We start from the raw sequence: 1,153,433 nt of genomic DNA, 5'->3' as shown, positions 1-1,153,433 counted from the left end.
ACATTTATTAACAAGGTTTTTTATTCCGATAAGCAGAAGAAATTGTTTGTATATCACATAAGGAAACTGCACTGATTCTGCTGCCAATGTTGCCCATGACTGCTAAGAGACTATCAAATTGTATTAGGTATCAAATCAATTTTGGTAGACTTCATGTTCACTGTATCTTTTTGTTGTAATTGTATTTAACATACATATTTATGTTTTATGAGTGATATAAGCTTTTCAAGTGTTAATAAATGTAAAAATATGACAATTCTTTCACTTTGTGCTATATGCAGTATGTTTTGCAACATTTGCAGTGCTTTTTCTACACTGTAAGTTCATTTGTTAACTAGCTGCCAAATTATTATTATTTCATTCCAAAATGTTAATGAAGGATTGTTCTTTAAAATAAATACAAATCTTTTGCTCTGTAAGAAATAATCTTCACAAAATGATCAGAAGTGTAACTTTCTTTTCACTGTGTACTATCCCACCTACCACTCACCACAAAGAGGACCCACTGAAAAGTAGATACATAGCTTTAATAGCAAACTTTAAAATGAAAGATATGTTGCAGGGAGGGTTCCCATCTATGCAATTCCGAAAAGCTGTTCTTCTCAATGACACTTCTTTGTAGTTGGGTAAGTTCTTTACTATGGCTACTTGTACATCAGTGTCAGAGAAGCCATTCAGTACTCAATAATCATTTATATCACTCATTAAGTATACACCTACAAAAATATGGTCTGTTAGTGTTATGACATTCTGTGTAATCATGGTTAGAGAAATGAACAATGTAACTCTTGTTCCAAATCTAAATCTACATGACTAGTAGCAATTCACACTTAAGTGCTTGGCAGAGGTATCATACAGCCACATTCAGACTTCTTCTCAAAGATTTCTCTTATTTTTATAAAGATTGTCATTTCTCCCTATGTATGTGGGACTCAACAAAATATTTTTGCCTTTGGTGAGAAGAGTTGGTGGTCGTATTTTTGTGAAGAGATCTTGTCAGAATGAAAAAGGCTGTTGTTTTAATTACTGACACCTCAATTAGCTTATCATAATCATGACACTCTCACCTGTTTTTCTTGGAACTTTTTCATTGTCCTCTGTTAACCCTATCTGGTAAAGATCCCGTATCATGCAGCAGTATTCCAGAAGAGGCTAGACAACTGTGGGGCAAGCAGTCACTTAGTAGATTCACTGCATCTTCTACATGTTCTGCCAATACAACACATTCTCTGGTTTGTCTTTTACACAACATTTTCTATGTGATGGTCTCAATTTAACATGTTTGTAATCGCAATGCATACATATGTAGCTGAATCAATGATCTTTAAATTTGTGTGATTTATTGTGTAACTGCCATTTAATTGAATTTTTTTAGTACTCAAGTGGAAGACCTCTCATTTCTAAATCTTTCAAAAATTTTATATTAAAATCTCCACAGACTATCATGTGCTTTCTTTTGTCTGCTAGGTGACATAACAAAGATTCAAATTTTTCTAAGAACGTCTCAAAGTTTCCTATTGGTGATCTGTAAACTTAAACAATTATAAATGATAATTCCAGAAGCAGCAATTCCCTTTTGAGATCCTAGATTGCATATACAAATATTAAATTCATTAACTTTGTAATTTTCCAAGAAGTTTAAATTCAGTGAAGATGCATCCCACATGAGCTAAAGGAAATTGAAGGCAAGATGATATAAGAAGCTGTCATTCATTCATTGTATTTTGTAGATCACATCAAGGAGAAACTTCAAACATGTGGATAGATTCAAGACAAGGACACAGGAAACATAGTCTCTATACTGTTTTAACAATAAACTACCACTATACTGGCAATGTTATTCACACTTACACAGTATAAATTTAATCAAGTAAGTTAGTAAGAGACCTCTTACTATTCTTTTTTTTCTTTAAAAAAAAAAAAAGCTGCTGCATTCTTAGTTTTGCTATACAGCTGCTAGTTATCTGAAATATTTACTTGATTACAGTGGTATTTCCCAAACAAAATATTTTTTCCTCATATAGATACAGACACCTATTTATAGTATATTAGTACTTGTACAATTTTATAGCAAACTCTGCTCATCAAACATTTCATTTATGTACACTATTTATTTTATGTGCACTACACCAGGAGATAATCCCACAAGTCAGCAGAGAATTAAAATATGCAAAATACGCCAATACACTTGTCTTTAGCTCAACACAATTCTAGGGGACTGATGACCTCAGATGTTAATTTAGTGCTCAGAGCCATTTGAACCATTTGAACAATTGGAGATGTTTCTAGTAGTATAACACACTGAACTGAGCTTCTTCATTTATACCTGTGGTGACTCCATTTTAACGTGTTATCCAACTCTAGCAAAAGGAATAATGTGCACTGCTTCACTCAGTGTATGAGCACTAATACCTACTTCTGGTGTTAACAGGTAATCAGGCTTATTGTTTGTTTCAAATTCTGTAATATGAGACTTTGTGAGATTGAGACTTAAAAGTATTTACTATGAAAAACCCATAGGTCTGTTCAGCTGTTATCTGAACTGTGTCTGTTAGGTTTGAGTTTGGACCCTAGATTACTATGCTTACATCTTCAGCAACCATTACAGTTTTGAATTGTCTTTTAAAATCATTAGAAGATAATAGTGTGCACAGAGCTGGTCCATGAAGTGCTCCATATGTTACGTGCCTACATTATGAAATTGTTTTTATGCTCAAGGTAAAGGCTGTTAAGGAGTTCAGGATACTTTCTGCTTTCTGTTATGGAAGTAACATTCCATCCATTCAGGAGGGATGCCACTAATGACACAAGACTTAGGTGAAATTTTGTGATCTGCACAATCAAAGGCTATGGCAAGGTGAATGTACCAACAGGATAATTTTTCTCATTTAGCTCTGTCAGTACTCCATTTGTGAAGTCTTATATTGCCTTCTTCTTTATGGAGATTTTACAAAAACTAAACTGAGAGGTGGTTAACAAGTTCTGCTCAGTGAAATTTGGTAGTTTTCTATCATAGGCCACTTTCTCAAGTGCTGTTGAAAAGATTGGAAGCGGTTACCATATATAGGTCTGTAATTATAGATGGTTTGTTTATCTCCAGTTTTGTGGATGCATGCTACTACAGCACATTTAAGACTGATTTCCATTTGACATTCTGTTATGAACAACAGGTATGCTGAAATTCTGTCAGCCTTTAATTTTTCATGAATGGAAATGAGAAATTCATCTTTTTTATTTCTTGGGCTCCTGATATTTTTATGGAAGACTAAATGCATTTCCTTTAATGTCCTTGACTCTGTCAAAGCTGCAGAATTTAGTGTTGCTACTATCTGTATCAGCTATATTTATTTTGCAACTCTGTCTTTCAGATGTATTTACCCTAAAAAGGCCTAGTGAACACTGTTATGACATGAATACTGCTTCGATCAGACTGGATACTTCTGGCAGTTAGCCATGCAGGTAGCTTCTTCCCAGGCACTCAGATGCAAACCATGCTCTGTGCGATCTGACTGAATACGGGTGATGCATCAGTCACATGCAACTGTGAATGTCCTTCTCCCCTGAGCTATTTTCCAAGCTCTGCACTAAGACTGTCTAAAGAATGCTTCATCCAGAGCTTATTATGCTCTTCCAGGAGTGACATTATCTTCAAATTAGTGTGAAGATCATTCTCAGCAATGTGCCTGACGTCATCCTCTGTTCTATAATGAAGGTTATGGTCCAAACTGTTACCCACACTCCCTGTTATTATTACACGATCTTCTTTTCCAAGATCCTACCCCAAAGAACCTAAATCTTAGGGGACATCAACGTCACTCGTCCCTGCACTTGTCTTAAAAATACTTCCCAAAAAGTTATGAACGAGTTCTGACATACCTGTCTCCTGACTACTACCCAGCAATAAGACATTTTTGGCCTTTGTTTAACTTTTCTTCCCATGCTTAACTAGTACTGTCAGAATGCTTTGGAAGTTATTGAGAAATGTGAAGGCCTCTTTTTTAGTATCCAAAGCACTGAAACTGTTGGACATAGCTAGACTGAAGAAATGAGGCTTGCAACATCTTCTGGATCTTTTCACTGATCTGGAAGGCTGACCAGCCTTCTGGCCTAGACCTAACATTACTGTTGCTGACTGCAGCATGCAAAATTGCTAACACTTGTTGCACTACTGCCAAATCAACCCGACGTTTCAGGATACGCTACTACTTTTCAAGTATTGCATACTAGTAGTGACAATCAATGTGTTGTGAACAGCATCATTCCTCAAGTATGGCATATTATGGAGCATCCGTTGACACCATTTTTCCTGGTATAGCACTGTTTTTTTCCCAAAATGATCTGCTGACCCAAAAGTATTTTAAGGACTCTCCAATGTCCCGCTCTTCTATGATTCTGCTTGGCTAAAGCATTTTACGCTACCAGATGTGTGATTTGCAATTTATGCACAAGTGTCACTTGTACAACTTGTTCTGCAATCTTTATTTACTGTCAATGTTTTGCATTCTGGTACTAGTCTACTGAGCCACTTTAAGCTGTATTTTCAAATGGTTCACATAATATGAATTTCCGTTTCTGTTGTGGTATGCAGACTGAAGATGTTCTAGTGGATACATGACAGTTTTAAATCTATGCTATCACTGTTTCGCCATGCCCAAAATGAAAGTGTAGTTTTAATAATAGTACACTAGAGAGCCAAAGAAACTGGTAAACCAGCCTAATCTCGTGTAGGGCCCCCGTGAACACGTAGAAGTGCCACAACATGACATTGTATGGACTCAACTAATTCTGAAGTAGCACTGGAGGGAACTGACACCATGAATCGTCCTGAGGTATCCATAAATCCGTAGGAGTATGATGGGGTGGAGCTCTCTTGTGAACAGCACGTCGCAAGGCATCCCAGATATGCTCAATAATCTTCATGTCTGGGGAGCTTGGTGGCCAGCGGAAGTGTTTAAACTCAGAAGAGTGTCCCTGGAGCCACTCTGTGGGTGTGGGGTGTCACATTGTCCTGCTGCAATTGCCAAAAACCGTTGGAATGCACAGTGGACATGAATAGATGCATGTGATCAGACAGGATGCTTACATATGTGTCACCTGCCAGAGTCGTATCTAGACGTATCAGGGGTCCCATATCATTCCAACTGCACATGCCACACACCATTACAGAGACTCCACCAGCCTGAGCAGCTGACATGCAGGGTCCATCGATTCATGAGGTTGTCTCCATACCCATACATATCCATCCACTCGATATAATTTGATACGAGACACATCCGAACATGTTTCCAGTCATCAACAGTCCCATATTGGTCTTAACAGGCCCAGGCGAGGCGTAAAGCTTTGTGTCCTGCAGTCATCAAGGATGCACGAATACACGAGTGGCCTTCAGCTCTGAAAGCCCATATCGGTGATGTTTCGTTGAATGGTTCGCATGCTGACGCTTGTTGACGGCCCTGTAATGAAATCTGCAGAAATTTGCTGAACGGCTGCACTTTGTGACTTTGAAGGATTGTCTTCAGCCGTCGTTGGCCCTGTTCTTGCAGGATCTTTTTCCTGCAGCAGTGATGTTGCAGATTTGATGTTTTACCAGATTCCTGTTATTCACAGTACACTCGTGAAATGGTCGTACGGGAAAATCCCTACTTCGTCGCTACTTCGGAGATGCTGTTCCCCATCACTCGTGCGCCGATTATAACATCATATTCAAAGTCACATATATCTGGATAACCTGCATTGTAGCAGCTGTGCCAGACACTTGTTGTCTTACATAGGCGTTGCCGACCACAGTGCCGTATTTTGCCTGTTTATGTATCTCTGTATTTTAATACTCGCACTAGTTTCTTCGACGCTTCAGTGAATGAAAAGTGATTTTCCTTTTTATCACTGCTAGTGGAGAAGCTCTAGAAAGTATGTTGTGCAAATAAAACTTTGCTGTTGGACATGGTCGAAGTTCCTGTCCTTGTGAGTTAATTTCACCCTGAAAATAATATAATGGTGAAAGTGCTTGAATTGGAGACACTTCAGATTTCCTTCAGAATTGTGTGCTGAAAATTTTTAAGAAATAAGAGCTTTAGGGAAAGGTTACTGCAGTTTCTACAGACGACACTAACATTGAAGAAACACGCATGAGAATGCAAACGAAAAGTGCACGTAAAAATATGGCTGACTAGTACGTAAATTCAAAAACCGTAACTGAAATGAATAGGCAGCTGGTAGCACAGGAGTTGCACATCACATTGCAACGCAAAGCAATAGCATTAAGTCAATGGACTCCAGTACAGCAATTTTTTAAAACTTTTCGATTCCAAATTCAGTAGTGGACACACAAAATATAAGGCAATCATTTCAAATGCTACTACATCTTATGCAGGTCAGCAGGTTTTAAATGTTTTAAGGATTGATACATCGGATCATCCTGATTTGAAGTTAGTTCCTGTCCTTGTGAGTTAATTTCACCCTGAAAATAACATAATGGTGAAAGTGCTTGAATTGGAGACACTTCAGATTTCCTTCAGAATTGTGTGCTGAAATTTTTTAAGAAATAAGAGCTTTAGGGAAAGGTTACTGCAGTTTCTACAGACGACACCAACACCAAATATGGTGGTGAACAGAAGAAAAGCAAACAGTGGCTCAGATTTCTTACCCATCCACAGCTAATTAATTGTAAACAAAATCTAGCAATCTAGCAGCATATCCGTGTATAGGCTACACAGTAGGGGTTGAATTTCTCAAGTTATTCTGTAAGTTTACTGAAAGTAAACACAAAACTTTACTTGGTCACAGCAAGACGAGACAGTTATCCCTACTACAAGCATTGGAAAGAATTATAGAGATATTCCTGCTTTGAAAACCTGTTTCATTTCCCCTTGTAAGTGTCCTGTTATCCTTAAACAAGCCTTTGAAACGCTGTTTTTTGTTCTTCTACATTTTCTTGTTAGCCAGCTAAAACCTTTCTCCACAGCAATTTTATGTATCGAGGAACAAGAACTCACAGTATCCATGTGTATTAAGAAATGTACAAATTTTTTGGACAAATTATAGTGTAGACAATCTGAAAGATTTCTTACATTTATTGTACTTGACGAGCTAAGAAAGTTGGAAGAAGAGGGGGAAATTACTATAGAAGAATTTTTTCAATATTATGCTCAAATATTGTATGACTCTTGCAGTGAGTATATTAATGAATGGCTTTGAAATGAAATATCGCGTGGCAAGTGCCTCCCGTCGGACAGACCGGTTGCATGGCGCAAGTCTTTTACAGTTGACAGTTTGACACCACTTCGGTGGCTTGCATGTCGATTACGAAGATATGAAGACAACACAACACCCAGTCCCCGATGAGAAAACCTCCGATCCAGCCGGAAATCTAACACGGGCCCCCCGCACGGCATTCTCTCATGCTGACCACTCAGCCATGGAGGCGAACGTGAATGGTGCTTCAATGTAAGGATATTTAGGGCCGTTATGCTGTTGTCAAAATTATCGTGCCAAATTTTAAAGCTGATCGAATTGTTTGATAAATTTACATGTGTACAGAACGTCGCAGAAAATAATAGAGGAGACAATGAAAAGTGTTTCCGAAATGTAGTGTAAAATATCTGCCTATTTCAATAGTAAAACGTTAACATGAAAAACATCATTCATGTGGCGGTTTTGTCTGGCAATTTCTGCGTCAAACTTTGCTGCAGGGCTTGGGTTTTCCTTAGTTAACTATTTGTGGCCACATAAAAAAAACTAAATTTCAAACAGTGAAGGCCTTACTCGTTGCCTGTCACGTGCTTTTATTACAAAATGTCAGAAGAAAATGCATCCGAAAGCTAAACTTCTATGTCCATTAAAATTTGCAAGTACAATTTGTGTTTCCTTTCTCTCCTTAATTATCCCAGGTTTTATTTCTAAACTTTTTAAAGTGTCCCCTTTTTCTAATACAAACGTAATGGGCATCCTAAAGTATTACATCCCACACGAAAATAACGTTGACATTTCCCGAACTGGTTGCCATTTCTGACAATCCTGCGAGAGTTTGCACACTTTCCATTGTGACAGTCAAGGTATTCGGTTAAAAACTTTGTTCAAAGAAATATCACACACCAGGGATTTCTCAAAGTGGCAGAGTCTTATTTAAATGTTTAAATGAGAATTATTTAGCAACAATTACAGTATCGATAACCAATTACAGTGGTTGTTTATTGTTTTGTCGATACAGCATACTTCACAATGGTATTAGACATGTCTTGTTGCTAGTTTAATAAGTAACAGCAACGTATCATTTAAGCTTACATACTTCGCTGAAAGTAATTTAATATGATAAAACGAAAATTATTCACGAAATGCAAATTAATTTAAGAAAAAGAATTAAAATTATTATGTCCACATGATAAGCGGGAGCAAATTATTTGCTCTTAAGTGTGGATTGGTGAAGATTTTACGGTAAACGCAAATGTTTATTGCCACAGAAACGTATTTGGGTCAGATCACAGCCTATTCACAATCGAGATAAATCGTAAAAACTGCCAATTAGATAACATTAAAGTATTAGTTATGTGAAACATCTATGTTACAAAATAAATAAATAAATAAATAAAATAGTAGTTGCACAAATTCATGACATCTTCGTAAAACTAAATATAATTCGGTGACTTACTTTGGTGAACAATGACGCTGCGGCGTATATTCTCACTATTATTCATATTATCTTCTAGGTACAGATATGCTGATATTGCTGTAGTTGTAAATGCACTATTCCAGTACTTAAATGTCAATTAGGAAATTGAAAACAGTAATGTCTAAATTACTAATTTATCTAATCTGAACAACAATAGAGTATCGTAGAGAGACGTTCCTGAAGTGCAACAATCACCAGAGAGTCATGGAGGTTTCACAATTCAGATGATAAGTTGTCCTAGGCTGTAGAGACAAAACATGCGATGCTCATTAGCATGTTCTACGATTGGTTGGTTCAATTTGCCCTTGGCCACAGTTTGGCAGTGTCCATTCGTTCAAGTGGACAGCTCATTAGTGTTCATATCCACACTAAAGGCTGAACGGAACTTATATCGGAGAGAGTGTTTGTTATGATTACTTGCAAACGTGGCCGCGCTTCTGACAGGTGGAATATGCCTGTGATGGGACTCTGGTAGAATGTGCTGTGTTAGAGTTCGACATAGCGTGGTGGCTCAACTGGTAGAGCAAAAAATGTAGGAGAGTGTGCGCATCCTTGGCAGAGACTATGCAGGAACGAGTGAGAGACTGGTTGACTTTAATTTCTGTAATTTTTCTATATAACACTGTAAAACTCTTTTCTGGGGTAGGTAATGTTCTGAGTTCAGGTCTATTTACTTCCACAGTGCTAACTAGAAATGTGTAGGGACTTCGCACCCGAACGGTATCAGCTACACGCAACATTATCTGCTTCACTAGTTAACTAATTTCTTTGAGGGTGTTTTATTTTTGTAATGTTACATGTAGTTCGTAGGTTCTGTGTATCCTCCTTGTGTTAACATCTCTGTGCATCTGCTCAGTGATTTATTTAATGAAATCTACAACTTCACTCGATAACCAAGCGACTGTTATTTCGAGTATCTAATCTCCCCCCTCCTTCCTACTTCCGTCTATTGTCCACATCAAACAATGTCTATTCCAAAAATTAATAAGCAAAGTTTTTATGAAAGTTTGAGAGGAGGAAAGATTACAATAAACTTTCTATTTTACTTTGCTTGTTAGGTTGAGATGGCTCCAGTTCTTCTTGTCTAGGTTTCTGATTCTTGAAGCTGAATATCTCACATCAGGTCCTCATAGTTGGTTTGAACTAAATAAATCTGAAGATTGTTGTTGCAGCATTTTTTTACGTAAATATATTTTCTCACATTTTAGTATATCATATAGTATTTTGTATTTTTCACATTAACAAAGCAGCCTAACTACATTGTTCACAAAAAATATAAAAATGCGTCCAATCACATCAGAGGCAAGCTTACGATTCACACACTCTGCAAAAATAACTACATTCCAAAGGGTTTACAATTTATCTTAATAAATGAATTCTTACTAGTCTTCGTTACATTCTTAATTTCGATATTATTTCATAAATGAATCTAGAAATAAACGTAGTAAACAGTACAGGATTGCATAATTAATAATAGAAATTTTAAGTGTGCAAATAGTTCGTAATTTCAAATGTTTCTAAAAAAAGTAATTTTAACTTATATTCATAACTAGTCTTATCTATTATGACATCGAACCCCCACCCCCCTATGAACCATGAACCATGGACCTTGGCGTTGGTGGCGAGGCTTGCGTGCCTCAGTGTGGTTTCTGAAGAGGGGTAGCAGCCTTTTCAGTAGTTGCAAGATCACAGTCTGGATGATTGACTGATCTGGCCTTCTAACATTAATCAAAATGGCCTTGCTGTGCTGGTACTGCGAACAGCTGAAAGTAACGGAAAACTACCGCTGTAATTTTTCCGGAGGGCATGCAGCTTTACTGAATGGTCAAATGATGATGGCGTCCTATTGGGTAAAATATTCCGGAGATGAAATAGTCCCCCATTCAGATATCCAGGTGGGGACTACTCAGAAGGACATCATTATTAGGAGAAACAAAACTGGCGTTACACGAATTGGAGCACCGAATGTCAGGTATGGAGGTTAGAAAATTTAAAAAGGGGAATGGATAGGTTAAAGTTAGATATAGTGGGAATTAGTGAAGTTCAGTGGCAGGAGGAACAAGACTTTAGGTCAGGTGAATGCAGGGTTATAAATACAAAATCAAATAGGGGTAATGCAGGAGTAGGTTTAATAATGAATAAAAAAAATAGCCAAGACAGAAGATTAGTTCACGTATACCACAGTAGTACAAGTTTATATTACAACTAGCTCCGCAGATGACGAAGAGATCGAAGCAATGTATGAAGAGATAAAAGAAATAATTCAGATAGTGAAGGCAGATGAAAATTTAATAGTTATGGGGGACTGGAATTTGATAGTAGGAAGAGGAAGAGAAGGGAAAACAGTAGGTGAATATGGAATTGGGGGTAAGGAATGAAAGAGGAAGCCGCCTGGTAGAATTTTGCACACAGAATAACTTAATCATAGCTAATACTAAAATGTAGCTAAAAAGCTAACACTTGGTTTAAGAATCATGAAATAAGACTGTATATGTGGAAGAGGCCTGGAGACACTGGAAGATATCAGATAGATTGTATAATGGTAAGACAGAGATTTAGGAACCAGGTTTCAAATTTTAAGATACTTCCAGGGGCGGATGTGGGCTCTGATAACAATCTGTTGGTTACGAACTGTAGACTAAAATTGAAGAAACTCCAAAGAAACTTAGACCAGGAATGACGCTGTTACGTTGATCATCCAACACTCAGTGAACGGCCTGTGAGCTGTGAATTGAGAACTCTGGCGAAAAGTTTGTAATCGGTATTGAGGCGCGTTATTGGGCCAAAGTGATTTAATCTTTTATATAAAACTGATTCTCAATTACAATGCTGACATTATCCATAAAATTAGACAGCATCTCATTTTCTCCTAGTAGACTGTTGTAAATTTATGTCCATTTTTGGGCCTATCGAATAACTAATAGGTTTTATAAAATTCCACAAGGATACTGTCAAAGCCTGGGGACTTATTACAGGGCATTCGTATTGCAGTCATTTCCTCTTGATCTATAGCTTATATTACTTGTTCATCATACAAGTTTGTCGTCACATCCTGGTATGGAGTTCAGGATAGGCAAATCAGGATATGAATGCCTGAAACACTGTATTAGCATGTAGATCATGGGAATATCAGAACATGAGGTATTTCATCTCCTGTTGAGTGTCACATACTTAGCCTAGGGTGTCTGTTGGTGACTAGTGTCCTAGGTATTTATATGAAAGAGGGGATTAATATACCTATAGCCCTTATATATGTTATGAATTAAGAATGTTTACCGAAGCAAGTCACCGAGGGGTGAAGGAAAAGATAATTTTTTCTGAACAATGATCACTGAGGATGTTTGCTCCATGAAATAGGGCAATGATCTGCAGTGACGACATTTGCCCCACAGCGCAGAAATTAGTAGAAAACGTGCTAAATTCATGTGACAGGGTGCTGTATTAAAGAAGTAACAAGTGATCACGAACAACATCATACTGGAAATTAGTATGAAGATTGGGCAAGCTTATTCCTGTCATTATAAAGAGCAATCTTACCTTGCAAACGTCCAGAACTGCTTCGAATTGGTTTTGATAACTTCTGCACAATATCTTCTGCACTGAAGAGAGATTCCTCATCTGATGGTGGGGCTCGCTTGTCTGGGGGTTCTGTTGTAAAATATACCCACGTATCCATATTCAGATGCTCTGTGACCTTGATGACGTAAAGTTGGTATCTGTTTCTAGTCTTTACATAGACTTTAACCACAGCAAAGTCACCAGCTTGGAGATCAGTGTACTTCCCGATAGTGTCCAGTTACATCTTTGGACAGTTTTTCCGAATAGTCAGTGGTATCACCAAGGGACATTCTGGAATTGGACTCACTAGAAGACTGGTGTTCCACAGTCGTTTCTTTAGGTCGCAGATGAGTTTTCTTTCAACGTTTTTCCTCTTATAAGTTGTCGTTTTGCTTTTGTCTCGTCTTACAGCGTTTCTTTATTTGGAATGGATGTGAGGAGTGTGGAACTGAGACCTCTGCCAGTATGTTTCTTCTTAATTCATAGTTTTGAAACAGAAATTATGTCACGTAGTGAACTTGCAGTTATAATGTATTGGATACTCTTAGACCAAGCTGGAATGTTCAGATTTGGTCGTTGGAAGGCAAATAGACAGTTTCAGAAATTTCTGCAGGTGGCACATCCAGGCAGTCATGATTCTTTTCTAGGTCAGAAGCTTCAGCTATTTCTTTGGGGAGAGCATTGTCATCACCAGACCTTGGCCTTTCTTCCAATACAATGAGTCCTGTACATCAGGCTCATTCGTGTCAGCTGATGCTTCCTGTTGGTCTGTTACTTCAGCTAGTAAAAGTCTTGTTCATCTAAAATACTGGCATCAAGTGGGAAAATTCCTGCCACTCTGAACTCTTAAGTGGCCTTATCCACAGTTACAGACTTCTGAAGCGTTTTGATTTACCAGATCAGCAACATGATAATCAGTACCTGACCAGAGTGTGATACTGTCGATTGATCACAAAAGGCATCATGATAATTTAATAAGTCTTAAAAGGTTTGAGAAAGTTTTGGTCAGTAACCTGCAATTTGTGACTACTACGGGACTGCAGGTTGAGCACGTGAATATTGTTGAGTTTAGGTCAGGTGGCAGCTTACAGTGGGATGTGTGATATGGTTACCAGTAAGACTGTGTTGTCTTGAACTGGATTTGTCTGCTTCCTGAAGTGATCCAGAGACACAAGAAAACTGTGATTGTGTAACCTGAATCAGTCTCAACCATCCCAGATCTTGTTGACGCACTTTTAATCGGAATTGTATTTTGTATTTTTCTGAGAAAATATGAAAAATGATGGAAGATGATGGCCTGCAGCACTCATCTAGCATGCAGCAGGCACTGTTTTATCTTGCTGCGCTGAAACATTTTTTGACATCTCTCTCTTGGACTTATTCCACAGAACCGGCATGTTTGGGTATCTACAAGACTGTCTGAACATCAGTTTCATCCCTATTGTACGTCAAATTCAGTGGAAAACCATATTTGCTGATTGCTTAGGGTTAAGTGCTGTTCACTGAAACTCATTGTTCTAGCAGTACTCGTTTTCCTTCTCATTTCGAAGGCAGAAGATCTCTCTACATGAACTCTCTTGTCCAATACCTTCCACCAGTTTTCTTTCTTCTGAGAGAGGATGAGATTTTCCGCTCCTTTGTGCATACGGTACGGTACACAAAGACAAGGAAGCGTAGATACCTTAAAGCAAGCCATGTAAGCGAAAATATAGGTCTCTGCAGTGTTTCACCATTTCTTGGTCTTCCTATGGCGTTAATACACGTTGGAAACGTCCTAGAGACTTCACACATTTCCCAACTTGCAATCGGTCCCGAACTGTAGTTTCATCATATCCAAGTTCGGCCAGTTTCCCTCAAAGGCATGCTATTTTCCTTCATTAGTCGTGCTTCATTTGTAAGTGCCTCTCACAGTGGCTTAAAGCAGAAATTCTTTGTTTTGCAGGTCCTAGAATGAAAAGGAAATGTATTGTAAATTCATGTGGTTTGTGATTTTATATTTTGCAAAGCATTTTTAAGGTGCAACGATGAAGAGGAGTTGAGATGGACAAGTCCGCAACGGACCTTTGCCCCATCAATGCTGCAGAATTTTGACCCAAGAGCTACAACTGATTTTCAGTATACGTTCCCGCCAAACACCAATAGCAGCTGACCTGGTGTCGCACGGCAACTTTACCACTTAGTCACACATGTTTACAGATACTACCAATTTAATGATTTGTATCGTGACACATAAGCTGCTGAATATTGACACATCTTACATCAAAATACATACTGGATGTGAATATACTTTTTACCTAATAGCCCCAAATTAGGCGGTCGAAGAATCGTAGACAAGCAATTTCCTGACAAAGATACTTTCCGTATTGGCTATCTGATCACGTAACTATTGTTTCCACTAGAAATGGGACGCATTTACACCCCAACAGGATCCTTCGCCCATGTGGATCTTTGCGCCCACATACTCTACAGTGAATTTATTTCTAAACGGCTGTGCGATACACTGATCTTGTAACATAACTTTTTGTAGCGAAATGTGTTAGCTGTAATACTTTAGTTTTGTAAGGTCGAATTTGGGCTATGTTTTGCTGTATATTATCTATATCGCCATAAAACTGGTTGAGCTCTAAAAATAATGATTTTGGAAGTGAAGTCTTAAACAACAAAGTTAAGCTACTTACTTCTCGACAGTATAAATAACATTAACATTCAGTGGTAGCATACCTACGCAGTCCATTCATGTTTGCATGACATACTTCACTTGTACACAAGACTATTTACTCAGTAACTGTGATAGTTCATTAAAAGAAACTCAATATTCAGGGACTGTCAGCATAACTTTGTTTCAAATTAAAGTCCATCAGAATAATAGAACACGTCATTATCATCTGCACAAGTCCTGTTATTCATAATACAAAAGTTTCTGAAACTTCCTGCAGATTAAAACTGTGTGCCGGACCAAGACTCGAACTCGGGACCTTCGGCTTTCTCGGGAAAGAGCACTTGCCTGCGAAAGGCAAAAGTCCCGAGTTTGAGTCTCGGTCCGGCACACAGTTTTAACCTGCCAGGAAGTTTCATATCAGCGCACACTCCACTGCACAGTGAAAATCTCATTCTGATAGAAGTTTCTGCTGAAACTTGTTTTAACAGCAATATAATTTTTGTTTTGGATTACAATAATGACCAGTTAGCGCCTTTCCGCAACAGAAGAGTAGGAATGTGCATAGAATTCCCTTAATTTATTTTTAATTTCTGTCAGTAGTAAGTCACTCTTTCAGTGACTGACTTGTATGTGCCGGAGACATTGTGGTCTATATACTTTAAGTGTGGACTGCCATGATAAAAAAAAAGACCGCTGGGGAGAGAGAAAAAAATTGTGGTATAGTTTAGAAATTCGCTAAATAAAGTAGCAGTGTAGTCTGCACATCTGTATCATCGAGTCTGTTGCCATGTTATTTGCAATACATCTAAATGCCGCTTGTGTGAGATGTTTCATACGCCACATGCCCCAGAATTTGGCATCTTTTCAGGGTTTGCAAGTTTACTTACTTGGTTCCTGGTACATGTTCCTCAGTAGTACATGTAATCTGAAGTTGCTTTTTGTTGGTAGTCATTAATTCAATGACGAACACAACACATTTGGGTTAGACTTTTCGCTATTCCACACTTATTCAAATCACACAGTTTCATTGCAGTGATGCACAGTCTCTGTCAACTGAAATTTCTTTATGTCTTAAAATTAGGAAAAAAACCATCCTGCTAATTTTCATCCAAAACATTGTCATTAGGCAACAAGGAAAACGACCTTACTTCTCGACACTATAAACAACATGACACTCAGTGGTAGCATATCTACACAGTCCACTCATGTTGCCATGACACACTTCATTTGTACATAAGGCTACTTCACAGTCCATTAAAATCACTCCCAATTCAGTAATTGTGATAGTTCATTAAAAGAACCTTAATATTTAGAGACAGTGAGCATAACATTTTTTCAGTCAAAGTCTGACAGAATAGTAAAACACATCATCCTCATCTGCAAAAACGTGTCCTATTATTCATAATTTGGTATAAAAGATATTAAGTACTAGCGATGTGGAGTATAAAATAAACACTGCTGTATACAATGAGGAACTGATTTTCATTAACACAGACATCATTTTATTTATTTAAACGTATGCCTAGGGCCCCCCGTCGGGCAGACCATTCGCCAGGTGCGGGCCTTTCAATTTGACGCCACTTCGGCGATCTGCAGTCGTTGAGGATGATAGGATGATGATGAGGACAGCACAACACCCAGTCCCTGGGCGGAGAAAATTCCCCAACGTAGCCAGGAATCGAACCCAGGTCCAAAGGATTGACTATCCATCACCCTGACCATTCAGCTACCAGGGGCGGACACAAACACCATTAACCCGTTTGCATGATTACAAATCTGAGTGCACTTTCATTGAGCTGTTAGATTGATGATTGTGATGTGCAGACTTTCATGTAGCTGTTAACCAAGCGTAATGTTGATGTGCATATATTATACATAGATCTTATTGTGTTGAATGATAGCAGCAGACTTTAGTACACTTTACTACAGACCTGTTGGTCGTTTGACAGCACAATGAGAACTTGTTACATAGATCTTACTCATGTGAATGCCAGTCACAGACTGCCTCAAAGATGTTAGTAAAAGATAGTACAAGCTACTACATGATTGAATGGTGATCTTACTTGTACAAATGATGGTGGCAGACTAAGTAATTTTGGTAGGGGAGGGGAGGGGTACTTATAGAAAGGTTTAATGTTATTTTCTGATCTCGAGAATTACATTATAGCTCGACAAACTGCAGGGTGGAAATTTAATAATGTAGATGATCTATTGGTTCCAGTGATGATTTGATTTAAGATAGTTAGTTGGAAAATTATAAAAGTTCTCAGTATCATTCTACTATCACACTGAATGCCTCTGTGGTGGATAGCCTGTCCACGAGTAAAATTGTCATATTTGAAATTATGTTACTTTAGTCACTTTTTTAATAAAGAGTTTAATGAAATAATGGATGGTGGTTTTTGGTTCAGAAACAAATCTATGAAGATTTTTCTTGGAACTTTTTCAGTGTCCTCTGTTAACCCTATCTGGTAAAGATCTCGTATCATGCAGCAGTATTCCAGAAGAGGCTAGACAACTGTGGGGCAAGCAGTCACTTAGTAGATTCACTGCATCTTCTACATGTTCTGCCAATACAACACATTCTCTGGTTTGTCTTCTACACAACATTTTCTATGTGATGGTCTCAAATTAAGATATTTGTAACCGCAATGCATACATATGTAGCTGAATCAATGATCTTTAAATTTGTGTGATTTATTGTGTAACTGACATTTAATTGAATTCTTTTAGTACTCAAGTGGAAGACCTCTCATTTCTAAATCTTTCAAAAATTTTATATTAAAATCTCCACAGACTATCATGTGCTTTCTTTTGTCTACTAGGTGACATAACAATGATTCAAATTTTTCTAAGAATGTCTCAAAGTTTCCTATTGGTGATCTGTAAATTAAACAATTATAAATGATAATTCCAGAAGCAGCAATTCCCTTTTGAGATTCTAGATTGCATACACAAATATTAAATTCATTAACTTTGTAATTTTCCAAGAAGTTTAAATTCAGTGAAGATGCATCCCACATGAGCTAAAGGAAATTGAAGGCAAGATGATATAAGAAGCTGTCATTCATTCTTTGTATTTTGTAGAGCACATCAAGGAGAAACTTCAAACATGTGGATGGATTCAAGACAAGGACACAGGAAACATAGTCTCTATACTGTTTTAACAATAAACTACCACCATACTGGCAATGTTATTCACACTTACACAGTATAAATTTGATCAAGTAAGTTAGTAAGAGACCTCTTACTATTTTTTTAAAAAAAAATGCTGCTGCATTCTTAGTTTTGCTATACAGCTGCTAGTTATCTGAAATATTTACTTGATTACAGTGGTATTTCTCAACCAAAATATTTTTTCCTCATATAGATACAGACGCCTATTTATAGTATATTATTACTTGTACAATTTTATAACAAACTCTGCTCATCAAACATTTCATTTATGTACACTATTTATTTTATGTGCACTGCACCAGGAGATAATCCCACAAGTCTGCAGAGAATTAAAATATGCAAAATACGCCAACACACGTGTCTTTAGCTCAAAACAATTCTAGGGGACTGATGACCTCAGATGTTAAGTCCCATAGTGCTCAGAGCCATTTGAACCATTTGAAAAATTGGAGATGTTTCTAGTAGTATAACACACTGAACTGAGCTTCTTCATTTATACATATGTTGACTCCATTTTAATGTGTTATGCAACTCTATCAAAAGGAATAATGCACACTGCTTCACTCAGCGTATGACCACTGATAACTACTTCTGGTGTTAACAGGTAATCAGACTTTTTGTTTGTTTAAAATTCTGTAATATGAGACTTTGTGAGATTGAGACTTAAAGTATTTGCTATGAAAAACTCATAGGTCTGTTCAGCTGTTATCTGAACTGTGTCTGTTGGGTTTGAGTTTGGACCCTAGATTACTATGCTTACATCTTCAGCAACCATTACAGTTTTGAATTGTCTTTTAAAATCATTAGAAGATAATAGTGTGCACAGAGCTGATGCATAAAGTGCTCCATATGTTATGTGCCTACATTATGAAGTTGTTTTTATGCTCAAGGTAAAGGCTGTTGAGGAGTTCAGGAGACTCTCTGCTTTCTGTTATGGAAGTAACATTCCACCCATTCAGGAGGGATGCCATTAATGTCACAAGACTTATGTGAAATTTTGTGATCCGCACAATCAAAGGCTATGGCAAGGTGAATGTACCAACAGGATAATTTTTCTCATTTAGTACTCCATTTGTGAGGTCTTATATTGCCTTCTTCTTTTTGGAGATTTTGCAAAACCTAAACTGAGAGGTGGTTAACAAGTTCTGCTCAGTGAAATTTGGTAGTTTTCTATCATAGGCCACTTTCTCAAGTGCTGTGGAAAAGATTGGAAGGGGTTACCATATATAGGTCTGTAATTATAGATGGTTTGTTTATCTCCAGTTTTGTGGATCAATGCTTCTACAGCACATTTAAGATGATTTCCATTTGAAATTCTGTTATGTTTAACAGGTATGCTGAAATCCCATCAGCCTTTTCTTTTTTATGAATGGAAATGAGAAATTAACCTTTTTTATTTGTTAGGCTCCTGGTGTTTTGATGGAAGACTGTAAATGCATTTCCTTTAATGTCCTTGGCTTTGTCAAAGCTGCAGAATTTAGTTTTACTACTATCTGTAACAGCTATATTTATTCTGAAACTCTGTCTTTCAGACGTACACTCCTGGAAATTGAAATAAGAACACCGTGAATTCATTGTCCCAGGAAGGGGAAACTTTATTGACACATTCCTGGGGTCAGATACATCACATGATCACACTGACAGAACCACAGGCACATAGACACAGGCAACAGAGCATGCACAATGTCGGCACTAGTACAGTGTATATCCACCTTTCGCAGCAATGCAGGCTGCTATTCTCCCATGGAGACGATTGTAGAGATGCTGGATGTAGTCCTGTGGAACGGCTTGCCATGCCATTTCCACCTGGCGCCTCAGTTGGACCAGCGTTCGTGCTGGACGTGCAGACCGCGTGAGACGACGCTTCATCCAGTCCCAAACATGCTCAATGGGGGACAGATCCGGAGACCTTGCTGGCCAGGGTAGTTGACTTACACCTTCTAGAGCACGTTGGGTGGCACGGGATACATGCGGACGTGCATTGTCCTGTTGGAACAGCACGTTCCCTTGCCGGTCTAGGAATGGTAGAACGATGGGTTCGATGACGGTTTGGATGTACCGTGCACTATTCAGTGTCCCCTCGACGATCACCAGTGGTGTACGGCCAGTGTAGGAGATTGCTCCCCACACCATGATGCCGGGTGTTGGCCCTGTGTGCCTCGGTCGTATGCAGTCCTGATTGTGGCGCTCACCTGCACGGCGCCAAACACGCATACGACCATCATTGGCACCAAGGCAGAAGCGACTCTCATCGCTGAAGACGACACGTCTCCATTCGTCCCTCCATTCACGCCTGTCGCGACACCACTGGAGGCGGGCTGCACGATGTTGGGGCGTGAGCGGAAGACGGCCTAACGGTGTGCGGGACCGTAGCCCAGCTTCATAGAGACGGTTGCGAATGGTCCTCGCCGATACCCCAGGAGCAACAGTGTCCCTAATTTGCTGGGAAGTTGCGGTGCGGTCCCCTACGGCACTGCGTAGGATCCTACGGTCTTGGCGTGCATCCGTGCGTCGCTGCGGTCCGGTCCCAGGTCGACGGGCACGTGCACCTTCCGCCGACCACTGGCGACAACATCGATGTACTGTGGAGACCTCACGCCCCACGTGTAGAGCAATTCGGCGGTACGCCCACCCGGCCTCCCGCATGCCCACTATACGCCCTCGCTCAAAGTCCGTCAACTGCACATACGGTTCACGTCCACGCTGTCGCGGCATGCTACCAGTGTTAAAGACTGCGATGGAGCTCCGTATGCCACGGCAAACTGGCTGACACTGACGGCGGCGGTGCACAAATGCTGCGCAGCTAGCGCCATTCGACGGCCAACACCGCGGTTCCTGGTGTGTCCGCTGTGCCGTGCGTGTGATCATTGCTTGTACAGCCCTCTCGCAGTGTCCGGAGCAAGTATGGTGGGTCTGACACACCGGTGTCAATGTGTTCTTTTTTCCATTTCCAGGAGTGTATTTACCTTAAAAAGTCCTAGTGAACTCTGTTATGACATGAAGACTGCTTTGATCAGACTGGATACTTCTGGCAATTAGCCATGCAGGTAGCCTCTTCCCAAGCACACAGATACAAACCATGCTTTGTGTGATCTGACTGAGAAAGTGTGATGCATCAGTCACCTCCAAGTGTGAATGTCCCTCTCCCCTGAGCTATTTTCCAAGCTCTGCACTAAGACTGTCCAAAGAATGCTTCATCCATGGCTTATTATACTCTTCAAAGAGTGACATTATCTTCACATTTCTAGGGGACTGATGACCTCAGAAGTTAAGTCCCATAGTGTTCAGAGCCATTTTTATTTTAGGTATTCAACACACTTATGAAGCCAACTGTATGCAAAACATACCAAAACACATGTGAAGATTCTATTTTATTCTATTCTAAGAGCTGTGGTAACGATCTATTGAATTTGCTTTCCATTCTGACCTGTTATGTTTCACAGTATGTCTGGGGTAGGAAAGGAGCACCCTGACAGCCGTGTAATACAACTGATAAAATATTTTAACCGACAGGGTCTTGGAAAAATTGCTACATTTGAATTTTCGATCTGTGTTTCTTAACACTCCACCTTAAGTAAAACACGAATTTCTTTTTCATTTGCCAAGACACGTTTCGACACCTATATGTCATTGTCTATGCGTCAAATTTATTTCTGAAAATATTATACACAGTTCATGGTCGTTTATCTATTATAGGCCTAAAAACTATAACATGCACATTCTGTTTCTTTTGTTTCCACTGCTCGCCTCACAATTTCATTTCTAGTATAAATGGATTTTTATGTGTCAGCTTTTTTTGCCTTTTTTGTCGGTTTGACAAGATTTCATCTGCAAATCAACTGTGAAGCAATGTACTAGTTTTGAAATATAATTAGATTATTTTTAAATATTTATTCATCAACAATCGAGAATCAAGAACCTTTATTCAGTATTGATCATTACAGTGAAATGGGCTTCATCATTGTTGGATAATAGAGAGTGTGGTAATACATACAGGTATATAATAATAAAATAAACTTAAGTAAGTTAACCATAGTATTGATATTATTCAGCACAATAATAAAATACGCTACAGGAAGATTTCTAGGAGTTAGTATCCAAAGTTGTACTCCAATGTGGTATGGTACGAATACTGTGCAATAATAACTAGATAGAGTATATCGGGATGTAATTATCCAAAACTGAGAAGCATATTTAAACAAAACATAAAAACACCACTTAATGATACAGTAGATTATGGAAAAATTTGTTAAATGCTAATGTCTTCCTCAGACATCGCTAAGAATTCGTTAATATGGTAAAATGGGTGGTCTAATAGCCAGATGTATTTTTTGTATTTTTAAAATATTCTTGATGTGAGGAGAGTGTCCTCACACACTCAGACTATATGACATATGTGGCTGGAATAGTCTAAAATATGTCACCCTAAGGTAATCTTAGCTCACTAAATCCCTTCACTTCAAAATGAAGTTTGACACCCAAGATACTTTTTTAACATACAGGATTGATATGGTCTTCCCAGCGGAGTTTGAAGTCAATGTACATACCTAAATGTTCTACTTACTTATTCTCTATGTCATTAGACATTCGCATTTGGAGTTGTTTGGTTTTATCGAGACTACACAGGAGTTTATTAGGTGCAAACCAGTCCAAGCTGTATCAAGAGTTTCTTTTGTTATCCTATTCAGATCTGAGATACTCCAATGTGTGGTAATTAGCGTTGTATCATCTGCATAACATATGACAGAATGTGCTATGTCATTAGGCAAATCATTGATTGCTACGATGAAGAAGAACGGATCGAGAACAGATCCTTGTAGAACATTTGTGCCGATTTTCATGAAGGAGAAATTTACGTTTCTGAGTGATACAAACTGTTTTTTGTTGCTTAAATATGAATGCATCACAGTTAATGTGCTTCTGCACACCTCATAAAACTCCAGCTTGCACAGGAATGCAAATGAATGCTTTGCTTGGGACACATAGTAGCTTGATACCATGTTTTGTCTTCAAGAGCTATTACAGTTTCATACACAATTTCCAAAATGCTGTTGTGTTTCACCCCTTGCGAAAACCAAACAGATTGTTAAATGGGAAGTTGGATTGTGTATGTCACTGTACTTACATTTTCTATCCTGTTGTCACCTTTCCTCTTCACATGTATTTTACATAAAACGATCCCTGAGCAAACACATATCCACGCCCATTGAGAGCGCTAAATGATTGTTACTACACATTTGTTCATCATTTTGCTTCTGTTTGCATTGGCGCTAATTTTGAATGTTTTGTGAGAACCATTATAGTGTGTTTGTTGGGAGAGAACTAAAGTGATGTGATGTATTTGTGTGTGTGTGTGTGTGTTATCAGAGAGAATTCTGCTCTAAGAGCTTACTCCAGCAGCTGAGTGTAGTTAGTATGGTGTTGCCCCCACTAGACACTGCTCAAGATGTCATTCAATTTGAATATAATTTGTTTAAATTTGTATAAGTTTGTTTAAATTTGTTTAAATTTGTTTAAATTTATTACCTACCTACAGCAGTAGCGGCTTAGTGTGGTGTTACAGCCACAAGAGGCCGAGATATCACTGCCTGTCGAGCTGTCGGTGTGGAAGGTGCATGTATTCAACTAGCGAGATGTTGGTGCCAGACAGGGAGTGTTTTAATAGCTGTATTACACGCATTCATTCAGCTGAGGACTGCATCCACAGCTCATTGCATGAAGAATGAAAGAGAGCATTAACGCTTGAACATATGTTGAGGAAGAATACGGTCCTACAAATAAATGATTTGCATTAAAGATGCATTACACAACGCATGGAAACATCTGTCTCTGCTGGAATTGTCTGGAATTGTCATATAAGCTCTTACCACACAAGAGACAACTGCCTCTGATCCACCAGACCAAAGAACTGAGCTAGTTGGCGAGTTCATTCCTAGAGGCCGTCACGATAGGTCAGATGTTCGTGTAGTTCAGTCCATAGGAGCACAGCATCATGATAACGTCTCGTGTTTTTTCTGAGCTGCAAGTGTGCCCCAGCCTACTCATCCCTCCGACAGTGTGGAGGGAAAATTGGCGGGAAAAGGGATCAGCCTGTTCTGGGCTGCTGGAGAGAGGAAAGAGTGTACTATATTTATTTTTGGAACAATTTATTTAGGGATGGATTTCACCTAGTTTATTTATTATGGTGATACAAAATAATCGCCCTGACTTGCTTGGGGCCACAATATACAGTTTATAGACCTGGAAACTACTTGTAAATAATGCATTACACTAATGTGCAGAGACGCAAATATCTCGTAAATTACCCAAATAATCCAGTACGCAACATACACACGTGCAAACTACTCATAGATCACCGAAATAATGCATGTGTAATGCGATGCAAACAAGCTCACAATGCTTAAACACTCGAAAATAATGCAGTGCACAAACACTCAGTGCACATAAGAAAAGCAATGTATCAGTAACTCGAACCCTAATTCTACTGGATGGAGAGCCTAAGGGCACCTCCCAACACATGGAAACTGTCCAGATGCGGGAGAGGAAGGTTAGGTTAATGTACTTTATTTATTTTGGTCGCGAAACTGAAACATTAAACATCCTAATTATGTAATTAATCACACATATCAGTCCTAATTACACAACTGTATCAACATTGCTGCACAAGGACGGCTTAAAATCGCAATACAGCTCAAAAACTAACGATACCATACAACTGGTGTCATCCTGCTGGGAAAAAATTTTGCAATACCACTCGAAACCAGCGACAGAAACACTCAAACTCACCCTACACCTACAAACTACGGGGGGAAAAGTCTGGGATTTGAGGTACTATCATTATTCTTTTTGGTGGGAAATACGTTCAACTAACGAGATGCTGGTGTTGGACAGAGAGGAGTTTAAAAAGTATATTACCTGCAAGAATATAGCATCTATCGCTTTTCGATGTCCGAGTTCACTACCCACGCTTACTAAAAATCACCCTACAGCCCAGGTAACCGAAGCCAATACACGTTATCACAGCTTATGGAAAAAAATGCGTCACAGTTCTAATTCACTTCGAAATTGTCGTGAAAGAAACCAGCACTCATATTGAACAGGTCATAATGCAGCACATGTACTGGGGAAAATCGTTTTCCTAAAAGACTGTAGAGGGGGTGGTAGTTGAATGTATGTTCCCCTCCATGTACAATCACAAACTACCAAAAAGCCAGCTACAGGATGGAAAGACCGAGGGAGGGAACTACTCTGCCAACAGCTTTGCAACACGTGTTGGCTGCCGTCCGCCTTGAAGCGGTGGTCCTTATCCAACACAAAAGCAGGCAGGAGATAAAAGGGCGGCTTTCCCAAGTGCATCTTGCTCGTCTAAAGTACAGGGCTATTACAAATGATTGAAGCGATTTCATAAATTCACTGTAGCTCCATTCATTGACATATGGTCACGACACACTACAGATACGTAGAAAAACTCATAAAGTTTTGTTCGGCTGAAGCCGTACTTCAGGTTTCTGTCGCCAGAGCGCTCGAGAGCGCAGTGAGACAAAATGGAGACAGGAGCCGAGAAAGCGTATGTCGTGCTTGAAATGCACTCACATCAGTCAGTCATAACAGTGCAACGACACTTCAGGACGAAGTTCAGCAAAGATCCACCAACTGCTAACGCCATTCGGCGATGGTATGCGCAGTTTAAAGCTTCTGGATGCCTCTGGAAGGGGAAATCAACGGGTCGGCCTGCAGTGAGCGAAGAAACGGTTGAACGCGTGCGGGCAAGTTTCACGCGTAGCCCGCGGAAGTCGACGAATAAAGCAAGCAGGGAGCTAAACGTACCACAGCCGACGGTTTGGAAAATCTTACGGAAAAGGCTAAAGCAGAAGCCTTACCGTTTACAATTGCTACAAGCCCTGACACCCGATGACAAAGTCAAACGCTTTGAATTTTCGGCGCGGTTGCAACAGCTCATGGAAGAGGATGCGTTCAGTGCGAAACTTGTTTTCCGTGATGAAGCAACATTTTTTCTTAATGGTGAAGTGAACAGACACAATGTGCGAATCTGGGCGGTAGAGAATCCTCACGCATTCGTGCAGCAAATTCGCAATTCACCAAAAGTTAACGTGTTTTGTGCGATCTCACGGTTTAAAGTTTACGGCCCATTTTTCTTCTGCGTAAAAAACGTTACAGGACACGTGTATCTGGACATGCTGGAAAATTGGCTCATGCCACAACTGGAGACCGACAGCGCCGACTTCATCTTTCAACAGGATGGTGCTCCACCGCACTTCCATCATGACATTCAGCATTTCTTAAACAGGAGATTGGAAAAACGATGGATCGGTCGTGGTGGAGATCATGATCAGCAATTTATGTCATGGCCTCCACGCTCTCCCGACTTAACCCCATGCGATTTCTTTCTGTGCGGTAATGTGAAAGATTCAGTGTTTAAACCTCCTTTACCAAGAAACGTGCCAGAACTGCGAGCTCGCATCAACGATGCTTTCAAACTCCTTGATGGGGACATGCTGCGCCGAGTGTGGGAGGAACTTGATTATCGGCTTGATGTCTGCCGAATCACTAAAGGGGCACATACTGAACATTTGTGAATGCCTAAAAAAACTTTTTGAGTTTTTGTACACTCCTGGAAATGGAAAAAAGAACACATTGACACCGGTGTGTCAGACCCACCATACTTGCTCCGGACACTGCGAGAGGGCTGTACAAGCAATGATCACACGCACGGCACAGCGGACACACCAGGAACCGCGGTGTTGGCCGTCGAATGGCGCTAGCTGCGCAGCATTTGTGCACCGCCGCCGTCAGTGTCAGCCAGTTTGCCGTGGCATACGGAGCTCCATCGCAGTCTTTAACACTGGTAGCATGCCGCGACAGCGTGGACGTGAACCGTATGTGTAGTTGACGGACTTTGAGCGAGGGCGTATAGTGGGCATGCGGGAGGCCGGGTGGACGTACCGCCGAATTGCTCAACACGTGAGGCGTGAGGTCTCCACAGTACATCGATGTTGTCGCCAGTGGTCGGCGGAAGGTGCACGTGCCCGTCGACCTGGGACCGGACCGCAGCGACGCACGGATGCACGCCAAGACCGTAGGATCCTACGCAGTGCCGTAGGGGACCGCACCGCCACTTCCCAGCAAATTAGGGACACTGTTGCTCCTGGGGTATCGGCGAGGACCATTCGCAACCGTCTCCATGAAGCTGGGCTACGGTCCCGCACACCGTTAGGCCGTCTTCCGCTCACGCCCCAACATCGTGCAGCCCGCCTCCAGTGGTGTCGCGACAGGCGTGAATGGAGGGACGAATGGAGACGTGTCGTCTTCAGCGATGAGAGTCGCTTCTGCCTTGGTGCCAATGATGGTCGTATGCGTGTTTGGCGCCGTGCAGGTGAGCGCCACAATCAGGACTGCATACGACCGAGGCACACAGGGCCAACACCCGGCATCATGGTGTGGGGAGCGATCTCCTACACTGGCCGTACACCACTGGTGATCGTCGAGGGGACACTGAATAGTGCACGGTACATCCAAACCGTCATCGAACCCACCGTTCTACCATTCCTAGACCGGCAAGGGAACTTGCTGTTCCAACAGGACAATGCACGTCCGCATGTATCCCGTGCCACCCAACGTGCTCTAGAAGGTGTAAGTCAACTACCCTGGCCAGCAAGATCTCCGGATCTGTCCCCCATTGAGCATGTTTGGGACTGGATGAAGCGTCGTCTCACGCGGTCTGCACGTCCAGCACGAACGCTGGTCCAACTGAGGCGCCAGGTGGAAATGGCATGGCAAGCCGTTCCACAGGACTACATCCAGCATCTCTACGATCGTCTCCATCAGAGAATAGCAGCCTGCATTGCTGCGAAAGGTGGATACACACTGTACTAGTGCCGACATTGTGCATGCTCTGTTGCCTGTGTCTATGTGCCTGTGGTTCTGTCAGTGTGATCACGTGATGTATCTGACCCCAGGAATGTGTCAATAAAGTTGCCCCTTCCTGGGACAATGAATTCACGGTGTTCTTATTTCAATTTCCAGGAGTGTATTTATCGTCCATATTTCACTTCCATACATGGCTACACTCCATACAAATACTTTCAGAAACGACTTTCTGACACTTAAATCTATACCCGATGTTTACAAATTTCTCTTCTTCATAAACGCTTTCCTTGCCATTGCCAGTCTACATTTTATATCCTCTCTACTTCGACCATCATCAGTTATTTTGCTCCCCAAATAGCAAAACTCCTTTACTAATTTAAGTGTCTCATTTCCTAATCTAATTCCGTCAGCATCACCCGACTTAATTTGACTACATTCCATTATCCTCGTTTTGCTTTTATTGATATTCATCTTGTACCCTACTTTCAAGACACTGTCTATTCCGTTCAACTGCTCTTCCAAGTCCTTTGCTGTCTCTGACAGAATTACAATGTCATCGGCGAACCTCAAAGTTATTATTTCTTCTTTTTATACCTACTCCGAGTTTTTCTTTCGTTTCCTTTGCTGCTTGCTCAATATACAGATTGAATAACATCGGGGATAGGCTACAACCCTGTCTCACTCCCTTCCCAACCACTGCTTCCCTTTCACGTCCCTCGACTCTTATAACTGCCATCTGGTTTCTGTACAAATTGTAAATAGCCTTTCGCTCCCTGTAATTTACCCCTGCCACCTTTAGAATTTGAAAGAGAGTATTCCAATCAACATTGTCAAAAGATTTCTCTAAGTCTACAAATGCTAGAAACGTAGGTTTGCCTTTCCTTAATCTTTCTTCTAAGATAAGTCGTGGGGTCAGTATTGCCTCACGTGTTCCGATATTTCTACGGAATCCAAACTGATCCTCCCCGAGGTCGGCTTCTACTAGTTTTTCCATTCGTCTGTAAAGAATTCGCGTTAGTATTTTGCAGCTGTGACTTGTTAAACTGATAGTTCGGTAATTTTCACATCTGTCAACTCCTGCTTTCTTTGGGATTGGAATTACTATATTTTTCTTGAAGTCTGAGGGCATTTCGCCTGTCTCATACATCTTGCTCACTAGACGGTAGAGTTTTGTACGGTATAGTGTCATCTTTAATGACTAGGAGGATGCAGAATGATACGGAAAGAATTTATGGTGTGATGAATGGCAGCTTGGTTTAAACGTGAAAAAATGTAAATTAATACAGAGAAGTAGGAAAAATAATCGTATGACGCTCAAATGCGGTACTACAGATGTGACGTCTGACAGCGTCACATCGACTAATATCGAAGCATAACGTGGCAGGTGACGTCAAATAGAACCAGTACGTAACGCTGGTCGCAGAGAAGGCGAACTGCTGAATTCGGTTTATTGGGAGAGTTCTAGGAAAGTGTAGCTCATCTATAAAGAACAACTGTGTGACCCATTCTTGAATACAGCTCGAGTTTTTGGGTTCGGGATCCCCGCCAAGTCAGTTTATAGGAAGAAATCGAAACAAATAGTTCAAATGGCTCTGGGCACTATGAGACTTAACATCTGAGGTCATCAGTCCCCTAGAACTTAGAACTACTTAAACCTAACTAACCTAAGGACATCACACACATCCATGCCAGAGGAAGGATTCGATCCTGCAACCGTAGCGGTCGCGCGGTTCCAGACTGAAGCGCCTAGAACCGCTCGGCCACAACGGCCGGCAAGAAATCGAAACAATTCTGAAGCGTGCTGTTCGATTTATTACCAGTAGATTCGATCTACACGTGAGTGTGACGGAAATGTTCCTTGAACTCAGGTTTTTTCGGGTATAACACTTTGTCAGGTTTCTTTTCCACAAATGTTTTCAGTTTCAATCCGTGCTTTCCTGCAAAAGAATGCCAATTGCGTGTATGACTCCAATCAATAGCAAAGTCTACAATGGCTTTAGCATCCAACTGCTGCACTCGTTGTCTAAATTCTTCTTCCGTAAAAACACGTTCTCGAGCTTCCTTCAGTAAACAATCGTACCCAACGTCGTGTTCTTTAGCAATGGCATCAGCTCCACTTCGTGGTGCGTCTATATCTATAGAATTTTCCAGGTCCCACGTAATCACTACCAGGTAATGTTAATCCTTTATTTTTTACTCTTTCAACTAATTTTGTAGCACCGTACGCTACTCCTGCACCTGCTAAAGCTGTTACACCAGCAGCTCCAGCTATTTGACCTGTAGATAACGAGGTGCTTAAGGTCGCGCCATCAACTGCTGTTTCAGCTGCCCCAGATAAAAGTGGCGTATTTCCAGATGCATCTGTTTCTATTGCTGTATGACCTTCTTCACCGTACAGATACGGACGACGCTGGCGCAATACAGTATTTACGTCTTCTTTTGGCCTTGGCTCCATTTCAAATTCAACAACTTCTTCGTCTAAATCATCGTATGCTGGATTTTCTCCACACCTAATTTCATCTGCAGCATCTTTGCGAAACATTGTCCTTATACTATTACTCCTATTAACATTAAAAACGTTTCCCCGTCCCGCCATTTCAGTATCGTATACTGGCCCTGGATATAAAGCTCCTCCGTCGTACTGTATTGAACCATGTTGTCCCGTGCTTAAATACTCATTTAACCAAGACATTGTGCTGACTAAATAAATGTTACTAGTTTCTGCCGTTATATACGTAACAGCAACATCTGTCACTGCATGGCGCAAATGGCTGTGACCGATTACGCGCGATTTCTTTCTGCCGGCAACCTTTTGTTGGCGTGGGTGCTTGCCCAGATAGCCGGCTTGAAAAGCCAACTATCTCAGCACCACAGCCACAGGGGCCATGGCGACCTTGGGACCAGTATCGCCTTTATACTTCAATCTAATGTTACATGAAATTACCTCGCACACTTTTTTAAAACCCTCTAAGGCTCCTTCGTAAATACTAATTTCATTGCCAACACTTAATCTTCTATTAACAGTATCTTGCATTGCGAATTGATTTGTTTTGTTATTACATCTACCTATATGACCAACATTAAGAGCTAAAGATAAAAAGCAATCAAAGAACCAATTTTTACCACTATTTGGAGGACCCACAATACACAAAGTGTTTAACTTTTTTGACTGTACATTATTATCATTATTCCAATAATACAAGCCATTCTTATTGAACCATGGAACTAAATTTAACAAAAATTCTGTAGCTTTATCATTGTCATATTCACATTGGAATATTAGAATTTTGTTTAACTAGGTTAAAGAATCGCCCAAAGTATAATAATACTCCCACACATTGTTAGAGGTAGCATAAAATATACCATCCTGTGAACCAGAACATAAAAGTGATTCAGTTCCCCTAAGATCTAAATCGTTAATGGTTTTCTTGTATAACTCTAATCCCATATCGGAAAATCTTTTAAAGTTAGGATCAATAAAATTCATGAAGTAACCATGATCAATTGGAAGCACGTTTGTAATGTTCTCAGGTGGTATACAATTGTACTGAATTAGTACGGAAAGAACCTGGCGCGCGATTGTTGTCGGGTTGCATCCTTTTCCTGTAATGATCTGTTTGCGTCTCGAATGAGACTGTTTACATGGTGCGTTATTTGCGTGCCTCTCTTCGCCATCACCATCAGATCAACTACTTTCCCCTTCCAGTATTGTTTGGTATCCTGAGAGGCAACTTTCCCATCGTACAATTTCAGCTGGATAAGGTATAACAGTACATTGAGCCAGTAGATATCTGACATTGCTGCAATTGCTCTTTTCCGTCTGTGGAGCTTCTTAATTCTGGAGGAAATAAATGCATCATTTCGGAACCAACATTTGCATCTCCTCGAGGAATAGACACATTCATGAACGATGTGGAAGTGGTCTCCGTCTTCTCTCCAGAAGAGAATTTCTCCAGGTTATCTCTTTGAGAACTCAGTAAGTTTGCTATGCAAGATGTCAGCATCTCCCGGTCTTTCTGTGACAATGGGTCACTGTAGTACCACCTGGTAGAGACCTCACATAATTTAATAAATCCTGTAAACCATGGTCTAGCGGTTCTAGGCGCTCAGTCCGGAACCGCGCGGCAGCTACGGTCGCAGGTTCGAATCCTGCCTCGGGCATGGATGTGTGTGATGCCCCTAGGTTAGTTAGGTTTAAGTAGTTGTAAGTTCTAGGGGACTGATGACCACAGATGTTAAGTCCCATAGTGCTCAGAGCCTGTAAACCATGGGAAGTCAGTTCGTATTTTGTCAAAGAGTTCATGGTTATATTCAAGCACGTTAACAAAGCTCCATCGTCTTCTCCCAGTGATGATAGGACACTCGTTACCAGGTATGTGAGGAGCATCAGGGATGGTTTCTTCACTTCGGCTTCCAGCATCGCCCACATCAAGCTTATCAATTCCACTGTGTGTTCCATTTTCAGAATTCTGCAAACGAATTATCAAACATTAACTCATCATCTCCATCAGAATCGGAAACGACCATCTCTAAGGATCTCGATCTCAACGGGACGTTAAAATCTAACCTTCCTTCCATCTCCCTTCATTAGAGGAAAGGAGCCGTTCTTTTCGCCAAACACTACTGACATATTATGCTGTATTAACACGCAGGGTATCTCTCCTAAGGGACGGCAGGTGCATCTTGTCTGGTGTTTCGGCAGATACTTGCAGTTCCGGTTTTGCAGTGTGTAGATGGAGTCCGCTTAAACAAATACTACTTGTCACATCCTTGATGCGACGTCCAGCGTCAACGGAAGGTGTCGGTTTGTTTACCATTACAAACAAAACGATTTCTAAAGCGAAATTTTTACGTGCCCATGCGGTAGAGTGGTCCCATACTAGTCTAGTACGATAATAGTTTTATTGGTATGTACTAACGTATACCTTGAAGAGATTATTGCGAAAAGCTTAGATGGGAAAAGAGGAATATGTATTGGTGGTAAGTGATTAGAATGTATAAGATTTGCTGATGAAATGGTATTAGTGGCAAAAAGTGAGCGGACAGTGAATAACATGCTGAAAGATCTGAATGAAGCTTGTGTGGAATATGGGATGCAAAGAAACACAGCAAAAACAAAGAGTAACGTCATCAGTACAAGACGCAGACTGTCCAGTATTAAAATAGGACAATCTACCATTAGCGAAGTAAGTGCATTTAAATATCTTGGAAGCACAATAACTGAAGACTTGAGATGTCACGATGAGGTGAAAACTCGAATTGCCATAGTAAAGGAGGCATTCAAAAGAAAGAGGAAACTCTTAAGTGGCAAATTAGATAAAGGACTAAGGAAAAGGCTTGGCAAATGTTTTATCTGGAGCGTGGCACTATATAGGGCAGAAACATGGACGCTGAGACTAGAGGATGAAAAAAAGGTTAGAAGCATTTGAGATGTGGATGTGGAGGAGAATGGAGAGAATAAGCTGGATGGAAAGAGTGAGTAATGAATTGGAAATAGTTGGTAAGAGAAGATGTCTGCTGAAGTTTGTAAGAGAAGGGAAAAAGAAATGGTTGGAGCACTCATTGAGAAGGGAGTGCTTGCTAGCAGATTTGTTTGTGGGAGAAGACTGAGGGGAAGAAGGAGATATAAGATGATAGACGACATAAAGGGAAGAGGAAATTATGCAGACCTGAAGAGGATGGCAGAAGACCGGACAGCCTGGAGAACTGTAATGTAATAAAACAAAATTTTTTTATTATTTTGTGACTGTTAGTGTAATGTAATAAAATAAAATATGAGCCGTGACTTATATAAAGAAGAAACACACATTAATACAATGGCTCAGCATAAAAGAGAAATAACTAATGTAAGAATATTATTAACAGTGTAATATGTTGTTTAATTTAGCCCGACGTGTATAAGCACTCAGTAAACTAGCTCAGTTCTCAGGGTAGTTACGTAATCGTCGATAATTAATTGTCCTTTTCTTATTTCCCAACACTACGTATATTATTCCAGGTTCGTGAGAAGCCGTGTGCTTATTGCACCAGAGAATATTTGCCAAGTCTGTTCGATGTAGACTACCGTTATATGTAACTTATCGTGGTTTCGTCTCGATTCGCCAATATAAAATAACAAGAGTAGCACCTACAAATAAAATCCTATAATTGAACTGGAATCCTGTGACCAGACCTTTTCTGCCTGGGATGTTATCTCGTTATATAAACGAAATCTGTAAGTAAAATTGTTAAATTATTAGTAGCTGCCTCCGGTCTCCTGGGATCTGAAATAAAGTTAATTGTCTTAACCGACGGCACGTCTCGTAGATGAGCTAAGAGAAAAATGTTACAGATTTTTCTAAGATGGCGCCTAACAATGAAAACTCTTTGCTAAGGCCCATATCTACCAAGACAATCCAGGTATCAGACTACCAATTGATTGACCACTTGCACAAATTCTTTTGACAAAATAACCGTTACATATTTCGGGTTTTAAGTACAGCTTACATTATCAGCTGGTACAGCAAGATGAGCTTTACACAACAACGTCCTCTTAGCTCCGAATCCAAGCAGATAAGATAATCGAAAAACAAAGGAAAGATAGTTCATGCATAGAAGCGCAAGAGTCCTTGGAATAACATGTCAATTGTAGTTCTATCTCATCTTCTTTGGCGTACTTGTCGATTATTTATCGTAATATTTAGTTTACATTTTTTTAAACCCTCTGTCCACCCAGGAGAAACAGTACAATGGCCCCCTGGTATGGCTGGGACAAAAGGATGTCTTTGAACCAGACATACCACAGTACTGTTCAGTTCTTCCACACGATTGTATGCATGTTTATTCAGTTGGTTTCTAAAATTAGTTTGCGCATATCATAATTTGAAATGCGTGTTTTCTCAAATGGTTAGGGGGAGCAAGTATAATCTCCTTATTTGTGTGACAGAAGTTTCAGTCCGGAAAAATGTTGACTAATCTCTTGACTGCTTGCGAGCCGTCTCCGCAGCGTGTTCTTTGAATGCGCGTGAACATGAAATAACCCATACTAGCATTGTTGTTGTTGTGGCCTTCAGTCCTCAGACTGGTTTGATGCAGCTCTCCATGCTACTCTATCCTGTGCAAGCCTCTTCATCTCCCAGTACCTACTGCCACCTACATCCTTCTCAATCTGCTTGGTCTATTCATCTCTTGGTCTCCCTCTACTATTTTTACCCTCCCAACTGCCCTCCAATACTAAATTGGTGATCCCTTGATGCCTCAGAACATGTCCCACCAATCGATCCCATCTTCTAGTCAAGTTGTGCCACAAACTCCTCTTCTCCCCAATCCTATTCAATACCTCCTCATTAGTTATATGATCTACCCATATAATCTTCAGCATTCTTCTGTAGCACCACATTTCGAAAGCTTCTATTCTCTTCTTGTCCAAACTATTTATCGTCCACGTTTCACTTCCATACATGGCTACACTCCATAGAAATACTTCCAGAAACGACTTCCAGACACTTAAACCTATACTCGATGTTAACAAATTTCTCTTCTTCAGAAATGTTTCCCTTGCCACTGCCAGTCTACATTTTATATCTTCTCTACTTCGACCATCATCAGTTATTTTGCTCCCCAAATAGCAAAACTCCTTTACTACTTTAACTGTCCCATTTCTTAATCTAATTCCCTCAGCAGCACCCTACTTAATTCGATACATTCCATTATCCTCGTTTTGCTTTTGTTGATGTTCATCTTATATCCTCCTGTTCATTCCGTTCAACTGCTCTTCCAAGTCCTTTGCTGTCTCTGACAGAATTACAATGTCATCGGTGAACCTCAAAGTTTTCATTTCTTCTCCATAGATTTTAATACCTACTCGGAATTTTTCTTTTGTTTCCTTTGCTGCTTGCTCAATATACAGATTGAATAACATCGGGGAGAGGCTACAACCCTGTCTCACTCCCTTCCCAACCACTACTTCCCTTTGATGTCCCTCTACTCTTATAACTGCCATCTGGTTTCTGTACAAATTGTAAATAGCTTTTCGTTCCCTGTATTTTACCCCTGCCACCTTCAGAACTTGAAATAGAGTATTCCAGTCAACATTGTCAAAAGCTTTCTCTAAGTCTACAAATGCTAGAAAGGTAGGTTTGCCTTTCCTTAATCTAGCTTCTAAGATAAATCGTAGGGGCAGTATTGCCTCACGTGTTCCAACATTTCTGCGGAATCCAAACTGATCTTCGCCGAGGTCGGTTTCTACCAGTTTTCCCATTCGTCTGTGAAGAATTCGCATTAGTATTTTGCAGCTGTGGCTTATTAAACTGATTGTTCGGTAATTTTCACATCTGTCAACACCTGCTTTCTTTGGGATTGGAATTATTATATTCTTCTTGAAGTCTGAGGGTATTTCACCTGTCTCATACATCTTGCTCACCAGATGGTAGAGTTTTGACAGGACTGGCTCTCCCAAGGCTGTAGGTAGTTCTAATGGAATGTTGTCTACTCCCGGAGCTTTGTTTCGACTCAGGTCTTTCAGTGCTCTGTCAAAGTCTTCACGCAGTATCGTATCTCCCATTTCATCTTCATCTACATCCTCTTCCATTTCCACTAGCATTAGTGTTAACTAATTCCGTAACAGATGTTACCAGCTAGGTGAAAAGAGAGTTGTTAGAAGTTCATGCATTCAATATTGATTCACGACTGTTTGTTTCAATGTTCTGTAGCGTATTCAAGTTTCCGAGTAACCTTTAGTCCAGTTCCAGTTTTCGGCACACGATGTGTTTCCTGTCAAATTCCTTAGAAAACTATGCAGTTTATTACTCCGTGACTAGCTACGTTTGGCACTCTCAGAATGTCCTGTGAACTTTTGTAGTCACTTTACATAAACTCCAACTCTGTACCGTCGTCCGCAACACGCACTTACACAGTTGTATTACACACACTGAGTTTTCTACCTTGTCACTATGGTTGGTGTCCAAAGGTAGATTCACTTTGGTTCACACTTACTACCGAGTTCCCCGTGTAAAACATTTAGCTTCACACGATATTACCATTCATATTATTTCGTGAAATCATCTTTGCAACACAGCTATAGTCTTCACATATTAATTATTTAAAAACTACCTTTTTTATGTCAGAACAAAATAAATTACTGTATCAGTCGTCAAACTCCAATCGTAGAGGCCTTTTCTCCTTAGATTGTTAACTGATAAACAAAATGCACATTGACACAGTCTTGATGCGTTTGCTAGTATTTTTTTTTTCTTTTCTTACATAGCACACGCTGATGCTTCTACAACTGACATTGTTTTACATATACTGTCTATTGAAACATTATTTATCCTGTTAATATTGACATTACATTTTCAGTTTGACAAGTCATGACATTAACATTTTGTCCACATTAGGATTTGATGTTATTTATAAGATTTTGTCTTCAACTGTCCTCAACCTTTCGTGCCGAAGGTAGACCTTGGGCCATCTGGACTACCGATCCTCAGGCAGTTACATGTGTGTTATGAGCCATGCATCACAGATCCACACCCTTAACTATTCTAAATTTTAAGTGAGGAACCGTTTGCCCAAAGACCAGGTCTCAACTTCATGGATACAATCCATGTTTTCCCGAGCTTCATTTCCTGATAGTCCTCAACCTTAAACTTGGTGTCATGAAGTTACTTTCTCTACATGAGATGCTCTCTTTAGTTCTCAATAGTGCCCCTCGGACGCATGCAATTACATGGCTGAAGGCCAGTACTGGAAGAAACAAACTGTCATGTGGTCTCAATAGTGTTCTTAAGTAATCATAATATGCTTGTTTATATTCACACATCGAGAAGTCAATTATTAGTCACTATTCCACATTATTATTTCCCATGTACTCTGGCAAATTCTTGATCACATAATATTAAATCACATTTTATTTACTAAAATTGGGTACTCACAAAAAAATGCACAAGAAATTCTTATATTGGTATATACACACAAAACTAACAACTATCTTTTAATTCTACCTTCAATGCAAGGTATTCCTTGCTACTTCTTTTTGTTTCGAAATGAAGTTCATCCTTCAGATTGAAGGTCTTATTACCACCATATCTTATTTTAAAACTACAAAAATATCAATGACATTGACACATGAACATAAATTTCTTACTTACTAAAGTAAATTCTGGTCCTAGCACACTGTCTAATGCTGAGATAAATACACCCGCGCTGACATTCAAGCCCAATGGGAGCACGCGAAATTGGTACATCCTCCCACCAAAAGTAAAGGCAGTATATTTTATGCAATGTTCTGTTAAAGGGACCTGCGAATATGAGATTTTCAAATCGGTACTTCATAGAAACTTTACTCCATGAAACTTCTGTATTTGTTCATCCAGGTTTTCTGGCCTTGTCGTTACTGGTATTACAATTTCGTTAATGTCTCTAACATCAAGTATCATTCTGATACTCCCATCCGCTTTTCCCACAACTAGTAAGGGAGAAAGGGACGGTTCAATGATACCCCAATCCAACATTTTCTTTATTTCCTTCCACACATCTTCACGTTTACTCCACGGCACGGAATAAGGAGCATGACAAAACGTCTGATGCGGATATACTTGCATATCATATACGTAGCCTTGAATTATTCCGGGTTTTTCAGGAAATGTGCCAGCGTAATCACTCAATAATTTAGAGAGCTCATGCTGCTGCTCATCGGTTAAATATCCTGACTCCTTAACCTTGGATTGAATCTCCTGTCGTATCTGAACGCTTTCGTCATATTGCTCATTTGTTTCAGGATACGCCTTTAGTGGTAGTTATTCTGAATATTGAGTATAAAAGGTTCTACTTCTATCTTTTCGAACCACCGACAATACCTATTGTTCCTTGCCATTGTTTTAATCAATGTTATTGCAAATCCTTGGTAGGCGTTCGCAGAAAGCACAAGCCCTGAGGGTTGTCGATTATAACAGTCCTTAACCTCAGTATGTCCCATCCCAGGATGCAAGTTGCAGTTAAATTTTTAACAATGAGGAACGTGCACAATATCGCATCATTTCCTGTTTCCATTCCTGTCTGCACCTGGGCCTTGACACTTTGTGCCTTTCCCTTTAGCGCCCCCGCAATTTTACAAATTTGAACCGGCAACGTAGGCAGTCTTTTCTTGTCGTTAGTAACGTTAAAGAAATCCTCAGACATGACTGACAGAGCCGCTCCTGTGTCAATCAAAACCTTAGAAAGTACACCGTTTACTTTCACGTGTACTGCGGCCTGCACAATCTCTGTTTGCTGGTCAGAACATTTACGCGGTTCGGTGATTAATTCCTTCCGCAAATCCTGGCCGTCATTATAGCGCAGCATAGCAATCGGATTATTGTTATTTTCGAGTCTGCCTTCGCTTCTATTCCTGGTGGTCGAGTGCCAAAGGCTAACATCGAGCCCCGCAGTTTGTTGATGCTGCCGCGCGGTACTATCCGAGCGGTCTTAGGCGCTGCAGTCATGGACTGTGCGGCTGGTCCCGGCGGAGGTTCGAGTCCTCCCTCGGGCATGGGTGTGTGTGTTTGTTCTTAGGATAATTTAGGTTAAGTAGTGTGTAAGCTTAGGGACTGATGACCTTAGCAGTTGAGTCCCATAAGATTCACACACATTTGAACATTTTTGTTGTTGACTGGTTCTCCTCGGTAACTTCTACTATTTGCACATTGTGCTGTCTATTCGCGCTATTTTGTGAGGTACTTGGTTTATTAAACCATGCTGGCGTCGCAGTATTCCCCTGCATGGGAATAACCTGGACACTATTAATCGGGACTCCCTGTTCCGGTCTATTTGACTGCGCCGACCAGTTAGCAGTCACATTCTGACGCCACTGGCCACCTTGTTTCATATTTTTAGGTTGAAAAATTACTTTCGTAATACTCATCGTTTCTCCTTTTTCGATTCATCGTGTCATTTCTATTCTTATTGGGCGAGCAGTTACCGCTCGATATACCACTTCCTCGATTCCCATTACCTCCTTTTTGCCCATTCGCTCTCTCATAACTATTGCCGCCACATTCATGTCCCCAATTATTATTTCGGTTTTGATTTCCATAACCGTTATTTCTGGGTTTATGGTTATTATTTATCCCCTCACCATTATTGCTGTGTTGCCGTGCATCCTCTTGTTCCAAATCTAGAGAATCCACAACCGACATGAATGCCTCTAAATCGTTATCAGGCACTTGTACCAGTTCTCTCCTTATTGAGATCGGCAACTTAGATTTCAATATCCTAAGCACGTCGCGTGTAGCGATCAGCTCGGACCAATACCTTGTTTTGTTAATATACTTTTCAAAGTATTTTCTAAGTGTTCCTTGCTTGAAATTGTACATCTCCGGATTGTATACCTGTTTCCGCAATCTCTCTTGTATACTAGCCGACCAAAATTTGGCCAAAAATTGTTGCTCGAACTCACAAAAAGAATGACAGTTCTCTGCAAATTCAGATGCTCATCAAGCGGCATCTCAAGTAATATATGAGATAACAAACTGTATCTGTTGCCTTTCCTGCCACGATGCAGGTAACACATTCTCAAAACTTTTTATAAGTATTACTGGATGACAGGATTTTTTCTCTTCGGAAAATACCTGAAATTGTCTATATTTCAGTAATGACTCTTCCTGTGTCAGTGTGGTCAGAGTGTGTGCTTCATTGTGAACAATTATCGGGTTATTTTTACCTGTATTCGCTGCATACGGACTGACAGTTACACTGTTTGCTAGTGAGTTTCCGCACGCGCCTCGATTTCAAGCATAATTCTCGCCCAGGTGTGCATTACATGAACGACTGCAACAGGGACTAGGTGCGGCACAGTTCGTGACTTTATCATCATAGTCATTCACTGGCTTTTCTGTAATCTCGGGTCTTACGGGTTCGTGGTTCATGGAGGTACCTTGCTGACTCTTGTGTTCAACATGGTCAAGCATTATAAGCTTCACTTCGGATTCTACCTTTCGCTCAATAGGTGAAGAGATTTCCTCGGTGCCTTTGGTTAATTGCTTAACTTTGGCATCGAGGGCTTCCTACACCTCTTTGACTTCTGATACCTCTCCAGCCAAAGTATTTACTTTACAGGGTAATTCCTGTAAATTTTTCTTCACATCCGATACCTCAGAGTCAACCTTTTCTGTCTCGCTGTGAACATGTTCTAATATGCGTTGATCCCTTTCGTCAAGAGCACGATTCAGTTTTTGTATCAACGCTTGTTCGCGTTTCACTAACCGCTCGTCCACTGTGGCGATTAGGCTAGTCTCAAGTTTTTCGAAAAACTCATTCTGGCGTTGGATATCCTCCTCGCGCTCTCTTTTCCCCTGCTGTTCCATTAATTCCTGTTCTTTCTTTCTTTGCTGTTCCATTAATTGTAATTTCCGGAATAACTGTGCAAGCATATCGCTAGGATTTGCAAAGTCGACCTGCGCGCGAACACTTTTGTCTGCTTTCTCGCAGTTGATTTCTCTCGCTGTCTCGACATTCTCTTGTCCGCCCAGCAATTCACTCTGCGATACTAAAGTATCATGTCTGATCGTAGCTCGTTCATTTTCATTAGCTCCTGACCCTCCCGCCAATGATCCAGGAATATCCTCTAAATGGTGAACACTTTCATAATTCTCAACCTCTACACGGCCTAACCATGCTGCACGGCCTAACCATGCTGCTAGCTGATACTAATCAGTTCACACAAAAAATTCAGACTATAACTACTCAACACTCCCTACACTAATAGTCACAATTGAAAAACTAGAAGAAAGCTTTGTGTACAGATTGTTTTAATTACATGCGCCCCGGTGCTACCGACTAGTTTTAATTAGAAACCTGGTCGCGTGCATTCGGTTCCTTACCTTAAGGTCTATGTCAGTTGTAAGAAACAGCGTCGGCCTGCGATCACTCATTCAGTTTTCTATGAGCTTGCCGTAGTTCCCGTGCGTGTGGTACATGAAACGGAAACGTTTTTGCATTAATTACAATTCACAATTTCTCGTATACATACAGGTAATCAATTACAACAATGGAGATAGGTCGTAGGATTCCAGTTTCGATTTCGGCCCCACTAGTAAGTGTTCAGTGAATTCAGTTATTGGATGGATATGCACCGAGCTGTTTAAACACAAAAAGTAGGCTGATAAGAATTCTTTAGATATTCAATCATAGATGCTGCAGAACACTTACTACCTGCGCCAAGTGTAACGAAATAAAATAAAATTCTTTATTATTTTGTGACTGTTAGTGTAATGTAATAAAATAAAATATGAGCCGTGACTTATATAAAAAAGATACACACATTAATACAATGGCTCAGCATAAAAGAGAAATAACTAATGTAAGAATATTATTAACAGTGTAATATGTTGTTTAATTTAGCCCGACGTGTATAAGCACTCAGTAAACTAGCTCAGATCTCAGGGTAGTTACGTAATCGTCGATAATTAATTGCCCTTTTCTGATTTCCCAACACTACGGATATTATTCCAGGTTCGTGGAAGGCCGTGTGCTTATTGCACCAGAGAACATTTGCCAAGTGTGTTCGATGTACACTACTGTTATACATACGTAACTTATCGTGGTTTCGTCTCGATTCCCCAATATAAAATAACAAGAGTAGCACCTACAAATAAAATCCTATAATGGAACTGGAATCCGGTGACCAGACCTTTTCTGCCTGGGATGTTATCTTGTTATATAAAGAAAAGCTGTAAATTAAATTGTTAGATGATTAGTAGCTGCCTCCGGTCTCGTGGGATCTGAAATAAAGTTAATTGTCCTAACCGACGGCACGTCTCGTAGATGAGCTAAGAGAAAAATGTTAAAGATTTTTCTAAGATGGCGCCTAATAATGAAAATTCTTCGTTAAGGCCCATATCAACTTAAGGCGATATAGGAATCAGACTCACAATAGATTGACCACATAGACAAATTCTTTTGACAAAATAACCATTATATTTTTCGGGTTTTAAGTACAACTTATATTATCAGCTGGTACAGCAAGATGAGCTTTACACAAGAACGTCCTCTTAGGTCCGAATCCAACCAGATAAGATAAGCGACAGACAAAGGAAAGATAGTTCATGCATAGAAGCGCAAGAGTCCATGGAATAACATGTCCATTGTAGTTCTATCTCTTTTTCTTTGGCGTACTTGTCGATTATTTATAAAATTTATCGTAATATTTAGTTTACATTTTCTCCAACCCTTTGTCCACCCAGGAGAAACAGTACAATGGCGCCCTGGTACGGCTGGGACAAAAGGATGTCTTTGAACCAGACATACCACAGTACTGTTCAGTTCTTCCACACGATTGTATGCATGTTTATTCAGTTAGTTTCTAAAATTAGTTTGCGCATATCATCATTTAAAATCTGTGTTTTCACAAATGGTAAGGGGGACCAAGTATAATCTCCTTATTTGCGTGACAGAAGTTTCAGTCCGGAAAAATGTTGACTAATCTCACAGGAAAACGACTAATTTAACCCCCCCCCCTCCCTCATTCGGGTTCACTGGCATGGGGAAACGGGGAGTGAAAAACCAGCCCAGGGCCTTCGGACTATTACAACATTTATCCAGTGTCTCAAAAAAAAAAGTCACAATCTGAATATTATTAATTCAAATCGATATAATTCAAATTAATGCTACTAAAATCACCCTGGACTAGTTTGGAACAGCTCTATCGAATGGGCACGTAAAATTTCGCATTAAGAATTATTTTGTTTGTAACGAGAACCAAACCTATGCTTGCCATTGACACTGGACGTCGGATGAAAGGCGTATGAGATGCGTCATTGTTTGAGCTGGCTGCAGCTACACATTGCAAAAAGTAAATTACAAATATCAGTCGAAACACTAGAGAAAATGGATAAATGGACCTGACGAGTCTTGGTAGAGACACCCGTTATGAGACAAAAATTTCTTTTTATTTACGTGTACCAAACATATTTCGTCTATTGATACTAAACATCTTGAGTGTCCCGTAACATAAAGAAAATAATTTAGTTACACATATTTTGATAGGAGATCTGTAGCGATCATTGCAACTTTTTGAAATTACCTACTTTCAAATAAATGGTAGTGTTTATTACACTTACACTCATTTTATGCCATTTTCATGTACTCATGTTTTATTCTGTATGTACGAGATGCGAATAGTACTGGTTCCTTCAATTTGTAGGTCACATTTAAGCATTTCACTGCACATGTCTGCCTCGATAGCTGAGTGGCTAGCGTGGTGGAATGTTCTGCAAAGGAGCCCGCGTTCTATTCCCGGCTGGGACGGAGATTTTCTCCTCTCAGGGACTGGGTGTTGTGTTGTCTACATCGTCATTTTATCCTCATCGACATGCAAGTCGCCGAAGTGACGTCAACTCTAAAGAATTGCATCACGTGATGGGAGGCCCTTGCCAGACATTTCATTTCACTGTACGTAACCTATACTGTAGCATACTACATATGGTCTCGCTCACGTGGTTTAGGGCTGCTTCATGGACCATGGGAGCTGTAGGGAGTAGGATGAGAGCAGAGAGGAGTGGATTGGGGTATTGAGGGTGGGCATGGAGGAGGGGGGGGGGGGTGGAGAGTTGGTGGTGGGAACCACGTGCGAGTGTATGTGAAATTTTTATCAATTATTTGTTATAGTTTTTTATTGTAAACTGTGGATTAGTTTGAATATTGCTGTTCTGGCATTGCTGTTCTGGTATTTGAGCATGTTTTCACTGGTAAGTATTTTTCCTTGTTTTGTTGCAATAGTCCAAGAGTGATATGTCTGTTTTTATCCCAGTGTGGTGGTGATTTTCTTTTATTAGATGATCTGCATACAGTGAGGTGACAAAAGTCATGGGACAGCTATAAGTACATATGGAGGTGGCGATAGTGTCATGTACACAAGATACAAAAGGGCAGTGCATTGACGTGATTATGACCGCACGCTGGGAATTAACCGACTTAGAACACGGAATAGTAGTTGGAGCTAGACACGTGGGACATTCCATTCCGGAAGTCGTCAGAGAATTCGATATTCCGAAATCCATAGTGTCAAGAGCGTTCAGAGAATACGAATTTTGAGGCGTTACCTCTCACCGTGGACAGATCAGGGGCTGGCGACCATAAATTAACGACCGAGAGCAGCGGCTTTTGTGTAGTCAGTGCTAACAGACAAGCAACACTGCTTGAAATAACCGCATAAGTCAATGTCGGACGTACGAGGAACGTATGCTTTAGGACAGTGTGGCTAAAACTGGCGTTAATGGGCTGTGGCAGCAGACGACCGACGCGAGTACCTTTGCTAACAGCACGACTTCGCCTGCAGCCTCTCTGCTGGGGTCGTAACCGTATCGGTTGGACCCTAGACGACTCGAAAACTGTGACCTTGAAACGTCCCCTTAGAAAAATTAATGAATTACTGGTCTGATAAATCTCTTACATTATTTGATTTTCAAACAGCTGAGCAAAACTGAACGTACTCAGACGTTTCGCTCTTTACTGATTATGATCAACACTAAACTGACACACAATATTTTTTAGCGCAACGCAATCTGACTTTCAATAACCCCTACAAAAGAATGGCCCTGACCAACGTTAACCTATACCTTTCACAAATCACTTACCTCACAAAAATCTTCGTTACTCGAACTACTACTATATAGCGAGCGCCACTACTGCCAGCTAAATAAAAGATTCAAACTACTGAAGGCACTAACTACTGATAGACATAATTTGATTTTGATAGAGAACAAACAATGTATTTACCTTAATAGTGTTCAAAAGTCATAATACATATAGCAGTTCATGACATCCATTCTTACAAATGTACTGTTTCTGATGGACACACGTCCAGATCATCCGCTCTCAAAACTCCGCCATCTCACTTCCCCACATCCACCACTGCTGGCGGCTCACCTCCAACTGCGCAACGCTACGCGCTATTAACAGCCAACTGCCCAACACTACAATAGCAAATTCCAACAATGCCACCCAGCCACAGACTGCACACAGCACAGCCAGTGATTTTCATACAGAGTGCTACGTGGCGGGGGCGTTACCAATATAAGAACCTAAACAGCCTACTTACAGCCTGATCAGGTAAGTCCCGATCTCACAAGGGGAGGGCCATGACGTTTGGAACGCGGATTTACTGCAAACTTCGTACACTCGTAGTAGTTCACGAGGACAATAAAATGTGCAAGCAGCACGCCGGCACGGTAGCTCAGCGTGTTCGGTCAGAGAGCTGGTTGGCCTTTGTAATAAAGAAAAAGCTGAGTGAAAGGTTCAACAGTGAATCTGAACGGATGTCACGTGACGTCCGCAACGACAAAAAAAAAAAAAAAAAAAAAAAAAAAGTGGTTAGCGTTCAAGCACCGTAATCGCTGTGTCGCTGGATCGAGTCCTGATCGTCAGTTTTTTTTTTATTTTCAACAGTCTTTTTCTTTACTATTTATGTTACAATTGATATAATGGGAGAAATACGTCAAAAAAAATGGTTCAAATGGCTCTGAGCACTATGGGACTTAACATCCCAGGTCATCAGTCCCCTAGAACTTAGAACTACTTAAACCTAACTAACCTAAGGACATCACACACATCCATGCTCGAAGCAGGATTCGAACCTGCGACCGTAGCGGTCGCGCGGTTCCAGACTGAAGCGCCTAGAACCGCTCGGTCACACCAGCCGGAGAAAAATGCGTGTACTCGGATGAACTTTTATTAAATTGAGAATGTGATTTGGCTGTCTACAAATTTTTATTATCAGAAATAATATAATATTCATAACTTTATGTTTTCCATGTTTTGACGAAAAATACCATCCTGTAACTTGTACTCGTGATGTCGAAAGCGACGATTAATTGTACATCTTTCGAAAGCCGTGTGTGCCGGTCAAAACCTGTAGGTAACAGGCAGTTTCGGGCTCCTTCCAGGTATAAGGGATTTCTCAAATCACGGACAAGCATACATTTTCAGTATCACTTTATGCGTTTGGTCGTTTACTATGTCGATAGTTATGAATATTATATTATTTCTGACAGTAAAAATTTGTAGACAGCCAAATAACATTGAAAATGTAATAAAAGTTCATCCGATTACACATATTTTCCCCATTATATCAATTGTAATATAAATAGTAAAGAAAATGACTGTGTATGAAAATGAAAAAAGAAACTGACGAACGGGACTCGATCCACCGATTACGGGGCTTGAACGCTAACCGATCAGCTGCCACCGCTTCCTGGTAAAAAAGGCCACGCGCAAGTATATTTGACGACCGAAATTATCTTGCGATTTTCTCGACAACGTTTGAGAAGTACGCGGTACTGCTTACACATTTTGTTGTCCTCGTGGAGTACTACGAGTGTACGAAGTCTGCAGTAAATTCTACATTTACATCTACATCCATACTCCGCAAGCCACCTGACGGTGTGTGGCGGAGGGTATCTTGAGTACCTCTATCGGTTCTCCCTTCTGTTCCAATCTCGTATTGTTCGTGGAAAGAAGGATTGTCAGTATGCCTCTGTGTGGGCTCTAATGTCTCTGATTTTATCCTCATGGTCTCTTCGCGAGATATACGTAGGAGGGGCAATATACTGCTTGACTCCTCGGTGAAGGTATGTTCTCGAAACTTCAACAAAAGCTCGTACCGAGTTACTGGGCGTCTCACCTGCAGAGTCTTCCGCTGGAGTCTATCTATCATCTCCGTAACGCTTTCGCGATTACTAAATGATGCTGTAACGAGGCGCGCTGCTCTCCGTTGGATCTTCTCTATCTCTTCTGTCAACCCTATCTCGTACGGATCCCACACTGCTGAGTAATATTCAAGCAGTGAGCGAACAAGCGTACTGTAACCTACTTCCTTTGTTTTCGGATTGCATTTCCTTAGGATTCTTCCAAAGAATTTCAGTCTGGCATCTGCTTTACCAACGATCAACTTTATATGATCATTCCATTGTAATCACTCCTAATGCGTACTCCCAGATAGTTTATGGAATTAACTGCTTCCAGTTGCTGACCTGCTATATTGTAGCTAAATGATAAGGGATCTTTCTTTCTATGTATTCGCAGCACGTTACACTTGTCTACATTGATATTCAATTGGCATTCCATGCACCATGCGTCAATTCGCTGCAGATCCTCCTGCATTTCAGTACAATTTTCCGTTGTTACAACCTCTCGATATACCACAGCATCATCCACAAAAAGCCTCAGTGAACTTCCGATGTCATCGACCAGGTCATTTATGTATATTGTGAATAGCAACGGTCCTACGACACTTCCTTGCGGCACACCTGAAATCACTCTTACTTAGGAAGACTTCTCTCCATTGAGAATGACATGCTGCGTTCTGTTATCTAGGAACTCTTCAATCCAATCACACAATTGGTCTGATAGTCCATATGCTCTTACTTTGTTCATTGAACGTCTGTGGGGAACTGTATCGAACGCCTTGCGGAAGTCAAGAAACACGGCATCTACCTGGGAACCCGTGTCTATGGCCCTCTGAGTCTCATGGACGAACAGCGCGAGCTGGGTTTCACACGATCGTCTTTTTCGAATCCCATGCTGATTCCTACAATGTAGATTTCTAGTCTCCAGAAAAGTCATTATACTCGAACATAACTTCATGGCCTCCCCGTGTGAGTTGGAAAAAGCTGATGGTAGTGTTCGAGTGTGGCGCAGACCCCACGAAGCCACGGGCTCAAGTTGTCAACAACGCACTGCGCAAGCTGGTGGTGGTTCCATAATGGTGTGTGTTGTGTTTATATGGAACTGACTGGATCCCCTGGTTGAACTGAACCTCTTGGAGACGATTTTGGACAGTTATAGCTTGCATCCTATCGAACATTTATGGGACATAATGAAGGGGTCAGTTCGTGCACGAAATCCTGCACTGCCAACGCTTAAGCAATTAGGGACGATTATAGGCAGCATGGGTCAATGTTTCCGCCGGGGACTTCCAACTATGGCCGACTATAGGGGCAGTATGGGTCAATGTTTCTGCTGGGGACTTCCAACTATGGACGACTATAGGGGCAGCATGGGCCAATGTTTCTGCCGGGGACTTCTAACTATGGACGATTATAGGGGCAGCATGGGCCAATGTTTCTGCCGGGGACTTCCAACCATGGACGACTGTAGGGGCAGGATGGGTCAATGTTTCTGCTGGGGACTTCCAACTATGGACGACTATAGGGGCAGCATGGGTCAATGTTTCTGCTGGGGACTTCCAACTACGGACGACTATAGGGGCAGCATGGGTCAATGTTTCTGCTGGGGACTTCCAACTATGGACGACTATAGGAGCAGCATGGGCCAATGTTTCTGCCGGGGACTTCCAACTATGGACGACTATAGCGGCAGCATGGGTCAATGTTTCTGTCGGGACTTCCAACTGTGGACGACTATAGGGGCAGCATGGGTCAATGTTTCTGCCGGGGACTTCCAACTATGGATGACTATAGGGGCAGCATGGGTCAATGTTTCTGCCGGGGACTTCCAACTGTGGACGGCTATAGGGGCAACATGGGTCAAAGTTTCTTCCTGGGACTTCCAACTACGGACGACTATAGGGGCAGCATGGGTCAATGTTTCTGCCAGGGACTTCCAACAATCTTTTGAGTCCATGCTACGTGGACTCGCTGCACTACGTCGGACAAAAGGAGGTCCGACGCAACGTTAGGGGGTATCCCATGACTTTTATCATATCGGTGTAAGTGGAGTGGGTGATTCGTCTCTTCAATGGCCTTATGTATTCTTTGTATCTGATATTGAAAGGTCTTACCGTTATCCTGCGTTGAAACTACGTACGCACTGTGAGTCCTCGCTGGTGCACTTCGCAGCTGCCGCAGGTGGAGGAGGCCAGTACGTGGAAAAGGCAGGCCGACTGGAGCAGCCGCCGCCGCGTCCCCTTTATTGTCCCGCTGTCGTCTTTAAACGCAGGGCTGAGAGCGGCTTCCCGAGAGCGCGAACGAGCAGCCAGGCAGTTAATTAAAAAGTAGGCGCGACGTGGAGACAGCGGCGGCGGCTGGGCGAGTTGCTGCCAGTCGGCGAGAGCAGCGGCCGCTGCCGGGCTACGACGTGCCGGCGTCGTCAGCGCGTCCCGACGTCGCCTCCGTGCTGTGCACCCAGAGGTAGGGGCGGCGCACGCATAGCTCGCGCAGCAGGCGTTGCTGTTACGGTTGTTCTTTTTAGGTTTCCGTTCCTCAGTTGGTAAAAACGGAACCCTTGTAGAACCGCTTTTTGTCCATCTACCGGTCTGTCCAACAGTTAAGACCCTGAATGAGATTTTCACTCCGCAGCAGAGTGTGCGCTGATATGAAACTGCCTGGCAGATTAAAACTGTGTGCCGGACCGAGACTAGAACTCGGGACCTTTGCCTTTCGTGGGCAAGTGCTCAACCAACTTTTTTTTTTTTTGACGATTACCACTTTTTTTTAATGTTTTTAATTTACTGGGACTCGAATCCGGATTTCCCGCTTATCTCGAGCGGTCTCCTTACCCTTTTCTTATTTTTTTATTATTTTATTTTTTCTCTCTTATTTTAAAGCCCCTTAGGGAAATTGAACTAAAAAAAAGAAACTAAGTGCCACCGCCACATTTCAACCTATAACAAAAAAATCTGGTCCAGTTCAGGCGTTGGCTCCTGACTAAACCTACCCCAGAGAGCTGCCTATATACCAGGGGAAATATGGGAATTCAAGGTTAGGGCTACCCTTACAAACAAAACAAAATCTTCCTTTTTATTTGTATTTTTTGTTGTTGTTTATTTTTGTTGTGTAATTGATCAGAGGCCTTCTGCGCCCCGCTGGTAATATGTTGAGTCACGTCTTCTCGAAATTGATGTGTTCCGTTCAATTGTTCAGAAATGTTCATTGGTTCAAACAGGAAATCTTCTTCTCTCTTGGCTTAACACATTCCAACTGCGAGGCGGGTCGTGGAAAGCACTCCCAAGGAAGTTCGAGAAAAATTGTCTGTATTTTGGGTGACGGACAACGTCATAATCACGGTCATTGACGTATGCCCAAAAATCGAGTACAGAGTCTACAGTTTGTCCAAATACGTAGTGAATGGCATGTCCGCGAATCCAATTCACAGCATTGGTCTTTGTCAGAGGAAAATAGTCACGTTCCGGAAATAATAATGAAAGGGGAGTAATCCGATCCGGAATGTCCCGCGTTAGAAAAGCCACAATACGACTAATCAATTGCCAAACCTCCGCCGCCGGTCCGCAAACAAACCGATGTTCCTCATTGTCTGGCACTCCATACGTGGAACGTAGAGGTGATTGAGCGAGGTGGATACGATGAAGGTGAGATTGGTTGATTTGCTTACCATTGACAGTTAGGTACCAGACAGATTGAACATTCGTGTCAAGGTAACAGGTGAACACCGCGCGCCATACATGACGCCAGTCAACCTGGGGAACTTTTGTTCAATCGGATTAGGTGGAAACCACCTGAGCTACCCAAGCACGACTCACGCCCCGTCCTCACAGCTTTACTTCTGCCAGTACCTCGTCTCCTACCTTCCAAACTTAACAGAAGCTCTTCTGTGAACCTTGCAGAACTAGTACTCCTGAAAGAAAGGATATTGCGGAGACATGGCTTAGCCACAGCCTGGGGGATGTTTCCAGAATGAGATTTTCACTCTGCAGCGGAGTGTGCGCTGATATGAAACTTCCTGGCAGATTAAAACTGTGAGCCGGACCGAGACTCCAACTGGAGACCTTTGCCTTTCGCGGGCAAGTGCTCGCAGGAGAGCTTCTATTAAGTTTGGAACTTAGGAGACGAGATACTGGCAGAAGTAAAACTGTGAGGACGGGGCGTGAGTCGTGCTTGGGTAGCTCAGATGGTTAGCCGGCACGGTACCTCAGCGTGTTTGGTCAGAGGGTTAGCTGCCCTTATAATTAAAAAAAAAACTGAGTTAATCGATCAACAACGAACTTAAACGGATGTCTTACGACGTCCGCCCCGAGCAGATGCAACGAACAAAAGCGAACGAAATGAGATTAAAAAAAAAATAATAATAAAAAAAAAGGTAGAGCATTTGCCCGAGAAAGGCAAAGGTCCCGAGTTCGAGTCTCGGTTCGGCACACAGTTTTAATCTGCCAGGAAGTTTTTGTTAAGACCCTATTTTTTCCGGAATGGACAGTCGTATCAACTTAATTTATATCGATATTAGCGGTGGAAGTTTGCTACTCACCATATAGCGGAGATGCTGAATCGCAGATAGGCACAACACAAAGATTCTCACAAAATTATAACTTTCGGTCATTAAGGCCTTTGTCAACAATAGACACACACACACACACACACACCTGCGCGCGCGCGCACGCAAACGCAACTCGCACACACGACTGCAGTCACACTCAACTGAGACCACACTGCATCGGATACTAAGATTCAAATGGTTCAAATGGCTCTGAGCACTATGGGACTTCAATTCTGAGCTCATCAGTCCCCTAGAACTTAGAACTACTTAAACCTAACTAACCTAAGGACATCACACACATCCATGCCCGAGGCAGGATTCGAACCTGCGACCGTAGCGGTCGCGCGGTTCCAGACTGTAGCGCCTACAACCGCTCGGTCACCCCTGCTGGAGGGATACTAAGATCTACGGTTCATTGGTTCCGTAATAAATTTAAGGTTTCCAGTTTATGCAGTCGCAACATACGGCCATTTATGTCAAATATTATGATACCCGCAAACTCACTCATGAAAACGTTAAGGATACTTCCCCTTAGGCTGGATTCATGAAATATGCCAAGAAGCAAGGTTTCTCAGCATAAGTAAAGGAAAAATCCGAAAATTGTTAATTTGTAAATTATATCACATGAAAAAATTATTTTGTCTGTTGTTATCCATCTTTCTATCTACTTTGTCTTAAGCCCCCTTTTTCTCAGGAACGTGTGAAAGTAGCAAGTTAAAATTTCTATTAGATACTAAAGTCCAAGATCCCTTTCCGGTTTAAAAAAATTTAGCTCTCTACGTCAGTGCAGTCAGAAAGATACGTCCTCTTTACAAGGGTGAGTCAAATGAAAACCTTAAACATTTTTTAAATATTATTTATTATGTAGAAGCGGAACAAAGCTGTATCACCTTTCAACATAATCTCCCCCACGCACAATGCAAGTCCTCCAGCGCTTACAAAGTGCATAAATTCCTTTAGAAAAAAATTATTTTGGTAGTTCGCGCAACCACTCATGCACCGCGTGGCGTACCTCTTCATCAGAACGGAACTGTTTTCCTCCCACTGCGTCTTTGAGTGGTCCAAACATATGGAAATCACTTGCGGCAAGGTCTGGTGAGTATAGTGGATGAGGAATACACTCCAAATGCAGGTCTGTGATTGTTGCAACTGTTGTACGGGCAGTGAGGGGCCTTGCATTGTCATGTTGCAAAAGGACACCTGCTGACACCAATCCACGTCGCTTTGATTTGCTAGCAGGCCGCAGATGATTTTTTAGAAGATCTGTGTATGATGCACTGGTGACAGTGGTACCTCTAGGCATGTAATGCTCCAAAATGACGCCTGTTTCGTCCCAAAAGAGAGTCAGCATAACCTTCCCTACTGATGGTTCTGTTCGAAACTTCTTTAGTTTTAGTGATGAGGAATGGCGCCATTACTTGCTCGCTCTCTTCGTTTCCGGTTGGTGAAAGTGAACCCCAGTAACGATTCTTGCAAGGAAGCCATCACCTTCTCGTTTAAAGCGCCGAAGAAGTTCTTCACAAGCATCAACACATCGTTGTCTCATTTCAGGAGTCAGCTGCCGTGGCATCCATCTTGCACACACTTTGTGAAACTGGAGCACATCCTGCACAATGTGGTGTGCTGACCCATGACTAATCTGTAAACATGCTGCAATATTATTCAGTGTCACTCGGTGGTTTTCCTTCACTATGGCTTCAGCTGCTGCAATGTTCTGTGGAGTCACAACTCGTTGTGCCTGACCTGGAGGAGGAGGATCTTCCACTGAAGTCACACCATTTGCGAACTTCCTACTCCATTCGTAGACTTGCTGCTGTGACAAACATGCATCACCGTACTGAACCTTCATTCGTCCATGAATTTCAATAGGTTTCACACCTTCACTACGCAAAAACCGAACAACAGAACGCAGTTCTTTACTGGTGCAAGTCGCAAGTGAGGCGGCCATCTTTATATTGATACTGCGACGGTATGTGTGTATCTGCACTATGCTGCCACCTGCAGGCCATTCTGCACGCTGTTTGTAGCACGCTAACCAACTTACAGGATAACGGCACGAAATTTCGATTTGTTATTGCAAATTTAAGGTTTTCATTTGACTCACCCTAGTATGTCACCTATTTTGATATCTTGCAAGTGTAGATATCGATACCAGACAAAAATCGTTGAAATTCTCGATTCCCGAGGTGGATGAACTATCTGTATACGTAACTACTTCAGTACGGAACCTTTAATGCACGAGTCCCACTTGAAGTTGACGGATATTTATTTTCATGTCGCGCTATTCAGGACACGTAACAACTTCGACTCCTCTTCTTAGTTTTTTCTTTAACCACCACTCCATCTTAATCGCGTGCTTCCAGATATTCAACCGTGTAGCTACTACCATTTCATCTAGACCAAAGATAGAACTGCAAAACCGTCGTGTCTCTACATTATAAATATTTGCCAAAACGTGATTGTACGGAATGTAGGGAGTGTAACAGAATATAATAAGATTATGCCTGTTTGTCTGTTTGGACACGCTAATCTCCGAAACTACTAGACGAATTTTCATGGAGTTTTCTTTTGGAGGCTCCTTCCTTGTCTCAAATGGCCAGCTGAACGTACTATCCTGAGAACCAGTGCCCAAGCACTATGCTTTTCTACAGCTGAATTCGCCTGCCAATTTAAACCAGATGAATCCATGCGAAGACGGTCAACATAAGCATTAATGAAACATGTCGAATCACAACAGGGCTTATCAAACTCAAGCCTCTATCAAAGATTTACAGAGCTCCTGGTCTTGGGAGACCCAGCTCCCGAGGAACACCTCATGAGTTCGCAGAGAGATTCGAACCATCGACCATCGACATCTTCTCTTTGGCACTGAGTGCGAAGCCTGGACGACTGTGATTCCATAAAAGGTACTTCACTGAAGAACCACCACCTGACTATCCGCCAGCACAGGTAGTGCCTGGCGGTTCCACAACAAACTGCTGTACGTGGAGGACCCTGAACCTCATTAGAGCAAGGGCGGCCTCAGAGAAAATAAACATGGTCGGGTGGAGTAAAGGTAACGTGGATGACGAGAAGTGCAATTGTGGTACTGTAAAATACACGCAACACCTCCTGACATGTCTAAACTGTCTCTACAGATTCAACCTCGATGATTTGTGGCCGGACAAGAAAGAACCCTGGAGGTGGCCCAATACAGGGGTGAAAGGCTATGATTGGTTTACAGACACGAAAAAGTAAATGTTCATCAGAATCGGACCACGGGAAAAATGCTATCTTAATTTAAATTTTAGTATATTGTCCACGTCAGTCCCTAGGATGTTTACCTCAGTGACACGATCATCACGACATAGTGCACACCAAATAACCAACAGATTTCATTGTTGTTATTTTTACCTCGGTGATAGATGTACACTCCTGGAAATGGAAAAAAGAACACATTGACACCGGTGTGTCAGACCCACCATACTTGCTCCGGACACTGCGAGAGGGCTGTACAAGCAATGACCACACGCACGGTACAGCGGACACACCAGGAACCGCGGTGTTGGCCGTCGAATGGCGCTAGCTGCGCAGCATTTGTGCACTGCCGCCGTCAGTGTCAGCCAGTTTGCCGTGGCATACGGAGCTCCATCGCAGTCTTTAACACTGGTAGCATGCCGCGACAGCGTGGACGTGAACCGTATGTGCAGTTGACGGACTTTGAGCGAGGGCGTATAGTGGGCATGCGGGAGGCCGGGTGGACGTACCGCCGAATTGCTCAACACGTGGTGCGTGAGGTCTCCACAGTACATCGATGTTGTCGCCAGTGGTCGGCGGAAGGTGCACGTGCCCGTCGACCTGGGACCGGACCGCAGCGACGCACGGATGCACGCCAAGACCGTAGGATCCTACGCAGTGCCGTAGGGGACCGCACCGCCACTTCCCAGCAAATTAGGGACACTGTTGCTCCTGGGGTATCGGCGAGGACCATTCGCAACCGTCTCCATGAAGCTGGGCTACGGTCCCGCACACCGTTAGGCCGTCTTCCGCTCACGCCCCAACATCGTGCAGCCCGCCTCCAGTGGTGTCGCGACAGGCGTGAATGGAGGGACGAATGGAGACGTGTCGTCTTCAGCGATGAGAGTCGCTTCTGCCTTGGTGCCAATGACGGTCGTATGCGTGTTTGGCGCCGTGCAGGTGAGCGCCACAATCAGGACTGCATACGACCGAGGCACACAGGGCCAACACCCGGCATCATGGTGTGGGGAGCGATCTCCTACACTGGCCGTACACCACTGGTGATCGTCGAGGGGACACTGAATAGTGCACGGTACATCCAAACCGTCATCGAACCCATCGTTCTACCATTCCTAGACCGGCAAGGGAACTTGCTGTTCCAACAGGACAATGCACGTCCGCATGTATCCCGTGCCACCCAACGTGCTCTAGAAGGTGTAAGTCAACTACCCTGGCCAGCAAGATCTCCGGATCTGTCCCCCATTGAGCATGTTTGGGACTGGATGAAGTGTCGTCTCACGCGGTCTGCACGTCCAGCACGAACGCTGGTCCAACTGAGGCGCCAGGTGGAAATGGCATGGCAAGCCGTTCCACAGGACTACATCCAGCATCTCTACGATCGTCTCCATGGGAGAATAGCAGCCTGCATTGCTGCGAAAGGTGGATATACACTGTACTAGTGCCGACATTGTGCATGCTCTGTTGCCTGTGTCTATGTGCCTGTGGTTCTGTCAGTGTGATCATGTGATGTATCTGACCCCAGGAATGTGTCAATAAAGTTTCCCCTTCCTGGGACAATGAATTCACGGTGTTCTTATTTCAATTTCCAGGAGTGTATTTCCGGAAGTTTACGTCACTAACAGAATATGGTTCAAATGGCTCTGAGCACTATGGGACTTAACTTCTGAGGTCATCAGTCGCCTAGAACTTAGAACTAATTAAACCTAACTAACCTAAGGACATCACACACATCCATGCCCGCGGCAGTATTCGAACCTGCGACCGTAGCGGTCACTCGGTTCCAGACTGTAGCGCCTAGAACTGCACGGCCACTCCGGCCGACAAAGTCACTTAACAGAATTAAGCGCATCAATCGTATCTTTATGAATATAAACTAGCATCGAATTTAATTGGTTAGAATATAAGGATTTACCGATCTCTTTTTGTGTATTATAAACGAAACGAAACTGCTTTGTTTCTTTATATTGGTTTTATTTATATTTTACTTCTTGTCTAGAAAAAAATAATTTATTGAGTGTGCTTTGTCATTTGAGTGCCTACTTATTCCATTTTGATTCCGTTCCGTTTATGAATATAAATGCCTCGAAAACGATCGAATCTTTTCCAGTACGCTAGAACGACTAAAAAACTGAGGCCTGCGCGATCTCAGGAATCTAATGAAGCAACTGACTTGAGACTTGCTGCACCTCTTTGGAAACTCCCTCTGAAAGCGAACCATGACATAACTCTGATCTAGAACGTCAGGCGTCACCTCGCTCCCCACTGCATCTTATAAACAATCACTGGACTATTGGTTCAAATGCCTCTGAGCACTATGCGACTTAACTTCTGAGGTCATGAGTCGCCTAGAACTTAGAACTAATTAAACCTAACTAGCCTAAGGACATCACACACATCCATGCCCAAGGCAGGATTCGAACCTGTGACCGTAGCGGTCGCTCGGTTCCAGGCTGTAGCGCCTAGAACCGCACGGCCACTCCGGCCGGCACTGGACTATTGGTGGTCTCGCGTCGCTATTTGTAGCTCCGTTTGACTCCCGACTCGCGTTACGTGCTTTCAATGCTCTTTTGTGAGCTATCACTGCTACTCTATGAAACGTTTACGAGCTCTGGTGGATGTGATGGGCAGCAAGATTTCTTAATAAGTTGAATGCTGGATACTAAGTATTGTTTAAATTGAAATCTCGGCCCTTGTTTGCTAGCTCTTTTGACAGTTTCATTTCAATAGGCTTCTTAATCCCCATTTATCCAGCACTCCATCTTAATGTGAAACGTCCCCATAAAAAAATTTATGAATAATTGTGCTGGTAAACCCCTTACGTTATTTGATTTTCAAACAGCGGAGCAAAACTGAACGTACTCAGACATTTCTCTCTTTACTGATTCTGATCACCACTAAACTGACACACAATATTTTTAGCGCAACGCAATCTGACTTTCAAAAATCCCTACAAAAGAATGGCCCTGACTAACATTAACCTATACCTTTCACAAATCACTTACCTCACAAAAATCTTCGTTACTCGAACTACTGCAATACAGAGAGCGCCAATACTGTCAGCTAAATAAAAGATTCTAACTACTGAAGTCACTAACTACTGGTAGGCATAGTTAGCAAATGAAAGATTTTGATAGAGAACAAACAGTGTATTTACCTTAATAGTGTTCAAAAGTCATACTATATATGCAGGGCTATTACAAATGATTGAAGCGATTTCATAAATTCGCTGTAGCTCCATTCATTGACATATGATCACGACACACTACAGATATGTAGAAAAACTCATAAAGTTTTGTTCGGCTGAAGTCGCACTTCAGGTTTCTGCCGCCAGAGCGCTCGAGAGCGCAGTGAGACAAAATGGCGACAGGAGCCGAGAAAGCGTATGTCGTGCTTGAAATGCACTCACATCAGTCAGTCATAACAGTCCAACGACACTTCAGGACGAAGTTCAACAAAAATCCACCAACTGTTAACTCCATTCGGCGATGGTATGCGCAGTTTAAAGCTTCTGGATGCCTCTGTAAGAGGAAATCAACGGGTCAGTCTGCAGTGAGTGCCGAGTGTGGGAGGAACTTGATTATCGGCTTGATGTCTGCCGAATCACTAAAGGGGCACGTATCGAACATTTGTGAATGCCTAAAAGAACTTTTTGAGTTTTTGTATGTGTGTGCAAAGCATTGTGAAAATATTTCAAATAATAAAGTTATTGTAGAGCTGTGAAATCGCTTCAATCATTTGTAATAACCCTGTATATAAGTTCATGACATCCAGTCTTACAAATTTACTGTCTCTGATGGACACACGTCCAGATCATCCGCTCTCAAAACCCCGCCATCTCACTCCCCACATCCACCACTGCTGGCGGCTCACCTCCCAACTGCGCAAAGCTACGCGCTGTTAACAGGCAACTGCCCAACACTACAATAGCAAATTCCAACAATGCAAACCAGCCACAGACCGCACACAGCGCGGGCAGTGACTTTCATATAGAGCGCTACGTGGCGTTACCAACACAACAACCTAAACAGGCTACTTACAAATGGTGTGCTTCAAAGTGTTTCCCTGTTTCGACGACCGACCGAGTCGTCTTCTTCAGTTGCTGGCAGTAATGCTGTTGATGTGCATCTGCTGCCCGGACTCACAACCTGACTGTGAACTACAGTCGATCTTGCTTCGCTGTTTGTAGCTGAAATCGACTCTCGAGTACCACTAAGCCCTTAGATGCTCTTTTGTTTTCTGGAACCCACACTGCCATTCCATTAAACGTTTCCCAGCGCTGTTGGATGTGATGGTCCTCAAAATCTTGATACCGGATCCCAATCCTTGCTTAAACTGAAACTTCTATCCTTGTTTGTTAGGTCTTGCGATAGTTTTATATCGACAGTTTGCTTAGTTGCGCGGTCCAAGAAACGTGCCGTTTGCACCTCGATGCTGCTCTCATCATATACAGTATCGCTTTGTGATTACATGTTTGGCAGAGCTCGGTGACAACTAATTTGCGTCGTTGTTTTAGTGGTGTATGTTGCTGGTGTTCCTTGCATCTCTGCTCGACTCTTCTGATAGAGTACCCTGCGTAGTACGAGGGCAGTTCAATAAGTAATGCAACACATTTTTTTTCTGATACAGGGGTTGTTTTATTCAGCGTTGAAATACACCAGGTTATTCCCCAATCTTTTAGCAACACAACACTATTTTTAAACGTAATCTCCATTCAATGCTACGGCCTTACGCCACCTTGAAATGAGGGCCTGTATGCCTGCACGGTACCATTCCACTGGTCGATGTCGGAGCCAACGTCGTACTGCATCAATAACTTCTTCATCATCCGCGTAGTGCCTCCCACGGATTGCGTCCTTCATTGGCCCAAACATATGGAAATCCGACGGTGCGAGATCGGGGCTGTAGGGTGCATGAGGAAGAACAGTCCACTGAAGTTTTGTGAGCTCCTCTCGGGTGCGAAGACTTGTGTGAGGTCTTGCGTTCTCATGAAGAAGGAGAAGTTCGTTCAGATTTTTGTGCATACGAACACGCTGAAGTCGTTTGAACAATTTCTGAAGAGTAGCACAATACACTTCAGAGTTGATCGTTTGACCATGGGGAAGGACATCGAACAGAATAACCCCTTCAGCGTCCCAGAAGACTGTAACCATGACTTTACCGGCTGAGGGTATGGCTTTAAACTTTTTCTTGGTAGCGGAGTGGGTGTGGCGCCACTCCATTGATTGCCGTTTTGTTTCAGGTTCGAAGTGATGAATCCATGTTTCATCGCCTGTAACAATCTTTGACAAGAAATTGTCACCCTCAGCCACATGACGAGCAAGCAATTCCGCACAGATGGTTCTCCTTTGCTCTTTATGGTGTTCGGTTAGACAACGAGGGACCCAGCGGAAACAAACCTTTGAATATCCCAACTGGTGAACAATTGTGACAGCACTACCAACAGAGATGTCAAGTTGAGCACTGAGTTGTTTGATGGTGATCCGTCGATCATCTCGAACGAGTGTGTTCGCACGCTCCGCCATTGCAGGAGTCACAGCTGTGCACGGCTGGCCCGCACGCGGGAGATCAGACAGTCTTGCTTGACCTTGAGGCGATGATGACACACGCTTTGCCCAACGACTCACCGTGCTTTTGTCCACTGCCAGATCACCGTAGACATTCTGCAAGCGCCTATGAATATCTGAGATGCTCTGGTTTTCCGCCAAAAGAAACTCGATCACTGCCCATTGTTTGCAACGCACATCCGTTACAGACGCCATTTTAACAGCTCCGTACAGCGCTGCCACCTGTCGGAAGTCCATGAAACTATACGAGACGAAGCGGGAATGTTTGAAAATATTCCACAAGAAATTTCCGGTTTTTTCAACCAAAATTGGCCGAGAAAAAAAATGTGTTGCACTACTTATTGAACTGCCCTCGTACATGGCACATTCTCGCGGAATCTGGTGCACACTCGGTTTTCGAGGACCGTTGGCATTTTACGGAATATCACTGTGGATTCATAAAAACAAAAGAGCATCGAAGGGTGCAGTGGGCCTCGGTAGTCGAACACACAGTCACCTAGAATTACCGGCGCGAGACCAACAACATTTCACAGCGTGGTTGGAGACCAGGGAGCAAGGACACATAACGGCACAGGTCGCAGCACCTGAAGACGAGAACAGGGTCGGTCGCCGAAATATCGTGAGTAGAACGGGAACAACATCTGAGACTGAGCTTGAACATCTGGAAGCACACAATTAATCTGTCACGTCGAGAAAACTTGAGAATTGTGAAATGTCTTCGGAAATTGTGCATACAATATAAAAAATATGAAAAGTTTTGCTGGTCTGGGACTGGAAACCGGATTTCAAATTACGAATACGATATTACTTTAGCTGCATGGGTTACTAGAGACACGTGAGAATTCGTACCGGATGGATACTGGAACCCGGATTTCCCACTTCTCGTGTGTGTGGTCGGCTTAACCACTTCCCCCATCCTTTTGCGCGTTGCACACCGATCCACACTTCCTTGTGTCCTAGTGTCATGTAATGCTCGCTCACCGTTTGTGTTATTCCCGCAGAGGGAGAGAGACAACGTATTTCTCGTCAGTTTGCCTTGCTTTGGCGTGATATACGGTTAGTGCAGTGTCTGCATTTAACAGCGTCTGCATAGTGCGATGCAAATGACCTTCACAAAAGCAAATGACCTTCACAGGTTCTGCTGACGATTTACAGTCGTATTAAATTTTGAAATGCATCTGCAAACTGCGAAAACGATATTACGTACGGCTGTTGACTGCCAGCAGTATCTGTTCCTTCAGACATGCAGACATGTTTGAAGGGCATTTGCATTGATCTGTACAGACACTGACACTGCATTAACTGTAAGATCTGAGATATTACAATGTTCCATCTTCTCACCTTACTGTCTGTGGTGTCACCGCCAGACACCACACTTACTAGGAGGTAGCCTTTAAATCGGCCGCGGTCCGGTAGTATACGTCGGACCCGCGTGTCGCCACTGTCAGTGATTGCAGACCGAGCGCCACCACACGGCAGGTCTAGAGAGACTTATTAGCACTCGCCCCAGTTGTACAGCCGACTTTGCTAGGAAAGGTTCACTGACAAATACGCTCTTATTTGCCGAGACGATGGTTAGCATAGCCTTCAGCTACGTCATTTGCTACGACCGAGCAAGGCGCCATTATCAATAGATATTTAACTTGTGATTCCTGTACAGTCAGACCGATGTACACCAATTATGGATTAAAGTTAAGTATTCCAACAGCTACGTACTTTACTTGCTAGACTCAAATCCTTTAACTGTTCCAGACTTCGCGCCAGCCTGCGTGAGCTAAAAGCGTGCATTTCGGCCTCCTCTAGCAACACGGTGTTGGCTCTTCTGCCAACACTTCACTGTCTTTTTCTTTCTTCGGCCATATTATTGTTTTTGCCTTGAAATCCCGCTAAATGTAGTATTTCATTAATGTAATCCAGACTGCAACAAAATATTCGCCCGATATCATTTTTTATTTACTAAAATGCCACCTGATTTTAAGAGTATGTCTTTTACATGGATACACCTAAACTTAGGAATACTTTATACAGTTACGTTTAAGGCCAAAATTTTCACTGAACATTCGCAAACGTTAAATTTGGCTGCTCTAGACGCACGAGATATATTCAGACGATATTCAAGAAGGTTCCACACTTCTGAAAGTATGTCTGGAATTGCTGATGTTGCAATGCGGCGTCACTGATGACGATGATGTTCAGTTTGTGGGGCGCTCAACTAGTCGGCCAACAGCGCCAGTACGAAGTTCGAATTTTTACACAGTCTAATTTTTCACGCAATCCAGTCGAGCCACTGTGAGGAATGATGATGATGATGACAACGCAAACATCCAGTCCCCTGGCAGAGAAAATCCCCAACCCGGCGAGGAATCGAACTCGGGACCTCATGATTCGGAGGCAGCAACGCTAACTACTATGCTGCGGAACAAACACTGGTAGCAGTTACTTCTGTAAAATATCTGGGAGTATAACGATTTGAAGTGGAATGATCATATAAAATTAATTGTTGGTAAGGCGGGTGCCAGGTTGAGATTCATTGGGAGAGTCCTTAGAAAATGTAGTCCATCAACAAAGGAGGTGGCTTACAAAACACTCGTTCGACCTATACTTGAGTATTGCTAATCAGTGTGGGATCCGTACCAGATCGGCTTGACGGAGGAGATAGAGAAGATCCAAAGAAGAGCGGCGCGTTTCGTCACAGGGTTATTTGGTAACCGTGATAGCGTTACGGAGATGTTTAACAAACTCGAGTGGCAGACTCTGCAAGAGAGGAGCTCTGCATCGCGGTGTAGCTTGCTCGCCAGGTTTCGAGAGAGTGCGTTTCTGGATGAGGTATCGAATATATTGCTTCCACCTACTTATACCTCCCGAGGAGATCACGAATGTAAAGTTAGAGAGATTAGAGCGCGCACGGAGGCTTTCAGACAGTCGTTCTTCCCGCGAACCATAAGCGACTGGATCAGGAAAGGGAGGTAATGACAGTGGCACGTAAAGTGCCCTCCGCCACACACCGTTGGGTGGCTTGCGGAATATAAATGTAGACGTAGATGTAGACTGCGGACTGCGGCGTCACTGTTCACCCAAACGTGTTGCAAAGGACTGTTGCTCATTACACTCTATTTGGTGAGCATTCTCTAGGCTTACAAATGAGAGTGTCTTTAAAATCAATAATTAATTTATAAAGAGTTTGACAGAGCACTGAAACAAGGCCCCGGCAGTAGACAACATTCCATTAGAACTACTGACAGCCTTGGGTGAACCAGTCCTGCCGAAACTCTACCATCTGGTGAGCAAGATGTATGAGACAGGCGAAATAACCTCAGACTTCAAGAAGAATATAATAATTCCAATCCCAAAGAAAGCAAGTGTTGACAGATGTGAAAATTACCGAACTATCAGTTCAATAAGCCACGGCAGCAAAATACTAACGCGAATTCTTTACAGACGAATAGAAAAACTGGTAGAAACCGATCTCGGGGAAGATCAGTTTCGATTACATAGAAATAATGGAACACGTGAGGCAATACTGACCTTACGACTTATCTTAGAAGAAAGATTAAGGAAAGGCAAACCTACGTTTCTAGCATTTGTAGACTTAGAGAAAGGTTTTGACAATGTTGACTGGAATACTCTCTTTCAAATTCCGAAGGTGGCAGTGGTAAAACACAGGGAGCGAAAGGCTATCTGTAATTTGTACAGAAACCAGATGGCAGTTATAAGAGTCGAGGGACACTAAAGGAAAGCAGTGGTTGGGAATGGAGTGAGAGAGGGTTGTAGCCTCTCCCCGATGTTATTCAAACTTTACAATGGGCAAGCAGTAAAGGAAATAAAAGAAAAATTCGGAGTAGGTATTAAAATCCATGGAGAAGAAACAAAAACTTTGAGGTTCTCCGATAACATTTTAATTCTGTCAGAGACAAAAAAAATGGCTCTGAGCACTATGGGACTTAACATCGGAGGTCATCAGTCCCCTAGAACTTAGAACTACTTAAACCTGACTAACCTAAGGACATCACACACATCCATGCCCGAGGCAGGATTCGAATCTGCGACCGTAGCAGTCGCGCGGTTCCGGACTGAAGCGCTAGAACCGCTCGGCCACCAGGGCCGGCTGTCAGAGACAGCAAAGGACTTGGAAGAGCAGTTGAACGGAATGGACAGTGTCTCGAAAGTAAGATATAAGATGAACATCAACAAAAGCAAAACGAGGATAATGGAATGTAGTCGAATTAAGTCGGGTGATGCTGAGGGAATTAAATTAGGAAATGAGACACTTAAAGTAGTAAAGGAGTTTTTCTATTTGGGTAGCAAAATAACTGATGATGGTCGAAGTAGAGAGGATATAAAATGTAGACTGGCAATGGCAAGGAAAGCGTTTCTGCAGAGGAGAAATTTGTTAACATCGAGTATAGATTTAAGTGTAAGGAAGTCGTTTCTGAAAGTGGTTGTATGGAGTGTAGCCATGTATGGGCGATAAATAGTTTGGACAAAAAGAGAATAGAAGCTTTCGAAATATGGTGCAACAGAAGAATGCTGAAGATTAGATGGGTGGAACACATCACTAATGAGGAGGTATTGAAGAGTATTGGGGAGAAGATGAGTTTGTGGCACAACTTGACAAGAAGAAGGGAGCAGTTGGTAGGACATGTTCTGAGGCATCAAGGGATCACCAATTTAGTACTGGAGGGCAGCGTGAAGGGTAAAAATCGTAGAGGGAGACCAAGAGATGAATACACTAAACAGATTCAGAAGGATGTAAGTTGCAGTAAGTACTGGGAGATGAAGAAGCTTGCACAGGGTAGAGTAGCGTGGAGAGCTGCAACAAACCAGTCTCGGGACTGAAGACCACACCAACAATTTATAAATAAATTTATTCATTCAAGGTACCACGCTGTGCCGCCTGCGCATACAAGGTGTGGGCTAATGCCTGTAGAAGACTGCCTTAGCGCCGGTCAAGTTATGGAATACAACACGGAGATTCTAGAATGTACTTCCAGCTAGTGGGTACTGTTACTATAGAATCATAATATTACTTGAAAATACAGCTCTTCGGTTGCGCAGGTAAAAAATTTTCAACTTTACCTAGGTTTCAACTGCTCTAAGGCAGCCTTCATCAGAAGTAAAAAAATTTTTACATTACCTATAACAGAGTTTTGGAATAATATAAAAATTATTAAATTAAACATACGTAATAAAATTACATCATAGCCAACTGCTACGGTACAGTAGACAAAGAAAGCATACTTACATAGAGTAAATAGTTATGAAATGGTTTAGAGCAACAGTGCTCACGTTAAAGATAAAAATATATTTGTACATTATAAAATTTTCCTAGGAATGCACAACTTGATTAAGACGCGCCGCCAAGGGTCGCGTGTGCGGGCGGCACTGTAAGCAGCATCAGACTGACAGGCGCGCGCGCCGTCGATGTTAGCAAGTCGGCACCTTGTATCGCGCCATCTAGTATTGAATGCTTGTAATTTACAGTGACAACAGCTGTCAGAAGCATTGGAACAGGAGTGCACGTAATGTGCTGATTACATTATGTCAGATAGTATGTAACAGATCGAAAGTTGAACAAAATGTTATACTGTAAAACAGGGATAGAGAGAACAATATTTAAGGCTACAGTACGGGAAGCATAATAGCAATATTCTGCGTTAAGTGATTTTAAGCAAGGGCTTTACACCATCAAAGAAATTTTTATCACGTAATTGTAATTGCTCATTGAGGATTAAATGGTCGTTACGGGGAAAAGTTTGAAAATTTCCAACTGTTCAAGAATATCAAGTCTGAAGCCTTTCTTTTCCGTATGTAAGATACTAATATCATGAACATCTTTAGGTTTGTGTCCTGTGATAAGAAGGTGGTCAGCGAATGACGAATTATGTACGTTCGTACCTTTTTTCCCTAATGGATGCTCTTTATATGTAATCGAAAAAGCTCGTCCAGCCTGTCCTATATAATAAGCTGAGCAAGTGTCACAGGTGATTTTATAAACGCCTGAGTTTTGCAGAGGCGACCGTCTTGGTTTTAAATAATGGACAAGATTATTTTTGAGAGAGTTGTTGGTGGAGAAAACTATGTTGCAGCCATAATTATTTTTAAGGAGACGTTGCAGTCTGTAGGTTATTGGCACTACATACGGTAAAGAGATGTATTTCTTCAAATCGCTAGGCCTTGTTAATAGTGGTCCTAAGCGTGGTAATTCTCTTATTGGTTTTCTGTCTGAAGACATCATCTAATATATTTGGTTCGCAACCATTATTAACTGCAATGGTTTTAATTAGATTCAATTCAGTTTTTAAATTTTCAAAGGACAAAGGGGTAGAGATTGCTCTATAAACAGCAGAGTGTTGCGCTTTCTTTGTCTACTGTACCGTAGCAGTTAGCTATGATGTAATTTTATTACATATGTTTAATTTAATAATTTTTATATTATTCGAAAACTCTGTTATAGGTAATGTAAATTTTTGTTACTTCTGATGAAGGCTGCCTTAGAGCAGTTGAAACCTAGGTAAAGTTGAAAATTTTTTACCTGCGCAACCGAAGAGCTGTATTTTCAAGTAATATTATAAATTTTGTCTACGGTTGCTGCATTATCGGCCATGTTCAAAATTGTAACTATAGAATCAGTTGTGATGAAATTAGCAAGTGACCTTATAAATAGATACGGCGGTTTTTGTTAAATCCTATTTGGAATCCTACTCTCTCCATGGTAAAACAAGAGAGGAACCAAGGAAATACTCCGTCGTGCTTAAATTCCCTTGTAGAGCCCTCTTTCGTTTCATTTCTGTCTTGAAAATGACAGGGTGTGCACCTGTCGAAATATCGGCGGATGTGGAAGACGTCACCCGACTAAATTCCCCTGTGTTGTTTGAACACCAGGTGTAATTCACACATCACGTTTCTATGTTTGTAAAACACTAACCCTGTAATTTGATTTTTCCAAAAATGTGATTCCATTACTCATTTGTGAATGTAACTACGCAGAGTAAACTAGTTTCTTCAAACTTAAATCACCTGGAGCGCATAGCAAACGTAGCTAATGTAAGGTGCTTCATTAATTCTGAGCTGTGCGTTTCTCATTAAAAATTGACGTCTACGTATGTATAGTCCCAAAACGAAACACTTTTTACTTCTTCCATTCAATGGTTTGGGAAACCCACTTTTATCGTTTTTGGAGCTCGACGAGAAGTACTGAACGCTGAGTACTGTGTCTTGTTAAAATTTAATGCTAGCCCATTTGCCTTATTGTTTTGGAATAAATCGTTAGCTGCAGCTTCAGTAGAGAAATTCGTACTACTTTATTTTCAAAAGCGCAAGTAGGACAAGATTTGCACAGTCCGAAAACGTAAATGGAAGACATTTTATATATTTGAGAAACAACCGAGGATCCAAAATATTCAATGATTAATTTCTTACTGCCTGTTGTTACTTAATTTACATCGAACAGATTCACTTTTCCTTCTATAATTCAGATAAGATAGGAAAGATGAACATGCTATGTCTTCTATTCTATAAAATTTTAATTTTTTCTTGACTATGTCACGGATCGGACAATCGAAAGCCTTAGCAAAATATTCCCAGCAGTAGTAAACAGTGATTCAATGATGCTCTTATATCATTTATCAAAGTATTTTATCTGATTACTTTTTTATCATCAGAATGATCCTCATATATCATTTACCAAAGTATTTTATCTGATTTCGTTTTTTATCATCAAAACGAAACTAATGCAAGAACACCTTTCCCACCAGATACCTTTAGTAGCTATCCTAAGCAGCCTCGTCGTGATGGAAGTCAAGTTCTTGTGTGCTGTTTCCGACAAGGTACTAGAATTAAGATATCAACAGTGGTGCTGGCCGCCGACAGTGATACCAGGAATAAATAGGAAGAAAAATAACGCTGTGCAATGTGGGGAGACACACAACTGCTGTTTATTTATTTATCGTTTAGTACACCCCAAACCCCACCCCCACCTCCAGCCTCCTCTAAGGAATCCAACTTCCTTCCATGCACAAAACCTCATGTTTAACACTGAAGGTTTACATTTAGCAAGACAAACTGTTTTTTTTTTCATTATTTTGTGTGCCTGTAAGCGACAAAAGTTCAGAGAAGACATATACGTGCTCAGTTCCTAACTTTAACACTTGGCAATTTATGGTAAAACCTTTTACGTAGTTTAAATTCAGTCATTAATTATCTGAAGTACTAGAAATCAAATAATTGTGGCTACAGAAAATTTCTAGGTGGGCAACACGCAACTGGGGCGAGTGGCCGTTTCAGCTGTTTGGTAATACACACTGAGTGGTTCAAATGGCTCTGAGCACTATGGGACTCAACTGCTGAGGTCATTAGTCCCCTAGAACTAGTTAAACCTAACTAACCTAAGGACATCACAAACATCCATGCCCGAGGCAGGATTCGAACCTGCGACCGTAGCGGTCTTGCGGTTCCAGACTGCAGCGCCTTTAACCGCACGGCCACTTCGGCCGGCAATACACACTGAGTCCCATGCGGATTTTCGCGGATGACGCTGTAGTATACAGAGAAGTTGCAGCATTAGAAAATTGTAGCGAAATGCAGGAAGATCTGCAGCGGATAGGCACTTGGTGCAGGGAGTGGCAACTGACCCTTAACATAGACAAATGTAATGTATTGCGAATACATAGAAAGAAGGATCCTTTATTGTATGATTATATGATAGCGGAGCAAACACTGGTAGCAGTTACTTCTGTAAAATATCTGGCAGTATGCATGCGGAACGATTTGAAGTGGAATTATCATATAAAATTAATTGTTGGTAAACCAGGTTGAGATTCATTGGGAGAGTCCTTAGAAAATGTAGTCCATCAACAAAGGAGGTGGCTTACAAAACACTCCTTCGACCTATACTTGAGTATTGCTCATCAGTGTGGGATCCGTACCAGATCGGGTTGACGGAGGAGATAGAGAAAATCCAAAGAAGAGCGGCGCGTTTCGTCACAGGGTTATTTGGCAACCGTGATAGCGTTACGGAGATGTTTAACAAACTCAAGTGGCAGACTCTGCAAGAGAGGCGCTCTGCATCGCGGTGTAGCTTGCTCGCCAGGTTTCGAGATGGTGCGTTTCTGGATGAGGTATCGAATATATTGCTTCCCCCTACTTATACCTCCCGAAGAGATTACGAATGTAAAATTAGAGAGATTAGAACGCGCACGGAGGCTTTCAGACAGTCGTTCTTCCCGCGAACCATACGCGACTGGAACAGGAAAGGGAGGTAATGACAGTGGCACGTAAAGTGCCCTCCGCCACACACCGTTGGATGGCTTGCGGAGTATAAATGCAGATGTAGAGGTGAAAAATGTCATGGGATACCTCCTAATTTCGTGGCGGAGCTCCTTCTGTCCGGTGTAGTGTCGTAACTCGACGTGCCATGGACTCAACAAGTTGTTGAAAACCCCCTGCAGAAACATTGAGCCAGGCTGCCTCTATAACTGTCCATAATTCCAAAAGAGTTTCCGGTGCAGGATTTTGCGCACGAACTGAGTTCTCGATTATGTTCCATAAATGTTCGGTGGGATCCATGTCGGGCGATCTGGTTGCCAAATCATTCGCTCGAATTGTCCAGAATGCTCTTCAAATCAAACGTGAAAAGTTATGGTGTGGTGACATGGCATACTGTCATCCAGAAAAACTGAAGTCCTCGAATGGTTGCAAATGGTCTCCAAGTAGTCGAACACAACCATTTCCAGTAAATGATCGGTTCAATTGGGTCAAAGGATCCACTCCATTCCAGATAAAAAGAGCCCATGCCATTACGGAGCCACCACCAGCTTACACAATGCATTCGTGGGATCTGTGCCACACTCGAAACCTACCATCACCTCTTACCAACTGAAATCGGACTCATCTGAGCAGGCCACGTTTTTCCAGTCACCTGGGGACCAGCCGACATGGTCAGGAGCCCAGCAGAGGTGCTGTAGGCGATGTCGTACTGTTAACAAAGGCACTCGCGTCGGTCGTCTGCTGACAAAGCTTATTAAAGCCAAATTTTGCCTCATTGTCCTAACGGAAACGTTAGTCGTACGTCTCACACTGATTTCTGCGGTTCTTTTTTTTATTTTATTTATTCCTGAGGGACCAAACTGCTGTTCATTGGTCCCTAGACATACACACTACTTACACCAACTTAAGCTAAGAACAATACACACACCCATGCCTAAGGGAGGACTCGAACCTCCGGCGGGAGGGGCCGCGCAATCCGTTACATGGCGCCTGAAACCGCGCGGCCAGGTTATTTCTCGCAGTGTTGCTTGCGTGTTAATCCTGATAGTTCTACTCAACATCGCTGCTATCGGTTGTTAAGTAGAGGCCGTCAGCCAATACATTGACCATGGTGAGGGATAATGCCTGAAATCTGGTATTCTCACCAAATTCTTGACACTGTGGATCTCGGAATACTGAATTCCCTAACAATTTACGAAATTAATTCCTTGCCTACATGTCGGTGTTTATGTTCCCGCATCGGAATCGTGAAGAATTGCAATGACGCTGCAGCAACGCCCTCAAAAGGAAACTTCTTTATCACCCCGTACAGACGAAGCTTCTACTATCTCCGGCGGGTAATTTCGTTCACGGTTCGCTAGGCTCAAAGATCCGTGAAAGGTCTTCGATCCGGCTGGAGCACTTCTGAGAGTGTTGTCGACGGTCAAGCGAGGACTGATTTATGAGAATTGGCATATTACTGCTAGTACAGAACTACTCACAGATTTTAGTATGTAAGGCCACCAGTGTTTCACATGGGGACTGTTCTTGTGAAGCTTTTCAGGTATCCCGCCACAGGAATTGTAGTCATGACAAAGTCTTTAGTTGTTCATCCGTTCTCCCCCCGTCGGAGGTTCGAATCGTCTCTCGGGCATGGGTGTGTGTGCGTTGTCCTTAGCGTAAGTTAGTTTAAGTTAGATTAAGTAGTGCGTAAGCTTAGGGACCGATGACCTCAGCAGTTTGGTCCCATGAGACCTTACCACAAATTGTTCATCCGTTCCTAATGGCCTTTTTATGTGAGTACTGTTTAGTTTACAGAGTGCGTTTTCCTTAATAAACCGTTCAGGATCAGTAACACAGTATACCATCTCGAAATCAGTGTATGTGAAAATGAGAATAGTCAGAAAAAATTATCAGAAACGAATTAACTTTGAATAATATCTGATCCATGGAAAAGGTATACAGGTGCATACAACAATATTACACGTCAAATTCCAGTATTTGCCGTAGCTACTGTGATCGCCGATAAGAATCCGTAGGTAGAGACTCTTGATAATTCGACGTTTACAGGACCTCAGACGAAGATCGAATAATAAACAGCTCAGATTTGACCGAACAGGCTTGAATCAAGAAAAAGTCGAAGTGCAGGTATCCCTTACAAAAATAAATTTAAAACTATTACTTTAGTCACAATAATTGTATTTCTTTGTGTAGGGAACCAAAAAGTAAGTACTAGAACCCAAATTAATAGTAAGCTGATTCTTATTTCAAAATGAATTAACTTTCATTTATTTTGACATTTCAAACAGAATGTGTATGCAAAGTTTCGAAAATACACAAAAAACTTCAGCTTCTTTTGCAAGGAAATCATTGATGTTTTTCAGCTTCATTGACTTCCGGCTTGTGTGCTGAAAAGTCATGGAAGGTTCTACTCTGAATGTAGTCGTGAATATATTTTCCTCTCTCATTTTCTAAGGATGTACAGTCTGTAACAGAATTCGCGATACCCCTCGCCTTTTCGTTTTGCTGAAAAGTAAAGTTTTACTGTCTGTTACACAGCATAGCAGCTAAGGAGACACAATTCTAGAAATAAATTGAGTTATGTCAACTCGACCAGTGTTAGGAGTCAACAAAAACTAATTCAAGTAAACACAGTAAAACAAAAAGAGTACTTTTTCTTCTAACATAATACGTAGATAGAATGTAGTCATCCAAAAGTATCGCAGCCAGCAATAACAACTTTTTTCCGACGCCCGCTTTCTTTGCTAAGATGGTGTAGACCTTGGAAATGAATTTTCATCTGGTTTGCAGTTTCATTTTATCCACAGCAATGTAAGGTATTTATGACTGGCAACTCTTTTCTACATCCCTGTTATCCTCCATTCAGTGATGGAAGGTAGCAATAAGATTTGATATGCTAACAATTTGGACATATTAATCAGACACTTTGGAATGAACAGTGCTTACATATCACTGAATACCAAGAATTAGATGACTGGAAGAAAACTATCGACAGTTGCTAGTGCAAAAAGTTTCCATCACTCTGATCATGTCAGGTGAAGGCCACTGATGATAAGCCAACGGTAACGATATCTTCAGAGATACCCTGTACCTCAGATGCTTATTTTTGTATGGGTATCGTCATAATTATTATTTCGATATTAATAAATGATGGCCGATAGGTTAGTGTGCTACATTAATAATGTAGCTGCAGAGGAATCTGATATTAATGATACCACAGCTAACTTATACGGGATGTTCAAAAAGTCTCTCCGCAGTGCAGCATGATTGTTAGCCGCCCGTACCGTATGCCGCAGTGAATATTCCGAAATGAAACTCAGTGAAATGCAAGTTATTAATTTATTGAATATTCATTTTTACCGATAAATGTTCGCATTAAATGTTGAAAGTGTCCCCTCTGTTGTTGAATACACAATTCCGTTCGTCTAATCTTATTTCCAAACGCAAGTTTGTTAATCAAATCTCGCACAGTATGGCGATGTGGGAGTGTTGTCTCCGGGAAAACTGAATTTAATGTTTGACGAACTGAAACTGTGTTTTTACCGTCAGCTTTGAACACTTGTTCGACTCAAAACACACGTTCTTCAATGGTTAGCATTTTAACAGTGACAAAAACGAAACAAACGAACAAAGGAACTTAACTTAAACGTTCACGTCAAGTCGTAACGACACACACCAACGATACTACTGACGCTGGCTGAGATAAACGAAAAAGTGGAATGTTGACAGAGTTCACTTGAAGGGAAGTAACCCAGGCAGGCGAACAATCACACGGCACGCGCGGCTAACAGTCATACGGCACTGCAGAGAGACTTTTTGGACACCCCGTATTTGTCTTAAATTTAAATTGATATTTTAGTTGTTACTTCTAGTGCTAAAGTACTAAAACCATTGGAGACGACAGTTACTTTCGAGAAAACAACCAGCGAGCCAACACGCAAAACAGCTGTCGTTGTCCTAGCGAATGGCTGAGATGATGGGCGATCCGAAAATTGTGCAGCCACGTGACCCCTAGCGATTCATAGCAGAGAGTTCTAGGCGGGAGCTCACGTGCCTGTTTCGCAAACAAATACGTGCTATGAGCACGATCCAGCAAGCGTGGTAAGTGGCATCGATAAATAATTTTTTCCGGAGGGCCATAAGTGTTGCGATAGTTCGGAAATCAATAAACTAAATAGGTGAACCATCTCGAATAGAACACAGGTCGTTCAATTCGATTATGCTAGACAGACCAAGTGTGGTCTGTAGACGTGTCCTCGGCTTCATCCAGGCGAATTTTGTGCTGCTTATCCGACTTTAGTTTGAGCTAAGCTTTGGTGATTAGGAAAAACAGGAAAAGGTTATCTAGATTTTAGTTCAACTATGAGGAAGCCTTTTAGGTGTAACTTGGTCCGTATATAGACACAAAATCATGTTAGCACCAATGAAGAAGTTGGCTCATAGGTTTCACGCCATCTTTCCATGAAGATACCGTTATCGGCAGCTTAGTGCCTGGTCCTCCACCTGGTGTGATCAATGTGACAGAAACTTTCTCTACTAGCAGCTGTTGATAGTTTGCTTTGCAACATCTATTTCACGGATTTCCACATGTTATAAATATCGCTTCATTCCAGTGTATCCGAAATGTGACTGTTATGTCAAAACTGCAGCGTCTCATATCTTATGGCTACCTTCGTTCACTTCATCTACGATAATAGGCATATAGAAAAGAATGTGACAGTCCTGAAGACCTTAAATTGCTGCGGGAAAAATAAAACTGCAAAGTAGTTGAAAATCCATTTATGAGGTCCACTATGCTTCGGTGAAAAATGACGCGTCTCAAGAGAGTTGTTGCTCGTATTACTGTCTGCGATACTTACAGATGAGTACATTCCTTTCATGTGTTATGTTAGAAGAAAATGTGTGACGGATAATTCTCTTCACTGTAAGTTAATCCGTATATTTCCTGTCATGGAGTATGATGCAACGTGTACCTCATGGTTTCTGTATAATACGTATCGACACAAATCAAAATACTGTAAGAAAGTAAACAAAGGTATTAATATCTATTTATGTATGTTTTGGAGTGCATCACTTAACATTTGTATAACTTTGTTTGGCTGTAGAAAGGGCTTTGGTCCGGCAGATAAAATATGATATTTGTACTGAGAAGGAGGAGACAGCTGAAGACAAGGGTTTGGTTTTTAAGGAGAACCGGGAAGACGTATCATGTTATTTTCGGAGAGAAGGGTGGTATTTTATGGAGAAAATTTGTTTTCTTTTTTTAGTACTGGTTGTATAGTGTGGGGAGTCGAAATGTTGAGACAGTGGAAACAGTTTTTGGAGTTCAGCGACGAGCAGACGAAGAAGATGAAGAAGTTTCCGTAGACCGATAATGGTGTCATTGTTGCAATCAATGATTAAATTTTAAGAAGAAACTTCGTGCCGGAACTTTTTATCAGAGAAGAGAGCATGATCTAGGGGAAGAGGGAGAAAGAGAAGACGCAAGAACGGAAGACTGATCCAGTACATCGACACAGAAGATGACAGAAGTATGAAGAATTCCTGACATCTAATGAGTGAGAACTGTACAGGGTTCATCAAGGAAACCCGAATGTAAGGGACACTAGCAGTGACTCTGTATGGAGCAGGAAGCAGCCTCTGTTTTCACTAAGTGGGGAGACTGTGAGCTACAGTGGAGATGTGAACTGTATAAATTGAGAGTTTTTGTTAACAGACCTTTGTACTTCTGAAAACAAACTTGAAACTCTGTAGATATTGTCAAAGTTATTTACTACGAGAAACAGTCACACGTTAATCTGAAGACGAAAGTTTTAAATATACTGAAGCCATGTTAGTGAAATAAATTATTAGGTAAGCTTACATTGCTGAAATCGAAAATCTGTGTCCTGATAGCATAACCAGTAAAAATTCTACCACACCTAACTTGAAGTGTTTTATTATGTCATCATAATTTCCGGAGCAGTTATCACGAAGGAGAATTATTTTCTTACAATTTTCAACTTTTGCCTTGAGAATTTATCGGCCTCTTACGGCCTTCGCGCTACATCGAAAACATCTACTGAGCTGGGGATCAGCGACCTTCTTCAAATAGCTCCAGCGCTGTAGCCACAGCTGAAAGAGGAAATTAAGTTGCACATCTTAGGAGCCAGCCGACGACTGTTATAAGTTCATTCACGAACACGCCATTGGCTGTAATTCACTATACTCCAAAGCAAAGTAAATCAGAACAGTCATATCTACACTACTGGTCATTAAAATTGCTACATCAATAAGAAATGCAGATGATAAACGGGTATTCATTGGACAAATGTATTATACTAGAACTGACATGTGATTACATTTTCACGCTATTTGGGTGCATAGATCCTGAGAAATCAGTACCCAGAACAACCACCTCTGGACGTAATAACGGCCTCGATACGCCTAGGCATTGAGGCAAACAGAGCTTGGATGGCGTGTACAGGTACAGCTGCCCATGCAGCTTCAACACGATACCACAGTTCATCAAGAGTAGTGACTGGAGTATTGTGACGAGCCAGTTTCTCGGCCACCATTGACCAGACGTTTTCAATCGGTGAGAGATCTGGAGAATTTGCTGGCCAGGGAGCAGTCGAACATTTTCTGTATGCAGAAAGGCCCGTACAGGACCTGCAACATGCGGACGTGCATTATCCTCCTGCAATGTAGGGTTTCGCAGGTAGAGCCACGGGTCGTAACACATCTGAATTGTAACATCCACTCTCCAAAGTGCCGTCAGTGCGAACAAGAGGTGACCGAGACGTGTCACCAGTGGCACCCCATACCATCACGCCAGGTGATACGCCAGTATTTCGATGACGAATACACGCTTCCAATGTGCGTTCACCGCGATGTCGCCAAACACGGATGCGACCATCATGATGCTGTAAACAGAATCTGGATTCATCCGAAAAAATGACATTTTGCCATTCGTGCACCCATGTTCGTCGTTGAGTACACTGTCGCAAGTGCTCTTGTCTGTGATGCAGCGTTAAGGGTAAACGCAGCTATGGTCTCCGAGCTGATAGTCCATGCTGCTGCAAACGTCGTCGAACTGTTCGTGCAGATGGTTGTTGTCTTGCACACGTCCCCATCTGTTGAGACAGGGATCCAGAAGTGGCTGCACGATCCGTTACAGCCATGCGGATAAGATGCCTGTCATCTCGACTGCTAGGGATACGAGGCCGTTGGGATCCAGCACGGCGTTCCGTATTACCCTCCTGAACCCACCGATTCCATATTCTGCTAACAGTCATTTGATCCGACCAACGTGTGCAGCAATGTTGCGATATGATAAATCGCAATCGTGATGGGCTACAATCCGACCTTTGTCAAAGTCGGGAACGTGATGGTTCGCATTTCTCTTCCTTACACGAGGCATCACAACAACGTTTCACCAGGCAACGCCGGTCAACTGTTGTTTGTGTATGAGAAATTGGTTGGAAACTTTCCTCATGTCAGCACGTTGTAGGTGTCGCCACCGGCGCCAACCTTGTGTGAATGCTCTGAAAAGCTAATCATTTGCATATCACAGCATCTTCTTCCTGTCGGTTAAATTTCGATCGTGTAGCACGTCATCTTCGTGGTGTAGCAATTTTAATGGCCAGTAGAGTATTACAAAACTTAATAATAAAACTGAATACGTTCTGTTGAGTGTACCACAGAGATAAATTAAGATCTTACTCGCAGTCAGTTCTTTTAAACTACTATATAAAACTGAAATAGTAAATCACTGTTGACATGAAGATAATGTGCCCCATTGTCCACCAAACGCTGATGTTTCTCCTGATTACTAAGTCTTGTTGTAAGAGGTTTGCGTATCAGTAACAGCTGCTCAATATGATAAAAGTGGATGTACGCCGAAGAGACGAAATGCGATGGAACCTCTTTGATATCGTATCAGACCCTTACTTTCCGGCGCACTGCCGCAACTCTGATGAGACATGCGCTCGACAACTTACAGCCGTCCATAATTCTCAAGTGTTGTCGGTTTAGAATATTGTGCGCGAACCGACCTCTCAATTTGGTCGCATTAATATTTGATTATATCCTTGTTGCACCCAAACCAATCGGTGGAATTGGCCAGAATGTTCTTCAAACCAATCGCGAACAACTGTGGTCTGGTGACGTGTCACATCGTTGTCCACAAAATGCCGAAGCCGTGATTGGCCTCAAATGGTCTCCAAGTAGCCGAACATAACCATTTCCAGTCACTAATCGGTTCAGTTGAACCAGAGGTCTCCAAGTAGCCGAACATAACCATTTCCAGTCACTGATCGGTTCAGTTGAACCAGAGGACTCAGTCCATTCCATGTAAACAAAGCAGTCGCCATTACGGAGCCACCACCAGTTTATTAACAGCTTGGTTCCAGGGCTTTGTGGGGTCTTCGCCACACTCGTACCTTGCCATCGGCTCTTACCAACTGAAATCGGTACTCATCTGACGAGACCACGATTTTCCACCCGTCCAGGGTCCAACCTATATGGTCATGAGCCCATGAGAGGTGCTGTTAGCAAAAGTACTGGTCTGCTGCCATAGCACATTAACGCCTAATTTCGCCGTACTGTTCTAACGGATACGTTCGTCGAACGTCCCACGTTAATTTCTGCGGTTATTTCTCGCAGAGTTGCTTTTCTGTTAGCACTGATAATTCCAAGCAAGCGTTCACGGTCGTTAAATGAAAGTCGTCGGCTACTACATTGTCAATGGTCAGAGGTAATGCCTAAAATGCCTATTCTCACCACACTCTTGACGCTGTGAATCTCGGGATATTGAATTCCTTGACGATTCCCGAAATGGAATGACCCATGCGTCTAGCACCAACTACCATTAAGCGTTCAAACTCTGTTAATTCCTGTTGTACGGCCATAATCATGTCGGAAACCTTTTCATATAAATCACCTGAGTCCCAGTGGCAGCTCCACCAATGCAATGCATTTTGTACACGATACTACCGCCATCTGGACAAGTGCATATCGATGGGACCGATGACCGTAGCAGTCTGGTCCCTTTAATCCCGCAATCCAACCAACCATATCGGTATCCCATGACTTCCGTCACCTCAGCGTCTGTGATCTGACCGCCATAGTAGTAACATTGCTCTAGGTATCTCATTGTTGTTGTTGTTGTTGTGGTCTTCAGTCCTAAGACTGGTTTGATGCAGCTCTCCACGCTACTCTATCCTGTGCAAGCTTCTTCATCTCCCAGTACCTACTGCAACCTACATCCTTCTGAATCTGCTTAGTGTATTCATCTCTTGGTCTCCCTCTACGAATTTTACCCTCCACGCTGCCCTCCAATACTAAATTGGTGACCCCTTGATGCCTCGGAATATGTCCTACCAACCGATCCCTTCTTCTAGTCAAGTTGTGCCACAAACTCCTCTTCTCGCCAATCCTATTCAGTACCTCCTCATTCGTTATGTGATCTACCCATCTAATCTTTAGGATTCTTCTGTAGCACTACATTTCGATAGCTTCTATTCTCTTCTTGTCCAAACTATTCATCGTCCATGTTTCACTTCCATACATGGCTACACTCCATACAAATACTCACAGAAATGACTTCCTGACACTTAAATCTATAATCGATGTTAACAAATTTCTCTTCTTCAGAAACGCTTTCCTTGCCATTGCCAGTCTACATTTTATATCCTCTCTATTTCGACCATCATCAGTTATTTTTCTCCCCAAATAGCAAAACTCCTTTACTGCTTTAAGTGTCTCAGTTCCTAATCTAATTCCCTCAGCATCATCCGACTTAATTCGACTACATTCCATTACTCTCGTTTTGCTTTTGTTGATGTTCATCTTATATCCTCCTTTCAAGACAATGTCCATTCCGTTCAACTGCGCTTCCAAGTCCTTTGCTGTCTCCGACAGAATTACAATGTCATCGGCGAACCTCTAAGTTTTTATTTCTTCTCCATGGATTTTAATACCTACTCCGAATTTTTCTTTTGTTTCCTTTACTGCTTGCTCAATATACAGATTGAATAACATCGGGGAGAGGCTACAACCCTGTCTCACTCCCTTCCCAACCGCTGCTTCCCTTTCATGCCCTCGACTCTTATAACTGCCATCTGGTTTCTGTACAAATTGTAATTAGCCTTTCGCTCCCTGTATTTTACTCCTGCCACCTTCAGAATTTGAAAGAGAGTATTCCAGTCAACATTGTCAAAAGCTTTCTCTAAGTCTACAAATGCTAGAAACGTAGGTTTGCCTTTTCTTAATCTAGCTTCTAAAATAAGTCGTAGGGTCAATATTGCCTCACGTGTCCCCATATTTCTACGGAATCCAAACTGATCTTCCCCAAGGTCGGCTTCTACCAGTTTTTCCATTCGTCTGTAAAGAATTCGCGTTAGTATTTTGCAGCCGTGACTTATTAAACTGATAGTTCGGTAATTTTCACATCTGTCAACGCCTGCTTTCTTTGGGATTGGAATTATTATATTCTTCTTGAAGTCTGAGCGTATTTCGCCTGTCTCATACATTTTGCTCACCAGATGGTAAATTTTTGTCAGAACTGGCTCTCCCAAGGCCGTCAGTAGTTCTAATGGAATGGTGTCTACTCCCGGGGCCTTGTTTCGATTCAGATCTTTCAGTGCTCTGTCAAACTCTTCACGCAGTATCTCATAGTGTAGTTTAAATTCAGTTATTACTATTTACGTGTGGCTTGTTCAGTAGCTTCTAATAATTTTATGCCCACCACTGTGGCCGAGCGGTTCTAGGCGCTTCAGTCTGGAACCGCGCGACCGCTACTGTCGCAGGTACGAATCCTGCCTCGGGCATGGATGTATGTCAAGTCCTTAGGTCAGTTAGGTAAAGTTCTAAGTTCTCGGGGACTGATGACCTCAGATGTTAAGTCCCATAGAGCCATTTGAACCATTTAATACATTTATATCCAGTCTAGCATTGATATCTTTAAGTAGGGTACTTTGCACTATTAACAGTAATACACAGTAGCTCTGCCTAAACGGAGACGTAACACATTCTATCTAATAAAACTACTAAACATAGCTGTAAAGTTATATTTGTATCTGTTTATGTGGGAGTGGTTTGTATATGTGTGTGTGTGTGTGTGTGTGTGTGTGTGTGTGTGTGAGTGTGTGTGAGAGAGAGAGAGAGAGAGAGAGAGCTCTGGCTTGTTGTTTAGCTGTTAAGTGCAGGCACATACTTCTTCGGTGTAGGTATTTGCTCAGTGCTGATTTACTTTGTGAGTTAACGACCATTTCGCTCACATTTACATATATGGCCAAAACAGTCAGCCTTCAGCAATTGTGAAACGATCCCTGTCGTCCACGACCGTGTGCCACAAAGAACGCAGATTCGTCATGAGACGGGGAAATTCACAGACATCTATTGTGCTGAATGAGGCCTGAGCGCTATAGTGCAGGCAAGACAGACGAGAACCTACGTTACAGGGAAACCAGTAGAAGCCGTTTGTGGCCAGGGAGACTAGCATAAGATCGGCCATAAAGGGAAACATTTATGAAAACTATTTATTTCTCTAGTAATTCAGGGAATGAAGCCACAGTAATTTTAATCTACAATCCTTCATAAATTTTCATGGCGATCCCAATAAAACTTGAATATTGATCATTTCTATAATAGTTTAGTATTTACTGTTAAAGTGAAATTAACAAGTTTTGTAACAAAGACCTGAATGCTATAATCTGAACGCTTTGGTCGACCTTAACGATCAATATTTCGTATAAAAGTGCATCATTAAAACGATAAACGTTGTAAATTTGAATTATCAATATTTTCAGTTAAGCATCAGATTATCATTTAATCCACACAAAACACGTTGAACGATGAAAGAATGACACCTTACTGAATCATTAGGTAATATGATTGTGGTTTAGTGCATAACAGTTACTTTTGTTCTTTATTTATTTATCAGAGAGCACATTGGTGCAAGGCTACTGGCCGTGGCGTGTAATGCGACACGTGCAATTCAACCCCTAGACGACTTTGAGCCAAGACATTTCGACGAAGAGGAACTGCATGTGAGCCCGAACATTTCTGGGACGTTAGCTCGCTATTGGGAGCTCGCTCGGGGTAGGGTTTTGGGAGTTGTTAGTTGAGGGATAAGAACTTGCAAAGTGTTGGTGCAGGATTGGATTCTGGAAAGTGTTAGTTGCGGAATATGAACTCTGCAAAGTCTTATAACTGGATTGAATTCAGCTAAGTGTTTCCAAAAGTATTATCTGAACTTCAATAGACAGGACCTCTCGCAGAAGTTAAATGTGAGATCGGTTCAGGGCTGAATATTAAGTTTCGTTAATAGCTTTGAAGTTACAGTTGTAATTCTCACAGTTAACGACATTCTGTGGCTGTTTAGGCAGCTTGCGTGGGGGCTCTGAGTGCGGGCTAACATCCCAAAAATGTTCTGGCTCACATGCGGTTCCTCTTCGTCGAAACGTCTTGGCTCAAACTATTCTAGGGGTTGAACCGCATGTGTCGCATTACAGGCCCTAAATTAGACACGTGACCCTTTGGTTAAATTGTCTGGCTGATGGCAAGTTTGCGAAATTGTATGAAGTTGATATGACGTGTAATAACAGTAACAGTAATGTCGGGAACTAAATATACGACCCATAAATGATGTAGGCCAAACGGTTCGATTTGGTTAGAATAATGTTGATCCACAAAGCAAGCTAACTGCGAAAGCGGTCGTATTTAGAGTTACTGTTACACTCGAGCGCATATCCATTTGACACAGTTCGATCATTCACAATCTCATCGCGAAATATTGTAACCTCCGCGTGACACAGTACTCGTTAAAGCCTGTGCTATGGTAAGTGAGCGGGGTTCACCTTATGAGAAAGGATTTTCGTATAGATATCGACCGTGTGTACCTGAATGGTGGCAAATCAGACTTACATCCACTATGTAATAACAATGATACGTCAAGTAAGTTCGAAATGCAATTACACGTCAGGATGGACCAAAAGCAACTCTGAAGATGCTACCAATTTTGTTAATAATACGGTCGCCAGCCTAATTAGGCATCAACTGAGTTTCTTCCCTGTACAAGTTGGTATATATTCATGCAAAACAACAAATAGTAACACTGCATAATATAGTAGAATTTTAGAACCAAAAAATCTATTGAACTGATAGTTTCACGTTCTGTACTGATATCGGAAAAAACCATGAATTCATAACACTACACTATAATGTATACTACAAAACTTTATACTGTCTATTAATCTGATAAAAATCGGGCATAGGTTACCCTAGAAATATCACTTTCGTGCCACACCCAAAATGTCAATTTTGATAAAGATAAAACACTGATAAATTTTGACTTTTATATTGACTTTAACTTTTGTTGGTCAAACCAATTTAGAACAGTTCAGAATTCAGATGAATAAAGGGGGGGGGGGGGGGAACCCTGAAACTGTTATGATCACTGTATTAAAAAAATGATTACTGAATTTATTATGCGTTCAAGATTTCCGGTATATAAGTTACTACTCTTTTCATCTAATTTACTACTCATTTAAATACCTTTATATCTGTCTCGAAATAATTAAACTTCATTACTATATCTATATTAAAGTTATCTTTCAACTTCGTTAGACTTTCGTTATTCTTTTACTGGTTCATTAACGAAACATTTCTTTAAAGACCATTCTAACATAGCTAGTTCTGCAAATAGTTATTATTAACACAAATTTTAATTTTCATTTCGGGACACTCGGATTGCACAAAATTTGGAGAGGACCCTGTCTAGGTTAGTTGTGAGGATAATTAAATGATGGGAAAGTTCTGGTAAAATTTAGGTTATTATTGCACAGTTCACTCTCTGATCCATACGAATACAGTACTAAAAGTTTCAACCTAATCGATGCGGCGGCTGGCGGGCGGCGAGATGGCGAGGCACAGAGCACACATACAACCACAGCTATGGCTCTTGATGTATCGGCACTTTAATTCTCCATAGCGTCGCAATACTTTTCCATTTAGTGCCTATGGAATTTTGCCATGCTGTGTGGGCGCTGGAACAGCATACCCGAGGCTCAATGAAGTTACGTCTTCCAGAAGAGCCTCCTCGCTCCAGGTGTTGCTCAAACCAATGCCAAACTCCAACTACTACTGCTGAGCCCGTTGTGCCGTGCAGTGCCCGCGTGCATTTTCCCGCGCTCGCCTGCCATCCACCTTTTACCGCTCCCTGACAGACCGGGAATTCACCCGAGGTTTTGCATTCTACATATCCTAACACATTGCCTACGTATGGACCAGACGCACAGATACAATTTTAAACATCTTACAACAGTTTCAACATTTGTTACATTTCAATTCTATTACAATATTGCTTGACATTTGACATAAACATTAATATTCACATTGAAACTTATTTACATTTACCTTGACACAATGGCATGAAACAAAAAAGAAATGAAATAAGAACATCAATTACACAAGTTTATCGAAAAATCAGAAGAAAAAATATTATTTATATGTACAATATACAGTGTCGTTGTTGTTACAATACAGGTTCGAATCCTGCCTCGGGCATGGATGTGTGTGATGTCCTTAGGTTAGTTATGTTTAAGTAGTTCTAAGTTCTAGGGGACTGATGACCATAGATGTTAAGTCCCATAGTGCTCAGAGCCATTTTTTTTTTGTTGTTACAATATAAGTTCACTACTCCACCTCGTTAACTATGCGAAAAGTTTGAATTCACACCAGGCGCGCGGCTGCTCACCGCTCAGAGACTAAGTCTCGCGATACCACACAACGCGAAGTTTTCTAAGTCGTTTCCCTTCCTAGCTACCTAAAGCCCGACTGTCCTCTTTCGCGTCTCCACCAGCACTGTCCATCTGCCCGTCGCCGATCGCGTTTCCGGCGTGCCGAGCATCTTCCCTCAATTGACTAGGGCAGCTCCCGTCCGTGAAGCAGTCCATCTGATTGCCTACAGCTTACTCTACATTACTTTACATTTTAACTTATAAATAATCAAAGCTTGACCACTTTGACGTTCTAAATAAAGTAACAATAATATCCATTACATAATAAACTTTTAATTCTTTTACATAAAACCAATACAGTTTCATTCTTAGCTTTGAATGCCACGGACAGTAGCCTTGCACCAATGTAATTTCTGATAAATAAAAAAAAAACAAAAGTAACTGTTGTGCACTAAACTTTACAACAAATATTCTATTACCGCTGCAATGTGATCATACTGATCAATATGACGTTGCATCCCATTCTGTTCTCGATACAAGCACTGATTCTACTAGAAGGGTGTTATAAAGCCATTGTATTCCCTCCTGAGGCAAGTTGACCCACGACTTTTATAGTTGGCCCATGATGTCCCGGATACTGACACGATGATGGAGCTGAAGACCATGCTGGTCCCACACACATTCATCGGGGGCTGATTTCGGGCTATTATTGGCCACGAGAATTCCTCGACATCATGCAGACAGTTCACAGGAGAAGGTGTCACGTGTGAACGAGCATTGTCCTTTTCGAAAAAATTCCACCACAATACTGCAGCATGAGACGTAACACAAGAGGAGGTAGGATGTCTGTGAGGTACTGTTGTCCCGATACTCGATGGCTCATCACACATGACGCCAGTAGTAACAACGCTGTCCAGCTCTAAAACATTGAAAGAATACTCTCTGTAAGTCCATCTTTTCAGAGATGGTTCTGGGACACGGCTGTTCAGCACAGATTGTCAAATCAAACACCTTTCAGACGTCTAATTTCCAAACTGTTATTTTATTGGGCTACCAGTTTCGGCGATTTATTGCGTCATCTCCAGGCTCCCTAACTGACTTGTAGGGAGATTCCAACCTCAGTTCCGGACAAAATAAGGGTCAGCATTCAGAGACCAGCGTCTGTAGATTTCTGCTTGATATAGCGATCACTTCAAACATCATCTGCCGACCAGGTCGAACATTAGCTACCAAGTCGGCAGATGATGTTTGAAGTCATCGCTGTATCAAGCAGAAATCTACAGATACCTGTCTTTGAATGCTAGCCCCTATTTTGACTGGAACTGAGGTTGGAATCTACCTACAAGTCAGTTAGGGAGCCTGAAGATGACGCAATAAATCGCCGAAACTGGTAGCTCAATAAAATAACAATTTGGAAATCAGACGGCTGGAAGGTGTTTCATTTAACAGTCTGCATATCCATCCCCGGGTCGCCACCACACTTTCCGACGAAGCTTACCCGGGATAGTGCAAGACCGCGATTCATCGTTGACTATAATGTGACCCTATTCACTAGCAGTCCATGCCTTCTGGTCAGGCACCACTTGAAGGAAGGCTTTGTGTTGAAAGTGATGTTTGTTTACTTTCATTCACTGTGCGTTCCTGCCCGTTGTCTGAGCCCCTGACTGCAGGCTACAGGGCGGTGCAGGCAACCCTTGCCCTACGCTTTACGGCAATAACCGCCGTGCCGTTTGCATCCTTTTAAAGTCGGAGATTTCAGAATTTTTGAAAATTAGAACAGTGAAACAAAGTCCGTCATTACTAAAGGGACCTCTAGTTTTCATTGATGTAGAAAAACATACATGTGTTGAAACAGTGTTCATTGACCTTCATGGATTATCCATTCTTGGCCGCGCGGGATTAGCCGAGCGGTCTTGGGCGCTGCAGTCATGAACTGTGCGGCTGGTCCCGGCGGAGGTTCGGGTCCTCCCTCGGGCATGGGAGTGTGTGTAAGGTTAGCGGCTAATGACCTTAGCAATTAAGTCCCATAAGATTTCACACATCCATTCCTGTCCATTGCGTGAGCCCCTGACGTAGGTGCATTTCTGGCCAACTGCATTTTTCAAATGGTTCAAATGGCACTGAGTACTATGGGACTTAACTTCTGAGGTCATCAGTCCCCTAGAACTTAGAACTACTTAAACCTAACTAACCTAAGGACATCACACACATCCATGCCCGAGGCAGGATTCGAACCTGCGACCGTAGCGGTCGCGCGGTTCCAGACTGTAGCGCCTAGAACCGCTCGGCCACCCCTGGCCGGCACATTTTTCACATTTTGTTTCTTTTCGGATATATATTAGGTAACAGACTTGGGGGAACACCATTTAAACGAAGAATCATTGATTTAAATTTCTGTTTTCAAGAATAACTAATGCAAGTATTGTACACTGTGAAAAGAAAGTAGACTGGAATCCATACGCATTATAAAAATGTATTCATTTAAGTTCAAACTTTCGACATAATTTGCAGAATAACTTTCATACAAGGCGCTACGTCCAAAGTTTTCTCATCTTTTTCACAGTGCTGCTACCTCCACTCTCACGCTCTAAGAACAACTGTGTCAGTTTCTATACACTTCACGCGGAAATCAGACTGCAAATGTTCTGTATATAATCACTACAAGTAATGTAACATTGGCACAATAGGGGCCATAAAATGACGTTGGCTCGTTGGCTTTTTGTTGCTAGGTAGGGTCGCTTCAGAGATGTGAAGGTCACCTTTTTTTTTTAATGGGATACTATAGTTTGGAACTTATTTTCTGTTAGCGGCTATCGAGACGAATCCCATGATATGTATTGGTAAGGTCTTTGAAGGTCAAGGAAGATAAAAAAAGGTAGCATGAAGTCCAGGTGTAGTTGGAACGTCTTTATAAACAATGTCTTTTACGAATCCAGAGGCGTCAAGTCTGGCGAAAGAGCCGGCCACGACACATCTCCTCCGCGTCCAATCCAACGATTTGGGAATTGTCTCAGCAAGTCATGTCATTTCAAGCCATCAGCGAAAAGTGTGTCGGACACCCATCGTGATGTTTCTTGCAGGAATGTGGTGTACCTCCTACCATTAACGTTTCGTTCGATGAAATAGGGGGCTATAATTCTGTCCTCCAGAATCCCACACCATACATTCACCGTCCACGGTTTTTGGTGTGCAGCTTGCCGCAGCCAACATGGTTCAAAATGGTTCAAATGGCTCTAAGCACTACGGGACTTAACATTTGAGGTCATCAGTCCCTGCCGGCCGGTGTGGCCAAGCGGTTCTAGGTACTTCAGTCTGGAACCGCGCGACCGCTACGGTCGCAGGTTCGAATCCTGCCTCGGGCATGGATGTTTGTGATGTCCTTAGGTTAGTTAGGTTTAAGTAGTTCTAAGTTCTAGGGGACTGATGACCTCCTATGTTAAGTCCATAGTGCTCAGAGCCATTTGAACCAAATCATCAGTCCCCTAGACTTAAAACTACTTAAACGTAACTAACCTAAGGACATCACACACACATCCATGCCCGAGGCAGGATTCGAACCAGCGACCGTAGCAGCAGCGCGATTCCGGACTGAAGCGCAGCCAACATGGATTTTTCAGTTGCCCAATAATGCATGTTACGCAAACTAACATTTCTATTGCTCGTGAATGTAGCCTCGCCATTAAATAAAGTCAAATTAATAAATGTGTCATCCCTCTGAATCTGGAGTTGAGCCCATCGGCAGAATTCAAAGCGACGCATACAATCCGTACCATTCTTGGTGGAGACTGATATGGTAAGAATGATATTTATGGCGATGCAGAACACGAACAACACTACTCTGGCTCATGCCATATTCCCTTACGATTTGACTAACACAAAGATCTCTAACCTTGTTAGTAATTTTCCTTTGCCGGATATGTTTCCGATGCGTTAAATACCCAAAAAATGGTTCAAATGGCTCTGAGCACTATGGGACTCAACTGCCGAGGTCATTAGTCCCCTAGAACTTAGAACTAGTTAAACCTAACTAACCTAAGGACATCACAAACGTCCATGCCCGAGGCAGGATTCGAACCTGCGACCGTAGCGGTCTTGCGGTTCCAGACTGCAGCGCCTTTAACCGCACGGCCACTTCGGCCGGCGCCGTTAAAGATCCAGTTGGTCTCAGTTTACCATACACATTTTGAATGTACAACATGTAGAGTGAGTATGTTGAGAATATCTTTCAGCGTATAAGTCTCTAGTTCTCACTGAATTTCGTTGGCATTCGCCATAAATGAGAAGCATATCGACTTGTTCTTCGAAGGAATACGTCATTCACATTCGCTTGATTCGACGATACAAGTCTTACCGTTCCTATTAGTTTTGTATTGTGAAACTGTCGAATGGTGTTTACATGTCAATGGCACGTGAGATGGATACGCCGTATTCGGCGAATATTTACTATTTGTACGATATACGAGAGAGAATTGTCAGAGCATGTGCTTCGATAAGTGCCGAAGTGATGAGAAATACCACTCAATCCATGATAAGAAGCTTGCAGCACTCCATTGCTACCAATGGTGATCACTTGGAACACATCCTGTATATGGGCGTTCATGCCACCTTTTTGACCTTCCTTGACCTTCAAAGACCCTACTGCTACACATTACTGGATTCGTTTCGATAGCCACTATCAGAAAATAAGTATCGAACTATAGCATCCCATTTAAAAAAAAAAAAGTTGACGTTCAAATCGCTGACGCGAACCGACCTAGCGACAAAAAACCAACGTTACATTATGGCTCCCGTTGCCCCATGCAACGTTTGTCCCACAAACTTTTCAACTACTGTCATACTTTCGGAGTTATTCGAAGTGGCAATAGTTAGTGACTCAACCTATAGATTCAGCTAATGTCCACTCGGCGACTAATTTTCTCCACTCGATCGGTGAACTAGTAGAACGCGCGTGGTTATTTCATCTTATAATAATTATGTTAAGAGGGGATACACAATGAATGATACCTGAGATTATGCAATGTAAGTGCTTGCTATTATTCGGCTATTAACTCCTGTCAGACTTCACGTCATTCTGCACGGTTACAGCCAATCATCCAGATCCTGAGGCCGGCGAATCCACAACCAGTGCTTCTAATGTGCAGAGGAGACATAAAGGTCTGAAAGACTCAGGTCATTGTGATTCACGTACCTACAGCGAGATACGACGAACGTGCCTATCTCCACCAGCGACCTCGTCAAATTCAGACTATCTGTCACCAGTAAGTTCTGTGAGCAGTCTCACTAACACAAGGGGAATGTTGAAACCCGCACGTCTACGTCTACATCTGCATCCGTACTCCGCAAGCCACGTGACGGTGTGTAGCGGAGAGTACTTTGAGTACCTCTATCGGTTCTCCCTTCTATTCCAGTCTCGTATTGTTCGTGGAAAGAAAGATTGTCGGTATGCCTCTATGTGGGCTCTAATCTCTCTGATTTTATCCTCATGGTCTCTTCGCGAGATATACGTAGGAGGGAGCAATATACTGCTTGACTCCCCGGTGAAGGTATGTTTTCGAAACATCAACAAAAGCCCGTACCGAGCTACTGAGCGACTATTCTGCAGTCTTCCACTGGAGTTTATCTATCATCTCCATAACGCTTTCGCGATTACTAAATGATCCTGTAACTAAGCGCGCTGCTCTGCATTGGATCTTCTCTATCTCTTCTATCAACCCTATCTGGTACGGTGAGCAAGCAGTGGGCGAACAAGCATACTGTAACCTACTTTCTTTGTTTTCGGACTGCATTTCCTTAGGATTCTTCCAATGAATCTCAGTCTGGCATCTGCTTTACCGACGATCATCTTTATATCATCATCCATTTTAAACCACTCCTAATGCCTACTCCCAGATAATTTATGGAATTAGCTGCTTCAGTATTTCTACTGCTGTAATATTTGTAGAATGTGGACATGATTTTGTTGCTGGTTTCTTCGCTGTAGCCTTTAACTCTGAAGGTGGTATTGGTCTTCCGCTGTTTCGACTTCATGTTGTCAGCATAGCAGATTCGATGAACTCTCTTCGCCAGTGCATATACTACCGAGTTCTTCAGCTTTCTGTGGCGCTAATAGGTAGCTTGACGCTAGCAGCTGCCGCTGGTATGCTCCCTGTACATCGTGTGCACAAGTGTTGTAAATTGTGTGCTGTGGATAGAGATTTTGTTGGAATGTGTGGCGACATGAAAAATGCAAGGTCAACTTAGTTTGGTTGACAGCTTTTCTATCCTAGGATATTACATCTAGAGAAAAACAGCTTGCAATTAAATGACTAATGACCTTCTCTCGTAACAATGGTCAAGCGGTTAGAGTTAAAAAGGACACTTTCGAATTTAAAACACGGCATGTATTCTAAAAAGTGGAGTCTTTTATGTAGTAATAAAAATAAGTCTTTTTAATTTAGAAGATGAGGTTTAGAACTCTGTGACTGGGGAACTGCTTAAAAATGATCTAAATTACTTGTTAACTGAGCCGGCCCGAGGGCCGAGAACAGCTACTTACCCGGAGCCCATATTGTGGCCAGAGGCGATCGCCTCAATAGACAACACAACGCTGTCAAAATTGTTAAAATTTATTATACAAGCAATTCTCTCTTACAGATGACCTTATCAGCTACTCGTGCATTATCTGGAGTCATGTAAAAAGACACTTACACTCTTTTCATTTGAAATTCTGGAAGTCACAGAGCAAGCCAGTCAGGTAACAGGAGTATTTCTCGACTTTCGAAAAGTAGTTGACTCAGTGTCAGAGCAACTCTTATCAACGAAATTACGATCATATGTGCTATCAATCTGTTCAAATGAGTGTGAAATCTTATTGGACTTAACTGCTAAGGTCATCAGCCCCTACGCTTACACACTACTTAACTTAAATTATCCTAAGGACAAACACACACACCCATGCCCGAAGGAGGACTTGAACCTCCGCCGAGACTAGCCGCACAGTCCATGACTGTAGCGCCTTACACCACTCGGCGCTATTAATCTATTACTGAATATTTACTGATACAGAAAACACAGCACGTAATCTTCTCATTACGTATCATGGACGGATTAATACGTCACATGGGGAGTGCGCAATGAAAGTGTGTTGGGATCCTTACTGTTCATGTTATGTGTTAATGACCGACAGACCATATTAGTACTAAACTCATACATTTTACAGATGATGCAGTTACCTGTGATGGAGTACTATGAGTACTATCTAAAGTAAACTGCACACGTACCTAGACAGATCTTTCTCAGTTTTCAAAGCTATGCAAAGTCTGGGATGCAAATATCGGCAGCGTGCTTTAAATGTCCAGAAATACAGTATAAAACTGCGCGCTTCACAAAAAGCAAAAATGGAGTTTCCTACTACAAGAATACCAATACCGCACTACAGGAACAGTCAAATCATATCAACACCAAGGACTGATAATTTATCCAGACAATAAATACTTAATCGTAGGTACAAAGGCTGCAGACATCAGTTAATAGGTAGGGCTGCTGGAAAATTGCAGTCAGTGTAGAAAGGAGATTGGTTCGAAAAGACCCACACGACCCGTCCCAGAATGTTGCTCAAATGTATTGGACACAAACCAAACAGCACTTACTGGGGTACTGAATGTATAGAAAGAAGGACAACCTTAATCGTAACAGATTTGTCTTACTGGCAGACGCTTGATAAGTGACGCTGGCTTTTCCAAGGGTACCTAATAAAATATTTCCAGGACTCAGTATTAGGTGAAGAAACTAGGAATATACTAGAACCCCTTTCTGCATGGACCAAGAAGACAAGATTACACTAATCATAGCGCTCACAGGCGCATTTAACTGAACATCTTATTGCAGAGCAAGCAAAAATGACCCTAATATTTGGAAGAATGGAAAGTAGTCTTCCCCATGCACATCTAAGTGAGTTTGGAGGTAGAAGTAGATGTGCGGAATGTGATGAGTCAATTAATTTTAGTTTTCGTCTGAAATCAGTAAAAATTGTGACCTCGACAACTATGAGTCTGTCACATTGCCTCCAGAATCTCACAGAGGCGGGCGACCTAGCCTTAAGATGAAGCCGTGGATGATCGTAGTGTGTCCTATCGTAGTCAACCAAGTATGAGTGATTCCTTGCAGGAAGTTCGGAAGACGGATCTCATGAAGTATTGGTCCACCGTATCGTCGATAGTATACTGTGGGCGGTATTTTCTAGCTAATCTCTATCCCACTCTCTCAAAACTATGTATCTCATTCGTGATGGCAAATCATTACTCGACTCGCCTTTCCTCCGTTAACCCTCCATTGATTTGCTGATTAGCGAGCTCGTTCCCCGTATTCAGTACGACAATGTGAATGTGTTGTGTATCATCTCATGCAAGCACCGTATCCCACTGCACTCTAGCAGTTTATGTATTGCGCACTAGGAGCAGGAAAGACACATTTTTGTTCGATTACACTACTGGTAGAAAAGCACTGGAAACATTAACAACCGTAAAATGTCTGGCAGTAATAGCTTGTATCGCCCATAACTACACCACCCCCACGCAAGTAGTTGGAGGTAAAACAGATACCAGAGAGATCAACTGGAAGAATTCGAAGGAAACGCAATTCGCCCACGAAAGATGTAGCAATCAGAATCCTCAGTTGACTAATTTTCGGAGTATTACTCGTCAGTCTGGAACCCTTAGTAGGCAGGATTAAGATGTAGGGACTATCCAAAGAATTGCGACACCTTTCGCTACGAGATCGTTTAGTAAGCGCGAGAGCTTCACGGAGATACTCGACCAGTTGCAGTGGAAGACTTGGTGTTTACCACACCAAAGTTTACTATTAAAATGCAAGTTACAACCAGAGTCCGCCTCGATAGCTGAGTGCTCAAGGCGGCGGAATGCCATGTAAAGAGTTCCAGGTTCGATTCCCAGCTGGATCGATTTTCTCCGCCCAGGGATGGGGTATCGTGTTGTCATCATCATCACCTCATCCAGCGGGGTGGCGACAAGGGCATCCGGCCACCCCTTAAATGAACCATGCCGAATTCGACCATAACCATGCCGACCCTGAGAAAATGCTGGACAAAGGCACCAGGAAAAGAAGAAGACGATTCAGCCAGCAAGTTAATTACTCCCTGTTTGATAAAATGAACATGATGGCAATATCAGAGATGTTAGACTTCATCCGGACGTTTACGGACCGTCGCTCTTCCCAGACACCATTCGCGATTGGAATGGGAAAAAAGGGGACGAGAAGTACCCTCCACCATACACCAAAGGCAGCTTGCGAACTAAGTAGTGGCACCGATGGCGAAAACTGACAACGGCCGGGAGAGTGGTGTGCTGACAACATGCCCCTCCGTATCCCCATCCGGTGACGCCTATGGGCTGAGGACGACACGGCGGTTGGTCGGTGCTGTTGGGCCTTCAAGGCCAGTTGGGACGGTGTTTGTTTCTTTTATTGTTTTTTGTTCTTCTGAAAAAGTCATCTTCTCTCCAGAGATTCCCATTTGAGTTCGCAAAGCATCTGCATAACATCTGCGTGTTGTTTGAACCTACGGGTAACATATCTAGGAGCCCGCTTCTGAACTGCTTCAATGTCTTTCTTTAATATTTTAGTTTCTAATTCAGCTAGTTGCACAGTTGGCATCCCAAGCCTGAGTTCACCCGCTGCCTGTCCTCTTATCAAGGAAAAATCCTTGGTGGTACCCGGAATCCAACCCGGGTTTTCCGCATCGCAGCCATCTACGTTGACTACTCAGCTGCGAAGGCGGACATGATACAGTCTATATGCCTCCTTCCAAATACTGTAAGATCGTTAAATTCTCCCTTTGCGTTGAAGAGGCATATTATGCGAAATTTATCACTGAGAAAGTTACACAGTGTTCAACGCTTCCTTAGACCTTTTCCTTAACATAACGTTGGCGTAATTAGCCCCCGAATTAGCAACCTCTCTGACGTTTTTCTAATTTACGTTCCATATCCAGATTTGAATGTCCACGCTCTGCACATGTTTCCCTTTTAGTGTTTCTATCATCAAAAACAGTAATAACGACAACATGCTTTCTAATTGGGTCTTTTCTTTTCATGAGCATGCAGTGTATAAGTAAGCGAATTGTGCTATTTGCCTTTACTAATACTTGCTGCGTAGGAGACTTAATTTTGCTCACTTTTTTCTTAAATTATTTAAAAGAGAATCATATGTTTCTGTGTGAAGGTGAAAGCAGTAACGTGTGACTTCCCTCCCATTATGTTTTGCTAGTTCTCAACAGAAACAGTTTTCCTTGCAACGATCGGTCATAGTACTGGATGGTTAACAGAGAGAACACAGTTCGTAAGAAACCTCACCATGTTGCCTGTCTTGAAATCATATCTCTTTTCTTTATGAATGTTAAAGTTACTTAATATCAAGTGGAAATGGCTGCTTTGAAAGGACAACGGTTCATACCTCCTACTTCGCTAACTGAGCTCGTAAGTAAGACACTTCCTAACAGTGGCTAGAGTCAACCGCATTTACACTCCTGGAAATTGAAATAAGAACACCGTGAATTCATTGTCCCAGGAAGGGGAAACTTTATTGACACATTCCTGGGGTCAGATACATCACATGATCACACTGACAGAACCACAGGCACATAGACACAGGCAACAGAGCATGCACAATGTCGGCACTAGTACAGTGTATATCCACCTTTCGCAGCAATGCAGGCTGCTATTCTCCCATGGAGACGATCGTAGAGATGCTGGATGTAGTCCTGTGGAACGGCTTGCCATGCCATTTCCACCTGGCGCCTCAGTTGGACCAGCGTTCGTGCTGGACGTGCAGACCGCGTGAGACGACGCTTCATCCAGTCCCAAACATGCTCAATGGGGGACAGATCCGGAGATCTTGCTGGCCAGGGTAGTTGACTTACACCTTCTAGAGCACGTTGGGTGGCACGGGATACATGCGGACGTGCATTGTCCTGTTGGAACAGCAAGTTGCCGGTCTAGGAATGGTAGAACGATGGGTTCGATGACGGTTTGGATGTACCGTGTACTATTCAGTGTCCCCTCGACGATCACCAGTGGTGTACGGCCAGTGTAGGAGATCGCTCCCCACACCATGATGCCGGGTGTTGGCCCTGTGTGCCTCGGTCGTATGCAGTCCTGATTGTGGCGCTCACCTGCACGGCGCCAAACACGCATACGACCATCATTGGCACCAAGGCAGAAGCGACTCTCATCGCTGAAGACGACACGTCTCCATTCGTCCCTCCATTCACGCCTGTCGCGACACCACTGGAGGCGGGCTGCACGATGTTGGGGCGTGAGCGGAAGACGGCCTAACGGTGTGCGGGACCGTAGCCCAGCTTCATGGAGACGGTTGCGAATGGTCCTCGCCGATACCCCAGGAGCAACAGTGTCCCTAATTTGCTGGGAAGTGGCGGTGCGGTCCCCTACGGCACTGCGTAGGATCCTACGGTCTTGGCGTGCATCCGTGCGTCGCTGCGGTACGGTCCCAGGTCGACGGGCACGTGCACCTTCCACCGACCACTGGCGACAACATCAATGTACTGTGGAGACCTCACGCCCCACGTGTTGAGCAATTCGGCGGTACGTCCACCCGGCCTCCCGCATGCCCACTATACGCCCTCGCTCAAAGTCCGTCAACTGCACATACGGTTCTCGTCCACGCTGTCGCAGCATGCTACCAGTGTTAAGGACTGCGATGGAGCTCCGTATGCCACGGCAAACTGGCTGACACTGACGGCGGCGGTGCACAAATGCTGCGCAGCTAGCGCCATTCGACGGCCTACACCGCGGTTCCTGGTGTGTCCGCTGTGCCGTGCGTGTGATCATTGCTTGTACAGCCCTCTCGCAGTGTCCGGAGCAAGTATGGTGGGTCTGACACACCGGTGTCAATGTGTTCTTTTTTCCATTTCCAGGAGTGTATATTAGGAGTTAAATTTAGTTCCACTCAGCTGAAGGTTTTATTGCTATATTGCTTTTTCCAATTGAATTCAGTGTATCCATCATCACCGCTCAGATAATAATATAACTGGCCAAGGGAAGCTGCTTATTAAGAATGATGTTACTGATTTGTCCACTGCTTTTTTGTGTATTTAGGCGCACCCTCCACGAATAATAAGCAGACCTGCCATTCGCTGTAAGAAGCCCTACCTATCAACTGGAAACTTCTAAACTCATATTTCACGTGCAAACTGTTAATATACCTTAGGTGCGAATCGACTGCATACGACCGTCCAAAGAAAAACCCGAACAATGACTGCCCTTGTCTCGCATAATGGTGCGTGATCGGGAGCGTACAGGCGTTGTTGAACGAAACAGCCTTCCGCAAAACGCATACTCAGCTTCGAATGTTCCAGAAAACCAGCGATGTGACGCGGCTGACTACGTCAATTCCTCTATCAATAGTAGTGCCTCTGTCAAATGCTGGACGGTAATTTCGACGGGCCATATTGCAAATATACAAATTAAACATGTCCTCAACACGAAAATAGTTTGATCACCGCTGTGCTCTGCTAGGAATAGACCTGCAGGATGAGGTACGTTCTTGTGTTTCTCCTGCCTTTGAACTATATTACTTGTACAGAGGTGTTCAGTTTAACAGGAACACCGAACCTCGGTGCAACTTCGAGTTTTGCACATTTACAAATCAATTCGAGAAGCAATACATAACAGAAACAGCGCTAGGACCCATTGGAGAGTGAACCTTTGACTTTTTGATTTATAGTCTGATATCTACATACCTTCCTGTTTCCGTCTAAGTTGGTACAAAAACAATGAGTACGAGAATATTGGCAGTGATTACTGTGGATATGGAGGTTAGTAAAGTGGTAATGAACTATAGAAATGTCAGGTTATTTTCCATTCTTATCACTGTACTGAGTGTTTTCTAACACTTGAGAATAGTTTACAGAGGCGGTCAGCTTTTGCAATTAAGCGCACAACAGTAATGATTTCTCCCTTGCCTCGTTCTTTATATATTTATTATTACTTTCATACTGAATTTCTATATAAGTAAGAAAAATGATACGCTGTTTGTTTTTGTGACGCTCTTCGTTGCTTTTTTTCTACAGCATTTGCAGTCTTTACAAGCAATGCATAAAGAACAAGAACAACAGAAACCTCAGCGACTGTACGTATCCGGAGAAAATGGTATATTCGTATTTGTTTTCGTGTTCGCGCTATCCAAAGGAATCTCTGGGATTCAACGCTGCTTCGTGGCGGGTGACGCCGCGCCACTGCGGGAGTCTGGCGAACTAAGTCTCGATTCGACTTCTCACCACCTTTGGTTCACGTTATTGCTCATAGATGGCTGATCCGCATATTCACCCCCGTTATCCCGCTATGTGCGTCGCTTTCACAGATTCCAGTATGCCCGAACATTATGAAAAGACAGCAGAGAAGTTTATTTGCCGCGTTCTTCTAACTGACATACAATCTTCTGCAAATACACGTTATTTCACATGTAAAACATTTTAAAAATACTCCGTTCACAGAAAAGAACACAATGTATTGACTTTAAAAACCTAATCACTTTCTTTATTTTCAAAGTAATTGTCGCTTTTTTTGTGTCACACGAACGAAACCTATTTTTGTATACGGAATGAACGCATAACTGACCATTAATATGAGGACACATTTGAGAGTTCCACCAAATATATCTACCGATACAATTTTCAAAACATGTATTTGGTTTTTTTTGTACTTTCAGTCTGCAAGAGGTATCGGTTTCTTTTAATATACACTGCTAGACAAAAAAGATAAGTACTCATATGAGGAGGAGGAATGAAACTTCAAAGGTTGAGAAAGTATGTGATATTATAATTGCGTAGACTCTGAAGCAAGCTATTGTAACTGTGGCCGAAACGTTGGTGACAGTTATGACGATGTACAATACTCAGAAGACTTTTATTTTAATTGTGTGTGAGACTATTTCAGTGATTAGAAACTCGATTCAAATTTGCAAAAAGCTTGGCACTATGAGTCCACTTGACAGTAAGAGCCCATTTTTCAGTATGACTTTCCGCCTTTGCTGACTTGGATGCATCCACCCATTCGGTTGCGAAGGGTGTCCTAAAACCATTTGTATCCGAAATGGTTGCATACAAAATGTGAAGAAATCGAAAAAGAAGTGATTGTCGAAAGGACTGGCTAAGCATATAGGAAAGTCAAAACAGCCTTCGGTGAAATTAAAAGCAAGGGTAGTAACATTAAGAATGCAACGGGAAGAGAGCTGGTAGGTGGAAAGAATGCATTGAAGGCCTTATGAGGGGGAAGATTTGTTTGATGTGATAGAAAAAGAAATAGAAGTCGATATAGAAGAGGTAGGGGAGCCAGTATTAGCGTCAGAATTTAAAAGAGATTTGGAGGACTTAAGATTAAATTAGACAGAAGGGATAGATAACATTCCATCAGAATTTCTAAAATCATTGGGGGAAGTGGCAAGAAAACGACTATTCATGTTGGTGTGTAGAATTTGAGTCTGGCAACATACCATCTGACTTATGGAAAAATTTCACCCAGACAGTTCCGAAAACTGCAAGCTCTGACAAGTGCAAGAATTTTCACACAATCAGCTTAACAGCTCACGCATACAATATGCTGAAAAGAATAATATACAGAAGAATGGAAAAGAAAATTGAGGATGCGCTAGATGACGATCAGTATCGCTTTAGGAAAAGTAAAGGCACGAGCGAGGCAATTCTGACGTTGCGGTTGATAATGGAAGCAAGACTAAAGAAAGACCTGGAAAAATCGTTCAACAATGTAAAACGGTGCCAGATGTTCGAAATTCTGAGAAAAATTAGGGGTAAGCTATAGGGAGAGGCGAGTAACACACAATATGTACAAGAGCCGAGAGAGAAAAAGAAGAATGGACGACCAAGAACGAAGTTCTAGGATAAAAAGGGTGTAAGAAAGGCATGTAGTCTGTCGCCCCTACTATTCAATCTGTTTACTGAAGAAGCAATGATGGAAATAAAAGAAAGGTTCCGAAGTGGGATTAAAATTCAAGGTGAAAGGATATCAATCATACGATGACATTTGTATCCTGAGTGAAAGTGAAGAAAAATTACGCGATCTGCTGAATGGAAGTGCAGAATATGGATTGACAGTAAATCGAAGAAACAGGAAAATAATGAGAAGTAGCAGAAACGAGAATAGCGAGAAGCTTAACGTCAGTATTGATGGGCACGAAATAAATGAACTTAATGAATTTTTCTACCTAGGCAGCAAAATAACCAATGACAGACAGATCAAGAAGAACATGAAAAGTAGACTAGCACTGGAAAAAAAGGGTATTCCTGGCTAAGAGAAGTCTACTAGTACCAAACGTAACCATAATTTGAGGAAGAAATTTCTGAGACTGTATGTCTGGGATACAGTGTTGTATGGTAATGAAACATGGACTACGGGGAAACCGGTGCAGAAGAGAATCGAAGCATTTGAAAAGCGGTGCTACAAACAAATGTTGAAAATTAGGTGGACTGATAAGGTAAGGAATGAGGAGATTCTCACTAAATCGGCAACCCCTGTCCGGACTAGAGGATTTCTGAGATAATATTACCCATTGTGCCAGTCCAAAATTAAAATTTTTTGTATGTTGATATACTCTCATCAAAAAAAGTTTTGCATCACCTCGGTTCCCAGAGCTCCTGAAGACAGACGTTGATTGTGGATATTCTATCACAGACACAGTTCCTTTGACTGTTCAGAGATGTCACTAAACCCAACCAAAGATTTAAACATCTTATCTTTATTGCAATCTGGTGCCCTTTGGCCTGTGGTCCTTATATATACATCAAAAAAAGTGTTGCATCACCCCAGTTCCCAGAACTTCTGAAAATAGAAGTTGACTGTGGATAATGTATCACAGACACAGTCCCTTTGACTGTTCAGAGATGGTACTAAACCCAACCAAAGATGTAAACAGCCATGCATGAGCAGCGCCTATTAGACGGAGGGGGTCCGACAGCCGATCACTTCCAGTCATTCCACCACGAAGGATGTAAGCGGCTCGTGTTGTCTGTTATTCAACCATGCCTGGACGGTCAATACCTAGGTTCGATCGCGTTCGCATTGTTACTTTGTGCCAGGAAGGGCTCTCAACAATGGAAGTGTCCAAGAATTTTGGAGTGAACCAAAGGGATGTTGTTCGGACGTGGAGGAGATACAGAGAGACAGGAACTTTCGATGACATGTCTCGTTCACGCTGTCCAAGGGTTACTACTGTGGTGGATAACCGCTACCTACGGATTATGTCTTGGAGGAACCCTGACAGCAACGACAACATGTTGAATAATGCTTTTCGTGCAGCCACAGGACGTCGTGTTATGACTCAAGCTGTGCGCAGCAGGTTGCATGATGTGAAACTTCAGTCCCGACGTCCATGGCGAGATCCATGTTTGCAACCATAACACCATGCAGCACGGTACAACATGCCGAATGGACCGCTCAGGGTTGACATCACGTTCTCTTCACAGATGAGTGTCGCATATGCTTTCAAACAGAAAATGGTGTTTGGAGGCAACCCGGTCAGGTTGAACGCTTTAGACACACTGTCCAACGAGAGCAACAAGGTGGAAGTTAAGTGGTGTTTTGGGCTGGCATTATGTGGGGCTGACGTACGCCGCTGGTGGTCATGGAAGGCGCCGTAACGGCTTTACGATACGTAAATGCCATCCTCCGACCGGTAGTGCAACTATGTCGGCAGCATATTGGCGAGGCATTCGTCTTCATTGACGACAGTTCGCGCCCCCATCGTCCATATCTTGTGAATGACTTCCTTCAGGATAACGACATCGCGCGGTTAGAGTGGCCAACACGTTCTCCAGACATGAACCCTATCGAGCACGCCTGGGATGGATTGAAGAGGGCTGTTTATGGACGACGTGTCCCACCAACCACTCTGAGGGATCTACGCCGAATCGCTGTTGAGTAGTGGGACAATCTGGACCGACAGTGCCTTGATGAAATCGTGGATAGCATGCCACGACGAATACAGGCATGCAAGAGGACGTGCTACTGGGTATTGGAGGTACTGGTGTGTACAGCAATATGGACCACCACTTCTGAAGATCTCGTTCTATGGCGATACAACATGCAATGTGTGGTTTTCATAAGCAATAAAAAGGGAAGTGATGTTGATCTCTATTCCAATTTTCTGTACAGGTTCCGGAACTTTTTTTGGTGTGTTTATCTCCAAAAGGTGAAGTAAGAACATGCAATAGAAATAAATTTTTTCGTGTATGGGTCCACAACCTCAGTGTACCGTCTAAATAATGTAACCATTTTAACCACCTTAGGCCGTCAGCCTACAAAAATGATTACACCATTTAAACGATAAAATAGAGTCTTGTCCTATTATATACACAAGGGCGCGCTGGAAAGTAAAGCCTCCAAATTTTTTGCGTGAGAGCTCATAGAGACCTTTAAATGAAACGAACGTTATTAACATTCTGCATTTCCAAACTGTAGCATGTAACATGGCGCCGTGTGGCGTATCTATGTCGATGCGTGAGAAACAGTGTACTATAAACGAGTTTAGAATTCGATGAGCTCGTCCAAACATGGAGCACTCTCTCTTTCAGCATGACAATGCTTCACGACACACCAGTGCTGCGACACCTGCAACAATCCGACTCCTTGGTTCCACTGTCATACATGACCTTCCATACAGTCCCAACTTGATCCTATCGGATTTACGTCTGTTTCCAAAGCTTAAAGAACACTTTCAATGAAACTGACTTTGATAGTGATGAAGCCACGCAAGCAGAGGTGAGGTTGTTGCTCCGTCAACAAAGTCTATCGTTCTATAGTGACGGTATCAACAAACTGGTTTCTCGTTGGAGAAATGCGTTCATCGCCAGGGTGACTATGTTGAAAAACATATGTGTAAACATGGAGAATAAAGATGTAGAATGTTAATAACGTTTGTTTCATTTAAAATGCTTTAGTTTTTACAAAAGAATACTTAGGTATTAGTCTCCAGCACTCCCGCATATAGAACAATATTGCTTCTGCTCACAAATTAACCATACAAATAGGGCACTGAATTAATACAGCAACAAGTGCATTAGCTCAGTAAAATTATCTACAGCAATGTACCTCTAACATCTGAACCTCATACCAGTTGGACAACAGATGTAAACAACACAGTCGATTGGATACGCAAGCTGCTACACAATCCACAATACATGTTCATGTGCTAGCAATACAATTACAGAAAGCTAATACCCAGTGATAAACGAATACAAATTTTCGCAGCGATATATACCGATAAAATTTTCTCGGGCTTCCAGCCGCGTTCAGAGGCTTAAAATCCACGAGCTTTCGGCCGAGTTCTCCTCGGCCATTGTCAAGTGGTGACTGTCGAACGATTGCTGCTGCCGCCCTTATATATCCGCGCTGTCATTAGTGACGTCACTGGTGCTATTACCATATATGGCGCTGGAGCGAGTCGTCCAATCCATCACTCAAATGTATCTGTATGTACGCTCACCCATTTACACACGTACACACCCGTATTTATACGCAGATACTCATACTCCTCCACCAGATATATCCTTGAGTGACTGGTATGCCATGTCCCACCACGTGGAGGCGGAACATTTTTGTGGAATGGCAGTGATAATGAATTATCAGCAGCTATTTAAATTTGCAAAATGAAATATAAAACAACATTAGTGATTTAAGTAAAAGGAAAATAGAAAATAATTAGACTTCAGTGTATGTTGTTAATAAAAGTTAGTAACATAAATAAAAATAGAGGAAATGCCGTCACCACTAGACCAGAAAGTCAAAGCCTGGGCCACTCTTAAAGTCTATGCCTTTTGCTAAATATACTGTTAGTTTATTTTACAACGTTAGTTTTAATTTAGGGTAGGTATTAATTGACTTTGGCATTAATACCCAGTCACTCCCTATATGTAAATAAAATAATTAGTTTATCCTGAATTGCAGGCCTGAGCGGCGTGTCTCAGTATAGTACCATCGAGCTCTCCCCAGAAAAGCAGTTTACATTAAATGGTTGTATCTTAAATTACTAAATACATACAATATACCAATACAGAATTTTGTTTACAGTGTTCAAGTTACACAAAGTGAGTCCTTATTAAATTTCACATATTCTGTTCTACATTATTACATTGTTACAATATTTGCATGCAGATCATATTACTACATTTAAAATTACATTCCGATCTATTTTACACCCTTCTAGTACCATTCTATATAATACAACATTATCTCAATTGTCTATACTATGCATCATCCTTTTCTCTGTAAATCATATTTTATAATATCATTTACATTGTTTCAATCGTCCCTGTCATGTATAATGGTTCTGTCTTTAATTCATAATACACAGTTTCATTTACAACTGAATTTTAATACATTTCAGAATTCCTGTTAATTGTTATTCTTATTTTATTACATAGAAGGAATTGTCACTGCTGTACGTCACAGTGCTCCCTTCGTTTCTTTGCATGTTTACTATAATATTACTCTGACAGTATCATTGTTATATCATAAGCCCTTATGTGTTTTATTGTTTTATGTCCTTTAGTTAACGTCATTATCACGTTTTAACATTGTTGTGCATAATGACTTATCGCTCATAACTTTTATCATATATTTGTACCAATTGTATTTTGTGTGTCTGTTCCTCCATCGTTGTCAGTATTTGAGCTCTGTGTATCCTCTGTGCTACTGTTATTATTTACACTTTATCGTCCTCTCTGTCTGTGTCTGTTTCTGGTGTACTGATTTTGTGACTGTATCGAGATTTTGGCAGCTGTATCATTCAGTTCTGTGCATCTGTCCTGATTTCTAATGGAATTGTAGATATTGTCATGATCCCCACAGGAGCGTACATATCTCTGTTTAAGGTTCATTCTATGTAAATGAGTGGGAGAGGAACTGTGACTAGTTATGAAGTTGATCGTTCCACGACTTGGGTCAATATATTTCACTTTGATTCTTTCTCTCATAACTGGGAAGAAGTATTAAAACTTTTTCAGACATATCCCAATCTCTCTGCCATGTGTCCACTCGCCAGATCTTTAAAAGCCATTTGTCAGTGATGTCTTCTCCTGTTATTGCTCTAACTTTGCCCATATTCCTCTTTTTGGGCCAATATGCCGCTGCACGGTATTTTTCCTGTCAACTGGACAAGCACGCAGGACCACACGGAGAGCGTCAAATGATGTCATTCCAAAGGAGCCTAAGAATCGTAACAAGACACTTGTCGCCTACGAAGCATAATAGTTATGTTTACCTCAAGGTTGAGTTTGTGCGCCCATGCACTGGCACTGAAGTACATAACTGACTCAAGTACTCTCCAGTGATGCATACTCATTTATCTTAGTGGCAGTCTGTAGTCTGTTATGTTAATTCATGCTAATTTCTGTAATTTTTTCTTTTTTATCAGAAGTGGTATGTATGTGTTCTATGAACTGCAGTTTTTCATCTATCATTGCAGCCAAGTATCTTGTTATCTTTTTCCTACCTATATTATTTGTTCCTAACTTAATAGATGGGTCCCTACTGAAGTGTCCTTTTAATACGATATACACTCTTTTGTTTAGAGCTTAGTCAGTTTATTTTGCACACACCAATTTTTCATCTCCCACAGTATGTTACCTGTTCTTAGTTCTAACTGCTCTTGAGTTTACTGACACTGCGATCAATAAGTCGTCGGTATAGGCAACAATGCTATTGGCACAGTCGTCATTTTCAGCCACTTGCAATAAGGGCTCAATTGTGGGGTCCCAAAAACTGGGACCGCAAATTGCTCCTTGAGGGCATCCTTTTGTTACATTAGAGATTAGATTCAGTTTTCATTCCATAGACCCAAAAATGAGATGATTCTCGTATGTGTGGAACAAGTCAGAAAGGATAACATAAAAAATAAAACATTTGAATATAATATTTACTACCCTGATCATTTGTCAGGAGATTGTCAAAATATAGCAGTACATTACAGCAAATTGGAGATGCTAATATTTAAGAATTAATACATTGTCAGAATGAAATACAGTTATCCACTTTTAATAACTTTATCATACACAAAATACCTAATCTTGACTGTCGTAACCAAGTACTGACAAAACTGATGTCTAACTGACATTTTATTGAAGTTTGTCTAAAAGTTCCTGTTAAAATATTCATCTATAGAGTAGAGGGAGTTGCCTATCAAAAAGTCTTTCAAACAGTGTTCAAGCTGTGCTTTATCTAAAATCAAGTTTTTAATTATTCCTGGCAATTTATTGAAAATGTGCTCTCCAGAATATTGGATCCCTTTTTGGACAAAGGTAAGTGATTTTAGGTCCTTATGTAGAGTGTTCTTATTCCTAGTATTGATATTATGTTTTGAGCTGTTTGTTGGAAATAGAGATATGTTATTACAGTAGATTACATTAAAGACCAAATATACTGAGAATCAATTTTTAGAATACCAAGTTCGTTGAACAGTTTTCTGCATGATGTTCTTGAATTTTCATCACAAATGAGTCTTTGTACAAACTTTTGAATGCTACAACTTTTGCTCCGTTTGATATGTTACTTCAGAATATGATCGCACATGACATAATAGAAGGAAAGTAAGCAATGTGTGCAAGCTTTTTTCATACATTTGTATCTCGTACATCTGCCATCACTCTCACTGCAAATACATACTTGTTTAGGTGCTTCAGAAATTCTGTGGGATGTCCTTCCCAACTGAAACTATTATCGAGTTCTAATCCCAGAAATCTGACACTGCCAACCTCTTCAATCTGCATGTCTTCATATGTTACACAGTTGCTAGAAGGAAATCTCTCACAGGTTCTGAACTGCATGAAGTGGGCCTTTTCGAAGTTTAATGACAGTGAATTAGCTCTGAACCATTTATTAACGTCAGTGAAAATTTAATTAGAACCCATTTCTAAATCTGGACTTGACTTGCTATTTATTGCAAAGTTTGTATCATTTGCAAACATAACAGGCTTAGCATCTGGCAATGTAACAAGTGATGGGTCATTAATGTACACAAGAAAAAGCAATGGATTCAAAATGGAACCTTAAGGAACACCACACATAATTAATTCCCATTCAGATGAAGACTGTTTATTCTTCAGGTATTTTGCAATGATTCCCTTGGTTTTCTGTTAGTTAGATGAGACTTGAACCATTTCGCAGCACTGTCAGTGACACCATAATACTCTTCAAAATATCCACGGGTGTACTGCCGGTCTATAGTGTCCAATGGGCACAATATTTCGGCGATCATACATGTCGCCATCATCAGATGAACTGACGGACTGAGCTCCTGTGAACGTGCCGGCACGGAGATCCGTACGCTATGGCTGCTCAGAGGGAACTAGTTCCGGTCGCGGCGGCGGCTGATTTAAATACCCTCCGCCCGCGGCGCGCCCTCCGCTGTCCGCGCCCGGCGCCACGGTCGCGCGGTGGAACAGATTGCGACGGCGTCTGAGATGACGTCGGAGTGATGGCTCTGTCCGCCGTGGTCATCACAACTATACTTTTGCTCGATTTACTCTTGATTAACCTAATCGCTGGTTCCCAAGCCTTGCTAAGATTATAGCCACAGTCACGGTTTATGAGGTCGTCATTGGTGCGAATTTCGATGGCATCTCTAACAACGCTGTCCCAGAATCTCGACGTCTGTACCAGAATCCTCGTGCGTTCGTACTCCATAGCGTGATTTTCCGACAAACAATGTTCAGCAACCGCTGACTTGCACGGATACATCAGTCGAGTGTGCCTCTGGCGTTCACGGCATCGATCCTCGACGGTACGCATCGTCTGACCAATATACGACTTGCCACATTGACACGGAATCTGGTACACGCCGGCCTTCCTCAAACCGAGGTCATCTTTGGCGCTCCCCACCGGAGCACGAGTTTTATTCGGAGGACAAAACACAGTTCCGACCCGGTGTTTCTTCAAAATGCGGGCGATTTTCCCCGAGTGTGTGCCTGTATATGGAATAAACACAGTGCCTACCTCCTCCCTCGTGATTTCATCCATCTCCACAGGTTGTGCTGTAGTGGTTGGGCGGAGAGCACGTTGAATCTGCCACTCTGAGTACCCATTTTTTCGAAATACAGTTCTCAGATGTTCCAATTCCTGGGGTAGACTCTCTGCGTCAGAGATAGTGCGCGCCCTATGTACAAGAGTTTTAAGTACCCCATTCCTCTGTGAAGGGTAGTGGCAGCTGTCTGTGTGCAAATACAGATCAGTGTGCGTTGTCTTCCTATACACCCTATGACCTAGGGTACCGTCAGCCCTTCTCTTGACCAAGACACCAGGGAAAGGTAATTTACCCTCCGTTTTAGTCTCCATAGTGAATTTGATGTTGGGATGTATGGAGTTTAGATGTGTAAGGAAGTCAAGGAGTTTATACATACCATGTAGCCAGATGACGAACGTGTCGTCCACGTAACGGAAAAAGCAAGTAGGCTTCCATTCGGATGACGACATGGCTTCCCCCTCGAAGTTCTCCATGTACAAATTCGGTACCACCGGTGAGAGTGGGCTACCCATCGCGACTCCCTCCGTTTGTTCGTAGTATTCTCCATTAAAAAGAAAATACATGGAAGTCAAGACATGTCTTGCCATGGTCCGGGCGGCTCCACCTGTCGGAGGTTCGAGTCCTCCCTCGGGCATGGGTGTGTGTGTCGTCCTTAGATTAAATTAGATTAGATTAGATTAAATAGTGTGTAAGCTAAGAGACCGATGACCTCAGCAGTTTGGTCCCATAAGACCTTATCAAAAATTTCAAAAAACCTTTTCGAATATTTTTAAACAAGCTGGCAAAAGCGAAATTCATCGACAGTTTGATGGTATCTCTTTATTCCCCTTCTTGTAAAGAGGCTCAACTTCAGCACATTTTAGCCTGTCTGGAAATGTTCATCTGATGAGAGGAGCAATCTTTGATTAACTTTGCCGCGCGGGATTAGCCGAGCGGTCTTAGGCGCTGCAGTCATGGACTGTGCGGCTGGTCCCGGCGGGGCGAAGGTTCGAGTCCTCCCTTGGGCATGGGTGTCTGTGTTTGTTCTTAGGATAATTTAGGTTAAGTAGTGTGTAAGCTTAGGGACTGATGAACTTAGCAGTTAAGTCCCATAAGATTTCACACACATTTGAACATTTTTTTTTTTGATTAATTTTATCGGCATGCTATCATAACCACTAGCATACTTTGACTTTAAGGATTTTGAGTTTTATTAGTTCTTTTCTGTTTCCCGCACGCCAATCAGCAACCCTGTCTCTTCAGTAGTACTGTAGGCTATTATATGGGTCTGCAGCGACCCGTAGTTCCCTCAGGCGCTCAAACATCGCAGGTCACCACAGATTGTCGAATGCGTCTGCGATGTCTGTCATTATTGCAATGGAAAACTTTGTATGTGTTTCATTGACTATATTACAGATTTGGTTACTTGCGTAGTCAATTGACTTACTTTTCGAAAGCCATATTGTTGCTCTGGCTGTTTTCCACACTGCTGATATTTTTCCGGCCAGTAACGCCTCATTTAAGGTGTTTTAAGGTGTTGGTTAAGGAAGTTGTTATTGATGGTGCAATCTGCTGAAGAACTTCAGCATGGATGCCCTACCTTTCTTCAGTTTCACAAGTGCTGTAGCTACCTCTTCGTATGTAAATGGGCAAACTATAGTTTCAGTAGCACATTCATGTTTCATTTCCATTCGCGTATTCGTATGTATTCGTAAATCAGTGTTTGATTAACTTTGCCGCGCGGGATTAGCCGAGCGGTCTTAGGCGCTGCAGTCATGGACTGTGCGGCTGGGAAGGAGTTTCTGCAACAGATATTCTGTAATGCCTGTGAGGGTGTCCCATCACCTTTCCTTCAAGACTGCCAACACTAACGGTGTTTTGACCTTTTCTGTCATGATTTTTGAAGGGGTTCCCCACATATGGTTTTGAACTGTTATTATACAAAATAATTGCTCTGTCGTTTTTTGGTCACAAGTAGAGCTTCCCGTATTGTTCTCTAGTCTCGCTGTATGTTCCTCGCTGTATGTCCGTAGTCTTGCCAGTTTTTTCCTATCATTTCTTGCTCGCTGACAACATTTACGAGATAGTCTAGTGCTTTTCCTCATATTAGAAAAAAATGGTTCAAATGGCTCTGAGCACTATGGGACTCAACTGCTGAGGTCATTAGTCCCCTAGAACTTAGAACTAGTTAAACCTAACTAACCTAAAGACATCACAAACATCCATGCCCGAGGCAGGATTCGAACCTGCGACCGTAGCGGTCTTGCGGTTCCAGACTGCAGCGCCTTTAACCGCACGGCCACTTCGGCCGGCCCTCATATTAGAAGCTCGCGCCCGTGGAATTTTATGTCGTTGTTTTGTGGTTATATTCTTGCGTGGCACGTCTATCATTTATGCATTTTGTATGAAATCCGTGAATATATGTACAGAGTGACAAGTATTGAACTATATGAAATGAAATCGTGATCTGCAAATGTTGAATGATTTGTACAATATTTGAATGCTCTGATGTGTTCAATATATCTGGTGTCAAATGTCTTGCCAGTCATTCCGTTGCAAATCTTCTCACAACGTCTGCAACTGAGCTGATAGATACTACATAAATAAAAAAATAAAGAGACAAATAATGAAGAAAACAAACCAAACAACACTAACTTGTACAACTTGCACTACAACAAAAGATGGCATACAATGACCTACCACAACAAATTCACTCATGAAATATTAAACGTATTCGAAAAACAAGGCACAAACATTGCTTACAAAACAAACAATTCCATACAAAAACACATCCCAAAACTAAAATCAGAACCAGAAAGATACCAACAATGTGGTATCTATCAGCTCAGTTGCAGAGATAGTGAGAAGATATACACTGGAATGACTGGCAGGACATTCGGCAAGATGTAAAGAACACATCAGAGCATTCAAATACGGTACAAATCATCCAACATTTGCGGATCATCTAAAATAAGAACACCATAGACCAAGCAATATTGAAAGCGATATGAATATCATAAAAGTCAGTAAAGACAGACACCTCCTTCCTTTCCAAGAAAATTTCCACATGCAAAAAGCATTAACACAAAACAAACAGTTGCTCAATGACCAGATAAATATTGGAAACCAGACTCTATGTAGAATTGATGAAATCACATGAAAAAGAAAAGATCCTTTTCCATCCTTCATCCGCTCCCACTCTCCCACAACCCTCCCACTCCCCCACTCAATGTTTTATTTCACTTCTCACTCCACACCTTCTCCTCTATCTCGCACTTCATTACACTGATATATACTCATGTCTCTTCAGGAAAATACTTAAATAGAATTACACACACACAATAATCAAATTTAAAAAAGAATATTTGTAGGATCGAAAACAAAGTAGTGGGGAGGCAATGTTGGCAACACTACAAAACACAAACAGCAACACATACTCTAAGTACAAAAACAAGCAGAATACGATGGTTAGCATAAAAGTGTGTTGTTGGAAATGCATAGTGCTGCAGATCACCTAAAAATTAAACTAAAATTATCACTGTTTAACACAGAAAAGCGATGTGCTAGCAGACGGCATTTCCTGATGTAAGCGAGAAATCAGCTGGAAAATCACCGTAAGTACAAACCAACCTATTCTTAACTAACTGCTTGTCGATCTAAAAAGCAAATCAAAATGTAAATAAACTTAATTACAGACCACTGATAATGCTTTACCTCAATAAAGCGAAACGCGTCTGGTAAAGAAATTCACGCGTTTTTGTAGTTGAAATGACGGATCGAAAATCCCCTCACGAAAGATGAATGTCAGTTGAGTATTGGGCATTCAATGTGACTATGACACATTTCGTGTGTCTCCATGTCAGTTCTACCGGAACTACGAGTATATGGTTATTACTATACTGCCTAACTTAAGTAACAGTAAAATTTCTATTTAATACGATAATGGCTGCCATTGGAGTACGATCGCCGATGAGGTGACTGCGCCTGGAGGAAGATATATTAGTAGTCCATTGCTGGAGTATGGTTCTTGAAGACATATCAGATCGGTCTCTAATTCTGCTGCGCTTTCATCAATTCGTCACTCACCATGATCTCACCTGCATTCAGCTGCATTACTTTCATAATAGATACCTGGTAAAGATATAATCCTTTGGCAAGGCTTTGCTATGGTCAAAGTACAGGGTGTTTCAAAAATGACCGGTATATTTGAAACGGCAATAAAAACTAAACGAGCAGCGATAGAAATACACCGTTTGTTGCAATATGCTTGGGACAACAGTACATTTTCAGGCAGACAAACTTTCGAAATTACAGTAGTTACAATTTTCAACAACAGATGGCGCTGCGGTCTGGGAAACTCTATAGTACGATATTTTCCACATATCCACCATGCGTAGCAATAATATGGCGTAGTCTCTGAATGAAATTACCCGAAACCTTTGACAACGTGTCTGGCGGAATGGCTTCACATGCAGATGAGATGTACTGCATCAGCTGTTCAATTATTTCTGGATTCTGGCGGTACACCTGGTCTTTCAAGTGTCCCCACAGAAAGAAGTCACAGGGGTTCATGTCTGGCGAATAGGGAGGCCAATCCACGCCGCCTCCTGTATGTTTCGGATAGCCCAAAGCAATCACACGATCATCGAAATATTCATTCAGGAAATTAAAGACGTCGGCCGTGCGATGTGGCCGGACACCATCTTGCATAAACCACGACGTGTTCGCAGTGTCGTCTAAGGCAGTTTGTACCGCCACAAATTCACGAAGAATGTCCAGATAACGTGATGCAGTAATAGTTTCGGATCTGAAAAATGGGCCAATGATTCCTTTGGAAGAAATGGCGGCCCAGACCAGTACTTTTTGAGGATGCAGGGACAATGGGACTGCAACATGGGGCTTTTCGGTTCCCCATATGCGCCAGTTCTGTTTATTGACGAAGCCGTCCAGGTAAAAATAAGCTTCGTCAGTAAACCAAATGCTGCCCACATGCATATCGCCGTCATCAATCCTGTGCACTATATCGTTAGCGAATGTCTCTCGTGCAGCAATGGTAGCGGCGCTGAGGGGTTGCCGCGTTTGAATTTTGTATGGATAGAGCTGTAAACTCTGGCGCATGAGACGATACGTGGACGTTGGCGTCATTTGGACCGCAGCTGCAACACGGCGAACGGAAACCCGAGGCCGCTGTTGGATCACCTTCTGCACTAGCTGCGCGTTGCCCTCTGTGGTTGCCGTACGCGGTCGCCCTACCTTTCCAGCACGTTCATCCGTCACGTTCCCAGTCCGTTGAAATTTTTCAAACAGATCCTTTATTGTATCGCTTTTCGGTCCTTTGGTTACATTAAACCTCCGTTGAAAACTTCGTCTTGTTGCAACAACACTGTGTTCTAGGCGGTGGAATTCCAACACCAGAAAAATCCTCTGTTCTAAGGAATAAACCATGTTGTCTACAGCACACTTGCACGTTGTGAACAGCACACGCTTACAGCAGAAAGACGACGTACAGAATGGCGCACCCACAGACTGCGTTGTCTTCTATATCTTTCACATCACTTACAGCGCCATCTGTTGTTGAAAATTGTAACTACTGTAATTTCGAAAGTTTGTCCGCCTGAAAATGTACTGTTGTCCCAAGCATATTGCAACAAACGGTGTATTTCTATCGCTGCTCGTTTAGTTTTTATTGCCGTTTCAAATATACCGGTCATTTTTGAAACACCCTGTAAATTCTTCCATGAGTGCGAACCAAATCCTCATAGATTATCTCTAGATTTAACTTCTCTCACTCACGTGTACACACTTTATTCAACAGCTCTTCTAATGCTTTCGCATCAGGAGCTATGTTTTCTGATCGCAAAAATATCCTATCCATTTGCCCCGTTGTTGGATAACAGATTTATGACCCTCTGGATGGCTTAGTGTAATAAGCAGTCTTTGTGCAGTCTGTATGTTCTCTCTGTTCTCGATAGTACGTAACTGTGTAATCTCCTCCAATTTCTTGTAGTCTATCGTGGGATAAAAAGGTATAATTTCCTGTGTATTTTTACTTGCACTTAATTTGGACTGATATTGTTCTGTTCAGGTGTAGTCGATGTCACTATACACGTAGTTTTACACTGTATTCTGGTGTTTCCACACTTGTCTGTAAACATCCTCCTGATACAAATTTTCCTGAATTAGCACTTTCCTTACACTTCGTTGTGTCACATTCAAGTTTTGGTTCTTTTTTAGACTGGTCTAATACGATTTTGTGTTCATTTATTAATGTCTTCTGTATTGAGTGTTCACCATTGTTATTGGGTGTGCAACCCGCTTTTCTCTCTATTCCAGAACAGTCGGCTCTTCTGTGTCCATTCAAACCACAGTTGACACGTACAAATTAGTTTTCGGTACAAAGTTTTGTGGGGTGTCCTAAGTCACAGTATTTTAAAGATATAGCAACGTTTTTATAGTCTTCTGTTTTGAGGGCATGGATGCTGATATAGACTCTCCCTTGTCGTAGTAATACGTTACGCACTCTGAGGCTGACTTTAATTATATTAAAATTTTTGAAAACATTATCAGCGATCTTACATTAATATGATAATTATTGTCGACTGTACCTCTTCCCTTGGACCCAGTTTTGAAGCGAATCTTGGATTCATCTGCGAATTACTGCACAGTTAGGTTTTCACTGAGATTCAGATCATACAGCTTATCTACGAAATCCGCATCAGAAAGGGTTGATATACTGCGAGGAATGCTCTCCTATTTTTTGGACCTTCACACTTTACCATTTTTATCAGTTTTTCACAATCTCTTTGGATTCAATTTCCACTATGACTATGTTTTGAGTAGTCTTGATTGATTTTATTTTGAGTTTATCTTCATGGGGATTTATATTCCTCGTTATTATCTCACTCACATCTTTTGTGTCCTGTATCGCTGTTGACCTAATAAACAGAGTTGTCTTGTGCTTTGCTTTGACTTGATCAGTTTTAATTTTTGTACTTGTTTTCTTGGAGCCCGCTACTGCTGTATTTAGGGGAGAAGAATCTGTTTGTTTTCCGCAGAATGTAGCTTGTCATTTTCAATTTCTTTCTGTGATTCTTCAATACGCTGTTTGGCATATGGCGCGTTTGCAGTCACTAGCTCTTGTCTTAGTCTGTCATTTCGTTCTTTCGATGAGTGTATTTGTCTTTCCAGAAGTGCCTGTCTCAGAGCCTCGAGTAATTCGACGTTACTGGCGACGTGTAGCCCATTTAGCGTGTCTACCGGCAGTTGTAATCTTGTGTTTTCCATTTATTACTCAGTTATTTGTCCCTCGAGACTGGCTTCATAAAAGGGAAGTGGAAATAGCTCGTTCCTTGTGATTCCAATAGTTTTCTGACCAAAATATCTTTCCTCTTACGTTCCTTTTATATTTTGGTGATTATCGAATAAATTACAGCTATTTGCTCAGTTGCAGAGAGTTGTTGCAAGTCATCCATCTCTGGAATCTGTGAGCGCGTTGGCGAGCTTTTACCTGTTTTCTTCGGTTTAGTTTGTATTTGTACAAGGTGTGACGAATCTTGGCTGCTCCATTTGGCAGCTGTCTTCCCTGACACCACCACTCTCCTGGTGAAGTCGTAAGACAGACTTGATCAGCGGTTCAGAATTGTGGACACAGAGCGAATAATTTCCGTGGTTCTCAGAACGAACTATTTCCGCGAGACTTAAATCGAATTTTTTTGTGGCACACAGAAAGAATTATTTCCGTGGTTCAGAGAACGAAGTTTCTCAGTGGTACACCAATCGAAATATCGCACTTTCCGGCAACAAATTGTCTCCCGAAGGAGAAAATGGCAAGATGGAACAGCACGAACGAGAATACACTTCTAGACTATCTTCCTAGACATAATCTGTCTCACTCACCAGGGAACACGCAGAAGCAAAGTGAGAAACATACACAATACACTTTTGAGGTTATTCCGATCAAACCGTTTACACCCAATAAATAACTGCAAGATTACACACACAAGGTATTTTTCTCGCATTTGCGGGTCTTTCAACACTCTAAGTCGATGTTTTATAAGTAAAGAAAGGTGCACAACATTGCCAGATTAGAGTATACAGTTTATGAACGACAGCACAGAAGACGTGACTCTGAATTGTGAACGCACACCATTCACCTCTGAGATCTCCTGATGCAATGATACGAGAATTTTTTGTAAGGATTTGCAAAAGATTCCGTCTGTGTGTCTCCCATCCAACAGCTTTGGGTGAACTTGGACGCCACGTAGCAGCACCAGTGTGTGCTCCAACTTCGGACCTGCTGCCTAAAGCGGAGGGCACGTTGACCGTTTGTGAAAGGACGTGGAATTTTGATCCTACACTTCTAAAACGTGCACCAATATGGTGATAATTGTACCCTTGTAAGTTCGAACAGCCCTATGCGTTAGTTTAACTTCACCCCATGTTTGTGTCTTCATTCATGTGGAAGACAAAAAATCCTGAGAAATCGGATGAATTTTTTTTAGACATGCCGTACATTAACTTTTGAATGACGGAGGTCACGAAGAACAACAGAGGGAGAAATCCGTGGGCACAGAGGGTGCTAAGATTAAGGGTTTCTAAATCAATAGCGGTAATGCACAATTGCAGTATGGTCGCATTTTTACTGCGTGACATATTGTTACAATTATAAGTGAAGGGTTTTTAACTTGTTTGATTCTTGTCGAAGCAATATAGAAGTTTCACGCAACTTTATAAATATATTATTTTATTTGTTGGCACCTTATTCTTCAGGTCAAAACTGCGTGTGACATGCACTCTAGCTTTTCAGCCTACCTCAGGCGAGGTGCCATTTTGCAAGATTTATATTTTGTACTGGGACATTTCTAATATTCCGTTGCAAATCTTTTCGTGACTCCGTTCTCTGTCCTGCGATTCCACGGATCTCGTCTTGACCCCGGATCCAAAAAATCCAGTTCCAGAGTATTTTCTAATCTGATCTGCAAGCACTTCACATTGTCTCCAAGTATCCTCTGTATTCGTCTTTACAAATTCATCCAGCCTCACATCGCTTCGACGTTGGTTAAGACTAGGGTCATGAAAGCACGTACTTTGCGTAGTGCACTAAATTCCATGGCCCTCTAATAGCACAACATGAAATGCGTAAAGCAGCCACAAGTGTAAGGTACCGAAAGTGATGGGGCTGTGGCCTGCCTCTGGTGTTCTTAAATCTGTACATTGATAAAGCAGTAAAAGAGACAAGGGATAAATTCGGAGTTGGTAATAAGGTTCAGGTAGAATAAGAGTATGCCAACGACTGTGATTCTCCTAGAGGTGGAAATGACTTGGATGATCACTTGAAGAGAACGGATGCTGCCTTAAAAAGAAGTCATAAGATGAACAAAACAGAGTTCTGTTCGGGTAATAAAATAACTAACGATGGCCGAAATAGGGGTATATAAAATGGAGATTAGCAAAAGTTAGAAAAGAGTTACTGGGAAAAAGAAATTTGGTAGCTTTCAATATAAATATAACTTTCCAGAAGTCTCTTCTGAAGGTGTCTCGACTGCAGTCTCGTAAGGGAGTGAAAAGTGTACGATAACCAGTTCACAGAAGATAAGAGTGGAAGTTTTTGAAATGTGATGCTGAAATTAGACCGTATAAGTAAAGAAGGGGTACTGAACCGATTTAGGGGGGAAAAAATTATAGCACAACTTTACTGAAAGAAAAGACCAGTTGTTAAGATAAATCCTGAGGCATCACGGAATCTTCTATTTGGTACTGGAAGGATATTTTGGGGGGGGGGGGGGTGGCGGGTGAAAATTCTAGGGGGAGACCAAGGCTTCAGTATGGTAAGCAGGTTCAAGTGGTTGTAGGTTGCTGTAGTAATGCAAATAATGAAAATACACTAGTCTAAGTCACAAATACAATTTTTAGAATGAGATTTTCACTCTGCAGCGGAGTGTGCGCTGATATGAAACTTCCTGGGAGATTAAAACTGTGTGCCCGACCGAGACTCGAACTCGGGACCGAGTCCCGAGTTCGAGTCTCGGTCGGGCACACAGTTTTAATCTGCCAGGAAGTTTCAATACAATTTTTATTAATATCACATTATTATGCGATTCGGGACATCCCTATCATCGGACCTATGGCATAAGTACACGATGTACGAAAAGATACTTAAAGATACACATTACGACAACACTGTCAAACTGACAGAAGCACCTCTCAAAAACCAAATACGGGCTGTGGCTACAAAATAACGAGGTACTGCTGTAAAACATTTTATTTCGCAACCATACATATTTAGTTGTTGGCACCGTCCTTATACTCTCCTCCTCTATCCGTACGACGCTCCTTGCGAATTTTCCATTGATGGAAACAGCGTTGCAAGTCTTCCTCTGACAGCTTCTAGACGACGCGTGCTTTTTTGTCATTTCACTACTTCAACGGACTGAAGTCTCGTTCCTTTTGATGCAGATTTGACCTTGGGGAATACATAAAGGTCACATAAAGCTACATCAGGTGAATAAGGTGGATGGTCTAACAATGGCATGCTGTACCTCGCTAGAAAGCTCTTAACAGACAATGCACTAAGAGCTGGTGCGTTACCTTGATGCAGATCCCAGGACTCGTTCTTCCAAAATTCGAATTTGAGTAAGAACCACAAGGCAGTAATGTTGATTCATAGTTGGACCTTTCCTATGAAGATACACAATTCCATGAATAGCGAAAAAAATCATCGCTCTCAATCTTGATTTCCTCATTCGAGCTTCTTTCACTCTAGATGAAGTTAGGCCCTTGCAATGCATGTATTGGCTCTTCCGGATCATAAGTGGAAAACCAAGAGTCATCACATGTTATATTTCTTTACAAGAAACTACGATCGTTTCCAGTGGCATTCAAAGCGTCAGTACAAACATTTTCACGAGCTTCTTTCTGTTCGATAATTTTCGCCACCATTTTCGTATACACTTTTATGATGTCAAACTGGTTATGTAAAATTGGCCTTAAGCATTCTTTGTCAATTCCTACAGTTTCATCAATCGACAGCATACTCAGCCGACGGTTAGATTGAATCGGATTACCTACCTTTTAAGTATTTTCATCCGTTTTTCATGCTGAAGGGCGTCCCGGGCGTGAGTCATCTTCAGCGTATTCTCGGCCATCTTTGACACGTTTGAACCACTCAAAAACTCGCGTACGTGATAAAACAGCTTTCGCCATACACTTCTTTTAGTAAAAAATGGCTTTCAGCAGCATTTTATCCAAGTATCATAAGAAATTTGCTCTCTATTCTTACGCTTCTCATTTCTCTGGCAAAACCAACGAAGGACACAGCCAGACTGAAATGCCTACAGGCACCAGAGATGCCACATCCGACTGAGAAGGCTTCAGGCGTCACAGCTATTGGTAGTTCATCTTTTGCGCATGCGTACTTAACTCTGTGGCAGCGCCAGTCCCGTTATTTTATTGCCGCACCTCGTACACTGTCCTATCGCCTGCTACTACATTCCAAAAGAAGAGCAGTGCCCAAACTGACACAAACATTTCAACATGACATAGATTAAACGGTTTAGCCAGTAGGTGGCATTAGAGACAGTATGGCTATGGCAACAATCTAACGTTATACACTACTGGCCATTAAAATTGCTACACCACTGACATGACGTGCTACAGACGCGAAATTTAACCGACAGACAGAAGATGCTGTGATATGCAAATGATTAGCTTTTCAGAGCATTCACACAAGGTTGGCGCCGGTGGCGACACCTACAACGTGCTGACATGAGGAAAGTTTCCAACCGATTTCTCATACACAAACAGCAGTTGACCGACGTTGCCTGGTGAAACGCGGTTGTGATGCCTCGTGTAAGGAGGAGAAATGCGTACCATCACGTTTCCGACTTTGATAAAGATCGGATTGTAGCCAATCGCGATTGCGGCTTATCGTATCGCGACAATGCTGCTCGCGTTGGGGACGTTTGCAAGACAACAACCATCTGCACGAACAGTTCGACGACGTTTGCAGCAGCATGGACTATCAGCTGGATACAGAAAATGTTCGACTGCTGCCCTGGCCAGTACATTCTCCAGATCTCTCACCAATTGAAAACGTCTGGTCAATGGTGGCCGAGCAACTGGCTCGTCACAATACTCCAGTCACTACTCTTGATTAACTGTGGTATCGTGTTTAAGCTGCATGGGCAGCTGTACCTGTACACGCCATCCAAGCTCTGTTTGACTCAATGCCCAGGCGTATCAAGGCCGTTATTACGGCCAGAGGTGGTTGTTCTGGGTACTGATTTCTCAGGATCTATGAACCTTATTGCGTGAAAATGTAATCAGATGTCAGTTCTAGTATATCTTTGTCCAATGAATACCCGTTTATCATCTGCATTTATTCTTCGTGTAGCAATTTTAATGGCCAGTAGTGTACATCAACACTTAATAAAACATGCATCATGTTACTGATGTACACACAAATTTGTCTTTATTTGTATACGAATATTTAAAAATATAAAACTGTCATATTGTAAGAAATCTGCGGCTGTTATATTCCAAGCTACTAGATTCTGAAGATTGGAAGTGACAAACAGAAATACCTCAGTACGGTTTATTTCGATTTGTCACTCCTATGTTGAAAATCTACCATCTGGGAATGCAACAGCTGCAAATTTGCTGCAGTGTCATTCCTTTATTAACAAAAATATTATGTCATGTATGAAGCATTTTTTTACATATATCTCACTAAAATAATACACATTTTAATAAGCGCTGTCCTACAAAGTTTGCCTGGTCTTATAGGCATATTGTCACTAACGCCATTTACTGGCTAAATTGTTTACTTCGTGCTACGTCGAACTGTTTGTGTCATTTAAGGCACTGGTGGTGTTTCGGAACATAGTAGGAGGCATTGTATGTCTTTGAATATATTGTCTTATATTACGTGTTTGTACCAGAGATGTAATCACAGGGATAACCAGAAGAGCGTAATGATGAGATGTTAATAAATATTATAATGGCGGCCAAAACTAGCTAAAGATGGTCGCATATCTTCTGAGAGTCTCTTTGTCTAAATTGTTAAAGTTATACAGTGATGAAGTTTGTGTGTGGTAGGCTAGCGTGGAGAGCTGCATCAAAACAGTCTTAGGACGGAAGCCCATAACAGCAGCAAGTTATCTGAACATTTCATGATGCGCCGGCGGAAGCTCAAGTTCTACTTTCAGAATGTGAGGGAAGTAGTGGTCCTTCCTGTGGGACATACGCAGTTATACGAGTCCATTTTGTAAAACGTGGAAACTGCACAGCCGTTGCTGAATCAACAATTTTTTTTTTGCATACACGGCTGGTTTCGGAACACTTAAGATAATAATGTATCTACTACTGATGTACTACTGATTTAGTCCTGAATGTAACATCACATCGATCCATCCGTTTAAATATATAACAGCTGCCTTCAGTTCTCTCTCAAATGGATTAAATAATATCCCTCCCACACCAAGGGCACACGAAAGAGAGTTCGGTATAATAAAGTATGTATAATGTTGAGAAATTGAATAAATACTTTCGAGAGAAGGGTGGGGAAACCCAGAACGCAATCACTCTGAACCCAGCAGGGAAAAAGGAAAAAAAGGAGAACTTATAAGCTTCCATATCATGGCTATTGATCAGAAGGGACTGGAAAGGAAGTATTGTCAGTAAAAGTTTGGGCAGTAGGTTAAGGAACTGCGAAGTTTTCAAAAAGGATCCTTTCTCCTATAATGGCATGTATAGTATTGAGTGCGATACAAACCGGTTTTTTTAGGCAGATACTCGTGTTCTGCCCATACACGTAGGAATTTTCATACGATATTTAATGAATACAAAGACCAGGCCTTCAGGTCACCTTTGATAACTTAACTGTCTTACACGCTGCAGAGAAAGGTCGGATGCTCCACAAATTTAAAACCTTAAGAACTCTTTATTTCCATCCTCTTAATACTGTTAATGAACGCTCTGACTCTTATAGCAAAAATGTTTCAGTTAATTACAACGTTATTAAGGCAAGTTTGGGTGTGTATGCAACGTAATATTTTTCCTTGTTTTTAGATATACAGGTTGTCTTTCCTCCTATTGTTATAATGGTTTCGTCTCCTTTGTCCTGTCACTTTCCGTTTTTCAGATTTAAACACAGAGGAACGGTTTTTACGGAATTAATGTAAGAAGTTTCACACAATGATGTTTTCTTTCCATTTTTGATGCATCTTACACGTTTTATGATGCTGCTGACTTTCGGGGTCGTTCGTGATGCGGGTTTCTGAGATTTTTCTTTGTCCCCCCTTTTATCCTTTCGACACGGGGCTTTGTTCCATGACAACATTGGGATGAGGCTGACCTGAGATGGTTAAGTGAGTTTATTTGTAAGCAACGTCTGAGTCAGTTTGGTGCTGACTCGATCTCCAGTGCGATAGCTCGGTTTGATTTTAAGTGTGCTGTCATTCGGCTGAAGTTGGCAGCGACCGCTACACTGATAAATACTTCAGGGAAGAGAACTTCAGATTGTGTTACTTGGTGTTGTGCTTCTGTAGAAAGATATGGACTTTCAGTGCAGCTACGTGCAACCCACTGTGCTACAACCATATGCTATCCTTCTCATTCATTTCCTAGTTCTTGCAAAATGGTAAAGACTTATACAGTGCGCTCAAATTCTTGTAAAATGATAAAGAAATATAGAGTGCGTGTGCACTTTATTTCATTTCTCGATATGTTTAAATTCTTGTAAAATGCTAAAAAATTTATGCAGTGCATGTGCACTTTATTTCATTTCGCAATATGTTTAAATTCTTGTAAAATGGTAAAGACTTTTACAGTGCGTGGGCACTTTACTTCTTTTCTTAATGTATCCAGTTCTTGTAAAATGCTAAAGACATATACAGTGCGTGTGCACTTTATTTCATTTGTTAATGTATTCAGTTCTTGTAAAAAATGCTAAAGACTTATACAGTGCGTGTGCACTTCATTTCATTTGTTAATATGATCGGTTGTCCTAAATATGCTGAAGATTTTTACAGTGCGTGTGCACTTTATTTCATTTCTTAACGTATTCAGTTCTTTCAAAAAATGCTAAAGACTTATACAGTGCGTGTGCACTTTATGTCATTTGTTAATATATTTTATACTCATTGCGTATACACTATTTCATTTCTTAATATGTTCTAAACTCAGTGCGTGTGCACTCTATTTCATTTCTTAATATGTTCTGCACTTATCAATAATGTATATAATGTATATACTCTCTGACTGTAGACTTAGTGAACTAAATAGATTATAGAAAAATTTGTTGCTCATGGCAAGTCCAATTGACTCACCATCGCTGCCAAATTTTTGCCTCCCCCCCCCCCCCCCCCCCAGTTGAGGGTTATGTAAGAGGTCCATGATTAAGGAATTTGTTGTTAGCGCACTCGAGTAGATGTAATTTCGATGGATTGCTCACGCGCTGCCTGTGATACGTAAGCTGTAAGAGAATCTCAGACCAAAGAGCAGTGTTGACTGCAGTAGGAACTGTGTGTTAGTAGCAGTAAGTAGTAGCTAGCAGTCTGGTCGTGTGTATCGTGTTGGCAGGGCCGGTCGTGGGGAGCGATGGCGGAGCCTGAGCGTTGTAGCATAAGGTAAAAGCAACCTCGCGCATATGTAGTATTGTTATATCAAGTTCCATGTAAATGTTTTAAAAAAATCTCTTAATAATAATCTTTCTCATAAAAAGTAACTTTTGACAATCATTCATTTCAATTTCAAGAATTTACTAATTTCTCCAATCCATGGTCATCCCGATTATTGCAAAGAAAAATCAGTTGTTCTTTTTATACAAGACAAATCTATCGGCCAGCATTGCACTCGGCTGTGCCAGAAAAATTTCTTATAGGAGCAGATATATATGCGTTATCCGGCGACCTTATTGAGGTGAGAATTTTCTATTTATTCAGAATGATCTTTTAGGGCCATGACGCAGCACTGCTGACGTCTAAAATTTACCAGTTTAAATTCACAGTCAATTATTGAAAGGTTATAAGTGAGTCACATGTTTATTATTGAGAGATTAGTCACATTTTATTATTGATAGGTTACGCAATTTTTCTGTTGGTAGGTTATACTGAATGTGAACGACATAATTATATTTTTTACTGTTGGGAGGTTTAGGAACTTTTCTGTTGGGAGGTTACACTAAATGTGAATATTATTTATATTATTTTATTTTGTGGGGAGGTTACATTAGTTAAATTAGAAAGCTGAAGTTTTCCTTTAAGTCAGTGTTATTGAAATGTTTGATAAGAGTTAATTACCTACAGTTAACATCACAAGCCTTAAACTTGACTTGTTGCTTAGTTTTCTGGGGTTCCTTGTTTTTAATGATTTTTTTTATTATCTAGAGCCAATTTTAAATGTTTCATTATTTAAGGTCTTGTTGCTCAGTTGTTAAAAGGAACCTTAAGAATTTGACTGTCTAAGTTATTTGTGGCCAATACTGGCTGGCCTTAAGATTTTATGTTTTGCGTCTTTTACAAGGTACCTTCTCTCTGTTTTAGTCGAGACATAAGTGCCCAAGGGGCCAGCTGAGAATCCATTTTCTGTGGGTTGGAACTGCATATTGTAAAATTAAATTGGGGTGTTCTTCCTGTTATGAAATGTTGAACTCTCACTAATTCACTTATTCTGGGTGTATTAAATATTCTCAAGGCTCAACGTAGAGACTGTTCAGTTTTGTTAAATATTTTCGTGGGCTAGACGCTTGCCGTTTAACCTAAATACTCACTCCATACTAACGTTCTATCGTATCTTTTATTTTAGTTTACAAATTTTAAAAGTATAGTTTCGTAAGTGACAACTTTGTTCAAATAATTGAGGATCCCCTCCCACACAATATTTTCGGTATTACAGTTTATACCATGGGTGGCCTTGAATTCGTCTTGCCGGCCATGCCCTGGCACGAGTGCTATAGCGCTGAGCCTGGCTGGCGCACTTCCCCCAGCGCCATGCCATGCTGTCCCAAATGGTTCAAATGGTTCTGAGCACTGTGGGACTTAACATCTGAGGTCATCAGTCCCCTAGAACTTAGAACTACTTAAACCTAACTAACCTAAGGACGTCACACACATCCATGCCCGAGGCAGGATTCGAACCTGCGACCATAGAGGCCGCTTGGTTCCAGACTGTAGCTCCTAGAACCACTCGGCCACATCGGCCAGCATGCTGTCTCAGAATGAGGTGGGGGAAACTACAATCACACCTCGTTTAAACGGCAATGCAGTCGTACTGCGTACGACTTGGTTTTGTCTTTCACATCCCTCAACAGCATAGATCAAAACAAATCCTTAGTATTGCTGAATTATTTTTTGCGCACTGAAGACATTCGTATACTATTTAACTAGTAAAAATCGTCGGAATACGCACAGAAGTAAAGAATTTCAAAGATTTTGGCACACAGGTTGTTACGTAATCGTGAGTTATTTAGATTCATAATCGAAAAAACTTCCTTAATACACGTATGTTGGTCGAAATATTGGAGCACTTTTGCAACCTCATTATCCTGACTTGGAAACTACCCGAGGAAAGCAATGTAGAACACTTCGTAATGTCTTGATCTGAGCAATGTGCAGTCAAGCCCACTTAAAATATGAGGTCTGCAGACCATTCTGGAGGAACTCCTTTTTTCTTCATAAATTCAGCAATAGCGAATTTTAAATCGAAAAATCGTTCCAGGCATGTCCCTTGACTTAACCAATGTTCTCTGCAGTAATATATATCCCATCATCTATCTTCAGTTTCATTGAAAACTGTTGCTATTGAAACTTTGCATCCAATTTCAGACATTTTACTGTTTGTACCACAAATTTCTTCACATGTTCTATATCTACAAATTTAGCACAAAGTGCTTTTATTGTACAAAATCAATTAATCCCACCTGTCAATCAGTTTAAGTTTTACTCTTCCATTGCCCTTTAAATTCTTTCTTCACGTCGTTTCATAGCAAATTTGGAGTACCTGTCGCTGATGCTAGAGCATAATATGTATCGAGAAATCTCATTCCTTTCTTCTGTCAATTTCGTTTGTTTTGAATGTTTGTGATGGTAGATCGCAAGACAACCTCTTTTTGTGCAAGTAGCCACTGGACTGTGAACTGTGAATTGAAGAGAGTTATGCCGGTCGAAAAATGCCGCACCGCAATACTAAATGAAATCTAGCGCTGTTCCGGATATCAGCTCCAAGTGAAACCGAGACAGGCCGTGGCTTGACCCACCGCGGCCCATACACCAGCGATTTTACGAAGTTTAGGAATATCGATATATCTATTTTTATTCCAAAGAACATCGATATACATGGGCTTTATATTGACCCCTATATATCGATATTGAGATGGTAATAACGGGTACCGATATTTTTATTTTATACTTTTTCGCAGTTTTCGGTGAACATTTTTTTCTTTTGAAATTGCAATTAAACATTATTTTATCTTCACTTTGTGAAGGAGTCTTAACACTTTTTGAACTTTCATGACGTCCAGTCTTTCTCTCTGAATGTGTGAAGCAAGTATAGTTGGGACAAAGTAGTGGTCCGATTGAGTGGAAGGAGGCGGGGTGTGACAGTGTGAATGGAATAAGACTTTCCAATGTGAAGAAATAGCACGCTAGCTGCGTTAAAAAACAATGCTGACGTAATCGGCGGTCGGAACTAGCAACATAAACTGCAACATCCTCAACTTTTGTAGTCCTGTCTTTCTCAGTTGCGAGAAAGAGTAGAATAAAGTAAGTAGAATAAAATATTACTACGTCATAGGAATACCAACCACCAGAATTGTTTATAACCTACAGATACATTGCCCCAAAACGTTAACTAAATAGCAAAAGTATGTACATATTCTAGGCCAGTGAAGATGCCTGTCAGAGAATAAAGGCGAAACGGGTATTGCACGAAAATTGTGCTTCATGCAGCTGTAGTTAGACGGTCCAAAGGTAAAAATTGTCAATATACCGCAAAAGAGAGAATAAAGGTGAAACATGTATGGCACGAAAATTGTGCTTCATTCAGCTGTAGTTGGACGGTCCAAAAGTAAAAATTGTCAATATACCGCAAAAGAAACTGCAACTTTTAATTTCATTAAGAAATTTTGACACTACAACTGCTAGATCGCTGGTGTTAGCAAAAATGAGAAAAAAAACCATGAAGTCGACATGAAGTGTTCTGGACAATTCCGATATGTGACGAAACCAAATACGAAACCATGGGGGACCGTTTATTGTGCCACTTACAGGCAGTTTTTGTTGTTAGCAAAGTGGTTATCTCCGAGCGTGAACGTGCTTCGATATATTTTCAATTCTTCCTGTAAGAGGGATATGCAGGCTGCTAGCTTGTTGATGTACAGAATATCTAGTAATAATTCAATGCCCCACCACGTAATATATTGTTCTAAAACTGGCTATACATTTACAATGTTCAGCTGCTACTTTTATAGGCCGGTACGTCGATATTTTCTCAGCAATATATCGATGCCATCTTTTCCGATATATCGTTGCTCGGTGACTATATTACTTTAAATATCGATATATCGGACGCGAGGTATTTTAAAAAATATCGACAGCCCTACTGCACACCCTGCATGCGTGAATATCTAATAAAAAACAAATACCCCTACTTTCACAAGCTGCGACATCGTCGCGAAAAAAACAGTGACCCGTATATGTAATAAGTTTACTTTAATTTACGTCTGTGGTCACAAACAGTAGTACTACTGACAACATGACTCGTGCATGTGATGTTATTTATATGTATTTGACATTTGACGATGCCACTATGGCTGCAGTACATTAGGACTTTGTTTTTATGAAACAGATCTGATGATGATCATTAAAGACCGAAACCGGTAATCTGTTAACAAAAAGTTTGTGACCATAAATGTAAATTAAAGGAAACTAAATACCCCTACCACTTAAATATATGTCTCTAAAACTGGTAGTAAATGTACAATGTTGAGCTGGTACTTTTATAGGCCGGTTCGTCGATATTTTTTTAACCGATATATTGAGACTTTCCTTTGCGATTTATCGATGTAAGACAAACATATTTCTTTAATTTTCGATACATCGGACTCCCTGTATTTTTAAAAATATCAACAGTACTACTGCATACTCTGTAAGCATGCATATCTAATAATAAACCATATCTCCACTACTTAAATATACAGGGTGTTGCAAAAAGGTACGGCCAAACTTTCATGAAACATTCCTCACATACAAAGAAAATATGTTATGTGGACATGTGTCCGGAAACACTTACTTTCCATGTTAGAGCTCATTTTATTACTTCTCTTCAAATCACATTAATCATGGAATGGAAACACACAGCGACAGAACGTACCAGCGTGACTTTAAACACTTTGTTACAGGAAATGTTCAAAATGTCCTCCGTTAGCGAGGATACATGCATCCACACTCCGTCGCACGAAGATTCTCTACATTTGGTACCGGGGTTGCGTAGACAAGAGCTTTCAAATGCCCCCATAAATGAAAGTCAAGAGCGTTGAGGTCAGGAGAGCGTGGAGGCCACGGAATTGGTCCGCCTCTACCAATCCATCGGTCACCGTATCTGTTGTTGAGAAGCGTACGAACACTTCGACTGAAATGTGCAGGAGCTCCATCGTGCATGAACCACATGTTGTGTCGTACTTGTAAAGGCACATGTTCTAGCAGCACAGGTAGAGTATCCCGTATGAAATCATGATATCGTGGTCCGTTGGGCGTACGTGTGAAACGTCCCTTTAGAAAATTTTATGAATTACTGTGCTGGTTAACCCCTTACGTTATTTGAACGTACTCAGACATTTCGCTCTTTACTTATCCTCATCAACACTAAACTGACACCAAATATTTTTAGCTCAACGCAATCTGACTTTCAAAAATCCCTACAAAAGAATGGCCCTGACTAACATTTTCACAAAGCACTTACCTCACAAAAATCTTCGTTACTCGAACTACTGCCAGCTAAATAAAAGCTTCAAACTACTGAAGGCACTAACTACTGAGAGGCATAGTTAGCAAATGAAAGATTTTGATAGAGGACAAACAATGTACACTCCTGGAAATGGAAAAAAGAACACATTGACACCGGTGTGTCAGACCCACCATACTTGCTCCGGACACTGCGAAAGGGCTGTACAAGCAATGATCACACGCACGGCACAGCGGACACACCAGGAACCGCGGTGTTGGCCGTCGAATGGCGCTAGCTGCGCAGCATTTGTGCACCGCCGCCGTCAGTGTCAGCCAGTTTGCCGTGGCATACGGAGCTCCATCGCAGTCTTTAACACTGGTAGCATGCCGCGACAGCGTGGACGTGAACCGTATGTGCAGTTGACGGACTTTGAGCGAGGGCGTATAGTGGGCATGCGGGAGGCCGGGTGGACGTACCGCCGAATTGCTCAACACGTGGGGCGTGAGGTCTCCACAGTACATCGATGTTGTCGCCAGTGGTCGGCGGAAGGTGCACGTGCCCGTCGACCTGGGACCGGACCGCAGCGACGCACGGATGCACGCCAAGACCGTAGGATCCTACGCAGTGCCGTAGGGGACCGCACCGCCACTTCCCAGCAAATTAGGGACACTGTTGCTCCTGGGGTATCGGCGAGGACCATTCGCAACCGTCTCCATGAAGCTGGGCTACGGTCCCGCACACCGTTAGGCCGTCTTCCGCTCACGCCCCAACATCGTGCAGCCCACCTCCAGTGGTGTCGCGACAGGCGTGAATGGAGGGACGAATGGAGACGTGTCGTCTTCAGCGATGAGAGTCGCTTCTGCCTTGGTGCCAATGATGGTCGTATGCGTGTTTGGCGCCGTGCAGGTGAGCGCCACAATCAGGACTGCATACGACCGAGGCACACAGGGCCAACACCCGGCATCATGGTGTGGGGAGCGATCTCCTACACTGGCCGTACACCACTGGTGATCGTCGAGGGGACACTGAATAGTGCACGGTACATCCAAACCGTCATCGAACCCATCGTTCTACCATTCCTAGACCGGCAAGGGAACTTGCTGTTCCAACAGGACAATGCACGTCCGCATGTATCCCGTGCCACCCAACGTGCTCTAGAAGGTGTAAGTCAACTACCCTGGCCAGCAAGATCTCCGGATCTGTCCCCCATTGAGCATGTTTGGGACTGGATGAAGCGTCGTCTCACGCGGTCTGCACGTCCAGCACGAACGCTGGTCCAACTGAGGCGCCAGGTGGAAATGGCATGGCAAGCCGTTCCACAGGACTACATCCAGCATCTCTACGATCGTCTCCATGGGAGAATAGCAGCCTGCATTGCTGCGAAAGGTGGATATACACTGTACTAGCGCCGACATTGTGCATGCTCTGTTGCCTGTGTCTATGTGCCTGTGGTTCTGTCAGTGTGATCATGTGATGTATCTGACCCCAGGAATGTGTCAATAAAGTTTCCCCTTCCTGGGACAATGAATTCACGGTGTTCTTATTTCAATTTCCAGGAGTGTATTTACCTTAATAGTGTTCAAAGGCCATAATAAATAACAGTTTATGAGATCCAGTCTTACAAATTTACTGTATCTGATGGACACACGTCCAGATCATCCGCTCTCAAAACTCCGCCATATCCCTCCCCACATCCACCACTGCTGGCGGCTCACCTCCAACTGCGCAACACTATGCGCTGTTAACATCGAACTGCCCAACGCTACAATGGCGAACAACAATACAACCAACCGCAGACTGCACACAGCACAGCCAGTGATTTTCATACAGATCGCTAGGTGACGCTACTGACATAAAAACCTAAACAGCCTACTTACACGTGGACGAAACTAAAATGAACTCTGACAAGGAAATCAAGCGACACATGTCCACATAACATCTTTTCTTCATTTGTGTGTGAGGAATGTTTCCTGAAAGTTTGACCGTACCTTTTTGTAACACCCTGTATAGCTCTAATATTGGCAGTATTTTTATAGGCCAGGACGTCGATATTTTTTCGCGGATTTTTCGAGACTTTCTTTCTCGATGTATCGATGCCCGACAAGTATATTCTTTTAAATATCGATGTATCGGACTTCCATTATTTTTAAAAATATCAACAGTCCTATTGCACAAACTGCACCGTACCCGGCCTGGAACTTAAAGTGGACCGAAACCGGTCGTGTATGCAATAAAACATTGTCAATTCAGCAAGTGCTGTGCGGTTTCTTCATTTTACAAAATACGAGGCAGTGTTAGGGAGAGCCACCCAGAGACGAGGAAGCGGCGGCAGCCCGGCATCGCTGCGAGACACCCGGCCAGCAGCAGTAGTCTGCCGAAGAGTCCCGGGGCTCGGCGCGGCCCAGCTTGGGTTAGGCCAGGCCGGGCCGCGGGATCGATGCGCGGCTCGACACACCCGGCGCGACCAAGCCGCCGCCGCCGCCGCCAGCCGACAGCCGCCGCCGCACCTGCTGCCACTGTGGGGGCACAGTAGTCGCCTCCTCTCGCGACACCTGCGATGTACACCCGGTTCACCGGTCACGGCAACTCACACTGCGGCAAGGGAGACCGCATCTTCTTCGGAGCCACGGGACGTGCCCTCTGGCTGAACAGTCAATTCCCAGCAGTCAGTCTCCTCCTAGCACAGTCCCTTGATGCGGGCTCCTTGAGTAGGGGTCTCCAAACATTTCTGCCTAAGGGCCACACTTGTTCTCCCACTAAGTCCCAAGGGCCGAGACTTAGCTGCAGTCCAGGTTTCTTTGTAGTACCCTATACAAGCTCCCTTTTCCTTGGAGATTATCTGGGTTAATTAATGATTATTATGTTACAATCCTCTTGTTGTAGTTGACCGTGTATATCGAGACTTCGTTCATTGTTAAATGCAATGGTGTGGTACTAACTGATGGAGACGCATTGTTGTTGTTGTGGTCTTCAGTCCCGAGACTGGTTTGATGCAGCTCTCTATGCTACTGTATCCTGTGCAAGCTTCTTCATCTCCCAGTACTTACTGCAGCCTACATCCTTCTGAATCTGCTTAGTGTATTCATCTCTTGGTCTCCCTCTACGATTTTTACCCTCCACACTGCCCTCCAATACTAAATTGGTGATTACTTGATGCCTCAGAACATGTCCTACCAACCGATCCCCTCTTCTGGTCAAGTTGAGCCACAAACCTCTCTTCTCCCCAATCCTATTCAATACTTCATCATTAGTTATGTGATCTACCCATCTAATCTTCAGAATTCTTCTGTAGCACCACATTTCGAAAGCTTCTATTCTCTTCTTGTCCAAACTATTTACCGTCCATGTTTCACTTCCATACATGGCTACACTCCACACAAATACTTTCAGAAATGACTTCCTGACACTCAAATCTATACTCGATGTTAACAAATTTCTCTTCTTCAGAAACGCTTTCCTTGCCATTGCCAGTCTACATTTTATATCCTCTCTACTTCGACCATCATCAGTTTTTTGCTCCCCAAATAGCAAAACTCCTTTACTACTTTAAGTGTCTCATTTCCTAATCTAATACCCTCAACATCACCCGACTTAATTCGACTACATTCCATTATCCTCGTTTTGCTTTTGTTGATGTTCATCTTATATCCTCCCTTCAAGACACCATCCATTCCGTTCAACTGCTCTTCCAAGTCCTTTGCTGTCTCTGACAGAACTACAATGTCATCGGCGAACCTCAAAGTATTTATTTCTTCTCCATGGATTTTAATACCTACTCCGAATTTTTCTTTTGTTTCCTTTACTGCTTGCTCAATATACAGATTGAATAACATCGGGGAGAGGCTACAGCCCTGTCATACTCCCTTCCCAACCACTGCTTCCCTTTCATGCCCCTCGACTCTTATAACTGCCATCTGGTTTCTGTACAAATTGTAAATAGCCTTTCGCTCCCTGTATTTTACCCGTGCCACCTTTAGAATTTGAAAGAGAGTATTCCAGTCAACATTGTCAAAAGCTTTCTCTAAGTCTACAAATGCTAGAAACGTAGGTTTGCCTTTCCTTAATCTTTCTTATAAGATAAGTCGTAAGGTCAGTATTGCCTCACGTGTTCCAGTGACGCATTAAGAACTGGTAAAATTTAATTTATTTCACACTGCACAAACGTAAACACACTATTATTCAAACTGTGTGGCACTACTATTAAACATAGAGATAAATCCTTCGCTACGCAACAGCCTTTATCTCACGCAGCCTACCAACAACTGCTTCTACTTGCGACTCTCTGCGCCACTGGACATTGTTCCCCTCCAAACAACAACCACCTACAGATACTACACACCCGTACCCTCAGACCTAGTACTGCTCGGAACTCCTCGGAACAATGCAGAAGTTATCGCGACGCTTACCACTACTGCCAATCTTTACGATTTGACCCTGGCAGCCAAACCCCCAGATGTCAGACACTCGCCGCGCGGGATTAGCCGAGCGGTCTAGGCGCTCCAGTCATGGACTGTGCGGCTGATCCCGGTGGTGGTTCGAGTCCTCCCTCGGGCATGGGTGTGTGTGTTTGTCCTTAGGATCATTTAGGTTAAGTAGTGTGTAAGCCTAGGGACTGATGACCTTAGCAGTTAAGTCTCATAAGATTTCACACACATTTGAACATTTTTTGTCAGACACTCAGATCGGTACCAAACGTTGTACAGGGTGTCTCATTTAACTTGACCACCTAAATAACCGTTTTTCCAGATGCAAATTACAAAATGTTTCACGCAAATGTTCTTTAGCCGTCAGGAGGACATCAATCAGCATGATTGCCTTCATTGTAGCTTTGTTTTATACAAAGTTGAGAACAGCGGTATGACATTTTTAAATGGCACCCGGTATTTTTTATTCTGTAATTCATTTCCTCTCCTAAGGGCCTATTCAAAAATGTATCACAGTGTACCATTCACTGAAACACAACGTTATTAATTATATAACACATCACTGACGTTGACGCTCCCAGCGCTTAGCGTAGGTTCTCAGGGTAATGGAACACATCTATGTGCTGAAGTTGACAGAGGACAAATGTAAACATAAGTAGAACGCACATACGTCATTCCGTTAACCATCGTCAGTTGAAAAATTACATATGTATTTTATATATTTTTATTTTTAATTTATCAGCATTAATTTTTCTTTTGTTACTGCATGATTCTTTCTCTCAGGGATATTGTCTTTTCTTATCACTTTTACTTACGTGCATAAGCAAATATGAAACGGGTTCTTGAAGGGCCGCTGTTATTCATGTACCAACTTTAGATTTTGAACGTGATGACTAAAATATAGTTGCCGTTAACTGAATTGAATGTAATTTTGATAATTTCTATTTATTGATTGCAAAGCAAGGCACGAGAGAATTTCGATTGTTGCCGTGGAGCGGCCAAGATAAAACTTACTGAACTCATGGAATCTGTATAATTTAAAAAAATGAACTTTAACGTAAATTAGTCATCTGTTGCAATTTAAAAAGGTTCTTACTACGAAATCTCTCGCATTTACAGTTACTGTTAACACTGAAAAATAAATTAATACTTCGGCGTGTAATGGCCGACCAGAGACTGCGTCGGAAGATGAGCTTCTCGCATCGCAAATTACTGAAAAAATGCTTATTAAAAATAATTAGCCACTGCGAGCATTTGAGGTGACAACTATTACAAGGAAATTCATTTTTGATAACAATAATAAGTTTATTATTGAATAATACAGAATAACTTATATAAAATATATGTAGCCGCTCAATGGCTGCCTTCCGTATAGCAAAACAAAACAGTGTGTGTACCATAAAATATGTCCTTCCTCCGCGGCCGTACAATCGCGTCTCTTTCGATCCTTTTTTATTTTCATAGACATTAAATAAAGATGCTACTCTTAAATTATCGCCGCATATCAGTTGTTTCAAGAACATTAACTATATCTTTTACACTAATTATATTCATAAAATACTTTAACTGTGGTTTACAACCGATAAAAATGTCAATATTTATGTGACGTACCGTCACAACACCAACGCAGAGAAGGTAGAAACTCTACTCATCTATGGCGAATATAAGTTAGCAGAACAGTAATTGCAATACTGTTTTCTCATGTACAGGCACATTTAGTACTGTAGTTTAGTCCTTTTAAATACTGTTATGTAGAGTAGATATACAGTAAAGACTGTCTTTCCTACAAACTGCATCGACATAACGTTTCTTTAATTGTTGTTGTTGTTGTTGTTGTTGTTGAAGGTAGGCGAAGTGCTACGCAGTCAGCGGAACTGTGCAGAGAGCATATCCTGACCACAACCCACCTTCCCGACGGATGTTTTCTCGTCCTGTTGCGACGCTTCAGGAAACGGGAAGTTTCAACCCATGACAACGCAATCGTCGTAGAACTCGCACAGGCGAATTTGCCGAAGTTACTATTCCCTCCTTCCGTTGCTACGAATCCACATGTGAGCACACGACAGCTTGAACACGAGATTGGCTTTCCTAAAACCAGTGTACATCGTATTCTTACACGTCACCGGTTCCATCCTTACCATATACACCAACATTAAGAATTGCATGGAAATGATTTTCAGAATCGTGTACAGTTCTGTCAGTGCGCACAGCAGCAAATCCTCGTCAACCCGAACTTGTTCTCCAATGTTCTATTTACCGATGAATGTTCCTTCTCAAAAAAAGGACAGGTAAATACAAGGAACTGCATTACTGGTGCAGCAACAACCCACGATGGCTTAGACAGGTGGAACATCAGCGTCGATCGAGAGTTAACGTCTGGTGTGGGATGCTTGGTACTACAGTTATTGGCCCTTGTTTCATCAATGGCAATCTAAAGGGCACAGCGTATGCCAACTTCCTCAGACAAATTCATCCTCTTCTGCTGGATGAAGTGCCGCTAAGAACCAGAATGCTTATGTGGGATCAACACGATGGATGTCCAGCACACAATGCCTTGCCTGCACGTCGTGTTGTGAACCGAAGGTATCCTGCCAGATGGATTGGTCGAGGAGAAACAGTTACTTGGCCTGCTAGGTCTTCTGATTTAAATCCCCTGGACTTCTTTTTTGCGGATGCATTAAAGGCGTTGTCTATCGCGATATTCCAACAACTCCAGAGGACATGCAGCAACGTATCGTGCTAGCTTGTAATTATTTTCAGCTGGCAACACTGGAAGCAGAAAGTAATTCTATCATTCAACGAGTGCCCCAGTGTATCGTTGTCCAGGGTCACCGCTTTGAGCACCTTTCAATGTTCTACTCCTGGGCAATGGTACAGGAGAGTCAAAGTCGACTTTGTGTTACGTTTTTACTTGGTTTTCATTTGTTTTCTGACAGCAAGTGGACAAGTTTGTGACCCCGGGATCAAAGTTAGTGTTGTGTTATGTAATTAATAACATCGTGTTTCAGTGAATGGTATACTGTGATACATTTCTGAATAGGTCTTTAGGAGAGGAAATGAATTACCGAATAAAAAATACAGGGTACCATTGAAAAAAAAGTCGTACCACTGTTCATATCGTTGTAAAAAACAAAGTTACAACGAAGGCAATCATGCTAATTGATGTCCCCTTGACAGCTAAAGAACATTTGCTTGAAACATTTTGTAATTTGCATCTGGACAAACAGTTATTTAGGGTGGTCGGGATAAATGGGACATCCTGTGTATCAAACACTGGAAAATCCAGGATAGAATGTAGCAACATTATGAAAAGGTAAGTTGTTACTCACCATATAGCGGAGACGCTGAGTTGCAGATAGGCACAACTGAAAGACTGTTACAAATAAAGCTTTCGGCCAACGAGCTCTTTGTCGAAAATAGGCGACAGACGCACACAAACTTGCGCAAATGGAACTCACACACACATGGTCACAGTCTCTGCCAGCTGAAGCCACACTTGTGTGTGTGAGTTGGGTTTGCTTGAGTGTGTGTGTGTGTGTGTGTGTGTGTGTACATGCCGTCTATTTTCGACAAAGGCCTCATTGGCCGAAAGCTTGTTTGTGACAGTCTTTCAGTTGTGTTCATCTGCATCTCCGCTATATGGTGAGTAGCAACTTTCCTTTTCGCAATATTTAATATCGATAGAGTATGTACCAAAACACCGATTTAGTTTGTGCTGTGTATTATCGTCGAGCGTAAACGATAAATAAAAGTATCGCAAGAGCTAACGAGTACAGGAAAAGCGTTTCTTTGAGTCATTATATCGTAGATCTCGCGTGGGTGAGAAGGTAGAGCTTTCTGTTGAATTACCAAAGGTCCCGTGCTCAACCTCAACTAACAACAATTTTTTTAACTGTTTACTTGTGAAACAGTCATATGAAAGAACATTTTCCTCAAACTGTTCGGGATTTGTAGCAAAGTTCTTTTGGCAGTCCGCTTTCGCTTCGTTACTATTATTACTATTACTTCCGCAAGTGTGATGCAGTAGTTTCCTTACTTTTCTGATCTGATTGTATATTATGTGAAACATCAAATATACTCTACAGGTTTACTGCTTTCAAAGAAACGAAGCGAAAGCAGACTGCCAAGAGAACATTGGTGTAAACTCCAAACAGCCCTTTTACATATCATAAACACGTTGTCCCATATAACACTTCCACGCATAATACAGTAAAAAGAAATTGACGTCGGGGTTTGAACTTGGGACACTAGGTACGTGAATGTAACGTCTACCAACTTCGCTACGGAAGCAAAATTTGTTTGGCGCTCACAGTTATACTTTCACTCACAGTTATGCTTTTGATGTCCGTAGTTCTGGCGTTACCTTTAATTCACGTTTACGCACATAGTACGAAATAAATCGTAGTTTTGGTTGATAGCCTATCGACATACAACCTTTGGTACCGATTGAGAGTCTAGCGTCTGGAGGTCTGGGTGTGGGCAATGCTGCAGTAGTTGTTACGTAGTGGGCAGATTATTCTTTGAGCTGTAGCCTTAATTTCATTTCATATACCAGTACATCGCTACAAATGACTACCACTGGTGAAGGCCGTTATAACGCGCTTTCACGGAACTTTGTTGCTTCGATAAGTCATTAACATCACAGCAATGTGGTCAGGACGTGGCGTGAGCTGCGTATGGTATCAGGACTGCGAGATATCTTCCCATTGCAACATACCTCGCCACACGGCGATAATAGTCGTTACCTCTTCGTCCCTGCGGTCACCGCTGTCATGGCACAAGAAAAAGTGGACAGACTATATAGCTCGTCGTACTGACATACTATAGGGTTCAACGACGCGCTTATTTTCGTTTCTGGACTAGAGGGTGATTGAGACATCTATGCGCAGAGAGAAGGGGTGGACTCCACTCACCAATTTCTGTTGGCAATTACGGGAAAGTGTCCAGGTCATTTTATTGCCGCGGCGATAACCAATACGCGTGCTGCGCTTTCCATATTGTCAGGCGTGCTTCCTACAATGCTAAATGTACGAGCATAAAAATGGTTCTGAGCACTATGGGACCTAACTTCTGAGGTCATCAGTCCCCTAGAACTTAGAACTACTTAAACCTAACTAACCTAACGACATCACAAACATCAATGCCCGTGGCAGGATTCGAACCTGCGACCGTTGCGGTCGCGCGGTTCCAGACTGTAGCGCCTATAACCGCTCGGCCACCCCGGCCGGCTGTACGAACATAGTAGTGACGTATCAGTAAAGTGGAGAAGTGCAGTAGTGCAGCTCCATCTCGTGGGTGGCGGGAAATTTTGCGATCTGAAAATATAGAGCGACTACTGTATTTTGTGAGTACAGTTTTTCAGTGAAGATACGGTGTGCTTAACAGTGAGTATTTAATTCATTTAAAATTGCCTTAAAAATAAATTCATTGCAATTCTTTACTGATTATCCTTACTCTTAAAACTATTAATTTACAGTTACCTCCCTTTCGTGTCGATTTGAATACAGTATTGTCGGATCTTCTGTTGTACAGAGCGGTATATTATAGGAGAACGCGTGATTTAGTGTTCATTTATAGTCGTGAAAGTAACCGAACCAGGCTAGAGGGCGGTTTTTGAAACGGTTATTAGAGCCGCGAGAAGGACTGACAACAGACTCTTTATGCGAAACATCGTTCGTTAAGTTACTCAGCTTCTTACATTTTCTTCTAATCATTGTGCGAACCACTGGTTGTGAGAGATGCTCGATAAGTAAGGTACGACTAAAACAAAACAAAACAAAAATTACGGCAGGCGCATACCATGCACGTCTCAGCAGTTACCGCGGGCCGAATTGTTGGTGTTAGCGGTCCGGTGCTGGTCTTCGGACCTTAGTTTGGAGATACTGGTCCTGGAGCACTGACGGTTGGACATTATAACTGCAACATCTGATATACCCGGCCGCGTAGTCAAACCAACAAGAATATACAAGGTGTTCGCAAATTCCTGTTACAAGCTTCTAGGACTTGTAGATGGGAGTGTGTACATAATATTTTGAATAGGAACCCACGTCTAGAAACGTACCGTCTTCGGTCTACGGCGGTTTGATTCAGATGTTTAACTCGACCACTTCTGCTTGAGGATCTCGATTAGGCCTGGCGCAGTACAATTATTAGGAAACAATGCGAAAGGAAACATAATGAAACATCCATTTATCACTTAAACACATTTGTTTCTATTAGCAATTAAACACTGCGTGTTTAAATTTTCCCAAAACAAAAAAGAACCTAGCACACTGTACATACAGAACGTAATATCTAAGTATTAATACAAACAAATATGCATAAGCGATAAATGGATGCTTCGTTATGTTTCCTTTCGAACTTTTATCGCCGGCCGGAGTGGCCGAGCGGTTCTAGGCGCTACAGTCTGGAACCGCGCGACCGCTACGGTCGCAGGTTCGAATCCTGCTTCGGGCATGGATGTGTGTGATGTCCTTAGGTTAGTTAGGTTTAAGTAGTTCTAAGTTCTAGGGGACTGATGACCACAGCAGTTAAGTCCCATAGTGCTCAGAGCCATTTGAACCATTTTTTTTTAACTTTTACCTAGCAATTGTTCTGCGTCACGCCTAATTCAATTCCTCTAGCAGAAGTGGATGAGTTAAACATCTGAACTGAAACGGTCTCAGAACGGAAATGGTTCGTTTCCGAACATGTGTGCCTTTTTCAAAATATTATGTACTCACTGCCCTCTACTAACCCTAGGAGCATGTAACGAGAAAACGCCCTGTGTAATAATGATGTAAAGTAAATATTCGCATTTGTTTGTCAGGACCATGTGATTTGTAAATACAAAACGATATATGCAAAACAGTACTGTAGAATAGCAGTTCAAATGGTGGTTGGTGCACTAACTAAAAACAATTATTATATTCATCTTGATTGTTGAAAGACTTTGTGGCTTATTAAGTCGTCGAAATACATTCTAAGATATTTCTCTTGATGTTAGAGTTTGTGGTGTTTCTGGTGTTTTAGTGAAGATATTAATTTGTAATTGAAACAACATTGTGGTTTAATGCCATTTCCATCGTTGTCAATAATTAACTTCACCTTTTAAACTTCTAGGCCTTCGCTAAAGAGAGTCGCATTTAATAAACACTGATTTCACAATTGATGATACTGCATTACCTTGAGTTCCATGTTTTGTTAACAGTTGCAGAATGGTGCAATATTGATATCTATGTTACACGCAGAGTTCTCAGTAATCAGTCCAATAAATAAAGTACCACTCCATGACCTCTACAACACTTGACTCGACATTATTGTTCCCTTTCCATAACTGCCCAATGACTTTCCTTCGATAAACTAAACAAAGGCATTACAACTTTTTGACGCTTAGCACCAGCGGTATGGAGGGTCCAGAAGAAGAATCAGCTAAGTCCAGTTTAGTAAATTTTACAGGAGATTCCATTTAATCTTTCCTTGATCCATAATTCTGTAAAATTTACCTGGAACCGTGCGACCGCTGCGGTCGCAGGTTCGAATCCTGCCTCGGGCATGGATGTGTATCATGTCCTTAGGTTAGTTAGGTTTAAATAGTTCTAAGTTCTAGGCGACTGATGACTTCAGATGTTAAGTCCCATAGTGCTCAGAGCCACTTGAAACATTTTTTTTGTAAAATATTCGCTTATTTTGCAAAATCACAAACCTTCAGTAATGTTCCGTAAACATATAACAATATTATTTGCGTATTTATTCAAACTTCCGATGCTACAAACTAAGAAGGTGATGAAGAGCAACTTATTTAATGAAAGAAGGGGCTGAGTCCATGAATTCAGAGTAGCATAAATATAGCATTTCTCCTCTTTTACTTGAAATACACTCCTGGAAATGGAAAAAAGAACACATTGACACCGGTGTGTCAGACCCACCATACTTGCTCAGGACACTGCGAGAGGGCTGTACAAGCAATGATCACACGCACGGCACAGCGGACACACCAGGAACCGCGGTGTTGGCCGTCGAATGGCGCTAGCTGCGCAGCATTTGTGCACCGCCGCCGTCAGTGTCAGCCAGTTTGCCGTGGCATCCGGAGCTCCATCGCAGTCTTTAACACTGGTAGCATGCCGCGACAGCGTGGACGTGAACCGTATGTGCAGTTGACGGACTTTGAGCGAGGGCGTATAGTGGGCATGCGGGAGGCCGGGTGGACGTACCGCCGAATTGCTCAACACGTGGGGCGTGAGGTCTCCACAGTACATCGATGTTGTCGCCAGTGGTCGGCGGAAGGTGCACGTGCCCGTCGACCTGGGACCGGACCGCAGCGACGCACGGATGCACGCCAAGACCGTAGGATCCTACGCAGTGCCGTAGGGGACCGCACCGCCACTTCCCAGCAAATTAGGGACACTGTTGCTCCTGGGGTATCGGCGAGGACCATTCGCAACCGTCTCCATGAAGCTGGGCTACGGTCCCGCACACCGTTAGGCCGTCTTCCGCTCACGCCCCAACATCGTGCAGCCCGCCTCCAGTGGTGTCGCGACAGGCGTGAATGGAGGGACGAATGGAGACGTGTCGTCTTCAGCGATGAGAGTCGCTTCTGCCTTGGTGCCAATGATGGTCGTATGCGTGTTTGGCGCCGTGCAGGTGAGCGCCACAATCAGGACTGCATACGACCGAGGCACACAGGGCCAACACCCGGCATCATGGTGTGGGGAGCGATCTCCTACACTGGCCGTACACCACTGGTGATCGTCGAGGGGACACTGAATAGTGCACAGTACATCCAAACCGTCATCGAACCCATCGTTCTACCATTCCTAGACCGGCAAGGGAACTTGCTGTTCCAACAGGACAATGCACGTCCGCATGTATCCCGTGCCACCCAACGTGCTCTAGAAGGTGTAAGTCAACTACCCTGGCCAGCAAGATCTCCGGATCTGTCCCCCATTGAGCATGTTTGGGACTGGATGAAGCGTCGTCTCACGCGGTCTGTACGTCCAGCACGAACGCTGGTCCAACTGAGGCGCCAGGTGGAAATGGCATGGCAAGCCGTTCCACAGGACTACATCCAGCATCTCTACGATCGTCTCCATGGGAGAATAGCAGCCTGCATTGCTGCGAAAGGTGGATATACACTGTACTAGTGCCGACATTGTGCATGCTCTGTTGCCTGTGTCTATGTGCCTGTGGTTCTGTCAGTGTGATCATGTGATGTATCTGACCCCAGGAATGTGTCAATAAAGTTTCCCCTTCCTGGGACAATGAATTCACGGTGTTCTTATTTCAATTTCCAGGAGTGTAAGTCAAATTGTATTTAAAAAGTAGTACAAGAATGCCTATTCTGAGAACTTCAAGCAATAGAACGACTGTCATAACATTATTGCGCTTCCGAACCTCAAAAAAATTTCAAAGCCTGCAGATCTTGAAATTTCTTATGAGAGACGTATAGTAGGTGTGTAAAAGTAAAACAGAACATTTTAGAATTTGAAGAAATATCGTTATAAAAATTATATACGTTTTGGAAATTATCGTACCCTTTCTGGTGTAAGAAAACTCAGGCAAATCAGTCACTGGATTCTTAATCTGAGTGAGCCGATTTCAAAGCAGCAATCTCCAGCGCTCCAGTCTAACTGATCCTGAACGTGATAATCCTAGGATGCTTACTGACTATTGCGAGTTATTTTAGTGGTCACATAGAAAAGGGGCAGTTCTGTTTGTACAAGGCTTTCAGGAATGTTGTCCGTTGGCGAAAATTTTCAGATCTAGCTTCCCCACGACATTAAATGGTGATGACTTTCACTGAGCTGATATGAGGACCTCTGTACAATCATTGGAGACTCCTGTTTTACATTTCTGCTTTATAAGCCCAATATATTTATCAGGTTGGAAATACAAATGTCCTCTTACTGGAAATGTTACCTTTACAGCGTGAAATATTCACTCTCCTGTGACCAAATAGTGCAAAAGCCGAATTAGGGTGTAGTTCTTATTTTGGCCGGAATGTTAATTACAAAATATATCAAGATTTTTCTCGGCCATGTCAAGGTAACTGTAATAAAATGTATGAATCATTAAACAGACCTTATCACTACATTTTTTGGCAACACTAACAGGATAAACTGAAAAGTACGGTCTGCATTCGATAAACAGTGGATGATGGAAGCATATATAGATAATTGCTGTTTATAGTATATAGCGTTAGTTGTAATGTTAGGCAGAGGCAGGTTCTTGCAAAAATCCGTACATATGGCTTCCTTTCTCATGTTCCTTCAGCATTCCCTTTTAGATTTCTTCTTATTCACATAAGTTATTGGCTTACAATTTGTGAAAATATTTTAAAGTTTTCAAATTCTTCACTTTGGACTCAATACCTCTTACTTCTGCTAGTTTAGTGCACGTCTCTTTTGCCATTTCCAGGCGTTTCACTTTGGCTGTAGCTCTCGTTTGAGAAACTACAGGTGTCTGAGTGAGGATACACAAATGAAATACTGAAGTTCGTATCAAACATATAGAGATATTTTTCGTTAAGACGCGTTAATTGTTGGATAAGCCTCTTTGAACAAAATAAACATTTTACTTATATCATGTTCCTCAGAGAGGTACACTTCAGATGTATCTTTTAACCTATATTGACTATTTCTAGCCATAGAGGAAACAATATGCTACTTAACGGTACTAACGATTTCTTCACTTGATTTCCAGAGGCTGTTCCCGCCTTACCATCTCTTATCAAAAAGGGGCTCTCGAGGTGGGTCCAAGACTAGCACTAAATATTGAACCTTATTTTTTTATACGAGGTGTAGCTAGAAAAAAACCGGACTAGTACTGGTGAAACAATAAAACGAATGCAATAAGGCTGAAAGTCGCGTGGCCTGTCACGTGACTCTCGCTCCGCCTACTGCTCGAGTTTCATCTGCCTCCTGCACTCAGTCTGCACGTGGCGTCTGTTTTAAGTAGTTGACGTTTTGTCTGTGCATCGGAAAATGTTGAGTGTACAGAAAGAACAGCGTGTTAACATCAAATTTTGTTTCAAACTAGGAAAATCTGCAAGTGAAACGTTTGTAATGTTACAACAAGTGTACAGCGATGATTGTTTATCGCGAACACAAGTGTTTGAGTGGTTTAAACGATTTAAAGATGGCCGCGAAGACACCAGTGATGACACTCGCACTGGCAGACCATTGTCAGCAAAAACTGATGCAAACATTGAAAAAATCGGTAAACTTGTTCGACAAGATCGTCGTTTAACAATCAGAGCAGTGTCTGAGTTAACAGGAGTTGACAAGGAAAGTGTTAGGCAGATTCTTCATGAAAGTTTCAACATGAACAAAGTGTGTTCAAAAATGGTTCCGAAGTGTCTCACAATTGAACAGAAGGAACGCCGAAGAATGATTTGTTCTGACATCCTGGAAAACATTGAAAGTGATCCCACCTTCTTACAAAATGTTATTACTTGCGATGAATCGTGGTTTTTTACTTACGATCCCGAAACTAAACGCCAATCGATGCATTGGAAAACTCCTGGTTCTCCACGACAAAAAAAAAGCACGAATGTCAAAATCGAAATTCAAGGCAATGATGATTGTTTTTTTTGACATCAAAGGGATTGTGCACATTGATTGGGTACCAGAGGGACAAACAGTGAATCAGCATTACTACATTAGCGTCCTGGCTACCCTACGTGAGCGAGTACGGAGAAAACGGAACGATTTGTGGAGAAAAAAGTCATGGATCCTTCACCAAGACAATGCCCCAGCTCACAGTGCGTTGTCAGTGAAGACGTTTTTGGCAAAACACAACATTCCCATCTTAGATCATCCACCCTACTCACCTGATTTGGCCCCCTGTGACTCTTTTCTTTTCCCTAAAGTCAAGTCAGCTTTGAAAGGAACTAGATTTGAGACTGTTGAAGCAGTAAAAGAAAAAGCGACGGAAGTAATGTATGGACTTACCGAAAATGATCTGCAGCATTGCTATGAACAGTGGAAAATTCGTATGGAGCGGTGTAGAGACCGAGGAGGAGAGTACATTGAAGGAGATAACATGAAATTGTAAATAATGGTAAATAAATGTTTTTTCCAGCATCAGTCCGGTTTTTTTCTAGCCGCACCTCGTATACTGTGCATTGCCAAAAATGCCTTACAACAAATTAAAATCTCTTTCACTCCATCCACTATTTGTCCTCGAGCTCTGTACTTGCAGATTGCATTGTTAAATAGTGCTTCAGATTCAGACTTCCTAGGTTTCGTACACTGTATTGGAAATACAGAAATGAGACCATGTAAATAGCCATTCCACAAATCTATACATTTCATTAACTTGAATTCTTTTAAAGTACATGGTCTTGTATCTTTAGACACGATGTCAAAACGTCGTAGCCTGCAATGGCAGTTTTCTCCCATCTCATGAACATTAAATTAATCGTTTAGTTTACCTGAGAGAAGCAGTCATGCTTTCTTTCTTTCCTTTGTTAGTTGGCGACTTCCTTCCATAATTTCATTACAGGCGTCAATCAATGGCTCACCTTCCATATTAGTATTTTCACAATATTGCAGAAACTTCTGTGCAACACGAGGAAACCTGGACATAAAAGATCAATGCGCCAACAGTGCTTAGAATAACAACAATGATCGCCAAGAACTGTTTGTCAGAGCTGCAACCCACGTCATCGTTTACTTTAAAGTCCGGCACTCAATGCAATTAGCCTTTTCTTCTCTTGTTTGACATTGAATGACCTCTTTCTTTCCCTGTATAGCTTCATTTCAAAGCTGATTTACACTATAAACGAGATTTTTTTCCCACTTACTACAGTGGGAAATGTTGTGTTCTGCCCACTCGTCTAATGTAGGGTGGCTAGGAAACCTGCTTTGTTGTGGCGCTAGACAACAATTCGAGGAAATCGTATTAATGAAGTTTCTATTAAAGTAATATGAATGACAATAATTAACTTTGAGAAATACACTCCTGGAAATGGAAAAAAGAACACATTGACACCGGTGTGTCAGACCCACCATACTTGCTCCGGACACTGCAAGAGGGCTGTACAAGCAATGAGCACACGCACGGCACAGCGGACACACCAGGAACCGCGGTGTTGGCCGTCGAATGGCGCTAGCTGCGCAGCATTTGTGCACCGCCGCCGTCAGTGTCAGCCAGTTTGCCTTGGCATACGGAGCTCCATCGCAGTCTTTAACACTGGTAGCATCCCGCGACAGCGTGGACGTGAACCGTAGGTGCAGTTGACGGACTTTGACCGAGGGCGTATAGTGAGCATGCGGGAGGCCGGGTGGACGTACCGCCGAATTGCTCAACACGTGGGGCGTGAGGTCTCCACAGTACATCGATGTTGTCGCCAGTGTTCGGCGGAAGGTGCACGTGCCCGTCGACCTGGGACCGGACCGCAGCGACGCACGGATGCACGCCAAGACCGTAGGATCCTACGCAGTGCCGTAGGGGACCGCACCGCCACTTCCCAGCAAATTAGGGACATTGTTGCTCCTGGGGTATCGGCGAGGACCATTCGCAACCGTCTCCATGAAGCTGGGCTACGGTCCCGCACACCGTTAGGCCGTCTTCCGCTCACGCCCCAACATCGTGCAGCCCGCCTCCAGTGGTGTCGCGACAGGCGTGAATGGAGGGACGAATGGAGACGTGTCGTCTTCAGCGATGAGAGTCGCTTCTGCCTTGGTGCCAATGATGGTCGTATGCGTGTTTGGCGCCGTGCAGGTGAGCGCCACAATCAGGACTGCATACGACCGAGGCACACAGGGCATCATGGTGTGGGGAGCGATCTCCTACACTGACCGTACACCACTGGTGATCGTCAAGGGGACACTGAATAGTGCACGGTACATCCAAACCGTCATCGAACCCATCGTTCTACCATTCCTAGACCGGCAAGGGAACTTGCTGTTCCAACAGGACAATGCACGTCCGCATGTGTCCCGTGCCACCCAACGTGCTCTAGAAGGTGTAAGTCAACTACCCTGGCCAGCAAGATCTCCGGATCTGTCCCCCATTGAGCATGTTTGGGACTGGATGAAGCGTCGTCTCACGCGGTCTGTACGTCCAGCACGAACGCTGGTCCAACTGAGGCGCCAGGTGGAAATGGCATGGCAAGCCGTTCCACAGGACTACATCCAGCATCTCTACGATCGTCTCCATGGGAGAATAGCAGCCTGCATTGCTGCGAAAGGTGGATATACACTGTACTAGTGCCGACATTGTGCATGCTCTGTTGCCTGTGTCTATGTGTCTGTGGTTATGTCAGTGTGATCATGTGATGTATCTGACCCCAGGAATGTATCAATAAAGTTTCCCCTTCCTGGGACAATGAATTCACGGTGTTCTTATTTCAATTTCCGGGAGTGTATATAATGTACAATGTTTTGGACGTCGTGTCAGATTAAAGCTGAGTGCCGCACCGGAATTCGAACGTGGACCGTGTCCGCGCTCTCACAGCTTCGCTTTTGGCAGTACCCGTCCCCTACTTTGTAAGTTTGAAAGAAGCTCTCCTGCTAACCTAGCGGGACTAGCATTCCTGGAGGCAAGAACATCGCGGAGAAATGGCTTAGCTGCAGCCAAGGGGATTGTTTCCGGAATGATTTTTCAGTCAGTAGCAGTGTTTGCACCGTCTGCGAAAAGGAAAGATCCGGGTTCGAGTCCCGCTGCGGACACAGTTTTACGTGGTGTAATATAAGATTTTGTATCTGTTAATGTGCAAGAAAGCTCCAGTTAACACATTCGAAATCGAGAGTAAAATTTTCACTCTGCAGCAGAGATGGAAATGACAGAACATGTAAAAGCCTTTAGTATGTGGGAAATTTAGTGACGTGGGACGGAAGCTGTACAGAAAAAGTAAGGATATCTGTGGGAAAGGGAGTATATGGAAAGATGAAACAGTTACTAATTTCTAGAAGAGTTTCATTGGATATGAGGAAAACATTTTGCTCGATGTTGTCTGGAGCGTAGTGTTATACAGCAGTGAATCATGGACAGTCAAAAGAAAAGAAGAAAGATATTTAGAAAGTTTTGAAAAGTGGCTAAGGAAAAGAATGACTAAGTTGAAGTGGATTTACAGGCTTAAGACTGAGGAAAACAGGGAACTAGAAGATTATTGGAAATAATCAGAAAGAGGAAAAATCTTGGCTGGGACATATATTGCGCACGAATCGTCTGCAACATAGAGTTACACAGGGAAAAGAGGAAGGAGTGAGAGGAATGACATTACAAACAGATGAAGGAAGATGTTCAGAACAGGAAGCGATGGAGAGCCTCCAGCAGACACTTGACATAAGACGGGCGCACTAAATAATAATAAGAAGAATGTGTAAGATGGGTTAAACTCGATGAGTTACTGGACATTTGCTGCAGTGAAGCGGGTCCTGAGTGTGGTTTGTTGATGTAGCGATCCCGGTCGGAGTCGACTTTTTCTTATGCCCGTAGCGTTATTTCGTCCAACGAACATCTCTTCGGTGCCTCGCTTTACTCTTGAAATTTTCCCTGTATACTAAATACTGCCTGTTTCGAGAGCGCAGCCAGTCATAGTCTACTACAGCGCAAAGACGTTTCGTCTGGACGCCTACGACACATCTTGAGGTGAACCGCTGAATATTGGCCAGGCTTCGGCGCCTGACCTGAAGATGTGTGGCAGATGCCCTGATGAAACATCGCGCGGGGTGGTAAGTGACGACTGGCTGCACTCCCGAAACATCGTCGACTACCTGCTCCGTGTTTCTCGGCTGTAATGGGGACATCAAACATTAGCAGTCTCTCCACACAGTCCAGTAACACTGTTCGTAAGTCACTGCTGTAGAGTTCGTAGGTCGGCTAGACTTCAACTGGGGCCGCGGTCAGGCGGTGCGGCGGTTATATTCTCTTCGTGTAGAGGCCGCTTCTGTCCTGGTGTCGTCGTAGAGAAGGGTTGGTCAGCGTACTATTGGCTGACGTCGTCTCACAGCCATATCTGCTCTTCCGTTCTCGACTGTCGTGCCGCCGCTCGACGTTACGCCGGAACAGGAAATACTCAGTCTGTTCCATATTTTCATATACTGGTGGAAACTCACATAATTAAAAACTGGACTTAACTCTTTCTTTTCGTGGAACTTTAATATGTTTTCACTGAAATCCTGAGTAAACACTTATCAACAGAACAACTTTCAGAATATAAATAAAATTTATAGAAATAAAATATTTATATGTTTTTGAACATAATTTTGGAACGGAATTTTCATGACCAATTACAGCAAAATGTTGAAATATCTGGCAGTTACGGGTGAATGAAACAACCGGAATTTTACAGGATAATTAACATTCTTAAAAGTCAACGAGAAAATTAATTTCCACGATATTACAGAGAATTTGGTGAAAGATGTTCGCCGATGACATTGTAATTCTGTCACAGACATCAAAGAACCTGGAAGAGCAGCTGAACGGAATGGACAGTGTCTTGAAAGGAGGTTATAAGATGAACACCAACAAAAGCAAAACGAGGATAATGGAATGAAGTCGAATTAAGTCGGGTGATGCTAAGGGAATTAGATTAGGGAATGAGACAAAGTAGTAAATGAGTTTTGCTCTTTGGGGAGCAAAATAAGTGATGATGGTCGAAGTAGAGAGGCTATAAAATGTAGACTGGCAATGGCAAAGAAAGCGTTTCTGAAGAAGAGAAATTTGTTAACAACGAGTATAGATTTAAGTGTCAGGAAGCCGTTTCTGAAAGTATTTGTATGGAGTGTAGCCATGTATGGAAGTGAAACGTGGACGATAAATAGTTTCGACAAGAAGAGAATAGAAGCTTTCGAAATTTGGTGCTACAGAAGAATGCTGAACATAAGATGAGTAGATCACATAACTAACGAGGAGGTATTGAATAGAATTGGGGAGAAGAGAAGTTTGTGGCACAACTTGACTAGAAGAAGGGAAAGTTCTGAGGCATCAAGGGATCACCAATTTAGTATTGGTGGGCAGCGTGGAGGGTAAAAATCGTAGAGGGAGACCAAGAGATGAATACACCAAACAGATTCAGAAGGATGTAGGTTGCAGTAGGTACTGGGAGATGAAGAAGCTTGCACAGGATAGAGTAGCACGGAGAGCAGCATCAAACCAGTCTCTGGACTGAAGACCACAACAACAATGGTAAAAAAAAGAAATTTCATGTTCCCAAAAAATATATCGATCCCAAAGTCTCCCTGTTCAAAAAAAAAAAAAAAGGTTCAAATGGCTCTGAGCACTATGGGACTTAACATCTATGGTCATCAGTCCCCTAGAACTTAGAACTACTTAAACCTAACTAACCTAAGGACAGCACACAACACACAGTCATCACGACGCAGAGAAAATCCCTGACCCCGCCGGAAATCGAACGCGGAAACCCGGGCGCGGGAAGCGAGAACGCTACCGCACGACCACGAGCTGCGGACATCTCCCTTTTCAAACATCAGATTTTCATCGTTCCAGAAAACAAGTGAATAACGAATGGAACCGTAAATTTCGTTAATCAGAATGTGTATCGCAATATACTATTGAACAGAGGCCCCTGCGGTAAAGATTTGTTATAAACACCATCAACGTGGGGTGCAGCTAACCTCAGATCAGTTAATTCATAATATAGCCAGGACGGAGACAAGCGATATAAAAGCATTACGTCAGGTTAAAAAAAATTCTGATAAAATCCCTTAACAGGCTGTATGGCAAGTGAATAACACTGTAGACTACTAATTTCAACTGATCATACAGCTCTTTTCAGATCTGCAATACAATAGAAAGTTGCCCTAAGACAGATCCAGAAGGGATTACATAATCATAATAATACAACCACAAGGTCAATTACATACCGATTATAAAATTTCACGTAGCGTCTGCTAGTAAAATGAGTAAGACACAATGTCTGAACTGCAGTGGACGCTCAAGTAAGAGCCGAATGTCAACAAAATAATGGCATATAATATTCAGATAAAATATTAGGTAATAAAGACGTAAGGAATAAACTGAGACTGTCAATAAGAAAAAAAAAAAAAATACAAAAACGCAACAAATACGCAGAGCACAAATTCATCTTAACAATTCGCATTTGTATACATACTATATTTTGCACACAATGTCGTTACACTAGTTGCTTGTAACTGGGCCATATTATCTTGAGGAATGCCAACGGGTCTCGTAGTAGTATGGCTCATTCAGAGTAGTAAACAGACTAATCGGCTATGCGTGCTCTTGCAGGACCACAAGGTGAAGGCAATGTACCCATGTACAGCACACAAGTACACATGATTACAACAAATAAGAACATGCTTTATAGTTAATAAAACACATATAAACATTGAGTACAAGAATTAATCAAATACTATCTACCTGACATAACAGAATAAAAAAATTAAGAAAAGTGTATGCAAAGCTATACACTTATAAGCTGAATGTATAATAATCTTTTTTTTACATACAGGGTGTTTCAAAAATGACCGGTATATTTGAAACGGGAATAAAAACTAAACGAGCAGCGATAGAAATACACCGTTTGTTGCAATATGCTTGGGACAACAGTACATTTTCAGGCAGACAAACTTTCGAAATTACAGTAGTTACAATTTTCAACAACAGATGGCGCTGCGGTCTGGGAAACTCTATAGTACGATATTTTCCACATATCCACCATGCGTAGCAATAATATGGCGTAGTCTCTGAATGAAATTACCCGAAACCTTTGACAACGTGTCTGGCGGAATGGCTTCACATGCAGATTAGATGTACTGCTTCAGCTGTTCAATTGTTTCTGGATTCTGGCGGTACACCTCGTCTTTCAAGTGTCCCCACAGAAAGAAGTCACAGGGGATCATGTCTGGCGAATAGGGAGGCCAATCCACGCCGCCTCCTGTATGTTTCGGATAGCCCAAAGCAATCACACGATCATCGAAATATTCATTCAGGAAATTAAAGACGTCGGCCGTGCGATGTGGCCGGGCACCATCTTGCATAAACCACGAGGTGTTCACAGTATCGTCTAAGGCAGTTTGTACCGCCACAAATTCACGAAGAATGTCCAGATAGCGTGATGCAGTAATCGTTTCGGATCTGAAAAATGGGCCAATGATTCCTTTGGAAGAAATGGCGGCCCAGACCAGTACTTTTTGAGGATGCAGGGACGATGGGACTGCAACATGGGGCTTTTCGGTTCCCCATATGCGCCAGTTCTGTTTATTGACGAAGCCGTCCAGGTAAAAATAAGCTTCGTCAGTAAACCAAATGCTGCCCACATGCATATCGCCGTCATCAATCCTGTGCACTAAATCGTTAGCGAATGTCTCTCGTGCAGCAATGGTAGCGCCGCTGAGGGGTTGCCGCGTTCGAATTTTGTACGGATAGAGGTGTAAACTCTGGCGCATGAGACGATATGTGGACGTTGGCGTCATTTGGACCGCAGCTGCAACACGGCGAACGGAAACCCGAGGCCGCTGTTGGATCACCTGCTGCACTAGCTGCGCGTTGCCCTCTGTGGTTGCCGTACTCGGTCGCCCTACCTTTCCAGCACGTTCATCCGTCACGTTCCCAGTCCGTTGAAATTTTTCAAACCGATCCTTTATTGTATCGCTTTTCGGTCCTTTGGTTACATTAAACCTTCGTTGAAAACTTCGTCTTGTTGCAACAACACTGTGTTCTAGGCGGTGGAATTCCAACACCAGAAAAATCCTCTGTTCTAAGGAATAAACCATGTTGTCTACAGCACACTTGCACGTTGTGAACAGCACACGCTTACAGCAGAAAGACGACATACAGAATGGCGCACCCACAGACTGCGTTGTCTTCTATATCTTTCACATCACTTGCAGTGCCATCTGTTGTTGAAAATTGTAACTACTGTAATTTCGAAAGTTTGTCCGCCTGAAAATGTACTGTTGTCCCAAGCATATTGCAACAAACGGTGTATTTCTATCGCTGCTCGTTTAGTTTTTATTGCCGTTTCAAATATACCGGTCATTTTTGAAACACCCTGTATCAGTGTGTAATATGACTTGCCAGGGTAGCTGAGACCGCTAACGCGCTGCTTCCTGGATTCGGGTAGGGGCGCCGGCCCCAGATCGAATTCGTTCAGCGGATTAAGGACGAGGGCCAGTGTACCGGCCAGCCTGGATGTCTTTTTTAGGCGGTTTTCCACATCCTGCTAGGTGAATAGCGGGCTGGTCCCCACGTTCCGCCTCAGTTACACGACTCGCAGACATTTGAAACTCGTTCACCCTATTTCATGTCTTACACTAGACACAGACAGTTGGGGTGGTGTGGAGTGGTGACAGGAAGGACATCCGGCCACCCTTTAAAATTAACACACCAAATCCGGTTAACCCTAACAGCAGAACCAGTAAGTCGGGATTAATGCTTGGAAAGAGAGAGTGAGTGTCATATAAATGCACGAAATTAGGAGGAAGGAAAGGGCATGCAGTAAATAATGAAATAAAACACAGTGTAGACCAGCCTGTAAAATGATGTCTTAGCCTGATGCCTATGGCTGTGAGCGAGAGGCGTACAGGGGTCAAACTGTGGCTTTGGCAGCACTGCCAAATCTGCGCCCCTTACCAAGCCCCCAGCCCCCCTTCCGTAATAAAACTACACTTCTGACTATTTTTCTACATAGGTTTAGGTAATTTTACAAATTTTAAGTAGGTTTGATAAAAATGAAGCATTACTGAAGAATATTACTTAACTCTGCTCTATTTATATAATATGCTACACACAATAAATTAAATATATCATTGTAGCATACGAGTTACAAGCGTTAGAAAATTTCTAAAAGGAATAAAACTAAAACGATGTTGTATTGTTTATAGAGCTACTGTACGGCAGTGGTTTTAGTATGATGTGTAATGAAGAATCGATATAAGAATTGCACTACGCGGTTTCACAGCGCAGCTGGCAGTGAAAAAGTACACCAAAACACCATTACCAATTTACCACCACATAAATTCACCACAAGAATGAAGCCACATTCAATACGTTGTGTCAACAAAAGAATTGGAAAATCATGTCGGTCTCACTGGGAATAGATTTGCGAAAGCAAAAGACCTGGAGGTAACCTATAAAATTGTTTGACGAGTATCAAATCCATCATGTTGCCATTAAGTGCCTTTCGCAGAAAGAAATTCACGATGTAAAAATCCGCAGAGTTGCAAACGTCGACTCGGATCATTGTCTAATCGGTAGTAAAGTTGAATTTACCTCTGAAGACCAAATCGCAAGAGTACACCGAAAACTAACACAAAAACATTTCAAGAATCTAATATAAAAGAGGGGTGACAGAAACAAAAGGCAGAAGAAGAACACCAAAAAAATCTTCGTTGGATGAAGCATGTGAAGATACTTTGAAAGAACGAAAGAAGGCCTTCCAGAAATACAACAGTAAAACATCACCAGAGACTAATCAACATTTTTATCAATATCAGAAAGCAAACAGACACAGAGGAAAGACATGAGAGAACAATATTATTGAAAATAGCTTTAGAAAATACAACACGGGACTTTTACAGGACATTCTCCGGGAAACATCCGTCGATAGACAACATAGAATCCATGCATCAAGAAGCAGGACTATAAGCTCGCCCTGACGGATCACGACAACTGTAGGGGGAAATTTTGATACTTCTTTGAGCCACACAACCGTCCAGAACCGCCCTCAAGATTTTCCAGGGAGGCTCCTATATACATACAGCCAGAATCTCAGCCACCGACAAAGATTAACTCTACAAACACATCCGTAGACACAAAAATAACAGTAGATCTGGTGAAGATGGCATCATCGCGGAATTGTTGAAGCACAAGTGGACAAACTCATTTGAAGAACGTGCACAAATCATCACAGATGTTTGGCATACAGAAAACCTGCCTGGAGACTGGAAATGTGCACAATCCACCCACTTCATACAGCGACAGGACAGACGTAAATAATTCAAATCACATACATGATATTCTCAGCATGTTTATTTCAAAGAACACAAGTACAGTTTGAACATAAATTTGGTAAATACCAAGAGATGTTCCTATTGGGGTGCTCATTTGTAGAACACATCTTCAATCTGAAAAAAATACTGAAATACACTGATGGAAAAAAAATTACGCAGCACCAAGAAGGAGTTGAGCGACATAAAGGAAAGTTGGTTGGCGTGTTTCTACGAGGTGTGGCTAGAAAAAAACCGGACTAGTACTGTTGAAACAACAAAACGAATGCAATAAGGCTGAAAGTCGCGTGGCCTGTGAATTGACTCTCGCTCCGCCTACTGCTCGAGTTTCATCTGCCTCCTGCACTCAGTCTGCCCGTGGCGTATGTTTTAAGTAGTTGACGTTTTGTCTGTGCGTCGGAAAATGTTGAGTGTACAGAAAGAACAGCGTGTTAACATCAAATTTTGTTTCAAACTAGGAAAATCTGCAAGTGAAACGTTTGTAATGTTACAACAAGTGTACGGCGATGATTGTTTATCGCGAATACAAGTGTTTGAGTGGTTTAAACGATTTAAAGATGGCCGCGAAGACACCAGTGATGACACCCGCACTGGCAGACCATTGTCAGCAAAAACTGATGCAAACATTGAAAAAATCGGTAAACTTGTTCGACAAGATCGCCGTTTAACAATCAGAGCAGTGTCTGAGTTAACAGGAGTTGACAAGGAAAGTGTTAGGCAGATTCTTCATGAAAGTTTCAACATGAACAAAGTGTGTTCAAAAATGGTTCCAAAGTGTCTCACAATTGAACAGAAGGAACGCCGAAGAATGATTTGTTCTGACATCCTGGAAAACATTGAAAGTGATCCCACCTTCTTACAAAATGTTATTACTTGCGATGAATCGTGGTTTTTTACTTACGATCCCGAAACTAAACGCCAATCGATGCATTGGAAAACTCCTGGTTCTCCACGACAAAAAAAAGCACGAATGTCAAAATCGAAATTCAAGGCAATGATGATTGTTTTTTTTGACATCAAAGGGATTGTGCACATTGATTGGGTACCAGAGGGACAAACAGTGAATCAGCATTACTACATGAGCGTCCTGGCTACCCTACGTGAGCGAGTACGGAGAAAACGGAACGATTTGTGGAGAAAAAAGTCATGGATCCTTCACCAAGACAATGCCCCAGCTCACAGTGCGTTGTCAGTGAAGACGTTTTTGGCAAAACACAACATTCCCATCTTAGATCATCCACCCTACTCACCTGATTTGGCCCCCTGTGACTTTTTTCTTTTCCCTAAAGTCAAGTCAGCTTTGAAAGGAACTAGATTTGAGACTGTTGAAGCAGTAAAAGAAAAAGCGACGGAAGTAACGTATGGACTTACCGAAAATGATCTGCAGCATTGCTATGAACAGTGGAAAATTCGTATGGAGCGGTGTAGAGACCGAGGAGGAGAGTACATTGAAGGAGATAACATGAAATTGTAAATAATTGTAAATAAATGTTTTTTCCAGCATCAGTCCGGTTTTTTTCTAGCCGCACATCGTATTTCTGAAAGATGATGTGTGTTAAAATTTCGCGACAGTCGTGTAAGAGTGGCACTAATAGCGCAACTATGAGGACGAAAATCAGGTTTGCTTTAAATACACACGGTAACTTCAAAAAATGGTTGAAATGGCTCTGAGAACTATGGGACTTAAATGCGGAGGTCATCAGTCCCCTAGAACTCAGAACTACCTAAACCTAACGAACCTAAGGACATCACACACCGTAGCGGTCGCGCGGTTCCAGACTGTAGCACCTAGAACTGTCGTGAGCAGTAGTTAGCTTTGAGATTCGACTTGGTTAGTTGCTGTTAGTCAAGAATGCTTTTTAGGCGACAAAGACGGCATTACGAACACCTCTCTGAGTTTGAACGAGGTTGTGTAATAGAGTTACGAGAAGCTGGATGTTCCTTCTGTGATACTGCGGAAAGACTTGGCAGAAACATGGCCACTGTATAGGATTGCTGACAGTGGTGGTCACGAGAATAAATGGTAGGAAGGAGATGGACTCCGGTCAACTACGTGGTGCTGCCGACATGGAAGACCATCGTGTTTGCCATATGGCTCTCGCGGTTCGAACGGCATCTGCAGCAGCAATCTGAGCAACAGTTGTTGTGGTGGCACCGCCAGACACCACACTTGCCAGGTGGTAGCCTTTAAATCGGCCGCGGTCCGTTAGTATTCGTCGGATCGGCGTGTCGCCACTGACAGTGATTGCAGACCGAGAGCCACCACACGGCAGGTCTAGAGAGACGTCCTGGCACTCGCCCCAGTTGTACAGCCGACTTTGCTAGCGATGCTACACTGACAAATACGCTCTCATTTGCCGAGACGATAGTTAGCATAGCCTTCAGCTACGTCATTTGCTACGACCTAGCAAGGCGCCATTATCAATAGATATATAATATGTGATGCCTGTACCGTCAGACCGATGTACACCACTTCTGGATTAAAGTTAAGTATTACAGCAACTGCGTCCATTTTCTAAGTTCTCATTTCCTTGTAATGTTCCAGACCTCACGCCAATCTGCGTGAGCTTAAAAGCGTGCATTTCAGCCTCCTCTAGCAAAACGGTGTTGGCTCTTTTGCCAACACTTCAGTTGTCACCACAGTGACACAACAAACTGTTACAAAAGAGTTACTCTGACAACTCCGATCCAGACGCCTTGTAGCGTGCATTACACTGGCCGGCCGCTATGGCAGAGCGGTTCTAGGGGCTTCAGTCCGGGACAGCGCGACCGCTACGGTCGCAGGTTCGAATCCTGCCTCGGACATGGATGTGTGTGATGTCCTTAGGTTGGTTAGGTTTAAGTAGTTCTAAGTCTAGGGGACTGATGACCTCAGAGCCATTTGAACCATTTTTGAAAACGTAATAAACACCTTTATGCTGTGGTAGGTGTGACTCCCGGTATAGACCAAACAGAACAAAATATCCGGAAGGAAATTTTTCACTCTGCGGGGCTGTGTGCGCTGATATGAAACTTCCTGGCAGATTAAAGCAGTGTGCCAGACCGAGACTCGAACTCGGGGTCTTTGCCTTTTTCGGGCAAGTACTCTACCGAGTGAGCCACCCAAGTGCGGCTCACGAGTACCTGTAAGTTTCATATCAGCGCACACTCGGCTGCAGAGTGAAAATTTCATTCAGGGAACTTCCCCCAGGCTGTGTCTAACCAATGTCTTGCAAGTTTCGCAGGAGAGCTTCTGTAAGGTTTGGAAAATAGGAGACCAGATACTGGTGGGGGTTCGACTGTGAGGGGTGGTCGTAATTCGTGCTTGGGTAGCTCTGTCGTCTTGCAAGAGTGAGGGAAAGGCGGCTTCTTGGATTAGCTATGACCTCAATACAGTCTGTTCATCTGGTCGTTAAATTACATCGGAATAAGTGTTCGCATCGTAAGAAGTTGGAGAGGAAGTATAATTTTGTTAAGTATTGAACTGATATGTAAGTGGCCTTGCCGCAGTAGTAACACCGGTTCCCGTCAGATCACCGAGTTAAGCGCTGTTGCGCTTGGCTAGCGCGTGGATGGGTGACCGTCCGGTCTGCCGAGCGCTGCTAGCAAACGGAGTGCACTTAGCCCTTGTGAAGCAAATTGAGGAGGTATTTGACTGAGAAGTAGCGGCTCCGGTAAGGAACATTGAAAACGGCCTGAAGAGCGGTGTGCTGGCCGCATGTCCCTCGATGTCCGCATCCATTTATGCCAGTAGGCCGATGATGACATGGCGGCCGGTCGGTACCGTTGGTCCACCTGACGCATGTTCGGATGGAGTTTCATTTTTAGTTAACTGAATTCATATAAACTGCATATATTAAATATGTTTCTAAAAAAAGATGTTGGTTAATATTTTTGCGTTACAATTTTCTGACTTTATTAAAAAAGAAATTTAAAATAAAAAATTTGTCAGAGGGGTCTAAGAAAGCTTAACCAATGCCCGAAAACGTAAAACCCGCTTTGCCAACGTGCTCTTGCTCTGTTGGTACATATTACGAAAGGTAAATTACAACCATTACTTTTTCAAGGACACGGTGCTGGATTGGTATCGAGAGCTGCATCAAATCAGTCTCAGAACTGAAGACCACAACACAGTAGTCTGCTATTTTCATTTCATATCACACACCTATTACACCAAAGATATTGCGAATTTCAGACACGTGGCGTACGCAAGTGCTTCTGGAGCGTCATAACAGTCATATGATATTAACTTCAATCTGTAATTTCTTATTTGTTACGGACCAGAAATTGAAATAGGGCTATTTCTTTATCGGGGCTTTTATGATCTGCTAAAAGTAACTAAATACCAGTAAATATGGGGCGACGAAACGGAAGCAAGTCTATGTGGGGAGATATTACTGCCGGCCAGTGTGGCCGTGCGGTTAAAGGCGCTTCAGTCTAGAACCGCGTGACCGCTACGGTCGCAGGTTCGAATCCTGCCTCGGGCATGGATGTGTGTGATGTCCTTAGGTTAGTTAGGTTTAAGTAGTTCTAAGTTCTAGGGGACTGATGACCACAGATGTTAAGTCCCATAGTGCTCAGAGCCATTTGAACCATTTTTTTGGAGATATTACTGGAGGCACTTACCTCTTAATTATTTGTTGAGAGATGGTTGTTGTTGTTGTGGTCTTCAGTCTTGAGACTGGTTTGATGCAGCTCTCCATGCTACCCTATCCTGTGCAAGTTTCTTCTTCTCCCAGTACCTACTGCAACCTGCATCCTCCTTAATCTGCTTAGTGTATTCATCTCTTGGTCTCCCTCTACGATTTTTACCCTATACGCTGCCCTCCAATGCTTAATTTGTGATCCCTTGATGCCTCAGAACATGTCCTACCAACCGGTCCCTTCTTCTAGTCAAGTTGTGCCAAAAACTCCTCTTCTCCTCAATTCTATTCAATACCTCCTTATTAGTTATGTGATCTACCCATCTAATCTTCAGCATTCTTCTGTAGCACCAAATTTCAAAAGCTTCTATTCTCTTCCTGTCCAAACTACTTATTGTCCATGTATCACTTCCATACATGGCTACACTCCATACAAATACTTTCAGAAACGACTTCCTGACACTTAAATCTTTACTCGATGTTAACAAATTTCTCTTCTTCAGAAACGCTTTCCTTGCCATTGCCAGTCTACATTTTATATCTTCTCTACTTCGACCATCATCAGTTATTTTGCTCCCCAAATAGCAAAACTCCTTTACTACTTTAAGTGTCTTATCTCCTAATTTAATTCCCTCAGCATCACCCGACGTAATTCGACTACATTCCATTATCCTCGTTTTGCTTTTGTTGATGTTCATCTTATATCCTCCTTTCAAGACAATGTCCATTCCGTTCAACTGCTCTTCCAAGTCCTTTGCTGTCTCTGACAGAATTACAATGTCATCGGGGAACCTCAAAGTTTTTATTTCTTCTCCATGGATTTTAATACCTACTCCGAATTTTTCTTTTGTTTCCTTTACTGCTTGCTCAATATACAGAATGAATAACATTGGGGAGAGGCTAGAACCCTGTCTCACTCCCTTCCCAACCACTGCTTCCCTTTCATGTCCCTCGACTCTTATAACTGCCATCTGGTTTCTGTACAAATTGTAAATAGCCTTTCGCTCCGTTTATTTTACCCCTGCCACCAAAGGCAACGGTGAGAGATGGTATGTTGGGTAAAATAATGTGATATACAGGGTGAGCACAAAGTCTTGACCTGATTATAACAATTTATTACACAATAACCTTTTGACATAATAATTTACCTAGTAAACCTCAACGTGTGCTCCCTTGGTAGCTCAGAGAATGTCGAGGCGGTATTCCAGTTCCCGCCAGGTGTTTCGTAACTTGTGTTCTGTCACAGTACCCAGAGCAGCTTGTATCCTAGCCTTCAGTTCGTCGACGTCAGCAACTGGTGTGACGAAGACTCTGTGCTTGGTATATCCCCAGAAAAAAAAGTCAAGGGGCGTAATGTCTGGAGAGGGGAGTAATGTCCGGGAAGGAACGATCCAACACCATGGCCACCCCGCTCTCCAGACATTATGCCCCTTGACTTTTTTTCTGGGGATATACCAAGCACAGAGCCTCGGGAACTGCAATACCGCCTCGACATTCTCCGAGCTACCAAGGGAGCACAGGTTGAGGTTTACTAATGTAAGTGGTCTTAAGAAAAACTAGTAACACTAACCTATGGAACGGCATCAATTGTAATTTATTATGTCAAACGGTTATTCTGTTATAAATTTTTATAATCAGAGCAATACTTTGTGCTACCCCTATATATTTAATGTGTGGTGTTGAATGGAATGTGAATGTGTGGTTTGTTTATTTAATTTAATTTAATTTTGCAAAGATATGCGAAGGCATGGATCGTTCATGGATCGTTCTTAGATTTTACTGACACAAAAATATATCGTGGGATCCTGTATAATTATTCAAGTTACTTAGATGTGTCGGTGCTCAAAAACAGTTAATCATTGTAGGCTATATACACACACAAAAAAGTATTTCACCATTTTTAATACCTAAGAACCTTCGTGTCATTTAATTTCGTCTTAGTGCAGGCCAAGTCTGTGTCCTATTGCTCGTAACATGAATCGTCTGAATAAACCGTTAAGTATTTTTAAAATATCAGTTTCCTATAGATAACAAATGAAAGAAATAATATTGCCGATCTTCAGCGTTGCCTGTAGAAAGAATGAGATAATAATTACGATAATTTGAAATTGCCACTTAATGGCGGCCAATTGCCGCCGTCCAGCGATGTTCAGCTAGCTGCCGGAGCGGCGTCTGAAATGGTTTTAAAAATGATGGGACTAGCAAGCGGGATATATGGAGCAGGTTACTGTTGGAATTAACAACAGCAATACTTTAGACATGTATTGGAGCTCACTGCTCATGTAATAAAACATGTACACGTCTTCTTATGTAGAGTGCGCACAATGGCGTCCTATGAGAACAAGATAAAGCGAGAGAGAGAGTGGCGCTTTTTGTTTCACGCCGATACCAAAAAGAACAAAGATAATAAGAATACTTATGTTACAGATAATAGTTTTTCCTTATAACAGTGTCGGTACCGGTTTGAATTACCGCGATCGACGGTTTAACATCTGCGTGTGCTTATAGGCTGAATAAGAGAAGTAGGCTTATCTCACCTTGACGTAATAATTTATCAACGAAACCCTGCGTTCGGCACAGACAATAATACGCTGCAATCGATAACTCGTGGGAAGGCGTGAGAAAAGTTCAGTACGGTAAATTATTCCGTATCTAACACACTTGGATTCACGCTTCCGCCAAGGAGTAGAACGTGGAACAGAAATCAACAATCAAAGAGTAAATCACGGAACAAATGTCGCTTGTGTATAGCGTCTCTGGCGTCCAGCGGGAAAGTTTCGCGGCACTGTACTTTGAAACGCCCGCGCATGTCACGGCGCTGGACGATGACAGAGGACGCCACAAATAGCATTATTCATTGACTTTCAGAAGAGTTTCTTTTACATATGACAAATATAACTACTTAACAACGTGGAAAAATTTCAATAATTTATAGTTCTCATAATGTGTGCCATGGGACGCCATAACAAGTACAGAAATCGCAAAAAAAGTGTTTTGAGTTTATAATGCCAGTGCCACATATGCGTGAGCAAATAAAAATTGAAGCAGAAGATATGTTCATTAAAAAATTTTTAGCCCATCGCGGCTGTTCAAAATGTGTTCAAATGTGTGTGAATTCTTAAGGGACCAAACTGCTGAGGTCATTGGTCCCTAGACTTACACACTACTTAAACTAACTCCTGATAAGAACAACACACACACACACACACACACACACACACACACAGACACAGACACACACACATACACACACAGACACACACACACACGCCCGAGGGAGGAGTCGAACCTCCGACGGGAGATGCCGCGCAATCCGTGACATGTTGCCTTCGGTGCGGTCGACGGTGTCTTGGTGAACAAGGAGACCTACTTACTAGCGCGGACAAGAGAGAATTAAATATGCAAACTCAATAAGCTCCCAAAGAGAATAAGAGGCTGTAGTTAATGAGAACAGAGTAAGTCCAGTGACTGGTTAAGAGATCATAAGGGAGGGCATTAAGGGCAATATTGTCGTCTGGGGCAGGCGTCGTGCTGTTTGTTAGAAAGTAAAGACAACTGCGCAGCAAAGAGAACATTCGCGAGTGAGTCGTCGGGACCGTCAGAAACTTAAGAACGGTTAGCAAATGAACCTAATTAAGCCTTACTAGAATTTGTTAAAGCTTTTCAGCACCCGTCTGCCCTCGACATCAGACGCAATAATTGGATAGGCCGCCGCCGGCAAACAGGGCGTATTCCGTACGCACTTCAGTAATGAATAGGGAATCTGTCGCCAGCAAAACAAACTTCAAAGCTCTCATATTCATTAGGATAATAAACAAGAAGGTTTTGGGGGCTTACAAGCTCAAAAAAATCTATGGACGCAATGAGTCTAATTGCTTTTCGGCCGAGCAACGAACATGATATCTAAGCTCTTTTTCTTATCGAAACTGCCAGCCTTCAGCCTTCATTTTTTAACTAAGCACGGAAACGTGCCAAGTACCAGACAAAATATTAGCACGAGACTGTTTGAGTTCCTGGCGAGATAACGATGAAACACTGTCGGCTTACACTAAAACTTGATATCTGCATTCTCTTTAAAGATCGGAAAATTTACAGGTATGAGCCATATGTTATTTAAAACTGTTGAAATAGAACCCGACTATTGATCTCCAGGCTCTAACTTAACATTAAAAATATTTAAACGACTCACGGGAATGCAGCCGGGGGACGTCTTCATCAACCGCTGCAAAAAGTCCGGAACGTTCGTAATTTCATGCCAATGGTGCGTTGGAGCAAAGTGCGGTTGGCGTCCCTGCACACGGCTGTCTTTAATGTATAACTGCCGGAAGTGTCATTGTTGTGTGTCTGTTAATTATTGTTCAGTGCAGTACTGAGTAGAACGTTGAGTCGCACAGTTTGGGAATTTCGAGATGGCAGGGTTAAAGCAACAATGCAAAATGTTCAGATGTGTGTGAAATCTTATGGGACTTAACTGCTAAGATCATCAGTCCCTAAGCTTACACACTACTTAACCTAAATTATCCTAAGGACAGACACACACACACACCCATGCCCGTGGGAGGACTCCAACCTCCGCCGGGATCAGCCGCACAGTCCATGACTGCAGCGCCTCAGACCGCTCGGCTAATCCTGCGCGGCATAGGAGCAATGCGTCTGTATTCAAATCAATTCGGCTCTGAGCACTATGAGACTTAACATCTGAGGTAATCAGTCACCTACACTTAGAACTACTTAAACCTAACTAACTTAAGGACATCACACACATGCCGCCGTAGCAGCAGCGCCGTTCCGGAGTGAAGCGCCTAGAACCGCTCGGCCACAACGGCCGGCAAAAGAGTTATGAAGATCAGGTAAAGGAACTGATACGAGGACGACTTTGGTGTTCAGGCTCCAGTGGTCAACAACGGGCCGAAAATCTCGCCCCTGATCCTTAGGAAGAAGGAATATGGGGGAAGCATAAGCAGATGTAGAAGGCCTAATAACTCCTTGCTAGAGCATTTTAGAGACGTTTTCTCTTAGTATCTTAGGCGGTGAGAGACGATATGGGGACTGCCTGACGGGAATATGGTCAGATAGACGAATATGGTTGTCAAGAACATTAGTAACCCCCGGTCTGTCACAGAGAACCTCCTAGTTCAGAGGCCTGCTGTGAAGACAGAAGGGTGAGATCAAACTCATTAACCTTTGCACCAACAGCCATCATACCGGCATTTCGACGCACCTTACGCTAAGCACATTCACAGAACCCCAACTTCTGAGCAGAAGCGAACTTAAAGAAGAGGGTCTACACGGAATAATCCAAGGCAAGATCAGAATGAGATTTTCACTCTGCAGCGGAATGTGCGCTGATATGAAGCTTCCTGGCAGATTAAAACTGTGTGCCAGACCGAGACTCGAACTCGGGACCTTTGCCTTTCGCGGGCAAGTGCTCTACCAACTGAGCTACTCAAGCACGACTCACGCCCGGTACTCACAGCTTTACTTCTGCCAGTGACTCGTCTCCTACCTTCCAAGCTTTACAGAAGCTCTCCTGTGACCCCCCGGGGCGTGAGTCGTGCTTGGGTAGCTCAGATGGTAGAGCACTTGCCTGCGAAAGGCAAAGGTCCCAAGTTCGAGTCTCGGTCTGGCACACAGTTTGCCAGGAAGTTTCAAGACAAGATCAGTTTTACTGATAAAATCACTTCCCCAAATCAAATCAACCGGCAGCTTCTTAACCAAGGCCAAAGAGAATGGCCACGAGAAACCACCAAACCGAGATACTCTCTCGGACCCAACCATGCAAAGGCAACACCTGCCCGTTGGCACCCCGACATCTCTTCACCGAAGAAGGGACCGGCCTAAGTCTCGCAAGATGACCAAATTCAAGGAACCATTCCAAGCTCGACAGTGAAAAGGCGTTACCAGAATCCAAAAGGGCACAAATAGGTTCGCCACCTACTCGAGAACAAATATAAGGCAATGGGGGTGATGATGGAGCAGCGACACGGGCACATCAGGGTTTAAAGGCTCGATCCCGGGGTCGCTGCCCAGCCGGGCGTAATTTATTAACCCTAGTTGTCCCCGGCTGAACGCAAGTACGAACTAAATGCCCTGTTCGACCGCACCTGAAACAACGAGGCGATTGCCCTTTCGCAGATCTATTGACTCTGGGTGTCCGCGGCTGAAAGCAAGTACGAACTAAATGGCCAGTTCGACCGCAACTAAAACAACACAGCGATTCCTCTTTAGCAGACTCAGCTGCTGTTGGTAATCCGGAGTTCCACTCGGTGACGACCACCGGCTGAACCTTAACTTCACGATGTCTATCGTCCGAGAGCGGCAATGCGAATATCGCTACAACGGCGGCACTGAGTTCTTCCCAAGTGGAGGGTCGACCACGAAAAAGAAAATGTGACTTATCCGCCGCTCGCATTCCCCTCAGGACAATTGGAACTTACTCGCGTTCTGGCAAGTCGACTAACAAGGCCCAACAGGCCTTCTTAACTCTTCCCACATACAGATGCAAATCCTCCGTCCCTTGTTGCATCTGCCAAACATAGCGACACTCGAGCTGTTTACGAACTCCCGTGATCAATCTTTCGCTAATCACAAGTTCCCTCAACTGCTGCAAGGACAACCCTTTTGCCATGGCCCTGGATACCAGAGTCCTCAATTCGCCTCTAGTTAGCGGATATAATAGAGACAAAATTACCTGATGCGAAACACCAAACGCATCAACGTGTTGCTCAAAGCGAACCAGCAACCATAACACCATTTCAGTTTGCTCGAGTCGGTCTATAGTTAATTCTGTATATAACTCGAAAGAGATGGACCAGAGGATTATGACACAAGGGCGTTATTCCCGGGCTCGCTAGCGCACCGCCCGGAAGATAACAGATCCTGCTCCCCCGTCTTCTTCCCATCAAGATCTAAACATCTGACCTTAAACTGTAATTCCTTAAACAAGGACCCCAATTCGGCGATTGATTCCTTATCCGAACCCTCTAGCCTTAATGCCCTTAAGTCAAATATTCAGTTGGTTAAATTATCAACGGTGCCCGCACCCTGTCTAACTGACTGCCACTACCTTGAGTGCCCTCCAAAAAGCCGATGGTGTCCTCAAGACCCAAAACAGCCTTAAATAAAAACTCGATGGCTGCTTCTGTCTCACCCATAACATCCGGCGTGACGTCAACCGGCTGAAGAACGGTAGCACGCAAATGGGCGGCTAAGCCCAGGACACTAACAACAATAGTCTGGCGCTTTATCGCCAGCTCATAAATTAGGTGGTCCTACCTCAACAGGCCGATTCCGGGGCAATGTCAGAGCGCCATTAGGATTGGTCACCTGAAACAACCAAATATAGTGAAACACAGACACAGTTACATTTCGGACCAATGGTAACTGTAATGGCAATATTACAATCGCAGCCACGCTCTGCTTCCACTGAAACATGGGACTTAGGGAATGCAGGAAAAGGTGTCGATGGGGCCTTATTCAGTTAACGTTGGTTGCTCAGTTTTTTTTTTAACCACATACATTTTATCTGAAACCAATTGCCAATAAGGTTGACAATAGGGAACAATTATCAAATTTGACTGTTAAGACAATATCTAATTAAAAATTCTTTAGACAAATTGCATTCATAGCTGAAGGCCTTTTGACCAAAAATTCGAATTATTGGTCGGCTGAAGGCCCTAATAGTAATTACTCAAAAAACAATTTGACGGCTGAAGGCCTAGATAGCAAATTCTTAATAAAATATTATAAAACAAAGGACAATCATATTGAGAGACAATATCTAATTAAAAATTCTTAAGACTAATTGCATTCATGGCTGCAAGCCTTACTGACAAGAAATTCACTTTATTGGTCGGCTGAAGGCCCCAATAGTAATTACTCAAAAAACAATTTGATGGCTGAAGGCCTAGATAGCAAATTCTTAATAAAATATTATAAAACAAAGGACAATCATATTGAGAGACAATATCTAATTAAAAATTCTTAAGACTAATTGCATTCATGGCTGCAAGCCTTACTGACAAGAAATTCACTTTATTGGTCGGCTGAAGGCCCCAATAGTAATTACTCAAAAACAATTAGACATCTGAAGTCCTAGATAGAAAATTCTTACTAATATATTTTACTAAAAAGACAGTCATATTAAGAGACAGTATCTAATTAAAGCTTCTTAAGACAAAATTGCATTCAAGGCTGAAGGCCTTATTGACAATCATCATAATCTGATCAAATCAAGAGAGAAGTGGACCTCAGATAGTGCTCCAAGGATCGACCTGAGAAATTCACTCAACTTCGTAACGGACGAGACAGGCAGCCAAGAGTTGTATTCACTTAACCGGGCGGCCACTCGAACTAGAGGTGGTTTAAATGCAGACCAACACTCTCCAAAATCTACCTAACGCCTGATAACCAATATAACTATAGAATAACCCAGGCAAGGCGGAACTGGCGGACAGTACTGCGTCTTCAGAATCCGGTGTTTAGAGCATCCAGAAGCAGAAGGAACCACTACGACCAAAGTAGTCCAAAAGAAACAAAATATCTGGATCACAATCAAGGGGGCTGTCGGACTACACGCCTTACAGGACAACAGCGGCAAGGCGAGGAAAAGTACACTGCGCGAAAATACGCAGGGCAGCCAACTGGGGCGCGAGCGGCCACTGGGCAGAAAATACCGCTGGTTCAACTTCACCAATAAACACAAGGAATTAAATGATTAATAATAAGGAGCAGAGGACGGCTAACTACAAGGGCAGTTCAATAAGTAATGCAACACATTTTTTTTCTCGGCCAATTTTGGTTGAAAAAACCGGAAATTTCTTGTGGAATATTTTCAAACATTCCCGCTTCGTCTCGTATAGTTTCATTGACTTCCGACAGGTATAAGCGCTGTACGGAGCTGTTAAAATGGCGTCTGTAACGGATGTGCGTTGCAAACAACAGGCAGTGATCGAGTTTCTTTTGGCGGAAAACCAGGGCATCTCAGATATTCATAGGCGCTTGCAGAATGTCTACGGTGATCTGTCAGTGGACAAAAGCACGGTGAGTCGTTGGGCAAAGCGTGTGTCATCATCGCCGCAAGGTCAAGCAAGACTGTCTGATCTCCCGCGTGCGGGCCGGCCGTGCACAGCTGTAACTCCTGCTATGGCGGAGCGTGCGAACACACTCGTTCGAGATGATCGACGGATCACCATCAAACAACTCAGTGCTCAACTTGACATCTCTGTTGGTAGTGCTGTCACAATTGTTCACCAGTTGGGACATTCAAAGGTTTGTTCCCTCTGGGTCCCTCGTTGTCTAACCGAACACCATAAAGAGCAGAGGAGAACCATCTGTGCGGAATTGCTTGCTCGTCATGTGGCTGAGGGTGACAATTTCTTGTCAACGATTGTTACAGGCGATGAAACATGGGTTCATCACTTCGAACCTGAAACAAAACGGCAATCAATGGAGTGGCGCCACGCCCACTCCCCTACCAAGAAAAAGTTTAAAGCCATACCCTCAGCTGGTAAAGTCATGGTTACAGTCTTCTGGGACGCTGAAGGTGTTATTCTGTTCGATGTCCTTCCCCATGGTCAAACGATCAACTCTGAAGTGTACTGTGCTACTCTTCAGAAATTGAAGAAACGACTTCAGCGTGTTCGTAGGCACAAAAATCTGAACGAACTTCTCCTTCTTCATGACAACGCAAGAATTCACACAAGTCTTCGCACCCGAGAGGAGCTCACAAAACTTCAGTGGACTGTTCTTCCTCATGCACCCTACAGCCCAGATCTCGCACCGTCGGATTTCCATATGTTTGGCCCAATGAAGGACGCAATCCGTGGGAGGCACTACGCGGATGATGAAGAAGTTATTGATGCTGTACGCCGTTGGCTCCGACATCGACCAGTGGAATGGTACCGTGCAGGCATACAGGCCCTCATTTCAAGGTGGCGTAAGGCCGTAGGATTGAATGGAGATTACGTTGAAAAATAGTGTTGTGTAGCTAAAAGATTGGGGAATAACCTGGTGTATTTCAATGCTGAATAAAACAACCCCTGTTTCAGAAAAAAAATGTGTTGCATTACTTATTGAACTGCCCTCGTAAGTTCAAACACTCCATTTGTTGCTCTTCATCTCAGTGACCCTGCGAGCAGCAACGCGTGAACAAATGGTGTGATCTCAAAATAGTGTAGGTTTCACTACTGGGTTAATGTTCACTCAACTCAAACTTCCTGGGTCCGGTGGACAACTAGGTTGTGACCCTCACAACTGCAACTCCTCGATCCAGCAATGCCTGAGTACCGCCAGTGGTCCCAGCATGTATTTGCACTGCCGAACTGCCGACACACCCGACCCGGAAAACGCTAGACGTCCTTCCAAAGATAATACCATGGTACTACATATAGATAAACGCTGCTGCTGCCACTCACGGACAGACAACGCTAGCAAATGTAGTGGCGCCAGTAAACACAAGAAGGAAACGAAACGCCACTGTCCCTATTACACGATGCCAACCTACCAACAGCACCAACGTGAGCTGCACAAGGCTCAGTTACAGCAAGAGAGACGACATACGTGAAAACTCTTTATTGTTCCAACAAGCTTGAGCAGTTACAGGTGCACGCCCTCATCCGGCGTCGAACCATGATGTCAATATTCGCGAGGTGTGGTCAGGCATCATTCTTGTGGACCTCAATAGAGGAGCCTCGTTGTGAAGACGCCCAGTAGCTTCTACGCTCAACATGGGCGGAACACCGAGTGAGTTTTCATGCTAATCTCTCCTGACGACACTACATCAGACGCTGGTGCGGTGGTCTTCAGCCACTAAGCTGTTGGTGAGACGACCGAGACCTGCCCAACCGTGGCGAGTGACATGTTCTGGACACGAACTGGCTACAGCGGTCGGATGCGGGAAGATGGCGCTGGTGACCACCCCAGTTAGTGCCTAGAAGGACCTACACTCGATGCTCGGCCCATCCAGATGGAGCTGTTCCTCGTGATACGCAGTCCTGTCAGGAAGACTGTGGAGTCGTAGCGACCTTATGATGGACGATGGCACTATAACAGTCGCTGACTCGAGCTCTCGCCGATTCAGTGGCTCGCCAGTTAGATATGTAGACGAGCCTGGCAGGAGAACCAATAGTCTAACGCACCAACTCAGCTTTGTTGTGGTGTTGCTGCCGCAAGTGTCATGTGCGCCACATAGTGAAGTGTCTCTGATTTCGGTAATTATCGAGGCACTGACTGGCAAGTGAGTGAAGACAACTGGCAGATGTCGTAGCGTAATCCTGAACTATCATACAGCTGCAAATGCCCTTTTTATGGCATCGAGGTCTCTTGGCTAGGCTTGCGCTGCTATACTGGGTGGTCCGTTGATAGTGACCGGGCCAAATATCTCACGAAATAAGCGTAAAATGAAAAAACTACAAACAATGAAACTTGTCTAGCTTGAAGGGGGAAACCAGATGACGCTATAGTTGGCCCGCTAGATGGTGCTGCTATAGGTCAAACGGATATCAACTGTGTTTTTTTTTAAATAGGAACCCCCAATTTTTATTACATATTCGTGTAGTACGTAAAGAGATATGAATGATTTAGTTGGATCACTTTTTTCGCTTTGTGATAGATGGCGCTGTAACAGTCACAAACATATGGCTCAAAATTTTAGACGAACGGTTGATAACAGATAGGTTTTTTAAATTAAAATACAGAACGTAGGTACGTTTGAACATTTTATCTCGGTTGGTCCAATGTGAAGCAACAAACGGTTGATAACAGATAGGTTTTTTAAATTAAAATACAGAACGTAGGTACGTTTGAACATTTTATTTCGGTTGGTCCAATGTGATGCATCTACCTTTGAGAACTTATCATTTCTGAGAACGCATGCTGTTACAGCATTAACTGTAAATACCACAATAATGCAATAAATGCTCAAAATGATGTCCGTCAACCTCAATGGATTTGGCAATACGTGTAACGACATTCCTCTCAACAGCGAGTAGTTTGCCTTCCGTAATGTTCGCAAATGCATTGACAATGCGCTGACGCATGTTGTCAGGCGTTGTCGGTGGATCACGATAGCAAATATCCTTCAACTTTCCCCACAGAAAGAAATCCAGGGACGTCAGATACGGTGAACGTGCGAGCAATGGTATGGTGCTTCGACGACTAGCCAACCTGTCATGAAATATGCTGTTCAGTACCGCTCCAACCGTACGCGAGCTATGTGCCGGACATCCATCATGTTGGAAGTACATCGCCATTCCGTCAAGCAGTGAAACATCTTGTTGTAACATCGGTAGAACATTACGTAGGAAATCAGCATACATTGCACCATTTAGACTGCCATCGATAAAATGGGGGCCAATTATCCTTGCTCCCATAATGCCGCACCATACATTAACCCGCCAAGGTCGCTGATGTTCCACTTGTCGCAGCCTTCGTGGATTTTCCGTTGCCCAATAGTGCATACTATGCCGGCTTACGTTACCGCTGTTGGTGAATGACGCTTCGTCGATAAATAGAACGAGTGCAAAAAATCTGTCATCATCCCGTAATTTCTCTTGTTCCCGGTGGAAGAACTGTACACGACGTTCAAAGTCGTCGTCAAGCAATTCCTGGTGCATAGAAATATGGTACGGGTGCAATCGATGTTGCTGTAGCATTCTCAACATCGACGTTTCTGAGATTCCCGATTCTCGCCCAGTTTGTCTGTTACGGATGTGCGGATTAGCCGCGACAGCAGCTAAAACACCTACTTGGGGATCATCATTTGTTGCAGGTCGTGGATGACGTGGCTGAACACTTCCTGTTTCCTTAAATGACGTAACTATACGGCGAACGGTCCGGACAATTGGATGATGTCGTCCAGGATACAGAGCAGCATACATAGCACACGCCCATTGGGCATTTTGATCACAATTGCTATACAGCAACACGATATCGACCTTTTCCGCAATTGGTAAACGCTCCATTTTAACACAGGTAATGTATCACGAAGCAAATACTGCCCGCAATGGCGGAATGCTAAGTGATACCACGTACTTATACGTTTGTGCCTATTACAGCGCCATCCATCACAAAGCGAAAAAAGTGGTCCAACTAAAACATTCATATTTCTTTACGTACTATTCGAATATCTGGTTTCCCCCTTCAAGCTCGTTCTTTGTAGTCTTTTCTTTTGACGCTTATTTCGTGAGATATTTGGCCCGGTTACTATCAACGGACCACCCTGTATAGAAAGCAAAGAACCATAAAACATCGTGTGCATTCAATGCACGAACATGGTGAAGACAGAAGCAGTTATACAGGGCAAGTGCGGACGGAAACTCCATATTGAGGATATAGAGACATACTACTACGATGACTGATGTAAAGAAATGTAGTTTCTTATAAAGGAAGGTCTGACATATGTAACTAACGAGGTCCCTGTATTACTTGAAATGATGTTCTTACTTGTTTATAACGCAAGCTAAAGTGACGCTTGTGGCAATTTTTTTCTGCAAAGAGTGTTAGGAAATTTACTTAGGTTTTGTGTATTACGAAGTTATGTACTGTGATGAAATGAAATGATCGTGTGGCATTACTGGTCGAGAGACTCCAACGGTGTAGTTTGCCTGCCTTATGCATGTCTTCAGTGACGTAGGTGTCGATGAAATGTTGAGGACAACACAACACTCAGTCCCATAGGGCCTAACATCTCCAACCATGCAGGGATTCGAACCCAAGACCCCGTCATCCAGTGGCAGAACCACTGAATACTAGACCACGAGATGAGGACATGGTGTGATATAAAATGTTTGTCGAATGCTGAATCTCATTTATTTTGAAACTTTGTTTTGCTTAATTTTAGCAATAGATTTAGATGTAATAGGTTTAGATGTATATCTCATCACTTTCAGACAATTTGGTACGTCTACTGATATGAGGATAACCGCAGCTGGTTATTTGGTGTCAGGTCTCAAGGAAGGTCAATTACTCATCGGCGCTGCTTTTATTCTTAATGGCCGACTGCAGGCGAAACTGGCCCAAACTTAATGTGAGGAGAAGCTGTAATCTCTGGTTTTGGTGCTTGTACGAACTACGTTTATTAGCGCTGTAAAGTTCCTGTGTAAATTATATTTCTTTCCGCTTTATTCAGGCATAAAGAAGTCCAGCTTCGCATCACACATTGGTCATCAAGAACACGATGTTGGTGATATGAGTTGCAGCATTTCTATGTTACACTTTGCTGATAAACGGTTGCAAGTGGATCATCTCGAACAACTGGAGGTTTGCATAAGACAAAGACAAGTCGCCCGAAAACTCCTTAACTAACAAACTGAATCAACACAGGACTTTTTCTTCCTGAATTTCCAATCCATCCTCAAAAAAAAAAAAAAAAAATCATTTTAAAAACAGACAAAACTAAGACATATAATTGTGCAGGCTTCTGTGGCCAGAGTCAGTTGACATAAATTGTTTTATGAGTATCGTACAGTATCATAAAGTGAAAACTGTTCTGGAGAGAACAATGCGTTGGCTACGGTTACAATGGCCTCTTTCTGAGTCTGGATCAGCAGACCTAGATAAAGACCACTGTAATTGTGGCCGAAACGGAAAGCTCCGTCTCTCACGGTAGTTGTTAGAGTTGTAAAACAACTGTAGGCTACTCTTGAGTGTGATAAATAAGTGTAGACTACGGTAGTTTTCCTAGTAGACTGAAGCAGATAAATACTACCCGCATTACGTGTAAGTTACGTGTGTTGCATACCTATCGGGCGTTATCTCATTTCGATAGCTTTGCTTACATATTCCATCGGTACTAGATTCCCTTAGAAACCGGAAGCGTTGAACCGTCTAAAAACTGATTGAATATATATAAATAAAGTTAGTACGCAACCAGCGTTCTTCAGCATGCATGGTCGTTCGGAAGTGTGGGAACGGTACAATGCAAGGACTGTAGAAAACAAGACAGATGTCAAGGGTAAGAACTGAGAAAATCATAAAGTCGCGGCCACTCATCTATGAGACCGCCTCCAAAAGCGTAACTCTGCTCACAGTCTGTCAAACGTGTGACTCAGCAAGCTTTACAGAGTGAGGAAAATGTTCTAGGATTACTTCTGAAACAACTAATGAAACATCGATGTCTACTATGTTTCGACCTCACCTGATGAGCAATCTAGTCTCTTGACGCCACACTATCAGTCACATCGGGAACCGCTGCATCAATTTCTGACAGACATAGACCAAATGGTCGCTAGAGCTATTTCTGCTTCAGGGGCCTCGTTATCTATGCTAGAGACCCAATGCTGGCTGAAGGCTTTTCATTTAATTCGCCCTGGCTACGATCCAACTAACCACGCTACTATGGGTACAACGCTGCTCAACACCGAATATAAACGTGTTCATGCTGCTATCACAGATGAAGTTAAACGATCAAATGCTCTCGCTTTAATTTCTGATCGATGGAGAGATGTGTCCAGGCGTCAAGTGACTAATTTCACTGTCACGACACCAGAGCCAATTTTCTTCAAGAGTATTCGTCGTGGTGAGTGCGGAGGAAGATCACAATTTATCGTCTCGAGTCTTATCACAGTAATTGAAGAGATAGGTAGGGAACGAAAAGGTCATAGTGGTGATCACCGACAACGGAAGAAATATCAAGAATATTTGGAAAAAAGTTGTAGACCAGATGTGGCTTAAATTCAAAGAAATGGTATCGGCAGCAATAGAGAGATTTATACCATATAAATGAACATATGACAGAGTTGATACATCCTGTTGCAGAAACACCGAAAGAAACAAGCCAAATTTAAACAGAAGCAAAATCCCCAAGATTGGCGATCTTTTACAGAAGCTCGAAATTTAACGCGGACTTCAATGCTAGATGCCTATAACAGTTCCCACAGCAAAACTTTGTCTCTAAACCTGGCAGAAAATCCAAAGAGATTCTGGTCGTATGTGAAGTAGGCCTATGTTAGCGGCAAGAAACAATCAATGCCTTCTCTGCGTGATAGCAATGGAGATACTATCGAAGACAGTGCTGCCAAAGCAGAGTTACTAAACGCAGCCTTCCGAAATGCCATCACAAAAGAAGACGAAGTAAATATTCTAGAACTCGAATCGAGAAATGCTGCCAACATGAGTAACGTAGAAGTAAATATCCTCGGAGTAGTGAAGCAACTTAAATCACTTAATAAAAGCAAGTTTTCTGGTCCAGACTGTATACCAATTAGGTTCCTTTCGTAGTATGCTGATCGAGTAGCCCCATACTTAACAATCACATACAACCGTTCGCTCGACGAAAGATCCGTACCCAAAAGCTGGAAAGTTGCACAGTCACACCAATATTCAAGAAAGGTAGTAGGAGTAATCCACCAAATTACAGGCCCATATCGTTAACGTCGACATGCAGCAGGATTTTATAAGGTATATTGTGTTCGACATAATGAATTACATCGAAGGAAACGGTCTATTGACACACAGTCAACATGGTTTTAGAAAACATCGTTCTTGTGAAACACAACTAGGTCTTTGTTCACATGAAGTCTTGAGTGCTATTGACAAGGGATTTCAGATCGATTCCGTATTTGTGGATTTCCGAAAGGCTTTTGGCACTGTACCACACAAGCGGCTCGTAGTAAAATTGCGTGCTTATGGAATATCGTCTTAGTTACGTGACTGGACCTGTGATTTCCTATCAGGGAGGTCACAGTTCATAGTAATTGACGGAAAGTCATCGAGCAAAACAGAAGTGATTTCTGGCGTTCCCCAGGGTAGTGTCATAGACTCGTTGCTGTTCCTTATCTATATAAACGATTTGGGAGACACTCTGAGCAGCCATCTTCGGTTGTTTGCAGATGACCCTGTCATCAGAAGATCAAAACAAACTGCAAAAAGATTTAGAAGAAATATCGGAATGGTGCGAAAATTGGCAATTGACCCTCAATAACGAAAAGTATGAGATCATCCACATGAGTGCTAAAAGGAACTGGTTACACTTCGGTTACACGATAAATCAGTCAAATCCAAAAGCCATAAATTCAACTAAATACCTGGGTATTACAATTACGAACAACTTAAAATGGAAGGATCGCATAGAAAATGTTGTGGGGAAAGCTAACCAAAGATTGCGTTTTATTGGCAGGACACTTAGAAAATGTAACAGACGTACTAAGGAGACTGCCTACACTACGGTTGTCCGTCCTCTTTTAGAATACTGCTGCGAGGTGTGGGATCTTTACCAGATAGGACTGACGGAGTACATCGAAAAAGTTGAAAGTAAGGCAGCACGTTCTGTATTACCGCGAAATATGGGAGAGAGTGTCACAGAAATGATACAAGATTTGGGATGGATATCATTAAAAGAAAGGCGTTTTTCGCTGCGACGGAACCTTCTCACGAAATTCCAACACCAACTTTCTCCTCCGAATGAGAAAATATTTTGTTGACACAGACTTACATAGGGAGAAACGATCACCAAGATTAGAAAAGGGAAATCAGAGGTCGTACGGAAAGATATAGTGTTCATTATTTCCGCGCGCTGTACGAGATTGGAATAATAGAGAATTGTGAAGGTGGTTCGATGAACCCAGTGGCAGGCGCTTAAATGTGATTTACAGAGTATCGATGTAGATGTAGATGTAGATGTAAACTACTGTACATGCATGTAACATGTGTAGGATGTGCTGCTCAGAGCATCAATCTCCTCATCAAAGACATCACGGCCGTACCTGTGCTCCATGATCTATTCCAGCTCAGTAACAAAATAATCGAAGCATCAAAATTCAGTCATTTACCTCACGTTGTGTTGGAACAGAAGCAGAAATACAAGTACAGGAATTCGGCTGTAAATTTGAATCTTCGTTCACCAATTCATTGGGCTGGAACTACACTGCTGGCCACCGTAAATGCAACACCCTGAAGGAAGCATCCGAATCAAGTGAAATTTACATTATGAGTTTGCAGCGATGAGATATGCAACTGATTAGAATTTCAGAGCAGACGCACATCACGCGCGCCTGTGGCGCCACCTCATAGCGCCATTTAAGGCTTGGCGATTTCGACGAGTGTACGTTCGGCACGTGTGTTTACCTTGTGGTTGTTTCACAAGACGATCAGTTATGCCTCGTAGACAACAGCGAACATCGTTTGATCAAGTATCCGAGTTCGACAGAGGAAGGATAGTGGCTTACCGAGATTGTGGATTATCATACAGAGAAATCGCTAGTCGTGTTGGACGAAACCAAACAACTGTAATGCAGATATGTGACCGCTGGATGCAGGAGGGTACGACGGACTGACGTGGTCGATCGCATTCACCTCGGTGCACCACTGCACGTGCTGATAGGCAAATTGTGCGCATGGCAGTGATGGATCGCTCAGTGACATCCCGAACCATAGCACAGCACATTGCGTCTGTAACGCATCATCCAGTGTCTGCGCGTACCATTCGACGCCGTTTACAGCAGAGTGGTCTGTCCGCAAGACGTCCATTGCTTTGTCTACCATTGACGCAGAACCACAGACGTCTCCGTCGCCAATGGTGTGATGACAGACGGATGTGGACGGCAGAATGGAATGACGTTGTCTTTACTGCCGAGGCACACTTCTGTCTGCAGCACCACGATGGTCGGATTCGAGTGTGAAGACACCGTGGTGAGAGAATGCTGGACAGCTGCATTATGCACCGCCACACTGGTCTTGCACCGGGTATTATGGTATGGGGCGGTATTGGATATTACTCTCGCACGCCTCTATTACGCATTGCCGGTACTTTAAATAGCCGGCGCTACATATCCGAGGTGCTGGAGCCAGTTGTCCTTCCTTACCTTCAGGGCTCAGCCACAGCCATATTTCAACAGGATAATGCGCGACCACACGTGGCACGCATTGTCCACAGGTTCTTCGTCAATAACCAGATTGAATTGCTTCCCTGGCCGGCTCGCTCTCCGGATCTTTCGCCGATAGAAAACATGTGGTCCGTGGTTGCTCAACGAGTGACCCAGATTACATCCCCAGCTGCCACACCAGATGATCTTTGGCAACGTGTGGAAGCTGCTTGGGCTGCTGTACCCCAGGAACACATCCAACGTCTCTTTGACTCAATGCCGAGACGTATGGCAGCGGTGATCTCCAACAATGGCGGCTACTCTGGCTACTGATTCTGGCAGGAACCACATGTCGCAGACGTCTGTAAACGTAATCATTTGATACTTGGTCAACATGTTATCTACAAAATAAATCTTGTTGTGCTACCTCTTGTCTTTCTTGGTGTTGCATTTACGGTGGCCAGCAGTGTATGTTAAAATCTGAGAGTAAAGGATAAGGAAGCTACTCTAGTTTCCACTGTTTGCCTTGCAGTCCGTTTCGATGGCACAGTAAGAAATGCTATGTTAAAGGAACTTGGACAAGAGCGCCGCTTACTGAGGCCAGAGTCTACTGCCGACACCCAGCTTGTGGCAGACAATGTTACCTACAGGAGAGAAGCTATGTATCACATCTGCAGTTTCAAACAGAACAAAATCCACCTTCAAGCTTATCCACGTTGCGGCTCATGAGTTATCAGTCACTCTCTGAGCCATCTCGCCTGCGAACTTCGCAGTGTACCACATCAACAGTTGCAAGCGAGCGCAATTGGTTGGCACGTGAGATGATTCATAGTAATATTAGAAGCAGGCTTTCTTCCTCAACAACCTTAAAGTAAGTTTCCGTTCAGTGGAACTTACGTTAAATGAGACACAATGAATCTGTGTCTTCAAAAACTCTAGGAAGCCCCGCTGAATAATACAGAGTGTCCCAAAAAGAATGACCCGATTTTAACTTGTAATAAATTTGAGTCAAATGTCACTAGGTAACTTAAACAGCGCTAGATGTAATCGGCATGGTCTAGAGTTTCAGAAAAAATCCGCTAGGTGCGCAGTTTCCTCAATACCAACGTGCCTCAGCGTTGGATAGGTCGTACAGGACCGCGAGAGCAGGCTTTACACTCTTGGCCTCCTAGGTCCCCCGACTTAACACCATATGATTTCTTCCTGTGGGGATATGTTAAACAATGTGTTTACGTTACTCCCTTACCTCGTAACATTGATGACCCAAAAACCAGAATATCAGCTCCTGTAGCTTCAGTGACAGGAGACACCTTACGCTCGGTTTGGGATGAATTCGGCTATCGGCTAGATGTCGTCCGTGCAGCCAATGGAAGACATATTGAACATTTATAATGGATTTTTATAAACTTCTGTCTTTTCTGACTAATTTAGTATGCAATTTGATGGTTTTAAGCCCTTCTTCCTAATAATAATATTTAAAATCGGATCATTCTTTTTGGAACACCCTGTACAGTTGAGATTGAAGACACTGATAGTGATGTGGAGTAATGTATTTTCGACAGAAAAGTACAATTTTTATTTTGATCACAATGACTGAAGTTAGGACCACAAGCAAAAGATCTTGGTTATCATTGTTTCTTAATTTCTCATTTCATTTCGTAATTTGTTTTATTCTGTGTTCAAAGTATTCTACAAATCCTAATGAATTTCGATAAATTTTTTGACAATCCTATAGGCATATGACTGAAAGCAAACAACGTTAATTACGTTATGTTTACAGATAAATGTTGTTATTGTGGTCTTCAGTCCTGAGACTGGTTTGATGCAGCTCTCCATGCTACTCTATCCTGTGCAAGCTTCTTCATCTCCCAGTACCTACTGCAGCCTACATCCTTCTGAATCTGCTTAGCGTATTCATCTCTTGATCTCCCTCTAAGATTTTTACCCTCCACTCTGCCCTCCAATACTAAATTGGTGATCCCTTGATGCTTCAGAACGTGTCCTACCAACCGATCCCCTTTTCTAGTCAAGTTGTGGCACAAACTCCTCTTCTTCCCAATCCTATTCAATACCTCCTCATTAGTTATGTGATCTACCCATCTAATCTTCAGCATTCTTCTGTAGCACCACATTTCGAAAGCTTCTATTCTCTCCTTGTCCAAACTATTTATCGTCTACGGTTCATTTCCATACAAATACTTTCAGAAACGACTTCCTGACACTTAAATCTATGCTCGATGTTAACAAATTCCTATTCTTCAGAAACGCTTTCCTTGCCATTGTCAGTATGCAGTTTATATCCTCTCTACTTCGACCATCATCAGTTATTTTACTCCCCAAATAGCAAAACTCCTTTACTACTTTAAGTGTCTCATTTCCTAATCTAATTCCCTCAGCATCACCCGACTTAATTCGACTACATTCCATATCCTCGTTTTACTTTTGTTGATGTTCATCTTATATCCTCCTTTCAAGACACTGTCCATTCCGTTCAACTGCTCTTCCAAGTCCTTTGCTGTCTCTGACAGAATTACAATGTCATCTGCGAACCTTAAAGTTTTTCTTTCTTCTCCATGGATTTTAATACCTACTCCGAATTTTTCTTTTTTTCCTTTTACTGCTTGCTGAATATACAAATTGAACAACATCGGGGAGAGGCTACAACCCTGTCTCACTCCCTTCCCAACCACTGCTCCCTTTTATGCCCCTTGACTCTTATAACTGCCATCTGATTTCTGCACAAATTGTAAATAGCCTTTCGCTCCCTGTATTTTACACCTGCCACCTTCAGAATTTGAAAGTGAGTATTCCAGTCAACATTGTCAAAAGCTTTCTCTAGGTCTGCAAATGCTAGAAACGTAGGTTTGCCTCTTCTTAATCTAGATTCTAAAATAAGTCGTAGGGTCAGTATTGCCTCACGTGTTCCCATGTTTCTACGGAATCCAAACTGATCTTCCCCGAGGTCAGCCTCTACCAGTTTTCCCATTCGTCTGTAAAGAATTCGCGTTAGTATATTGCAGCTGTGACTTATTAAACTGACAGTTCGGTAATTTTCACATCTGTCAACGCCTGCTTTCTTCGAGATTGGAATTATTATATTGTTCTTGAAGTCTGAGCGTATTTCTCCCGTCTCATACATTTTGCTCACAAGTTGGTAGAGTTTTGTCAGGACTGGCTCTCCTAAGGCTGTCAGTAGTTCTAATGGAATGTTGTCCACTCCCGGGGCCTTGTTTCTACTTAGGTCTTTCAGTGCTTACAGATAAATAAGTAACATTAGCAGAAGTTTTCATAGTCTTTAATCATTTATTTTACTTCAGATGATGAAATGTATATCTATATTAGCTAGCTTTTGCAATATCACCAACTTGCAGAATACGAAAAATTGTAACATTTTTGTTCTACGTAGTTATCCTCTCGTCAGTTACTAAAAAACAGGCCGCGCGGGGTTATCCGATCGCTCTAAAAGGCGCTGCAGTCATGGACCGTGCGGCTGGTCCCGGCGGAGGTTCGAGTCCTCCCTCGGGCATGGGTGTGTGTGTTAGTCCTTAGGCTAATTTAGGTTAAGCAGTGTGTAAGCTTAGGGACTGATGACCTTAGCAGTTAAGTCCCATAAATTTCACACATATATGAACATTTTTTGAACTAAAAAATAAACAAGATTTACAGCAGAATTGAAAACGTCAATCTTTATTTCAGGTTTTATTCGAAAATTGTTGTTTTCTAATATGAAAGAGACGGATACTGTAGTAAAAATAAAAAATACAGAAACGCAATTTCCTTAAGAAAAAAAGACTTCTCACTGAGGATTCCGTACAAGATGGAATATGTATATCGACAGTTCATCCATTCCGGGAATCGATGATTTCGACGATTTTTCCTGTTATCGCCGTTGATACTGGCAAGATATCGGTCCCAGGTTTCCCAAGACTTTCGAGAATATTTTAATTTCAAGTTCGAAGTCGCATAACAAATGGCAAATAAACAATGTTTTCGAGTGATAGAATTACAAATTAACGATTTTCGGATTTTTGCCTTTACCTGAGCAGCGAAATCTTGCTTCTTTTTAGTGACTCTAGACCAAAGAGAAGTACTGTACAGGTTTTGATGAGTGCGTTTGGGAGTATCAAAATACGTGACGTAAATGGCCATATCTTTTGATTGCATTGACTTAGACGCTAACGGTTATTGTATAGCCAAGGGACTGTAGACGTCAGTATGTGATATGAATTTCGGTTAGATATGTCTAACCGTTCCCGAGAAAAAGGAATCTCAACAGACGACGGGCTGATAGTCTGATAGCTAAAGACAAAAAAGTTTTGCTTGTGAAGTAATTAAAAAGTAAGAATCTTCGGATTTTCCTTAGGTTATAGTCTGAAAGCTTGCTTCTTGTGAAATTGCATTATTTTAAGCCAACAAGAAGTACCCGTGAGTTTCCTTCTCGTCAGATTTCGTGGCTCGAGGTCCACAGGTAGTACCCATGAGTTGTGAGTGTCTAAATACGTGACATATTTTGATTGCAGTGACTCAGAAGTTTCACTTTTTCAACTTGATCCGTCTACCCGTTCCTGAGGAAGAGGGTTTTGAGTAGTCGGACAGAGACACAGAGACGGAAAACCAAGTGATCCTATAACGATTCTGTATTTACCGACAGTTGTTCATAAATAACGTCTGCATTTATCACTAATTACAGGAAACTCTCGCCTTTGATCATGATGAAGAATGTTCTATCAAGTAAAAAATAACAACAGTAATTGTTTACATTTTTTTATGTTAGTGCACGTAAAGTATACTTGCATCGAAGGTAATCGTTTTATTGCTTTGGTTGTATAAAAGCGCATAAATTACGCTATTAACTTATTTTTATCACTTACAAAATTCACATGAAATACACAATGGTCTAACGCTGAATGGTGTGCAGTTCTACACCTCCGGGGTATGTGTGAGGAACATTGCAATATCCTGCGTACAGAACGGATCTTTCACAGAGTGATTTTCAAATCTTTGGCGACCTGAAGAAAGACATGCGGCGACGTCGGTTTCAGTCAGACGAGGAAATGCCTCAGCGGCCGACCGCGTTGTACAGAACAAGAAGTGAATGTCTCGCCTTCCAGTGCTATAAATGTCTTAACGAATGTGGTGATTACTTCCGAATGGAGCCATTCCATGGTCCCATTGTGGAGGGTGTTCGGTTTTCATGTGACTGACCATCATTCAACATAAAAGCATCAGCGAAACTTGTCATTCACATTCATTCAGCCTAAATTCTAATCACACCTCCAAATCTTTCTTTTATTTCCTACATTGCACCTTCAGTGTACAGGTTGAATAGCATGGGAGAATACTGCATCGCTGCGTTACGCACATTCCAGTACAAACAGTTCTGTCTTCGTCTTACACCCTCATACAAGTTGTGTGTGAGTCGTCTTTACCTACACCATATAAGTATTTTTCATGAAGTTTGCAAACCTTCCACCATTTTGCTTTATTGTATGCGTTTTCTAGTACTATATGTCCAATGGCGGTGTTTTCATTGTTCTTAAGTCTTGCTTCCATTATCAAGTTTAATATCAAAAGTACCTTTCTAGTGCTTTAGATATCCAAAAGACAAATTAATTCTAACAAACCTTCAGTTTTCTTTTCCATTCCTTCGTATATTAGTCTGGTCAGGAATTCTATGTATGAATTCTCAAGCTGACAATAGTTCTCGTACTTACCTGCTCACGGTATCTTCGATACTGTGATCATATACCCGAAATCTGGATTGTATGTGTCCAGTCTCATAGATCCTATACAACACCCAGCGTAATCATTAGGTTACTACATAACTCTGGATTTTTAGAAATACTAAAGGAAACCACAGCAGATGCTTTAATTAATGAAAGGAGAAAATACGAAAACGCTACAAGTGAAACGGATAAAAAGAGAAAAAAAGCCTAAAAATTCGATTGACAGAAAATGGAAAGAGGGTAAGCAGGAATGGCTGGATGACAAATGTAAAGCCGTAGATGTATGCGTGACTACCGCAAAGATAGATACGCCCACAGAAAAATCAAGCAGCTGTATGATTATCAAGAGCTCAGATGGTGAGCCAGTACTAAGCAAAGAAGAGGCATCTGAACGGTGGAATATACAGAAGAACTATACAAGGCAACTAAACTCTAAGGCAGTATTAAAGAATTTATTTTGCAAGCCTTTCATCCTCTACTCAAGAGAGACTGAGAACTGGACATTAAAGAGTCGCGTTTCTTTTCAGTCAGATAACCAGCTGGGTGGGAATGCTGCAGAAGAAATCCCAGTTGACAATGTTTTGGGTTCGACTTTCAGTATGACATTTGTCTTACAACCAAGGAAAACCTCCCGTAAACCGTGGTCGGACCCGGAATTGGGACTAAATTAATTTATATCTGCGTATATGTTACCATTTCTCCAATACAATAACTTCAGTTTAATGTAGTATCTGTTTTGTGACTGTTGTGCGTGAGTGCACATGAGTCAGTGTGACTATGCTGTGTGTAGATATCGTATAGAAAGGGAAGAGGAAATAAAAGATGACGAGAGGTGAGGTATGATACTGCTAGAAGAATGTAACAGAGCTCTGAAACATCAATGTCGAAACAAAGCCGCTGATTAGACATCGTTCCTTCAGAATTAATGACATCGTTGAGGGACAAATCAATGGCAGAATTATTCCACTGTCGTGCAAGATATATGAGACAGGCGAAATACCTTCTCATTCGTTCACTAGTTCCTTTTCATGATTTCATTTCTATTTATTCGCTTAACTTTTTCAGGTGGTTTGTTTTGATGCAGGTGCCAATCTTGTTGCCTTTTGGATGTGTGTCATTTTCCTCAAGCAGTCCAATGACCCTTTAGTGCCCGTTTACAGTTATCATTCCACCATACGTTTTTCTTTCTTGTTTTGATCCGTGCTATTTTTCGCAGCCAGTTTCTCTATATCTTTGAATTAATTTCTTTTTCTTTTAGTTTCGAATAAAGTATGGCTGTTGTGTTGCTCTTTCTGCTAAGAGATGTGAGTGTGAACGTTATTACTGAAACGTAGGGATCATATTTACGTCATTTTTGGCTCCAATATTCATTATTTCTGGACTTTGCCTCCTAGATATAATAGTACGGTCTATTCGGAATTGTCGAAAGTACGTGAGCATAACTTCAAGACTATGATACTGACGTAAGTCAGGATTTCATTTTCAGTTGGTATTTTTATGAGGAGTGAAACCCCCAACAATAAACTTATATATAGTTTTCCATCGAACTTGCGCCTTAAAATAACCCAATAAGATCTTCACTTTGTGTTTCGGCTCTTCGTCACACAGATATCAACAGTGTTCGAGAATTTTCAATGTTTTCATTATCCTTTTGATTTTTATCGTTTGCTGGGGCACGGAAATTAATAAAAGTACGAGTATATTGTTAACATTCTTAGAAAATAGTGACTAAGATATATTGGTTCAAACTTTGTGACGGAAATAAAAAATTTATTATTGTCAGCAAATTTATTATTGTGAGCAAATTATCTACTGGTATCTGTAGGGTTTGTCGTGGACAAGAGGCAGATGAAGCAGTGAAAAGAAGTTTGTTTGAGGTACTGCGTTGTTATCCCTCAATATTTTCGGAGTACTCTGGCACTATTAGGGGTTTTTTACATCAGTTTAAAGTTAAGGAGCATAATAGATTCTTTGTCACATTGTATCCTACACCAGTGATTTACAAAGAGAGGGTAGAAGCAGAAACTGAGATTTTGCAGCAAGAGGTGATTGAACCTTCTGTTAGTTCTTGTAACAACCCGTCGTTAGTGCCGCCAAAGAGAGGAGAAGCTATTAGGTTGGTGCTGGATTTCAGGCAGATTAATACAAAAATTTTTTCCCAACGTATTTATAATCATATAGAGTCAGGAATGTTGTGCATTCAAATACAATTGGATTGGAGCAGAAACTCTCAGGAACAGTAGAACCGTGGAATCTCTCATATTTAAACTTAAATAAGAAAATTCTTATTATTCCAAAAATTTGTCAACATGTTTCCACACTCTCTTGTTTCACTACAGAGAACAGTGTCAGTAAGTAATCATTAACAATTTGTATTCCTGTTAGACAATAAGTTAACAATTAAAACCTGTTCCACATATTACGTGACATCAACAGAACAAGTAGCACGAAGCAACTCAACAAAATCGTTCTCTCCAGAACTTCCTTACTTATCTTAGCAGTTATCACACAAACCTGACTGTGCCCTCTGCACTTCTCTCCCACAAACTCATTTACTTCTAGAATAATGTAATGAAACTTCGCTGAATCCCACCAGATATGCACATGATTACTGATCATTTAAGTACCTTGAAAGATAAGAAAAAGGAGTCTCATAAGCTGCGACGCAAAATTTTTTGTATTGTTAGTCTAAATAATGGCATTATCTAATATAATACTTGCCAAACTGAAAAATGTATCACATAACAATTAAAAGAAAATATTTGTGAACACTGAAATGGAACTTAATATCTGGAACATGAAATAAACCTACTCGAACATTGCGTGTAATCTTTCGCTTTTGAAAAATCTGCTGCGAAAAGAATTCTTATAGAAAGAACGATAGTACTGATCGCACAAATTCTTCATTAATTGTCGTTACTGCATGATTAAGTGCATTTAGCCTCATGTATTTGAAAAAAAACTTCATAAAAAATTTTTGTTTGTACTTAATTTGATGGGAGAATGACGTGTAAATAATGCAACAGAATTTGTAATACCTCATGATTATTTAAACCCACAAGTTACAAATACTTTTACAAGTAACGTCTCAGTTAATATAAAAAAACCACGTGGAACTCACAGATGTGGTAAGACAAAGACATCTACAGAGTATTCGGGAAACTAACAAAATGAAAGAAACCTTAGGTGAATGAAAACGCTGTTTACTCATCTCTGTCACTAACCAGATACACCGTATAAAGAGAATATAACTGCCCTACATTAAACCGGAACCGGTAGTTTCACTTCGCTATTCATGCTGATTCCGTACAAAAGGAAACTCCTTTTCCAATATGGCTCACCAAGCTCGCAGTTATAGAAAAATATTACCTTGTCTAGCAACGCAGACCCTTGGAAAAATGTGTACAGTTCACAGCGTAACTTCCATATACAGGTCCCCCGTCGATAGCTGTAGTTTATACGTAAGTGCGGTTCTTTATATCTCCTTCATCTGGGCAACCGATGTTTCGTGATCTGAGATTTTGTATTTATATTATCACGTAAAACAGCATCATGCACAGTAGGCCACATTTTCGAATAGCAAACATTGTCTATTTTAAGTAATACTTGTGATAAGTAGCAATTAAAAGCTAAATTTTGTTGTGAATAGCTTAAGTAACACATTATGCAATTATGTTATCTCTGAAGATTTGTTTGAAGCGAAAATAAGTAAATTTTTACATTATATAATATACTTGAATTGCTAATCTGTAGTAGACCGAGTGAGATGGCGCAGTGGTTAGCACACTAGACTCGCATTCGGGAGGACGACGGTTCAATCCCGCGTCCGGCCATCCTGATTTAGGTTTTCCGTGATTTCCCTAAATCGCTCCAGGCAAATGCTGGGATGGTTCCTCTGAAAGGGCACGGCCGACTTCCTTCCTCATCCTTTCCTAATCCGATGAGACCGATGACCTCGCTGTTTGGTCTCTTCCCCCAAAAACAACAACGATCTAACCTGTAGAACTAATTTTCTCGCCTCACAAACAACGAAAATTCGTATAGTGCACAGGGCGTTAAGTGATTTAGTTCTTTTTAAGTGTTTAATCCGTCTTGCAATGTGTGATAAGGGTGGATGTTGCCGTTGAGTAGTCAGACGGGAAGTGGTATGTGTAGATTGTGGGTTGGAATGCCATTAAGCGAGTGTTGTGGGGAATTCAAAGGGAAACTCAAGGAAACCCTCCCCTGGTACGTAGACTGTGCAAAATAGACGAGAGAATCATTGAAGAGGAAGTAAAGAGTAGTCCCCTTAAGGCTGAATTAGATTATGCTAAATTTGAAAGAGACAGGTTGAGAGGGGAAAAAATCGTGGAAATTGTGTAAGGTAATAAGAGATGGGCGCAAGGGGAGCAGCACTTCAGCTTCTTGAGCTTAATTTGAGATTATAAACGCTCTCCCAGGAGGAATGGTCACTATTGAGGGATATGACAGGAAACATCATTCGAAGGAAAAAAAAAGTCTAGTAAACATAGGCTGTTAAAAGCATACCTTAAGAACTATGAACGCTTCTTCATCTTCGATACTGTGAAACAAACCTGTTCTACTGTAAGCTCTTTGCTTTTTCTATGTTTTGAGAGGTGATAGTGTAGACGGAAATAAAAAAGTCTGATAACATGGGCTCTGACGTACGTATCTTAAGAGCTACTAGCACTTGTTCATCTACGCTACTGTGGGCCAAGTCTCTTCTACTTAAGGGGAGCTCATAGCTCTTGGTATGAATTTTAAAAATCACGTGTACTGCACAATTTTTTTCTTGTTTTGGTCCATACTAACTCCTCCAATAATGTAGAAAGCAGATCAGAAGAGATGTATTTCACAGTATCGAAGATGAAGAAGTGCTCACAGCTCTTAAAGTATGTATTTTGATCCCATGTTTACGAGACTCTTTTGCTTCGAATGATCGTTCCCGTCATATTCCTGAATATTGATCATTCCTGCTGGGACGCGTTTTAGTGTCTAATAAGTATTATGTGTTACATGAAGTAGGAGGAGAAGAGCTTATCCTGTCTGTAGGTCACAGGAAACGTACGGACTTCCAGCAAAGAAAGCAGGTATAGCTCAGCGGCAAAGGAGAGTAGGAAGGAAAGAGTCTTGCTCCTAGATAGCAGCTATGACGAGGTTGTAGGCCAGACAGTACAGGACAAATTAGGAACAGTGTATGACGTCACAAGTATTGTGAAGCCGTGTGCTAGCCTTAGGCAAATGACAGAGGATATAGGGGTTTTGTGCAAGGATTTTTATAAAGAGGTCCAGGTGACGGCAGTGGGGGGACGAGGGAACAGTCTGGTTAAAGACAGGAATTACAGCATTAGGGGCGACCTTATGGAACAGAAGTAGCAGTTCGCACACAAGTGTGAGTTTTGTGAATATCCTACAGTACCATGACCAACCCTGTGTTAACAATGATGTGAAACATCTAACACAGAGCTGAGCTGGTTACTGCTGGATGAAATGAAGCCTCATACGAGTGCATTGACTGTTGCTACAATTGGGAGATGGGAAGATACTAGACAATGACTAAACCTGAAAAAGAGGGGGAAAGATATTTTTGGTGAGCTTTTTGCGGAAAATATATGGAAGGATGGGGATGCGGGGAGCACCATCACACAAAAAAATCCCTGTCTTTACTGGTTTCAGAGATATGCCTTTTTTAAATTAGATTCAGAATCGGGCACTAAGTTGTAAAAGAAGGTAAAACAACAAGAGTGTCTCACAAAATGCTTAAGAATTTACAGAAAACTAAAGTTAGTTTATTTCATCAGAATATTTCATAAGTGACATTCCAATTCTGTTTGATATGATGAGGATGTTAAAATCACATTTTCCTCTTCTTATTTTACCTCTTTTTTCCTTTTTGCAAATCGAGATGGTGGCATAATATTTTTGCGTGATGTAGAAAACACCGACGACATAATCAAGGTGTCACTCCCAAGAACTTGTGGTTCTAAACTTTTAGAGTTTCAGGACTCATTCGTAAACGAGCCCGAGGTTTAGCTGGAGTTTCAAGTTTTTTCTTTGTTTGCGGTGCAGGATTTTTTGTTGCAGTTGGATCCTCTTGCGGAGTGAGATTCGCCTGTGGGGATGGGTTTCTTTCTGTCACAGGATTCCTTCTAGAAACAGACTCTCTTCTGGAATTGTAGTTACCTCTGGTAAACCAGATCTATTTGTGGCCGTTGAAAGGGCAAACAAGGGGCCTGAAAAAATATTTCTGTTGAGTGGATACTTTGTCGAACATCGAAGGTTCTTGCAGCTTTTAAGTCATCCGTTTATCCAACAACACTTCATCTGTTACTCCTTCCGTGCTATCTTGGTTCAATGATTATCTGTCTGTCTTCTTCTGTTAACTGCTCGGCATATTTGACACTGCCTTGTCTTCCCCTCACTCGGTCCTACCCCGAGGGTAGAGATTGTAGAAACAAAACAAAAACACACTACTGTTGAACCAGACCCTTATAATCTGGTACTGTATAAATGCCTGCTAATTATCTAATATTCCTGACTAAGTAGAGTTTTTATAAATGTAAAAAGTAAGAAATAACCGCAGATTGAAAACAAAACAACATTGGTCAGTTGATACCGTAAAACAAACCTACCATTGGTCAGTTGATACCGTAAAACAAACCTACCTTCACAGATGCTGTGATCTGAACAGCAACAAGAAGCCAAAATGATTGCACTTGCTTCTTGTGGCGTGTAATTCTGTATCTCGCCAACAGAGGGCATAAATAGGAACATCATAAAAACAGTACCTGGTTTCAGCCCACTACGCGGTCTTACCTCAGTGTCCTCTACATACAAATTTGAGTAGTCGTATAGCTGCTACTTGCCTCAATTATTTTAGGGTTGGGTTGGGGGTTGTTTGGGGGAAGAGACCAAACAGCGAGGTCATCGGTCTCATCGGATTAGGGAAGGACGAGGAAGGAAGTCGGCCGTGCCCTTTCAAGGGAACCATCCCGGCATTTGCCTGGAGCGATTTAGGGAAATCACGGAAAACCAAACCTAAATCAGGATGGCCGGACGCGGGATTGAACCGTCGTCCTCCCGAATGCGAGTCTAGTGTGCTAACCACTGCGCCACCTCGCTCGGTCAATTACTTTAGGAACTCCGCAAGGACGTTCTCTTTTCCCCTACTTGAGAGCATGTTTCCCAGAAGTCTGGTAAACTCTGATACTGCATCCTATATGTCTTCCCTATCGACACCCATTTCTTCTTCTGTCTCGTTATCAGGCAGCCCCCTGCCCCCGTACACGCCTTCAGTGTATTCTTTCCAGCCATCCGCTCTCTTCTCTGCGTTTAACACTGGAATTCCGTTGAATCCTTAATACTGACGCAATTACTCGATGGTTATTTTGACATTTCTGTATTCTGAAACAGTCTCCCTCTCAACAATTTGTTTTCGAATTTTTCACATTTTTCACGCAGCCATTTTGGCTTGTTTGCCCTGTACTTCCTATCGATTTCAGTCCTACGTTTCCTGATATTGTTGTAATCTAGCATTTCTCTGAACATTTTTATACTTCTTGCTTTCGTCGACCAATTGAAGTACTTCTTGTGTCAATCAAGGTTTCTTCGCAGTTGTACCTATGTTTGACTGTCCAACTTCTATAACTGCCCTTTTTAGATCTGTCCTCTGCAACTGAACTATGGAGTGTGAAATTCGTTATCACAATATCTACATCCTTAGAGAACTTCAAATGCATCTTATCATTCCTAAGCACTTCAGTACCACACTTATTTCCATACTGATTCTTTCGGAAAATTCTCTTAAACTTTAGTCTGCTCTTCATGATTACTGAATTGTGATCGGCGTTTGTACCTGCTCACAGATTCATTTTACAATCAGTATGTAATTACTTCCTCCTCCAACTATCACTTTGCAATCCTCAATGTTTATGTATGGAATTAACCACTGAGTATCTTCAAATGATTTCTGTAAACCTTCATCTTCTGTTTTTGATGTCGGCATGTATACCAGAGTTACTGTTGCTGGCATAGATTTGCAGTCGATTATCATTATAATAATCCTATCATTCAACTGTTCACAGTAACTCACATTCTGCCTTACTTTCCTATTTATAACGAACCCTACTCCTGTTCCATCATTTTCTGCCGCTGTTGATAATACACTCTATTCGTCCGACCAGAAATATTTATCTTCTTTGCGTTTAAATTCACTAACCCCTACTATGTCTAGACTGAGCCTTTGTATTTTCCTTTTTCGATATTCTAGCTTCTCTGCGGCTTTCAAACTTGTGATATTCCACTTTCCAACTTGAAAAATATTACCCTTTCGTTGGTTATTTAGTCTGTTCTCATAATTAGCTCCCTCTTGCAGTCTCTTTCTTAATGGTGGACTAATCAGGAACACTTTGCCAATGGAAACATCATCATAACAGTTGTTGGGAAGGGAGTGAGACAGAGTTGTAGCCTCTCCCCGATGTTATTCGATCTGTATATTGAGCAACCAGTAAAGGACACAAAAGAAAAAATCGGAGTAGGTATTAAAATCCAAGGAGAAGAAATTAAAACTTTGAGGTTCGCCGATGACATTGTAATTCTCTGAGACAGCAACGGACTTGGAAGAGAAGTGGAACGGAATGGATAGTGTCTTGAAAGGAGTATGTAAGATGAACATCAACAAAAGCAAAACGAGGATAATGGAATGTAGCCGAATAAAGTCGGGTGACGCTGAGGGAATTAGATTGGGAAATGAGACACGTAAAGTAGTAAAGGAGTTTTGCTATCTGGGGAGCAAAATTACTGATGATGGTCGAAGTAGAGAGGATATAAAATGTAGACTTGGCAATGGCAAGGAAAGCGTTTGTGAAGAAGAGAAATTTGTTAACATCGAGTATAGATTTAAGTGTCAGGAAGTCGTTTCTGAAAGCATTTGTATGGAGTGTAGACATGTATGGAAATGAAAAATGGACGATAAATAGTTTGGACACGAAGAAAATAGAAGCTTTAGGAATGTGGTGCTACAGAAGAATGCTGAAGATTAGGTGGGTAGATCACATAACTAATGAGGAGGTATTGAACAGAATTGGAGAGAAGAGAAATTTGTGGCACAACTTGACTAGTTGGTGTGGCATATTCCGAGGCATCAAGGGATCACCAATTTAGTATTGGAGGGCAGCGTGGAGAGTAAAAATCGTAGAGGGAGACCAAGAGATGAATACACTAAGCAGATTCAGAAGGATGTAGGTTGCGGTAGGTGGTGGGAGATGAAGAAGCTTGCACAGGATAGAGTAGCATGGAGAGCTGCATCAAACCAGTCTCAGGACTGAAGACCACAACAACAACAGTGCAGAAGTTTGCATTGCCTTCCGCATCTTTATGCTGTTTATCGTTTCTGAGTCTTCCGCCGTTTAGGGGCAGTTCCTCATCTGAAGGACACAAGGGTGCAGTGGAACTCTGTTCGTCCCTCTGCCGTTTTTGGCAAGGCCGTTGGCTGAAGAGAGCTGATCATAATACCGGAGGTCTTCGGCTGCCATTGCTGATGATTTTTAATCAAAATTTGAGTAATGACTGGGAATGATCCTGGAACGCATGACATTTTGTTGCTAGTTAGAGATGCTGCCCATGGACAGCAGGGAGACTGTAATACCCACAGAGACCGTTGCTTGTGGTGCCGCAGTTGTTTTACGTACTGGGACTCTAGGACAATCTCTCAAAATATTGGTCCTAAAACAGAGCCCTGTGGACACCGATTCCGTGCTGCTGGCTGTTGTAAGACATGGTATTCGACATATATGTTGCAGACTTGACGGTCTCCGCGACCGGTCGCCGCTCGGTCCGACTGCGCAGACGGCTTCCGGCCTCCGGCGGTGGCCACGGCCTCCGACGTCGTCCACCTGCGCCGCTCGATGCGACGCCGGCGGCCGCGGTGCGCACGCGCCGACTGGCCCCGCCCCCGGCACGCCCCCCCGTGACGTCACGGCGCCCGGGCCGCCGCGGCGCCGGCCCGGCGCTGCCACCGCCTCAGTCGGCCCGCGGGCTCCAGTGCGCGACGACACACATGCAGCGCGACCACCGCCGCCGGCACCGCCACCGCCGCTGCTAGCGCCCGCGCACAAGCACCCACAACCACACACTCTCTCTCACAAACACACACGCACCGAACCGCCGGCCCGCCCGCCATGGAGCGGCCGCTTGCTTTCGCCGCCGCCATCTTGGCGCTCACATTACCCTACGGTGAGTACGCTCTGCGAGCATCTTGGGTGTCTGGCTACTTGGTGTGGGCGAGCCGAGAACCGCTTGTGAAATAAACCTACTAGAGCCCCTTAGTGTGCAGATGTCACGCAATACATTGATGTTATGCGGGTTGCAGAGCCTAAAGGCTGTCCTTTTTCGTCTTACGGATGTTTGGTAAACTCCCGATTACTCGGGTAAATGCGGACCCGAGACTGCAGGATAATCGGAAAACATGGACACTACGAATTATAAATACTTTATTTTAAATATGCTGCTGACTACATTTAAAACCCTTTCTAGATCTAGAGAAATCCTTTGCCGATATTGATTTGAACAAACTATACGAAATTTTGAGGGTAATAAGGATTAAATATGGAGAGCGAAGTGTTATTTACAGCAAGCACTGAAACCTTACTGCAATTACTACACTACAATGGCATGAGAGGGAACCAGTAGCTGAGAAAGAAGGCTGAAACGATTGTAGCTTATCGCTGATATTTTCAGCTTCTAGAATGAGCAAGCAGCAAGTGAAACTAAGAAGAACTTTAGAAAGCGAGAAGATATAAGAACATTTGAGGTTCCGCGTTGACATAGTAATTTTGTCATAGACGGCAAAGGAGTTGGAGGATCAGTTAAACAAAATGCATAATTTCTTGAAAACGGTTAATAAAATGAACTAAAACAAAAGCAAAACAGGGGTAATGGAATGCAGTCGAATGAAATCAGAAAATGTTGAAGGAATTAGATTAGTAAAGGAGGCACTAAAAGTTGAGAACGAGTTCTGCTATTTGGTCTGAAGACTATGCGACGATGGTAAAAGTAGAGAGGATATATAATGCAGACTGGCAATGGAACGAAGATAGTGTCCCAAAAAATAAATTGTTAAGATCGAATAAAAATTCTTGCACTAGGAAGAATTTTCTGAGTGTATTTGTTTGGAGTGTAGTGAAACACGAATGATTGACAGTTGAGACAAGAAACGAAGTTTTGAAATGTTGGGCTGTAGAAGAATGCTGAAAATTAGATGGATACTTCGAAGGACTAATGATAAACTACTGAATCGAGTTGGGGAGAAAACAAATTTATAGCACAACATGACTAAAAGAAGGAATCAGTAGAAAATATATCCTGAGGCATCAAAGAGTCGTCAGTTTGCTAATGGAGGGCAGGAAGAGATGAACAGGCTTGTACAGGTTGTAGTAGAACAGGATTCATCAAACAAGTCTTCAGAGTGAAGAAGAGAACGAGGGCATTAGACAACAACGGAACATGCTACATAACACATTCGAATGCCCATAGATTCATTTGCGTGTTATTCGCAGGAAACCGATAGCATCTTCACAAGTTGGAACCAAAAACACTCTGGACTTTGCATAGCTTTCTTTCAGGTTACTTTACGGAAATAATCATCCAACTGATTTTTTTTCTGGTTTTCTTTTCGTTTTTTTTTTTTCGTAGCTAAGGCTCTCATATTCTGGAGACTCAAAACTTCGCTGTAATGAAATGTACATATATTGTCTCGCACACTCTAATAACAGGCCGACGCATTTCAGTGCCTCCGAATGCGTGATTTCTGTTTCCTCGATCGGCTCGTCTTCGATCTCAGCCTCTGCCAAACAGTTCGTTCACTACATCCTTGTCACTTGGCTGCTCAAATCTTAATCCACTGGCATCGCTGTTTAACCACTGGCGGATGTTTTTGTCATTCACGTCTCCGCAACCAGAAATTTGTTTGATAAGATGGATCAGACGATTAACAGTATCGCATTCGTCTGTCTTATAACATTCAAAGCCACTTTCGGAGGAGTGTGCTGCAAGTTTATTCCACGAGGAAGCTACTGTTGTATCAGAGCAAGAATTCTCGAGGGTACCTTAACAGTTTTCTTTTCAATCGGCTTTAAATGAGTTGAAAGTTATCGACCTCTAGTTCTAGGGAAAGGGCTAAACCAGAAATATAGACACGACATCGGCAGGGAACATAAAACAACGATTGAGTCCACGCATTCGGAAAACAATGGAACGGGACAAACGGGAAAATATTTCAGGTATTTTTGTGATTTCGATGGTAAAATGTGTGTCGCATGCGTGATAGTGTACTCTAAACACCAAAATACTACTTGTAATTATAACAGACTACTTCAGGTTTCGATTCTAATTCTTTCAAAAATCGCCGAACTATGCGAGGATAAACCGCAACCTGATAATTGGGAGCTTAGTGTAGAAGTCTCCATTGTAACTTCGGCGCTACACCGTTATCAAGCATCTACATACATACAATACAATATATGGGGAGAGAACAGTTGTATGAACAAGGAATTCAGGGATCTGTAAACATGGACGTAAATAATGAGTAATCGATGCATGTCACGTCATAGGTACAGCTTTTAAGCGACATTACTGTTGTAGGATTCTGTCCCACTTTGTGGCGCAATAAGAAAGCATACCTACATGCGTTACATATGATGCTACGGATTCAAATTGCGTGACAGGTGACAAGGCAGAGACTGGCTACAGTGGAGGTAAGTAACGTAGTCACTCCACTTTTTGTATTCAGTTGCAAGTTGAAATACAGCAGCGGTTGTACAAGCCGTGTACATGGAGCAAATACTCTTATAACAACTGGGCACGTATCCATCAAACGTATCAACTATTCAGCAATCCAGTACAGAAGTAGCAATATACTGATTCTCGGAACCGTAACTTCTAGTACATGTTGCTCCCTCGTGCAAAGCCTGTCCTCAGCTTAACATTTTAGAGGTTTCACTATGAAAAGCCGATGTAATTTTAGTAAATTACAGAATTTAGATGTATTGCTCAACTTGCACAGGTGGGTCAGCTGCAGATAGAGTAAAAATCCAGCGACAGCCTTATATGATGACTACAGAAAATGGAAAAGTGGGAAGGGTTCGTGGAACTGAAAATATTATGAATTAGGATCAGGAGCTGTTGTTTCCTGCTGCTTCTGTAAAAAAGGCTACTGTTGCTCACTCCAAATATTCAGAGTGAATCACCTCAGCAGTTTTATTTCGTGTGCGATTCGAGACAACGAGACGGGGTTTCCTCCGCCTAATAGGAGGAAGAGGAGCACATAATTTTGTTGTGTAGATAATAATCTTAATTTTCGTGGGAACTGAGTTATTAAAGAACACTGTCCTTTTTTTAACATTTTTGGAAAGTTTTTGAAAAGAGTACAGCGGTATGACGCTCGTTAATGTTGGAGTTGTATGTGATTATTAAGTTGAAAGGCAGGGAATTCGGAATATAGCTCTCTCTTGTGTCAGGCTCCGTCGTTATAGGCAGCACGGGGCAGGGCTAATACATAAACAAAACGTATTTCCTCTTAGACGTATTTTATATGACATAGACACAAAATCAGTTGCGATTGTTGACAGTGTAACTGTCGTTTAGCTTATAGCGTACAAGAAGGGGCTTAAGAAAACTATTTCAAATGTGTTTATACACTTACGCTTAAGTTAACACTTTTTTGCCGAAACACAGCAACAGTTTAGAAGTCTGCTACTATGGTGGACCCACACTTGGCTGTGTTTAAACCACAAATCAGAATTCCGACTGACCTGCTTTTTAGAGAAAAGTTTCAACACCGCCATTAACAAAGGTTATATCACTATACTTGTCTTCTCAGAAGCCTCGAACGCATGTAGAAAAGTATATCGTTCCACTGTTTAAAGCAATACCTGCATCAGTATCTCTGTTAATACAATAGTTAAGAGTGTCATCCATGCAACAAAAATACGCGTCTCGCTGCATAAGGTACTTGTTACATGGTCAGCTGCACGAGTAAAACTTGCTTCAAAAGCCTTTGATGTAACTTTTACTCATGCAACTGGCCGTTCTCTTTCATTATTACCGTTATCCTGCGGCATTACGGTCTAAACCTGGCTTGCTCACGGTGGTGTTCTTTAAACTACGCTCTGTCATTGTTTTTGTATTTACGAATGCATGTCACTTCATGACTATAGTTAATGATGGTTTCCAGTGCGTGTTCACCAACTTTTTACATTTTGAACGCTCTGAACATAGTTTTACATAGCAACAGAAAGTAGTTATCGTATTACAATTCTAATATGAAAAATGCGATCCAGGCATTAAAAGTTTTTTACTTTAAAAAGTTTTTATTTAGTAAACTAGGCTAAGACCACCATCTCTTGCCTAAACAGTTTACTTATATAGTACATCCTTGGACACATTCGACGTTACAAAATGGTTCAAATGGCTCTGATCACTTTGCGACTTAACTTCTGAGGTCATCAGTCGCCTAGAACTTAGAACTAATTAAACCTAACTAACCTAAGGACATCACACACATCCATGCCCGAGGCAGGATTCGAATCTGCGACCGTAGCGGTCACGCGGTTCCAGACTGAAGCGCCTAGAACCACACGGCCACACCGGCCGGCCATTCGACGTTACCTTCGTTTTTGTAGGATAAGAGACAGAGAGGAAAAGCTGCAAAGAAGGAAGTTACGAGATAGCTGGTGCAGCTGCCAGCAGTGAGTTCAGGGAAGTGTTCAGGCGACGGAAGACTTTCACAGCCGCTGCGCGCGTGACTACTCCTTGTAATGAGTGGACAACGCTTCCTGCCGCCTCAGAGTAGGACAGCTCAGATTACGTCAGAGCTGAAAGCGACGGACGCGGAATGTACTAATCTGTAATACCGACAGGTTGTAGCACTCAAGATGCTAATAGTCGAACACTTGTTTTGGGACGATCGATATTCTGCTGATGAAATACGCACTCCTAAACGCAGTAAAATCTCATGCCGAATCTCGCTCATTCACATTAAGGTGAAGCTGGAAGAACATGAATTTAGGGAGACTCATTAACAAGATAACGCAGCAGTTCCCTAAGAGGGTGAGTATAAAGAAATACATTTACGAAGCCGGCTTGTAATCTTCACAAGAATAGATGATATTTCTAAAATTGAAGACTTGTTGCAGGAATGAAGCGTAAAAGACAAAACAGTTATCAACGTCAGACATATATACTTCCTCTTCGATCAAGGGACACTGAATCTTCACCATCAGAAGTATCAGTGGTTTACATCTGTATTTCTTTTCCTAAATGTAGTCAGTTTCCTGCCTTATGTTTCATTTCGCAACAGATTAATTACTGAGTGCTACTTGTTTCACAGTGTCGCACTGAACTCGTACATTATAACATCTGATAATATGAATACGAGGGCTATTGGGGAAGTAAGGTGCGATCGGACGCAAAATGGTTCAAATGGTTCAAATGGCTCTGAGCGCTATGGGACTTAACATCTCAGGTCATCAGTCCCCTAGAACTTAGAACTACTTAAACCTAACCAACCTAAGGACACCACACACATGCATGCTCGAGGCAGGATTCGAACCTGCGACCGTAGCGGTCGCGCGGTTCCAGACTGAAGCGCCTAGAGCCGCTCGGCCACCAGCGGCCGACGGTCGCAAAATGGAAACCATTGTAAAAAATCAGAGATGTGTTATTTGACCAGTTTGCTACAATTTCCAGCTAGTTATCTACATAGGCGTCGTTCCCACTGAGACATCTGTCGTAGCATTGTACCAACTTTCCAGTACCATCGTCTTACAAGGCAGCCGCCTGTGCTTTCCGCCAATTCTCTATGCTGACCTACAGCTCGTTGTCTGTGCCAAAAGGTTGTCTTCATAGCCAGCGGTTCATGTGAGCAGAGATGAACCTCAGGGGGGTGCGGGAGAGGGGAGGCCAATTATGGGCTGTATTGTGGGTGATCAAACATTTCCCAAGAAAACGCTGCAGGAGCATCTTCATTGCCACTGTAGAGTGTGGCCGAGCATTGTGCAGAACGAAACACATGACAGGTATGTTATGTGGGTTGCATACCTACAGGCGGAATCTTGCACCAGGGCCTCACACTTGGGGGGAGACACTAGTTTCTAGCCATCTTTACGTTATCAGTTTCAGCTCACGACTGAAAAGAGCGACGTGCCGCAATCGACAGGCCTTCTAGGGACTCTGCCCAATACATTTGTGCGAAGCTTCATCAGATTTTCACTGCGGTTCCTATTTCGCGCCATTTAGGACCCTACTTTCCGAATATCCCTCGTACTTACAAGATACTATACTAAAATACACGCTGTAGGCTATAACAGATTAGCTGACCAAAAGTATGCGGACACCCCTTTGTAATGTGGAATTGACCACTGAATGTCTCGAGAGGCATACCTGCAAGAATAAAACGAGTGTTGTAAGCAAACAAGCAAACTCCTGCATAATGGGTGGATAATGAGCGTTGAGTGACTTCGAACGTGACTCGTCATTCGGTGTCACCTGACTAACAGATCTCCCAGAGACATTTCGACTCTTCCAAAGCTGCCCATGTCGACTTTTGGTGACGTCATTGTGAAGTGGAAATAGGGAAGAACAACCACACCTAAACCAAGACCAGGCAGCCCTCTTGACAGAGACCGTCGAGCATTCAGGAGAATGGTTGTGAACAGTCGCATAAAATTAGCGGAATGAATCGTTAGTGAGTTCCAGAGTGGTACGAGGAATCCAACCAGCACACTGATTGTGGGCACAAAGTTAGAAAGAATGGGGCATAACGGTCGACAGCTTCCTCGTAAGCCACAAGTTCCTGCAGTCAACGTTACGATACGTGCCATCATGTGTGTTGTCAATAGTGAAGAGCGGAGGAGGCAGTGTAACGGTATGGAGGTATTTTTCATCGTTAGGGCGTCTTCCCCATGTCGCGCTTAAGATAATACTGTATGCGTAAGTTCATGAAGACATTTTACAGCAGTGTGTGCTGTGTACAGCAGAGGAACAGTTCGGAGATTATGACTGCATCAATATGATGAGCCCAGGGACTGGCCGTTTGTATTGTCCTCATCATTTCATCATCATTCGGGGAAAGTGGCGAGACTGGACTGTGAAAAGATTGAGAATTTGTACAGGTGCTGATAGCCACACAGTTGAGCGCCCCACAAACCAAATACCACTAGCAGTGGCAGCATCAGCATGTTGAGGGACGCTGTCACAAAGCAGAATCTGTGAGACAATGCTTCCTGCACAAAAATATTCCTGAAATGAAGTGACATGCTGAGAGCCCCGATCTGAGACCAGTGGAACACCTCTAGAAAGCTAGAAAGTCGACTTCGCTCCAGACCACGGCCTCCATCGCTACCTTTCCTGGTTTCGGCCCTTGAGCAAGATTCGGCTGCCATTTCTTCACAGTCATCCGCATAGCTTGTTGAAAGTGTCCCCAGCAGAGTTCAAGTGGTTATAAACGCGAAGCGTAGACACACTCCATATTTAAGTCCATTAATAATGGTTCAAATGGCTCTGAGCACTATGGGTCTTAACAGCTGTGGTCATCAGTCCCCTAGAACGTAGGACCACTTAAACCTAACTAACCTAAGGGCATCACACACATCCATGCCCGAGGCAGGATTCGAACCTGCCTGTAGCACCTAGAACCGCTCGGCCACTCCGGCCGGCCGGCCACTAATAGCTTTCCGGATATTTTTGATTGGCTAATGTACACTATGTGATCAAAAGTATCCGGACACGTAGCTGAAAATGACTTACAAGTTCGTGACGCCATTAATCGCTAATGCTGGAATTCACTATGGCGTTGGCCCACCCTTAGCCTTGATGACAGCTTCCACTCTCGCAGGCATACGTTCAATCAGGTGCAGGAAGGTTTCTTGGGGAATGGCAGGCCATTCTTCACGGAGTGCTGCGCTGAGGAGAGGTATTGATGTCAGTCGGTGAGACATGTCACGATGTCGGCGTTCCAAAACATCCGAAACGTGTTCTATAGGATTCAGGTCAGGACTCTGTGTAGGCCAGTCCATTACAGGGACGTTATTGTCGTGTAACCACTCCGCCACAGGCCTTGCATTATGAACAGATGCTCGATCATGTTGAAAGATGCAATCGCCATCCCCGAATTGCTCTTCAACAGTGGGAAGCAAGAAGGTGCTTAAATCATAAATATAGGCCTGTGCTTTGATAGTGCCACGCAACACGACCACACCATAACACCACCGCCTCCGAATTTTACTGTTTGCACTACACGCTCTGTCAGAGCATTCACCGTACCCACACCCTGCCATCGGTTCGCCACATTGTGTAACGTGATTCGTCACTCCACAGAACGTTTTTCCACTGTTCAGTCGACCACTGTTTACGCGCCTTACACCAAGCAAGGCGTCGTTTGGCATTTACCGACGTGATGTGTGGCTTATGAGCAGCCGCTCGACCATTAAATCCAAGTTTCCTCACCTCCTGCCTAACTGTCATAGTACTTCAGTGGATCCTGATGCAGTCTGGAATTCCTGTGCGATAGTCTGGATAGATGTCTGCCTATTACACATTACGACCGTCTTCAAATGTCGGCGGTCTCTGTCAGTCAACAGATGAGGTCGGACTGTATGCTTCTGTGCTGCACGTGTCCCTTCACGTTTGCACTTCACTATCACATCGGAAACAGTGGACCTAGGGATGTTTAGGAGTGTGGAAATCTCGCGTACAGAGGTATGACACAAGTGACATCCAATCACCTGACCACGTTCGAAGCCCGTGAGATCCGCGGAGCGCCTCATCCAGCTCTCTGACGATGTCTAATCACTACTGAGGTCACTGCTATGGAGTTCATCTACATCTACATTTATACTCCGCAAGCCACCCAACGGTGTGTGGCGGAGGGCACTTTACGTGCCACTCTCATTACCTCCCTTTCCTGTTCCAGTCGCATATGGTTCGCGGGAAGAACGACTGTCTGAAAGCCTCCGTGCGCGCTCTAATCTCTCTAATTTTACATTCGTGATCTCCTCTGGAGGTATAAGTAGGGGGAAGCAATATATTCGATACCTCATCCAGAAACGCACCCTCTCGAAACCTGGCGAGCAAGCTACACCGCGATACAGAGCGCCTCTCTTGCAGAGTCTGCCACTTGAGTTTATTAAACATCTCTGTAACGCTATCACGGTTACCAAATAACCCTGTGACGAAACGCGCCGCTCTTCTTTGGATCTTCTCTATCTCCTCCGTCAAGCCGATCTGGTACGGATCCCACACTGATGAGCAATACTCAAGTATAGGTCGAACGAGTGTTTTGTAAGCCACCTCCTTTGTTGATGAACTACATTTTCTAAGCACTCTACCAATGAATCTCAACCTGGTACCCGCCTTACCAACAATTAATTTTATATGATCATTCCACTTCAAATCGTTTCGCACGCATACTCCCAGATATTTTACAGGAGTAACTGCTACCAGTGTTTGTTCCGCTATCATATAATCATACAATAAAGGATCCTTCTTTCTATGTATTTGCAATACATTACATTTGTCTATGTTAAGGGACAGTTGCTACTCCCTGCACCAAGTGCCTATCCGCTGCAGATCTTCCTGCATTTCGCTACAATTTTCTAATGCTGCAACTTCTCTGTATAATACAGCATCATCTGCGAAAAGCCGCATGGAACTTCCTGGCAGCAGGTGGCAGCACAATGCACCTAATAACAAAAAGTTTGTTTTTGGGGGTGTCCGGATACTTTTCACCACATAGTGTATAGGTGAAGGAAAATAAAAATTACTTACAGGTAATTTGTTTTCGCTTGTCTTTTGTATCATAAAAAGGAGCAATTTCCAGCTCCAAATCCGAAATGAACGATTAAGGGAATGCAGTAATTACCATTTTAACGATGGTGTTCGCGGAACGAGAGCAGCTGAATGCAGGAAAATCGATTCTTGCAAAGCAATCGCAATTGACTCTGAACACGAATGTAACGTGCTGCACAATAGTAAGCTAGCAGATATGTTGCCGTTCAGTTACTCTGTCATTATTACTGGAGAAATTAACGCTCGTAAAATACCGTAATTAGGAGTAACTGTCGGGACTAACATAAAGTGGAATGATGACATAAAACAGGTTTAAGGAAAAACAGATGCAAGGCTTAGACGCAATATAGTATCTCATCGGAAACTATTACATCCACGAACGAAATGGCTAGCAAAACACTCGCGCGATCGATTCTGCAGTTTTGTTCCTCGGCGTGGGACGTTTATTAGGTTGTATTAACAGAAGAAAGAGAAATTATTCAAACAAGAATGGCGCTTCTGTTACGGGATAGTTCAGTAAGCGTGAGAGCGCTACGCAGATGTTCAGTCAACTACAATGACAGACGTCACAAAAGAGACGCGATGAATTATGGAGAGATTTTCTCCTGAGATTTCGAGAAGAGTCGTACAACTCCTTACTTTCTCCCACATACGTCTCGCGCAATGACTACGACGAGACAATGAGATTAACTAGAGCTCAGTCGGTGGTTTAGCGGCAATCGTCTGTCCCTCGCGCCATTCGTGAAGAGAACAGGAAAGGGGGAAATAACAACCGTTCGAGAAGTGCTGTTTGGCGCACGCCGTAAAATTCTGGACAGAAGCATACGCCCACAAACGTCCCGTTTCCGATATAAACTAATAAAATGGTAAATTAACACTCGTTCTTCTCGCATCTCCATTGTGAAAGAGAGTAATTTACTCTGTGTAAGATGATTGTTACTATGATAAACTAACCTTTGCTATAACCTCCAGTGCCAAAAAACAAAATATGCACCTGTCACATGGCGTGCATTTCGTCCGGTTCTTCTTCCACATCGCACCAGCTCACTAAAGAATCCCGTAACAAAACACACCATTACTGATTCGAACGTATCTGTCTCTTCTCTTACTACAAGCTCATAAGCATCCCAGACCGGAGAGAAATTCTCAAGATGTGTTCAGTCTGTCATAGAATTATGGAACATATTTTATGCTAAAGAACTATGAAGCTTTAAGAGAACAAAAATCTCCCCTATAAGAATCAACGTGGATTCCGTAGACAGCGATACTTCGAAATTCACCTCGCTCTGTTCCTCCACCACATCCATAGAGCTGTAAACAACGGTGCTCTGGTTGATGCCGTGTTCGTTGATTACAGGAAGTCTTTTGAGACGGTCCCGTACTGTCGTTGGTGAAAACGATGCGTGCTCACCGAGTATAGGAGCAGATTTGCGACTGGATTCAAGACTTTCTTGCAGAGTGAACTCAACATGTCGCTCTTAACTGAACAAAATCGAAAGATATAAAGGTAATTTCCGGAGTACCTAAGGACGTTTGTAGAGCCGTTACTGTTTACAGTATGTATATGAATGATGTATTAGAAAGCGTCGGAAGCTCTTTAAGGCTGTTCACAAATGATGGCGTTATCTATAAGAAGGTAACAACGCCAGAAGACACTATCCATTTGCAAAATGATCTGCAGAGGATTCTTGTGCAGGTTCCGGCGTTTGACCCAGAACGTAAATAACTGTAACATGTGGCGCATACCAAGGGAAAGAAGTTCACTACCGTACAATTACACTATTGATGACAAATTGCTGGAAACAGTATCTACGGTAAAATATTTAGGAGTAACTATCCATAGCGATCTACAGTGAAATGAAGACATAAATCAACTAGTAGGAAAAGCAGAGACCAGGCTCAAATGGCTCTGAGCGCTATGGGACTTAACATCTGTGGTCATCAGTCCCCTAGAACTTAGAACTACTTAAACCTAACTAACCTAAGGACACCACACACATCCATGCCCGAGGCGACCGTAGTGGTCACGCGGTTCCAGACTGAAGCGCCTAGAAACGCACGGCCACAAAGACCAGGCTCAGATTCATAGGTAGGGTCTTAAGGAAATGTAACACATCCACAAAGGAATAGGCTTACAAGGCGCTCGTTGAGCCAATTGTTGAGTACTGTTCATCAGTCTGGGATACTTACCCGGTAGAACTGATGGAGAAGATCTCACAAAGAACAGTGTGTTTCTCAAAAAATTCCAGTGGCAGGTGCTACAAGAGAGGCATTGTGCAACACGGAGAGGTTTGCCATTGAAATTTCGAGAGATTACATTCCGGGAATAGTCGGACAACACTACTTGCTCTCGCAGTTGCCTTGCGAAATGACCACGACGAGAAAATTCCAGAAACTTAGAGGTAACGCAGAGGCTTACCGACAATCACGCTTCCCAGGCGCCATTGGCAAGTGGAATGGGGATGGGGGTATCAGTTAGTGGTACCTGAAGTACACCGTCAAATGTGTTGGGGAGTATTGATGTAGATGTAGAATCGATAGAACGAGTGTTTTCGAAGCCATTTCTACATCTACGTACATTCTCCGCAAGACTCCGTACGGTGCGTGGCGGAGGGCATCTGGTACCACGTCTAGTCACTTCCTTTCGTGTTCCGCTCGCAAACAGAGTGACGGAAAATCGACTGTCTGTATGCCTCCATATGAACCCTAATTTCTCTACACCTACGAAAATACTTTCTTTCGTCTATGAAGTAGGTCTCCTTATGATTCCACCATCTCCATTTTAGGCCATTCCGAACAGTTATTCGTAGGTATTCTATGATTTTAAACAGAAAAGGTTCAGTGTATTACTGTTCCTCCAACACACGGGGGAGCGGACAACATTGTTCCAGATATTCGTTTCTGGACATCAGTTCCTGGTTACATGATTACCACTACACTTACACAACATCTAAATGTGTATCTGTAGTCTACAAGCCACCTCCTTGAGAGTGTGGCGGAGGGTTCTTCTGACAACACCGTGATTTACCCCAATTTCTGTTCCATTCGCAAAACGAGGAACTATCGCAAAACCACCGTAAGGGCTATAATTTCTCCGAACTAAGCGCCACGTGTGTTTGCGTGGTTTATTTTAGAGGAAGTCATACACTCATGAGTCACAGTACAACGAACGCTGCTCACTGCGAGATTAAATACCATCCAGCGGCACGTGACGCGGGAAGGAAAATATAGAAGCGAAGCAGAGACAAATGGGGAATCACTCTAGTAACGGCCGGCCGGTGTGGCCGTGCGGTTAAAGGCGCTTCAGTCTGGAACCGCGTGACCGCTACGGTCGCAGGTTCGAATCCTGCCTCGGGCATGGATGTGTGTGATGTCCTTAGGTTAGTTACGTTTAATTAGTTCTAAGTTCTAGGCGACTGATGACCTCAGAAGTTGAGTCGCATAGTGCTCAGAGCCATTTGCACCAACTCTAGTAACGATATGGGCCGAAAATGCGGAAATCCACTGACATACGCGTCTATGACGAATGGCAGAGTGCTATGGCCTGGTGCCTGGGAATGAGCAGCTCTGAAACCGCTATTCGATTCGCCTGTTCGCCGGCTACTGTGACGAGCATCTTCGGCTGAACGACGATGAAACTACGAGTAGGCAGAAAGGTGTTGGACTTCTACGTGTCCATCGCAGAACCCAGAGCCAGCTCCGTAAAGCGGAACAGACGGTGATCGGCGACACATAGGACGACACAGCGCACAACCCTGATACCTGCAAAGATATTTCGGAGCACATCGTTCGGCACATCTTGTTGAAGAGTAGGCTTGTAATGTCTCTTGCAGCGGTCATTCTGTATGAGAAGGAATTTAATACATGCACTAAACTAAAGTAAGTGTGTTCGCGTATTATTTAACTGATTATTATTGACAGTGTCTGCTTACTACGCTGTGTTGCACGGGAAGTCGCACCGAGACTTCGAAATTGCTTCACTGCCTTGTGGAATTTAAGTTAAGCTCAATTTAATCAGGATAGAACAGTACTGAACTGTGTGAATGTGATAAGCCTGCTTTGTGAATGAAAATTCCCTTAATATACGCATGTTTTTTACTATCCTGATCAGTGAAGCGAAATCAGGCCGGTGTGAGAGAGGGTTTTTAAATTTCAGATCCCACAAAAAATATTAAAGGCTCCGCGGGAGACCTCCCCCTACGTGTTTAAAAGCTGACCCAACGACACCGTTACTTACAACTGTAAAGGGCATTATCGAGAATTTTTTTTAATTCATCATTCTTCCGTATTGTTTTTGTCGTCCGCCACGAATTCCTCCTCTGTATCAACCTTTTCATCTCACAGTAGCACTTGCAACCTACGTCCTCAATTATTCGCTCAATGTGTCCCAATCCCTGTTTTCCTCTACATATTTTGCTCTCTACAGCTCCCTCTAGTACCGTGGATGTTACTCCCTGATGTCTCAACAGATATCCTATCATTCTGTCCCTTCTTCTTGTTAGTGTTTTCCATGTATTCCTTTCTTCGCCGATTCTGCGTAAAACCTCCTCGTCCCTTACCTTATGAGTCCACCTAATTTTCAACATTCTTTTGTAGCACCACATCTCCAATGCTTCTGTTCTCTTCTGTTCCGGTTTTCCCACAGCCCATGTTTTACTGCCATACAATGCTGTACTCCAGACGTACGTTCTCAGAAATTTCTTCCACATATTGAGACCTATGTTTGATACCAGTAGACTTCTCTTGGATAGGAATGCCCTTTTTGCCAGAGCCAATCTGCTTTTGATGTCCTCCTCGCTCCATCCATCACGTGTTATTTTGCTGCCTAGATATCAGAAATCCTTAACATCATATACTTAGTGATCATCAGTTCTGACGCTAAGTCTGTCACTGTTCTCATTTCAGTTGTTTTTCATTAATTTCCTCTTTCTTCGATTTATCCTCAATCCGTATTTTATTCATGACATCCTGTAATTCTTCCTCACTTTCACTGAGGATAGCAATGTCATCAGCGTATCTAATAACTGATATCCTTTCATGCTAAATTTTAATCCCAGTCTTGAAACTTTCTTTTATTTCTCTCACTGCTTCTTCGATGTACAGACTGAACAGTAGTGGCGAAAGACTACACCCCTGCCTTACACTCTTTTTTAATCGGAACACTAACTTTTTGTTCTTCCACTCTTACTATTCCCCTTGGTCCTCATACATATTTTATATTACCCGTCTTTTCCTACAGCTTACCTGTATTTCCTTCAGAATTTCGAACAGCTTCCACATTTCCCATTGTCGAATACTTTTTCCAGGTCGACAACTACTATGAACGTGTCTTGATTTTCCGTCCACCTGTTATAAAGCACAACTTCAGATGTGCCCCTCTAGTGCCTCTAACTTCGCTGAAGCAAGCTCATCGTCATGTAACAGATCGTCAATTTCCTTTCCCATTCTTCCGTATATGATTCTTGTCAGCAAGTTGGATGCACGAACTGTTAAACTGATTGTGCGATAATTCACGCACTAGTCGGCTTTTGCTGTCTTCAGAATCGTGAGGATGATATTTTTCCGAAAGCCTGATGGTGTATCGCTAGACTCAAATATTCTTCACACGAACGTGAATGTCGTTTTGTTGCCACTTCCTTCAATGATGTTGTCTATCTGTTCTGCCTTATTTGATCTGAAGTCTTCTGATTCTAATACTGGATCCCTTATCTCTTCCCTACCGACTCCTTCATCTTCTACTGCCGGGATGGTTCCTTTGAAAGGGCACGGCCGATGTCCTTCCCAATCCTTCCCTAACCCGAGCTTGCGCTCCGTCTCTAATGACCTCGTTGTCGACGGGACGTTAAACACTAACCACCACCACCACCACCATCTTTTACTATCGCGTCATGAGAAATGTTGCCCCCCCAGACAGGCCTTCCATGTACTCTTTCCAACTATCCGCTGTCTCCTCTGCATATGACAGTGGAATTCCCATTCCACTCTCAATGTTACCGCCCTTGCTTTTAATTTCACTGAGGTATTTGTTCGGTTAACCGTGGCTTCTTCGGAGTTACCTTCCCTGTACCAATGTTTTTATTTTCATCTTCATTGAATTCCCTTTTTAGGTACGTTCATCGCTCTTCAACTGAATTGCTTTCTGAGCTATTAGTTGTCACAGTATCTATATCCTCAGAGAACTTCACGCGTATTTCTTCACTTTGTAATATTTCCGTATTCCAATTCTTTGCACACTAATCTTTATGACTATTCTCTTAAACGAGAGTCTTCTCTTCATCAAAGGCTATTACGTGTATGTACCTGTGGTGCCGGTAACATCTCAAATGTCTGTTGCTATAATTCTACGAGGGGCGTTCAGAAAGTAAGCTCCGATCGGTCGCGAAATGGAAACGACTATGAAAATCCGATAAAGCTTTGCACAGATGTGTTGGGTAGTGTCTCTAGTATAACCCCAGTTAGCATCACGTCGCTCTTCTCATTTCTGAGCTCGCAGTGAGTGCGTAAAGATGTCTAGAAAATAGTGTCTGCCGCCAAGTACGAGGGCCTGGTGAGAAATTTCGCCTGAAGCTATACAGCTAACATTACATAACTGTCGTGCTGTTTCTTCTTCAAGACAATTCTCAGCCGCATTCTGCAGGGGCAATGAAGATGCTCCTGCATCGTTTTCAAATGGAAATGTGAGATTACCCACAATACAGTCCGCAATTGTCTCCCCCTGAGTTTCATCTCTGGTCACATGAACCGCTGTCTTTGAAGACAACATTTTGACACAGACAACGAGGTGTAGGCCACCGTGGAGAATTGGCGGAAAGCACTGGCGGCTGCCTTCTATGATGAGGCTATTGAAAAGTTGGTACAACGCTATGACAAAAGTCTAAGTCAGAACGGCGACTACGTAGAGAAGTAGCTGAAAGGTGTAGCTAATTGTTACAAGTAAAACATTTCTGATGTTCACTGTGGTTTCAATTTGGCAATCAATCGGAGCTTACTTTCTGAACAGGCCTCGTATATTAGTTTTTCTGTCTCATTTGTGTCACGTATTTCGTTGTTTTTGCTACTCACTAAACATGCTAATAATTACCAAACAGTCAAAGAAAACGTAATCACGCCATTGTTTTCTAATGTGAAAAGCGACCATAAAGGAAGGCTTCGTGAGCGAGAGGCAGGAGGAAAAACTTTCTGCATGAGCCAGGGAACTGAACTTGAGCTTCCGCCTGCATTTATTGTTTATCCTAGATATCGGACAGTGCAGGCCTTAAACGGCTTCAAAAGCAGACATATGTGTGGGGTAAATGTAATGTGCCATTTTGGCCAGACTGTTTTCGGCCGATATCCTTGCGATTTCTCCTTGCGCTCATTTGGCACCGGTATATTGACTCTTACTGAGTGTTGGGAAACGTCCAGAAAACTACCTACGTTTGGTATGCTCCGGCGTGCTGTTCCTCAACACAGGAGGCGAGCGATGTTTGCCAATTCACAGACATTGGCACTATGTCGCCACAATGGCTAACATAAGGTGTCAGCAACCTAAATGAATTACAGGGGCCAGAAAAACACATAATAGACTACTGGCCATTAAAATTGCCACACCAAGAAGAAATGCAGATAATAAACGGGTAATCGTTGGACAAATATATTATACTAGAACTGACATGTGATTACATTTTCACGCAATTGAGGTACATAGATCCTGAGAAATCAGTACCCAGAAAAACCACCTCTGGCCGTAATAACGGCCTTGATACGCCTGGGCATTGAGTCAAACAGAGCTCGGATGGTGTGTACAGGTACAGCTGTCCATGCAGCTTCAACACGATACCAAAGTTAATCAAGAGTAGTGACTGGCGTATGGTGACGAGCCAGTTGCTCGGCCACCATTAACCAGACGTTTTCAATTGTTGAGAGATTTGGAGAATGTGCTGGCCAGGGCAGCAGTCGAACATTTTCTGTATCCAGAAAGGCCCGTACAGAACCTGAAACATGCGGTCGTGCATTATCCTGCTGAAATGTAGGGTTTCGCAAGCATCGAATAAAGGGTAGAACCACGGATCGTAACACGTCTGAAATGTAACGTCCACTGTTCAAAGTGCTGTCAATGCGAACAAGAGGTGACCGAGACGTGTAACAAATGGCAGCCCATACCATCACGCCGGGTGATAAGCCAGTATGGCGATGACGAATACACGCTTCCAATGTGCGTTCACCACGATGTCACCAAACACGGATGCGACCATCATGATGCTGTAAACAGAACCTGGATTCATCCTAAAAAATGACGTTTTGCCATTCGTGCACCCAGGTTCGTCGTTGAGTACACCATCGCAGGCGCTCCTGTCTGTGGTGTAACGTCAATGGTAAACGCAGCCCTGGTCTCCGAGCTGATAGTCCATGCTGCTGCAAACGTCGTCGAACTGTTCGTGCAGATGGTTGTGATCTTGAAAACGTCCCCATCTGTTGACTCATGGATCGAGACGTGTCTGCACGATCCGTTACAGCCATGCGGATAAGATGCCTGTCATCTCGACTGCTAGTGATACGAGGCCGTTGGGATCCAGCACGGCGTTCCGTATTACCCTCCTGAACCCACCGATTCCATATTCTGCTAACAGTCATTGGATCTCGACCAACGCGAGCAGCATTGTCGCGAACCGCAATCGCGATAGGCTACAATCCGACCTTTATCAAAGTCGGAAACGTTGATGGTACGCATTTCTCCTCCTTACACGAGACACCACAACAACGTTTCGCCAGGCAACACCGCTCAACTGCCGTTAGTGTATGAGAAATCGGTTGGAAACTTTCCTCATGTCAGCACGTTGTAGGTGTCGCCACCGGCGCCAACCTTGTGTGAATGCTCTGAAAAGCTAATCATTTGCATATCACAACATCTTCTCCCTGTCGGTTAAATTTCGCATCTGTAGCACGTCATGTTCGTGGTGTAGCAAATTTTAATTGCCAGTAGTGTAAGTATTGACAACTAATGTTACTAGCATAAATTGTTGTATAGCATTCCGAGAACGCAGCATCCCTTAGGCACACTATATGCGACAAGTGGACAAGACCCAACTAGATGGAGCTGATCAACTAAAATAGCCACATAATGTTTGCAGGAACGTGACCTTGCGGAGTAACCATAGCGACCATGGAATACCACGATATGGCTGCCCAAATCGTCTCCGAAACCCCTCCTTATTTCCCTCTTGAGACGTAAAGTCGGCCAGAAGTTGTAAACATGTTAAACAAGACGCATCCGGTGAAATAACTTTTTCTATTGCGCCGTGGTTCAACTTTTATGGCAGCGACACGACATCTTTCTATCGCGGGCACTACCATCACTGATGAGCGGTTTTGGGATTCCTGTTTAACTTGCAGTATCCCGCTTATGCTGTTCCTTCGTGTTATTTTGATTTTTACAACGTTCCCGATTGTGACGTTAAGTTCTGCAGTGACTTTTGCAGGTTTCGTCCTCTTATTTTTCGTCACAGTCCTCCTGAATCATCGTCTGTAACAATCACGCAAAAAACACTTCCATCCGCGTTGTGACGAAGAGGATGATGTTTTTCCGCTTTCCCTGCAGGCTGAATAAATCTTCGATACGCTACCTCCTGAAACACCATTTCTTCGGGTGTCTTAGTTACGGATCAACCAGCATAAGAGCACCAACAATTTGCCCACTTTCAGATTCACTTAGCTCTGACATAATGCCCTCACAACTACGCCGAACACTTTGCTGTCACGACGGGTACTTGCACCGTATTGAGGCCATTGCACAGATGCCGTTAGCTGTCAAATACAACAGTGTAACCGGCAGGCTTGACTAGCATCTACGTTTTGTGTTTAAGCTTGCGTTTCTCGTGGTGTTTCCATATTTCTGACCAGTCCCTTATACAGGCTATGTCGAAAGCGAACGCAATTGTTACAGCTGACATCTACATCTACGTGATTACTCTGGTGTTCACAGTAAAGTGCCTGGCAGAGGGTTCAATGAACCACCTTCAAGCTGTCACTCTTCCGTTCCACTCTCGAACGGCACGCGGGTAAAACGAGCACTTAAATTTTTCTGTGCGAGCCCTGATTTCTCTTATTTTATGGTGATGATTACTTCTCCCTTGTGTTATCTAATGTGATACAGCACAGTACTGACAAAGATTCCAGTAATCTACGCCTGCCACTATGACTAAAACAAAATCTTTCTCCATGTATAGATTGCATACATTTTAGGAAAATAACGGAAACTCTACAGATGACATTTACAACGGAACTTCCCTAAAAAGGAATCCAATAGCTCACTATTCCTCTGTAACACTTCACTGGCGCTGGCAGCAGCGACTCTGACAGAGAGAAGATTGTTATGGTAGAACGTGTGGGATCTGATAACTCGGAAACGTCTAACCAGGTCAGCACTTCGCATGCTGTTGTCATGAGTATGTATGGAAAACGGTTAAAAGACCTTGTCTCTTAGTCGGTAGTGTGCGTTCATGGCGTGTCCTCATACAATAGGACCTGCAATTCTTCCTTACTCTCATTGAGGGTGGCAATGTCGTCAGCGAATCTCATAACCAACAGCAGGCGTGCGGAAAAATTTACCCAATAAGCCCGCTTATAGAGAATAAGCGTGGGAAAACTAAATTTTGAAAATGAACGCGACGCTGGTCTTTTACAGTCTCCAGATAACAGGTAACGCCAGAATATCCGGAATAAGAGCCAGGCGGAAGGGTCAGGTAACACCAGAATCCTGAAGAAGAGCCAAGCAGAAGGGTCGAAAAGTCGACTGTGAGGAAGACACTTGTAAATAAAATGGAAGCAGTCTAAAAGCCTAGAATAATTTATGTTTAAAATACTAGTACTTATTGCTTGATAGTTAAGCAGAGACAGCAAAGGACCTGGAGGAGCAGCTGAACGAAATGGACAGTGTCTTGAAAGGTAGATATAAGATGAACATCAACAAAAGCAAAACGAGGATAATGGAATGTAGTCAAATTAAATCGGGTGATGCTGCGGGAATTAGACTAGGAAATGAGACACTTAAAGTAGTAAATGAGTTTTGCTATTTGGGGAGCAAAGTAACTGATGATGGTCGGAGTAGAGAGGATATAAAATGTAGACTGGCAATGGCAAGGAAAGCGTTTCTCAAGAAGAGAAATTTGTTAACATCGAGTATAGATGTAAGTGTCAGGAAGTCGTTTCTGAAAGCATTTGTATGGAGTGTAGACATGTATGGAAATGAAACACGGACGATAAATAGTTTGGACAAGAAGAAAATGAAGCTTTAGGAATGTGGTGCTACAGGAGAATGCTGAAGATTAGGTGGGTAGATCACATAACTATTGAGGAGGTATTGAATAGAATTGGAGAGAAGAGAAATTTGTGGCACAACTTGACTGGTTGGTAGGACATATTCCGAGGCATCAAGGGATCACCAATTTAGTATTGGAGGGCAGCAAGACATGAATGCACTGAACAGATTCAGAAGGATGTAGGTTGCAGTAGGTACTGGGAGATGAAGAAGCTTGCACAGGATAGAGTAGCATCAAACCAGTCTCAGGACTGAAGACAACAACAACAACCGTTAAGAACACACAGAACATTCTTACATATAGATCGGACCCAAATACATTCAGTCAGTTAGTAAGCTAATAAGTAGGCTGTTTAAGTTTTTATGTTGGTAACGCCACGTAGCGCTCTGTATCAAAATTACTGACTGTGCTGTGTGCGGTCTGTGGCTGGTTGGACTCATTGTTTGAATACTCGCTTGTATAATGTAGGGCAGTTGGATGTGAACCGCGGGTAGCGTTGGGTAGTTGGAGGTGAGCCGCCAGCAGTGGTGGATGTGGAGAGAGAGAGATGCCAGAGTTTTGAGCGGACGATCTGGACGTGTGTTCGTCAGAAAAAGGTAATTTGTTTGACTGGGTGTCACAAAATTATATATATATATATATATATATATATATATATATATATATTTGTGACATCCAATTAAGAAAATTTTTGACGGACACACGTCCAGATCGACCGCTCAAAACAATTTGAACGCTATTAAGGTAAATACTCGTACATTGTTTGTTCTATATCAAAATCTTTCATCTGCTAACTATGCCTATCAGTAGTTAGTGCCTTCAGTAGTCAGAATCTTTTATTTAGCTCTCAGTATTGGCGTTCGCTGTATTGCAGTAGTTCGAGTAACGAAGTTTTTTGTGAGGTAAGTGATTCATGAAAGGTATAGGCTATTGTTAGTTAGGGCCATTTTGTAGGGATTGTTGAAAGTCAGATTGCGTTGCGGTAAAGATATTGTTTGTCAGTTTAGTGATGATCAGAATAAGTAAAGAGAAAACTGTATGAGTACGTTGAGTTTTGCTCAGCTGTTTGAAAATCAAATAACGTATAAGTTTACTAGCACAGTCATTCATCATTTTTCTAAGGGGACGTTTGTAGCTTGTAAGTTAACATATATTACTTAGAATCTTTACGCCTCGTAACTAACTAACTAAAAGAACGGGTCCTTTCATGAAGAAGAGATGTAAGATATACAGGGTGTTACAAAAAACACATGTCCACATAACATATTTTCTTTCTTTGTGTGTGAGGAATGTTTCCTGAAAGTTTGGCCGTACCTTTTTGTAACACCCTGTAGAAAAAGGGGAATTAGACTAGGAAATGAGACACTTAAAGTAGTAAATGAGTTTTGCTATTTGGGGAGCAAAGTAACTGATGATGGTCGGAGTAGAGAGGATATAAAATGTAGACTGGCAATGGCAAGGAAAGCGTTTCTCAAGAAGAGAAATTTGTTAACATCGAGTATAGATGTAAGTGTCAGGAAGTCGTTTCTGAAAGCATTTGTATGGAGTGTAGACATGTATGGAAATGAAACACGGACGATAAATAGTTTGGACAAGAAGAAAATGAAGCTTTAGGAATGTGGTGCTACAGGAGAATGCTGAAGATTAGGTGGGTAGATCACATAACTATTGAGGAGGTATTGAATAGAATTGGAGAGAAGAGAAATTTGTGGCACAACTTGACTGGTTGGTAGGACATATTCCGAGGCATCAAGGGATCACCAATTTAGTATTGGAGGGCAGCAAGACATGAATGCACTGAACAGATTCAGAAGGATGTAGGTTGCAGTAGGTACTGGGAGATGAAGAAGCTTGCACAGGATAGAGTAGCATCAAACCAGTCTCAGGACTGAAGACAACAACAACAACCGTTAAGAACACACAGAACATTCTTACATATAGATCGGACCCAAATACATTCAGTCAGTTAGTAAGCTAATAAGTAGGCTGTTTAAGTTTTTATGTTGGTAACGCCACGTAGCGCTCTGTATCAAAATTACTGACTGTGCTGTGTGCGGTCTGTGGCTGGTTGGACTCATTGTTTGAATACTCGCTTGTATAATGTAGGGCAGTTGGATGTGAACCGCGGGTAGCGTTGGGTAGTTGGAGGTGAGCCGCCAGCAGTGGTGGATGTGGAGAGAGAGAGATGCCAGAGTTTTGAGCGGACGATCTGGACGTGTGTTCGTCAGAAAAAGGTAATTTGTTTGACTGGGTGTCACAAAATTATATATATATATATATATATATATATATATATTTGTGACATCCAATTAAGAAAATTTTTGACGGACACACGTCCAGATCGACCGCTCAAAACAATTTGAACGCTATTAAGGTAAATACTCGTACATTGTTTGTTCTATATCAAAATCTTTCATCTGCTAACTATGCCTATCAGTAGTTAGTGCCTTCAGTAGTCAGAATCTTTTATTTAGCTCTCAGTATTGGCGTTCGCTGTATTGCAGTAGTTCGAGTAACGAAGTTTTTTGTGAGGTAAGTGATTCATGAAAGGTATAGGCTATTGTTAGTTAGGGCCATTTTGTAGGGATTGTTGAAAGTCAGATTGCGTTGCGGTAAAGATATTGTTTGTCAGTTTAGTGATGATCAGAATAAGTAAAGAGAAAACTGTATGAGTACGTTGAGTTTTGCTCAGCTGTTTGAAAATCAAATAACGTATAAGTTTACTAGCACAGTCATTCATCATTTTTCTAAGGGGACGTTTGTAGCTTGTAAGTTAACATATATTACTTAGAATCTTTACGCCTCGTAACTAACTAACTAAAAGAACGGGTCCTTTCATGAAGAAGAGATGTAAGATATACAGGGTGTTACAAAAAACACATGTCCACATAACATATTTTCTTTCTTTGTGTGTGAGGAATGTTTCCTGAAAGTTTGGCCGTACCTTTTTGTAACACCCTGTAGAAGGAAGCGTGTAGGAGAAACCCAATTTTTTCTAATATGAGAAATGGAAGGAGATTTTGTCTGAAACCCAGCGAGAATACATTGCCGTTGTGTCTGTTCTGTAACTTGCGGACCCTAAAAAACTTTACCACTGTCGAGAACAGCCTTCTTATCGACAAGGGGCTCCGCTTTGATGTGGGCGGCGGCGAGTCGCTCCTTGGGCGACGGTTTGGCAGGAGACACCGGCACTGGGGCAGGGCCTCCATGATCGGAAATCGAAGAGCCATACACGACACTCCCGCGCGCGGAGGTATGACGTCGCGTGTGGGCACGTGGCACGTGGCGGGGCCCTTTCTTTGCGGGGGCGGTTCCAGCACGTGGCCCTCTGGGAGAGAGAGCTGTCCGCGGCGCGCGATAACAAGTCGATTTTCTCGCCACTGCCGAGATTCGTCTGCAAAGGGACTGCCGTCGAGGCTACCAGAGATAAAACTTTTTATCTCGGTGACGCAAGACTCACTGCTTACGCCATGCTGTTGTAGGTAGAGGATCGCTGCGGGAAGAGATGCACCAGTGGTCTCAGTCTGGCTGTCACTACATTTACTTACGGTGCGGCGGCGCGTTTCTTTCCGTCCCTTTACGACAAACCCGCACCTACCTATGAACATTGTCTCAGCAGATCATCAGTAGGGAAGCCGAGCGAAACCTACTGTACTTCGACGTGAACCAGGGTGCAATTAAAGTCACTAAACTACGTTTCGGGAGAAAGTTTTCACACTAAATGAAAGGTTAGAAATGTTGTCCTCAATTAATATATTCTGAAACTTAGGCGAACAAGTCTCACTGCCAAGTCTGTGTTAGTCTTAACACAGTCACTCACAATCCCTTTCACTCACCTTAGCAAGTTTATGGTGTTGCACTTCCAGGACGTAATAGCTACAATAATACTGATTGTTTTGATTGGTAATGCTCGCCAAACATTAAGTCTGTCGGTACCAAATGCAGTCACAGTTTTTAGCCACCGACCTGCTCAATACGCCACACGGAATATATGACTTTTCTCGTCACAAAATTCACTTAAAAATTCCGAAATTTCTACACCCCCATCGGAATAATTTTGCTGTCACTTTACCACACTTTTGATGTATGGAACACTGCTAGATCGGGCAACTTATCGTTTCCATCGGAACTACTACTACACACGTCCGAACTGTTTCATGGCTAGGCTCCCACTATTCTCTAGAATACTCTAAGTCTTCTCCAGCAGCAGAGAAAGGTGCGCGAAGAATATTGCTTTACCATTGGTCAGTTTACTCAACAGCCAATTGCAAAAGAACACTCTCCCGCGTCAATCCGCTCTTTTCATCAATAACCAATCGCAAAATAGTAAACCTAACGACTGCACTTTTTACCGACGTAATTATCTAATATGTTGAAGTTTTGCTTGTGCATAAAGTTATTTACTATTGTTATTTATACCTGAATTAACTTTCCCTTTACCATAAACTTACTTTACAAATCTATTCTACAAATAATCCCCTTTGTCCACATCCATACTTCTTCGAAATGTTCCCACACTAAATCCCACTACATAACTCGTTAAACAATTATCTTCATATTAACCTTAAACCACGCTCACGCATCATTCATACTGCTAAAACGCATTTGTAACATTTTACCTACACAAAAAGACATAATAACACTTTATGAAAATACTAGAACAGTTTATGAAAAACATTCAATTACTTTAGTGCACTCTAGTGGGCACAATAGAAACTAAAATCACAGTCCCCTATCCAATACTGTCCTCTATCGGCTGATACATAAACTACGTGCGCGTCCAGTCTCGCGTCACCATCTGTCACTATCCAGCTCTGAGACACATCTCCCACTTAACCGCCTCCAAGGCAGGATCGGTATACGGCGCTATCCCTCAAGGGGTACAACCAGATCCGGTATTCATGAACCGATTTCCCAATTATTAAATTGTCAAGTTCCTACTTGTCTTAAAAAATTCGCTCAGTCCGTATGGAATGACTTTCTGTGCTGCGAAGGAGAAGAAAAACAACCGCTCGCTCGATGAAAGATCCGTACCTGAAGACTGGGATGTTGCACAAGTCACACCAATATTCAAGAACAGTAGTAGGAGTAATCCACTAAATTACAGGCCCATATCATTAACGTCCATATGCAGCAGGATTCTGGAACACATATTGTGTTCGAACATTATGAATTACCTGGAAGGGGACGGTCTATTGACACACAGTCAACAAGGATTTAGGAAATATCGTTCTTGTGAAACACAAATAGCTCTTTGCTCACACGAAAGTTTGAGTGTTATTGACAAGGAATTTCAAATTTATTCCGTATTTTAGACTTCCAGAAGGCTTTTGACACCGTAACATACACAGTGAGACGGTGCTTATAGAATATCGTCTCAGTTATGTGACTGGGTTCCTGATTTCCTGTCTGAGAGGTCACTGTTCATAGTAATTGCCGGAAAGTTATCGAGTAAAACAGAAGTCATTTCTGGCGTTCCCCAGCTCTCTGCTGTTCCTTATCTAAATAAACGATTTAGGAGACAATCTGAGCAGCCGTCTTAGGTTGTTTGCAGAAGACGCTGTCGTTTATGGTGTTGTAAAGTCATCAGCATATCAAAACCAATTGCTTAACGATTTAGAAAAAGTATACGTATGCAGCGAAAATTGACAGTTAACCCCAAATAACGAAAAGTGTGAAGTCATCCACATGAGTGCTAAAAGGAATCCGTTAAAATTCGGTTATACGATGAATCAGTCAAATCTGAAGGCCGTAAATTCAGCTAAATATCTAGGAATTACAATTACGAACAGCTTAAATTGGAAAAAAACACATATAAACTGTTGTGGGGAAGTAGAAAATGTTGTGGAGAAGGTAAACCAAAGTGTGCGTTTTATTTGCAGAGCACTTAGAAAATGTAACAGATCTACTAAACAAACTGTCTGCACTACGCTTGTCCGTCCTCTTTTGCAGTACTGCTGCGCGGTCTCGGATTCTTACCAGATCGAATTAATCGAGTACATCGAGATAGTTCAAAGAAGAGCAGCACGTTTTGTATTATCGCGAAATAGGGGTGAGAGTGTCACTAACATGATACAGGGCTTGGGGTGGTCATCATTAAAGCAAAGGTGTTTTTCGTTGCGGCGGAATCTTCTCACGAAGTTGCAATCACCAACATTCTCCTCCGAATGCGAAAATATTTTATTGATGCCGACCAACATACGGAGAAACGATCATCACAAAAAAAGGGATATCAGAGCTCGTGCGGAAAGATATGCGTTCGTTTTTTCCGCGCGCTGTTCAAGATCGGAGTAATAGAGAATTATTATGAAGGTGGTTCGATGAACCCTCTACCAGGCACTCAAGTATGATCTGCCGAGTATCTACGTAGATGTAGAAAAATCTTTAGATTCAGCAAGAAGTTACCAACCTCCTAGATTTAACTAAAGAGAAACACACACCGTTCTGACAAAACAGGAAACTGGAGCGGCTGATTTGCAGAAGCTATTCGCGTAAAACAATTTACGATAGGGAGGCCACTATTTGACCGCGCTATCAAATTCTAATCAGGCCTTAACATATAAACTATCAATTAAAAATCGGTTTCCTGCCTTTGGTTTTCGTACTGTAGAAGTAAACATAGTAATACGTGACCTCAAAGTTGTCTGTATTTGCAGCATAGTATTAACTCAACATTCAGGTCACTTCAGTTTTGAATAGGAAACATGGATTCAGCAGCCAATTATTCCCAGACTACTAAGACGGTGTCAGTCTTCGAAAATTCAAGTGTTCACGTAGATGTGAAATGGTTTGAATATTGAGAGATTTTTGTGCGTTAATCGACGTTTGTGGTACTCTGACATTCTGAAACTGCGTTAGTACCGTAGCACTTACAAGAAAATAACTATTCCGAAGAACCCCTTCTGCCATACTAGGACTACTGTACTTCCAAGACACAGCTGGCCAATAGGTGGAAGCAGAGAGCAAACACCTGTTTCTTAAGTGCAAAAACATTTCTTTTTAAAATTTCACATGCAGCTTACGCTATCGAAATCCTATAACTGCATTGTAAGGTCCAATTTAGATTCTGTAAAAGAGTCAGTACACCTCCTGACTGCCAATAATTCCCATTACCTCAAATTTCCAAATTTAAGGGCCATTTTCCCTCTCGGAATGAAATTAGCTTTTGTATGTAATACTATTACTTTTTCACAGTTATTGGCGGTCAGCTAAGGCACTGTTAGCTTGGAATAGGGAGTCAAATTAAATGTTGCAAAAAAAGGAGGTTGCTCTTTTAACGTAATTCGTCGTATCCATACGTTTATATTTAGGGATAAATGTGGTTAAAACAACGACATTCACGTACACAAACGCTACTATCAGCCAAAAATCAATTAATGAATGCTCATCCACTTTCTTCCCTCCCTCTGCCTCCCATATTCAGTCCCCGCATTAAAACACACACACACACACACACACACACACACATACATACGCACGCACACACACGCACACATACACATACACACACACACACACACACACACACACACACACACACACACACAAATACTATGGTGTATACAGTCATAGGCAGTCGTATCTACTGTTCACAATGTAGATACAAGCCTGACAGCAAACTTTAGAATATGTAGGTAAATTAAGTGATCGTAGGCTTGCAACAGCAATGATCCAACCCTTAAAACTTTCCTGACGCAGTTACGGGAGGAAACTTTATGGAAAATCTTGGTTTCAGATTGGTCTGTCAAGAGGTGACAAGATGTCCATTTTCCAGGTTTTAAGCAAAAAGCAAAACACATGGAATTTTACTTCCTAATCAAGCATTTTACGTGTTTAGTATGATTCCAGTTTGTTCTATCTTCCTTCCTTCCAAGCAGCCTATAGAACTTTTCGTAAATACTCTACTTGTAATTTTATTTGGAATCCAAAATTTTTTTCACTTTCTTCATACTTACTTCGACGAATTAGTGACACAGAATAATTATAAGCTCAAAATCGGTGTTAATCATATTTGCTTTCTCCTTTCTTAACACTAATGTTTGTTCCCGGCCCTTCTACCTCTATTAATCAACATAGTTTTTCTATGTAGCTATTGTTTCTGTACTTCATCCTCATTCGTCTCAGTTCTTCGAACCTCTTACCCTGCTTCTCATTCTTGAAGATTCCTCTTACGTACACAGCTGCTGCAAAGATGCCTTCTTTTTTTTTCTCCTTCTTCCTCGTTTTACTGTCATTTCCCTTTCTCGGATCAAAACGTCCTTCTCACAAAATATCCGTCCGCCCCTGGTAGCTGAGTGGTCAGCGCGACAGACTGTCAATCCAAAGGGCCCGGGTTCGATTCCCGGCTGGTTCGGAGATTTTCACCGCTCAGGGACTGGGTGTTGTGTTGTCCTAATCATCATCATTTCATCCCCATCGACGCGCAAGTCGCCGAAGTGGCGTCAAATCGAAAGACCTGCACCAGGCGAACGGTCTACCCGACGGGAGGCCCTCGTAACACGACATTTCATTTCATAGAATTTCCGAAAATTTTTCCTCTCTGCTGGTCCGCTTTTTGTTCTAGTCTGAGCGACTGTTCGCAGAACGTTCTAAGCTTTATTCGTATCAAGGGAATACGCCATTTCATATCATGCGGTTCACACGATATCATGTTGTTAACTGTAGCACAAACAAATTGAGTCAAGTATATTTATGGCACCAAAAAGGACCCTTTTGTAGCGTTACTGTAGAAGACAACGTTAGACGTAGTTATATGTCCGTGTGACTTCGGTCAAATGCTGACCACGAAAAAATGCTCCTATGCGAGTACAAAAAAGGCGATTATACTCCTCTTTATTAAAAGACTCAAACTGAAAAGTGGGGTACCAGCTGCCTCATTCTGCCTTCCTCAGCACCTTTAAAAATTTTTCCAAAACCAATTCGCGCTCTTTTTAACATGGAACTCTTCTCTTACTTCCACAAGCTGCCCTAAGTGTAACTCGCTCACACCCACTATTCCATAACTGTAAATTGCTCTTAACCATCCACTCCCACTTGTCTACCCTCACTCACTCTTTCAGCCCAACTCGTTATCTTTTTGTGTCACTCTGTCACTGTCTGCTGTCTACAGCCACGGTCTCCTTTGTTCTGTCCTACTACTCTGTCTCCTCTTGCTTGTACTGTCTGCTTCATTCCTTCCCATTGCTGCTGTCTCTTCTCACTCTATCTCTCCTATTCCTGGCCATCATTGTCACAGACTCTCTCTTTCATTATCACTGGTTCTCATTGGACTTCCACTTTCTTTCCCCTCCCCCCGCCCCCCTCCCCCGCGCCCTGGCACTCTTTCACTGTTTTCCTAGCACTATTCTGTCACTTTCAACCACGTTCTACAAACCACTGTGTCTCTGTCTTTCTCTCACTCTGTCATTGTCTCCTTCACTCTTTCTGTATCAAATGGTTCAAATGGCTCTAGGCACTATGGGACTTAACATCGGAGGTCATCAGTCCTTAGAAATACTTAAATCTAAGGACATCACACACATCCATGCCCGAGGCAGGATTCGAACCTGCAACCGTAGCAGCCGCGTGGTTCCAGACTGAAGCGCCTAGAACCGCTCGGCTACCGCGGCCGGCTCTTTCTGTATCATAGCCACTAGTATCTTACAGTATTTATTACTTTTCAGTCTCTTTGCTACTTCTACTGTCTTCTCTCCTCAGTACAAAAAGCCCGAATATGATAGCATGCTAAAAGTTTTGGGCAAATATTAAAGGTGCTGAGAAAGGTAGACTGAGGCAGCTGGTGCCCCACTTTTCAGTCAGATTCATTTAAGCAGGAATATATTCGGCTTTTTTGTGCTCCAATAGGAGAATTTTTCCACTGTTTCTCTTCGTTTCCCCGCCACAGCAGGGAATGTCACTCATATGAAAAGAATTTCATGGGTTGGTAAAATTTCAATAGCTAACTTATGTGAAATTGAAATAACTTTACGACTCAGACCGGACTTAACGCCCACAAAAGTTTTGCATGTGCTTCAGGACTACAACATGGGGTTCACAAAATCTTTTCGATGGTAATGGAGGTGCTTTACAGCTATTTATCTATGTTACGTCACTTTATAAAGTAAGTTTTCGTCTCACACCGGATTTTACATGCGTATTTTAGATGTACAAGTAGGTAACTTCTGTATCTCTGAAACGGGTAAAGATATAACGAAAATTTTCAAATTTCCTCAAAATCTGGGTCTTACCAATATATATTAAAAATTACGGGCATTTGCTATGCATAGTCGTCTTGGTATCTGCCGCTTGGTTTAGTACCCAACAGCTATGTTTTTGGAGTGTTTCTCGATAAGGGATAATAATTTATGAAAAGGATATGGAGGTATTTCTAGATAAATACCTGTAGAACACACATTTAAAATTTGAGCAATTTTCTGCGGTTATTTATTGTTTGTATGTGTAAGGTTACTTTGAACCTCTGTATCTCGGAAACATGTGAAGATGCCAAGAAAACTTTCAAGTTTGTTCGAGATCGGGATCTTAGGGATTTATCGTTAAAATTTTAGGCATTTCCTTTGAATAGTCGTCTTGGAATCCGCAGCAAGGTTTTGGTACGAAAAATCGGTGAAAATGCCTTTTTTGGGGTTTTCTAAGGTACCGCCCATGAAGTAATGGTGCCTCCATAACCCCTTAATGTCCATCGGAGTCCACATCGAATGGAAAAAGTACCAACTACTCTGGTCCATTTGGCTAAGTAGGAGAAAGTGAGTAACATTTCTTCTTTGACCCTGCACTGTAGCATGGTAACACTAAGAAGATCCTTCTGTTGGGTATATAAATGATGCCTAGCCAAAGGACTACTAAAACAGTTGACCAATCCTTTTTATCACCAATAGTATCCGAGGTATGAGCTCCGGAAGAGCCCTGATCTTACGCGCGGAATTTGGAACGTGTTAGGTAGCGTATGGTGTAGCACGCACACAGATTATAGAGAGAGGAGTCAGACAGATGAGAAAGGCATAAGAGCTAATAAGGCGGAATTCTATCGTGAGGAATCCTGCGGGAGGGTTAGCCCAGTATTTGTATTACATGTTGTATTTATGCATGCCCATAAAGTAAGAAAGCTGTTAGGTAGACGCAATGTTGCATTATTAGACAGTGTTAAATGTTTTTTGTACTATAAATACTAACTTCCATCACCTCGGGACTGTCAGTGACTGCGCAGACACCCCATTCCCGAATACGACCATTGCGGACCACAGTTCTTCCGTTCGCCACCAGGTGGCTGCCGCCACTCTAGCGGTGCCATCTGGAGCAGTATCGGCCAGTACAGCCATTGGACAGAGCAGCGGTCCCAGACCTTTTTATTTCACGTCCTTTAATGGGTCAGAATTTTTCTTCTGCGCCCGAAGTGACTGGTCTGTCTAATGGACTCAAACTAGTCTTTATCTTATTTTCCCTTTAACGCACCTTCCGGTGCTAAAACAGCTTTTACTCGATGCCTCAAAGCGTGTCACACTTCGGTACCCCTCCTTCTAGTAAAGGAATTCGGCTAGGAAGACAGTCCAAATGTTTCTTAAAGTATGCTGTGTAAATCAACTCGTTTGTTGTAAAATCCTGTGGAACTGTGTGATCCTCCACAGCTGACGTTAAGTCGCGAGAATAAAGTGCCAGTCTACTGTATGGAACAAGCGCAGTCGAAGTGGAGATGTGACACAATGGCCAAAATGCACAAACGTGTTTATACGTGTCCGCGACCACAAAGTGAATGAAGTTGCTCGACTTGACGGTGTTGAACTGTTCAACACGTCTACAATGGTTGGTGGACCACTTGCTGCCAATTATCACGGCGCAAGGTGGTCCTAAAAAGATCCTAATCAATAAGTGCCGTGGACGAGTCTCAAGTCCTTTTAGTGACAATCGGAATCAAACTCGATAGAAATTTCTGTTGTGAGGTCAATCTCAACCAATCTCCGAAAGAAGGGAGAAGCATCCGATGGACATTTGAAGTTGAGTCTTGTTCGATTTACTCTGAGTCCAAATTCATTCCATTTAGCAGATCATCTAAGTCTTCTACGCTTTCACTGAGGATAGGAACGTCATAAGCGACTCATGTCATTTATATATTTTCACCTCGAATTTTAATTCCATTTTTGAACCTCTCTTTTACTTCTATCACTGCTTCTTCGATGTACAGATGGAACAGTAGGGGTGAAAGACTACATCCCTGTCATACACCATGTTTAATCATAGCAATTCGTCCTTGGTCCTCTATTCTTGTTATTCCCTCTTGGCTCTTGGAAATGTTGTATATTACCCCTCTCTCCCTGCTGCTTACCCCTATTTTCCTCAGAATTTCGAACATCTTGCGCCATTTTACATTGTCGAACGCATTTTCCAGGTGGACAAATGCTATTTCAACATACTCGGCTTAATACATCACCTCTATTACGCTTTGACCATTCACATCTTTGAAAATAACAGCTCTAGTCACAGGGCAGCACAATCCGACCCAAGGTGTGCGTGAGATGTGCTTGCTTGTGTGAATGTACGAGTTTTTGAACGTGTGTGTTTTCTTTTCTGAAGCCTAACGTGTGTAACAGTCTTTTCATTGTCCCTGTGTGCAACACCTCGGGTCCTCCTTACGGCGAATAGCAATCTGTCCTTTTTCTAATATTTGTGATATGCCTTTCTGTGAAGTGGTCAAATGAAGTAGTTCGTTCATGTAGTGTTGAAGCATGACGAAGCCGCGCAGTTTGTTATTCGGCAACGACCTCATTCGCTAAGCCTCTCATTCGAAAAATCTGTTAATACTGAGTAATATTACTAAAAGATGGTAGGACTATGTAATTAGTAGTACTGAGTGGTTTGCGCACTTACAGCGTATGATCTAATCTGAATAGACCGTGGTTAAAAGCGACAAGGAAAAGATAAAAAGAGAAGCCGACGTCATCTAACAAAGGAACTATGTTTAATCATGTTCACATGATGCAAGCAGTAGTGTTTTTGTCAGGCGTTTAGAACCTCCTGCTCCTGCACCTTTCAACATTCCTTGGGAAGACAACCCGGAATAATCCAACCAACATCAGCAATTGACAGAACAGCACAGCAGTCAGTGCCAATCAACTCATCCTGAATAAAGTGCAAAAAATGGTTCAATTGTTTATAATAATTTCGCAGAGTAGTACGAAACTCAAATAGATGCAGTAATACTTGAAAGAATTAGTCCTGACACTAAAACAGGATAGCATCACACATCACAGAGTGGAATTCAACCTTTGTTACGGAGCAAAGAATACCTGACGTCAAGAACTCCCAGATGTCGTTATAACCGTCAGTTATCCTGATCTTCCAAAGTTTCAATATGGACGACATTGTGCGGTGTTGAAAGTTTTCAAAGACTGTTCTGAGGAAATGAACAGTGAAAGGGTGATAATTGCGTCGAAAGCTATATTCCCTAGGCGAGTGTTGAAAAACCGTGTTTCAGGTTTGTCAGTAACACTGAAAGTCGTGGTGATGTGCTGCAGATTTCCGAGAAATTAACTGAACAGCTAACCGGCGATTTCGCACTACAGACGGAAATTCAATTTTCGCAGAACTGACTTTATTGGATGTCCGGTTCAAATTACGGGAATTTTCTGATAAAAGTTTTATTGATAAAGTAAATTTAAACCTGATTAAGCATTGTGAGAAACACGTGTGGGTCGCGTTCGTGCTTATTGCGAAATCCCAGGTTCATTCACCGAAACTAGTTCTTGTCTCTGGGTTGAATTTGATGAATGTTTACCAGCCTGCAGAGAAATCCACACCCGAGAACTGCTGCAATGGTGGAAGCGAACAAATATTCGCGAGAACCCCTAGTACGAGGACAAAGCAATCCACTTCAACAGTGATCCGAACGGCAGACAGTACACCCATTACTCTTCGAACTTTTGAACTTCTAAAAATCCAGTTTTGTGTTGTCACAACCTCCACATCGAGTGAAAGTGTGTTCTCGAAGGGAGGCCGTCTTGCAACAGACAGAAGAAATCGCGTGACAGGTACGAGAATGATTTTTAAATCGTGTTTATAAAGGGGAATCTGTAAACAATCGCTTCAGATGTGATACCAAGTCCGTTTACTTTTATTCATATAAGGACCCTTATAATTTGATTACGCTAATCCTCAAAGTATCATTTAGCGTAATTATTTAAGTAATATATTTGAGATAAACGTTTTCCTAGGTCGTGGATTCTGCAAATGCTTCACTTCCATTCGCAAGATAAGTACTTTACTTGCATGCTGGTTGTGCACACTCTGTCGTTTATATCTTTAATGGTGTAATTCCACAGCTGATAGATAGCGTGGGACTGTGAGGTGAAGGGGGCATGAGCGACTCAGCGTCGATGTAGAGGCAGAGCACGAGCGAGCGAATCATAGCCGAACTGAAATACTTTCTTTATTTCTGTCTACGATCACAAGTTTTTTATGTCTTTCGGTCAGGAATAACCATCTTCAGATGTGCAGCACAACACGGGAAAAAAACAGAAAGACCAGTCGATCGTCCACATCCTAATAATACAGGCCATAATGAAAAGTATTACTGACACACACGTGGAGAACATGCGCTTTAAATTTGACGAGGCGTACTTGTTTTAAAAACATGTCCTAATGTAATGGATCCATACTGGCATTGTCAAAAGACAGCTTAGCATCTTCGCACATATTTATAGTATAGTGTATATTAGGCCACAGTAACGCTGGAGTCATCTACATCTACATTTATACTCCGCAAGCCACCCAACGGTGTGTGGCGGAGGCCACTTTACGTGTCACTATCATTGCCTCCCTTTCCGGTTCCAGTCGCGTATGGTTCGCGGAAAGAACGACTGCCGGAAAGCCTCCGTGCGCCCTCGAATCTCTCTAATTTTACATTCGTGATCTCCTCGGGAGGCATAAGTAGGGGGAAGCAATATATTCGATACCTCATCCAAAAACGCACCCTCTCGAAACCTGGACAGCAAGCTACACCGCGATGCAGAGCGCCTCTCTTGCAGAGTCTGCCACTTGAGTTTACTAAACATCTCCGTAACGCTATCACGGTTACCAAATAACCCTGTAACGAAACGCGCCGCTCTTCTTTAGATCTTCTGTATCTCCTCCGTCAACCCGATCTGGTACGGATCCCACACTGATGAGCAATACTCAAGTACAGGCCGAACGAGTGTTTTGTAAGCCACCTCCTTTGTTGATGGACTACATTTCCTAAGGACTCTCCCAATGAATCTCAACCTGGTACCCGCCTTACCAACAAATAATTTTATATGATCATTCCACTTCAAATCGTTCCTCACGCATACTCCCAGATATTTTACGGAAGTAACTGCTACCAGTGTTTGTTCCGCTATCATATAATCATACAATAAAGGATCCTTCTTTCTATGTATTCGCAATACATTACATTTGTCTATGTTAAGGGTCAGTTGCCACTCCCTGCACCAAGTGCCTATCCGCTGCAGATCTTCCTACATTTCGCTGCAATTTTCTAATGCTGCAACTTCTCTGTATACTACAGCATCATCCGCGAAAAGCCGAATGGAACTTCCGACACTATCTACTAGGTCATTTATATAAATTGTGAAAAGCAATTGTCCCATAACACTCCCCTGTGGCACGCCATTGAGAACAACATGCTGTGTTCTGTTTGCTAAAAATTCTTCAATCCAGCCACACAGCTGGTCTGGTATTCCGTAGGCTCTTACTTTGTTTATCAGGCGACAGTGCGGAACTGTATCGAACGCCTTCCGGAAGTCAAGGAAAATAGAATCTACCTGGAAGGCTGTATCTAATATTTTCTGGGTCTCATGAACAAATAAAGCGAGTTGGGTCTCACACGATCGCTGTTTCCGGAATCCATGTTGATTCCTACAGATTAGGTTCTGGGTTTCCAGAAACGACATGATACGTGAGCATAAAACACGTTCTATAATTCTACATCATATCGATGTCAGAGATATAGGTCTATAGTTTTGGGCATGTGCACGACGACCCTTCTTGAAGACTGGGACTACCTGTGCTCTTTTCCAATCACTTGGAACCCTCCGTTCCTCTAGAGACTTGCGGTACACAGCTGTTAGAAGGGGGGCAAGTTCTTTCGGGTCCTCTGTGTTAACAGCGGCATTGTTCATAACAAACTGTTGTACAGAAGCCACAAAATGTTTGTGTGGTAACGTCGTTAGATATCGCTACTATAGGCGTAAACATTTTCGTCATTTACATAATTCTGTAATTCTATGATATGAAATACAAAGGTGAATGCATACAAACTGACTACAAAGGCGGAGTCTGTAGTGGACTTCCCAGGTGTACAAGTTATTATCGTAATAAAATGCAATAAATTAAAAACACGACTAAAGTTACAGTGTTAAAAAAGAAATAGTTAATTGACAATAATTCCGATGCGCTGTTGAAGCGCTCGGTCAATCCATCCGGCTTTGGTGTTGGTAGCTTGTTTCTAAACTCTATTCGTAATACTGATTATTGAAACGCAGGCTTTCGCGAGACAGTTTTGCGTCTGTCTGTATTCAAGCGTCCACCACCTCTCGTTTAGCAGCATAAAAAAAATGGCTCTGAGCACTATGGGACTCAACAGCTATGGTCATCAGTCCCCTAGGACTTAGAACTACTTAAACCTAACTAACCTAAGGACATAATACAACACCCAGTCATTACGAGGCAGAGAAAATCCCTGACCCCGTCGGGAATCGAACCCGGGAACCCGGGCGCGGGAAGCGAGAACGCTATCGCACGACCACGAGCTGCGGACTTAGCAGCGTCTCTGTGACGCTCTCCCATTGGTTACACTATTGTGTCACCGTGTGTGCTGCCCTTCAGTATCTCCTGTTAGCCCTGTTCGGCGAAGGAGAAGGAGAACAGAAGTAAGATGGCTGTTTGGTGACTTGAAACGTGCTCCTCCAGCACATAAACCAGCGCGCTAGCTCGACCGGCGAGGAGATGCAGCAGCCGGTACACGCCCGCGCCGCCGTTTGTTGTACCGCACGCTCTGCGTACCGCTGTCACAGCGCGGATTAGCGCTGGTAATATCGATCCATCGACCGGCGGGCTCGATTGTCGGGCCGTCGTATAGCGGCCCACTTGCGGCTGGAAAGCTGCCAGCCACCGCTACACACACCCTCCCCTCCTGCCCCTCTCCCCCCTCTACCACACTCAGACCGCTCCCCCCCCCCCCCCCCCCCCCCCCACAGCGGACAACCTGTCTCGCGGCCGGCCACCGCTCTCGAGCCACGGCGTTTGTTTCCCGGCATCCTCCTGCTCTTTAAAGAGACGCCGCCGACCGTCCGTCGTCCCTTCTCTTTCCGGCTCTTCCCGTCCGCCTCTTTGCGCGAATACTGAGGAACGCTGAAGCGCTGTGAGACGAGAACCGATTGCAATCGGAGTAAGGCTTCCGTGGTGACAGTAACGACACGTTCTGTGTGTAGAGCTGCCAGGTGTTCAGCTTAATCCGGACATGTACAGCTTTTTGCAGTCATGTCCGGCCAAATGTATGCGAGGTGCCGGGGCTAGCAGTGTATTTAACTCTAAATTCTAGATTCTACACATGTAAATGATGCTCTAAGCCCCCCCTATTCTAACTCCGACTTTTTCTGTTGCACAAGGATTAAAAAATATACGCGAACTGTCTGTAATCAACCCTGCAAGTGGAGTAGAAAAGAGTTTGGCACCTGCAATAATTTAATTTGATAAATAAGTTAAATAAAGGAAGGTTTCATTAACGTAGTGAGAAATGATGGGTTGCTCTACCGATTAACAGAATGAAAGTTCTGTTCAAAATAACAATATGATTTATTAAGACTAAACACAAAATAATAAACAAAAACACATGAAACATTTATAATACATCAAATTGGCTCAAATTGGATACACAAACAAACGCTGTGAAGGTGAAGTTGACCCTAAACTAGATTGTGAGGTTTATGACGAAGTGGTATGTGGAGCCAATTCCTTGCCACTCAGATCTTAAGAGAGACACACAGCTAACCCAACATTAATTGCTGCTACTCAAGACAGAACAAAGTTAGAAAAAGACGAACAGGCGTACTCTGCTGGGCTCTGATTATCACCTAGGAAAATCCCTATCTGCTGGTGCTGCAGACATACATTACCAAACTGTCTTCTTATCTGCCAGAACACGATCTGGCGTACCGGAGGCGAGTGCTGGTTGTTTCGACGTCCTCGACCGAAAGGCGAGAGCCGACTACCCAGAGCACCCATACATGCTGAACACCGAACATTCCCGCCCCCACGACAGTGGCCGTGGTTAAACGTTCCAATCAGCAACTCGAAAACCGGCGGAAAATTCCACTCCATTGCCGGAGCACTACCATTCCACCAATGGAGATTCTTGGCGCCAATTTCTGCGCTGATTTTGCTACGTCACGGAGCTATGCCCTGAACAAGCCAATCCCAGTTACTATTTTGCAGAAAGCGCGGGAATTTTCCCGCCACAACTACCTGGGTACACAACTCATTCCCATGCCTCGCTGGTAGCCCGCCAGAAAGTGTTTTCGCTAAGATTCTGCGAAGTAACGGAACCTCTAGCCCAGCCGCTACTTCAGACCGCTCCGGGCGTGTCTTTTGACAATGTCGGCGTCTGCAAAGCATTCACTCGACTTCCTCACACCCGTCGGCTTAACCCTTTCCAGATCAGGAGAGCCCACCTGTCACCGGACCACCCGGGTGACGAGAGACATTGCGTGGGAAGTCCGCGTGTGAAGGAATAGCAACTTTTCACAGCATGCAATTAGTGACGAAAATCGAAAGATAGAAATATGAGAGGGGGCTCATGCCACCTCTCATGTACACTACTGGCCATTAGAATTGCTACACCAAGAACAAATGTAGATGATAAATGGGTATTCATTGGACAAATATATTGTACTAGAACAGACATGTGATTACATTTGCACGCAATTTGGGTGCATAGATCCTGAGAAATCAGTACGCAGAACAACCACCTCTGGCCGTAATAACGGCCATGATGCGACTGGGCGTTGAGTGAAACAGAGCTTGGATGGCGTGTACAGGTACAGCTGCCCATGCAGCTTCAACACAATACCACAGTTCATCATGAGTAATGAGTGGCGTATTCTGACGAGCCAGTTGTTCGGCCACCATTGACCAGTCGTATTCAAATGGAGAGAGATCTGGAGAATGTGCTGGCCAGGGCAGGAGTCGAACATTTACTGTATCCAGAAAGGACCGTATAGTACCTGCAACATGCGGTCGAACATCATCCTGCTGAAATGTAGGGTTTCGCAGGGGTCGAATGAAGGGTAGAGCCACGGGTTGTGACACATCTGAAATGTAACGTCCACTGTTCAAAGTGCCGTCAATGCGAACAAGAGGTGACCGAGACGTGTAACCAATGGCAACCCATACCATCACGCCGGGCGACATGCCAGTATGGTGATCACGAATGCACGTTTCCAATGTGCGTTCACCGCATTGTCGCCAAACACGGATGCAACCATCATGATGCTGTAAACAGAACCTGGATTCATCCGAAAAAATGACGTTTTGCCATTCGTGCACCCAGCTCCGTCGTTGAGTACACCATCCGAGGCGCTCCTGTCTGTGATGCAGCGTCAAGGGTAACCGCAGCCACGGTCTCCGAGCTGATAGTCCATGCCACTGCAAACGTCGTCGAAATGTTCGTGCAGATTGTTGTCGTCCTGCAAACGTCCCCATCTGTTGACTCAGGGATCGAGATGTGGCTGCACGATCCGCTACAGCCATGCGGATAAGATGCCTGTCATCTCGACTGCTAGTGATACGAGGCCGTTGGGATCCAGCACGGCGTTCCGTATTACCCTCCTGATCCCACCGATTCGATATTCTGCTAACAGTCATTGGATCTCGACCAACGCGAGCAGCAATGTCGCGATACGATAAACCGCAATCGCGATAGGCTACAATCCGACCTTCATCAAAGTCGGAAACGTGATTGTACACATTTCTCCTCCTTACACGAGGCGTCACAACAACGTTTCACCAGGCAACGCTGGTCAACTGCTGTTCGTGTATGAGAAATCGAATGGAAACTTTCCTCGTGTCAGCACGTTGTAGGTGTCGCCACCGGCGCCAACCTTGTGTGAATGCTCTGAAAAGCTAATCATTCATCCTGTCGGTTAACTTTCGCGTCTGTAGCACGTTATCTTCGTGGTGTAGCAATTTCAATGGCCAGTAGTGTATAAGAGACCGTCCTGTTCGCCTTTTGATAGACTTTTTAATAATAAGTTTATCGAAGCCAAATAGCTATACAAATTCAAAGGACAATGATAATAATCCCCCGCCCCCATGAACTACGGATCTTGCCGTTGTCGAGAGGCTTGAGTGCCTCAGCGATACCAATGGCCGTACTGTAGGTGCAGCCACAACGGAGGGGTATCTGTTGAGACGGCAGACAAACGTGTGGCTTCTGAAGAGGGGCACCAGCCTTTCAGTAGTTGCGGGGGCAACAGTCTGGATGATTGACTGATCTCGCCTTGTGCTGTTTTGTGATCTTCAGTCCAGAGACTGGTTTGATGCAGCTCTCCATGCTACTCTATCCTGTGCAAGCTTCTTCATCTCCCAGTACCTAATGCAACCTACATCCTTCTGAAACTGCTTAGTGTATTCATATCTTTGTCTCCCTCTACGATTTTTACCCTCCACGCTGCCCTCCAATACTAAATTGTTGATCCCTTGATACCTCAGAACATGTCGTACCAACCAATCCCTTCTTCTAGTCAAGTTGTGCCACAAATTTTTCTTCTCCCCAGCTCTATTCAATAACTCCTCATTAGTTACTTGATCTACCCATCTAATCTTCAGCATTCTTTTGTAGCACCACGTTTCGAAAGCTTCTATTCTCTTCTTGTCCAAACTATTTATCGTCCATGTTTCACTTCCATATATTGCTACACTCCATACAAATACTTTCAGAAACGACTTCCTGACACTTAAATCTATACTCGATTTTAACAAATTTCTCTTCTTCAGAAACGCTTTCCTTGCCATTGCCAGTCTACATGTTATATCCTCTCTACTTCGACCATCATCAGTTATTTTGCTCCCCAAATAGCAAAACTCATTTACTACTTTAAGCGTCTCATTTCCTAATCTAATTCCCTCAGCACCACCCGATTTAATTCGACTGCATTCCATTATCCTCGTTTTGCTTTTGTTGATGTTCATCTTATATCCTCCTTTCAAGACACTGTCCATTCCGTTCAGTTGCTATTCCAGGTCCTTTGCTGTCTCTGACAGAATTACAGTGTCATCGGCGAACCTCAGGGTTTTTATGTCTTCTCTGTGGATTTTAATTCCTACTCCGAATTTTTCTTTTGTTTCCTTTACTGCTTGCTCAATATACAGATTGAATAACATCGGGGATAGGCTACAACCATGTCTCATTCCCTTCCCGACCACTCCTTCCCGCTCATGCCCCTCGACTCTTATAACTGCCATCTGGTTTCTGTACAAATTGTAAATAGCCTTTCGCTCCCTGTATTTTACCACTGCCACCTTTAGAATTTGCAAGGCCTTGTAACACTAACCAAAACGGCCTTGCTGTCCTGGTACTGCGAACGGCTGAAAGCAAGGGGAAACTACAACCGTAATTTTTCCCAAGGTATGGAGCTTTACTGTGTGGTTAAATGATGATGGCGTCCTCTTGGGTAAAATATTCCGGAGGTAAAATAGTCCCCCATTCGGATCTCCGGGCGGGGACTACTCAGGAGGACGTTGTTATCAGGAGAAACCAAACTGGCGTTCTACGGATCGGAGTGTGGAATGTCAGATCCCGTAATCGGGCAAGTTAGATATAGTGGGAATTAGTGAAGTTCGGTGGTAGGAGGAATAAGACTTCTGGTCATGTGAATACAGGGCTATAAATACAAAATCAAATAGGAGTGATGCATGAGTAGGTTTAATAATGAATAAAAAAGTGGGAGCGCTGGTAAGCTATTACGAACAGCATAATGAACGCATTATTGTAGCCAAGATAGACACGAAGCCCACATCTACCACTACCATGATATTAATAAAATAAATTACAAATTTTACAGATTGTGGTTTGCATAGTCACTTATTAACCGTGTTCGTTTGATGCCGAGTTCTCTATAGTAACGTTTGCTTGTTTGATGACACAGTTTACACTCACACATTGCCTTTGGTATATCATATGACTCGTTGATGCAAATAAGGTGGTGGAAACCATTTACTGCCACTATGGTGATTACGTGGCTCATCTGAAAATTTTCTTTGTCCATGTTCGGTCAATTATGGCGCCTGCGCTGTAAAATTCTGGAGGTACGTCTTCCCTGTTTTCCTTCAGTGTTTTAAGGAGACTTTCTAAAGCGCTGCCGTTGGGTAGCACTAGGTTTGTCCATAGGCCTTCGGTGAGGAATGCTTCCCTCACCAGCAGGTCTACAAGTCTAGATCGTGTTGTTTTAGACACTCCGATTGCTTTCTTTATATAGGTCGCCTTCACTCTTTGTAGTGTCGTTCGGTTTTTCGCTGTAAGATTTGATCCGATAATTTCTATGCCGTACCTCAGTATTGGCAAAATTTTGGCTCTGAATAGTGTGATTGGTGTGTCTAGGCTAAGAGATCTGATTTTTTATATTTCATGGTTTGCATTATTGCTCGCATTGCTCACTCTGTTACATGTTTTGTGAAAAATTTTGCAGTTGTTTGACCCCTAGGCACTGAAAGTCTGGTGCAATATTCAGTTTTCTCTCCCGTATGAAGATATCAGCTGATGCGGGTTGTAATGGTTCTTTATTTACGTGACCATTACGGCACTCAGACCCCAGTTCTCGATACCAGAAATATCGATCTACTTTTCTGCGAAGTAAGAGACGTATTTTTGTGACAATATTCATATTTGGTTTTATTAATGTATAGGTACTCCGATGTATCGATATATTACAGTGATACGGTTCTTGTGTGTATTCATTTCTGTGAGACTGTCATAATCTTTGACTTACTTGTAACCGTTTTGGCGCGAATGCGCACAGAGCAGTCTTTGTTTTACTTTGCAGAAGTTAAGTTGTTATTTCGCTTTGTAAAAGAACAGTCAAGTCTTGTGTTTGGCTAAAGTGGAAATTAAATATATGAAGATTGATACAAACTGTTTTCTTGATGATGTGACAATAAGAAGAAGTATATGTGAATTTAGAAGAAGTTTAATAAAAATGTGGATCGTGAACACTACGTCAAAAATTATTTCTACCATACCATTGTTCTGATTTGGGATTGTTTGATCATTAAGAATTTCCTGAAAAACGCATTTGTTAGGTCTTCAAATATTGCTAAAATACAGATCTGGACCTTCTAGCAGTCAAAGTGGAATCACCCTAGAATCAACAAGATGAGCCATAACAACTTCGACGAAATCTACGTGGGAATCCATTCAAGATAAGTGCCAAAATTAATGACTTTTTTAGAGTGACTTCATTATTTACATTCTGACGATACCATCCACAGTCAATAACTTTGCTGTTGCCCGATAAAGCGAACATATGCTGTGTGAGCAACATTAATAGTCTGATTTCTAACCTACTTTGCAAGTGGTGGTATTGTTAGTGTGTGCTTTTCCTCCATTTCTGAGTGCCATCATTTCTGTTTCGCCACATTTATTTCGAATTCGTGTTCGACACACCAGTCTTCCATATCGTTTATCGCTTCTTGTAACTTTGCAATGTCCTTTAAGCCTATTACTATATCGTCTGCATATGCATGTGATGTTATATCTCCCTTTGGGGTAATCTTACAATTTCTTCCGCTGCAGGAATAAATAACAGAGGACTTGCCTGAGATCCTTATTTCGTTCCATCGCAGTATTGCGCTTATGATTCGTGTCCATATATTGTTTTCTCCTAAGGTTTCCGTAAGTTTTATGGTCATTAATTTTCTGTTTATAAAGTCAAAGGTTTTTTTGAAGTCTATAAATACCACACAAAACTTTTCTCTGTCTTCAAGGGCTTACCGTAAGCTCTTCAGCAGTTCTGTTGCAGTCAGAGTTGATCTTCCGTTCCTGAATCCCATTTGGCTTTAGGGAAGGTGTTCGTCGATTGTTTTCTTTCTTATTTCTGTTATTATTTTTGTGAACTCTTTGAAAGGTAAGTTTTCTAGGGCTATGCCTCTGTATTTGCTAGCGTCCTTGGAGTCTCCTTTCCCTTTATATAGCACTTTTACTGTTGACTGTCTCCACTGTTCTGGAGTGGAGGCTTTTTCTATGCAGTTATTGTAGAGTTTTGTCCACATTGACGTTAGTATTTGAGCAGTGTCTTTTAAATGTTCGCTATAAAGTCTATCAGGGCCTGCAGATTTTTTGTTCTTGGTGCTGTTGATGGCATCTTTGATTTCTTCTGTGGCCAATGGGACTTCTCGGGATTTTAAGGCGGCTATCAGACACATCAAAATCAGATGGAAGAATTTAGAGCATACTAAACTGGTGATCCCTTGATGCCTCAGAACATGCCCTACCAACCGATCCCTTCTTCTAAGCAAGTTGTGCCACAAACTTCCCTTCTCCCCAATTCTATTCAATACCTCCACAGTAGTTATGTGATCTACTCATCTAATATTCAGCATTCTTCTGTAGCACCACATTTCGAGAGCTTCTATTCTCTTCTTGTCCAAACTATTTATTGTCCATGTTTCACTTCCATACATGGCTACACTTCATGCAAATACTTTCAGAAATGACTTCCTGACACTTAATCTATACTCGATGCTAACAAATTTCTCTTCTTCAGAAACGCTTTCCTTGCCATTGCTAGTCTACATTTTATATCCTGTCTACTTCTACCATCATCAGTTATTTTGCTCCCCAAATATCAAAACCCCTTTACTACTTTAAGTGTATCAGTTCCTAATCTAATTCCCTCAGCATCACCCGACTTAATTCGACTACATTCCATTATCCTCGTTTTGCTTTTGTTGATGTTCATCTTATATCCTCCTTTCAAGACACTGTCCGTTCCGTTCAACTGCTCTTCCAAGTCCTTTGCTGTCTCTGACAGAATTAAAATGTCATCGGCGAACCTCAACGTTTTTATTTCTTCTCCATGGACTTTAATACCTACTCGGAATTTTTCTTTTGTTTCCTTTACTGCTTGCTCAGTAGACAGATTGAATAACATCGGGAATAGGCTACATCTATGTCCCACTCCCTTCCCAACCACTGATTGCCTTTCATGTCCCTCGACTCTTATAACTGCCATCTGGTTATCTGTATATATAGGCTACTTAATTCCAAAGGCTACTTAAAATTCTAGATATGTGAATTTATTACTATCTGGCAAAAGCAGCAGAAACTGTAGATATTTTTGTGAAAAAAGGAGCAAAGTTGAATGACAAACTCTTTGATCAGTGGCCAATTTTAACGAAACTCATGCGACAAAAAAAAAAAAACGATTAAAATCCCAAAGTTACTGAATATCGTGTCGTTTCGCGTCCCGAAGGAGTAGATAACTGTTTATTTTGAGTAACAAATAACTTTTACTTTATTTTGACTTAAGATTATCTTAGAAGCAGTAAAAAACATAACTGCCAAATTATACTCTGTTTACTGATTGCTTTAAGATTGAAGTAGCAAAAAAGTGGCTGTAATTGATTATTAATGAAGGATTGGAGGTACCCAAATGACAATTTCTATTTAAAATAGGTTGTCTGGCTTTCAGAGCAAATATAATGTCGAGTCTGGCTTTTCTATTTTTGAACCCGACAACCCTATCTGCGTGACATGTAGAATAAAAATTCGATACTGAAGGAAGCAGTGAAGTACTGAAATTGTTGCAGAGGTATCACGTAGCAATTAGGAAAACAACGGGGGTTCGGCAAAATGAGATGACCCTCCCAGAATAACCAGCGCTTGTTTTCAGACCTCTCTGCACAGATTTTATTATTTCGTTTGACCATCTGAATGGCGTAACACGAATGTGGCAGCGGGAGTCCAGTTCCCATGGGTGATAGGGTTAATAGATCACGCTGGGACGAACAACTTTTGTTGGAGACAGAATGTTCACTGACGCTTCCCATCGATGCTAGGCGTCCTTCCCTATCGGTTATGCCCCTGAGAAGCGGCAGAGAGTAGGTACTGTGCTGTGTTCGCTTCTAAACTGCCTTTCTCCATCTAGAGGCATGATTTATACTATTTTCTTGCTGAAAATCATTCTATCAGTTTACTGGAGTAGGTAGTGAGGAAAACACCTGATTTGTAGCCACTGCTAGTTCGGTTGAAATCTTCTCGTCTAAGGGCCATAGAATACGAAAAGACGCCTATTGTCACCTAGAATCAGCAGGAAACTACTTTTCTCTAACAAAAGTTGTCCGCCACGACGTTATCTGTCACCCCCAGACGTTTTATGCAAAGACTTTGAAACACCCTGCATGCTGGGTCGTGTCTTCTGACTGGTTTGATGTGGCCCCGCCACGAATTCCTCTCCTGTGTCACCGTCTTCATCTCAGAGTAGCACTCGCAACCTACGTCCTCAATTATTTATATTTTGCAACCTATGTCTTCCTCTGCAATTTTTACCGTCTGCTGTTTTTTTTAGTACAATGGAAGGTATTCACTGATATCCTAAAACATGCCCTATCATCCCGTCGCTTCTTCTTGTCAATATTTTCCAGATGTTACTTTCCTCATTGACTCTGCGAAGAATCTCCTCTTTCTTATGGTATCAGACCACCTAATTTTCGCACTACTTCTGTAGTCCACATTTCAAAAGCTTCATCTCCTTTTCCGGTCTTCCGATCGTCCATTTTTTATGTTAATTTCATTGTCAATTTCATTTCTACTACTCCTAATTATTTTCTTCTTTCTTAGGTTTCTTCTCAATTCGTGGAATGTGCTCCTTAAGTAGATCGTTCTATTTCACACATCGTGAAATTCTTCCTCACTTTCACTGAGGACCGTAGTGTTATCACTGATATCATTTCATCTCGGTATCATATTAGGAAGGGCAAAAGAAAATGGAAGAGAGATGACGAACTAGGAGAGGAAGAACAACGAAGGAAGTAAGGAAAGAAGGAGGAGGACTGGTTACAAGGGCACTAGAACGGAAAGGGGTAGGCAGATAAGAAAAGGTATCACGATGAGTTTCGCATCAGAGAGGAGCTATAATTACATTAGGCCGAACTATACCTTACACAGAAAGCCTGGCACGAAACTAGTATGTCCAACAGTCACCTAACGCCTACCTTGGTCATTTGACAGAAACTCATGTTGTGAAGTGACCAGTATCGGTGACTGTTGGACGAGTTACTTTCGTAACAGTGATGACGATTCACAAGAATCGAAACTAGTAAACTGTTGTAAGTCCGTGCGATCGTTGTGCTGGTTCAAATGGTGTTGTAGAAAAATTATCACATATTACGAATGGAGTGGAGTGCTTATCACCATTGATCGTGTACCGTTGAGGTACACCCTGAGCAGTAGATGTTATTGGGAAATTATCAATATTAGCTGGTTTTGGGATTTTAAGAAAACCTAAAGTAGGTTTGTATTCGTAATTAACAATAATACTGCCAGTACGAGCATCTGCATCTACCTCTGAAACACATGATTGTACACATTCCCAACCACAATTCTGTAGACCTTTCTCTTCTGTACTTGTTACACATGCATAATAGTATTTTAAGTTAATGGGTTGCCCAAATTGATGTGCAGGAACTGTAGTTAAAAAGTCGCCCTCATCATTTTTATACCCATACCATGATTTCCAAATAGGCGAAAAATCACGTTTATGGTCTATACTAGTTGTTTCCATAGCTGAGTTACCAAATGCAGTAGGCTTTACGTTAACACCAGGTATTTTCAAATTAATACCCACACTAGTAATTATATTTTTATTTTGATTTAAAGTTGCAAGTTCTGTTTCACTGGAATTGGTAGGAAAAGCAATTCTAGGATTTAGAGCAACTACTTTTGCTGAACAGTGAACAACTATACTACCGTTTGGCAATAAATCGAATTCAGGCGGAGTCATGTACAAAAATGGCCTATCAACAGGAATTTCAGCCAAAGGAGTAGTCATAAATACAACATCAGAACGAGTAATAACTTTATATGCTAAGCCATATGTAAAAAATCTGTGCACTTTTCTATGCGTAGTAATATTTCCCGTATCTAATACTGATGTTGCAGGTAACGGTACATCACATGTGTTAGCCGAATCACCCATTCCATTAGCTGATGGCGCTGCAGTACCCGGAACCGTCTTTTTACTTTTCTTTGCACTGTTTCCTTTTTGTGATAGTCCTGCACGTTTTCCTGAATCCACATCCATAGCACTCACATTTGTATCAGAGTCGGAATATGGAACTAATGGAACACCTGGATTGTGATCTTCTGGTTCGTCTTCGGAATATTCGATGTCGTCGTGATCCGTCCCACCGTCGCTCGTTGATGCTATTGACGTTGATGGCCGCTCGTGATCTACAGGCAAACCACGACGTACACGCGAAATTAGGCACTGTTCATAAGCATAACGTTTCTTGCCTGCATGCATTTCATTCCAATTTGGACGTTCCCAAGGAGGCCAATCGTAATTCTGGTGCAGGCAAGAAACGTTGTTATTACTATTATCTGAATATTATATATACATTATAAATGTAAAACGTAAATAAATGTACATACCTTGTTGTTTGGCATCAGGTTTTTTCGGGTATAACACTTTGTCAAGTTTCTTTTCCACAAATGTTTTCAATTTCAATGCGTACTTTCCTGCAAAAGAATGCCAATTGCGTGTATGACTCCAATCAATAGCAAAGTCTACAATGGCTTTAGCATCCAACTGCTGCACTCGTTGTCTAAATTCTTCTTCCGTAAAAACGCGTTCTCGAGCTTCCTTCAATAAACAATCGTACCCAACGTCGTGTTCTTTAGCAACGGCATCAGCTCCACTTCGTGGTGCGTCTGTATTTATAGAATTTCCAGGTCCCACGTAATCACTACCAGGTAATGTTAATCCTTTATTTTTTACTCTTTCAACTAATTTTGTAGCACCGTACGCTATTCCTGCATCTGCTAAAGCTGTTACACCAGCAGCTCCAGCTATTTGACCTGTAGATAACGAGGTGCTTAAGGTCGCACCATCAACTGCTGTCTCAGCTGCCCCAGATAAAAGTGGCGTATTTTCAGATGCATCTGTTTCTATTGCTGTATGACCTTCTTCACCGTACTGATATGGACGACGCTGGCGCAATACAGTATTTACGTCTTCTTTTGGCCTTTGCTCCATTTCAAATTCAACAACTTCTTCGTCTAAATCATCGTATGCTGGATGTTCTCCATACCTAATTTCATCTGCAGCATCTTTGCGAAACATTGTCCTTATACTATTACTCCCATTAACATTAAAAACGCCCGCATCTCGTGGTCGTGCGGTAGCGTTCTCGCTTCCCACGCCCGGGTTCCCGGGTTCGATTCCCGGCGGGGTCAGGGATTTTCTCTGCCTCGTGATGGCTGGGTGTTGTGTGATGTCCTTAGGTTAGTTAGGTTTAAGTAGTTCTAAGTTCTAGGGGACTGATGACCATAGATGTTAAGTCCCATAGTGCTCAGAGCCATTTGAACCATTTTTTGAACATTAAAAACGTTTCCTCGTTCCGCCATTTCAATGTCGTCCACCGGTCCTGGATATAAAGTTCCTCCGTGGTACTGTATTGAACCATGTTGTCCCGTGCTTAAATACTCATTTAACCAAGACATTGTGCTGACTAAATAAATGTTACTAGTTTCTGCATTTACGTACGTAACAGCAACATCTGTCACTGCATGGCGCAAATGGCTGTGACCGATTACGCGCGATTTCTTTCTGTCGCCAACCTTTTGCTGGCGTGGGTGTTTGCCCAGATAGCCGGCTTGAAAAGCTAACTATCTCAGCACCACAGCCACCGGCGCCATGGCGTCCTTGGAACCAGGGGACCCAGGGGGGGGGGGGGGGGGGGGGAGGGGAGATCGAGTGTAGGGGATAAAAAGATAGTATAGAAAACAGATCCAATTTGATAAAGACAAACGTCACTGAACTGAACACTGCGAAGAGCCTGTTGTTACTGTTTGTGCACACGGGGCTATGCCTTGAAGCAGAACCATCTGGAGTGAGCTGCGGAGAGGCCAGCGTTCCAGTGACCTAGCCGGCGAGCGGCTCTCTCCAGGCCGCATCAAGGTCAATGTTGCCTTTCTCCAGCACGTGGGGCCACGCCCTCACTGGACACGCGTCATGTCTAGATCTCGGCACAATGCGCTGTGCACGACAGAGGCGAACGCCATCCTTTCCCGTAACCAAACCATTGTTCAGCAGAGCCCACTCTTTTACGTTTCCGGTAGGCATTCTTGATGGCCTTCCTCTCAAGCGACTTGTAGCCAAATTGCAGGTCTATAAAGTACCGTCTCAGCTATGTAACTTGATACATGATTTCCTGTCAAAAAGGCCACAGCACGTAGTAACGACGGGAAGCTATGTAGTGGCACCGACCTGAGGTTTCTCAAGGAAGTGTTATAGCTCCTCTGCTGCTCCTAGTTTGAGCTACCTGTCAGACAGAAAGAAGCAGTTAGTGGTTTCTGGTGATTTTAATGCAGATTTCTTAATAGATACGTACAGGAAAAATGAGCTAGAATCTTTGTTTGGTTGTTACAATCAGGCATCTGTTGTAAATTTTCCAACTCGTGTGCAGCAGGATAGTAGGTCACTTATCGATAACATTTTCATAGACAGTGTTCAGGTAGAAACAATTAACGTGTACCCATTTGTTAATGGGCTATCTGATCATGATGCACAGTTAATGGAAATAACACGTATAGCACCTTACAGCATTCAGGGAGGTTCAAACAAAGCAGGGAGGCTTATTAATGCGAACAGGATAGAGAGCTTTAAGTACAGCCTTGAAGAGGTAGAATGGGATAAAGTAGACGCAGAAAATGATAGTGATGCCAAATTCAACTTATTCCACAGTAAATTTGTCTCAATATTCGAGAGTTGCTTTCCTGGAACGTTATTCAAAAAAGCCATTACAAAGTCAAGTAAGCCCTGGATTACTAAAGGAATTAAGATATCGTGTAAGAGGAAGAGGGAAATACATGGACAGGCCAGAATAAGTCAGGATCCGACGTTTCTTGCTCACTACAAAACAGAGTCGAGAAGATTATGTGTTCTGACAGAAATTAATAATGCGGATAGTAAGATTAAAATTATATGGAATATTGTCAAACGGGAGACGGGGCAGCCTGACAGTGCACAGTATACCATAGCAATAAAGCTAAATGATGATGTTGTGAGTGATAATTCACAAGTTGTAAGTATGTTTAACAATCTCTTTCTGAATGTAGCAGCAAAAATAGGGTTAAAGGGTTCATTTGAAGAAGCAAAAAATATGTTACAAATGTCATTCCCCAGGACTTTAGGCCTTTAGAAATAGCACCAGCATCCCCCACTGAAATTAAGGAAATTATAAATATATTGAAAAACAAGAGCTCATGTGCTGTTGATGGAGTCTCTAACAGAATTGAAGTGTTGTGGTAATTTAATAAGTGGAGTCCTTAGCGATATATGTAATGCTTCGCTGACACAGGGAATTTTTGCAGACAGATTGAACAAACGCAACTGTCGAATCTCTTCGTAAGGAAGGGGACTAGAGTGACTTAAATAATTATAGACCAATCTCATTGCTGACTTCATTTTTAAAAATATTCGAAAAAGTTATGTATTCAAGAGTAGTCTCACATTTAAGTGAAAATAATTTACTCAGAATGTCACAGTTCGGATTCTGGAAGAGTTACCCGACTGTGAATGCTGTCTACACATTTACCCATCAAATAGTACAAGCCCCAAATAACAAATTATCGCCAGTTGACATTTTTTGTGGTCTCTCCAAGGCATTTGAATGTGTGGATCATCTCACACTCTTAGAAAAACTCAGGTTTTATGGAACTGAAGGCTATACACACAGCTCGTTTGAATCATACTTAATGAACAGAAAGAAAAACGTTGTGCTGAATAGCACAAATAATGTTGGGAGGGTGGTCAATTCTAGTGAATGGGGAGTTATCACAAATGGAGTCCCACAGGGTTCAATTTTAGGTCCTCTGCTGTTTTTATTCATGTGAATGACCTCCCACTTTACGTTCAGCAAGCGGAAATAGTGCTTTTTGCAGGTGACACGAGTGTTATAATAAATCCCATTCCAGAAAAAGCAGCTGAAGATATTGTTAAGGATGTCTTTCAAAGAATTATTAAGTGGTTCTCAAAAAATGGACTCACTGTATCCAGTTCTGTACACCAAATCGAGTCATACCGACAGTTCATGTAGCACATGAACAGGGCTCAGTTAACAGTTTACATTTCTCCAAATTTTTGGGTGTTCACATTGATGACAACTTGAACTGGAAGAAGCATATTACTGAGCTTCTCAAACAACTAAGTTCAGCTTCTTTCACTCTTCGTATAATCGATAGTCTTGGTAATAAACAGGTCAGTCTCCTAACGTACTTTGCATATTTCCACGCATTAATGTGTTGTGGAATAGTTTTCTGGGGTAACGCACCACTTAGACATAAAGTATTGATTGCACAAAAGAGAACAGTGAGAATACTTAGTGGTGTTCATCCACTTTTTCAAAGAGTTAGGTATTTTAACTGCACCATCAGAGTACATATATTCGCTAATGAAATTAGTTACAAATAATCCATCTCAATTCGCGATGAACAGTGATGTTCTTTCGTACAACACTAAAGGGAAAAAATAGCCTTTCCTATCCGTTGTTGAAGGAGTACACTATTCAGCAACAAAAATCTTTGATCATTTTCCCAACAATATAAAGTGTCTTGCAGGTAGCAGATCAAGTTTTAAATCTAGCTTAAAATCATTTCTTTTGGACAAGTCCTTCTACTACGTGGACGAGTTTCTGTTTCAAAAATGGTAAAAAAGAAATGGTACCTCCAAATTTAGTTGCATGTGTAGAAATAAAAATTTCAGTAATAATAATATTAGCACTATTCATGTGTGTATATATATCTTGTAATCTGACCTGTTCCACATCATATCGATAAAATAATCGGAAACTGATCTACGGAACATGACATAACTAAAACTAAAACACTAAAACAAAAAAGGTTTGAGAAACAATCTGAGCAGACATTTTAGTTTGTTTGTGGGTGATACCGTCATTTCCTGTCTAGTAATCAGAATGATTTTGACAGGACGTCTACGTGGCGAGAAAAGTGGTAATGGATCCTAATGAATAAAAAGTGTGAGACCCTCTACATGAGTAGTAGAAAAATTCCACGTCCTTGACATTAATGCTACTACGTTTCGCACCCGTGCGGTAACTAGTTTCCGTGGTATAACGTGTTAAATAGGGAAAGTTTAATTATAATCACCCGGTATGTTAACACATGCAATACTTACATAATCATTTTTCACAGAGTACGCTGTGTTTTCTTACTTTAATCCCTTAGTCGTCAGAAAAATGCAAATGTGGAGTTTCATAACAGAGCGTCGTGGAACTGTATGCGGCAAGAACCTGTATATTGATATTGGACTACTGCATACGGAAATGCCGATAATGATGTAGCGTGTCGTCGTTACGTTTGCATGCTGTAACATTCAGAGGTGGTTTAGTCACTTAACATGTGCTCTTCGCAGTACCTTTCACGCCAGTTTGTACCTCTCAGTCCTGGGGGGTTCCAGGAAAGGTGCCAGGATGATAAATTTGCTGCCAACTCGCCATCCACAATCTTTCTTTACTAGGCTTGTCCTACCTTGTTGGATCAAGTTTGTCAATAAATAAATTTTAAATAACTAAAATATTTTACCAACTAAAATTCGTGACTGTACCAGTTAAATATGTCTCATACTTGTATCAACGGCTATTGTAGTACCACACATTGAACACTGAAAATTATGTATAGTTTTATTAGATTACATAGGAGTAAGGAAATTACATATAGCCGGCCGGGGTGGCCGAGCGGTTCTAGGCGCTACAGTCTGGAACCGAGTGACCGCTACGGTCCTGCCTCCGGCATGGATACACGTCCTCAGATTAGTTAGGTTTAAGTAGTTCTAAGTTCTAGGGGACTGATGACCTTAGAAGTTAAGTCCCATAGTGCTCAGAGCCATTTGAAACATAATTAATGGTACAAAGCGAAACGAAGATAGGGGAAAGTGATAAGGAGCAGATGGACATGTGATGATGTGTATGTTGGCAAAGAACGTCGCTAATGATGTCCGAAATGTTTTAAGGATGACGGCGGAGGAAATGTCTCTGCAACACATCCATTGCTACGAGAAGAAGTATAGAAGACCAACTCTCCTCCGAAAAAGTTATTAGGTATGGCACTACAGGCAACTATTCCAACATGTATATGTTAAGCGTTCTTATAACCAGCTGCATCACTGGACAGTGAAGGACGCTGTGTCATGCCCTGCCTTGCTGCCTCATGCGGATGCGCTGTGGAGGGGGATGCGGTTTACAGACCGCTCTCCTTGCCACGTTGTAGATTTCCCAGAAGTTGAAGCGTCGGTGAAGGAGCTTCTCCTGGGCTTCACGAGTCTGAAAGCACCACGAAACAGTCCTTCCACCAAGGAAAATTACTTGACAGTACCGGGAATCGAACCCGGATCCTCCGCTGGCAGCCGTCTACGCTGACCACGCAGCTACGGAGGCAGACTAAGGCATCCTATGCCTTGATTTTTTTTAGAATGAAAAACGCTATGACCCCTTTTCAACGGTGTTTCTGAGAATAAAATATAAGGGCAGAGTACTTTTTCATTGCTCAGAGTCGTGTGTTAGTTGCGGACGTCTGGTATGTATTATTTTGTTAGTTACGCAGCACAAGGTTTTAGATATGTTAATACGAGTGGTCAAGGAAGAGATGGGGAGGCCCGTAGCCTAATTCGCTCGAATATCAAGTGCAGTCACTAAAGTTAGCATCTTCATAGGACGCACTGACCAAAGTAGAATATATCGCACGTCTCACACCATGAGACGCTGGGTGAACGTTAATGCAGGGATGGTACACTACTGGCCATTAAAATTGCTACACCACGAAGATGACGTGCTACAGACGAGAAATTGAACCGACAGGACGAAGATGCTGTGATATGCGAATGATTAGCTTTTCAGAGCATTCACACAAGGTTGGCGCCGGTGGCTACACCTACAACGTGCTCACATGAGGAAAGTTTCCAACCGATTTCTCTTACACAAACAGCAGATGACCGGCGTTGCCTGGTGGAACGTTGTTGTGATGCCTCGTGTAAGGAGGAGAAATGCGTACCATCACGTTTCCGACTTTGACAAAAGTCGGACTGTAGCCTATCGCGATTGCGGTTTATCGTATCGCGACATTGCTGCTCGCGTTGGTCGAGATCCAATGACTGTTAGCAGAATATGGGATCGGTGGGTTCAGGAGGGTAATACGGAACGCCGTTCTGGACCCCAACGGCCTCGTATCACTATCAGTCGAGATGACACGCATCTTATCCCCATGGCTGTAACGGATCGTGCAGCCACGTCTCGATCCCTGAGTCAACACAAGACAAGACAACAACCATCAGCACGAACGGTTCGACGACGTTTGCAGCTGCATGGACTATCAGCTCGGAGATCATGGTTGCGGTTACCCTTGACGCTGCATAACAGGCAGGAGCGCCTGCGATGGTGTTCTCAACGACGAACCTGGGTGCACGAATGGCAAAACGTCATTTCTTCGGATGAATCCAGGTTCTGTTTACAGCATCATGATGGTCGCATCCGTGTTTGGCGACATCGCAGTGAACGCATATTGGAAGCGTGTATTCGTCATCGCCATACTGGCATATCACCCGGCGTGATGGTATGGAGTGCCATTGGTAACACGTCTCGGTCACTTCTTGCTTGCATTGACGGCACTTTGAACAGTGGACGTGACATTTCGATGTGTTAAGACCCGTGGCTCTACCCTTCATTCGATCCCTGCGAAACCCTACATTTCAGCAGGATAATGCACGACCGCGTGTTGCAGGTCCCGTTCGGGCCTTTCTGGATACAGAAAATGTTCGATTGCTGCCCTGGCCAGCACATTCTCCAGTTCTCTCACCAATCGAAAACGTCTGGTCAATGGTGGCCGAGCAACTGGCTCGTAACAATACGCCAGTCACTACTCTTGATGAACTGTGGTATTCTGTTGAGTCTGCAAGGGCAGCTGTACCAGTACACGCCATCCAAGCTCTGTTTGACTCGATGCCCAGGCGTACCAAGGCCGTTATTACGGCCAGAGGTGGTTGTTCTGGGTACTGATTTCTCAGGATCTATGCACCCAAATTGTGTGAAAATGTATTCACATGTCAGTTCTAGTATGATATATTTGTCGAATGAATACTCGTTTATCATCTGCGTTTCTCCTTGGTGTAGCAATTTTAATGCCCAGTAGTGTATGTGTTAATACGAGTGGTCAGGGAAAAGATGGGGAGGTACATAGCCTAGTACCCTCGAACATATTGTGCAGTCACTGAAGTTAACATCTTCATACGATGCACTGACCAGAGTAGAATGTGCCACATGTCTCACACCGTGAGACGCTGGGTGAACGTTAATGCAGGGATGGTAATTTCATCCATCTCTGCGCTTCAGATTTTCTACCTCAGAGACGAGCAAGTGGTAATAAGGACTTTTGTTTGCACCACTTAGGCCTAGCTCATTTTGCAGTCAGCCTATCAGCAGGGTTTTCAAATTTCGTATGATGAAGTTCAGCGTGGCGCTGGAGGACGAAGAATCTAATTGTACCAAATAAAAACATCGGAAGATGGCCAGTAAAGGAGGTAAAAAGAAGGAAAACGAAAAGAATGTGCACTAGATATCAAAATACGGCTGCCGTCATTCCGTTCGGCGAATGAGACCTGCTAAACGCTGAGGCGGGTACCGTGTTCTGCGGTCAGGAAATCCCGGCCAGCGGTCCAGGAGGTGCACGCGTCCGCCCGAGGAGGCTGCAGCGGCCAAGGCCAGCCAGCACCTGGACCCGTTACGTTACGACAGCCCTTCTCCCGTCTCAGCTGCACCAGCAGTCTGATCCGCCGCTTAGCTGCCCAGGAGTGAAGCGCGAAGGACCTATCAGCTGGGAGAGTGGTGCTTCCTGCACAACGCAGCAGGCACTGTCTACATCTACATCTACAGGGTGCTCCACTGATCGTGACCGGGCCAAATATCTCACGAAAGAAGCGTCAAACGAAAAAACTACAAAGAAAGAAACTCGTCTAGCTTGAAGGGGGAAACCAGATGGCGCTATGGTTGGCCCGCTAGATGGCGCTGCCATAGATCAAACGGATATCAACTGTGTGTTTTTTTTAATTAGGAACCCCCATTTTTATTACTTATTCGTGTAGTACGTAAAATGGCACTATAACAGTCGCTGACTCGAACTCTCACCGATTCAGTGGCTCGCCAAGTAGATATGTAGACCAGCCAGGCAGGAGAACCAATACTTTATCGCACTAAATCCGCTTGTTTTGTGGTGTTGCTGCTGTAAATTTCATGTGCGCCACATACTGAAGTGTCTCTGATTTCGGTAACTAGCGAGGCACTGACTGTCAGGTGAGTGAAGGCGACTGGCAGGTGTCGTAGCGTAATCCTGAACTAGCATACAGCTGCAAATCCCTTTTTATGGCATCGAGGTCTCTTGCCTAGGCTTGCGCTACTATACAGGGTGGCCCATTGATAGTGACCGGGCCAAATATCTCACGAAATAAGCGTAAAACGAAAAAACTAAAAAGAACGAAACTCGTCTAGCTTGAAGGGGGAAACCAGATGGCGCTATGGTTGGCCCGCTAGGTGGCTCTGCCATAGGTCAAACGGATATCAACTGCGTTTTTTTTAAAAATAGGAACCATTATTTTTATTACATAATCGTGTAGTACGTAAAGAAACATGAATGTTTTAGTTGGACCACTTTTTTCGCTTTGTGATAGATGGCGCTGTAATAGTCACAAACGTATAAGTACGTGGTATCACGTAACATTCCGCCAGTGCAGGCGGTATTTGCTTCGTGATACATTACCCGTGTTAAAATGGACAGTTTAGCAATTGCGGAAAAGGTCGATATCGTGTTGATGTATGGCTATTGTGATCATAATGCCCAATGGGCGTGTGCTATGTATGCTGCTCGGTATCCTGGACGACATCATCCAAGTGTACGGACCGTTCGCCGGATAGTTGCGTTATTTAAGGAAACAGGAAGTGTTCAGCCACATGTGAAACGTCAGCCACGACCTGAAACAAATGATGATGCCCAAGTAGGTGTATTAACTGCTGTCGCGGCTAATCCGCACATCAGTAGCAGACAAATTGCGCGAGGATCGTGAATCTAAAAACGTCGGTGTTGAGAATGCTACATCAACATCGATTGCACCCGTACCATATTTCTATGCACCAGGAATTGCATGGCGACGACTTTGAACGTCGTGTGCAGTTCTGCCACTGGGCACAAGAGAAATTACGGGACGATGACAGAACATCAGCGACCATCAGCGATGAAATGATAATCAAATGGACACCCTAGCTGCAAACAGGCGTTGATGTACTTCATTGGGGAAATGCTGAAAATGTGTGCCCCGACCGGGACCCGAACCCGGGATCTCCTGCTTACATGGCAGACGCTCTATCCATCTGAGCCACCGTGGGCACAGAGAAAAGTGCGTCTGCAGGGACTTATCCGTTGCACGCTCCCCGTGCTCCCTTGCACGCCATGTAAGCAGGAGATCCCGGGTTCGAGTCCCGGTCGGGGCACACATTTTCAACATGTCCCCAACGAAGTACATCAACGCCTGTTTGCAGCTAGGGTGTCCATTTAATTATCATTTCATTTCTAGCAAAGCTGCATGGTCATCCACGGTAACTGTTCTTTCGGGAACAAATACTACCGTCATATATTGACCATTAGCGACCTTGGCGGGTTAATGTATGGTGCGGCATTATGGGAGGAAGGATAATTGGCCCCCATTTTATCGATGTCAATCTAAATGGTGCAATGTATGCTGATTTCCTACGTAATGTTCTACCGATATTACTACAAGATGTTTCGCTGCATGACTGAATGGCGATGTACTTCCAACATGATGGATGTCCGGCACATAGCTCGCGTGCGGTTGAAGCGGTATTGAATAGCATATTTCATGACAGGTGAATTGGTCTTCGAAGCACCATACCTCTTCAAAGAACTGGGTATACTAACTGCTGCCTTTCAGTGTATTTACTCCTTAATGAAATTTGTCCTAAATAATATATCTATCTCTCCAACAAACAGCTCAGTTCGTACATACAATACCAGGAACAAAAATGATCTGCACAAGCACTTAAAGGCACTTACTTTAGTTCAAAAAGGGGTCCACTTCTCAGGAACACTCATCTTCAATAATTTTCCAGCAAACATAAAAAATTTAGTTACAAATAAAGACCAGTTTAAAAGGAGCCTGAAAGACTTACTAGTGGCCAACTCCTTCTACTCCATTGTCGAATTTTTTAATACGAGGACTATCCACAAAGTACATTACGTTTTGGAATTAAAAATAAATAAAGTATTGGAATTTTTTTTATTATATACAGATGAAAGCCACACTTAAATACTACTTTTCTACATAGTTGCCATTTAAATTAAGGCACTTATCGTAGCAATGGACGAGCTTGGAAATTCCTTCGTCGTAAAATTCGGCCGCCTGCGCCTTCAATCACGTGGTTACCTCTTCTTGAAGCTGTGCGTCATCATCAAAACGCTACATAGCCAACCACTTCTTCATTGCTGGGAATAAGTGGAAGTCGCTCGGTGCCAGGTCGGGACTGTACGGCGGATGAGGAAACAATTCCCACTTAAAAGATTCGAGAACTTCACGAGTGGCATTTGCCGTGTGGGCCCGGGCGTTGTCGTGAATCAGCAAGATCTTTGAGCCCAACTTTCCCCTGCGCTTGTTTTGTATTGCTCTTCTGAGGTTGTGCAGAGTTTGGCAATACCTTTGAGAGTTTATTGTAGTGCCTCTTTCCAGGAAATCCACAAAAATGACACCTTTTCTGTCCCAAAAGACAGTGGCCATCACCTTCCTTGCCGACATTATCTGCATGCATTTCTTGGGTTTTTGGGGGGAATTTGTGTGCCCCCACTGCATTGACTGCAATTTTGTCTCGCAGTTCACATGTTTAACCCATGTTTCGTCACCAGTAACGATGCGATCGAGTAATGAATCGCCATCTTTCTCGTAAGAGTCCAAAAACGTTAATGCTGCAGCCATTCGCTGATTTTTGGTATCCATCTTGCGCAAAACTTGTGGTAACCAAGCTTTTCGGTAATGATTTCGTGCAACAAACTTGGTGAAATTTGTGGAAAACTCATAGAGAGTTCCGTTATTGTGAAATTACGGTTTTCACGGACCGCGGCATCGACTTTTTCGAAAAGTTCGTCAGTCACTATGGTGGGTCTTCCACTTCGCTTTTCTTCGTGAACGTTAGTTCTCCCATTTTTAAATTTTATGACCCATTGACGTACTCCACCTTCAGTGATTATGTTGTCCCCATACACTTCACAAAGCTGCCGATAGATTTCTATCGGTGTACAGTTTTTTGCTGTCAGAAACCTTATTACAGCACGCACTTCACACTTCGCGGCATTTTAAATTAACGCTGACATTTCAAACTGTCACAGTAACTCAACGGAGTACAGCACGAACCTCTCACTAGCACGGCAGGATGCCGACTGAGCGGCGGAATACCATGACACCATGATGGCCGCGCTAGCCCCGCCCCTAACGAACACAAACGAAAACGTAATGTACTTTGTGGATAGCCCTCGTAGAAGCAAATGATGTATTGTATATATTCATACTATTAGTGTTGTTATTTCAGCTTAAAAAAATACTGACATGTTCCACATCGACGAGGATCTCCTCAGCACGGATCTATGGAAGGAAAAACTATTCTAATCTCTAATCTAGGAGGTTGCTGGAGACTGGAGAGGGAGGTGAATAGAGAGAAAGAGACAGGGTGGGGGGGGGGGGGGGGGGGAGGGATAGTGGAGGGCCGGCCGAAGTGGCCGTGCGGTTAAAGGCGCTGCAGTCTGGAACCGCAAGACCGCTACGGTCGCAGGTTCGAATCCTGCCTCGGGCATGGATGTTTGTGATGTCCTTAGGTTAGTTAGGTTTAACTAGTTCTAAGTCCTAGGGGACTAATGACCTCAGCAGTTGAGTCCCATAGTGCTCAGAGCCATTTGAACCATTTTTTTGATAGTGGAGGCGGTGGTACAAGCAGACGTACTGACGTGATATCAGGAGCGATATTTTAAGTAGGCCACCAGTGTTGGGCCGCCACAGTTACTTTGCAGGCGGCTGAGAGCTCCTCTACCCCACGCAGTTCACGTTCGGCGTCTGAGGAGCGCAGGCTAGCGAAAGCTGTGCACTCACACTCGGAGAAAGAGCAGACGCCCGCCGCCCGCAAAAGTAGGCTACCGGAGCACAGCACAGCACAGCACAGCAAAGAAAAGCAAAGCGAAACGGGCGCCGCCCGGCTCCCAGCTAATTTCCTCCTCTCCCGCCGCACCCCGTGCTGTGCGTGCGAACTGCGCTCTCAATAGTCCGTCCCATCTCACCGTGATTTCTCTTTATTTTGCCGAAGCTACTGTACTTGAAAGATTCATAAAATACTGCAAATGGTAGTGCCGCATGAAAGGAAATAAAACTTAATAGGTTTAGAGAAAAACTAAATCTGTTCCGGCACTTTCAAAGGAAATTAGAACGCAGTCGGCTCTGTAAGCTCAAAGTCAGCAGCATCTAGCATGCTTTACACGATTTCTCCCGTACCGCTTCTACCGTAAAGAGAGTAAATAAATCCGACATCAAACGTGCGTGCGTGTTCTTCAGCAGCTACAGAACCTCAAATTAACAACTTCTGCTAATGGTTTGTAATCCCTGACACAGTACTCGTTAAAGCCTGTGCTATAGTAAGTGAGCGGGATTCACCTTATGAGAAAGGATTTTCGCATAGATATCGACCGTGTGTACCCAAATGGTGGCAAATCAGACTTACATTCACTCTGTCATAACAATAATCCGTCAAGTAAGTTCGAAATGCAATCACACGTCAGGGTGGATAAAAAGCAAACCAGAAGACGCTACCAACGTGACAATAATACGGTCGCCAGCCTAATTAGGCATTAACTGAGTTTCTTCCCTGTGCAAGTTGGTATATGTTCATACAAAACAACAAGTTGTAACACTGCATAATATAGTAGAATTTTAGAACCAGAAAATCCATTGAATTGATAGTTCCACGTTCAGTACTGATATGGAAAAACATGAATACGTAACACTACACTGTTTATAAAAATTATATGTACGGTGCAAAAATTGGTAATTGACCCCAAATAACGAAAAGTGTGAGATCATCCACACGAGTGCTAAAAGGAGTCTGTTAAATTTCGGTTCTACGATAAATCAGCCAAATCTAAAGGCCGCAAATTCTACAAAATACCTAGAAATTACAATTACGAACAAGTTAAATTGGAAGGAACACATAAAAATGTTGTTGGGAAAGCTAACCAAATACAGCGTTTTACCGGCAGGACTCTTAGAAAATGTGACAGCTCTACTTAAGAGACTGCCTACACGACGCTTGCCTCCCACACATCGTCAATATGCTTAATGGTGATAATCCGAAGCTACATCCCGCGGTCACTTTCCATGTTTGCACGGCGTGGCAACAACGTGCAGTGCTTTGAAATGGGTGATGTTAGTTTCTGCGGCGGCCGGATCTACGATTAGTTTTGTCCAGTAACACATAGACAGATCGATAAAATCGGACGTTAATACATATTATTAATTATTAGAAATTTATTCCTACTTTCGCTTGAGACTACAATCAAAACTCAATAGCAATAATAAGAGGTCTGCTCAAAGGAAAAGGATGGATTTGCATTCCATGGATACTCCTGTGGAAGAGTCAAGAAGAAGTATGTCCTCTAGGGCTCTGCAACATACACACTTTCCAATGTGTGTTGTTTCAGCGTCAGTACGTCCTGCTTCTCACAGCGATGTCCTAGGGCAGTCTACCAACTGCTGCGCACAGTTAAGAATGCCACATAACTGTCTGGAAGACTAAAACTCGCTAATTTCAGTTACTTCAAACTGAATCCGACAGCTAACTTTTAGTGGAATGTGTCAATACGATTAAGAGGATGGCGATGAGAGCATGCATACTACAGTCAGCGAAATCTAATTCCTAAATTGCTGTTTAGAACATTTCACAAGCTTCTCAAGCAGATTGGCTGATTCAGATTCCAGTTTTATTCAGTCCGCAGGGCACATGAATCTTAAACATTCCATTCTTCTTTATTTGTGTATTTATTTTTAATAATGCATTTTGCACTAATGGCTGGATGACTGTTTATAATAAGTGCAACCACATTTGAAGGTGAAGTGCAATGAATCCTTTACGGAAGTGAGTCTTTATGGTCGTTCCACTTCGTGTCTCTTCATATTATTACTCCCAGGTATTGATATAACATGTAAAGGAGACACTCACGGTCGAAAAATAGTCAAAATGACTTCAAATTCTGATATAACATGACTGACTCTAGATACGATCGTCAATTCTGCAGACAAATGAAAGTAAGTTTCACGTTTCGTGACATTCGCAACATAACATTTATCTACAGCAAAAGTTAGAAGATAGTCTCTTCACCAGGCTGGCATTTTGTCGAGTTCTGATTGGAAATTATCGCAACTTTTACCAGAGAAAATTTGCTCGCAGGTAACTGATTTCGTAACAGTAGGAGTAGGAATAGCAGAAATCAGATTAGCGATAAAGTTAATACGAAATTTGAGGACCACGTGATAGATAGAATTAAGGAGTTCTGCTATCTCGGAAACAAAAGAAGGACATAAAAAGGCAAGGGTGGGCACCCCTAGCTAAATGAAGTCTACTGCTATCAAACATCGTCATTTTTCTTTCTGAGGAGGACATTCCTGAGAATGTACATCTCAAGCACAGCATTGTATGGAAGTGAATAACAGTCTATGGAAAAACATAAAACAAAGATGAAGGATGCGTTTGATATGTGGTGTTACAGAAGGATACCGAAATTAAGGGGCTGACGAGAATGAGGAGGTCCTCCGCAGTATCGTCGAGGAAACGCATGTTGAAAATACTGACTAGAGAATCTGGCACTTGATGTACAAACATCCCTCCATACCATTGAGACTGGCAGCATTGTTTCCGAATGTGGCCCACACATCCACAACTACAGCACTTCACTTCTTATGATAAAACACTACGTTTATCCTGCATCCGAATCGTTATGTCTACTCCCTCTCATTGCGTAACAACCTTAACTGCAACAGCCAAATCCCCTGGACTCTTCATATGTACTCTTGTCAACATGTTGAGTAGATGTCCTCTCAAAAATACATGTAGCTCTTTGTGTTCTGTCTCTTGTAGAACAATTTTATCCGCCACCTCATTCTGCTTTAACTCGTAGGTTTACATACTGATTTTCATGATCCAGTCTAAATATTCTTCCACTGATTTTTTTTCGTTTCCGGGGCATCCCATTAAGTCGTTCCCTGATGAATCTAGCTCTATTCCGCTTGCGGTAAAGATGATAACTTCCCTTCTCAAGTTCTTCAAATGTGCGCACCCTCAAGACACATGCCACACGTCTTTGCCTCACCTACTAGCCGTAACTTGGTCATGTACGAACGTACTTCCTACGACCAGATTCCCAGAATAGCACCAGCTTCTAGATTTTCAATAAACGCTGACTCATCATAAGTTGGTATACTCAAGAATGGACCCACGTCATTAGCCGCAATGGTATCCACAGGTACATTGAATGAATCCCTCTAGCGTCACAATAGTTCACGCAGTCTATGTTGATTATTCGCCGTTAAAGTGTCTACCTGGCTTTGTAACGGAGCATTCTTCTCCAGTAGTTAGGCCATCTGTTTTAAGATATCAGGGAATAACTTCCACGGTACTAGAGAGAGATGTAGAGGGAAAAAACTGTAGTGGAAGACAGAGAGGGGAGGACAGAGACTGGAATATATCCAACAAATACACTACTGGGCATTAATATTGCTGCACCACGAAGATGACGTGCTACAGACGCGAAATTTAACCGGCACGAAGAAGATGCTGAGCTATGCAAATAATTAGCTTTTCAGAGCATTCACACTAGGTTGGCGCCGGTGGCGACACCTACAACGTGCTGCCACGCGGAAAGTTTCCAACCGTTTTCTCGTACACAAACAGCAGTTGACCAGCGTTGCCTGGTGAAACGTTGTTGTGATGCCTCGTGTAAGGAGGAGAAACGCGTACCATCACGTTTCCGACTTTCATAAAGGTCGGAGTGTAGCCTATCGCGATTGCGGTTTATGGTATCGCGGCATTGCTGCTCGCGTTGGTCGAGATCCAATGACTGTTAGTAAAATATGGAATCGGTGCGTTCAGGAGGGTAATACGGAACGCCGTGCTGGAACCCAACGGCCTCGTATCACTAGCAGTCGCGATGACAGGCATCTTATCCGTATGGCAGTAACAGATCGTGCAGCCACGTCTCGATCCCCGAGTCAACAGATGGGGACGTTTGCAAGACAACAACAATCTGCACGAACAGATCAACGACTTTTGCAGCAGCATTGACTATCAGCTCAGAGACCATGGCTGCAGTTACCCCTGACGCTACATTACAGACAGGAGCGCCTGCGATGGTGTACTCGACGACGAACCTGGGTGCACGAATGGCAAAACGTCACTTTTTCGGATGAATCCAGGTTCTGTTTACAGCATCATGATGGTTGCATCCGTGTTTGGCGATATCGCGGTGAACACACATTGGAAGCGTGTATTCGTCATCGCCATACTTGCGTATCACCCGGCGTGATGGTATTGGGTGCCTCTGCTTACACGTCTCGGTCACCTCTTGTTCGCATTGACGGCACTTTGAACAGTGGACGTTACATTTCAGATGTGTTACGACCCGTGGCTCTACCCTTCTTTCGATCCCTACGAAACCCTACATTTCAGCAGGATAATGCACGACCGCATGTTGCAGATCATGTACGGGCCTTTCTGGATACAGAAAGTGTTCGACTGCTGGCCTGGCTAACACATTTTCCAGATCTCTCACGGATTGAAAACGTTTGGTCAATGGTGGCCGAGCAACTGGCTGGTCACAATACGCCAGTCACTACTCTTGATGGACTGAGGTATCGTGTTGAAGCTGCATGGGCAGCTGTACCTGTACACGCCATCCAAGCTCTGTTTGACTCAACGCCCAGTCGTATCATGGCCGTTATTACGGCCAGAGGTGGTTGTTCTGCGTACTGATTTCTCAGGATCTATGCACCCAAATTGCGTGCAAATGTAATCACATGTCTGTTCTAGTATAATATATTTGTCCAATGAATACCCTTTATCATCTGCATTTGTTCTTAGTGTAGCAATTTTAATGGCCAGTAGTGTACTTGAGGACGCTGGGTGTAACTGTTATTCTGAAACGAAGAGGTTGGCACAGGAGAGGAAGTCGTGGCGTGCGCAACAAACCAGCTAAAAGACTGATGACCACAGAAATAATTAAAATAATAGATATCTGGCCATATATGCGGACGTCCGCCTCTGAAGACTGTTGAGAAATAACCGGGACTGGAACCGTGGTGTCCCCATGGTGACGCCCTCGTGCCAGTGAGCTGTTACGAATTTGTGTGTCGTTGGCTTTTCCGGACAAAAAGTTTCCGGGTCGCATATTGCAGCAACGGCGCACCCGCATCTGTGCACCACAGCTGTAGGCTGTCTGGCGAAACAATGGCTGCCGGCTCGCTTTCACACGGGCGTGGGCGGCCAGCGCGGTCGACACACAGCGCACTTACACAGAAACAGCGGGCCGGCCGTCTGCGAGTGAGAGACCCAGAATTAGTTTAGATTTGTGACTGTACAGAGAGAATTGTTCCTCGGACAACGTTTTATAGAATTCTACATGAGCACCGCAACTGTGTTGTAGCTTACATTGGAGGGTCTAAACATAGGACTTCTGCCGGCTACTTTGTCTTACGTACTGAACATGCCGTCGAGACGCACTTACCTAATGAATTCACAGTATATGACGCTGAATTACATGCAATCTTCAGGCCTCTGCGGTAGATGAGATGCAAAGATGGTGCTAAATTTCTCATCTGCATTCTCCTCTTCAGACTAGCCTTGACATATGAAATGATAATTAAATCAAGACCTTACGCCGTCCACAAGCGTTGATATTCATCAACGGGAACAGTAGAAAATGTGTGCCCCGACCTTGACTCGAACCCGGGATCTCCTGCTTACATGGCAGGCGCTATATCCATCTGAACCACCGAGGGCGCAGAGGATAGTGCGACTGCAGGGACTTATCTCTTGCACGCTCCCCGTGAGATCTACGAGGGCAGTTCAATAAGTAATGCAACACTTTTTTTTTCTCGGCCAATTTTGTTTGAAAAAGCCGGAAATTTCTTGTGGAATATTTTCAAACATTCCCGCTTCGTCTCGTATAGTTTCATTGACTTCCGACAGGTGGCAGCGCTGTACGGAACTGTTAAAATGGCGTCTGTAACGGATGTGCGTTGCAAACAACGGGCAGTGATCGAGTTTCTTTTGGCGGAAAACCAGGGCATCTCAGATATTCATAGGCGCTTGCAGAATGTCTACGGTGATCTGGCAGTGGACAAAAGCACAGTGAGTCGTTGGGCAAAGCGTGTGTCATCATCGCCGCAAGGTCAAGCAAGACTGTCTGATCTCCCGCGTGCGGGCCGGCCGTGCACAGCTGTGACTCCTGCAATGGCGGAGCGTGCGAACACACTCGTTCGAGATGATCGACGGATCACCATCAAACAACTCAGTGCTCAACTTGACATCTCTGTTGGTAGTGCTGTCACAATTGTTCACCAGTTGGGATATTCAAAGGTTTGTTCCCGCTGGGTCCCTCGTTGTCTAACCGAACACCATAAAGAGCAAAGGAGAACCATCTGTGCGGAATTGCTTGCTCGTCATGTGGCTGAGGGTGACAATTTCTTGTCAAAGATTGTTACAGGCGATGAAACATGGGTTCATCACTTCGAACCTGAAACAAAACGGCAATCAATGGAGTGGCGCCACACCCACTCCCCTACCAAGAAAAAGTTTAAAGCCATACCCTCAGCCGGTAAAGTCATGGTTACAGTCTTCTGGGACGCTGAAGGGGTTATTCTGTTGTTCGATGTCCTTCCCCATGGTCAAACGATCAAATCTGAAGTGTATTGTGCTACTCTTCAGAAATTGAAGAAACGACTTCAGCGTGTTCGTAGGCACAAAAATCTGAACGAACTTCTCCTTCTTCATGACAACGCAAGACCTCACACAAGTCTTCGCACCCGAGAGGAGCTCACAAAACTTCAGTGGACTGTTCTTCCTCATGCACCCTACAGCCCCGATCTCGCACCGTCAGATTTCCATATGTTTGGCCCAATGAAGGACGCAATCCGTGGGAGGCACTACGCGGATGATGAAGAAGTTATTGATGCAGTACGACGTTGGCTCCGACATCGACCAGTGGAATCGTACCGTGCAGGCATACAGGCCCTCATTTCAAGGTGGCGTAAGGCCGTAGCATTGAATGGAGATTACGTTGAAAAATAGTGTTGTGTAGCTAAAAGATTGGGGAATAACCTGGTGTATTTCAATGCTGCATAAAACAACCCCTGTTTCAGAAAAAAAAAATGTGTTGCATTACTTATTGAACTGCTCTCGTACATTCGTAACTTAATGTCAACACACTACACTCGTAGTTCCCCTGCCCATTACACTCATCACTCGAGGCAGACAATCTTTCCGAGTCTTGTAAGAGTTCGGGCAATGCGTGTGCATCCGCACGGAAGAAGAAGGTCAATGGCCGGTTAGCCTTAACCATATAAAGATGGTATCTGTTCTTTCGGACATGCCCGAGAGCAGAGATACGATCTTAATACCTTTCACATTTGTCCATCGGAGAAAAATATATCCAGGCGATCCGCGATTCTCTTTTCCGTCAACAGAGGTAGGACTAGGAGAAATCAGTCTGTTGCACACCAGGCCACTTGGCGAGTGGACCCACTGTTGTGCAGTACCAGTGATGTACTGAAACTTGTACGCCACATTTCAACATAATGTGTTTTATACATCAAGACACGAGGGTTACAACAACTTACCAGTTGGTATGCCCTATATTTTAGAAGACGATGAAACGAATGTGATTCGTGTTACAAGATACTGTGTAGGCACTGAGCTACTACATACGTTATTAGGTAGAAAATCCGTAAGCTTTTCATCAACTTTTAATAACACACATCCACGCCCGAGGCAGGATTCGAACCGGCGACCGTAGCGGTTGCGCGGTTCCAGGCTGAAGCGCCTAGAACCGCTCCGCCACACGGGCCGGCGTGATGCCTCTCAGCTCGTAATTACTTGAACCAAGCTATTTCAAAAATGCCGCCTTCTGCTCACTGAATACGAGTTTCGATCACCCGATCTTCCTCAGGCGTCATAAAGTTATTTAAAACAGCCTTTCTTACAGTGGCGTCAAATGGATTTCATTATTAACTGTATCTTGCGTTTGGCTATTGACGGCAGTTATGCAACTTTGTTTTCATTTTATTTCACGTCACAGTAAGAACATTGGCATACGGGCTGATGTAAATAAGTAAATAATTTTATGATACTTGAAGCTCATCAGATGAAACCGATAATTAATAAAGATTTATTTCATGAGGCGTCCTTGGCGATTCTAAAAATTATCTACAGTTGCCCACCATAAGAATCGCCCGCGGAACAGAAGCTGGTTCGCGAACAGCGAGTGTTGGTTCTCGGTACCAAACGCCTCCACTGCCAGCAGCGCACTGGTCCGCGCGAAATTTATCCTATTAATCAAAATCGGCGACTTCCGCGGCGGCGGGGTCAAGATGAGTCGCACTGAGCCATCACCCACTGGTGACTGCCTGGCTGTGGTGCTCTCGCCGAATCAGGGGAACGAGACTGACGGGTGCACTTGCTGATAGGTCAACAACAGCACATTTAACTGGCAAGCGTTGATGACAACCAGAGAAATTTTTTTAAAAAATACAGACTAAAAGAAGACAATGAATGCGATGCAATCAGACCATAAACGCACTTTTCTGTTCGGCCGACGTTATACTGAGACGTTATACTGAGCAATGTTAAGGCAGTTAATTCTCTAGAGCAATTTAGCAAGCCCAACCACATACAAATGGCTCAGCGAAAGTAAAGAACAATACTGAGGGAGTGGCGGCTGCAACAAGGTCTAGCGGCTGCTAGAGCACACCCGTAACACTGCTTCGTTTCAGGTTGCTAAGTGACAATAAGTCGCTTTTTATAGAGCACTATCTCCCATCAGAATATCAGAAACAAAACTGGTACGAAGTATCGTGTGAAGTTGTAACTATACTACTATCAGAGCTTGAATAGAGCTACAACTTGACACGATATAATGCCCTGAGGAGATTTGTAACCAACCATTCTCTTTTCTTCTTGTAATATGTGCCAGCAGCCTCTATGAACTTTTTAACTATTTCGCGACTGATGGGACACATATGTCTCGCTAAAGCAATACGCAGTTTCGTGTGTTGGGACGTCTACATATCACATCTGTCTAATGCTAGCGTATAGCGAGGTGCTTTTGGAACTTGGAGAAAAATACTACAGAGTACGGGCTGGATATATAGAAGATTGTGAGGATTCAAATTGGGGAAGTGTGTATTTATAGAGCGACTGTTTCACGAAAATCAGATCAAATCACCATCCTCTCCTTTCCAAGAATGTCTGAAGTAAGTAATCGTGTTATACCTCATACACGTCGTCTTGAAACACTGTTACACACCTCAGTAATTCTGCTGGTTTGCACATTTGTATTAGTGGCACGTACATGTCCCAGGAAACTTCACAGAACGTTCAAAACAGTGGGATGCGGTGTGTCAACGTCATCTTCAAATGTTATGTTGAAAGCTTGTGGACGATATTTCACATTTCTCATTGCCAGGAGAATAAATATGTTTCGATACGGATTTGTTACACTTTTTCCATACTTTCCATCCTGATAATATTCTTCTAAAATTTAAAAACTTACTCTGAAAATCCTATACTCACATGAAAACATGGATCCAGTTAGGATTGTGGGATACATGCCTCCCACTTCACCAGTTTTCAAAATCATTCACCTTAAAACTTTTTGATAGTTAAGGTGTATTATTTATCACAGACAGTTTTTGACCATTTATTATATATACACTGTATTTTATAATGTTAAGAACCCGTAACAACTCTCTTTGTCATACTGTCATCTTGCTTTAATACTGTTTAAGATAGCGACGTCTAATTAATTATCCTAATTCGCAATACGGAACTAAATTTATAACGTAAAGAAAGTGTTGATTTAGGATACTGTATCATATATTGAATTCAGGCTACATTAAATAATAATGTACTCATATTTGGAGCATGAAACATGGTAGGAATACTCGGGATGATGTAGTTTCAGTGTAGTTAACGAAAATGTAACGTGCATTATTTATTTGAATCACTTCACTTTTCGTTCCATAAAAACGACAGATATGTATTTGACCTTGTATCCTGTTTCATGTATTTCAATTGTAACCATGGAATGATAACATTTGCTGTAATTAAGAACAACTTCTGTGATTGTAACTAACCAAATTACTAGATGTAACAATGTCGCTGCACCAGAGTCACATGCTGAACGAGATGGTCATCCCTCTCGGTAATGCCACGTGAGTAGCAGTTGTCACCACAGGGACATGACGAACTGTTACAAATTGGTTTTACCTCGAGTACAGCTGCGACACAGACGCCCTGTAGCGTGTATTCCGCTGACCCCAAACCATCGCCATTTACGACTTCATTGGCGTCAAGCGAGAGCTTGGAAGGCAAGGAGGAGCTCTACTGATGAAAGATGGTTGTGTGCTGGTCAGAAAGAGACCAATTGAGGGCCTGCAGCCAACGTGTCTGCGTGCTGGGAAAACTGGACCCACACCTACAGTCCGAGGTGGGATTTCGTATGACAGCTGGAGCACTCTCTTGGTTATCTCACGCACCCTGAGGGCAAATTTGTACGTCAGCCTGGTGATTCACTCTGTTGTGCTGCCACTCGTGGATAGTATTCCTAGACGTGTTTTCTAACAGGATAACGCTCGTCCAAATACCACTGCCGTAACCGAACATTCTCTGCAGAGAGTCAACATGTTGCCTTGGCCTGCTCGATCACCAGATCTGTCTGCAATCGAGCACATACGGAACACCATCGGACGGTAACTCCAGATTCATACACAAACAGCATTAACCGTCCCTGCATTGGCCGACCGAGTGCAACAGGCATGGAACTTCATCCAATAAACTGACAGCCGTCACCCGTCATGGTGCATATACGTTTGTTTGCTTGCATTCAACATTCTAGTGGCTACACCTATTATTATTGTACCAGCACTTCACATTTGCAATGGCATATCTCGAGCTTACATTCTCTACATCTACATCCATACTCCGCAAGCACTTGACGGTGTGTGGCGGAGGGTACATTGAGTACCTCTATCGGTTCTCCCTTCTATTCCAGTCTCCTCTTGTTCGTGGAAAGAAGGATTGTCGGTATGCCTCTGTGTGGGCTCTAATCTCTCTGATTTTATCCTCATGGTTTCTTCGCGAGATATACGTAGGAGGGAGCAATATACTGCTTGACTCCTCGGTGAAGGTTATGTTCTCGAAACTTCAACAAAAACCCGTACCGAGCTACTGAGCGTCTCTCTTGCAGAGTCTTCCACTGGAGTTTTTCTATCATCTCCGTAACGCTTTCGCGATTACTAAATGACCCTGTAACGAAGCGCGCTGCTCTTCTTTGGATCTTCTCTATCTCTTCTATCAACCCTGCCTGGTACGGATCCCACACCGGTGGGCAGTATTCAAGCAGTGGGCGAACAAGTGTACTGTAACCTACTTCCTTTGTTTTCGGACTGCATTTACATAGGATTTTTCCAATGAATCTGACTGGCATTTGCTTTAGCGTCGATTAATGTTATATGGTCATTCCATTTTAAATCACTCTTAATGCCTGCTCCCAGATAATTTATGGAATTAATTGCTTCCAGTTGTTGACCTGCTATATTCTAGCTAAATGATAAAAGATCTTTCTATGTATTCGCAGCACATTACACTTGTCTACATTGAGATTCAACTGCCATTCCCTGCACCATGCGTCAATTCGTTGTAGATCCTCCTGCATTTCAGTACAATTTTCCATTGTTACAACCTCTCGATATACTGTAGCATCATCGGCAAAAAGCCTCAGTGAACTTCCGGTGTTATGCAGAAGGTCATTTATATATGTTGTGAATAGCAACGGTCCTACGACACTCCCCTGCGGCACACCTGAAATCACTCTTACTTCGGAAGACTTCTTTCCATTGAGAATGACGTGCTGCGTTCTGATATCTAGGAACTCTTCAATCCAATCACACAATTGGTCTGATAGTCCATATGCTCTTACTCTGTTCATTAAACGACTGTGGGGAAATGTATCAAACGCCTTGCGGAAGTCAAGAAACACGGCATCTACCTGGGAACCGGTGTCTATGGCCCTCTGAGTCTCGTGGACGAATAGCGCGAGCTGGGTTTCACACGACCGTCTTTTTCTAAACCCATGCTGATTCCTACAGAGTAGATTTCTAGTCTCCAGAAAAGTCATTATACTCGAACATAATGCGTGTTCCAAAATTCTACAACTGATAGACGTTAGAGATATAGGTCTATAGTTATGCATATCTGTTCGACGTCCCATCTTGAAAACGGGGATGACCTGTGCCCTTTTCCAATCCCTTGGAACGCTACGTTCTTCTAGAGTCCTACAGTACACCGCTGCAAGAAGGGGGGCAAGTTCCTTCGCGTACTCTGTGTAAAATCGAACTGGTATCCCATCAGGTCCAACGGCCTTTCCTCTTTTGAGCGATTTTAATTGTTTCTCTATCCCTCTGTCGTCTGTTTCGATATCTACCATTTTGTCATCTGTGCAACAATCTAGAGAAGGAACTGCAGTGCAGTCTTCCTCTGTGAAACAGCTTTGGAAAAAGAGAATTAGTATTTCGGCCTTTAGTCGGTCATCCTCTGTTTCAGTACCATTTTGGTCATAGAGTGTCTGGACATTTTGTTTTGATCCACCTACCGATTTGACATAAGATCAAAATTTCATAGGATTTTCTGCCAAGTTAATACATAGAACTTTACTTCCGAATTCATTGAACGCCTCTCACATAGCCCTCCTCACACTACATTTCGCTTCGCGTAATTTTTGTTTGCCTGTAAGGCTTTGGCTATGTTTATGTTTGGTGTGAAGTTCCCTTTGCTTCCGCAGCAGTTTTCTAATTCGGTTGTTGTACCACGGTGGCTCTCTTCCATCTCTTACGATCTTGCTTGGCACATACTCATCTAATGTATATTGTACGATGGTTTTGAACTTTGTCCACTGATCCTCAACACTATCTGTACATGAGACAAAACTTTTGTGTTGAGCCATCAAGTACTCTGAAATCTGCTTTTTGTCACTTTTGCTAAACAGAAAAATCTTCCTAACTTTTTTAATATTTCTATTTACGGCTGAAATATCTGGTAATAGTCCTCCTTGACACTAGTAATCACATAACACTGTTCGTAAAGTTAATTTTTCAGTTCTCAGTTCTCACTTCTACGAGCATGCGCGTAACGGTCGCGGCGCGGCTGGTTGTTGATAAATGCGGAACGCGATGACCGAACGCACATTCTCACGCTCGCTACAAGACACTGGCACTTGACTGCACTCTTTTTGTGGCAAATAGTATTACTGATTCACATTAGTTCATTCTTGGAGATCGAAAACGGCGCGGGTGATCAATAATTAATACAGTACGGTACGACACGCAGCGAGAGGATACACAAATACGTTATCAGCAGCACTGCACATTTTTAAATTACTTCTTGACTCACTTTCCTCTGAATCATTTGCTTATTTTATCACTTTACTGTAATAGCACTTGTAGCAACACTTCAACTTCCATACTCACAATGCTTCTTACGTGCACAGCTACACACTACACAACATAACAGTTCCGTGTCCCGCGCTCGACTCTCTACAGACGCTGCTGCCCGCAAAGATACTCCACAACTAAACCAGCGATATGACACTACACTTACACTGTGATATATATGTTACCTAGACAAACGTATTCCCGAAATACAGGGTGAGTCAGCTAACGTTACCGCTGGATATATTTCGTAAACCACATCAAATACTGACGAACCGATTCCACAGACCGAACGTGAGGAGAGGGGCTAGTGTAATTGGTTAATACAAACCATAAAAAAATGCACGGAAGTATGTTTTTTAACACAAACCTAAATTTTTAAAAATGGAACCCCGTTAGTTTTGTTAGCACATCTGAACATATAAACAAATACGTAATCAGTGCCGTTTGTTGCATTGTAAAATGTTAATTGTATCCGGAGATATTGTAACCTAAAGTTGACGCTTGAGCACCACTCCTCCGCTGTTCGATCGTGTGTATCAGAGAGCACCGAATTACGTAGGGATCCAAAGGGAACGGTGATGGACCTTAGGTACAGAAGAGACTGGAACAGCACATTACGTCCACATGCTAACACCTTTTTATTGGTCTTTTTCACTGACGCACGTGTACATTACCATGAGGGGTGAGGTACACGTACACACGTGGTTTCCGTTTTCAATTACGGAGTGGAATGGAGTGTGTCCCGACATGTCAGGCCAATAGATGTTCAATGTGGTGGCCATCATTTGCTGCACACAATTGCAATCTCTGGCGTAATGAATGTCGTCCACGCCGCAGTACATCTGGTGTAATGTCACCGCAGGCTGCCACAATACGTTGTTTAGTATCCTCTGGGGTTGTAGGCACATCACGGTACACATTCTCCTTTAACGTACCCCACAGAAAGAAGTCCAGAGGTGCAAGATCAGGAGAACCGGCTGCCCAATTTATGCGTCCTCCACGTCCTATGAAACGCCCGTCGAACGTGTACCTCACCCCTCATGGTAATGTACATGTGCGTCAGTGAAAAAGACCAATAAAAAGGTGTTAGCATGTGGACGTAATGTGCTGTTCCAGTCTCTTCTGTACCTAAGGACCATCACCGTTCCCTTTGGATCCCTACGTAATTCGGTGCTCTCCGATACACACGATCGAACAGCGGAGGAGTGGTACTCAAGCGTCAACTTTAGGTTACAATATCTCCGGATGTAATTAACATTTTACAATGCAACAAACGGCACTGATTACGTATTTGTTTATATTTTCAGATGTGCTAACAAAACTAACGGGGTTCCATTTAAAAAGACGTAGGTTTGTGTTAAAAAACGTACTTCCGTGCATTTTTGTATGGTTTGTATTAACCAATTACACTAGCCCCTCTCCTCACGTTCGGTCTGTGGAATCGATTCGTCAGTATTTGATGTGGTTTACGAAATACATCCAGCGGTAACGTTAGGTGACTCACCCTGTATAATTGCTCTACATTAATTATTTTTTGGTGTTGCGATTTTTTTCCGTCTGTGTATAATGCGAAGCATTCAAATAAAGCCTTTTGCAGCGATAAGCGTCCTTTAATTTTTCTTTTCTGTTTTCTTGCTCCAAAACACACTCGTGAAAAGCAAAACTTTTCCATTTCACCTACCCGCAGGGGGCCTGGGTCCGTCCGAAAAGACCCGTTCTACCATTGCGATACAGCAGCAAAAAATCTTCTTCTTGTTGTTCTTCATCCAGCTTTTGGAGGAGCCTTTTGGAGTCAGACGCTGGCGTATTCCGCCGAGGTTCGCTACGGACACGCAGGTAATTAGAACCGCTTACGTCACGGCTTCCTGCAGAGCGCCGCCGCTCCCACGGGTTTGGTAATCCTAACTGCGCGCTCGGCGCGGTTCGCTGACCCGTGCGATCCCGGAGGAAGCGAGGCCCACCACAGGCCAGCGCCGCTACCGGCGTCCCTGCCACTTAGGACCTCGCCGTCACCGCTCACTCACGTAGCGGCGCCCGCCGTTGACAACTTGCACCGCGCACAGAGATAGGTGCTAACGTGCCTGTCGCCAACAGACGCAGTCTTCCGTCCGCTAATGCGTGTTGTTCTGAAAAGCACACTGCAACTCTTGAGCTTCTTCAGCTTCTTCTTCTCTCGTCCGTATCATTTTTGCCTACCTCCGGCTTTTCCCGTACGTGATTTTTTCTTAACTTACACTGTGTGATCAAAAGTACCCGGACGCCCCCCAAATACACACTTTTTCATATTAGGTGCATTGTGCTGCCACCTACTGCCAGGTATTCCATATCAGCGACCTCGGCAGTCATTAGACATCGTGAGAGAGCGTAATGGGGCGCACCGCGGAACTGATGGATTGCGAACGTGGTCAGGCGATTGGGTGTCACTTGTGTCATACGTCTGTACGCGAGATTTTCACACTCCTAAACATCCCTACATCCACTGTTTCCGATGTGACAGTGAAGTGGAAACGTGAAGGGACACGTACAGCACAAAAGCGTACAGGCCGACCTCGTCTGTTGAGTGACACAGACCAGCGACAATTGAAGAGGGTCGTAATGTGTAATAGACAGAATCTATCAAGACCATCACACAGGAATTCTAAACTGCATCATGATCCACTGAAAGTGCTACGACAGTTAGGCGGGAGGTGAGAAAACTTGGATTTCATGGTCGAGCGGCTGCTCATAAGCCACACATCACGCTGGTAAATGCCAAACGACGCCTCGCTTGCTGTAAGGAGCGTAAACGTTGCACGATTGAACAGGGGAAAATCGTTGTGTGGAGTGACGAATCACGGTACACAATGTGGCGATCCGATGGCAGGGTGTAGGTATGGCAAATGCCCGGTGGACGTCATCTGCCAGCGTGTGTGGTGCCAACAGTAAAATTCGGAGGCGGTGGAGTATTGGTGTTCGAGGTGCACTCAGCCTCGTGATGCCAATTGAGGAGCTACTCGACCGAATAGTAGCGGCTCCGGTCAAAGAAAACCGTCATAACGACTGGGAGTGCGGTGTGCTGACCACACGCCCCTTCTATCCGCATCTTCAACTGAGGATGACACGGCGGTTGGATGGTCCCGATGGGTCACTTGTGGCCTGGAGACAGAGTGTGCAGGATTGGTGTGGTCGTGTTTTGCGTGGAGAGGGCTTGCACCCCTTGTTGTTTTGCTTCACACTATCAGAGCACAGGCCTTCATTGATCTTTTAAGCACCTTCTTACTGAAGAGCACTTCGGGGATGGCGATTGCATCTTTCAGCATGATCGAGCACCTGTTCATAATGCACGGCCTGTGGAGGAGTGGTTACACGAGAATAACATCTCTGTAGTGGACTGGCCTGCACAGAGTCCTGACCTGAATCCTATAGGACACCTGTGGGAATGTTTTGGAACGCCGACTTCGTGTCAGGCCTCACCGACCGACATCGATACCTCTCCTCAGTGCAGCAACCCGTGAAGAATGGGCTGCCGTTCCGCAAGAAACCTTCCAGCACCTGATTGAACGTATGCCTGCGAGAGTGGAAGCTGTCATAAAGGCTAAGGGTGGGCCAACATCATATTGAATTCCAGCATTACCAATGGATGGCGCCACGAATTTGTAAGTCATTGTCAGTGTGCGGATACTTTTGATCACATAGTGTATCTAGTCTCCTGTTTACTATTTTCTTTTCTTCACGATGTGGAAAATTTTACAGCGGTCGAATGCAGCGCTGTCTCTCCCTACATCACACTGTACATAGACGCAACATAAAGTTCGAGGAGGAAAATAAATCTGCTTAACAGCAAAGCACAAGATCTATTTCTAAACGGTAACTGTCATCTGGAGACTAATGCTTCCTGTGACAGCAACGTTAAGGAAGCATCGAGATACGAGTACCAACGAATCATGTTATTCGAATAAAGGTGTTGACCTCAGCGCAGCTTGGCAGACAATCTTTGAAGCAATAAGACCGGAGAGGCAGCCGTCTGCATCCCGTTGGATGACGGAGGGCGCGTACTCCCAGCTACGTAAACAACTGGTCGGGCCACTCTTATGGAGTGGCCGTGGCGAAATTTAAATGCCTACCGCTGGTCCATATGTAAGGAGGTGGGATGTGGCCAGAGCTTCAACTCAACTGGGTCTCCGAATTTATTGCATACAACTTTAATCTGTCGAACCACAGGGCGCTAATTTTTTGGACGTCGACGAGGCGTACTATCGGGTTTGGAGGGACAAATTACTACTCAAACGGCAAACCTGCAGTTGCTCCCGGGCTGCACGCTCAAGATCATCGATAGCTTTTTGCACAATGGACGTATACCACTGAAGATTGAGAGAGAGCTTTCTAGCATCAGGCTCTTCACAGACGGCTTCCCCATGTATGTCAATGATATTCCTCTATGGCCTCGCGTCGTGCTCACGCAATTCGCTTGCGACTCGGCCTTACTGACCAATAGCCAGAGGATCAACGCGATCACCGGCCGCCTACAACGTCAGCTCACGATGGTAGAAGCTTGGGCCAGGGAGAATACAGTTACTATCAATGCAGACAAGACGAGACTAATGATGCTTACTCGTCGCCGCCCGGAGAGACAGGCTGATTCTTCAGCATCAGGAAATCCCGTGGAGCAATCAAGTAAAGTACTTACCGGTCACATTCGACAATAACTTACGTTTTAAACTGCATGTACAGGATGAACTGAATAATATCTTATAATGGATCCTCCACCTATACCCCCCCCCCGCCCCCCGCCCCCCCCGCCCCCCCCGCCCCCCCCGCCCCCCCCCGCCCCCCCCCCCCCCGCCCACCGTCTTCGAGTCATTCCTGGGGTACACAGTTGGGCAAGAATCAGCGACCTACATGAACAGCTTAACTAACCATTCATCCAGGAAACCATCATCCAACACACACGGAAGCTCGTAGAGTCTCTAGGACCCTTGTCACGTCACCTAGAATATGTTGGCTCAGTAACTCCTGTGCACTGGCGCCAGATCGAGATGCCTCGAGCGATTAGCGAAGTCCGACAGTAACTACCCACGTCAACTTCAACATCTATACTTCACACATCAAAAAAGTTTCGCTTCACCTTCGTTCCGGGAGTTCCCGAACCTGTACAGAAACTTGGAATAGAGATCAGCATAACCATCATTTCCGCCCTTTTTATTGCTCATGAAAACCACACATTGCATGTTGTACCACCATACAGCGAGACCTTCAGGGGTGGTTTCCCATATTTTTGTACACACCGGTACCTCTAATACCAAGCTGCACGTCCTCTACACCGATGCATGCCTGTACTCGTCGTGGCATACTATCCACAAGTTCATCAAGGCACTGTTGGTCTAAATTGTCCCACTCCTCAACGCCGATTCGGCGTAGATCTCTCAAAGTGGTTGCTGGGTGACGTCATCCATAAACAGCCCTTTTCAATCTATCCCAACCATGTTCGATAGGGTTCATGTCTGGAGAACATGCTGGCCACTCTAGTCGAGCGATGTCGTTATCCTGAAGGAAGTAATTCACGAGATGTGTATGATGGGGGCGCGAATTGTCGTCCATGAAGACGGATGCCTCGCCAATAGGCTGCCGATATGTTTGCACTGTCGGTCGGAGGATGGCATTAACGTATCGTACAGCCGTTACGGCGCCTTCCATAACCACCAGCGACGTACGTCGGTCCCACGAAATGCCACCCCAAAACAGCAGGGAACCTCCACCTTGTTGCACTCTCTGGACAGGGCTGCCTCCAAACACGTGTCCGACGATTCTCTGCCGGCCGGAGTGGCCGAGCGGTTAAAGGCGCTACAGTCTGGAACCGCACGACCGCTACGGTCGCAGGTTCGAATCCTCCCTCGGGCATGGATGTGTGTGATGTCCTTAGGTTAGTTAGGTTTAAGTAGTTCTAGGTTCTAGGGGACGTATGACCACAGCAGTTGAGTCCCATAGTGCTCAGAGCCATTTGAACCATTTTTTTGAACAATTCTCTGGTTGAAGTCACACGCGTCACTCATCAGTGAAAAGAACATGATGCCAGTCCTGAGCGGTCCATTCGGCATGTTGTTGGGCTCATCTGTACCCCGCTGCATGGTGCCGTGGTTGCAAAGATGGACCTCACCATGGACGTCGGGAGTGAAGTTGCGCATCATGCAGCCTATTGCGCTCAGTTGGAGTCGTAACACGACGTCCTGTGGCTGCACGAAAAGCATTATTCAACATGATGTCGTTGCTGGCATGTAGGAGTCCTCCGAGCCATAGTCCGTAGGTATTAGCCTTTGGACGGCATGAACGAGGCATGTCATCGACAGTTCCTCTCTCTCTCTATATCTCCTCCATGCCCGAACACCATCGCTTTGATTCACTCCGAGGCGCCTGGACACTTTCCTTGTTGAGAGCCCTTCCTGGCACAAAGTAACAAAGCGGACGGGATAGAACCGCGGTATTGACGGCCTAGGCATGGTTGAACTACAGACAACACGAGCCGTGTACCTCCTTCCTGGTGGAATGACTGGAAATGATCGGCTGTCGGACCCCCTCCGTCTAATAGGCGCTGCTCATGTATGGCTGTTTACATCTTTGGTTGCGTTTAGTGACATATCTAAATAGTCAGAGGGACTGTGTCTGTGATACAATATCCACAGCCAACTACTATTTTCAGGAGTTCTGGGAACTGGGGTGATTCAAAACTTTTTTTGATGTGTGTTTAAGGACCACAGGCCAAAGGGCACCAAGCCCAGAGTCCTTGTCAAGATTGCAATACAGATAAAGTTACGCCTTGCCCATCAATAAATGAATCCAGCAAGTAAGTTGGTAGTATTTTGTCACAGCCAACCAATTAAAAAAAAGTATGGTAGTAACTTAATTTTGCAAAATACTGAGAGCCTGTGAGGAGCTTTAAATGGCTCTATGCACTATGGGGCTTACCATCTGAGGTCATCAATCCCCTAGCCTTGCTGTGCTGTGGTCTTCAGTCCTGAGACTAGTTTGATGCAGCTCTCCATGCTACTCTAGCCTGTGCTAGCTTCTTCATCTCCCAGTACCTACTGCCAGACTCTTATAACTGCCATCTGACTTCTGTACAAATTGTAAATAGCCTTTCGCTCCCTGTATTTTACCCCTGCCACCTTCAGAATTTGAAAGAGAGTATTCCGATCAACATTGTCAAAAGCTTTCTCTAAGTCTACAAATGTTAGAAACGTAGGTTTACCTTTCCTTAATCTTTATTCTAAGATGAACCGTAGGGTCAGTATTGCCTCACGTGTTCCAACATTTCTACGGAATCCAAACTGATCTTCCCCGAGGTCGACTTCTACCAGTTTTTCCATTCGTCTGTAAAGAATTCGCGTTAGTATTTTGCAGCTGTGACTTATTAAACTGATAGTTCGGTAATTTTTACATCTGTCAACACCTGCTTTCTTTGGGATTGGAATTATTATATTCTTCTTGAAGTCTGAGGGAATTTCGCCTGTCTCATACATATTGCTCACCAGATGGTAGAGTTTTGTCAGGACTGGCTCTCCCAAGGCTGTCAGTAGTTCTAATGGAATGTTGTCTACTCCCGGGGGCTTCTTTCGACTTAGGTCCCCTAGCCTTAGAACTACCTAAACCTAACTAACCTAAAGACATCACACACATCCATGCCGGAGGAAGGATTTGAACCTGCGACCGTAGCAGCAGCGCGGCTCCGGTCTGAAGCGCCTAGAAGCGCTCGGCCACAGAGGCCGGCTATGAGGGGTTTGTCTGCTCAGATACGAGTGTATATAGAAGCGCGTAATAAAATACCCAGATGGATGTTTCTGCCGGTATTGTGCGGTGCGCTAGCCTAGGCTAGGGTGGAGCCAGCTGCTACTGCAGCATCGGGGTCGGCGCGCGTCCCACTTGCCGAGACACAGAGCAGTTAACCCACTTGCGGCCGCTCCCGAGCCCACTGCCACCGCAAGGAGGCTCTGTCTTCCACAACGCTGCCGCTACACTAGCACAAAGGGAAATACTAGCGTTACAGCGCAAGGACTCGCTAATCCGTGCGACACGTTCTGTGACAACGGAGGAAGAATGCGGTAGCCTCCCGTGCCATTGCACCCACCCGTAGAATAATGGTGTCTAGGCAAAGGATTCGTATCCGGAGAAAGCGCAGGTCCGAATCCCGTCACAGGAAATGAAGTTAACGTCCCCTCCATTAAACATAAATGGTAGCCATTTCTCTATTTAACATTTACATTTATGCTGCGCACGTCACTTTATGGTGTGTGGTGAGGAGTATTTCTGGTACAGCTTCTACATCTACATCCATAGTCCGCACCCCACCTGACGGTGTGTGGCGGAGGGTACTTTGAGTACTTCTATCGGTTCTCCCTTCTATTCCAGTCTCGTATCGTTCTCGGAAAGAAATATTGTCGGTATTCCTCTGTATGGGCTCTAATCTTTGATTTTATCCTCATGGTCTCTTTGCGAGATACATGTAGGAGGGAGCAATATACTGCTTGAATCCTCGGTGAAGGTTATGTTCTCGAAACTTCAACAAAAGCCCGTACCGAGCTACTGAGCGTCTCTCTTGCAGAGTCTTCCACTGGAGTTTATCTATCATCTCCGTACCGGTTTCGCGATTGCTAAATGATCCTGAAACGAATCGTGCTGCTCTCCGTTGGATCTTCTCTATCTCTTCTATCAACCCTATCTGGTACGGATCCCACACTGGTGAGCAATATTCAAGCAGTGGGTGAACAAGTGTACTGTAACCTACGTCCTTTGTTTTCGGATTGCATTTCCTTACCATTCTTCCAATTAATCTTAGTCTGGCATCTGATTTACCGACGATCAACTTTATATGATCATTCCATTTTAAATCACTCCTAATGCCTACTCCCAGATAATTTGTGGAATTAACTGCTTCCAGTTGCTGACCTGCTATATTGTAGCTAAATGATAAGGGATCTTTCTTTCTATGTATTCGCAGCACACTAAACGTGTCTACATTGAGATTCAATTGCCATTCCCTGCACTATGCGTCAATTCGTTGTAGATCCTCCTGCATTTCAGTACAATTTTCCATTGTTACAACCTCTCGATATACTACAGCATCATCCGCAAAAAGCCTCAGTGAACTTCCGATGTTATCCACGAGGTCATTTATGTATATTGTGAATAGCAACGGTCCTACGACACTCCCCTGCGGCACACCTGAAATCACTCTTACTTCGGAAGACTTCTCTCTCACTTCCCCATTCCTTTCTGGGTCGTTGCGTTAGAACAATAAACTCTCCATCCAAACAGGCCTCGGAAGACCCAACAGTACCGACCGACCGCCGTGTGACCCTCATCCGATAGGTGACACTGAATGTGCATGAGCAGAGGCATGTGGTCAGCACACCGCTCTCTTTGCCATTGTCAGTTTTTGTCACAGGAGCCGCCACTTCTGTGTCTAGTAGATCCTCAACTGGTCTCACAAGGGCTGAGTGCACCCCGCTTGCCAACAGTGCTCGGCAGACCGTATGGTCACCCATCCAGTTGTCAGCCAATCCCAACAGCGCTTTACTTCGATGATCTGACGGGAACCTGTGTTACCACTGCGGCAACGCCGTTGGATTGTGAGGAGAATGATTGGCGGTAAGCCTCCATATCAACTCTCTTTTCACTGATTTCGTGAGACGCCCATAGGAGAATGCAATGTATAAGAACGTCCGCTCTCGGAATTTTAACAGTAAATCACGGTGTGATGCACAACGCTTCTCTTACAGCGTGTGCCACTGGAGATAGAACATCTGCGTGATACTTCCATCCCTATTAAACGATCCCGTCACCAAATGCGCCACTCTTTGTTGGAACTTCAGCATCTCTTTGCGTCCGCAGCTCGTGGTCTCGCGGTCGCGTTCTCGCTTCCCGAGCACACGGTCCCGTGTTCGATTCCCGGCGGGGTCAGGGATTTTCACCTGCCACGAGATAACTGGGTGTTTGTGTTGTTCTCATCGTTTCATCATCATTCATGAAAGTGGCGAGATTTGACTGAGCAAAGGCTGGGGATCTGCACATGCGCTGCAGTTGAGCACCCTAAAAACCAAACATCATCATCCATCTCTTTGCTATTAATCGAACTTAATGAGGATCCGAGACTGTTCATCAGTACTCAAGAACCGGTCGTGGAAGTGTGTTTTAGACCACTACCGAAGTGAATGAATTATCTGTTGTGAAGCCATAGCACTACTGTATCATGATACCAACACTGTGATAATGAAGTAACAGTTGCCGTGATGTTGTTGTTGTGGTCTTCAGTCCTGAGACTGGTTTGTTGCAGCTCTCCGTGCTACTCTATCCTGTGCAAGCTTATTCATCTCCCAGTACTTACTGCAACCTACATCCTTCTGAATCTTCTTATTGTATTCATCTCTTGGTCTCCCTCTACGATTTTTACCCTCCACGCTGCCCTCCAATGCTAAATTTGTGATCCCCTGATGCCTCAGAACATGTCCTACCAAACGGTCCCTTCTTCTTGACAATTTGTGCCACAAACTCCTCTTCTCCCCAATTCTATTCAATACCTCCTCATTAGTTATGTGATCTACCCATCTAATCTTGCCGTGATATCTAATTTATTTAATTTAAAAACACATTTTTTGGGACGACATGATCCCAATATCAAGTTCTATAAACAAGAAAAACACAAATTATTAATTCGCATTACTTTACTTACTGACATACATGTAATAGAAACCTGTCTGTGTTTTCTATGTAGTCTTGCGCACCTTAAATGTATTGTGCCATTACGCATAGTCAAAGAAAGGCAACCAGATAAAAAGCATTGCAAATATGTAAAACGTTTCATTATACATTTCATGGTAACGTTTAACACACTCACAGAGCTCTGTTTACTAACCAAAGTCCACTCCCAAGCACCTATTAATGAGTATATGAGAGCGTGCCCCAAAATAATGTTTTCGAATTTTTTATTTGAAAACTTGTACTTTTGAAAAGAAACAAACGTTGTTAACGTCCTACATCTTCACTCTTCATATCTACGTACTTATTTCTCAACGTAGTGACTCTAGCGGCGAACACATTTCTCCTAACGAGAGACCAGTTTGTTGACGGGGCCCAGCTTCACCTCCTCGAAGGTGTTCCTTAAGTTTTGGAAACAGATGAAAATCGGACGGCACCAAGTCGGATCTGTATTGAGGATGATCGGTGACAGTAAGCTCAAGGCATCGGATTGTTGCAGATGTTGCAGCGCTCGTGTGTGGTCTGGCATTGTCGTGCTGAAGGAAAGGTTTGTTCCGTGTGTGGACGAACTCTTCGAGTACGAAAGTCGATTACAGCACGCTGTTTCTCGCGGTCCGACATAGCTACATTACACACAGCCATGTTAGACGCTATAATTCAGAGCTCTCTAGTGGCAGGGAGCTGCAAACATGTACGCATGAAGAAAAAAGATGTAAATGTTAATAACGTTTGTCTTATTTAAAAGGGCTTAAGGGGCTCCGGAACGCCCTATACTTGCAATGTTAAAATAACGCTAATAAATTACATCTTTCCTCACAAAGTATTTGAGGTAGGAAGTTGAACTTTTTACAGATTATTTATTGGAATATGGGCTACAACTTAACAGGGATTTTATAAAATTTTAATTCAGTTATTAAAGATGATTTTTTTTCAATTGTAATGAAAATTCACAACACTTTTTTGCAATTTTTTATTTATACATTCAAAAATATACAGTTTTTTGGAAAAAGGCTGTGTTAAATTATGCAGAAGGTACTGTGTAACATTTACTGAAAGTTTGAAACAAATATGTTTGGAAGATCCTTAGAAAACATGTAATTAGTATGAGAAAATAAAAGTTTTGGGAATCGAGCGACAAAGATTGGATTAACTTTTTAGTGCATTCCAGGTCCATAGGATGGATTATCTTCCTCCAGCTTCCTCTTGTTCCTCCTCCTGTTTACTCTTGCTTGTATTTCTAGACTCTTTACAGCCCTGTCTGCAGCCCGAAGGCGTTCCTTGTCTAAAGCAAGCATCGCTCGTTGTTGTGTTCGTAGATTTTGCTACCATTTTCTTCAGTTGCAGTTACTGCAACACTGTTCCAAAAGGTGGTCATGTATGAACACTTATCACATTTCAGTTGTATTTCACTAGCAAGTCCTACGTGCTTTATTATGGAGAGTTCCAGACCAACTTCACTACAATGAATACAGCTTACACAGTTTGAAAAAATTCCTTTGAGAACCGACATATCAAATATTTCATTCACATCCGATTCGCCCATAAAACATTCATAGTTTTCACTCATTGAACCAAGCTTCTTCTGTGAAGTATTTTCTTTCCCACTTTGATTGCTATGGGCAGGTGTACTTGAGAGGTTAGGTTCACTCACTTGGTTATCGTCTTTATTGTTTACAGTAATAACACATACCTTTGGCTTTCCAACATTTCTCCTTTTCTCAAAAGCCTTCAGAGGATTTCTAATAACTATACTTTTACTCACTATTATACTTCTACAAAACAGAGACTCAAGAAACAGAATTAATTACGAATATTTTCGAGATAACGACAGAGTAAATAATCATGAAACAATCGACAATCACACCAGCGATATATATTGAACCATCACAGGTTAGCCACAACACATACTTTATCTCACATCACTAAAATGTACCTGATGAACACGGACGTTAATAATAACACCATTTGACAGCAGTTTAACAGCGCCACAGTGGGTCACGCCCATGTAGAACACATTTCAAAAAAAATTTAAAAATAGTTGTAGTCTTCGGAATTGAGTAAATTATATATCTATTAAAAGGTAATAGTCTGCAGATTCAGAAAACGCAAAAAAGTAAAAATCGAACTTTTCATATTTTGAGCCTTTCCAGAGCCCCTTAAGAGTTATCATATAAAAAATTCGGAGACGCTATTTTTCAGCGCTCTATCGTAATATCTTGTACCACCAACGGTACAGCTGTCGCTTCAATGACCTTTGGACATCTGTATGAGTGTCGTAGCTAAACCCAAAAACAAGATTACACCTATGTCGCAATGTTTTGCGTCTATTGAGATTTTACAAAACATAGTACTTATTGACGTATCATCGCAAAGTGTGCAGTTATAATCAGTCGAATTAAATTTCTTACCAGTGCCATCATTTTTGATGGTTATAAACATATCTATGTGGAATTACAAAAGGTTTTATTATATTTTTTTGGTAATCTCTGTGCAGGAAATCCGAATGTATATTCGCTTCATTAGTTGGTGAAGGTGGTACGCTGTTGCATTCTCCTGACCTGTGAACTGGGTTACCCAAGCAGTTATGCGGAACGCTCCAGTTTAACATCGAATTCGAACTACAACGCAACTTTGCATTCGTGACATTTACAAATCAGAGTCACTGCTGAAAAACGCAATAAGTGACACCTAAAATTTCAGGACGACCAGGGATCGATCGTGAAGCTTTTGATTTGTAGCCTGGTACTTTTTCCTTCATCTACACTGCTGGTCACCGTAAATGCAACACCCTGAAAGAAGCATCCGAATCAAGTGAAATTTACACCATGAGTTTGCAGCGATGAGATATGCAACTGATTAGAATTTCAGCGCAGACGCACATCACGCGCGCCTGTGGCGCCACCTCATAGCGCCATTTAAGGCTTGGCGATTTCGGCGAGCGTACGTTCGGTACTTGTGTTTACCTTGTGGTTGTTTCACAAGACGATCAGTTATGCCTAGTAGACAACAGCCAACATCTTTTGATCAAGTATCCGAGTTCGACAGAGGAAGGTTAGTGGCTTACCGAGATTGTGGATTATCATACAGAGAAACCGCTAGTCGTGTTGGACGAAACCAAACAACTGTAATGCGGATATGTGACCATTGGATGCCGGAGGGTACGACGGACCGACGTGGTCGATCGCATTCACCTCGGTGCACCACTGCACGTGCTGATAGGTAAATTGTGCGCATGGCAGTGACGGATCGCTCAGTGACATCCCGAACCATAGCACAGCACATTGCGTCTGTAACGCATCATCCAGTGTCTGCGCGTACCATTCGACGCCGTTTACAGCAGAGTGGTCTGTCCGCAAGACGTCCATTGCTTCGTCTACCATTGACGCAGAACCACAGACGTCTCCGTCGCCAATGGTGTGATGACAGACGGATGTGGACGGCAGAATGGAATGACGTTGTCTTTACTGACGAGGCACGCTTCTGTCTGCAGCACCACGATGGTCGGATTCGAGTGTGGAGGCACCGTGGAGAGAGGATGCTGGACAGCTGCATTATACGCCGCCACACTGGTCTTGCACCGGGTATTATGGTATGGGGCGGTATTGGATATTCCTCTCGCACGCCTCTAGTACGCATTGCCGGTACTTTCAATAGCCGGCGCTACATATCCGAGGTGCTGGAGCCAGTTGTCCTTCCTTACCTTCAAGGCTCGGCCACAGCCATATTTCAACAGGATAATGCGCGACCACACGTGGCACGCATTGTCCAAAGGTTCTTCGTCAATAACCAGATTGAAGTGCTTCCCTGGCCGGCTCGCTCTCCGGATCTTTCGCCGATAGGAAACATGTGGTCCATGGTTGCTCAACGAGTGACCCTGATTACATCCCCAGCTGCCACACCAGATGATCTTTGGCAACGTGTGGAAGCTGCTTGGGCTGCTGTACCCCAGGAACACATCCAACGTCTCTTTGACTCAATGCCGAGACGTGTGGCAGCGGTGATCTCCAACAATGGCGGCTACTCTGGCTACTGATTCTGGCAGGAACCACATGTCACAGACGTCTGTAAACGTAATCATTTGATACTTGGTCGACATGTTACCTACAAAATAAATTTTGTTGTGCTACCTCTTGTCTTTCTTGGTATTGCATTTACGGTGGCCAGCAGTGTACATCTACGCACAGGCTCTCCACATTAGCCGGCCGCGGTGGTCTCGCGGTTCTAGGCGCCCAGTCCGGAACCGTGCGACTGCTACGGTCGCAGGTTCGAATCCTGCCTCGGGCATGGATGTGTGTGATGTCCTTAGGTTAGTTAGGTTTAAGTAGTTCTAAGTTCTAGGGGACTGATAACCACAGCAGCTGAGTCCCATAGTGCTCAGAGCCTCTCCACATTACTGTGGATTCGATACCAGAACGTACTTCCCATTCTATGAGTTACTAGGGCTTTCGTCCATTCAATTCACCTATGGCTATTAGGAAGAAGAAATGACTCCAGGCGTTTGTGAGTGCTGCAATTAGTACCATCATGTGTTCGCGATACGCGAGAGGTTGCCGTATATTCTTGAGTCATCGCTTAAAGTTTGTTCTTGAAAGTGACTAACAAGGAGAGGCCGCCAAATGTGAAATTCAGATTCGATTCATACTGCGCATAATAAAAGCTCATGGCCAGAGGTGTAATGTGGCAAAGCACCAAGATGCACTTCTCAGCCGTTGTCGAGAAAATCGACAGTTAAAAGAAACCGTTGCGGTGAAATACTCTCTACGATTAATAGACTTCTACAGCGTCGTGGCGCAGCGGTAAGCGCTCGGGTTCGTATTCCGAAGGTCGCCGGATCGAATCTCGCTCCATGCAATTTTTTTTAATATTAGTTTTTTGTAATTCAAATATATATATATATATAAACTATTAATGAATTGCTTATGCATGTTGGTGAAGGCGGATCGCTCTCCAATTGTACAGGGTGTACCAAAGCTCTCCTGTCCGCACTGATTTTCGACAATGTTATAAGTTGCGCTAGAGACCGCATCTACCTTCTTTCGAAGTTAGCAGGCAACTACGCTGTTATGCGGCGGCTCGTTTCGGCCCATTCAACATCTGTCCTTCAAGTGTAACGAGCGAGTAATGGAGTTTATATTTCATACCTGCCACAGCGAATTTGTGTTCGTGGGGTCTCTATTCTAATTCGAACGTTTGACTTACGCTATACGTATTCGTTTCGGAATATCGTTTCTACATCTTCCGTTAACAATACGTGGTTAACATTATGAAGACAATTAATAACATTTGTGAAATACAACTTTGTTTGCGGAAAACATAATGATATTCGAAGTCGCCAGTTTTTGCATGACAAACGACTTTCTACATCTTATTATATGCATAATTGTTGCAACTGATTGCCGGGAAATATATATATATATATATATATATATATATATATATATATATATATATATATATATATATACATTTTAATTACAAAAAACAAATACTAAAAAAAAAAAGTTGTATGGTGCGGGATTCGATCCGACGACCTTCGGATTACGAACACAAGCGCTTACCGCTGCGCCACGACGCTGTAGAAAATTATTAATCGTAGAGAGTATTTCACCGCAACGGTTTCTGTTAACTGTCGATTTTCTCGACAACGGCTGAGAAGTGCATCTTGGTGCTTTGCCACATTACACCTCTGGCCATGAGCTTTTATTATGCGCAGTATGAATCGAATCTGAATTTCACAATTGGCGGCATCCCCTTGTAAGAGGGCTTTCACGGGATATTTTGCATCTGTCTTCAAGCGTTTGCCAGTTAAGATTTTAAGCGTGGGTCTAACAAGCCCGCGGCCATGAGTGCTGCCCTTTTGTTTACGTCTAATACCCCTTGGTAGTCCTATTCAGTACGTATCCCACACACTTGGGCAATATTCTAGGATGAATCGGATGAGTGTTCTGTAACCAATCTCCTCTGTGAACGGATTCCACTTCCCTATTAATCTACCAGTGAACCACAACCTGCTATCTGGTTTACCTATCACTCAGCCTATGTCATCGTTCCGTTTCAATCTTCTACCAATTGTTGCATCCAAGTATTTGTATCCGTTGACCGATTTGTTACTCACTGATATCATTGGCGGAGGATACTACGCTTTCTCGTTTTGTGATGTTCACAGTTTTACATTTCTGAATATTTAAACAAGTTGCCACTTTCTGCTCTGCTTTGAAATGTTCCCAGGATATGACTGGACATTCGTGCAGTCTTTTTCAGACAGTAATTCATCATAGAGAACTGCTTAGTCTGTGAAAAGTCTGAGGTTACTAATGTCTGCAAGGTAGCTAATATAGCTGCATCGTGAGCAGTGCACACAGGGAATTACTGCTGTAACTGTCGATCACCCTCCATCCCAGATAACAGGTTACGCCCTTCCTACTATGAAATCCTCAGAACAGACACAAATTTTGCTTAGTACTGCGGTGACGAGGTTCTTTCCGTCCCTTTACGACGACGTACCTGCACCTTTACGTACAGGAAAAGGGAGAGAAGGAAACATAGTAGGTGAATATGGATTGGGGCTAAGAAATGAAAGAGGAAGCTGCCTGGTAGAATTTTGCACAGAGCACAACATAATCATAACTAACACTTGGTTTAAGAATCATGAAAGAAGGTTGTATACGTGGAAGAACCCTGGAGATACTAAAAGGTATCAGATAGATTGTATAATAGTAAGACAGAGATTTAGGAACCAGGTTTTAAATTGTAAGACATTTCCAGGGGCAGATGTGGACTCTGACCACAATCTATTGGTTATGACCTGTAGATTAAAACTGAAGAAAATGCAAAAAGGTGGGAATTTAAGGAGGTGGGACCTGGATAAACTAAAAGAACCAGAGGTTGTACAGAGATTCATGGAGAGCATAAGGGAGCAATTGACAGGAATGGGGGAAATAAATACAGTAGAAGAAGAATGGGTAACTTTGAGGGACGAAGTAGTGAAGGCAGCAGAGGATCAAGTAGGTAAAAAGACGAGGGCTAGTAGAAATCCTTGGGCAACTGAAGAAATATTGAATTTAATTGATGAAAGGAGAAAATATAAAAATGCAGTAAGTGAAGCAGGCAAAAAGGAATACAAACGTCTCAAAAATGAGATCGACAGGAAGTGCAAAATGGCTAAGCAGGGGTGGTTAGAGGACAAATGTAAGGATGTAGAGGCCTATCTCACTAGGGGTAAGATAGATACCGCCTACAGGAAAATTAAAGAGACCTTTGGAGATAAGAGAACGACTTGTATGAACATCAAGAGCTCAGATGGAAACCCAGTTCTAAGCAAAGGAGGGAAAGCAGAAAGGTGGAAGGAGTATATAGAGGGTCTATACAAGGGCGATGTACTTGAGGACAATATTATGGAAATGGAAGAGGATGTAGATGAAGATGAAATGGGGGATATGATACTGCGTGAAGAGTTTGACATAACACTGAAAGACCTGAGTCGAAACAAGGCCCCCGGAGTAGACAATATTCCATTGGAACTACTGATGGCCTTGGGAGAGCCAGTCCTGACAAAACTCTACGATCAGGTGAGCAAGATGTATGAAACAGGCGAAATACCCTCAGACTTCAAGAAGAATATAATAATTCCAATCCCAAAGAAAGCAGGTGTTGACAGATGTGAAAATTACCTGCACAGGACTGAAGACCACGACAACAACAAACCTGCACCTACCTGTGAACATTGTCTCGTCATGTCATCAGTAGGGAAGCCGAGCGAAACCTACTGTATTTCGACGTGAACCAGGCTGCAATTATAGTCAGTAATCTACGTTTCGGGAGAAAGCTTTCACACGAAATGAAAAGTTGGAAATTTTGTCCTTAATATATTCTGAAACTTAGGTGAACAAGTATCACTGCCAAGCCCGTGCTAGTCTTAACGCAGTGTCTCACTATCCCTTTCACTCACGTTAGCAAGTTTATGGTGTTGCATTTCCCGAAAACGTAATAGCTACAAAAATACGTATTGTTTTTGGTTGAGAATGCTCGCCACATATTAAGTCTGTCAGTACTTAATGCAGTCACAGTTTTAACCACCGACCTGCTCAATACGCAAGGAGGAATATCCTCGTCACAAAATTCACTTAAAAATTCCTAAATTTCTACACACCCATCGGAATAATTATGCCGTTACTTTACACCACTTTTGATGTAAGAAACACTGCTAGGTCCGGCAACTTATCATTTCCATCGGAACTTCTACTACACACGTCCGAACTGTTTCATGGCTAGGCTCCGACTCCTGCCTAGAATACTCTAAGTGTTCTCTACCACCAGAGAAAGGTGCGCGAAGAATATTGCTTTACCACCGGTCAGTTTACTCAACAGCCAATAGCAAAACAACATTCTCCCGCGTCAGTCCGCGCTTTTCATCAATAACCAATCGCAAAATAGTAAACCTAACGACTGCACTTTTTACCGACGTAGTTATCTAGTATGCTGAAGTTTTGTTTATGCATAAAGTTATTTACTATTGTTATTTATACCTGAATTAACTTTCGCTTTACCATAAACTTAGTTTACAAATCTATTCTACAAAGATTCCCTTTGTCCATATCCATACTCCTTCGAAATGTTCCGACACTAAATCGCACTACATAACACGTTAAACAATTATCTTCATATTAACCTTAAACCACGCTCACGCATCATTCATACTGCTAAAACGCATTTGTAACATTTTACATACACAAAAAGACATCATAACACTTTATGAAAATACTAGAACAATTTATGAAAACATTCTATTACTTTAGTGCACTCTAGTGGGCACAATCGAAACTAAAATCACAGTCCCCCTATCCAATACTGTCCTCTATCGGCTGATACACAAACTACGTGTGCGTCCAGTCTCGCGTCACCATCTGTCACTATCCAGCTCTGAGACACATCTCCCACTTAACCGCCTCCAAGGCAGGATCGGTATACGGAGCTACGCCTCAGTACTCCATACGGTTGTAATTTTTTTGATAATAAGCGTAGGTGTGATACTGAGTCAAACGTTTTCCGGAAATCGAGAAATACTGTATCTATCTGTCTTCCTTGATCATGGCTTTCAGTATGCCACGTGAGAGCTGGGTTTGAATTTACCTCTGTTTTCGAGATGCTTGCTGGTTTGCACAGAGCAGGTGAGTGGCAGCCCGGACCCTGATCCATGTACCCGGGATACACCTAATTTTACGAATAAATGTTACCACATTAACAGGTAAGCAATAATCTGTAGGTGAAGTGTCGTGCAGCAGAGCAGAAGACTGTTCGTCGTTCTGTCCGTCGCTACAGTACTGCGCTGCTGTGTCGCCGCCCTTTCTTATGAAACCGCCCGCAGCGCGCAGGGCTGAAGAACGGCTGAAGAACGGCTGCGGTTGCGATTGTGCTGCGCGCCACTGTACCTGCTACCTGCCGCCACAGAAAAGCGCGCGCCCAGGACAATGACCCCCTGCCAGCACAATAACACGGCCCGGCCCGGCTCGGCGCTGGGGCCTCATCTGGATGTAAGGCGCCCATCGCGTCCAGAGGTGTGCGCCAACTCTTGATTTCATTGCTCGCGTGAGACCACGCGAGCCATTCCGTCTACTGGAATGCTCTCCGTGTGTAACTGTTTTCGGCATTCTTTCGTCTATGTTTTACTCACCCACTACTCGTAGAATTTCCCCGCCACTTAAGGGAGGTGGGGCGTCAAACGGACCGACTTCGAGAAGGAGAGGCACCACGGGACATTTTAATTTGCACTGTCTATAAAGCTTTTGAAATGTGGTGCTACAGAAGAATGCTGAAGATTAGATGGGTAGAAGTATTGAATAGGATTTGGGAGAAGAGAAGTTTGTGGCACAACTTGACCAGAAGAAGGGATCGGTTGGTACGACATGTTCTGAGGCATCAAGGGATCACCAATTTAGTATTGGAGGGCAGCGTAGAGGGTAAAAATCGTAGAGGGAGACCAAGAGATGAATACACTAAGCAGATTCAGAAGGATGTAGGTTGCAGTAGGTACTGGGAGTCGAAGGAGCTTGCACAGGATAGAGTAGCATGGAGAGCTGCAACAAACCAGTCTCAGAACTGAAGACCACAACAACAACAACAACATACTTTTACAAATAAATTCATAAAACTTTGTCAGCATGACCAGGAAGGATTCAGGATTCACACTCATAGCAGTGGAAGTTCAAAAACACGAAAAAATAATATTTTTTAGATGTGAAATTTCATGTTTTTTTCTCACTTACTGTCGGCTGCATTTGTTGCTATAGGTACACTTTTCTTCATAAGTAAGAGAGATTCTTCGATGAATTTTGCACAGCTTACAAACCATACTTACAGGTGTACGAAACTCTAGAGTTTATTTGATCTATGGAAAAATGAATGGGCTGTTACGTTTTAAACTTCGTGTTTAGAGAAATTTCGAATTTTATAGTTAATTATCTCAATTTTTACCACAGTTTTTAACAGATTTGGGAAATTCTAGAGTTTCATACACTCATAAGTATGGTTTGTATGCTGTGCAAAATTCATCGAAGAATCTCTCTTACTTATGAAGAAAAGTGTACCTACAGCAACAAATGCAGCCAATACCAAGAGAAAAAATGATGAAATTTCACATCTAAAAAATATTTGTTTTGATAGGTTTTTGAACTTCCTCTGCTATCAGTGTGAATTCTGAATCCTTGCTGGTCATGCTGACAAAGCTTTATGAATTTATTTGTAAAAGTATAGACAGTGGAAATTAAAATGTCCTATGGTGCCTCTCCTGCTCCAAGTCGGCCCATTTCACGTCCTACCCCCCATAACCTTACTTCGGCGGCAACATTGTATTCAAAATAGATACACTCAGATGCACAACACCGACACCTGTGGACTTTTCGTAAAGTTAGACAGTTATGCTACTAGATCTGATTTGATGTGTATTGTAAATGGCTTAATATCCGGCTGCAAACATTCACTGATCAGCCAGAACATTAAGACCACCGACCTACTACCGATATAAACCCGTCCAAGCGATAGTGGCGTTACGTGGCGGGGAATGATTGCTAGTCCGACACATGCACGGTGCATGGAGTATCGTACGTCTGTCTGAGTAGCAGACATTCCTCGTCAGGTGACGCTGCTATCGCCTGGACACGTTTATATCGGTAGAAGGTCGGTCGTCGTAATGTCCTGGCTGATCAGTGTATGTTTGCAGTCATTTACAATCAGTGTGCGATTTGCAGGGGGGGGGGGGGGGGGGATTTCCCCGTCTCTGCATCAGACCATCACCTGCTCTGATTTTAGTTTATGCATCCCAACCTGGGATGTTTATTTCCCACGCACTGGAGCAAAACTTTACAAATAATATAAATTTGTGGAGCCAAGCACTGAAAGTTTACTATTAATACTATTAATATGTTTGCTTATTAATTTTGAAAAAGTGTTATGTAGTTTGCATTTCAAAACATTGATTACTAAATGACAATACGACGTACGCCACATTTCCGTAGCATGCCACAATGTTGCAAGACGTCGCCCCAGCGTAAACGAGGCTTTAGAGCCAGGTCTGTATTGTATGGTGGATGTGACGTGTTGCGTACGAAACTAAAACCTGCAATCAGATCCAAACGTCGTGGAAAACTGTGAAGAGGTGTCATCCTGCAGCAAAATAACGCTCGCACACATTCTGCCAAACGGACAGCGGACGCAATAAAGGAGTTGAGATTCGAGGTGCTGGAACATCCACCATACAGTCCAGACCTGGCTCTAAGCGATTTTCACATGTTTGGACCCTTAACGGAAGCATTACAGGGAAGAAGATTTGAATGTGGGGAAGACGTCATTGCTGCGGTGCAAAATTGGTTACAGATGCAACCGAGAAACGTATTTTCTGATAAAATAAAAAAAAATCGTAAAACGTCGGGAAACTGCATTGAAGTCCAGGGAGGTTACGTAGAAAAATAACGCATGTTTCAGTTTTCTATGATTAGAATAAGTACAGCTTTTCACAAATGTGCCTTTACTTTTTGAATTCCCCTTGTGTACCTGCATGTAGATGATTTTGTAAATAAGCTTTACCTATAATGTACTTTTAAAGATATAACAATGGATGGCTTTTCTGATAGTGCATACGCGTGAATAGTGAGTTTCAGCATTAACATCTATTTATAAATAACTGTCTAACCATGGGTAACGCCACAGTCCAAGCTAGTAACATATACAATTATACTAACCCCATAAGACATCCCCCCCACTGGTAAAAGCACAAATCGCGCACTGTTTACAATACACCGCTTATCAGTTGTACTATCAGAACTGTAGTATCAGTGATGTGTAGATTGGGGAAGGCGCGCGATCTATCTGAGGTTTTCGAGGGCAGACTGTGATGGCCTGGAGGCTCGACATGAGCATTTCGGAAACTGCACGACTTGTCGGATGTTCGAGGAGTATTGTGGTGAGTATCTTCAATATGTGGCAAAACCAAGGTGAAACCGCGTCCAAACGTCGTGGGGATTGGGCCGCTACTCCTCATTACCGATGTCGGATGTCGTGGGCTAGGCAAGATAGGCGGCGAAATGTGGGGGAACTAACATCAGACTTTAATGCTGGACACAGTTCAAGTGTGTGTGAACACACAGTGCACAGAACACTCCTAACGGTGGACCTCCGCTGTTGACGACCCATACATGTGCCAATGTCAACACCACGACGTTGGCAACTACGACTGAAATGGGCACGTGACCATCGGCGCTGGACGTTGGCGCAGTGTCAGAGCGTTGCATGGTCTGATGAATACCGATACCTTCTTCGTCATACCGATGGGAAGGTGCGAATCCGTCGTCTTCCAGGGGAACAACTCCTTGACACCTCTACTGCGAGACGGACACAAGCTGGCCGCGGCTCATTATGCTCTGGGGAACATTGATGTGGGCATTCAGGCCCCAGTGGAGCTGTTGCAAGGCACCATAACGGTCAAGGAGTATCGTAAACTGGTTGCAGATTACGTACAGCCCTTCATGACAACCATTCTCTTTGACTGCAGTGGCAATTTTCAGTATGATAATGCGCCATCTCGCAAGACCAGAAATGTGATGGAATGGTTCGAGGAACACAGCGACGAGTCCCAGCTCACCAAATCTGAACTCGATCGAACACATCTGGTATATGATTGAACATGACGGAAGAGCTCATCGCCCCCTCCCAGGGTTTTACGGCAATAAGCTGACTTGCGCTTGCAGACGTGGTCCCATCTGACTCCAGCGAACTACCTAGGCATCACGGCTTCCAGGCCACGGTGCGTCGCATCTGTTATCCGTGCCACAGGTGGACATGCTGGCTATTAGACTGGTGGTCATAATGTTCTGGCTGATCAGTGAATTTAGTTCATGCAGAACCAGCAACAAGCGAACAGGAATGTTACATCGAACACGTGTCGATACATTTTTTGTGATGGTATTTGTAAGTGTTCCCTTCGTCAAAGACTGGACTTTCTACATTTTCTGCTGTGTTACACTTTTAACATTACTGAAACTTTAGCAGGACCTTTCGTCTCACGACTTGATGTCCTGTTCACATGGCGTTTACTGCTTTCATTTAGTTCTACATTTGGTCTTCCTTGATCGGTTTTGGTACTCATATTCTGTGCCGCCTTTCTGAATTCACAGTTCCTGTGTACTCTATATGTCTTGTGGTTGGTCTGAGCAGTCTCGCAACAGCTTCCGTGTATTGTTATTAATATTATCCATGATTACTTCCGTATTAAGTTCCTCGCGTAAGTAGCGGATTCGTGCTCATCTTGGAGCTCTTAAGGTTAATCTTAGACATCGATTTTCAACTATTGCTGATGTTTGAATGTTAGTTGGGCTAGCTCTTACTGCCATCCACTGTGGTCGAGCGGTTATAGGCGCTTCAGTCCGGAACCGCGCTGCTGCTACTGTCGCAGGTTCGAATCCCGCCGAAGGCATGGATGTGTGTAATGTCCTTAGGTTAGTTAGGTTTAAGTAGTTCTAAGTCTAGGGGACTCATGACCTCAGATGTTAAGTCCCATAGTGCTTAGAGCCATTTGAATCATTTGGGCACCAAACTCCCTGTACCTGAACACAATCGAGAATCTGTGGGGCCACCCCGGTAAAGCTGTTCGCCCCATGGATTCTCAACCGAGAAACCTAGCGCATCTGGTCACGACGCTGGAGTCAGCATGGCACCACATTCCTGCCGCTACTTTCCACAATCTCGCTGACTCTCCTTTTGAAGGTCTCGCAGTGTTCAGCGCATCCGGTGTTTATTGAGGATTTTGACAGGTTGTCACATTCATCTACATCTACATCTACATCTACATACATACTCCGCAATCCACCATACGGTGCGTGGCGGAGGGTACCGCGTACCGCAACTAGCATCTTCTCTCCCTGCTCCACTCCCAAACAGAATGAGGGAAAAACGACCGCCTATATGCCTCTGTACGAGCCCTAATCTCTCTTATCTTTGTGGTCTTTCAGCGAAATGTAAGTTGGCGGCAGTAAAATTGTACTGCAGTCAGCCTCAAATGCTGGTTCTCTAAATTTCCTCAGTAGCGATTCACGAAAAGAACGCCTCCTTTCCTCCAGAGACTCCCACCCGAGTTCCTGAAGCATTTCCGTAACACTCGCGTGAAGTCCTCCCTCAATCCGACCTGATAGGGATCCCAAACGCTCGAGCAGTACTCAAGAATAGGTCGTGTTAGGGTTTTATAAGCGGTCACCTTCACAGATGAACCACATCTTCCCAAAATTCTACCAACTAACCGAAGACGACTATCCGCCTTCCCCACAACTGCCATTACATGCTTGTCCCAGTTCATATCGCTCTGCAATGTTACGCCCAAGTATTTAATCGACGTGACTGTGTCAAGCGCTACACTACTAATGGAGTATTCAAACATTACAGGATTCTTTTTCCTATTCATCTGCATTAATTTATATTTATCTATATTTAGAGTTAGCTGCCATTCTTTACACCAATCACAAATCCTGTCCAAGTCATCTTGTATCCTCCTTCAGTCACTCAACGACGACACCTTCCCGTACACCACAGCATCATCAGCAAACAGCCGCACATTGCTATCCACTCTATCCAAAAGATCATTTATCTAGACAACAGCGGACCTACCACACTTCCCTGGAGCAAACCAGATGATACCCTCACCTCCGATGAAAACTCACCATGAAGGACAACGTACCGGGTTCTATTACTTCAGAAGTCTTCGAGGCACTCACATACTTGGGAACCAATCCCATATGCTCGTACCTTAGTTAGGAGTCTGCAGTGGGGCACCGAATCAAACGCTTTCCGGAAGTCAAGGAATATGGCATCCGTCTGATACCCTTCATCCATGGTTCGCAAGATATCACGTGAAAAAAGGCGAGTTGCGTTTCGGAGGAGCGATGCTTTCTAAAGCCGCGCTGATGCATGGACAGCAACTTTTCTGTCTCATTAATGTGACTGGACAGTGTATAATTAGATACTAACCGTGATGCAAAAAGTTGGAATGTAGTGTCCGAGTTAAGGAAATGGAGATGATGATGAGAATGTATGCCAAGGCGTACTCATTTTAAGACAGTCACATTGAAGGGTGATTGCACCACAACTCTATCCAGAAGCGCTCTGATTACGTCTACATGTCCCTCCACTGTGTGTGGCAGAGAAGTCTCGCGGTATTGCCGTCCGCAGAGCGTTCGTTTACAGCGAGTGCTGTTAACAGCAGCCGTTACCACCCTGCGCCTTGCCTGGACAAGAGCATTAAACTAAAAGCGAGCGGACTGGAGACGGAAGGAACGCGCCGTCTTCTGGAGCGCCTCAGAACATATTGCTCACTGCTTAGGGTGTCTCTTAACTGAATCCGCCGCCGACGACGACAACCGTAAAAAAGAGGCCGTAGCGGCCGTTTTAAAAGCGATCCATCGGCGCCTGCAGAGCTGTTAAATAATGAGAGAGCAGCTCCGTCGCCGGAGCGGGGCCTGGCGGAGTCTCGGAGGCGAGGGACGGCGGACTTTCGTTTCAGGGTAAACGGCTTTTTTCCCGGGCTTTGTTTGCGCGCAGCCTCCCCCTCATCTGGGGGATTGAGGCAATACATTAAGAGATCGATTGGCGGACCTCTCGGCACACGGCCGCTCCTGCTCGGGCCGTTTATTGTTCCCGCCGAGGGCCGCAGGGGTTGATTTGCTTACGGCTCGCGAGGGGCGATCTCTCCGGGTTCGGCGAGCCGGCGGACCCAAAGAGGCTGGCAGCGTGCGCGGCTTGGCAAGACTGCACTCTCGCGAGTTCCTCCCAGCCAACAATCACGCAGCTGAGACACATCTACCACTGCATCTACACTTTGATAATATTGTGACAATTTTGCCCTGGGTCTAATTCCCTCCTGGAAACCGACGTCAGCCTGAATCTTTGACCTCTCGCGAGTTCCTCCCAGCCAATGATCACTCAACTGAAAAACATCTAACACTGCATCTACGCTTTGATAATATTGTGATAATTTTACCCCGGGTCTAACTCCTTCCTGGAAACCGTCAACAGCCTGAATTTTTGACCTGAACGTCACCCTATTGCAAAGCTCTGTTTCGTCTATTTCCATATCTTCCAAACACCTTTGTACCTCTTGGATGCAGCGTACTTTGGTTCGCATGTTAGCAAGAAACAATAATAGCTGATATGTCAACCTCCCATGTTTCATTCAAAGGATGTGTCACTCCTCTTTCTATCTACACTACTGGCCATTGAAATTGCTACACCAAGAAGAAATGCAGATGATAAACGGGTATTCATTGGACAAATATATTATACTGGAACTGACATGTGATTGCATTTTCACGCAATTTGGATGCTTAGATCCTGAGAAACCAGTACCCAGAACAAGCACCTCTGGCTGTAATAACGGCCTTGATACGCCTGGGCAATGAGTCAAACAGAGTTTGGAAGGCGCGTACAGGTACAGCTGCCCATGCAGCTTTAACGCGATACCACAGTTCACCAAGAGTAGTGACTGGCGTATTGTGACGAGCCAGTCGCTCGGCCATCATTGACCAGACGTTTTCAGTTGGCGAGAGATCTGGAGAATGTGCTGGCCAGGACAGCAGTCGAACATTTTCTGTATCCAGAAAGGCCCGTACAGGACCTGCAACTTGCGGTCGTGTATTATCCTGCTGAAATGTAGGGTTTCGCAGGGATCGAATGAAGGGTAGAGCCACGGGTGGTACCATATCTGAAATGTAACGTCCACTGTTCAAAGTGCCGCCAGTGCGAACAAGAGGTGACAGAGACGTGTAACCAATGGCACCCTATACCATAACGCCGGGTGATACGCCAGTATGGCGATGAGGAATACACGCTTCCAATGTACGTTCACCGCGATGTCGCCAAACACGGATGTGACCATTATGATGCTGTAAACAGAACCTGGATTCATCAGAAAAAATGACGTTTTGCCATTCGTACACTCAGGTTCGTCGTTGAGTACACCATCGCAGGCGCTCCTGTCTGTGATGCAGCGTCAAGGGTAAACGCAGCCATGTTCTCGGAGCTGATAGTCCATGCTGCTGCAGATGTCATCGAACTGTTCGTGCAGATGGTTGTTGTCTTGCAAACGTCCCCATCTGTTGACTCAGGGATCGAGGCGTGGCTGCACGATCCGTTACAGCCATGCGGATAAGATGCCTGTCATCTCGACTGCTAGTGATACGAGGCCGTTGGAATCCAGCGCGGCGTTCCGAATTACCCTCCTGAATCCACCGATTCGATATTCTGCTAACAGTCATTGGATCTCGACCAACGCGAGCAGAAATGTCGCGATACGATAAACCGCAATCGCGGAAACGTGATGGTACGCATTCCTCCTCGTTACACGAGGCATCACAACAACGTTTCGCCAGACAACGCCGGTCAACTGGTGTTTGTGTATGAGAAATCGATTGGAAAGTTTCCTCATGTCAGTACGTTCTAGGTGTCGCAACCGCCGCCAACCTAGTGTGAATGCTCTGAAAAGCATATCACAGCATCTTTTTCCTGTCGGTTAAATTTCGCTTCTGTAGCACGTCATCTTCGTGGTGTAGCAATTTTAATGGCCAGTAGTGTAGGTATTCACAGTTACATCGTCTTCTGCATTGATTGTTTCCTGATCCTCGAAGTACCAGTATCCTCGTGAGAGTCCTTCGTTCCAGAAGCAAGGAAGGATGATTAGAGTTTCTAACGTTACCTCGGCGGCGAGGTCATTAGATACGGATTTGTTGCACAAGTTCTATTCTTACAAGGCACTGACTTTTTGCTTCGTGTAAGGTTTCAGTGCGGATCACTGTCTGGTAATGTCTCAGTTTTGTTATAGATGTTGATAATTAATGTCCGCATCCGTAGCGTAGCGGTAGCGTTACCGCCTACCACGCAGGGGGCCGGGTTCGATTCCCGGCAGGGGACTGGGTGTTGTGTGTCCACCATCATTTTCATCATCATTGACTCGCAAGTCGCCGATGTGGCGTCACCTAAAAAAGACTTGCAATACGGCGGCCTAACTCCCCCGGATGGGGCTTCCCGGCCAACAATGCCATACGATCATTTCATTTCATAATTAATTTGGAAACCTCTCCCCCTCTTCCTTTGTCCTACCGTGGGAACCACGCTTGGCAGTGCCCTTTGGAGCAGGTACAGCTAGGATACAAGGCTCATGCAGTGAAAGGTTCTAGGCACAGAAAATGAAATTTACTTTGTTGACAAAATCGTACTTCGGCAATTGAGCAACGCGCTCTGTTATTAAGAAAGCAACATACAATTGGCATTAGCGAGATTGTGTAATAACACATTCCAGTTTAATTCAATAATACCCTAGTAATCAGGGTTCTTAAGTTTCAAACGGCCCAAGCAAGCTTTGAAAGAAATGCCACAGGCTAACAAGTAATCCAAATTCAACTGGTTCAAATGGCTCTTAGCACTATGGGACTTGACGTCTGAGGTCATCAGTCCGCTAGAACTTAGAACTACTTAAACCTAACTAACCTAAGGACATCACACACATCCGTGACCAAGCAGGATTCGAACATGGGACCGTAGCGGTCGCGCGGTTCCAGTCTGTAGCGCGTAGAACCGCTGAGTTCAACTGGCCTTTCGTTACTAACTAATTACAAGACAATAAGACCTCCATAGTCATCACATTTCTCAGCTGTCTCATCTAAAAAATTGTTTATGATTCTCGGTTGCAATTAGCACTAGTCGCTCTGTAAGAGTAACCATGTAAACCCTAGAATAATTAAAATCAGCAAGGGGTCTAACCGTCGACGTATGGTTACACAACACTCTAAATACTAAACCTTTAATCGGCGTACAGCCGCCTTACAACATTTAACTCGACTTCCCTTTTTGTATCGTCAGTAGCCACTTAAATAAGAGACTACATACAATATAAAATTAGATAAATTTACCAATGCTCTAAAGATTGTGGAAACAGACAAAACATGGAGTTTAACTTGGCGCTTAGCCGCCTTTGAATTCCCAGTTTGGATCTGTACTAACAGTCCGAATTTTCAAACTACACAGGCAGCATATACAAACAGACGAAATTGTAAGTTTAACTCGAGGATTAGCCGGCTTTAAATCCTCCTACGCATTTACCAATGCATTTACCATATGCCTCGATCGACACAGCACATTAAACAATACTTGCAGTTACCAGTATCTTCCGCGCTGACGACATACCTCGTTACACGTAAGTCCAGTCAGTCGCATGAAACGATATGGGCCCTAGCTGCTTGGTACTTAATCAGATATAAGTTACGACTTGACAGTGAATTCTCTAACATAACAGGCGGAAGTTCTTAAAAGTATTCAACAACAGCACTTTAAACATAAAGGTGCGACTGGAGGCTAGACATAGGTGCATTCAAGTTCTAAGGCCTCCGATTTTTTTTCTCCGGGCTGGAAAGAGATAGAAACATGCGCATTGTTTTAAAATGAGGCCGCGTTCATTGTCAATACGTCCCAGAGATTGCAGCACCGTACGGCAGATGGAATTTTACCGCCAGCGGTGAGAATGAGAACTGTTTTAAATACTTTAAATGGCGACGTTTTCCTTACTTGAACACCGTGCAATCATTCGTTTTCTGAATTTGCGTGGCGTGAAACCAATTGAAATTCATCGACAGTTGAAGGAGACATGTGGTGATGGAGTTATGGATGTGTCGAAAGTGCGTTCGTGGGTGCGACAGTTTAATGAAGGCAGAACATCGTGTGACAACAAACCGAAACAACCTCGGGCTCGCACAAGCCGGTCTGACAACATGATCGAGAAAGTGGAGAGAATTGTTTTGGGGGATCGCCGAATGACTGTTGAACAGATCGCCTCCAGAGTTGACATTTCTGTGGGTTCTGTGCACACAATCCTGCATGACGACCTGAAAATGCGAAAAGTGTCATCCAGGTGGGTGCCACGAATGCTGACGGACGACGCGCAACGACAGCACGAATGGGACTGTCTTTTCGTCGGTTGTGACAATGGATGAGACGTGGATGCCATTTTTCAATCCAGAAACAAAGCGCCAGTCAGCTCAATGGAAGCACACAGATTCACCGCCACCAAAAAAATTTCGGGTAACCACCAGTGCTGAAAAAATGATGGTGTCCATGTTCTGGGACAGCGAGGGCGTACCCTTACCCATTGCGTTCCAAAGGGCGCTACGGTAACAGGTGCATCCTACGAAAATGTTTTGAAGAACAAATTCCTTCCTGCACTGCAACAAAAACGTCCGGGAAGGGCTGCGCGTGTGCTGTTTCACCAAGACAACGCACCCGCACATCGAGCTAACGTTACGCAACAGTTTCTTCGTGATAACAACTTTGAAGTGATTCCTCATGCTCCCTACTCACCTGACGTGGGTCCTAGTGACTTTTGGCTTTTTCCAAAAATGAAAGACACTCTCCGTGGCCGCACATTCACCAGGCGTGCTGCTATTGCTTCAGCAATTTTTCAGTGGTCAAAACAGACTCCTAAAGAAGCCATCGCCGCTGCCATGGAGTCATGGCGTCAGCGTTGTGAAAAATGTGTACGTCTGCAGGGCGATTACGTCGAGAAGTAACGCCAGTTTCATCGATTTCGGGTGAGTAGTTAATTAGAAAAAAAATCGGAGGCCTTAGAACTTGAATGCACCTCGTATAACATTTTCCTGTCACAAATTTAAAATAACACATTAGGCAGTGCCGGCCGCGGTGGTCTCGCGGTTCTAGGTGCGCAGTCCGGAACCGCGCGACTGCTACGGTCGCAGGTTCGAATCCTGCCTCGGGCATGGATGTGTGTGATGTCCTTAGGTTAGTTAGGTTTAAGTAGTTCTAAGTTCTAGGGGACTGATGACCACAGCTATTAAGTCCCGTGGTGCTCAGAGCCATTTGAACATTAGGCAGTACTATCAGAAGACGTTAAAGATGCCTGTAAGAATAGTAACACAGAATATTTCAAGTAGGTGGCTCTAGCCACTCACATATCAACAAATAGCTCATACGCAAAATTTCCGTGGCTAAAGCAGTTCTCCGACCTACACTGATCAGCCAGAACGACTACTTACTTAATACCCGGTATATCCAAATCTGGCATTCATAACGGTGGAGACACATCTTGACAAGGAATCGATGAGGCCTTGGTAGGTCGCTTGAGGCAGTTGGAACCACAGCTGATCACACAAGTCACGTAATTTCCGTGAATTCCTAGGAGGGGGGCGATGAGATCTGACGTCACGTTCAGTCACATACCAGATGTGTTCGATCGGGTTCAGATCTGACCAGTTGGGAGGCGAGCACATCAACTGGAATTCTTCAAATCACTCCGACATGGCACATTATCTTGTTGAAAAATTCCACTGCTGTCGGGAAACATGGTTGAATGGCTCTGAGCACTAGGGGACTTAACTTTTAAGGTCATCAGTCCCCTACAACTTAGAACTAATTAAACCTAAATAACCTAAGGACATCACACACATCCATGCCCAAGGCAGGATTCGAACCTGCGACCGTAGCGGTCGCGCGGTTCCTGACTGGACCGCTTAGAACCGCTCGGCCACCCCGGCCGCCCGGGAAACATGATGGTCTTGAAGAGGTGTACGTGGTCTGCAACAACTTTACCATACTTCATGGCCGTCATGATGCCTAGCAGGAGTTCTGCTGGACCCATGGATGACCACGTGAATGTACTCCAAAGCATAGTTGACCCGCCGCCAGCTTGGATCCATCCTGAAGTGCAGGTTTCAAGGAGATGTTCCCCTGAAAGATGACAGATGCCCCCCCTGTTTTCATGATGAGGATGGTATTGGGATTCTTCAGTCTGTCCAACGCCCTGTCAATGCGCCAACGTCCAGAGCCGATGGTCACGTGTCCATTTCAGTCGTCGTTGCAGGTGTCGTGGCGTTAACATGGACACATGCATGCGTCGTCAGCTGCTTAGAGCCATTGTTTGGTGGACTGTGTGTTCAGAGACAACTGTTCTCTGTCCAACATTAAAGTCTGATGTTTGTTCCGGCGCAGTTCGTCGTATGTCCTGTTTTATCAGTCTGCCCAGCCTACGACGTCCGACATCTGTAATGAGTGGTGGACGCACAACCCCTTGGATCCACCACATGTTGAAGACACTCACCACAGCACTCCTCGAACACCCGACAACTCGTACAGTTTCACATATGCTCGTGCTGAGCCTCCGGGTCATCACTGTCTGCCATCGGCTGAACTCATATAGATCACGCATCTTCCCCGTTCTACACACGGACAACACACTCACCAATACTACATGCACCGTGAGTCTGTATGACTAGCAGTCATTCATCGCCAGGCGACACTGCTATCTACTAGTCAGTTTTATATCGATAGTAGGTCGGGGGCCGTAATGTGGCTCATCAGTGTATGCCGGTCCCAAATATTTAACTTCAAAAATACAACAGGTAGTTAAAGGGGCCTTTAGCCACACTACTACATGTTAATGGTTCAAATGGCTCGGAGCACTATGGGATTAACTTCTGAGGTCATCAGTCCCTTAGAATTTAGAACTACTTAAACCTAACTAAAGTAAGGACATCATACACATCGATGCTCGAGGCAGGATTCGAACCTGCGACCGTAGCGGTCGCGTGGTTCCAGATTATAGCTCCTAGAACCGCTCGGCCACTCCGGCCGGCTGCTAGATGTTAAGCACACAGTAAGTTTAAGTAAGTATGAAATGGGTACTCGTTACAAAACAGTATTAGCCCAGATGTAAACGCTCGTTATTTTAGTCACAATGTTTTACATCAGCCAGCTCAGGAGCATACCCCGAGACTGCCACATTTCTAGCCAAAGGCGTGGAAGGTTCCACACAACCTGAACCATTCAGCACATGACAACTTGGTTTTTATGCCAAATAGCTGATAAATTTTTCCAGGAACGATACTTGACGATGATGTTACTATGAATCCAGGAGCAGTAGTTCCAGCTCCACACCCCCAAACTTTCGGGACGCCAGCTGGGTTGGCTTGTCTCGTGCTCACTAAACAGCACAGCTCCAGGCCCCGCTGCTCTCGACGTTGGTCGGTTCACTCACGTCCTCCGCGGCTCCGCTGGGTCGCGCTACGGGTTGTATACTGTGGCGCCCGCTGCCCACTGTGCTTTCTCCTCCCTCCATCGCGCGCCGCACTCTTCGTTAAAACCCCGTCCTCGCGACCTCGAGCGTTCTCTAGCCGCGCAACCAGCGCATCAGATTTGTATGCTAAATTGATCTTGTTTGTTCGTGCTCCCGTTGATTCTTTTTCTGCCAGACCAATTTCTATCCAGTCTCCAAGGTATTTAAATTCCTCCAGTCTATGAATTTTTCCACCTTCTGCATACTGGACTCGCATTCGGGAGGACGATGGTTCAATCCCGCGTCCGGCCAACCTGATTTAGGTTTTCCGTGATTTCCCTAAATCGCTTCAGGCAAATGCCGGGATGGTTCCTTAGAAAGGGCACGGCCGATTTCCTTCCCCATCCTTCCATAATCCGAGCTTGTGCTCCGTCTCTAATGACCTGGTTGTCGATGGGACGTTAAACGCTAATCTCCTCCTCCTCCTTTCCACCTTCTATTGTCATCCACCTAGGACCCGTTCGTTATATAATGTGTCTCCTCGATAAAGCCTTGTAGACCTGCTATAGCCGCTTTGTCTCTGTAGTCGGGTAGACTCACTAGCCATCTCTAATGATCAATATCTACCCCCATTCCTTTCTGTATGCATCCAAGGCATGGTTCACCATTTCCTGCCATTTCTCGTCACCTTTCCCTGATGATCTTATCAAGGACGCAGTTAAGGAGCAAAGAGGACAGTCCTTCTCGCATCCGACACTGATTTTGATTTTGAAAGACTCTTAAAACTTTGAAATGATAATTAAATAGACACCCTAGCTGCAAACAGGCGTTGATGTACTTCATTGGGGACATGTTGAAAATGTGTGCTCCGACCGGGACTCGAACCCGGGATCTCCTGGTTACATGGAACACGCTCTATTCATCTGAGCCACCGCGGGCACAGAGAATAGTGCGTCTGCAGGGACTTATCCCTTGCACGCTCCCCGTGACATACACATTCCCAACATGTCCACACCACTATATTCGTAGTGCGCCTAATAGATGTTTGCCTATCATGTGCCCGCGGTGGCTCAGATGGATAGAGCGTCTGCCATGTAAGCAGGAGATCTCGGGTTCGAGTCCCGATCGGGGCACATATTTTCAACATGTCCCCAATGAAGTACATCAACGCTTGTTTGCAGCTAGGGTGTCTATTTGATTATCATTTCATTTCTAGCAAAGCTGCATGGTCATCCACGGTAACTGTTCTTTCGGGAACAGATATTATTGTCATATATAGTTATCTTAAAGCTTTGCTCTGGATTTGACTCTCGGTGTCGCACTGCTTAAAGTCTATTTATCAGTTCACTGCATATTTTGTCCAAACTCATCTCTTCAAAAATGTGGAAAATTTGAACCGTTAATTTATTAAAAAAGAAATACACGGCCGGAAAAAATGAGTACACTCGTTTAGAGGTTTCCAATTCACTCAGGATCTAATGTTGCAATAATGCAAATGGATTACAGTTGCTTCTGAGGTACAAAGTATTGCCCCCTCCTGCAATATCCAAATTAGTAAGTGGTTTAGCCTCCACTGGCGGCAGTGCAGGCTTTGACTCTGGTATCCAGTGGCTCCTACAGATGGCAAATACTGTCCTGGGATACGTTATGTTACGTCTACTCGACCTGTTCACGTAGTTGTTTAAGAGCTGTTGGCTGAAGTGTCGCACGAGTCACTTCTCTCTCGATTGGAGACAAGTCCGTTGATCGTGCTGCACGTCTTGTAGGGCACTTTCAGTTTCACAGGCAGTATGTGGGCGAGCATTATCCTGTTGGAACAACACATCACCTTCCTGTTGCAGTAACAACGAAAGTAAGGTTCCAACAACGTTCTGCACATACCGAGCACTGCTTAGCACCCCTTCCAAAAACACCAAAGGTGAGCGAGACTTGCAGCTTATAGCACCCCAGACCACAAGCGCTCTACGAGGCAGCGCCCACCAGGTCTATGTTGTACGCACGAACGACCATCACCCGCTTGCCAGCGAATCTGCTTTCATCGCTGAAAACTGAGGCGCACCATTCTATCTTCCAAGTGATCCTCGGACTGCACCAGTCACGCCGTACACGTAGATACTGTGGCGTGTGGCGTGTGGCGTGTGCGTGCCCGTAGTCCCACTGCTAATAACTGGTTCGGATCATTTCGTGTTGATGCCCGTAAAATAAAAACTTTAAGAAACTTCCTGGCAGATTAAAACTGTGTGCCAGACCGAGACTCGAACTCGGGACCTTTGCCTTTCGCGCGCAAGTGCCCTACCAACTGAGCTACCGAAGCACGACTCAGGCCCGCTACACACAGCTTCACTTCTGCCAGTACCTCTCGGTCGGGCGCACAGTTTTAATCTGCCAGGAAGTTTCATATCAGCGCACACTCCGCTGCAGAGTGAAAATCTCATTCTGGAAACATCCCCCAGGCTGTGGCTAAGCCATGTCTCCGCAATATCCTTTCTTTCAGCAGTGCTAGTTCTGCAAGGTTCGCAGGAGAGCTTCTGTAAAGTTTGGAAGGTAGAAGACGAGGTACTGCCAGAAGTAAAGCTGTGAGGACCGGGCGTGAGTCGTGCTTCGGTAGCTCAGTTGGTAGAGCACTTGCCCGCGAAAGACAAAGGTCCCGAGTTCGAGTCTCGGTCCGGCACACGGTTTTAATATGTCAGGAAGTTTCATATCAGCGCACACTCCGCTGCAGAGTGAAAATCTCATTCTGAAAAACTTTAAGGTTCGCCGGTGACATTGTAATTCTGTCAGAGACAGCAAAGGACTTGCGAGAGCAGTTGAACGGAATGGACAGTGTCTTGGAAGGAGGGTATAAGATGAACATGAACAAAAGCAAAACGGGGATCATGAAATGTAGTCGAATTAAGTCGGGTGATGTTGAGGGAATTGGATTAGGAAATGACATACTTAAAGTAGTAAAGGAGTTTTGCTATTTGGGGAGCAAAATAACTGATGATGGTCGAAGTAGAGAGGATATAAAATGTAGACTGGCAATGGCAAGGAAAGTGTTTCTCAAGAAGAGACATTTGTTAACATCGAGTATAGATTTAAGAGTCAGGAAGTCGTTTCTGAAAGTATTTGTATGTAGCCATGTATGGAAGTGAAAAATGGCTGGTTCAAATGGCTCTGAACACTATGGAACTTAACATCTGCGGTCATCAGTCCCCTAGAACTTAGAACTACTTAAACCTAACTAACCTAAGGACATCACACACATCCATGCCCGAGGCAGGATTCGAACCTGCGACTGTAGCGGTCACGCGGTTCCAGACTGAAGCGCTTAGAACCGCACGGCTACACCTGCCGTCCTGGAAGTGAAACATGGACTATAAATAGTTTGGACAAGAAGAGAATACAAGCTTTCGAAATGTGGTGCTACAGAAGAATGCTGAGGATTGGATGGGTAGATCACATAATTAATGACGAGGTGTTGAATAGGATTGGGGAGAAGAGGAGTTTGTGGCACAACTTGACAAGAAGAAGGGACCGGTTGGTAGGACATGTTCTGAGGCATTTAGTACTGGAGGGCAGCGTGGAGGGTAAAAATCGTAGAGGGAGACCAAGAGATGAATACACTAAGCAGATTAAGAAGGATGTAGCCTGCAGTAGGTAGTGGGAGATGAAGAAGCTTGCACAGGATAGAGTAGCATGGAGAACTGCGTCAAACCAGTCTCAGGACTGAATACTACAACAACAACAACAACAACAACCTGTCAACTTACCTATGCTGTGGTAGCTATACGATCTGTCACTGCTGCCCTTACAATACGACGATCCTGGCGGGTGTCTCTGCTGCGTTGACGTCCAGAACGTCATCTACGTGTGTGAGAATGCTGATGTGACCTCTGATACCAGCATCGGTGCACAACAGGCGCAGCACGTCCAGGTTGTATCGCAATTCTCCGTAAGAACCATACCGCCACTCGGAAGGCCACAGTTTTACCCCTTCCAAACTCGCTCACTTGGCTGTAGGAAGCACGAGTGCGTCTCCGTAGCTTGCTTGCTTCATACGTCTGGGAGCTTTCTTGCTGTGAGTATCCTCTACGAAAGGGTAGACATAATCGGCGCCCTACTAACTATGCTACTACGCTGTCTGTTGGCGGACGTCGTTGAAACCTTTATCAGTAGATCTGCCTTCCACAAGTTGGCACGTGCTATCGTCGGATCAAAGTCGAATCCTCCTTTCCATATACACAAATTTTTTCCTGCAGTGTAAATTTTCTGAACGAATCTGCGATCATTCTGTGTATTTTGTAAACAACGCCGTCTAGATCGTATAAGCCGGCCGAAGTGGCCGAGCGGTTCGAGGCACTACAGTCTGGAACCGAGCGACCGCTACGGTCGCAGGTTCGAATCCTACCTCGGGCATGGTTGTGTGTGATGTCCTTAGGTTAGTTAGGTTTAAGTAGTTCTAAGTTCTAGGGAACTGATGACCTCAGAAGTTTAGTCCCATAGTGCTAAAAAAAATCGTATAAAATAGGTATTTATTTTTGTGATGTCGTCAGTCATCCCACCACACCACCGCGTGAGACATCGATCCGCCGGATGTGATTCTCTCGATAAACGGAACAGAAGAACGGCTGTGTTAGCCAAAGAGTACACAGCCAGTCGCAGTACTTATGCCCGCCGCGAGGCCATTTCATATGCAGCAGGCGAGTAGTGCAGTTGTGCCAGTCTGCAGTTCGTAGCCGCGCTCAGTGGTCAGGCAGCGCCAATGTTAGTCATCGTCTGCAGCTCAGTCATTGGTGCCATGAAGTCTCTGTAGCTGCGTTCCAAGTTAGTCTTCAAATTCACCGGATTCGGCATTCAAGATTACGAGAAATTAATCTGTCACTGCAAGATTTGTGACTTGTAAATTACGTCATTCTACAGACGCTTAGTCTAGTCGCATCTTCTATAATTGTCAACCAACTGATCATGGACTACAGCAAAGTTAAGTAATAAATACTTTCTTATTTTGTACTCCTGCTAATTAATTGTGTTTTCTTGTTGTAGCTACAAAGCAGTTCAAAACTGGTTCATATGGCTCTGAGCACTATGGGACTTAACTTCTAAGGTCATCAATCTCCTAGAACTTAGAACTACTTAAACCTAGAATGAGATTTTCACTCTGCAGCGGAGTGTGCGCTGATGTGAAACTTCCTGGCAGATTAAAACTGTGTGCCGGACCGAGACTCGAACTCGGGACTTTGCCTTTCGCGGGCAGGAGAGTCTCTGTAAAGTTTGGAAGGTAGCAGACGAGGTACTGGCAGAAGTAAAGCAGTGAGGACGGTGCGTGAGTAGTGCTTGGGTAGCTCAGTTGGTAGAGCACTTGCCCGCGAAAGGCAAAGGTCCCGAGTTCGAGTCTCGGTCGGGCACACAGTTTTAATCTGCCAGGAAGTTAAACCTAACTAACCTAAGGACATCACACACATCCATGCCCGAGGCAGGATTCGAACCTGGGACCGTAGCGGTCGCGCTGTTCCAGACTGTAGCGCCTAGAACCGCTTGGCCACCCCGGCCGGCTACCAAGCAGTCTTGGCATAGTAGAACCCACATTTCCACCTCCTTGGCTACCTCATATTTGCCACCTCGTGTTGGTGGACTCGATTATGGTGGAAGATCGAGAGCTATCAATTTAAACGTCGTTTCAGCTACTGCCTACGTCAGATTAGAACATTTAGCGTCAGTTTCAATGAAACTGTGCGGGGCGCCAGCTTATCCTCCATCAGACACGATAGAAGACGTGTCTCTGAGGACAACGTAGTTGGCGCGCCATTTTCGCACAACATTTGTGCCAAGTTTATTCTCCAGGCTTATAATGCGTTTGTAGACTGGCATGCGATGACGACGTTGACGATACACACGTCGACGAGGCACAGTGCTTCAGTGCTGTTGCCGGTATAGCTCACAGTGGAATGATTCCGCTGGTGTGCGTTGGCACGCTGGGAAAAAAGTGACGATTCAGCAGATCGAGTGTCCCACGCGAGATTCAGCCCCGGTCTGCAGGGCGCCGCCCGCCGGCTGCCGTGCCCACGGGAGCTTCGCAACACGAAAGAGGCGTGCCCTAGGGAGATGCGGACGTCGATACGGCGGTGGGAGCGGAAGCGCCGGCGATGCTATCCAGCGGAAGTCGCACGTGTCTGTTGCAGTCGCACTGCAACACGTGGCGTACCCCCGCCCAGAGCGCTCTCCGCTTACGACCGGCCGGCACGGCCTGCAACTCGACGCCTGGCGCTTGCCGCCAGCTCTTTGTTCTCCTCCGTGTCGCTCGTATCCCTAGCGCAAGTGACGAGCAAGGTGATGCAGGTTCCAAGCGATTACATCCAACTCTGTATCCGGCCAATACGTATTAGATTTTACGTGGTTTACCTGAAACCCATATGACGAATGAGGAGACGGATTAAAATTTAAAAAAAACGCCTGTCACTGAATGAAACCGACGTTTCGGCCACTTTTGTAGGGGCCTTCCTCGAACTCTAATTTGAGCAGCGGAGCCAGGTGAAGAACACCTCTGCAACCCTGGCCGCAATGTCGGCTTCATTCAGTGACACTTTCCTTTATTTTACAGTAGGGTGTAAGAATAGCAGTTGAACGGAATGGACAGTGTCTTGAAAGGTGGAGATAAGATAAACACCAACAAAAGCAAAACGAGGATAATGAAATGTAGTCGAATTAAGTCAGATGATACTGCGGGAATTAGTAAATGAGACGCTTAAAGTAGTAAAAAAGTTTTGATATTTGGGGAGCAAAATAACTGATGATGGTCGAAGGAGAGAGGATATAAAATGTAGGCTGGCAATGGCAAGGAAAGCATTTCTGCAGAAGAGAAATTTGTCAACATCGAGTATAGATTTAAGTGTCAGGAAATCGATTCTGAAAGTATTTGTATGGAGTGTAGCCATGTATGGAAGTGAAACATGGACAATAAATAGTTTGGACAAGAAGAGGATAGAAGCTTTTGAAATGTGGTGCTACAGAAGAATGCTGAAGATTAGATGGGTAGATCACATAACTAATAAGGAGGCATTGAATAGAATTGGGGAGAAGAGGAGTTTGTGGCATAACTTGACTAGAAGAAGGGATCACTCGGTAGGACATGTTCTGAGACATCGAGGGATCACCAATTTAGTATTGGAGGGCAGCGTGGAGGGTAAATATCGTAGAGGGAGACCAAGAGATGAATACACTAAGCAGGTTCAGAAGGATGTAGGCTGCAGTAGTTACTGGGAGACGAAGAAGCTTGCACAGGATAGAGTAGCATGGAGAGCTGCATCAAACCAGTCTCAGAACTGAAGACCACAACAACAACAACATCTACATCTCCATGCATAATCCGCAAGCCACCGTACGGTGAGTGGCGGAGGGTATCCTGTATCTCTACTAGTGGTTTACACTACTGGCCATCATAATTGCTACACCACGAAGATGACGTGCTACAGACGCGAAATTTAACCGACAGGAACAAGATGCTGTGATATGCAAATGATTAGCTTTTCAGAGCATTCACACAAGGTTGACGCCGGTGGCGATACCTACAACGTGCTGAAATGAGGAAATTTTCCAACCGATTTCTCATACACAAACACCAGTTGCCGTTAAATAAAAGTTCAAAGAAGGGGAGCTCGTTTTGTATTATCGCGAAATAGGGGAGATAGTGGCACAGACTTGATATGTGAATTGGAGTGGCGTTTTTCGTTGCGACGGGATCTTCTCATAAAATTTCAATCACCAGTTTTCTCCTCCGATTGCGAAAACATTCTGTTGGCACCCACCTACATACGGAGAAATAATCATCACGAAAAAATGTAAGTGCTCTTTTATTCCTCTCGCCGTTCGAGAGTGGAACAGTAGAGAGACAGCTTCAAGGTGGCTCATTGTACACTCTGCCAGGCACATTACTGTGAAACAGCAGAGTAATCATGTAGTTCTAAATGCAGATGTGTCGTATCTGAGGTGGTGTATGCTGTACGAACATCAGCGAAATGGTATATCAATTGTTGTAAGTATGTAATGATGTTTCTGGAACCAGATTCGTTGTTATAATTATTCCGGCGGGGTTTGGACTCCTCTTTCGTATCGTCAGACGCACTAGCCGGCCGCGGTGGTCTAGCGGTTCTAGGCGCTCAGTCCGGAACCGCGGGACTGCTACGGTCTCAAGTTCGAATCCTGCCTCGGGCATGGATGTGTGTGATGTCCTTAGGTTAGTTACCTTTAAGTAGTTCTAAGTTCTAGGGGACTGATGACCTCAGATGTTAAGTCCCACAGTGCTTTGAGCGATTTGAACCATTTTTCAGACGCACTATACAACGCGTTTTCGTCCGTGAAGGCAACCTGTAACCTGCGAGCCCTAATTAAGTATACAATTGTTAATTATGTTGCCAATTAGCAGAAAAAGATTAGTATTATCCAGCGCTAATGAAGGTGCGCTATCTTCTGTGAGAAACGTGGAAGTAAATTATTACTCCTGCATAGCTAATGACAATTAGCATTTATATGTTAATAGCTACATTCGCTATGGACAGTTGGTGGCCATTATGAGAAAAAAGGATCTGCTCTCGATTGATTTTGGCTTTCGGTATCGAAAGACCGAAAAGTTTCAGCCCATTAAAAGACTCCCATATTGCTTTTAAATTTAAAATTTTTGCGTTCTTATTGAAATAAAGCATTCCCATGTCGTTGTTGTTATTCCTTAGCGTCTTACTGTGGACTCTCCACACAACATTTATTATTGTACGATACTTTATTTCTTGATTTGCTGTATCATTTCTTTGTATTGGAACAGCAGTCTATTACTGTAGAACGGTTACGCTTCCATTATTTTTTCAGTTATTAGAGTATATTCTGTTATTGTTCTTTACGACGTCAACTCTACATCCAATAGCGAGCAGCAGAAGTCAGAGTGGAACCGAACAACAAAGCAGAACGGTCGTGATAATCTCAGGAAGCTAGAGTAACGTCTGTGAAAATTACAACGGCAGTACCCCAGATCTAACAGCTAAATCAAAATAAAAATTATATTAAAATAGGCATATGTCCGCTCCACAACCCACAAAAGTCATTCACCCGCAGAACTCTGCATTTGTGTACAATCATCATTTGAAATCTAACAAACCTAAAAACTACAGAACCACAACTCACAGAAGAAACAACATCAAGTAACTGACAGTTACGACCAGCCAATTCACAACAGGTTATTATCTGGCAGGAAGCTACACATTTGCTAGAACCAATATATGTTGTCGCATGCAATGATTTCGGTGTTGATTTTCTTTTTTTGCCGTTTCTAAGTTAGGAAAATCATCTTCGCAAACCGAACTCACATCCCGCCATTCCAAACAGATGTATCAGTTCAGTATTTGTTTGAAAAAAGCCAGACACGTAACGGAAATTGTAAGTAGGCTGTTTAGGTTTTCTTATTGGTAACGCCACGTAGCGCTCTGTATGAAAAATCGCTGACTGTGCTGTGTGCAGTCTGTGGCTAGTTTGCATTGTTGTCTGCCATTGTAGTGTTGGGCAGATGGATGTGACAGCGCGTAGCGTTGTGCAGTTGGAGGTGAGCCGCCAGCAGTGGTGGATGTGGGAAGAGAAATGGCGGAGTTTTGAAATTTGTAAGACTGGATGTCATGAACTACTATATACATTGTGACTTTTCGACACTATTAAGGTAAATACATTGTTTGTTCTCTATCAAAATCTTTCATGTGCTAACTATGCCTATCAGTAGTTAGTGCCTTCCGTAGTTTGAATCTTTTATTTAGCTGGCAGTAGTGGCGCTCGCTGTATTGCAGTAGTTCGAGTAACGAAGATTTTTGTGAGGTAAGGGATTTGTGAAACGTATAGGTTAATGTTAGTCAGGGCCATTCTTTTGTAGGGATTATTGAAAGTCAGTTTAAGCACAGTCATGTATAAATTGTTCAAAGGCGACGTTTCAATATTTATTAGTAGCAAGTGCACCCGGAGCCACTTGAGGCGAAATTTCGAAACTTTTTCGTCATTCACCATGAAACTACCATGCGTTGGACATCCTCCTTCGACCCTTCTCCGCCTAGCTGAGACACTGACTTCGTTCCTGGCTACTGGGAACACAGACAACCGACAGTGTCGATCTATAATCGGCATTTTTGACAAGGGCGTAAGATCTCTCCACAACAACACTCACCTAAAAGACATGGATACAGAGTGTCTCTCCTGCAGTATCTTGGATAGAACATTATAAACCTCTCGCCCCGCCTCCAGTCTACAGTCCAGTAATAAACAATCCCAAATGGAAAGGACATTTGGGCAAAAGAAACTCCAGCAAGGAAGACGGGATGAAAGAAGAACACCATGACAGCATGGTGACGACACTTGCATACAAAAACTACCTCTGGGCATACTAAACTGAGAACAACAGAATGGTGATCATGTAGAACAAAACTACTTTACACTTTTAGAAGTATCAGTTAACGAAATCAAACTTTTTCTTCCATTTGCAAAACACATGTAACTTACTTTCAGGATCACCCTCGTTTCAGTAATCATACCGTGTGGCATCAATTTTGTGCAATACTATTGGTCTTTTTAAGAGAATATACTTTGCCAAGCAGTGAAAAAAGTGAAAAGAATCTTGAAATGCGACATTTACGTTTCTTTATCACCATATTCTACATCTAGATCTATGTAACTCTAGCTATGGAAAATGTTGAAACTCGACTGTGTGACTGTGAAGCCGGAATGCCAAGGAACAATTTCATATAAACCGAGATCTGGCAGACCTCAGGTAATAAAGAAGAGGGACAGTCGAGCACTGCGGTGAGTGAGTGAAAAAATCACTTGAAATCCAGACACTCTGTGACCAAAATGGTACTGAAACAGAGGATGACAGACTAAAGGTCGAAATACTAAATGTCTATTTCCAAAGCTGTTTCACGGAGGAAGACTGCACTCTAATTCCTTCTCCAGATTGTCGCACAGATGACAAAGTGGAGGTATCGAAGTAGATGACAGAGGGATAGAAAAACAATTAAAATCACTCAAAAGAGGAAAGGCCGCTAGACCTGATGGGACACCAGCTCGATTTTACACAGAGTACGCGAAGGAACCTGCCGCCCTTCTTGCAGCGGTGTACCGTGGGTCTCTAGAAGACCGTAGCGTTCCAAAGGATTGGAAAAGGGCAAAGGTCATCCCCGTTTCCAGGAAAGGACGTCGAAGAGATGTGCAGAACTATAGACCTATACCTCTGACGTCGATCGGTTGTAGAATTTTGGAACATGTGTTATGTTCGAGTATAATGACTTTTCTGGAGACTAGAAATCTACTCTGTAGGAATCAGCATGGGTTTCGAAAAAGACGATCGTGTGAAACCCAGCTCACGCTGTTCGTCCACGAGACTAAGAGGGGCATAGACACCGGTTCCCAGGTAGATGCCGTGTTTCTTGACTTCCGCAAGGCGTTTGATACAGTTCCCCACAGTCGTTTAATGAACAAAGTAAGAGCATATGGTCTATCAGATCAATTGTGTGATTGGATTGAAGAGTTCCTAGATATCAGAACGCAACAGGTCATTCTCAATGGAGAGAAGTCTTCCGAAGTAAGAGTGATATCAAGTGTGCCGCAGGGGAGTATCGTAGGACCGTTGCTATTCACAATATACATAAATGATCTTGTGGATGACAACCGAAGTTCACTGAGGTTTTTTGCGGATGATGCTGTAGTATATCGAGAGGTTGTAACAATGGAAAATTGTACTGAAATTAAGAAGGATCTGCAACGAATTGACGCATGGTGCACGGAATGGCAATTGAATCTCAATGTAGACAAGTGTAATGTGCTGCGAATACATAGAAAGAAAGATCCTTTATCATTTAGCTACAAAATAGCAGGTCAGCAACTGGAAGCAGTTAATTCCATAAATTATCTGGGAGTAGGCATTAGGAGTGATTTAAAATGGAATGACCATATAAAATTAATCGTCGGTAAAGCATATGCCAGACTGAGATTCATCGGAAGAATCCAAAGGAAATGCAATCCGAAAACAAAGGAAGCAGGTTACAGTACACTTGTTCGCCCACTGCTTGAATATTGCTCACCAGTGTGGGATCCGTACCAGATAAGGTTGATAGAAGAGATAGAGACGATCCAACGGATAGCAGCGCGCTTCGTTGCAGAATCATTTAGTAATCGCGAAAGTCTTACGGAGATAATAGATAAACTGCAGTGGAAGACTCTGCAAGAGAGACGCTCAGTAGCTCGACACGGGGCTTTTGTTGAAGTTTGGAGAACATACCTTAACCGAGGAGTCAAGCAGTATATTGCACCCTCCTACGTATATCTCGCGAAGAAAAAATGAGGATAGAATCGAAGAGATTAGAACCCACACAGAGGCATAGCGACAATCTTTGTTTCCACGAGTAATACGAGACTTGAATAGAAGGAAGAACCGATAAATGTACTCAAGGAACCCTCCGCCACTCACCGTCTGGTGGCTTGAGGAGTATGGATGTAGATGTAGATGTAGATGTGGAAATCAGTGGAAGAAATCAATCTTGATTTCCAAAGTACTAGGAGAGTCTACATAACACAATGTATGTGCGTCGGGAGTCGAAAAGGATAGGGTTCATTATCCAACCAGTTCCTCATAAGCCACACATTTCTGCAACTGATAATAAGGGCTGCTTCAAGTGGCGTAAGAGGCGATCATAATAGACAGGAGTTGACTGTCGACTAGTGATCTGGTGTGCTGAATCATTCCATACCTTGTGGTAGTCCGATGGAAGGATATGAGTTCCTTCTGAATGTGACCTGCCATCATGTTTAGTGTTAACAGTGAAGAATGAAGAACTTGCTGTTCTGGTGTGGGGGTACTTTCCCGGGGTTAAGGTATGGCTCCGTACTGAGCTTGAGTTAATGGTAAATGAGGAAGGATGTGAGCGCATCTTACACTACTGCGTACTTCGTACAGTGTAGGAACATCTCAGAGACCAGTTCCTTGCATCACCGTAATAGGCCACTCTGCCATAAAGCGGCGTGTTTGAGGTAATAGTTTGTGGATGCAACATTCCTCAAACGGACTGGCCTCCTTGAGTCCCGACCTGATCTCAACTGAAAACCTTTGGAATGAGTTATAACGTCGAGTTCGTTATAGACCACAGAGTCCAACGTCACTACCATGTCTGGTTTCGGGCAGGCCTCGGTGGCCAAGCGGTCCTAGGCGCTTCAGTCCGGAACCACGCGGCTGCTACGGTCGCAGGTTCGAATCCTGCCTCGGGCATGGATGTCCTTAGGGTAGTTAGGTTCAACTAGTTCTAAGTCTAGAGGACTGATGACCTCAGATGTAAAGTCCCATAGTGCTTGGAGCCATTTGAACCATCTGGTATCGGACAACATGGTTGTGGAGATGAAGCAGCGATTAGTATGATTAATCAATTATTGAAAAACAGTCTTAATCGCATTTATTATTATTATACCACCAACCGGTTTCAACCCGACGTAGGGGTCATCTTCTGGGCGTTTACACCATTGGTCGACTGCTGATAGTTTCCTGCCGTTATGTAGACAGGAGTGACACCACCGGCAGTCGACCAATGGTATAAACGGCCAGAAGATGACCCCTACGTCGGGTGGAAACCGGTTGGCGGTATAATAATAATAAATGCGATTAAGACTGTTTTTGAATAATTGAATACATCTGGTTTCGGTTCTTGATAAAGTATGACCTGTCATTCTCCACGGACATTCAGACACCTTATTGAAAGTGTTCCCAACAGAGTTCGAGACGATTTGAAGGCGACTAGTGGACACTACTATATGTCCCGATAGTTTCTATCAGACAGTGTATCAGATGGGGACAAAGACGTATAATGAGCAGTCTGCCACCCACTACCTTATAGAACGTGGGATGTGAGGGGGCGAGGCAGTGGCCGTGGCGTGACAGCTAGTGTGGGAGCGGCGGCAGTGATTGCAGTGACGTCACGGCAGGCGTGCGGCGGCAGCAGCAGTAGCGAGCCCGGCCGCCCACGCAGCGCGCGGCCACCCGCCCACGACACGACACCCCCGCGCCCGCGGGCGACCCCTGCGCGGGTGGCGGACCCCCTGTTTGCAGACGGGCGGCCACCTCCAGATATTGCCTGACGTCACAGCTAATAACGCGGCCGGCGCCTCGCCACCAGCCGCCGTCTACCGTGAAATTGTGAGTGGGCGCCGGAGCCACCCCCTCACATCTGCATCTGCCTCTGCGCCCTCACGCTGGAGCCGGCGCAGGTGCCCAGGTCGCGTCCGACGGCCTCGTATTAGCGACTCACTTACTGCGCCACCTCTTCGAGCGATCAAAACCCTCCTGACTCCTGACTACCATTGGGCTCTACAATTACACCCACACAACACGCTTTACATCTGTCTCTACATCTACACTCATGCTCATAAATTAAGGATAATTGCAGACTGTGGTGCCACACAACGTGGTACTACACAATACTGGCACATAGCATAGGCACATAGGGAACACACCCGACACAGATCTATAAGCCCACGGTATTGGTGATAAGTCGAGGAAACCGTCCCGAAACACATGTCCTACAAAACGCCACTGTTTCCTGCACATCTACTCCGACATCAATATGGGATATGATCACCATACATCTACATCTACATCCATACTCCGCAAGCCACCTGACGGTGTGTGGCAGAGGGTACCCTGAGTACCTCTATCGGTTCTCCCTTCTATTCCAGTCTCGTATTGTTCGTGGAAAGAAGAATTGTCGGTATGCTTCTGTGTGGGCTCTAATCTCTCTGATTTTATCCTCATGGTCTCTTCGCGAGATATACGTAGGAGGGAGCAATATACTGCTTGACTCTTCGGTGAAGGTATGTCCTCCAAACTTTAACAAAAGTCCGCACCGAGCTATTGCGCGTCTCTCTTGCAGAGTGTTACACTGGAGTTTATCTATCATCTCCGTGACGCTTTCGCGATTACTAAATGATCCTGTAACGAGGCGCGCTGCTCTCCGTTGGATCTTCTCTATCTCTTCTATCAACCCTACCTGGTACGGATCCCACACTGCTGAGCAGTATTCAAGGAGTGGGCGAACAAGCGTACTGTAACCTACTTCCTTTGTTTTCGGATTGCTTTTCCTTAGGAATCTTCCAATGAATCTCAGTCTGGAATCTGCTTTACCGACGATCAACTTTATATGATCAATCCATTTTAAATCACTCCTAATGCGTACTGCCAGATAATTTATGGAATTAACTGCTTCCAGCTGCTGGTCTGCTATTTTGTAGCTAAATCTTAAGGGATCTTATTAACAGAATCTTCCGTCGGTTCTTGCTAGAACAACATTATAATAATAAATGAAAAGCACCAGTTTGCTTTTGTTCTACAATGTTGTAGAACACAAGCAAACTGGTGCTTTTCATTTATTATGATAAGGGATCTATTTTTCTATGTATTCGCAGCACATTACACTTGTCTACATTGAGATTCAATTGCCATTCCCTGCACCATGCGTCAATTCACTGCACATCCTCCTGCATTTCAGTACAATTTTCCATTGTTACAACCTCTCGATACACCACAGTATCATCTGCAAAAAGCCTCAGTGAACTTCCGATGTCATCCACAAGGTCATTTATGTATATTGTGAATAGCAACGGTCCTATAACACTCCCCTGCGGCACACCTGAAATCACTCTTACTTGGGGAAGACTTCTCTCCATTGAAAATAACATGCTGCGTTCTGTTATCTAGAAACTCTTCAATCCAATCACACAATTGGTCTGATAGTCCATATGCTCTTACTTTGTTCATTAAACGACTGTGGGGAACTGTATCGAACACGTACACAGGCCGCTCAACGGGTTAGCGTTCTCTGGAACAGGTGGTCGAGCAGCTGCTGGGATATAGCCTCCCATTCTTGCACCAGTACCTGTCGTAGCTCCTGAAGTGTCGTAGGGGTTTCAAGGCGTGCAAAGATACGTCGACCGAGAGCATCCCAGACGTACTCGATGGGGTTTAGGTCTGGAGAACAGGCAGGCCAGTCCATTCGCCTGATACCTTCTGTTTCAAGGTGCTACTCCACGATCGCAGCTTGGTGGGGCCGTGCGTTATTATCCATCAGGAGGAAGGTGGGACCCACTGCACCCTTGAAAAGGCGGACATACTGGTTCAAAATGACGTCCCGATACACCTGACCTATTACAGCTCCTCTGTCAAAGACATGCAGTGGTGTACGTTGCCCAATCATAATCCCACCTTACACCATCAAACCATGACCTCCATACAGGTCCCTTTAAAGGACATTAAGGGTTTGGTATCTGGTTCCTGATTCACGCCAGATGAATACCCAGCAAGAATCACTATTCAGACTACACGTGGACTCGTGTGGGAACGTAACCTGGGAACACTGTTCCAATGACCATGTACTGTGTTGTTGATACCATGCTTTACGGGCTCACCTGTGATCAGGGGTCAGTGGAATGCACCTTGCAGGTCTCCGGGCGAATAACCCGTGTCTGTTCAGTCGTCTGAGACTGAGTGTCTGGAGACAATTGTTCCAGTCGCTGCGGTAAAGTCCCGAGCAAGGCTATCTGCAATACTCCGTGGCCGTCTGCGGGCACTGATGGTGAGATATCGGTCTTGTTGTGGTGTTGTACACTGTGGACGTACCGTACTGTAGCGCCTGGACACGTTCCCTGTCTGCTGGAATCGTTGCCATAATCTTGAGATCACACTTTGTGGCACACGGAGGGCTCGTGCTACGACCTGCTGTGTTTGACCAGCCTCTTGTCGCCCTAGTTTTCTACTCATCATAATGTCATCAATATGTGTTCTTTGAGCCGTTTTCAACGCACAGTCGCCATTACCACATCTGAAAACTCCTGCACACTTACTCGCTGCGCCGTACTCTGACATGCACCAACACACCTCTGCGTATGTGGACTGCTGTCAGCACCACCGTGCGACGACCGCAACTCAGATGCACCGCATGGTAACAGCCCGAGGTGATTGAAACCCGCAAACCGCCCACCAGAGCGTTGTTTCACCATGTATCAGCATTATCCTTAATTTATGAGCATGAGTGTACATATACATTGTCGACATCGCTTGTTATGTTGTGAGGGAAGACAGACTGGCCGGCTTTCATGGGAGAATCCACATCCGGAAACTTACGGCTTGGACACTGGAGAACACCGAAGTCTGCGGTGACTGTGTGTCCCACATTACGTCAATAAACCCAGCAAGAGTAGCAAATCGCGCGGTCTTTATTACAAATTGGCTACGAACTGCGTACCCCTACGTCAATGCAGTGCCTACATCTGTTGTGCAGTTGATATGGCAGCATACACACATCATGTTGCGGAAAAAACCAGACGGAAAGTGAGAGTCATGGTTGCATGGAATGAAGTTTTCGTGTAGTTTCTGCAGAATAGGGCAGAGGGGGGAGGGGGTGGGAGAGTGCGGGAGGGGGAGGGATGGAGAGCGGGATCAGGGCTTTTATTAGCATCGGACTTTAAAGTGTTTTCGACGTCCTCACTCACGTGACGTTAGTGGGTTTTACCATTTTGTGTCTTCTTATTCCTTATTTTATGGTTTTGCCTGGTTCTCTGATACAAATGATGTTCCATGACGACTTGTTTCCTTTCAGTATTCTTCCAGAAAGAAGAGAGGCCAGGTATCTGAAAGCGAAAAATGATTTAGGTAGGTAGATAGAGAAAAAAGTCTATTGTGTTTATTAATAAGAACATAAACTGACGAAGCAATCATTAGATAACTTCTTTCTAATGGTGAAAAAGTTAGTTGTATTGAAGGAGAAAAATACGGTTCCTTTTGGCGGTGTGTGGTACTCAGGAAGGAAATGAGACACGATGAATTAGACAAACGGGCTCATTGAATTTCCGTATAAATATTGTCTGATATGTCTGTATGCATATACTTTCACTAGAGAATAAATGTCTAGGTTTTGAATATTTCAACGATACTATTCTGCTGTTCAACTTCTCAGCAGTTAGCCATGCAATCTTTATCGGGAATATCCGTTACAAAGTTTGCTTTGGCTATTAATGTATTTTATCATTTCCAGTTTCTTAATTCTGATGGAATATTCCGACATTTTGCATCATGGATGACACATATACCTACATCTACATTTATACTCCGCAAGCCACCCAACGGTGTGTGGCGCAGGGCACTTTACGTGCCACTGTCGTTACCTCCCTTCCTGTTCTAGTCGCGTATGGTTCGTGGGAAGAACGACTGCGGAAAGCCTTCGTGCGCGCTCGAATCTCTCTAATTTTACATTCGTGATCTCCTCGGGAGGTATAAGTAGGGGGAAGCAATATATTCGATACCTCATCCAGAAACGCACCCTCTCGAAATCTGGACAGGAAGCTACACCGCGATACAGAGCGCCTGTCTTGCAGAGTCTTCCACTTGAGTTTGCTAAACATCTCCGTAATGCTATCACGCTTACCAAATAACCCTGTGACGAAACGCGCCGCTCTTCTTTGGATCTTCGCTACCTCCTCAGCCAACCCGATCTGCTACGGATCCCACACTGATGAACAATACTCAAGTATAGGTCGAATGAGTCTTTTGTAAGCCACCTCCTTTGTTGATGGACTACTTTTTCTAAGGACTCTCCCACGGAGTGGCCGTGCGGTTCTAGGCGCTACAGTTCGAATCCTCCCTCGGGCATGGATGTGTGTGATGTCCTTAGGTTAGTTAGGTTTAATTAGTTCTAAGTTCTATGCGACTGATGACCTCAGAAGTTAAGTCGCGTAGTGCTCAGATCCATTTCTTCAACCTGGTACCCACCTTACCAACAATTAATTTTATATGATCATTCTACTTCAAATCCTTCCGCACGCATACTCCCAGATATTTTACAGAAGTAACTGCTACCAGTGTTTGTTCCGCTATCATATAATCGTACAATAAAGGATCCTTCTTTCTATGTATTCGCAATACAGTACATTTGTCTACGTTAAGGGTCAGTTGCCACTCCCTACGCCAAGTGCCTATCCGCTGCAGATAATCCTGCATTTCGCTACAATTTTCTAGTGCTGCAACTTCTCTGTATACTACAGCTTCATCCGCGAAAAGCCGCACGGAACTTCCAACACTATCTACTAGGACATTCATATATATTGTGAAAAGCAATGGTCCCATAACACTCACCTGTGGCACGCCAGAGGTTACTTTAACGTCTGTAGACGTCTTCTCCATTGAGAACAACATGCTGTGTTCTGTTTGCTAAAAACTCTTCAATCCAGCCACACAGCTGGTCTGATATTCCGTAGGCTCATACTTTGTTTATCAGGCGACAGTGCGGGACTGTATCGAACGCCTTCCGGAAGTCAAGGAAAATAGCATCTACCTGGGAGCCTGTATCTAATATTTTCTGGGTCTCATGAACAAATAAAGCTGTCTGGCACAGGACAAAATGAAGTGACGTTGCACTGCCGTTCCGCCAACAGTAACAGTTCAGCATTTGACTCTGACGTCGGCTGCCGCTCCGTTCCGTTGGCGTCTAGTATGAACCGGCCTTCCAGGCTCCGACGTAACCGACTGCGTCGCTCCACGAGTACTCGCCGTTAGCTAGCCGTGTGCCAGGTGCGGTGTGCAGCAAGGGACCGGCCGCTTTGCCCGCCTCTCCAAGTGCTTGTGTCGCGGGCTGCCTACACTAACGTACGCAGGCGCTACGGGCTGCGCGCTGCGGCCCGTTAGGGCTCCCGTTAGCCGGAGTGTCGCGAGGTCGCTAGCCGCCGGCCGCCGGCAGCCTGGCACAGCGGACGGTAGTCGCGCCAACGCCCACGAACACAACCGGTGCCACTCCACCTTCCCACCTGCCTCGGGCCCCCATAGCGCCCAACGCTACGGGGAACATTTGCACTAACATTCGACATGCAGCACAGCGACGCGAAAGAATAATTTTTAACTTCAACATCTACATCTCCATACACAATCCGCAAGCCACCGTACGGTGCGTGGCGGAGGGTACCCTGTACCACTACCAGTAATTTACACTACTGGCCATTAAAATTGCTACACCACGTGCTACAGACGCGAAATTTAACCGACATGAACAAGATGCTGTGATATGCAAACGGTTAGCTTTTCAGAGCATTCACATAAGGCTGGCGCCGGTGGCGATACCTACAACGTCCTCACATGAGGAAAGTTTCCAACCGATTACTCATACACAAACAGCAATTGAGCGGGGTTGCCTGGTGAAACGTTGTTGTGATGCCTCGTGTAAGGAGGAGAAATGCGTACCATCACTTTTCCGCCTTTGATAAAGGTCGCATTGCAGCCTACTGTGGTTTATGGTATCGCGACGTTGCGTTGGTCGAGATCCAATGACTGTAAGCAGAATATGGAATCGGTGGGTTCAGGAGGGTAATACGGAAAGCCGTGCTGCATCCCAACGGCCTCGTATCAGTAGCAGTCGAGATGACAGGCATCTTATCCGTATGGCTGTAACGGATCGTGCAGCCACGTCTCGATCCCTGAGTCAACAGATGCGGACGTTTGCAAGACAACAACCGTCTGCACGAACAGTTCGACGACGTTTGCAGCAGCATGGACTATCAGGTCGGAGACCATGGCTGCGGTTATCCTTGACGCTGCATCACAGGAGCGGCTGCGATGGTGTACTCAACGACGAACCTGGGTGCACGAACGGCAAAACGTCATTTTTTCGGATGAATCCAGGTTCTGTTTACAGCATCATGATCGTCGCATCCGTGTTTGGCGACATCGTGGTGAACGCACATTGGAAGCGTGTATATTTCATCGCCATACTGGCGTATCACCCGGTGTGATGGTATGCGGTGCCATTGGTTACACGTCTCGGTTACCTCTTGTTCGCATTGACGACAATTTGAACAGTGGACGTTACATTTCAGATGTGTTACGACCCGTGGCTCTACCCTTCATTCGATCCCTGCGAAAATCTACATCTCAGCGGGATAATGCACGACCGCATGTTGCAGGTCCTGTACGGGCCTTTCTGGATAGAGAAAATGTTCGACTGCTTCCCTGGCCAGCATATTTTCCAGATCTCTCACCAACTGAAAACGTCTGGTCAATGGTGGCCGAGCAACTGGCTCATCACAATACGCCAGTCACTACTCTTGATGAACTGTGGTATCGTGTTGAATCTGTATGGGCAGCTGTACCTGTACACGCCATCGAAGCTCTGTTTGACTCAATGCCCAGGCGTATGAAGGCTGTTATTACGGCCATAGGTGATTGTTCTGGGTAATGGTTTCTCAAGATCTGTGCACTCAAATTGTGTGAAAATGTAATCACATATCAGTTCTAGTATAATTATTTGTCCAATGAATACCCGTTTATCATCTGCCTTTCTTCTTGGTGTAGCAATTTTAATGGCCAGTAGTGTAGTTTCCTGTTCCACTCGCAAATAGAGCGGGGTAGAAAAGATTGTCTACATGCCTCCGTATGAACTTAAATTTCTCGAATCTTATTTTCGTGGGCCTTAGGCGCAATGTACGAGGGGCGTTCAGAAAGTAAGCTCCGATCGGTCGCGAAATGGAAACGACTATGAAAATCCGATAAAGCTTTGCACAGATGTGTTGTGTAGTGTCTCTAGTATAACCCCAGTTAGCATCACGTCGCTCTTCTCATTTCTGAGCTCGCAGTGAGTGCGTAAAGATGTCTAGAAAATAGTGTCTGCCGCCAAGTGCGAGGGCCTGGTGAGAAATTTCGCCTGAAGCTATGCAGCTAACATTACATAACTGTCGTGCTGTTTCTTCTTCAAGGCAATTCTCAGCCGCATTCTGCAGGGGCAATGAAGATGCTCCTGCATCGTTTTCAAATGGAAATGTGAGATTACCCACAATACAGTCCGCAATTGTCTCCCCCTGAGTTTCATCTCTGGTCACATGAACCGCTGTCTTTGAAGACAACATTTTGACACAGACAACGAGGTGTAGGCCAGCGTGGAGAATTGGCGGAAAGCACTGGCGGCTGCCTTCTATGATGAGGCTATTGAAAAGTTGGTACAACGCTATGACAAAAGTCTAAGTCAGAACGGCGACTACGTAGAGAAGTAGCTGAAAGGTGTAGCTAATTGTTACAAGTAAAACATTTCTGATGTTCACTGTGGTTTCAATTTGGCAATCAATCGGAGCTTACTTTCTGAACAGGCCTCGTATATTGGCAGCAGTAGTATCTTTCTGCAGTCAGCTTCAAATGTCGGTTCTCTAAATTTCCACAACGGTGTTCCTCGAAAATAACGACGCCTTCCCTCCAAACATTAACATTTGATTTCCCGAGGAATCTTCGTAACACTTACATATTGTTCCAACCTATCACCTCTGAATTACTTCCATGTCTTTCTTCAGTCCGACCTGGTACGGATCCCAAACACTGGCGCAGTACTCAAGAACAGGTCGCACCAGCGTTCTGTATATGGTCTCCTTTACAGGTGAACCACTCTTAAAATTCTCCCAATAAACCAAAGTCGACCATTTCCACAGTTCCCACATGCTCGTTCCATTTCATGTTGCTTTGCAGCGTTACGCCCAGATATTTAAACGACTTGAGTGTGTCAAGCAGGACACTAGTAATACTGTAACCGAACATTACAGGTTTGTTCTTCCTACTCATCTGTATTAACTTACATTTTCTACATTTAGAGCTAGCTGCCATTCATCACAGCAATTATAATTATTGTCTAAGTCCCCTTGTATCTTCCTACAGTAGCTCAGCTTCGACACCTTACCGTACACCACAGCATATGAGAAAACATCCGCAGATTGCTGCCCATCCCGCCCGCTAAATCATTTACGTGCATAGAGAACAACAGGGGTCCTATCGCTCTTCCCTGGGGCACTCCTGATGAACATTGCTGGCGAGACCCTTGTCTCTGATGAACACTCGCCGTCGAGGACAAGATAATGGGTTCTGTTAGTTAAGAAGTCTTCAAACCACTCACGTATCTTTGAACGTATTCCATGTACTCGTACCTTCGTTAAAAGACTGCAAGGGAGCACCATGTCAAATATGGAACGTGATATTTACTGGTATTAAGGAAAACATGGAAGGGAGAAGCCACCAATGTAACTTTCTTTTAACACAACCTCTTTATTTAACAATGTATAATAATAAATCTGTTTTCTTTAGAATCTAACAAATTTGTGAAATGAATAAGCTTTTGCAAGAGAAATCAAAGCAAGAACATGACAATAGTTGCAAGGGGCCGGACCAGCAGCCCGACCGTTATCGGGGGAAACAGCGGTGTTTACTACCACGCTGGACACAGTTTCTCTTATTTAACCCTCTTCTGCAACACATGAAAACATATAAGCAATATTGCTGACAAAAGTGTTTGAATTACTCAAACAGATAACATCAATTTTTTTTTCTCCTTTTAATTTGGGACCTGTATGTCGAAAGGTTCAGGGTTAAGATGCGAACCTTTGCTTAAAAGTTAAGCAAATTAGGAAGCAATTATGACAACGATAAAGCTTGGTTCAAAGCGAGTAACCTTTTCATTACAATCAGCAACCAAGGTGTGACTGGGTCCCAACCCGTCCCTTTTGACAATTTTATTCTGACTACAGCCCTTGTGACAGTTGGCTGTTAGTATGTCAAAAGTTAAACCGCTTGTCAGTTATGATGGACGCTTTGAAGGAAAGTTTTAAAACATTACGTATGAGCACTTATTACAAGAGAACTGACTCGGCAGAACCAAAAGATCCAGTTAAAAATACACCAATAATGACCTGGTCTTTCAAAGACAGGAACGCACAGCTTAGTACAACAGGTAGTTCAGATTATCTCAAATACGATTACAATCAGAGAATTGAACCGGTTAACATCTAAATCTAACCACAACACCCCTGTTATTTAACGGCAACCTGTGCCTTGGTACAATTGTCCCGACAGTATTTCCGACCAGGAGCTGATTCATTAAAACATTAATGATTGGGTATGAACAAGAAAGGAAGGGCAATACAATATTAGAACACATTTTCAAACGACAACTAGTGCCTAGTACAATACTACGGTCTATATTTACGACCAAAGAGCCGACCGAGTAAAACTGAGGGTCGGGTACAAACCAGAAAATAATTAGGAGGTCGGGTAGACAATGACACAAATCACCACGAGGATTACAGAATGTTACTCCTCTTTATCAGCGGGCAGCTCCACGGATCCACGGTGCGTCGCGGCGTTTACTGAATGGTGCCGATGGAAATGGAAATGAGCGTTTGGCGACATTGGCCGGGAGGCCCCTCGCGGGGCAGGTCCGGCCGCCATATCGCAGGTCTTATTACATTCGGCGCCACATTGGGCGACCTGCACGCCGGATGGGGATGAAATGATGATGAACACAACACAACACCCAGTCCCTGAGCGGAGAAAATCTCCGACCCAGCCGGGAATCGAACCCGGGCCCAGAGGACGGCAATCTGTCACGCTGACCACTCAGCTACTGGGGCGGACAATGGTGCCGATGACAGCCAGGTAGAAGAGGGCAGCCAGGCCACGAGCGGTCGTCGGACACGAATGTTGCCAAGCAACCCACGGCATGTCGGCCTGCTGCTTGTAGTCGCCGCTGACCCCGGTGAAGTACTCCGGTATCTTTACTCTGCGCAGGCCCTCATTGCGTAGCTCGTGGCTTCGGCCGCTCGGATCTTTTGACTGATTCTTGTCACAACACTACCGCCAATCCCCAAATTTGGTGTCTCCCTCCTCGGGCCAACGAACCCCATATATATATATATATATATATATATATATCGGCAAGCAAAGACCTTCTAAGAACACCAACTCTTCCTCATAGATATTGGCAATGGGGCCGCAAGATGTATAGTCGATACTAGACGTGAGCCAGTGGCGCCAGACAGAACAGTCTACTAATTCAATGGCACCTCGGCTCAAAATGCTTTCCGGATATCTAGAGATATCGAATCTGCCTGTTGCCCTTCATCCTTAGTTCGCAGTGTATCATATGAGAAAAGGGCAAGTTCAGTTTCGGGCGAACGATGCTTTCTAAAACCATGCTGATTCGTGGGCATAAGCTTTTCAGTCTCAATAAAGCCTGTTGCCGCCTTCACGTGATATTTGAGTGTAACCACTGCACCAACCATTAAATCTGGTGTCTCGTTGCACATGTACTCCGTTCCGTTACTCCTTCGACTCTGCAGCCGTTTATAGATTGTTGGTGAAGTTTGCAACAAGCCGAAAACACTTTTAAAAAGACTATTTTGTGCTATTACCGATTTCAGGCTATAATGCCTCACTTCAGATGGTTAACTTTCCTATTGAGGCGCATACACACTAGGGCAATGGAGGTCAACGAACGGCAGACATTGCATTCGGCCGAACATTGGTCGCCAATTCATTGACGTTCGACTTCTCATCTTCACCAAACGAACCGCCAAGGGATTCGCCCATTTGGATGTGCAGTTGGCTCTAATAATTTGCCGACATTTCTCCCATTTTGTTATTGCTGTAAAGTAGCTTTTGAACTACAATTTCACTGGCCGATATTGCGAGAAAAGAAAAGGATTTGAAGTGCAGTGTTCATTTTCTTGCAATAACCTTAACATCAGGAAAAGAAGAACAAGAAACGACGCTGGTGGGTGACCTCTCTTTTAATATGTAAGCAGCAGCATGATGGGTCAGAATTAACGTCTAACTTAAAGCTGGATTGGAATATGGGCTACTTCATAATTTTTTTCCGGATGAAAGCTAGCGATTTCAAATTTTTATTGACTGTGTAGGCCATAAAATTTCGAAAGATGACACATCTCTTAGGAGAGCTGTACGTACAGCGGAAAGATTAATGATCACTCACAGTTTTGTTTGTTTCTCTTTGTTATTCACGGCGAATGGATGTCAATAAGGATTCAGTTTTCTTTGTCACAGCGCACACTTTTCTTTCTAACGGATCACTTTCCCTCCAAGGGTCTAATCTTTTCAATTTGTTTCTATAATCGCCGTGCGTAAGGGCGCATAAACATTTCCTTTCACAATAAAACTCTATCAGCCTTAATGTTCTCTCCCTATTCCACTTCATAGCCCAATATTTTTAAGCACAATAAATACAGAAACTTGCAAGAGCAGGCATCGCCTACTAGAGAAAGAGCAACTGTTGAAATTACGTTTTTCATGGCAGCCACAAGTTGTACTCAGTAATTGGCCGGCTGTGTTATTTAATTTAAGAACAAACTTTTGTATTTTAAACTGTAAATTTCAGAGTTTCTGATGATTCTCTTGTTAAATTGAAGAGCGGAATCGGTCAATAAAATACACCAAGTGCGACTTCTCGCTGTCCTGAAAAAGTTAAGTATACACATGTTCTAGAGACACAGCAATTCGCTACTGAACCAACAAATATTCTATCCGCCGTCAACACTAGGAGAGGGGTCTGAACCAACCAACCGCCAGCTGACCGAACCGCAACCAAGGCCAACCGCTTCGTTGACTCCGATTTGCCGCCCATACGCACTAAGCAGATATCGGCCAGTGAAGCGGTTGGCTGTCGTTCGTTGGCCTTCGTTGGCCTAGTATGTACCCGCCTTTACAGAAATGTAGCCGGCCGGAGTGGCCGTGCGGTTCTAGGAGCTACAGTCTGGAACCGAGCGACCGCTACGGTCGCAGGTTCGATTTCTGCCTCGGGCATGGATGTGTGTGATGTCATTAGGTTAGTTAGGTTTAATTAGTTCTAAGTTATAGGCGACTAATGACCTCAGAAGTTAAGTCGCATAGTGCTCAGAGGCATTTGAACCATTTGAACAGAATTGTATTCGTCAGCAGCATGCCATTCAATCCTGCACTGTGCAAGACTCAGCGTGTAAAGCGCCATTTTGTATGTTATGCGCGCACGAAAAACATGTTAATGTGTCCGCATTTGATTAGATACAAAGTGGAACAATTTCATACGCTTACATCTGTTCCAACGAATAGCGTTTCGTCTGACTTTCATACTTATGCTTATTCTTCACGATGCACCAACTGTTACAGAACAAAAGGCTTACATATTCTAAACAAATTACTGTGGCACATAAAGATTTCATGTCAGTTTCAACTTGACACTTGTCCTTTACATTCGATGTTTTTGTTTACAATGCAAACACCAGACACTTAGCAAACTTTAATTCATTTCCTAGCCGGCCGGAGTGGCCGAGCGGTTCTAGGCGCTACAGTCTGGAACCGCGCGATCGCTACGATCGCAGGTTCGAATCCTGCCTCGGGCATGGATGTGTGTGATGTCCTTAGGTTAGTTAGGTTTAAGTAGTTCTAAGTTCTAGGGGACTGATGACCTCAGATGTTAAGTCCCATAGTGCTCAGAGCCAATTCATTTCCTATTAAGGAAAGATATAAATTAAGCAAAGGAATGCTTAAAACGGTGCAATGTGTTAATAACAGAAGAATGATTTTACTCTAAGAGTGAACTTATTATTTAAGGGCTATAGGACAAATTCGTTTTAAGGAGACAGTTTTACACAGTAACTGGTAGTGGCAATGTTAAAAAAAAAATGGTTGGTTATATTCATCAACAGCAGTCCTCAGCAACTGTCAAGTTCAGAATATCCATCACAAATAAAATAGCTCAAGAATACTTACTTCTTTCTTATATCTGTCCATTGTTGTCAGTATTGCCGCCATAAGTAAGTGTAGAACTTCAATATCTATTAAACAATTGTGCTTCTGGTCCAGACAATGTTCCGTAAAGGATGGATCTGACTTCTTCAGTATCCAGAACTTGTGGTGTTCTCTGAGCCAACACGTCTGACCGCCCAGTCTTTACGAGGACTGAAATTCTTGGCATAATGCCTTATAAACCCTACTTTCCACTGAGGCAGGTTTTTTATCCTTGAAATTGAAGAAACTTCTATCTAATGTTTGTAGGATATGTGCAAATTTGCAATAGATGTAGAAGTCCTATACACCGAGGCAAAGGGTGCAAATTGACTCTATTAGAAATTTAAAACAAATAGATCTTTACTTCTGAACGAGCAGACTCAACTAAATTATTCACCACTGTTAGATAATGCAGTAACTTCTGAAGACGGGTCAAGCTGATAATCTTAGAGATTTCATTCATAAATAAGTAATTACTCGTACCCGTGTACTTCGTACATTCCAGTGTAGTTTAGTAACAGAGTATATATTGTCCTAATAGACGTCTCACTGAAGTGATATATTAAGAAGCTGATATGTAGTTATCTTTGATTTGTTGACATCTTTGGAATCACATGTGTATAGGAACTGGGCTGATGACACGAGACTCAGATCGTACAAAAATAAAATTTTCTGAAAGAAGGGAAAAAAGTGTTTCATTTAGTTTGTACAATATGCAACGTAGTCCCAAGAATCACTGTTGAGTCAGTTGAAATAAATGAGTGTTTCTTACGTGTTACTTGCACACAACTGTAAACGTCCTCCAGGTCTAAGTGAATTTGGACCACTCTTAGTGAGGGTCGAAATTTGAGGGGGCGTCGGAAGAAAGTGCTAACCCACAAAGCTAAACTCAAAGACAAGACAATAAATACAAGAAGACAAACTTATGTACATCGTCGAGGGTGCACTCTAGCGATACATGTGAAAATACGAGTTACCAGAACGTGTTTCTTGGGAAGCACAACATGTGACCAGTCTAACCTGTACTAAATTTAGGGTTAGTACTTTGTTCGACCGCCGAGTTTAATTGTTATGAATGATACGGACGGAGCGAGGTGGCGCAGTGGTTAGCACACTGGACTCGCATTCGGGAGGACGACGTTTCAATCCCGCGTCCGGCCATCCTGATTTAGGTTTTCCGTGATTTCCCTAAATTGCTCCAGGCAAATGCCGGGGTGGTACCTTTGAAAGGGCACGGCCGTCTTCCTTTCCCATCCTTCCCTAATCCGATGAGACCGATGACCTCGCTGTTTGGTCTCTTCCCCGAAACAACTCAATGAATGATACGGAGTGTTGTGTGGAGGTTTTTCAATCTGAAGACTGGTTTGGTGCAGCTGTGCATGCTTGTCTATCCTGTGCAAGCCTTTTTATCTCCGAATAACTACTGTAACCTACATCCATTTGAACCTGCTTGCTACATTCACCTCATGGTCTCCCTCTACAATCCCCCCCTCACTCTTGCCTCAAATACCAATTGACAACTTGCGACCGAACCGCCGAATCTTTCCATCAGTAAATGGGGTATGTTCTCAACTGACTCGGTTGTTTTAACCCCCTCCACTGACGGAATGACCCGCTTCCTACTTCCGTATGTATAAAGCCAATACGGACTTGTAGCTGTCACGCCTTTGCGCTTACTGCTACGTATTTTAACCGTAAATAGCTCAGTCCTAATGGTAAGAGGTAGTAGTGAATTCACGTTATTAATCTTCGAATACAGCGCAGCTGCCACAAGCTCAGCTCACTTTTACTCCACTCCTACCCTCGCCATTGCACCACATTAACTAGGTGCTACGTGGACCTTGCTAAATTCACTTGCGTATACATTTTTGACCGTTACTCGCCAGTATTTACCTAATGATTAGTACACTCCTAACCGGACTATTTCCCAAAGAGCTGTGATGATTGAACGGGTTCGATCCACGGCCTACAGTGCCCTACAGTTCACACGGTAACACTGCCTACCTGACCCACTTAACTTGGTAGTGAGCTTATGTATCCAATCACCACTGCTAGCAGCAGTGGATAATCCTATCAGCTAGACGAGAGCAGCAGACTTACCGTCGAATCCTCCTGAAAATACTTATAACTACGGTCGCCAGCTCTGAAGGAGCAAAGAATAAATCAATTTTTTGGCTCGTTTCAAAGTGAAACGGCTTGAGTTGAAATTAAACTTAATTCTGAATATTACTATTTCTGATCATTCTAGGTGATTCTACAAAGCAAATACTCTCTCAATTTCTGTGAGTTACTACCAAGACAATTTATGCAACTTAGGTTAACAAAATCCTATCCTTCAACTTATTTAATGATTTTGGATATTACTCTTTGGACAATTGATATAGAATTAGTTAAGTGACTTTACTTGAAAAGTTACTCAGAAAAATTTAAGTAACTATAAATAGGCGACTCATTCTGGTGTGACCATTGCTCTTTTCAACATTGTTATACGCTAAAGTATTCTACAACCAAAAGAATTGTAAATGAAAGAGGCGATGGTGGCCTCAGTCTGATTTCACTACACTATGTTTCACGTTACTACACTTTACAATGAACAACATGCGTCGTAATTTTACTCATTAGTATATTCTGTCCTCTGCACTTGCACAAAAGAAAACTGGTATTCTCCTTTTACATGTATACAAAGTTCGACTTAACAATTGCAAGCAGTCTTGCCTTGGGTAGACGTGTCGCTGCTGGTGGTGAGATGCATGTGGCTAACGCAGCTCTTCACGCCTCATGCCTCAATGGCGGCTGGAACTACGAGCTGTAGCACTCGTATAAGCTACCTCTAGCTACGCTCGTATCACAAAGAGTGGGGGCGTTCCCCTACCACCTTTTCACCGAAATCATTTAGTATTTAAGAATATGTATATTTATTACCCTGGAGTTCATACCAGTCATGATAATTTACTACTAGCGCCTTATAACATTAAATCATACAGTAATAACTTATAATTACTAAGAAAAAGAATACATTTGACTCCGAGAGCTTAGTGCATTGTCTGACAGGCAGCGCTAATTCCCAGTTTCGCCAATAGATGGCATCAGGGTGCACTCCCTGGCAGTCTCACACCAGCGCGCCCGTTTCCGACGCGCGGGCTCCAAATTACTGTCAGCCCACCATCATTTCAGTTCCGTTACAAACTCCTTGACGCCTCATAGTGCATCCTATCAACCAATCCCTTCTTTTAGTGACGTTGTCCCACAAGTTTCTTTCCTCCCTTGTGCTGAGTTCCTCCTCATTAGTTACGCGATGTAACCATCTAATCTTCAGTGTTCTTGTAAAGCATCATATTTTAAAAGTTGCTATTCTTTTCTTGCCTGAACTGTTAATGGTTCACGTTTCACTTCAAAAAAATCTTCAAATGTGTGTGAAATTTTATGGGACTAAACTGCTAAGGTCATCAGTCCCTACGCTTACACACTGCTTAACCTAAATTATCCTAAGGACAAACACACACACCCATGCCCGAGGGAGGACTCGAACCTCCGCCAGGACCAGCAGCACAGTCCATGACTGCACCCCCCCAGACCGCTCGGCTAATCCCGCGCGACGTTTCACTCCATTACGAGGAGAAGCTGCAGAGAAATACCTGCTGACGCTCACACTGCGCTGCACTCTGGCTCCTCCGCGAGCTCGGTGCTCGGCTCGCGGCCTCGGTGCCGGCGTGCCGTGCGGGGGCGGCGTGGCGCGCGCTCCGCTTTTGCAACGCGCCTTCGCAGGTGCGGCCTTGGCGGGTTGCAGCAGCGGCGCTCGGCGAGTGTGACTCAACGGCGACGGCGGCGGCCGCGGTAGTGGGCGAGGCGACGGAACTGCACCTCGCCTCCGGCCTTGGCTTGCTTTACTTAGCGTGCCTCCAAGAAGATATACTGCCTGCCCTCCGTCACAGTAGTATGTAACGCAAGATGTGCCAGATCCCCCTCCACTGATCGGCATTCGCGTTCACGACATAACTAAGGACGAACGGGCAGCAATTTTCAGAATGAGATTTTCACTCTGCAGCGGAGTGCGCGCTGATATGAAACTTCCAGGCAGATCAAAACTGTGTGCCGGACCGAGAGTCAAACTCGGGACCTTTGCCTTTCGCGGGCAAGTGCTCTACCAACTGCGCTACCCAAGCACGACTCACGCGCCGTCCTCACAGCTTTGTCTTCCACCAGTACCTCGTCTCCTACCTTCCAAACTTTACAGAACCTCTCCTGCGAACCTTGCAGGACTAGCACTCCTGAAAGAAAGGATATTGCGCAGACATGGCTCAGCCACAGCCTGGGGGATGTTTTCAGAATGAGATTTTCACTTTGCGGCGGAGTGTGCGCTGACATGAAACTTCATGGCAGATTAAAACCGTGTGCCGGACCGAGATTCGAACTCGGGACCTTTGCCTTTCGCGGGAAAGTGCTCTACCAACTGAGCTACCCAAGCACGACTCACGCGCCGTCCTCACAGCTTTGTCTTCCACCAGTACCTCGTCTCCTACCTTCCAAACTTTACAGAACCTCTCCTGCGAACCTTGCAGGACTAGCACTCCTGAAAGAAAGGATATTGCGCAGACATGGCTCAGCCACAGCCTGGGGGATGTTTCCAGAATGAGATTTTCACTTTGCGGCGGAGTGTGCGCTGATATGAAACTTCCTGGCAGATTAAAACCGTGTGCCGGACCGAGATTCGAACTCGGGACCTTTGACTTTCGCGGGCAAGTGCTCTACCAACTGCGCTACCCAAGCACGACTCACACCCCGTCCTCACAGCTTTACTTCCACCAGTACCTCGTCTACTACCTTCCAAACTTTACAGAAGCTCTCCTGCGAACCTTGCAGGACTAGCACTCCTGAAAGAAAGGACACTGCGGAGACATAGCTTAGCCACAGCCTGGGGGATGTTTCATGAATGAGATTTTCACTCTGCAGCAGAGTGTGCGCTGATATGAAACTTCCTGGCAGATTGTGACCGTGTGCCGGACCGAGAGTCGAACTCGGGAACTTTGCCTTCTGTAAAGTTTGGAAGGTAGGAGTCGAGGTACTGGCGGAAGTAAAGCTGTGAGGACGGGGCGTGAGTCGTGCTTGGGTAGCTCAGTTGCTAGAGCACTTGCCCGCGAACGGCAAAGGTCCCGAGTTCGAGTCTCGGTCCGGTACACAGTTCAAATGGTTCAAATGGCTCTGAGGACTATGGGACTTAACATCTATGGTCATCAGTCCCCTAGAACTTAGAACTACTTAAACCTAACTAACCTAAGGACATCACACAACACCCAGTCATCACGAGGCACTGAGAAAATCCCTGACCCCGCCGGGAATCGAACCCGGGAATCCGGGCGTGGGAAGCGAGAACGCTACCGCACGACCACGAGCTGCGGACCGGTACACAGTTTTACTGCCAGGAAGCTTCAGACAACAAGTTCATTGTTTTCGCGATTTTCCTGCATGGGACGGCTTCAGGTTTTCAGAATACTGAGGCAATCATGATTAATGACGACTATGGAACGGTGGTAGCAACAGAGTCAATATCTCAGGGCCTGTACAGAAATATGGGACACAAAGAAAGGACCTGAAAATGAGATATCTATTAAACCGTGTAAATCCCCACAGTACCGAAAGAAGTACAAGTGGGAAAAGTGTCACTTAGGTACTATGTGAAAGGGTAATACACGTACCCGTATTATAAATAAGAAAAAACTTCTGCAACTGCTGTTCTGCTAACTTATATTCTCAGTAGATGAGTACCATTTCCACCTCATCTTCGTTGGTGTATATAGAGAGTTCGCTGAGCTGTACTGGCTCGTATTTCAAGTTCGTCAATCCTTCACACGAGCCACTAACATACGAAAGTTCAAAATGGCTCTGAGCACTATGGGACTTAACATCTATGGTCATCAGTCCCCTATAACTTAGAATTACTTAAACCTAACCAACCTAAGGACATCAGACAACACCCAGTCATCACGAGGCAGAGAAAATCCCTGACCCCGCCGGGAATCGAACCCGGGAACCCGGGCGCGGGAAGCGAGAACGCTAGCGCACGACCACGAGCTGCGGACTAACATACGGAAGTATTCACAGTGAATTCCTTACGTTCTCACATCTATTCTCCTTTACAGTGCAGTTGCTAATCTGTTCGCACAACATTTGCATACTTTTGTACCATAATTTCAGTCTGTACCTCGAATACTCCATTCTTCAGGCGAATCATAAACGCAAGACACTTTTTTTTGAGGCATCAGTCTTCTCACTGGTTTTATGCAGCTCGCCATGAGTTCCTGTCCTGTGCCAATCTTTTCATCTCACAATAGTAATTCTAACCAATGTCCTCAATTATTTGCTGGAAGCCTTCCAATCTCTGTCATCCTCTACAGTTCTTACCCTCCATAGCTCCCTCTACTGCAATGGAAGTTACTCCCTGATGCATTAAAAGATGTCCTATCATTTGTCCTATCACCCTGCCCCATCTTCTTGTCAGTGTTGTGCATACAATCTTTTCCTCGCCGATTCTGAGGAGAACGTCCTCATTCCTTACCTTATCAGTCCATTTAATTTTCTACATTTCTCTGTAGCACCACGTCTCAATGCTTCGATTCTCTTCTTTCAGTTTTTCCCACAGTCCATGTCTCACTATCATACAGTGCTATGCTGCAAACGTACGTTCTCAGGAATGTCTTGTCTCTTGGCCAGGAATGCTCTTCTTGTGAGAGCTTTTCTCCTTTCTTATGTGCTCTTCACTACTTCCGACTTGGGCTTTTTTGCTGCTTCGATATCAGAATTCCCTAACTTCGTCTATTTAGCGATCTTCAATTCTGATGTTAGTTTCTATATGTCCTCTTTTCTGTTACTTCCCATTCCTTTCGTCTTACTTCGATTTACTGTCACTCTGTATTCTGTACTCATTAAACTATTCATTCCATTCAACAGATCCTGCAATCTATTTTCACTTTAATTGTAGTACTTCGTTCCTGGCCTTATTGCTCATTCTTGGTGCTTGTATTTATTGCTTATTATCCGGCTTTCCATATAGCTTACCCCTATTTCGCTCAGAATTTCGAACATCTTGCACAATTCGGCATTGTCGAACGCTTTATCCAGGTCGACAGGTCCTAGGAAGGTACCTTGATTTTTCTTTAGTCCTGCTTTCATTATCAACGGTAGCGTGAGAACTCCCTGTCTGGTGCCTTTAACGTTCCTAAAGCCAAACTGAGTGTCATATAAAAGATCTTCAGTTTTTTTTCCATTCTTCTGTACACTATTCTTGTTAGCAACTTGTCTGCATGAGACGTTGAGCTGATTGCGTTATAATTCTCAAACTTGGCGGCTCCTGATATCTTCGAAATTGTGTGGATGATGTTTTCCCAGAGTCTGATGGTATATCTTCAGTCTCACACATTCTACACACCAACGTGAATAGTCTTTTTGTTTCCACTTCCCCCCCCAATGATTTTAGAAATTCCGATGGAATGTTATCTGTCCCTTCTATCTTATTTGATCTTAAGTCGTCCCAAACTCTTCTAAATTCTGCTCTAAAACTGGATCCCCTACCTCTTTCCTGTCGACTTCTGTTTCTCCTCCTATCACGTCTTAGACAAGTCTTCCCCCTCGTAGAGTCCTTGAATGTGCCCTTTCCACACATGCGCTCTCTTTTCAGTATTTAACAGTGGCATTCCCATTGCACCATCAATGTTCCCGCCCTTACTTTTAATTTTACCAAAGGTCGTTTTGACTTTTCAGTATGCTGAGTCCGTCCTCCCGACAGTTATTTCTTTTTTGATTTCTTCACATTTTTCCTTCAGCCATTTTGCCTTAGCTTCCCTGCACTTCCTATTTATTTGATTCCCAAGTCACTTGTATTTGTGTATTCCTATGAATTACAAGAGTCCAAAAATCACGAGCTTCTCGTTCTACTCTGCTTTTAAACACCGTTATTACTACTATAGTAGTATTGACGGCAAAATTATTTTCAGCAGGCGCCTTGTCACAACCCGCGTGGCTGCCCACGTCTGAGGTTCGAGTCCTCCCTCGGGCATGTGTGTGTGTGTGTGTGTTGCCCTTAGTGTAAGTTAAAGTTAGATTAAGTAGTGCGTAAGCTTAGGGACCGATGACCTCAGCGTTTTGGTCCCATAACACCTTATCACAAATTTTCAATTTATTTTCAGCAGCTACCTTTCAAAAATATTTACAGAAACTAAATACAAAAGCTTTAGATGTTATATCTCCACAATCAATTGTTTTTAATCTTATATGCTTGTAAAACAAATAGTGAAAAAATAAAGATATTACAATAATTATTGTTGTGACCAACAGGCAGTGGGGATGTACAGGCGTTGGACAAATACGTGAAAACACCGGGAGAAATGCTTGCTTGAACATAAATGAAGATGATAGCCAACCTGCCGGTTACGCTTTTGCATTTGTCCACTAACGGCACTTCTGCAATGTCCCCAATACATGGTAACCGTCAGCATCATGGTTGTTGTTGTTGTTATGGTCTTCAGTCCTGAGACGGGTTTGATGCAGCTCTCCATGCTACTCTCTCCTGAGGAAGCTTCTTCATCTCCCAGTACCTACTGCAACCTACATCCTTCTGAATCTGCTTAGTGTATTCATCTCTTGGTCTCCCATTACGATTTTTACCCTCCACGCTGCCCTCCAATACTAAATTGGTGATCCCTTGATGCCTCAGAACATGTCCTACCAACCGATCCCTTCTTCTGGTCAAGTTGTGCCACAAACTTCTCTTCTCCCCAATCCTATTCAATACTTCCTCATTAGTTATGTGATCTACCCATCTAATCTTCAGCATTCTTCTGTAGCACCACATTTCCAAAGCTTCTATTCTCTTCTTGTCCAAACTATTTATCGTCCATCTTTCACTTCCATACATGGCTACACTCCATACAAATACTTTCAGAAACGACTTCCTGACACTTAAATCTATACTCGATGTTAACAAATTTCTCTTCTTCAGAAACGCTTTCCTTGCCATTGCCAGTCCACATTTTATATCCTCTCTACTTCGACCATAATCAGTTATTTTGCTCCCCAAATAGCAAAACTCCTTTACTACTTTAAGTGTCTCATTTCCTAATCCAATTCCCTCAGCATCACCCGACTTAATTCGACTACATTCCATTATTTTCGTTTTGCTTTTGTTGATGTCCATCTTATATCCTCCTTTCAAGACACTGTCCATTCCATTCAACTGCTCTTCCAAGTCCTTTGCTGTCTCTGACAGAATTACAATGTCATCGGCGAACCTCAAAGTTTTTATTTCTTCTCCATGGATTTTAATACCTACTCCGAATTTTTCTTTTGTTTCCTTTACCGCTTGCTCAATATACAGATTGAATAACATCGGAGAGAGGCTACAACCCAGTCTCACTCACTTCCCAATCACTGCTTCCCTTTCATGTCCCTCGACTCTTATAACTGCCACCTGGTTTCTGTACAAATTGTAAATAGACTTTCGCTCCCTGTATTTTATCCCTCCCACTTTCAGAATATGAAAGAGAGTATTCCAGTCAACATTGTCAAAAGCTTTCTCTAAGTCTACAAATGCTAGAAACGTAGGTTTGCCTTTCCTTAATCTAGCTTCTAAGATAAGTCGTAGGGTCAGTATTGCCTCAGGTGTTCCAACATTTCTACAGAATCCAAACTGATCTTCCCCGAGGTCGGCTTCTACCAGTTTTTCCATTCGCCTGTAAGGAATTCGTGTTAGTATTTTGCAGCCATGACTTATTAAACTGATAGTTCGGTTATTTTCACATCTGTTAACACCTGCTTTCTTTGGGATCGGAATTATTGTATTCTTCTTGAAGTCTGAGGGTATTTCGCGTGTCTCATACATCTTGCTCACCAGATGGTAGAGTTTTGTCAGGACTGGCTCTCCCAAGGCTGTCAGTAGTTCTAACGGAATGTTTTCTACTCCCAGGGCCTTGTTTCGTTGTTTGGACTCAGGTCTTTCAGTGCTCTGTCAAACTCTTCACGCAGTATCATATTAGTCATATAGGACGTAAACACAGATCTATAAGATAAGGATCTAGCTTTTCTCTCTCTCTCTCTCACTCTCTCTCTCTCTCTCCCTGCCCCCCCCCCCCCCCTCTCTCTCTCTGTATGTATGTGTGTGTGTGTGTGTGTGTGTGTGTGTGTGTGTGTGTGTGTGTGTGTGTGTGTGTGTCGTGCAGTAACTTAGCACTTTGTGGTTTCTGATCTCACTCTTTGATACCTGGAACTCTGTTGTCGCAAACGGGCGGAGTATCTCTGCTGCCTCAGTAATGATACGGTTCCTGATCCCTGGAGTCTTGAGCAACTGCTCCCTGCAGCGAGAGTTTGAGCTAACGTGTTACCTGCGCTCCACAGTCGAAACTTGCGAAACGCAAGCTGCAGGCACCAGCCTTGAGCCATTACGTGCCTCTAGAATCCAGGCCAGCCACCACAACGGCTCTGACGTACCTCGCACCATGTATTACATTTCCGCCGCGCTGCCTTGGGGCAATCCATTTGCCTGACTAATGGCTTTCTCTCCCACTGCACACGATTCTTGTAGCTAACAGCGCACGAGGTGAAATTTTTCCAGAGCAAGTTTTTGCACCTTAACTCTGTTTTGTTGTACAGTACTGATCTACACTCCTGGAAATGGAAAAAAGAACACATTGACACCGGTGTGTCAGACCCACCATACTTGCTCCGGACACTGCGAGAGGGCTGTACAAGCAATGACCACACGCACGGCACAGCGGACACACCAGGAACCGCGGTGTTGGCCGTCGAATGGCGCTAGCTGCGCAGCATTTGTGCACCGCCGCCATCAGTGTCAGCCAGTTTGCCGTGGCATACGGAGCTCCATCGCAGTCTTTAACACTGGTAGCATGCCGCGACAGCGTGGACGTGAACCGTATGTGCAGTTGACGGACTTTGAGCGAGGGCGTATAGTGGGCATGCGGGAGGCCGGGTGGACGTAGCGCCGAATTGCTCAACACGTGGGGCGTGAGGTCTTCACAGTACATCGATGTTGTCGCCAGTGGTCGGCGGAAGGTGCACGTGCCCGTCGACCTGGGACCGGACCACAGCGACGCACGGATGCACGCCAAGACCGTAGGATCCTACGCAGTGCCGTAGGGGACCGCACCGCCACTTCCCAGCAAATTAGGGACACTGTTGCTCCTGGGGTATCGGCGAGGACCATTCGCAACCGTCTCCATGAAGCTGGGCTACGGTCCCGCACACCGTTAGGCCGTCTTCCGCTCACGCCCCAACATCGTGCAGCCCGCCTCCAGTGGTGTCGCGACAGGCGTGAATGGAGGGACGAATGGAGACGTGTCGTCTTCAGCGATGAGAGTCGCTTCTGCCTTGGTGCCAATGATGGTCGTATGCGTGTTTGGCGCCGTGCAGGTGGGCGCCACAATCAGGACTGCATACGACCGAGGCATCATGGTGTGGGGAGCGATCTCTTACACTGGCCGTACACCACTGGTGATCGTCGAGGGGACACTGAATAGTGCACGGTACATCCAAACCGTCATCGAACCCATCGTCCTACCATTCCTAGACCGGCAAGGGAACTCGCTGTTCCAACAGGACAATGCACGTCCGCATGTATCTCGTGCTACCCAACGTACTCTAGAAGGTGTAAGTCAACTACCCTGGCCAGCAAGATCTCCGGATCTGTCCCCCATTGAGCATGTTTCGGACTGGATGAAGCGTCGTCTCACGCGGTCTGCACGTCCAGCACGAACGCTGGTCCAACTGAGGCGCCAGGTGGAAATGGCATGGCAAGCCGTTCCACAGGACTACATCCAGCATCTCTACGATCGTCTCCGTGGGAGAATAGCAGCCTGCATTGCTGCGAAAGGTGGATATACACTGTACTAGTGCCGACATTGTGTATGCTCTGTTGCCTGTGTCTATGTGCCTGTGGTTCTGTCAGTGTGATGATGTCATCGATGTATCTGACCCCAGGAATGTGTCAATAAAGTTTCCCCTTCCTGGGACAATGAATTCACGGTGTTCTTATTTCAATTTCCAGGAGTGTATATCGCCGTTTCCATTTACCTTCCACTTCCTATACCTACAGAAGAATGTAAGAATAAGGAAAAAAATAAACAGAAGATTTTGACAACAATCTCTCCCAGTTGCTTATTTCAGTATGAAAAATAGATTACTGCACCGACATAAATAAAAAATAGTTCCAACTCTCTGGTTCTGACCATGGCTTCCGGGGTGTTTCTGTGCGTTATAGGGTAAATGCCGATACTGGCAATCTCTTCTTGCTTATTCCCAATTGGGAAGCTCTCTTTCATACTACCAACGGGCATGGTATCTGACTGATAACGACTATGGCTCTGTAATGGGCTGGATATGAAACAGCCTATACTGCTCCTCTGAACAGAGAATAAAATAAAATAAAAATGCACCTGAACTTTCGAATATGATGAAAAGAACAGTTAACAAAGCCACTCTAGAAATGTGCGCCTGAGTTTGGACGTGTAGCCTTAGTGACTGAAATATTTACGCTGATATTTTGGCAGCATACGCCTCAGCCATCTTACGAATGGACCAGTCAATTAAAGTTACAGCTCTTTTGTCGATTTATTCAGAACTGTGGGGCTCAACATGGCACCACAGCTGCTAATAATTGGGTGCCAATAAAAAAAATGCGTTTCGCACGCTTTCCAACCGGCCAATGGACACAATTCACGTTCAAACTCGTTCAGAAGCAGAAACGACTAATGATATCCCGCACTACATTGGTGCCTTGTCAGAAAAGGATAGGATTCAAGATGTGTCCGGCTCGTAGTAACTAACCCTGTTTATTAACGGGTTCCGCAGACCATTGTCTTTCTGGTGCAAGGAGTACCGGGGACATGCCATCTACACTGCTCCTCATAAACAGCAGCACCAACAAAGTATCAAATATAACTTCATCATAAAGCGCAATAGGCGCTTGCTAATACCCGTAACGCGTCAAAGTAAAGTGGGGACGTACATCGGGTGGACAGAAGATTGTGGTTCATGGGTTGCACACGCGACAGGCGGCGGCTGTCGATGCGCTATCATCACTTCTACTGGATGTACATCAAGGCGCCTCAACACGTTTATTCAGCTCAACATCAGATAGTAATTTAAATAATCTAATCTCTTCGCGTGATCGGTTCGTAATCAGCAAGTTACTTTCAGTGAGAGATTAATCATTTGGGAACACTAATACGCAACTAATAAGACTACGGTTGTAGCATCGGTAAACACAACTTACAAGATCATCACAGCTCATTTAAGGAATTTTAAAATACATCAGTAGCTTTTGTACTCCCAAGAACTACTTCTCAACCTTTGCGATTGCGACATTTAATGTCATTGAAGCTATAATGTAACCAAAGCATTACGTATCAGTTTTGTTTCACAACAAATCAGTTTAGTTTTAGTACCCGTTTTCATTTCTCCCTCAATGGTCTAAAGGAAATGTATTTGTTGTACTTTATTAATCGTTATTATGATCTGCTACTAGGTATTATGTACTCTACATGTCTTTTCACAATATTTGCAATCAGCAGATATATTAAATATTACATAAAATGCTGGCTGCATGATATGTGCTCCAAATTTTAACAAAGATACAGAAAAGTGACTCTTCACCATCCAATAGACAAATTCTCATCGCCAAACTTACTTATCCTCGCTCCCTGAGACTCTCCTGAAAGGCCTGAGATATAGGACAGAAGTTTCCAATCCGCAGATGCGTAAGTGAATGGCATTGGCCTTTGCGTTGACGACAAAATGTCATCATCACAGTCTCATCGTCATCTTTTTCTTCGTGTGTTATGCTTTCGACCTTTTGAGAACATCAAGCTTGATCTTACCTTCTCGTCTTTCGTCTGCCAACTCCGCGGCCAACTCCGGGCATTTCGCCTGAAACGTTCGTCGCTCATCCACCATGTACCAGGTCTCCTAAATTGAAGATGTTCTATGATTTCGCGCAAATGTTGAGCAACTGCCACACGTCTTCAATTCTCTTCTTGTCCCTGTCTGTCCGAAACTGCATTTCGGAGGCTTACGATCTGCTTCTGCTTTTTTTTTTTTTTTTTTTTTTTTTAAGGATAAGCGCATGAGTCCCGTACAAAACTGCTACCAACGCCATAGCCTCGTATAACTTCATTACTGTCCCCTTCCGTACTTCGTTTCTTAGCTTTTAAGTTATGCAGTTAAACATTTTTAAGCAGGTCACCGTGGTATCACCTGTGAAAGAGGAATTCGTGAGCACCGAATACGATTTTAAATGTTATATTTTTTCTGGAGGCATTTGTCTGAAAAGTTGTGCTATACGGAAAAGAAATGTTGACGATAAACTTTCCAGGCAAGAATAGGAGTAGAAACTTTTCGAATGAAGTGCTATAGCAGAATGCTGGGGATTATAAGAGTAATTCCAATAACTATCGAGGGGGCACTGAATCGAATTACGGCACAAATTGACTAAAAGGATGGTCGTTTGATGCACATCCTGAAGTATCAAGAAATCGCCAGTTTCGTAATGGGCGGTGGTATATGGAAGGGAGAGTGGTAGTGGCAGAAAAGTTGTAGAGGGAAACCAAGATAAGAATAGAGTAAACAGGTTCAGGTGGATGCAGGGTGTAATAATTATATAGGGACAGAAACGTTTGCGCAGGATAGATAGCGTAGAGAGCTGTATCAAGCCTGCCTTTCGACTGAAGATCGTAACAACAACAAAATATAAACCCCAGTGACCAAGGAAAGTAAACAGGCTGACCTGATTGACGGTTATTAATAACCAACTAGCAGTGGACTTGTGATGGACAACAAACTGCCACGGCCAGCCGGATTGGCCGAGCGGTTCTAGGCGCTTTAGTCTGGAACCGCGCGATCCCTACGGTCGCAGGTTCGAATCCTGCCTCGGGCATGGATGTGTGTGATGTCCTTCGGTTAGTTAGGTTTAAGAAGTTCTAAATTCTAGGGGACTGATGACCTCAGATGTTTAGTTCCGTAGTGCTCAGAGCCATTTGAACCAAACTGCCACGGATATTCCCTTTCGTCCACAGGGAATACAAGGTGGGCAAAATAACTGGCTGTAAGAATTTCATGCACCTTACAATAGGCTACCCAACTTACATGGTCTGCAGGGCACATGATCTGAGTTACGTTTTCTATCTTAAGGTGCACGGAATATTTTCCGGGCCACATTTATTTTCCCCATCCCGTATAACCCATATGAATAGGTAATGATTTTTTATTTGGAAAGCTGGGTCTACGTACTTTATTTGAAAAGTCATGTGTGTACAAAAGAACTTTGTATCGTAATTCAGAAGAGCACGGGCACTGCAATTATCGTATTTATCCGACGACAACGGGCAAACGACTTTCAAGTACCGTAAAATGTCTCACGGATGTACGAGTACAGGTATTAGGCGCATGTTTGACGACATGTGGAAGTCTCGGTCTGACCGTCAATCGTATAGGGATAGCCAAATGATAGAGCGACCTCTCGTGATAAGTGAGAAATCCGGGTTCAAATGCCGTTCGGGCACACATTTTCATTGTCGTCATTCCATACTACAACTCACGGTTGTCCATATTCGCAATTACAAATACATGTAATGTATTTAATAACATCTATAATCACCACATTGCCCGTTCCTTTACATATGCGTGCATGTCCAAAGTAACATTGCATCGTAATTCAGAATACCACAGGCACTGCAATATCGTATTACGACAATTCTGCTGTTAACCGTATTTCCGTCTATAAGGCGTCTGATCGACATGCTGAAACGCTGAAGAACTAGGATCTTAGAACGTATATTGTTTTCGAACTTTATGCAGCGCGTTGAAGGGAATGATCTACTGAGACTTAACAAGCATGGAGTCAGAAAATAGTGTTTTCGGCAAACACACGTCTTTATTCACACAAAGTAATGAGTCTGTCAAGAGGAGACCTCCAGGTGGCCTCGTATTTCGAGATTTCCAGAAGGCTTTTGACACCATTCCCCACAAGCGCCTTCTGATATAAATTACGGGCCTGCGAAGTATTATCTAAGCGATGCGAGTGGATTCCTAACTTCATGTCAGAAGTGCACAGTTCGTAGTAATTGGAGGAAAGTCATCAACTGAAACGGAAGCGATATCTGTCGTTCCCCAAGGAAGTGTTGTATGCCCTCTGCTGTTTTTAATCTATAGAAATGATTTAGGAGACACTCTGAGGAGCCCTTTTAGATTGCTTGCAGATGATGCTCTCGTGCACTGTTTAGTAAAGTAATCAAAGTATCAAAAAGATTATAAAATGATTCAGATAAAATATACGCAAGGTACAAAAAGTGGTAATTCATCCTAACCAATAAAAAATACCAGATATGCACATAGATACGAAACAAATCCATTAAATTTCGCTAACACAATAAGCCACACAACTTGAAGCGTTGTCGATTCAACTAAATACCTATACAATAAAATTAGGGACAATTTAAATTAGAACGAACATATAGAGAGAACCAAAAACTGTGTGTAATTGGCTGAACACTTAGATGATGCAATAAATGTACTAAAGAGACTGCCCATACAGCGCTTTGAGGATCTTTACCGGGTAGGACTGACGGAGAACAACGAAAATGTTGAAAGAAGGGCATGTCGTTTTGTGCTGTCGCGAAATAAGGGAGAGAATGTCACGGTTATGATAATCCGGTTTGGATGATAATCGCTAAACTATAGCCATATCTGCCGCCCGCGGTGGCCGAGCGATTCTAGGCGCTTCAGTCTGGAACCGTGCGACTGCTACGGTCGCAGGTTCGAATCCTGCATTGGGCATGGATGTGTGTGATGTCCTTAGGTTAGTTAGGTTTAAGTAGTTCTAAGTTCTAGGGGACTGATGACCTCAGATGTTAAGTCCCATAGTGCTCAGAGCCATTTTTATAGCCATATCTGGTTTCGGTGAAATCTTTCCTCAAAATTTAAGACATCGACACTCTCCTAAGAATGCGAGAAGATTTTCTTGATCCCTGCCTACAAAGGGAGAAATTACCATCATAATAAAATAAGAGAAATAGAGATCGCTCGGAAATATTTAGATGTTCTTTTCTCCCCACATGCTATTCGTAAGTGCAGTTGTCGTGAAACAGTCTGAAAGTGTTTCTGGGAAACTTTGTCAAACAACTGTGAAATGCAGAGTAGACATGCAGACGTGATTCAAAGATACACTGTGGAAAACCGGCACAGGAGTCACACCTCTCTGATGCTAATTTGAATGCTCGTTGAAAACTAAATAACTACCTTTTCGATGCCATTAGCGACCGAAAAATACTGAGTAAACTAGACTACACTACACTACACTACATACATCCCACACCGTCACCGCAGTGGCCGCTCCGGCCAGCGAGCTTCGGCCGGCAATCGATTGGGTGCGCTGCTGGCGGCTGACTGTCGGTGGTCGCGGCTTATCGGCGAGGGACAGCCCGGCCGGAAATCGGCCCCCGCTTCTCAGTGTTTCACGGCTGTCGCCGGGTATTACCGACCTCCACAGGCTCCGAAATCTCTCGAAGACTCTCCATTTGGTAGAGCGAAACTCTAGACTCCAGAATGTAATTGCATCTGCAGCCCTCGGGCCCCAAGTTATACCACCGCACGGACGAGCACACTGGATCCGCGAGACTGACGGTCGCTGTCTAAGATGATACGTCTGTCGCCCGTTGACTTTCCTGGATGGTTGACGTCATCGTCGTTCCTGGTTGGTGTCCGTCATAGGTCGGCGAAGCAGTTCCTCCGTCAAAGGTGACCTCTGTTGAACAATCACCGAGGCTTGCGTTACCCCAGTGCCTCACCTGCGATGTAGGCAACCCAGAACACAGTGATGTGAGAAGGGATGTATCCGGCAGGGACGGTCGGTGACTCCAACAAAAAACCGGAAAAATGCGAGTACGACCTGGGCGCTGAGATTTCCACACAAACTTAGTTAACTTAATTGTGTATGTAGATAATAATAATTTCGTGGGCTAAATCGCGTGGTGCATGTCCCTAACCTAACACAATTATCCAAAGGTGAAAAAGCGGCCTAGACGTTAACGTGGGATCCAAAACGTGGTTGAGCCGGCCGCTGTGGCCGTGCGGTTCTAGGCGCTTTAGTCCGGAACCGCGCTGCTGCTGCGGTCGCAGGTTCGAATCCTGCCTTGGACATGGATGTGCGTGATGTCCTTAGGTTAGTAAGGTTTAAGTAGTTCTAAGTTTAGGGGACTGATGACCTCAGATGTTAAGCCCCATAGTGCTTCGAGCCATTTGAACCATTTTGAAATATGGTTGAGAGGTGAAGGCTAGGTTAAAATGGAGACTGAAAAATTCGTGGTCTAACCGAGATTCGATCTCTCAACCTCTCGGTTTCCATCCGCGCATTTCACCTCTCTTCTCTCTCTCTCTCTCTCTCTCTCTCTCTCTCTCTCTCTCTCTCTCTCTCTCCCTCCCTCCCTCCTTTTTTAAAAAAGAAAACTTCGTTTTTTTTCTGTTACAGACTGTTACTAGTCTTCTGACCGAACACGCTGAGCTACCGTGTCAGCTCCACTAGATAGCCAGGACCGACATGTATGCTATAATTCATCTACAGATTTCGAACAATGAGTTTACGAATATAAACATGTGTGACATATACAGCCGTGTCTTTTGACTGCGTTGACTGAACACCTTACAGTTTTTATGTCGCCAAGGAACCGTAGACCCGTATCCGACATCAGTTTCAACTTGATACCTTTGCCCCTTCCTTAGAAAGAGGGGGCAGACCGACAAAAACTGGCTAATTAAAAATTTTCGGATTTGTCATTTATTTGTACTCTGAAATATTGCTGCTTGCCAAAGTTTATGATTCAATGTCAACGGGAAGTTGATGAGTGAAACTGCGAGTGTCAAAACATGTGACATAAGTGACCGTATCTTTTTACTGCATTGATTTATTGACTTAGAAGATGAAATTTTTCATGCCACCAAGAAACCGTAGACCTCGGTATGTGACATTCAGTTTGATACCTCTACCCGTTCCAAGGAAAAGCTGTCTCAACAGTCAGACAGTGTGACAGATAGACAGAGAGATCGTCGGACAATGAAGTGATCCTGTAAGAGTTCTGTTTTTCCGACTGAGCTACGGAACGCTAAAAGTAATATAAGTACTGAAAGAAACCAGAGAAATGTGTGTTTCATGCTGCTTCTAACGTGGATTTCTCCTGCTATCTTTCGATTTGCCGCTACATCGGTATGACTTCGGCTTCTGCCAATACCGTCTAGAAAAATGCCTACACTAACTACTATCAATGTACTTCCTGCAAATGTTATTTCTATATAGACTATTCGTTTTCTACATAATGTTTGACTGTTACAGGTACAAACTAAAGGTGCGAGTCGAGGAAAAATGAAATAAGCAATTAATGCTAATAAACGCAAATCCTGATACGAATTACGCATAAGTACAGTCGTACCAGTATTATACCACTGTTGATGTCTAAGGCTACGTTTATGCTTTAACTTCAGTGCTGGCACGTCACTTTTGGTCAGTTAATTATTTTACTTTCGTTGATGAGAAGCGAATAGTGATCTTGAAGCATCCCATCACAGCTCAAGTTGCGGGCCAAGACGGCGATATCTGAGCAGCGGGACTGAAGCATAAAAACGGCCGTGTGTTCCGCGCACCAGTTCCCACAGTGAACAGCAGACTCAGAGTGCACGAGTAGTACTTGAGGGGATTACGTTGGCTCCACACACAGACCAGTTCATTTAGATCCAACACGCAATATGCAGGTAGACGACGAACAGCGCCCACACCACAAATGGAGGAGCGAGTAGTAGAGAAAGAGGATGCCAGGCGAAAATATGAGAAGGATTTCTGCAGCAGAATACGTTTCACCTTCCACCATGTGCTACGTATCCATATCATGTACAACCTGTGCAAGGCCTTTCCAGTCCGCTTTGCCTTCTGCCAATGGATCTTTACGCAAAGTGGATATGATCCACAGCTCCTCGTATGATCCACAATTCATCGTACACGTATTACGAGGGCAGTTCAATAAGTAATGCAACACATTTTTTTTCTGAAACAGGGGTTGTTTTATTCAGCATTGAAGTACACCAGGTTATTCCCCAATCTTTTAGCTACACAACACTATTTTTCAACGTAATCTCCATTCAATGCTACGGCCTTACGCCACCTTGAAATGAGGGCCTGTATGCCTGCACGGTACCATTCCACTGGTCGATGTCGGAGCCAACGTCGTACTGCATCAATAACTTCTTCATCATCCGCGTAGTGCCTCTCACGGATTGCGTCCTTCATTGGGCCATACATTTGGAAATCCGACGGTGCGAGATCGGGGCTGTAGGGTGCATGAGGAAGAACAGTCCACTGAAGTTTTGTGAGCTCCTCTCGGGTGCGAAGATTTGTGTGAGGTCTTGCGTTGTCATGAAGAAGGAGAAGTTCGTTCAGATTTTTGTGCCTACGAGCACGCTGAAGTCGTTTCTTCAATTTCTGAAGAGTAGCACAATACACTTCAGAGTTGGTCGTTTGACCATGGGGAAGGACATCGAACAGAATAACCCCTTCAGCGTCCCAGAAGACTGTAACCATGACTTTACCGGCTGAGGGTATGGCTTTAAACTTTTTCTTGGTAGGGGAGTGGGTGTGGCGCCACTCCATTGATTGCCGTTTCGTTTCAGGTTCGAAGTGATGAACCCATGTTTAAATGCGAACATTTTTAGGTTAGGCTTTACCGTGACTGTTACTGACATTAAATGAAACAACAAGTTTACTGTTACCAGTCACCGTTTTATTTTTTCCACGACGCTTCTCGAAGATTTAAACCTCCATCATCGGGTGGATTTACATTAGTTAGTATTACATATGTGTGTATGTTGTGTTACGACATTTGGAGAAACTTGTGGTACTGCCTAGTGGAGAAACAAGACACTATTTCAGAATATGGTTTTGGATAGCTTTTGACAGAAAATTAAACTGATATTTAATGGTAAACTTTAATAAGTAAACTAGAGTACCTCCAGTGGTCACAGGTTCCTTTTTCTGTCATAACACTTCACATGTATACTGCCACATTTGTAAACAAATATGGCGTCTGGAATCAGCTGGGTGCAAGGTTCGTACAGCAGAAGAGAAGACATAATCGCAAAGTGCAAAGAATATACATTGTAACAACATTATTACAGAATAATCGTTTAAACCATTTGGAGGTGTTTGTTTTGAGGTGTCAAATATATGTGTGTGTACTTCAGGTGGTATATAAATCCAGTTTTGAAAGGTTAAAACAGCTAAACATTCGTACTCGTTTATGCAATCAGGTGAAATGTTAAAATGGCTTAAACTTCATACTTGCTAATAACAATTAGGTAAAATGTTATAGGCTTCAATTACAATGATCATATTGGCTACAGCAGTAAAATCATACATAGATTACACTCTTTGAAGAAAGAGAGAGAGAGAGAGAGAAAGAGAGAGGAAGGAGTGATTATATGAGAGCAAACATTTACATGGCAAGGAGTCTTAAGATTACATGTTGCATAAATTAGCTGCCTAAAGGTTGGGGTAATACACTGGTTAATGTTATAAAATATGCAGATAGATATACATTTGTGCAGTAGATGATGTACATACAGTTTTAAGCTGACAGGGGGTACAAGCTGTTGGTGTGATGAATTATCTGTGAATGAGGTCAATCTCTTGTACTCTTGGTGGCTGTCAATATTTATGGTAAATATTAGGATATATATATATATATGTGTGTGTGTGTGTGTGTGTGTGTGTGTATTTTAAGAGTGTAGGCAGTTGCTGAAAACAGAGATGATACTATTGTAAATATTGTCATTTTTGTCATTTAAGATGGATTCTGGTTGTTTCATTTGGTGTTTGTATATTTGGAGTGTTTCAAGGATGTCTAGTTTTCTGCCTTTTGGTTGGATGTGTAGGATGCTAATACTTGTGTTGTTAACATGGTGTTTTGTTTCATGTAGGTGGGTAGCTATTGCTGATGTGTGGTATTTTTTGTTTTTTAGTGCTGCCATGTGTTCCTTAAACCTAATCTCAAATGATCTGCCTCTCTGGCCTATGTAGAAGCAGTCACAGTCCAAACATTCAATTTTGTACACACGTGTGTGATGAAGTGGGTTTCGTGTGCCGATGTTGTGGGGTAACTTCTGTCCAATCTTGTTGTCTGTTGTAAAGGATATACTTATGTCTTTCCGTTTGAAGACATCAGCAATCTGGTATGAAATGTTACCCAGAAAGGGGATTGTATGCAAGACATTATTTTCTTTTTGTTTTTTGTGTTGTGATTGCTTTGCCATTATTGAGTGTTTTAGAGTGTCTATTATGAAGTTGGTATAGCCATTTTCAATAGCTGTTTGTTTTATTATTTCAATTTCTTGATCACGTATCCAACTACCACTCTCAGAAGATAAACGTGATCAAGAAATTGAAATAATAAAACAAACAGCTATTGAAAATGGCTATAACAACTTCATAATAGACGCTCTAAAACACTCAATAATGGCAAAGCAATCACAACACAAAAAACAAAAAGAAAATAATGTCTTGCATACAATCCCCTTTCTGGGTAACATTTCATACCAGATTGCTGATGTCTTCAAACGGAAAGACATAAGTATATCCTTTACAACAGACAACAAGATTGGACAGAAGTTACCCCACAACATCGGCACACGAAACCCACTTCATCACACACGTGTGTACGAAATTGAATGTTTGGACTGTGACTGCTTCTACATAGGCCAGACAGGCAGATCATTTGAGATTAGGTTTAAGGAACACATGGCAGCACTAAAAAACAAAAAATACCACACATCAGCAACAGCTACCCACCTACATGAAACAAAACACGATGTTAACAACACAAGTATTAGCATCCTACACATCCAACCAAAAGGCAGAAAACTAGACATCCTTGAAACACTCCAAATATACAAACACCAAATGAAACAACCAGAATCCATCTTAAATGACAAAAATGACAATATTTACAATAGTATCATCTCTGTTTTCAGCAACTGCCTACACTCTTAAAATACACACACACACACACACACACATATATATTTAACAGCTCCGTACAGCGCTGCCACCTGTCGGATGTCAATGAAACTATACGAGACGAAGCGGGAATGTTTGAAAATATTCCACAAGAAATTTCCGGTTTTTTCAACCAAAATTGGCCGAGAAAAAAATGTGTTGCATTACTTAATGAACTGCCCTCGTATTTGCAGACGAAGGATGCTTTACCAGAGATACAGACACATTTGGGTTCATGACAGCTATTGCTACCGTTGAGACGGCACATCAACGGAAGATGTCCGTTAACGTTTTGGGGCAGGTGTCGCTTGTGATCCCCTATTTTGATGATTCTCCTGATGGTGAAACAGTATGTATGAGGTACATGTATGATGGTACACCGGCGCACTTTCACGTGGGTGTTCGTGAATGCGTAGCAGGAATCTTTGACAAAAATTGTATCAGCCGTGGCTCACGAACACCATGGCCTCACATGTCTCCTGATTTTAAACCATAATACTTTTAGCATGGTGATTTTTAGAAGCCTTGTTGACAGTGACGATGAACTCTGGGAACGCATTGTGGACACTTAACTGCGTTTCGTCTTAGGGGAGTTAAGGGGCTCCAGAACGCCCTATACTTGCAATGTTAAAATAACGCTTATAAATTACATCTTTCCTCACAAAGTATTTGAGGTAGGAAGTTGAACTTTTTACAGATTATTTATTGGAATATGGGCTACAACTTAACACAGCGATTTTACAAAATTTTAGTTCAGTTATTAAAGATGATTTTTTTTTCAATTGTGATGAAAATTCACAACATTTTTTGCAATTTTTTATTTATATATTCAAAAATATACAGTTTTTTTGGAAAAAGGCTGTGTTAAATTATGCAGAAGGTACTGTGTAACATTTACTGAAAGTTTGAAACAAATATGTTTGGAAGATCCTCAGAAAATATGTAATTAGTATGAGAAAATAAAAGTTTTGGGAATCGAGCGACAAAGATTGGATTAACTTTTTAGTGCATTCCAGGTCCATAAGATGGATTATCTTCATCCTCTGCAAACTCCTCCTCCAGCTTCCTCTTGTTCCTCATCCTGTTTACTCTTGCTTGTATTTCTAGACTCTTTACAGTCTGCAGCCCGAAGGCGTTCCTTGTCTAGAGCAAGCATCGCTCGTTGTTGTGTTTGTAGATTTTGCTACCATTTTCTTCAGTTGCAGTTACTGCAACACTGTTCCAAAAGGTGGTCATGTATGAACACTTATCACATTTCAGTTGTATTTCACTAGCAAGTCCTACGTGCTTTATTATGGAGAGTTCCAGACCAACTTCACTACAATGTATACATCTTACACAGTTTGTAAAAATTCCTTTCAGAACCGACATATCAAATATGTCATTCACATCCGATTCGCCCATAAAAGATTCATAGTTTTCACTCATTGAACCAAGCTTCTTCTGTGAAGTATTTTCTTTCCCACTTTGACTGCTATGGACAGGTGTACTTGAGAGGTAAACAGAGACTCAAGAAACAGAATTAATTACGAATATTTTCGAGATAACGACAGAGTTAATAAACATGAAACAATCGACAATGACACCAGCGATATATATTGAACCCCCACAGGTTAGCCACAACACATACTTTATCTCACATCACTAAAATGTACCTGATGAACACGGACGTTAATAATAACACCATTTGACAGCAGTATAACAGCGCCACAGTGGGTCACGCCCATGTAGAACACATTTGAAAAAAAAAATTTAAAAATAGTTGTAGTCTTCGGAATTGAATAAATTATATATCTATTAAAAGGTAATAGTCTGCAAATTCAGAAAATGCAAAAAATTAAAAAATTGAACTTTTCATGATTTTGACCCTTTCTGGAGCCCCTTAACGCCCCCTAGCTTCCACCTGGAGACCACATGTGAACGCTACATGTTCAGGGGACCATAAACCACCAGAATCACACAATGCTGACGATCTCTCTCACGTTCTACGTTAGTATTGGGATTATGAACCGTGTCCTATAGTCGTAAAATGAGGCATACCTCCCCTTGGCGATGCTGAGGCTAATTTTCAGCGTCTTCCTGATGAGTGCGCAGGTCGCGGCCTAGTGGCTAGCGTTGCTGCCCCTGGATCACGGGGTCCCGGGTTCGATTCATTGCCGGGTTGGGGATTTTCTCTGCCTGGGAACTGAGTGTCTGTGTTGTCCTCATCATTTCAACATCATCATCATTCGTGAAAGTATCCGGAATGAGATTTTCACTCTGCAGCGGAGTGTGCGTTGATATGAAACTTCCTGGCAGATTAAAACTGTGTGCCCGACCGAGACTCGAACTCGGGACCTTTGCCTTTCGCGGGCAAGTGCTCTACCAACTGAGCTACCGAAGCACGACTCACGCCCGGTACTCACAGTAGGTACTGGCAGAAGTAAGGCTGTGAGTACCGGGTGTGAGTCGTGCTTGGGTAGCTCAGATGGTAGAGCACTTGCCCGCGAAAGGCAAAGGTCCCGAGTTCGAGTCTCGGTCGGGCACACAGTTTTAATCTGCCAGAAAGGTTCATTCGTGAAAGTAGTTTGACTGGGTTGCGTAAAAATTGGACTGTATAGAAATTGGAACTTTGTACGGGCGTAGATGTCCACGCAGTTGAGCGCCCCACAAACCAAACATCATCATCATCATCATCTTCCTGATCTCCAGGAGGACACCGTAAACACGGCGTCCTAAATTTTCAGTATCCCAGTCACGCTACCATTTGTCGAGTGAGGGAGCTAATTAATTTATTTATTCTCTAACCTGTAATTACTTGTACTTCTTTGCACTTTATCTAAACTGTGTCGTCGCAACCAACATTTTGCTGAAAGATATCTAACTGTGATGCCAGCGAGGCATAACCAAAAGAATGATGTGTACTAAATGAACATAGCATGATTTTAAAGTCCAACTACATGATCCATAACAATGTACCAGAGGGGCTATAGGGCTCTATGTCCCATCTGATAGAGTGTTCGGAGCAAACAGTGTGTAATCTCGTTTTCCGTGTCCTAAACTCCGGCCAACCTTTATCAGCCAGGAATTTACTGAGATCCAATTCAGTCTCGAGCACACAACATCGTTTCTATTTTCAATGGATTCCAGTTAATGAAGAGACTGAAGGCGGAGAAGGGATTCAACACTAATAAAAATAGATTAAAATTTGACAATAAGAAATATTGTTACTAGAATTCATAAACTTATACCCGATAGCAGCTTTCATTGATGAGTTAATACTACTTAGATACAGAGACGGGAATCAATGTAGCTAGGACCAACATACATGATTCTCAATGTATCTAAAATCAACATATGTGATTCTCAAAAGGACTTCAACAGCAGCTGGATTATTGAGGTGCTGGAGAGAGCTGAATTCCTGTAGGAATCCTAACATGCTATACAGACAAGGCAGAACCCACGAGATACAAACCCATGCGACAAACGCAGGTGATTGGCTGACTACTTATCATAAGGCGGGGGTTGTTGTCGTGCGTCGATTGAATACAGTAACCCCTATATGCGAGCAACATTACTGTCTTCTGCTCTGACTAATGAACAGACAAACCGTTCTCTGACTGACCGCGCAAGTGCCAACTGAGCATTGCTGCTACCGTTGGTCTGAAGAGAACCTGGCAAACTGGGGCGATTGCTCTTGGAGGTTTTAGAAGTTTGGGATGCCCATATTGCATTGAGCTTCCTGTCTCTAAACAGGGTTAGGACCAACAGCTGGGAGGCGAAATAGAATAGGGCTGCCTGCTGGGATTTAGAGAACCGACAATGTCTTCTGTCCACAGGCGTTTCACATCCTCTCTTGCCTCCAACTGTGGAAACAGGTTATCTTTGTACCGCTGCGCCTTCTCGAGGAATAAGAAAACCCATTCGTACCTTTATCTGGATTTAACGGTTGCCGCCATCTTGATCAATTATATCCTGTCAAAATAATCGCATCCGAAATCGTATTGAGGAATACTGTCCTTCGTTACGACAGGAATCTGTTTGCTACAATCTCTTTTCTTTCTGAATTTTTCTTTTTCAGGATTTAATTTGGATTTGATGTTTGCAGGACCTTGAATGAAAACTGATAACCTAATAACAACTTCACCAGTCAGTCAGTCCGGAATTTGCAATGGTATGTAGTGGTTATAAATTATCTGCGATTCGTTGTTTCTTCGTGGTCTTACGAACGCACATAAATGCATCAAGGTATGTGACGAACCTGATTGGGGCGTTTTGTTACAAGTGTCACATGGCCTTGTCCCACGAGAATATCCTATAAGGCCCGAGATCCAACCTGCCGAAGAAAATTTCACGCAACATCTGGATTCGAACTGGCCACCTCAGGGTCGATCTTCTGTTTTTCTTTTTTTAAATTTTTATGGGACTTAAATGCCATGGTCATCATTCCCTAAGCTTACACACTACTAAACCTGAATTATCCTAAGGACAAACATACACACACATGCCCGAGGGAGGACTCGAACCTCCGCCTGGACCAGCCGCACAGTCCATGACTGCAGCGCCCCAGACCGCCAGGGTCGATCGCCGTAGTATTGTCGTGGGTTAGTGATCTCGGTTATGAAGGCTTGCAGCGCTCACAGTTTGGCTTCTGCAAAAACAGTAGCCGCTGTTTAGTGACAGGAGAATCGATTGTGACCGGCCGAAGCGTCCAGCGGCGGGCGGCCAGCTTAGCTCCGCGGTGCACCGGTCGACCGGCGAGAGTCGATAAGCCAGGGCGGGGCTTCCCCCTGCGTCCATCCATCAGCGCCGTAACGGGCTCTCTCGCCTCACTTCACTTCAGTTCACTTCACTACGGCGGCGCCACATCATCCGTCGCGCGATCAAAAGCGGCCGTGGGGGTGGGGGTGGGGGTAGGGGGCGGAGCGCACGCCCGCCGAGTCTCCGTGCGGTCTTGGCGAAGCGCACGCTCGATCACAGCGCGTTAAGTGCGAGTCGGCGGCGCGCGCCTGAGTCATTAAACGCGATGTTTAGCCGGCGGGACGGGACGGGTCGGGTGGCTGTCAAAGACGATTCCCCTTTCTTTCCTGTCCGTGACTTCCAAATACGAGATACGACTTGAATGTAGGGTAACAGGACTTATACCATAGAAACGGCCGTACGGCGATTTACGGTTTTCTGGTTCCGCGCAGAATGGTACTGTGCTTGCGATGTGGGAGAGTTGTATCTTAATTTCATTTGCTGATTGTAGGTGACTGCAGTGCACGTGTGTACAGTGTGGGGCCATGTTTGTAGTGTATAATGATGAGAGGAGGTTAAAGGTGGGGTAAAATTGCGCGTTCTGGTCCTAGACTGGTCAGTCATGCCCGACCGACCGCCGCGTCGCCCACCGCCAATGGCGTAATTGGATGCAGTGTGAAGTTGTCAGGTTTCTTGACCTTGGAATCGTCCACTCCTCGGTCAATTAGCACCTCAGTTGCCTCAAGGGGCTGTTCCAGTCCTCCCGCCACGGAAGAATCGCTGGCAGTACCGGGAATCGAACCCAGGTCCTCACTGTGGCAGCCATCTGCACTTCTAACAGTACCACCACTTGCAAAGTAGGTCAGAAATCAGATTAACAGTGTTGCTCACGCAGCATATTTTCGCTTTATCGGGCAACAACGAAGTTATTGACTGTGGGTGGTATCGTCAGAATGGAAATAATAAAGTCACTGTAAAAAAAGTCATTAATTTTGTCACTTATCTTGAATGGATTCCCACGTAGATTTCGTCGAAGTTGTTTTGGCTCATCTTGTTGATTCTAGGGTGATTCTACTTTGGCTGCTAGAAGGTCCGGATCTGTATTTTAGCAATATTTGATGACCTAACAAATGCGTTTTTCAGGAAATTGTTAATGATCAAACAATCCCAGATCAGAACAATGGTATGGCAGAAATAATTTTTGACTTGGTATTCAGGATCCACATTTTTATTAAACTTCTTGTAAATTCACATATACTTCTTCTTAATTGTCACATCATCAAGAAAACAGTTTTGTATCAATCTTCATATATTTAATTTCCACTTTAACCAAACAAGACTCGACTGTTCTTTTACAAAGCGAAATAACAACTTGACTTCTGCAAAGTGAAACAAAGACTGCTCTGTGCGCATTCGCGCCAAAACGGTTACAAGTAAGTCCAAGATTATGACAGTCTCACAGAAATGCATACACACCAGAACCATATCACTGTAATATATCGATACATCGGAGTTCCTATACATTAATAAAACCAAATGTGAATATTGTCACAAAAATATGTCTGTTACTTCGTAGAAAAGTACTACGATATTATTGGTATCGAGAACTCGGGTTGGAGTGCCGTAATGGTCAAGTAAATAAAGAACCATTACACACTGACCACTCAAGCCAACGCACAGCGGTCGAAATCTGATGCCAACTGCAAAATCAAAACCCAGGCAATCATTATTTTTACGAAATGTTAATATTATTTTTACTCAGAAAGGTTGAGAGCGACAGTCTACCTCATCGCCGCTTTAATTTTGGTTCTTTAGTATTTTAATTATATGCAGATTCTTAGCTTCTGTCTTCATTTCTTATGCTGTAGGCATACAAGCGAACACTACCTGTAAGGCAACAGTTCTTCATTTATTACGTACTGTACTGTACACTGATGCAACAGACTGATCACATTGTGAGAAAACCGTTCTCATGGGCGTCCGCAGTAGTTTATTTGAGGGGGTAGGGTTTACATTTCCATTTTCTGATAAAAATGTGTTGATCAGTTTCGGGAGGGGTCTTGGCATAAGGACTAAATTTTATTGACCATTACTGTAAAAAATTTCGAAAAATTCTCCAAAAAACCTTAAAAATCCTTTACAATTTTTTTTCTAAATGAATGAAAATTCTTCACGGTCGCATTAGCCGTGTGGAGATTCCTTTATTAGGCAACACAACCGGTTTCACAACATTAAAGGTGCATCTTCAGGTGATAATGACTTTTAATTTTACCAGATGAGCGGCGGTCAATATATTTTAGCTACTCATTGCTTATTTCGACTTATGAAGCGAAAAAATATGATGTTTTAAGATTTTTGGAAATTTCTTTATAATGATAATATATAGTCCAAGCTGTGGTTGCGTTAACTACAAAATAGTGCAATTTTATAGGTAACTCACAAATATTAGAGTATTATATCCCAAAGAAGTGATGGTCATCCACTCATAACGGTGATACAATATTACATGCCTTTTAACTGTTGTGAAGCGTATTCTCGTATAACAAAGGTAGTTGTAGTAATCAACAGACTAAACCATAATTAAATTATTACTAGGTATCGATCTATCGGAGACTGTGGGCCCATTACACCAAAATAGTCAGAAAATATACCGAAACAGCCTTCTAGTCATCCATGCATGTATTTTGTCACCATTACTAACTTTTCTACAGGAGCGGGTATACAATGTAAAAGACATATCACTATAAACATAACTAAGTCTACTTTGAGTCTTAGGGTCGATTCCACAATGCCTGGTCTTGTAGGCAATGACATCTCGGTCGGCGAATGACTCAAGTCCAGGATGTGAGGCGTTCTCACAACGAACAATGGCTACCCTTAACCAAGCACTACCAGAATTTCCAGTAGCAACATCCAAGGTGAAATTAACTCTGCAGCCATGGAAAAATATAGGTCCATTTAAGATTACTGCTTGAGCTGCCTCCAAGTTTATTCTCGAGGCCAATAATATGTTTGTAGACAGGGATGGGTTGGCGGCTTTGACGATACACACGTCGACGGGGCATAGTGCTTCAATGCTGTTGCAGATAGAGCTCACAGCGGAATGGTTCCGCTGGCTTGCACTGTTTTCTATGTAGTCTGGGTTTACACAGTATAGCCGCAATGGCACACTACGAGTATCCAGCCTGGTGGTTGTCCACTGAAGCGTTGGGTTTCGTTGTTCAGTAGCTAAAAACCTTCACGTTACCCAGTTATTTACCTCGCTTTGTCAAAATATTAAGCAATGGGAAATGGATTTTTGCACGATTATTTTTATGTTTGAAAGTCGGTTTCGAATACATCGCAACAACGAATTTTTTAAAAAGCTATCAAGTCGTGCAAATAATGAGTTTGGTGCAAATTGCCCTAGGGGTTCCAGATGTATCCTGGAAGTCGCGAATCACGCACGTGCACACACACACACACACACACACACACACACACACACACACACACACACACACACACACATTTTATATGTGTTGGACCTAGTCACAGAGCAGTGCTGTTCCGCTGCTTTTAATATTGGTATTCCAACGCTATTTTGCTACACAGAATACGCATTCAACACAACTAACAAAACCACATTGTAAAATCCGCACATGCAATTTACAAGAAGTGTAGCACAGCAGAACAATAGATTTACGCACTTTTGATGACTGTCACAGTAAACGAAGAATTATTCTCCTGCACGTAGGCGATCCATTACCATAAGACTCCTCTTCATCTGCTATATGAAATACAGCGCGCAGCAAAGTGCTCGCACTTCATCATCGCAAATTTATGACCAGAGCTTTTCCAATAATTCGATGCCGCGTTCTGGCTTGATAGCCCAGCGTTATTGACACGGCCAGAACTCCACACGCGCTCTCCAGGCACATAATGGCCGCAGTAAGGGGCGAGCAGCTGCTTTTGTACTTTTTCTGCTCTTCTCTGAGACCCGCATATTACGTACCCACCCCGCTCTTATCTGCTCCTCGACTGGTTGCACAAGGGTTCTTGTGCGTAGCGGCTATCGTGCCTTGTGTCTGACTTTGGGGAATATCTTCACTCGAACGTAATTTCCCTAACCCACTTCCTGCCAGGACAACACTCATCTACCGAATTTATGTTGTTCTACATACTACGTATTTGCAATAGCACAGCAGTAAAATAGGTCCAGTATTAAAAACGGCTTTAACTGCATCTTTGATCATCCACAGTTATGATGACAAGCTTTCCTTCAATTTCTGCATTAGTATACGTGCATCAGTCATTAAACACACCCATAAGGTTCCATCCCATCACCCTTTTTAAATTGTTTGCCGCAGTCTACCCGAAATGATCTCACTCAGATCTACAATGTTAATCACTTTTCAAACTAAATTAAATCCACATAGTAGCTCACAATAGTAGAAAGTTGAAGTGAAAGTGTTGAAGAGCTCATTTAAAACAGGTAATAAGTTCATCGTAGCAGTTACAATACTTTTGTAAGATAAGAACGTTCTTCTCAGAAGGAGTGATGCTTATTCATTGCAGATCAGTAGCCTTGGTCGTACTGAGACGTCAAACGCTGTAGTTAATCGTTCTCCCCATGTTATGGTGTTCTTGTCAATTTCCTGGAAGTGATTTCAATCTGGCGACTACGGATTTATTGCTACAGTCTATTTGTCGGACATCAATGAGTCTCATTTCCGCTTATCCGCGCGCTACTAAAGCAAATACGAGTAAAGCCGTTGCGTGAAGTAAACAATACACATGCCTGTGATGTTATTAATATGGATTTGACGATGCTTCTGCTAATCCGCATTTAACATTTGACTATGCCACTATGACTGCAGTACATTAGGACATTGTTTTTATGAAACAGGTCTGATGATGGTCATTAAAGACCGAAACCGAAAATCTGTTAACAAAAAGTTTGTGACCATAGACGTAAAGTAAAGGAAACTTAATACTTTTGCATATATTTCCTCCAACGGTCCACAAATAATTCTTCTGGGTAATTATGTTTTATGACTTACAGGAATTCATTAAGTGATATAACGTGTACCTAATGCCATTTGTCATTCTAAAAGGAGTGAAAATAAGTGATTATTAATGAGTATCTAATATTATTCAATACCTTTTTTTCTAAAGTGTGTGCAGTTATTTATGTAAATTTTGTAATTACGCTGAACTTTTCATGTACGAAACCTTCCCGTTGAACCACCCTACATATACGGACAAATACAAAAATGAATGTAAAGTCTAGCTCACTTTAATTTTCTGACTTATAGCCTACCACATATAAGCGATTCAGATGTACACTACTAGCCATTAAAATTGCTACACCAAGAAGAAATGCAGATTACAAACGGGTATTCATTGGACAAATATATTATACTAGAACTGACATATAATTACATTTTAACGCAATTTGGGTGCATAGATCCTGAGAAATCAGTACCCAGAACAACCACCTCTTGCCGTAATAACGGCCTTCATACGCCTGGGCATTGGGTCGAACAGAGCTTGGATGGCGTGTACAGGTACAGCTGCCCATGCAGCTTCAACATGATACCACAGTTCAAGAGTAGTGACTGGCGTATTGTGAGGAGCCAGTTGCTCGGCCACCATTGACCAGACGTTTTAAATTGGTGAGAGATCTGGAGAATGTGCTGGCCAGGGCAGCAGTCGAACATTTTCTGTATCCAGAAAGGCCCGTACAGAACCTGCAACATGCGGTCGTGCAATATCCTGCTGAAATATAGGGTTTCGCAGTGATCGAATGAAGGGTAGAGTCACGGGTCGTAACACATCTGAAATGTAACGTCCGCTGTTCAAAGAGCCGTCAGTGCGAACAAGAGGTAACCGAGACGTGTAACCAACGACACCCCATACCATCACGCCGGGTGATACGCCAGTATGGCGATGACGAATACACGCTTCCAATGTGCATTCAGCGCGATGACGCCAAACACGGATGCGACCATCATAATACTGTAAACAGAACCTGGATTCATCCGGAAAAATGACGTTTTGCCATTCGTGCAACCAGGTTCGTCGTTGAGTACACCATCGCAGGCGCTCCTGCCGGTGATGCAGCGTCAAGGGTAACCGCAGCCATGGTCTCCGACCTGATAGTCCATGCTGCTGCAAACGTCGTCAAACTGTTCGTGCAGATGGTTGTTGTCTTGGACACGTCCCCATCTGTTGACTCAGGGATCGAGACGTGGCTGCACGATCCGTTACAGCCATGCGGATAAGATGCCTGTCATCTCGACTGCTAGTGATACGAGGCCTTTGGGATCCAGCACGGCGTTCCGTATTACCCTCCTGAACCCACCGATTCCATATTCTGCTAACAGTCATTGGATCTCGAGCAACGGGAGCAGCAATGTCGCGATACGATAAACCGCAATTGCGATAGGCTACAATCCGACCTTTATCAAAGTCGGAAACGTGATGGTACGCATTTCTCCTCCTTACAGGAGGCATCACAACAACGTTTCACCAGGCAACGACGTTCAACTGCTGTTTTGTGTATGAGAAATCGGTTGGAAACTTTCCTCATGTCAGCACGTTGTAAGTGTCGCCACCGGCGCCAACCTTGTGTGAATGCTCTGAAAAGCTAATTATTTGCATATCACAGCGTCTTCTTCCTGTCTGTTAAATTTCCCGTCTGTAGCACATCATCTTTGTGGTGTAGCAATTTTAATGACCAGTAGTGTAGATGTAACATGAGACAACTACGCCATGGGGAAAATATTGCTTGTATCACACTTGAAGCTCTATACCTTCAGATTGGCGCATCGCCTCAAATCAAATGGCTCTGGACACTGTGGGACTTAACATCAAAGTTCAAAAATGGGTCAAATGGCTCTGAGCACTATGGGACTCAACTGCTGAAGTCATTAGTCCCGTAGAGCTTAGAACTAGTTAAACCTAACTAACCTAAGGACATCACAAACATCCATGCCCGAGGCAGGATTCGAACCTGCGACCGTAGCGGTCTTGCGGTTCCAGACTGCAGCGCCTTTAACCGCACGGCCACTTCGGCCGGCTAACATCAAAGTTCATCAGTCCCCTAGAACTTAGAACTACTTAAACCTAACTAACCTAAGGACATCACACACATCCATGCCCGAGGCAGCACTCGAACCTGCGACCGCAGCGGTCGCGCGGTTCCAGACTGTAGCGCCTAGAACCGCTCGGCCACCTCGGCCGGCGCATCGCCTCATCAGGAGCCGTCAGCTAGTTGTCTCCTACAAGTAGTACTCGTGGCAGCCCGGAAGCCTCAGAGCACGGTATCACGGAGAGGAGGTGTCGACTGCCTCCGCCGGCCCGCCGTGCCCGTCAGCTGACTCGCGCCGCCCGCTCTTCGCTCCCTGGCGGCTAGGTGACGCCGCCCGGCGGGCTGTTTTGCGGGGTCGGCAGATCCCGGTTACACGGCGAGAATGTGGCCGCCAGAGACGGGCGCCCGGCGGCTATCGATCAGATGTGTCGGCCGCGTGATCGAGATCTGCTCACAAAGCCGAGCTGCGCTCCCCCCGGCTGCTGCCTCTTTGCGCGGCTCCCCAGTCGCCTACACCACCCTCACAGCCCTCCCCCCCCTTCCCCTCCCCCTCTCCCGGCCCTCGCGGCTCTTCTCCCGGCAGTCCACAGTGAGATGCGTGGGGACTGCTTCTCCAATAACCGCCAATATAAATGTCACAGCGGGGCGCTCAATACACGTCACTTCGGCCCCGCCGACAGGTGTTGGAGAACCCTGAGATACAGCGCCCGCAACAGAAAATCCTGCATCCAGAATGAATCTGCGGGAAACAAGGAATCCGTACCCTTTGTAACTGTTGTTGGAGTTCTGGTCTTCAGTCCGAAGACTGCCTTCACACAGCTGCCCACGCCGGTGTGCAACCCTCATTTCTGAATAACTACTGCAACCTACATCCGTTTGAACCTGCTTATTGTGTTCAGATCTCCTTCTGAAACCTGGTAGTCAAGGGAAGGCAGGATTCGGTTACGATTGTGGACGGGCCGGTAACCATTTACTATTGGTTGCCTTTTACAGTTACACACAATATACGAGGGGTGTCCAGAAAGTAACTTCGGATCGGTCGCGAAATGGAAACGACTATGAAAATCCGATAAAGTTTTGCACAGATGTGTTGGGCAATGTCTCTAGTATGACCCTAGATAGCATCATGTCGCTCTTTTCATTTCTGAGCTCACAGTGGGCGCGTAAAGATGTCTAGAAATTAGTGTCTCCCGCCAAGTACGAGGGCCTGGTGAGAAATTTCGCCTGAAGCTATGCAGCCGACATTACATAACTGTCGTGCGGTTTCTTCTTCAGGACAATCCTCAGCCGCATTCTTCAGGGGAAATGAAGATGCTCCTGCATCGTTTTCAATTAGAAATGCTTGATTACCCACAATACAGCTCGTAATTGACTCCCTCTGGGTTTCATCTCTGCTCACATGAACAGCTGGCTATGAAGACGACATTTTGGCCCAGAAAACGAGCTGTAGGCCAGTGTAGAGAATTGGCGGAAAGCACTGGCGGCTGTCTTCTATGATGAGGGCATTGGAAAGTTGGTACAACGCTACGACAAATGTCTAAGTCAGAACGGCGACTACATAGAGAACTAGCTGGAAGGTGTAGCTAACTGTTACAAATAAAACATTACTGATTTTCACTGTGGTTTCCATTTCGCGATCAATCGGAACTTACTTTCTGGACAGCCCTCGTATTTTAAACCATTAATTCCAGACTCATCAATAAATAAAAAATACCACACGTAATTAATGAAGGAATAAACAGCTGTGTAAATAATAGAGTTTTATGTGAGTTACAATTTAGCAAATCACCGTTAAATAAGATACAGCAGATAATGTTTTAAAAGCAAGCCACTGTGATGTGGGCAGAAGTCCTTACACGCCAGGAATGGCAATAAATTAAGAATTGTTTAAAACTCGTTGCAACTTACAAGTTACAGGTATTGTGATATTAAACGTAAGTCGCCATAAACACAGCAGAATGCATCAGGCGCCAGGAATGGCAGTAAACAAGGTTTTAAGGCTTACTGCGTAAATACAAATACCAAATTACAATTTTAAGGCAAGTGACCACAATCATGGCTGAACGCCTTACACTCCAGGACTGGCAATAATATAAAAATTTTTAAACCTGCTGTAAAACAGTAGATACAATAGCAACGGTTAATTAAACAAAAAAAAACAAAAAAACAAAAAACCGAGCAACTGATCATCAAACGGGTGAAATAAGATGATGGTAAACTTTGAACACAACTCTTAACATCCACTGAACACTACACTGCTAGATTTATTCCAGACCGCGACCATAACTATTAACTAGACATATACAGGGCATTACAAAGTATTGTAATAAGTAATACAATAATAAAACATAAGGAGCAGTACATAAGTTCCTTGAAGGGTACTGAGGGAGATTATACACGCACAAGGCGTGGATTGAAGGAGCGTTACACTGAACTAATGGCCATCAGACGTCCTTTTAGAACACACATGTATTACAAGAACCAAGAGACCACAGACGTTGCTCCAGGAATCGACCTCTGAGAAGGTCCGGCAACAAACACTTTTGCGAGCGATGAAATAGGCAGCCAAGAGTTGCATTCACTTCACAAGACGGTAACTCAGACTAGTGGCAGTCTAACGAATGACTAATGATAATCTTGCTGAAGCTACCTGACGTCCGATAAACCAAATGCAACGATGGAACAATACGCCAAAGCCGGAACCGGCGGTCTGCACTGCGTCCCCAGAATATTGTGTTTAGAGCGCCTGGCACGAGAAAGGAACCACTACCACCAGAGTAGAAGAATCACCAACCTGCCTACAATCAGGAAAGCTGTCAAAACTACACGCCTTACCGGACACAGCGGCAAGGCGAGGAAACTTACACTGCCGTTACATACACTAACCCCCAGGGCAGGTAACTGGGGCGTTAGAGGCCACCAGGCAAGAAACATTACCGCTGGTTGAACAAATTGTAACAAGTTGAACGCAGTAAACAGTAATACGAAGTGGAGGAAAGCTAATGAGATCCGCCTTCTCCAAGCACTCCACTCGCTGCTCTTCGCCTCTACGACACTTCGAGTAGCAACACAAAGTCACTGGAGAATCGCGAGATATCACAATGGTGGAGGTTTGTCTACTTGGATCGAAATGCACTCGTCTTAAAGCCTGCAGGATCTGGTTTACGACGAGGACGTGCACCCTCGTGACCACAGCCCTTCCATCCGGCAGTCCGTGTGTGCCGCCAGCGGTCCCGGCGTGTTCTCGCACTGCGCGGACCTGCCTTCTCCTCAGTCCCCAACCGAACTACCACACTCACACGACCTGGCAACGATAGGGCAACAGTCACTACACACCGATAACCGCCGCTGCTGCCATTAACGGACAGGACACGCTTGCGAAACCGAGTGGCGCCAGTCAAGACGAGAAGAAGACAAAGAACCGCAACCCTGCCAACTAAACGATACCGTGTGGTCTCTAAAAGAGGGCGGAAACCCACAAACAGCACCAACGCGAGCCACAGCACGGATCACTTTCTCCCTCCAGAATTCATCCTTGCCTTCATCACCAATCTGACCATGTCTTGATGCCTCAGCATGCGTCCCATGGACCTATTCTTTCTTTTACTCAAATCGTACCATAAATTTCCTTTTCTCAAATTCGATTCAGTGCCTCCTCATTAGTTACTATATCTTACCACCTGATCTTCAGAATTCTTCTATAGCACCACTTTTCAAAATCTTTTATTCCTTTCTTGTCTGAACTGTTTATCGTCCACGTTTGCTACCACACAAGGCTACACTACAGGCAAATACGTTCGGAAAAATGTTCTTAGCACTTACGTTTATATTATATGTTAACACATTCCTCTTCTTCAGAAAAGCTTTTCTCGCTACAACCAGTCTGCACTTTACGAATATATCCTCTCTGTTTCACCCATAAAGTTATTTGCATGTCCAAATTATCTCATCTACTACGTTCCTAACAGAATTACAATGTCATCAGCGAACCTCGAAGTTCTTATTTCTTCTGCTGCAATTATAATTCCCCATCGCGAATTTCTCCTTGGTTTCCTTTTATGCTTGCTCGGTGTATAGACTGAATAACATTGCAACTAATAACGGAAGAAAGTGTATCAACGGAGTCGATTCTTTCAGAAACCGCTATGGAGTCACGATTATTCCTAATAGTAAGTTCACGGAACATTTCAATCGAGTGTTATTCTGTTCCAGTATTATGAGGTTATACGCAATTGAGATGAACGATGTGTAATACTGTCAGTTGGAGTTACAATACAGAGTATTACGGTTCATTTATTTCACTTGTAGGTTCAGTTAGTAGTCTGTGGGCTTCTCTGCTCGGCTGTGGACGCTTTCGTTCCCTGGGATCAAGTGGGGAGCGCGAGACCGGCCAGTCCATCCCAGCGCCTTCGGTCACAATGCTCGCCCGGAAAGGTTAGCAGAACCGCTCTGGTCTGAATTAAAGAGACGGTTTACTGTAAGAAAATACATGAGCTGGAAGACTGCCGGGCGTATACACTTTTGTCCCTTGGGAGAGCAAGTTGCTCCCGAATCATAGCATATTTTCACTTTTAGCCACGCGAAAAGGAAACCGGAAACAGGATAGTTTCTTCCGCTTGAAATGCAAGTTTCCCATTCCTTAACAGCAACAAACTGTCAAGTAGAGAGCGAAGGAGACAGTCGCAGGGAGGCGGTAAACAGTCACCACCGAGAGGAATAGTAGTATGCAGGAAACTAGATGTTAGAACTTGAATCGAACCCCTTAACTGGCTGGAAATAGTGAAGTGGGAGAGGAGAAGACATTTCCGCCTCCTGAAAAACTGTGGTTAACTACAATAAACTGAACTATAGGAATGAGAAGTTTATAAAAGTAACAACAATTGGTTCAAATGGCTCTGAGCACTATGGGACTTAACATCTATGGTCATCAGTCCCCTAGAACTTAGAACTACTTAAACCTAACTAACCTAAGGACATCACACAACACTCAGTCATCACGAGGCAGAGAAAATCCCTGACCCCGCCGGGAATCGAACCCGGGAATCCGGGCGTGGGAAGCGAGAACGCTACCGCACGACCACGAGCTGCGGACGTAACAACAATTGATTCGCTAAAGTCTACTCCACCTAAACTGAGAGGCAGCTAGCTCCCATAAACCGAACTGAAAGCATAAATCTCACAACTTCAGAAATGACTCTTGGTGCAGGCGACGAGAAAGACTGTTCTTGCTGACATCGCACGAGAAGCGCCGCTCCACGACATCTCCCGTAGCAGTGCACTGCTGTGATCTAGTGCAGCCCTCGTGAAATTGTAAGTTCGCCCCAGACGGCTAATACTTCACAACTTGCAGCCACCTCACGCTTTTGCATCTCAGCAGTTTTAGCGCCTTATCTGTCCATGAGTTCCTTTGGGCCTGTCAATGGATACGTATCAATCACAGTTTGCGGATTGACTGTAGACTTAAAGTCAGCACAGAGGTGAATGCGACCTGAATCATACCGATCTAGAATTTGCACTACGTTCTGAAATGATGAATCTGACTGATTCAAAATCTATTCCTTCCGTTTGGCATCAGTTACATTGTACTCGATCGCATCATGCAACATAAAATCTGAATATAAAGCACTACAAGCACATTTGAATTTGCATATATTTGTCATACCCAGAAAATCTGTTACCCAGTCACGATAAGTTAGTTCTGGCCTTTTCTTACAATGAAAGAATTCGTACCTAGCTGCCACCACATTCACTTGTTGATCATAACAGTTAGTTAGAGAACCTATAACATGAAACTTCCTGGCAGATTAAAACTGTGTGTCCGACCGAGACTCGAACTCGGGACCTTTGTATTTCGCGGGCAAGTGCTCTAACATCTGAGCTACCAAAGCATGTTGGTCGATGTCCCCCTGATAGCTAATCAACATTTGCTTTGATATCATTATTATGGTTCTGGACGAAAAGTTATTTGTGTTGGTTATGATAAATTGGGAGATCTGTATTGTATGCACACAATGAATAAAATTACATTATTTACTCACTTCCTGGTGTTCCAGTTTTAAAGACCTTACGTTTTCGCGATAAAAATGTTTTCACGTTAAACTGCACCTCCTTCGCTTTTCCGCTGAAGCCACTGAACGTGTAAGAGAACACAGGGAAGGAGTGTCATCTGAGCCCGCTACCCACCGTGCTTCAGTGGCGAGATGGCGTAACACGACCCGGACAGCCGGTAGTGCCTCAATTCCGCCGAGAGGGAGCGCCCGGCAGACAGCCGCGGGCTGCAGGCGGTCGTCTCGCCTTCTCCGCTCTGCTCGTTAGCCGGCCGGGCCTGTTTGTAGCGCCGCAGCCGACGCCCAATAAGCCGGCGACGCGCCGTCCCTCAGGGGACGGTTGCCATGGAGACGCTACCGCCACAAACAGCGGCCGCCGCGTCTGATCAGCTGTCTCCGGTAGGGCTACCGCGTCTTCGTTGCTCCGAAAGGCAGGCACTTGTTTTCCCTCAATTCTGGTTACGACGTAACCCGATACCCACCAATTCTTTAAAGAATCGAAATCTCAAAGGTAAAAAAGGTTTAAACATCTGATTAAAGTTAATGTGTTAACTGTCTGACATTGACTACGTAGAACCCTTGTGGGTGAAGATTTTCGGATTACTCACTCATTGTTGTTGTTGTTGTTGTGGTCTTCAGTCCTGAGACTGGTTTGATGCAGCTCTCCATGTTACTCTATCCTGTGCAAGCTCTTCATCTCCCAGTACTTACTGCAATCTACATCCTTCTGAATCTGCTTAGTGCATTCATCTCTTGGTCTCCCTCTACAATATCTACCCTCCACGCTGCCCTCCAATGCTAAATTTGTGATCCCTTGATGCCTCAGAACATGTCCTACCAACCGGTCCCTTCTTCATGTCAGGCTGTGCCACAAACTCCTCCCCAATTCTACTCAATACCTCCTCATTAGTTATGTGATCTACCCATCTAATATTCAGCATTTTTCTGTAGCACCACATTTCGAAAGCTTCTATTCTCTTCTTGTCCAAACTATATTTATCATACATGTTTCACTTCCATACATGGCTACACTCCATACAAATACTTTCAGAAACGACTTCCTGACACTTAAATCTATACTCGATATTAACAAATTTCTCTTCTTCAAAAACGCTTTCCTTGCCATTGCCAGCTACATTTTATATCCTCTCTACTTCGACCATCATCAGTTATTTTGCTCCCCAAATAACAAAACTCCTTTACTACTGTAAGTCTCTCATTTCCTAAACTAATTCCCTCAGCACCACCCGACTTAATTCGACTTCATTCCATTATCCTCGTTTGTCTTTTGTTGATGTTCATCTTATATCCTCGTTTCAAGACAATGTCCATTCCGTTCAACTGCTCTTCCAAGTTCTTTGCTGTCTCTGACAGAATTACAATGTCATCGGCGAACCTTAAAGTTTTTATTTCTTCTCCATGGATTTTAATACCTACTCCGAATTTTTCTTTTGTTTCCTTTACTGCTTGCTCAATAATAGACTCATAGACTGACGAAAAAGTGACAAACAAAACTAATGCTGTCATTAACGAACGCTGGATTAATATAGCCTGGGTAATTTGCGTTATGTTTCAGGAAAAGGTAGTTTTTCACATATCTCAATTTTTATGATGTCACTTCTCCTGAACTATGTGTTGCACAGTGATGTACCTTATCACCTCCGAGAGTCGTTCACCCTAAGTAAAGCAACAGCTCCTTTTTCTGAAAGCAGGTTGGTTTTATTCAGAGTTGCAGTACACAATATTATTCCCAACTGCTTTGCCTACAAAACCTTATTTTTCAGCATAGTTCTCCCCGATAGTCGCCATCTCGGTAGCGCAGCGTGCTCGGTCAGAGAGCTGGTTGGCCTCTGTAATAAAACAACTGAGTGGAGAGATCAACAAACGAACTTGAACGGATATCATGTGACGTCCGAACGACCAAACTTCTAACAATACCACCACTTGCAAAGTAGGTTAGAAATCAGATTAATAATGTTGCTCACGCAGCATATCTTCGCTTTATCGGGCAACAACAAAGTTATTGACTGTTGATGGTATCGTCAGAATGGTAATAATGAAGTCACTGTAAAAAAGTCATTAATTTTGACACTTATCTTGAATAGATTCCCACGTAGATTTCGTGGAAGTTGTTATAGCTCATCTTGTTGATTCTAGCGTGATTCCACGTTGACTACTAGAAGGTCCAGATCTGTATTTTAGCAATATTTGAAGACCTAACAAATGCGTTTTTCAGGAAATTCTTAATGATCAAACAATCCCAGGTCAGAACAGTGGTATGGTAGAAATAATTTTTGACTTGATTTTCACGATTCACATTTTTATTAAACTTCTTGTAAATTCACATATACTTCTTCTTAATTGTCACATCATCAAGAAAACAGTTTTGTATCAATCTTCCTATATTTAATGTCCAATGTAACCAAACACAAGACTTGAGCGCACTTTTACAACTTAACTTCTGCGAAGTGAAACAATAACTGCTCTTTGCGCATTCGCGCCAAAACGGTTACAAGTAAGTCAAAGATTATGACAGTCTCACAGAAATCAATAGACACAAGAACCATATCATTGTAATATATCGATAATCGGAGTACCTATACATTAATAAAACCAAATGTGAATATTGTCACAAAAATATGTCTGTTACTTCGCAGGAAAGTAGTACGACATTACTGGTATCGAGACCTGGGGTCGGAGTGCCGTAATGGTCACGTGAATAAAGAACCATTACAAACTCAACAATCAATAACGAATAAAATGAAAAAAGAAAAATACGTAGCTGAGTGGTCACCGCGGTGGTGTGTCACGCCAAGGTGCCCGGGTTCGATTCCCGGCTGGGTCGGAGATTTTCTCCGCTCAGGGACTGGGTGTTGTGGTGTCCTCATTATCATTCCATCACCATCAGTGGAAGGCAACGGGAAACCCTGGTCGCTCATGCGGTGGACCGCTCTGACGAGGCTTCCACCATGACAAGACGTGCCGTAAGGAAGAACATAAAGTTTTTTCTTTTTTTTCCAGCATAATCTTTCATTACGATTGTCTTACGCCACCTTATGACCCAACGTCTTGCTGCGTCAATAATCTTCCCATCATCCAAGTGCTGCTTCTTGCAGAGCGCGTCCTTCACTGGGCGAAACAAATGCAAGTCGGAAGGTGCGAGATCAGGGCTGGATGAGGAAAAACAACGTAATAAAGTTTCGAATTCCTCTCGAAGGCGAGGCCTTGCTTTGTCACGAATAAGGAGAAACTGAGCACCGAGATGCTTGATTGTGATCCGTCGATCAACTCGAATGAGACTCTCGGCCAGTTCCAGCACTGAAGAGTCACAGCTGTTTGCGGTAGGCCGGCACGTGGGAGATGGAACAGGTTTGTCGGACGCCATGCCCAACGGCTCACCGTGCTTTTGTTCACTGCCAAGTCTCCGCAGGCAATGTAGAAACGAATAGGAATATCTGCGATGCTCTGGTTTCCGCCAAAAGAAACTGAATGGATGCTCTCAGCTTGGACCGCACCTTCATTACTACGTACAGCACCGCCACCTATCGGAAATTCATGAAAGTATAGGGGTTCAAGCGGGAGTATTCCACGATGTCCCACAATAAATTTCGCATCTTTTCAACCGAAATCGGCCGAGAAATAAAAATGTCTTGGATTACTTATTGCACATCCCTCGTATCTTACGTGCGGCGAGTCATTTCGGAGACAACGCATGTTTTCGAGACGCGACGACGGCAGCACTAACTTCGCAAGAGGCATGCTCCATGGATCTTCGTCCCATGTCAGAGAAGTGCATCGGTCCTGAAGCAACAGGCGCAGTCGATAACGTTGACATACAGTCTGGAACCACGCCACTGCTACGGTCGCAGGTTCGAATCCTGCCTCGGGCATGTATGTGTGTGATGTCGTTAGCTTAGTTACGTTTAAGTAGTTCTAAGTTCTAGGGGACTGATGACCACCGCAGTTAAGTCCCATAGTGCTCAGAGCCATTTGAACCATTTGATAACGTTGACAGCAATGGAAGAAAACAAATGATCTTATGACGTGACTGTTACCTATCGCTGAGCGACATTTTATTATTTTTCTGCTCTTTTCTTGGCTATTTTTGAGGGGAGTACAAGTCTTGCTAGCGTAGGAAGAAGACTTCAGATTATCCTGTTAAGAATCGAATAGGTCCAGGTGTTCGTCCCGTGTTCTGGCTTATCAATAGGTCAGTCATAGAAGCTGTAGAGAAGGGAAATGAGACGTCAGGGGATTGCAGTTCGCAGAAGCAGTTGCGAAAAGACCCTGCTCCACGCTTTTGCGTGCGGCGAATGCTGTTTCCTCCTTTTTGAATGCAGCTGCCGCTAAGCCATTAAACGTCCTAGAGTACGACTGTTATGTAAGGAATTAATATCCCTGTACGCAGGTGTGATACTTCACGCATTGTTAAAGCTTCAGCGTAAGATTACACTTCGTAATTACTTCATTTATCACAGCAGCTTAAATTTTTACGTTCTGTCAACAATTATATGAAAGACTGAAAATAAAATGAAACTTGCTGGCAGATTAAAACTGCGTGCCGGACCGAGACTCGAAGTCTGGACCTCATGCCTTTCGCAGGCTAGTGCTCTACCAACTAAACCACCTAAGCACGAGTCACGACCCGTCCTCACAGCTTTTATTCCGCCAGTACCTCGTCTCCTATCTTTCAAACCTCACAGAAGCTCTCCTGCAGACCTTGCAGAACTAGCACTCCTAAAAGAAAGGATATTGCGGAGACATGGCTTGGCCGCAGCCTGGGGGATGTTTCAAGAATGAAATTTTCGCTCTGCAGCGGAGTGTGTGCTGATATGAAACTTCCTGGCAGATTAAAACTGTGTGCCGGACCGCGTCTCGAACTCGGGGTCCTTTGGTTTTGCGGATCAGTGCTCTACCATCTGTGTCACCCAAGGACAACTCAGGCCCGCGATAGGCAAAACGTCCCGAGTTCGAGTCTCGGTCCGGCACACAGATTTAATCTGCCAGGAAGTTTCATATCAGCGAGCACTCCGCTGCAGAGTGAAAATTTGTTTCTGAAAATAAAAAGTTTGTTGACTCTGGACGGCGATAGACAGACAACCTGAAACTGATACCAGTAGCCACTTTCTCCGTTTACTATTGTACGTAAACGAATGGCTACGCAGAAGGGAAGAACTTACAAGAGCAAGAATAAAGTCTGGTATATTCTTAAACGCACGGGAAAAAATCACTGTACCCAAGTCTGAGAGTGGTTCGTGCCATCGGTGTCTCAGCCACTAATCATAATACTTATTTGGGGTATGACACTCCGAATCGCATGGCTTGTGGAAAAAAGATGCAACTCCCTCAAGGACAAGGTCACTTTCTTGATAAGTGGGGCGACAGTTAGTTCATCATTGCAGGAATTCAGACCAAATGAAACACACATGTCACGATAAAGGATGTACAAAATAATCGCATCAACACACAGTCTCCTCCCCTCCGGCGGAAATGCACGAGTGGATTCTCGCTTGCAAACGATAATACAAGTGCTGAATGCCTTCCTGCAAAGACGGTTCCAAGCATCTTGCACCTTTTGTTTCAACTCGGCATTGGTTCTTGCAGGCCGTGGAGACCGAGTAAGATTCCGCTTTATCATGTCCCATACACCCATACAGATTCAGTGAGAAGCCGGCCGTGGTGGCCGAGCGGTTCTAGGCGCTTCAGTCCGGAATCGCGCGACTGCTGCGGTCGCAGGTTCGAGTCCTGCCGTGGAAATGGTTGTGTGTGATGTCCTTAGGTTAGTTAGGTTTAAGTAGTTCTAAGTTCTAGGGGACTGATGACCTGAGATGTTAAGTCCCATAGTGCTCAGAGCCATTTGAACCATTAAGACAAAAAAGGGAATTGTTTAATGTTTCCAACAGTAGTTTAAAATTTTTTTAAGTACAGTACATGAAAACATATTTAAAAGCATACAAACACTTTAACTTGACTAGAAGAAGGGATCGGTTGGCAGGACATATTCTGATGCATCAAGGGATCACCGATTTAGTATTGGAGGGCAGCGTGGAGGGTAAAAATCGTAGAGGCAGACCAAGAGATGAATACACTAAACAGATTCAGAAGGATGTAGGTTGCAGTAGGTACTGGGAGATGAAGAAGCTTGCACAGGATAGAGTAGCATGGAGAGCTGCATCAAACCAGTCTCTGGACTGAAGACCACAACAACAACAACGACAAGAACAAACACTTTTACCTTCATAACACATTTGTACAAAATTTAAACAAGTCAAAGGGCAGCGAGGAAAATTTGTTAGAGTGTGTGAGGAGTGTAAATGATGAAACGGGCTAATTCAGCTGTGGAAAAAGAATTGGCAGAGTTGTTGGGGTAAAGTGGGCTGTCGACTGGTCAACTGGGAATGTCGGATTTCATTGGGAGAGACTCGCTGTACACAAAAGGCTGCCAGTGCTGCCCAATGCCATGCACACATACAGCTCCACTGAAAAATAACTTCCAGGTAGAACTTATTGTCGTTATTGAAAATTGTCACCATAATTATCCGGTGGAGAAGCAGGTAAGTGGATGGCTCCATGTCTTAACTCAAAGCCCTTGTCTCTGGTAATAAGATTATTACCACTGCTCGAAAACTAGTTTGAGTTGATTTCTTAAGAGGGGCGCCCCAGTGGAAGATGCTTATGCAGTACGTACCACAGTTAGTAGCGAGAACTGACACGGGTGAAAATGTATGAGGAAAAAGAGAGGAAAGGGGGGGGGGGGAGGTGGCGCCAAATGATGCGTCGCTTGCCTGGACGCACTTCTCGAACGTTCTGTGCACTATCGCTTCGACTGTGATACGCTGATCTTATAGCACCAGAAACTGCAATTTTCCCTTTCGACTCCCGGTTTTTCGAAGGAAGCGGTATGCTACTTCATTTTCCGTCATTCACACTTGGTTTACGAAACTGGAAGCGTCTGAGCCGTTTAAACACTGTTTCATATACTGGTGCGGTGTTGTCGTACACTTACACCAATCCAGTATTGATAATTGAAATATTATTAATCTTCAAATGCAGACAAAGATTTACCACACCAAATCCCGTCAATGCGCTACGCCATTTAGTTTTCTTTTTTTTTTTTTTTTTTTTTTTTTTTTTTACGGTACTATGACACAGGAATTTGAATGTGTTCCAAAGTGTAATGCAGATAAACTGTCTGCACAAAAGTATCCGACCATCTCTCATGCAATGATAACTAGTCACTACGAGAGGAGGAACCTTCAGTATAAGAGGATGCGGGGAGCACTGTGTTGTCAGTACGGAAGCAGTAACAGTGCAATGGGTCCGTCAGAAGAGCTCAGAGATTTCGAACATGGACTAATCATTGGATGTCACTGAAGAATACTCAGTATTGTAGAACACTCAGTATAATATCGTTTATTGAAACTGAACTACACTTCTCGAAATATCACTATATACATACAAAGAAAACATAACATGTAGACGACTATTCATTAAGAGCGTCGGTGAGGTCCGTCGGGGCTGGCCTTATAAAGCCGGCGGAGGTCGGCGGAGTACTCCAACTTTCCCTGTGTCTGTGAGGCGACCTCTGCGGGAAAAGGTTCGCATTAGTCTCTAGCAAGTTCTGTTTATTTTGAAGAATTGTTTTCCTCTTGGTTGCGCCTTCAAGTGCTTGTGTATGTTACATGGTACACAGGGGTGTCTTGAGTGTAGTCTGCCTGGCAGGGGCCGTCTGTGGCAGACGTAACAATCATACGTGACAAGTCCGTCAGTGACACTGAAAACCTTCTAACGCTGATAATGTGACGAAGTCGACTGTTGATGTTGCCATTAAGAATTGAAAACACGAAGCAACAACCACAATTAAACCAAGATTAGACAGACCTCATGCACAAACGGACAGGGTTCGCAGAGTATTGCGAAGAGTGGCTGTAAAAATCACGCGAAATCAGAGGAAGGATTCGTCCGTTGAGTGGCAAAGTGCCACCAGCAGAGCAACGAACACAATTACAGTGCGTAGGGAGTTGAAAAGTACACGGTAAGGTGGAGTAAGTCCGACCTAGCAATTTCTTGTGACTATAAAACGATCAGCCGTGGTCGCAGCTTAACATTATATACGTTAAATTATAGATAACATAATGTAACAACTGTTTACAAAATATTTTTGTTATACCATCAAAAGTGTTTGAGATATCCGTATATTAAGAAACGTCCATTCCTGCCATTTGCAAAAATGGTTGGGTAAATCCGCGCCCCTATTTGTTTGGCTGATTTTGCACAGAAATAGTTCTAAATGAACGGTTTTTTGTGAGAAATAATTATAAGCAATTATGTTTTTCACATAAATGAACGAAATGTATTCAAAAAATAACAATGTTTAGAGTATTAAATGTACTGAAAGTTAAATGAATGTAAATTTTAACTGAAAAAAGGTGATTTCATTGCACGGCGGTGCAACAGCAATGTCGATCTCGGAATGTTAAAATCACGAGCGACAGGTTGGAAAGACATTCCCATTTGCATTGCAGCAACTGCTCGGCGAATATCTTTTTGATTGCGTTTTGTAATTTTTCGTTTGTAATTTCGTACCATTTTCCTAAAAATAAACAAAACTTCACTTTGTTTACATAAATAAATATTTCCATCCACATAAACGATAAAGAAATACGCAGTCAGATTTACCCCACCATGCGATGTTTCATTTAACACTCATAGATACAATTTACACGACATTTCCAACAAAATCGATACATACACTGAATAGGCCACTAAATGCACTACAAAAATCACTTACCAATTCCTTTGCGATCGTTTTATTTAATAAGGTAAATCTAGTGATGCAATTTGCACAAAAATTGAAACAATCGAGAACACACTTGCTGTCTTTTGGGTGTCTAAAACTAATGCGAAATCGCTCCTCTTTGCCGTTTCTCAGAAATAGGGGGCAGTCGGATTTACCCACCCGGTCGGATTTACTCCACCTTACTCTATGTACAATGATTGACCGTCTCCTCACAAGCGACAAATTTCTGTAGTCTATGCTAAGCAACAGTTGAGGTGGTGTAAAGAGCAACGTCCCTGAACTGTGGGTGAGAGGAAACGTGTGGTTTGGAGTGATGAATACCACGTGGCAAACCGATGGAAGAGTTTGGATCTCGTAAATGCCTGGAGAACGTACCTGCCAAGACGTGTAGTGCGAAAAGTGAATGACGGAAGTGGCGTTGTTTTTCGTCGTGTCCCGTTATTGTGCTTAGCAAAACGCTAAGTGGTGAGGGTACGAATACATTTTACAGCGCTATGTACTGTGTGCTGTGGAAGAACAGTACTGAAACGACGATTGTTCTGCACGAGCATGAGAATGGACTCTGTCATAAAGGAGCGTCCGCAGCTCGTGGTCGTGCGGTAGCGTTCTCGCTTCCCACGCCCAGGTTCCCGGGTTCGATTCCCGGCGGGGTCAGGGATTTTCTCTACCTCGTGATGACTGGGTGTTGTGTGATGTCCTTAGGTTAGTTAGGTTTAAGTAGTTCTAAGTTCTAGGGGACTGATGACCATAGATGTTAAGTCCCATAGTGCTCAGAGCCATTTGAACCATAAAGGAGCAGTTATGATGCAATTGTTTGTGCACAGTAATATTCCTGCCCAGAGTCCCATCCTAAACCCAGTGGACCAATCTGATGAGTTAGAACACCGATTTCGCTCCAGACCCCAGCGTCCATAAATACCTTCTCTGGTTTGGACTCTTGAGGACTAATGTGCTGCCACGCCTCCATAGACATCAGCACCTTACTGAAAGTGACCCCTGCAGAATTCAAGTCCTGACAAAGGCTAAGTGTGGTCACACCCTATGTTTCTATCCAGTAATGGGTATACGGATATGTTCGACCAGATAGTGTATGTACCTGCAAACGAAAAAAAATAGGTCTCGTAAGTACATTACGGGCCATTAAAATTGCAACACGAAGAAGAAATGCATATGATAAACGGGTATTCATTGGACAAATACATTTTACTAGAACTGACATGTGATTACATTTTCTCGCAATTTGGGTGCGTAGATCCTGAGAAATCAGTACCCAGAACAACCACCTCCGGCCGTAATAACGGCCGTGATTACGCCTGGGCATTGAGTCGAACAGAGCTTGGATGGCGTGAACAGGTACCGCTGCGCATGCTGCTTCAACACGATACCACAGTTCATCAAGAGTAGTGACTGGCGTATTGTGACGAGCCAGTTGCTCGGCCTCCATTGACCAGACGTTTTCAATTGGTGAGAGATGTGGGGACTCTGCTCGCCAGGGCAGCAGTCAAACATTTTCTGTATCCAGAAACCTGCAACATGCGGTCATGCATTATCCTGCTGAAATGTAGGGTTTCGCAGGGATCGAATGAAGGGTAGAGCCACGGGTAGTAACACATCTGAAATGTAACGTCCATTGTTCAAAGAGCCGTCAATGCGAACAAGAGGTGATCGAGACGTGTAACCAATGGCACCCCATACCATCACGCCGCTTGATACGCCAGTATGGCGATGACGAATAGTCCGCAGCTCGTGGTCGTGCGGTAGCGTTCTCGCTTCCTGCGCCCGGGTTCCCGGGTTCGATTCCCGGCGGGGTCAGGGATTTTCTCTGCCTCGTGATGACTGGGTGTTCTGTGATGTCCTTAGGTTAGTTAGGTTTAAGTAGTTCTAAGTTCTAGGGGACTGATGACCATAGATGTTAAGTCCCATAATGCTCAGAGCCACTATGGGACTCGTGATGACTGGGTGTTGTGTGATGTCCTTAGGTTGGTTAGGTTTAAGTAGTTCTAAGTTCTAGGAGACTGATGACCATAGATGTTAAGTCCCATAGTGCTCAGAGCCATTTGAACTTTTTGATGACGAATACACGCTTCCATTGTGCGGTCACCGCGATGTCGCCAAACACGGATGCGACCATCATGATGCTGTAAATAGCTGGATTCATCCGAATAAATGACGTTTTGCCATTCGTGCACCCAGGTTCGTCGTTGAGTACTGCATCGAAAGCGCTCCTGTATGTGATACTGCGCCGAGGGTAACCCCAGCCATGGTCTCCGAGCTGAATGCCCATGCTGCTGCAAACGTCGTCGACCTGTTCGTGCACATGGTTGTGGTCTTGCAAAAGTGCCCATCTGTTGACACAGGGATCGAGACGTGGCTGCACGTTCGGTTACAGCCACGCCGTGAAGATGCCTGTCATCTCGATTGGTAGTGATACGAGGCCGTTGGGATCCAGCACGTCGTTCCGTATAACCCTCCTGAACCCAAGGATTCCATATTCTGCTAACAGTCATTGGATCTAGACCAATGCGAGCAGCAATGTCACGATACGATAAACCGCAATCGCGATAGTCTACAATCCGACCTTTATCAAAGTCGAAAACGTGATGGTAGGCATTTCTCCTCCTTACACGAGGAATCTGAAGAACGTTTCTCCAGGCAACGCCTGTCTACTGCTGTTTGTGTATGAGAAATCGGTTGGAAACTTTCCTCATGTCGGCTCGTTGTAGGTGTCGCCACCGGCGCCAACCTTGTGTGAATGCTGTGAAAAGCTAATCATTTGCATATCACAGCATCACCTTCCTGTCGGTTAAATTTCGCGTCTGTATCACGTCATCTTCGTGGTGTAGCAATTTTAATGGCCAGTAGTGTATATTTTTAAGGTGATATTTAAACGTTTATGAGTATCCTTGGTAATACATTGCCGGAGATGCAACTGCAAGGAAGGGTTCCTGACGACCCTCGTACTTCCACGCCTGGAGACCCTCGATGTACTGGAGCACGTGAGCGCCCTAAGATGAACTCCCCAGCTACCGAAACGGAGAGCTGGCTGCGGTTTGGAGCTGTTGCGGGCTCAGCTGGTGGCAGGGCAGAGCCAGCCGTATCCCCGAGGGGCGGCCCGTTCGGGACGCCGCGTGCCGTGGCGTGACTAACGCCCAGGCGGGCAGCCAGCTAGCGGGACACCCCACCCCCACCACCGCCGGCCCAGTGCATTAGCGCCCGCGTCAGCCCGTTTTGTCGCCGTAATCGCGGGGGAGCGCCGGCTCTTGTTTCACGACGAGCCGCCTCCCTCCGTGGCCCGAGCTACGAGGCTAGCCTGGGCCGCTCAATTAGTCGCACTGGCGGCGTCGAGCAGCTGCGGCAAGCCGTCACCTCTGACGCGGACTTTCGTTACCTTGAAACATACCACTTCCCAGGCACGCCCGTGGGCTCACTCTGTCCTATTGTCAGAGCACCAAAGAAAACGCTACCCGCACTCTCAAGTACACTACTCGCCGTTAAAATTCCTACACCACGAAGCTGACGTGCTACAGACGCGAAATTTAACCGACAGGAAGAAGATGCTGTCATATGCAAATTATTAGCTTTTCAGAGCATTCACACAAGGTTGACGCCGGTGGCGACACCTACAACGTGCAGACATGAGGGAAGTTTCCAACTGATTTCTCATACACAAACAGCAGTTGACCGGCGTTGCCTGGTGAAACGTTGTTGTGATGCCTCGCTTAAGGAGGAGAATTGCGGTTCATCGTATCACGACACTGCTGCTCTCGTTGGTCGAGATCCAATGACTGTTAGCAGAATATGGAGTCGGTGGGTTCAGGAGAGTAATACGGAACGCCGTGCTGGATCCCAATGGCCTCGTATCACTAGCAGTCGAGACCAGAGGCATCTTATCCGCATGGCTGTAACGGATCGTGCAGCCACGTCTCGATCCCTGAGCCAACTGATGGGGACGTTTGTAAGACAACAACCATCTGCACGAACAGTTCGACGACGTTTGCAGCAGCATGGACTATCAGCTCGGAGACCGTGGCTGCAGTTACCCTTGACGCTGCATCATGCGACGACGAACCTGGGTACACGAATGGCAAAACGTCATTTTTTCGGATGATTCCATGTTCTGTTTACAGCATCATGATGGTCGCGACATCGCGGTGAACGCACATTGGAAGCGTGAATTTGTCATCGCCATACTGGTTCAACCTAACTTAAACCTAACTAACCTAAGGACATCATCCACATCCATGCCGCGAGGCAGGATTCGAACCTGCGACCGTAGCGGTCACGAGGTTCCGCTCGGCCACTCCGGCTGGCTCGCCATACTGGCGTGTCACCCGGCATGATGGTATGGGGTGCCATTGGTTACACTTCTCGGTCACTTCTTGTGCGCATTGACGGCACTTTGAACAGTGGACGTTCCATTTCAGATGCGTTACGACCGTGGGTCTACCCTTCATTCGATCCCTGCGAAACCCTACATTTCAGCAGGATAATGCACGACCACATATTCCAGGTCCTGTACGGGCCTTTCTGGATACAGAACATGTTTGACTGCTGCCCTGGCCAGCACGTTCTCCAGATCTCTCACCAATTGAAAACATCTGGTCAATGATGGCCGTGCAACTGGCTCGTCACAATACGTCAGTCACTACTCTTGATGAACTGTGGTATCGTGTTGAAGCTGAACGGGTAGCTGTACCTGTACACGCCATCCAAGCTCCGTTTGACTCAATGCCCAGGCGTATCAAGGCCATTATTACGGACAGAGATGGTTGTTCTGGGTACTGATTTCTCAGGATCTATGCACCCAAACTGCGTGAAAATGTAATCACATGTCAGTTATAGTATAATATATTTGTCCAATGAATACCCGTTTATCATCTGCATTTCTTCTTGGTGTTGCGATTTTAATGGCCAGTAGTGTAGTTTATCCGCCTCCGCATCCCGCACAGTTCACCTACTTTGTTAGTTCCTGATATCCTCCTCCCCTAAAATTTAACCAAACGTGGATTGAGCCCGCCCGGTTAGCGGTGTGGTCTAACGCATGGCTTTCCGGGTGGGAAGGCGTGCGTGTCGAAGTCCGCTGTGCCGACCAGTCTCTGGATGGTTTTTAAGGTGGTTTTACATCTGCCTCGGCGAATGCCTCAGTTACACTATGTTGGTCTTTGCTGCACAGACACTTTCTCCACGTACGCGTACACCACCATTACTCTACCACGCAAACTTTGGGGTTTCACTCGTCTGGTGTGAGACGTTCTCTGGGCGTCCACTGGGGGCCGAACCGCACAGTAACCCTGGGTTCGGAGTGGGGCGGCGGAGGGGTGAGTGGACTGCTATAGCCTGTTGTGGGTTTGTGTACCACTGAGAGCTACGGCGGGGACGAAGCCTGTCCGTCGTTTCTAGGTCCCCAGTTCCATACAGTACAATACAGTACAAAGGTGGATTCATATCGCTAGTATTTTACAGCAATATTTAGCATCAGTATTGCTGCAAAGTGGCTGCAATAGACAGAAACTGTGCTGTGTGGCTGGGCAGTATTGCTGAAATAGGACTGGAGTCAGAAGACTTGTTCTGCGCTTTTCGTATTCCTTTATTATGGCCCTCTGCCGTTATTCATTACAAGCAGCGGCAGTATGGTTGACGCCTCCAGTTGCTTGTCGCGTATGTGTGCGTGAGGTCCTACAGTGCTACCATGGCGCGGCGTGACCGAGTGATGATTCAACACGACTACTTGTGTCAGCGACGTCCTCTAGACTCGGTAGCCAAGGTACGGCTGATGTCTCCAGCGCTGCAGCAGTTGTGACGCAGTGTAGATGCACTCTGGCCGGCGCACTGTGTCCCAGGACTCGCCTTACCCAGTGTCGACTCTACATCTACATCCACACACTAACTCCGCAATCCACCATACGGTGCGTGCGGAGGGTACCTCGTACCACAACTAGCATCTTCTCTCCCTGTTCCACTCCCAAACAGAACGAGGGAAAAATGACTGCCTATATGCCTCTGTACGAGCCCTAATCTCTCTTATCTTATCTTTGTGGTCTTTCAGCGAAATGTAAGTTGGCGGCAGTAAAATTGTGCTGCAGTCAGCCTCAAATGCTGGTTCTCTAAATTTCCTCAGTAGCGATTCACGAAAAGAACGCCTCCTTTCCTCCAGAGACTCCCACCCGAGTTCCTGAAGCATTACCGAAACATTCGCGTGATGATCAAACCTACCAGTAACAAATCTAGAAGCCCGCCTCTGAATTGCTTCTGTGTCCTCCCTCGATCCGGCCTGATAGGGATCCCAAGCGCTCGAGCAGTACTCATTGTTGTGTCTCAGGGCAGAGTGCCCAGACGTGAGGCTCAGCTGCAAACTCCATACAGCATTCTAGATGACGCCCCAAGCGTCGCAGCCCAGTAGGGGTAACATTGCAATACTAAAACCACATATCTCACTACAAAAGTGACTGGGTATTTGCACTAAGGCGACAAAAGTTATGGGATACCTCCTGATATCATGTCGGGGTACTGTAGTAACTCGACGTGGTATGGAGCCAACAAGTCGTTGGATGTCCGCTGCAGACATACTGAGCCACGCTGCCTATATAACCGTCCATAATTGCGAAAGTGTTACTGGTGCAGGATTTTGTGCACGAATTGTCATCTCTAGTATTTCCCATAAATGTTCGATGGAATCAATGTCGGACGATCTGGGTGGCCAAATAATTCGCTATAATTGTCCAGAATTTTCTTCAAACCAAGCGCGGAGAATTGAGGCCCGGTAAATGTAAATGTCGTGTGACTAGGGCCTCACGTTGGGCAGACCGTTCACCTGGTGCAAGTCTTTCGATTTGACGCCAATTCGGCGTCTTGCGCGTCGATGGGGATGAAATGATTCTGATTAGGACAACACAACACCCAGTCCCTGAGCGGAGAAAATCTCCGACCCAGCCGGGAATGGAACCGGGGCCCTTGGGATTGGCATTCGACTTCCGGTGAGATGGCGCATTGTTATCCATAACAATTTCATCGTTGTTCGGGAACATGCAAGTCCATGAACGGCTGAAAATGATCTCCAAGTAGCCAAACATGACCATTTCCAGTCAATGATCAGTTCATTTGGGCCAGAGGACCCAGTCCATTCCATGTAAACACAGCCCACACCATTATGGAGCCACCAACAGGTTCCACAGAGCCGTGTTCATAGCTTGGGCCCATGGCTTCGTGGAGTCAGCACCACACTCGAACCCTAACATCAGCTGCTACCAATTGGCTCATCTGACCAGGCAATGATTTCGCAGTTGTCTAGGGTCCAAATAATTGGTCACGAGCCCAGGATGTGAGCTGCAGCCGCTGTCGCGCTGTTAGCAAGAACACTCGCGTCGGTCGTCTGCTGCCGTAGCCGATTACAGCCAGTTTTCGTCGTACTGTCCTGATGGATACGTTCGTCGTACGGCTCACATTTATGTCTGCGGTTATTTTCACAGTGTTGCTTGTGTATTAACACTGACAACTCTACGCAAACGGCGCTGCTCTCGGTCGTTAAGCGAACGGCTTCGGCCACTGTGTTGTTTGTGATAAGAGGTAATGCCTAAAGTTTGGTGTTCTGAGTACGCTCCCGACACTACGGATCTCGGAATACTGAATTACCGAACGGTTTCCGAAAAGGAATATCCCCTGCGTCTAGCTCCAACTACCATTTCGCTTTCAGAATCTCTTATTTGACGTCGTGCGACCATAATCCCGTCGGAAATGTTTTTACACGAATCATCTGAGTGCAAATGGCAGCTCCACCATCACTGCCCTTTTGTTCCTGTATACGCGATGCTACCATCATCGGTAAATGTGCATATCACTAACGCACGACTTTTGTCACTTCAGTGGATACGCTCACGGGCTGCACTTGGCCGGCCGGAGTGGCCGAGCGGTTCTAGGCGCTACAGTCTGGAACCGCGAGACCGCTACGGTCGCAGGTTCGAATCCTGCCTCGGACATGGATGTGTGTGATGTTCTTAGGTTAGTTAGGTTTAAGTAGTTCTAAGTTCTAGCGGACTGATGACCTCAGAAGTTAAGTCCCATAGTGCTCAGAGCCATTTGAACCATTTTTGGCTGCACTTGCTTCGGGTTTGCTATTCCTTGCATCACTTATACGAAACTCTTCTGTGATTACTGGTGTGTCAAGTATTTCCACACCTCGCTTGGCTGGCTTGCCTCCCAAAGTGCGATGACTGTGTTGTGTTTTGTGAGGCAAGACTTCCACACTCGCCTGCGACTCGTTCTGCTGTAATTTCTGACAGAACATGTTCGCTTTGCTTCACTGGTAATGAAGCAGGCTGTTGCATGTAGTTCCCGATATATTGCCGCCGCCAAGGCTGAAGAATATTTCGTATTGTAGGACAGTATAAATATCTACACGTGTCTGTACCGCAAATGCATCCATCTCGTTCTCACCTTTGTTGCCTGCTTCTCTCACAGGTAGCGCTGCAGTCATGTGTCTGAGCGAAAACAATATTGTTTCACCTTTGTTCCAAATTCTGCGCATATACATACATATAGTCACATGTTCTGTAGTTGTTTCTCGTCGTGTGTCTGCAATGAAGAGGTGGACAACGAGATAAATATGAATTATATAAATGCGATTCATCTGTACCCGGAACTATGGGACGTAGACAATAATGTATGCAATGATTGCAATCTGAAAAAGAAGCAGTTGACTAGCTGTTGCCAATACGCTCGGAATCACGCTTGTTGAGGCATACAAAATACTCTGAAGTCTCCAATGCTATGCCAGTTGCATGGGAAGGGTGGCAATACAGGTGGCTCTTCATCCAAGTGGTTTGCATTTGACGCCACAAGTTTCGTACAGTCTTGCGACATACCTGAAGCAGGAATCGATAGTGCAAACAGTGGTGTGTGATGGCGGCCAAAATTAAAATTAAAATTATATTCTCGTTTCAGACTTCCCTGGATATAATCATTCAGTACTTCTACCAAAGCATTACATGCTACTGGTGCCATTAGGCTTATTAATGAATAATTAATTTAAAAGTGCTATATCAAACGTCTGTACAAATGATTAGCAGCTAAAAACCGAAAGGTGGTTCGCAATTCGGTTGCAACGTGTATACACTCTCATATTTGTAACGGTTTTAGTGATAAAATCCTGGAAGAGGTAGTTAGTATCCAACTGCAGTCCACTAGCCAAATTTTCTGAAGCCGCGGAGATTGCAGGTCAACAGTTGCCAATGATGTTTTAGTACATGTGGTTGCAATTCCTGTGGCACAATGTTGCTGAACAACATTGTCGGGATATATTGTCGGAAATACGCAATTTTATGGCCTATGTAACCGTATCTTAATGCTGTGATCACAGTGGCCCAGCCGGCCGGTGTGGCCGAGCGGTTCTAGGCGCTTCAGTCTGGAACCGCGCGACCGCTACGGTCGCAGGTTCGAATCCTGCCTCGGGCATGGATGTGTGTGATGTTCTTAGGTTTGTTAGGCTTAAGTAGTTCTAAGTCTAGGGGACTGATGACCTCCGATGTTAAGTCCCTTAGTGCTCAGAGCCATTTGAACCTAACGCAGCATGTCATATGCAACACGGGGAACATATTTATTGGAAATTTGGGACCTATGTTACAAACTCAAAAAATTACATTTTCAACATCTCTATCTACATCTACGTGGATACTCTGCAAATCACATTCAAGTGCCTGGCAGAGGGTTCATTGAATCACCTTCACAATTCTCTATTATTCCAATCTCGTATAGTGATGGCATATATAAATTTTGATGCTTAAATTTACTGTGATTGTGGCAAGTGGGCGTTGGTGTCTACGATTTATTATTGCTTACTACAGTTTCTATCCTTGTAGGGTGGTGATTACATTACAAGAGATGATTTGAAAATATGATGAATGTGTTTCCACTTTACAGGGCTTTAGGTGTTCACAGTATCTTTATATTTGTCCATCACACGAATGACGGTCATTGAAATTTAACTGACATATGTCTGTCTTGCTGAATTTATCTCAAGTTGTGCAGAGTGTCTCTAGCCTTGTTTTTCAATGTCAGCACTAATAATCTCGAGTATGGGATTGATCGTTCCTCTCTTCATCTCGTATATTCGTAAAACGTGTTTCGTTATTCCAGTAAATGAGAAAATAGCGCAGGGTAACGCGTAGTGCAGTAGCTGCAGTCATCCCGCCAAAAACTGACCAAGTAGATCAGCGCATTCTGACCAAGCTGTCGGCAGACGACATGAGAGCTGGCGTATGGCGACCGTTGTTGGTGCCCCTCAGACTGCAGTTTACGTTTGTCTCTGCTATATGTTTTGAGTCTAATAAATACGTAATCAAAGCCATAGACGGACATTTATCAAACCCAAAATCCGTCCTAACAGGCTTTGGAAGACCCAACGGTACTGACCGACCGCCATGTCGTCCTCACTGCCGCCGGCCGCGGTGGTCTAGCGGTTCTAGGCGCGCAGTCCGGAACCGCGCGACTGCTACGGTCGCAGGTTCGAATCCTGCCTCGGGCATGGATGTGTGTGATGTCCTTAGGTTAGTTAGGTTTAAGTAGTTGTAAGTTCTAGGGGACTGATGACCACAGTAGTTAAGTCCCATAGTGCTCAGAGCCATTTGAACCATCCTCACTGCCAGGCGTCACTGGATGCGGATGGAGGGGCATGTGTTCATCACATTGCTCTCCCAGCCGTTGTCAATTTTCGTGACCGGAGCTGCTACTTTTCAGTTAAGTAGCTTCTGGCTCTGACCACTATGGGACTTAACATCTGAGGACATCAAACCCCTAGGCCTTAGAATTACTTAAACCTAACTAACCTAAGGGCAGCACACACATCCATTCCCGAGGCAGGATTCGAACCTGCGACCGTAGCGGTCGCGAGATTCCAGCCTGAAGCGCCTAGAACCGCTCGGTCACAATGGCCGGCAACTTTGAGGAAGTGTGTTTTATCGAAATGTAAACGTCACGAAGTTGACTTCGCAGTCAATTGTTTGTCACTAGTTTGAATTGCACCATTCTAATTATGGCACGGAAACTATAATGTTAAATTAACGTTTTGATGTCGTATATTGATTTTGCATTGTTTCTAACTTCTACCTCGTTTTTCTGTTTCAGGTAAGTGTCGCACGGCGACATTCATTTGTCAGCTGATTTTTGAGTAAGTCACCAGGGGATGGAAGGAAGTCGTAGATCAAGGTAATGTCACGTGACAAATACATCGAAGGTGTCTTAGAAACAAAGTAAGTAAACGTACAGATTTCGCAGATGAAATATTTTTACGGCATTACTCCTTAGCTAGCAAGGCGAGTTCTTATTTTTTTAAAAAGAGGGCTCGTCCAGTTATAACGCCTACATTTGTTACACAGTATAATTCACAAAACAGGAAAAGCCAAGTAGCAAGCATGAATTATATGTCCTCTCTGAACAGACTGGCGAAGGGAGGAACATTGTAAGAGCGACTAGTATGCAAGCTCGGAAAGAGATCAGTCCAGCTGTGTTTTTCAAGTGAGCTGTCCATAAATCTCTTGCGTAACTTCTGTTATTCTAAACCACGTATCGAGTAGGAACGTTCTAATGTTACCGGCATGAGTAAGCGTCGATACCATTGTTTCGATACATGGGGTAAAGCCATTGACCGCTATTCGAGACTTTCAGAGTATCGTAAGAAGTACGTAAGCATTGGTATTGGAAGAGTCGAATGATGCTGATATTAATTTAATGAGTGTTTAAGAGAACAAGAGAACTGTCTATGTAATATACAGGAAACAAATGTGTAACCTAAAGAAGCCACTCTCCTGAGTAGGATCTTAGCGGTAATTTCGCGCCTACGTGACGCTATTAAACTTTAGATATATGATGGCTGCAAAGTGAGAATGATAATGACATTTATAATCTGACACCATGAAATATCTACAATAAACATTTAAGAATGAAGGAACTTATAGAGTAGTAATGTTGCATATGTACGCACTGCCTTGGAAAAGCGATACATGTATTGAAATTATACTGGAGTTGGTTCATGAAAACTTGGCATTTCGCCTTGTGTGCCGGATGAGTGCCTTTATCTTTCTAAAAAGTATGATAGATGAGTTCTTTCTCTTACAGAAAAGCCAGTAATGATGAACAAAAATAATGGTATGTGTGAATAGCACAGAGTTTATGTCGAGGCACGCATTATGATTAGGATTGAATTATAGGGAGGACAAATTAAAAATGACCCATTTTACATCACCTGCCCTGGGTTGGACGGGTTGCCTGTCTCTAGTTGCATTTTTAATTTGCCCACCCTGTATTTATGTTTTCCTGACGGCTGTATAGCGATTCCATTAACTATATTTATAGAAACTGTCATTTTATAACCAAGGTTGTACACCGTGTATCTGGTGTTGTTACCATTGTTCTGCCGTCTGCAGGCGATAAACATTTTCTCAGCAAGTAGACGTGCTGTAGCTACAATGTCCCCAATGCAGAAAAGAGTCAGAGTTACTTTCTCAGATAAATTAAATACTCGTTACAGAAACAACTTTTACCAAAAAAAGATAATGTAGATAATTATAGGTCAATTTCATAACTGGCTGTGTTTCTTGTCAGACCAAATTAGCACTACATTTGCATGAATAAAAACTCATTTGACAATTTTAGCTTCCAACTTCAATTTTACAAAAATATTTTACCCTACGAACCACGTTACACTCTTACTTAGTTGAGATAAAACAGCGAAACTAAGAGAACACCTGAGGAATGGTTAAGTTGAGTATTTAGCTCGCAGGAACCAGAAACATGTAATCAAGTATCGACAAACAGGCAACAAAGTAGGTTCTGTGGTGTTATAGAGTTCAGCTTTTCCTATGGTTCTGTTCTTTATCCATTGGTTTTGTTAACGTACAAGTTGATTCAGCCAAGCTCAGGTGTTTCCGTAAGCATCTGAGGTATCATACTTCTGTATACACAAAAATGAATTATAAGAAAGTCTTCACTATCCATCGTATAGTATCTTCTCACAGATATATTAATTACAGAGATATCGGCATGAACATCGCTTTTTCAAATGAAACTGCAGTAGTTTCTACTGTTAGCGACGTGTATCAATTTGAGATCAACCGCCTTTCAGTTTCCGAACTCTGATAAGTAGTTTCAGAGAATGACAGTACCCAGAACTTAACTTATCTATTCTGAACATAGCTTTCTTACAACAAAATTCGTGATTTCCCCAAATAATAGAAATGTACGATACGTCGAAAAACCAGAATGAGTGTTGCTCCACCGCGGTACCCGGTGTATTTCACAAACAGTTTAACCAGCGGGCATGTAGAAGACATATGGGATTACGGTTCAGTATAAGGACAATAGGTCTTTTCTTCAAAGTATTCTGTTTATCTATGAAGCAATCTATAAAATCGTGTGTAGGAAACATACATATCTCAGCTGCTGAGAATCCATACTGGCTGAAGCAGGTCGTTTATCGGAGTCAGTGGTGCTTGAAAATTTAATGTACCATTATCAGAAATTACGTAGAGTCAATTAGTCCTCACTTCCTAGAAGAAAACTCAGTCTAACAGATACGCAAAATTTATTACCCAACTGCTACCCTCTCGCCTAGACAAAGTACTACTTGAACGACGTAGATATTATAATGTGGCACTAGCACTTAGGATGACCAGCTCACTAACTGCTTGCCGCAAGTGAAGCACACACTTACCTCTTTCCTGGTGGCTGCACAGGTTCAGTTCGCCTACACGTTCGCCTGCTTTGCTGCGCTGGATTTTTTTCTGGCTTCCAAAAACGCCGAGGAACCAGAGAAGGAATTCTGGCGACGGTTATAGAAAAACAGATGGAAAGTATATGAACAATATATAAGGCTTTTGTAGATGTGTAGAAAGTGAGTGGTAATAAAAAACGTGGAGAAATGTTTGAGGAAAGTAAGACTAGAGTGCAGAGACCAAAGGATGATATGAAACTTTTACAAAAAGGAGTCGGCTTTTACACTCCTGGAAATTGAAATAAGAACACCGTGAATTCATTGTCCCAGGAAGGGGAAACTTTATTGACACATTCCTGGGGTCAGATACATCACATGATCACACTGACAGAACCACAGGCACATAGACACAGGCAACAGAGCATGCACAATGTCGGCACTAGTACAGTGTATATCCACCTTTCGCAGCAATGCAGGCTGCTATTCTCCCATGGAGACGATCGTAGAGATGCTGGATGTAGTCCTGTGGAACGGCTTGCCATGCCATTTCCACCTGGCGCCTCAGTTGGACCAGCGTTCGTGCTGGACGTGCAGACCGCGTGAGACGACGCTTCATCCAGTCCCAAACATGCTCAATGGGGGACAGATCCGGAGATCTTGCTGGCCAGGGTAGTTGACTTACACCTTCTAGAGCACGTTGGGTGGCACGGGATACATGCGGACGTGCATTGTCCTGTTGGAACAGCAAGTTCCCTTGCCGGTCTAGGAATGGTAGAACGACGGGTTCGATGACGGTTTGGATGTACCGTGCACTATTCAGTGTCCCCTCGACGATCACCAGTGGTGTACGGCCAGTGTAGGAGATCGCTCCCCACACCATGATGCCGGGTGTTGGCCCTGTGTGCCTCGGTCGTATGCAGTCCTGATTGTGGCGCTCACCTGCACGGCGCCAAACACGCATACGACCATCATTGGCACCAAGGCAGAAGCGACTCTCATCGCTGAAGACGACACGTCTCCATTCGTCCCTCCATTCACGCCTGTCGCGACACCACTGGAGGCGGGCTGCACGATGTTGGGGCGTGAGCGGAAGACGGCCTAACGGTGTGCGGGACCGTAGCCCAGCTTCATGGAGACGGTTGCGAATGGTCCTCGCCGATACCCCAGGAGCAACAGTGTCCCTAATTTGCTGGGAAGTGGCGGTGCGGTCCCCTACGGCACTGCGTAGGATCCTACGGTCTTGGCGTGCATCGCTGCGTCGCTGCGGTCCGGTCCCAGGTCGACGGGCACGTGCACCTTCCGCCGACCACTGGCGACAACATCGATGTACTGTGTAGACCTCACGCCCCACGTGTTGAGCAATTCGGCGGTACGTCCACCCGGCCTCCCGCATGCCCACTATACGCCCTCGCTCAAAGTCCGTCAACTGCACATACGGTTCACGTCCACGCTGTCGCGGCATGCTACCAGTGTTAAAGACTGCGATGGAGCTCCGTATGCCACGGCAAACTGGCTGACACTGACGGCGGCGGTGCACAAATGCTGCGCAGCTAGCGCCATTCGACGGCCAACACCGCGGTTCCTGGTGTGTCCGCTGTGCCGTGAGTGTGATCATTGCTTGTACAGCCCTCTCGCAGTGTCCGGAGCAAGTATGGTGGGTCTGACACACCGGTCTCAATGTGTTCTTTTTTCCATTTCCAGGAGTGTATTTAAGAGCACTAAGCACAGGAACAAGTACAGATTCTGAAGTAGTACGGCAAGAATGTCACGATCACCAATTATGTTTAACCTGTACGTAGGTGAAGCACTTGAAAGAGTCAGTACATTAACGATATGTGCAGTAATAAATGAAAAGTGAATAAATATGTTGAGGTATGCTGATGAGGCAGCTGTTTTAGGTGAAAGCGAAAAGGAACTTAATGCCTTGCTAAATAACGTGAATAAAGTTAGAGGAAAAGAATGTCACTTGAAAAGAAACAGTTCTAAAGCGAAGGTGATGGTTTGGGACAAAAGATGGCATCCACGAATGCAACATCTAAGGGAGATAAGATAATGATACCTGAAGTATTCTCGTCTCACTTCGTGAGGTGGCTGACGCAGCACAGATGTATACTTCTAAACCAGTTTTCTGTCCCCCCTACCAATCACACAGTTTAATTCCAAGGAGGCCTCAGATGTCCTACGAGCGACTCTGCTAACTTTTAAGGAGTACTAAATGCGTAACACGCTACACTACTCCGTTTACTATCAAGTCAGCCCACGTTAAAAACTGATGATAAAGTTGGGGACCGTCAAGCTGTCAGTTTTACTCCAGTTTCCTTTGGAAACAGGTTCTAGATAGTTAACAAACAGCCTATTGGCTTTCGTCTCGGGTTCTTCAGCCGAAGTTCATCTCGTGATTTTACTGACGTTTCGCCAGCACGAGTGGCTGTCATTGTCAAAGCTTCACCCTCCATTGCTGACGGTGAACTGGAGAGTGAAGCTTTGACAATGCCAGCCACTCGTGCTGGCGCAACGTCAGGAAAATCATCAGACGAACGTCGGCCGAAGAACCCCAGACAGAAAACAATAGACAAATTTGTCAACAAGTGGCCACGAAAGCCTCAACAATTTTGTATTTAGATACTTGGTTCATTAGTTGCATGTTCTATGGATCATTTTGCACAATAAATCGTAATGATTTGGAACAAGTCATTTCAAAATCACGTCGCAAACTAAATTCTAAATGTGGCTAGATGCTGAAAATTTAGAAGTTTTTTTTTTTTAATTTACACAGATGCGAGTTAGTAATTCCTACTCAGCACATTCTACGTACGAGGGGCGTTCTGAAAGTAAGCTCCGATCGGTCGCGAAATGGAAACGACTATGAAAATCCGATAAAGCTTTGCACAGATGTGTTGGGTAGTGTCTCTAGTATAACCCCAGTTAGCATCACGTCGCTCTTCTCATTTCTGAGCTCGCAGTGAGTGCGTAAAGATGTCTAGAAAATAGTGTCTGCCGCCAAGTACGAGGGCCTGGTGAGAAATTTCGCCTGAAGCTATGCAGCTAACATTACATAACTGTCGTGCTGTTTCGTCTTCACGACAATTCTCAGCCGCATTCTGCAGGGGCAATGAAGATGCTCCTGCATCGTTTTCAAATGGAAATGTTAGATTACCCACAATACAGTCCGCAATTGTCTCCCCCTGAGTTTCATCTCTGGTCACATGAACCGCTGTCTTTGAAGACAACATTTTGACACAGACAACGAGGTGTAGGCCAGCGTGGAGAATTGGCGGAAAGCACTGGCGGCTGCCTTCTATGATGAGGCTATTGAAAAGTTGGTACAACGCTATGACAAAAGTCTAAGTCAGAACGGCGACTACGTAGAGAAGTAGCTGAAAGGTGTAGCTAATTGTTACAAGTAAAACATTTCTGATGTTCACTGTGGTTTCAATTTGGCAATCAATCGGAGCTTACTTTCTGAGCAGGCCTCGTATTACAGTAATAGAAATTCTTATACAGTATAAAAGAAGTTGTCGAGGAGAAACTTTCTAAGTTTGTCTTCAAATTTTTATTTGCTGTTTGTCAGACATTTTATAAATTTTTGTTGCAGAATTGTGCACTCCTTTTTGTGCTAAAGAGAATCTTAACATGGAGTAATGAACGCCATTTTCCTTCTGGTATTGTAATTACGTACATCATTGTTCATTTTGAACTGTGGTGGAATATTTACAACAAACTTCATGGGGAAATAAACAGAATGTGAAGCAGTAGTCAGAGTGCCCAACTCCTTAAACAGATATCTACAGGATGATCATGGATGAGCACCACATATTATTCTTACATCACGTTTTTGAGTAAAATGAGTTATCCCAGAACATTATTTCATATGACTTTATTTGATGAAAATACGTCAACTCAAATATTTTCAGTGATTCTAAGCGTAAATGTCTAGTGAATAAAGTTCCAAAATCTGCTTTTTCTAGTTTCAATTCTCATGAATGTGACCTAAGAATTTTGAAGTTTTCACCATATTTATTGTTTCCTCATCATTAGTTACACTTATCGTTAGTGTAGAACCCCTAGACGTGCAGAATTGAATATGTTGTGTCCTTATAAAATTTAGGGTGAGACCATTCCCATGAAATAAGTCAGTGATACTTGTAGTAAGAACATTGTTTTCCATTTCTGTAGTTTCTGTATATATTCTTGGACTGATTACAATAGTAGTGTCGTCAGCAAAAAGAACGATTTCTGCTTGTTGCATGTGACATGGAAGATTGTTTACATTTATGAGGAAAAATAGTGGAACTAAGATTGAGCCTTGGGACACCCCATATGTGATTTCTTTTTTTTTTTTTTTTTTTTTTTTTTTTTTTTTTTTTTTTTTTTTTTTTTTCCCCCAGTCAGAAGTACGTCCCCAGGAAGTTACTCAGCTCTTTCGGTTACTTCTTCTGCTCCTTTACATTATTTGCATTTCTCCGTGTCTTGAAGAGCCCTCGGTGCAGTTTACTGAAAACATTGAGCTGTTCGTTTGTAGGTAGCAGATGCAAACGCCAGTTAATGACAGAGACCAATTTACTGGCACGCGCAACACAGTGCTGCGGCCTCCGTGACTGGGCGCGCACGTGACACGGCAGCACACGGCTGCATCACGCACGGAGAATCAGTCACGCGACTGCATTTCCACGGTATTCTCTTAAATGAACTAAAGCGCTGCAGTAAAGATTGTGAGCGTCGATCTACCGACAGTTATCGATGTGCTTGCTATGTTAGTACATCGCTCTGCAAGAGTCCGCTCTTGACTATCTTCACTATGAAATTATTGCGCTGCAGTCATGGACTGTGTGGCTGGTCCCGGAGGAGGTTCGAGTCCTCCCTGGGGCATGGGTGTGTGTGTTTATCCTTAGGATGATTAAGGTTAAGTAGTGTGTAAGCTTAGGGACTGACGACCTTAGCCGTTAAGTCCCATAAGATTTCACACACACACACAAATAATTGCGGCACCGTTATGACAGGGCATGGTCTGGGACTGGAACTTTTTTTTTAGTCATAACCCTTCTGACACTCCTGTGAAAGCCTCTTTAACTCATAGTAACGCTCGCTCCTTACGTCCTCAATTATTTTTGAATGAATCCCAATTCCTGTCTTTCCCTACCGCCTTTACCACCTACAGCTCCCTCTACTACCTGGGAACTTAATCCCTGATGTCTTAAAAAATGTCCCATAACCCTGTCCTGTCTCTTGATCAGTATTTCCACTTATTTCTTTCCTCGGTCATTCTGAAGAGATCTTCCTCATTTCTTATCTAATCAGGCTCTTAATTTTGAACAACTTTCTGTAGCACCATATCTCAAACTCTTCGAGTGTCTTTTCCGGTTTTCCTTCGCCCATGATTCAATATCATACAATACTGTGCTCCAAACGCAAATACCCAGAAATTTCTTCCTCAAAATAAGGCCAATGTTTGATATTACAGTCTGTTCAGAATTAATTTAGAATTGAGAGTTCGGCAGAAGTACTCGAAAATGCGGAGCATAGCAACCATATCCTGCACGGAACTCTTGCATAAGCTTACGTTTCATTCATCTCGCTCAAACTGTTATATATACTCACTTTATGAATGTGGAACTTGCATCAGTGTGTTCTGAAAGAGATCCACTAAGTTGTCATTACAGTTTTATTTGCGCATCAAATTATTAAGATGATAAACGGCTAGCTTATGAAAATGTATTTTATGACGGGTTACCTAGTTTTCGACATAAGGGAACGTTTTTGGTATTGAAGCTAGGTGAACATATTAAGCTAATTAAATCTTAAAAATAAATCAAATTTTCATCTACTTTAAACCGAAACATTGTCGGAGTTTTCTAACACGCAATAATTTCAGTCAAATATGACATATAATAGTCCTCTCAAGCGTCAGGTACTAAGCGATCGGTCGTACAGTTTCGTTACGAGAAAAAATCGCTATGTTTATAAGTAACCTGTTATTAATTTGTCTGAGCTACCTCTTTATTTCTGACTTAACAAAATATAATATTTATGCGCTTTAATCGCGTTGAAAACTATATTTTATATAGACCAACCAGTATTGGAAGAAAGAACAAAAGCGATACAAAAAACATTAGTTCAGTATTGCAGCAATTATATTGTAAACAGTAATATTTAATTTGTGTGTTATAGGCTAGACTGCTGAGACGAATGTCATTTGGAGGCTTCCTCATTAATATATTCAAACGTACGAGACACTATAATTTTGTTGTGTGGCTACTTACCATTGAAAATAGCGCACTTCAAACATACAGCTGAATCCGCCTGTACTTCATTTCTCTTGTGATAACGGAAAAACTCCGATAACACCCTTCTCGTCACTATGAGAGATGCTTCAAGTAGCACTATAACCCGTCACTGTTGTTATTTAATGAAACGATCACCTCCTTCACTGAAGCTCTACGTATGTTTGTCGAACATGTTCCAGTCTTTAGATGTGACGTTCGTCATAGCTTCTTCTGTGAATACTTGAACTGCAGAAAGGTTAAATTTATTATTATTCCTAGCAACCTAACCTTTTAAATTGTCCCCATATTAATCTGTTAGGTTGAAATGGCAGCTATAAGTTGGTAGCCTAATGATTATACGCTCATATGGTTTTGTCAGCTCGTAGATTTTGTACATGAGGAACTATGTTTTATGGAGAGATTAGGTGCATAGGCTCCTTTTTCTTCTACGCTTAGCTATCAACTGCATAGATGTTACGGCGCTGGTGGCAGTCTATCATTTCCCCCTTTCACTTTGCCATGGTAGGTCCCTTGTCAGCAACAAATGGTGGTAAGGAACATATTCCACAACAGTTGTTGGCGGTTTTCTTAAATTTTGAATTAGCGATTCTACGAACCACTATGTAAAATTAACGTGTCACATTTCTTCACGATAATATGCTGTCTAAATGGTTTAGGTGGTGTCACCGCCAGACACCACACTTGCTAGGTGGTAGCCTTTAAATCTGCCGCGGACACCACCTAATAGCATCTGCAGACGTCCAACATGAGAAAACAGACCTGTCTAGTAATACACACACACAGACAATTCCGCTGTCTCCAGGTTCTGCTTCGGTAGTAGCCAGCCAGGTAGCCCTTAAGCAAATTGCGCCCGGTCTCGCCGTAACGCAACTCTGCGGCCAACACCCTCTCCCTTGTTGTTGCCGTCCACCGCGGCAACCACGGCGTGCAGTTAAATCCAACGGCCGCTTCCACTACTGAGCTCTGGCCCTGGTAAACACTCGCTCGCCGTCCAAAACCATACTCCTCGTGCTAATGCAGTAGAGTCTCGATTATCCCACCTAAACTGGCTGCGGCAAGGTCGGATAAGCGGGAAGGTCGGACAACACGGAAAATAATACAAAAAAGACAAAAGTTAAACTAAAGTAGGCCAAATGAGTTAAGCATTTAATACAATACAAATCAAATTAGACAGAATAGATATTTACTGTGTGAAGAAGTTAGTAGTCTTTTGTTTGCCTGGTGTTTGACTTTTTTTTTCAGCTAAATCTCGTAGTCTCTTAAGAAGTAAAACCCTCGGTAGACGATGTTTCCTCCAGTTGCTCTACATATTTTAAAGCAGATTCTAAGGCCTTGTGACCTTCGTTGTCAGAAATCTTGGGGGCACTTTCCTCCACTACATCCGCTTCTTCGTCTTCTTCATTTTCGTTTGCCATGTTGGCTATTTCTTCATCTGTCACTTCAAATTCTTCATCTTGGACAATCCATTCATTTATGTCTGTGGCGTCAGCACATCCCGGAACTTTTCGTAACAATGGAAGCAGGGTAGTATTTTCTGCTTCGGTCTGCTGCTGTATATTTTCATCATCTGGAGAATTTTCTTGATTTTCCTGTAGCAAAATTTTCCAGGATTTTCAATTGTATTTGCTCCAACACTCTCCCAAGGTTGGGTCACGTCATAAGCTACATCTTTCAAATTAATACGGCGCAACTGCTCTACCATGTCTTCTCCCTTGTCCATAGCATTAATTAAAGAGGAAAGCATGTTTCTGCGGTAGTTTCTCTTCAGTATCTCTAAGGTCCCTTGGTCCATAGCTGACATAAGGATGTGACATTTGGAGGCAAAAACATGGCCTTTATATCTTGATCTTCAAATTCATCTTCATTAGGATGACAAGTGGCATTGTCTAGAAGCGACAGTGCTTTGCGGAACAAGTTGTTGGCTTTCAAAAACTTTTCAGTTTGTGGCACGAACTCTTTAAAAACCATTCTTTAAAAATGTCTGAGTTCGTCCAGGCATTTTTTGGTTGTAATATTTCACAGGAAAAGCATTTTTAGATACATTTTTAAATGCTTTCGGTTTTTTTGGCTTACCTATAATAGACAGTTTCATTTTCGAATTTGCTGTGGCGTTACTGCATGCAAGAATTGTCACTCTTTCTTTGCTAAGTTTCTAGCCTGGCGCTGCCTTTTCGGCCTTTGAGGCTAATGTTTTTTTCCGGTATTTTGTAATTCAGACCAGTCTCATCGCAGTTAACAATTTGATCGTCTGTTAAGTTTTCCTCGTCCAATACCTTGGGAAGTTTATTCCTAAACAATTGAACAGCTTCAAAATTTGCTGAAAGCATTTCACCACAGACATTAAGTTGACGAATTCCGTATCTTTTCTTCTACCTATCGAGCCAGCCTACACTAGCCGTGAAATCAGGTTCATCTTCGGTTAGTTCGTTACGAAACGTAAAGACTTTTTCATGCAAAATAGGTCCCGGCATGGGTACGCCTTTATCTCTATGTTGAGTAAACCATAGGAACAAAGCTTCACTTACCTTTTTCATAATCACAATTTTTCATGGTTTTCCGATCTTCCAAAACCACTATTTGTCAACTTCATTGCCGTTCCTTTTCCATTCTCCAACTGTTGTTTTCCCGACGTTATAATCTTGCGCCACTTTTAATAAAGTTTCACCATTGTCTATCCTTTTTAAATCTTTAAGTTTTTCTTCCATTGAAACGATCACCTTATTCCGTTTTGAAGCCATCACCACAAATTTTTACAATAAACAAAGTGCAACACGTCCACTCCACTACAGATCTAAGTTAGCACTCAAGAGTGAGGAGTAGCAGACGGCGACAATGAACTGAGTATCAAGAAACAACACGTCAACACGTCAGTCACTGACCTTTCTTCGGCTGGCGCACGGCCGGCGCGGTGAAAGGGTCGGATAACACAGAAGGTCGGATAACCGAAGATCGGATAATCGAGACTCTACTGTAGCTGCTTTGCGAAGGTTCGCTCGGTGACGCCTTTGCCGCGATAGACGCGCCGCAGCGCCGCCACCGGACTGCTTAACCATGTATGCCACGCAATGGCGCGGGTCTTAACGTCTGGCGGCTGCCTGACGCCTTGTGACGGGACACGTAGGACAGAAAGCTACCTGAAGCTCTGACACTGTACAAGCGGGAAGCGTTCTATTGCTTACGTAAAGGTCTTGCAACTTGGGGTGGTTGCTGCGGCCACAGGTATTGGGGCTGTTGGCGGAATGCGGTCCGTACCTTCCACACGGGATCCTCCTCCCACTCCAAACTACTTCCGTCCTTCCGGTTTTGTTTCTAGATGTGTGTGTGTCGAGGTTGGCTGAACTTCCTCCAGGCGTTCCAGAGTAATTCTTACATGTTACTTTTTTTCCTCCTGCACTCCTTGCAGTCACCTGCCCCACGGTATTCATTTTTTCAGATACGTTTACCAAGTTTCATTGAAAGCTTTTCAGATTTGTGCTTGATTACAAATCAGAATTTCCTGTCGTTAGTCTCTCCCAAATGCTGAAGTTACCTGCCAACAGCTCGGCAACCACACAACCGTGGATCTCACACTAATACCACACGGTTTCGATTACTTTTTTCGTGCCATTCTCATTCTTACGTTGTTGTTGTTGTGGTCTTCAGTCCTGAGACTGGTTTGATGCAGCTCTCCATGCTACTCTATCCTGTGCAAGGTTCTTCATCTCCCAGTACCTACTGCAGCCTACATCCTTCTGAATCTGCTTAGTGTATTCGTCTCTTGGTCTCCCTCTACGATTTTTACCCTCCACGCTGCCCTCCAATACTAAATTTGTGATCTCTTGATGCCTCAGAACATGTCCTACCAACCGATCCCTTCTTCTAGTGAAGTTTTGTCACAAACTCCTCTTCTCCCCAATTCTGTTCAGTACTTCCTCATTAGTTATGTGATCTACCCATCTAATCTTCAGCCTTCTTCTGTAGCACCACATTTCGAAAGCTTCTATTCTCTCCTTGTCTAAACTATTCATCGTCCATTTTTCACTTCCACGCATGGCTACACTCCATACAAATTCTTTCAGAAACGACTTCCTAACACTTAAACCCATACTCGATGTTAACAAATTTCTCTTCTTCAGAAACGATTTCCTTGCCATTGCCAGTCTACATTTCTATCCTCTCTACTTCGACCATCATCAGTTATTTTGCTCCCCAAATAGCAAAATTCATCTACTACTTTAAGTGTCTCATTTCCTACTCTAATTCCCTCAGGATCACCCGATTTAATTCGTCTACATTCCGTTATCCTCGATTTGCTTTAGTTGATGTTCACCTTATATCCTCCTTTCATGACACTGTCCATTCCGTTCAACTGCTCTTCCAAGTTCTTTGCTGTCTGTGACAGAATTACAATGTCATCGGCGAACCGCATACTTTTTATTTCTTCTCCCTGGATTTTAATACCACTCAGAATTTTTCTTTTGTTTCCTTTACTGCTTGCTCAATATACAGATTGAATAACGTCGGGGAGAGGCTACAACCCTGTCTCACTCCCTTCCCAATCACTGCTTCCCTTCCATGATCCTCGACTCTTATAACTACCATCTGGTTTCTGTACAAATTGTAAATAGCCTTTCGCTCCCTGTATTTTACCCCTGCCACTTTCAGAATATGAAAGAGAGTATTCCAGTCAACATTGTCAAAACCTCCTCTTAGTCTACAAGTGCTAGAAACGTAGGTTTGCCTTTCCTTAATCTATCTTCTAAGATAAGTCGTAGGGTCAGTATTGCCTCACCTGTTCCAATATTTCTATGGAATCCAAACTGTTATTCCTCGAGGTCGGCTTCTTTCAGTTTTTCCATTCGTCTGTAAAGAATTCGCGTTAGTATTTTGCAGCTGTGACCTATTAAACTGATAGTTCGGTAATTTTCACATCTGTCAACACCTGCTTTCTTTGGGATTGGAATTATTAAATTCTTCCAGAAGTCTGAGGGTATTTCGCCTGTCTTATACATCTTGCTCACCAGATGGTAGAGTTTTGTCAGGACTTGCTCTCCCAAGGCTGCCAGTAGTTGTAGTGGAATGTTGTCTACTCCCGGGGCCTTTTTTCGACTCAGGTCTTTCAGATTCTTCCGTTACCTTACCCTTAACCGTTCTATGTGTAGCTTGCCGTGACAGCACACATTTCCTTACAATAAATCTTATTTGTCCCAAGCTTGGTTCAGACCTCTCCGAAAACTGTAGAGTTACATCCACGCAACACTATGTTACTACCTCAGCCACCACAAATAGTGATGCTGCAGGTATATGTTTCCTAGTACCAATTCACTTGTGTACGAACTTTGCCTGATATTTCTGCAGTCGTTCTAGAGCAAACATTCATTTATACGGCGCAATCAGAATAGTTTGAAAGGCTTGTAAAAATAATGCAGTTTAGGTTGTGTTGGACATAACTGTTAAGAAAAAAAATAGATTCGTTGCGCCGTTTCAGAGTTAATTAGCATTGAAGTTGGCTAATTAGGCCGTTGCGAGTGCAAATTAAAGCGGCCCGCCAGATAAAATTTGTGTCAGTTTCTCTGACAGTGTAGATAATAGCGTACGACGCTGCTCAGCCTTTGGCTCGTATTCGATCCTTACTACTGCCCCACGCCCGATTTTTGTATCGCTCTCGTCTTCTGTTTCGGAAGACCAAACGAAGAATACGTTTGGTGACACTCTCTGGCGCCGGCCGCGGTGGTCTAGCGGTTTTAGGCGTGCAGTCCGGAACCGCGTGACTGCTACGGTCGCAGGTTCGAATCCTGCCTCGGGCATGGATGTGTGTGATGTCCTTAGGTTAGTTAGGTTTAAGTAGTTCTAAGTTCTAGGGGACTGATGACCACAGATGTTGTCCCATACTGCTCACAGCCATTTGAGCCATTCTGAACACTCTCTGGCGGCCCGCTTTAATATGCCCGCGCAAAGACGAGATTGGCTGACTTTGATGGTAATTAAATCTGGAACAGGGCAACGAATCGAATTTTTTCTTGACAACCATTTCTCAATATAATCTACCCTGCGACACTCTATTAGTTTTAGTTCCTGACCGCCGTATATGGTAAGGGTTTGGCACAATATGCCTGCTAAGTGCCCACTACGCACCTACTCACGCAGCTATTACAAATACAACCACGATCGGCGGGTTGCCACACTTCAGTCGTTCACCAAAACCAGGCCAGGCGCCGGCAGGTACTGTACCTACCGCCCGGCGTATACCGACGTGTAAGTTGACTGTCTGAACAACGACCAAAAGACACTGACTTGTTGTCCACAGTATCTCCTGCAGTCACCATAAGAGATGCCAGCCTTTCCGCCAACAGCGTGTGCATCGACGACTGTGGCGTTACAAACAAGGCACTAAGCTGCGTCCGAAAGTCACGTGTTCCACGTGGATATCCTTTCGTCTGCCTACTTAGAACGCGGCTCAAAGACTGCGACTCGCCTGGTGGAACTCACGCTCAACATTCCAACCACATTCTCAGTCTGGACTTTTCCTCTGGTTAAGTCCAGCCGCCCATCATCCAGAGCCTAGTCCATCGCACGAAAGCCAGCACACCAACCAGGGAACTTCACTACCGGAGCTACGTGGAGCTGCCAGCAGTCTTAGTCTTTGCCACCGTGAGACTTGGCTTCCCGACATTTGGGCACAGAAGACCTTGATAGCTCAGTTTGTTACTGTGGTTGTGTTCAGAGACTGTCGCCTCATCTAGTGGACGATAAGACATAGACTCCATCAGATAGTCACCAAACTGTACATTCTAGTCGAAACTGCACTACTGGCCATTAAAATTGCTACACCAAGATGAAATGCAGATGATAAACGAGTATTTATTGGACAAATATATTATACTAGAACTGACATGTGATTACATTTTCACGCAATTTCGGTGCATAGATCCTGAGAAATCAGTACCCATATCAACCACCTCTGACCGTAATAACGGCCTTGATACGCCTGGGCATTGAGTCAAACAGAGTTTGGATGGCGTGTACATGTATAGCTGCCCATGCAGCTTCAACACGATTCCACAGTTCATCAAGAGTAGAGACTGGCGTATTGTGACGAGCCAGTTGCTCGGCCTCCATTGACCAGACGTTTTCAATTGGTGAGAGATCTGGAGAATGTGACCGAGACGTATAACCAATGGCACCCCATAGCATTACGCAGGGTGATACGCCAGTATGCCGATGACGAATACACGCTTGCAATGTGCATTCACCGCCATGTCGCCAAACACGGATGCGACCATCATGATGCTGTAAACAGCACCTGGATTCATCCGAAAAAATGACGTTTTGCCAGTCGCGCCCTCAGGTTCGTCGTTGAGTACAGCATCGCAGGCGCTCCTTTCTGTGATGCAGCGTCAAGGGTAACCGCAGCCATGGTTTCCGAGCTGATAGTCCATGCTACTGCAAACGTCGTCGAACTGTTCGTGCAGATGGTTATTGTCTTGCAAAAATTCCCATCTGTTGACTCAAGGATCGAGACGTGGCTGCACGATCCGTTACAGTCATGTGCATAAGATGCCTGTCATCTCGACTGCTAGTGATACGAGGTCGTTGGGACCCAGCACGGCGTTCCGTATTACCCTCCTGACCCCACTGATTCCATATTCTGCTAACAGTCATTGGATCTCGACCAACGCGAACAGCAATGTCGCGATACGATAAACCGCAATCGCGATAGGCTACAATCCGACCTTTATCAAAGTCGGAAACGTGATGGTACGCATTTCTCCTCCTTACACGAGGCATCACAACAACGTTTCACCAAGCAACGCCGGTCAACTGCTGTTTGTGTATGAGAAATCTGTTGGAAACTTCCCTCATGTCAGCACGTTGTAGGTGTCGCCACCGGCGCCAACCTTGTGTGAATGCTCTGACAAGCTAATCATTCTCATATCACAGCATCTTCTTCCTGTCGGTTAAATTTCGCGTCTGTAGCACGTCATCTTCGTGGTGTAGCAATTTTAATGGCAAATAGTGTATTTAGTCTTTGTTTATCCTATACGAAGTGTTAAACTGAGCTACTTACTTGTGTGATAAACTATGTGTGTTCGTTTTAATTAATGCTTCAGTACAAAGACCGGAGAGTTAATTTAATTATTACTAATCCATGTTGATTGTTATCTGCGTGGTTGTAAGTTGTTCTGCATTGGGATCCACGCGGGTCACATCAATACCGACAGACTCCAAGGGGCTCTTCTTCTTCTCTTCTTCTTCTTCTTCTTCTTCTTCCTGAAACGTTTCTGCTCATTTAGGTCGTTCACGTGGCTTCATCCATGATCCATGCTTCTCTTTTTTCCCACAGTCTATCATTCAGCATCTCTCTCTGCTCCAATAATTCACTTCGTCTCTACATATTGTTCACGGTTTTCCAAATGGTCTGCGTCCAAATTACGTCCTTTCTAGGAATCTCCTAGGAAGTCTTTCTGGTAACATTCTTTTAATGTAGCCAAACAATCATAGTCTATTTCTCTTCATAGTTTCTTTTAGGAGATTGATGTGCTGTGTGTTTCGTATCGTTTCATTCCGTATCTTGTTCCTTCTCGTCTCTTACAAGATCCCCAGTAGAAAGTGCTTCTCTGTTGCTTGTAATCTGCTCATGTCTTTCTTTGTCCAAGTCTAATATTCTGATCCATAGCTCAGAACTGGCAGCTAATTCGACTTGTACATTAGGATGTTCGCTTTGGAGGTATTTTCCAGTTTTTAATTATGTCAGATACACAATAATAAAATTCTGTACAATTTTTTATTCTATCAGAAATTTCTTCTCTGATGTTTCCTTTTTGCAATAATCAACTTCCTAAATACTTGAAAACATCTATGTCTTTAATATTTTTTCCATTACAGTTTACATCATCCATTTTTTTTCCTGCTGATTTCCATTACTTCACTGTTTCTTAAGCTTATTTCCATATCTGCTTATTCAATTACTCTCCGCCAGTTATTTAGTTGTTCTTCCAATTTCTGCTCTTTTTCTTCCCAAATCATCACATTGTCTTCGCATGTTGTTGTTGTTGTTATTGTGGTCTTCAGTCCTGAGACAGGTTTGATGCAGCTCTCCATGCTACCCTATCCTGTGCAAGCTTCTTCATCTCCCAGTACCTACTGCAACCTACATCCTTCTGAATCTGCGTATGTTATGATTTTCATATCATCTGCTGCCGACGCTTGGCGAACTTCCCTCACGATATTGTCCATGACTATGTTAAAAAGCTATGGTGCAGGCATACTGCGTTACCAAACCCCTCTGAGCATTCTAAACCATTCGGATTTTTTGCTATCTATTATAACACAATTCAGACATTTTTTGTACATTTTTCTGATTTTCAGTTACATACGTACTGACAATTCCAGTGTATTCAGACATTACCATATATCTTCCATTATAAGGGAGTCATAAGTCTTTTTTATGTCTATGAATGCAGCTACGATGTCTTTCCCAAATTCTTTTTTTTTTTCTTTTTTTTTTTTTTTTTTTTTTTTTTCTGGCTGCATATGCAGCATCTATAGTCGATCTTCCAGGTCGGAATCCTTGTTGTCCTCTTAGTTGTGGTTGTGTCTTATTCCTGATTTTACATAAAATAATCTTTTCATAAATCTTCATGCAGTGGCACAGTAGTGCTATTCCTTCGTAATTCTCGCAAAGCCCTTTGCTACACTTCTTAAAGACAGGTGCCATAATTGCCTATCTCCAGTCAACGGGCATCTTTCCGTAAGTCCACACTATCCTCAATATTCAATACAACCACGGAATTTCGACAGGTCCTGCGGCTTCGATCATTTCCCCTGTGATGTCATCTACTCTAGGAGCTTTGCAATTTTTTATTTGTATCACAGTTATCTCTACACCCAACATCGTAAAATCTTCTCTTTCTGTTTCCTCTGTAATGGCACTATTTCTTTCGTGTCCCTCTGTCTTATCACTTGTATTCGTTTCATACTGTCCTTCACCTAACAATTCATATCGAGTATCCTCAGCTAATAACGGTACAGAATTCCTAAGTTACATGGGTTACCCACCGCCTCTGAACCACCCTGTCGCCACCAAAGATGTATTAGTGCGCTAATGGATCGCAAACGGAAAGACTAGGGATGGGCATGACTTCTATCAGGACGATATCCCCAAACTTCGTCAGCACCCAAACTCAGGTTTGCTGAATAAGGAACAGTCCACAAAAAAAAAGGTTCAAATGGCTCTGACAAGGGAACATCCCCATCGCACCCCCCTCAGATTTAGTTATAAGTTGGCACAGTGGATAGGCCTTGGAACACTGAACACAGATCAATCGAGAAAACAGGAAGAAGTTGTGTGGAACTATGAAAAAATAAGCAAAATATACAAACTGGGTCGTCCAAGCGGAAGATAGGCAACATTAAGGGCAATGTCAGGCTAGGAGTGCCGTGGTCCCGTGGTTAGCGTGAACAGCTGCGGAACGAGAGGTCCTAGGTTCAAATCTGCCTTCGACTGAAAATTTTGCTTTCTTTATTTTCGCAAAGTTATGATCTTTCCGTTCGTTCATTGACGTCTCTGTTCACTGTAATAAGTTTAGTGTCTGTGTTTTGCGACCGCACCGCAAAACCGTGTGATTAGTTGACGAAAGGACGTGCCTCTCCAATGGGAACCGAAAACATTTGATCGCAAGGTCATAGGTCAACCGATTCCTCCACAGGAAAACACGTCTGATATTTTGTATACGACACTGGTGACAGCATGTGCGTCACATCACAGGAATATGTTGTCGACCCACGTAACTAGTACACTTGGCGAATGGGTGAAAAGATTCTTCCACCTTGCCCGATTTAGGTTTTCTTGTGGATGTAATACTCACTCCAAAAAAAGTGATGAAAACATAAGAGTTTTTCACATAAACTGAAAATAAAAAGTTAAAATTTTTAGTCGAGGGAAGATTTGAACCAAGGACCGCAGCTGTTCACGCTAACCACGGGACCACGGCGCTCGTCGCCTCACATTGCCCTTAATATTGCCTGTCTTACGCATGGACGACCCAGTTTGTATATTTTGCTTAATTTTTCATAGTTCCACACAACTTTTTCCTGTTTTCTCGATTGATCTGTGTTCAGTTTTTCAAGGCCTATCCACTGTGCCAACTTATAACTAAATCTGAGGGGGGTGCGATGGGGATGTTCCCTTGTAAGCACTATGGGACTTAACATCTGAGGTCATCAGTCCTCTAGCACTTAAAACTTCTTAAACCTAACTAACCTAAAGACATCACACATATCCATGGCCGAGGCAGGATTCGAATCTGCGACCGTAGCGGTCGCGCGGTTCCAGACTGAAGCTCCTAGAATCGCTAGGCGACAGCGGCCGGCGACAGTCTAGCAGGTACTGTATCTTTGGAAATCTGGTAGCGTTATCAAATGATTCCAGACGTTTGTTCCCATCCTCAGTTTGTTTCTAGAGACATCCTCTGCAACACTTAATATTTTTTTTTCAAACCCCGTACGTTGCTTTAAAACCAAGACTTGTCTGAAAAGACGATGTGTGTCGAGTGGAGTGACTGTTGGAGCTCCTAATTGCTACGTCAACAGGCGCCATAACAATGGTTGCCGTGCTAACTGTTCTTTGTCCTTGAAACGTCACCGCACTTTGCTTGTTGCGAACAAGGTTATTTCTAACTTTATGTACCTTATACGGCTGCACGATCCAGCATGGCCGAGCGAACAATTTGTCTTGCATTTCGGACGCTAATCGCGTGAGTCCACTGAGATCCTGATAGTGTTGAGCATGGCTCATCTGAAGCCATCGGCGTCGTATTCGCGTTACTGTCCCGGGGTCCCGACCAACGCAAGCAGCAGTATCCCAAATGATAAACAGCAGTCTCGATAGACCCTGATCAGCGCGCCGCTAAAACCCTGTCACATGCTAGCTGATGTTTTTCCTTCATACATGAGCCATCCACATCCACATCTGTACCCAGCAAGTTGTCATACGGTGTGTGAAGGTCGGTAGCTCTCATACCAGTATATCTTCCCGCTTCTCTGCTGGATTTCCGAGCAGTGCATAGGAAAAACGTCTGCCTATAAACTTCCGTAAGAGCTTTGATGTCTGTGATTATCGGGCCGTGACTACCTCGCATGACATAATTTATCTGCTCAAAAGAATCCGGGCAGATATTAGTGGACACTAATGTGAGATCTATCCACACTTTGGCTTCACTACGGCTTACACTCTGCTGTGGACGCTATCAAAGAGCTGTCGAAATGTGGAGGAATGACAGCCGTTCTCCCGCAAGAGCCATAACCAGAGAAGGTACTGATATCGAATGCTGGGGTTTGGAGCGAAGCTACTCAGGTTGCGTTTCTGGACCGGTCATTACACTTAAAGAATATTATTACTCACAAACCATTGCAGCCAAAGGAACTGCTATAGGCATGCGTGTGTAAGCAACCAGAATACGGCGCTGCAGTCGGCAATGCCAATGTAAGACAACAGGTGTCTAGTGCAGTCGGTTACTGCTGCTGCAATGGCAAGTTGTCAAGATTTGGGAGACTTTGAACGTGGTGCTACAGTCGGCGCACGAGTGATGGGACACAGCATCTCCGAGGTAGCGGTGACCTGTGGATTTTCCCGTACGACGAGTGTACCTTGAATATCAGGAATCAGGTAACACATGAAATCTCCTACATCGATCGGCAGGAAAAAGATCCTGCAAGAATGGGACCAACGACGACTGAAGAGAATCGTTCAACGTGACAGAAGTGCAACCTTCCGCAAATTGCTGCAGATTTCAGTGCTGGGCGATCAAGAAGTGTCAGCGTGCGATCCAATCAACGAAATACCCTCGATATGGGCTTTCGGAGCCGAAGGCCCATTCGTGCAACCTTGATGACTGCATGAGACAAAGCTTTACGCCTCGTCTGGGCCGTTCAACACTGACATTGGACTGTTGATAACTGGAAACATGTTGCCTGGTCTGACGAGTTTCGTTTCAAATTGTATCGAGCGAATGGACGTGTACGGGTATGGAGACAACCTAATGAAACCGTGGACCCTAAACGTCAGCAGGGGACTGTTCAAGCTGGTGGAGGCAATGTAACGGTGTGAGGCGCGTGCATCTGGAGTGATAAGGAGCCCCTGATGCGTCTAGGTACGACTCTGACAGGTGATATGTACTTAAGCATCCTGTCTGATCACCTCCATCCATTCATGCCCATTGTACAGGGTGATTCAAAACGAATACCACAACTTTAGGAATTTAAAACTCTGCAACGACAAAAGGCAGAGCTAAGCACTATCTGTCGGCGAATTAAGGGAGCTACAAAGCTTCATTTAGTTGTACATTTGTTCGCTTGAGGCGCTGTTGACTAGGCGTCAGCGTCAGTTGATGCTAAGATGGCGACCGCTCAACAGAAAGCTTTTTGTGTTATTGAGTACGGCAGAAGTGAATCGACGACAGTTGTTCAGCGTGCATTTCGAACGAAGTATGGTGTTAAACCTCCTGATAGGTGGTGTATTAAACGTTGGTATAAACAGTTTACAGAGAATGGGTGTTTGTGCAAAGGGAAAAGTTCTGGACGGCCGAGAACGAGTGATGAAAATGTAGCACGCATCCAGCAAGCATTTGTTCGCAGCCCAGGAAAATCGACTCGCAGAGCTAGCAGAGAGCTGCAAATTCCACAATCAACTGTATGGAGAGTCCTACGAAAAAGGTTAGTTATGAAACCTTATCGTCTGAAATTGGTTCAAGCACTGTCTGCAGCTGATAAGATTAAAAGAATCGATTTCTGTGATTTTATCCTTGCTCAAATGGAAACAGATGAATCTTTCGTTTCAAAGATTGTGTTTAGTGATGAAGCAACTTTCCACACTAACGGGAAAGTCAACCGTCACAATGTCTGTATATGGGGCACTGAGAATCCGCGGGAAACAACTCAGTATGTACGTGACTCGCCTAAGGTGAACGTTTTCTGTGCCATTTCAGCTAATAAAGTTTTTGGTCCCTTTTTCTTTGAAGGTGCTACTGTAACTGGACTACAGTATCTGGAGATGTTAGAGAATTGGCTGTTCCCTCAGCTCGAACAAGAAGCACAACAATTCATATTTCAGCAGGATGGAGCGCCACCACATTGGCACTTATGTCCGTAACTACCTGAACGTCAACTACCCGAGGCGATGGATCGGCCGCCAGGCAGCCCGTGACAGAGCACTTCATCACTGGCCTCCAAGAAGCCCTGATCTTACCCCCTGCGATTTTTTCTTATGGGGGTATGTTAAGGATATGGTGTTTCGGCCACCTCTCCCAGCCACCATTGATGATTTGAAACGAGAAATAACAGCAGCTATCCAAACTGTTACGCCTGATATGCTACAGAGAGTGTGGAACGAGTTGGAGTATCGGGTTGATATTGCTCGAGTGTCTGGAGGGGGCCATATTGAACATCTCTGAACTTGTTTTTGAGTGAAAAAAAACCTTTTTAAATACTCTTTGTAATGATGTATAACAGAAGGTTATATTATGTTTCTTTCACTAAATGCACATTTTTAAAGTTGTGGTATTCTTTTTGAATCACCCTGTATATTCCGACGGACTTGGCGAATTCCAGCAGGGCAATGTGACACCCCACACGTCCAGAACTGCTACAGAGTGGCTCCAGGAAGACTCTTCCGAATTTAAGGGGAGGTTTACTATCTTTTGGTTAAAAAAATAGATTCTTTTAAATTGCATTTTTGGATCCATAAAAGAATTTTGAATCCACCCCTTAAACGGCTTTTCCGAATACTGAACGGAAATGTTTCTTATTCGCGGTTGAACAAAAAAATGCACCTGCCTGAAATCGGCCTTTTTCACGCACCAGTTTTTTTTCTTTCGGAGGACGAGTTGTTGTGACGGTGCTTGGGAAGAAACACACAAAATTCAAATGAAAGTTTGAGCGCGTGTGTTTGGAAGTTAGCTCCCAAGCACTTGCATTCTGGTGCGAAGACTGTGGAGATTGCGACTTTCCTGGCAGTGAACAGCTTCAACGAAGGGTATTCAGCAACTCTGAACACCATGACAAGGATGGACGTCACCATGGGACTCTATTCGAAGTAGTTTGCCAAGCATTTGGACGACCACCGGGTTCAAGCGGCCGAAAACCGCCTGTCACCGGTCGTACGGGCGACTCTGGAGCAGCGCAGGATGGCCCAGATCGAGCAGAACGCCCTCTGTGAGGAAGAGGAAGGACTAGTTTATGGACCCGAAATAGCAGATTGAACGTACGTTGCCTAACGTTGCACTTATATGTAGTCAAAGCTTCAAACGCGTTTTTCTCGAAATGACGTTATTTTTATCGCGCGGTATGGTGACTTCAAATCTACTGAACCGCTTGGCATGATTCTTTGTTTCCGACGAAGCTAACTAAATTGTCTAGGAGTTGTACCACTTTTATTTCGATCCATCAGCAATAAATAGTTTTACTTGGCCGATGAAATCGAAAAACCCATGAAAACAAAACCTATTTTTTTTCAAATGGCCACCATTTTGTTTCCTACTGTCCAAATAACTTAAGCGAAGTACAACTCCTGAAGACTCTTATATACTTCGCTAACGTCGACTCAATTTTGATTTCAGACGAGCCGGCTGACTTGTGACATAGCGCGCGTGGAGGTCTACATCGAAATTTTGTTTCGTTCCGACGGCACTTCCGCCTTTGCTCTTCGACATTTCCGGTCGAAAAAATTCCAGTTATTAGAGAAAACTTGACTTTGATATCTACGGCACATCCAGAGAAAAAATTCTCAACGAACACGCTTTTTTCGCGCCAAAGATAGTAAACCTCCCCTTAAACACTTCCGCTGGCCACCAGACTCCCCAGATATGAACATTATTGAGGATATCTGGGATGCCTTGCAACGTGCTGTTCAGAAGCGATCTCCACCCCTCGTACTTTTACGGATTTATGGGCAGCCCTGCAAGATTCATGGTGTCAGTTCCCTCTATCACTACATCAGACGTTAGTCGAGTCCGTGCCACGTCGTGTTGCGGCACTTTTGCGTGCTTGGGGAGGGGGGGGGGCGGGGGCTACACGATATTAGGCAATAGTACCATTCTCTTTGGCTCTTGAGTGTATATGTTGCTTTACGACAAGGTACATCGTCACGCTGATGCAATCAATCATATCGTCTCCGAACTGTTGCTCTGTTGTAAATATTGCACAATGCTGTAAAAAGTGTTCATATCCATCTGCATTCAGCCTTTTCTTAACTGCACTATGAGCAGCGCACCTTAAGCCGGAAAACCACCCATACAGTAAATCTACCTGCTTTGTACTTCACTGCCGGTACTCCATACGGTGTCAGGTAACGTTCTCTAGCCATTCGCCAAACCCAAACACTTCCAACGGCCTGCCACAGGACACAGCGTGATTTGTCATTTCATATCACTCGTTTCCGGCTATGCATTGTCAACCAGTGACATCGGCCTTTACAACACGCCAAGCGTCGCTTAGTATCGACTGCAGAAGTGAGTGGCAGAATCCTAACATGGCTGCGAAACAGCAACTGTGTAGTTCTGAATACATTGAAAAATTAGGGAACCAGTGGCAAATAAAGGTTTAGTATCGCTTGACCATCGTTTCGATATTTGTAAGAATAATTTGCTAATGAACATTCTTTCTGAAGTACGATGTATGTAATCTGGCGCTATCTAAACCAATGGCCTGCAATAACTCTTGTTTCATCAGGTTCGTTTATGAGGTGCTCGGCTTCATCCAATCTGTTGTGGCATCATGTGATGTAATATGTGAGGCTAATACACTACCGGCCATTAAAATTGCTACACCACGAAGATGACGGGGTACAGACGCGAAATTTAACCGACAGGAAGAAGATGCTGTGATGTGCAAATGATTAGCTTTTCAGAGCATTCACACAAGGTTGGCGCCGGTGGCGACACCTACAACGTGCTAACACGAGGAAAGTTTCCATCCGATTTCTCATACACAAACAGCAGTTGACCGGCGTTGCCTGGTGAAACGTCGATGTGATGCCTCGTGTAATGAGGAAGAAATGCGTACCATCACGTTTCCGACTTTGATTAAGGTCGGACTGTAGCCTATCGCGATTGCGGTTTATCGTATGGCATCCTATCCACATGGCTGTAACGGATCGTGCAACCGCGTCTCGATCCCTGAGTCAACAGATGGGGACGTTTGCAAGACAACAACCATCTGTACGAACAGTTCGACGACGCCTGCAGCAGCATGGACTATCAACACGGAGACCACGGCTGCGGTTACCCTTGACGCTGCATCACAGACAGGAGCGCCTGCGATGGTGTACTCAACGACCAACCTGGGTGCACGAATGGCAAAATGTCATTTTTTCGGATGAATCCAGGTTCTGTTTACAGCATCATGATGGTCGCATCCGCGTTTGGCGACATCGCGGAGAACGCACATTGGAAGCGTGTATTCGTCATCGCCGTACTGGCGTATCACCCCGCGTGATGGTATGGGTGCCGTTGTTTACACGTCTCGGTCATCTCTTGTTCGGATTGACGGCACTTTGAAGAGTGGTCGTTACATTTCAGATGTGTTACGACCCGTAGCTGTGCCCTTCTTTCGATACGTGCGAAACCCTACATTTCAGCAGGATAAAGCACGACCGCATGCTGCAGGTCCTGTACGGGCCTTTCTGGATACAGAAAATGTTCGACTGCTGCCCTGGCCAGCACATTCTCCAGATCTCTCACCAATTGAAAACGTCTGGTCAATAGTGGCCGAGCAACTGGCTCGTCACAATATGCCAGTCACTACTCTTGATGAACTGTGGTATCGTGTTGAAGCTGCATGGGCAGCTGTACCTGCACACGCCATCCAAGCTCTGTTTGACTCAATGCCCAGGCGTATCAAGGCCGTCATTACGGCCAGAGGTGGTTCTTCTGGGTACTGATTTCGCAGGATCTATGCACCCAAACTGCGTGAAAATGTAATCACACGTCAGTTCTAGTATATTATATTTGTCCAACGAATACCCGTTTATCATCTGCATTTATTCTTAGTGTAGCAATTTTAATGGCCAGTAGTATACTTCTGAATAAGGCGTTTTTACAAGTAGCGATACCATGCTCTAGGGATAATAAACCTTTATTTGTAACTGGATGGCTGATTTTTCAATCTATTCAGAAATGTGTGGCTTACGAGAAGCTGCTCAACCAGTGTTCTCCATTTATTTTAGCTCCGTAAGCACAGTCAGAGTGCTGACAGCGCTGCTGGTTGCACTTTTTAACGTACGAGTGATTCCTTCTGCCAAATTCCATCATGCGAATGTTTGCAGACCGTCTCCTTAACGCTCGACGGTGCAGTATATGAACGCCTTCTGGTCTTGGTTCAGATGTGTCTGTTACTTAGCGTTTCCACTTCACAGTCGTATCACCAATAGCCGAAATGGGCATCATCAGGATCGATTTGTTACGCGGGTGGCATCCAGTGATTAAACCAAGTTCGAAATCACTGAGCCCCTCTTGACCGAACGCTTTCTGCTGTTACTGCTTTTACACTAGCCTCTGATGAGATAGTGTACTCGGGAGAAAGTAATACGTTGCCCGACTTTTCGTCGAACGCTCGCTCCCGGAATTTCACTATTGAGCCTCTCGGCGATCCGCAACGCCTCTCTTGTAGCGTCTGCCAGTGGGGTTTGTTGGACATTTATGTAACGCCATCGTGTGGAATTAACGATCCAATAGCGAAAGGTGCCGTTCATCACTTGATCTTCCCTACATCTTGTATTAATACTATTTGGTACTCAGTAATCGCTAGAACAAGTGTTTTGTAAGCCACTCACTACGTCGTGTTGTTACAGTTGCTTAAGATTCTTCTATTGAATGTCACACTGGCACCTACTCGTATTTTTTCCTGTGGTTAACTTTGTGTGATCATTCCATTAAAGATCGTTCCGGATGGTTACTCCTAAGTATTGTACGGTAGTCATTGTTTCTAGTGATTTGTAGCCAGTAAAACACGATCTCACAATGTTGTTGTTGTGGTCTTCAGTCCTGAGACTGCTTTGACGCAGCTCTCCAGGCTACTCTATCCTGTGCAAGGTTCTTCATCTCCCAGTACCTACTGCAACCTACATCCTTCTGAATCCGTTTAGTGTATTCATCTCTTGGTCTCCATCTGCGGTTTTTACCCTCCACGCTGCCCTACAATACCAAATTGGTGATCCCTTGATGCCTCAGAATATGCCCTACCAACAGATCCCTTCTTCTAGTCAAGTTGTGCCATAAATTTCTCTTCTCACCAATTATATTCAATACCTCCTCATTAGTTATGTGATCTACCCATCTAATATTCAGCACTCTTTTGTAGCACCACGTTTCGAAAGCTTCTATTCTCTTCTTGTCCAAACTATTTATCGTCCACGTTCCACTTCCATACATGGCTACACTCCATACAAATACTTTCAGAAACGACTTCCTGACACTTAAATCTATACTCGATGTTAACAAAAGTCTCTTCTTCAGAAACGCTTTCGTTGCCATTGCCAGTCTACATTTTATATCCTCTCTACTTCGACCATCATCAGTTATTTTGCTCCCCAAATAGCAAAACTCATTTACTACTTTAAGCGTCTCATTTCCTAATATAATTTCTGGAGCATCAGTAGATTTAATTCGACTACAATCCATTATCCTCGTTTTGCTTTTGTTGATGTTCGTCTTATATCCTCCTTTCAAGACATTGTCCATTCCGTTTCTTCTGTTCTTCCAGGTCCTTTGCTGTCTCTGACAGAATTACAATGTAATCGGCGAACCTAAAATGGTTCAAATGGCTCTGAGCACTATGGGACTTAACATCTATGGTCATCAGTCCCCTAGAACTTAGAACTACTTAAACCTAACTAACCTAAGGACATCACACACATCCATGACCGAGGCAGGATTCGAACCTGCGACCGTAGCAGTCGCGCGGCTCCGGACTGAGCGCCTAGAACCGCGAGACATCGGCGAATCTCAAAGTTTTTATTCTTCTCCATGGATTTTAATTCCTACTCCCAATTTTTCTTTTGTTTCCTTTACTGCTTGCTCAATATACAGATTGAATGACGTCGGGGATAGGCTACAACCCTGTCTCACTCCCGTCCCAACTACTGCTTCCCTTTCATGTCCCTCGACTCTTATAACTGCCTTCTGGTTTCTGTACAAATTGTAAATAGCCTTTCGCTCCCTGTATTTTACTCCTGCCACCTTCACAGTTTGAAAGAGAATATTCCAGTCAACATTGTCAAAAGCTTTCTCAAAGTCTACAAATGCTAGAAACGTAGGTTTGCCTTTCCTTAATCTTTCTTCTAAGATAAGTCGTAAGGTCAGTATTGCCTCACGTGTTCCAGTGTTTCTACGGAATACAAAATGATCTTCCCCGAGGTCGGCTTCTACCAGTTTTTCCATTCGCCTGTAAAGAATTCGTGTTAGTATTTTGCAGCCGTGGCTTATTAAACTGATAGTTCGGTAATTTTCACATCTGTCAACGCCTGCTTTCTTTGAGATTGGAATTATTATATTCTTCTTGAAGTCTGAAAGTATTCCCTGTCATATACATCTTGCTCACTACGTGGTAGAGTTTTGTTAGACCTGGCTCTCCCAAAGAGCCAACGTTTATACGCTATTTCTGAATAAGAATCAAACTGTATAATTTTTCCTTTTATGCAGAATGTTAATGACAGTAATGCTGCGTACTTATTGCGCTTGTGATGAAGTGCTGATCCTAGCAAATGCTCTGACAGAGAGAGAAAAAGAGGCTGAAGTACCTAGCAGACAATGTGCGATGTCAGTGTAACTACATGCACATCATCAGAGACCATATGACGTCAGTAGCAATTCCCTGTTACACGTAGAACGGCCACTAGAATTCATCAGTGTTCTTCGTCATTGGTGTTGTTACCAGGCTTGATAGGGTACACAAGGAGAGTGAACGGTGTAAGATGTTGAGTGATCATTGTGAAGGACAAAGTGCCCCGCCTACTTGTGTGATACAGTGTTATCAGCACCCGAAATACTTTGAAACAGGGCCTCACTGTGAGTTTCCATTAGTATTAGTCCTGCTGGTCGAATCGTGCAATTTTCAGATTTTTTTAGGCTTTCGGATATCACAGTAGCCAGATGTTGGACTGCATGGGAACGCAAGGGCAAATACAGTCCTCATCAAGGTTGCGGTCGATTATACGAAGGATAGTCGTATCGAGCACGAAGCATATCAGAAGTCCTTCACATCTCCCCCTGCCACCTCACAGCCAATACTGAACATCCTCCAAGAATCTGTGTCATGCCGCACCGCCGATAGGAAAATACGAGGGTTGGAACTTAAATAGTGGCAACTATTTATTCACAACCGATACAAAAGTTACATGTTTGCACCTGTTGCTGTCCTTCAAAGTAGTCACCAGCGTTGTGTAGAATACATTGCCAGCGATGTGGAAGGCGTAGTATACCGTTAGCAGAGCTTATTCTGTTGATGGTGCGAGTGGAGCGGTCTACTGCTTGTCGAATCTATGTAACAGTTCTGAAGCGAATGCCACGAAGTGGTTTCCTCATCTTCGGGACGAAATCAAAGTCACAGGGATTAAGTCCGGAGAGTATGGTGGATGGTACAGTACTTCCCAGTCCCACCGACCGAACAGAGCAGCCACAGTTTGCGCTGTACGCGCCCGCGCATTGTCGTGCAAAATGATGGGTGGGTTGCGCAGAAAGTAATACTGCTCATTGACGGTCTGCCGTGGAGGAACGTAATGTGTTAGGATAACACCATCACAGTCGTACACGAGAATCACTACAACTTTAGACCGCTCCATTCGCACCATCAACAGAACAGGCTCTGCTTGCCGGCCGCGGTGGTCTCGCGGTTCTAGGCGCGCAGTCCGGAACCGCGCGACTGCTACGGTCGCAGGTTCGAATCCTGCCTCGGGCATGGATATGTGTGATGTCCTTAGGTTAGTTAGGTTTAAGTAGTTCTAAGTTCTAGGGGACTGATAACCACAGATGTTAAGTCCCATAGTGCTCAGAGTCATTTGAAACATGCTCTGCTAACGGTATACAACGCCTTCCACATCGCTGGCAACGAGTTCTACACAACGCTGGACAGTAACAGGTGCAAACATGTAACTCTTTTGTATCGGTTGTGAATAAATAGTTGCCACTATTTAAGTTCCAACCCTCGTATTAGCATCCGGGCGAGGTAATTAATCTCCCACGAGTAGGCTGCTGTTAACACTACAACGCCGAATTTGGAGTGGTGTCGTGACCACACACCATGGACTGCTGATGAATGGATTGGTTGGTTGGTTCATTTGACGAAGAGGAACCAGCGAGGTCATCGATCCCATCCGGTTAGGGATGGCTGGGGAAGCAAGTCGGCCGTGCCCTTTCAAAGAAACCATCCCAGTACTCGCCTGAAGCGATTTAGGGAAATCGCGGGAAACCTTAATCAGGATGGCTGGACGCGGGTTTGAACCGTCGTCCTCCAGAATGCGAGTCCAGTGTGCTAACCACTGCGCCACCTCGTTCGGTGTTCAGCGATGAATCGCTTTCTGCACTACACTGGCGAGAATGGCGGCGACCTGGTGAGAGATCCCATTCTTCCAATGTTTTGCAGAGGCACGACGATGTTACTCCTGACATCATGATGTGGAGAGGCATTGGGTTTCACGATGTCACGGCTGGAAGTGACTGAGGGACTTCTGCCTGCACAACAGTACGTGCGGAGATGCTGTGATCTGGTATGTTACCCTCCACGCGATAGTATCGTGGTGCTGTTTTTCAGTAGATCAATGATCATCCACACATGGTACATTCGTGAGTGTATTGTCCGCGTGATGTTGTGGTGTTCCCGTGGCCAGCAATCTCCCCAAAAGAACTCTGTTGGACTATGTCGGACGACAATTCCACCCCAGTACGCCGGCCGAAGTGGCAGAGCGGTTCTAGGCGCTACAGTCGCAGGTTCGAATCCTGTCTCGGGCATGGATGTTTGTGATGTCCTTAGGTTAGTTAGGTTTAATTAGTTCCTAAGTTCTAGGGGAGTGATGACCGCAGCAGTTAAATCCCATAGTGCTCAGAACCATTTTGAACTATTTTGAACCACCGCAGTACCAATTGTAAGACGTGTATATTTCTATTGTCTATTGGCAAACACAGTTTCTGAGAGATATTTATATTTTATTAATAGGATAAAGTACGAATAATTAATATTTGTCATTTTGGAAATAATTGTGGTAGCAGGGAATGTCTGCACCAAAGTATTGTTGGCACGAGAGACCGCACATTGATATAATTTTAAAAAGGGCGAGAGAGACCGCATATGGATACATTTTGAGAAAAGAGCGGGAAAGACCGCGCATTGATACATTTTGTAATGGTAGCAGGGACTGTCTGCACCAGAAAGCATTGTTGGCAGGAGAGACCGCACTTTAGCGTTCGTAGGAAGTCAGTAGTAAGCGAGATGTGAAGCGAGTCGGTAGCAGGTCTGAAGCGAGAGGTTGAGAGGAGCAGTGTGCCTGCCAGCCACCAGCTATGATTTACAAGTGATTATAAACGGATGTACAGAGACATCAGCTAACTATTGTCATAAGAGGAACTAATATTATTGTAATTTTTTTTTCTTGCGCAATGCTAGTTGTAAGATTATTGTAAAATGTAAGACCCATTTGAACGTTTGTAAAATCATTTCATTACCAACAGTAAATATTTCAAGAATCGTTTTCAGAATATAATTAATTTTTGCCAGCAATATTGCATTACTGATTATAATCCATCCCAAAAACCATCAACGCAAGACTTTGCAAAAAAATTTTTGTCAGGAAAAAGTTTAACTATGAATTACGTAACTTCAGTCAAATTAATTAAAGAATAACGTCAGCTTTCCTAATATATACAGCCACTTACTACGACAGCCCACCAGCAGCTAATAGAGTATAGTAAAACAGAGTAAGTATAGTCATGTCGCAGTTCGAAGTAGCAGTCAGATGGCGATCCAGTAATAGTAAAATAGGTAAGGAACAGTTTTGGGTTATTGCAGGTAACGACTGAGGGCCACGACGACGACACATTCTATGTCTCGTCGAAATAATCAGCAAATCACTTTTAATAAGCAGCATTTAAATTTGTATGCGAAGATTGCACTTATTATTATTGCGAAAAGGAATTAATTTCAAAGGGACGCTTTAATTTGTTATTATTAAGCACGATATAGAAATCCTAAGGGAAGGTTTCATAGGTTATTGTACAAGGGAAGGTTGCGTAACAAAAGAGATATAGAGGAGACGGGAAGGTTTCACAGTATACATGATCTCAAGGACCAGTTACAACAATTGTGGTCCATTTTGCCTCAGGAGACGATTCAAGGGCTTTATGACATCCTTCCAAACAGAATCAGTACTTGTATCCACCCAGATTGGGGAGCAACGTCATACTGGTAAGTGGATTCATACTGCCAACTTATTTGTAAATTTGATTCGGTATTGTGATCACTGAAATAACGTCACACAGCCACCCAACCCGTAAAGTTTCATTTTGTTTCCTCCTCCGTTTTGTGGATGCTTTAATTTCCTTGTCAGGCAGTGTGATACATTTCACACACCTACATTTACATACATACTCCGCAATCCACCATACGGTGCGTGGCGGAGGGTACCTCGTACCACAACTAGCATCTTCTTTCCTTGTTCCACTCCCAAACAGAACGAGGGAAAAATGACTGCCTATATGCCTCTGTACGAGCCCTAATCTCTCTTATCTTATCTTTGTGGTCTTTCCGCGAAATGTAAGTTGGTGGCAGTAAAATTGTACTGCAGTCAGCCTCAAATGCTGGTTCTCTAAATTTCCTCAGTAGCGATTCACAAAAAGTACGCCTCCTTTCCTCTAGAGACTCCCACCCGAGTTCCTGAAGCATTTCCGTAACACTCGCGTGATGATCAAACCTACCAGTAACAAATCTAGCAACCCGCCACTGAATTGCTTCTATGTTCTCCCTCAATCCGACCTGATAGGGATCCCAAAGACTCGAGCAGTACTCAAGAATAGGTCGTATTAGTGTTTTATAAGCGGTCTCCTTCACAGATGAACCACGTCTTCCCAAAATTCTACCAATGAACCGAAGACGACTATCCGCCTTCCCCACAACTGCCATTACATGCTTGTCCCACTTCATATCGCTCTGCAGTGTTACGCACAAATATTTAATCGACTTGACTGTGCCAAGCGCTACACTACTAATGGAGTATTCAAACATTACGGGATTCTTTTTCCTATTCATCTGCATTAATTTACATTTATCTATATTTAGAGTTAGCTGCCATTCTTCACACCAATCACAAATCCTGTCCAAGTCATCTTGTATCCTCCTACAGTCACTCAACGACGACATCTTCCCGTACACCACAGCATCAGGAGCAAACAGCCGCACATTGCTATCCACCCCATCCAAAAGATCATTTATGTAGATAGAAAACAACAGCGGACCTACCACACTTCCCTGGGGCTCTCCAGATGATACCATCACCTCCGAAGAACACTCACCATGGAGGACAACGAACTGGGTTCTATTACTTAAGAAGTATTCGAGCCACTCACGTATTTGGGAACCAATCCCATACGCTCGTACCTTAGTTAGGACTCTGCAGTGGGGCACCGAGTCAAACGCTTCCCGGAAGTCAAGGAATATGGCATCCGTCTGATACCCTTCATCCATGGTTCGCAAGATATCATGTGAAAAAAGGGCGAGTTGCGTTTCTCAGGAGCGATGCTTTCTAATGCGGTGCTGATGCATGCACAGAAACCTCTCTGTCTCAAGCAAATTCATTATATTCGAACTGAGAATATGTTCGAGAATCCTGCAACAAACAGATGTTAAGGATATTGGTCTGTAATTTTGAGGATCCGTCCTTCTACCCTTCTTATATACAGGCGTCACCTGCGCTTTTTTCTAGTCGCTCGGGACTTTACGTTGGGCAAGAGATTCGCGATAAATGCAAGCTAAGTAAGGAGCCAATGCAGTAGAGTACTCTCTGTAAAACCGAATTGGAATCCCATCAGGACCTGGCGATTTATTTATTTTCAACCCATTCAGCTGCTTCACAACCCCAGGGATGTCTATCACTATGTCCTCCATAAGGGAATCTGTACGAGACTGAAACGGCGGTATGTTCGTACGATCCTCATACGTGAAAGATTTCTCAAATGCTAAATTTAAAATTTCATCTTTCGTTTTGCTGTCTTCCGTTGCCAGGCCAGACTGATCAGTGAGTGACTAGATGGAAGCCTTCGATCCGCTTACCGATTTTACGGAAGATCAGAATTTCCTTGGGTTTTCATCAAGATCTTTTGGTAAGGTATGACGGTGGTAGTTGTTGAATGCTTCGCGCATCGCTCTTTATACAGCAGCACGAATCTCTACTAACTTTTGCCTGTCCTCATTCTCCCGGTCTTTCTTGTACCGCGAGTGCAACTGCCTTTGCTTCCTGCGCATTCTCCGAACTGCGCTGTTAAACCACGGTGGGTCTTTTCCGTCCGTAACCCACTTTTTCGGTACTTACTTGTCCAATGCGCGATTTATAATGTGTTTAAAATTTGCCCATAATTCTTGCACATCCATCGTACCGGAAGTAAATGAAGTCGATTAATTTACTAAGTGAGATGCTAACAACTGCTTATATGCTCTTTCTAGTAAGAATACTCTGTGGTATCACCGCCAGACACCACACTTGCTAGGTGGTAGCCTTTAAATAGGCCGCAGTCCGTTAGTATATGTCGGCCCCGTGTGTCGCCACTATCAATGATTGCAGACCGAGCGCCGTCACACGGCAGGTCTAGTCTAGAGAGACTCTCTAGCACTCGCCCCAGTTGTACAGCCGACTTTGCTAGCGATGCTTCACTGACTACATACGCTCTCATTTGCCGAGACGACAGTTTAGCATAGCCTTCAGCTACGTCATTTGCCACAACCTAGCAAGGCGCCATATTCAGTTACTATTCTGAACAGATAATATTGTGACTCATGTACCGTCAAGAGCGACGTTCATCATTAATGGATTAAAGTTAAGTATGAAACTAATTACGTCCGCTTTCTGAATTCTAATTCCTTGTCATGTTCCAGACCTCACGTCAGTATAGTTTTTCCCTCCTCACGCCAGCCAGCGTGAGCTAAAAAGTGTGCATTTCGGCCTCCATTCATAACACGGTGTTGGCTCTTCAGCCAACACAACATACTCTCCTAGCCTTCTTGACGGACTTTTTAACTCTCGTAACCATAATCGTAATGACAACATCATGATCACTAATCCCTGTCTCAACACTGACATATTTGGCGTTTGAATCACGCTTGCTTTATGGGGTCGAAAAATTAGTGTCCAGCATGTCAAAACTTCGTCAGCAGAGACACAGTTACACCCTTGACGTAAGTATATTCACGAAAATGTTTTTAGAACGGCGCGTACTCTGCTGCTTTACGAGAAATAAGAATGAGCACCAAAGTCGCTGGTGCTCAGCAACCGCGAGAATTCTTTCCAACAGTGGACATTAGTAGAAGGTCGAGGAGGTATGTAAATAGGTACTACTGGCGCATTGAATGCAGAAGCCGATAAATGTCGTGAAACACCCGTAAAAGAAAAGGGGAAGCCGGACCAGGTGGTATCGGAGCAGCGCTGACGGTGGAAAGGTCGGCGCACTTAGCGAAAGAATGCAGGCGCCGTGGCTGGAGCTGTCGCCGCATTCCGCCGCTTCGCTTCGGGCCGCTACTGCTGAGTACAGTAGAGTACAGTACAGGGTACAGGGGTGGCGGGGGCGGAGGCGCTCGCAGATTGGCTGGCTGTCGCGTGGGCGGTGCGGCGCGGGCTGCCGGCCGCCGGCTCCAGGGGCAGCCATCGATCCCTCGCGCCGCCGCCACAAAATGGCTGCTGCCGCCGCTCCGCTCCGTCCTAGGGCACGCTCCGGCTCGATACCCGTACCGTACTACTCACGCAGCCGCGAGCAAGTCGCTGCCCAAAAGCTGTCGCCAACGCTCGTCAACTGCGCACTACAAATAGCTGTGACGTCCGTAGCAGAAGAGTTTTAATGATACTCGGCAAACCAGTCACCCCCAGGACACATCACGATGATACCAGGATCTACATCTACATATACAGGGTGTTACAAAAAGGTACGGCCAAACTTTCAGGAAACATTCCTCACACACAAAGAAAGAAAATATGTTATGTGGACATGTGTCCGGAAACGCTTACTTTCCATGTTAGAGCTAATTTTATTACTTCTCTTCAAATCATATTAATCACGGAATGGAAACACACAGCAACAGAACGTAACAGCGTGACTTCAAACACTTTGTTACAGGAAATGTTCAAAATGTCCTCCGTTAGCGAGGATACATGCATCCACCCTCCGTCGCGTGGAATCCCCGATGCGCTGATGCAGCCCTGGAGAATGGCGTATTGTATCACAGCCGTCCACAATACGAGCACGAAGAGTCTCTACATTTGGTACCGGGGTTGCGTTGACAAGAGCTTTCAAATGCCCCCATAAATGAAAGTCAAGAGGGTTGAGGTCAGGAGAGCTTGGAGGCCATGGAATTGGTCCGCCTCTACCAATCCATCGGCCACCGAATCTGTTGTTGAGAAGCGTACGAACACTCCGACTGAAATGTGCAAGAGCTCCATCGTGCATGAACCACATGTTGTGTCGTACTTGTAAAGGCACATGTTCTAGCAGCACAGGTAGAGTATCCCATATGAAATCATGATAACGTGCTCCATTGAGCGTAGGTGGAAGAACATGGGGCCCAATCAAGACATCAGCAACAATGCCTGCCCAAACGTTCACAGAAAATCTGTGTTGATGACGTGATTGCACAATTGCGTGCGGATTCTCGTCAGCCCACTCATGTTGATTGTGAAAATTTACAATTTGATCACGTTAGAATGAAACCTCATCCGTAAAGAGAACATTTGCACTCAAATGAGGATTGACACATTGTTGGATGAACCATTCGCAGAAGTGTACCCGTGGAGGCCAATCAGCTGCTGACATTCCCTGCACACGCTGTACATGGTACGGAAACAACTGGTTCTCCCGTAGCACTCTCCATACAGTGACGTGGTCAACGTTACCTTGTGCAGCAGCAACTTCTCTGACGCTGACATTAGGGTTATCGTCAACTGCACGAAGAATTGCCTCGTCCATTGCAGGTGTCCTCGTCGTTCTAGGTCTTCCCCTGCCGCGAGTCATAGGCTGGAATGTTCCGTGCTCCCTAAGACGCCGATCAATTGCTTCGAACGTCTTCCTGTCGGGACACTTTCGTTCTGGAAATCTGTCTCGATACAAACATACCGCGCCACGGCAATCGCCCAGTGCTAATCCATACATCAGATGGGCATCTGCCAACTCCGCATTTGTAAACATTGCACTGACTGCAAAACCACGTTCGTGATGAACACTAACCTGTTGATGCTACGTACTGATGTGCTTGATGCTAGTACTGTAGAGCAATGAGTCGCATGTCAACACAAGCACCGAAGTAACCATTACCTTCCTTCAATTGGGCCAACTTGCGGTGAATCGAGGAAGTACAGTACATACTGACGAAACTAAAATGAGCTCTAACATGGAAAATAAGCGTTTCCGGACACATGTCCACATAACATCTTTTCTTTATTCGTGTGTGAGGAATGTTTCCTGCAAGTTTGGCCGTACCTTTTTGTAACACCTTGTATATTACGCTAGCCACCAAGCGGTATGTGGCGGAGGGCACAATTCGCGCCAGTCATATTTCTCCCCCTCTGTTCCACTCGCGGATAGCGCGAGAGAAAAATGACTGTCTGAACGCCTCAATACGAGCTCTTATTTCCCTTATCTTTGAATGATGATCATTACGCGATTTGAAAGTTGGTGATAATAATATATGCTCTACATCCTCGGTGAAGATTGGATTTCGGAATTTAGTGAGAAGCTCACTCCATTTAGCGCGGCGTCTATCTGCAAGAGTGTCCCATTTCGAACTTTCTGTTTGTAACGCTCTCGCGATAGCTAAATGTATCAGTCACGAATCTCTCCGCTCTTCCTTGGACCTTCTCAATCTCTTGAATCAGACCCAACTGGTAAGACGAACAATAAGACTGGACGAACTAGCGTATTATAACTTATTTCCTTTGTTGAAGGACTGCATCGCTTCAGGATTCTACCAATAAACCGCAATCTAGAGTTCGCCTTACCCGTTACTTGTGTAATATGATCATTCCATTTGAGATCATTTCAAATAGTCACACCCAGATACTTGACTATATTACCGCTTCCAAAGACTGATCATTTATTTTGTACTCATACATTAATGGGGATTTCCGCCTTGTTATACGCATTAGGTTACACTTACTAATATTGGCAGATAACTTCCAGTCATTACACCACTCATTTATTTTCTGCAAATCCTCAATGATTTGTTCACAACTTTCGTGTAATTCAAATGGCTCTGCGCACTATGGGACTTAACATCTGAGGTCATCAGTCCTCTAGAACTTAGAAGTACTTAAACCTAACTAACCTAAGGACATCACACACATCCATGCCCGAGGAAGGATTCGAACCTACGACCTTAGTGGTCGTGCGGTTCCAGACTGTAGCGCCTAGAACCACTCTGCCACCCCTGCCGGTCAACTTTCGTGTGATACTACTTTTCTGTAGGCTACAGCATCATCGGCAAACATTCTAAGGCCGCTGTCAATACCATCAACCAGATCGTTTATGTACATCGTAAAAAGCAGAGGACCCATTGCGCTGCCCTGGGGCACATCTGGAGTTACTCTTGTTTCTGTTGAAGCTACCCCGTTCATGACGATATACTGCTCCCTGTCTGCTAGAAAACTTTCTATCCAACCGCATATGTCATCGGATAGACCGTAAGCACGCACATTTTGTAGCAAGCGACAGTGTGGAACTGAGTCAACGCCTTTAGAAAGTCAAGAAATATGGCCTCAAGCTGGGAGCCGGTATCTAGAGCCTGTTGTATATCATGCACAAAGAGGGCCAGCTGTGTCTCGCATTACCGCTGTTTCCTAAAACCGTGCTGGTTTCTGCAGATGAGCTTCTCAGAGTCTAGAAAGGTCATTATGTCTGAACACAAAATATGTTCCATTACTCTACAACAAATCGATGTCAGTGAAATTGGCCGATAATTATGAGCATCCGCTTTTCTACCCTTTTTACAGATTGATTTGATCTGGGCCTTCTTCCAGTCCCGTGGAACTTTCCACCGTTCCAACGATCTCTGACAGATGACGGATAAGAATGGTGCTATATTTGTAACATAGTCAACATAAAATCTTACGGGGATACCGTCTGGACCAGATGCCTTTCTCGCGTCTAAGGATCTTAACTGTTTTAGAACCCCAGATACACTAAACACTATGTCAGCCATGCTTTCGTTTGTTCGATAATTGAAAGGGGGAATGGTGCTGCAGTCATCTATCGTAAACGAGTTTTTGAAAGCTATGTTTACAATTTCGGCTTTCGGTTTATCATCATCAGTTACATTACCCGTACTGTCAGCAAGAGAAGGTATTGAATTATTTGTAGCGTTCATAGATTTTACGTACGATCAAAAATTTTTTGGGGTTATTTTTAGAATCTGCAGATAAAAGATTGCTTTCAAATTCGTTAAAAGAGTCTAAATGCGAAATTTCATTTCTATGCGAAATGAAAGGAGCTGTCAGAAGGACAGTGAGAGACCTTCTCTTTCTGTTTCTCAGCGGGACAGTGTCTACGTTTAAAACGACTGTGCAAAATTCTCTGCTTTCTCAGCAGCTTATTAATATGTTTGTTGTACCAAGGTGGATCCTTTCCCTCCCCTATACTTTTGCTAGGTACGTACTTCTCTAGCAGATGGTGGAAAATACCTTTAAATTCCGACCAAAGGTCGGTGAATGCTTAGAGCAGTGGTTACAGCACAGTAGACCACACACACTGATAAACCAAAACATTATGACCACTGCCGACCGCGAACTTGGATTCCGCCTGGTGGCGCTGTGTGACGCGGCAACAAAAGTGTGTTAGCGGAGCAGACACGGACGGCGATCAACGTAGCGAAGATGAGGAAATCCACTGAGATAAGCGAGTTTAACAAATGGCAGATAATTACTACGCATGGCTCTAAGCACTATGGGACTTAACATCTGAGGTCATCAGTCCCCTAGACTTAGAACTACTTAAATCTAACTAACCTAAGGACATCACACACATCCATCCCCGAGGCGGGATTCGAAACTGCGACCGTAGCAGCATCGCGGTTCCGGACTGAAGCACCCAGACCCGCTCGACCACAGCGGCCGGCCAACGTTTATAAATATATTTTGTAACGTCCTCCAGATGAGCTGGTATTAACGGTTAACCTTAACCAGACGTATGCAAACATCGCAGTACCCACATCCTGCGACATCTCACTTTAGTGAAAACTATGCAGAGATGGCAGTAGACATTTGAGTTGGCCATCACGCCGGTGTGAGCGTGGAGGGGCTCCACCTTTTTTTTTTTTTTTTTCTGTGATACCTGGATGACTCCTCTCAGAATAAGAAAACACTCAAGGGAATTTTGTATTGGAGGAGGACTAAAGCAGGGTGAGCCTATCTCCCCGAAACTATTTATGGTAGTTCTTGAGATGGCTATGTCAAAAATTATTCGGAAAGAAAGGGCATTTAGAATAAATGGGAAAAGATTCAATAACTTGAGATCTCCAGACGATATACATGTTCCAGACACATTAATATGACAATTGCTTGGGTTCGACGTCGACGTGCAACAGCTATTCACGGACGGTGGGTAGCCTACTAGCTGTGGAGTGTACACAATGCATGTCCGGGAACACGGCGTTCAACCCAGTTGTAATGCGGGGATGGAGCGATTTATCTAACGTTCAAAATGGCTGGATCATTCGCTTTCGGGTCAAACGTCGAAGCATTTCCCAAACGGCAAGTTTTTAAACTGTTCGCGTGCCGCCGTGGTTAAAGTATACTGGGCATGACAAAATGGCGCTGTCCAAAACCAGAGGTAATGTGACTACGGGACACCAATGTAGAGCAATTACAGCTGATGTTTTGAGTCACGTATGTAATGCATCACTGACTCAGGGTATTTTTCCAGACAAGTTAAAATATGCCATTTTCAGGCCTCTATACAGAAAAGGGGACACCACAGATGTCAATAATTATCGGCCAGTATCCTTGCTTACAGCATTCTCAAAAATTTTTGAGAAAGTAATGTAAGTAATGTACTCAAGAGTTCTTAGCGATCTCAACAGTAATGGGATACTTAGTAAATCACAGTTCGGATTTCAGAAATGTTGTTCCTCTGAGACAGCAATATACAATTTCACTGTCCACATAATAGAGTCGTTAAATAGTAAAATGTCACCAGTAGGAATATTCTGTGACTTATCCAAAGCATTTGATTGTGTGAACCACGACAATATGTTCGAGAAATTACAATTCTATAGTATAAATGGAACAGCATATGAGTGGTTTAAGTCATATCTACAGAACAGGAAGCAAAAAGTCTCTTTATATGCTTCAAGTGATTCAAAGAAGTTTGCCACTTCAGCTACCTGGGGTGAAATGACATTAGATGTTCCACGAGGTTCGCTCATGGGTCCCCTCCTGTTCTTGGTATATATAAATGACCTCCCTTCTTATGTGAAACAAGATGCTGAAATTACACTGTTTGCTGATGATACGAGCATAATTATTAATCCAGTAAAAGAAAGTCCGATATAAAATGATACAACTAAGGTCTTTGGAAAAGCTATTAATTGGTTTTCTACGAATGGGCTTGCACTGAACTTTGAAAAAACGCAGTACATCCAATTTTCTGCTGCAAAAAGTATAATTCCTTCAATAAACATAACACATCAAAAGAAGTCAGTAGCCAGGGTAGAGCATACTAAGTTTTTGGGTGTACATATAGATGAGAATCTTAATTGGAAAATTCCTATTTTGGATCTCCTAAAGCGACTAGGTTTAGTAACTTTTGCAATCAGAATAATTGCCAATTTCTACGATGTAGAAATTAGTAAGCTAACATAATTTGCATACTTCCACTCTCTGATGTCATACGGAATAATATTCTGCGGCAACTCAACACTTAGGCAAAAGGTATTCACTGCGGAAAAGAAAGTAGTTAGAATAACGTGTGGGGTTCATAGTCGCACATCTTGTAGGCAGCTGTTTAAAAGGTTAGGAATTCTTACAACTACTTCACAGTACATTTACTCAGTAATGAAATTTTTTCTCAACAGCATGGACCACTTTTAAAATCAACAGCGACATTCATGATTACAATACCAGAAAAAAGAAAGACCTACACTATCCTTTACCTAACGTATCTTTGGCACAGAAAGGTTTAAAATATGCTGCTATAAAACTTTTTGATAAATTACCTGATGAAATAAAATGTCTGACAGACAGCAATAACAGTTTCAAAAACAAATTGAAATCATACCTCCTTGACAACTCCTATACCATAGATGAGTTCTTGAATATGAGTAAATGGTTCAAAATGGTTCAAATGGCTCTGAGCACTATGCGACTTCTGAGGTCATCAGTCGCCTAGAACTTAGAACTAATTAAACCTAACTAACCTAAGGACATCACACACATCCATGCCCGAGGCAGGATTCGAACCTGCGACCATAGCGGTCGCTTGGCTCCAGACTGTAGCGCCTAGAACCGCACGGCCACTCCGGCCGGCGAATATGAGCAAATAAATCTGGAGATATAATATATGCATTTTGTGCCATTTAAGGTAATGCGATAGATAATAGAAATATTTAGGTTTAATACTAAAATGTAAACAAAAAAAACTTTTTTCCTGTGCGCATTTCTTGTGCATTAGACACGTTCCACATCATAACGGCTTTCCGTGCTATTCATCAATGGAACACGTAACTAACTAACCACAGGCCTTAGATGACGAGGGTATGAGCGACGGCTGTGGAGATGTCTACGGGCGAATACACGTAAAACAGTTGAGCATCTGACCGCCCAGATGAACCATGCATCCACCAGCAGTGTCCCTTCAATGAGCGGTCAACGAACGCTGCTGCGAATGGATTTCCGCAAACGATGCCATGTTCATGCACCAATATTGACTGCTGTTCAGCAGCGAGGAGGGCAGGAACTCGCACGTCAGTAGCCACTGATTGGCGGCATATGGCCTTTCCAGATAAATCACGCTTTTATGCTCCATTGGACAGATGGTGTTGGCGTGTAAGGCGTGAAATGTCTGAAAACAACCTCTGTACGCGAGTTACGGTTTGGGGAATGTTATCGTTGATTTCCCTGGGTGATCTCGTCTTTCTACAAGGCACAGCGGAAAAACTCAAGTATGTATCTGTCCTTACATGCAGCTTGTTTGTCATCAGCGCGATGGCATCTACCAGCAGACCTACGCAAGTGCCACACAGCTCACAGTCTACAAGAGTGATTCGAAGAGCACCAGAATGAGTTTACCGTACTCCGCTGGCTACCAAACTCCCCGGATTTAAACTCAATCGAGAATCTGCGGGACCACCTCGATCGGAATGTTCGCGTCATGGATCCTCGATCAAGGAAGCTAGCGCAGCTGCACACGACCCTGGAGTCGGCATCGTTCCATATTCCTATTAGGACGCTGCAGAACCTCACTGACTCTCTACGTGCACGTCTCCCAACGATCCACGCTGCAAACAATGGTTAATCAGGCTTTTAATAGGTGGTTACATGAATGTGACTGCACAACATAGTAATCCTACCCCATAATATGATAGAATAGCAGTGTTCTAAACAGGATTTATCAGATATTTGCGAAAAAGTGGTCCTTAATATGAATCTGTCCAAAACAAATGCTATGCACAACAATTGGGTAATAGCAAGACAAATAAGACTCAACAACGACTCTGTAAAACATGTTAACGAATACGTTTCTTTGGAGCAGTTAATGAATATCTATTTGACTTAAAACCTTAGTTTTTTCGGCAAGTCCCACTGGTTGGAGGGCTTATTGCAGAAACGTAACTGTTCTTAAATCCAATGTGCCAACAAACGTAAAAAAGATTTTTTTTCAAACATAGTGTTCTTCATGTACTGAAATAATTTGTTGTGTACATAGTTCCGCGTAGTCAGCACGTACACAACTTTCCCAGTAGAGCTCGCCCCGCTAAGTACAACAGCGCAGCCGCAGCGCTCGTTCGTCTCCGCACTACGAGATGGCGCTGCCATAGAGACGGACCAAATTCTGCTTCCGCCGATCTGCGTATTAACATGTAATACAGCCAATGAGATTTCTGCTAACGTAGAACCTTTTCTCCTCGCGGATCACACTTGCGCAGTGATACATGAACTCGTGAGGTATTATAACGAGTGTACAGACCTCCGATTAGTCAGTCTAGATTTGTCTGCACCAGTCTGTGCCAGTCTGCATTAGTCTGTACCAGTCTGTACGAGTTCTACATTTGTCTGCACCAGTCTATAGTGACGTTTCAGTCTGCGCCTAATAAGGTTACCATATTCCTGTACATAGCCATGAAGATAAATGTATAGACACTTTTGTCAAGTATCAGAGATATATGTGAGAATAAGATTAACGCACCAATACTAAAGGATCTTCAGATTGTCAATTGTAAATAGTATCCCGAACCAAGTTAAGTAATTTTTATGCTTGTTATTATTTTAATAAATGTGTGTGAAAATTAATCCTGTTTAAAGTTGGTCACCGTCAATCTGCTACTCTAAGCGTACAAGTGGCATTTCTATCGTCTGACCTAACGCCAGAAGATAAACACGCCACGATAAGACCACGAGACATATTGCTGACACTCGCCTACTTCGTTAGAGCGATAAGTCAAATAATCTGATGGTGTGTGTACTGAAGGTCTTACAGTACGCTCACCACATAATTATTCACGTGAAACCTGGAGTTTTTCAAAGGAAAACTACGAAGATCTCGGACAGCTATGGAAAGATCACTCCTAAGCCTCACTAAGAAAGACTGGAAAAGAAGTGAAGATATGAGAACAATAACAGTAATTCAAAAGTTGCGGAAATAGTATATGTAGTAAAATGCAAATGGGCAGGACATATCGCACGAAGGAATGACGGAAGATGAATAGACAGTACTGCAACTGCAGTGGATTCGCAGAGAAATACGGAGAATACAACGCAGATCATCCGACGGCTGCATAAGGAACTGAAGGCAGTCACAGGCTTCAACTGGCAGAGGAAACTAATAGACAGAGAGGCATGCAAACAGCAGCTGATACTGTATTTGTTGGCTTAAGGTGTCCTGTCCCATTAGATGTGTGGTCAGCGCGACAGAATGTCAATCATAAAGACCCGGGTTCTATTCCCGGCTGAGTCGGAGATTTTCTCCTCTCAGGGACTGGGTGTTGTGTTGTCCTAATCACAGTCATTTCATCCCCATCGACGCGCGGGCCGCCGAAATGGCGTCAGATCGAAAGACTTGCACCCGGCGAACGGTCTACCCGACGGGAGGCCCTAGTCACACGACAATATAATAAATAGCTTAAGATTAAAGAGAGCGTTCCTTCTAAGGGTTTAATTAGATAAATGAAAAAATGCCTTGAGCGTAAGTAAACTGGAGTAGCCGGGGAAATGATCCAGGATCCTCTGACAGAAAGAAAAGAAAATTTACTTCGTCCCCCCAACGCTAAGTAGTATATCGTTTATAGAACTCTATCAGCTGTCAGTTTTTCAGCTCCATCCCGGTCCATGTCCAGGCATTGCACAACCTCAGCAAAATTCTTTTCCAGCCGAAATGAATTAAAATTTGTGCTGTGGTCGGGACTCAAACCCGGATCTTCTTGCTTGCTAAGCAGAAATCCTAACCATTACACCACAACAGTACTATGGTCTACATTGCTGCACGAACTGCCTAAGCTGAGTGCCCTCTCCAACAAAAACTTCAATTCATTTTTCCCTTACATATTGTCACTACTGCCAGGGGTCTCCGATATTGGCAAGCACCCCAGCATTGGACGTAATGGGGCGTCCTTGTAGCATTGGTGATCTCAGGGAAACATTTAATTATAAGATCTATAAGATCACCAATGCTACAAGGACGCCCCATTACGTCCAATGCTGGGGTTCTTGCCAATATCGGAGAGCCCTGGCAGTAGTGAAAGTATGTAAGGGAAAAATGAACTGAAGTTTGTGTTGGGGAGGCCACTCAACTTAGGTAGTTCGTGCAGGAATGTTTACCATCGTATTGTGGTGGTGTAATGGTTAGCATTTCTGTCTAGCAAGCAAGAAGACCCGGGTTCGAGACTTTTCGAGCACGGTAGCTCAGCGTGTTCGGTCAGGGAGCTGGTTGGGCTCTATAATAAAAAACTGAACGATATCATGTGACGTGCGCAACGACCAAACAGAACGATCAACAACGAACAAAATGAAAAAAAAAAAAGACCCGGCTGCAGCACAAATTTTAATTCAATTCGTCTGCTTCGATCATTATCGTAGACAATAAAAATAAACTTACATGTCTCAGGGAAACATTTAATTATAAGATCTTTTCCAGCCGTTAGGAGGCCTTCCACTACTTCTGAATCCAGCTGTTGGTTTTTCATGTACAGTGCTGATTTGCATGTCTTCCCCCTTTCATTCTTAAACATGTCCAGCAAACGTCAGTCTTCTTTCGGCAACTGTTCTGTGGAAGCTGCGTGGACCGCTTCTTCTCAGCACTTCGTCATCTGATAGGAAATCACGAATATAGTCACACAGCTGACGCGATAAGCCGTAGGCACGCAATTTAATTAGAAGTCTCTTGTGAGGAACGGTGTCAGAACCTTTTGGAAATCTAACAATATGGAATCAGTTTGACGTCCTCTGCCGATAACACTCATTTCATAGTGAGAAACGGCTAGTTGTGTTTTTTCTGAATCTGTATTGGCTATTTTCCAGTAAATCGTTTTCTTCGAGGTGGTTCATAATATTCGAGTGTAGTATATGTTCCAAAAGCCTATTGAAAATCGACGTTAGTGATTACGTTAGTGACAACGGTGAAGTCACTGATGACAGTGCCACTAAGGCAGAGTTCCAGAATGACATTTTAACTCTGCAGCGGAGTGATCCCTGATACAAAAGTTCCTGGCAGATTAAAACTGTGTGCCGGACTGAGACTCGAACTCGGGACCTTTACCTTCCGCGGGCATGTGCTCTACCAACTGAGCTACCCAAGCACGACTCACGCCCCGTCCTCACAGCTTTATTTCTGCCGGTACCTCGTCTCCTATCTTCCCAACTTTACAGAAGCTCTCCTGCGAACCTTGCAGAACTAGCACTCCTGAAAGGAAGGATATTGCGGAGACATGGCTTAGCCACTGCCTGGGGAAGGTTTCCAGAATGAGATTTTCACTCTGCACTCTTTTACGTCGATTTTCTGCCGAAGATATGCCCCAGTTCAAATCTTATGGCAGATACTTCTTTTACTATCAGTATGGAAGGAACGGGACAGTTGCATCCGAGTTCGTAATTGGTTCGCCTTGGTTTTCTTCCGGAACAATCCAGGATGACACAGACGATAACGAAAATAGTACTGTGACAACAATGAGTCATGAGAATGCGAACTGGAAGAGGTTGAAATGCGAATAAACAGCCGCTAAATTTAAGTGTTTTGTTCGTTCTGAATTTTAAAATGTAAATCATGGGAGTACTATTTTTTACATGTACTGAAACGAATGGTAATCTAGCTGTATTGCATGTGTCTTCTACCCTCGAATTTAATAGATTCCTATTACTTTAATTAAACTTGATACCACTAATGTCTATCAAAATATTGATAGGAGTAGAGATGTAAGCTTACAAGATCCTAAAGTGAATTAAAATCTTAAACACAGATGGGTAACATCGAAGCGATAATGTAAAGGTAATCAGGATGAGGAGGGCTATTGCTCTATGGCACTATATTGACCTTCGGGACTGTTTGCGGTGGGCTGTTGACTGTGTTTGAGAAACTGATGTGAGTCACGGAGCCCCGGGCTACCTGCCGCCGTCCAAACAAAGAGGTGCGTGGGGTTGCCGCCCTCCCTCAACCTCCCCGCCACCCTCCCTTTCCACCCTCGCGCCGTAATCCGATCTGATGAGGCGGCAGTTTGGACGGCGACTTCCGAGCCCCGTCCCGCCCCTCGCCAGCTGCCGTGCGTGGTCGTGGTCGTGGTCGTTAACGTGTTGCCGGCGTGCTGCTTGTGGTTCTACACTGAACAGAACTTGCAGCACGGCGCCAATTACCACGTGTACCGGTATGAAATGAGCGTTTTTTTTTTTTTGTTGCGAAAATGAAACACTAATTTTGAATTGAAAAGTAAAAACATTTTATTCAAAGTACTGACCATTGATTTCTACACATTTTGACCAGCTTTCTGGCAATTTCTGGACACCACACCAATAGAAAAGTTCGTCTTTTGAAGCAAACCAATCAGACACCCAATTTTCGACTTCTTCGTAGGAATCGAAGTTTTCCTCAGCCAATGCGTGTCCCATTGATGAAGGCCGGCCGGAGTGGCCGTGCGGTTCTGGGCGCTACAGTCTGGAACCGAGCGACTGCTACGGTCGCAGGTTCGAATCCTGCCTCGGGCATGGATGTGTGTGATGTCCTTAGGTTAGTTAGGTTTAATTAGTTCTAAGTTCTAGGCGACTGATGACCGCAGAAGTTAAGTCGCATAGTGCTCAGAGCCATTTGAACCAAGTCCATTGATAAAAACAAATGGTAGTCGGAAGGGGCCAAGTCTGGTGAATACGGCGGGTGGGGTAGCAGCTCCCAGCCAAGTGTTTTGATTGTATCCTGAACTAGTTTTGCGTTGTGTGCAGGTGCACTGTCGTGTAAAAAAATTACTTTGCCATGTCTTCTGGACCATTCTGGTCTTTTATCGATCAATGCATAGTTTAAATTGATCATTTGTTGTCTGTACCGATTAGTATTCACGGGTTTTAGAAACTCATGATACACCACACCTTTCTGATCCCACTAAACACAGAACATTGTCTTCTCGATCTGGTTTTGCAGTCGATGTTGATGGTTGTCCCGGACCAACCCATGATTTATCCTGTTTACGATTCTTAAAGTAAATCCATTTTTCATCGCCAGTAACAATTCGATGCAAAATTGATTTTCTTTGATGTCTCTGAAACAAAATTTGACAAATGGTTTTTCGGTTTCCCATCTGTCTTTCATTCAATACATCTGGCACCCATTTTCCACACTTTAGGATATTTCCCATAGCTTTGAAACGGACAGAAATTGTTTATTGTGCAACATTTAGCATTGCTGCCATTTGCTTCTGACTCAAAGTATCATCTTCATCCGATATTGCTCGCAATTCGGCGTCTTCGAACTTTTTTGGTGGTCTTCCACGTTCATCATTTCTTACATCAAAATCATTATTTCTGAACCGTTGAAACCATCTTTTGCATGTTGCTTCTGATACAGCATGATCACCATATGCCTCGACAAGCATTCGATGCGACTCTGCAGCACTTTTTTCAAATGAAAACAAAAAATTAATGCTTTTCGCTAAACATCACTTTCTGGTACAAAATTTGACATTGTTAACACGATGAAAACATATGATGTTGTTTGTTCCATGACTTTATGCATACTAAATGTCTTTGACAGATGTCACACTAACCAAACAAAAAAAATTAAAGCTCGTTCATAACAAATGTTCCCTATCGGCACATTTGTATCTTAACGCTCATTTCATATCAGTACATCTTGTATTTTAGTAAACTATCAAATTCAGTAGTCGAAGAGTACCTGGGGGTTAGGCTTGAAGACGAAAAGTCAGCACTGGTAGTGGAAAGATGGATACTCGATCCCAGCTCCGTAACTTACAAACTAGCGCCAAGTATCCTACTCCCCACCCTGACCGTGCCTAAAGCACCGAATTCATCTCCTACTATAGGTGTTATTCGGCCTTGTCATCACAATGGAGTAGACCAGGTGTGTTAACATATTTACATATTTATAAATTAAGGAAGGAAAGGGTTAGAGCAGCTCTGTTTAAATGAGAGTCGACTACAAACTCAGAAAAATATGTACATTTCACAAAGATGTTGAAAGGTCTCTGTGGGATTCCTTTCATGTTAATTTCTTAAATCTGTTGTCATTTACGGCATAAATTCCTCTTCTAAATTTACTGTGGTATTTCTGACTATCTGGGAGGAGACTGAGCAGTGAAACGTGTTACTTTACACATAAACAAGAACGATCTGTCACACTACTACACTTTAAAACACACTTTATATGTAATTCATGTCACACAGTCTCATACGGAACCTACATCCGCTTTCTATTATATACTGTATATGATAAGATACTGTCATCCCCCTTCCCTTCTGTGTGAGAGGATGAATGAGCAAATGTACTTCTAGTTGCATGCTTGAGGGTAGCAGACAAGCCTGTCTGCTAAGGAACAGTAGGACCAACGTCGGAACAGGTAGCTACGCTTTCTAAAAGCAGAGAGGTTTCTATTCTTAGTATGGTCCTGTCTGTCCCTTGTCATGTTGGTATAGGAAGTTGCCCCTCTGGTCACTTCCGTTTGTATTTGTGAGGCACCCCTCAGGTAGGAACCCAGGTCAGGTTGTCCGTGGCGAGCGTCTGAAGTGGTAAGATCTCCGGCTAAGCGCGTGTCTGCTAAGTCCGTAGGACAATGGATTTCTTAAGTTCAGCCTAACTGAAAATTTAATCAGCTTTATTTCAGGTTTAGCTCTAAAATATCTAATGTTAACTTAAATTGCAACGCAGTGTATTTCGAGTGTGAAGTTCAGAATATCTTCCGCTAGTTGCTTTGTCACTACTTTGTGAGCAAAGTGGAACCACGTGTTGATCAGTAACTCTAACTAAGATCATCAATCTTAAATGCGAATGTGCGTGAGATTATAACGTCTCGTCTTGACAATATTTTGCAATATAGCAACTTTTCTTTATGTTCAACCCACGTGGGGTGTACTTTGTGAAACCAGTGCCACGTGGTTATACAATTGTTTGACCCATCAGGTTAATAGTAAGACGTTAGTAACCAGTTCGAGGTTTTTCTTTTGTAAATTGCTTTTCGATCTAATTTATTTTAATTATCAAAATTATTGTGGAGTTACACGCTTTGTGTAAACCAAGTTGACCACGTGAAGCATGTGGTGTAATCATCAAAGTAGCCCTCAGCTATTCTTTTTGGGAAGATTTCACAGTGAGTTAGTATGATTTTAGTATACCAGTGTGTGGTAATTACATGACGGACAGGATTGTGCTACGAATGTAACTTCTTTGGGTGAAAATTGAATCAGTTGGTTGTGGTTAATTTCCTCTTGCATATGTTTCAACGTTCTTCGTGTGTTATTTTATGAATGCAGTGTTGTATGCAGTCTCCCAATCTTGGCTCCATATTTGATGTGTTCCGTAAGATTACAAACTCACATTTTCACAACCCTAAATAAGGCACCAGTTTAGTTTAATATGCTGAAATTTCAATGATTAATGTTAAAATAAATTTCCAAATATAAATTGATTTATTATTTCTTTTTATTTAAATTCTCTTATATATATATATATATATATATATATATATATATATATATATATATATATATATATATCACCGGTTGCTGTATGACTATTAAAAGATGATAATTAATGTTAGTCTGGTTGGGAATTTGGTAAACTAGACTGGATACCTGGTGAAACAGTTGCGCAGTAATGCAAGGTTAACTTCCCCAGACAGCTCACAGCTTTTAACCCGCTTTTATTGGCTATTACCACCGCTTACACCACAAATAAAGCAACAACATTACAATGTGAATATTGAAGCCCTGTATATGGGATAGTTATTACTGGCCAGAGACACTCAATCAGGATAAACGACACATATAAGTAATCAAACAATACGCACAAGATAAATAAATACAGCATGTAAACGTGGGCGAGCGAGAGGGATACCGAACAATGATCGCAAAAGGCAACAGAACGTGGCGTCTTACCTTAACGGCGGCGTACAGGCACCGGTGGTCCGGATTCTATGGTAATTACGAGTTGCCATCGGTGTTGCGGATGATCTGATTGTCTACATCTACTCTACTTGATTATTCTATATGATGATTCTGCAATTCACAATTAAGTATGTAATGTAGCTTAGACACTACATACCTTTTGTTGATTCATTTTGTTTTCTGTTTTGTTCAACATTCCATCGTTAAGCTTCTGTAATTACTCTATGATTAATTCGGTACTGCATAAAAATGTCCACTTTTTTCTTTGCACACACTTCGATGTCCTGATAAAATGCTATGTCTTTATTATTTAATTTTTTTGCCAGATTTGGAGGGGACGAAACTTACTGTATAGAATTGTAATTTTTATGCGAATAATTTTTTGTAGTAATCTACATCGACATCCATACTCGGCAAGCCACTTGACGGTGTGTGGCGGAGGGTACTTTGAGTACCTCTATCGGAGATTGTCGGTATGCCTCTGTGTGGACTCTAATCTCTCTGATTTTATCCTCATGGTCTCTTCGTGAGATATGCGTTGAAGGGAGCATTATACTGCTTGACTCCTCGGTGAAGGTATGTTCTCCAAACTTCAACAATAGCCCGTAGCGAGCTACTGAGCGTCTCTCCTGCAGAGTCCTCCACTGGCGCTTATCTGTCATCTCCGTAACGCTTTCGCGATTTCTAGACGATCCTGTAACGAAGCGCGTTGCTCTCCGCTCGATCTTCTCTATCTCTTCTATCAACACTATCTGGTACGGATCCCACACTGGTGAGCAGTATTCAAGCAGTGGGCGAGCAAGTGTCCTGTAACCTACTTCCTTTGTTCTCGGACAGCATTTCCTTAGGATTCTTCCAATCAATCTGACTCTGGCATTTGCTTTACCGACGATTAATTTTATATGGTCATTCCATTTTAAATCACTCCTAATGCCTACTCGCAGATAATTTATGGAATTAACTGCTTCCAATTGCAGACCTGCTATATGTAGCTAACTGATAAAGGACTTTTTTTGTTACCACCTCTTGATATACTACGGCATCATCCGCAAAGGGGCCTCAGTGAACTTCCGATGTCATCCACAAGGTCATTTATGTATATTGTGAATAGCAACGGTCCTACGACACTTCCCTGTGGAACACCTGAAATCACTCTTACTTCGGAAGACTTCTCTACATTGAGAATGACATGCTACGTTTTGTTATCAAGAAACTCCTCAATCCAATCACACAATTGGTCTGATAGTCCATATGCTCTTACTTTGTTCATTAAACGACTGTGGGGAACTGTATCAAACGCTTTGAGGAAGTCAAGAAACACGGCATCTACCTGGGAACCCGTGTCTATGGCCGTCTGAGTCTCGTGGACGAATAGCGCTAGCTGGGTTTCACACGATTGTCTTTTTCGAAACCCATGCTGATTCCTACAGAGTAGATATCTAGTCTCCAGAAAAGTCATTATACTCGAACATAATACGTGTTCCAAAATTCTACAACTGATCGACGTTAGAGGTATAGGTCTATAGTTCTGCACATCTGTTCGACGTACCTTCTTGAAAACGGGGATGACCTTTGCCCTTTTCCAATCCTTTGGAACGCTACGCTCTTTTAGAGAGATGCGGTACACCGCTGGACGAAGGGGGGCAAGTTCCTTCGATTACTCTGTGTAAAATCGAACTGGTATCCCATCAGGTCCAGCGGCCTTTCCTCTTTTGAGCGGTTTTAATTGTTTTACTATCCCTCTGTCATCTATTTCGATATCTACCGTTTTGTCATTTGTGCGACAATCTAGAGAAGGAACTACAGTGCAGTTTTCCTCTGTGAAACAGCTTTGGAAAAAGACATTTAGTATTTCGGCCTTTAGTCTGTCATCCTCTGTTCCAGTACCAGTACCACTCCCCCCTCCCCCCCCCCCCCCCCCCGTCTTTCGGCAGGGCGTTGATGACACAATCGAGGCGCACGCCTTACAGTGTTTCTCAAACGATATTACAGAAACTATTCGGTATAAAAAAAGTACTTTGCTTGTAGTTTCTTATGTCAGCTACATGATAATGTGTCCATCATTTCGTTAGTTGTCATAGTTACAGATACTGCGCGAAATTCGAAAAAGTTTGCAATGAAAAATAGGGGTCACTATGATTTTGCGTTTAGTACATATTACATAATACGTTTCTGTGTATGAAATTCAGCTAACATACTGAATTTTCCTTCAGATTTGGTTGGAAGTGTTTATCTGTCACCAGTCTCGAGAAAATCGATCTGATGTAGCACATCCATTTGCGAACAAGTGAGACAATAATATAGCCAGAGTGAAAAATCTACAATATTCCTCATACTTCATAAATGGGTTGAGATATCGAAATGAGATTTTGGCACAAGATAGGACGCAAAGAAGACACTATTTTGCAGTATGGTTACCACGAAAAACTTCATTACCTAGCGTGTTTTTCCACTAACTACAGACTTCTTCGATGAAAGAATGTAATTTTTAAAGGGGGTCGACTGCCGACGAAACAAGTTCTATAAGTTTTGGAACAACGTAAGTGCAGACATTGCACCCTTATGTTTGTGCGAACGATAAGGTTTTTCATAAAGTATTCACCTTACTATTCCTCAGTTCCTCACTTAATAAACTTGTTGCCGGCCGTTGTGGCGGAGCAGTTCCAGGCGCTTCAGTGTCGAACCGCGCGACCGCTCCAGTCGTAGGTTCGAATCCTGCCTCGGTCATCGATGTGTGTGATGTCATTAACTTAGTTAGGTTTAAGTAGTTCTAAGTTCTACGGGACAGATGACCTCAGATGTTAAGTCCCAGAGTGCTCAGAGCCATTTGAACCAATAAACTTGTTGTGTCCAGAGACTGGTTTGATGCAGCTCTCCGTGCTACTCTATCCTGATCAAGCCTCTTCATCTCCCAGTACCTACTGCAACCTACATCCTTCTGAATCTGCTTAGTGTATTCATCTCTTGGTCTCCCTGTACGATTTTTACCCTCCACGCTGCCCTCCAATGCTAAATTTGTGATCCCTTGACGCCTCAGAACATGTCCTACCAACCGATCTCATCATCTAGTCAAGTTATGCCACAAATTTCTCTTCTCCCCAATTCTGTTCTGTACCTCCTAATTAGTTATGTGATCTACCCATCTAATCTGCATCATTCTGTAGCATCACATTTCGGAAGCTTCTATTCTCTCACTCCTTACAAATACTTTCAGAAGCGACTTCCTGACACTTAAATCTTTACTCGATATTAACAAATTTCTCTTCTTCAGAAACGCTTTCTATGCCATTGCCAGTCTACATTTTATATCCTCTCTACTTCGACCATCATCAGTTATTTTGCTACCCATATAGCAAAACCCCTTTACTACTTTAAGTATCTCATTTCCGAATGTAATTCCCTCAGCATCAACCGACTTAATTCGACTACATTCCATTATCCTCGTTTTGCTTTTTTGATGTTTATCTTATATGCTGCTTTCAAGACACTGTCCATTCTGTTCAACTGCTCTTCCAGGTCCTTTGCTGTCTCTGACAGAATTACAATGTCATCAGCAAACGTCAAACGTCAAAGTTTTTATTTTTTACTCAATGAATTTTAATTCCTATTCCGAATTTTTCTTTTGTTTGCGTTACTGCTTGCTCAATATACAGATTGAATAACATCGGGGAGAGGCTACAACCCTGTCTCACTCCCTTCCCAACCATTGCTTCCCATTCATGCCCCTCGACTCTTATAACTGCCATCTAGTTTCTTTATAAATTGTTAATAGCATTTCGCTCCCTGTATTTTACCCCTGCCACCTCCAGAATTTGAAAGAGAGTGTTCTAGTCTACGTTGTAAAAAGCTTTCTCTAACACTACGAATGCTAGAAATGTAGGTTTGCCTTTCCTTAATCTATCTTCTAAGATAAGTCGTAGGATCAGTATTGCCTCACGTGATCCAACATTTCTACGGAATTGAAACTGATCTTCCCCGAGGTCGGCTTCTACCAATTTTTTTTTGTCCGCAGCTCGTGGTCGTGCGGTAGCGTTCTCGTTTCCCGGGTTCGATTCCCGGCGGGGTCAGGGATTCTCTCTGCCTCGTGATGACTGGGTGTTGTGTGATGTCCTTAGGTTAGTTAGGTTTAAGTAGTTCTAAGTTCTAGGGGACTGATGACCATAGATGTTAAGTCCCGTAGTACTCAGAGCCATTTGAACCATTTTGAGCCTACCAATTTTTCCATCCGTCTGCAAAGAATTCGCGTTAGTATTTTGCAGTCGTGATTTATTAAACTCATGGATCGGTAATTTCGACACGTGTAGACACCTGCTTTCTTTGTAATCCACTATTTCAGACTTCTCTCAGAACTGCGTCTACACTCGTTAGTGAGGAGATATAACCGTAAACTCCGCTATGTTTTGGCAAAAGAAGCAAATTTTAAAATGACAACAGGAGAAACGTGCAGGTTTTGCTCAAAATTCTCCACTCATGCCACTTTTCATCAAGTTACAAATGGTTAACAAGCCAGCCGAAAATAAATCGCTGCTGTGGTTGCATTTTCAGCTGAATTCTTTTTAGGTACTGATCAAAGCGGAGGTGACAGACTTTTTAATTGTCACTATGTAAGTGTACACGTGGAGGGACACCACTTAATACTTGGAAAAAATGTGGGCTCAGGCTCCGGTATTGAACGGCACATCTGCTCCAGCGCTCTGCCTTTTCTCTGCAGCGCCTACTTGTAACGCCCACCACTACCCCTCTTCTACCACGCGTGCCCTGTTGATTGTGCATCTACCAGCCACGTTATTCTGCTCGGGCTCTGACATACACTAGAGAACACGTCCCTCATGTTTGTCGGCTTCAGTGTCACGCGACCATTGTACCCAGGCGGCGACCGAGCATCCCGACCGGCTGTAGCATTACATCCTCTCCTAATATTTACCCACAACTGAGATGCCTTCAACTGCGTCCTCAGAAATGGGTACAGAGGTATCGTACAGTGCAGTCTAGTCGCGCCGCCCGAGCAAACATTCCTGTGGCTGGTGGGACGTGCGCGGGTACCACGCTGCGGCCGACTTCGACGGCGGCGCCGGTGACGGTGTAGTTGGTTGTCCCGCGGCGGCCTTTGTGGCCGCGGCCGCTGAATAAATCTGCAGCCACGCGAGCGCGAGGAGGTGCGCGTCCCGCTGACGTCGCGGCGCGCTCCGAGCCCGCCGCCATGCATTATTCATCGCATCAGGCCGGGCGCGGCGCGCCGCCGCCGATGTCTCCTTTTGTCTCGCGCCACGCCTGCTACGCGCTCGTCAAAGGCGCCACTCGCGGTATCCCAGATCTCCGTCCGCATCAGATTCCCGGCGGCCTCTTGTAGCGCCGTAGACCTCCAATTGTTGCCAGTGGCGGCGGACCTCAGAGAAGAATGAACCAAGCCGCGCGCGCCGTCCGGCTGTTGATGCTGGGCGGTACTTCCCTGAAACGGAGCGAGATGACACTTTGACGACAGTAACCAGAAGCAAGAAATCTGTTCAGCAGAAGTCAAAACTAATGATTTTCGCAACAAATGAGTACTGACTGGATAACATACTTAGCAATTTTGGAGCAGTAGGGGTAAAATGCAGCGAGCGAAAAGCTATTTACAATTTTTACAGAAACCAGATTGTAGTTTTGAGAGTCGAAAAGCATGAAAGGGAAGCAGTGGTTGAGAAGGTACGGCAAGTTGAAAAAGAGAGGAGGAGAGAGAACGATAGAGGGTATGATATATACGAGCGTAAACCCTTTCTCTAGAAAAAAATTCTCTCGTTCATACCTCCTCTGTGTTGCCACAGATGGTGTGTCACTGATCTAATTTGTACTAAGATTGCAGTACACACGAGATGCTCATTTTCTTCCACCGCCCCGAGTGGAATGCATAAGTCCCAATAAATGTTCACCAACCTGCAATCTTCTAGAGTTGTTGTCCCCTGCACAGAAAACAGAACATCGGTCGTGAATCCGTTATCTTGACGCTTGTAAGGTGCTGTGGTCTCCTGACCTTCATTTCGTACATATTCCGTCCCCGCAGTTGTATTCTGCACGTCTAGACACTTCATTCGAACCCAAACTCGATAGGGTAGAGTCAATTTTGTATAAATTCATGCAAGCAAAATGCAAATCTAATAAGTAAATCGCAAGTGTGCACCGAGGTTGAAAAAGTCGCTCTTGGTACAGGAACACATAACCAGAGAGAGTGAACTCGTACGTGTACGCAAAGAGCGAGGAACAAAGTCTCTCCTCAGTACTTCACTGGGAGAGCACCTCTGTCGTTAGCAAATTGGAGTGACAGTCTATATTGAGTCGCTCACGTATAAGCGTACACAAATGACGGTCACAGGAATTTTCGTTCTAAAAAGGCAACCAGCCTGCTGGGAGGCCTGTCCCTTCAGAGGGGTGCGTCAGCACACACCTACTTTGGCCGAAGCGACCGTCCAGAGAGAGGACAGCTTTTACCAGAGTGAAGGGATAATGACCCCCGTGTTCAACTTAAAAGCAAATTCCACTACAATGTATGAATGTTATACCCTTGCAATTTCTTCAGAAAAAGGGGCCATTCCCTTGTCGCTCTTGGAGTGGGAACACGTAATGAGAGCGAGTTCGTTCGTACTTGTACGCAAAGAGCGAGGAACGAAGTCTCTCCTCAGTACTTCACTGGTAGAGCTCCTCTGTCGTTATCAAATCAAACTGACACTCAATATTGAGTCGGTCGCAATCAAGCGCTGTTCATTGTGTTGGCCGACACACTTATTGTGTGGTGTGAACACGGACAGAGTACTAGTTAAATGCCTGCGAGCTAGTATTGAGTGGCATCGTGGTGGACTGGTTATCTGACTGGTGAACCACGCCATTAGTTAGACTAGGGGCGGATAGGAGTTCTTGACTCCATCAAGGCACAGCGAGAGTTTGATTGGCGAAGGTCAATCTAGATAGAAAGAGATAGTTGTGTTATTTGTCAGCAGCGAGCGATGCAGGCAGCAGTCGTCGTAGCTAACGGTATTGTGCGCTACAGCGTATGTGAACCCCATCTGTCCTCCATAACAGTACACTCCATTACATTTCTCATGTGACAGCTTGACCGTACCTAGAAAAGTTATTCAAGTTGTGTAGGTGCGGCTCTCAGCCATATGCTGAGTAAATAACATTCTTAAAGAAAATGGAGAAAAGAAACTTTCCATACTTCGTAAAATATTAGCATTCCCATCCATAAGAGGCACTCTACTGTTCCGAAAAGAACCCAGAAATTTATTATTTTATAAGAAAAAGTTTGACTTGATTTCTGAGAATTTTTTGCAATAAATAATATTTCCTTTCGTTTAATGTTTTTCAAACACTAACTAGCAATACTCCAGTACCCAAGTATTCCACTAATTACGAAAGAATAAACAATATTTTTGTGTCTTTTCCTTACAGAGGACGACTTCAGAAGATATTTGTTGTTGAATGTTTCTCAAGCAGTACTTGTTGGTTTATTAGGAGCGTCTGTCTGACTTGTGTAGTAGTGTGAGGTGGATATTATTGCCGCGCGGGATTAGCCGAGCGGTCTGGGGCGCTGGAGTCATGCACTGTGCGGCTGGTCCCGGCGGAGGTTCTAGTCCTCCATCGGGCGTGGGTGTGTGTGTTTGTCCTTAGGATAATGTGTGTGTGTTTGTCCTTAGGATAATTTAGGTTAAGTAGTGAGTAAGCTTAGGGACTGATGACCTTAGCAGTTAAGTCGAATAAGATTTCACACACATTTGAACATTTTTTGGAAATTGTTTCTTGCAGGAGCCAAAGGGTACTTGTTGGATCAATCCATTGCGCAACTTGACAAAATAAAACCCACACACTCACATTCCTTTTACCACTCTTCACGGCTATGTACACTCGTAGTATTTTGTTTGAGCACATTTATGGCACCGGCCGCTGTGGCCGAGCGATTCTAGGCTCTTCAGCCCGGAACCGCGCTGCTGCTACGGTCGCAGGTTCGAATCCTGCCTCGGGCATGGATGTGTGTGATGTCCATAGATTAGTTAGGTTTAAGTAGTTCTAAGTCTAGCGGGCTGATGATCTCAGATGTTTTAAGTCCCATAGTGGTGAGCAAGATGTATGAGACAGGCGAAATACCCTCAGACTTCAAGAAGAATATAATAATTTCAATCCCAAAGAAAGCAGGTGTTGACAGATGTGAAAATTACCGAACTATCAGTTCAATAAGTCACAGCTGCAACATACTAACGCGAATTCTTTACAGACGAATGGAAAAACTGGTAGAAGCCCACATCGGGGAAGATCAGTTTGGATTCTGTAGGAATGTTGGAACACGTGAGGCAATACTGACCTTTCGATTTATCTTAGAAGAAAGATTAAGGAAAGGCAAACCTACGTTTCTAGCATTTGTAGGCTTAGGGAAAGCTTTTGACAATGATGACTGGAATACTCTCTTTCAAATTCTAAAGGTTCCAGGAGTAAAATGCAGGGATCGGAAGGCTATTTACAATTTTTACAGAAACCATATGGCAGTTATAAGAGTCGAGGGACATGAAAGGGAAGCAGTGGTTGGGAAGGGAGTGAGACAGGGTTGTAGCCTCTCCCCGATGTTATTCAATATTGAGAGAGCAGTAAAGGAAACAAAAGAAAAATTCGGACTAGGTATTAAAATCCATGGAGAAGAAATAAAAACTTTGAGGTTCGCCGATGACATTGTAATTCTGTCAGAGAAAACAAAGGACTTGGAAGAGCAGCTGAACGGAATGGACAGTGTCTTGAAAGCAGGATATAAGATGAACATCAACAAAAGCAAAACGAGGATAATGGATTGTAGTCAAATTAAATCGGGTGATGCTGCAGGAATTAGATTAGGAAATGAGACACTTAGAGTAGTAAATGATTTTTGCTATTTGGGGAGCTAAATAACTGATGATGGTTGAAGTAGAGAGGATATAAAATGTAGACTGGCAACGGCAAGAAAAGCGTTTCTGAAGAAGAGAAATTTGTTAACATCGAGGTTAGATTTAAGTGTCAGGAAGTCGTTTCTAAAAGTATTTGTATGGAGTGTAGCCATGTATGGAAGTGAAACATGGACGATAAATAGTGTGGACAAGAAGAGAATAGAAGCTTTCGAAATGTGGTGCTACAGAAGAATGCTGAAGATTAAATGGGTGGATCATATAACTAATGAGGAGGTATTGAATAGAATTGGGGACAAGAGGAGTTTGTGGCACAACTTGACAAAAAGAAGGGACTGGTTGGTAGGATATGTTCTGAGGCATCAAGGGATAACAAATTTAGCATTGGAGGGCAACGTGGAGGGTAAAAATCGTAGAGGGACACCAAGAGATGAATACACTAAGCAGATTCAGAAGGATGTAGTCTGCGGTAGGTACTGGGAGATGAAGAAGCTTGCACAGGATAGAGTAGCATGGAGAGCTGCATCAAACCAGTCTCAGGACTGAAGACCACAACAACAACAGTGCTCAGAGCCATTTGAACCAACATTTACGGCAAAGGACCCTTCGAGTTATATAATTTTCGGCGACTTCTTTGTATAATTAATATTAAAAGTCGGTACTTCAGTTTTCGTGTTGGCGTATTAATGTTATGGTAGAGTAGGGGCGCCACGGCTGTTGGTAGCCCAGGCGCCAGGGGCGATCCCCATGCCAGCCGCAATACCTCCGCGTTGAGCGGGCCAGACAAGGCTTCAGGCGGACGCTACTCGGCGCGGCGGTTATCCAATTTGTCGGGCCCACTACAGACCCTCCCTGGTACGCGGCGCAGGCAGCTGTCTCCTCCCGCAGCCTCGCCCTCTCGGTTTTAAGCAGCCAATTCAGCGCCGGTTGCCTCCTGGCCGTGCTTTCACTGACAGCTCGCTCCCTGCGACAGAAACCTCTGTAGAGCGACCCGAGTTCTATTTTCGCGCCTGTCTCCGTCGCGGGCGTACAAACAGCGGTGCGTTTCGTGCGTATAGAAGCAGATCAGTCACAGGAGCTGTCGTTTTATCTCCCGTCCCGAGAGCCCTGACTGCCAGATACACTTAAGGTCGCCCACAATAGCTGCTGTCGTTTCTGTAGACAAGTTATTCCGCGAAACTGTTTGTTGTTGTTGTGATCTTCAGTCCGAAGGCTGGTGTGATGCAGCTCTCCAAGTTGCTCTGTCATTTGCAAGCCTATTAATCTCTGCATAACTACACCATACTGTAGGCAAGCTATAATCTACTTCTACACTACTGGCCATTAAAATTGAAACATCACGACGATGATGTGCTACAGACGCGAAATTTAACCGACAGGAAGAAGATACTGTGATATGCAAATGATTAGCTTTTCAGGGCATTCACACAAGGTTGGCGCCGGTGGCGACACCTACAACGTGCTGACATGAGGGAAGTTTCCATCCGATTTCTCATACACAAACAGCAGTTGACCGGCGTTGCCTGGTGAAACGTTGTTGTGATGCCTCGTGTAAGGCGGAGAAATGCGTACCATTACGTTTTCGACTTTGATAAAGGTCGGATTGTAGCCTATCGCGATTGCGGTTTATCGTATCGCGACATTGCTGCTCGCGTTGGTCGAGATCCAATGACTGTTAGCAGAATATGAAATCGGTGGGTTCAGGAGGGTAATACGGAACGCCGTGCTGGATCCCAACGCCCTCGTATCACTAGCAGTCGAGATGACAGGCATCTTATCCGCATGGCTGTAACGGAACGTGCAGCCACGTCTCGATCCCTGAGTCAACAGATGAGGACGTTTGCAAGACAACAATCGTCTGCACGAACAGTTCGACGACGTTTCCAGCTGCATGGACTATCAGCTCAGAGACCATGGCTGCGGTTACCCTTGACGCTGCATCACAGACAGGAGCGCCTGCGATGGTGTACTCAACGACGAACCTGGGTGCACGAATGGCAAAACGTCATTTTTTCGGATGAATCAAGGTTCTGTTTACAGCATCAGGATGGTCGCATCCGTGTTTGGCGACATCGCGGTGATAGCACATTGTAAGCGTGTATTCGTCATCACCATATTGGCGTATCACCCGGCGTGATGGTATGGGGTGCCATTGGTCACCTCTTGCTCGCATTGACGGCACTTTGAAGAGTGGACGTTACATTTCAGATTTGTTACGACCCGTGGCTCTACCCCTCATTCTATCCCTGTGAAACCCTACATTTCAGTAGGATAATGCACGACCGCATGTTGCAGGCCCTAACCGGGCCTTTCTGTATACAGAAAATGTTCGACTGCTGCCCTGGCCAGCACATTATCCAGATCTGTCAACAATTGAAAACATCTGGTCAATGGTGGCCGAGCAACTGGCTCGTCATAATAGGCCAGTCACTACTCTTGATGAACTGTGGTATCGTGTTGAAGCTGCATGGGCAGCGGTACCTGTACACGCCATCCAAGCTCTGTTTGACTGAATGCCAAGACGTATCAAGGCCGTTATTGCGGCCAGAGCTGGTTGTTCTAGATACTCATTTCTCAGGATCTATGCACCCAAATTGCGTGAAAATGTAATCACATGTCAGTTGTAGTATAATATATTAGTCCAATGAATACCCGTTTATCATCTGCATTTCTTCTTGGTGTATCAATTTTAATTTCCAGTAGTTTAAAATGTTTATCCTCCAACCACCACCACCACATAAAACTGACGTTTCCTTCATGCCTCAGGATTTGCGCTGTTAACCGACCGTTGCTTCAAATTGTGCGGTAAATTTATCTTCTCCCCTATTCGATTCTGTACCTCCTCAGTACTCTTGAGTACCACCACATTTCAGATGATTCGAGTGTCGTCTTCTATAAACGGTTTATCGTACATGCTTTTGATCTGCACTGATCTACTGAACGATCAGTGTGCTTCAAAAACGAAACATTCGACTTATTTTGAGGTACAGAAAAGATCAAATCTATCCGGTGTCTTCTGCATTAGTTTCGGCGAATACAAGCACTGTCGCATCGACGAACATATTTTTTGCGTGACGCTCTACCGTGAATCATTTAATAGCTTCACTAATGATAAAACACTAAAATCCGTGCTCGTCTTCTGCAGATACTGGTATGACTCAACTAGGAATCTACCGACAAGGGTACTTTATTAGAAAGTGGTTGCAATGAATGATTTCGTTATAAGGAAAGCAGAGAAGTCCCATCAGGCAAAAGCGAGAAAGCAATGGGGAGGTACCATTATTCAAACCCCGTAAATCGAAAGCCTAAAGACGCAAATATGAACGCCATGATGACGGGTTCTGTCAACTGTAAACTACGCTATGGAATGATTTCAACTGCGTTGGATGTAAACACCTTTTCTTTTTCGTCTTCTTCTTCCTTCTTCTTCCTCTTCATTTCCAGGTTTACGATCTCAATGTAGTCATCTCTTCCGTGGTCTTTCTGGATTCCATTTCTCTTTGTGATACGTTGTTTTGTTAGTCTTCCTTCTGGCGTGCTGTCGATATGTTCTCTTTGGTCTCTTTTGTTCTGTTAGCTCGTTAGCTTAACGAAGTAACAAACACAGTCCTGATTTCTTCAATCCTTATGACAGCCATGAGACTGCAGCCTTCCGTGCGTCTTATAACTTTCAACACAATGCCATGTACACGTATTTTGTCTTTTTTCTTATTTTCCACGACTCTCAGGAGTGTAGCAAATCAGGTGTAGCCCTCATTTAATGAAATTTAATTTTTGTTGCTTTCCACACTTTGTTGCCTATTTTTCTGTACACCCTACTACGCACCGTCTGACGTTTATTTAATTTTCTCTTTATGTTATTTTCAAGCTGGCAGTTACGTCACAACCTAAGAAGTTCAGATGTGATACTTGTTGTGAAACTCGATCATGTAGTACTATTTTGGAACGTACAGTGTCGTTTCATTTGAAAACCATAATCTTAGTCGCGCTGTGAGAAATATTAATATTGTAGTCCTCGCATATTTGGTCTAAGTAGCGATCGTCCTTTTCAGAGCTTCCTGCCTCTGTTGTAAAATGATTTGGTCGTCAGTAAACGCCATAGTGATTATCCAATTACTTGGTCCCATTTTACTGCCTTGGTTGACTTTGATTTTCCCTTGTCAAATAACGTTGTCAGTATAGATATAAAGAGGGTGGGTAAATAGCTACATCTTGGTCTCATACCTCTGTTAACTGTTACAGTTCCAGTCTTATTTCTAACTGTTTTTACTGTTATCTTTCTTCCTTTTTAACAGCTTTTAATAAACACGGTATTTGAGGTACCCTCGTCTCACTAAAATGCTCTATAAAATATGTCGACTGCCCCTACTGACAGCTGTCCTGTAGTCGATAAAATCGATATTTAACAAACTGCTTATTGGCTACTGTCTCGGGTTCTTCGGCCGACGTTCATCTAATGATTTTACTGACGTTTCGCCAGCACGAGTGGCTGGCATTGTCAAAGCTTCACCCTCCATTGCCGGTGGTGTACTGGAGGGTGATGCTTTGACAATGCCAGCCACTCGTGCTGGCGAAACGTCAGTAGAATCATTAGATGAACGTCGGCCGAAGAACCCGAGACAGAAGTCAATAGGCAGTTTGTCCGCAAGTGGCCACGAAAGCCTTAACAATTTTAAATCGATATTTGTTTGCAAATTAAACTCCTGTTTTCAATCTGGGTATGAGAACGTCTGGGGGAGAGGGTAATGGGGCACGGTCGATACTTTTTAATTTAATGAAATTTGTTTGCATAATTTTTAATGGAGTGACAAGATTTATTGATATACGTAACTAGTTATTTTTTATTATTATTTGATTAAGGTGTTATTTCTCGAGTGTCAAGTCGCATTTGCTAGCCTTCGTGACCTTTTCGTAAGCAAATAATGATCCAGATTACACATTAAAATATCCTATGCACGAAGAACAGTGTACGTACCCTGTAGACTATTCATAGCGTTATCTCTCTTGACTCTTTAAATTATCTCTGACCATTCGTCATTGTACGTCTGCTGTTTTCAACTTGTACTGTAGACTATAAACTGTGTGAGTCACGTTTAATAAGTATGACTTTCTGTACAAGTCAACTACAAGGCAACAGCAAGTAAAATATTTTCCCCCAAATTGGCCACATATCATATACAGCCACTCGGGATTAGCCGAGCGGTCCAAGGCGCTGCAGTCATGGACTGTGCGGCTGGTCCCGGCGGTGGTTGAGGTCCTCCCTCGGGCATGGTTGTGTGTGTTTGTCCTTAGGATGGTTCAAATGACTCTGAGCACTATGGGACTTAACTTCTGAGGTCGTCAGTCCTCTAGAACTTAGGACTACTTAAACCTTACTAACCTAAGGACATCACACACATCCATGCCCGAGGCAGGATTCGAACCTGCGACCGTAGGGGTCGCTCGGTTCCAGACTGTAGCGCCTAGAACCGCTCGGCCACTCCGGTCAGCTGTCCTTAGGATAATTTAGGTTAAGTAGTGTAAGTTTAGGGACTGATGACCTTGGCAGTTAAGTCCCATATGATTTCACACACATTTTTATCATATACAAATAAAGAACCATTATTGATAGCAAGACTGCGTGTGTTTATACATTACAGTAAAGGAATAGAATAATGCAGTGCCTTACACATCAAAAACATACGGAAATAATATAATACAAGAAAAAACGCACTGGAAATAAGAATCGTTTCCCGAAACGCGTTCTGCAAGAAATAAATAGAAGAATATCGTGGCTGACAGCAGAAAACGTTAAAACAAACTCATTGTTTTTACAGTCTCAGGCCTTCGCTAAAGATTTATAATGGATAAAACACAACATAGCAAGTATTTAAAGCAATAACCGTCAGAAGATCTTTGCCGCATTTCACTGATCGCTTCCATTTCTACATCATTTGTACAGCTTAAAGGGGGCGAGAGACGCCGCAGTAACAGCGTGCTATTCTAATCGGTAGCATAACGTTCGGCTTGTCGGTATTTCCTGAAGCGTTCTCGGCGAGCTTCAATGGGTTGTTACTGTGCTCTGGTGGACGTTAGCGGGGTTGGGGGCGGGGCAGGAGGGAGGGGAGAGGCAGCGACGTACAACACTGGAGCGGCGTCAGTTTCACCAAGTTGCCGACCGCCCGAGCTGGAAGGAGTGCCAGGCAGCAGAATGTATTCACCCTTCTGCTGGGGCGAAGCCCTGAATACCAAATGTGGCGCTCAGCCTCGAAAAATCTTTACAAACTCGGCGCGAATAGAATTTCCGTGGAGAATCCCCAGCCGATCGTCCTATAAACATATTACCGTCGCCTGGGGAGACGGCATCCGACACGCCCCGCACGCAACAGTTCTCTCCCTCTCTCGCACACACACACACACACACACACACACACACACACACACACACACACACACACAGTGGAAACATTTACATGAATTCTACATATAAACAAACCTGAGGATAACTCATATTGCGGAGATAATAATTGTGTCACACACCGACGCGACGCATCTTTAACTCCAGTATCAAGGAAAACATGAAATATACCAACAATCTAACCATTTATTTAACTTCTCATGGTTGGGATTCACACTCATGTAATATTTCTTAAAAGACATCATAGTCGCTGTTGACTGTATAAAATATTTATTGTTACTATTGCAATTTCGGCCTTATGGCCATTTTCAAGTAACACTGCAAAGTTACCTAAACACAAAAATACAAAAGTGAAGCACAGGGTGTGTATATATAATTAAGCAAACATTTCACTAAGAAAGTAGCTCAATTATAAAAATTGGAGATAAATGTACATTACTTACATTCTGTCAGAATATACAATTATCTAACATGAGTACGTGTCGTCGTCAAAAAGGAGCCTTTTGACTGTGAGAGTCCCTCAAGATGTGATGAGTACGACGCTTATTACATCGTAATATGTTGTTAAATATATACTGAACTGTCGATGTTACCATCGTTCTAAAAATCTATCATACATACAAGTTCAAGTGCAACTGACAACATGTCAGTTGGCGCGAAAGAACATTTACTAAAGATACTGCCTGTACACGTAGCAGCCGGTCGGTGTGGCCGTGCGGTTAAAGGCGCTTCAGTCTGGAACCGCGTGACCGCTACGGTCGCAGGTTCGAATCCTGCCTCGTGCATGGATGTGTGTGATGTCCTTAGGTTAGTTAGGTTTAATTAGTTCTAAGTTCTAGGCGACTGATGACCTCAGAAGTTGAGTCGCATAGTGCTCAGAGCCATTTGAACCTTTTTGCACGTAGCAGAGATAGTGCATACCAAGGATACAACTTATAAGCTTTATATCGTAAAGTCTTTTCATCTGTCGACATCATACAGCTTGCTGCATTGTGCTATGATTGTAATGGGAGTAGGATCGGATGGGAATATTTATTTATAACATAATAGAGGATAATATATGTGTTATCTGTTAATAAGCTCTCACATTGACTTAAGTGCTCGTAAATGAGCTGAAGACAGAGCTCTGATATATAATACTTTGTATGCGTATAAATTTTACGAATATAAATGGCGAACGTTTTACAAAGAATTTTCGACGGCAGCAACACACCAAAAATACTTCGCCATAGTGGAAGAATAAAAATCGAAAACGGACGACAATGTAAAGTGTATCTTGGCAGTCATGTGAACAGCCGTCTGATGATGAACTTGCCAGTTCGAAACCGGTAACGGCGCTATTTACCTAAATAAGTAGCAGTATTAATAGCGGCTAGTTGCTGTCTTCTTCTTTGTAAGAATTAACCTTCATCAATAAATGAAAGTTTTCACATTATAAAACAAAAGCTCAGAAATGAATACGCCTGTGGAAAAAATTAGGAAATCAGTGTTAGTGAATAATTTTATTTCTCAAAGATATTATTTTCAAAGGTGATTATTGGAAATACTACGAGACTCGCCGCCAGGTCAAACGCACCGAATGTGCCCGGCTACTGACCGTGGTGTTTGCGGCGTGCAGTTTGGCTCGCGCAGAAATCAGGCCATCCGGCGACCCCGCGACCTCGCAGCTCCTTGTACGAGCCTCGGTCCGTTCTTTCCCTCGCCATGAATAAAACATGCAATTAGCGCCGACAACAGAACACCGCGCTGTCCCGTGCAGGCCGCTCCCCTGCTTCAACACAAGGCAGAAGCTCGACTTTTTTGCTGACGCTGCAGCTACCGATCGCTGCATCGCCAGACCACAGACACCATTGTTTCCGCCTTCCCTGTGTCACGAGAGCAGATGGAAGCATCTAGCTCTCCACCACCTAACTCAAATATACAGCTTTTACAGACAACACAGTTACGCAATTAAATGAGAAATTTACAGGAGGGTACTTGATTTCTAAGGGTACTAAAACACTCGCCAATAAAGCCTTTTCGTAAATCACGGTGTTTTCATCTTAATAAAGGTCTCGACCACTGTGAGTCCGCCACAATGATGAAGACCCCTTCCAAGGATGGCCTAAATTTTGCTCTGTAAATGGTGACAAGTCAGTCACATATCGAGATAAGTGTTGAGTTTTCCCCTCACTGACACAGTTGCATGGCGGAAATGTACCGCTGCGGCGGCGCTTTGGCGACACTAGATCAAAATGCCGCGGTGGCAGCGGACTTTCAGGTCTCGTGTACATCATAGTGAAAAAATGTCCTGTCATCAGCCGCAATCGTGACGTCATCTGACGAAGACCAGACTCTTCCAGCGCACTCTTGGCCACGAATGATGTAAATGACATTCTGCCCAATGTTGTGGTTCCTGTATTCAGAAATGAAATCTGTTTTTGTCTGACTGGCTACTTTTTATTGTGACACACCTTCCTCTACTTATCAAAATCAATGAATCTAATGCTCTTCTTGTCGATGTGACATTAAACTATAAATTTGCTTTCAACATAGCGGATCCCGCCCCACCCCCTTGCTCCAGTGATTAGCCATGAAACATGGGGTCACCCATCAACGAAAATAATCAACACAAGTTCGCTCCCTATTTATATGTACAATTACACAGTCTTCTCCCTTGAAGTATGTATACATTTAGACAGCATGTCACCACCAGAAAATCCACTCATCTATCGTAATACGAGAGTTATTCGGAAAGTAAGCTCTGATCGATAGCTAAATGGAATCCACAGTGAAAATCCCATGAAGTTTTGCACAGCTGTGTTGGGAAGTGTCTCTAGTATGCCTGTCGATCGCGATACGTCGTTCTTTTTAGTTCTGAGCTCACAGGGAGCACATAAAGATATCGAGAACAATAGTGTCTCTCGCCAAGTGCGAGGGCCTGGTGAGAAATTTCGCCTGAAGCTATGCAGCCAACACCACATAACTGTCGTGCGTTTTCTTCTTCAAGACAATTCTCAGCCGCGTTCTGCAGGGGCAATGAAGATGCTCCTGCACCGTTTTCATTTGGAAATGTTTGGTTACCCACAATACAGCCCGTAGTTGTCTCCTTCTGAGTTTCATCTTTGCTCACATGAACCGCTGGCTATAAAGACAGCATTTTGGCACAGACAACGAGCTGTAGGCCAGCGTACAGAAATGGTGGAAATCACTGGTGGCTGCCTTCTATTACGCGGGTATCGGGAAGTTGGTACAACGCTAGGACAAACGTCTAAGTCGGATCGGCGGCTATGGAGATAAGTAGCTAGAAGTTTTAGCTAACTGTTGCAAATAAACCAGTTTTGATTTTCACTGTGGTTTCCATTTCGCGACCTATCGTTCTTTACTTTCCGAATAGCCCTCGTATAAAGGGCCTTGTATACCAGAAATGGCTGGACTTCTTGTTTGGCTTCAAATAGAGAAAATGTAAGATGTGCCTTCCTCTATCCACAAATACATGTCTTAATAATGTTCCAACTGCCAAACGAAACTTCTATTTTTTTCTGCGGAAGCTGTAGCCAAGCCTTAAAATATGTCAGCTCCATGTTTCCAATGCCCTATTTTATTTGATTCTAATTCCACTTTACAATATCTATGGCATAAGGAGTGGAATTCTGAAACCAGCAACTTGGCAATCATTTGGCAATGCATTCAGTGTAAAATCCAAAGGCAGGCGGTAGAATTCCTATGGGCTAAGTCTCGCAGCGGAAGAATTCGTAACGAAGAAATCGGTAATCTTTCTGAAGAAGCCACAAACTCCGGAACTTCCATCGACCTCAGACATTTGCCCCCGAAACTGTATTGGTTGCCACACAGAATGCCTTTCAATAATTCCAAGAGGGCTGGAACGCATCTCAGCTACTCAGGGAAAGATATTGCGCGTATGTTCAGCCTGCTATTCCTCATATGCCCTGGTTTTCGAGATGTTCGCTTACCCAGATGGCTTTATCTACTGTCTGCCGAATGAGATTCAACCATGGAAAGCTTTTTGATGCACCTCAACCCCATTGGAATTATTCCAACTCCACTCTGTGACTGTAATAACTCAACAGGAGATGATATGGATCACATCCTCTTTGCGTATGCAAGATGGGAGACGCACAGACAATCTTTTTCACAAAAGTTGCTGCGCGTGGTATCCGTGCGGTCAGAGGCACCTTGTCACGGCCCTCGCGGCTTCCCCCGTCAGACGTTCGAGTTCTCCCTCGGGCATGGGCGTGTCTGTTGTTCTTAGCGTAAGTTAGGTTAAGTTGTGCGTAAGCTTAGAGACCGATGACTTCAGCAGTTTGGCCAGATAAGACCTTACCACAAAGTTCCCAATTTTTACACAAAAATTACTTTGTCTGAATGCAGCGTTTCCTACGAGTGTCACCATTCTACTTTCTATGAATAATGCTGCATATAACAAAGCGTTTTTCGAATTTCTACGCGCTGCCGATATATCTTTGTAATAATAACCCAGCACTGGAAACTATCTTAACTGTTATTTCATGTGTATACTTATTTTAATTTAGGCTCTGACTAGTTGCATTTCTAGTGCTCCTATTTTTTCGTTTTATATATTAATTTGTGGTGTTAATATCTAATGTTGCTATACTTGTATCATTGCTTAGCTGGCTGAACGGCCATTAGCTTCCGGAGGCCAAATAAACAAATGAAACAACCTTCTACCTTCCAGCTGGGTATGAGATTGCCCTCTAAGGTATGAAGAACTGCCTGGCACATAAAAATACATCAATGATAATTCAAGAAAACTTCCTAAGGCAATATCGCTGAACTGTCGGTGGTGTACGTATCCCAGTCCAGTGGCCGTATCTTGGAATTTTTCTATTAGTACGTAAGGACTTCAGAAAGTACGTTACACATTTTGTCTCCACCTAAGGCCATTACGCAGTAAGAGTGGCGCGTTGTTAGAAGAGTTAATACGTTCTGTGTTTCCTGCAGACACAATTCTGCCGCAGTACGAACAACAGTTGTCTCAGAGTGAGCGAATCAAATGGTGTGGCAGCTGGAAAGTACTCCAGAGTTGAAGTACTTGGAACTGTGCGATTCTAATGTGCACAACGTAATTGATTCAGTGTGAATTTCTGGCGCTATGTGGACCAAATGCAGTGTCTCGTTCAGCGACAGAGAAATGGTGCCTACAATTTGACCAAGGCCGCACAGACGTAGATGATGCTGATACACCAAACAACCCATTTATTGCACCATGAGACTTCCAACTTTTCGGCAAGTTGAAAGAATATCTAGGGGGAAGGAGATTTTTTTACGATGGAATCGTTCATACAGCGGTTCTCGAATGGCCCCTCTGATCAAGGAGTGGGTTGTCGAAGAACTGAATGACTGGTAGAATGTCCCGACCATTGTTTGCCGATACTTGGTGACTATGTTGAAAAATTGTTGTCATGTTTCTGTGTCACCTTGAAATGTAGTGCTGTGAAAATTATTTGGCATTCAGTGATAATGTATAACGTACTTTTTGAAGTCCCCTCAAAGTTGGATTGCTACTTGGCAACTTTGGACTAGTGATAAAGTTGTCTCGCAAGTGAAAGCGAATCTGATGAGCCTTAGTTAAACGAGTTTTACATGTCTTGCAGAGCAGAGAATTCGTCTACATCTACATCTATACTCTGCGAATCACTGTGAAGTGCATGGCAGAGGGCACATCATACTGTATCAGTTACTAGGGATTTCCATTCATGTATGGAGCGTGGGAAGAATGGTTGTTCAAATGCCCCTGTAAGAGCTGTAATTAATCTAAACTTGTCCTCACGATCCCTATGGTAGCAACGTGTAGTGGCATTGTAGTATTTTCCTAGAGGCATCACTTAAAGCTCGTTCTTGAAAATTTGTTGGCAGACTTTACCGGGATGGTTTCCGTCTATCTTCAAGAGTTTGACAGTTTAATTTTTTCAACATATTGACACTCTCTGGCAGGTCATTCGCGCTGCCCCTCTCTGTATACGTTCAAAATCTCTGCTAGTCCTCATTGGTACGGGTCCCACACATTTGAGCAATATCCTAGGAGGGGTCGCACAAGTGATTTATAAGCAATCTCCTTTAAAGACTGCATTTCCCTAGTATTACACCAATAAATCGAAGTCTGTTACCCGATTTACCCACGCCTTAGTCTATGCGATAGCTCCATTTCATGTCCCTATTGAGTGTTACACCAGGGTATTAGGGTATTTGTACGAGATTACCAATTACAACTGTGGCTCAACTAATAGTACATTCATAGTATACTAAGTTTTTTTTTCTTTTGTGAAGTGCGCTGTTTTAAACTTCTGAACAATTAAAGCAAGTTGCCAGTCTCTGCATTACTTTGAAAGCTTATCAGCATCTTACGGCATATTGGTGCACCTTCGTTCATTATAGAGAAATTCATCATCTGTGAAAAGTCTAAGGTTGCAATTAATACTGTCCGCAGGTCATTAATATACAACAACTGGTCCCAGCGGAGGTTCGAGTCCTCCCTCGGGCATGGGTGTGTGTGTTTGTCCTTAGGATAATTTAGGTTAAGCAGTGTGTAAGCTTAGGGACTGATGACCTTAGCAGCTAAGTCCCATAAGATTTCAGGCACATTTGAACAATATACAACAGCAGCAAGTCACTCAACACACCTCCCTGCGGTACACCCAAAATTATTTCTACATCAGTCGATGGCTCTCCTTCCTCCCTACCAGGAAATCTTCGATCCAGCCTCAAATTTCGTCTCTTACCCCACACGATCGTAGTTCTGGTAGTAAGCGTAGGTGTCGTACTTAGTCAAATGCTTTTTAGCAGTCGAGAAATACTGCATCTGCCGGACTGTCGTGATCCATGGCTGTCAGAATGACATGTGAGAAAAATGCGAGTTGGGTTTCACATGGTCAATGTTTTCGCATCCCACGGTGGTTGGCAGGGAAAAAGTCTTTGTGTTGGAGATGTCTCACTATGCTTAAGCTCAGAATATGTTCTAAGGTTCTACAACAATGAATGTCAACGATATTGAACGGTAGTTTTGTTGTGGATCGTTGTTGTAGAGCCGCTATTTCTTCCAGGTCCTGGCCGTGCTTTTTTGTTCGAGGTATCTACAGTAGGATATAGTTAATAGAAGGGATGATTCAGCGTCAACTTGGGTATAAAAGCTGGTAGGGATACTATCGGGCCCTGGAGTTCTGTTCCGTTTTAACGATTTCAGCTGTTTCTCCATGCCAGTGACACTAATTGAATCTCAATGTAGACAAGTGCAATGTATTGCGAATGCATAGAAAGAAAGATCCCTTATCATTTAGCTACCATATAGCAGGTCAGCAACTGGAAGGAGTTAATTCCATAAATTATCTGGGAGTAGGCATTAGGAGTGATTTAAAATGGAACGATCATCTAAAGCTGATCGTCGGTAAAGCAGATGCTACGCTGAGATTCATTGGAAGAATGCTAAGGAAATGCAATATGAAAACAAAGGAAGTAGGTTACAGTACGCTTGTTCGCCCACTGCTTGAATACTGCTCAGCAGCGTGGGATCCGTACCAGATAGGGTTGATAGAAGAGATAGAAAAGATCCAGCGGAGAGCAGAGCGCTTCGTTACAGGATCATTTAGTAATCGCGAAAGCGTTACGGAGATTATAGATAAACTCCAGTGGAAGACTCTGCAGGAGAGACGCTCAGTAGCTCGGTACGGGCTTATGTTGAAGAGAACATACCTTCACCGAGGAGTCAAGCAGTATGGCCGGCCAGTGTTGCCGAGCGATTCTAGGCACTTTAGTCTGGAACCGCGCGACCACTACGGTCGCAGGTTCGAATCCTGTCTCGGGCATGGATGTGTGTGATGTCCTTAGGTTACTTAGGTTTAAGTAGTTCTAGGTTCTAGGGGACTGATGACCTCAGATGTTAAGTCCCATAGTGCTCAGAGCCATTTTTTTCAAGCAGTATATTGCTCGCTCCTACGTATATCTCGCGAAGAGACCATGAGGATAAAATCAGAGAGATTAGAGCCCAGACAGAGGCCTAGTGACAATCTATCTTTACACGAACAATATGAGACTGGAACAGAAGGGAGAACCGATAGAGGTACTCCAAAGTACCCTCCGCCATACTCCGTCAGGTGGCTTGCGGAGTATGGGTGTAGACGTAGATGTAATATTTACACTGAGGTTACAAAAGGCAAGGGATAGCGATATGCACAAATGATGGTAGTATCGAGTAGACAAGATGTAAAACTGCAGAGCCTTGGCGGAACTGTCATTTGTACTCATGTGATTCATGTGTAAAGGTTTCCTACATGATAATGGACGCACGACGCGAATTAACAGCCTCTGAACGTGGAATGGTAGTTGGTACTAGACGCATGGGACATTCCATTCCGTAGATCGTTAGGGAATTCGACATTCAGATATTCAATCTCAAGAGTGTGCCGAGAATACCACAATTCAGCCATTACGTCTCACCACGGACAACGCAGTATCCGATGGCCTTCACTTAACGACCGATAGTAGAAGCGTTCGCGTAGAGTTGCCAGTGCTAACAGACAAGCGACACTACGTGAAATGTGGAACGTACGAATAACGTATCCGTTAAGACAGCGCGGTGAAATTTGGCATTAATTAGCTATGCCAACACATGACCGCCGCGAGTGCCTTTGCTAACAGCACGACATCGCCTGCTGTGCCTCTCCTGGGCTCATGAACACATCGGTTGGACCCTAGACGACTGGAAAATCGTCGCCTATTCAGTTGAGTCCCGATTTCATTTCGTAAGGTGTGACGGTAGGGTTCGAGTGTGGAGTAGACCCCACGAAGTCATGGAACCGCGCTGTGAACAAGACACTGCGCCAGCTGCTGGTGGCTCGATGATGATGATGTGGGCTGTGTTTACGTAGACTGGACTGGGTCCTCTGGTCCAACTGAACCGATCACCGACTGGAAATCGTTGTGTTCGGCTACTTGGAGACCATTTGCTTCCATTCACCGACTTTATGTTCTCGGACAACGATTTCATGTCACCGAGCCACAATTGTTCGCGACTGGTTTGAAGATTTTGGACAGTTCTACTAATGATTTGGCCACGCAGCTCGACCGACGTGAATGCCACCGAACATTTATGGGATTTAACCTAGAGGTCACTTCGTGCACAAAATCCTGCACCGGTAGCACTTTCGCAGTAAAGGACGGCTGTAAAGGCTGCGTCGGTCACTATTTCTGCAGGAAACTTCTACAGACTTGATGAGTCCATGCCGCGTCCAGTTGTTCCACTGCGCCGGGAAGAACGAGGTCCGACTCAATATTAGGAGGTATCCCGTGACTTTTGTCACATTAGAGTGTTTCACTAATCTTTTCACTGGTACGAGAACTGAATCGGGGCAATACTCATGGGTTTTCCTTTCTAAAAGAACATTTGAGAACAGAGTTAAACATTTCTGCTTTTACGTTGCTACTCTCAATTTCAACTGCTATCTTACCTCTGGTGACTGGACTCTAACTTCGGTAGGCCCGACGATTAATCGTTTTCTCCTTTACCTTTCTCCGTTTTGCTATGGGGTAGCCATTGTTTATGGGTTTTGGCAGTTTAGCGACAGTTGCTTGCCGCATACCATTCCTGGCGGCACCCCATTCCCCCCTCTCCCCCCCCCCCCCTTCCCTGTAAGGACTCTGTATGCCCCATCTCGTTTGTTAGTGAGGAGAACATTATTTATAAATATTTGCATGGTATGTATCTGACGCGCGACGTGGATGCCAGCCCGGCATTTGCCTAAGTGGATGTGAGAAACCGCCTAAAAACCTCATACAGATTTGCGAGGACACCGGCCTTCGTCATTAATTCTTCAGACGTGTTCGATCCAGGACAGGCTCGCCACCACGAAACCCGGAAACGGCCAGTTAACTCTCTTGGCTGTCAGGGTGGATGCAGGGTCAGACAAAAATCTTTCCAATCAAGCAACTGTCGAGGAAGTTTGGTTCTGGGGCAGGTGAAACGCCTGGCTACATCCGCAGGACAGAACAAAGAGTTGGAATTGTGAAAGGGGCCAAAAATGAGCGGCTGTCAGTTACACTCGAACACATATAACTTGCTTTAATTGCCCAAACATTACAGCGCAAATTTCCGAGCTTAGCTATCGACTGAATATGTCACACTGTCGTATAGCTTAAGGGCACAACCACTTTAATTTTTAAAACGGCTGTAGGCCCATGATTTTAAAACACAACTACAATAAATTTTCGAAGGCAGAAAGCGCAAGGTTTTATACTTAAATAATATTTCAAATGAGGCTGAAGGCCCAAACAATCTTAGACTTGACAAGTAAAGAATTTTAATTTTAAAACGGCTGAAGGCCCATGATTTAAAAACACAACTACAATAAATTTTCAAAAGGCAGAAGACCCAAAGCTTTATCCAGAAAAAAATATTTTAATTGAGGGTGAAAGCCCAAACAATCTACGACTTAACAATAAGGACTTTTACTTTTAAGCCGGCCGGTGTGGCCGAGCGGTTCTAGGCGCTACAGTCTGAAACCGCGCGACCGCTACGGTCGCAATGCTCAGAGCCATTTTTTTCACTTTTAAAACGGTTGAAAGCCCATGATTAAAAACATAACTACAATAAATTTTTACAAGGCAGAAACCCAAGGCTTTACTCTCAAATTTTTTTTAAATGATGCTGAAGGCCCAAACAATCTAAGATTTAACAAGTGAGGAATTTAAATTTTAAGACGGCTGAGGGCGCATGATTGAAAAACAAAACTACAATAAATTTTCAAAAAGCAGAAGGCCCAAAGCTTTATCCAGAAAAAAATATTTTGAATGAGGTTGAAGGCCCAAACAATCTAAGACTTAGCAAGTAAGGAATTTTCAATTTTAAAACGGCTGAAGGCCCGTTATTTAAACCCAACTAAAAGCATACAAATTCAAACCATCGGCTATGAGCCATTAAAATACACAAACACCAATAAGAAAAGGTAGTACAACCAGCGGCGCTCAGAAGTTTCCGGGGGTCGGTCTGCACTTAAAATATTAACGTTCGTTTAGGGGAGACAGGCAGCCGGTCCAACCATCCTCAATCCGACCGCAACCCAACCGACAGACAGTCAACAGACCAATGCTCAAGATGATTTGCGCTTCACACTTGCACCAAGGTTCCGCTCCGCACTTGCACCAAAATTCCAAAGATGCTGACAGCGGAGACTGTGGAAGCAAACAAGAACGGATCCCAGACAACCTACAATGGGTGGACGACCCGAAAACGCACGTCGTTTAATCAAACGACCGACTAACTGAGAAGCAGTACGCCGACAACACTTAAATAAACTTGTCTGTGAAAATCACATAAACGACACACAGCCCCAGTAACATCTGCATGAGGACTAGACGATGCTCACGGCAGTGACTGTGCAGCAACGAGGACGAAACATGAGTCGGCGCACACAGCCAACCCATAAGCCATCGCCGGCCAAATACACGTCGTCTAACACGACGACCAACCGACGGTCAACCGAAGTCGTCCCCACGCAAAACACGTGTGTCGGCATCGTCGTCCGCATCTTCCTGACGCTGCATGACCCACTGGTGCTAAGTCTCGAGTCCGACAATCGACCACCTACCATACATCAGCACTTAAACAGGACTGAAACAACTGGGCAGTCGACATCACAAGCTACATACAATATCACAAACACTTGGACGAAGAACGCGACCAATGGTAAAAACAGTGACTATGCAGTGTTGAGACAAACACCTCGCCAACCCATAAACGATCAGAGAACAATTACGTCGTCCAGTAAGACGACCAACCGGCGATCAACCAAGAGCGCCCCAATTGAAACTGAAACGTCCTCTTAGAAAAAAAAAATTATGAATTACAGTGCTGATAAACCTCTTACGTCATTTGATTATCAAACAGCTGAGCAGAACTGAACGTACTCAGACATTTCTCTCTTTACTTATTCTGATCAACACTAAACTGATACACAATATACACTCCTGGAAATGGAAAAAAGAACACATTGACACCGGTGTGTCAGACCCACCATACTTGCTCCGGACACTGCGAGAGGGCTGTACAAGCAATGATCACACGCACGGCACAGCGGACACACCAGGAACCGCGGTGTTGGCCGTCGAATGGCGCTAGCTGCGCAGCATTTGTGCACCGCCGCCGTCAGTGTCAGCCAGTTTGCCGTGGCATACGGAGCTCCATCGCAGTCTTTAACACTGGTAGCATGCCCCGACAGCGTGGACGTGAACCGTATGTGCAGTTGACGGACTTTGAGCGAGGGCGTATAGTGGGCATGCGGGAGGCCGGGTGGACGTACCGCCGAATTGCTCAACACGTGGGGCGTGAGGTCTCCACAGTACATCGATGTTGTCGCCAGTGGTCGGCGGAAGGTGCACGTGCCCGTCGACCTGGGACCGGACCGCAGCGACGCACGGATGCACGCCAAGACCGTAGGATCCTACGCAGTGCCGTAGGGGACCGCACCGCCACTTCCCAGCAAATTAGGGACACTGTTGCTCCTGGGGTATCGGCGAGGACCATTCGCAACCGTCTCCATGAAGCTGGGCTACGGTCCCGCACACCGTTAGGCCGTCTTCCGCTCACGCCCCAACATCGTGCAGCCCGCCTCCAGTGGTGTCGCGACAGGCGTGAATGGAGGGACGAATGGAGACGTGTCGTCTTCAGCGATGAGAGTCGCTTCTGCCTTGGTGCCAATGATGGTCGTATGCGTGTTTGGCGCCGTGCAGGTGAGCGCCACAATCAGGACTGCATACGACCGAGGCACACAGGGCCAACACCCGGCATCATGGTGTGGGGAGCGATCTCCTACACTGGCCGTACACCACTGGTGATCGTCCAGGGGACACTGAATAGTGCACGGTACATCCAAACCGTCATCGAACCCATCGTTCTACCATTCCTAGATCGGCAAGGGAACTTGCTGTTCCGACAGGACAATGCACGTCCGCATGTATCCCGTGCCACCCAAAGTGCTCTAGAAGGTGTAAGTCAACTACCCTGGCCAGCAAGATCTCCGGATCTGTCCCCCATTGAGCATGTTTGGGACTGGATGAAGCGTCGTCTCACGCGGTCTGCACGTCCAGCACGAACGCTGGTCCAACTGAGGCGCCAGGTGGAAATGGCATGGCAAGCCGTTCCACAGAACTACATCCAGCATCTCTACGATCGTCTCCATGGGAGAATAGCAGCCTGCATTGCTGCGAAAGGTGGATATACACTGTACTAGTGCCGACGTTGTGCATGCTCTGTTGCCTGTGTCTATGTGCCTGTGGTTCTGTCAGTGTGATCATGTGATGTATCTGACCCTAGGAATGTGTCAATAAAGTTTCCCCTTCCTGGGACAATGAATTCACGGTGTTCTTATTTCAATTTCCAGTAGTGTATTTAGCGCAACGGAATCTGACTTTCAATAATTCCTACAAGAGAATGACCCTGACTAACAATAACCTATACCTTTCATGAATCACTTACAAAAATCTTCGTTACTCGAACTACTGCAATACAGCGAGCGCCAATACTGCCAACTAAATAAAAGATTCTAACTACTGACAGGCATAGTTAGCAAATGAAAGATTTTGATGGAGAACAAACAATGTATTTAGCTTAATAATGTTCAAAAGTCATCTTATATATATATGAGTTCATGATACCCAGTATTACAAATTTACTCTTTCTGATGGACACACGTTCAGATCGTCCGCTCTCAAAATTCTGCCGTTTCTCTTCCCACATCCACCACTGCTGGCGGCTCACCTCCAACTGCGCAACGCTACGTGCTGTTCACATCCAGCTGCCCAACACTGCAATGGTGAATATTCCAAGAATGCAAACCAGCCACAGACTTCACACAGTACAGTCAGTGATTTTCATATAGAGTGCTACGAGGCGTTACTAACATAAAAACCCAAACAGACTACATACAAAACAATGTGTGCCGGCAACGGTCGGGCGAGTCGTGGCTATCCGAACCTCACTGCCACTCCAACCCGACCGACTCCTATTGCGTCACAACCGTCCCACTGCCAGGACCGAACTCTATTGCTGGCGTGTTGCAACTCACTACCAGATACCAACTCCCTCCTCCAACACACGACAAACGGTAAGTAACAGACCAGCGAAGATACACTATTGGCCATTAAAATTGCTACACCAAGAAGGAATGCAGATGATAAACGGGTATTCATTGGACAAATATATTATACTAGAACTGACATGTGATTGCATTTCCACCCAATTTAGGTCCATAGATCCTGAGAAATCAGTACGCAGAACAACCTCCTCTGGCCGTAATAACGGCCGTGATGCTCCTGGGCATTGAGTCAAACAGAGCTTGGTTGGCGTGTACAGGTGAAGCTGCCCATGCTGCTTCAACACGATACCACAGTTCATCAAGAGTAGTGACTGGCGTATTGTGACGAGCCAGTTGCTCGGCCACCACTGACCTCACGTTTCAAATTGGTGAGAGATCTGGAGAATGTGCTGGCCAGGGCAGCAGTCGAACATTTTCTGTATCCACAAAGGCCCGTACAGGACCTGAAACATGGGGTCGTGCATTATCCTGCTGAAATGTAGGGTTTCGCAGGGATCGAATGAAGGGTAGTGCCACGAGTCGTAACACATCTGAAATGTAACGTCCACTGTTCAAAGTACCGGCAATGCGAACAAGAGGTGACCGAGACGTGTAACCAATGGCACCCCATACCATCACGCCAGGTGATACGCCAGTATGGCGATAACGGATACACGCTTCCAACGTGCGTTTACCGCGATGTCACCAAACCCTGATGCGACCGTCACGATGCTGTAAACAGAACCTAGATTCATCCGAAAAAATGACGTTCTGCCATTCGTGCACCCAGGTTCGTCGTTGGGTACAGCATCGCAGGCGCTCCTGTCTGTGATGCAGCGTCAGGGGTAACCGCAGCCATGGTCTCCGAGCTGATAGTTCCTGCTGTTGAAAACGTCGTCGAACTGTTCGTGCAGATGGTTGTTGTCTTGCAAACGTCCCCATCTGTTGACTCAGGGATCGAGACGTGGCTGCACGATCCGTTACATCCATGCGAATAAGATGCCTGTCATCTCGACTGCTAGTGATACGAGGCCGTTGGGATCCAGCACGGCGTTCCGTATTACCGTCCTGAACCCACCGATTCCATATTCTTCTAACAGTCATTGGATCTCGACCAACGCGAGCAGCAATGTCGCGATACGATAAACCGCAGTCGCGATAGGCTACAATCCGACCTTTATCAAAGTCGGAAACGTGATGATACGCAATTCTCCTCCTTACACGAGGCATCAAAACAACGTTTCACCAGCCAACGCCGGTCAACTGCTGTTTGTGTATGAGAAATCGGTTGGAAACTTTCCTCATGTCAGCAGGTTGTAGGTGTCGCCACCGGCGCCAGCGTTATGTGAATGCTCTGAGAAGCTAATCATTTGCATATCACAGCATCTTCTTCCTGTCGGTTAAATTTCGTGTCTGTTGCACGTCATCTTCGTGGTGTAGCAATTTTAATGGCCAGTAGTGTAATACGGCGGGGCATATATCGATAAGCGCTGCTGCTGCCGCTCACGGGCAGGGAAGGCAGGAACTCAGTGACACCAGTAATTGAATTAACAAACCGAGGTGCCAGTACAGTAAAACGGAGTGTCAGATGAGATATGGTACGAACGGCTCAGCAGGCTCGCCACCTCGAATCCTGGAGGCGGCTGGTTAACTAGCTCCGCTATCCTGACGGGTTCAGGGTCCGACAACAGACCTTTTTAAATCAAATCAGCAGAGCAGTGTGCCGTGTAATTAGTCTCGCGCGCCGCACACCGCCTGGAATCCATCCTTAGCCGACGCATCCACCAGCGTCTCCGCCAGCACCGCCTCCTTCCCGTTACCCAGTTGTGGCTTTCGGCCGTCCATCTCTATCGACGACCTTCTGCTTCACCTCACTCATCTCCTCTCCGAACAGCTCAACTCCCGTCGCTCCGCCATCTTCCTTTCCCTCGACCTCGAACGCGCCTGTGACCGCGTGTGGCATTCCGGTCTCCTCTTCAAGCTCCAAACCTTCGCCCTTCCTAGCAACTACGTCCGTCTGATCGGGTCCTTTCTTTCCCAACGTCCTTCCTATGGCACCACCCCTATTCCTACACCTTCTATCCCTCCGCCGGTGTGCCCCAGGGCTCCGTCCTCTCCTCTCTTCTGTACCTCTTGAATACGGCAGACATGCCGTCGCCTTCACCCGCCTCCCCCCTCCACCTTCTCCAGTACGCCGATGACACCACCTTCCTCGCCCTCGCCCCCAGCCTGCAATGTTCCCAACACCTTCTCCAATCCCATCGTGACCGGTTCACCGCTTAGTGAAACCAGTGGTTGCTCAGGGTCAGTCCTTCCAAGACCCAGGTGACGATTGTACGCAAAACCACCCCATCCTTCCGTCTCCTCGACTTCTGTCTCACCATTTATGGCCGTCCTATCGCCCTCACCCACACCATTAAGTACCTTGCCGTCACTGTTGACCGTCGCCTCTCCTGGACCCCTCATCTCCAGACAATCCAAGGCACACTCCTGACTCAGTCTCTTCAAGCTCCTTTCTGGCCGCACGTGGAGTCTGGACACCTCCACCATCCTCCACACCTATAAATCGTTTATCCCCCCTAACCTCTGCTACGCTCATCCCGCCTGGATATCCGCCCCTCCTACCTTTTCAGATCCCTTCAAATCCTAGAACGCCATGGGCTCCACCTTGCCTATCGCATTTGTCTCACCTCCCCCATATGACCTTATTCCGTTCCTGCACCTCCTTCTTTTCCTCGAACAGATATGGATCCTCTACATCTCCCACGAACTTGATCCCCCTCCCCTGTTTGTCTCTCCCATCCTCTCCCCACCCCCGTCCGCTGCTGCGCCTGCATTTCCACATCCCACCTGCTCTCCATCTCCCCACTCTCCATACCCTCGCCCAAAGTGGCTTCCACCAACTCCCCCTCCCTGATGATGCCCTCATCCCCTCCATCTACCCCTCCTACCAACTGTGATCCTCCTCTACTGCACCCTTTGTTTTTTCCCAGGGGCACCCTCTCTCCCTTCTCTCCCTCCTCCCTTCCTCCCTCCCTCCTCCCCCCAGGCTTCCCCTACCCCCGCTACCTTCTTTCCTGCCCCCACCATCTCTTCTGCCACTGGCATCTACACACTCACCTCTCCCTCCTAGCCCCCCTCCTTTTCCCCTTTTGGCAGGTCCCCAGACTGTACACGTATAGTGAACTTTCACGCGCTGGAGGTCATCGCCTAGTGTTTGTGTGTGCCGTCGTGTTCGTGTTCAAGTGTTCCAGTGTTTAATCGTTTGTGCTCCAACGTTCGCGTGTGTCATCTGTCATCTCTGTGCGTGTCTGCGTGTCTGAACATTTTTATTTCGGACTCTGCGCCCGTGAACGGCTCCGTGTCTTTTAATCTTGTATGACTACATTTCTATATCCACCATGTGTGTTCTGCGAGTGTCTTCTTTTGTATCAGTATTTTTATCTGTGTGCTCTGCGAAGTTCCAGGCCTCGCTGCGGGACAGACATTCTTCACGCGTAGCGGAAGTTATGGAGGGACCTGCCTGCGAGGCCCAAAGCGTGTGAACCGAATACTGCTGGCTGTTGCAGAGCTGAGTTCTCTGTAAGCTCTGGATGAGCTTCCGGTTCGATAGAGACAGATTCGGCGCAGTTTTCTATCTCCTTTTCGCACTCGTACTGAGAACGCAGTGGTGGTTTAATGAACAAAGAAAGAGCATATGGACTATCAGACCAATTGTGTGATTGGATTGAAGAGTTCCTAGATAACAGAACGCAGCATGTCATTCTCAATGGAGAGAACTCTTCCGAAGAAAGAGTGATTTCAGGTGTGCCGCAGGGGAGTGTCGTGGGACCGTTGCTATTCAAAATATACATAAATGACCTTGTGGATGACATGGGAAGTTCACTGAGGCTTTTTGCGGATGATGCTGTGGTATATCGAGAGGTTGTAACAATGGAAAATTGTACTGAAAAGCAGGAGGATCTGCAGCGAATTGACGCATAGTGCAGGGAATGGCAATTGAATCTCAATGTAGACAAGTGTAATGTGCTGCGAATACATAGAAAGATAGATCCCTTATCGTTTAGCTACAAAATAGCAGGTCAGCAACTGGAAGCAGTTAATTTCATAAATTATCTGGGAGTACGCATTAGGAGTGCTTTAATATGGAATGATCATATAAAGCTAATCGTCGGTAAAGCAGATGCCAGAGTGAGATTCATTGGAAGAATCCTAAGGAAATGCAATCCGAAAACAAAGGAAGTAGGTTACAGTATGCTTGTTCGCCCACTGCTTGAATACTGCTCAGTAGTGTGGGATCCGTACCAGATAGTGTTGATAGAAGAGATAGAGAAGATCCAACGTAGAGCAGCGCGCTTCGTTACAGGATCATTTAGTAATCGCGAAAGCGTTACGGAGATGATAGATAAACTCCAGTGGAAGACTCTGCAGGAGAGACGCTCAGTAGCTCGGTACGGGCTTTTGTTGAAGTTTCGACAACATACCTTCACCGTAGAGTCAAGCAGTATATTGCTCCCTTCTACGTATATCTCGCGAAGAGACCATGAGAATAAAATCGGATAGATTAGGGCCCACACAGAAGCATACCGACAATCCTTCTTTCCACGAACGATACGAGACTGAAATAGAAGGGAGAACCGATAGAGGTACTCAAGCTACCCTCCGCCACACACCGTCAGGTGGCTTGCGGAGTATTGATGTAAATGTAGATGTAGCGGCGTGGTATGCCGCTGCTGGCCTACCTGTGTCAGGTGTGAAAGTAACAATAAAGGAAAATAAACCGCACACCGTCAAGATAGATTGAAGCCGCAGCCTGGAGAGTGCGCGACGCCACGTAAGCTCCGAGGCTCGGACTGAAAACGTCGTTTCAGTACGACGCGCGGCAGCTGTGCTCGCTGGACCTGCGGCCAGAGCTGGCGGCCGCGGGTGGGCTGCGCCGCGCCGCCCCCGGGTTTGTCGCGGCCATTAGCGTCCCCAGCCCCGGGCAGCAGTCAGCGCTCATTATCCGCGGCGCGACGCCGACGTCGCACCGACGCGAGACGCCGAGGGCGAGGGACCGTGGCGCTGCCGCTGCTGCAGGGGCGAGATAAAATGCTCGGCCCGGCTGACGGGGATGGATGGCCCTCCTCGAGTGCCGTAATCGAATGCTGCCGAGAACAGCGGCCCGGCCCCCTTTCTGCATCTCTAATACGCTCCGCCGCCGACTGTTTCCTGTAAACGCCCCCCGCGCCCCATAGCCGCCGCACGTTCTTCCGCAGTCAGCATCGCGCCGGTGCTCTGCGAAGTTCCAGGCCTCGCTGCGGGACCGACATTCTTCACGCGTAGCGGAAGTTCTGGAGGGACCTGCCTGCGAGGCCCGAAGCGTGTGAACCGAATACTGCTGGCTTTTGCAGAGCTGAGTTCTCTGTAAGCTCTGGATGAGCTTCCGGTTCGATAGAGACAGATTCGCCGCAGTTGTCTACCTCCTTTTCGCACTCGTACTCAGAACGCAGTGGCGGTTTATGTACGTACGAGATACATTTTGAGACGTTACTAGGGATACTGTAGCAGTATAACTAATTTGCTGGATATGGTAATGTTTACTGTGGAAGAACAGTTGGGGTGTAGCAAGCACAAGTCAATATATTTATGGAGTCACCTTCTTCATAAAGAGAGGAGGCAGCTTATAACAGTTTCACATTGAATTACTTACAAGGGAACATCCCCATCGCACCCCCCCTCAGATTTAGTTATAAGTTGGCACAGTGGATAGGCCTTGAAAAACTGAACGCAGATCAATCGAGAAAACAGGAAGAAGCTGTGTGGAACTGTGAAAAAAATAAGCAAAATATACAAACTGAGTAGTCCATGTGGAAGATAGGCAACATCAAGGACAATGTGAGCTCAGGAGCACCATGGTCCCGTGGTTAGTGTGAGCAGCTGCGGAACGAGAGATCTTAAGTTCAAGTCTTCCCTCGAGTGAAAAGTTTAATCTTTTATTTTCAGAAAATTATTGTCTGTCCGTCCAAAGTAGCGAACAGTCAACTGCCAGCCAGGGAGCCTCGTTAGCAGGTATACTCTCTCTTCCGTGAGCTGTAGTCGACTGACGTCGCGTGTTTCGATGTTTGTTTAGGTGTAGCGTCCCCATACTACGACGCAGTTACCTCGCATCGGACGGACGGACGGACAGATAATAATTGTCTGAAAATAAAAAATTAAACTTTTCACTCGAGGGAATACTTGAACCAAGGACTTCTCGTTCCGCAGCTGCTCACGCTAACCACGGGACCACGGCGCTCCTGAGTTCGTATTCTCCTTGATGTTGCCTATCTTGCACATGGACTACTCAGTTCGTATATTTTGCTTATTTTTTTCATAGTTCCACACAACTTCTTCCTGTTTTCTCGATTGATCTGTGTTCAGTTTTTCAAGGCCTATCCACTGTGCTAACTTATAACTAAATCTGAGGGGCGTGCGATGGGGAGGTTCCCTTGTTAGTTACATAATTGCTTATGTCTCAGTGCATAACTTGGTACATATGTTGTTAATGTAAGGTGTGCTTGTCCTGCTAATCATTGGATTTGCTGGGTATCTGATCACTGAAATAGGAGTACTCCATAAACATACGAGCTCTTCAAAATGGTTCAAAACAAATTTGAAGCATAGTAGCAGGGATAATATTTTGGACATTAAAGAACATGTTTTATATAAAAATTAAGTTGTAAGGATGTTTTGGAACCTCTGCATAATAACTTATTGTCTTTTATTGTGAAGGTACTGTTCAGTTTTCGATCTATGCAGAGCGAAATGAGTATTTCGTATGTCACACCTTTTAGGCAAAGACGTGATTAAACAAAAGAAGAGGGGTGAAACTGCCAACAAGTGGAATGCCCTTAAATATGTAAATAATCTGATGATTGTCTACAAAATAATATAAGGTATTTAGTTTTACGTATTGTAATACTGTAACATTGTAAACGCATGATGGCCATGTTTAGAAATAACATATTTGACTAATGTAGTGTCACGTGATCGAACACAGGACAGAGGATAGGGGACAAAGGTCGAGGTCTTTTGATCGTGGTCCGTCGGTGCGATAAGGTCGGTGCGGCTAAGAGCCGCATTCATAGTATCACGTGGGCATCAGTTTGTTTTTTGGATGTGATTTAGTAAAATAAATACGTTTTCATTCTAAACTGTTGTTGGTTCAAATGGCTCTGAGCACTATGCGACTTAACTGCTGAGGTCATCAGTCCCCTAGAACTTAGAACTAATTAAACCTAACTAACCTAAGGACATCACACACATCCATGCCCGAGGCGGGATTCGAACCTGCGACCGTAGCAGTCCCGCGGTTCCGGACTGCGCGCCTAGAACCACTAGACCACCGTGGCCGGCCTGTTGTTGGTGTAAATCATTTGTGAACGATCGTGATTTAGACAAATACTTGAATTCATTCACTGCTGTACTTAGGCTGGTCATTTACTCAATATAGGGCGCGAATGCAACTGTGCACAACCGAACCCCTTTTGCAGACGAGCCATGATAGAAGGTTGTGCACAAGCCCAAGTGAACTTGCAATTTCATAAATAGTGCAAAGATTTTTTTCAATATCCCAACGTCTCGAAAGTTCTGTTATTCCTTCCAAGAAAACTCTTCTGTTCATCTGTTGAATGACTCGGGCAGAAAGCTCCTCCACAGAAAGAGGTTGTTGTTGGTCGGTTTGGGGGAGGGGATCAAACAGCGAGGTGATCAGCTGTATCGGAAGAATGAAGGATGGGGAAGGAAATCTGCCGTACCATTTCAAAGGAACCGTCCCAGAATTTACTTGAAGCGATTTAGGGAAATCACGGAAAACTTAAATCGGGATGACCGGATGCGGGTTTTCACCGTCGTCCTCCCGAATGCGAGTCTAGTATGCTAACCACTGCGCCACCTCACTCGGTTCCCGGGGAAAGATAAAGACGCCCAAGCATAGGTTTTTTTCTGCTTTGGGAACAAGTCGAAGTCTGGCTGACTCATGTCTAGGCTGTACAGAGGATGCGGCAATACTTCCCATTCGTACTCGCGCAGTTTTTGCGTTACATTTGCGAGCGAGCATTGTCGTGGAGAATGAGTGAACCAGCCTCGAGCAACTGAGGTCGGATTTTGTGCATTGTTCTGTGCAATTTTTGCATGACGTTACAATAATACACTATTGTGACACCTGTTCCACATGACACACTGTCATGATGATTCCTTGGTGATCATAAGCAAAAACCTTCATTTGCGCGAGCTTTGATTGAGCGCGTCGAAATTTTTTTGGTTGTGGAGAATCTGCAGCTCTCCACTCATAGAAGTGTGAGCTCAAGTCCGGTTCAATGTCTCTAACCCACGTCTCATCAATAGTGACAATTCGACACAAGAATGCGTCATCTTCTCAAGGTCGAATCGTTGCTTGAGCAAGGCTACAATGTAGGCGTCTCTGCTCCTCTTCAGCAGTCAAACAGTGTGGGACCCATCTAGCAGAAATTTTTCTCTTCTCCAAACGTTTGTCAGAATACGGATACTGATGTTGGGGGAATTCCCGTGGCTTCAGAGAGTTCCTCGCAGGTCGCACTGCGATCTTCTTCAAGTGCATCTGCCACAAGTTTCTCACTCGGTTCATCTGTTGACGCTTTTGGCCTTGCGGGTCTTGGATTATCATCTATGCTCTTACAACCACCACGAACACGATTAACCCAACGTGAACTGCGGTCCACTGTAAACTCACCACAAACTTCACATAATGAACTGTGAATTTCTGTGAGGTTTTTGCCGCGTAAACTTGCGAACTTGATGTACGACCTCTCGTCGTCAACAGTCATAGTACCAGATACTCCTCCAGAGTTTATCCAATTTTATGTTAAAGTACACAGCGGAAAAACAAAAACGGGGGCTTCTTTATCAGGCTCCCAGCTACACCTGACGTCGTTTCATTGTTGTTGCATCAAACGGTCCACAGTAATACCACACCGTGTATTGTTTGTGAAATGACCCTCGTATAATATGCAGTCACTTTTTAATTTGATACGACTCATTGTACAAATAACTAATATTTTAGTCAGTCACTGCGGACTCATCATAATGAGGGAGAGTTACAGAAATATTATATTCTGGACCATATGCAACAAGATGGTATATTTGTGATTCTGGCAGAAGTAACGGAAATTTGGCTAGCGAAATGCTTGCGAAACGAAACATCGTTATGTTTCAGAATATTTGCGTTACACTGCCTCGTGATGTCCAAGAGAAACTCATTCGGACAAAATACATGTTGGCAGCTCAAACGCACGCTGACGTCTCCTACGTGGTAACATACATCAACAAAGGCTTGTCCCAGGTCGTATGCAATTAACATTTATTTTCATTTCGTCATAAGTATGCAGAAGCAATTAAATTACTCTTTTTGACGAACTGTGTAAATTCAGTACAGATTATCGCTACAACAAGGTAACAATTTACGAACCAAAATAATATTAACTCATTGCATATGTACAAACACATGGGAGATAATACGTTCCACCGAAGGAATCTCGAAGATGGCAGTCACGGAGCTACTTACGATCACGGTAATGAATCCTTAGTCCAGTTAGCACAGGTGCTTAACGATGAAAAGTCAAAGCCCTTAGCTCGTATACTGATGGTGAATACTGACCACGGTTAAGGGGCTCTGGAAAGGCTCAAAATCATGAAAAGTTCAATTTTTACTTTTTTGCGTTTTCTGAATCTGCAGACTATTACCTTTTAATAGATATATAATTTATTCAATTCCGAAGACTACAACTATTTTTAAATTTTTTTTTGAAATGTGTTCTACATGGGCGTGACCCACTGTGGCGCTGTTAAACTGCTGTCAAATGGTGTTATTATTAACGTCCGTGTTCATCAGGTACATTTTAGTGATGTGAGATAAAGTATGTGTTGTGGCTAACCTGTGATGGTTCAATATATATCGCTGGTGTGATTGTCGATTGTTTCATGTTTATTTACTCTGTCGTTATCTCGAAAATATTCGTAATTAATTCTGTTTCTTGAGTCTCTGTTTTGTTGAAGTATAATAATGAGTAAAAGTAAAGTTATTAGAAATCCTCTGAAGGCTTTTAAGAAAAAGAGAAATGTTGGAAAGCAAAAGATATGTGTTATTACTGTAAACAATAAAGACGATAACCAAGTGAGTGAACCTAACCTCTCATGTACACCTGCCCATAGCAGTCAAAGTGGGAAAGAAAATACTTCACAGAAGAAGCTTGGTTCAATGAGTGAAAACTATGAATGTTTTATGGGCGAATCGGATGTGAATGAAATATTTGATATGTCGGTTCTCAAAGGAATTTTTTCAAACTGTGTAAGATGTATTCATTGTAGTGAAGTTGGTCTGGAACTCTCCATAATAAAGCACTTAGGACTTGCTAGTGAAATACAACTGAAATGTGATAAGTGTTCATACATGACCACCTTTTGGAACAGTGTTGCAGTAACTGCAACTGAAGAAAATGGTAGCAAAATCTACGAACACAACAACGAGCGATGCTTGCTTTAGACAAGGAACGCCTTCGGGCTGCAGACAGGGCTGTAAAGAGTCTAGAAATACAAGCAAGAGTAAACAGGAGGAGGAACAAGAGGAAGCTGGAGGAGGAGTTTGCAGAGGATGAAGATAATCCATCCTATGGACCTGGAATGCACTAAAAAGTTGATCCAATCTTTGTCGCTCGATTCCCAAAACTTTTATTTTCTCATACTAATTACATGTATTCTAAGGATCTTCCAAAACATATTTATTTCAAACTTTCAGTAAATGTTACACAGTACCTTCTGCATAATTTAACACAGCCTTTTTCCAAAAAACTGTATATTTTTGAATATATAAATAAAAAATTGCAAAAAAATGTTGTGAATTTTCATTACAATTGAAAAAAAATCATCTTTAATAACTGAACTAAAATTTTGTAAAATCCCTGTGTTAAGTTGTAGCCCATATTCCAATAAATAATCTGTAAAAAGTTCAACTTCCTACCTCAAATACTTTGTGAGGAAAGATGTAATTTATAAGCGTTATTTTAACATTGCAAGTATAGGGCGCTCCGGAGCCCCTTAACAGTCCAAGTGCCAAGGGATACTGATCTTGAAGCAATGAGTGCACAGTAGACCAAGCCGGAGGAGACGACGTCGTTTTGCGTCGGAACTGCTTGCAGTACCTCAGAAAACTGAACTGAAAGGTAGGCATGCAGGTACACTTCTTCTGGTCGGGACAGTAGATCTACAACGAGTTTACCGTAGTATTAACCCTAGGGCTTAGCCTGCTGGTGCATTGAGGTGTGATACTAGGTTTGACTTGTCATGGGTTTGGTGTCGTCTTGCGTGCATGTCTTATGCGAGGTTAATTCAACGTCGGTGGGCGCCGCCTACCGATGGAGTAGCGCTACTGGCCGCTTGTAGAGGTCATGGTCGTCGTTCCTCCTCCAGAGTTGGCTGATGAGGGGGTTATGGGAAATTCGGGACTTTACGCCGCGAGTTGGCATCTTCAGGGACGTAGGGCTCGCCAGTTATATCATCCAGGCAATGTGCCGGAAAGTCATAGTCCGCATGGAACACTCGGTCCAGGGTTTTGTTCTGGATAGCCTGTAGTCGGTTTATGAGGCTAGGAGATGCATTTCCCACACTTCACAGGCGTAGTTCGTAATTGACCAAAAACTCATTCTGTAGGTATAGAGACCACAACTGACCGATCGTTGCGGCGTGCATACAGCGCCCCAAGACGCTGCAACGTATCCTCATGCCATGAAGGATATGCCCCTACCGTGTGAGCAACTGATCTGAGAAGGATGCTGCTATTTCGATAATTTGGTCCATTCAGTCGGAATCCCAAAGAGCACTACGTTGGCGACCAATGGTGAACGACTCTTGATCAGGACCGTGCCTTGGCTTCCGGCGGCACAGAAACTGACCCTCCAGTTCGCAGCTCATTCTTCGAGCTGGTGGCAAGCACCTTGCTGTCGGCGATGCACAGCAACGGCCAGCTGCTGCGCATGACAAGCCTGTGTGAACGGCGTATGTGGCTTTCATGATTCTCAGCGACTTTAGGAGGTCGGCTGTGTAGGCTATATACAGCACTGGACATACAACAGAGCCCTGAGGGATACAGACCTGATGTTCTGCTTGGCAGAAGTATCTACTCCAGCACGAACAATGAAGGTGCAGTGTTGAAGGTAATTGCTGGTTAGTTTGACAGACGCTGACGAGAGGCTGTCTATAAACAGCTTACACAATAAGACACAGTGCCAGGCGCTACCAAATGCCTTTGACACATTCAAAAGTACGACTCCACAAAATTCTTTATTGCTGAGAGCTGGGGTAGCCTCCTCAGCAATGCGTAACAGTTGCTGAACAGTCGGGCGCTGCTGGTGGAAGCTAAATTGGTCATTAGGTAACATTGCACTTTGCTCCATAGGCAGGATTGGTGCAAAGAAGATATGCGTGAAAACCTTACTCATCATCAGCCAATAACCAATACAGACGTTACTGTCTTTCCGAGGTTTCGGCACAGTCACCACAACTGCATCTTTCCAACCATGGGTACAGTGCCTCTGAGTGAGGATGACGTCGAACAATCTCATGACATTGGCAATCGCCACTGCTGTCAATGCGTTGACAGCTCGGCCCCCAGTGTTGTCCCGCCCAGCAGCTTTCAAAGTTGGACGACGTCACAGACGACCCCGCACCTCCCTCTCAGTGGCCGGTCTAATTGCCACTTCCGGGGGATCGTCAGCAAAGAAGGCCTGAAGCCTGTCTTAACCAGCTGCACGCCTTGAAAGTTGATTGGTTGCTCGAAGAGTGAAAATGGCGTTGGAAAACAATTGCCAGTGCACTACTTTTGACATGTGGGCTCTATGTGGTGTCCTTCGGCGTGTCGAAAAGAGGAAGTCGAGCGCATAGCTTCATGAAGCGACGAACCACCTCCCAAGTTTGCGTATTGGATTCAGTCGCGGCGAATTTGTTCTGTCACTGATCGTTGTGAACCTCCGTTACGGCGGCGTTCACTTGTCGACGAAGAAGGTTCAAGAGATGGTTCAAATGGTTCAAATGGCTCTGAGCACTATGGGACTTAACATCTGAGGTCATCAGTCCCCTAGACAAATGGTTCAAATGTCTCTGAGCACTATGGGACTTAACATCTGAGGTCATCAGTCCCCTAGACAAATGATTCAATTGGCTCTGAGCACTATGGGACTTAACATCTGAGGTCATCAGTCCCCTAGACAAATGGTTCAAATGTCTCTGAGCACTATGGGACTTAACATCTGAGGTCATCAGTCCCCTAGACAAATGGTTCAAATGTCTCTGAGCACTATGGGACTTAACATCTGAGGTCATCAGTCCCCTAGACAAATGGTTCAAATGGCTCTGAGCACTATGGGACTTAACATCTGAGGTCATCAGTCCCCTATACGAATGGTTCAAATGGCTCTGAGCTCTATGGGACTTAACATCTGAGGTCATCAGTCCCCTAGACAAATGGTTCAAATGACTCTGAGCACTATGGGACTTAACATCTGAGGTCATCAGTCGCCTAGACAAATGGTTCAAATGGCTCTGAGCACTATGGGGACTTAACATCTGAGGTCATCAGTCCCCTAGAAATTAGAACTACTTAAACCTAGCTAACCTAACGACATCACACACATCCATGCCCGAGAAGGATTCGAACCTGCGACCGTAGCGGTCGTGCGGTCCCAAACTGAAGCGCCTAGAACCGATCGGCCACACCGGCCGGCGTCGCAGAAGGTTGTTCGGCCTGTTTAAGGCTGGGTTACTGGTTAGGTACCAGTCATTACTGAGCTTGTTACTTTTTTCACGGACGAGTTGTGATATCTCCGGAGGCAGCGGCAGCGGAGCACGCGCCTGAGATGGTGTTTCTGAACATATCATCTCAATGGCCACTTCTTAGACCAGAGCAGTATCATCGACATTGGCCACGGCGTCAAATTATCCACCCTCTAAGCAATGTGCGACTCGCTGTTCATACTGGTGCCAGTCCTTTTTCGTCATATTAAGGACCGATCATGTTGTAATCAGCGTGGTGGCTAGGCGGAAGGAAACGGGCCAGTGTTCAGAGGGTAAAAGCTACAGCAACGAACCAATTGAGTCCTTTAACTATCGCAGTGTCGATGACTTCAGAGAGACCTCTCAAGTTCCGATATATTGTGGGCTCTACCAGTTTTGTCACTGAACTCTATCCACATTGCGAAGAAGCTGTCGGCCACTGACATTTGTAATGCGAGAGTTCCACGCTCGGCTCTTCGCACTGAAGGCACCAGCTGTAAATAGCATTCCTTGTAACTACAGCAAAACCAAGGCACTTTAGATGCTGTTTTTCCGCTGGGTGGCCGATAGACTGCTAAAATTGCGAAAATTCCATGAGCATTTCCACAGCCTCAGTAGTAGTCTCTACGTTGGTGAGTTGTGGAGTGGAGACTTGATAATTATGGATCGAAGTCTTGATGTATATAACCGTATCACCCCCAGCACTCAACCTATCAGTGCGATAACACGCGTAGTTATAGGCATTAACACGAAGTCCCACTTTGAGATGAGTTTCACTGACCATGCAAATGTCTATGCTTTCCTAGTGGACAAAATGTCGAAATCTCCACATTGAAAAATGCCTTTGACACTCCACGTCATGGAGTCTTTCCCGCTACGAATTCCTCTCCCGCGCCAACATCTTCATCTCAGAGTAGCAGCTGCAACTTATGTCCTCAATTATTTGCTGAATGTCTTCCAACCTCTGTCTCCTCTACAGTTTTTACCCTCTACAGGTTCTTCTAGCTCCATGGAACTTATGCCCTATGTCTTAACATTCGTCCTATCATCCTGTCCCTTGTCCCTTCTTCTTCTCAATGTTGCCTACATATTCCTTTCCTCTCCTATTCTGTGCACAACCTCCTATTTCCTTACCTTATTAGTTCTCCTAATTTTCAACATTCGTTTGTAGCACCACACCTCTAATGCTTCGATTCTCTTCTGTTCCAGTTATCCCACAGTTCATGTTTCGCTACCACACAATGCTGTGTTCCAAACGTACATTCTCAGAAATTTCTTCCTCAGATTAAGGCCTATGTTTGACACTAGTAGACTTTTCTTGGACAGAAATGACCTTTTTGCCAGAACTAACCTCCTTTTCATGTCCTTCCTTAACTTCATCTACTTCATGACCATCAATCCTGATGTTAAGTTTCTCGTTTTTCTCATTTCTGCTACTTCTCATTACTTTCGTCTTTATTCGATTTGCTCTCAGTACACATTCTGTAGTTCTTAGAATGTTCGTTCCATTCAGTACATCATGTAGTTCTTCCACACTTTCACTGAGAATAGCAATGTCATCAGCGAATCGTGTCACTGGTATCCTAACACGCCGGCCGGAGTGGCCGTGCGGTTCTAAGGCGCTGCAGTCTATAGCCGAGCTTCCGCTACGGTCGCAAGTTCGAATCCTGCCTCGGGCATGAATGTGTGTGATGTCCTTAGGTTAGTTAGGTTTAATTAGTTCTAAGTTCTAGGCTGCTAATGACAGAAGTTAAATCGCATAGTGCTCAGAGCCATTTGAACGATATCCTTTCACCTTGAATTTTAATTCCACTCCTGAAACTTTCCTTTATTTCCTTCATCGTTTCTTCGATGAATAGATTGAGCAGCAGGGGTTAAGACTACATCCCCGTCTTACACCCTTTTTGATCCAAGCACGTCGTTTTTGGTCTTCCACTCTTATTATTCCCTCTTGCCTCCTACACACGTTGCATATTACCCGCCTCTCTCTGTAGTTTGCCCTAATTTCCTCAGAATTTCTAACATCTTTTACCATTTGAAATTGCCGACCGCTTTTTCCAGGTAGACAAATCCAATGAACTTGTCTTGATTACTTTTTTTCGTTTTTAATCTTGCTTCCATTGTCAACAGCTGCCTCTCTGGTGCCTTTATCTTTCCTAAAGTCAAACTGATCTTCACCTAACACATTCTGTTTTCTTTTCCATTTTTCTGTATATTACTCTTGTCAGCAACTTGGATGCGGGAGCTGTTAAGCTAATTGTGCTATAATTCTCGCACTTGTCGGCTCTTGGAGCCTTCGGAACTGGGTAAATGATATTTTTGCTAAAGACAGGTGGTATATTGCCAGACTCATACATACTACATACCAACGTGATTATCTGTTTTGTCGCCACTTCCCCCACAGATTTTAGAAACTCTGGTGGAATGTTATCTATCCCATCATTTGATCTTAAGTGCTCCAAAGCTCTTTTAAATTCTGATTCTAATATTGGATCTCCTATCTCTTGTAAAGCAACTCCTGTTTTTTCTTCCATCGCATCAGACAAATCTTCCATCTCATAGAGACCTTCAGTGAACTCCTTCCATCGATCTTCTCTCTCTTCTGCATTTAACAGTAGAATTCCTGTTGCACTCTTAATGTTACCGCACCTGCTTTTAACTTCACCGAAGATTGATTTGACTTTCCTATATGCTGAGTCAGTCCTTCCGTCAATCATTTGTTTTCCGATTTCTTCACATTTTTCATGCACTCATCTCATCTTATTTCATTCCTCAGGGACTTGTATTTCTGTATTCATCAATTTATCTGAACATTTTTGTACTTCCTTCTTTTGTCGATCAACTGAAGCATTTCTTCTGCTGCTGCTGGGAAACCTTTCAGGGTATACGATCGTGGTCCAAGAAACCCTTTTCTATCTAACTCCTCTGAAGACGCCCGGCAGAAGTTTGTTCGAAACGTCAGGAACAGAAGTGTTTCGTTCATATTTCCTCTTAAGCTACTGGATCAGTTTGAACCAAACGTGGTAACATGTCACCTACTGTCTGTAAAGACCCCCTGTGGGAGTGAAAAAGACATGTAGCCCACGGCATGCAAATACCCAGGCTTTATTCGTTCTGTATTTGAGAATGAGAGCATTTATTCACTTGAACGAACTTTGCATATAATTTCAAACCCTTAAGAAACTTTTTGTGGCCGACAACCCGCACAAAACGATGAAAGGAAAAAAGTTTATCGCTTATTCAATTTTCGCTGTTCATGTAGTAAAACTTCTGCACCAGGCATGACCTTTCAATTTATTACTTCTTCACTGCCATTTCTATTCTTGATACATTTTGCAGACAGTATTCATTACACCACTGAATATATCTTCAAAAGTTGAGGAAATACGATGTCATAAACATTGGGAGACGTGAAAACTAATTGCAGAGCGTAATTCGCTAGAGATATATTTACAAATTTGTGCGAAGTACACTCCTGGAAATGGAAAAAAGAACACATTGACACCGGTGTGTCAGACCCACCAACTTGCTCCGGACACTGCGAGAGGGCTGTACAAGCAATGATCACACGCACGGCACAGCAGACACACCAGGAACCGCGGTGTTGGCCGTCGAATGGCGCTAGCTGCGCAGCATTTGTGCACCGCCGCCGTCAGTGTCAGCCAGTTTGCTGTGGCATACGGAGCTCCATCGCAGTCTTTAACACTGGTAGCATGCCGCGACAGCGTGGACGTGAACCGTATGTGCAGTTGACGGACTTTGAGCGAGGGCGTATAGTGGGCATGCGGGAGGCCGGGTGGACGTACCGCCGAATTGCTCACCACGTGGGGCGTGAGGTCTCCACAGTACATCGATGTTGTCGCCAGTGCTCGGCGGAAGGTGCACGTGCCCGTCGACCTGGGACCGGACCGCAGCGACGCACGGATGCACGCCAAGACCGTAGGATCCTACGCAGTGCCGTAGGGGACCGCACCACCACTTCCCAGCAAATTATGGACACTGTTGCTCCTAGGGTATCGGCGAGGACCATTCGCAACCGTCTCCATGAAGCTGGGCTACGGTCCCGCACACCGTTAGGCCGTCTTCCGCTCACGCCCCAACATCGTGCAGCCCGCCTCCAGTGGTGTCGCGACAGGCGCGAATGGAGGGACGAATGGAGACGTGTCGTCTTCAGCGATGAGAGTCGCTTCTGCCTTGGTGCCAATGATGGTCGTATGCGTGTTTGGCGCCGTGCAGGTGAGCGCCACAATCAGGACTGCATACGACCGAGGCACACAGGGCCAACACCCGGCATCATGGTGTGGGGAGCGATCTCCTACACTGGCCGTACACCACTGGTGATCGTCGAGGGGACACTGAATAGTGCACGGTACATCCAAACCGTCATCGAACCCATCGTTCTACCATTCCTAGACCGGCAAGGGAACTTGCTGTTCCAACAGGACAATGCACGTCCGCATGTATCCCGTGCCACCCAACGTGCTCTAGAAGGTGTAAGTCAACTACCCTGGCCAGCAAGATCTCCGGATCTGTCCCCCATTGAGCATGTTTGGGACTGGATGAAGCGTCGTCTCACGCGGTCTGCACGTCCAGCACGAACGCTGGTCCAACTGAGGCGCCAGGTGGAAATGGCAAGGCAAGCCGTTCCACAGGACTACATCCAGCATCTCTACGATCGTCTCCATGGGAGAATAGCAGCCTGCATTGCTGCGAAAGGTGGATATACACTGTACTAGTGGCGACATTGTGCATGCTCTGTTGCCTGTGTCTATGTGCCTGTGGTTCTGTCAGTGTGATCATGTGATATATCTGACCCCAGGAATGTGTCAATAAAGTTTCCCCTTCCTGGGACAATAAATTCACGGTGTTCTTATTTCAATTTCCAGGAGTGTATATTGAATGTATGCAAAGTATATGGGAGATGCGTTTACACGGGGGAACCCGCAGGTAAAATTTAAATGATGAGTACGACAGTGGAAGTACTTTTGAGAATGCGGTATATTTCTGCAAAACATTTATTGGTGTCTATGGTCCAGCAACTAAATAAAATACAAGTTGAGTAACAGGGAAACAATAGATTCCTACTGCACGCAATTAGTTACGAACGAGGAAAAGGCTCCCCAGATATTCACTTCTAAATGCATAGTATGTCTTCGCTGTAGAAACCTAGGATATCTCACAAGTTCACAAGTCCACACTCCGACGTATTTCTACCTCAAGCGACCACCGGCAAACCGCTCCACACTCCAAGTCTCTCTCGCGACCGTGCATCTGTCGTGCCTTCGTGTCCAGGACTCTGTGCCCTCTCCCGGACTGTCCAGAACTACTCGTGTCCTGTGCGACTGTCCCTCGCGCAGCCCTGTACAGAGTTCCCCCTCCATTCACTTCGATAGTCGCCTCCCTTAGTAACGATGGCTGTGATCTGTGATAGCGCTCCCGTCATGTCTCCAAGCCAACGCACACTCACAAACATTTTGCAACACATTCGAAATACTGGATTTACATTTAAATAACTTGAAATTAAATAAATATTCGTCAGTGCTTTCTAAAACACAGTAAATAATTCATCTATTTCTTCATGAATAGTATATATCATATATAAACAAAGATATAGATGAATAAATATATTTACATGGTGTTTCAAAAATGACCGGTATATTTGAAACGGCAATAAAAACTAAACGAGCAGCGTTAGAAATACACCGTTTGTTGCAATATGCTTGGGACAACAGTACATTTTCAGGCGGACAAACTTTCGAAATTACAGTAGTTACAATTTTCAACAACAGATGGCGCTGCAAGTGATGTGAAAGATACAGAAGACAATGCAGTCTGTGGGTGCGCCATTCTGTACGTCGTCTTTCTGCTGTAAGCGTGTGCTGTTCACAACGTGCAAGTGTGCTGTGGACAACATGGTTTATTCCTTAGAACAGAGGATTTTTCTGGTGTTGGAATTCCACCGCCTAGAACACAGTGTTGTTGCAACAAGACGAAGTTTTCAACGGAGGTTTAATGTAACCAAAGGACCGAAAAGCGATACAATAAAGGACCTGTTTGAAAAATTTAAACGGACTGGGAACGTGACGGATGAACATGCTGGAAAGGTAGGGCGACCGCGTACGGCAACCACAGAGGGCAACGCGCAGCTAGTGCAGCAGGTGATCCGACAGCGGCCTCGGGTTTCTGTTCGCCGTGTTGCAGCTGCGGTCCAAATGACGCCAACGGCCACGTATCGTCTCATGCGCCAAAGTTTACAGCTCTATCCATACAAAATTCAAACGCGGCAACCCCTCAGCGCCGCTACCATTGCTGCACGAGAGACATTCGCTAACGATATAGTGCACAGGATTGATGACGGCGATATGCATGTGGGCAGCATTTGGTTTACTGACGAAGCTTATTTTTACCTGGACGGCTTCGTCAATAAACAGAACTGGCGCATATGGGGAACCGAAAAGCTCCATGTTGCAGTCCCATCGTTCCTGCATCCTCAAGAAGTACTGGTCTGGGCCGCCATTTCTTCCAAAGGAATCATTGGCCCATTTTTCAGATCCGAAACGATTACTGCATCTCGCTATCTGGACATTCTTCGTGAATTTGTGGCGGTACAAACTGCCTTAGACGACACTGCGAACACCTCGTGGTTTATGCAAGATGGTGCCCGGCCACATCGCACGGCCGACGTCTTTAATTTCCTGAATGAATATTTCGATGATCGTTTGATTGCTTTGGGCTATCCGAAACATACAGGAGGCGGCGTGGATTGGCCTCCCTATTCGCCAGACATGAACCCCTGTGACTTCTTTCTGTGGGGACACTTGAAAGACCAGGTGTACCGCCAGAATCCAGAAACAATTGAACAGCTGAAGCAGTACACCTCATCTGCATGTGAAGCCATTCCGCCAGACACGTTGTCAAAGGTTTCGGGTAATTTCATTCAGAGACTACGCCATATTATTGCTACGCATGGTGGATATGTGGAAAATATCGTACTATAGAGTTTCCCAGACCGCAGCGCCATCTGTTGTTGACAATTGTAACTACTGTAATTTCGAAAGTTTGTCTGCCTGAAAATGTACTGTTGTCCCAAGCATATTGCAACAAACAGTGTATTTCTATCGCTGCTCATTTAGTTTGTATTGCCGTTTCAAATATACCGGTCATTTTTGAAACACCCTGTATAAGCGTGCTGCTACCGTTTTTTCGTGTAACTGCGATCGACAGTAATCGGCCAATTTGAGCTCCAATAACTAATGCACTATTGAAGTTGAATACCTATAATTTATACCAATTTAGGTTTACACTAACAGCTTTATATAAACATGGGGATCGATAAAATCGGATGAACCGTTTAGATTTTGGAAATTCGTTGTTGGTTTTTACTTGTATGATTTACAGTCAGATGCTAAACTTTAAACTAAAAACGATGTTGAAAATCTGAGTACACCATCAGAAGCACTGTGCCGGCCGCGGTGGTCTCGCGGTTCTAGGCGCGCAGTCCGGAACCGCGCTGCTGCTACGGTCGCAGGTTCGAATCCTGCCTCGGGCATGGATGTGTGTGATGTCCTTAGGTTGGTTAGGTTTAAGTAGTTCTAAGTTCTAGGGGACTGATGACCACAGCAGTTGAGTCCCATAGAGCTCAGAGCCATTTTTTTGATCAGAAGCATTGTGCAGATAATGGTAATTTACATGTTTCTTTTTAAGGTATCGTGATTCATCTGGCTACTATTAATTTTATACGAACTGTGAAATGTCTGTCAATAAGGTTTCACAAAGTCCGCCATGTTTGGCACTCCCTGCGTGTCTCCTTCATCGTCACAGCGTCACCATGGAATTCCCAGCCACGTGGCCAATGGACCACGTGGTCCGGCCGTTGTCCGACATTATGTAGTTGCTAACGAGCCTCGGCTTGCCGAGCGGCCCCAGCGTTGGCCGTCAACTCTGAACTTAGAATATTTTCAGGGCGCCGCAACTCGGCCGTGACCTCACATGCTGGAGTAGCGGTCATGGGCAAAGAAGGGTGGGGCAGGAGGAGATCGAAAAAGTGAGAGGCGGAGGAGGAAATGGACAGAGAGAGGGTGAGGAGCAGATGAACAGAGAAAGGTGTGAAGTTGACACAGAGACAGACAGGGTGAGGAGGATGTGGACAGAGAGAGAGGAGGAGATGGAAAGGAGGAGGGAAGAGGAGGAGTCGGACAGAGAGAGGGAAGGAGGAGTTGGGTAGAGAGAGGGGAGAGGAGGCGATGTAGACAGAGTGGATGACGGGGCGATGGGCAGGGTGAGGAGAAGATGGAGAGAAAAGGTGGAGGTGATGGGCAGACACACAGAGAGGGGAGGGAGACAGAGAGAGAGAGAGAGAGAGAGCTGTCCCAATAGCTGGAAGTGCATAGTAGAATCTCCGTGTTGTTGTATTCCATAGGATGACCGGTGCCAAGAAATGTTCTGCAATAACAGATTTCCTATTCTGTTGTAAGCTATGTGTGATGCTGATGCTCTATGCACCAGTCCTCCACGGTCCTCATGGTCGGACCACTGCCACAACTGCAAGGATACGGTAGACATACGCTTAGGTAAAGGCCGTAGACTTTGTTGCCATCTCGTTACGGTCATCGAATCACCTGTCTAAATAACGGCGATTCTCGAAGACGTCACCCAGCTGCACACCCGTAAGTTGTTTGAACATTTTATACGCCGGAAGAAACTACAGTTTCATTCAGGTGGCACTTTCACGTTGTGGAGTACATTGCCCTAGTGCGCTCCAGGACGAGTGCTGAAAGCACCGTCGAGGCTGCGGACAGTGCCACAGTTATTATCGCAGGCACTTGACACTCGCAGCTAATACGAGGTGAATCTAGATACGGCCGGCGCGGCGAGGGAAACGGTAATAGCCGGTTTGTAACGCGAGCCTGTTGACGCGCTCCCCCCGCCCGACTGGAGCGGATAGTGAGCCAAATGATATGTACCCTCGGCCGCGCACCTTGTTACCACCAGCGCGATAGAAACGCGGGCGTAAATATTGAATTACGGCCGCAGCCGCCGCCGCCGCCCTGGACAAAGCCGACGAGGACCTGTTGTTTCCGCGTTTATGGCGCGGCGATGGCTTATCGGCTTCTGCCTTCCCTCGGGGTGCTAAAGGCTCCGCTCCGTCGCCCACCAGCCTTCCAGCCAATCACGGCCTCCAACTCTCAACGGCTCACGGCTTTCTACGCCTTACCGAAACCAGTGAGGCTCCCCAACTCCAAAGTGTGCCCAACCATTCTGCTGTTTTATACAAAAATTACCGAAAAGTGCCAAGTCGGTAATCTGGTGCTACACCTTCCACTAACCCGATGCCGTTTTCGCAAAAAGAGATGTGAATTCACTGGTCGCAATTCAAAATTCACTACCAGACTAGCCGAATATGAAGGGTTTAGAGTTAAAGTGCAGCAAGTCGATTAAAGTTAATTGTAAGAGAAAAGGCCGGAAAGTTAAACAACTTTAATTAATTAACCATACAATTCAAAAATTTTCAGGGTAGAGATATGTTTGGTAAGTGTTTACACTGTTTGTCACATGTTATGTCTACTACTTCATTATAGTTATTGTTTGAAAGGATAATACACTGCCGAGCAAAAAATCAGTACACAGAGGTTTCCAATTCACTGAAGATTTATTATTGCAACAGTACATATGGAGTATATGAAATGAATACGTTTACAGATCAATAGCACAAGAGGTTATGAGATACCATGTATCGACCCTTCCTGAAACACCAATAATACACTCATGCTCATAAATTAAAGATAATGCTGTTGGTGAAACAACGCTCTGGTGGGCGGTTTGCGGGTTTAAATCACCTCGGGGTATGACCATGCGATGCATTTGACCCGCGGTCGTCGCACGGTGGCGTTGCCAGCGGTCCATATACGCAGAGGTGTGTTGGTGCATGTCAGAGTACAGTGCAGCGAGTAAGTGTGCAGACGTTTTCAGACGTGCTAATGGTGACTGTGTGTTGAAAATGGCTCAAATAACACATATGGATGACGCTATGAGGTGTAGAATACTAGGGCGACTGGAGGCTGGTCAAACACAGTAGGTCGCAGCACGGTCCTTCCATGTGCCACAAAGTGTGATCTCAACATTATGGCAACGATTCCAGCAGACAGGAAACGTGTCCAGGCGCTACAGTACGGGACGTCCACAGTGTACAACACCACAGGAAGACCGATATCTCACCATCAGTGCCCCCAGACGGCCACGGAGTACTGCAGCTAGCCTTGATCGGGACCTTACCGCAGCCACTGGAACAGTTGTCTCCAGACACACAGTCTACAGACGACTGCACAGACATGTTTTATTCGCCCGGAGACCTGCAAGGTGCATTCCACTGACCCCTGGTCACGGGAGAGCCCGTAAAGCCTGGTAGCAAGAACACAGTACAGGGTCATTGGAACATTGGTCCCAGGTTATGTTCAAGGACGAGTACAGGTACAGCCTGAACAGTGATTCTCGCCGGGTTTCATCTGACGGAAACCAGAAACCAGATACGAAACCCTTAATGTCCATGAAAGGGACCTGTATGGAGGTCGTGGTATGATGGGCGGAATTATGGTTGGTGCACGTACACCCCTGCATGTCTTTGACAGAGGAACTGTAACAAATCAGGTGTATAGGGACGTCATTTTGCATCAGTATGTTCGTCTTTTCAGGGCTGCAGTGGGTCCCACCTTCCCCCTGATGGATGATAACGCACGGCCCCACCGAGCTGCCATCGTGGAGGAGTACCTTTAAACATAAGATATCGGGCGAATGGAGTGGCCTGCCTGTTCTTCAGACCTAAACACCATCGAGCACGTCTGGGATGCTCTCGGTCGACGTATTGCTGCACTTCATCAAATCCCCACGACACTTCAGCAGCTCCGACAGGCACTGGTGCAAAAATGGGACGCTATACCCCAGCAATATCAAGAGCTCAGATGGCAACCCAGTTCTAAGCAAAGAAGGGAAGGCAGAAAGGTGGAAGGAGTATATAGAGGGTTTATACAAGGGCGATGTACTTGAGGACAATATTATGGAAATGGAAGAGGATGTAGATGAAGACGAAATGGGAGATAAGATACTGCGTGAAGAGTTTGACAGAGCACTGAAAGACCTGAGTCGAAACAAGGCCCTGGGAGTAGACAACATTCCATTAGAACTACTGATGGCCTCGGGAGAGCCAGTCATGACAAAACTCTACCATCTGGTGAGCACGATGTATAAGACAGGCGAAATACCCTCAGACTTCAAGAAGAATATAATAATTCCAATCCCAGAGAAACCAGGTGTTGACAGATGTGAAAATTACCGAACTATCAGTTTAATAAGTCACAGCAGCAAAATACTAACGCGAATTCGTTACAGACGAATGGAAAAACTGGTGGAAGCCGACCTCGGGGAAGATCAGTTTGGATTCCGTAGAAATGTTGGAACACGTGAGGCAATACTGACCTTACGACTTATCTTAGAAGAAAGATTAAGAAAAGGCAAACCTACGTTTCTAGCATTTGTAGACTTAAAGAAAGCTTTTGACAATGTTAACTGGAATACTCTCTTTCAAATTCTGAAAGTGGCAGGGGTAAAATACAGGGAGCGAAAGGCTATTTACAATTTGTACAGAAACCAGATGGCAGTTATAAGAGTCGAGGGGCATGAAAGGGAAGCAGTGGTTGGGAAAGGAGTGAGACAGGGTTGTAGCCTTTCCCCGATGTTATTCAATCTGTATATTGAGCAAGCAGTAAAGGAAACAAAAGAAAGATTCGGAGTAGGTATTAAAATTCATGGAGAAGAAGTAAAAACTTTGAGGTTCGCCGATGACATTGTAATTCTGTCAGAGACACCAAAGGACTTGGAAGAGCAGTTGAACGGAATGGACAGTGTCTTGAAAGGAGGATATAAGATGAACATCAACTAAAGCAAAACGAGGATAATGGAATGTAGTCAAATTAAGTCGGGTGATGCTGAGGGAATTAGATTAGGAAATGAGACACTTAAAGTAGTAAAGAAGTTTTGCTATTTAGGGAGTAAAATAACCGATGATGGTCGAAGTAGAGAGGATGTAAAATGTAGACTGGCAATGGCAAGGAAAGCGTTTCTCAAGAAGAGAAATTTGTTAACATCGAGTATAGATTTAAGTGTCAGGAAGTCGTTTCTGAAAGTATTTGTATGGAGTGTAGCCATGTATGGAAGTGAAACATGGACGATAACTAGTTTGGACAAGAAGAGAATAGAAGCTTTCGAAATGTGGTGCTACAGAAGAATGCTGAAGATAAGGTGGGTAGACCACGTAACTAATGAGGAGGTATTGAATAGGACTGGGGAGAAGAGATGTTTGTGGCACAACTTGACTAGAAGACGGGATCGGTTGGTAAGACATGTTTTGAGGCATCGAGGGATCACAAATTTAGCACTGGAGGGCACCGTGGAGGGGAAAAATCGTAGAGGGAGACCAAGAGATGAATACACTAAGCAGATTCTGAAGGATGTAGGTTGCAGTAGGTACTGAGAGATGAAGAAGCTTGCACAGGATAGAGTAGCATGGAGAGGTGCATCAAACCAGTCTCAGGACTGAAGACCACAACAACAACAACCCCAGCAGCTGGTCTACCACCTGATCCAGAGTATGCCAACCCGCTGTGCGGCTTGTGAATGTGTGCATGGTGATCATATCCCATATTGATATCGGGGTACATGTGCAGGAAACAGTGGCGTTTTGTAGCACATGTGTTTCGGGACGGTTTTCTCAACTTATCACTAGTACTGTGGACTTACAGATGTGTGTCATGTGCGTTCCCTATGTGCCTATGCTATTAGCGCCGGTTTTGTGTAGTTCCACGTATGTGGCACCACATTCTGAAATTATCCTTAATTTATGGGCATGAGTGTAGTAAATGGTGTAACCTTAACGGGTGGTAATGCAGGCGCTGAGTGTGGCATCCAGTCGATCGTACAGATGGCGAATACTGCCCTGAGGTACGTTATTGCACGTCTCCTAGACTTGTTCACGTAGTTCTGTAAGAGTTGTTGGTAGACGTGTCGCACGTGTGACTTCTCGTCCTACCATATCCCTTACGTGCTTGATTAGAGACAATTCTGGAGAGGGTGCTGTCCAGGAAAATTTCTGCACGTCTTGCGGAGCATGTTGAGTTTTAAGGCCATTGTGTGGACGATCATGATCCTGTTGGAACACCATATCATCTTCCTGATGCAAGGACGCCAAGAGAATGGGTCTAGCTACATTTTGCATGTACCGAACGCTGGACCGCGTCCCCACCACAAACAGCAAAGGTGAACCAGAGTTGTAGCATATCCCACCTCATACCATAAGGCCTGGGATGAGGCCAGTATATCTTGGACCAATGCCTTCTACAAGACAGCACTCACCAGGTCTACGTCATACGCACAAACGACCATCAGTTGCGTGCAGGCGGAGTCTGCGGTCATCGTTGAAGACTGTGACGCTCCATTCCATCTTCCAAGTAATCCTCTGACGGTATGAGTCGAACCTTGCACGTCGCTCTTCTCCCCAGTCCTATTCAATACCTCCTCATTAGTTACGTGATCTACCCACCTTATCTTCAGCATTCTTCTGTAGCACCACATTTCGAAAGCTTCTATTCTCTTCTTGTACAAACTATTTATCGTCCATGTTTCACTTCCATACATGGCTACACTCCATACGAACACTTTCAGAAATGACTTCCTGACACTTAAATCAATACTGGATGTTAACAAATTTCTCTTCTTCAGAAACTCTTTCCTTGCCATTGCCAGCCTACATTTTATATCCTCTCTACTTCGACCATCATCAGTTATTTTGCTCCCCAAATAGCAAAACTCCTTTACTACTTTAAGTGTCTCATTTCCTAATCTAATTCCCTCAGCATCACCCGACTTAATTTGACTACATTCCATTATCCTCGTTTTGCTTCAGTTGATGTTCATCTTATATCCTCCTTTCAAGACACTGTTCATTCCGTTCAACTGCTCTTCCAAGTCCTTTGGTGTCTCTGACAGAATTACAATGTCATCGGCGAACCTCAAAGTTTTTACTTCTTCTCCATGAATTTTAATACCTACTCCGAATCTTTCTTTTGTTTCCTTTACTGCTTGCTCAATATACAGATTGAATAACATCGGGGAAAGGCTACAACCCTGTCTCACTCCTTTCCCAACCACTGCTTCCCTTTCATGCCCCTCGACTCTTATAACTGCCATCTGGTTTCTGTACAAATTGTAAATACCCTTTCGCTCCCTGTATTTTACCCCTGCCACTTTCAGAATTTGAAAGAGAGTATTCCAGTTAACATTGTCAAAAGCTTTCTTTAAGTCTACAAATGCTAGAAACGTAGGTTTGCCTTTTCTTAATCTTTCTTCTAAGATAAGTCGTAAGGTCAGTATTGCCTCACGTGTTCCAACATTTCTACGGAATCCAAACTGATCTTCCCCGAGGTCGGCTTCTACCAGTTTTTCCATTCGTCTGTAAAGAATTCGCGTTAGTATTTTGCTGCTGTGACTTATTAAACTGATAGTTCGGTAATTTTCACATCTGTCAACGCCTGCTTTCTCTAGGATTGGAATTATTATATTCTTCTTGAAGTGGAAGACGGGCTAGATGATGATGATGATGATGATGTCTGGTTTGTGTGGCGCTCAACTGCTCGGTTATCAGCGCCTGTACAAATTCCCAACCTTTGCTCAGTCCAAACTCGCTGAACCGTGATTTATTTTCAAAGATTGTTCTTAACAATTTATTTTATTTACTAGCGATTCATCAAGAACATTAACACATTTAATCACTCTATGTAAGCATGCAAGTAGTTGCCAGGGAGTAACTGATGAAATCATAACCAAATCCCTTTTAACAAATAGGAATTTTATTCACTTTAATAGTGCCTAAAAACACTTTTAAAAGAAACAGATTTAAAATTATAATCAGAAAGCACCTTCTAAATATCAATGTTACAGTTTATTCAGAGGCAGAAAGACACAAGTTTTGACTGTATGAGCTTTCGGGCAGACAACCTTGCCGCTCCCTTTTGACACGGCCGTAGTTACGACCGCTCACAACAGCCTCTGAAAGACTACACTGGTGCAAATCTGCAACACACCAGATAACTTTAAACTAAGAGTTTTAACAATTTACACAAGCACACAAACTATGCACCCCCCGTAGGAGGGATGGAAATGGTACAAAACACTAACAATTAAAATATTAACCTTGCCACCTAGGGTGCAACTTGATTTTGACTTCTAAGAAAAGTCTTACGGTGAAAGGGTGGCAACTTTGTATACTAAAATGATCATTTAAATAAAAGCCCATGAAATGCAATCTTATATGAAATTCTACAAGGTTCGCCAAACAATAATTAAGATGCTCTACAATACACAGATACCGCCTCTCAAGATCATAGCCAATAATAACAAAGTTTCCGAAGATCAAAACATATTTCAGGTATTAGGCCGTTACACTCCAAGCAATTAATTCGTTAACACACCAAATCCGACAAACATGACAGAGGCAGCTACTAACGTTCGGTAGATTGGTAGGGAGATTAGCGAACAACCCGAACCGCAGGTTGCTCTAACCCCCCCCCCCCCCCTCCTACTCGACAAGGGAAAAGCGGACCACCACCCAATTTATAAACAACCACCTTCCCGTGGGTGGGCAAACAGTTAAGAATGGTGGGACGACCCCAAAACAAAACGGCTGGTGACCTCACCAACAAAACAAGTAGAATTTAACAAGGGTAAATCAAACAACATATCGCCAATCACTTAACTTCTAATAAACTGCGATTTCTCGAGAAGACCTGGCGCAGCACCCCCAAATCGCTCTCCCGAACCGTCCGCTGCCAGCCGCTTCAACGGACGCAGGAAGGCGCGCCGATCTCCCGTCTCACGGCGCCGCAGCTCGCACCGGCCAGACTGAAGTCGTGTGTTGACTCCTGTTGCTTTCGTGTCGACCGCGAACTCACTACCCCTCGCTATACGCCGCGGCCCACTGGACTCACGTGGCGACCTCACATGCGCCGACGCTCAAGACGGACAAGTCATCTTGCGTCTCAGTGCGCGACCGACCAACCGATCGATCCAACCCCCAGTGACTTCTAATCAAGCTGCGGGCCTACGGGGTATCGTCTCAGTTGTGCGACTGGATTCGTGATTTCCTGTCAGGAAGGTCGCAGTTCGTAGTAATAGACGACAAATCATCGAGTAAAACTGAAGTGATATCAGGTGTTCCCCAGGGAAGCGTCCTGGAACCTCTGCTGTTCCTGATCTATATAAATGACCTGGGTGACAATCTGAGCATCTCTCTTAGGTTGTTCGCAGATGATGCTGTAATTTACCGTCTAGTAAGGTCATCCGAAGACCATTATCAGTTGCAAAGCGATTTAGAAAAGATTGCTGTATGGTGTGGCAGATGGCAGTTGACGCTAAATAACGAAAAGTGTGAGGTGATCCACATGGGTTTCAAAAGAAATCCGTTGGAATTAGATTACTCGATAAATAGTACAATTCTCAAGGATGTCAAATCAACTGAGTACCTGGGTGTTAAAATTACGAACAACTTCAGTTGGAAAGACCACATAGATAATATTGTGGGGAAGGCGAGCCAAAGGTTGCGTTTCATTGGCATGACACTTAAAAGATGTAACAAGTCCACTAAAGAGACAGCTTACACTACACTCGTTCGTCCTCTGTTAGAATATTGCTGCGCGGTGTGGGATCCTTACCAGGTGGGACTGACGGAGGACATCGAAAGGGTGCAAAAAAGGGCAGCTCGTTTTGCATTATCACGTAGTAGGGGAGAGAGTGTGGCAGATATGATACGCGAATTGGGATGGAAGTCGTTACAGCAAAGACGTTTTTCGTCGCGGCGAGATCTATTTACGAAATTTCTGTCACCAACTTTCTCTTCCGAATGCGAAAATATTTTGTTGAGCCCAACCTACATAGGTAGGAATGATCATCAAAATAAAATAAGAGAAATCAGAGCTCGAACAGAAAGGTTTAAGTGGTCGTTTTTCCCGCGCGCTGTTCGGGAGTGGAATGGTAGAGAGATAGTATGATTGTGGTTCGACGAACCCTCTGCCAAGCACTTAAATGTGAATTGCAGAGTCGTCATGTAGATGTAGATGTAGATGTAGATGACCATTGCCTGAGCAAAGTCGAGCAGACTGGCGGCCTAAAGCGCAGACTCAGATGCAGGAACTAAGACCCGACCGGGCGACCACTCGCTGAGTTCTCTTACTGGCGGAGTGGAAAGACTCTCATTTTGCTGGCTTTAAAGGTTGACCCGATCGACAGACATACTAGCACTCCGACGACAGACAGACACTAACTGCCTAACAAATGCGGACGAGAGACAGACTAGCAAGCTTGGGACGATAGACTGACCCAGACCGACTCACTGGCGAGCTCATAGCGCCCCTTAAATGGACGTGAACAGGCAGCCTTTCCCCTTTCCCACCAGAGGGAGACACCAAAGCTGCGACTGCCACAGCGGCTCCACCGCCAGAAACGGAGGGCGACTGCTTCATACGAGGTGCATTCAATTTCTAAGGCCTCCGATTTTTTTTCTAATTAACTACTCACCCGAAATCGATGAAACTGGCGTTACTTCTCGACGTAATCGCCCTGCAGACGTACACATTTTTCACAACGCTGACGCCATGATTCCATGGCAGCGGCGAAGGCTTCTTTAGGAGTCTGTTTAGACCACTGCAAAATCGCTGAGGCAATAGCAGCACGGCTGGTGAATGTGCGGCCACGGAGAGTGTCTTTCATTGTTGGAAAAAGTCAAAAGTCACTAGGAGCTAGGTCAGGTGAGTAGGGAGCATGAGGAATCACTTCAAAGTTGTTATAACGAAGAACCTGTTGCATAACGTTAGCTCGATGTGCGGGTGTGTTGTCTTGGTGAAACAGCACACGCGCAGCCCTTCCCGGACGTTTTTGTTGCAGTGCAGGAAGAAATTTGTTCTTCAAGACATTTTTGTAGGATGCACCTGTTACCGTAGTGCCCTTTGGAACGCAATGGGTAAGGATTACGCCCTCGATGTCCCAGAACATGGACACCATCATTTCTTCAGCACTGGCGGTTACCAGAAATTTTTTTGGTGGCGGTGAATCTGTGTGCTTCCATTGAGCTGACTGGCGCTTGGTTTCTGGATTGAAAAATGGCATCCACGTCTCATCCATTGTCACAACCGACGAAAAGAAAGCCCCATTCATGCTGTCGTTGTGCATCAACATTGCTTGGCAACATGCCACACGGGCAGCCGTGTGGTCGTCCGTCAGCATTCGTGGCACCCACCTGGATGACACTTTTCGCACTTTCAGGTCGTCATGCAGGATTGTGTGCACAGAACCCACAGAAATGCCAACTCTGGAGGCGATCTGTTCAACAATCATTCGGCGTTCCCCCAAAACAATTCTCTCCACTTTCTCGATCGTGTCGTCAGACCAGCTTGTGCAAGCCCGAGGTTGTTTCGGTTTGTTGTCACACGATGTTCTGCCTTCATTAAACTGTCGCACCCACGAACGCACTTTCGACACATCCATAACTCCATCACCACATGTCTCCTTCAACTGTCGATGAATTTCAATTGGTTTCACACCACGCAAATTCAGAAAACGAATGATTGCACGCTGTTCAAGTAAGGAAAACGTCGCTATTTTAAGTATTTAAAACAGTTCTCATTCTCGCCGCTGGCGGTAAAATTCCATCTGCCGTACGGTGCTGCCATCTCTGGGACGTATTGACAATGAACGCGGCCTCATTTTAAAACAATGCGCATGTTTCTACCTCTTTCCAGTCCGGAGAAAAAAAATCGGAGGCCATAGAACTTGAATGCACCTCGTACTACGCACTGCGGCGCGCTCTTCAAAACAGCAATTTTTTTACTACGGCTCGCTCGCCACTTCCATCAATGATGATGAAATGATGAGGACAACACAAACACCCGGTCATCTCGAGGGAGGTGAAAGACGGGCTGGAGGGGCGTGCCCGTAGTCGCAGTGCTAATAACCGCTTCGCACTGTTTGTGTTGACACGCGTGGACTCACAAGTCCCCTTACCTGTGCTCTGGCAGCTGCCACTGCTGCCCTTACTTTACGACGACACTGGCTGACGCTTTTGCTGCGTGGACGTCCAGACCTCGTCCATAGAGGTGATATCGTCCATGTGATCACTGGCACCAGCATCGCTGCACATCCAGCTTGTGTTGCAGTTCTCTGAAAGGACCATCTCGCCATTCGGAAGGGCACAATTTGTCCATTTGAAACACGCCCAGTTGGCTGTAGAACGCATGAGTGCATGCCCCTGGCATCATTGACCGCTTGGTTCACAAGTTTGACTGTGAGCAATCCCTATCAAAAGGTAGACACAGATGGCGCTCTGGTAGCTTGTAAGTAGGCTGTTTATGTGTTTGTATCATGGAGGTAAGAATAAGGGGAGATGGCGCTACGTATCCCAGCAGTACTACGTTTTGAAGCCATGAGGGCGTGGCTCGCTGCCATGACACTCTGACCAAAACATTGCCAGTGTGCTATAGCGCTGCGTGCATTACAGTCGCTAATTGCACCATATACGCATGTAACGTCATCAGATTGGTTGTTTCAAAGTTTTTGTTTACAATAAAATCTCGTAAAGGCGAAATTCCGCGTTTCTTCGGATTAAAAATAGTTTTTAATGTAATATCACGAATAGCTAGCCTTCAATGTAAACGATACAATTTTGTTAATTCAGTAATAAACGTGTATCACAAACTAAATAATAGAAACTGAAAACTAAGTTAGCTATACTCTCCCTCCAAAACCCCATAAATACATCTTGTTTGTAATACGTACTGGGACATTTCAGTTACGTTACACTACTGGGAAACACATTTACTGAAATACGGTACATAGAATGGCAAATCTACACAGTGTCCTGTTTAGGCCTATACTTTACGCCAGTTAATGTAGTGTTAGCTTTTAATTTGGTACATGATGAAGACAAAGTGAGTTACTCAACACTTCGATTATCGACGATACGTACGTATTATACTGAAACGTGAACTTGAAAACTAAGAATTTAATTCTTTGAATTAACATACCTTTTGCAAATGTTTTGTGTGTGTAGGGAAAACTGACGGTACAGCATTTTCTCGGAGCCTTACTGTTGAAAGGGAAGTTCGGTCTATGTCCTCTTCTCGGATTTCCGACTTTCATTTTTAGGAAATCTAAAATCATACAGGAGAAAAACACGCTATAGTACAAGTACCGATGTAGCACACGTTCATTCACAATGAAGTTGTAAAATCACACTTAACGAGACAACTTACACATGAAATGTTATTCCCTTCGATTTCGCATCACAATCAGAACGATTCGCACATCCGAACACCACACAAGTCACCATAATAGCGCAAAATCCTTCCAAAAGCGAGCGACAAGCCTATGCACACAAGCTTACAGCACGAATGTTTTAGTCGGATTGAGATGGCTACCCTCGGCTTCATATAGCTTCACAGCTGTGACGTCACGGCGTCTCCCTCTATTCTTACCTCCATGGTTTGTATGTTGGCAGCGCTATGTAGCGCTCTGCATTAATAACTCTGACAGCACTGTGCGCACACTGTAAGCGACTCTGTGGCTGGTCGGTAGAGGTCTGCGCGGATAAGAAAAGTGCAATCCGCATCCGCACCGCATCCGCAAGATCCTAATCCGCAACCGAATCCGCATCCGCACGTTCCTTATCCGCATCCGCATATATTTAAGTTTTGAATGAGTAATTAATAGTAATAGACAGTAGTACTTACAGGGTGTTTCAAAAATGACCGGTATATTTGAAACGGCAATAAAAACTAAACGAGCAGCGATAGAAATACACCGTTTGTTGCAATATGCTTGGGACAACAGTACATTTTCAGGCGGACAAACTTTCGAAATTACAGTAGTTACAATTTTCAACAACAGATGGCGCTGCGGTCTGGGAAATTCTATAGTACGATATTTTCCACATATCCACCATGCGTAGCAATAATATGGCGTAGTCTCTGAATGAAATTACCCGAAACCTTTGACAACGTGTCTGGCGGAATGGCTTCACATGCAGATGAGATGTACTGCTTCAGCTGTTCAATTGTTTCTGGATTCTGGCGGTACACCTGGTCTTTCAAGTGTCCCCACAGAAAGAAGTCACAGGGGTTCATGTCTGGCGAATAGGGAGGCCAATCCACGCCGCCTCCTGTATGTTTCGGATAGCCCAAAGCAATCACACGATCATCGAAATATTCATTCAGGAAATTAAAGACGTCGGCCGTGCGATGTGGCCGGGCACCATCTTGCATAAACCACGAGGTGTTCGCAGTGTCGTCTAAGGCAGTTTGTACCGCCACAAATTCACGAAGAATGTCCAGATAGCGTGATGCAGTAATCGTTTCGGATCTGAAAAATGGGCCAATGATTCCTTTGGAAGAAATGGCGGCCCAGACCAGTACTTTTTGAGGATGCAGGGACGATGGGACTGCAACATGGGGCTTTTCGGTTCCCCATATGCGCCAGTTCTGTTTATTGACGAAGCCGTCCAGGTAAAAATAAGCTTCGTCAGTAAACCAAATGCTGCCCACATGCATATCGCCGTCATCAATCCTGTGCACTATATCGTTAGCGAATGTCTCTCGTGCAGCAATGGTAGCGGCGCTGAGGGGTTGCCGCGTTTGAATTTTGTATGGATAGAGGTGTAAAGTCTGGCGCATGAGACGATACGTGGACGTTGGCGTCATTTGGAACGCAGCTGCAACACGGCGAACGGAAACCCGAGGCCGCTGTTGGATCACCTGCTGCACTAGCTGCGCGTTGCCCTCTGTGGTTGCCGTACGCGGTCGCCCTACCTTTCCAGCACGTTCATCCGTCACGTTCCCAGTCCGTTGAAATTTTTCAAACAGATCCTTTACTGTATCGCTTTTCGGTCCTTTGGTTACATTAAACCTCCGTTGAAAACTTCGTCTTGTTGCAACAACACTGTGTTCTAGGCGGTGGAATTCCAACACCAGAAAAATCCTCTGTTCTAAGGAATAAACCATGTTGTCCACAGCACACTTGCACGCTGTGAACAGCACACACTTACAGCAGTAAGACGACGTACAGAATGGCGCACCCACAGACTGCGTTGTCTTCTATATCTTTCACATCACTTGCAGCGCCATCTGTTGTTGAAAATTGTAACTACTGTAATTTCGGAGGTTTGTCCGCCTGAAAATGTACTGTTGTCCCAAGCATATTGCAACAAACGGTGTATTTCTATCGCTGCTCGTTTAGTTTTTATTGCCGTTTCAAATATACCGGTCATTTTTGAAACACCCTGTAGAATTATGGTACGTAATGACATAATTATTGTTAGGGTGCCTTTCTGCGACAACTTAATTGCCTTTGACTTCTTAAATTACAGGAAATGCTCTATCCCTATTCTGAAGCAGACCTTCCAAACAGGAAAGCATTGGCGCTCCGGAACACACACAGTAGCGGCTCGGATGTCGTGAGGTTGGAAACGCTATTTAAAAAAATAAAATTCAATGTAAAAGTATTAAATGATGGAATTACGTGTATAGAAACAATTATATTTCGCTGCTCTTGTGCCAAGGCAGCTGAAAATGACGATGGTTTTAAACTGTTACTAGCACATTGCATCATTTACCGATAGTTTTTTTTTGTACTCACTGCTTGGATGTGTCAAATTTTGTAGCCATTCATGTCAGCTAATGATTATATCATAGCTTACGCGTTCAGTCCTCGTGATTTCCAGGTGAAAATATTTACAGTATTAGGCCTTCACTGCAAAACGCTGCCGCACCTGTGAAAAAGTTAAACTGCCAGCGATAATTGACGTTGTCTGGAAGAAATAATTCGTCTTCCGAAGAGTGACAACAAAGTCAGTGGTTATAGAAATTAGGATTGGTTGGATGAGGCAGCAGTTGCTTAGCACTCACTGCACCGTACTTGGCCCTCCCACATCAATAAGAAACTGTGCCGTCTCGAGAAACCCAGATCCACACGCAACTTCGAACGGTAAAATGTCTTTGCTGACAAGATTGATAAGTTTTTCTGTCGCGGCTGTCTTCAAATTTGGGGGAACTTCAGGAACTTTCACGTCTCTCTCGGTATTTAAATAAGTAATTATGCTACTTTGTCGAGCCTCACACGAATGTTTTTGCAAATTTGAAGCTCCACTTTTGCGTCCAGTGTAGGAATATACTTTTTTACGTGCAAAACAAGCCACTATATCTTTTATCTTTTCGTTGCCATCTAATACGTATGCGAATTTTTTCCAAATTGGCGATTTCAGTTTGTTTTCCTTCTATAATGTAAAATCACCTTTTTTCACCTTACACGAAATTGTATCCATCGATATGGTGTTCATTTGAAGAAATAACTCTCACTGATATTTGCTACGATGCACGTTGTCACTCGGTCACTACAAAGCGCTAACTGAAGGCAGCGGAAAATTGCAACAGGCACCTGTCTGGTAGACAGTGGGCAGGTTTGCCACCCAGAGAGCGCTTCACAGGCCACACAGAAGACACGGTCGCGGTAACGGATTAGGCGCAAGTCTCTTGGGTACAGCTACGTCGGTCGTAGTCAGGGGCTAAGGACAACAGATATCCGCTCTACCCGGGCCGTGCAAGATTCCAAGAATGTCAACGGACTTGAAGTTTTGAACTAACATTGCAACATACGTACTGGGCAGATGCCTTGCTCATTATCCGCAGATGACCCGCGGAAATCTGCGCCGGACGCGATTCTATCCGCCAAGTAACAAATACCGTGGATATATCCGTGGATATCCGCATCCGCGCAGACCTCTACTGGTCGGACTGTGCAGTTGGAGGTGAACAGCCAGCAGTGATGGAAGTGAGTAGTCAGCAGCGATGGAAGTTAGAAATTAATAATTAGCAGTGTTGGAGGTTTTCAGTATTACCGCGAGCTCACGGTCTGAATGTATATCCATCATTGACATTTATTACTGATGATTTTATAATTTTTGAACTGGTTGTGACATTCTTAAGGTAAGTACATTGTTTGTTCTCTAACCAAATCTTTCCTTTGCTAACCACGTGCCTATTAGTAGTTAGAGCCTTCAGTATTTAGAGTCTTTTATTTAGCTGGCTGTATTGGTGCTTGCTGTATTGCAATAGTTCGTGTAATGAAGATTTTTGTGAGGTTATAAAATGTATAGGTTATTATTAGGATTTCTACTAATTCAGGATCCATTCTTTTGAGCAGAATTTTAATGCATTCAGATCGCGTTATCCTTGAATATTGTGAGTAATTAATTAATAGGAAAAGTTTGAGTTCTGTTTGTCATGGCATATTTTGTAGGTCAATGTTGAAATGATTAAGACCAGCAAAGTGACACTTGCATTCAATTTCACTCAGCAGTTTAAGTAAACACTTAATAAAGAAGTTTAAACTTCTTGGTTATTTTAGTCCAAGTAAATAAAAATTATTTTTTTATTAAGAAGCTTCAAGCTATGCCACTCCGCTATCTGTTGGCGGACGAAGTTGAAACCATTTTCAGTATACACACTGTCCCCCAGGTGGCATTTGCCATCAACGACACAAAATCGACTTCCGTCTTTCCATGTACACAAATTTTTTTTCCAGTAGTGTATGTCACGACGGGCCCTCGTTCACCGTCGATCTGAAACATTTACGAAAGGCTTTTGCAAAGGATTTATTAAACATTGGTTTTATACCACAAAAAAGACACTATGGTTGAAGGATAACTTTTTTAATTTGAAATCAAAATGTCCCACGTTCCAACCCAGTTACTGTTTAAATTTTGACAAAACCGTCAGGAATGGAAACCAAATATTTCCACTACAACGAATCACCCTCATTCTGCCAACGGCCTTCACAAAGAGCGCAGGAGCGGACAAAGGTTTGAGCAACTGTCTTCCCCACGGTATGAGACCCCGCACCTGAAAAGCGGGAGAATCAAAATGATCAACAGCACGAAGATGCAGAAAAGTACGGAAACCTCTACATTAAAGGTAAACAATTTATATTCTCACAATAAGTGGCCTGTAATGGTTCAAAAGGCTCTGAGCACTATGGGGCTTAACATCTATGGTCACCAGTCCCCTAGAACTTAGAACTACTTAAACCTAACTAACCTAAGGACATCACACAACACCCAGCCATCACGAGGCAGAGAAAATCTCTGACCCCGCCGGGAATCGAACCCGGGAACCCGGGCCTGGAAAGCGACAATGCTACCGCACGACCACGAGATGCGGGCGCCTGTAATGGGAAAACTGTCATGATGACCTCTTCATCAGCAAAAGATTCCAGATTAGTCACCTGTTACGATCTCTGAGAGGGGACTGCCTAGAGGGACGTGACAATGAGAAAAAGATGGAATAACAAACGACATGATAACATTCAATGTGTCAAAACGAGTAATATCAGATGAATGTTGTGGGGAAACTAGAATGTTGTAGGGAAATGCAAAAGCTCAGTGTAGATATAGTGAGTCGTAGTAAAGTGGAATCGAAGGAAGATAAGGATATCTGAAGAAACGAATGTAGGTTAACAGCAACAAGGGCAGAATATGATGTAGGATTCGTCCTGAATAGGAAAGTAGAATCAGATGGTTCAAATGGCTCTGAGCACTATGGGACTTAACATCTGAGGTCATCAGTCTCCTAGAACTTAGAACTACTTAAATCTAACTAACCTAAGGACATCACACACATCCATGCCCGAGGCAGGATTCGAACCTGCGAACGTAGCAGCAGCGCGTTTCCGGAATGAAGCGCCTAGAACCACTCTGCCACAGCGGCCGGCTGTAAGGAAAGTAGGGCAGACAATAATTTATTAGGAACAGTTCAGTGATAGGATTATTCCCATTAGAATCGACAGCAAACCAACACCAATAACAATACTTCACATATATATCCCTAAGCGACAACGTGAAGATGCGGAGAAAATATACAAGGATTTTAAATGTGTAATTCCGTATATTAATGGGGATCAAAATTTGATATCCATGGGTGATTGGAATACTGTAGCAGAAGAGGAATAAGACGACCGAGTTACGGAAAAATATGCGCTCGATAATAGGAATGAAGGAACAGAAAGACTGAGTTCTGAAATAAATGTTAGCTACTACTGGCGAATACATGGTTCAAAAATTTGAAGGGAAGGTGGCCTGCAGACACGCGAAGATTCCAGCTGGATAACATAATTGTCAGAGAGAGATTCTGAAGTCAGATAATTGATTATAAGGTGTACCCAGGAGTACATACAGACACGGATCACAATTTAGTAACGATGGTGAGTGGACTTAACTTTAACAGAATCGTCTGAAAGAATGAATGTGGAAATAATTGACCTGTAGTACTGAGCAACTGAGGCCTTTCTAGTTCCTCTGAAGATGTTGAAGCCGAATGGACATCTACAAAAAGGGCAGTCACAGAAGTTCGACAGACGAATATACAGGTATGTCTGTTTTGTTGAATTTATTTGTAGCTGTGCGACGTATTTGTAATCTAGTTTTCAATGTCGCCACGAGTCATCTCCAGAATTTAATAACATTTCTCTCTTCAGTTCATATATTCGTTAAACATGTCTGGTTATTCCAGTAAAAGAGGGAAGAGTGCGCGTATTTGACATGTTCTTTTCGAGAAATATATAACTTCAAAATGGTTCAAATGGCTCTGAGCACTATGGGACTTAACATCTGTGGTCATCAGTCGCCTGGAACTTAGAACTACTTAAACCTAACCAACCTAAGGACATCACACACATCCATGCCCGAGGCATAATTCTAACCTGCGACCGTAGCGGTCACGCGGTTCCAGACTGAAGCGCCTAGAACCGCACGGCCACACCGGCCGGCAATATATAAGTCATTAACACGCCCTCGCCGTAGTTTTAAGAGCTGGCGAAAGAGATGCGACGTACTGTGACCAAATTATCAGTTTAAGTCATGGGGCCACCTCTGGCTACCGTTGTCTGTGCCAGTGTGACAACAGTTTGCCTCTCGTACGAGATCTGAGTTCAGAAAAAGTGTCATCGCAGCCGTAGATGGATATCTAGCAGACCTTTTGCAACGGTAGTTCAGGCAATGAAAGAACTTTGAGCAAACCTGCGACTTCATTGAAAAGTGAGTGCTTTTTTTTTATTGCCAGGCACCCTTTCCCCTTGCCCTCGCATGACTTTCGATCTAACATTCCGCGACAACGGAACAATATCTGCGGCTTGCGCTAATGTAAAGGATACGGAGTTGACTTCACAGTCAATGAGTCAGCTTTCGCAACACTGAGTGCACACTACTCTGACAACGGTGTGGAAACTGTGATGTAAAATTAACGTTTTGTTATAAAACATCGATTCTGCGCTGTTTCTAACTTATACTTTTTTTCTGTTTCAGGTAAGGTTCGCAAGGAGCATTCGTTTCTCACAATCAGATGAGTTTGTTCAAGTCTCCAAGGGATTCCAGAACGCCTCAGATCAAGGTGAGGTCAGATGGTAGCTTGTGACGTACGTTGCAGGTATCCTACAAACGGAGTGACTAAGCGAACGGGTTTTGCCAGCGAAATATTTTCACTGATTTGCTTTTTAGCTATCATATTGAGTGTTTAATTATTTGAAAGCGGGCACGTCCAGTTGTAACGCCCACTTTTGTCACGTGATACAATTTGAGAAACAGGAAAAGCGAAGTGGCAGACACTAGACACCTTTTCTGAATAGACGAAAAAAGAGGGAAACATGGTGTGTATTTGCAGAAAGAAATCACCCCAGCTGCATTTTCCAAGTTATCTTTCCCTAAACCTCTTGCGTAACCTCAGATACTGAAAAACAAACGACCGTCCGTCGAGCTGGAAGTTTCTGATACTTCTGATAAGATTAAGTATTGATACTTTTATTTGGATACTTATAGTATAGGTTCTGAGAATTTCATAGTATGGTAAGAAATACTAGAGTATTACTATCGAAAGTATTGAATGATGCTGATATTAATCATATGAAAGTTTAATGAAACAACGGAAATACCTGTATCATATACGGAATACACAAGTGCATTCGTAAAAATAATATTCCATACGTTGTCTACAGTAAATATGTATTAATTGGGAAGGGAAGATGTAGTTGAGTAGTGAGTGAGACGGAGATGTAGACTATGCTCGATGAAATCCAGTCGGAAAGTTAAGCAGGTTTTGACTGAAACCTAGGAGGAATGTGGAAAGAAGATAGAGTTCAGGGAGAAGAAATAAAAACATTAATGTTTCGCGATGACATTGTTATTCTGACAGAGACAACAAAGGTTCAAATGGCTCTGAGCACTATGGGACTTAAATTCTGAGGCCATTAGTCCCCTAGAACTTAGAACTACTTAAACCTAACTAACCTAAGGACATCACACACACCCATGCCCGAGGCAGGATTCGAACCTGCGACCGTAGCGGTCGCGCGGTTCCAGAATGTAGCGCCTAGAACCGCTCGGCCACCTCGGCCGGCAGACAATAAAGAACTTGGCATAGCAGTTGGATGGAATGGATAGTGTCTTGAAAAGAGATCATAAGGTGAATAACAACAAAAGTAAAACACGGGTAATGGAATGTAATCGAATTATAGCAGGCGGTGCTGAGAGACTTAGATTAACATATGAAGCACTAAAAGTAGTAGATGAATTTTATGATTTGAGCAGCAAAACATCTGATGGTGGCTTAAGTAGATAGGATATAAAATACACGCTGATAATAGTAAGTTTTAGGAAGTCTTCTATGAAGGTATTTGTCTGGAAAGCCGGCCGCGGTGGTCTAGCGGTTCTAGGCGCTCAGTCCGGAACCGCGCGACTGCTACGGTCGTAGGTTCGAATCCTGCCTCGGGCATGGATGTGTGTGATGTCCTTAGGTTAGTTAGGTTTAAGTAGTTCTAAGGTCTAGGGGACTGATGACCTAAGATGTTAAGTCCCATAGTGCTCAGAGCCATTTGAACCATTTGTCTGGAAGCGAAATGTGAACGGTAACCAGTTCAGGCAGGAAAGGAATAGAAGGTTCTGAAATATGGTGTTAGAGAAGAATTCTGAAGATTAGATGGGCAAATCTAACGACAAATAAGGAGGTACTGAATCGGATTGGAAAAAAAAGAAATTTATACAAGGGATCCGTTGACTGGGAACATGCTGAGGCATCAACGAACGGTAGTCCATTTGGTAACACGAGTAAAAATGAGATGTAAAAACTGTAGAAGCAGACAAAGTCTTGTACACAGTAAGCGGGTTAAAATGGATTTAGAATGCGGTAGTTATGTAGAAATCAGGAATCTTGCATGGAGAGCTGCATAACATCAGTCTTCGGGCTGGAGACTGTGACGCTACTGGCTCTGTCAGCTATAGGCTTCACTGTTATACCTCATTTAATAATTAGAAAGGTTAAGTTTAGCAGAAGGAGTAATGTAAGGAAAACATTCGTTTATTAATATTCCTTTGTATGTAAATTCTGATTTGATTGACAACCGTCGTAGCGGATACCCCCATAGCAAGAGATCAATCACTAAATTCAAACAGTGTGTGTTCCTCAACTATAACTGCCCCCCGTGTGGAAGGTGGTTAGTAACTCAACAAGTGTATGGGCCTGAAAATGACGTTGTTACAACGTTAAAACTAGATGCCGAAATAAAATCGACACTTTAAATGTAGCTGGAGGAATTTATTGATTTTTAATATAGCTTTATTTTTATTCTGAGTATGAGCTTTTCCTAAGCTGTTGACCTGACGTGTCCTCAGTTGTTAGTTTAGTAACAGACTTTTTCAGGATTTCCATGCATTTGAAACTCCATTAGCAGCTTAGTTATCTGAAATTGTGCAAACACCTCTGTGTCTTGGCTGAAGATGCTGATTTCAACATGGGAACAGGAGAAAAAAAAAGGTTTATAAGCCAGGCGAAAATAACGCAGTCCTTCTGTTGCAATTTCAACGTAACCCTTTTACCCATTGTGTTTTTAGTAATAAACGGTTGAACTGTTGAATAACCTATTAGTAGAATCATTTGCAGCCTCGCTATGTGTACCTCACAAGGGTGTGTGGACATTTGCCTCACCGGACATTTGCCACGGCCGACATTTGCCACGATTTTACCTGCTCCGAAGGGTTGGGTCCCTTGACCCCCCCCCCCACCTCCTCCTCCTCATCCTCCTCCTCCTCCTCACCCGCCGCCAGACCCGCAGTAAAGGTACTTACTGAGCCTTTCCGCTGGTTTACTTAACATAGGACCAGAACCTCTATGGATTTTCCGCCACATTTCTAGAGAGAGTTTCGTTGTGGAAACTATTAAATGCATCTCGCATTGAAATCCGCACCAAATTTCGAGCCTCAGTAAAACTTCGCCAAGCTTGGAGATTTTGCGCTCGTCTAAATTATACGTGCCTTTTTCGGTGCACCTGCAGCAGCTTTCTGTCGTGTTTTGTGTACCGTGGGGAATCAGTTCCGTCTGTTATTAATTTATTTTGTATGAATCTCTGAAGTGCTATTGATACTATTTCTTTGAACTTAAGCCATATATGGTCTTCACTTACAGAGTTTGGAAGGACTGGAGACTGTCTCTTAGAAAGACGTCAATCGAATTTTTAGTTGCTTTTATAAATAGCTATATTTCGCGTTTAGTTTTGGTGAATTTCTTTGTTACGGAATTGAGTCTCTCTACGACTGCGTGTTCACTAATCCCTGTATCCGTCGTGATGCTCAGGATTATTTGTGGCTAAGAGGTCAAGTCGAATACAGCCTCTGTCCATACTAAGTCACAGGAACTACCTGCTTCAATGGCTTGTGAGCTGGAACACACATTACATTATTTTTCCTTAAGTTGTGCTTCTTGTTTCCGTTGTAGTGGAGATCATTACAATTACGGCTTTTCCCTCCAAAACCTAGGATGGTTGCTCTGTGACCCTGCAAATACTAGAGCTAAACAATGTAGAACAACAACGTACGTTACAAGCATAGCAGCCGGCCGCGGTGGTCTAGCGGTTCTAGGCTCGCAGTCCGGAACCGCGCGACTGCTACGGTCGCAGGTTCGGATCCTGCCTCGGGCATGGATGTGTGTGATGTCTTTAGGTTAGTTAGGTTTAAGTAGTTCTAATTTCTAGGGGACTGTTGACCGCAGATGTTAAGTCCCATAGTGCTCAGAACCATTTGAACCATTTGCTACAAGCTTAGCATTCTGTATTACTTCATTTCCTTATTTCTAACATTTTAAAATTGTACGTCGACTTTAGATGACATCTCAATCATAGATGTTCTTATGTCTGTTTATGAACGTACTTCCAGTCATGTTTGGAACATTGTCAAAAATGGCTCTGAGCACTATGGGACTTAACTTCTGAGGTTATCAGTCCCCTAGAACTTAGAACTACTTAAACCTAACTAACCTAAGGACATACCACACATCCATGCCCGAGGCAGGATTCGAACCTGCGTCCGTAGCGGTTGCGCGGTTCCAGACTGTAGCGCCTAGAACCGCTCGGCCACCCCGGCCGCCTTGAACATTGTCCCGCTACACTTTATTAACTAATGTTTCGCCGCGATCAAAAAGAACTGATTAGCGTACATTCGCATTCTCTTTACATCATTCCTTTCTTGTTGCTCCGATGGCGATGGACTGTTTCTATCGCAATCAGTAAGCGTGAAAGGAAGCTACCGTACAGACGGAGGGATCTATATTTATACTTGGCAGAACTAATTACAGACTAAATGGTGAATAACTGACAACCTCAGCTGCCGACAGGTGTTGTTGATATACCTCGATGTGGACAGCTGAAAATGTATGCCCTGACCGGGACTCGAACCCGGGATCTCCTGCTTACATGCCAGACGCTCTATCCACCTGAGCCACCGAGGACACAGATGAACAGCGCGACTGCAGGGACTTATCCACTGCACGCTTCCCGTGAGACTCACATTCCCAACTGTCCACAATTCTACATATGTGTTGTACCTTATAGACATTCTACATATGTGTTGTACCTTATAGACATTTGAATTGTGAACAGTTGGGAACGTGAGTCTCACGGGAAGCGTGCAGTTGATAAGTCCCTGCAGTCGCGCTATTCATCTGTGTCCTCGGTGGCTCAGATGGATAGAGCGTCTGCCATGTAAGCAGGAGATCCCGCGTTCAAGTCCCGGTCGGGGCACACATTTTCAGGTGTCCACATCGAGGTATATCAACAACACCTGTCGGCAGCTGAGGTTGTCAGTTAGTCATCATTTATTCCAGGGAAAAGCTGCATGGTCATCAACAGTAACTGTTCTTTCGAGAACAAGTTACTGTCTTCGTATATATAATTGCAGACTGACATAATCGTGGGAATTGCTCTCGTTTCCTAAAAGTTATAAATATTTCGATTTCGGAAAAGAAGCTCCGTATTTCGCCAACATGTCGAAGAATCCAGAATGAGATTTTCAATCTGCAGCGGAGTGTGCGCTGATATGAAACTTCCTGGCAGATTAAAACCGTGTGCCCGACCGAGACTCGAACTCGGGACCTTTGCCTTTCTCGCGCAAGTGCTCTACCATCTGAGCTCCTAAAGTTTGGAAGGTAGGAGACGAGATACTGGCAGAAGTAAAGCTGTGAGTACCGGGCGCGAGTCGTGCTTCGGTAGCTCAGATGGTAGAGCACTTGCCCGCGAAAGGCAAAGGTCCCGAGTTCGAGTCTCGGTCGGGCACACAGTTTTAATCTGCCAGGGAGTTTCATGTCGAAGAATAATGTCCCTTACGTACTAGTTGTATCGAGTAAGATGTGGAGACGGCGGTTTGAAAGCAGACAGAAGAAGTACGAGGAAGGGCGTCCCTTACCTGAGGGATCGCTACTGAAGCTACCTGGCGAAGGGGCAAAGTGTGGCAAATGTCCTGCGTGGCAGATGTCCGGCATTCCCTCACAAGTTCTGCTTGCGAGTAACCTTAGCCTCCCCTTTCGGGCAGTGGCCGCCCGCATTGGAACTCTCGCCACTGCTGTTGTCCCTTCTCCTACCACGCCATCTGCGCCAGGTACGGACCAAGTTATTCTGTGAGCACCGTCGGTGCCTGACCACTGCGGCATGTTCCTCGGCAGCCGCCTCAGGCGCTCGCAGTCCCCCCGGCACAAGTGGAGCCGCAGTGTCGGACACACGGCCTGGAACGCGGTGCCGCCTTTTGAGTTTCCCGTCTCGTACGCCGCCCCCACGCACGCGCGTGTCGCTATGGCGACGCGTGTCGCGCGACATCCAGCAGGAAGCGGCGCGCCGGCCGCCCCACGCCGGGCGAGCATTAATAACGGCCACGGGACGGGCGCTGCGCGGCGTTCACGCTTCGTCACCGCCGTATAAATCGATAGCGACAGCCGAGCCCGCTAAATCTGCGGACCCTCACTTTGGGCTCACTAGCCGTGACCGTAGCACATGCTGCAGCCACATCATCTCCGTGCAAGATGGGTTTTCCCTACTCAGCTGTGTGAAGCATTATCCTTATTACTGCCATCCTTACGATACATATAACACTACTCGCAGGTTGCTATGAAATTTGAGACTGCCCTATCCATTGCTGAAATTACCTCGGGCCGTCAGGGGTACGCTAATATCACTTACACTACTGGCCTTTAAAAATGCTACACCAAGAAGAAATGCAGATGATAAACGGGTGTTCATTGGACAAATATATTACACTAGAACTGACAAGTGATTACTTTTTCACGCAGTTTGGGTGCATAGATCCTGATAAATCAGTACCCAGAACAACCTCCTCTGGCCGTAATAGCGGCCTTGATGCGCCTGCGCATTGAGTCAAACACAGCTTGGATGGCGTGTACAGGTACAGCTGCCCATGCAGCTTCAACACGATACCACAGTTCATCAAGAGTAGTGACTGGCGTATTGTGACGGGCCAGTTACTCGGCCACCATTGACCAGACGTTTTCAATTGGTGAGAGATCCGGAGAATGTGCTGGCCAGGGCAGCACTCGAACATTTTCTGTATCCAGAAAGGCCCGTACAGAACCTGCAACATGCGGTCGTGCATTATTCTGCTGTAATGTAGGATTTCGCAGGGATCGAATGAAGGGTAGAGCCACGGTTCGTAACACATCTGAAACGTAACGTCCACTGTTCAAAGTGCCGTCAATGCGAACAAGAGGTGACCGAGACGTGTAACCAATGGCACCCCATACCATCACGGCGGGTGATGCACCAATATGGTGATGACGAATACACGCTTCCAATGTGCATTCACCGCGATGTCGCCAAACACGGATGCGACCATCATGATGCTGTAAACAGAACCTGGATTCATCCGAAAAAATGACGTTTTGCCATTCGTGCACCCAGGTTCCTCGTCGAGTACACCATCGCAGGCGCTCCTGTCTCTGATGCAGTGTCAAGGGTAACCGCACCCACGGTCTCCGAGCTGATAGTCCATGCTGCTGCAAACGTCGCCCAACTGTTCGTGCAGATGGTTGTTGCCTTGCAAACGTCCCCATCTGTTGACTCAGGGATCTAGACGTGGCTGCACTATCCGTTACAGCCATGCAGATAAGATGCCTGTCATCTCGACTGCTGGAGATACGAGGCCGTTGGGATCCAGCACGGCGTTCCGTATTACTCTCCTGAACCCACCGATTCCATATTCTGCTAACAGTCACTGGATCTCGACCAACGCGAGTAGCAATGTTGCTATACGATAAACCGCAGTCGCGATTGGCTACAATCCGACCTTTATCAAAGTCGGAAACGTGATGGTACGCATTTCTCCTCCTTACACGAGGCATCACAACAACATTTCACCAGGCAACGCCGGTCAACTGCTGTTTGTGTATGAGAAATCGCTTGGAAACTTTCCTCATGTCAGCACGTTGTAGGTGTTACCACCGGCGCCAACCTTGTGTGAATGCTCTGAAAAGCTAATCATTTGCATATCACAGCATCTTCTTGTGTCGGTTAAATTTCGCGTCTGTAGCACATCTTTATGGTGTAGCAATTTTAATGGCCAATAGTCTGCTCAGATTACCTAATCTAATTCAAGGAAGCGTTGAGAAACATATTATACTACTAATGACGGCATCTAATTCCTTTTTAAAACCTCGTTCTTATAAATGAAGTGACGCCACACCTCGTAACATACTACAGTGGCACGGCCGTTGCAAGTGTAAACATCCAGTTTTCGATGGCGTCACTGCAGGGCTGCTCACTGGTGTGTGTCGTGGAAAACACCAGCATTTTGTCCTACTTTTCGAGGTGTAATTTCTGCTGTGGTCTGTACGATTTCATTGTCTCTTCATATACTTACTGAAAGTAAATGTCCAGAAAGGTGTTGGTATCGACATAAATTATAAAATTGGATGTACGTATGTATGTATTTATGTGTGGTCCACATCTCTTCAACCACCGGACAGATTTCAACCAAACTTGGTATACATATCGCCGAGCTGTCTGCAAACAATGTGGGGGTAAGAACCACCCACTTATCAAAGGGGTATTGGGGGGGGGGGGGGGGGGGTTCAGAAAGCTGCGTAGCCTGCGACGCGAGAATACCCATAATTTAATCATCCAATATTTGAGGTTGATGCCAATTAGAGACCTGCAACAAACTTTACACATAATTTTAAACCTTAACAGAACTCAATCTCGATGACCACCCCCACAAAATGACGAAAGGAAAAAAGTTTGACGCTAATTACATATTTGTTGCTCGTGCTGCAAAACTGCCACACAAGTATGAAGTTTTAATGTATTACTTCCTTACTACAAACTGTGTTGTGACACATTTTGCATTCAGTATTCACATATACCACTTGTAAGTAGGCTGTTTACGTTCTTATATTGGTAACGCCACCGCTACGTAGCGCTCTGTATGAAAATCACTGGCTGTGCTGTGTGCAGTCTGTAGCTGGGTGGCATTGTTGGAATTTGCTATTGTAGTGTTGGGCAGTTGGCTGTTAACAGCGCGTAGCGTTGCGCAGTTGGAGGTGAGCCGCCAGCAGTGGTGGATGTGGGGAGAGAAATGGCGGAGTTTTGAGAGCGGACGATCTGCACGTGTATCCATCAGAGACAGTAAATTTGTAAGACTGGATGTCATAAACTGCTATATATATTATGACTTTTGAACACTATTAAGGTAAATACATTGTTTTTTCTCTATCAAAATCTTTCATTTGCTAACTATGCCTATGAGTATCAGTAGTTAGAATCTTTTATTTAGCTGGCAGTAGTGGCGCTCGCTGTATTTCAGTAGTTCGAGTAACGAATATTTTTGTAAGGTAAGTGATTTGTGAAAGGTATAGGTTAATGTTAGTCAGGGCCATTCTTTTGTAGGGATCTTTGAAAGTCAGATTGCGTTGCGCTAAAAATATTGTGTGTCAGTTTAGTGTTGATCAGAATAAGTAAAGAGCGAAATGTCTGAGTACGTTCAAATAACGAAAGGGGTTTACCAGTACAGTAATTCAATAATTTTTCTAAGGGGACGTTTCATACACCGAATGTATCAGAAAAATTACATCATTGTACGGCTCTTAATTAAGGAGATACGAATTTATAAAATCCCTAAAAGAGTGAAAAACTGCCACATCATTCGAGCCGATTTAATTTATTACTTCTTTACTACTAACTGTATTTGCAGCATATTTCACAATACTGTATCCACGTATACCGCTGAACGTACCTATAAATACGTATATATCGTTGTACAGCACATATTTCAGGAGACACATCATAAACGTTCGGCTGCATGAAATGAAACTGTAGGGTTAAATTTGCTAGACATACAGGTGAAGTAAATGTACAAATACGCGTGAAATGTATCAGATACGAGTATATGTGAGATATGCCTGACATGTGTTTATGCGAGCATACGAGTAAAAAACTCGTCCTAAACCCCTGGAACGATTTCAGTCAAATTTAGTACACATACTAGTTAGAATCTCGAAAGAAATACTATGTGGCTAAGAACCACCAGCCTTCTATTGGCCGCGCCCGGGTTCGATTCCCGGCGGGGTCAGGGATTTTGTCTGCCTAACTACTAAAGGCAAACGTCCCGATCTGTTGACTTAGGGATCGACACGTGGCTGCACTGTCCGTTACAACCATGCAGATAAGATGCCTAAAGGCAAAGTTTTCCTTCCATTTATAAAAAAAAAAAAAAAAAAAAAAAAAATCGTTCAAATGGCTCTGAGCACTATGGGACTTAACATGTGTGGTCATCAGTCCCCTAGAACTTAGAACTACTTAAACCTAATTGAGCTAAGGACATCACACACATCCATGCCCGACGCAGGATTCGCACCTGCGACCGTAGCAGTCGCGAGGATCCGGACTGAGCACCTAGAACCGCCATTTATAAAAAACTGTCACGGATCGCATGAGCAAAGTATCACAAAACACTGTGCTGATACAGTGTTTAAACCAACAAGAAAGGTGCGCGAGTATTTAAACGGTACAAGGGATCTACGCCCTTCACTAGCAACAGCATAAAATCCCTTGCACTCGCGGCCAGGTGTACATAGGAAATACAAACAAAAGCGTTAACAAGTTCTTTAAGGAACATTTGTCGCCTGGGCAAGATTGATAAGTCAGCAGTAGCAGATCCTGCACCAGGAAAGGGAAATCACCAAATTTGTTTTTCTGACGCTGTGGTTTTAATACGAGCTCATAATTACCATGGTAGGATGAACAGAGATGTCACAGAAGTACAAAACCACATAAATAATTTCAACATAAGAGAAGAAGGATTGAAATTAGACACGTTGTGGACGTCAGTGGCAAATAAAAGAAACAACGCCAACTCCGCCCTTCAACAGGCTCCTTAGGAAGAATTGGTGCGATTATACGGGCTCAGGCAACATCTGATGACGTCGCGAACTGGCCGTTGCGTGGATACATAAAACACTTTGACTTGCTGTGCTTGTTTGAGTCTGCTTTCCAAGTCGTTAGAGCTCCTGATGACGTCTCAAGCATTGGAAGACGAAACGTTAGGCAGAAAATTACGCCGCGGACCACGGCCAAAATGTCTATAATACAAATACCAGCAACGTCTCAAAAGTCAATAATTAAATGCCCTATGATACATGTCTGCAGAGTGAAGCGACGACCGATAAGTCGGGATTCGAACCGAGGTGTCCCCCTCACTAGGCACATCCGCTAACCACTATGCCACTCAAATTCTCATTAAACCCTAGCCGACTTGGGAGGAGTGAATGTGAATTTTAATTGTGGACAGAGGGGCGCTAGTGTAGTCGGCGCTGTGCCATGGTGGCGTAGTGGTTAGAGCGACAGTAGGGCAGAAGACCCGGGTTAGAATCCCGGTATTAATACCAATTTTCATTCATCGCATCACTCTGCATACACACATCATACATGTCTGAGACTTGGAAATATCTCTGGAACCATATATTTCTTTTCATAACAGAAACAGTCTTGGGTACGAAATTATTTAGTATCTATGACGCGTTTCACCCTTTTGGGGCATCATCAAATTGTGTGAAAGTAGCCTGATATGTAACCCATCGGTCCGAAAGCCATGGAAAATGGACTTCCATTTTCTTTTTTGTGTGGCTTTATGATGGATTTGTTATATACCAAGCTACTTTTACACAGTCTGATGATGCCCCAAAAGAGTGAAACGCGTCATTGATACTAAACAATTTCGCAACCAAGACTATTTTTATTCCAAATAACTGGAAGCAGATTGCTGTAGCACCCAGCCATAATGGAATAGAGTACGTTTTACACATAGTTTCATTTACACGCACTATACCTACATAAATACCTTCTGGATAGACTCCGAAATCCGACCAGTGGACTGGAATACTTTCGCCGCCAACAGTTCATCACACCGCCTCCAACTGGCTACTAGCAACTCTTGCTGGTAATAACCACAACAAGGAAACAGGCACATAGTTTAAAGTCAATAAGACAAAGATCACCCAAAAACACTACGCTCAAATTTGCACGGACACAAATTAAATTTATCGATATCAGGTAATGGTAGCCAAGTCCTTCAAGCCTATCTAGCCAGATAATGTCTCCACGCACAGCTCCGATCTCAGGGTAGCGGAGAGCAGCACATTTTTGTCGGTGCTGGAGAGGGCAGGGTGACTTATACTTTTCCAACGGGATGGCGTGGACCGTTTTAACGTTTTAGAGGGAAAAAAGCGGCCCCGCTGCAGGTGGAAGCGAAGTGATTTGTGGCCGCGGAGCGCAGCCCAATCACGACCGCTGGGACGGCGAGCTGAGCACCTGGGTGCAGCGGCGCCGCCCACGCCGGGGCTAATTTATTGCCGGCCCCTGATTTAAGCGTATATCAGGCCCGTACACGGGGGTGTAGGAAAGAGAAAGGTCCGGATTTATCGCACGTCGACAAATTTAAGCAGCGACCGTGCAAGCTTCAGAATCAGGTACTGGCGTACGTTAGCTTCAACACGGCAGTAGCACGTGTCAAACCACTGGCTTGCACTGTTTTACTCCTCTCCTGCTTAGAAGCTCCATTGTTGCTAGCACTTTCTGGTTCATTTTGTACGATTAAAATACATTACTGGCCATTAAAAACGCTACACCAACAAGAAATGCACATGATAAACGGGTATTCATTGGGCAAATATATTATACTAGAACTGACATGTGATTGCATTTTCACGCAATTTGGGTGCATAGATCCTGAGAAATCAGTACCCAGAACAATCACCTCTGGCCGTAGTAACGGCCTTTATACGCCTGGGAATTGAGTCATACAGAGCTTGGATGGCGTGTACAGGTACAGCTACTCATGCAGCTTCAAGAAGATACCACGGTTCATCAAGGATAGTGACTGGCGTATAGTGACGAGCCAGTTGCTCGGCCACCTTTGACCAGACGTTTTCAGTTGGTGAAGGATCTGGAGAATGTGCTGGCCAGGGCAGCAGTCGAACATTTTCTATATCCAGATACGCCCGTACAGGACCTGAAACATGCGGTCGTGCATTATCCTTCTGAAGTGTACTGTTTCGCAGGGATCGAATGAAGGGTAGAGCCACGGGTCGTAACACATCTGAAATGTAACTTCCACTGTTCAAAGTGCCGTCAATGCGAACAAGAGGTGACCGAGACGTGCAACCAATGGCACCCCATACCATCACACCGGGTGATACGCCAGTATGGCGATGACGAATACACGATTCCAATGTGCGTTCACCGCGCGTCGCCAAACACGGATGCGACTATCATGATGCTGTAAACAGAACCTGGATTCATCCGAAAAAATGACGTTTTGCCATTCGTGCACCCAGGTTCGTCGTTGAGTACACAATCGTAGGCGCTCCTGTCTGTGGTGCAGCGTCAAGGGTAACCGCAACCGTGATCTCCGAGTTGATACTCCATGCTGCTGCAAACGTCGTCGAACTGTTAGTGCAGATGGTTGTTGTCTTCCAAACGTCCCCATATGTCGACTCAGGGATCGAGACGTGGCTGCACGATCCGTTACCGCGATGCGGATAAGATGCCTGTCATCTCGACTGCTAGTGATACGAGGCCGTTCGGTTCCAACACGGCGTTCCGTATTACCCTCGTGAACCCACCGATTCCATATTCTGCTAACAGTCATTGGATCTCGACCAACGCGAGCAGCAATGTCGCTATACGATAAACCGCAATCGCGATAGGCTACAATCCGACCTTTATCAAAGTCGGAAACGTGATGGTACGCATTTCTCCTCCTTACACGAGGTATCACAACAACGTTTCACCAGGCAACGTCGGTCAACTGCTGTTTGTGTATGAGAAATCGGTTAGACACTTCCTCATGTCAGCGCGTTATAGGTGTCGCCACCGGCCCCAACTCTGTGTGAATGCTCTGAAAAGCTAACATTTACATATCACAGCATCTTCTTCTTGTCAGTTAAATTTCGCTTCTGTAGCACGTCATCTTAGTGGTGTAGCAATTTTAATGGCTAGTAGTGTACATCATCAATTTGGCAACTCGTGGCACAAAAAATCGTTACGACCAAGCGTCATAAATGTGGAAACATTGTAAAAAGGGACATTGATTCTAACAGCATCTTCTCTCGTCTACCTTGCAGCTTTATTGTAATTCCTGTTTATTGTCAGTTCTACACGTATATACGTACTCCGCAAACCTCCGTACGGTGTGTGGCGGAGAGTACCTCGTTCCACTACTAGTCATTTCCGTTCCTATTCCCTTCGCAAACAGAGCGAGGAAAAACGACTATATATATTATGGCCCCGTAGGAGCCCCAATTTCTCTCATCTTGTCTTCGTGGTCCTTGCGGGACCAACGACGACTGAAGAGAATCGTTCAATGTGACATAAGTCCAAGCCTTCCGAAAATTGCTGCAGATTTCAGTGCTGGGCCATCAACAAGAGTCATCAGGCGGACCATTCAAGGAAACACCATCGATATGGGCTTTCGGCGCCGAGGCCACTCATGTAGCTTTGATGACTGCACGACACAAAACTTTACGCCTCGCCTGGGCCCGTCAACACCGACATTGAACTGTTGCTGATTGGAAACATGTTGCCTGGTTGGACGAGTGTCGTTTCAAATTGTATCGAGCGGATGAACGTGTACGGGTATGGAGACAATCTCATGAATCCATGGACCCTGAATGTCAGCAGGGGACTGTTTAAGCTGATGTAGGGTCTAAAATGGTGTGGGGAGTGTGCAGTTGGAGTGATATTTGACCCCTGCAACGTCTAGAATCTGATACGTGACACGTGCGTAAGCATCCTGTCTGATCACCTGCATCCATTCATGTCCATTGTGCATTCCGACGGGCTTGAGCAATTCCAGCAGGACAATGCGGCACCCCACACGGCCAGAATTGCCACAGAGTCTTTCCAAGAACATTATTCTGAGTTTAAACACTTCCGACGGCCACCAAACTCGCCAGTCATGAATATTGTTGGGCATATCTGGGATGCCTTGCAACGTGCTATTCAGAAGAGATCTCCAACCCCTCGTACTATTACGGACTCATAGTGTCAATTCCCTCCAGATTACTTTAGACATTAGTCGAGTCCATGTCCCGTCGTGTGGCTGCCCTACACGATATTAGGCAGATGTACCAATTTCTTTGGCTCTTCAGCGTATTCGAGGTGTACTATGGAGCAAAACATAAACAGTCCAGTAAATGTGGACTCTAAAGCGCATACCTCAAAAGCTATGAGCTCTTCTTCTTCGCCGTTGTGAAACGCATCTCTTCTACTGAACAAGTGCTCATTGCTCTTAAGGTTGCGTTTTAGATACCGTGTGTAGTGGATTTTTTTTGGATCTACTGATCGTTGCTGTCACACCCCTGAATACTGACCTATCCTCCTGAGACACCACGTATGTACGGACCGTCCACGTGAATTACTCATTCAATGAAAAGTGTTCAGTGGTTCCTGAAATTAGACTTCACACGCAGACAGATAAACCGTGGCAAGTGATTTTACTCGGTGATATATAGAGATATTATGGAAGCGAGTAACAAATTCATCCCAGATAATACTGATTTTCTAATGTTCTGTTCATTAACATTTTAGAAAAGAGTTAAGCAGGTCTCCTCCACAACAGTAAAAACTGTTCTTGACTCCGCATTGGCCACAGACACACGAAAGAACTCTCGTAAAAACTGTTCTGAACCAAGAGGTGACTTGCAGCTCTTATTAAGCATTTGAATGAAACTCTTTTTTCCTAAGTTAGTTTAGTTGTAACGAGGCATATCTGCTGATGACAACAGTCCTTTTTCTAGTTGTGAATCTGAAGATGGCCCAATTCGATGGAAAGCGATAGTAACTGTCGCCTGCCGGGGTGACCGAGCGTTTCTAGGTGCTACAGTCTGGAACCGCGCCATCGCTACGGTCGCAGGTTCGAATTCTGCCTCGGGCATGGATGTGTGTGAAGTACTTAGGTTAGTTAGGTTTAAGTAGTTCTAAGTTGTAGGGGATTGATGACCTCAGAAGTTAAGTCAAATAGTACTGAGAGCCATTTTTTTGATAGTAACTATCAATAAAATATGAAATAGACAATTTTGTTCATTTAGTAATAAATCGAGATCACAGGCTTCTCCTGTGACGAAATACTTCCTGACTGGAAATACATTGCTTTCTCCTGCGCGTATCCTGCCTAACGACCAGGAAAGTAAAATCAGATATTCGAACTCATGGACAATTATCAATGATCATTCTCCCCACACAGCATTCGCGACTGCAACAACAAAGTGGGGATACAACCGATAGTATCAGACAAATTGCACTCCTCCACACAACGTAAGGCCTCTTACAAGTTAAAAACTTGGAATTACATATATTCCAGCTTTCACATTCAGTGCTGAGCTTCGCAAAGGACCGTAAGGCGACATTCCATAACGTTCTGGGTTCCGGCAAAGTGTCATTGCTGAATTAGTGTCAGCGTTGGCCCATTAGGCTGGAAATTAGTTTCCTGGCTTACTTTCAGTCCTTCCTCTACCGAAACCACCCATCTGTGCGCAACTAGTGCATTTTCCACGTGTAGGCGGCCTTCACCAGCTTATATATCTATCAATTTTCTGACTAATTTGCCGTTTTGATGCGGCCCGCCACGAATTCCTCTCCTTTGCCGACCTCTTTCTACACCTCAGAATAGCACTTCTACCCAGCGTCCTAAATTATTTGTTTGGTATATTCCAATATATTGTCTTTCGCATACAGTTTTTATGCTTCTCAGCTCCCTCTGTTGCTGTGTGGTCGTCAGTCCTGAGACTGGTTTGATGCAGGTCTACATGCTACTCTATGCTTCTTCATCTCCCAGTACCTACTGCAACCTACATCCTTCTGAATCTGCTTAGTGTATTCATCTCTTGGTCTCCTTCTACGATTTTTACCCTCCACGCCGCCCTCCAATACTAAATTGGTGATCCCTTGATGCCTCAGAACATGTCCTACCAACCGATCCCTTCTTCTAGTCAAGTTCTGCCACAAACTCCTCTTCTCCCCAATTCTATTCAATAGCTCCTCATTAGTTATGTGATCTACCCATCCAATCTTCAGCATTCTTCTCGAGCACCACTTTCGAAAGCTTCTATTCCCTTCTTGTCCAAACTATTTATCGTCCACATTTCACTTCCATACATGGCTACACTCTACAAATACTTTCAGAAACGACTTCCTGACACTTAAATCTATACTCGATGTTAACAAATTTTTCTTCTTCAGAAACGCTTTCCTTGCCATTGCCAGTCTACATTTTATATCTACTTCGACAATCATCAGTTATTTTGTTCCCCAAATAGCAAAACTCATTTACTACTTTAAGTGTCTCATTTCCTAATCTAATACCGTCAGCATCGCCCGACTTAATTCGAGTACATTCCATTATCCTCGTTTTGCTTTTGTTGATGTGCATCTTATATCCTCCTTTCAATACACTGTCCATTCCGTTCAACTGATCATCCAAATCCGTTGCTGTCTCTGACAGAATTACAATGTCATCAGCGAACCTCAAAGTTTTTGAAACTTCCTGGCAGATTAAAACTGTGTGCCGGACCGAGACTCGAACTCAGGACCTTTACCTTTGCGGGAAAGTGCTCAACCAACTGAGCTACCCAAGCACGTTTCACGCCCCGTCCTCACAGCTGTACTTCTGCCAGTATCTCGTCTCCTACCTTCCAAACTTTACAGAAGCTCTCCTTTCTTTCAGGAGTGCTAGTTCTGCAAGGTTTGCAGGAGAGCTTCTGGAAAGTTTGGTAGGTAGGAGACGAGATACTGGCAGAAGTAAAGCTGTGAGGAAGGGGTGTGAGTCGTGCTTGGGTAGCTTAGTTGGTAGAGCACTTGCCCGCGAAAGGCAAAGGTCCCGAGTTCGATTCTCGGTCCCGCACACAGTTTTAATCTGCCAGGAAGTTTCATATCAGCGCACACTCCGCTGCAGAGTGAAAATCTCATTCTCAAAGTATTTATTTCTTCTCCATGGATTTTAACACCTACTCCGAATTTTTCTTTTGTTTTTCTTTTGTTTCGTCCCTCTGGTACCATGGAATTTATTCCTTAATGTCACCGCGTGTCCTGTCATGCTGACCATTTTTGTACGTATTTTCCGTATGTTACCCCTACACCACGCGACATTTACTATTCATACCAGATTACGGTTTATAAAGAAACAGAGGTCTTAGGGGGTGGTTTGTCTCTCTAGTCGTCCGCCGCGCTGGATGGGAGCACTACAGTGCGACCGGTGGTGTTCAGTCAGCGCCGGCTGGTGTGACTCAGTGCAGTGCGCGGCACTTGTTGGGCACGGCGCCGGAAGTTCGGGCCGCCTGCACGCGGCGCGTCCACGTGCGCGCTTCCTAATCACCTTTCGCTTCCGCCGCTTTCGCTTTCTGCCCGCGTCCGGCAAGCCTGGCTCGCCGCGATACACACGGGGGCGTGAAGGGGGCGGGCCGCCGGTAATGGCGGCCGTATCCGCCCCCGGCAGGGGGTCTCAGTCCGCCAGGAGGGAGCTGCTATTGCGCCGTATTTTTATAGCCGTCAGCAGTTCATTCGGCGAGTGGTTTACATGCCTATCCGGGAGGCCGTTTTCCCACTGCGCGGGGACCAGGAGGATAGATATCTACCGTTTTACTCCACGGAAGTGTAGCGTACAGTTCCCGAGCCTTGTCGGGGCGAGGGTTAATTGGTGCAGGGATTTTATTTCCTGTCAAGTTTGATCTGATAGCCACACAGAGGCGACGTGATCACGACTGTAAGTGACGTAAGGTCCGACGCGTGGAATTTACATCTTACGGTGTGTGGTGGAGGGCACTTTCGATATCACATGTTTTCCCTCTTCCACTGTTAGATTCGCGAGTTGCGAGGAATAGAGATGACTGTCGGTTGACTCGTGTATGAATTTTAATTTCTCTGATTTCCTCGTCATGGTCGTTTAGTGAGGCGTATGTAGGAGAAATAATGTGTTGGGAGCTTCTTGTAACGTGCGCACACAAAATTTCAACAGTAAACCCCTCCGTGATGCACAATCTCTCTCGTAGCGTCTGTCACGAGTTTGTTAAAACACTTTTTAGCTAGACTTGAGCTAACAAGTGATATATATATATATATATATATATATATATATATATATATAGCGCCATTTTTTCTCATATAAAGCACTCCGTCTTCAGGCCACAAGTGGCCCATCGGGACCACCCGACCGCCGTGTCATCCTCAGCTGAGGATGCATATAGGAGGGGCGTGTGGTCAGCAGACCGCTCTCCCGGTCGTTATAATGGTTTTCTTTGACCGGAGCCGCTACTATTCGGTCGAGTAGCTACTCAATTGGCATCACGAGGCTGAGTGCACCCACGCCCGACACCGCGTAACTCCAGTGATCTGACGGGAACCGGTGTAGCCACTGCGGCAAGGCCGTTGTCATTCTTTCTCATATAGTTACAATAAATTTGATGATTCCTATGACAGTTCTTCAAAATATATTTCATGATGTGTATGCGTCTGAGTAGTCTGACCAGGCCACGATTTTCCAAGTATCTATGATCCAGCCGATATGGTTACTATCCCATTCGATATCCTGCTGCTAGCAAAGGCACTTGTGTCGGCCGTCTATTCATAGAGCCCATTAACGCCAAATGTCCTCGGGCTATCCTAACGGATATGTTCGTCGACATCTCAGTTGATATCTGCGGTTACGTCACGCAATACTGCTTGTCTGTTATCACTGACAACTGTACCCAAACGACGCTGCTCTCGGTCGTTAAATGAGGGTCGTCGGTTACTGGTGAGAAGTAATGGCTGAAATTAGGTGTTCCCAGCGCACTATTGACACAGTGGACCTCAGAATATTGAAGTCCCTAACGATTTCCGAAATTGAATGTCCCATGCGACTGTTAATTCCCGTCATGCGGTCATAATCATGTCGAAAACGTTTTCACGTAATGCGCTGAGTACAAATAACGGCTCCGCCAATGCGCTGCCCTTTTATACCTTGTGCAAGCGATACTATCGTCATCTGTATACGTGTATATCTCCATCCCATGACCTTTGTCACCTCGATGTATACATTACGGTGATGGGCGACTACCAAGTGACAAATATTTGGCATGTCGTGAGGAACGTAGCTTCTGACAACACCGGCACTGGCGCTCGCTTCCCAGTGGGCCTGGACGGAGCCGGCACGGCCCTTGCTTATCCTTTGAGTCTGGGGCGGCCCCCGCCGCGTGTCAGAGTCTGTGGGCTGCGGCGGGGGAGCCAGCTGGCCGCGGCCGCTCAATCAGCGATATGGGGCTTACGAGGCGCCGCGTGGGCTCCCTGGGGATGGGAGGGGAGAGCCCGGAGCTGGAGCCTGGAGCTGGAGCTGGAGCTGGAGCTGGAGGTGGGGATTACTCAGCAATTTGTGGCCGCCCGCCACGGCCGATTGTTTTCTGGTGATTTCTCGGGCCGCCCCGCGCCGCCGCGGTCGATACGCCACAGCGGCAGGGCGGCGCGAAAGCGACCCGCCTGTCTGCTCCTCCACTTCACAGGTGTCTCGCGGACAGCTGGGAAAGAGTCGAGCGGTCGCCGACCTGCCGCGGCTTTTTCAAATGTTGCTATCCCTCAGCAGACGGGCTCAATAAAATGAATGAGACTGCGATTTACAAAGAAATGGGTAGTTTCATGAGGCTGTACAGTGATTCGCAGATAGTACAGGGTGGCTCAAGTCGTTAGGTTCAAAATTACCAACGATCGTCATCATTCAAGTTAGCGTGTAACATCTGTGAGACTTGGAACTTTACCAGCCGACTTTCAAAAGAAATTTGTCCACACCATCTTCAAGGTATCAAAGGCATATAAGTGCGGGAACTATTGCACAATCATCTACAACTGATGAACTTCACCAGAGGAGACGAATGGAATATTCCGGAATTTGAAACACGAACAGCTGCTAGCATGAGTTCCTTAGTAGAAACCTTAGGGGTTGCGAAGCAACTCAAATCGCTAGATACGGGCAAGTCTTCAGGTCCAGATTGTATACGGATTAGGTTCCTTTCAGATTACGCTGATACAATAGCTCCCTACTTAGCAATCATATACAACCGCTCGCTCACCGATAGATCTGTACCTACAGATTGGAAAATTGCGCAGGTCGCACCAGTGTTTAAGAAGGGTAGTAGGAGTAATCCATCGAACTATGGACCTATATCATTGACGTCGGTTTGCAGTAGAGTTTTGGAGCATATACTGTATTCAAACATTATGAATCACCTCGAAGGGAACGATCTATTGATACGCAATCAGCACGGTTTCAGAAAACATCGTTCTTGTGCAACGCAGCTAGCTCTTTATTCGCACGAAGTAATGGCCGCTATCGACAGGGGATCTCAAGTTGATTCCGTATTTCTTGATTTCCGGAAAGCTTTTGACACCGTTCCTCACAAGCGACTTGTAATCGAGCTGCGGGCCTATGGGGTATCGACTCAGTTGTGCGACTGGATTCGTGATTTCCTGTCAGGAAGGTCGCAGTTCGTAGAAATAGACGGCAAATCATCGAGTAAAACTGAAGTGATATCAGGTGTTCCCCAGGGAAGCGTCCTGGGACCTCTGCTGTTCCTGATCTGTATAAATGACCTGGGTGACAATCTGAGCAGTTCTCTTAGGTTGTTCGCAGATGATGCTGTAATTTACCGTCTAGTAAGGTCATCCGAAGACCAGTATCAGTTGCAAAGCGATTTATAAAAGATTGCTGTATGGTGTGGCAGGTGGTAGTTGACGCTAAATAACGAAAAGTGTGAGGTGATCCATGTGAGTTCCAAAAGAAATCCGTTGGAATTAGATTACTCGATAAATAGTACAATTCTCAAGGCTGTCAATTCAACCAAGTACCTGGGTGTTAAAATTACGAACAACTTCAGTTGGAAATACCACATAGATAATATTGTGGGGAAGGCGAGCCAAAGGTTGCGTTTCATTGGCAGGACACTTAGAAGTTGCGACAAGTCCACTAAGAGACAGCTTACACTACACTCGTTCGCCCTCTGTTAGAATATTGCTGCGCGGTGTGGGATCCTTACCAGGTGAGACTGACGGAGGACATCGAAAGGGTTCAAAAAAGGGTAGCTCGTTTTGTATTATCACGTAATAGGGGAGAGAGTGTGGCAGATATGATACGCGAGTTGGGATGCAAGTCATTAAAGCAAAGACGTTTTTCGACGCGGCGAGATCTATTTACGAAATTTCTGTCACCAACTTTCTCTTCCGAATGCGAAAATGTTTGGTTGAGCCCAACCTACGTAGGTAGGAATGATCATCAGCTGGGAAAGAGCCGAGCGATCGCCGACCTGCCGCGGCTTTTCCAAAAGTTGCTATCTCTGAGCAGACGGGTTCAATAAAATGAATGAGACTGGGATTTACAAAGAAATGGGTAGTTTCATGAGGCTGCACAGTGATTCGCAGATAGTACAGGGTCGCTCAAATCTTTAGGTTCAAAATTACCAACGATCATCATCAATCAAGTTAGCGTGTGACATCTGTGAGACTTGGAACTTAACCAGCTGACTTTCAAAAGAAATTTGTCCACATCATTCTCAATATATCAAAGACAGATAAGTGCGGGAACTATAGCGCAACCATCTACAGCTGATATACAGTATCGTAGTTGCTGAGGAGTGGGAAAAGTTATTTCCAAATATACGAGGTGTGGCTAGAAAAAAACCGGACTAGTACTGGTGAAACAATAAAACGAATGCAATAAGGCTGAAAGTCGCGTGGCCTGTCACGTGACTCTCACTCCGCCTACTGCTCGAGTTTCATCTGCCTCCTGCACTCAGTCTGCCCGTGGCGTCTGTTTTAAGTAGTTGACGTTTTGTCTGTGCGTCGGAAAATGTTGAGTGTACAGAAAGAACAGCGTGTTAACATCAAATTTTGTTTCAAACTAGGAAAATTTGCAAGTGAAACGTTTGTAATGTTACAACAAGTGTAAGGCGATGATTGTTTATCGCGAACACAAGTGTTTGAGTGGTTTAAATGATTTAAAGATGCCCGCGAAGACACCAGTGATGACACTCGCACTGGCAGACCATTGTCAGCAAATACTGATGCAAACATTGAAAAAATCGGTAAACTTGTTCGACAAGATCGCCGTTTAACAATCAGAGCAGTGTCTGAGTTAACAGGAGTTGACAAGGAAAGTGTTAGGCAGATTCTTCATGAAAGTTTCCACATGAACAAAGTGTGTTCAAAAATGGTTCCAAAGTGTCTCACAATTGAACAGAAGGAACGCCGAAGAATGATTTGTTCTGACATCCTGGAAAACATTGAAAGTGATCCCACCTTCTTACAAAATGTTATTACTTGCGATGAATCGTGGTTTTTTACTTACGATCCCGAAACTAAACGCCAATCGATGCATTGGAAAACTCCTGGTTCTCCACGACAAAAAGAAGCACGAATGTCAAAATCGAAATTCAAGGCAATGATGATTGTTTTTTTTTTTTTTTGACATCAAAGGGATTGTGCACATTGATTGGGTACCAGAGAGACAAACAGTGAATCAGCATTACTACATTAGCGTCCTGGCTACCCTACGTGAGCGAGTACGGAGAAAACGGAACGATTTGTGGAGAAAAAAGTCATGGATCCTTCACCAAGACAATGCCCCAGCTCACAGTGCGTTGTCAGTGAAGACGTTTCTGGCAAAACACAACATTCCTATCTTAGATCATCCACCCTACTCACCTGATTTGGCCCCCTGTGACTTTTTTCTTTTCCCTAAAGTCAAGTCAGCTTTGAAAGGAACTAGATTTGAGACTGTTGAAGCAATAAAAGAAAAAGCGACGGAAGTAATGTATGGACTTACCGAAAATGATCTGCAGCATTGCTATGAACAGTGGAAAATTCGTATGGAGCGGTGTAGAGACCGAGGAGGAGAGTACATTGAAGGAGGTAACATGAAATTGTAAATAATTGTAAATAAATGTTTTTTCCAGCATCAGTCCGGTTTTTTTCTAGCCGCACCTCGTATTAATTTATTGGATTTCAGACACTGATTTAAACTGAGGCGCCGGCCGAAGTGGCCGTGCGGTTAACGGCGCCACAGTCTGGAACCGCAAGACCGCTACGGTCGCAGGTTCGAATCCTGCCACGGGCATGGATGTTTGTGATGTCCTTAGGTTAGTTAGGTTTAACTAGTTCTAAGTTCTAGGGGACTAATGACCTCAGCAGTTGAGTCCCATAGTGCTCAGAGCCATTTGAAGCAAACTGAGGCTGTGTTTATTCACAGTTACCTCCGTCAAAAACCGTAACTAACAATATGATAACAATTTCTACGTGATACAATTCAGATTAACGGAAACCCTATCTGTGCAGAAGGCACCGCAATGTTCTGAGGAAGACTGCAGATTGTTATGCAAGTCACTTTCCATAGTCTAGGCAACTGATAAAACTTCTATATACTGTATAGAATCAACTCTAGATCCCAGTACGGTAAAGAAATAACAGGAAAATGCAGTCACAAGTTACGGAAAAGACTCGCAGATTTTGAGCTGTGCAGTACAAAGACAAACGCAAATGCTAAACGCGACACTTACTCGAAACCCGCGAAAGGTCGGCCGAGATGCAGCCGTCTCCAAAACTGGAATTCTCCAACGAACTAAGTACGAGCAGCTGCCGTGTGTCCGCTCATAAATCAACACCTCCACACTCCAAGCGAACCCTGTCCAAACTGTCCCTCACACGTCTCAAAATTACCGTAGGATAGGAGAAAATTGCAAGGTTTGCCACAGTGATAACTGGAAACCTCCCTCTCTGCAGAACGTTTTCATCCAGCATCAATTGTTTCCCTGGTAACAAACTGAAGCTGGTAGAATACCGACCCTTCTCCTATAATTGGAGGAAAGATATCTGGGTACATAAATGCAGCTTGCTTTCCACACTGTTAACGGGGACGTAGCGGTGGATCCGATTTCCTGCTTCCAATCTTCCAGACCACCTACGGGCTGTATTCAAATCTATCGGAACCTCTCGTGGCAAACACGGCTTTGAAAGGTGCTTTTGTAGCACTCTGGCTTAAGAGACACGCAAAGCAGCTTACTCGAGCGACTTCTGCCCGCGAGAACTTCTATTGGGAAACCTCTCGCAGTTCCGCTACTTCAACTCACTGCCGCAGACTTGAAGGTGCCACGAACTGAGGAAAACACGAGCTAATACGCCAGAATTCACAGGCTCTGCGTTTCCTTTCAGAAAATTTACGAGAACACAACATAAACTGTTTATACAATAATCCAAATGTGGTGTACGCACAGTCCGACGCCTCTCTGCTGTTCTTCTACCTAAAAGGATCCGTGATCACAGAAACGCCCAAAAGGGGTGTAAATGTTTGTATGATGTGTTGGTGTCTGTGACGATACTCGTTTTCGTATAGCCGTGCTGCCTCTATACCGTTTCCATCTTCTTGACAGAACGCAAACACCATCTCGGAAAATTTACGAGAACACAACATAAACTGTTTATACAATAATCCAAATGTGTTGTACGAACAGTCCGACGCCTCTCTGCTGTTCTTCTACCTAAAAGGATCCGTGATCACAGAAACGCCCAAAAGGGGTGTAAATGTTTGTATGATGTGTTGGTGTCTGTGACGATACTCGTTTTCGTATAGCCGTGCTGCCTCTATACCGTTTCCATCTTCTTGACAGAACGCAAACACCATCTCGGAAAATTTACGAGAACACAACATAAACTGTTTATACAATAATCCAAATGTGTTGTACGAACAGTCCGACGCCTCTCTGCTGTTCTTCTACCTAAAAGGATCCGTGATCACAGAAACGCCCAAAAGGGGTGTAAATGTTTGTATGATGTGTTGGTGTCTGTGACGATACTCGTTTTCGTATAGCCGTGCTGCCTCTATACCGTTTCCATCTTCTTGACAGAACGCAAACACCATCTCGGAAAATTTACGAGAACACAACATAAACTGTTTATACAATAATCCAAATGTGTTGTACGAACAGTCCGACGCCTCTCTGCTGTTCTTCTACCTAAAAGGATCCGTGATCACAGAAACGCCCAAAAGGGGTGTAAATGTTTGTATGATGTGTTGGTGTCTGTGACGATACTCGTTTTCGTATAGCCGTGCTGCCTCTATACCGTTTCCATCTTCTTGACAGAACGCAAACACCATCTCGGAAAATTTACGAGAACACAACATAAACTGTTTATACAATAATCCAAATGTGTTGTACGAACAGTCCGACGCCTCTCTGCTGTTCTTCTACCTAAAAGGATCCGTGATCACAGAAACGCCCAAAAGGGGTGTAAATGTTTGTATGGTGTGTTGGTGTCTGTGACGATACTCGTTTTGGTATAGCCGTGCTGCCTCTAGACCGTTTCCATCTTCTTGACAGAACGCAAACACCATCTCGGAAAATTTACGAGAACACAACATAAACTGTTTATACAATAATCCAAATGTGTTGTACGAACAGTCCGACGCCTCTCTGCTGTTCTTCTACCTAAAAGGATCCGTGATCACAGAAACGCCCAAAAGGGGTGTAAATGTTTGTATGATGTGTTGGTGTCTGTGACGATACTCGTTTTCGTATAGCCGTGCTGCCTCTATACCGTTTCCATCTTCTTGACAGAACGCAAACACCATCTCGGAAAATTTACGAGAACACAACATAAACTGTTTATACAATAATCCAAATGTGTTGTACGAACAGTCCGACGCCTCTCTGCTGTTCTTCTACCTAAAAGGATCCGTGATCACAGAAACGCCCAAAAGGGGTGTAAATGTTTGTATGATGTGTTGGTGTCTGTGACGATACTCGTTTTCGTATAGCCGTGCTGCCTCTATACCGTTTCCATCTTCTTGACAGAACGCAAACACCATCTCGGAAAATTTACGAGAACACAACATAAACTGTTTATACAATAATCCAAATGTGTTGTACGAACAGTCCGACGCCTCTCTGCTGTTCTTCTACCTAAAAGGATCCGTGATCACAGAAACGCCCAAAAGGGGTGTAAATGTTTGTATGATGTGTTGGTGTCTGTGACGATACTCGTTTTCGTATAGCCGTGCTGCCTCTATACCGTTTCCATCTTCTTGACAGAACGCAAACACCATCTCGGAAAATTTACGAGAACACAACATAAACTGTTTATACAATAATCCAAATGTGTTGTACGAACAGTCCGACGCCTCTCTGCTGTTCTTCTACCTAAAAGGATCCGTGATCACAGAAACGCCCAAAAGGGGTGTAAATGTTTGTATGATGTGTTGGTGTCTGTGACGATACTCGTTTTCGTATAGCCGTGCTGCCTCTATACCGTTTCCATCTTCTTGACAGAACGCAAACACCATCTCGGAAAATTTACGAGAACACAACATAAACTGTTTATACAATAATCCAAATGTGTTGTACGAACAGTCCGACGCCTCTCTGCTGTTCTTCTACCTAAAAGGATCCGTGATCACAGAAACGCCCAAAAGGGGTGTAAATGTTTGTATGATGTGTTGGTGTCTGTGACGATACTCGTTTTCGTATAGCCGTGCTGCCTCTATACCGTTTCCATCTTCTTGACAGAACGCAAACACCATCTCGGAAAATTTACGAGAACACAACATAAACTGTTTATACAATAATCCAAATGTGTTGTACGAACAGTCCGACGCCTCTCTGCTGTTCTTCTACCTAAAAGGATCCGTGATCACAGAAACGCCCAAAAGGGGTGTAAATGTTTGTATGATGTGTTGGTGTCTGTGACGATACTCGTTTTCGTATAGCCGTGCTGCCTCTATACCGTTTCCATCTTCTTGACAGAACGCAAACACCATCTCGGAAAATTTACGAGAACACAACATAAACTGTTTATACAATAATCCAAATGTGTTGTACGAACAGTCCGACGCCTCTCTGCTGTTCTTCTACCTAAAAGGATCCGTGATCACAGAAACGCCCAAAAGGGGTGTAAATGTTTGTATGGTGTGCTGGTGTCTGTGACGATACTCGTTTTGGTATAGCCGTGCTGCCTCTAGACCGTTTCCATCTTCTTGACAGAACGCAAACACCATCTCGGAAAATTTACGAGAACACAACATAAACTGTTTATACAATAATCCAAATGTGTTGTACGAACAGTCCGACGCCTCTCTGCTGTTCTTCTACCTAAAAGGATCCGTGATCACAGAAACGCCCAAAAGGGGTGTAAATGTTTGTATGATGTGTTGGTGTCTGTGACGATACTCGTTTTCGTATAGCCGTGCTGCCTCTATACCGTTTCCATCTTCTTGACAGAACGCAAACACCATCTCGGAAAATTTACGAGAACACAACATAAACTGTTTATACAATAATCCAAATGTGTTGTACGAACAGTCCGACGCCTCTCTGCTGTTCTTCTACCTAAAAGGATCCGTGATCACAGAAACGCCCAAAAGGGGTGTAAATGTTTGTATGATGTGTTGGTGTCTGTGACGATACTCGTTTTCGTATAGCCGTGCTGCCTCTATACCGTTTCCATCTTCTTGACAGAACGCAAACACCATCTCGGAAAATTTACGAGAACACAACATAAACTGTTTATACAATAATCCAAATGTGTTGTACGAACAGTCCGACGCCTCTCTGCTGTTCTTCTACCTAAAAGGATCCGTGATCACAGAAACGCCCAAAAGGGGTGTAAATGTTTGTATGATGTGTTGGTGTCTGTGACGATACTCGTTTTCGTATAGCCGTGCTGCCTCTATACCGTTTCCATCTTCTTGACAGAACGCAAACACCATCTCGGAAAATTTACGAGAACACAACATAAACTGTTTATACAATAATCCAAATGTGTTGTACGAACAGTCCGACGCCTCTCTGCTGTTCTTCTACCTAAAAGGATCCGTGATCACAGAAACGCCCAAAAGGGGTGTAAATGTTTGTATGATGTGTTGGTGTCTGTGACGATACTCGTTTTCGTATAGCCGTGCTGCCTCTATACCGTTTCCATCTTCTTGACAGAACGCAAACACCATCTCGGAAAATTTACGAGAACACAACATAAACTGTTTATACAATAATCCAAATGTGTTGTACGAACAGTCCGACGCCTCTCTGCTGTTCTTCTACCTAAAAGGATCCGTGATCACAGAAACGCCCAAAAGGGGTGTAAATGTTTGTATGATGTGTTGGTGTCTGTGACGATACTCGTTTTCGTATAGCCGTGCTGCCTCTATACCGTTTCCATCTTCTTGACAGAACGCAAACACCATCTCGGAAAATTTACGAGAACACAACATAAACTGTTTATACAATAATCCAAATGTGTTGTACGAACAGTCCGACGCCTCTCTGCTGTTCTTCTACCTAAAAGGATCCGTGATCACAGAAACGCCCAAAAGGGGTGTAAATGTTTGTATGATGTGTTGGTGTCTGTGACGATACTCGTTTTCGTATAGCCGTGCTGCCTCTATACCGTTTCCATCTTCTTGACAGAACGCAAACACCATCTCGGAAAATTTACGAGAACACAACATAAACTGTTTATACAATAATCCAAATGTGTTGTACGAACAGTCCGACGCCTCTCTGCTGTTCTTCTACCTAAAAGGATCCGTGATCACAGAAACGCCCAAAAGGGGTGTAAATGTTTGTATGATGTGTTGGTGTCTGTGACGATACTCGTTTTCGTATAGCCGTGCTGCCTCTATACCGTTTCCATCTTCTTGACAGAACGCAAACACCATCTCGGAAAATTTACGAGAACACAACATAAACTGTTTATACAATAATCCAAATGTGTTGTACGAACAGTCCGACGCCTCTCTGCTGTTCTTCTACCTAAAAGGATCCGTGATCACAGAAACGCCCAAAAGGGGTGTAAATGTTTGTATGGTGTGTTGGTGTCTGTGACGATACTCGTTTTGGTATAGCCGTGCTGCCTCTAGACCGTTTCCATCTTCTTGACAGAACGCAAACACCATCTCGGAAAATTTACGAGAACACAACATAAACTGTTTATACAATAATCCAAATGTGTTGTACGAACAGTCCGACGCCTCTCTGCTGTTCTTCTACCTAAAAGGATCCGTGATCACAGAAACGCCCAAAAGGGGTGTAAATGTTTGTATGATGTGTTGGTGTCTGTGACGATACTCGTTTTCGTATAGCCGTGCTGCCTCTATACCGTTTCCATCTTCTTGACAGAACGCAAACACCATCTCGGAAAATTTACGAGAACACAACATAAACTGTTTATACAATAATCCAAATGTGTTGTACGAACAGTCCGACGCCTCTCTGCTGTTCTTCTACCTAAAAGGATCCGTGATCACAGAAACGCCCAAAAGGGGTGTAAATGTTTGTATGATGTGTTGGTGTCTGTGACGATACTCGTTTTCGTATAGCCGTGCTGCCTCTATACCGTTTCCATCTTCTTGACAGAACGCAAACACCATCTCGGAAAATTTACGAGAACACAACATAAACTGTTTATACAATAATCCAAATGTGTTGTACGAACAGTCCGACGCCTCTCTGCTGTTCTTCTACCTAAAAGGATCCGTGATCACAGAAACGCCCAAAAGGGGTGTAAATGTTTGTATGATGTGTTGGTGTCTGTGACGATACTCGTTTTCGTATAGCCGTGCTGCCTCTATACCGTTTCCATCTTCTTGACAGAACGCAAACACCATCTCGGAAAATTTACGAGAACACAACATAAACTGTTTATACAATAATCCAAATGTGTTGTACGAACAGTCCGACGCCTCTCTGCTGTTCTTCTACCTAAAAGGATCCGTGATCACAGAAACGCCCAAAAGGGGTGTAAATGTTTGTATGATGTGTTGGTGTCTGTGACGATACTCGTTTTCGTATAGCCGTGCTGCCTCTATACCGTTTCCATCTTCTTGACAGAACGCAAACACCATCTCGGAAAATTTACGAGAACACAACATAAACTGTTTATACAATAATCCAAATGTGTTGTACGAACAGTCCGACGCCTCTCTGCTGTTCTTCTACCTAAAAGGATCCGTGATCACAGAAACGCCCAAAAGGGGTGTAAATGTTTGTATGATGTGTTGGTGTCTGTGACGATACTCGTTTTCGTATAGCCGTGCTGCCTCTATACCGTTTCCATCTTCTTGACAGAACGCAAACACCATCTCGGAAAATTTACGAGAACACAACATAAACTGTTTATACAATAATCCAAATGTGTTGTACGAACAGTCCGACGCCTCTCTGCTGTTCGTCTACCTGAAAGGATCCGTGATCACAGAAACGCCCAAAAGGGGTGTAAATGTTTGTATGATGTGTTGGTGTCTGTGACGATACTCGTTTTGGTATAGCCGTGCTGCCTCTAGACCGTTTCCATCTTCTTGACAGAACGCAAACACCATCTCGGAAAATTTACGAGAACACAACATAAACTGTTTATACAATAATCCAAATGTGTTGTACGAACAGTCCGACGCCTCTCTGCTGTTCTTCTACCTAAAAGGATCCGTGATCACAGAAACGCCCAAAAGGGGTGTAAATGTTTGTATGATGTGTTGGTGTCTGTGACGATACTCGTTTTCGTATAGCCGTGCTGCCTCTATACCGTTTCCATCTTCTTGACAGAACGCAAACACCATCTCGGAAAATTTACGAGAACACAACATAAACTGTTTATACAATAATCCAAATGTGTTGTACGAACAGTCCGACGCCTCTCTGCTGTTCGTCTACCTGAAAGGATCCGTGATCACAGAAACGCCCAAAAGGGGTGTAAATGTTTGTATGATGTGTTGGTGTCTGTGACGATACTCGTTTTCGTATAGCCGTGCTGCCTCTATACCGTTTCCATCTTCTTGACAGAACGCAAACACCATCTCGGAAAATTTACGAGAACACAACATAAACTGTTTATACAATAATCCAAATGTGTTGTACGAACAGTCCGACGCCTCTCTGCTGTTCTTCTACCTAAAAGGATCCGTGATCACAGAAACGCCCAAAAGGGGTGTAAATGTTTGTATGATGTGTTGGTGTCTGTGACGATACTCGTTTTCGTATAGCCGTGCTGCCTCTATACCGTTTCCATCTTCTTGACAGAACGCAAACACCATCTCGGAAAATTTACGAGAACACAACATAAACTGTTTATACAATAATCCAAATGTGTTGTACGAACAGTCCGACGCCTCTCTGCTGTTCGTCTACCTGAAAGGATCCGTGATCACAGAAACGCCCAAAAGGGGTGTAAATGTTTGTATGATGTGTTGGTGTCTGTGACGATACTCGTTTTCGTATAGCCGTGCTGCCTCTATACCGTTTCCATCTTCTTGACAGAACGCAAACACCATCTCGGAAAATTTACGAGAACACAACATAAACTGTTTATACAATAATCCAAATGTGTTGTACGAACAGTCCGACGCCTCTCTGCTGTTCGTCTACCTGAAAGGATCCGTGATCACAGAAACGCCCAAAAGGGGTGTAAATGTTTGTATGATGTGTTGGTGTCTGTGACGATACTCGTTTTCGTATAGCCGTGCTGCCTCTATACCGTTTCCATCTTCTTGACAGAACGCAAACACCATCTCGGAAAATTTACGAGAACACAACATAAACTGTTTATACAATAATCCAAATGTGTTGTACGAACAGTCCGACGCCTCTCTGCTGTTCTTCTACCTAAAAGGATCCGTGATCACAGAAACGCCCAAAAGGGGTGTAAATGTTTGTATGATGTGTTGGTGTCTGTGACGATACTCGTTTTCGTATAGCCGTGCTGCCTCTATACCGTTTCCATCTTCTTGACAGAACGCAAACACCATCTCGGAAAATTTACGAGAACACAACATAAACTGTTTATACAATAATCCAAATGTGTTGTACGAACAGTCCGACGCCTCTCTGCTGTTCGTCTACCTGAAAGGATCCGTGATCACAGAAACGCCCAAAAGGGGTGTAAATGTTTGTATGATGTGTTGGTGTCTGTGACGATACTCGTTTTCGTATAGCCGTGCTGCCTCTATACCGTTTCCATCTTCTTGACAGAACGCAAACACCATCTCGGAAAATTTACGAGAACACAACATAAACTGTTTATACAATAATCCAAATGTGTTGTACGAACAGTCCGACGCCTCTCTGCTGTTCTTCTACCTAAAAGGATCCGTGATCACAGAAACGCCCAAAAGGGGTGTAAATGTTTGTATGATGTGTTGGTGTCTGTGACGATACTCGTTTTCGTATAGCCGTGCTGCCTCTATACCGTTTCCATCTTCTTGACAGAACGCAAACACCATCTCGGAAAATTTACGAGAACACAACATAAACTGTTTATACAATAATCCAAATGTGTTGTACGAACAGTCCGACGCCTCTCTGCTGTTCTTCTACCTAAAAGGATCCGTGATCACAGAAACGCCCAAAAGGGGTGTAAATGTTTGTATGATGTGTTGGTGTCTGTGACGATACTCGTTTTCGTATAGCCGTGCTGCCTCTATACCGTTTCCATCTTCTTGACAGAACGCAAACACCATCTCGGAAAATTTACGAGAACACAACATAAACTGTTTATACAATAATCCAAATGTGTTGTACGAACAGTCCGACGCCTCTCTGCTGTTCGTCTACCTGAAAGGATCCGTGATCACAGAAACGCCCAAAAGGGGTGTAAATGTTTGTATGATGTGTTGGTGTCTGTGACGATACTCGTTTTCGTATAGCCGTGCTGCCTCTATACCGTTTCCATCTTCTTGACAGAACGCAAACACCATCTCGGAAAATTTACGAGAACACAACATAAACTGTTTATACAATAATCCAAATGTGTTGTACGAACAGTCCGACGCCTCTCTGCTGTTCGTCTACCTGAAAGGATCCGTGATCACAGAAACGCCCAAAAGGGGTGTAAATGTTTGTATGATGTGTTGGTGTCTGTGACGATACTCGTTTTCGTATAGCCGTGCTGCCTCTATACCGTTTCCATCTTCTTGACAGAACGCAAACACCATCTCGGAAAATTTACGAGAACACAACATAAACTGTTTATACAATAATCCAAATGTGTTGTACGAACAGTCCGACGCCTCTCTGCTGTTCTTCTACCTAAAAGGATCCGTGATCACAGAAACGCCCAAAAGGGGTGTAAATGTTTGTATGATGTGTTGGTGTCTGTGACGATACTCGTTTTCGTATAGCCGTGCTGCCTCTATACCGTTTCCATCTTCTTGACAGAACGCAAACACCATCTCGGAAAATTTACGAGAACACAACATAAACTGTTTATACAATAATCCAAATGTGTTGTACGAACAGTCCGACGCCTCTCTGCTGTTCGTCTACCTGAAAGGATCCGTGATCACAGAAACGCCCAAAAGGGGTGTAAATGTTTGTATGATGTGTTGGTGTCTGTGACGATACTCGTTTTCGTATAGCCGTGCTGCCTCTATACCGTTTCCATCTTCTTGACAGAACGCAAACACCATCTCGGAAAATTTACGAGAACACAACATAAACTGTTTATACAATAATCCAAATGTGTTGTACGAACAGTCCGACGCCTCTCTGCTGTTCGTCTACCTGAAAGGATCCGTGATCACAGAAACGCCCAAAAGGGGTGTAAATGTTTGTATGATGTGTTGGTGTCTGTGACGATACTCGTTTTCGTATAGCCGTGCTGCCTCTATACCGTTTCCATCTTCTTGACAGAACGCAAACACCATCTCGGAAAATTTACGAGAACACAACATAAACTGTTTATACAATAATCCAAATGTGTTGTACGAACAGTCCGACGCCTCTCTGCTGTTCTTCTACCTAAAAGGATCCGTGATCACAGAAACGCCCAAAAGGGGTGTAAATGTTTGTATGATGTGTTGGTGTCTGTGACGATACTCGTTTTCGTATAGCCGTGCTGCCTCTATACCGTTTCCATCTTCTTGACAGAACGCAAACACCATCTCGGAAAATTTACGAGAACACAACATAAACTGTTTATACAATAATCCAAATGTGTTGTACGAACAGTCCGACGCCTCTCTGCTGTTCTTCTACCTAAAAGGATCCGTGATCACAGAAACGCCCAAAAGGGGTGTAAATGTTTGTATGATGTGTTGGTGTCTGTGACGATACTCGTTTTCGTATAGCCGTGCTGCCTCTATACCGTTTCCATCTTCTTGACAGAACGCAAACACCATCTCGGAAAATTTACGAGAACACAACATAAACTGTTTATACAATAATCCAAATGTGTTGTACGAACAGTCCGACGCCTCTCTGCTGTTCGTCTACCTGAAAGGATCCGTGATCACAGAAACGCCCAAAAGGGGTGTAAATGTTTGTATGATGTGTTGGTGTCTGTGACGATACTCGTTTTCGTATAGCCGTGCTGCCTCTATACCGTTTCCATCTTCTTGACAGAACGCAAACACCATCTCGGAAAATTTACGAGAACACAACATAAACTGTTTATACAATAATCCAAATGTGTTGTACGAACAGTCCGACGCCTCTCTGCTGTTCGTCTACCTGAAAGGATCCGTGATCACAGAAACGCCCAAAAGGGGTGTAAATGTTTGTATGATGTGTTGGTGTCTGTGACGATACTCGTTTTCGTATAGCCGTGCTGCCTCTATACCGTTTCCATCTTCTTGACAGAACGCAAACACCATCTCGGAAAATTTACGAGAACACAACATAAACTGTTTATACAATAATCCAAATGTGTTGTACGAACAGTCCGACGCCTCTCTGCTGTTCTTCTACCTAAAAGGATCCGTGATCACAGAAACGCCCAAAAGGGGTGTAAATGTTTGTATGATGTGTTGGTGTCTGTGACGATACTCGTTTTCGTATAGCCGTGCTGCCTCTATACCGTTTCCATCTTCTTGACAGAACGCAAACACCATCTCGGAAAATTTACGAGAACACAACATAAACTGTTTATACAATAATCCAAATGTGTTGTACGAACAGTCCGACGCCTCTCTGCTGTTCGTCTACCTGAAAGGATCCGTGATCACAGAAACGCCCAAAAGGGGTGTAAATGTTTGTATGATGTGTTGGTGTCTGTGACGATACTCGTTTTCGTATAGCCGTGCTGCCTCTATACCGTTTCCATCTTCTTGACAGAACGCAAACACCATCTCGGAAAATTTACGAGAACACAACATAAACTGTTTATACAATAATCCAAATGTGTTGTACGAACAGTCCGACGCCTCTCTGCTGTTCTTCTACCTAAAAGGATCCGTGATCACAGAAACGCCCAAAAGGGGTGTAAATGTTTGTATGATGTGTTGGTGTCTGTGACGATACTCGTTTTCGTATAGCCGTGCTGCCTCTATACCGTTTCCATCTTCTTGACAGAACGCAAACACCATCTCGGAAAATTTACGAGAACACAACATAAACTGTTTATACAATAATCCAAATGTGTTGTACGAACAGTCCGACGCCTCTCTGCTGTTCGTCTACCTGAAAGGATCCGTGATCACAGAAACGCCCAAAAGGGGTGTAAATGTTTGTATGATGTGTTGGTGTCTGTGACGATACTCGTTTTCGTATAGCCGTGCTGCCTCTATACCGTTTCCATCTTCTTGACAGAACGCAAACACCATCTCGGAAAATTTACGAGAACACAACATAAACTGTTTATACAATAATCCAAATGTGTTGTACGAACAGTCCGACGCCTCTCTGCTGTTCTTCTACCTAAAAGGATCCGTGATCACAGAAACGCCCAAAAGGGGTGTAAATGTTTGTATGATGTGTTGGTGTCTGTGACGATACTCGTTTTCGTATAGCCGTGCTGCCTCTAGACCGTTTCCATCTTCTTGACAGAACGCAAACACCATCTCGGAAAATTTACGAGAACACAACATAAACTGTTTATACAATAATCCAAATGTGTTGTACGAACAGTCCGACGCCTCTCTGCTGTTCTTCTACCTAAAAGGATCCGTGATCACAGAAACGCCCAAAAGGGGTGTAAATGTTTGTATGATGTGTTGGTGTCTGTGACGATACTCGTTTTCGTATAGCCGTGCTGCCTCTATACCGTTTCCATCTTCTTGACAGAACGCAAACACCATCTCGGAAAATTTACGAGAACACAACATAAACTGTTTATACAATAATCCAAATGTGTTGTACGAACAGTCCGACGCCTCTCTGCTGTTCTTCTACCTAAAAGGATCCGTGATCACAGAAACGCCCAAAAGGGGTGTAAATGTTTGTATGATGTGTTGGTGTCTGTGACGATACTCGTTTTCGTATAGCCGTGCTGCCTCTATACCGTTTCCATCTTCTTGACAGAACGCAAACACCATCTCGGAAAATTTACGAGAACACAACATAAACTGTTTATACAATAATCCAAATGTGTTGTACGAACAGTCCGACGCCTCTCTGCTGTTCTTCTACCTAAAAGGATCCGTGATCACAGAAACGCCCAAAAGGGGTGTAAATGTTTGTATGATGTGTTGGTGTCTGTGACGATACTCGTTTTCGTATAGCCGTGCTGCCTCTATACCGTTTCCATCTTCTTGACAGAACGCAAACACCATCTCGGAAAATTTACGAGAACACAACATAAACTGTTTATACAATAATCCAAATGTGTTGTACGAACAGTCCGACGCCTCTCTGCTGTTCGTCTACCTGAAAGGATCCGTGATCACAGAAACGCCCAAAAGGGGTGTAAATGTTTGTATGATGTGTTGGTGTCTGTGACGATACTCGTTTTCGTATAGCCGTGCTGCCTCTATACCGTTTCCATCTTCTTGACAGAACGCAAACACCATCTCGGAAAATTTACGAGAACACAACATAAACTGTTTATACAATAATCCAAATGTGTTGTACGAACAGTCCGACGCCTCTCTGCTGTTCGTCTACCTGAAAGGATCCGTGATCACAGAAACGCCCAAAAGGGGTGTAAATGTTTGTGTGATGTGTTGGTGTCTGTGACGATACTCGTTTTGGTATAGCCGTGCTGCCTCTAGACCGTTTCCATCTTCTTGACAGAACGCAAACACCATCTCGGTTTGTTCCCGATATGAATGCCGGACCATTCTGCTGCTTAGAGTACGCGGCCTCAATCTCGCAGCGTGCAACACACAAGGCCGTGGTTAGAGGAACTATAAAAAAAAATGGTTCAAATGGCTCTGAGCACTATGGGACTTAACATCTGTGGTCATCAGTCCCCTAGAACTTAGAACTACTTAAACCTAACTAACCTAAGGACATCACACAACACCCAGTCAGGAGGAACTATCATTCGTCGGTGCAACCTACCGTGACAACGATACATTCCCGGACACACGTCCACGGGAACGTTTCTGCTCCATTTCCAGGTAGGAATCTGTCCTTGCAGTTTGTCAGTTTTATTAATGTCCCCCCTGTAAACTGTCACTTAGCGACATTTGACAAACCAGCGTCATCACAAAGAAGAAATAAATAATTTTTCGAAAGTGGTTAGATTTACAAGAGTTCGAAGTAGAGGAATATTGACAGTTTTAAACACGTCACATGTGTCAAAGCGAGGCTACCATTATTTAGGCTAATTCAATAGCGTGTCAGTGCAAAGAATCGATCCGAGACCGCCAACAAACGTTTGCGAGTAAATCTGCGGAGCAGTGTCACCAGCTCATATCCTTGCGGTTAGAGTTGCTGGCTCTCGACCAAGGATCCCCGGGTTCGATTCCCGACCGAGACGGGGATTTTCTCCACTCGAGACTGGACATTTGTGTTGTCCTCATCATCATTACCCCGCCATTGATGCGCAAGTCACCAAAGTGGCGTTAAATAAAAATACTTGCACCAGCCGGCGGACTCCCACCCAGATGTGCCATACGCACGCTTCCCATTTCGTGCGGAGCAGTACGTCGCGTGTCTCACAGCGCTGAAGGGGCGAGTATTCTGACCGCAGGAGCTCCGAGCCCGGGAGGAGGGAACGTTTTGGTATCACAAGTTAATGGATAACCTCACAAGGCGACGGCGTGATCAACACTGAATACAAGGTGGCCCAACTCATTAGGGACAAAACTGTGCAACTGTAGAGCTTCCAAAACTCAGTTCAAAAATGGCTCTGAGCACTATGGGACTTAACTGCTGTGGTCATCAGTCCCCTAGAACGTAGAACTACTTAAACCTAACTAACCTAAGGACATCACACACATCCATGCCCGAGGCAGGATTCGAACCTGCGACCGTAGCAGTCTCGCGGTTCCAGTCCTTAGCGCCTAGAACCGCTCGGCCACCCCGGCCGGCCCTAAGCTCAGTATTTCGAGGGCAGGAACTGATGGTCGGAATGGGCATTGCAGGTGGTACGAGGTTCTGAATGAGCAAAGCGTTCTGAAGAGGCGTTTCTAAACGGCTAAACCTCTGTTTCATAGCAACTGCCACACCGGTGTTGGTGACATAACCGTCAAATGCACAGTGGAGTTTACCACTGTTTACTGTCCATGACTGGCCATCGAAAATGTAACAATACTCTTTGTAGGAACTTGCAGACATGCGTTTAAAGTAAGGTGCAAGCGGATGTAGCGATCAGAAAACTTTACGAATGTACAACTCATCCCTTCATACTCCTTCTCGCCCATTCTGAACTCCGTTTGTTCTACACTATCCACAAATTCAATTCAAACAACACCTCTGTTCCCTCTCCTCCCCCCCCCCCCCACCCACCCATAATTTCCAATGCTGGTACACTGCCACGTATATACACATTCCACCAAACTTACACCTGTACACACTCCATACCCTCCATCAGAGAAACTTTAACCGACTCATTCTACCAGCAATGAGATCCGATCCAATATTCTTTTATCCTAGTAACTCTAACTCTTCCCTCTCTGTGTTACCCCACACGTGAACTCCCTCTGTCTCTCTCCATTTTCCACTATTACTTCCTTTTCTTTGCCAGTTTCCAGTCCTTACTCCGTTTCTGTATCCTACCAGTCACCCGCCCATCTACCTCCCTCACCAATACAACCCAACCCCTTTGTTTATACCAGAAGCTCTAAACGGCTCCTATCTCTAAAACCACGGTCTCGTATTTCTATCTTTTCCAAGTTCAGTTCCTTCCCATTTTTAGTGAATTTTCTGTGCTTCATTTTAAGATCTACCTTTTTTATACAATTTTCTGCTTTTTTTTCAGGACTCCGTACCTCAATCGGTAAAAATGAAACCCTTACAGGATCACTTTGTTGTCCGTCTGTCTGTGTCCGACTTTTAAAACCCTTTTTATCGGAAACGAATGGACGTATCAAGATGACAGTTATGTCACATATTAAGGCTATGGTCCCTTGGAGGTGTAAAAAATTGAAGCTTGGGTACAACATTCTCAGAAAGGTGGCCTCCAAATGACTAGTTGCAGTCACTTAAAGTGTGATGCATTCATTTCAACACTTCAGGATGACCTTTGATCGACTACTGTGCCATGTGATGTGCTCACCAATAAAGGATGGAGGTTAAGACACGACTATGCACACTAAAGTCACAAGAACGTTGACATAAAGCTTATTAAAAGTTTCCTGTCGTCTCACTAAGACGATTTCTACATGTTAAAACAGATTAAATACAACAACCAAAATAACTACTGAATCGTAGCACTAAAGTGAAAATCGATTGAAAGCGCCACATAATTAAATAATGACTCGAAGCCTAACTCCAGACTGTAACATAAGACCAATGAAAAAATGTGTCATACTAACAAGACGACCACCAGAAAAGTACTGGTGGGTTCATAAATTTTAGTGGACCTCTTTCACTGAAAGGTGGGGGTAGATAGAATCGTTACCTATCTTGCCAACTTCAGGGTATACTGGTTCCAAGAAATGGAACGTCTCTAGATTCGTTTAAGCAGCTGCCAGAGAGCAGCTTTCTATTGGCGCAAAACAGGCGTTACTGTGAATGTGCAGCTACGATGACGTATGAACCCTGTGTTTGGTGTCTGCACTGCTCTCACACTTCTTGTCCCACTACTGCTTCAAACTTCATTGCTTCAGCACCTGTGGCGCTAGCTGTCAACCCCAGTTTATTTTTGTGCCATGCTAGAGTTTATCATTGTTGTTGTTGTTGTGGTCTTCAGTCCTGAGACTGGTTTGATGCAGCTCTCCATGCTACTCTATCCCGTGCAAGCCTCTTCATCTCCCAGTACCTCCCATGACCAGTTTATCATTACAAAACTAAAATTCCATCTTCGACAGTTTTTGTACTACAATTTGCTTCGAAAGGAAATGTCAAACTTAGACATACTGTTGCTTCAAGACTCATCAAAAGGACTTAGTTTTTGTGTAACTTGAAGTAGTTAAAATCGCGAAATATAAACATGTTACCTTAAATCTATCTCTGTTTATAGTTTCAAACAAAGATACTTTTTAAATCTTGCACATCATATTTCTTTTACTCTGTTAGCAGCGCAAGAGAATTATACGAGGGTTTTCCAGAAAGACCGGTTGCGAAATGGGCACCACAGTGAAAACCCAATGAAGCTTTGCACAGATGGGTTGGGTAGTGTCTCAAGTATCACCGTCGATCGCATCTAGACGCTCTTTTCAGTTGTGAGCGCACTGTGAGCCAGTAAAGGTGCCTACAACAACGATGTCTCCCGCCAAGTAAGAGGGCCCGCTGAGAGGCTTCGCCTTAATGAATGCAGCCCGCCTAACACAACTGCCATGCACTTCCTTCTCCACGGCAATTCTCAGCCGCACTCTGCAGGGGCAGTGAAGACGCTCCTGCAGCCTTTTCTATGGGAAGTGTTCGATCACCCACAACACAGCCCTAATTGGCTCGTCCTGAGTAACATCTCTGTTCACATGAAACGCTGGATATGAAGACAACACTTGGGTGGAGGCTACGCGCTATAGACCAGCGTAGAGAATTGTCAGAAAGCACAGGCAGCTGCCTTCCATGACGATGAAAATTTGGTATAACGCTCCGACAAATGTCTTCATCGGAGCGGCGACTATGTAGAGAAGTATCTGGAAAGTGTAGCTAACTCTTGCAAATACAATGTTTCTGATTTTCACTATGGTTTCCATTTAGCGGCTGATCGGATCATTTTCTGGACAACCATCGTATAACTATCACAGAATACAGTTCAAACGTCCGTTGTGTTAGTTAAAAAAAGGAAGTATTTCTGAAAGAGTAAGAGCAGGAGCACCAAATATTATCGTTATCAAACCGTAATAAACCCTAAGGTAAATCTGTAAAGCAAAAACTCATCTTACGAACAGAGGAGAACAGATTTTCAGCTGCTTGCGGAAAGAATGTTAGACAAAAATGGAAAGGAGAAGAAGGGGATTCGATTATTACCTCCCGTCGAGGTCGACGTCTTTGGAGGCACTACTGTTAGTAAATTATGTCCACTACGATTGTATTGGTAATTTAAGGAACCAAAGTTTTAATAGTATATGGAGGAATAAGTCTCCACATCTAATTCGCTACAATCAAAGATTGTCTTCGTTACCTTGGAGCATTATGTTGTATACCTTGTTCAAAACAGCTCATGTTTCTATACATCGTCTAACTCCATTATATTGTGCACTAAGTTCAGGAACGCTCGAGTATTTGTTGCCTTTGTTATTCTGTAAAGCACGTCATTCTTAACGCTCCTGCACCGTCAGAGGTAAAAAATCCCGGTGTTTGAACAGGCGAGGTTACCAAGCCTGGAACATCGCCAGACCTTGTCGGTGAAAGACGTAATGCGAGAATCTGTACGAGAAGAGAAAGGAATCTGGCGCTAGGATGACCTTGGTATAAGACTCGCTTGTTGTGAAAGTGAATTTTAAGCGTGACAACGACTCATAAAATAACTCGAGTTGTTGTAAAACATGCGTTCTAAGCGGCAAGCAAGCGACTGCAGCCGCATATGACGGTCAAGTCGTAGCATCGGCTGTGAGCCACAAAATCACCTTTCTTTATTTTGTGAAACCCTGCTTCATTTACTCAATCGTCAGTGAAAGACAGAATCCCGGGTTCGAGTCACGTTCGTATGCATACTATGCACCAGCGCGTCTTTGTTAAACCTTGTGATTCAGATAAACTACGTTCATTACTCGTCACACATTTTTACAAAAATGCCTTGAACATGGTTCAGGTTTCCAGAATATTACGAGGTTGCACTTAACATACAGGGTGTCTAACCATTGCTGTTACAGACTTCTAGGGATTGTAGAGGTGACAGTAGATAAGGTATTGGTAAAGAACTCATGTCCGGAAATGTACAGTTTGCATGTATAAGTAAGTTTGAAGACGGGATCACTTTCAGATCTCCCGATTCACACACCTATGCGCTCTACAGCAGCTGATCCACGTGAGAAAACTGCTGTTCGTTGCACAAGATGTATCTGCGACGCATGTTTCCATAAATACGGTCCACAAACTTGGTGAGCATTCGTGGAGCACCACAATCACCCTGCAAGTTGCGAACATACCAGTTTGTTGTCGTCGGACGAAAATGGTATGTTAAGGGCTGGGGCGATTCGGAAAATTATCTCTGTGCATGCGTTGTGCACCTATGTCATTACGTACTGTATCGTGAAGCAGGATATTTGAAAGGGATCCGATTTCCAAAATTATTGTATGTCCGAATGGTTCATTTCCGGACTTGGGTTCTGTTGTGTCACCGCCAGACACCACACTTGCTAGGTGGTAGCCTTTAAATCTGCCGCGGTCCGGTAGTATACGCCAGACCCGCGGGTCGCCACTGTCAGTGATTGCAGACCGAGTGCCGCCACACGGTAGGTCTAGAGAGACTTCCTAGCACTCGCCCCAGTTGTACAGCCGACTTTGCTAGGAAAGGTTCACTGACAATTACTCTCTCATTTGCCGAGACGATAGTTAGCATAGCCTTCAGCTACGTCATTGGCTACGACCTAGCAAGGCGCCATTATCAATAGATATTGAACTTGTGATGCCTGTACCGTCAGACCGATGTTCTCCAATTGTGGATTAAAGTTAAGTATTCCAAGAACTACGTTCTTTTCTTTATAGGATAATTACTTTACCTTGTTTCAGACCTCACGCCTATCTGCGTGAGCTTAAAAGCGTGCATTTCGGCCTCCTCTTCTGCCAACACAGCAGGTTCCTCATCAAAAATTTATCTATTAGAGTTGTGGCGATTCGTGAATGAGTCGTTCATTTGAATCGTAAGAATCGAATCGTGATACGGACGAATCGTCGTTCAGAAGAATCGTAAGAACGATTGCGTGTTTCCGAGTCGTGATCATTCCAAGTTCCAACGATTCATCGATTTTTTAGTACGCTATGCTTCGAAGGCAACTTCCGAATCATGCAGAGTCGTGCCGAATGATTACGACCGCCAGATGGTAGTGAACTGGAGGATGCGTGTGAACAAAGGAAGCTCGGAACGAACAAACGAAGTTCGTGGGCCGTAATATTACTCGTGAAAACCAAGCTGACACTGGGCGGTGGCCGACGAGAACGAGCGTAAAGGCATTTCCCATTTACCATCGCTACCATCAGCCACCACGCCAACGTCAGCTTAGTTTGCGCGAGTAATACACGAACTAGTGATGATAGAAACGATATACAGCGAGCACACAGCTTCCAATACACACGATTAAAATCAAGAAATCCAAGTATGATGAATAAATACGTACCTCTTAATTGTTGCAGATGCAATGCAAAACACCCACACCTGCTTTACACACGAGCAATAGCACTTGGGCTGTGTATTATATTTCGCGTATCTCGAAAACGGCTCTAACGATTTGGATGAAATTTTGTATTTAGACTGGTTTTTGCTTTTTGAGTTGACCTACATAGTTCCATTCTTTCGTAAAAAGTCAGTTTTACAATAGATATATATCCTACATAGTTCCATTAGTAAAAACCCAATTTTATATTATGAAAACGCTATTTCACATGTTTTTATAACGCCATCTCATAAAACTTTGTTAGTACGTATTGAATGTAGTTAAGGTTTTGGTTTTTATGTTTATCTGTATATAGGCGTCTTTCCTTACAGCACGCGATTTTACACAAAAGACTTTTTTAAATAATAACGCGAATTTCGTGTTTCTTGGGAACGGCTGTAACTGTTTGGATAAAATTTTATATTTATATACGGATTTTGATTTTTAAGTTTATCTATATTGGTGTGTTTCCTGAAAAAACTCGATTTTACACAATAAGTATTGTATAACGCAATTTCGTAAATCTTTGTTACTATTGGATGTTACAGTAGAGGTGTATCAAAATTTTGTGAGATGGCAGTGTAACATTATCCGAATACGAACACGTTGGAATTACCGTAGATGCAATAGTAACAATCATCCTAGATATGTTTTAGGTTAGACATGGTTTCCTCTGATCGCTGGTATCTCGGAAATGAAAATTTATATTTAGTTAACTGTTTGCTTTCAACATTATTTGAATAAGTAGCTTCTCCCAAAAAATACGATTTTACAAAAAGTAACAGAGCTAAGCTCGGTCTTCCACACATTATGGTAATAACAAGAGTAATATGCACGTTACAGCAATAGATTACTGATTACTTGCATAACTGTATCAAAGTTTATTGTCTAAACACAGTTCAAAGCAAGTATTGTCACAAACATTACACATATAAATCGAGATTCACACTTGCATCGTCATATGTATGTTTACTCATAAATAAACTATTTCTGGCATATCTTATCATGACACAGTTCGATTCTAACCCCATTGACAATTTCAGACACGTCCTGCCATCTGTGAGTAAGATGTAGAACCTTTTGCAGAATCGTGCCATCGCAGACTAGAATGAATCGTGAAAGAATCGTGAACGAATCGTAGGAATCAATTCGCAATGTGAGATTGAATCGTAGGAATCGAATCGGGATAAAGAATCGTGTTGCCCAACTCTATTATCTATCAAATCCTCTTTACAGTACCTAGAAGCCCAGTAACGTAAATCGTGACACGCACTGTATACAATAAACTCTGCGTCACAGAAATGTGTCGACAAACTTCGACGGGTTGTGAATCATCCCCTTTGAAAAATTAATAAATTACTGTGCTGATAAACCTCTTTTGATTTTCAAACAGCTGAGCAAAACTGAACGTACTTAGACATTTCTCTCTTCACTTATTCTGATCATCACTAAACTGACACACAATATTTTTTTAGCGTAACGCAACCTGATTTTCAATAATCCCTACAAAAGAATGGCCCTGACTAACAATAACCTATACCTTTCATGAATCACTTACCTCACAAAAGTCTTCGTTACTCGAACTACTGGAGTACAGCGTGCGCCAATACTGCCAGCTGAATAAAAGATTCAAACTACTGAAGGCACTAACTACTGGTAGACAGAGTTAGCAAATGAAAGATTTTGATAGAGAACAAACAATGTATTTACCTTAATAATGTTCAAAAGTCATCATATATACATCAGTTCATGATATCCAATATTACAAATTTACTCCTTCTGATGGACACAAGTCCAGATCGTCCGCTCTCAAAATTCTGCCATCTCTCTCCCCACATCCACCACTGCTGGCGGCTCACCTCCAACTGCACAACGCTACGCGCTGTTAACAGCCAACTGCCCAACACTACAATAGCAAATATTCCAACAATGGAAACCAGCCACAGTCAGTGATTTTCGTATAGAGCGCTACGTGGCGTTACCAACATAAAAACCTAAACTGTTGTGGCGTAACAAGACAGCTACGCCACACTGAAGTAGCCGAAAGGCACGCATTATTTCAAGGGGCTAGATAGAGGTCTGAAAACAGGATACTTATTAATGTTATAAAGAAAAGTATGTAGCTACTAGAACACTTAACTTTTATATCTTCATTGGTTTACAACGTTCTTGGTGATACAAGTGAGACTATCTTGAGGTACATGCAGTGTTACAAATGGCGCCTTGCTAGGTCGTAGCCATGGACTTAGCTGAAGGCTATTCTAACTGTCTGCTCGGCTAATGAGCAATTCATGCTAACAATCTGCTCGGTTAATGAGCGATGCTTCGTCCGTGTAGTCGCTAGCAATGTCGTCCGTATAACTGGGGCGAGTGCTCTTCCGTATCTCGCGACCTGCCTTGTGGTGGCGCTCGGTCTGCGATCACACAGTGGCGACACGCGGGTCCGACATGTACTAAATGGACCGCGGCCGATTTAAGCTACCACCTAGCAAGTGTGGTGTCTGGCGGTGACACCACATAAACAGCCTACTTATAGTTGTTGATGGTATCTTGAGAAATAATTAAAGATAGGAATCCGCGTCCAGAAACTTCACCCAACGACGCTACAGAGCGCAGGAGTTACAAGCGCCGGCACCTATCACTATGCAACTCCTTCGGCAGCAGACGTGACTTTGTACGCTAGCGGAGCTAGGTGGAATGTCTCGTTTGTTATTCAGTAATCGTGACTGACTGTCACGATCGCCAGTGGAGAAGATGTAGCTCGCTGCTGTGTAGACAGGCCTTGTCTCCTATGAATGTGAGACTCTGTTGCCTTGGTGGACGATGGTTTCGGGCTCGGGTTTTCATCTGCAGTTTAGTTTTCTCCTATATACCGAAAAACAAAGGAAATTTTAGAGTGTTCCAAGAGAAAAATAAATACAGATGGAGATCCGTGTCTGAAACAGTCATCCACCGAGGGAACAGAGAATCGCATTCGTAGGAGACAACACCTATCCACGCAGTAGATAGCTCCATCTTATCCACTGGCGATAATGGCAATCAGTCGTGATCACTGAATAATAAACAACAATGCGAGACGTTCCACCTACGGTCCCTCGACGTACATACAGAGTCACGTTTGCTGTCGAAAGAATGACCTAGTGATAGGTGCCGGCACTTGTAAATCCGACGCTCTGCAGAGTCGTTGGATGACGTTTCTGGACGCGGATTCCTATCTTCAATTGTTTCTCAAGAAAACCTCTACAAATCCTCGAAGTTTGTCGCAATATTTCTGGGATACCCTGTATAAGCAATACACCCAAGAATACTCGAGTGTAGAACCAAATCACCTACAAATTTAATCATATGTTCTTGTTATTATACTTGATATGTGCGGCAAGTAAAGTTTCGTTATTTGATATCCCTACTGGTGATGCAGGTTTAATTATCTGAAAAGTATATTAGCGTATTCCAACAAACGGCATGCATTCAGCATGGTTCGCTATCGATGACAATCTATGACGCTGGGTGCTTATTACAAAGATATTAGTATGGACTGAAACCCTCATGTCTGTATATATTTTCTTGAGTGCTAACAGCAGGCGCGCTGAAGTCAAGGAGGGTTTCTGTTAAAACTCGTGTCGTTTCAGCCAGATGCTGTCACACTGAGAGCGGTACAAATGAGTTCCTTTTTCTAAATAAATGGGATAGATTTCCAGTTCCAACCACCCTTAAACGTTGGTCTGAAGAGAGTGGACTTGATTTTTATAGGGCAATATCTCCCACTAGTTAAAAACGTAGTGCGGGTCTGCTTGTGTGGGTGTTTCAATCTATGTGAGAGACTCTCAAGAAGAAAGTTCGCCCAGCATATATACAAAGCAGGGCAGAGGAGCGTTTCCAAGAATACAGCCTAGTAATCTTACTTTTTCGGGGAGTCGTAGTTAACACTTATATCGATCAGTGGCAGGTTTATATTAAGTAACTGTGCATCTAAGATTATGGAGTGTGTGTTCTTTGTTAGTTAAGGTCATTGATTTGTGACAGGAAATTTAAAGTATAGTGATGTCTATAGGGAAAAAGCTATGATGTTTAAAATAATGAAATTTTATAATATGTTTATATTTAGAAGGAAGACTTTGCATACTGGAAGCTGGTTCATGCTTAGGGCATTTGTGTTTGTAATATGTAAAAGATGTAGGGAAGTCCCTCCGAAAAGGAAATGCCTTGGCGCAGTGTAAAAGGTGGTTTTGGCGGTGGAACTGCGTGGCTGCCTGGTGGGAACGATACGCAGTCAGTGGCTAGCCGTTGCACGGAACACATCGACTGTGCCAAGGGAGGCAATTGGAAGCCGTTTTGCAAGGAATTTTGCCTCGGATGTGGATTTGGCTGTGGCATGGTACTCTCGGCAATAAGGAATGGCTCTAAAGTACTATAAATCCGTCTCCAAAAGGAAAGTGTAAAGTGCATTCAGACATCAAGAGTCGTGAGTACAGTTAGTCGCCAAGTCGTTTGTCACCACTACGTCGCCAGCGCTCCACCAACTTCATGCATACAAATATGTATCAGCGCATGGGCCAGTTAATTTGTGTGAGTGATTTTAATAATAATCCAAGTGCTATAAACCTGTGTTCAGAACCCTAACTTTTATCCTTATCATGAACCTATGCAGGATCCCCTCCTGAGTGTTCAGAAAACCGAATATCCTATTTCAAATGAACTAGTGTTTTATTTATGTTTGTTAAATGTGAGAAGATTAGCAAGAGTTAAGTTAGAATGTTGCTAAGGTGATCTCAGTTTATTGCAAAGTATCATTTTGCAAAAATTCAGTGCAAACAGTGTAGTGTTACTGTTTAAAACACCCTCATCACAGGTGATGAAAAAAGGCAAATAAGTTATACTCATTTGACACTTAATTTAGCTTTGATTTATATCATGAACGAATTTTTGAAGTTAACTGAGCATCGGTGTTGAACAATTTGCCTTGGAAAGAGTAAAACCATAAATTATTCTAAGTGAAGCTAAGAATTAAATTTAGTTGAACTGAATTTTGCTACTGAAATAATCATAGAGTTTGACTAGTGATACAAATATCAGTTTATGGATCCCCACCATATTCTTCTCATATTAGAAAGATAATTGGAGTATTATTGCTACTAAGGAAATCTGATAGAGTTCTATAAATGGGAGTATAAACTGTGTGATTGTCGTATTATTTATTTTTATTTGTGGTGTTTATATGTCAGTTAAGTCAGAAGCCCCACCATGTCCAACTTTAGTTAGGTGCTTCCTTCAGTAACATCTCTGTACTGAGTCACGTAATGGTCGTGATTGTAACTTAATATTATGAGTTTGGTACAATTTTGCTTTCTGTGATTACTGGTTTGTGCATTATTGGTAACTACTGCTACCCACAGCTTAGCCTGCCCTGTATCCGTTTGTATCCAGTGTGCTACTCAAAGGGAATCTTAATTAAAGTCACTTAAACAACTAATATTCAATTTTATTAAATATATATTTTAAAATTAATGTCCTTAATTGGGCTGGCGACCGTTCGATTTTACATTCGTATAAGAATTTTATTACTTTGGTTAAACCCCAAAGTTTAAAGCCTGTTTAGTTTTTCTGTTAAATTCGCCATATTCAAAATTACTGTCCGATACCTTTATCCGGTAGACATACACGCACGGTCAAAATCATAAATTCTCTCAGGGGGTAACATTAGTTTGTGTGACGACAGGCTAGTGTCAAAGTAGGTGGTACGCAGGAATGAGTAGGAACTGCTTCACCACTCATTCTAGCACGAATACCTCTTAACAGGACATGGCGAACTCAAACACAGTATTCAAATTTGATACTAGAGTGCTTCAGCCCATAATATTGTTTGATCGCTGAAGTTGGTGGTGTCTGGACATAAAACACCAGTGCATCTACACTCCTGGAAATGGAAAAAAGAACACATTGACACCGGTGTGTCAGACCCACCATACTTGCTCCGGACACTGCGAGAGGGCTGTACAAGCAATGATCACACGCACGGCACAGCGGACACACCAGGAACCGCGGTGTTGGCCGTCGAATGGCGCTAGCTGCGCAGCATTTGTGCACCGCCGCCGTCAGTGTCAGCCAGTTTGCCGTGGCATACGGAGCTCCATCGCAGTCTTTAACACTGGTAGCATGCCGCGACAGCGTGGACGTGAACCGTATGTGCAGTTGACGGACTTTGAGCGAGGGCGTATAGTGGGCATGCGGGAGGCCGGGTGGACGTACCGCCGAATTGCTCAACACGTGGGGCGTGAGGTCTCCACAGTACATCGATGTTGTCGCCAGTGGTCGGCGGAAGGTGCACGTGCCCGTCGACCTGGGACCGGACCGCAGCGACGCACGGATGCACGCCAAGACCGTAGGATCCTACGCAGTGCCGTAGGGGACCGCACCGCCACTTCCCAGCAAATTAGGGGCACTGTTGCTCCTGGGGTATCGGCGAGGACCATTCGCAACCGTCTCCATGAAGCTGGGCTACGGTCCCGCACACCGTTAGGCCGTCTTCCGCTCACGCCCCAACATCGTGCAGCCCGCCTCCAGTGGTGTCGCGACAGGCGTGAATGGAGGGACGAATGGAGACGTGTCGTCTTCAGTGATGAGAGTCGCTTCTGCCTTGGTGCCAATGGTGGTCGTATGCGTGTTTGGCGCCGTGCAGGTGAGCGCCACAATCAGGACTGCATACGACCGAGGCACACAGGGCCAACACCCGGCATCATGGTGTGGGGAGCGATCTCCTACACTGGCCGTACACCACTGGTGATCGTCGAGGGGACACTGAATAGTGCACGGTACATCCAAACCGTCGTCGAACCCATCGTTCTACCATTCCTAGACCGGCAAGGGAACTTGCTGTTCCAACAGGACAATGCACGTCCGCATGTATCCCATGCCACCCAACGTGCTCTACAAGGTGTAAGTCAACTACCCTGGCCAGCAAGAACTCCGGATCTGTCCCCCATTGAGCATGTTTGGGACTGGATGAAGCGTCGTCTCACGCGGTCTGCACGTCCAGCACGAACGCTGGTCCAACTGAGGCGCCAGGTGGAAATGGCATGGCAAGCCGTTCCACAGGACTACATCCAGCATCTCTACGATCGTCTCCATGGGAGAATAGCAGCCTGCATTGCTGCGAAAGGTGGATATACACTGTACTAGTGCCGACATTGTGCATGCTCTGTTGCCTGTGTCTATGTGCCTGTGGTTCTGTCAGTGTGATCATGTGATGTATCTGACCCCAGGAATGTGTCAATAAAGTTTCCCCTTCGTGGGACAATGAATTCACGGTGTTCTTATTTCAATTTCCAGGAGTGTACATCTTTGATTTACGTCTATTTGAATTAGAGAGTCAAATGCTCAAGAAATAGGTTAAATTCTATACATACCTAAACAGGTTGTATAGAACAGATATTTATCCTGAAACAACTGATAGAACACAGGTCCTTAAAAAACAAAAAGACAGTAATAACCTTCCTGGACTTCACAAAGGCATATGACTCCATCGACAGACAGACCAAACTGCACAAGAACTGATAAAAGAAATTCTGACAGACACAAAAGCAAGCGTGAGATTCAGAGGAGCACTGTCAGAAGAATTTGAGATCAAGGCTGGTGTTTAACAGGGAGATGGATCGTCGCCATTGTTGTTCAACATAGCACTGGGCGAAGTGATCAGGCAGTGGAGAGCAATAAACGAGGAAATAGGAATACCAAGGATCCATGTGGGGGACAAAAAGGACAACAGGGCTCAAGTGGACTGCCTAGCCTTTGCAGATGACATAGCAATAGTAAGTGAGACGGAAGAAGACGAAAAGACACAACTCGACAACTTAAGAAAGGTAGCCAGAAAGGTGGGACTGAGGATCGCCTATAACAAGTCAAAGACATTACATACCACTGAAGACTGGGAAACACCGGAAGGCACTGTGCAAATGGTGGACAACCATACCTGGGAGAATTTATAACTGGAAGGTACAGGAGCAAGGAGGGAATAACAGAGAGGATAAAGAAAATGAGGTCAGCCTTCTGCATGACGAGAGAGATATACAATAAAAAGAATATATCCACAGAAGCAAATAGTCCCCCTTTCGGATCTTCGGGCGGGGACTACTCAAGAGGACGTCGTTATCAGGAGAAAGAAAACTGGCATTCTACGGATCGGAGCGTGGAATGTCAGATCCCTTAATCGGGCAGGTAGGTTAGAAAATTTAAAAAGGGAAATGGATAGGTTAAAGTTAGATATAGTGGGAATTAGTGAAGTTCGGTAGCAGGAGGAAAAAGACTTTCGGTCAGGTGATTACAGGGTTATAAATACAAAATCAAATAGGGGTAATGCAGGAGTAGGTTTAATAATGAATAAAAAAGTAGGTGTGCGGGTTAGCTACTACAAACAGCATAGTAAACGCATTATTGTGGCCAAGATAGACACAAAGCCCATGCCTACTACAGTAGTACAAGTTTATATGCCAACTAGCTCTGCAGATGATGAAGAAATTGATGTAATGTATGACGAGATGAAAGAAATTATTCAGGTAGTGAAGGGAGACGAAAATTTAATAGTCATGGGTGACTGAAATTCGTCAGTAGGAAAAGGGAGAGAAGGAAACATAGTAGGTGAATATGGATTGGGGGGAAGAAATGAAAGAGGAAGCCGCCTTGTAGAATTTTGCACAGAGCATAACTTAATCATAGCTAACACTTGGTTCAAGAATCATGAAAGAAGGTTGTATACCTGGAAGAATCCTGGAGATACTAATAGGTATCAGATAGATTATATAATGGTAAGACAGAGATTTAGGAACCAGGTTTTAAATTGTAAGACATTTCCAGGGGCAGATGTGGATTGTGACCACAATCTATTGGTTATGAGCTGCAGATTGAAACTGAAGAAACTGCAAAAAGGCGGGAATTTAAGGAGATGGGACCTGGATAAACTGAAAGAACCAGAGGTTGTACAGAGTTTCTGGGAGAGCATAAGGGAACAATTGACAGGAATGGGGGAAAGAAATACAGTAGAAGAAGAATGGGTAGCTCTGAGGGATGAAGTAGTGAAGGCAGCAGAGGATCAAGTAGGTAAAAAGACGAGGGCTAATAGAAATCCTTGGGTAACAGAGGAAATATTGAATTTAATTGATGAAAGGAGAAAATATAAAAATGCAGTAAGTGAAGCAGGCAAAAAGGAATACAAACGTCTCAAAAATGAGATCCACAGGAAGTGCAAAATGGCTAAGCTGGGATGGCTAGAGAACAAATGTAAGGATGTAGAGGCTTGTCTCACTAGGGGTAAGATAGATACTGCCTACAGGAAAATTAAAGAGACCTTTGGAGAGAAGAGAACCAATTGTATGAATATCAAGAGCTCAGATGGCAACCCAGTTCTAAGCAAAGAAGGGAAGGCAGAAAGGTGGAAGGAGTATATAGAGGGTCTATACAAGGGCGATGTAATTGAGGACAATATTATGGAAATGGAAGAGGATGTAGATGAAGATGAAATGGGAGATATGATACTGCGTGAAGAGTTTGACAGAACACTGAAAGACCTGAGTCGAAACAAGGCCCCCGGAGTAGACAACATTCCATTAGAACTACTGATGGCCTTGGGAGAGCCAGTCATGACAAAACTCTACCATCTGGTGAGCAAGATGTATGAGACAGGCGAAATACCCACAGACTTCAAGAAGAATATAATAATTCCAATCCCAAAGAAAGCAGGTGTTGACAGATGTGAAAATTACCGAACTATCAGTTTAATAAGTCACAGCTGCAAAATACTAACGCGAAATCTTTACAGACGAATGGAAAAACTAGTAGAAGCGAACCTCAGGGGAAGATCAGTTTGGATTCCGTAGAAATGTTGGAACACGTGAGGCAATACTAACCTTATGACTTATCTTAGAAGAAAGATTAAGAAAAGGCAAACCTACGTTTCTAGCATTTGTAGACTTAGAGAAAGCTTTTGACAACGTTAACTGGAATACTCACTTTCAAATTCTGAAGGTGGCAGGGGTAAAATACAGGGAGCGAAAGGCTATTTACAATTTGTACAGAAACCAGATGGCCGTTATAAGAGTCGAGGGGCATGAAAGGGAAGCAGTGGTTGGGAAAGGAGTGAGACAGGGTTGTAGCCTCTCCCCGATGTTATTCAATCTGTATATTGAGCAAGCAGTAAAGGAAATAAAAGAAAAATTCGGAGTAGGTATTAAAATTCATGGAGAAGAAGTAAAAACTTTGAGGTTCGCCGATGACATTGTAATTCTGTCAGAGACAGCAAAGGACTTGGAAGAGCAGTTGAACGGAATGGACAGTGTCTTGAAAGGAGGATATAAGATGAACATCAACAAAAGCAAAACGAGGATAATGGAATGTAGTCAAATTAAATCGGGTGGTGCTGAGGGGATTAGATTAGGAAATGAGACACTTAAAGTAGTAAAGGAGTTTTGCTATTTAGGGAGTAAAATAACTGATGATGGTCGAAGTAGAGAGGATATAAAATGTAGACTGGCAATGGCAAGGAAATCGTTTCTGAAGAAGAGAAATTTGTTGACATCGAGTATAGATTTAAGTGTCAGGAAGTCGTTTCTGAAAGTATTTGTATGGAGTGTAACCATGTATGGAAGTGAAACATGGACGATAACCAGTTTGGACAAGAAGAGATTAGAAGCTTTCGAAATGTGGTGCTACAGAAGAATGCTGAAGATAAGGTGGGTAGATCACGTAACTAATGAGGAGGTATTGAATAGGATTGGGGAGAAGAAAAGTTTGTGGCACGACTTGACTAGAAGAAGGGATCGGATGGTAGGACATGTTTTGAGGTATCAAGGGATCACAAATTTAGTATTGGAGGGCAGCGTGGAGGGTAAAAATCGTAGAGGGAGACCAAGAGATGAATACACTAAGCAGATTCAGAAGGATGTAGGTTGCAGTAGGTACTGGGAGATGAAAAAGCTTGCACAGGATAGAGTAGCGTGGAGAGCTGCATCAAACCAGTCTCAGGACTGAAGACCACAACAACAACAACAACAACATCCACAGAAGCAAAGATAAGCCACTAAAAGGTAACCGTGAGGAATGCAGTATTATATGCTGCTGAGGCGATGACACTAGGAGGAAATGGGGCAGAACAACTAGAGAAAGAAGAGAGAAAAATACTAATAAAAATACTAGGTCCCAAAAGAGGTGGAGAGAGGTGGATGCGAAGACCTAGGGAAGAATTGTACCCGAACATGGGAACAATATCCAGGGAAATCAGACTCAAACGGGCAAGGTTTGCTGGACATGTAGTTAGGATGAGTACGGGCAGAATGACGAAGAGAGTTTGGGAAACAACAGGGAGGACAAGGGGAAAGACAGGAACCAAGTGGGTTGCTGAACTTCTAAAGGACTGGTTGGAATTGGAGATCAAGGTCGAAGGAAAGGAAAATTGGAGGAACAAATATACACCGACCAATATGCCGGAGATCAATGACAGAAAAGAATACGGGAAAAGATTAGAGTGTCACCAGTGGAGCCGACAGGAGAAACAGAAACTCAAGATCTCGGAAGAAGAGCAGGAGAGAAAAAGAGAAAGAATGAAGAGGTTCTGGGAGAAGAAGAGGAGTCCACGAAGGGGCTACCCGTGGTCCTACAGAGGCCGTAACGCAAGAAGAAGAAGAAGAAGACCTAAACACTAGTGCCAAGCGTGCTTCACACTATCGCAAGCCCCGAGTGCTGCAAACGCAACTCCTTCGATTCCCCCTGCCGCGGTCGTCTCTGTGTGTCTCTCCCTGTCTCTCTGGCTCTCTCTCTCTCTCTCTCTCTCTCTATTTTTCCAGATAATACAACATTGTATTATGGCTTCTCATTCTTAAGTAAACATCTTTTAGTAAAATCGTGTTAACTGAAGCTATCCGTCTCAAATGTCCACTACTAAAGTGGGAAAGGACTTGAGATGCCAGAGACTGGTGGCTGACCTTGACCACAAATAAATATAGCGTATTTTGCATCGACAGATGAAGAGATCCACTACTTTTCGATCACTTTGTTGGTGGTAAGTCACTTGAAACAGTAAAGTACGTAGGAGTAGCCATCCAGAGCGACCTAAAGCGGAATGACCACATCAAACAAATAGTAAGAAAAACCAGGCTGAGATGCAGTGGAAGAATAAAGGAACAATTCATCCAAAGAAAAATGTGGCTTACAAAACACTGGTTCGACCGATTCTTGTTCACCAGACTGCGACCCTGGCCAAATGGAATTAACACTAGAGAGAGAGAAGATCCTGTTGTGCTCGACCCCGTAAAAAGCAGTAAGGAGGTTACAAACAACGAAAGCTGGATATGAGCAGAAATAATTAGCAAACAATGTAGCACAGCAGCCACAAGATTTTCTTAACTAGTATTTCTCCAAGCGTACGAAGACTCATAATACACTAATGGCCATTACAACTGCTACACCACGAAGATGAGGTGGTACAGACGCGAAAGTTAACCGACAGGAAGAAGAAACTGTGATATGCAAATGATTAGCTTTTCGGAGCATTCACACAGGGTTGGCGCCGGTGACGACACCCACAACGTGCTGACATGAGGAAAGTTTCCAATCGATTTCTCATACACAACCAGCTGTTGAGCGGCGTTGCCTGGTGAAACGTTGTTGAGATGCCTCGTGTAAGGAGAAGAAATGCGTACCATCACGTTTCCGACTTTGATAAAGGTCGAATTGTAGCCTATCGCTGTTGCTGTTTATCGTATCGCCAGATTGCTGCTCGCGTTAGTCGAGATCCAATGACTGTTACCAGAATATGGAATCGGTAGGTTCAGGAGGGTAATACGGAAACCCGTGCTGGATCCCAACGGCCTCGTATTATTAGCAGTCGAGATGACAGGCATCTTATCCTCATGGCTGTAAGGGATCGTGCAGTCACGTCTCGATCCCTGAGTCAAAAGATGGGGACGTTTGCAAGATAACAATCATCTGCACGAACAACCATCTGCAGTTTACAGCAGCATGGGCTATCAGCTCGGAGACCACGGCTGCAGTTACGCTTGACGCTGCATCACAGACAGGAGCGCCTGCGATGGTGTAATCATGGGTGCGAGAATGGCAAAACGTCATTTTCTCGGATGAATCCAGGTTCCGTTTACAGCATCATGATGGTCGCATCCGTGTTTGGCGACATCGCGGTGAACGCACATTGGAAGCGTGTATTCGTCAACGCCATACTGTCGTATCACCCGGCGTGATGGTATGGGGTGCCATTGGTTACACGTCTCGGTCACCTCTTGTTCGCATTGACGGCACTCTGAACAGTGGACGCTACATTTCAGATGTGTTACGACCCGTTGCTCTACCCTTCATTCGATCCCTGCGAAAACCTACATTTCAGCAGGACAATGCACGACCGCATGTTGCAGGTCCTGTACGGGCCTTTCTCGATACAGAAAATGTTCGTCTGCTGCCCTGGCCACCACATTTCCTAGATCTCTCACCAACTGAAAACGTCTGGTCATTGGTGGCCGAGCAACTGGCTCGTCACAATACGTCAGTCACTACTCTTGATGAACTGTGGTATCGTGTTGAAGCTGCATGGGCAGCTTTAACTGTGCACGCCATCCAAGCTCTGTTTGACTCAATGCCCAGACGTATCAAGGCCGTTATTACTGCCAGAGGTGGTTGTCCTGGGTACTGATTTGCCCGGATCTATTCATCCAAACTGCGTGGAAATGTAATCACATGTCAGTTCTAGTATAATGTATTTGTCCAATGACAATGAATACCCGTTTATCATTTGCATTTCTTCTTGGTGTAGCAATTTTGATGGCCAGTAGTGTAAATAAGGTACCAAGAAATAGATTCCAGCTATCAATGACAACATTTAAGAGGCCACTATGCGTCGTCCGCGCAGCCTCCCATAGTGAAGTGGGCCCGAGCGCGAGTGGGTTAAGCGGATGTCGCCGGCCGTCCTATATTGCGGCAGCAGAGGGTGCTGGTAGCAAGGAGCCGCTGGGGGGCGTGACTCAGTGAACACGCGCCATTCGGTCTGCCAGACGGAAACTTACCAATCTGTTACCAACCTTGATATGTCCTGATGTAGTATCGATTTGTGATATCACAGATCCCAATGAAGAGCGGCACATTGCGTCAAGGGATTGTACACTACTGGCCAATGAAATTGCTACACCAAGAAGAAATGCAAATGATAAACGGGTATTCATTGGACAAATATATTATACTAGAACTGACATGTGATTACATTGTCGCGCAGTTTGGGTGCATACCCAGAACAACCACATCTGGTCGTAACAACGGTCTTGATACGCCTGGGCATTGAGACAAACAGAGCTTGGATGGCGTGTACAGGTACAGCTGCACATGCCGCTTCAACACAGTTGATCAAGAGTAGTGACTGGCGTATTGTGACGACCCAGTTGCTAGGCCACCATTGACCAGACGTTTTCAGTTGGTGAGAGATCTGGGGAATGTGCTGGCCAGGGCAGCAGCCGAACATTTTCTGTATCGAGAAAGGCCCGTACAGGACCTGCAACACGCGGTCGTGCATTGTCCTGCTGAAATGTAGGGTTTCGCAGGGATCGAATGAAGGGTAGGGCCACGGGTCGTAACACATCTGAAGTTTAACGTCCACTGTTCAAAGTGCCGTCAATGCGAACAAGAGGTGACCGAGACGTGTTACCAATGGCACCCCATACCGTCACGCCGGGTGATAGGCCAGTGTGATGATGACGAATACACGCTTCCAATGTGCGTTCACCGCGGTTCGCCAAACACGGACGCGACCATCACGATGCTGTAAACAGAACCTGGATTCATCCGAAAAATTGACGTTTTGCCATTCGTGCACCCAGGTTCGTCGCTGAGTACACCATCGCAGGCGCTCCTGTGTGTGATGCAGCGTCAAGGGTAACCGCAGACATGGTCTTCGAGCTGATAGTCTATGCTGCTGCAAACGCCGTCGAACTGATTGTGCAGATGGTTGTCGTCTTGCAAACGTCCCTATATGTTGACTCACGGATCGAGACGTGGCTGCACGACCCGTTATAGCCATGCGGATAAGATGCCTGTCATCTCGACTGCTAGTGATACGAGGCCGTTGGGATCCAGCACGGCTTTCCGTATTACCCTCCTGAACTCACCGATTCCATATTCTGCTAACAGTCATCGGATCTCGACCAACGCGAGCAGCAATGTCGCGATACGATAAACCGCAATCGCGATAGGCTACAATCCGACCTTAATCAAAGTCGGAAACGTGATGGTACGCATTTCTCCTCCTTACGCGAGGCATCACAACAACGTTTCACCAGGCAACGCCGGCCAACTGCTGTTTGTGTATGAGAAATCGGTTGGAAACTTTGCTCGTGTCAGCACTTTGTAGGTGTCGCCACCGGCGTCAACCTTGTGTGAATGCTCTGAAAAGCTAATCATTTGCATGTCACAGCATCGTCTTCCTGTCGGTTAAATTTCGCGTCTGTAGCACGGCATCTTCGCGGTGTAGCAATTTTAATGGCCAGTAGTGTATAATAAGCGTGGGAAGTGATGTGGAAATGCTTCACAAACGCCAGTACGTCCATCTAGACACTAGAAGAGAGGAGTTGTGAGTGAAGAAGCGGTCTGCTGTTGAAGTTGTAACATAGTACCTTACAAAAAGACACCGGCACCATAGTATTTCCTCCCATATACGTATCGCACGAAATGACCACAACGAGAAAATCAGTTAGAGCCCGTACTATGGTTTATCGACGGTATTTCTTCCCACGTACCACTCACAAGTGACGTAGGAAAGGTGGGAAATTATGGTACCTGAAATCCACTCTGCTACACATCATGAAGTGGATTGGGTTGTTTGGGGGAGGAGACCAGACAGCGAGGTCATCGGTGTCATCGGATTAGGGAAGGACGAGGAAGGAAGTCGGCTGTGCCCTATCAAAGGAACCATCGGCAGTTGGCTGTTGCGATGTAGGGAAATCACGGAAAACCTAAATCAGGATGGCCGGACGCGGGATTGAACCGTCGTCCTCCAGTATGCGAGTCCAGTGTGCTAGCCACTGCGCCACCTCGCTCGGTGAAGTGGATTGTGGAGTATAAATGTAGATGAAGGCGTGCACGATATCGTAGCTCTGAGTGTACCTCAGCCTAGATTTCCAATCAATGACTAATCTTTGACTTTACGAGGCATTTAAGCTATACCCCGAAGTGGCAATCACAAAGGTAGTCAGCTACACAGCACTACTAGACACTCCACTGCATTACAGTCATTCCACTCATGACAAGAGGAAGCGTTGTCCAAGCGCACCATCTCTGCTAGTGGTCGTGTCCTCACATAGGCGCTGGTACAAGAGCCTGATACACAAAAGCAATATCTCTCTCCGGCGCACTGCACGAGCCAAATCCGAGGCCACAACTTCCGCGCACTGAACGAGCTAAATCCGAGGGAAGAGCTTCCAGCCCATCTACTCCCCAGAGCTCGAACAAACTTGGGACCGGGCTGGCAACCAGCGGTAAGCTTTCAACAAGTTGGCGCCCCTGCCGCCGTTGGCAGACCTGCCGCACGCCGCTCCTGTCGGCACATTCATTAGCGAGATTGTTTCGTGAGCTCTGCGCAACAGCGGGCCGGCTCGGTTTAATCCACTATTAGGCAATCTTATTTGCAATAATGGCCGGGGCGGGGCGGTACCGGCGGGCGCGTCTCCTTTTCAATTCTCCCCTCGGCCGCCGCCGCCCTACACACACATATATATACGTCTGTGGGGCGGTGGCGGCACCCGCGCTCCTGTATTCGTTTGAGCGGGATTACGGCCGTGGAAGCCGGCGTGTTGCGCCGATCGCCGATAGGGACTGCGCCGGATTAGGGCCCGCGATACGCCGGCCGCCCCCTCGGGACGCCGCTGCAAACCACGGCCGGCCTGCGCGGTACTTCCCCGCCCAGTGGCGAAGCGGGGGAATCCCCCCAGGAGGCGAGGGAGAGCTGGAACCGCTGCACGCCGCGCCGACGCGCCTGTCAGCGATCACGCAGGTTATCAGCACGGGACGGAAAAATCTCCAAGACCGAGAGGACCTACCATCAGCTGGCAGATTATCAAGTTGCATCAAAAGCTTGAAGAAAGGACACCGTAGCACTTAATAACTATGTGCGAGGTGTGTTGTAGTTCCAGATCAGTTACTACTGTGTTACTATTGGGCGCTTGGATTAATTCACTCTAGCTGCGTGGGATAGCCGCACGGTCCGTGGCACCTTGACACGGTTCGCGCTGCTCCCCCCATCGGAAGTTCGAGTCTTTAGCGTAAGTTAGTTTAATTTAGATGAAGTAGTGTGTAAGCCTATGGACCGATGACCGCAGCAGTTTGGTCCCAAAGGAACTTATCACAAATTTCAAATAATTCACTCTGTTGGCGAAGAGTGGTCGGTAGTTGAACTAGTGTAGGGTAGCAGACACTGACGCGAGACCTACAGAGTTGGATAAAAATATGTATCCAACGCAAGAAATGTATATTTGAACGTAAGTGTAGTTGCTGGCCAAACCTGCAGGATGCGCTGTTGTATTTCAACACTAACCTCATTTGTTGAATGTTCTCATTATGTCAGCAGTGGTCAGAACAGTGTACTGTGTAGTTGTGAGTGCATTATGTGGGAACGAAGCGAATTCGAAAATGGGCAAATTGTTGGTGCTCGTGTGTTTGTCGCTACAGCAACGGATGGAGCCAAAGTGTTTAGTGTTTCAAGAGGCGTTGTATTGAATATCTGTACTGCATTAATGGAAATCGGTTAACGTCATCCGCTAAGTCACAATGCAGATGAAAGTTTGTGCTGAGCGATCGTGATGGACGGTCACTGAAGAAGCCTGTGACGATAAACAAGAGGACGACAGCAGCAGAAGTCACTGCACAATAGAATGGGTCACTCGTGAACCCTGTCAGCACCAAAACAAACGCTAATGGAGCTCCATAAGCAGGCAATGAAAGGGTGGGCTGAAATTCCAAAGCCAAACCTCAGTTCTGCAAATGCTCGTTACAGGAAAACATAGTGCTACAGCCATAAAACCTGGACTGTGGAACAGTAGAAGAATGTCATTTGGTCGGATGCCTCGTCTTTCGCTCTAGTTTCAACTCTTTGTCGAAGTACTGCAAACGATTAAGTGACCATTCTGTCTGATCAAGGTCATCCCATAGTACAGTGTTCGTTCCCCAATGGTGATGCTGAGTTCCATGACGACAGCGTCCCTGGTTCACACAGCTCGCATCGTCCAAGACTGCTTTCTGGGGACGACGATGAATTGTCGAAACTTCCTCGGTCACCACAGTCACCAGTTCTCAATATTATTGGACATAAATGGTCTACTTTGGAGAGAAGGATGCGTGACCACTACCCATCTCCTTCTTTGTTACCTGAACTCGTCACTATTTTACGGGAAAATAGCACAAGATCTCCGTGAAAACCATACAGGATATACTCGTATATTTATCCAATCTGAGACGGCCGAAAGCTGCTTTGAATGCCAATGGTTTTCCTACACACTGTTATGCATGGTAATCTGCTGTACGGCCGGCCGAAGTGGCCGTGCGGTTCTAGGCGCCACAGTCTGGAGCCGAGCGACCGCTACGGTCGCAGGTTCGAATCCTGCCTCGGGCATGGATGTGTGTGATGTCCTTAAGTTAGTTAGGTTTAATTAGTTCTAAGTTCTAGGCGACTGATGACCTCAGAAGTTAAGTCGCATAGTACTCAGAGCCATTTGAACCAATCTGCTGTACTATCCCGTCTCCAGCCATCCTGATTCAGGTTTTCCGTGAGTTCCCTAAATCGTTTCAGGCAAATGCCGGGATGGTTCCTTTGCAAGGGCACGGCCGATTTCCTTCCCCATCCTTCCCTAACCCCGAGCTTGCGCTCCGTCTCTAATGACCTCGTTGTCGACGGGACGTTAAAAAACACTAACCTAACCCAACCTAATCTGCTGTACTTTTGGTGCTTCCATATTTTCGTTTAACCCCTGTACACACCTATTTAGTGCCTTCAACATGTAGTGTCTGGACCTACAATACAGCATTTTCGGCAAGTGTCATTCTTCCGGATTCATCTCAAGAAACCTGCTGCGGAATGTCATCGTTTTGTTGTGGACGCGTGTGGAGAATGTGGTGTCACCGCCAGACACCACACTTGCTAGGTGGTAGCCTTTAAATCGGCCGCGGTCCGTTAGTATACGTCGGACCCGCGTGTCGCCACTGTCAGTGATTGCAGACCGAGCGCCGCCACACGGCAGGTCTAGAGAGACTTCCTAGCACTGGTCCCAGTTGTACAGCCGACTTTGCTAGCTATGGTTCACTGACAATTTACGCTCTCATTTGCCGAGACGATAGTTAGCATAGCCTTCAGCTACGTCATTAGCTACGACCTAGCAAGGCGCCATTATCATTTGCTATTTATCTTGTGATGCATGTACCGTCAAGAGCTATGTTCACCACTTATGGATTAAAGTTAAGTATTCCAGCAGCTTCGTACTTTATTTGCTAGTCTCAATTACTTTACCTGTTCCAGACCTCACGCCAGCCTGCGTGAGCTTAAACGCGTGCCTTTCGGCTTCCTCTCATAGTGACTTGGCTGTCTTGCCAAGTCACAACAGTTTGGCGACGAGGATGGGATACGAACCCACGCGTGCAAAGCACATTGGATTAGCAAATAAAGTACGAAGCTGCTGGAATACTTAACTTTAATCCATAAGTGGTGAACATAGCTCTTGACGGTACATGCATCACAAGATAAATAGCAAATGATAATGGCGCCTTGCTAGGTCGTAGCTAATGACGTAGCTGAAGGCTATGCTAACTATCGTCTCGGCAAATGAGAGCGTAATTTGTCAGTGAACCATCGCTAGCAAAGTCGGCTGTACAACTGGGGCGAGTGCTAGAAGTCTCTCTAGACCTGCCGTGTGGCGGCGCTCGGTCTGCAATCACTGACAGTGGCGACACGCGGGTCCGACGTATACTAACGGACCGCGGCCGATTTAAAGGCTACCACCTAGCAAGTGTGGTGTCTGGCGGTGACACCAAAGAGAACATGCTCTTTCGGAAACAACGTGCAGAGATTGATTTCGATGATTCTAAGACAATGGTTTTAAGGTGAGTGACAAAATACATCCCGGTCAGTGTGGTATACCATGAGCTGCTGCAACTGGGTCATACGGTGAGTGCTGAACGATACGTAGTATAATTACTCAATTTTAATGGTCCATTTAAAGTGAGACGCCCGAAATATGCTCAGAGACACGACAAAGGCATTCTGCTTCATGTCAGTGTTAAACCATATGTTCCGAATGACGCGGACTTCAATGCGATGTTGTACCCTACCCGCCATATTCATTGGCCATCGCCCCTTCCGTTTAGCATTTGTTTCGGTCCACGCAGCGTAGCCTCTCTGAAGAGCTCTTCACATTTTTTAACGACATCGAAAACTGTCTCCATGAGTGGGTTACCTCAAAACAACCTCACGTTTTTATCACTGAATCCATGTTATCTACAAAGTGGGGCCAGCTTGAAAGGTTACATGCCGTCTGGCTTGTCTACGTCCATTTACATGCTAAATTGGTCTGCCCCTTTTCACGACTGGCGATAGGCAGGACACTTTACTTTCATCACGCTTAAAGTTTCACGACTTCATTAAATGTCTGGGGAATGTATTTCATAAAACTGTAGTGGTTGTCGGTCGAGGCTTGTAGTTCCATTCTAAGAATGCGTGAGAACTGCTGTTGGCACACAACTCCGAGAACCACGGGGGAGACCACACGGCAGTTCTAAGCCATTGTAGTAAGAATTGACAATAGCAGCCAGCGCTTTACATTCGCTTATTTCTGCTTAGCTACAGGGGAACTAGGAGGCAGGCTGAAAATTTCCTTTCATAAACTGAGCCAGATCTGCTTTGATTGCAATTTACTGATTTGAAAAACAGATCGAAAGTAATGGTAATCATAGGAAAATGTCCAAGTAATCAAAAAATAATTATTAATAATATTCCATTTGAAAAAGCTTCTGATTTTAGCTATTTAGACTGCAATTTCTGTCTCTCCTGTAGACAACCCTTAGAGCGCCCTATCACTATCAACATACTTATCTTGAAATGCGACGATATAGCGTGTCATCAAGTGCTTCTTATCAGTTTTGTGTGGCAGAGGGTGCTTCTTACTGATGTCGTATAGCAGAGGTCGCTTCGCACTCAAGCTGCGTGGCAGAAAACGCTGCGTGAGGGACTTCTGTACAAATGTTGCGTAGTAGAGAGTGCTTCGTACCAATGTTACGAAGCAGAGAGTGTTTCATACAAGCGTTGTGCAGCGGAGGTGGCTTTGTACTGACGTTGCGAGTTGGGGGGTGCTCCGTACCGATTGTGTGAGGCAGACGGTGTTCCTTAACAATGTTGCGTGGCAGTGGGTGCTTCGTACCTATATTGAGTTTCAGGTGAGTGCTTCGTGGCTTGTGGAAAATAATTTGATGCTAAATCACAGTAAGACTGAGATTTTATAGTTTCTAACTCACAATTCAACAAGAACCGATATTTTGATCAGACAGAATGGGCATATTGTAAGCGAGACGGAACAGTTCAAGTTCCTAGTCGTTCGGATCGATAGTAAGCTGTTGTGGAAAGCCCATGTTCAGGATCTTGTTCAGAAACTAAATGCTGCTTTATTTACCATTAGAACAGTATCTGAAATAAGTGACAGTTGAACACGAAAAGTAGTCTACTTCGCATATTTTCATACGGTTATGTCGTATGGTATTATTTTTTTGGGTAATTCTTCTGATTCAAAAAGTGTATTTTTGGCTCAAAAACGGGCTGTTCGAGCTATATGGGGTGCAAGTTCGAGAACCTCTTGTCGACCCCTATTCAATAGTCTGGGAATTATGACATTACCCTCACAGTATATACTTCCTTTAATGTCGTTTGTTGTTAGCAATATTAGCTTATTCCCAAGAGTTACCAGCTTTCACTCAGTTAATACTAGGCAGAAATCAAATCTGCATGCGGAATGCACTTCCTTGACTCTTGGGCAGAAAGGAGTGCAGTATTCTGCTGCATCCATTTTCAATAAGCTACCACAAGAACTCAAAAATCTTAGCAGTAGCCCAAACGCTTTTAAGTCTAAACTGAAGAGTTTCCTCATGGCTCACTGCTTCTATTCTGTCGAGGAGCTCCTGGAAGAGCTGAAAAATTAAGCAAATTCCAGTGTTACATTGTTGATTTTCTTTATTTAAACTTACGACTTGTCGCCTGAATATGTTTCTTGTATTTCATTTTATCTGTTTTTACTATCGTGTTATAATTTCATGTATTGACTCGTTCCATGACCATGGAGACTTCTCCTTAATTTGGTCCCACGGAACACTAAAAAAAATGATACTGTGTGTAGCAGAGAATGTTTAACACGATATTATGTACCAGAAGGTGCTTAATACCAATGTTGCACGGCAAAGCGTTCATCCTACCGAAGTTGGACGGCAGAAAGTGCTTCACAGGGGTGTTACGTTGCAGAGGGTGTTTCATACTAATACTGCGTTTCAGAGACGCTTTATGACAATTTTACGTGCCAAAGGAACTTTGTAATGATGTTCGTGGCAGAGAAGGCAACCTATCGATGATGTATGGCAGAGGGCGCTTCGTAACAATGTCACGTTGAGAAACGTGGGAAAAAATCCCACAGGAAATGTAATTCACTCGGGACTGGCGGCGGAGGTAGGCGGCTGGGAAGTGGCCATATCTCTCTCCAAGCGGAAGGTGCAGAAAGACCGGGCTCCCACCATTGTCACGAAATGTCACTCTAGACGCCAGTTAGATGTGGGACTGGTACATTCAGGACTCCTCAGAACTTCCCTGGTGTGCGCGCTACTTAACTCGTTTAAGTTACAGGAAAGTGATATTCAGTTACCTAATGCTGTTAGCCGAATTTTATTCACAATTCTGTCCGCCTCCGTAGCGTAGCGGTAGCGTTATCGCCTACGACGCGGGGGCCCGGGTTCGATTCCCGGCAGGGGACTGGGTGTTGTGTGTCCATCATCATTTTCATCATCATTGACTCGCAAGTCGCCGATGTGGCGTCACCTAAAACGGAATCGCAATACGGCGGCCGAACTCCCCCGAATGGGGCCTCCCGGCCAACAATGCCGTACGATCATTTCCATTTTCCATCATAATTCTGAACAGTAGCTTATAAAACAAATTATCGCTAGGTCATTCCATGAAAATTGAAGGTTTTGTTACGCCTGTAACACTTCCTGTTCCATTATTTAGTGACAGATCAGCACAACTCAAATCATCGAACTTTCTTTGCATGTTGTTCATATTCAGGTCTAACATATTTTTTTCTATTTTCATTTTAATACTTCAATGTCAACTGCAAAAATGTTACGTCCATATCCATGGAATGATCCTGCTACGCCAAACAACCTGTCTGGTGGTAGACACTTAGTACGACGCCAATCGGTCATAAATATGAAAACAATGAACAACTTTTAACAAAGTTTTTAAAAAAATTAAGGAAGTTCAGAGAGTAATGGAGTGCCGCATATTGGAAATTACTGGGAGAGACTGGAAAACAAATTCGCGGACCAAGCAACAGTGGTAGTGGTACTTACAATTGTAATGGAAATGAAATGCAGTTAGACGGAACAAGTAGCCAGGTAAACGGGTCGTAGGTGGACGAAGGAGCTACTTTTATAGATTCTTAAATATAAGAAGAGATCGAAATAGTGACCTAATGAGAGATTGTTAGATGATATCAGAAAATGTGCAAGAACTACATGGATGTGTATGTCCGAAGACTGTAATGCATGGAAACCTCATCTTATATGGAAGGGCTTTACCTTTCTTCCAATTCTTCTCGTATAATGCATGGCGCGGGGGCCAGAGTTGGGGGACGGGACCCTCATCCTCCAGCATCCTGGATGTTAACCCATCCTATACGTCTATGCCTTCCTCTTTCTTACACACCATCTATTTTTCTAGAGAGCGCAATACAATGTAGACTGTTTAGCGTTCTTATTATATGACCAGCACAGCTCAATATTCTCTTCTTCAACATTGTGACGACTTCATCATATTTGTACTACCTTAGTTCTTCTTTTTTTACTAATTCTCCCATCTCTGGTATAAACATTGGTTAAACGCCAATCATTTTTAATTAATATTTTCCGTATGAACATTAATAATTTTTCCTCTCCTTTCTCCCTAAACGTTACATTTTTCACCCCCCCATAAAAATATCAACAACTGATAAAGTACAATTTTGAAGGTGATGCTGACCTCTGTTTCTGGGGGGCCGTGGGGAGGGAGTGTTATTTTAGCATCTGTTTAGTTCGATAATTATAAAAAAATGTGCCCCAAACACACAATAAATATTACAATAGCCTATCAACATCTATACTCCACAAACTACCTAATTGTGTGTGGCGGAGGGTGCTTTGTGAACCATTGTCACTTCGACCCCCCTTATTGTTCCAGTCATGAATGATGTGCAGGAAAAAGGATGGCTGGTACGCCTGTGTGTGAGCTCCAATGTCTCTCATCTTACCTTCATGGTGTTTGCTTTGTGTTTAATCTGTTGTATATCATCATTCCTTATGGACTGTACATCCACTCACAATTTAGACCTTAACTAGGATTCATTCAATGGCTTTACATGCATACTTGTTTGGCGTGTATATTGCACACACCTCTTCCTCACCCCTCTCTATGTCTGCTGTTATCTCTTCACCCCTCTCTTTCTTTCCATCTTCTCGTACCCCCAATCTGTCTGTCAACCTCCTCCTCCCCCCTCTTTCTGTCCACCTCATCCTCTCATCTTCATGTCTACCTCCTCCTTCCCACTCACTCTGTCTCTCCATCTTCTCGTCCCTTTCTCTCCATATCTATCTCCTACTCCCACCTCTCTATTTGTGCCTCTCTTCCTTTCTCTATCCATCTCATACTCCCCTCTCCCTCTTTCCATCTCCTACTTCCACCTCTCTCTGCTTGGCCATGTCCAGCAACAAGTGTATCTCTTACAATCCATGCTGATACCTCCCACACAACATGCTTGTCATGCAGGGTAGCCTATGCAGGTGATGAAAGTCGTTTCCGCCCATCGCTTCGCCCCTATGAGAGCTAATAGGTTCTAAACCCCACAGTGCTGATACCCAGATGGCAAGTAGTATGTGTTTCAAATTTGAATGAAATTGATCTAGTGATTTAGGAGGAGATGCTGGACATGCACACAGACATATATACATACAGCCACTATAGATGGATTGTTGTTTCTGCAGTCATGTTTTCATTTCAGTTCGGTATCTATGTAACAATGATGCTCAGTATATTGTAATGTGAGAATGAGTGAGTGTATTACAACCTCCACAGATAAACCCAACAGAATGTAAATTTGAGTCTGTTTAAGCGTCTTCAAGTCACTTACATAATTTCAGATAGTTGAGACATTTCAGCAGACTAGTGCGCCCACTCTCTTATGGGTCAAACAATATAGAAAAATTGAAACTTCCTGGCAGATTAAAACTGTGTGCCGGACCAAGACTCGAACTCAGGACCTTTGCCTTTTGTGGGCAAGTGCTCTACCAACTGAGTTACCCAAGCACGACTCACGCTCCGTCCTCACAGGTTTACTTATGCCAGTACTTCGTCTTCTACCTTCCAAACTTTACAGAAGCTCCTGCAAACCTAGCAAAACTAGCACTCGTGAAAGAAAGGATATTGCAGAGACATGGATTAGCCACAGCCTGGGGGATGTTTCCAGAATGAGATTTTCACTCTGCAGCGGAGTATGCGCTGATATGAAACTTCCTGGTAGATTAAAACTGTGTGCCAGTCCAAGACTCCAACTCAGGACCTCTGCCTTTCGCGGGCAAGTGCTCAAGAGTTCGAGTCTCGGTCTGGCACACAGTTTTAATCCTCCAGGAAGTTTCATATCAGTGCACACTCCGCTGCGGAGTGAAAATCTCATTCTGGATATAGAAAAATTGTTTGGTGAATAGCATGAGGAACACCGAATGGTGCTCTGATGTGTCCTATACTAAAGTTGAACACATTAGAGATAAGAATTGTTCGTGATATTGGGTACTACAGTACCAGAGGAGTAGTTGGCTGCACGTAATTCACTTATCCCAGTATTGTACCCTAGAATTGTGTGATACACCACGTTCTTCATTGAAAAAAAAAGAAAAAATAGAATCTGAATCGCGTTTGTTTGAAGTTGTTAGCGTTTGTAAACCAGCATCAGACAACGTTTAGGGCAGAAATGAGATGAGTAATGAGATATACAGTAAGATGTTAGTCACACACTAAGTAGAGGTCTAGCGCTAACAACATTAACATTAGGTAAACGCAACTGAGACTTTTTTTCTACAGTCAAGACACTTTCTAAAATTATAGACAGTAGTGTGTGTAAGAGAGTGTGAGGTAGTGAGCACACAGTCCTACGCAGAACAGGTTTCCCACTTTCGTCCAACTTTCGAGCTATCGATCCGTCCTGCTGTGTGTCGACCGAGTCTCTGTGCGAAGCCCGCGCGGAGATACGTTCGGAGCTTTAATAAACCTCTCTGTAGGCTGCGAGGCAGCGGAGCACGGCGAGACATTATGACGACGGAGACGCGACAAAGGAAAGCGGAGGGAGCGCGCAAAGTGGATGGCTGGGGCTGCGACCGCCCCCCCCCCCCCCCAAACCTCCCCCCCTCCACCCCTCCCCCTGTCCCTTCATCCCCCCTCCCCATACAATGGCCCTCCCGGCCCTTTGCGCAACTTCCGCGCCCTGCGGGGACCTGCGGCCCTGTCTAGGAAGCCCTACTCCTACTGCTACCGGCCTAACTGAATAAATCATCGTCGTTATCGTCTTCTGCCTCTAACGATAAGCGGATTTCCCCCGTTCTCGCTGCCGAGATCAAGCCTTCTACTGCGTGGCGTTCCACGATCTACTTTTTCCATTCTGAATACACAAAATACTTGGCTCGACATGCGCATCAACCGTCGCCGTTTCAATCCTACGTCGTCCTGTTTTCTTGTTAGATCAATGGTTTATAAGCACACTCTTGCGTCGAACATAATATTTTATTAAACTTACGCATTCACACATACACCTCTCCATCTTCTTAAATCACCTCATCAGTAATTCGAATGCGTAGCTGTCCCTGTCCATACATTTTTATCTTACACTAATCTTTTCATCCTGCGAAATATCTTACCGAAGCCAATAAGGTTAGGTTGATAAAGGGGAGAATATTGTATCTGGAGAGTAATTTTATGTGCTTTAATAGCGAAGAACATACCACTCAAGGCGTTAAGACCGGCGCAAGCCTCATTGGAATTTTCAGATGAAGTTGTGATCCGCACTCGCTAGTAACAGTTTTATCTGCTAACGTCGTCTTCCTCGATACTTGTTTTCAAGCAAACGTAACAAGAACGACTCGTTTTGGAGAGATATTTTAAGCGGTGCATCTCTTGAACTGCACATATTCGTAGCATGCAAGTATAAATACGAAACTTGTAACTTTGACACTTTGTGCTCCACAGCTGAATAACGTACATGTTAAAGCCCGTCTCACACGGAGCAAGATTCGCTGTAAGTTTCCTTGCTGGCTCGCGCGGCGGCTACCTTGCGGGCTCCGTCGTCTGCTAGCGGGCTACCTTGCTGGGAACCTTGTAAGATTTCCAGGATAGGTCCGGTGCTATTTTTCTCGCAAGGTTCCCTGCGTGCTACCTGCGTTGGCCAATCATGAGGCGTTTCGTTTGTGACGTCAGACGCGAAAGCTTGGGCGGGAAGCCTTTGTTGATAGTTGCTTTTCTGCTGTTGTGAGGTGCGGTACGAAGTTCTTATAATTATTAAATAATGGCACCGCAGTGGTCCAAGGAAGCGATTGAAGCATTGATATGTACTTATAGGGAAGGACAGAGTCTGTACGTCGTGAAAAGCGCAAACTATTATAATAAACACTTGCGGGCAGAAGCACTCGAAAGAGTTGCAAATACTAATACATCTATTCGTATGAAATTTGCAAAGGATGTACGATCTTCTATCCTATAAAATAAAGTCGTATATAACAGTCATTATTGGTATATTTATAAAATCAAACAGTAATGAAATGGTGATACTTTTCAAACAAAAGTAGGTGTTATGCGAATTAACCTCAACTCTTTATGAAGCATGGAGAGCACACCTTTTTCCAGCGTTTCTCCTCTTAATACAGTTTTTCGTCCATTCTTTCTTTCTTCTTCTCTCATTAGCATGCGTTTCTGCACTGTTTAGCACCAAAACAGCTAATAACGCCAGTTTGCTCTGAACATCTGTACCTGAAGCAGCCATCTTCGCTCGATACAACATGCAGCCGATCACAACACAACTAGCTGCCGATCTTGCACCGTGGGAGAGCTTCGGCATGGAAGATAGCCGGCTCCTTCCCTGCAAGCCGGCGGGCATGCACGCCATCTCGCAAACTTGCGACGAACCTTGCTCCGCGTGAGACGGGCTTAAGAAAGAGCACCAAAAAAGTGTTTTAGGTACGTCTAGTACGCCAAAACTGGTTTCTTTCTCAACGAAGATCTTCGGGTTCACCAGCAGTCCTCGTAACCAATTCATAGAAAGTGGCAGAAATGTACCAGTATAACGCAGCATGCTGTTATGATAGCAACGATGAGTCTCCTTGGGTCAGGCGTTAAACGAAGTGTTTGAGTGTACTCGTCGTGCCCCAGAATGTGCCTTTTATCTTTATGTTGGGCCATTAGGCATATTTTAGTCATGCCACTTTGTGAGAATTAGTTACAAAGACTGTTGGTGAACTTCCAGTATCAGCTCAGCTTTGTGCCAGAACAATGACGATATCTTCTGGAGGTCTGTAGAAGGCATAGGGCAACGAATAAAAAGATCAAAGAGATAAGACAAGGAAGCTGGGACAAATTTGTAAAAGAGAATTTTTGTCTTTATCCGTGCAACATCCCGTACAGAATGGTTAGGGAAAAAATGAGAGCCCCCAATTGTTCTTTCCTCTTTAGGTGGAGTGAACCAAGGACATCAGACCAAAGACTGACGAAGCAGCGCAAACATATAACTAGACGTCCTTCTTCGGGACGATGATCAAGCAAATGATACAACAGAACTGGTGCGGATTACAGGAATTCTCCAGGACCCGTATTATAACAACTGACATGTATACCGTTTATGAATTACTGAAGTAGCAGACAAATTGGACGAGACGAAATTCTTTTTTAGGTGCTACAACCTGCAGCGCCGAAACTGGCCCCGATGCTCATTTCATTATACAATCCTTGCGTGGAGCAGCAACAATTCCCTAAAAATTCTAAAAAATCCAAAGCAGTCACACTGAAAAAAGGCCTGATATAGGCCCTTTAAGTCTCTTACTGACCTATTTGCCTTTTATAAATGCTAGGAAAGCTTCAGAAAAGCTATTGTGTGACCGACTTGCAAACCATCGAGAAATGTACGCCGTTAATGAGTCACAATTCACGTTCCCAAAGGAAGGTCCACTGAGGACGTTGTCAGTCAGTCGAACAGCCTTTCCACTCATCAGGGTGTAAATGTGTAACCGGGATAGCGGTCGACACCGCGGAAGCTTTTAATAGTCAATTCACGGTGGCAGTCGCTTTTCTCTCGTCTGCGCGAGATGTAATGCCCTCAGCCACTCATCGGGTGTCTGAGGCCTTAGCTCGAGGACAGATGCGGGGAGCCGGCGTCGCCAGGGCGTTCTGTCACAAAGAGGGTGACTAAACTTTTCCCAAAAGACTGTCTGAGGCTCAGAGTGTTGGGACATCAACATGGAGCCGTTGCTGTCCAACCTGCAATATTCAGCCGTCCTGACAGCCGTCGATTGGTGCAATCCAACTCGAGGGGACAAATGCAAGATAGGGCCGCGGTGGTCATGTTGTTGTTGTTGTGGTCTTCAGTCCTGAGACTGGTTTGATGCAGCTCTCCATGCTACTCTGTCCTGTGCAAGCTTCTTCATCTCCCAGTACCTACTGCAACCTACATCCTTCTGAATCTGCTTAGTGTATTCATCTTTTGGTCTCCCTCTACGATTTTTACCCTCCACGCTGCCCTCCAATGCTATATTTGTGATCCATTGATGCCTCAAAACATGTCCTACCAACCGATTCCTACTTCTAGTCAAGTTGTGCCACAAACTTCTCTTCTCCCCAATCCTATTCAATACCTCCTCATTAGTTACGTGATCTACCCACCTTATCTTCAGCATTCTTCTGTAGCACCACATTTCGAAAGCTTCTATTCTCTTCTTGTCCAAACTGGTTATCGTCCATGTTTCACTTCCAAACATGGCTACACTCCATACAAATACTTTCAGAAACGACTTCCTGACACTGAAATCTATACTCGATGTTAACAAATTTCTCTTCTTCAGAAACGCATTCCTTGCCATTGCCAGTCTACATTTTATATCCTCTCTACTTCGACCATCATCAGTTATTTTACTCCCTAAATAGCAAAACTCCTTTACTACTTTAAGTGTCTCATTTCCTAATCTAATCCCCTCAGCATCGCCCGATTTAATTTGACTACATTCCATTATCCTCGTTTTGCTTTTGTTGATGTTCATCTTATATCCTCCTTTCAAGACACTGTCCATTCCGTTCAACTGCTTTTCCAAGTCCTTTGCTGTCTCTGACAGAATTACAATGTCATCGGCGAACCTCAAAGTTTTTACTTCTTCTCCATGAATTTTAATACCTACTCCGAATTTTTCTTTTGTTTCCTTTACTGCTTGCTCAATATACAGATTGAATAACATCGGGGAGAGGCTACAACCCTGTCTCACTCCTTTCCCAACCACTGCTTCCCTTTCATGCCCCTCGACTCTTATAACTGCCATCTGGTTTCTGTACAAATTGTAAATAGCCTTTCGCTCCCTGTATTTTACCCCTGCCACCTTCAGAATTTGAAAGAGAGTATTCCAGTTAACATTGTCAAAAGCTTTCTCTAAGTCTACAAATGCTAGAAACGTAGGTTTGCCTTTTCTTAATCTTTCTTCTAAGATAAGTCGTAAGGTTACTATTGCCTCACGTGTTCCAACATTTCTACGGAATCCAAACTGATCTTCCGCGAGGTTCGCTTCTACTGGTTTTTCCATTCGTCTGTAAAGAATTCGCGTTAGTATTTTGCAGCCGTGACTTAATAAACTGATAGTTCGGTAATTTTCACGTCTGTCAACACCTGCTTTCTTTGGGATTGGAATTATTATATTCTTCTTGAAGTCTGTGGGTATTTCGCCTGTCTCATACATCTTGCTCACCAGATGGTAGAGTTTTGTCATGACTGGCTCTCCCAAGGCCATCAGTAGTTCTAATGGAATGTTGTCTACTCCAGGGGCCTTGTTTCGACTCAGGTCTTTCAGTGCTCTGTCAAACTCTTCACGCAGTATCTTATCTCCCATTTCATCTTCATCTACATCCTCTTCCATTTCCGTAATATTGTCCTTTCATTCTAGCAAAGCTGCATGGTCATCAACGGTAACTGTTCTTTCGGGAACAGATATTACTGTCATATATATGCTGTGAATTATGTCACCAGTCCCACGTTGAGGAACTAACGCCCACTCTTCCTGCAGAGCTGTTCGCAGTCTTGGAGAGTGGTTGGTGGATTCTGACGTGATGCATGCCGTCTCCCTATAGAATTCCAGACGTGCTCTATGGGATTCCGTGAAGATGCGTCATACACCATGTCTCTGGCAATTAAGGTCACTCTACTGTGAGCTCACATCCCAACTGCGGTGCAGCACCAAGGCGGTGCTGTCGTAACCTTACAGCAAAGTAACGGTGCTTTCTTCTCAAGTCACACATGGTCGGCCCTGCCCTGGTCTTCAGGATACAGTTTCGGTCTCTATAAACTGTCGCCACATCCGAGAAACAATAGAACGATTCACGTTAAGCCATCGGACCAAATCAGTTTACGACTGTTCTGTTTCCTTTCTTTCTGTTGCCCTCCACTGCAGAGAGTCTCGTGGACATCATCTCTGTGCCGTACTGGACCGTCTGTGACTGTGCACACAGCGATTGTAGATGTGGGACTACCCGGAAAGCACTACCTCGTTTCGTAGGTGCCCTAACGTCATCGTTTTCGTTGTTGTCCGTTGGCTGGATTGCCATCTTCCGTGCAGAACACGATAGTACGGTCATCTGGTTGATAGTTTGTATGATTATAGCGTGAATTAGACACAGGACGAGGAAACAGCACTTTGTTGCTTTAATCACCAGTGTGATGTTAAATAACTCGTGTTCGAAGTCTGGCAACATGGGTGGGATCGTTCTGAGACTGCTGTATGGGAAAGAGTGATGTCTAAACATATAGCACTGACTAGAGGTCAAGTTTATGACATGTCATGGGCAATATCCGATGCATTTCACTGCCAGCTCCACTCTGTGAATGTGGAGAAGAGATTGGAAGACCAGAGCGTGTTTTCTTCTCATGTCTACTATACGCAGGAGCTGCCTCAGGTGAGAGGAAAGCCATTGTCAGTCAGGATTTATACCAGATATTACGTGATGCAAATCATCTGAGACATCAGACAAATTTAGTTGACGAAGTATCACCCCCAACTCTGCGTGTTTACCAGAGACAACAGCTGCAGCCGCCGACCGCGGTGGCCGAACGTTTCTAGACGCTTCAGTCCGGAACCGCGCGACTGCTACGGTCGCAGGTTCGAATCCTGCCTTGGGCATGAATGTGTGTGAGGTCCTTAGGTTAGTTAGGTTTAAGTAGTTCTAAGTTCTAGGGAACTGATGACCTCAGATGTTAAGTCCCATAGTGCTCAGAGCCATTTGAACCATTTGAACAGCTGCAGCATGTGATATTTAGGTGAGGAAAACCATGTGTGCTGTGAAGCACACATTGTCAGGAAACCTCAGCCAAACGTAGACAGCTTGAGTGTTGCCTCCTCGGTGTTCTGGCCGATCTTTGCTCAAGGCCGACCGCCCAGGCACCGGAGCCCAAAAGTCATCATATTCCATGAAGGCGAAAGAAGGATGGTAATTTAGAGAAGGACACTTCCCCACTTAACGAAAGATGGAGTAGGGAAAAGTCTAAAGAAAAATACATTGGAGATGGTTGCCTGTCAGACGTCCAAACCTTTTTTTACTGGTAGAAGTAACAGTTACAGCTTTTAGTAGCAGAAGGTATTTAAAATTCTGAATCTCTGAAAGGGATAATCAATTAACAGTTCTATGTTTGGCAGTCGGTTTTAGTGGAGGTAAACTCGGCCCACCTCCCGGATGTTAAGGACAGGTATTGACCCGTAAGACCTTGCTAAGATATGGGAATGAAAAATTGTAAAGGGATAGATTGTTGCAGAATCACTGTACACTAAACCAACTAATCGCTGAGAATAACAGGTAGAAATATTTAGTTCAGTAGTGATCTGTTCATTGTAGTTTGAGATAACGCACCAATATTGTATTTTTAGATGAAGACAACAAAAAAAAAGAAAATGATGTGTATGATGTAACTTGCAGATGTTCATTTAGAATGAAACCGGTTGTGGTGTCATAAATGTACCTGAAATACGTCTGGGGTGATTTTGTCAAATTTAATGCAAATATCATCCAATACGGCCCTACAGCATCCCGAGCACGCAAGTCAACGTGTTGCCTGCTCGGTCTGCTTCCACCAGTGGATCACAGCATAGTGTATCTAACGTAGCACAAACGCCTCTGCTATCATATATTATAGGTACAAAATTGTAATACAACATTGAGTAAATGTTGAAATAAAAGGTTCCAGTGCTCTATTGTACCGTGAGACATCACGTGCTTGGAATCTGTTGGATCTGTTAACAGAATGGAGTAGTTGTTCCCCAACTGTGTGTCACAGCTTTGCTACAGGTATTCCTCCGAATTCCATATAATAGTTAGTTATCTGAATTTTCGATGCGCTGTAATTTCGACATGTCGTTGTATTGTGAAATGAGTCAGTTTTGCAATTTCAAAAAACTTTCTCAACCAAAAATATTACAACATACCGACCACTTACATGACTGTCTTGTGTTTTCTTTTTCTTTACATACAGGCATTTATGCCTTTCTGGGGTACGTCTCTCTGTCTCTCTCTCTCTCTCTCTCTTACACTCACCATATTATTACGCATATACAGGGTTATTACAAATGATTGAAGCGATTTCACAGCTCTACAATAACTTTATTATTGGAGATATTTTCACAATGCTTTTGCACACACATACAAGAACTCAAAAAGCTTTTTTAGGCATTCACAAATGTTCGATATGTTCCCTTTTAGTGATTCGGCAGACATCAAGCCGATAATCAAGTTCCTCCCACACTCCTCCCAGCATGACCCCATCGACGAGTTCGAAAGCATCGTTGATGCGAGCTCGCAGCTCTGGCACGTTTCTTGGTAGAGGAGGTTTAAACACTGAATCTTTCACATAACCCCACAGAAAGAAATCGCATGGGGTTAAGTCGGGAGAGCGTGGAGGCCATGACATGAATTGCTGATCATGATCTCCACCACGACCGATCCATCGGTTTTCCAATCTCCTGTTTAAGAAATGCCGAACATCATGATGGAAGTGCGGTGGAGCACCGTCCTGTTGAAAGATGAAGTTGGCGCTGTCGGTCTCCAGTTGTGGCATGAGCCAATTTTCCAGCATGTCCAGATACACGTGTCCTGTAACGTTTTTTTCGCAGAAGAAAAAGGGGCCTTAAACTTTAAACCGCGAGATTGCACAAAACACGTTAACTTTTGGTGAATTGCGAATTTGCTGCACGAAAGCGTGAGGATTCTCTACCGTCCAGTTTCGCACATTGTGTCTGTTCACTTCACCATTAAGAAAAAAATGTTGCTTCATCACTGAAAACAAGTTTCGCACTGAACGCATCCTCTTCCATGAGCTGTTGCAACAGCGCCGAAAATTCAAAGCGTTTGACTTTGTCATCGGGTGTCAGGGCTTGTAGCAATTGTAAACGGTAAGGCTTCTGCTTTAGCCTTTTTCGTAAGATTTTCCAAACCGTCGGCTGTGGTACGTTTAGCTCCCTGCTTGCTTTATTCGTCGACTTCCGCGGGCTACGCGTGAAACTTGCCCGCACGCGTTCAACCGTTTCTTCGCTCACTGCAGGCCGACCCGTTGATTTCCCCTTACAGAGGCATCCAGAAGCTTTAAACTGCGCATACCATCGCCGAATGGAGTTAGCAGTTGGTGGATCTTTGTTGAACTTCGTCCTGAAGTGTCGTTGCACTGTTATGACTGACTGATGTGAGAGCATTTCAAGCACGACATACGCTTTCTCGGCTCCTGTCGTCATTTTGTCTCACTGCGCTCTCGAGCGCTCTGGCGGCAGAAACCTGAAGTGCGGCTTCAGCCGAACAGAACTTTATGAGTTTTTCTACGTATCTGTAGGGAGTCGTGACCATATGTCAATGAATGGAGCTACAGTGAATTTATGAAATCGCTTCAATCATTTGTAATAGCCCTGTAGTTGTTATTCTTCTATAGAGTAGAAGGCGTTGGCAAACTTATGTTTGAAGTTAATGTTATTATCCATTATTTTCGTCACTATGCAGAGGGTCGCAGATTTTTACAGTAGGATACCTCACTCTTTTCCATCTCACAATAAGGTTGAGTGAAGGATAGTTTAAACCCCTTTCCACCTACAGTCGTGTGCAAAACTTAAGGACGTAAGTATTTTCGCATGTTGAGTCACATAGCTCCATGAAACTGCGATCACACGTAGAAAGAGCTGCTGCGTTGTAGTAAAAAAGGTAAGTGAAAGAAATACGCAATTAGACGAACATAACTGACTCATTTATTAAAGATAATGTTTACACTGAAGTCATCGCGATCCATTATGGTGCCGTGGACATTAAAACCGGCCGGACATGGTTCTCACAAGGGAACCTCCCCATCGCACCCCCCTTAGATTTAGTTATAAGTTGGCACAGTGGATAGGCCTTGAAAAACTGAACACAGATCAATCGAGAAAACAGGAAGAAGTTGTGTGGAACTATGAAAAGAAAAGCAAAATATAAAAACTGAGTAGTCCACGTGCAGGATAGGCAACATCAAGTACTATATGAGCTCAAGAGCGCCGTGGTCCCGTGGGTAGCGTGAGCACTTGCGGAACGAGAGGTCCTTGTTTCAAGTCTACCTTTGAGACAAAAGTTTAATTTTTCATTATCACACAATTATCAAAGTTCAGGCACTCACACATAATCAACTTCGCTCTCCAAAATTCCAGGACATGTTCAGATTTCCTTGGACATACGCAGGATTTGACGGTCTACACACGGAAAAATTTGAAAACGTTAAAAACATATGTTTTGACAGAGCACGGGGAAAACTGTGCGACTGTGAAACTGCTGCATTCATTTGTTGCAGTTTATGTGACAAACACTTATGTTTTCATCACTTTTTTGGGAGTGGTTATCACATCCACAAGAAAACCTAAATCGGGAAAGGTAGAAGAATCTTTTTACCCATTCACAAAGTGTACAAGTTAGGTGGGTCGACAACATATTCCTGTCATGTGGAGCACATGCCGTCACCAGTGTCGTATAGAATATATCAGACGTGTTTTCCTGTGGAGGAATCGGTTGACCTATGACCTTGCGATCAAATGTTTTCGGTTCCCATTGGAGAGGCACGTCCTTTCGTCTACTAATCGCACGGTTTTGTGGTGCGGTCGCAAAACTCAGACACTAAACTTATTACAGTGAACAGAGACGTCAATGAATGAACGGACAGATCATAACTTTGCGAAAATAAAGAAATTAAAATTCTCACTTGTGGGAAGTCTTGAACCTAGGACCTCCTGTTCCGCAGCCGCTCACGCTAACCACTGGAGCACGGCGCTCCTCAGCTCATTATATCCTTGATGTTGCCTATCTTCCACATGGGCTACTCAGTTTGTGTATTTTGCTTATTTTTTTCATAGTTCCACACAACTTCTTCCTGTTTTCTCGATTGATCTGTGTTCAGTTTTTCAAGGCCTATCCACTGTGCCAACTTATAACTAAATCTGAGGGGGGTGCGATGGGGAGGTTCCCTTGTCAGCAGGGTGTGTGACCACCACGGACAGCACTGCATGCTCTGCAGCGTACTCCAATCTGGCCAAAAGAGTGGTAAGGCGTTCTTGTGTTAGAGCGTTGCATTCCTCCATCAGCGCTGTTCATAACTGCCAGACGGTCACTGGTGTGTGTTTGTGTGGACGTGCTGCAATACAGGTATGTCTCCCCAACGCATTCCATAAGTGCTGGATGCGATTTAAGTCGGGGGAACGGGCAGACGAACCCATTCGCCGAATACCTGTTAGCGCCAAGAGGTCTTGCACATGCACTGTTCGATGTGGTCGCACACTGTCACTCATAAAAATGAAGACGGAGCAGAACATACCTCTGGAAAAAGGCACATGGGGAAGGAGTACAGCGTCACAATAACGTTGACTGGTGAAGCTGTGTTCAATGACTTGGAGCTCAGTACGTCCATTCATCATTATCTTCCCACACACCGTGACACCTGGACCACGAGACAATGCTGTTTTTAGCCTGATATGGAGGAGGCGGAAACACGTAATGTGCACAGGGACATTTTCGAACATGATCAGTTTGGTGGTTCAGGTGTTATGGTAAGGTAAAGCATAGTGATACAGAGACATAGTCATATCAAAATCTTTGAACACAGTACACTAATGGGTCAACGTTGTGATTGTACTAGTCCATGTGCGCGTCTTCAGGGGTGCATTCAGCCCTGACAAAGTAAGAGCCTACGGAATATCAGACCAACTGTGTGGCTGGATTGAAGAGTTTTTAGCAAACAGAACACAGCATGTTGTTCTCAATGGAGAGAGGTCTACAGCCGTTAAAGTTACCTCTGGCGTGCCACAGGGGAGTGTTATGGGACCATTGCTTTTCACGTTATATGTAAATGACCTAGTAGATAGTGTCGGAAGTTCCATGCGGCTTCTCGCGGATGATGCTGTAGTATACAGAGAAGTTGCAGCATTAGAAAATTGCAGTGAAATGCAGGAAGATCTGCAGCGGATAGGCACTTGGTGCAGGGAGTCGCAACCGACCCCTAACTTAGGCAAATGTAATGTATTACGAATACATAAAAAGAAGGATCCTTTATTGTACGATTATATGATAACGGAACAAACACTGGTAGCAGTTACTTCTGTAAAATATCTGGGAGTATGCGTACGAAACGATTTGAAGTGGAATGATCATATAAAATTAATTGTTGGTAAGGTGGGTGCCAGGTTGAGATTCATTGGGAGAGTCTTAGAAAATGTAGTCCATCAACAAAGGAGGGGGCTTACAAAACACTCGTTCTACATATACTTGAGAACTGCTCATCAGTGTGGGATCCGTACCAGGTCGGGTTGACAGAGGAGATAGAGAAAATCCAAAGAAGAGCGGCGCGTTTCGTCACAGGGTTATTTGGTAACCGTGATAGCGTTACGGAGATGTTTAGCAAACTCTAGTGGCAGACTCTGCAAGAGAGGCGCTCTGCATCGCGGTGTAGCTTGCTGTCCAGGTTTCGAGAGGGTGCGTTTCTGGATGAGGTATCGAATATATTGCTTCCCCCTACTTATACCTCCCGAGGAGATCACGAATGTAAAATTAGAGACATTCGAGCGCGCACGGAGGCTTTCCGGCAGTCGTTCTTCTCGCGAACCATACGCGACTGGAACAGGAAAGGGAGGTAATGACAGTGGCACGTAAAGTGCCCTGCGCCACAAACCGTTTGGTGGCTTGCGGAGTATAAATGTAGATGTAGATGTAGATGTAGACTTCATTTTCATGAATGAAAATGTGTGACCACATCAAACAGTGCAGGCGGAGAGATCTCGCGATAAAAGGTTAATTTTACACATTCAGATAAAGAAAACACAAGAAAAATGGCACAAAAATGCTCAAAGCTGTGGATCTATACGAAAAAACAGTGTTTCTCGTAACAGGTGGACCTTATATCCAATAATTTTTACCTGCAAAAACGACCAAACCAAGAGCAGCAGAAAAAAACTATGATTTGAGATTTGCAATTTGAAACATAGCACAGAAGTGAATGAGAATGCAATATTTGTTTCCTGTCGGTTTGTTCAGTAGAGGTGGAAAATGTTTATAACACTTCACAAATATGTTGCCATATGCGGTCAATGCTCGTAGTATCAGAATGCACAGACTCGCAAGGCTGAGCAGGGAAACGGGGAGTAGGAGATGGATAAAGGGGGAGTACGAGATGGATAGTGAGTGTGTGGACATGAGATGGACGGAGGCAGGACGGAAGGAGGAGGAGAATAGATGTAGACAGGGGGAGGAGTTGGACAGATCGAGGTGTGAGGCGGCCGCAATGGACTGAAAAGGAGAAGGAACAGGCAGAGGACAAAGAGGGAGGTGCAGATGGATACAGAGTGATGGAGGAGGAGATAGACAGAGAGATTCAGAATCACAGATTTTTCAGAATTATCTGTATGAGACTAGAAGGTCTATTCCAAAAGACTGGAAAGTAGCACAAGTCACACCAATATTCAAGGAAGGAAATAGGAGTAACCCATTGAATTACAGACCCATATCACTGACCTCAATTTGCAGTAGGATTTTGGAGCATATACTGTGCTCGAAAATTATGAATCACCTCGAAGAAAATAACTTATTCATACATAACCAACACGGATTCAGGAAATATCGCTCTTGTTCTCTTTATTTCCATGAAGTAATAAGTGCCGTCGACAAGGGATCTCGGATCCATTGCGTATTCCTAGATTTCCAGAAGGCTTGTGATACCGTTTCTCACAAGCGACTATTAATCAAATTGCGTGCATATGGAGTATCGTCCCAGTTGTGTGACTGGATTCGTGATTTCCTCTCAGAGAGGTCACAGTTCGTAGTGATAGACAGTAAATCATCGAGTAGAGCAGAAGTGATATCTGGCGTTCCGCAAGGTAGTGTCATAGGCCCTCTGCTGTTCCTGATTTATATAAATGACCTAAGTGATAATCTGAGCAGCCCTGTTAGATTGTTTGCAGATGACGCTGTAATTTACCGTCTAGTAAAATCATCAGGCGGTCAATTCCAATTACAAAATGATCTATAGAGAATTTGTGTATGGTGCGAAAAGGAACAATCAGCACTAAACAAAGAAAAGTGCGAGGTGATCCACATGGGTACTAAAAGAAATGTGGTTATACGATAAATCACACAAATCTAAGGGCTGTCAATTCGACTAAATACCTAGGAATTACAATTATGAGCAACTTAAATTGGAAAGACCACATAGATACTATTGTGAGGAAGGCGAAACAAAGACTGCGCTTTGTTGGCAGAACACTTAGAAGATGCGACAAACCCACTAAAGAGACAGCCTACATTACACTTGTCCGTCCTCTGCTGGAATATTGCTGTGCGGTGTGGGATCCTTAGCAGGTATGATTGACGGAGGACATCGAAAAAGTGGAAAGAAGGGCAGCTCGTTTCGTGTTATCACGCAATAGGGGTGAGAGTGTCACTGATATGATATGCGAGTTGGGGTGGCAGTCACTGAAACAAAGGCAGTTTTTTTTTTTTTTTTTTTCGCGGCGAGATCTATTTACGAAATTTCAATCACCAACTTTCTCTTCTGAATGCGAAAATATTTTTTTGACACCCACCTACGTAGCGAGAAATGATCATCATAATAAAATAAGAGAAATTAGAGCTCGAACGGAAATATTTAGGTGTTCCTTTTTTCCACGTGCCATTCAAGAGTAGAATGGTAGAGAAGTGGTATGAAAATGGTTCGATGAACCCTCTGCCAGGCACTTAAGTGTGAATTGCAGAGTAACCATGTATATGTAGATGTAGATGAAGAAATTATTTTACACTTTTCAATTAGATCTAAAAAGGTGTTATATTAAAAGTTAAATTTATTCAAATGATTTCTTATAACAGTGGGTGTAATTGGAAACTCGCCACCGTGTTTCTTCCGCCGAGCGAACTGTCTGCGCTTCACGAAGGGATCGTGTGCCGCGCCTGCTACAGTGAACCGGCCGTGGCTTCAGCAGAAGGCGATGGCTGGCAGAGCGGAGACGCCCCCGGCGCGGCCAGCCAGCCACTTGATCGGATACGGCCGGCGATGAGGGCAGTCAGCCAGCTAGCCGTGGCCGCGCTCATCCGCGGCGCAAATGCGGACTGCGAAACAAACCGGCCGGCTTAGCGCGGCTCGGTTTGCACGCTCGGCTGGCGCTCGCCGGATGGCGTAAGCGGTTTAGCGCTGCAGCGGCCGAGCTGCTACGGTACAGGCAGTCAGCTGCGGCGCAAAGTGGTCGGCGGCGCCGCGCCCCTGGCAACCACGCAACCGGGCGAGGCATCCGCCAACACTCCCGATACGCGCAGTCCCCGTTAACAGTCCGGCAGCGGCCCGATAGCGAAGCAGTGCGGCAGCGCCACCATCTCAAGCAGGGCCCCTCAAACCTGATGGAGGTCACCTGAACATTTTTGACGATCACGTAATGACCAAACTGCTAAAACTGGACTGGGACCCGGTCACTGAGTCCAAGTTCCGAACAACTTATCTGACGACTTCTAGGGGCAACAAACATTTGATTTTTAGTATTTCACACACTACTTGGCCGAATTAAGAAACTGTTTTAATTACTCATTGAGAGCAACGAGGGTAATCCCAAAAGTAATATCTCCTTTTTTTTATACGTTCATAGACCTGTTTATTTCTACAAACACTCGAAACCAACGTTTCACGACAATTAATCTGTAAAAAACACACCACATGTCATAAAGAAAGCATGTAAACCGTCTGAGGATGAATCACAACGATTCGAAACCGGTAACGGTACCCTTTGAATAAAGGAACTGAAAGTTCTTTGTGGCTGGTTGCTGTCCTAACACCATCAACATTTGTCTTCAAACAACAGCCACGTTCTCCATCATGTCATCATATGACAAAATTGCATTTCTACAATAGTTTACATCACTTTACAACTTGAACATTTAGCTATTTTTCGACATAATCATCATTTCTGTCGATGCATTTTTGTAGACGCTGTGGCAGTTTTTGTATGCCCATGTCATACCAGCTCGCCGCCATGCTGTTCAGAAAGTTATGAACCTCTTCTTTCACCTCGTCTTCGGAGCTGAATCGCTGGGACCACAATTAACGCTGACGGGTACTGCGAGATTCTGAAAAAACACAAACGGGGAATTCAGAACCGGAGAAGAGGAATGTTGAGCAAGGGCGTACACATTCTCCATTACAACGCTCGCCCACACATTGCTCGGCAAACCGTTGCTCTTCTGCAACAGTTTCAGTGGAACGTAATCACCCACCCTCCCTACAGTCCTGACTTGGCGCTCAGTGACTATCACCTGTTCCCTAGGTTAAAAGAACATATGGCCGGAAAGCGATTCAGCTCCGGTGATGAGGTAAAAGGAGAGGTTCATAACTTTCTGAACAGCATGGCGGCGAGCTGGTATGACATGGGTATTCAAAAACTGTCACAGAGTCTACAAAAATGCATCGACAGAAATGGTGATTATGTCGAAAAATAGCTAAATGTTCAAGCTGTAAACTGATGTAAACCATTGTAGAAATAAACAAGTCTATGTACTTACAAAAAAATAGGAGACCTTACTTTTGGGATTTCCCTCGTACAATCTTAAGTTAAAGATTTAACACAATAAATTAAGCATTAACGTTAGAAATTGTGTATATGTCTCGAGGCTGCGCAGGTGACAGCATGCGGGTTACCCATCCTTTATTCATGCAGCACTTCAGAATGAGAGCACTTAGAAACGTCCAACAAAACACAATTTCAAACGTTTCCTAAGCTTTTGTCATTTACATGCTTAACGTCAAATACGTGACATATTAACTAATTTGTAAAATATCCAGACTCTGGAGCTGTTTTATACATCAGATTTCTATTCCTTAAAGAATCGATGGTTGGGGGTTATTGGTACAATACTAATGCAGGTAAATGAATTTTGCTACTTGATATGTTGTATGGGAGTAAAAGCTGGGTGGATTCAGGTTACCTTATCAATAAGGTTGGGGTTACGAATATGAAAGTAGCTAGGATGTTTGCAGGTACTAGTAGATGGGAACAATGGCAGGAGGGTGTCCACAATGAGGAAATCAAAGAAAAACTGGGAATGAACTCTATAGATGTAGCAGTCGGGGCGAACAGGCTTAGATGGTGGGGTCATGTTACACGCATGGGAGAAGCAAGGTTATCCGAAAGACTCATGGGTTCAGCAGTAGAGGGTAGGAGGAGTCGGGATAGACCAAGTAGAAGGTATCTGGATTCGGTTAAGAATGATTTTGAAGTAATACGCTTAACATCAGAAGAGGCACCAATGTTAGCACTGAATAGGGGATCATAGAGGAATTTTATAAGGGGGTCTATGCTCCAGACTGAACGCTGAAAGGCATAATCAGTCTTAAATGATGATGATGATGATATGTACACTGTAAGACAAAAAACGATGCACCACAAAGGAGTTATGCATATCGCTCACAAATTGATATTCGTACAGGTATCGATGGAAAACGCAAAACTGTAAACTCTTGAGGTCGATGAATGCATGTGTGATGCTGCAGCGCAGATCCACCATACAGCTGGCTAGAACAGTAAACAGGGGACATTTCGATAGAAGTGAATAAAGTCTTTTCGAATCTAATTCCGTGTACTCAGCTGGACACTAACTACGCCTCGCAGACAGACACGTAAACAATATACTCAGATGTCAGCGTTTGACAGAGGACGTGTAGTGTGGCTCAAGGAAGCGGGTTTCAATAATCGACGAATCACTCAACGTTTGAATACGAGCGACGAGACTATTCGACAATGTTGCGCAATGGGTGCACAATGGCCGAACGTAGAGTCAAGAAGGAAGCGGTCGACCTGGAGAGACGACAGAAAGAGACCGAGCAATCGTCAGAGAGACACTCAGAGTCCCGTACTCATCGCTGTCGTCGATCCGATGTGCAATTGGTGCTTCAGTGACAACGAGGACCATTAATAGGCGGCTCAAAGAAAGGAGGCTGAGATCACGGAGCCCTTTGCGCCGACTGCCATTGGCCTCTGTACACTAACAAGCCCATTTGCACTGGTGTCAGAGTCGGGTACATTCGGCCTGGAATCTCATTGACTGTAGAAGAATTGCCTGCAGTGATGAGTCCCACCACTGAGCTCTGATAACCAGTGGATACATGTCTGGAAACGGATCAGAGAGCGGTGTGTTATCATACTGACTGTCGCCCGACTTACGACACGACAACTAGGATTGATGCTCTGGAGTACCATTTCATTTCATAGCAGGATCCATTTGGCTGTCATCCATAGCAACCTTACAGCACAGCGGTGCGTAGACAATATTGTACACTCCGTTTTGTTTCCCCTTCATGACAAGCCATCCTCGCCTTACATTTCGGCAAGGTAATGAAAGCCCGCACACAGGGAGATTTTCTACTGCTTGTCTTTGTGTTTGGCAAACCCTGCTTTGGACAGTAAGATCTCCGGATCTCCCTCCAATTGAGAATATTTCGAGCATTACGGACAGGACCCTTCAACCAGTTTGGTATTTTGAGAATCTAGCTCTCCCGGTGGACAGATTGGCACGATATCCCTCAGGAGAACATCCAACATCAGTCAATCAATCCTGTCGGAGGAACATCCGCATCTGAGCATTATACCAGAGGTTCTTTTATTTAACACACGACCGGTTTCGGGCTCTTATACGTCCATCTTCAGGTGTCGTAACTTGGTGCTGTGACTCCGAGCGCCGCGGTGGACGTGTACAAGACGCGGTGTGCTATCAGTGAGCGCAGAGGATGGAGACTCCATGATCAGCGGTCGTTGGTAGCACTTCCAGTATAGCATTTGGCAGGAGAAGGTCTAATAAAAAATTGCTGCGTTCTGGTATGAGCATAGAGTTGACGATACCACTATCTTTACTTTGAGCCGTATACCTTGCTTAAGTAGGTTGTTCATTCGTCTCAACAATTCTTCCTCCAAAAAAGTTATACCGTCTACAACAAAGTGTATTTTTTATGCATAGTTGTGCACTAAAGGAAAGGGAAAGCGATGCACCGCGAACACCTTCACCACGTTTCTATGCCTGTCGGATGTACTGATTAAATTTTCATCAAGGTTATACATTACATTCTGTGCGGCAAAAAAATGAATAAATAAATGAAAAACTTTTCGTTGTAACAACTGCTCGAAACTAGCGAGCTCCTAAAATAGCATAAAACGTCCCTAATTTATTTTATGAGCATAACATGGAGTCGTAGGAGAATCGACATACATGGCATAATTTACTACTAGAAATCATCCATAAATTACTTGAAAACTGCCTAAGGCCGAAATTGAACCATCTTACATGAAATAAAAAGAATGACAGCTGAAGGTATCACGAAATCATTTAAAAAATTCATCGCAACTGCATACGCTATCGCACTGAAAATAAAAAAAAAAAATACGTTACTTCAGATGAAGAATACTACGAGTATGTAATGGTTTTTGCGTATTTCTAACGTTAAGGGAACTTCTCAGGTGGAGACAGCCGCACACCACGCCCAAAGGACGAGCACGTGCAGCTTATCGCCAGCTTTCGGTCTTTGAGAAAGCTAGAATCGTTGGTATGGGTATCGTGGGAATATCGGATAGTTATAGCTAAAGGGCTGCTACTCATGGAGTACTGTAATTATCGTGTGACAGCGAAACTTGGCAGATGTGCTAATACGTTAATGCGGAACCGACTTATGCTGGAAACAATTAGTTCTAATCTTCGCCACTAGGTGAAAATCTGGCACTGTGAATGCAACGAAGATGTACGTAAATGAAACTTCCTGGCAGATTAAAACTGTGTGCCCGATCGAGACTCGAACTCTGGACCTTTGCCTTTCGCGGGCAAGTGCTCTACCAACTGAGCTACCGAAGCACGACTCACGCCCGGTACTCACAGCTTTACTTCTGCCAGTACCTCGTCTCCTACCTTCCAAACTTTACAGAAGCTCTCCTGCGAACCATGTACGTAAATGCTTCCATACGTAAAGGATTAGGAACGGCACGTGCTCAGAAAAGGTCAAACATGTGAGAAAGACTTGATGTTGATTTTATTATGAACCATCTTACATGCAAACATTGATTTTCACACAGTTGCGCTATTCCAAAGCGGGAATCACATGCTGAACAAGGAGGACTCGATAACCTGCAGACGTCACGGTACGCCAGACAGGCCCTCCGGGTGTATTCTCTTTGATGAAGAACGGATCGAGACTAAAGGTGCTTATAAAACCACACCACACAATCAAATACAGCGAGTGCAATGGCTCTTGGAGAACAACACGCGTTTCAGCAGTGTGCCAAATTGGGCAGTTTGTGCGTTCACAGCACCCAGTAGTGTGAAATGTGGCTCGTCACTCCATAGAATACTGCCTGGCTACATGTCATCAGTGTCTATTGATGCCAGAAAGCGAAGAGCAAATTCCGAAAGATGCTGCGGGTCATTAAGTTTCAGTTGCTGCACAGTCCGGATCTTGTACTGGTGCCAATGCAATACAGACCAAGAAACTATCCGCACTGTTGACCATGGGATGGACAATTCTCGTGGCGTTGTACGAACACAAGTATTACCTGGGGCACGTGTTTCATGGTCAGTTACAGCAGAGCAACAACCTCGTTAATAACTTCCACCGGGATAGAACGTCTTCCTCTCCCAGGGGCCACACCAAGCTCCTCTCTGTTTACGAATTCCTTTATCATCTTCTTTAAATCATTTAACAGCATCGGACCTCAGACTTTTTAGTCGACAACACTCTTTGAGTGCAGCACTGTATTCACCGCCGTTCACAAAAAAAAAAAAAAAAAAAAAAAAAAAAAAAAAAAAAAAAAAAAAAACCAGTTTCAGTAACAGTGTACGGTCTCTCTCCTCTACAGTCAAATGGCTCAAATGGCTCTGAGCACTATGGGACTCAACTGCTGTGGTCATCAGTCCCCTAGAACTTAGAACTACGTAAACCTAACTAACCTAAGGACATCACACACACCCATGCCCGAGGCAGGATTCGAACCTGCAACCGTAGCGGTCGCGCGGTTCCAGACTGAAGCGCCTAGAACCGCCACTCCGGCCGGCTCCTCTATAGTCATACTTTTCACTCATGTTATGGCTTTTCAAATTACAGCCAGGGTGTCATACCGTCATATAAACAGTGTACAGTGCCGGATTTGCACCTAGTGGTCAAACCTGCAACTAATTCTTTTCCAGCGTAAATCGGTTCCGCATCAACGCATTAGCACGTCTACCGGAATTCGCTGCGATACTATAATTACAGCTCACACCGGACCTTCGTGATAATCACCCTGTACTAACAGCCCCGAAAGAAAGTTGCCTGTAGCTAATTACTACAGGAGTGATAACGAAATGGATTTAGGACAACATTGTGACTAATAGAGAAGGCATCGGTTCTTCCAGAAGGACTGCATCACACTGGCTCTGACGGATAGAAGAATGGCAACAGCTGAAATGCCTAGAGGTTACAGGCCAAGTGTTACTACAAACCGTTGTGTACAGATTACTGGATTTCCAGGGAGTATGGAACCAGCGTCAACTTGGACATTGAGTCTAATTCTGTGGTGTACTGCAATGAGTGCCGCATTTCTTTGTTTCGATGAGATCTGGACAAATCGTTACAGCAGGGAAGTTCTGTAACTTTCTTTGAGGTCGGTTTCTATTTGACCTTGGAGTAAGAAGATTTTCGTTTCGCCCACATCAATGGTCATTTGTAAAGCCATTCGAATAACTCCAACGCGTTACCACCCAGTTAAGCATAATCTGTCCCAATATGAACTGTTCTACTGGGTAGGCACCACTATTAGCCATTTCCTTTCTTGTTCGTCTCGCAAACAAAGAGAGGGAAAACAACTACCTACACTACCGGCCATTAAAATTGTTACACCAAGAAGAAATGCACATGATAAACGGGTATCCATTGGACAAATATGTTATACTAGAACTGACATGTGATTACAGTTTCACGCAATTTGGGTGCATAGATCCTGAGAAATCAGTACCCAGAACAACCACCTCTGGCCGATTTAGCGGCCCTGATACGCCTGGTCATTCAGTCAAACAGAGCTTGGATGACGTGTACAGGTACAGCTGCCCATGCAGCTTCAACACGATACCACAGTTCATCAAGACAAGTGACTGGCGTATTGTGACGAGCCAGTTGCTCAGCCACCATTGACCAGACGTTTTCAATTGGTGAGATATCTGGGGAATGTGCTGGCCAGGGCAGCAGTCGAACATTTTCTGTATCCAGACAGGCCCTGCAACATGTGGTCGTGCATTATCCTGCTGAAACGTAGGGTTTCGCAGGGATCGAATGAAGGGTAGAGCCATTGGTCGTAACACATCTGACATGTAATGTCCACAGTTCAATGTGCCGTCAATGCGAACAAGAGGTGACCGAGACGTGTAACCAATGGCACCCCATACCAACACGCCAGGTGATACGCCAGAATGGCGATGACGAATACACGCTTGCAATGTGCGTTCACCGCGATGTCGCCAAACACGGATGCGACCATCATGATGCTGTAAACAGAACATGGATTCATCCGAAAAAATGACGTTTTGACGTTCGTGCACCCAGGTTCGTCGTTTAGTACACCATCGCAGGCGCTCTTGTCTGTGATGCAGCCTGAAGGGTAACCGCAACCGTGGCCTCTGAGCTGATAGTCCATGATGCTGCAAACGTCGTCGAACTGTTCGTGCAGATGGTTGTTGTCTTGCAAACGTCCCCATCTGTTGACTCAGGGATCGAGACGTGGCTGCACGATCCCTTAAGCCATGCGGATAAGATGGCTGCATCTCGACTGCTGGTGATATGAGGCCGTTGGGATCCAGCACGCCGTTCCGTATTGCCCTCCTGAACCCACCTATTCCATGTTCTGCTAACAGTCATTGGATCTCGATCAACACGAGCAGCAATGTCGCGATACGATAAACCGCAATCGCGATAGGCTACAATCCGACCTTTATCAAAGTCGGAAACGTGATGGTACGCATTTCCCCTCCTTACACGAGGCATCACAACAACATTTGACCAGGCAACGCCGGTCAACTGCTGTTTGTGTATGAGAAATCGGTTGGAAACTTTCCTCATGTTAGCACGTTGTCGGTGTCGCCACCGGCGCCAACCTTGTGTGAATGCTCTGAAAAGCTAATCATTTGCATATCACAGCATCTTGTTCCTTGTCGGTTAAATTTCGCGTCTGTAGCATGTCATCTTCGTGGTGTAGCAATTTTAATGGCCAGTAGCGTATATGCCTCCATATGACCCGTAGGTTCTCGTGTCTTATCTTCGTGGTTATTACATAATATGGATGTTGGTGGCAGGAGAATCACCTATTCGGGTCCGTTCAACACAATTTGTCTACATACGTACTCCTCATTCTACCGTGCAGTGCGTGTTGTACAGCATCCTATATAACTTTCCCGTCTGAGGGATCATTTTCTGCAGTTTGTCTCTACTTAACAAAGTAGCCCTGTAGAATGAATAGCTGTGGACCCAAAACTGAAGCCTGTGGGACTACTGCCGAATTGTCGGCAGTTTGCAGGAGCGTTTGACAGCGCCAGAAAATTGATACGATACTTAAAATCCTCGTAAAAGAGAGAGTTAATTCGCGGAGAGAGAGGCAGCCGTAACCGTGACGGGCGCTGGAGATCCTGGAAGCGGGCTGACAGATCTCCTGCGCGGCTCCCCCTGTGGTGTGAGCGTGTCGAAGCGTTTAGGGGCCGCCTCTCTCCCCCTCCCCGCAGCACGCAGGCTAAATGCAAATGCGGCGGGCCCAGGACCTGTTAAAGCCGCCGGCCGTATCGGCAGAAAACGTTTCCTGATTTATCGATCGCGCGCCCCCCGCGGCCATTCATCGCGGGCTCCCCCTGGCCGCCAGTTCATTATAGCCGCGGGGGCGGCCGGCGCGTGTGTGGGAGGCGAGGCCAGATTAGCCCCACTGAGTCACGCCGCCGCCGCCGCCGCCGCCGGTACCTGTTGCTGGGACAAGAGGAGACGGCTCCATTAGCGGACCAAGCACCCGCCGCCCGGCGCCTCGTTAGGCCGGCGCTCGGACGCCGTAATGAGACGCGGGGTAGCTCCGGTTTCACGGGCGGCCGATCGCCCCTGCCTCCTACTGCACGTCTTCACATTGAAGAGCGTCCATGTTGCTCCCATGTCGACATTCTTGCCGGTATTTATGTTTCGTATAATCTTTCAGTGAGCGCAAAAAGCACGAAATAAGCTCTACTGGATGTTCGCCTTGGTAGCTGCACAGTCAGCGAGGCAGACTGCTAAGCAAAGGGGCACATATTCTATTCCTGGATGGATTGAAGACTTTCTACGTTTGGGTACTGGATTTTGTGTTGTCCTTACTTTCGTATCGTCACAATTGACATAACAGTGCAGAAAAGGCTGAATGGCAGAGGTCAGAAAGCCAAAAAATTGAATTTTTTTTAAAAAAAGAGGATGTCCCACAGGGTTCAGTTTTGGGTCCACTAATACTTCTTATTTCTTAGACGGGGTGATTCCGCTAAATGCGAACAAACTGCAGTAAACGATTTCTGAGGGGATGATGAAGAAAAAATCATATAGACTGACAATCGGAATTGGGTTTCAAGTGAGGAACACACATTTCAAGGCGAAGAAATGTTGGCAGTATGTGTTTCAATGATTGAAAGTACACATGAGACACACCAGCCAAGTGGGAATTCCCTTTCTGTACTAGTGTTTAAGGTTCACATTCAAGAGGCCAGTGAACAGGAGCAGGATGTCCCATAGGGTTCAGTTTTGGCTCCACAAATATTTCGTATATGGGGTGATTTCACTAAATGCCTACAAAATGCAGGAAACGATTTCCGAGAGGATGATGAAGTCACATAGAGTGACAGTCGGAAATGAGTTCCAAGTGAGGTACACACATTTCAAGGTGAAGAAATGTTGGCAGTATGCGTTTCAATGATTGAAAGCACACATGAGACACACTAGGCAAACGGGAATTCTCTTTCCGAACTACTGTTTAAGCTTCACATTCAGGAGGCCAGTGAACAGCTGCAGTATCATGTAGTAGCCACTTTATCCTTCGTACCGCCAAAGCAACGTCTTCCAGAGGGGGAAGAGGAGACAGCTGCAGGATGCGCAGAAACTGTAAGTGCCAGGTAAATAAAAAATAATATTATTCATTGTATGGGTACTGTTTTATTCGCATCTTTGGTAGGAATAAGATTGAAATAGCCTTAAGTGGTGTATTTAGTTATGTCTCAGTCGGTATTTCTACTCACTGTAAATACACATGACATTTACACCAATACATACGCTATAGATTTAAGTGTCAGGAAGTCGTTTCAGAAAGTATTTGTATGGAGTGTAGCTAAGTATGGAAGTGAAACATGGACGATAAATAGTTTGGACAAGAAGAGAATAGAAGCTTTCGAAATGTGGTGCTACAGAAGAATGCTAATGATTAGATGGGTAGATCGCATAACTAATAAAAAGGTATTGAATAGGATTGGGGAGAAGAGAAGTTTGTGGCACAACTTGACCAGAAGAAGGGATCAGTTGGTAGGACATGTTCTAAGGCATCAAGGGATCACCAATTCAGTATTGGGGGGCAGTGTGGAGGGTAAAATCGTAGAGGGAGACCAAGCAGATTCAGAAGGATGTAGGCTGCAGTACGTACTGGGAGATGAAGCAGCTTGCACAGGATAGAGTAGCATGGAGAGCTGCATCAAACCAGTCTCAGGACTGAAGACCGCAACAACAACACAACAACAACAACATTCGTTAGCCCTGGTAGTCGTGGATAGGAATTTACTCACACTAACGGCAGCGTCAGAACCAGGTTGACGAATAATAATTGTTAAATCATAATCTTAATCCAATTGGTGACTCATGTAATAAATTACCTGCGATTTATTTTACTTGATTGTGGGTTTTTAATGAGTGGCTATTTCCATACGATTCTGGACAAGTAAAATTGGCATCGTAGTAAATACTACAAGAGACACATTCATAGGCAATACTGCCATGGTTCTTAATTGCTAGCTATTGCCATATGATTCTGGACACGTAAAATTGGCATCGTAGTAAATACCGCCGAAGATGACATTCACAGGCAATACTGCGATGTTACTTAGTAAATACACAATTTTGAGTAAATATTATAGATGCGTAATGATATGTTTTCAATTCAACGAAAAACTTTATCTGTCTCAATTGATAGACAAAATGAAGTAGAAATAGAATAACCAGTTAATCACAGAAGAGATAGTCAAAAATATATTTAATGTAACCCATATGACTACCCTGATAACAAATGCTATTTTTGTTAAGACAAGCAACTGAAGAATTTAACATTGATTCAACTTTAATTTCACTGACACTAAACCAAATAGACTGTTTAAACTATTCTAAGAAAGGATAAGAAGAAAAGAAACTTAAAGCTGGAATGGAAAATCATCATGCAGAGTAACAGAGATGAAAGTTTGCTATGTAATGGTTTGACTCACGAAATTCCTGTGGCCGAACCGTGAATCCGATTCCGCAACAATTAAAATTCCCAACAAGTATTCGTAGACTTGAAGAATTCCTCTAAATTCATACCATCTTCGGTACATGCGACAAATCAAGACATTTGTATTCGTCAACGATCTACAGATCTATCATTCTGGATATGTGAGCCTGTGATGCAGCTGATAGCATTTCTCACAAATATTTCTATGCCTTTTCCTTTGGGTATTTCTTAACTTCATGACTTGCTGACAGAAGAAATTAACAACGTCAATAACAGCGTCACGTACTGGTATGACAGATACTCAAGTATTCTTAGAACCGCAAAAAACTCCGTTCTATAAACCATAACCGACTGCCGATTCACCCATTTACGTTTTGGTATAGTCTTTTACATTCACTATTGTGACTTGGCAAGACAGCCAAGCCACTAGGAGGTGAAGCCGAAAGGCACGCGTTTAAGCTCACGCAGGCTGGCGTGAGGTCTGGAACAGTTAAAGGATTGAGTCTAGCAAATAAAGTACGTAGCTGTTGCAATACTTAACTTTAATGCATAATTTGTGAACATCGGTCTGACGGTACATGCAACACAAGATAAATAGCAATTGATAATGGCGCCTTGCTAGGTCGTAGCAAATGACGTAGCTGAAGGCTATGCTAACTATCGTCTCGGCAAATGAGAGCGTAATTTGTCAGTGAACCATCGCCAGCAAAGTCGGCTGTACAACTGGGACGAGTGCTAGGAAGTCTCTCTAGACCTGCCGTGTGGCGGCGCTCGGTCTGCAATCACTGACAGTGGCGACACGCGGGTCCGACGTATACTAGCGGACCGCGGCCGATTTAAAGGCTACCACCTAGCAAGTGTGGTGTCTGGCGGTGATACCACATTCACAATATTGCCATAAAGATATATAACTGGCAGCTTACGACGTTCAAAATGGACGTCGCGAAATGCCTCAATTATGAGGCGTTTTGGAAAAATTACTGGTTCCATGAGACGGTCACAAATAATACCTACCCGTACATTGAGGCTGGATGGGAAACAACGGTTTGTTACCATCGCACCGTCCGCCCCGCTAGCTGAGTAGTCAGCGTGACAGACTGTCAATCCAAAGGGCCCGGGTTCGATTCCCGGCTGGGTCGGAGATTTTCTCCGCTCAGGGACTGGGTGTTGTGTTGTCCTAATCATCATCATTTCATCCCCATCGACGCGCAGGTCGCCGAAGTGGCGTCAAATCAAAAGACCTGCGCCAGGCGAACAGTCTACCCGACGGGAGGCCCTAGCCACACGACATTTCATTTCATTTCACCATCGCACCATACAGATTCTCCATAGCTTGCAGCTAGGTATTATGAAGGTTGGCAATACTCCTAAAGGTAGCCTCACCTGTGAATGGGATGGACACAGTAAATCCAGCGCCAGCGAACAAAAACGTCGCCGCGGAGGCAAGTCCATGGGTAATAAGGTCTAGAGGCGTTGTACGTGATATGGGGTGACCGTTGTCGCGGAGAATGTTGCACACGGCCGTCTGGCTAACCCGTGCTCGGGAGCCACGTGCCTAACGCTGATACAGGGTCACCGTCAAAGGTCTTTTGCCTCCACCTTCCAGTGGGTGTACCTTCCTTGGGAGCACACCCAGCCATATGTCCGTATGACCTTTTTTGCTTCTTATCCTCCCAGGGATCATTTCCAGCAATTTGTACCCTTTCATCAAAATCACCCTCTATAAGCGTTGACCTTCCACTAAAATGTCATCAGACAGAATTGGTACTTTTCGCAGATGATACTAGTGTTATAGTAAATCCCACTGGCGAGAAGGCAATAGAAGAATTTCTAATTATGTTAATTACCAAGAAATCCCATGAAGATAGCCTCTAACTGTACAACTTTGCTTCCGCCGTTTGCCGATAGGTGGCGACAACGGTAAGTAGCGCTCGAAAGAAACAGATCGCAGACGACAGACAGTTAGCTTGGGCCTCGGTCAACATAACCTCATTGGAACCTTTGTCTCTGCATCATAAAGTTGTTCTTGATTGAAAATGTCAGTTTACGAGCCTGATTCTCGTCATATGCGGGAGGTGTTACTGTTTTGATTCAATATGAAGAAAACAGCGACTGAGTCTCATCGAATGCTCTCAAGTACGTATGGTAAGGACGCTATTAGTGAAAGAACGTGTCGTGAGTGGTTTCAACGCTTCAAGAACGCTGATTTTAACATCGTAGACCCGCATAGTAGTGGAAGAGAGAATTTTTTCGAAGATGAAGAATTGGAGACATTGCTGAGTGAAGACACAAGTCAAACTCAAGAAGAATTGGCATGATTAGTGGGAGTGACACAGCAAGCCATTTCAAAACGTCTCAAGGCTATGGGCATGATTCAGAAAGGAGGAACTTGGTCCCGCGTGAGCTGAAACCAAGAGACGTTGAACGGCGTTTGGGTGTTTGTGAACAGTTGCTTCAGAGGCAAAAACGAAAGGGATTTCTGAATCGCATTATGGCTGGGGACGAAGAATTGCTTCATTACGATAACCCTAAACGCAAAAAATCATGGGGATATCCCCGAAATGCATCCACGTCGACGACCAAACCGAATATTCACGGCTTCAAGATCATCCTCTGCATTTGGTGGGTCCAGCTCGACGTCGTGTACTATGAGGTGTTAAAACCAAGTCAAACAATCACTGGTGCTCGTTATCGAACGCAATTAATGTGTCTGAGCAGACCATTAAAAGACAAACGGCCGCAATATAGCGAGAGGCGCGATAAAGTGATTTTGCAGCACGACAACGCTCGACCCCACGTTGCAAAAGAGGTCAAAACGTACTTGGAAACGTCAAAATGGGAAGTCCTACCCCACCCACCGTATTCTCCAGACATTGCTCCCTCTGATAATCACCTGTTTAGATCAATGGCGCATGGCCTGGCTGACCAACACTTCCGATCTCATGAGAAGTCACAAATTGGAATTTCTGAAGCAGCTGGAGGGGTTGAAAATAAATAAACCGCCAGGTCCTGATGGGATTCCAATTCGGTTTTACAGAGACTACTCTACTGCATTGGCTCCTTACTTAGCTTGCATTTATCGCGAATCTCTTGCCCGACGTAAAGTCCCGAACGACTGGAAAAAAGCGCAGGTGACGCCTGTATATAAGAAGGGTAGAAGGACGGATCCTCATAATTACAGACCAATATACTTAACATCGATTTGTTGCAGGATTCTCGAACATATTCTCAGTTCGAATATAATGAAATTCCTTGAGATAGAGAAGTTGCTGCCCATGCATCAGCACGGCTTTAGAAACACAACTCGCCCTTTTTTCACATGATATCTTGCGAACCATGGATGAACGGTATCAGACGGATGCCATATTCCTTGACTTCCGGAAAGCGTTTGACTCGGTGCCCCACTGCACACTCCTAACTAAGGTACGAGCATATGGGACTGGTTCCCAAGTATGTGAGTGGCTCGAAGACTTCTTAAGTAACAGAACCCAGTACGTTGTCCTCGATGGTGAGTGTTCATCGGAGGTGAGGGTATCATCTGGAGTGCCCCAGGGAAGTGTGGTAGGTCCGTTGTTGTTTTCTATCTACATAAATGATCTTTTGGATAGGGTGGATAGCAATGTGCGGCTGTTTGCTGGTGATGCTGTGGTGTACGGGAAGGTGTCGTCGTTGAGTGACTGTAAGAGGATACAAGATGACTTGGATAGGATTTGTGATTGGTGTAAAGAATGGCAGCTAACTCTAAATATAGATAAAAGTAAATTAATGCAGTTGAATAGGAAAAAGAATCCTGTAATGTTTGAATACTCCATTAGTAGTGTTGCGCTTGACACAGTCACGTCGATAAAATATTTGGGCGTAACATTGCAGAGCGATATGAGGTGGGACAAGCATGTAATGGCAGTTGTGGGGAAGGCGGATAGTCGTCCTCGGTTCACTGGTAGAATTTTGGGAATATGTGGTTCATCTGTAAAGGAGACCGCTTATAAAACACTAATACGACCTATTCTTGAGTATTGCTCTAGCCTTTGGGATCCATATCAGGTCGGATTGAGGGAGGACGTAGAAGCAATTCAGAGGCGGGCTGCTATATTTGTTACTGGTAGGTTTGATCATCACGCGAGTGTTACGGAAATGCTTCAGGAACTCGGGTGGGAGTCTCTGGAGGAAAGGAGGCGTTCTTTTCGTGAATCGTTACTGAGGAAATTTAGAGAACCAGCATTTGAGGCTGACTGCAGTATAATTTTACTGCCGCCAACTTATATTTCGCGGAAAGACCACAAAGATAAGATAAGAGAGATTAGGGCTCGTACAGAGGCATATAGGCAGTCATTTTTCCCTCGTTCTGTTTGGTAGTGGAACAGGGAGAGAAGATGCTAGTTGTGGTACGAGGTACCCTCCACCACGCACCGTATGGTGGATTGCGGATTATGTATGTAGATGTAGATGTAGAATTGGATCGATTCGTGGATCGCTTCAAAAGATGAACAATTTTTTCGACGCGGGTTTAATACACTGCCCGAAAGATGGGAGAGAGTAGTGGCCAGCGATGGAAAATACTTCGAATGATACATGTGTAACCAATTTGTTTCATTAAAGCCTAAAATGTTGGGGAAAAAACGGCGGTAGCAAAGTTGTACACCTTGTAAATTTTTAGAAAACATAGTATTATGTAAATTCAAGGTGTAGGAGAGAGAAAGGAAAGGGAAGGGTAGGAACTAATGATTTCTGCTGCATCGGGACTTTATGCCGAAGCAGCAGCAGTGAGTGAAAACGTGTGCCATACCAGGACTCGAAGCGAGAATCTCCTGCTTACTACGAAAATGCATTAACCACCGCCCCACCAACAGACAGTGTTTTTTGCAAATGCGCGGATTAGCTTTGCACACTCCCAGGCTGATTCACATTCCCACCTAGCGCCACATGTCTACAATCCGCGTCCATGTCCTACACGCTCACTAATTTTAGATTCCCGCTGGAGGTCGAACAATGGGCAATGAACCCACAACTTTCAGTGCAGATGCACATTTATATTCGACCTCCAGCGAGAAACTAATATTAGCGAGCTTGGTGGATAAGGACGGCGACTGCGTATAGGTGGGGCTAGTTAGGATTGTGGGTCAGCCAGGGATCATGCCGAGATAATCCGCGCATTTGCGACGAACACTGCGTCTGGGTAGCGCGGTGGTAAACGTAACTGTCTAGTAAGCGGGAGATCCCGGCTTCGACTTCCAGTCTCGCACACATTTTCACTCGTCGCCGCTGACTCTGCGTAAAGTCCCAATGCAGCATATATCATCAGTTGCTTCTCTTTCCTTCCTTTCTTCTCCCTCCGCCTTGAATCCACAGCTGTGATGCATATCATGTATATATCACAGCTATGAATTCCACATGATGTCCATTCTTTTGGACAAGTCCGAAAGAACAGACACCTTATATTCATATAAAAATACAATATATTCAGTTCTATACAACAAAGTCATACCTGAAATTGGTGTGGCATGTGAATAGCAATTAGTAAACAAGGTAGAATGTTTCAATTTTTTGGTGTAAATGTTAATTAAAACTTGAGCTTCGAGAAGCATATAACTGAGATGCTCAAATAATTAAGTTCGATTGCTTTTCCATTCGCATAATTGCTAATCTTGTAAACAAACGAATCAGTGTCTAACATATACAGCTATCTCACAACTTAGAAATAATATATTTATTGCACAAGACAGAGCAATATGATTAATATATGTTCACTCACATTTAACTCCATCTTGAAAAAAATATATATTCGCTAATGAAATTCCTCGTAAATAATCCATCATAATTCCATATGAATAATGATGTCCATACCTACAATACTAGAAAAAAATTATCTGTATTGGCCGTTATTAATGCTCTTAGTAGTTTAGAAAGGAGTTCAATGTGCTTCAACTAAAATTTTTGATCATTTGCCCAAAAACTTAATACGTCTTATATGTACCAAACCAAGTTTTAAAAGTAACTAAAATTTATTTCATATAATAACTGTTATTTAAGAACTAGTAGCGTATAAAAAAGAAAAACTACTTATATGTGGACTTACATGTGTTGGGCTGAAAAATGATATGTCAAATAAAGTTAAAACGCATGATGTATACACATCCTATAAACTGACTCAATCCACATCATTTCGGTAAAAAATGGTTCAACTGATCTTTGGAACATGTTACTTCGTAACCTACTCATAGCCTGACCACAGATGACAACTGTGTCACGAAGCAGAGTTTTTCAGTAATATTGCTGACGCCAAAGAATCGAAGATATATCTTTTGTTTCATGATGCTGCGATCTCGGGGCACCATAAGTTCGCAGAAATGCTGCTCAGGCATACACTTTTTGCCAGTACCCCAGGGTAGTATCTTTAAATGATTTTTTTCCATTCTTATAGGATCATTTTTTAATGTCAATATCCCAAATTGGCTACCATTATATGGGGACATTTTTTTTAGTACTATATCATGCAACAAAATCAGTTTTTGACTGTCAAAATGTCCTTTTTAATCCCATGTCGTATTGCGCCATATGATTCCTCACATAATCTGCTCCACATGGGCGTGAATAAATTCATCTTGTAGATTAATGCCTGAGATTCTGGAATCGTTTCTTCAATTCCCCACCACCCACCCCACCCACTACGCTTCTGGCTGTTCTTCCGCTCAGTTTCTTTTCAGGTGTGTTAATGAAATAAATGCCATGTATCTCTATAGTTATCTACTAGCGGCCGGCCGCTGTTTCCGAGCAGTTCTAAGCGCTTCAGTCCGGAACAACGCGGCTGCTGCGGTCCCAGGTTCGAATCCTGTCTCGGGCATGGACGTGCGTTTTGTCCTTAGGTTAGTTAGATTTATGTAGTTCTAAGTCTGGGGGACTGATGACCTCAGATGCTAAGTCCCATAGTGCTTAGAGCCATTTGAACCACCTATTAGCATTGGTAGCACCACAACCTACAAGACTCAAGCTAGTCCTTTCAGGACTGCAGTGACAATCAAATAACGTTTCCGAACACGGAAGACCAGGCTGCCAACATATCCTGGCAAGGTTGCAAATGCAGAAATTAAAAAGCAAATAATGGCAACTCAACAGAGATTTAGAATGACGCTGTATAATCGAAATACGCTTCTTGAAAGTAAAAGGAAAAATTAACAGAAAAAACTGTCACGTATTTTTTCGTTGTTCGGTCATCAAAATTTTTGTAATGGTAAATATTACCGTACTCGTCTGTTGTATGTGTTGTTCATGGATCGTATCACTTACCGTAGTACTTATCAGTGCAGACCTCATAGTTGCAACACTTTACTCATACAAGTGACGTCTGTACTCAGAAATACTAGACCAGTTGGTCTGTTTCATGTGCGACAAACACAAGAGAGTAGTGTGACAGCATTTACTATAAGAGAATTTTGATGGTCAAAGAACTGCCTCTATGTAATACTCTTAAGCTGTCACTTACAGAGAAAATTGTGTTCTGTTTAGTGACATGCTTTTAATTTTAACTAAAAGCGTTGTACTGAATATTTTCTTGCGTAAAATGTTGTTGACAGTGTACTTGAAGAAGACTTAAGATCAGAGTCGTAGAGTAATGCAAAAATCAACTATGAAGTGACGTTTCAGGTGGCATGTACTCACGTATGATAGTACGCTATCCGGTTACGTTAATGTGACCCTCTGTCAAAAGCCTGAATAACCATCTCTCGCAGTGCAGACCGCTGTTACACTTGCAGGAGGAGAGTCAATGAGGTTCTGGAAGGTATCAACAAGGATGTGGAGCCACGCCGACTCCAGTGCGATGACCAACTGCCCTGGGTTTCTCAGTTGAGGATCCATGGTGCGAACAACACAATCGAGGCAGTCGTACAGATTCTCAATTGTCTTTAAATGGCAAGGGGAGTAGGGCAAAGTCAGCATGGTGCTCTTCGAACCACGCCCGTGCTCTGCAAGCCGTGTGACACGTTGCGTTGTCCTGCTGATAGATGTCACCGTGCAGAGGGAAACCAAAGTGCACGTGGGAGTGGAAATGGTTCCCAAGGATACTCATACTTGTGTTACTCCATTGTACCTTCCTGAATGACGAGATCGCTCACGGAATGCTGTCTGGCCTGGACCCTTCCAAGGATTATTGCAAGGTGTTTGCTTTTAGACGTTTCACGTCGTATACGCTAAAAGCCATCTGTCCAATGGATCTCAAAATGCGATTCATCTGGAAAGGCTGCTTGTCGCCACTCAGTTGACGTCCAGTTGACTCCTCTCTAGCCGGATATGGGGTTGAACCCCTCTGCCATCTTCCACGCCTACAAATCCTTAATCCGTCCCATCCTCTGTTATACCAGTCCCTCCTGGATATCCGCCCCACCCAAATTCTATAAGTCCTTTCACATCCTCAGGCGCCATGAACTCCATCTCGCCTTCCGTATCCACCTCCCGTCCGCCATGCGGATTCTCTACGACCTCATTCCTTTCCCCCATCTGCTCCTATTCCTCGAACATATCCGCATCCTCTACACCTCCAGCCGCCTTGATTCCCCTCATCCCCTGGTTGCTCCTCTCCTCTCAACCCCCGCCCTCTGCTTTCCCCCATCTGCTCCTATTCCTCGAACATATCCGCATCCTCTACACCTCCAGCCGCCTTGATTCCCCTCATCCCCTGGTTGCTCCTCTCCTCTCAACCCCCGCCCTCTGCTGCACCGTCACTACTGTGTCCCCCCTACCCTCCACCTCTACACCCTTCATCTCCTTTCCCAAGGTGGCTTCCGTCAACTCCCCCTCCCAGATGATGCCCTCTCCCCCTCCATTTATCCCTCCTATCAACTCTGATCTTACCTCCCCCTCCTTTCCTCTGTCCTTTCCCCGGTCTCCCTCTTCCCCCCCCCCCCTTCCATCCTGTTTTTTCCTCGCCTACACTCTCTCTGCCTCTCTTCTTTCCCCAAAGTCCTTTTGCGTTTCCTTCCTCTGCCTTTCTCCATTCACGTCCTCCCTACCCCCCCTCCCCTTCTGAATCCTCTCCCTTCATCGTTTCCCCTCTCCTTTCATTTGTCCTCTCCTCCCCCCCTTTTTCCCTCATCTGTCCAGGACTCCCCCTCACCCCCCCCCCCCCCATCTGCCCTTGCCAGTGGTGTGTCATCTTCATGCCACCTTTTTAGTGTAGTGTTTCCAGTGATTGTTAAGTGTTGTGCGTCTTTTCCGAAATGTTGCAAACGGATGATAATGTGTGTGAAATCTTATACGACTTAACTGCTAAGGTCACCAGTCCCTACGCTTACACACTACTTAACCTAAATTATCCTAAGGACAAACACACACACCCTTGGCCGAGGGAGGATACGAACCTCCGCCGGGAGCAGCCACACAGTCCATGACTGCGAACGGACATCATACTGTCGCAGGGTGTGATTTTCATATCTCTTGCGAACAGAAACCAGACTTTCGCCATGTTTTTTAATTGTTTGTCTACTATTTTCCCTGTCTGCTTCCTGTGTATTTTATTACCATCGCCCAGCATTTGTTCCTTGTTTTAACTTTCCACACTTTTCCGCCGTTTTACAATTTACGTCACCATTTTATCACCTGCTTTTATTGTTTCTTATCTTCTTGTGTTTTAAACATTCTGTAGGCTGAAGAGCAGAGTACTAAGCTTCTGACAGCCCGCCCCCTTCAGGGAGAATCGAAATCCAACAAAGGAAAAAAATAGACGTCCAGTTGCGGTATTAGCGTGCAAATTTCAACCTTCGTGACCGACGAAGAGCTGTCAGGACGGGTGCACGAACTAGGCGCTTGCAGCAAAGTCCGCTGGACGGTAGTTGAAGGGCCACTGTTGGTGCATCTGGGCTGTCAGTTGCTCCAAAGTTTCACGTCTGTTCGCCCATACACATCTACGCAGCAGCATTTCGCACCTGTCACCTGTGACTCACAGTTGCCTCGGCGTCGGTGGCAGGTGAAAAGTTTACATACTTAGCCGTTTCGGAAATCCTTCCCTCATTGATCCGAAAGCCAATGTTCATGCTCTTTTGGACGTCAAACAAATCGCTCCGTTTCCGCATTACGACACTGACTGTACCTCCCATATCCCCTTCCCCTTCTTTCTATGCCCTCCACTGCTAGTGCTGCCACCTGCCTTCTGTGAGTGGTTCTTGCACTATCCGACGTCCAACATAGACGGTGCTCACATTAAAGTGACTTGATGGAAAACAACAAACGCTAAAATGGAGATTCGGCCCTGTCTGACTACCTCCTGAAGCAGATATTAGGATCTCTTAATTCTATAAATTACAATCTAAACGTAATTGAATGACGAAGGCAACTAATCGAAGATGAAGGTTGCTCCTGCTTAAATATGTATTGTAGATTAAAAACAAACCCTTTATATTAAAAAGTTTAAATTTCCCAAGTAAAATTACTGATCAATTGCCCAATTCTGCCCCTTATTATGACTGCGCGGTCTGATATCAATAACGCGGAGTGACTGACAACATCTACGCACCAAACACTAGAAGGCACTACTTTCAAAGATGATCTACGGTGGCGTGGAAACTCCGTGGAAATAAACTAACGTGATCAGAGCTGTTTAGCTTTATAGCCCCTAATAAGCCGAAGCAATGTGCGATATCACCGTATGTACTGAGTCCAGTGCGTCGAAGTGATGGTTCTGGTACTCGTATGCGATGATGGAAGAACTCCAGCCACAAATAAACGCTTTCAAACACCAGGACGGCAGAAGGCGGTCCTCTCACTAATATACTCTAATACTGTCTTCTCCTCTCTGTGTTCTACAGACGAGAAACGCGAACTCCCAGCCACAAGGACGGAGTTCAGATAAAGTCTCAACGTAAGTATAGGCAGAGGAAGTGCTCTCAATTACTGAACGACTTCCAACCCGGAGGTGAAGTCCAGAATCGTATAGGTTCGCAACAGTACAGTTCCTCACTGTTCTAACTCTACAGAGAGCAAAGCCAGCAAGTCCGTCTGTACCAACAAAGCTGATATCGAGCAACCGTCACACACGGGCGCTCGCAACGGAAGATCTCGTCTCTCCGCCGCTGGCCTCTCAGCAAGGATCGGCCCTCACCATCGTAATTCCGAAAACGAATCATATTCCCGAAACCACGGAATATTCTCCCTCTCTACAGGTTCTTCCGAACGCCGACCAATCTTATTTTAGACTTTTGTCGTCCAGCACGGAAAGTTTGCGAGGAAAAACAATGGTACGCTTCTGAGTACAAATCCTTGGAAATAACGCAGCCTGCGTGGTTTCCGAGGTTCCGCTTCTTCGTTCCTCACAACTGCGTCCAGGATTTTCGTACTTTCCGAAGTATCATCCTTCAGGTTCGGCTACAGGACCGGCCGGTCGCTACTCTATTGTGCTCCAGCGCTTAGGTGCTACGACGTCCATATTGCTATTTCCTGTGTTTAAGCAGCACCAACACACCTGTGTGGGACTTCCACCCAGTGCTTGAGTTCCGACTGCCATTTCATATCCTCTGACGTTCCAACTTCTACGAGTATAGGCAATCATTCATTACGACGTTCTTATAATAAAGACACTCCGTCACCTCTCATGCAATAAGCGTTAATTATTTACAAGGAGTACGTGACAATGTCTGATTTATATAGCCACATATACGATGTGCAACCTATCACATGATACCTAATTGTGTTTGTAGATCACGGCAAAGTACGTGGATGAGTGCTTGTAAGGTGCGAAATTATAGCCACCTTACAGACCATGTATTCAGAACGATAATTTTCACTCTGCAGCGGAGTGTGCGCTGGTATGAAACTTCCTGGCAGATTAAAACTGTGTGCCGGACCGAGACTCGAACTCGGAAGGTCCCGAGTTCGAGTCTCAGTCCGGCACACAGTTTTAATTTGGCAGGAAGTTTCAGACCATGTACGAGAGCAGTTCAATAAGTAATGCAACACATTTTTTTTCTCGGCCAATTTTGATTGAAAAAACCGGAAATTTCTTGTGGAATATTTTCAAACATTCCCGCTTCGTCTCGTATAGTTTCATTGACTTCCGACAGGTGGCAGTGCTGTGCGGAGCTGTTAAAATGGCGTCTGTAACGGATGTGCGTTGCAAACAACGGGCAGTGATCGAGTTTCTTTTGGCGGAAAACCAGGGCATCTCAGATATTCATAGGCGCTTGCAGAATGTCTACGGTGATCTGGCAGTGGACAAAAGCACGTTGAGTCGTTGGGCAAAGCGTGTGTCATCATCGCCGCAAGGTCAAGCAAGACTGTCTGATCTCCCGCGTGCGGGCCGGCCGTGCACAGCTGTGACTCCTGCAATGGCGGAGCGTGCAAACACACTCGTTCGAGATGATCGACGGATCACCATCAAACAACTCAGTGCTCAACTTGACATCTCTGTTGGTAGTGCTGTCACAATTGTTCACCAGTTGGGAATATTCAAAGGTTTGTTCCCGCTGGGTCCCTCGTTGTCTAACCGAACACCGTAAAGACCAAAGGAGAACCATCTGTGCGGAATTGCTTGCTCGTCATGTGGCTGAGGGTGACAATTTCTTGTCAAAGATTGTTACAGGCGATGAAACATGGGTTCATCACTTCGAACCTGAAACAAAACGGCAATCAATGGAGTGGCGCCACACCCACTCCCCTACCGAGAAAAAGTTTAAAGCCATACCCTCAGCCGGTAAAGTCATGGTTACAGTCTTCTGGGACGCTGAAGGGGTTATTCTGTTCGATGCCCTTCCCCATGGTCAAACGATCAACTCTGAAGTGTATTGGGCTACTCTTCAGAAATTGAAGAAACGACTTCAGCGTGTTCGTAGGCACAAAAATGTGAACGAACTTCTCCTTCTTCATGACAACGCAAGACCTCACACAAGTCTTCGCCCCCGAGAGGAGCTCACAAAACTTCAGTGGACTGTTCTTCCTCATGCACCCTACAGCCCCGATCTCGCACCGTCGGATTTCCATATGTTTGGCCCAATGAAGGACACAATCCGTGGGAGGCACTACGCGGATGATGAAGAAGTTATTGATGCAGTACGACGTTGGCTCCGACATCGACCAGTGGAATGGTACCGTGCAGGCATACAGGCCCTCATTTCAAGGTGGCGTAAGGCCGTAGCATTGAATGGAGATTACGTTGAAAAATAGTGTTGTGTAGCTAAAAGATTAGGGAATAACCTGGTGTATTTCAATGCTGAATAAAACAACCCCTGTTTCAGAAAAAAAATGTGTTGCATTACTTATTGAACTGCCCTCGTATTATTTACGTTACGCTCTATGAAAAGAAATGTCTTCCCTCTGGAAATATGCTTGTGCAGTGATGAAACTCTCTGACTTCCTGGAGTTCTTTCACCAGGACCAGGCGTTCTCTGTTTCGCTTTTTTCTTTCTAATGCACCGCAGTACGGACTACGGAGCAGGATAACGACTAAGCCACGACACCGGGTCACTTCTTATCTCGCGCGGCTCTTGTTTTTGCGTCGCGTTCCATTACGTTCGAGGAAACGCCTACTCACTGCTAGCGGTCGCAGCAAAACGTCGTGCTGCGCCATTTTGCACCGCATCTGGCTGTCCGCCAAGGGAAGCCGTTCTTGCCGGTACTGCCGTAGTGCAAGAATTCTGCAGCTGGCCGTGCTATAGTTGCTCTTGTTGTGCGAGGACCAGTCTGATGCAGCACTCCGCGTTAGTTTACCCTGTGCAAGCCTGTCCAACTCCGTATAAGTACTGCACATACATCTGTTTGAACCTGTTTACTGTATTCGAGCCTCAGCCTCCCTTTACAAAGTTTACTCCCCACACTTCATTACCAAACTGGTGAGTCCTTTTTCCATCCACCAGCATGTGTGGCTGGGGTTGTTTGGAGGAAGCTACCAAACACAGAGGTCGTCGGTCTCATCGGTTTAGGGAAGGACGGGGAAGGAAGTCGGCAGTGCCCTTTCAAAGGAACCACCCCGGCATTTGCCTAGAGCGATTTAGGCAAATCACGGAAAACTTATGCGTGATTGAACCGTCTTCATCCCGAATGCGGGTCCAGTGTGCTAACCACTGCGCCGCAACATATTTGTTTTTTTTTTTCCATTTCGATTCAGCCGGCCGCTGCAGCCGAGCGGTTCTAGGCGCTTAAATCCGGAACTGCGCTGCTGCTACGGTCGCAGGATCGAATCCTGGCTCGGGCATGGATGTGTGTGATGTCCTTAGGTTAGTTAGGTTTAAGTGGTTCTAAGTCTAGGGAACTGAAGATCTCAAAGGTTAAGTCCTGTAGTGCTTAGAGCCATTTGAGCCCATTTCGATTCAGTACCTTTCCAACAATTACCAGCTCCATTCATCTAACTTTCAGCATTATACTGTCCCACTTCCTTTCAGAATATTGCGTTCTGTTCTTGTCTGAATTGTTTTCCGTCCACCTTTACCTTCAATACAAGGCTACAATCCAGAAAAATACTTTCAGAAAATACTTTCAACAGTTAAACTTACAATCGATATTAACAAATTTCTATTTTTCGGAAATTTTATTCTGTATATTACCAGTTTTCATTTTATATCCGCTCTACTTTGGCCATAGTCAGTTATTTTCCTGTCTAAATAGAAAAAACGTATTCTACTTTATTTCACTTGCGTTGCAGTTCCACTTAAAACCTCTTTTCAAGTCGCTATCCATTCCATTCAGAGTTGACGGATTGTGACAAATGAACTGGCTCTTAAACAGATGATAAATTACAAGATTATTTCACATATAAAATGTAATAATTGAAATATACGAGGGTTGTCCAGACAGTAAGTTCCAATCAGTCGCTAAATGTAACCCACAGTGAAAATCAGAAACATTTTATTTGCAAGAGTTAGCTACACTTTCCAGATACTTCTCTACATAGTCGCAGCTCCGACTTAGACATTTGTTGGAGCGTTATACCAAATTTCAAACACAAAATTTCCGATACTTCACTATGCTGGCCTATAGCGCGTAACCTGCGCCCAAGTGTTGTCTTCGTATCCAGAGTTTCATGTGAACAGAGATGATACTCAGGACGAGCCAATTAGGGCTGTGTTGTGGGTGATCGAACACTTCTCATCAAAAAGGCTGCAGGAGTGTCTTCACTGCCCCTGCAAAGTGTGGCTGAGAATTGCCATGGAGAAGGAAGTGCGTGGCAGTTGTGTCAGGTGGGCTGCATTCATTAAGGCGAAGCCTCTCAGCAGACCTTCCTACTTGGCGGGAGACATCGTTGTTCTAGGCACCTTTAATGGTTCACAGTGCGCTCACAGCTGAAAAGAGCGTCTTGAAGCGATCGACAGTCATACTAGAGACACTACCCAACACATCTGTGCAAAGCTTCTACATCTACATCCATAGTCCGTAAGCCACCTGACGGTGTGTGGCGGAGGGTACCTTCACTACCTCTATCGGTTCTCCCTTCTATTCCAGTCTCCTCTTGTTCGTGGAAAGAAGGATTCTCGGTATGCTTCTGTGTGGGCTCTAATCTCTCTGATTTTATCCTCGTGGTCTCTTCGCGAGATATACGTAGGAGGGAGCAATATACTGCTTGACTCTTCAGTGAAGGTATGTTCTCGAAACTTTAACAAAAGCCCGTACCGAGCTACTGAGCGTCTCTCCTGCAGAGTCTTCCACTGGAGTTTATCTATCATCTCCGTAACACTTTCGCAATTACTAAATAATACCGTAACGAAGCGCGCTGCTCTCTGTTGGATCTTCTCTATCTCTTCTATCAACCCTATCTGGTACGGATCCCACACTGCTGAGCAGTATTCAAGCGGTGGGCGAACAAGCGTACTGTAACCTACTTCCTTTGTTTTCGGATTGCATTTCCTTAGGATTTTTCCAATGATTCTCAGTCTGGCATCTGCTTTACTGACGATCAACTTTATATGACCATTCCATTTTAAATCACTCCTAATGCGTTCTCCCAGATAATTTGTGGAATTATTTGCTTCCAGTTGCTGACCTGCTATTTTGTAGCTAAATGATAAGGGATCTATCTTTCTATGTATTTGCAGCACATTACACTTGTCTGCATTGAGATTCAATTGCCATTCCCTGCGCCATGCGTCAATTCGCTGCAGATCCCCCTGCATTTCAACCTCTCGATACATCACAGCATCATCTGCAAAAAGCCTCAGTGAACTTCCGATGTCATCCACAAGGTCATTTATGTATATTGTGAATAGCAACGGCCCTATGACACTCCCCTGCGGCACACCTGAAATCACTCTTACTTTGGAAGACTTCCCTCCATTGAGAATGACATGCTGCGTTCTGTTATCTAGGAATTCTTCAATCCAATCACACAATTGGTCTAATAGTCTATATGCCCTTACTTTGTTCATTAAACGACGGTGGGGAACTGTATCGAACGCCTTGCGGAAGTCAAGAAACACGGCATCTACCTGGGAACCCGTGTCTATGGCCCTCTGAGTCTCGTGGACGAATAGCGCGAGCTGGGTTTCACACGATCGTCTTTTTCGAAACCCATGCTGTTTCCTACAGAGTAGATTTCTAGTCTCCGGAAGAGTCATTATACTCGAACATAATACGTGTTCCAAAATTCTACAACTGATCGACGTTAGAGATATAGGTCTATAGTTCTGCACATCTGATGACCTGTGCCCTTTTCCAATCCTTTGGAACGCTACGCTCTTCTGGAGACCTACGGTACACCGCTGCAAGGAAGGGGGCAAGTTCCTTCGCGTACTCAGTGTAAAATCGAACTGGTATCCCCTCAGGTCCAGCGGCCTTTCCTCTTTTGAGCGATTTTAATTGTTTCTCTATCCCTCTGTCGTCTATTTCGATATCTACCATTTTGTCATCTATGCGACAATCTAGAGAAGGAACTACAGTGCAGTCGTCCTCTGTGAAACAGCTTTGGAAAAAGTCATTTAGTATTTCGGCCTTTGGTCCGTCATCCTCTGTTTCAGTACCATTTTGGTCATAGAGTGTCTGGACATTTGGTTTGATCCACCTACCGATTTAACATAAGACCAAAATGTGTTAGGATTTTCTGCCAAGTCAGTACATAGAACTTTACTTTCGAATTCATTGAACGCCTCTCGCTTAGCCCTCCTCACACTACATTTCGCTTCGCGTAATTTTTGCTTGCCTGCAACGTTTTGGCTATGTTTATGATTGCTGTGAAGTTCCCTTTGCTTCCGCAGCAGTTTTCTAACTCGGTTGTTGTACCACGGTGGCTCTTTTCCATCTCTTACGATCTTGCTTGGCACATACTCATCTAACGCATATTGTACGATGGTTTTGAACTTTGTCCACTGATCCTTAACACTATCTGTACTTGAGACAAAACTTTTGTGTTGAGCCGTCAGGTACTCTGTAATATGCTTTATGTCACTTTTGCTAAACAGAAAAATCTTCCTACCTTTTTTAATATTTATATTTACGGCTGAAATCATCGATGCAGTAACCGCTTTATGATCGCTGATTCCCTGTTCTGCGTTAACTGTTTCAAATAGTTCGGGTCTGTTTGTCACCAGAAGGTCTAATATGCTATCGCCACGAGTCGGTTCTCTGTTTAACTGCTCAAAGTAGTTTTCGGATAAAGCACTTTAAAAAATTTCAGTGGATTCTTTGTCCCTACCACCCGTTATGAACGTTTGAGTCTCCCAGTCTATACCCGGCAAATTAAAATCTCCACTCAGAACTATAACATGGTGGGGAAATCTACTCGAATATTTTCAAAATTTTCATCGGGTTTTCACTGTGGTGTCCATCTCGCGACCGATCGGAATTTACTTTCTGGACAACCCTCGTATTTAAGTCAAAGTGAACACTTATCTTTCGTTATTCTACGTATTCTTTGCTGATATTGGGTCACACCATAGGGACATTTACGTACACAAACAGAACCAGTCTAACACTTGCGCTGAAAGAGGCTGTCGTTGGTAATCCACTCGAAGCACTGTTCAATAAAACCTCTTTCTGGCAGCACTGTGCAAAGACAACGTTCACAAACATGCGCAGTGACTTGCAAATTATCTTCAAGAATCTAACTGGCGGTCTCTGTTGCCGCCGGACACGGTACTCTTCTCGCTGCTTGCTGTGGACTGGGCGTTCACTGGAACGTAGCTTGGTGTGGAACTGACCTCGTGTCCGTGTGTCGGTCTGCTTCAAGACAGGCCGCCGACGGTGGCACGGAGAATTTCTGTGGACGGGTCTTGCTACTTCAGTCTAGTTGGTGTGGCCAAGCGATGCTCCAATAGCAAGGAGCATCTTTGTGATGCCGAGAGTGTTTCTGCTAGATAGAGCAGATAACCCGTTGTTACCATCTCACTTGTGGGTGGGTTCCTAGGACTGCCGTTAAATGAGAAAACAGAAAATTAGGTAAAATAATGTATTTCAATGTACGGAATACAGAGGGCGTGCCTAGGGTCGGAAGTTACCAGGTGTAGACCAATCTAGGAGGACGAACAACTAAATAAGGGGGAACGGACAGGGAGGCGGTTCATGTTAACTTATGTTGGCCTCCTAACAAAAACAACTCATCTTCGAGGTCTGGATCACAAGAGAGAGAAGCAACTGTGTTCTGCACTGTAGAATCTTCCAGTGTCCACGTGACCTGTATCCCACGCACATTACTGACTATCACCGATGGCTTGAATTCGCTACCAATTTCAGCTTAGGGCTCATGGCGTCTCTTGTCAGCAGCTTTAACCGGACAGAACTGCCTCGGTTCTGAAAGGCAGACAACTTGTGTCACACAGCACAGCTGAAGTTGCTCTGGGAGAAAACTTGTAAAAGCTTGACTGGGCCTTTGAAATAAATTTTTTAAATCAATTCTCTAAAATAGTCTTTGGCTCGCTGCTACCCTGTACACCTGCAAACAAATCGTCATTTGACCATCGGACAGATACCCATATGGACAAGATAGAAACAAGCATTCCTGGCGTAGAGAAACAACTGAAAGATTCTAAAGCAAATAGATCACCAGGTCCGGATGGAATCCCAGTTCGGTTTTACAAAGACTACTCAACGACATTGGCCCCTTACCTATTCTGCATTTATCTGAATCTTCTGCCCAGCACAAAGTCCCAAGTGAATGGAAAAAATCACAGGTGACTCCAGTATATAAAAAGGCTAAAGAACGGACCAGCAGAATTGCAGACCAATATCCGTAATTATTTCATCTGTCAATTACTTCATGGTGCAGTGCCCGTATTTTTCTTTAAAGAATATACGACTTTTTTTCTCGTCGTTTTCTTTTATAAACTGAACTAAAATTAAGTGAAATTATTTTATTTACAATTAATTACAGATTATGCAGTTTTTTGTGCTATGTTGACCATTTATCCCATATTTTGTCAGTTAGTATTCTTTGGAAATCAACCATGTGTGAAACGGTGGAGCAGCAGAGTGAGAAAGACGTGGCAGATGACATATTAGCGTTTCTGCAGAGTGAGTCAGTGGAATGTCTGGTACCGTATACGGTCGACTCTACAGACGACGTACATGAGGAGTACAATGATGACGATACGTGCCTAATAAGTGAATATGATATTGAAACAAGTATCTAGCCATGTTATTCATCATCTTTGTCGGACAGGGTGCCACGAATCCCGCCTCCAGCGAAACGCAGTACAGGACAATCGCTGTCTAAGGAGCCGGTACTAAACATAATTACGTACATAAAAGATGATCACCAACGTAGTAAAAAAATAAGTATTAACAGATTCCGAGTAAGTCCGCAGCAATATGACCATCTAGTACATAAGAAAAACTATGGTTATTCGAGGGAGGACAAGCGTAATTTGTCAAAAAAAGTGGCGTTGGCGCGTTTCAAGGATGCTCGGTACAATTCACAGGGTGTGCATGATGGATGATAGCGACCTGTTACGTTATGCACATTGCGCGCGACATATACACTCCTGGAAATTGAAATAAGAACACCGTGAATTCATTGTCCCAGGAAGGGGAAACTTTATTTACACATTCCTGGGGTCAGATACATCACATGATCACACTGACAGAACCACAGGCACATAGACACAGGCAACAGAGCATGCACAATGTCGGCACTAGTACAGTGTATATCCACCTTTCGCAGCAATGCAGGCTGCTATTATCCCATGGAGACGATCGTAGAGATGCTGGATGTAGTCCTGTGGAACGGCTTGCCATGCCATTTCCACCTGGCGCCTCAGTTGGACCAGCGTTCGTGCTGGTCGTGCAGACCGCGTGAGACGACGCTTCATCCAGTCCCAAACATGCTCAATGGGGGACAGATCCGGAGATCTTGCTGGCCAGGGTAGTTGACTTACACCTTCTAGAGCACGTTGGGTGGCACGGGATACATGCGGACGTGCATTGTTCTGTTGGAACAGCAAGTTCCCTTGCCGGTCTAGGAATGGTAGAACGATGGGTTCGATGACGGTTTGGATGTACCGTGCACTATTCAGTGTCCCCTCGACGATCACCAGTGGTGTACGGCCAGTGTAGGAGATCGCTCCCCACACCATGATGCCGGGTGTTGGCCCTGTGTGCCTCGGTCGTATGCAGTCCTGATTGTGGCGCTCACCTGCATGGCGCCAAACACGCATACGACCATCATTGGCACCAAGGCAGAAGCGACTCTCATCGCTGAAGACGACACGTCTCCATTCGTTCCTCCATTCACGCCTGTCGCGACACCACTGGAGGCGGGCTGCACGATGTTGGGGCGTGAGCGGAAGACGGCCTAACGGTGTGCGGGACCGTAGCCCAGCTTCATGGAGACGGTTGCGAATGGTCCTCGCCGATACCCCAGCAGCAACAGTGTCCCTAATTTGCTGGGAAGTGGCGGTGCGGTCCCCTACGGCACTGCGTAGGATCCTACGGTCTTGGCGTGCATCCGTGCGTCGCTGCGGTCCGGTCCCAGGTCGACGGGCACGTGCACCTTCCGCCGACCACTGGCGACAACATCGATGTACTGTGGAGACCTCACGCCCCACGTGTTGAGCAATTCGGCGGTACGTCCACCCGGCCTCCCGCATCCCCACTATATGCCCTCGCTCAAAATCCGTCAACTGCACATACGGTTCACGTCCACGCTGTCGCGGCATGCTACCAGTGTTAAAGACTGCGATGGAGCTCCGTATGCCACGGCAAACTGGCTGACACTGACGGCGGCAGTGCACAAATGCTGCGCAGCTAGCGCCATTCGACGGCCAACACCGCGGTTCCTGGTGTGTCCGCTGTGCCGTGCGTGTGATCATTGCTTGTACAGCCCTCTCGCAATGTCCGGAGCAAGTATGGTGGGTCTGACACACCGGTGTCAATGTGTTCTTTTTTCCATTTCCAGGAGTGTATTACAATGATTGCAAGGGAAGCAGCGGATGGTTGCATAGCTTCAAACAGTTATAGAGAATTGGTAGACGTAAGATAAAGAAATGTCAAACAAAGCGTCAACTTGACAATGCACGGGGTGGCCGAGCGGTTCTAGGTGCTACAGTCTGTAACCGAGCGACCGCTACGGTCGCACGTTCGAATCCTACCTCGGGCATGGATGTGTGTGATGTCCTTAGGCTAGTTAGGTTTAAGTAGTTGTGAGTTCTAGGGGACTGATGACCTCAGAAGTTAAGTCCCATACTGCTCAGAGCCATTTTGACAATGCACACACGGAAAACTACGGAATGATCCGAAAATTTGAAGATGGAGAAAATAAACTTATCCCTTGGTTCAGTGATGAATTTGTTATCATCTCCGAGCAATTGGGATTTGAAGAGGAAATGCATATGAAAGGAACCCTGGGAATTAGAGGTACCAAGAGAGATGTATGATGACTAATGAACGAAAATGCCTTAACGCGTTCGTATATAATCGTATCAACTGTTAATCTGGATGATAAATTTCTGGAAAGTTATTTATTGTGCTGCGAGAAGTTGGATGTGCTCTGCTTACTACAGTTCTTTCTTGTGTGCGTGATCTTACAAGGGCAGTGGGGAATATTTACGTCACATCAAGATAGAATGGGAAATTGGCATAAAAGAACTATAACTATAGTATGAGCATTGCCTTTAAGCAATTGCTGCTCAGAATAAATTGCTTTCGATTAACTACTAGTGTGCGTATAAAACTTATACTCCTTTAGAGCCAACCATCCCTCCTAAAAAGTGTGACGTTGCTATTCACAACACCTGGAACCACTGGACAAATTCAACCTCTGGATGTTTGTTTTTTCCGTGCCTATAAAACATATTATCACTCTATGTGCAGCTACGCCTTAAGGGATAGCCATTTTCACTACAAGCTACACGACACAGTGTTTCGTATTCGTTTCCATACCGTCACATTCCATCAGTTCTCATCATCCCGTTACACCAACATGGTTCTACGGGGGTAAGTCAATTATTATCCGCAAAGTAATTATAAAATTTTATTATAATGAAATAGGAAACTTACAAGAACATCATTTTTCGACATAGTCTCCTTGCGTTTCAATGCACTTAATCCATCGTTGTACAAGCTTCCTGATGCCCTCATAAGAGAAGGTTCTCGGATGAGCTGCGAGCCAGGAATGCACCGCTTCTTTTACTGCTTCGTCCGAGGCAAATCGACGGCCCCTTAATGCCTGTTTGAGTAGACCAACCAACTGATAGTCAGAAGGGGCAAGTTCGGGACTATATACGGAGGATGATGCAGTACTTCAAATTTGAGTTTCTGGAGTGTTTCAGCAGTGTGGGCAGCAGTATGCGGACGGGCATTGTCGTACAACAACACAACACCTTTTGACAGCAGTCCTCGGCGTCTGCTTCGAATTGCAGGCTTCAGCCTGGCAGTAAGCATCTCATTGTAACGTACACTGTTTATTGTAGTGCACCTTTTCCCATAATGTTCCAGTACTGGACCTTGTGCGTCCCAAAAAACCGTAAGCATCAGTTTTCCTGTTGACGGTTGGGTCTTTACTTTTTCTTGCACGGCGAGTTTCGATGTTTCCATTCCATACTCTGCCGTTTACTGTCCGGCTCGTAGTGATGGATCCATGTTTCGTCACCAGTAATTATCCTATCTAAGAAGTATGCCCTTCGTTACCATAACGATCCAAATGTTTTTTGCAGATGTCCAAGCGTGTTTGTTTACGCAGCTGCGTAAGTTGTTTTAGGACCCATCTTGCACAAACTTTATGAAAACCAAGTCTGTTGTGGATGATTTCGTAGGCAGAACCGTGACTAATCTGCAGACAATGTGCCATTTCATCAGTAGTTAATCGTCTGAGAGAATCATTTCAGATGAACGCTCTATAGTTTCTTCGTTTGTGTCGGTAAACGGTCGTCCGGCTCCATCGTTGTGCCTAACACTTGTGCGACCATTTCGGAATTTTTCAGTCCATTCGTAGACACTTCGTTGTGACAAAACACTTTTCCCGTACTGTACCGAAAGTCTTCGATGAATTTCGGCCCCTGATACTCCCTCTGACCACAAAAAACGGATCACCGAACGTTGCTCTTCTTTGGTACAAATAGACAGCGCAGCAGCCATGATTGACAGGACGGCACCTATGACGAAACTAAGCTAGCAGCTTCAAAACTGCAAAGATATAACAACAAATAAACAAAGCATGCGTCATCAACGTAAAACAACAGTACTACCAAAATAAACAAAAATACAGGGTGATTCAAAAAGAATACCACAACTTTAGGAATTTAAAACTCTGCAACGACAAAAGGCAGAGCTAAGCACTATCTGTCGGCGAATTAAGGGAGCTGTAAAGTTTCATTTAGTTGTACATTTGTGCGCTTGAGGCGCTGTTGACTAGGCGTCAGCGTCAGTTGATGCTAAGATGGCGACCGCTCAACAGAAAGCTTTTTGTGTTATTGAGTACGGCAGAAGTGAATCGACGACAGTTGTTCAGCGTGCATTTAGAACGAAGTATGGTGTTAAACCTCCTGATAGGTGGTGTATTAAACGTTGGTATAAACAGTTTACAGAGAATGGGTGTTTTTGCGAAGGGAAAAGTTCTGGACGCCCGAGAACGAGTGACTACAGTATCTGGAGATGTTAGAGAATTGGCTGTTCCCTCAGCTCGAACAAGAAGCACAACAATTCATATTTCAGCAGGATGGAGCGCCACCACATTGGCACTTATCTGTCCGTAACTACCTGAACGTCAACTACCCGAGGCGATGGATCGGCCGCCAGGCAGCCCGTGACAGAGCACTTCATCACTGGCCTCCAAGAAGCCCTGATCTTACCCCCTGCGATTTTTCCTTATGGGGGTATGTTAAGGATATGGTGTTTCGGCCACCTCTCCCAGCCACCATTGATGATTTGAAACGAGAAATAACAGCAACTATCCAAACTGTTACGCCTGGTATGCTACAGAGAGTGTGGAACGAGTTGGAGTATCGGGTTGATATTGCTCGAGTGTCTGGAGGGGGCCATATTGAACATCTCTGAACTTGTTTTTGAGTGAAAAAAAACCTTTTTAAGTACTCTTTGTAATGATGTATAACAGAAGGTTATATTATGTTTCTTTCATTAAATACACATTTTTAAAGTTGTGGTATTCTTTTTGAATCACCCTGTATAACTAAATTACGGATAATAATTGACTTACTCCCACATATGCATTCATTAAGAGTGCATACCTGGCTGAACGTGGTGTTTGGTTTGTAGCTCCCAAGGAGTTCGTCTTCGATCTTAACCACGCGAACCTGAGCGATCGCTATGGCTCGCCATTTTCATTCGGTGTTCAGTAGCAGTAGCGTTACAAGGATGGAGCACAGAAGCGAGGAGAGGGCAGCGAGCGGGCTTGGAGGCGGCAGTTGGCTGTCGCAGCCACAGTAGCAGCGACTCGGCGGTCGACTCGCGCTGCTATCGATCCGCCCAGCTTCCAGCTGCCGCTACCCGTTCCCCCTACCCTCTACCCGCTACCCCATAGCCGGTACGACTGCGAGGCCGCGTCCCGGACACCGTGGATTAGCTTGGCTCCTTTCTGTATGCTTCTACCCGATGTGCTCAAATGCTGTGTGTTAGAGCGGGCCGGGATATCAAGAGACTGCATCAGCAGGATGCGCATTCCTTGTCGCAAAGCACAAACATTCCAAGCAACCTCGTCTGTCCCCATACTGTTCAGTTTTTACCGCAGAAGCGATAGCGATTCCAGAAGGTCTCAGATTTGTTCTTTTTGCGGAGCTCACAACCTTCAGATAATATCATACTCGAACAGCGCACTGTATTCCAATGAAACCCCAAACCAGAACTGAAAAATGAATATACTGAATACTGCAAATTATAATCGTTGAAACATAAACTAACAGGAATGAGAATCTTTCTGTGGGCCCCAGCTCATGTGTGATTGGTTAACAATGACAAGGTTGACGCTTGCTTTTGAGATACTGCTCGATTGCAATTTATGACACGCCATCGCTGACACACAACGGCCTCACGTCCACTACTTAAAACCGCCCGCTCAAAATTGTCTGCCCTAATGCACATCTGGTTTTTTTTCAGTTGTTAGTTTAAGCTGCCACTGTAGTTACTGCACTGACGCAGCTTATATGTCAGAAATAAAATCAGTCCTGGAATTTTTTCGACGGACGGTCTGTATCCAAGCCGCCACTCATGAAAGGAATTTTAAAAAACGCCCTAAGATAAAGAAAGCGACGCATCACAAAGGAATTACTCGAATTGGACCGATATCGTTGGATGTGATGCACATTTGCAGACAAACAAATGACTACAATGTGAGAAATATTTGATGATTTATTCAAGATAACGAGCTTCAGAAATTGAGCAAGTCAGTAACGCGCTGGTCCACCTCTGGTCCTTATGCAAGCAGTTATTCAACTTGATACTGACTGACAGAATTGTTGGATGTCCTTCTGAGGGCTCATTTCGAAGCGGGACTCATCACTGAGTACAACCCACTCCAGTCAATGAAATTCCAGGCCGAAGATGTGTCTGGAGACGTCCCAGAGAGTAGTGGGAAACGAATTCGATTGTCATGGCCCGACAACAACGAATGATGGTCCGGAGCACCATTTCTTTTGTAGTAGAACCCCTTTGGTTGTTATCCGCGGCACCATTACAGCATCACAGAACAGCGGTAGCCTTTGTCGACGATGTTCAACGTCCCGTTCTGTCGCCCTTCGTGGCAAGCCATCCTGGTCTTAAATTTCAGCGTGATAATGCAGCCCGTACACTACGAGAGTTTCTGCTGCTTGTCTTCTTGCTCACCAAACCTTACCTTGGCTAGCAAGGTCACCGGACCTTTCCAAAACTGATGACTTTGGAGAATCATGGGCAAGCTCGGGATGTACACGATCTGGCACACCAATTGGACAGAATTTGGCGCGACTTCCCCCCAGGAGGACATACGATATCTGTATCAATCAATGCCAAGGGAAAAAACTGCTTCCGAAAAGGGCAAGATGTGGACCAACTCGTTATTGACTTGCTCAATTTTTGAAGCTCTTCTCCTTGAATAAATCATCTGAGTTTTCTGAAATACCAATCGTTTGTTTGTCTGTACACGAACATCACATTGTACCGATTTCCATCCTGTTCAGATAGTTCCTTCGTGGTGCGTCGTTTTTCTCTCTTTTTTCCCATGCTTCTTAGAGCGTATAAGATGAACATCAACAAAAGCAAAACGAGGATAATGGAATGTAGTCGAATGAAATCGGGTGATGCTGCGGGAATTAGAGTAGAAAATGAGACACTTAAAGTAGTAAAGGAGTTTTGCTATTTGGGGAGCAAAATAACTGATGATGGTCGAAGTAGAGAGGAAAAAAAAGTAGACTGGCAATGGCAAGGAAAGCGTTTCTGAAGAAGAGAAATTTGTTAACATCGAGTACAGATTTAAATGTCAGGAAGTCGTTTCTGAAAGTATTTGTATGGAGTGTAGCCATGTATGGTAGTGAAACATGGACGATAAATAGATTGGACAAGAAGAGAATAGAAGCTTTAGAAATGTGGTGCTACAGAAGAATGCTGAAGATTAGATGGGTAGATCACATAACTAATGAGGAGGTATTGAATAGAATTGGGGAGAAGAGGAGTTTGTGGCACAACCTGACAAGAAGAAGGGATCGGTTGGCAGGACATGTTCTGAGGCATCAAGGGATCTCAAATTTAGCATTGGAGGCCAGCGTGGAGGGTAAAAATCGTAGAGGGAGACCGAGAGATGAATACACTAAGCAGATTCTGAACGATGTAGGTTGCATTAAGTACTGGGAGATGAAGAAGCTTGCACAGGATAGAGTAGCATGGAGAGCTGCATCAAGCCAGTCTCAGGACTGAAGACAACAACAACAACAATATAAATCAAAATAAATAATAAAGTGAAAATCTTATCCGAATGGAAATGAAAGTTCCGTTTCTCTTCCTGTAAAGCTTTTAATGAAGAGACGTTGGCTTCCACATGCTGTATTGGTTTAAAATCTTCACTTAATTGTGAATCCGATTTGTACCTTTGAAATTTGTCGATGTAACTGCTATAATCTTTTTTTCCATGTTTCAATAATGCTAAAACTCCATCTGAACAGGCCTCGGAAGGCCCAATGGTTACAACCGACCGCCGTGTCATCCGCAGCCGATGCTTTGGAAGGCCCAATGGTTACGACCGACCGCCGTGTCATCCGCAGCCCATGCCTCGGAAGGCCCAATGGCTGCGACCGACCGCCGTGTCAGCTGGCTGCGGATATGGAGGTGCATGTGGTCAACACACCGCTCTCGTAGCCATTGTCAACTTTCGAGACCGGAGCAGCTACTTCTCAGTCAAATAGCTTCTCTGGTGGCCTCACAATGGCTGAGTGTACCCCACTTGCCAACAGCACTCGGCAGACGCGGTCACCCATCCAAGTGCTGGCCATGCCCGACAACGCTGAACTTCAGTGATTGACAGGAACTGGTGTTGTCACTGCAGCAAGGCCTTCGGCGTTACAATAATACTTGTGGCGACATGTCTCAAAATCTTTTAGGTCTACTGTATACGTTGTTAAGCGGTAATAAACACGGCGCGTCACGTGCCAGGTACGTGTGTGGTGTTCAGCGACTGGGAGGCAATTCCAGTAAAGCTGTAGGACGACTTGTTGATGAGTTCGATTTCGTGTCGACCGGCTGACTATGACCAAATTGCATTTTGATTTCTGCGTGTAAACTGTGGGCGAGGATGTTCCTTAAGTGGCACCTAAGACATAAGATGTCCGACTACCTGTTAACGGCGTACAATTTCTCGCCCATTATGGTCTTCTGCTAAATAGCATCTGTTTTTGTTGTGGTCTTCAGTCCAGGGACTGGTTTGATGCAACTCTCCATGTTACTCTATCCTGCGCAGGTTTCTTCATCTCCCAGTACCTACTGCAACCTAGATCCTTCTGAATCTGTTTAGTGTATTCATCTCTTGGTCTCCCTCTACGATTTTTACCCAACACGCTGCCCTCCAGTACTAAATTGGTGATCCCTTGATGCCGCAGAACATGTCCTACCAACCGATCCCTTCTTCTAGTTAAGACGCGCCACAGATTTCTCTTCTCCCCATTTCTATTTAGTACCTCCTCATTAGTTACGTGATAAAAAAATGGTATGCTTGCAGAGAGAAGACGAGATTGAGGCGACGACTGCTGCGAGCGGTGGTAGGGGGCGGCTGCCACTGTGCGAGAGGAGAGAGGCGGCCAAGTTGGCGCGCGCCTGCAGGCCTTACTGACGCTCGGTCCCCTGTGTTCTGTTGTGCAGGAGTGCCCGCGGCGTCCCGTGGCAGCAGCAACTACTACGGCAAACTCATCGGCCCCCTGACCGAGTACGCACACGGCATCCGAGGCACCGCGTACGCCGTCGACGAGTCCACAATCTTCATCAAGGGCTTCTCCTACGACGGCACCGGCCCAGGTGAGTCTCCACTCCAGTGCCCCTTGCAAGCTAAACATTCTCATCGAACCACGAGAAATTAACAGTTGCCTCTACATCACTTCCCGAAACTTTTGACAAGATGATGCATTCTAGAATAGTATCCCACCTTGTAAATATACCCTCAGCAAATCACAGTTTAGGTTTCACAAGAGTTACTCTACAAAGAGTGCCATTTACATGTTCCCTCATTAGATTTTACGAACATTAATTATTAAAACAGCCTAGGTTACTATTTTCTGAGATATTTCCAAGGCATTTGATTGTGTGAGTTACAGTGTTCTCCTTGATAGATTGAGGCTTTATACGATTGATCGCATAGCCAACCAATGCATAATGTCATATCTAACGAAAAGAATGCAGGAAGCTGTACTTGGTCACTAAAAAAATATAGTCCATGGACGTTATTCTGACTGGAGAGAAATCACGCTTGGGATTTACCAAGGCTCAGTCTTAGGACCTCTATCGTGTCTCATATATGTAAATGATCTTCCGTCTAATGTACAACAAGCAGGATCAGTTACTTTTTTAGATGACTCTAGTATAGGAATCAGTCCAAGAAAACATAGAGAAACAGAAGAAATGGTAAAAAAAAACTTTGTGGTCTGCCTTACGGCAGGTCTTGTCATGGGGGAAGCCTCGTCAGAGAGGTCCAACCCATGAGCGTCTAGGGAAGGGATTCCAGTGGTGGTTTCCCGTTGCTTTAGAAAATGGTAAACAAAATTCTTAAAAGTCTCACAGACTGGTTTTCTGCGAATGGCCTCCTTCTCAATTTTAGAAAGACACAGCATATTTAGTTCTGCACATTTACGGGTACTATATTAGTGATAAGTATAACCCATGGTGGGGAAATAATAAATAGGCTGGAAACTTCAAAATTATTGGGTGCCCGTATCGATGAAAATTTAAACTCGAAAAAGCACACTTTGAAACTCCTAAAATACCTTAGTTCAACCAGATCTACACTTAGAATCATTATAAATCTTCAGGAGAGACAAATCAGTAAGCATATTTTGTTTCAGTAGTGTCATATAGAATAATGTTCTGGGGTAACTTATCTTTAAGAAAGATGGTTTCGTTTCTCAAAAACATGCTGTAAGAATGACATGTAGTGTCTTGTGGACATCTTTTTAAGGAGTTGTACTTTCTAACCATTGCTTAACAGTATATTTATTTCTTCATGAAGTTTGTTGTAAATAATTCAATAAAGATCAAAACGAAAATAATGTACAATATTACAATGCCACAAGGAAAAATGACATTCATTAGTCCACATTAAGATTGTCTTTAACACAAAAAGAGGTGTACAATGCTGCAACAAAAATTTTTGATCACTTACCCAGTGATATAAAATACCTGACAGACAGCACAGTAAAATTTGAAAACAAACTGAGAAAGTTTCTCTTTGACAACTCCTACATCGTAGAAGAAATTCTGATATTATAATCTATAAAAGGTGTTGGGCAGGAATTACTAGCTCACATCATTTTTTCCTTCATATAAAAAGAATGTTCAGTACATAACCATATGTACAACTTAGTTTGCAATAGGAATTTAAAATTACTCGTTCCCACTTAATTGCGAAATGATCCATGGGACACGAAACTATCTAATTGAATGAGAACATGCAATACAACTATTTTTTAATATTATTTAATCAATTGATTCATTGTAGCCGGTTGTGAACCATGAATGTAGCTCCATCTTCTGGAGGGGTATGAACCTACGGCTGTTCAATGATCAATAAACCAGTTTCGAAGTTACACTACGTCATCTTCAGGCCTAAACTGTGGAGGATATAACACAGAAATAATTACACAATGAAATACAGAGCATATTGACTAAAAGGATAAAGTGTTGCATATTAATTTACGTAATGAAAATTATACAGTGAATGTTAGAGCAATAAATCATACTAAAATACAGACCGTATTGCTTAAAAGCTACAAGTGTTACATGTAAATTTACTTAATTAAAAGAACTTAGTCTTAATAAAACTCCATAATACACCATAATATATATACTATCAGATTTAATTAGTTATTCATGGATATTGTAAAATCTTCAGTATCTTCATAGACGTATTAATAATACAGAAGTGTTATAGTAACGTAACCATCAGTCCAGCATATCTATTGTCTTCCAAATGTATGACTATATGTGGTGGACACTTGGTTGTCAAAAGGTAAAAGACAGGTAATAGGAACCGACAAATCATATGCAAAACAGTACCATGATCACATGTAAGGTGAAGTAAAAAATGGTGGGGGATGGTTCGCTATAAGGACTGGGACTATTTAAAGTAAGTATATACAAAGGACCAACCAATGAAAGGCATTGCAACTATTTAACCACTACAGTTGTACTCAATGGTTGTAGATACTATTCTACATTCCTGTGTTTCCTCCATGTAGAATATTATCCTTCTCCCCCTCTTTCTGTCAATATCCCCATCTCTTTATTCTCCAACTCCTCTTCCCTCTTTTCCTTTTCCACCTACACATTGCCCCTCTCTATCTTCCACCTGCCTCCTGCACCTCCTTCCAGCTCTATGTCCTCTTCCTCCCTCTCTCCTCTTTCCCCTCAGTCTGACCATCTCTACCTCTCCCACTCACTATCCTCCCACCTCTTTCTGTCCAGCTTCTTTTCCCCCCCATCTCTCTAACCATCTCGTCCTCTGCTCTCTCTCTCTGTGCATCTCCTCCTCCCCCTCTTTCTTTTTCACCTGGCCACTACCACTCTCTGTGTTCCACTTGTCTTCTATCTCTCCCCCACCTCACTCTCCTTCTATCCAGTTCCTCCTCCCCACCCTCTCTATCCTACTCTCACCTTTATCTTTCTATCTCCTCCTACCCCTTTTTCTGTCCATCTCGGACTCTCTTCTCTCACTATCTACTCCTCTCCTCTCTCTCTCTGCTGAGGCATGTCCTTCTGCACATATATGACCTGGGATTCAATCTGATACTACCTGAAACATGCTTGTTGTGCATGTCAGCCTAGATGTTAGGTGTTACCAAACCTTTTCATCCCCATCACCACTCTTATGGGAACTAGGTGATTGATACCGCTGCAGTAGTTCATCCCAGTTAATAAGTAGTAGGTCTACCAAATTTGACTGAAATGAATTCAGTAGTTTAGGAGGAGATGTGGAACATACACAAACATACATATTTCCATTTTTGTGCATGTACATGACATGATTTAAATTTGTTGATATGTTGTTATTAAGACCACAACAACAACAAGGGACACTCTTCGCTAACAGTATCGATTATTTCTATTGTGGCTACAATGGCTTTCAGTCTGAAGACTACTTGACACACATGTACATAGAAATTTATACTTTGAAAGCCTATTCATATCTGCGTAATTGCTATGACCAACATCTATTTGAGCCTGCTAAGTGTAATCAAGCCATAGGGTCACTCCAGAATTTTCACCACCCATACTTCCCTCCACAACGAAATTAGTTATTTCTTAAAGCCTCAGGAAATTTCTCATTAACCTACACCTTTTTTAGTCAAGTTCTGCAATGAAGGTCTTTTGTCCACTTCTGTTTAGTGCGAATATAGCAGTTATTCAATCTACCCACCTTCTCTTCAGCATTCTCCTGAAGCACCACATTTTCAGGACGCCCATTCTCTTCTTGTTTGTACTGCCATGTTTAACACTTTCAGTGCTCTGCCAAATTCTTCTCGCAGTATCCTAATATACTGGGTATAGATACGCATATACTATGAAATTAAACATTCACTCACATAGTCTTTCTTCATAAGGGAAAGTAAAGGATCCAGTTCATGTCTTCCAGGGAACTCTTCAGCTCTGATCGTGCTATAGTGAAGTGTTTAAAAAGTTCACCAAACAAATATCTTGAGGTATTCAAAACTTAACACTGGGAGACATTCAGTTAAATCGGAATGCGCCCTATGCTGAACTGAAAGTGGTCTTATTTCACATATCGCTCAAAATCAAAGCAACAAACTTCTGCATCCATAGATACATATTTTCGGTGTGAAACGACCTTGGGGTCTTCTCCCATTCCCGTCTGCATAAAACTATCAGGGAAAGCTTGTCGTTGTCCATTGTGTGATGTACGTATTATCCTCTAATCCGTGTTAAGCTACTGTTTTTAATCAAGTGCGGCTCAGATACGACTCATGACTTCCCCCCCCCCCCCGTTTAGTTTCAATTCCGATTCTGCCAGCACTTCTCTGATATTTATCAAACTTCACGTAAGATCTCCTGCACTCCTCGCTGGACTAATATCTCTTAGGACTGGATATCCCAAAAGACTTCGTCACAGGCTGACCTTTGCTTCTAGAATACATTTGAAGGCAAGTTTCGCCACACAATTTTGAACTATCGGGTAGTTTCGCAAACGCACACTCTCTGCTGCAAGACGACAGAACAATTCTTGAAACAATCCCAAGGCTATGGCTAAGCCATTTTTCCGCGGTTCTTCTTTCGTCCATTGAACTATTAGTCCCATCAACGAAGGAAAATGGAGGGGAATAAATCGTGTAGTCGCAAATTTTTATACAGTGATGGGAAGGAGAGTCATGAACAATGTACTAAAAATCCTGACAGATGTGAGCGATGGTATGGGGGGGTTAAAAGGTCACTTTTTTTATGTTTTTCTTGAATATCTCGAAAATCGCGGCTACTGGCGAAAATGTTTACCAGTTGAAAATTTAACTACATTACATTTCCTTTGAAAACGATCCCATTCATTTTTAACTAGGATCAACAGTTTCCGCTTTTCAGATGATAGAAAATTCGCATGTTATTAAAAATAGTCTTTTAATGGTATACAAATTAAGGTTTACTCTTAAATGAAGTAGGTTAAGAACAAACGTTAAAGATGTATATTACGCCTAACAGCAGTAGAGTCGTATTACTGTATAAACTGCGTTCTGGGGAGAGTAATAAGGGGAAAGGGGAAGGAACACATTTTACATAAACGCTCACTTAACACCTGCAAATAAGCACTCATTTAATAAACAGAAAATAACTCCAGTGTATAAACACCAACTCAGTGAAGTTATTTTGACCCACTCATGAAAAGAACTGCACAGGAAATTCTGGGGAGGCGGACCTACCTTCCCTCGCGCTTCTACACTCAACCCTCTCCCCCTTCCATCCTGTTACATTCTCAGAACGCAATTCATCCCTTAATGCGGCTCTACTGCAGTTAGACGTGGTATTCAAATTTACTATTTGCTTTTAACCCACTTCAGTTAACAAACGTTATTTTTATACCATTAAAACAGTATTTTTAATAATGTGCCATTTTTTCATCTCTTAGCCCTAGCTAAGAAAAATGAATGGGGGCCTTTTTTTACAGGAAACTGAATGCTTTACTGGGAAACGTTTTCGCTAGGGGCCGCGATTTTCGAAAAACATAAAAAGTGACCTTTAAGCGCCCTTTCTCCCGACGCTCATGCCGAACCCATTAGGACTTTTTGTATGTTGTTCATGACTCTCCCTCCATCCACTATACAAAAATTTGCGGGTATACGATTTTTTTCCCTATTCGACCTTTTTTTGGTCTTCGTTGACTGGGCTATATATGGCAGCCATAAGTTTCTCGCCAGTGCTTTTTAATGAATGTGTTCCATTATTCAATCGTTTTTCGTTAACACTATTATTTTTTTGTCTCTGTGAATGTTGTTATTGCTTTTTAACAGAGAACTTTACTTTCTACTGTTCCAAAGATTCTTTCCAGGCGCTTCTGGCCTTCTTACATTCTCATTACATTTCCAGCCCAAATATTTTTGTTCTGTCTTATGTCATTCGCAGTGCTGCATTGGAGAACTGGTTTTTCACTTGGTACGATCAAAGATCCTTTTCGGGAGCTCCTCTTAGAACGCTGCTGAATTTTGTTCATCTGGACTTACGCATACTTATTTGACTATTTATTTGTGTTGAAGAAGACTGAAAGACTAAGACTCATATTTTGTGGTTTTGTCAAGATTATGTCTTTCTCAGTGTGCCAGAAAGATTATAAAAAGGTCTACAAGCAGCTAATTGCACTGCGTTTCGTCTATTTCACTTCTGTTGCATTCATAAAAAGTGTTTCCCCAAATGTGTGAAGTTTTCTTTTCGTCTGGAAGACAAATCGTTGACTCTCAGAGGCACGCTCCATTGCTCGCATTACTGATACCCACATGTCCTTTCACCTTTCTCACTAACGTGTAATCTGTTTTTAATGTGATGTTTATGCGTATGCTATCTTTGTAAATGAAGTTTTTTTCATTTCCATTTATAAGCCAACGTCGTCTAGAAGGACGAGAAGAGTCAGTATTACTGTGTCTACCTTTTTTGTCTGTATTGATAATTGTTTAATTTCCTGCAGCCGTGTCTGGCTGCAGGTTAAATAGTAGTAAAGATAACACGTTATGAAATAATGTCTCATTGGTTAACTAGAATCTTTCTGATTTCTTGGGTTTTATTTTCTTTTTCTTAGAGTTGATACATATACGTTTTTTCTGGGTCTATAAGGTTTCCGATTTCAAAGTTATTGATTTCGAAAATTATTGTCGTTAATACAGCATTCATCACTTTATTTCAATTAGCGTATGTACTGTCCTACGTTTATTTACGAATTTTCTTCTACAAAGAATGTAATTCGTTTATTGACGTTTCCTCTTTTCCATGTAATTCGTTTACTGACATTCCCTATTTTCCCCGATAACTGTGCTCATTAATGAGCATTGTCTTTTAACTGTATTTCACCTACCACCACTAATCCTCATTCTATATTTCATTTTAGACTGAATGAAAATCTCGAAAAAGATTTGTTAGACCTTGAATTATATGCCTTCTATTGATATAACTGATCTAATGATCGAAGTTTCGTTACTTAGAGGCTGTGTGAAAGTATTTGTTTACAAGTATTTTCCCTGCCTTTCTTTGATCTCTTTCAGCCTCATATAGCTTTCCATAAATGCCACAATTAATCTTTTTTTTCGTTTCCTTAGGTTTAGTACCGGAAATTTCAGATGGTAGCGTCTACTAGAAATAAAAACTAGACTCGGGAATAATGTGGTTCAAATCTCCGTGCGAGACATTAACGACGGAAGATCAGGCTTGAACAACCCGTCAGCGCGAAGTCATATGAGATGGAGCAATTGATTGGGTGAACAATGAACTAGGATTAATAGGGCTGTACCTTTATTTAGTGGGGATGACACCTTCAGCTGTATTTTATTTGCAGTCTGTCTTCAGGCCCCTGAATGCAGTAAACTTATCTTTAGTCATAACTGTAATAATACATTATCAAACTGTCTATTGTGACTTAAAATTCATCATACATTACAACCTTTTAAGCACCTTATTTTCAATAAATAAACTTGAAATTCATTTGATACTCTGAGTGCGAAACTTGAGCTAGTGATAGGATCAGGATCATGGATTACAGGCATTAGATTTGACTCTTCTTAAAAGATAAGAAATGTGTTGTTTTATCTCTGTTCATGTCAACCTTACGTCTCAGAATTCAGCAGCGCAAAGTTGACAACACAGTGTAAGTTTTCTGATGATGCATTGTGTTTCAGACGCGTTCTTCTGGGTCGGCAACACGTCCAGACCTTCGCCTGACGGCTACATCGTACCATACCCAGATGACTACAAAGGCAGGTGAGTGCTGTCACCGGCATGGAAGTATGCTCCTTGATTACAATAAAACACTGCTGTTATTGACTGTAGCGATAGCCCCTTCACGGCCTGAATCAAACGGCGATATTTCTCTAAAATCTTGTACTGGGGAGTTCGTTTGTATTTTGTTTCATCGCTTGAAATAAAGAAACTAAAAATGTGAGGGAAACTATATATTCCGTTGGGAAAAAGTACACTGACGCTCTGTTGGTGTTTCATTTCAACCTTTACCGTCACCTCCTGAAGTGGAACCCCATACACTTGTAGAAATCCCATGTTGTTGAGATGACTTATGGAATGACCCTCGTAAATAGTAACTAATTCCTGCTTTTAGACCTCCCTATGCCAAAATATCTCATTTTTGTACTCTTATTCATGGTTTTATTAACGTTTTTTATTCACCATATGCTTTTTCTCATTCGTTGGGTCCAAACGAGGAACACTTCTGAACCTAGGAAGCACATCCTCTCCTCCCTGTTTGTGCTCATTTACTGTCATTATCATTATTATTATTATTATTAGTAGTAGTAGTAGTAGTAGTAGTATTAACACTATTATCAATATTAGTTTATTAGTTTTTCTATTATTAGTTCCTAGTCCGTATTCTTAATCCAAACGACCGTGGGAGCATGCATAATGATATTTAAAATCATATTTTCAGTTACATTACCGTTATTATTATTATTATTTTCGATTATTCCCATTTAAGAGAGCGTTTGAACTTTAATTCCTTTATGATGATTGTTTACGTTTCTTCTGAGCCCAAATTTTCTTCATGTGTTCGCTGTGTTGTTTCTTTCGCTCCGCTGTCCATTTGCATCCTGGTCTCTTCTGTGTTGTGGTGTCAAATTTATGTTTTTTGATGATGTTCCTGAATTCAGTTCTATTTTCTCCATCGTTTAATGTTATGTGTGCTTGTCTGAGGTCCTCTTCAACTTCTTTTATCGATTTTGTTTTTCCCCTGCCTGAGTTGATGACTTTAAGAATTCGCTTTGAAATTCTGTTTTCATTCATCCTGTGGATATGTTCGTAGAACTGCATTCTTCTTTTCCTTATTGTATCCGTAATCTTGTCTGTGTATTTATATAATTCTGATGTTGGTCTCTTCTTCCAGATTCCTTGCTCTTGTATTGGGCCAAAAATTTTCCTGAGTATTTTCCTTTCTTGTTTCTCTATTTCTTTGATTTTAGTTTGCCCACCTATTTGTGTTGTTTCAGATGCATACAGTGCCTCCGGAAGTACGACAGTGTTGTAGTGCCTCAATTTTGCTTAATGGATATGGACTTTTTGTTATAATAGTTCCATGTGAGTTTATATGCTTTCTGTAGTTTTTTTATTCTTTCATCATTGGCCTTTAGGTTGATCCCTGATGGCTGGATGATTTCTCCCAGGTACTTAAAATGTGGTACTTGTACGACTTTCCCATGGGTTGTCACAATAGGCAATTTGTCTTGTGGCACTCTTTCTATGTACTGGGTTTTCTCATATGAGATTTGCAGGCCAGTTCTTTGTGCAATTTCGTGTAATTTCTCTATGGCGTTAGCGGCTTCTTTTCTATTATTTGTGAGGATTGCAAGGTCGTCCGCAAAAGCTAAACACTTCAAATAGAATCTATTATCTTTTCTAATGCCAATTTGGATTCCTTTGACTTCTTTTTCCCATGTCCTGATAATTTTTTCAAGAATGATATTAAAGAGTAATGGTGAAAGTCCGTCACCCTGTCGCACTCCAGTTTGGATTTCAAATGGTTCCGAGATATCCCCCATAAATTTAACCTTGGAGACTGTGTCAGTTAATGTTTCCCGAATGATTGCTCTTGTCTTTCTGTCAATGCTGAATTCTTCCAGCGTCTTGCAGAACGCTACTCTGTCTATTGAGTCGTAAACCTTTTTAAAATCTACAAAAGTAACCACTGTGTTTCAGGTGTTTCTCATCTGGAGAATCATTTTCAGATTCCAGAACTGCTCTATGCATGACCGTCCCTTGGGAAAACCAGCCTGGCATTCTCCTATTTGTGGGTCAGCTTGTTCTTCTAATCTATTCATGACAACTTTTGATAGGATTTTTTGTGGAGTGGATGGATGAGTGCGCATTTCCATTCAGAAGGGATATGTTCTGTTTCCCAAATGTTTAATATGATTTTGTGAATTTTTCCTGTTAATCTTTCATCATTTAGTTTCCATAGTTCTGCAATAATTCCATCTTCTCCTGGGGCTCTATTGTTTTTCAGTGTCTTGATAATTTCTACTATTTCGTTGATGGTTGGCGGTCTAGCGTCAGGATTTGGTGTAGACGTCTGGTAGTGAATATCCTCTGTAGGTCTTTCGCAGTTGAGAAGTTTGTTGAAATAGTCTGCAAGGATTTGGCAGTTATTCTTCGTGTTAGTTTCTAGTGAACCATCCGGTTTCTTGAAGCAAATATTGGGTGGCTGGTATCCTGCAATATGTCCTTTAAGCGTCTTATAAAAATTCCTGGTGTTGTTCTTCTTAAAGTCTTGTTCTATCTCATCTAGTCGCCGTTTGTCATAATTTCTTTTTTCCCTCCGAATAGTTTTCGATGTTTGTTTTCGAATTACTAGAAATTGTTGCCATTTTTCTGATGTTTTGTGACTATTGAACTTTTTCCAGGCACTGGTCCTTTCTTCTGTTGCATGGTCACATATTATATTCCCCCACCTGTGTTTTCTCCTCCTCGGGGGTTGACCCAATTTCATCATGGATTTGAGGACGTCCACAAGTTCTGTCCAGTTTGTGGTGTTTGTCTGACTAATTTCCTGTAAGATGTTTTCCTTGTTGAGTTTTATGTCTTCGGGGTCTGGTCTCAGCACTTTGTTTAGTTTTGGCTTTTTTCTATTGGGTTGTAATCTGGTCTTTATCTGTAGAAGATGCTGGTCTGAGTCAAAAAATCCTCTTCTCGTTTTCACATTCAGAATTTCTGCTTTGTTACTCTTGGAGATGGCCACATGGTCTATCTGGAATTCACCCAACATTGTGTTGGGTGACTTCCAAGTATACAGTTTCTTGTTGGGTTTTTTGAATTGTGTTGACATAATTACGAGGCCGAAATTTTCGCAAAAGCTTATCAATCTTTCCCCATTCTTGTTAGTTCTCTTATGAGCTGTATGGATTCCGGTGATTTTCCTGTATTTTTTCTCTTTACCTAATTGTGCGTTAAAGTCGCCTAACAAGATTATTACATGGTGTTTGGCAATTTTGTTTGTCGTCTCTTCAAGGTCATTCCAGAAGTCATCCACTTTCTGGCGGTTCTTCTTGTTATAGTTATTTGTGGGTGAGTGTGCGTTGATCAAGGTATATGCTTTGTTGGCCGATTTGACAGAGAGCGTTGATACACGTTCTGAGGCAGACTGAAAGTCAATGACAGAGTCGCTGATAGATTTGTGGACTGCAAATGCTGTACCAAACTGTTTGAGTCCTTTCTCGTTAGTTTTAACTGCTGGTTTTCCTTTGTAGATCGTGTAGTTGTCTGTATCAAAATGGTTTTCGTCCGTAAATCGTGTTTCCTGGATTGCAAGGATTTTGATCTGGAATTTTTGCAGCACGTCTGTAAGTTGTTTGATCTTGCCCAGTTTGAAAAGAGTATTAGTATTAAGTGTACCGATGAAGTGTCTTTGTTTTGTGTGTAATAATTTGGACGTCGTCTGGTTCTCAACCTTAGGCGTAACATGATGCTCCAGGTCCCCCGGAATCCGATGACCAGGTAAAGCCAGCCTTGCGACTGGTGCCCCGGGTAGTGGATTCATTCCTTGTGTTATCATCATGTTTGGTTTTCAAGTTGAAAACTAACTTGGTGGTGGTCCTTCCGAGGAAAGATCACATTACCGTTATTATTATTTTTTCTCTTATATTGGAACAAATAAGCCCTCGGTCACAAATATTAAGTCAAAATTGACCTGGTTTCGACGCTACTATGAGCGTCGTCTTCAGAATTAGACTAACTGTCAGTCTTGTTGCAACCCTTGTTCACATTACGAGCAGCCCTTAGCGGCTCGCCATCTCACAACTGTTCATGACGTCGCCTTTCCAGCTTAGATCTTTTTTAATATGTGACTTGTAAGTACTGCATCTTTTCGAGTCAGTACAAACTTTAATTTTAATAATGTACTATATACCTAATATGTTTTAGAACAGTTAGTCTAATTCTGAAGACGACGCTCAGTGTAGAGTCGAAACCAGGTCAATTTTGGCTTAATATTTGTGACCGAGGGCTTATTTGTCCCAATGTAATTCTGACACGGTCACTGAACCTTAGCAGCTATGTTCATATTTTTTCTCTTCTTATTGACCAACTAGGATCACGTAATGAGTTCAGTTCATTTCGTTTTAGTTGTTTCCTATTTTTCCAGTACAATGGTATTTTTCCACCACGTTGTTCTTTCCTCTCTTCTTAAAATGTTGTTCCCAATTTCTTATTTCTTCTTCCCTGAAAGCATTCCAGACTTAGAATATTATTCTTGAAACTGTTCCTTTTTCTTATTCTTTCATTTTTTCTAATCCTTTTCATGTTTCCATAACCCACACCACTGTTGACATCTTTTTCCATAAATAGGATAAGTCCGGGAGAGTTGGACCACTTTTTTTTCAGAATAAAATTTGTATGTTTTCAGTTTTTTTTTTACTCCTGGCAGCATGTTCGTATAGATTGTCACCTAAACTTAAATGAAATATATTTCTGAAGCACTGCCGCTTAAAATACAGATGATAAAATGAAAACATACGTGAGTGGTCCACATCACCCACAGGTGTATGGGCGAGACGACCAGTGTACTGGGAGAGATGGACCATGTAAAAAAGGCTGTACATGAAGAAAAGAGTCAATTAAAATTTCATACTTTTGTTTAGAATATGTTGTTTAGAATACATGCTTATACTGTTAAATATTTTACTCCAAAAAAACTTCATCAGTTTAATATAAAAATTCATTGAACATTGGCATTTGTAATGAGTTGTTAGTTTAGTTCAGGCATTATCCTGTCTTTCTCTCTCTGCAGCAATTACACTTTTTACCAAATGTTGACCATCGTGACAGGCAATACACCGAATCCAAACGTAATTTTTATTAGTTTCATAATAGATTTCACCACAGCCATTACATTCATCCTCATGACATTCATCAAAATTATTTTCGTAATCTTCTACAACGTCTGCACCTGATGAACACAGTGAGGTATTTGCACTATTTTTCTTATTGGTCATCTTCAATCTGTATTTGTCTTCACTAGTACTTCCCGTTGGTCATCTTTTTCTATCTTTTTTCTATTTCCTTTCTTTTCTTATCCCTCTTTTCCCTCATAGTTTCAATATTTTCAGCAGAGTTTAGCCTTTGGATACAGTTGCTGCCATCCTCTTAATATTCATGTTTCTATCAGTAGAAGGAATAAGCGATATTTCTTTCAAAAATTTTGTTTGTATTTGCTTGGGAGCAGTCGGTTTTGAGGCTGTACTCTTGAAATCTTTAGATTTAGTAAGAGTGAAGTCTGAAGTTGCGTCAGTAAAGCAATTTGACTTTCGCAGATAACTCTGCTCGTTTGATGTGTTTACAGTCAGAAGGCGTTTTTTTGAGTTTTGAAGTGGTTGGACGCCCTGTGTGTCAGATCCTGCTCTTCCATTTGTTGGCACAGAAATATCTTCCGAAAAATAAGTATATTCTGAGATAGCAGCCGACTTCAGTGGAATTATTGCACATGCTTGTAAGGTAAAATTTAGTTGTGCTCCATGTCTCTCACATTGAAACTGCTGGTCCATCCCTCCCAAATAACACAGGTCCATCTCTTCAGATTGTCTGGACAAGATGAACCACCCCGATTTCTGTCTGTAGGCACAAACCTTGGTGGTTATTTTATGTTAGTTTCATGCCTACACATGTGTCAAGCTCGCTGTAAAAATAACTGCATCAATATTTTGCAAACTAAGCCATAATATTAAAGTCCTATATCTACACGATAAAGCTTTTCGGCTTACCAGAACAGAGAATGTGGTTTTTCTACAGAACTAACACAAAAATGATAGCAAAACTTCTACACCACGTTTGTTAACAAAAGAGCTTCGTCGCAAGCGGTGGGAGCTGCTCTCTAGCGGCAGATTTGTGAACTACGCCACTGGTCCGCCTCACACAGTGGTCCAACTCTCCCGAACGTAACCTACAGTAATACCTGTTTCATGAACCTCTTCTCATTCTTTCGGTAGAGGTGTCCAAGGAGTATTAACCTTCACTTTATCATTATGCCTGATATTTTCTCCGCATTTTGATGGATCTCTTGATCACTTCTAATTTTCCCACCATCTGTAGTTTGTATCACAGCCTTTATTTTTCGAATAATTCGTCTTCCATTATTCCTGTTCTGTCCAGTTTATAGTTCTACATCTAGCTATGCATCTACATCTACATAGGCACTCCGAATGCCACGCCACGGTGCGTGGCGGAGAGTACCATGTACCACTAACAGTCATTCCCTTCCCTACTCCACTCGAAAGTAGAGCGAGGGAAAACGACTATCTACGTGGTTACTGTGCAATTCAGAGTTAAGTACCTGGCAGAGTGAGTGTTCATTAGCACACACATTGTCGTCTTATAACTATGGTACAGAATTTTAGTTTTCTATTTCTAGATATGCATTTCTTGTTGTAAATATTTTTATCAGAGCACTTGCTTTTTCCATATTTGCAAATTTTTATGGCCCCTTATGCTTTGCGGTTGGTTAACAATATTTGAAATTACTAAGTACTTCTGTTTTGCAGTTTGTGTTATGACGTGTTTTGGTGCATTATTATTATTATTATTCTTTATAATACGGCAAAACCATGGCCTGACGTATGAGATGACCTGGCGACCAAATCTGATCAACTTACATCAGTCAATGAGTGTAAATTACCACTTCGTCGGTGATTCGTAAATTCTGAAAAAACCTTTGATGCGATTCCAAATAAATCTGTATTAAAATCACTTGAAAAAGAAGAATTGATTCACCCTATATAAGTATACTCAAGAATACAATAGGTCTAGACACGTTGGAGTCACAGCTTCCATTAGAATTCATAAGAATAGTGAAAAGTCAAACAAGAAAATTCTTCATCATTAATGTTATTTTCTGCAGACCTAGAGAAAGTCTTTGGATTCGTAAAATGGGAAAACGAAAAAAGAAAATACATTACTGAAACGTATCTGAACCTCCTTCGTGCTACTGAAGACGTTATACTGTTTACTTATGGCGTAGATAACTTCAACCTTCAACGGAAGAAATTAATAGGGCTAGTTTAGACGCAAGCCTACAGAACAATTACAAGAAGACTAAAACAGTTTATATTCAACACGTCTAGAAGGCAATAGTACAAATTTAAAACGAAGGCTTGCAAGCAAATGACAACTTTTTGTAGGGTGATTCTGTTATGTCAGAAACTTTCAGGGATGCTGGAGAATGGTAAATGTATCAGCCTGAAGTAAGGGTCCCTAGCCCGGAAACGACAAGTCGAAAGGTATGTGCGAAAGGCTACTCAAGTTCCGCCTTAGCTACGCGCATTGCTCAAACTGAGGGCCCTAACTTCTGAACCCTGGCGCACGGAAGTCCCGTTGAATACTCACTATACACTCAGATAATTTCCCCTGTTGGTAGAATAGTTACGGCGCGCGGCCCGAGAATCCTAGGTCTAAGGTACAGTAATGACGAATTCCACTTACCTGTACAACTTTCTCAGTTGTTCACAATTGCGTCTCCCAACTCAGTGCAGGCACGGCATCGTTGCACAAGTTCTGTCGCACTCGTTCGTACACAGTCAGAGACGGCGAGAATTACTGCCTCGAGATCCTTTCCAGTCTCGACAGGCATCTTGACCACAAGACTTTTCACGTAGCCCCAGAATAAGAGCAAGAAGTCTAGTGTAGTGAGATCATGTGATCGTGCTGGCCACGAAAAAGGCTCCCCTCTGCCTATCCACTTCTCAGGGAATATCTAATGTAGTTGTTTACGAAACGTCAGTCCAAAATGAGGTGGGCCACCATCATGTTGAAATCATAACCGTCAACTAATAAGAAGCGGAATATAGTCCAGGAACCTGGGTAAGAACAGTACCAGTACATGTATTCCACTGTCAGGAGTATCAGAACATTTTTGACATATAATTTTTGATTCAGTCGTTTTTGGATCAAGCTCCCTAATCTCAGACTGATACACTTATCCTTCTCCGTCGTCTCTGAAAATCTGTAACGTCATCATGGAATCATGCTTTATGTATGCAGGGTATATGTTGATAAGTTTTTATGCTACTGACAGTGTCTTCCTGTTTAGGTGTATTTTTGCTTCTGATGAAGGTATATTTAGATATACCTAAACCGTGGTCAAGGATTTCAATAAATCTTTATCCTGCAACTGTTTGGCTGTTATCATATACCGTGAATTTTTTCGATTCGCTTGCAGGGTTACCTGAATTTGAGGAGTTGGTTAATTATTGCCTCTCACAGTACCTGCTCCTTTATTTCCTTAGTTTTTTAATACCTTTCCACTCTCTTCCACAGCTGGTTATATTGCTGTTTAACTAAGGCCTTGTTGCAAGTCATCTGGTAACGCTGGTACATAACAAAGGTAAGTCATATATTCTACAACAGGGTCTCCGCCTGGCTTTAATACCTAGGAAAGCAAGAAGAAAGTCCTGCTGTACTTCATTTCTAAGCCAGAGCGACGAATCAGCTTTCCTAACAGCATGTATCATCAGCTGCAGATTCTTACTCACGTGCTGCAATGATACTTTTATACCATTGGGCACAGCAAACGTTCATTCACAATTAATTTAAATAAATTTATAATGACATACGAACAAAAACATCTTAAAAATATTAAAACAGATAAACAAATGGCAGGAAACCATCCACGCATCTAAGCTTACGTGTGTATCCATGTGTGCTACCGCATTTCCACAAAACGTTTTCTCATCCCGGCCGTACTTAGTCAGTCTCACATAGCACCAACAGGACGTGATTCCTCTGTCAGATCACAGCCAAGTGTAGGTCCTGTCCAGTGGCCTTAGCGAGCTGGTGACCGCATCACATTCAACTGCACGAGCTTCAACTGTGCCAGTTGGCGGTCGCCAGATACCCCACCAGTAGGCAAACCACCTCTCATTCTTGCAAAATACTGGCTTATCACGTAATATCCAAACAACAGACTTGCCACTTTAATAGGAGTCTTTCTTTCATTTTTGAAACATCTTATTACTTCAGATCATTCGCAGCGCTACTAATTCCTAATTTAGAACTCTTTATTTCGCCCCATAATGTCGTCCCCCTGTTAACCCGCCAGGATAGCCGAGAGGGATAACCCGCTGCTTCCTGGACTCGAATAGGCGCGCCGGCCTCGGATCGATTCCTCCCGGCGGATTAACGACGAGGGCCGGTGTGCCGGCCAGCCTGGATGTGGTTTTTAGGCGGTTTTCCACATCTTGCGAGGTGAATAGTGGGCTGGTCCCCACGTTCCGCCTCAGTTGCACGACTCGCCGACATCTGAACACGTTATGAATTACACTACACATGGGTAGCTGGGGTACGCTAATTCCATCCCGCCATCCCGGGGGGGGGGGGGGGGGGTGGCGGCAGGAAGGGCATCTGGTCACCCCTTCATCCCAACTTTGCCAAATCCGTTCCTAACAATGCCCACCCTGCATCAGTGCGGGACATGGCACCAGTGAAAGAAAGAAAGAATATCGTCCTCCTGTTACTCTCCTTATTCAGAATCCCTACTCTAATTGGGTGGCTGAGAATTCTGTAATAGCTCCTTCGAGAAAAAAATAAAACCCTCTTCCTCCGCTCCCCCCCCCCCCCTCCCATCTCTACCTTGCCCCCTCCCCTCCACCCATACACCAGTCACCACACTCCTTGCAAAATGTTGCCGTCTCGTTACCTTGAAGTTGTTGTTGAGGTCTTCAGTCCTGAGACAGGTTTGATGCAGCTCTCCATGCTACTCTATCCCGTGCAACCTGCTTCATCTTCCAGTACCTACTGCAACCTACATCCTTCTGCATCTGCTTGGTGTATTCATCTCTTGGTCTCCCTCTACGATTTTTACCCTCCACGCTGCCCTCCAGTACTAAATTGGTGATCCCTTGATGCCTCAGAACATGTCCTAACAACCGATCGCTTCTTCCAGTCAAGTTGTGCCACAAACTTCTCTTCTCCCCAATCCTATTCAACACCTCCTCATTAGTTATGTGATCTACCCATCTAATCTTCAGCATTCTTCTGTAGCACCACATTTCGAAAGCTTCTATTCTCTTCTTGTCTAAACTATTTATCGTCCATGTTTCACTTCCATACATGGCTACACTCCATACATATACTTTCAGAAACGACTTCTTGACACTTAAATCTATATTCGATGTTAACAAATTTCTCTTCTTCAGAAACGCTTTCCTTCCCATAGCCAGTCTACATTTTATATCCTCTCTACTTCGACCATCATCAGTTATTTTGCTCCCCAAATAGTAAAACTCCTTTACTACTTTAAGTGTCTCATTTCCTAATCTAATACCTTCAACATCAACCGACTTCATTCGACTACATTCCATTGTCCTCGTTTCGCTTTTGTTGATGTTCATCTTATCTCCTACCTTCAAGACACTATTCATTCCGTTCAACTACTCTTCCAAGTCCTTTGCTGTCTCTGACAGAATTACAATGTCATTGGCGAACCTCAACATTTTTATTTCTTCTCCATGGATTTTAATACCTACTCCGAATTTTTCTTTTGTTTCCTTCACTACTTGCTCAATATACAGATTGAATAACTTCAGGGAGAGACTACAACCCTGTCTCACTCCCTTCCCAACCACTGCTTCCCTTTCATGACCCTCAACTCTTATAACTGCCATTTGGTTTCTATACAAATTGTAAATAGCCTTTTGCTCCCTATATTTTACCCCTGCCACCTTCAGAATTTGAAAGAGAGTATTCCAGTCAACATTGTCAAAAGCTTTCTCTAAGTCTACAAGTGCTAGAAACGTAGGTTTGCCTTTCCTTACTCTAGCTTCTAAGATAAGCCGTAGGGTCAGTATTGCCTCACGTGTTCCAATATTTCTACGGAATCCAAACTGATCTTCCCCAAGGTCGACTTCTACCAGTTTTTCCATTCGTCTGTAAAGAATTCGCCTTAGTATTTTGCAGCCGTGACTTATTAAACTGATAGTTCAGTAATTTTCACATCTGTCAACACCTGTTTTCTTTGGGATTGGAATTATTACATTCTTCTTGAAGTCTGAGGGAATTTCGCCTGTCTCATACATCTTGCTCACCAGATGGTAGAGTTTTGTCAGGACTGGCTCTTCCAAGGCCGTCAGTAGTTCTAATGGAATGTTGTCTACTCCCGGGGCCTTGTTTCGACTCAGGTCTTTCAGTGCTCTGTCAAACTCTTCACGCAGTATCATATCTCCCATTTGATCTTCATCTACATCCTCTTCCATTCCCGTAATATTGTCCTCAAGTACATCGCCCTTGTATAGACCCTCTATATACTCCTTCCACCTTTCTGCTTTCCCTTCTTTGCTTAGAACTGGGTTTCCATCTGAGCTCTTGATATTCATACAAGTGGTTCTCTTCTTTCCAAAGGTCTCTTTAATTTTCCTGTAGGCAGTATCTATCTTACCCCTAGTGAGATAAGCCTCTACATCCTTACATTTACCCTCTAGCCATCCTGCTTAGCCATTTTGCACTACCTGTCGATCTCATTTTTGAGACGTTTGTATTCCTTTTTGCCTGCTTCATTTACTGCAATTTTATATTTTCTCCTTTCATCAATTAAATTCAATATTTCTTCCATTACCCAAGAATTTCTACTAGCCCTCGTCTTTTTACCTACATTATCCTCTGCTGCCTTCACTACTTCATCCCTCAAAGCTACCAATTCTTCTTCTACTGTATTTCTTTCCCCCATTCCTGCCATTTGTTCCCTTACGTTCTCCCTGAAACTCTGTACAACCTCTGGTTTAGTCAGTTTATCCAGGTCCCATCTCCTTAAATTCCCACCTTTTTGCAGTTTCTTCAGTTTTAATCTACAATTCATAACCAATAGATTGTGGTCAGAGTCCACATCTGTACCTGGAAATGTCGTCCAATTTAAAACCTGGTTCCTAAATCCCTGTCTTACCATTATATAATCTATCTGAAAAGTGTCAGTATCTCCAGGCTTCTTCCATGTATACAGCCTTCTTTTATGATTCTTGAACCATGTGTTAGCTATCTCGTTACCTTAAACACTAAGAAATTTATATAGCAAGGACAGTGAACTCTGCAGGTCGGCTTATATCCACCTTAGCAGCCAGGTGAGACGACTTTACAGCTGGCAACTTGCAGCACTCCCTCGCCATCACTCCTGCTATACCTTCTGTCGATGGGGATACTGTAAATAGTTTAGTGGAAGCCTTTATCCAGCAGATGTTGTGCTGCGGCTGATGACATTTGAGTCTGCTTCGAAAGCCATCCCTCCTTTATTTAACTTTAACCTTGGGGTTCATATATCATCATAACCCTGAATTTATGCCCTCAAACGTTGGACCTTTATATCATATTTCACCCTCATGTAAATAAAAGGAACATGGCTGTAATGACTACATTTTCGGAGTAGTAAGGGATTTCGTGAAATGCAGCTGAAGAAATGGGAACTAAAAGAAGATAACCAAGAGAAAACTGAAAATAGAATCCACATTGTGGACCCCACGCATCTCCTAGCTGTACATGTAAATAAATTTTGTCTTACAGATACAAGTAGTTGCTAACAGATATTCTGAATAACCTTGAGCTTGCGTGGTATCAGAAATTGTCTTGATGTCTCCGATTCCACCAGTTCGTGTTACGAAATTCCACAGCGAAATAGACTTACCTACTTTACTGAAATTCTTACATAATTGTGTTCATTGTTTAATGCAGGGCGCTTCACACAAGCATTAAATGCAATTAAAAATGAAGGGGCACGTATAAAGAAGCTAGTTCTTCAGAGAGCGTGTATTGAGGTATGGAACACATGGAAAGATTCATTAAACAAAGACCAGGGATGAGGATAATAAATTCTTAAGATTCCAACTATACTAAAAAGTAGTTTTATGATTAATGTTCATATGCCGGATAACATACTTCATGGATAGATACAATTCAACAGACCATAACTTTATATCCCACCAGCTACAACAGACGAAAGAAAAATTAAGAAAGTTATTATTATTAGTGCCTGAAATCTTATCTGAACAGGTGAAGAGCGTTGAGATAATTTGAAACTTCGGATGATTACATTAAAATGAATACTGATTAGAGCTGCATTGCATCAAAATACGATTCGGTAGTTTTGGTACACTACATAAATGATGTAGTAAGTGGTAGTATTAGAGGTAATATTCGTAGCGATGGTAGGGAAAGAAACATAAATGAATCTGTAAGAGGGAAACTAGGAGTTGACGATTTTTTTTCTACGTAATTGAAATTGCAGATCATTCAGTGTTATTCCATTGTGGATTTTATATCCCTACACAATACAAACTGCATTTTAAAAATAATAAAAATTAGTTGATCACATAACTTCTGTAATTTTGTGTATCTTAAGCAATTACTTTTGACACAAGTACAAATCACAAGCATTAACATTATTTTATTTTGTACTGAGCAGAAAGTTCTTTATTATGACCAAAGATAAGAGTTTCCTGTTATTATTGATAAATGTGGAAGTTGTTCATGAATGACAGAAAGATGTTTTACATACGTTCGACGAAGTATTGAAGCGTTGTTTGAGGTACCTTTGTTTTGCAGTTCTTTTATTTTACCTTCCTTACCTTGTTTTCTAGCGCTGTATGATAATTCTGCATTGTTTTCGTAATTTTTGCTGCGACATCCCACTGTTTCACAGTAAAAATCAACAATTTTCGAATAAATCCCGAATTAAATATTTAGAAGTTCAATTTTACTATAAATACTGTTTATTTTTAAGTTAATGACAGCGGGATAACTATGCAGAACAAAAATGTTCCTCAGGTTGTGCGGCCATTTATATATTCTCACTCCGTTTCTAGACGGTTCACAGCTCCCGATTATTAGAGGAATCTAGTAAAACACTGAACGCTCTAACAGCCCTACCACAACAAATGTCAAAAATTAATTATGATTTTAGTGTTGCTCACGCTGCTAAATATTGCATTTTCGGGCAACAAGAAAGTTATATTATGTGGCAAGTATCATTAGAGCAGAGTTAATAAAGTCATTTCTTGAAATAATGGCTAAACTAGGCACTCATCTTTTCGTGTTTCCCACGCTGGTCTCGTTGTGAACTCTCGGCTCAATCGTCGAAAATCTAGGTAGTGATGATTCCAAGCTCGGACGCAAAGAGGCCTAGGTGTTATTCTGCGATATTCAGAAGTTTTATAGATGTGTTTCATAAACCATTCTTGAAGATTAAACTTTTGCAAGATAGGACAATGGTGATGTAAAAAAAGTAATCAGCACTCCCAATTTAAGTTACACTTCTTTTTTATTACTTTCGTTGCAATATCACGTAACTCGTTCCTAAACAACACTTCAAAATATACAACATACTTGAAAATATCTTCCTCACTGTTAAAGTTCACATTTCATAATCTAACTACAATTTGCGTCTTTTTAACATGGCGACCAAAGCTTGACTCTCTAATAACCGCTTACAAACCCAAAAATCAGAGTTACAAGTACGTCAAAGATCATAGTGAGAAAAGAAAGACTACACATAAGAATAATATCATTGCAATATATACATATCGATGTATCAAAGTACCTCTACATTAATGAAATAAAATCTGAATGTTGTCACAGAAATATGTTAACTATTTAACAGAAACACAGTAGAATATTTCTGGTATCGAGAGGTTTAGGTGAGGTGCCGTAATGGTTACGTAATTCAAGTACCATTACAACGCATACATAAAGAAAGCGATCGTTCTGAGGTAACGCCCAATAGGTATGCAACACGCCTAACGTACAGGTAACGCAGGTACGACCGTAACTGACCAGCGCTACCAAGAAAAGTAGTATACGCTTACTTATGATAGTCTACGGGAGTTTTACAACTCTAGTACTTGTATTGTAGAGAAGTTGAAGGTGGGACCAGAAACCTAACGCATCCCTACACAAGATATTATTGCAAACTGTGTTACGAAAAGAAAACTAATTCTCAATTATTTGAAAATCCGCGTAATGTACATTTACGTAAATGTAGTGCAAATGTGCAACAATCTCAACAGAATACAGAATTTAGTCGGTTAAATGTGCCCATTTCAGTATCACAAGACAAAGCGTTTACACTACGAGGCAAATCGGCACGTCGGATCGTCACCGCGGCAGGATCGGAAGAAGAGTGTCCCTCTGCACTGCCAGACCTAAATACGCCGCTCAGCGCTCTGATGGGTCGACGCCTGTCAAAGCTCGCTCTTCTCGTTATACCAGGCGCAAGTCGGGGCGCAGCGGGTGGAGGGCAGGGCGTGGCAGGGCAGTGCAGCGAAGGAAATGCTTTGCGACACACTGTGTGCGCGTATTAGGGGGCATTTTAGCTATTGCCAAGTAGTCTTTTCTTGCTGATCCTGGGCGCAGTCTTTCCCTGTGAAGGTATGGTCGAACTCACGAACCCTAATTCATCGTCGGCATCTGGTCAGGAAAAGGACATGCTGATGCTATTACACAGGGTGGTCCATTGATCGTGACTGGGCCAAATATCTCAATAAATAAGCGTCAAACGAAAAAACGACAAAGAACGAAACTCGTCTAGCATCAAGCGGGAAACCAGATGGCGCTATGGTTGGACCGCTAGGCGGCGCTGCCATAGGTCAAACGGATATCAACTGCGTTTTCTTAAATAGGAACCCCCATTTTTTATCATATATTCATGTAGTTCCGAAGGAAATATCAATGTTTTAGTTGGACCACATTTTTCCCTTTGTGATAGATGGCGCTGTAATAGTCACAAACCTACGGTTCACGATTTTAGACGAACAGTTGGTAACAGGTAGGTTTTTTAAAATAAAAATACAGAACATAGGTACTTTTGAACATTTTATTTCCAATGTGATACATGTACCTTTGTGAACTTACCTTTTCTGAGAACGCATGCTGTTATAGCGTGATTACCTGTAAATACGACATTAATGCAATAAATGCTCAAAATGATGTCCGTCAACCTCAATGCATTTGGCAATACGTGTAACGACATTCCTCTCAACAGCGAGTAGTTCGCCTTCCGTAATGTTCGCACATGCATTGACAATGCGCTGACGCATGTTGTCAGGCGTTGTCGGTGGATCACGATCGCAAATACCCTTCAACTTTCCCCGCAGAAAGAAACCTGGGGAAGACAGATCCGGTGAACGTGCGGGCCATAATATGGTGCTTCGACGACCAACCCACCTGTCATGAAATATGCTATTCAATGACGCATCAACCGCACGCGAGCTATCCATCATGTTGGAAGTACATCGTCATTCTGCCATGCAGTGAAACATCTTGTAGTAACATCGGTAGATCACTACGTAGGAAATCAGCATACATTGCACCATTTAGATTGCCATCGAGAAAATGGGGGCCAATTATCCTTCCTCCCATAATGCTGCACCATACATTAACCCGCCAAGATCTCTGATGTTCCATTTGTGGCAGCCATCGTGGATTTTCCGTTGCCCAATAGTGCATATTATGCCGGTTTACGTTACTGCTGTTGGTGAATGACGCTTCGTCGCTAAATAGAACGCGTGCAAAAAATCTGTCATCATCCCGTAATTTCTCCTGTTCCCAGTGGCAGAGCTGTACACGACGTTCAAAGTCGTCGCCATGCAATTCCTGGTGCATAGAAATATGGTACGGGTGCAGTCGATGTTGATGTAGCATTCTCAACACCGACGTTTTTGAGATTCTCGATTCTCGCGCAATTTGTCTGCTACTGATGTGCGGATTAGCCGCGACAGCAGCTAAAACACCTACTTGGCCATCATCATTTGTTGCAGGTCGTGGTTGACGTTTCACATTCGGCTGAACAGTTCCTGTTTCCTTAAATAACGTTTTTGAGATTCTCGATTCTCGCGCAATTTGTCTGCTACTGATGTGCGGATTAGCCGCGACAGCAGCTAAAACACCTACTTGGCCATCATCATTTGTTGCAGGTCGTGGTTGACGTTTCACATTCGGCTGAACAGTTCCTGTTTCCTTAAATAACGTAACTATCCGGCGAACGGTCCGGACACTTGGATGATGTCGTCCAGGATACCGAGTAGCATACATAGCACACGCCCGTTGGGTATTTTGATCACAATAGCCGTATATCAACACGATATCGACCTTTTCCGCAATTGATAAACGGTCCATTTTATCACGAAGCAAATACCGTCCGCACTGGCGGAATGTTACGTAATACCACGTTCTTAAACGTTTGCGACTATTACAGCGCCATCTATCACAAAGCGAAAAAAGTGGTCCAACTAAAACATTCATATTTTTTTACGTAGTACACGAATTTGTAATAAAAAATGGGGGTTCCTATTTTAGAAAACGTTGATATCTGGTTGACCAATGGCAGCGCCATCTAGCGGGCCAACCATAGCGCCATCTGGTTTCCCCCGTGATGCTAGACGAGTTTCGTTCTACGTCGTTTTTTCGTTTCATGCTTATTTCGTGAGATATTTGGCCCGGTCACTATCAGTGGACCACCCTGTATAACATATCAAAACGGAACAAATCAGAATGTAAAAGCGGATACGTGAATGAGAGAAATGCTCACGGCAAAGGCGCTTTGACGTCAGAAGTTTTCTGATAAACAGCTCATGAACTATTTCCGTTTAAACTAGAATCAGTTGCATGAAGTTCACCAGCTTGGGCGGAAATTTGTGTATTCTTAAGGGTGTATTGCCCAAAACCCAATTGGAAGCGAAGAAAATCTCGCGGTGTTGACGTAAATTTTACTGAAATTTCTTCCCTAATCAAGACATAAGGAAGAGTTACATACAATACTTTGGAAAATTAATCTGGGAAATTGTTGTTGCTATTCACGATTTTAGCGTAAGATACAGCAGCTATACGTCTACTGAGTTCTGACCAAGTACCAAAGACGTACCGCTGGCTTCCGACTAGTACGATGGCTATGAGACACTTGGTGTATTGTAGTTCTGGGGTGGTTCAAGTTCTTGAGCTGTAGGATTGTGAATTGCTAGGAGCGATGCCTCAGTCTGCGAAATAACTTCAAATATTTTACCACTGATGTTGTAGGTGGTATATTTTTAGTTGCTTGGTACATCGACAAGAAGAAATGGTAGAGTAGGTCAATGGCACATTGAGTGTTCAATCTCTTGACGTTCAAGGGCTCTTTCCTTCGCCTTTTGTTCATGTTATACAATGAAATGTTGGATACTCGTAAGCTTGGGAGCATCAAGTCTCTTTTTTTTTTTGTCGTTCCTTATAACATCGCTACTTGATTAGCGAGGAAATGTCCAATTCTGTAGGACCCCCAGTTTGAGATGTAACTTACTTCCAATAACTTCCAGTTCGTTGTCCTCACTCTGAGACACCACCCCGCAGGAGCACGTATGGTGCTCGCGCAGTAAACTGCATCCCCGACTCCGTGCACTAGCAAGCACTGTGCTGTCCTGCCCTGCACCTCAATTTCCGCTGTTGTATTCACACCCGATCATCATCAACATCTTGGACAGTTTCCAGCCACTGGCTGGGTCTGTCGGGAACACAAGCCTCTCCATCGTGTTCTGTCTTTCCACCATTCCCCCTCTTCCACCTTCGTCCAATTCTCTCCTCTTCTCGCCACACATTCCTTCACTCCCTTCACCCATCTATCTCTTGGTCTTCCCCTGGGCCTCTTCCCCTCCAGTTGCAGATCAAACATCCTCTTTGGAATTCTTCCCTCATCCATTCTCTTCATGTGTCCATACCACTGCAGTCTTGATTTTTCTATCCTGTGCTGTACTCGTTCCTCCTTTAGTCTTTCCCTCACATACACATTTCGCAATCTGTCTCGTCTTGTTACACTCAACCTGCTCCTCTGGAACTTCATTTCACTAGCATGTATTCTACTTTTGTCGCTTTTGTGCATTACCCATGTCTCACTTCCGTATGCCAATATGGGGACAAAGTAGGTTCGGTATATAATTCCCTTGGATTTCTGTGGCACCTCCTTGCTCCAAATAAGCCCCCTAATGCATTTGAAGAACTGCCCTGCTTTTCTGCACCTTTCATTTATTTCCATTGCGTTTCCCCCCTTACTTTCAATTATGCTTCCCAGGTACTTGAAGTTCTCTACCACTTGTAGTTTTTCCCCTCCACAAGTTATATCCACATTTGGCCTATTCTTCTTCCTTGTTGTGACAATTATTTCACTTTTCTTTGCAGAGAAATGCATTTCATATTGTGCTGCCGTTGCCTCCCATACATCCAACTGCTCTTGCACCTCCTTCTCGCAATTTCCCCATAACATCAGGTCATCGGCAAAAAGCACTGCTTTCATTTTATGATCTCCAATTGCATCTGATACTTGCTGTAGGATTTCATCCATAACAATAATAAACAATAAAGGCGAAAGTGCACTTCCCTGTCGCAGCCCATTTTCCAGCTTGAACCATGCAGTACGTTCCCTCCCCACTTTCACACAACTCTCACTTCCCTCATACATTTTTCTGACTTTTCGTGTTATCTCTTCATCTATCCCTTTTGCGTTCAGCACATCCCAGAGCTTGTCCCTAAAGATACTGTCATACGCCTTCTCAATATCTAAAAAGGCCATGATTAAGTCCTTCCGGTACTCATAGTGCCTTTCCTGCAGTTGCCTTACCGCAAATATGAGGTCCGTTGTTGATCTTCCCGGTCTGGAACCATACTGCTCCTCTTGCAGTCTACTTTCAATACTGCTTCTTATTCTCTTCTCCAGGATCTTTTCATAGATTTTTCCACAGTGGCAGTTCACACCCGATGAGTCACAAAAACCTGCGCAGCCCTGCATTGCCCTGTCGTGCGTAGGCTGCATCCCTATGTACACCTTGCAGTTCCTGCCCCAAGTTGCAACGCGCTAGCAGACACAGAACATCTTTGAGGCTGACAAGATACTATCGTAGCGCACACGAACACTTCTGTGACAGGAGTCCGTGCCTAAGCAGACGCGTTTCAGCTCTGGATCGGTGAGTACCTTGTGCGCCCTGTACAGCGGTGTGTGCCCACTGTTTCAGAGAGCCTCCAATGCTGAAGGCTTACAACAACACGGACGTGATCCTGAGGCTGCCCGGGGGCAAGCGGATCCGCGACATCAAGTGGCTGAGCGTCTGGTGCCGGCGGTTCACGGTGAGTACGTCTTTTGCTGCACTCAACACAGCAGCATCACTCATAGCTGTAGCGATTCTGCTCATATTTCGAGCGACTGTCCACACATACTTACAAGTAAACATGCCCAAGGAATACACTTCGATTTCGATCGGCTTTGGGTATGTTGTAGTGTATAGCAAAACGAGAGACCCATACTTCTTTATATGTTCCCATACAGCTGGTTAAAGGGGTGAAACATCCCCTGGAAAAAAAACTGCGTTTAATACCTCTGAATGAATACAGATGAAATGGATATAAAGAAAGTCAAATGAAAGTACGGTGATTTTTAATGTACGATACAAGGGTGCGTCCATATATATCCAGGAAGTCACTTTTTCGAAATATTTCCCTATTCAGCATTTTTTTATTTGCCCGAACAGTTCTACAATTCCTCATTATTGTACAAATTTACAATAATATACAAACAATTTCAAATATAACATAATTAAATAAAGGCTGAAAATTGTTTCACACAATCAAAAGAATACATAGTTCCAGAATGAGATTTTCACTCTGCAGCGGAGTGTGCGCTGATATGAAACTTCCTGGCAGATTAAAAGTGTATGCGGGACCGAGACTCGAACTCGGGACCTTTGCCTTTAGCGGGCAAGTGCTCTACCAACTGAGCTACCCAAGCACGACTCACGCCCCCTCCCCACAGCTTTACTTCTGCCAGTACCTCGTCTCCTACTTTCCATACTTCACAGAAGCTCTCCTGCTGTAGGAAACGAGGTACTAGCGGAAGTAAAGCTGTGGGGAGGGGGCGTGAATTGTGCTTGGGTAGCTCAGCTGGTAGAGCACTTGCCCGCGAAAGGCAAAGGTCCCGAGTTCGAGTCTCGGTCCGGCATACAGTTTTAATCTGCCAGAAGTTTCATATCAGCGCACACTCCGCTGCAGAGTAAAAATTTCATTCTGGAAACATCCCCCAGGCTGTGGCTAGGCCATGTCTCCGCAATATCCTTTCTTCCAGGAGTGCTAGCTAGTTCTGCAAGGTTCGCAGGAGAGCTTCTGTGAAGTTTGGAAAGTAGGAGAGGAGGTACTGGCGGAAGTAAAGCTGTGGGGACGGGGCGTGAGTCGTACTTGGGTAGCTCAGATGGTGGAGCACTTGTCCGCGAAAGGCAGAGGTCCCGAGTTCGAATCTCGGTCCGGCACACAGTTTTAACTGCCAGGAAGTTTCAATATATAGCTGCTACTCACCATACAGCAGAGGTGCTGAGTCGCAGATAGGCTCAACAAAACGACTATCGATTAAGTGAGCTTTCGGCCAACATGGCCTTTGACGAAAATAGACAACACACACACACACATTCACGCAAACGCAACTCACAAATACTACCGCATTTCTGGCAGCTATTTTCGACAAAGACCTTGTTGGCTGAAAGCTCACTTTCCGACAAGTTTGTGTGGTGCCTATATGCGACTTATCACCTCTGCTATATGGTGAGTAGCAACCATCCTTTTCATAATTCTGTTACATTCCATCCTGGATTTTCCATTGTTATATATGTAACGACAGATGTAGAATATACATAAAAAACGCAACGTGTGGGATTACGTACCGCAATACAGAGATATTTCTAGCTTATTTTTTACAAACACGTCTTTGAAATAGCACTTCATCGTACATTATTGAGTTTGGTAGTAACGATGCTATACGTTACATGTTGCTGTTAGTCAAATATCGAAATAAAAAAAAATAGTGTGGGGTAGGGGTTTTCTAAAAAATGACATTTTCGACAAATGTGAGTGTACCGTTGTAACGCACTTTAAAAACCATAGCGACTTTATGCGAAGTTTTCTTTTTTTTCGCATGTGTAACAATTGCAACGGTACTGATTCAAATACATTAAACTCATTTCTTTTTAAGGGGGTGTTTCACCCGCTTCACGGCCGTATGGGCGCGTGTAAAAAATGTGTGTCTCTTATTGTGCTCTACACTACAAAATGTTCAAAGCCGATCAAAATCGTAAATGTATCCCTTGGGTAGGTTTACTTCTTATATGTAAAAAATGCTACTCTAGTACGACGAACTTTTCAGTGTATCTAGTGGATTGTCAACTGTGTTTTTATGTTTGTTCATGAGTTGTTGGCTTCATGTACGCCACCTCACATTGTACAACTACAATTGCCTGGGTCTCTCTTTTTGGCCTTTGATTTACGCATTGGTCCAACACTAACAAGGTCGCTGGTCGCTCTCCGATGCAGTCGAAACTTCGCAGGATGGTAGAAGGATGGAAATAAAGGGACACCTGTTTTGGCTTAATTGTCAACACGCAATGGCTTCCGACAAAATGACGGTCAAAGTTTCTTTAGGTAGCTGGTATACAGAGCTTTTGTTGATGTTGGACACTGTCCATTCCATTCAACTGCTCTTCCAAGTCCTTTGCTGTCTCTGACAGAATTACAATGTCATCGGCGAACCTCAAAGTTTTTTATTTCTTCTCCATAGATTTTAATGCCTATTCCGACTTTTTCTTTTGTTTCCTTTACTGCTTGCTCGATATACAGATTGAATAACATCAGGGAGAGGCTACAACCCTGTCTCACTCCCTTCCTAACCACTGCTTCCCTCTCATGTCCCTCGACTCCTATAACTGCCATCTGGTTTGTGTACAATTTGTAAACAGCCTTTCGCTTACTGTATTTCACCCCTGCACCTTCAGAATTTGAAAGAGAGTATTCCAGTTAACGTTGTCAAAAGCTTTCTCTAAGTCTACAAATGCTAGAAACGTAGGTTTGCCTTTCCTTAATCTTTCTTCTAAGATAAGTCGTAAGGTCAGTATTGCCTCACGTGTTCCAGTATTTCTACGGAATCCAAACTGATCTTCCCCGAGGTCGGCTTCTACCAGTTTTTCCATTCGTCTATAAAGAACTCGTGTTAGTCTTTTGCAGCCGTGACTTATTAAACTGATAGTTCGGTAATTTTCACATCTGTCAACACCTGCTTTGTTTGGGATATCCCCCACGATACCATTTATCCAGTCGTGATCTTTACTTGTAATAGATCCTGCGTTCATGGCAGCGAAGAGGGTGTAATGAATATATCTGGTTCCAAGATTCGAAATGTGGATTTCTTATAGAGATCAGCAAATACGATTTCAGAAGGATTACGTAGCAGATACGAAATCAGCAAGAAATCAGCAACGTCGCGCTGTTGGTAAAAACATGGCTTAAGTACAGCAAAAACCGAATTTATAAAATATCTGTTTTCGTTTGGGTCAAAGAGTCTGTTGCAACGTGTCGCAATCTACTTTGCTTCGGTATTCGATAAGCCACTACTTAAATTGTATCTCACAACGAAGTGTGGACTGATTTGAAACTTCCTCGCGGGTTAAAACTGGGTGTTGGAATAGGATCCGCATGGGGACCTTTACCTTTCACCAGGAATTCCTCTACCGACTCATCTATTCAAACATGAACCATGCATGACAGATGTGCTTAAACAGCTCATTAATTCGAGAACTTTTTGAAAGTATCTAACCAAAATTCCTTTTTTATTTTTGAAAGTATCAATGGTAAAATTGTTTCAAATTAATTATTCAACAAACCTACATCTGACTGTGTCTGCGAACTTGTTTCTTGCACTCCTCCATTTTGCCAGTAATGAAACATGTATTTGACTCAGCAATCAAGTTTAAGAGAATAATGCTGTTTGTGCAATGGCATTAAGATGGTACTGAAAAATTCACTCTTGGCCCTGATGTTTACTTAACGAAATTATATCTTGACTTGAATAATGCCAGTTGTGCAATGGCATAAAATTTGTTACTTGAGACAACTTCGCTCTGATAACTTTAGTTATACCAAAATTGATTTCGAACCATGAACTGCACATATACGAGGGCTATCCACAAAGTACATTACGTTTTGGAATTAAAAATAAATAAAGTATTGGAAATTTTTTTTATTATATACAGATGAAAGCCACACTTAAATACTACTTTTCTACATAGTTGCCATTTAAATTAAGGCACTTATCGTAGCGATGGACGAGCTTGGAAATTCCTTCGTCGTAAAATTCAGCCGCCTGCGCGTTCAACCACGTGGTTACCTCTTTTGGGACAGAAAAGGTGTGATTTTTGTGGATTTCCTGGAAAGAGGCACTACAATAAACTCTCAAAGGTATTGCCAAACTCTGCACAACGTCAGAAGAGCAATACAAAACAAGCGCAGGAGAAAGTTGGGCTCAAAGATCTTGCTGATTCACGAAAACGCCCGGGCCCACACGGCAAATGCCACTCGTGAAGTTCTCGAATCTTTTAAGTGGGAGTTGTTTCCTCATCCGCCGTACAGTCCCGACCTGGCACCGAGCGACTTCCACTTATTCCCAGCAATGAAGAAGTGGTTGGCTATGCAGCGTTTCGATGGCGACGCACAGCTTCAAGTAGAGGTAACCACGTGGTTGAAGGCGCAGGCGGCCGAATTTTACGACGAAAGAATTTCCAAGCTCGTCCATCGCTACGATAAGTGCCTTAATTTAAATGGCAACTATGTAGAAAAGTAGTATTTAAGTGTGGCTTTCATCTGTATATAATAAAAAAATTTCCAATACTTTATTTATTTTTAATTCCAAAACGTAATGTACTTTGTGGATAGCCCTCGTTTATTGCATAGAGTCCTCACTTTTTTACGTTCTTTCATTGGTGGGTAAAATTTTAAGTCATACACAAAAATCACGATTTCCAACATCTTTTTAGCACGAATCACTCTTACAAAATAATTTACAAAATGCTTACTGCGTCAAACCTTGGACATGCAAATCATAACTCTGAACATTATGTAACAAAAACCATATTGAAATTATTATATATCTTCTCTCACTTACATGCTAAAGATTGCTTAGGGTAACTGCGCAGCGAGCGTGACTCCTACCTTAAAGCTGCCTGCACGCGTCTGCTTCCTCCGGGCACCTACCTGCGACTCCCGAGTTTTATTCTGCGCACGACCGGCTCTCTTAACCGCCAAACATCCTCCTACTCAAAGATATTATACTCATTCCACCTTGCGGTTGGCAACTACCGACTTTATCTTCTGGATCTACCCTGATCAGGTAAAATTCAACAAAAGCAAAACGAAGATAATGGAATGTAGTCGAATTAAGTCGGGTGATGTTGAGGGTATTAAATTAGGAAATGAGACACTTAAATTAGTAAAGGAGTTTTCTTATTTGGGAAGCAAAATAACTGATGATGGTCGAAGTAGAGAGGATATAAAATGTAGACTGGCAATGCCAAGGAAAGCGTTTCTGAAGAAGAGAAATTTATTAACATCGAGAATAGATTTAAGTGTCAGGAAGTCGTTTCCGAAAGTATTTGTATGGAGTGTAGCCATGTATGGAAGTGAAAAGTAGACGATAAATAGTTTAGACAAGAAGAGGATAGAAGCTTTCGAAATGTGGTGCTACAGAAGAATGCTGAAGATTAGATGGGTAGATCACATAACTAATGAGGAGGTGTTGAATAGGATTGGGGAGAAGAGAAGTTTGTGGCACAACTTGACTAGAAGAAGGGACCGGTTGGTAGGACATGTTCTGAGGCGTCAAGGGATCACCAATTTAGTATTGGAGAGCAGCGTGGAGGGTAATAATCGTAGAGGGAGACCAAGAGATGAATACACTAAACAGATTCAGAAGGATGTAGGTTGTAGTAGGTACTGGGAGATGAAGCAGCTTGCACAGGATAGAGTAGCATGGAGAGCTGCATCAAACCAGTCTCAGGACTGAAGACCACAACAACAACAACCCTGATCAGACCCTAGCACATACCTTTCAATGCCTGGGAAAGGCAAACGTCCCAGGTACGAGTTCCTGTGCGGCGTACAGTTTTAATACGCCACGGTACTTATCCTTGGAGGAGTGCCTTTAGTCTGATGTTGACGAGTGGGTGGTCGGAGCCGGTTGTTGCATATGAAAGCTTTCGTGATTGTTGTCAAGGAAGGTAAAAGAAGACAGCAAGATGGGTGGATGCCTAAAAGTAATAGAAGGGCCGCGACAGACGTTTTACTAAAAGCCCCACCAGCCCGTGCGATACGGCAGAGTAGAGCGGGCGTGGACAACGTCCTCCCGTGGCAGGGCAGCACCGCCGTTCAGATTCAGCGACGTCACAAAAAACGGGCGCCGGGCGCGGATGACCGCTTCCCAGCGCTCCCTCCCGGTCAGCAAAAACCGTGCGGACGTAGACGGCGGGTCGGATGCTGGTGGTAGCAAGACAGAGCCGCCAAATGCGATTACCTCGCCCCACTTGCCGCGGCCTTTACGTTCCGCAAGCGTACCCCGAGAAGACAGTGCTGTCTGCCCTTCACTCACGACGCGATTCTGGTCGCCACCATAACCGCGCTGAAGGGAAAAAAGAATCGCAACATCAAGTAAGAGTTGTGCTACATAAACGAAAGTTGGCAGGCGTGTTTCTACTTCTGAAAGATGCTGTCTATTCAAATTTCGTTCCAGTCGAATAAGACTTCGACTAGCAGCACAGCATTTGGGATCAAAATCAGGTCTGCTTTAAATGCACACTGTAATGGCCGTGAGCGTCAGTTACCTTCCAAATTGGACGTGTCGAGTTGATGTTAGGCAAGAATAACATCGGAAGTTCACTGAGGCTTTCTGCGGATGATGCTGTAGTACAGTGAAAGGTTATAACAATGGAAAATTGTACTGAAATGCAGGAGGATCTGCAGCGAATTGACGCACGGCGCAGGGAATGCAATTGAATCTCAATGTAGACAAGTGTAATGTGCAGCGAATACATAGAAAGAAAGACCTTTATCATTCAGATGCAATACAGCAGGTCAGCAACTGGAAGCAGTTAATTGCATAAATTATCTGGCAGTAGGCATTAGGAGTGATTTAAAATGGAGTGATCATATAAAGTTGATCGTCCGTAAGGCAGATGCCAGACTGAGATTCATTGGAAGAATCCTAAGGAAAAATCCGAAAACAAAGGAAGTAGATTCAAATGGTTCAAATGGCTCTGAGCACTATGGGACTTAACATCTGTGGTCATCAGTCCCCTAGAACTTAGAACTACTTAAACCTAACTAACATAAGGACACCAGACACATCCATGCCCGAGGCAGGATTCGAACCTGCGACCGTAGCGGTCACGCGGTTCCAGACTGAAGCACCTAGAACCGCACGGCCACACCGGCCGGCAAGGAAGTAGGTTACAGTACATTTGTTCGCTCACTGCTTGAATATTGCCCACCAGTGTGGGATCCGTACCAGTTAGGGTTTATAGAAGAGATAGAGAAGATACAACGCAGAGCAGCGCGCTTCGTTACAGGATCGTTTAGTAATCGCGTAAGCGTTACGGAGGCAATGGATTAACTCCAGTGGAAGACTCTGCAGGAGAGACGCTCAGTAGCTCGGTACTGGCTTTTGTTGAAGTTTCGTCAACATACCTTCATCGAGGAGTCAAGCAGTATATTGCTTCCTCCCTCTCGCGAAGAGATCTTGAGGATAAAGCCAGAGAGATTAGAGCCCCCACACAGGTATACCGACAATCTTTCTTTCCACGAACAATACGAGACTGGAATAGAAGGGAGAACCGATAGAGGTACTCAAAGTACCCTCCGCCACACACAGTCAGGTGACTTGCGGAGTATGGATGTATATGTAGATGTAGATGACTGCCATTAAAGCGACAAAGATGTCATTATCAACAGCTCACTGAGTTTTAACGACGTCGTGCAATAGGGCTACGAGAAGGTGGGTGTTCCTCTTATGATATTGTAGAAAGACTGGACTGGAATGTATGCACCGCTGGCAGCATTGGTCACGAGAAAGTACGGTCGCACGGAAGCCAATCTCCGGACGATCACGTGGCACTACCGAGAGAGAAGACCATTGTGTTCGGAGTATGTTCCTGGGCGCATCGTACTGCGTGTGCAGCAGCAATCTGGGCAGCAGTTGGTTAGTTGAAGGACAACACCAAGCCAGGCGCCCTGTGGGGTGCATTCCACTTGACGTGTCGACAGAAGTGCCGACACAGTATGATTTGAGGGGACCGCAATGCACGCTATAAACACACGAAGAATGGCGTGAGGTCTGAAACAGGATACGTAATGAACGCTATAAAGAAAAGTACGTAGCTGCTGGAATACTTAACTTTAATCCATCCTTGTTGTATACATCGTTCTTGATGAGACATGCTCTATACGGTAAGTATCAATTGCTATGTAAGGCTAATGGCGCCTTGCTAGGTCGTAGCTCCATGGACTTAGCTGAAGGCTATTCTAACTATCTGCTCGGCAAATGAGCGAGGCTTCGTCAGTGCAGTCGCTAGCAAAGTCGTCCGTACAACTGGGGCGAGTGCTAGTCCGTCTCTCGAGATCTGCCGTGTGGTGGCGCACGGTCTGCGATCACACAGTGGCGACACGCGGGTCCGACATGTACTAATGGACCGCGGCCGATTTAAAACTACCACCTGGCAAGTGTGGTGTCTGGCGGTGACACCACACCACTGACCCCAAACCACCGCCCATTTTCGACTTCGGTGGTGTCAAGCGACACCTCATTGGAGGGCAGAGTGGCGATCTGTTGTCTGATGAAAGATGGTTCTGCCTCGCTGCCAGTGACGGCCATGTGCTGGCCAGGAGAGAGATACGAGCTACACCCGAAGTTATGGACTGGGGTGCGATTTCGGATGACAACAGGAACACTCTCCTGGTTATCCTAGGCACCCTGACTGCAAATTTGTTCGTCAGTCTCGTGATTCGACCTGCTGTGCTGCTATTCATGAACAGCACTCGAAGGGGTGTTTTTCAAGAGGAGAGCACTCGCCCGCATAGCGCTGATCCCACCCAATGTGCCCTGCAGAGTATCAACATGTTGCCTTGGCCTGCTCCATCACCGCACCTGTCTCCAGTCGAGCACATACGGGGCATCATCGGACGGCAGCTCCAGTTTCGTCCGCAGTCAGCATTACCCCCCCCTCCCCCCCCCCCCCCCCCTGTACTGACCGACTAAGTGCAACAGGCACGGAAGTCTATGCCTGTTGCAGAAACTGACATCCGGCACCAGTGCAACACAGCGCATGCACGTCTGCTTCAACATTCTGGCGGTTACACCGATTATCACTGTAGAGTAATGAAATGCCAAAATATATAAAATGTAGACTGGCAATGGCAAGGAAAGTGTTTCTGAAGAAGAGAAATTTGTTAACATCGAGTATAGATTTAAGTGTCAGGAAGTCGTTTCTTAAGTATCTGTATGGTGTGTAGCCATGTATGGAAGAGAAACGTGAATGATAAATAGTTTGGACAAGAAGAGAATAGAAGCTTTCGAAATGTGGTGCTACAGAAGAATGCTGAAGATGAGGTGGGTAGATCACATAACTAATGAGGAGGTATTAAATAAAATTGGGAAGAAGAGAAATTTGTGGTACAACTTGACTAGAAGAAGGGATCGGCTGGTAGGACATGTTCTGAGGCATCAGGGGATCACCAATTTAGTATTGGACGGGCAGCGTGGAGGGTAAAAATCGTAGAGGAACCAAGAGATGAATACACTAATCAGATTCAGAGGGATGTGGGTTGCAGTAGGTACTGGGAGATGAAGAAGCTTGCACAGGATAGAGCAACATGGAGAGCTCCATCAAACCAGTCCCAGGACTGAAGTCCACAACAACAACATCACTGCCTTTTAATAATAACTCAAAAAAAGTAAATAGAAGATCACTAACAACAGAAATTGTCGAAGAAGTGGTTTTAATTTTTTCATCTATAAAATGTTATTATCTGACGAACAGTTTGAATTTGACAGAAAAGGTGTCAGACATACCCACCACGAGAATCCAAGAAATTAATTGTCTTTGAAGTGCACCTGATGTAATAGAGTAAAGTTAATACTACAAATACGGGAAGATTCGGATGCTCTTAACAAGAAACGTTGGGCCTAAAGAAGTGCCCGGTGACGACGCACAATGCCTCCCGTAAGTAGCCGGGGAGGAGTTTTCACAGGCCGGGCCAGTGGGGGAATCCCCCGGCGCGCAGGCAGAGCCAGGTGGCGCTGGCGGCGGTAACCGGATCGCCGCGGCGCGCTCTATTTTATTGCCCCCTAACGCCCTCAATTCCCCAAATCTGTTTACCGCTTCCCGTGGCGGGGCACGGGGCCACCAGACGAGCTGGAGACGCGCTTCTTCTTTCGCTCCTTCAGCCTGTGCCACTTCCCCAGAGGCTCCTTCTTAAGGACTTCCCCACTCCCCGGGAGACACGGGCAATAGCCGTCACCTTGGCGCGTGTGGAGACGGCTCGGGTAACCAGTGCTGTTCTTTACAGGACTTTGTCTTCAAGCAACAAGTGCTACTAATCACAGTAGAAAAACACTTTTTGTTTTGCAACGTTGTCAAAAAATATGGGCTACAATATCCTTAACTTGAGTCTCGAATATCTTTAATGGAGGTAGGACGTCAAAAATTCCAAAAAGAATCCATTTTTCAAAAATATGCCTATTTTGTATCTTCCTGAATAGTTTGATGTACAAAACGTATGTAGTTGGGTGACCATAAGGCACATTACTTGGTCTTAAATGCGCCAAGATGCAGCGCCACATCAATTTGCACAGCATTCTTCTTTCATACGTAAGTGTATTTGCACCAAAAATTGTCATACATGAAAGAAAGGAAGCCATCAAACCTATATTCAGGGACTTTGCAAATGGAAACGTATTGAAGAAATGTCTTCATGACGGTACGCAAACCCCAAATGAAAGTTTTAACCACTGTGTATGGGAAAGATTGACAAAACCCATTATTGTAGGAAGAAATGTACTTGTTAGTGGTGTTTATGATGCAGTTTCATGTTTAAATGGTGGTGTGCAAAGCAGGAAATACGTTTTAGTGGAAATGGGAATTAAGCCCGGAGTGAACTGCGTCAAAGCTTTGTATGCGTGTAGTGAAAGCAGATAAGTCAGTTTTGTAGGTGATAAAATCAAGAAGAGTGCTACTTAGGAATGTGAAAAGAAAGAAAAGTGATTTAGAAAATGAAAAAGAACCTGCTTATGGCGCTGGACAGTTCTAAAAGAAAGGAATTTGGGAATACAAGCAGAAACTTTAACGGCAATTTTCCGCAAAACACAAATTTCTGTAACGTTCAAAATAAATATCCTATTACTTTCGAACTTGATATGCTTATTAAACACAGACTCCTTAAAGCCAACTCTAGAATTTTCCAAGTATATTAAAAACTCTGGTAAGAATTCAGATAATTAACTAAAAAATTTGAGTTGCAACCCTTGTTCACTCAAGTACGAGCAGCCCTTAGCGGCTCGCCATCTTATTTACAACTATTCATGACGTCGCCTTTCCGGCTTAGATTTTTTTTAAATGTGACTTGTAAGTACTGCATCTCTTTTCCAGTAAGTACAAACTTTAATTTTATTAATGTATTATATACTTAATATGTTTTAGAACAGTTAATTTAATTCTGAAGACGACGCTCATAGTAGCGTCGAAACCTGGTCAATTTTGACTTAATATTTGTGACCGACAGCTTATTTGTTCTAATATACTTCTGATAAGTATTTCTTGAAGTTGCTCCACAAAGAAACCGATGTGACACTTGACGAAGCGTCAAAATAATTGTACAAAGGTCTTGCCTCTTAGGCGACCATTAACACGGCCCGTCACCTTCGTCTGATGCAAGCCATTCTTGATCATCTTCAAAACGCTTTAATAAAGAGTTGTATGTATACGGGACAGTTCGATGACCGACACCATTAACTGTTCTTAATCTCTTAATTCTGCAAATGACCTGGGATCCGGAATTTATAGAGAAGCGTATGCATTACAGTAACACTTTGTGTCATATGTGTACACCGCGTACATTGTGGCTGAAGTTTGTTCGTCAGTGAAACGTGGCAACGCATCGACATCCACTCCTATTTTCGAAAAGGCTGCTTCGAAGTCACTTTACAAGTATGTCAGTGTCGCATCTGAATCCTCGTGGATATTGGACGTCAAACAGAAACAAGGAAATGGCACTGCTTCCTACTACAAGAAAAAATTCTTACCTTTGTGTGGGATTTGTGTCTTTACTTTCCTAACAACGGCCGTCGATTAAACGAGAAACCGGAAAGTTAAGATGGCTATTGCTAGATGGGAACCGAAACTAGGAGAGAGAGAGAGAGAGTGAGAGAGAGAGAGAGAGAGAGAGAGAGAGAGAGAGCGCACGCGAGAGAGAGAGAGACAGATGGATATTACGTTCTGTAATTGGAGCAGAGCAAGGCGAAGTTGAAGCTAAGCCTTACCTACGGCGCTCCTGCAAAATTACTGACGTACAAACGGTAGCCTAATCCGGGAAATATGTACTAAGCTGGTGAATCAAGATACGAGCAGGAACTAACTTATAAGGGTGGTTCCGTTCCATATAGTTGTGGTTGAAATTACGACGTAGTAGAACGGAATGGGATAACCCTCCCTCATTTCGGTTGTACACGAGAGTAACTGCTTCGCACTCGGAGCTGCAGAACAGATCAGCGCATTTCTAGGAAGTAACTGCTGACGATTTTGTGAGATTCTTTTCTGAGACTCATGCTCTTCGTATAGATTTTTCGATAAATCTAACAAGGGAAGCTCCCCATCGCACCCCCGTCAGATTTAGTTATAAGTTGGCACAGTGGATAAGCCTTGAAAAACTGAACACAGGCCGGCCGGTGTGGCCGTGCGGTTAAAGGCGCTTCAGTCTGGAACCGCGTGACCGCTACGGTCGCAGGTTCGAATCCTGCCTCGGGCATGGATGTGTGTGATGTCCTTAGGTTAGTTAGGTTTAATTAGTTCTAAGTTCTAGGCGACTGATGACCTCCGAAGTTAAGTCGCATAGTGCTCAGAGCCATTTGAACCATTTGAACTGAACACAAATCAATCGAGAAAACAGGAAGAAGTTATGTGGAAGTATGAAAAAAAATAAGCAAAATATACAAACTGAGTAGTCTATGCATAAGATATGCAACATCAAAGAAAATATCAGCTTATGGGTGCCGTAGTCCCTTGGTTAGCGTGAGCAGCTGCAGTATGAGAGGTCCGTGGTTCAAATCTTCCCTCGAGTGAAAATTTTAATTTTTTATTTTCAGACAATTATTATCTGTCCGTCCGTCCGTCCGATGCGATCACTTTTTTGGCAGTGATTATCACATCCACAAGAAAACCTAAATCGGGCAAGGTAGAAGAATCTTTTTACCCATTCGCCAAGTGTACAAGATAGGCGGGTCGACAACATATGCCGTCACCAGTGTCGTATAGAATATATCAGACATGTTTTCCTGTGGAGGAATCGGTTGACCTACGACCTTGCGATCAAACTTTTTCGGTTCCCATTGGATAGGCACGTCCTTTCGTCTACTAATCGCACGGTTTAGCGGTGCGGTCGCAAAACACAGACACTAAACTTATTACAGTGAACAAATACGTCAATGAACGAACGGACAGATAATTATTGTCTGAAAATAAAAAATTAAACTTTTCACTCGAGGGAAGACTTGACCCAAGGACCTTCCGTTCTGCAGCTGCTCACGCTAACCACGGGACCACGGCGCTCCTGAACACCTACTATCCTTGACGTTGCTTATCTTGCCCATGGACTACTCAGTTTGTATATTTTGCTTATTTTTTCATAGTTCCACACAACTTCTTCCTCTTTTCTCGATTGATCTGTGTTCAGTTTTTCAAGGCCTATCCACTGTGCCAACTTATAACTAAATCTGAGGGAGGTGCGATGGGGAGGTTCCCTTGTAAGCTGATGTTAGAAAGTGTTAATAAAACACTGAAACGAGTCAGTTACGAACATTAATTTCTCCTATTTCAGTTATCTTTGGTATATTTCTTGCATAAGTCCATCCAAAAACCAAGGCGGTGTCGACGTATCTTGATGACTATCGTTGTACTCGCACTTAACCTGCTGTCTACTACATTTTTAGATGTACCACGAACTCCGAAATTAGCATCAGGGCATACGAATACAACCATGTACATCAATTTCTACGTCTACATCTATACTCGGCAAACCACCGTGAGGTGCATGGCAGAGGTTACGTCTCAATGTACCTGTTATTAGGGTTTCTACCCGTTCAATCACGTATGGAGCGCGGGAAGAATGATTCTTTAAATGCCCCTGTGTGTGCCGCAATTATTCTTATCTTATCCTCACAATCATTATGTGAGATCATTTAAAGTCTGCACTTGTAACTTTTTAAGTAAGCTTTCTCAGGATACTATTCCAGTTCAGTTTCTTCACGAACTCTGTGACATTCTCCAACAGGCCAGAAAATCTCTGACCACTCGTGCTTCCCTTCTCTGTATTACGTTCAGTATCCCCTGTTAGTCCTATTCGGTACGGGCCCCACTCATTTGAGCAATATTCTAGCGTGGGTCGGATGGATGATTTGCAAGCAACCTCCTTTGTAGACTGATTGCACTTCAGCAGTTTTCTATCAATAAACCGAAATCTACCACCTGTTTTACCCACGACTCACCCTATGTGATCATTCCATTTCATATCACTCTAAACTGTTACACCCAGGTAGTTGTATTAGTTGTCAATTGCCTCTGTGACTCAAAGATATTACAATCATCGCATGCGCCTTAATGAGACGTCTCATCATAGTAAATATATTATTTCAAGACAAGGTTGCAGATTACGTTTTACATCGTTTGGCAATTAGAGTGAAACAACTCAAAGATGTACCTTAGTACGTATGCACACCACTGGTGGGTACGTAAATGATTACAGTTGCATTTCTCTGCGTTTTTCGTGTTTATGTCATCGTCAGGAATGGTAGATTATGTAAGGAGCCCCGAACAGCAGCTCTACGCAGTTTTTAAAATGTGACCTTTCTTCAGATAGAGAAGAAGTTAGAAAATGACTCCGTTTAATAGATGGGGATATCAGGGGTGTTGGATGAATGAGATCTGGTGTTAGAATGATCTTGACATTACAGTCATAATGTGTAATGGCAGGAACTGACGTTGCGCGCGTACTGAGAAACTCGTCACGTGACACGTAGGCGGCCCAAGATCAATCGAGTTTGGACAACGATACAACTAAGGCCCGTATTACACTATGATATATCTTTGTCAAAGTTTGTGCGTCAAATATTTAAGTCAAAGAAATTTGATGGTATAATGGGGAGCTTAGCCAAATCTCGCCTGTCGTCAAATAAATATGATCAAATCTATAGTCCGTGAGACGAGTGATTGGTAGTGACAGTTCCGGCGGGCAGACGGCGCTGTTGCCGAACGTGGCTCACAGCACGCGGCGCCCTGTCTGCTACACGCATTCTCTAGCAGCAGAAATAAAAGCGAGACAAAATACGAGTCGTATTGGTACGCGTGAATTTATTTAAAGTTGATGCTTGAAATATATTAACTCGAAAACTGATAAGAGCTATTTAGTACAAGTATCTAAGATGCTGAAACACAATAAAGTTATTTGTTAAACTTCACAACTGAAATGAAAACTATTTTCGCAAGTTGTTGAACATTAGCAGTTTTGGTTTCCATTGTTAAGTATTAGCATTATTAATTTGTTCTACTACAAGCTACAGAATAATTGGTCAGTCTATTAAGAGTTATAATCTGAAGAAAGTACTCACAATATGATGATTTGGTTGTAGATCGATAGCAAACTCCCTCCTTACATTCCTGAATACGTTGTAGTTACTGTAATGGAAAAACACCACTCACATCACTGTCAGAATCTGATTTGACATTGTCTTCCTCAGCACTACTCGAACTATCACTGCTCTCTCCCAGATGTATAATTAAATTTTCGATGCATTCTTCCACAACCCCTTCGGTTTTGGCCGCCTCTCTGATGGCACTTGCAGTGCTGTTTACAATTTTAGCCCACGTCTCGCTTGTTACTTTATTGATACCTGCTGGAAGGAGAGTTTCCACTTCAGAGATCGTGAATTTTTTATTGTTTGCAGCAATGTAATTTTTTATCTGCGCCCACACTCCTTCAATTGCATTGAAGTGACAGTGGTATGGAGGAAGCCGAACGATTTCATGCCCGTGCCTTTTAACAATCTCGTCAATTACATATGTTGGAAATTGGGGTTTCTTTTGTGCCACAATTTCGAGCAGTTCCGCCTTCCTTAAATCTTCTCTGAAATCTACTTTTCGCCGTTTCAACCACTGAATGATATCGTCTTTTTTTGTTGCCAAGGTTGGTGCCTTATCGTGAACAACGGAATGATAAGGCGCATTGTCCATAACGATCACTGATGGACTTGTCAGATTCGTCATAAGCGATGTCTCGAACCATTCTTGAAATACTACACTGTTCATTTCTTCATGGTAATCTCCCGTCTTTTTTGACTGAAACATTTTCAAGCAGTTTGGCACAAAACCTTTCGATGTTCCTGCATGTAAGACAATAGTACGCCCTCCTTTGCCAACAGGCACTGCCATTGTCCCCTCGGGCGTTCCATCATTCCAGCCTCTACGTAAAGAATGGCTGGCATTGACCCAAGTTTCATCTAACCAAACTATACTTTCGAATTCCACACCCATGATCCTACGCAGAAATCTGCACCGCCATGCAACTACATCTATCCTTTCCATTAATATTTTGCGTCCGTTAAACAGTGAATAGTGAAGCCTATGTCTTTCAACACTTTGCTCCCTTTAAAAAGATCGTCTTTCTGAAGCGACACCTGTAATTTAGATAGAGTGGGATGTTCCCTTCTCTTATAATAGCTGTATATATGACGACGAATAGCGTCTTTCTGAAAATCGTCCAAAGCTGTCACTTGCTTATTTCTCGGTCGCTTCTTTCCTGGTGTGTGCAGCTTTGTTGTGCCACTCTCGTCACAATCTACACTATACTGTTCTTTCCCTATCTTTACATCAGTGTTCTTACTTATTTTCAATGCTGCTGCAGTTCTCTTCACAATCTGAACAACAGGAATTAAGGGCCCACCTTTGTCCTTTTCTTTCTCAAAGTAATCCCTCACAGAGCACACGAATTCACGGGCCTGGGTGTGTAGCACACTTTTTTTCCTCCGTTTCACTTCTTGTGTTGGGCTGGTACTACCCGCCGCACTAGACATTGTTTACAACGAAACATAAACAAAGAAACACTAAAAACAACAAAAACGAAATAAACTGCGAATTCAACTTCAGACAAACGACGAACGACCGCACCGCCTGCACGCGAGACACTGGTAAGTTTCATAAGCGCGCGCGACCGGGTTTCAGAGCGGCAACGTGGCCCTTGCTACCCGCTCAAAGTCAGGCCGTCATTGGCTGCCTGCCTGCGGTCGCTAGGCAACGGAAAGACGCTATCGAGCTGTCAATACCAAAGACTCGTCTCCCAGACTATAGGGCCTCGCCGTAGATGTGTTTGTAAATAGTGTGTTTGTAAATATGGCTTCAAGGTGGTTAGTTCCTTCGACTCTTTTTTTTAATAAATTTGCTTCGACTAGGGTGGGGGGTGAGCAAGGGGCACACTGTGTGCTATTAATTGCGTGTTGATGGACAGGTGGAATATCCTGCAGGCGACGTTATGTCCACAATCACAGCTACGGCCATCTACCTCTACATCTGGAAACATCCAGGCAGCTTTTCAGCAAGCCGGAATAGAAGATGTGGTCACACTCTAAAAAAAAAATTCTTTCTTAGCTTTCCGTTCTACATTATCTATTTTCGAACTTTGGCTGCCACAAGTTAAAAAGCGCTTCATTTGTTTCGTACTTTTTATTAATTGTATAGCTGTTGGAACACTAATTCCATTAATTAAATTATTCAAAATTGAAAATACTTCTTATTGCCCATTAGTGTACTAAACATTTATTTACTTTCACATATTCCTCGTTCAGTGCTTTATATATCGCTTCACTCGTTTCTGGAATTATTTTGGTTAATGTGCAATATGATATTCGAGTGCTGTGTTGTAAATTAGACTAGCGCTCGCATGTGTCAAGAAATCGCAGTGGCACTGTCTTCTACACACATAGCATTTCTCAAGAGAGTATTCCGCCGCGCGGGATTAGCCGAGCGGTCTGGGGCGCTGCAGTCATGGACTGTGCAGCTGGTCCCAGCGGATGTTCGGGTTCTCCTTCGGGCACGTGTGTGTGTGTTTGTCCTTAGGATAATTTAGGTCAAGTAGTGTGTAAGCTTAGGGACTGATGACCTTAGCAGTTAACTCCCATAAGATTTCACACACATTTGAACATTTTGAGTATTCCGTTTTGTAGTATGAGAAACCACTTTACTGAGCAAATACTGAACTACATTCTCATCCAATGGTAAGTAATTTGTATATTAAGACTTGACTTCTTCCATTTGCAGCTCTCGTAACAAATTTTGACGAATGCTCTTACTATCTCGATGTAATACCTAGGGCTTGATCCAAGTATGTTTCCTTTTTTTCCGCCGCTTTTCTTCCAAATACACACACAATGCAATTGTGCTACGGAGTGTTCAAAAAGTCTCTCCACAGTGTCGTATGATTGTTAGCCGCGCGTGGCGTATGCCGCAGTGAATATACCGAAATGAAATTCAGTGAACTACAAGTTATTAATTTATTGAATATTCATTTTTACTTACAAATTTTCACATTAAATGTTGAAAGTGTCCCCACTTGAAGGGAAGTAACCCAGGCAGGCGAACAATCATACGGCACTGCGGAGAGACTTATTGAACACCCCGTACTAGCAACCGCAGCGCATAAAAACAAGTTGTCATCCGCCATCTTGAAATTTGACGAAAAATATGCCGACAGTGTAATACCCCTTTTTAGCGCCACGTCAAAGATCTTTGTCAAAGATATTTGACGAATATTTTATCATATTTCTTTGTCAACGAAATATGATAGTGTAATACGGCCTAACCGAACTGAATGCCATAGAATCAGTAGTGAAACCACAGCTTCAGCTCCAAATCTGTCCTTCGCCTATGTGTTCATGTGTGTGTGTGTGTGTGTGTGTGTGTTGGTGTGTGCGTACGCTCCACCTTTGTCACCCCGCCTATCAAACCCTTTGTGCCGGCATCAGCTGATTCTCGCAACTGATCCATTGTTTCACGCTGCGTTGTGCCTGGCAACACGAGATTAGCACGCTCCTCGATCGCGGAGCGCTGCGAGCGGCACGGCTAATTATCAAAGAAACGATCACAAAGCCGGGCCGGAAGGGAGGCGGCCGTGCAGCAGGAATAAAAGAGCGAGCGACAGCGGGAGAGCGCGTGGGCGGTTTTTCGGCACTGCGTCGACAATGGAAGAGGCCGGCGATTGTAGTCGGCGGGCGGCCGCGCCCACACAGGAGCGCCGGTCGTCGGGGGGGGGGACCGGACAATAGGAGCAGGCCGGTGCGCCGGTGTAGGCCTACAACGGCCAGAGATCACATCACGTGCAAAACGGGACCCCGCAATTCTTCACTGGCGGGACCTCGACTACCGTCTCGCAGAGGGTGTCGTGGCCTTGCCCACCTGTGATGTCAACGTGGTGTTTTCGACCATACATATTTTAGCTGGACTTTTCCGACCACCAAGGGAAACCTCTCGTCGCAAGTACCACGGTGCAAATTTGGTTGATCGCAAATACCACTGTACAGGTGGCACCTTAAAAGGGTCAGAAACACCACAGTCTGTAAATCTGAATGGGGATTTTCCAATATCAGATTCGACACTACTACCTAAATTTATGCCAATACATCGATACCACAGAGACGCTTACTAACGAAAGTATGGACCGCATGGCGTGTCAAGCGAATTTTGTAACTGGACTGTGAATTTTTTGGTAGTGAGGACACAGCATGTTATCTTGCATAGAGAGTCCTCGACAGATGTAGTAGCAGATTCGGATGTGCCCCACGAAAGTGTGTTGTGACTTCTCCCACCCATGCTGTGTATTAACGACCTTGCAAGCAATCTTAACATTTGAAGCCATTTTGACTACTCGAACAACTTGGCTTGTTGGTATAAAAGAATTTGAAGCCATTTTGACTATTTTTCGACCGTGACTGTCTCAAGCTACCAGTCACAAAATTTGTCAACTATTGTATTACTTATTTATTTAGCGACATGTTTCGGGGGTTAAACTTCATCTTCAGGCTAAATGGCATTACAAAAACGATTTTCGCAGATTAATGTACTGTCTGTAAACAGGTGCACAAATATTCAGTTGGAACTCGACAAGACTTCAGAATGATGCTAAAATTAGCAATTTGCTTTAAATGTCCAGAAATGTAATATTTTGCACGTCACATATAAAAAAAATGTAGTTTTAGTGTCATATGATTACAAAATCAATGAGTCACAGTTAGAGCCGGTCAAGAAAAGAATGGTTCAAATGGCTCTAAGCACTATGGCACTTAACATCTGACGACATCAGTCCCCTAGACTTAGAACTACTTAAACCTAACTAAGCTAAGGACGTCACACACATCCATGCCCGAGGCAGGATTCGAACCTGCGACCGTAGTAGCAGCGCGGTTCCGGACTGAAGCGCCTAGAACCGCTCGGCCACAACGTCCGGCACCGGTCAACACATGGGTGTAACAATTTCTAGGAATATGAAATCGAGCGATCACATGGGATCATTGGGAGGTAAAGCTGGTGGTAGATTATGGTTTGATCGTAATATAACAGGGAAATGCAATCAAACTTCCTGGCAGATGAAACTGTGTGCCAGGCCGAGATTCGAACCTTTAGCCTTTCACGGACAAGTGGTCTACCAACTGAGCTATACAAAAACGACTCACCACACGTCCTCGCAGCCTTACTTCCGCCACTACCTCGTCTCCTACCTTCGAAACTTGACAGACGTTCCCCTGCGAAACTTGCGGGATTGGCACTCCTGGAAGAAAGGATAATGCGGAGGAATGGCGTAGCCACTGTCTAGGGGAGTGGTAGTTTCGCAAGTTTCGCAGGAGGGCTTCTGTGAAGTTTAGAAGGTAAAAGACGAGGTACTGGCGGAAGTAAAGTTGTAAGGACGCTTCGTGAGGCGTGCTTGGGTAGCTCAGTTGGTACTGCACTTGTCTGCGAAAGTCAAAGGTCCCAGTTCGTGTCTCGGTATGGAATACGGTTTTAGTCCGCTAGGAAGTTTCATATCCGCAACAGAGTGAAAATCTCATTCTGTAAACGCAATCAGTTTAGAAAGGAGATTGCTTGCAAATCACTAATGCGACCCATTCTAGTCCTATGCGCAAATGTGTGTGGACCAAGCCAAATACGACTAATAGGGTATGTTGAACCGCAGTACGAAGGGTCGCATGTTTGTTTGACCCTTGGGAGAACGACATGGAGGTATTGACAGAACTGAATTAACAAACGCTTGAAGATAGACGCGAAAGCATACTAAGTAAGTTTCTACAACCAGCATCAAGTGATGAATCAGTACTACAACTCCCAACCTATCGCTCCCATAGGGATCGCGAAGACAACATTACATTAATCACAGAGTGCTTTTGAAAAGTCACTCTTCGCTCGTTCAATACGTGTTTGGAATGGGATAAAGCCCTACTAACTAATACAATGGCAAGTACTTTCTGCAATGCCGTTCACAGTGGTTTGCGGAGTATGGCTGTAGATGTAGATAATATGGGCACTACAGTATCTGTACCAACAGTATTGCAAGGTTGCTGCGGTCTTCAGTACTGTGCAACTCTCCACATCTCTGCAAAAATACTGCAACCTACGTCCATTTGAACCTGATTCAGTATTGAAGCCTTGGTCTCCCTCTGCCATTTTTAGCTCTCATACTTTCGTCCGACACCAAATGACGGTTTCTCGGTGCCACAAGATTTGTTCTCTCAACCGTTCCCTACTTTTAGTCAAGTTCTGCCACAAGGCTCTTTTCTTTCCAGTTTTATTCCGTACTTCTTCGTTAGTTATCCGATCTACGCAGGTAATCTTTAGCATTCTTCTGTATTTCCATATTGCAAAAACTTTTGTTCTCCTCTTCCCTGTACCGTTTGTCGTTCATGTTTCACATCCGTACATTATACACAAATACCTTCAGAAAATTCTTCCTAACACTTCAGTTTATATCGATATAAACAAATATCTCCTCTTCAGATATCCTTTTCTGGCCATTGCTACAATAAATTTTACAGTAAATCCTCTCTGTTTCGGTCATCACCAAATACATTGCTGCCCAAATGGTAAAACTCATCTCCAGTTTTTATTGTTTCATTTCCTAATATAATTTCCTTCCATCACCTGATTAAATTCCACAACATTGCGCTACCCTTGTTTTACTTTTCTTGATATTTATCCTATACCGACCTCTCAAGACCTTCCACTATATGCAGTTGCTTTTCCAGGTCCTTTGCCGGCTCAGTAAATCAGCAAACCAATTTTTCATTTCTTCTCACTAAACTATGGTGCCCTCTCCAAATTTCTTTTCCGTTCCCTTTACTACTTGCTCAGTGTAAGAATTGAATAACTTCGTGGCTGTACTATAACCTAGTCTCACTCCCTTCTCAAACATTGCTTCCATTGCATGTCCTTCGACTCCTATAACTGCATTCCGGGTTCTGTAATGCTGTGAATTACCTTTCACCTCCTGTATTTTATCTCCTCTGCCCTCAGAATTTCAATGAATGTATTCGAGTCAACAGTGCCAAAAACATTCCTTACACCTACAACTGCTAAAATATACACTACTGGCCATTAAAATTGCTACACCACGAAGATGACGTGCTACAGACGTGAAATTTAGCCGACAGGAAGAACATGCTGTGATATGCAAATGATTAGCTTTTCAGAGCATTCACACAAGGTTGGCGCCGGTGGCGACACCTACAACGTGCTGACACGAGGGGAGTTTCCAACCGATTTCTCATGCACAAACAGCAATTGACCGGCGTTGCCTGGTGAAACGTTGTTGTGATGCCTCGAGTAAGGAGGAGAAATGACCACCATGACGTTTCCGACTTTGATAAAGGTCGGATTGTAGGCTATCGTGATAGCGGTTTATCGTACCACGACATTGCTGTTCGTGTCGGTCGAGATTCAATGACTGTTAGCAGAATGTGCAATCGGTGGGTTCAGGAGGGTAATACGGAACGCCGTGCTGGATCCCAACGGCCTCGTATCACTAGCAGTCGAGATGACAGGCTGTAACGAATCGTGCAGCCACGTCTCGATCCCTGAGTCAACAGATGGGGACGTTTGCAAGACAACAACCATCTGCACGAACAGTTCGACGACGTTTTCAACAGCATGAACTATCAGCTCGGAGACCGTGGCTGCGGTTACGCTTGACGCTGCATCACAGACAGGAGCGCCTGCAATGGTGTACTCAACGACGAACCTGGGTGCACGAATCGCAAAACGACATTTTTTCGGATGAATCCAGGTTCTGTTTATAGCATCATGATGGTCGCGTCCGTGTATGGCGCCATCGCGGTGAACGCACATTGGAAGCGTGTATTCGTTATCGCCATACTGTCGTATCACCCGGCGTGATGGTATGGGGTGCCACTGGTTACACGTCTAGGTCACCTCTTGTTCGCAATTACGGCACTTTGAACAGTGGTCGTTACATTTCAGATGCGTTACGACCCGTGGCTCTACCCTTCATTCTATCCCTGCGAAACCCTACATTTCAGCAGGATAATGAACGACCGCATGTTGCAGGTCCTGTACGGGCCTTTCTGGATACAGAAAATGTTCGACCGCTGCCCTGGCCAGCACATTCTTCAGATCTCTCACCAACTGAAAACGTCTGGTCAAAGGTGGCCAAGCAACTGGCTCGTCACAATACGCCAATCACTACTCTTGATGAACTGTGGTAGCGTGTTGAAGCTGCATGGGCAGCTGTACCTGTACACGCCATCCAAGCTCTGTTTGACTCAATGCCCAGGCGTATCAAGGCCGTTATTACGGCCAGAGGTAGTTGTTCTGTGTACTGATTTCTCAGGATCTATGCACCCAAATTGCGTGAAAATGTAATCACGTGTCAGTTCTAGTATAATATATGTGTCCAATGAATACCCGTTTATCATCTGCGTTTCTTCTTGGTGTAACAATTTTAATGGCCAGTAGTATGGAAATAGCAAGTGTCCACCCTTCGCCTTTATGACGACTTTATCTCTGCTGGGGACACTTTCAGTGAGGTGTCTGAACGTCTGTGGAGGAATAGGAACCCATTCTCCCTCAACAGCCAAAACCAGAGATAGAAGTTTGGTTGGACGCTAAGTCTGGAACAAAGTCGACGTTCTGTCTCATCCCGAACGTGTCCCATTGGGTTCAGGTCGGTCTCTGAGCAGTCCGTTTCAGGAAATGTTACTGTCCACAAACCACTGCCTCACACATACTGATTTGTAGCAGGATGCATTGTCATGCTGATAGAAATAATAGTCTTTCTTGAACTCTTCCTTTGCTTCACGCAATACACAGTGCTGGAACATGTGTTAATATCCTTCCGCATTTAACTTTTCCTTAATCGCAATAAGGATACCTTAACATAATCACAAGAAACACTCCCAATGCCATAACACCTCCTCCTCCGTACTTCGCTGTTCGGACTAAATATGATGGTAGGTATCGTTCTCCAGGTATTCGTCAAAGCAAAAATTTCCGGTCGGATTGGCTAAAGCGTGATTCATGCTTAGCTGGGTGGTAACGTGCTCGCCTGCCGTAAAAGCGTCCCGTGTTCGATTCCCGGCTGGGTTGGAGATTTTCTCCGCTCAGGGACTGTGTGTTGTATTGTCCTCATCATCATTTCATCCTCATAACGGCGCACAAGTCGCCCAATGTGGCGTGAACTGAAATAAGACTTGCTCTTGGCGGCCGAACTTCCCCGAATAGGGGCCTCCCGGCCAACGATGCCTTACGCTCATTTTCTTTTCCACCATTTCAAATCCCTCGTTTCCAGTCATCCACTCATCCACGGCGTCCATTTTACGCCACCTCAAACGGCGCTTAGCACTGACGACAGAAATGTGTAGCTCATGAGGAAGGGCTCGAGCACTGTACTCCATTCTTTATAACAAAATACGGTAGCTGGACTACTGGTAATTCCTTTTTCTGATCGCATGCGACCTTACTCTTTTTTTTTTTTTTTTTTTTTTTTTTTTTTTTTTTTGCTGGCACTTTCTGCAATGTTCGACTGACAACACAATACACCCCGCCTCCTTTATCCTTTCGTGATATTTCTGATCAGATAGCGTGTGTTTAAACTTCTCCGTCCGTTGCAAAAGCAGATATGTCTGCAGGGATACCGCAATCACTTTTTTATGCAATGTTACATATTACCCGTCTTGATTGCAAAATATTTATTCACATGACCGGTTTCGGTTCCTCTAGAACCATCTTCAGATCTGAAATGACAATGATACTAATTTACTATTTCACAAATGCAAGTCTATTTCATCTTATCTGATCAACATCAAATGTACCAGAACGTACCTTCAATTTCACTTACAGGAGTAACCCATCCACTCTCAGCAACTTTCACATGCTGCGTCACATTAAATTGGTTAGTAGAATGCACGTCATTTATATTAATTATAAAACTCTTGCCGACAGTTGGCTTCTGGCACATTTGTTACATTACATATGCACATACTATATTAAGTAGGTTTTTCTATTTTGCTTTTATCTCTAAAAATACTTACTTAAGATCTATAGTTGTCAAGGTTAAAATCTGTACTTGTCAAAATTTAAATACGTAATAAAATTATCGTTTGTGTACGATCGAAAACAAAGGGCGATTTCTATATCCATGGCGCTGGTGTAGACTAGCTTTCCTGCGTGGTCTGCTTCCGTGGTTCTCGTTGTTTCGGTGTTGTGACGCGAGCCGTTCAGTAGTCTGATGTCCATCGCCGTGGGTAAGAGGGCCGTGCTGGAGGGCCCCGTCAACGACGCCAGGCGCTGCACGCCTCTTCCAGCTGTTTCCCCGTGCACCGTCTCTCATCCTTCGGCTTGGACTTCTGTACGCAACAGTGATCATCACAGTAGGTCACCATAGATGTTAAAATAGGCGTCACGATTGAACTCGCTTTGCTCGTCAAGGATTGAATCCGGGCCTTTCTTTTTGTGCCGGCAGAGTGGCCGAGCGGTTCTAGGCTCTACAGTCTGGAACCGCGTGAGCGCTACGGTCGCAGGTTCGAATCCTGCCTCGGGCATGGATGTGTGTATTGTCCTTAGGTTAATTAGGTTTGAGTAGTTCTAAGTTCTAGGGGACTGATGACCTCAGCAGTTAAGTCCCATAGTGCTCAGAGCCATTTGAACCATTTTTTTCTTTTTGTGGGTGTATATTTCAACTTCTTTTGAAATGTTAAGAAACCGTCCCTTATGAGCTCTATGTAGGATTCCTAAGTTTTGTTCAATGTTCGTGACTGAGTGCTTTAAGGCTGCCATATGCGCTCCAAACGCTGTTTTGTTTTGAGAGAAGGTGTGCTACCTGAATCTAGTTTCGAAGTTCCTACCGGTCTCCCCCATGTATTGTTTACAGCAGTCATCACATTTGATCTTATATACACCTGAATCCTGAAATTTATTCTACATCTACATACATACTCCGCAATCCACCATACGGTGCATGGTGGAGGGTACCTCGTACCACAACTAGCATCTTCTCTCCCTGTTCCACTCCCAAACAGAACGAGGGAAAAATGACTGTCTATATGCCTCTGTACGAGCCCTAATCTCTCTTATCTTTGTGATCTTTCCGCGAAATGTAAGTTGGCGGCAGTAAGATTGTACTGCAGTCAGCCTCAAATGCTGGTTCTCTAAATTTCCTCAGTAGCGATTCACGAAAAGAACGACTCCTTTCCTTTAGAGACTCCCACCCGAGTTGCTGAAGCATTTCCGTAACACTCGCGTGATGATCAAACCTATCAGTAACAAATCTAGCAGCCCGCCTCTGAATTGCTTCTATGTCCTCCCTCAATCCGACGTGATAGGGATCCCAAACGCTCGAGCAGTACTAAAGAAGAGGTTGTATTAGTGTTTAATGAGCGATCTCCTTTACAGATGAACCACATCCTTCCAAAATTCTACCAATGAACCGAAGACGACTATCCACCTTCCCCACAACTGCCATTACATGCTTGTCCCACTTCATATCGCTCTGCAATGTTACGCCCAAATATTTAATCGACGTGACTGTGTCAAGCGCACACTACTAATGGAATACTCAAACATTACAGGATTCTTTTTCCTATTCATCTGCATTAATTTACATTTATCTATATTTAGAGTTAGCTGCCATTCTTTACACCAATCACAAATCCTGTCCAACTCATCTTATATCCTCCTACAGTCACTCAACGACGACACCTTCCCGTACACCACAGCATCATCAGCAAACAGCCGCACATTGCTATCCACCCTATCCAAAAGATCATTTATGTAGATAGAAAACAACAGCGGACCTACCACACTTCCCTGGGGCACTCCAGATGATACCCTCACCTCCGATGAACACTCACTATCGAGGACAAGCTACTGGGTTCTATTACTTAAGAAGTCTTCGAGCCACTCACATACTTGGGAACCAATTCCATACGCTCGTACCTTAGTTAGGAGTCTGCAGTGGGGCACCGAGTCAAACACTTTCCGGAAGGAATATGGCATCCGTCTGACACCCTTCATCCACGGTTCGCAAGATATCATGTGAAAAAAGGGCGAGTTGCGTTTCGCATCAGCCGTGCTGATGCATGGACAGCAACTTCTCTGTCTCAAGGAAATTCAATATATTCGAACTTAGAATATGTTCGAGAATCCTGCAACAAACCGATGTTAAGGACATTGGTCTGTAATTTTGAGGATCCGTCCTTCTACCCTTCTTATATACAGACGTCATCTGCGCTTTTTTCCAGTCGCTCTGGACTTTACGTTGGGCAAGAGATTCGCGATAAATGCAAGCTAAGTAAGGAGCCAATGCAATAGAGTACTCTCTGTAAAACCGAATTGGAATCCCATCACGACCTGGCGATTTATTTATTTTCAACCCATTCAGCTGCTTCACAACCCCAGGGATGTCTATCACTATGTCCTCCATATGGGACAGTTACATACTACGTCGGTTTCGTACAGCTTCCTCATACCTTTAGTAGCAGTCGCGCGGTTCCAGACTGTAGCGCCTAGAACCGCTCGGCCACCACGGCCGGCCTCATACCATTAGTAGTCCCGGTGGTGACCTGACGTTTGTATAAATTCAGTTTTCTCTCAACGGTAATCTGCAACCCTGTCTTTGCTGTTTGTGTCTTCAGTTCGTTAATTTGTTCCTCGTCGTTTCACACTTCCTGTTTCTTGAGAACTCGACGGAATAAGCAGTCATTTCCCCCACTCACTCTGTTAACCGACAGTCGATCGAAGAGCTTCGCTGCGGCAGGCGCCGAGAGAAACAGACAGCCACCGATCGGGAAAAGCAGAACTCCCGGAAACACATTTTTGCTCCTTCCTCTTCGGACTTTAGCCTTGGTCATCCCCCCGGCCGCGTCCCTTCCCCATCAGCGCGGCCGTGTGCCCGTGAATCGACTCGCTCGTCTGTGAAAATCGCTCTGCCACCGGCGGGTCGATGTTCCCGCCAGAGTGTTTCGCACCCCGCTCTGTTCCTCTCCCAGTGGACGCTGAAGCTCCGTTCCTCCTGGTCGACACGCTTGCTTTGCCTGCCCTACCCTAAACTACCGTCTCCTCCCCGTCTTTCTCCTTCCGCTCGTGCTACCCCTACGTTTGCTGTCCTGGTCGCGATCGAGAAGCGGCGTTGCGACAAGCGAAAATATCCCTTCAGTGTTCATATTTATTCAGATTTAAGACTAACCTACAATATCTGCTGACACTTTTAGGATAAATGAGCGATCAAAAAGTTTCCTATTGAAGGCGTTGCTGCAGCGTATATACCGGGTGATCAACAAGTCAGTATAAATTTGAAAACTTAATAAACCACGGAATAATGTAGATAGAGAGGTAAAAATTGACACACATGCTTGGAATGACAAGGGGTTTTATTAGAACAAAAAAAAAGTATTGCTAGACGCGTGAAAGATCTCTTGCGCGCGTCGTTTGGTGATGATCGTGTGCTCAGCCGCCACTTTCGTCATGCTTGGCCTCCCAGGTCCCCAGACCTCAGTCCGTGCGATTTTTGGCTTTGGGGTAACCTGAGGTCGCAAGTGTATCGTGATCGACCGACATCCCTAGGGATGCTGAAAGACAACATCCGACGCCAATGCCTCACCATAACTCCGGACATGCTTTACAGTGCTCTTCACAACATTATCCCTCGACTACAGCTATTGTTGAGGAACGAAGGTGGACATATTGAGCATTTCCTTTGCTTTGTCTTACTTTGTTATGCTAATTACTGCTATTCTGATCAGATGAAGCGCCATCTGTCGGAAATTTTTTGAACGTTTGTATTTTTTTGGTTCTAATAAAACCCCATGTCATTCCAAGCATGTGTGTCAATATGTACCTCTCTTGATCGTGTTAGGACAGCAACCAGCCACAAATTTACTTTGAGTTCCTTTATTCAAAGGAAATTTGTGGCTGGTTGCTGTCCTAACACGATCAACATTTGTCTTCAAAAACAGCCACGGTCTCCAACATGTCATCATCTGACAAAATTGCATGTACCTCTCTATCTACATTATTCCGTGATTTATTCAGTTTTCAAATTTATACTGACTTTTTGATCACCCGGTACATCGCAGCACGACTCCAGTGCGGGTATATAAGCACCGACAAGGAGGCAACGGGTTGGTATGGCATTCTTGTCTTCTCGACTCATCATCATCATTATCATCATTAACTAAAGGCTACGCCTTGTCGATTTAGCCACGTCCCTCTTTCCATTGTCATCCCCTTCAATTCTTCATACGATTTTATCCCCATATCTTCTTTGATGTTATTAAAAATACATTGCTCTTGGTCTGCCTCTTACTTTGCCAAGGCTATTCTTCTCTTTATATTGTAAGTACGCTGTTTAGGTTTTTATGTTGGTAACGTCACGTAGTGCTCTGTATGAAAATCACTGGCTGTGCTGTGTGCAGTCTGTGGCTGGTTAGCATTGTTGGAATATTCGCTATTGTAGTGTTGGGCAGTTGGATGTGAACAGCGCGTAGCGTTGCGCAGTTGGAGGTGAGCCGCCAGCAGTGGTGGATGTGGGGAGCGAGATGGCAGATTTATGAGAGAGGATGATCTGGACGGGTGTCCATCAGAAACAGTAAATTTGTAATATTGGATATCATTAACTGATATATATATTATGACTTTTGAACCCTATTAAGGTAAATACATTGTTTGTTCTGTATCAAAATCTTTCATTTGCTGACTATGCCTATCAGTGGTTAGTGCCTTCAGTAGTTAGAATCTTTCATTAAGCTGGCAGTATTGGCGCACACTGTTTGCAGTAGTTTGAGTAACGAATATTTTTGTGAGGTAAGTGATTCATGAAAGGTATATGTTATTGTTAGTCAGGGCCATTGTTTTGTAGGGATTACTGAAAGTCAGATTGCGTTGCCCTAAAAATACTATGTGTCAGTTTAGTGCTGATCAGAATAAGTAAAGAGAGAAATGTCTGAGTACGTTCAGTTCTGCTCAACTGTTTGAAAATCAAATAACGTAAGGGGTTTACCAGCACAGTAATTCATAAATTTTCCAAAGGGGACGTTTCAATATCTGTGATGCATTTATTGTCATCAGTGATTGTGCTGCCCAAACAACAGAAGTTCTCAACCTGCTCTAGAACATCATCTTCTAGTTTAATATTAACCTTACCATTTTCTTTTGTGTTCCCTACTACCATAGTTTTCGTTTTCTGCTTATTTATTTTTAGATTAACTCCTCTTAGGATTTTGGCAAATTTTAGCAACATAAACTCCATTTCTTTACTGAGTCAGAAAAACGGACACACTGTATTCGTTCCCCATTAATTTTAATTCCTTTGGTTATTCTTTTCAATTTCTCAATTGTTTTTTCAAAGAATACGTTGACAAATATGGTGACAATGGGCATCCTTGCCTTACTCCCTCCTTACGTTTGCTTTCTTCTTCACCCCATTCACTTCTATGTCTGCTTTCTGCCTTTTATATAGGTTCCAGATTAATCTTCTGTCCCTCCAATCAAGATTTAATTCGTTCATTGTTCGGAATAACAATTTCCAATTAACCATGTCAAATTATTTTTATAAGTCTATAAAGGTCAAGAATTTTTCCTATTAACACTAATTCGTCAATGTAATACCATCCTCAGACCTAGTATTGCCTCTCTAGTTCCTTTTTCGGATCTGAAACGAAATTGTTCTTGTCCTAGGTTTGCCTCAATTTTCTTTTTTATTCGATTTTTTATTATGTTTAACATTATTTTGGAAGTATGGGATGGTAAGGAGATAGTTCTATAGTTCTCACAGTCCAGAGCATTTCCTTTTTTTTGGGGGGGGGGGGGGGGATTATTACTGTTTTGCTGTTAAGCAAATCTGTAGGTGGTTCTTTTCCATCTTCATAGTACTCTTTAATAAGTTTATACAAGCAGTCTTTTGTTGATTCTCCAATTTCCTTCAGTATTTCTGCTGGGATGTTATCTGTGCCTGTAGCTTTGCCATTACTTCGATCATTCAAGGCACTGTTGAATTCCTCTTTAGATATAGGTGGCCCTATCGTGTCGATATCCACACTGCTCTCTTCTTCCAGAATTTCCCCCTCATTAGCAACATATTCCCCTTAATATAGTTCCTCAATATACTCTTTCTATCTTTTGCACACATCCTCTAATTCGAAAAGTAGGTCACCGTTTTTATTCTTGACCATATTTGTTTTTGTTCCGACTTGCGTGCTGTAAATGCGGGAACGTGAAGTACAGCAAAGTTATTACCAAACGCGTCCAAATAGAACCAGCGGGCTGTCATCCTTTTCTTGGCTGTTGAAAGACAAACTCAGGTAGGCATCTATCAGAGAATGATGAATGTGTGGACGGGGCACCATATCTGTAGAAAACCAACGTTGCGAAATGGTGCGCCAGGTTCAGTGCTGGTCGCGATTCGAACAGGACGTCCCCCTATCGCAAATGTCGTAACGCAGAAGTTAAGCCAACTCAAGTTGGAGAAACTCAATCACCCTTTTCCTCTAGTCCTGATCTCTCCTCACGCGATCATCTCGCCTTCTCTCCCCAAAAAAAGGCTCGAAGTGCCGACGATCCCTGTCGGATAAAGATGTGCAGCAGGTAGTTACGGACTTCTTCGCTCAGTAGGACACGGTATTTTACCACTCGGGTATGTTCAACCTGGTGCGACGGCAGGATGATTGCCTTAATGTTCATGGCGACTTTGTCTGCTCGGCACATCGATTCTGGACACTATAGCCCCCCATGAACCATGGACCTTGCCGTTGGTGGGGAGGCTTGCGTGCCTCAGCGATACAGATGGCAGTACCGTAGGTGCAACCACAACGGAGGGGTATCTGTTGAGAGGCCAGACAATCGTGTGGTTCCTGAAGAGGGGCAGCAGCCTTTTCAGTAGTTGCAGGGGCAACAGTCTGGATGATTGACTGATCTGGCCTTGTACCATTAACCAAAACGGCCTTCCTGTGCTGGTACTGCGAACGGCTGAAAGCAAGGGGAAACTACAGCCGTAATTTTTCCCGAGGACATGCAGCTTTACTGTATGATTAAATGATGATGGCGTCCTCTTGGGTAAAATATTCCGGAGGTAAAGTGGTTCCCCATTCGGATCTCCGGGCGGGGACTACTCAAGAGGACGTCGTTATCAGGAGGAAGAGAATAGAAGCTTTCGAAATGTGGTGCTACAGAAGAATGCTGAAGGTAAGGTGGGTAGATCACGTAACTAATGAGGAGGTATTGAATAGGATTGGGAAGAAGAGAAGTTTGTGGCACGACTTGACTAGAAGAAGGGATCGGTTGGTAGGACATGTTTTGAGGCATCAAGGGATCACAAATTTAGCATTGGAGGGCAGCGTGGAGGGTAAAAATCGTAGAGGGAGACCAAGAGATGAATACACTAAGCAGATTCAGAAGGATGTAGGTTGCAGTAGGTGCTGGGAGATGAAGAAGCTTGCACAGGATAGAGTAGCATGGAGAGCTGCATCAAATAAGTCTCAGGACTGAAGACCACAACAACAACAACATAGCTTTTGAATGTAAACTTCTCGATGAGCCCATACACTAAAGTGGACGTTAATTCTGGACCACAAAACATGAGCAAACGCTTCTAAAAATACGTTGCACGATTGAGTAAAGTCATTATAACTTTTTTTACGGTACGTCATTTGGTTCAGAGAATAAAGTAACTGAAGCATTTAGTTAAACATAAAAAATGTTATCTTTCTCAAAAGTTATATTATTGACATGAGAGTTTACTCACACAGTTATCTATAAGTTATCACTAAATTCGTTTGTGCTGGATCAAATGTCCTCGGATACATTTCTGCGTCCACTTCGGGCGTGACGAGATAAAAGGAACTTTTCATCCAAAAACTTTGCAAACCCGTAACCAACCATATCGCTATTCTTTGAAAACAGGTTGATTCTTGCAGAGAAGGAAACTGCCACTTTTACCGAGCAAGGTGGCGCAGTGGTTAGCACGCTGGCCTTGCATTCTGGAGGATGACGGTTCAATCCCGCGTCCGGCCATCCTGATTTAGGTTTTCCGTGATTTCCCTAAATCGCTTGAGGCAAGTACCGGGGATGGTTCCTTTGAAAGGGGCACTGGTCACCAACTTCAAACGGTCGTGTGCATGACAGGTGTTTTCATTTACGTATCCTGACTCAGACAGCACCATCTATTGATACATCTTCACACTATTTTTTTCGTCTGCATACGTCTTACCCCTAATCCGATAATATTCCGTTGCAATTTGACGTCATTCTGACCAGCGGCGTTATTTCTATAGCGTTTTGACACTTTAATTATAATCACCCTGTACTTTCCATGTGTGTCGCGCGCCCGAAACGCCACCTTCAGTCTCGCGGTGCCAAGTGGTCATAACGTTTTATCTCATCAGTGTTATCCCCAGCCAGTGGCCTTTCTCACAAGGGAACCTCCCCATCGCACCCCCCTCAGATTTACTTATAAATTGGCACAGTGGATAGGCCTTGAAAAACTGAACACAGATCAATCGAGATAACAGGAAGAAGTTGTGTGGAACTATGAAAAAATAAGCAAAATATACAAACTGAGTAGTCCATGAGCAACATAGGCAACATCAAGGATAGTGTGAGCACCGGAGCGTCGTGGTCCCGTGGTTAGAGTGAGCAGCTGCGGAGCGACAGGTCCTTGGTTCCAGTCTTCCCTCGAGCGAATAGTTTACTTACTTTATTTTTGCAAAGTTATGATCTGTCCATTCGTTCATTGACGTCTCTGTTCATTGTAATAAGTTTAGTGTCTGTGTTTTGCGACCGCACCGCAAAACCGTGCGATTAGTAGATGAAAGGACGTGCCTCTCCAATGGGAACCGATTTCATCCAGAAAAACACGTCTGATGTATTCTATACGACACTGGTGACGGCATGTGCGTCACATGACAGGAATATGTTGTCGACCCACCTAACTTGCACACTTGGCGAATGGGTAAAAAAATTATTCTACCTTGCCCGATTCAGGGTTTTCCTGCGGTTGTGATAATTAGTCCCAAAAAAGTGATGAAAACATAAGAGTGTGTCACATAAACTGCGACAAATGAATGCAACAGTTTCACAGTCGCACAGTCTTCTCTGTGCTCTGTCAAAACATTTATTTTTAACGTTTTCAAATTTTTCCATGTGTAGACCATCAAATCCTGCATATGTCCAAGCAAATCTGAATATGTCCTGGAATTTTGGAGAGCGAAGTTGATCATGTGCGAGTGCCTGAACTCTGATAATTGTCTGAAAATAAAAAATTAAACTTTTCAATCGAGGGAAGACTTGAAGCAAGGACCTCTCGTTCCACAGCTGCTCACGCTAACCACGGGACCACGGCGCTGCGGAGCTTACAGTGTCCTAAATGTTGCATATCTTAGCCATAGACTACTCAGTTTGTATATTTTGCTTATTTTTTCATAGTTCCACACAACTTCTTCCTGTTTTCTCGATTGATCTGTGTTCAGTTTTTCAAGGCCTATCGACTGTGCCAACTTATAACTAAATCTGAGGAGGGTGCGATGGGGAGGTTCCCCTGTCAGCAGCACCGCAAGAAAATTCTAGTTGATGAGTACCGGGCCCATCACGGGGCAACAGTGACTACATAACGTCAGTTCTAACGTGGCGGTAGCTTCCTCGCACGTTCTGCCGGCGCCCCATAGCCCGGTATCGCCGCTGCTGCAGACAGCTGCGCCGTTGGCAGGGATCCAGCAGCCGCCTCCACTCCCACTTCCAGCGGACGCCGCAGCTTTTAATGTCGGCCGCTCGTCTGCAGCTAATCTCAGATACCGCGCTCTCCGCGGCTGCTGTGCTGAAGTTTGTTTAAAGTGCCTCCGGAAGAAGCACATCTCCCGCAAAAGTTCCACGGCGGGCTTAATATTATCCCATCGGCAGCCGCACGTCCTTTCCCCGCCTGTTGTGCATCACTCTGCAAATCCGGGAGATACACAAGTTTCTTTCCTTTCACGGAAATTACCAGATCTAAACTGCAGATATTCCGCTATGTTATATTAATCATTTAGGACTTACCTGAACGTGTCACCAGTTTCTTTCTTTCTTTCTTGGGGCCTTTGTCCGGCTCCAACGCGGGGTCGGCTTTGTTATGACGGATTTGGCAGTGTTAATTGCAGAGGGTGGCCGGATACCCTCCCTGTCGCCACCCCGAACCCCCCGGGACAAAAGTAGGTTACCCCAGATGTCTGCGTCTAGTGTAAGTCATGAAATAGTGCGAACGTTTTCAAATGTCTGTGAGTCGTGTAACGGAGGCGGAACTTGGGGACCAGCCTGGTATTCACCTAGCGGGATGGGGAAAACCGCCTAAAAACTACATCCAGGCTGGCCGGCATACCGGCCCTCGCCGTTAATCCGCCGGGCGGATTCGATCCGGGGCCGGCGCGCCTGCCCGAGTCCAGGAAGCAGCGCTTTAGCGCTCTCGGCTACCCTGGCGGGTCTGAACGTGTCACCAGTGGCAAATATTAATTGAAAAGTGTAATTTTTCGTCGTCTTCTACCTTAGGAGATCCAACATCTCTTCCTATAATGATATACGATATGAGTTGCTAGCAAAATCCCTGCATCTACATCCACATTGGTAGAAATGACAGATGAACGACAGGGTAAATAAGTGAATGTAAACATTTCCGTTTTAAATGACAGAACTTACCGCAAAAGAAAGGCCCAGCGTCATGGAAAAGAGAATTCAGAACACCGTAAGACATGTACAGGGAGACACCCATTGAACTGTATTAAATAAAATCGTCGTAACTTCTGAACGGTTTGCGTTAGGCCGATCAAACTGCACGGTTGGCCGAGGGGCATGATGGCAATTAGTATGCGCATTTGGTTTAGCGACGAAACCCACTTTCATTTGGATGAGTTCCTCAATAAGCAAAATTAGCCCATTTGAGGGACTGAGAATCCGCATTTCGCGATCGAAAAGTCTCTTGACCCTCAACGGGTGACTGTGTGAAGTGCAATGTCCAATCATGGAATAATAGGTGCGATATTCCTTGATAGCACGGTGATTACCGAACGGTACGTGAAGATGGTTTCATCCCTACTATCCAAAGTGACCCTGATTTTAACAATATGTGACTCATACAAGACGGAACTCGACCCCATCGATGCAGGAAAGTGTTTGATGTCCTAGAGGAGCACTTTGGGGACCGCATTCTGCGTCTGGGTTACCCAGAGACCACTGGTATGGGCCTCGATTCTCCGGATCTGAACACATGCGACTCCTTTTTGTGGAGCTATATTCAAAAATGGTTCAAATGGCTCTGAGCACTATGGGACTAAACGTCTGAGGTCATCAGCCCCTAGACTTAGAACTACTTAAACCTAAGGACATAGCACACATCCATTCCCAAGGCAGGATTCGAACCTGCGACCGTAGCAGCAGCGCGGTTCCGGACTGAAGCGACTAGAACCGCTCGGCCACAGCGGCCGGCGGCTATATTAAAGACAAGGTGTACAACAACAACCCCAAAACCAATGCTGAGCTGGAAACAGCCGTTCAGGGGGTCATCGACAGCATCCATGTTCCGATACTTCAGAGAGTCATGCAGAATTTCGCTATTCGTCTGCGCCACATCATCACCAATTATAGCAGGCATAGCGAACATTTTACAACCTAAATCCGAATATCTGTAGTGACGTTTACATGTTGCATAATGTGCGTGCACGCCGCATTTTCTAAGTAATTTCTGTTTTTTTTTTCATGTAGTTCCATAATAGTCACCCTGTAAATTGAAGTGAACAATAATGTACACTATATAATCAGAAGTATCCGGACATTTATTACTGGACAGTAATATGGGATATGTCCACCCTTCACACTTGTGACATCTTCAGAAATCCTGAAGATACTTTCTATGAGGTGTCTAAAAGTCTGCTGAAAGTACCAGCCCACTCTTTCTCAACAAACGAAACAAGGGAAGGCAGTGAGTTTTTAAACTCTTTATTTGTATTTCACACTTACAGCCTGCTACCAAGGAAGCTAATATAGGCCATACTAATCACATTTTTATAATAAGTAATGTGTGGGTTAGTTATTTGTTCGTGGTACTTACTCGTATAATGATTACTAAGAAAAAATGCTAATTCTAAAAGAATGCCAATATTACGACTACTATACTTTCTTCCACCATGAGACTACAAGGAAGTCCATGACCAATTACCCAACCACTGACACTACCGTTATTACTATATTTTCTGTTCTGTTTAATTTTATTTATTAGGGTGCATCTTAACGGTAAATGATTGTTTCCGCTACTGGAGCCTTTTCATACTACTTCAGTCACAGCCATCGCTGCTGGATTCCGTGGGCATAGGGCAGCCAGTCAGCAGAGTTTCAACTGTAGCAGGCGATTCCACGATTCACTGCAACGTCTTAGGATCCATACTTGCGTGATCACGTGCACCAACTCAATGTAAATTCTTGAAAAACCATTTCATTCGTTGGTCGCCGACCTCTGTTGTCTTTTCCCCATCAGTGGACAAAGTTCAAAACCATCGTACAATATGCGATAGATGAGTATATGCCAAGAAAGATCGTAAGAGATGGGAAAGAGCCACCGTGGTACAACAACCGACTTAGAAAACTGCTGCGGAAGCAAAGGGAACTTCACAGCAAACATTAACATAGCCAAAGCCTTGCAGACAAACAAAAATTACGTGAAGCGAAATGTAGTGTGAGGAAGGCTATGCGAGAGGCGTTCAATGAATTCGAAAGTAAAGTTCTATGTACTGACTTGGCAGAAAATACTAAGAAATTTTGGTCTTATGTCAAAGCGGTAGGTGGATCAAAACAAAATGTCCAGACACTCTGTGACCAAAATGGTACTGAAACAGAGGATGACAGACTAAAGGCCGAAATATTAAATGTCTTTTTCCAAAGCTGTTTCACAGAGGAAGACTGCACTGTAGTTCCTTCTCTAGATTGTCGCACAGATGACAAAATGGTAGATATCGAAATAGACGACAGAGGGATAGAAAAACAATTAAAATCGCTCAAAAGAGGAAAGGCCGCTGGACCTGATACCAGTTCGATTTTACACAGAGTACGCGAAGGAACTTGCCCCCCTTCTTGCAGCGGTATACCGTAGGTCTCTAGAAGAGCGTAGCGTTCCAAAGGATTGGAAAAGTGCACAGGTCATCCCCGTTTTCAAGAAGGGACGTCGAACAGATGTGCAGAACTATAGACCTATATCTCTAACGTCGATCAGTTGTAGAATTTTGGAACGTGTATTATGTTCGAGTATAATGACTTTTCTGGAGACTAGAAATCTACTCTGTAGGAATCAGCATGCGTTTCGAAAAAGACGGTCGTGTGAAACCCAGCTCGCGCTATTCGTCCACGAGACTCAGAGGGCCATAGACACCGGTTCACAGGTAGATGCCGTGTTTCTTGACTTCCGCAAGGCGTTCGATACAGTTCCCCACAGTCGTTTAATGAACAAAGTAAGAGCGTATGGACTATCAGAGCAATTGTGTGATTGGATTGAGGAGTTCCTAGATAACAGAAAGCAGCATGTCATTCTCAATGGAGAGAAGTCTTCCGAAGTAAGAGTGATTTCAGGTGTGCCGCAGGGGAGTGTCATAGGACCGTTCCTATTCACAATATACATAAATGATCTGGTGGATGACATCGGAAGTTCACTGAGGCTTTTTGCAGATGATGCTGTGGTGTATCGAGAGGTTGCACCAATTGAAAATTGTACTGAAATGCAGGAGGATCTGCAGCGAATTGACGTATGGTGCATGGAATGGCAATTGAATCTCAATGTAGACAAGTGTAATGTGCTGCGAATACATAGAAAGATAGATTCCTTATCATTTAGCTACAAAATAGCAGGTCAGCAACTGGAAGCAGTTAATTCCATAAATTATCTGGGAGTAGAGTAGGCATTAGGAGTGATTTAAAATGGAATGGTCATATAAAGTTGATCGTCGGTAAAGCAGATGCAAGACTGAGATTCATCGGAAGAATCCTAAGGAAATGCAATCCGAAAACAAAGGAAGTAGGCTACAGTACGCTTGTTCGCCCGCTGCTTGAATACTGCTCATCACTGTGGGATCCGTACCAGATAGGGTTGATAGAAGAGACAGAGAAGATCCAACGGAGAGCAGCGCGCTTCGTTACAGGATCATTTAGTAATCGCGAAAGCGTTACGGAGATGATAGATAAACTCCTGTGTAAGACTCTGCAGGAGAGACGCTCAGTAGCTCGGTACGGGCTTTTGTTGATGTTTCGAGAACATACCTTCACCGAAGAGTCAAGCAGTATATTGCTCCCTCCTACGTATATCTCGCGAAGAGACCATCAGGATAAAATCAGAGAGATTAGAGCCCACACAGAAGCATACCGACAATCCTTCATTCCACGAACAATACGAGACTGGAATAGAAGGGAGAACCGATAGAGGTACGCCGGCCGCGGTGGTCTCTCGGTTCTAGGCGCGCAGTCCGGAAGCGTGCGACTGCTGCGTCGCAGGTTCGAATCCTGCCTCGGGCATGGATGTGTGTGATGTCCTTAGGTTAGTTCGGTTTAAGTAGTTCTAAGTTCTAGGGGACTGATGACCACAGCAGTATAGTCCCATAGTGCTCAGAGCCATTTGAACCATTTTTTTGATAGAGGTACTCAGGGTACCCTCCGCCACACGCCGTCAGGTGGCTTGCGGAGTATGGATGTAGGTGTAGATGTAGATCTGTAAAGTACATTGCCTAGCGGGGATGGCAGCATGCTGCCATGCGGTTGAATGCATCGTGAAGACTTCCTTGGCCTTCCTGCACACTGCAGTTGCAGTATGGTCCAAGATGAGCCAAGTTGACTCGCTCTTCAGCGCTGCTTTAGGGTCCAGCATCCTTAACGCCTGACGACCATTACCCACTTCGTCCCACAACGTGTGCTGTGCAGTGCCTACACATTGATTTTGCACAGGTAAGTAGCATTCGGGCCATGTCCTGTTAAATAACGTATCAGTCCACTCGACGAGTGAATAAACGTCATTCTTAGTCTCCCATTCATATTGTGGAGAAATTTTTATGTTCTCCCGCCTGTGGCAAAAGTGACCCATTCATTACCAGCAGTTGCAGTATGTGGTCTTGTATTTATTTTTTCCTACTGGCCTCAGTTTCAAGTATCCTTCGCACCTCTACAGGATGCAGCACGTAAAATGGGCCCCTCGTACGCAACGATAATGTTCCAGCGCTTGCGCGCGCGTCAGTACTAATGGAAAACGAGAAATGCTATCCAAACAGTCGCGCGCGATCTAACCGTTTCCTCTGACGTAGCGATGTTTCGTGGAACTTCGTTGCTGAGTAACGCAGCTGCAGCCAGCGAAACTTGTCGAAACCAGTTGAGAAAAAGGCCTCGTTGTGCGAAGCAGGGTTAGTGTGAGAGTGTGACAAAGCCTTATTCGCTACCCGTGCATGTTGCCATTGTTGAAGCGTTCAGTCGCACTGGATCTCCCGTGAAAACATAGAATTTGTTTCAGGAGAAATATCCAGGACGTTCTGTGCCAGCAAAAAGCACCACACATGAACTTCTTGAAAAATGATGGCGTATAGGATCGGTTCAAAATGCTCCCGGGAACAAACCACCACCTGTGTGCGCTCCTGAATCAAAGAGCAGGTGCTGGAGACGATGACAAGAAGTCCTCGTAAGTCAAGAGGTTAATCGAGTGAGGGAAGTTGCAGATGTGTTTTAAGGAGACTGAAGCTACACTGAAGTGCCAAAGAATCTGGTATAGGCATGCGTATTCAAATACAAAGATATGTAAACAGGCAGAATGCGGCGCTGCGGCTGGCAAGGCGGCTGGTAACGTTTGGCAGAAATGGCACACCAAACACCAATCTTCTCGTTAAGCAAGGTGGATAGCGTGTGGATTTTATGTCGACCAATACCGGTTGTTTTGGAAATGTATGTACCCAGACAGGTGGAACCACGCCTCCTCACTCATGATGAGCGTTAGTGGGTTGAAGACACACTTCCTAACATTTCTTAACAGCCATGAACGGAAATGCACTCTCTTCTGCAGCTCAGGCTCCTTCAGTTGTCACACAACACTTACCCGATGCGGTTTTACACTGAAGAACCAAAAAAACTGGTACGCCTGCCTAATATCGTGTAGGGCCCCCGCGAGCACGCAGAAGTGCCGCAGCATGACGTGGCATGGACTCGGCTAATGTCTGAAGTAGTACTGGAGGGAACTGACACCATGAATCCTGCAGCGCTGTCCTTAAATCCGTAACAGTACGAGGGGGTAGAGATCTCTTTTGAACAGCACGTCGCAAGACATCCCACATATGCTCAATAATGTTCATGTCTGGGCAGTTTGGTGGCCGGCGGAAGTGTTTAAACTCAAAAGAGTGTTCCTGAAGTCACTCTGTAGCAATTATGGACGTTTGGAGTGTCGAACTGTCCTGTTGGAATTGCCCAAGCCAGTCGGAATGCACAATGGACATGAAAGGGTGCAGGACATCAGGATGCTTACGTACGTGTTACCCCTAGTTGTTATCAGGGGTCCCATATCACTCCAACTGCACACGTCCCACGCCATTACAGAGACTCTACCAGCTTGAACAGTCCCCTGCTGACACGTAGGGTCCATGTATTCATGAGGTTGTCTCCATAACCGTACACGTACATCCGATGGCTACAATTTGAATCGAGACTCGTCCAATAAGGCAACATGTTTCCAGTCATCAACAGTCCAATGTGGTGTTGACGGGCCCAGGCGAAGCGTAAAGCTTTGTATCGTGCAGTCATCAAGGATACATGAGTGAGCCTTTGGCTCCGGAAGCCCATATCGATGATCTTTCGCTGAATTGTTCGCACGCTGACACTTGTTGATGGTCCAGTATTGAAATCTGCAACAATTTGCAGATGGGTTGCACTTCTGTCACGTTCAAAGATTATCTTCAGTAATCGTTCGTCCGGTTCTTGCAGGATCCTTTTCCGACAGCAGTGATGACGCAGATTTGATGTTTTACCGGATTCCTGATATTCCCGCGACACTCGTGAAATGGTCGCACGGGAAAATCCCCACTTCATCGCTACCTCTGAGATGCTGTGTCCTATCGCTTGTGCGCCAATTATAACACCACGTTCAAAGTCACTTAAGACTTGATAACATGTCGTTCTAGCAGCAGTAACCAATGTAACAGCTGCGCCAATCACTTGTTCTTTTATGCAGGGGTTGCCGACCGCAGCGCCGTATTCTGCCTGTTTACATATATCTTTATTTGAATACGCATGCCTATAACAGTTTCTTTAGCGCTTCAGTGTATATCTCCTCTCTCCCTCTCTCTCTCTCTCTCTCTCTCTCTCTCTCGCGTTGTTGAGCTCAGATCCTCAGTGCTCGGTCCCACTAATATGGATAGACTCCTAACATTGAATCGACGCGCAAGCCGCCAACGTGGCGTCAAATAAAAAGATTTGCACTTGGCGGCCGAACAACCCCAAATGGAGTCTCCGGCCAAAAACTGCCATACAATCATTTCATTTTGCCTAACATGGATACTTGTGCACGTGTTCGCTTTAACTGATGCAAATTTATGATCCATGGCACTTTTCTTACATTTGGTGTTGTGTGTAAGGAAATAAGAGCGTCATCATACTATTAAGTTAGGGTTGTGCTTTCTTCGGTTCTTTAGGTTCCCCAACTAACAAGTATTTCTCAAGTGTCGTATCGCTATCAGTAGAGAAATAATAAAAAAAACATAGTATTTCGCGAACGAGATTTTCACTCTGCAGCGGAGTGTGCGCTGATATGAAACTTCCTGACAGATTAAAACTGTGTGCGGACCGAGACTCGAACTCGGGACCTTTGCCTTTCGCGGGCAAGAGCCCTCCCAACTGAGCTACCCAAGCACGACTCACGCCCCGTCTTCACAGCTTTACTTCTGCCAGTAACTCGTCTCCTACCTTCCAAACTTTACAGAAGCTCTCCTGCGAACCTTGCAGAACTAACACTCCTGAAAGAAAGGATACTGCGGAGACATGGCTTAGCCACAGCCTGGGGGATGTTTCCGGAATGGGATATTCACTCTGCAGCGGAGTGTGCGCTGATATGAAACTTCCTGGCAGATTAAAACTGTGTGCCCGATCGAGACTCGAACTCGGGACCTTTGCCTTTCGGGGGCAAGTACTCTACCATCTGGGCTACCGAAGCACGACTCACGGCCGGTACTCACAGCCTTACTTCTGCCAGTATCTCGTCTCCTACCTTCCAAACTTTACAGAAGCTCTCCTGCGAACCTAGCAGAACTAACACTCCTGAAAGAAAGGATACTGCGGAGACATGGCTTAGCCACAGCCTGGGGGATGTTTCCAGAATGAGATTTTCACTCTGCAGCGGTGTGTGCGCTGATATGAAACTTCCTGGCAGATTAAAACTGTGTGCCCGACCGAGACTCGAACTCGGGACCTTTGCCTTTCGCGGGCAAGTGCTCTACCATCTGAGCAACCGAAGCACGACTCACGCCCGGTACTTACAGCTTTACTTCTGCCAGTATCTGGTCTACTACCTTCCAAACTTTACAGAAGCTCTCCTGCGAACCTTGCAGAGCTAACACTCCTGAAAGAAAGGCTACTGCGGAGACATGGCTTAGCCACAGCCTGGGGGATGTTTCCAGAATGAGATTTTCACTCTGCAGCGGTGTGTGCGCTGATATGAAACTTCCTGGCAGATTAAAACTGTGTGCCCGACCGAGACTCGAACTCGGGACCTTTGCCTTTCGCGGGCAAGTGCTCTACCATCTGAGCAACCGAAGCACGACTCACGCCCGGTACTTACAGCTTTACTTCTGCCAGTATCTGGTCTACTACCTTCCAAACTTTACAGAAGCTCTCCTGCGAACCTTGCAGAGCTAACACTCCTGAAAGAAAGGATACTGCGGAGACATGGCTTAGCCACAGCCTGGGGGATGTTTCCAGAATGAGATTTTCACTCTGCAGCGGAGTGTGTGCTGATATGAAACTTCCTGGCAGATTAAAACTGTGGGCTGGAAACATCCCCCAGGCTGTGGCTAAGCCAGGAGTGGTGTGGGAGAAGCGTGGGGAGGGAGGAGAGTTATGGCAGCACCTTACATCCCACACCTAAGACACCTTATGGTGGGTGTGAGACAGAGTATACTTCGTTTACTTCTGTCATTTTCCCCCTTTCCAGATCCAGCCGCAAGCGGTGTCTGAGAAGAAAGATTTTCGATAAGCCTTTGTGTTAGCTCTAATCTCTCTAATTTTACTTTCAAGAGTTATTTTTTAGAGATGTCCTTAGGATGAAGCGTATGCCGGATGACTCTTCTGGAAACATAGCTACCGGAATTTTAATAGTAAACAACGGTGTTGTAGCACCGGCTGCTGTAGCTGGAACAGTTGATCTACATCTACAGCTACAGCTGTGCGACTACTCTGCGATTCACAGGCACTTTTGTGCAAAGGCTACCTAGAACTAGTTTCAGACCCACTGTCTACCGTTCCAATCTCAAACAGCGCGTGGAAAAACTGAACTGTGCGGCTGATCCCGGCGGAGGTTCGAGTCCTCCCTCGGGCATGGGTGTGTGTGTTTGTCATCAGGATAATTTAGGTTAAGTAGTGCGTAAGCTTAGGGACTGATGACCTTAGCGGTTAAGTCCCATACGATTTCACACACATTTGAACATTTGAAAAACTGAACACCTAAATCTTTCCGTGCAAGCTCTGATTTCTCTTATTTTCTGCCTGTGTTTATGGGAGTCGACTAAATTACCAACATTCACGACTGCAATATCCGGCAGGAATTCATGCCACCCTATATACATAAAATTGAATTTTTAATGCAGTATGTTCCGCTAATACTATCCCGTTAGGCCCTAATAGTAATTATAAGTAAATGATGACACTTAGACAAGTAGCAATAGAGAATGGTTATGACGCGGATTTAACAGATAAGATCAATACAGCGACAGCACAGAGAAACCAACAAAACGAAATAAATTTTTAGAAATATTGAGTCGGGGCATATTGGGGTAACATACCATATCAACTGGCGAGTTTATTCAATAACAAAAATGTTGAAATTGCTTTCCTGACAGATAACAAACCGAAGAAAAAGCTGAACTATCTGCTTAGAACGGGAAAATTTCTATAGGAACAGTAGGAGTATTTTAAATAAAATGTCAAGATTGTGGACTGAAATAGCAGGTGTGTCTATCGGGAGAAACTTTAAAATAAGTTTCAAAGAACTTTACTGTAATGTTAAACGAAAAGACAGAAGTGTCTAATGGACATTTTTGAGTTCACTTTAGTGATGGCCTTGTCAAGAGCAGCCATCAATCTAATACCTTTAGTAGTGTTAAAGTATTTTATGTTTTCAGTTTTTAGTTCATAATGTATCTAGTGAGCACATTTTGGAACGCAGATCAAGCACTAGCCAAGAGACTTTGATTATGTACCAAGGGCTGCGTATGTAAGATGACATATCAGTGAGTTTTATGGTACGTTCTGTCAAATCTCAGTAGATGCAAACATTGTAATATAAGTGCAAGGTTGTTTTTAGGTTTGCTAAGATATACGCTGAAAGGTCTTTGAGTCGACAACTGTTTCGTTGATTGGCACTAATTGGCGTTGACGTATTTATTCGTAACAACGTATTCCAGGCTTTGCTACGTGTTTCGTTAATCAGCAAGCAGAGCTCGATAATTTCAACATTAGGCCATGACGTAAGGAAAAGTGTTATATCTTTGACAATGCATATTGGCTGCTTGATTATTTTCAACTGTGCCTAATTGCATAATACTTTTAAGATAAATTACACATTCGGACAAATGGTGCATCGTAATTACCGTTCTGATTTCAACAAAATACACTGACGGATAACAATTGAAACAACAAAAAATGACTAACGTAGAGTAATGAAATTTTGGGAATACATTTGCCTAGATAATATATGTAAGCGATTAACACTGTAAGATTAAGATTTATGTAAGCGCGAAATAAGCCATTGCAAATATGTAATGCTAGTACATTAATAACCGGTGTAATCGCCAGAATGTTGAATTCAAACATGCAAACGTGCATGCATTGTGTTGTATAAGTTACGGATGTCAGTTTGTGGGATGGAGTTCTCTTGTCGTGTTACATGGCTGCGCGAATGGCACACTATTCCTAGTAGAATCCTGGACAGCGTACGTTGATGCAGCAACAAATATGGCAACTTCATTCTCGGTGTGTTCATGGACGGGTTCAAACACGGTAGCTGTTTTCTGCCGTTCTGCCGGCCGGAGTGCCCGAGCGGTTCTAGGCGCTACAGTCTGGAACCGCGCGACCGCTGCGGTTGCAGGTTCGAATCCTGCCTCGGGCGTGGATGTGTGTGATGTCCTTAGGTTAGTTAGGTTTAAGTAGTTCTACGTTCTACGGGACTGATGACCTCAGCAGTTAAGTCCCATAGAGCTCAGAGCCATTTGAACCATTTTTGTACATCTACGTAAACACTCTGCAAGCCACTGTACAGAGCATGGTACAGAGTACACCTTACCAATATTATGGATTTTCTTTCCTATTGAGCGAGGCAAAAATTATTGTCTCTATGCCTACACCCTACTCACTCTTATTTTATTCTCATTGTAAGTAGGCTGTTTATGTTTTCTTATTGGCAACGTTACGTAGCGCTCTGTATGAAAATCACTGGCTGTGCTGTGTGCGGTCTGTGGCTAGTTTGCATTGTTGTCTGCCATTGTTGTGTTGGGCAGCTGGATGTTAACAGCGCGTAGCGTTGCGTAGTTGGAGGTGAGCCGCCAGCAGTGGTGGATGTAGAGAGAGAAATGGCGGAGTTTTGAAATTTGTAAGAATGGATGTTATGAACTCCTATATATATTATGACTTTTGATGACTATTAAGGTAAATACATTGTTTGTTCTCTATCAAAATCTTTCATTTGCTAACTATGCCTATCAGTAGTTAGTGCCTTCAGTAGTTTGAATCTTTTATTTAGCTGGCAGTAGTGGCGCTGGCTGTATTGCAGTAGTTCGAGTAACCAAGATTTTTGTGAGGTAAGCGGTTTGTGAAACGCATAGGTTAATGTTAGTCAGGGCCATTTTTTTGTAGGGATTTTTGAAAGTCAGATTGCGTTGCGCTAAAAATATTGTGTCAGTTTAAGCACAGTCGTATATTCAATAATTTTTCAAAGGGGACGTTTCATCATGATCCTTTCTCAAGGTGTGCTTTGGTGGTTGCATAATGGTCGCATAGCCGTGTTCGAACAAAGCTTCTCTGTACTTGCTCGATTCAGTTTCGGGACAAGTGTATCATCTTACTTCCAAGAGTTCCCATTTAACTTCCTCGAGCCTCCTTTCTACACTTTCGTATCGGCTGTGGTGACCAGGCAGCGTGCCTCTGATTTCACTCGATATGTTGTGTCACGCCTACTTAATAATAACTCCAGACACTGCAACAATATTCTTGAATTACAATCAGTAACGTGTTATAGGGAATCTCCTTATAAATGTAAGTCATTTATTCATCATCCCCACCACTGGATTTACTTGGTCGTTCCATTTCTTATCACTTATTAGTACTGATCCTAGATACTTACACGGCATGTCTTGCTCAAGACGTTCAACACTAATCTTGTAATCAGACTGCGCACGATTCTTTCTTTTTGTTATAGGAATTGTCTTACATTTAAAGCAGCTGTCACTCAAAACGCCAAGTAGAAATTTTGTCCAGTTGTTCCTCCAATTCTTTATGATGGTTCGATGTTAGTGCTTTCCTGAAAACAATAACATCATTTGCCAATAATCTTATAGTGCTTATGATACTGTTTGATTATTTAACAACACACACGGCAATCAGAAACGACAAATTTGCTTTCTTGATGGGGTGACTGCACTAACACAGTATGTAGTTATGAGCTTTGGGACGTCTGTGTCCCACATCTGTCTGGTGCTGTCATCTAGGCAAAAGCTTCCGGTGTTTGGAGAAAAATATTACGCATCATGTCTGCGAGCGAACAAGAGGGACGGTGTGTGTTTATATCCGGGACAGTGCGTCTGTTCCACATAAATCAAATCATATCAGCATCATTTCCGGTTTAAGGACGTCTGAAGCCAATAACTGTGTTTCTTTACTCATCTTTGACACTGTTTCTAAACATTACTACACTGCTCAGTAATTTTGCTGGTTTATACATCATTAAATAATGCAGCTGGTGGGACGTACATGAACCACCACGTCTTATAGCATGTATTGAACAATATATTGTTATGTGATGTTTTAAAGCACTCCCAGTTTTTATGTGAAAATCTGAATCCAATATTTCATGTTTTTCACTGTTATCAGAATTATTAATGTATTTTGGTACTGACTTGTTATATTTTTTCCCACATTTACCATTACGATGAAATACCCTTACAATAGCAGAATAACTTTGAAAATCCTCGAGTCAGTGGAAAACATAGACGAAGTCTATTCGTCCCAACCCATATTCGAAATCGGTCAACTTTAAATGTACTTCATTCGTGAAAGTCTAATAGATGATCAGTTATATTCCACAAGTGATCATGATGGAAACTAGTTTTTCACCTTTATTCTTCTAATACGTATAAAATGAGTTTTAACTACGGAAGGGATGTCTTGCGATTTCATAGGTACTAGCATTTTGCCAGTTGCAACTGGAAAGAGGCAAAGCTACGAATATTTCAGCCCCCCACCCCCGTTTCCTCTCTCGTAATTATACTGACAATAAGGGACGTTATATCTGGGGTTCCCCAAGGAAGAGTTATTGGCCTTCTGCCGTTCTTTATTTGTGTAAATGATTTAGGAGACAATCTGAGCAACTATCTTAGATTGTTTGATACAGTTCTGTTGCTTATTGTACACTAATTCAAACGAATTAGAAAATGGTTCTCACAAGATGTATGGATGATTAAGGAACTGGTGATGATGTTTGGTTGGTGGGGTGCTCAACTACGCGGTCATCAGCGCCCGTACAAGTCCCAATATTTACACAGAGCAATGCTTACACAGTCCAATCTATCCACTGTCAAGAATGGTGATGATGATGACAACACAAACACCCAGTCGCCGGGCAGAGAAAATCCTCATACCGGCCGGGAACTGAACCCGGGGCCCCGTGATCCAGAGGCAGCAACGCTAGCCACGAGACCACGAGCTGCGGACGCAGGCACCGGAAATTGACCTTGAGCAATAAAAAGAATGAGGTCTTCCACATGAACACCAAAACAATTGTTTTAAATGTCTGTTACAAGATAAAACAAGTAAATTTAAAGTTTGTCTGTTCACTAAATACTTATAATTACAATTACGAACAGCTGAAAGAAATTACGATCACCGCTTATGGGAAAGGCGAACCAGACACTGCATTTTATTGGCAGAACACTTACAAGGAGCATCTGCCTATACTATGCTTATCCGTCGTCTTCTGGAGAACAGCTAACAGGATTGACGGCGGACATCGAGAAAGTCCAGAGATGGTCACTTCGTTTTGTATTATCGCGAAATAGGGGAGAGAGAGGTACGGATACGATAAGCGAGTTGAAATAAAGGTATTTTTCGTTGCAGGGATCTGTTTCCAGGTAATTAAAATAATCAAGTTTTCGCTCTGAATCCAAAACATTTTATTGAGTTCCATCTACATGACAGATGACCATCGTGATAAAATCAGGGCTGTCACGGAAAGATTTATTTATTCGTTTTACCCCCGTGCTGTTCGAGACAAATAAGGTGCAGAAATAGCCTTAATGTGCCTTATGGACCCCCTGACCAATAGTTAAGGGGAGTCGTACCGCCCAAAATGACAAAAATTGACATATTTACTTTTATGCAAATTGTGAAAATATGGATGTTTATGCTTAATTTGGTGTTGGTTTTATTGAAAAATTTGATTATTTACTATTTTAAATAAATATTTGAAAATAATCATGCAATGACTTTTCCGGGAATTTAGTTTTCCATCATTTCGCATATTGGCATTTTTCTCTGAAACTATATAGTCTAGAAGGCTGTGGTTTCTTTTGTTATGTAGAGAACTGTCCGTTTCATAAGTTGCCTAAACTGGCGGTACTTCGCAGTAAACTCTTTGAACTGTACATTTGTTTTTGTTTGACAACAACAGTTATCCACTAGCCCCGTTTTAGTTTCTGTGTTTCCTGTGATCGTTTTCGTCATGACTAAACCAAAAGGAGTGTTTAAAATATATGAAACAAAGGAAACAGATTCTACAGAACAAATATAGCAACAGTAACAAGAGTGCTTAGCGCCGAAGGGTGTGATAATTTGGTTGTAAATAGTGACAGTCCTTCTACTCCTCCGAGTGCTTCCAAGAAAAAACTGCTGGGTAATGATGTAAAATACAACGCAGCTTCAGACAGTGAAACGAACTGCAATATCATTATTAATCTCCATATACTTATTTCAGGTTTGTGTGAAACAGTGTGTTGTGTATGTGGAGGGGAAAGCAATGGTCTGGTGTGCACTTTACAAATAATGTGTTTGAACTGTAAAAGCGGAAAGACTTTCAATACTTCAGAAGAAAGTGTAAAGAATGGACTTTCTGACACTAATCTAAGATACTTCTATGGACTTAGATGCATAGGAAAAGGCCATTACGCTGGTAAGGTTCTTTGTGGCTTGCTGAAGCTCCATAGTCCTCCTACAAAATCTATCAAATACAGCTCCATAGTAAGAAGTAGTGTCAAGGCGTGTGCTATGGAGTCGATGGCTACAGCAGCAGAGCAGGCTGTAGCAGAAAATGGTAGTTCTGACATAGCAATATCATTCGACCGACCCTGGCAAAAAAGAGGTTTCCAGTCAAAGAATTAATGTGCATCTATTATCAGCATCGACAATGGGAAATTATTGGATGTCGACGTGTTGACCATGTACTGCCTGGGTTGTAGGCAAGCAGGCAAGAGTACTGAAAAGCAAACTACGCGTGAAATGAATTTTTAGAGAAACTATGAAGGAACTAATGGAGGGATGGAGGTTGCTTCTGCAGTGAAAATGCTCCAACGTTTTCAGCATGACCGTGCTGTTCACTACATGAGTTTTCTTGGGGATGGAGACTCACGATCGCTTTAAGGCAGTGATGAAGAGTAAACCCTATGGTGATTTGTCAATTACAAAACTAGAGTGCATTAATCATGTGCAAAAGAGGATGGGCACGAGACTACGTAGACTCAAACAGCAGTTGGGAAGTACCAAGTTATCTGATGGTCTAAGACGTCGAGTGACTGAGAAACAAATTGATGAGATTACACAATATTATGGTATGGCTATTAGAAGTAACAGGGATAATTTAGATGGTATGAAGAGAGCTGTTTGGACAATTTATTTTCACAGCAATCTACAGTTGCTGTATCAATACACAACCTCTTTTCCACTGAATGGTGTAAGTACTTGAAGGCAAAAGAGGAGTGTAAAGTAGACACTTTCTCGCACAAAATTACTATACCAAATGCTGTTATGCTTTCCATGAAACCTGTGTTTCAGAATATTGCCCAACCAGAGTTGTTGAAGAAATGTCTCAAGGGCAAAACACAAAATGCGAATGAATCATTTAACAATGTCGTATGGTCAAGGATACCAGAAAATGTGTTTGTTGGGAGGTCAGTCTTTGAACTTGGTGTTTTGGATGCTGTTCTTACTTTTGATTGTGGCTATTCTGGAAGACTACAGGTTGTGGAATACCTTCGCATTCATAAAGGTTACAACACCACTAAAAGTGTGATGGACTTGGACCAACTGCGAATCATGAAGGCAGAGATTGCAACAAACAATATGTCAAAAGAAGCCAGATCCAAGAGAAGGAGGGCAGCACTGGGCGAGGAAGATGGAGGAGATGAGGACTACCATCCAGGAGGATTCTTTATGTATCAGTTGGCTGTATATTAAAATTTTTTCTTTAAACGCAGTTTTCTCAACATAACATTTTTCAGTATAAAAGCCCCTTTTTGTCAGAAACTTCTGAATCTACATCAATGAATTATTTGAAACTTCCTGGCAGATTAAAACGGTGTGCCCGACCGAGTCTCGAACTCGGGACCTTTGCCTTTCGCGGGCAAGTGGTAGAGCACTTCCCCGCGAAAGGCAAAGGTCCCGAGTTCGAGTCTCGGTCGGGCACACAGTTTTAATCTGCCAGGAAGTTTCATATCAGCGCACACTCCGCTGCAGAGTGAAAATCTCATTCTGGAAACATCCCCCAGGCTGTGGCTAAGCCATGTCTCCGCAGTATCCTTTCTTTCAGGAGTGCTAGTTCTGCAAGGTTCGCAGGAGAGCTTCTGTAAAGTTGGGAAGGTAGGAGACGAGATACTGGCAGACGTGAAGCTGTGAGGACCGGAGTGAGTCGTGCTTGGGTAGCTCAGTTGGTAGAGCACTTGCCCGCGAAAGGCACACAGTTTTAATCTGCCAAGAAGTTTCATATCAGCGCACACTCCGCTGCAGAGTGAAAATCTCATTCTCAATGAATTATTTACCACATAACATAGTAGTACAATGATGTTGTAGCCCTATTTTAATATTATTTACTGTAATAGTTAAAATTCAAAAAATTAAAATTTACACCAAAAAAATTATATGTTTAGGGAAAAAATCACAACTTTTTTTCCAGTTGTTATTTTAAAGTGATTGTAGAGCAGTACAGTCACAAAACATGGACGAACATGTGATAAAAACACCGCATATATATACTCAACAGTTGCTGAGAAAACAGGGCGTTTATATAGCCAATTTAATATTGTCGAGTTAGGGCGGTACGACTCCCCTTAAAAGTGAACTGCATATTAACCATATAGCTGCAGATGTACTTCTAGATATCATATTTTACTAGATTCTTCAGTACCAGCTAAGGGAACGAAGCGAGGATTTTTCTGGCACCCCCTTCCCCCCCCCCCCCCCAACCCATCCGCCATGCTTAAGCACGAACCGCACCCCCTTGAGCTGCCGTTGACTCCGTGTACGTGGAAGGGCACAGCGTGCGGGTGACGGAGCAAAAGGGCTGCTGCCTGACCTGGGGATGCGGCACCTGGCGGGCAGCGTGGCCACACGGGCGGTGCCGTAGTAGCGTACGCCGTGCCCCTGGCAGTGAGTGGGGGGGGGGGGGGGGGGAAGGCTGCGGGGCGGTGCCGGCACAGCCAGCAGTGGCCCGCTGCTACTGTGTCCCGGCACGGCCCAGCACAGCGGCCCGGGACACGGCAGATCGATAGGCAACCCGCGCCGCGCCGCCGCTGGCTGGGAGGCCGTCCCGCGCCCGGCAGGGGCCGGCAGGGCCCGCAATGCAGCAGCGGCGCAGCCGGCGCGCCGGCCTGGCCTTGGAAACATTGACCGCCAACATGGCGCCGCGTACGCCGCCTCCTGCTCCTCTGCTCGCACTCCGGGCCCGGCCCGTCGCCGCCCAAAAACGAAAGTCTGCGGCCGTGCTACTCGGCCGTAGCCGCGTCCGGCCGCAGTCGTTTGCCACTGCAAGGTACTCTCACCTGACGGGATGGCTGCTGTTGTGGTCTTCAGTCCGATACTAGTTTGATACAACTCTTCACGCTAGTCTCTCTTCTGCAAGCCTTTTCAGTTTTACATAACTACTGCAACCTACATCTATTTGAATCTGCTTATTGTATTGAACCCTTGATAACCCTTTACAGTTTTTACCCGCCCTCACATTTCCCTAAATTAACAACTGACGAGTCCTTGATGCATCACGACGCGTCCTATAGCCGATCCCTTCTTTCAGTCATCCCACAAATTTCCTTTTTCCCCAGTTAATACGGCAACTCCTCATTAATTGTCCTAAATATCCGTCTAATTTTCACGGCTCTTCTGTAGCAACACATTTCATAAGCTTGTATTCTCTGCCGGTCTCAGCTGCTAATTAGCCACGTGTCATTTTTGTACAATGCTACACACCATAGAAATACCTTAAAGAAAAATCTCGTAACATTTACATTTATAATCGAGGTTTGCAAATTCCTCTTTTTCAGAAATAATTTTCGTGTTGCATTTCATAACCTATTTCAGCCATCATCAATCATTTTCACCCCAAGTAGAAAAAACTTGAAACATTCCCTTAGAAAAATTTATGAATTCTGTGCAGATAAACCTCTTACGTTATTTGATTTTCAAACAGCTGAGCAGAACTGAACGTACTCAGACATTTCTCTCTTTACTTATTCTGATCAACACTAAACTGACACACAATATTTTTTGCGCACCGCAATCTGACTTTCAATAATCGCTACAAAAGAATGGCTCTGACTAACATTAACCTATACTTTTCACGAATTATTTACCTCACAAAAATCTTCGTTACTCGAACTACTGCAATACAGCGAGCGCCAATACTGCCAGATAAATGAAAGATTCTATCTACTGAAGGCACTAACTACTGATAGGCATAGTTAGCAAATGAAAGATTTTGATAGAGAACAAACAATGTATTTACCTTAATAGTGTTCAAAAGTCATAATATATAAATCAGTTCATGATATCCAGTATTACAAATTTACTCTTTCTGGCGGACACAAGTCCAGATCGTCCGCTCTTAAAATTCTGCCATCTCTCTCCCCACATCCACCACTGCTGGCGGCTCACCTCCAATTGCCCAACACTACAATATCCAATATTTCAACAATGCAAACCAGCCACAGACTGCACTGATTTTCATACCGAGCGCTGCGTGGCGTTACCAACATAAAAAACCTAAACAGCCTACTTACAAACTCATCTACCACTTTTAATGTCTCCTTCATCATCATCTTGGACAGTTTCCAGCCACTGGCTGGGTCTGTCGGGAACACAAGCCTCTCCATCGTGTTCTGTCTTTCCACCATTCCCCCTCTTCCACCTTCGTCCAGTTCTCTCCTCTTCTCGTCACACATTCCTTCACTCCCTTCACCCATCTATCTCTTGGTCTTCCCCTGGGCCTCTTCCCCTCCAGTTGCAGATCAAACATCCTCTTTGGAATTCTTCCCTCATCCATTCTCTTCATGTGTCCATACCACTGCAGTCTTGATTTTTCTATCCTGTCCTGTACTGGTTCCTCCTTTAGTCTTTCCCTCACATACACATTTCGCAATCTGTCTCGTCTTGTTACACTCAACCTGCTCCTCTGGAACTTCATTTCACTAGCCTGTATTCTACTTTTGTCGCTTTTGTGCATTACCCATGTCTCACTCCCGTATGCCAATATGGGGACAAAGTAGGTTCGGTATATAATTCCTTTGGATTTCTGTGGCACCTCCTTGCTCCAAATAAGCCCCCTAATGCATTTGTAGAACTGCCCTGCTTTTCTGCACCTTTCATTTATTTCCATTGCGTTTCCCCCCTTACTTTCAATCATGCTTCCCAGGTACTTGAAGTTCTCTACCACTTGTAGTTTTTCCCCTCCACAAGTTATATCCACATTTGGCCTATTCTTCTTCCTTGTTGTGACAATTATTTCACTTTTCTTTGCAGAGAAATGCATTCCATATTGTGCTGCCGTTGCCTCCCATACATCTAACTGCTCTTGCACCTCCTTCTCGCAATTTCCCCATAACATCAGGTCATCGGCAAAATGCACTGCTTTCATTTTATGATCTCCAATTGCATCTGATACTTGCTGTAGGCTTTCATCCATAACAATAATAAACAATAAAGGCGAAAGTGCACTTCCCTGTCGCAGCCCATTTTCCAGCTTGAACCATGCAGTACGTTCCCTCCCCACTTTCACACAACTCTCACTTCCCTCATACATTTTTCTGACTTTTCGTGTTATCTCTTCATCTATCCCTTTTGCGTTCAGCACATCCCAGAGCTTGTCCCTACAGATACTGTCATACGCCTTCTCAATATCTAAAAAGGCCATGATTAAGTCCTTCCCGTACTCATAGTGCCTTTCCTGCAGTTGCCTTACCGCAAATATGAGGTCCGTTGTTGATCTTCCCGGTCTGAAACCATACTGCTCCTCTTGCAGTCTACTTTCAATACTGCTTCTTATTCTCTTCTCCAGGATCTTTTCATAGATTTTTCCACAGTGGCATAGCAGGGTGATTCCTCTGTAGTTCTCACATCTCCTTTTATCCCCTTTCTTGAAGATCGGGACTATAATTCCTTTCTTCCAATCCTCAGGAATTCTGTTCTCCTTCCACACCACCCTCAGCACTCTGTATAGCCACTGGGTTCCTACTTCTCCTGCTGCTCGTATCATATCCACTGTTACTTCGTCCCAACCTGGTGCCTTGCCCCTTTTCATCCTCTTTATGGCTTCTTCCGCTTCATTCCAAGTTAGATCATCAATTTCCCCACTATTATAATCGTCTGCTGCCTTAGGCTCTCCAACTCTGTTACTTACCCGCTTGGCGGCATTCGACAGATCTTCAAAGTACTCCTTCCAAATCTTTTTGAGCTCATGTCTCCTTTCGTAATCTAATTCATTCAACATCATCTGGTTGAATTCGTTTACATTCCATTATCCTTGCTTTACTTTTGTCTAAGCGCAACAATCTCTTCCCAAGAAGTATTCGAGGTGTGACAATAAAGTAAGATGTGGCAACCGTGCAGGCTTGCGTTAGCACAATATCTTTGACCTTGGTCTATAAGCTGCTTCTAGTCAAAGCGGCACATCGATGCAACTGCTCAGTCGTGAGTTGTGCTGTAATAAGTTAACACGTGTCCGTCTCTCGTCAGGGAAATAGAACCGCATAATATTGCGCAGCGGTATGCCATTTCTTTTTGCGTTAAATTGCGTGAAAACGCGACAACAAATTACGGTAAGCTTCAGAAGGCTTTTCGAGAGGAGATTATGTAAAGAGCTCAAGTTTTTCGTTGGCATTAAATATTTAGTGAATTCAGAACGGATGTCAAAGTCAAAACTGAAATGCATGCTTGTGTGCTTCTTTGATTCCAAGGGAATTGTTCATAAAGCATGGGTGCCTCCTGGACAAACAGTTAACCAACATTACCACAAAGAAATTTTAGAAAGAGGTCGTAAAAGAGTTCTTCATGTACATGCCAACATTGCTGATAATTGAATTCTGCATTACGATAATGCGCCATCCTATACTGCTCTGTCAGTACAGCAATTATTAACCTCAAAACAAATTTCAGTACTACCACAGTCACCTTATTCACCAGATATCGCTCCGTGCGACTTTTTTCTATTTCCAAGAGTCAAAACGGTGGTCAAGGGACACCATTTTCAAACAACACAAGATGTCCAAAAAGTTGTAACGAGGGTCTTGGAGGATATTACAGAAGATGAGTTCCAGAAATGTTACCATCAGTGGCAGAAGCGCTGGAAAAAGTGTGTGCAATGGGAAGGGAACTACTTTGAACGAGACAACACTAAACTTGACTAAAACGGTAAGCAACATTTTTTTTCCACATCAGTCTCATTACTTTATTGTCGCACCTCGTACATCCCATTCAACTGCTCTTCCAAGTCCTTTGCTGTCTCTGACAGAATTTCAATATCACATGCAAACCTCAAAGCTTTTATTTCCTCTTTCTGCTCCTTCTCCGTGGTTTCCTTTAAACGCTTGCTCAAAGCACACATTGAATAAAATCTTGGATAACCTTCAACCCTGTTACATTCCCTTCTCAAATAGTGCGTCCCTTTCATGCCCTTCGATTCTTATAATTGCAGTCTCGATTTTGTACAAGTTGCAAATAAGCGTTCGCTACCTGTATTTTATCCCTGCTACCTTCAGAATTTCAAAGAGTATGTTCCATTCAACATTGTCAAAGGCCTTTTCTATGAGTACAAATGGAATAAACGTAGCTCTGCCTTTCTTTAATATGTCGGCTAAGATATGTCGTAGAATACCACTTGAAAACAGTTATAAATAAGTAACACAGGGTAATAAGTAACGTGTGCCACCTTCAGCACACACGGCAGTCCGCTACATCTCCTGTATCCAATACATGTCACGGCTAGTCACCGCTGTTCCGAAAATTTTCAAAAAAAATGCCATTTTCTCATTGGAAAATCTGGTTGATTATATTGTTAACACTATATTGTCGTTTCAGTCAACAGTCTTGCTCCAGTGGTAACACGGGTTCCCGTCAGATCACAGAAATTACGAGCCATCGGACTTGACTAGCACTTACATGAGTCACCGCCCGGAACTGCCGGATGCTGTTGGCAAGCGGGGTGCACTCAGCCCATGTGAGGCTAGTTAAGCAGCTACTTAACTGAGGAGTACAGGCACCGGTCACGAAAACTGACCACGGCAGGTAGAGTGGTGTGCTGATCACGTGCCCATCCGTATCCGCATCCAGTGACGCCTAAGGGCTGAGGATGACACGGCGGCTGGTCGGTACCGTTGCGCCTTCAAAGTCTGTTCGGACGGTGTTTGTTTGTTTGTATATTGCCATTACAAGCAACCATAAGAAATTTTAAAACGCCAGTCAGTATCACTTTACCTTGTTATCGGCAGAGTCGTGAAATACGCTCCTGGAAATGGAAAAAAGAACACATTGACACCGGTGTGTCAGACCCACCATACTTGCTCCGAACGCTGCGAGAGGACTGTACAAGCAATGATCACACGCACGGCACAGCGGACACACCAGGAACCGCGGTGTTGGCCGTCGAATGGCGCTAGCTGCGCAGCATTTGTGCACCGCCGCCGTCAGTGTCAGCCAGTTTGCCGTGGCATACGGAGCTCCATCGCAGTCTTTAACACTGGTAGCATGCCGCGACAGCGTGGACGTGAACCGTATGTGCAGTTGACGGACTTTGAGCGAGGGCGTATAGTGGGCATGCGGGAGGCCGGGTGGACGTCCCGCCGAATTGCTCAACACGTGGGGCGTGAGGTCTCCACAGTACAGCGATGTTGTCGCCAGTGGTCGGCGGAAGGTGCACGTGCCCGTCGACCTGGGACCGGACCGCAGCGACGCACGGATGCACGCCAAGACCGTAGGATCCTACGCAGTGCCGTAGGGGACCGCACCGCCACTTCCCAGCAAATTAGGGACACTGTTGCTCCTGGGGTATCGGCGAGGACCATTCGCAACCGTCTCCATGAAGCTGGGCTACGGTCCCGCACACCGTTAGGCCGTCTTCCGCTCACGCCCCAACATCGTGCAGCCCGCCTCCAGTGGTGTCGCGACAGGCGTGAATGGAGGGACGAATGGAGACGTGTCGTCTTCAGCGATGCGAGTCGCTTCTGCCTTGGTGTCAATGATGGTCGTATGCGTGTTTGGCGCCGTGCAGGTGAGCGCCACAATCAGGACTGCATACGACCGAGGCACACAGGGCCAACACCAGGCATCACGGTGTGGGGAGCGATCTCCTACACTGGCCGTACACCACTGGTGATCGTCGAAGGGACACTGAATAGTGCACGGTACATCCAAACCGTCATCGAACCCATCGTTCTGCCATTCCTAGACCGGCAAGGGAACTTGCTGTTCCAACAGGACAATGCACGTCCGCATGTATCCCGTGCCACCAAACGTGCTCTAGAAGGTGTAAGTCAACTACCCTGGCCAGCAAGATCTCCGGATCTGTCCCCCATTGAGCATGTTTGGGACTGGATGAAGCGTCGTCTCACGCGGTCTGCACGTCCAGGACGAACGCTGGTCCAACTGAGGCGCCAGGTGGAAATGGCATGGCAAGCCGTTCCACAGGACTACATCCAGCATCTCTACGATCGTCTCCATGGGAGAATAGCAGCCTGCATTGCTGCGAAAGGTGGATATACACTGTACTAGTGCCGACATTGTGCATGCTCTGTTGCCTGTGTCTATGTGCCTGTGGTTCTGTCAGTGTGATCATGTGATGTATCTGACCCCAGGAATGTGTAAATAAAGTTTCCCCTTCCTGGGACAATGAATTCACGGTGTTCTTATTTCAATTTCCAGGAGTGTAGAAACAGTAAAAATGGCGACTACAAGGACACGTAATTCTTTGTAATCTTGGTATATTAACGTTTTAAAGTGTTTTGTGATTTAATCAAATCAAAGTAAAGTGTTATTGGAGATTGTAGGTGTGTTGCAAGGTACTGCGACATAAGATGTCTTTTGTTCGGTGCGCCCTTGAGCACCTCTGTAGTGCAGCCATACTGGCGTTGAATAGAAGGCTCAGTCTACATTTTGTAAAAGTTAGAAATTGAAATTATCTCTTCAGGGTCCAGTTTGTCACGTAAGGCCTAGGGCACGGTGGCCGAGAGGTTCTAGGCGCTTCAGTCCTGAACCGCGCGACTGCTACGGTTCGAATCCTGCCTCGGGCATGAATGTGTGTGATGTCCTTAGGTTAGTTAGGTTTAAGTAGTTCTAAGTTCTATGGGACTGATGACCTCAGATGTTAAGCCCCATAGTGCTCAGCCCATTAGAACCATTATATAAGGCCTCGGGGAAGGTGCTTCAATAAATAATCTAGCTTTAAATTTAAAATATTGTACCATTCAGCAAGGCCAATAATTGACCATTGAGCATACTAGGAGCGTTTTAAAAGTCCGTGCAAAATCCGAGAGATGGCACCACCGGCGCGTATCGAGGTCATGTTTAGTTAGTAGCATCTTTGGAAAGAACGCACACCAAGTTTCATCCACATTGGCCTATTTCTTTGTATTTGGCATTCGTATGAATCAAGGAAGTCGAGTGATTGTCAAGAAATGGACGAAAAAGAATTTCGTGTGGTGATTGAATATTACTTTATGAAAGGGAAAACGCCTCAGGAGACTAAAGAGAAGCCTGATAAACATTACAATGACTTTGTACCTTCGATTACAACAGTTTGTAAGTGGTTTCAAAATTTGCGGAGTAGTCGTATGGGCACAAGTGATGCTGAACGTTCTGGACACCCTGTGGAGGTTACGACTCCAGAAATCACTGATAAAATCCATGATATGGTGATGGATGACAGAAGAGTTAAGGTGCGTGAGATTGCTATTGCTGTGGGCATCCTGAATGAACGGGTACATAATATTTTGCATAAACATTTGGACATGAGAAATCTATCCGCAAGATAGGTTCCGCGATTTCTCACGCTTCACCAAAAACGGAATCTTGTGAAATGTTGCAAGGATGGTTCGCAGCTGTTCAGGAAGAATCCGCAGGAGTTTAAGCGTCGTTTCGTCACTGTGGATGAAACATGGATACATTACTACACCCCTGAGACCAAACAACAATCTAAACAACGGGTTACCAAGGGAGAATCTGCAACAAAAAAGGTGATGACCACATTCCTTCGGCTGGAAAGGCTATGGCGACTGTCTTTTGGGATTTGCAAGGGATAATCAAAGGGTTCAAATGTCTCTGAGCACTATGGGACTTAACTTCTGAGGTCATCAGTCCCCTAGAACTTAGAACTACTTAAACCTAACTAACCTAAGGACACCACACACATCCATGTCCGAGGCAGGACTCGAAACTGCGACCTGAGCGGTCACGCGGTTCCGGACTGTAGCGCCTAGAACCGCTCGGCCACCCCGGCCGGCAAGGGATAATTCTCATCGGCTATATGGAAAAGGGTAAAAATACTACAGGTAAATTTTATTCATCGTTATTGGACCGTTTGAAAACCGAGCTGCAAGAAAAACGCCGGCGACTGACCCGCAAAAAAGTCCTTTTCCATCACGACAGTGCACTAACACACACCTCAGCAGTTGTGGTCGCAAAATTAATGGAAATAGGATTCCAATTCGTTTTCTCCAGACTTGGTTCCCTCGGACTACTGTTTGTTCTCGAATTTGAAGAAATGGCTCGCGGGACAAATATTTCATTCAAACAAGGAGGTGATTGCAGCAACTAATAGCTATTTTGCAGACTTGGACAATTCCTATTATTCGCAAGGGATTAAAAAATTGAAACAGCGTTTGATGAAATGTTTAAGTCTAAAAGGAGACTATGTCGAAAAATAAAAAAGGTTTATCCCAAATACGTAAGTAGTTTCTAATTTTGCACGGACTTTTCAAAGACCCCTCGTAAATAAGCGAAGAGTTCCACTACATTATTGCATTACTGGTGATAAATAAATGGAAGCACACTATCTAGGAGTAACGACACGGAACGAAATCAAGTGGAAACCGCACATACTGGCATTTGTAAGGAGTGCAAATATCAGGCTGAGGTTCAGTGGAAGAAAAGTAATTCGTTCATGAAGGAACTGACCTATAAAACTTTCGTCCGGTCGATTGTTGAGTATTTTACGTGACTCTAGGGCACTTAACAGGTTGCATTAATACGAGAGATGTCGAAGATTCAACGAAGAGGGGTGCATTTCGTCAGAGGATCGTTTACTAACAGCGAGAGTCTTACAGAGACGCATGATAAACTCCAGTGTCAGGCGCTACAAGAGAGCCGTTGAGCATCAGAGAGAAGTTTACTGTTGACATTCCGAAAATCCGCCGTCCAAGAAGAAACAAGCAAAGTATTATTCACGAAACGATGGTGAAGGGAAAATAGAGAAACTGGAGATCGTATGAAGTGCTGCCGTTGACTGTTATTCTCCCCACACACCAGGGAAAATGAGGGGTGCTAGGAGAGGGGGTGATAGTTTTACTCTAGATGCCCTCCGTGACATGTCGAACGATGGCTTGCGGGATTTAAGTATAGCTTCAGGTGCTAAGAGTAAAAATCAAATGTGTAATAATTTCTGATATCAGTTATGCAAATTGCAAAATGATAATTAGCGTTTTTCAATAAACAGATCGCGAAGATAAATTCAGGCTGATGAAGCGTCTTCTTACACACTATCCATCATACAGAGATACGTGCGACTGCCGAGTTACCCACGTCGTGAACTTGCGCAATGATAATATAGATCGCTTTACAAGCGTCTAAGCGAAATATTAGTTATCTCAGAGCTGTATAACTACGGTAAAAGCCTCATCTGCGTCACACTAACAACGTGAGTCCGAAAATTGTTTCGGCTGCGCCGTTCGTGATTCACGATGCTGTTGATTTTGAGTGGAAAATTCCACTCGATGTCGCACTACTCTCGCGTGACGTGGAGCTGACACACATGTGTCACGCAGCACTGTTTGTGTGTTTAACCCTTTTCTTTTCAGGTGAATAACACGCACTAACTGCATCCGATTTTGCAGAATCATGCCATGGTAATACTCACACATTTATAAAGTAGTACTGCATACCGAAAAAGCAGTCTAATGGTGCGCAAGCAGTGTTGTGATTCGGGTGCTTTTAATATTCAGCTTATATCGTTCAGTCCTTTGTTTACAAGTTAAGCTGTTACATAAGTAGCCACTTCTCCGCAACAGCAAAGCAGAACACGCGTTCTACGCTGGGAGACACTAAGATGTTCTGGAAGTGCCTGATGGGAAAGGATTTCTTGCTTTGCGAATATTCCTGCCATTCTTAAAGCTGCCTTTACACGGGCTATATTTTAAGGCAAAGTGTGGCTTCAGTAGTGTTTCCGCCAACACTGCAGTAATTTGGCTACAACGTACTGGAATAGTGTGGTATGGTCCGGCGAAATTGCTGTCGTAGAAGGCTGTCGTGGGTATTTCCCGAAGTATGATCGAGGTGATGTTGATAGTGTACAGCAAAGTTGGAGAATATTTCGTATAGCCGGACCGTATCTCTCTGTCATTGCCCATATATGCTTCCCTCTCATTCTCGCTATCAGCAATACTTCCTCTTTCTCACGCCGAGACTACTACGGTACGAAGTAACGTAATCTGAGCTGTGAAACAGTGTTGTTTCGCTTCAGACCCAGTGATGTCGCACAAAAAGCGGCTTTCGGTTTCATTGTTGTCCACAAGAAACAAGAGAAGCATTTATTTCATCAACGTAAAACATACACATACCTGAAACTTCCTGGCAGATTAAAACTGTGTGCCCGACCGAGACTCGAACTCGGGACCTTTGCCTTTCGCGGGCAAGTGCTCTACCATCTGAGCTACCGAAGCACGGCTCACGCCCGGTACTCACAGCTTTACTTCTGGCAGTATCTCGTCTCCTACCTTCCAAACTTTACAGAAGCTCTCCTGCGAAACTTGCAGAACTAGCACTCCTGAAAGAAAGGATATAGCGGAGACATGGCTTAGCCATAGCCTGGGGGATGTTTCCAGAACATTGGCAGAAGTAAAGCTGTGAGTACCGGGCGTGAGTCGTGCTTCGGTAGCTCAGATGGTAGAGCACTTGTCCGCGAAAGGCAAAGGTCCCGAGTTCGAGTCTCGGTCGGGCACACAGTTTTAATCTGCCAGGAAGTTTCATATCAGCGCACACTCCGCTGCAGAGTGAAAAACTCATTCTGGATACACATACCTTTTCTTAATTGACGTCATGTCGTAGGAACCGTGATTTCTTCTGTTATAGACATAATAAACAAACAACACTGTCTGGATCACTTCTTTTATTACTGGCTACCCGTTTGCGCTGCAGAGATCACCCTCAGGTCCCATAAATGTGGTCGTAGACGCACCGCATTTATGAAATTCATGGCTACCTCAATGAACTGATTAAGCACAATGGTTCAAAATGGGTCTGAGCACTATGGGACTTAACTTCTCAGGTCATGAGTCCCCTAGAACTTAGAACTACTTAAACCTAACTAACCTAAGGGCATCACACACATCCATCCCCGAGGCAGGATTCGAACCTGCGACCGTAGCGGTCGCGCGGTTCCAGACTGTAGCGCCTGGAACCGCTCGGCCACTCCGACCGGCTAAGCACAATGAAATATTAACTTAAAAGTTTAATTGCTGTTTCACACGTGATGAATTCATTCGGGCCTGAAGTTGATTTGCAGAGCAGATTGATACGTGGTAGTAAAAGATGTGAGCCAGACGAACTTCCTTTATTTATTGTAACATTCATATAAGGCAGAGCTATGCAACATCCAAAGTAATATACAGGACACAAAGACCGCGATAAAAAAAAGAACATTATCGTTGACGGTATGCAGCAGTGAACAACAATTGTATTTGATATAGATTAAGACTTAGGTACTTTTTGTAAGTTTCGTCAAGTGTGTTTGTGTGCTCGCGGACAGCGATTGGCCTAACTCCTCTTATTTTTTATTACTGTGTACATTATTTTTCATGCTCCTTACCTCTGGTCTTAGATGCATGCATTTATGAAATTGATAGTTCTCTTAGTACACTGTTGAACTACAAAAACTATTAAACATAAACATTTGATTATTATTTCAAACGTGATGAACTTGTGGAATCCCGACACCAAACCGCTGCAAAAGGGTGGTCCCAGGAGGTATATCAATGATAAATGTACTTTGGAGAGGTACATCAAACGTCTGTACGAATCGTTAATAGCGGAAAATTGTAGGTTGACAAACAGCCTCGTTGCAACTAGTATGTAGTCTTTGGTTTGGTGTTTGTGTTGCCAATTCTCGTACAAATTAAGTTTCAGATCTATTGAAAATAGTGCTTCAACCCTCTGGAAGAGGTATGTAACCAGTTCCTGAACTAAGGTTTCGGAAACAATATACTTACTTAACGAGTACCGCATCCACAAAGCCCGATTTCTTTTTCCTTGCCAACAGAAACAGTAGATGCATACTCACTTCCAGTTGCTCGCTTTCGGCCATTTCGCGAAAATACTGGCCAGTGTGAACTTCCTGACCGGGAAATAAATTGAAATGATAGTTAAATCAAGACCCTAAGCTGTCGACAGGCGTTGATATACATCAACGGGGACAGTTGAAAATGTGTGCCCCGACTGGGACTCGAAACCGGGATCTCCTGCTTATATGGCAGACGCTCTATCCATCTGAGCCACCGAGGGCACAGAGGATAGTGCGACTGCAGGGACTTATCCCTTGCACGCTCCCTGTGAGACCCACACACACACACACACACACACACACACACACACACACACACACACACACACATGCACGCACACTTCCACCGTAGTTCCCCTTCCCATTACACTCATTACTCGCGGTAGACAATTTTACCTAGTCCCGTAAGAGTTCGGGCAATGCGTGTGCCTCCAGCACAGAAGAAGGAGGTCAATGGTCGGTTAGCCTTAATTATATGAAGATATTGGGAAATAAACTGTTCGAAAAACTGCCAGGCCAGAGCGGCTGACAATGTTGCCAAAAATGTGGCTGCAATTCGTGTGGCCGGCAGTGCTGCCAGCAACCTTGAACATGATGTATAAATACAGCTACAAGTGTCATTGCTATACGTAAAGATGGATATTTCTGGTGATCTCTTGAATGAGTAATGCGTGTGAGAGACGTTCGAGTAAACTGCTTAGCATAACAACTTTCCTGTCGAAGCTCCGTTGACAAACAGTACACAATCGTCTGTCATGTGTCCACGATGGAGTTTAGACCATTGTCTACAGTTCATGACAGCAGGTCCGCAACGGAGTATTTTCCTTCACAAGAAGTTACAGACAAGCAATTAATATGTGGTGCGCCGGCCGGAGTGGCCGACGATTCTAGGCGCTACAGTCTGGAACCACGCGGCCACTACGGTCGCAGTTTCGAATCCTGCCTCGGGCATTGATGTGTGTGATGTCCTTAGGTTAGTTAGGTTTAAGTTGTTCTAAGTTCTATGGGACTGATGACCTCAGAAGTTAAGTCCCATAGTGCTCAGAGCCATTTGAACCATTTTTGAATATGTGGTGCAGCAGGAAGCAGAAAGCCGAACGTCATCGGGCAAGGATGAGATTTTCAAGTGCTCTACCAAGTGCTCTACCAACTGAGCTACCGAAGCACAACTCACGCCCGGTACTCACAGCTTTACTTCTGCCAGTACCTCGTCTCCTACCTTCCAAACTTTACAGAAGCTCTCCTGCGAACCTTGCAGAACTAGCACTCCTGAAAGAAAGGATATTGCGGAGACATGGCTTAGCCACAGCCTGGGGGATGTTTCCAGAATGAGATTATCACTCTGCAGCGGAGTGTGCGCTGATATGAAACTTCCTGGCAGATTAACACTGTGTGCCCGACCGAGACTCGAACTCGGGACCTTTGCCTTTCGCGGGCAGGTGCTCTACCAACTATCAGCGCACACTCCGTTGCAGAGTGAAAATCTCATTCTGGAAACATCCCCCAGGCTGTGGCTAAGCCATGTCTCCGCAATATCCTTTCCTTCAGGAGTGCTAGTTCTGCAAGGTTCGCAGGAGAGCTTCTGTAAAGTTTGGAAGGTAGGAGACGAGGTACTGGCAGAAGTAAAGCTGTGAGTACCGGGCGTGAGTCGTGCTTCGGTAGCTTAGTTGGTAGAGCACTTGCCCGCAAAAGGCAAAGGTCCTGAGTTCGAGTCTCGGTCGGGCACACAGTTTTAATCTGCCAGGAAGTTTCATATCAGCGCACACTCCGCTGCAGAGTGAAAATCTCATTCTGGAAACATCCCCCAGGCTGTGGCTAAGCCATGTCTGCGCAATATCCTTTCTTTCAGGAGTGCTAGTTCTGCAAGGTTCGCAGGAGAGCTTCTGTAAAGTTTGGAAGGTAGGAGACGAGGTACTGGCAGAAGTAAAGCTGTGAGTACCGGGCGTGAGTCGTGCTTCGGTAGCTCAGTTGGTAGAGCACTTGCCCGCGAAAGGCAAAGGTCCCGAGTTCGAGTCTCGGTCGGGCACACAGTTTTAATCTGCCAGGAAGTTTGACAACGGGCAAGTTTTGCAACAGGCATCATTGTTGTTGTTGTGGTCTTCAGTCCTGAGACTGGTTTGATGCAGCTCTCCATGCTACTATATCCTGTGCAAGCTGTTTCATCTCCCAGTACCTACTGCAAACTGGATCCTTCTGAATATGTGTAGTGTTGGTCTCCCTTTACGATTTTTACCTCCACGCTGCCCTCCAATACTAAACTGGTGATCCCTTGAGGCCTCAGAATAAGCCCTACCAACCGATCCCTTCTTCTAGTCAAGTTGTGCCACAAATTTCTCTTCTCTCCAATTCTATTCAGTACCTCCTCATTACTTATGTGACCTAACCATCTCTTCTTCAGGATCATTACAATTGGAAAAAATGGATCGCCGTGAAAAGAAACTTACGAGAAACCCGATGTTTCAGACCAAGCTTCTCGACAACGAATCTTTGGCACAGTAGAGAGCAGCCAGTTTTGGACCGTGTGGGAGGACGTATACCAGTAAGCACCGACAAACTTACCCGTGAAATTCACAGTCCGAATAATACCGTGTCGAGAGTAATTACAATCCTTCCGTAAACATCGTGTATCAGCAATGGAGCCAAAGGATTTTGGAATACGCCGACTAAAAGTGAAGGTCACATGCATCAACGGTCCAATATTTATGAAGCTTTGTGGAGTTGTTTAGCGCATAACGGGCACAGAATGATTAAACGTTCATTCCATTCTGAACTGATTTGCACAATGAACATTAGTTCGATGTGCAATCCTCAGGTCGGCCGGAGTGGCCTAGCGGTTCCAGGCGCTTAAGTCTGGAACCGCGCGACCGCTACGGTCGCAGGTTCGAATCCTGCCTCGGGCATGGATATGTGTGATGTCCTTAGGTTAGTTAGGTTTAAGTAGTTCTAAGTTCTAGGGGACTGATGACCTCAGATGTTAAGTCTCATAGTGCTCAGAGCCATTTGAACCATTTTTTTGCGATCCTCACAGGCACGAATATACTCTCGTACTTTTTGTGTCATGGAAGCAAACAGTCTCAGCATCTCACCTTGAAGAATTTCTTACAGTGCCAGAAACGCATACTGCGCTTTTTCACGTAGATTGCTGTGTGGAGGCAGGTGCTAACGTATAAATTTCTCCGTTGTATCCCAGATATGCTCTACTGGTTACCAAGCTGGCGACTGGTTCGCCCAGTCAAGGATCATTGCATTCCTCAAGGCTTTTAAGGTGGGAACTCCCGTGCGAGGTCTTGCACTATCTTGCTGGAATATGTGATTTGGTGCCCTGGTCATAAGAGAGTTTAATATTCTTGCCACATACTGATGAGTATTCATACTCGCTTCAACCATTACCAAATTAATCCTTTTGTCGTATTCCATAGTTCTCCAGACCATAATTCCAGAAGCTGAAGAGATAAAGGACTCCAGACTCGGCTTCCTGTGACACTCCACCACAACGTCTAAGGACGCGTTGGCGTCCACCTAACCGTTACAAAGAGAAGCGAAACTCATCGCTGACCGCCACAAAATGCCATGCAACGTCCCACCTGACTCTGGACTCTACACTTTGCAAGTCTCTGTTGTCTGTGGTTTGGCGTAAGCCGTCAACGATGCATGACAACTCGAGATAGGCCAGCCACCAGTAATCCGTTCCCAGTCGTTCGTGGTGACGCTCTACTTGTAGCCTCTGACCCGATTCTAACAGCTGACACGTACGTAAGCATCCTGTCTGATTACCTGCATCCATTCATATCCACTGTGCATTCAGGCTCTGAGCACTATGGGACTTAACATCTATGGTCATCAGTCCCCTAGAACTTAGAACTACCTAAACCTAACTAACCTAAGGACATCACACAACACCCAGTCATCACGAGGTAGAGAAAATCCCTGACCCCGCCGGGAATCGAACCCGGGAACCCGGGTGCGGGAAGCGAGAACGCCAGAAGAACTTGGGCGATTCCACAGGATAATGAGACACCCCACACGTCCATAATTGGTACAAAGTGGCTCCAGGAACACTCTTCTGAGTTTGAACACTTCCGCTAGCCGCTAAACTTCCCTGACATGAATATTATTGATCGTACCTGGAATGCCTTGCAGCGTGCTGTTCAGAAGAGATCTCCACCTCCTCGTACTCTTACGGATTTATGGAGAGCCCTGCAGCATTCATGGTGTCAGTTCCCTCCAGCAATACTTCAGACATTAGTCTAGTCCATGCCACGTCGTGTTGCGGCACTTCTGGATGGTCGCGGGGCCCTAGACGATATTAGGCAGGCGTACCAGTTTCTTTGGCTCTTCAGTGTATTACGAGATACAACATTAACGATAGAAAGATGTAGCGTGACGCACACTTAGGGGATCTAATAGGCCGCCCCGTATTGGTACGAGGTAAGATGAATTTGTTGCACAGCTGAAAGCTAGCGAGCCCAGGGCACAGAGCACGTCTCAGCCAGCTATGCTGGTTGACCGTTTCCGGCCAGCCAAGTGTACAGAGGAGCAGCGTCACCGGAAACGGGGAAATCTCCGTATGGGGTATTTGGACGATACGTTGATCGCTTAACAGGACCGGCTGTGCTCCCAGCAATGGCGGGCTTTGAGACAAACTGAAAGATGGCTTCTTACAGTCCTGTGAGAGTCTAAATAATTCACATCACGTACGTAAGCAGATCCGAATACATCGGCGATCTCAGATAAATGAAGCTCATCCAAATACACAACAATATTTCAATACTTTTAAAACTAAAGAAGTTAGTATTTCACTGTGAATAATCGTTTACACCCTGAAACTCTGAATTAACAACTTTTAATCTCTTCATGCGATTTCAACAAACGATATCGCAGATGATAGCATTTACTATAGCTGTCATCTCTGAAAGCTACATTTCTGTATCTATTTTATTTACTGACTGACGACATCTTTTATGTTTCATTATGCACATGTTTGTCAGAACATCGTATCCGCCACAATTACACAGGAAATGGATATACATGTATACCTCGTATCTTGTCATACTTTTGTAGTTATTTAATGAGCATTTTACTATTTTGCCAGTAACTTTATTTAAAAGTTGGTTGCAAGTGCAATTAGGAAACTGTGCTGATTTAAAAGTGGTCGGCACCACAATTGAAGAGGCAACCGAAAGACGTTTATGTCAAATGGCATAAATAATTGTTTAAATAACATTTAACGACAATTCGTTCTCATTTAACGTGACCGCACTTGCACAAAAATAATGGCTTAATTATTTATGGACAAAACCTGTGTTTATATTTATTGTGAAAGTTCCGAGTGTGACCGAATATTTACAACTTTCCTTTACTTAAATATTGTTGTATTACATTAGTTTAGTATGGGAAAGTGGTCATGTTGAGTCAAATTATGTCTGTAGAGCGTAAGAGCGATATATTTTTGGTAGGGATGACCTTCACCCAATAGTAAAGCAGACACTAGCGTAACACTACGGGAGTCAAGTGCAGACTGGGACGTTTCGAGTGAAGATTTCAAGGGAGCGATTTTGGACACTTTCACGCGAGTTCTGGAAGCATACAGACCTGCCTGCGGTAACGAGCAGTCTTCGATCATGGAGATGTCTGATTCTGGGCAGTGAACCGCCACTACCATACTTTAATTTCTCAAGGGACAGAACTGAAGATAGACAGAGAATGAGTTACTATTCTTTGGATCGAGTGAGATAATTTGTAAATCATTATGTTGAACTTTGAGGTTCGCCGATGACATTGTAATTCTGTCAGAGACAGCAAAGGACTTGGAAGAGCAGTTGAACGGAATAAACAGTGTCTTGAAAGGAGGGTATAAGATGAGCATCAACAAAAGCAAAACGAGGTTAATGGAATGTAGTCGAATTAAATCGGGTGATGCTGAGGGAATTAGATTAGGAAATGAGACCGTTAAAGTAGTAAAAGAGTTTTGCTATTTGGGGAGCAAAATAACTGATGATGGTCGAAGTAGAGAGGATATAAAATGTAGACTGGCAATGGCAAGGAAAGCATTTCTGAAGAAGAGAAATTTGTTAACATCGAGTATAGATTTAAGTGTCAGGAAGTCATTTCTGAAAGTATTTGTATGGAGTGTAGCCATGTATGGAAGTGAAACGTGGACGATAAATAGTTTGGACAAGAAGAGAATAGAAGCTTTCGAAATTTGGTGCTACAGAAGAATACTGAAGATTAGATGGGTAGATCATATAACTAATGAGGAAGTATTGAATAGGATTGCGGAAAAGAGAAGTTTGTGGCACAACTTTACTATAAGAAGGGATTGGTTGGTAGGACATGTTCTGAGGCATCAAGGGATGACCAACTTAGTATTGGAGGGCAGCGTGGAGGGTAAAAAACGTACAGGGAGACCAAGAGATGAATACACTAAACAGATTCAGAAGGATGTAGGTTGCAGTAGGTACTGGGAGACAAAGAAGCTTGCACAGGATAGAGTAGCATGGAGAGCTGCATCAAACCAGTCTCAGGACTGAAGACCACAACAACAACATGTTGAACTCTGAACTGCTTTGAGCTGGTGAATGTTTCGTGTATTGTGATTACGAAATGGACCTAGTTTTCGCCTATCTTTGATGACCATTTACTTCGAGGATTTTGTTAACATCCTTGTAACGCTCTCAACAACTTTACTGCATTTGATAAGTATATTTTCTGTCTGTATCTTAACTGAATATCATAGGACCACTTCCTGTGTATCTGAATAGTCCTTTCTCGGATAAACATTATTCAACATAATTCTCTGTTGTCCACGTCAATTACAGACGTTAGAATAGAATCCTTCTTATCAAATTATTTATTTAAATTCAAATTTTTATTTCTGTGTATTTTATCAACTTGCAATTCTAGCCAGTGCATAGACTATTTGATTGTAGTGTCGCAGATACAGGTCATTATTTGCAGCGGATTAGCTGTGCGGCATGAAAGCAGACATACGCGCCTCAACCCTATGACCACTTTGAGCTATTCTTTTTAAAAGGAGCGGTGCATAGCTTAATTACCTAAAGGACAGGTAACCGCAGCTCAAGACGCATCTGGTTTGCTAGTAGGGGATGCTGTTTATAAAATCAACTACGCAAGCAGTAATCGTTAGGCAACGCCACAAAGGGAAACTGCAAAACTAAAAAATAAAAAATATCGACAACCTGCACTGGTTTCACATATATTTCGCCGATGAACCACTTATTAGGAAGTTAAAACCGGCTGTGATGCTGTTTGTGTAACCTGAGTGCGAGACGCACAGTTAAGGTAGGCCTATATCGTTTTGCAGAACTCTTGGAATGCTTTCCCAGTTTTTATCTTTTTGGGTGCTGCTATGCTATGTTCCATCTTACTGACGGTAATAGTCTTAATAAGAACAGACGACTAGATAAACAAGCAAAAAATTTTTGGCTTGCGTTCTCGTGCCTAAATCTGTAAGTAGGCTGTTTATGTTTTCTTGTTGGCAACGTTACGTAGCGCTCTGTATGAAAATCACTAGCTGTGCTGTGTGCAGTCTGTGGCTAGTTTGCATTGTTGTCTGCCATTGTAGTGTTGGGCAGCGGCAGCTGAATGTGAACAGCGCGTAGCGTTGCGCAGTTGGAGGTGAGCCGCCAGCAGTGGTGGATGTGGAGAGAGAAATGGCCGAGTTTTGATATTTGTAAGAATGGATGTTAAGAACTCCTATATATATTATGACTTTTGATGACTATTAAGGTAAATACATTGTTTGTTCTCTATTAAGATCTTTCATTTGCTAACTATGCCTATCAGTAGTTAGTGCCTTCCGTTGTTTGAATCTTTTATTTAGCTGGCAGTAGTGGCGCCTGCTGTATTGCAGTAGTTCGAGTAACCAAGATTTTTGTGAGGTAAGCGATTTGTGAAACGCAGAGGTTAATGTTAGTCAGGGCCATTTTTTTTTTTTTGTAGGGATTTTTGAAAGTCAGATTGCGTTGCGCTAAAAATATTGTGTCAGTTTAAGCCCAGTCTTGTATAATTTTTCATAGGGGACGTTTCAAATCAAATCGTACAACATCATAAGACGAATTTCATTTGAAAGTTAACACTTCTATAACCAAATGCATTTCGAAGAATAATATCTCCAATATTAGGTGGGTTTATTTCCATTAATAAGACGTAGATAATTCATATGTACGACTTATTCTGGACAAGCTGTCTGATAGGGGGAGACAAAATTTCGATTTTACTCGTAGTAGATGATTCAAACACAGGGCTATGTTGATGAGTAATACACATAGGAACACCTTCCAGAGGTCACAAGCTGTTCCTTGCATCGTATTTACATTACACACACGTTCTATAAACTGTAGAAAGCAATATTCGCTTACGGGGATGATGTTTAACTGAATAAGGTAGATCATACACGTCACTGTTTACACAAATTTTGATGTGGTTACAAAAATTAATTTTTCATATTTTGTTTCTTGACTCATCTGAAATTTCTTAAGTTTTTTTACAAGACTGTATATGTGCATAGATAAGTGTTTATATAAATCACTATTGCGAAATGTCTACTTGCAAATGACTGCACAAGGTGAATACGAACTCGCGCTTTAAAATTTCAGAGGTTGTTAAGAGGTATTTGCTGAGTATTTTGCTATAAGAGACCTGTGGTCTCCTTTGATTCGGTAAATAGTAGTTTATTTCGTTTGATTTATTTCCTCCTGCGTGTGACAGAGCAAGCTGATAATGTTTTATTTCGTACTTAGTATTGTGACCGGAGAGACAGACAATCTCAAAGAGAAAGTTTTGTGATCGGACGTTTTTTTTAGGAAAAAACAGTGATAATTTACGGTCAGAATTGTACCCCATCATTACTTTTGTTCCAGATTTATCAAAAATATCACTAATTAACGGAAAAGATCACAGTTAACTTAAAGTTTTTCTGGTTCATTCGCATAAGGAAGTGGAGACATGCTAATTTCGTGGGCCGCATTGCAACTGTACTTGACTGCAATAATTTCCTTACTTTCTCGAGACGAAAGTAAATTCAATTTGATAATAATAACTAACTAACTTCACTTTCATATGGAAATGTCTAGTGAAGATAAAAATCTTGCGAATTTCATTCTGGCACTAAAAACAAACTGTTTCTATTTCTACGAACAGAACTGGCGACAGGATTTAGAAGACACAATCACTTATTTTACGAAGAAAAATAATCTATGTGAATTTTTAGTTGTTCCTGCCTTAGCTGTAAGTATTAGCGGTGTGATTTAGCGAGAAAATATAGTTATCAAGCGGTAATTAAAGTAAGATAGAAGTGAAGTGTTAAATGATATTTCTAGAGAAAACCACCCCCTAAATTTCAACTAAACGAAACGGAATAATTATGACAGTCTTAACAATAAGCAAACAGGAAACATGTAATTGAATACAAAACCACCTTCAGGATGGCCACAAGACAGAAACACCTCGTGCATTAAACAAAATCGCCTTCTGTTGTGACGGTAGCTGTTGTTATTCTACACCCTATAAAATAACAGCCAAGGAGTTCAACCTCAACCGTTATGGATAAAATTCGCTTGTTGTTTAATTACTCTGCGTATTGTATTGCACATTTGGGTGATAAATTACACACTGTTGGGAAGCTGTTTTCCCGGAAACAAAGTTAATTGGAGCAATAAACTGAGTAATTAAATCACAGTTTCATTACTGCTTTGTAAAGAGCCACCCGAGAGCAAGGCTACCTTGATAAGGGGTGGGGCAAATAAAAGTGGCCAGGAGAACAGAGTTTCAGAGTATACAGAAAGCAGAGGAAAGGAAATAGGGTACTGACCTGACTACAGCAGATGTTGAAAATGACCACCATTCATCTCTTGGCACTTTTGGGTCCTGATCATCAAGTTACTGAAGGCGGATCGCAGTTGGACTGCTGGACCCGCTGCAGTCCCATCCGAGATGTTCTGCTGTAGTTCTTGAAGACAATGAGGGTTGTTGCGATGCACCTTAGACTTGAGGTCGCCCCACACAAAGTAATCGCATACTGGCAGATCAGGCTTCCTGGGTGGCCAGCTAGGTCCGCCTTCGCTAACAGCCATGTCAGGCGCGAAGATCGTGTAAATGTGCTCCAAGGTTCAGCCTGTTGTATGGACAGTTGCCCCATCCTGTTGGAAGAAATGTGGTGTGGTTATCTGCATACATTCACGTCCAGTCGAATCCACTCGTGCGGTCCACTTTTATTTGACGCACCCTGTTGAAAACAGTCGGAGAATATCCCAGAATGGGCTCTGAAATTTTAAGCGTGGCATTGGGGTCTTCAAGAAGGGTCATCGAACAGATGCACAGAACTATAGGTCCACATCTATGTCAGAGGGCTACATCTCTGAGTACGGTCTGTCGTAGAATTTTGTCCGCAGCTCGTGGTCTCGCTGTAGCGTTCTCGGTTCCCGAGCACGGGGTCCCGGGTTCGATTCCCGGCGGGGTCAGGGATATCCCCTGCCTCGAGATGACTGGGTGTTTGTGTTGTCCTCATCATTTCCTCATCATCACGAAAGTGGCGAGATTGGGCTGAGCAAAGGTTGGGACATTGTACGGGCGCTGATAACCGCGCAGTTGAGCGCGCCACAAACCAATCATCATCGTAGAATTTTGAAATATGTTTTATGATGATGTATTATGACATTTTTGGAAACCGAAGACTTTCTCTGTAGGAACAACTGGGGTTCCGAAAAGTACGATCGTGTGAAAGTAGCTCGCTCTGTTCGTCCCCGAGGTCCAAAAAGCAGTAGACACTGGTGTCCAGATGTATGCCGTATCCTTGACTTCCGGAAAGCGTTCGACACAGTTCCGCACTCAACATAAAGAAATGTAACGTATTGTACATAAACAATAATGGGTCTTCCATTATTGTACGATTACATGATTTCGGAAGAGTCGCTGGAATCAGTCTCATCCATAAAATATATAAGAATACCCATACGGAGCGATTTAAAGTGGAATGACGACATGAAACTAATCGCAAGTTAAGGCAAATGCCAGACACAGACTCAGTGCGAGAATCCTCAGGAAGTGCAGTCCACCCACAGAGGAGGTAGCATATAAAACATTCGTTCGACCAATAGTTGAATATTGCTCGTCTCTTTGGAATGCCTACTAAATACGATTGATACAGGAACTAGAGAGGATCCAAAGAAGAGCAGCATGTCTCGTTACCGATTCACTTAGTAAGCGCGAAAGAGTCAAGGAAGAGCTCAGCCAATTACAAAGTAGAGGCAACAAGGGAAGCGTTGTGTGTCACGTTTACTGTTAAAATTCCGAGTGTGTGCGTTCCACGAAAGTCAGCCAATGTATTCTTTCCTTCTGTGTATATCTCGCAGGAAGAAAATGAATGTAAAATTACAGTATATCGACCTCATACGGAGGCTTATCAGCAATCGTTTTCCGTACTAACAATTCGCGAAAGTGTGGGAAAGTGGTAGCGGTACACAGAGTACCCTCCTGCAAACACCGTAAGGCGACTTGCGAAGTACAGGGTGATTCTAAAAGAATACCACAATTTTAGGAATTTAAAACTCTGCAACGACAAAAGGCAGAGCTAAGCACTATCTGCCGGCGAACTAAGGGAGCTATAGTTGTACATTTGTTCGCCATTTCAGCCAATAAAGTTTTTGGTCCCTTTTTCTTCGAAGGTGCTACTGTAACTGGACTACAGTATCTGGAGATGTTAGAGAATTGGCTGTTCCCTCAGCTCGAACAAGAAGCACAACAATTCATATTTCAGCAGGATGGAGCGCCACCACATTGGCACTTATCTGTCCGTAACTACCTGAACGTCAACTACCCGAGGCGACGGATCGGCCGCCAGGCAGCCCGTGACAGAGCACGTCATCAGTGGCCTCCAAGAAACCCTGATCTTACCCCCTGCGATTTTTTATTATGGGGGTATGTTAAGGATATGGTGTTTCGGCCACCTCTCCCAGCCACCATTGATGATTTGAAACGAGAAATAACAGCAGCTATCCAAACTGTTACGCCTGATATGCTACAGAGAGTGTGGAACGAGTTGGAGTATCGGGTTGATATTGCTCGTGTGTCTGGAGGGGGCCATATTGAACATCTCTGAACTTGTTTTTGAGTGAAAAAAAACCTTTTTAAATACTCTTTGTAATGATGTATAACAGAAGGTTGTATTATGTTTCTTTCATTAAATACACATTTCTAAAGTTGTGGTATTCTTTTTGAATCACCCTGTATATTAGATGTGGGTGCTGAATATGCAAAATTGGCAAGCAGGCGTTTAAATAAGCACTACTATATGCAAAGCCGCAAGCCCGCCCGGTTGGCTGTGCGGTCTAACGCACGGCTATCCGGGCGGGAAGGAGCGCCTGGTGCCCGGCACGAATCCGCCCGGCGGACATGTGTCGAGGTCCGGTGAACCGGCCAGTCTGTGGATGGTTTTTAGGCGGTTTTCCATCTGCCTCCGCGAATTCGGGCTGGTTCCCCTTATTCCGCCTCAGTTACACCATGTCGACGATAGCTGCGCAAACAAGTTCTCCACGTACGTGTACAGCAACATTAATTTAGCACGCAAACATAAGGGTTACACTCACCTGGTGTGAGACGTTCCCTGGGGGGGGGGGGGGGGGGGGGGGCACCGGACAATAACCCTGAAACAGTGGTTCGGTGTGGGGCGACGGAGGGGTGAAGTGGACTGAGGTAGTCGTCGTGGAGTTGTGGGACACTGTGGCTGCGGTGGGGACGGAGCCTCTCCGTCGTTTCTAGGTCCCCGCTTAACATACATACATATGCAAAGCCAGGCTCCGTAGGAGAGGCCAGTAATGCACCCCACTAACTATTCCCGACTCCAAGAGGAAAGGGGGGAGTAGTAGTAGTAGTAGCAGTAGTAGTAGTAGTACACAAAGTACCCTCCTCCGCACACCGAAAGATGACTTGCGAAATGTAGCAGATGTAGGTGCTGTGTGGGCGAAATTGGGAAATACAGGGTTATTACAAATGATTGAAGCGATTTCACAGCTCTACAATAACTTTATTATTTGAGATATTTTCACAATGCTTTGCACACACATATAAAAACTCAAAAAGTTTTTTTAGGCATTCACAAATGTTCGATATGTGCCCCTTTAGTGATTCGGCAGACATCAAGCCGATAATCAAGTTCCTCCCACATTCGGCGCAGCATGTCCCCATCAATGAGCTCGAAAGCATCGTTGATGCGAGCTCGCAGTTCTGGCACGTTTCTTGGTAGAGGAGGTTTAAACACTGAATCTTTCACATAACCCCACAGAAAGAAATCGCATGGGGTAAATCGGGAGAGCGTGGAGACCATGACATGAATTGCTGATCATGATCTCCACCACGACCGATCCATCGGTTTTCCAATCTTCTGTTTAAGGAATACCGAACATCATGATGGAAGTGCGGTGGAGCACCATCTTGTTGAAAGATGAAGTCGGCGCTGTCGGTCTCCAGCTGTGGCATGAGCCAATTTTCCAGCATGTCCAGGTACACATGTCCTGTAACGTTTTTTTCGCAGAAGAAAAAGAGGCCGTAAACTTTAAACCGTGAGATTGCACAAAACATGTTAACTTTTGAAACTTCCTGGCAGATTAAAACTGTGTGCCCGACCGAGACTCGAACTCGGGACCTTTGCCTTTCGCGGGCAAGTGCTCTACCAACTGAGCTACAGAAGCACGACTCACGCCCGGTACTCACAGATTTACTTCTGCCAGTATCTCGTCTCCTACCTTCCAAATTTTACAGAAGCTCTCCTGCGAACTTTTGGTGAATTGCGAATTTGCTGCACAAATGCGTGAGGATTCTCTACCGCCAAGATTCACACATTGTGTCTGTTCACTTCACCATTAAGAAAAAACGTTGCTTCATCACTGAAAACAAGTTTCGCACTGAACGCATCCTCTTCCATGAGCTGTTGCAACCGCGCCGAAAATTCAAAGCGTTTGACTTTGTCATCGGGTGTCAGGGCTTGTAGCAATTGTAAACGGTAAGGCTTCTGCTTTAGCCTTTTCCGTAAGATTTTCCAAACCGTCGGCTGTGGTACGTTTAGCTGCCTGCTTGCTTTATTCGTCGACTTCCGCGGGCTACGCGTGAAACCTGCCCGCACGCATTCAACCGTTTCTTCGCTCACTGCAGGCCGACCCGTTGATTTCCCCTTACAGAGGCATCCAGAAGCTTTAAACTGCGCATACCATCGCTGAATGGAGTTAGCAGTTGGTGGATCTTTGTTGAACTTCCTCCTGAAGTGTCGTTGCACTGTTATGACTGACTGATGTGAGTGCATTTCAAGCACGACATACGCTTTCTCGGCTCCTGTCGCCATTTTGTCTCACTGCGCTCTCGAGCGCTCTGGCGGCAGAAACCTGAAGTGCGGCTTGAGCCGAACAAAACTTTATGAGTCTTTCTACGTATCTGTAATGTGTCGTGACCATATGTCAATGAATGGAGCTACAGTCAATTTATGAAATCGCTTCAATCATTTGTAATAGCCCTGTACAGGTTTAGATTAACATTACTGTGGGCAGAACGAGGCTCCGCAGCATAAATATGTCGCTAATGCACAAATGTGTCCTGCGCTCGACTCAGAGGTACGCCCGTTCGAATCCTGATGATGGGTGAAATTGTCAGTACCAGTATTTGGCCAGCAGGGGGGAGGAGAGGTGGTGGTGCAAAGTTCCTGATCACCAGGCTTTGCGCCAAAGCCATGGATTAAATTCCGAACCTCTCCGCTGGATCTCATGAAGTTCGGGTATGTGGCATTGCTGATGGTGACCCCTCCATCGTATAGGGACGTTAATCTCAGCGGCTCCCTGGGTGCTGTTCTTCATCCACATCTAAATGATTACTCTGCAATTCACACTTAAGTGCTTGGCGGAGAGTTCTTCGGACCATCACCAAGCTTTCTCTACCGTTCCACTCTCTATTACACTTAAATCTTTTTGAACGAGTTCTGATTTCTCTTATTTTTCTCATGGGGTTTTCTGTCAGGTTACGAGACAGAGTTTCGTTGTGGGAGCTGTTAAGGTCATCTCGCATTGAAGCCCGCGCTAAGTGTCGAGATTCAGTAAAACATCACCAATCTTCGAGATTTTGTGTCCTTTTAAATTTGCATTGCTTGTTTCGTTGCTTCTGCAACACTGTTCTGACCTATTTTGTATACTACGAGTGTTCAGTGCAATCTTTCTTTAATTCATTTGGTATAAATAACCCAACTGCTGCAGCTACTATTTCCTTGAACTTAAGCCACATCTGATCTACAGTGACATAGCCAGTATGGAAGGAGTCGAGACTCTCTCTTAGGCTGGCGTCAAGCAAATTTTTATCTGAAACTTCCTGGCAGATTAAAACTGTGTGCCCGACCGAGACTCGAACTCGGGACCTTTGCCTTTCGCGGGCAAGTGCTCTACCAACTGAGCTACCGAAGCACGACTCACGCCTGGTACTCACAGCTTTACTTCTGCCAGTACCTCGTCTCCTACCTTCCAAACTTTACAGAAGCTCTCCTGCGAAGGTAGGAGACGAGGTACTGGCAGAAGTAAAGCTGTGAGTAGCGGCCGTGAGTCGTACTTCGGTAGTTCAGTTGGTAGAGCACTTGCCCGCGAAAGGCAAAGGTCCCGAGTTCGAGTCTCGGACGGGCACACAGTTTTAATCTGCCGGGAAGTTTCATATCAGCGCACACTCCGCTGTAGAGTGAAAATCTCATTCTGGAAATTTTTATCTGCTGTTTTAAATACCTATGTTTTGCGTTTACTTTTCGTGGATTCAGATGTTGCGTTGGTCAGTCTCACTACAACGACCTTGTGATCGCTAATCCGTGTCTCCATCATGATGCTTCCTGTTTGCTCACGTTTATTTGTTGCTATAAGAGATCCAGAATGTTTTCGCGACCATTTAAACTTTTAGTGGGCTCCTGGTCGTATTACTCAAAATAATTTTTGGGGAAACCGTTTAGTACACTTTATGACGATGTTTTATTTTACCACCGGCTTTGAAAGTGTATTTTTCCAATATATTGTGGGAAAATTGAAATCACCATCAAGTACAGTTCTATGAGTGGGGCACCTATTTGAGATGATTCTCTTAGTTTTCTTTGAACTGTTCAGTAACTGTATCATCTGAGTCGGGACGTAGGTAAAAATAACCAGTTACTATATTAATTTATTCCGGTTGTCAATTATAATCTCTATCGATACTATCTCATAGGAACTATCTACTTCACTTTCACTACAAGATAAACTCCTTCTGACAGCAACAAACCCGCCCCCACCAGCTGTAATTAATCTATGTTTTCTCAACATCATTGGGTCCTCTGTAAAAGTTTCATCTGAACTTATCTCCGACTTCAGATAGCTTTTGGTACCTATAACTGTTTGAGCTTCAGTGCTTTCTATTAGTACCTGGAGCTCTGGTTCTTTCCAAACACAGCAACGACAAGTCAGAACAAAGATACTATTTGGTGATAATTCTACGCTCTACCGGTGTTCGTCCTGCACCAGTTGAGAACTGCTTAACTAAAAAAAACACCCAGTCTACCCGTGTAGCCGCCTCTTTCGTGTAATGGAACCCTGACCAATTAAGCGGAACGCGAAACCGCACCAGCCTACGCCGAAAGGCGTGTACAGGTACAGCTGTGCATGCAGCTTCAACACGATACCGCAGTTCATTAAGAGTAGTGACTAGCGTATTGTGACCAGCCAGTTGCTCAGCCACCATTGACCAGACGTTTTGAATTGGTGAGAGATCTGGAGAACGACCTGGCCAAGGCAGCAGACGAACATTTTCTGTATCCAGAAAGGCCCGTACAGGACCTGCAACATGCGGTCGAGCATTATCCTGCTGAAATGTAGGGTTTCGCAGGGATCGAATGAAGGTAGAGCCACGGGTCGTAACACATCTGAAATGTAACGTCCAGTGTTCAAAGTGCCGTCATTGCGAACAAGAGGTGACCGAGACGTGTAACCAATGGCGCGCCATACCATCACGCCGGGTGATACGCCAGTATGGCGATGACGAATACACTCTTCCAATGTGCGTTCACCGCGGTGTCGCCAAACACGGATGCGACCATCATGATGCTGTAAACAGAACCTGGATTCATCCGAAAAATGACGTTTTGCCATTCGTGCACCCGGGTTCGTCGTTGAGTACACCATCGCAGGCGCCCCTGTCTGTGATACAGCGTCAAGGGTAACCGCGTCGTCGAACTGCTCGTGCAGACGGTTGTTGTCTTGCAAACGTCCCCATCTGTTGACTCAGGGATCGAGACGTGGCTGCACGGTCCGTTATAGCCATGGGGATAAGATGCCTGTCATCTCGACTGCTAGTGATACGAGGCCGTTGGGATCCAGCACGGCGTTCCGTATTACGCTCCTGAACCCACCGATTCCATATTCTGCTAACAGTCTTAGCTCTCGACCAACGCGAGCAACAATGTCGCGATAAGATAAACCGCAATCGCGATAGGCTACAATCCGACCTTTATGAAAGTCGGAAATGTGATGTTACGCATTTCTCCTCCTTACACGAGACGTCACAACAACGTTTCACCAGGCAACACCGGTCAACTGCTGTTTGTGTACGAGAAATCGGTTGGAAACTTTCCTCATGTCAGCACGTTGTAGGTGTCGCCACCGGCCCCAGGCTTGTGTGAATGGTCTGAAACGCTAATCATTTGCATATCTTAGCATCTTCTTTCTGTCGGTTAAATTTCACGTCTGTGGTACGTCATCTTCGTCGTGTAGCAATTTTAATGGCAAGTAGTTTACATGTGCGACTCAACTCTCACATATTTAAAATAAAAAGGGCCAATGTATACAGAGGAAGAATACAGTTTCTGACAAGTAGCTGAACCAACCCCTTTTTACTATATGCAGATATACATTTACGGTGAAAATATCACCTCCTTTCGAGTGATCGCAGGATACTATCTAGAGCTAGTGACTGGTGGCTGGCGCTCCCCACCCACTGCGTGGGCGCCCTCGGCTGCAGAGCCACCTCCTCACCCTCCCACTGCTGGTGGTGCCGCCGCTGCAGGCTTCTTACAACTTGGGAAGCGGGCGCCGCCGCCCGGAACTTCATTAGCGCAGAATTAATGGAACAACTCAAGTTTTAATTAATGGCAACATCCGAGCACACATTAGGAACAGGTCACAACTCGCAGATGGTCCGCTATCAGCTCCCCGCAGCTTCCGCCTCTGCGACATCTCGCTCACCTCTCTGCTGCTGCGTTCCAACTCGACGAGGGCACCCTCACTGCATACACGCCGAAAGCACTACAAACGCCTTACTTCCCTCATTTACGACTGTTACCAATACGCCTGACAAGAGAACCTTATGCACGATTTTCTTGGTACTTATAGTATTTGAAGGTCAGTAGCCGGATGTGAATTTCCTACAGCAGTACGATGCAGTTCTCAAAATAAAAACTCGAAAAAATTGAATTTGGAGACCAGAAGATTTCGACATACTACAAAGTACAAAGCATTTGCAGCATATTAAGAAAAAGACTACCAATTCAGTCAGATCTCTGATTCAATTCTCGCTAGTACTAACTTTTTTTTGCTTTTATGTACGCATTCCATATTTATTATAAAGTGAAAATGTTAGTTAATAAATATTGAAACATGTTGTTGCTGTGGTCTTCAGTCCTGAGACTGGGTTGATGCAGCTCTCCGTGCTACTCTATCCTGTGCAAGCTTCTTCATCTCCCAGTACTTGCTGCAACCTACATCCTTCTGAATCTGCTTAGTGTATTCATCTCTTGGTCTTCCTCTACAATTTTTACCTTCCACGCTGCCCTCCAATGCCTAATTTGTGATCCCTTGATGCCTACCAACCGGCCCCTTCTTGTCAAGTTGTGACACAAACTCCTCTTCTCCCCAATTCTATTCAATACCTCCTCATTAGTTATGTGATCTACCCATCTAATCTTCAGCATTCTTCTGTAGCACCACATTTCGAAAGATTCTACTTTCTTCTTGTCCAAACTATTTATCGTCCATGTTTCACTTCTATACATGGCTATACTCCATACAAATACTTTCAGAAACGACTTCCTGACACTTAAATCTATACTCGACGTTAACAAATTTCTCTTCTTCAGAAACGCTTTCCTTGCCATTGCCAGTCTACATTTTATATATTCTCTACTTCGACCATCATCAGTTATTTTGCTCCCTAAATAGCAAAAATCCTTTACTACATTCCATTATCCTCGTTTTGCTTTTGTTGGTGTTCATCTTATATCCTCCTTTCAAGACACTGTCCATTCCGTTCAACTGCTCTTCCAAGTCCTTTGCTGTCTCTGACAGAATTACAATGTCATCGGCGAACCTCAAAGTTTTTATTTCTTCTCCATGAATTTTAATACCTAATCCGAATTTTTCTTATGTTTCCCTTACTGCTTGCTCAGTATACAGATTGAATAACATTGGGGAGAGACTACAACCCTGTCTCACTCCCTTCCCAACCACTGCTTCCCCTTCATGCCCCTCGACTCTTATAACTACCATTTGGTTTCTGTACAAATTGTAAATAGCATTTCGCTCCCTGTATTTTACCCGTGCCACCTTTAGAATTTGAAAGCGAGTATTCCAGTCAACATTGTCAAAAGCTTTCTCTAAGTCTACAAATGCTAGAAATCTTTCTTCTAAGATAAGTCGTAAGGTCAGTATTGCGTCACGTGTTCCAACATTTGCAGTATTGAAACGTACATTTGTAATAAAAATAAAATATTTTTGATTATGAAACTCCCTGGCAGATTAAAACTGTGTGCCCGACCGAGACTCGAACTCGGGACCTTTCGCAGGAGAGCTTCTGTAAAGTTTGGAAGGTAGGAGACGAGGTACTGGCAGAAGTAAAGCTGTGAGTACCGGCCGTGAGTCGTGCTTCGGTAGCGCAGTTGGTAGAGCACTTGCCCGCGAAAGGCAAAGGTCCCGAGTTCGAGTCCCGGTCGGGTACACAGTTTTAATCTGCCAGGGAGTTTCATATCAGCGCACACTCCGCTGCAGAGTGAAAACCTCATTCTGGAATTTTTAATTATATTTTGCATGAAAATACGAGTATTCAAAATCAAATTAAAATTTGGTATAAAAATGTGAAATGTCAACCAGAGAATGGAATACTTTTTTATTTCTCGAGATTTAACAGTGTTACTGATGTGCACAATATTTTCATTTAACAATAACTCACATCTGTATCAAATTTTAATGTATCTTTATGTGATTATAAACACTAATTAGTGATTAAAAATTAAAAGACGTTATTTTTATTAAAAACTAGCTGCTCCGGCCCACAAGTCTAGTGAAATGGGAATGCGGCTCTAGGCGCTACATTCTGGAGCCGAGCGACCGCTCCTGTCGCAGGTTCGAATCCTGCCTCGGGCATGGATGTGTGTGATGTCCTTAGGTTGGTTAGGTTTAAGTAGTTCTAAGTTCTAGGCGATTGATGACCTCAGAAATTAAGTCGCATAGTGCTCAGAGCCATTTGAATCATTTTTTGAGGCTGGCTTGTGTTGACATCGCTAAAGCAATGCTCAGCTGTGGGGACTTAGAACATTTTTACACTCCAATTCTCATACTATCTTGCTGCGTAACAGCACACTGTGACCCTCTCAGTATGCACTATTGCAGCGATGTTCTCCTTCAAATTCATATGAAGAATTACCGCACAATACTCCACTACATCAACAAGTTACTGCATTCTGTCTTAGCTCCTCTAGCAGCGTACTACTGTTCTGTGGCACGGGTATTTCATTGTGTAACATGGCTGCAGACATGTACCAGGAAATAAACCAATAATGAATTACGTAACATTATTTTTTTCAAGGTGATAATTACAACTTAATAACTACCCAGTCTACGTTGGGACATTTATCACATTTTAAAAGGCAGATGTTAAAATTTGTTCCAATCCATTTCCACTTACTGGAAATTGGAATCAGGACAGCTGTCCAAAGGATACCTCACTTTTTCTTTAATTACAGACTGAAATGGAAACGAGCGTTTGGCGTCATTGGTCGGGAGGCCCCTTACGGGGCAGGTCCAGCCGCCGTGGTGCAGCTCTTATTACATTCGATGGCACATTGGGCGACCTGCGCGCCGTATGGGGATGAAATGATGATGAAGACAACACAATACCCAGTCCCTGAGCGGAGAAAATCCCCGATCCAGCCGGGAATCGAACCCGGGCCCTTTAGTACGGCAGTCCATCACGCTGACCATTCTTCTATCGGGGAGGACAATTACAGATTTATTTATATTCAAATTTTTATGTCAGTGTATTTATCTCTCTTCCATGATGACACACCGTCCGGTCACATTAATATGACATGTCGACGTCAAAGTGCAATAAACACTCGCACACAGCAGGTGGGAGTACTAGCATTCTTTTGCTTGTGCCGTTTGTCCCGCAGAGACGCAGGGTCGGCTTGATTAATCGGATGTGGCAATGTTAGTTGAAGGGGTGGCCGGATGCCCTTCCTGCCGCCACCCCATACTCCCTGGGAAGGAATTAGCGTACCCCAACTGTCAGCGTCTAGTGTAATCCATGGAATAGTGCGAAAGTGTTCAGATGTCTGCGAGCCGTGTAACTGAGGCGGGACGTGGGGACCAGCCCGGTATTCACCTAGGGGGATGTGGAAAACCGCCTAAAAACCACATCCAGGATGGCCAGCAGACCGGCCCCCGTCGTTAATCCGCCTGGTGGATTCGATCAGGGGCCTGCGCGCCTACCCGAGCCCAGGAAGCAGGAAGCTCGGCTAACCTGGCGGGTAGGTGGGAGTACTAACAGTGAGGGGTATATAAAACGAGTCGGGGGGGGGGGGGGGGGGGGGGGAGTTAGGGCATGCAAACGAGTTGAGTCGTTGTCGTTTTGCAGAAACGGAGCGATTTATATGACGTCCAAAACGGCCTGATCCTTGGCTTTCGGGCCAATGGTGGAAGTATTTTCGAAATGGCGAAGTTTGTAAACTGTTCGCGTGCCACTGTGGTTAGAGCATACCGTGCTTGGCAAAATGGCGCTATCCAAAACTGGTGCAGAGACAACTGTGCTGCAGCATGGGTCATGGAGGGCAGGCTTAAGGACGGCTAGGGAGGTGTGTACAGGCAAATAGGCGTGCAGCTATTGAGCAGCTGACCGCCCAGATGGACCAAGTGTCTCCTCAACGACCTTTCAGCGAACGATTATGGTTATGGGCCTCAGTAGCAGACGCCTGCTTCACGCACCCACACTGATAGGCGTTTACTGGCGACAAACGCAATTGGACACCCACTGAGTGGCGATAGGTGGTCTGCTCAGGTGAATTGGGTTTAGCTCCATCTGACACATGGCCGTTGGCGTGTACGGCGTGAAACGTCAGGAAAGCAAACGTCCTACAACAATCATTGGAAGGGTTCAGGCCGTAGAAGGGAGTGCTTTGGTCTGAAGAACGTTTTCGTGGCGTTCCCTGGGTAATATCGTCCTTCTGGCAGGCACAATTGGTCAAAAGTATGCACCGGTACATGCAGTTTGGTTTTCCTCAGCACTGTGGCATCTACCAGCAAGACAATGCTATGTGTCACGTAGCTCGCAGTGTACGTGCGTCGTTCGAAGAACACATGGCTGAGTTTGCCGTACTCCTCTGGACACCAAAGTTCCGTATTAAAACCCAATCGAGAATCTGTGGTATCACCTCGATCGGGCTCTAAGCGCCATGGATCCTTATTTGAGAAATCCAGTGCAGCTTGCGACGGCACTGGAGTCGGCATGGCTTAACGTCGCTGCCCGTACCTTCCAGAACCTCACTGACTCTCACAGTGATCCGCGCTGCAGAAGGTGGCTGTTCCAGCTTCTGAAAGGTGATCACCTTAATGTGACTTGACAGAGTAACTGCTGATCTTATAAGCATTAAGTCGTAAACCACCTGTCATTTATTCCCAAACAAGTCCCGTGTTCTCGTTCGACACAGCTGATATCAAGGGCAACTTAACCGGCTACCCTGCTACCAGACACCGTTGTGACCCCTCACATTTGCAAAGTGCCTGCTTCAGTAGCTCGCGACAGTGGAGCCTTCGGCGGTAAGGCAGACATGGAGCGGCGTGACTGGACGATAAACCTTTAACTATTAGTCGAAGCTACTTTTGTCACTTTGGATAATGGGGATGAAGTCATCTACCAAAACTTTCATGAACCGTTCGGTAGTCACCGTGCCATCGGGAGAACAGGCCATGACGGCCCAACGGTAGTGACCGGCCGCCGTGTCATCCTCAGTCCACAGGCGTCGCCGGATGCGGATATGGAGGGGCATGCAGTCAGCACACCGCTCTCCCGGCCGTATGTCAGCTTCCGAGACCGGAGCCGCTACTTCTCAATCAAGTAGCTCCTCAGTTTGCCTCACAGGAGCTGAATGCACCCCGCTTGCCAACAGCGCTCTGCAGACCGGATGGTCACCCATCCAAATGCTAGCCCAGCCCGACAGCGCTTAACTTCGGTGATCTGAGGGGAACCGGTGTTACCACTGCCGCAAGGTATTTGGCTGGAGTCACCCACTGAAGGTGAAGAGATTTCTCGATCGCAAAATGCGGATTCTCAGTCCTCCAAATGCACCAGTTTTGCTTATTGGCGAACCCATCCAAATGAAAGTGGACTTCGTCGCTAAACCAAATCAAACTAATTCCCCTCATGACTCGCGGCCAACCGTTTAATTTGAACGGCCTAACGCAAACCGTTCAGAAGTTATGACGATTTTATTTCACACAGTTCAATAGTTGTCACCATGTACATAGTAACATATGTGCTTACTCCGCAACAGCCAGGCAAGAAAAAGACGCCACCGAATGGCGAGAAGATGTTGAATGCCATATCATTTGTTTTACAGCTAAAGATGCACAGAGCACATTTCCGCATGGCCTCTTTAGCAAAAGTCCCTAACCAAACTTTATTATATTATTAAATGCGAGTTGTATTTTTACGTAGAAAAACAAAAGCAGAAAGTCTCAACATGCCCGAGTATTACTAATGAGTATGTTTCTATTGGTACTTTTCACTCAGTCTTTAAACGGTTATGAAGTTACATGGGGGCATGTATTAAAAAAATGATTCCATGACTCATAAGTGAATGGAATTCAATGCAGCGGGCATTCCAAATTGCTTGTTGTATTTTTGTATGTCTGCAACTGATATTGCGAGATAAATGTCACCAGATCATATAAAATGCTGAATTTTTGGTTAGGGCGGATTACGAACAATAAAATACGTCTTTCGCTCTTCCAACAACTGAGTAAAAGCCCCGATACTGCATCCCGAATAATTTCCTTCCATTGTTTACAGTTCCGGTCTGCCCAGTTTGAGCCGCTAATATCTGTGCGATTCGCTCGGATAGCCCATACGTCACCACGCCCACACGGCGTCCAGCAGACGGGGCGACTCGTGTTACAAAAGAGTTTTGCGCAGTCGGCCTACGCTGTGCATTGCTCCGAGTGCGTACCGAGTGACGTCAGAGGGAGCGGACGCGCGCGCCGAGCTGTGACGTCACGTGGTCCGCAGCTGCGCCGCGACCCACGCGCCGTGTCTGCGCAGGCGGCGTGGGTGGCGCGGGCGCGCGTAGTCTGGCGTAAAGTCCCGTAGCCTGTAGTCGCGGCGCAGCCCCATTCAGGGGCGCGAGGCGCGCGTCCCGAGTCCAGCCGCACCGCACTTTCTCACCCCCCCACCGGCTCTCGCAACGGCGACCGCACACAATGAAAGAAAGCGGAGGAGCTTACTCGACATCGCTCCTGAATCAACAGATAAACGAAGAACTCTTGACCAATCCACTTTTCAAATTATCGCTCCAAAAACACATCGTACTCGAGAAGAACACAGTTGAATTTTTTTGCTGAAACGTTTGAAAAGTCGGAAAACACACATACACACAGTATCTGACATTAATGCGTGATTTATCGCGATAAAGCTTCTACATAAGATTATACCTCTGAATGAGTAAGTAGCTTATGACAACAATACAAATATTTAAATTCGTTCAATAATTACACTGAAGAGCCAATAAACTGGTACACCTTGTTGGGGCGGCGGCTGGAAATTAAAATTATTATTTCTATTGTATGTATATTTCTTGCCGTTCTCAACACAGGCTCTCTAACTACACTACTGGCCATTAAAATTGCTACACCACGAAGATGACGTGCTACAGACGCGGAATTTAACCGGCAGGAAGAAGATGCTGTGATATGCAAATTAGCTTTTCAGAGCATTCACACAACGTTAGCGCCGGTGGCGACACCTACAACGTGCTGACATGAGGAAAGTTTCCAACCGATTTCTCATACACAAACAGCAGTTGACCGACGTTGCCTGGTGAAACGTTGTTGTGATGCCTCGTGTAAGGAGGAGAAGTGCGTACCATCACGTTTCCGACTTTCATAAAGATCGGATTGTAGCATATCGCGATTGCGGTTTATCGCATCGCGACATTGCTCCTCGCGTTGGTCGAGATCCAATGACTGTTAGCAGAATTTGGAATCGGTGGGTTCAGGAGGGTAATACGGAACGCCGTGCTGGATCCCCACAGCCTCGTATCACTAGCAGTCTAGATGACAGGCATCTTATCCGCATCGTTGTAACGGATCGTGCAGCCACGTCTCGATTCCTGAGTCAACAGATGGGGACGTTTGCAAGACGACAACCATCTGCACGAACAGTTCGATGACGTTTGCAGCAGCATGGACTATCAGCTCGGAACCACGGCTGCGGTTACCCTTGACGCTGCATCACAGACAGGAGCGCTTGCGATGGTGTAATCAACGACGAACCTGAGTGCACAAATGGCAAAACGTCATTTTTTCAGATGATTCCAGGTTCTGTTTACAGCATCATGATGGTCGTATTCGTGTTTCACGACATGGCGGTGAATGCACATTGGAAGCGTGTATTCGTCATTACCATACTGGCGTATCACCCGGCGTGATGGTATGAGGTGCCATTGGTTACACGTCTCGGTCACCTCTTGTTCGCATTGACGACACTTTGAACAGTGGACGTTACATTTCAGATGTGTTACGATCCATGGTCCTACCCTTCATTCGACCCCTGCGAAACCTTACATTTCAGCATGATAATGCACGACCGCATGTTTCAGGTCCTGTACGGGCCTTTCTGGATACAGAAAATCTTCGACTGCTGCCCTGGCCAGAACATTCTCCAGATCTCTCACCAACTAAAAACGGCTGGTGGCCGAGCAACTGGCTCGCCACAATACGCCAGTCACTACTCTTGATGAACTGTGGTATCGTGTTGAAGCTGCACGGGCAGCTGTACCTGTACACGCCATCCAAGCTCTGTTTGACTCAATGCCCAGGCGTATCAAGGCCGTTATTACAGCCAGAGGTGGTTGTTCTGGGTACTGATTTCTCAGGATCTATGCACCCAAATTGCGTGAAAATGTAAACGCATGTCAGTTCTAGTATAATATATTTGTCCAATGAACATCCGTTTATCATCTGCATTTCTGCTTGGTGTAGCAATTTTATTGGCCAGTAGTGTACAATGTTGGCAACCAGATAGTGATTAGCAGAAACGTAATGCCTGTAATTAGAGTTCACTGTACCCACAATAATGGAGAGTAAAAGTAATTGATTATTGAAGTTCATTATTGCTCTGAGGATTTAGGATGATGTCTGGGATTCATAGAAAATGTAGTTTACTGTGACCATTTTCACTATATTCTGAAAACGATGAAGCGTAACTTTCCATACAAATGATTATCCTTATCAGCTATTGCACTATCACAGCTGTTCAGAGTCTATTGCGTGGGTCCTATTATGCCTAGATAACGAAACTGTTCAATAATCGTTATCGGTGTAAATGTTCAAAGTGAATGCTCGCCAAAATTTGATGTCAATACTCATCAAACGCCACGCTTCTAATGGTAGAAAGTCTGTCCTGCGGCGACACGTGAAAATACAACATACGCAAACTGAAAATAAATCACTGGAATCGTTTCGTTATTAACTCTTTACCCCAACGCGAATTCATTGTTACGTGCATACCGAGTTACATAATATGACATCCAAGGCTGTTCCTTGCAGCTGCACAAACGCGACGCGGCTTCCGACACGGAATGCGCACTGATACGAATCTAGAAGAGAACTGGGGCCTTACTCTAGCCCGCACGCTCTTATTTATATAGCCACAGTGCGGACCGCCGAAGGCGCAGCCGACAACATTTGCCTTACTGAGCTAGCAAAATACCACTTCAAGTTACTAAATAATTTAATTGTGCAATCAGCACACAGGTAAGTATCTATAATAAAATTCTAATGTGGCTAGGTTAAATACTTTTGGCGAGAGAATTATTATAGTTGTACTGCGCGCAATAGATGAGCTCTCAACTTGCCCTTTGGAGAGACGCTACAGCTATAGTTTTATAGCTACCTTTTTGAAACTTCTCACATCTTTGTTATTATAGCGTATCTTCATTCTAGGTAAATCTAAACATCCTAGCTTTGTTACTTACTTACTTAATCTATCTTGCTTCCGAACTTTTAGGACCCAAAAAAAGAAAATCATGAATTTCAACCAAAATATTACTTTATGCTGTTTCCATTAAATAACAATGAAAAAGGAATCCGAAATAAATTTTGAAGTTCCTAGCTCCTTCCTGTTGCGCCGATGATTTTTACGTAAAACGTCTAAATTTCGAATACTGTTAAGTTACCAAACTGAAACTTAACACATTATTATTTTAGCATCACTCCTGACATGCTATTAACTTTTCAGATTATTTATTTTATTTTTAAGGTATTGCGCTACATTCGTGACGTCATAGCTAGTTACAGCGGACTAGGCCGGCACAAAATGGAAAGCATGTGACTTCAATATGGCGTGAGTAGGCTGCTTCCCTACAACCTGTAGGGAAGTGCCGCAATACGACGTGGCTTGGACTCCACCAATGCCTGAAGTAATGCTGGAGCGAAGTGACACCATGAACCCTGCAGGGCTGTGCATAAATCCGTAACAGTACGAGGGGGTGGAAATCTCTTCTGAACACCAGGCTGCAAGGTATCCGATATATGTTCAATAACGTTCACGTCTGGGGAGTTTGGTGACCAGTGGAAGTGTTTATGCTCAGAAGAGTGTTCCTGGAGCTACTATGTAGCAATTCTGGACGTGTTGGGAGTCGCATTGTCCCTGGAATTCCCCAAGTCCGCCAGAATGCACAATGGACGTAAGGGATGCAGATGATCAGAGGATGCTTAAGTACGTGTCACCTGTCAGAGTCGTATCTAGACGTCTCAGGGGTCTCATATCACTCCAACTGCACACACCCCACACCATTTCAGAGACTCCGCCGTGTAATCTGCCCCTCCCTCTCTTGCTGTTGCTACTGTCCACAATGATGAAGTGTTTTCAAAAGATTCGAGAGGAGTATGATTTACAATAAACTTTTTAGCTATCTTTTCTCGAACAGCTGGCTTCAGTTCTTCATGTCAAGAGGACTGATTCTTGAAGTTGAAATTCTCAAATTTTAGGTTCTCATGGTTCCATTGATCTAAATAATTTTGAATAACGTCTTTGCAGAAATTTTTGTTTTCACGATAATCTCTCATTTTAATATATCACACTGTCTTTTGAATTTTCACATTAACAAAGACGATATTACATTGTTCGGCCAAAATACAAAAATACGTCTGATCACATCATAGACATGCTTACTACTACGTCACTCTGCGTTATTAACAATATTCCAATGGCTTTACCATTTTTCTTGACAAATGCATTTCTATTAATTTAGACTATTATTTTATAAATGAATCCATAAATACAGTACAAGACTCCATAATCAATAACAGTAATTTTAAGTGTGCCAAATATTTTGTAATTTCAAAAGTTTCTAAAAAACAATTTTAACTGTACATTCAGAGCTAGCATATATCGATTGTAACAACAAAAACAAAGTAATTCCTTTCCATAAGTTCTAGCTTTAAATATAATATAGTGTGTATAAAATTATACGGAATTTTTCAGAAAAACAGCTGAGATAATACTGACCTGTATAAAATTCGAACAATATTTCCGGTATTGACTACTACTGCTGAGGAACTGTAATGCAAGAGGAGGATCTTTCTTTTCAACCAGCGTGAACAGTCCCCTGCTGACATACAAGATCCATGGATTCATGAAGTTGTCTCCATACCCGTATGCGTCCATCCGCCCGATACAATTTGAAACGAGACTCGTCCGACTAGGCAACATGCTTCCAGTAATCAACAGTCCAAAGTCGGTGTTGACGGGCCCAGGCGAGGTGTAAGGCTTCGTGTAATGCAGTCATCAAGGATATACGAGTGGGCCTTTGACTCCGAAAGCCCATATCGATGACATTTCATTGAATGGTCCGCACGCTAACACTTGTTGATGTCCCAGCATTGAAATACGCAGCAATTTGCGGAAGGGTTGCACTTCTGTCGCGTTGAACGATTCTCTTCAGTCGTCATTGGTCACGTTCTTGTAGGGTCTTTATCCGTCTGCAGAGATGTCGGAGATTTGATGTTTTACCGAATTCCTGATATTCACGGTACCCTCGTGAAATGGTCGTACGGGAAAATCCCCACTTCATCGGTACCTCAGAGATTTTGTGCCCCGTCGCTTGTGCGCCGACTGTAACACCACGTTCAGACTCACGTAAATCTTGATAAGCCGCCATTGTAGCAGTAGTAACTGATCTAACAACTTCGACAGACACTTGTCTTATATTGGCGTTGCCGCCCGCAGTGCCTTATTCTGCCTTTTTACATACCTCTGTATTTGGATACGCGTTCCTATACCATTTCCTTTGGCGCATCACTGTATATGAAGTACTAAAAGTCAAATTTAAGTGTCCCCTGTAAGCCGTGAGATAGGCAATCTGCAACTGTGCTGACCGCTATAGGCATACGGTACATCCGCCAAGTAGCGATTGTGATATTCCACCAGCGAGCAGCGATATGGATGTGGAATCGATTAGTCCCACCCACAGGGGGCGCAACATGGTCAATGAGACGTGCCGCAAAAGACGCCACGAGAAGACAGAACTCAGATGGGTTTAAAGTCCTTTGGGTGTCGGCAACTGTAAACCAGAGCGTGCCACAGCCGGAAATCAGTGCAAAAACTTTTATGATGCACTTCTTTACGCGCCGTTACAGTAGTTTGTTGACTATTTCCTACAGACCTCGATTTCGATTTGGCTACAGCTGCGACTATTTGTATTTTACTTGGCATCCGTTGTGAAATTTATTCACTTAGAACTTTCAGGCTGAAGTCGCACATAACCGTCTCACGGCTTATACCGTTTGTGAATATGTTCTGCATGATCTTAATCTTTGCATAGTTAATGAACTTTCTTTTCCTTCCTGGGTAACCACAGTCATGTAGAATTCTTTTGAGAGAAATTTCCGGCATTTGACTGTCAACTGTTCCTTTTGTTTTACACAATCATGATTTCGGTATTTTAGCGATTCTCAAGTGTATGTTGAAATGTTAAAATATGCTTATGTGACCCCTGCAGCTTCCTATGTAGGCCACCCGCTGTACAGTCGTGTAAGTCTGATTGGCGAGTACTCGAGAGACAGCAATTTTTGTCGTCAGTCGTGGCATGTCTGACAAGACGAAGTCAATTTCGTTCAGGGGGCGTCTATACTGTTTTCAGTACTCTATTTCACAAATTACATGAACTTGAAGATTTGATAATCACTGTAAACCTCCAAAAGTTAAAGCAATGACTGTTGAAGTGAATAAGGGAAATATGTTTGTGGTAATGTCAGAGAAGGACTGTAACAACAAATTGAAGGAATCTCTTGAATTGAATAATATTAAGAGATAGCACCGTGACCCAACTAATACATTCGGTGCTCTACACCAGAAACCATTAAATCTATATAATGTTGTATTCAAAAAGATAGAAATGAGAGAGTGCATATTAATGAGACCAAAATCACCATCACTGGTGCTTAATCTAACACCGAATAAAAATGATCATCTATCAGACTCACCGTAAATATTTTTGATATTCCAGCATACGCAGTTAGCAAAAAACTAAAAACACTTCTTAAGTAACATTACACACAAAATTCAGATGGCATTAATAAAAATAAAAATACACAAATACCCAAAAATGGGAAATTTATCTTGTGTGATATATCAAACCTCTACACAAAAATAATGGCAACTGAGACAATTCATATTATTAAAAACAACTTCCTAAAGGATAAGAGATACAGTCAGACTGAGCTGTATAAAACTGTAGAACTCTTACAGGTAATTACTGCATACAATTATGTTTCATTCCAGGATGAAATTTGTTTTCAGTACGATGGGGTGGATACAGGCTCATGTCTTGCCGATACTGTAGCCGGTGTATTCATTAATAGAACTGAATAAAAGTTTTTTGGAGACAGCCAACAAAATAATTTATTATCACAGATGTGTTTATAGCAGCTTCAAATTTGTTTGACGGTATCATGGATTAAAGTAATATTAAGTACACTTAGTTCAACAGCTCTCATCAATAAATTAAATTCACTACATAAGCAGGGAAAATTTTTGGACACAAAAGTTCCTAGTGGAATGTGAGACATAAATTTACTATATTTCGTAAAGCTACTTACGTGGATGTAGTAGTCCACAACCAAATGCGTCATCCCATAGCATAAAAATTGCAATAATCCCACGCAATGATCTGCAGAACAGTAAACTTACCTACGGCTGACGGCCAGAAACGACCTACCTTGATTTCACGTGGCCAGCTATACCCACGACCGACGATCCTCTAATGCAGACGCAGCGCAGACGGGAATGTGTTACGCAATATGTAAAACTGAAAGTAAAAAATGCTATTTTCAAACGTATCAAATCGTCTTTTATTTTGCCGTCATACCGGTCAAACGTTGTATAATGTGGTAGTAATCCTATTTTAGGCAAAATTCTTATCACGTATTATAAATACCAAATATTTGTAACTGATCTACACTTTTCGTGTGTATCTGGTATGAAAAAAATAACTATACTTCAATTTCTTTGAGAGAATCAAAACGGTCGAAACAAAAAAATCCAATACTCTGACAATTTTAAAAATTTTTTGCTCAAAACAGCCAGCCGTTGTGGCCGAGCGGTTCTAGGCGCTTTAGTCCGGAACCACGCGGCTGCTCCGGTCGCAGGTTCGAATCGTGCCTCGGGCATGGATGTGTGTGATGTCCTTAGGTTAGTTAGGTTTAAGCAGTTCTAACAAGGGAACCTCCCCAACGCACCCCCCTCAGATTTAGTTGTAACTTGGCACATTGGATAGGCCTTGAAAAACTGAACGCAGATCGATCGAGAAAACAGGAAGAAGTTGTGTGGAACTATGAAAAAATAAGCAAAATATACAAACCGAGTAGTCAATGCGCAAGAGAAGCAATATCTAGGCACACGTGAACAGAGGAGCGCCGTGGTCCCGTGGTTTGCGTGAGCAGCTGCAGAACGAAAGGTCCTTGGTTCAAGTCTTCTTCCGAGTGAAAATTTTAATTTTTTATTTTCGGTTTACATGACAAACTCTTATGTTTTCATCACTTTTTTGGGAGTGATTATTACATCCACAAGAAAACCTAAATCGGGCAAGGTAGAAGAATCTTTTTACCCATTCGCGAAGTGTATAAGTTAGGTGGGTCGACAACATATTCCTGTCGTGTGACGCACATGCCGTCACCAGTGTCGTATAGAATATATCAGACGTGTTTTCCTGTGGAGGAATCGGTTGACCTATGACCTTGCGATCAAATGTTTTCGGTTCCCATTGGAGAGGCACGTCCTTTCGCCTACTAATCGCACAGTGCTGCGGTGCGGTCGCAAAACACAGACACGAAACTTATTATAGTGAACAGAGACGTCAATAAACGAACGGACAGATCATAACTTTGCGAAAATAAAGAAAGTAAAATTTTCACTCGAGAGTAGACTTGAACCCAGAACCTTTCGTTTCGCAGCTGCTCACGCTACCCACGGGACCACGGCGCTCCTGCGTTCACACTGTCCTTGATTTTGCCTATCTTGCGCATGGGCTATTCAGTTTGTATATTTTGCTTATTTTTTCATAGTTCCACGCAACTTCTTCCTGTTTTCTCGAGTGATCTGTGTTCAGTTTTTTAAGGCCTATCCACTGTGACATCTTATAACTAAATGCGATGGGGAGGTTCCCTTGTAAGTCTAGCGGACTGATGACCTCAGATGTTAAGTCCCATCGTGCTTAGAGCCATTTGGACCTTTTTTTGGCTCAAAACATTTTTGTGAATACATTGTCTGATAACCACGTACGTATTTGAAAAAAAATTAAGATTTTTTCGAAATTCAAAAATTGAAATGTGATGAAATTTTATTTAGAAAATTGGATTTACCAGCTAAATTCGACATGTCAAGGTAAGTTAGTTTTTTTTTGTTTTTTTTTTTTCAACCGGAATGAAATATCACCTGCACCTCCCCTTGAGCGAGTATGATGATAATTTATTATCGTCTTGCAAGGCAATAAAGTTGCTAACACGTTGAATATAGAGACGTCAACTGTTTCAAACTTCCCATGTACTTCGATCCCAGCTGCGTAGTGACGTGAGAGGCCTCTGGTGTTCGCAGGTGAACTTCGGCGAGGTGTTCATCCCTCTGGGGCTGGAGGTGCCCAAGGCGCGTGTCCTGCCCGAGTTCAAGCGGCTGGCGCACGGCCTGCGCTCGGGCAACATCAGCGTGCTCGACGCCAAGACCTTCTACATCCCCAACCTGCACTACGACGGCGCCGGGCCCGACGCCTACTTCTGGGTCGGCAACGGCACCGAGCCCAGCCCGCTCGGCATCAAGGTGCCCAACGAGATAGGCAGGTGGGTCGGCGCCCAGCGTAGTCCACTGCCCTGTCTGCGTTTACTTAAGGTCTAAAACTCACCATTTATCGGGACGAAGGAGAGGCACACAGCAGTCAGTCGTAATCCTGTTAGTTTTTATTACACTTGCAAATCCAGACATTGGCTATAATCAGCCGTCTTCAGTGCATTTTCGTTACAAGTCAACAGACTCGCGGCAGTTAACGTCACCATATATTCTTACAGGTGTATAGGCAGAGGGACACGTAAACACTCTGCTGAATGCGAAACACGTGAAAATTACAGTGCTGTTTCTCACGCGAAGCTCACAGATTGGAAGTGCCACAAAAACTGCTTAAGACGAAAAATTGTGCCTCGTGAATGTGCAACCATGTTTTTTTTTTTTTTTCGATTTCAATCTCCGCTAACAATGAACTTCAGGACTTCAGTACATGTAACAAGATTCAAAAACACCACAAGTAAATTGTTTACTAATTTTATAAAGAAATACTGTCTTCAAGGTAGAGACATTTTAGGTATATGCTAGCATATTTCCAGAATGACCACAAAAGGTGCTCTGGAAATGGAATCGAAATGCGTCTGGTTAAAAATGCTGTTTAACCGCAGTAAGCTTCAGGCAGTGGAAGCAACAATAATTTATTATAACAGCTGCTGCGGAACATGGCCATGAACGTATTACGAATAATTTTAAATGTTGCGTATTTAATGTCATAACTTTCTTTGATTTGACCGACTTTGTAGCGATGACAGATTTATTTATGGGTCGTTTAAAACGAAAATCGATTAATGGTGAAGGTACCACAAAAGAAAATAAATCAGGATCTAATAGGGAACCAAACGACAAGGGCAGTCTGAATACAGATTAAAACTCACTTTGACTTCCTTGTAAAAGAACCTCATCTGAAGTGGATGCAGGTACAGGTGAGGATGGTTCGTGAGAAATAATTACTTAATTTCCTGCAGAAGAAACATTCGCTGATAGCGATCCTGACTGCCTTCCTGGCCCAAAGCAATCCAGAGGTCCTGCAAAATGCTGGGCTTCGCGCATCTCTACAGGACTGAATAGAAGCCTGAAGCACAACATGTTATCTGTTGCCAATAATGACATTTTCCCTTTCTTATCCAGTTTAGTAAGTTGATACACACTCGAAGATCGCTTGAAACACTTCTATAACAAGACAAAGTGGTTAACATGTGTCCTACAGCCCTGAAAAGTATGTTTTATAAAAAAGTTAAAATACTTACTATTAAAACGTATCTTTTAAAAAAAAAGTTACAATGAGAACAAAAGTAAACACAGTGTATTCTATAATTTATGAGTGCTCTAAATCATATGTAAAGTTCAATAATACGATATATACACCATTACTGTTACAATGGACAATTTCTAACATCAGTTGGAATCGAATGGAGACCACTGAGTCAAGGGAACAAAATTCAGTTACGAGCTGAATCAGTGAAGGAGCCAGGTGCACTGCGAGTTGAATCACTTAGTGAGCCAAGAGCCCAAAGAGTGGGGTGACTCCTGAGTTGCCTTGTGATTCGCTCTATGCGGAATCAGGAGGGATAAGGGTGCGGTGAGTGGCTACAGGGACGGGCTAACAGAGGATATGGAATAAGTTCAAAGAAGGGCATCTCATTTTGTTTTATCACGTAACAGAGGAGAAAGTGCCTTGGATACTATAAGTGAGATGGGGTGGCAGTCATTAAAACTAATGCTAACTTCGTTCCTGTGAGATCTTTTCACAAAATTTGAATCACCAACTTGCTCCCCTAAAGGATAAAACATTGTTATTCTCTCGTTACGTAGGGAAGAATGTCCAGTCTGATACAATAAGAGACATCAGAGCTTGTACATGTGTTGTTACCTACACGCGGGATCGATACAAATAAAGTCTGTGTCCCCTTTCAATCATGCCACAAACTCAACTTGTGGATGTCGTCAATGTAATGTGATGAATTTGGTCGATGCAGTCGCTTCCAGGTCTCTGGTCCCAAAGTTCACTTATGCTGTTGGATTTCTTAACAATGTGCAATGCAGATATCCATAAATCAAAATATGTCTTCATAGCTCAGTATTTATTTCGCAAATAACACACAAAAGGCACTCATTGTTACAACTGACATCAGAAACGGTTTTGCGCTGCTGCCAACCTCAGTTTGGTCGCTACTCAGAAAACTCGAGAGTACTGCAGAGCTACATGACATGCTACAATGTCAGCCCACTCTGGAGTGAAGCTTCGTGTCGGTCCAAAACATATTCAAAGACGTTCCTCGCTCGGCCAGCTTAACGGATGTGATTCCTCCCGAACAGGCCCTGAAGGCCCAAAGGTACCGACCGGCCGTCGTGTCATCTTCAGCCCACAGACGTCACTGGATGCGGATATGGAGGGGCATGTGGTCAGCACACCGCTCTCCCGGCTGCATGTCAGTTTCCGAGACCGGAGCCGCTACTTCTCAATCAAGTAGCTCCTCAATTTGCCTCACAAGGGCTGAGTGCACCCTGCTTGCCAACAGCGCTAGGCAGACCGGATGGTCACCCATCCAAGTGCTAGCCCAGCCCGACACCGCTTAACTTTGGTGAACTGACGGGAACCGGTGTTACCGCTGCGGCAAGGCCGTTGGTCAATTTATATTATTATTGCCTTAAAAATGGTTTTTCTGTTGCATAATAAATTTGTTTGAACGTATGTCCATGTGATAGTAATCATATGAGTCCATTACTATATCAACAAATCTCTCTGCCACCTTAGCAAAATAAAATAATTGAAATTTTACGAAATTGAAAATGACGGAAAATTTATGTATAAAGGGCCTCACCTTAAAGAAATTTTTGCGCTGATTCCAAAACTCTTTAGAGTTTGGGCGTCTGTAATACAGGGCGTTTCAAAAAGAATATACATATTACAAAGTACTACGTTTTCAAAATTATCGATCGCGGCGCCACGGCTGTATTATTGGAAAAACGAATACTTTGTCTGCTTTATATTCACTGCCAGTTGTCTTCTGTTTGCTCGGTTTGCAAAATGGCTACTCCGCAGTAGAAATCATTTTGAGTTCTCGAGTGTGCCAAGTGTAATTCCGTGATTACACTCCCAAGATGTTTCAGGTTGAAGTACCAAACTAACCCTCCGAATGGATGGAGCATTCACAGATAGTGTCGACAGTCTGTAGCCACAGGATGTGTATGTAAAGGAAAGAGGCGTGGGCGCTTTCGTGTTTCCGACGAAAATATCGCAAGAATTCAAACCGCTTTCCGACGTAGTCGTAGAAAATCATTTCATTGTGCCAGTCGGGAGTGTCAACTGCCTAGGAAAACAATTTGGCGTGTTTTGAGAGGTCATTTGGTTGTGAAGTCGTCCAAGTTACAGCTGTTACAGGCTCTAAGTTACGACGACAAATGCAGACGTGTAGCGATTTCTGACGAGCTTCAGTACGCTATTGATAATGGTAGCACTTTTTTTTTGGTATTCCAAGTTTTCTATTATATCGCATTACAAAGAAAGGATATTTAACAAATCAGGATTATGGCGGAGGCAATCCAAGTGTTTTTCTGAGTATTCTCTCTGCTACCCTGTTGAATTCTTCACGATCTTCCCGCCACACCTTCGCAGCATCAACGTTTGCACCACTCTCATCATTTGGCTCTGCCAACATACTAACAATTGAAAGAAAGTCATATTCAGTGACCGAGCGCGAAACACTTGCCATAGTATGGGCATTTCGCAAGTTTCGCTACTTTCTATGGGGAAAACGTACTAAGCTTTATACTGATCATCAAGCTCTTTCTTTCCTGCTATCATGCAAGTTATTGCATTCACGTCTTGCACGCTGGTGTGCATCACTACAAGAATATGATTTTGATATTATATATGTAAAAGGAGAAGATAATTAATATGATATACAGTTATGATGGGCCTACATTTAAGTTATACAGATATTTACAATCTAATGAATGCAGGTAAGTCTAGAAAGCAATGTGAACCATCCAATAGCTAATAAGATATTTGGTTATAAGAGGAGTTGCTATTGAGGCTTATACACATTAGAGGAGGCATATACACATTAGAGGAGGCAGAGAACTGAACAGAATTATTTTCTTTAGGAGGCATGTGATAATAGTAATGTTGATATGAGTGATGTGAGTGACTGAATGAGATGAGTGAATGTAATTTTAGTTTAATAAGAGGACAAATAGTAATACGGAGAGAGGTAAATGGAATATAAGATGAGAAAAGGGTATTATTATTATTATTATTATTATTATTATTATTATTGTTGTTGTTGTTGTTGTTGTTGTTGTAGTAAAAAGTAAGTGGTGATGAATAAGAGGAAAATATATATATTTAATGCTGAGGAATAAGTATATGTTATTTTGTGAAGAATGAATAATGGATAGATGAGAATGTTACGAGTAATTGAGAATATGTTGAGAGGAGAGAAACTAGATTTGAACGCTATATCACATGTACTCATGGAATACAGAATGAAAGTAGTGGAAAGAATATTATTTATTGAAAGACTAGTATGCCTGAGATAATAACTTACGTGGTGTCTTATATATTCTTATAACTAAAGGTGAAAGTATAGATTTATGTGGAAAGAATTACTTACAGCAGCCACTGTTGGAAATATACCAGAAGATTTAAATCTACACTCCTGGAAATGGAAAAAAGAACACATTGACACCGGTGTGTCAGACCCACCATACTTGCTCCGGACACTGCGAGAGGGCTGTACAAGCAATGATCACACGCACGGCACAGCGGACACACCAGGAACCGCGGTGTTGGCCGTCGAATGGCGCTAGCTGCGCAGCATTTGTGCACCGCCGCCGTCAGTGTCAGCCAGTTTGCCGTGGCATACGGCGCTCCATCGCAGTCTTTAACACTGGTAGCATGCCGCGACAGCGTGGACGTGAACCGTATGTGCAGCTGACGGACTTTGAGCGAGGGCGTATAGTGGGCATGCGGGAGGCCGGGTGGACGTACCGCCGAATTGCTCAACACGTGGGGCGTGAGGTCTCCACAGTACATCGATGTTGTCGCCAGTGGTCGGCGGAAGGTGCACGTGCCCGTCGACCTGGGACCGGACCGCAGCGACGCACGGATGCACGCCAAGACCGTAGGATCCTACGCAGTGCCGTAGGGGACCGCACCGCCACTTCCCAGCAAATTAGGGACACTGTTGCTCCTGGGGTATCGGCGAGGACCATTCGCAACCGTCTCCATGAAGCTGGGCTACGGTCCCGCACACCGTTAGGCCGTCTTCCGCTCACGCCCCAACATCGTGCAGCCCGCCTCCAGTGGTGTCGCGACAGGCTTGAATGGAGGGACGAATGGAGACGTGTCATCTTCAGCGATGAGAGTCGCTTCTGCCTTGGTGCCAGTGATGGTCGTATGCGTGTTTGGCGCCGTGCTGGTGAGCGCCACAATCAGGACTGCATACGGCCGAGGCACACAGGGCCAACACCCGGCATCATGGTGTGGGGAGCGATCTCCTACACTGGCCGTACACCACTGGTGATCGTCGAGGGGACACTGAATAGTGCACGGTACATCCAAACCGTCATCGAACCCATCGTTCTACCATTCCAAGACTGGTAAGGGAACTTGCTGTTCCAACAGGACAATGCACGTCCGCATGTATCCCGTGCCACCCAACGTGCTCTAGAAGGTGTAAGTCAACTACCCTGGCCAGCAAGATTCTCCGGATCTGTCCCCCATTGAGCATGTTTGGGACTGGATGAAGCGTCGTCTCACGCGGTCTGCACGTCCAGCACGAACGCTGGTCCAACTGAGGCGCCAGGTGGAAATGGCATGGCAAGCCGTTCCACAGGACTACATCCAGCATCTCTACGATCGTCTCCATGGGAGAATAGCAGCCTGCATTGCTGCGAAAGGTGGATATACACTGTACTAGTGCCGACATTGTGCATGCTCTGTTGCCTGTGTCTATGTGCCTGTGGTTCTGTCGGTGTGATCATGTGATGTATCTGACCCCAGGAATGTGTCAATAAAGTTTCCCCTTCCTGGGACAATGAATTCACGGTGTTCTTATTTCAATTTCCAGGAGTGTATAACACTTTAACACTAATCTAATGGGAACTTGTAATGAAATTTTTGGAGTTATGTAGGCTTGACACTTCAGATTGGAAGAATTATTTAAGAGAACATATTTAGCAGTCATCTAATGACATAATTAAAGCTCATCTACTGTACTGAACTAATGCGCCATTAAATAGAAAGGAGAATAAGGAGAAAACAAAACGTCAGTCCTCTGTTGCGGCTCATACTCTCATCCCTCCCTTAGAAAAATTTATATATGTTGCTGAAATATTTGACATTATATAATTCGTGATTATCTGACAGTATGGAGAGACATACACAAATATTTATTTATGAATAGAATTTTACAGATACCACAAGGTAAATACAGAATGGATATACAGCATGGAACGCAGCAGCAATTATCTAAGAAGATTTATTTATTTATTAAGTAAAACATTTATTTATATTGCTTGATACTCATGAAAGGAAGGAGATGAACTACACAAACTTTATAGGAACATGATTGACTTGAACTATATATATATATATATATATATATATATATATATATATATATATATATATATATACTTACCACACTGATGTACATACTTGTAGGATCCTAAGATATTTAGAGGGGCACCGCTATTAGAAACGGTAATAGAGGGGTACCACTCTTAGAAACAGCAATAGTGGGGACACCACACTTAGAAACGGTATTAGGTATAGGAACTTTTACATTATAATAAGTTAACATGTATTTTATTTATCATATTTTATTTTGTGTAGTCCACTGTAGGGGATGACTTTACTAGTATTTATGAAGTAGTTAGCAACCATCCCATGAACCTATCTTCCTACAGAGGGCTGTCTTGAAGCTTGAAATATGTGTACAATGCATCGTATTCAGTGATGAAGCGAAATTCCATCTTAGTAGGAAAGTAAAGAAAATGTTCGAATCTGGTGCCTACAGAACCAACATGCACACAATGAACGTGTACGAGGTTCGTCCAAAGTCAGCGTGTTTATAACACATTCGTCTTCGATGGAAACGCTGTAGACGGTCAGCAGTGGTTTGCTAGGCCACAAAGGTGGCTGTTTCCGAGGCTGTTCGAGGACAACCGTATTTATCAACGCGACGGGGATGCCGGCCGTAGTGGCCGAGCGGTTCTAGGCGCTACGGTCTGGAGCCGCGTGACCGCTACGATCGCAGGTTCGAATCCTGCCTCGGGCATGGATGTGTGCGGTGTCCTTAGGTTAGTTAGGTTTGAGTAGTTCTAAGTTCTAGGGGACTGATGACCTCAGAAGTTGAGTCGCATAGTGCTCAGAGCCATTTGAAGAGACGGAGATCCCCTCATTGGGATTGGAATGGCCAAGAGCGAAAATATCTGAATGAAACTCTGCCGAGCAGTCGGACTGGTCGTCAAACAGTTGGCAACTTAGCACTTCTCAGCTGGGCTCCGCGTTCATCAAATCTGACGCCCTGTGACTTCTTCTTGCGGAGTTTCATTAAGGACAGCGTTTATGCGTCAACGCTATAACAGAACGAAGAAGAGTTGAAGAACCGAAACTGTCGCCACGACCTCAGTGACGATGGACGCACTTACCCGAGTATGGAAGCAATTCGAGTATTGACTTGATATTGTTCGTGTCGCTGGTGGACGACATATTGAACATCTGTAATCTAAACTTGCGAGATTCTTAAATACGTGTCCCAAGCTTCGTAGCTGCATGTCTTGCAGTTTAATGAATGTATGGTTTCAAAAATACGTACAATCTTTTTGGAACATCCTGTATTTTCGAAGTTATTGAGAATTTAAAATTGTTATACATATTCCAGTAATATTAATTCAGTTGATGCATTTGAACTGCATTTATACTAAGTATAAAACGTGATCTTTTGTCCTCCAGCATCTGCTGAATAAACGTACTTTCCAAATCAACCGTTTAATTGAATTTTAATGTATAACAACACCTTCCATTGTTAACACGTGATATGATTTTGGAACTAGCCAAATGAGTAGGTTCCCCATGAAAACTATTATAATATTATGGTAGTTAGTTGTTACAGATTCTCAGTTGAAGGTAGCAAAACGTGGCACAAGGTTTTCAAATGGTTACGTAATTTGTAGTATGGATTTCTTAAAGCCCTCCCCGCCAAGAACATGTTTGGCTTCACTATCCTAAAATAAACTTTCAGAATGGTTTTAAGGTATCAGTGTTATCTGTTGTCATAAATATGTCTTATGTATAAAGAAGGGAATTCACTTGTTATAAACTTTGGCTAGGAGCGAACAGTTTTTTGTTACGTGTCACGTTTGGCTTTACATTAATAATCGATTATGAAATTGTGTCACGCATTGAATGACTTAGGCGTCCATTTTACCTACGTGCTGTTCGAGAGTGGAACGAGCAAGAAATAGTCTGAATATGGTTCTATGCATCTTTTGCCACACTTCAACCCCATTTAAAATCAAACAAGTTTAGATGTGTGTGCTGTATTTACTGTTTGTGAATCACTTGTTTTCTGGACTCCTTACTTCTGAACTGGCACAAATTGCAGTGTATTGATGTACACCAGTGGTTCCCACCTTTCTTAGACCGTTACCTCTGAATGCAGTTAGACATTAGATAGTACCCCCGCCCTCCCCTCCCCCGCCCCCCCCCCACCCCCCCCCCCCCCCACCCCGCCTTCTGCCATCTGTTGCCCCGCCTCCTCCACATCATTACCAACGTTAGCACCTGACTAAACTGAAGAATAGAACACTTATTTTTAAAATAATGACAGATAGATGAATTATACTTACAAGGGAACCTCCCCGTCGCACCCCTCTCAGATTTAGTTATAAGTTGGCACAGTGGATAGGCCTTGAAAAACTGAACACAGATCAATCGAGAAAACAGGAAGAAGTTGTGTGGAACTATGAAAAAAATTAGTAAAATATACAAACTGAGTAGTCCATGCCAAGATATGCAACATCAAGGACAATGGGAGTCAAGTAGCGCCGTGGTCCCGTGGTTAGCGAGAGCAGCTACGGAACGAGAGGTCCTAGGTTCAAGTCTTCACTCGAGTGAAAAGTTTAATTTTTTATTTTCAGTTTATGTGACAATTTCTTATGTTTTCATCACTTTTTTGGGAGTGATTATCACATCCACAAGAAAACCTAAATCGAGCAAGGTAGAAGAATCTTTTTACCCATTCGCCAAGTGTACAAGTTAGGTGGGTCGACAACATATTCCTGTCATGTGACGCACATGCCGTCACCAGTGTCGTATAGAATATATCAGACGTGTTTTCCCGTGGAGGAATCGGTTGACCTATGACCTTGCAATCAAATGTTTTCGGTTCCCATTGGAGAGGCACGTCCTTTCGTCTACTAATCGCACGGTTTTGCGGTGCGGTCGCAAAACACAGGCACTAAACTTATTGCAGTGAACAGGGACGTCAATGAACGAACGGACAGATCATAACTTTGCGAAAATAAAGAAAGTAAAATTTTCAGTCGAGGGAAGATTTGAAACAAGGGCCTCTCGTTCAGTAGCTACTCACGCTAACCACGGGACCACGTCGTTCCCGCGCTCAGATGCTCCTTGACGTTACCTATGTTGCACATGGACTACTCAGTTTGTATATTTTACTGATTTTTTTCACGGTTCCACACAACTTCTTCCTCGGGTATGCTGCCCAGTTCCCTCTGAGCAGCCATAGCGTACGGATCTCCGTGCCGGCACGTTCACAGGAGCTCAGTCCGTCAGTTCACCTGATGATGGCGACATGTATGATCGCCGAAATATTGTGCCCGTTGGACACTGTAGACCGGCAGTACACCCGTGGATATTTTGATTATCAAATACGCTGGGAGAAACTCAAGAATCACAACTTCTTCCTGTTTTCTCGGTTGACCTGTGTTCAGTTTTTCAAGGCCTATCCACTGTGCCAACTTATAACTAAGTCTGAGGGCGGTGAGATGGGGAGGTTCCCTTGTTAGTTTTGCGTGTGTGTGTGTGTGTGTGTGTGTGTGTGAAGGAGGAGGGGGGGGGGGGTGTTAGAACAAATGAATAACGAAGGAATCGTGGAGCATCGCAAGTGCTAGCCACAACTTCTTCTAAGATAAGAAAGCTAACTACACACAGTGAGGATAGACACTCGCTACAAGACGTACTTCCGTGCATTACTCCTCTCCGTTGCGGCACTTGCTTAACCTGCACACTTCAACCCCATTTAAAGTTGAACAAGTTCAGATGTGTGCGCTGTATTTACTGTTTGTGAATCACTTGTATTATGGACTCCTTACTTCTGAACTGACACAAATTGGACGACTTCGGACTGTTAATGCTTTATATCTAACCAGTCTAATAATAATACTGCCTTATGTAGTTATTGCCGGTCGGGGTGGCCGAGCGGTTCTAGGCGCTTCAGTCCGGAACCGCGCTGCCGCTCCGGTCGCAGGTTCGAATCCTGCCTCGGGCATGGATGTGTGTGATGTCCTTAGGTTAGTTAGGTTTAAGTAGAACTAAGTTCTAGGGGACTGATGACCTCAGAAGTTAAGTTCCATAGTGCTCAGAGCCTTATGTAGTTATTGATGTATCGCGCTTTTAATCCATTTGTCTTTTGCGAAGAGAGTAGGAAACAATTCCTTGGCGACTGCAGGTACTAGCTAAGACTTCTTCTTGAGATATTTAGCATCTGTTACGTATATATCATCAGCCATGGTCGGAACAAAGCACAACATATGTGTGTAGTGGGTGGACTATATGAGGAATCGAACCTGCACGAGATTAATACTACTAATTGCGAAAAAGTAATTATTGACAACTTAAATACTCAATATTAGAGTGGTAATGATCTTTTGAAAATAATTTAGTTCCGTGACAGAAACAAAATCGAATCGCCGGCCGCGGTGGCCGTGCGGTTCTAGGCGCTTCAGTCCGGAACCGCGGGACTGCTACGGTCGCAGGTTCGAATCCTGCCTCGGGCATGGATGCGTGTGATGTCCTTAGGTTAGTTAGGTTTAAGTAGTTCTAAGTTCTAGGGGACTGATGGCCTAAGATGTTAAGTCCCATAGTGCTCAGAGCCATTTGAACCAGAATCGAATCGTTTCGTTTTTACCCCTCAGAAAATCTCATTTTACCGCCCAAGGGGTAATTACCCCCACGTTGGGAGCCACTGCTGAACCACCTCGCGACTGTGTGTGTGTGTCTGGCATCCCGGTACAGCGTAATGAGTGCGGCACGCGCGTGTTGCAGCCTGGACCCGCTGCGCGGCTACCAGGGTGAGGACATCGAGATCCAGCTGCCGGGCAACCTGACCGTGTACGACATCGACTGGCTGGCGGTGTGGTGCGTGCAGTACCGCCACAACTTCGGGCACGTGCTCATCCCCAAGGACCTGGACGTGCCGCCGGCGCTGGGACAGACCAAGATCACTGTGAGTACTCGCGCCGCCTGCTGCCCCGACAACCACTCGCTGCAGTATATCAGCCTCTCTGGTGCGGCGTCGCAGCTACTTTTTTACCGCGTTGTTTACGCAGACCATTTCAGATTTGGGCTTGTTAGCAAAGACAGTGCTCCTTACGTCTAATAATTAATACATCGTCATCACGGCACGCACTTACTTGTTATATAATGTTTGTTAAATATATGTGGAACAGATTGTTGACGGTATACAGTAGCAACGAGTCTCAAATTGATTTTAGGTTACATTATTAAAAAAGTACCGTTACCAGTTTCGAACTGATACAGTTCAGCATCGGACGAATTACATGCTTTCGTCAAAACACATGTTACTTTCGTTTATAGGCGAGTTGCCCTAGGACATACACTAATTCACAGTTACAAAAGTGTAGTAATGATGGTTCCGCAACATACTTCTGTTAAGAAGCAACACTACTGGCCATTAAAATTGCTACACCAAGAAGAAATGCAGATGATAAACGGGTATTCATTTCACAAATATATTATACTAGAACTGACATGTGATTACATTTTCACGCACTTTGGGTGCATAGATCCTGAGAAATCAGTACCCAGAACAACCACCTCTGGCCATTATACGCCTGGGCATTGAGTCAAACAGAGCTCGGATGGTGTGTACAGGTACAGCTGCCCATGCAGCTTCAACACGATACCACAGTTCATCAAGAGTAGTGACTGGCGTATTGTGACGAGCCAGTTGATCGGCCACCATTGACCACACGTTTTCAATTGGTGAGAGATCTGGAGAATGTGCTGGCCGGGGCAGCAGTCGAAGATTTTCTGTATCCAGAAAGGCCCGTACAGGACCTGCAACATGCGGTCGTGCATTATCCTGCTGAAATGTAGGGTTTCGCAGGGATCGAATGAAGGGTAGAGCCACGGGTCGTAACACATCTGAAATGTGACGTCCACTGTTCAAAGTGCCGTCAATGCGAACAAGAGGTGACCGAGACGTGTAACCAATGGCACCCCATACCATCACGCCGGGTGATACGCCAGCATGGCGATGACAATTAGACGCTTCCAATGTGCGTTCACCGCGATGTCGCCAAACACGGATGCGACCATCATGATGCTGTAAACAGAACCTGGATTCATCCGAAAAAATGACGTTTTGCATTTCGTGCACCCAGGTTCGTCGTACACCATCGCACCATCGCAGGCGCTCCTGTCTGTGATGCAGCGTCAAGGGTAACCGGAGTCATGGTCTCCGAGCTGATAGTCCATGCTGTTGCAAACGTCGCCGAACTGTTCGTGCAGATGGTTGTTGTCTTGAAAACGTCCCCATCTGTTGACTCAGGGATCGAGACGTGGCTGCACGATCCGTTACAGCCATGCGGATAAGATGCCTGTCATCTCGACTACTAGTGATACGAGGCCGTTGCGATCCAGCACGGCGTTCCGTATTATCCTCCTGAACCCATCGATTCCATATTTTGCTAACAGTCATTGGATCTCGACCAACGCGAGCAGCAATGTCACGATACGATAAACCGCAATCGCGATAGGCTACAATCCGATCTTTATGAAAGTCGGAAACATGATGGTACGCATTTCTCCTCCTTACACGAGGCATCACAACAACGTTTCACCAGGCAACGCCGGTCAACTGCTGTTTGTGTATGAGAAATCGGTTGGAAACTTTCCTCATGTCAGCACATTGTAGGTGTCGCCACCGGCGCCAACGTTGTGTGAATGCTCTGAAAAGCTAATCAAAAGCTAGTCATTTGCATGTCACAGCATCTTCTTCCTGTCGGTTAAATTTCGCGTCTGTAGCACGTCATCTTGGTGGTGTAGCAATTTTAATGGCCAATAGTGTATATTAGTTCCAAATAAGCTGAGATACGGCGATACAGTGTAAAGGTACGGAATTTCGGGAAAAGGATGCGTATGTTACTGCTACATTAAATTGAAGACACATTATACCGTAAATATGGTGCATTAAATACTGATAAATAGAGAATTATGGATTTACATCATCAAAAATATTATTTTGCTAAACTCTAGAGAAATAAATGTGGATAAGAAGGTATGTAATAACTTCATATCCTCTTCACTGGTTCGGGGACAGTTTCAGTCCTCTGCAACCGAATCATCCGTCCTGCACCATGAACTTTAACAGGTGCTCGAACTGTACGAGGAGGTAAAATTCATCACCACCGCCTTACATTACTATGAAGTGAGTCTATTACTTCGGAAGTGATGTACTATCTGTGGAAAGTGTGTTTCCGTAAAAATGATACAAACATTCAGGTATGACGGAGATTTATGAGTCTGAAATACGGAATGTAGGTATACGAGTACATTACGAGGGGTAGTGACTGGAGATGGCCGCATGTGTACACTGACGTCGCCAGTTCTGATACAAAGATATTTAAGGCTGCAGTCTTCTGCGTTTTCGAGAGATACCCAGCGTCTTCGTTATTCTAGCATTATTCTAAACTCTTTAAACGCCTTATTCTGGAGAATTCAGTCGGAAAAAATGTGTTTACAACCGAAAGTGTACCGTCGATCAGACTTAGCACAATTTACTGAATTAGCAACATGGTATTCCTGTACGGCCGACAGATTGGATCGAGACAAGTAACCACGTAGGAGACACCAGGTTAAGACCATGTTAACAAGACTACTCCCACGATCAAAGAAAATAGCACAAGTGGTGCCACAACATAACGACCGAAAGGTACAAAGTGTCGTCTTTCCCTCGTGCTGACTTCGAATGTCGCGTGGTGTTCACCTAACTGGCTTTCCAGCGCTGTATGATCGATCCTCACTTTCCCGCAAAAGTACAGAGGTGCTACAAACGATTCATTTGTTTTTTCCAAATTATTACACGCACAAGCTGATGCATGAATAGAACCGTAAAATCATCGAGTTCCCATTGTACTCACTTTTGGCGTTACAAGTGCAGTGGTGTGGCAAAATGGAGATAAAGCAAGAAAAGAGCATCTCCTTGCCTAGTTGACAGTTAGCGACGAACCATCATCCCATTTACCTATAATGGTTACCTGTTGCGATAGTGCTATCTTTTGTAAATTATGCACATAAATAATGTATTACAAAATAGTGTACACATAGATTTTTATCATCAGCAGCAGACTGCCTCGTTTCCAGATTAGGATTCCTCATCTCAAATTGATACAGCTGCCCTTCTCCATCGTCCCTGCAAGTATCACCATCATGAAAACACTTAATACATTCATATTCGTTACAAAATGACATCAGTTACAAGGAGAAGGTTTCGGACACGGCCAGCCTGTTCGGCTCGTGATCCACAGGCCGTTTGTGTACCTCCTAAATTGAAGGATTGTAAGATATTTTGGTTTACTACCACCATTTTTTTTTAGAAAATCGCCCATTAAGTTCATGACGCGCAATCAACTCAAAATTAGCAGAAACGATAGAGAAACTAAAACTGACCAGTTTTCGTCATATATGGGGTCTGGAAACGCGTACATTCCGAGAAATCGACAAAATAAACTTTTACGACTGCCTCTTACGTGCTCATAAGTCCTTCAGTTATACAAGAGGTCAAACATTCAACAAAGTACGTCACTTGCTGCAAATCGTGGAAATTGACGAATTCAGTTTACAGAACGTATGTTCAGAACGTTACAAAACCATACTTCTTGTTCCATATTGGATCGCAAGAGTCGACAGACATACACCGTCATGTATAATGAAATGTTTGTGCAGGGGGTGGGCAAATGTACGGAAACACCACCACCACAACACATTACCACGCCTAATACGGTGTAGGAAAACCGTTTGCATTCCAAACAACTTCCTGTCGTCTCGGAATTGATAAATTCTGGTCCTGTATTCTTTTCAGGCGACTCTTATACCATTCTTTCTGCAAAATAATGACAGTTACAGTCAACGACGATCGAGATGGACCGGCCGCGGTGGCCGAGCGGTTCTAGGCGCTGCAGTCTGGAACCGCGCGACCGCTACGGTCGCAGGTTCGAATCCTGCCTCGGGCATGGATGTGTGTGATGTCCTTAGGTTAGTTAGGTTTAAGTAGTTCTAAGTTCTAGGGGACTGATGACCTCAAATGTTAAGTCCCATAGTGCTCAGAGCCATTTGAACCATTTGATCGAGGTGGATAGTCGTCACGCACTGTTCTCTACGAAGTACACCACAAAGGCACAATGATACCGAGATTCGGTGACTGTATGCCAGCCATGTGATGTTTACTTTTATCGCCAAGTTAAAAAAATTATTTCCTAGCTTCATAATTGCAGTTTGTCCAGCGGGAATTCCACATTAACGATTCACAGAAAAATTCATGACCAACTTTTTGCTCCGATTTTTCGGAAGAAGTTATCGTATGCATAGTATGCTTCATAATTAATTCCCGAAAAAGAAATATTTTTAAATGTATATCAACTCTTTTTTGCCGAATCTTGGGAATGAACGTCGTATTTACTAGAAGTCTGCATACATTAGAAATTCTTGATATCATGAATATATTTGCTTCGAATATTGGTGTAGTTACTATTCATCTAGTTTTTCGGAGGAAATGTGAATGTGGTTCAAATGGCTCTGAGTACTATGGGACTTAACTCCTAAGGTCATCAGTCCCCTAGAACTTAGAACTACATAAACCTAACTAACCTAAGGACATCACACACACCCATGCCCGAGGAAGGATTCGAACCTGCGACCGTAGCGGTCGCGCGGTTCTAGACTGTAGCGCCTAGAACCGCTCGCCCACCGCGTCCGGCAAATGTGAATAGATATGTGAATATGTAACATATAAAAAAAGCGATTGTAAAACGACCAGAATTAAAATATGCATTTTATTCACTTGCCTTGTATTACTATTGATTTATTTACCTTATCCCCACCAATTTTGACACGGATAAAAATATAGCTGAGAAACTTGCAGAGAGCATGTAGGAGCCGAACACAGCTCCTCCCCTCTCAAGCAATTAGCCTGATATCTCGGCTAGCACCGTTTTCTTTGAAGGACTTTAACGTTATGCATTACATAAGCGGCAGACGAAAAAGTTTCTTTTGCCGATTTTTCGGAAAATATGCGCTGTGGTCTTCATGTGAGCCGGCCAGTGTGGCCGAGCGGTTCTACGCGCTTCAGTCTGGAGCCGCGCGACCGCACCGGTCACAGGTTCGAATCCTGCCTCGGGCATGGGCGTGTGTGATGTCCTTCGGTTAGTTAGATTTAAGTAGTTCTAAGTTCTAGGGGACTAATGACCTCAGATGTTAAGTCCCATAGTGCTCAGAGCCATTCTTCATGTGAGATGAAAATGTTTCCGCACCATGAACTTTTAGGGGTGGTTTTCTCAGAAAGAGATTGACAGTGAGCCAAAATATCTTATGAGTCCTCCATATCTTCATATTAGGTGGTACATAAGCAAGCCGCCAAACATGAATGTTAGTATTGTTGCTTGCGAGGCAACTCAAACGAAGAAAGCAGAAATGGCTATTTTTTGTGCTTCTCCACAACGCTGATAGCAGGAGATAGGTGAGTGCAGTCATCTCACCTTCAAGGCATATGGTACATTCTCTATGCAAGGGTGCTCCTTCAGTTTTGGTAAAGCTCACTTACCGCAAAGAAGCAAGCGGCAACTTTGTACAGTCGACACCCTGTGATTGCTGTTACCTGTGCTTTTAATGTTTCTAATTGGTACCTACTTCCTTTTTTGCATGTCTTTCATGTGGTGTTCGCCAGCCGCCGTGGTGGTACTATCCCGTAAGTAACAGAAAACATTCGTAGACTGCATGAGCATGCTAATTAGCTAGCAAGACTAATTTTCACTCTTGAGATGTCCAAATGACTTACTAGACACTTCTGGTCATAAGGAATGTGATAGTTGCCATGAACAGAACCTTGTTACTAGGAAAAACTTGCCATTTATAAAACGGGCCATAATTTGAAGTTGCTACTATTCTATGGTCAAAAGCAGAAGCACATGCCGAAATTTGCAAACAAATACCAGAAAATATTAGTTTTGTACACGTCTCTCACCTCGATATACGATGTAACGAAATGGAAAAAACAATAATGTACTCTGACATGTAGTACAAGTTGGTTTAGCTTTCCTAGGTCGCACAATTTCAAGAGTGACACAGAATAAGCTTAACATCAATTATGTATCAAATTGCATCAAAATACACTCCTGGAAATGGAAAAAAGAACACATTGACACCGGTGTGTCAGACCCACCATACTTGCTCCGGACACTGCGAGAGGGCTGTACAAGCAATGATCACACGCACGGCACAGCGGACACACCAGGAACCGCGGTGTTGGCCGTCGAATGGCGCTAGCTACGCAGCATTTGTGCACCGCCGCCGTCAGTGTCAGCCAGTTTGCCGTGGCATACGGAGCTCCATCGCAGTCTTTAACACTGGTAGCATGCCGCGACAGCGTGGACGTGAACCGTATGTGCAGTTGACGGACTTTGAGCGAGGGCGTATAGTGGGCATGCGGGAGGCCGGGTGGACGTACCGCCGAATTGCTCAACACGTGGGGCGTGAGGTCTCCACAGTACATCGATGTTGTCGCCAGTGGTCGGCGGAAGGTGCACGTGCCCGTCGACCTGGGACCGGACCGCAGCGACGCACGGATGCACGCCAAGACCGTAGGATCCTACGCAGTGCCGTAGGGGACCGCACCGCCACTTCCCAGCAAATTAGGGACACTGTTGCTCCTTGGGTATCGGCGAGGACCATTCGCAACCGTCTCCATGAAGCTGGGCTACGGTCCCGCACATCGTTAGGCCGTCTTCCGCTCACGCCCCAACATCGTGCTGCCCGCCTCCAGTGGTGTCGCGACAGGCGTGAATGGAGGGACGAATGGAGACGTGTCGTCTTCAGCGATGAGAGTCGCTTCTGCCTTGGTGCCAATGATGGTCGTATGCGTGTTTGGCGCCGTGCAGGTGAGCGCCACAATCAGGACTGCATACGACCGAGGCACACAGGGCCAACACCCGGCATCATGGTGAGGGGAGCGATCTCCTACACTGGCCGTACACCACTGGTGATCGTCGAGGGGACACTGAATAGTGCACGGTACATCCAAACCGTCATCGAACCCATCGTTCTACCATTCCTAGACCGGCAAGGGAACTTGCTGTTCTGACAGGACAATGCACGTCAGCATGTATCCCGTGCCACCCAACGTGCTCTAGAAGGTGTAAGTCAACTACCCTGACCAGCAAGATCTCCGGATCTGTCCCCCATTGAGCATGTTTGGGACTGGATGAAGCGTCGTCTCACGCGGTCTGCACGTCCAGCACGAACGCTGGTCCAACTGAGGCCCCAGGTGGAAATGGCATGGCAAGCCGTTCCACAGGACTACATCCAGCATCTCTACGATCGTCTCCATGGGAGAATATCAGCCTGTATTGCTGCGAAAGATGGATATACACTGTACTAGTGCCGACATTGTGCATGCTCTGTTGCCTGTGTCTATGTGCCAGTGGTTCTGTCAGTGTGATCATGTGATGTATCTGACCCCAGGAATGTGTCAATAAAGTTTCCCCTTCCTGGGACAATGAATTCACGGTGTTCTTATTTCAATTTCCAGGAGTGTATATAGCATTTCGCTATTCACTAAAAACAACTGAAGTCAATTTAGCGAGACTGAAATTTTTAGAATAAATTAGCTGTAGATTTTTCTGAGTAAAAACTGAATATACGAGAACTTTGAAACTGTATATCTGTATTCTGCATGTCCGATCGGGAGGGTGGGGGGTGGAGGGGGGGAGGATGGATGAGGAAGGTGTGCCATTGTCCTGACATTGCTATAAAAATGTTGTTGGTTATTACCTTTGGCTTCATGGTTCCACGCAGTCAAACATTAGGCCACTGTCACATATGAATGCCCCACAGATCTGGACAGTGTACGATTCGACCAGTTGGTGAAATGCATGCTCACCACGAGCCTCCTTTCGAATTCTGCCAGGTGTTGATAAGGATGTAAACAGGAACAACACTACTGCATTCTAGTGGCCATTCTGTGTGTCTCAGAGAATTCCAACTCTAATAGTTTGCACATTTGCTGATGGTGTGCACATGTGCATGCTCAATATATATATATATATATATATATATATATATATATATGCAATGTGTGGCTTTCATGAACAATAAAAAGGGCGAAAATGATGTTTATTCTGAACTCTATTCCAATTTTCTGTACAGGTTGAGGAATTCTCGGAACCGAGGTGATGCCCAACTATATATATATATATATATATATATATATATATATATATAAGGTTCCGGAATTCTCGGAACCGAGGTGATGCCCAACTATATATATATATATATATATATATATATATATATATATATATATATATATATATATATACCTGTTCAGAAAATTGGAATAGAGTTCAGAATAAACATCATTTTCGCCCTTTTTATTGTTCATGAAAGCCACACATTGCATGTTGTACCACCATACAGCGAGACCTTCAGAGGTGGTGGTGCAGATTGCTGTGCACACTGGTACCTCTAACACCCAGCAGCACGGTCTCTGGCACTGATACATGCCTGTATTCGTCGTGTCATACTACCCAAAAGTTCATCAAGGCACTGTTGGTCCAGATTGTCCCACTCTTCAACAGCGATTTGGTGTAGATCCCTCAGAGTGGTTGGTGGGCCACGTCGTCCATAAACAGCCCTTTTCAATCTATCCCAGGCGTGTTCAATAAGGTTCATGCCTGGAGAACATGCTGGCTACTCTAGTCGAGCAATGTCGTTATCCTGAAGGAAGTCATTCACAAGATGTGCACGATAGGGGCGCGAATTGTCGTTCATGAAGACGAATGCCTCGCCAATACGCTGACGATATCGTTGCACTATCGGTCGGAGGATGGCATTCACGTATCGTACAGCCGTTACGGCGCTTTCTATGACCACCAGCGGCGTACGTCGGCCCCACTTAATGCCACCCCAAAATAGCAGGGAACCTCCACCTTGCTGCACTCGCTGGACAGTGTCTCTAAGGCCTTCAGCCTGATCGGGTTGCCTCGAAACACGTCTCCGACAATTGTCTGGTTGAAGGCATATGTGACACTCATCGGTGAAGAGAAGGTGACACCAATCCTGAGCAGTCCAATCTCATGTTTTTGGGCCCATCTGCACCGCGCTGCATGTTGTCGTGGTTGCAAAGATGGACCTGTCCATGGACGTCGGGAGTGAAGTTGCGCATCATGCAGCCTATTGCGCACAGTTTGAGTCGTAACACGACGTCCTGTGGCTGCACGAAAAGCATTATTCAACATGGTGGCATTGCTGTCAGGGTTCCTTCGAGCCATAATCCGTAGGTAGCGGTCAGCCACTGCAGTAGTGGCCCGTGGGCGGACTGAGCGAGGCATGTCATCGACAGTTCCTGACTATCTGTATCTCCTCCATGTCCGAACTTTGCATCTCTTTGGTTCACTCCGAGACGCCTGGACACTTCCCTTTTTGGGAGTCCTTCCTGGCACAAAGTAACGATGCGGACGCGAACGAACCGCGGTATTGACTGTCGAGGCATGGTTGAACTACAGACAACACAAGCGATGTACCTCCTTCCTGGTGGAATGACTGGAACTGATCGGCTGTCGGACACCCTCCGTCTAATAGGCGCTGATAATGCATGATTGTTTATATCTATGGGCGGGTTTAGTGAGATCTCCGAAGAGTCAGAGGGACTGTGTCTGTGATACAATATCCACAGTCAACGTCTATCTTCAGGAGTTCCGGGAACCGGGTTGATGCAAAACTTTTTTTGATATACATATAATTGACAGTGTAGATTGAAACATAGATATATATTTGTTATATTTGAATTTCTTGACATTTATTACTAAATATATGAATAAAAAAAGAGAAAAATACTTATATAAGCTCCCTAAAGCTTTATATTTACACATGGCGACCACATTGTTCAATTCAAGGGATGATTAATATTTTGTAATAAAATGGAACACCTACAGCCGCCCTTATGGTATCATTTATTTTATGGCTTAAGGGCTGTATGTATAAACAGTAATGATAGTATCATCAGTTTACCAACCATGCAACACAAAGACAGATTAAAAACAGAATAAGAATGGACAAGACTCTACAAGTGAATTTACAGTAATGATTTGATAAAAACAACAGATGCATCCATTGTCACGTAGCTAAAGTATAGTATAATGAACTTTCGCTGTATACATTGTAAAAATATACTATTTATTAATAACTTCATTAATTAAATAATAATAAAAATCATGGAATATTTAATAAATGAGCATTCCGTCTTCAGGCACAAGTCGCCCATCGGGACCATCTGACCTATGGGTCATCCTCAGCTGAGGATGTGGATAGCAGGGTCGTGTGGTCAGCACACCGCTCTCCGAGTCATTACGACGGTTTTCTTTGACCGGAGCCGCTACTGTTCGGTCGAGTAGCTCCTCAATTGGCATCACGAGGCTGAGTGCACCCCAAAAAATGACAACAGCGCATGGCGGCCCAGATGGTCACCCATCCAACTGCCAGCCACGACCGACAGCACTTAACTTCAGTGATCTGACGGGAACCAGTGTATCCACTGTAGCAAGGCCATCACCATTTAATTAATGAAGTTATTAATAAATAGTATATTTGTACAATGTATACAGTGGAAATTCGTGACATGCCAGGTTAGCCGTGACCGCTAATGCGCTGCTTCCTGGACTCGGGTAGACGTGCCGGGCCCGGACCGAATCCGCCCGGCGAATGTGGTTTTTAGGCGGTTTTCCACATCTCGTGATGTGAATACTGGGCTGGTCCCCATGTCCCGCCTCAGTTACAAGACTCGCACTATTTCATGGCTTACACTAGATGCAGACAGCTGAGGTACACTTCTTCTGTCTTGGGGGGGGGGGGGGGGGGGATATGGGATGGTGACAGGAAGGGCATCCAGCCACCTTCCGACACTACCATTGCCAAATCCATAGTAACAGGCTCGACCCCACATTACAGTGATGATGATACAGTGCAAATTCGTAATGGTACACTTTAGCTTTGTGGCAATGGTTGTAGCTGTTGCTTTCATCAAGTGATTACTGTAAATTCAATTGTAGACTCTTGTCCTTGATTCTTATTCTGTTTTTAATCTGTCTTTGTATTGCATGGCTGGTAAACTGGTGATGCTGTCATTACTGTTTATGCATACAGTCCTGAAGATGGTGCACTGAAGCATCAAAACTGGTAGCCATGAAGTGAACGACATCATAAGGACGGCTGTAGGTGTTCCATTTTATTACATTAGTGAACAGTCGAAGTCCGTCAGACCTCCAATCACAAGGATGGACATATAAAAATACTAATATTTTGTCTCTTGATCTTAAACACAACCCAACATCGTTTTTTGTACATGAGAATTGCATCAGAAGCGTCCCACGCAGCTAGTGAGGAGAGTGGCGGTTTTCCGCAGACGAGCAGCACGGCGCCAGCGCCCGGGGACGTGGAGGAGGTGGGCTCGGGCAACTGCCGGCAGCTGCTGGGCGACCGCCTGCAGGTGCGCTGGCAGATGATGGCCGACGGCGTGCAGGTGCAGCTGGACGCGCGCATCCGCGAGGACCAGTACGTCGCCTTCGGGCTCAGCGGCGAGCAGGGCAGGTCAGTGGCTCGCCGCCGCGCTCTGCTGGCGCTGCAGTCGCGCCGTGGCGTCGCGTCGCCTTCTGTGATAAGCCCTGCATAACAAGGGTGGTGATTCAGAAACTTTAGGGTGTTTCAAAAAGGACTTGACAACTTTGAAAAATAATATAAATTAATTCATAGTACCTACAGAGGTGATTATAGTGTCAATTTGGAGGGAAATACATCAAGTTTTGTCTCGCGTAGTTTGCTAGTGCCGAATCGCACCGTAAGGAGCGCTAGCGGCAGTTGCGTTAAAGGTGGCTGCCGTCACTGAACTCAAGTGTGCTAGCTGTTTTAGATTAGATTAGATTTACTTTCATTCCAATTGATCCATAGTGAGGAGGTCCTCCAGGATCTAGAACATGTCAGAAAAACAACAATACATGACAAATATTTACAACAAAAACAAATTAGCTAATGTAGCATTCCACAGGTCCCAAGTGGAATGATCGTCTTTTTTTTAATGATGACTATATGAAAGAATCATTTTACAAACACTCATTTACTAAATTCACAAATGTTTTTTTTAATTTTTATTTATAAGGTAATAAACATATAAGAGAACTACTACAATACTTATTTACAATGAACACATTACTGCACTGAAATGGTGCAGAAGTTAGATATACGCACAAATCACTTTCTCTACAGAGAAATTCATCAATGGAGTAGAAGGAGTTGGCAACCATATATATATATATATATATATATATATATATATATATATATATATATATATGCACAAATCACATTCTCTACAGAGAAATTCATCAATGGAGTGGAAGGAGTTGGCAATCATTAAATCCTTTAGGCTTCTCTTAAACTGAATTTCATTGATTGTTAAGCTTTTTATGGCTCCTGGCAAGTTGTTGAAAATGTGTGTTCCTGAATAATGCACACCTTTTTGTATAAGAGCAGTAAGTGACTTTAAATCCTTATTTCTATTATTTATTCCATGAATTGAGCTGTTGGTTTGAAAAAGTGATGTATTTTTAATGACAAATTTCATTAAAGAATAAATATATAGGAAAGCAGCATATGCTTGTAAATATTTGAAAACAAAACAAATATTTCGATATTTGTTAGCTTGCTGTGTTTATAGTGAAACTGTTGTGTGTTGTTCCTTTCATTTAAAATGACTAAACCAAAATGTATCATTACGAGACGCCAGAACAAGGGAAATGGGTACTATAGAACTACACCAGTTCTGGACAGTAGTTAAATAGTGCAAAATAATAGTTGTAGTCGCGATAAATCTGTTGACACTCGTACCAGTGCATCGGAAAAAAACTGCAAGCTCATTGCGGATAAGACACATTACCTCCCCATGAAAACGATGGTGTAAATGTGAATATAGATTTGAATGTTTTGACACCTGTGTTCAAAGAGACTGTAGCATTTAAATTATGAAATTGAGATATAGTGCTTTCCTAAGATGTGACTGGCCAGTATTGGATTAGTCTATAAACTTAAAATTATATGCACAATATGTGGTGTTGATCGATCATTTATAACTTCTGCCATATTCTCAAATAATGAATTATGTGAAGCCAATGTGACGTTATTTTACGAAGTTAGGTGTATTGGGAGAGGTAGCAGTGGTGGAAACTACTTTGTGCTCTTCTGAATCTACCAAGCCCACCTATACAATATGAGAAGTATACTGAAATTAGTGGAAAATGCATAGACTCTGTTGCAACAGAATACATGAAAACTATAGCTGCAAAAGCAGTCAGTGAGAATCGTGGTGTAATAGATATTAGTGCAGCATTTAATTGGTCATGGCAAAAAATGGGCCACACTTCCAAAAATAAATTAGGTACTGCAACAAGTCTTGGTACTGATAAGGTTTTTTGAAGTTCTCACTATGTACTGCCAAGGTGCACCTTAGTAGGTGATAATGAAGAGACAAAGAGTGCCCATAGGCCCTCATGTACAAAGAACTATGAAGGGTCAAGTGGTAGTATGGAGCAAGGGGTAACTATGGCTATTATTCATCGCTCACAATAAAAGCGAGGAGTTCGAAATATGAAATATCTGGAAGATGGAGACTGCAAATTCTTCAACACTGTTTCAAAAAGCAAACCCTATGATGAACCTATTACAAAGCTTGAATGTGAGGGCCATATAAAGAAAAGGATGGGAGCCCGCCTTCCTCAGCTGAAAAAGAAATTTGGAGACACCAAGTTATCAGATGGAAAAAGGATAAAATATGCTGGAAGGCTTATTGACAAAGTTATTGAAGAATTTCAGGAATACTATGGCAAGGTCATTAGCAAAAACACATATGATTCGAAATGCAAGAAAAGAGCAGTGTGAGCAACAGACTTTCACAGGCTGTCCACAGATACTAACCCTGCACATAATTTGTGCCCACCTGCACCGGATGCATGGTGCAAGTACCGAAAAGCAGAGGCAGCAAGCAAACTAGATGAATTCAAACATAAGCACTCAGTACCTGAAGCAGTTGTGGAGGGCATTAAGCCTATATTCAGGGACTTAGCAAATCCTGACTTGCTAAAAAAAAGCCTTTATTGTAAGACACAAATGTTAACGAGGCGTTTACTGCCATTGTATGGACACGGGTTTTTAAAAAAAAGTCTTTGTAGGCATAAAAACCTTAAGATTGGGCGTGTGTGATGCAATTATCTCCTTCAATGATGGGGATTCAGTAAGAATAAAAGTCTTGGAACAGACGACAATAAATATAGCGCAGAATGCGGCAAGAACATTGGTAGCCACGAACCGATTAAGAGTCCGAAAGGCTGAAATTTCTGCTCAGCAAATGCCCAAGGAGACATGAAAGAAGAGAAGAAAGAAAAGTATCTATTAACCTTGTTTTGTTTCTGTTGATTTTCATCTTGCATCCTCGTTTCAAGACAGTGCAAATTCCGTTTAGCTGCTCTTCCAAGTCCTTTGCTGTCTCTGACAGAATTACAATATCATCGGTACACCTCAAAGGTTTTATTTCTTTTCGCTGAACTTTAATTCCTACTGCAAAGTTTTGTTTGGTTTCCTTTACTGCTTGTTCAGTGTAGAGATTGAATAACTTCGGGGATAGGCTAGAACCTTTCTCACTCCCTTCTCAGCCACTGCTTTCCTTTGACGCCCCTCGGATCTTACTGCCACCTAGTTTCTAAACAAGTTGTAAATAGCCTTTCGCTCATCTACATCTACATCTACATCTACATTTATGCTCCGCAAGCCACCCAACGTTGTGTGGCGGAGGGCACTTTACGTGCCACTGTCATTACCTCCCTTTCCTGTTCCAGTCGCGTATGGTTCGCGGGAAGAACGACTGTCTGAAAGCCTCCGTTCGCGCTCTAATCTCTCTAATTTTACATTCGTGATCTCCTCGGGAGGTATAAGTAGGGGGAAGCAATATATTCGATACCTCATCCAGAAACGCACCCTCTCGAAACCTGGCGAGCAAGCTACACCGTGATGCAGAGCGCCTCTCTTGCAGAGTCTGCCACTTGAGTTTGCTAAACATCTCCGTAACGCTATCACGGTTACCAAATAACCCTGTGACGAAACGCGCCGCTCTTCTTTGGATCTTCTCTATCTCCTCCGTCAAACCGATCTGGTACGGATCCCACACTGATGAGCAATACTCAAGTATAGGTCGAACGAGCGTTTTGTAAGCCACCTCCTTTGTTGATGGACTACATTTTCTAAGCACTCTCCCAATGAATCTCAACCTGGTACCCGCCTTACCAACAATTAATTTTATATGATCATTTCACTTCAAATCGTTCTGCACGCATACTCCCAAATATTTTACAGAAGTAACTGCTACCAGTGTTTGTTCCGCTATCATATAATCATACAATAAAGGATCCTTCTTTCTATGTATTCGCAATACATTACATTTGTAATGTATTTTATCCCTGCTGCCTTCAGAATTTCGAAGAGGGTATTCCAGACAACATTGTCAAAAGCTATATCTATGTCTACAAATGCTATAAACGTAGGCTTGTTTTCCTTAACGTATCTTCTAAGAGAAGTCGTAATGTCAATTTTGCCTCGCGTGTCCCTACGTTTCTCCGGAAACGAAACTGATCTTCCCCGGGGTTTTTCCATTCTTCTGTAAAGAATTCGTGTTAGTATTTTTCAGCCGTAACTTATTAAACTAATGGTTCGGTGATTTTCACACCTGTATATAATTGACGGTATAATTGATGGTATGTTGTATAAAGGCAATTATTTTTCCGAAAAAACAGACATACATTTAATGCATATGTTTAGTTGTTAAAATTTTGGTAATGATTTGTTTAATAGTTTCAGAAATAATGGGTTAAATGCTGGCAGAAATTTGCATTGTCGGCGTAAGGCGTCTAATCTTACCTTACAGCTTCCCTTAAAAATTCTCCGAAAGTTCGTAGATGTATCTAGACGTCTGTGAACATGCTTCTGTAAGCAGTCCACGATGCCTCCAAGGTATGCTAGCGGCCTCTACAATTCCTTGCGTTTCAACCTTTGCACGATACAGGCCGTAAGTATACACTCGACCTGGACGCCCTGATCACTGCAACGTTTTTACACTTTTATTAAACCTAAAAATTACTTTTAGCCTTTTATTTGTAAATCACGCGATTTGAAAGTTCGAACAGACGCGAATATAACTCTTCTTAAAGTTAAAGAGAGCCAACACTTTTAATATATCGAATTGTACAGTTTTTATAAAATCGAATTTTACAGTTTTTATAAGCACAACAAGCTCATTTTTTCTCTCGATATCATTGGACACACAACTTTTTCAAATCCATGTGACTTTTTCTTATGCTTTGACGTTACTTCTTTACAGCGTAATGTAAGTTATGCACTGATGAGCCAAAAAATTATGACCACCTGTTTAGTAGCTCGTTTGTCAGTCTTTGGAACGAAATACATCACGGATTCTGCGTATCAGGGGTTCGATAGTTTGTAGGTAGGTTTGTGGAGGTACGTGGCATTAGATGGCTACGCACAGGTCATGTAATTCGCGTTAATAACGAGACGCTGATTTGCGTATGCGGTGATGGCGCCCGGTAGCGACACAGATGGGTTCCATGTCATTTACGAGGTGCATTCAAGTTCAAAGGCCGATTTTTTTTTTCTAATTAACTACTCACCCGAAATCGATGAAACTGGCGTTACTTCTCGACGTAATCGCCCTGCAGACGTACACATTTTTCACAACGCTGACGCCATGATTCCATGGCAGCGGCGAAGGCTTCTTTAGGATTATGTTTTGACCACTGGAAAATCTTTCATTGTTGGAAAAAGCCAAAAGTCACTAGGAGCCAGGTCAGGTGAGTAGGGAGCATGAGGAATCACTTCAAAGTTGTTATCACGAAGAAACTGTTGCGTAACGTTAGCTCGATGTGCGGGTGCGTTGTCTTGGTGAAACAGCACATGCGCAGCCCTTCCCAGACGTTTTTGTAGCAGTGCAGGAAGGAATTTGTTCTTCAAAACATTTTCGTAGGATGCACCTGTTACCGTAGTGCCCTTTCGAACGCAATGGGTAAGGATTACGCCCTCGCTGTCCCAGAACATGGACACCAGCATTTTTTCGGCACTGGCGGTTACCCGAATTTTTTTTTTTTTTTTTTTTTTGTAGCAGTGAATCTGTGTGCTTCCATTGAGCTGACTGGCGCTTTGTTTCTGGATTGCAAAATCGCATCCACGTCTCATCCATTGTCACAACCGACAAAAAGAAAGTCCCATTCATGCTGTCATTGTGCGTCAACATTGCTTGGCAACATGCCACACGGGCAGCCATGTGGTCGTCCGTCAGCATTTGTGGCACCCACCTGGATGACACTTTTCGCATTTTCAGGTCGTCATGCAGGATTGTGTGCACAAAACCCACAGAAACGCCAACTGTGAAGACGATCTGTTCAACAGTCATTTGGCGATCCACCAAAACAATTCTCTCCACTTTCTCGATCATGTCATCAGACCGGCTTGTGTGAGCCCGAGGTTGTTTCGGTTTGTTGTCACACGATGTTCTGCCTTCATTAAACTATCGCACCCACGAACGCACTTTCGACACATCCATAACTCCATCACCACATGTCTCCTTCAACTGTCGATGAATTTCAATTGGTTCCACACCACGCAAATTCAGAAACCGAATGATTGCACGCTGTTCAAGTAAGGAAAACGTCGCCATTTTAAGTATTTAAAACAGTTCTCATTCTCGCCGCTGGCGGTAAAATTCCATCTGCTGTACGGTGCTGCCATCTCTGGGACGTATTGACAATGAACGCGGCCTCATTTTAAAACAATGCGCATGTTTCTATCTCTTTCCAGTCCGGAGAAGAAAAAATCGGAGGCCTTAGAACTTGAATGCACCTCGTACATCAGGCGAATTTGGTCGCCAAGACATCTACGTGAGTTCCGTATTATCCTCCTCAAACCACTGTATCACGTTTCTGGCCCAGACAGATGCACAGTTATGCTGGTGAAGGATGACATCGGCATCGGAAGCACCAGACGACAAAAATGTCTGAAGAGGTTGTTGACCGTATCAGAGCATCTTACCCTCATAGTCATAAGAAGTCGTTCGGAAAGCAAGTCTTGAACTACAGTATCCAAAGACGACAGTGTAGAAGGTTTTAAAAAAAGGTTCACACATGTCATCCATTCTGGTTATAGTTGGTTCATGCTTTAAAGCCAGATGACTTTGGTAGACGTTATAACTTTGCAAGTGAAGTGTTGCAGTGGGAACATGACTTTCTTGATTGTGTGGTGTTCAGTGCTGAGGCAACTTTTCACCTATCTGGAAAGATAAATATCCGAAATGCTCGTACCTGGATGTCAGAACATCCCCATGAATCCGTACAACATCAAAGAGATTCCCCAAAATTAAACGTTTTGTTCCAACGTCAGGTGTACGGACCAACTTTTTCGTTGAAGCTGCCGTGACAGGGTGGCTTGTCTAGCTATATTGCAAGAATGGCTCCATTCCCAAACAGAAGGTGAATCTGAAAACTTTATTTGGCAACAGGATTGACCCCTTCCCCATTGACGTCTCTTTGTACGAGAGTAGTTGAACGTCAAAGTCCCTCACATTTGGATTGGTCATAATGGTCAATACGTCACAACTCTTTCCCACTGGTTTCCACTATCATCGACCTTACGTCTTGTGATTTTTTTTTCCTTTGGAAAAAAAACATCTACATCCAGCCAGTACCTAATGATCTGCCAGAGTTGAGACACAGAACTAAAGAGGCTTTTGCTGCCGTTACTCCAGACTTGTCAACAAAGTGTAGGAAGGACAGGATTTAGAGTTGGATGTGTACCGCCCTTAAACTGCACAAGTAGAACATTTGTTAAAAAAATTAGTGTACCTTCATAACATTGTATTTATTGTTGTTGTGGCTGACAATTCGCAATTTTTCACAAACACAACTTTTATTGATATAATAAAATGGAATCTGCTAGCCTTCTTCAAACAACAATGGGTATCATTCCTGTGCCGGGTGCACATTCGCCAGACATGGAGCCCATCGATCACGTCTGGGACGTGGTCGGTCGGAAATTTGTTCGTTCTGGTCCTCCTGCAATCACTGTTGATGTCTTATGGACCTGCCTACGAACCGTGTCGCTTTGTGTTTCCCAGAAGTGTTCCCAGGCCTTCTTTCATCCTGTGCCAGGACATCTAGAGACTCTGACTGCAGCACGTGACAGTTTCACACCGTAACGAATGCTCGTCGTCACAGTGCATGTATTTGTGCAGTTCTGTAATTGTAACCATTTGTGTATATTCATGTCTCTAATCTGTAGAATAAATTTCGTTGGAATCACCAGGCTTCTTACTGGTGTTGTAAATTTCGCAAGCAATAGTGTAGTTATGGTATTTTAAATGTGTGGGATGGGTATAGGAAATGATATTTGATGGACATGGAAATCGCTGCCCCTGATCAGATCAGCGTAACACGGACACCCATTCGAAATGTGTGTTGGCCAAGCGCCGGCCACCGCAGCGAGGTACAGCGGGCAGTAGCTCAGATTCCCCTCTCTCCCTTCCGCCGTTCCTCTCCCCCTCCCCTCCCGCCCCTTCTCCTCCTGTATCAATATAAGAGGAGAGGTCAGGGAATGCCTAGCGTTCCCGTGTAGGCGATATGCAAGTATCTTGAATTCCCCCAAGACAGATTTGTCACAAGTTTCTGGTTACATATCCGCAGTGTAGCGTGAACTGTTGCTTATAAAGTGAATAAGGCCATTCTGTACGATCTCCGGTCCTGCAGACGTGTTGCTATAACGGGGAGGACATCATTACGTCTTGACCAGGATACGCTCCGGGCTCACGTCGGGAAGTTCACTACGAAAGCTATCTTCCATTACATCCTTAGACATTTTTTGTTTGTTTGTTGAACCCCACGAACGTCCCAAATCCACGGCTTTGATGGATAAAACATTTAATGATTAAAAGTGTGTGCCGGACCGCACTCGAACCTGAAAACTTGGCCTTTCGTGAACAGCCGCTCTACCGGCTTGGTTCTCCAAACGTGACACACGACAGGGCGTCACAGTTTTATTTCCACCAGTACCGCTTTTCCTATCTTCCAACTTCACAGAAGTTCTGTAAACAGTGCGGGACTAAAAGAATGGTTTAACTACAGTCTAGGGGACTGTTTTCATTCTACAGCAAAGTATACCGTGACCTGAAACTCCCTGGAAGATTAAAACTGAAAAATATACTTTTTACACTGACATGCTTGGATACCTCTCTCGGTAGAACTCTTGCCCACGAAAAGCAAAGGTCGCAGGTCCAGCACACATTTTTAATCGGGAAGGAAGCTTCAAGTCAGCACACACACTGATGCAGACTGAACATTCATATTGAAAAAATTAGTTATTTGGGTAACTAGCACCCAGGGCAAATTTCGACATTGCACCCCTCCTCCGCCCCCTATAGATTTTTTTTTTTTAATTTAATCCTCATCTCTGATCATACTGCTCATTCTTTTATTGATGATTTCACAATAGAATGAAAGGTTGACATGTTAATAAATCTTTCTTATGTGATTCGATTGAAAATGATTACATTTTTATTGTTTCATTGCTAGTCAACGCAAGATCGTAACAAGCAGTACAACGAACGTAAAAAAATGTACCCTTTACACTGCCCTTGCATTTCGTTTCTGGCATAACTAGAATGTTTCCACCTAGTAGCCGAAAATAAAGAAATACGCGTCTCTGTACAGAAGAGAGGTACGTGTTGCGGAACGATTGTTCAATCCAGTCCAATCCGAATCTCCTCACATGAATTCCTTTCATAAAAATTGCTCTCGTTTCACATTTTAATGCTTTCCAAATCCTTTCCCTTCAACTTCCGATTCTTATTTTTCTTCTTCACCTTCTCACTCTTTCTTCCCCTTTCCTTTTGCCCTTCCAAATTTTTTTCTCCTATCACAAAACCCAAGCCACTGGGGCCCAAATCAAGTACGGCAGGTGTTATACCCTGTTTACCTAACAAATAAAATGCTAAAAGTTGTGTTGAATAATTCAGTCAATATTGAAAGGAGAGAAAATTTTAGTGACTGGGGAGAAATCGCGAAGGGAGTCTCAAGAGATACAACATTGGATCCACTCCTATTCCTTAAATTTTGAATTGGTGAGTTCCTTCCACCTAACATTCATCAAGCAGAATTGTTACTTTGAGTTAGAGAGAAAGCAACAGAAAAAATTGTTAAATGTGTTTTTTAAAGAAATGTTAAGAGATTCTCTGAAAATTGACTGTTCATTAATTTTGAGAAAACGTGCTGTGTTCAGTTCTTTATAACAGACAGAGCCATACCAACAATTGATGTGGTACATGAACAAGAATCAGTTAAGAAGGTAGAATATTCCACATTTCTGGGTGTACCTATCGCTGAAAACTTGAAATGGAAGAAATATGTTACTGCGCAATTTATAAATTGAGAACTTAAATGGATAAATATATTTATGTAAGTACTAGAAAACGTTATTTTATTTTCATATCTAGAAATACAACCAAAATTTTTCACATGATGGAACTTCAAAATTAAATTACACACTGAAACTCCCTGGAAGATTCAAACTTTGAGCCGGACCGAAACTCGAACTCGGGACCTTTGCCTGTTACACGCAAGTGCTCTACCAGTTGAGCTATACTATAATCTGTTTATCTTAAGAATAAATCTGATGTAAACAAACACAAACGCAATGATTGGCCAGAACCCGTAGCAGAAGTGCACTGGTGTCGTTAGTGTGTTAGTTAAAATATCCCCAGTACCATTTTTTTTCTTAGTTCAATTTGAAATACCTACATCTCGTAATTATAAAACTCATCATCATTTTTATGCATATTGCACCTCTTCTTGTTTTTAATTACATATTGGATGCGAAATTCGTGTTTCCATTTCAAATACAAATTCTTAATTAGCGATGTTTTATGAAAGACTTTTCAATATTTAACTATACGGTGAAATTCTTCTATACTATCTTACGTTACACAAAACTTGTGCAGAAAAATTACCCTGTGGCTAAGTCAGGAATTTTCATCATTCTTGTTTTTAATTACAGTATTACGTTATCTAAAAACGATAACGTTTTGCGGTTTTCGTCTAGTCGTCTAAAGAGCGTATTGTGAGAGATGTGCAGTGTAGTATTTTATTCTGCTTAAAAATTAGATGACATTAAAAGCTGTATTGTTCCTATGCTCATCTCTTTTTACGTGTGAACTGCAGCTGGCCCTCTACGGTCGCAGGTTCGAATCCTGCCTCGGGCATAGATGTGTGTGCTGTCCTTAGGTTAGTTAGGTTTAAGTAGTTCTAAGTTCTAGGGGACTGATGACCTCAGATTTTAAGTCCCGTAGTCCTTAGAGCCTTTTGAACCTCTTCTTCTTCTTCTTCTTCTCTTTTTTTTTTCAGCTGGCCACGTGACTGTAGGCTAGCTGTAGCAGCTGACCGGCCAGAACTGTCCAAGTTAAATGCACCGTTAAAGCTGTTGTCCCGTATTATCGCTAAGTCGATGTGCGCGTAACGCACTGCACAAAACGTACCCTTATTATCGTACTTGGCAGTTCTCGAGACAGCTTGGCTGCACCCCACGAAAACAGAAATCCAATGAGGTTCCAGCAAACGCGGAAGAATACATAGTGCAATGTTTACATCGTGTTTATTCTTATGATGAACGGATTATAGCACTATTAACAATGTGTCCTCACAGATATACTTTCCGGCAGTACTTCGTCTCCTACTTTTCAAACTTCACAGAAGCTCTCCTGCGTATCTTCCAAGACTAGCACTTCTGGAAGGAAGGGTATTGCGGAGATGTGGCTTAGCCACAGCCGGGGGGATGTTCCCAGAATGAAATTTTCACTCTGCAGTGGAGTGTGGGCTGATATGAAGCTTCCTGGCAGTTTAAAACTGTGTGCCGGAATAAAAGTCGAACTCGGGACCTTAGCCTTTCGCGGGAAACTGCTCTAACGGTGAAAGGTAAAGGTCCCGAGTTCAAGTCTCGGTCCGGCACACAGTTTTAATCTGATAGGAAATTTCACAACAGCACACACCTCACACAGAGCGAAAATTCCTTTCTGACAGTTAAACATTGTTATTGCAGGCCAGGTAACTATTATTGAATGCTGCACTACATTTCAGAGTGGGCCAGCTGGAGTGGCCGAGCGGTTCTAGGCGCTTCAAAAATAATGGTTCACATGGCTCTGAGCACTATGGGACTTAACATCTGAGGTCATCAGTCCCCTAGAACTTAGAACACACTCAGATCGGTACTAGGCGTTGCATGTCGATAGTGTATGAAACGAAACACCGATTTAGTTCGTGCTGTCGTTCAGTAGAATATACGTAAACGGTAATCAGAAGTATCACCAGAGCTACGGAGCACCGGATAAGTGTATCTAGATTTCTCATGGTAGAGAAGGTAGATCGTTCAAACGCCACAGGTGACAATTTTTTAACTTTTGAATGTCGGGGTCCATAAGGTTCCCTTTCTGTGCAGCGACAGTGGAATATAAAATTGTAAAGAATGCAGCAACCAGTCGCGGAAGCATAATTTATTTGTCTTGTTGCAAATCGATTTCGACTGATATCAGTCATCGTCAGTGCATTTTTCGAACCGATACATGCCATAAGTAGACGTACTGTCCTTGGCAGATTTCTATCAAGATAGATTTTTTTAACTGTTTACGCGTGAAACTCTTATATGGAAGAACGTTTTGCTGACATGTAAAAGAACTTTTCGGAGTTTGTAGCAATGTTCTTTTGAGAGTCAGCTTTTGCTTCGTTAGTTGAACGCTATGTACTTATTATTGGTCTTATTATTATAATTATTATTATTATTAAATCCGCACGTGAGATGCAGTTGTTTTCTTTCTGTTCCGATGGTTCATTCTGTGGAACTACAAATGTACTCTATAGGTTTACTCCTTTGAAAGAAACAAACCGAAAGCAGACTGCCGAAAGAATATTGCTGAAAAACTCCAAACAGCCTTATTACATCTCATGAACACGTTGTCGCATACAACACTTTCACGCATAATACAGTAAAAAAACGTGTCGCCAATGGGGTTTGAATGGGAGATCTTTGGCACGAGGATCTAATGCTATGCCATCTTCCCCACGGAATCAGCATATGTTACATACTCACAGTTATGCTTTTCGTGTGGTCTGTAGTTCTGGTGTAGCTGTTAATTAACGTTTACGCCCGTTTTCCTGGATTACAGCACATACGAGGGACACTCCAAAAGAAATGCACACTATTTTTTTTTTAAATACATCTTTTACTCTACATGTTTGAAAGTTTTACAGTGTGTAGATACATCCTTTATGAACAATATTTTCACTTCTCCACATAATTTCCATCCCTCTCAACTGCCTTACGCCATCTTGGAACCAGCAACTGTATACCTGCCCGATAAAATTCTGGACCAACCTGTTGGAGCCACTGTTTGGCAGCGTGCACAGGGGAGTCATCATCTTCAAACCTTGTTCCACGAATAGAGTATTTCAGTTTCCCAAAGAGATGATAGTCACATGGAGCCAGGTCAGGACTGTAAGGCGGATGTTTCAGTGTTGTCCAACCGAGTTTTGTGATCGCTTCCACGGTTTTTTGACTGACATGTGGCCGTGCATTGTCGTGCAACAGCAAAACATCCTGCTTTTGCCGATGTGGTCGAACACGAGTCAGTCGAGCTTGAAGTTTCTTCAATGTGGTCACATATGCATCAGAATTTATGGTGGTTCCACTTGGCAAGATGTCCACAAGCAAGAGTCCTTTGGAATCGAAAAACACCGTAGGCATAACTTTTCCAGCAGAAGGTGTGGTTTTGAATTTTTTTTTCTTGGGTGAATTTGCATGATGCCACTCCATTGATTGTCTCTTCGTCCCTGGTGAAAAATGATGGAGCCATGTTTCATCACCTGTCACAATTCTTCCAAGAAATTCATCTCCACCATTCTCGTGCTGTTCCAAAATTTGGTGAATACCGTTTTCCTTGTTTCTTTGTAAGCCACTGTCAACATCCTGGGAACCCACCTGGCACAAACCTTTTTTAACGCCAACACTTTCAGTATTCTGCAAACACTTCCTTCCGCTATCCCAACGCAGCGTGACAATTCATTCACTGTGGTGCGTCTGTCAGCAGTCACCAATTCGTTAACTCTCTGCACATTGCCTGGAGTGTGTGCAGTACGAGGCCTGCCGCTGCGAGGACAATCCTCAATATTGCCGTGCCCGCTTTCATCACGTAACCTGCTTGCCCACCGACTAACTGTACTGCCATCGACAGCAGCATCTCCACACACCTTTTTTTCAACCTCTTGTGGATGTTTGCCACTGTCTCGTTTTCACAGCACAGGAATTCTATGACAGCACGTTGCTTCTAACGAACGTAAAGTGTAGCAGCCATCTTGAAGACGTGCTGTGACGGCGCCACTCACGGGAACATATTGAACTAAGTTTGAAAACAAGTGAGATTAGATTAGATTAGATTAGTTTTTCGTTCCATAGATCCGTGCTGAGGAGATCCTCGTGGATTTGGAACATGTCTTTTTTTTAAGCTGAAATAACAATACTAATAGTATGACTATATACATCATTTGTTTCTATTTAAAAAATTCGTCAATAGAGTAGGAGGACTTGGCCCCTAGTAAGTCTTTCAGGCTGCTTTTAAACTGATCTTTATTTGCAACTAAATTTTTTATGTTTACAGGCAAATTATTGAAGATGAGTGTTCCTGAGTAGTGGACCCCTTTTGAACTAAAGTAAGTGCTTCTAAGTCCTTGTGCAGATCATTTTTGTTCCTGGTATTGTACGTATGAACTGAGCTGTTTGTTGGAAAAAGTGATATATTATTTAGGACAAATTTCATTAAGGAGTAAATATACTGAGAGACTGTAGTTATTATACCCAGTTCTTTGAAGAAGTTTCTACAGGACGTCCGTGAATTTTCTTCACAAATAATACATATTACACGATTTTGGACTCTGAAAACTTTTGTTTGACTTGAAGAGTTACCCCAAAATATTATAATACCATATGACATTATGGAATGAAAGTAGGCAAACTATGCAAGCTTTTTCATTTTTATGTCGCCTATGTCTGCTAACACTCGAATTGCAAATACAGATTTGTTAAGGCGTTTCTGCAGTTCTGTGGTGTGCGCCTCCCAACTGAATTTATTATCGAGTTGTAATCCTGGGAATTTAAGACTGTCAACCTCTTCTATTTGCTCTTCTTCGTACTTTATGCATATGCTGAGTGGAAACCTGTTACAGGTTCTGAATTGCATATAGTGAGTCTTTTCGAAGTTTAATGTCAGTGAGTTGTCTTTAAACCATTTATTAATATCCATAAAAATATCATTAGCAGATCTTTCTAGAACTACACTCTACATACTATTTATTGCAATACTCTTGTCATCTGCAAACAAAACGAACTCTGCTTCTGGCAGTGTAACTGATGAGAGATCATTAATGTACACAAGAAAAAGCAATGGCCCTAAGATGGATCCTTATGGGACACCACATGTAATTTCTTCCCATTCTGACGATGACTGATGACTTAATTCACTAGTCCCTTGCATTACCACCCATTGTTTCCTGTTAGTGAGGTATGACTTGAACCATTTTGCAGCACTGCCCGTGACACCACAGAATTCTAAATGGTTCACAGTGGGAAGGATGTATCTACACACTGTAAAACTTTCACACATCCATAATGAAAACTGTATTTTTACAAAAATAGTGTGCATTTCTTTTGGAGTGACCCTCGTAGTACGAACTAAATTGGAGTTTTGGTTGATACTCTATCGACATACCGATCTGAGTGCCTGACATCTGGAGGTCGCGGCATTATCATTGCCCGTAAGGGTGCATACGACGGGGAGTTCTCCTTTTAGTTCGTAGGATACGACTGTCACGTTACAGTCAGGACGAAGAAAACATTGTTCTTGTGCAACGCAGACATGGGATCTCAAGTTGATTCCATATTTCTAGATTTCCGGAAAGCTTTTGACACCGTTCCTCACAAGCGACTTCTAATCAAGCTGCGGGCCTATGGGGGTATCGTCTCAGTTGTGCGACTGGATTCGTGATTTCCTGTCAGGAAGGTCGCAGTTCGTAGTAATAGACGGCAAATCATCGAGTAAAACTGAAGTGATATCAGGTGTTCCCCAGGGAAGCGTCCTGGGACCTCTGCTGTTCCTGATCTATATAAATGACCTGGGTGACAATCTGAGCAGTTCTCTTAGGTTGTTCGCAGATGATGCTGTAATTTACCGTCTAGTAAGGTCATCCGAAGACCAGTATCAGTTGCAAAGCGATTAAGAAAAGATTGCCGTATGGTGTGGCAGGTGGCAGTTGACGCTAAATAACGAAAATTGTGAGGTGATCCACACGAGTTCCAAAAGAAATCCGTTGGAATTAGATTACTCGATAAATAGTACAATTCTCAAGGTTGTCAATTCAACTAAGTACCTGGGTGTTAAAATTACGAACAACTTCGGTTGGAAAGACCACATAGATAATACTGCGGGGAAGGCGAGCCAAAGGTTGCGTTTCATTGGCAGGACACTTAGAAGATGCAACAAGTCCACTAAAGAGACAGCTTACACTACACTCGTTCGTCCTCTGAATATTGCTGCGCGGTGCGGGATCCTTACCAGGTGGGATTGACGGAGGACATCGAAAGGGTGCAAAAAAAAGGGCAGCTCGTTTTGTATTATCACGTAATAGGGGAGAGAGTGTGGCAGATATGATACGCGAGTTGGGATGGAAGTCATTAAAGCAAAGACGGTTTTCGTCGCGGCGAGATCTATTTACGAAATTTCAGTCACCAACTTTCTCTTCCGAATGCGAAAATATTTTGTTGAGCCCAACCTACATAGGTAGGAATGATCATCAAAATAAAATAAGGGAAATCAGAGCTCGAACAGAATGGTTTAGGCGTTCGTTTTTCCCGCGCGCTGTTCGGGAGTGGAATGGTAGAGAGATATTATGATTGTGGTTCGATGAACTCTCTGCTAAGCACTTTTAAATGTGAATTGCAGAGTATTCACGTAGATGTAGATGTAGAAGCAGCGCTGACGCGGTTTCTTCGTTCCCACAGGTCGACCATGGTGGGCGGCGACGTGGTGGTGGCGTTCTACGACGCGTCGACGGGACAGTTCCGCGCCGACGACTACTACATGTCGGCGACGGCGCAGTGCGACGGCCAGAACGGCGTCTGCCCCGACGAGCGACTGGGCGGCCGCAACGACGTCGTCGTCGTCTCGGGCCGACGGACTCGCGGCGTCACCACCGTCGTCTACAAGTGAGCCTCCGCCCGCAGCCCTCTGTCCACCCTGACCAGCACACTCTGCGCCCTACAGGACATTCCATTGTTACACGCTAACTCGCAGTGGGGGGGGGGGGGGGGGGGGAGACCCTGGGACACAAGCAGAGACCCAGAGACCCACGTACAGGATGTGTCGTAATTAACAGCGAAAACCGACACGGGATAAACTATTCTGAATCGTGAATTTACTTTCAAAATCTTTTCTTAAAGAATTTACTTTATTTACTACAAAAGCAAAACGAGGATAATGGAATGTAGTCGAATTAAGTCGGGTGATGCTGAGGGAATTAGATTAGGAAATGAGACACTTAAAGTATTAAAGGAGTTTTGCTATTTGGGGAGCAAAATAACAGGATGGTCGAAGTAGAGGGGCTATAAAATGTAGACTGGCAATGGCAAGGAAAGCGTTTCTGAAGTAGAGAAATTTGTTAACATCGAGTATAGATTTGTCAGGAAGTCGTTTCTGAAAATATTTGTGTGGGGTGTAGCCATGTATGGAAGTGAAACATGGACGATAAATAGTTTGGACAAAAAGAGAATAGAAGCTTTCGAAATGTGGTGCTACAGAAGAATGCTGTAGATTAGATGGGTGGATCACATAACTAACGAGGAGGTATTGAGTAGAATTGGGGAGGAGTTTGTGGCACAACTTGACAAGAAGAAGGGATCGGTTGGTAGGACATGTTCTGAGACATCGAGGGAACACAAATTTAGCGTTGGAGGGCAGCGTGGAGGGTAAAAATCGTAGAGGGAGACCAAGAGATGAATACACCAAGCAGATTCAGAAGGATGTAGGTTGCAGTAAGTACCGGGAGATGAAGAAGCTTGCACAGGATAGAATAGCATGGAGAGCTGCATCAGACCAGTCTCAGGACTGAAGACAACAACATACTAGCGATTCATCAAGAACATTAACACATTTAATCACACTATGTGAGCGTGGAAGTAGTTGCCAGTGGGTAACTGATAAAAACAAATTAAATTTCGTTCAACAAATGGAAATTTTGTTCCTAAAAACCCTTTTTTAAAAAAAAAACAGATTTAAAAATTATAATCAGAAAACACCCTCCAAATATCAAGTTGCAATTTATTCAGAGGCAGAAATAACAACTTTTTTTTTTGTTTTTTGACAGTATGAGCTTTCGGGCTGAGAACCTTGCCGCTCCCTTTTAACATGGCCGTAGTTACGAGCGCTCACAACAACCTCTGAAAGACTACACTGGTGCAAATCTGCAACATACCAGATTACTTTAAACTGAAAATTTTAACAATTCACACAAACACATAAACTATGCACCCCATACGAGGGATGGAAATGGTACAAACACTCGCATTAAAAAAAAAATTACTTGCCACCGAAAGTGCAACTTGCTTTTAAAAGAAAATTCTTACGGTGGAAGGGTGGCAACTTTATATACTAAAATGACCATTTAAATAAAAAGCCATAAAATGCCGTCTTACATAACATGTACAAACATGCTGTACATTACACATATACCGCCTCTCAAGATGACAGGCAATATAAAAACATATTTGAGGAATTCGGCCTTTACACCTTAATCAATAAATTCGTTAACACCGAATCCGACAAACATGACAGAGGCAGCTATTAACGTACGACAGACAGACAGACACTAACTGCCTAACAAATGCGGACGGGAGACAGACGAGCAAGCTGGGGACGAGAGACTGATCAAGAACACAAGTAGAATTTAACAAGTAAGTAAAAAAACACATCACGAATCACTTAACTTCTAATAAACTGTGATGCCTGGCGAAGACCTGGCGCAACACCCCCAAATCGCTCTACCGAACCGTCCGCTGCCAGCCGCTTCAACGGACGCAGGAAGGCGCGCCGAACTCCCCCGTCTCACGGCGTCGTAGCTCGCACCTGCCAGACCGATGTCGTGGGTTGACTCCGGTTGCTCTCGTGTCGGCAGCGAAGCCTCTACCCCTCGCTATACGACGCGGCCCACTGGACTGACGTGGCGACCTCACATTCACCGACGCTCAAGGTGGACAAGTCATCTTGTGTCCCAGTGCGCGACCGACCAACCGATCGATCCAACCGCCAATGACCGTTGCCTGAACAAACTCGAGCAGATTCACGGCCTAGCACTCCGGACGACAGGCACACTGACTGCCCCACACTGAGCCGGCTGACCAACTGACCAGACTCCCTGAGACTGACAGACTGACCTCACTCCCAAACTGACCGACTGCCGAGTTTTTTTTTTTTTTACTTTATTGTTATTTTAAAACCTGTACAAATCAGGTAGGCTGGCAGCGGCACACTACGCCGCTCTTCAGCCATAGTGTTTACAATAGTATAAGAACGGAGAATGATAAGGAACATAGTGACGGGCAAAAGAGAGAGGTCACAGAGACACAAAAAACACGGAGTCGTTCACACGTGACGATAACAACACTGAAAACACGTTGGCACGGAGCACAGAACACTGATGAATCCGACAGCACAAGTGAACGTAGTAGTGGGACGGCGGACACCAAAAACACTAAAGGACGTCACACACACGAGACACAGAAGGCGATGAGCTCCGGCGCGCGAATGTTCACTATCCGTGTGCGAGTCCGGGGACCTGCCAAGAGAGGAGGAGGAGGAAGGGGGTGGGAGAGCGAGAGGGGAGAGCAGAGATGCCACGGGCAGGGGAGATAGGGGGGAGGGAGGAAGGGGGAGAGGAAGCCCGGGGGAAGAGGGGGGAGGGAGGGGACGGGGAAAAGGAAAAAGAAGGGAAGAGAAGAGAAGGGAGGGAGGGTGCCGAAAGGAAAGGACACCGGAAGTGGGGGGCGGAGCAGGGTCAAAGTTGATAGGAGGGGTAGATGGAGGGGACGAGGACATCGTCAGGGAGAGGGAGCTGGCAGAAGCCACCTTGGGAGAGGGTAAGGAGGGTGGAGAGATGGAGACCGGGCGGGACGTGGGAATACAGGCGCGGCAGCGGGCGGGGGTGGGAGAGGATCGGGGATACGAGTGGGTGAGGAGGATCAAGTTTACGGGAGGTGTACAGGATCCGTATCCTTTCAAGGAAAAGGAGGAGGTGGGGGAAGGGGATGAGATCATACAGGATCCGCGTGGGGGAGGGGAGACGGATGCGATAGGCCCGACTGCCGAGCTCATAGCGCCCCTTAAATGCACGTGAACAGGCAACCTTTCCCCTTTCCCACCAGAGGGAGACACCAAAGCTGTGATTGCCACAGTGGCGCCACCGCCAGAAACGGAGGGCGACTGCTTCACACTACGCGCTGCGGCGCGCTCTTCAAAACAGCAAATCTTTACCACTGCTCATATACTTTAACACAGGAGACAAAATTGAACTTAATTTTTGTTAATCTTAATTACTGGATTTCGTTCCTCAATAGGATACTCCCCGTTGACCTACAATCATGATATTTGGCAAGAACCAAGCTATCATAGTATAAGTAAAGGAAAACATCCTAAAATGGTTAGTTATAGTCGTAATTATATAACACGAAAAAATATTTTTTTACATTTTTTATACAACTGTTTGTCTGTTCGTCTGTTAAGACCCCTTTTTTCTCGTGCACAGGTTGGAGTATCAAATTCAAATTTGTGTCACTTACCAAGGTCCATTGGTTTTGTAAAAAATTTAAGCTATTAAGTCAGTTCAGTCAAACAATACGACTTTTATGTCACGTACTCTGATACTCGAAAACTCACTCATCAAAACCTATAGGGTACTTCCCCTTGATCTAGAATCGTGAAATTTGGCAACAAGTAAGGGTTCACAGTACAACTAAATTAAAAAATCTAAAAGTTGTTAAATTGTAATTATAATGCATAAAAGATATCTTTTTGCCATTAGAACATACATTCCAGTCATCATCGGTCAAAAGCCTGTAGACGAACATTGCTACATGCAAACCTAAAATGTAAGTTGTAGTCATATTTTACTGAGTAAGTAAAAAATATTACATCAGATTTTCCATATATATACTTAAGTATCATGCTCGCTTGTTCTATGGTACTACAAAAGAAAAGGGAGATAAAACTAAGAAAAAATATGACAGTGGGAAACGCCTGGCCATTATTTATCGAAGTGAATGAATGAACAGTTCACTTTTATTTTAGATCTTCTCAAAACAAGGATATCCTACATAATTCTAAAAATAATTATTGTTGGACAAAGCTTTGGTCAATTTCGTATTCTGCAGGTCATTTTTTTCAGTAAGTGTTATTATACTGACAAATAATTTCTTCTTACATAGTAAAATAGAAACAAAAACATTCGTGTGTACATTGGCGTGCAGAGAAGCCGTGTGCGAGAGGACTGCCAATTGTAAATGTAATTAGGCTAGAAATTCACCCATAGCCTACCTTAAAAAGAAATACAATACTACTTCCACATATTACATGTTACAATTTACTGTACGGTCGTACCTGTTAAAGGACGTGTTCCACGTGCCGTCCTCGCATTGACAATCAATAATGCACCCGTCTCTGCAACGAACTATGAATTATCACCCCCAGATCATCTCGTAAAGCTTCACAAAACGACTCAATTCACTGCTCCTGTTCTTCAACGATATCAACGGGAGTGTGGCAAATTTCTCTTTTAAGGAGACCCCAGACACAAATATCTAGGTTTGGTTTGCAGCTGTGTTACCCATTCCGTGGAGGAAAAGTATCCACCAAATAGGTAAAATTTTTCACCAACTTTATTTGTAGATTAAATAGAGTTCGGGAAGAAATTGTAGACCTTTGTTGGATTCTTTTCCTCTGCGAAATTAAGGGCACGTGATCTTGTAGGCCAATGTACAGGCTCTGCCCGACCTATCCATCTTGGATCATATGGGAACGTTACCAGTCGTCTTACGTCAGCAGTAAAAGTGCCGGCGCCCCGTCATGTACGACCTAACTCCCAATGTTTCGCAAGGGAAACGTTTTCAAGTAATCCTTGAAGCGATACATTATTGCAGTGGCTGTGTTGTTAAGAAGTGTTACTTGCAGAAGTCGTGATTAATAAATCATTTTGACACAGCTGTTGCCGATTTTGATTATTTGAAATGTATCATCATAGCTGCTCCTGCTCCTCATACCAAGTGATTTGTATATTTTCATTACACAATCTATCTGTTAAATAGCTCTTCCAAGTCTTTTGCCGTGTCTGACAAAATTAGTATCGTCGTCAAAGTTCAAAGTTTCTGTTTCTTCTTCCTGACCTTTAATTCCTTTTCCGAAGTGCTCCCTGGTTTCCTTTACTGCTTGCTCAATGAATAGACTGAAAGACATTGGAGACAGCTGTCTCGTCTCACTCCTTTCTCAACCATTGCTTCCCTTTCATTTCATTCAACTCTTGTAACTGCTTTCTACTTCCTGTACAAATTCTATATAACCTTCGCTCCCGGTATTTTATCCCTACTGCATTCAAAATCCTAAATAGTGTACTGCAGTCAACATCGTCAAAGGGCGTTAAAAGGTGATCGCAAAACTCGCTGGTTCGCCTCGCATTGTGATGTGTAGTTGGTCACGATTGTTGCTCACTAAGCGGGTGTACATTGAAGTAAAAGGTGATAGAGGCAACACGTGTGCTCATATCCTGTTACAGGCGACCTCTGCGTACCAACGAGCCAGTACACGACCGTGCCATCCCGTCGCAGGGCGCGGTCTCCGTCATCGCTGCAATCGGGCCACTCAACACGCGCAAAGAAGCCAATGCGCATGCGCCCACGGACAAGACCGCAGGTATTGCACGCTTAGATTTACCTTCGTTTATTCTCTGGTATATAATCGAAGTCCCAACAGTAGGTTTCCAAATCCACAACTCCCGTGGATGTACAGGGTGGCGCACGAAATGTGTTACCATTTTGTTTTTGAATATAAACTTTGTTGTCAATGCAATCTGAAAGGAACATTTACTACAATGAAGAGCCGTCCATGGAGATTTGTTCTAACTCGGCACATGCTCAATATGGCCATCATTTCGTTTCCTAACTTCCTTCAAACGACCACTGAAGTTAGTGATTACCCTACCGCACATGTCTTCCGTAATTTCACTGCAAGCTTGAAGAATGAGTCTTCTGAGCTCCATTAAATCACGTGGACGTTTCGAGAAATTTTTTTCCTTTAGGTACCCCCAAAGAAAAAAGTCACATGGATTGAGGTCTGGACTATTGGGGGGCCAATTGTCCGACATTGAAGCTACCCGGAAACCGGAGTGAAATAATTCGCATGTCGAAATGCTCGTGTAAAAACTCCAACACAGTGTTTTCAGTATGTGGCCTTGCTCCATCTTGCATGACCCAATGCGTGTTGAATGGCAAGGCAGTAGCAAGAAGCTGTGGAATTAAGCTATTGCGAAGCATGCTCAAATAACGCTCGCTGTTCACAGTTTCTTCAAAGAAAAAGAGTCCAATAAACCAGTGACTGGAAATTACTGCCCACGCTCTAATCCTCGGAGCATAATGTTGTCGTTCATGAAGCACTTGTGGGTCTTCAGTGACCCAAAAGCGTACATTTTGTTTGTTAACCACACCGTCTAAATGAAAATGCGCCTCGTCTGAAAACCAAACGTTGTTGAGAGTTTTTTCCCTATCCTCCTCCCACTGAGCAAACAGTACTCTCTACTGCTTCTGTTCTTCAGTGAGCTTCTGTGCACAGGTCATCTTGTATGGGTACGTATGGAGGTCACTTTTAAGAATGCGTTGAACGGAGCATCTGGATATTCCCGTTTGCACTGCTGCCTTTCTACACGATTTCCCGGGACTTCTCTGTACAGCAACTCGTACCGTTTCAATATTCTCCGGCGAACAAACAGGCTTAGGCCGAGGTCGCTTCGCTTCCAATACTGTTCCTTCCTGTACAAATTTATCGTACAACCTGTGGATGGTCTTCTTGCAAGGAACCCATCGTGTGTTAAACTGTTGTCGCCTCTGAGTCACAACAAGGCTTTTCGTTTCATGAAAAGGCAACACAATTGCCGATCGTTGCTGTGTCGTCAGTCTTCCATTGTCAGCCATTTCTGCTTACTAGCCTCCTAGCGGCAGTATCGTGAATTACACGTCATTTCGTAATTCATTTGTTTTTCCAAGCTCTGTTGGTACTGCTGTAGAGATCCCAGCGGGATATCTAATGTGCATCGTAAATTGTGAAAGAAACTATTGGTAACACATTTCGTGCGCCACCCTGTACTTATCGGCAGGCCGTTGTGACCGAGCGGTTCTAGGCGCTTCAGTCCGGAACCACGAGGCTGCTACGGTCCGAGGTTCGAATCGTGCCTCGGGCATGGATGTGTGTGATGTCCTTAGGTTAGTTAGGTTTAAGTAGTTCTAAGTATAGGGGACTGATGACCTCAGATGTTAAGTCCCATAGTGCTCAGCGCCATTTGAACCTTTTTTTCGCTCCAAACACCCTGCTAATGACTGCTGAGGCAGCTTCTGCTATAATGGTAACTTGCCTCGTAATTCTTATTGTGTCGACAATGCTGTGTCTGAATTACAAAATTACTTTTGACTCATATTGTGTTTCTCACAATTTCAATTTGTTACCGGTAGTGAGACAGGTTCATTGCAAGCCACACTTCAGGGATCCTCACAATTATTAGTTCTGTTTGCATGAAAATCGTATTATACTATGTTGATATAACTGGGTTTACATGGGGATAGAAGGGCTAAAACATACAAACACAAAAATTACTTATAATACCAAAATACAAATTGAACAGAATGTTATTTATACCGGGTGATCGAAAAGTCAGTATAAATTTGAAAACTTAATAAACCACGGAATAATGTAGATAGAGAGGTACAAACTGACACACATGCTTGGAATGACATGGGGTTTTATTAGAACCCAAAAAATACAAACGTTCAAAAAATGTCCGACAGATGGCGCTTCATCTGGTCAGAATAGCAGTAATTAGCATAACAAAGTAAGACAAAGCAAAGACTGTTCTTCCCACGAAATGCTCAATATTTTCACCATGATCCCTCAACAATAGCTGTAGTCGAGGAATAATGTTGTGAACAGCACTGTAAAGCATGTCCGGAGTTATGGTGAGGCATTGGCGTCGGATGTTGTCTTTCAGCATCCCTAGAGATGTCGGTCGATCACGATACACTTGCGACTTCAGGTAACCCCAAAGCCAATAATCGCACGGACTGAGGTCTGGGGACCTGGGAGGCCAAGCATGACGAAAGTGGCGGCTGAGCACGCGATCATCACCAAGCGGCGCGCGCAAGAGATCTTGCACGCGTCTAGCAGTACTTTTCTTGTTTTTTTTCTAATAAAACCCCATGTCATTCCAAGCATGGGTGTCAATTTTTACCTCTTTATCTACATTATTCCTTGATTTATTAAGTTTTCAAATTTATACTGACTTTTTGATCACCCGGCATGTAGGAGGGGCAGTCAAATTGTAATGAGAGACATGGGAAAAAGGTAAATAAACTGTTTATTACACTGCTGAAAAAAATCGCAACACCAAAAAAATAATTATTGTAGAGTAATGAAATTTCAGAAATAGCTAACATATCTAATCAATTAACGTTGCAGGATCACAGGTTCATGTAAGCGCCAGATAAGCCATTGCAAATGTGAAATGCTGGTACATTAACAACAGGTGTAACCATCAGAATGTTGGATGTAAGCATGCAAAGGTGCATGCAGTGTGTTGTACTATGGTGCGTTTAAAATTAGTTGCGACTTTTGACGTTTGGCTCAGCGCAGGTGACATGATGCCGTTGCCCAGGTAACACCATTGGCGAGCCGAGTTTCCCCTACCACGATGACAGCAGTTCGGTTGGTAAAGCACCGCTGTTGCCACGCCATGGGTAAACAGTACCAGTACCACATGGTATCGCGCGTTAGAGGCACCTACGTTCATTAGCTCACACTGTAAAGCGACATTTTCTGGCGTCGAAGTGGTCTACAGTATCCGTTTTGTCGCTGCATTAATAATAACAATGTAGCATATCTGAACACGAGATTCGCAATATAAGTGGGCGTCCAAGAACACGTTCCCCTGCTGTGAATATAATGTTCCGTTGCAATATCTTCCTCCGAATTCGCCAATAGTAACAGAAAATACGCAATACTATTCGGCTGTGATGGATAAAGCTCCAACAATGCAGCGGAGGAAAGCGGTCATTTTTCTCTGGGTACAAAGAAATGTTCGATTGGATAAAGTTGAATCTAGCTTGTATGAGGCGAAGTTAATGGAACTTGTAGCTCTGTACAAGCTAAGAACTCCACGCTATCAGGTCGTGGAAATTGCTTACCCTAAAGAGCACAGTTTAAACAGGCTTCCTCCGCATCATGCTCATTTAAGTCCGACTCAGAATATATGACATAGGTGAAAAGTGACAAAAAAGAACAAGAAATTTACACTCGGCGAGGTTGAAATGTTGGCAAAAGAAGCCATCGGAAATGTTACATCACAGGATTGGTCTCAAGTTGTCAGCCATACCAAGAATGTAATTAAAGAGACATGGATTCATGAAGGACTGTGTCGAGTTTTGAGTAATACGTTACTTTTCTTGCTGCTGTGTCAACATCTGCTTCTTTTGTGTAAACACAGCAGAGTTTACAGGTATACGTCTCACTAACATTCTAATGCAGTTGAAATTGTTGCGCAATATTAAAACGCCGTATTATTAAACTAGTAACTGAGGGCGAGACTTACCAATAGTTATGAGAAAGCTCATTGTCAGTATAAAAATAAATGTGCTGCTTCTTCACTTATATTATTGCAAAACTCACGAACTTATTTATTTACCTGACAAGTACAGCGATTATCTAAGAAAGACTCGACTGGGTTAACGGAAGATGCCCATCAAGTCCAGCTGACGGGAGAAGTAGTCAAATGGAATTTGAAGTTTTGCTGATAAGGCACCTCAGTTCTGACCTTACCATATACCCTCAGGAGATACACTAGTCTCCAAACTTGCAAACAGCCCTTTGACATAATGAGAAACTTTCTAAGTAGACGCCTAGTTTTCCAGGCTTCTCATTGAATGTCTAAAGAAGACGCTGTGAAAAAGCGGAAAGCATTTGTAAACTGGATGTGGCAGATAAAATATCTTTATGTTACGGTGATCAGATATTTTTATGTAAGCAACGGGACGTTTCTGAAAACAGAAATGAAAAAACGGGGTAAAACAGGCACTACTTACGAAGAATGCATACCTCATGTATGTCAATAATACTTTAATGAGACAACGGAAACACGTTTATACACGCAAACAGACATTTATTTTAACAACGTACTTAAAAACAGACATATCATGATACTGAATCGCATTCCAATGGATCAAGTTTTTCCAAGAATTCTACCAAAATTTAAAATATATATAAAAAACAGTGAGTATTATCACAGACAACAAATACCTGCTGAATATGAACTTTTGGCTTCTGAGCCACGAAAATCACTATTAACTTTGTACGGTACTTACGAGAAAACCTGATAACTTGCAAGAGTTTTGGACTGCTTAATAGCAGGTTTTAGAATTCCTTAGTTACCGTATTTAAAATGAGTCTTAACGGTTGCGCTTGCTTCAACAGTTTCGGCAGTAAAACAATTTTTTCATCAGGCCAAATAGATTTAACAATTCAAAAGACTCTCGTCTGGTACGGGGAGAGCTAAACTCACTGGTAGCGCTATATTTATACATGAAATGCCTACATTTTAAATATGTGGAATACTTCACACCATCTCTTACCAATATCCACATTATTTTTTCCCATTCTTCAAGTTTCTAGAAACAGTTTTGTTCATGTGACCTAACTCACCAAAGAACTAATCATCTTCATTTACTTGAATCGTTGAACTTGAATCTACTGTCTTACGAATTTTCTGGCTTTTTAAAACCTGATTCAAAGCTATAAAATTTTTCAATGTTATGCAACAAAATGATTCCAGAAGAACTCACTTTCTAAGCAGCTTGCAGAAATGTCATAAAATAAATTTGTAATACTTGCGTATTTCGTTTCAGTGTAAACACTTTCAGTTTCTAAATTAATTTACATTGAAGAAATAACTGAAGTTTGAAACTTTCATTTCTTGTCATTGATTTTCTCTTCAAGTAATTCTAATTTATCAATTCATTCAACACCAGAAATTTTGGTTCTTTCCAACCTTTGGATTGAATGTGAAAACATTTTTAGTTAGCTTTGTTTGAAATGAAACCAAAGAAGCAACTGTGCATTCACAAAAAAGCTGTTTTAGCGATGTAGGAAACCTATCCTCAGACATAAAATAATACATTAGAGATTCACACATGTCAATAAGTCTTGTAACTCCTGGCAACAATGACAATCATCTAATGTTAACACTACACAAAACCTCCTTGTATTGAGTATCAACAAAATCACAAAATGATTTCAGTTCATCCACAAACACAGTATAAATACGGAAATACAGAAATATTTCATTTACTACAGTTTCTATATCAACAGGAAGAATATCTGCACTTGTTCATACATCATTGAGTATCATCACATGGGCTACACAGTAAATACCCTGAATGCTCATTTTGCTGAATCTGGAATAAACGTTATTTGTCTCAGCCCTCTTGTACCCTCGAAAATTAGTGTTACATTTACTTGCACAAAACGTGATGATCTTGTCAACTAAATTATGTTTTCTTGAGATTCCCAGGATTCCTAGCTAATAATTCTGCTGTTTCCTCACAAATTTTCTGAAAAGTGATTATTTTGCACTGGATACCTCTGGTGGGAGTGACGTATCTGACTACAATCTGCGCTAATGATAAGCTTTTGTGATTTTATGCATCAACCGTCATAGTCACATACAAAGCATTTTAAGTTCTGACTGCACTTCATCCATTGCTTATGGCGATAAAACGTTCACTAAAACTGAATCACACTTTGTCTTGGAAGGCGTGAATTTCTTCTCAACAAGTTCTCTAATGATAAGAGCTGAGTGAATGGCTATGTTCTAAAGTACGAAACGCAAACAGCCCTTCTTCAGCAGCGATGCATTTATCTTGTTCAGTTTGTAGTCTGTTCATACTTACAAAGGAAGTTACACTGCTGGAAGTTATCGCGGGAACTGATAACATGTACTTCTTCTTCTTAATATTCATCAAAGTATGGGGGGCGGATCTTGGGCCACACATTGTCAAATACCTATTGTCATAGGTAGGAAAAGTAGGTCCTTTTTTGGGATAAATCCAGACAACAGGTTCCCCTGCCTAAAGAGTATCTCCAGCGATTTAGAAAATACGGAAGAATCACACACAAGACAGATTTTAACACTTCAAATATCACACATACCAGATGTCACAAAGAAAAACAAAACACTGGAAAGAGTAACATGGGGCATTTCACAGACTTAACAATCCTCCATCAAAACATGCAATCAATAAAAAATAAAATACGACTATTAGAAGTTGAGCTCCAATCTTTGAACTGCACAGTAGTTTGTATTACTGAGCACTGGTGTAGAGACACAGAAATCCAACATGTTAGTATTATCATTATATGAAAGGGGAAACTCTTACTGCAGGATTACTTCAAGGGGTGGAGGATCATGCATTTATATCAGAAAAGGAACACAGTTCAAATCAAGACATGACCTCAGTTCAGTAAGTGAAGACAAACACTTTGAAATATCAGCTATTGAATTAACAGGGCTTCATATAATCAAGGAATTAATTATTTTGTGTGTATATTGATCTCCCAGTGGTAGTGTGAACACTTTTCTCAATAAATTAACAGATGTTCTAGATAAAGACTCAAGTACAAAGGTCAACATAATTCTGTGTGGGGACATTAACATCAACACTAATACCATAAATGAATCCAGCAGCACCTTCATAAACATTCTTCAAAGTTTTGGCATGTACCTATCGGTTAATAGTGCAACAAGGGTTACAACAATGACTGCATCAGTAATTGACCATGTGGCCACAAATATGGACAGGGAAAAATGTGATGTAGCTGTAAAAGATCTCGGACTGTCAGACCATCTCTGTCAAACAACAACAGTAAAATCAGGCATCGAATCATTCCCCAAGCTACAAGCCTACAAACGACATCCATCAGAAATCAAAATAAAAGATTTTTCAAAAGAACTAGAAAAACAAAGCTGGGAGGAAGTGTATAAAGAAACCAATGTGAATATGAAATTCTCTAAATTCTCTACATTGTTCAAATTGAACTTTGATAAGGCATTTCCAAAAGTATGCATGTCTGTATCAACACCTCACAAAAACAGATGGATAACAGCAGGTATTAAGAAGTCCTCCCAAACACTTAAACACCTCAGTTCCATAGAAAAGATTTGCAATGATCCAGAATTCTTAAATTTCTATCATAGATACAAAAAGATCTATAGGAAGGTGTTGATTGCTGCAAAAGTCATTTAATGACAAAATAATATACAATGCAGACAATAAAAGCAAAGCAGTCTAGGATGTTATAAAAAAAGAAATGGGGAGATGCTAACAAATGCAGAATATCATACTGCTAAGGGAGGGGGTAAGGTAATAAATGACCCACAACACTTATCAAACTATGTAAACGAGCATTTTTCGAGTATTGCAGAGAAATTACAGCAAAAATTCCCCCAAACAAATATAACACCTGTAAATAATATTGAATAAAATACAATGATGTTACTTCCAACCACAGAGAATGAAGTCAATAAAACTGTTCAAAAACTAAAACTAAAATGTCAGTAGGCTTAGATGAAGTCCAGTGTGTGTACTGAAACAATGCATAGGGACTATACAAGGCCCCTTAACAAATATAATAAATGAATCCTTCATAGCAGGGACATTTACAGAGCAGTTTAAACAGGCAAGAGTTTTAGCTTTTCTCAAAAAAAGTAATGCCAAAGATATTTGGCGTCTGGTTAAATATTTGTCGAGACAACGGGACACATAACGAAATGGGATAGTCCCGTTAAGAACGGCAAGTCTGGTCACCCTACTCCATATGACAGTCTGTAATATGTACTTTCTCTCACTGTTGGTTTTCACAGTTACATCCCTCATCATCAATTTGATTTGGAGTTGCGTTATCACTGATCTAATATGTAGTGCATGTTATATACGAGGCACATCTCATAAATAATGCACACTAATTTTCGTTCTCTTTTTTACTTATATGGCTTTTTTCCAAATTCTCTTTACAGTCCTTCAAAACAGTCTGCCTGATCCTTTATAACTGAACCCCAACGACTCGGAAGCTCTATTCTTCCCCCCAGGACACCACTACTGTTCACCTGTAGAATGGTTCGGCTAATGGTTGTAGAAAGCTCTTCCAGATAAATATAGTGACGTCTACGCATAGGTTTTTTCAGTTTCGAAAACAAGTCGAAGTCTGGTGGACGCATGTCCGGGCTGTAGGGAGGATGAGGCAGCGCTTCCCACCCGTATTCCCGCAGTTTTTGGGCTACAATACTGTCGGTATGCGGTCAGACATTGTCGTGGAGAATGAATGGCCCAGCCTCGGTCAGCTTGGATCGGGTTTTATGCCTTTTTCTGCAATGGTTTTGCATGAGTTTACCGTAGTACACTGCTGTATCGCTCGGTCCACATGGGACACTATCAGTCACCACGATTCCTTAGTGATCACAAGAAAAATTCGTCATTTGCTTGAGTTTCGATTGAATATGTAGAAATTGTTTTGGACGTGGAGACTCTGAAGCTCTCCATTCATTAGAATGTGATTTCAACTCTGGTTCAAAGCCTCTAATCCTCTTTTCATCAACAGCGACAATTCGGCACAAGAATTCTTGGCCTTCACGGTCGAATTGTTGTTCAAACAAGGTTGCAATGTCCACGCGTTTCTGCTTCTCTTCAGCAGTCAAACAATGTGGGACCCCTCTCGCAGACATATTTCTCTTCTTCAAATCATTTGTCAGAATACAGAAAACAGATGCTGGGAGGATTCTCATGGCTTCAGAGCGTTCCTTACAAGTTGCACTGCGATCTCCGTCAAGAGCATTCTGCCACAAGTTTCACACTTTGTTCATCTGTTGACGTTTTTGGTCTTCGGTTTGTGGATTATCGTCTGTGCACATACGACCGCCACGAAAACGATTAACCCAGCATGGAGCTGTACTATGATCCACTGTAAACTCACCACAAACTTCATGCCCGCAGCTTGAGGTCTCATGGTCGCGTTCTCGCTACCCGACCTCGGGGTCCCGGGTTCGATTCCCGGTGGGGTCAGGGATTTTCCCCTGCCTCGAGATGACTGGTTGTTTGTGCTGTCCTTATCATTTCATCATTATTCATGAAAGTGGCGAGATTGGACTGAGCTAAGGTTGGGAATTTGTGCGGGTGCAGATGACCGCTCAGTTGAGCACCCCACAAACCAAACATCATCATCACAAAACTTCACTTAATGCACTACAGATTTCTGTGGGGTTTTTGTCGCATAAAGTTTCGATCTTGATGGACGACCTCTGCTCTGCAGCAGTCACAGTACCGGAGACAATTGCAGGGTCCATTTCTACCTCTCGCCAGTTTTATGTTAGAGTACACAGTAAAAATTAAAAAAATAAAAAAAGATCATGTACTTCTTCCTCAAACTCCCAACATCTGACATAATTTTCATTGAAACTTCCTGGCAGATTAAAACTGTGTGCCCGACCGAGACTCGAACTCGGGACCTTTGCCTTTCGCGGGCAAGTGCTCTACCAACTGAGCTACCGAAGCACGACTCACGCCCGGTACTCACAGCTTTACTTCTGCCAGTACCTCGTCTCCTACCTTCCAAACTTTACAGAAGCTCTCCTGCGAACCTTGCAGAACTAGCACTCCTGAAAGAAATTGCGGAGACATTGCTTAGCCACAGCCTGGGGCACACAGTTTTAATCTGCCGGGAAGTTTCATATCAGCACACACTCCGCTGCAGAGTGAAAATCTCATTCTCGATAATTTTCATTGTTGTGGCGTCAAACAGTCGACAGTAATACCACAGTCTAACATAGCAGTCGCGACACTCACTGGTGTAAAAGTTGTTACCGTTTGACAGATGGAGCAACACTAGCGCTCCAAGTGGCGAGTAAGGTGAACGTCAGACGCGTCGTAAGCATGTTTGTTTTGCACCCTTTTCCTACGTAATTTGCGAAATATTTGAGTTATTTTCTTGCCTCCAAGGGTTTGTGTAGTATCAGAAGCCATATATGTTTCTAAAAATGATTCTAAAATAAGCGCAAGTATGGACAAAACCATGAATCGAGTGAAAAGCTACAACACATTCGTGAAGAAACACTTGTGACGTTGGACAGAATTGCGACTTACCACGTTGATATCTGTAGACTATAAACACACAGATTCACGCGTAAGAAGCACAGACATGTACCTCTACATGCGAAAGCGATCGTCAGTTCATTATCGTTCTGTATGCGTACTGTGTTTGTCACTGTCGCCTGTTGCGACAAGCACGACCTTCATCTTTATATTATTCTAAGTGGGACAAGCAACTGGCAAATAGTGGGGAAATATGTTGGAAACTTTATAATGTGCTAATTACATTACATTTCACGCAAAACCAAATATTTGAATAATTTTCAAACAATCTGTCAGTGAACAAGGCGCTAAAAAATATCATACGAAGGGAGCAAGGGAAATTAAGTGACTAACAACAGAAGTGAATGAAATACATACCTACCTATTGACTTCAACATTCGTTTGTCCCTGTTCACTTCATCCTTTTGATACAATTTCTGTCGCTGTCTGTAGGCACTTTCCTTTTCCTGTAATAGTTTTGCTCGAAGTCTAGCGATCTGCAATTTCTGACACTTCACACGTTTTTGTAAGACACGAATAACTGCACTTAATCTAACCACTTCATCGTCAAAGCAGGTCTGTGTTGACGATTCACACGAATCTAACACTGATACATGGAAAGTTGAACTGGCTGCATCTGTGTCATTCGACTGTTTCAGAGCTTCAAACGGATTGTCGAATCTATGTGGCCGTTTCCTCTTCAGCGTCAGTTTAGGTGGCTTATTTGGGATGTCAAACAGTGTGAGTACTGCATTCCACACGAGTTTATTATTGTTGCATTCATGGACTGGTTTTGTTCGAAATGTAGCGAACAAAACCTAATATTATTATACAGGTAAAATGGGTCTTTTTTGATAAGCTCTACTCGTCTGCTATTAACTAGCCATTTTCTGCTCCTAAAACGAAAGATTAATCATTAATACACATGTAGTTTGCAAAGTGAATCCTGACGATACAGTTTAGTAACATGATGGTACCGGTATATACCTCTCAGGATCCTTACGAAACCTAAAAAAAGACAGCTGTGGTGTCTTCTTCCTGTTCTTGCTGCAATTTATTGCGCTACAAACGCTCCCGCTTGTAAAAACCATTGTAGAAATCAAAACAAACAACCACTATTCGCTTTCATGATCGCGCCGAACTCACAGTTCAACTTACTGACCGCTTGGGGCGCTGCTGGCGAGGTGGGCAACAAAATAGAGGCGAAGTGTCGCGACTGTTATGTTAGACTGTGGTAATACTAATCTGTGCATTGTTTATGAAATTTCCCCCGAAAGAACGTCAGTGGCAGCTGTGATAATTATTACTATTGTCTTTGCAGATGACATACGGATTGACTTCAGCAGCCGTGATGATAACGACTGCGTGATATCCCCATCAGATGTGACAGAAGCACCTACCATCCAACCCTGGCCAGTCGAAAAAATCCTGGGAGAAACACAATTCACGGCGCGCATCGGGCCCACTGGTGGGAAGCGCGGTTACACCCCAATCACAGGTATGGTATATTCATCAGCTTCATTTGTGCTCTCAGGTGTCTTCTGATAAATCTGCCCACTGGAGGGAAACGCGGTCGCACCCCAATCACAGGTATGGTATATTCATCAGCTTCATTTGTGCTCTCAGGTGTCTTCTGATAAATGTGCCCACTGGAGGGAAACGCGGTCACACCCCAATCACAGGTATGGTATATTCATCAGCTTCATTTGTGCTCTCAGGTGTCTTCTGATAAATCTGCCCACTGGAGGGAAACGCGGTCACACCCCAATCACAGGTATGGTATATTCATCAGCTTCATTTGTGCTCTCAGGTGTCTTCTGATAAATCTGCCCACTGGAGGGAAACGCGGTCACACCCCAATCACAGGTATGGTATATTCATCAGCTTCATTTGTGCTCTCAGGTGTCTTCTGATAAATCTGCCCACTGGAGGGAAACGCGGTCACACCCCAATCACAGGTATGGTATATTCATCAGCTTCATTTGTGCTCTCAGGTGTCTTCTGATAAATCTGCCCACTGGAGGGAAACGCGGTCACACCCCAATCACAGGTATGGTATATTCATCAGCTTCATTTGTGCTCTCAGGTGTCTTCTGATAAATCTGCCCACTGGAGGGAAACGCGGTTACGCCCCAATCACAGGTATGGTACATTCATCAGCTTCATTTGTGCTCTCAGGTGTCTTCTGATAAATCTGCCCACTGGAGGGAAACGCGGTTACGCTCCAATCACAGGTATGGTACATTCAACAGCTTCATTTGTGCTCTCAGGTGTCTTCTGATAAATCTGCCCACTGGAGGGAAACACGGTTACACCCCAATCACAGGTATGGTACATTCATCAGCTTCATTTGTGCTCTCAGGTGTCTTCTGATAAATCTGCCCACTGGAGGGAAACGCGGTTACACCCCAATCACAAGTATGGTACATTCATCGGCTTCATTTGTGCTCTCAGGTGTCTTCTCATAAATCTGCCCACTGGAGGGAAACGCGGTTACACCCCAATCACAGGTATGGTACATTCATCGGCTTCATTTGTGCTCTCAGGTGTCTTCTCATAAATCTGCCCACTGGAGGGAAACGCGGTTACATCCCAATCACAGGTATGGTACATTCATCAGCTTCATTTGTGCTCTCAGGTGTCTTCTGATAAACCTGCCCACTGGAGGGAAACGCAGTTACACGCAAATCACAGGTATGGTACATTCATTTGCTTCACTGGTGCTCTAAGGTGTCTTCTGACAAACTTGCCGTTTCATATGAATGTATTCATGTACTAGGTCAGGCACAAAAATAAATGTTGTGAATTCATTATTTCAAGGATGTTTCTCGATGATATCTAAATACAGAGATAATAGAAAGAGGAAACTCCCCTTTGATTTTCCACATTATTTCAATAAAAAACGAGATACCTGTCACAACTGATAACATTTTGATAATCTGTTATGTGTAGACTGTATGCCTGATAATTAAGCTGCCGTTATATTATGTCTAAAAAACTTCTTCTTAAGGCCTGGCAACAGTTAGGAGTCCGATGGCTCAAACTTAGGTGCTTCCCCATAAGAGCTTCGGTAGCCATTTCTGTATGAATTATCCAAACGGTGTCTATGCCTATAACAACAATGCAGGACATGCTGCAGGGATCAATACTAGAAACGAAAGACAGCACTGCGTCTTTCACGTACAAGTATCCTGGCACGTGAGGTGAAGAAGTATTAAGAGACAGGTGCCTGTGTGATGCAACGCAGCCCACAGTGTCTGAGTGTGGTTGAACTATTGGTTTGGGAACAAGCATGAGGAACAACATTTCTTAGCCGTATTGCCAAAGCGAGAATGGAAATAACACCAAGCAGAACGGCATGTAGCATCATCCGTCGAGGTGGCTGAGGCTGAAGCAGCAGTGGAGGGGGTTGTGTTTGTAGATTCCTCTGATGGCAGTGCTGCAGTAGAGTTGGTAAGAGAGGAGTTACGGCGGCGGCTGCCAGGTGGCATTTGGTCCACGCGTGTGTGCGGAGCGAGTCGTGCGTACTCTGTACCGAGCAATGGAAATTGCTGCACAGGTGTGCCAACCCCTGAGGCCTGAGAGCCCCCCAGGGGGGTATGGGAGAGTGGCAGAATGTTGTAAGCCTGGTCTGCAATGAGCAACCAGGTGGTCCAAAGTGTAGCATCCAGCATATGATGTGTGTCAATCATAGTGATAAAGCCAGAGCTGTGATGCGGATCTGGAATGCAGTGACTCGTGGCTGATGATGAGGCAGGTAGCTTCCTTTGTAGATCTGAATAGGCTCTTGCATATGGTGGGGTTGGGCAAATTCATATTTGTCCGAAGTGGGAAGCGAAGCCACAATGTCGCAAATCAGGTCCAGTTCATCATGGACGTGACATAGTAAACAAAGGAATTTGAGTTGTCATCAGAGATGCCTTGCAGCTGCGGGATGTGGTCAACTGAGGCAAACCATGTGGTCCTTGCGAAGGGGTGGTAGCTTAGGCCAAAGGACGGGGGAGTCTTGGCGTAACTGTTTGTTGACAACTGTCACTCCCTATCCATAGCTCTGCAGCGTAACTGGCTCGGGTGCAGTAGCGGTGTACCAGTTCGTGACACCGTCAGTGGTATGCAGCACAGTAGGCACATTTGGCTCAACTGTGGTTGAGAAATCAACGAGTCAGTTGTTTGATGGAGTAACACAAACAGGAGTAGAAGGGACCAGCACGGAAGAGTCAACCGTAATCGACTGATGTGCGAAAAACAACGGAGTACAGTTTCCGGGCCCCTCCCCTACAGGCGCATTAAAATTGTTAAAATCGCCTAACGTTTGTGGAACACATGTGTCAGACGCGGCCGGAACACTCATAAAGCAGATGCTCCCTTCTTGAGCGTCCGGCTCGATTTGTACTGCCACTGACTTGGGTGGAAAGCTCACACTGACACTAGGTAAATTTGTAAACATAATCACTGGGGTTTGAGCACATTGTATCAGCCATTGTTGAACACTCAGAACACGTGGAAAGTTCACATTCAACATAAAATTTGCATGCGAAGTTTTGTGCAGGAAAAACATTCTGTTGGTACGGAACATTGCCACACAACTGCTGATTCATGTACAATAACGAAAACTTATTGTTCGTACCTGATGCCGGCACACATGGTTGTGGGAATGTAGAAGCACTGTCTGCTGAGTACTGCTAGCCTTTGTGTTCAGAAACTGCATCGAATAATTGTGAACACGAGGTGGATAATTCGAAAACAATGCGAAAGTGTCCATTGGAAAACCTAGTTGGCATATGTGCAGTGTAGCAGGCAGCAAGCGATCCATTGTGTATTGGTCGATGGAACTAGAGTTCGTTATAGCATTCGAGAATAAATTCGGGGTCACCAGTATGGGTTTAGTGTTGTAGGATTGCCGGATCCAACGATGTACACTATACTCCATGTAATAAGCACTATTTCATTGGTCTGGAGCACACATACACAGACATACACATCTCTTGATTCTCAGTACATGTGTTTACCGTTTCGCGCGCGACCACAGACTGCTCCCAAAGAGCTTGCAAAACAAAGATGTTATAAGTGACTTGGTTGTTAGTCACCACAGCCTTTTCTAGGTATAATCAGACAATTTGGGAAAATTACCACATGGTGTAGGCATCAGTTGCTATTATAGGCAATAATAAAATATTAAATTAAAAATGAAAAGAGGAAGACGTAAAGGAGAAGACTATGGAGAGCAGGGCCACATCTGTGTTTCCGGGGAAGATGAGGGGTATAAATTTCATCTCATAAAATATTGCATGATAACTGAGCTTACTGATCAAAACTTCTGGTAATCATAATTGAGACATCAAACGTAATCAAGAGACTCAGAGAGACCCATAGAACAGGGAGGTATCAGTCAGACAGCTGCTGTCAATACTTCACTACATCACTAATAAAATTTGGCCTATTTGTAACTGTGGCATCAAATGTGATTAAGAGTCCCAAAGAGCTGGGACATAACAGCCAAATAGCCACTGTCAATGCTCCATTATATTACCTACAAGCAACATGAAAAAAAGCTTATGACAGTAGGAAAAAGGAGGCTACTGAAGCATGTCAGGGTTACCTAACTTAGGCAAATAGGCATATTCAGTGAGCAGAAAAATAATCTCACGAGTGCAAAAAAACATCCATAGAACAGCTAGGCTGGTACACCTTTGGCAGATGACTGGGCACTAATAAGAATAAAGAAACAGCTAAAGTTTTATAGCAAAAATAACAAGCAATGATGTCAGAAACAAAGCTAACCAGAAAACTAACTGTAACGATGACAACTTATCCATGAATAAACTGCCCCATGAACACAAATATGGTCTGTTTACAATACTGTGACGATATGCTGTCATGTCAGCTACTAGACTGCCAAGCAAGTGTCAGGGCCTAATGGAGCCATAGTGAGGAAAGGCTCACTCTTCCAATAAATTCAGTTTCTTACCTTTGTTGGCCACATGAAGGTTTTCAAGGTTTCCTATACCTGGGGGCTAATGGTCCCCTTTCCCAACACATCATGTATTCTGGCCATTGGTCCCCAGATTTATAAAACCTTAAAATCCTTCACGTGGCCAAAAATGGCAAGAAACTGAATTTTTTTGAGAGAGTTTGAAACTTTTAAGCCTATCTTTTTCAGATTTCCAAATCTAATACATGAATAAATCTTCAAAGCATCAAACCTTTTTTGATATTAAATTATGGTTGCCACCTATATTACTTATTAATCATTGTTTTAACACCTTAGCCATCAATTAGTTAAGTTTTAGGGCACTACCTCATGAGCCTTTTCTCACTATGGTTCGATGGGGCCCAGGCACTTGCTTGGTGGTTTAGTTGCCGGTATGACAGGGCATGATCACAGTGTCATAAACAGACCACATTTGTGTTCATGAGGTGGTTTCTTTGTTGGTAAGTTATCATCGTTACAGTTTGTTTTCTGGTTAGTTTTGTTTCTGGCATCACTGTTTCATATTTTTATTATAAAATTTTAGCTGTTTCTTTATTCATATTAGTGGCCAGTCATTAGCCTAAGGCGTATTAGCCTAGACATTATATGGATGTATCTTGCTCTTGCGAGGTTATTTTTCTGCTCACTGAATATGCCTATTTGCATAAGTTGGGTACCCCTAACACTCTTAAGTAGCTCTCTTTCCCCTATTGACATAACCTTTTTTTCATGTTGCTTCTGAGTAATGTAATGAAGCAGTGACAGTGGCTATTTTGCTGTTACCTCCCAGTTCTTTGGGACTCTTAATCACATTTGATGTGTCAGTTACAAGTAACAAGAATTTTATTAGTGATGTAATGAAGCATTGACAGTGACTGCCTGGCTGTTATCTTCCAGTTCTATGGGTCTCTTAATAATGTTTAGCACCTGAATTACAATTAGCAGAAGTTTTTGTTGGTAAGCTCAGTTATGGAGCAATATTTTATAAGTTGAAATTTATACCTCTCACCTCTCCCTGAAACACAAATGTGGCCCTGTGCTCCATACTTCAATCCTTGTATGTCTTCCTATTGCTATTTTTATTTCAATAATTTATTATTGTCTTTAATTGCAACTGATGCTTAAACCAGTTTGTAATTTCCTCAGATTGTCTGATGAGGCCTAGAACATGTGAAACACATCACATGTGAAGATTACATACAGCTATTTTGAGCAACCAAGATTGTTGTTTTCTATTCTAAAGTGTGTATGCCACCGTATGAGACCTAATTTTACATGTCATATTTTCATAGTCCTTAAGTGTAATGTGTGCTATCACAGTAGAATTCTTCTGCAGTCATCTTCAAATGCCGGTCCTCTAAATTTTCTAATTAGTGTTCCTTGGAAAGAACTTCAACTCCCTCCCAAGGATATCCATTTGAGTCATAGCATCTAAGTATTGTTCCAACCTATCAGTAACAAACCTAGCAGGCTGCCTCTGTCTGAATTTGATGTCTTTCTTTAATCAGATCTGATATGGATCCCAAGCAGTCATGCAGAACTCAAGAATTGATTCACCAGCATCCTATATGCAGTCTCCTTTATGTGTAAACCATATTTTCCTAAAATTCCCTCAATAAACCAAAGTCCACCATTCGCCTTCCTGACCACAGTCCTCATGTACTCATTCCATTTCACATCACTCTGTAATGTTTATGCTCATATATTTAAATGATGTGACTGTGTCATACAGGACACTACTAATACTTTGTCTGAACTTCAGGGGTTTGGTTTTCCTGTTCATTTCCATTAACTTACATTTCTCCGCATTTAGAGCTTTCTGCCATTCATCACATCAACCAGAAATTTTGTCTAAGTCATCTCGTATCCTTCTACAGTCTCTAAACTTTGGCACTTTACCATACACCATGGCATCATCAGCAAACAACAGAAGATTGCTGTCCACCCTGTCCACCAAATCGTTTATGTATACAGTGAACATCAGTGGTCCTATCACACTTCCCTGGTGCATTCCTGATGATCCCTTGTCTCTTGTGAACACTCGCCATCAAGGACAACTTACTGGGTTCTATAACTTAAAAAATATTTGAGCCACTCACATAACTGTGAACCTTTTCCGTGTGCTCATATGTTTGTTAACAGCTTGCAATGGGGCACTGTGTCAAGTACTTCCCAGAAATCTAGAAATAAGGAAACTGCCCTTCATTCCTGGTCCACAATATATCATGTGAGAAAAGGGCAAGCTGTTTTTTGCATGAGTGGTGCTCCTAATACCATGCTGATATGTGGACATAAGCTTCTTGGTCTCAAGAAAATTTATTACACTCAAAGTGAGAATATGTTCAAGGATAATGAACAAGACATTGGGAAATTGTAGCTATTGTACATTGACTCTAGTCTCATTTTGATAGGTTGTAAACCTGATTTAAAAATTAATGAAATTCATAAACACCATATTGCCAGGAACACAGATTATCAATGAAACTTCCTGGCAGATTAAAACTGTGTGCCGGACCCTAGACTTGAGCTCAGGACCATTGCCTTTTGTGGGCAAGTGCTCTACCAACTGGTGGAAGTAAAGCTGTGAGGACAGGGCATGAGTCGTGCTTGGGTAGCTCAGTTGGTAGAGCACTTGCCCGGGAAAGGCAAAGGTCCCGAGTTCAAGTCTCGGTCTGGCACATAGTTTTAATCTGCCAGGAAGTTTCATATCAGTGCACACTCCGCTGTAGAGTGAAAACCTCATTCTGGACAGATTATCAAAGTTATTAGTCAGCAATAATTAAAAAACAAACAAAAGATGAAAAACAATAAACTACTGTGATAAAAGATGTCACCAAAGAAAAAACACATTTATTCCCATCACCCCCACAAGCTCTCAAGATGCCCATACGTGAACTCTGAAAACCTCCCAGCCTGACCAAAACCTGCTGCCCAAAGTTCACAAAGACAGCGTGGACAACACAGGCTCAGACTCAGGACTGCTGACATCACAGGAGTTGCTGTAATTGGAGGAGCAGATGGACATGGCGACATCTCCATAAGAGAGGGCGTGTAGTCCTCCCTCTATTTCTGGTTCCAATAAGTACACTTTTTGAGGGTAGGTGGGATGTATATGGGGTGGTCAACCTCAGCAAGCGGAAGCGCTTCTGCCTCGTCCTCTCCAACATCAGGTGGCACCAAATCACCTGCTCAGTCACTGCTACCAGTCTCTTTCTTCTCTGTCACATTCTGCTCCAGCAGGAAAACCATTTCTATGTGAGCAAGATTGCGAAGAAGTAGATGGGCCCATAACCTACCACACACTCATTCCAATCAGTCCTTTAGAGAGATCATACAGTTAACAGCAAATTAAGTTCATGTGTACCATACTGCCAGGAACAAAGACTACCAAAACTATTTATTCAGTTATTATTACAAAACAGACCAAAAATAAAGAACAACAAACTACTTCCGTAAAATGTGCCAAAACAAGCAAAAAAAGGTATTTACTATGTTTAGGTTGACAAATACCCCTCAAATGTTGTAAAATTTTCTTATTTCACTTGGTATGCAATTAGGTTTCATGCCAATGGTATTACTGATATAATCTGTTGATCTACTGAAGCCCAGAAATCTTATACTGTGTTTTCACAAACATATAGGAGAATAAAAAAAAACTTCGTTTATAAAGATACTGCATTTGCAACAACTAAAAAGTTTAGTATTTGCAACAGTAATGTATCATTTGTTTGAAAATTCATGAGAAAGGGAGACTGAAGCATTTTATAACATACAACCACCACGGTTTTCGAGCAAAACGAAGCACAGAAAGTGTAGTAGGACTCAATTAGGGCTATCTAAAGCTTTCGATACGGTCTGCCATGAAATCCTCCTTGATAAGCTGGAAGCAGTAGGTATTAGAGGAAGAGTTAAAATGTGGTTTGAGTCATATCTCAAAAACAGATCTCAGATTATAGAGCTCACCACTGTAAATTCAAGTCAAAAAATAAGGTTAGATACAGAAGCAAAAGAAGTTCCTTTAGGAGTACCCCAGGGCAGCATCTTAGGGCCACTACTCTTTCTCATATATGTCAATGATTTACAGTTACAATATGATACAGCCAAAATTGTACTATATGCAGATGACACAAGTCTGATAGTGAGCGACCTCAAAAACTTGTTACAGTCAACTACTGACTAAATCCTAAAAAGTATTGAGACTTGGTACAGTGCAAATAAACTTAACCTCAATGCAAAGAAAACAAATTACGTACAGTATGGTAAAATGATTCAGGATGAAGACATTAATCTAGAACTGGATGGCAGACTAATAGAGAGAGTGCATTTTGCAAAAGTGTTAGGAATGCATATAGATGAAGCTATGAATTGGAAACACCATGTAAAATTTCTTACACACAGATTTAACTCAGAATGACATACTTTGGACACTCTCATTCTGTTGCCTCATTTGGAATAGTGTTCTGGGCCAGCTCAAACTCTAATTTGAAAGACATTTTTATTTTACAAAAACAGGCTGTTCGAATAATTACCCATTGTCCGACACAAGCTCACTGTAGACCTCTTTTCAAACAGTTAGGAATACTTACTCTGACATCAGTCTATATACTTAAATGTGTGCTCTTAACCAAAGCTAACCTAAGCAATCTCCATACAAATGCAGACTGTCACAACTACAACACAAGGAACAAGAATGATCTCCACATAGAACAAGTAAGAAGAACACGAACTCAGAAGCATGTTAGCCACATGGGCATTAAGCTCTATAATGCACTGCCTCAGTACATTAAAGATTTAAAGGACAATACAAATTTTAAATTGGAACTTAGAAAATTTTTACTTGTTAAATGTTGTTACTCAATAAATGAATATCTTGAAGACCAAGAAAATGACTCTACAAACTAACCTCCAAAATTTTCTATCTTCATTTGTTTCAGCTTTTATTATACTTTACCATCTATAGTACTAGTTATATATTGTTACTGAGAAACAAATTACTATAAACCATTTATGTGGAAAGAAACTGTAAGTTTGCTATCATTTATTATAGACAATTTCATTTTGTACAGTCTATATTTTAATTTCGGTGTATGACAAATCCAATTGTAGACAATTTCATTTTGTATATTCTATATTGTTAATTTCTATGTATTACAAGTCCAATATCGTTTGTACGGCGACACAGATGCTAAATAAATAAATTTCAACTATAGAAGCATTCATCTGAGAACTGCAACACTCTTCTCAATCAACACTATAGCTCATGATGATGTTTCAATAATTCCCTTATTGTTCCACTTGCAGTCAAATATTTCTTTAAACTATCAAATGCTAACAAAGCAACAATGGTGAGATACATTTATTTCACGGAAAGAAAATCCTCAGATAAACATACCTGTGTTACACTTTGTAAATAATTTTCATATAGCCAAAAGGGCATCAAGAAATCATAATTAAAAGTAACATCTTAATCTCCCCCCCCCCCCCCCCCCCCACACCTATTTTCATACCCTTTTTCTTTCACTCAATTCTACATGCTTCTCAGTTCATCTCTCAATTTTCACCCATAATCATCCGTATGTAACTCATTATTAGTACTTCATCATCAGACGCTCAAAATTACAATACACTGCTGAAACTTTCTGAAAGTTAAAAATGTGTGACAAACCAGCAATGAGCTACCTATGTAAAATTCATAGCCTGCTTTTGCAGCTTCAGTTTTGCCAGCACCTCTCTCCTACCTTCCCTTGCATTGTTTCTTTTTAAATCTCACCTCTATCTCATGGCTGTCTGGATACTAGATCCTCTGCAACATTTTCGTATCTCTTATACACATCACGCATCTTTCCCTTCCTTATATTCCATCTCCTTCTCTGTACTGGCAAAGAAAGACATCTGAGACCTTTTCAAAGCTCAAGATTTGACAGCTGATTTCTTTTACTGTATTATTCTTCTCTACTCCAGATGTTCCTGTTTTAACCCTTCTTTATGAAAATATTTTATATCTGTCGCTAACAAAAACTCCAGATTTAATGTTGATACTGAAACTACTCCAGGCTTAATATTCATGTTGAAACTGAGATAATACTGGGGATAAAATTACAGCATTAGTCAACAAACTTAAATGAATACTAAACCACTTTTGTAGTCTGTTGTCCCATCTCTCAGTAAAAAACAAGTAAATAGTAGTTACTAGTGATTTTACTGTGGATTTATTGAAAAGCTCTGTCAGTGAAAATTATTGCAGTCAGCAACACTGTCATTCAGTTTAATGCCTAAGTGAACTTTGCAACTAGGATATGTAAACTGTTTGAGGTTGTTATTGATAATATCTTTGTAGACAAATCTAGGAGAAAAATCTCATCACAAAACCAATAGTCAACGGGCTCTCTGATCACGACATGCAGCATCTTGTGTTAAATGCTGAAACTTGTCAGGAAAAAAAGATAGTAAATCTGAGTATAGGAGGGTAATAAATCAGTCAAAAATTGAGAATTTTTGGTGACTGCTCAAGGACATGAACTGGATAGATATTACAATGTGTACAACTCTAATGGGAAAATTGTCTTCCCATCAAGATAACACATATTAAACTCAAGTCTAAAAATAACCTAAGGATTATACAAGGAATAAACTATCACGTGAAACAAACAGGAAACTGTATTTGCTATCTAGGAACAGCTCTGATGTCAGCATTGTAATCCATCACAAAGAATACTGCAAAATATTGAAGCAGGTAATTCAGAAATCAAAGCAGCTTTAGACCACTCTTTACAAATAATTTCAGTAAAATGGAAATGACACTCACATCTCCCAAAGAAATAGCATCCATCATAAAATCCTTAAAATCTAAGTATTCTAGTGGTTATAATAACATATCAATGCAGTTAATTAAAGATTGCTCATGTGTATTGAGTTCTATCTTAAATTATTTGTGTAAACAATTTCTTATCAGTGGACACTTCCAGACTGTCTAAAATATGCTATATAAAGAGATACCATCAAACTACCAACCAGTTTCACTTTTGTCAGCTTTTTCAAAAACATTTGAAAATGTTGCGTTGAAGTGTCTCGTTATGTTATGTTCAAGCATCTCTTTAAGTATCTGATTGCAAATAATACACTGAGTAAGTCACAGAGTTCTAATATAGAGATAGCTATTTACATATACAGTGAGAGTGTAATTAATTCATTAGATAACAAATTAGAGGCTACTGGCATTTTCTGTGACCTGGCAAAAGCCTTTGACTGTGTGAACCACAGCATATAAGTAAATTATAATATTATGGCGTTACCAGCAGTGCTGCGAAATGGTTTGAGTCTTACCTAACTAACAGGAAACAAAGGGTGTTGTCTTGAAATATCTGTGCAGTAAGCAGTCACTCTTCAACTGATTGGGAATTAATTACATGTGATGATCCTCAAGGTTCCATCTTGCTTTCATTGCTTTTTCGTCTGTACATTAACGACCTCGTGTCTGTTACAGGCCAGATACTAAGTCTGTGTCATTTGCAGATGATACAAACATTGCAATAAGTAGTAAGTCAAGTACAGACTTAGAAATGGCTACTAATCAAATTTTAATTAATATTAATAAATGGTTTAAAGCTAATTCACTGTCATTAAACTTTAAAAGACCCACCATATGCAGTTCAGAACCTGTAAGAGATTTCCTTCCAACATCTGTATAACATACGAAGATATGCAGATCGAAGAGGTTAACAGTATTAAACTTCTGGGATTACAACTTGTCAATAAATTCAGTTAGAAAGGGAATACCACAGAATTGCTGAAGCTCCTAAATAAGTCTGTAGTTGCAGTGAGAATGATGTCAGATGTAGGAAATATAAATATAAATAACATGCATAGTTTGCTTACTTTTATTCTGTTATGTTGTATGGAGTCTGCTTACTCATTATGTGACGTGGGATCACATTCTGGGTAACTCCTCAAACCAAACAAACGTTTTTAGAGTGAAAAAGTGTGTTATAACAATTATTTGTGGTGTAAATTCAATACCATGTAGAAAACTGTTCAAGGGACTTTGTAATTTAACCACTGCTTCTCACTAAATTTATTCCTTAATGTAATATGCTGCAAGTAATGTATTTTTATTTCCAACCAATAGCTCAATACACAGTGTTATTTCTAGGGAATAAGAGCAATCTATATAAAGACCTGAAAACCATTGTTCCAAAGAGGGTCCAATATTCAGGAACACATATTTTCAATAAATTGCCAGCAACCATTGAAAGCTTGGTCTCAGACAAAGCATAGTTTAAACAGAGTTTAAAATAATTTTTGTTAGACAAGACCTTCTACTCTATAGATGTATATCTCAACAGGGACTATTAGACCAACTTAAGTAAAAATGTCTGTCAGATTTCAGTTTCGACAGCACTTGATCACAACAGTCAAGATTAGGTATTTTTTTATGATAAATTTATTAAAAGTGCATAACTATGTTGCATTCTGACAGTATATTCATTCTGTAAAGATTAGCAGTTCCAGTTTACTGTAATATATTCACCTATTTTAACAATCTCCTGACAAATGATCAGGTAGTCTATACTATATTCATATGTTTTATGATTTTTATGTTATACTTTCTGACATGTTCTACATGCAAGAGAATCCTCTCATTTTTGGGTCTATGGAATGAAAACTAAATCTCATCTAAATCTAATATAATATGATTAGTCAAGCGAAGTTGTTCACACATCATGATCTGTGGATCTCATCATGTGATCTTATGTAATTAGTAGAAATTCACCAAATGTAATTGCAGTTTTTTCCCTTGTACTTGTAAGTTAACAATCATCTTTTCTTAAATGGCAACTAGCTATTCAAACATAATTGTTACTTTTGGAGGGTAACAGATAAAGTGTGCTGTATCAATATATTTCCTTCATTGCTTTCACAAATAAGCAAAACTGAAGCCAAATATTCAGGCAGTTTATAGAATGAATGACTAGCAACATATATTTCTAACTTAGTTTTAAGTTTCGGGGTTGCCAGTGCCCTGTCTAATATCCACAGATATTCTTTTAAATATTTTGGTGCCAGAATTGAATAATTTCACATTGTACAGTAGTTAAGGATATAGAGTTCATGTATGAATTAGCCATTTGTATCTTGTGCAGCAGCTAGTAATATCATGCAGTTTTTGCCTTTCCTCTAAGACAACCAAATGATTTTTTTATATGAGGTTGATAAGCAGAATTGAGAAGTACTGGACACTGAGACCTATACTGTCTTTAATTTCAGGACATCCTTCATGGGGAATTGCATGGTACATAAATGACCGCCTCATACCAGAAATAACAGTTGAGAGAGGTCAGACATACACCTTTATGGTAGAAGGAGGTACGTACACAAGACAGTTTCCTAATGCTACCAACACTTTGAAATAATGCCGATTTAGAATTATATGTTTGTATTTTATTTCTAATCACACATACAAGTTTGCTGTATTGCAAATATAATCAAACTGAGTTTTCAAGCAACTATTAGCACATTTGATGTAAGCAAGACTCCATAAAAAACCACAATAAAAACTGTGACCCACTGGAAATGAATTATCACTGCTGCTAAGTAATTTAAGAGTAACTGACATTCCAGCCTTAAGATCAATCTCTAACATCAAACAGCTGTTTCAATTCTATTCTATACTTCTGTAACAATATATCAACAAAATAAAAACAAATTATCATATAACTTCAGTATCCAAAAGTACTTAATGTCACAAATTTTATTGGTGTGAGAAAAACAATTGTAGCACCAGTAAAAGGATGATGGATACTATCAATACAAAAAGGGACAACTGGTTCTATATGTCTAATTTTCATTGCCAACAATTTCTGGACATATAATTTAATTTTTTTGTATCATTATAAAACTTGTTATATTTTTCAATGATAAAAGTCTCCCCAACATTATTACTACAGCTCTTGACTGAATTAATACTTTTACTTAGGATAAAATGACAACTTTTCAGTATGCTATTGCTGCTGAGCAGATACATAGTGTGACTCAACACCACACTACCGTTTACTGGAATGTTGATTTTGTCAGAGCTTATAAAAACTTCTAGTAATTTTCTGAATATTTCCATATAGTTCAAAGTTTTGTAAAAATATGTAGAATTATTTAATTTTGTTGTCTGCATATGTCCAATTGTTACAATATTTGATGTGTTTGCAATGCTGCTTGCCTGCATTATTCATTAAGCCCTTAGAGTCTCCGTGATCAAAGTCTTGTAGAATATCTGTAAATTGATTTCTAAGCATTGTGCAAATGATGTTCACTATGCAGAGTTCCAAGTAATGTGGCTTTTTCCCACATTTATTATCAGTACAAAAATTTTGATGACCAGATCAAGTCTCACATCACATTTTTTTATGCAAGTGTGTACCTCCACCTCTCCTCTTCACTATACACAGTAGCATGAACAACATAATCACTACATGAAGATATACTCCTTTGTAGGCATAATATTAACAGAACACAATGGTTGTAGATTACGTAAAACAGTACACACTTTCAGGTCTTTGAGGCAGTCACTGAGATGATTAAACATCAACTCCATAAAACATGAAATCAGTTCAAATTAAACAACATCCATCATGTCAAAAGAATTAACATACTCACTGTTTGATAAAAGTATCTCAAATAATCCTTGCATGCATGCTGGTCATATATACACAGTCAAAAGATTATCTTAGAAATGTAAAATATGAGCTTTGTGAAAAATAAATAGTTGTACAGGTCTCAACATGGTAATAGTGAGCTGCAAATTTTCTACACAGGAGTCAGCAGTGTAGAGAGAGGCTGTGAACTCAAGAATAAATATTAACACAATCCAGATTAGCTGCAGTTTCCAAAGATCTCACATAGGTTTTGCGCAAGTGCTAGCTGGTCTCAGACTGAAAATTCTGGATGATGTCTGACTATTTAAAGACCAATCCGTAAGCATATTGCAGTCATGGGAACTTACTGTTACTCGCTCCTGTGAACGGGAATATGATATGCAGATCTTGGTGCCTCTCACGCACATCTAGAAAAGATAACCTGAAGATACCTAAATAAGGTGAAATGCGTCGTTGAAAAAAAAAAAAAAAAAAAAAACTAAAACTGCAACCAAAACTGTTTTTAACCAATACTGTTAAACACTGGTTTGCTGTTATGCCACATATGGACTGAAAGAGTTTCTAATAATATATTTAAAGTCCATGCCATATGACTTCCCCCCCCCCCCCTTGAGATAAGGTATCATCTTTGAATATTTACAATAATGAGGTTTTTTTTAAAAAAAAAATTATAAATTCTAGTAAAAATTTTATTCTTAAAAATTTTGTCAGTGGGTACTTAATGTTGTTAAGTTGCAAACTAAGTGCACTTGTCATGGGTTAGCATTGACTTATAACAGTTTACTTCCTGAGTGAATTAACAAAGCATTACTGTGAAACTTCTCAAAAAAAGAAATTTCAAAAATCCAAATTATTTCAGTATGTGATATAAAATTTTCTTTAACAATATTTGTAATAGTAACAAATAACAATCTCACAAATTTATCTATGATCTGGTGCAATATAAAATTAATTTTGTTACCTTACTACAGCATGTAAACAATATTGTGGATGACCCTTAACATACCTGACACCTCACTGTCATGTAAATTCATGCAAACAATGGTAAGGGACACAACTTAGCATTGTTTACTTGCTTAAATAAATATTCACATTTACCTGAATTGTGACAACTTTTGTAGTGCATTTGCATTTAGGAACACATTCAGTTGGTTCATCTGAGTCATAGTTGTCCACATTATCTGCAAAATCATAAAAAATACCCATTAAAAAAATTTTCCTGGCATGAACACCCTATGCATTACTATTACTGGAAGCTATGTTACTGATATTTACTGCTGTATACATGCAAACATCCTAACAAAGTTTGCCATTATCAAGAATCTGAAATTAGAGTTGTGGCTGTCCTCTCTTGGTTTATCATCTATCAACTAATATGAATAAAGCATGTCACTTACCATGCTATGCACACAATAATTCTGTTTCTCATCAACTGTCCATTACTGCTGTTTACAACCAAGGTGTTCAATTAGTGATGTATGTCATCTGTGCATAAGTATCAGATCAATGAAAGTATAATGTCAAGGGTTAGAATTTAATAAGCACAGAGGCAAAAATCTGCAACTGTAAATGTAACTGGTCACAGATTTATATGTTAATTATCAAATAACTTAACCAGTTCCAGATAAATCAAAGTACTTAACTGGGAAGACAGGATCTAAGTCTTTCTAAAGGATGGTGTCAGTGTGATCAGGCCTGCCTATGAGCTCTCTAGAAATTTACTATTGCATGTTACAGTAACTGTAAAGATTAAAAGATAATCTGTGGGCTTAATTTAAAATTATTTGTTCACTGCTTTATAATACAGTGCACCAGCCAAAATGCAGCCCCACTATGAATGCTGTTCACAAACACAGGATGAGTTGGTTGACATTTGTAACCAGCTAGAAATCATCCTGACTACTGTCAAATGATTGGCAGCTGCTGCAAACTGGTGTATTGGAACAGCTCTCAAGAGTATTATACATGTGATATCTCAAGTATTATCCTCTCCTGTGGATCCTGTCTCCTCTGCAAAAACTGCAGTATCTGTCATTACTTGTCCACTTGACTGCAAGTGGCATGTCAGTGGTAGATTTAGGTGTCCTGTACAGGGTGGACGGGGACCAGAGAGGACTCAGTGTGTTGTACCGATCCCCCTAACCAAAACGTTTGAGTTGCTGTCTTTCACTGAAACTGAAACTAAGCGAGTGGGATTCACTTCACCTGTTTTGGGGAAAACTGTTTAATCCAGTGCCAGGAAGTGGCAAACACAAAAGCATAGGGACAGGGTGCAACGAACTGCAGATTGTGGCAGTTGGAACAAATGATGCTGTTGTCTGGGCTCCGAGGTCATTCTTGGGTCATTCCAGAGACTGGTAAAGAAGGTTGAAAGACCAGCCTTGCAATGGAGTTTCAGCAAAGCTCACAATTTGCACCATTGTCCACAAGACTAATCATGATCCTTTGGTTCTGAGTCAACTGGAAGGACTGACCCAGAGACTTCAAAAGTTTTGTGACAGGATAGGTTTCAACTTCCTGGACTTACGCCATAGGACTGAGAACTGTAGGGTCACTCTAAATGGGTCAGGTGTGCACTACACATCAGAGGCTGCTACTCAGGTAGCTATGTGTAGGATGCACACACTTTTTTTTTTTTTTTTTTTTTTTTTTTTTAGATTAGGCAACTCTCAATATGGATAACTATAGCTGTATCAAACCCAGAAGACTCAGTGTAAGATTGAAAGAAATGTTTCCCATAGGGGGGAGTATTGAAATCCTAATGATAAACTGCCAAAGCATTCATGACAAAATTCTAGAGTTTGGTGCACTCATGAAAAGCAGGGAATCTCACATAATACTAGGTACAGAAAGCTGGTTGAAACCTGAAATTGATAGCAGTTAGATTTTTGGGGAAAATTTAAGCATGTATCAAAAGGTTAGGCAAAAGGAAAGTGGAGCCAGCGTATCTGTCACAGTAGACAAGAAACTCGGATCCAACGAGGTGGTAATTGAAGCTACATGTGTGACTGTTTGGGTGACACTCAGTGTCAGAGGTGGGCATAAAATGATAATTGGATCCTTCTATTATCCACCAGACTCATCTCCTGATGAAACCAAATACTTTCGAGAAAACCTCAGTTCATTTGTATGTCAGTTCCCCAATCATATTGTAATCATTGGTGGAGACTTAAGTCATCCAACAATTAATTGCAAAAATTACACTTTTGTTAGTGGTGGATGTGGTAAAGACATCCTGTGAAACTTTACTAAATGCCTTCTCTGAAAACTACCTAGAACAGATAGTCAGCAAACCAACTCATGATGGAAATATATTAGATATAATGGCAATAAACAGACCTGATCTCTTTGAGGATGTCACATTGGAACTGGTATCAATCACCATGACACAGTTGTGGCAACAATGATTGCCAAAGTACAAAGGACAACTAAAACAAGCATACAGTGAACTACACAAAAAATCAAGATATGTACACAGTAGAACAGTCCATGATAAGAAGGAACCTCCATGGAACACAGTCACTGTACAGAACCTTCTAAAGAAACAAGGATTACTGTATAATAGGTGTAAAACAAAGTGTAAATGAAACGCATTTGGCTATCAAGAGAGCAATGGGTTGGGCCATCAGTGACAACTGTAAAGAATACTGTCAAGTGATCTTTCATACAACCCAAAGAAATTCTGGTCATATGAAAAGGCTGTTAGTGGCACCGAAGGTTGTGTCCAGTCCCTAGTGAATGAGCCAAAAACTGAAATTGTGGGTAGCAAAGCAAATGCTAAAATGCTTACTCCGATCTTCAAATGTTCCTTTATAAAGGAAAACTAGGGAGAACTGTCCCAATTTAATCCTCGCACCACTGAAAAGATGAATGAAATAATTATCAGGATCAGTGGTGTTGAGAAACAGCTGAAGTCATTAAAGCTGAACAAAGCTCCAGGGCCTGATGGAATCCCTGACAGATTCTATACTGAATTTGCGGCTTAGTTAGCCCTCTTCTAACTATAACCTATTGTTAACAAAAAACTGTGCCCAGTTCTTGAAAAAAGACACAGTTCACACCTATCTACAAGAAGGGTATAGAAGTGATCCACAAAACTATCATCCAATATCATTGACATTGATTTGTTGTATAATCTTAGAACATTTTCTCAGCCCAAACATAATGAGGTATCTTGAACAGAATGACCTTCTCAAGGTATGTGATGGTCATCCTTCAAGATATCAGCAGGCTGTGGAATGCTCAGGAATCAAGTCAATCATCAAAATGGAAAATGACCCACATCGCACTATGCTTGTGGCGATTGTGTGCATACATAAAACATAGTTGGAGGGGATTTGTAATTTCTGAACAACACTAACCACTGAAAGAAATAGAATTAGTACACAAATCTGATAATTATTAGTTAGATTGGTCTGAATTCATTTTAATTCAGGTGAAGTAAGTACAAACTTGAGAGCATCAAAGTCCAAAATTCCACATTAGGTTGGAATTGTGCATTTCAACTGAAGACCATTTTGACAGAAGTATGTCCCAAGGGTGAACTGGTGGATGAACATATTGTACAGTCACTGAGTTTATTTCATTCAAACACGGTTTCATCACATGAAGGAATTAGGTCAGTGCTTTGGTACAAGAAGCAGCAACAACACTGGAGTTTGTGCATACCAATTGTCAAGCTGTGTTCCGTTGTGCTCAGTGAGGATTTGCATTCATTTTATGCAAATTATGATGCACCACTGTTTCAGTCAATACTTCACACATCACAGATCATAGCAAAACTGCACACAGGTTTATTGCTCGGCTTTTGTCACTTGATAATCACTTCTCATGTACTTTAGTGACTATAAATTTCCATAAGCACAATTATTGAATTAAATTCAGGTCAGTAGTATCTTTTCTATTAAACCACATCCAGAACTGATAACCAAGATTAAGTAGGTGGCTTCATAGAAGGTTTATACTTAGAGTTTATGGGAACGAGATACAATTATCAATCAAACACAATAACTATCCCCATTAAATTCCACATCCTTAAATCCTTTCTTCATCTGAGGTACTGTGAAGTTCTTGTTTGCACATATCCTCAATATTTATAAAGTCATTAATCACAGTACATGAAATATTGGGGGGGGGGGGGGGGTCAGATTATTCAAATTAAGTAGTTGAAATGTCCCTTAATATAAATCCATTTATTTTCTTCATTAATTATCCTGATCATCTTTATCAAGCTCATCTACAGGTGGTGTGGTGGACTGAACAGTCTATACATCTTTACTGGTTTATCACTCCAACAAAAAGTATGTCATAAGGCTTTTTTCCTCATTGAACTTTCGATACATGGAGCAAAAGTTCCCAGCCTGTCAGGCAGTGCATAGAGCTGTTGCATTCGATTCAGTGGTGTATTGTTTCTGGCACTTTACCTGTGAGCAGCATAATATTACATTATTTAAAATTGTTATCAAGTTTTTTTATAAAATGCACAGTTTAATTATTTCCATTAAATCAGAGATAGCATACACTGTAACAGAAAATATATAATAACCATTTATGTGCCTGTAAAGTGTCATTTTGATTTTTTTAGTCTATATTTATTGTATATGCATAGTAATTAAGCCTCAGTGTAATGTAACATGGTAAATGCAGTCAGCATACAAAATTATATGAGACACACTCTCAACTGAAAATTATCAACTGCAATCCATGAGCAAAAAATAAATAAATAAGCAAATAAAAAATTTTGTCTGGAATTGAGAATAAATTTGATAAAAACAGAAGAGAATATATCAGTCTGAAATGAATACATAATAAATAATACAATCGATTGGCAACTATTTATCTGCTGCTGATTGGTGGTTAGCACAAAGACAAATGTACTGCTTGCAGATTCCTAGCTACTGTTCTTTTTCTAGTTTAAATATACAGTTTCACTCACATTCTTTCTCTCTCTCTCTGTTTCCCTCCCTCTCTCTCTTTGTTTGTGTGTGTGTGTGTGTGTGTGTGTGTGTGTGTGTGTGTGTGTGTGTGAGAGAGAGAGAGAGAGAGAGAGAGAGAGAGAGAGAAAGAGAGAGAGAGAGAGAGAGAGGACCCTGTTGGGTCTCAAATTGCCTTTTAGATTTGTTTTTCTGATCTCCCATATAGCTCTCATTCTCTCTCTCTCTCTCAAAGGGCTTCTTTTTTCTTCAGTCCACTGGTTGTAGTATCCAACATTTTAAATTTTGACTGAACAGATTTCCATCTACTGCTTTCACTGCCTCTATATGGGATTTTCTCAAGGTCCTTTTTAGTTTGTTGGATTCATTGCATATTCTTTAATTTTTGATGTGTATCATAATCTTGTGTGTAAGCCTCATTATTGAGAATCACTGAATATTTCCATAAAATTTTGATCTTTGTTTTTTAATATCTGCTGGCCGATGTGATACATCCTCTGTTTCTGCACAACATTTTGGTCCACATCTGTCTTCCTCCTCTGTTTCTGTACAGTGTTTTAGTCTTTACCTGTCTTCTGTTTTTTCTGGGTCAAGTACTTTCCTCATAATCCTTTATTCTTGCTCCAATTTGTTTTCCAGATCGCCTTTTCTGGTGAAAATTAAGATTTCGCTCTCAACAGAGCCTCAGGTTTGATCACAGTGTTGTAATGTCTAATCTTTGCATGTATGGAAATGCACTTTTTGTTGTAGATGCCGCGTGTTCTTCTGTATGCTCTTTTGAGTTTCTCTAATCAAACTCTCTGTACTTTCCAGCCACTCTGAATCTATAATTACACTGAGATATTTGACATGTTTTTCCCTTTACATTTGCCTGTACCTAGTGTTTAATTTCTGAATGTTACATTTGGTGCAGATTAACTTAGTTTCTTAAAAAGAGATTTGTAGGTCAGCTTTTTCAGGGAATATAGATGAGAAAGACAGCATGATGTGGGAGGAGGCAAGGGCGTGGGGAGAAGGGGGATGGAGAAGGGGAGAACATGGTTTGGGTGGGAGACTATGGTGGAAAACTAGAAAAAATGAGATGGATTGTGAAAAAATAGGATATGCTGGAAAGGCAGTTCACATCTGCATAATTTGGCCATACCCACATAGAGCACTGCATGATAATTGTACGATGGTTGGTATACGATGTAGCTGTTTTCAAACACGTACATATGTCTCATTGGGTACAAAATATTTGTAACTGGACTGTGATAGAAGGTGTTGGGTTGGTTTATGAGACAAGTCTTGTATCTAAGTAATATGTTGGGAAATGACTTTTGAAGTACAAAACTGGGAGCAGGGGTGGCATAGTAATAGACTAGGATACCAGGTAGGCCAAATGCTTCATGGATTATTACTTTTGCTGGTAATAGTCCAATATCTGGTAGAATTTCTCAGCTCAAGGCATGACAAGATGTAGTCAAAGCCTTGCTGAAGGTGCAGACTGTGTTTCCTGAGGTGAGGGAGGACTGGTATTGGGGGTGGAGGAGTACCTACCAATTAGTGGCCATGTCGTGACAGGAACTGTGCATATTGAATGGCCAATGTAAGCCTTCCCACATTGACACCAGCCATTCAATATGCACAGTCCATGATAGGTGATTTGATTTGATTTGGTTTCATGTTCCACAGGTCCAAATGTGTTGGGTTCACGAGGACGTGGAATGAGTCAGTTTTTTACAAATACAATGTGATAATCTTATAGCATATACAGTACATAATTATATAAAAATTTATACAGTAAATTATTGGAGCAGCAATAAATAAAAAAGAAAATACATATTTTCTTGCAATCATTAAAGCACTATAGAAAACAGATACAGAGCACACATAGATACAGAGCTCAAGTTAAATAACATACTTAGTGGCATTATGTCAACTTGCATTATATAATATTAAAATTTTACAATTTATTTAATTAAAAATTCATCTAGACTGTAAAAAGCTAGGTGTGTGGAACATTGCTGTCATAGGAGGCTACAATAGCCAGAAAAATCAGTGGTAGCAGAATGTTGTTTAAATGAGCGACACAGTATGAAATTGACAAAACTGTGATAGTTGCCAACACTTCATGTTTTTGGAGCAGTCTTTATAAAGAGGGAATTGAAATTAGGTTGGCAGATAATTTGATTAATAGAGACAATGCATTTCCTCCTTGCAGGATATGGAACCCTGAGCTATCCCACATCAGAACAGAACGTTCTTCAGTGCAGCCATACTGAATGTTCGAAAATTGTCTCTGAGTAAGATATATCATTACCACTGGTGTTCTACTAAGGGCAGTGCCACCTGCCCAGTCTTGGAGGGTAGCAACTGTGATGGATTTCGCAAGCGCCGTGTACGGTACAGATGCCTATTTAGGACATCAATTTGCACCCTTGGCATCAGTTCTCAGTGGGAGTCAGCAGCAGAACCAGCATTCTCCTGAAGATGGTGAACAGTTGGATTGCCAAAATATTGAATCAAGTTGATTTTAGTATCCAGCAGCAAACACGAGGAGTCTTCCATTGTCCTATTTTAATTCTCACAGCAATGTTGACTTTAGTGTCATAGATATTAGTGTCATTGGCATTGAGAAATAGACTAAATTGCTAAAACTGAACACTGCTCTATCTTTGTCTGTCAGGGGAGATATGGGGTGTCTTGACTGTTGGCTTTGCCATTTTCTCTCAGGCTATTGGACAGAGTCATCCTGTTTCACAATAATGACTGCCTCCTTACTTCCAATCGGATGAAACCTGATGTGGTTGGGAAACATCCGTACAGACCAGATCATTCACTGTGTGAATTTTACATCTCTGGTGACCTGAAGAAATATGTGCATGGGCATTGGTTTCAGCTGGATGAAAAACTGCAACCGTGGGTGCAGTTGTGGATATATCAGCTGCCGATCGCATTCTATGAAGCAGAAACTGATAGTCTTCTCTCCCAGTAGGAAAAATGTGTAAACATGTGTGATGTTACTTTTGAATGGAACCATCCCATTGTTCTACTGTGGCAGGTGTCTGCTTTTCATTTGTCTGTCCTTCAGACATCAATATCCTGAAAGCTAACTGACAGTGTGTGGCAGAGGTTACTTCTTGTAAAACTATCTGATCCCCGCTTCCCTTACAATGCATGGGAAGAACGATTGTTGGTAAACCTTTGTCTTAGCTCTGATTTCTCAAATTTTCTTGTTGTGGTCATTTCCTGCGATGTATGTGGGAGGAAACAATACGTTTTGCAATCTTTCCTCGAACATAGTCTCTCAGAATTTCAATAGCAGGCCACCTCATGATGTACAATGACTCTCTTGCAGTGTCTGTCACAAGTGCACCTCTGTAAAGCTCTTGTGATGACTACACAAACCTGTGAAAAATGCATTGCTCTTCATTGGATCTTCTCTATCTCTTCCATTAGTCCTACCTGGCAAGGATATAAAGATATTTGGCAAAGAGATTTTGACGGTATGAATGCTGGTGGCAGACAAGATTTTTGGGGTAGGGGTTGTCTATGAAGACAGATGTAATGGTATTTCCTGATCTTGATGATTATATTATAGTTTATAAAATGGTAGAGCAAAAATTTAAATGAACAGATGACCTATAAGTCCCAACAAAGATTTGACTTAACTAAAAAAGAGTTTAAAAAATATAAAAGTTCTCAGTACTGTTTGATTAGGACACCCTATTCCTATATGGTGGATTCAAATGGTTCAAATGGCTCTGAGCACTATGGGACTTAACATCTGAGGTCATCAGTCTCCTAGAACTTAGAACTACTTAAACCTAACTAACCTAAGGACATCACACACATCCATGCCCAAAGCAGGATTCGAACCTGTGACCGTAGCAGTCAAGCGGTTCCAGACTGAAGCACCTAGAACCGCTTGGCCACACTGGCCGGCTATATGGTAGATTACCTACTTATTGGTAAAGTTGCCAAGTTTGAGATTTTGTTAATTTGTACAAATTTTCAGAAAAATTAGGGCAAAAAAAGTATAATGACAGATCTTAGAATTAAACAGGCACAAGGGGTCAAGTGGCAAAAATAAATTTGAGCATGGCTGATCAGTAATTATGAATATCTTTTAAATTAATTAGTTTTCAGAAAACTGAAATGGGCAGCTAGAAAGAATGGTCACAAGGCTGTGTAATCAGTGGAGTCACTACTCTCACAACTACTGATTAGCACACTTGGAATTCACCTTTAAGTTTTCCAGCAATGTCAGTTACTCATTTCCTGTAATTAATAAAGCTTAAGCAATGGATAATCTGGGATGCGATAATGACAATATTAAGAAAAGGAGAGACTGCTGCTTACCATATAGTGCAGATGCCAAGTCTCAGACAGGTACAACAGAAAGACTGCTGAGCAAGTAAGCTTTCAGCCAAAAGGCCTTCTTCTGAATAACACACACACACATTGATGCAAATGCAACTCACACACATGTGACCACTGTCTCTGGCTTCTGAGGCCAGACTGCGAGCAACAGCACATAATGGGAGAAGCAGTCTGGGTTTTACGGGCAAGGAGGAGTGGGAGGGAAATCAGGGTAGGGGTGGGGGACAGTAAAGTACTAATTGTGGAAGCATACCAGAAGAACGAGAAGTGTGCAGGGCAGCTATGTGCAGTTCGGAGGTTAGACTCTCCGGTGGGGGAGGGGGAGGGCCAGAAAATGAGATAAGTATAAAAAAGACTATCGGTATGCTAGTGAAATAGAAGGCTGTGTAGTGCTGGAGAGGGAACAGGGAATGGGACATGTGGGTGAAGGACAGTGACTAACAAAGGCGTTGAGACCAGAAGAATTATGGCAATGCAGGATATAATGCAGAGAGAGTTACCATCTGCATAGTTCAGAAAAGCTGGTGTTGGTAGAAATGATCCAGATGGCAAAGACTGTGAAGCAGTCATTGAAGTGAAGCATGTTATGCCGGGCAGCATGCTCAGCAACTGGATGATCTAGCTGTTTTTTGGCCGCAGTTTTTCAGTGGAATTCATGCAGATAGACAGCTTGTTGGTTATCATGTTCACATAGACAGCATCACATTGCTTGCAGTTTAGCTTGTAAATCACATGTCTGGTTTACCAGTTAATACTGCTTTTAATGGGATAGGTGATGCTTATGACAGGACTGCAGTTGTGGTGGTGGGAGTATGTATGGGACAGGTCTTGCACCTAGGTCTAGTACAGGGGTACGAGCCATGAGACTGCTGGCCCCCTTCTTCATAAATATCTGCCCACCAACCTGCAAACCACACCATAATCTTTTTATTTATTTTTATCATTGATCTTTTGTTTTAAAGTCACTTTCAATCCATTTTTGCGTACTGTTATCGGCCTACTATCTAAGGTTTCCTCTTGCTTCCCCATACATCATCAGTTCCATCCTTTTTGTATTTTTTCCTTATGTTTTGGTGTATCTTTGCGAAATTTTTCGCATGTATTCCCACTTAATTTATGCATTTTTATCCTCTTCCATGGAAACTTTCTCCTTCCATCTGCGCCAATACAGAAATTTTTACTTATTCCCAGACAGAACTCAACCAAACATGTTGTTGCTGCACTGTTATTTGGCTCATGGAATCCCCTCAAATGGCCTTACCATCAAATTACCCATCTCTGGCTGCAATCCCTCCTTCCACAATGACTGCCATCTGTTGAGATTCTGCCAGTCCTTAGTCCTTACCAACATCATCCAGTAAAACCATGTAAATTAGGCCCAAACCTTCTTGCCATACCTCCTCTCTATATGTAAAATTCTCTTGCTGTTAAATCCCAAGATCTACCACTCTACCACTCTCCACCATCTTTATAACAGCTGCCAAACCTTCCCCACATCCCCTCACAGCAGAGAAATCCTGACTCACTGATCTACTACATTTACTCCACTCTCAAAAGCTCCCTCCCACCACCATATAGAATCGAAAACCTAAACAGACCTGTAACACAGTTGTGAACCTTTCACACAAAAGTCTTAGTGCCACAGAAATATCAGTCCATTTTGTCCCACTTCCAAATTCAGTCATGCTGGACTTGTTAAGGACCTTCTCTCCTCTTCTCAGTCCCTACAGTGGAAACACTTTTCTGCCATCAACCTACCATTCAGACTCAAACAAAGACCAATGTTGAAACCTGCCTGACTGAATTCCTGCTCCATCCAACAGTGATCCACTCCCTTTGCCACTAATCACCCCCTGTTAACTTTTGAGAGCCTTGAACCTTGCCTCAGTATCAGTCCCTTAATCCCTCAAGATGCAAGCTAACCCCACATTCACAGAAAGAACTACAATTCACCACCCAAAAACTGATCCTGACCTTAAAATCCCATCCCCTGATAAAGGCTCAGCCACCACTGTTTTGAATCACAAGGATTACCTGATAGAAGGACTCTGCTAGCTGTCAAATTTGTCCACCTGCAGACCCTGCCACAGTGACCCCATTCCAGATATCCAGCAAGATCTCCAGTCTCTCTTCAAATCCCCAGGGCCGTCCCTGAACCTCTTCTGTGTCTCTCCTCACCCCTACCATTCACTGCACTCCTACCTTCTACATGTTTCCTAAGTCCATAAACCCAAACATCCAGGATGCCCCACTGTGGGTGGTTACTGTTCCCCCATTCAGAGAATACCTGCTCTCAAGACCAACATTTCAGCCTATAACCCACAACCTATCCTCCTATATACAAGATATCAATCATTTCCTTTCCCAAATCTCCAGAGTTTCTATTCCTTTGTCACATAGTGCCCTACTCATCGCCACTCATGCCATCTCCCTTTCTAAAATCCCTAATGCCCCTATTGAACACTACCTTTCCCAATGTTCAATGTGTTCCAAACCTACACCCTCTTTCCTGGTCACCATGACAGCTACCGCATTTACTCGAATCTAAGCCGCACTCGAATCTAAGCTGCACCTGAAAAATGAGACTGGAAATAAAGAAAACAAAAATTCCCGAATCTAACCGCACCTGAAATTTGAGACTCAAAATTCAAGAGGAGAGAAAAGTTTTAGGCCGCACCTCCAAATTGAAACAAAGTTGGTCCATTGTAATATGAGACACAATTTAGGTCGAATGAATGACGATACAGCTACAGTAGTTTGGTTCGAGTCGTAAGCTTACTAGTTAAGCTTTACCAGGTAGCCATTGCTATGCGTCAGGCGCTCCGTCCTTATTTATACCGATACCCTTCCTTTTTCACGTGCTTCATCTGGTTTGAATCGATTGCTTATTTTGCTTTGATCTGATAAGTGCCGTTTTGTTTGTTATAGGTGTTTACATCACTCTAAGCAGAAAATGCATTACTGTACTGTCTCATGCATTGATTGTCGCATTCTGATACTGCGTGTATACGGCCTGTCACCGCTCGCGGCATGGCTTGCTTTTGTGCGCACTACCGCTGCTTACAATTTAAAAAAAGAGAGAGGAATTGTCTCATTAGTGAAACAATGGCAAGAGACTGCTATTTGTTGTTACTTACACTGCTGCTTTCTTTGATAATGATCAACAAGAACCAAATAATAGACTGCGTATGATAGAACGTGTTCTGAACGAGAGTTAGGCGAAAATGTTTCTCCGTTTGAACATCTTTGCGGCCGCTTCTTTAGTACATCTAATTCTGCACAGAAATTAGAGTCACCTTAGAATTAAAAATCTAGTCAGTTGCCGTGCTTCATTTCTGACTGTATCACTATTAGGCATAAGTATAATACGAATATAAACATGACACGATACTTATATTCTTCCGTGTTTGCTGTTGTCTCACTCTAGTTTCGTAGTTTATTAGGCAAACAGGATTTAAATGAGATAGCAGCAAACACGAAAGAATACATGGCAAAATGTTGATGTTCGTATTATTCTCATGGTGAAGAGAATACTGCATGTGATTCACATTTCATCGGGTTCCTATTAGCAACCATCTCTTCTCACAGGTAGGAAAAAATTCAGAAAGTAGAGTTGGCCATATTGACAAACATCCCAGTCTTGCCAGTCGGATTTTCATAGTACATTCAAATTCTGCTACATTTGAAGATGAACAATACGGAATTTGTACTTACTTCGTTGGATAATGTATAAAAATGCAGTGGTCGAAGCTCGGGGTATAAAAATGCAGTGGTCGAAGCTCGGGGTGGAGAAAAAAAGCTCTTCTTCCACCTTTTTTTTTAATTTATTTACTGACGCAGAGGTTTTGGCGCCAGTATTTATCTTTGTGCCTACAAAGCATGGCTGTGTCGCTACATATATTCGACGGCAGAAGTTAGTTTTGGCAGCACCTACCAACATTTTTCAGAACTTCCGCTTGCTTTGCACTCGATTCTAAGCCGCAGATGGCTTTTTGGATTACAAAAACCGGAAAAAGCACGGCTTAGATTCGAGTAAATACGGTATATCCATACCCACAATTACTTCTCCTTTGAGGGAATCACCTACAAACAAATCAAGGGCATGGCATCTTACTATGCTGTCCTCTTCATGGGCCATCTAAACGAATGCTTCCTAATCATCCAGAATGCCAAACCCCTCAACTTGTTCAGGTTCAATGATAACATTGTGATCTGGATCAACCAGGAGGACACCCAATCCACATTCCTCCAGAATCTCAACACCTTCTCCCCCATTCATGGCACCTGGTCCTCCTCAACCTAATGAGTTACCTTCCTCAATGTTGACATGCAGTTCAGTAGCTCCATCCATATCAAACCTACCGATCACTAGCAATACCTTCACTTCGACAGCTCCCACCCTTTCCACAGCAAGAAGTCCCTTCCCTACAGCCTAGCCACCTATGGTCATTGCATATATAGTGATGACCAGTACATCTAAAAATATACCAGGATCTCACTGAGGCCTTCACAGACCATAATTACCCTTCCACCTTGTACAGAAACAGATCTCCTGTGCACTGCTTCTCCAGTCACATACCACCTCCCAAAGTACCACCTTGTGGTTGCAGAGGAGCATTCCGTTTATGACTCAGTACCATGTGGGACTGGAGCAACTGAATTACATTCTCCACCAGAGTTTTCACTACCTCTTGTCATTCCCCGAAATGGGAAATATCCTACTCATCCTTCCCAACCCACACTGGTATTCCGCTCTCCACAGAACCTACACAATAGCCTCGTCCATCTCTACTCAACCCCTCCTTCCAACCTCTTGCATCATGACCCATATCCCTATAATAGATCTAGATGCAAGACCTGTCCCATACATACTCCCACCACCACCTACTCCAGTCCTGTCACAAGCCTCATCACCACATCAAAGGTGCAGTTACCTGTGAAACCAAAAATTTGGTCTACAACCTAAGCTGCAACCACCGTGCTGCATTCTACATGGACATGACAGCCAACAAGCTGTCTGTTCGCATGTGGACCAGCAGCAAACTGTGGCCAAAAAACAGCTGGACTACCCAGTTGCTGAGTATGCTGCCCAGCAGAATGTTCTTCATTTCAGTGACTGCTTCACAGCCTGTGCAGTCTGGATCTTTCCTATCAACACCAGCTTTTCTGGATTGCACAGGTGGGAATTTTCCATGCAATATATCCTATGTTGCCTCAACCTTTGTTAGTCACTGTCCTTCACCCACCTGTCGTCCCCTTTCCTGTTCCCTCTCTAGCACTATAAAGCCTTCTGAATTCTTACTTCTCTCCTTCTCTGCTCCCTTGCTCTCCCCCTTTTTCCACTGTCTAACCTTCCAACAGCACCTAGCTGCCCAGCCCTCTCCCCATCTCATCCCTGTTTGCTCCCACAATCAGCCTTTACCATCCCCCACTCCTATGCTGCTACCACTACCCCTCTCTGCCTCTGCCTCCTCCTTATGCCCCCACCCAGACTGCTTCTCCCATCATGAGCTGTTGCTCGCAGACTGGTCTCGGCAGCCAGAGTCAGTAGCCATATGCATGTGAGTTCCATTTGTATGAATGTGTGTGTGTTGTCTAATTCTGAAGAAGGTCTTTTGGCTGAAAGCTTACTTGCTTAGCAGTCTTTTCGTAGTGTCTGTCTGCAACTCAACAACAGTGAGTAGCAAACTATCTGTTTCTTAAGTAATAAGTTTGCAGCAAAATAAATATATCGCTAATGTCACCAGTTGGTAAATTATGACACATGTTATAAAATTACAGGAAATACATTGTACATAAGAAATTAATCATTTTTAATATACACATAGGATATGCCGTACTTGTATAAGTACAATTATCTGAAGGATAAGGGTAAAAATAATTACTAAAAATGAGTCAAACAACAGAAAGTGGAATAGTTTCAGTTTCTGATGTTTCCAAGTGGTGTACATGGCAATGAAGCTGGATCAACCCAGAGAACAAAGCTTGTAACGTAATGCACATACTTAATGTCAAGTTAAAGTTGTTTCTTCCTGAAAGTTCCTTTCATACCATAGATAAGTTCTCAAACAGAAGTAAATAATCATCTATATATCTGTAAATCAACATCATATTGGCATACATAATGCTTAAAAAATGTATGTAACTGTTCTGCAAAAGATAGATCCTTATGACAATATTTTTGTGAATATGAACAACATAATATATGTCTTATACCAACAAACAACTGATTAATGCCTGAAATACAAGAATGTGCAAACATCACATTTAAGTACAACAATGTCATCTGCTGGTACTCAGTTCATATTGAAATTCAAATTTTCATGTACAGCGACTTAATTAGTGTTATAAAATCGGAAATACTATATAATTATTTTGCTATTTTCTTCTCCCAGGTAATGATCGCACAAATCCTGCACGTTACCATCCCTTCTACATAACTGACAGTGATGAGGGTGGTTTTGGCCAAAAGTCGGAAGAGGATCAGAAAGAGCAGAGAGTTTTTGCAGGTGTTGGCTATGATGCAGAGGGATATCCATATCCCACGGCAGGCAAGTATTTTCTTATTGGTTTTTAAAACTGCAATTCAAATACTAACCTGTGAAATCAGCTTCTGTGAAGAAAGATGCCATTTCATATGCATTAAATTTGTGATCTAATACATTATGTAGACCATTCACGGAGTTTTAAAAACAGGTTACAATGAACTATAAGATGCAAAAAGGAGAAACAGAATTCTTCAGTGGTCTTAAACTTCTGTCTGAAACAAAATATCTACTTTTATTGGTGTAACATTTTGAACACTATTAAATGCAAAACGTAATCCAAAGTGCAATATCCACAAATGCTGAGGGAAAGATAAGTTCTATGTACACTCTAAGACAAAAGAAACAAAGCACCATGAAGGAATTATCTGAAGGGGGTAGATGTGATGCACAAATGCATACAAACAAATGATTACAGTTTCAGAAACATTCGGTGATTTATTCACGAGGAAGAGCTTCACAAATTGACCAAGTCAATAACATTTTGCTCACCCTCTGGACATCACGCAAGCAGTTATTGATTGACGGAGTTACTGGATGTCCTCCTGAAGGGTATTGTGTGAAATTCTGTCAAATTAGCACTTCAGATGAACTTTGCTGGTCATCAGGGCTCAGTTGAAAGAGGGTCTCATCACTGAAGACAGTTCTCCAAGGCAGCAATGGTATACTAACCTGACTGTTGCCCGCTATACAGCCCAACAACAAGGAATGTTGGTCTGGGGTGTCATTTCTTTCCATAGCAAGGACCCCCTTTGATTGCCATCCACAGCTTCCTTACAGCACAGCAGTATGTTAATATTTTACACTCCATTATGTTGCCTTTCATGGCAAGCCATCCTGGGCTTATATTTTAGCAAGGTAATGCCTGCCCACATATAACAAGAGTTTCTATTGCTTGTCTTCGTGCTTGTCAAACCCTACCTTGGCCAGCAAGGTTGCCTGATCTCTCCCCAGTTGAGAGCATTTGGATCACTAGTGGCAGGGTCCACCAACCATACTGGGATTTTGACATTTTAACATGCCAGTTGGACAGAATTTGGCATTATATCCCTCAGGGGGATATACAACAACTCCATCAGTCAGTGCCAAGCTGAATAACTGCTTGCATAAGGGCCAGAGGTGGATTAACATGTTATTGACTTGCTCAATTTGTGAAGCTTTTTCTGTTGGATAAGTAACTGAATTTTTCTGAAACTGAAATTGTAAGCATTTGTTTGTCTGTACATGTACATCACATCTGCCAATTTCAATTCCATCTGGATAGTTCATGTACATGTACATGCACATTACTTCTGCATATTTCCATCCCATCTGTATAATTCATGTACAAGCACATGTACATGACTTCTGCCAATTTCCATCCCATTCAGATAACTCCTCCTTGGCGCATCATACTTTCTTCTTTTAGAGTGTGGACATCAAAAATAAAATGCTAATGTCATCCTTTCTAAAAATTATTTTCATGTACTCTTTGTCATTCTTTGGGAGATACTGAGTTTTTAGCCATTATGTAACCAGTAGGCATTTTGTAGACATTTTCTCATCATAACTTTGATGAAAATTCAGTTTTGATTATACTCCCTTACAAAAAATTCCTTCAGAATTTTATTATGGTGTTCAACTGAAGAGCATTATAAAAATGGGAGCTCACTAAACATTGTTCAACTACTAGGCACTAGAGTAATTTTGATTTTGTGTAACTTACTGAAACTGCAATTTGTTAATGACTCACAGTTTTGAAGTAATCAAGACATTTGATTCCAACAATGTTATTGCACTACATTCAGAAAATTACATCAAAAGCATAACTGCCTGCATCTAAATAATAAAACATAAGGTTTCATTGTTATCTGCAGTTTTCATGAGTATTCAGTTTTTCAGTAATGAATTATTTTTAAGAGATTTTGCAGTTCAGGCAATTTATTTATTTTATTGATTTATTTTGTGTTCTGGTGATCTATGTCATTAATATATCAAGGGATATGGAATGTGTCAGTTTTATAAATTTGTTATGGTTACAATCTATGGCGTTATAGACTTAGTACTAATCAATTTATTTATTTATTTTTCATATTTAGTGTCTACAACTTAGGTTCTAATGCAGAAAAATATATTTTATGCACAGTTAATCTATTACAGAAAAATACACATATTTACAATAACAAGTACTGGTAGACATAAACATTTTTTTTAAAAAATGAGAGTGCATCATCAACAAAACATTTAATTTATGAAGGGATGCATTAAAAAATTTTACTGGCCACTGAACTGGACCCTGTTCTGTATCATACTCAGATTTTCATGCTCATGGTGGATATCTTATTTTCTACTACTTTTTGACTATGAAAAACACTAGTAGGTTTAAAAGGAGCTTTTTTCCCTTATGAAACACATCATGTAGAATATATATTGAGCAGGGGATATGAGGATTTCAAGTTCCTTAAAAATATTTCAGCAAGTGATTCTAAGGTGGCCTCTCCTCAGCTTTCTTATGGCACTTTCTGTTGTAATCTTACCCTCCCATACATCACCATTAAACTTTTTAGTCTCTTCATAAAATAATTGCTTTGTTTCAAACACTTCAAGAGGAGTAAGATGGACAAATGATTTTTTTTACTTATCTTCATGTTCTCATTGTTGGCTGCAGTTCTCGCATTTAGGGATAGATTCTTGAAGCTGAAATTTTGGTTTTGTGGGTTCCAGTTGATGTGATAATTGATGAAGTAATTTCTGTTTCTATGACTTTTTTATTTTATCCCATTTTTCAATGTCACACAGTCTTTACAATCTCCACTTTAAAGCATAAATTCACATTGTTATTGTCAAAATTAAAAACGTCCAATAACATAAGAGGCATGCCCACTACTAGTAAAATCATTCAGTGGTACTAACACATTCCAAAGATTTACAAATAAAAGAGTTTACAAAACTTCTTGACAAAAGAATAATCATCACCAAGTTATATCACTACTTTGTAAATGAATTCAGAAATAAATTTAATAAATATTTTCAGATTGCACAGTTAATATGAATTTTAAGTGTGCTAGATATTTTATAATTTCTAATATTTCTAAAAGAAGAGTAATTTTAACTGTACATACATAGTACTAACAAATTAATTTCTTTTTATATATTTTAGCCTGAAATATAGTACATCATATACATATGAATAGAATAGAGGGAAACATTCCACGTGGGAAAAATATATCTAAAAACAAAGAAGATGTGACTTACCAAACGAAAGCACTGGCAGGTTGATAGACACACAAACAAACACAAACATACACACAAAATTCTAGCTTTCGCAACCACCCTTGCTTCATCAGGAAAGAGGGAAGGAGAGGGAAAGACGAAAGGATGTGGGTTTTAAGGGAGAGGGTAAGGAGTCATTCCAATCTCGGGAGCGGAAAGACTTACCTTAGGGGGAAAAAAGGACAGGTATTCACTTGCATACATACACATATCCACCCGCACATACACAGACACAAGCAGACATTTGTAAAGGCAAAGAGTTTGGGCAGAGATGTCAGTCAAGGCGGAAGTACATAGGCAAAGATGTTGTTGAATGACAGGTGAGGTATGAGCTGCGGCAACTTGAAATTAGCGGAAGTTGAGGCCTGGCGGGTAATAAGAAGAGAGGATATACTGAAGGACAAGTTCCCATCTCCGGAGTTCTGATAGGTTGGTGTTAGTGGGAAGTATCCAGATATCCCAGACGGTGTAACACTGTGCCAAGATGTGCTGGCCGTGCACCAAGGCATGTTTAGCCACAGGGTGATCCTCATAACCAACAAACACTGTCTGCCTGTGTCCATTCATGCAAATGGACAGTTTGTTGCTGGTCATTCCCACATAGAAAGCTTCACAGTGTAGGCAGGTCAGTTGGTAAATCACGTGGGTGCTTTCACACGTGGCTCTGCCTTTGATCGTGTACACCTTCCGGGTTACAGGACTGGAGTAGGTGGTGGGAGGATGCATGGGACAGGTTTTACACCGGGGGCGGTTACAAGGGTAGGAGCCAGAGGGTAGGGAAGGTGGTTTCGGGATTTCATAGGAATGAACTAAGAGGTTACGAAGGTTAGGTGGACGGCGGAAAGACACTCTTGGTGGAGTGGGGAGGATTTCATGAAGGATGGATCTCATTTCAGGGCAGGATTTGAGGAAGTTGTATCCCTGCTGGAGAGCTACATTCAGAGTCTGATCCAGTCCCGGAAAGTATCCTGTCACAAGTGGGGCACTTTTGGGGTTCTTCTGTGGGAGGTTCTGGGTTTGAGGGGATGAGGAAATGGCTCTGGTTATTTGCTTCTGTACCAGGTCGGGAGGGTAGTTGCAGGATGTGAAAGCTGTTTTCAGGTTGTTGGTGTAATGGTTCAGGGCTTCCGGACTGGAGTAGATTCGTTTGCCACAAAGACCTAGGCTGTAGGGAAGGGACCGTTTGATGTGGAATGGGTGGCAGCTGCTGTTGTTTGTTGGTGGGTTTGATGTGGACGGACGTGTGAAGCTGGCCATTGGACAGGTGGAGGTCAACGTCAAGGAAAGTGGCATGGGATTTGGAGTAGGACAAGGTGAATCTGATGGAACCAAAGGAGTTGAAGTTGGAGAGGAAATTCTGGAGTTCTTCTTCACTGTGGGTCCAGATCATGAAGATGTCATCAATATAAATCTGTACCAAACTTTGGGTTGGCAGGCTTGAGTAACCAAGAAGGCTCCCACTAAGTGACCCATAAATAGGTTGGCGTACGAGGGGGCCATCCGGGTACCCATGGCTGTTCCCTTTAGTTGTTGGTATGTCTGGCCTTCGAAAGTGAAGAAGTTGTGGGTCAGGATGAAGCTGGCTACGGTAATGAGGAAAGAGGTTTTAGGTAGGGTGGCAGGTGATTGGTGTGAAAGGAAGTGCTCCATCGCAGCGAGGCCCTGGACGTGTGGAATATTTGTGTATAGGGAAGTGGCATCAATGGATACAAGGATGGTTTCTGGGGGTAATTGATTGGGTAAGGATTCCAGGCATTCGAGAAAGTGGTTGGTGAATGACTCCTTACCCTCTCCCTTAAAACCCACATCCTTTCGTCTTTCCCTCTCCTTCCCTGATGAAGCAACGGTGGTTGCGAAAGCTAGAATTTTGTGTGTATGTTTGTGTTTGTTTGTGTGTTTATCAACCTGCCAGTGCTTTCGTTTGGTAAGTCACATCTTCTTTGTTTTTAGGTACATCATATACAAAATCATATGAAATTCATTTAGTTAAACAGCTGAGGTAATGTTTACCAACACAAGAATCAAAAGTTTCAACTATTTGTAAAAAAAAAAAAAAAAAAAAAAAAAAAAAAAAAAAAAAAAAAAAGAGGTAATGTTAAAGGAGGGTGTCCCATTACACTGTGCATATAGCACTTTTCTAGGCAGTGGCTGATTTTCTCAGTGTGTGATTCCATATATCATAGTGACATGAAAATAAAATTAATAAGTTGATTTAATTGTTTCAATGTTCCTTTAAGAACATATGATATATTAAGTATAAGTGGCAGAAAACTGTCTTCTGCGCACATCTATTATGTCATTTGACCAGTTTGCTTTGCTATCAGTATGTACACCCAAGTATTTTGAAGTATCCACCCTGGCTATCCACTGGGTGCCTAGATTTTCTCCTATTTCTTGATTTTTCGAGGGTGTGTGAAACTGAATATAGTTTGTTTTACTGTAATCAAACAATGGAAAATGCAGTGTGGAATTTAACAACATTATGAAAAGGAAAGTTGCTGCTCATCATATAGTGGAGATACTGAGCTGCAGATAGGCACAACAAAAAGACTGTCACAAATAAAGGTTTTGGCCAGTAAGGCCTTCATCAAAAATAGACCACACACACATACACATGCAAATGCAAATCACACACACGTGTTTGCAGTGTTAGGCAACTGAAGCCACACTATAGGGTAACTAGCTAGTCATACAGTATTTGTTTGAATGCTTGTATGGGTAATTCTTGGACGGATTTTTGGAAGCTGATTAAATAATTTGTGCCTTGTGAGTTCATAACTGTTCAATGATTTTGACAGTCTGTGGTATGGGGTATAAATATATCTGTTCCCTCTTGTAACAATGCAACTTTTTCTCTGTGTTTTGCTTCTAGTAACTTCTTTTTTGTGTAAATTAAAACATAGTATATGTATAAGTTTATTACATTCATGATCTTTTGTTCACAAAACAATTGTTTACAGTGTGGCTTACAAGAAGAGCCAGTAATTTCCCTAACAGTTTTTTTCTGCAGTATTAAGATGCCATCCACACAACCATAGTTTCCCCATAAAATAATACAATATGTTAGAATGCTTTGGAAGAAAGAAAAATAGTATGGTCTAACATACTTTTCGGGTACACAATCCGTAAGTCACCTTAACATATAAACTATTCTTGACAGTTACCCACTAATATATTGTACATGCTGACAAGATGATTTATCATTTAAATATAGTCCCAAAAACTTAACATAGCTAGAATCATGTGATGGAAGCTTGTCTTTTAGACTAAAAACCATGTGCTGTATTTTGTTGTAATTCAGTAAGAAGCCATTTGCTTTAAACCAGTTGGAAGCTTGGTCCATTGTCTTTGCAACACAACTCTTAAGGCTCACTGAGATCATTATTACAATGAAAAAATGTTGTGTCATCTGCGTATCAAACTGTACTAGACTTTATAAATGATGGCAGATCGCTGATCACTGTTAGGAGCAAAATGGGGACCAATATGGATCCTTGGGGAACACCTACCTTAACTTGTTCTATTCTCGACATTTCCTTGGCAGTACAGACAATTTGCCTGTGGTTCTGTTGATATGATTTTAATTGGTTAAGGCTGTTACATTCAGTTCCATAGAATTGAATTTTTTCCAGAAGTGATGTGTGCTCTACACAGCCAAAAGCTTTACTTAGACCATAAAAAGTGGCTTAAAAATAGCCTTTGTCCTCAAACACCTGTTATATGTATTCAACTACACAGTCTACAGCATCAACAGTTCACAAATTTTTCCTAAAACCATACTGTGATTCACTAAGTATTCCTAGATTTTCCAAGTAAACACACAATTGTTAGTTATTATACATTCCAGTACTTTACATAAAGCTGGGACTATAGAAATTGGACTGTAACTTGAAGGTGAGTCAGTAGCTCCTCTTTTATGTATTGGAATTAAATGGTTCAAATGGCCCTAAGCACTATGGGACTTAACATCTGAGGTCATCAGTCCCCTAGACTTAGAACTACTTAAACCTAACTAACCTAAGGACATCACACACATCCATTCCCGGGGCAGGATTTGAACCTGCAACTGTAGCAGCAGTGCAGTTCTGTACAGAAGTGCCTAGAACCACTCAGCCACAGTGGCCAGCTTTTGAAACTAGCCTAGACCCTATTAGCTCATAAAGAAAATATACCTCAGCTATCATAAGCTACACAAGTCTCTTGAGGCAAGCTGTGGAGCATGCTCAGCAAATTGATACGGGACATTCCCAAAGCAGACTGTTCTTTTGTGCTAATACTTGACTTTTGTCAGTTTGGTGGTGGCATTCATATATTGAAAGTTGTGCAGTAAGCACATCCCAGCTAGTAAACAATGCATTAATTTTATATGCTACCTCACCTTTGATGTCGTATGATTTACCAGTGGTGGGTAGTGGATGTGAGCATGGTGAAGATTTTACTGTGAAAACAGTTGAAGAGTAGAAAACTTACGGTAGGGCTCAAACTTTGGGAATGCCATATGATTTGACAAATAGGTTGCAAGTATTGTGATGGAGATGAAAGATGACAGGGGTAAGTGTAGGGAGGATATGAAGAAGATATGATCATGTTTGAGGGCTGGTTTTGATAAAGTCATAGCTCTACTGGAACAATCTACTGAGATAGCCAAAGTCTGGGCCATGCTGAGGAATTAAGTTTTATTCTGTCTTTTGTAAGTGGGAGGGTGCTAAAAGTGCTGTAATTGTGTTTCTACTGACTACAGAAATCTACATCTCCTAAATTTAAGTACTGGTCTACACTTATGTCTCTTTTCATGTTTATATTGTTGACTCAAGTGACAACACCCTCTTCATTACCCATGCATATCTTAACAAAATAAGAAACAGTGGATACACAGTGTAGAACCTACTACATTGAAAGACATAAATTACTTCTCATCATTTGTTGCTAATAAAGTAAACTGAAAGTATGTATTCTATATTAATAGCTGGACGTTACTGTGAATGGACACACAAAACCATTGATAAATCAGCGGAGACAGAAACATTTGAAGAATTCCTAAAAACATTGAGACTAGTGTGTGATGATGGTGCACCAGCTTACCTCAACTGGACTGTTGATGAGGAAACACCAGACTTGGTTTACTATCAGGTGAGCAAGATTACTATTATCCACTTATGTGTGTATTTGGCCAATTCTCCTTGCTTTTTCTCATTTACTGAGTTTCACTTTGCCTGCATCTTTCTTTATACATATATCAGCAATTCTTCAATTCCCTTATATTTCCATATATTTGTAATAAATTCTGGAAATCCAGATATATCCAGATATGCACATATTGTGTATTGTGTATTGTGTGTGTGTGTGTGTGTGTGTGTGTGTGTGTGTGTGTGTGTGTGTGTGTGTGTGTGTGTGTGTGTGTGTGTGTTTTAGAGAGATAGAGATAGAATATTATTGATAAGAAATCTTAATTGTGAAGTTTGATGTTTTATTGTCAAAACACAGTTGTCTGCATTGCAAATTTCATTATTCTTGAAGAATACAGCTCTTATCTGTGTCACTGCCCATATCTGAGAATTTCTTATTGAGTTCTTTATATAATTGTATTACTATTACTGTCACCAATATTCATTTTGCAACAGATATTCTAGAAGCCTTAGGGATAGACATGATGGATTTGTGGGACATCATGTGTAATGCAAGTGCATGAAAAACAACTCTCAGTAAGCCATCATATGAGCATGGATTTCTTTGATTTTCCTGACATAGTTTATCAAGAGTTGTAGTTGAGAGGAAGTAATATTTTGTCTACATCTACAAGTACATCTACATCTACACTCTGTAAACCACTGTGAGGAGCATGGCAAAGGGTGTGTCCCATTGTACCAGTTACTACGGTTTCTTCCTGTTCCATTCACGTATGGAGCATGGGAAGAATGACTGTTTGAATGCCTCTGTGCTTGCAGTAATAATTCTAATCTTACCATCACTATTCCTATGTGAGCAATACATAGGGGCTTGCAGTACATTCCTAGAGTAATCATTTAAAGCCAGTTCTTGAAACGTTGTTAATAGACTTTCTCAGGATAGTTTACATCTGTCTTCACGAATCTTCCAGATGAGTTCCTTTAGTATCTCTGTTTACACTTTCCCATAGTTTAAATAAACCTGTGGCCATTCATGCTGCCCTTCTCTGTATACATTTAATATCCCCTATTAGTCCTTGTTGTATAGGTCCCACTCACTTGAACAATATTCTAGAACCACATGTCCAAATGATTTGTAAATAATCTCCTTTGTAGACTAATTGTACTTCCCCTTTATTCTACCTGTAGACTGAAATCTGATTTACTCACTACTGAACTTATGAGAACACTCCATTTCAAATATCTGTACAAAGTGTTACACCCAGATATTTGTGTGAATTGGCCAATTCCAACAGTGAATCGTTGATATTGTAGTCATAGGATAGTATATTTTTTCACCTTGTGAAGTGCAAAATTTTACATTTCTAAACGTTTAGAGCAAGTTGCCAACCTCTGCACCATATTGAAATTTTATCAGGATCTGACTGAAAATTTATGCAGCTTCTTTCAGATAGCAATTCATTGCAGATAACTGCATATCTGATTATTCTATTAACATTGTCTGCAAGGTCATTAATATACAACATGAACAGCAATGGTCTCAACACACTTCCCTGGAGCACACCCGAAGTTACTTCTACATCTGACAATGACTCTCCATCCAAGATAACATGCTGTGTCCTCCCTACCAGAAAGTCCTCAATCCAATCACAGATTTCACTTGATACCCCATATGATCATACTTTTGACATTAAGCTTATTTGCAATGTTGAGTCACGTGCTTTCCAGAAATCAAGAAATACTGCACCTACCTTATTGCCTTGATCAAAAGATTTCAGTATGTCGTGTGAGTAAAGTGTGTGTTGGGTTGCACATGATTGATCTTTCCAAAACCCATACTGGGTGACACTGAGATCATTCTATTTAAGATACCTCATTATGTTTGAGCTGAGAATATGTTCTAAGATTCTACAACAAATTGATGTCAAGGGTATTGGACAGTAGTTTTGTGGACCACTTCTAATAACCCTCTGGTAGATGGGTGTGATCTGTGCCTTTTTTCAAGAACTGAGCACGGATTTTTTAGTGTATAGACTCTCATAACTTTGACCGTAAGTCTTGTAGATGCTCGTTGATTCTCTTTTAGCCTTAGAGTCAGATCAAAATTTATTTATTTATGTTTCTTTTTGTATGTGGTCATCACATGATGATTTTTCGAATTTATAGTTGTTTACAAAGGTATAATACATATCATATTTGTGTACAAAAGTTTAATATGTAATGTATTTATCTATAAAATTTATTAAATAATATATATGGCTTAGAATTCTTTCAGTGAATACAGACTTTTTAATCTTTTTATTAATTTTTTTAATAAGACAATTTGGCCATTTCTAGACTGCTTAGAATCTGAGACTATCGTACAATCTTTTTCTACTTGTCTTCCCAGAACTTATTCATGCATTTGCTGATGGCCTGCCTCTGTTCTTTTGACATTACCTTCCTAGGTTGTGGTTGTTATAATTGGATAGGAAATTTTGCAGTATCGATTAGTAGCCTGATGTTTTCTCTGTTCTTTACAGTGTCTCCTATTATGTTAAGTTTTCTCAAAGACTCTTCTCATATTTTCCAGGTATTGCACAGTATTTTTTAATTTGGAAATTAAATTTAAAAAATTCTTAATTAGCCTATTGTCATTCATTCTGTAAATATGACCATAAAACTTTAATTTCCACTTCCTTATTGGGTCTGTGATTGTTTCTATGTTTCTGTGCAAATCTTCCTCTTCTTTATCCAGTTGTTGTCTTTGTTTTCTTGTGGTCCTAAAATTTTTCTGAGGGTTATAATTTCTTTCTTTTCTACTTCTTCTCGTTTGTCTCTGTTATTCAGTGTTAGGCATTCAGATCCGTATAGAGCTTCTGATTTAATTACTGTTGCTTAGTGTTCAATTTTTGTCTGGAACAATAGTGATCTTTTATTATATTGGCATGGATGAGTTTGTATGTTATTTCCATTTTTTTGGCCTTTCTTTGCTTGTGGTGTTACCTAATCCATTTGATTGTATCCATTCTGCCAAATATTTAAACTTAACAACTCTTTTGATGTTTTGGTATTGTGTTTGCATGATTTTTCTCTTTTGAATTTACGTTCAATATATTCCACTTTCACATATGATATTTGTAATCTGGTTTTAACTACAATTTTCTGAAGTCTTTCTATTGTGGCGCCGATAAGATCGACACCAGCATCGATATACGTTTGTCTCTAGACTCCGAGCATTGTATTTGGACGCTGAGCATGGTCTTTGGGTTTTTCCACCATGTCAGTTCTTTGTGAGCCTTTGATGTGTTTAGGTGAATAAATGAACTACTGTTAAAATGGTGTTGTTTGGTGTAACTAACCCGAACATTTACCTCACTATATCATCTTTGCATCTGCTTTGCCCTTAGAAATTATTGCAATATTGTCAGTAAAAGGCCAGTGGTAACACCAGTTCCTGTCAGATCATCAAAGTCAAGTGCAGCCAGATGGGGCTAACACTTGGATAGGTGACCATTTGGTCTGCCAAGTGCTGTTGGCAAGCAGGGTGCACTCAGCCCTTGTGAGGCAAACTGAGTAGCTACTTGACTGAGAGATAGCAGCTCTGGTCCCAGAAACATACAGACGGGAGAGCAGTGTGCTGGCCACACATGCTGATCACATTCCCCTCCATATCCACAAACCTGTAGGCTGAGGATGACATGGCAGCTGGATAGTACCATTAGGCATTCATGGCCTGTTTGGCGGCGTTTAGTTTAGTTCTGTCAGTAAAAGTGAGACATTTCACCACAAATTTTCCTCTTCCTTGTCCGAGATGGATTATTTTCATGTTTTCTGCTCATAGTCATTTATCTCACTCTCTCATGATCTTGTCTAAATCCAGATTTATGAGAATTAGTGAGAACCCATCGCCCTCCCGAACTCTTGTGTTGATTCTGAAAGGTTCAGAAACTACTCCTAAAATTTAACTTTTGAGGTTGCATCTGTGGGTGTGTGGTCAATTAATTGTCTGGTGTTTTTGTCAATATCTGCTCTTCAAGTGTTAGGGACACTGTATGTCTACAGACATTTATTTACAAGAAAAGATCTTAGTTTTGTTTTAAACAGATTCTCAGTATGTGCTCTTATGGATTATGTCAATTTGGTGTACCAAATTAAGTCATTGATATGTGGACCATGGTCTGTCACTTTTAATTAGGTTCTTTGTCTGTAACAACTGTGCTTCTTTCTTGTGTTGTGGTTATGTACATCATAATGTTTTAGTGTGACACCCTGATGATTTACAAAAAATGTGGTTATGTCTGTCTTTAAACAACATCCTTGTGATACAGTATTATGAAAAGGAAAGTTGGTACTCACCATATAGTGCAGAAAAATCCACCAGATCATTTACATGGATTTTGAACAATAACATCTCTTGTAACACTCCTTTTGTGTACTCCGGCCGTTTCTTTTATATCTTATAATTTTTACCCGTTAAGAACTATGAATGAGCTCTACATGCTATGAAGTCCTGAATATTTGTTTGATATTCCACCAGTTCACATTTTATTCATTTGAGACAATGCAAAATTGTAACCAAAATCTTTCAGAAGTCAAGGAACATAGCACCAGCCTAAATGCCATTATCTATTGACTTCTCGGTGTCATGTGCACACATAGCAAGCTGTATTCTTGTGGACTACAAGATAACTGTTTGTGGATGCTATGTTCATTACCTCACAAGATATTCTTATTCTACAAAGAGTCACCGTAAACAAGCACATAAGTTGTTCATAAGAGTACAACACATTGAAGTCATCAGTATCAGCCTCCTCAGAAATGGGAATAATGTGGACATTTTCCATATCATTTGAAATACCTTGTTGCACCACCAATCCACAATAATCTTCTCCTACAAGGGGAGCAATTTCTTTCCCTTGATCTACATAAAATCGTAGTTCACTAATCAAATTTCTTTCTTCCATTCAGCAATTTCAGTTGATTTTTTATTATGTGATCATTTTTTTCAATATTTGTCATTTTGGCATTTGTGCAATGATAGTAAAGAGGAACTATATTTTTTCACAGCAAAATAATTTCAGAAGACCAAATTAATTTCTTTGGCTCCTCTCTGCCTTCTTCTGTTTTGGTGCCCATATTATGAGTGACTTAATAGAAAATTTTGATCCGTTTGTTGTTATTACTGACATTATGCTGGACGAAAACCTCTGGAATTTTTGTTAAATTGACTGAAAAGAAAATTTCCCCCCCCCCCCCCCCCCCAAAATTAACTGACTGCTTCTCATTTCTTTCAGTTATTTTGTCATCATTCAGTTTTTTGTTTCTCAACAAGTTCTTGACTTCATTTTAATCTGCGAGGGATATCTCTTTGCTTTTGTAATGATTTTTAAGTATGGCTACTGAAGCACGGCAGGCCTTTTCCATCCCTCATAACCCATTGCAGTACATACATGTCTAAAGTGTCCCTATTTTTGTACAATTCCTTTTTTCACATTTATCCGTTGATACTCCACATCTTTGTCTCCAGAATGAATGTTTTACTCTGACTTCATATACAACCTTCAGTGTGCTTACTGTCACATTTTCCAAGCAAAAATATGTCTTTATATTTCTTCACTTTCCTTTTAATACCCATACTGATTAGAGCTATAATGGTCTTATAGTCACCATTTACCTCATCCATGTTAACTGAATCATCAAGCCCATACAAAATGCAACATACAAAGTAATGAAGTTAGGAAACCATTCTCCTCACAGTGACTGAAAGGTAGGCCACAGGCAGCTGACAGATGAGGTGTGAGGATGGAATGGGACTGATGATTTACTTTTTAGGTAGTAATATTCCCAAATGGGTGTAGGATATAGGTAGTTTGTTCAGATGGTGTTGAGAGTTTTACTCTAGCTGTTGCTTGCAGTGACTGGAAGATGGGGCATTTGGGCATAGGCAGTTGATAGATGAGGAATGAGGGTGGAATGGGATTGATTTACTTTCTGGTAGTAATAGTCCCAAGTGGGTGTAAGATATAAGAAGTTTGTACAGATGATATGGAGAATTTTATTCTAGCTGTTTCAGAGCATGGCTCTCTGTATCAGATATGGGTTGCAGGAAGTTATTGTTGCAAAGTAAAAGCATTCCGTAAATAGGACTGGAAGTATAAGAAGTTCCACTCCTGCAGGAAGAAATAAAGGAATATTATGGTTTAATGGTTATTTATGACTTGGAGCACAAGTTCTGGTTAATACAAGGATGGAGGAGAAAATTGTATGTATCCTTATCATAGGTGCCATCCTGGAATTTGCCTTTTACATTTTAAAGCAACCACTGAAAACATAAATCTGGATGGCTTCATCAGGGTTTGAACCAAAACTCTCTCAAGTGTAAGTTCAATACAATAGCACTATCAGGCTTGATGGTCTAGTGGTAAAGCACATGCTGGGAAACCAAAAGATTTGCAGAATCAAATTCCAGATGGGCCACGGACTTTTCAGTCTGCCGTTTAATCTAACATTCACCTCTTAATGATGTTTAAATTCACCAGAAATAACACATCATTCAGATTTATGTTATAGGTCCCCTTTTCCCAGTCGCATAACGGGGTCAAGTTAGGGACATTAAGTCATCGAAGAAGCGTCCAATTGAAAGACTTGCACAAGGTCACTAAGTCACACAAAATTATTATAGTATTATTATTGTTGCTATTATTGTTGTGTTGTTACCACAGCGCTACCTAGCTCTGTCTCTGTGCTTGAACTGCACAGTTATATAGGACAGGGGTGGTGATGATCAGAGAGTAATGGAATTATCGGAGCTGAAGTTATTTGTGTAAGGATTAATGACAGCCATATATGTTACTTTGAAAACAAAAATAATACAGCTGACTGGTTTATGGTTGCTGTAAAAATAAAATCTTCAACCCAATTTGTGTGTGTGTCTGTGTGTTTTGTTTACACTGAAATCACCTTAAGGTCTCAATAAAATATTCACAAATTTTCAGTGAGATCTTCTCTGCTAACACAGCGTACAAGCTGTCTTCAAAATTCTTCTACCTCTACATACATACTCCACAAGTCACCATGTGGTGCAGAGTGGAGAATACCTTGTTCCACTATTGGTCAGTCCCTTTCATTTTTTTATTCGCATATAGAGCAAGGGGAAAATGACTGTCTATATGCCTCCATACAAGCCCTAACTTCTCTTATCTTGTCTTCATCATTCTTACACAACATGTACAATGGCAGCAGTAGAATCATTCTGCAGTCAACTTCAAATGCTGGTTCTCTAAATTTCCTCAATAGTGCTTCACAAAAAGTATGTCATCTTCCCTCTGGGGGGAGTCACATTTGAGTTCACAAAGTTTCTCCATTTGCATGTCGAATGAACCTTATGATAACAAATCTAGCAGCACTCCTTTGAATTGCTTCAATGTCTTCCTTTAATTTGACCTGTTGTTGGTCCCAATCACTCATGCAGTACTCAAAAATGGACTGCTCAAGAGGGATTGCACCAATGTTCTATACATGGTCTTCTTTATAGATGAGCCACATTTTCTTAGAATTCCCCCAGTATACTGATGTTGACCATTTGCTTTCCCAGCTACTCATCTTTCATGTACATTCCATTTCATATTGTTTCACAGTGTTATGCCTAGATATTTAATTTACATGACTATCTGAAGCAGTACACCACAAATACTGTATTAAAACATTACAGTATTGTGTTTCCAACTCATCTGCAATAACTTACATTTTTCTACATTTAAGTTATCCTGTATCCTCCAACAGTCACTTAACAATGACAGTTTCCCATACACTATAACATTACCAGCAAACAGTCGTAGATTGCTGCTCACCCTATCTGTCAGACCATTTATGTATATGGAGAATAAGAGCATTCATATCACACTTCCCTGGGGCATTCCTGGTGATATCCTTCACACTGATGAACACTTGCCTTTGAGGACAATGTACTGGGTTCAATTAATTAACAACTCTTTGAGCCACTCACATATCTGGTAATCTGTTCCTTATACTCAGACCTTCACTAACAATTTGCAGTGGGGAATTTTGTTGAACATTTTCTGTAAATGTAGGAACATGGAATCTGCCTGTTGACCTTCATCTGTGGTTCCCAGGATATCACACAAGAAAGGACAACCTGAGTACATTCTGTAACATTCCTATTTGCACAGAGATAACCTCTGTTATAACTAGGTATAGGGTGTTCTATATGGGATGAAAAGTTATCAATTCATTTATGAATACTCACATAAAGAAACCTCGTGCTGTGAGGTTGAAGCATTGAGGTGATAACTGTTGAAGTTTCAAATCTGGAGAATTCTTATAGGGAAAAAAATAAGTCCAAAAATGATTGCACAAAATTTCACACAATACATTTTTCAGAGAAATCTCATTCATTCAACAGTTGTCAGTATCTGTCACATTTCCCAAATCTGAATACTGTGTCTGTTAAACAATGGGAAATCCAGAATGGAATGTAGAATTATAATGAAAAGGAAAGTTACTAATCACAATACAGTGGAGATTTTAAGTCACAGACAGGCACAAAAAAAAGACATGAGAGTCTATTTGTTGTGCCTATCTGCAACTCAGCATCTCCACTATACGGTGAGTAGCAACTTTCATTTTCATAATATTGTTACAGTGTTTAACTTTTCAAGTCTAATAGAATAATGAAATTTTCATCCTTTTGTTCCACTTTCAGCATAAAATGCCAAACTGAGTGCACTTTGCTTGTCCCTTTAGATGCCCACAAAGACTGAAATCAATAAAGCCTGACTGTCCAATATTTTCATAAGATAAGTGTTTGATGAGAAGTACCAAACTCTCTGCTTCCTAACTGCTTTGATTAGGACACACCTCTGTCTGACACTTTAGACACACCGAAGAAATCAGATGTGCCAGAACTCGTCTTCACAGCTGCAGGGTGATTATTGTCCAGAGTTCTCATCAGTGCTTTGAAGTGTAGTGTCACACTGAACTATATAAGCACCTGCCACAGCTTTCCTCAAGCTTACTTCAGTCAAGGAAGCTTACAAAATTGGGGACACAGAATTCTCACAATTCTTTAAATATTTGTTGTATAATGAAAATCTGTTCACGAGCTCCTTTTCCTTTAACAAAACCTACCTGTTCTGTAGATACATCAGGCTGAAGATATAGCTTCAAATGCTGGTTCAAGATGTAGAGCAACATTTTGCTTGTGTGGAATATGAGTGCAATACACAGTAGATAGTGCAGTTCCTGAGAGACCCCTTCCTGTGCAATGGGATGGACAGAGAGACTTTGATCAGTCTTCTGGCCACTCCCCAGTTTCCTATATTCTTTTCCTGAATGAATGCAGCACATCAACACCTTCCTGCCTCACTACTTTAACCATCTCCCCAGATACACTGTCTAGACCAGAAGATTTATATTTCTCCAAATGTTGAATTGTGTCCCCTGTTTAATTGCATAACACTAGAAGAAGGTTGAGATGAATGCAGGTTGCAGTAGTTTATTCAGAGATGAAGATGTCTGTGCTGGACAGAGTGGTTTTTAAATTTGCATCAAACCAGTCTTTGGAATGAATGCCACAATAGCACTGGAGAATCCAATTTAAGTCACTTAACTGCTTGATTAATTCCAGACTATTATCTTCTCAGAGTACTGTTTCCACCTCATGACATCCTCCTTGCCTCTAGTAGGATTGCTATTCTTGTTGTCTATCAGCCACATACAACAGTTAAATTCACCAGCGATGCTATAGAGGTTTTTGGAGATATCACATATCTCACTATGATTTTGATGTTGTTCCATCTCATTACAGACATCGTTAATGAACTGTGATTCATTTCTTCTGCAATTCCATTATGTTTCTCTGCCCAGGTTCTTATATATGTCTTTATACTGAATAGAAAATCCAGGATGGAATGTAACAATACCAAAGAAGGAAAGTTGCTACTAACCATATAGCGGAGATCCTGAGTCACGATAGGCACAATAAAAAGATTCACACAATTAAAGCTTTCAGCCATTAAGGCCTTTGTCAGCAGTAGACACACATACACACACACACACTCACATAAACGCAACTTGCACACACATCTGCAGTCTCAGAGAGCTGAGACCACATCATCTTAAACAATGTGGCATTACACCACTCTTACTCACTACCATATCACCAGCCAACAGAATGAAATGGTGTAGCTCTCGATTTTGAACAGTGGATGGTTCATTCAAATACAATTAGAAGTTTTGAAGCTAAAATACCATGAGTTTGGAATAAAATTTTAAAGATGTCTTATATAATTAACAGAAGTGTATATTTCTTTAAATTCAGCTATTTTGTTTATTTCATCACAGTGTTACACCCACAATAACTTGGGCTGGAAGATACATGTCGTGGATCGAGGACGGTGGTCACAACAAAATGGTACAAATTCAGGCACTGTGGTAGTGCCATCTCTGGTCCTTCTGATAGCTGTTCTGCTGAACACCATTCTGCTCTTTCAGAGATGAAACATAGACAATAAGTTTGACAATAAGATATTTGCATTTGTATTTTTTTAGGGTGAGTTGTAACCAATTTTTAATTTTTCTACATCCATGAACATAAATTTGCATTTACGCACAGAATGAGATTGTGTCATGGTGATTGATATGAAGTTAAGAAATTGCACAAACCATCAGTAAAGTAACTGGACATTTGTTAGTTACTCTCTATCTTGGAGGAAGTTAATGACTTGTGATAGAAGTTGGGTTTTCCTCTAGATTAACTGTGCATGTGCTAAAAGAGGGTCCATTGCACTTTTAAAAAGAAATTCCAATCCTGTGTGAAATGAGTGAATGAGCCATGATACTTTTCCACTTAGTGAAGGTGATGCATGGAGACAATTACTTAATTTTAAAGATCCAAAGTAATTTAAGCTTTGAGATATATGCTTTCAGGTATCTCAGTATTCTAGAGCTATGTACAGTTCTGTTTCATTCTTTCATATGTTTTTGTATGTGTATTAACACATTTTTTCCCACACATGTTTAAGCAATGTGCACAGATTCTGAAATCCAGGAGAATTGTTTCAGAAGTATACTACAGAGATGTAAGTTTCTGCTGAGTACTGTTTGCATCATATCAAAATGCATGATGTTGCAAATGAAAATTCAGTTATTGAACTTCCAATATTCCAGTGTTTGTCATTCAGATAGCAGTGCAGGCCACTTCAAGTAGCACATTATTTGTCTCCTTATAGTTTTTAAGCTTCTGTACAAATAAATATTTGTACACAAAAATTTATGTGAGTTTGTTCTAGAGGAAAGTAGCCCTTCGAAAAAAACGAAACTGGATGTAGTAAACTTCTATTTATGCGAAAAAAAAACTGCCTATAATTTTGAGAAATCTGAATGACAACACTGTTGAATGAAATGATTGAGGTTAAACTTTATGATACTACTTGTTCCAACTGGTGCTTTATGATTAGACAGAAAAATTTTTGATGGTAAATATTTGTCAACTACATAACCTCATCTGTGCTTGACTGGACAGGACAATAATTTTACAGTAGATCCTAATAGAATAAGCAAATGAATATACACATTACTACAAATATTCCTTGCATATCAAAAATATTTACAGAAACATATAATTCATACTTTAAGCTCAGAATATATTTTTGTAATTCATGATGTTCTCTATTTAAATCACTTATGAGAAAGACATTCATAATGCTATTAATGAGTAATATTTTTGTAACATGCAAGGTATGGACATTCTATTACAATGTACAAAAATAATTTTTATATATTAATTTTAGTTTATAGTTTATTGTGGTGAGGTTGGTAAAAACATATACTTAAATTTGAATTAAGGTTCATTTTCTATGCTTTATTATTTCTTCTGATTCATTTTAAATGGATAATGGTGTATAGAGAACCTGTTTTGTAGCTGTTTTGATTGATTCATGTTCTACAGATCTTGTTAGATAAACATCGTTGAAATGTGAGAGAGAATTTTAACCATTTTTCCAGTGTAAAGGAAAAAATGTTTCAAGCTATTGTCAGAATTTCAATAATTACATAAGACAATACAAGCTGTTGTTAGATATTTTAAGAACTCAAATTTTGTGGATGACTTCAAGTCATTTTATGCCAAGTTGTGGAAAATTGTTTCCTACTTTGATTTTTGTTTCAATAAATAACTGAAATTATTTTTTCAGTAGAAATATTGCAAGTATCAACACCAAATTTTTGACCAGAAAATATTTTATTTTTTGCAAAGGTAGCTACATTTAGCAGCTAATAATATGACCTTTTTGCTAAGATACCTCAGAGGAGTAAAATAAATCTTTTTTTATTTATATTGCAGTCCCACTTTTAAAATACGAATTTTATCTTCATTTAAAGCTAGAAAGCCACTTCTTATAAAGACCTATGGTTGATTCAATACCCAAAGGTATTCTCTTCCATAAAAAAATATCGAAAGGCTTAATGAATAACATCTTAAGACAATTAGAAGAGTTGTTTAAAGGAGAACAAAATTATTTTTCAACAATATGCACCGGTCTTTTAGCATGATATGTCCATCTGCACAATACCCTACTCTGATAACAATGTAGACATAGTCATTTTAACAAAGTCATATTATTTTTATGATTCATTTAATGACGGTTAACTTGTATTTTTACATCCTCACAAGAAAAATCACAACAAAATAACTGTCATCTTTCAGTAATACTTCTCTTGTACTCTTTCTCTTATTTCAACACCAAACTTACCTTTACTTTTTCAGTTTTTATTCTGTTTTAGATATTTTATTTTAGATTTTTTTATATGATGAAGGAATAAACTTTTGTTATTTTGATTTGAGCATTTTTTTATTTTCATTATTTACATATCCAAGTATTTTATAGAATGTCCAGTTAATACTACTGCTTATGACACATATCACTTGAACATTGTCATTAACCATGTGTTCACCAGAAGCGTTTGGAACAACATAGACAGTAAAAATGCTATTATATACTTGTTGATACAGGAAACCGAATTACTAAAAGATTTATGAGAAATGCAGATGCAAACTGCAATCCCTCAAAAAAATGAATGTTTTATACCAGCACAATGAATATACATGAACATCAGTTTTCTGAAAATATATCAAATTCTATAGAGGACAGAAGCAAACATGAATACTGATAAATGAACAAACATTTGGTAACTGAAAGTGGAGATTGTATAAAAAGCTATGCAAGAGCAGTGAAAAGTAATTTTCACATCTTCCTTCTGGGAACTAAACTGTCTTGTATGAAAACTACAAAAAATGACATCTAAGAAAAACACTTTTATACAAAAGTGGAATATAATCTCATCAAAATCAGATGCAAAGGACAGTAACAGATGGAAAAAGTTATGAATAAACCTCATTCCAATATTTAATCAATACTAGTAAAGGTCAGGTATCTATAAACATCTACTGCAATTTCTTCCCATATGTCTCCAACATTTTCATTGGCTCAGGATTCTTGGTGAGTGACCTCTAGCTCAACTGTCTATAGATTCCTATGGCAATTCCTTCCCACATGTGCCCATAGTCTCCACTGTCTCAGGAATCTTGGTGAGCAATCTCTTCCTCTATGATTCTACATATTCGTAGTCCCTCCCATTCATTCTTATCTGACTTGGAAAACATTTCCTTGAAATGCTCAAGTGTATGAGGTGCGTGTGTGTGTGTGTGTGTGTGTGTGTGTGTGTGTGAGAGAGAGAGAGAGAGAGAGAGAGAGAGAGAGAGAGAGAGAGAATAGGCACATGTGTGTATGTCTTGCATGTCTCCCTTTATCTCTGCAATGATCATAACAGTAAATGAGGGTGATGTTTTACCTTTATTCATGTTTGCTACATTTTTACAGCAACTATGACACAGACATCAAATCGTTACATTTGACTGAAACTGTGCCCTTGAAATATAACATTTCTCACTTTTCATTGAATACAATGTCATTCTGAATTGCATTTTACCTCTATATTTTATAGAGATGCTGCTTCAAGTGAGCATAGCACCTTCCTTATCAACTGTCAGCAGCTGAATCTATTTCAGGGTGTCAGTGTTAAGATCTTGTATTTTGCATAAGTCAGGAAACTAGATAGCAGTTAAATAGTTTGCTCATGTGTAATATATATTACACTGTGCTTTTCCATAGTCCATGTATACTCATAACCTACAGGGAGAAATAGTGCTGCAAATCACTGTCCTGTGAAACCAACACAGCCACCACTGATGTAATGACACTGAATACACTTTTCACACTGAACATTTTCAAAAATTCTGAAATGTGAGGATATTTAAACTGTGTGGGATCAGACACAAAATTGCATCAAAACAGTAAATTACCTATTCATCCAGTCAATAAGAACAAACAGCGTTGGGTATTTTACAAATTAACAGGTAACAGTAAATCACATAACCAATAAAAACAATTTTTTCCAGTACTCGGTACAAGAGATAATGTACAGATTCTTACGTTCTATTTGAAATACTATTAGGGTAACTACAAAATATATCAGAATTATTACAAGAATAATAACAGTGCAATATTGTGTAAGAATGATGTAAACCGACTGTGAATGTGGTTTCATTTCATTCAAAATATTCATCACACAATAATTAAATGTATACTTAACAACAGAAAATGAAAATTATTTACAATAAATAGAACATAAAGTGAACAAGTACAGCCATTTTAAATTAGGCAAAAAAAAAAAAATCTCTTCAATCTGCATTAACTGTCAGTCTGAGAACAATTAGTATGATAAATAGTGTACCACATCATGCTTGATGTCAGACAATCTCTTATTCTGTTTACGGCATTACATTCACTCAGTGTTCTGTAACATGTGCAGTGTTTTACACTGAAATGTAGGTGACCTACTGTTAACACAAAAATGAAGGGTAGTGACCTAACACAGATTCCTTTTTACATGAAATTTTTTTGGAATTAATTGATTTTTAACAATAAATAGATTTCACTATCAAGGTCACAGAATTAAAGCAAATTTGTCACAACTTCTTAACATTCCTCACATCCTCAGCAAAATCATATTCAAGAAGAAAAGTTCATTGTATAAAATTTAAAAAAAAAATGCCAGAGTAAATGTGAGATTTGTACTCACAAAAAGAATAAGAAGTAATATATTTTTGTGATCATTTTAGAGTTTATCAATTACATCTTCATTACAATTTTTCTTGCATGGAGGAAACTACATGAATCAAAAATATATAAAAGGTAGAAATGTTAATTTTACTAAGTAAAATTAACTTAGATTTATGGTAAAAAGCTGAAATGGTTGGCTCAATAAGTAAAACAGTATTGATAATACCTGTTATATCTGCTTACAAATTTTTGATGATTGTGTACTGTGTTGTGGATATTTTATGATATGGCAATAATAACAATAACATGAAAATGGAGGACATTATTTCCATAGAATCTGAAAGATTATTTGTATGGCATAATTTTGCATACAATATATTAATACACAATTACTGTCTCATATATATCTCTCATATAACAAACACAATTTCAGAGAATTTACAAATATGTTAGTCCATACAAAAATGTTGCTATTAACATGACTTCCTGAAATTTGAAATATAATTCAACCCAAAATCTGGAGTTTGTTAGAAAATGTGTGTGTCTCAAGAGGTTGCTACATGTTTCAGTCTAATGGGTGTGTATAATGATTATGTAAACAAAATATTAGTATAAGAATCCACATCCAATTAAAGTACATCTTCATATACATCTCTTTATGAGTGCAATATGTCAATTACTATGAGCAGGCACAATTTAAAAAAAGAAATTAAAGCTGATAGTACATTTATTCAATCCAAAAGTTAGTAAAAAATTACAAATTTGGTTGCTGGTTATTACAGCAGAATGCAGTATATGGATAGCCACATTTTGTTTGTCATTGTGTAATGTATTGTTGGACAAGGACACATTATATTAATAAGAATTAATTTTGGCATCAGTTTGTGATCCAGAAATGAAGATCAGAAAATTGTTATGAAGTGGTATTATTATTTTATAGACCGTGAAAGATATGTAGTCTTCTATTTGCTTCTTTTACATGCATTCACAATTAACTGCTAAGATTTCAAAGCTAATTATAGATGAGAATGAGTACAGTTTAGAGAGCAACCTTTTGAAATAAAACATGTTCAAAATGAGAGCAGTACTGGTATAGGGTGTTTTATGAGATAGTTTTTTTAACTAATTTCATAAATCAAATTACTTGTATTTTTAACTAATTTCATAAATCACATTACACTAATGAAATGTGGCAATCTCAGCATTTACAGTTTGCACTTTTTATTCCTTAGTTTGTGTACATAATTTTAAAAGAGCAACAGAATTTTTTCTAATCATTGTTGCTTCAATATAAATTTATTTTTAATTGAACAAGATATCAAAAGACTGCAACAATTTCATTGAAAATTGAATTACTTCAATATATTTTTCATTTTTATCTGTTACATTGCCTGGTCATTCATCTACATAATATGTATAGTATATTTATTACCTTGTGTCATTTGGTGCTGTGGAATTGACTCATGTATAGTATAAAGTCTGTCTGTAATATAATTTCAAAACTTGCACAGTTATTTTTTCTTGGGATGTAATTGCAGCAGTACAAAACATCATTAATTTTCTCTCTATTTCTGAAAGACTAAAATGTTGACATATTTCTTTTGGATCTATGGAAGCCTATAGTGCCTATTACCAGGAATAAATCATTCCCCACGTTTGATTCAAATACATATTATTGCTGCAGTGTGATTCTCTCAAAAGTCTGAAATATACATTTTCCCACCTCTCAATACAGTCTTAATTTGTTTCAATCACCATTTTGGCAATACTTTCTCCAATAAGTAAGATGTTTCTCTAATACTCATGGTGTCACAAGTATCTATTTGTTCAGTATCTACTTGTTCAGTACCTATTTGATTCCTCATAATGCCCCTACATAGTCTATACCATGCTGGGAATTTGTATCCCATTTGATTCTCTCATGATCCATTCTATATTCTGCTTTCTGTCTTATTTTCTTTGACAGATGTTCTGTTTAGATGTAAGTATAGTTTGCTTCAGTTATTCCTATCAGTTCAGCCATTACTCAAAAGACAGAGTTTACTTTTAGCAGCAATTTTTTCAGTTACTGTTCTCGCAGTAAAAATGAGATATGTAACACACACACACACACACACACACACACACACACACACACACACACACACACACACTATTTAGTCAGATATTGACCAAGTGGTGCAGTGGTTAGCTTACTCGACTTGCATTCAAGGGGACAACTGCTCAAACTCAAACCCTGCCATCCAGATTTCCATTTCCCATGATTTCCTGAAGTCTCTTGGGGTAAATGCCATGATGGTTCCTTTGAAAGGGCACAGCCAATTTCGTTCCCCAGCCTTGAAACATTCCAAACTTTTCTTCCATCTCTAATGACCTCGACGTTGGTGGTATGTCAAACGCTAATCTTCCTTGCCTCCTATTATTCACTCAGAATGATTCAGTTTTGGATGTTTTCACCCTTAAGTTAGTTTCAATTGTTGGATTCTTTCCTAATATTATAACATTTTGTTAGTCTACAATGTGGTGGGAAACTCTTCATATAATGTTTGACTGGCATTCCTTCCCAGTACCACGTTACATGATTTTAGGTAGCTTTCTACACAAGTTTTGGTCGCCAATTTAGTCAATGTGACCTCAGTATAGCTAAATGTTAGCTTTATATCACTTTCCTTTCTCTGAAAACTAGTTTTTGATTGATATTTTACAAGTTTTACTTAGTTAAATTTCACTTTCATGTAAGTTTCAAGGCGCTACAATTAACCATTAAAATTCTTATTCATGACTATGAAACCAAATGCAAATGACAGGACTATCTATATAAAAATACCATATGTTCTTTTAGTATTGCATCATTACATTGTAAATGATTAATCTGGCAGAAATTTCAATATTGTTGTTTGGACTTTACAGCCAAAATATTTCTTTCTGATATTCATTTTGCATCCATAAGACCATGAAAACTATGGCCTGAGCTGTTAAATTTTGTTACATAATGGTAGATTTTACGCCTAAAAGTTGAGTTTCATAGCTTACTTCTCATTTGCTTTAATTTTCTATGGTGGCCTCAGATCTTTACTAAACATTTGAATAATTATTCCAGAAGTTGAAACTTTGAGCATTAAGGCAATGTCTCAGTAAGCAACCTTGTAACTTCAACTTTCCAGTTTGAGAATAACTTCCCCATTGTAATTTACAGAGTGTTATGAAGTTTTAAACCATCTTTTTAATTCTATAAATAATAATAATAATAATAACCCAAAACAGCTATACCAATTTTCTAAATTCACACTCTTCTCCCATTTTTCTGATTGTTGCAATACTTTTCTAAAATATTGACTTTCTTTTATACAGACTGTAGAAATTATTCTTGTTTCACACAGTGATTTTCAATCATAGTGTCACTAGCCCTACTGCACTCACCTTATGCGTAGTTACTTCACTGCATAGCCATTCGACAGTTGCTTTCCTTGAATGGTCTTGTTACATATAGCTTCCAGCTTATAACCTTGGGAAATAAGATACTTGGTTGTGATTAGAAAATCTTTATGGTTAGTCTCTCTCTCTCTCTCTCTCTCTCTCTCTGTCATCCACCTACCAATTTTTTAAATGATGCATCAAGTCTCATTAGTGAAAGTCCTTATCTGAGTGTAACTTGTTCAGAAAATATTTCTTTCACATTACTGAAAAGCAACATTTCACTATTCCTTCCCTGTTCCACCATGTTTCCACACTAAATAGATGACACTATACAAAGATTATGAAGCTATTTTGATCCTGGAAATAACGGTTGAAAGTGGCCTCCATAACACAATCTCATTTTTACATTCAGAAACACAAGATTTACCTCTGGATGCTTGTTGCCAAACAAATGAAGGTGAATGTTAATTATAACAATTTTTTATTATTAACACTATTCTCTTTAATGCCACATCATAGGCCTACACATCAAAATGTTTCTCCTTTCTTTGTCTGAACTGTGTTCTGTAATAGTCTTGTGTACTAAGCTGCTATATTCCTGACATACTATAGGTTAATACCACAGCTTCCATTAAATCAGCTTCTCCTTTTTTAGACTATTAAATATTTAAATGCAATTACAGTTGATAAGCAACAATGATAAGAAATCATTCATATACTTAGTTTATTTATTTGTGATCTCTGATGCTGAAATAAAAAGAATACACAGACATAACATTTTCATTGCTACACCAATGATAAATAATATGGAAACTGAGATAAGCAACTATAAGGCTGCTACCTGCGACAATAATTTTATGGTAGATTAAATCTATTAGCAAATTTTCTACCATGTCTTTGTTGAAACTGTTTGAATAAGTGACTATGACAATAATTTTATGGATAGTATGTAAGTGTTCATTCAAAGAAATATAATTGCCATTGTTCGTTTCCAGAAAATCTGACAATAAACTAAGCCTTTTCTATGAAACACAAGAATGTGTATATATATATTATATATGTATAGATACAAGATACAGAAAATACGCACACACACACACACACACACACACACACACACAAGAGGTATGTACATATTTAAAAGAAATATACAATTAAAATACTACATAGATAGAATACCAATTTTGAAATTATCCATGGTGTACTGATCTCATTTAAATATAAGTGGACAATGTGAAAATAAAAAAAAATAGTGTGTTAGGAACACCTCTTAGCATTTTTATGAGCAGAAACACCTCTTAGCATTTTTATGAGCAAGCATATATATGTTATATATTACTTACTGCAAAAAAACTCTAAAATAGTTAACAAGGATGTATCAAGGGAATGATTGGAGCAATTATACATTTATAAATATTCAACAGACTATTCTATTTTATTTTTGCCTTTTGAGTGAATATTTGGATGATGTAAATGATGGAAAACTATTTTAAACCATTCATAATGGCCCAGTATAAACTCAGACTCTCTATATGAGTCCTGATACAATGATAGTCTTTTAGTTATACTAGTTTTGGTTCTTTCTAAAGAACAGATTGATATCAGTAAGATAAGTGGATGATAATTAAAAATTACACCTAGATAATGTGAATCACTAAGCACACTAAACCATTAATGTCTCTTAGTTAACACTACTATTTCCTCTTTACCAATTTCTTTTATTTATGACATGGAAGTGTGTAAGTCATTATCAAACAGGACAATAACTAAATATGCATCTCTCAACCAAAAGTCCTCAGTTTGGAATTGGCTGTTGATAGACATGAAAATTTTTTAATAAGGATTTTAAATAAATTAAATGGAATTTATTAAACAGAAATTTATTTACTTTTATGTGCAATGTGGTTTTATTTGTAGCATATTTTGAGCTCAATATATTGTTTTATGATGGAAATAAAATATTTTGTACTGGGTGATATTTATTATTTTATTTTAAAATGTGCAAGAAGGACACCAGATGATGCCTTTCTTCAATTACTGTTGAATCAACCATGCTTAATTACAAAATGAGATCAAGTTTGCCTCTGGGAAGACATTCAATTCAAATAGTAATAAACAACTAAGGATGTACATGCATACTTTTAATACAATAACTGTTTTTCTTCAGAAAGTTTTCCTTGTTCAATTAAAATGAAATATATTTATATTAACACTGGATGTTTTATTTCTGTAACTGTCCCAGATTTTATTGAGAACCAAATGGTATTAAAATAGACTGTAGGATACAACATGTTTTAAGCATTTGTCCTATGTGAATATTCAGTTTAAAAAAAAAAAGAGGTAAAAAAACTACTCACCAAGGTGAAAATGGATGCAATGTCAATAAATCTCATGCTTTCAGAGTGATGGACCTTACTTTCATTCACAATCCCTATTTCTGAGATCCTATCATGATCCATACTCCACAAGGATGTGGAATAAACAAAATATATGGTATAGACAGAAATCTATCATGAAATACCTGTGCACAGAACATTTCTAACAGTAAAGATATGTGAAATATATTTCTACAAAGCATTTATTTTTTCATCAAAATAAAGCAAAGAACATATAAATAGATACAGTCCTTTTAGATGTCAAGAAGAAAATGTTGTTCAACACCACAGCCCAGATAAATACATCAGTGTGGTATCAAACAAAAATTAATTGTTGGATGCACTGGAAGAGATTTAAATACAATAGAAATTAGAAATGACATGAAAGGCAATTAATAAATCAGAGCATGTGCATAATTTGCGAAGGTCACATCAACATTGCTTAACTGTCTGAACAGATGCCATTGGTAATTTAAGAGGTCATTAGGCACATAGAGACTGGTGTGATTTACAGCAAATAAAAGAAGAATGAATAGTGAAAAAGTAGCAAAATATGAAAGAATATGAAAAAAATAGAGCTCAGTTACAGAAAAGTGAATGAAATGACAATCTATGATAAAATATAAAAGTATATTAATAAAGATTTACAGGGAATGGACCAGCATGGCAAGAGGAGTGAGGGGTGGCAGCTAGCCGAGAACAGACTGAAAGATATTTGGATATTTATGACACTGGAATGAAATAAAGCAAAGTTGCATGAGTTGGTGGAAGACTGTCAGTGACAAGCAGGAAGATGCACATTAGTTCTAGAGTTATGAAGTGCTAATTACAGGAAAAAGTAAGTAACAGTACCTTTCATATTATGTTAGGCTAAATTTCCTACTCCAGGGTAATATGTTTTTACAATGTCGGTGGCGTGAATCTGAGCTGTGATAGTAAACTGTCAAATGATTTCAATCAAACTGGTATGTAATGGACAATTTCAGTTGTGGCCTTGCTTTTGCTCAATAAGTGTTTACACAGAGAGATACAGTAGACAGCAATAGGAAGGTACATAAGAGAAGTTGGACAGTGAGCTAAGCACAATGAGTTGTCCCATATGAGAGATATATGGGATGAATGGAACTCAGCAATACAGGGGAATGTGTCAGACCCTTAGGAAAAAGAGTAAAGTTCTCAACTCAAGACTAATGCCTCTCATTACTGCACAGCAACTTTACACTTCCCTCCCAGTCTTCCATCATTTCTGGATATTTTCCCTCCCTCTTTCCATCTTTACATCTCTGCTGTTACCCTTCTCTCCCTTTCATTCCTTACTTACCAATTTCACTTTTACTATTTTTCCCCCATTTTATATTTAATGTATTTTCTCATCTTATTCCCTTTCGTTTCCATGGTTTTTGAAACCACTCTCCTGACATACTTTTCTCATGTATCAAATAAAAATCTCCATCTTGAAAGCTTAAGATTTATTCACTTTGTTATACATTATATGAATCCATCACAGTCTTAAGGCAGTATATCATTACGTACAACTGCATTAACAGTATTCAGAATTCAGGCAGGTAATGAAGGTAAATACAAATAGAAGATAATGGCTCAACATCAACAGAAACTTCTTGTTACCCGTTATTGTGAGAAAACACCATTTAGAATTATTTAATTCTTTTACAGTATTAGACTTTCTCCACTAAACAAACAACAGAAAATCTCACAACAGCATTGCCTCATTACAATTTAGTTGCTAGTTAATTTACTTAATGTTAAAAAAACAAAAAAAAACACAGAAATTAAGCTTGTTTCATTTACTTTCCAGCCAACAAAAGCAAATGTACTTCTTACTTTATATTGTAACTGCACAGTCCCGAGAAAATTGTGGATGAGTATGTGATCAGTCAGTACCACTCATTTACTCAGCTCCTTCCACAATTCTTAGAAAAAATACCACAATCAAGCTGATTATTGTCACAACTATGTGCTTATTTAACACTCTTTCATAATTTTATCAGTCTGCTTGTCATTGTGATATGGTTTAAACTTATGGATACAACTTAGTTCAGTATTAAACTGCAAAATGTGGGAATTTTTGAGCACACAGTTTAACACTATATCCAAGTTTGCTTTGTTTTGAAAAATGTTTTCACAGCTTTGAAGAATCTCACAAGAAAAACCTCCCTGTTGTGTTTGATGTTTTATAAAAAGGTTAAGGACTGTCAATAATATAACTATAGGAAAAAACAGCATTATGCATTCCTCAAATAATTTAACACTGACAGCTGCAGCTCACAGAACAGACTCAGTGGTTTATGTGTCAATTAGCTCCAAATCACTGTTTCATTTAAACTAAAGATTTCTGAAATCGTGAAAAATGCTTTTGCTGAAGACAAAGTAAACTAATAAGTGTTCAATCTTTGCTATTTATGACACAGCGTACTATCTGTAACAAATATTAAACTTTATCTAAAAAAAAAAGATGATGAGACTTACCAAACAAAAGCGCTGGCAGGTCGATAGACACACAAACATACACACAAAATTCAAGCTTTCGCAACAAATGGTTGCTTCATCAGGAAAGAGGGAAGGAGAGGGAAAGACGAAAGGATGTGGGTTTTAAGGGAGAGGGTAAGGAGTCATTCCAATCCCGGGAGCGGAAAGACTTACCTTAGGGGGAAAAAAGGACAGGTATACACACTCACACACACACACATATCCATCTGCACATACACAGACACAAGCAGACATTTGTAAAGGCCTTTACACACACACATATCCATCTGCACATACACAGACACAAGCAGACATTTGTAAAGGCCTTTACAAATGTCTGCTTGTGTCTGTGTATGTGCGGATGGATGTGTGTGTGTGTGCGAGTGTATACCTGTCCTTTTTTTCCACTAAGGTAAGTCTTTCCGCTCCCGGGATTGGAATGACTCCTTACCCTCTCCCTTAAAGCCCACATCCTTTCATCTTTCCCTCTCCTTCCCTCTCTCCTGATGAAGCAACCATTTGTTGCGAAAGCTTGAATTTTGTGTGTATGTTTGTGTGTCTATCGACCTGCCAGCACTTTTGTTTGGTAAGTCTCATCATCTTTGTTTTTAGATATATTTTTCCCACGTGGAATGTTTCCCTCTATTATAAACATTAAACTTTGTTTTACATGATTAATATATTATAAGCTGAAGTTAACTTTTTAAAGTGAAGCACCTACTGAGCTGTCCCCTAGTCACTGGAATACTTGCGTAAGTAAACAAGGCAGTAGTATTGAATTAACATGATAACTAGTGGCATAAAGTCAATGCTGTTAGCACTGAAATTTATTTATGTGTCCATCTTTTATATACGCTTCATATCAAATTTCTTTTCTCATTCATATATGCACTTAATCCAACTGTTACTTATATCACATTCTTAAATTACAGCTTTTTAAATTTTGGGCTGTACAAAAAAAAAGAATACAGATGTAACCTTATAATGACTGCAGTATGCCTAATTCACTTCATAGTTTAGAAACTATTCGTCTGTTAGAACTTAACAATTGAAACACTTTTTTATGTTGTGAGATGCATTTATGGAAAAAAAATTAAGTATCATTTTTAAACAGCTGGTTCCCTTAAGCAATACTTCGATCACCCATTCTGTTTCATATTTTTTCTATTTTTCTGTTCATTTATTCAAGAGCTACTGGCTAAATGCACACATTTTATGCTTAAAAGTGGTTGGTGTGACTTTATCACACTCATGGTCTTGCGGTAGCATTCTCGCTTCCCACGCACGGGGTCCCAGGTTCGATTTCTGGTGGGGCCATGGATTTTCCCTGCCTCAAGATGACTAGGTGTTGTTGTGTCATCTTCATCATCATCATTCATCCCCATTACTGTTGAAGAAAGGCAATGGCAAACCACCTCTGCTACGACCTTGCCTAGTCAGCGGTGCGAGTCTCCCGCATCATCCCCTACGCTCCTCGGAGTATGGGACTTCATCATCATCTCTGCATCAATTAGACTTTGGAAAGATTCAAGCAAAGATAAATAACCCACTTCATTTAAGAACCTTCTCTAGTGAATAAATTACTATACCATTGCTTTACACTACAATAACTTAATTATACTATGACATCAAATTGCAGTATTGAAATCTATCTAAAACTCTTTTATAGACTCAAGCTCCTGAAATGAAATTACTCTACAACAGGATCTTGCACATTAAAAATTCACACTGTATGGTGGCCAATAGACTGTCTAAACTGATTTCAGTATATTTCATATATAGAAAGTGATTTTAGTGCACTCCATACACATAATATGCTACCATTATAGTCAAACACATAATTTTAGAATTCAGGCTATTCCATCACAGCCAACACACAAGCATCATTACAATCTTGAACACACAGCTGTGAGATCTAGCCACTCTCTTGCATTAATTCATCACGTAAAGTTGGCTTAAAGTGAACCTTCATTTACTTAGTAGGTTGTATAACATGCACATACATAAAAACGTATCCACACGCACTTTAAACATCTATTTCTTAAATTACAGTCTGATGTTATCTATCTGTGTTGAAATAGAGCTATAATAATTTAAAATTTATAAATGAGCTGTTGTGTTACTATATTATTGTTTGTTAATAAAATCAGTGGACTAGGGAATGCATTCTGATTAGTAAACATTGAGACTTGGTTGAAATACTCATCATCCAACACACTCACAGAGGTGAATACGTATGGGTAAACTGAAACCTACTTCTTTTGGTAGGATTCATCAGAGGGTGCAGTTTTCTCAATTGCTCTTTTCAGTTATGACTACTGATAAAAATCTGTTTGATACAAGCTTCTGCATGAATAATTTGCTTCATTTCTTTAAGTACTCTCATAAGTTGTTTTTAACAGAAGTTCACATATAAATTATACAAAGATATACTATAAAATTTTATTTGTATTTACAAAATAAAAATATATTTTATTGCATAAACTGCTGAACATGTTACATAGCTAAATTTAGTACACACTGACATTAAAGACTGTTTTAAAAACATTATGCTTATGCATTACACTTTTGCATTATAGTTTATACCTACACTTCATTTTGGTTAAATGAAAGTACTTGAGTGCCTTTCATACACATATATAATGTATAAATTATATGAGTATGTGTATGATAATTGTCAAATACTTTATTAATTGTAATACAAAACTGTATATTTATTCAAATACTGTGTATTGTGTACATTCTAAGAGTTTAAGACATGTAATGTTGCAGTAGGAACTTCTCAAGATATCTACTTGTGATAAAATTATGACAATGATGGAAAGCACAGCTTCTTGTTTGCACTGTTCTGTTATTTCTAAGTTACTGGTTGAATTACGTTATTGTCACTATGACTGACGAACACTTTACATTTCATTTGTTGCTGGTTACTACTACTGGAAGAATTACTAATAATGTGTGTAGGTAGATGTCACTGTAACAAGAAATTCTTGTTAACCAAAATATCTTTCTTATATTTTTATTAACTTCATAAATTGTGAACATTTCTTGTCTAGTGTGATCACTAATTTTATTTGTAACTGCATTGATATATGATGTATGTAATTAATAAATGGGTGATATGAAACCGCTGATAAACTGACTTTATATATTACTGAAAGCAGATTCTCCAAAAACATGATAGAAGTATTAAGAAAAAAGTATAATATATGCTTTAAGTGAAAATATGTTATAGGCCTGGTCTGCTTATATAAGATAACTTGTACAGCCTATTTGCTTGCAAAATTTATAGGTGACCAAGATCCAGGTTATATCAATCAGACAGATTAATGAAATAATGAATTGATGTGGTTTCAGATACTTTGCCACAAATTAGCCAGATGCTAATTTAGAGCCTTGTTTGTGCCTCAGTAGCACAAAAAAACACTGAAAACAAACAAAACAAAATTTTCTTCATTCACAGGCAGATGCCATATAAGAATTTCTCTCTGTTCCTAAGTTAAAATAGCATTATGGTAACAACACTGGTTTCCAGTCACAGAAAGGTAACAGTCTCAAACTGCAGATGGTAAGCACTCATGACCTACTCACCCTGAGAAATTGGGACAACATAAATGAAAGAGACGTATACTTCATAGCTTTCTTCAAATGCATACCTGAATTTTTGCTATTTAATACTTGGAGGACATTCAAAAGTTAACCAGCAATAAATATATATTTTGTAAATAACTGTTTTATAACACCCATTTCATACCAAGAAGCCCTACTATAGAGCCTCCGCCACCCATGGTCGTCACATCAATAGTGACAAGTGGTCCATCTTGAAATACACCAAGGATCTCACTGAGGCCTTCACAAACCATAATTACCCTCCCAACCTTGTACAAAAACATATCTCCTGGATTATCTCTCCAGTCGCATATCACCTCCTAAAGTCCCACCCTCCAGCTACAGAGGAGCATTCCCCTCATGACTCAGTCCCACCCATGACAGGAGCAACTGAATCACATTCTCCAACACTGTTTTGACTACCTCTTGCTGTGCCCTGAAATTTGGAATGTCCTACCCATTATCCTTCCTACCACTGCCACTTCTGCTGTCCAACTAACCTACACAATATCCTCATCCATTCATACACAACTAATGCTTCCAAGCCCTTGCCTCACGGCTCATATCCTTGTAATAGACACAGATGCAAGACTTGTCCTATACATCCTCCCACCATCAATCCACTCCAGACCGGTCACAGGCACCACCTATCCCACCAAAGGCATGGCTACCTGTGACACCAGTCATGTGATCTAGCAGCTAACACCCAAACCTCCAGATGTCAGACACTCAGATCAGTACCAAATGTTATTTGTCGATAGAGTATCAACCAAAACACCAAATTAGTTCATGCTGTGTGCTGTCATCCAATAGAACATGTGTAAATGGCAAGTAAAAGTAGCACCGCAACTACAGAGACTAGCATAAGCATATCTGTGAACCACTAAATCAAAGATATTTAGTAGGTGAGTTGGTAGAGTGTGACATCATTGTACCAAATGTCCTGAGTTCAAACCTAGATGACGAAAATAATTTTATTATTATTATTATTACAACGTGTGAAACTGTTATGCAGAAGAACATTTTCCTGACATGTAAAAGGACTATTCGGAGTTTGTAGCAATAATCATTTGGCAGTCTGCTTGCACTTCATTGGTTGAAGGTAGCAAACCTATAGAGTACCTTTATCTACATAGGTATGGTGTTATACATACAAATGTACACTATAGGTTTACTACTTTCAACTAATGAAGCAAAAGCAGATTGAAACTGTGTACCGGACCAAGACTCAAACTCGGGACCTTTGCCTTTCGCGGGCAAGTGCTCTACCAACTGAACTACCCAAGCATGACTCACGCCCTGTCCACACAGCTTTACTTCCGCCAGTTCCTCATCTCCTACCTTCCAAACTTTACAGAAGCTCTCCTGCGAACCTTGCAGGTCTAGCACTCCTGAAAGAAAGTATATTGCGGATACATGGCTTAGCCGCAGCCTGGGGGATGTTTCCAGAATGAGATTTTCACTCAGCAGTGGAGTGTGCGCTGATATGAAACTTCCTGGCAGATTAAAACTGTGTACTGGACCGAGACTCGAACTCAGGACCTTTGCCTTTCACGGGCAAGTGCTCTACCAACTGAGCTACCCAAGCATGACTCACGCCCCGTCCTCACAGCTTTACTTCCGCCAGTATCTCGACTCCTACCTTCCAAACTTTACAGAAGCTCTCCTGCGAACCTTGCAGGACTAGCACTCCTGAAAGAAAGGATATTGCGAAGACATGGCTTAGCCACAGCCTGGGGGATGTTTCCAGAATGAGATTTTCACTCTACAGTGGAGTGTGCGCTGATATGAAACTTCCTGGCAGATTAAAACTGTGTACCAGACCGAGACTCGAACTCATGACCTTTGCCTTTCGCGGGCAAGGGCTCTACCGACTGAGCTACCCAAGCACGACTCACGCCCTGTCCTCATAGCTTTACTTCCGCCAGTACCTCATCTCCTACCTTCCAAACTTTACAGAAGCTCTCCTGTGAACCTTGTAGGACTAGCTTGGGTAGCTCAGTTGGTAGAGCACTTGCCCGCGAAAGGCAAAGGTCCCGAGTTCGAGTCTCGGTCTGGTACACAGTTTTAATCTGCCAGGAAGTTTCATATCAGCGCACACTCCGCTGCTGAGTGAAAATCTCATTCTGGAAACATCCCCCAGGCTGAGGCTAAGCCATGTCTCCGCAATATACTTTCTTTCAGGATTGCTAGTCCTGCAAGATTCGCAGGAGAGCTTATGTAAAGTTTGGAAGGTAGGAGACGAGGTACTGGCGGAAGTAAAGCTGTGAGGACGGGGCGTGAGTTGTGCTTGGGTAGCTCAGTTGGTAGAGCACTTGCCCGCGAAAGGCAAAGGTCCCGAGTTCGAGTCTCGGTCCAGTACACAGTTTTAATCTACCAGGAAGTTTCATATCAGCGCACACTCCACTGCAGTGTGAAAATCTCATTCTCAAATGCAGATTGCCAAAGAAACACTGCTCCAAATTCCAAAACTTCCTTTGATAAGGAAAGAGGTTTTTGGAAGATCTTTGGGTGGGTGTTGTGAGAGGTAGTGTTCAAGGACAGAGAGACCATGGGTATGTGGGATGTTTGTGTAAAGGGATGTAGCATCTATGGTGACAAGAAATGTTTCAGGTGGGAGGGGAGTGGGAATGCATTTGAGGCATTCTAGGAAGTGGTTTGTGTCTTTGATGTAGGATGGGGGTCTGTGGGTGATAGGTTGGAGGTGTTGGTCTACCAGAGTTGAGATACGTTCTGTTGGGGCTTTGAAGCCTGCTACAATGGGACGTCCAGGTTGGTTTTCTTTGTGGATTTTGGGTAATAGGTAGAGGGTTGGGGTACATGGCTCAGGTGGAGTGAGTAGGTCTATGGAAGCTGTTGTGAAGCCTTGTGAGGGACCTTGGATTTTTAGGATTTTTGGCAGCTCAGTCTGGATGGAGGGAATGGGATCCTGGGTAACAGCTTTGTAGGTTGGAGTGTCAGAGAGTTGACGCAGTCCTTCTGCCACATACTCTACACGGTCAAGTACTACAGTTGTGGAGCCTTTATCTGCCAGGAGGATGACAATAGAGCGGTCTGTTTTCAGCTCTTTAATGGCACGGGATTCAGCTGGGGTGATGTTGGGGGTTGTCGGGATGTTCTTCAAGAAGGACTGGGAGGCAACACTGGATGTGAGGAATTCCTTAAATGTCTGCAAGGGATGGTTTTGGGGGAGGGGAGGAGGATCCCTTTGAGGAGGCAGTTGGAACTGTTCTAGACAGGGTTCAACACTGGGTTTAGTATTTGGGGGCTGTGTTTGGATGGTGAAGTCATATTTCCAGTTGAGGTTCTGGGTGAATGAGAGGAGATTGTGGTTGAATTTAGGTGTGGGGCTAAAGGTTAAACCTCATTCCTTATCACACTTAACAACTTCATCCTCACACATAATTACTTCACTTTTGAAGGCCAGACCTACAAACAAATCAGGGGAATGGCCATGGGAACCAGGATGGCTCCGTCCTATGCCAACCTCTTCATGAGCCACATGGAAGGGGCTTTCCTGAAGACCCAACAGCTGCTTCCCCTGACCTGGTATAGGCTTATAGGTGACATCTTTGTGGTCTGGACTCATAGTGAAGAAACACTCCTTAATTTCCTCAATAACCTCAACTCCTTTTCGAATCTGAATTTCACCTGGTCCTTCTCCAAAACCCAAGCCACCTTCCTGGATGTTGACCTTCATCTTGTTGAAACTCACATCCACATCTCTGTCCACATCAAACCCACAAACAAACAACAGTACCTTCACTTTGACAGCTGCCATCCATTCCACATCAAACACTTCCTTCCCTACAGCCTAGGTATTCGTGGCAAACGTATCTGCTCGAGTGACAAATCCCTCAACAATTACACCAATAACCTGACCAGTGCTTTCCTCTCCCACAACTATCCTGCAGACCTTGTCCACAAACAGATCTCCCGAGCAATACATTCCTCCCCATCCGACAACAATGTTCCTACCCCCAGACCACACAGAAGCATCCCCCTTGTCACCCAATATTATCCTGGCCTCGTATACATCAACAAATTACTTCGCCAGGGATATGACCTTCTCAATTCAAACCCTGAAATGAGATCATCCCTTGACAATATTCTCCCCACACCACCCAGAGTTTCCTTTTGTCGTCCCCTAACCTCCGTAACATCCTTGTCAAACCCTACAATATTCCTAGCCCACCTTCTCTACCCAGCGGTTCCTACACCTCTAACCGACCAAGCTGCGAAACCTGCCCCATGCATCCCCCCACAACCACCTACTCCAGCCTTGCTACTGGTAAAACATACACAATTCAAGGCAGGGCCACATGTGAAACAACACATGTTATTTATCAGCTGACATGCCTGCTCTGCACAGCCTTTTACATCGGTATGACGACAACTAAACTGGCTGAGCGCATGAACATGCACAGACGAACTGTCCGCCTAGGAGATGTCCAATACCCAGTAACAGAGCATGCTGTACGTGCCATTTGGCTTCTCCCACCCAACATCAGTCCCTCAGAACTGCGGAGATGGGAACTTGCACTCCAACACATCCTTTCATCCCGCCATCCCCCTGGACCGAACCTATGTTAACCAACCTCACTCCCATTTACTCTTCAGTCTTCTCCTTTTCCCCTCTCCTCTTTAGCCATTCACACATCTTTTCTTCCTACATAGTGTTTATCTTTATACTATATACCTCTTTACTTCTGTATGCATCCTCTTTGGTTTGATGCTGGCACAGTACTTACAGTACAATATCTTTGGCTTCCCTCTGACGAACATGCCTCCATCCTTACTACCCTCCCTGTTTACCTTTCCCTGTTGCTTCATAACCTGGGTTGTGAGTAACTGAATCTACTTTCCCTTCTTCCCATTTTTCCCCTCTCTCCTCCCTGATGAAGGAACAAAGTTCTGAAAGCTAGGAATGTAAATTTTCTGTTCTGTTTTGTGTATCTATCGGCTGTACTGAGCTGAGGTAAGTACTGGCCAGCCCCTCTATCTCTTTGTTAGTATTTGTTTCACATCTTTATATGAGATTTTCCATTAATCATTCCATGAAAAGTGACATTGTTAGAACCTCCTTGCTAACAGAGACAGAACTCGACTAGTACTAATGTAATGCAAAAACTTATCTCAAAGTCCTTACCATGTGTCTTCTTCTGTGCTCTGGTAATGTTAATAGAAGTTTATTATCAGCATTCATATTTCTTGTGCTGCGTTTGGTTTGGTTATTTGAACATGAAAATGTGTTTATTTTGGAATGTTGACATTTAGCTGCACCAACAGGAAGCCGTCACAATATCTGAGACACATACACAGCAAAGTCAATGTAGGAACCATACCTGACACTCTGCTTTGCACACTTTGGAATAGCCCTCTTCTCCTCAGATTAGAGCCGTAATAGCACATCAGACAGAAATGCCATTAGACACTGTCACAGATCTGGCAGACAAAATACAAGACCCAATAATGCTGCCATAAGTCTTGCAGTAGTGGAGCTGCGCAATAGTTCTTTGACATCGGCAATTACATGCATAGATTACAATTGTCTCTCAGATAAGGTTGACACTCCCTAGCTAAACAGACAAATGATCTGCTGTCTCACTGCAACTCTAGCAATGATGGAGGATGTTATTGCAGGAGATTGCAAAGTCATTCCATGATGAATCTGTGAGCCCTGAGCGGCAAAGAGCAGCTACATACTGTGTGCTGGTGTCACCAGAAATTGGTAATCAGGCACATAAGTGCACCACACCCTGCAATAGTGCCAGTCAGACAGAGGTGCATCTGAATGCCGGTTGAAGTCTCAGCATCTCTTTATCAGCAGTCGGAAGATTGAACGAAAATTTCTTGTGGACACTGACTCAAACTTCTGCATTTATCCATGGACTTTACTGTACAATTGTCAGCCATCAACTCTTTTCTGTCTTTCTGCTGCAAACAATTCATCTATAGTGACTTACGGCACACAACATATTGAACTGGACTTGGAGTTGCTCAATGCTTTTGCCTAGAATTTCACTGTTGCCAATACCGTGAAGCTTATAATCAGAGCCAACCTCCTAGTAAATTATCTTCTACTACTGGATATGGTGAATGTAAGACTCATTGACAGCATCTCTGGACTTTCAACAGCTAGATTCTGATGCAGTGCACCAACACACTGATCCAAGCTCATAGATGCGGCAAAAAGTAAACACACCAAGATTCTTGAAAAGTTTCCAACCATAACATGACCTCAAGGAGCCCCAAGAGAGATGCATCACAATACTTAACTAATTAAATTCCTCCCAAACAGGCCATCAAGGCCCAACAGTACCGACTGGCCGCTGTGTCATCCTCAGCCCATAGGCGTCGATGGATGCAGATATGGAGGGGCAGGTGGCCAACACACCACTCTCCTGGCCGTATGTCAGTTTCTGAGACTGGAGCTGTTACTTCTCAATCAAGTAACTCCTCAGTTTGCATCACAAGGGCTGAGTGCACCCCACTTGCCAACAGTGCTCGGCAGACCAGATGGTCACCCATCCAAGTGCTAGCCCAGCCCGACAGTGCTTAACTACGTTGATCTGAAGGGAACCAGTGTTATCACTGTGACAATACCATGAATTATATCAAAACGGCTGATGGTCTACCAGTTTCATGTCATCCTAGGAGCTTAGCTCCTGATTGTCTCACAGACTGTGGTCACCACCTCTCTGTTTAGTACCCAAGAAGTGTGGTGTGTGGCACCCATGCAGTGATTATCATGCACTTAATCCAAGGCCAATCCTGGACAGATACCCAAAACCTCTGTTAGGAGATTACAACTATTCTCTATGTGGTGCGACTGTGTTTAGTGTGCTGGGCTGCTTAAAAGCCTTTACAAAAATTTCTGTGGCAAATGAAGATATTCTGGAAGCAGCCATGATCACATCATTCATCTTGTCTGAGAGTCTCTTCATGATATTTCGTTTATGCAATGCTCCACAGTCTTGGTACAGATTCATTGACCCAGTGATGCAAGGGTTGTCATTCTGGATTACTTACCTAGATGACATCCTCATATTTTCAGCCACTACAGAACAGCACCAGCAACATTTGGTGGAAGTTTTCAGATGCCTACAATTCCATGTCATGGAAGAATCAGATCACCATGCAGTACAGCTTAAATTGGAGCTCCATGAGACCCCCACTGTCACCACAAAGCAACAGTTTGTAACTAAAAGAATAATGTATAATGACAACATAAATAGACTAAACTGCATGTTAGCACAAATAAAATGGTTTGAAAATAATAGCTTTTCATGTGATAGCTTTGCTGCTGACTTCTATTACTGCTTTGATACCACATGCCCAGTTCTAATCACAAAAATGAAACAAACAAAAAATATAAACAAAAATATTTGGGTAAATAGTAATGTCACTGAAGTGAGGGAAAAATTAAAACTACTTCACAGTGCAATGCTGAATAATAGAGAGATTCCTGAGCTAAAGGAAGCCTTCAAAATATATCAAGCACACTATAAGGACTTACTCACACAGACCAGGAGCAACTATGTTGCAAATAAGCTTCAAAACTCACACAGCGTAATTGCTGGCATCTGGGCAGTCATAAACAGTTTTAGAACCTGCAATGACAAATCCTGTATGGACTTTACTATTAACCACAATGGCATACTCATAAAAGACCAACTGGAAATTGCAAATATTTTTAATGAATATTTTTCTTCCGTAGGGGAAGCCATAAACAACAAACATAAAAACATGCACTACAGTTTTAAAGGTAATACATATGACCATAGTATATATCTAGCCCCCACAAACTGTGCAGAAATAATGGGCATCATTAGCTCTCTAATTCAACTGGGCATGATGGCCTAAATACTAATGTTTTAAAAGCCTGTAGCCAAAATGTCTCTGTACCTCTGTCTGCAGCAGTCAACAATATAACAGAATCAGGCACCTTTCCAGACAGACTAAAAATAGCACAGGTAACACCCATTTTTAAGAAAGGTGACAACAACAAAATAGAAAACTACAGACCAGTCTCAATCTTTCCTGTCTTTTCCAAAATAGTTGAGAAAGTTATATACAACAGAATTATAAACTTTCTTAACAAACACAACCTGATGTTCGAAAATCAAAATGGATTCCTAAAAGGTAAATCAACTACCACTGCAGGTGCTAGACTAATTGAAGAGGTGTTAGGGGATATCGAAAGCAAGGAACATGTGACAGGTGTTTACCTAGACCTGGAAAAAGCCTTTGATTGTGTGAACGTTGACATCCTATTAGACAAGCTATGGAACATGGGCATTAGAGGCACTGCTTATGATCTAATAAAGTGTTATATGAGCAATAGAAAACAGTTTGTTCTACTTAAAATGGAAAGTGGTGTCTACAAATCAAAGCTCACTTGCATAAAATATGGCGTGCTCCAGGACTTGGTGTTGGGCCCCTTCTGTTCTTGATCTATGTAAATGATATTAAATACTGTAATATAAATTCCAAAATTGTTCTGTATGCTGATGACGCGTCCATTGTACGTAAAAAGGAATCATGTAATGAACTAGAGGCCAAGTGTAATAATGTGACAAAAGAAATTGTTCAGTTTTTTAATGAAAGCCACTTAAATGTAAGCACCAGTAAAACATGTTTGGTGGAGTTTAACAAAAGTAGTTTGAATAATGAAATTAAATTATACATGGGCAATGAATTGGTAAAGAAAGAGTCTAGTGTAAAATTCCTTGGCGTAACAATCCAAAGCAACCTGAAATGGGACACACATATTGACTCCCTAGCAATTAAGCTGTCAAAAAATATATTTGCAATCAGTACTATTAGCAAGTTCTGTAGAGACACCGTAGTCCTAAAGACTGCATACCATGCTCTCTTCTCCTCTCACTTGAACTACGGTATTGAAATTTGGGGGGCAACAACGAAAGTTAATCTAGATAAGCTACTCATTCTTCAAAAAAGGGGTGTGAGAATAAGCTGTGGAGCAAAATATAGGGAATCTTGTTGCAACTTGTTTCCAAAAACATAGGTGCTAACTATTATAAACACATACATTCTAAAAGCCATATCACTTGTGAAAAGACTGCACCCAAACACTTATTGAGATTTCCACCAGTACAATACTAGAAATAAAGAAAGATTTTACATTGGCAGCCACAGAACAGCACTTTACGAAAAGGGGCCTCAGTACGCAGGTATAAAATTAGCTAATGCACTGCCTAGTGCAGTCATGGCTCTTCCTACAATTAAACTGAAACATCAGCTTAAGAAATTTTTAGTAAAACACCCTTTCTACACATTAGAAGAGTACCATACTTATATGAAGAACAACAAATGCTTTGTGGAATTATGTGAGTAGAAATCAGTAAACATCTTATTGTAATTTTGTTGTAAAATAATGACGTATTCAGAAGAATGTGTCTTGTGTATTGTACAAATAACTTTAATCATTACTGTTTCTTTGTATATGTGCAGTGTACCACTCAATGTTGAATAAAGCTATTATTATTATTATTATATACATACATTTTGTCAGAAAAGTTCCAGGACAGGCTTTTTTTATTTCTGAGTTTGCAATACCAAAAAGGAACAGATGTTGTTTTTAAGTTACCTGGTATGTGTGGATCCTTGAAATGATCATGGCCATGTTTCTATGCAAACTCGCTAGGTGACAGGGCTGTGCTCAGCAACACACTGTTTGGATTCTTGGCACATTAGTTACAGTGACACAATGGATGCTGATGGTGAGTAAAGAGTGAACATCGAGTGAACATCAAGTTCTGCATTAAGCCTGGGAAGACCCCTAGTGAAATGTTACCAATGATTAAGCAAGTATATGCAGGCAAGGCACTTTCATGAAGTTGTGTTTTCAAGTGGAACAAAAGGTTTTGTGATAATAGAGATTCATAGCAACATGATCCCAGCACTGGTCACCCAGCTACAGCACATACCAATGCAAATGTGGCACGTAGGGCAGTTATTGCACAAAGACCATCATGTAACTGTGAGTGCGATATCTGAAGAACTTAACTTGAATCATCCTGTGTGTCATACAATTTTAAATGAAGATTTAGGGAAACAAACTTAATGCAGATCTCATACCTCACTCACAAACAGATGAATAGGAAGAAGAAAGATGAAGAATTTTTGCTAAACTATTGGATAGAACCAGACTTGATCCCACATTTCTGTCAAAGATTATTGCTGGAGTTAAAATGTGCAACCAGTATGACCCTCACATGAGGCATCAAACTGCTGAATGGCAGAGTCATGGATCAATAGCCGCAAAAAAAGTCAGATGGCAGACTTCAAGAAGAAAGAAATGTTGATCACTTTCTTTGATAGCAAAGGATTACTTCACCATTAGTACCATTAGTATGTACCTTCACGTCAAACGGTGAACCAAACTCTTTACATCGAAGTCCTGACACATTTTCGACAAGCAATTCGACATCGCCGTCCTGATTTGTGGCATTCTCAGGACTGCCTGACAATGCAAGACCCCATACTGCTTTCTCTGCTACCAAGTACATGGCCAGACATTCTGTTATTGCCATCCCACATCTGTCATATTCACCTGACCTAATGCCCTGCAATTTTTTCTTGTTTCCAGAAGTGTAAAGGCAACTGAAAGGAAAGCTCATCAAGATATGGCAGACATCGAATGGGCTGTGACAAATGAGCTCACAAGCATCACAGCCAAAAATTCCCTGCTTGCTTCCAAGGCCTCCAGAAATGGTGGCAACTGTGTATAGATATCCGAGGGCACTACGACAAAGGGAGTATGTCCAAAAGAATAGACACTATTCATGATACTGTAGAGAGAAATTCCAATGTCGGCTGCAATTGGGACTCGAACACAGCCAAAGTGGTTAAGGCAACTGCTCATGAAAAGCAGGGACATCAGAGTTTGAATCCGGATCTGGGCAGAATTTCTTTTCTGATATCAGAATTTCTCTTTCATTATGTTCATGTATCTGTAGGATCATGAATGGTGTTTGTTCTTTTGGACATACCACACAAGTAAAAAAATTAGTTAGGGCCTATGTAGCTCTGTTTTTTCATGGAAATAATAAAATGTTCTGACTACACTTTGTATTCTGAATGTATCTATAGAAACCAGCCACTCTAGGAAAGATCCTTACCTAAAGACTGGAAAGTTGAATAGGTCATACTAATACGAAAAAAAGGAAATATATGCAATCTGCAAAATTACAGACCCATCTCACTAATGTCAATTTGCAGTAGAATTTTGTATCATATATTGTATTGAAACATTGTGAGATACCTTGAAGAAAATGGTCTGTTCAGACAACCAGCACCTATTCAGAAAAAAATGAACCTTGTGAAACACAAGTGGTTTTATAATTGCTTGAGTTAATGCGTGATATCAACATTGATCACATGTTCATTCCATATTTTTAAATTTCCAGAAGACTTTTGATACCAATCCTTTCAAACAGTTTCTAATCAAATCTAATCAAATTGTATGCCTATTGTAATATACTCCTTAAGTCAGGTGAAATATTTTGTCAAGGTAAATTGTTAAATGACTCACTGAAAGGACATACCAAAAAAGGTGCAGTGGGAGTGACAATGATTGATAAAAATTTTTACAAAGGAGATAGGCTTTAAACAAGAATCCCTCCACAGTTGATTCTGCACTTATTATTGTCACCCTATGAACCTGATAAATGATATTCAGCAGCAGATATCAATGTTGGATGGCAATAAGTCGGGTGATGTATGACACTGTGAAATTCCAGTACAGTGTGATGAAATATATCACAGTGCTTAGCAAGAAAAATTGGACTTTCGTTTGGAACAATTCAGACTGCAGATTCTAAAATGAATATAGCAATGATTCATGTAATAGCACACAGATAGGACACAGTCATCCCATCACCAAACTTATGCTTGACAGCAGTTATTGTTATCTAAAATGTAAAATCCATGCATGTAAGTAATAGTAGTAGTAGTAGTAGTAATAATAATAGTTTATTCATCCAGCAACAATGTACATTGTATGGATTTCGTCAAAAAACATAGTATAACAAAAATAAGATACGGGTGTACAGTTTTCTACATAATACAATGGTTCATTGAACCCATCACAATATTTTTGGTAAATACAACTTTGATTACTGTAACAATATAAAATTATGAGAAGGATCTTTTATATGAAATACATTAAAAGTAAATAATTGATTTAACACTTTTGTTTGGGGCCTTTTACATGAAATACATTACAAGTAAATATTTGATTTAACACTTTTGTTCAGAAAATTAACATTGAGGCTGTGGCAAGCATTTGATTTATGTTACTATTCACATATAGTAAATGAATGTAGTTACTTGCTACAATGTTACTGCAGATATTCATTTATGCTATAATAGCAGTTGGTCATTAAGAATTTAAATATTACCTCCTTGAATGTAGAGAATGTTTTTATTTCTTTTAGTTGAGTTGAAAGTTTGTTGCACAAAACAGTACCCTGAATGTTGGTTTGTTTTTGTGTTAAAGCATTGTTTACTCTTTTTATGTGGATGTCATTGCACATTCTTGTATTGTAGGAATGAATATCTGAGTTGGTTTTATAATTATCAATGCGCATTTTTATATTAACAATACTTTTTTTTATATAGAGGCATGGTAAGGGTAGAATAGTTAGGTGTTGAAATAACTGTTTGGAAGGTATTAGCCTTTTACTGTTTGTAATTATTCTAACAGATCATTTTTGTAAGGTGAAGATGGTTTTCATGTTTGCCTTATTGTGACCCCAGAGGGTTAGGTCATAGGTGATAACAGAATGGATGTAAGCAAAGTAGACAGTTCTGCTACACTCTCTCCTACACACAGTAATAATTATGCATAATGCAAAGCAAGCAGAGCTTAACATGTTAGTGAGGTAGAGAATGTGGGCTTTCCAGTCTAAATTTTCATCAATTTACACACCTAAGAATTTTGTGGTAGCTACCCTTTAAATGTGTTTATTTTGAATTTTGAGGTTCAAGTCATGATGAGACTGTTTTCCTGTAATGTATATAATTAATTTTTGAAATATTTAAGGTTAGCCTGTTCAATTCAAACCAGTTTTGTATGTATTCAAAACTCTGGTTGCAGATGTTGGCAATACCCTATTTATGTCTGTTACAACAATATTTGTGTCATCAGCAAACAAAGTTATGTGCGTACCACTGATTGGGATCTTGATATCATTAATATATATAAAAAATACGTGAGGTCCTACAATACTACCCTGAGGTACTCCGATTGGTGCATACTGCATGTCCGATCTGTACACAATGCTTTGATTTTTATTGTTTGATGAGGTAATTTCTACTACCTGTTTTATATTGTGGAGATATGACTGAAACCATTTTAATGCAACTCCTCGTATACCTGTAGCTTCTAGTTTGTCTAGCAAGATATCAAATGCCTTCAGTAAGTCCAAGTTTATTCCTACTGTATTGTTATTTCTGTCAAGACTTATTACAATGTTTTCGATGAATTGGGCATTTGCTGTTTCTGTTCTCATGCTTTTGTGAAAACCATGTTGGTTTACAGACAAGAGATTGGATTTTTCGAGGTAATTTGTAATTATATTTTTGAAAATACAGATAACAAAGCTATTGGTCTATAGTTTCCCACTTCATATATATTGCCCTTTTTATACAATGGTTTTATTTTTGAAATTTTTAATCTTTGTGGGAACACCCCTTCTGTTAATGATATCATTACAATATGTGAGAGTGGTTCTGCTATGACACCAGCACATTTAATTATGACTGAACCTGGTACCTTGTCAATTCCAGAGGACATTTTATTCTTCATTGATTTTATTATATTGAGAACTAACTTATTTGTGGGACACAGCAATATCAAATTACCACTTTGCTCTCTTTGAACTGTGGTACTACTATTACTAGCAAAATTTTTACTCAGATTGACTGGAGTTTTTATGAAATAGTCATTTATGTAACTTGCTAGAGTACCATTTCTGAGTAACACATCATGATCATCTTTTAATACAATGTCATCTTCCTTTTTAATGCTTTTGTTTGTTTCCTTTTTTACTATATTCCATATTTCTTTTGACTTGTTTATTGTCCCTATGATTACTTTGTCATTGTGGATTGCCTTAGCCGTTTTAATTACTTCCTTACAAATTTTCTTATATGTCTTAACATATTCTGCAAAGTATTCAGCTTGGTTGTCTTTTCTCAGTTGACTGAGAAGTTTTAGCTTTTAACTGGATACTCTGATAGCAGGTGTTATCCACTGGCTGCTGTTTCTTGGCATGGCATTAATTCTTGTCAGTTTTTTTTTGGAAAATACATCTCAAATATGGACATGAGAGTATTATAAAATGCATTGAATGATTCATCAGTTGATGATTTTGAGTATACATCTTCCCAAGTTTCTCTTGCTAACGATTGAATAAAAATATTAACCTTTTCTGGGTAGAAGTGCCTTTTATATTCCCACTCATATTTAACCACCTCAGGTACAGAAACACTGGGTGCAGTGTGTGGTAGCCGTGGGGTGGGCAGACTGCTGTGGCCTGTCTGGGATTGTAATAACTCCGAGTTGAACAAATATATTTCAAGGAAGATGCAATACATGAAAGTCACAGATCAAGTAAACAGAGTAAGACGTGTGTACACTTTAACAGTCAAATCATAACTGAGTCCAAGTCTAGCGGCCGCTGGCTGGCTGGCCGCTTAGGTGGTGTTGCTGCTGCATGGCTGGCAGACAGCGCCGCATGTAGAGGACGCACGCAACTGCGGCGAGTCACAACACTTTTCCCCCCTTTGAATTTTTTGCACAGGTCTTGATGGAGGTGGCCTGTAGATTGCTAACACCCATAGGTGTTGTCTGAGTGGCCGTAAAGTCTCGAAGAGGAGGCTTCCTGTACGGACAGAAGTGTCCCCGATGATAACGGGTCAAGATGACAGGAGACGTGGGGGTCGAATCTGCCGGGGCCCCGTGCACCAATCTGCCCATTGCGGCAAGTCTGGTTGTTATAACAGGAGACATGGGTGGTGTGTCTTTGTCCATAGGAGAAGGAGGCGAGTAGAGTTGCTCTGACAGATGATGGTCATCTGGTTCCCGTGTGGGCACATCTCCTGGTGGCGTCAGTTCTTGTGCTGGCACCGATATGATGGTAAGAGGACTGCGTTGTGAGTAATGAGAGATTCCAGCATCCTGAGCGTCAGATAGAGCCGAAGGTCGTGTAGCAGCATCCGGAACAGGCGTTGCCGGCACACGAGGCCGAAGCTGGTCCGAATGACGCACTGCAACACCCGTGTCCGTCTGGATTTCATACAGGCGTTGGCCATGGTGTCGTAAGATGCGGCCAGGACTCCATTTTTGCTGCCTGCCATATACCCGTACCCATACAAGGTCATTGGCGGTGAACCGGCCAAGTGAAGGCACCTGTGGCCGTGAAGTGGAAGGCCGCAGAAGATGAAGTAGCGTGCAGGGCTGTCAGCCATGTAAGAGCTCAGCCATGCTGTGGACACCCATGGGGGTTAAATGGTAAGAAGCCAGAAACTGGAGAAGCGCATCATCAGCAGAAGAAGTCAGGAGTATCCACATCTGAGCCTTAAATGTGCGGACCAGCCATTCAGCCTCACCGTTTGACTGTGGATGGAACGGAGGGGCCGTGACATGCATGACGCCATGACGGGCACAAAAATCCGCAAAATTGGAAGAGACAAATTGTGGACCATTATCAGTAACAAAAGTAAAGGGTAGGCCTTCCAAAGAGAAAATGTGAGCTAGAACATTGGTGGTTGCCGCAGTGGTAGGTGACGTGCAACGGACAACGAAAGGAAAGTTAGAGTAGGCGTCAATAACGAGAAGCCAATAAGTACCTAAAAAAGCTCCTGCAAAGTCAGCATGAATATGCTCCCAGGGCTTCTCAGGCGAAAGCCACAGTGACAAAGATGACTTCGGGGCAGTGGCCTGTGATGCACAAGGGCCGCAGGCAGCGACCATGTGTGCAATTTCAGAGTCGATGCCGGGCCAGTACACATGACAGCGCACCAGAGATTTTGTGCGAGAGACACCCCAGTGCCCTTGGTGAAGGAGGCACAAGACCGAAGCATGCAAAGACGCTGGTACCACAACATGCAGTGAAGCATTTTCAGTGGAAAGGAGGATAACACCATCCCTAGCCATGAGGCGGTAACGCAAAGCGTAGTAGTTCCACAACGGATCAGAAGTCTTAGCGGATGAACGATCTGGCCAACCCTTATGAATACAACATAAAACCCATGAGAGGGTAGGGTCAGAACCCGTAGCAGCCGCCAGCCAGTCCCCGGTGATGGGGAACCCGTCCACAACCTGCTGCTCGGCAACATCCTGGTGGAAACACAAAAGTTTGTCCCTATCGAATGCCAGATCAGGACCCATGGGAAGGCGAGACAGTGCATCAGCGTTGGCATGTTGAGCCATTGGCCAGAAATGAATCTCATAATTGAAACAAGACAAGTAAAGAGCCCACCGCTGGAGGCGGTGTGCAGCCTTGTCGGGAAGTGACGATGATGGATGAAACAAAGAAACAAGTGGTTTGTGATCCATAACAAGATGAAATTTGGATCCATAGAGAAAAACACCAAACTTATGAAGAGCATAAATAATGACCAAAGCTTCTTTTTCAATTTGAGAATACTTTTGTTAGGCATCCGTGAACGTCTTGGAGGCATAAGCAATGGGTTGTTCAGAACTGTCAGAAAAACGGTGCGCAAGGACTGCACCAACCCCGTATTGAGAGGTGTCCGTGGCAAGAACAAGATGTTGGCCAGGTTGATAAGTAGCCAGGCACGGGGCCTGTTTCAGCATAGTCTTCAATTTCTGGAAAGCTGCATCGCATGACGCGGACCAGTGTAAAGGCATGTTTTTATGCAACAGGCGATGCAACAGCTGAGCCACCGAAGCAGCAGATGGTAAAAACTTGTGATAGTATGCTATTTTCCCCAAGAAGGCCTGCAGTTCCTTAACAGACGTGGGGCAAGGAAGGGCATCAGTCGCAGCAACAGTTTGCTGAAGCGGCCGAATACCATCCCGAGAGAGTTGAAACCCCAAGTACGTGATAGATGCCTGAAAAAATTTTGATTTCTGAAGATTACACTTAAGACCAGCAGTCTGTAAGACATGAAAAAGTGTGCGGAGATTTTGAAGATATTCGTCAGTGGTAGAGCCAGTGACAACAATGTCATCCTGGTAATTTGTACACCCAGAGACAGTGAGCAATAATTGTTCCAAGAATCACTGAAAGAGAGCAGGGGTGCTGGCAATCCCAAATGGCAATCGTTGGTATTGACAGAGGCCGAAAGGCATGTTAAGGACCAGAAACTGCCGGGAAGCAGCGTCGAGAGGAAGTTGATGATAAGCTTCTGACAGGTCAAGTTTAGAAAAAAACTGGCTGCCAGCAAGTTTAGTGAACAATTCTTCAGGTCAAGGCATAAGGTAAGTGTTGATAAGGCATTGAGCATTTACAGTGGCTTTGAAATTGCCACAGAGACGAATATCACCATTTGGCTTAGCAACGACAACGACAGGAGAGGACCACTCACTGGAAGTGACAGGAAGCAAGACCCCTGAAGCAGTGAGATGATCCAGCTCCTGTCTGACCTGATCACGAAGGGCCACAGGAATGGGCCAAGCCCGAAAAAACTTAGGACGAGCAGTGGGTTTGAGCGTGATATGAGCTTCAAAGTCATTTGCACGGCCTAACCCAGGAGAAAAAAGAGACAAAAATGTCGTCGACAAGGAATCCAATTGAGCATAAGGAACAGCATCAGAGACAATATTGACAGAGTCATCTATGGAGAACCCAAAAACGTGAAAGGCTTTGAAACCAAAAAGATTCTCCGCCTTACTACGGTCGACCACAAATATGGGAACAGTGCGAATGAAAGATTTACGATACCTCAGCATCAAATTGTCCCAAGAGAGAAATCGTCTGTTTATTATAAGTCCGTAATTGCCTAGTGACAGGTGACAGGATTGGAGAACCCAACTGAAGATACGTCTGAGAATTGATTATAGTGGCAGCAGAACCAGTATCCACCTGCATGTGAACATCTCGACCAAGTATTTGGACAGTGAGGAATAACTTCCCTGAAAGGGAAGAAGTACAATTGACAGCTAACACAGAATCAGAATCAGCGTGATGTTCATGAACATCATGTATGCGGTCGGATTTGCAAAAGGATGACACATGACCCTTTTTTTGCATTTGTGACACACGGCCCAACGTTGTGGACAATCTTCTCGTGAATGTTTTGTAAAACACCGCAGACATGAAAGAAACCCCATGATAACATGTCTAACAGTAGCATTAAAGATGAGACCGCTGAAACAGTTGCACAATGTGAACATTAGTTTCACCAGCTTGTATAGCTATCTTTACCGGGTCACCACATAAATCATATTCCCTGTCCCTATTAAGACTATTCCCAGCTACATCCACAATCTCTACCTGATCCTCTTTTGTAAAATAACTCCCCTATGCTAACAGTCACCTGAACAGTCCTCCACTAGGCTTCACAATGCTGGTAACCTGGTACTCACTCCCCAACATTTCCTGCAACTGCTGGCCCACATCTCTGCCATGCAAACTACCTAGCAGCAGAACCTTCTTCTTTCTATTAGAATGTGCAGCTTATTGAGGCTCCCTAACTGCTGAGGACTGCCACATGTTTCCTACACATACAGCAACAAGAGGCTCCTATCCTCTAAATTCTGACTTTTGGTCAAATCTATTGGTTATACACAAAGTAAAACTGTCTGAATAACTCCTCCTCCTCCTAGCTGCCTTCTTACCAATTGCCAGTTCCCATTCCCCTACACCCTTCACCTTCCTCAACCTATTTAATTTCCCTTTGTGTTTTCTAACTGCACCTGAAGGGCACAGATCTTACACTCCTGCTCCTCAATCAACTTATTTCTGATACGAATTCTGCATTTCCACGAGAGGATCTCACTAGAATGCCCACTGGCTGAATAATGTAAAAAGCTTCAATGGACCCTCAATAATAAAATGTGTGATTTACTCTACACGAGTATTCAAATTTAGAGACAGTCAATTCCATTAAGTGCATAGGAGTTACAGTTAAGAAGAATTTAAATTAGAGTCATTATACAGAAAATGTTGTAGGGTAACTGAAGTGAAGATTGAGTGTTACTGGAAGAGCAGTTAGAAGGTTCAACAAATCCACTAAAAAAATTGTTTACACTATGCTTAAAGTACAAGAACTTTTCCAGATAGGATTCGTGGAAGTGACCAAAAAAGTTAAAAGAAGATTGGCTATCTTTGCATAGCCTCAGAACAGTGGAGACAGTGTCTTGGATACAAAAAGTGAAATCATTAAAATGCATACATTTTTATTGTAACAAAACCTTTTTTTTATGAACTAGCAATCAACAACTTTCCTCTCCAAACATCACATTATTTTGTTGGTTCTCACTAATCTAGAAAGAATTTATGATGGAGGTAAAATAAATCAGAGCTTGCATCAGCACATTTAGCTGTTCCTTTTTCTTTCCCCCATTCAGGAGTGGACTGGTAGAGATATACATTGCTGCACCAGAAAGGGTATAAATTATGAAATTTTACTTACTATGAAATTACTGTATCATAGCAAGAAGCCATCATTAAATCTGTAGATTATCTGGAGGTGTACAGGGTATGAAATTTAGTACAGGAATTGGTACATCTGGCAGTAACAATGTCTGTAGCCCAGTTGAACATGAAATCAAATGGGCACATCATTGTATGCTGTTTCAACTATGGGCCAGAGTTCATCAGTCACAGTAGCTGGTGAGTAGTAGCAACTAATAACTACATGTTTTCAATAGGTGAGAGATCTGGAGGACACACTAACCATGGGAACAGTCAAACACCCTCTGTATTAAGGTATGTAATGATATGGGCACATACGATCTTGGGCTATCTTGTTGAAAACCAACATCAGAAAGCTCAAAGATGGCGCACAGCTACCAGCCTTAACATGTCAGAAATATAATATCTGCTGTCTAAATTACTGACTATGGGAACCAGATGTGACTGTATTATATTTCAAGACAGAATCTCCATGTAAGAATACATCCCTAGTGATGCTGTATGCAGAAAGAGAACTCGTCTAAATAGATGACAATGTTCCCACTAACCTAGAAAGGAATTATGACCAAAATAGAATACATCAGAGCTCGCAGCAAAACATTTAGCCATTCCTGTTTTCCACGCATACCACTATATAAGGGCATGCATTCCTATGTCAAGTGTTATTACTGGGGGCACCACTGTCAATATGCCTCCCTCTGCTGGCCTGTCAAGAGATGCTGAAAGAATGGTTACCATGCTGACAGTCTATGGTGCTCAAGACACTGTCACATTGTCCACATAGACATTTGTCTTGCTATAAACAAGCACATTTTCTAACTGACAGTATGTGATAGGCGCAGCCATACAAACAATTTGTCTGTACTGTTGGGTGCTTGTCCAGAGGGGCCACTGAGGTCCAGCAAGGCAGTGAGTATGACCCTCCCATCCATACCCAAATGACAGTCATGGGATCCCAACCACATGAGCAGCAATAAAGTGCAGCCTTTATACAGTGATTAGATTAGATTAGATTAGATTAATACTAGTTCCATGGATCATGAATACGATATTTCGTAATGATGTGGAAAGAGTCAAATTTTCCAATACATGACATAATTAAGTTAATTTAACAACATACTTAAGTTAATATAACAACTTTTTCATTTTTTGCATTTTTTATTTTTATTTTTTTATTTTTTATTTTTTTAAAAATATTTTTTTGTTTTTTAATTTACATCTAAAAATTCCTCTATGGAGTAGAAGGAGTTGTCATTCAGAAATTCTTTTAATTTCTTCTTAAATACTTGTTGGTTATCTGTCAGACTTTTGATACTATTTGGTAAGTGACCAAAGACTTTAGTGCCAGTATAATTCACCCCTTTCTGTGCCAAAGTCAGATTTAATCTTGAATAGTGAAGATCATCGTTTCTCCTAGTATTGTAGCTATGCACACTGCTATTACTTTTGAATTGGGTTTGGTTGTTAATAACAAATTTCATAAGAGAGTATATATACTGAGAAGCTACTGTGAATATCCCTAGATCCTTAAATAAATGTCTGCAGGATGATCTTGGGTGGACTCCAACTATTATTCTGATTACACGCTTTTGTGCAATAAATACTTTATTCCTCAGTGATGAATTACCCCAAAATATGATGCCATATGAAAGCAATGAGTGAAAATAGGCGTAATAAGCTAATTTACTAAGATGTTTATCACCAAAATTTGCAATGACCCTTATTGCATAAGTAGCTGAACTCAAACATTTCAGCAGATCATCAATGTGTTTCTTCCAATTTAATCTTTCATCAATGGACACACCTAAAAATTTGGAATATTCTACCTTAGCTATATGCTTCTGATTAAGGTCTATATTTATTAATGGTGTCATACCATTCACTGTATGGAACTGTATGTACTGTGTCTTATCAAAATTCAGTGAGAGTCCGTTTACAAGGAACCACTTAGTAATTTTCTGAAAGACAGTATTGACAATTTCATCAGTTAATTCTTGTTTGTCAGGTGTGATTACTATACTTGTATCATCAGCAAAGAGAACTAACTTTGCCTCTTCATGAATATAGAATGGCAAGTCATTAATATATATTAAGAACAACAAAGGACCCAAGACTGACCCTTGTGGAACCCCATTCTTGATAGTTCCCCAGTTTGAGGAATGTGCTGATCTTTGCATATTATGAGAACTACTTATTTCAACTTTCTGCACTCTTCCAGTTAGGTATGAATTCAACCATTTGTGCACTGTCCCACTCATGCCACAATACTTGAGCTTGTCTAGCAGAATTTCATGATTTACACAATCAAAAGCCTTTGAGAGATCACAAAAAATCCCAATGGGTGGTGTTCGGTTATTCAGATCATTCAAAATTTGATTGGTGAAAGCATATATGGCATTTTCTGTTGAAAAACCTTTCTGGAAACCAAACTGACATTTTGTTAGTACTTCATTGTTACAGATACGTGAAGCTACTCTTGAATACATTACTTTCTCAAAAATTTTGGATAAAGCTGTTAGAAGGGAGATTGGACGGTAATTGTTGACATCAGATCTATCCCCCTTTTTATGCAAAGGTATAACAATAGCATATTTCAGTCTATCAGGGAAAATGCCCTGTTCCAGAGAGCTATTACACAGTTGGCTGAGAATCTTACTTATCTGTTGAGAACAAGCTTTTAGTATTTTGCTGGAAATGCCATCAATTCCATGTGAGTTTTTGCTTTTAAGCAAGTTTATTATTTTCCTAATTTCAGAGGGAGAAGTGGGTGAGATTTCAATTGTATCAAATTTCATAGGTATGGCCTCTTCCATTAACAGCCTAGCATCTTCCAATGAACACCTGCATCCTACTATATCCACAACATTTAGAAAATGATTATTAAAAATATTTTCAACTTCTGACATTTTGTTCGTAAAGTTTAAATTTCAATTTGATGGTAATACTGTCTTCCTGTGCTCTTGGTTGACCTGTTTCTCTTTTAATAATATTCCAAATTGTTCTTTTCTTAATATAACACAGTAGTTTTTATAATGTTTGATAGTTTCTGGGTCACTACTCTTTCTTGCTGTCAGAGTTAACTCAACTACAGTCCATTATCCTCGTTTTGCTTTTGTTGATGTTCATCTTATATCCTCCTTTCAAGACACTGTCCATTCCATTCAACTGCTCTTCCAAGTCCTTTGCTGTCTCTGAAAGAATTACAATGTCATCAGTGACTACACTGCCATAATATTACGTTGTATAAATGCTTTTCTACAGAACTGTCAGATTGGCATTTCTTCTACAAATCTGACTACTCTTTTCTGAATGACAAATATTATTTTCTAAGTAGCTAGTTTGTGCGCTCTGCCATTTACGATCTGAATAGGATAGATTTAGGAACAAGAGTCTAGTATTTCACAATGTGTATAAATATTCTAACTGACTGTTCCATAGTTTTGGGTTGGCTCAAGCCAGACTACTTTGGGGAACACATTGGCTATATCAAAAGATAGTAGCTGCATGCACAGTAGCCATTAAGAGATGTCTCATGCCATGCCACGCTGGAGTAAGCACAAGTGTAGGTGCCAGTATTACATGAGGGCAGTGTTGCTTCTCCCCTCAAACTGCTGATCTTCCTCCATCTGTCAATGAGTTTGGCTTTGGTAGACAGAACTTGCTTCCTCCACTCCCTGCATCCTGGTGAGAACTCTGTCAGAACACAGTAAACAATAGTACATCAATGTGTACTCTGTCAGAACACAGTAAACAATATTACATCAACCTGAGAACCTTTTTGCAGATCAGGAAGATGTATGTGCTTATCTTTATACATATTGCATCTATGCTACTATGTATAACCCCCTGTCCCCTGTCAGTTGCTTATATATGTTATTGTGGTCTTCAGTCCTGAGACTGGTTTGATACAGCTCTCCATGCTACTCTATCCTGTGCAAACTTCTTCATCTCTGAGTAACTACTGCAACCTACATCCTTCTGAATCTGCTTAGTGTATTCATCTCTTGGTCTCCCTCTACGATTTTTACCATCCATGCTGCCCTCCAATACTAAACTGGTAATCCCTTGATGCCTCAGAACATGTCCTACCAACCGATCCCTTCTTCTAGTCAAGTTGTGCCACAAACTCCTCTTCCCCCCAATTCTATTCAATACCTCCTCATTAGTCATGTGATCTACCCACCTAAGCTTCAGCATTCTTCTGTAGCACCACAGTTTGAAAGCTTCTATTCTCTTCTTGTCCAAACTATTTATCGTCCATGTTTCGCTTCCACACATGGATACACTCCATACAAATACTTTCAGAAACAAATTCCTGACACTTAAATCTATACTCAATGTTAACAAATTTCTCTTCTTCACAAACGCTTTCCTTGCCATTGCCAGTCTACATTCTATATCATCTCTACTTTGACCATCATCAATTATTTTGCTCCTCAAATAGCAAAACTCCTTTACTACTTTAAGCATCACCCGAGTTAACTCAACTACATTCCATTATCCTCGTTTTGCTTTTGTTGATGTTCATCTTATATCCTCCTTTCAAGACACTGTCCATTCCATTCAACTGCTCTTCCAAGTCCTTTGCTGTCTCTGAAAGAATTACAATGTCATCAGTTTTTATTTCTTCTCCATGAATTTTAATACCTACTCTGAATTTTTCTTTTGTTTCCTTTACTGCTTGCTCAATATACAGATTGAATAACATCGGGGGGAAGCCAAAACCCTGTCTCACTCACTTCCTAGCCACTGCTTCCCTTTCGTGCCCCTCAACTTTTATAAGTGCCATCTGGTTTCTGTACAAATTGTAAATAGCCTTGTATTTTACCCCTGCCAACTTTGGAATTTCAAAGAGAATATTCCAGTCAACACTGTCCAAAGCTTCCTCTAAGTCTACAAATGCTAGAAATGTAGGTTTGCCTTTCCTTAATCTTTCTTCTAAGATAAGTCGTAGGGTCAGTATTGCCTCACGTATTCCAATATTTCTATTGAATCCAAAATGATCTCCCCGAGGTTGGCTTCTACCAGTTTTTCCATTCATCTGTAAAGAATACGCGATAGTATTTTGCAACTGTGACTTATTAAACTGATAGTTCGGTAATTTTCACATATGTCAACACCTGCTTTCTTTGGGATTGGAATTATTATATTTCTCTTGAAGTCTGAGGGTATTTCACCTGTCTCATACATCTTGCTCACCAGGTGGTAGAGTTTTGTCAGGACTGGCTCTCCAAAGGCTGTCAGTAGTTCTAATGGAATGTTGTCTACTCCCAGAGCCTTGTTTCGACTCAGATCTTTCAGTGCTCTGTCAAACTCTTCACACAGTATCATATCTCCCATTTCATCTTCATCTACAACCTCTTCCATTTCTATTACATTGTCCTCAAGTACATTGCCCTTGTATAGGCCCTCTATATACCCCTTCCACCTTTCTGCTTTCCCTTCTTTGCTTAGAACTGGGTTTCCATCTGAGCTCTTGATATTCATACAAGTGGTTCTCTTTTCTCCAAAGGCCTCTTTAATTCTCCTGTAGGCAGTATCTATCTTACCCCTAGTGAGATAAGCCTCCATATCCTTACACTTGTCCTCTATCCATCCCTGCTTAGCCATTTTGCACTTCCTGTTGATCTCATTTTTGAGACGTTTGTATTCCTTTTTGCAGGCTTCATTTACTGCATTTTTATATGTTCTCCTTTCATCCATTAAATTCAATATTTCTTCTGTTACCCAAGGATTTCTACTAGCCCTTGATTTTTTACCTACTTGATCCTCTGCTGCCTTCACTATTTCATCCCTCAGAGCTACCCATTCTTCTTCTAATGTATTTCTTTCCCCCATTCCTGTTGGTTGTTCCCTTATGCTCTCCCTGAAACTCTGTACAACCTCTGGTTTAGTCAGTTTATCCAGGTCCCATCTCCTCAAATTCCCACCTTAGTTTCTATATAATACTTTCTAAAAATGTTGTCCTGCTTAATTTTTTAATTGCTTCTCTATTTATTTTAATTTCCATATTATATACTTCAGACTTTTTAGATTGAAACGCTAGATGCATTGTTTTAGGCTGATTTATAATGAGATTGTTTTGTAACGGATATTTATTTGCATTTTCAATACCCAGGATTGCTTTCTTCTAAGATTTTCCTTCACCTAAGCTGCACAGATAATTGGCATCTCATTAGCACACATTATAAATTTCTGATTTATATAGTCTGACTAGAACAGGCCCGAGAACAGAAACTTGTGGCACATCATGTTTCACAGTTGTAATTCAGGTCTGTAATTGATTATATTGCCAGCACTAGTGTGTCTTATTTTTGTGCACTGTTTCCTATTCGTCATGTTTTTTTATTATCATAGCATTTCCCTCAAATCTCATACTGACACACCTTCTCCATTAGGTTGAAATGATTTACACAGCCAAATACCTTAGGCAAGTCCATAAAAAAATCCTTTGAGTCCCCTGTTGAATAAATTTTCTGATGCCATTATCAGTTACTTACTTCTACTAAGCCATTTTGTGACAGATGTAGTATTTCAAATTTTTTCAGGTACTTACAATTCTTATCTTTATTATTATTATTTCATAATTTTTTTTGCAAAAGTGGAACTGTGGTTCAAATCAAACCTTAGATTAAACTCTGAAAAAAACGTGTTTCTATCAAAATACTTTGAGGTGGATGTTCGGGTGAGATAAACCAAATAACACCTTATAATCAGGAGTTCATTTATTCACCTCTTCACACAAGTAAGGCTTACAAAGAACTGGATGGCAGAACTACACAAAGATAATGTTTTGCTAGATTCAAAGATGATGCGGGAGCCGAACCATGGTCAGCTCTACAGCGTCGTCGGGGAGCTGTGTTGGTAGATGACGTGAAGGAAGGTCCAGCCACCGAACCTGGAAGTTGTTGAAGTGCGCCGGACGTCATACTGGGCGTGCTGATCGTGCGGCAACAGGTAGGCTGGCAGTTAGCGGTAGGAATGGAGTGACGATGACAATGTCTCCGCGGTGGGCGTGGTGAACACACGAAGCATGTCCAGGTCGACGACGGATTAGAGGGGAACACATTTCACCAGGTGGCAGGGAATGGCGGAGGTTGTGTCATGATCACCAGATGAAGGGAAACATACGACGAACAGTGTGTCATCACGTAGTATTATAGAGATGTCATGGATTATGTCCAGGGGGGACAGGCACAAACACCTTGAATGAGGGCACATTCAAGATGGGGTAGCATGAGAAACCTTGACAGGGCGAGGTAGGCGACTGTGGAGAGGTCAAAGGGACCGGAGATGGGCCCGGCAGTGAGGGCATGATTGTAGGTAAGCTCGACAAGGGGAGCATATGATTACTCAACAGAATGTATGAGACCGGAGTAGAGGGCGAGGTCGGAGAAGAGCTCGACGATTGGAGCTGGAAGTCACTCGACTGAGTGTGTAAGTCCGATGTGGAGGAAGTGGTCGGAATGTCGTGAGCCACAACAGTGAGTGGCATGGTCGTGGCCTGAAGGGAGGGGGGCGGGGGGGAGGGAGCGGGCTCGACATGAGCAGGCTCTAGTCTGTTGAAAGAGACTGCAACAGCTGAATCTTTTATCTGGATGTCGTAGGTGTTGGCTGAGTGCCGGAGAACTCGGTACGGGCCAGTATATGGGGGTTGGAGGGGAGCACGAACAGTGTCATCTCGGAGCATGACGTACTAGCAATTGTTCAGAGATTTTGGAAGGTGAACCTTAGGGTGGGAATGGCTGGCGGGCGGAGGGATGTGGAGGTTGATGAAGTGGCGTCTGACACGGTCCACGAAGGAAGGTAAGTCAGACTGTGGGAGAGAAGCAGAATGGCTCATAAGTTCGCCAGGGAGAACAATATACTGGCTGTATACGAACTCTGCTATTGTGCCTTTGAGGTCTTCCTTATAGATTGCACGAATGCCAAGTAGCACAAGGGGAAGGGCCTCCATCCAAAGAGAGTCGTGGCATTGAAGAACCGCCTTGAAAGTGCGGTGCCAGCGCTCAACTAGCCCATTACTTTGCAGATGTGCCAGATGCAGCAAATGTTACAAGTCTTGTTGAACAGGGCCAACTCAAATTGTCTGCCCTGGTCAGTCGTGATGATAGCTGGACATCCAAAATGCGATACCCATGACTCGATGAAAGCTCGAGCAACAGTTTCTGCCACGATATTGGGGAGAGGGGCAGCCTCAAGCCAGCGAGTTGTTCGGTCGATAGACGAGAGAACATAATGAAAGCCGTTAGAGGGGGGGAGAGGGCCGACAATGTCAACATGAATATGCTGGAAATGCCCAGGATGGATCGAAAAGGCACCGAGGGGGGATGAAGCGTGCTTGTGTACTTTACAGCATTGGCACACGACGCAGGAGCGTGCCCATTGCTGGCAGTCCTTGTTGACATTTCTCCACACAAAGCGCTCCACTACGCACAAACACTGGGATGGGCTAAATTATGCAATGCGTTGAAGACAGCTCGACGGAGCGTGGTTGGGATGATGGGGTGTAACGTGGCTGTACTGTTGTCGCACCAAATCTCACCAGAAGTGCCAGGGAAGGTGGTGCAGACGAAGTGTAGTGAATAGGTAGAGTCTGAAATCAGGTTTAGTGTTTCCTCGTCGGCAGATTGGAGGTTAGGCAGTTCAGAGAGGTCTAACAGCGAATGGACGGCGTCGACTCGTGAAAGGAAATCAGAAACTATATTTTCAGCACCCATTATATGTCTGACATGGGTGGTGAACTGAGATATGAAGTCCAAGTATCTGGAGCGGCGAGGAGGCGGGTCAGCTGGTAGGTTTGTAATGGCTGCAGCCAGGGGTTTGTGGTCCATTAAAACATAGAAAGGGCGTCCCTCAACGTCAGTCTTAAAATGCTTGATTGCTTTGTAGACCACGAGCAACTACCTGTCAAACGCGGAATATTCCCGTTATGCATTGGTGAGCTAGTGCGAGAAGAACTGCAGAGGCAAAGTTTGGCCGTTGACTGTCTGGCTAAGGACAGCGCCGATGGCAGTATCGCTTGTGTCTGTGGTGATGAAAAATTGCGCAATGGGATGAGGATGTGCGATGGTAGAGGCACAATGGGATGAGGATGCGCAATGGTGCAGGCCTCGGCAAGAAGATTTTTGAGAGCAGTGAAAGAGTCAGTCATTGCAGGGGTCCACAGAACGGGCCGACATCCGGAAGTCTTGGTGCCTGCCAAGGCGTCCATCAGTGGAGCCTGAACCTCCGCAGCCCGAGGTAGATAACGGTGATAATAATTAACTGTCCCCAGAAAGTGCCGGAGCTCTTTGAAGGATGAAGGTCTGGGTAGGTCTAGCATTGTTTGTACTTTGTCAGGGGGCAGTGATATGCCATCGGCAGAGACCCGAAAACCAAGAAAAGTGACAGTGGGTTGATGTAGCTGCAATTTGTCCTGGTTGGTCTCAATGCCAGCTGCCGCGAGTGTGTCCATAACAGTTTGCACATGTTGAATGTTGTCCTCGATGGAGGAGCTGAACACAAGAATGTCATCAAGATATGCAAAGCAGAATTTTAGGCCGAATAGTACTTCATTGATGAAGCGTTGCCAGGTCTGTGTTGCGTTTTTTAGCCCGAAAGGCATGAATCGAAACTGAAATAACCCGATTGCAGTGGTGATTACTGTCTTCTCAATGTCTTCAGGAGCCATGGAGATCTGGTGGTAGGCCTTGCTTTGTCCTTGCTGCAGTGTCTGTAACTCCTTTGCAATCAATGACAGAGAACGTGGCCGCACCTGCGAGGGAACTGGTAAAGTCGGCGATGTTGGGAATGGGGTAGGTGTCCATAATCTTTGTGCATTTAGTCGATGGTAGTCTCCACACATGCGCCAGGACCCGTCTTTCTTGGGTGTCATATGAATGGGCATAGACCAGCTGCTGGCAGAGGGTTCGATGATGCCGGAGCTTAGAAGTTCAGAAATCTGCTTTTTAAGGTCTAAGAGGCGCTCGGGACAAAGTTGACGTGGTTTTCTGGAGATCAGGGGGCCTAGCGTGAGGTGAAGCTTGTGAACCGTGCCATTGGTGATGACGGAAATGTTGCCAGCGGCATGGGAGGCGGTTTGTTTACAATGTGAGGTGGGCGAGGCAGGCAAGGCGAGGTCATGGAGTTCGGAGCCACTTGACGGATCTGACGGGAGCCGAGGCGGTGAAGTGTCCCAGGAGTCAACGTGATAAGATGGCCACCGGCCCGAAGCAGCGGCACCGTGGTCGCGTGAGCTTGGTAGAGCTCGTGAAGCATTAGTGAATCCATTGTCCGAGAGCGCAGCCTGTGGCAGCACGGTCGCGGATGAAGTGCTAGGCATGAGTGCACTGTTTGTGTTGTCAGTGGCAGTCGCACAGCGGTGCGCAAGAGCCGAAGTTGTATAGTTTGAGGTGCTGTGTGCGATGGGAGGGGTAGGAGCTGTCAGGGCGGGAACAAGTGATGCTCGTCGCACATGGGCACTTGCGTCCAGCCGAGTGTCAAATGCTGCCATGTTAGGGGGGTGTGGTCCTGTGGAACTGTCAGTACACGTTATGGTAGACTTGATAGCACAATTGCGAGGATTAGCAGGAGGTAAGCACATGGAGGCTTGATTACTGGGACTACAAGCAGATTCGGCACACTTACTGACCTTGCTTTGTCCTTGCTGCAGTGTCTGTAATTCCTCTGCTGCAACGGATAGCTGGAGCTGAGTTTTGTGGAGCCGGAGGGAGAGCTCAAAGTTTTCCTTGCATAGGCGAGCGACATTTTCAAGCTCGACAAGGCACTTGTGCGTTGTTTCTTGTAACGTCTTCGACAGAGCCGAGCATGTACAGATCAGATGAGCCCGGACCGACGTGTCACGGGGGGGGGGGGGGCGGGGGAGGGGGGGGGGGGGTTGCGCAACAGAGCACAGGGGAAAGGGGAAGTGAGTTTTGGATGGATGATGGAACACGGTGTTACGCACTATGTCTTGTAAAAGTTTGTGGTGTAGCAAGAAGTCAATGCCTAGTATAGATTCCTCAGTACTGCACACTAAAAAAAGTCCACTCGAGTTTGCAGTTTTTTTGGAGAGTGAGACAACATGAGAGGTTGAACCCGAGCATTGTAGTTTAGTAGAATTCACAGCTTGCAGTGAAGTATGATGAGGGCGGATGTTCGACGACACTAAGGACGTATGCAGCAACGAAACATCGGCGCCTGTGTCCACTAGGAAAATGTATCCCGACGAAACATCTTTAATATAAAGTCGTCCGTAATTATCTGATTGTTCCCGGACAGAATGGAGCACTGGGAGGTGCCTGTCGTGTTGTGCACAGGAGGCGGCACACGGACCTACCTGTGATTTGCGTTTGGGAAGCAGCAGAGTGGTCTGCAGTTCCGTGCCGCCTCACCAAACCGTGTGTGGAAGTAACAGTATGGGTAGTGCCGCTGCATTTCCTGCGGAAAGTTCGTTGCCAGAGGCAGTGGCCAAGGTTCAGTGGGCGCAGCCGGTTCGGTTGCAGGAGGGGGCTTGACCGAGGGTGGAGCCAGTGACGTCCTAGCTATTTGTATACTGCGTCCTGGAGCGAGCGGAACAGTCGGTATAGTGCGGCCCCGGCCATGTCCGGCCACGGGACGATGAGCCTGAACCTGAGATTTGCCAGGTAAGTAGTGGCTGGTGAAATAGAGCAGTGATGCCTCATGTAGTTTGTCAGCAATTGTCATTCTTTGCTCGGCAGGTTTGGGAGACCTCTGAGCCAGAGCAAAGCGGATGTGGGGAGGTAGTTTATCTGTCAAGATGGTGAGGAGAGCTGTGTCAGAGAGCAAATCGTCATTGACAAGGGCCTGTAGCCGTCTCCAAAGTTGTGAAGGGTTGTCATTGCCTAGTTGCTCGACGTGGAGCACTTGCCGTATTTCTGTCTCAGTTGAGCGCGCAAGCCGACATAGAACTGTCTTTTTGGCTAGAGTGTACCGGGTAGTTGAGTCCGGGGTGTCAACCAGGTCAGCAATCAAGTCCTCCTGGTCGTGCAGGTGGGTGATAAGGCACAGAAATCTGGTTGATTCGTCGAGTTTGAAATGGTCGAACACCTCGTCCACAATTTTGAACCAGGTTGTTGCCCTGTTGGGATTGAACGGCGGCAGTGTCGGTAAGCATTGTAGAACGTTTGGAAGAACAGGGTGAGTTGAATTCGTCGGGGCACTGCCTGAAACGAGCTGTTGTTGCTGCAGTATTCCAGGAGAGAGTGTCTCCAGGGTATGTGGTGACGACAGCTGGTCAGGTGGCAGCATGAAGGTGACGCATTGTGGTTGAGCGCGATCCGTCGTGACACGGAAGGCCGACACGGGTGAGACACCATAATGTGTCAATTGCGGTTGCGGAAGTTCGACTGGAACCGGCGTGGGGGCGACAGGTGAGAAAAAGTTCAAAGTTTGAAAACACCTGCCAGTCCATGGAAAACTTGACATGCGATCAGAGTCAGAGCCACCTGTGTTGCAAAAAAATGGCTCTGAGCACTATGGGACTTAACAGCTATGGTTATCAGTCCCCTAGAACTTAGAACTACTTAAACCTAACTAACCTAAGGACATCACACAACACCCAGTCGTCACGAGGCAGAGAAAATCCCTGACCCCGCCGGGAATCGAACCCGGGAACCCGGGCGTGGGAAGCGAGAACGCTACCGCACGACCACGAGCTGCGGACACTTGTGATGCAGGGAGGCTGCAGAGGTCCCGGCTGTCCAAAAGCACAGTGAGGAAAATGATGTCAAATGTTGGGCGAAATGTGTGAATGTTCATTGTTCATAGTCGCTTCACTCAAAATGGTGTGCAGAAAAGGTGAATGTCGTGGCATAAAACACTGAGGCATAGCAGTAGGACGGAGATGGAGGTCAGGCACAGATAACAAGCCATTGTCCCTGTTGCAGGCCGAGGTATTGAAGCAGGAAGGCATGTGCTGATGCTGAACCGAGGCAGGCGTGGGCGTGGTTGGATGCTGAGGAGGTTGACCTGTGAACAAAGCAGTTCCGGCCACGTGGCAGGAATCCGCGTGGTACTGCACGGATTGCAGTGTGGCAAACTGTTGTCCTGGCGGTGGTAGGTTATCCAATGGAGCATTTGCAGAAATCGGCATTGATCCCGCACTGCACGGAGATCCGTAAGAGGTAACTGCACCATCGATGAGGGAGGGTACATGTGGCGGGAACAAAGGCGTCTGATAGCCAGAGTCATGCACACTCCTAACCCCACTTATTGTTGCAGGCACGAAAATGTCCGGCGAAATCAGCATAGTCAACAAGTGAGAGGCATCGTGTTGCAGTCCTGGAGGGTGTACATCACCCGCAACACAATGTATATCGGTCATAAAATCCGGCGTTCTGCGTTGGGCCGAAGCCATTGTTCCAATGTTGTGTTGATGTAACACATGCGAAAATAACTGATGCAGAGGCCGCGGACACAGTAAAACAGCAAAAATGGAATACGTTACAACTCGGGGTCACCAGTGAGGTGTACACTCGGGTGAGATACACCAAACAACACCTTATAATCAAGAGTTCATTTATTCACCTCCTCACACAAGTAAGGCTTACAGAGAACTAAATGGCGGAACAACACAAAGATAATGTTTTGCTAGGTTCAAAGATGATCCTCAGATCGATACTGGTGTCGATCTCATCGGCGCCACAAATTAAGTATAGGCCCGACTGCAAATTGTTGCTCATGTCGGCACCAATGACTCCTGCCGTCTGGGTTCAGAGGTCATCCTCAGTTCGTACAGGCGGTTGGCGGAATTGGTGAAGGCGGAAAGCCTCGCTCACGGGGTGAAATCAGAGCTATCTATTTGTAGTATCGTTCCCAGAACCGATCGCGGTCCTCTGGTTTGGAGCCGAGTGGAAGGCTTAAACCAGAGGCTCAGACGATTCTGCGGAGATCTGGGGTGCAAATTTCTCGACCTCCGCTATCGGGTGGAGAAATGTAGGGTCCTCCTGAATAGGTCAGGCGTGCACTACACGCCGGAAGCGGCTACAAGGGTAGCGGAGTACGTGTGGAGTGCACATGGGGGTTTTTTAGGTTAGAGAATCCCCTCCCTAGGCCCGACAAGACGCCTCCTGAGACGCAGCAAGGTAGGAGTAGGCAAAATGCAACAGGGAATAACAATATTAATGTGCTAATAGTAAACTGCAGGAGCGTCTATAGAAAGGTCCCAGAACTGCTCTCATTAATAAACGGTCACAACACCCATATAGTACTAGGGACAGAAAGTTGGCTGAAACCAGATGTAAATAGTAATGAAATCCTAAACTCAGATTGGAATGTATACCGCAGAGACAGGCTGGACAGTGAAGGGGGAGGCGTGTCTATAGCGATAAGAAGTGCAATAGTATCGAAGGAAATTGACGGAGATCCGAAATGTGAAATGATTTGGGTGAAGGTCACGGTTAAAGCAGGCTCAGACATGGTAATTGGATGTCTCTATAGGCCCCCTGGCTCAGCAGCTGTTGTGGCTGAGCACCTGAAGGATAATTTGGAAAATATTTCGAGTAGATTTCCCCACTATGTTATAGTTCTGGGTGGAGATTTTAATTTGCCAGATATAGACTGGGAGACTCAGACGTTCATAACGGGTGGCAGGGACAAAGAATCCAATGAAATTTTTTTAAGTGCTTTATCTGAAAACTACCTTGAGCAGTTAAACAGAGAACCGACTCGTGGCGATAACATATTAGACCTTCTGGTGACAAACGGACCCGAACTATTTGAAAAAGTTAACGCAGAACAGGGAATCAGCGATCATAAAGCGGTTACGGCATCGTTTATTTCAGCCGTAAATAGGAATATTAAAAAGGGTAGGAAGATTTTTCTGTTTAGAAAAAGTGACAAAAAGCAGATTTCAGAGTACCTGTTGGCTCAACACAAAAGTTTTGTCTCAAGTACAGATAGTGTTGAGGATCAGTGGACAAAGTTCAAAACCGTCATACATAATGCGTTAGATGAGTATGTGCCAAGCAAGATCGTAAGAGATGGAAAAGAGCCACCGTGGTACAACAACCGAGTTAGAAAACTGCTGCGGAAGCAAAGGGAACTTCACAGCAAACATAAACATAGCCAAAGCCTTGCAGACAAACAAAAATTACGTGGAGCGAAATGTAGTGTGAGGAGGGCTATGCGAGAGGCGTTCAATGAATTCGAAAGTAAAGTTCTATGTACTGACTTGGCAGAAAATCCTAAGAAATTTTGGTCTTATGTCAAAGCGGTAAGTGGATCAAAACAAAATGTCCAGACACTCTGTGACCAAAATGGTACTGAAACAGAGGATGACAGACTAAAGGCCGAAATACTGAATGTCTTTTTCCAAAGTTGTTTCACAGAGGAAGATTGCACTGTAGTTCCTTCTCTAGATTGTCGCACAGATGACAAAATGGTAGATATCGAAATAGACGACAGAGGGATAGAGAAACAATTAAAATCGCTCAAAAGAGGAAAGGCCTCTGGACCTGATGGGATACCAGTTCAATTTTACACAGAGTACGTGAAGGAACTTGCCCCCCTTCTTGCAGCGGTGTACCGTAGGTCTCTAGAAGAGCGTAGCGTTCCAAAGGATTAGAAAAGGGCACAGGTCATCCCCGTTTTCAAGAAGGGACGTCGAGCAGATGTGCAGAACTATAGACCTATATCTCTAACAACAATCAGTTGTAGAATTTTGGAACACGTATTGTGTTCGAGTATAATGACTTTTCTGGAGACTAGAAATCTACTCTGTAGGAATCAGCATGGTTTTCGAAAAAGACGGTCATGTGAAACCCAGCTAGCGCTATTCGTCCACGAGACTCAGAGGGCCATAGATACGGGTTCACAGGTAGATGCCGTGTTTCTTGACTTCCGCAAGGCGTTCGATACAGTTCCCCACAGTCGTTTAATGAACAAAGTAAGAGCATATGGACTATCAGACCAATTGTGTGATTGGATTGAGGAGTACCTAGATAATAGGACGCAGCATGTCATTCTCAATGGAGAGAAGTCTTCCGAAGTAAGAGTGATTTCAGGTGTGCCGCAGGGGAGTGTCATAGGACCGTTGCTATTCACAATATACATAAATGACCTTGTGGATGACATCGGAAGTTCACTGAGGCTTTTTGCGGATGATGCTGTGGTGTATCGAGAGGTTGTGTCAATGGAAAATTGTACTGAAATGCAGGAGGATCTGCAGCGAATTGACGCATGGTGCAGGGAATGGCAATTGAATCTCAATGTAGACAAGTGTAATGTGCTGCGAATACATAGAAAGATAGATCCTTTATCATTTAGCTACAAAATAGCAGGTCAGCAACTGGAAGCAGTTAATACCATAAATTATCTGGGAGTACGCATTAGGAGTGATTTAAAATGGAATGATCATATAATGTTGATCGTCGGTAAAGCAGATGCCAGACTGAGATTCATTGGAAGAATCCTAAGGAAATGCAATCCGAAAACAAAGGAAGTAGGTTACAGTACGCTTGTTCGCCCACTGCTTGAATACTGCTCAGCAGTGTGGGATCCGTACCAGGTAGGGTTGATAGAAGATATAGAGAAGATCCAACGGAGAGCAGCACGCTTCATTACAGGATCATTTAGTAATCGCGAAAGCGTTACGGAGATGATAGATAAACTCCAGTGGAAGACTCTGCAGGAGAGACGCTCAGTAGCTCGGTACGGGCTTTTGTCAAAGTTTCGAGAACATACCTTCACCGAAGAGTCAAGCAGTATATTGCTCCCTCCTACGTATATCTCGCGAAGAGACCATGAGGATAAAATCAGAGAGATTAGAGCCCACACAGAGGCATACCGACAATCCTTCTTTCCACGAACAATACGAGAATGGAATAGAAGGGAGAACCGATAGAGGTACTCAAGGTACCCTCCGCCACACACCATCAGGTGGCTTGCGGAGTATGGATGTAGATGTAGATGTAGATGTAGATACTTGAAATTTTTGGAAATTACTAAGAGAAATGGGTTAGAACACAGAAGCTAGTCTCACCAGACGACATTTACGTTCAGGGCATTGTGCATGGTAGACTAGAGATCTTCTGCTGTACGCTGACTGTAAGCTGTACTCGATGTCTCTGGCAGCATTCTCCTTAAGATGGTGGACGGGTGGATCGCTGAAATATCGAGTCATACTGATTTTAGGATCCGGCAGCAAACACAAGGAAACTACCTACAAATACCACTCTTAACAAACAATGTAAATTGCCGTTGTATAACAGAAAAATTCACTTTAGAAAGCTAAAATAAAAATCTGAGACAGACCTGACGATGAATAAGCAGTGAGACATTTAGTGCAGCTGATAGATATATAAAGGGACATACTCTGTGTTGTTTTGGATCTCTCAGTTCCTACCACACCGAGCAGAAAGGGATAAGTTGGAGAAGGTTAGAAAGGAAGGGCAGGTCAGTCAGATCCTAGGATCTGTCCACCCACGGCTGGTAAACGACGAAGATATAGTAGTAGTAGTAGTAGTAATAACATCCCAAATGGTGAGTAATGCAAGTCATTAAAGCAATTTCTCATCAGAGGGTCATGTCGCCCATTACTTAGAAATACCATCCACCAGTTCAGTGAACATTTCAGAAATTTCAATTTTTTTGCTACTGTTTGGAACAAATGCTTCAATATTTTCAGCATCACTACTGAACTCAACACACAGGAAATTTTAGAAATCACTTTTAAAACCTGTATACTCAGATGACACAGTTCTCGTGGAGAATGCTATTGTCCTGTAGCAGAATATCAGAATATTCAGAAGATAATTCATAGTATGAATATAGAATTAGACATGAGATATTGCAAAGTATATAAATGTACTGTCAGAAATATGTTGCCTCAACACCTGTAAAATTATATATATATATATATATATATATATATATATATATATATATATATATATATATATATATATATATATATATATATATATATTAAACAAAGGAATATGTATCTTGCAAATCATTTTGGCTCTTGTACATCAGACATAATTATTTGTATTATTTTTGTTACAAAACAAATAAATGGTATTTCATTCCCTGCCATAATTATTTATTTCCATACAGAAAAAAAGTGTAGAATGGGACTAATACATTAATAAGCTACCACCTTTGCTCTTCACATTATCATTCCTACAACCACATTTACAATAATGCTAGCATATTTTGAATATTTTCTATCCATACCCTTTTGCAGGATAATTTCCTACAAAAGCTAACAGTAATAATGACCAAACAGTCCACATTTACATCTCAGTTATAGCTACAATTAGCAAGGCAAGGCAACTAAGTGAACCATCACGCACTCACGGTCAACACAACTTTAAAAATAGGATTTCTTTTTAAATATCTTGCATCCTCTACTGCAGATCAGAGGGTATACTGAATGTGTTAGGACATACTGTAATAATTTGAAATCTACGTTGCCAGACTTTTACATATGTTACACCCTATTTTGTGCAAATAAAACATTATAAAACAATTAGCACAGATGTCAAATATGAGTTTGCTCAATCCATTTCTAGTAACTGTATTTCCTCTTGCAGTATACTATTAAACTTTTTATATTACACTGTATGGTCATTTAGATGTACTACATCCTTATTTTATCTGCAGGAACTGAACACATACATACATGCATACATAGAGTACAATATTTATTATTACGCCACTCTGATCAATGTTCCATGTATTTCTAGGATAACCACATTATTGTGATCTTTAAAAAAATTGTTGGTTACAAATTTATGAAGCAGCTGATGGGCCGGTCAGTACTCATCTTCGAGACCCAAAACTCCGAGTACAAGTGAGAAACACCTACATGTATAATCAAACAGCAACATAACTCCTAGCTTCCAGACCCATGACTTCCTTCTTCACAGAACAGAAGGGGAACATACATGGGCAGGCTGGAGAGTGTAGTTCTTTCTGAATCCAGGTTAAGAGTTAACCCTCCTAATCTGTGGAAGAAAGAAGACAAACCCTGCCCTGTCCCTTCCTTTCACCTCTCCCACTACCACAAACTATTTTCTCTTTCTGCTGTGACGAAGGAATGTTTGTTTCTGATAGCCAGGGGAACTTCCACAATTAATGTTTATTCTTATGCATATCTTTCAGTTACATTGGGAGCTGCACCTCTTGAAAACAACTACTGGCCAGCTCAGAGGCCTGTCCATGATTTGAACCAACTTCTGGATGACACTGTTCTACATCAACATCAATACTCTGCAAACTACTTTGAAGTGCATTGCAAAGGGTACTTCTTACTGTACCAATTACTAGGACTTTCTCTCATTACATTCACATATGGAGTGCAGGAAGAATGTACACTCAGATACCTCTGTGATATTGGAATTAATCTCATCTTGTCAGCACAGTCCCTATGGGAATGATATGCAGGGGGTTATAGTACATTCCTATAGCCATTATTTAAAGCCAATTCTTGAAACTCTGTAAGTATGATTTTTCAGAGTAGTTTCTGCCGTCTGATTCACCTGTGTCTAAGCCTATGTGACCATTCTATTTCACATCCTTACAAAGTGTTAAACCTAAATATTTGTATGAGTTGACCTATTTCAGCAGTTAAACACTGATACTGTAGCCACAGGATACCACGTTTTTTTGGGAGCTTCAAGCAAAAAATGTGTGAACTGGGTTTCAAGTGATTGCTATTTTTGGAATCCATGCTGATTGGCAAGGAAGTCTTTCTTTTCATGATACCTCATTACGTTTGAGTCCATCCAGCCATAGATCAATTTCTATAATACCTATACTAGTACAAGTGATTGAAATTATAATGAGGAACCAACTGCTATGTTATTTCTAAGACAACAACCTCTTCCTGAATAACCAACATGGATTTAGAAGAGGGATGCATTGCTGGCTGTAATAACAAAAATAATGGAAGCATTTGAAGAAAAGAACTGCATGGTTTTAAATCTTTGCAATGTAAACAGGGCATTTGATTGCATTTCTTGTAAGGTACTGTTGGAAAAATTAATATCTTATGGTATAAAGGATGTCATTTTTGAGACTCTGTCATCTTACCTAAAGAAAGATGTGGCAGAGTGTTTCTATCCAGGGAGCGATGTCTCATGAAATAGGACTCAAACACAGTGTACCGCAGGGCTCCATACTTGGCCCACTGCTCTTTTTTATATTTGTCACTGACTTAAGTTGCCCTGCTCTTTGCAGATGACACAACACTAATGATTAAGGTAGAAATTCAGTTGAGGCACTAAAGGATGCTGATATTTTGTTCGAAGTAGCCAAAAAGTGGTTCAAAGCAAACAAAATGAAATGAAATGAAGATAAAACCCAGAAAATATTTGCTGCCTTGGAGACTGTGGATCCTTAGCAAATGTTGGTAGTGTCAAATGCCTGGAAATCACAACTGACAATAAACTGAGATGGACCAAACACACTGTGCATGTGTGCTCTAAGCCCTCAAGAATAATTTATCTCCTCAGGAAGCTCAAATGTGTGATAACAGATCAGTACTTAGTCACAATATATTACGCACTGTGCCACAACTGTATCACATAGGGTCATTCCATGTCAAAGGGACCGATATTAAAAAGTTCCCCACTTGACCATCTCCAAATTTAATGAAATGTGGTGTGAAGGTTCTATATGGTCTTTGAATTTTTAGGTGTTTTAAAGAGGGGCTGCTCCTCTTCGCATATCATACAGAAGTGCAAATGTGCCCAGTTTGCTAGGCATTCTTAAAAGTTCTAGCAAACATTTGGTCATTTGCTTTAATAAACACAGACACACATGGCAAAAATTAGGAATTCAGCCACACCATCATATAGATACAAGCCTCTAAAGTGATTAAAAAATTCATCGCTCAGTTCTGAGCGTGAAGGTTTGACCAACCATTGCTACTTTTCATATGAACTAATCACACCAAAAATTCAAAGGGTTATTCCTGCCTTTGATGTCTATATATGGATCAAATTTAATGTAAACGTTGGATGCCTAAATGAAAAAATAGCTGCAAATTTAGCCAAAATTTTCTATGTGTAAATTTTAAGCTATTTTTGTGGGGTAATATCTCAACTGTGTCTTGTTCAAACATTTTTTCTTGCCAGAGCTGGAAAGAGTGTACTTTAAGCTTTCAAAGCTATATTGTTTAATTTCTGGATCTTGCATTTTGTTGAATAAGAACTTATCAATAAATACAAAAAGTTGTACAATTTGAAGTTGTAAATCAAAATATGTATAACTTGTAGTCTCTTAGTAGTATAGGATATGACTGTGGTTTATTGAATGTAACTATGCCAACAATAAGTATTCTTGCATTATTTTGCAGTATAGAATACAAATATAATAAAACCTCATAAAATGCTCTTAACAAATCTAAGAGATCACAATAAAATGCTATGTTGCTTTAGAACATTTTAACCTTACAAAGTGTGGTGCTGCATACATGAATTGTCACTCAGTTTCCATCAGTACTACAAAGAAGAAATAATTTTAAGGCTCCAATCCTTGCAATGACACATTGCTGAATCACACCACTTTCAACTGTTGCTTTCATTATTGGCAACTTTCACAGTGGCAGTCTTCTGTGCGGTGTTATCTTTGGTGCTGATTCTCTAAAATCATAGTGTTGAGTGCTGAGTGTTTGAATCATCAATAAGCATTATGTAGCTTAAGGTAATCCCTAAAAAAGTATATTTTGACAGCACAAAAAACAGTAATATTTTAGGTGAATGATGACCATGTATAATAGCATCTTATGTTATGCTTCAAAGCAGGATATTCATGAGCTTTCAAAATTGCTTCTAATAGGTTAATAAACTTGTATAAAATGAACCAAGCGGGCCTTGCACCCTGCTACTTTGCTGGATCAGATGGAGCTGATTGACGTAAGTCATCACCATTCTATTTCAGAAGAAGTCAAGTACAACCAGTTACCAATTCACTGCTTCTGCTACGTAGGTCTGAGCTTGATTTAACTGAAGATGTTCAAATTAGTTCATACTATATTGCCTTGTTGATGACAAAATTTTAAATTCCTGCAGAAGACATATTGCAACCCATTTCATAAAAAAATCATACATTTTGGATAAATGATTGCATCAGTTGTAAATTTATCCAACATATATTGACAATAATATGGTCATGGTGCACAAGGTTCCCAATGGAATTGGAAATAAAAAAGAAAAACATGTAACCAAGAAGGCTTTAACGTCAGTAACTACCGCAAAATCTAATAGGTTGAAGTTACTGACTAATGAAGTTTTTAAACCTGGTCAGGAAATTTGTATTAAATGTAGACATGAAGTGGCCCAAAAAGAATCACCCCATCAGGATAAGCAAGAATCACCATCCACTGAAGACATGGAAGTTGTCAACTCTTGCTTTGCTGCTAATCACTTGGAAAGTCACCATTAAAGCCAATGGATCAGCAAAAGACATTAAACAGGGTATATAAAGTGTAAAGTTCTGAAGGTCCAAGGCAGCATTACTAAGGTAATTGCCACAGCTTCTGATGTCTGCCAAGAAGATATTGCTCAAATACAAACAGAAGAGTGTCAAAAATGTAAAGATATGGACATCTTAACTGAAGAACTTAAGATTAAGCTTCAGACTTCAAGCAATTGCAGCGTAGCTCAAATTTTGACCCTGGCACCAAATAGCTGGATTATTTTAAAAAATGCTGAAGGATTTGCTTTTTCAATTGAAATCATGGAGAAGGTAGGAAACTAAACATGGAATGTAAGATTTTGGTAACACCTGCAAACTGAAAAGGGCAGAAGATCAATGATGAAGTAAAACATCACCTTACTTTTTGAATATGGTGAGTTTTCTTGTTTGTGACCAAGAAAAAAGGACTGTGTTGCAGTAAGAATAAATGGGAAACGATTCAAAAGCATCTTTGTCACCTGAAAGAAATGTTCATTGCTTACTATCGAAATTAACTGAACTTCTCAAAATGTTGTGAGCTCAGACCAAAATAGTGAACCACAGTTGCCACTTCTTGATCACATTCACTATGTGTATGTGCTATTCATCAAGAGATCAAATTAATGTATGCAGCAGCAACATCCATCCAAGATGACTACAAAGATTTGATGAAAAAAAAAACTGTACGCAGTTTGGTATCAAAAGATTGTAGACTGCAATGTTGTGAGGAATATCCAGGAAAAATGCAACCAGAGGCTTTTCTTGAAGATGCTTTATATACTATGACCCTGAAGAAACAACGGAATACAAGCAGAGGATTCACATCGACAGACACACATTCATCTACACCTACATCTACAAGTAAATAACACATAAGTGCCTGGCAGAGGATTCATCAAACCACGTGCACAATAATTCTCTATTATTCCAATTTCAAACAGTGCACAGAGAAAATGAACACCTATATTTTCCCTGTGAGCTCTGATTTCCCTTATTTTATTATGATGATTGTTTCTCCCTATGTCGGTCGGCATCAACTAAATAATTTTGCATTCAGAGGAGAAAGTTGGTGATTGAAATTTTGTGAGAAGATTCCGCCGCAATGAAAAATGCCTTTGCTTTAATTATGTCCACTTCAAATAATGTACCATGTCTGTGACACTCCCCCCCCCCCCCCCACCATTTCAGGATAATACAAAATGTGCTGCTCATCTGCAAATAACCTAAGACGGCTCCTCAGATTGTCTCCTAAATTGTTTGTATAAATAAGGAATAGCAGAGAGCCTATAACACTACCTTGGGAAATGCCAGAAATAACTTCTATTTTACTTGATTATTTTTTGTCAATTACTATGAACTGTGACCTCTCTGACAGGAGTGACCTCTCTGACTGGAAATTATGAATCCCACCAAATAACTGAGACGATGCTCCGTAGGCATGCAATTTCACTACAAGCCACTTGTGTGGTACAGTTTCAAAAGCCTTCTGGAAATTTAGAAATATGGAATCAATTTGAAATCCCTTGTCAATAGTATTCAATGCTTCATGTTAGTAACAAGCTAGTTGTGTTTCACAAGAACAATTTTTTCTAAACCAATGTTGACTATGTGTCAATAGACCATTCTCTTCTAGGCAATTCATAATATTCGAACACAATACATATATGTTCCAAAATCCTGCTGCTTATCGACATTAATGTTATTAGCACCTTGGAGGCATGTCAGGACACTGTTGAAGATTTTGAAAATTACCATTTAAGAAACCACCACTTTGTGTCAAAACACAGAAGTTTATACTTCAAGCAGCTAAAAGGAAATCTTGTGGAAAATGAATTAATTATGTTGATGGATTTTGCAGAGAGATATTCATTTGTTGTTCAAGATGATGTGCAATGATTTGATTAAGTAGACAGTCAGGCCACATTACATCCATTTGTTGCCAGCCAGCCGCAGTGGCCGTGCGGTTCTAAGGACTTCAGTCCAGAACCGTGCGACTGCTATGGTCGCAGGTTCAAATCCTGCCTCGGGCATGAATGTGTGTGATGTCCTTAGGTTAAATAGGTTTAAGTAGTTCTAAGTTCTAGGGGACTGATTACCTCAGATGTTGAGTCCCATAGTGCTCAGAGCCATTTAAACCATTTTTTGTTGCGTATTCTGGTGGCAAAGAATGTCAATGTATTAGCATTTGTATGATCAGCAACTGTATCCACCATGATACCATTGCTGCCCATGCCTTTCAAATAAAGTTAGTAGTATATTTAAAGACAAAGACTGAAAACATGAAGAACATTTATAGCTTTAGTGGTGGTTCAGCTGCTCAATATTAGAATTTCAAAAATTTTATCAATATTTGTCTGCATGAAGAGGATTTCAGCATCACTGCTGAATGTAATGTTTTTTCTTTTTTTTTTTTTAACAAGCCATGGTAAATCACCTTTTGATGGCATTGGGGGAACAAAAAAAAATACTAGCAGCCCATGCTTGTCTACAGAAGTCCTTACATAATCAAGTATTGACTCTATATGATATGTTCAAATTCTGTGATGACAGTATTCTAGGCATAACATTTTTATGTACCAAAGGAAGAAATCGAAAAAATTCCACTTGATCAAGAAAAAAGGTTTGCCAGGGGACATACAACTTCTGGAAAAAAGAGAAGATCATCAGTTTAAGCCAATTAATTGTAATCAACTCAGAGTAAGCAGAGTTTCCAATGAGTATAGCACCCACAGTTAATCCCTACAAAGCAGATGAGGAAATTCCAGCTATCTCAATTGCAAGTTTATAAACAGGACAGTATGTTGAATTTATGTGTGACAATTTTAGGTGGGTGGGAAATGTGTGAAGTTTCACATGAAGAACGAGATGTCCTCAACAGTTTTATGCACTCACAGGGTTCTTCTCATTCCTTCCACCACCCAACTGCTAAAGACACTTGCTCCATTCCTGAGCAAGATATTTTCATGAATTTAGAAGCACCATAACATCAGCATCAGCAAGACAATACAGTTATCCATAATCTGTCTTTGACAAAACTGTAGAACTGTTAAACCAAAAATGCAACTGACTTTCTAGTATTTTTGCTTTGAATATTTGCTGGGTTGTATATTATACTCGTTTTTATGGCATGTATTAAATTAATGTTTCAAAATGATTTATATACATAAATAAAGAAAATTACCTGTAGTATTACAAGGCTTAATGAGCAAAATATTTCACTTTACAACCTTCTCGAAACGCTAAACTAATAACTTTTGAAAGGTATTCTTACTAATCAAAATGCAAGATCCAGAAATTAAACAATACAGTTTTCAAAGCTTAAAGCATACTCTTTCCAACTGTGGCAAGAAAAAACGTTTGAACAAAACACAGTTAAAATATTGCCCCACAAAAATACCCTAAAATTTATACACAGAAAATTGTGGCCAAATTTGCAGATGCATATCTTTTCATCTAGGCATACTGTGGTAATTAAATTTGATCCATACATAGACATCATAGGTGGGAATAAGTCTTTGAAGTTTTGTTGTTACTGGTTGATATGAAAAGTAGCAGTGGTCGGTCAAACCTTGGCTCTCAGAATTGAGTGAGGAAACTTTTAGCCACTTTAGAGGCTTGTATCTATACTTATGTGCGGCCAAATCCCTAATTTTTCTCATGGTATGATTCAGCATAAAACGTTGTCTATGTTTATTAAAGCAAATGACCAAATGTATGCCAGAACTTTTAACAAGCCCAGCAAACTTAGCATTTGCACCTTCATATGTGATACAAAGAGGAGCAACCCCCCTTTAAAAGCCCCTTTAGATTGAGCCACTGAAGATACAGAATTGAAACTTGGTATATAACCATTAAAGACCGTAAAGAACCCCCATGCCAAATTTCATTAGATTTGTAAGTTGTCGAGTTGTGACCCCACATGGACTGCTGCTTACCGGAAGTAAAAACATATTGATCCTACAAGAGAAGGCTGTAAGAATAATATCTTCCAGCAAGAAATTTGATCATTGTAGACCCATTTTCAAGTAACTGGGAATAATGACAACACTTAACCAGTATGTTTTCTACTCTCCTGTCTACGTAAAGAAAATCAAGAATCCTTCTGCAAGAAACAAGAGACTTACAACTACAACACATGAAATATGGTTGACTTTGATATTCCAAGCTGTCACCTAAGTAAGACACTGGACAGTTTTCCAAGAGCAGCCCTGAAGATATTCAACCTACTAACACCAAATGTTCTAACAACGCCACTGAGTTCATGTTCAGAGTTAGCCAGATGCATATGATGAAGCAACAGGTACTACATTCTGTAACTGAATTTTTCTCTGCAAGTAGAATTGTAGATTGGTCAACATGGTACCATCACATGTATAGATACAAACTGGAAACATTTAAGAGCTGCAAATTGTTATTTGTAAACACTGTTTATAACAACAGTCTTGTATAATGCTTCTTGTCTGTTTTGCTGACTCAGTTTTTCAGGATAGCAAATGGGAAGTTGTGGTACAGAAAACGGCCCAGTGATCACCAGTGTGTGTGTGTGTGTGTGTGTGTGTGTGTGTGTGTGTGTGTTATGAAAGTGAATAGTGATTAGTGTTGTATTTGTCTCATAACATACAATTTCTAATCATATGATTTGTGTACACGAGACACGTCAAAAAAATGGATGATACAACTTAGGCCTAATTGATACAAAGAATTTTAACATTAATATAAACTTTTATTTTTCGTCCCTCTCTTTTGTGAAGGACAGCTACATTTACACACAAGACTATATGTAAATTTCTCCTGCTCAAATGTTCAGTTCATCCTTCATGAACTCCTCAACAGTGTAGTAGCAGCGTTTGACAAGTATATCACACAGCTTTGTTTTCAGTCTCTCTAGGTTAATACTCAGAACATTCTTTCCCTTTAGCTTGTTATGAATTTTCATTGCCATATACTGAGGAGACTGCACATATAGGTTTAAGCGATGAGTGGGAAGCATAAAATTGTCTTTGTTTCTCATGTTATACGTGTGAGTGAAACAGTTTTTCTCGAATAACTCTAAATTTCTGTGTAGAAATATGATAATATCATCGATGTATAAGGAGGGAACTGTTAATAACTGTTGTTTTTCAAATAGTGGGCGGCATGATGTCCTTGGATGGGCAGTATTATTATTCATTTCTGCAACTTAAGTATGCGCAATATATTGTTTGAATTTTCCCAAAAAATAATACCATACCTTACAACTGATTGAAAGTATCTGTGGTATGCAATTTTTCTTGTATTCATGTCTGTTACACCAGCTAATATTTGCATAGCAAATGCAAAACTACATAATTTGTTTAACAGGTAGTCAACATGTTTATTCCAATTTAAATTTTTATCTACGTATAACCCTAAAACTTTACAGAATACACTTCTTCTATATCCTGATTTTTATGAGTTATTTTAATTTCTTAGGGCTTTGACTGTTTTGTGGGTTTTGGGGACGTTCAATCTTAATCCATTCAGTTGGAGCCATGTTTTTGTAGTTCGTTCATTGTGTTTATTATATAGAGAGGATTGTTTTCTGGCTCCTGGCTTTCAATTAATACAGATGTGTCATCTGCAAATAAAATCGATGGAGCATTTATATTGTTCGGTAAATCATTAACATAGAACAAAAACAAAATAGGTCCTAGAATCGAGTCTTGAGGGACACCTTGGGCTACTGTTTTCCATTTTTAATAGTAATTTGCTGCATTTGATGAGACAATCACACTCTGTTTCCTATTTGATAAGAATGAAATAAGCCAATTTAGAACATTACCCTTGATCCCATACTTGTCAAGCTTATAGGTGAGCAGTGCATGATTTACAGAGTCAAAGGCTTGTGTGAGACCACAAAAGATTCCTGCAACTTTATTGTGGTTGTCTAATGATGTGCTGATCTTGTCGATAAATTTGTTAATTGCATCAATAGTACTTTTGCCACGCTGGAAACCAAATTGGTTTTCCGTAATAATATCATATTTCTCCATAATATTTCGAATCTGCATAGGAGATTATGTATAGTGTGTGTAGTGACTGATTGTGAGATATGAGTGAACAGTGTTGCAAAACATTATTTAATAAATTATTTGTAAAAAAGAAAGTATTGTATAGCAGGAGTAAATCTAATGATTGTCTCTAACTAACAAATTTTAAGAGAGGTTAGAACTGAGACAAACCTTCAGTTTGAGAAAGAAATCAAAAAACATAATTCCAGCTTATTACATCAACATAAACAGCCATTGGTTAAGAATTTTCAACTGTCAGCAGATATTTTAACTCCATCCAATTTTAAGTCAGTCAATGTGAAATGTCAGCTATCTTTATTGCATCAAAATATTCGAGGACTGAGAAATAAAATTAATGAATTAACTATCTGCATAGATGAATTAGAGTCTTCAAACCCAGCTGACATAATCTGCCTCTCTGAACATCATGTGACCACTGGTATAGAACTTTTAAGTGTTACAGGGTTTAGGTTAGCATCTCACTATTGTAGATCAGAAATGGAGAAAGGAGGAGTTGCCACATTCATCAGGAACTGTCATAAATTTAAGAACATAGACATTCATAAATTTTGCCTAGAACAGCATATGGAAGCATGTGCAACAGAATTAGATTTTCACAAAAAATCTTTCATAATATTAAGTGTATATCGAGCACCTGCAGGTAACTTTAATCTGTTTGTAAACCACCTTGAAGCTGTACTGGCCCATTTAACAACCAAAAACAAAGAAATAGTGGTTGCTGGTGATTTCAATGTAGATTTCCTTAAAGACTCTCCCAATAAGAACCTATTTGAGTTAGTAACACTATCATTCAACTTAATTCCCACAGTAAAGTTCCCCACTAGGATAACCACTTGCTCACAAACAGCCATTGATAATATCTTTATAGAAAAGTCAAATGAACAAAATTATATTACAAAACCAATAGTCAATGGCCTCTCAGACCATGACATGCAGTTCCTTCTGTTAAATGTTAATACTGAACAGGATATAAAATCTGTTAAATCTGAGCTCAAGAGGGTAATCAGTAAGCCAAAAATTGATTATTTTAGGACACTCCTCAGAGACATTCACTGGACTGATGTTTACAGTGCTCATGGCATGAATGAAAAATATAACATTTTTGCTAATAAAGTGCTTACCTTATTTGAACACTGCTTTCCCCCAAAACTTACCAAGGTTAGAGCAAAGTCTACAAAGAAGCCATGGATTACTCGAGGAATAGGGGTATCTTGTAAAACAAAAAGAAAACTGTATCTGTCAATCCGAAACATTTCCAATGTTGATGCTATAGCACATTATAAGAAATACTGCAAAATATTAAAGACTGTAATACGGATGTCAAAGCAAATATATTACAAGGAAAAGATAGTCATATCAGATAACAAAATAAAGACAATATGGGATATAGTGAAGGAGGAGACCGGTAGAACCAGACATGAAGAGGAACAAATAGCATTAAGAGTAAATGATGCATTGGTGACAGATGTGTATAGTGTTGCAGAACTTTTTAACAAACATTTTATAACTGTTACTGAAAAGATGGGGTTGTCAGGTTCGGTAGATGCTGCTATGGATTACCTTAGACCAGACATTTCAAGTAACTTCCATAATATGAATTTGACCCTCACTACCCCAACAGAAATAATGTCCATCATAAAATCTTTAAAATCAAAAACATCTAGTGGGTATGATGAAATATCAACAAAGTTAATTAAAGAATGTGATTCTGAGCTAAGTAACATATTAAGCTACCTGTGTAACCAGTCGTTTATCAGTGGAATATTTCCCGAATGGCTGAAATATGCTGAAGTTAAGCCACTGTTTAAGAAGGGAGATAAAGAAATAGCATCAAATTTCCGTCCAATTTCACTGTTGCCAGCATTCTCAAAAATTTTCGAAAAAGTAATGTACAGTCGTCTTTATAACCATCTTATCTCAAATAACATACTGTCAAAGTCACAGTTTGGATTTCTAAAAGGTTCTGATATTGAGAAGGCTATCTACACTTACAGTGAAAATGTACTTAATTCATTAGACAAAAAATTGCAGGCAACTGGTATATTTTGTGATCTGTCAAAGGCATTTGACTGTGTAAATCACAATATCCTTTTAAGTAAACTAGAATATTATAGTGTAACAGGAAATGCTGCAAAATGGTTCAAATCTTATATCTCTGGCAGGAAACAAAGGGTGTTATTAGGAAAGAGACATGTATCAAGCTATCAGGCATCATCCAACTGGGAACTAATTACATGTGGGGTCCCACAAGGTTCCATTTTGGGGCCCTTACTTTTTCTTGTGTATATCAATGACCTTTCATCAGTAACATTACCAGATGCCAAGTTTGTTTTGTTTGCTGATGATACAAACATTGCAATAAATAGCAAATCAAGTGTAGTCTTAGAAAGATCAGCCAATAAAATATTTGTAGACATTAATCACTGGTTCCTAGCCAATTCTTTGTCACTAAACTTTGAAAAAACACACTACATGCAGTTCAGAACTTGTAAGGGGTGTCCCAAGAGTATATGTCTAACATATGATGACAAGAAGATAGAAGAAGTGGACGGTGTTAAATTCTTGGGATTACAGCTTGATAATAAATTCAACTGGGAGGAGCACACCACAGAACTGCTGAAGCGTCTTAACAAATCTCTGTTTGCAATGCGAATTTTGTCAGACATAGGGGATATAAAAATGAAAAAGCTGGCATACTATGCTTACTTTCATTCCATAATGTCATATGGGATTATTTTCTGGGGTAATTCATCAAGCCAAGCTAAAGTTTTCCGGGCACAAAAACGTGCAGTAAGAATTATATGTGGTGTGAACTCAAGAACATCCTGCAGAAGCCTGTTTAGGGAACTAGGGATACTAACTACAGCTTCCCAATATATTTATTCCTTAATGAAATTTGTCATTAAAAATATATCACTTTTTCAAACCAACAGCTCAATTCATGGAATCAATACTAGAAATAAGAATAATCTTCACAAGGATTTAAAGTCACTTAGTCTTGTACAAAAAGGTGTGCATTATTCAGGAACACACATTTTCAATAACTTGCCAGCAGCCATAAAAAGCTTAACAACCAATGAAATTCAGTTTAAGAGAAGCCTAAAGGATTTATTGGTGGCCAACTCCTTCTACTCCATTGATGAATTTCTGAGGAAAACCAACTGATTTGTATATAAGTACAACATAACTTCTGCACAATTTCAGTGCAGTAATGTGTTTACTGAAAATTTGTGTGTGTGTGTGTGTGTGTGTGTGTGTGTGTGTGTGTGTAAGTATAATCTAACTTCTGCACCATTTCAGTGCAGTAATGTGTTCATTGTAAATAAGTATTACAGTAGTTGTATTACATGTTTCTTACCTTATAAATAAATATAAAACTTTTTTATTTTAAATTCAGTGCAATAGTATTTGTAAAATGACTTAGTGTTCATTAAAAAATGACGATCATTCCACTTGGGACCTGTGGAATGGTACATCAGCTTATTTGTTTTAGTTTAAATATTTGTCATGTATTGTTGTTTTTCTGACATGTTCCACATCCTGGAGGACCTCCTCACTACGGATCAATTGAAAAAAAAAAAAAAAAAAAGTAGTCTTAAATTTATGTGTATACGAATTAGCTTATTTCAAATTGGTCTAAACTTGTAAATACTTTGACATGTCCTATATCCTTGTAAAAAGAGTTCTACGGATGAATAATGCTACTACTACTATTGGTAGTGGTTTTAATATACAATCGCTAAGATGTGACACACATACTGTCTGTCCAGGGCCTGTGAACTATGCTGACGAAGTAATAGTAATGTGTTCTATTCCTGTCTGCCTTCTTATTGTTGTTTTACACTGAACAATAATTTAAAAAAAAGACTCGGTCTATATCCAGACATCTGTTCACTTACGCATCTATGAAGCTCGAAATAAATAAATAATAAATACGAGGTACCTCTAAATTTCACTTACAGACGTTGTCTACCACGACATACGAAATAATTCATTACCTGCTCCCCACAATTATATCTTCAATTCCAAACCAGTACCGATAACTGTACATTTTTCTTCGTTGTACTAACTATGTACAAATGTGTTCACCATTGTAAAGTACGAATGTATCTGCAATTTCTATATTTTCGTTCGCATATGAAGGAGGAAGGAATAACGAACAAAAGATCGATAGTTTTCCTTCATGGTGTTCTGCACAAAAGGCATGTCTTTCACTGTAATCTTATTATTGTGGCTGCTCTGGCGATTGTTGCATGACATTGAACGTGTGCATGATATATTTCGGACTTTCTATCGTTTTTCGAAATTTCATAGTATCAGAAGAGTAATTTTTCTGTATTTGCATACTGAAAAATCGGTGACCCTTAATCTACGAAACAATGTCTTTCAATAAAGAATTTTATAGCGACTAAATAAGTATAAAAACCTTGTGCAAGGAAGGTTACTGGTAAGTTTTAGTTTTGAGAAATTAGTGTATTAATACAATTACTATTGGTGTGCCACTTCAGTGTTGACATAACTGTCAGCTGTGTACAACGTAACAGACAAATTATTACAGTTTATCTTGATAGCATGTTGCGTGTAAACTAAACTAGTATATTTCTCTGGCAGTTAGCGTTTTCATCTGTCATATGAAATCATTACGGCTATAAACTCCTTAGATCAAATCAATTGATCTTGCAAATTATGGGAATGTTATCTACCGTAATAAATTTTATTTATTTATTCATCACCGTTCAGAGCGATTTGGGTACGTCAGTATATATTTACAGTTTCAGCTGTAGTGCAGATTACAATTTGAGCACATATATTATTATTTTACGATAGACTTGCACATATATGTAAAATAATTAATGAGAAATTAGGTAAAACATATTTTTTTGTTAATTTGCTACATACAAACTATCAGTTTTAGTTTTTGCTGCAGTAGATGGCATAAGAAGGGAATCTTCATGTTTATTTTTCATTTGCATGTGGCACAATTCTCAAGTTATTGCTTTAGTAATGCAGAATCTTCCTAATTCTTTTGGACTTCTCATTTTAGCGTAAATATTACAGTGAAATTACTAGTGTATAATGAAACTGTCGTTGCATTATTACTATTTACAAACTGTTTTATTAAAAAATACGATTTAGAAAGCCCATAATCGTTATTTTTTTATTGAACTGACATTATTATCAGATTACCACACGCAAATTTTACTGTCGATCTGGACAAGTTTACAACTGCAAAGTGTCATGGAAGCATAGGATTAGAAGCCACGTGAGGTGTTCTAATGTTAAGTTCATGTCAAATGTTGTAAATACTCCCTACATGTAAAATAATTGGTTGCTCTTTGACTGATATAAGGCCTGGATGAAGTGTTCTGTGGAATCTGTTAATGGAGAATTTGGAAAATTACGTCAGGGGAGAGGTACATTCACACCAGTCTGACTGATGCAACCCCCTTCACTCAGTCACATTTTACACAACATTCTTTGGATCTGAGTGCTTCTGGTAATTTGCGTCTCAAGCTTAGAATGTTTCTGGTAAAAGGCTATGTGTGTGACTAATTACCAGAAGCATCCAGTCTGGCCAAATAAGTATCCATCCAATCCCATTGTTTTCTAGTGTGTTCACTTGGTTGTTTTTTAGGGTACATTCATCTGAAAGATAGAACTGCAGCATAAATACAGTTACGGTGAGACAGATAATATTACAACAAGATATTGCAGCTTGGTCATAGTGAAGGATACTAAAGAAAATAGATTTAGTGCCTTCCATCAAACAATCAGAAACCTCATAATTAAAAAGGTAACTTCTCACATTGATTCAGGAGAGTGAAAAGGTAGATAGAATTTTAGCAGACTTGTGCTTATTGGAACATCACATCAAAATTGCTGTAACTGAACAAATTCTTCTTCATGGACAGAAGTTAATACTGTGCCACTGTAGAAGCAAAAAAAAGAAAATGTCATGCAGACTTAACTGGAAAATCATTGTTTTTGGGGATATTAATGCTGATCTCCTGTCGTATAGTACTGACCGAGGGCACCTGGGTGCCCAGTTTTGGACTTTACCAACAGTAAATTCCCTACTAATGTTGAAGGATATACTGAAACAGGTAGTAAAATCTGTTTTTAGACCAAGAAAACTGCAGTAATTAACTGTCAAAGTGATACAGAATGATTTATTTGACCATGATGGTCATATGTTAACAATAAAATTTATTGATCAATTAAGCACTGATCATATAAGAAAAGTATTGTGCAGTACAATCAAACAATAATTTGATCATTTTTTATGGAGAAATTATGGAAAGAATGGTTTGGAGAAATTTGTAAGGAAGGCAGTGTTGAAAAATTTTCCTGCAGCAAATCCATAAAACAAACAAAGCCAAAATTGAAGGGGGTGGATAACTTCTGGGATTAAAGTTTCTCTCTATTTAATTCAGAGAATCAGCAGTACTCAAAATTTGAAACCCCATTAGCACCAGGAGAATCCTGCACTCTGTCTTTAAAAAAGTATGTCATATCCTATGCTCTAAAAGTAAAACTGTCTAAGAATAAGAAAAAACTATTTGGAACATTATTAAACAAGAAACAAACAAAACTAGTCACCAAAATTAAATTGATTTTACAGAAATTAGGTCTGGCAGAAATGGTGGCACTTTATTTTTTATTTATTTAATTGTGTTCCATAGATCTAGGATGCAAGAGAATTGTATGGATGTGGAACGAGTCATAATTACACATGAGAACCATAGCCTACTTATAGATGCTTATAGATACAAATTGCAGTATGTGTAAAGGGACAAAATATGTTAACAATTACAACTGTAGACACTTCGAAAGTAAAACAGAGGTATAAAACAATACAATAACAAATTACAATCATTCCATATTAAGTTATAACTTTTCTAGGGGCGTTATCTGTATCACTCCAGGCAAGGGGGTTACCTTCATAGTCACAGTTGTTATTGAATTTAGCAAATGTTAAAATTCAGGAATAAGTAAGAAACACATAGGCCTTTTTTTTTCCCCTCCAAAAAAATTCATGCCCCAAGATACAAGTCTCCAAAGATGCACAGCGAACACCATTTTGAATCTGTGAATTTCGGAAATTTTTAAAAAATACTAGATCTCTCTAACAGTTCCAGGTTTGTTTTTTTTTTTTTTTTTTTTTTTTTTTTTTTTTTTTTTTTTTTTTTTTTTTTTTTTTAAAGATAATTCCTTTATGATTACAATGGTATTGTCTGTTTGGACATACTGTCACCTTTTGATTTTTTATAAATAATTTACAGTTTTTTCCAATCCTGAGAAGTTAGAGTTTTTTTCTGTTGATTAGTACCATGTAATACTATATTCTCTGTAAAGGAGAGCGTCCACTTTTAATTTGGGCAGGTTTTATTTTAAAAAATTATTCTTTTTAAACTTTCAAGGGTAATGTATGTCTTTCTCTGAAGTTGTTTCTTACTAATTTCTTTGTTACAATGTTTATTTATATTATTTTTGTTGCAGTTATTTATTATTGCTTCCTTTTTTTGCAGTTATTTCTTTTCACTTTCATTGTTGCAGATATTTCTTACACTTTGTTGTAGTTTCTTGTCGGTTTCTTTGTCGTGGTTGTTCATAGCATTTTTCTGTATTGTACAAGGGTAAGTCAATTATTATCCACAAAGTAGTTATAAAATTTTATTGTAATCCAATAGGAAACTTACAAGAACATCATTTTTCGACATGGTCTCCTTGTGTTTCAACGCACTTGGTCCATCGTTGTACAAGCTTCCTGATGCCCTCATAAAAGAAGGTTCTCGGTTGAGCTGTGAGCCAGGAATGCACCGCTTCTTTCACTGCTTCGTCCGACGAAAATCGACGGCCCCTTGATGCCTGCTTGAGTAGAACAAACAAGTGATAGTCTGAAGGGGAAAGATCGGGACCATATAGAGGATGATCCAGTACTTCAAATAAGAGTTTCTGGAGCGTTTCAGCAGTGTGGGCAGCAGTATGCGGACAGGCATTATCATGCAACACCTTTTGACAGCAATCCACAGCCTTTTGCTTTAGCCTGGCAGTAAGCATCTCACTGTAACGTACACTGTTTATTGTTATGCCCTTTACCCCATAATGTTCCAGTAATGGACCTTATGCATCCCAAAAAACCTTAAGCATCAGTTTTCCTGTGGACGGTTGGGTCTTGAGCTTTTTCTTGCATGGCGAATTTGGATATTTCCATTCCACACTTTGCCATTTTCACTGTGGCTCGTAATGCTGGATCCATGTTTTGTCATGAGTTATGACCCTGTCTAAGAAGTTGTTCTCTTTGTTACCATAGCCTTCCAAATGTTTTTGCATACATCCAAGCGTGTTTGTTTATGCAACTGTGTGAGTTGTATTGGGACCCATCTTGCACAATCTTTATGAAAACCAAGTCTGTTGTGAATGATTTTGTAAGCAGAATCGTGACTAATTTGCAGACGATGTGGCACTTCGTCAGTAGTTAATCATCTGTCTAAGAGAATCATTTCACGTGAACGCTCAATGGTTTCTTCATTTGGGGCGGTAAATGGCTGTCCGTCTCCTTCATCCTGCGTAACACTTGTGCGACCATTTCGAAATTTTTCAATCCATTCGTAGACACTCCATTGCGGCAAAACACTGTTCTCGTATTGTACCGAAAGTCTTTGATGAATTTCGGCCCCTGATACGCCTTCTGACCATTTCGGCCCCTGGTACGCCTTCTGACCACAAAAAACAGATCACTGAACGTTGCTCTTCTTTGGTGCAAATAGACTGTGGAGCAGCCATGGTTAACAGCAAGACAGCATTAACAAAACTAACCTAGCAGCTTGAAAATTGCAAAGATATAACAACAAATAAACAAAGCATGCATCATCAACATAAAACAACAGTGCTACCAAAATAAACAAAAATATAACAAAATTGCGGACTGGAGAGGCTACTAAGAAATCTGAGACCATCAAGTGAGTTCTGCATTTTCATGAGGAATTTGTCAGTTGACACAGTTGCAGTGTGTTTTGTGAAAAGGACTGTTTGAAATGTCTTCTGACTGGGGCCACAGGAGAGCGAAGTGTGCTGACTATTTGCATATCCATAATAGAGTGATATGTAAGACACAAAAAGACATACTTTGTTCAGGTTGGGAATAAGTGTTCTCATTTGAAGACTCTGTTTCGAAGTGAAGATGTTTTCCAGTGATGACTTTTTGTTTCCTAAACGTTTTGATAGAATAACGACAGTGATAGCATCTGAACGAGGTCAAGTCTCCCATGATGCAAATGATGCAGATTTTGCATCAATGGAGGAAGAATTAAATATTCTGAATCAGCTCATTACAGAGGTAGGTGTTAGTCCTGTTAAGAAACCATGGTCAGAGAAGTCGAGTCACAAGCTCTATGCATCAAGAAAGTCCAGAGAAATTATTAAAGCTATGTATGAATACACTACAGCAAAACTGACCATACTCTTCAAAGTAGAAATTCCACCTTCAGAAGAAAATGAACCAAAGCACTCTTGCCAGGAATTTTTCACAAATATCAATTCAACTGTTGAATATTGTGCATCCTACAGTGAAAAGGTGCAAATTTTAACTTTTATTCAAAGGAAACAATTTTGAACCATGTTCCATCAGTATCAAAGTACATGGTAGACAAATCAAGAAATGTGAAGTTTGTAAAAAGAGTCTTTGGAAGACCAGATCCCTATTATGGTCATCCTGTAGAAGCAACTCAAATTCTTCAACTGCAAACAGGGGCAGAGAAGATCATTATTATTTCTGATGGTGCTGCTAGTCATTTTAAAAATCGTTAACACCTGTTTGAATTGAGTAAGTCATTTGTGCCAACTGACAGGGTATACAGTGATACTGGTCACAGGAAGGGACCTTGTGATGGTGTAGGAGGCCTGCTGAAGCACCGTGCTACAAAACATAATCTTTCCAGACCAAGTACGGCTGTGATTCAGAATACTGAGGATTTTATGAGAGTCGTGAAATCTTAAACATCCACAGCGCTCATTCTTTTGTCCAAAGATGAAATTGAAGAATTCCATGAGCAAATGAAGAATGGGCCAAACAAACTACTCCTGTGAAAGGAATTCAGAAGACACATTTTTGGACACAAAATGATGGGTGAACTCATATTGCACACACTTTAAAGAGCAAGAAAGAAGAAATTTTGTTCGTTCGGCTAAAACCTCAGAAACAGCAAGATAATATTCAGATTCACAACCTGAGAAGGGGGATGTTTGTGGCTTGTGTGTATGACTGTGACTGGTGGATTGCAGAGATTGTAGACACCAGTTATGAGTTAAACGAAATTGTAGTGAACTTTATGCTACCACATGGACCAGCTGCTGGATACAGGTTCCCAGCTGAAGGATAGCAACAACGCCATCAGTGCTCCCTTCCTGTTCACAATGTTTTGAAGATTGTAAGTGCTCCAGTTTCTATTGGTTCAACAGGAAGGCACCAATCTGTATCAGAAGAAGATACTGAAGCATTGGAACACATTTTTAGTTCATTGACTGGCTAATTTCAGAACAAAAAATAGTGCACAGAAGTTATATAAACTGAAACCTTTAAGTCTTTGGACCATTCACGTACATTTTGGAACCATTTAAAATACTTGAAAAGTGAATCTCTTACTCATCTATCAAAATTAAAATTATGTTAAATAATGCTAGGTTTTGATTTTAATGAGCCTATTATGTGATAATGTGGTAATGAAACAGGTTTTATGTATTGCAAACATTTCAATTGTTTATAAAACCTGTTCAACTTAAAAGTGGAAGCTCTCCTTTTCAGCAAACGTAGAACTATATGCAACTAATCAACATAAAAAAATTAAAATTTTATGGATTGGCATTTTTTTTTTTTTTTAAATTCTACACATTATAAAAAAAGTTCAGAACCCTATAGTAAAAGAACTTTGACAGAAGTGGAAGCTCTCCTTTTCAGTGACTGTAGAACTATATACTACTTATCAACAGAAAAAAATTAAAATGTTATGGATTGGCATTTTTGAAAAAATAATTTTTTCCATAAATTATAAAAAAAGTTCAGGACACTATAGGGAAAGAACTTTGACAGATAAGTCCAAATGGAGGATTTCTTTGTAATCATAAAGCAATTATCTTTCAAATAAAAAAAAATAACAAAATATCTAGAACTGTTCCAGAGATATAGCATTTTAAAATTTTTTCCAAAATTCACATCTTTAAAACAGTATGAGCAGTGTCATCTTTGGAGGGCTGTATCTTGGAGCAGAATTTTTTTTTAAGAAAACAAAAAAATGTGTGTTCCTTACATAGTCCTTTATTTTAACATATGCAAAATTCAATAACATTAGAGACTATGAAGGTAAGATTTTTTCCTAGCCTGCCTGAATTGATATGGACTATGCCAGAAGCGAAGTACATTGTCATTCTGACATAGGTCATCATGTTCAGTTACAAAGTGGTAACAACAAATACTAAAAGTCAATGTGCCATATCTGACTTACAATATAGAAGTGTTTATGTCAAACCGGGCGAGGTGGTGCAGTGGTTAGACACTGGACTCGCATTCGGGAGGACGACGGTTCAATCCCGCATCCGGCCATCCTGATTTAGGTTTTCCGTGATTTCCCTAAATCTCTCCAGTCAAGTGCCGGGATGGTTCCTTTGAAAGGGCACGGCCGACTTCCTTCCCCGTCCTTCACTAACCCGATGAGACCGATGACCGCGCTGTCTGGTCTCCTTCCCCAAACAACACCCCCACCCCCAATGATTAGCGCACATTGTTTATGTCAAAGAACTCATCATAAGAATAAATGTAGTGTTCCAGAAGATATTCTTTTAATTTACTTTTAAATTGTGGTATTACTCTACTAAGACTTTTCATGCCCATAAGAAATGCATTAAGCATATTTTTGCTTGTGTAGCGTACACCTTTTTGTACTAGGTTCAAGTTTTTTCCATCCACATGCAAGTCTTGTTTCGATCTTGCGTCATAGCCACGATAATTACTATTGTTTTTTTGTATGGGTTGGTTCTTAAATAAAAAGGACATGTGGGATAGGATATATTGTGAGGTCACTGTTAATATTTTTTGTGCTTTAAAAGGATTCTGCATGAATGATTTATACTCACACCACTTAGAATTCTGAGTGACAAATATTTTGTTTGCCATTGGTTTATCTCCCCAAAACATTATGCCACATGAATACAATGAAAATAGCCAAAATAAGCAGCCTTAACAACATCAGTATTTGCAGTTGCTGCTATAATATGTAGAGTATAAGTTGCTGAACTAAGTCTTTCTGTCAAGTCCAGAATATGGCACAACCAGTTTAATTTATTCTTGATCTTCATTGATCCATTATGCATCAAGAAAATTTAATTTATTGTCTATGTCAATAAAATTCAGCAGCAGCCATGTACTTTGAGATATTATTGTATTTTATTCGCAAGGCTACCAGTTTCGGCACTTCATTATGCCACCTTCAGGCCACATATGCTTCTATCCAAATAAAAAAAGTTGTCATATAGCACCATAAATCACAAGTTTGCTGTCACGCCTTTGAATGAACCAGTTGTGTAATGATTGAATTCATGATATCCAGTGATTTATGGCACTATACGACAAGTTCATTTATTTGGATAGAAGCGTATGGGGCCTGAAGATGGCACAATGAAATGCTGAAACTGATAGCCTTAAGAATAAAACAAAATAATATCTTAAAATACATGGCTGTTGGTGAATTTTATTGACACTGACAATTATTTAACCAGCCGATGTCCCCTGGCCATAATAGACCAACAGAGAATTTAATTTATTGTCGATGTAGAGGCATAAAATTTTAGAAGAATATGCTTGGTAGTGGCTTTTGTACAGTGTGGGAGCTCATTAATAAAAATAAGAAATTTATTTGTTTCTTACACCATGGATCCAACTGTGATAGTCTCACATGAAAGTGTCACCACCAAATTCAATAACTACTTCCTCCAAGCGGCTGTAAACAGTGCACCCACTAATAAATAACTAAATAGAGATGTGTTAGATTTAGTTGTGCAGACATTGCATGCATATCAACAGATATTAGCTTTTAAAATACAAGCCCTAAGTATCTTTAAAAAAATCAACAGGTCCCTAAAGGGTAGTAATTCTGCTGCCTGTCTGTTATCTACAACTACGTCTACACTCTGCAAGCAACTGTGAAATGCATGCAATTTCAGTCTTTCTCAGCGTATTCCACTGATTAATTCATCTTGGGTTATCAGCCAAGTGGTGGCGTCGTCTTGTCGCAATGTTTCAATGAGTTTCATACCCATCATCTTCTGGTGAAGTGTTGGGATGCTGTGTTGTGCATATCTATATAGCTGCTTGGCCATTATCCGCTACTGTAGGCCGGCCAATCATGTACCTCCGGAAGGGGGTACCGCGTCGGTGGTGGTTGGGGGACGCTGCGGCGTGGACCGGCGTCAAGACCTGGTGGCTATCCAATCTGTGTGCGAACACCACTGCCTTCAGATCGGAGCATTCCTGACATATTTTGTCAGTTGTGGGATTCCACGCTGCACTGAGCTGAAAACCGCTACTCGTGTTTACTAAATTGTTGTGCAGATGTATCTCCACTGCCTCTTTGAAGATCGAGTCCCAGAAACCGTTGGTGCTGCACATCTTCTTCGTTTTTTTTCAAATTGGAAGGTGTGTCCCTTGATAATGCTATGTTTTGCTACAGCGGACTTGTTTGTCGGTCCTAGTCGTACGTTCCTGATGTGTTCAGTACAGCACTGGGAGATACATTGTTGTGTCTGCCCGATATATTCCATCCCACGTTCGCACACAATACTGTAAATGCCTGGCATCTGCAGCCCTAGTTGGTCTTTGGTTGAACCAAGTATATCTTTGACTTTCTTCAGTGCGAGAAAGATGGTCGTTATTTCGTGCTTCTTTAATATTCTTGCGATCTTGGCTGTTGGCGGTCCAGCAAACAGTAGAAACGCCACACATTTTGCTTCATCTTCTTTTGGTTTCTCCTCCCGCCTCTTGTCTGCATGCGTGTCTTATTTGTGTCTCGGTGTAGCCATTCTTATGGAAGATTTCCCGCAGATGTGCTAACTCATACAGCAAACTCTCACCGTCACAGATCGACCTTACTCTTTCTACTAAAGTGTTCAGTACTGAGCATTGAGATATAAGTCTGTGTGCATCTTCTTGCCGTAGACAGAGTGACCCAATGTACCATCCGGATTTTTCTTGATCAAAATATCCAAGAAGGGAAGGCAGCCATTCTCTTCTATCTCAATGGTGAATTTGATGCTGTGATGTAATTCCATTGAGATGGCGTAGAAACTCCTGTAGTTTTTCCTTGCCATGGGGCCACACTACAAAATTGTTGTCTACGTATCTGTAGAACACATTTGGTTTATGGTGGGCGGTGTTCAGTGCCACATCTTCAAAGTGCCCCCTGTACAAGCTGGCAATACCTGGGGCCAGGGGGGAACCCATGGCAACATCATCTGTTTGTTCATAGAATTTCCCACCACATTTGAAGTATGTTGTGGTTAACACGAAACGAAAGAGTCTGAGTGTGTCCTCATCGAAGTGATCTTCGAGTAGAGCTAAGAAATCATCCAGCGGCACCTGGGTGAAAAGAGAAGTGACATCAACGCTGACTAGTAGATCCTTCTCATGAATTGCATGGCAGACTGTATGTCCCATTGTTCCAGTTATTAAGGTTTCTTCCCATTCCATTCATGTTTAGAGCATGAGAAGAGTGATTGTTTGAATGCCTCTGTGCTTTCTGTAATTATTCTAATCTTGTCCTCATGATCCCTATGTGAGCAACATGTTTGTTGTTGTAGTATATTTGTAGAACCATCATTTAAAGCTGGTTCTCATTCTTCAAACGTTGTTAGTAGACTTTCTTGGGGCAGTTTGCATCTGTCTTCAAGAGCCTGCCAGTTCAGTTTCTTCAGCATCTTTGTAACACTTTCCCACAGATCGAACAAACCTGTGACCATTTGTGCTGCCCTTCTCTATATATGTTCAAGATCTACTGTTAGTCCTGTTTGATACGGGCCCCACACACTTGAGCAATATTCTAGAATGTATCACACAAATGATTTGTAATCAGTCTCCTTTGTAGAATATTTGCATTTCCCCAGTATTCTAACAAGCCTACCACCTGCTTTGTCCACAACTGAGCCTATGTAATCATTCCGTATCATACTCGTATGAAGTGTTACTCCCAGGTATTTGTATGAGTTGGCCAATTCTGATTGTGACTCACTGATAGTATAGTCATAGGATACTACTTTTTTGTGAAGTGTACAATTTTACATTTCTGAACATTTAAAACAAGTTGCCAATCTTTGCACCACTTTGAAATCTTATCAAGATTAGACTGAATATTTATGCAGCCTTTTTGAGACAGTACTTCATTATAGATAACTGCATCACCTGCAAACAGTATGAGTTTACTGTTAATATTGTCCACAAGGTCATTAATATACATCATGAACAGCAAGGGTCCCAACACACTTCCCTGAGGTACACCTGTAGTTATTTCTACGTACAGTGATGATGACTCTCCATTCAAGATAACATGCTGTATCCTCCCTACCAAAAACTCCTCAGTTCAGTCACAAATTTCACTTGATACCTCATATGATTGAACTTTTGGTAGTAAGCACAGGTGTGGTACTGAGTCAAGTCCTTTTCAGAAATTGAGAAATACTGCATCTACCTGACTGCCTTGATCCAAATCTTTCAGTATGTCATGTGAAAAATGTATGAGTTGAGTTCCACATGACCAATGTGTTTGGAATCCATGCTGGTTGGCATGGAGGAGGTCATTCTGTTCAAGATACCTCCTTATCTTTGAGCCCAGAATATGTTCTAAGATTCTACAACAAATCATTGTCAAGGATATTGGACAAAAGTTTCGTAGATCACTTCTATTACCCTTCTTGTAGATGGGTGTGACCTGAAGTTTCTTCCAGCTTTGTTCAGGTTTTAATGATTTCAGTTGTTTCTTAACAGCACTGACATTATAGCCTGATGAAAATTACTTGATAATTGATTCTCGATGTTGAACTGTGTGTTCCTCACAGTTCGATTCCGCTCCCTCTTCATGTCGCTTGCACTTATGATTTCAATTCCTGCCACATGCCATCGTTTGTTTATTAGCAATTCCAAGGGGGCGCTGTGTGCTCTGCATGGAGTGGTTCCTCGTTGCACTTGCTGCAGTGGGTGATGGGAAGGCCAGCAGTGGGGAATGGTAGCGAGTAGCGCAACCGTTGTTGACGCTCCATGCCAAGTGTGGACATGGCCTTGATAAGGTTACTGGCATCGGGACGCAGTAGTGGTGACTGATTCAAGACATAATAGAAATTCTATCAGTTCTGTTTCCTCTATGTTGGCAGTGTGGAAGCAAGACTGTGTTCCGGTACCGGTAGCTATTTGTCGGAGTGTGCATCGATCAAAGTAAGACCTATCATACACCTTTGTTTAGTGGTGCTTGACATTCACATTCCGCTAAACGGTGATTCAGTGACCTGGCCATATTGCCAAAGTTATTCATCGTGACTACTCTTGACTGTTCCTATCAGATGCTTTAGTATTCTCTTCCGTTTCGTGCTGTTGGGTTCATTTCAGTGTTAATATACAGCCCAGTCTATTATAAATGAATTTTTGTTGTCTTGTGGTTGAGTCCTGGGTTTGTTTGAATCGATAACCAGGACGTCCCATACCACTCACGACATACGTCAAGCAACCAACATAAATGTGACTTAAATTTGAATTTGTGTAACTTGTTTATCCAGTTTTCTATGAGGTTTTAGTCAATTAGTTAAATAACTATGTTATACTTTAAATTATGTAAAACTTGTTCCGCTTGTGAAATGGAATTTTGACATGCGATGTTCTCTTTTTTTGGGCTCTGGGCAAGTCCACATTATGTCATCTTAATGGTCTGTTAAATGCCTCAACACTCACAACAGTAATATGGGGTATAACTAATTTATTACTTAGGTTAATTAATAGTAATTTTATGCAGTTCATTCCAGTCCTCTCATTTCTTGAGTGACTACAAGGTCTTTTATTTTCTACCCTTTTTCTGGAACCAGTCTCTGGACTGAAGACCACAACAACAACAATTCTGGAAGTGTGAATGCCCGTAATCTGCAAAGATTCATTGGTGGGTCTCTTCCTATATGTCATTACAGTTGCCCGGCTCCTGGTGGCTGTTACAATTTCTATCGTGACTTGTTTGTTCTTCAGCTAGTCGCTTCAGTTAATGAGTTAAGCACCTTGTGGAGGTCAATCTTACCCTTTCTTTACCTGCATCAGCCTTAGGGAGGGGTTTAATTCCTCAAGCTAGCTTTAAGCCAGCACTGGTCCATTAGGATTCCTTTGATCTTATGATAGTTTTATATAGCTCTAGACAGTAACTTATTGTGATCGAGTTTATTAAGTTGATTTTACATGGCCAATGTGATCCCAAAGTGATGGTTTTAAGAATAGTTTGTAACCCCTTTTATATGCTGAATTGTTCATGGTGAAACAGAGTTATGTTAGAATCCTGTTTATATACGAAGAGCACAAGGCAAAAATGATGATAGTCAATTTTTTCCCTTTTTCAGGTTAGGACAAAGTAGCTCAAATACGGCCGAATTTGTAGCGGGGTGTACATGGCAAGAATGCTGGCAGTTACTAAGTTATTTGCGATTTTATTTTTGTTGTGCATGGTAAAACCGATGAATGTCATCTGTGTTCACGGCACATATGATGAGAGTCATTTCATAAGGTTGGCAAAACCTGCTTGATCAGTAGTTCAACGTGCTGTCTTCACTCTTTTGTTTACTTTGTGTTTGTGGTTAGAAAGTTGCCAAAGTTTATAGCTTGTGTTCTTGGTAGTAGTTTCTGTGAAAATGAGTGAATTAAGCGAGTCAAGTGTGAATGAAGATTGTGAAAACGTCAGTAAACCTAGCACAAAGAGGAGAAAATCCCATGGAAGGGTAAGAGATGTGATGAAAAAACTTAAAGTGTGTACTCATGAAACTGGGCCCGATTGCAGGTGTAAAACACTACAGTGTTTTGATAGAGTTTGTGAAGCTGAAAGAAAAAGATTAATTTCTCATTTTAATAGTTTAGAATCTAATGATTCTCAGTCCACATACTTGGCTGGGCTTATCAATGTTGGGTAAATGAAATAAAGAATGCCAGAGTAAAGCCTTCGCCTTTCACTGTGATTGAAGCTGACCAAAACCTGTTTAGAAAATGGACTACTTTTTTGGAAAATCACTATCACAAGAAATGCCTATTTGCTACACGACCAATTTGTGAAATAAAATTTTCAAAAGACCATTGCAGGTTAGTTGAACACAGATCATCATACACTGGGTACTTTCTTATGTCACTGATCCTAACACAACACCAACTTACCAAGCTTTCACGAGAGACAGAAGACCCTGGTGATAATACGTCCTCTTTACCACCAATTCTGCGTGAAGGTAAGAGAAAATGACTCAACACTTCACCTTTGCTTTCACATATCAATAATCTATAGACATATAATGAGTTATAGAATAATACCTCATAACAATAGTGTAACCTTGAAAGTAATGAAAACATATCAGTACAGGAAATATTTTTGCCATTATTACAACAGATATTTAGTTAGGTTATTGGTTAAATTCATAATACACTATGTAAGTAGGTAGGTTACTATATTATGACAAAAACCACCAGCAGGTTCCCTTGTTTTAGCTCAAAAGTTTGCTTATTTCCAGATCTGATTAAACTAAAACCTGGAAAGTACCAAGACCTGCAGCATCTGAAGCAGTTTTGCAGTCCATCTGCTCAAAAGTACTTTGAAGAACTTCCTCATTGACAAAACATAAGTTGTAAATAACAGTATTAAAATAAAATTTATATGGGCGTAATGTGTTAAGATCTAGAATATTATAAATTTTATAAAATAAACAGTAAACAGAATCTGTTTACAGGTTACAAGATCCACTGAAGAATCACAGAAAGATAGTGGACTTTCATCGTTTTTATGAAGTTTTTTATGACTACCATCACTTTTACCATGTTTTTTGTGTACCTATTTAAGTTCTTAACTAATAAAGCACCTTAAAATTGAAAATGTGTTTATTGTATTACTTTTATTACCTAAACAAATAGATATAGAACAATAAAAATGCTGTTGTGATAATTATACGGTGAACGCTTATGATATACGAGAGACTAGAGCAGAAAATTCATCGCCCTGAAAAGTTACAAAAAAGTGACTATCATCATTTTTGCCTTGTGCTCTTCATATACACTCCTGGAAATGGAAAAAAGAACACATTGACACCGGTGTGTCAGACCCACCATACTTGCTCCGGACACTGCGAGAGGGCTGTACAAGCAATGATCACACGCACGGCACAGCGGACACACCAGGAACCGCGGTGTTGGCCGTCGAATGGCGCTAGCTGCGCAGCATTTGGGCACCGCCGCCGTCAGTGTCAGCCAGTTTGCCGTGGCATACGGAGCTCCATCGCAGTCTTTAACACTGGTAGCATGCCGCGACAGCGTGGACGTGAACCGTATGTGCAGTTGACGGACTTTGAGCGAGGGCGTATAGTGGGCATGCGGGAGGCCGGGTGGACGTACCGCCGAATTGCTCAACACGTGGGGCGTGAGGTCTCCACAGTACATCGATGTTGTCGCCAGTGGTCGGCGGAAGGTGCACGTGCCCGTCGACCTGGGACCGGACCGCAGCGACGCACGGATGCACGCCAAGACCGTAGGATCCTACGCAGTGCCGTAGGGGACCGCACCGCCACTTCCCAGCAAATTAGGGACACTGTTGCTCCTGGGGTATCGGCGAGGACCATTCGCAACCGTCTCCATGAAGCAGGGCTACGGTCCCGCACACCGTTAGGCCGTCTTCCGCTCACGCCCCAACATCGTGCAGCCCGCCTCCAGTGGTGTCGCGACAGGCGTGAATGGAGGGACGAATGGAGAAGTGTCGTCTTCAGCGATGAGAGTCGCTTCTGCCTTGGTGCCAATGATGGTCGTATGCGTGTTTGGCGCCGTGCAGGTGAGCGCCACAATCAGGACTGCATACGACCGAGGCACACAGGGCCAACACCCGGCATCATGGTGTGGGGAGCGATCTCCTACACTGGCCGTACACCACTGGTGATCGTCGAGGGGACACTGAATAGTGCACGGTACATCCAAACCGTCATCGAACCCATCGTTCTACCATTCCTAGACCGGCAAGGGAACTTGCTGTTCCAACAGGACAATGCACGTCCGCATGTATCCCGTGCCACCCAACGTGCTCTAGAAGGTGTAAGTCAACTACCCTGGCCAGCAAGATCTCCGGATCTGTCCCCCATTGAGCATGTTTGGGACTGGATGAAGCGTCGTCTCACGCGGTCTGCACGTCCAGCACGAACGCTGGTCCAACTGAGGCGCCAGGTGGAAATGGCATGGCAAGCCGTTCCACAGGACTACATCCAGCATCTCTACGATCGTCTCCATGGGAGAATAGCAGCCTGCATTGCTGCGAAAGGTGGATATACACTGTACTAGTGCCGACATTGTGCATGCTCTGTTGCCTGTGTCTATGTGCCTGTGGTTCTGTCAGTGTGATCATGTGATGTATCTGACCCCAGGAATGTGTCAATAAAGTTTCCCCTTCCTGGGACAATGAATTCACGGTGTTCTTATTTCAATTTCCAGGAGTGTATTTATGATATCTTTAAATTTATTGTGCTGTTTCCATGATTTAATGTATATGCCCCTATTAATGGGTGCTAGATTTATCCTGCTTTATTTAGTGTTTAAGCCCACTGAAATATCACTCTCAAATTAAACTAACTGACCCAGTTTCCTGTAACGCATGAATCTGCTTAGTTCTCCGTTTTCTACGATTTATCTAGTCGAAAAGTGTTTCAGTGCTATAATGTATACCAGTCATATCTGAACCAAGCTGTTCTTCAGTGTAACTGTTTATTCCCTAATTTTCGTGGAATTTAAAATTTCTAAATTTGCAAGCCGTAATCTGTTTGTGTAAATTGTTGTCAGCATAGCTGTGACCTACCTAATCAATCGCAACATGTAATTGTTGGCATTTTAATTGGTTTGGTTGCAATAAATGCAAACTTAAAGTGAAGCTTGTGGGTGATTCATATTCCCTGGTTCCTCAACCTCAGTAATGCTAGAATTAAATTTTATATTAAAGCTTGTGTTAAGGTTTTTCGGTGAGTTACTGGGAGAAAAGAAAAGGAGGCACTACGGATGTCTTAGCTGGTTTCCTCCAATCAGAGCACTCAGTGTCATACCCAAACCGTTCACCATTGCCAGACTGCCACTACATTTGGTCAGTTTACTTCCAATTACTTGTCTGCAATTTTTTCTTGATGTATTTGGATCCCAAATCGTGGTCTTCCACTTTACTTCATACTTCATCATACATGATAACCACTTCACAAACATACTTCTTCACAAGACGCGATTCAGGGTCACATGTGCAGTTATCGTACTCACAGAGATCGGCTTGCGTTAGATAAGTTTTACACAACATTGCATGAAACAAGTTTCTGAAAGCTGCAATTCAACATGACGACTGGGTGACCACATTCAAGCATACAACAGGTTGTCTGCAGGTTGTACTTCAGCACGATGGGTAGTCTAATAATCTGCTCTGCTGGACTGAACTTTTTCTGTCTCGAGTTTGCTCTTGGAGGTCAGCTTTAACAGCTGTGTACAAAATGATCGTGGTTTTAGAACTGACGCAGATTGTTGATACTACCTCCTCGAATACATTACACATCATGAGGTTGTGGTTAGCTTAGGACATGAGTTTAAATTCAGGGCCGCAAAACGTGTCTCCAGCTGCAGTTTAGTCATTGGTCACTTAAAGTCAGCTTTCATTTCTGACATACCTTCTGACAGATGCTTCCAATATTGCTCCATGCTACACATTAACAACATTTGTGAAATGACTTACCGTGTTTGTGTGTTACCTAGAACAGAGCAGTAGCCATCAGGTAATGTGGCAACACTGTAGTGGCAAGTGACAGATGTCAATTGTCAAGTAATTTTAAACAGACTGTAATATTGATTTCATGCATCTTTCAGCAGTACAAGGATTAAATTAGGGTAATTGTCCTGGGTTTTCCTTTGTAAAAGAACATTTAAAAACAGATTTAAGGATTTCAGCTTTTGCTTTGCTACCCTCAACTTCGATTCCTGTCTCATTTGCTACGGTGTGGACACTAACTTTAGTGCCACTAACGACCTTTACATATTACCATAATTTCTTTGGCTTTTGCGAAACATCATTTGACAATATTCTGCTACAATACTCACTGAAGGCATCACACATTGCTCTCTTGACAGTAAAATGTGATTGGTAATCATTGTTTCTACAACCGCATCGTGGTCACTGATAACAGTTTCGAACCTGTCATCCTCCAAGAGGTTCAGGTCTGTTGATGCCATTAGATCCAATATATTTCCATCATGAGTGGGGTTCTCAACTATCTGTTCTGGGTAGTTTTCGGAGAAGGCGTTTAATAATGTTTCACGGGATATGTTTATCACACCCACCACTAATAAAACTGCAATTATTAAAGTACCGATCTGTGATTACAGTATGATTGGGAATCTTACCTACAAGTGAACTGATGTTTTCTCTAAAGTGTTTAGTCTTCCCAAACAAACACACAAACAGTTTCAATTTCTATGTTGGTGGATTTGAAGAGTACACCACATCCATTTCACATCAGCCTTCACTTTGTAAATAAAAACTTATTTTCGTGCTGCAACTCAATTTAGTTGCAGCAAAACCAGACTGTTTTATTTACATGACAAGTGAATCTAGAACAGTGTAGTAACCTTCCTGCATTGAGGAAATTCCAGACTGTTGACAGGTGTCATCAAATTCAGGATCTCTTAGACAAAGATTCGTGTGGCTCTCGGAAAGGTGAGAGCGCTAGAGAGGCAGGTCTGACGTTGCGACTGACAGTGAAAACAAGAATTATATCAAGACACAATCATAGGACTTGTCGATCTTCAAAAAGTGTTCGGCTATGTAAAAGTAGTGAAGATATTTGTAGTAAATTATTACTTGCATACAGCTGTGGAATAAACATTGCTACTTGCCATGTAGCTAAAATAACCTTTCAGTCCCAGTATCTAGATACAGTGGAACCCCTATTTCATATTTTCATGTGGTCCAGGCTTAAAAAATTGCAAAATTGACAAAAATGTAGATTTGAGGAAAATGTTAAGACCCCCAAAATACAAGCTAAAACACATGTAATTGGCATATATTATTAAAAATAGAAATCCTCTCCAATACTTTATATAAAATCTGTCTAAGTGAAGGAAATTAAATGTACAATTCAGTGTTTATACATTAATTTGTGATAATGGATTTAATTAGCTCTTAAAAATCACAGATGTGCTACAGCAAGCAAAAACACATCAAAAAATTGAAACTAGCATCTGGGTACACGGCAATGAAGCTGTTTTCCAACATGCTACGACCACAAATTGACATTCAAAGCACACATTTTTGCGAGATCATTCTTTGTGCTCACCCAGAAAAAAAGCAAAAATTGATGAATGTGTTGAATTAAACCAAAAACATCACAGCAGCTAAGTTGTTAAACCAAAAGCATAAATCCACACGTCTGCTTAATGACAGACTTTGTCAGCATTGCAGTTATTGTGTAATGCTTTTCTTACAAGCTGCACTTCATTGCTCACCACCATTAGTGTTATGTTAGACTTGATGAGAGAAACAGGGACATGAAAGAATGATGTGCATGTCAGGATGGCAGCAGGGGGGCATCCAGGGTGGTTTTCCTACATGTAAAATGATAAATGCCAGGATTCAGGGGAAAATGGGTTTTATTCCCAAGAACTACCATTAAGGGACATAATATTCACGAAAACTGGCTACAGCCGTGGAGTGAACTGCACATGGTACAGAAAGAGCATTTAACCCTCAATAGGAAGGACTGGCACACATGTCCAGACGGTAAGGAAGCTGGCAGGCAAGAGAGCGATCCGATGTCGTGGCTGCTACATCTCCGACACTCATTCGTACATCACATGATGGCACCCGGTCCTCCCATTGGGGGGTTTGTGACAGAAAGGTGGCATGTCTCACTCAGCAATAGCATAATGGCGTCCCTAGCTCAGCATAATAGCGTGGGAGCTGACCACACATGCTGCGGAGTAGTTTACATAACTGCTTGTGCCACTTCCTGAGGCTAAGTCAAAATTATGGAAATAGAATACAATAAAAAAATATTTGCCATTATTACCCATTATCATGTACAATGAGTTTACTTCCCAATTGATGTTATAAGCTTATTAGAAGTCGGCTCAGTGAATTTCTGTACTCTCTGCAAAATGTTAATTTGAAAGGAAGCTCAGGTGCTACAGTTTCACTTAATACCCTCTATCATTGCTGCCAGTCTTTTCAATCTACAGTGTGTGGTGTGTGCTGTACAAAGTATATACATGATTAGTGTATGTAGTTGTTGCAACTGTATCACATCAGACTTGAACACGAAAGTCTTTAAAATATGCTATCACAAAACTCTTGTTCAATTTCTGTGTGACATCTCTGTCATACCACATCATCTGTACTAAAAGTATATTTTCAGCACTTCACCAAATGCTTTCACCCCTACCTGCAGTCCCATTGCTTAAGGGACACTCCCTCTCCCACACAACCATTAGGTGGCTGCAATGGCTGTTGAGTGATTTAAGGGGATACGGAATCGGATTTTGGGTTAAAAAATCGAATTTTTTTTTATTGGCGTATTATATTCTGCCATGTTTCCTCTTTAAAATGACGTATCATACATAGCTCTACTACAATTAAAACTATTTTATTTTTATATATTTGTGAGATTGGGTATTGCGCTTTAGTTATACACGTCTCTCGTGGCTGACCATGAACTTTTTGGCAGTACCTTTAAAGTGACATGAATTCAAATATCCCGGTTTCCAGCGACTATTTATACACTAGTTGCCCGAAAATGTTTCTCTCTGGTTTCCTCAAGTTACTCTTTGACTTTGTGGCGGGACTGTTTTGTAAACAGTGTGATATAAGAAAGTAGTTGTTGTTGAGTTATTTCGTATTTAGTGCTTCATTTTTCGCAGTGAAAATGCCTAGAGCTAAAGCAAAAGTATTTAAAAAGCGTGTGAACTGGCAAAAGAAAAGAAATAATGATTCATTAGCAAAGCAAAGCAGTTCATCATCATCACTGTTGGAAAATGTGAATCCACTTATTACTGATTTGCCGAACGAACTTACACCAAATGAAAACAGTGCTTCTCATAAAAAACTAAGAGATTTGGAAGAGAAATATAATTTACTTGATAGAGGGAATGAAGTTTTTGAACTCATTGATACGAATATATTGTGTGAAGCTCTTGAAAACAGTTTGTGCTGCAAAAAATGTCATGGAAACGTTTCTCTGAAAGTAGAATCCCATGTTGGCCTGGCTGCCCAGTTTAATTTAATATGCAGTGTTTGTAAATACAGCTGTAAGTTTCCAAGTTCGGTTTCAGTAACTGTAAATAATGGATACAAGAAAACTGAACTTTATAGTGTAAATATTAGGTTAGTTTATGGATTGCGAGCAATTGGTAAGGGCAAAGCAGCTGGTGATATGCTATGTGGTGTTCTAAATCTTCCAAGTGCACCTTCAAAGTTTGAAGCTTACAATTATGTACTAGGATCTGCAGTTGAAGATGTAGCACAGAAGTCAATGCAGGTTGCTGTGGAAGAAGCAGTGGAAGAAAATGACGGCAGTCGTGACCTCACAGTGGCGTTTGATGGCACGTGGCAGAAAAGGGGCCACACCTCCAACAATGGTGTTGTAACAGCAACTAGTGTTGATACTGGCAAGGTTATTGATGTTGCAATAATGTCTAAATACTGTAGGTGCACAGGCAGGCTGAAAAATGAACACAGTGATGACTGTATTGCTAATTATTATGGTAGTAGTGGTGGCATGGAGGTTGCTGGGGTGAAGAAAATTTTTCATCGCTCTTCACAGTGGTATAATGTTCGCTATGTCAAATATCTGGGAGATGGTGACTCTAAAGCATTCAAAGAAGTTTTGGAAAGCAAACCATATGGGAACAGTGTAAATATAAGCAAACTTGAATGTATAGGACATGTGCAGAAGAGAATGGGTGCCAGGCTGAGAAGGTTAAAATCAGTTATGAAAGGGAAAAAACTAGATGATGGGAAAACCTTGGATGGCAGAGGAAGATTGACTGATTCCATAATAGACCACATTCAGAACTGCTACGGCCTTGCAATCAGGCAAAATACAGGCAATCTTGAAGAAATGAGGAGAGCTATATGGGCTTTATATTTCCACACCGCATCCACGGATGAGCATCCACAACATGGTTTGTGCCCCAAAGGTGAAAACAGCTGGTGTAAATACAATAGGGGACTAACAACAGGAGAGAAATACATTCACCACCACAGTCTACCATCAGCCATCATGGCAGAAATAAAGCCCATTTTCAGAGATCTGGCTGACAGAAGTCTTCTGATGAAATGTCTTCACGGAAAAACGCAGAACCCCAACGAGTGCTTGAATAGTGTGATATGGCATCGTCTCCCAAAAACAGTGTTTGTCGGAATTAATACACTACATTTTGGTGTGTATGATGCTGTGGCAACCTTCAATCTTGGAAATATAACTAAATGCCAGGTCCTTCAAAAGTTGGGTATGTGTGTTGGTTCCCGTACGGTACGTGCTATGTTCTTTTTAGATCAGCACAGACTAAGGCATGCTGATAATATAATCAAGACATTAGTGAAAAAAGCAAGACAGGTGCAGAGGGGTGCCAAAAGAAGACTTGAAGATGATTATGAAGACTGTGAAGGGGGTATTAGCTACGGATCAGGAATGTTTTAATCTTCTTTCTCCGTTTCCCGTAAGTTTACTTTTTACTTCATCTAGGAACATTATCTCAGGTACTGGTCAACCTAGAAGTCTGAAATTTTTATGACGTAGTGACATAGGTCCGTATTACATACTGAAACAACGATTTTTTAATTACTTGATTTACAAAAGACTTAGGGGTGATAGTCTAGTAAAAAGCGATGGAAAAAATTTACTTAAAAATAAATGTACAATATCTCTGTAAGAAAATACTTTGACAATAAACTGTTGTTTCAGTATTGTTGTAACATATGAATGCACATACAGTAAAATTTTTACCTCTCTGTCTCCAGTAGTTTGTGAGAAAATGTTCCCTATAGTAGGCATATATTAACATTGCGGGGATAGGTGATTCCGTATCCCCTTAACAAGTCACCAACGAATAAGAATTCACTAACCAGAGATGGGCAACGTTTCCTCGGTAATGACTGGGCATTCTTCGACACTCAGTGTTTGAATTTAAAAGGTTGATGATTTGTATTGTTTCTGACTACAGTAGATCGGAAATGCATGCAAAAAGATGAGACTGAGTGATAAGTGGCCCCTTCATCACGTATCGACTCAGTCGGGAACACTTTGCGTCGACTGTCTTGTTTTTCCAGTAATAGTATCATAATTGGGCGGTGAAGCTAAATGTTGCAAGTTGTGTTGGCAACACCGATCATGGATTATGTCAGCATTTCCTCTCTCACATCTCCTCTCTCCACAATGAGTTAAAATATTCCCTTAACTCCGCGACTAACTGTGGTGTGAACCATCTGTCTTTTGTGCCACTTATAACTTGCTCAGTCACATCAAATGTGAACATGAAGAAAACGGGATGAAGTCAAGTGAGACATTGGGTAAGGACTTAGAATCAAGATAAACCTTACTAGGAAGGAATGTAAAATCAGGGAATTTTTATCATTGATCTTACGGTTTTTCACAGGGGCTACAAATTTATGGTGGCAACTGGAGCCAGACTATGGTAATGGTTGTGTGAGTTGCATTTGCAAATTAGGGGTACGGCTACTGGCACCCGCATAGCACCATCCTATGCCAACCTATTCATGGGCCACCTAGAGAAATCCTTTCCAAACACTCATAATCCTAAGCCCCTCACGTAGTTCAGATTCACTGATGACATCTTTGGGATCCTCCAGAATGTCACCAACTTCACTCCCATTTGTTTCACCTGGTCCTACTGAAACCAACAAGCCACCTTCCTAGATGTGGGCCTCCGCTTCAGAGATGGCTACATCAGTAACTCTGCCCATATCAAACCTACTAACCACCAGCAATACCTCCACTTCGACAGCTGCCACCCGTTCCATACCAAGAAGTTCCTTTCATAAGCCTAGCAAACCATGGTCGTCACATCTGCAGTCACAAGCAGACCATCTTGAAATATTCCGAGGGTCTCACTGAGGCCTTCACATACTGTAATTATCCTCCCAACCTTGTACAAAAACAAATCTCCTGTGCCTTATCTTTCCAGTCTCCCACCACCTCCCAAAGTCTCACCATCCAGCCACAGAGCAATCCCCTCATAACTCAGTTCCACCCAGGACTGGAGCAACTGAATTACATTCTCCACCAGCGTTTCAACTACCTCTTGTCATACCTTGAAATGAGAAATGTCCTACCCACTATCCTTTGCACCCCTCCTTCAGTGCTGCTCCACTGTCCACTGAACCTACACAAAATACTCATCCATCCCTACATAACCCCTGCTCCCAGCCCCTTATCTCATGGCTCATATCCCGGTAATAGACCTAGATGCAAGACCTGTCCCATATGTCCAACCACCATCACCTGTAATCGGGTCACAAACATCACCCATCCCGTCAAAAGCAGGACTACCTTTGAAAACAGTCTTGTGATCTACAAGCTAAGCAGCAAGCACTGTGCTACATTCTGTGTGGGCATGGCAACCAACAAGCTGTCTGTCCGCATGAATGGCCACCGACAAACTGTGTCCAAGAAATAACTGGACCACCCTGTTGCTGAGCATGCCGCGCTACATGACATTCATCATTTCAGTGACTGCTTCACAGTCTGTGCCATATGGATCCTTCCCACCGACACCAGGTTTTCTGAACGGAAAAGGTGAGAACTTCCCTGCAATATATCTTACATTCCCTTAACCTCCTGGCCTCAACCTTCATTAGTCATTGTCCTCACCCGTCCAGTCCATTCCCTGTTCCCATTCCAGCACTACACAGCGCTCTATTCCACCAATGCACCAAGTCTTTTTACTTCTCTCCTTTCCTTCTCCCCCCCCCCCTCCCCCCTCCCTACCTCTCCCCTGCCCCAAACCTCCCGACTGCACCTAGCTCGCCAACCTCTGTCCACCTCATTTCTGCACACTCCCCAGTAGCTCTTCACCATCCCCCACCCCTACTCTGCTCTCCCTCACCCCCTCCCCCCCCCCCCAAGCCTTCTCTTTTCCACCACCCAGTTGCCTCTCCCATCATGCACTGCTGCTCGCAATGTGGTTTCATAGATTACCCTAGACAACTTAACACCAATATACTTGACATGTTGACCCCAAGGTAATTTGTCATCCAAATATACCCCTAAAAACTTAACATAACTAGGATCATCAGATGGTAGCTTGTCTTTTAGACTAAATACTATCTGCTGAGTTTTATTTTCATCCAGCAAAAATTCATTTGCTTTAAACCAGTATGATGCTGGAGCAGTTGTCTCTGTAACACAAGTTTTAAAGCTATTGAGGTCATTACTGTTGTTCACAAAAGTTTTATCGTCTGCATATAGTACAGTTTTGGATTTAATACATAACGGCAGTTCGTTAATCATTATTAGGAACAGGAAAGGGCCCAGTACAGAGCCCTGTGGGACACCTACCTTAACTAGTTCTACACTGGAAAATTCTTTGCCGACACAGACAGCTTGCTTACAGTTCTGTAAAAATGATCTTAATAGTTTAAGGCTATTACCTCTAACCCCATAGAAGTCCAATTTTTCAAGTAGTAGTGTATGTTCTACACAGTCAAAGGCTTTGCTTAGGTCACAAAAAGTGAGTTGATCAGTCTTTATCATCAAATACTTGATGGATGTATTTTACAACAGCATCTATCACATCAGTTGTTGACATGTTTTTCCTAAAACCATATTGAGATCCACTAATAATTCCTGTATTATCAAAGTAATCAGATAATTGTTTGTAAATTGTGCATTCCAGAACTTTAGAAAAAGATGGGACTATGGAAACTGGGTGCTAACTTGAGGCAGAGTCTTTATCCCCGTTTATAAATGGGAACTACCCTAGACAGTTTAAGCTCATCAGCAAAATATCCTTCAGCTAGACATTTGTTTATACAATGTGTTAAGGGGTACACTATACTGCCTATGACTTTCTTCAGTATGCTACAGGATGAGTCATATATGTCTACACTGTCTGACGATCTTAACTGTTTCACAATTCTTAATACAAAATGTGGTGAGACCTCAGAAAAACTGAACATACTTGTATTTGTTGATGATCTACAACTATTTTTGGACAGTAACTGTGATGAGCTGATTTCGGGTTTAGCAATACTACTTCCTACTTCTTCGACTGATTTAACAAAATAATCATTGAATTTTTGGGGAGAGATATTAATTGTAACATTTCTTTCATCTTTAGCAACACTATTTATTAGCTTCAAGCAGCTTTGCACTTGGTGGTGGATTTCTCAATACTTCTGAGATTCTTTTTTGGCTTTATGATCGCTTTTTTGTATTCATTCCTACATGTAACGTAGGCTAGTTTAGCTTGATTAGTCTTCAATCTACAATAAAGATTTTGCAACAACATGATGTGGTTTTTCAGAGTGGTCAGCCGTTCTGTATACCATGTATTTTGTCTTTTTGGAACTTTAGTTTCCAGGGCTCAATCAGTTAGGCCGACTTTGAATTTCTTTGTTGGAATGCAGTCATTAAAGTGTGCCAAAAATACTTTAAAAACCTATCAAATAGTATATTTGGTGGCAAATCGTTGCGTAAAGTATAGGAACATCACATGAATCGTCTGTTGTTTTAAAATTCATCAAAATATTGTCTAGGGGACTGATGACCTCAGATGTTAAGTCTTATAGTGCTTAGAGCCATTTGAACATACAGAAAACATAATGTTAGCGACATCAGTGAACACAAAAGAATGAATTATTAAATCTCTGAAAACTGAAATAAACAATCTAAAATCGGAAATAGCACTACTGAAACAAGTAAATAGTGAGCTGATGAGTCATGAAAAAAGTAATTGAGAAAAATTCGAAAATGAAAAACACTATCTCAAAAGCTGTAACAAACATAACAGTGAAAACTCGCGAATAGACTACACGCAGTTTACGGAATCTTCTAGCTGTGATATATGTGTAGAAGATGAAAGTGAAACTCAGAAAACCTTCTTCCAATGCAGAAATAGTGTGGTAAGCAAACTTAAAAGCAAAAAATTGCAAAAAGATGATATCCAGTTCTTCGGATAAATTGAGAAACAATTAAAGTAAAGAAATCGACATAGATGATTTGTCAAGCTCGTTTTCTACTACATCAACTGCCCTGTCAACAGTGGAAGTGTCAGTAACTCCAACTACAGCACCGGAAACATTAACATTAACTGCAGCTGGATCAACAACTAGATCACAGTGCTCCATCAAAGCTACTGTAGTGTCACCAATGCCTGCAGCAGTCTACAATCAAAAGAAACATTAAGTGCAGCAGAATCAACAATTAGATCACAGTGTTCCATCGAAACTACTGTAGTGTCACCAAGGCCTGCAGCAGTCTACAGTTAAAAGAGGAGCTTGAGGCCTAGAAAACCTACTCTACAAAATCAAGAATTTTTATGGTTTCGCAACAAAAAGGGGAAAACCATGACTTACACAAGTCAGTTAGAAATGACACTCAGCAAAAGATCAATTATCTAATGAATGTATGCAAAAACTCACCATCTTGAAACCTAGCAACTCACTTCCTCAGAAAGTCAGTACTAAATGAGACAAACTGTGTATTTTCCATCAAAATATAAGGGGGCTAAGAAGTAAACTAGAACTGTTGACAATGAATATTAGTGACAGTAATACTATTGATAATGCCAATATCCTTTGTTTTACTGAACACCATGTAAAGGAGGGTATCAATATGCTGGATCTAGATGGCTATCATATTTCCTCTCACTTTTGTAGAAACAATGTGCAGAAGGGTGGTGTAATAATATATGTAAAAAAGAATATAATGTATAGATCTGTAAAGCTCACAAAATACTGTTTTGATCAGCATTTTGAAGCTTGTGGTACAGAAATTAGCACCAAAACCCTGTCACTCATTGTAGTAACAGTGTATAGGGCCCCATTATGGAAGCAATGTATGTTCTGTAAGCAACTCAAATCTCTTCTATCTCGTATATATTCAAAAAATAAAAATACTGTAGCCTTAGGAGACTTTAACATTAACTTTCTAGATTATCATAGTAGTAGAGCTGACCTGCTACATATAATGAACACATACAAACTCACACCCATGGTAGACTTCCCCACAAGGGTTACGAACTACTGTTCAAGTCTTATAGATAATATTTTCATTGATGGCAATAGAAACACCAATGCAACAGTGAAACAAGTCCTAAATGGTCTTTCAGACCACGATGGCCAATCACTATCAATGCTATATGCCCACACAAGAAGAACGAAGTCTGTAAAAGGTCATTTAGGGTAGTTACTAATTAAAATCTCATGATCTTCAACAGTTATCTTCAACTCATTGACCGGAGTCCAATTTATAGAGCACTGAAAGTCAATGACAAATTTAACCTATTTACAAATGAATTTATGTACCACTTTGAAGCTGTCTTCCCTCTAAGAACTGCAAAGAGCAAGTACCAGAGCCATACCAGCAAACAGTGGTTCACAAAAGGAATAAAAACATCATGTAGGACTAAAAGACTGCTTTGTTTCTCTCAGAAATACAAATGATCCTGAAATAATAGCTCATTATAAAAGGTACTGCAAGATCATAAATGTAGTTCTGATAAAGGCAAAAAGTATGTTCATCAAATCAGAAATAGATAATTCTGGCAACAAAATAAAATCCATCTGGGGTATTATTAAAAGAGAAACCGGTAGTTACTCAAACGATGCAGAAAATATTGAAGTTCAACATAATGGGAATATCATTGGTAAAGGTGAAATTGTTGCAAAAATTTTCAACAAGCATTTTTTGAGTGCAGCGGATAAAATAGGGTGTAATGGTTCTATAAATGAGGCTCTGAATCTTTTACAAAGAAGTGGACTTAAAGAAATTAACAAGATAATAAGGACCATGAAAAACAAAAACTCAACTGGTAATGATGGTATTTCCATCAAAGTGTTGAAACACACACACATTTTCATTTGTGAAGTTCTGTGCCACAGCTTTAATGAATCACTGAGACAAGGAATTGTCCCTGATATACTTAAATATGCAGTGGTGCAACCATTGTACAAGAAGGGTGACAGAAACAAAGTAACCAATTATCGTCTTATTTCAGTCTTAACTTGTTTCGCCAAGATTCTCGAGAAACTTGTACACAGAAGGATTCTTGAACATCTTAGTAAATACAATATTCTCAATAAAAGTCAATTCGGTTTCCAGAAAAATATCTTAACAGAAGATGCAATATATTCTTTCACCAATGCAATTCTTGAATCAATCAATAATAAAATGTCTCCAACTGGAATTTTTTGTGACCTTTCTATGCCTTTTCTTAGCACTGGAGATTTTTATGCGTTTAGTGATCCATTTTAATTTTGTCATTTTATTGAAATAAGTTTTTTGTGCAAACATTTCATTGAAAACACTTGGAAAATCCCTTAGAAATGCTTCAAAATTTGCTGTGCGTGAAATATTTTTATCAAATTGCCATTCTGTCTCCTTCAGCTTATCATGGAATAGAGTCAAAGTTTCTTGGTTGAAGATCCTTTTTACATAAGCTTTTTTACATGGGACGACTTCTCTACCTGCTCTGGGTAGCTCAATGAATAATCCTGAATGATCAGAAAGACCTAGATCTAGACAAAATTTATATCCATCTTCAAATACGTAATTCGTTAAAATGTTATCAATGCATGTAGCTGACTGAGCATTTTCTCTTGTAGATTCAGAAAAATTTAATTTGGAGCCATATTTTTTTATTAAGTCTGTAAATTTTGATACCTCACATGTTTCATTCAACACATTGATGTTGAAATCAGCAGCAACTACAATTTTTTTCCTCTTTTCTTTACTGAGGTATTCTAACAAATTCTGAAATTTACGTAGGAAATGCTCAGTTGTCACCTTCTCTGGGATTCTATAAATTGATATTATAACAACATTTAAGTCCTTTAACTCGACACAGCAACCCTAAAAAATACACTCTTCATTAAAACAATTGAAGTCACATCTTACATGGTAATCTAAATCAGAATGAATGAGTATGCATGAACCTCCTCGTGACTTATTTATCCTACAAAATCTGGTAGCTACCTTGAAGTTTTCAATTTTGTTTAAGATTTTTATATTGCTAATAAGCCAGTGTTCATTTAAACAAATTACTTTAAAATTTAGAAATTCAGATAAAAAAACTTGTAGCTCATCTAACTTAGAGCTTCTGTCACATGAGTATTCAGCACTTAAACCATTTATGTTACAATGCATTATATATTTATTTTTTAAAGACCTAATATTTAATAATGAGCCATCCTCACAAAATGGTAGGTCTGGATTCTTCTGTAGCAACCCATCAGCTTGCTCACTTGGCTTGTACACTTCTTTGTCACTTTGATATTGTGTACTTACATCCATAGTTACTTTCTTGATGGCACTGGATCTGGATGGTGCTGAAGTGATTTACCTGGTGCCAGCCATAAAAAATCACTGTTCCTCTCTGGAGCTTTCCTTGTTCTGGAAGACACACGTATAGCAGCTTATTTGTCTTCCAATATTTTTGGAGCTTGCAAAATTTGTGCTTCATTTCTTTTTGGCTTGAACCATTTCGTAATTTGAGTTTGTTTCCCAGCTTGAATGTTACTTTCTGGCCTATTGGTTTTAAACCATTTCGTGTTTTGACACTGGTTGATGGCTATATTGTTCGCTGCATGAAAAGAACGCTTTGTTACTTGCGATCGATTTCCACTTGTCCTGGGTACTTCATTGCACCGCGAAATACGAGTAAAAAATTTTTCCGTAAGTACCTCCTTTCCTAATGCATTCAAATGAAGACCGTGAACTGTATGGAGCCTTCACTCCAAACTGTTTATGTCAGTAACATCTGCATTTACAAAGTGAGTACATACCTGTATTTCACTGAAACTCTGATCTGATGATTTTGGGGAATAAGGAGGAGGAAGTACAAGAGCAGTCGGACATATGGGAATGTACAGTACAAGAATATGGGATGAAATTTAGTATAAGTAAGAGTGAGATGATTATCACAACAAGAAAGAAGGATAGAGGAGCAACTGGAATAACAATAGGTGGGGAACAATTGAACAGAGTGGAGAGTTTCAAGTACCTAAGAAGCTTGATGCAAGAGAATGGAGAAAACGACAGAGAAATAAACGAGCAGTGGAGAAAAGCAGAAGCATTCATATGTGTATTTCACAGAGAACAGATCTGTAACTGAAATTGTACTGAGTGGAAGGAATCCTGACATATGGCTGTCAGGTAATGAAGTCTTGGTAATACTACAATATGTGCAGGTAGAATGTTTATAAGGTATCTGTGTTGCAAAGAACAGTTGAAAAGTGAAATAACCTTTGTATGTAGCTATTTTGGTTCAAGCTAATGTTTGCTACATCAGCCAGACACATTCAGTATGGTGAACATATCAGTTGGATTTTCTATATCAAACTTACAAATAATCTTCAAAAATATACTCAGACAGAAGGTTTAGCAGCCCTAGGATTATGAACAACTTTATGCATGCATATATAAGCATTTACTTTTGTTGTTGTTGTGATCAGTTTGAAGACTGGTTTGATGCAGCTCTCTATGGTACTATGTCCTGTGTAAGCCTCTTCATCTCCAAATAACTACTACAACCTGACAAATAATCTTCAAAAATATACTCAGACAGAAGGTTTAGCAGCCCTAGGATTATGAACAACTTTATACACGCATATATAAGCATTTACTTTTGTTGTTGTTGTGATAAGTTTGAAGACTGGTTTGATGCAGCTCTCTATGGTACTATGTCCCGTGTAAGCCTCTTCATCTCCAAATAACTACTACAACCTGCAGCTTTGGATATAAAATTTGATCTGAGGTTTTATTTGTGTGTCTCTAAATTTCAGGCCCCCCTTACCCTGTAGGTCAAGTTGGAAGGGGGGGGGGGGGTGTTACATGAAGTCATTAGCTATTGATTCTCATAAGACAACAATCTCCTGTTATCATTTTTGCACTCCATTGGTTGTGCATACAATAGCTTAATGTGGTCATGAGATTTATCTTCTCTCTTGCCTAAAGTAACTTCCCTCCGTACTTTCGGGACTGAAAATCTTACTTCCATTTTAAAGTTTTCTCATAGATCTAATTAACAAACTGTTAAATGATGTTGACCTTTATTTCATCAGGGAAAGTAACAAGGGAGTTTCGCATTGCTATATTGATGAAGGACTTAGTGAAAGTTGTAGTTTCTTTCAGGATAAGAGTTGGAGCAGCTGAATTGCAGTTGCGGTATACAAATCATACTTATATTGATCCCTTTAATAATCTAGCACTCTACAATTCTTCTTACCTTGATTGTGATGTTTTAACAACTGACAAGATTCTTTTGAAATGGCAATATAAGTATTTTACTGTTTTCTGGTGCATTTTAAATGTATTAAAGACAGTTGTTGTAAGATTAGTTTCCAGAGGCGCACGAGTTACAAGTTTTCTAGCCAAATTTTGAAATGTGTAACACCTAGGAAGATATCAGACGCATAACTTAGATTTTATGAGTATTTCTCTTTAGGATACCATACAACCATGCTGCATGATCGTTGCTGCAGCTTGTAATACTCACAAGAAAAGTTCAATTTGGTTTTGTTCTGAGGTTTTGTTTGGGAAAAGAGATTATATGTTTTAATCAGAAGTGTCGTAAATATAATGTTATTTATTTTTTCACATATTAATGTGCTGATACATAGTATTTCATTAAAAAAATATTGCACTGATAATTTTTCAAATATAAGTAACTCACAAGAAAATTGTTTATTTACAGAACAAGCATACACATTTATGACACACACACACACACACACACACACACACACTATTTACAATGGTGCTATGTCGCAACAATTGGCACAAATATTTATTTGTGTTTTCACTTCAAAATCGCCACTAAAACACAAAGACCAGAAATATCCAGCACTGCAGTACTGCACTGCTCTTCAAAGTTTTCATAATTTAAAATACAACAATTAAATGCAAATAAATAATCCATCTGATATATATACACATAATTTTCTCTCCATCACTTACACAATCAATAAAATGGAACAGAGAATAATAAGATATATAGTGTACTTATTATGTTACACATATTTAAAGTGAGTTTATAGATACATCTTTTATTATCACCTAAAGGGGAGACAGCTGCTTCTTACTGAAGCAACTGTCAATGTGTCTCACATGAGACCACATTCAACACAAACAATACAATTATCAATTACAGTAATTTGTTCATAGAACGTACTGGAAAATATATCATAGATATATGGGATCAAAAATCACCAGCTTTCAGCAGAGTGCCTGCACAGAACAGCAACCCACCCGAGCGTCAAGAGCCGTAAAACCGGAACGAGCATCGTGACAGAATGTTGTCTGTATTGCAAGCATCATACTTACTTGCCGGTAACTAACATATGAGAACCTTAATACAAAATACAAGTGCACGTACTGCCCCACCTCCATCAACAATGTTGTCAGCAGCAATGAGAATTACCTCCCATGGCTGAACAATCACTGCTAGAAGAAGACAGACAGACATAAGCTCCTCGTATTAACTTATAACTAAACCTAAATTTATATTGCCAATGGCATACTCTGACCTCCTGAAACCAGATATGCAGAAAGATGTAGTGCATAAGATAGAACCTATGCTCTCCTCTGACAACACCTGTTTCAGAAGTATATAACATTTGCCCCATCAAACACCTTCGCCATTAAGCGATAGTATCTGAGGGAGGGGGGTTAACCAACACCTTCTAAACCCCAGGCAGCTTCCTCTTTTCTACATTTAAGAGGAGCTGTTACCCAGAGCATTTAAAGACTGTACGGGTGGCAAAACTGATAAACAAGCCTCTGGGAACGCTCTGTTTTCTTCATGATACCCTTCTTGTAGTACTGCCGTATGGATCGCGACAACTTATCATAGTTCATCGCTGGTCGGTTCTTGCGCTTGCCCCAGAGACGAGCCACCCTAACTGAATCTTCAATTTTGAAAACTCCTTTTGAACGGTCTAACCACCGTATGCATGATCCATGCAGCTGAGGTGATGCCAACAGCTCCTTCAGAAACTGCCACAGATGGATGTGTGATCCTGAACCCGCTCCAGAACCTCCCTGGCTGCGACTTGATGGAGCCTTCCCTCCTCCAGTATGTGGGCTCAGTGTACCGGTTGCAGTTGATCCCATTGGTGGAGGAGTTGGTGCTTCCTCTTCATCCTCATCTGCAGAGAAAAGAATCATGTTTTGTTAATTTGTCTACTTTCAGTGCTGAAGCAATGCTTTATTTCAGAATCAAAGACACGAATATCTTTCTTTGCTGATAACATGATTCCTATAGCCCCACACTAAACCTATTGGCATAGATAATTTGTTTGCTTTGGCTTGCATTTATGCTTCGGCTTGTATTTAGCATGATAATATTTCTAGTAACTTTCCTGTAAACTTCATGAAACCAACTGCATTGAAAGGGGACATATAATAATTTGCCCAAGCAGTCGGCTAGGTTTAGTAAAACTGCTTCCACTAAACTGCTGCACAGCAAAAAGCTATAAATACACATGAAAATGAATGCCCTAACTCTTGCCTGACTACAGGCAGTGCCTGTTTTGTATATATTTGTGGTAATTGATAAGACAGATAAAACTACTGGACTTCTGGATGTGTTCCAATAACATCCTCTAATTATTTGTGTTTCATTTTCATTTGTAAAGAATATTCTCTGAAGGTATACAGCTTATTTCCTAAGAATTATCCCACAGCTGAGACTGAAATTAAGCTTAACATTATCAGCAGGTGGCTGCCTGTTAGTTTTGGCAAGTAGTCACCACCTGACAATGTTGAGCAGTTGCCTTTACTAAAATCTACAAAAAGTGGTTTTCTGTTTTTGCAATAACTGAAAACAAAGTCTCACACAGTTTGACATAATGTTTTTCTATGACCTATACATTAGTAGTAAGACAAATAGGCAAGCATTACTGTAATATGGGCATGTTTGATGTCCCATTAAGTCCATGACCATGATTATTCTTTACATGTAATGATGCTCTAAGCAGTTAACTGATTTCAGTAGTCAAAGGCAGTCAACGGAACAAAATGTTCTTAAGGACTCAGCCAAACTGGCAATCAAAGACATGTGCTGTACCACAATATGTGAGAGAAGACTCCTTTACAATCATGCCAGTAAAATAAACAACATGCTGTATATTATGCAACCGTTTTGTATATCATCAGGTTTTTTTTATTTTTTTTGCATGCAAGAAAATGGAATACATGAGAAAAAAATAATACCACTCACCATCTGAGGGCTCACCAGCACTTGAACTGCTAGAACTGGCATTTCCAGCTCCACTGCCATTGTTCCAAGGCAAAGTAGGTTGCATTTGCATTGGTACTGATGATCCACTAGGACCTGCTACACCCTCAAGGTCCTGGCATGCAACCTTCCAGATCTCTAGCTGTGCATGCAGAATACTACCACTCTGCAACAATGAACACATTGAATGTTAATGCAAGGGACTTTAAAAGCAAATATTTTTTTTATTTCTTATTCTGCATTCACTTAATTAACTATAGTAATTTCTGTCCACATTTTAAAAGCTAAGTAATACTTACATGTGGAGCCCTCTGCTGAAAATCCGTTTCAGAAAGTTGTACTAAGGATGCACCATCCATCTCAAAGTACTCCATATTGATTACAGGTAAAGAATTATGATGCAATGCCCACAGCAACCATTTCTGTACGTCAGTGGTTGACCAGCCTACAGGATCTGCAATAGCGAAGAGATATTCATGATTAAACTGACATAATCATTTCTTAAATTATGAATTATATTCTACAGAATGCAAGATAACTTATTAGAGGTATGTTGGTGGTCGAAGTGGGAAGAAGATGCTTTTCTTTCTTTTCTTTGAAAATATGTTGTAATTTAGAATTGCGTACAAAACTTCACATAAAACATGTCCATTGAAATAGCTTTCAGTTAACTAAAGAGATTAATGAATAATACTTAATTTTTCTGTGCTGTATTAAATTTTAAGTAGTTTATTTTATTGAGAATTAAATATGAAAATTATGCAGTTTTAAATTATATCACTTCCTGCTGTTAGAGGCACTAAATTAACATTAACATTATTATTCCCACTGAAACCAAAGGACAAAAAGATTTACTGGTGTTTGATAGCACGTTATTCTGTACCGGTTGTTGTTTTTAAGGCTGATTGTATAATTCTGTAGCAGTTATTTAGGAATAAAGGAGATAACTCACCGAAAAGCAGAAGCGCTGCATCATTCATAGATACACAAACAAAAGGACACGGCTTGGCTAGCTTTCAGAACTTACTTCATTTTTCAAGCATGTAGGGAAAATATGCACACAAATATATACACACTCTCAGTCGCATGCACATGCCTGTCTTCCTACATTGTGTTCAGTCAATGCCAAATCTTTCCTGGCCCGTGGTGAGTGTACTGGTATGAGGTAAGAGTGCAGGGTGGGGTGGAGTGAGGGATGGAGAGAGGAGGGAGGCACAGAGGGGATTCGGGGGAAGTGTCTAGTGGCTCGTGGGAGAGTGGGGGCTAACTAGGGATGTGGGTTGAGGGGGCAGATGGCAGACGGTTAGGCATATAATTTCATAGTCTTGGGCTTGAGATAATAGCACACAGCTAGCAGATGTTGGGACACAAATTGGACAGGGGTACTGGCGCAAGGGATGGTGTACACACACACACGCACATATGGGAGGTAGGAGACAGCGAGTTTAGGTTTAGGCTAAGGATGTGCTGTAAGGATATCCCCACCATCACCAGCTTTTCTGAACTGCACAGATCAGAGCTATCCTTGCAGAACATTCTTCGCTCCTGTAACCTTCCTGGCCTAAACCTAAGGTAACTCACTGACCCCTCCCCCACTCCCAACCCAATAGTGAGTGAGAGTGAGTGTGTGTGTGTGTGTGTGTGTGTGTGTGTGTGTGTGTGTGTTTCCTTTACACTTGAAAAAGAAAATGCATTTTGAATGCTAGCCAAGCTGTGTACCTTGTGTTTGTTGTACCTACCAATGACGCAGTGCTTCTGCCTATTGGTGAGCCATCTCCTTTATTCCGAAATAGTTCTTAATTCTCTACCAGAACTTTCCATACTTTATAATTCTGTACTAAATACTTATCAAGCAAAATTTGACCAACAGATATTTTTAGAACTATATTATGAAAAGAATAGATTGCTACTTATCAAATAGAGGAGATGCTGAGTCACAGACAGGCACAACAAAAAGACTGCTATATTTTGTAGCTTTCAGCCAAAAGGCCTTCTTCTGAAGTATGTAAAACACACACATTCACACAAGCACATTACCACTGCCTCTGATCAAGTGGCTGAGTCCAGCTGCAGTGTCCAGAGACAGTGGTCATGTGTGTGAGAGTTGCGATGTGTGTTTCCTACTTCTGAGAAAAGCTTTTTGGCTGAAAGCTGAAATACATATTAGTCTTTCTGTTGTGCCTGTCTGTGGCTCAACAGCTCTTCTGTAAGGTCAGTAGCAGTCTGTCCTGTTCAATATTGTTGTTATTCCATCCTGAACTTTCTACCATTTGATATTTTAAGAGTTACACAGTGCACATCATGGATTGTTTGATATTTTAAGAACTACATATTGCACATTATGAACTTCATACCTGGTGAAATACCCAGCTGCGAACATGTTTCACCGACATCTCTCCTCAGCTGCTCTATAGCCAATCTCAGTACAGGCTCCATTCGTTCGGTACATGTGGAACCCAGCCCTAGCTGCAAGTCGAGCCTCTCTTCGGATACAAAGCCACTGCCAAGGCCAGCAAATTCAAAAGGTTTCAAATTGTACTTTTTCTGGAAGGAAGGATCCCTCAGGAACTCTCTCAACAGTTTGTGATCATCAGAACCTCGAGAACCTGATGCTGTCGCTACAGGTACTGGCAGTGACTGCAACCCACTTTGGGCAGATGATGGCCCAGGTTGTGGCTCAGGGAACATAAGAGGCACACTAGTTTCCTGGTGTGATGGTGATCTGAAAATTGAATACAAATATTGTAAATGATTACATAATGTCACATAGGAGTCATTTAAACATATCTTTCTAACAGGAAAGCTGACCGTGACACAGAATCTCCAACCATACAATCAATTATCCTGCTAACAGTTTTGTATTACAGATCGCTTCCATTTAAATTCTGCCAGTCTGATTTTTCAGAACTGTAACAGTTAATAAAGTTATATGCCTTTAGAATATTTTCAAATTTTTGAATGAAATTTCCTGGCAGATTAAAATTGTGTGCTGGAGTGGGACATGAACCACAGATCTTTCCCATTCGCGAGCAAGTACTGTACAGACTGAGCTACCCAAGTATGACTCACAACCTGCCCTCACTTCCACTAGTACCTCTCTCTCCTTTCTTTCAACCTTCACAGAAATTCTCTTGTGTACCTTGCGGGGCTGGTACACTTGGAAGAAATGATGTAGCAGAGAAATGGCTCAGGCTAGAATATTGTGTCTTCCGTGAGTGCTAGCCCTGCAAGAGACCCAGGAGAACTTCTGTGAAGTTTGGAAAATGGGAGAAGTTTACTAGAGGAAGTGAATCTGCGAGGGCAGATTGTGAGTCGTGCTTGGATAGCTCAGTCAGTAGATCATTTGCACACCAATAGGCAAAGATCCTAGATTTGTTATGGCACACAGTTTTAATCAGCCAGGAATTTCCAAATCGGCTCACAGTCCACTGTGGAGTGGCAATTCCTTTGGAGTTTTCTGAATGTTCACAGACATTAAATGTAAATACCTTTGGTGCTGGTGATGTACTGGCTCTTCTTTTATGTCCTGTAGTAGCATCTGATGTTCCGAAAGCACGGCACGCAAGTCCAAACTCTGTTCTTCGTGCTTGACCGGAGATGACGGACAGCGCTGTGACGGCGACACTGGTCCCAGCTGCTGCTGTGGGAGATGTTGTTGCCAAATGGGTTCCTCTTTAATGGGGTGGCCCCCAGGGCCCGGCTGGGTTCCACCAGAGCCTTGCTGAGGTGGCCCCTGTGGCGGTTGCTGACCTCCGTAGAATGACATGCCCTGCGGTGACGGTAGCTCGCACGGGTCTGGCAGTAGCGACAGGTCGAATAACTCTGCCGCAAAGTACTGGCTGTAGTCGCACGGGGGCGTGAAACCGGCTGACGGAACCGTCTGCGGCATCTGTAACAACCACGTCTTTGTGAGATCAGGTCAGTACTGTGCTGCTACAGCTATCCTCGAAGCTAGATGTGCTACTCAGAGGATCACAGAGAATGCAAGTTTATAATGTGTAAAATATTTAAGCTGTAAATTTCTGCCATGTTCAGATATCCCTTACTAACTACAGATGTTTCATTACTAAATCATTAACAGGAGAGACCCAATTGAAAATAATTCAAGGTCAGAGCAAAGTCATAATATCTCCGAACGGAACACATACAGCCAGAATATCACGTGTTTTGTTGGAATGGAAAGGGAAATGGGTATTATGACAGTCCTACATATAATAACGGATATGACGGCCTATAGAATAATAGATATGAGGGTTGCAAGTTGTTGAAATACACAGATACGTTGAAAGGCGTACAGACATTTTACCGACGAACGGGACAGTAATTTGGCACCAAGTAGGGCACCTGGTAACATCAATAAGTTTTTTAACACCAGTATGAAGGAATATAAAGAAGGATGAAGGAATATGAAGAGCGTCCCTACATGGAAGCCTGAAAACTGAATAAATTTAAACAATGGGCTGATGCGCTTCTAGATCAATGGATTATTACAAACTAGTTCGTAAAGTCGTCATCAATTCCAGATAGTCACTATTTTCCAATGCAGAATATAATGAGGACATATTTGCATTTATATGTTATAACTGTGGCGATGGATGGAGGTTGGCAGGCAGGGATGAGATGCTCAGACAACGGAACTCCGTGGGAAGGCGGCAGGACGCTGACGTCACAGACGAGACAGAAAAAGGGGTAGCGAGCGCCCCCAGCTTGGAAAGAGGGTTAGAGGCACAGCTGACTACGGCAGCAAAAAACTTCCCCGCGGGCGCCTCGCGTAAACCCGACCTGGCTATTTATAACCACAGTTTCTTTTTCGGGCTACAAAAAGACCGTCTCGTGTGCACTGACGCAATTTCTCACGCTGCGCTACACATCATTCGACCATGATAGTTCTCGATGTACGTCAGGCACACACATGTTTTGGTACACGTTAAACTGCACCACTTGTCAGGCACTGTATACCTTAATATGCTAGTTGTAATCCCGAAATCGAGACTTGGCACATAGTTAACGTCCGCGCGAACAAATTTGCTGAAGATGAACAGACGCTTTTTGGACTAGATAGGGCGTGTACAACTGTTGGAACAGTAGGGATTCGATAACGGCAAAAGAAAGACTATTGGAGTCAGGAAATTGGCCGAAGTTAAGTAGTGCTACCAAGAAACAAAGGTTGCCCATTTTATTGGTGCATTTGTCGCGATACAGCGGCTTCTCTACTACTCCATTTATTTATTTTGCGTGTCTTATAAAACGTTATCATATTCCTCCCTGACCTGTGTACTACATTTAGATCAGAATAACGTTTATGAATACTCTTTACTGTACAGATACATTCAGTTTCCAGTGTTCACTTTGTTACCTACCCTGAATGCAGAACATGCTTCTGGCATCGAGGCCTTTAGCGCTCAATCCTGCGTAAGAGGGCTCGCGAAATTCGATAACGCTTATGCCTTTTGTAATCGTGTGTCAGTCTTTGTACACCAGTATTCCGCACTATAGTCTATTACATTATTCAGCCCTCGCCCTACGTGGAAATGTGTCTGGGGTTTTCCGTGATTTCTCGATAAGTGTCTGGATAGTCCATTTCAAAAGACCGGCCGGTTCCCGTTCTTATCCTTGTGCGACTACACTCAGAGCTATTGCTATAATGGCCTTAATGTCATTTTCATGCCATATAAACTGCATATATAAATACGACTTGCATATCATAGATAAGGGGGCGATTCTTCCCTCTTTTGCCCAAAGGACTACTAACTGTCGCACGTAATGACATCGCCGTAAAAGACCTTACAGAAGAAAGCCTTCACATAGGGAAAAGACATGATGAGGATTTATTAGTATCTCAGTTATGGTCAATGTATGAAAGACAAACAATGGTACTTCAGTACGTCAGCCATATCCGTGCTTTCACAACTGTGAATGGCGCGTTGTCGTTCAACAAGTCATCCATCACATCCATTTCGACTTCAATAGATCCTACATCGCCCTACGTATGTAACTTGCATTTTTCTCACTTCTGCGGCTAACACCCAGTTTATTCACGAGTTCCGATACGCATCAGGCGGTTTGGTGGCCACAATATTGAGTGACTCATGAGTTTGGAAAACGGGTATCAAGATGGTTCTGAACTGTGAATAAGATGGCCAGAAATACTGCAGTGCCATCTCGACTGCCTCAGTTTCCTCCGAATGTTCCTCTAGACACTGCTAGAACCGCGCAACAGCGCCTACGATAAATCTGCTGCAGAAGGAAGATCTTTCTTTTGTTCTCGCAGTTAAAGTTATGTGGAAAAATAGGGATAGAGATGGAAAAAAAGATGGAAGGAAAATAATTTCTCATATCTACACGATGTTGGCTGTTTTATGCCATCCAAATGAATTACGTTCCATTCTAAGCGCTGCTATATCATCCATTTTTTAAAGCGATCCGTCAGTATTGCGCTTTGTAAAATTTAGATTATGAATCCACATCCAGTTGGTGTAGGAAAACTAAATATGGGGGAACGGAACCAAAATATTAATTTTTTTTTAATTTGTGGTAAGTTCGTATGGGACCAAACTACTAAGGTCATCGGTCCCTTGGCTTACACACTACTAATGGCTCTGAGCACTATGGGACTCAACTGCTGTGGTCATAAGTCCCCTAGAACTTAGAACTACTTAAACCTAACTAACCTAAGGACATCACACACATCCATGCCCGAGGCAGGATTCGAACCTGCGACCGTAGCGGTCGTGCGGTTCCAGACTGTAGCGCCTTTAACCGCTCGGCCACTCCGGCCGGCTTTACACACTACTGAAACTAACTTAACGCTAAAGACAACACACACCCCCTGCCCGAGGGAGGACCTCCGACGGGGGGAGCCGAGCGAACACCTTGGCAAGGCGTCTCAGACCGCGCGGCACGTAGCATTTAATCACTGCTCAATTTCAAAGCGTTTAAATTCTTGTAAATAATAAGTTCGCTGCAGGAAGACGCCGGGCACAGTACGGGAGAAAGAGCAGTAACATAGCAGTCTCCAAACCCAGTGATTTATGGAAGAACAGCATAAATCAGCATGACCGAAGGGTAATTTGGACACCGTATCTTCGGGATCTGTGTCCCAGGGCGTAACCACAGTGCCACGACACGCTACTTGGTTTTACCAAGACTTCCAGTTCCATTTATTTTATTTTATTTATTTATTTTGTGAATTCCATACATGTTTGTTTGTGATCTGAAAACGAGCAGAAGCCCAGTTTTCTGTCCTAAGAACATTATATTGTTGCGATGGCGTGCTTACTTAAAGTACTAACCGAAAGTCCGCAGCTCGTGGTCGTGAGGTAGCGTTCTCGCTTCCCACGCCCGGGTTCGATTCCCGGCGGGGTCAGGGATTTTCTCTGCCTCGTGATGACTGGGTGTTGTGTGCTGTCCTTAGGTTAGTTAGGTTTAAGTAGTTCTAAGTTCTAGGGGACTGTGACCGTAGATGTTAAGTCCCATAGTGCTCAGAGCCATTTGAACTAACCGAAAGGGGCCCCCAAAAACGGGAAATGGCTATTTGAGAGTACAATATGTAGGTCATTGCGGGAGAACGTCGTTTGCTACTGGTGTGTTAGTTTCTCGATTTCCCGTTCCGTTCCGCTAGGGACGTGGTACCCGAGAACGTTTGCACCAATCTGCTTACAGTAAGAGACAGGACTGCCGCGAGCTGCGGCTAGTCACGTAGGAGGCTAGCAGAGCCCAGCGAGGCGCGGCTGCGGCCAACAAGGTACCGTTAGCCGCCGCCTTTCACGCACTCAGGGTCGCCAACACAACGCGCACACAGGCACGACGCGACGCGCTCCGCCTAACCCGATTTACTGCCGCACTAAAGCACGCGCACTTCTCTTCTCGTTAAACAGTGAACACGTGATACCGAGTGGCCCTTCGGACCACTACCACATTCAACTACGAGACAGAGTGCTACTGTAATAAATCATTCCTAACGTGCGCCAGTTTCTCGGATATATTCTCAAATAATGGAATATGCTTACTCTCTTCCTTCGTCTTTCCTCACGTTTGCTGTAGTAAAATGGTCGAGATATATTCTGAAAGGATCAGCACAGATACTGGCCAGGAAATCTGTACCTGACCTGGAATTTTCTTGGCAGACCTACACTATCTTTGTCGAATCCTCAAATCGATATGAAAGGGCACAAGCAAATCCAGTTGTTGTCGAATGAGAACGAGAGCGCCGGAGCACATGATCCCTCAGACTTTTTGTAAACATAAAGTCACCAATCAATATTTCGAGTCGTTTGTCGTTCTCGACCTCTTCATAATATGTGCTATATAATTAGTCTTTACAAGAATAAAATGATGAAATTCATTTGATACACTTATATTTTTCGACATAGAGACATCTTCTTTTGTCATGTGAAGTTACACTTCGTGTCCAGAATATCGAAGCTGTTTACCAAGTCACGTTCTGCTACAGATTTTCGGGGTTACAAAAAACAATTCGGCAAAAATGAAGATTCCGTTCACTGCTAAGGGAGTCGCAAAACGGAAGGGCACAGGGCCTGTAGGTTGTTAAGAAAGCATTTTTTTTCTTTCTCTGCGTGGTAAACCGAGCAAGATTGTATAATTAAAACACTTGCGATGCCATAGTTCTTTTCCCGCGCAGATTAGAAAGACCCTGTCGCCATATTTTGCTTACGCCCTTCATTAAATAAAGCAAGAACTTATCCGAAGTTCAGTTAAATAGCAAAATGGTTCAAATGGCTCTGAGCACTATAGGACTTAACGTCTGAGGTCATCAGTCCCCTAGAACTTAGAACTACTTAAACCTAATTAACCTAAAGACATCACACACATCCATGCCCGAGGCACGATTCGAACCTGCGATCGTAGCGGTTGCGCGGTTCCAGACTGTAGCGCCTAGAACCGCTCGGCCACCTCGGCCGGCTAAATAGCAAAATGTAAATACAAATAATCCCATTTGTTATGGGGTGATCTTGCGCCATCCAATATAATCTGAACACTCAGCTTGTTATGAGTGAACACACAGTTTCACGCGAAAAGAAGAAACAAAGCTAAAGAGTTTGGTGTGTTTCGTCGTAATCGAGATAATTAAACAGACAGATCGCAGGCATGTGACGACTATAATGGGAAAGAAACTGCCAGGGGCGCTGTTGAGACAAATGTCTGTGACTTAGGAAAACGTGGGAAAATCGAAATCAAGTTTACTTGAAGGATTTTTGAGATTTTTAAGCGGGGCGCCTCCGGAACACAACTCCAATGTCGTAAGTACAGCGCTGTCATCCTCGATAGACAGACGTGGAATCCTGACGACGGTGCGATTGTGTTTATTTTTTCGACAACAGTGCATTACCAGAGGTAAAAAAAACACCGCTTAAACCTCTCAAACGATCTGGATTGAACCACATCATGAAGTACTTTGCTCTTCTGGGAAAGATAATGTCAAATACAGTGTTGTTCCTCTTCGTGAGAAGTGAACACGGCAACGACAATGTGAACGAAACGGGACTGCCTCTCAGTAAAACGCTGCTAGCGGGCGCGGCTGTTTGCTATACCGTTAACTGACATTTCGCTTGCGAAAGCGCTCCACGTAAAACATGAACCAGTGATTCATCGATCGCGATTCGGTCGGCGCAGGACTAAACCTGCTCGGACGGGGGCTTTCCTCACGATACTGGCTGCCCAAATGGTATTATCACAACTAGAGACAACCTTCATGATTCTTTCCCATCGGCTGTGCACATTACGAGCAATACTAGCGATAGGAGAAAACCCATGTTAGAGTCTTTTAATAATTTATTATAGTTTATTTGCAACCAGCATAGAGTAGACTTGGCTGATGTCTTACAAAAATGAATCATAGCGCCATAAAGTGAATCAATCAACGCAGTGGATGGATCGAACATCTTGGTGCTTTGTCCAACGTTACCCAATTGGAATTTTCTCCAACTGTATAACTAACTAAGCTCACCAGTTACGAGGGGAACTCAAACTGCAAGGTGAAACCCGGCGTATGTTGCATCTTACCATATCCACATTTAGGGGATTGTCACATTCTGAGATAGAGAAAAAAAAATCGAAGAACCTCTTTGTCAACGATACTGTAATTCTTTTGTTCCTTCCTTTCTATCCGATTGTCAATGAAATCCCAACCCGTTGAAGTACTATTTAATGCCTGACCAGTTCAGCTTCGTGCGTTCGTGCTATTGTTCACCGCTACTACTGTTTCCAACAGCTTGTAACCAAGTAGGAAAGGAGGTTACTGTTCAATGTCCTGTCGACGCCGAAGTCATCAGGGACGGAACACAAGTTCGGTTGGAGCAAAATGGAGCAGCAGATCGGCCCGACAGTTTAGAATGACTCTTCCCGACATTCGCCTGATAGCGAAAAGCATGAAATCAGGATGACCGGGTAGGGATTGAGCCACATTACTCCACTGTGCCACCTCGTTCGGTGAAACATAATGGGATGTGGCTAAACATTGATCGAAACTAGTTGCATCATTTTGTCTTGCAGAATTCTCATTTTGTAAATCGATGCACGAAAACAGTGCAAAAAGTGGCGATATCATCTTTTTATCTTGTTCATGACAGGGCTGCGAACGGAGCTACTCATTTCGTATCTGCCATTTGCCGTTTACTGCTTGATAAAAGCCTCCTTGTAACTTCGCCATGCATTTAGGTCTCCGACTGGGGGAACCAATGTTGCTCCAGCGATCTGTTAATCATTCTATCCATCGTTCATTAGTTTATCTCGGTTTTTTCTTATCTACTTGAAATTCAGGAAGAGTACTTCCTTGGACCATCGAGCATCCATTCGCATATCTGTCCACTGCCGTCCTGCGAACACAGCCATTCAGTGTTTGTAGTCACTCACACTTCCAAGAACAAGTTTATCCTCCGAGTGCTGTGCCCATGGTTGGGCAATGATAGGAACATATGTATTAGGACGAGTACTCGCAGATACAAATATTTGAAAATCAGAATTGTGGTTATATATTCCGCTGCATCTATCGAAGTACTTAAGCAGAACTGTGAACAAAAGCAAGTTATGTCGTGCTCCCCTTGATCTAGTCGCTTCGACGCCGTCGCTGGCAACACTGCCTATAATAAAGGCCTTCGCGAGAAATAATGAAGTGGACTAGTCGGTAAGCCGTAATCGAGGCCACTGCTGTTGGGTGTGGTTAGCCATTGCGCAACAGCAACAACCGCCCCTCTCTAAAGAGGCATTTAAGATGGTAGTCGGAGAAGAATGTACAGAAAGGAACTGAGGCATCTCGATACTGCAATTAGCAGCTATGGATTATCGACCCAAAATGTACTCCGTAACAAAAATCGACTCCAAAACCACCATTGATTTTCCAACCAACCAATCTCCCGCGCAACAGTAATTCGTGGCCGTGCGGTTAAAGGCGCTTCAGTCTGGAACCGCGTGACCGCTACGGTCGCAGGTTCGAATCCTGCCTCGGGCATGGACGTGTGTGATGTCCTTAGGTTAGTTAGGTGTAAGTAGTTCTAAGTTCTAGGGGACTTATGACCACAGATGTTGAGTCCCATAGTGCTCAGAGCCATTTGAACAGTAATTCGCTTGCTGGGGAATAAAGCGCAACTGGAAAGTCACGGGTAAGCTCTGTGTTGTCTGAACCTACCGCGAATGGGCTAGCTGACCACAGTGTGATGAACCTCGCGTTTTTCGTGAGGGTCGGTGGTCTTGTCGCACTTTCACTACAGCCTCCGTCCGTCCACTCCTGCGCTTTCTACGATCGAGAGAAAGTGGCCGGCCACAGCTAGGGGTTAATGCTCTGGCCTGAAGACACAGCTGTATCAGTCAGGAGTCATTGCACCACGACAAAAATTAGGGCGTCGGAAAACAAGAGGCTAATGGGGGTCGCAATCTTCAAAAATTGCGATCGCGGTTCGATCAGGCAGAATGCTTTTCCTCCAAACTGCAGTCAGAAATGTTTTCAACAGTCTAAGTATGAGGCAAATGAAGGCATATCGATGAATAAAAAACGCAACAGGGCTTGGAATATTGTATAGTTCATGAACATCGTACTGCAATAACTCTCTTTTCGTAACGTCATACTTCCATTACTGAAACGCAGAAAAAACGAGTATGGGGCTGAAATAGCATTTACAATAACTTATTATTTCCAAGTGCCAAGCACCAGGAAGAACCGATGAAAGCATTTGTTGAAAATGCGGTACACAGCAGCATGGCGGCGTAGGTGCGATCCGATTCTTTGACCTTGCAGGCGTGAAAGCAAATCATGTAGCAGGGAATGTTGTTCAGCACCCAACAAGGTTGATAGATTTTTTACAACAGCGCTCATAACTATAAAAAATGTTAGGTTGCTCACATTACAATACGCCGAAAATCATTTAATTAGTCACGAGAACTGAATTAATATTGGAAACGTTAAGCTTTTTGAATTTCATCATACGTATTATAAGATTCCTATTCCTTACTCACTTCGCTGAAAATCTCTCCTTGTTGATGACGGATTGTTTCAGCATTAGCATTGTTTCGAGTGGGATGGGCAGAGTCAATTAAGCGGAATCGTTGAGATGCCACAGTTAGTTTACTGCTTCCTTTGTCGAAAAGAGTAACAAAATCATGTCACGAGATTAGAATAAAACTTCAACTTTCAAAAATGCACAAATCGTGGACGACATTCCCTACTGGAGAATTACACTTCATAATTCTTCCGACACGCGACTGTAAAATCAGGACACTGCTTTCTTTAGAATACGTCCTCCGACAGAAAGTTCGGTTCCACAACCTCTGTAGACCCCCCTTCAACAGGCGATCAAAACCAAGCAACCGTAAAACTCATTTTTGAGAACAGAGATGCGTAATCGAGGGTTGTGGCGCCTCACAGAGGTTGTGTCGATCGAGACACAATGGTGATCTCTCAGTATTCAAACTGCAGTTTCATACTGCCAGATGCTGTGGCTCTTGATTGAAAATAAACTGCATTTACTTATTTTATTTTATCCGTGATTGGTCGACACGCAGTGGTAAGACGAAAACGTGAAGGAGCCCAAGTGGTTAGTGGTTGGCATCAGTAGCTGCTGGCGCACAGGTCGTGGATTCGGTTCCGAGTGATCATGTCACAAATCTGCGTAGTGGGGCCAAAGTAGAAGCTGTTTGAATCAACAAGCAATTAAGTTGGCGCGGAAGGCGTCAAATTGACGCCAAATTGAAACGCTTGCACGAAGCTGGGAGCCATATATAACTTTGTTTATTCACTACAATGGATTTCCTTCATCATCAGAGAATGTTTAACAAGACCACATCGAGTTAATGGCCTCACCGAACTTAACTATTTTGATGATGACTAATTTTCACTACTCATCCAAGTACCGCGGGTACTGTAATCGACCACAACTGCAAAAGTCAAGATTTGGATTTCCCACAGTCTAACGAAATTTTTCAGTGGCTGTGAAGCGTGTAACTCACACGGTCGTTTCAGCAGCGTAAGGCCAGCAGCAATGACATCGCAAACATACATTCACTTTACTATTTTCTGGAGGCCTCACGGCACCGAGAAGGAACTAAGGGGTCGATCGAATAAACAAAAAACAGAGCAATAACAAAAACTTTAATCGTGAGCTCAGGCTTTTGCAGATGACGTAGTTACCTTTAATTTGTTTGATAAAAACTGCACAGATATTCAGTCAGATCTTGATAAGTTGGCTGTTTGCTCTGGATGTTCATTAACGTAAAACCGTGCATTTTACAAAACCCAGGAATGAAGTATTGTATGATTACAATATCTGTGAGACAATTGGAATTAATCAGATCATACAAATAACAAGGTGAAACAATCTGTGGAGGTTTGAAATGGAATGATCGCATAGGATCAGTCTTAGCTAAAGCAAGTGGCAGACTTCGCTCCATTTAGAGGATACTGCGAAAATGCAGTAGAGCTACACAGGTGATTGCTTGCGAAACACTGGTGCGAGCCATTCTGGAATACTGCTCGACTGTGTGGGACCAATACCGAATAATAAAGTACAAAGAAGGGCAGCACAAATGGTCTCATGTTTGTTTGATCCATGGGAGAGTGTCTCAGAAAGGCTTAAAAACGTTAACTGGCAGCCTACTGTCTGCGAAGCCCTATTTGCAATGATTCGAGGAGAAATATTTCGGGAGAAATCTAGGAGTATTACACATGCATATCGCAGCCTTAGGGACCGCGAAGGTTAGACTAATTACAGGCAGCATAGAGCCATTTAAGCTGCGTCGCTTCACGCGCTCCAACGCGAATGAAACGGGAAGAAAACCTAATACGTGTTACTTTAGGAAGTACGCTCTGCCATGCACTTCACTACTTTGCAGGGTGTAGATGCAGAAAGACGGAAGACGCGAACTTCTGTGTTCCAGGCACCACCGAACTGGTAGAAGCGTAATAACGCAGCCCGAGGCACGGGTGCGAAGCACACGTAGTGCTGTTGAAAGCACCACCTGACGGCACTGCGGCGCTTTCAGCCGAGAACAAAGCATTTGGGGTGTCATCTGCGCGCTGCGTAGAAGTAGTAGAGGGGTGGTGCGGGGCTCACCTCTGCGGACTGACAGTAGGGCAGCATGGCGACGCTGGTCCGCGCTGTGGGTGCCCACGATGGCGACTGCTGCCTGACTGAGTGACTGGCTAGGCGGCTCGGTCCGCGCTGCGCCGCGCGGCGTGCTAGCTCTATCCTAGCTAACGGTTCGCCCCTGACTCACGGCACGCACCTGCTCGGCTGCGCCGCGGCGCGCCCACGCCCTCACCCTCCACTCCCCTCACGGCCCTGCTCCACCAATGGCACTCGTCTCTCGGCCGCTACTGCCCCTTCGCCGCGCGTCTCTTTCTGTACCAGAAGATGCGGTATGCCGTGTTTCTGACCACGCCCATATCTTTTCCTTTGTTCGCTCTTCGCCGTCTGGCCTTCCCGAGAGAGGTGGCGCAACACACACACACACACACACACACACTGCTCGCAGTATAACGCGAAGAATTCCTTTCTCTTTATCCAAGTAGCACTGTTGTTTGTGGCGGCAGCAGTACGGACAGCCCGCATATTCGGTCCTATGAATAAGAATAAAAAAAAAAAAAGAACCCCAAGATTCTCAGAGCAAAAGAACATTCTCTAAGAAAGTTCTCAATTCCATATGAATAAAAAATTCGAAGCATATTCTCTGATGAACGACTTTCTTCTCACTACCTCCCTTCATTGAGAAGGTCCTCGGTGTGACTCGTCTGCCGTGTCTGGCTCAGAACGCACGCATAATGTTACATTCCATTCAACTCGTTCAAACAGGCGAACTATTCAGTGTACAAATATGGAACTGACATCAGTGTGTTCAGGAAGACTTACACTATGTTTCGACATTACTTTTATATGCGGCATATTCTCTGATGAACGACTTTCTTCTCACTACCTCAGTTCATTGAGATGGTCCTCGGTGTGACTCGTCTGCCGTGTCTGGCTCAGAACGCACGTTCAAACTGGCGAACTATTCAGTGTACAAATATGGAACTGGCAGCAGTGTGTTCAGGAAGACTTATTCTATGTTTCGACATTACTTTTATATGCGGCAATAAATTACACTACTGGCCATTGAAATTGCTACACCACGAAGATGACGTGCTACAGACGCGAAATTTAACCAACAGGAATAAGATGCTGTGATACGCAAATGATTAGCTTTTCAGAGCATTCACGCAACGTTGGCGCCCGTGGCGACACCTACAACGTGCTGAAACGAGGGAAGGTTCTAACCCATTTCTCATACACAAACAGCAGGCGTTGCCTGGTGAGACGTTGTTGTGATGCTTCGTGTAAGCAGGAGAAATGCGTACCATCACGTTTCCGAATTTGATAAAGGTCGGATTGTAGCCTATCGCGATTGCTGTTTATCGTATCGCGACATTGCTGCTCGCGTTAGTCGAGATCCAATGATTGTTAGCAGAATATGGAATCGGTAGGTACAGGAGGGTGATACGAAACGCCGCGATGGATCCCAACGGCCTCGTATCACTAGCAGTCGAGATGACATGCATCTTATCCGCATGGCTGTAACGGATCGTGCAGCCACGTCTCGATCCCTGAGTCAACAGATGGGGACGTTTGCAACACAACAACCATCTGCACGAACAGTTCACGACGTTTGCAGCAGCATGGACTATCAGCTCGGAGACCATGGCTGCGATTACCCTTCACGCTGCGTCAGAGACAGGAGCGCCTGCGATGGTGCACTCAACGACGCCCTGGGTGCACGAATGGCAAAACGTCATTTTTTCGGATGAATCCAGGTTCTGTTTACAGCATCATGATGGTGGCATCCGTGTTTGGCGACATCGCGGTGAACGCACATTGGAAGCGTGTATTCGTCATCGCCATACTGGCGTATCAACCGGCGTGATGGTATGGGGTACCATTGGTTACACGTCTCAATCACCTCTTGTTCGTATTGACGGCACTTTGAACAGTCGACGTTACATTTCAGATGTGTTACGACCCGTGGCTCTACCCTTCATTCGACCCCTGCGAAACCCTACATTTCAGCAGGATAATGCACGACTGCATGTTGCAAGTCCTGTACGGGCCTTTCTGGGTACAGAAAATGTTCAACTGATGCCCTGGCCAGCACATTCTCCACATCTCTCACCAATTGAAAACTTCTTGGCTGGTCAATGGTGGCCGAGCAACTGGCTCATCACAATACGCCAGTCATTACTGTTGAAGCTGCATGGGCAGCTGTACCTGTACACGCCATCCAAGCTCTATTTGACTCAATGCCCAGGCGTATCAAGGCTGTTATTACGGCCAGAGGTGGTTGTTCTGGGTACTGAGTTCTCAGGATATATGCACCCAAATTGCGTGAAAATGTAATCACATGTCAGTTCTAGTATAATATATTTGTCCAATGAATACCCGTTTATCATCTGCATTTCTAGTTGGTGTAGCAATTTTAATTGCCAGTAGTGTATACCCTCCACCACTTGTGCTGCCATCTACCGTCTGTGAGTGACTACTGCACTTTGATGTGATCAGGTGACTATTCTCATTACATAAATAATTGAACAGTTTGCAGCCTGTTCAATATGGACGTAATTTAATTGCAATTACGGATTCCAAAACTTTTAATATGCGTATTACATGGCTTTCAAATCCATTGGTTTTCTTCCTAAGGTATTTTTCAAGATCCATTATCTATGGCCTCCTTTTTATCTTCCATATCACTAGGCTAATGTTGCACTAGATCCTCAGCAATAATTGTATAATTTGTAATGAATTAAGTCAGTCTTATAATGTAGCGTTTCTCAGACCTTTTAAAATGCTAAAAGACTTCACCTCAAAAGGCCACACTCGCCCGCGAATGGCATCGAAAATGAAAGAAATTGACAAATACAAGGATTTGTTGAGACCCTGTATTCAGAAAAAGGATGTGACATGTTATCCGCAGAATGAATAACTCGTCTTAAACCTGTACAAAATATTTGTTAGTCATCAGTAGTTGATTAAACAAAGGAGATTTCAACTTTGCACGTAACGCTGCCTATGACCACCCGATTATTAGTGTTGCGCAACGCTCTTCAGGAGGGGGGGGGGGGGGAGGGGGAGTGGGAGGAGTCAAGTCAACTGGTTATTTGGGCGTCTGGCAATGCGCTGTCTGCCGTAGCAGGTGGGCCGGCGACCCACTGCGCCTCGCGTCCTACTTGTCGCACGCTTGCCAACCTTCCGCCATGACACGAACAAGGCCGCGTAACATCTTCACAGCTGTATGGAATCTTATTGCATGGATGCAAGGTTCACATTACCATGATGCAGAGCATCCTGAGTGTGGCTTATTGCACGTGACAAGATGCTCTATTTTGTTCCTTTTTTGTGGCTCTTCATACTGTTCCTAGGTAATTTAATCCCTTAGAAATGTAGTTTTCACACCAACATACGAAAATCAATATTGAATTCAACACTGCAGCTTGAGTCTAATGTTGTTACGAAATTATTTCTCTCTATTTAAATACCGCAATCCAGACGAAAATGTCCGAATTAATATATGTCGGTCAGCACACAAAGTGTACTACTTCAGAAGCGCGGTTCTGTGAGTTTTGTAAAATACCCATCAGTGGTTCCCATAAGTTCACTACACTAAAAACATATACTGTCACAAATTTATTTGCTTGTAACAATACGTTTCCGCTTATTCAAGCCTCTTCTGATGGTAATTTTTTTTATTCTCTTTGTCCATAAGACATGCGTAACACTCCCATCTGTTCCTGTTTCATCCTTTGCAAGGTAACCAATTAAAAGAAATCGTTTTACATAGTAAAAATCGCTAACCGTAAACTATCTGGCAGATGCAATCGTCCTCGCCTTTTTTTGGTGCAGGGCCACAGACTTCGGCTCGCTGCGGTGGTTGTTGTTTGTTTCTTGTAATTGATGGGCCCAAATCTCTTAACAACAAACTGTCGCTCAAAGTCAGTTGCAATCATTTTAAAACGCGTCAATCATTCATTTTCGCGTTTGCCTTTAGACAGCATGCAGCAAATTTGTCTATAATCCTGCTCGAAGCTATTTGGTAGATGCTTCTTCATTTTAAATGTACTGGACTCTTGTATTCCTATGGCCGTAGCTATTTTGTAAACTTTTAATAAATGTTCAGTATTTTTCTCGTTCTTTAATCTGAGGAGTAAAGCGGGCTGTTTGAGATCCAATTCTTATCAACAAATTGCCCACGTGTGAGTAAAAAACAGGAAATTTTGCTGTTGGTATTAGAGCATATTGTGACGAAACGCGTATCTTACATGTAAAGTAAAACATCGTACACAGAAAATCATTCCGCAGATTGCCACAGTACTGTACACTGAACATAATAACAATATCGATGAGAGTGATGAGACGTGTGGCTGTGTACTCGAATTGCAGTTGTGGACGCAAGCGACGCGCTGCAGTGTAGTTGTCGCGCATGTCAAGAGATGGCGTTACATGGTTGACTTAACCATTCATCTGTTTCCTCTCGTTAGCTGCTTGCCAACTAATGAAGTGCAAGATTTCTACAGCTGCCCCTATGGGCCGATAAGCAAAATATCGCTGTTTCTTATGCTAATGACTGAGCAAAACTGGACTATGATGTAGCGTGAAAATATCGAGATTGCTGCTTTAACCGCAGCAATACAAAGGCACTTTCCATAACGCGAGTTACCAGGGGGGAGGGGGGGGGGGTACTTTACGCCTACCCTAAAAACAATTTAAAAAATGACAAAAGTCGTTAATGTTTTTGGAGTATGCTAACAACATACTTTTAAAGAGGTAAGTAGAGTCCAGAATCTGAAAATATCTTTTAGCTCACTATTAGCAATATCAACGCACTTTCAATAATGTGTTTTATCAACTTTTATGACAACCACAAAAAATTTAAGAAAGCAGATTTCATTGCTGTTGCTGTTGCTTTTTAAGGAGATACTGGTGTGTAAGTAAGGCCATGAACCTAAAAATATTGAATACGACATTCATTGGGGAAAGTGACTTCCACTACCTAATATTTTTGGGTAAGTTTAACTGAAAAATTTAAAACGTATATGGAATATGTAGAAGAATACACTAAAATATATATTTTTCAAAATTTTAAAATTTAAATTAATTGAGTATATTACAATATTTTTAGATGTTGGGCATGAAGCACCTCCCCTTGGCGTTGCTAGAGATAGTTTTTACTCGACAATAAACTTACTTACGCTGTTCAACAGTCTTCTTATTTACTATAGAATTAATTCAATCTAAGCCCCAGTCAGCGTAAGGGTGATGTGCCGTTAAGTAATTCCAGTTCTTATTATTTCTCATTCCATTGCCACCAATTTAATAATTGTTGCAACGATTCTCTGCTTCTACATTCAGATCGTTTCCCAGCTGTTCGAGGCTAACCCTATAATTGTGTACAGTGTGTTGCTAGAACTAAACACTGACACAAAAAGGCCAACGAAGCATCGAATCACAGATTAACTGCTGATGCAAAAGGCTACATCTAAATCTTTTTTCTCTCTATAAAAAAGCAATTTTCCTGTGGAGACTATATGTTTGAGAAACACTGATCTTCGAAGCAACAGTTACTTTTTTCAGTGTTTGCCAAAATGAGATTGGGAAAACACCTCTCTAACGCAATCAGAATTCTCCATGTCTTGCGCACTCAGCGTAGTGCCTATTCTAGAGCTGCTTCTCCACATAGAATGCCAATGACTACCGAGCTTAGTAAGACGTACGTACCAGTTGCTTAGCCAGGTCGCAGATTTTGCCACCATCAGAGCTCTTGGGGTACCGCAGCGAGAACTGAGCTTGCGAGCCGCGCATGCTAAACCTCTGCAGACGACTGGCCGATCGTCTCGCGAGATCGGCATTTTTTCCGGGCTTCCCTCCGCTGGCCGGAAGCTCTGGTGACGTACCGGCGGTCGCTCTGGACGCCTTCTTTCCTCGTGTCTTCCGGCACGGGAGTCTAGCCGGTGCGCGAGTCCCTGCTCAAGCGTCATCAATACCGCGTACTTTTGTTTCTTCTTGACGATTTTTGCTGGAAAACCGTTCCGACAGCGTCCTCATCTCCTGGAAGCGTCAAGTCAGCTACTGTATTATCTGCGCGGTATTCTACACACTGACGGCAGTTCCTTCATGAAAATACCTTAGCGAGTAGAATTCTCCTCAACCGTGTTTACCCGTTCTAAGTATATATCTTAGGTAGGCGTTACAAATTTTTCGCGTCGGTCTCGAATGACATGAGAAGTAGAAAACTGCAACGAAGGATATGGGAATCCATGTACATGAGCGAGCTGAAGACTGAGATAGACGAGCAAATAGTCGAAGTAAGAACCTCCCTGCGATGTCGGGCAATTAACTGACAAGAATTCTTCAGTGTATTATTCTGCACTGCTTAATCTGTCATCCGCAAGCACCACCATTTGGTCTCCAGGTGAGCTCGTACCATTTTGGTCAGTTCGACAGATGTATCTGGGAGCAAATAAAATGTTGTTTGCCTCGTCGCGGTATGTGAACTCTCCGAATTTTAATCGGTAAACCTCTCTGTGACACATAAAGCTCCTCTTGTAGCGACTGTCACTATAGTTGAACTAGCAGCTTCCTGCCGAAATGCGCTGCTCTGCTTTGGATCTTCTCTCTCTCTCTCTCTCTCTCTCTCTCTATTTATCTATCTATCTATCTATCTCTATCTATCTCTCTGTCTGAGTCTTATTTGATAATGTCCCCGACTGACGAGTAGTATTTAAAAATCGCTAGAATATGCGTTTTGTAAGCTACCCCTTCGGAGCATCCAATGAATTTGCGTAGCATCTGTTTTCCGACGGCTGGCTGCATGTAGGTTCTCCATTTCAGGTCGCTCAAGACGTGTATTTCTAGATATTTTACTGTTGTAGCTGTTTTGCGGCGATTGACGGCCAATAATCGATTAATAATGAGCACTTGTGCTTATTTATGCGCACTTACGTTTCATTTACAATTGTTGAGACTCTTCTCTTGTATGTATCCCTGCACTTCGCCCAATTTACTGGCGTTGCGGCTTCCCTACATAATTAGCGTCATCTACAAAATGCCCCACAGAGCTTCCAGCGTAACCCATAAGATCATTTACCGTAAATAGTTATCAGGATGTCCTCAGAATAACAAGAAATCTGGTCAGATATTCCTTAATATCGTAATTTGCTCAGAAGCCAATAGAACAGTGCCTAGAAAAATACCGTCTACCATGCTCTTTGTTGAGAGCTGTAGATGTAGATACTATCATGATTGCACAACATGCCTCACATCTATTTATATAGAACTCCCGACGTTTTTATTTATGGAAATGTAGCATCAACCATATACAGAATCACATGTTAAACTTTATTCTGTTTTCCATAACTTATAAAAGGAAGTGAATGATTTGGCACTCAGTAAGTCAATAATACGGCGCCCGAGAAGTGATTGACATGGCACTCAAGCGCTTTGGGAAGAAACTGGAATATGTGCCTATGCTAATGTCTTAATCTGCCAGCAGAGCTCAGTTTCTGTTCTGTTAGGTATATTTACAAAGTTGAGCTAAAGCAGCACAATGTTAGCAGATTTCGGCCTTAAAAGTCCTGGCGTCTTTCAAAGAAAAGTCCAACTATGAACGTTATCGAGTAATCCCAAAAGCTGTCAAACGCCGTTAAAAACAATTCTATTTCGTGGAGAACGTGTCTAACGTAACTAGCCATGGATAGAAATTTAAAGTTTGAGTGGCTTTAAGAGTGTTCACCTGATCCCTTAGCAATTGCATTCTTCATCGTAGCTGGGGCAAGCTGGTTCGAATGGATACATTCCCGCGCGCACTTTGATTGGCTGTCATTTATGGCCGTAGTACCACATCGGTGTATTTTCGACGTATGTTTACACGGAGAATTTTGTTCTATTGGACGTCCAGCACCTGCCTCTAACTTTTCTACCACGATGTTTTTCTCCGACATGTACAGGTACCAGAATAAGATTTTCACTCTGCAGCGGAGTGTCCGCTGATATGAATCTTCCTGGCAGATTAAAACTGTGTGCCGGACCGAGACTCGAACTCGGGCAAAGGTTAATGGATCAACGACGAACTGAAACGGGTGTCTTGCGACGTCCGCCACGAGCAGATGCAACGAACTACATGAGATCAAGGGGGAAAAAAGTGGTCAGCGAGAGAGAATTTCAATCCTAAGGGCCCGGGTTCGATTCCCGGCTGGATCAGAGATTTTCTTCGCTCAGGGACTGGATGTTGTGTTGTCCTAATCATGATCACTTCATCCCCATCGACGCGCAAGTCACCGAAGTGGCGTCAAAGCGAAAGATTTGTACCCGGCTAACGGGCTACCCTACGGGAGGCCCTAGTCACACGACAATTATTTTTTAGAACAAAAGAAGATAAAATAGTGTAAGAATTTTTTCCCATCAGTACAAAAATAATAAAAAGAAAAGAAAATAATTATACTGAGGAAAAACTTCTCGGCCGCTGTGACCGAGTGGTTCTAGGCGCTTCTGTCCGGAGCCGCGCTGCTGCTACGGTCGCAGGTTCGAATCCTGCCTCGGGCATGGATGTGTGTGATGACCTTAGGTTAGTTAGGTTTAAGTAGTTCTAAGTCTAGGGGACTGATGACCTCAGATGTTAAGTCCCATAGTGCTTAGAGCCATTTGAGCCAAGAACTTCTTATGCAATTGTATCTTCTTTTATTGTAATTTGAGTGCACGTGCATCTATCTGTGACTGTTCTATAGCGTACACATATTCTGTAACTTGTTTTTCTGACCTTGATCTTTGACCTTGGCTTGTAGCTTCCGTGATCAATACCTGTATGTTAACCTACTGCGTCTTATGCCTGAGCAAAGGTGCCATCCACTTACTGCGGTTACATTTATTTCAATGTTGTTTTCAGTTTGCTTAAGCCATTATTATGGCGTTAAGTATCATTTTCTTCGGTTTTCAAGTCAGCAGTGGCATATATTTTTCTGGTTAAATAGCCGTACGATAATTACAGCCCACACCAGTGTGGGCTATAATTATCGTAAGGCTATTTAACCAGAATATATATGCTATAATTATCGTATGGCTATTTAACCAGAAAATACGAGTAGGTGCACTTCAATTATAACCAACCGGAACTTATATTCGTTGATGCACGTGTGGGGGTCATAAAAATGTTCAAATGAGTGTGAAATCTTATGGGACTTAACTGCTAAGGTCATCAGTCCCAAAGCTTACACACTACTTAAACTAAATTATCCTAAGGACGAGCACACACACACACACACACACACACACACACACACACACACACACACACACACACACACACACATGCCCGAGGGAGGACTCGAACCTCCGCCGGGACCAGCCGCACAGTCCGTGACTGCAGCGCCTTAGACCGCTGGCTAATACCGCGAGGCTGTGGGAGTCATATTACGTCTAAAAAGTGGAGAAGATTATGAGCCACTAGGACAAGAGTATGATGGTGATATCGAGGCTAATCGTCAGTAAACTGAGTCATATTGCACTTTCTTGGCGGCCATATCTGATTGTTTCAAGGCGAATAAAAAGTACACCGTCCCACGCCAGCCATGATTAATTTGTAGAAATAAACAGGCCTAAGCGTTTGAATTGAGCATGTGCCTGCATGTCTGTGTGTGTGTGTTGTGGTGTAGTCTTGGAGTGTGGCAGAGAACTGGCCGTAACACGGTAGAGGTGTCGTTAAATGGGGAACGGAGAGAAGGGAAGGCAGCGGGCGCGTGGGAGGAATGCGCTGGCTTACGAGTGGAGAGGCCGGGGGCCCGGGCCGGTGGTAACAGCGACCAGGAAGGCGCGCTGCCTGCTCCAAGGACTCCTCACCTGGCGCGCCCGCTCACCTTGAGAATTCCCCAGCGCCGCTGCGGCGGCGGCCGCTCCTACGCGCCGCTCTAGCTCACCGCGACCCGCCCCTCTCCGCCGACACTTCCCTACCACGCGTCTCGCCTGTTCTATCGCTACGTTTGTCCCCTGCACTCAGTCCTGTTGGTGGATCAAGTTTGGCTATTGCAGTAAACAATACCTCACTTCGACTGCGTAAACCCCCAGACATCTTCGGGGCGAGCGGTAGGACCGACAGTTCGGACATTTTTGTCCTTGCGTGTGTGCTCTTCAGTCCAGAGACTGGTTTGATGCAGCTCTCCATGCTACTCTATCCTATGCAAGATTCTTCATCTCCCAGTATCTACCGCAACCTACATCCTTCTGAATCTGCTTAGTGTATTCATCTCTTGGTCTCCCTCTACGATTTTTACCCTCCACGCTGCCCTCCAATACTAAATTGGTGATCCCTTGATGCCTCAGAACATGTCCTACCAACCGATCCCTTCTTCTAGTCAAGTTGTGCCACAAGCTCCTCTTCTCCCCAATTCTATTCAATACCTCCTTATTAGTTATGTGATCTACCCATCTTATCTTCAGCATTCTTCTGTAGCACCACATTTCGAAAGCTTCTACTCTCTTCTTCTCCAAACTATTTATCGTCCATGTTTCACTTCCATACATGGCTACACTCCATACAAATACTTTCAGAAACGACTTCCTGACACTCAAATCTATACTCGATGATAACAAATTTCTCCTCTTCAGAAACGCTTTCCTTGCCATTGCTAGTCTACATTTTATATCCTCTCTACTTCGACCATCATCAGTTATTCTGCTACCCAAATAGCAAAACTCATTTACTACTTTAAGCGTCCCATTTCCTAATCTAATTCCCTCAGCATCACCCGATTTAATTCGACTACATTCCATTATCCTCGTTTTGCTTTTGTTGATGTTCATCTTATATCCTCCTTTCAAGACAATGTCCATTCCGTTCAGCTGCTCTTCCATGTCCTTTGCTGTCTCTGACAGAATTACAATGTCATGGGCGAAGCCGGCCGGAGTGGCCGAGCGGCTCTAGGCGCTACAGTCTGGAACCGCGTGACCGCTACGGTCGCAGGTTCAAATCCTGCCTCGGGCATGGATGTCTGTGATGTCCTTAGGTTAGTTAGGTTTAAGTAGTTGTAGGGGACTGATGACCTTAGAAGTCAAGTCCCATAGTGCTCAGAGCCATTTGAACCATTTTTTCATCGGCGAACCTCAAAGTTTTTATTTCTTCTCCATGGATTTTAATTCCTACTCCGAATATTTCTTTTGTTTCCTTTACTGCTTGCTCAATATACACATTGAATTTTGTCCTTATTGGCCCTAATAGCTAAGAAGGTAGCTGCTGACACACGTATTAACGAACCACCGGTTTCATTAGTCTTGGTGTCGAAATATGTGGGTCATTTAATGGTGCACACTACGCCTGCGCAATACGGTGGCGTGATCGAGCTGAAATTCATGTCAGCAGTGAGAGAGTCTTTAGACGTGACGGTCGTACATTTGTCTGCTGGTTCGCGTGGCTCTGTCGTGAGGAATTCAGTTTTAAAATGGAAACTGAAACCGAGTCAGGTCGGATTACACGTAGTGATATCAAAATCGAATCCCTACGTGTAAAAAACCCAGCGGAAGTAAACAAAGCTTTGCGAGAGATATGTGGGAATAGTGTAGTGGATCGTAGCACAGCATCACGGTGGTCTCCTCGTTTCCGTGAAGGTCTGGTAAGTACTGCGAACAATCCTAAAAGTGAAAGGCCATCAATTGCAAAAGACGACACCTCATAGGTTATTGTTAACGACATTTTGAAAGTGGATCGACGAAAAATATGTGATAAAGTCGCATATGAGGCCAGAATGTCTCTCACTTCAATTTAGGGACTCGTAACTGAAAAGTTAAAGATGAGAAAAGTTGCGGCCAGACGTGTTCCGTATGATAAGAGTGAAGAGCAGAAAGCGGGTCGTAAAGAATCACAGAATTTCATTACTGCACAGCCCTACAGTCTGCGTGTTTCTAATAGGGCCAGTCGCCATGATACAGTGGTAACGCCGGTTTCCGTCAGATCACCGAAGTTAAGCGCTGTCGGGCTTGACAGGCACTTGGATGGGTGATCATCCGGGTCTGCCAAGCGCTGTTGACAAATGGGATGCGAAAAATTGGTTCAAATGGCTCTGAGCACTGTGGAACTTAACATCCGAGGTAATCGGTCCCCTAGAACTTAGAACTACTTAAACCTAACTAACCTAAGGACATCATACACATCCATGCCCGAGGTAGGATACGAACCTGCGACCGTAGCGGTCGCGCGGTTCCAGACTGTAGCGCCTAGAACCGCTCGGCCATCCCGGCCGGCAATGGAGGAGCACTCAGCCCTTGTGGGGCCAGTTGAGGAGCTATTTGATTTAGAAGTAACGACTCCGGTCTCGAAACCTGACAAGGGTCGGGAGAGTTGTGTGGTAACCACATGCCCTACCATATCCGCATCCGATGAAGCCTGTCGGCTAGGATGTAACGGCGGTCGGGCAGTACCTTTGGGTCTCACGAGGCTTGTTCGGAAGAAAAGTGTTCGAAGTAAATCTTAGTAGGTGTGAAACAAACAGCATTACAGAAGCAAGTGATCTTCAAGTGGTAATGGTTTGCACAGTGATCGTTGTCATGTAGCTATTGTGCTGAATGATGTTGGTGGCTCTTTTGGCTGGAAGATAATTTCAGAGACTGTGTGACCAGCTCTGTTCACACAGTTGGATGGAACGAAGTCATGAGATCATGAGGAGACGTAAGTGGGGAGTAAGATGTAGGGAAAGCTGATGTTGGTAGTTGTACAATGAAAGTTGGGGCTTAGAAAACATGATCTAAAAGTGTTTGGATTTGCATTGGCATCTCTGAATGTGATCTTTTACGTTCTGTCGACGACGATATCGTTAGAGACGGTACATAAGCTCTTAGCGGACTAGGAGCGAGTATCGGTTGTTGCCTTTTGCAAAAGAATCATCACTCCGCTATTCACCTTAAAGGTCGAATCTGGAGGCGTCAGAATGCCATTCTTCCTAAATGTGAGCCTTGCTCGATGCAGTCTGTCATCGAATCAGGGCAGTTTCTTGCCACGGAATTTAATCAATCCCACTGACCATCACTATCAGCCAGGAAGATTCACGTTTGTGTTTGCCTTATTTTAGCTACCGTCTGTACTGGCCAGTGACTGGCCGGTCGTCTCGCGCTGTCCCGGACCCAGTCTTCAACTCTAGATGGTGAGCTGCGATGAGCACGCACGGCGCAAGACGGCTCGAGTTGCTCTGGTCCGGTGGAGCGAGGGCAGCCCTGCTCGCTTTACATAACGCTTCTTTGTGTCCGGCGCGGACCGCCTACATTACGCAACTCACGCACCGCCGCAACCGCGAAAAGCCACGCGCAAACACACGCGCTTGTTCACGGGCCTGTCATAGAGTAGCTGCCCTTCGGCCAACCGGTCACTACCCACACACACACGTGCAGCTCGTTTGCCCGAAACAAGCTCCAGCTATATTTAATTTCCGACACCACGCCCACTATTTTGCAGACTACTTAGATGCACATTTTACGCGATATGCTGTTCCACGCCTCAACTTTTTTTGTTTTTGTATTTGCGTTCGTTGTCTTGTATCCTTACTCAATTCTCCCTCTCAACTATGTATCTGCTCGCTTTTGCTAAGCAAGTTTCTTTTCATACTCGTGTCTTAGTCCTCCTCTCCCCCACCCCCTCTCTATCTCTCTCTTTCTCTCTCTCTCTCTCTCTGTCACGCTAGCATGTGTACATACCACACACACACACACACACACACACACACACCGCGCTCGCATGTATGTGTGTGTGGGCGCTCACGCGTATGTGTGTGTGTGTGTGTGTCTGTGTGTGTGTGTGTGTGTGTGTGGACGCGCGCTACTACAGATGCACGCTCGCTGCGTATCCGGTTAGCAACCTGTTGGCAGCTGAGAAACTGACTTAATTGCAGAGGTTTATCTGCTAATTGTTTAAAGCGCTTCGCAAGATGAAGTAAGAGAATGCGAACAAGAAGGCGGAGGAAACTGCAGCGGCAAACTTACCGTTTCTTTTCTCGCAAGTGTTTTTGCACTTCGAGCGGGTACAGCGTTAAAATCTTGAGATACAGTACACAGCGGAGACTTGTGCGTTCGTTGCAGGTCCGTATCTTTCTGCTACTAGATGGCTACAATGATGTTTCGTAAACTATGAATGTTATCAAATTAAAGGTTTTTGGTAGCTGCTTCTAAGCGATGACTACTAATCGATAGTCCCGTTCATAATATGCATTATCAGGGTAGATGTGTTTATTGCGTGGTAGCCGGCCGGAGTGGCCGAGCGGTTAAAGGCGCTTCAGTCTGGAACCGCACGACCGCTACGGTCGCAGGTTCGAATCCTGCTTCGGGCATGGATGTGTGTGATGTCCTTAGGTTAGTTAGATTGAAGTAGTTCTAAGTTCTAGGGGACTTATGACCACAGCAGTTGAGTCCCATAGTGCTCAGAGCCATTTGAACCATTATTGCGTAGCTCGGTGGGTAGATTCGCTACGTATTTGGAACCTATTCGCGCCTAGAATTTTTTTCAGTTTTTATCACTTATCGCTGCTTTCACCTATCTCAAGGACTGGTATATCTGCAAAATTCCTCGATTTACTGTCGGTCCCTCAATAGCTGTCTGGATGAGAAGTTCAGAAAGACGGATGAATGCAAAGGCGTGCCATCTCTGACAAGACCGCCCCTAACACAGCACTATACTCAAGCCAGCTTTCTGGATGAGAGCTGCTTTATCTTCGTTTATAGCCTGCTGCTACTCAGCTTCCTACCACACAAACGTAAGTCTGGACTCAGAGGATGACGTCTAAGTACTGGTTACTCCAGTTGGAGCACATACAGTTTCGCCGTTCTAGTTATATTAACGAAATAGGTTTCTAACTTTTTTTATTACAAGATTCGACTGTAAAGTTACAAAGAACTCAATTTGTAAACCGCAGCTGCAGTATCACCAGGCTCGTCAAGGACACTGAAATACGAGGATGCGTTACTATTTGACGTGGAAGTAAACCGTTCCACTTCCTGCGGTAGGCTGTATTGTGATCACTGGAATGTGCGCCAGAGTTCTGAGTTAAGCTCTGCGGATGGAACGTGAATATAACTCACTGTTGATGATGGTTCGTCTTTAGATAGGGTCATCTAGTAAAGCATTAACTTTTATACTTTCCGAACGGCAAGAGCTGTACCGGAGCATAGTTTCAGTTTCCGTGTATCCCGCTGAGAAAGTGGAGTTTCCCCTTATTTTTACATATATTTGGCTCAAGAAATGTTTTCGGAACAAATGTCGTTTCTTTAGGAATTTTTGTCCAATTTAAAAGCTCCCACAAAATCAAGGAGTTAATACGTTTTTCGATAGAAGACAAATTGGATGAACTACGAAGCACAGCAGGATGTGCTTCCGAAAAATTCCTGTGGCAAAGGCCGGCCGGCGTGGCCGGGCGGTTCTAGGCGCTACAGTCTGTAACCGCGCGACCGCTACGGTCGCAGGTTCGAATCCTGCCTCGGGCATGGATGTGTGTGATGTCCTTAGGTTAGTTAGGTTCAAATGGCTCTGAGCACTATGGGACTTAACATCTACGGTCCCCTATAACTTATAACTACTTAAACCTAACTAACCTAAGGACATCACACAACACCCAGTCATCACGAGGCAGAGAAAATCCCCGACCCCGTTAGGTTGGTTAGGTTTAAGTAGTTCTAAGTTCTAGGGGACTGATGACCTCAGCAGTTAAGTCCCATAGTGCTCAGAGCCATTTGAACCTGTGACAAAGAATTCGTCCCGATGGCATTAGATAGCAGTTGGAAACGATGTGGCATCGCATAATTGTGTAAGGAAACATTTCTCAAGTTAGCAGAGTTGGAGCTCTGAATCGGCGTGTTAAACGTGTGGATTGTTCAACTGGTAAGGACAATGCCTGCAAATGGCAATGACCCTTTTTCGACCCCAGAGCAACAACTCAATTTTAATTTGACAATAGGATCCATTGCTATAGGTGATCGGATATGAAGTTTGTACTTAATGAGTGTTATCAGTCGATGCACGAATGAAAATGTGTGAAAGAAGGAAGGAACAAAGGTGGTGCACACAGCTAGCTTCTTGAAAACGCCAAATCACCAATCAGCGAAATTTCGAGGATCTCCCTGAGAACGAGGACTGAATCCCGCTCTTCTCGAACAAAAGCATAGTGTGTTATCGTCTGCGCCCCCTTCCTCGGCGAGATTCACCGAAACAAGCCGCCAAGGATTACATATTGTCGCAGTGTCATGCACAAGATGACACGCGTTGGATTCGCATTCTGGAGGGCACCAGTTCAAATCCCCATTCGGCCATTCAGATCTAGGTTTTCCGTGTTTTACGTAAATGACCTCGGGAAAATGCCTTTGTGTAGCACATGGTGGACTCCTTTCCCCACCCTTCCCCAGTCCAGGCTCATGGACGTCTACGACGCCCGTGTCGCCGACGTTAAAACGCTGATTTTTCATCTTTCCTTTCTCCACTGACGCTAGGGTAAGTCGCCCGCCGGGTTCTTCGAAGCGCCGACCGCAACGCCACGCGCAACAACGCACTATCCGAGGGTCTCGCGTCATAACAGTCGCGCGTACGAACTTGGTACTTCCCTCCTTGCCTGCGGGTAACACCTACAAACACACTGTTCTTTCTTTAAAAAAAATACAATGAAGGAAGCTTCGAATGGTATTTACCAACGCTGCCCCACGAGTGAAGAGTCATTAAAACCACGAAAACCTATTACGAATTATAGAGAGGCCTTCAGACGTACACAACAATCTAAAACAGTATAAGACTTAACATTGTCAAGTTTTTGGAATACGGGATATTAATTTTTAATATAAAATTTTATTTGTTGTGATAGCAAATCCTCCCGTCGGGTAGACCGTTCGCCTGGTGCAAGTCTTTCGAATTGACGCCACATCGGCGACTTTCGTGTCGATGGGGATGAAATGATGATGATCAGGACAACACAACACCCAGACCCTGAGCGGAGAAAATCTCCGACCCAGCCGGGAATAGAACCCGGGCCGTAAGGTATGACATTCCGTCGCGCTGATCACTCAGCTCCCAGGGGCGGACACTTATAAAGGATGACCGGTTTCCATTGATCGGGCAGTCATCTTCCGAACATTAAAACCTTATTACAAAACATTAATGGTTCAAATGTGTCTGAGTACTATGGGATTAAATTTCAGGTCATCAGTCCCCTAGAACTTAGAACTACTTAAACCTAAATAACCTAAGGACATCATACACATCCATGCCCGAGGCAGGATTCGAAACTGCGACCGTAGCAGTCCCGCGGTTCCGGTCTGAAGCGCCTAGAACCGCTCGGTCACCGCGGCCGGCCAAAACATTAATGACAGAGGAAATGTTTGACGAGTTACTTTCTCTAATAAGGTTTTGATGATGTGAAGATGTTTGCCGGACCAATCGAATCCAATCATCCTGTCATCCTTATATAAACTTGCAATCAAGCCAAATAAAATTTTATAATCTAGAATTGATTTATGCCTAATGTGCACATGCTTACATAAATATTGTAGAGTATACTCTGACATTTAATATGTGGGATATTAGAATTTGAGATATTACTACCAGTAGACGGCACTCCTAGACTCTGAGGTAGCTCAAAATAATACTTGCGCATGTTGGTTGTATCCACAGGAAGTTCCGAGCTCTTAGGCATTGTCAGCTTGACTGAATCTATGCGCCTCACATTGTGGACAATTTTCCACTAAGATTACAATAGAATAATGGTGTTTAAATAATAAAAACAACATTTAGCACTGAAGATATTTTAAAATGCCAGAACGTGTGACACTTAACGTTCAAATGGCTCTGAGCACTATGGGACTTAACATCTGTGGTCATCAGTCCCCTAGAACTTAGAACTACTTAAACCTAACTAACCTAAGGACATCACACAACACCCAGTCATCACGGAAACTTAACGTATTTACCGTAATTATGAAGCGAACTGCTATGTGTATTGTGAATGGCGGAAGCAGCGCGCGTTTGAAGATGACCAGGCACATGCTGCGCGGGGTCATTTTCTGGGAGCAGCCCCGGATTTCAGACATAATAACAATAAAGCAAGGCCGGAACGGCATTTTGACACCTCCCATGTATATTTTTTATCCCGTTAGAACAAGTCGGCACCGAGGTTTAAAATAGCACATGTGTATTAAATCGCAACGTAACTATAATATTTCGCATCTCCGGCAGTAATGAACGTGACAATGGGTAACCAGCATGAAGCAATTGGCAGCTGTATGGGGCAAGGTACTGTGCAACTAAAATAACTCATTAGTTAATTCCAAACAAAAAATTTAAGTTCCCAGAAAATTCATGGTGAGCTTCTCTGTAGCCAATGAATACATGCGTACACCCAAAACTTCGCTTCACGGAACAGCTACAATGCAACTGTTTGAACGTTTGGGCTTTGGAATGGCAGCAGTTTAAAACATGACGTCATAGTCACGGAGACTAACTGCTTGACCCGATATGTCGAGTAGAACTAGGAAGCAAAGTGCCACTGCTGGGACAGCCGGTAGCATCTGTTGTTTTAATAAATATTGTGGTTTTATTGTTTTGATTAAGAAATTAAGTTTTAAGAACCCGAATTTCAGAACAGTATTTGACAAAAAAGATGTGTCTTTGTAAGTTTGATTGCAAGTTTTAAAAAATCGGAACTTGGAATTTTTATGACTAGGAGAGGGGGGGATCGGAACTTGTAATTTTTATGACTGGGCGTACCGTTGCACAGCGATATGAATTGGTACGACCATGTGAGAATTGTAGCAGGGAAGGCAAGTGATGGACTTCGGTTTGTTGGAGAATTTCGGGAAAGCGTGATTCATCTATAAAGAGACCGCATGTAGGACGCTAGTGCGATCTGTTCTTGAGTAATGCTCGAGTGTTAGCGATCCGTACCAAGTCGGATTAAAGGAAGACATCGATGCAATCCAGAGGCCAGCTGCTAGATTTGTTACCGATAGGTTCGAACAACACGCAAGTGTTGCGGAGATGCTTCGGGAACTCAGATGGGATTTCCTGGAGGGAAGACGACGTTCTTTTCGAGGAACACTATCAACTACCGGTGTTTGAAGCTGACTCCTGAATGGTTCTGCTGCCGCCAACATACATTTCGCGAAAGAACGACGAAGATAAGATACGAGAAATTAGGGCTCATACGAAGGCATATAGACAGTCGTTTTCTCTCGTTTTATTTGCGAGTGGGATAGGAAAGGCACGGACGGAACGGCGGCTTCCGAAGTACGTATGTAGACATAAACGCAGAACAGCGGAAGAATCGTTAGAAATCCGGACAGGCACAGGTACGCATGGGAGCATGTTGCATACATGTGAACATGAAGAATTTACAAACGCTTTTCGGGACGTTTTTATGTTGGCCATAGTTTTTTTTTTTTTTTAACACGAGATATTTAAACGATGGCTGGAGAAATTTACTGTTGTTCTTGTTAATAGATACTGCCAGTTTTGAGCTTAGTCCCTCTATAATGCGGATTAAGGAGCGCCTACAGATTACACAATCATTCCGAAAGAAGTAGTGAAATTTTGAGGCACGTTGCAGAAAAGTTGGCCAAGGTCTATGGAACAACAGTATTTGTGACCATCAAAGGCTGTAGTTGCAAGAATTTAATTTTGAAGGGGAAAAAAAAGGAGCTTGTGAATCCCTCTTCAGTATTGATCTGTGTTCTCATCTTTGAAATGATGGAGCAGATCGAAACTGAAAAAGAAAGCTGTTCTCCCAATAAATCTCGGCGACAGGCGTTTTCTTTGACAATAATCGTTATGACACAATGGCATTTCACAGCAGAATGTGATAATTGCCATTCCATTGTGTGTCTGAGGCGATGAGAACGATTGTGGCCAGCTCCTACCGAATTAATAGAAAGGGCAAGCAAGGTCTTTTCGGAGAAGCCATTCTTCTCCAAGATCCGGGAAATCCACCACAAAGAACGAACTGAGAACGGTAATTAAATTATACGGAGCGCAACGTTGAATGGTTGGTCAGCAACGTCCTCTGAAAATAAAACTCACTTAAAAATTCACGATATCCATGCAACAAAAACGACTGGTTATTAAAAGATCCTAAAGCAGTATATTTGAATTTTGGGAACTGGTTTCTAGTCGATAAACATTCTCAGATAAGTTTAATATCCACACTGAGGCGACAGCTTCCTTTGCAAGTTACTAACATTCATTTTCCTTTCACTGCTGCAGTGGTTCAGCAAGTCATCTGCAAATGACACTGCGGAAACGCTCCGGAATTTAGCACCTCAGTGTGCAACTTCGGTTTCTCCTAACAGCACAGCCAGTGCCGATGGCGCAACGGTTATGACGTCATGAGATGACGCGCCAGCGAGGATTCCCACCTAGAACCTCGTTTGTTTCAACGTCCGCATTCGTGACGTAGCATGCACGAACGTTCTCTTTCGCCGTCACGGGCATGCAGCTATTGCACGGAAGCCTCGTCTACAACGAGCAACACTTACTGGCTGAAGCAAGGCCACTGACTTTCAGGAAAATGAAGCCACTAATCACGAAGGGAAGAATATTTCCGTTTACGGATCTGTTTCAGATCACCTCATTAACAATACTGCACATAAATGATGAGAGTTGTGTCAATAAACATTTCTGCCGTATACTTTACCACTATTTTCCTCGTCTTCTGTTAACTGGTTGAATGCGGTACTCAATTTTTCATTATGATAATCTCTACTTTGTACACATCAAGCCCAAAGTAACATGTACCACATTTCTCGTGGGTATACTCAGTTTCAGTCTTCAGACAGAATATGCTTGATGGCAGCCACCTGGGTGAAGGCAGAACCCCGTCCTCTAAAACCTGAGGCCTTCACGCCAAACTAGTGATCTCATGTCAGTGCGACGGCCTTTTAGAATTATGTGGAATACTAGAGGAGTTTACAAAGTCATCCTCCGACGTGGGAATCAATTTACCCATTAAAGCAGGAGGCAGGTACTGTTTTAGATTGTGCTTGAAATAGCTGTGGTCGTGTAATTTAATTGATGGAAAACCACCTAGGCCAGCCACGGTGGCCGAGCGGTTCTAGGCGCTACAGTCTGGAACCGCGCGACCGCTACGGTCGCAGGTTCGAATCCTGCCTCGGGCATGGATGTGTGTGATGTCGTTAGGTTTAGAAGTTCTAAGTTCTAGGGGACTGATGACCTCAGTAGTTACGTCCCATAGTGCTCAGAGCCATTTGAACCATTTTGAAAACCACCTCAGTTTATCTTAAATAAAAGTTAAAATATGCAACTGTTCCTTCTGTGGAGGTCGTTACAGACGAAGTAACCTCTGGTCAAGGAATGTTCTCAGGAGAAATAACCTAGAATGCCTCGATACTTTATATATGTCTCGCCTTTGGCATTCAGCTTCCAGAACTTGTTAGCTGTAGATCTCTGATCAGAGTATGTGTATTAGGTCCTGACATCATAATCACTATATTATAAAAGCTTTGTAGTTAGACTACTATGTCCAGTCTCCTGCTTCACCGTCCAATTCTTGATAGCTTTAGTATTCCAGTATACTTTTAGCGTTCCAGTACCCTCTGTCTACCGGCCTTTGCAAAATTGTTTCTCGGTCTCGCGTGCCCCTTTTATCTAGTGATTTGCCTTCAGAATGCTTTTCATCTATCTGTTATGCCTCGCTCTTCATCCATCTGTTATGCCTCGTTGTATCCCAGAGGTTCATCTTTCAACTTTCTGTTTCCTTGAAGAGGATCACTGCTGATTTTAAGCTCTTTTCTTCTGGATCCAACTACAGCAGTTCCGGCTAATATTTCCATACACAAATTTCCGTTGTTTCTAGCTTCCGTTTTTGTTTTCGTTTTCCTGCTCTGCTACATAGCAGTACATTCTCAACTAATGATATGGCAAAAACCTGCCCCATCGTAATGTACATGAAATTCTTCGTTACGAGACCCCTTTTTTCCAGGAACACACTTTTAACAAGGGTTCCCGATTTCCAATTTCCGGAGCACATTTTTTCCTTTTTTCAAATGTCACCACTCTCTCCACAGGTATTATGCTGTCCATCATCTTTTCCTGCCTTGTGCTAATCTTTTCCTCTCCACGTACAGCTACTACAGCCAGCTGCCCGTGTATCATGTTCATACAAATACAGGGCTGTTACAAATAATTGAAGCGATTTCATAAATTCACTGTAGCTCCATTCATTGACATATGGTCACGACACACTACAGATACGTAGAAAAACTCATAAAGTTTTGTTCGGCTGAAGCCGCACTTCAGGTTTCTGCCGCCAGAGCGCTCTAGAGGGCAGTGAGACAAAATGGCGACAGGAGCCGAGAAAGCGTGTGTCGTGCTTGGAATGCACTCACATCAGTCAGTCATAACAGTGCAACGACACTTCAGGACGAAGTTCAACAAAGATCCACCAACTGCTAACTCCATTCGGCGATGGTATGCGCAGTTTAAAGCTTCTGGATGCCTCTGTAAGGGGAAATCAACGGGTCGGCCTGCCGTGAGCGAAGAAACGGTTGAACGCGTGCGGGCAAGTTTCACGCTTAGCCCGCGAAAGTCGACGAATAAAGCAAGCAGGGAGCTAAACGTACCACAGCCGACGGTTTGGAAAATCTTACGGAAAAGGCTAAAGCAGAAGCCTTACCGTTTACAATTGCTACATGCCCTGACACCCGATGACAAAGTCAAACGCTTTGAATTTTCGGCGCGGTTGCAATAGCTCGTGGAAGAGGATGCGTTCAGTGCGAAACTTGTTTTCAGTGATGAAGCAACATTTTTTCTTAATGGTGAAGTGAACAGACACAATGTGCGAATCTGGGCGGTAGAGAATCCTCATGCATTCGTGCAGCATATTCGCAATTCACCAAAAGTTAACGTGTTTTGTGCAATCTCACGGTTTAAAGTTTACGGCCCCTTTTTCTTCTGCGAAAAAAACGTTGCAGGACACGTGTATCTGGACATGCTGGAAAATTGGCTCATGCCACAACTGGAGACCGACAGCGCCGACTTCATCTTTCAACAGGATGGTGCTCCACCGCACTTCCATCATGACGTTCGGCATTTCTTAAACAGGAGATTGGAAAACAATGGATCGGTCGTGGTGGAGATCATGATCAGCAATTCATGTCATGGCCTCCACGCTCTCCCGACTTAACCCCATGCGATTTCTTTCTGTGGGGTTATGTGAAAGATTCAGTGTTTAAACCTCCTCTACAAAGAAACGTGCCAGAACTGCGAGCTCGCATCAACGATGCTTTCGAACTCATTGATGGGGACATGCTGCGCCGAGTGTGGGAGGAACTTGATTATCGGCTTGATGTCTGCCGAATCACTAAAGGGGCACATATCGAACATTTGTGAATGCCTAAAAAAACTTTTTGAGTTTTTGTATGTGTGTGCAAAGCATTGTGAAAATATCTCAAATAATAAAGTTATTGTAGAGCTGTGAAATCGCTTCAATCATTTGTAATAACCCTGTAGTTAAAACTGCTTTCTCTGTTCGATTTGTGTGCTTTCAAAATCACATTTGCGGTGAGTTGTCTTGACTAGTTTTGCCAACTACTAACAGTTTTGGTCCTGCTGTAGCCCACGTTTTATTTGCTGAGTGGCTGTTGCCCTATATGAAGGCATAAAACATAAGTAAGTTCAGTGGCACAGAATCTTGGTTCATTTGACGTAGTCGTCGCACACATAGCAAGTTCAGGATTTATCTTGCTTCATTTAACATAGTATTTGCACACGTAGCATGCCCTAGTCTTATAATTGTGAAGCACCTCAGCAAACCATTTAAAAAAGACGCTACCTATAGTTTTAACCTGTTCCAAGGTGGTGTCTTCCCCTGAAATACAGCTTTGATAGAGGTGGCTGTCACGTTGAGCGAAAGTTTCAAGCAGAGGTGTGTAACTGGGACGATGGGCTGCTTTTTGGAGTTACTTAACCCTTTCGTGGGCAAAATTATTGAACCGTTTTTTTTTAATGAATGGAGAGCAGATAGTAGTAGATTTATCATACAGAATATCAAATTTGCTCCACTGTGAAAGTGAGGTCACACAACAACGTGGGAAGTATTCTTCCCACTGCCCTTCTTTGGAGTTAAATGACAAAAACAACTTTTTCAATATATGTCATATTTATTTGATAAATTTACTTCTCTTGTTACAATGATTGTTCACAATTACTTGCCATACAATTTTCGGAAACATGGGTCTATGCAAAGTGGTATTTGACAATATGTACAAACACAGCGAGTGCTCTTTTCCGAGGCTTTGGTGCTACAATGACGGCACGTCCAGTAGGTTTCTCCTAAAATGTGCTCCCCTACAGCCACATGACAAAAATCTTCAGGTACTTTACCCCCTTTTGCCAGAAAGACAGGCTTTTGTCCACGCCTTTTTGTGGGATGAGAAGTCAGCGATCAGTTGTCTAGATGGATCCTGTATGTGAGCTGATCATGCTGTCCACTTCCTCTTTTACTTATTTTCCACAGGATAAAACTGTTCACTGCAGCAACGTCCACCAGGAAATAAAATATTCTGTGCCACCATTTTACAAAAGTCTGCCAATAGCATACCTTTCTCGTAATTGATCAAACTTATCGACACCACGCATTATTTTGTTGTATTCTGCCACAACTTCAGGACAAGAAATCTCTGTACTAGTACTATCCTTGTTTTTCCTTTTCACTGTGGCTGTTTCTCATGGGTCGTGAATTGAAGACAGGAAAGTGACTGGACGGTTATCCATCCATTTTACTGCAGAAATGGCTCCTTTTGTTTCAAACTGGAATTCTCCTCGTTCCAATTTTACGTTTTCTTTCATAAATTTGGGTAAATCAAAAGTATTTATACTATAGCTTTGAGGAAAAAAACACAATATGTCACGCAAACAGCGCTGAAAGGCTCCTCTACAGAGCAACACTCAACTATACAATGCCTCTGCGCGAAGGTACAGCAAAAACAACAGGAACTTCCGACTGGAAGTAGTAACCTATACTGTTCACTAGGTGGTAGCACCGTACAGAGGTGGGAACTGTGAATCCCACGGGACTAGGGGCGAATTCATTGTAGTGGGAAGCATGTTTGCCACGGCTCACGAAAGGGTTAACCGAGCTAGCCACTTCGCAGAATCGCGTAAAGGGAAGCAACAGAGCAAAAGCAGACGAACCACGGAAGCAAGTGGGCGGTGTACCTCTCCTGAAGACAGGCGTCGGTGGGTGGCGCCTCGCGACCCGCGACTGCGGATCTTGTTTACGGCGGCTCGTCACCGCTGTGACGTCATCGTCGAGTGGGAGGACGAGCACGCATATTTATGGCCGTGAGGACTGGGCGGCGTTGCCAGCTATTTGCCCACCCGCGGTATGTCCGCAGGTGTCCGCCAACCTGATCCACCGGGTTTTTCCCACGGACAGTCCGCGAGCCGGTGCAGCTCATATATGACCTCCCGCGCTCATGCCGCGCGCACTCCAAATGAGCAGGTACTGCCGCACTGGATAACAGCTTCGCTCTCACCTCTACAAAATTTATATCTGGACTCCGCATGCCACATTGAGGCGAGTGGCTCTAGTAATGAAAGTTACCAAGTCTCCTTCCATTTTCTCATGTTAAGCACCCTACTGGATAAGCCCAAATTTCGCTTCTTTTATCAAATGGTTCAAATGGCTCTGAGCACTATGGGACTTAACATCTGAGGTCATCAGCCCCCTAGAATTTAGAACTACTTAAACCTAACTAACCTAAGGACATCACACACATCCATGCCCGAGGCAGGATTCGAACCTGCGACCGTAGCGGTCGCGCGGTTCCAGACTGTAGCGCCTAGAACCGCTCGGTCACTCCGGCCGGCGCTTCTTTTATCCTCGCGGTCATTACGCGAGGTGCAAGTTACAGCTATCATCAACCTGAAAACAAAAGTTCTCTTCTAGAGTGGACGGAGGAAGGGAGATTAGAATTTAATATGCCGTTGACAACGAGGTCATTAGAGACGAAGCGCAAGCTCGGATTACGAAAAGATGGGGATGGAAATCGACCGTGCATTTATCAAGTGAACCATCCCGCATTTGCCGGGAGCGGTTTAGGAAAATCACGGGAAACCTAAATCTGGATGGCTGGAGGAGGATTTGACCGGCTGGAGGAGGACATGACCTTTCGTCCTCCAGAATGTAAATCGTGTGCGCTAACCACTGTGTCACCTCGGTCAGTAAATACTAGATGTGATCTTGTTCTGCCCTTCTGACTGACTTACCCAATTACTGGGGGACCTGTAATTCAACATGGCCTTAGAACCACTGACTTAGGATTCATAGGCCGACAACGAGCCACCGAGCCACACGGTGATTTTACTGCTACTACCGCTGAGTTTTATGCAGCCCGCAACGCCTGCAAGTACCACTCACAAGATTTTTATATTCTCTCGCTCGCTAAACGAAACTGTTAGTCCTCAAGAAAAAAATGAAGAGGACTTTTTTTGTAGGGCATTTAATGTAGTAAAATTTTGATCTGGGGTACATTTTGACTAGAGGCTGTAGATTTCGATTTATTCAAGGAAAACGCACAAAAGTGACCTTCAGACACATTGTTCTAGAATAACTCGAAAACTGTGGCCGTCAGCGTAAACATATCCCAGTACAAAATTTAATTACATTAAATGTCCTACAAAAAAGCCCTATTCATTTTTCTGTACTAGTAATAGTTCGCACATAGCAAGCGACGGAACATGAGAATTTTGCACGTAGTATTTGAAGGCGCTGAGAGTTGCATAAAACCCAGTGTTAGGTGCAGCTCAATTTCAAGAGTACTAGTTATAGCCTCCTCATTTGAGATATTCAGTACATTTCCCTCCCTCTGTGATATTAATGTCATGTTTGTGTACCCTCCCCACGGTGAGATCTAATATTTTAGACGTATTTGTTTATCAATTGTCTTTCCATTCCACCATTATCCTCATCTCTGTCCAGTTTTTTCCTGAGTTAATTAACAAATTCGTTCCTGTCTCCCATTCAGTTGTCTACGGTACACTTCTTGTCATTCCATCTATGTCTAACCCGATCACTTGACCATCTCTATTCATTCTGATTTCTCATGATACTTCATTTCGTGCCATGGATTCGCATTGATGTCCGCTCTTAACTCAGACCTCTTCTGTTTGGGATTTTCTTACGGATGTTTCTTAAAAGTGTTATGCTTAGATTTGTTACAATGCTGTATTGTTTGGGATTGGTGTAGCCTATTACAAAGTGAAAAATTTTGAACGCGAAGTGGCTGTTGCGTTCGTTTTGTAAAGTCTTTGAACAACTGCCATAAATTTTTGCAGCACAAGAAACAGTTCTGATGTTTGACTCAGCAAGCGACAGCTTCTGTGTTTGACCAATGTTATTTTAGTAAAATTTAAGTCGTTGGTCTTATGGATTGTAAGACTCTATTGACTGAGTTAAGCTGCCTAACAAGAAAGGTTTGCATTCTTCACCCGCTTTCTTTCACTTTGTATCGGAAGAGCGAGCTTTGAATGCCGCTGACTGACGAATGGACGCCGGCTGTAGCGGCGTGTTGGTGTTATTGATGACTATGACAGATTATTTATTTCATTTTATTTAGTGTAGAGAAAAACTACTTAAAAATTTGACATACGTAGAACACAAAAATGATAAAGAAAACATACCTACGAAAATATTAATGAGGTACCTGTCTATCAAGAGCCACTATTAATTTCAGAGTCTCATCATAACACTACGCCAGTGGAACTTAACAGCGAAATAGGGTTAGGATTCCATTTATGAAGGAATGCTTAGCATCTTGCATGTCTGGTTCTGATGCTGAGTGTTCATCAAGTAGCGCCCCATTAGTTCTCCAGCTTTCTTCTAAGTTGCAAGGAGCAGGTCGGTAGAGAATGGCCAGAACTTGGATTACGACTCTCGGGTAACACCGAGACTGAAGTCTTCGACCAACGAAGCGATCACCGTCTACGGTGCCAAATGCTCGCACTCCGTGACATGCTGTGGAAAAGTCTCGTCATCAGGGATTAGGTTACCACCTCATCCCCTTCACTGACAAATACTGGCGATGAAGCCTTCATTCACCACCTAGATTCGAACTGGCTACTCCTGTTTTGGACAGCAACACATTATTACGATTACTGTATTTGTAGTACTGTTATTGTAATGTATAATGAGTTGGACCTACTGGAAGATGGAAGACCGGCCTCTTCACCCTCAGGATACAGGAAGCAGCAAATCGTGAACACTCTCATTCTCCACGTCTGTCTACTCAGACAGACACGGCAGACAAACGCCACGTACCTAGAGAAACCCTATGTTCAAATTTCACATTTCATCTGAAACAGAGACTGGAACGCTATGGACTCAATGAACAAAGTCTCACCTACATAGACTCCTCTACAGAAGAAAATAACTTGTACCATTTGTGAGTGTGGCGCTGAAATGCAGACTCCTCACCATGTAGCTCAAGTATGTCCTCCGAGAGCTTCCCCTTGCGATCCAACAAAGTTCCTGGAGATTGCAGAGGGGAATGAGTAGACTACATTCGTGGCCTGGATGTTAGTTTTTAGTTTGAGATAATTGTAAATAATAATTTTAGTGAGGTAGCCATACACAAAATACACTACTGGCCATTACAATTGCTACACTACGAGGACGACGTGATACAGACGCGAACGTTAACCGACAGGAAGAAAATGCTGTGATATGCAAATGATTACCTTTTCAGAGCATTTACACAAGGATGACGTCGATAGCGACTCCTACAATGTGGTGACATGAGGAAAGTTTCCAACCGATTTCTCATACACGAACGGCAGTTGACCGGCGTTGCCTGGTGAAACGTTGTTGTGATGCCTCGTGTAAGGAGGAGACATGCGTACCATCACGTTTCCGACTTTGATAAAGGTCGGATTGTAGCCTATCGCGATTGCGGTTTATCGTATCACGACATTGCTGCTCGTGCTGGTCGAGATCCTATGACTGTTAGCAGAATATGGAATCGGTGGGTTCAGGAGGGTAATACGGAACGCCGTGCTGGATCCCAACGGCCTCTTATCACTAGCAGTCGACATGACAGGCATCTTATCCGCATGGCTGTAACGGATCGTGCAGCCAAGTGTCGATGCCTGAGTCAACAGACAAGACAACAACCATCTGCACGAACAGTTCGACGACGTTTGCAGCAGCATGGACTTAGCTCGGAGACCGCGGCTGCGGTTACCCTTGACGCTGCATCACAGACAGGAGCGCCTGCGATGTTGTCTCAACGACGAACCTGGGTGCACGAATAGCAAAACGTCATTTTTTCGGGTGAAAGCAGGTTCCTTTTACAGCATCATGATGGTCGCATCCGTGTTTGGCGACTTCTCGGTGAACGCACATTGGAAGCGTGTATTCGTCATCGCCATATTGGCGTATCACCCGGCGTGATGGTATGGGGCACCATTGGTTACACATCTCGGTCATCTCTTGTTCGCGTAAACGGCACTTAGAACAATAGACGTTACATTTCAGATGTGTTAACGACACGTGGCTCTACCCTTCATTCGATTCCTGCGAAACCCTACATTTCAGCAGGATAATGCACGACCGCATGTTGCAGGTCCTGTACGCGCCTTTCTGAATACAGAAAATGTTCGACTGCTGCCCTGGCCAGCACATTCTCCAGATCTCTCACCAATTGCAAACGTCTGGTCAATGGTAGCCGAGCAACTGGCTTGTCACAATACGCCAGTCACTGCTCTCGATGAATTGTGGTATCGTGGTGAAGCTGCATGGGCAGCTGTACCTGTACACGCCATCCAAACTCTGTTTGACTCAATTCCCAGGCGTATCAAGGCCGCTATTACGGCCAGAGGTGGTAGTTCTGGGTACTGATTTCTCAGGATCTATGCACCCACATTGCGTGAAAATGTAATCACATGTCAGTTCTAGTATAATATATTTGTCCTATGAATACCCGTTTATCATCTGCATTTCTTGTTGGTGTAGCAATTTTAATGGCCAGTAGTGTACATTAATCCACTGTAGATAACGATGTTACGGTTGGACAAGAATTGTCGAGTTAGTGAGTCGTGGTTTCGTTCAAGGAACTATTAGATAATAATAATAATGAACTAGGATAATTTGAACCGCGGTAGTCAGACAAGGATTCGTAACTGTTCCATCTGAAAACGGATCTGTTATCAGAGCGACCACTTCCCGTAACATGATATGACCAAACAAATTCTAGAAGCAGTCTCACAGAACAGTATAATAATTTCAAGATAGGATTTTTTTATAAACTGGCGAAAAGTTACCGGTTGAGTCAACGAGACGGAAGCTGAACAAGCTGTTAATAGCAGCCGCGGCTGCAAGAGCGGTTCGAGAATTCGGCAGTGCTGACTGGGACAGGCGGCAGGGTGACGTAAGACGCGCGGCGAGAGAAACGCAAGGACGACGGCCCCCGAAACCAATTCCGGCTCCGCTCCGAAAGACCACAGGCGGCGCCGCGAATTCACTGAACCCAGTCTGCCTGGCTGCCTTACTCAAAGGGCGCACTCCGCTGCGTTCACGATCCTCATCTCTCTCTAGACCCCATGCGGAAGGGGACATTGAGCATAATAAGATAACAGGGAACCAAACAAGACGTCCAGTGAACGCACCTGGTGACGACACGATGACTGAGTCTCAAGGCGGCAGACTGCGCAGCCACAAGGCACTGTGATGGGTTTACTCGCCAGCTGACGGCATTCGACGCATGACGTCACGCTAATGTACATACCTCCCTATCACCATGACGCACGCAAGTCCCGTGAGAACCCAATCCACTTTCGATTGCATTCCCACTTTTCGCCTGAGTCATTTCTACACGAGTAAATCTGCGTTCCTTGGCTTCGCCGCAGAAATCAAATAGGTGAATTTCGCCGACAGACCCGATCGGTCCTATCTGGACAAATTTTCAGTTCCCTGTACATTTGCCCTATTCTAAAACCACTAGTGAAAGATTTAACCCACATTTATAGTACTCCCGAATGTAGTGTTTGCCTTTTAAGTGCTGTTGAGTTCTCTTCCCACACATCTCTTTTGCGTCAGTTCTGCTTCACAAACTCGTCAAAGAAGCGGCTCCTGAGAATTTTATCCATCACGGAAGAATGCCTGTAATGATAGGAGGAATGGGGCATTTTATCTTTCAGGTTATGGAAGCGAGTGAGAGTAGCTGTTTCAGGATATAAACTAATAAATTATGTAGACACTTATGCTCCGGGACACCTATGCTCGGGTACAGCTACTGCAAATATAATATATTTTGAAGCCATCGCTGCCGGTCTCTGGCACGAATCCGCCCGGAGGATCAGTGTCGAGGCCCGGTGAGCCGGCCAGCCTGTGGATGGTTTTTAGGCGGTTTTCCATCTGCCACGGCGTATGCGGGCTGGTTCCCCTTATTCCGCCTCAGATACACTATGTCGGCGATTGCTGCCCGCAAACACTGTCTCCACGTATGCGTACGTCATCATTACTCTCCCTCACAAACATTTGGGGTTACACTCGTCTGGTACGAGACGTTCCCGGGGGAGGGGAGGGGGGGGGGGGTCCACCGGGGACCGAACTGCACAATAACCCTGGGTTCGGTGTGGGGCGACGGTTGGGTGAGTGGACTGCTGTAGCCTGTTGCGGGGTTGTGAACCACTGAGGGTTACGGCGGGGACGAAGTCTCTCGGTCGTTTCTAGGTCCCCAGTTCAATACAATACAATCACTGTCTGCTGCAAAATATTTAAAAAAAAATTGACATGACCTGGATCCAGCGCTACAACCTGCAAACATTCACCAGATGTATCGTTTGAATGCTCAAGACATTCCTTACACAAATATAGGCACATAACTCAGCAAGTGTCTTACAGGTTGCTGGCATTGGAATTCAGCATAGGACATCTGGACTTTTTCTTTTGTACTGATCAAGAAAGCACTTAATTTACTGCTTCTCCCATTTCACCTTGAAATCATCTACATACATAGTGTTTATAAACAGCAAATGTACGAGTAATTGTGGAATATGTTATCATTGATAATACCGATAGGAAGCAAGTAATTTCTCACGGTTACGCCTCTTAGCGTCAACGACGTTTATTTTTTGTTTGTATACACAACAATGGTACCAACATTTAAGCTAGCTCATGCTTCCTAGCCCTTCCTCAGGAGAACGTGCAAATGGTTCAAATGGCTCTGACCACTATGGGACTTAACTTCTGAGGTCATCATTCCCCTAGAACTTAGAACTACTTAAACCTAACTAACCTAAGCACATTACACACATCCACGCCCGAGGCAGGATTCGAACCTGCGACCGTAGCGGTCGCGCGGTTCCAGACTGTAGCACCTAGAACCGCTCGGCCACCCAGGCCGGCTCCAGAACGTAATAGCCTTAAATAGAAAACGGCCACGCATCTCTGTTAATAAAATTCAGTTCACAGAAAAATGCGAGTGATTTACACCTGTGCTGTAGAAAAATACTCCGGCGCGCCAGACTAGCCATTAATGGCGAGGGAAAATTACATCCACCCAAGCTATTGAGCTAATTAACATCGAAATAAAACCCGCAGAAACGCCGTGCAACACATCTATTCGATGAGATACGAGTTGGAGACTTGCGCCTCTTAAAACAAATGACTATCAGCCCCCCCCCCCCTCTCCCCCGCTCTGCATTATGGCCAGAAAAATAACTGATGTCGCCTACGGAAAACAAGATTTCCAACGCCTGATCATTTTTCAGTTATCAAATATATTTATACGAACATAGGAAACTGTAGTTTTATTATTTTATTCACGTCTGCTGTTATAAGAACGGCAGAGTTTTTAAATGTTGCATAGAAAGTTTTGACACCATGTCCTGCAATCGCTTTTATCACATTATTGCTACAGTTTATGACGACATAATTTAATGTGTGCCCTCTTGTATTTTAAATTTATAGGAATGTGTCATATTTCATCAGTAGGGATGCAGAAATGGTACAAATGGCTCTAAGCACTATGGGACTTAACATCTGAGGTCATCAGTCCCTTAGAACTTAGAACTACTTAAACCTAACGAACCTAAGGACATCACACACATCCATGCCCGAGGCAGGATTTGAACCTGCGACCGTAGCGGTCGCGCGGTTCCACTCAGGCGCCTAGAACCGCTCGGCCACATCGGCCGGCGGAATGCGGAAGTGAAGGGAAAACATTATTCAGTCACATAGCATTCAGCTGTTGAGAAAGCGGACATGAATTTTTATTAACGTTTTACGGTATTAGATACATATTTCTGTGAGAATTCTGTCTCTGCAGCTACGGCCTTTATATTTATAAAATGCTAATGTCGCAACTGACACTGCAGTAGTATTCATAGTTTTTAATCATTTCCAGAGTGGAAGATCAGTGATAACACTGACGATGACACAGCAGCAAGGAAACAGGTCATGACGCAGGAAAAAAGTATTTTAAATAAGGTGGCCCATACCACTGAATACGTTATACCGTATGTAAACAATAAGATGGAAAGGTAAACAGCTAAGAGTCTAAGTCAGACGATTCGACACCCGCAGCTTACGTAAACGAGGCCACCATCCTAATCGGCGTGTCAATAAGCCCAGGACAAACACAAGACCTGTGAGTTGTCCATTACAGCTGTGAAAGGTGAGTAGCTTTAAAAAATTGGACTGGGACAGAACAAAGGCGGTAGCGTATCTTGAGCAACCTATTCACAATTAAGAAGGAATGTTTCACTCCAAAACATAACTATATGAGGATTATAACTTAGCAAGAGCAACCAGCCACAAGTAAGTTTCGGACCTCGTCAATGAAAGTCACCTTAACCGGTTTCAGACTTGAAAAATCCACCCTCAGAATGAAATAGAAATTTCTGCTGAGGATTCTTATTAGTCTTTCAGTCGTGTGACGATACCCTGAGATTAATATTTCAGATTTAAGTACTAACTGAAAATACATTGTAATGGACGCTTTCCTTTTAGAGAGCGCCCTGCACTTGATAACTTGCCAATTTATGTCCCTGAACGAAGCAATCGCATATTATGGATGCAGATTTTTAGAATGTTGTCATGTGCAGCAGAGCAATTAACTTCAATATTCTCTTTTATTGAGCGCTATGTGGTGGTAGGGAAACTGACAGCACGTGCTCCAGCTCCCAACGATAAACTAAAGCAACGAACTCAAAGAAGCTGCTGTTCCAAAGCTATTAGACAATCGAAACTTTCAAAGATAATCAGTGAGATCACAAGCTGTGGCGTCAACAATAAAAACCTAATAACAATCACCAGAGTTCTCGAACTCGAAACGAGTTATGGCGGCTGTAAAAAGCTGGTAGCCTTTCGTGTGTCAAATCCACACTTGGGCGCTACAGCCGTGTCATAATAGTAAGTCGTTTTGCACGTTGCTTAAGGCAAAATAACACCTTAAGTGTGATGTCAAATTCACTTCTCAGCACCACTAGCACAGCAAATTTGTAAAATCCACAACCTACGGTAACATAGAAAACTTGTCGAATTCAGGAATAGACGACTTTGCTAGCGATGCACTGATAACAGTATCACGTCACTGCATCTCCCACTGATAACCGGTCACACCGGAAGTTGTGCCGTCGCTCGTCGGCACGCACGATGATCTAGCAGCTCTGCGCACGACGCAACGACGCGGGCGGTGTCGATTAATCGCGTGTAGCGATAGGTCGATGCGACGCTCGCACTCACCTGTAGCTGCAGAGGCGCCGCGAGCAAACTGAATGAAGCTAGCGCGCCGTACTACAACCGCCAGTCAATGGGCGACCGTGACGTAGCCGAGACCTCCGCGCGCGCCAGCCGCGGTGTTCGCCTGTCACCAGCGCGGGAAAACCTCGTCCTGTCGCCTCGGCGGCTTCTATTCTTTCTCGGCTATGGAAATCGCATTATGTCATCGCCAGACAACACTTCCTGGCACGCGCCGGACGTATTTTCCACCTGATCGGCACATAATTACGATCACGAGCACTGCTGGGAAATTTTTTCGCGGAACGCTCTCGTTTATAGCGACTTCTGGGGTCGCTCTGTGGTGACACCCTAGGACTGTTGACGGAACTCGTGTCAAGACAGTTCCTCGATTGTTACTCATCACTGGAAAGAACTAACGTAATCTATCCGCCTTTCCACTTCAATCGTTCCAGAGTTATTTATAGACTGTATCCCCGTTGCTCAATACTAGTGATCTCCGGGCTTGTGGTTTGTGTCGCTGGTCATTGGAACAGGACGCATTCAGGCTCGTAAGGGAAATCCGTTCGAAAACCCTCGGACGTCAATCTTTCCATAGCATTGAAAGATTAAATCAGTATTGCTAGGAGGCGATGGTAATTCTTTGAAGCTTTGAACCCATAAAACATTTAATACATTCATTTTAACACGGATGATTCACGTGTGCCAACTTAACCCATCCCAGAGAAACTTCCAAGTACGCAAAACGCACTCCATGATTTGTTTCTCGGTTCCGCTACACTGATTTAGCTTTGCCGCCCTTTTCAAGACGCAAATTGTATAGAATCTTCAGAGACCGAAGAGGCTTCTAAAGCCCTGTCAAGTGAGTTACTATTGTTTTCCTCGTCCCAGAAGCACTGTTAGTTACTTCCAACGTCACACAACCGTATGGAACATTAGTACTGTGTTTCAGTTTTTAAGGTTTGTCAGATATGCAAAACACGAGCATCCATAAAATGCTCCACATGAAAGTAGAATGTTCAGAGTTTAACGTCTCGTCGACGTCGATGTAGTTAGAGACGAGACATAAGCTCTACCTGAACAGTGAATTGGCTATGACATTTTGAACGAACAGTCCCTGCTTTCGGCTAAGGTGATTCAGCAATATGATGTTGGACCCAAATCAAGAATGCTGAACCATGATTTGAGCGCCATTCTTCCGAAATCCGAGTCCAGTGTTTAAACCACTGCACTATCTCGCTAGGTTCTCAAATTGTGTGGCAGTGAACAAATTCCTTTCTCATGTCATCTTTGTTAGTTTTACAAAAAATGGCTCTGAGCACTATGGGACTTAACATCTATGGTCATCAGTCCCCTAGAACTTAGAACTACTTAAACCTAACTAACCTAAGGACATCACACAACACCCAGTCATCACGAGGCAGAGAAAATCCCTGACCCCGCAGGGAATCGAAGCCGGGAACCCGGGCGTGGGAAGCGATAACGCTACCACACGACCACGAGCTGCGGACGTAAATTTTACACCGCCCACATTTGGTAATTTCAATAGCTATTATCAGTGGGAACGAACTCCCGAACAGGAATGCAGTCATTCACCGCTGCGTCATATCATTTGATGAATGAAGAAAACTGCGGTGAAAGGACGAACACAAGAAATCAACGAGATTATAAGGAGTAATTTGATGTCGACCAGTTACGGAAAACCGAGCGAGGTGGCGCAGTGGTTAGACACTGGACTCGCCTTCGGGAGGACGACGGTTCAATCCCGCGTCCGGCCATCCTGATTTAGGTTTTCCGTGATTTCCCTAAATCACTCCAGGCAAATGCCGGGATGGTTCCTCTGAAAGGGCACGGCCGACTTCCTTCCCCATCCTTCCCTAATCCGATGAGACCGATGACCACGCTGTCTGGTCTCCTTCCCCAAAACCAACCAACCAGTTACGGAAACGAGGAAGTGATAAACAGTTCAAATGGTTCAAACGGCTCTGAGCACTATGGGACTTAACATCTGAGGTCATCAGGCCCCTAGAACTTAAGAACTACTTAAACCTAACTAACCTAAGGACATCACACACATCCATGCCCGAGGCAGGATTCGAACCTGCGACCATAGCGGTCGCGCGGTTCTAGCCTGAAGCGCCTAGAACAGCTTGGCCACAGCGGCCGGCTGATAATCGGTGTCAGTTATTTGAGCTTGTTCTCCATTTCACTGGTGACAAAATTTAATTCGGTTGCTTACAAAGGAATAACGCGCCCTTTGCTGATTTGAGCGATTTCTGGCATGCTACGTCACGGGTGTACAGAAAAAGCGACTTCTCACATATGTTGTGTGTGCCCACATGAGAAATAAGCTGTAACGAAAAGGTTCCAGTTCATTCCTAGGTGCTTGCTGTTGTCGTGTCAAAAGCGGCGTTAACGTCAAGAATATTCCTGGAAAAGGGAGCTCCAGCTCTGAATGCAAATAACTGTCTACATGTTCCGCGAAAAACGGCGTACGTCGCCGCAGTTTATGCTGACAACTCGCGTAAAGAGTCAGAGAGACGGTGAACTTTGCTCTTTCACGAATGACCTCTAGTTGTGTGTACACGCGGCGTTCATCATTACGTCCACAGGTCAACACTGGGGCTTACTTCTAAGGCAGTCCGGTAGTTGTTGCTAACGTCTACATCACTGTTGACTTGGACAATATTAACGATGGGAGCATTTAGTTAATAACAGGCCACACTGCCATTCTGATGGATACCAGACTACAATGGTATAGATCCGATCCCCCAGCCAAGCGTTCAATTTTTTACTTCTTGTTTTATGTGAAGCTGTAGGTCTCATCATGGGTGGAGTGATTGTTAAGTGGAAGGAATATGGCAAAATGGCCGCTAGAAACAATGCAAAACCTTTGCTTTCTGAAGCGTTCGGATTTTCCTAAACGAAGCAATCATGCGCTACTTTGGTTGATTTGGTGGACTCGCAGATCAATAGCGCTTCTTCAGAAATGACAGTGCATAACCATCATGAACAACATTAAAAAAACTGACATAATATTTCGGAAATTATGAAATCTAAAATATATTTTGCATGCACTCCTCTTAACCATAGCGCTTCTTCAGAAATGACAGTGCATAACCATCATGAACAACATTAAAAAAACTGACATAATATTTCGGAAATTATGAAATCTAAAATATATTTTGCATGCACTCCTCTTAACCAATCATAAAATTTCAGTTCTCTTGAATATAATCTCATTTTTCAGTATAATAGAGCGATATCGAATAAGTTAACCAAATTTTGCATAATGTGTATCGTTATTGGAATGATCGTCCCTTAAGCAAAATTACTTGAAATTCTGTAAGATAATTGCTGGCCCAGCTCTTGTGTTGGGTTGAAAATTGGAGCAGTCATTATCAAAATCACAGCGAGGAGATACAAAGAAACATCATCAGTAATTAAATGTAGGCATAAATGCCAGTGTCGCATTCTAAGAACGAGTTATGAGCTACGAAAACGAACTGAAGCCTGTACGACAGGTAATATCAAGAAAAATCTAAAATTAAAGTACACGATTGTGAGCTGTATCTGTTAAAATAATATAGTAGCCTTGCAGGCATTTCCAGGACCACATTAATCTAAGTAAGTAACGCAGTTCCCATTGAAAGAAAAGTATCACTTGTATTTAAAAAAGAGAAAAAGGGCTTCACCGCTATGAATGTGAAAAATTGAACACTGACCTCAATATAAGCTTCATCGAACGTCTATGGAGAACACCACTTAAGATACAAAATCAAATACATTCAAAAAAATTCTCAATACTCTATTAAAAGGCTCGATGATGCAGTCTTTCGATAGCTACAATGTTTATGCTGAGCTGAGCCCAATTATCAGATTTTGGTCTGTGGCAAACTTTTTATCGCTGCCTCTCACGACTTGAAGACGGCAGGTATAACACACGCCGTATACTTCTGTCGCTACAAGTTTCCCTCTCAACTGTCGGCTCCGACGGGATTCCCGTCAACCTTGTAACACGCCGCGTCCTCGACTGTGCAGATTTACGGCCCAAAGTACAGTGTTGCCTTTCCTCTGTTGGCACAAATATTGCGAGACACTCGCTAAGATTATATTCCACATTTAATGCATTTCGTACCTCACTGACATTAGTGTACGTGTAATTGTAACATATCGATATTTGGTTAACAGTTGTAATGCGCGCGAAAAGAAACATGTTTCAGAAAGGATATAATCATCATACAGTTTGAAATCTGATATAGAAAGTTTCCACGAAATTTTTTGGTAAAGTTTTATTCGAAACTAAATTCTCGGGTCAACAATATCGAATGTACTTACGATTAATAAATTCTTCGTCTTAAAATCAAAGGTGATACGTCGGAGCTAACAGTTGTTTACACAAATCAGATGATGTTTAAATAAAAAACTAACTATATATAACTCAATCGCTATTCTAAATTAAAGCTGTCGCAATAGTGATTGCCAAAATTTGTAAATGGTGCTATTATAAAAACAAAGTAAGTCCATGACAACACACTCGATAATACAGGCGTGTCTAAAGGAGCGTTGGATTAAGCTAATGTAGTATTAACATCGGAGTGTTGCATGCTGACAACAAAATTACCTCTCATCCGATGCCGTGCTCGGCAGCCATACCAGTCGAATTGTGCGCGCGCAGCTGGGCGACTGAACAACTGACAGCGTAGGAGCCGCGACCGCGCATGCGCGCGCGGCCTTGAGCGCCGCCAGCGCTGCAGGCGGCAGCTCAAGGTACGACGGGTTTGGGTTTTTCTGACTAGGTCTGTTCCTAAATCTGTACGTTCTACGTGCCTCGGTTGTGTAATAACTGACAGTTAGTTATATCTCAGTAATCGAATGCTCCATGATACTGTAGCTTGCCAGCACCAGCTATGACCTGCCGCCGTGATCGCGCAGTTGAGGGATCCAGAAAGTAAATAACTGTTTATATTATCCCCATAGCTTACGTGTGTCTTTATTGAACGCATCATAGTTGAAATATGGAGCAACAAGAGGCAGCACTTATCCCCTAGTTAATACTCTATTTGCGATGGTTGAACCAGAATCGACGGGAGAGGCAACCTTCTGGTTAGAAAAACTTTTGTTTTCAGTGGAAGTATATATTTACTTGTCTTGAAAGGAGGATATAAGATGAACATCAACAAAAGCAAAACAAGGATAATGGAATGTAGTCAAATTAAATCGGGTGATGCTGAGGGAATTAGATTAGGAAATGAGACACTTAAAGTAGTAAAGGAGTTTTGCTATTTAGGGAGTAAAATAACTGACGATGGTCGAAGTAGAGAGGATATAAAATGTAGACTGGCAATGGCAAGGAAATCGTTTCTGAAGAAGAGAAATTTGTTAACGTCCAGTATAGATATAAGTGTCAGGTAGTCGTTTCTGAAAGTATTTGTATGGAGTGTAGCCATGTATGGAAGTGAAACATGGACGATAACTAGTTTGGACAAGAAGAGAATAGAAGCTTTCGAAATTTGGTGCTACAGAATAATGCTGAAGATAAGGTGGGTAGATCACGTAACTAAAGAGGAGGTATTGAATAGGATTGGGGAGAAGAGAAGTTTGTGGCACAACTTGACTAGAAGAAGGGATCGGTTGGTAGGACATGTTTTGAGGCATCAAGGGATCACAAATTTAGCATTGGAGGGCAGCGTGGAGGGTAAAAATCGTAGAGGGAGACCAAGATTGAATACACTAAGCAGATTCAGAAGGATGTAGGTTGCATTAGGTACTGGGAGATGAAGAAGCTTGCACAGGATAGAGCAGCATGGAGAGCTGCATCAAACCAGTCTCAGGACTGAAGACCACAACAACAACAACATATATTTACTTTCAACATAAAATATAATTTCAAGAAAATTCGAGAAAAATAAACCTAGATATCCACTGCATCGGTTTTAAATCGGGGTGTGACCCATCATAGATTGTCTGCTCCTTTTTCTTCTTCCCTCATCGCAGTTCTGGGAAGTTTCTTCAATAAAACTATATTCCATTAGTATCTCAATGTTGATCGAACAACAGCTGGTGTATTCCGTATCTGTTGACAGCTCTGTGACAAGTTAACTGAAAGAAAATCGGGCATGATGAAATTTAACTTACCTGTATGATACAGAGAGTGCTTATGTCTCGCTTGAGTTACACAATTTGTAAATTGTTGTGTAGCAAGAAACCGTCTTCGCACGGCTGCGAGTTGCACCCAAAATTGATTGTAGGAGTAAAAGAGTAAGAACGAACGGAATCGTGGAACTGGTGCTTCAACAGTGTGATGTCTCGCAAAGACGCCGTAGGTATTTATGTGTTTCAGCGTCTGTTCTGGATGGTAAATTTACTACTACACCTCGTCTACTCCTGCGAGACAATACCCCTATCCACACGCCTGAGAAAATGTTTACATTTCTGAAGGGTCTGTAACCAGAAGGCAGACAAGTGATAACAGAGGGCAGCTTAAGCTCTACATTACTATCTGATATGACGCGCGAACTTCCCGAGAAATGTGCGTCACGTACATCAAGGAGGGACAATGGAAAGTAAAAGGATTATTACAAATTATTTTCTGGTTTACTGCCTCGTAATGTTGTAGTACGTGTGGACGTCGTTTGTACCAGCAAGTGCCAGGAGGGGCCACACATGCTATAACGGATTATTTGCAAAGCGGCCTAGATAACGAAGGAGATGTCTCGCTCTTCATTCGGACATCCCCACTCAGGCACGTCTGACGTAATTGTTATGGATCACACCGCCAGTTACAAGGAGGACAGTACCTTTCGGACCTCCAAAGACGATACAGCATCTCTCTGTACACTGTAGGTCTCATTAACAGTGCATACAGTTCTAAGGCAATAATGGACTCAACGCTGCGTCTAAGGTACGCATTGGATTTAAGTGTTTCATATTATTTAACACTGCATACAAAAGGCAGTAGTGGACTCAACGCACCTTCGTAAGGCACGCATTGGATTTAAGTATCACAGGGAATTGATGAATCTGCTCGCCAGCTGAGTGTCTGGGCGACACAAGGACTCAGGTTCGATCTTTAGTAATGTCAAGTATTTTTCGTTGGAAGGTGGGGGGGCAGAACAGAACATGGTCCGTTCTATCCCATCGTGGCAACTGGGGAATTCGACGTATGCAGTCGCCGGAAGGAGGGCTTTACAACCAGTGAAAATCTGGCGCCTTCCTTGAAGAGCGTTTGGTACAGATGATTTTCTGACTACATGAAGCAGAAGAATAATGTTCTTTTTGGCGTTTTTGTTGTCGCTGTTTGGCGGCAATGGTTGGAGAGAAGGAACAGTGTCCAGCTGTTACAAGCAAAAACCTTGCGCCTCTCGAAGAACTATACAATCCCCAGAAATCAACCAAACAACTCTTGTTCTGGTAGAGCTATGTTGGAAGCTTTATCTGGCCAACCTGATTTAGGATTTTTGTGATTTCTCTAAGTCATTTGAGGCGACTGCCAGGATGGTCACTTGAAACAAAACTATTCCCTTATCGTCCCGCCAGAGCTTGCAATCCGTCTTTAAGGACCTCGATATCGACAGAATATTAATTCTGCTTCTTTTAGCACGGCCCATCCCGAGCCATACTGGAGGTTCTCGACAGACGGACAGATCAGAGTATTACGCCTGGACTCCACAAGACACAGCTGGGTGGTCTAGATTTAATCTGGAAGCTAGTGCACAATTTAATGTTCAATAACTACATGTCACGTAGGGTCGACTCCTTGCCATACAAAATCCAGTGATTGAAAATTTTTGAATCAGCGGAAGACGAAAACATCTGCTCAGCGCGCTATAAAGACGCCCTCCTTAGTACGCCTCAGCAACAAAGTGAAAACAGTTTGGCGTTTGCCGAGCTCCCGAAGTACGATTATACCGTAGGCGCTTAGGGTTCCTTAGGTCTGTCTCCCGGAGAAGGTAGCATTTTACAGCGCAGACAACGAAGTGTAAGGGCAAGTGGGTATGGATCTAGTCTGTCTCCAGCAATCAAACAAGGGCAATCCAGTAGCGAGACTGAAATATGGGAGGAAATTAGTGACAGTGTTCACGTAGCATCGGAAAACGTATCACAGATAAACTCATCAGCATCCTTAAATGTCACTCTAACAATTTTGTGGTAGACTCTATGTGTTTATGTACACGCTGAGATAATTATGAAATTTTCAGTGTGTACAGTTTACAACTAACGAAGACTATAGCTGAAAGCCTTAATAAACCTAAACATCAACCACTTACTATAAAAGCAACAATTCTGAAGACTTAATAAGTGAAGTATAAGACTCGAGGGGCATGAAAGGGAAGCAGTGGTTGGGAAAGGAGTGAGACAGGGTTGTAGCCTCTCCCCGATGTTATTCAATCTGTATATTGAGCAAGCAGTAAAGGAAACAAAAGAAAAATTCGGAGTAGGTATTAAAATTCATGGAGAAGACGTAAAAACTTTGAGGTTCGCCGATGACATTGTAATTCTGTCAGAGACAGCAAAGGACTTGGAAGAGCTGTTGAACGGAATGGACAGTGTCTTGAAAGGAGTGTATAAGATGAACATCAACAAAAGCAAAACGAGGATAATGGAATGTAGTCAAATTAAATCGGGTGGTGCTGAGGGGATTAGATTAGGAAATGAGACACTTAAAGTAGTAAAGGAGTTTTGCTATTTAGGGAGTAAAATAACTGATGATGGTCGAAGTAGAGAGGATATAAAATGTAGACTGGCAATGGCAAGGAAATCGTTTCTGAAGAAGAGAAATTTGTTAACATCGTGTATAGATTTAAGTGTCAGGAAGTCGTTTCTGAAAGTATTTGTATGGAGTGTAGCCATGTATGGAAGTGAAACATGGACGATAACTAGTTTGGACAAGAAGAGAATAGAAGCTTTCGAAATGTGGTGCTACAGAAGAATGCTGAAGATAAGGTGGCTAGATCACGTAACTAATGAGGAGGTATTGAATAGGATTGGGGAGAAGAGAAGTTTGTGGCACAACTTGACTAGAAGAAGGGATCGGTTGGTAGGACATGTTTTGAGGCATCAAGGAATCACAAATTTAGCATTGGAGGGCAGCGTGGAGGGTAAAAATCGTAGAGGGAGACCAAGAGATGAATACACTAAGCAGATTCAGAAGGATGTAGGTTGCAGTAAGTACTGGGAGATGAAGAAGCTTGCACAGGATAGAGTAGCATGGAGAGCTGCATCAAACCAGTCTCAGGACTGAAGACCACAACAACAACAACAATAAGTGAAGTTTCTTTCCAGGATATCTCACACAAATTTGCTTGTAATTGATGCAACCTTTACTAGCATTCACAGGTATCTACACATCTGGGCTTAGTTTATATCGTCTCTACACCGCTGGCTAAAAATTCTCCTGCTACATGTGCTGACTCTCAGTTTCCCAAATCAGCTTTGTGACTTCCTGCCTTCGGTTCAAATGGCTCTGAGCACTATGGGACTTAACATCTGAGGTCATCAGTCCCCTAGAACTTAGAACTACTTAAACCTAACTAACCTAAGGACATCACACACATCCATACCCGAGGCAGGATTCGAACCTGCTACCGTAGCGGTCGCGCGGTTCCAGACTGTAGCGCTTAGAACCGCTCGGCCACCCCGGCCGGCCCTTTGGCTGCCGTCGTTTCCGCTGTAGTACTGAACGTATGGGATGTGTGGTTAGTTTTATCGACACTGCAAGTTGCATGTGGATTACAAGAACCGCAGATAGCAACCGCTATTTCCAAGATGCTGTAGCGGGCGAATACACGGTTCTGCTTCAGGGAATACGTAATGCTATATTCAAATAAGACAGCACTTGGCCACATCTCAGTTAGAAGGTCCAAGCTGTGTTCAGACGGCAGCACAGATATAGTCTGCTGTTCTCCGACTGGGTATCATCGGAGATGATCGTTCGAAAACTGTCCTGTCAGCTGCCTCTAGTAGAAAGCTGTGATCTAGAAGTAATGTGTCAGCCGATAACAAAGAAATGCGTACAGCGATACATTGATACTGGTGACTAAATTTTCATCATCATTTTGGCGAAAGGTCCCGGTGAAAGTTCAGACTTCTCTGCAGCGTCTCTTAACAGTGCGGGCATGTGTAAGTGTGTGTGACCCCGTTGTTGAATGTGATGTTTAAGCTCGGCAGGCTGTTCAAAGAATAGGTTATTTAATGGGACTGGTTTCACCCTCTTCGTTCCCTTCATCGCCAGACAGGCACTCTTCGCAGCTACCCATGCCAGCTATCCAGTCCCATTCTCGACATAGTGCGTTAACGGGGGAGAGTTCACCGTGTAACCACTAATTCCAGCGAACACCCATGAAAACCAACCGGACGCTCGTAGATTTAAGCTAATTACCAAGTAGAAATTCCAGCTACACTTAACCAACCTCATAACATGTCTTACACATTGTAATTGTCATCTGTTTCTGTATTTCTCTCCCCAACACAGTCTCTCTCTCTCCCTCTCTCTCTCTCTCTCTCTTTCTTTCCCCAGTGACATTAATAATTCCTAAGTGCCGTGCGCATTTCACACTAATCTACCCCTTCTTCGCGTGGGGATATTCCGAATCTTTATCTCGCGTATTATGCCTGATACCACTACATTTCATACTTTATTTCTTCATTTTCAGATAAATGATAAGGTTAAGAGAAACGTGTGTAGATAATAGCTTAATTTTTAGGTCCATTGTCATGAGAAACACGTCAGTGATATATCAGTTCCGTAAATGTATGTTGTCGACAAGCAGCAGTTTGTGGTCATATTTATCGTCATTTTGGTGCATATCTAGAAGCTCCGCACTTTACTGGTGTCTTCCGCATTTTACTTGTGTCCTTTTAGATGCCAATGTCTTCATAACGGCAGTAACAATTTTATGCATTTATATGTATTTATATGTATAAAACGATGTGAGGCCCTACCAACTTGTGAATAATCTAATATCTTTTGTTTTGCCGAGAGTAATAGATCCTAAAAAAAATATTGGAAATCGCGTGTTAAAGAAACAGAATATCATTGTTTGTCTTATTTAATGCCTTACGATTATGAGTTTAAAATGTATTATAAAATTTACAATAAACCAACACTGAATGCTTTCCCATGTCAAACCAAAACGCGGCTGGTTGCAATAAAAGAACCGTGGAACAATTTCATGTAAATGATTTCCTTAGCCTTATCGCCCAGCATATAGTACAGTCTAGTTATAATTAAACTTTCACTACTGAAAAACGAGTAATTGTAGTACAATGAAACTTCGTGGAATCATTTGTAAGGACTTGGCGGGAGAGAAATAACGAACAAACTACCGAAAGAAGCATATTTTGATTTCCACATGAGAGGATAACATTTGTGAATTAAGTAACGTGTTTACGTTTCTTGTTAGAAACGTTGCTAAATGTGATGACCATCGACCATCCGTATCCACAAGAACCTAGAACTGCAACAGAGGATAGCCGCGCGGTCAGAGGCGCCTTGCCACGGTTCGCGCGGCTGCCCCTGTCGGATGTTCGAGTCCTCCCTCGGGCATGGGTGTGAGTGTGTGTTGTCCTTAGTTTAAGTTAGGTTAAGTAGTGTGTAAACCTAGCGATCGATGATCTCAGCAGTTTGGTCCCATAGGAACTTACCACAAATTTCCCGACAGAGCATGCCATTCCCCAAGTTTTCGCAGCACTTTTCGATCGGTGGACCATGGGATTTTCAGTTGTCGTGGCATGGCTCGTGCACTGTTTGAACACTGCACATTGCGTCCAGCATTCTTAGCCGTGGGAACAGTAACTTCTTCCACAATTTGTGGCGCAATTGGCCGTCGGCATCTCCTGGGAGCAAGTCAGTTAATTCTAATGGAGATGAAATGTCGTGTGGCTAAGGCCCCCGTCGGGGCCACTTCGGCGACCTGCGCGTCGATGGAGATGAAATGATGATGATTAGGACAACACAACAGCCAGTCCCTGAGCGGAGAAAATCTCCGACCCAGCCGGGAATCGAACCCGGGACCTTAGGATTGACATTCCTTCACGCTGACCACTCAGCTACCGCGGCCGGACTCCAATGGAAATGAAATGATCTTATGGCATTGTTGGCCGGGAGGCCCCCATTCGGGGGAGTTCGGCCGCCGTATTGCAAGACCTTTTTAGGTGACGCCACACCGGCGATTTGCGAGTCAATGATGATGAAGAACACACAACACGCAGTCCCCTGCCGGGAATCGAACCCGGGCCCCCTGCGCGGTAAGCGGTAACGCTACCGCTACGCTACGGAGGCGGACAGATAATTCTAAAACGAACAATGTTCTTCAATCCAGATGCGGAGGACGACCTCTCCGTATTCCTTCAATGCGTCGTTGCTCGGAAAGAACTGCAGCGCTTTTGCTGTTTTTTTTTTTTTTGACTGCTTTACGAGTAACGCCCTTCTCACATTGCCCAGACCCATGTTGACTGTCTGCAACTGTAGTGCACACTGCTGCTTGTATTTCAGCCCTACGTCGCTGTGCCAGTAGGACCGCCCAACGGCAATTCACAACACAAACACTACTAACAGCACAAAGCCTGCAGCGCATAGTCTGAAAATCATTCCTATAAAGTTTGGTACCTGTGGTGTCACCGCCAGACACCACACTTGCTAGTCGGTAGCCTTTAAATCGGCCGCGGTCCGGTAGTATACGTCGGACCCGCGTGTCGCCACTGTCAGTGATTGCAGACCGAGCGCCACCACACGGCAGGTCTAGAGAGATGTCCTGGCACTCGCCCCAGTTGTACAGCCGACTTTGCTAGCGATGCTACACTGACAAATACGCTCTCATTTGCCGAGACGATAGTTAGCATAGCCTTCAGCTACGTCATTTGCTACGACCTAGCAAGGCGCCATTACCAGTTATATTGAGCATATTAATGTACCGTCAAGAGCGATGTACTCCAATTATGGATTAAAGTTAAGTATTACAGCAACTGCGTCCGTTTTTCTAAGTTCTCATTTCTCTGACCTGTTCCAGACCTCACGCCAGTCTGCGTGTAATTAAACGCGTGCATTTCGGCCTCCTCTAGCAACACGGTGTTGGCTCTTCTGCCAACACAGCAGTACCCATACAGGAAACAGTTTTCTGCCTGCACTGGCTCAAGTAGCAAAAGTTTAATTGTAACCGCTCTGTATTTCGACAGACTTTATTTGGGTTCTTACGCTCTTCGGCTTCGGTGTAAAACAGGTGTGCTGGAAAATTGACGAGTAGGTGGTGTGCTTTCCTATTTCTTTTTTCCTCCCCGCGACGCTGGATGCAGCTGAGAGCGTCAACTCAACAAGTGGCCACAAAAGCCAGCGAAGAGGACCAGTCTTTGGATCGAGAACGTGCGACTTTTCGCACAGGGCGTTGTTACTGGAGCGGTGGCACGTCCCAGCCGTTCTTTGCCCAGTATGTGACTGCTCAAGGACCTGTAAACAGAGCCGGCGTCGCAGGGCGGCAATCACCGGTCATAGTAATTACACCTCGGACAACCTGCCCAGGGACGCGGAGCGCGGCCTAAAGAGCCCGTAATTGTTTCTGTGCCGGCCCGCACTGTGGGAAAGAAGGCTGGCCGGCGCGCCTTTGGCGAGCTACCTCTTTTTCTTTCACCCCCACTTCGGTCTTGTCATTGAAACGATATGTAGGCGCGCGCGCCTTAACACCTGCCAGTCTCGAAGTATGTCCTTACGAGCGTGAAGGTATTTCTAAACATATACCATGAAATTCCGATGTAATACATCTACGTCGCTATGCTGCTTTTGCCCTTCGGTCGGCACATACCTTCCCACGGTTCCACCTGCATGCATAAATTTCGTAAGAATTATTCGCGGTTGTTTCTGTAACGTATTCGTAGTAAGAAACGTTCATAACGAGGTTTACCGGGGCCGGCCGCGGTGGTCTCGCGGTTCTAGGCGCGCAGTCCGAACCGCGCGACTGCTACGGTCGCAGGTTCGTATCCTGCCTCGGGCATGGATGTGTGTGATGTCCTTAGGTTAGTTAGGTTTAAGTAGTTCTAAGTTCTATGGGACTGATGACCACAGCTGTTAAGTCCCATAGTGCTCAGAGCCACTTGAACCATTTTTTTGAGGATTACCGGTATAGTAGGTAATTACAGTTTCGTGATGTCAGAGTGCCTAGAGAGCAACACGTTAAGAGGAAATAAGCTGCGTTGACTTGATATCACTAAATCAGAAGAATTATAAAAAGTTTTAGTTTTATATATTTTTATTGTAGAGGGGGGGGGGGGGGGGGTAGGTATCCGTCAGTTTTCTGACTGGTCTGCCTGCTACGAGCCGCAGCGATTTCCTCTTCTGTTCCGACCATAGACGTACTAAATAAAAACTAGACCGCGAATTGGCGCTAGTGTCGCATCCCCACATTCAACATTATAGAAGCCGCCATTTGCAGGGAAACAGTGCGTAAACAGGGTTCCTTCGTGTGCTGCTTTTAATAAGAATGGAAGCAAAGACGAAGACGGAAACAGTGTTACATTTCATAGGTCAGTCATTTCTGGTTGTTTGTTACTTTCTATTTCTTGTATATAGTATTTTCATGGAGAAATAATACGTCATGATCGTTTGTTTTTGTTTAGAATTCTAAATCGGAAATGGATTGTTGCCACTCGGAGAGAGAACTTCCAACCGACAGCAAATCATTTGCTGTGCTCTCTTCATTTTGAAGAGAATTGTTAAATGGAAAATTATGTAAATAGACGTCAACTGAAGGACGATGCTATATCGACAGTATTTGGATTTCCAACTCATTTGAAAAAGGTATAGTGTTTGCAAAGCCAATTAATGCAAGTGCTAAATGTAGGTGACAGCAGATTGTTCTATAGCCTAACCTGATGTCTATATTTATACCTTATACTGTATCTAATAAACCTTCTGCTAGAAAAATTGCAAGTTACATAGGGAAAAAGTTGCAGTGTTAGAGATTACAGACAAAGGTACTTTGTTGCATGTCAAGTACTTATATTGTATTTGCATATAAATTACTAAAAATACTAACAGGGTTAATGTACTAAGTTGAACTGAATGAAGAACTAGGCACATGATAGGCATTTAGATTTTTAATCAAATATATATTAAGTATGAATCAGAGGTAGGTCGAATAATTGCGTGTAGATACTTAACACGTGTTGTCAGGTGGTGATTATACTTCGTAAATGGTCAAATATTTGATCAAATGTTGCAAACTCAACCACTTTCAGAGGTGCTATCAATGCTAAAAACTAATGTGCGAATGAAATTCCTACGGTATTTAAAGTGATATGGGTTGTTACAATTAATCATACCAATATTCGAGTGTAGACAATACTGTGCTAAACAAAAGTAAGCGTACAAAATGTACACAGTAGTCGGCAAAAAGCAAACAGGACCCGACAGGAAAATTATGTGAATTAAACAATAATCGTACTGTTTGCTACTTTAAAAGTTTCATGTAATTATGTAATGCAAATAGCTCGATGTAAACTCGCTCCACCTTGTCAGGAAAGAGCCTTACATTCTTAAATTTCGCTTCTCTATGCAGGCGTATTTCGGAAATTACGAAACTTCATTCATTTAAGTATACTTTTAAAATAGACTCGAATACTCAGTACCTTTTTAAACATACATGTGTTTAATGTGTGCTTCAATTTGCTCCGGTTGCGTCTCATATGCTTCAAATCACAACCCCAGTACTAGGATTCACCCCTGCAAACGGCGGCGATCAGCTGCTTCAACTGGGGGACAGTTGCCTCGCTTCTCCGCTACGGCGCGGTAGGGGCTTGGTTCCAACCTCTTCGTCTCAGAGAAGTATTTACCGTTCACAGCTATTTGTGGTATTTATTCCAATACCTGTCTAACCTAAAATTTTTGCCCCCTTCGACACTCACTAGAACCATGAAAATCATTCCCTGGTGTCTTAACATGTGGCCGATCGTCTTGTCCATTCTTCTAACTCTTATTTTTCACATACTCCTTTCCTCGCCCATTCTGCTGAGAACCACGTCATTCCTTATTCACTTGATTGTGAATAGTCTTCTTTCTCTAACTCCATATCTGACACGCTTCAGTTTCTTTCCTTTACAGTTGTAAATACGTATCCTTATTAAAGAAATCATTGATAATATCCACATAAATGCAAATGAGTTTATCTCCGCAACACTGTATACGGTATCCACTGTTTTACCACGACTCCCTATACTTCGTTTACGAAAACGTTTATCTTATGTCAATGGCCGGCACTATTGAGTCAGCGTCATTTACATCTACATCTACATGCATACCCTGTAAATCACATTTCAGTGCCTGGCAGAGACTCCACCGAACCACCTCCACAATTTTCTATTATTCCAATCTCGTACAGCGCGCGGAAGAAACGAACACATGTATCTTTCCGTGCGACCTATGATTTCCATTATTTTTATTGTGGTGATCGTCTCTGCCCATGTAGGTCGGCCTCAACAAAATATTTCCGCATTCGGAGGAGAAAGTTGGTGATTGGAATTTCGTGAGAAGATTCCGCCGCAACGAAAAACGCCTTTGTTTTAATGATGTCCACCCCAAATCCTGTATCATTTCAGTGACACATTCTCCCGTATTTCGCGATAATACAAAACGTGCTGCCCTTCTTTGGACTTTTTCGATGTACTCCGTCAGTCCTATCTGGTAACGATCCCACACTGCGCAGCAGTATTCTAAAAGAGGACGGACAAGCGTCGTGTATGCAGTCTCCTTAGTAGGTCCGTTACATTTTCTAAGTGCCCTGCAAATAAAACGCAGTCTTTGGTTAGCCTTCCCCACAGCACTTTTTATGTGTTCTTTATAATTTAAGATGTTTGTAATTGTAATTCCTAGGTATTTAGTTGAATGTACGGCCTCTGCATTTGACTGATTTATCGTTTAACCGAAATTTAACGAACTTCTTTTAGCACCCATGTGGAAGACCTCACACTTTTCGTCATTTAGCGTGAACTGCCAATTTTCAAATCATACACATATCTTTTTTAAACTTCTTTGCAATTTGTTTTGATCTTCTGATGACTTAACTAGTCGATAAAGGACAGCGTCATCTACAAACAACCTAAGACGGCTGCACAGATTGTCTCCCAAATGGTTTATACAGATAAGGAACAGCACAGGGCCTATAACACTACCTTGTAGAACGCCAGAAATCACTTCTGTTTTACTCGATGACTTTCCGTCCATTACTACGAACGGTGACCTCTCTGACAGTAAAAACACGAATCCTGTCACATAGCTGAGACGGTATTCCATAAGCACGCAATTTCACTACAAGCCGCTTGTGTGGTACATTGTCAAAAGCCTTCCGGAAATCGAGAAATACGGAATCAATTTGAAATCCCTTGTCTATAGCACTCAACACTTCGCGCGAGCAAGTAGCTAGTTGTTTCACAAGAACGATGTTTTCAAAATCTGTGTTTACTGTGTGTCAATAGACTATAAGAAAACTGTACTCGGCATCTACAAACCAAAAATCGCACTTGATGTGCTGGCTGGTCGTTCAGGTGGGACAGGCAGAGTTAGCCGAGTACTGACGTCTTTGTAAATAGCATCCCAGCATTCGACAGAGTGATATAGGACTATTTGAACCTCTCTTCTTCTGGTAAATGTTCCAATTTGTTACTGAAACGATAAGGTAGAGTTGCTCTTCATCACTCACCACAGTTGTGCGTTCGATTGTTACGAGTGATTGTTTAGTGTTTTGGTAGTATTGTTACGAATCATCATAGAAAGGATGGAAGACAGAGAAACCTCCTAAAGAGCACCAGAGGGTTGGACAAACTGTACGTCCACTTTAGATAGAGGTACCATAGTCAACAGTGTCGCATGCTGCCTCTCCATGAGATGTTACGAATCTACTAGAATCCTTACCTCAGGGCTTAGACTTTTAAGCCTTTACCGCCTTCACAAGTTACTTCCACCTCTTTTTAGATCTTCTAATGTTTCTACCCGCACATGGTTTGTAATTCAAAGCTATTTTCGGAAATTTTAAGTGTCCATCCTTTGTATCTGCACACACTAGTTGCTGCGGACCATATTTATTTTCTCCTGAACTGTCTGCACCTCTAATTCTTGCTGTGTTGTTCCATTTCATATAAGTTCTGTTCTATAGCGACCTCTTGTTCTACTTCAAAATTGCATTTCGACGTTATGGTTTATATATTTATTTATTTTTGCAGCTTTCTTTCACCGCCACATCCTTATAAGAGGAATGAAAGATCTTCATTCTCGTATCTTGTCGGATTTTGTTCTCGAACGCGTTATGGATACTGCCACATATATTTATGTACAAATCTTAGATCTCTCTTAGTATCATATTCAATTTGACTCCTCAAATTGCTGTACGGTGATACTTTCTCTAAGGTCATGTAATCTAAAACAGTTTTACTTCCAACTTAATATTTGCCGCAGAACGCCATAACCAATATTTTAGCTTTAATAAATTTTGACATGGTATTCCTTTTGTAAAAGCTAGAGCGCTCACTGTAAGCCTCCTTCTGATTCCAGAAGTATTAAGACAGAGTCTGCAGATAGAAAAATATGTAAAACTTTTTCTTTAGGTGTTTCAGCACCAGTATCTAGGTGATTAAAAACTGCATCCAATTATAGATGATGTCATTTATACATTACTTGAGATGAGTTGGTACAACTGGGCAACGTTGTTGTGTGCCTTTATTAAAACTTCATCGGTCTGTGTTCTTCTTCTGTTTATAGTAGTATGTAAGGTTGTGGCTCCGTAAACTTTTCCGGCGTAATAATTCGTTATATTCATGTCGGGTGACCAGCCGGAACATCTCGTCATCTGGACACGATATTTCGGCGGTCCAACTGCCAGTTCCGGCGAGATAGTGTGACGGCCTACTCACCTGAAGATGGCGGCCAGGTGGACCGCCGAAATATTGTGTCCAGATGACGAGATGTTCCCGCTGGAGATCCGATATGAGTACAAAGTATGTAAGGCTTTCAGTGTCTTATATCAGTTTGCCAGAATATCCATTACTTCCCAATACTGACTACATTTGTTTGCTATTACCACTGTCGAATACTTTTACGAAGTCTATAAATACGAATACTATGTGCGTTTCCCAGTTAAATTAAATTCTTTTCTCTAAGATCTGCTGTGGAATAAATATGACTGTAGTTCATCTTCTTCTCCAGTGATTAATTATGGTTAATTATGGAGCATTTAATCTAGGATTCTGGAGTCGGGTGTACAGATCACGAATTGCACGCCACCGCCACTCCTCTCGCTGACGAAATCCTGGGAAAGAAATTACACCCATGAGTAACTGTACAGAGCGACCTAAAATGTACTGATTACATAAAAGTAACTGTGAAAAGCAGGTGCCAGGCTTAGATTCCTTGGAAGAAGCATAAGGAAGTGTAATCCATCCACGAAAGAAGTAACTTACGAAACGAATGCAGGACCGATACTAGAGTACTGGTCATCATCAGTATGGGACCCTTACCAAGTCGATTGAAAAGAAGAAAGGGACCAGCACTTTGCGTCACAGAATGCTTTAGTAAGCGCAACGCGTTACGTAAACAAACAGGCTTTGTGTGGCAGGGAGAGATTTAGTGTTGAACTTTCGAGAGCGGACGTTCTTAGAAGAGTCCGGATGCGCCGCGCGGGATTAGCCGAGCGGTTCAGGGCGCTGCAGTCATGGACTGTGCGGCTGGTCCCGGCGGAGGTTCGAGTCCTCCCTCGGGCATGGGTGTGTGTGTTTGTCCTTAGGATAATTTAGGTTAAGTAGTGTGTAAGCTTAGGGACTGATGACCTGATCAGTTAAGTCCCATAGTTCAAGTGTGTGTGATATCTTATGGGACTTAACTGCTAAGGTCATCAGTTCAAATGGTTCAAATGGCTCTGAGCACTATGCGACTTAACTTCTGAGGTTATCAGTCGCCTAGAACTTAGAACTACTTAAACCTAACTAACCTAAGGACATCACACACATCCATGCCCGAGGCAGGATTCGAACCTGCGACCGTAGCGATCACTCGGTTCCAGACTGTAGCGCCTAGAACCGCACGGCCACTCCGGCCGGCTAAGGTCATCAGTCCCTAAGCTTACACACTACTTAACCTAAATTATCATAACGACAAGCACACACACCCATGCCCGAGGGAGTACTCGGACCTCCGCCGGGACCAGCCGCACAGTCCATGACTGCAGCGCCTTAGACTGCTCAGCTAATCCCGCGCGGCTAACAAGGGGAGGCCGCCAGTTGTGAAATTCAGATTCGATTCATACTGCGCATAATAAAAGCTCATGGCCAGAGGTGTAATGTGGCAAAGCACCAAGATGCACTTCTCAGCCGCTGTCGAGAAAATCGACGGTTAAAATAAACCGTTGCGGTGAAATACTCTCTATGATTAATAATTTTCTACAGCGTCGTGGCGCAGCGGTAAGCGCTCGGGTGCGTAATCCGAAGGTCGCCGGATCGAATCTCGCGCCATGCAACCTTTTTTTTTAGTATTTGTTTTTTGTAATTCAAATGTGTGTATACACACACACGCACACACACACACACACACACACACACACACACACACACACACACACACACATATATATATATATATATATATATATATTATAATTCCCGGCTATCAGTTGCAACAATTATGCATATAATACACTCCTGGAAATGGAAAAAAGAACACATTGACACCGGTGTGTCAGACCCACCATACTTGCTCCGGACACTGCGAGAGGGCTGTACAAGCAATGATCACACGCACGGCACAGCGGACACACCAGGAACCGCGGTGTTGGCCGTCGAATGGCGCTAGCTGCGCAGCATTTGTGCACCGCCGCCGTCAGTGTCAGCCAGTTTGCCGTGGCATACGGAGCTCCATCGCAGTCTTTAACACTGGTAGCATGCCGCGACAGCGTGGACGTGAACCGTATGTGCAGTTGACGGACTTTGAGCGAGGGCATATAGTGGGCATGCGGGAAGCCGGGTGGACGTACCGCCGAATTGCTCAACACGTGGGGCGTGAGGTCTCCACAGTACATCGATGTTGTCGCCAGTGGTCGGCGGAAGGTGCACGTGCCCGTCGACCTGGGACCGGACCGCAGCGACGCACGGATGCACGCCAAGACCGTAGGATCCTACGCAGTGCCGTAGGGGACCGCACCGCCACTTCCCAGCAAATTAGGGACACTGTTGCTCCTGGGGTATCGGCGAGGACCATTCGCAACCGTCTCCATGAAGCTGGGCTACGGTCCCGCACACCGTTAGGCCGTCTTCCGCTCACGCCCCAACATCGTGCAGCCTGCCTCCAGTGGTGTCGCGACAGGCGTGAATGGAGGTACGAATGGAGACGTGTCGTCTTCAGCGATGAGAGTCGCTTCTGCCTTGGTGCCAATGATGGTCGTATGCGTGTTTGGCGCCGTGCAGGTGAGCGCCACAATCAGGACTGCATACGACCGAGTCACACAGGGCCAACACCCGGCATCATGGTGTGGGGAGCGATCTCCTACACTGGCCATACACCACTGGTGATCGTCGAGGTTACACTGAATAGTGCACGGTACATCCAAACCGTCATCGAACCCATCGTTCTACCATTCCTAGACCGGCAAGGGAACTTGCTGTTCCAACAGGACAATGCACGTCCGCATGTATCCCGTGCCACCCAACGTGCTCTAGAAGGTGTAAGTCAACTACCCTGGCCAGCAAGATCTCCGGATCTGTCCCCCATTGAGCATGTTTGGGACTGGATGAAGCGTCGTCTCACGCGGTCTGCACGTCCAGCACGAACGCTGGTCCAACTGAGGCGCCAGGTGGAAATGGCATGGCAAGCCGTTCCACAGGACTACATCCAGCATCTCTACGATCGTCTCCATGGGAGAATAGCAGCCTGCATTGCTGCAAAAGGTGGATATACACTGTACTAGTGCCGACATTGTGCATGCTCTGTTGCCCGTGCCTATGTGCCTGTGGTTCTGTCAGTGTGATCATGTGATGTATCTGACCCCAGGAATGTGTCAATAAAGTTTCCCCTTCCTGGGACAATGAATTCACGGTGTTCTTATTTCAATTTCCAGGAGTGTAAGTTGTTGAAAGGCGTTTGTCGTGGAAAAACTGGCGACAACAGCGTAGTTGCCTGCTAACTTCGAAAGAAGGTAGATGCGGGCCCTAGCGCAACTTATAACATCGTCGAAAATCAGTGCGGACGGGACAGCTTTGGTACACCCTGTTAAACAAACGGAAAAATGGAGGCGGTACAATTGGAGAGCGATCCGCCTTCACCAACATGCATAAGCAATTCATTAATACTTTATATATATATATATATATATATATATATATATATATATATATATATATATATATAAATTTGAATTACAAGAAACTAATAATAAAAAAATGTCGCATGCCGCGAGATTCGATCCGGCGACCTACGGATTACGAACCCGAGCGCTTACCGCTGCGCCACGACGCTGTAGAAAATTATTAATCGTAGAGCGTATTTCACCGCAACGGTTTCTTTTAACTGTCGATTTTCTCGACAACGGCTGAGAAGTGCATCTTGGTGCTTTGCCACATTACACCTCTGGCCATGAGCTTTCACTATGCGCAGTATGAATCGAATCTGAATTTCACAATTGGCGGCCTCCCCTTGTAAGTCCCATAGTGCTCAGAGCCATTTGAACCATTTTTTGATTACGATCAAATATAAAAATATTTTAATGTAACAGTAATTCTTTTACATTAGTGTACGGGATAACAGCCAAGAAATTCCAATGTAGAAAAGTGTAGCGTTTTAAAAGCGCACGTCCGAAAATGTGAGAAGTGCATATGTCACACAATTAATTTAAGAACTATTATAGTAACAAACCCTCACGTCTTCGATAATGTGATAATTTACGCAATATACAATCGAAGTGTGCAGTCGCCATTATCGGTATTTACCTAGGCATTACGACTGTAAACTATGACTATACGATTGTGTAAATGAGTCAGGAGGCTGTTTCTTTCTGCCGTTTCCGTCTGTTTCCAAGACGGCAGTTTTTTTCCCCGTTAGTGAAGCATCTTCCATCTATATCCACTTATATACTCCGCAAGCCACCGAATGATGCATAGCGGGTGATACCCTGTAACTCTACTTGTTATTTCCTTACCTGTAGCATTCGCGAATACGGCGAGCAAAAAGAAAACCGTCTATAAGCCTCTGTACAAGCCACTATTTTTCTCATATCATCTTCGTGACCTTTACCCTAAATGTACGTCGGCTGCAGTAGAACCGATATGCAGTCGGCCTCAAATGCCTGTTATCTAAATTTGCCTAATAGTGCCTCGCGAAAAAGTCTGGAACCGCAAGACCGCTACGGTCGCAGGTTCGAATCCTGCCTCGGGCATGGATGTTTGTGATGTCCTTAGGTTAGTTAGGTTTAACTAGTTCTAAGTTCTAGGGGACTAATGACCCCAGCAGTTGAGTCCCATAGTGCTCAGAGCCATTTGAACCTCGCGAAAAGAGCTTCATATTCTCTCCAGGTATTCCTATTTGACCTCAGGAATTATCTCCGTAAACTTGCGTGATGATTGAACCTACCAGTAACAAATATAGCAACACGTATCTGAATTGCTTCGATGCCTTTCTTCCGTAACAGTCGAGCAGTACTCAGGAATGGTACGCACTAGCATTCTGTTCAAATGGTTCAAATGGCTCTGAGCACTATGAGACTTAACATCTGAGGTCATCAGTCCCCTAGGCTTAGAATTACTTAAATCTAACTAAACTAAGGACATCACACACATCCATGCCCGAGGCAGGATTCGAACCTGCGACCGTAGTAGCAGCGCGGTTCCGGACTGAAGCGTATAGAACAGGTAGGTCACAGCGACTGGAAGCATTCGGTACCCCTTCTCTTTTATACATGAGCTACACTTTCCTACAATCCTCCCGATAAAATGAAGTCGAGCACTGACCTTCCCTATTACCAACCTGACGTGCTCATTTCATGTGATATCGCTTTGCAACGTCACGGCTAGATATTTAATCGATGTGACTCTCAAGGAGCACACTACTAATCCTGTATACGAGCGTTTTAGGATTGTTTTTCCTGCTTATCCGCATTAATTTACATTTTTGTACATTTAGTACAAGCTGCCATTTGTCACACCAACTGAGAATCCTGTCCGTCACGCTGTAACCTGCATTCACCCAACGATGACACCTTCCCGGACACCACAGCGTCATAAGAAAATAGCCGTAAATTGCGTTCACTACGTCCGTCTGATCATTTACGTATACAGAGAATAATCCCTTTGTATCTGTCCTTGTCTGCAGCTCGTGGTCTTGCGGTAGCGTTCTCGCTTCCCGCGCACCGGGTCCCGGGTTCGATTCCCGGCGGGGTTAGGGATTTTCCCTGCCTCGAGATGACTGGGTGTTGTCGTTTCGTCTTCATCATCATCATTCATCCCCACGACGGTCGCAGGAAGGCAATGGCAAACTACTTGCGCTAGGACCTTGCCTAGTCGGCGGTCTCCTGCATTGTCCCCTACGCTCCTTGGAGTATGGGACCCCATAATCATCTCGTATCTGTCGTTAATGAGAAGTAGTAGAAATGAGAACAGCGAGAAATTTAACATCAGGATTGATGGTCACGAAGTCAATGAAGTTAAGGAATTCTGCTACCTAGGCAGTAAAATAACCATTGACGGACGGAGCAAGGAGGACATCAAAAACAGACTCGCTACGGCAAAAAAGGTATTTCTGGCCAAGAGAAGTCTACTAATATCAAATACCGGCCTTAATTTGAGGAAGAAATTTCTGAGGATGTACGTCTGGAGTACAGCATTGTATGGTAGTGAAACATGGACTGTGGGAAAACCGGAACAGAAGAGAACCGAAGCATTTGAGATGTGGTGCTACAGACGAATGTTGAAAATTAGGTGGACTGATAAGGTGAGGAATGAGGAGGTTCTACGCAGAATCGGAGAGGAAAGGAATATGTGGAAAACACTGATAAGGAGAAGGGACAGGATGATAGGACATCTGCTAAGACATGAGCGAATGACTTCCATGGTACTAGAGGGAGAGGTAGAGGGCAAAAACTGTAGAGGAAGACAGAGATTGGAATACGTCAAGCAAATAACTGCAAACGTAGGTTGCAAGTGCTACTCTGAGATGAAGAGGTTAGCACAGGAAAGGAATTCGTGGCGGGCCGCAGCATACCAGTCAGTAGACTGATGACCAAAAAAAAAAAAAAAAAAAAAAAATCTGTCGTTACTCAACTTCCGGTGGTCTGCTGGTTCTGCCTGTAGACTCACGAATCGTGTCAGATCTGTTGTGGACAGCCGGTATGTCAGCTTTTGCTTGTGCGACTTTACCTGGTTGTAATGTTACAGGACAGGCCGCAGTACCGTCTACGTCAGCAGGCCATCACTAAAAAGTAACCTGTATTACACGTAGATTGTAAGTTCTAGAATTCCTTGTCATTTTCATGCTACTTTATTCTCCAAAAGTTAGCTATGAGATATGGAAATTGATGTATGTAAAAAATATAAACTCATCGAGTGAAAACATTTTGGGGGCGGATTCACCCCTCTTCCCTCCATTTGATCCGTGCCTCTTGCTCCCTTACACGTCTTTCGAAATGACCACCACTATTAAATCTGAAAAGTTGACTAATTCACTGAAGGGGACGGCGAATATCGTCTCCCACGCTCCGTAAGGTAGCTTGCGGAGCAGTATAGGAGGAGATGTAGATTTTTCCGCCGTCGGGATTCGATCCAGTTAGTTTGGGGTGGTGCGCCACCCTGCAACCGTATGTTACGTCGGTCGCGGACGCGAGTTAACTTGAAGGTGCTGGGAACGGTAACGGAACTGCGTCTGGACACGCGTGTCTTCACTGGGGGGACAGCAGATCGCAGTAGTCAGCCGGCAGCGCAGGCTTTCTGGTAATCCCGTCACCATTGTTCCCTTGTTACTGAGCCTTGGGGCTCTGAAATGCCGATTTCGCGGCCCTTAGTCACGCCTGGCACGCGGCCCGGGCCGGCGGTCATCGTGCCAGTGTGCTACCAGACCTCAGACATCAGACCTCCCTCTCCCCTCCAGCTGGGCCCCGACGTCTCCGGAACCAGTCACGCACTCTGCCGATGATGAACGCGGAGGTGTCGCTGCGTTAAGTAGCCGGGATAAGCCAGTGCTGCAGAGAAAAAACCACTTTTACGGTCACTATCAGTTCAACATCTGCCGACCGACCGAACGCAGTCAGTACGGAACGTTTCAGTAACGTACTGCCATCATCAGGTACTCTGCTCCGTTAAACCAACATCTACATCTATTCTCCGCGAGCCACCTGGTGTTTGGCGGAGGGTACTTTGTGTACAACTCTCACTTCCCCCCCCCCCTTTCCTTTTCCAGTCACAAAAATGAGCGGGAAGAATTATTGTTGATACATCTACATTTATACTCCGCAAGCCACCCAACGGTGTGTGGCGGAGGGCACTTTACGTGCCACTGTCATTACCTCCTTCTTCTGTTCCAGTCGCGTATTGTTCGCGGGAAAAACGACTGTCGGAAAGCCTCCGTGCGCGCTCTAATCTCTCTAATTTTGCATTCGTGATCTCCTCGGGAGGTATAAGTAGGGGGAAGCAATATATTCGATACCTCATCCAGAAACGCACCCTCTCGAAACCTGGACAGCAAGCAACACCGCGATGCAGAGCGCCTCTCTTGCAGAGTCTGCCACTTGAGTTTGCTAAACATCTCCGTAACGCTATCACCGTTACCAAATAACCCTGTGACGAAACGCGCCGCTCTTCTTTGGATCTTCTCTATCTCCTCCGTCAACCCGATCTGATACGGACCCCACACTGATGAGTAATACTCAGTATAGGTCGAACGAGTGTTTTGTAAGCCACCTCCTTTGTTGATGGACTACATTTTCTAAGGACTCTCCCAATGAATCTCAACCTGGTACCCGCCTTACCAACAATTAATTTTATATGATCATTCCACTTCAAATCGTTCCGTACGCATACTCCCAGATATTTTACAGAAGTAACTGCTACCAGTGTTTGTTCCGCTATCATGTAATCATACAATAAAGTATAAGCTCCCCGATTATACTTTCAAGATCTGTTTGTGAGTTCTACGTAGGAGGAACTCATCTAGGAACATGTTGTTGTTGTTGTTGTTGTAGTCTTCAGTCCAGAGACTGGTTTGATGCAGCTCTCCATGCTACTCTATCCTGTGCAAGCTTCTTCATCTCCCAGTACCTACTGCAACATACATCCTTCTGAATCTGCTTAGTGTATTCAACTCTTGGTCTCCCTCTACGATTTTTACTAAATTGGTGATCCCTTGATGCCTCAGAACATGTCCTACCAGCCGATCCCTTCTTCTAGTCAAGTTGTGCCACAAATTTCTATTCTCCCCAATTCTATTCAATACCTCTTCATTAGTTATGTGGTCTACCCATCTAATCTTCAGCAACTGTTGCGAGGCCAAACAAACGTGTGGTTCCTGAAGAGGGGCATAAGCCTTTTGAATAGTTGCAGGGGCAACAGTCTGGATGATTGACTGATCTGGCCTTATAACACTAACCAAAACGCCCTTGCTTTGCTGATACTGCGAACGGCTGACAACAAGGGGAAACTACAGCCGTAATTTTTCCCGAGGACATGCAGCTTCACTGTATGGTTAAATGATGATGGCTCTAGGGACATACGCTCTTGGAATTTCGACAGTTAACCTCACTGCGATACGCAACATCTCTCTTGTAGAGTCTGCCACCAGAGGTGGATGGTTCAATTGGCTCTGAGCACTATGGGACTTAACATCTATGGTCATCAGCCCCCTAGAACTTAGAACTACTTAAACCTAACTAACCTATGGACATTACACACATCCATGCCCGAAGCAGGATTCGAACCTGCGACCGTAGCGGTCACGCGTTCTAGACTGAAGCGCCTAGAACCGCACGGCCACACCGGCCGGCAGAGGTGGATGATCGTGACATTTTCCCCCTTAGTAATTAAAAAACAAGTAGTATTTCGTTTCATCGTCATGATATTTATATTCCAAATGATGCAAAACTGTTCATATGAGATCATGATCACATTATTGTACACAGGGAAAGGAACAATCTACTGATGATTCCGCTGAGTTGCCGAAACCCATCGTCTCATTTAATTACTTGCTGTAGTATATCGTGAGTTGGTAACAATGGAAAACTGTACTGAAATGCAGGAGGATCTGCAACGAATTGACGCATGGTGCAGGGAATGGCAATTGAATCTCAATGTAGACAAGTGTAAAGTGCTGCGAATACATAGAAAGAAAGACCTTTTATCATTTAGCTACAATATAGCAGGTCAGCAACCGGAAACAGTTAATTCCATAAATTATCCAGGAGTAGCAATTAGGAGTGATTTAAAATGGAATTGCCATATAAAATTAATCGTCGGTAAAGCGGATGCCAGACTGAGATTCATTGGAAAAATCCTAAGGAAATGCAATCCGAAAATAAAGGAAGTAGGTTACAGTACACTTGTTAGCCCACTGCTTGAATACTGCTCACCGATGTGGGATCCGTACCAGGGTTGATAGAAGAGATAGAGAAGATCCAACGGAGAGTAGCGCGCTTCGTTACAGAATCATTTAGTAATCGCGAAAGCGTTACGGAAATGATAGATAAACTCCAGTGGAAGTCTCTGCAAGAGAGACGCTCAGTAGCTCGGTACGAGCTTTTGTTGAAGTTTCGAGAACATACATTCACCGAGGAGTCAAGCAGTATATTGCTCCCTCCTACGTATATCTCGCGAAGAGGTCATGAGGATAAAATCAGAGAGATTAGAGCCGACACAGAGGCATACCGACAATCCTTCTTTCCACGAACAATACGAGACTGGAATAGAAGGGAGAACTGATAGAGGTACTCAAGGTACCCTCCGCCACACACCGTAAGGTGGCTTGCGGAGTATGGATGTAGATGTACTTAAATACGTATTGACTCAAACAGAAATTGCGTCTGTCTTCCGCCAAATGAACCAAAGCCTTCCTTTCTATTCTCCTGTGTTCCAAAATTCGTTCCTCTAAAGTCTAAACCTTAAGATAGTTCCTTTTTCATTTGAAGATTAGACAGTACCATGAACATATATGTTTCTGTTCCACTGGTTATACTATACACAAATCGCCGTTCCAAACCTCCTTCAGCGATGTGCTGGTGCGTAACTGAGGTACGGCAGCCGGGGAGCGTTCCCCGGACGCCATTTCCGTGGAGGCACACTTTTATGATAGGCGAACGAAATGAGGAATGGAAAAGGGTAGAGCAATCCTTTGAGACCTACCTCTCTTTGGTACGCAGAGACAAGTGGCCCAAAAATAAAGGAATCCTTTGAGATCTACCTCTCTTTGGTACGCAGAGACAAGTGTCTCAAGGCTGTTGCAATCGGTCTTTAATATATGGATATTGGCAATCGGACGTAGTTGACGTACAAGCTGGCCCCAAATGTTCTATTGTGCACTGATCTGAGAATCTTGTTTTCGGCTACTAGAAGGAGCCACTCCCAGTAGGCTAAGTGAGCCAATGCCACCGAGAGTAAAAGGAGTACATTTTACTTTGTTGTTTCGTTACGGCTCTGCATTTGTTCGGCAGTGAAATAGTGAAAAAGAAATAGCGTTATTGTTCCAAGCATTACGACTCTGGACTTCTTTTGTTCCATGTTTTGAATTGTATCATACAAAAAAGAACACTTCATTCTAAAGTCGTGGTGATTGCAATAAATGAATCAATAGGCTACGTTGCGATGACGATTGAACAAGAATTGTGGCGATGTTGACTTGGGTGGCGGGATGGTGGGAGGGGGGGGGGGGGGGGGGGAAGGGGAGCGGGTGTAAGGGGTGGACGTGGTGAGGCGAGCAGAAAGACGAAATTTTGAAGCACAACAGATACGCGCCGCAGATTATCAAGCTGCGTTTCAGTGTACTGAATTTTCTATGTTAGCCTCTGGACTTTACAGCCTTATGCAGCCGTAGTACGTATATTACACTGCCTTACAAAAAGAGTGAAGCGCCTAGAAGACATGATCGGATGACTACGTAGCATCGTGCCTGTGCATACCTCGGCAGATATGTAAATAATTATAGAGTCTCAGTTCTCGGTGACGCAAGTCGAGTGATCACTGTGAAGGACACGGAGATGCCGTGTAATCGTGTTGGATAGCGTTATCAGCACCTGGAAGAGTTTGAAAAGGAGCCTCATGGTGAGTCTCAATGTGATCAACTGGTTGAATCGTACAACATGAAGATTTCTGTGGCATTCAGATTTAACAATGGCGCGATTGGACTGCATGGGAACGCGAGGACAGGCGTACTCCCTGTCAAGGCCGCCGTGTTGTGCCCCAAGCACATCCTAACTCCTTCACATCTGCTCCTGTCACCAGAGAACAGGTAACGGTCTCCCTTTAGCATTCTGTATCATCGCGCACCATTCGTCGGAGACTACTGGCAGCCGGACCACTGAATTACGGGCCCATGCGTAGGCTGTCGTGAACTCCGTAACACCAAAGGCTGCGTTTGGAGTGATGAAGTGACCAGGAAGCATGAACTGCAGATGAATGATATCGTACTGTGTTCAGCGTTGAACCACTGTTCTACACGATTCTGGATGACCATTGGGCGGCAAGTATGGCGGAAACTTGGGGAGAGGTTCCATTCTTCCAAAGTTTCGGAAGGGCACTGCAATGTTATTCCTGACGTCACGGTCTGGCAAGCCATCAGTTATGACTTCAGGTCATGTCTAGTAGTGATGGAGGGAACTTAAGCGGCACAATCGGACATCCTACGTCTTCAAGTGTTGCCTCTCATGCGACGATATAGTGGTGCCATTTTTCAACAGGACAACGCTCGTTACTCTGTGAACTCTCTGTGTGACGTTGAGATTCTCCCATGGCCTGTAAGATTCCCAGATCCGTGCACAATAGAACGTAAGTGGGACCAGCTCGAACGTCAATTCCGTCCCGTTGCCAGTATCCAGTATATCAAGGACTGATTACAACAGCTATTGTGGCCACCTTGTCTCGGCAGAATACAAAACAGCTTTATGACGCCTTTCCCAACCGAATCAGTGCGCGTACCCATGCCAGAAGCGGTGCAATTTCATACTGACACGTGGTCTCATGCTGAACATTCTTCATAAATTTGATACGATTTTGTAATCACTGCAATAACAACACATACCCTCTCAACCCGTGAAGTTTCATTCTGTCTGCTCCTTCCCTTCCTGATGCTTTATTTTTTGGTCAGGCGGTGTAGAACGTCGAGACATTGTGGGCGAATCGAATCTGGGATGAGTTTAAATCGTCCTGAGGCCTTCAGAGTACGAAGTCCAGTGTTGACAGCGTTCTACCAGTAATTCCGAAGAGACTACTATGTTGTGAATGAGTCATCTGAGAACCTAAAAGAAGGCCGATGTGGCCGAACGGTTCTAGGCGCTAAAGTCTGAAACCGCGCGACCGCTACGGTCGTAGGTTCGAATCCTACCTCGGGCATGGATGTGTGTGATGTCCTCAGGTTAGTTAGGTTTAAGTAGTTCTAAGTTTTAGGGGACTGATGACCTCAGAAGTTAAGTCCCATAGTGCTCAGAGCCATTTTTTAAATTTAGAACCTAAAAAACAAGTGACTGGAAAAGAGACATAGCTACTTTTGATTTTTGCATAGATTTTTTTTTCATTTTTGTTTATTTTCACGGAACGTTGACATCAGACAAACTCTCGTAGTTTCTGGAAAGCCTGATGCAATACTTTCTTTTGTACAGATGAGCGGGTTTTGGAGAGATGAGCGATTTTTTCCTTCTTCTTCTTCTTCTTCTCCGGCGTCACTTCTCGCGTCTTCTACCGTAACAAAGGAGATGTGTAATATCAGCGTTTCAAAGCGTGTGTAAGGAGATGACAGCAAACCGTCGAGCGTCAATAGAACTGTTAACGAGGTGGCACGTCCGGTTTCGAAACCCGCAAATTTCCTCTGCATCCTTAATAGCTTCCTCTCCGTGCTCTGCTGCAGGATGGAGAATTGGGAAGGTTGCAGCAACCAAAGTTTTCACTTCCGCCACAACGTCGCTTTTGTCCGTTTTCGTACCGGAATCATTCAGATGGTTACCAGAGTAGAGGAAAACCTACTTTTAGAGCCCTTGCACCATTTTGAGTTGATGAAACTCACCGGTCGTGCGCTGCGATTCTCGTGTGTTGTTACGGAGAAGGAAGATCGTACGCGCGAAGCTGGAAACATATTGAGCAACTGGCCAAACGGATGTGCTCCCAAAACGAGAGATTCCTCAGATCTTTTAAAAACTGTACGGGGAATCTCAATACGTACTTTACAACTTCAGTATCATAAACCTGACTTGTAAATTATCTTAGAGAAAAAAATTACAGCTTGTCTGATGCACCAACTGAGAAAGGTTTTTATATAAGATAGCAAATGCTTTCCCTTTCCAGGCTATAAGAGCAACTTAACTGAAAAATAGTTTTTTTATTTGTTGCTACTGGGTGGTAGGACCACCAGAAGTGAATCGAAGAATGGAGTCTGCACAGGAAAAGCCACAATGCGTCGTTTTGTTTACTGAAACCAAGTCAGACACCCAATTCAGAGAAATTTCAGAACGCGACACGGGAAACCTCCACCCTCTCGGGCATCCATAAGAGAAACGCACAGGAATGTCATGGCCACAGGAAGTGTGGGTTTGAAGCACCATTAGGCAAGTCAAGGAGAAAGGACGACGATACGGAGAGAATTCGGCCTCCTCCATCCCCTGACCTTACACCCTTTGGCTTCTTTTTATGGAGTACGCCAAGAACCTACTGTACCGCACGCCCGCGCATGATGTTGCTAATTTGAAGGCAGGAAAAACGGCATTTATTGAGACAGTTAACGTTGACAAGTTAAGAGTCGGAATATCGACTACACACTGTACATGCCAGAAGGAGGACACATCTAGAACTTGATTAAAGAAAAAGAAAAAAACTTTTCGAGTTGGTGCATCAGACACACGCTACTTTTTTCCTTTAAATTAATTACCCGTCGAGTTATATGGCACTGCAGTTGTCAAGTACTTTTTGGCCACCCTGTATATTTCAGACTCAGGTCACACGAATGGTATCATTACTAGTGTCTGTTATAATCGGGCGACCAGTTTAAAGAGAAAAGGGAGGATGATAAAATACTTGGAAACTTAAACTACAAATCAAATTAATTTCTATACGTAGGGCTAACTATACATACGTGAATAAGTCACATAGTAACTCCTCAATTGAAGAGGCCCGGAGAAGTGCTTACGGTGTAAACACATTATCTGACCTCTGATTGTTGGAACCGATTGGTGCCATTAACTACGTAATAGTGGAATTCATTAATTCTTAGATCGCAGATACAAGATTAGAAGTATCCGATAAGTGCGAGCCAACCAAAGGAACCCCAACAAAGAAGAAGTAGGGAGAAAAGACATCAGAAAAATCACGGAATACTTAGAAAATGATAACATCATGTTTATGACTCGAGTCTGAAATAATAATAAAAAATTCCGAGCGGGACATGTTTAGGTTGTACAAGAGTATCGAAAACTGAAAAGATTTTACGTCCATAGAAATTAGCGGCAGTCCGCAGCTCGTGGTCGTGTGGTAGCGTTCTCGCTTCCCGCGCCCGGGTTCCCGGGTTCGATTCCCGGCGGGGTCAGGGATTTTCTCTGCCTCGTGATGACTGGGTGTTGTGTTGTGTCCTTAGGTTAGTTAGGTTTAAGTAGTTCTAAGTTCTAGGGGACTGATGACCATAGATGTTAAGTCCCATAGTGCTCAGAGCCAAATTAGCGGCATCAAGCCCGATGACATATAAGACTAGAGGAAAGACGTCATCAGCGGAGAGAATGATGGGCCAAAATCAGTACTCAGAGACTGGGAGTGAAGAGAGATGTAAGAAAGATCTACGAAAAACGTGACGCAACTTACGACCGAAGTCAGTAGTGGGTAAATAACTGTTCCTTAGTGACATTACATTAGAGGATAGCGGGAGGGAAAACAAAAAATTCTTTGGTCAACACAAAAACACTGCCGATACCATTCAACATGGACTGTCAGCGGCTCGAAAGGGGTACAGCAGCGAAAGGAATCATCCACGACGCGAAACAAAATTAATTCGCTTCTCGTGCCATCCTCATTTCGAGAAAAAGAGTGACATCAGATTCCTGGCAAAGGTTTAGAAGAATCTCTCGCCAGTTTTCAACAATGAAAGAATCGCTGGGCATCGAAAAGGGCCCTTTACCCTTGGTAACGCTTTTGGCAAGTTTTTTCTATCGCGGAAAGTGGAAGATGGCTTAGAAATCAACATCGAAGATTTTGCGTTCCTATTTGCCATGTTGCTAACAAACATTTTGTCATGGGCTGTCCGTGACGTTCACTTACAGGTTACGAATATGTTTGTCAGTACCACGTCTTGTTACTCTTTCTTTCAGTCTAACGCGATTCGGCGCTACAGCTCCATTTTCAAGGAAAACAGTGGCAGTTTTTTGGCGATACATCCACTTCAGTTTAGCAGCATCATTTGACCACGAAATATTCATTTTATGCATGCATGAAAAACTTGTGACAATGTAATTTAAATGGAAATGAACTAAGTAGAAATCGAAACCGACAAAATGAGCAATATAAAAGCACTCATAGCTGGCGAGATAGTCAGCAAAGACAGTGAAACCTCTCCACTCCCCAAGATCGCCTCATCTCACTCCCGGTGATATTTACGTGTGTGGCATGCTGAAGGGTCAGGTGTGCTCACATAATCCTCGCGCCCTGGAAGAACTACCTTTTTTACAGTTAGTTATGCAGTAAGACCCTTTACCTAGAAGCTAAACAAAGCCGCACTTCAATATACACAAGAAAACTACATTTATTTTACATTTCTCATATTTAGTACAGTTCCATTATACATATTTCGCGTCATTGCAGGCTTAAACAATGGCGAGTGCCTGTTCTAGGTACGCGTATGCTGCTAAGCAGGATTCCGCTGCTTATTATTCACATTATCACTAACTCTTAACGATTTTAAATAAGCTTCTCCGCCATAGCGGCGTTGCAAAATTATGAAACAAAAATCGAACTCCTAGGAGAGCTGAGTATTTCCAGTTATATAACGTGGAGAAGCAACTAGCTTGGATTTATTCTCTGTGACCTCCCGTATTTCGCTACAGATAAGGGTGTCTCCACAGCTACCGTCCATGCATGATTCACCTTCTCAGGCAAACAGAGTTTCGGCGACATGCTGCCTCACTAGCAGACCATTACCTAGTCCGCGCAAACTGTCTATAGGGGTCCATCAAGTGACGTATTGGAAGAAACTTTACAAATCGCCTCCATTATACCAGCTTGCATTCTAGCTTTGTGCCCGGGCACATTCTTGGTGAGTGTGTGTTGATGTGCTGTCTACCGGTTTTAGCAAAACATTGGAAACGCGGTTGGTGCCATCTCACAGCGCTTCACTGACGTCAACGGCGGTCAATTCCAGCATGGTCTCTAACTAGTAGTTCTTTTTTTTTCCTTTTCTTTTCCAGGTTGTACTGGACATAATATGAGTGACTTCCTTAAAAGATTAACGCTTAGTCCCTTTCGAGCGCTGTAATTCGTATATAACTGGTATCAGGGGTGCATGTGACCCCCCCCCCCCCCCCCTATCCCAACGCTCACGTAAGTCGTGGTAGTGAAGTGTGTGTATGTGCCAATTTGGTGAATGAAGTAACGCAGTTAAGATTCAACGACCTGGACACGAGACAGAAGGGTAGAAAGAGATACACTATTGTGTTCGGACGTGGCCATGACCACACTGTGAATGAGGTTGCCCGAGTGGTTGATATATCAATGCGGACTGTCTAACTTGTGTACCAATCTCAGCCATTTAACACGGCGTAAGAACAGTGGTATAAAATAATCGTAGTTAACAGGGGCCGTAGACGTGTGTCACACCTCGTCAAGGACAGTCGGTTTAAACGCGACAGGAACTGCTGCTTTCAGTAACTGCAGATCCATCTCATCCAGTTTCACGGGCGCACATTGCGAAGCCAACTCCATGCTGTGGGCATTTGAAATCAGGTACCTCGCAAATGGCTTACAGTGGCAAATAAAGCTGGACGTCTTCAATGGCCAAACGACACAGAAACTGAACGTTAGCTGCCTGGAGGTCAGTATCGTGGTCCGACAAGTCACGATTTCGCCATTTTTCAAATGATGCAAGGCCTCGAGTACACTGAAGGTCCAATGAGGTAATTATCCAGCAGTATGTTGATGGTGTACTTCAAATCGGAGTTTTTAAGGTATTTTTCGTCCCATGAGTTGGACCCCTAATTAAAGATAATAAGAACTTGAAACAGGATGCTAATTTTAAAATTCTCGATGACCAAATATTGCTCTCTGATCTATATCATCATAATGAGTATACTGTGGATCCTACCACCTTGCATGATAAGCATAGCCTTGTTCACAGGGCAGCACAGACAAGTCCCTGATTTGAAGAACACTCAGGCATGCTATCGCAGCTAAATTACCCCACATTCATTCCATAGGAAATATCTGACAAGGGAAGGTCCCCAGGTGTGGGCCCTCATTTGCGACTGTTCAACCCAAACACATCTTTGCATGTTGCATTAGCATAGGTAGTTAAGGTAAGTTCAGCTGACATTCTTATGGTGGTAAATTCGAATCCTGTCACATGCATTTTAAATTTTCATTTTTAAATCCTTTTCGAAATGACTTTTATCATTATTTTTAATCAGTTATGGTTTTAAACCATTTTTTATCTCTGACATCTTTCCGTATCAAATTAATTATCGTACCAACTTTTTTATTTGCTCTAATTTTTTCTGCCTATAATTATTTTTCATTTGGAAGCTTTATCCATATGATTTTCGTGTTTTAACTTCGATTTAATTTCTTCTGTTTTTATCAATTTATGTTTTCGCTCATGTTATTGCAATCACTGTTTCTATTCCTCATTTTGCTTGAATTTCGTTTTATTTATAATCCCTCTTTAGGTTTAAATCTTCGTCTGCGTTATTTTGTTTAAAGTTTAACGAAAAACCTTTGTTTCAAATGTTTGTATGACTACTATCATCGAAAAAATTTAGTCTCGCAACGAAAAATAAATGTTTACGAATACTGTACAGTCAGTATAAATACAAGTATACTATTTCGCCTTTTGTTGTTTAATCGATGGATCGGTATGAATTTTACGATGGGAAAATAAAAAAAATGGTTCAAATGGCTCTGAGCACTATGGGATTTATTAACGTCGGAGGTCATCAGTCTACTAGAACTTAGAACTACTTAAACCTAAGGACATCACACACATCCATGCCCGAGGCAGGATTCGAACCCGCGACCGTAGCGGTCGCGCGGTTCAATACTGAAGCGCCTAGAACCGCTCGGCCACAACGGCCGGCAAAAATAAAAATAATTAAAATTACACGCACAAAGACTTCAATTGAAAAAAGAATGAGAGGAAGATAAAAAGAGAGCAGCTAAAAAAGTTGATACGATGATTAAAATGATACGGCAAATGACTAGAAGTAAAAAAAAAAATTACGTTTGAACCAATTAACTGGATTGAAATTTATGATGAAGATTTTCAAAAAAAAATTAAAAGCATCAAACATGTTACTAACCTACCACCTTTGGCACCCAGACAGGTACCCTAACCTCTGCGCTACGCCACCACTCAGAACAAATGTGCAACATGCACAATTCTTTTTCGTCGACTACTCGCAAACGAAGGCCCACTTTGATGAGTCGGTGTGAGTATGATAACTGGGAACCTAACCTACATCGCAATACAGCTGATTTCAAAAAGTCTGCCTCCCGTTTTAGACCCTCTCCTTGTGAGACTACTTACAACAGCGGGTGGAGAGGCACAATTAACATCCCCGCTATTTGGTAGCTCTACGGAATCTGATTATCAATGAATGGACCCATATGCAGCTCTCAAGGAAAGGAAAAAATTATTGTGTAATCAGGTTTTTTCTTTCAACAAAACGCAGGTACTTAACAGGGTTGGAATTGGAAACTTTTTATAGTTACTTACTAGTCGCCATTCGTTTTTCAAAATATTAACCTTCGGTCAACAACGCGAAATGCCAGGACATGCTCTACAGTGTCGGGTCTCTCTGACTCAACTCATATTTTAAGATACACTGAAGTATATTTTTTTAGATCTATACACTACTGGCCATTAAAATTGCTACACCACGAAGATGACATGCCACAAACGCGAAATTTAACCGACAGGAAGAAGATGCTGTGATATGCAAATGATTAGCTTTTCAGATCATTCACACAAGGTTGGTGCCGGTGGCGACACCTACAACGTGCTGACACGAGGAAAGTTTCCAACCGATTTCTCATACACAAACAGCAGTTGACCGGCGTTGCCTGGGGAAATGTTGTTGTGATGTGTAAGGAGGAGAAATGCATACCATCATGTTTCCGACTTTGATAAAGGTTGGATTGTATCCTATCGCGATTGCGGTTTATCGTATGGCGACATTGCTGCTCGCGTTGCTCGAGATCCAATGACTGTTAGCAGAATATGGAATCGGTGGGTTCAGGATGGTAATACGGAGCGCCGTGCTGGATCCCAACGGCCTCGTATCACTAGCAGTCCAGATGATAGGCATCTTATCCACATGGCTGTAACGGATCGTGCAGCCACGTCTCGATCCCTCAGTCAACAGATGGGGACGTTTGCAAGACAACAACCACCTGCACGAACAGTTCAACGACGTTTGCAGCAGCATGGACTATCAGCTCGGAGACCGTGGCTGCGGTTACCCTTGACGCTGCATCACAGACAGGAGCACCTGCGATGGTGTACTCAACTACGAACCTGGGTGCACGAATGGCAAAACGTCATTTTATCGGATGAATCCAGGTTCTGTTTACAGCATCATGAAGGTCGCATCCGTGTTTGGCGACATAGCGGTGAACGCACATTGGAAGCGTGTATTCGTCATCGCCATAGTGGCGTATCACCCTGCGTGATGGTATGGGGTGCCATTGGTTACACGTCTCGCTCACCTCTTGTTCGCACTGACGGCACTTTGAACAGTGGACGTTACATTTCGGATGTCTTACGACCCGTGGCTCTACCATTCATTCGATCCCTGCGAAACCCTATATTTCAGCAGGACAATGCACGACCTCATGTTGCAGGTCCCTGACAGGCCTTTCTGGATACAGGAAATGTTCGACTGCTGCCCTGGCCAGCACATTCTCCAGATCTCTCACCAATTGAAAACGTCTGGTCAATGGTAGCCGAGCAACTGGCTCGTCACAATACGCCAGTCACTACTCTTGATGAACTGTGGTATCGTGTTGAAGCTGCATGGGCAGCTGTACTTGTACACGCCATCCAAGCTCTTTTTGACTCAGTGGCCAGTGGTTTCAAGGCCGTTACTACGGCCAGAGGTGGTTGTTCTGGGTACTGATTTCTCAGGATCTATGCACCCAAATTGCGTGAGAATGTAATCACATGTCAGTTCTAGTATAAAATATTTGTCCAATGAATACCCGTTTATCATCTGCATTTCTTCTCGTTGTAACAAATTTAATGGCCAGTAGTGTACTTATCCTCCACCACCTTTCATTCAGGTCATGCACATATTTGTCGCTCTGGGTTCATTTTTATCCGTATATCATATACCCAGGTCTTGCCCCCCTCCCCCTTCCTAAAGCTGTCGTATCGGCACCCTTAGCTTTAGCTGGATGTGGCATAAGAGGAGAAGCCTGTGATCTCTCGAGGAATTGAGGCCCTTATTAAGGCTAAAGGCGGAGTTAAGATGTTTCCTGTTAGATGTTGCCTGTCTTTTGGCCATCCGCAGGCGCACCGTTGTCGATGCTTGTGGCACAGTGATCGGCGCGTGGAACAGACTGGCAGGTAGTAAAGGCGGCCAAATGGATCAGCGTACGTGGCTGTGTGTAGGCAAGGCACGGCACGGCCCGGCCAGTAACGGTGCGAGCGGCGCAAATGTCAGGCTATTAAAAGCTCGGCGCGGACCGCTCGCCGGCTACGCCTGGAGTGTCAAGGCCGCCGCCTCCGCTGAAAGGCGCTATCCCGCCCACGCCACGGCGGCGGCCGCACAAAGGAGGCGGGCGTGGCTCCAGCAGCGCAGGCCGCGATCTGCCCCTCTGGCGGTACACACTGCCCCGACAGACAACAGGACGCCGCGACAGGCAAACAGATGGGTTCTTCACACTGGCTGCAGCGTCGCATCGCCCTGCCCTGCCCACAACTGTGTATCTCTGATTGTAGGAGGGGTACCCATAAAGTTTGGAGTTTCAACTGGAAAAAAATTACGTAAAACTTTTTTTTTGTTTGTTTGCAGGTACATGATTGCAGTCCTACTACACTTTCTATATCCACATGCCTGCTCGGCAAATCGCACGTCAGTGCTTGTCAGATGATTCGTAGGATCACTTTTACACTATTTCTTGTCCGTTCTATTCTCGAACAGCGCCAGGGTAAAATGAAAACCTAAATCTTACCTCGCGAGTTCTGATTTGTCCAATTTTACAAAAATCATTCAAATGGCTCTCAGCACTATGGGACTCAACATCTGAGGCCATCAATCCCCTAGAACTTAGAACTACTTAAACTTAACTAACCTAAGGACAGCACACACATCCGTGCCCGAGGCAGGATTCGAACCTGCGACCGTCGGGGTCGCGCGGTTCCAGACTGAAGCGCCTAGAACCGCTCGGTCACTACGCCCGGCTCCAATTTTACACTACATGCTCTCTACTTCGGCTATCATCAGTTATTCCTCTGCCTAGTAACAAAACTCATCTACTATTTTCAGCGTCTCGTTTCCTAATCTAATTCCCAGAGCACCACCTGATTTAATTCGACTACATTCCATTATCCCTGTTTTGCTTTTGGTTCTGTTCATATTATATCCTCCTTTCATTACGCTGTCCATTCTGTTCAACTGCTCATTCACGTCCTTTCTTGTCTCTGAGAGAATCACAGTGTCACTGGTAAACATAGAAGTTTTTATTTCTTCTCCCTGGACTTTAATTCCCACTCCAATTTTGTTTTGTTTTTTCAAAATGGTTCAAATGGCTCTGAGCACTATGGGGCTCAACATCTTAGATCATAAGTCCCCTAGAACTTAGAACTACTTAAACCTAACTAACCTAAGGACATCACACACACCCATGCCCGAGGCAGGATTCGAACCTGCGACCGTAGCAGCCTTGCGGTTCCGGACTGCAGCGCCAGAACAGCACGGCCACCGCGGCCGGCTTTTGTTTTGTTTACTGCTCGAGTTGAGTATAGTGCAGCAATTCGTTCTCTGCATCTGGAGGGGAACAACGCTGCAGCAACCCACGCTGAGTTGGTGGAACTGTACGGCAACAGTGGACCGTCATATGACACGGTGGCTGGGTGACACAGACGCTTCTAGTGTGGTCAGACAGGTCAATGACCATGAACGAGGTGAAGGACCGGGAACCGCAAGAGAATTGGAGGCTCATGTCTTCTAAGAGCGGCGTATGACAATCGGGGCGATATTGGAAAAAAGTGAAAAATCAAAAATTGGTTCAAATGGCTCTGAGCACTATGGGACTCAACATCTTAGGTCACAAGTCCCCTAGAACTTAGAACTACTTAAACCTACCTAACCTAAGGATTCGAACCTGCGACCGTAGCAGTCCCGCGGTTCCGGACTGCAGCGCCAGAACCACACGGCCACCGCGGCCGGCAGTGAAAAATCGTTTTTTACGACTTTTGAACGTGATAATAGTCGCCGTCCGGAGTGTTCCGCGCGCGAGGAAATGTTGCAGCCGTGTCAGGTCAATCTAGATGACGTCTTTAGTCGCCTAATCAAAAAATGGTTCAAATGGCTCTGAGCACTATGGGACTCAACTGCTGAGGTCATTAGTCCCCTAGAACTTAGAACTAGTTAAACCTAACTAACCTAAGGACATCACAAACATCCATGCCCGAGGCAGGATTCGAACCTGCAACCGTAGCGGTCTTGCGGTTCCAGGCTCCAGCGCCTTTAACCGCACGGCCACTTCGGCCGTCGCCTAATCACCGTGGACGAATGGTGGGTATATCACTGTGACCTCGAGACAAAGGAGAAAACCAAACAGCGTAAACGTGTGGATTCACCAACACAGGCGAAGAGCGAAGACGCAACCATAAACGGGCAAGGTGATACTGAATGTTTTTGACACTGGGATGGACACGGTGAAGTGCTAACAGATTATGCTCGTACGGGGCAAATCGTCATAGGAGCTTACCTTTGATATCTTCTGTCGAAGTTACGGGAAGGAGGCTACCAAGACGAAGCGTTGCGGAATGGTGTCCAATGGGATGTCCATGTTCCACGCAACGACCAGCACATTCTACTTATGACAGTCACACATGGTGCTTATTTTGGTTTTGAACCACCATACACACTTCCGTTTCCTTGCAGGCGCTTAACACGTTCACGCCGGCATCTACCACCATTGGTATTGGTTCACCGGGTTGCGTGTACCACCGACGGTTCACGCTCGACTCTATCAGTTATGCTACCAGCAATACAACAACGTGTGATGTAGTACCTATCACCCAGGCGCAAAGAGCAACTCTGAATACAATTCTGTGTACCCTTCATCATGAGAGCTCTCTGAAGCAACGAGATACCACGTAATTTACGATTAATTTAGTGTAAAATCATTTTATATGATCTCTCGTTGTTTCAAGAATAAAGGGCTAAAGTATTAAAATAGTAGCCTAGTGCGTTTGAGTACGACTGTCGCCCACGGCGAATAACAGGAAAAGCAGCGCCGCCAGAGGAGGAAAGCGAGAAACACAATTCCGCAGTTCCGGCGTGAACGTGTTAGTAACTGAAGCTGCGCAACGTCGTCAACGGGAAATGAATTCTATCTACTCTTAGACGTCACCCGCCTTATACTGAAGTTTCCTGATCTCTTTTGCGTGTAGGTGTTGTAATGGTCAAATGGCTCTAAGCACTATGGGACTTAACATCTGAGGTAATCAGTCCCCTAGACTTAGAACTGCTTAAACCTAACTAACCTAAGAACATCACACACAGCCATGCCCGAGGCAGGATTCGAACCTGCGACAGTAGCAGCAGCGCGGTTCCGGACTGAAGCGCCTAGAACCGCTCGGCCACAGCGGCCGAATGTTGTAATATGTCTCTTCAATGCTGCATATCAATAAATTGCCCTCAGACCGGACATTAGTCATTATTTTGAAGTGAGTTGTATCGAAAGGCGTACCCACATACTAAGGTATAAAGAGTTTTACTCAGCTGATCGTGTTTATGTTGTCTTCGTTGTCTTCCCAGGGGCATGATAATGTTCGCGGGTTGGTCTAGTACGTAGAAAATTAACTGATGAAAGGGTTGTGTAAATTTAGTATTCGCAAATTACGAAGTGAAATAAAGTATTCTGAAACTTTTCACGCATTGTAATGACACGATCTGAACAAACAATTCTATCGTTATAACTGCTTTCTGCGGCCTCACAGAAAGACTAGATCATCATTCATCGCAACTACCCGCCAAGTCTGTACGCAATGAAGAACAATATAGACAATATACAAAGCAAAGAGTTAAAATCATTGTCAGAGACTATCGCTGGTACGTATTTAGCAAAATTTGATAGTTTTGAATGCGTAAAATTTTGTTCTAAGACTAAAAGTTTGTTCTAAATACATGAAATAATTAATTGTTATTGGCATAGTTTTTATATTAACATTTCCTTTTGTAAAAGAAGATATCGATATCCACTGTTGTCGGAGGATTTCTAATTGTGTCACGGGCTTGATAATCTAACATATTATGCGTGTGTGCGCGCGCCTGTGTGTGTGTGTGTGTGTGTGTGTGTGTGTGTGTGTGTGTGTGTGCCGCTTTCGCTTCCGTCATTAGGGAGACTCTTTCAGCTGGAAACATACCTTGACACAGTAGGGCTACATCTTCGCCATGAAGGGCTACATCTTCGCCATGAATACACGTCTTACACTACAATTTTTTTATGCTCCAGTCGCACAGCTTAAACGCCAGACTAGAGGACGGCGGGCAGTATGCACTGTAGGCGACTACGTGTCTCCCACACCACACGCTGTCACTGCCGAGTTCAACAAGACGTCAGTCTTGCTGAGTTGCAGTCACATAAACATGGCAGCCTTTACTGATTCTCTCGCCAAATGCGACTGCTAAGCGCTATACGTTTCCCCCAAGCGGTAGGAAATAATGTAGCAGAAATACATCGAAGAATGAGCCGCTTGTAGAGAGAAAACTTTATGAGTGATGGTATTGTGCATGACTTCTAGAATTGTTCTGATCCTTGACAACTCACAGTGCTGGTGCATCCCAACGGCTCCTCGATCAGTTTCAGTGAGACATTTTCGATCATCCGCCATTCAGTCCCGACCTAGCGCCGAGTGACTTACATCTCTTCCCCGAGCTGTCGAAGAGGCTAGGAGTGTAGCGCTTCCAAACTAACAAGGAGCTTATAGACAACATCAAAACTCATATCAGTACACTGGCGGCAACATTTTGTGACGGTGGTATTGGAAAACTTGTCCACCGGTGATACAAATGCCTCAGTCATTACATTGATTACGTGTAAGTTACTTTAGGTAATGAAATAATTTTTTATATACACTTGTCTTTTATTTATGCCCTATCGGAAGCAGAGAACACTGCCATTGAATATGCCGCTTTCTCTCGCTGTGTGGAAGCATAATTAGCCACTCGCCGATATGCAGATTTCGTAAGCACGCTCACATCGTCGTTGTCAATACTGCATGTATCGACACCGGCGAGTGCTACAGCTCGTCTGGTTTTCTCCCGACGAACAATGGGCTGGGAAACCCGTATCACCGAGCCATGACTTCCCGCGGCGATGCACAGCCCGCAGTGGGAGAGACAGGACTGCGGTCTGCTTCTAGTACAAGTGAAAGGAACGCGTGGGTGGCTGCGTCACCGTATACAGCGAAACAGACAGAAGCCTTAGCATCTGCCGTTGTTACAGTCTATATGTCCGAGCGAAGAGAAAGATTTACCGCATACCTCAGAGATTAACTCACTTTGATGTCACATATCGCAGTAGTGGAAGACCAAAAGAGACGAGTTTGAATTACAAAGGGCGTACGGCAAGGATGCAGTCTATCTTTTCCACTGTGGAACCCCTACGTCGAAGAAGCAATGACAGAAATAAAAGAGAAGTTCAGGACTGGGATTAAAATTCAGAGTGAAAGGATTTCAGTGATAAAATTTGCTGACCGTATTGCTATCCTCAGTGAAACTCAGGAAAAATTACAGGACCTGTTGACTGGAATGAGCAGTCACATGAACACAGAATACCAACTGTGAGTAAATCATGAAACACGAAATTAATTATGAGTAGCAGAAATGAGATTATCATACACATTGATGCTCATGAAATGAACGAATTTTGCTACTTTGGAAGCAACGAAACTGTTGACGGATGGAGCAAGTAGTATTATAAGAAACGATTCTAGCACGGAAAGAGGGCATTCCTCTCTTCAGAAAGACTACTGGTATCGAACACACGCGAGTCATTCAAACGTAAGAGCATATATCAGAAGTACGGTATAGTACATTTTAAGAATCGTGGCACCGAAATTCATCGGATAGCTTCTAGAAAATAAAATCTAACGCTCGTCTCTCACTTTATAAAACACACACAGATCTAATTGAGGTAATTCTATTTCAGTATAAGAAGTTCGTAGCTGCACTTTGTAGAGAAAGATGAACTTGGGTCGTACTTTTCTCGTCCGGAAACGATCAATAAAGAATTAACATGACAAACGAGACCACAATAAAACAGGAACTATAAAACTATGATAGCAAATGAAAGCTGAGTGATTGCGAGTAAGTTTATGAATCACGCACATTTTGCTTTTCGTTTAGTGCATCGCCTTATGACAGTTCATATTATACGAGTATTTGAAGCATTTTATGACTCAGAGTTTAGGAAAAATGTGTTCGATGCTGGATGCTGAGCTGTTTGAGAAACGCAGATAAAGAAATCGCCGGTACGACAACAGTAATTTGTTTTATAAAAGACAGCTTAGCATTAGTGAGGGATTATATCAGTGTGCTGAATGTTCACTCGAATTCCGACATTCTCCATCCTGTGAGCTATCCTAGCACGTGCCACGGTTCAACTCGAAGCGTTAACTTGTAACTAGCATCTTTCCGTAGTTTCCAAAGTAGTGTCAAGTAAAACAGTCGGTTAGTGAAACGAGCAGGATGGCTCACTGTACAGAAAATAGCCATCGAAAGACAAATGTCAAGAGGTCCTGTTCCGCACACAGCTCTCTCTTTTTGTGTTCCACGTACTAGATATATCAACATCTTAACTCAGTCAGAAATGCTCAGTCGCGCAGCTGTGGCAAGAAGGAACGACATTAGTGCCATATTCATTACTACATTCAATGACCAATCGAAACTGTGCACGCCAGATATCTTTTCCAAGCCGAGTAGACGGAGACTGTCTTGAGAAACCGGAAATGCCATTTTCATGACCTAACGTTTTCTGGCTTAGGCCTCAGAACCCTGCCCCTTATTAGGAGCCGAGCGGTTACTCCTCATCACAGGTGTGCTGTGCGGGTTGCAGAAGCGACAGGCTGAGACCAGCCGCTGTCGGATATCAAAATACTGCTGTGCACTTTTTGTTATTTGTACTTTACACTTTCGAGCGAAACACAGTGTAGTATAATGCGTCGTGACATTACGGATTACTGTGCAATTTTTTATGTTTTGTTAGTACACATCTGTGTCGAATATACTGTATTATCTCTGACCGGCTAGTTAACGCCAAGTCTGAACACACAGGTTTCATTTTTTTAAAGTACTGCAATCTACATGGAGATTTGTCTTGTGAATGTAAAATTTTTCAACTCCTGTTCAAGCAAGGTAATTTTAAAAGTTACCCTTCTGTCGTAACGAATACTACATGAAAATAAACGCGCATCAGGAAAGCTTCTCTTAACGCAAGTTTCACTCGCGCTATGATTATTCGTGCAGCACCATAACTTGTACGTGTTTGCCATATTACAGCGGTAGAGAGCGCATTCCGTTCAACAATAAATTTTATTACAGTAAAATATGCGCAGAAAATGTTTCCAACAGCTAAACCGCTTACGTCTGATTGTCACTTTCATTATTTTCTGGATATTTCGCAACCGTAGTCCCTGGAAAGTAACGTACAACCAGTTCTTGATTATGCTCGTTCCTTCGGGGTGGTGAGAATGTTAAGCGTCGCACTGCACATTAAGATTATTCATGTATTGATTGTTATTTTATCTGATCTAATGATAAGGCAGAAAGGTAAAGCGGTCATCAACCCAAAGGCTGTTTCAGAATTCGCAGTGAGATTTTCACTCTACAGCGGAGAGTGCGCTGATAAGAAACTTCCTGGCAGATGAAAACTGTGTGCCGGACCGAGACTTGAACTCGGGACCTTTGCAAAGGTCCCGAGTTCGAGTCTCGCTCCGGCACGCAGTTTTAATCTGCCAGGAAGATTCGACTGAACAGTTGTTTTCTATACTTTCAGAAAGCACACATGGCATTAAGGCGCTGAATATTTTACGCGAATATTTTAAATGCTGTAGACTTTATTGTCACAGGTAACATACAAGTTGCCTATTAGCAGACCTGCCGCTGCGGTCGAGCGGTTCTAGGCACTTCAGTCCGGAACCACGCGGCTGCTACAGTCGCACGTTCGAATCCTGCCTCGGGCATGGAAGTGTGTGATGTCCTTAGGTTAGTTAGGTTTACGTAGTTCTAAGTCAAGGGGACTGATGACCTCAGATTTTAAGTCCCATAGTGCTTAGAGCCATTTTTTTCCGATTAGCACTGCAACAATACTCTAGTATGGCCTTGCTCAGAATGTATGCGAATCAAATAAGTTTATCGTGCCTTTATCAAACCTCGGACAACCGTGCGTCGACTGCGCTTGGAAAATCACAAGTGGTTCAAATGGCTCTGAGTACTATGGGACTTAACTTCTAAGGTCATCTGTCCTCTAGAACTTAGAACTACTTAAACCTAACTAACCTAAGGACATCACACGCATCCATCCCCGAGGCAGGATTCGAACCTGCGACCGTATCGGTCGCGCGGCGCCAGACTGTAGCGTCTAGAACCGCTCGGTCACACCGGCCGGCAAAATCACAAGTGGAAAGAGGATGTAGCAAAGTTCAAAGTACCTTCCGCCAGTGGCTTGCGGAGTTTGTATGTTGATGGTAAAATGATGTAAAAATTCGGTTTTACACTCTCTGGATGACGCTACCCAACCTTTCATAGTTCATTTAGCTCGGTGGCTCTGTGAGCAAGTGCTAGAGTAGAAATCCACAGGTCCCAAGTTCAGTTCCCGCTTATTCCTCGGTCTTTCTCTGGCACCTGTCGCTGCTTTCACATTTGCTAATGATGTGTTAATACGGAAATTGCCGACGTGAAACAGAGTCTATTTTAAACTATAGAGCCGTTACAGCTGGTTGATAATTTCGTCGAAAAGTCGGGTGATGTGGTGTTTAAACAAATTTTGGGTTGATGACGCCTTTACCTTCCTGCCCTATCATTACATCTGACAGAAGCAGCAATCATCAGACAGTTACTCTTATCGTGCAATGCGATGCTTAAGATTCTCTCTGCCTTCTAAAGAACGAGCATAAATAACAATTAGTTGTAGCATATTTTTCAGGGAGTAAGGGCGGGAAAGGCATATTTGAGTGTATTTTGGTGCTGGCTGTACAAGTTCTGACGGGGGCGGACTGCTTTTCCAAGAAGAGAAGGCGAATCAACATTCTTTGCAGAGGCTCTTTCATCCCGTATTCATCAGCATCATATTTGGACACAGTTTGACATGCAGACCACCTCCCACGCGTTTGCTATTCCCTACGGCGTTGCGGTTCTTAACGTTCGGCAGCCGTACCGCGCTTAGCCTATCAGATACGAATGCGAAACTCTGAACTCGCCTGAGCACGCTTGTGCGCTACCTGAATACGAAAGCGGCTTGCCCGTGATTGTTTTTCAAGGGCCGTCGTAGCTGATACATAAGAAGTGTATTTGTGTGAGGGAGCGGGATAAGCTTAATCATTGCTCTCTACTATGTTGCTGAGATGACCCGCGCAGCTGCCTTGTCCACTCCCTCGCAATGTTTACAGAGATGCGCTCGCTTCTTTGTGGAACGCTGCCAGCAGCGCCCCCCTCGTGCGTCAGAGACGTGAACTGCGGCCAGGAAAAAGTCTGGGTGCCGCGCAGCAAAACATGCGCTTTTATTCCCGCTGCAGCGCGGCGCGACGCGTGTCATATGTTGCAATGTACTGTGTACTGTTGCTGGCCCTGTTACCGCGTGTGCCACCTCAGTGCGACGATATTTCTGACATCCACTTCTTTTTTACCTGAATAGGGCCAGACCAAGATGAGTCATATCCGTAATAATACTTAGCGGTTTTAACACGACAGTGAGTGTTAAATTTGTATGTGTAATGTGCACATGGTGTTTGACCTATGGATCAACTGGTACTATGAGAATTACAAAGTGTGAGCTTTGAATGAGGGTCCAGAATGAGATTTTCACTCTGCAGCGGAGTGTGCGCTGATATGAAACTTCCTGGCAGATTAAAACTGTGTGCCCGACCGTGACTCGAACTCGGGACCTTTGTCTTTCGCGGGCAAGTGCTGTAGCATGGTTCGCCGGAGAGCTTCTGTAAAGTTTGGAAGGTAGGAGACGAGTTACTGGCAGAAGTAAAGCTGTGAGGACGGGGCGTGAGTCGTGCTTCGGTAGCTCAGATGGTAGAGCACTTGCCCGCGAAAGGCAAAGGTCCCGAGTTCGAGTCTCGGTCGGGCACACAGTTTTAATCTGCCAGGAAATTTCGATTAGGGTGTTTTCCCCAGCTGCTATTTCCATTGACAGTAAAGCACGATTCTACCCGTTGAATCGCGCTATCATAAACCTCACCCTATGATACATGCATGGCGGGAAAAAAAACTGATAACAAGGCCAGAGCGGGATTGGGCACACCGAATCCAGCAAACTATTCCAAGTAGCCATAGGGTTGATATTCAACGTTGTGGACCTACGGCCATAAAGCAACAGCTAGCGTCGAGCGCGCGGAAGCGAAAGTCTGTGAAGAGCTGGTCGCAAGAATTTTTTGGTGGCGCAAAAAAAAAAAAAAATCATACGCAACATGCCAGGAACTTTCGACGCTGTGCTGCGATCATTTCTTCTAAAATGTCAGCTTCGTTGCGATATTGGCGGAAGGAATTACGAACATGTGCTGTAGATGCACTACTGGCCATTAAAATTGCTACACCACGAATATGACGTGCTACAGACGCCAAATTTAACCGACAGGAAGAAGATGCTGTGATATGCAAATGATTAGCTTTTCAGAGCTTTCACACAAAGTTGGCGCCAGTGGCGACATTTACAACGTGCTGACATGAGGAAAGTTTCCAACCGATTTCTCAAACACAAACAGCCGTTGACCGGCGTTGCCTGGTGAAACGTTGTAGTATTGCCTCGTGTAAGGAGGAGAAATGCGTACCATTACGTTCCCGACTTGGATAAAGGTCGGATTGTAGCCTATCGCGATTGCGGTTTATCGTATCGCGACATAGCTGCTCGCGTTGGTCGAGATCCAGTGAGCGTTAGCAGAATATGGAATCCGTGGGTTCAGGAGGGTAATACGGAACGCCGTGCTGCATCCCAACGGCGTCGTATCGCTAGCAGTCGAGATGACAGGCATCTTATTCGCATGGCTGTAACGAATCGTGCAGCCACGTCTCGATCCCTGAGTCAACAGATGGGGACGTTTGCAAGACAACAACCATCTGCACCAACAGTTCGACGATGTTTGCAGCAGCATGGACTATCAGCTCGTAGACCATGGCTGCGGTTACCCTTGGCGCTGCATCACAGAGAGGAGGACCTCTGATGGTGTACTCGACGACGAACCTGGGTGCACGAATGGCAAAACGTCATTTTGTCGGATGAACCCGTGTTCTGTTTACAGCATCATGATGGTCGCATCCGTGTTTGGCGACATCGCGGTGAACGTGTATTCGTCTTTGCCATACTGGCGTATCACCCGGCGTATTGGTATGGGGTCCCAATGGTTACACGTCTCGGCGACCTCTTGTTCGCATTGACGACACTTTGAACAGTGGGCGTTACATTTCAGATGTGTTACGACCCGTGGCAAAAATGGTTCAAATGGCTCTGAGCACTATGGGACTCAACTTCTCAGGTCATTAGTCCCCTAGAACTTAGAACTACTTAAACTTAACTAACCTAAGGACATCACACATATCCATGCCCGAGGCAGGATTCGAACCTGCGACCGTAGCGGTCGCGCGGTTCCAGACTGAAGCGCCTAGAGCCGCTCGGCCACTCCGGCCGGCTGGCCTTTCTGGATACAGAAAATGTTCGACTGCATCCCTAGTCAATACATTCTCCAAATCTCTCACCAATTGACAACGTCTGGTCAATGGTGGCCGAACAACTAGCTCGTTACAATACGCCAGTCAGTACTCTCGATGAACTGTGGTATCGTGTTGAAGCTGCATGGGCAGCTGTACCTGTACACGCCATCCAAGCTCTGTTTGACTCAATGCCCAGGTGCATCAAGGCCGTTACTACGGCGAGAGGTGGTTGTTCTGGGTACTGATTTCTTAGGATCTATGCACCCAAACAGCGTGAAAATGTAATCAAATGGTTCAAATGGCTCTGAGTACTATGCGACGTAACTTCTGAGGTCATCAGTCGCCTAGAACTTAGAACTAATTAAACCTAACTAACCTAACGACATCACACACATCCATGCCCGAGGCAGGATTCGAACCTGCGACCGGAGCGGTCGGTCGGTTCCAGACTGCAGCGCGTAGAACCGCACGGCCACTCCGGCCGGCAAAATGTAATCACATGTCAGTTGTAGTATATTATATTTGTCCAATGAATACCCGTTTATCATCTGCATTTCTTCTTGGTGTAGCAATTTGAATGGCCAGTAGTGTATATCCTCCACCACTTGTGCTGTCATGTACAGTCTGTGAGTGATTACTGCACTCTGACGTCGAATATAGCTTTTGGTGGTGGTCAAATTAACGTGACTGGATCGTATGCTGTACCACGGTGAGAAAATAAGAGAAATTAAGCGGTCTTACCGAAGTCAATCTGTAGTGTACATAGTTCCGCGTAGTCAGCGCGTACACAACTTTCCCACTAGAGCGCGCCCCGCTAAGCACAACAGCGCAGGCGCAGCGCTCGTCCGTCTCCGCACTACGAGATGGTGCTGCCATAGAGACGGACCAAATTCTGCTTCCGCCGATCCGGGTATTAATATGTAACGCAGCCAATGAGATTGCTGCTAACGTACAATCTTTACTGCTCGCGGAGTGATACATGAACGCGGGAGGTATTATAACGAGAGTACAGACCTCCGATTAGTCAGTCTGCATTTGTCGGCACCAGTCTGCATTTGTCTGTACCAGTCAAGTACCAGTCAAGTTTTAGTCTGCGCCTAATAAGATTACCATATTCCTGTACATAGCTATGAAGATAAATGTATAGACACTTTTATCAAGTATCAGAGATATATGTGAGAATAAGATTAACGTACCCATACCAAAGGAACTTCAGATTGTCAATTTTGGTCACCGCCAGTCTGCTACTCTAAGCATGCAAGTGGCATTTCCTATTCTAAGCGTGCAAGTGGCATCTCCATCGTCTGACCTAACGGCAGAAGATAAACACGCCACGATAAGACCACGAGACATATTGCTGACACTCGCCTACTCCGTTTGAGCGTAAGTCAAATAATATGATGGTGTGTGTACTGAAGGTCTTAGAGTACGCACACCACACAATCGATAGTCGCTCTAGCCGCGCATCATTCGCGAATGGGACAGAGGAGTGGGGGGAATGATGGTGGTACTGGAGGTACGCCCCGCCACAAACTGTGAGCGGGCTTAGATGTAGATGTGGAGCCCCGGAGACGCCCTGACCCCGCGCGGCCGCCCCGCTGCGGCTGCCAGCTGGACTGGCTGGCTGCGCGGCCTGCTTTGTGGGTCTTTTTGGCGCTCGCAGCCCGCAGCCAGACCACGGACACGGAGCCAGCCCTTCCCTCCAGCCGCCACCACCGGTCGTCCTTGACAGGCCGGGCCGCGCTGCCACAACCCGGCCGAGCACCGCCGGCAAGTGTCCACACAGCCAGCGTTTCACAGCCCCGCCGCTGGGGTCAGCACTCGTCCGTCCGTCCGTCTAAACACTACGACATCGGTTCGCTTTCATAGCCTCAAAACGTTCCCTACCGCCAGAGATAATTCCTTTGTAATTCAGTGTATCTTGCAGCCGCTAAGTATTCATCATCATCATCATTTAAGACTGATTACGCCTTTCAGCGTTCAGTCTGGAGCATAGTCCCCCTTATAAAATTCCTCCAGGATCCCCTATTCAGTGGTAACATTGGGGCCTCTTCTGATGTTAAGCCTATTACTTCAAAATCTAAGTATTCTGTAACTAAAAATACCAGGTGGTTACAATTAAAGTGCAGCTACTCATCCCGAGCCGCAGTGAAACTTCGTAGATATGTTACTGTGTTTTACTGTGTTATTGCGAAACCGAGTTACGCAAAAAAAAAAAAAAAGAATTGTTTCAGTTTTGGACTCCAGGTCCAAATCTGGCCCTGTGATTGTGAAAAAGTATAGAAAAGTTTCCATGTGTACTGAATTAGTGAACGGGACGTGGGCAGAAAAAGTTAAACAAGTGAGAAAGGCATAATGTCGGTTTTATTATTAAGCGTTACGGCTTGTCAAATGACAGCGTTGTTGTCATACCGTTATACAAACAGTGCACGCGCCAGATTTCCACCTGGTGGACAAAATTGGAACTAACGTTTCTGAGTGTAAATCGGTTCAACATTAGCATATCTACAAAGCGCTGCCACACGATAATTGCAGCCTTCTCTGGACCTCCGTGAGTACTTCAACTTAATTACAACCACCACGTACTTTCCCATTTCTCAATGACCATTGGACAAGAAACGCCAGACCAACAATATCGGTGTTCTTGTATTACAGTAGGTTCTACAAAGTCCACAATATTTTCCAGTGAACACATGGTGTATCGTGGGGCGATCACTCTGTTTTTAAAATAATTGAAAAGGCACGACGGCTTCAATCGTTTATTGGATGACCGGTTTCAGCACTCTGAAGGTGCCATCATCAAATTTGAAACGTGGATTAACATTTATAAAACCATATGGACATCATCCACGTTTCAGATCTGATGATGGCACCTTCAGAGTGCTGAAACCGGTCATCCAATAAACAATTCAAACGATCATGCCTTTTCAATTATTTTAAAGTCCACAATAGACTAACACTACTAACTGGCCGATCATTGGGATTGACCTCTGCATCACTCTCCACACGTACAAAGCCTTGATCCTACCCTTCTTCTTCGTTCAACGTCGCCTTCAACGCCGCCAACATTTTGAACGCTATGCACTCCTTCTGGTTTCCCTCGCCCACTTACCCTACTAGAATCCATTACCATCAAATTCCCCTTAATCTTTTTGCGTCCTATACATTCCCATATAAATGGCTCTAAGCACTATGGGGCTGAGATCATCAGTCCCCTAAACTTAGAACTACTTAAACCTAACTAACCTAAGGACACCACACACATTCATGCTCGAGGCAGGATTCGAACATCCGACCGTAGCAGCCGCGTGGTTCCAGACTGAAGCGCCTAGAATCGCTCGGCCACCGCGGCCGACATTCCCATATATATTACGCATCCCTCAAACTGCAATCAAAGTGCACCATCCCGCCCACCTTACCCATCCTTGCCTGCAGTCAACCAAATATCAAGGCAATCCATTGATCCTACATCTACACACCCTACATATCCTCCCCTTACGCAACTTCAACAACCTACTCCACCCACACAGTGAAATCTTCTCTGATATTTTTCCTTCCTACCAGATCCAACACACTCATTCCTACCGTTTCTCCTTTCCCAGCCTAAACCACGTGTTGACGAGCACCATGCACGCCCCTACGCAAGTCCCATGTCTCCTGTCATACACACTTCTAAGCAGCTGACAGGGCGACTCCGTTTCGCTGTAAACTGTGGCCTATTTTTGCGCAAAGTTATTGCATCCAATCTCGGGAGAAAAAGTTGTCGATTATTTGTGACGGAGCAGTTGTCTTATCTCTAAAGGTATAATCTCATCAGAAACCAGATAACAAAACTCCGATACTGATAAGACCAGCCATTCAGCCTCTCTCTCTCTCTCTCTCTCTCAATGTGTGGTGGCGCGGCCAAGGTCCGGACCAGCTCTGGCCGCCACTCCTTCACGGCGGCTGGGAATTTCCGCGAGCCGCTATCGCCTGCCTCCACACACCACACACTCTGGTCGCCACCCGTGCGGGCAGCCTGCCAACACAGCCGCTCTGTGCCTACACTCGCAGCAAAACACACGCGCACCGATGCGGTTCCCTCCACTATTTACTGTGGTCCAACGGCGAACCCAGGAACAGTGTGAGTGAGCGGGTTCACGACGAATGACGAAATAGTTTTTAGATTTCACGACAGAGGGCACTGTGTTCATCTGTAGGTACCCATTGCTTCTTCTGGCTTTATTGAAACTGATATTGGTACTGCAACTTCCCAGCAGAGCAAAATGTTTGTCGGACTGGGATTCGAAACCAGTACCTTTGCAATTCACAGGAAAATGTTTGTTCGACTGAGCTATCCACGTACGAACCACAAGTTCACTTCCACCAGTGCCTGTCTCTAAAAAGCGAAAGTTCCGGGTTCGTGTCCCGGTCAACCACACAGTTTTAAATTGTCAGGAAGTTTTAAATCTGAGCACACCCCGATACAGAGTGAACATTCGTACTGATGTACTGATACTGTCTGTTTGACAGGTCAGGATGCGACTTCCGTCTGTGAAGATACTTTTCAGTTGGAGGAGGGGGGGGGGGGGGGGGGGGCAGGCGACTGCCTTTCTTCTTGCCACCTACTGGACACACCCTTCCTGTGAAGGTTAATAACTTGGTCATTCAGTGCTTCACGCAGTCCCTAGGCTAAATAGGGATCAGAAATTGTAACCGAAAGCTCACTTTAAAACTGTTCGTAAGTATAATGCAGTTTTTTTAATAGCTCCGGTGTATCGTATAAACCTGTACATAACCTTAGTTCTACGTATATTATACCCAAAAAGGTAGATCTAGCTTAAACAAATTTCTCTGCCATTAACCCGCAATGAAGTATGGCATCTGGGAGTCAAAGGCTCGAGGACATATACCGAGGTATTCACCAGCAGGCATCAAAGTGGAGGTTCTAACATCTATCACCTACCCCATCTTCCATTTTCTCTTCTAAATTATCAAACAATTTCTTTATTTTTCCATTTCACGAAACTTGTTTTATTTTAAGTAAATAAAAAACTGCTGCATTAAAAGAAAAGAGTAAAAGGGCGGACACGGGCAGTTGTGCATGTGCACTGAGGGACTGGTGGTGGCAATCTTTGGCTCCTCCATTTTCGGCGGATAGACGAAGCGGCTAAGAGGCCATAACCGGCCGACCATGAGAAATTAGGCGGTGGGTCTTATACCGAGCAGCAAGTGAAAGTAAACTTCTGTAAATGTTCAAATTCCAGGCACCGAGACCTTTATTATTCTGAACTCTTTCTCGGGTGGCCACACAGTGCTAGGGGAGGTATCACTCTTAAGCTCGAACCAAACGTTAAACCTGCCTATGTAGGAATTACATATTCAAAGTCTGACGTGATGGAAGTGATAAATGGCGTCAAAGTTAAGAAGTGCATGCGCAAACGACGGTTCATTTGGCTGGCGTTCCACTATACTAATGGCATCTTCCTGCGCCTGAAGAGATCTTCAGTCCGTTCGAGAGAACTCTACACTTTTCATCGTGCAAGCATGAATTCGGCGCGTGGCGGAAGGATAAATAGTGTGCCGGGGTCATCTCGCTCCCTTCCTATTCCATTCGTGGAGAGAACAACTAACAGTTTTCCTCTGTACAAGCCACTATGTCTCTAATTACACCGCACACACATGAATTAATTGGTTTCTCTTCTCATATTGGTACGTAGTTTCTTACAATTCCGTTAATAAGGCTCTCTTCCTTTCATGTACCGTGTCAGAGTGGCGTTCCCTGACGCTCCCAGGCCGATTAAACAAAATCTAGATCGTCTGAACATAGGTTACTGTAAATTGGGAAACACACTGATTTTCTCAAAAGTGATCTGCTGCAATGCTATATGTAAGTTGTTTCACACTATTGAATTCCTCTGTTGTCTGACTGATTTGCAGTTTGTGTGTATAAACGAAAAAGATTGAACGCAAACTAATTTAAGCATCTTTGAGTTCAAATTAATGAACATACATGCCCATAAAAGTTACGCGGATGGGCTATCACGCATATTTCAAAGAGTTCTCTGTACCACGTACATCAAAGGTGAGCACTCACAGCGATCAAGTAAACCTGGAGCCTGAACGGTTTTAAATGTGAATATTTGTCTCCTTCTCTACTGGGATGGTTACGTATTAAGATATGTAGGCAGAAAAATTTCCGTAGGCTGGCATGAGGTGCTTATAAAGACATTAGGGCTGGGCTCATTTCGACGATGGCTGACGCTTGTCGGGTGCTGCCATCCTCACGTGTGGAGACTGGCGAAGACTTAGAGACGTAGCTGCCAGACAACATATGTTAGGGGAACTACTGCACTCACTGTAACATTGTCAATGACGACTGTGACAATAAGAATCTTACATCTTGCAAATTAAACGGTGGACGTAAACAAAACTGGGCAACACACTAGGAAAATATCACATAATGAGAAGCTTCCACGAAAATCTTGGTATACTTCTAGAGGAAATAAATATATGAGGGGGGGGGGGGGGGGGCGGGGGGAGGGAGTAAAAAGCTTGAATGTTGTATCTTGTGTAAGGGCTTCATTCTTACGGAACTGCTACATCCAGCATCTTCTATAAATTGTTTTGCATATTTTAGTTTCTTTTTTTCCTATTTTTCTTGTCTACTACTTTTTCCAGTGTCGAGGTAACTACTCCCACAAGTCCCACTACCCCACTACGTCTTCTGGTAAGGCTCTTCCAGTGAGTTTTTTCTTCATTTTTTTGTATCCACTTAATTTTTAACATTTTTGGATGGAACCATGTATCAGTTGCTTCTCCCCAGGTTTCCGATGGTCTACTTGTTACTTCCATAAAATTATGTGCTACTGATACAGTTTCAGGAAATTACGAATTTCTTACTTCACAAATACTTCAACAGAATTCAACAGTCTAGTTTCAAAAATTTTGCGTTGTCTGCGTTTACAAACGTACTGATAATAGCGAAGTGAAAAGTTTCGAAATGCGCATGCGTGTCCAGAACAGTGTAAACGAGTAACAAAACAGTTGCGCATGTAGAGAAACGATCACGAGAAGCCGTCATTTAAGATGCCTCGTAAACAAGAGAAGTGTACGCTTGTGTGTGACACTTGAGAAACCTTTTTATTTGGCACGTAAAGGGGAAATTGCATTCTATTTTACATAGATTAGACACGGTGCCTTGAATCCTTTTTCATTATAAACAGTATTTCAGCCCATGGTGTTCACCCGATAATCTAAATAAAGACAAAGTAGGACGCAACATCAGCATGTAGATGTCTGTCATTTTGTTCCTGAAGGCTGCCATTTGGGTAAACTTGAAGAGACTCAAATTTCAACTGATTAAAAAATAATTTACGGACTACGCTTTGCAACGAAGCATATCTCAAAGTACTTCCTGCTCTGCTATAACGTCTCTACTCCCTGTTTCTTGCCGTTTGTCTTTGCTTTGGATTTCTTTTTCATGTCAGCTCGCGCTTGATTTGACAGTGGCTTTATTCTGTCCATTTAATGCACACTCGCGATCTTCAGCTACAATTTTGCTACTCGTAGATCGTTTCAGAAGGCGACGTTCTGTTGAACGTCTAGCTTATTTACACTAGTAGTTAAGTAAATTTTTACGATTTTTAGGGTTCCGTTTCTCATTCGGTGAAAACGGACCACTTTGCTGTCAGTCCGTACGTCTGTCTTTCCGTCCAAATTTTGGAAACCCTTTTCCAAGAACGGATTGACGTGTCACGTTAAAATCTGTGTCACACATTAAAGTCTACGGTCCGTTGGCGGCGTAAAAACTTGAAGCTTCTGAATCAATGCAATTAAAAGATGCGGCCATTTATATCACGTATTCTGATACTCGGAAACTCGCTCGTTAAACCTGTAGGGTACTTCCTGATGAAATGAAATTACGGAATTTGGCAAGAACGAAGATGTCTCGGTAAAAATAAAGAAAGAAAATTAAAAAAAAAAACAGTTAATTCGTAATTATACCACACGAAAAAATATATTTTTTGTCATTTCTTATCCGACTTCAGACTTAAGATTAAAACATTGTCAAAAGCCTTGGAACAACTTGTAACCGACACCTTGCCAGTATCTGATCGATAACAGGCAAAAATCGTCGAGATACTCGATTCCCGGGGTGGATGAACTGTCTATATACGTAATTAAGTTTGTACGGAACTCTCTACTCGCACCTGGCCAGTTTTTCAATTTGAGAAGGCTTTCTCTCACAGACAATTTTGTAATGTGAATATTTTTCGTCTTGCATTTGTGATTCAAGGATTAGGAATTGTACGCTGTTACGTAGTTAATTCTAGCCCTCAGTTCAATCACAGCGCAGATATGTACGCAGTGTGAGCTCGTTCCTGGGTCTCTTCAGTTGACACGTTAATGTGTAACGCATTCAACAACGTGCAATTGTCTACAGAACTCTGTTAGTTTCCTAGTATTTTACGATGATGCCTCTTCTTCCTTTCTTTTTAAATAGATCATCTAATACTAACTTGGTGGTGGTACAGTTTGTGTGACTTGAGGCTAAAATGTATAACAACAATTAAAAAATCTCGATTTTATTCAATAAGGAGCCGACAGTAGTCACAAACTGACAAATTGATTTTCGCAAAACTTGCGCAAGGTATAGTTTAGTAGTTATGAGACAGAAGTTGGTATATCTTTGGTACTGAAAATGAACTTATTACTAAAGATTAGTTAGTTGTTGATGATCAATACATCGTTTGCAGAATGATGTCATACATGTCATCTTATTAGAAAAAGTATGTAACATTCTTCATGTTAGTCTCTTGGCCCGCCCGGAAAAACAGAGTCAGCACCTCAACTCGGTGACTGAAATGTTGAGATTAAAAAAACTGGAAACAAGTTAAAATTTTCCGTCATAGGTCCTCGGAACAGGTTTTTACAGTAAGAACTATTAAATCATGACAGCTTACCGCAGAATGACAACTGTTTATTATTAAATAACGTCAACTTATTATCATTCCCTGCTTCCTTGGTATCCAAATAATCGTTGACTTTGTCGTATAAAATTATTGTTTATGAGGTGTGCATAACTAACTTTTTCGGTATTTATATTTTAGTTGTCTCTTTACTCTCCTTGAGCACTTTATTACACAGTTTTATTCCCTTGCAGAAAATGTTGTGTGTTTCTAGTCTGTTTGCTTTTGGTAAATATAAGTTTACTCTGATGCTTGTGCTATGATCTTGAATGCTGCTGTCCGTGAGTTGACTGCTGATGTTCTTCTTGATGGGCTTAAGAGAGTGTGTTCACACGGTGCAGGTAGAAACCAGCTATTTTAAACAGATTTTTACAAGGAGTTCGGTTACTATTTTCAGTTATTATTCTAATAGCCGTTTTCAGTAGTTTGTGTATGGGACCTCCAAAAAAGGATCCATAATTACGGATGGTTTGCATACAGGAGCAATATGTAACTATGAGGCATTGTCTCTTACATACTGACGACAGTACTCTGTAAAAAATTTCGCTGTGAAGCATCCTAAACATCCTGGTAAATTAATGAGAACAGTACCACGTGAACGAAAGAATGGCCTTAGGGCTAAGATAACCATGTCGCTCTCGTTTGAGACCTCGGGACGACCCGTTGAAGTTTGTCTGAGGTAGATGTATGAGGGAGGAAAGTAGTAATCCTGCAGCATATAGGAGAGGAAAATATTAATCCTGCAGCAGACAAAACAGGAACCCATTAGGGGACCCTGTTTATCCCTCTGTGGTTTCTCAACAGCTGCTTCTGACTCGCGACAAGTGCTTCGGAATGAGTACAGGAGCCCCCCCCCCCTCTCTCTCTCTCTCTCTCCTGTTATTTTTGTATACTGGTGGGCGTTATCTTTGCGGAAAAACCTATGTGCTGTGTATTTTTCGAAAGTGTTTTACTGTACTAACACAACTAACTCAAAGCGTTTTTCCACTTTACATTTAAGGGGCATAGATCGTCCGCCGAAGCACCTCGAAAAACAGTAAAATACAGGGTTATTACAAATGATTGAAGCGATTTCACAGCTCTACAATAACTTTATTATTTGAGATATTTTCACAGTGCTTTGCACACACGTACAAAAACTCAAAAAGTTTTTTTAGGCATTCACAAATGTTCAATATGTGCCCCTTTAGTGATTCGGCAGACATCAAGCCGATAATCAAGTTCCTCCCACACTCGGCGCAGCATGTCCCCATCAATGAGTTCGAAAGCATCGTTGATGCGAGCTCGCAGTTCTGGCACGTTTCTTGGCAGAGGAGGTTTAAACACTGAATCTTTCACATAACCCCACAGAAAGAAATCGCATGGGGTTAAGTCGGGAGAGCGTGGAGGCCCTGACATGAATTGCTGATCATGATCTCCACCACGACCGATCCATCGGTTTTCCAATCTCCTATTTAAGAAATGCCGAACATCATGATGGAAGTGCGGTGGAGCACCATCCTGTTGAAAGATGAAGTCGGCGCTGTCGGTCTCCAGTTGTGGCATGAGCCAATTTTCCAGCATGTCCAGATACACGTGTCCTGTAACGTTTTTTTCGCAGAAGAAAAAGGGGTCGTAAACTTTAAACCGTGAGATTGCACAAAACACGTTAACTTTTGGTGAATTGCGAATTTGCTGCACGAATGCGTGAGGGTTCTCTACCGCCCAGATTCGCACATTGTGTCTGTTCACTTCCCAATTAAGAAAAAATGTTGCTTCATCACTGAAAACAAGTTTCGCACTGAACGCATCCTCTTCCATGAGCTGTTGCAACCGCGCCGAAAATTCAAAGCTTTTGACTTTGTCATCGGGTGTCAGGGCTTGTAGCAATTGTAAACGGTAAGACTTCTGCTTTAGCCTTTTCCGTAAGATTTTCCAAGCCGTCGGCTGTGGTACGTTTAGCTCCCTGCTTGCTTTATTCGTCGACTTCCGCGGGCTACGCGTGAAACTTGCCCGCACGCGTTCAACCGTTTCTTCGCTCACTGCAGGCCGACCCGTTGATTTCCCCTTACAGAGGCATACAGAAGCTTTAAACTGCGCATACCATCGCCGAATGGAGTTAGCAGTTGGTGGATCTTTGTTGAACTTCGCCCTGAACTGTCGTTGCACTGTTATGACTGACTGATGTGAGTGCATTTCAAGCACGACATACGCTTTTTCGGCTCCTGTCGCCATTTTGTCTCACTGCGCTCTCGAGAGCTCTGGCGGTAGAAACCTGAAGTGCGGCTTCAGCCTAACAAAACTTTATGATTTTTTCTACGTATCTGTAGTGTGTCGTGACCACATGTCAATGAATGGAGCTACAGTGAATTTATGAAATCGCTTCAATCATTTGTAATAGCCCTGTATATCGTAAGTAAAAGTAAATTTGTGCTATAATTAGTGCATAATTTTTTTTCGAGACCTTAGTCATTGATAGGATCTCTAAATTGTTCGAATGTGAATGGAATCACCTAATTTCAGTTACCGGAAGGAAGCGAGCATTCAACTAGGTTTAATTGAATGTGAAAAAATATTAACGCCACGACCACTAAAAAACCGTTGGATTCTTGAAAACGTTGTTACTGATGTGAGTAAACTATTATAAATTGTCTATACAGTCTTGGTTTTCTAATAACCTCAAAGGTCTTTTTAGTAAGCTTGCAGACCACGGTGTGTTTAAGGTGTTTCACCCAGTGCTGTGAAGGCCATTGCCCCCTATACCTATCGAACGGTCGTGAATGTGTTTGCAGTCCTTTTCACTTTCATACAACTCACCTACGCCGGTGCACCACCCTATTAGCTTTCTCCGGTACCACGGCGAGAAATTCTCTATCGCGCCAGGAACTTCTTAGAAAACGCTTTTTCTGTTAATTTGCCCGATTACAGCGGCTGTGCTAACGACCTTCGGCGTGCAACGCACTTTCTCTGATTCCGTCGTGGCGACCAGGCTGAGAGAAGAAGTAATCAAAGGGAATAACGGATATTCCCGCTCTGAAAGGTAAAGTCTTCAGTGAAATTGAATTCATTGGAAAGGTAATTCTCGCGCCAGGCGGGCCATTCTCCAACAAAAGCGACACAAAGCTCTCAAGATATAATGTGTGTACGTTGTACTGCGCAGCGTCAAAGTGTTTGAAAAGGGAAGACATGACTACAGGAAGCTGCAACATGTGTTTAGTTTATTCAACGACTTGTTTTAAAAGCATTACCGTTATGTATTACTTTCGATCAGAAGTTGCTCGTGCTGGCAGTACTAGTTTTTGAATGATGTATATTCCCGCTTTCCGGTAAGCATGTCTCTCCTTTTTACATAAACTGACAGGGACAAATATTGTACCGGGTGATCAAACAGTCAGTATAAATTTGAAAACTGAATAAATCACGGAATAATGTAGACAGAGAGGTACAAATTGACACACATGCTTGGAATGACATGGGGTTTTATTAGAACCAAAAAAATACAAAAGTTCACAAAATGTCCGACAGATGGCGCTTCATCTGATCAGAATAGCAATAATTAGCATAACAAAGTAAGACAAAGCAAAGATGATGTTCTTTACAGGAAATGCTCAATATGTCCACCATCATTCCTCAACAATAGCTGTAGTCGAGGAATAATGTTGTGAACAGCACTGTAAAGCATGTCCGGAGTTATGGTGAGGCATTGGCGTCGCATGTTGTCTTTCAGCATCCCTAGAGATGTCGGCCCATCACGATACACTTGCGACTTCAGGTAACCCCAAAGCCGTAATCGCACGGACTGAGGTCTGGGGTCTGGGAGGCCAAGCATGACGAAAGTGGCGGCTGAGCACACGATCATCACCAAACGACGTGCGCAAGAGATCTTTCACGCGTCTAGCAACACTTTATTTTTTGGTTCTAATAAAACCCCATGTCATTCCAAGCATGTGTGTCAATTTTTACCTCTCTATCTACATTATTCCGTGGTTTATTAAGTTTTCAAATTTATACTGACTTTTTGATCACCCGGTATTTAGACACTGAGCCAAATCACACTCTCAGAGACTGACCAAGCCATCTGGGAAGAATTTTCTTACCAGCTGAGCTATCCATCCGCACCGTACAGGCCTACAGAAGCCTCCAATCTGCCAGTGTCCTGCCTGGGTGGATTAACTGGTGCATTCGATACCACTTCACCAACTCATAAACTAAGTGACACTCGGATTACGCTACGGATCAGTACATCACCACACCTGAGATTTCGCGTTCACATCCATTGGCTTCGCCAAATTTCAACGAAACTGTCACCTTCCAACCGTATCTATGCCTCTGGCTGCGCTACAGATCGCCACACCTCTGTTCCAGAATCGAATAAAGACGTAAAAGAAATATTGTTAGTTTTCTGTCGTCTTTCTGTTTGCGAACATATGGCGTCACACGCCACATCACGGGACGAAACCGACATCCGGGACCGGTAGGTTCTGTTAACCCAACTGGGAAAATCTGTTGATTTTGATTAAGAGCGAGGGAGGAAGGGCGTGGTCTGACATTTTACAGACGCGTTCACGGCCAGCGTAAACCTTTTTACGCTCTAAGCAGAACTGCATTTGCATTCACGCAAGGATTCCCGCGAAAAGGCTACTTTCGCAGAACGGCCGCCGGTCGATACGCAGCCGCCGCCAGCGGCCGCCTCCGGCATTAATTACCGCCTTATCGAGAAAAGCGTGATTGATCACCTGTCCGCCTCGTCAGAGTCCTTCCGCAGCTCCGTCGCCAGAATTTCAGGGACCGGCCATTCAAGAAAAGAAACGAGGGGGTGGGTCGCCACGTGGAGCGGAGTCGGCTTACGTAACGCACTTCTCCAACACGCCGCTGCCCGCTAGGTTTTCCCAGGGAGAAAGCTCGCACCGCTATAACAGAGTTCCTGTGTGCGAGGTTGCACCACTCGCTTGAGGCTCTTCAGTTCTATTCTAAGATCAGGGAGTGTTTACTAGAGTGGTGTGCGAATGCGAGTAAAAGGCGGGTGTGTGGGTGCGTTCTGTGCAGAGAGGGACGGAGAATACTTGGCGACGCCGCCAATGTAGGCTGTACTCCAGTTGTTCCCTACCCTGGTAGCTGGCAACACTGTACCTACAGATTGTAAAAATTGCGCAGGTCGCACCAGTGTTTAAGAAGGGTAGTAGGAGTAATCCATCGAACTACAGACCTATATCACTGACGTCGGTTTGCAGTAGGATTTTGGAGCATATACTGTATTCAAACATTAGGAATCACCTCGAAGGGAACGATCTATTGATACGTAATCAGCATGGTTTCAGTAAACATCGTTCTTGTGCAACGCAGCTAGCTCTTTATTCGCACGAAGTAATGGCCGCTATCGACAGGGGATCTCAAGTTGATTACGTATTTCTAGATTTCCAGAAAGCTTTTGACACCGTTCCTCACAAGCGACTTCTAATCGAGCTGCGGGCCTATGGGGTATCGTCTCAGTTGTGCGACTGGATTCGTGATTTCCTGTCAGGAAGGTCGCAGTTCGTAGTAATAGACGGCAAATCATCGAGTAAAACTGAAGTGATATCAGGTGTTCCCCAGGGAAGCGTCCTGAGACCTCTGCTGTTCCTGATCTATATAAATGACCTGGGTGACAATCTGAGCAGTTCTCTTAGGTTGTTCGCAGATGATGCTGTAATTTACCGTCTAGTAAGGTCATCCGAAGACCAGTATCAGTTGCAAAGCGATTTAGAAAAGATTGCTGTATGGTGTGGCAGGTGGCAGTTGACGCTAAATAACGAAAAGTGTGAGATGATCCACATGAGTTCCAAAAGAAATCCGTTCGAATTCGATTACTCGATAAATAGTACAATTCTCAAGGCTGTCAATTCAATTAAGTACCTGGTTGTTAAAATCATGAACAACTTCAGTTGGAAAGACCACATAGATAATATTGTGGGGAAGGCGAGCCAAAGGTTGCGTTTCATTGGCAGGACACTTAGAAGATGCAACAAGTCCACTAAAGAGACAGCTTACACTACACTCGTTCGTCCTCTGTTAGAATATTGCTGCGCGGTGTGGGATCCTTACTAGGTGGGATTGACGGAGGACATCGAAAGGGTGCAAAAAAGGGCAGCTCGTTTTGTATTATCACGTAATAGGGGAGAGAGTGTGGCAGATATGATACGCGAGTTGGGATGGAAGTCATTAAAGCAAAGACGTTTTTCGTCGCGGCGAGATCTATTTACGAAATTTCAGTCACCAACTTTCTCTTCCGAATGCGAAAATATTTTGTTGAGCCCAACCTACATAGGTAGGAATGATCATCAAAATAAAATAAGAGAAATCAGTGCTCGAACAGAAAGGTTTAGGTGTTCGTTTTTCCCGCGCGCTGTTCGGGAGTGGAATGGTAGAGAGATAGTGTGATTGTGGTTCGATGAACCCTCTGCCAAGCACTTAAATGTGAATTGCAGAGTAATCATGTAGATGTAGATGTAGAGCGTCAGATCGAGCCTATTCATGTCAAAGCTGATAACCAGTACCGTTCTTACCCAATGCATGCTAGTGCTCCGGGGCTAATAAACTCCTAGTCGCTGGAAACTTATACCCTAATCACCCTTCACTAACTAAACGAGCGAGGTGGTGCAGTGCTTAGCTTCAAATGATTCTAATGGCTCTAAGCACTATGGGACCTAACATCTGAGGTCACAGTCCCCTAGACTTAGAACTACTTAAACCTAACCTACGGATATCACACACATCCATGCCCGAGGCAGGATTCGAACCTGCGACCGTAGCAGCAGCGCGGTTCCAGACTGAAGCGCCTAGAACCGCTCTGCCGCAGTGGCTTGCGCAGTGCTTAGCACACGATTTGCAGTCGGGAGGACGACAGTTCAAATCCGTGTCCGGGAATCCCGATTTAGGTTTTCCATGATTTTTCTAAATCGTTCCAGGCAATTGTCGGATGGGTTCCTTTGAATGGACACTGGTGATTTCCTTCCCCATCGCCGGCCGGATTGGCCGTGCGGTTCTAGGCGCTACAGTCTGGAAGCGAGCGACTGCTACGGTCGCAGGTTCGAATCGTGCCTCGGGCATGGATGTGTGTGATGTCCTTAGGTTAGTTAGGTTTAATAAGTTCTAAGTTCTAGGCGACTGATGACCTCAGAAGTTAAGTCGCATAGTGATCAGAGCCATTTGTACCATTTTGAACCTTCCCCATCCTTGAAACAATCCGAGTTTGTGCTCCGTCTCCAATGACCACGATGTCAACGGGACGTTAAACCACAGCCGCGCGGGATTAGCCGAGCGGTCTGGGGCGCTGCAGTCATGGACTGTGTGGCTGGTCCCGGCGGAGGTTCGAGTCCTCCCTCGGACATGGCTGTGTGTGTTCGTGCTTAGGATAATTTAGGTTAAGTAGTGTGTAAGCTTAGGGACTGATGACCTTAGCAGTTAAGTGCCATTTCATACACATTTAACCGTTTTTGTTAAACCACAATCTTCTTTCGTTCCTTCCTTCATTCATTCAGGCATGAGAAGCATGTCATATTGTACATGTACCTTGGCGTTGTCTCTAATACCACCGGCACTGAACTGTCCTCTCACCTCCTTCACTGTGTCATATACTCTTAAATACACGCATGTGAAATATCCGCCGTCTTTTTTCCATTATTATTTTTCCTAAATAGTTGTCACAATCTTTTTTTATCTGCCTATACGTTATCTCTAGACTCGACAGCGTTGCTGGACGCACTGGGTACCTCAACAACAGAAAAGAAAAATGATTATAGTCTCGTTAAAATTCTTATTTCCTTTTTCATAATACATGAAACAGAACCATTTATGTGTCCTTTTTTGTGGTCCTCCATTTGTAATAATCAGAATGTTTTTACCTTCGGATACTTTTATAATTTGCGAATCCTATGTTTTAACTGTCCAATAATTTTCGGCGAAGCACTTTTTTTCTCTGGTTTGCTATTGTTGTAATCCAGCACCAAAAACTAGTACTGCCGTAGTTCTCCCATGCATCATCCCATATCTTTTACCATAGGGCGTTTTTTTTTTAAGGAACAGTGTTGGTGCGAGTTGCTTTGGACTTATCGGGTGACACCTCCTTTCGACATAATTAATATATGAGAATCTCAGATAACGGGCGGGCCAGGGAACTCAAAGAAAACAAAACGCAATTGAGCGGGTATTTATCGACAAAGATAAGAGATTAAGCAAGATTACTCTTCATAAACGAGCCACGAAATTTGTTTTAGTTCATTACAATATCTCTGTTTTACAGATTTCTGATAAAAGATCTGAGACGTGTCACGTACTGCGTACACAAACAGCCAGCCGATAACATTGTTTTTTTTTTTTATTTTTTTTTTTTATCAGTGACAAAGTATAAATATAGGACTGCAGAGAAATATGTCAAAGGGGAAAGCAATCCTGTCGGCAGCTGTCTCGTGGGATGAACGAGTTATTTATCATGTAACTATTATTTGTCTGGATCGCGAGTTTATAAAACGACAATATCGGTTTCGCTTTTGCTATGAATCATCTTTGATGTGTTGGTAAATGTGCCAACACCTTGTAGATATAGGAGGCCGAAATCTAACGCAGACGGGCGTGAATTCTGGAACAGGATAAGTAGTGAATTCTCATAAGAAAAGTATGCAGCTCCTCGAATACTTATCTTTTATTCTTTGATGTGAATACAGCGTTCTTGATGAGACATTTCATACGATCACTATCAAACTATGTAAGGCTAATGGCGCCTTGCTAGGTCGTAGCCATGGACTTAGCTGAAGGCTATTCTAACTGTCTCTCGGCAAATGAGAGAAAGGCTTCGTCAGTGTAGCCGCTAGCAAAGTCGTAGTACAACTGGGGCGAGTGCTATTCCGTAACTCGAGACCTGCCTTGTGGTGGCGCTCGGTCTGCGATCACACAGTGGCGACACGCGGGTCCGACATGTACTAAATGGACCGCGGCCGATTTAAGCTACCACCTAGCAAGTGTGGTGTCTGGCGGTGACACCACAATCTTCATATCATAAAATATCACTAGAGACGCATTTTGTACATTCAAATACTAAGTACTCAGTTTTGTAGTTCAGTACTCGAATGTAAAACTTGTGACGTGTTGCACTGTGTAACGATTTGAAGAAGGTCGCTAGCGCAACTGGTAATATCGTTTAATAGACTCGCGATCTTGGCAATGAAGGTCATATTAAAAATTAAGACTGCCGTTTCGCATTCTTGATCATATCAGGCCTTATAAAATTATTTATCAGTTGGGCCCGTTTCAGGCTGAAGCACACAGATCTAATGAAATTTCTCACAGAAAAACCACTGACATTGTGAAGGTGGTTCGGATTTTTTTCCGCTGTACCATAATCAGCACCCCTTTCACTACTAAGCCTTACACGCACATTAAAAACAGGAACCAATCTCAGCGAGTTCGCCTGTCGCCTCGAGTTGACGTCCATGCTCCGAGAAGTAGGGGTTGCGGGATTAAAAATGTGCTGCTACTGTATATCAATATGTATTCGCAAATGTATGTGTCAGCCAAAGCCGAGTCTGACCACTGACAACTGAGTCTCGGTGAAACACGTAGAGCTAAATGAACTGCCGCGTGACTGAATGTCGTTTATTTTTTCATGAAACTAATAAAACTTGGAAAAAAGAATGGCTTGTCAGTACTGTGTTTTGTACAATACTGACGGCTCGTTTAGATAAAATTAATCTTCGACTGTCCCAGATAATGCGTGGGCGTGGAAACTGAAATAAAACTATAAGGCTCTTTGAGCGTGAAATAATCGGCGAACATCTGAGATTGAAATTCAGAAATAAGCCTCGAAACTTGTAGTACTTGATTGCCTACCTTCCAGGCAAACACTACCGAGGGCTAGTCATGAAGTTTTAATTATCACCTCGACAAAATAAGTTACGTAATTAATATTTTGTTCACAGGTGCATGTCTGCAGTCTCCACGCCACAGTACCGTAGCACCAAGACAAAATGGCGCACCTACTTATAAAGTGAAATATCGTACCGTAATTCGTTTGCGGCAGCAGAAGTGCTGCAGCTTTGTGAGACCAATCCGGATGAGTCTTTAACTGTTTCCACTTTTCCCCCTCCATATGCGTTGTGTCCCCTCCCGCCCCTCCCCTCTTTCCGTAGCTAGGATCTTGGTTAGTCTTCTGTGACTTGCAATATCTCTAGGCAGTACACATTTCCAATAGCAACGTTCGGCGACGTGCTCTCTTCGGAGAAATTATTTAAGACCTAAGTTGGAGCCGGCCGGAGTGGCCGTGCGGTTCTGGGCGCTACAGTCTGGAGCCGAGCGACTGCTACGGTCGCAGGTTCGAATCCTGCCTCGGGCATGGATGTGTGTGATGTCCTTAGGTTAGTTAGGTTTAAGTAGTTCTAAGTTCTAGGCGACTGATGACCTCAGAAGTTAAGTCGCATAGTGATCAGAGCCATTTGAACCAACCTAAGTTGGAAATTCATAATTCCCCCAGAAACCTACTTGTATCCTGCACGCCCGATCGTTCTCTATATAAGATTTTCCATTTCTCTTGACCATCCCAAATAACCTTTTGTCCAAAAGCAAAATAAAAAATTTATCAAGTACATTAACCAGCATGATTGTTTTTCGTGTAACTTGGTTCGCTACGAAGATACGATACGAGCAGAAACACATCTATTTTAATTAGCGCACTATATTTTTTATTCGGTAATCCACTTTTTCTCCTCAAGATCTGTTAAAAAGCTAATCACAGAGTGGCATTCCGGAAACATGAAGTTATTAAAAACGTAACCCAATATAGACTTTGATCTGCTGTAGTATCATACAGGGGAGATGCTTGGGGTAACGTACTCGTAACTTGTCCACTTGCTGGAGTCGACAGTAAACAAATAGAAACACAAGAAAAGTGCACACGGTCATTTAGTTAGTCACAGTAAAAGAAAAGTAATGATAATGCAGTATTTAATCAAGGATTTCCTTTACAGTGCCCAACATACCATTTAAATTAAATTAATCGTACGAAACTCTATGTTCCACAGACACATTAAATCTCAAATTTGTCTGTGATGATGAAAAAACGAATTAAAATTTGTAACAAGGCCGGGATTCGAACCAAGGTCTCCAGCTCACTACGCAGCGAAAGCTGCGTATACAGACCATCCCATTTAAGAAGTGGAACATAAAGATGGGCTGAGATGTGAATTAGTGTTCGTTTTAGGGAGGAAGATGTAGTAGGGTAATCCGTGTAGCTGTGTCAGCTGCAATGACAAGAGTGGCAGCCTGGGTTCGAATCCCGCCCATGGTACAAATTTTAATTGGTTCCTTCAGCCTGTACTGTCATGCTTAAATTAAAAATACCACAATAGTGTACTATATGTACGTGTATTGTAAGTAAGGAAACATTATTCAATTACTGTTTTGCTAGCTTACACCATCCATAGATGAATAGCATTTCTATCTTGTCTTCGTTGCTGAACATTCTACTCACACAAACTTTTAGCTGAACATAGTTGACTGAATGATCACTGGGCATATTCCTTATGTTTCCATTTGTTCACTGTCATCTCCAGCAAGGGCTACCCCTAAGTATCTTGGTTGTGTGCTTGTACAGGAGAATTTAAGTCAGTTGTGTACTGCGTTTTAAACAACGTCATGTTTACATGAATGGTACACAGCTTTAACAAATCTTAAGGTGAGGAACTGGATTAGTGAATAAAAGACATGGGCTGTTGTAAAGAAAAGATGTACTGCTCATCGTATCTTCTTAACGAACCAAGTTACAAGAAAGGCAGTCGTGCTGGATAATATGATACTGGCGGCTAAACAACATTTGCTTGATAATTTTTTTTTTATTTTGTTATTGGACAAAAATTATTTGAGGTAGTTAATTGAAATGTGGCTCTCTGTATGTGTACCGCGTTCTTATAATTATAGTGCAGCTGCTCAAGGAGGTCTAGTATGGTCTGTAATTAATGTATGGCAGCGAAACGTGGTAGATATTCTAATGCGTCAATGCAGAGACGACTTACGCTGGAAAAAATTGGGTCCAATTTTGGCCACTAGGTGCAAATCTGGTGCTGTACAGCATCTCGTAGACCTCTCCGGTCCTCATGTTGAACAACAACATTATGCCTACCTCCCTTGTCTGACCACCTCATCCCAAGTCCCATTCCTAATCCATTACAGATAGAAACATTTCTGGACACGTCTTTGTTGCATTCACAGCGCCAAATTCGCACCTGGTGGCCAAAACTGGAACTAATTTTTCCAGCGTAAATCGATTCCGCATTAACGCATTAGAATATCTATCAAGTTTCGCTGCCATACCATAATTACAGCCCACAGTAGACCTCTTTGAGTAGCTGCACTTTAATTATAACTACATAGTATCGTTGCGCTGCCTAAGATTCGTTCCTCTTTGGTACCTGAATACTGCGCATAGGGTTGCCAGCCGACCAGCGGTACTAATAGCTCGCTCCGAGTACGGTGACAGCCGTTCCAATAGGCCCTTTCTTGTCCTTCACAACTTTCACTTGCGGAATATGCATTTCACCAGAGGCTTATTACCAGAAACCTCGGAGTCGGAGAGAAAGTGCCAGTTACCGCTTCGCAACGCCGAAGGAGACTCGGGGACGAAAGCGAAACAGTTCTACGAATCTGTGCAGAGCGTCCGCCGAGGGGCGGTGTATTTCGCAGCCCAGCTACCACGTCCCTGTGACGCCATATAGGTGGCTGGGTCCGCCATGGGCGCTCCAGTCTGACTCACAGACTTTCTCTCTGATGACGCAGGCACGGTGGCGCAAGTTTAGCCTTCCGGCAATCGCCAGGTGCGCCGTTCTCCGGCCGTGGTGATGCAGAAAGACAGCGAAGGGATCACGCGGTATGCGCACTCAAACAAAAGAAATGGTGCGCGATCCATTGCTGTTTCCTTATTTCTAATGCACGAGGATTTTAGATTGCTATATCTTGTCGCTTCCATAGGAATGGGACAGGTGGGGACGTCGTCACGACAGCTGTTAAACTTTTCACGGCGGAAGCTAAAGGCTTCATCTTCAGGCGCATAATGCGGCAATTAGTGTACAGCTGTGAACATGAGGCAGGTTCTCTGTTCAACAGATGTGGAACCACCTTAGCTCGAGGATGCTGCACCATCATAAATCGTGGTGATTTCAGTGTAATTATTATCTTTGAATAAAAGTGTGATTTGTGTTTGCCTCAGTGCGTATTCTTTGAGTTACTTTCTGTGCTGTACAACCTCATTCTACACATCTTCCAAGTTTCAGTGAGCAATGTAACTTGGCAAGTGACATATCACGCGACAATTAGTTTCGTTCTTAGGTTTTGCACATTAGTGGTATTCAACAGGCTCGTGAATCTCTGAAGATCCATTTCTCGAACACACTTTATAACGCATTGTACTGGGTCAGCATTTATTACATCCAAGTATGTACTACAATCGTGCAAACAATGAGCAAAATCGGTGATGTGTTGGGTGTATGCTTCCCTTGTCAGTACGATTATGCCAAAAGTTTCGAACTGGGTGTGGATAATAGTGCACAAACACGCCATTGTGAACTGTTTGCGAGTACCTCCCCCTCCATTGGAACGCAAATAGCGGGGAAGAAAATTCTCCCACCGCCGGTATTCGAACTAGCTGCTACCACTAAAAGTGCTACCAAAATTTATAGACCTCAACGATGTAGGTACTCTGCCTACGTAGCTGAAAGGTCAGCGCTGCTGAGTGCCATGAAGGGGAGCCGGGTTCGATTCCCGGTACCTCCGGAAAATTTTTCTTTATGGGTGCACTGAGTCTCCTGAGGCGAACTGATGGCTATTCGACCGAACAGTAACGGTTCCAAGGTGCAGAAAACCGTCAACGACCAGGAGAACGTTACTGACCATATGACGCTCCAGACCGCATCCGATGACGCGATTTGCAGAAGATGACACGGAAGTCGGTAGGGCCAGAACACAGAACTTTTCTTTTTATTTAGTCATGAAGGTTGTTACTGTTGGGCAAGATCTCTTAACGTCTATTACTGGATCAATCACAGCTGAGAAACACTCAATAGATTTAGACTCGTAATGGGAGGTGAGTATCAAGGGTGCAAGTGTCGCATCAGAGAGGCTGTGCTATTGATCTTGAAAGATGGACGCCACGCCGAAATGATTACCAGCGTGTGGTGTGGCTAGGTGAATAGACGATTAACCATCAGAATGCTAACACGAAGGATAGGATGTTAAGATTCTCCGGCTGCAAAATATGACTTCCACCCGATGCCCTTCATTGCGGGATTAATAACTATTTTAAGAGATGAGAGAGGTCGGACAGAGGTAAGAGAGCTCCTACTGCGACGCGATGCCCAGTTAAGCACTGAAGTGTTAAAATAAATATTGATGTTGCTTAATTTTTGGGACGCCAAACGAAGAGACATTGGCGATACAGTATTTCGCGATGTAATCTGCAGGCAGTTGGGTAGATACAGGTGGACTGATACCTGAGCGGCCGCTGCTCATCAATCATAGAGGGCTTTATCTTTAATCACGATAACGCCAAATGTCACGCTGTGTCACGCTGACTACGTGTGTTCGGCAAATATTGCGCGAGTATACTGTTTTACCGTGCGTGCTCTGTTCTTTTGACACTGCAGCATTGCATTATCATTCTTGAGACCCTTAACGAGAGAAGTTGTCCAGTTTCAGTAAAAACAACACTAGTTAATAATGAGACCTGAATATGCCAGTCAACGGCTGGCTCTGAGCACTGTGGGACTTAACTACTGAGGTCATCAGTCCCCTAGAACTTAGGAACTACTTAAACGTAACTAACCTAAGGACATCACACACATCCATGCCCGAGGCAGGATTCGAACCTGCGACCGTAGTGGTCACGCTGTTCCAAACTGACGCACTTACAAGGGAACCTCCCCATCGCACCCCCCTCAGATTTAGTTATAAGTTGGCACAGTGGATAAGCCTTGATAAGCTGAACACAGATCAATTGAGAAAACAGGAAGAAGTTGTGTGGAACTGTGAAAAAATAAGCAAAATATACAAACTGAGTAGTCCACGGGTCGCATAGGCAACATCAAGGACAAAGTGAGCTCAGGAGCGTCGTGGTCCCGTGGTAGCGTGAGCGGCTGCTGAACGAGAGGTCCTTGGTTCAGAGCGCCGCGTGGGATTAGCCGAGCGGTCTAAGGCGCTGCAGTCCTGGGTTGTGCGGCTGGTCCCGGCGGAGGTTCGAGTCCTCCCTCGGGCATGGGTGTGTGTGTTTGTCCTTAGGATAATTTAGAATAAGTAGTGTGTAAGTTTAGGGACTGATGACCTTAGCAGTTAACTCCCATAAGATTTCACACACATTTGAATTTGGAATTTTCAGTCTGCTTTCGGCTGCGGTGGGGCGAGGACGTCCGCTGCGCCTCGCCGTGCGCGACCGTGAGCGCTTGCTTGTGTTTACCTTCTCGCGGCGCGAGTTGTATTTGTTCCAAGTTCAGTCCGATTATGGCACACACATGGCGCCACGATACGATCAAAATTACTTTCCAACCAGATCACGCGCGTCCTCGAGCCTATGAAATAGAACAGTTCATACGCGACGATCTACGTTTAGATCCGGCGACTGTCGTCGGAATACATTTTTCTATAACGGCGAGCGTGGTTTATGTTAAAATGACCAGTACAGAGGTCTGCGCGACAGTGGTTTCTAAATACTCGAACTCTCTCCGATTCAAACATTCTGACGGGCATATCGGTGCAGTGACGGTGGATCATGCAGGCATGGGCCTAAGGACTGTAAGAGTTTTTGAGCTCCCCTTCGAGGTCCCAGAGGAAGTTGTCAAAGACGCCTTCCGACCATATGGCAATGTTATCAGCCACGTTGCAGAAAAGTGGCAAACTTTCTCGACGTATAAGGTCTACAATGGCGTGCGCCAAATTAAACTTGAGCTCAAGAAACATGTGCCGTCCTATTTGAACATCGGTGGCTGTCGTGCAATCATCATGTACGACGGTCAACCGCGTACCTGTTCCGGATGTGGGCAGGAAGGCCATGTTCGATCGAGCTGCTTACAACGTAGAATTACGCAGATACCAGTGGGAGACCCCGTTTCCCCGACGGGGACGACAATACTGCCCCTCACGTACGCTCAGACGACGATGCGCACCATAGTTGAGAACGAAACGGGCGATCAGACACATCCATCGACGCCAGAAGTACCACGGGAGGACGAGGAAGGACCCTTGGTGCCAACCCATATGTCGCCCCCTCCACAGCAACAACAGCAGCAACAGTCCCACGGACTCCAGACGCAACATAACATTCAGAACGCGATGGACGTGGACGCGAACATTGTCCCGACCGCGGCTTTCCTAGCGGAAGGTGATACGACGCTGGATTGCCTCCCACATTCGGATACGGATGTCCACGTTCGAAAGCAACGTTCGCCCCGACGACGCAAGCGACGTCGGCGGACCCCTTCTGACGATTGCCTCCTACACACGGCCGGTCAAGAAGGTGACATCTCATCAGACAGCATGGATGCTGCGCCTGGTGAGGATCTAAGTGGTGTAGACGGTTCACTTGCCCATACTACGAGTGCCCAGTTACTTCTTGCACCACAAACGCGGCAGGTCGCGTCGATGGATGGCGATCCGTCTACCTCTACCAAAGACGACGTACGTGAGAGAGATTTAGGTGCTGATCAGCCACACAGCATCGTGTTGCACCCACTGTGGTCGGACGATGTTGAGGGACTTCCTGAAGAGGGCACGGGTGACAGGGGAGGGGGCGGCATTGGGGATGCCACTACTAGCGTGAACGACTCATAATTTGTAACGGGTTTGGTGGGTCCGGCATCTCTTGCGGTTAGCTTATATTGCCATGGCGTCTACCCTAGGTGAAGAGGCTAGGAAGCACACCTTTCGCCTTGCCACAATCAATATCAACGCGATAAGGGCACCACACAAACTGACAATGCTACAACGCATGCTTGATGCGGCGGACATCGACGTGGCCCTCTTACAGGAAGTATGTGTCGCTAGTTTCCCTGACTTCTACGGATATACCGCCCACATCTCCCACGCCTCTTCTACCGATTGTGGTGTGGCTGTTCTGTTACGGGACGGTTTGGCGGCTACGGACGTACTGTACTTACCGAGTGCAAGAGCCATGGCAATAACTGTCAACGGTGTACGACTCATCAATGTATATGCCCCTTCAGGATCAGGGAGACGGAGAGATCGGGCCCGCTTTTTTTCGGAAGATATTACGCGTCTATTTATGGGCCACATAGACGATATGGTGATCGGAGGAGATTTTAACTGTACATTATCTCCATCTGATCAGCAGCCACATCACGTCCCGTGTGCGGAATTGGAAATGCTAGTGCGTGACCTCCACCTGATTGACACGTGGCGCCACATCCATGGCCCAGCTCCTGGTTACACCCATTATACAAGCCATTCATCAAGTCGGTTGGACAGGATTTACGTCACAAGCACCCTTTCGACGGCGACGAGAGGAGCAGAGCTCTGGCCCACTGCATTCACCGACCACACAGCCTATATTTGCACCATTGCCCTCAAACCTGCACGTGTGTGGCGCAGTAGGCCCCCCTGGAAACTGAACGTCGCCCATCTGGACGAGCCGGCATGTAAAGGTGCTGTCGAAGAGTCGTGGACCGCGTCCTTACGGCGTCGTGGTCGGTACCGATCGACCCTCAGTTGGTGGATTGAATGTGCGAAGCCTGCTCTTAGACGCACCTTCATGGCTTACGGCCGGGAAGCAGCGGCATGGAGGAGGAGCACGGAAAACTTTTATTACACCGTCCTACGGGAATGTCTTGCTATGGAGCCCTCACCTGACAGGCAGATCACAGTCAATCGCGCGAAAGCGCAGCTCGTCTCCTTAGCACGCCATCATTTACAAGGCGCTATTATACGGTCGCGTGCTCCAGACATGATACGATCAGAAAGGCCATCTATGCACCACGTGCTCATAGAACGCAGGAGGCGCCGCAAGGCACTGGTAACCGACATGATAACCGACGACGGTCGACATGTGGTAGAACAAGCAGATATAGCAGAAGCCTTCTATGGGCATTACGCTCAACTTTATTCAGCAGTGCCCCCTGATATGGCGACGGTAGACACCGTTTCCGCACATGTCCACGGTACAGTTCCACCAGACATGGTACCGAATTTACTGGGAGAAGTGACAGAAGAGGAAGTGCTCGACGCCATTGGTAAAGGTGCTCCCCATAAATCACCAGGAATCGATGGGTTACCATTAGAGTTCTATCGAGCCTTTACACAACTGTTGCTACCGTGTTTGATCGAAATTTGCCAGGAATTGATGTCCCCGGATATAACATTGCCTGCACCATTCTTGGAAGGTCTGATTGTCCCCATCCATAAGCCGAAGGGACGGAATCATGTCCGCGACTATCGTCCCTTAACGTTATTGAACAGCGACTTCAAGATCTTTTCGAGGCTGCTATCAGAACGTATTCGCGGCACACTATTGCACGTCTTGTCCGGCGATCAGACGTCCTTGGGGGGACCCAACAACATCAGAACTGCGTTATGTCGTTACAGAGATCTCATCTCCCTTGCACGGGTGAGACGTTTGCCGGCAGCCCTCGCGTCTATCGACTTTAGCCAGGCTTTTGACCGTGTGGGCCACACTTTCCTCACGGCCGTTCTACGGCGCATGGAATACCCCGACCCCTTTATCACAGTGCTGACACGCCTACTACATGGTGCAACTTCTCGAGTTCTTGTCAATGGAAGACTGACGGTACCCATGCCGATCCGCCGATCAGTACGACAGGGATGTCCATTATCAACATTGTTATTTGCATTGGCCTTAGAACCCTTGTTGTGTGGTCTCCGAGACAGGCTCACTGGGATACAGTTCGGCGGCTCCATCTATCGCTGCACCGCATATGCGGATGATTTGATGATCGTCATACGAGGAGCTGACGATATGGCCGCGGCTTTGGACTGGATTGCAACCTACGGTACAGCTTCTGGTAGCCAAATCAACGTTGACAAGTCCGTCGCCTTGAGCATCGGGATTGGGCTACCGCAGGAACACATTGCACCCTTACGCTTCAGTGATACTGTACGCTGCTTGGGCTTAGATTTCATGAACGACATGCGACGCGCGACGACGCTCAATTATCGACGCCTTCTTAACCAAATTAGGGCCGGAATTGCAAATCAGCGCTTGCGATCCCTCAACATCGTTCAGCGGGCGTATTATGCCAATGTATACCTTGCGTCCCGCATACCACATGTCGCCCAAACGCTACCCATTCCGAAGCCCTTGGCTCGTAGCATTATGGCAGCGCTGGGATACTTCGTCACCACTGGTATGTTACTGAAGATCAGATACGTATCTCTTACCCTCCCCAAGGAAAAAGGTGGTCTCGGCCTAGTTAACGTCCATGATAGGGCCATTGCCCTCTATATTAGCTCACATTTAAGTCTGCTGCGCCGTTGTCCTACGAGCCTCACGAGTCTGCTTCTGACGGCGCTACGACCTGCTTCACTAAGAGCGCCGGTGCCACTACAGGACATCCCAGCGCCCCTCTTTTATATAGGACGTTTCTATTTAGAACAAAGTTATTGCAGTGTCGCGCTCACGACACCACAAATGGCCACAACTCGACGCCTCTATCATGACATGCTGCAACGCCGCCCCCTAAATGTGGTCGAACTAAAATATCCTGACGTACGGTGGCGCGTGGTGTGGAAGACTGTACACGATGCCATGCTTGATTCCGATGTTGTTTCTCAATGGTACGTCGTCGTTAATGGGAAGCTCGTGACGCAAAAACGTCTCTACAATATCCACATGACAGAATCTCCCAATTGTGTGGGTTGTAATACAGTAGATTCTGACGAGCACCGCCTCAGCTGTGGAGAGGCGGAACCGGTTTGGCACCTAGTGCGGCAGATGCTGGCTTATCTCTTGCGAGTTAGGCCGGAGCATATATCTGCACGCACGTTATTGTTTCCGGATGAGACATTTTACCCCAAGACTCGAACCAACTCTGTCACCTGGATACGTGGACATGCCGTCCATTACCTCTGTCGTGACGGACACAAGGATTTCCTTGACTTCTGGCTCTATTTGCAAGAAAGACATCATGCTATTTCCGGGCATACCAGATATCGACAGTGCTTCGCAAACTACCTATGGAGTGCCTTTCACAGCCCGCCGTGTAGCTGGAATGTTCCAGGCAGTGGCAGATGAGGTCAGAACGAACTGCAAACGACCATATATTGAACAATCTTATCAGTGGGCGCAGTCGCTGGGAAGCCTCACTACGACGTGGTAACTTTCTTTTCATGCTATTTATGTCTCATATCTTCGATGGCGTCTTCATTCTGTTTTAGTTTTCCAGGCTTGGTTAACTGTGACTGTTCGCACATTGGAAAAAAAAAAAAAAAAAAAAAAAAAAAAAAAAAAAAAAAAAAAAAAAAAAGTGGGCAGGAGACCTGCTTTCAAATCCAAATAAATACACAAGAACAAAATAAGAACAAAATGAACAACAAATAAAATTTAATAAAGTATTATACCCTTTCCTTTCTTCTTTTATTTTTTTTGTACAAAGTTCAGAGGCATATTTAATTTTTGTTCGTTGGCGGAAACTGAAGTGGCGGCGAACGGCCGTCCTAGTTAGCTTCAGGATGAAAGTGGCGGTGGCACTAGCTTTGTTTTTGTTTTTAGGCTAGATAGGTTTTTGGGGGTAGTATGGGTGATAGGGGCCAACGCCTGAAGTGGAAGAGGTAATTTTTCTAAAAAAAAAAAAAAAAAAAAAAAAAACACAAACTAAGGAAAGTAAAAAAAAAGAAAAAAACAAAAAAAAAGAAAAATGAAAGAAAAAACAAAAAAAATAAAAATAAAAAATAAAAAAAACCAAAACAAAAAAATAGGAATATAAATAAAAAAAGGTAAAAAAAAGACAAAAAAAAAAAAAAAAAAAAAAACAAAAAAAAAAAAAAAAAAAAAAAAAAGGCTTCCCACGAGTGAAAATTTTCTTTTCTTTATTTTTGCATAGTTATTATCTGTCCGTTCGTTCATTGACGTCTTTGTTCACTGTAATAAGTTTAGTGTCTGTGTTTTGCGACCGCATCGCAAAACCGTGCGATTAGTAGAGGAAAGGACGTGCCTCTCCAATTGGAACCGAAAACATTTGATCGCAAGGTCATAGGTCAACCGATTCCTCCACAGGAAAACACATCTGATATATTCTATACGACACTGGTGACGGCATGCGTCACATGACAGGAATATGTTGTCGACCCGCCTAACTTGTACACTTGGCGAAGGGGTAAAAAGATTCTTCTCCCTTGCCCGATTTAGGTTTTCTTGTGGATGTGATAATCACTCACAAAAAAGCGATGAAAACATAAGAGTTTGTCACATAAACTGAAAATAAAAAAATAAACTTTTCACTCGATGGTAGATTTGAACCTAGGACCTTTCGTTCCGCAGCTGCTCACGTTACCACGAGACCACGGCGCTCCTGCATTCCCAGTCTCCTTGACGTTGCATATCTTCCCTTGAACTGCTCAGTTTGTATATTTTGCTTATTTTTTCACAGTTCCACACAACTTCTTCCTGTTTTCTCAATTGATCTGTTTTCAGTTTTTCAAGGCCTATCCACTGTGCCAACTTATAACTAAATCTGAGGGGGGTGCGATGGGGAGGTTCTCTTGTTACAACCGCACGGCCACACCGGCCGGCCACCAGTCAACGTATACATGGTATGATGTGATATAACTAAAACATAGACACATAGTTCCCTACAGATAGATTACATTGGAAATTAGAACGTGTCTGAAATTAGAAAAACAAAGATATCGTTTTGACACAGTACAACAAACGTCGGTAGTGTGTTACGAGTACTACCATTCACACCAAGGAAGTGTTGTGTGATGGTAACTATAAGGTCACTGAATAGCATTCTTGGTGCAAAGTCCTTCACTGCAGAGACGTAAAGCCCTTCAACAGTGCAGGAGAAGTCCAGGGATCAAGAATGCGAACAGAAACGCTCCTTTTGATTGGACGTAAGACATAGACTATGAGATTCCGACTGGGTGACACATAACGGTGTACTGAACTAGTTGCTGTTGCAGTCCACAGGATTACTCACCTGTCCTCGAGACCTCCCGCCTTCTACGTTGAAATCGTTGCCTATCGGCAGACATATGCATGTACTGCACATAAGCACCGAGGCCATGCCTTGTACATGTACATCTACATCTACATCCATACTCCGCAAGCCACCTGACGGTGTGTGGCGGTAGTTGTAATGTAATCTACAGTGAGAGTTCCAAGCTGAAAGACACGCAAATGTGTGCCACAGTCTAATGATACACCACTTACAATTTCAGTGACTGCTCATGGTCATTTCACCTATTTGACACTTAAAAGAAAACACAGAAGTGGATAATATCGCAATTCCAGTGTTTGCACCAAGTTAATTCGAGTGATTATCAGCAAATATCGGGGTTCTGTTTGCGTCGTCGTCCTTGACTAAAGCGTTCCGTGGTTAGCCGTAATCCAAGAACGGTAAAGTAACGAATTTTCAAGATTCTGCCCAGCTACTAATATGATGTACTTCTGCTTATTAGTGCTCTCCATCAGAGTTCATGTTTTAGATGATACACTGAAGGAGGGAAGGACGCGATGAGAACGAGGTCATTAGAGGCAAATGATTCACACCCCCACCTGTCTTATCACATTCTTGTTGTACCAGCTGCCACTTTACTCTTAAAAGTGCACTTTCTTCTCTACAAACGATGGAGGCAGATTGCAGCGCCGTTTTTGTGTATGTCCTGCTTTTGAGCAACGCTACTTTGGTAACAACATACTCAGCCTCTGTGGAAACTTTTTTTCACCCGTTATTACTATTTAGCTATATTTTTTCTTTTCTCAATGCGATGGGAAAAATATTATTATTACATTGCGGCCTGAAAGCTACACGTAGCTCTGTGAACAATATAATGCACTGCACTGTGAAACCGAATCACATCATGCCCTCCACAGTGGCGCTCGACTCGATGCTAGCAGGTTCACATATTGTTGGTGGCGAAATTTTCGCCATTTGTACTTGGTAGGCAAGAGGATAAGAGATGACCAGAATTGGCTAGAATTTCCTGCATTAAACTCCATATCTCATTGAGGTGATGCGTGATCGGTCAGTCGCATGGGGACGTTAAATCTGGCGGTCTCTGGTGCTATTCGAGAGGAGTACGCTATGCGCTGACACGAGAGTTTCACCCTCTCCCTGCACTCATCATACAACACAAACATGACAACGCAGTACACACACACACACACACATATATATATATATATATATATATATATATATATATATATATATATATACTCGTAAGCACACTGCGTCAAAAGAAGCGCCGGCTGTTGTGGCCGAGCGGTTCTAGGCGCTTCAGTCTGGAACCGCGCGACCGCTACGGTCGCAGGTTCGAATCCTGCCTCGGGCATGGATGTGTGTGATGTCCTTAGGTTAGTTAGGTTTAAGTAGTTGTAACTTCTAGGAAACTGATGACGTCAGATGTTAAGTCCCTTAGTACTCAAAGTCATTTGAAAAGAAGCCGTTGTGCGCGAAGGGAGAAAACGTTTCGGACTAGGTGGCTAAACCAATGATGCGGTCGTCTGTTGCCATACAACTCTTTCTCTCTTTTCCCATAAGTGGGATTATGCGCTCAGACCAATGTTTTACAATTACAATTACTGTGAAGGACCCAGTGGTAGAAACGAGGATAAAAACTATTTATTCACGTTTTACATCTGAAAATGGCACTTGCTAAAAAGGAGAGCTCTGAGACAGACGGTGTTTTTTTCACATTATAATACTAAAGTTAGCATTGGTACATTCTTGGTGATATGTAGTAGAGGTATAATAAGGACTCGTGATGAAATGCACATTTTCTTTGATATACTCATGTACGTACCACAGTGAAGTCATACGATCTATACGTATACACAGTGTTTGTAATGCTTTTGGAATTTGGTCCATTAATAGAAGGCTGCTGTGTCCCCTGTACGAGGAATAGTTCGGTGTTGTCTGCTTTCTTCCTGCTATGATCGATTTGCTAGTCGACAGTTCATAAGGATTCTGGATGCTCCTTCACTGCAGTACACTGCAAATTTACGTTTAACTGTGTTTCTGAAATGAAGCCGTAACCGAGATATTCAGTAGCAATTGAAAAGTCATCGGTGGAAGATTACAAAAATGATACTCGAAAGTAGCACTGTGGCCCTTTTAGTTCACTGTCTTAACAGGTTGCGGTAACGCCACGGCGCTCTAGAATAGCACTCAACAGGCTCGTGAAACTCTGAAACCAGATTTCTCGGAAACGCACATTGTACAGGAGCACCATGTGGTACTTCTAAGCCTGTTACCCCTTTTGGCGTTATGGATGGCGGCAAGGTTGTTCAACGAGGACGTAAATCGTGGCAGTTCCTTCCAAGTCTTTCGAGAAGAACTGTTACCTTTTTTGAGGATCAGACGTAACATTAGTGTGGACGCTGCCTGAGCGCACTGCAACCTGCATTGAAGCTCAGACAGGAGGACTTACGAGTTTCGTACGACTACGGACAAAACGGCTTGGTAAGTCGGGTGCAGGCGACGTCTCGCCTCAGTCGGGCTTTTCTGATGGCACGGAAATCAATAACAGAGCTGTTCCAGCTGTCCACTATCTGCAGACAGCAGCGAGCGATAAGCGGTGTTTGCTGACTGCCAAGTCTGAGCGAGCTGTTTGCAGGCTGGGGATTTTCTCCATTCCCTTTCCCAATTCCTTCTAACGGAACGCCGTCAGAGGAAAAGTACCTAGCGCACAACACCGTTCGCCCGTCTGTGAATTGAGTCCTGCCGTCAACAGGTGTCTAAATTCCAACTGACAGTGTCAATGTTTTTCTCGCTCGCAATCTTCTTGCAAAATCTTCTACTTCTTTATTGCCTTGTTCTTTTGCACATGAAAGCTGTTATTCAGATTCCTCCTCGGAATCGTTTTCTAAAGGCGTCTTCCCCTCCATTCCTCTATCACACAGGAGATACTTTTTTACCGGTGACAATACTCACGGAAGCGGGGAATGTACAGTCTTCTTTCAAGTGCATCTCATCAAAATACACACAAAAGTTGCTGCCGAAAGGGGGCAAAAATCTTGTTACTGACTCGTGCTAGAGACAGAATGGTGTTGAGGAATCGATCTTTTGCAAAAGGAGACTAGCAGATTTATTTATAGCGTCTCCCGGAAACGTATTCTCATTTCAGTGGCTGCATATACGGTTTACGATTTAAACTCGACACTACTTGATGCTTTGACGGTGGCTCTGCTGTTTCAGCGTAGCTACTGAGATGAAAATTACTTATTTACAACATGTAATAATATCTTTCCAGCGATCAATATTTAGGCAATTTATGGATTCCCATGTTCGTGCTGTAATCGCGAGCAAGGTGAAAAGTATGATGTTAGAGTTTTGCACCACTCGAAGTCAGGAACGTAAGAGACGAAGCACGTTTTTGATTGGGCACAGAAACCTGACGTCGCCTTCGTGAAGAAACCATCCCGACATTATTCGCATATGATCAGGGAAAAACCAGAAAACCTAGTACTTGACAGGGGAATGGTATGAGGCTAAAGCATGCGAACAGAGTCTACAGAAACAAAACTAAAATGTAAAGAAAGACGAAGACTGACAAATGCTGAAGGAAAAGAATCAGAAAAGTACGGAAAGGGACAGTCAGTGAAGTTCTAGTAAACTGTGAAGGCATCAACCAACGAAGATGAGGTGCATGAAGATTGAAATACGGAGATGCTGTATATATCACCTTAGCAGTCGGAGTCATGTGTAACATGAGGATGAGGGGGGGGGGGGGGGGCGGGGGGGAAGCAAACAAAGAGCGGTCACTCGATTTGAGAAAACGTTATTCAATATTCGTTGAGTAATTAAGAAATCCCGTCAGTCCAAAAAAGTCTCGAGATTGGATTCATAAAAAATATAGTAAAATTAAGGTGCTGTTTTTAATGCTTCGTGTTTTCTACATTTCTGCAAAACCTCTCCCTTCTCCCCCCCTATTTGAGTACAACACACAGAATGTCCATTCAGACAAACATGTGAAACTGTTAGAAAAGTCCTTCTTTGGGATATTGTTCAACTCGCGCTTCACATTCGCTTGAATGTCAGTTATGTCGTCAAAGCATTGAGCCTTCACTTGAATTTCTGCACTCTGTCGTTTTGTGCTAGGCTCTTATTGATAATTGCAAGGGTCGTCATCCTCTATGATTTTTTCTAGGAAAGAATTGTCCTCATTTTGCATTTTAATCAAGTCGCGGCAGGCGTCCAAACGTCGGGAGTCAAGGTGTGCGGGACGAATTTTGCACATACTTTTGCCTTCTTCAGACATTTTAGAAAATGTCTTGAGCACTTGATTTAATTTAGAGGTATTGCTCCAGCGCGACTTCCGACACAACACTGACACACTACGGCCGTACCTCCACTACTTAACAGTGCCTGCTCACATCGGTCTTGTCAAATATACAGCTGCTCCGTACAGTTGTTACTTCAAGGTGCCACCGTAGCTACGGCGCTGCCGGGAATAAAATCCACCTCGGATTTTGTGGACGGGCGGTGCGTAATTGAGTAGCAAATAGGTCGAAAACACACGATAATTATTCAATATTTTGGAACTAACAAAAATTGTCACAGGCGTTACATAAGGCTAGGCCTTACAGGTGTAATATATCTATTTCTTTTACCTTATTTTACTTGTCGACAAGTATATCTATACCTTACTTACCCATATTTCAGACTGTAACATTTGTTCTTACTCTGAAACTGCGTCAGCAGCTTTTGTTTGCTTTGCTCCAGGAAAGTGGCGACATTATCAACAAATGCTAGAGACGCATCTATAAATTTCTGCACAACAATAAAATAGGCGGGATTTGAGTAATGCAAATAAAGAATGCGGAAGACGGTACTTTTATTAAGAACTCAATTATTTATTCAGCGTTGAAGTTATAAATGGTTCAAATAGCTCTGAGCACTATGGGACTTAACATCTGAGGTCATCAGTCCCCTAGAACTTAGAACTACTTAAACCTAACTAATCTAAGGACATAACACACATCCATGCCCGAGGCAGGATTCGAACCTGCGACCGTAGCGGTCGCGCGGTTCCAGACTGAAGCGCCTAGAACCGCTCGGCCACACTGGCCGACTAGTTAAAGTTACAGTTCAGAATAATGCGTGGTAGAACCTCCAAATATGTACACTGCGCCCTTCTTGTATGGCGTCCAGAAAAACGAAAGACGAATGTCTTATTTCCATCAAACAAAGCAGGAATGCTGCAGTAGAAATACCGTTGTTCTAAGATGGCATCTAACCGGAAAAATTTCGTCATGAAACGACATAACCACCCGTGAAACAAAAAGGAGAAACTATCGTTGATGATGGGTAAAGGTATGCGGTACTAACTGTTGTGAATATTGCAAAAAGGCTCGGAGGATGTAAGGGCTTACCGAGATAAAGCTTTTTTTCCCTCCTCGGTCAGTGATTATTCAGCCATATCCATAATGTGATACGACGATACAAACGTAAGGACAACTCACCACCCAGTCCCTGAGTGGAGAAAAATCTCCAACCTGGCCGAGAATCGAACCCGGGGTCCTTCGCTTAGGAATCCGCCGTGCTGACTGCGCAGCTGCCGAGCCGCAGAACTGGAAAGTTCAATCAATTTGGGTTTCAGTCACTGACGTTGTACGACTCTGACGTCACGTGTGAAACAGAACTGCGGTATGAGATTTTCACTCTGTAGCGGAGTGTGCGCTGATATGAAACTTCCCGGCAGATTAAAACTGTGTGCCGGACCGAGGCTCGAACTCGGGAGCTTTGCGTTTCGCGGGCAAGTGCTCCACCAACTGAGCTACCCAAGCACGACTCACGCACCGTCCTCACAGCCTTACTTCTGCCAGTACCTCGTCTCCTACCTACCAACTTAACAGAAGCTCTCCTGCGAACCTTGCAGAATTAGCACTCCTGAAATGATATTGCGGACACATGGCTCAGCCACAGCCTGGGGGACGTTTCCAGAATGAGATTTTCACTCTGCAGCGGAGTGTGCGCTGATATGAAAGTTCTGCAAAGTTCGCAGGAGAGCTTCTGTTAAGTTTGGAAGGTAGGAGACGAGGTACAAGCAAAAGTAAGGCCGTGAAGACGGCGCGTGACTCGTGCTTGGGTAGCTCAGTTGGTAGAGCACTTGCCCGCGAAAGGCAAAGGTACCGAGTTCGAGTCTCGGTCCGGTACACAGTTTTAATCTGCCAGGAAGTTTCAGAACTTCGGTAATTCGCAAATTATTATTATGTTGCTCAACTTCCTTTTTCCAACGTGCGCTGAGTCGTTTTCACAGTGATCGATCCGTAGTGCTGTCGGGATGGCGACGTGGCAGGACCTGCCTTTCTCGCAGCGCCCGCTTCGTCCTTGGAGCAGCCGCTACCCGGTCGCTCTAGCTGGGTAGGCGGCGGTCTGAGTGCGGCCCACGGCTACGCTGGAAGTCCCCACTGCCAAGGCTACACGCCTCCTGCTCCTTACAGCAGCAGCTAGGTGCCCGTGCGCTCCCTGTCTCTCTTCACGTAAATACAATTCGAGGTTCAAGAGACATAAGAAAAAGCTCTAGCTACTGAGAGATTGCTTTAACAAAAGTTGCACTTACCAAGGTGGAATCAGGAAAAAGGTCGAAGAAATTATGTAAGTTACAAAATGGTACTGCAGTTTCAATAACATACGTAGTTCAGTGCACCACAACCCAAATTAAAAGAACTGATTTTTGCATACTTAATTACACTACTGCCCATTAAAATTGCTACACCACGAAGATGACGTGCTACAGACGCGAAATTTAACCGACAGGACGAAGAAGCTGTGATATGCAAATGATTAGCTTTTCAGAGCATTGACACAAGGTTGGCGCCGGTGGCGACACCTACAACGTGCTGACACGAGGAAAGTTTCCAACCGATTTCTCATACGCAAACAGCAGTTGACCGGCGTTGCCTGATGAAACGTTGTTGTGATGCCTCGTGTAAGGAGGAGAAATGCGTACCATCACGTTTCCGATTTTGATAAAGGTCGGATTGTAGCCTATCGCGATTGCGGTTTATCGTATCGCGACATTGCTGCTCGCGTTGGTCGAGATCCAATGACTGTAGGCAGAATATGGAATCGGTGAGTTCAGGAGGGTAATACGGAACGCCGTGCTGGATCCCAACTGCCTCGTATCACTAGCAGTCGAGATGACAGGCATCTTATCCGCATGGCTGTAACGGATCGTGCAGCCACGTCTCGATCCCTGAGTCAACAGATTGGGACGTTTGCAACACAACAACCATCTGTACGAACAGTTCGACGTCGTTTGCAGCAGCATGGACAATCATCTCGGAAACCATGGCTGCGGTTACCCTTGACGCTGCATCACAGACAGGAGCGCCTGCGATGGTGTACTCAACGACGAATCTGGGTGCACGAATGGCAAAACCACAATTTTTCGGATGAATCCAGGTTTTGTTTACAGCATCATGATGGTCGCATTCGTGTTTGGCGACATCGCGGTGAACGCACTTTGGAAGCGTGTATTCGTCATCGCCATACTGGCGTATCACCCGGCGTCATGGTATGGGGTGCCATTGTTTACACGTCTCGGTCACCTCTTGTTCGCATTGACGGCAGTTTGAACAGTGGGCGTTCAGATGTGTTACGACCCGTGGCTCTGCCCTTCATTCGATCCCTGCGAAACCCTACATTTCAGCAGGATAATGCACGACCGCATGTTGCAGGCCCTGTACGAGCCTTTCTGCATACAGAAAATGTTCGACTGCTGCCCTGGCCAGCACATTCTCCAGATCTCTCACCAAATGAAAACGTCTGGTCAATGGTGGCCAAGCAACTGGCTCGTCTCAATACGCCAGTCACTATTCTTGATGAACTGTGGTATCGTGTTGAAGCTGTATGGGCAGCTGTACCTGTACCCGCCATCCAAGCTCTGTTTGACTCAATGCCCAGGCGTGTCAAGGCCGTTATTACGGCCAGAGGTGGTTGTTCTGGGTACTGATTTCTCAGGATCTGTGCACCCAAATTGCGCGAAAATGTAATCACATGTCAGTACTAGTATAATATATTTGTCCAATGATTACCCGTTTATCATCTGCATTTCTTCTTGGTATAGCAATTTTAATGGCCAGTAGTGTATTTTGTATTTATATTATCGTTAGGCTTCAGGATTGTCGACAGTCTGGATGACGGAATCCCTGAAGTTTTCACTAAATCCTCCTCTTTTTCACACCACATTACACGGCGTCAATAACCTGCTTTTTCTGGGAAAGTCAAACATTTGTACTTCTTTCAAGTCATCTTTTTCAACTATTTATGTACTCTAGTAAGCATGTACTATTGAGAAAACAGATGGAGCGTCGCGAAATAATTATTTGGAAAACTGACGAAACAATTCGGATTGCCAGGAGCTACACAGCCACTGATTTCGAATTAAATGTGTTTGCTGGGCTGTCTTCAATGACAACCACTTCAGTATATCGACTGTGCCAAAACACGTATGATTTCTTCGAGTTACCGTGGTTTTATCATGAAACTTCTAATTAATTTGATCCATGGAGCAACTTGGTCCATTGAGGTTCGAATTAACGACAGTCGATTGTAGTTACTGCAGCATCGTGAGATGCGTCACCTTGAGTAACACTAAGGGCAGGGACGTTCCGATACTCAAGTAAGTAAATTTCGATATCTATGGTGTAACTATCGATGCCAAGTATTCGATAATTTCGTAGTAGCTTAGCGAATATGAACGTATCGGCATCGGATGTATCGAATGCGTAAGGGAAATAATAACCTTTCATCACTAGTACAATGAGGATTAAAATATACGCAGCTCCTGGGTATTCTATAATAAACGTATCAGACTTCAACAACATATGCCAATGATATTAACTATGTAACCTTTAGCGTGGAAGAGTGGATCGAGTATTGATTTTTATACTCTGGTTTCTTCATGGCAACACAGCACATATATCATCTCTTGTCTTGTATTAAAAATGAATGCTTTTACGTAAATGAACGCTATGTAACGATGCACTGTGATAATGGCACGTGTGAGCGGCATAAAATTGTTATGGTCTGTATTTTGTTAGCAGCTATACGGTAATTTAAAAACTTAGAAACTAGTAAGTGAGACGATAGCTCCAGCGGTTCATATCGTGGTCACCACTTCAGGTAACCGGGCATTGTGCTCTCTCCCCAACATAATTGAGATGTTAGGGACAAATCTGAGACTCCGATTTATGATCAGTTCGAGCCGTCAGGCGTTCTACCGCCATCCGTGCGCCAGCCGTTGCGGCCGTGTTCAAGAGTCGTAATACTCGAATGTTCACTTTTGTCATTATCAGCAGCTATGTACGTAAGCGTTATTCTCGTCTTCCTCTCAAACTTATCAGTTCGATAGCGCATTATCGCCAACAAAGTAGATACTCCTTTGCGTGAGAACGAATCCGAGGCTAAAGCTCTTATTTTTTGCATCTCTGACAAACATTTGTTGCATAACATTACATCATCTTTTCTTGCGCCACCAGACGTTCACTAATTTGCTTCTAGCGCGCATTTCTTGAAGAATGCTGTAAGGCGAAGTGAAAAATAACACACTGTGTTGCAAAAGTTACTCGTAAATATCTCACAAAGCGGTGTTGCTCATCAGGCTGTTTCTTTTCATATAAATAAACACATCAAACAAAGTTCTCCATCACTCCAGTTCCCAGAACTCCTGAAGATAGGCGTTCACTGTGGATCTTGTACCACAGACACAGTCCCTTTGACTGTTCACAGATGTCACTAAATCCGCCCAAAGATGCAAACAACCATGCATGAGCAGCGCCTATTAGACGGTGGGGGTCCGACAGCCGATCAGTTCCAATCATTCCAACAGGAAGGAGGTACACGGCTCGTGTTGTCTGTAGTTCAACCACGCCTAGACGGTCAATACCGCGGTTCAATCGCGTACACATTGTTACTGTCTGCCAGGAAGGGCTCCCAACAACGGAAGTGTCCATGTGTGACGGACTGAACCAAAGTGATGTTGTACGGACACGGAGGAGATAAAGAGAGACAGGAACTGTCTATGACAGCCTCGCTCAGGCCGCCAAGGGCTACTACTGCAGTGGATGACCGCTACCAACGGATTATGGCTCGGAGGAACCCTGACAGCAACGCCACCTTGTTGAATAACGCTTTTCGTGCAGCGACAGGACGTCGTGTTACGACTCAAACTGTGCGCAATAGGCTGCATGGTGCGCAACTTCACTCCTGACGTCCATGGCGAGGCCCATATTTGCAACCACGACACGATGCAGCGCGGTACAGATAGGCCCAACATGCCGAATGGACATGGAGGAGATGCGCTCAGGATTGGCATCACGTTCTCTTCACCGATGAGTGTCGTATGTGCCTTCAACCAAACAATCGTCGGAGACATGTTTGGAGGCAACCCGGTCAGGCTGAACGCCTCAGACACACTGCCCGGCGAGTGCAGCAAGGTGGAGGTTCCCTATTGTTTTGGGGTGGTATTATGTGGGGCCGACGTACGCCGCTAGTGGTCACGAAAGGCGTTGTACGATAGGCGAATGCCATCCTCCGAACGACAGTGCAACCATATCGGTAGAACATTGGCGAGGCATTCGTCTTCATGGACGACAATTCGCGCCCCCATCGTGCACATCTTGTGAATAACTTCCTTCAGGATAACGACATCGCTCGACTAGAGTGGCCGGCATGTTCTCGAGACAAGAAGCCTATCGAACATGCCTGGGATAGATTGAAAAGGGCTGTTTATGGACGACGTGACCCACCAACCACTCTGAGGGATCTACGCCGAATCGCCGTTGTGGGACAATCTGGACCAACAGTACCTTGATGAACTTGTGGATAGTATGCCATGACGAGTACAGGCATGCATCAATGGAAGAGGACCATCTACTGGTTATTAGAGGTGCCGGTGTGTACAGCAATCTGGACCACCACCTCTGAAGGTCTCACTGTATGGTGGTACAACATGCAATGTGTGGTTTTCATGAGCAATAAAAAGGTCGGAAATGATGTTTATGTTGATCTCTATTCCAATTTTCTGTACACGTTCCGGAACTCTCGGAACCGAGGTGACGCAAAACTTTTTTTTGGTGTGTGTATATGTTTTCCTGAGAATTTCACTCGTCGTGCACTGTTTTACGTAAGATTTGTAATTTCTAAACATTATCACTGGTCAGAGTACATAGATTGTCTGATGAAAAATACTCGTACATCCTTACGTGATACGGAACTAAGCACAAAGCGTACAAGAGGGGCACCCATCAGTGTAAAAGGAGGAGGGAATGTTGTGCTGTCAGTGCAGAAATAGTTACAGCAGAATGGATCGGTTACGAGAGCTCAGTTGCTTCGATCCTGGAGTATTCTTTGAATGTCCCCTGAGTAAGAAGACCATCGGGGAATTTCAACCCTTCTAAAGCTGGCGATGCGATTATGAAGTGAAAACGCGAAGGAACAACCACATACAAAGACCAGACAGATCTAATGAACTGACAGAGGTAAACCACGGAGCATTGCGGAGGGTGGTGGTACAAAATTGCATGAAATACAGCGGAGGAATCACTCGTGAGTTTCAAAATGCTACTAGTAGTCCGTATAACGCAGTGACTGTGCCCAGGGCGATAAAAATAATGGGGTACTATGTTCGAGCAGCTGCTCATAAGCCACACACTTCTGTACTCACAAGGGAACCTCCCCATCGCACCCCCCTCAGATTTAGTTATAAGTTGGCACAGTGGATAAGCTTTGATAAACTGAACACAGATCAATTGACAAAACAGGAAGAAGTTGTGTGGAACTGTGAAAAAATAAGCAAAATATACAAACTGAGTAGTCCACGGGTGGCATAGGCAACATCATGGACAAAGTGAGCTCAGGAGCGTCGTGGTTCCGTGGTAACGTGAGCAGTTGCTGAACGAGAGGTCCTTGGTTCAAGGCTTCCCCCGAGTGAAAATTTTATTTTCTTTGTTTTTGCATAGTTATTATCTGCCCGTTCGTTCATTGACGTCTTTGTTCACTGTAATAAGTTTAGTGTCTGTGTTTTGCGACCGCATCGCAAAACCGTGCGATTAGTAGACGAAAGGACGTGCCTCTCCAATTGGAACCGAAAACATTTGATCGCAAGGTCATAGGTCAACCGATTCCTCCACAGGAAAACACATCTGATATATTCTATACGACACTGGTGACGGCATGTACGTCACATGACAGGAATATGTTGTCGACCCACCTAACTTGTACACTTGGCGAAGGGGTAAAAAGATCTTCTCCCTTGCCCGATTTAGGTTTTCTTGTGGATGTGATAATCACTCCCAAAAAAGTGATGAAAACGTAAGAGTTTGTCACATAAACTGAAAATAAAAAAATAAACTTTTCACTCGATGGAAGATTTGAACCAAGGACCTTTCGTTCCGCAGCTGCTCACGTTACCACGAGACCACGGCGCTCCTGCGTTCCCAGTGTCCTTGACGTTGCATATCTTCCCATGAACTACTCAGTTTGTATATTTTGCTTATTTTTTCACAGTTCCACACAACTTCTTCCTGTTTTCTCAATTGATCTGTTTTCAGTTTTTCAAGGCCTATCCACTGTGCCAACTTATAACTAAATCTGAGGGGGGTGCGATGGGGAGGTTCCCTTGTCAGTAGTAATCGACGCGTGAGGTGGTGTAAACAGCGACGCCACTGTATAGTGAATGACTGGAAGCGAACGAGTTGGAACGATGAATCACGCAAGACCCTCTGGGTTGGGTTTTGGCGAATGACAGGAGAACGTTACCTGCCATCACGTGTACAGCTAACAGTGAAGCACAGAGGAAGTGGTCTTAAGAAGAACGGTATTTCTTTGAGGTTAAGGTATGGTGCCCTTTATTACGCTGAAGAAAGCGGTAAAAGCATACTGCCATTAAACAACATCTTTGAGGCAATGGTTTATGGATAGTAACATTCCTGAGATGAACTGGCCTGTCCGGAGTCCTAATGGAACACCCTTGGGATGCGCTAACACGTCGACTTCTTCCCAGACGCCAGCGTCCAACATTCCCACCTTCTCTGATCTCGAGAGAGAATGGGCTGAAATTCCTGCACAGACATTCAGACACCTCACTGAAATAGTCCCCAGTAGAGTTCAAGCCGCCATAAAGGCAAAGAGTGGGCACACCCCGTATTAATGTCCACTAATAGGTGTCTGCATGCTTTTGACCTGGTACTGTACGTATGTGCTTTGCTGTAACAATGTCTTAGAGACCTGATGCGTGCGACGGGTGTTCAATAAGTAATGCAACACACTTTTCAAAAATGGTTCAAATGGCTCTGAGCACTATGGGACTTAACATCTGAAGTCATTAGTCCCCTAGACTTAGAACTGCTTAAACCTAACTAATCTAAGGACATCACACACATCTATGCCCGAGGCAGGAGTCGAACCCGCGACCGTAGCAGCAGCGCGGTTCCGGACTGAAGCGCCTAGACCCGCTCGGCCACAACGGCCGGCTCAACACACTTTTTTCTCGACCAATTTCGGTTCGAAAAAGATGCAGAATTTGTGGAATATTCTCGCTTCAGACCCTATAGTTTCATGAAGTTCCGATTGGCGACGGCGCTATACTTAGCTTTCAAAATTGCGACTGTCACAGAGGTGCGTTCCAAGCAGAGAGCTGACAGTGAGTTTCTTTTGGCAGAAAGCCAGAGTGTCGCTGATACTCATAGGCGCTTGCAGAATGTCAACGGAGAAGTGGCAGTGAACAAAAGCACGGCGAGTCGGTCGGCGAGGCGTCTGTCGTCATCGCAACAAGGTCGCGCAAATCTGTCCGATCCCCCCGGGTGTCAGCCGGCCGCACACACCTGTAACTTCTGCATTGTTTGAACGTGCGGACACCCTCGTTCGAGGTGATTAACTGATCACAATCAAACACCTCGCTGTTCGACTGGACGTGCCTGTTGGTAGTTCAAAATGGTTCAAATGCCTCTGAGCACTATGGGACTCAACTGCTGAGGTCATTAGTCCCCAAGAACTTAGAACTAGTTAAACCTAACTAACCTAAGGACATCACACACATCCATGCCCGAGGCAGGATTCGAACCTGCGACCGTAGCGGTCTTGCGGTTCCAGACTGCAGCGCCTTTAACCGCACGGCCACTTCGGCCGGCCCTGTTGGTAGTGCTGGCACACTCGTTCACCAGTTGAGGTACTCAAAAGTGTGTGCCTATTAGGTTCCTCGTCTCTTAGTAGAAGACGATAAAGAGCAACGAATAAATGTTCAAATGTGTGTGAAATCTTATGGGACTTAACTACTAAGGTCATCGGTCCCTAAGTTTACACACTACTTACCCTAAACTATCCTAGGGACAAACACACACACCCATGCTCAAGGGAGGACTCGAACCTCCGCCGGGACCAGCAGCACAGTCCATGACTGCAGCGCCTGAGACCGCTCGGCTAATCCCGCGCGGCTAAAGAGCAACGAATGACGATCTGTGCGGAATTGCAGCTACTTAGTTGACCGCGATAATTTTCCATCGAACATCGTCACAAGCGATGAAACGGGGATTCATTACCTCGAACTGGGAACAAAAGGGCAATCCACAGACTGGCACCACACCGCCTCTACTCCGAAGAAAAAGTTCAATGCCCCACCGTCAGCCGATGAAGTCAATGCCAACGGTCTTCCGGGACTCTGAAGGGGTTATTCTATTTGGTGTCCTCCCTCATGGTACAACGACCACCTCTGAAGTGTGTTGTGCTACCCTCAGAAAACTGAAGAACGACTTTATCGTGTCCGCAGCTCGTGGTCGTGCGGTAGGGTTCTCGCTTCCCACGCCCGGGTTCGATTCGCGGCGGGGTCAGGGATTTTCTCTGCCTCGTGATGACTGGGTGTTGTGTGATGTCCTTAGGTTAGTTAGGTTTAAGTAGTTCTAAGTTCTAGGGGACTGATGACCATAGATGTTACGTCCCATAGTGCTCAGAGCCATTTGAACCATTTTTTTTTTGACTTCATCGTGTTCATCGCCACCATAATTGCACACCAATTTCTCCTTCTCCAAGACAACGAAGGCCTCACACATGTCTCCCCACCCATGACGAACTCAGAAAACTTCATTGGACTGTTCTTCCTCATCCACCCGATGCCCAGATCTCGCACATTCCGAATGCCATCTGTTTGGTCCAATGAAGGCTGCACTGAGGGGAAGCAGTACGTGGTTGATGGGGAGGTTATTGGTACAGCAAGATGCTGGCTCTGACGTCGACCAGTAAAGTGGTACCATGCGGTCATACAGGCCCTGTCAGTAAGGTAGCGTAAGGCCGTCACACTGAATGAAGATTATGTGGGAAAACAGGGTTTCGTTGCCAAAAGTGTTGTGAATAATATTTTGTATTGGAGTTGAGAAGAAAAAAAAATGTTTGAAGGGAAAAAAAAGTGTTGCATCATTACTGAACGTATATGATCTTTTCCGACAGTAGTACAGAGACAGCAGGGTAGCCATCCGACCTGCGGCCATCATTAAACCGACGCCTGCCGTTGCACGGACTGCTGTGCGTCCTACGCGGCGCGTTTCCCAGAAGCCCCGCCCCCTGCCCCCTGCCGCCCTACCACACCTGCTGCCGTCGCCCACGCGCCCTGCCGGCCCGAATTAACGCCGCCCTGGCAGCGGGCACGCTGACACGCAGGCGTCGCGACGGCCGAGCAGCGACGGCGAGGGGTTACGCAGGCGGGGAAGAAAGGCGGCATAACACTCGCGAAACTGTAAATTTACAGAACCTGGCTTCGTAGGAAATATGCGACCATTATGTTGCCACTACCTCATTATCGCTGTTTAGCTACCCCTACCGATAGGTTTTATGCAACCCGCAACGCCTTCAAAAACCATGCGCGATTTTTTCGTATTCTCTCGCCCGCTATGTACAGACTATTAGTCCTACAGAAAAAATGGACAGAACCTTTTTGTAGGAAATTTAATGTAGTTGAATGTTGTACTGTGATACGTCTGGAGGCCATGTTTTTCGAGTTACTGAAGAAAAACGCCTTTCAACGACTCTTTTGTACATTTTTCTTGAATAATTCGAAAACTACAGCCTGTAGCAAAACCACATACCAGTACAAAATTTTAGCTACAATAAATTTCCTACTGTGCGGCTGGTACCGGCGGAGGTTCGAGTCCTCCCTCGGGCATCGGTGTGTGTGTTTGTCCTTAGGATAATTTAGGTTGAGTAGTGTGTAAGTTTAGGGACTGATGACCTTAGCAATTAAGCCCCATAAGATTTCACACACATTTGAACATTTTTTGAATGAATTTCCTGCAAAAGGTACTGTTCATTTTTTCTGTAGGACGAATAGTTTTCACAAAGCCAGCAAGATAATATGAAGATCTTGCACGTGGTATTTGAAGGTGTTGTGAGTTGCATAAAACCAGTGGGTGCGGGCAGCTGAGTCACCTTTTATATCGCGTAGCGATGAAAGGTATAAACCTAAGAGAGATTAGGGCAAGTACAGCATATATACCGGGTGATCAAAAAGTCAGTATAAATTTGAAAAATGAATAAATCACGGAATAATGTAGATAGAGAGGTACAAATTGACACACATGCTTGGAATGACATGGGGTTTTATTAGAACCAAAAAAATACAAACGTTCAAAAAAGTTCCGACAGATGGCGCTTCATTTGATCAGAATAGCAATAATTAGCATAACAACGTAAGACAAAGCAAAGATGATGTTCTTTACAGGAAATGCTCAATATGTCCACCATCATTCCTCAACAATAGCTGTAGTCGAGGAATAATGTCGTGAACAGCACTGTAAAGCATGTCCGGAGTTATGGTGAGGCATTGGCGTCGGATGTTGTCTTTCAGCATCCCTAGAGATGTCGGTCGATCACGATACACTTGCGACTTCAGGTAACCCCAAAGCCAATAATCGCACGGACTGAGGTCTGGGGACCTGGGAAGCCAAGCATGACGAAAGTGGCGGCTGAGCACACGATCGTCACCAAACGACGCGCGCAAGAGATCTTTCACGCGTCTAGCAATATGGGGTGGAGCGCCATTCTGCATAAACATCGTACGTTCCAGCAGGTGTTTATCAGCCATACTGGGGATGATGCGATTCTGTAACGCGATTGTCATGCGCAGTCACTGACGTTTTGCTGTCAAGCGCCATCTGTCGGACATTTTGTGAACTTTTTTTGGTTCTAATAAAACCCCAAGTCATTCCAAGCATGTGTGTCAATTTTTACCTCTCTATCTACATTATTCCGTGGTTTATTAAGTTTTCAAATTTATACTGACTTTTTGATCATCCAGTACTATCATTATTCCCTCGCAACATGTGAAAGGAAATCAAATGGTTCAAATGGCTCTGAGCACTATGGGACTTAACTTCTGAGGCCATCAGTCCGCTAGAACTTAGAACTACTTAAACCTAACTAACCTAAGGACATCACACACATCCATGCCCGAGGCAGGATTCGACCTGCGACCGTAGCGGTCGCGCAGTTCCAGACAGTAGCGCCTAGAACCGCTCGCCACTCTGGCCGGCGAAAGGAAATCGATAGTATTTATTCATTTATTTATGCTGTTATTTCACCTTGCAGAATTAGGATCTTCAGATCCTCTCCTACATTTAACCAGACTTCCTTCCTAGTGAATAAACATTACATTTTGTATGATACATGAGCAATATTCAGAGATTGGACAACAATATGAAAACATCGCGTGAAATGCCTGCTTGGACATAAATGCAGATGCCGGCCTTGCCTATTGGTTGTGCAGTTGTACTGGACCACGAATGGCTCCTCTGCAATTCCCTCAATACGTTGCCGGTGTCAGTCGTGGCCAGAACAGCGTTCTCTGTAGTAAGTACATTATGACAGAGCTAAGTGAATTTAACGTATGGGACAATCTTGTGGGGAAATAACTGCTACTCAAAATGCTTATTTACAGCCCAGAAAAAAGCTGTCACACTGATATGTAAAGTACCACCTAGAACTCACTGTAGAGAATTATTTATTAAACTTTGTATTATGACCTTGCCATGTGTATACATATTTCAATGTCTCTTGTACATTAAAAAGAACTTGTCTAGTTTTGATCTGAATTCTGATGTACAAAGTTATAACACACGACACTGTAAGGATGTAAGAAAAGACTACTGCTCATATACCAAAACTTTAAACAGCTTCACACACACCTCTGTAAAGCTATTTAATAAACTACTGGAGTCAGTTAAGGGTGTGGAGCTGAAAACATTTAAGATACTTGTAAGAACTTTATTAATTCAAAATTGTTTTTATACGATGGAAGATTTCTGTGAGCATAATTTCTAAAATAGATACATTATTTGTGTATTTATTGTCATTGTTGTTTGTACATTTATTGACGTTGCTTATACAAGCTTTACATCCCTGTAAATGTTTTGTTTTTGGGCAATAAAAATCAATCAATCAATCAACGTGGGCAGATTGTTGGTGATCGTATGGTGGATGCTTTTATACCCAAGGCACCTGAAGCGTTTGGTGCTTCACGAGCTACCGTACCACATGCAGGGAAAGCGGAAAAAAACATCATCCGCTAAGTGACAACGCGGACGAAAGTATGTGTTGAGTGACCATGACAGACGATCATTGAAGAGGACTGTGACGGAGAGAAAGAGAGCGACAGGTGCAAAAGTCACCTGCGAACCCTGTCAGTACCAAAACAATATGAATAGTGTTCCGTAAGCAGGGAATTACAAGGCGACCAGGAATTGCAAAACTACTCATCAGTGACGCAAATACCCTTAACAGGATAACATGATGCCAAAGCCTAAAACGTGGACTATGGAGTATGGAGCATTGGAAGAGTCATCCGGTCGGATGAATCTTGATTCAAACTTCCGGCTGAGTTTACATGCAAAGAGTGAGACACAGAGGGGGTTCAGTCACGATTTGGGCAGCCATATCGTGGTATTCCGAGGGCACCAAGGGCGCTCTCCAGGGTCACATTACTACCAAACATTATGTGACCATTTTGACTGATCATGTCCATCCCACAGTACTAGGTCTGGTTCCCGAGGATTGGTTGGTTGGTTGGTTTTGGGAAAGGAGACCAGACAGCGAGGTCATCGGTCTCATCGGATTAGGGAAGGATGGGGAAGGAAGTCGGCCGTGCCCTTTCAAAGGAACCATCCCGGCATTTGCCTGGAGCGATTTAGGGAAATCACGGAAAACCTAAATCAGGATGGCCGGACGCGGGATTGAACCGTCGCCCTCCCGAATGCGAGTCCAGTCTCGTTCCCGAGGATTGTCTGACCATTTTGACGATCACTCGATCCCAATGTTTGTTTCCCAAGGTTTATGTGACAATTTTGGCGATCAGCTTCATCCCTGGTACAATGTTTTTGTCCTAAGGATTATGTGACCGTTTCGGCGATCAGGTCCATCTCATAGCACAAAGTTTCTTCCGCAATGGTGATCCTGTGGTCCAAGCCGACAGAGCCCGCATCGTCCAGGACTGATTTTGAGAGCACGAGAGTGAATTATCGCATCTGACCTGGCCATCGCCGTGACGAGATCTCAATATTGTTGAGCCTCCTGGGCTACTTTGGAGAGAATGGTGCGTGATTGCTGTCCAGCTCCATCGTTGTTACCTGAACCTGTCACTATTTTGTAGGAATACTACTATAAGATTCCCTTGGAGAATGTACTGGACCTGTATTTATCCATTCCGAGACGAGTGGAAGCCGTTTTGAACAACAGGACAAAATGAATCTATACTGATCAGAGGAAGAGCCTGAAATAATAGGATAAGATTGTCAGTTGTGATGTAAAGGAGAAAACAAAGTAGTAATAAGACGAGAAAAGCAGAGATAGTTTGCAGTGTGACAGAGATACTGGAGAGCATTGGAGAGAAAAAGCCTTCTGGGATATACCAGGAGCCAAGCTAAACTGTCCGGCCGGGGTGGCCGAGCGGTACTAGGCGCTACAGTTTGGAACGGCGCGACCGCTACGGTCGCAGTTTCGAATCCTGCCTCGGGCGTGGATGTGTGTGATGTCCTTAGGTTAGTTAAGTTTAAGTAGTTTTAAGTTCTAGCGGGACTGATGACCTCAGAAGTTAAGTCCCATAGAGCTCAGAGCCATGTGAACCATTTGAACCAAGCTAAACTGATGATAAAAGGGATAACTGTAAATTTAGAGAACCTGACTTGCTTAGGAAAATGTGCGACCATTATGTTGCCACCGCCGTATCAGCGCTGTCATTCGTTTTCTGGTGGCTGTGGACCCCATTAAAAAAAAGCTATGGCATGTCGTATAATGTCATTCCCAACACACAACACTGAAAATGAACCATAGTAAGGAGAAACAATTGTCATTTAGGTGCTCATTAACAAACGGGAGAGCAGAACTTTCTTACTTTTGAAGTTAATCAAGTGAATGACAAAGTTGCATAAAAGTATTTTTCTGTGATTTATCTTATGCCACGGTTGCCGCAACACTTTAAACAGCAGTGAACTGTAAAGCCATTTGTACGAGCAGGTCAGTGATCAAGTGCATGAGGCAAAAGAACGGAAAAAGCGACACGAGATAGTCGGTGTCACGGTGTGTTTACCGTTGACCCAAAGGCACGTGTCTTTGACGTCACACCTGTGACTCGCGTGCTGCGTGGTGGACTGCTCCTTGCACCGACCTCTTCTCCCGCTGCCTCCATATCACTCTGAAATCGCGCCTAACGGAAAAACTGGTCGCAACATTCTGTCAGTAACGTCTAATCCACACTCTAAAGTAGCAGAAGCTGTTTAGGAATGTCTAAATCTCTAACTGGTATGTGTCGCTTATCATCCGTCGCATAGTCATGTAGATTCCAATCCTTGGCACAGAAAAGCCGTTGGTCCTCTCTTCACCACTCATTTACAACAATGGATCCCATAGCCAGTAACAGGTCGATCACCAGTAATTCTTGTTCTTCTGCACTTCACTGATTACTCTTTAAGTAAGTTCCACAACATTGTCTGTTTATCTCTTCTTAGGTCTTTCTCGCTTAGTTCTCTCTCTCTTTTCCCGAGGAAGAAATGATAAAACATTGGAAATTTGTGGTAGGGTCTTATGGGACCAAACTGCTGAGGTCATCGGTCCCTGAGCTTACGCACTACTTGATCTAACTAACTAACTTAAACTAAGTAACAAGACGCACACCCATGCCCGTGGGAGGACTCGAACCTCCGACGTGGAGAGACGCGTGGACCGTGACAAGGCGCCCCCGACCGAACGGCTACCTCGCGAGGCAAGAAATGCTAAAAGTATTCCTCTTTCATCTCAGGTCTTAATTTTTAAGATATTGTGTATATTTCCAAATGTAGCCTATTTTACAACTGATTTTTATTGCTGTTTAGGTTAATTTGACATCATCTCATATACGAGTACCTAAGAAATTATATCCATATGCAAATGATGTTGCTCAGAGTATTTTTTTTTATCGTACTGGACAACTGGCCCGGAAATTACCATGTTATGCTTAATTTTAGCGATGTAGAACGTCGTATTATTTAGATAGATAATTCAGACAGTGAAGTGCTCGTTGTAAGTAACTTTTTTCAGTACCAAGGCAATATTTCCAGAAATTAAAAAATGGTTCAAGTGGCTCTGAGCACTATGGGACTTAACTTCTGAGGTCATCAGTCCCCTAGAACATAGAACTACTTAAACCTAACCAACCTACGAACATCACACACATCCATGCCCGAGGCAGGATTCGAATCTGCGACCGTAGCGATCGCACGGTTCCAGACTGTAGCGTCTAGAACTGCTCTGCCACCCCGGCCGGCCAGAAATTAAAGTATTTAAAAATTGTCTCTTTGTATTTTGATGCTAATACTTGTACACTGATCCGAATTTTTGTTTCTGTGATTAATACAAATATAGAAAACCGTCGGTTTCATTGGAGCTTAAAGAAAGTGATAATATCAACTGAAAAGCTGCGCATGCGCGGTGCACGAAAGGAAATAATCTTCGTAGGTAGCAGAGTATCATTTAGCTTGACTTGCACAAGTCCTCTGACTACCCATCGTTTGACTTTTACACATTGTCACTCTTTGGATTGTTCTGTTCACGAACAGGTACAAAACGATGTAGTTTCAGAAACGTATAAACGTTTCGCCAACGGAGGAAGTCACAACCTAGTTTGTCGTTCTCCGTGGCATGAAACTGAAATGTTATTCTGTTGTTTTATAAAACTGAAGCTTTGAGATAAATTGATTTGCTGAATTAGATATTTCAGATGTGTCCAGAGGAAAAAGGTAGCGTCTGTAACTAATTCTTGGCCGGCCGGAGTGGCCGAGCGGTTCTAGGCGCTACAGTCTGGAACCCCATGACCGCTACGGTCGCAGGTACGAATCCTGCCTCGGGCATGGATGTGCGTGATGTCCTTAGGTTAGTTAGGTTTAAGTAGTTCTAAGTTCTAGGGGACTGATGACCTCAGACGTTAAGTCCCATAGTGCTCAGAGCCAACTAATTCTTGCAATAACATCGACATTGATAGTGCTAATTTCGTTACAACGAAAGCCCTGCTACAAAGGACTTTGTGACCAGTCGTACAATGAGTTCTGTATCACTCATATTTGTGTTTTGGGATCAAGTCCTTCCTGAACTACAACCTTACAGAACCGCCTAAATTCAGAGTGTTGCGTCTCTATTTGGATTAGTTCTGGTCGTCCCTCGATCAGGTAGATGGTCGACGAACTCTGTGGAAGGCAGCGCCGTTTTATACGCGCTCACCAGCGGACAGTTGACTGCGTCGTCGGCAGCGCCTATCTCGTGACCTTTGCCGCCTCGCTGCGTCCAGGATCTTGTTTACTGGACGTTCTCGCGGCAGCTACGTTCTCTATCAGGCTTGGGAGACGCGGCTGGAGAGAACCCAGAATCAGCCAGCAAGCGTAGTGTCCTCAGGCCGAACGCAGGTTAGAACACCTCAAGTCCTTTGCTCAGCATGGTCCTATTGGACTCACTCACCCGGGCAGTTACAGGGAAACTTCCAATTTAGCGTGGACTCCGAACCACAGTTTCAGTTCATAAGTAGAGAGGAAAACGTGTTTCCGATTTCCTCCTTACTAGCACCCACTTCAGATGGCTCTAAGCACTATGGGACTTAAAATCTGAGCTCATCAGTTCCCTAGACTTAGAACTCCGTAAACCTAACTGACCTAAAGACAGATTAAAACTGTGTGCGACCAAGACTCGAACTAGAGACCTTTGCCTTACGCGGGCAAGTGTTCTACCATCTGAGCTACTGAAGCACGACTCACGCCCGGTCCTCACAGCTTTACTTCTGCCAATATCTCGTCTCCTACCTTCCAAACTTTACAGAAGCTCTCCTGCGAAAGGCAAAGGTCCCGAGTTCGAGTCTCGGTCGGGCACACAGTTTTAATCTGCCAGGAAGTTTCATATCAGCGCATACTCCGCTGCTGAGTGAAAATCTCATTCTGACCTAAATATATCACACACATCCATGCCGGAGGCAGGATTCGAACCTGCGACCGTAGCAGCCCCGTGGTTCCGGACTGAAGCGCCTGGAACCGCTCGACCACAGCGGCGAGCACCCATTTCATTCATACGTACAGGGTGTCCAACAAAAGACACCCTAATCTTAAAATGAAGCAATATGAAGACAAATATCGATATAAGAAAGCAACAAACGGTTCGTTTATTGTGGAAGCGGTAGTAATTTTCGAAGGAAGAGCTTGAAATCATGTAGACCACTGAGTAACGTGTGCTCCTGGTACTGGAATACCACAGGTTAGAACAGTGTATTACAACAAGATTTGCCGGCGGCTGTGCCCGAGCGGTTCTAGGGGCTTCAGTCCGGAACCGCACTGCTGCTACGGTCGCAGGTTCGAATCCTGCCTAGGGAATGGATGTGTGTGCTGTTCTTAGGTTAGTTAGGTTTAAGTAGTTCTAACAAGGGAACCTCCCCATCGCACCCCCCTCAGATTTAGTTATAAGTTGGCACAGTGGATAGGCCTTGAAAAACTGAACACAGATCAATCGAGAAAACAGGAAGAAGTTGTGTGGAACTATGAAAAAAAATAAGCAAAATATACAAACTGAGTAGTCCATGCGGAAGATATGCAACATCAAGGTTAATTGGAGAGCAGCAGCGCCGTTGTTTCGTGGTTAGCGTGAGCAGCTGCGGAACGAGAGGTCCTTGGTTCAAGTCTTCCCTCGAGTGAAAAATTTACTTTTTTTATTTTCGCAAAGTTATGATCTCTCCGTTCATTCATTGACGTCTCTGTTCAATGTAATAAGTTTAGTGTCTCTATTTCTCGACCGCACCGCAAAACCGTGCGATTAGTAGACGAAAGGACGTGCCTCTCCAGTGGGAACCGAAAACATTTGATCGCAAGGTCATAGGTAAACCGATTCCTCCACAGGAAAACACGTCTGATATATTCTATAAGACACTGGTGACGGCATGTGCGTCACATGACAGGAATATGTTGTCGGCCCACCTAACTTGTACACCTGGCAAATGGGTAAAAAGATTCTTCTATCTTGCCTGATTTAGGTTTTCTTGTGGATGTCATAATCACTCCCAAAAAAGTGATGAAAACATAAGAGTTTGTCACATAAACTGCAACAAATGAATGCAACAGTTTCACAGTCGCACAGTTTTCCCTGTGCTCTGACAAAACATATGTTTTTAACGTTTTCAAATTTTTCCGTGTGTAGACCGTTAAATCCTGCATATGTCCAAGCAAATCTGAACATGTCCTGGAATTTTGGAGAGCAAAGTTGATTATGTGTGAGTGCCGGAACTTTGATAATTGTCTGATAATAAAAAATAAAACTTTTCACTCGAAGGAAGACTTGAACCAAGGACCCCTCGTTCCACATCTGATCACGCTAACCACAGGACCACGGCGCTCCTGAGCTCACATTATCCTTGATCTTGCCTATCTTGCGCATGGACTACTCAGTTTGTATATTTTGCTTATTTTTTTCATGGTTCCACACAACTTCTTCCTGTTTTCTCGATTGATCCGTGTTCAGTTTTTCAAGGCCTATCCACTGTGCCAACTTATTACTAAAGCTGAGGGAGGGGGGGGGGGGGCGGTGCGCGATGGGGAGGTTCCCTGTAAGTCTAGGGGACTGATGACCTGAGATGTTAAGTCCCACATTGCTTAGAGCCATTTGAAGAACAACATTTCAAACACAATGTAATATTGCAAAGGGGTCAGTCTCAAGCTTTTCACCAATTCGAACGGACAAGTAACGTGGCCTGGGTGTTAGCAGATATGTATCCAGGGCCGTAGGCGCCGGTGGAAGGGATGGAGGGGGTGGTGAGAGGGCGGATGGAAGGAGTCCGCGACTCTAAAATCGCCATTTTGATATAAATAAGTCTGTCAGTTTCGACACACCTTAGTATTGTCTCGCTGCAAACATCGGGACGTTTAGGGGAATCACAGGAAATCACTTCTAGAAGGAACGGGGAGGGGATCTGGGGGTTAGGGGGGGGGGAATGCTCCCTTTTGGACTTCCTTGCGGGTGGTTTCGTGGCTGTTGATCAAGTGGGAAATGTTGGTCCCAGGCCAGCTGCAGTTACTCGGAAAACTGGAAACGTTCCCAGCTTTTAGACTTATTTAGCAACACCCAAGGAAATCCGTCCGAAGAATTACGCATACAATTCCGAGAAATAGTCCGCACATGTTTCCATTCAAAATCTAAAGTGACCGGGTGATACCAGCATGCGCTATATCACAAAAGGTTGCCTTTACGAAAGATTTGATGCTGGCTGCATCTGGTTCACAAGTAAAGACCACTTTCACCTGAATGGTCTCGTGACCAAACAAAAGATCTAGAGGTTCGGAAAAAAATCCCATTTGTGTGAAGCGACACCACAGCTTTCATCCTAAGTTACTGTTCGACCTACGGTATGCAGTAGAGGCATAAAATAAATATGAATGTCGTGTGACTAGGGCCTCCCGTCGGGTACACCGTTCGCCGGGTGCAAATGGCTCTGAGCACTATGGGACTTACCATCTACGTTCATCAGTCCCCTAGAACTTAGAACTACTTAAACCTAACTAACCTAAGGACAGCACACAACACCCAGCCATCACGAGGCAGAGAATCGCCGGGTGCAAGTCTTTCGATTTGACGCCACTTCGGCGCCTTGCACGTCGATGGGAATGAAATGATGATGATTAGGATATCACAACACCCAGTCCCTGAGCGGAGAAAACCTCCGACCCAGCCGGGAATCGAACCCGGGCCCTTGGGATTGACATTCTGTCGCGCTGACCACTCAGCTACCGGGGACGGACAGTAGAGGCATTATCGGTCCTTTTTTCGTGCGAGAATTGGTGTCAAGTGAATGATACGTTGCAATTTGACCAATTTTCGCCAAACAGCAAGCGCTGGATGATCGACCAGGTACCGAGTGATTCGTGCGAGATGGGGCTTCCCCTCATCGCACCGAACAGCTGCTTCACTTTCTTGATGAATCCTTCGAAATCCCGAATTTACGCGTGTAGTCATGGTCTGGCCTCTATATTCACCCAGTATGATTCCTTGCCACTACTTTTTTTTTTTGTGCGGCACGTGCAAAAACAGTGTCTGTCGTAACTGTCCCGCCACGCTGGACAAGCTTGCACTGTTGATCTGTATGGCAACTGAATCTATTCCTCTTGATACAATATAAGATGAAATGACAAATTTCATTGCTCGTTTGTAACACCTTTGTACTGCGAGCGGTACTGGTTCAAATGGCTCTGAGCACTAGGGGACTTAACTTCTGATGTCATCGGTCCCCTAGAACTTAGAACTACTTAAACCTAACTAACCTAAGGACATCACACACATCCATGCCCGAGGCAGGATTCGAACCTGCGACCGTAGCGGTCGCACTGTTCCAGACTGAAGCGCCTAGAACCGCTCGGCCACACCGGCCGGCGAGCGGTAGACATTTTCAAAAGATAGTGATATGATGGCAAAGCGTGTCTGCAGAGGACGAGTTTCTTTACGCATCTTTGCAACTACTGTTTCGAAACTTCCGTTTAAAATTCTTACAAGTTTCACAATAAACAGACCGTTTGTTGCATTCGTCCGACGATCTTTATTTTCGTGTTATTTAATTTTAAAATGAGGCAATGCTTTCTTTAACACCCTATATAAACTTTCAGTATTACGAGTATAGTAAATATTAAGATTATAATAGTTTGACGTGAGACAGGTCACAGTCTTCACGTTATTAGTAAACATGATAGATTCCGGTTACTGTTATCAAAACATATTTTATATTTTCCTTTTTCACGAATGCACTTCGAGTGCTATTCATCTTCAAGCAGAAATCTGAAAATCCAATTGCCATAAAAACTCCAAATGAGTACGAACTGTGTCTAAGTCATACAATACCCACACAAACGTAAAACGGTGACAGTGACATACTGTATTTTCTCCCGTTCGAACGGTCCCACTTTTCAGTGCGATAACAAATATAGTAGACAGGCATTATGGAGGGAAATAGCTATAATAAAAAAATAATAATTTTTGACATTTGTAAGTGGAAACGAACATGCCTAATTTCCAGATTACCATGGTGTTGTTTTTTTTTCCCCCACAGTCATATTCGCGGACACTCACATAAGGTGGATGTTGCGAACGAATGGGTCCAACGGAGCCATTCACAAAATTAAACGGAAAGACCTAGGAACCACTTACAACGTCAAAGGTTCGAGATGAGCTCCAGTTTGTTGTAATAAACGGCGAGATCGGAGGACTTGAAACGCTCGCAGGTGACCAGTGGCAACTGTTCCTAGACGAGTCTCCTGCGGGATCTAATTGCTCGTGCATCCGTGACTCGGCGCTTTTCACCGGCGGTGCCGGCATGTTCTTTGCGTGGTATTTCCTCCACGGGGTAACAAGCGAGTAGCTCGACTAGTAAAAAGAAAAGGCAAAATTAAAGGTCACCGCAACAATCGCCAACTTCCAGGTACTACACAGACGTCCGAGACATTTTCTTCTTGCGTCATCACTATATTTACGTTTAGTTCCTACGCAGTTTACTTGGGAAAAACTATCACATAGCGTAGAGAACCACAATCATATTTCGACTTGTGCTGACCCAATCACACACACCTGAAAACTTCGGTTATGCATCAACGATAATAGTAAATATTCCTAGGACTACTGAGGATATTAGTAAAGCTTTTCAGTATGAGGCTCCAAGTGGACCAGCTGCAGAGAATGTTCACACCTATCCACATGTCCATACGCTATTCACACGTGCCTAAAGTAAGGCCACTTTAAATTCACTTCCCCGTCCTCGTGACCAGTCTGTGCTCCATAAGTAAACAAGTGTCGATGAGACGATAGGTTCTACTCTAATTTTCCTGCTTCTCTCCTCTCTCGAAGCACCCAGTGACAAAAACGTTGAAAAAGTATTCGAGTTCATACCCCTTTCTGACCGTCATAGTTTTTGAATTTTCCAAAACCCATTACTGATGGATGCTGGAATGCGTCATTCAATGAAAATAACACAAGCTAGAATACATCAAACGTTAACAAAAACAGAGTAAAATAAAAATAACAAAAGTTTTTGTTAAATAGAGGTGGAAAGAAAAATGCTGAAATGTTTTCTTGGAGAAGTCTACAACTGATATCTCCCATTACTTATTAAAAAATTGAGCTAGTGTGAAACAGGAAAGAAGCTAAAATGAGAATTAAATGCATCATCACAATTTGCACACGAAATCATTATACAACTTTATGTTTCGTGTACTGGTGTCATTGCTGACTGAATGAAAAGCAATACATCTTAATAATAATAGGCCGAGCGGTTCTAGGCGCTACAGTCTGGAACCGCGCGACCGCTACGGCCGCAGGTTTGAATCCTGCCTCGGGCATGGGTGTGTGTTTAAGTAGTTCTAAGTTCTAGGGGACTGATAACCTCAGAAGTTAAGTCCCATAGTGCTCAGAGCCATTTGAACCATTTAATAATAATACCGAGGTTGTTGCCAAGTGAAAAAGAAATTCTCACGTAGGTGCCAGAGCCATTGTACGGAGTGGGAAGCTCAGAGCAGCGTAGTAGGGAGTGGCAAGAATGGTTAGGAAGGGCCGTTGTGAAACTTTGGTTATTTTCAGCACAGTCGTGTTTTGGATCATTTATTTTTTTACCTGGCCTATTTCAGATTTCGGTTTTCATTTTGTGCTGAATCATCATGAACTGCGGAAAGGACAGAGAAGAACTGCGTATGTAGGAATTAATTACCGGCTACAGTATTTGACATACAACCAGTCAAAGCCTCCTGTAACCCTTGGTGGTAACTGGAGCAATGGGGGACCCTTTATTTCTGAGACAATACGTCCTATCCAAAACATGAACTCGTAATGGAAATGGAAATGAGCAGGTAGGCCCCTTGCGAGGCAGGTCCGGCCGCCTTGGTGCAGGTCTTATTACATTCGACGCCACATTGGGCGTTCCTGCGCGCCGGAAGGGGGTGAAATGGTGATGAAGACAACACAACACCCAGTCCCTGAGCGGAGAAAATCCCCGACGGAGCCGGGAATCGAACCCGGGCCCCTGACCATTCACCTATCAGGGCGGACAACTCGTAGTGTGTGTGTATGTGTTCGTTTGTGTGTGAGAATACACACTGAGGGGACGAAAGTCATGGAATATCGACATACACATGGCGGTAGTATCGCGTACACAAAGTATAAAAGGGCACTGCACTGACGAGCTGTCATTTGTACTCAGCTGATTCATTTGAAAAAAGGTTTCCGACGTGTGGTCCCACGACAGGAATTAACAGATTTTGAACGCGGATGGTAGTTGGGGCTAGACGCATGGGACATTCCATTTCCGACATCGTAAGGGAATTAAATATTCCGAGATCCCCAGCTTCAAGAGTGTGTCGAGACCATCACTTTTCAGACATCACCTCTTAGCACGGACAGTGCAGTGGCCCACGGCATTCACTTAACGACCGAGAGCAGCGGCGTCTGGCAGTGTTGTCAGTGCCAACAGACAAGCAACAGTGCGTGAAATAACTACAGAAATCAATGTGCGATGTATGGCGAACGCATCCGTTACGACTGTACGGCGAAATTTGGCGTTAATAGGCTGTGGCAGCAGACGACCGACGCGAATGCCTTTGTTAACAGCGCGACTTCGCCTGCAGCGCCTCTCCTGGTATCGTGACCACATCGGTTGGACCCTAGACGACTGGAAAATGGTGTCCTGGTCAGATGAGACACGGTTCCAGTTGGTATGGTTCGAGAGAGACGAAGAGCCCATGAAGCCATGGAACCAAGTTGTGCAGGCTGGTGGTGGCTCCATAATGCTGTAGGCTGTGTTTACATGGAATGGACTGAGTCCTCTGGTGCAAAAGAACCGATCATTCAGTAGAGTTGTTTATGTCGCAGCCATTTATGGTGTTCATGTTCCCAAACAACGATGTTGGGTGTATGCTTCCCTTGTCAGTAAGATTATGCCAAAAGTTTCCAACTGGGTCTGGATAATACGAGGTGCATTCAAGTTCTAAGGCCTCCGATTTTTTTTCTCCAGACTGGAAAGAGATAGAAACATTGTTTTAAAATGAGGCCGCGTTCATTGTCAATACGTCCCAGGGATGGCAGCACCGTACGGCAGATGGAATTTTACCGCCAGCGGCAAGATTGAGAACTGTTTTAAATACTTAAAATGGCGACGTTTGCCTTACTTGAACAGCGTGCAATCATTCGTTTTCTGAATTTTCGTGGTGTGAAACCAATTGAAATTCATCGGCAGTTGAAGGAGACATGTGGTGATGGAGTTATGGATGTGTCGAAAGTACGTTCGTGGGTGCGACAGTTTAATGAAGGCAGAACATCGTGTGACAACAAACCGAAACAACCTCGGGCTCGCACAAGCCGGTCTGACGACACGATCGAGAAAGTGGAGAGAATTGTTTTGGGGGATCGCCGAATGACTGTTGAACAGGTCGCTTCCAGAGTTGGCATTTCTGTGGGTTCTGTGCACACAATCCTGCATGACGACCTGAAAATGCGAAAAGTGTCATCCAGGTGGGTGCCACGAATGCTGACGGATGACGACATGGCTGCCCGTGTGGCATGTTGCCGAGCAATGTTGACGCGCAGCGACAGCATGAATGGGACTCTCGTAGTGACTTTTGGATTTTTCCAACAATGAAAGACACTCTCTGTGGCCGCACATTCACCAGCCGTGCTGCTATTGCCTCAGCGATTTTCCAGTGGTCAAAACAGACTCCTAAAGAAGCCTTCACCGCTGCCGTGGAATCATGGCGTCAGCGTTGTGAAAAATGTGTCCGACTGCAGGACGATTACGTCGAGAAGTAACTCCAGTTTCATCGATTTCGGGTGAGTAGGTAATTAGAAAAAAAATCGGAGGCCTTAGAACTTGAATGCACCTCGTATGGATAACAATGCGCCACGCCACTGAGCCACAATTGTTCGCGATTTGTTTGAAGAATATCGTGGGCAACTTGAGCTAATCATTTGGGCACCCAGATTGCCTTCCATGAATCCCACTGAACTTTTATGGCTCATAATCGAGGCGTCAGTTCATGCACAAAATCTTGCAAGCCCGTGACTTTCTGTAACCTCAGTGTAGTGTGTGAGGCGTATTTGTATAGCTTATCGAGACGAACAGTTTTAACGTGACGTGTAGGTCTACATTCAACTTGCGCACATTTTAAGAGAAATGCAAAACAGCTAAACTGAGCACACGAAGCTATAGCCTGTTCGTATTCTTCGTATTCAAAAACAGCGTTGGGTGGGTGGGTGGAGGTGGGGGGAGGGTGGTGTAAAAGAAAGGAAAGGAGATTAGTGTTAAAAGTTCTGGCCAAGGCGCAGTCATTAGCGACGGTTCCGCCTATGTTGTAAATGGAGACTGAAAGATGAGTATGTGACACACCTGCTTGGATAAGAGAACTAGAGGACTGCCGCCCAAAGGACGACCTCACGATGGTATTTGGTACCGAAATCGGTAGTCATTAAACAGAATACACGTGCGACTATAGATTCAAGCAAATAATTTTTTTGAAGACTGGAACGTCTACCAGAGCATGCAAGACCACATTGTTTACATAAGGATAACACCTCATAAATGATGCCAAATAAACGTGTGGAGATGCTTCACTGGCTCGGACTGAGTAGTTACCTAATTCCTTTTTTGAAAATGCTAAATAGACCAATTATTTACTACTTAAATCATAGGACATCTGGCGCAGACGGTTTCCACCCATGCACATTTACATTGTTAGTTATATGTGTACCTTCTTTCCAGTTTCTGCCAGTAAAAAGTTAATTATGGTAGTGTCACCTGGGTGTAATGGATGAGACGGACGAACAGCTTGTCTTTGATTACCATGCCTTACGTGTTATCTGCGCAGAAGAAAAAGGGAAACAACTCTGCAGACTTACATAAGCAGCGCCCAAAGCAGTTTTCTGCATAGACACAGGGCATGTAATGGAGTTTCAACAGTGGAATGGTCCACTGGAATATGTTCACAGACCGAATTACAAATAGTGGTACATTCAGACTCTCCGCCTTAAGCAGTTGAGTTAGAGATAAGCGTGATATACTGAAATAGTCTTTCAGCATTAAGTTGTCTCGACGTCTTAACCTCATGGTGGAGTGCATTTCGTAACACTAAAGCTAAAAACAATGTCATTTCAGTCTATAAACACTTCGAAGCTTAGAGAAAATGATCTGATAATTAGCACTTCGGACGTGTGCACTTCAGGAAGACGTTCAAAACTATGCTTTTCATTCTTTCAGCCGAAGTTATTAATCTACGTTCAGAAAGATCAGTGGACCGTACTGTTGATAAACCAAGAGAGGCTCCTCAATGTTTACGGCACTGGATTCATGTATTTGGAAGAAACGGGGTTCAGATCCCAATGCACTCATTCAGATTAAAGCTTTCCATGATTCCCTAGATAATTCCGGGAGAATACTTGGCTGTTTCCATTCAAAAAGAGACTGACAATGAAATTTACATGTGCTTTAATGTCCCCTTGTGAAGAGTGGTCGTCTGCTGACAGTACGGTGGCACTGTAATCCATCATATTCGGAAGGTGCCACAATGAATTACAATTCCGCCCATTATTGTAATTTTATTTTCTCACTGTATTCTCTAAATACAGAGATGGTTTGTTCAACTAAATACACAGGAATTTCCATCCTCAATCACTTTTAGTTCTAGGTGACGTTACTGAAATGGAGTGTTTTCTCGTCAAACTCCTGCCCTCCCTCTAGTTACTTATCCTGAAAACTAATAGTGAAAACGTAGCACGACGTTATATGGTGTTTGTCGAAAATATTTATGGATGGTCCGTTCTGTTTACATAATTACTTCATTCGTTATTGAAAGCGTTGTTTTTGACGGTGATTCAGCTGCGTTAGTGGAGACCGATATGACCAAGAAATAAATTAGGTTTGCGCGGTTTTCGTTGTTGGAAATGCCTGCCTTAGATCCACAATTATTCAACAGTAGAGCTGTAGGAGGAGAGGCGGGTGGGGGGGGGGGGGAGGGGGGGGGGAGGTCTGTGTGGAGATCTCTCCGTGTCCCGCCGTCCCCGTTGGTTCTTAACGGCGTTGTCCATGTGGACAGAGGACTCAGCTCCCATACGGAGCCCCTGATCGACACGTTGCCAGCCACTCCTACCTACATCGGTCTCGTGCGACAGGTGCCAGCCGGCTCAGGGATTTCCAGCGATCGTTCCAGCTCTTCGTCGTAAAAGACGGTTTTCGTGAGCAATGATCTACATCTACATGATTACTCTGCAAGTCACATTTAAGTGCTTGGCAGAGGGTTCATCGGACCACAATCATACTATCTCTCTACCATTCCACTCCCGAACAGCACGCGGAAAAACTAACACCTAAACCTTTCTGTTCGAGCTCTGATTTCTCATATTTTACTTTGATGATCATTCCTACCTATGTAGGTTGGGATAAACAAAATATTTTCGCATTCGGAAGAGAAAGTTGGTGACTGAAATTTCGTAAATAGATCTCACCGCGACGAAAAACGTCTTTGCTTTAATGACTTCCATCGCATCTCGTGTATCATATCTGCCACACTCTCTCCCCTATTACGTGATAATACAAAACGAGATGCCCTTTTATGCACCCTTTAGATGTCCTCCGTCAATCCCACCTAGTAAGGATCCCACACCGCGCAGCAATATTCTAACAGAGGACGAACGAGTGTAGTGTAAGCTGTCTCTTTAGTGGACTTGTTGCATCTTCTAAGTGTCCTGCCAATGAAACGCAACCTTTGGCTCGCCTTCCCCACAATATTATCTATGTGGTCTTTCCAACTGAAGTTGTCCGTAATTTTAACACCCAGGTACTTAGATGAATTGACAGCCTTGAGAATTGTACTATTTATCGAGTAATCGAATTCGAACGGATTTCTTTTGGAACTCATGTGGATCACCTCACACTTTTCGTTATTTAGCGTCAACTGCCACCTGCCACACCATACAGCAATCTTTTCTAAATCGCTTTGCAACTGACACTGGTCTTCGGATGACATTGCTAGACGGTAAATTACAGCATCATCTGCGAACAACCTAAGAGAACTGCTCAGATTGTCACCCAGCAAAGGTCCCAGGACGCTTCCCTGGGGAACACCTGATATCACTTCAGTTTTACTCGATGATTTGCCGTCTATTACTACGAACTGCGACGTTCCTGACAGGATATTTCTGACTGAGCCAGCCGAACATACTTGAAGTCTACTAATAGCTTCTATCTCCCAACTATCTTCGCAATTCCACGGTTGCTCTGCTTTCTAATACAGCCTAACGGTCTCCGACGCAATTTTTTTCTGATCAGTATTATGTAGACTAGAATTCACTAGTCCTAAGGCCGCTTGATGCTGGGTGACGAGTGAAAAATGACCATTGCTGTAGCTTCAGAGATGGCGGCGAAAATACTTCCTCAGAAAGCATAGGCAGAGTTGCATAAGGAAGCGTTTTTCTGTCCTACATTTTAATGTCAACAACGTAGTTTGTCAACAAGATGAAAAAGTCACTATCTCCTGATGCTTGACTCATATTCAAGAGAAGCGCATATAAATCCCGGCTGCCTCGAGATTAAGGATTTCAGTTTTTCCTCTGTATCACTTTAGATGAATGTTGGGATGCTTTCTCTCAAAGGCAGGTGTTCTTCCGTCCTCGTCAACTCTTAACAGCCCCGCGCCTTAATGAGCTTAATGACGACGGGACGGTTAATTACCACGAAGAGAAGTTTTTGACAGGAGAGAGAGTGCGCCACGCTATTACGTAACTGCTCAGCGTGGAACTCTCGTACGATTGTAAACATTTCGATGTTTACTGTTTTTTTGTGCTCGACCAGGCTGTCGACAGTAAAATTGTTGATAAAAGTAAGGTAATGCACAAGGTAGAATCATTGAATTCACCACTAAACAACTCGGAAAATTAAGAAAATGCCTATCTTTGTGATCTGGATATGATTCGTGTGATTATTCCTCAAAATACAATAATTTTGCATTCGTATTATTTCATTATTTCGGTAAATATGTTTGCTGGGCTTAAGGTCCATTTTATGCACTACAGCCGCGTCAGGTGCCCGACCTTGCAGACCTGGAATGTGGCCTCGGCATGTCACCAAACTGCCTGTCCCACCCGTCGAGATATTTGAAGGAATGATGCAACAGGTGCACAGTCTGAGACAAGCGTTGCGACCGGCGCGGAGCAGAAAGAAACGGCGATAGTTTCACGATTCTCCGCCTCTGTCAGTTCCCTCTTTTATCCCTCCTTCGCTCCGACAACCAGCTCCTGGGTGTACCGCGTTCGAGGTGTCCGTATTGCGTCTCTAACTAGCACCAAGAAGCAAGATGGCGCGCGCCCGTCGTGACCTCCTTTCTCTCCAGTCGGGCAGCCTTGACGGCAGCGACAAAACGACGACATCGACAACGCAGCAAGCCGCCACGAGGTACGCCCTCCGAGAGAACCTTCCACAACATGCACGCGACTGCTGATGTTTTCTTTTTTTTTTCTCGAAAACAGTAAATCACTGTGCCACTTGATGGTCCAGCTGAGACGAAAGTGGAATGTGGTTGCTCGTTTGACATGTCGCCCGATGCCAGTGGTCAGTGCACCTCCACCTCTTCGAACTGAAGCGCTTTGCGACAGCAAACACAAAAAATAACAAGAAGTGGGCAAATTGGCACCTTATTGAAGAACGGCTGCATCACTGTAGCTGCAAAGAAGAACTGCGCATTTGAAGAATTTCTGCTGAAATCGGCAAGAGCAGCAGAGAAAGAGCAATAACTCCACAATGACAACAACAACACTGCCGCATTAGAATAGCGCGGGCAGCTCGAACTGACACGTGCTTGCCGAAATGCCCACAGCAAGTATGTCGGCAGAGATGTGCCACCTGAAATAGGGGTAATCATGTGTTCAAGCAGTCAGCAACACGACAATGCACCGACGTGGAAGAGCGCCGAGTGCCGCTACGATGACGCAGAATCTCCAGGGCAGTCACCTGTCCTCGGGGTAAACAAGAAGCACAATAGGCCATAAAATAAACTCACCGGCTCCCGCAGGGCGTCGAAGTACATGAGGTCGCACATGGTGGCTGCAGGCCGTGTGTGTGTGTGTGTTGTGTGTGTCTCGGCTCAGGCTGCGTTGCTCTTCTGTCTGCCACTGTCCTGCGACTGCTACCCGCCGCTGCGGCCGCCGAGACACGGTACGTAGCGCTCGGGCGCACTCGGGTGCGCTCGGCAGAGTTCGGCGCCGGCTCACTCCCGACCTCGTCTTGCCTTGCTCCTGCTATATTGGCCGTTCTGGGAATAGAACGGCGGACGATTAATAAATCGGCGACGCCTGGCAGAAACTGCGGCGATCGAAATGAAAACAAACGACTGTCATCCGCTGGATGTTTACAAGAGGGGCGGCTAGGCATTACTGACGATGTAAGACGTGCTGCAGGGGTGGGAAAAGGCGGATCAAGCATTAAAAAAAAGGGCATTGATCCTATCGTCTAGAGCCTGAAACTGATGTAATGACACAAGTGTCTGATCACAAAGGGTAGTCATTAAGGTTTAACTAATTTACCTGTGCAAATAATTCGCTCTATCTTGATCAATCGTCTACAGGTGATATAGCATTGGAGTAATAAGTAAATGCGGGTATTTATTAATAAAATGTATGATATTTTACACAGTAATAAATATTAGTCTCAATGTAAAAAATCATCATTATGTACAATATTGTTAACTGTAAGACATATGAAAAGCAGGTACTGTCTATGTGAGATTAATTTAATTCTTTTTTAATCTTAATTTTACAAAACTTCTTTGAAAAGAACATTAGCAGTTATAATGAGACCATCGTTTACTTTTTGGTTGTAGGTGTCTTTAGCGCAAAAATAAGTATCACTAAATGTGCGAACTCGTGAGAGAGCTACGTATAATTTCCATGTGAAAAAACAGGTTCTGGTAAATACAGTTCTGCCCTATAAAGCGTTTGACGTTATAATTTATTAACGGTCATAGCGAAGGCTACTTTTATTGAGAATTCTTGTCTTATTATTTGGAAAAGCATGGTTGGATCAGAAGGTGTGACAATATTGCGGGGTGTGAGCCAGTAGCTGCTATAGAAAAACCCCAAGGAGGGGTCGCTAAAGATATATTGAGCTGCCTTTACTTATACCGTAATAAAAAATAATAGTCACATGCAAAGTTTAAGAAAGTCGTATTTAAACGTATTATACACATATACAAGACAATGCCATCTTATGATATAAAAAAGTTACAATTGTGGTGCCCTTCCTTAAATGATTAATTCTATGCGCCTATTCTTTCTGGCAAATTGGTTAATTACATCGTCAATAGGACAATCGATGTCAGGGTGAGTGTTCAACAGAGCTAAGCCATTAAGTCGATCCTTCTCCATTGTCGACGTCAGCCATGTCTTTGTATGCTGCAATGTTGAAAAACGTCTTTCTACTGTAGCAACAGATGCAGGTAGACAAGCAAATATTTTGTGCAGCGTGCGCAAAGTAGGATAGTCAGATCTAGGACAAAGAGACAACGCTTGCGTAACAGAATCACGATCATAGGGGCGTTTTGCTCGTTTGCTTGTAGAGAAGTATCTCTCCAATTAGGCTCTTTTTCATCACAAAGATTGATTCTTCTTCAAAGATCGGTAGTTCAGTTAAGCACTGATTCAATTTGTGTGCCAGATCGTTATCGTCTTAGTAGTTGTGAGGGCAAATGTATGTTGAATTTTAAATGATAAATATTTTCTTCAGGAAGCGTTCTCTCATGTCAGTCGTAACATGGACCAGTGTAGGAATAAAAACAGTTCTTTTCCAATATGTCATAACATCATCATTATGACCGCAGTTTTCCCTGTGTCTTTGTCTGCCTGTAAGACGAGCGACACTC

The 1,153,433-nt window shown here is 43.2% G+C and overlaps 2 protein-coding genes, 1 long non-coding RNA gene, 2 other non-coding genes and 1 pseudogene across 8 annotated transcripts; 3 read left to right on the top strand and 3 right to left on the bottom strand.

Moving 5' to 3' along the window:
• Window positions 1–194,402: 194,402 nt before the first annotated feature.
• Window positions 194,403–881,181, top strand: LOC124605793 (protein Skeletor, isoforms B/C). The gene is made up of 14 exons (XM_047137685.1): window positions 194,403–194,599; window positions 642,275–642,427; window positions 650,002–650,083; window positions 670,318–670,429; window positions 770,063–770,301; window positions 781,599–781,779; window positions 793,249–793,433; window positions 810,036–810,239; window positions 815,849–815,985; window positions 827,827–828,003; window positions 841,741–841,839; window positions 859,816–859,971; window positions 868,184–868,347; window positions 878,688–881,181. Exons 1-14 carry the CDS (start codon window positions 194,545–194,547, stop codon window positions 878,841–878,843), a joined length of 2,100 nt encoding a protein of 699 aa, XP_046993641.1. The 5' UTR covers window positions 194,403–194,544; the 3' UTR covers window positions 878,844–881,181.
• Window positions 254,114–254,188, bottom strand: Trnat-ugu. The gene has a single exon. It is a non-coding gene; the product is annotated as a tRNA-Thr (tRNA).
• On the top strand, window positions 305,973–306,047 carry Trnat-ugu. The gene has a single exon. It is a non-coding gene; the product is annotated as a tRNA-Thr (tRNA).
• LOC124607632 lies at window positions 772,810–772,927 on the bottom strand (annotated as a pseudogene).
• Window positions 881,182–947,712: 66,531 nt separating the features above from the next.
• On the top strand, window positions 947,713–962,568 carry LOC124607232. Of its 2 annotated transcripts, none has more exons than XR_006978791.1 (3): window positions 947,713–947,894; window positions 962,225–962,338; window positions 962,441–962,568. It is a non-coding gene; the product is annotated as an uncharacterized LOC124607232 (long non-coding RNA). The 2 variants fall into 2 exon arrangements; XR_006978790.1 differs by having other exon boundaries at window positions 962,225–962,300; window positions 962,441–962,525.
• A 17,943-nt stretch (window positions 962,569–980,511) lies between these two features.
• On the bottom strand, window positions 980,512–1,151,696 carry LOC124607497 (DNA-binding protein D-ETS-4). Of its 3 annotated transcripts, none has more exons than XM_047139878.1 (6): window positions 1,151,577–1,151,696; window positions 986,672–987,072; window positions 985,538–985,905; window positions 983,483–983,637; window positions 983,166–983,349; window positions 980,512–982,092 (listed from the first exon to the last, which is right to left on the bottom strand). In XM_047139878.1, exons 1-6 carry the CDS (start codon window positions 1,151,613–1,151,615, stop codon window positions 981,686–981,688), a joined length of 1,554 nt encoding a protein of 517 aa, XP_046995834.1. In that variant the 5' UTR covers window positions 1,151,616–1,151,696; the 3' UTR covers window positions 980,512–981,685. The 3 variants fall into 3 exon arrangements, with proteins under 3 accessions (XP_046995834.1, XP_046995837.1, XP_046995836.1); XM_047139881.1 differs by lacking the exon at window positions 1,151,577–1,151,696 and adding an exon at window positions 1,037,030–1,037,088; XM_047139880.1 differs by lacking the exon at window positions 1,151,577–1,151,696 and adding an exon at window positions 997,745–997,887.
• Window positions 1,151,697–1,153,433: the final 1,737 nt, after the last annotated feature.

This window comes from Schistocerca americana, chromosome 3 (genome assembly GCF_021461395.2).
Source record: "Schistocerca americana isolate TAMUIC-IGC-003095 chromosome 3, iqSchAmer2.1, whole genome shotgun sequence".
Taxonomy (NCBI): domain Eukaryota; kingdom Metazoa; phylum Arthropoda; class Insecta; order Orthoptera; family Acrididae; genus Schistocerca; species Schistocerca americana.
Note: the sequence above shows the minus strand (reverse complement) of the source record. Positions and strands in the feature narration are given on the sequence as shown.

Bases quoted from the DNA above. Each gene is read 5' to 3' on its own strand.
- LOC124605793 (XM_047137685.1), top strand. From the start codon at position 194,545: ATGGAGCGGCCGCTTGCTTTCGCCGCCGCCATCTTGGCGCTCACATTA. The intron at 642,428-650,001 runs GTGAGTCTCCAC...ATTGTGTTTCAG, and splicing joins CTACGACGGCACCGGCCCAG to ACGCGTTCTTCTGGGTCGGC. The intron at 793,434-810,035 runs GTCAGTGGCTCG...TCGTTCCCACAG, and splicing joins CTCAGCGGCGAGCAGGGCAG to GTCGACCATGGTGGGCGGCG.
- LOC124607497 (XM_047139878.1), bottom strand. From the start codon at position 1,151,615: ATGTGCGACCTCATGTACTTCGACGCCCTGCGGGAGCCG. The intron at 987,073-1,151,576 runs GTGAGTTTATTT...TGGTTGTTACAG, and splicing joins TCGACGCCCTGCGGGAGCCG to ATGCCGCAGACGGTTCCGTC. The intron at 985,906-986,671 runs GTATTTACATTT...TTCAATTTTCAG, and splicing joins GTACATCACCAGCACCAAAG to ATCACCATCACACCAGGAAA.